The sequence below is a fragment of the Heterodontus francisci genome, chromosome 4, assembly GCF_036365525.1.
Source record: "Heterodontus francisci isolate sHetFra1 chromosome 4, sHetFra1.hap1, whole genome shotgun sequence".
NCBI classification, from domain to species: Eukaryota; Metazoa; Chordata; class Chondrichthyes; order Heterodontiformes; family Heterodontidae; genus Heterodontus; species Heterodontus francisci.
This window is the reverse complement of record NC_090374.1, coordinates 67,081,300-68,234,732: the sequence shown is the minus strand read 5'-3', so window position 1 is coordinate 68,234,732 and position 1,153,433 is coordinate 67,081,300. Positions and strand designations below refer to the sequence as shown.

The following is a 1,153,433-nucleotide window of genomic DNA, read 5'->3' as shown; positions in this document are numbered from 1 at the left end:
CGAATTGATGGTCCTCCATCAGCAGTTGATGTTTATCTCGGTGTGCGTCCCTGGGAACAGCCCGTAGAGCACAGACTCCTGTGTTACAGAGCTGCTTGGGATGAACCTCGATAAAAACCACTGCATATCTTTCCACACCTGTTTTGCAAAGAGGGAGGTGGGCAACTTTCTCTTCCCCACCGCAGCCACCTCGAGGGCAACGTGTGGAGGGGGTGAGACTCCGGGCGTGCAGGAAGGATCTGATGGGGAGGGCCCTTCTCACCATCAGCCAAGCTACGTCTTGGATACACCTCCTCGCTCTACACCTCCATCCCACACCAGGATGGTTTAAGGGCTCTCTGTTTCTTCCTTGAACAGAGGCCCAACCAGTCCCCATCCACCACCACCCTCCTCCGCCTGGCTGAACGTGTTCTCACATTGAACAACGTCTCCTTCAACTCCACGCACTTCCTTCAAGTAAAAGGTGTTACCATGGGTAAACGCATGTATCCTAGTTATGCCTGTCTTTTTGTGGGATATATCGAGCATTCTTTGTTCCAGTCCTACTCAGGCCCCCTCCCCCAACTCTTTTTCTGGTACATTGATGACTGTATCGGTGCCGTTTCCTGCTCCCGCCCCGAACTGGAAAACGTTATCAACTTTGCTTCCAATTTCCACCCCTCTCTCACCTTTACATGGTCCATCTCTGACACTTCCCTTCCCTTCCTCGACTTTTCTGTCTCCATCTCTGGGGATAGACTGTCTACTAATATCCATTATAAGCCCACTGACTCCCACAGCTACCTCGACTACACTTTTTCACACCCTACCTCCTGTAAGGACTCCATTCCATTCTCCCAGTTTCTCCGTCTCCGACGCATCTGCTCTGATGATGCTACCTTCCATGACGGTGCTTCTGATATGACCTTTTTCATCAACCGAGGATACCCCCCCACTGTTGTTGACAGGGCCCTCAACCGTGTCCGGCCCATTTCCCGCACCTCTACCCTCATCCCTTCCCCTCCCTCCCAGAACCATGACAGGGTTCCCCTTGTCCTCACTTTCCACCCCTACAGCCTCCATATCCAAAGGATCATCCTCTGCCATTTCCGCCACCTCTAGCGTGATGCCACTACCAGTCGCATCTTCCCCTCCCTTCCCCTGTCAGCATTCCGAAGGGATCGTTCCCTCCGCGACACCCTGGTCCAGTCCTCCATTACCCCCACCACCTCGTCCCCGTCCCATGGCACCTTCCCCTGCAATCGCAGGACGTGCAATACCTGCCCATTTACCTCCTCTCTCCTCACTATCCCAGGCCCCAAACACTCCTTTCAGGTGAAGCAGGAATTTACTTGTACTTCTTTCAATGTAGTATACTGTATTCGCTGCTCACAATGTGGTCTCCTCTACATTGGGGAGACAAAACGCAGACTGGGTGAACACTTTGCGGAACACCTCTGCTCAGTCCGCAAGCAGGACCCTGAGCTTCCGGTTGCTTGCCACTTCAACACTCCCCCCTGCTCTCATGCTCACATCTCTGTCCTGTGAACATCAACGCAAGCTCGAGGAACAGCATCTCATTTACCGATTAGGCACACGACAGCCTGCCGGACTGAACATTGAGTTCAATAATTTCAGAGCATGACGGACCCCCCATTTTACTTTTATTTTTAGTCATTTTTTCTTTTTTTCTTTTTTACATTTTTTACAACTTTTTTTTCCATGTTTATTTCATTTCATCTTAGTTTGTCCAGTTTGCTTACCCACTGTTTTTTTTTCGTGTCTGTACTTGCTGCTGTTCAACCTTCAGTCCGTTAACATCCTATTTGTACTAATGCTTTGTCTTTCAACACATCATTAACATATTGTTTGCCTTTGCTCCATGACCTCTTGGTCAGCTATGTGGCCTTGTCCAATCTACACCTTCTCCTTTGTTATCTCTTGCCCCACCCCCGCCTCACTTGCTTATAACCTTTGACATTTCTAATATTTGCTAGTTCAGAAGAAGGGTCACTGACCCGAAACATTAACTCTGCTTCTCTTTCCACAGATGCTGCCAGACCTGCTGAGTGGTTCCAGCATTTCTTGTTTTTATTTCAGATTTCCAGCATCCGCAGTATTTTGCTTTTATTAAGCTACGTCTTGGTGCTTGTTTGAAAGTTCTGGTGATGAGGCATTCTGCCAAATGACTTTGGCAGTCTGCTTGGGGAACCATCTGACAGGATCCACCATCTCCTTTTCCCGTAGGGCCTTGAGGACATTCCATGCAGACCACTGCCTGATGGATTGGTGGTCAAAGGTGTTTTCTGCAGAAACATTTCCACGAAGGATAGGTGGTATGGCACGGTCCACCTGGATGGAGCGTTACGCGGCAATATTACCAGGCCCGTCCTTCGTAACACCGGGGACAGATTGAACCTCAGCACATAGTGACACTTGGTGTTTGTGTACTGGGGCTCTACACACCGCTTGATGCAGCCACACACGAAGGTGGTCATCAGGATGAGGGTGACATTGCGTACATTTTTCCCGCCCTTATCCAGAGGTTTGAACATCGTGTCCTTCCAGACCCGGTCCATTTTGGATCCCCAGATGAAGCAAAAAATGGCTCGGATGACCGGAACTGCGCAGGAGTGGGGTATGGGCCAGACTTGTGCCACATACAGCAACAACGTGAGCACCTCGCACCTGATGACCAGGCTCTTACCCACAATGGAGAGAGATCGCTGCTCCCACATGCTCAGTTTATGGTGTACCCTAACTACTCGCTCCTCCCGGGTTTTGGTGCATGCGCTGGCCCTTCCGAACCATATCCCCAGCACCTTCACGCCCTCTGACTTGACGGTGAAGGGGACAAAGGATCGGTCGGCTCAGCTCCCAAAGAACATGGCCTCACTCTTGCCGTGGTTAACTTTGGCTCCCGAGGCCTGTTCAAACTGGTCGCAGATGTTCATCAGTCTGCGAACGGACAGCAGATCCGAGCAGAAGACGGTGGCGTCATCCATGTACAGGGAGATTTTTACCTGAGTGCCTCCGCGGCTTGGGATTATCACCCCTCTTATGCCTGCATCCTTCCTAATGGACTCAGCAAAAGGTTTGATGCAGCAAACAAACAAGACAGGGGAGAGAGGACAGCCCTGTCTGACTCCAGATTGGATCGGGAAACTCTCTGATTCCCACCCATTGATTGAAACTACGCTACTGATGTTTGTGTAGAGCAGTTTGATCCAATTGCGGATTCCCTCCCCAAACTCCATTTTGGAGAGCACATCCATCATGTAGGTGTGCAATATCCTGTCAAATACCTTCCCCTGGTTCAAGCTGATGAGGCAGGTGTCCACCCTCCTGTCCCGTACATAGGCGATCGTATCACTGAGTAGCGCAAGACTAACAGAGATCTTCCTGCCGGGTACAGTACAGGTCTGGTCAGGGTGAATCACCAACACCCGACTGGCGATGACTTTGGACAGAATCTTGTTGTCAACATTAAGCAGTGAGATGGGCCCCCAATTTCTGATTTCCGCCCTCTCCCCCTTCCGCTTATAGATGAGGGTGATGATGCCCTTTCCTCATGGATTCTGACATGCTGCTGGCAAGAAGCATACTATCGTATACTTCTTGCAGGTCTGGGCCGATCCTGTCCCACAGAGCCAAATACAACTCAACTGGTAAGCCGTCCCTTCTGGGATTTTTACTTGTCTGGAAGGACCTGACAGCGTTTGTCAGCTCATCCAGAGTTAGCGGTTTGTCCAGTCTCTCCTGCATGCTGTCATCTAAGATCTCCGTGATAGATGACAGGAAGGCATGGGAGGCCATGCTTCACGTCGTACAGCCTAGCATAAAAGGATTTGCTGATCCTTAGTATGTTGGACTGCAAAGAAGTTACTGAGCCATCCTTTTCCTTTTCCTTGATCACAGAGCTCTCTCTGTGTACCTTTTGGAAGAAGAAACGCGAGCACATTTATTCCTGCTCAACGGAGTGGACTCTGGACTGGAAGATAATCTTGGAGGCCTCCGTGGCAAAGAGCGAGGCCTTCTGGCTCTTCACCCCTTGGGGATCCTCCTTGACCTCGACCCCCATCGTCTGCAGCCGGAGCAGATTTTGCATTTTTTTCTGGAGTCGGAACATTTCCCTCTGTCTCTCTCTCACCCTCCGAACACCTTTGGAGGTAAAGGACCTCTTGATGTTCTCCTTGATCGCTTCCCACCAGTGAACTGGAGACTCAAAGAGGGGTTTCACGGTTCTCCAACCTTTGTAATCCCTTTTGAGTTCCTCAACGTTCTCTGGGGTTAGCTGTGTAGCATTGAGCTTCCATGTCCCGCTGTCAACCTGCTGGTCGTCCTGTAAGTGACAGTCGGCCAGTAAGAGGCAATGGCCAGAGAAGAACACCGGCTTGACATTGGTGGATCTGACCGTGACAGCACGGGACACAAATAGGAAGTCAATCCTGGAATGGGCAGACTCATCCGATCTTAACCAGGTGTATCTACACTGTGCACCGCTGCAGGTTTAATGAAGACGTCATGCAGCTTGGCATCTTTTATTGTTTCCATTAGGAATCTGGACATAGCGTCCAGTTTGCTGTCATCACTGCTGGATCGTCCAGCTGCATCAATGATGCAGTTGAAGTGACCGCCGAGAATCACCGGCCTGGACGTCGCCAGCAGCAGTGGGAGCTTTTTTCTCATTCATTCATGGGATGTGGGCGCGCTGGCCAGGCCAGCATTCATTGCCCATCCCTAATTGCTCTTGAGAAGGTGGTGGTGAGCTGCCTTCTTGAACCGCTGCAGTCCATTCGAGGTAGGTATACCCACAGTGCTGTTAGGAAGGGTGTTCCAGGATTTTGACCCAGCGACAGTGAAGAAACAGCAAAATAGTTCCAAGTCAGGATGGTGTGTGACTTGGAGGGGAACTTGCAGGTGGTGGTGTTCCCATGCATTTGCTGCCCTTGTCCTTCTAGTTGGTAGAGGTCGCGGGTTTGGAAGGTGCTGTCTAAGGAGCCTTGGTGCATTGCTGCAGTGCATCATGTAGATGGTAAACATTGCTGCCACTGTGCGTCAGTGGTGGAGGGCATGAATGTTTGTAGATGGGGTGCCAGTCAAGCGGGCTGCTTTGTCCTGGATGGTGTCGAGCTTCTAGAGTGTTGTTGGAGCTGCACCCATCCAGACAAGCGGAGAGTATTCCATCACACTCCTGACTTGTGTGCCCTGTAGACGGTGGACAGGCTTTGGGGAGTCAGGAGGTGAGTTACTCGCCTCAGGATTCCTTGCCTCTGACCTGCTCTTGTAGCCACGGTATTTATATGGCTACTCCAGTTCAGTTTCTGGTCAATGGTAGCCCCTAGGATGTTGATAGTGGGGGATTCAGCGATGGTAATGCCGTTGAATGTCAAGGGGAGATGGTTAGATTCTGTCTTGTTGGAGATGGTCATTGCCTGGCACTTGTGTGGCACGAATGTTACTTGCCACTTATCAGCCCAAGCCTGGATATTGTCCAGGTCTTGCTGCATTTCTACACAGACTGCTTCAGTATCTGAGGAGTCACGAATGGTGCTGAACATTGTGCAATCATCAGCGAACATCCCCACTTCTGACCTTATGATTGAAGGAAAGTCATTGATGAAGCAGCTGAAGATGGTTGGGCCTAGGACTCTACCCTGAGGAACTCCTGCAGTGATGTCCTGGGGCTCAGATGATTGACCTCCAACAACCACAACCATCTTCTTTTGCACTCGGTATGAGTCCAGCCAGAGGAGAGTTTTCCCCCTGATTCCCATTGACCTCAGTTTTGCTAGGGCTCCTTGATGCCATACTCGGTCAATTGCTGCCTTGATGTCAAGGGCAGTCACTCTCACCTCACCTCTTGAGTTTAGCTCTTTTGTCCATGTTTGAACCAAGGCTGCAATGAGGTCAGGAACTGAGTGGTCCTGGCGGAACCCAAACTGAATGTCACTGAGCAGGTTATTGCTAAGCAAGTGCTGCTTGATGGCACTGTTGATGACACCTTCCATCACTTTACTGATGATTGAGAGTAGGCTGATGGGGTGGTAATTGGACGGGTTGGACTTGTCCTGCTTTTTGTGTACAGGACATACCTGGGCAATTTTCCACATTGCAGAGTAGATGCCAGTATTGTAGCTGTATTGGAACAGCTTGGCTAGGGGCGCGGCACGTTCTAGAGCACAGGTCTTCAGCACTGTTGTCGGAATATTGTCAGGGCCCCTAGTCTTTGCAGTATCCAGTGCCTTTAGTCATTTCTTGATATCACGCGGAGTGAATCGAATTGGCTGAATTCTGGCATCTGTGATGCTGGGGACTTGAGGAGGAGGCCGAGATGGATCATCAACTCGGCACTTCTGGCTGAAGATTGTTGAAAATGCTTTATCTTTCGCACTGATGTGCTGGGCTCCCCCATCATTGAGGATGGGGATATTTGTGGAGCCACCTCCTCCAGTTCGTTGTTTAATTGTCCGCCACCATTCACGGCTGGATGTGGTAGGACTGCAGAGCTTAGATCTGATCCGTTGGTTATGGGATTGCTTAGCTCTGTCTATCTCATGCTGCTTACGCAGTTTGGCACGCAAGTAGTCCTGGGTTGTAGCTTCACCAGCTTGACACCTCATTTTGAGGTATGCCTGGTGCTGCTCCTGGCATGCCCTCCTGCACTCTTCATTTAACCAGGGTTGGTCTCCTGGCTTGATGGTAATGGTAGAGTGGGGGATATGCCGGGCCATGAGGTTGTAGGTTGTGGTTGAGTACAATGCTGCTGCTGCTGATGGCCCACAGCGCCTCATGAATGCCCAGTTTTGCATTGCTAGATCTGTTCGAAATCTGTCCCATTTAGCACGGTGGTAGTGCCACACAACACGATGGAGGGTATCCTCAATGTGAAGGCAGGACTTCATCTCCACAAGGACTGTGCGGTGGTTACTCCTACCAGTACTATTATGGATAGATGCATCTGTGGCAGGCAGATTGGTGAGGACGAGGTCAAGTATGTTTTCCCCTCTTGTTTGTTCCCTCACCATCTGCCGCAGACCAAGTCTATCAGCTATGTCCTTTAGTACTCGGCCAGCTCGGTCAGTAGTGCTGCTACTGAGCCACTCTTGGTGATGAACATTGAAGTCCCCCAACCAGAGTACATTTTGTGCCCTCACCACCGTCAGTGCTTCCTCCAAGTGCTGTTCAACATGGAGGAGTACTGACTCATCAGCTGAGGGAGGGCGGTAGGTGGTAATCAGCAGGAGGTTTCCTTGTCCATGTTTGGTCTGATGCCATGAGACTTAATGGGGTCCAGAGTCGATGTTGAGGACTCCCAGGGCAACTCCCTCCCTACTGTATACCACTGTGCCACCACCTCTGATGGGTCTGTCCTGCTGGTGGGGCAGGACATACCCGGGGATGGTGATTGCAGTGTCTGGGACATTATACGGTATGATTTCCTGAGTATGACTATCTCAGGCTGTTGCTTGACGAGTCTGTGAGACAGCTCTCCCAACTTTGGCACAAGCCCCCAGATGTTAGTAAGGAGGACTTTGCAGGGTCGACAGGGCTGGGTTTGCCATTGTCGTTTCCAGTGCCTAGGTCGGTGCCGGGTGGTCTGTCCAGTTTCATTCCTTTTTATTCACTTTGTAGTGGTTAGATACAACTGAGTGGCTTGCAAGGCCATTTCAGAGGGCATGTAAGAGTCAACCACATTGCTGTGGGTCTGGAGTCACATGTCGGCCAGACCAGGTAAGGACAGCAGATTTCCTTCCCTAAAGGACATTAGTGAACCAGATGGGTTTTCACAACAATCGGCAATGGTTTCATGGCCATCATTAGACTAGCTTTTAATTCCAGATTTATTAATTAAATTTAAATTCCACCTTTTGCTGTGGTGGGATTTGAACCCTTGTCCCCAAAGCAATACCCTGTGTCTCTGGGTTACTCGTCCAGTGACAATACCACTACGCTACCGCCTCCCCTCTGGAAGACGGTCAGTCGATCGCTGCATTGAACCGGGGCGTACACGTTGATCAACTGGAGCGAAGCATAGTTGTACATTACATCTGCTACGAGGAGGCGACTGCCCCCCACCTCCTTAACCTCGGAGATGGTGAAGTTGCCTCCCCGCAGCAGAATACCCAGGCTGGAGGAATGGGAATCGTTACCCCCTGACCAGATCAATGGTCCGTGGGACCATCATCGCGACCATTGCCTGTAGGTGCTGAGGTGCGGAATTCCACACTCCTGCAGAAACAGCAGGTCAGCTTTGACCTTGGCGAGGTAGCCCAAGGTTGAAACTCAATGCGTGGTGGATTTAACGCTATGCACATTAATCAAAGCAATCTTTATACCCATTTTAAAGTTGGGTGTTGCTTCCCAAACCAGGAGTCCTTGCTAGTCCCAGTCCTTGGGTATGTTCCTGCATACCCATAGTGTACACAAGCTATTTCACATTCGTTGGGCTCAGAAACCCCTCCTCGTTACTCATGGGGGTTTTGTTCCCCTGGGGTGACATCGGGGAGGTCTTGTTGGCAGCGAGGCTTGGGCTGTCCTCCGCTAATGGTGTCTTTCCCCTCTGTTCCTCCTCGAAGACATCACTGCTCCTGGCTTCCCGGAGCTGGATTGCGCCAGACGCTTCGTTGTTCTCAATGTTCCGGAGCTGGGGTGCACTGGGCATCTCGCTGGCTTCTGCACTTTGGGTTTGGGGCATGCCCTGGAGCTGGGGGGCTTTATCTTCCAGCTCTTTTGAGTTCTCCCGCTTCTTTTGCAGGTGCCGTCGTTCTGGCCCCTCCTCGTCCAATGAGGAGGAGCTGCCGTAGTCTGTCTCAGACGGCAGCCTCCTCTTGCCACTGGTTTGGGTGGTGGCTTGTTCCTTTTTTGGAGGTTTCTTCATTGTGGTTTTCCTTTGTACCACTTGCCACTGACCAGTTTGTCCATCTACAGTCTCCTCCTCCATTGATTCTGTCTATAGAGGAGGGGTTTCAGGGCACGGGGTAAGTGTTGGGTTGCTGGTTTCAGCTGACTCCCTTTCTTCTCCTTCTCAGGTAGACTTTCCTCGCTGCGGAGAGGGTTTCTTGTCTCCTTCCCAGCACCGTTCACCGTTCCTTCTCCTGGCCTTTCCTTGGACCTTGCCACCTGAGCAAATCTGAGGCAGCATTTGGAGTAGGTTTTGTAGAGGTGGCCTGCCTCACTGCACAGGTTGCAGCACTCACTCTGCTTATAGTCCTTGGTCTGATGGCCTTCCTTCTTGCAGTTGTTGCAGGCGACTGTGCTGAATTGGCTGCCATGTGACCAGATTTGCCACAGGTGCGACAAACTCTGGGCTGTCCCGCATAGACCAAGAAGCCTCTACTTCCCCCGATAGCGAAGCTGGAGGGAGGATGGATGATGGCTCCATTGGAGTTGACCCTCAAACTGGAGTTAATTGAATTGTGCTCAAAACATCTACCTTTTAAATGTGACCCTGGAACAGAAAATATTAACTCCTTCCTCCTCCCTAACAGTGTCATGCCACCTTTGCCCGGATGGGGAATTGAAGGTGTGGGAATGCCGGCCCAGAAGATTGAAGGTAAGTCCATTTAAATGTATTCATTTTATTAATATAAATATTTAAATTCAGGTCCCATTGCCCAACAGCAGGGGGGCCGCCATGGAGCTTTGCCGCCGCCGGAAGGATCAGTCCGGGCCCTCGCGGCGTCGAGGTCCGTGATGGGTCTCTTCTGGAACCATATTCAAGCTCCCCCCATGCGGATTACGATGTTGAGGTCTTGCTAAAATCCAGCCTGATACGTGGCCTACTGCCTAAATTAGATGGGCTGGAGCACCAGCATAAGCGGCACGGTAAGTTTTCATCCAATTTACAAGTTACTACCACCTCGCATATGCTGGCTAGAGTTAAAATTGGCTGTGGTGTGTTCAGCAGGGGAAGGGGCAAAATTGGCAAAGGAGAATCAAAAAAAGATTTAATTAAATAAAAAAAAAGATAAAAAGGAACAAGCAGCAGTATGTTGGCAAGACCGTTCTGTTGAGTGAATTATGAATTTTTAAAGTAGCTTGAAGAGCATCACTAATGGACGCTCTCTGCTAGGAAGGAGCAGTGAGCTCAGTGTTGGCATCTCCCAGTACTAAAATCATGAACCACTTGAATGAAAGCACAGTATATTTTTTCCATTGCAGAGCGGGCCCTTTGGGAAATGACTTGTGTTTCACTGGATAGCATACTGTCCTCTGCTTTCTACTACTGGCAGTTCATTTAATCTGACTGTGTTCTTTTTAATTCTACTTCCGTTAGTTTATTTGTTCATTATTTTTATTAATAAAAAGTACAAAGCTAGCTAAAAATTACAGTAATTACTTACAGATTAATTAAAAATCATATTAAAATACAGAAAGTAACAAATTAAATTGGCAAACTAATAAGGAATGAAACAAAAAGCAAAGTATAATGGATCAGGCATTGGAAAGCATCCTTCAATTTATGGCTTGTGTCTGAATCAAGCTCAGTTTGATATGATCAGTGTCCATTGTTCCAACCAGGTGAGCAAGGTATCCAGGGGTCTGTTACTATCTTCACCTGGTCTTATTGGAACAGGGTTTAATTTTAAACACACTGTGTTTTGAGCTCCCCCTTTGTGAATCCTTGTTCACAACTTTCCAATTTTAAGGCAAAGAAATGAGCACAAACAGGCTTTCTTTGGTTTAAAGAAGAAAGATGAAATTTATTAAACCTTAAACATAAACTCTAATACGGTTAATGCCTACAGATATGCAACGCGCCCACACTAGCAGGCACACGTGATACACACATGCAAATAGGGACAGAAAAGAGCAGAAGAAAAGATAAGTAGAACTTTTTGAGGCAATATCTTGTTACTGTTTCTCAAGCTTGCTGTAGTCCTTGATTGAAGACATGATCTTGAGTTTCGTTGGGGCCCAGTATTTTTCGTAAACCTTGTTCATGCAGGAGATTTTTTCTCTCTCTGAGTTTACGTATCTTCACAAGATTTAGTTCCGTGGGAAAGAGATAGAAGCAGGCAGACAGGAGAGGCTGTAATTCTTGCTTCAGTTCCAGGAGGGATCTTTACTCGATGAGCACACGGCTTTGTCTGAGTTCAAATCCTTTGTTGGAAGTTCAAATTCAAAAACTCCAGCCAGCTAGTCATATGACTAAAATTGGTTTGACCACTTCTTCTGTGTATTGGGGAAGCAATGACTGGGTCCCTTTTGTTCCAACACTGCTAGTTACTATACAAAAGTGTCTTTCCAGGAGCTGGCAATTTTAAGTTTTAATATTCATGTGGCGAAATAATGTGTGCCTCAGCCTTGGCAGGAGGGGGATTTGCCTGACACTATGTTCAATTGCTAGCTGCATAGGTTCCAAATGAAGTGGGTTTAGGCAGTCACAATCCAGTTCATCATAGCTTAGTCTACATTAGAGAACTGTTGTCGGTTAGTGCTAAATTCAGTCACTCACAGAGACGATAAGGATGACTTTTGTCGGAATTGGAAGCATAACACTGATGCAGCATGGGATGCGCTTATGAGGTGGAGGGTAAGTGTTATTGCTGGGGAAGAGTGAAGGTGGTGAGAAGGGATACCCAGCATTACTTGGGAATATTTGTAACTATCACCAAATGAAGAAATTGCAATCATTTTTCATTGCATGGAGCTTATGTATCTAATTAATAAGCATAAAATGCATTGAAAAAATACTTAAAATATTTCAGACTATCCAGTGGCAGTCTACATTAATGATTGTTGTCAATAGATGGACTTTATTGCTAAGCCAATAATATCATTGTAAACTATTCTTGAAGTTAAGCTAATGAAGTCATAAAAGCTATTGCTTTAAATGTGCTTCAGTTGATACAAAAGGGAAGATTGCACTATGTATAACAGAATTGTGAATCTGCTCTTTTTAAGTGGATTAATAATATTGATACATATAGCACACAGAGGAACTCTTCTCTGTAATAGGTGTAAATGGGAAGAAAAAACTTGTAACAATTTCTAACACGAGAGAAAAGGTGCTTGACAAACTGATGGGACTAAAGGTAGACAAGTTGCCAGGACCTGATGGCCTGCATCCAACGGTTTTAAAAGAAGCGGCTGCAGAGATAGTGGAGGCATTGGTCATAATATACCAAAGCTCACTGGATTCTGGTAGGGTACCAGCGGATTGGAAAACTGCTAATGTGATGCCCCCATTCAAGAAAGGAGGGAGACAGAAAGCAGGAAACTATCGACCAGTTAGCTTAACATCTGTCATTCCATTATTAAGGAAGAAATAACAGGACATTTAGAAAAACATAATGTAATCAGACAGAGTCGACATGGTTTTATGTTTGACAAATTTGTTAGAGTTCTTTGAGGATATAACAAGCAGAGTGGATAAAGGGGAACCGGTCGATGTAATGTATTTGGAATTTCAGAAGGCTTTCAATAAGGTGCCACATAAAGGATTATTGCACAAAATAAGAGCTCAGGGTATTGGGGGTAATGTGTTGGCATGGATTGAGGATTGGCTAACACACAGAAGGCAGAGAGTCAGGATTAATGAGTCTTTTTCAGATTGGAAAGCCGTAACTAGTGGGGTGCCACAAGGATCGGTCCTAGGGCCTCAACTATTTACTATCTATATTAATGACTTGGAGGAAGGGACAGAGTGTCGTGTATCCAAATTTGCGTATGATACAAAAATAGGTGGGAAGGCATGTTGTGATGAGGACACAAAGAATCTGCAAAGGGATATAGATAGGTTAAGTGAGTGGGCAAAAACTTGGCAGATGGAGTTCAATGTGGGAAAGTGTGAGGTCATCCACTTTGGTAGGAAGTATAAAAAGGCAGATTATTATTTAGATGGAGAAAGACTACAAAATACTGCAGCACAGAGGGATCTGGGTGTTCTTGTACATGAAACACAAAAAGTTAGCATGCGGGTTCAGCAAGTAATTAGGAAGGCAAATGGAATTTTTGCCTTTATTGCTAGGGGGTTGGAGTTTAAAAATAGGGAAGTCTTGTTACAACTGTACAACAGAAAATCCGGAGCGGAACCCCGTAGGCGGTCATGTGTCACCTTTGGCATGTTTCCGGCAGTTCCTGCAGCCATACTGGTGCCAAACGTCGTGTCCTGCACTCCTTTGGACCCCACCAGAAAGGCCGAGAGGGGGGCTTTGACGACTGGGCAACTCTCAACCTCCATAAATTTGCCCAGGCATGCGCCATGGAGAGGTCACTCCATAGTTGCCTCACAGCGACTGAAACAACACGGAAGGCAGCAGTTACGGGTTATAAGTCCAGATAAATTGGCGTAGAAACTGGGCGCCACGGGTTGCCTTTGTCGGTGGGAGAGGTCATTGCACCTCACTGGACAGCTACCGCCCGCCTCAAACCGGGCAGCCCCCGGTCAATAAGGTTCTGTCCCGCCACAGTCTGCCTGTTTCAATGGGTGCTTGGAGCTCAGGGTCATTGCCCGAAAGGTGGACTGATACACCGCACCAAACAACATGAAAAAAGGAAAGAAGGTACCAGCCCTTCGCTTTGCAAGCTGGAACGTCAGAACTATGTGTCCTGGCCTGTCGGAAGACCTTACACAAATCAACGATTCTCGGAAGACCGCCATCATTAACAACGAGCTCAGTAGACTCAATGTGGACATTGCAGCACTTCAGGAGACTCGCCTCCCCGCGAGTGGCTCTCTAGCAGAGCAAGACTACACCTTCTTCTGGCAGGGCAGGGATCCTGAAGAACCAAGACAGCATGGAGTGGGCTTCGCCATCAGAAACTCCTTGCTCAGCATGATAGAGCCTCCCTCAAATGGCTCGGAACGCATACTGTCCATCCGACTGCTCACCACCTCTGGTCCAGTACACCTACTCAGCATCTATGCTCCAACACTCTGTTCCGCACCTGAAGCTAAAGACCAGTTCTATGAACAACTCCATAACATCATTAGCAGCATCCCCAACACCGAACACCTATTCCTGCTGGGGGACTTTAATGCCAGGGTTGGGGCCGACCATGACTCATGGCCCTCCTGCCTTGGGCGCTATGGCGTTGGAAGGATGAATGAGAACGGGCAGAGACTGCTTGAGTTGTGTACCTATCATAACCTCTGCATCACCAACTCGTTCTTTCACACTAAACCCTGTCACCAGGTTTCATGGAGGCACCCAAGATCACGTCATTGGCACCAGCTAGACCTCATTGTCACAAGGCGAGCCGCCTTAAACAGTGTTCAAATCACACGCAGCTTCCACAGTGCGGACTGCGACACCGACCACTCCCTGGTGTGCAGCAAGGTTAGACTCAGACCAAAGAAGTTGCATCATTCCAAGCAGAAGGGCCACCCGCGCATCAACACGAGCAGAATTTCTCACCCACAGCTGTTACAAAAATTTCTAAATTCACTTGTAACAGCCCTTCAAAACACTCCCACAGGGGATGCTGAGACCAAGTGGGCCCACATCAGAGACGCCATCTATGAGTCAGCTTTGACCACCTACGGCAAAAGTGCGAAGAGAAATGCAGACTGGTTTCAATCTCATAATGAAGAGCTGGAACCTGTCATAGCCGCTAAGCGCATTGCACTTTTGAACTACAAGAAAGCCCCCAGCGATTTAACATCCGCAGCACTTAAAGCAGCCAGAAGTACTGCACAAAGAACAGCTAGGCGTTGCGCAAACGACTACTGGCAACACCTATGCAGTCATATTCAGCTGGCCTCAGACACCGGAAACATCAGAGGAATGTATGATGGCATGAAGAGAGCTCTTGGGCCAACCATCAAGAAGATCACCCCCCTCAAATCTAAATCGGGGGACATAATCACTGACCAACGCAAACAGATGGACCGCTGGGTTGAGCACTACCTAGAACTGTACTCCAGGGAGAATGCTGTCACTGAGACTGCCCTCAATGCAGCCCAGCCTCTACCAGTCATGGATGAGCTGGACATACAGCCAACCAAATCGGAACTCAGTGATGCCATTGATTCCCTAGCCAGCGGAAAAGCCCCTGGGAAGGACAGCATTACCCCTGAAATAATCAAGAGTGCCAAGCCTGCTATACTCTCAGCACTACATGAACTGCTTTGCCTGTGCTGGGACGAGGGAGCAGTACCCCAGGACATGCGCGATGCCAACATCATCACCCTCTATAAAAACAAAGGTGACCGCGGTGACTGCAACAACTACCGTGGAATCTCCCTGCTCAGCATAGTGGGGAAAGTCTTTGCTCGAGTCGCTCTGAACAGGCTCCAGAAGCTGGCCGAGCGCGTCTACCCTGAGGCACAGTGTGGCTTTCGTGCAGAGAGATCGACTATTGACATGCTGTTCTCCCTTCGTCAGATACAGGAGAAATGCCGTGAACAACAGATGCCCCTCTACATTGCTTTCATTGATCTCACCAAAGCCTTTGACCTCGTCAGCAGACGTGGTCTCTTCAGACTACTAGAAAAGATCGGATGTCCACCAAAGCTACTAAGTATCATCACCTCATTCCATGACAATATGAAAGGCACAATTCAACATGGTGGCTCCTCATCAGAGCCCTTTCCTATCCTGAGTGGTGTGAAACAGGGCTGTGTTCTCGCACCCACACTTTTTGGGATTTTCTTCTCCCTGCTGCTTTCACATGCGTTCAAATCCTCTGAAGAAGGAATTTTCCTCCACACAAGATCAGGGGGCAGGTTGTTCAACCTTGCCCGTCTAAGAGCGAAGACCAAAGTACGGAAAGTCCTCATCAGAGAACTCCTCTTTGCTGACGATGCTGCTTTAACATCTCACACTGAAGAGTGCCTGCAGAGTCTCATCGACAGGTTTGCGTCTGCCTGCAATGAATTTGGCCTAACCATCAGCCTCAAGAAAACGAACATCATGGGGCAGGATGTCAGAAATGCTCCATCCATCAATATTGGCGACCACGCTCTGGAAGTGGTTCAAGAGTTCACCTACCTAGGCTCAACTATCACCAGTAACCTGTCTCTAGATGCAGAAATCAACAAGCGCATGGGTAAGGCTTCCACTGCTATGTCCAGACTGGCCAAGAGAGTGTGGGAAAATGGCGCACTGACACGGAACACAAAAGTCCGAGTGTATCAGGCCTGTGTCCTCAGTACCTTGCTCTACGGCAGCGAGGCCTGGACAACGTATGCCAGCCAAGAGCGACGTCTCAATTCATTCCATCTTCGCTGCCTTCGGAGAATACTTGGCATCAGGTGGCAGGACTATATCTCCAACACAGAAGTCCTTGAAGCGGCCAACACCCCCAGCTTATACACACTACTGAGTCAGCGGCGCTTGAGATGGCTTGGCCATGTGAGCCGCATGGAAGATGGCAGGATCCCCAAAGACACATTGTACAGCGAGCTCGCCACTGGTATCAGACCCACCGGCCGTCCATGTCTCCGTTATAAAGACGTCTGCAAACGCGACATGAAATCGTGTGACATTGATCACAAGTCGTGGGAGTCAGTTGCCAGCATTCGCCAGAGCTGGCGGGCAGCCATAAAGACAGGGCTAAATTGTGGCGAGTCGAAGAGACTTAGTAGTTGGCAGGAAAAAAGACAGAGGCGCAAGGGGAGAGCCAACTGTGCAACAGCCCCAACAAACAAATTTCTCTGCAGCACCTGTGGAAGAGCCTGTCACTCCAGAATTGGCCTTTATAGCCACTCCAGGCGCTGCTTCACAAACCACTGACCACCTCCAGGCGCGTATCCATTGTCTCTCGAGATAAGGAGGCCCAAAAGAAAAAAGAAAGAAAGAAGAACAGGGTGTTAGTGAGGCCACACCTGGAGTACTGCCTACAGTTTTGGTCCCCGTATTTAAGAAAGGATAGACTAGCATTGGAGGCAGTTCAGAAAAGGTTCACTAGGCTGACTCCTGGGATGAAGAGGTTGTTTTATCAAGAACGGCTGAACAGGTTAGGCCTTTACTCATTAGAATTTGGAAGAATGAGCGGTGATCTTATTGAAATATATAAGATGCTGAGGGAACTTGACAGGGTAGATGTTGAGAATATGTTTCCACTGGTGGGGGAATCTTGAACTAGGGAACATAGTTACAGAATAAGGGGTCACACATTTAAAACTGAGGTGCAAAGGAATTTCTTCTCTCAGAGGGTGGTGAATCTCTGGAATTCTCTAACACAGAGAGTTGTGGAGGCTGGGTCACTAAATGTATTTAAGAAGGAGCTAGGTAGATATTTGAAATCTCAGGGAGTCGAGGGTTATGTGGAGCATGCCCGTAAGAGGAGTTGAGGCCTGAGACAGATTAGCCATGATCTTATTGAATGGCGGGGCAGGCTTGAGGGGCTGAATGGCCTGCTCCTGCTCCTGTTTCTTATGTTCTTATCATATTGCTTATGGAATCAATGTCAAGGTATGTTCACACTAGAAGAGCATTCCACTCTCGTGATACTGAGATATTACCACATACCTCATTGTGAATAAATAAGGGAAGGGAATCTAGGGAAAGCTTTCTTCCATAAAAGTGAGTTGAAGCAAATATAGGGCAAACTTTAATGAAGGTAAAACTTCTTGAGCTATATTTTTATGTTTGAAAAAAGTAAAGTTTTTTTGTAGTTTATGATCTGCGAATGAAATCATAGGACCAAAAAAGTTGTGAGACTTGCAGTAAAAAAAATAACAGTGAATCGTGATGTGCCTGTAGCAATGATCCTTTATTGCTTCTCAAGAAGTTAAAAGCTGAAGGCCACGAAGCCAGTGGCCTTTCCACTGCAGTAGGCTTTGGAGAAATTAGCCCACAAGATACAGGTCTGACCTGCACTTGAGCAGAATGGTGCATAGGCTCATAATTAATTGCTTTAACCAAGCTTAAAAGTAAACAATTGACATTTTAACTTGCCTTTCAACACCGTTGATTAACTGATTTTTGAAGGAACAGAAATCCCCTAGTCAGTACTGAGCAAATAGTCCTTCAACACTTTCTACCAAGATTTCACTCATATATTTTGCTAAACTTAGGGATATGGAGAAATATAGCTCTTTGTGTGCAAATGTATTTCTGCAGAAAAAAAGTGGGTCAGGATTGAAAGTCATATGGATCTGTTTTGCTTTGTCATTGATTCAAAGCACTGCCTATTTGTCATTTGCACAGATATTTTGGGAGGATAATTTTGTTAGTGTGCATATTGTCAGAGCTTGTGATAGAAATCTATTTTATTTGTATTGTTCTCAAACAATATATGCAATACTGATCTAAAAATTTTTTCAAGTATAAGATAATCTAGCTGTTAACAGTTTCAGTACACAAAAATAGACATTGAGCACTAGAGAAACAAGAGAAAGTCAAATTGAGGCATTGATACAAAAAATAACCATTTTAATAGTTTTAATGTCCTCAAAAGAAGGTAGCACACTACAAAGATTTAAAGAATGTACTTTTCATTCATAATGTCATGCCAGGGAAGAATGAGGGACATCAATTTTGTCATGAACATTGATTTTTATCTATTGTTGGAGCGAGGAAATGACTTGTTAAACAGATCAGCCGTGGCTGGAAAAAAACATTTACATACTAGCAGTCATCGAAGGTGAGGAAGAGCATTCCAGGGCCTGCTAAGGAGGATACAATCCACAAGGACCAGAACTGGTTAGACCAGCTGGCCACAGACTACCTGGCTCTTCCCGGGTTTTCTTTTGAACTGGCCACAGAGAGCTTGAAGGCAGAGTGTCGGTTTGCTCCTGGACTGCGAAGATCTCTTTTGCCTGCTCCCATCTCTTTCTCACAAGCCTCTGAATCCATTAAAGACACATGAACCCTAAGAAAGAAATGTCTCTGACAGCAAACAGGGTTTAAGAAGAATACTGGGCCCCAATGAAAAGGAAGATCTACCTACAATCAAGGACTCTACAGTGAGCTTGAAGACCCATAACAAAAACTCTTCAGATATTGCCTCAAACATTTCCACTTTATTTCTTCTGCTCTTTTTTGTCCCTCTATTTGCATGTGTGTATTGCGTATGCATGCTAGCGTGGGTGCGTCGTGTATCCGTAGGCATCATCCAAATTAGGGTTTAAGTTTAATAAAATTTCACCTTTAAACCTAAGAAAGCCTGTTTGTGTTGGTTTCTCTGCCTCATAATTGGCAAGTGGTGAACAAAGATTCACCAAGGCGGAGCTAAAAACTGTGTATTTAAAAATAAAACCCTGCTACAGTAAGACCAGGTGAAGGCTGAAAGGGAATCCTAGACCTCTTTCTCACCTGGTTGTAACAATAAGTATATACTGCTTTGACTATAAATGGTCTTTAGGAAAATGTTCTGTTTTGGAAAAATATCAATAAAATTTATTCGTTTTAAAATGCATATGGGGTTTAATTTTCTCTAGTAGCACAATGGTTAACATTTTCACATAAATGTTCTGTGTGCATTATTTTAATGCAGTAGTTAAACCATTTATTGTAAAAGGAACTTTACATGGAAACATTAGCCAGTATGCTACCAGAAGGAAATGTATCCCTTAGTATCTTTTTCTCACTGACTATGATCCTCAAACACTCTCAAGGAAATTTGTTAACGGCTATTTGTGAGTTGTCATGAAAACAAGGAAATGTTACAGTGAATGCTAGTGCAGTTCTGGCTGGTTCCGCATTATTATCTACAGTCTGTGTAGGCAGTTGGATAAAATCAAGAACAGAAAATCGTGAAACAGTAGTGTAACATAAAATGGACAGGAAAGTGACTGAAAAATTAATCAAACTCAGAAGCAGGGTAAACAAACACAGTATGTAATATAAACCTAGAGATTTAAAGGGAAAGGAAATTTTAAAAAACAGAAGTGGATCAGGGAAAGAAAATGTCAACTCATGAGAGGTGACACTGAGCTTTATCCGTAAGGAATAGTTTTATAGTTTCTGTGGTTCCCATGGATTCATTTAAATTTCCATTGTCATTACAAATGGAGCACAGTACACCACAATTTCTAGGAAACAGGCTCATTTACAGTAAGTGCTAAATTACATTACCCTATGGGAGTAGAAATATGGATTTTGTAAATATGAAATGAAATAAAAGCTGCTAATAGGATAAGCCACTACAACATCAAGGTATGTTTTGTGGCAAAACTTACATCAGTCTGTCTTATAAGAAATTGACTTTTCTTTTTACAACAAATTTGGCAACATTGATGTAAATAACAACTCTCAATAGAAAATATTTAATATCCAGGAACTCTCGCCATTTAAATCATTTTGGTTTTGTTTTCAATCACAATATGCACATTAATAAATGCATCTGTAATACAAGCTCAATAATTCCCTGCTCTGACTCTTTGGTGCACCATAACCAGGCAGTATTTCTCTCTAAAAAAGCCCAGTGCAGATCATCATTTCTGATAGACAAAGTACGAAGACACATAGACTTTAAGGAAGACAAATGCTCTAATTTTTGTCTTTATCTGCAGACTTTCTTCCCAGTAATGACACTTTCAGATTGGGTGCTCACACTAAGTTTTGGGAGGACAGTGAAGACAAAATTCCTCTACCAGAACTTTGAATCATGACCCACAAAGCCAGCATTGGCAACAATGTGGCAGGATCCTGCTCCCTAAGGTAGGATAGGATCAGATTTAAATCCTAGCTCATCCAACATTTGCATATTGGCTTCTTTCTGCTAATGAGAAGTAGTTCCAGGCTGTGAGGTCATCTGCAGCACTGTGTGAAGCCAAGTCAGTAGGAGGGAGAAGGAAACTGGATGGAGTTGGGCATGAAGTCACAGTTCAGTCTTTCTCTCCCCCTTTGGGATGGGTTGAAATAGCATTATTGAGATAACGGAGACATCTGTGAGTGTGGGGTACGTGGCCAAGGAGAACACAATGGGGAGAAAGTATAGAATCATACAAAGTGAAATTGTCCTGCGATGTTAATAGCACCAAAAATCCTGTCTTGGCTAATCATTAATGAACAAGTAGACTTGAATATACTGTACAAGATATTCATTTACTTAGATTTTTTTTAACTAAAATTGATTGTGACGCAAACCATACTTGCCAAAATGAGACATATTAATTTCATCATATGGAACATTATTTTTGAACTGTTACTGGACATTGAACAAATTTGTTTTAAAAAGACCACAGAACGGTGGCTCAAAACATGGCTGTACATTTGCATTATAAAAGACCGTGGCATGGAGAGACAATGGAGGTACTCCTGGATTCAATTAGCCAGATGGGTTTTGTCAATAATGATGATCAAGAGACATTGAGAGTCATTGAATGTGTAAGAGCCAGCATTACACCCCCCGCAAGATTCACCCCCCCACCGCCCGCCACCAACTGAGAGTTTCTGGTAAGCTATGAGGAATCCACAAACCTCGCAGGCAAGGCTGTCTCAAACAAAACGCTAATCACATGACTAACTTACTGGCTAACCTGGAGTTAATTGAATTGTGCTCACAGAACAGTTTTTGGAAGAGACTGCTATTGAACTTCAAGTGGAGAGCACCTCTTTCTTTCGCTCTCTCTCATGCAAAGTTCCAGGGACCCACGGAAGTAACTTAAACCTCAAGACAGAAGACCAGCGAAACAAGTTTGAAAGTGTGCACTGGACCCCAATGAGAACTGCAAGACTTAACTTCAATCAAAGACTTCACATCCAACCCAAAACCAGCAACTGAACTCCATCTATTACTTCAAACCTATCTTTAATTCTTTCTCCTCCTCTGTCTCTATTTGCGTGTGTGTTCATCGTGTATACATGCTAGCATGGTTGCGTCACGTATTTTAGTAGTTTTAACTGAGTTAGAGTTTTGAGGTTAATAAACGTACACCTTTCTTGTTTAAATCTGAGAAAATCTGTCTGGTTGATTTCTTTGCAATTACAATTAGAGAGCAGTGAGCAAGGACTCACTGAGGGGAAGCTAAAAACACTGTGTTTTAAAAGTTAAACCCCTGTTACAGTTATACCAGGAAAAGGCTGAGAGGGGAACCCTAGAACCCTTCCTCACCTGGTAGTAATATTGATAAATTGAATTTTGGCCTTACTGTTACTGTCAAGTTTTACTGGTAATCCTACTTTAAGTGTAATTAAAGAAACAATTGTATTTATCACACTGAATTAAGCACAGTCCTAATGTATTACTGTACACAATGACAAAACCACCAATGAAGTCAATTATGAGCCCAACTGTGACAAAAATTAGCCAAACTATCATTTGCCACAGTAACATGTGCATTAAAAGTGCGGAACATGGCTTCCTGCTCTGATAAACTAATGTTTAGTCACAATTCTACCATATATACTGCCTTATGTGAAGTGCTGTAATTTATAGAACTACTGAAATTTATTCATTCACTGTTATACAAACAGAGAAGGGTTTTAGGCTTCTTGCGCAATATGTAATTTTTATAAAGTGGCTACAATGATAATAGATTGGAATTTCCATGGAGCTGCTCTTGCTCGGCCACCTTAACCTCATGGGAAATGTGTCAGAAATTCCTAGGGCTGGATTCTACCTTAGGCGGACAAGAATTCGGCACCGACGTAAAAGTCGGTGGCGAACCCGCTTCAGCCTCGCCCGGGGATCTGTCCCACATTTTACGGGTCTCCAGGCTTTAATTGTCCCGAGGTGGGACTTCCACCCGCTTGAGGGAGGAGGTGCCGCCTCAGTGAGCTGCCGGCCAATCAGTGGGCCGGCAGCTCTTAGTCCCAGCAGCGCCACCTGGAGCAATGGCCACTGCTGGGACTGCAGCCCAGCTGACCAGATGGATCCAGGAGTGAAGGTAAGTTGGGCATGCCTCACCAGGCAGATCGGTCCTTCCCTGGTTTTAAAGATAAAACCCTGTTACAGTAAGACCAGGTGAAGGCTGAAAGGGAATCCTTGACCTCTTTCTCACCTGGTCGTTTGGGGGCAGGGGGGGTCTTGGGTCCTCGGGGTGGGTTGGGAGGCAGGGGCAGCCCTCAATCGGGCACCCTGCGCCCGACTGCCATGGCCCCCCCGGGGCGCAGAAAGGATGACAGCTATGGCCGGGCGGCCTTTCACTTCCCCAGCACACCCACTTGCCATGGGTAAAATACCCATGGAGGCAGGCGCAGGCCCTTAAGTGGTCGTTAAGTGGCCACTTAAGGCCTTGATTGGCCTTGGCCGGGTGGGCCGTTTCCCCCTACCCGCCCGACTGCCGTAAAGTTGACCAGAGGCGGGAGCGGGGCGGGTAGGCCTCCTGGAGCCTCCTGCTCAATTTTACGCTGCCCACATGCCACTAACCGACCCGCTGGGGTGACGTAAAATTCAGCCCCGACTTTATATTAATTTGATACGATTGTAACAAATAAGACAAAAATTAAAAATGTGTTTCTATCCAGGTGTTTAATGTAATAAACTGGCCAAAGCCATGGGTTAAACATTAAAGAACGGCAACAACACCTTCTGACAGCATACAATAAATTACCAAGGGCCTAGAAGTAAAAGCAAGGCAAATTTAGCAGAATACATCAGAAAAACACATGATTTTGACCCAGCAATGAGGGCACAGTGCATTTTTATTTAATTTTCAAAGAATAATGGGGTAGGTTTTGACTTTGTACGATCATGTCTCATGACTCATAACCTCAGTCACTGAGTAAGTTCAAGACAGAGATTGATAGATTCCTAGTTGCTAATAACTTCAAGGGATATGGGGATAGTGCAGGAATATGGCATTGAGGTAGACGATTAGCTATGACCTAGAATGGCGGAGCAGGCTTGAAAGGCTGAATGGCCCATTCCTACTCCTATGTTCCTATATAAAATGGGTGATAGTGAGGCAGAAGTTTATTTTACATCTCTCCTCATTTTTATTAGAGATGTAAAATGGGCTGTTGGCTCATTACCTTCAATTTTACTCTATCACACAACGTCAAAAAACTATCTCAATATGTTTTCACTGTAACATTGGCGTGAGGGACAAGGACAAAAATGGCTGAACGTGGCTGAAAAACAACTGAAAAACAATTTTAACAAGTCTTCAATTGAAGCAGTATTTCCTGCAGCTGAGAAGCTTGTACTTGCCTTCACTACTGATTATTATTCTGGAAAACTTTCAATATTTATTGATATTAAACTTTAGGATAAGCTATCACTGAAAAGAACCTCTGCTAGTCACCTGCAACCTGCAGTGACAATAGCTGTCACAGAACTCTAGAGAAGTTCGCTTAGTGACATCCCTGAGCATGGAGAACCTGACAGAGTTAGAATAGAACTGACCTGTTCAGTTAATTGTTTTTTTTCCTCAAAAATATACTTTATTCATAAGAATTTGTAAAAAAAATGCATTACAAAACAGTTTGAAACAGCACCAAGATAACATTCCAAAAAGTGCAAAGGAAATCAGTTTTCTTCAATACAGGAGTGAGTTGCATCACAACCCTTCCATTCCATTTTACATGCCATGTACATTTTACAGCAAACCCATATCTGGTGTATGCAGCCCGATGGGGTTTTCCATGGATCCAGCCCCTCAGTTCACTTTGGTGGGAGGACCTTACACAGTGGTATTTCCCCATTGAGCCTTTGCAGTGGCTGTCCCAAGATTTAGTGCATCCCAGAGCACATAGTCCTGGACCTTGGAATGTGCCAGTCTGCAACACTCGGTCGTGGACACCTCTTTGCGCTGGAAGACCAACAAGTTTCAGGCAGACCAAAGAGTGTCTTTCACCAAATTGATGGTCCTCCAGCAGCAGTTGATGTTTATCTCGGTGTGCGTCCCTGGGAACAGCCCATAGAGCACAGACTCCTGTGTTACAGAGCTGCTTGGGATGAACCTCGACAAAAACCACTGCATCTCTTCCCACACCTGCTTTGCAAAGATACATTACAGAAGAAGGTGGGTAACTGTCTCTTCCCCACCGCAGCCACCTCGAGGGCAACGTGTGAAGGGGGCGAGACTCCAGGCGTGCAGGAAGGATCTGATGGGGAGGGCCGTTCTCACTACCAGCCAAGCTACATTTTGGTGCTTGTTTGAAAGTTCTGGTGATGAGGCATTCTGTCAAATGACTTTGGCAATCTGCTCGGGGAATCATCCAATAAGGATGCACCATCTCCTTTTCCCGTAGGGCCTTGAGGACATTCCGTGCAGACCACTGCCTGATGAATCGGTGCTCAAAGGTGTTTTCCCGCAGAAACTTTCCCACGAAGGATAGGTGGTATGGCACGGTCCAACTGGATGGAGCGTTTCATGGCAATATGACCAGGCCCATCCAAGTGACACTTGGTGTTTGTGTACTGGGGCTCTACACACAGCTTGATGCAGCCACACACGAAAGTGGTCATCAGGATGAGGGCGACGTTGGGTACATTTTACCCACCCTTAAATAGAGGTTTGAACATCATGTCCTTCCTGACCCAGTCCATTTTAGATCTCCAGATAAAGCGGAAAATGGTTCGGGTGACCACCATGACGCAGGAATGGGGTATGAGCTAGACTTGTACCACATACAGCAACAACGTGAGCACCTCGCACCTGAAGACCAGGTTCTTACCCACAATGGAGAGAGATCGCTGCTCCCACATGCTCAGTTTAAGGTGTACCCTGGCTACTCGCTCCTTCCAGGTTTTGGTGCACACCCCTGCCCTTCCGAACCATATCCCCAGCACCTTCAGGTAGTCTGACCTGATGGTGAAGGGGACAAAGAATCGGTCGTCCCAGTTTCCAACGAATATGGCCTCACTCTTGCCGTGGTTGACTTTGGCTCCCGAGGCCAGTTTGAATTGGTTGCAGATGCTCATCAGTCTGCGAATGGACAGGGGGTCCGAGCAGAAGACGGTGACGTCGTCCATATCAGGGAGGTTTTTACCTGAGTGCCTCCGCTGCCTGGGATTATCACCCCTCTACGTCCGCATCCTTCCTAATGGATGCAGCAAAAGGTTTGATACAGCAAACAAGCAAGACAGGGGAGAGAGGACAGCCCTGTCTGACTCCAGATTGGATCGGGAAACTTTCTGATTCCCACCCATTGACTGAGACTGCGCTATTGATGTTTGTATAGAGCAGTTTGATCCAATTGCAGATTCCCTCCCCAAACCCCATTTTGCAGAGCACGTCCATCATGCAGGTGTGCAATATCCTGTCAAAAGCCTTCTCCTGGTCCAAGCTGATGAGGCAGGTGTCCACCCTCCTGTCCCGTACATAGGTGATCGTATCCCTGAGTAGCGCAAGACTATCAGAGATCTTCTTGCCGGGTACAGTGCAGGTCTGGTCAGGGTGAATCACCAACTCCAGAGCAGACTTGACCTGACTGGCGATGACTTTGGACAGAATCTTGTAGTCACCATTAAGCAGTGAGATGGGCCACCAATTTCTGATTTCTGCCCTCTCCCCCTTCCATTTGTAGATGAGGGTGATGATGCCTTTCCTCATGGATTCTGACATGCTGCTGGCCAGAAGCATACTATCGTATATTTCTTGCAGGTCTGGGCCAACCCAGTCCCACAGAGCTGAATACAACTCAACCGGTAAGCCATCGCTTCCGGGAGTTCTACTCGTCTCAAAGGACTTGACGGCCTTTGTCAGCTCATCCAGAGTTAGCAGTTTGTCCAGTCTCTCCCTCATGCTGTCATCTAAGACCTCCATGATAGGTGACAGGAAGAACTGGGAGGCCGTGATGTCCGTGGGCTTCATGTCGTACAGCCCAGCATAAAAGGGTTCGCTGATCCTTAGTATGCCGGACTGCAAAGACGTTACCGAGCCATCCTCTTCCTTCAGGCTGCTGATAACAGAGCTCTCTCTGTGTACCTTTTGGAAGAAGTAATGCGAGCACGTCTCATCCTGCTCAACGGAGTGGACTCTGGACTGGAAGATGATCTTGGTGGCTTCCGTGGCAAGGAGCAAGGCCTTCTGGCTCTTCACCTCTTGGAGGTCCTCCTTGACCTCGACCCCCATCGTCTGCAGCCCGAGCAGATTTTGCATTCTTTTCTGGAGTCGGGACATTTCCCTCTGTCTCTCTCTCGCCCGCCGAACACCTTTGAAGAAAAAGAACCTCTTGATGTTCTCCTTGATCGCCTCCCACCAGTGAACTGGAGACTCAAAGAGGGGTTTCATGGTTCTCCAACCTTTGTAATCCCTTTTGAGTTCCTCAACAGTCTCTGGGGTTAGCAGTGTAGCATTGAGTTTCCACGTCCCCCTACCAAACCGCTGGTTGTCCTGTAAGTGACAGTCGGCCAGTAAGAGTCTGGCACAGTGGCGCAGTGATTAAGGCACAGTGGCGCAGTGGTTAGCACCGCAGCCTCATAGCTCCAGGGACCCAGGTTCGATTCTAGGTACTGCCTGTGCGGAGTTTGCAAGTTCTCCCTGTGACTGTGTGGGTTTTCGCCAGGTGCTGTGGTTTCCTCTCACAGCCAAAGACTTGCAGGTTGATAGGTAAATTGACCATTGTAAATTGTCGCTAGTGTAGGTAGGTGGTATGGGATTACTGTAGGGTTAGTATAAACGGGTGGTTGTTGGTCGCCACAGACTAGGTGGGCCGAAGGGCCTGTTTCAGTGCTGTATCCCTAAATAAATAAAGAGGCAATGGTTGGAGAAGAACACCGGCTTGACGTCGGTGGATCTGACCGTGACAGCACGAGACACAAGCAGGAAGTCAATCCTGGAACGGGCAGACCCATCCGATCTTGACCAGGTGTATCTACACTGTGTTCCATCTGCAGGTTTACTGAAGACGTCATGCAGCTTGGCAGCTTTTACTGTTTCCATTAGGAATCTGGATATAATGTCCAGTTTGCTGTCGTCACTGCCGGATAGTCCAGCTGCATCAATGATGCAGTTGAAATCACCGCCTAGAATGACCTGCCTGGATGTCGCCAGCAGCAATGGGAGCTGCTGCAAGACGGTCAGCTGCTCGCTGCATTGAACCGGGGCGTACACGTTGATCAACCGGAACGGAGCGTTGTTGTACATTACATCTGCTACGAGGAGGCGACCGCACCACCTCCTTAACTTTGGAGATGGTGAACTTGCCTCCCCACAGCAGAATACTCAGGCCGGAGGAACAGGAATCATTACCCCCAACCAGATCGATGGCCCGTGGGACCACGATCGCAACCATTGCCTGTAGGTGCTGAGGTGTGGTATTCCACACTCCTGCAAAAACAGTAGGTCGGCTTTGACCTTGGCGAGGTAATCCAAGGTTGAAACACATCGCATAGTGGATTTAATGCTACGCATGTTCATTAAAGCAATCTTTATACCCATTTTTAAGTTAGTTGTTGCTTCCCACACCATTTGTCCTTGCTAGTCCCAGTCCTTCCGTATGTTCCTGCATACAATAGTGTAAGTAAGCTGTTTCATGTTTGTTGGGCTCAGAAACCCCTCCTGGTTTCTCATGCAGTGTTTGTTCCGCTGGTGTGACATCGGGGTGGGGGTGGGGGGGTGCGGTTCTTGTAGGCAGCAAGGCTTGGGCTGTCCTCTGCTGTTGGTGTCTTTCCTCTCTGTTCCTCCTCGAAAACATCACTGCTCTCGGCTTCCCGGAGTTGGAGTGCGCCCGACGCCTCTTTGTTCTCGGCATCCCAGAGCTGGGATGCGCAGGGTATGTCACTAGGTTCGGTGCTTTGGGTTTGAGGCGCGCTGGGCCCATCACAGCTTCCAGTGTCCCGGAGCTTGGGGGCTTTATCTTCGAGCTCCTTTGAGTTCTGCCGCTTCTTTTACAGGTGCCGTCGTTCCGGCCTTTCCTCGTCCAGTGAGGAGGAGCTGCCGTAGTCTGTCTCAGACAGTAGCCTCTTCTTGCCATTGGTTTGGGTGGTGACTTGTTCCTTTTTTGGAGGTTTTTTATTTGTGGTTTTCCTTTGTACCACTTGCCACTGACCAGTTTGTCCATCTGCTGCCTCCTCCTCCATTGATTCTGTCTGTAGAGGAGGGGTTTCCGGGCACGGGGTAAGTGTTGGGTCACTGGTTGCAGCTGCTTCCCCTTTCTTCTCCTTCTCAGGTAGACTTTCCTCGCTGCGGAAAGGGTTGCTCGTCTCCTCCCCAGCACCAGATGTGTTCACCGTTCCTTCTTCCGGCCTTTCCTTGGATCTTGCCACCTGAGCATAACTGAGACAGCGTTTGGAGCAGGCTTTGTCGAGGTGGCCTGCTTCACTGCACAGGTTGCAGCACTTACTCTGCTTACAGTCCTTGGTCTAATGACCTTCCTTCTTGCAGTTCTTGCAGACGACTGTGTTGCAGTTGGCTGCCGTGTGACCAGATTTGCCACAGGTGTGACAAACTCTGGGCTGCCCTGCATGGACCAAGAAGCCTCGACTTCCCCTGATAGCGAAGCTGGAGGGAGGATGGATGATAGCTCCGTTGGCATCGACCTTCAAGGTCACCTTGACCTGCCGCTTGCTGGTCCAAATCCCAAATGGGTCCTTGACATCAGTGCTGCTGCTGGCCACCTCGACATACCTGGTGAGGAAGGTGAGTACATCCACAACAGGAACATGGGGGTTCCAGAGGCGAATTGTCACCACCTGGTCACGTTGTGACAGCAGCATGAGGAGTGGCTCCACTGTAAGGATTGGCAGAGGCACCTGATTTCCCTTCTCCTTGAACACTTTCAGGAACTTGATGCATCCCGCCACGTTCTTGAAAGTCACGTCGAAATATCCACTGCTGGGGAAGTCCTGCGGGCAGAAGATGTCTGCAGCTTGGAATCCACAGCAATCAATAAGGATTTTCTTAATGAAGAAGGTACGGTCAACTGGTGCACCTCCTTCCTTATCCTTCACCACTACCCGAACAGTGTTACACACTCCCTGGCCTGAAGCTCTAGAACTGGTTACAACCATTTTACTCAAAACCTACCTGGAACAGGATCAAAGGCCACTGATCATGGTCTCTCCCCTGCCAGCTAATTGTATCCTAATAGCTAACGTGTTTGCTTAGTTCAGCGGTGGCATTCTCACCTCTCATTGAGAAGGTTTTGGATTCACCTATCTGTTTAGGTGAATGTAATTATCCCAATGTACAACTTGAAAAAGCATAGGGCAGTTCACCCTGTGTCCTAGTGAACATTTATTCCCCAACTGATGGCACCAAAAACAGAACCGTTTATAATTATCTCATTTTATTATTTATTTATTTTATTATTTAGAGATACGGCACCGAAACAGGCCCTTCGGCCCACCAAGTCTGTGCCGACCAACAACCACCCATTTATACTAACCCTACAGTAATCCCATATTCCCTACCACCTACCTACACGAGGGGCAATTTACAATGGCCAATTTACCTATCGCCTGCAAGTCTTTGGCTGTGGGAGGAAACCGGAGCACCCAGCGAAAACCCACGCGGTCACAGGGAGAACTTGCAAACTCTGCACAGGCAGTACTCAGAATCGAACCCGGGTCCCTGGAGCTGTTAGGCTGCGGTGCTAACCACTGCGCCACTGTGCCGCCCACTGTGTTATTTCTGGGAGCTTCCTGTGCAAATATTGGCTGCTATATTTGCCTAAGTAATAACAGTGACTCCGTTTCAAAAGTAACAGTTGGTTTTGAAGTGATTTGAAATGTCCTGAGGATGTTGAAGGTCATTATATAAATGTAAGCTGCTTCTTAATGTGATATTGTGTCCCTATGCCATTGGTGGAGGCTGATCTACACACCATCAAGTATATTTTTGGTGCCCTTAACTCTTGTGAATTTGTTATCTCGTGCTGTCCTGCAGTTGGCAGTGGGGTGGGAGTTCAGAAGCCAACTCTTAACCACCATTGAGATGTGCCTTGATTTATTCCATTGCTTTGTATCTCTGTAAAATATCCTACAAATGAGATGTCATCATCCATGCTTTCTTCTTTGTTGCTGTGTGCAGCCTTTTGGATGTGCAATAACATTCCATGGTTTTTTTGCTGTTTACTCACTCCTTTTTTGGCTACTTTGTCCGCATTCATCAAGTTAGGTTTTCACTAGTAGCATCTATGGGGTGAGGGGGGAGTGGGTGCATTGATGTTAAAGGAAGAAAAAATCAAGAACTAAAAGTGCTGGCTGTGTGCACTGATGGCTTTGTCATTATTTTAAATATTCTACCCTGTGGGATAAAAAGCTTATCATTGCAAACATTTTGTCCTTATTGTAATGCCAGCTACTTCATAATGCCAATTAAACATTTGCTAATTGTTGCTGTTGTTCATTCTTGCCACAAATTTTCCATTGGTGACCATTATTTCACCAGGATATTACAGTTGTGATAAGTACTGAAAGCCACCAGTAGCTTTCAGGGGCAAAGGGATTTCACGAGAGTGAGCTGCTATTCTATCCACAAAGCTACTGAATAAGTGATTGATCTGATTGACCCTGTTTGACCATACCTATCATTATACCAACTTTGGCATGGAACAATACTGACAACTGCTGCTAGTCTCACAGCTTCCAGCATTTTGTCCTTTTGCTGAACAGAATTCTCCATGGATCTAAATTAAGCAGATGCTCCATGCAAATGGTTCAGCTCCCTCTACTCAAAGAGGTCTCCTGAGACATTTACTTTCTCAGAAACCCTGGAGAGGATTTGAATTAATAAGGGTGCTGCTCAGCATCTATGAGCCACTATGAAGAATCCTCTGTTGACAACACTTCACCAATAGTACTATTATCTTCTTCAAGAGAATTTTATGGGATTATCATATCCAATGAATTAGATGCATTTGTGCTACTGAGATGGTAGCTGGCAACTGCCGGACAGTGGGCCTCTTGACCCTTTATCTGTGGGAATGTAATGTGACACCTGAGGTCATATTAATAGTATTGTAGTCATGTCAGTAAATTGTCGTGAATGTCTTTCTTTAATCGTTGTATACTGTAATACTTGATGCAGTCTCATGCTTATGCCACATTTGAAGGTGTGTACATACCTTTGTGTGATACTGGGTCCTTTAATTTCAGAGGTATACTTCTAGAAGGGTCTAGAGGTAGGACTTCCAAGTTACAGGGGCCTTCTGCTCAAACCATCTTTCTCTGGTGTCACTACTTCTCTGCTACTGCAAAACGACATAGCCTACATGAAGCAACATATATTAGGGAGGAACTTTAACATTCCCTGCTTTTGTTTTTCTAAGTAAGTATTAATTGTATCTGATATTTATGCCCTTTAGGAGTTTCTCCACTAAGTACTGTTAATTTAAATGATTTATAGTTACCCAATTTATCTGTTTTCCATCCTTGACCAAGGTACCTGTGGATGTTTGAAAGATTGTGTTCAGATCTTCGACTATTTGCTTTCTGAATTCCTCATACTGACATGATAAGGCAAGGAAGCTGTTGTGAATCTGAGGGCAACACAAGCCAGCCATGCCTGTTGTGACAAATTATACATAGGGACATAGGTCATACTAATTCATTCATATTGTTTCAAACACAGGATGTGACTGACAGAGGGCAAAAAAAAATATTTTTTCTCCACCACACCTACCACTCCACTTCCAGAGAGTTACCGTCTTTATTGGGCACACCAACTTTCAATTATAAATATGATATACAATAGCAGCCAGATTGAGTTTTCCCCATTAATAATGGAGCGCAGTATTTGTATCACATTACACATTCATTTCAACTGTCATACTGTCTTTGTTTCATGTTGTGATGACATTGGTTTGTTGGTATCTTTCCATCTACGAAAGATGATGGACATGCAGAAAATAATCCATTTAGGTGGGGTGTCTTCTCTTGGTGCACCTTTACTGATGGCTGTGAAGGCCAATCCTTGAGTGGCAGCTTCTGTCACAAGTACTGCATGTGAAGCTGCCAAGTGTCATGGTGTTGTATTTATTTTTTCCTCGGATTAAAAAGAAAACAGTGTGTGCCTTTAAGACTCTGTTAAAAACAGTGCACTTTCAAGGGAGAGAAAGTTCTGGAATTTCTAAGGCACAGTGTACCAGCTGCATTTTTGTTACCCTATGCAACAGCAGGAGAGAGAGAGGTCACATAGTATAATGTTTCCACTTAACAGTGTGTAAAACTGTCAAAAGCTGGTTTGAACCAGTTAGTTTAGAGAGACTCTCCAACAAGGTGTGCTACTGAAGAGAAGAACTGTCTATTTTCTGTCAGCAAAAATTCTACAGGGAGCTACGGGCCGAATTAATTGCCTAAAGAAGAAAAGCCTTTTTCTTTCAAGAAACCGTTTGTATTGCTAAAGGAACTGTTGATGCCTACTGCAGCCGAACAGTTGAATGCCTATTAAGAATCGACTACTGCATCAAATCCACATGAAGACTTCGAGTGGTCTTTGACTATTTCCACATTAGAATACCTCATCCATCAGGAACATAACCTACAAAGACTTATTTATTTATTCTTAAGAAGCAGCTAATTTTTAAAACACCACTTTTAAAAGCCAGTTAACTACTGTTATTTTTGAGTGTATGTGTGTGAATGGGGGAGTTAAATTAAAATAAGGAGTTATAACACCTTTAGACATAGGTTTATCTTAATAGTGTTTCAGATTTAGTTTTTAATAAATCGTTAATTTGTTGTTGTCTAAAGATACCAGGTTTGGTCTATTTTATTCTGGGGGCTATTACAGTGTTTGATTTGGCTGTTTTCTGGTTGGAAAGCTTTAAGTAATATGCTGTGACCTGTGAAGTGATCGGACTGAATTGACAGTGAGTTGCTTCTGCTGCAGTCGTAATACAAGTGACACTGTGAGTTGTTGTTTTTGATGTTGGCAATTGTTGCGAAGCTGCTGTAGCAACTGGACGTCATGGTAGTGCACACCAGTCCACAGGATGTGTCACAATTTCCCTCTTTCACCAGCTAGTGGTTCCCAGGTGTGATAGTCAACATTTAGGGCCTTCATGTCATGCTTGTAAAGATCCTTGAAGCGGAGCTTTGGGCGCCTCACTGATCGTCTGGCTCTGACTACGTCACCATACAGAAGGTCATTGGGTATGCGACCATCTTCCATCCTGCAGACATGGCCGATCCACCCAAGCCACCTCTGTTTGATTATTGCCAAGCCACTTGGGAGCTCTGCCTTTGAGAGGACTGCCGCATCAGTGATTCTGTCCTCCCAGGATATACCCATAATGCACCGCAGACAGCAACGATGGAAATTATTGAGCTTCTTTTCCTGGTAGTTGTGAGTTTCCCATATTTCACAGCCATATAGCAAGGTTCTGAGAACACAGGCCTTATAAACCATTAGCTTTGTCCTAAGGATCAGCGTGGTTTTATCCCATGCGAGTTTTGCGAGTCGGCCAAAGGTGGTACCTGCTTTCCCTATGCATGACTATATGTATCAAGAAAACCATGGTCATGGGACAATGTGTTGCATCTCTGCCCCTGATCACATTAAATAACACTCCACTGGAAGTGGTGAGCAAATTCTGCTACCTTGAGTCCACGTGACAGACAACCTGTCCCTTGATGCAGAGCTCGATACACGCATAGGGCAAGCAGCTACCACCTGATGACAATAGCACATTTAGATTCCAAAGCAGCTTGTCATAAATGGTCCCAAAAACCATATATGTCCATTAACCCTTCATTTATGTATCAGTGTTGGCTTATCTTTGTATTTTTGTACAAGTTGTTGAATTTTTTCCTGACTGTATCCACTGTTCAGGGTCAGGGCACAGCATTCATCCATTAGTGACTTACTTTCAGACACACTACACTAGTCTTGGCAGTGTTGACATTTACTGACCTGAAAAGAGCCTCTATCCTCATCAGCACTCCATTTATTTGAGCAGACAGGGACTTATTCATGAAGTAAGCATTTCTTGTGTGTGGCTGAGACATAGTCATCCTGGAATTCGACTCTCTACAGCAGGGTCAACATTGGCATATGCTTTATATACTAGTTAAGTGGCTGTTAAGGAACCTGAAACCGGCATTTTTAGAATTGGGAATGAATAAGTGGCCTGAAAATCCATGGCCCAATTTGTTACACGCCTGCTGTAATTTCAGTGGCAATATAACTATGGGCTATATGCTAGGCTGACACCTGGATGTGATGGGTCCTGGCCTGATATCAGCTATCCCAGGGGCTTTGTAGGAGGTCAGACGGGTGCTGGGATTCCCAGCACCAGGAGTTCTGGGTCCTTGGCTTCATAGGGACCCTGCAGTGTATTAGGGTCCCATCTGGAAGCCCTGTTACAAAGGAGGCTGATGGGCTCACTTTCAGTTTCATACTGAGGACTGAATCCAGGACAATTGATTTTCCAGCCTCTTGGGCAAACTTTGATTCATTCCTAGTGGTGCAGATGCCTGCCGTTTGACTGCACATCGAGGGATCTACCCCTTAATCTGCAAATATTGGCAGAAGTTTTGTTGGTACAACCTCCTGTATATGTCAGGATGTGTACCCGCTCAAGTGCTTTGACCCCTAAATTTCCAGCATGAATAGGAACATCCATTTGGTAAAATATTGCTGTCAGTGAAAAACATTGAAATATCATTTTTTAAAAATTTGTTCATGGGATGTGGGCATCGCTGGCCAAGCCAGCATTTATTTCCTATCCCTAATTGCCCTTGAGAAGGTGGTGGTGAGCTGCCTTCTTGAACCACTGCAGTCCATGTGAGGTAAGTACATCCGCAGTGCTGTTGGGAAGGGAGTTCCAGGATTTTGACCCAACAACAGTGAAGGAACGGCGATATAGTTCCAGGTCAGGATGGTGTGTGACTTGGAAGGGAACTTGCAGATGGTGGTGTTCCCATGCAACTGCTGCCCTTGTCCTTCTAGGTGGTAGGGGTCATGGGTTTGGAAGGTGCTGTCGAAGGAGCCTTGGTGAATTGCTGCATTGTATCTTGTAGATGGTACACACTGTTGCCACTGTGCGTCAGTGTTGGAGGGAGTGAATGTTTGTCAATGGGGTGCCAATCAAGCGAGCTGCTTTGTCCTGGATGGTGTCGAGCTTCTTGAGTGTTGTTGGAGCTGCACCCATCCAGGAAAGTGGAGAATATTCCCTCACTCTCCTGACCTGTGCCTTGTAGATGATGGACAGGCTTTGGGGAGTCAGGAGGTGAGTCACTCACTGCAGGATTCTTAGCGCTGACCTGCTTTTGTAGCCGTGGTATTTATATGGCTACTCCAGTTCAGTTTCTGGTCAATGGTAACCCCCAAGATGTTGATAGTGGGGGATTCAGCGATGGTAATGCCATTGAATGCCAAGGGGAGATGGTTATATTGTCTTTTGTTGGCGATGGTCATTGCCTGGCAGTTGTATGGCGTGAATGTTATTTGCCACTTATCAGCCCAAGCCCGGATATTGTCCAGGTCTTGCTGCATTTCTGCATGGTCTGCTTCAGTATCTGAGGAGTCTCGAATGGTGAGGAACATTCTCCAACCAATACTAACATGGGCAGATGCAACTGCGACAGCGACAGGCAGATTGGTGAGGACAAGGTGAAGTACGTTTTTCCCTCTTGTGATTCTCTCACCATCTGCCGCAGACCAAGTCTTGCAACTATGTCCTTTAGGCCTCAGCCAGTTCAGTCAGTAATATTGCTACCAAGCCACTCTTGGTGATGGACATTGAAGTCCCCCATCCAGAGTATATTCTGCGCCCTTTCCACCTCAGTGCTGTTCAACATGGAAGAGTATTGATTCATCAGCCACCTTGTTGCCCTGGCATATACAGGAGGATGTACCAACTCACTTAACCTGTCTATATTTCTTTGCAGCCTCTTTATGTCCTCCTCACAGCTTACATTTCCATCTAGCTTTGTATCATCAGCAAACATGGATAACATTACTCTCGGTCTCTTCATCTAAGTCATTAATATAGATGGTAAATAACTGAGGCATGCCATTAGTTACAGCCTGTCAACTTGAAGATGCCCTGTTTACCCCTACTCTCCACTTCCTGTCAATTAACCAATCCTCTTTCCATGCTAATATATTGCCCCCAACTCCACAAGCCCTTATCTTGCATATTTATCTTTTATATGGCACCTTATCGAATGATATTTGGAAATCCAAGTATATTCCATCTACTGCTCTCCTTTACCTACACCACTAGTTATATCCTCAAAATACTCTAATAAATTTGTCAAACATAATTTATCTTTCATAAAACTATGTTGACTGTCTTATCATACTAGGGTTTTCTAAGTCCATTGTTTTGACTTCCTTAATAATCGATTGCAGCGCTTTCGTGATGACTGATGTCAGGCTAACAGGTTTGTAGTTGCCTGTTTTCTCTCTAAGATACACAAGAACCACCACCTGGACAGTGGTGGAAGAGCAACAGTAAAGGCCTGCTACCCGACCCAAACCCGATGGGACCCGGAGAAATGTGTCGAGTTTGGGTCGGGTTGGGCCCCTCTTCTGGATCCGGCTTTCGGGCTCGGGTCGGGCCGAGTCCAGGTCAAGCCAGGTCGGCTCGGGCTGGACACACACGGTAAGTGCTCTGCTGGTCAGTATTGAAATTAAAAAACAGCTGAGCTGGGAGTCCGGGAAGAAACTGAGTCTGTGCAATGAGCAAGTGACGCCACTATGACATCATCACGCATGCGCTGCAGCTTCCTGGAGGTTCCGAGTCCAAAGGTAAGTAAAGGGATGGTTGGGTTGGGTTCAGGTCGGGTCAAGTCGGGGCAGGTTCGGGTCAGATCGAGCTCAGGGCAAAATCGGAGGGACTCGGGCCGGGTAGGGCTCAGGTCCGCTGTGGTTCGGTCGGGATCGGGTCGGGTTCTTTTACCCGACCTGAGAAGGCCTTTAAGCAACAGATGGAAGAGCAGGAAGACAGTGATGAAGAAGAAACACCATCACTCAATTTCACACTATCTGCCACCAGCTCAGATACTGACACTGTGCACATTAGTTTAGTTTAGTTTAGAGATACAGCACTGAAACAGGTTTTTCGGCCCAACGAGTCTGTGCCGACCATCAACCACCCATTTATACTAATCCTACACTAAGCCCATATTCCTACCACATCCCCACCTGTCCCTATATTTCCCTACCACCTACCTATACTAGGGGCAATTTATAATGGCCAATTAACCTATCAACCTGCAAGTCTTTGGCATGTGGGAGGAAACCGGAGCACCCGGAGGAAACCCACGCAGACACAGGGAGAACTTGCAAACTCCACACAGGCAGTACCCAGAATTGAACCCGGGTCGCTGGAACTGTGAGGCTGTGGTGCTAACCACTGCGCCACTGTAGCATGGAGACGGGATCAGCATGGGGTGAGAGATCGGGAATGAGTGGCCAGCGGACAGGGCAGAGGTAAGGTTAATGCACACGCCAGCTCACCAGAGGGTGAGGTCACACCTGAGTTCTGCTGCTGAGGACTCAGATGAGCACTTGATGGACACGATGTGAAGGCTTGCAGAAGAAGGCTGATGGATATGCACAGCGAAAAGCTTGGTGCATTGGAAAGTCTACCAGAAAACCTGTGTGGAATGTCAAGGAGAATGGAGGAGTCTGGCAGCAACTTTTTCCAGGGTTTTGCATAGAGCTTGGAGCCCATCCATTCTGGTATAGAAATGGTGGCCAACTCCATTCATGCACTTGTGGCTCTAACATAATGTAGCGTATGATGGCTGATGTCTCAGGTTCCATCGCAGCATGAGCAGAAGCCAATTGATGTCTGGGTGTTGCAGTGGAAACTGAAACTAAAGGCAAGATCAGCATTCTGCCACTAAACCTTAGACTGCTGTCTTCATGGCTGAGGATACCAGTGTTCAAATTGTCTTGACAGGCAGAAGAGCAGTCCATCAATCTTTCCTCCAATAGATTATTAGGTTTTCTGAGCCATACCCCAGGGGAGCCACATTGGCTGTGTGGGGCATGAACCTGCCACCCTCCCTCAGGGTGACAATATTCGTCCTCCCAGCCCTGCCACACTGCAATGCCCTTGCTGTTGCCTCTCAGCCAGCCAGTCTAACCTGCTGGCCTCCATGTTGGGATGGTGCAGACTGAAGCCAAGTCTTTCGGGCCACAGAATCTTCAGGCCATCCTGCAAGACTGTCTGCAGCCTTCCCACTAAAAGTCTTCCACTAACCATGCTGAAGTCACTGAGGTTTTATTTTGATACTCCTCCTTCGAGATGAAGATGACCATGTCCATTATCTGGGTTCCAGTGGGTGCATAGGTGACTGCTAAGGCCAATCTGTGCCCAGAGGGTTCCGCTGCAAATAGAGCAGGATACCGCAGACGATTGAGTTTTGGATGAGCTGCTGGCTCGGGATTTCCTCTCTTTGCGTTTTCTCTCTGCCTCTGTTATGTGCTTGCTATCAAAGGAGGTCGCACCTTTTTGTTTGGTTGCGCCAGGTACAGCGATCCTGGGCAACCTTCTCCCAGGACTTGGGGTCAATATCAAAACTCCTATGTAAAGGATGTCCTTGCAGTGCTTCCTTTGACTTCCATGACAGCGTACCCCAGACTCAAGCTCTCCATAGAAAATTCACTTTGGTAAGCAAATGTCAGGCATTCTGGCTACATGAGCAGCCCCACTCAGTTGTGACTGTCTCAATATGGTGTGAATGCTTGGCGTACCACCTTTATGGGCACCTCAGTATCTGGTATTTTGTCCTGCCATCTGACCTTTAGAAGCTTCTGAATGCAGTTCAAGTGAAAGTGGTTGAGCTTCTTGGCATGACGCTAGTACACAGTCCAAGTCTTGCATGCATAGAGCAGAGTGGACAGGACTATTGCTTTATAGACTTTCAGTTTGGTAGGCAGACTTACTCCTCTTCATTACCAGATTGATGTTCGAAATCTGTCAAAGGCTACACTTATTTTGGCAATTCTTGCACGTGTCTCCTGTTTGCTGATGACTGTGCACTAGTTGTCAGTTCAGAGCTGGTCATGCAAGGTAGCATAGACTTGTTCTCCATTGCATGCAACAACTTCCAACTTACGATCAGCATAAAGAAAACTGAAGTAATGTACCAGCCTACTCCCGGAAAGACCAATCTCGAGCCCAAGGTTACAGTCCATGAACAGAACCTGTCAGCAGTGGATAAGCTCACTTATCTCAGCAGTGCACGCTCTCAAGTTGTCTATATCGATGATGAAACACACACCAATGGGGTAGCACTGTATAGGAGCACCAACACGCGGAAGACAGGCACTGAGGGAATGCACAAGGGTGATTAGTTGATGTTTGTATGCAATGTGGCATGATTTGATTTATAAATTTGGTTTGGAATGTTTATTTTGTGTTGAGTTTTATTTTTGCATTGTGGCCAAATTGACGTTGTGATGGTCAGTAAAAAAGAGAAGATAGTTGTGGGATTGTTGGCGAAAAGGGAACTGAGTTTGCGTTTACTGGCATCACAGTCAGATGAGTCATTCACGGACAACCCAGCCAGAAAGGGGCTTTGTTGGTGGCCTTCTCCCTTCCTCTACCTCCTCCTTGGATTCTTCCTGCTCCTCAGCTGGTACTCATGATGGCGAGGTTGTGTAGAATGCAGCAGACCACCATGAGTCTTGACACCTGCTCTGTCAAGTTCTGCAAGGCTCCTCCAGAGTGGTCCAGGCAGTGGAAGTATTTTTCAGCATCCTAATGGTCTGCTTTGTCACATTTCGTGTGGCAGCATGACTTTCACTGTATGCGTGCTGTGCACATGTGTGTGGGTTGCACACCAAAATCGTGAGTCAAGTCGAACATACGAAGATAGGAGCAGGAGTAGGCCACTCAGCCCCTCGAGCCTGCTTTGCCATTCAACAAGATAATGGCTGATCTGATTGTAACCTCAACAAGTTCCTGCCTACCCCGATAACCTTTCACCCCCTTCTTGATAGATCAAGAATCTATCTACTTCTGCCTTAATTATATTCCAGGACTCTGCTTCCACGGCCTTTTGAGGAAGAGAGTTCCAAAGACTCACAACACTCTGTGAGAAAAAATTTCTCCTCATCTCTGTCTTAAATGGGCGACCCTTTATTTTTAAATCGTGTCCTCTAATTCTAGATTCTCCCACAAGAGGAATCATCCTTTCCACATCCACCCTGTCAAGACCCCTCAGGATCTTATATGTTTCAATTAAGTCACCTCTTACTCTTCTAAAATCCAGTGGATACAAGCCTAGCCTATCCAACTGTTGCTCATAAGACAACCTACCCATTCCAGATATTAGTCTAGTAAACCTTCTCTGAACAGCTTCCAATGCATTTGCATCCTTCCTTAAATAAGAAGACAAATATTGTACACAGTACTCCAGATGTGGTCTCACCAATGCCCTGTATAGCTGAAGCATAACCTCCCTACTTTTGTATTCAAATCCCCTCATAATAAACTCTACCATTCTATTAGCTTTCCTAATTACTTGCTGTACCTTGTTATGACCGAGGTTGGAGGAGTACACTGTCTTTCTCTAGTTCCACTTCTCCACAGGCACAACATAACCCAGTTACCGATATGGCCAAATATACTTTAATTATTTTAGTTTCAGAATAAAATCCACCAACCAGGTTTCTTTAATAACCATCAAAATTATTAATTTACTATAAAACAAGACTTATTCAATACAGATGCAAAGCTTATTAACACACAGGTTAGATATGAAAGTTCCCTTCTAAATTGAGCCAACACACACTGGTTAAAGAAAAAATAAAGACTTTTTCTCTGCAGAGATTCCTTTACAAAAAAGACAAAAAAAACTTTGGTCAAATATTTGTTAATTCTTGAAGGAAAATGAATAAGATATGGTATGCTCCCAGTCCTTTATTCTGGCATCCAAATACGCGTGGACGGCTGTCACTGGGATCTTTTTTGAAGTAGTTCTTTTCAGGTGACACCGAGGATTAGTCTGGCAGGCTTTCCAGGAGAATCACTGCATCAGGGGTTTCAGCTATCACAATGGATTCTCAAGATTTCTCAAAGAGGTGGAAAAAGGATGAGCTGGTGGTTTCTCTCTTCGCAGGCTTAGCCCCAACTGAACCAAAGCAATATCCATAATGAAAACAACTCTTGACCACCATAATCTTGACATGCCACTTCTCTGTAAACCCCTAATTACCAAGGCTCCTGCTGCTTACTTAGCTGAACACATGTGACTTCCAGTAAGTGATTTTTTAGCCAAAGTCCTTCCAGTGACCTTTTTTTAAAAAAGAACAAAGTCCATCATCTATGGAATCTCTTCATTCTTTCAAATGAATCAATTTCCACAATTTTTAAACATGAGTCCTCAAAACATATTAAAAAGCTGGAAGCACTTTCATAATGCCTCCATCAGCCTATCATCAGTTGTTGGGAAATTAAAAGAGTACATAATTAAGGATAGAGTTACTGAACTCGGGATTTGTAAAGGATAGGTCATACCTGATGAATTAAAGGCAAATTATTGACCTGGTTAGAAAATTGGCTGAACAGCAAGAGACTGAGATTAGCGATAATAGACAAGTACTCTAACTAGCAAAATTTGACTAGTGGCACCTCGCGAGGATCTTTGTTGGAGCCTCAACTATTCACCATATTCATTAACAACTTAGATGATGGGATAGAAAGCCACATATCCAGATTTGCTGATGACACAAAAATAGGCAGCATTGTAAGCAATGTAGACAGAAGCATAATACCACAAAGAGACATATAGCTTAATTGAATGGACAAAACAGTGGCAAATGTGAGGTCATCCAGTTTGGACCTCAAAAGGATAGAACAGGATACGTACTAAATGGTGAAAACCTAGAACAGCAAAAGAGACTTGGGGGTCCAGGTACACAGATGAATGGATACAAAAAAAATCAAAAAGGCTAATGGAATGCTGGCCTTTATATCTAGAGGATTAGAATACAAGGAGGTAGAAGTCATTTTCTGTTAAACCACATTTCATGTATTGTGAACAGTTCTGGGCACCACACCATAGGAAGGATATATTGGCTTTGGAGGGAATGAAGTGTGGATTTGGCAGAATGATACATGTATTCGAAGGGTTAAATTACAAGGCGAGATTACACAAACTAGGATGGTATTCCCTACAATTTAGAAAGTGAATTGGCAAATTCTCAGTGTGCACCACTAATGCCTTTACCAAAATGGCATCCAGTGTGACTAGTATGAAAAGTGCATGCCTGCGCCATGGGCATCATTTTAGAGCCTAAATGCCATGCGTAGATCCAATAAAACAGGTGTTAAGGAGCTGAATTTTGCAGCCAAAAATACCAAATAATAAATGCTAAAACCAATGCTAGTAGTATATAATCAATAGTTTCTATGATTCTCAATATGTATGCTTGGCAAACTGCTAAAAGGATTTTTACTACCCAGCTTTAATGCTGTTGCTCTTATAAAATAATGACAATATGTCAGAATGAATGAGAATCAGTGTGCGAAAGATGGAACAACCGATAAAACCTTAAACAATGCTTAAGCCCGAATTTTACACCGCCCCGCTGGGAGAGGGCTGGGAGGCGGGCGCTGTGGGGGAGAGGTGGTGGGCGGCTCCCCGTCCTTAGGCCAATTGTGTCCTTTAATGGCCAATTAAGGGCCTTTTCCACCACCGCTGGTACTTTATCAGCGGCAGATGGACACTTTGTCACCTGGGAGGCTGTCCAGTAATACCTGGTCTTTCCTGTTCGAGCACCCAGTGCCCCATGGAGTGCCCCCCTCAGTGGCCCGGGCTGCCCCTGCTAGAAGTCCACTCCCTGCTCTTGCGATCCATCCCCCTCTCCCTCGGTGGGGCCTGGCTACATGGCCCCAGCAAGTCTTTACTCCACTTACCTTATTCTCTGACCTCCATTGTTGGCTGGGTCCAGGGCCTCCTCTTGGAGGCAGGTCATCCTGCCTGAGAGAGGCAGAAGCCATGACCTTAGACTTGTGAGCAAAGTTAATACTCATGGAATAAACGGGACTGTAGCAAAAAGGATAAGGAATTGGCAGAGTGACAGGAAAGAAGGTAGTGGTTAATGGATGTTTTTCGGATTGGAGGAGGGTTTGTAGTGGAGTTCCCCAGGGATTCAGTTTTGGGACCATTACTTTTCCTGATATATATTAATGACCTAGACCTTGGTTTACAGGGTACAATTTCAAAGTCTGCAGATGTTACGAAACTTGGAAGCATTGTGAACTGTGAGGAGGATAGTGTAGAACTTCAACAGGGCAAAGACAAGTTGGTGGAATAGGCAGACTGGTGGCAGATGAAGTTCAATGTGGAGAAATGTGAAATGATACATTTTGGGAGGAAAAACATTGATAAACAATATAAAATAAAGGGTATAATTCTAAAGAGGGTGCAGGAGCAGAGGGACCTAGGCATATATATGCATCAGTCATTGAAGGTGGCAGGACAGGTTGAGAGAGCAGTTCATAAAGCATACAGTATCCTGGGCATTATTTATAGGGGCATAGAGTACAAGAACAAGGAAGTTATGTTGAACTTGTACAAGACACTAGTTTGGCCTCAGCTCGAGTATTGCATCCAGTTCTGGGCGTTGCACTTTAGGAAAGACATGAGGGCATTGGAGAGAGTACAGAAAAGATTCGTGAGAATGGTTCCAGGGATGAGGAACTTCAGTTATGAAGATAGATTAGAGAAATTGGGACTGTTTGCCTTGGAGAAGAGAAGGCTGAGAGGAGAATTGGTGGAGGTATTCAAAAACATGAGGGGTCTGGACAGAGTACATAGGGAGAAACTGTTCCCACTCGTGAAAGGGTCGAGAACGAGAGGGCACAGGTTTAAGGTAATTGTTAAAAGAAGCAAAAGTGACATGAGGAAAAAGTTTTTCACGCAGCATGTGGTTAAGGTCTGCAATGCACTGCCTGAAAGTGTGGTGGGGGCAGTTTTAATTGAAGCGTCCAACAGGGAATTAGATAGTTATATGAAGAGGAAGAATGTGCAGGGTTACGGGAAGAAGGCGAGGGAGTGGCATTAGGTGAAATGCTCATTAGAAGAGCCGGTGTGGACATGATGGGCCAAATGGCCTCCTTCTGCGCTGTAACAATTCTGTGATTCTGTGAATTCTGTGAATTAATTGCCCGAGCCATGCAAAATAGTATCATCGCTTCCAGGGCTGGGGAAGATGGGCTCACCCCAGCTTTCCATCTGGTGAGCGGGGCCACCGCCTCCTCATTAAATCCTATCTTGGGTACAGAATTAGATTAATTAAATTACCAAACATTGTATATGTGATGCAATCAATTAGATCATAAGGTCATCAGAACTAGGAGAAGGAGTCGGCAATTCAGCCCCTCGAGCCTGCTCCACCATTCAATACTATCATGGCTGATCTTATCTAATCTTGAGATTAAATTAATTTTCCTAGTTAAGCTTGAAAGCTATAACTCACAGAATGTTTATGGATTGCAGTGATGTAAATCCTGGATGTTATTTCTATTTGGCTGGGAGGCAGGGAGCACCATCAAAGATTCCATGCTACATCAGGATAATTTATACACACACCCACAAATAGGCAAGAAACAGGCATTACGATCCTGAAATTTTATTGTATTTCTGGTAGATCTATTATTTTAATTCTGTACTTTAAACCCTTTCATGAAGCTTTTTTTGGCAGCTTGGTCATCAGTCCTCCTCTATCCAAGCATCCAATAATACAAGGAAAAGGTTAACAGTACAATAGCAATAGTTTTCAACTGAAGCATAACTGCATGCTTCATCAGGTGATCTGAATGCTACACTTGATGCACTTGCAAAAAATGAAGAACTGAAAGTTTTCAGCCGTACTTCTCAATAAATAGTAACTAAATTTCAGCTTAAGTGAATTGAGTTATTAAGTTGCTCTGATGTTACTTTTGAGGAAAACCCTATAGAGGAAACTACTGCTTATTTATTTTTTTAATTAGAGATACAGCACTGAAACAGGCCCTTTGGCCCACTGAGTCTGTGCCGACCATCAACCACCCCTTTATACTAACCCTACACTAATTCCATATTCCTACCACATCCCCACCTGTCCCTGTATTTCCCTACCACCTACCTATACTAGGGGCAATTTATAATGGCCAATTTACCTATCAACCTGCAAGTCTTTGGCATGTGGGAGGAAACCAGAGCACCCGAAGGAAACCCACGCAGACACAGGGAGAACTTGCAAACTCCACACAGGCAGCAACCCAGAATTGAACCTGGGCCACTGGAGCTGTGAGGCTGTGGTGCTAACCACTGCGCCACTCATGCTTAATAGATCAGTTCTTTTATGTAAGGTTGATTTTTAATGAACACCGAACTATTACTGATTATTCTAGTCAAAACCACGATACCTTGCTGACCGTAAGAAGACATTATGCTAGCTCGGAGGCTGTTTGCATTACCGTCATTCGACTGTATAGTGACAAGTCAAAGATTGTATTTATTAAATACAGCTGACACTCTTGTAACCAAAGCTATAAAATGACAAGCATGTTTATAGAAACATAAGCATTTAAAAACTTAAATGTGGGCGGGACACTAATATCTGCTTTGTGTTAGCTTTATAATTTTATGCTTAAAGTAACTATTAAATGTTTCAATTATTAAGCTGCTAAATAAATATCTTTTTATCAATTTGCACAGATATGTTGGTGACAAAAATTAAATCTGAATTTGAACTGTCTGTGTATATATAGTCATATTAAAAATGTTAATGTAGTTTCTTTTCGAATTTAGTTTTTGTTACAATTTGCCATGAAATTATCAAAGTGATGTGTTTGTGTGTCCCAGTACTCTTATCTTCTTTGACTCTTGTTCAACAATTATGAGAATTGAAATAAAAGAGAATGTTCTGTACCTTAGGTAGAATGTTCAGAATGATTCAGGGTATTGTCATGAGAGTCAGTACTTTTAAATAACACATTAACATTGGAGCAGCTAAGTTGGTGTTTTGCCTGTTATTCTACTTGCAACCTAAGAAAATTAGTATACTGTCCTGTGACTGGCAATTCATATGTGAAAAATAAAGTAGATAAAATAGATTAAATAAAAGCAGAAAATGATGGAGAGAAACAGAGTTAATAGGTTGAATTTTAATGTAGGCTTCAGCGGATGGCGGGTGTGCTCCCAATGCAGCCAGTGCAATCAGAGGGTTGGCAGCTCAGAAGTCTCAGCAGCCCCACTGGGACAGGTGGGCGCTACTGACAGAGCCAGGAGAACTCGGGGCAACTCCAGGTAAGTTGATTAAAATTAAAACATTCAGTGGGCCGAAGGTTGGAGGCAAAACCTGTCTAGGGATCACTGGGAACACGGGGGCTACCCTCCCTCCTACAAACCCACCGCAGGGAGGCTGCCTCCATTGAGCTGGGGACCACCCAACCATTGGCAAAATGCCAGTGGCTCTGCAAAATGGCCCTTAATAGGGCCTTTAATAGGACCTTCTTGAAGCGGCAGCTGATTCGCCTTGCAGCCCACCGTTGGGAAACTTCCAACACAGCTCCCCGCTATTTTACTGACCACCTCACGCTCCCCAATGCGTCCATTCCCAATATTTCAGTTCAATGGCCTTTCATCAGAATTGGAACTTGTTGGAGATGAACAGCTTTTAAACAAGAAGAGAACTGGTGGAAAGGGAAAATTGACCTGACAGGTTAACTTCATATCTGCCTGACTCACTGAGTGTTTCTGGCATTTTCAGTTCTTATTTTAGATTTCCAACATCTGCGGTACTTTGCTCTACCATTCAATAAGATCATGGCTGATCTTCATCTCAAATCCATCTTCCCGCATTATCGACATATCCCTTTATTCCCTTAGTATCCCAAAATCTATTGATCTCTTTCTTGAATAAACTCAATGACTGAGAATCACAGCTCTCTGGAGTAGAGTATTCCAAACATTCACAACTCTTTGAATGAAAAAAATTCTCTTCATCTCAGTCCTGAATGGCCAAATTCCTTATTCTAAGACTGTGTCCCTTGTTCTAGAGTCCCCAGCCAGAGAAAACCTCCTCCCACCATCTACTTTATCAAGAATATAGGCCTGGTCTACTCAATCTCTCCTCACAGGAAAAATCTCCTCATCTCAGGAATCAGTCTAGTTAACTTACATTGCACTCACTCTAAGGCAAGTACATCCTTCCTTAGATAAGCAGCCTAAAACTGTGCAGTACTCCAGGTGTGGTCTCACCAAGGCCCTATATAATTGCTCTTAGACCTCTTCACTCTTGTACTCTAATCCCTTTGTAATAAAGGCTAACATACCATTTGCTTTCCTAATACCTTGCAGTACCTGCATATCAACTTCTGTGATTCATGTACAAGGAAGTCCCGCTGAATACTAACATTTCCCAGTCTCTCATCATTTAAAAAAATACCCTGCTTTTCTATTTTTCCTACCAAAGTGGCTAAATTTACACTTCTACGTATTATATTCCATCTGCCACATTTTTTCCCAATTAGATCCTTTGGCAGCCTCCTTGCAAGATCTTCATAGCTTATTTTCATACCTACCTTTGCATCATCTGCAGATTTGGACACATTACACTCAGTCCGCTCATCGAAGTCATTGATATACATTATAAGTAGCTGAAGCTCAACCACTGATCCTTGCGTTTCCCCACTAGCTACAACCTGCCAAATCAAAAATGACCATACTGTATGTTTTCTGTTCATTAGCCAATCCTCAATCCAAGCTAATATAGTTTGCTTAATCTCAAGACCCCTAACTTTGTCGAATAACCACTTGTGTGGCACAATGCATACAACATCCAAAAATACTACACCCACTTCTTTTTGTCATGTTGCTACATCTTCCCTCGCCACTGTTCCCCGCAGGCTCTAGCTTGAGAGTTGAAAAGTTTCAGATCTTCAAGCCTGCATGGCTCTGATAGCAGAGGGCATTCTAGGAGATGTTTCATCATTTGGGATGCCTCACCGCAGTCACAGTCGACAGAATTCATTTGGCTGTATCCCCACTTCTGCATAAGGGCTTTGCAGCAGCTGATACCAGCCCTGAGGTGATTGAAACACACTCAAGTAGGCAATGTTTCATTGGCTCCTGATGGGAGGGTTTCCTCTGGATCATTAGACAAATCGTGTCTTTGTCTGTAGGTGTGTTGACCAATCAGAAAGGCAGCAGCTATGGAGGGTTACAGTCTAGGGGATGGACAGTGTGTAAGAAACTGCTGCTCAGCTTGAGCCCCTTTATTTCTGGCTCTTTCTGGAAGAGAGGGTCACTGGTCCATTTTGTCCATTCTACTCTTGATGTAACTTGTCTTGGTATGGCAGCTGAAGCAATACCAGCAAGCACGTATAGATTGCCCACATTAGTAGGTTTTAAGCAGTAATAGCGCTGCAAGCTGCATTGAGGATGGATCCAACTTCTTGATATGGGGAGAATGTTCCCAGACTGGGCAGGCATATTCAACTGCTGAGTAGCACAGGCAAGGGCAGTTATTTGTAATGTTCTCATGCCAGTTGCCCATTTAGAGTTGGCCAGCTTCCTTCAGATGTTGTTTCTGGCTCTTACCTGCACCTTTACTTTAATGACATGATCTTTGAAGCTTAGGGTGAGATCCAGTATTACTCCAAGCTATACTGGCTTAAAGTTACCAGATTGACTGAGCTGATAAGTAACATGCTGGCCAACAGACCTTTCTTTGTTAACCTAAATGGCAAGCGAAGCAGATGGTGCAGACAGAAAAATGGCTTACCTCAGGATAGTGTTCTCGCACCTTTGCAGTTCAATATTTATACCAGCAACCAGCCCATTCACCCACATACCAGAAGTTTCCTCTTTGCTAATGACCTGTGCATAACATCTCAGGACAAAACCTCCGATATAATAGAGAAGTCCCTTGACAATGCATTAGCTGAGCTAACCAACTACTATGCAATTAATCATCTGCAGGCCAATCCTGAAAAGACACAGATCAGTTCTTTTCATCTTAGGGATAGAGATGCAAAGCGAGAACTTAACATGTTGGTATGGGAGAACACTGGCACACAGCTTTAAGCACAGCCTTGATAACTGAGTAGCTTGCTAGCCCATTTCAGCAGGCAGTTAAGAGTCAACCTAAAAGAAGGAAAGAAGTGAAGACAGAATGCAAGGATGGAAAGGAAGAGGAAGAATGCATGGCAAGGGGTAGGAAAGAATGCATGCTATGGCATGCAACAAGGGTAACACAATAATCATGGGAACTTTAATCTACATATGCACCGAGCAAACCAAATTTGCAATAATAGTGCATACAAAATAGTTTTTTAGATCAGTATGTCAAGGAAACAACTAATAAATAGGCTATTTTAGATTTAGTATTGTGCAATGAGACAGAAAATAACATTGCAGTAAAGAAGTGTCAGGGGAGAGTGATCATATTATGATAGAATTTTAGATTGATTTTTGGAGTGCTTTAGTTAAGTTACGTTCAGGCCAGACCAAGTAAGGACAGCATATTTCCTTCCCTAACAGACATTAATGAACTAGATTTTTTTTTTTACAACAATTGATGATAGTTTCATGACACTATAACTGAGACTAGCTTTCAATTCCAGATTTTTTATTTACTTGAAATAGTTAATTAACTGAATTTAAATTGCTATGGTGGGATTTGAACCCATGTCCCCAGAGCATTAGCCTGGGCTTCTGAATTACTAGTTTAGTGATAGTACCTCTACACCATCATCTCCCCCCACGAGTGCCATTAATTTCTCCAGTTGTTTTTGCGAATACTAATTTCCTTAAGTACTTCATTTTCATTAGATCCTTGGTTTCCAACTATTACCATTAATGTTTTTGTGTCTTCGACTAAGAAGACAGATACAAAGTATTTGTTTAATGTTTCTGTCATTTCCTTATTTCCCATCATAATTTCTCCTGTCTCTGCCTCTAAGGGACACATGTTTATTTTTTGATAATCTCTTTTTTTATAGAAGCTTTTACAAACTGTTTTTATGTTTCTTGCTCGTTTACTCTCATATTCTATTTTCTCTTTCTTTACCAATTTCTTGGTCCTCCTTTGCAGAATTCTAAAATCCTCCCAATCCTCAGGCTTACTACTCTTTTTGCCAATACTATAAACTTCTTCCTTCAATCTAATACTATCTTTAACTTTTCTTGTTAGTTATGGTTGGACCACTTTTCCTGTGGGCAAATTATTAATTAGTTCTTTAAACATTTGCCATTGTTTATCTACCGTCATATCTTTTAATATAGTTTTCCAATCTACCTTAGTCAACATGCACACCACCCCCCACCCCACCCCCTTGCCTATATAGTTTGCTTTGACAGATTTACGGCCCTAGCTTTGGACTTATCTAAAGCACTCTCAAACTCAATATAAAATTCTATCATAATATGATCACTCTCTCAGATACTTCTTTACTACAATGTTATTTCCTGTCTCATTGCTCAATACTAAATCTAAAATAGCCTATTCCTTAGTTGTTTCCTTGACATACTGATCTAAAAAACTATTTTGTATGCACTATTCCTGCAAATTTGGTTTGCTCAGTGCATCGAAAGATTAAAGTTCCCATGATTATTGTGTTACCCTTGTTGCATGCCATAACACGGATTCTTTCCTACCCCTTGCCATGCATTCTTCCACTTCCTCTCCATCCTTGCATTCTGCCTTACCTTCTTTCCGTCTTTTACTCCTTTGACTTTCCCTTTTATTCTCTCCATATTTTACTTCATGAGAACTTGGAACATGCACTGGATGGGCCCTCTTCATACACTGCCTGTGCCATTAGCCTGCATTGCTGCCTATAAATCATCTTGTGAGAATCCCAGCTCCAGTATAAGGAGGTGGAAATCTAGTCTAGTTGTACAGGGACTGCACAAAGAGATGACAAAGCCTGTCTGGTGCATTATCCCTTGGATTTAGGATGAGCAGGACGGAGGGTGTAGTAAGTATCCAATTTTGTTGATTTGTGTCAGCAACATTGACTTGAGGTATCATCACTCAGATAAGTCTAAATATAATTGGTGTGGGAAATTGAAAAAGAAACACCACATAGTAGAGGGGTTGTTCTTTTGAGGTAGGGATCAAGTCACATAGTTGGGTAAAGTGTAGGGTGTTTTGCCTTATTTAGCTGTGGTCTAATTGACCTGGGAGTGCTTGATGCTGATGCTGGCTGTATTGTGCTTCATTCATCAGCACTGACATCTCTCATCATGATACGCACAAAATAAAAGAGAAGAAAAAAAATGCAGCTCCTAGAAATATATAAAGAGAAAGATTTGCATTTATCTAGCGCTTTTCATGACTTCAGGAGGCTCAAAGTGCTTTACAGGGAATGACGTACTTTTGAAGTGTAGTCGTGGTTGTAACGTAGGAAACACACAGCAAGCTTCCACAAACAGCAATGTGATAATGACCAGATAATCTATTTTTTGTGATTTTGATTGAGAGATAAATATTGGGTAGGACGCTTTCCTTTGAAATAGTGACATGAGTTTACATCCGTTTAAGAGGGCAAATGGGACTTTGGTTTAATATCTCATCCAAAGGACAGCATCTCTGACTGTACAGTGCTCCCTTTGTACTCCACTGGAATGCCAGCCTAGATTTTTCTGTGCATTTCTCTGAAGTGGGATTTGAACCTTTAGCCTTCTAATGTTGAGGCAAGAATGCTGCCAACTAAACCACAGATATTGAGATGGAATGCATGTGTAAAGAAATTGGAAAGATATTCAGAAATAGTAACTCAGAAAATTCAAATCCAACAAGGTAAATTGCAGCACAAAAAACTTCAACACACCTTTAAGATAACAAGTCATCAAAATAGGCCAGAATTTGCCTTTGCAGTATTGCCCTTTTTATATGGGTTCACAAAGCAGATAGCAAACTGCTGGTGAAGAAGCCAGGAAATCGTGCCTTCCAGGTATTTAAATTAATTTGCATAATTATCAGAATGTAATGAAGCACTCGCACATTTTGTACAAAGGCACTCTCTGGCTTCAAGTCCTGCTGATCAGAAAACTGTGCTCTGTAGTTTGAGGCAACAAACAGACCTAAGGTCCACTCATCTGATTCTCCATGTTATCCAACTTGCTTGATCCACGTTTGCACAACTGACAAGCAGAGCAGATATTCTACCTTTAAATGAAGCTATAGCTCCTTTTCGGAATGACCACTTTAGGTCAGTCTGAAAAGCCCACTGGAAAATTACACTCATTACTAAGGTGTTGAAAGCTTGGCTATATGAGTCTGAGGCATATTTTCCAGTCCACCAAGCACCTGCTCTGAATCAGCCTTAGCGACTGGAAAATATACATATTTAAAATAAAGAAGTCACTTATCAAAAAATGTGCTTTTAGTGTGTTCAGTACTGAACAAATTTACATTTTTCTCATCAAGTTGGTAAGTACCTTGAAATACAGTGCTTGCTTATAAATTGCACTGGTGTGGATCCTGCATTGATAGTTCCTAGATCCATAACCGTTAGAAATAAGCAGTGCAGGATCTATATCGATGAGAAATATAAATTGTATATTGAACTTGTTAATGGCTCAGTTTTTGGCAAATGACTTTGCTTAATGTTGGATTTGAAAACCACATAAAGTGGTTTACGGGGCATTGAAGCTTTAATGGTCACCCACAGATCTACCCTTTATTGGCCATTATGAACACATCAGGTCTGTCTTTTGAGAGTCTTCTGCAAGCATGAAATATAACTCACAGTACAGATAATGATCTTTACATGTAACCACTAAGCACCACATCCGATTGTTGTAGCAGGATAAGTGCAGCTTGGCGAGGTCATTTGATTTTAAAACAGGATAGACAAGGTGCATGGTTATTGAACAGTGTACAGAGCCTTCAGCGTCAAGTGTTCGTCAAACATGGATGAGAATTTCATCCCCAGTTATCAGATTTAAGGCCAAATGTTTGTACAGTAACTGTTGAGTGAACAATATATGAGGTTGCCTGAGTGATGTTTAATAATTTAGGACTGTATTTAACAGCACTTTCTGCTGTGCAGAGTTTTAGTTTGCATTTTGTATGTCTTGATTGGTAAAAAAAAATCTGAAATATTGATCGCAATCATTTATGTTTTTTTCTTTGTAAAGTCTATGCTTCTTCAGTTGTACACTGGCAATTAATTGCAGGAAGCAATATTATTTATTTAATTCTTTTTACTTACAATTTTGTAATGTGCACAACAAAATAACATCAGAATAGTACTGATTTATGAAATAAAATAGCTTAACAGATCAACATTGTAGAAAAGGGTTTTCCACTTCCGCACACAGCCTTTGCAAGCTGCACAGAAATTCCTATTAATGAAAGAATCATAACCAAAGCATATTAAATTAGACTGTGCAATAAATCTGCTGCATCTAAGAGCCTCATAAATGTGGTTCAATGTACGTTATTTTTGAAAAATGGTAACATTGATAACCAACCAATAGTTACGTGGTCATTGCATTTTATAATGTATATTTTCTGGACTGGGGTAATATAGATACTGGCCAGTGGAGAAATTAAATTGTAGCAACATAGAATACAATGTGGTTAGGATTGAGCAATAGGGGCTGATTATTTGACTCCTCCTTTTGCCGAAGTATGAGTCAGATGGAGCACACCAATTTGTGCTCCTTTTGAGATGGTCTGAACCTGCTTGTATTTCCAAGTTCAAGACATTACCGTAGGGTCAATATTCATCGGTCCAGTCCCATGCCTGCACACAGTGTTGCACCAAGAATCAGAGGCAAATATCTAGCCTCTGATGTAGGACTCTGTGATATCCTCGCGATTTGAGTGAGGTTTAGCCGAGTTTGGTATAAGGTATGAGGCAGAGATTGAGACAGAAGGTTTCTCCTTTATTGTATCTGTTTTAGTTTCACTTTGCTGACATGGGTGTTCTACAGCAGCCTCTATAGTACACAATGCACAATGCAATTGCAATTTCATAACACTACAACACTACTGACTCCAAGATCTCCAGCAGCGATAATGGTCATCAACTGTGGTGTTTCTTGGGCACTGTACAAAAACAGCAGCCAGAAGGTCTCCAGCTCAAACACCTACTTCCCCCTGGAGTTGGACACACCTGCAGAAAAAGATTCTCATTTGCCTAGAACCTCTATGCTTGTGCTTGCTCTCGCTATAAGAAGGTGGCTATTCCCACCGGAAGATATTCTGGAAATAGCTAAGCAAGTCAAAGGTTGTGAAGACCTAGGCCGGGATTTTACGCCATTCCAGTAGGCCAGATGGTGGCAGGGGGGGTGTGGCGTAAAATGGAGCAGGAGGCTCCTGGAGACCTTCCCGACTGGCTCCCATCTCCGCCCCACTTTACATGGGGCAAGGGGGTGAAAAATGAGCTGCCCACCCCAGGCCAATCAAGGCCCTTAAGTGGCCAATTAACGGCCACTTAAGGGCCTTCGCCCGCCTCCACGGGGATTTTACCCGTGGCAAGCAGTCATCCTGGAGCCGGGAAAGGTCGCCCAGTGAGAGCTGTCGGCCAGTCCGCGCCCCAGGGGGGTCTGACAATCCGGTACAGGGTGCCCGATTGAGGGCCGCCCCTTCTTCCCCAACCACCCCCAGGACCCTTCCCTCCAAACGACCACCCTTGCCTAGCTGGGGCCTGATCGATCACCCCCCGGCGAGGCAACCCAAACTTACCTGCAGTCCTGGCTCCATGACCTCGCCTGGGCTGCAGTACCAGCAGTGGCCACTGCTCCCGGTGGCGCTGCTGGGACTCAGAGCTGCCGGCCTGATGATTGGCTGGCAGCTCAATGAGGCGAGACTTCCTCAGTCAAGCAGGTGGAAGTCCCATCTTGGAACAATTAAAGCCCGGAGACCCGTAAAATGCGGGATGGATCCCCGGGTTAGGCAGAAGCGGGTTTGCCATCGACTTTTACATCGGTGGCCAGCTCTTGTCTGCCCCACGTAAAGTCCAACCCCTAGTGTCACACATCTCCACGCATTTTTCTTTACTTGGCACCCAACAACTAAGTGTTCCCAGGCGCACAGCAGAGAAAAGTTGACCCTATGATCTATTTGATATCCACCTTTTCACTGTAATATACTAAAGAAACAATTTCCCACCACTGTCTCCAAACCTTGCAGTAGATGTAACATGTCTGTTGAAGGGTAGAAATGAGCAATAGTAAAGTGCCGTTCATTTTTAACATATTTGTATATAGCCAGTGCCCAACCTCACAATGTGTTTTTGTGTAGCTGTAAATGTTCTTTAATGCAAGTATACTGTTGCATGGTATGCAGGTTTTCAAGGTGTACAAGCTTACATGGTACAGTGTGACAGGAAATGTGCTTTATTAAGTATCATGCAGATGACATTGCTACCTAGTTCTGATAAGTGGTGAGTGGTTTGGATAAAATGCTATGATATACCTGGTGTATTGATGTCTGTTGGACATTTGATTATGCTGTCCTTGATTTGTGCATTCCTTCATTTGAGTTGAAGTGTGTTACTGTGCTATGTAAATAGTGCTGTTGATGTACTGGTCAAGCATTAACACAAAATCTCATGAATTTTAAGCCCAAAAATCTTTATTAAAACAATGGCATCATCAATGGAATCGGTGTTTAAAAACACTTGTCTTGCATCCATTTGTCCCCTGCCCTATTTGGTCTTTATTCTTTGGCAGGGACCCATTATAAACAAACTTTCTACTTAACTCGGCTATTCAGAGTTATTCTGCAATATAAATATCTGTCATAAATATATTGAAGCATTTAGTTCCTGAAGATTAAATCTGTAGCACTGATGTTAACTGTTGTGCCTTTGTTTCATTTAACATTTGGGGCATGTGAGGATTGAGCTAAATATTTCAATAGCTGCTTTTACCCCATATACTTATGTTAAGATTTTTCCATGATAAAAGGATGTTGCACAAACTTTCCCAATTAACTTCAACAAGTATTGTTGAGCTTTTTCCAGAACAACTCACATCTGCGTCATAGCACATGCTCCATTAGCTTGCAATGTGTGTGTTAGCTTTGCTTAGTTAGTAGCCCGTTTTGCCTCTGAAGCAGAAGGTTATGGGTTCAAGTCCCACTGCTGGCTGAATCACATAATCTATCTGACACTTCATTGCATTACTGGGGGCGTGTATGTGTACCAACCCTCAACTTTTAATGATGACAGCTTTTCAACCCTTGTATCAGCTTGTCATTGAAAGAAAACCAGCTTTTTTATGAGTTTGGATGTTAATGTGAAACAATCGGATTAGTTGGAAGAACTGAATGTTATTACAACTACATTTTTCTCCCTTTGTTGATTGCATAGAAACTTGAAGAAGAAAAGTTTTGAGATTAGATTAAGCTTTTTTCAAAAGTTAGTTACTGATGTTTTTAATTCAACAATATCTCCAATATAGGTTTTATGTAATAAAGAAGCTGCTAAAATATTCAAAACAACTTTCTGGGGCGTGTGTGGTTGTTGTCTTATATGAAGGTTTAAATTCCTCATGACGAGTTGCAAACATGCTTTTGAGATAAGGAGAATGTTTTCTGGTGTGAATGCATTAACTAACATTCCTGTCACTTCACCTAATGGAATTAGGAGAGTTTGGAAATAAAAATGGGATAGAAATGGTGATGGACTTTACTTAATTTAATCAAATTACACTGAGACCCCCATTTTGTGGATTGTTGACTTGTCTGTGAGCCACAGTTCCTGCTTACATTCTGTAAAGCAGCTGTTTTCAATTTGTTTACACATATATGGTTGAGATCGATATTACTGTTATTAACATGGAGTAACTGGGGAAAGGGCCCATACCGTATATATTAGCACAGTCAACAGTCACAGACAAATATGAAGAATGACTTTAATCATGGCTTTCAAAAGGGAATTGGATAAGCACCTGAAGAGAAGAGAAATGAAGGGCTAAAGGGAAAGGGCGGGGGAGTGGGGCTAGCTGATTTGCTGCTGAAGAGTGCCAGCACAGACATGATGGGCTAAATGTCCTCATTCCGTGCTGTAACTATTCTATGATGATTTTCTGATTCTGATATATATGAGTGTAATAAATTGCAAACCCTGGAGTGAAGGCATGGAAACCACACTTTTGTGTCGTGTGCTTTTTTATTGATTGCTGTATGTAATCACTTCTCCTCCAATAGAAAAATATAAATCTTTTTGACAAGTTCAAGACAGCAACATAATAACTATTGTTGGTAATAATGGTGGGCGAATATTAACATGTTCATATAACATTCTTCTATCCGTTATTTTAATTTGTGGTCATGAACACCTTTATTTTGACATATTGAAGTCTGTAAAACTACTTTTACGTTTGTATTTAAAATATTTCCAACCTTTCCAAGTGAAATGATTTTGGCTTAAAGGGCAGAATTGCACTAGACTCCACAATATCTATCCAACAATATGGAAGCTTGTCCAGATATGTCTGAGACACCAATAAAAGAATAAATTTATCCTGGCCAAATACTGAAATCAAAAACAATTACTCTCCCTCCCATTCTTTAGTAAAGTGATTGAGGTGGTCATCAATAATTCCATCAAGCGACATCTACTCACTAATAAACTGCTTACTGATTCCAGAATTACGGCCTTGATATATACCTGGGCATGAGCTGAATGGTAGAGAAGCAGTGAACATATCTACCCTTGAAATCAAGGCAGAATCAGACAACTTTGTTATCAAGGAACCTTATTGAATTGATTTTTAATTGAGATCAAAACTCCACAGTGACTCAAAGGAAGATGGTTCTGGTTATCAGAGCCTATTTGTCATGACCCCATGAGATCACTGCAAGTGTTCTCCTGGAAATTATCCTCGGCCCAAACATCTTCAGCTTTTTCATCAAGGACCTTCCCTCTGTCATAAGGACAGGAGTGGGGCTATTTGCTGATGATTTAAGTGTTTAACTCCATTCACAACTCCTCTGATAATGAATTAGTGCATGTCAGCTTACAGCAAGACCTAAATAATCTCCAAGTCAGGACTGACAACTAGTAGGTAACATTTGCACCATGTAAGGACAGCTAATAATGATCTAAAATAAAGGAAGGCCCAGCCTTTCCCCTTGACCTTCAATGACACCACCATTATAAAGTCCTTTACTATCAAACTTTTAGGGAAAGAAACACTGACAAGCAACTTAACTGGACTAACCATATCAACACCATGGCCTCAAGAACAATAGGGAGTGGCTCACCTCCTCCTCCTCAAAACCTCAAATCCGGGCTGTGGTGGAATACTCACTACTTACTTGAATGAATGCAACAACAGCAACACTCAAAAATCTCAACAACATCATGGGGTAGTTCACAGAGCAGTTCACTTAATTGGTGCCCCTGCCATTCAACTCAATATCCACCACCAGTACACTCTGGCTGCAACCTTCGATGATCTACAGTATGAATTGATGCAACTCACCAAGGTTACGTCAACAGTCCCTCCTTCCTGTGCGACTTCTACTATTGCAAAAGACAGAGAGCAATATCATGGGAAGACTATCACCTCCTACTTCATTTCCAAGTCACACAATCCTGACATAAAGGTAAGGAAAGGAAATTTATATCATGCTTATCATGACTTCAGAATGTCTGAAAGTGCCTTACAGCCACTGAGGTACTTTTGAAGTGTAGCTACTATTGTAATGTAAAGAAACATGGCAGCCAATTTACACATATAAAGGTCCCCAGAACAGCAATGAGATGCAGTCTCTTCTTTGAATAGTGCCATGGGGTCATTTACGGCCACCTGAAAGGGCAGACAGGGTCTCTGTTTAATGTCTTATGCAAAAGATAATACTCCAACACTGACGTCTCAGTCTAGATTATTTGTCCAGGTCTCTAGAGCAGGTCTTGAACCCACACAACCTTCTGACACAGATATGAGAGTGCTATCAATAAGCCAAAGCTGACACAACATTAACTTGGATCTATATCACTTTTCCTCTGTTGTTGGGTCAATATCCTGAAATTCCTTACCTAAAGCCATTGACCAACACCATCATCACAAAGATTATGGTGATTTAAGGAGAAGACTAACCACACCACCTTCTCAGGACAATTCAGAATGAGAAATAAATGTAGCCTTACCAGCACTGTCCACATTTTGAAAACAAATTTTTAAAAAGGCTCCAAAAGCCAGTAAATGCACAATGTCAAAAGTCAAAGCCTCCTGTGTGGAGTCATGCTCCCAATTTCCACCTAGAAACTACATTTTACATCTTCAGAACTCACATCCCCTTTCAATAATTCTATGTTCACCATTGTTGAAAACTACTTTTATGCACTTTAGCATTTTTCGCTGACAATAAAAGTGATCAAATATTGGTAGCTTAAGTTAACACTGCCCAGGTAAAGGTAATGCATTTGGATTTCCAAAAAGCCTTGGATAGGTATCACATAGTAGGCTCATGACTCATGACTAAGATCTTAACTTGTGCAGTCAGGGGACAAGTAGTAGAGTGGATAGAAAGCTGGCTACAAAACAAAGCACAGAGTCTAGGGGTTAAAGGTAGTTACTTGTATTGGCAAATGGTGGGAAATGGTGTTCCAAAGGCTTGGTCCTGGGACCACTATTGTTCACCATTTACTTGAAATTGGAAGTACAATGTCAAAATTTGCGAAAGACGCAAAAGTGGGGGGGTGGGTGGTTAATACAGAGGAGGACACAAGAACACAATAACATAAGAAATAAGAGCAGAAGTAGACCATATGGCCCATCGAGCCTGCTCCGCCATTCAATACGATCATGGCTGATCTTGGGCTTCAATTCCACTTTCTTGCCCACTCACCATATCCCTTGATTTCCTGAGAGACCAAAAATCTATCTATCCCAGCCTTAAATGTATTCAACAATGGAGCATCCACAAGCCTCTGGGGTAGACAATTCCAAAGATTCATAACCTTTTGTGTGAAGTAATTTCTCCTCATCTCAATCCTGAACGATTGGCCTCTTATCCTGAGACTGTGCCCTCGCGTTCTAGATTCCCTGACCATTGGGAACAATCTCTCAGCTTCTACCCTATCAAGCCCTTTCAGAATCTTGTATGTCTCAATTAGATCGCCTCTCATTCTTCTAAACTCTAGAGAATATAGGTCCAATTTACTCAGCCTGTCATCAGAGGACAACCCGCTCATCCCAGGGACCAATTTAGTAAATTTTTGCTGCACTGCCTCCAGTGCAAGTATATCCTTTCTTAAATGTGGAGACCAAAACTGCACATGGTATTCCAGGTGACGATCTCACCAAAGCCCTGTACAATTTTAGTAAGACTTTGTTATTCCTGTACTCCAATCCCCTTGCAATAAAGGCCAACATGCCATTTGCTTTCCTAATAGCCTGCTGTGCCTGCATGTTAACTGTATGCATTCCTTGTATGAGTACCGCCAAGTCTCTCTGAACAGCAACACTTACCAGTTTCACACCTTTTAAAAAATATTCTGCTCTTCTATTTTTGCGACCAAAGTGAACAACTTCACACTTCCCTACATTATACGCCATTTGCCATCTTGTTGCCCACTCACTTAACCTGTCTATATCACTTTGCAGCCTCTCTATGTCCTCCCCGCAGCTTACCTCTCCACTGAGCTTTGTATCATCAGCAAACTTAGATACATTACTCTCTTCATCCAAGTCATTAATATAGAGTGTAAATAGCTGAGGCCCCAGCACTGATCCTTGTGGCACCCCACTATTCACTGCCTGCCAACTTGAAAATGCCCCATTTGTGCCCACTCTCTGCTTCCTGTCTGTTAACCAATCATCTATCCATGCTAATGTATTACCCCCAAAACCATCTTGCTTATTAATTCTTTATGTGGCACTTTGAAAATCCAGGTATACTACATCTACTGGTTCTCCTTTATCTACCCTACTAGTTACATTCTCAAAAAACTAATAAATTTGTCAAACAGTATCTCCTTTTAGTAAAACTATGCTGACTTGTTCTAATCCTACTATACTTTTCCAAGTGCAATGTTAAAACTTCTTTAATAGTAGCTTCCAGCATCTTCCCAATGACTGATGTTAGGCTAACTGGCCTGTAGTTCCCTGTTTTCTCTCTACCTTCTTTCTTGAAAACGATGTAACATTTGCCAACTTTCAATCTGATGGGACCATTCCTGAATCTAAGAAATTCTGGAAAATCATAGCCATTGCATCCACTATCTTTGCAGCTATCTCTTTTAGAAGCGCAGACTATAGGCCATCTGGTCCCAGGGACTTGTCAGATTTTAGTCCCTCAAGATTCTCCAATACTTTTTCTCCTCACTTGTGCCTATTTCTGGTATGGAACTTGTGCCTTCTACTGTGAAAACAGACACAACATATTTGCTCAATGCCTCTTCCATTTCCTCATTCCCAATGATGAGTTATCCTGTCTCTGCCTCTAAGGGACCACCTACTTTAGCTACTCTCTTCCTTTTTATGTACTTAGAAAACTCTTACAATCTGTTTTTATATTGCTGGCTAGTTTACTCTCATGTTCTATTTTTTTTCCCTTTCTATCTACTTTTTGGTGGCCCTTTGCTGGTTTCTAAAACAGTCCCAATCCTCAGACTTGCTACTATTTTTTGCAAAATTGTAAGCCTCTTCTTTTAGTCTAATACTTTCCTTACCTTCCTGAGTGAGCCATGGATGTGTCTTTCTTGACAAGTTTTTGTTTTTGAACAGAATGTACTTTGGTTGAACCCTTTGAATTGTTTCTTTAAATGTTTCCCGCTGTTAATTTACTGCCATACCTTCCAGTCTATTAACCCAATTAACCTTAGCTAGTTCTACCCTCATACCTTCATAATTGGCTTTGTTTAAGTTTAGGATTCTTGTTTGTGATTGCCATTCAAACTTGACATGAAATTCAATGGTATTATGATCACTATTTCCCAGTGGATCTTTTATTATGACATTGCTTATTAACCCTGCTTCATTACACAATAAGAGATCTATGATAGCTTTATCCCCAGATAGTTCTACATTGTATTGCTCCAAGAAACTGTCATCAAGACATTCTACAGACTCATCTTCTAGACCACTGTTGTCAACTTGATTGTCCTAGTTTATATGCAGATTAAAATCCCCCACAATTAATACATTACCTTTTTGACACGCTCCAATAATTTCTGGTTTAATGTTCTGTCCAATAACATAGCTACTGTTAGGGGGCCTGTAAACTACTCCCACCAGTGTTTTCTGACTCCTGCTATTTGTAATTTCCACCAAACCCAATTCTACTTCATGATCTTCTGATGTCAGATCCTTGCTTATTAATGTCCTTATGTCATCCTTTACTATCAGGGCTACCCCTCCTCCTTTACCATTCTGTCTGTCTCTCCAAAATATTGTGTACCCTGAAATATTCATTTCCTAACCTTGATCTCCTTGTAACCATGTCTTGGTAACGGCAATTACATCTAGATCATTTACCTCTATTAGTGCCACTAGTTGATCTATCTTATTACAGATGCTTCATGCATTCAGATAAAGGAACTTTAATTTAATCTTTTTTACCTCTATTCCCTGCAATGCCCTTATTTTCCAATGTACAATTTTTGTTAAACTCTCTGTCCCTTCTTGTCCCATTCTGTTGGCATTTAACCACATCACCACCCTGCTCTGATGCCCTGATCTCTCTCTTTGGATTTCTAAATTTCCCTTTACCCAAGCCCTCCACCCTCACCCCCACCCCCGCCGTTAGTTATGCAATTGGCCAGGAAACTGGTCCCAGCCAGTTCAAGTGAAGCCTATCCCAATGGAATAGCTCCCTCTTCCCTGATTACTGATGCCAATGCCCCAAGAATTGAAACCCCTTATCCCACACCATTTTTTGAGCCAAATGTTTAGTTCTCTAATCTGCTTGACCCATGCCAATTTACGTGTGGCACAGGTAACAATCTGGAGATCATTACCTTTGATGTTCTGCATTTTAGTTTGTACCCTAATTCCTCAAATTCTCTATGCAGAACATAATTTCTGGTTCTACCTATGTCATTGGTTCCCACATGGACCACAACAACTGAATCCTCCCCCTCCCATTCCAGGTTCCTCTCCAGCCGCGAAGAGATGTCCTTAATTCTGGCACTGGGCAGGCAACACAGCCATCAGAGCTTCCGGTCGCGGCTGCAAAGAACAGTATCCATCCCCGCAACAAAGTACAAGAAGACAATAAGCAGAATGGGTGTGTAATTGTCAAATTAACTTCTATATAGTTATCTGTGTGGTAATACATTTTGGTATGAAGAACAAGGAGGCCACATACTCCTTGGAAAATAAGGGTGGAATTTTTACAGGCAAAGGTGGGGGTGTGGGTGGGTGTGTGCAGGGAATTAAATCCTCTGAAAATGACATCGGTTCAGGATCCCAACATCATTTTCCGGATTTCACCTGGGCAGGGTTTGAAGGTGAGCGAGGAACCCCCATGCAGCTGTCGGGTAAGGCTTTAAATATTCAATGGGTCATTGAATTCTATTTTAACCAAGGAATCTGGCTTTAACAGCCAGTGGTCCTATTATACATCAGTTAACTCACGAGGATCACCCACGTGAGTGCACAGCGGGGAGTGCTTCTTCAGTGAAACTGACAGGCTGGGAGGCTATCAGTGAAATGGAAGAGCTCCAGCCATGGCCAGGTGAGAAACTGCTGCTCACAGCACTCCTTCTCAGAGAGTGCTTTCACTGCTTGTGATTGCCAACTTCTTGGAAGCCACTTCACCTGTCTTGCACTTCACCCACCTTCAGCTGAGCTTCCCTGCTGCCAGCCTTCATCATGACATGGGAACAGCTTCTGCAGCTCTACCTTTGATAAAGAATAAGAGGAGCAGCAACAGCAATGGCAACAGCTCCAGCAGCAGCAGCAGGAGCAACACTGGCAGCAGCACCAGCTACCTTCTTCTCAGCCATATGTTGCTCCACAGGGCAGAGGGGTTGGACACAGAGATCTAGCTGCAAGAAGGTGAGGCCCCCAAGACACTTTCTACAGGCAGAGAATCAACTCTCTGGATATGTCTGATCATCAGTGCCTCAGGTGGCTCAGGCTTTCATGGCAGGTTGTTGCTGACATTTGTGGCCTCCTGGGACAAGGCCTCCTTCCCAGTGAACCAGGTGGGCACATATTGTCAGTGGCTATCAAGGTGTTTGTCACTGGAGGGCCAACCCCTCCCTGCCCCAGCTCTCTGCCTAGCTCTGAACTTGTGTGCTTTCTTCTATTGCAAGGAGGGAGATCAGAGAGCCATGAGTGTTAGAAATGCCTTACTAAGATAGGAGGAAAGGACAACATTTGTGGAGGGTGTCTGGGAGGCATGGGTGTGAGAGGGCAATAGGATGAATGTTGGCTGTTCAGATGGGGATGTGAGGTGCCTGAAAAGAGGGGTATGAGTGGAACTGCAAAGCCTGTTGTTCTGAGGAGTGCTGTGAATGCTGGGAAAGTCAGAGTGTGGGGCTTGGCACCTGAGATTGCTATGCCACTCACCCTTCCCACACTCCTGAGGTCCTGGATCCTCTTGGTGCATTGTCTCCAGGTTGGAGGGACCACACTGCTGCTGCTGCTGACTTCCTCAGCTCCTTGCAAACAGCTGTTTGGTTGGAGAGGTTGATTCCTTCCTCCCATCCTTGGAAGAGCTCACCTCACTTTGGCCCCTCAGGTTCAACAGCAGGACCTCCAGGTAAGAGTGAGAGGCCCAGGGAGCAGCTTCTCTCGTCTCCTCTCCATTCCTGTAGTCGCTACAACCCCAAAAATCCATCTGCAGGTGAGCGATTTGTCAATACTCTCTGCTGACTTCACCCTAACTATATCAACTTTATCCTGCCATGGGACGTCTGTCTTTAATTCTGGACACCGTCCTATTGTTTCCTCTCTAGCTTCCATTTACTGCTGGGATAAATGTATCTTAAACTTGTTACATAAATAGGCTGATGTAACTTGAGTTTATTTCGTGCTCATTTGGTGCGTGTTTTGGGTGCTGCTCTGGACCCGAGTCCATTACTTATTTTTATTTCCCCCCCCTTTATTCTCTTTACCCCTCTTAAACCCCACTGTCCAGTCATCATAACTCCTTTCATTTATCCTCTCTTGCATTCTCTGCCTTCCCAATTCCCTACACCACATGGACTCCTGTGGCTCAAGAATGTGGCTCACCGTCGCCATCACCCCAATCCTTCAGCACTCCTCGACCTTTCTACCCTCCTGTTGCTATCCCAGGCTTGGTTCCCGCTTAGTTAAGCCTACAGCTTCCCTCTGCATCTCTTTTGGCATCCTCTGAAGGTCCATTGAGGCACTTGTCGCTGCCTTCTTACCAGCAGCAAACCCAACTGACCCAAGTGACTCTCTCACTAAGTGATAATCTTTCTTACCTCCTTCTCACCCCATTTCCCCCTCCAAATGCTGATCCTGTGAACTCTGCCAGAGAATTAGCTATCACTCCCCCTTTACATCGCCTTCCAGAATGTACATTCACTTGTGAACAAGGGCCTTGTGATCCATGAGTTTGTTGTGGATGATTGCATCATCGTCACAAACTTGATAGAAATCTGGCTGAGGGGTTATGATACCTTCCCCCTAGATGAAACCTCCTCTCTTGACAATATCTGTCACCACTTGCTCTGCCCAGGCCATCACATTGGCAGTGTGGCTCTTATCACCAAATCACACCTTGGTCTTTCCTGTTATTCCTCGGGCACCTTTTTCTCCTTTGAGCATCTCACCTTCTTTCAATCCTCTCAACTCTCATTTAAAACCCTTGGTTTCTACCACCAACCCAAGTACCATAAAAATTTTCTCACTGAGATATTTTCACTGCTTTCCTCCCTCAGTCTCTGTACAGAACGACTTCTCCTCCTTGATGATTTCAACCTCCATCAAAATTTATCATGATTTCTCTCCTCTGCATTCACTGCCCTACTATCTTCCCTTAATCTCTCCCTCCGTACAAGCTCCACTATACATATTCATGGTCACCCCCTTATCCTGGCCATTTCATGTGACCTTACTAATCCCACAGTATCAATCACAGATAGCACCATCTCTGATCACTTCCTTGCATTGCTCTCCACCCGCATTCCCCTCCCAATCCTACTTCCTTCTGTGTCTGCCCCTAGAAAAAATACTTGCTCAATTCAATCACAACTACACTTTCAAAATCCCACTTGTCTAGCCTTTGGCGTTCCATACACTACAATATTTCTGCAATTACCAACCCACTGAACCACACCTTCACCTCCACCTTTGATGCCATAGTCCTCATTAAAACTTATATTGTCTCTCACTCAGGCCATTCCCCCGATATGGCACTCATCTCTGCTCCCTTAAGCCTATGGGATGCACACTTGTCTAAATATGGGTGACAACTGGTTTAGCCATTCACCGCCAGATCTGGCTGGACCACATAATTTTGGGTCCTGCTCTCATCTGCCAAAAACTGCTCACTATTCCAGGATCATCCTGGAATGCAAATAAAACTTTTTCCTCCACTGCATACCATCTTCTTAAACACCGTTCCCCGACTCCTCTGCCCTCATATTCAGTAACGTGCGAGGAGCTCGTGGACTTCCTTGTCACTAAGATTGAGATCATCCATTCAACTGCCTCTGTCACTTCCTGCTCTTCCCCTAGCCGACTGGCCAAACTTCCTCTAAGGTTCTCCCCTGCCCTATCCCTGAACCCACATCTTCCTCCCGCTTTTCTTCTATCTCCATTCATGTCTTCTCCAAATCTACCTTTCTGTAACACCCACCTCCAGCTCTCTTGACTCTATTCCCATTCAACTTCCGTGGGTGAAAAAAAGGTTCAAAAATGTTTTCTTTATTTCCAGAAGGAGGAAACTTTTTTTGTTATAAATTTTATTTTGCAACACTTTAGAAAAAATATTTATTTGTATATTAAATTGGTTTGAATAATCTGACCTTCGATCAGGAGGATGCAATTTGTTTTTAGTTAAAATGGGTCACAAGATTTTTGACCCATTCATAATTTTAAATCATAAGTTTCAGGAAAAATTAATTGTAAATGTAAAGACATTTTCGGGAAAGAAATTCTGGCTGATTTTTAAAGATGTTTTTGTTCTCTCTGATGTTTCAGGTTAACAGATCATTTTTGCGTCCTTAAATTATATTTTTTAAAAGAATTGGAGAAACCTGCTAATTTACTGATCTCTCGGCAACTGTTGCCTTGGGAATGGTGTCAGCCAATCACTATGTAGCCAAAATAATTTGCTACAATTAAGGTGGAAGGGTGGTTTCTGCTCTGATTGGCTGAAATCCATTCTTCAATTCAGAAGTTCTGTTTGAAACTTTCACCTCCAGGTTTAAATTGTTTTTGAACCCCTTTATTTTCCTTCCAATTCAAATTCCAACCGGGTTAGGTAATAAAACAAAATCCCTTCATTTTAGCTGAAATTGTTAATTCTCAGGTACTGTCCTCCTCTCCTTCAAATTTGCCGTCATCACTCCTTTCCTCAGTAAAACAACCCTGACCCTTCTCTCCTTGCAAACTACTGCCCCGTCTCCGACCTTTCTTTACTCTTAAAAGTCCTTGAACATGCTGTTGCCTCCCAAATCCATGCCCATCTTTGCGGGAACTCCCTGTTTAAATCTCTCCAATCAGTTTTTGCCACTGCCACAGTACCGAAATGGCTCTTATCAAAATCACAAATAACATCCTATTTGACTGTGACAAAGGCAAACAAACCCTCCTCCTCTTATTCATCCTGTCTGCAGCCTTTGACACGGTTGACCACACCATCCTCATTCAATGCCTACTTCTGTCGTTCAGCTGGTTGGGACTTTACTTACCTGGTTCCAGTCTTATCTATCCAACCGTAGCCGGAGAATCACTTGCAATTGCTTCTCTTCTTGCTCCTGCATCATTACATCTGGTGTTGCCCAAGGATCTAGCCTTGGCCCCCTCCTATTTCTCATCTACATGCTGTCCCTTGGGGACATCATCCAAAAGCACAGCACACAGCATTTATGTACGCTGGCAACACATAGTTTTACCTCACCACCACGGGCTGAAATTTATGTTGCCGTAAATAACGGCAGGGTCGCAGAGCTGCCGCAATATTAAACGCAGCGGCTCATTTAAATGGTTGGGTGGACTGCCCCACTCAACGATGTGGAGGGAGCGGTCAGTCCATCCTCGGCAATGGCATCAGGCATAACTGCACAGGCGCCGACGCCATTTTTAAAGGGCTTCGAGCCCTACATTGCAATAAAAATTTTAAAGATACAGTGTTAGTGAAAATTGAAATAAATTTATCCTGATCCTCTCCCATTGCCCCCTCCCAATTTCTTCTTTTGGGCCTCCTTATCTCGAGAGACAATGGATACGCGCCTGGAGGTGGTCAGTGGTTTGTGAAGCAGCGCCTGGAGTGGCTATAAAGGCCAATTCTGGAGTGACAGGCTCTTCCACAGGTGCTGCAGAGAAATTTGTTTGTTGGGGCTGTTGCACAGTTGGCTCTCCCCTTGCGCCTCTGTCTTTTTTCCTGCCAACTACTAAGTCTCTTCGACTCGCCACAATTTAGCCCTGTCTTTATGGCTGCCCGCCAGCTCTGGCGAATGCTGGCAACTGACTCCCAATAACCATGCAAATAAAAACCTGCCCTCTCCCCACCCAAAACACTTACCTTGTGCTCCCGACCTTCCCCCCCAAAGTTCATCAACTTTAAACTTTACCCCTTCCCACCACCCCCTAGACCAATGAAATTAGTTTTACCCCATTCCCCCCAACACCCCCACACTCACAGAGAAACCTACCTGCTCGCCCCTCCCCACCAATGTTCCGCCTCGGATCTCTGGACAAAGATCCGAAGATGTGGGAGTGCTGGCCACCGGCACCAATATGGCACCAGAATGGACGGCGGGAATGGGTAAGTCATTTATTCATTAATTTACATTTATTTAAACATTTAGATTTGGCTCCCATTGCCGAGTGGCAGGGGGCCGCCACAAGGCCTCACTGCTACCAGCAATATCAGGCCAGGCCTTCCCGGTCTGGAGGCCCGTGGCGGGCCCCTCCAACCCCGACATTCGACGTCAGGGGGGCTATAAAATCCAGCCCCACTTCTCTTGATTCCTCCATTGGCTCTAAATAACCTCCTCTCTTCTCCTGCAAGATGCCCCCGGAAACCCAGCCCCACATTTACCTGAGTACTGGAGGGCAGCTGGGCCACCTAATATTCTACGTTCTGGCTGCTTCCCAACCACTTTCCATCTGTTCAGGGCAGCAAGTGTGAAGTCAGCCAGTGATATGTTATTGAGGCTCAGTGGTCAAAATTGTCATGACCTCTTACTGGCACAAGTTCGGTGGGAAATTAACTTGGTGGTGAGAAACCCACTGTGGCTTAAAATTTACCCAGTTTTTTTTACATTCTCCTGAATAGACAAAGAAAGCCTGGGTTTAATGACTTCTCTGAAAGACAACACCTCTAACAATGCAGCATTCCCTTATGTATCAGTCTCGAAAAATAGCATGAGCTGACCAATAGCTTCACAAAAGCTAACAGCTCAAAGATAGCACTGAACATAGGCCTTATGACAAATTAAATGAGGGGTTTTACTGAATGTGCAGGGAATGTCAGCACATAAAAACTTTAAAACAGTCACCATCTAATCACTTTTATTGTAAGGGAAAAGAGTGCACATAAACATTTAAAAGAACAATTTTTTCCCTTTTCAAAAGATGTATTGGATCTTCTCCCCTTTAAGTCTCTTAGGGTCAAGCACAATTCTTCTGCCTTTGTTCCAGTTACTAGAAGCCTGGATGACTTGCTCTGATTTTCCTTTGCTTCCTGCGAGGAAATGTCTGGCTTTGTTTCTGTGCCCACTGTCGATGACGTGTCCAAAACTGGAAAGTTGCAGACATGAACCCTTCATCTCCATCCATGGGTCAGAGGATTAATGCATTTCAGAAATTTGAATCTATGATTTAGCCTTTTAACCTATTTTTACTTGCAGAGCTGGTCTTATGTTAAAACATATTACAGCTTTAAAAGGAACTCCACCCTTGATTATAATCATGAGTTATCTGAACAGATACCACGTGGCCAGTATTTGCTACAATGGCGTTGGTGTGGAAAGTGCACATAGACTAGTCATTTTCTTCAAAGGCTAGGGCAACACCCTACTGGCGTCTTCATCTGGTGTACTGGTGTAATTGTGGGATAGAATTTCCTCTTGTAGCAACTTTTCTTATGCCAGGGACACCTAACCATGAACAATGTAGCAAGTGTTGCAACAGTAAGTTTCTGCACACAATTACATCCCCACATCTGAATAGAAGCCAAAAGAACTGCACCCTCTTCCTAATGAAAAACAGGTGGCCCATCTGCAGCTTTCAGTTGTCAGCAGCATGGCTCGGCTAGACAAATGAATACTGACTATAAAGTTTCAGCAGTGTAAATGGAGTTTTGATTCTCTTTAAGCTGTGAATCACAGTTTCGTTGAGTTATTCTGGTCGATTTTAGGACTGGAATGCTTGTTATAGAGCTTTATGCCCCAGGAGAATATATCCAGAATTTGAGTGGTCAGTAGGTCTCACAGGATTTTCGGTCCAGAGTTTTTAAAATCTATAACCTTGTGGAGGAGAGTTGGAAAATAGGAGAAATCTTCAACAGCTTTCTCAAAAATGTTTACTGAGTCAAATGGCTGTTTCCCTCCATACATTTTGGTGCAGTGGTTAGCACCGCAGCCTCACAGCTCCAGGGACCCGGGTTCGATTCTGGGTACTGCCTGTGTGGAGTTTGCAAGTTCTCCCTGTGTCTGCGTGGGTTTTCTCCGGGTGCTCCGGTTTCCTCCCACAAGCCAAAAGACTTGCAGGTTGATAGGTAAATTGGCCATTATAAATTGTCACTAGTATAGGTAGGTGGTAGGGAAATATAGGGACAGGTGGGGATGTTTGGTAGGAATATGGGATTAGTGTAGGATTAGTATAAATGGGTGGTTGATGTTCGGCACAGACTCGGTGGGCCGAAGGGCCTGTTTCAGTGCTGTATCTCTAATCTAAAAAAAATAAAAAATTAATGCCAATCATGTTCTTATAAATAATGCACACTAACTTTGGCTTTTTACTTTCTCTAATTCTCTTGTCACCCTCACACGTTTTCCCATTGTTAACATGCTTGTTTTAAGATAAGGTACCAGGCTATCTTATATACTCCTGCAAAATTAACCTCAAAAGTCAATCTTTTTTAAAACAGAATTCCCATTTTTTTCATTTCTGCATCTTATAATCTAGAACCATTGGCTGGTAATGCTGTTTCCAGACTCAGGGTAGAATTTCTGCTTCATTCCCCCATTCTGCCATCAAGGGGATTGGGAAATAGTGCGAGAAAACCTTAAGCTTCTTTCTTGTCTGATTCTAACTTATGCTTACTTTCCAATTGGCAGGGTCTTTAAGTGAAAAGTATTCCTCCATAAAAACATGTAGAAGCCTCACTGAGGCCCCTAAAATTATGCAAATCATGACTACTAAGCTTGATTTCCCAGGTTTCTCATTGGGAATGTGATGGCAGCTTTGTAAGCTCATAAAAAAAATATAAAAAGAGTGGCCAGCTCTGAAGAAGGGTCACTGACCCGAAACGTTAACTCTGCTTCTCTGTCCACAGATGCTGCCAGACCTGCTGAGTATTTCCAGCATTTCTTGTTTTTATTTCAGATTTCCAGCACCCGCTGTGTTTTGCTTTTATAAAAAGAGTGATAGTGGGAAGACATATTCTGACATGTTCTGTTTACTTAAAGGTATGCTGTCATGTTTCCTGTTGTAGATGATAGTTTTTGTCTTTGTGCATTTTGGCTTACTTTTATACATTTCTACTGTGCCATTTGTATTTGCTTTTGTACTGCTCTTATTTCTTGTTAAAATCTCTCTCAATGCAGTCGAACTGCACTGGGATTTGTATTGGCTATGTGGCCTGCAGCTCATTGTAAAAATACAGGTAGTGGGCTCTTCCATACTTGCTTGGTGCACTCTTACATCTCTCCGTGGAATGTTGATGTTCAAACTGCCTTTGTAGGCATGCTCTGTAAAGCCTGAAGCTCTGGGATCAGTACCTAAAGAAATGCTCAAGCTAGGCCTCTGGCCAGCAGGTTTGTACTCCTCCAATGCTACCTCAATTTGCTTGTGCTCATTCAAGCTCTGTTATTCATAGAGTGCTGCTTTCTACAACTTACTGACAAAACTTCCTGGAGTGCATGCATCTGTGCTGGTGCTTGCCAGGATTGGTGTGAGTAACACTGCTTCCTGTGAGGTGCTGGTGAAAGGGACGACAGAGGCTTCAGCGGAATTTTCCATGTGGGTACCTGGAGCATCAAATGAGAAAAACATTAGACAATGCTGTCAGGATATCAGCCCTTCAAACACAGCTTATATGTTGTTATTTTATGTTGTGCTTTTGTAATGCAGTATGTGTGAATGAGTAGGTAAGAGGAGGCAGAATAAAATGCAAAGGGTGATGAGTTTGGGGACCTCATCTTTACCCACTCCACTGTAATAACTACAGCAGAAGAATTTGGAGGGCCCGCTTCTCATAGGGAATAAGTAGGCTCTGTTTGGGAGTCCTCCTCTAGTCCTTATTTGTTCCCATATATTATGTGTGGCCTTCTCTTGCAAGAAGTACAAAAGACATTACAAATGTTTTCTGTGCCAGGAGTAAAGTGTACCCTGCAGAAATATGCATGCACATTTGCGAACAAGGTGAACAGTTTCCTGAAAGCCTTGCTTGTTGTCTGTATGATGTGAGTGTGAACATTTGGTAGTGCTCATTGTAAGACCATATACCAAAGATTAAACACCAAAATACTTACCTAGGGATACATGCTAAGTCCTGAAAGCCTCTTACTCATCTGCTAAAATGTTTTGTGGAAATGTGATACTGCATTCATGTGCTCTCCCACCTCCACAGGGCATTGCACACCTTAGTGAGGATTGGAGGCTGCCGTCAGTGGCTGGCATCATTTGGAGTAAGACCTCTGGTAAAAGGAACCATGCTGTTCCTTACCCAAGTTCCTGCCTTGGTAGATAACGCAGAAGAAAATTGGTGACATATCACTATGCAGGGCAACTTTAACATATCCTTCTCATTGACACAGGTGTGCTTTTGTGCAGGTATAGTTGTGTAAATGTTTAAATGACCTGACCTTGAGGACTGTTGCAAGATCAAATCTATACTAATGCCATGCAGTAGGCCTGAACTACATGAGGATTGCAGAGTCGGTCGTGTTTCCTCTTAGCACAGTTCCTTAGCCAATCGGGTTCATTTCTTCAGGGAAAGCACAAATAAGGAAGAACATGCATTTATAAACAGTAGGACCTCATGATATTTGAAAACGGCCTAAAATCAATGGGTAATTTTGAAGTGCAGCCAGTTTGCACACAGCAAAGTCCCACAAACAACACATGATTGAATGACGAGATAATCTGTTTTGTTTGTTATTCATTCAGGGAGAAAATTCCTGTTTGTTTTTGAAAGTGCTAAGGGATCTTTTAACATCTAGCCTGAATTGACAGACAGAGACTCAGTTTAATACCTCATCTTTAAGACAACAGGGTAGATTCTGACTTTGTGTGACAGTGTAAAACAATAGATAGCAAATAAACATCAATGGGAATTAACATCAGGAGAGCTGTAATACAGGCTGCCAGTTCACTATCACCTGTTTTACACTATCACATAAAATCAAAATCTGCCCTAATATCTTCAGCAGTGTTGCCTCAATACTTCACTGTAATTGTTAGTCCAAGCTATATATATGCTCAAACCAACATGGGGCTTGAACCCATAACCTTCTAACACATAGGCACAAGTGCTACCAACTGAACCAAGCTTATATACATAACAGCAACTGAAAAGCGCAGCAGATCAGTCAACATCTGTAGGCAACAAAATAGGTTAATGTTTCAGTATAACCCTTCATCAGAAGTTTGTAAGGATACCTTTACTTTGAAGTGGTAGTGAATCATTCCATCATCCAATGTACACAGACTTAAAGGATATGTTAGAACATGTTAGAGAAGGCCAGCTACCTTCTTTTCTTTTTGCATCTTGCGTTCACATTTCACAGGCTGTGTATATTTCCTCAGATCTGGCACAATGTGCACTGCTTGAAGCAGGACTTGCGGGGGTGAATGTTGTCTGCTCTCCAGATATCTTTAGTGCTGCGAAACACCTGAGAACTTTTTTTACAGCAGGAAACTGGGAGGATTTGTATAAAACCCCACATTGTTAGCAGGAGTTTGATCCTGCATAACAGGCTTCATCAATTAAGCTTTTAGGAAAAAAATGACCTTGCGATCCCTCGCTTGTTAGTGACACATGGGTGTAATTATCATCCATTTCCTACTTGATAATATGCTCCCTACTTGGAATGTACTAAGGTTGTAAAGGTATTTTAGGGGTCATACTATTCCTATGTTTCTGTTCAAAATATCAATTGGAGTCTTGCAAAGATTACATTTTCTAGTCCCAGCCTGGACAACAATACTAGTGCGTCCTAGCTCATAATAGCTCTCTTCTTTTGCAACAGGTCACTGTTATAGACTTCAGTCTAACTTAGTACAGTAATACTGTAATAATACCATCTGCAACATATATTTAAAACTATTCCAATAAAGTTCAAAACATTTTTGAGATTGACTTCAAAGAAAAAAACCCAAATATATTTGTTTTATATACAGAAAATTAATCTCTGTGACTGTTGTAGATCTTGGGTAGTGATGCAAACATAAATTTTCTGAACACACCCTGGTCACCCATCGCTGGCTTATTCTTTTCCTAAAAGCTTGAATTCCAGATGCTATTTTCCAATATGCACTGGTGCACCAGGGCTATATTCCCCACTGCCATCACGTATTCAGGAAACGATCCTAGTCTTGTAAGGTTTAAACACCGCAGTCTTGAAATTCATGCTGAGGCCTTTGGAGTGGATCTTCTGTTTGACCACTACCAATGTCTTTGACACTGTCTGATATTTTAGGATCGGGGACATTGCAATGTTTAAGGCGTGTTCCTGCGCATATCTGGTATAACTGGGATGCCACGGAATAGAAATTTCACTGTAGAAGAGAACAGGAGCACAGCTCAGAGAGAAAAAGAACTCTACCTATTTGCTACTGATCTGATTGTATTTCATTATATGCATAAATGGATCTAGTCTAATCGAGAGAAACACATGATAAAACTCATGACCTTCCTTCAATCATAAGGTGGGGATGTTCGCTGATGATTGCACAATGTTCCGCTTCATTCAAGACTCCTCAGACACTGAAGCAGTCCGTGTAGAAATGCAGCAAGACATGGACAATATCCAGCCTTGGGCTGATAAGTAGCAAGTAACATTCATGCCACACAAGTGCCAGGTAATGACTATCTCCAACAAGAGAAAATCTAACCATCTTCCTTGACAGTCAATGGCACTACGATCACTGAATCCCCCACTATCAACATCCTGGGGGTTAGCATTGACCAGAAACTAAACTGGAGTAGCCATACCAATACCATGGCTACAACAGCAGGTCAGAGGCTAGGAATACTGCGGCGGGTAAATCACCTCCTGACTCCCCAAAACCTGTCCACCATCTACAAGCCACAAGTCAGGAGTGTGATGGAATACTCTCCACTTGCCTGGATGAGTGCAGCTCCAATAACACTCAAGAAGCTCGATACCATCCAAGATAAAGCAGCCCACTTGATTGGCACCCCATCCACAAACATTCACTGCCTCCATCACCAACGCACAGTGGCAGCAGTGTGTACCATCTACAAGATGCACTGCAGCAATGCACAAAGGCTTCTTAGACAGCACCTTCCAAACCCGCAACCTCTGTCACCTAGAAGGACAATGGCAGCAAATGCATGGGAATACCACCACCTGCAAGTTCCCCTCCAAGCCACACACCACCCTGACTTGGAAGTATATCACTGTTCCTTCACTATTGCTGGGTCAAACTCCTGGAATTTCCTTCCCAACAGCATTGTGGGTGCACCTACCCTACATGGACTGCAGCAGTTCAAGAAGGCACCTCACCTCCACCTTCTCAAGGGCAATTAGGGATGGGCAATAAATGCTGGCCCAGCCAATGATGCCTACATCCCAGGGGAAAAACAAGGATTTTTTAATTACCTATATCAATATCTTCACAAGATGCCATTTGTGATATTTTCATTCTTTACATACTACCATCCAAAGTCTGGTGAGATAATTAGGATTGCCATCTACCGAAAGATCCGAGATGGGGAGGGAGATGGCTAGACATTGGAATCATCACTTGAGTTCCATTATTTATTTTCCTACCGGTAAATACTCTTTCAATCTTCACCGCCACATTAAAATACATAGAATTGGAATAAGTATGCCATACATTGTTTTAATTTATTCTTTCATGGGGTGTGGGCGTCACTGGCAAGGTTAACATTTATTACTCATCTTTAATTGTCCTTTAGAAGATGGTGGTGAGCTGCCTTTTTGAACCGCTGCAGTCCATGTGATGTCGGTAACCCACAGTGCTGTTAGGAAGGGAGTTCCAGGATTTTGACCCAGTGACAGTGAAGGAACGGCGATATAGTTCCAAGTCAGGATGGTGAGTGACTTGGAGGGGAACTTGCAGGTGGTGGTGTTCCCATGTGTCTGCTGCCCTTATTTTTCTAGGTGGTAGAGGTCATGTGTTTGGAAGGTTCAGTCGAAGGAGCCTTGGTGAGTTTCTGCAGTGCATCTTGCAGAAAGCATACGCGGCTGCCAATGCATGCCAGTGGTGTAGGGAGTGAATGTTGAAGGTTATGCATGGAGTGCCAATCTGGCGGGCTGCTTTGTCCTGGATGGTGTTGAGCTTCTTGAATGTTGTTGGAGCTGCACCCATCCAGGTAAGTGGAGAGTATTCTATCACACTCCTCACTTGTGCCTTGTAGATGGTGGACAGGCTTTGGGGAATCAGGAGGTGAGCTACTCACCGCAGAATTCCAAGCCTCTGACCTGTTCTTGTAGCCACAGCATTTATATGATTGGTCCAGTTAAGTTTCTGGTCAATGGTAACCCCCAGGACGTTGGTGGAGCACGATTCAGCAATGGTAATGCCATTGAATGTCAAGGGGTATGTGCTGGGTATGAGCCAACCAGTGGAGAGTTTTCCCCCAATTCCCATTTACGTCAAGTTTTCTGGGGCTCCTTGATGCCACATTCGGTCAAATGCTGCCTTGATGTCAAGGGCAGTCGCTCTCACTACAAGTCTTGAATTCAGTTCTTATGCCCATGTTTGGACAAAGGCTGTAATGAGCGAGTGGCTCTGGCGGAACCTAAACTGAGCATTGGTGAGCAGGTTATTGCTGTGTAAGTGCCACTTGATAGCACTGTCGACGACACCTTCCATCACTTTGCTGATGATTGAGAGTAGACTGATGGGGCAGTAAGTGGCTGAATTGGATTTGCCCTGCTTTTTGTGGACAGGACACACCTGGACAATTTACCACATTGTTGGGTAGATGCCTATGTTGAACTGGAACAGCTTGGCCAGGGGCGCAGCTAATTCTGGAGCACAAGTCTTCAGTACTACAGCTGGGATGTTGTCAGGGACCAGAGGCTTTGCAGTATCTAGTGCCTTCAGCCATTTCTTGATATCACGTGGAGTGAACTGAATTGGCTGAAGACATTTTTTTATTCATTCATGGGATGTGGGCATCACTGGCTATGCCAGCATTTATTGTCCATCCCTAATTGCCCTTGAGAAGGTGGTGGTGAGCTGCCTTCTTGAATCGCTGCAGTCCATGTGAAGTACGTACACCCACAGTGCTGTTAGGACAGGAGTTCCAGGATTTTGACCCAGCGACAGTGAAGGAATGGCGATATAGTTCCAAGTCAGGATGGTGTGTGACTTGGAAGGGAAATGCTGCTCTTGTCCTTCGAGGTGGTAGAGGTCGCAGGTTTGGAAGGAGCCTTGGTGCGTTGCTGCAGTGCATCTTGTAGATGGTACACATTGCTTCCACTGTGTGTCTGTGGTGGAGGGAGCGAATGTTTGTGGATGGTGTGCCAATCAAGCGGGCTGCTTTGTCCTGGATGGTGTCGAGCTTCTTGCGTGTTGTTGGAGCTGCACCCATCCAGGCAAGTGGAGAGTATTCCATCACACTCCTGACTTGTGCCTTGTAGATGGTGGACAGGCTTTGGAGAGTCAGGAGGTGAGTTACTCGCCGCAGGATTCCTAGCCTCTGACCTGCTCTTGTAGCCACGGTATTTATATGGCTACTCCAGTTCAGTTTCTGGTCAATGGTCGCCCCTAGGATGTTGATAGTGGGGGATTCAGCGATGGTAATGCCATTGAATGTCAAGAGGAGATGGTTAGATTCTCTCTTGTTGGAGATGGTCATTGCCTGGCACTTGTGTGGCGCAAATGTTACTTGCCACTTATCAGCCCAAGCCTGGATATTGTCCAGGTCTTGCTGCATTTCTACATGGACTGCTTCAGTAGTTGAGGAGTCTTGAATGGTGCTGAACATTGTGCAATCATCAGCGAACATCCCCACTTCTAACCTTATGATTGAAGGAAGGTCATTGATGAAACAGCTGAAGATGGTTGGGCCTAGGACACTACCCTGAGGAACTCCTGCAGTGATGTCCTGGAGCTCAGATGATTGACCTCCAACAACCACAGCCATCTTCCTTTGCGCTAGGTACGACTCTAACCAGCAGAGGGTTTTCCCCCTGATTCCCATTGACTCCAGTTTTGCTAGGGCTCCTTGATGCCATACTCTGTCAAATGCTGCCTTGATGTCAAGGGCAGTCACTCTCACCTCACCTTTTGAGTTCAGCTCTTTTGTCCATGTTTGAACCAAGGCTGTAATGAGGTCAGGTGCTGAGTGGCCCTGTCGGAACCCAAACTGTGTATCACTGAGCAGGTTATTGCTAAGCAAGTGCTGCTTGATGGCACTGTTGATGACACCTTCCATCACTTTGCTGATGATTGAGAGCAGACTGATCGAGCGGTAATTGGCTGGGTTGGACTTGTCCTGCTTTTTGTGTACAGGACATACCTGGGAAATTTTCCACATTGCCGGGTAAATGCCAGTGTTGTAGCTATACTGGAACAGCTTGGCTAGGGGTGCCGCAAGTTCTGGAGCACAGGTCTTCAGTACTATTGCTGGAATATTGTCAGGACCCATAGCCTTTGCAGTATCCAGTGCCTTCAGTCGTTTCTTGATATCCCATGGAGTGAATCGAATTGGCTGAAGACTGGCATCTGTAATGCTGGGGACTTCAGGAGGGGGCTGAGATGGATCATCAACTTGGCACTTCTGGCTGAAGATTGTTGCAAATGCTTCAGCCTTATCTTTCGCACTGATGTGCTGGGCTTCCCCATCATTGAGGATGGTGATATTTGTGGAGCCACCTCCTTCAGTTAGTTGTTTAATTGTCCACCACCATTCACGGCTGGATGTGGCAGGACTGCAGAGCTTAGATCTGATCCGTTGGTAATGGGATCGCTTAGCTCTGTCTATTGCATGCTGCTTATGCAGTTTGGCATGCAAGTAGTCCTGGGTTGTAGCTTCACCAGGTTGACACCTCATTTTGAGGTATGCCTGGTGCTGCTCCTGGCATGCCCTCCTGCACTCTTCATTGAACCATGGTTGGTCTCCTGGCTTGATGGCAATGGTAGAGTGGGGGATATGCCAGGCCATGAGGGTACAGATTGTGGTTGAGTACAATTCTGCTGCTGCTAATGGCCCACAGCGCCTCATGGATGCCCAGTTTTGCATTGCTAGATCTGTTCGAAATCTATCCCATTTAGCATGGCGATAGTGCCACACAACACAATGGACGGTATCCTCAATGTGAATGCGGGACTTCATCTCCACAAGAGCGGTGCGGTGGTCACTCCTACCAATACTGTCATGGACAGAAGCATCTGCATCAGGCAGATTGGTGAGGACAAGGTCAAGTATGTTTTTCCCTCGTGTTGGTTCCCCCACCACATGCCGCAGACCCAGTCCAGCAGCTATGTCCTTTAGTACTCGGCCAGCTTGATCAGTCGTGGTGCTAACGAGCCACTCTTGGTGGTGGACATTGAAGTTCCCCACCCAGAGTACATTTTGTGCCCTTGCCACCCTCAGTGCTTCCTCCAAGTGGTGTTCAACATGGAGGGCGGTAGGTGGTAATCAGCAGGAGATTTCCTTGCCCATGTTTGACCTGATGTCATGAGACTTCATGGGATCCGGAGTTGATGTTGAGGACTCCCAGGGCAACTCCCTCCCTACTGTAGACCACTGTCCTGCCACCTCTGCTGGCTCTGTCCTGCTGGTGGGATAGGACATATCCAGGGATAGTGATTGCAGTGTCTGGGACATTGTCTGTAAGGTATGATTCCGTGAGTATGACTATGTCAGGCTGTTGCTTGACTAGTCTGTGGGACAGCTCTCCCAACTTTGGCACAAGCCGCCAGATGTTAGTAAGGAGGACTTTGCAGGGTCGACAGGGCTGGTTTGCCGTTGTCGCTTCCGGTGCCTAGGTCGATGCCAGGTGGTCCGTCCGGTTTCATTCCTTTTCATTGACTTCATAGCGGTTAGGTACAACTGAGTGGCTTGCTAGGCCATTTCAGAGGGCATGTAAGAGTTAGCCACATTGCTGTGGGTCTGGAGTCACATGTAGGCCAGACCAGCTAAGGACAGCAGTTTTTCTTGCGTAAAGGACATTAGTGAACCAGATGGGTTTTTACAACAATCGACAATGGTTGCATGGTCATCATTGGACTAGATTTTTAATTCCAGATTTATTATTTAAATTCAAATTCCACCTTCTGCTGTGGTGGGATTCAAACCCATGTCCCCAGATCCATACCCTGGGTCTCTGGGTTACTTTTTCCAGTCCACTGATAATATCACTATGCCACCGCCTCTCCTCTGGCAGCAATGATGATGGTAATCTCAGGAAGAGGGCGAGATAAATCATCCACTCAGCACTTCTGGCTGAAGACGTTCCAAATGCTCCAGCCATGTCTTTTGCACTGATGTGCTGGGCTCCCCCATGATTGTGGATGGGGATATTTTTGGACCCTCCGCCTCCTGTTAGTTGTTTAATTGTCCACCACCATTCATGACTGAATGTGGCAGGACTGCAGAGCTTTTATCTGATCCATTGGTTTTGGGATCGCTTAGCTCTGCCTAACACATGCTACTTCTGCTGTTTAGCATGCATGTAGTCCTATGTTGTAGCTTCACCAGTTTTGCACCTCATTGTTAGGTATCCCTGGAATGCCCTCCTGCACTCTTCATTGAACTAAGGTTGGTCCCTTGGCTTGATGGTAATGATAGTGTGAGGTATATGCCAGACCATCAGATTACAGATTGTGATTAAATACAATTCTGCTGCTGCTGATGGACCACAGAGTCTCATGGATGCCCAGTTTTGAGCTACTAAGTCTGTTCTGAGTCTATCCCATTTAGAAAGGTGTTAGTGCCACATAATACGATGGAAGGTGTCCTTAGTGTGGAGGCAGGACTTTGTCTCCACAAGGACTGTCACTCTTAATAATACTGTCATGGACAGATGCAACTGCAACAGTTTAAGTTTTGAGGATGAGGTCAAGTAGGTTTTTCTCTCATGTTGGTTCTCTTACCACCTGCCACAGGCTCAGTCTGGCAGATATATCCTTCAGGACTCAGCCAGCTCAGTCAGTAGAGGTGCTACTGAGCCAGTCTTGTTGATGTATATTGAAGTCTCTGAAGTCTGTGCCCTTGTTGACCTCAGTGCTTCTTCCAAGTGGTGTTCAACATGGAGGAGCATCAATTTAGCAGCTGAGGGTGGGCGGTAGTTGGCAATCAGCTGGATGTTTCCTTTCCCATACTTGACCTGATGCTACGAGACTTCATGGGGTCCGGAATTAATGCTGAGGACTACCAGGGTCACTCTCTCCTGCTGCCACCTCTGGTGGGTCTGGCCTGCCAATGGGACAGGAGATACCCAGGGATGATGATGGCGAAGTCTGGGACATTGGCTGTAAGGTATGATTCGGTGAGTATTACTATATCAGGCTGTTGCTTGACTAGTCTGTGGACCAGCTCTCCCAATTTTGGCACAAATCCCCAGGTGTTGGTGAAGAGAACCTTGCAGGTTCAAGTGGGCAGGGTGTGCCTTTATTGTTTCCGATGCCTAGGTCAATGCTGGGTGGTCTGTCTGGTTTTATTCTTATTTGACTTTACCATAGTGGTTTTTGATACAACTGAGTGGTTTGTTCGGCCATTAAGAGTCAGCTACATTGCTGTGGGTCTGGAGTTACATGTAGGCCAAACTGGGTGAGGACAGCTGATTTCCTCCCCTTAAGGGCATTGGCGAACCAGATGAGTTTTCATGACATAGATTACTCCAGATTTATGAATTAATTGAATTTAAATTCCCTCAGCTGCTGTGGTGGGATTTGAATTCATATCTCTGGAGGGAGACAGACAGAAAGCATATTCTGGAAAGAATCTGAAGAGAGAGAGCTGAAGCAGCTTGAATTAGCTAGGGGGTGACAGAGTAACCCTAGTGAAAGCATGGCCAATATGGAGGAGCATAATTCAGGGCTGGGTACGAGATTGCTAAAACTCGCTCAATTAATTCCAAAATTCAATGAGGAAGATGTGGAAGCGTTTTTCGTGTCTTTTGAGAAACTGGCAAGGCAGCTAAAATGGCCAGCTGAGACTTGGTCTCTCTTATTGCAAAGCAAACTAACCGGAAAAATGCATGAGGTTTATTCCTTGTTGCCAGATGACAGTTCATCAAATTATGAACTGATCAAAAAATGCTATCCTCGGGGCATATGAATTAGTACCCGAAGCCTATCGCCAAAAGTTTAGAACCCTCAAAAAGCAAGCCAATCAAACTTATCCAGAGTTTGAAAGAAGCAAGCAGCTGGCTTTTGACCAGTGGCTGAGGGCTTTAAAAATACAGCTCAGTTATGAGACTCTCAGAGAAGTAATTCTGTTAGAGGAATTTAAAAACTCTCTCCCATTCTCAACAAAGACCCATGTACAGGAGCAGTGGGTCCAGGGAGCCCGGCAAGCTGCCGTTCTGGCCGATGAGTTTGCTTTAATTTATAAGTCAGTTTCCCAGGGGAGAACCTTTCATAATCACCCCCACAAATCCAAAAAGGACAAAGGGTGGGAAGGTGATAGAAGCCCAGGCAGTCCTGGGAGAGAAAGGAAAGGAGGAGATACAGGGGGCCCTTCTCCAGCCAAAAAGGAAAGTGCTGTGAGCAAGAGTGAGAGCCGGAGGCCTGTGTGCTTCCATAGAAACACAGAAAATAGGAGCAGGAGTAGGTCATTGTAATAAGGCAGGGCATTTAAAAGCTGACTGTTGGAAACTAAAGGGGAAACTGGTAGGGTTAATCAGGACGCACCCACTCAGTGAAGACGAGGGCCTGATGCAAAACACAGAACAAGCTGTGGCTTTAACTACAGTAAGAGTGCCACCCAGGAAGCTTACTATGGCTACTGCAGGAAAAGTGAATAGGATTCCTGAAGGTTTTGTATTTGAAGGGACAGTAACCCCATATCCCTCGAGTGGAGCAAGCAAGCCCATAGTGATTCTCAGAGACACAGGAGCCCTTTTACTGGGAAAAGGCCTGAACCTTCTCCCAGAGAGTGCAGTGAACACCAAAATGGTGGTGAATGGTACTGGAGGGCAGTGTATGCCTGTACCTGTACACCAGGTGCACCTGGAGTGTGACCTAGTTTCGGGACCGGTAACAAGAGGGATTGTCCTTAGTTTGCCTGTGGACAGGGTTGACGGGCTCCTCGGTAATGATCTGGCGGGCGTGAAGGTGGCAGAGCCCCTAGTAGTGAAAGAAAGACCGCAGGAGGTGAGAGACACAGGGCAGTGGCAAGGGATGGTCCCCTGCAGAGTCCCTGAATGTGTAGTGGATCAGGCCATGATCAAACCAGCTCCTCCTGAGGAGACTGCATTGGCACTGCAGGCAGATGACCGTGAGGTCTGCTTGTCCGAGACTTTCTTTGGCAAGTTAGGAGACCCAGGGAATAAATTAAATGGATTTTCCCTCGGTGAGACTCAGCGAGCCAACCCAGTATTGCAAAAGATAGCACAGGCTGCCCAATCTGAAAGTGAAGCAGAGAGAGTCTCTGACTGCTACTATTTAAAGAATGAGGTACTGATGAGGAAATGGAGTTCTCCTCACAGACCTGAGGGCAAGGAGTGGACAGAAGTTCACCAGTTCGTGGTGCAACAGAGGTACCAGGGAGAAATATTAAGAATGGCCCACGGGACTAGAGTAGTTGTATATGCCGGTATACGAAAGACCAAAGCCCGCATATGGCAGCAGTTTGACTGGCTAAAACTCCATAAAGATGTGGTGGAGTAGTGAAGGAGTTGCCACATCTGCCAGGTTGAGGGGAAACCCCAACCTACAGTGAAACCTGCACCCATAAATCCTGTACCAGTGTTAGGAGGACCCTCCAGCAGAGGGCTGGTGAACTGTAAGGGAGCCCCGCCGAGAACAAAAGGGACAGGCAGGCACACGGCTGGCAAAAGTTTAGAAAGAGGCGAAAAAGTGACCAAGATGGCAGGTTAAAGGAAGCCGGGAAGAATCCCGGATGAAAACCCCTACTGTCTGGTCAGCCTACCATGAAATATGTGAAAGGTTAGATCCCACATCCTCCTATGTAAATGCAGACTCGAGAAGGACCCCAACAGAGTTGCTAATGGCATTTACAGGAACCTGCAGAGACAAAGAAAGACCTCGGAGGGGCACAGAAACCGTAAGGGTGATGCACCACCTAGTCAAAGCGCCACAGGGGAGTGCAGCCATGTCTGCACAAATACGTGAAGTTAGGAATGTCCTAGAGAACAAAGGGGAGAGTAATAATGTCCCCCACAGTCAGAGGAAAAGGGAACTACCCATTCCCTGAAGTCAAAAATCTTTGCATGACTCAGAGAGTTCGGGATAGAGTCATAGAGTTATACAGCATAGAAACAGGCCCTTCGGCCCACTACCAGCTCTCCTGCGAAAAAAAGGAGGAAATTAAAACAGCCCTGGCACCCAGAGAAGACCATTTTTAATACGCTTTAAGATGGGTGAATGAATGGAAATGAATGAGAGAAATGAATGTTTTTCTTTCTGTATCTTATATTTCTCTCAAACCCTGTAATGAAATGTGCCATTTTTCCTCAAATCTCATTTCATTCCCTTGGGTGTGGCAGTGTCAGGCAAACCCCACCCCCAACTGCCAAGACTGAGGCACACATGATTTCTCTACATGAACATTAAAACTTAAAATTGCAAGCCCTTGACTGGAAAGACATTTGCATTGTAACAGCCAGTGTTGGAACAAAGGGACCCGTCTTTTAGCTTCCCCAATACAAAGAAGAAGTGGTCAGACCAGTTTTATTCACATGACTGACTGACTGTTGGAGTTTTTTTTAATTTGAACTTCCAACAGGGAAAGAAATCAGAAAGCACTTTTCTCCTGGACTGAGAACACCTGTCTCCTGTCTGCTCTCATCTCGCTCTCACCAGCTTCAGAAGCCATTGAAGACACATGAACCCCAAGAGAGAAAAGTCTCCTACAGTGAACAAGGTTTAAGAAGAATACTGGGCCCCAACGAAAAGTAAGAGCTGTCTATAATCAAGGACTCTACAGCAAGCTGGAAACACAGAAACACTAACAAGAAACCCCCTTTAGAGACTGCCTCAAACCTCTCCATTTTATTTTTCTTCTGCTCTTTTCTGACCCTACTTGCATGTGTGTATCACGTGTGCATGCCAGCAGGGGCGTGTCGTATATACGTAGGTGTTAACCGTATCAGAGTTTAAGTTTAAGGTTTAATAAATTTCACTTTTCTCCTTGAAACCGAAGAAAGCCTGTTTATGCTCATTTCTTTGCTTCATAATTGGAAAGCTGTGAACAAGGATTCACAAAGAGGGAGCTCAAAACAGTGTGTTTAAAATTAAATTCTGTTACAATAAGACCAGGTGAAGACTGTAAAAGATCCCTAGACACCTTTCTCACCTGGTCATAACACTAACAAAACCCTCAGTAAGCCTGCAAACAATACTTTAGTTAAAATTGACTCCTGGCATGTGCTTGCGATGATTGTTTGTATAAAATGGCCACATCTGACAAGTCAATCCTGGTCTGACATTTTGAATTCTTCCATTCCAAGGAGGGAGGTGCACTCAATGGCAGTTTTGGTCAGAAAAGTGGGGCTAAAATGTTGCATTCCCTTTGCATGCCGGTAAGGCAGCCACTCCAATCTTCTGTCACCTGTTTAGGTAGATGTGGAAGATCTCATGGCACTATTAAAAAATAAAGCAGGGAGCTCTCCCACTGTTTAGGCTAACATTCATTCCTCAATAAACTGGTCATTCATTTCTTTTGCTATTTATGAGACCTTACTGTGCATAAATTACCTGCAACATTTTCCTACAAAGCAACAGTAAGATACTTCAAAAGAGCTCCATTAGTGTGAAGCATTTCTGGAAGTTTCAAAGATGTGAAAACTTTTTTTTTCTTTTTTGTCAACCATGGAATCAGAGTAGGGTTCCGCACTGTTCCATTACTTGCCCACAGATTTTGTCTGGCACCTCCATAATGAGTTTTGCTTTATTTCATTTTTGTCTACCACTTCTTCCCTCCTATCCCTTCAGCTTCAGCAAAGTTGGTTGAGATGCATTTGGAGCTGTTCTAAAGGATTTTAAGAATTTTGACCCCAAGCAGCCACATAACCTTAAGTAGCTGCATGCCTTTAAATCCAAATGTCGTGTGATTTTTCTGGTCCCGTCTTTCCTTATTGAATTAGGCTAGCTCCTTGCTCAAGACCCGAACTGCACAGAATAATCAGGTCAAACGAATGATGCAAGTAAACCAATGGGAGCAAATTGTTGGCAAGTAGCTTATCCCATTTTTGGCTAGTTTTGCATTAGGAATTACACTAACCTGGCAACTTCAGGGAAAATATACCCATTGCTGCCTGTTTTATATTTTAGAAATTTCCAAAAGTCGGCTCAAAAAAACAGATTCCCCAATGAAAAACTGGAGAGTGGGTAACCCTATAAACAGTATCATGATCTGGTGCGATCTAGCCAGTGAATATTGTGAACCTAGAGGTAGTTTAGCAATCCACCTGGGGGCTTGCTGGGATCTAATGTCAGCACCACTGCACAGATATTAAGGAAAACCAAGCCATACTGGAGCACAAGAAATTTTGCTTGGAAAATTTAACACAAATCTGAGGTATTTGATTTTATATGTATAAATATCTTAAAATTCCAAATGCAAAAGCAAATGTTCCCACAGACAATAATTTCTGATACGATAACCAAGAGACCCAAGGTATTGCTCTGGGGACATGGGGTTGAATCCTGCCACAGTGGAAGGTGGAATTTGAATTCAATTAATAAATCTGGAATTAAAACCTCGTCTAATGCTGACCATGAAACCATTGTCGATTGTTGTAAAAACCCATCTGGTTCACTACTATCCTTTAGGGAAGGAAGTCCGCTGTCCTCACCTGGTCTGGTCTACGTAATTCCAGAGCCACAGCAATGTGGTTGACTCTTAAGTGCCCTCTGAAATGGCCTAGCAAGCCACTCAGTTGTACCTAACCGCTACGAAGTCAATAAAGAATGAAACCGGACAGACCACCCAGCATCGACCGAGGCACCGGAAACGACCACGGCAAACCCAGCCCTGTCAACCCTGCAAAGTTCTCCATACTAACAACTGGGGGCTTGTGCCAAAGTTGGGAGAGCTGTCCCACAGAATAGTTAAGCAGCAGCCTGACTTAGTCATACTCACATGATCATACCTCACAGACAATGTCCCAGACACCACCATCACCATCCCTGGGTCGGTCCTGTCCCACCGGCAGGACAGACCCAGCAGAGGTGTACAGTAGGGAAGGAGTCACCCTGGGAGTCCTCAACATCGACATGAAGTATCATGGCATCAGGTCAAACATGGGCAAAGAAATCTCCTACTGATTACCACCTACCGCCCTCCCTCAGCTGCTGAATCAGTACTCCTCCATGTTGAACACCACTTGGAGGAAGCACTGAGGGCGGCAAGGGCGCAAAATGTACTTTGGGTGGGGGACTCAATGTCCATCACCAAGAGTGGCTCGGTAGCACCACGACTGACCGAGCTGGCTGCGTCCTGAAGAATATAGCAGCTAGACTGGGTCTGCAGCAGGTGGTGGGGGAACCAACAAGAGGGAAAAACATCCTTGACCTCGTCCTCAACTATCTGCCTGCCGCAAGTGCATCTTTCCATGACTGTATTGATAGGAGTGACGACCGCACATCCTTGTGGAGACCAAGTGCCTCCTCCACATTGAGGATACCCTCCATCGTGTTGTGTGGCACTACCACCATGCTAAGTGGGATAGATTTTGAACAGATCTAGCAATGCAAAACTGGGCATCCATGAGACACTGTGGGCCATCCGCAGCAGCAGAATTGTACTCAACCACAATCTGTAATCTCATAGCCTGGCATATCCCCCACTCTACCGTTACCATCAAGCCGGGAGACCAATCATGGCTCAATGGAGAGTGCAGGAGGGCATGCCAGGAGCAGCACCAGGCATACCTCAAAATGAGATGTCAACCGGTTGAAGCTACAACCCAGGACTACTTGCATGCCAAACTGCGTAAGCAGCATGCGATAGACAGAGCTAAGCGATCCCATAACCAACGGATGTGATCTAAGCTCTGCAGTCCTGCCACATCCAGCCATGAATGGTGGTGGACAATTCAACAACTAACTGGAGGAGGTGGCTCCACAAATATCCCCATCCTCAATGATGGGGAAGCCCAGCACATCAGTGCGAAAGATAAGACTAAAGCATTTGCAACAATCTTCAGCCAGAAGTGCAGAGTTGATGATCCATCTCGGCCTCCTCCTGAAGTCCCCAGCATCACAGATGCCAGACTTCAGCCAATTCGATTCACTCCGCGGGATATCAAGAAACGACTGAAGGCACTGGATACTGCAAAAGCTATCGGCCCTGACAATATTCCAGCAATAGTACTGAAGACCTGTGCTCCAGAACTTGCGGCGCCCCTAGCCAAGCTGTTCCAGTACAGCTACAACACTGGCATTTACCCTGCAATGTGGAAAATTGCCCAGGTACGTCCTGTACACAAAAAGCAGGACAAGTCCAACCCGGCCAATTACCGCCCCATCAGCCTACTCTCAATCATCAGTAAAGTGATGGAAGGTGTCATCAACAGTGCCATCAAGCGGCACTTGCTTAGCAATAACCTGCTCAGTGACACTCAGTTTGGGTTCCGCCAGGGCACTCAGCATCTGACCTCATTACAGCCTTGGTTCAAACATGGGCAAAAGAGCTGAACTCAAGAGGTGAGGTGCGAGTGACTGCCCTTGACATCAAGGTGCATTTGACCGAGTATGGCATCAAGGAGCCCTAGCAAAACTGAGGTCAATGGGAATCAGGGGGAAAATCCTCCACTGGCTGGAGTCATATCTAGCGCAAAGGAAGATGGTTGTGGTTGTTGGAGGTCAATCATCTGAGCTCCAGGACATCACTGCAGGAGTTCCTCAGGGTAGTGTCCTAGGCCCAACCATCTTCAGCTGCTTCATCAATGACCTTCCTTCAATCATAAGGTCAGAAGTGGGGATGTTCGCTGATGATTGCACAATATTCAGCACCATTCAAGACTCCTCAGATACTGAAGCAGTCCGTGTAGAAATGCAGCAAGACCTGAACAATATCCAGGCTTGGGCTGATAAGTGGCAAGTAACATTCGCGCCACACAAGTGCCAGGCAATGACCATCTCCAACAAAAGAGAATCTAACCATCTCCCCTTGACATTCAATGGCATTACCATCGCTGGATCCCCCACTATCAATATCCTAGGGGCTACCATTGATCAGAAACTGAACTGGAGTAGCCATATAAATACCGTGGCAACAAAAGCAGGTCAGAGGCTAGGAATCCTGAGGCGAGTAACTCACCTCCTGACTCCCCAAAGTCTGGCCACCATCTACTAGTCACATGTCAGGAGTGTGATGGAATACTCTCCACTTGCCTGGATGGGTGCAGCTCCAACAAAACCCAAGAAGCTCGACACCATCCAGGACAAAGCAGCCTGCTTGATTGGCACCGCATCTACAAACATTCACTCTCTCCACCACTGCTGCACAGTGGCAGCAGTGTGTACCATCTACAAGATGCACTGCAGCAATGCACCAAGGCTTCTTAGACAGCACCTTCCAAACCCGTGACCTCTACCACCTAGAAGGACAACGGCAGCAAATGGTTGGGAACACCACCACCTGCAAGTTCCCCTCCAAGCCACACACCATCCTGACTTTGAACTATATCGTCTTTCTTTCACTGTCGCTGGGTCAAAATCCTGGAATTTGCTTTCTAACAGCACAGTGGGTGTCCCTACCCCACAAGTGGACTGCAGCGGTTCAAGAAGGCAGCTTACCACCATCTTCTTCAGCGCAATTAGGGATGGGCAACAAATGCTTGCCTAGCCAGCGACAGCCACATCCCATGAATGAATGAAAAAAAGGTGGTATGCACATACATTAAATATACTTGCCAGAATAGAGTTCATGATATTCACTGGGGCCAGTTATTGTTTACAAAGCTGCTGTGTTATTTTACTATTTAATCTGTTTCTTATCTTGAATTCCAAGTTTTGAGTTCTATTATTCACTTCTATATAATTTTTCATTTTTATGTCATTCTTGTAGCTGTTTAATGTCCTTATCTTCTTAAAGGTTAAAGTACCTCTGTGAACCACAAGTAACCTGAACTTAACCTGTAAATATAGCTAAAGATCTTCACACCTGGTAGTGGGAAGTACTCTGTCATTAGCTTGTGAACACATTAGATTGTGATTAACATTGAGTTAATCCTTTAATCCCATCAAACCAATTTCACAGCATTTCTGCAATTCGCCCTTAATCCCACCTCCCTCATCACATATAGTACATCTGCTCTCATTGTTCTGTGACTTTTCTTTACTTCATTTGAATCCCCTTTCTGTCCTTATTCAATTATGTTTCAGCAACCTGCTCAATGTCATAAATTTGGCTGGCAAACAGCGTATGATAATAAGAAAGCTCCACTGTATAATATTTGTACTCACATTTTTAATTATAATATGTACAAATTAATGTCAGTTTATCAGCAACAGAAACCCCAGCTGGAGGTTGATTTTATCTAAGGTAGCAGCAGCCTTATACTGGCCCAAACCCCATTCCTAAGCATGAGTCACTGATCAGTTACCAAACTTGTCACTTAATAAGTTTCAAAAGCTATGCATTTTAGTCATATATCTGGAAGGTCAGAGATTTCTGGAATAAATAATACAACAATATGCCAATATTATTTTTAGTGTTAATGTTAAATTAGACACAGGGCTGTCATGGTTTATATTCACATCAAAGGACCGTTTGAAGACAATTCTTGGGCCCAATTTTATTTGGTGCTCAGCATGCCAGATTTATGTTCATTGCAATATGTTTAAGATGCAGAAATGACTTAGCTAAATAAATCATTGAGGAATATTGGGCCTATTAACTCATGTTATAATCCAAATTTATAAAGCCATTCAAGTCTTATAAACTTTCCACATTTGACATTGAGTTGTAACTTTCCTGAATCTATGCTCCTGGCACTGAGCTCTGCCCACCTGGAGTACATATTGGGAATTTGGACACAGAGATCTGAGGCCCGAAAGGCTATCCAATAATTACCCATCCAGCATATTTGTGAAATTACCTCTCCAGTGTCAGCTGCAAACACTCTGTGGTCAAATATAGCATATAGAAATGAAGAGCAAAGCTCTCTGCACCCCTCCCCCCCAAATGTGCTTTCAAATAAGGATGTGCTACGACCATGAATACATTTCCTATACGTGTACCGTAATTTATGACAAAGGCTATCCTGAGAGAGCCATCAGGAGAGCACCTCCCGCTGCAGAAGCACAACATTGTCCACACTATTCCTCTGGAACCCTTGCCTGAGATTGCCAATTTCAAGCTGCACCATACTCAGGGACATGTATTAGCCAAAATGCGACGATGTAAGTTGCGTCCAGCATCATCATCAGGATACTTCAGCGGTAAGATCACAACAAAAATGAGAAGTCTTTTTGGCTCTATTCCTGCACTAGATAAAAATAGGTCGACTTTTAATGGAGATATTGAAGGAAGTCAGGTGACACAATAATAGGGATAAAAGGAATAGTGTGATTGGAAAAAAGAAACAAGAGAATGATTCACTGGACACATGAGGCACTTGTAGGAGAGAATGGAAAGGCTGGAGCAGTAGCAGAGATGCTTGAACGACAACGTTTATCTTCTGGCATTAATGTGTGTGATTAGTGCTGGTGAGTGACAGCGGCAGAATTTTCCTATGCTTGAGAAGTAAAAATGCAATGGCATTAAAAATTCACAGAGATTTCTATCCCTCCCCCTCACCGAAAAGAATGGAAAGGGAGAAAAATCAGAATCAAAATAAAGCATGATTATCATAGCGGAAACAAAATGGAACACAGTTTGAAATATCTACAATTACACTCGAGAACGTGCCCTCTATCCTAACAGCACTGGCCAGGTTTGGAGCAAAGCCGTGATGCAGGAGAGTTCAATTGCAAGATAGACATCGATTGCACATGAATGTTTGAACTATTAAAAGTGTTCGTGTTTGAAAGCTTGCTCATCAGAGTGAAAAGTCTGTTGTCGGAGACATGTTGAGGGACAGGCATCCGGTAACCAGTAATTATAACCAAGGAGCAATTATCAGCAATTATAAACACATAGCAATTACATGTAGCAATTATCTTATCACCAAAAATGCTGTGGCATCCCTATTGCTGATTTTATTTTTCGCATTTGTGTGTGCAGCTTGTACGGTAACAACATAGTTTAACCACACACTAAATTTAGCAGCTGTGTTTAACACTATATTCACAAGCGGGCTCATATATGATTGGGGTTTTCTTTGTAGTCCCGGATATGGAGTGTGGCTGCAGGTTTACGTGTCTGACATGGACTATGTCATTTTATTTTAAAATATGCCTGAGAACACTTCCGATTCAGTGCGCTTATTTAAAAAAAATACCTCCGTCAGGTTAGCCTTTCTCGTATTACGGCGCACGCACAGGAAACGCATTCATGGTCGTCATTTATCGAATGTGGCCTTATTTGTGATGACCTGGTGGTGCAGTGGGCAGAAGTGCTCGAACAGTGTACCGCAGAATGGTCAGAGGCGGGTTTGTAGCTTTACCTGGGCTTTCAGGGACAACGAACAGAGGCCACTTCGTATCCTCTGAGTGAAATAGATTCAATCATGGCTACTAAAATAAAAGCAAAATACTGCGGATGCTGGGAATCTGAAATAAAAACAAGAAATGCTGGAAATACTCAGCAGGTTTGGCAGGATCTGTGGAGAGAGAAGCAGAGTTAACGTTTCAGGTCAGTGACCCTTCTTCAGAACTGGCAAATATTAGAAATGTAAAAGGTTATAAGCAAGTAAAGCGGGGGTGGGGCAAGAGATAACAAAGGAGGTGTAGATAGGACAAGCTCACAGAATAGCTGACCAGAAGGTTGTGGAGCAAAGGCAAACAATATGTTAATGGTGTGTTGAGAGACAAAGATCAGTACTAATGCTTTGTCTTTCAACACACCATTACTTGCTTATAACCTTTTACATTTCTAATATTTGCCAGTTCTGAAGAAGGGTCACTGACCTGAAACGTTAACTCTGCTTCTCTCTCCACAGATGCTGCCAGACCTGCTGAGTATTTCCAGCATTTCTTGTTTTTATTTCAATCATGGCTACTGTTGTTCAACTGCCACAGCAGGCCAGAGCAGACTGGGATCACCCTCTAGATTGAGCATTGGCAAAGTCATGGTATGAGCCTCTGGTTTGGGCATTGCAGACTCCAGGTGTCACCTTCTGGATTGAGCATTGGCAGAACTTCTGGTATCAGTATATTCACACCTAATCTGTACTAATGCTTTGTCTTTCAACACACCATTAACATATTGTTTGCCTTTGCTCTGTGACCTTTTGGTCAGCTATGTGGCCTGGTCCAATCTGCACCTTCTCCTTTGTTATCTCTTGCCCAACCCCCACCTCACTTGTTTATAATCTGTGACTTTTCTAATATTTGTCAGTTCCGAAGAAGGGTCACTGACCCGAAACGTTAACTCTGCTTCTCTTTCCACAGATGCTGCCAGACCTGCTGAGTGAATCCAGCATTTCTTGTTTTTGTTTCTGGTATCAGTCTCTGGTTTGGCATAGGAAAAGTCCTGGCATTGGCAATTAACAGGAGGAGGAGGCTCCACAAATATCCCCATTCTCAATGATGAGGGAGCCCAGCACATCAGTGCAAAAGACAAGGCTGAAGCATTTGCATACATCTTCAGCCAGAGGTGGCAAGTGGATGACCCATCTTGGCCTCCTCCCAAGGTCCCAAGCATCACAGAAGCCAGTCTTCAGCCAATTTGATTCACTCCATGTGATATCAAAAAACGATTCAAGGCACTGACTACAACAAAGGCTATGGTCTCTGACAACATTCCACTGTAGTACTGAGGACTTGAGCTCCAGAACTAGCCTCGCCCCTCGCCAAGCTGTTCCAGTACAGTTACAACACTGGCATCTACCTAACAATGTGGAAAATTGTCTGGGTATGTCCACTTCCACTGCTATGTCCAGACTGGCCAAGATAGTGTGGGAAAATGGCGCACTGACACAGAACACAAAAGTCTGAGTGTATCAGGCCTGTGTCCTCAGTGCCTTGCTCTATGGCAGCGAGGCCTGGACAACGTATGTCAGCCAAGAGCGATGTCTCAATTCATTCCATCTTCGCTGCCTCCGGAGAATACTTGGCATCAGGTGGCAGGACCGTATCTCCAACACAGAAGTCCTCGAGGCGGCCAACATCCCCAGCTTATACACACTACTGAGTCAGCGGCGCTTGAGATGGCTTGGCCATGTGAGCTGCATGGAAGATGGCAGGATCCCCAAAGACACATTGTACAGCGAGCTCGCCACTGGTATCAGACCCACCGGCCGTCCATGTCTCCGCTTTAAAGATGTCTGCAAACGCGACATGAAATCCTGTGACATTGATCACAAGTCGTGGGAGTCAGTTGCCAGCGTTCGCCAGAGCTGGCGGGCAGTCATAAAGACGGGGCTAAAGTGTGGCGAGTCGAAGAGACTTAGCAGTTGGCAGGAAAAAAGATAGCGGCGCAAGGGGAGAGCCAACTGTGTAACAGCCCCGACAAACAAATTTCTCTGCAGCACCTGTGGAAGAGCCTGTCACTCTAGAATTGGCCTTTATAGCCACTCCAGGCGCTGCTTCACAAACCACTGACCACCTCCAGGCGCTTATCCATTGTCTCTCGAGATAAGGAGGCCAAAGAATGTCCACAAAAATCAGGACAAATCCAATCCAGCCAATTACTGCCCCACCAGTCTACTCTCGATCATCAGCAAAGTGATGGAAGGTGTCGGTGACAGTGCTTTCAAGTGGCACTTAAACAACAATAACCTGTTCACCGATGCTCAGTTTTGGTTCTGCCAGGGCCACTTGGCTCCAGACCTCATTACAGTCTTAGTCTAAACATGGATAAAAGAGCTGAACTCAAGAGGTGAGAGTGACTGCCCTTGACATCAAGGCAACATTTGACTGAATGTGGCATCAAGGAGCCCTAGCAAAACTGAATTCAATGGAAATCAGGGGGAAAACTCTCCACTGGTTGGACTCATATTCAGCACAAAGGAAGATGGTTGTGGTTGTTCGAGACCAATCTTCTCAGTCCCAGGACATCACTGCAGGAGTTCCTCGGGGTAGTGTCCTAGGCCCGACCATCTTCAGCTGCTTCATCGATGACCTTCCCTCCATCATAAGGTCAGAAATGGGGAGGTTCGATGATTGCACAATGTTCAGTATAATTCTCAACTCCTTAGATACTGAAGAAGTCTGTGTCCACATGCAGCAAGACTTGGACAGCATTCAGGCTTGGGCTGATAAGTGGTATGTAACATTCACACCACACAAGTGTCAGGCAATGACCATCTCCAACAAGGCAGAATCTAACCTTCTCCCCTTGACATTCAATGGCATTACCATTGCTGAATCCCCCACTATCAACATCCTCGGGGCTACCATTGACTGCAAACTTAATTGGACCAACCACATAAATACTGTGACTACAAGAGCAGGTCAGAGGCTGGGAATTCCATGGCGAGTAACCCACCTCCTGACTCCCCAATGCCTGTCCGCCATCTACTAGGCACAAGTCAGGAGTGTGATGGAATACTCTCCACTTTCCTGCATGAGTGCAGCTCCAGCAACACTCAAGAAGCTCGACACCATCAGGGACAAAGGAGCCCGCTTGATCGTCACCCCATCCACTACCTTAAACATTCATTCGCTTCACCACTGGCGCATAGTAGCAGCAGTGTGTACCATCTACAAAATGAACTGCAGCAACTCACCAAGGCTCCTTCAACAGTACCTTCCAAACTTGCGACCTCTACCACCTGGAAGGACAACGACAGCAGGTGCATGGGAACACCACCACCTGCAAGTTCCCCTTCAAGTCGCACACCCTCTTGACTTGGAACTATATCACCGTTCCTTCACTGTCACTGGGTTAAAATACTTGAACTCCCTTCCTAACAGTATTGTGGATGCCATCCACCACATGGACAGCAGTGGTTCAAACAGGCTTCGCACCACCAACTTCTCAAGTTCAATTAGTGATGGGTAACAAATGCTGGCCTTGCCAGTGACGCGCTCTTCGCATGAATGAATAACAAGAAAGACTCTGGTTTGAGCATTGGCAAAGTCCTGGTCTTAGCCTCTGGATTGGACATTGGCAGAGTCCTGGTCTCAGCCTCTAGTCATAGAGTCATAGGAATGGATTTTATGCAGGCGGCGGGGTACCAATGCTGTGCAGAAAGGTGTGGGGAACCATGCCTTGGCCGTTCTGAGGGCGCCCTGGGTGCATTTAATGGCACTCAGGCAGTTAACTGTCTGGCGCCAGAGTCCCACTCCCTTTAAGGATAGGGATCCTGCCTGCAAAAGCTGCCGACCGGTCAGCGGGCTGGCAACTCGGCCGTTCCAGCAGTGCCACTGGGAGTGGTGGCCACTTCTGGTACTGCAGTAGGCCTGGGACCAGGAGGCCATTGAGCCTTGGACTGCAAGAAGGTGGGGATGGGCTTGCCAGGGCCAGTCAGCCAGAATCCCATTGTGCGGTGGGGGGTGGGTTGTGGTGGGTTGTTGAGGGCAGGCATGTTGGTGCTGGCACAGGGCTGGCCTTTGCTGCCGGAGGCCCTTCGTGGGCCACAGATTGCCCAAATAGGAGGTCGCCCCCACCCCCCCCACCCATCCCTCACCCCTGACCAGCCCATAGGACTCCGCCTGATGTTACTGGATGGTCTCCTCATGTGGTGGGACTCCTCCAGCCTCTGGTAAAATACCAGTGGCACCGGAACCAGGTCCTTAAGTGGCCAGTAATTTGCCACTTAAAGGCCGCAACTGACTTCTGGGCGGGAAGGTAATCCTCAGCCTTCCCTGACCCTGACAAAATTGAATGACGTCAGGAAGTTGACGGGCTCTCCACCCCCCGCCTTCACTCACTATTTCATGGGCCCCGCCCCCGCCCCGCCTCTCACCACCCTGCTCGGCCCTAGAGGGCTGATAAAATTCAGCCCATAGAGTCATTGACGGCACAGAAAGAAACCATTCAGCCCATCAAGTCTATGCTGGCTCTCTGCAGAGCAATCCGTCAGTCCCATTTCCCCGCTCTATCCCCGTAGCCCTGCAAGTTTAGTTCCGTCAAGTGTCAATTCAATTTCCTTTTGAAATCATTGATCATCTCTGCTTTCATTACCCTGGTAGGGAGCGAATTCCAGGTCATTAACAGCCACTGAGTAAAAAAAGTTGTTCTTCACATCTCCGCTGCATCTCTTGCCCAAAACCTTAAATTTGTGCCCCGTGGCCCTTGTACCATCGACTAATGGGAACACCTTTTCCTTGTCTACCTTATCCAAACCTGTCATAATCTTGTACTCCTCTATCAAATCTTTCCTCAATCTCCTTTGCTTCAAAAAAAACAACCCCAGTTTCTCCAACCTAACCTTGTCGCTAAAATCTCTCACCTCTGGAAGCATTCAGGTAATCTTCTCTGCACCCTCTCACATCCTTTCTAAAGTGTAGTGTCGAAAACTGGATGCAATACTCTAATTGTGGCCTAACCAGAGCTTTATAAAGGTTCAGCACAACTTACCTGCTTCTGTACTATTGATGAAACCTAAGATCCCATTTGCTTTGCTGACCACTCTCTCAATATGTCCTGTCACCTTCAAATCAGTGATTTGATTTACACATGCACCGCCATCCCCCCCCCCCCCCCCCCCGCCCCCCTCCTCCACAAAGTCCCTCTGTCCCTGTATATTCTTTAGACCTGTGGCATTAAATCTATATGGCCTCTTCACATCCCTTCTGCCATGGCACTGTGGCGCAGTGGTTAGCACCGCAGCCTCACAGCTCCAGCGACCCGGGTTCAATTCTGAGTACTGCCTGTGTGGAGTTTGCAAGTTCTCCCTGTGCTTGCGTGGGATTCCTCCGGTTGCTCTGGTTTCCTCCCACATGCCAAAGACTTGCTGGTTGATAGGTTAATTGGCCATTATAAATTGCCCCTAGTATAGGTAGGTGGTAGGGAATAATAAGGACAGGTGGGGATGTGGTAGGAATATGGAATTAGTGTAGTATTAATATAAATGGGTGGTTGATGGTCAGCGCAGACTCGGTGGGCCGAAGGGCCTGTTTCAGTGCTGTATCTCTGAACTGAACTGAACTAAGATGCATCACCTCACACTTCTCAGTATTAAATTCGATTTGCTAGATTGGACATTGGTGCACATCCCAGAGGCAAGGGTTAAAAAAGAACTAAGTAGGCTACATTCAGTTGTTTCTTTCTCTGTTGAATTAAGTTCAACCTCTAATTTACATCTGATTATTTTCCGTGTTTAAAATGATTTTCACTTTGAAATGAGGAAATAATCATACTACAAGATTTACATTTTTTTTGGGAAGATTCAAATGTTTACAACATGCATATGCTGCTCCTCTCATATATTGCAGCATTTTATTTTCAAAAATAAAACTCAGTATTAATTCAGACTTTTTTTTTCCTTTATAGAGACATATCTTCATGAACAAAAAATATTTTGGTAAATCTGTTTTAGTTTAGCCAGAGTTAAGAGCCAAAAAGTCATGTGCCATTTTCAATGAAATGGAGTCGCACATGAGTGATGCAAGGATGTGTAATGCTAAACAAATGTGGAAAGCTTGGCACTATCACCAAAATTATGCAAATTTATACTGCTTTATTATTGAAATGTAACAATGTCAGAATCATCCACAATCACTTAGAATGGCATTTATAACAAATGAAGCATCACTTCTTTATTAGACAGAGAAAATAATTTAAAATGTTGAAACTAATCACATTTTAGAATATAAAATAGATGTTGAATTTTAACCATTGCATAGGACAATTGTGTTCCATATTAGGATAGTTAATAATATATATTTATAATGCTATTTTAAGAACATATATTGAATAAATAAATATAAATGTGTGAGTTCTTTGCAAGGTGCGTTGCAGCACACATCATGAAACTTCTGAGTGGTCACCTACTTATGTATGTAGGTCTGTCATCTTGCGGTTTGAAAGCTTTGTCTAATCTGCCAATCATAAGCATTGATACTTATCTCTAAATACCAATCTATATTTAAAAGTAATGGCCCTTAAGACATCTTGCAAAATGGTGGTTAAAAACAAGTGCATTCATTCATTGTTTTTCTAAATTTATATTATTCCATTTCCTACTTGAACTCATTCTTTCCCAGGACCTCAAAACTGTTGAACTCTTAACTTCCCTCAGTTTGGCCTTCATCCCATAGTCTTCGGCTTTAAGAAACCAAGCATTTTGTCACCCACCCACAGTTTCTTGATTTACTTCCTCATCTTATTGTGAGCCTCGTCAAAAAGAAAAAGGAAGCATTCGTAAGGGCTGGAAGGCTAGAAACAGACAAATCCCTTGAGGAATATAAAGACAGTAGGAAGGAACTTAAGCAAGGAGTCAGGAGGGCTAAAAGAGGTTATGAGAAGGCATTGGCAAACAGGGTTAAGGAAAATCCTAAGGCTTTTTATATGTATATAAAGATCAAGAGGGTAACCAGGGAAAGGGTTGGCCCACTCAAGGACAGAGAAGGGAATCTATGTGTGGAGCCAGAGGAAATGGGCGAGGTATTAAATGAGTACTTTGCATCAGTATTCACCAAGGAGAAGGACTTGGTGGATGATGAGCCTAGGGAAGGGAGTGTAGGTAGTCTCAGTCATCTCATTATCAAAAAGGAGGAGGTGCTGGGTGTCTTGCAAAGCATTATGGTAGATAGGTCCCCAGGGCCTGATGGGATCTACCCTAGAATACTGAGGGAGGCAAGGGAAGAAATTGCTGGGGCCTTGACAGAAATCTTTGCATCCTCATTGGCTACAGGTGAGGTCCCAGAGGACTGGAGAATAGCCAATGTTGTTCCTTTGTTTAAGAAGGGTAGCAAGGATAATCCAGGTAATTATAGGCCAGTGAGCCTTACGTCAGTGGTAGGGAAATTATAAGAGAGGATTCTTCGGGACAGGATTTACTCCCATTTGGAAACAAATGGACTTATTAGCAAGAGGCAGCATGGTTTTGTGAAGAGGAGGTCGTGTCTCACTAATTTGCTTGAGTTTTTTAAGGAAGTGACGAAGATGATTGATGAAGGAAGGGCAGTGGATGTTATCTATATGGACTTCAGTAAAGCCTTTGACAAGGTCCCTCATCGCAGACTAGTACAAAAGGTGAAGTCACACGTGATCAGAGGGGAGCTGGCACGATGGATACAGAACTGGCTCGGTCATAGAAGACAGAGGGTAGCAGTGAAAGGGTGCTTTTCTGAATGGAGGGATGTGACTTGTGGTGTTCTGCAGGGATCAGTGCTGGGACCTTGGCTGTTTGTAGTATATATAAATGATTTGGAGGAAAATGTAGCTGGTCTGATTAGTAAGTTTGCTGATGACACAAAGGTTGGTGAAGTTGCGGACAGTGATGAGGATTGTCAGAGAATACAGCAGGATATAGATCGGTTGGAGACTTGGGCGGAGAAATGGCAGATGGAGTTTAATCCGGACAAATGTGAGTTAATGCATTTTGGAAGGTCTAATGCAGGTGGGAAGTATACAGTAAATGGCAGAACCCTTAGGAGTATTGACAGGCAGAGAAATCTGGGCGTACAGGTCCACAGGTCACTGAAAGTGGCAACGCAGGTGGATAAGGTAGTCAAGAAGGCATACAGCATGCTTGCCTTCATCGGTCGGGGCATTGAGTATAAAAATTGGCAAGTCATGCTGCAGCTGTACAGAACTTTAGTTAGGCCACACTTAGAATATTGCGTGCAATTCTGGTCGCCACACTACCAGAAGGACGTGGAGGCTTTGGAGAGGGTACAGAAGAGGTTTACCAGGATGTTGCCTGGTCTGGAGGGCATTAGCTATGAGGAGAGGTTAGCTAGACTCGGATTGTTTTCACTGGAACGATGGAGGTGGAGGGGCGACATGATAGAGGTTTACAAAGTTATAAGCGGCATGGACAGAGTGGATAGTCAGAAGCTTTTTCCCAAGGTGGAAGAGTCAGTTACTAGGGGACATAGGTTTAAGGTGAGAGGGGCAAAGTTTAGAGGGGATGTGTGAGGCAAGTTCTTTACACAGAGGGTGGTGAGTGCCTGGAACTTGTTGCCGGGGGAGGTCGTGGAAGCAGGTACCATAGAGACATTTAAGAGGGATCTTGACAAATACATGAATAGGATGGGAATATAGGGATACGGACCCCGGAAGTGCAGAAGGTTTTAGTTTAGGCAGGCATCAAGATCGGCGCAGGCTTGGAGGGCCGAATGGCCTGTTCCTGTGCTGTACTGTTCTTTGTTCTTTGTTTGTTCTTATCACTTACCCTTTTCAACTTTGATGATGTCCTACAACATGAGCCTTAGCATTTCACCTAGCTTTCTGACTGCACTGAAGAATATGCAGTTTCAGCTCTAGCAGATATAAGGGCAGATGGCACCGAATTGCACTCCTAATATGGATCTTCCCTCCCTGGGCGTGCATATTGGGAATTGGGGCACGGTGGTCAGCAGGCCCTGGTGGACTTTACATGCATGAAAACGATTAGAAGGAAATTCCTGTGGGATTCATAACTCTTCTTTGAGATTGCAAATGGTAAAATTTCTACAAAGTAGTAAAAGCACAATTGCATACTGAAGAGAAGGGTACTACTCTGCATCTGCTATAACTTTTCTTTAATTTAAGGACAGGTTATTTTCACATTGGTTGCAGGCTGAAAGCTGGTGGTTGCAAATTGGTTGCCTATTATACAACCCCGCCTGACTTTCCTTTCCATTGGACTCTGTGGGGGTAATTTCCACTTTTATTGCGGGTGGTGAATTGACTTCAACGGAAAACAAAATCGGGTGGGGTACATATAAAGGGCGGCTGATCTGCAACCAATGGTTTTCCTCTGCATCCAGAGTGAAAATAATCTCCCTGTTGTAAGCAATGAAATCAAAATGTTCATTTGTTTTTTTAAAAAAGTCCTGACAGCCTCAATCTGTATTAATAAGAATGGGCATTCTTTCAATGCAGATTTAATCTCTGTTAACTCGCTAAATTTTAAATTACTCCTCACTTTGCAAAACACATATCATTTTTCATCTTCTGACCCTGAAAAAGAATGACCTTGTTGTATGAGTTTTCAGATCTTACTTTAAAATGCTTTAATGGGAAACTGCTTTACTGGGATTATTTTACTTGGCATTTTATGAGATATTTATCATTCTTTTAAAATTATTTTACTTTTTTTCCCTAAATCGCCCCAAGTCCCAGCTGAGAGACTGCGAAGATCAACTGTTCAAGCAAGATTTTGGGAGGACGGCTAGGAGTCAAATGGATCAAAAGCATTGTTCAAAAAGTAGATTTTCAAGAGGCTTTTGAAAGTAAAGCAGGTTATGGCTTCTCAGAAGGTTTTAAGAAGGTTGATCCAGAGTACATGGATAGGATGATTGAAGACTCTGTCACCAAGGGGAAAATGCATAGAAGGTCAGATTCAGAGGAGCATAAACTGGAAGAGGAGGGTAGGATAAAGCAATTAAAGAATTTATAGACAAGGACAGGATTTTAAATTCAATGAGGTGGGGGGATAGAGTACAGGTTGGTGGGGACTTGCACTGAGTATGAGCATATTGGACTTTGTCTAGCATGGAGCTAAGACAGTGTTAGAAAAGTTGAACCTGGAGATGATGAATGTATGGATGAATGTTTTGGTGGTGGTGAGGAACAAGTGAGGCAAGAGTTGGATGATATTCCAGTTTTTTAAAAAATTCATTCATGGGATGTGGGAAAATGATATTGTAGGTGGCCTTGCTGTACTGAAATAAAAATGAAGAAATAAATTGCTTTCTGACTGGATGCAACTATTGCTGTTTTCTTTTTTGTGGAAAGACCAACTTTTTTTTTGAGTTTTGCTGCAGTAAAATAACCCGTCTGTAATCGGTTCTGTGAGTTTGCCCCGCTGTTTGTCTGTAAATACCTCACTGTATCCAGTGGCATGACCTTGGCAATACTGCGACCACTGGTGAGACCTGCTGGAAAGAATAATCATATTTTGGATAAATAAAAACATATTTTACCTTTGAGCACCATTTTTTGTTGCGCCAAGGTAATGGAGGTGCAAAGAAAACAAGGCACAAGGAAGGCTGTGGATTTGCCATATGTTAAAAAATAACAAAGAACAAGCTAAAATGCTGCCAGATTCTCCTCACCCTAAGCCACAATCAAATGTCAAACAATAGAGTGTAGCCACAATGTCCTTTTTTCAGCGATCAAGCCCATTATCAGAAAACCTCCCAGCCCATGCTAATTTTACAAATCAAACCCCTTCCTTTATAAATAAGATAAATCAAGGAAGTTACCTATACTTTAAAATTATATGGTTCCATTGTTGTAAAATTCACAAGAAATTGTTCTCTTTAATACTCATTAAAACAGTACTTGCTGTCCTAAAGAATTAAAGTATCTTTTTAAATGCTTGAAAATGTGGCACTTCTAGGTCAGGTATTGTGCAGATTAACAACAATGAACACAACCGCAGCCCTGCAGGGCCAATCCCCTGCTGCATCAGCATGACACTTCCATTCTCTTCACTTGGAATTCTTAGTCAGTCAAAGCGAGAACTGCTGGGTTCAGTGCTGGATTCAAATAGCTTTACACTGTGGGTTTTTGATTGCTCAGTATCAGTTCCCAGTATCTGTACAACTCATTAAGAATATGTGGAGGGAAAAGAAAAAAAAGTCACTGGATCCTGCGATTCCTTGGCTGTACTGGTCGTTAGCTTTTTCTACACAAAGAAAACTGACCAAAGACATAGTTTTAACTAGCTGTTCTACTAAATCTGATTTAAGTCTTTGAACTCATCACTAAATGGCATCATGGTGAACGTCACCTCATGAGGCAAAGACTATTGGCTGGAACAGCTAATGAATGTATGCTAATGAAGTTGCTCTGAATTCCTCTGTGAATCCCTTTCACAGCCTGGCTGAAAGAGATGTTATTCCTAATACATTACATAATGTACTTATTACAAAATAATAAATGTTCCTTACTTTGCAAATTAATCACATTGAATACAGTCAAATTCCTCCCATGACACAGAACATTACGCTGAACAAATAAGTAAGCACCAGTAATCACAGTCACTAACAGTTTATTGAAATATTCACATCTAGTTGAAATTGGTCCTGTACTAACAAAATGGGGCTCCAGAGTTATTTGATTACTGAAATGGCATCAGAGGATTTCAGTTCCACAGACGAATGCTGAAAACTAGAGCACATTCAGAACTTGCTATTTTTTTTTCTTGATCCAGGTCACACAGCATTAGGGTCTCTCCTTAAGACAGAGGGGAGACAATGTAGACTCCAAACTTCTTCATAACCTCTATCAAATCCAATCCTTTGTTGACTGAACAGATGGTTTGAGCTGGTCCATGTGCCCTCCGATCTCCTCCCAACACCTTGAGAAGGATTCATCTCACTTCCACCTGGTGCTCTATCTATAACTAGTGGAAAGTAGGACCTACAGTATCATAAATAATGATCTGGTATTACTGTAGATCCTTTGTCAGTCATTCAAAACATTTTTGGATCCTTTGTCATAAATTCCATACATCACTAACCTAATATCATGCAACATTTTCAAATAGTAACAGAAATGGAAACAGTATAATAACCAGAAAAATTAACAAGAAAATGATCAAACTCATATTTATTATAAACTAAAATGGATACCCCTCAATCACTTTAAGGCAGTAATTCAGCCCACAATTCAGATAAGTAGACCTTTTCAAGCTTTGCTTAATTAGACTAATGCTTTATAATTAATTGTTAGATATCCATAATTTACACTGCTGAGATAGAGAGATTTCAGTGACAGCCAACCCAAAACCTGGAGATATAGCCACTTGCTAATCCCAGAATGCTAGAACATGCATTCATTTTAATAACATAGGGCTGAAAACTATTAGTGACATTAGCAGACACACTCTTAATATATTAATGTGACATTCTTTTGGCCACTATTTTGAAAGAGGGATTATCCCATTTAAAGTAATTTTTTGCCGGCCAATTACATTTGCCAACAGTAATTTTTAGCCTCTTGAATTTTCAGGATCAAAGACTATAATATTGCTAAGACTGGTGTAGAAGCAACACCAGGATAATTCTTCTGGCAGGTACATTTTCTCCTATAGAGGGTGCTATTGTCAGTTTTAATGTTTCGCTGCTGGACTATATATACACCAGAGTATGGTTTTAACATCGATTTATTAATGAACCCTTATGTAAACATCAAAGTAGTGACAAATTAGCAAAAATTTAACAAATTTGTGCAAATTTCGAGCTTGAAATGGGAGAAAAAGATGTGTTTTACTGAATTATTGAATTCTTACATGCACGATGCCTAAGGATTTCTTTCAATCAGAAGAAGAGAAAAAGTAGAAGAGAATTCTAAATATTCTGCTAAAGCTGGTCAGCAGGAAAAAGTAACCATGTTACTTTTACAGCCACAAATATGATAAGACAGTGAAATCAGAACTGAGCAAGCAAGATGGACCAGGGAAAGAGGGTAAACATGGGGAAACTGAGGCTTCAAGCTCGTGGAATTTGCTCAATTTGATTGCTGTTTTAATTCATTGTTAGCTATCCATAATGCTGTATTAATACTGCTGAGATAGAGAGAATTCAACAACAGACAATATGGGACTGGAAGGTATAGCCACTTGCTACTCCCAGGTCATCTCTATTCCTGGCAAGATCATATGAGATTTTTAAATGATTGTTTCATCGAGAGTTTCTTTTGTGATCTGCACCAGTATTCCTAACAAACACATTAAATGCAATTTTGTGGTTTGTTGTTAATCGATTGGGAATTAACTTTTGTCCATGCTCCTAAGCTTGCTGCTAGGATGTAGATCCAACCATTGGAGCATGTCCAGTCCCCATTTTTGGCATGGGCTATGCTTCATTTTCCCCTGCTCTAAATCCCAGATTTGCTCTTGTTGCACACACTCCCTGCTCCATAGTTGCATTTCTGTTCTAGAAGTAAATATTTCTAACACATGCTAATGCACAAACCTGACATGTTTTGCTTGTTAACAGTTTGTTAAGCAGCAATTAAAGTGAAACATGCAAATTTACTCAGGATTCAGTGATCTTCACTTTATGTTAATTTTTCTCATTTAGAGTGAGTGTCAAGCACTATTGGGAGTCGACAAGTTTCCACTGGTGAACCAAGCTGGAGGAATTGCCTAGAGGATGAACCTTTCAATAAACTCTGAAGCGCTGGAATTGCATGAAGTCTGTTGATGCTCGAAAGAGAAACCATAACCTGGAAAGCTGGAGACTATAGCAAGCAGTCCAGTGCAGCTTCTAAAACCAGATCTGCAGCTGGAGTCATCAACAGGAGTTAGTACTTCCATCAGTTAGTATGGAGTGCACTGCCTTGCTATGGAGGTAAGAGAAGTCCTCTTGTGACATGCGTCATTACGTACTGCCTGCTGGAGAGGCAGGCCCAATTTTACTATTCATGTAATCACTACTAAAGGAGAAATAATCAATTTCAAAGGAAGAATTATGGACTGTTGGGTGGAGCATTATCTAGATCCGTACAATAGACAAATGCAGTGAGTGAAGAAGCATTGTACTTTATTTTTACCAACCAGTTAAAGATGAACTAGATGCACCCCCACATGGAAGATGTTACAGCAGTGCTAAAAATATCATCTGGTAAAGCACCTGGTGCTGATGGATTTCCAGCAGAATTCTGTAAGCTGGGAGGCCTTAGTCTGCATCATGAACTGCTCTTGCTTATCATCAGCATGTGGGAAAAAGAAGTTCTGCAGGAAATGAGAGATGCCCAAATCATAACAATATACAAGAACAAAGGGGACAAGTCAGACTGCAACAACCACTGTGGCATTTCACTATTGTGTGTAGTTAGAAAGATCTTTGTCCGTATAGTGCTCAGTCGCCAACAAAAGCTTGTCAGTAAAAGCCAGTGTGCCTTCAGAGCTGGTTGTTCAACCATGGACATGATCTTTACCTTGAGACAACTTCAAGAAAAGTGCAGAGAACAGCAGAATCCACTATATGTTACTTCTGCAGACCTGACCAAAGCCTTCGATCTGGTCTATTCTCCCTTCTTCAAAAATTGTTCACCAAAACTACTCCAGATTGTGAAAGCTTTCCACTGTGAAATGAAAGGAAGAATCATAGATAATGGTATGACATCTGATTCATTTCCAATACTCAGTTGAGTAAAGCAGGGTTGTGTTCTTGCACCAACACTATTTGGCATCTTCTTCTTTTGCCTCCTCTTGTATGCTTTACAGGATAATGATTACTACACACAATATCAAATCGATGACTGTTCTACCTGTCTGGACTGACAGTAAAAACCAAAGTGAGACATGTTCTGATATGTGAACTCCTGTTTGCTGAAGATGCAGCTTTTGTGGCACAGACAGCTGAAGATCTGTAGTCAACTTCTCAACTGCTGCAGAGGAATTTGGGGTCATGATCAGCCTACAAAAGGCAGTGACAATGACTCAAGGTGGTCAGTCTGAAGTAGCAGTACAACTAAACAACACTGAACTGAACAATGGAGACAAATTTCTGGGTCAATGGTCTCAAGTGAAATGAAGCTTGATGAGATATCATCTCATACTGGCTGCTGCAGCATTTGGAAAGCTCCAGGCAAGAGCCTGGAAAAACCCCAAACTCACAATTGCCACACGACTAAGAATCTATAATGACTGCTTATTAAGTAGGCTGTTGTATGGTGCTAAGAAATGGACTACCTATCAGAAGCTGAACACAGAGGAATGCTGAAATAAAAGCAAAATACTGCGGATGCTGGAAATCTGAAATAAAAACAAGAAATGCTGGAACCACTCAGCAGGTCTGGCAGCATCTGTGGAAAGAAAAGCAGAGTTAACGTTTCGGGTCAGTGACATAAGTACCACAGCTTTCTAGCTCATAAAGTATCATGGCAATGCTCAAGCGATGTCGACTATGATGGCTAAGCCACGTTGTTAGAATTGATGATGGTCACCTATCAAAAGATGCACTGTACAGAGAGCTTGATGGTGCCAGTAGAACCCGTTGGACGGCCAAAGCTAAGATACAAGGAATCATGCAAGCGAGGCATCATTTCATTGACTTAAACTGCTGGAAACAGTCTGCACATGACCGAAGCACATGGTGCTGAAGTCTCCACATTGGAGCAGTTCATTGAAGAACTACATCTTCAGATTGCCACAGAAAAGCACCATTGCAGGAAGGAGCATGTGGCATATAGCCCCTGCATCAGTGAATGACGATCTACGATGCCCCCACTGCAACTGGAAATGCCTTGCTCAAAATGGACAGTACTCCCACCTGAAGACTCACAACAGATGAACAGTAGATGTGAATCATCAGCAATGATGCAAAGCAAAAGAGAAGTGTGGCATTTTCAGAGTAAAGGTGCCATTGATGTCACTCACATTGCCAATCTTGCACATGAGGGCAGTGTCCTTCTCTCAATAGATGGCATATGACCACTGGCAAAAATTGTGCAAATTAATACTTGTTTTCTGTGGAGTGCTTAGATAGGAACAGGTGAGGTGAGAATGACTACCCTTGACATCAAGGCAGCATTTGACTGAGTCTGGCGTCAAGGAGCCTGAGCAAAACTGGAATCAATGGGAATCAGGGGGAAAATACTCCACTGGTTGGAATCATACCTAGCTCAAATGAAGATGGTTGTGTTTGTTGGAGGTCAATCATCTCAGTCCCAGGACATCACTGCAGGAGTTCCTCAGGGTAGTGTCCTATGCCCAACCATCCTCAGCTGCTTCATCAATGATCTTCCCTCCATCATAGGTCAGAAGTGGGGATGTTCACTGATGACTGCACCATGTTCAGCACCAATCGCAACTCTCAGATGCAGAAGCAGTCCATGTCCATATGCAGCAAGACCTAGACAACATTCAGGCTTGGGCTGATAAGTGGCATTTACATTTGTGCCACGCAGGTGCCAGGCAATGACCATATCCAACAAAAGAAAATCCAATCATTTCCCCTTGACTTTCAATGGCATTACCATTGCTGAATCCCCCACTATCAACATCCTGTGGGTTACCATTGACCAGAAACTGAACTGGATCAGCCATATAAGTACTGTGGCTACAAGAGCAGGTCAGAGACTGGGAATTTTGTAGCGAGTAACTCACTTTGTGACTCCCCAAAGCCTGTCCACAATCTACAAGGCAAAAACTGTGATGGAACTTGACTGTAGCTCCAACAACACTCAAGATGCTCAACACCATGGAGGACAAAGCAGCCCGCCTGATTGGCACCACATCCACCACCTTCAACATTCGCCCATTCCCACTGCAGCAAATCACCAAGGCTCCTTTGACAGCACCTTCCAAACCCATGACCTCTACCACCAAGAAGGACAAGGGCAGCAGATGCATGGGAATGCCACCACGTTCAAGTTCCCCTCCAAGCTACACATCATCCTGACTTGGAACTATATCTCTGTTCCTTCACTGACGCTGGGTCAAAATCCTGGAACTCCCTTCCTAACAGCACTGTGGGTGTACCTACCTCACTTGGACCGCAGTGGTTTAAGAAGATGGCCACCACCTTCTCAAGGGCAATTAGGGATGGGCGATAAATGCTGGCCTTGCCAGTGATGCTCACATCCCGTGAAAGAATAAAAAAGGAGTAGGCCATTCACCCCTCGAGCCGATTTCACCCATTCAATGAAGTCATGGCTGATTTGTATCCCGACTCTATCCACCTGCCTTGGCTCTACATTCCTTAATATCATCCACTGGCCTGAATCTATTGATCTCAGATTTTAAGTTATTAATTGAGCTAGCATCTATTACTTTTTGTAGGAGAATTTCACACTTCTACCACCCTTTGCGTGAAGAACTGTTTCCTAACTTCTCTCTGAGTGGTCTGGCTCTGATTTTAAAGTTATGTCCTCTTGTCCTAGACTCCTCCACCAGCAAAAGGTGTTTCTCTCTATCTATCCTATCAACTCCTTTCAAAATACTAAAAATCTCAATCAAATCACCCATTATTTTATATATTCCAGGGAATACTTGCTTAGTCTATGTAATCTCTCTTCTTCATTGAACCCTTGGTAACTGGTAACATTCTGGTGAATTTGCACTGCACACCGTCCAAAGCCAGTATATCCTTTCTAAGGGATGGTGCTCAGAACTGTACGCAGTACTCCAGATATGGTCTAACCAGGGCTTTGTACAGCTGTAGCAAAACTTCTTCCCCTTTATACCCTCTCCCTCTAGTTAGAAAGGTTAACATTCCATGATTTTTTTTGTATCTGACTACTACAATTTAGTGATTTGTGTACAATGTACCCCTAAATCTCTTTGAAACTTCACTGTTTCTAGCTTTTCCACATTTAGATAATACTCGGATCTATCCTTTTTTGGTCCAAAATAAATGACCTCACACTTACCTGTGTTGAAATCCATCTGCCACAGATTTGCACTCACTTAATCTATCATTGTCTCTTTGTAATTTTATGTTCTCGTCTACACTACTTACTATGCCACCAATGTTTGTGCCATCAGAATACTTTGATATATGGCTGTCTATTGTGCCATCTGGCCCGAGCACAGATTCTTTTGGGACACCACTGGTCTTTCCCTCCAATTCAAATATATACCCATTATTTCTACTCTCTCTTCTACCACCTAACCAATCACCTCACCAAGTCTCATGTGGAACCTTATTGAATGCTTTTTGGAAGTCCTTATACACTATATCCAATAGACATTTCCCTGTCTATTTCTTTAGTTACTTCCTCAAAAAATTCAATTAAATTTGTTTGATACACATCTAATACACATCTTGTAAGAATGAAGAGTACCTTAACTGTTTGAGAGGCAGACAAAATGAAAAACTGGCATCTTGGAGATACAGATTGTCAAGTCCAAAATTGGCAGGTGACGCCTCTGCAGAAACCCCTGATCCTACAAGAAAGGATGTATTTGGATTTTCCAATGCTATCTTGCCCACAGGATGATGACAGAAACTGCAAGAAAATGGGGCAGTGAGGCCTAATGCTTTCTCCCTGTCCCAACTTCAATTTCCTTCTCCCGCCCCTTCTGCAACCAGTGTCCCTTTTGAACCCAGGGACTGGGTTCCTAGTAGATTTTCTTCTGTCTACCCATTTTACTGCTGCTTTTTGGGGCTGCCTCATAGAAGGCGACAGTGAGGACTGTTGTGGGACGACCTTAAGAGGACCATCTTAAGAAGCTGTAAGGGAAGATCACCAGAGTCTCAGAGGAGTTGTCAAGATGAGCTCAGTTCTGGGAAGAGGTTTATGATAACAAGATTGGAATGAATAAGCAAACCTCCTCTATGTTTCAGAGAGTGTTAAATTTACTTATTTGTAAATAATGTTTTGTTTTATTCATGTATGGTTGTCCAAACTGCAACATCATTATATATTGTACATATGCTTTTATCTTTGGAAAAAAGGGGGATGTTGTGGGACAATCTTAAAAGGACCACCTTAAGAAGCTGTAAATGGAAATCACCAGAGGAAGTGATGTCACGCCACACATAACCAGGGAGTTGTGGCTGTAGCCCAACAGAATAAGATGTGTGTTGGTGTAGCTCCTGTGGTAGCGATATATGTATATATGTTCTAGTTAAGTTTTAAGAAAAACTCACATTTTCTTTGGATACTACCTGTAGTCCTGTGAATCTTACAATCATTCACATGCCAAAGGAACAAGTAATGTTACAGGACCCATTTGGAATGGCATGAATGCTGTCAGCCAGTGGCTCAATAGCTCAGAGAAAGGGCTGGAAATTGGTTGTGGCCTAAGAGCTGTAATTGAGAGGCTAGAGGCTGGCCCAAGATTGGTCCTCAAGCCTCATTAACATTTTTTCAGTGAGTTGCTGGTACCTCCACAGGCAGCTTGCACACTTTACTAAGGTGACTATTGGGCTACTTGGCTCAAGGACAGTGGCCAGATGTTAAGTCATAGGAGAGGGGTAGATGGAGCAACAGTTATGGGGGGCGTGGGTGGTGGGGGTTATGATGTGGAGGGTTGGGGTTGTGGGAGACAGATCACAAGGACTGTGAAGTCTGAGGAGTGCTCCAGCTCCTCGCTCCACAGCAATGATTTCTAAATTTTAAAATAAACTTATCTGTCATTGGTGGCCACAGGAGGCATTTAAGAATCTCGAGTGGAGCAGGGCCGTCTCCTGCTCTGCTCATCGTCAGCCAGTTTTGACAAGGGGATCGAAAGCAGACCATATGCTCCTCATTTACATATTTAAAATGCCTAATGTCTGCTTTATTGGAGCACCAATAAAAGTGGGTCTGAAATATTTAACAACAGCCTGAATGTCTGTGCAGATTGGGCATAGGTCGTCCCACTGCTAAATTTGTTGTAATTTTACCCATTTTATGTCTAAAAACAGGCCCAATGCATGCCAGTTTCTACTTTAAAATGTTGAAAGCAGAGAGCACCTCGTTGAGTGCCTTGCAACAATTCAAATGAAAAAGTTGCAACCCCATTAGCGATAACTGATAAATAGGGATGGGATCATAGCAAAGAGTTCCACTGGTTCAGGATTCCTCCAAACCCAATGATCTGTAGCACTGTTTGCCAGAAAGGCTATTCCGCTCTGTCAAAGACTTTCTCAGCACTTAAAGAAAGGACTAGGTTCATCTGACACATTTGCAGAATATATTTTGTGGTGAAGCTGCTAGATACTGTCATAATAATTCCTCTCTGAAATAGAACTTGGCTGCTCAGGGTGAATTAATTTGGAAACTAGACGACAGAAATAACTACGTAGTATTAGCAAATGAATGTTTAATGTGCTTGTATAATATTCCAGTGTCCACTATTGTAACTGAAGTGTTGATTTACTTATTTTTCAGCTGCAAAGTTGGTCATCAGTAATTTCTAGCTGCACACTATATAGTTGAGAAGAAGGATTTTTGCAAAAATGTTGGAGTCACAATTCATGAGAGAAATAGGTTGGTAGAAAAGAATTTTCTGCAATCCTTGTCCTTTGCTAGTATATAAGTAAGATTAAACTGTCGTCCAATTGAGAATGATTTGGCTTCAGAGCCTGAATGAATAATTTAGTTAAGTACTTTTGGGGATAGTAGAGACAATTTGAGAACCATCTTTTTGTAAAATTCAGTGGGGAAAGCTATCTGGGACAGGGGCCTCATTAGCCTTAAGAAACCTTATAGCTGACATCCACATCAATGTTGCATCCAAAACTTTGTTGTCCATTTCATCTCATTGCATCAAAGGGAATGTGCAAATTATCCACAAAATAGCATCTTGGGATACTTTAGTTTCAGGCTGTACACATCGGATTAAAGCCAGCTATACCCCTGTTTAACATCCCCGGGACTTATAACAACCTGGCCACTTCTGGTGTGAATCATGGCCTGAATATCTTGTTGCTTACTCCAAGCATTTGCTAATAGATGATCAAGTTTATCCCCAAGATTTTAGAAAAGAGAATTAGTCAGCCAGATTAGAGAAAGTCCAATTCACTCTGATACGGACAGATTTCAGCACTTAAATCTGCTTCTCTAATTCAAGCTGGTGATCTTGTGTTTCTATTTAATTGGAGATACAGGTGATAATAAAACTGCCTTGGTAAATTCAGAAAACATAGTAAGCAACAACCCAGTGATATTATTGTGTTGTAAAATAAAACATTTCCAAATAGTCCTGAAGCTGAGGTAGAAAATTGCGGAGGGAAACGCGAAGGCACCATCTGCCCTTCCTCTTCACGAACCCTGGCACTATAAAATTAAAACCAGTAGAACATGATATAAGAGTCCAATTAAGCTAATTTTTGAAAGTCTGAAGCCCAAAATTTAGTGACTTGAGAGTAAAGATAATCAATCAGCTGAATAGAACCTGCCACACATCATCTTGTATCAGTGGTTAGCACCGCAGCCTCACAGCTCCAGCGACCCGGGTTCAGTTCTGGGTACTGCCTGTGTGGAGTTTGCAAGTTCTCCCTGTGTCTGTGTGGGTTTCCGTCGGGTGCTCCGGTTTCCTCCCACAACCAAAGACTTGCAAGTTGATAGGTAAATTGGCCATTGTAAATTGCCCCTAGTATAGGTAGGTGGTAGGAGAATGGTGGGGATGTGGTAGAGAATATGGGGTTAATGTAGGATTAGTATAAATGGGTGGTTGTTGGTCGGCACAGACTCAGTGGGCCAAAGGGCCTGTTTCAGTGCTGTATCTCTAAAAAAAAAAGTAAAAATATAAATTAAAAATAAATGTTCTTAAATGCATAGCACAAGGTCAGTGAGAGTGGGGACCCTAATTGCTGAACTGTTTATTCATGCCTATAATTTTAGTAGGAGATATCTGTAGTGTCAAAGCAAGAACGAGTGAGAAATAAAAGTGGGAGAGTTAGTATTAGGGGCATATTAGTGTGCTGTTAGCACCAAGTCAAAAAGAACTTCTACTAGGCTGCTTGCAGCCTACTCTTCTAATGGGATAGCAGTGATGCTCTAAGGGTTAAATTAAGTAAAACCAATAAAAAAGTATTTAACTAAATATCCAGGAAAATAAATGTGCATCTTGATCATTCTGTCGGGGCAAAGGATAGCTATTCAGAGTGCAGAAAGTTGGAAGTGGGGTCCCACAAGGATCAGTGTTGGGACCACTGTTGTTCACAATTTATACTAATGATTTAGACTTTGGAATCATAAACACAATTTCTAAATTTGCAGACAACACTAAAGTGGGAGGGATAGCCGACATAAGAAGCACTGCAACAAATTACTGGAAGATAGTAATGAACTTGTAGAATGGGCACATAACTGGCAAATGAACTTCAACATAGTTGTGTGAAGTATTGTGTCACACATTACTTGGAAAATAAGAATCTAAATGGGGCAGAGGAGCAAAGGTATCTGGGAGTACAAATACACAAATCATGAAAAAGTTATCACATAGGTCAATAAGGCCATAACAAAAGCACTTGGGTTTATTTCAAGAGGGATAGAATTGAGAAGAATTAAAAGCACTGGAGAGGATGCAAAAAAGATTGGCAAGGATGATACTAGAATTTCAGAGTTATACCAGGAAAGGATGAACAGGCTGGGTGTTTTTGTACTTAAAAGAGAAGGCTGAGAGGTGACATAATAGAGGTCTTTAAAATAATGAAGACGTTTTGATAGAGTAGACACAGAGAGAATGTTTCCACTTGTGGGAAAGAGCAAAACTAAAGGGCATCAATATAAAGTAATGAAAGGAATCAAATTGGGAATTCAGAAGAAACTTTGTTCCCCAGAGAGTGGTGTGAATATGGACCTCACTACCACAGGGAGGGGAATACTATGGATGCAGTTGAGGGTAAACTAGATACATATATGAGGGAAAAGGGAATAGAGGACTATGATGTCAGTAGGAACAAGAATAGGCCATTCAGGCTTTTCAGTCTATTTCACCATTCAATTAAATCATGGCTGATCCATATCTTACTTCCATCTACCTGCCTTGGTTCCATAACCCTTAATGCCCTTGCCTAACATCAGTCTCGGTTTTGATATTTTCAATTGAACTAGTCTCAATAGCATTTCGGGGGAAGAGACCTCCAGATTTCCACTATCTTTTGTGTGAAGAAATGCTTTCTGACATCACCCCTGAACAGTCTAATTTTTAAGGTTATGCCCCCCTTGTCCTCACAAGAGGAAATAGTTTATCTCTCTCCACCCTACCAAATCCATTAGTCATCTTAAACATCTCAATTAGATCATCCTTTAATGTGATATATTCAACAGAAAATAAGCCTAGTCTATGCAGCCTGTCCTCATAATGTATCCCTTTTAATCAGTAAGTTAATCCATACTTGCTGGGCTATCATGTCCGTGCTGTCTCTCTGTAAGAGCTACTCATCTAATCCCATTCCCCAGCCTTTTCCCCGCAGCCCTGCAATTTTTTTATTTTCATATTACATCATTGTCTTTTGAAGGCAGTACAAGAAATAACAGATTGGGACTTCCTGGATGGCTGTAAATTTGTCAGGAAAGTAGGTGAGTCACAGACCAGGAAGGACCGAGGTCATTCCTCTGCTGAACCAGCTATTCCCTGCATGTTACAGTTGTCTGCAACACCCTTTGGTGCATAGATTTAAGATAAGGGGCAGGAGGTTTAGAGGGAATTTGAGGGGAAAAAAAATTCACCCAGAGGGTGGTTGGAATCTGGAACATACTGCTTGAAGGGGTGGTAGAGCAGGAACCCTCACAACATTTAAGGAGGATTTAGATGACCACTTGAAACACCATAGCATACAAGGCTACGGGCCAAGTGATGGAAAATGGGATTAGAATAGAAAGGTGCTTGATGGCCAGCATGGACATGATGGGCTGAAGGGCCTGTTTCTATGCTGTATAACTCTATGACTCTATGATAGAATTAGATGAGGAAGGATGGGAGGAGGCTTGGGTGGAACATAAACACTGGCATGGACTGTTTTTTTATTTGTTCGGGGGATGTGGGTATCCCTGGCTAGGCCAGCATTTATTGCCCATCCCTAATTGCCCTTGAGAAGGTGGTGGTGAGCTGCCTTCTTGAACCGCTGCAGTCCTTGGGGTGTAGGTACACCAACAGTGCTGTTAGGAAGGGAGTTCCAGGATTTTGACCCAACGACAGTGAAGGAATGGCAATATAGTTCCAAGTCAGGATGTTGTGTGACTTGGAGGGGAACTTGCAGGTGGTGGTGCTTCCATGCGTCTGCTGATCTTGTCCTTCTAGGTGGAAGAAGTCATGGGTTTGGAAGATGCTGTCGAAGGAGCATTGGTGAGTTGCTGCAGTGCATCTTGTAGGCAGTACGCACTGCAGCCACTGTGCGTCAGTGGTAAGGGAGTGAATGTTGAAGGTGGTGGATGGGGTGCCAATCAAGCGGTCTGCTTTGTCCCGGATGGTGTCAAGCTTCTTGAGTGCTGTTGGAGCTGCACTCATCCAGGCATCATCATCTATCCATCACACTGCTGACTTGTGCCTTGTAGATGATGGACAGGCATTGGCGAGACAGGAGGTGAGTTAGTCACCGCAGAATTCCCAGCCTCTGACCTACTTTTGTAGCCACAGCATTTATGTGGCTGGTCCAGTTCAGTTTCTGGTCAATGGTAACGCCCAGAATGTTGATAGTGGGGGATTCAGTGATGGTAATGCCATTGAACGTCAAGGGGAGATGGTTAGATTCTCTCTTGTTTGAGATGGTCATTGCCTGGCACTTGTCTGGTGTGAATGTTACTTGCCACTTATCAGCCCAAGCCTGGATATTGTCCAGGTCTTGCTGCATTTGGATATGGGCTGTGTCAGCATCTGAGGAGTCACGAATGATGCTGAACATTGTGCAATCATCAGCGAACATCCCCACTTCTGACCTTATGATGGAAAGAAGGTCATTGATGAAGCAGCTGAAGATGGTTGGGCCTAGGACACTACCCTGAGGAACTCCTGCAGTGATGTCCTGGGACTGAAATTATAGATCTCCAACAACCACATCCACCTTCCTTTGTGCTAGGTATGACTCCAACGAGTGGAGAGTTTTCCTCCTGATTTCTGTTGACTCCAGTTTTGCTGGGTTTCCTTAATGCCATACTCGGTCAAATGCTGCCTTGATATCAAGGGCAATCACTTTCGCCTCACATCTTGAGTTCAGCTCTTTTATCCATGTTTGGACCAAGGCTGTAATGAAGTCAGGAGCTGAGTGGCCCTGGTGGAACCCAAACTGATCATCGGTGAGCAGGTTATTGCTGAACAAGTGCTGCTTGATAGCACTGTCAACGATCCCTTCCATCACTTTGCTGATGATCGGGAGTAGGCTGATAGGGCAGTAATTGACCGGCTTAGATTTGTCCTGCTTTTTGTGCACAGGTCATACCTGGACAATTTTCCATATTGCCGGGTAGATGCCTGTGTTGTAGCTGTACTGGAACAGCTTGGCTAGGGATGTGGCTAGTTCTGAAGCACAAGTCTTCAGTACTATTGCTGGAATGTTGTCAGAGTCCATAGCCTTTGCAGTATCCAGTACCTTCAGCTGTTTCTTGATATCACGTGGAGTGAATCGGATTGGCTGAAGACTGGCATCTGTGATGCTGGGGACCTCAGAATGAATCCAAGATGGATCATCGACTCGGCACTTCTGGCAAATGCTTCAACCTTTTCTTTTGCACTGATGTGCTGGGATCCCCCATCGTTGAGGTTGGGGTTGTTTGTTGAGCCTCCTCCTCCTGTCAGTTGTTTAATTGTCCACCACCATTCACAACTGGATGTGGCAGGACTGCAGAGCTTAGATCTGATCCATTGGTTGTGGGATTGCTAGCCCTGTCTATTGCATGCTGCTTCCGCTGTTTGGCATGCAGGTAGTCCTGTGCTGTAGCTTCACCAGGCAGACACCTCATTTTGAGGTATGCCTGGTGCTGCTCCTGGCATGCCCTCCTGCACTCTTCATTGAACCAGGGGTTAGTCTCTCGACTTGATGGTAATGGTAAAGTGGAGGATATGCCAGGCCATGGGGTTACAGATTGTGTTTGAATACAATTCTGCTGCTGCTGATGGTCCACAGAGCCTCATGGATGCCCAGTTTTGAGTTGCTAGATTTGTTCAAAATCTATCCCATTTAGCACAGTGGTAGTGCCACACAACATGATGGAGGGCAGCGGGAAATAGCGACAGCGGAGCCGGAGTATAAAGGGACCGGGAGACAGAACGAGTGTTCATTCAGCGAGCGGGAAACAGCGAGAGGAGAGCGGGAGCACAAAGAGACCGGGAGAGAGAGCGAGAGTTCACTCAGTGAGCGGGACTTACCTTCCGGGAGCAGTCCAGGCGCGCCGGAGTTTTGAAAAAAAAAGTCAACAGTGACATCACAGGAAAGCTGCAAGGTGATTGATTGGTGAGTAGCAGCTGTTCGGGAATAACTCTAAATAGCTGGGTTCGTAACTAAAATAAAGAGAAAGGTCTGCAGTTCTTTTTAATATAGTAGGTAGTGGTTTTTTTGGGAGGGGAATCAAGGTACCTAGTGTAAATCTAATTTTTGGGTAATTTAAGGGAGTAAAAACAGAGTGAAAAATAAAACAAGGAGTGTCATCACAGGAAAACCGTAAGTTCATTAGTTGGTAAATAACTGCTAATTTGAATTACCTATTCTAAGTTGATTTCAAATTAAAGGTGAATAGGAGAAATATTTTCCAGATTAAAAACTAAAGACCAGTCGGAAATTTAAAAAACAAACTAAAATCTAATTAAATAAAATAGAGATGCAGGGCCAGGTGATGTGTTGTACCTGCATGATGTGGGAGCTGGTTGACCCCATTGTGGTTCCTAGTGACCACATCTGTAGCAAGTGTTGGCTGCTCGAGGAACTCCGGCTCAGAGTTGATGATCAGGGAGGGGGAGAGTTACCTGGACGCAGTGTTTCAGGAGGCAGTCACACCCCTTAGATTAACTACCGTAAATTCGGCCAGTGGTCAGGGACAGGAGGGTGTGTCTATGAGTGAGGCAGGTAGAGGGATCCAGGAGGTAGTGCTGCAGGAGCCTCAGCCATTGTCCTTGTCCAATAGGTTGAGATTCTTGCTCCCTGTGTGGACGAGAGCAGGGACCGTAGGGAGGATGAGCAAACTGACCACAGCACCGTGGTACAGGGAGCCGTTCAAGTGGGGGGAGGAAAGAGAAATGTAGTCGTAATCAGGGATAGTATATTTAGGGGCATAGACACTGTTCTCTGTGCCCAGGATCGAGAGTCCCGAAGGCTCTGTTGCCTACATGGTGCCAGGGTTTGGGATATCTCATCTGGGTTGCAGAGGAACTTGGAGTGGGAGGGGAAAGATCCAGTTGTCGTGGTCCATGTTGGTATCAATGATGTAGGTGGAGCGAGGTTAGAGGTTCTGCTGAGGGAATATGAGCAGCTAAGGGATAAATTAAAAAGCAGAACCAAAAAGGTAATAATCTCCGGATTACTACCTGAGCCACGAGCAAATTGGCAAAGGGTCAATAAGATTAAAGAGGTAAATGTGTGGCTCAAAGATTGGTGCGGGAGAAATGGGTTTGTATTCGTGGGACATTGGCACCAGTACTGGGGAAGGAGGGAGCTGTTCTGATGGGACGGGCTCCACCTGAATCATGCTGGAACCAGAGTCCTGGTGAATCGTATAACTAGGGCTGTAGATAGGGCTTTAAACTAAATAGTGGGGGGGGGGGGAGGGTTCAGTTCCATGGAAAAACAGGAAGTTACGTGGTAATCAGCAGGAGATTTCCTTTCCCATGTTTGACCTGATGCCATGAGACTTCATGGGGTCTGGCATCAATGTTGAGGACACCCGGGGCAACTCCCTCCCAACTATATACCACTGTGCCGCCACTTCTGGTCAGTCTGTCCTGCCGGTTGGACAGGACATACCCAGGGATGGTGATGGTGGTGTCTGGGATATTTTCTGCAAGTTATGATTCCGTGAGTATGACTATGTCAGGTTGTTGCTTGACTAGACTGTGGGACAGCTCACCCAATTTTGGCACTAGCCCCCAGATGTTAGTAAGGAAGATTTTGCAGGGTCGACAGAGCTGGGGTTGCTGTTGTTGTTTCCAGTGCCTAGGTCAATGCCAGGTGATCTGTCCAGTTTCATTCCTTCACTTAGAAGTTGTAGTGGATTGATGCAACTGAGTGGCTTGCTAGGCCATTTCAGAGGGCATTTAAGAGTCAACCACTGCCACATATAGGCTAGACCAGGTAAGGACGGCAGTTTTCCTTCCTTAAAGGTGAACCAGATGAGTTTTTACAGCAATCGACAATGATTTCATAATCACCACTAAACTAGATTTTAATTTCATATTTATTAATTGAATTCAAATTCCACCATCTGCCATGGTAGGATTTGAACCCATGTTCCCAGAGCATTAGCCTGGTGCTCTGGGTAACTAGTCTAGTGACATGACCACTACGTCACCGCCTCCTCAATGGGCTGCATGCCCTGTGTCTGTGCTGAATATGTTGTGTAATTCTATTATTTTCCTTGATTTTTTACCTTGTTTTTTTTAAACATGAATGAAATAGTAGAAATGAAGAATCCTAAAAATCTTGCATGGTGTTAAAAGTCCAATGATGTTATGATTATTCTCTCTTTCAATCAATTGCATGATAGTGTTTAATAAAAATTCTGATTTTTCAAATATCACCCAGTGCTTAAACCACTTAAAATGCATTAGGCATAGTATCTAGTGAAAAATAACAATGGCGTATATTTGTGTGAGGCATAGCAAAGTCAGATTTGTGCAAAAAAGGAGATATATGTAACCAAGACTGAGTAAACCCTACCTGTAATTTGATTGGGATAGGACATTTTTGCCAAATAAATGGAAAGATGCTGGTCTGGCTTATTCAAATCAGATCAATCCCCCCAATAAATGTTTTAATTGGTGCCTCTGGACAATATACAGTATTCCATTAAAACAGTAGTTCGTCTTAGGTGGAAAATGCGAAGTTTTTAGTCATTATTGTAAGTATTGGATTATTGTCAATTTCTATTTGCATTTCATATAAAATATTGTATCCTACCAGAGTGGAATTTAGCTACAGATTAATGGAATATCAATAGATGGAAAATGGTGGGCTACAAATGAGCAATTGCCTAACTAGCCCTCTTGGCAGGTGATCTCCATGTTGGGTGTGTACAATTGAAAAGGTTTCTCTTAAATGCTTTGGGCATTTGTGATCAAAAGACCATAATGACATTGTCAGATGTATAGAAATGAGACCTAATTAGTTCATAAGGTTTATTTACTTAACTGTGTTCCACTGCACTGAGAAGTTTACTATATAAGGTATATTTGCATTATTTATCCCCAAAATGTACCACCACACATTTTGCTGTGTTTAATTGCATCTGCCCACTCTCTTAATCTATTTATGTCTTCCTATATATTTTACACTCTCTCTGGTAGTTTGCTGCTCTCCCCAGTTTAGTATCATGAACAAATAGCCATCCTGTATGTTCAATTTATGTCTAAAACTATATATGTGTGTAGAAGGAGAAATTATAGCGGTTCCGACACTGATCTTTTGGACACCCCAATGGCCATCATCTGCAATCACTCTGAGAAATATCCATTTACTGCAAACCTTTGCTGTCTGCCTTTCAACCATTTCTCTGTCCATACTTCCACTCTCTGTTTTACGCCATGGATCTTAATCTATTCTGAACTTATTTTCGATTAAATGCTTGCTGTAAATTCAAAAGCACTGTTACGTTCCATTAATTATCTTTCTCATATCTCCTGTCTATATTTTTGTTATTCTCTCAAAATATTCTCTCAAGTTGGTTAAACGTGATCTACTCCTCACAACTCCATGTTAATTATTTCTGATCAGTCTATCTACAAAGTATTTATTTTATCTCCAATTGTTAGGGCAGATTGAGAGGAGCTTTCTGTAGAAGTTCACAAAGCATTGTGAGTGCTATTATACTGCACCCTGGAACTTGGAAAAGCCAGCAATCCCGTCAAATTGGATGACAATATCTTACTGTGGCCTTCCCGTGATGCCAGCGCTGTCATATTAGGGCATCAGTCATCTGACAAATGCATGTTCCTACTTCTTTTTCTTCTTTGGCCTCCTTGTCTCGGTAGACATTGGGTAAGCACCTGGAGGTGGTCAGTGGTTTGTGGAGCAGCGCCTGGAGTGGCTATAAAGGTCAATACTAGAGTGACAGACTCTTCCACAGGTGCTGCAGAAAAAATTGGTTGTCGGGGCTGTTACGCAGTTGGCTCTCCCCTTGCACTTCTGTCTTTTTTCCTGCCAACTGCTAAGTCTCTTCGACTCGCCACACTTTAGCCCCGCCTTTATGGCTGCCCGCCAGCTCTGGCGATCGCTGGCAACTGACTTCCACGACTTGTGATCAATGTTACAGGACTTCACGTCACGTTTGCAGACGTCTTTAAAGCGGAGACGTGGACGGCCGGTAGATCTGATACCAATGGCGAGCTCGCTGTACAATGTGTCTTTGGGGATCCTGCCATCTTCCATGCGGCTCACATGGCCAAGCCAACTCAAGCGCCGCTGACTCAGTAGTGTGTATAAGCTGGGAATGTTGGCCGCCTCGAGGACTACTGTGTTGGAGATGCGGTCCTGCCACCTGATGCCAAGGATTCTCCGGAGGCAGCGAAGATAGAATGTTTTGAGACATGTTCCTACTGTACCCTGAATATCAGAAATAAGCCTGTGTATTCAAAGTTGAATATAGTTCCAACTTCATTTAGGGTTTTTATTGCGAGGATATTAGTACAGAGAGACTAGTGCTGTCAGAGAATCGTCATGCAATGGGTGGGATAGCTGCCATATTTCCTTTTTAGTGAACCACACACTTTATTGACCTGCTTTCAGGTGAAGCAGCGATTTACTTGTACTTCTTTCAATGTAGTATATTGTATTCGCTGCTCACAGTGTGGTCTCCTCTACATTGGGGAGACCAAGCGCAGACTGGGTGACCGCTTTGCGGAACATCTCCGCTCAGTCCGCAAGCAGGACCCTGAGCTTCCGGTTGCTTGCCATTTCAACACTCCCCCCTGCTCTCATGCTCACATCTCTGTCCTGGGATTGCTGCAGTGTTCCAGTGAACATCAACGCAAGCTCGAGGAACAGCATCTCATCTACCGATTAGGCACACTACAGCCTGCCGGACTGAACATTGAGTTCAATAATTTCAGAGCATGACAGCCCCCCACTTTACTTTCATTTTTAGTCATTTTTAGTTATTTTTTCTTCCTTTTATTTTGCATTCCTTTTTACATTTTTTACAATTTTTTTTGCATTTATTTCATTTCATCTTAGTTTGTTCAGTTTGCTTACCCACTGTTTTTTTCAGGTTGTTTTTCTTCAGGTTTGCACTTGCTGATGTTCAATATTCAGTATATTCACACCTAATCTGTACTAATGCTTTGTCTTTCAACACACCATTAACATATTGTTTGCCTTTGCTCCGTGACCTTTTGGTCAGCTATGTGGCCTGGTCCAATCTGCACCTTCTCCTTTGTTATCTCTTGCCCAACCCCCACCTCACTTGTTTATAATCTGTGACTTTTCTAATATTTGTCAGTTCCGAAGAAGGGTCACTGACCCGAAACGTTAACTCTGCTTCTCTTTCCACAGATGCTGCCAGACCTGCTGAGTGAATCCAGCATTTCTTGTTTTTGTTTCAGATTTCCAGCATCCGCAGTATTTTGCTTTTATCACACATTCCTAACTTCTGCCTGTATCAGCCGGTCGTGGCAACAGCTGCAACTTCTCAGTCTAACTTAACCCACAAGTTTTGCAAGTGTAAAACCAGGGAACTCGGAGCTGCAGTGCCGCTGGCCCTCGATACAATATATACAAATGAACTTACTCGGCACTCAGTGGCAGATTGCAGGAAAGGATCAAAGGAAAAGCGTAAGGAAATTCGGCGGTGGGGGGTGGGGGGACAAGATCAATTCGGGTTTGGAAAACTGGCATAAATGATATTGTGCTGCTGAAGAAGTTACTTGTCACAATTATACACTGACATTATGCCAAAAAACTGTAATTTCTAGGTCAAGATACCATATGCATGACATATTTGGCCATTTAAATCTGGTTACACTGATGTTGATGTGGGTCACAAATAAGCTAACCATCATTGAGGGCTTCATGTAGGTAGTGGCAACGTTTAATGAACTATGTAGTGCTGGACGATGCAATATTGACCTCCTGAACCTTTGGGAATCCTGCCATTTGGTAAAATTTCACAGCTTTTTCATGCTGCTGTTGGCTGTCAATGGGGAAGGAGATACAATTGCTTTCTCAAGCAAACATGCTACCTGTCACATGCTTCCTATATCTATACACTGAAGTTTGACAGATGTGAACGATGCTGCCAGTAGCAACTTAAAATAGTTCACTGGCGTGGGAGTTAAGAGTTTTTGTGACCTTTATTCTGATTAGCAGTTTTGTTTCAGGTCACATTGCTTCAGGTCACTTTGTAGTATGCATTACAATTCAGTCAGAGCTTTCCTTGTGAATTGCAGCCTATTTAAGTACTGTGGCTTTGATAGATGGAGGTATAGATAAATGCTTGTGAGGATGACGGTGAGTGGTTGTAAATATCTTCTGGTGTAGCCTGACCTACCTTGCATCACACTTGTGCTGCTTCCCAACTTCCTCCAAAGTACACAAGTACAGGGAAATTCCCATTGTGGTACAGCCAATAATTTCAGACAGTGTTTCACATTACATCAGATTCTTACGTGCAACTGATCAGATTATCTGGGCTTTAGTCTCTTCCCCACCTTCTCTAAAAGTGACCATAGTATCTCAAAAACCCCCCCAATACCTTTTTTCAACAGACATGAATTCAGGTGCCTATTAAAGGTCTCCATTGACCCTGAATTGTTTACTTTCTCTGGAAGCATGTCCTACATGTTCAGTATTCTATGTAAAACTGCCTTACAATCTGTAACTTTTCTGAAGGCTTGTACTTGTGTCGTCTAATTACTACATGTATAAGTTAAATAATGTATTTACTTCAACCCTGTAGCAATAGAATAAGAAATAGTAAGGTATTACATGGGGTCAGACTATGAGGGAATACAGTAAGATCTAATTCAGGGTTACAGTGCATGCATGTAAACGCACAAAGTGTGGCAAATTCTATTGGTGAGCTGTAGGTACCAATAACCAAATGGGAATATGATGTTGTGGCAATAACAGAGACCTCACTGAAAAGAGGGAAGGACTGGGTGCTAAATATTCCTGGATAGAAGGTGTTCAGGAAAGCTAGGGAAGGAAAGAAAGGAGGAAGGGTGGGAGAATATTATAGTGCTGGAGAAAGAGGATGTCCTGGAAGTGTCAAGGACAGAATCAATTTGGTTAGAGTTAAGAAACAATAGAGGTGCCTTTACATTACTGGGTGTATACTATAGACCACCAACTAATGGGAAAGACACAGGAGCATATGTACAGGACAATTATAGAGAGGTGCAAGCACTATGGAGTAGCGATAATGGGGGACTTTAAATATCCTAATATAGACTGGAATAGTAATAGTGTAAAGGGCAGAGATGGGGAAGAGTCTTTGAAATGTGATCAGGAGAATTTTCTTGATCAGTTAGTTTCTGGCCTAATGAGGAAGGAGACATTGCTAGATCTGGTTCTGGGGAACGAGGTGGGTCAAGTGGATCAAGTGTCAGGAGGAGAACATTTAGTGGACAGTGATCATAGTATCATAAGGTTTAGGTTAGCTATGGAAAAGGACAAGGAGCAATCTGAAGTAAAAATATTAAATTGGAGGAGGGCCAATTTCAGTGGGATGAAAACTGACCTGTTCCGGATAAACTGGAATGAAAGATTGACAGGAAAAACTGTAACAGAACAATGGGCTACCTTTAAGGAGGAGATGGTTCAGGTATCATTGAGGTACATTCCCATGAGGGGGAAAGGTAGGGTAGGGCAAACAAAACAAGAACTCCCTGAATGATGAAAGAGATTGAGAATAAGATTAAGCAGAAAAAGGGTGCATATGATAGATGTCAGGTTGATAATACAAGTGAGAACCGGATTGAATAGAGAAACTTCAGAGGGAAAGTGAATTGGAAAATAAGAGAGGTGAAGAGAGAGTAGGGGGAAGAGACTGTCAGCTAACATAATAGAGAATCCAAAAGTCTTCTACAGGCATATAAATAGTAAAAGGTTAGTAAGAGGAGCAGTGGGGCCAATTAGGGACCTAAAAGGGGATCTATGAATGGAAGCAGAGGGCATGGCTGAGGTACTAAATGAGTATTTTGCATCTGTCTTTACCAAGGAAGAAGGTGCTGTCAAAGTCAAGAGGGGGTAATTGAGACACTGGATGGGCTAAAAAGTGATAAAGAGGAGCTATTAGAAAGCTTAGCTGTACTTAAAGTTGATACATCACCAGGACTGGATGGGATACATCTTGGATGCTGAGGGAATAAGGGTGGAAATTGTAGTGGTATTGACCATAATCTTCAACTCCTCCTTACATACAGGGGTGGTGCCAAAGGCTAGAGAATAGCAAATGTTACACTTTTGTTCAATAAAAGGTGCAAGAAAAATCATCTTTGACAAACCTGTTGGAGTTTTTTGAGGATGTAACTGGCAGAATAGATAAGGGAGAACCAGTGGATGTGGTGTATTTGGATTTTCAGAAGGCTTTCGATAAGTTCCTACACAAGAGGTTAGTAAATAAAATTAGAGCACATGGAATTGGGGGTAATATACTGGCATGGATTGAGAATTGGTTAATGGACAGAAAACAGAGAGTAGGAATAAACGGGTCATTCTCAGGTTAAGCGAGTTGGCAAGAACATGGCAGATAGAATATAATGTGGAAAAATATGAAGTTATCCACTTTGGTAGAAAAACAGAAATGCAGAGTATTTCTTAAATGGTGAGAGACTGGAAAGTGTTGATGTCCAAAGGGACCTGGGTATCCTTGTTCATGAGTCACTGAGAGCCAATATGCACATGCAGCAAGCAATTGGGAAGGCAAATAGTATGTTGGTCTTTATTGCAAGAGGATTTGAGGAGTAAAGATGTCTTGCTGCAATTGTATAGAGCCTTGGTGAGACCACGCCTGGAGTATTGTGTACAGAGAGGGAGTGCAACGAAGATTCAGCAGACTAATTCCTGGGCTGATGGAATTGTCCTATGAGGAGAGAGTGAGGCGACTGGGCCTGTATTCTCTAGAGTTTAGAAGAAAGAGAGGTGATTCTCATTGAAACATACAAAGTTCTTCCAGGGCTCAACAGGGTGGATGCAGGAAGGATGTTTCCCCTGTCTGGGTGGGGGTGCCTGTCTAGAACCAGAAGACTCTGGGAGTATTTGGGATGGGCAACTTTTTTTTCATTCTTTTATAGGATGTGGGCATCACTGGCAAGGCTTTGTTGCCTATCCCAAATAAGGTTCTCAGAATAAGGGGTAGGCCATTTAGGACTGCGATGAGGAGGAATTTCTTCACTTAGAGGGTGGTGAATCTTAGGAATTCTCTGTCCCAGAGGGTTGCGGAGGCTCAATCATTGAGTATGTTCAAAACAGAGATCGATAGATTTTTACATATTAAAAAACATCAAGGGATATGGGGATAGTGTGGGAAAGTGACGTTTTGGTAGGTGATCAGCCACGATCTAGTTGAATGGCGGAGGTGGCTCAAGGGTCCAAATAGTCTACTCCTGTTCCTATTTCTTATGTTCCTATGATAGACCCAGCAACTACAGGTCAGTCAGTTTAACCTCGGCGGTGGGAAATCTTTTAGAAATGATAATACGGGACAAAATTCACCATAACTTGGACAAGTGAGAATTAATGCTTATTTAAGGATTGTTAAAGGCAAATCGTGTTTAATTAACTTGATTACGTTTTTTGTTGAGGTAACAGAAATGGTTGCTGAGGGTAATGCGGTTGAGGTGTTTACGGACTTCCAAAAGACATTTGATAAAGTGCCACATAATAGGCTTGCCAGCAAAGTTGAGGCATATGGAACAAAAAGGACAATGGCAGCATGTATATGAAGTTGGCTGAGTGACAGGAAACAGAGTAGTTGTGAATGTTATTTTTGAACTGGAGGAAAGTATAAAGTGGGATTCCCCATGGGTTGGTACTAGGACCACTGCCCTTCTTGATGCAAATTAGTGACTTAGACTTGGCTGTACAGGGCACAATTTCAAAATTTGCAAATGACACAAAATGTGGAAGTGTTCTGAAATATGAGGAGGATAGTGACAAACTTCAAGATGACAGAGAGAGGCTGTGGAATGGGCGGACACATGGTAGATGACATTTGATGCACAGAAATGTGAAGTGATGCATTTTGGTAAGAAGAATGAGGAGAGGGAATATAAACTAATGGGTATAATTCTAAAGGAGGTACAGGAACAGAGAGTCATGGGAGTATATGTACACAAATTGTTGAAGGTGGCAGGGCAGGTTGAGAAAGTGGTTAAAAAGGCATAAAAATCCTGGGCTTTATAAATAGAGGCATAGAATATAAAAGCAAGGAAGTTATTTTGAACCTTTATAAAAAACTGAAGGCTGTAGAGAGAGTGCAGCACAGATTTACAAGAATGGCTCCAGGGATGAGGGACTTCAGTTACAAGGATAGATTGGAGAGGCTCGGGTTGATTTCCTTAGAGAAGAGAAGAGAAGATTGAGAGGAGGTGTTCAAAATTGTGAGACTTCTGGTCAGAGTAGATAGAGAGAAACCATTCCCATTGGTGGAAGGGTCGAGAACCAGAAGGCACAGATTGAAGCTAATTGGAAAAGAACCAAAGGCGACATGAGGAAAAACTGATTTATGTAGCTAGTGGTTAGGATTTGGAGTGTGGTGGAGGCAGATACAATCATGATTTTCAAAAAGGAATTGGATAAGCACCTGAAAACTTGAGTACTTTTTTTTCATTCTTTCATGGGATGTGGACATCACTGGCAAGGCCAGCATTTGTTGCCATCCCAAATCTACCTTGAGAAGTCCATCTTAAACTGTTGCAGTCTATCTGGTGCGGATACACCCACAGTGCTGTTAGGGAGGGAGTTCCAGACTTTGATCTAGCGACAGTGAAGGAATGGCGATATATTTCCAAGTCAGGATGGTTGTGACTTGGAGGGGAACTTGCAGGTGGTGGTGTTCCCATGCATCTGCTGTCCTTCTAGGTGGAAGAGGTCGCAGTTTTGGAAGGTGCCATTGAAGGAGGCGTGGAGTGTTGCTGCAGTGCATTTTGTAGATGATACACACTGCTTCCACTGTGCATCAGTGGTGGAGCAAATGAATATTTAAGGTGGTGGATGGGGTGTCGATCAAGTGGGCTGCTTTGTCCTGGATGGCGTCGAGCCTCCTGAGTGTTGTTGGAGCTGCACTCATGCAAGCAAGTGGAGAGTATAAAAGCAAGGAGGTTATGATGAACCTTTATAAAACACTTGTTTGGCTTCAACTGGAGGATTGTGTCCAATTCTGGACACTGCAGTTTCGGAAGGATGTGAAGGCTTTAGTGAGGGTGTAACAAAGATTTATGAGAATAGCTCCAGGGATGAGGGACTTCAGTTACGAGGATAGGTGGGAGAAGCTGAGGTGGTTTTCCTTAGAGAAGAGACGATCGAGAGGATATTTGATAGATTTTTGGATTTGTCATGCTTTTTGTGGATAGGACATAGCTGGGCAATCTTCCACATTGTCGGGCAGATGCCAGTGTTGTAGCTGTACTGGAACAGCTTGGCGAGGGGTGTGGCTAGTTCTGCAACATGAGTCTCCAGTACTATTGTCGGAATGTTGTCAGGACCCATAGTCTTTGCAGAATCCAGTACCTTCAGCTGTTTCTTGATATCACGTGGAGTGAATCGGATTGGCTGAAGACTGGCATTTGTGATGCTGGGGACCTCAGGAGGCCGCAATGGATCATTCACTCGGCAATTCTGGCTGAAGATGGTTGCGAATGCTTCAACCTTTCTTTTGCACTGATGTGTTGGGCTCCCCATCATTGAGGATGGGGATATTTGTGGAGCCTCGTCCTATATTATTTTTATATTTAGAGATACAGCACTGAAACAGGCCCTTCGGCCCACCGAGTCTGTGCCGACCATCAACCACCCATTTATACTAATCCTACACTAATCCCATATTCCTACCACATCCCCACCTGTCCCTATATTCCCCTCCCACCTACCTATACTAGGGGCAATTTATAATGGCCAACTTACCTATCAACCTGCAAGTCCTCCTGTTAGTTGTTTAATTGTCCACCACCATTCACGACTGGATGTGGCAGGACTGCAGAGCTTTGATCAGAACCCTGGGATCGCTTAGCCCTGTCTATCACATGCTGCATCTGCTGTTTGGCATGCAAGTAGTACTGTGTTGTAACTTTAACAGCCTGACACCTCATTTTTAGTGAAGCCTGGTGCTGTTCCTGGCATGCTGTCCTGCACTCTTCATTGAACCAGGTTTGGTCCCCCAGCTTGATGGTAATGGTAGATTGGGGGATATGCCAGGCCCTGAGGTTACAGATTGTGGTTGAATACAATTCTGTTGCTGCTGATAATCCACAGCGCCTCATGGATGCGCAGTTTTGAGTTGCCAGTTCTGATCAGAATCTATCCCATTTAGCACGGTGGTAGTGCCACACAACTCTTCTTCTGCTTTGGCCTCCTTGTCTCGAGAGACAATGGGTAAGCGCCTGGAGGTGGTCAGTGGTTTGTGGAGCAGCGCCTGGAGTGGCTATAAAGGCCAATTCTAGAGTGACAGGCTCTTCCACAGGTGCTGCAGAGAAATTTGTTTGTCAGGGCTATTACACAGTTGGCTCTCCCCTTGCACTTCTGTCTTTTTCCCTGCCAACTGCTAAATCTCTTCGACTCGCCACACTTTAGCCCCGCCTTTATGGCTGCCTGCCAGCTCTGGCGATCGCTGGCAACTGACTCCCACGACTTGTGATCAGTGTCACAGGACTTCATGTCGCGTTTGCAGACGTCTTTAAAGCGGAGACATGGACGGCCAGTGGGTCTGATACCAGTGGCGAGCTCGCTGGACAATGTGTCTTTGGGGATCCTACCATCTTCCATGCGGCTCACATGGCCAAGCCATCTCAAGTGCCGCTGACTCAGTAGTGTGTATAAGCTGGGGATGTTGGCCGCCTCGAGGACTTCTGTGTTGGAGATACGGTCCTGCCACCTGATGCCAAGTATTCTCCGGAGGCAGCGAAGATGGAATGAATTGAGACATCGCTCTTGGCTGACATACGTTGTCCAGGCCTCGCTGCCATAGAGCAAGGTACTGAGGACACAGGCCTGATACACTCGGACTTTTGAGTTCCGTGTCAGTGCGCCATTTTCCCAGACTCTCTTGGCCAGTCTGGACATAGCAGTGGAAGCCTTTCCCATGCGCTTGTTGATTTCTGCATCTAGAGACAGGTTACTGGTGATAGTTGCGCCTGGGCAGCACAGTAGTGCATTGGTTAGCACCGCAGCCTCACAATTCCAGGGACCTGGGTTCGAATCTGGGTACTGCCTGTGCGGAATTGGCAAGTTCTCCCTGTGACTGCGTGGGTTTTTGCCGGGTGCTCCGGTTTCTTCCCACAGCCGAAGACTTGCAGGTTGATCGGTAAATTGGCCATTGTAAATTGCCCCTAGTGTAGGTAGGGATTATGAGATTACTGCAGGGTTAGTATAAATGGGTGGTTGTTGGTCGGCACAGACTCGGTGGGCCGAAGGGCCTGTTTCAGTGCTGTATCTCTAAATAAAATAAATAAATAAATAGGTAGGTGAACTCTTGAACCACTTCCAGAGCGTGGTCGCCGATATTGATGGATGGAGCATTTCTGATGTCCTGTCCCATGATGTTCGTTTTCTTGAGGCTGATGGTTAGGCCAAATTCGTTGCAGGCAGCCGCAAATCTGTCGATGAGACTCTGCAGACACTCTTCAGTGTGAGATGTTAAAGCAGCATCGTCAGCAAAGAGGAGTTCCCTGATGAGGACTTTCCGTACTTTGGACTTCGCTCTTAGATGGGCAAGGTTGAACAACCTGCCCCCTGATCTTGTGTGGAGGAAAATTCCTTCTTCTGAAGACTTGAATGCATGTGAGAGCAGCAGGGAGAAGAAAATCCCAAACAGTGTGGGTGCGAGAACACAACCCTGTTTCACGCCACTCAGGATAGGAAAGGGGTCTGATGAGGTGCCGCTATGCTGAATTGTGCCTTTCATATTGTCATGGAATGAGGTGATGATACTTAGTAGCTATGGTGGACATCCGATCTTTTCTAGTAGTCTGAAGAGACCACGTCTGCTGACGAGGTCAAAGGCTTTGGTGAGATCAATGAAAGCAATGTAGAGGGGCATCTGTTGTTCGCGGCATTTCGCTTGTATCTGACGAAGGGAGAACAGCATGTCAATGGTCGATCTCTCTGCACGAAAGCCACACTGTGCCTCAGGGTAGACGCGCTCGGCCAGCTTCTGGAGCCTGTTTAAAGCGACTCGAGAAAATACTTTCCCCACTATGCTGAGCATTGAGATTCCATGGTAGTTGTTGCAGTCACCGCGGTCACCTTTGTTTTTATCGAGGGTGATGTTATTGGCATTGCGCATGTCCTGAGGTACTGCTCCCTCGTCCCAGCACAGGCAAAGCAGTTCATGTAGTGCTGAGAATATAGCAGGCTTGGCACTCTTGATTATTTCAGGGAGAATGCCGTCCTTCCCAGGGGCTTTTCCGCTGGCTAGAAAATCAATGGCATCACTGAGTTCCGATTTTGTTGGCCGAATGTCCAGCTCATCCATGACTGGTAGAGGCTGGGCTGCATTGAGGGCAGCCTCAGTGACAACATTCTTCCTGGAGTACATTTCTAGGTAGTGCTCAACCCAGTGGTCCATTTGCTTGTGTTGGTCAGTGATTATGACCCCTGATTTAGATTTGAGGGGGGCGATCTTCTTGATGGTTGGCCCAAGAGCTCTCTTCATGCCATCATACATTGCTCTGATGTTTCCGGTGTCTGAGGCCAGCTGAATATGACTGCATAGGTGTTGCCAGTAGTCGTTTGCACAGCGCCTGGCTGTTCTTTGTGCAGTGCTTCTGGCTGCTTTAAGTGCTACGGATGTTAACTCGCTGGGGGCTTTCCTGTAGTTCAACAGTGCAATGCGCTTAGCGGCTATGACAGGTTCCAGCTCTTCAAAATGAGATTGAAACCAGTCTGCATTCCTCTATGCACGTTTGCCATAGGTGGTCAACGCTGACTCATAGATGGTGTCTCTGATGTGGGCCCACTTGGTCTCAGCATCCCCTGTGGGAGTGTTTTGAAGGGCTGTTACAAGTGAATTTAGAAACTTTTGTAACAGTTGTGGATGACAAATTCTGCTCGTGTTGATGCGCGGGTGGCCCTTCTGCTTGGAGTGATGCAGCTTCTTTGGTTTGAGTCTAACTTTGCTGCACACCAGGGAGTGGTCGGTGTCGCAGTCCGCACTGTGGAAGCTGCGTGTGATTTGAACACTGTTTAAGGAGGCTCGCCTTGTGACGATGAGGTCCAGCTGGTGCCAACGACGCGATCTTGGGTGCCTCCATGAAATCTGGTGACAGGGTTTAGTGTGAAAGAATGAGTTGGTGATGCAGAGGTTATGATAGGTACACAACTCAAGCAGTCTCTGTCCATTCTCATTCATCCTTCCAACACCATCGCACCCAAGGCAGGAGGGCCATGAGTCATGGTCAGCCCCAACCCTGGCATTAAAGTCCCCCAGCAGGAACAGGTGTTCGGTGTTGGGGATGCTACTAATGATATTATGGAGTTCCTCGTAGAACTGGTCTTTAGCTTCAGGTGGGGAGCAGAGTGTTGGAGCATAGATGCTGAGTAGGTGTATTGGACCAGAGGTGGTGAGCAGTCGGATGGACAGTATGCGTTCCGAGCCATTTGAGGGAGGCTCTATCATGCTGAGCAAGGAGTTTCTGATGGCGAAGCCCACTCCATGCTGTCTTGGTTCTTCAGGATCCGTACCCTGCCAGAAGAAGGTGTAGTCTTGCTCTGTTAGAGATCCACTCGCAGGGAGGCGTGTCTCCTGAAGTGCTGCAATGTCTACATTGAGTCTACTGAGCTCGTTGTTAATGATGGCGGTCTTCCGAGAATCGTTGATTTGTGTAAGGTCTTCCGACAGGCCAGGACACATAGTTCTGACGTTCCAGCTTGCAAAACGAAGGGCGAGTACCTTCTTTCCTTTTTTTGTGCTGTTTGGTGTGGTGTTGCAGTCCACTTTTCAGGCAATGACCCTGAGCTCCAAGCACCCATTGAAGCAGGTGGACTGTGGCAGGACAGAACCTTATTGACCGGGAGCTGCCCGGTTTGAGGCAGGCGGTAGCTGTCCAGTGAGGTGCGATGACCTCTCCCACCGACAAAGGCAACCCGTGGTGCCCAATCTCTACGCAAATTGAGCTGGACTTATAACCCATAACTGCTGCCTTCCGTGTTGTATCCGTGACTGTGAGGCGACTTTGGAGTGACCTCTCCATGGCGAATTTATGGAGGTTGAGAGTTGCCCAAGCGTCAAAACCCCCCTCTCGGCCTTTCTGGTGGGGTCCAAAGGAGTGCAGAGCACAGCGTTTGGCACCGGTATGGCTGCAGGAACTGCCGGAAACATGCCAAAGGTGACACATGACCGCCTACGGGGCTCCGCTCCAGATTTTCTGTTAGGGTTTACTCCCTTAGCCTTGGTCTCTCCCGAGATGCCCACAAGGCAGTGGGGCTGTTCGGGCCCCTACACAGGGGTAGGAGGATGCCGGTGGGAGGACGGGGTGCGAGGGGGAGGGGTGGAGGGACGGGTGTGCGAGGGGGAGCTGGGAAGGGGGATGTAAGGAGGTAGGGGGTTTGCAGGGGAAGGGCATGCAGGGGGAAGATGTTGCGAGGGGGGAGCTGGGAAGGGGTTGCGAGGGGGAGGGGGTTGCGGGGGGTGGTTGAGCTGGGAGAGTGGAGCTGGGAAGGGGAAGGGGGTGGATGGGGAAGGGGGGGAAGGGGAAGTGGGGGGAAGGGGAAGTGGGGGAAAGGAGGTGCAGGTAAGAAACCATTTCATCAGTTCCCACTATCGACGCCGGGAAAGCTCATCCGCGTCCTCCAGGAGGTGAGCGACAGCCTCGGGCGCCAGTACCAACAGGAAATCACTGACATTGCCCTGTAGATGGTCTCCGAGCCAACTCCTGCGGGCGTTTTGAAGTTGTGGCCGAGGAGCCATTTTTGGCTTTTTATGTGTTCGGGGCACCTTTTTCTCAAGGCTTCCCCTCTGTGATAGTCTTATTTCCCTAGAGTCCCGCTGCCCCTTCTTCTCTACAATAGACTTACCGCACGCCGTGGCCACAGACGCTCTGGATGGTGTAGACAGCAGGACACACAACACAATGGAGGTTATCCTCATTGTGAAGACGGGAATTCGTCTCCACAAGGACTGTACGGTAGTCACTCCTACCAATACTGTCATGGATAGATGTATCTGCAACAGGTAGATTGGTGAGAATGAGGTCAAGTAGGTTTTTCCCTCTTGTTAGTTCCCTCACCACCTGTGCAAGCCCAGTCTAGCAGCTATGTCCTTTAGGACTTAGCCAGCTCGGTCAGTCGTGGTGCTACCGAGCCACTCTTGGTGATGGACATTGAAGTCCCCCACCCAGAGTACATTCTGTCCCTTTGCTAGCCTCAGTGCATCTTCCAAGTGGCGTTCAACATGGAGGAGTACTGATCCATCAGCTGAGGGAGGGCAGTAGGTGGTAATGAGCAGGAGGTTTCCTTGCCCATGTTTGACCTGATGCCATGAGACTTAATGGGGTCCGGAGTCAATGTTGAGGACTCCCATGACAACTCTCTCTCGACTATATATTACCATGCCGCCACCTCTGCTGGATCTGTCCTGCCAGTGGGACAAGACATACCCAGGAATGGTGATGGTGGTGCCTGTGACACTGGATGTAAGGTCTACTTCTGTGAGTAGGACCATGTCAGGCTAGTCTGTGGGACAGCTCTCCTAATTTTGGCACAAGCTTCCCAGATGTTAGTAAGGAGTATTTTGCAGGGTCAACAGGGCTGGGTTTGCCATTGGCATTTCCAGTTTCCAGTGCCTAGTCAATTCTGGGTGGTCCATCCTGTTTTATTCCTTTCCAACAGCATTTGTATTATGCAGGAGGGAGGGCTTCAGATTTCTGGGGCATTGGGACCGGATCTGGAGAAGGTGGGACCTGTTCAAGCCGGAAGGAATTTAGCAAAGCAGAGAGGACATGAAAAATTATTGGCAGGTAAAATCAAGGAAAACCTGAAGATGTTTTATCAATACATTAAGAGCAAGAGGATAACTAAGGAAAGGGTAGGACCTATCAGAGATGTACAAGGAACTTATACGTGAATGCAGAAGATGTGGTCAGGGTTCTTAATGAGTTTTTTTGTCTCTGTCTTCACAAAGATGTGGATATTGTAGTTAAAGAGGAGGAGTGTGAAATATTAGATACAATAAGAATCATGAGAGAAGAAGTACCTAGAGGGTCTGACATCCTTGAAAGTGGATAAATCGCCAGGGCCGGATGGATTGCACCCCAGATTGTTAAAGGAAGCTAGGGATGAAATAATGGATGCGTTGAGGATCATCTTCAAATCTTCACTGGAAATGGGCGGGGTGCCAGAAGATTGGAGGTCTGCGAACATTATACCATTGTTTAAAAATGGTGCGAGGGATAGGCCAAATAATTATCGGCCTGTCAGTCTGATCTCGGTGGTGGGTAAATTACTGGAATCAATTCTGAGAGACAGGATAAACTGCCACTTAGAAAGGCATGGATTAATCAGCGATAATCAGCATGGATTTGTTAAGTGAAGGTCATGTCTTACTAACTTGATAGAGTTTTTTGAGGAAGTAACAAGGAGGATTGATGAGGGTGGTACATGGATTTTAGTAAGACATTTGACAAGGACCCGCATGGCAGACTGGTCAGTAAAATGAAAGCCCATGGGATACAGGAGAACGTGGCAGGTTGGATCCAAAATTGGCTCAGTGACAGGAAGCAAAGGGTAGTAATTGCCAGATGTTTTTACGAATGAAAAGCGGTTTCCAGTGGCATTCCATAGGGCTCAGTGTTGGATCCCTTGTTGTTTGTGGTATATATTAATGAGTTGGACTGAAATGTGGGAGGCATGATTGGAAAATTTGCTGATGATGCCAAAATTGGCCATGTAGTTGATAGTGGAGAGGATAGCTGTAGACTCCAGAATGATATCAATGGTTTGATTGCGTGGGCGGAAAAGTGGCAAATGGAATTCAATCCAGATAAGGGTGAAGTAATGCATTTCGGGAGGGCAAACAAAGTGATAGACTGCACAATAAATGGGAGGATACTGAGAGGGGTAGAAGAAGTGAGAGACATTGGAGTGCATGTCCACAGGTCCCTGAAGGTGGCAGGATGAGTAGATAGAGTGGTGAAGAAGGCATATGGAATGCTTTCCTTTATTGGCCGAGGTATAGAATACAAAAGCAGGGATATGGAACTGAATAAAACGCTGGTTAGGCTCCAGCTGGAGTGTTGCGTACAGTTCTGGTCACCACATTACAGGAAGGACATAATTGTTCTGGAGAGAGTACAGGGGAGATTTACCAGAATGTTGCATCTATGAGAAAAGATTGGATAGGATAGGGTTGTTTTCCTTAGAACAGAGGAGGCCGAGGGGTGACTTATTCGAGGTGTACAAAATTATGAGGGGCCTAGTTAGAGTAAACAGGAAGGTCCTGTTTTCCCTAGCGGAGAGGTCAATTACTAGGGGGCACAAATTTAAGGTGATTGGTAGAAGGATTAGAGGGGACATTAAGGAAAAAAAATTTCACCCAGAGGGTGGTGGGTGTCTGGAATTTACTGCTAGGAATGGTGGTGGAGGCAGAAACCCTGAACTCATTTAAAAGGTACCTGGACATGTGCTGTAACATGCAAGGCTATGGACCAAGTGCTGGAAGTTGGGATTAGATTAGGTGGCTAGTTTTATGGGCTGGCACAGACACGATGGGCTGAATGGCCTCCTTCTGTGCCATAATCTTTCTATGGTTCTATTTACTAAGGAAGTGAATGCTGATCAAATATTGGTAGAAGTGGAGAGGGTAGAGGTAATGGATTGGGTATAAATTGATACGCAGGATGTACTGGAAAGGCTGGCTATGCTTGGAGTGGATAAGTCACCCGGTCCAAATGGCTTGCATCCCAGGTTGCTAAAGGAAGTAGGGTTGAGGATGAGGATAGCAGAAGGGCTTGTCATAATCTTCCAATCTTCCCTAGATATGGAGGAGATGCCTTCAGATTGTACAGTGACAAATGTGACAGACTTATTCAAGAATGGGTGTAACACGATTCCTAGTAACTGCAGACTGACCAGTTTGACATCAGTGGTGGGTAAGGTTTTAGAAACAATAATCAGGGATAAAAATCAACAGACACATGGAGAGGTTTGAGTTAATTATGGAGAGCCAGCACAGATTTGTAAAAGGCAAAGACTAATCTAATTGAATTTTTTGATGACGAAATAGAGAAGGTTGATGACGGGAATGCAATAGATGTTGTCTATATGGATTTTAAGAAAGCGTTTGACAAAGTACCACATAAAAGGCTGATTAACAAAATTGAGGCTCGTGGAATAGGAGGGTATGTGTCAGCTTGGATAAAAAAATTGGCTTAAGGGCAGAAAACAGTGAGGCGCAGTAAATGTTTGCTTTTCAGACGGAGGATGGCAGACACTGGTGTTCCCCAAGGATCAGTAGCAGGTCCACTGCTTTTTTTGGATACATATAAATTACTTGGATATTGAAATACAGAATAAAATTTCAAAATTTGCTGCTGATACCAAACTTGGAGGTGTGGCAAACTGTGAGCATGGTACAAATTGACAGCAACAGGACGTAGATAGGCTAGCAGAATAGGCAGACAAGTGGCAGGTGGAATTTAATACAGACAAGTGTGAGTTGATGCATTTTGGCTGAAGGGACAGGGAGACTTAATGGCACGGTTCTAAAGAGTGTGCAGGAACAGAGGGACCTGGGTGTTCATATGCATCGCTCTTTGAAGGTGACTGGAGGTATTGGGCTGAATTTTACGCTGCCCCAGTGGGTCGGATGGTGGTGTGGGGGAAGATGGGGGCGGCGGAAATTGAGCGGGCGGTTCCGGGAGGTCTACCCGCCCCGCTCCCGCCCCCGGTCAACTTTATGGCAGTCGGGCGGGGGATGGGGAAAACAGCCCGCCTGCCGGAGGCCGATCAAGACCCTTAAGTGGCCACTTAACAGCACTTAAGGGCCCTCGTCCACCTCCATGGGTATTTTACCCATGACAAGCAGGCATGCTGGGGACGTGAAAGGCCACCCAGCGATATTTGCCGGCCTTTCTGCGCGCCGTTGGGGGGGCTCCATGTCAGTCGGGCACAGAGTGCCTGATTGAGGGCCGCCCCTGCTTCCCAACCCACTCCGAGACCCAATTGCCCACTCCAGCCTCACCAGGGCACGACCGACCTCACTGGTGAGGTATGCCCAACTTATCTTGCCTCCTGTCTCCATGGTGTCAGCTGGGCTGCAGTCCCAGCAGTGGCCACTGCTCCTGGTGGTGCTGCTGGGACTAAGAGCTGCTGGCCCACTGATTGGCTGGCAGCTCACTGAGGCAGGACTTCCTCCCTCAAACGGGTGGAAGTCCCGTCTCGAGACAATTAATGTCCGGGGATCCGTAAAATGCGGGACAGATCCCCGGGCTAGGCGGAAGCGAGTTCGCCATCGACTTATACGTCCATGGCGAATTCCCGTCCGCCTAAGGTAAAATCTAGCCCTTTGAGAGAGTGGTTAGCAAAGCATATGAGATCTTGAGCTTCATAAATACAGGTATTGAGTACAAAACCAGGGAAGTTATGCTGAACCTTTATAAAGCTCTGGTTAGGCCACAAGTAGAGTACTGCATCCATTTCTGATTACCATACTTTAGGAAGGATATGAAGGTCTTTGAGAGGTTTCAGAGGAGATTTACCAGAATAGTTCCTGGGAAGAGATATTTGAGCTACAAGATTAGGTTGGAAAGGCTGGGGTTGTTCTCCTTGGAGCAAAGGAGATTGAGGGGGAGATTTGATAGAGGTTTACAAGACTATGACAGGCTTAAGTAAGGTAGACAAAGAAAAATTGTTCCCATTAGCTTATGGTACGAGGACTAGGGGAGCTAGATTTAAGGTTTTAGGCAAAATATGCAGGGGGGATGTGAGGAAGAACTTTTTTACGCAGCGAGTGGTAATGACCTGGAACTTGCTGCCTATGAAGGTGGTGGAAGCAGGGACAATAAATGATTTCAAAAGGAAATTGGATGGGCACCTGAGGGAACTAAACTTGTGGGGCTACGGGGATTGAGCAAGGGGAATGGGACTGACTGTATTGCTATATAGAGCAGGGGGTCTGTAGTCAATGGGTCGAATGGCCTCCTTCTGTATGACTGTATGACTCTTGCTTTGCCCAGCCCTTTGGACTTGGGCTTAACAGGCAGGAGGACTGGAAAAATGGTGATGGAAGACATCAGGAGGGGAGCTTGATGTCTTCTTGCTGCCGTGTCATATTGCTAGTGGCAGGAAAGTTGGCGGCTCAGTCGCCCACTGGGTGGCCAATTTGAGCCACTTAAGTGGCCAATTAAGGGTCACTTCCCAGCTGTGCGGGCATTTTGCCTGCTTTGGGAGGACTCACCACACGTGGGAGACTGCCCAGTGAATCCTGGTGGCCTCCCAGCGGGTTCCGGGGTGGGGACCTCCTTTATCTACACTCCATGACCAACAGAGGTGCCCCCCCCCCACCCTAGTTGCAATGGGTGCCCTTGCATCAATGGCACTGCCGGTGCTCCACGATCCCTCCGCCCCCAATCGCAGGCCCTGTCCCCAGCTTCCCCCAACGTACCTCAACTCTCTTTGAGGCTGTTCTGCCATTGAGGCGCCCTCTCCCTGGAGCTGCAGCCTCAGCAATGGCCACTGCTGACAACCATCTGGTTGGGCCAGTAGCTCTTGGAAGTGGGGTCGCTATCCTTAGTTGCAGGGCAGCCTGTAATTGGCTGCTGTCAACAATATGGTGCCCCAGGTCCCACCATCTGCCCAACCACAGTCGCATCCTGTTTTTGGCCCAAGTGGTAGGACCTGCCGGTTCACAGCAAAATGCAGCCCAAGACTTAATGAAGAGAAAAAAAATGTAGGTCTACAGGGATAGGACAGGGATTTGGGTTTTGAACGAATTAAAAAAAAAACTTGAGAAATTGCTTTTGCAGAGAGTCAGCATGGACTCAACAAGCTGAATGACCTCCTGCTGTGCTGTAACCATTCTATGATTCTATTTAAGCACACGTTTCATTGTTTTAGTGACTTTTATTAAGCTCTCCCTCAGTCTTTTTTCCAACACAAATAAGATCAGTTGCCGATCCTCTAAGGCCTCTAAGTCTGTTATCATTTTGTCACTCTTCTCTTAAGTATTTTCTACTGCACTGTATCATTTTTCGGGAAAGATTGCCAAAGCTAAATGCCATACTTCAGAACTGGCCTCATCCTTGATCTGTACATTATCATTATAATTTGTTTTAACTTGTAGTTCAGTGTTCTCCAGATACATGCTAGTCACCTGATTTGCCTTATTGTAAATTGTTTCCCAAATTGATTTCCTTTTCAGGCTTGGTCAGAAGATATGCATTTGTGTGCTGCACGTGTCAGAAGTTTCATTGGGGCTTCCCCTGCTTTGCTGCTGTAACTTTATCAGAAACCCCATTTATTCCTGGTGATGATTACTGTTACCTATTCCTGGGCAGAAGAGGGCTACTGGCCACTATGTGCCACCACCACTAACGTATGCTTTTTCCTCCTGGAATGGCTGTTATTAATGCAGGTGGTGTTTGGATGGTTAATATTGCTTCACATTGGCTTAAATAGAGTGCTGATGCATTCTTTCATAGGCTGCAGCTATTGAAAGGGGGAACACCAGTTTTAGAGTGGCAGGAAATACAAGTGCAAGAATGTCAAGAAGCAGCAGCCTCAGGACAGGGGGAAGGTTGGGGAGGGAGTGGGAATTTGGCAGCAGGAAGGGTTCCCAGATTCGTGGATGCATTTATGGCGGTGTTGCTGGCTGAAGTTAGGGTCAAAAGGGAAGTTGGGATCAGAAAATATTAAGTGTTGGGCACCCGAGGGTAGGAAGTCCGTGGGGAGTGCAGGCTTTTTGGAGGGAACTAGCAGAGATAGTCCATTTTCCAGGCTTTTATCGATGATTTTGTTCTGTTTCTAATAGATTTGTTTTAACTGGTATTGTGGGATTTTGGATCATTTTGACCTTTTTACTCATGTGGTGCGAGGATTTTGAATGAAAATCAACACCATCAACAAGAAGAGGGTCAGTCACTCTTGGCAAATTATTGGGAGCTGCAGAGTGAATATCTTGTGATCACGTGTGACATTGAACAGGTGGAGTGGGACTCACAGGATGCATGCGAGCAGCTATGGTGTAGCTTCAGGGGGCAACATGATGTGCTGTTGAAGCTGAAACCAGGTATTAGCAGAAACATGCTCACTGACTCATGAAGATTCAGAACATGTGGCCAGATTTGCAGTCTAGGGTTGGGATCTGCTCCTGCAGACAGGGTTGAATTTATCCAACTCCCTCAGTCAGTTTGCTGGGATAGGGCATGAGCCTGAGAGACAGCATCAAAATAATTATAAAACATAACATATACCACTGTTGAAGAAATTTGATTGTCAAAGAAATTCTCCAGACTCAGACCTTGAGCATTAACAAATTTTATTGCATGATATCATAGGGAGCACACCTTTCCTAATCACGGTTCGGTGCTACTCCAAAGCGCTCCAGATCTCCGCGGATTTATATAGTACAACAGATGCCGAGCTGACAGTTTCCCAATTATTTACAAAACCACAAGATAAGCACAGGACGGCCTACGTGACTATACACCATGCAGAATCCGAGGTCAGCTTCGCATAAGGCTGTACATAACAAGCTATTATTTTCCTTAAGTCAATGCATACTCCAGATACCACATTCGCCCGTTGATAACGTCTGTGTGGGTTGCGGTTTTGCTTAGCAGGTTGCTGCAGACAAACGAGTCATTAAAGCAAAGAGCTGTCGACCCCAAGGTCAGCAAAACTGCTACCACAATCCCTCCTTTTTGATCATAAAATCAAAGGAGCAGGTCCTGGGGGATTATCCGGCAGTGGAGGCTCGGAATCAGAGGGGTACTCCTCAGGGTCTGATGTGTCGGAACCAGCAGGTTCCAGATCCTGGGGTTCTGTGTCGGGGTAAGGGCTTTCAGCGAGGGGGACCTTGACCAATTGGGAAGTTAATGGGACGGAGGGCAATAACAGCGATCCAAAGCGCGCACAGAAAAAAGAAATAGCTCGGACAACAATATATAGAAGGAGGAGTAAGGCAAGACCCATGACAAGATATTTGAGGATAGTTTTAAAAAGGCTCCCAAACCACCCGCCGACATCGGGAAGCCACCCCCACCAGTCAAAGGGCTTTTCTTGAGCCACCAAGTCAAGAAGACGCACCCGGTCTTGGATAGCATGCACGTCCGTCTCAATTCTCTGATCCTCATTGACGTAGAAGCAACATGTCTCATTAATGGCTGCACACACCCTCCCTTGGGCTGCTAATAAAAAATCAAGAGCCATTCAGTTTTGGAGCACTACCTTGGACAGAGAGGTAACTTCCGACTGCAGACCTTGGATGGCATCCACAGTTTTATTCTCAATAAATTCCATGGTAGCGGAGATATTAACAATGGCCTTTTCAAGTTCTGACACCCCTAGACCCGGGATGAGGGTCCGGACAAACTGGTGGAACCTGGAATTACGGGTAACTAAGGGGTTTGGGACCGATCGTGCATGACGCTGCGCAGATCCTAGGTGATTATGACGAGAGTGGATGGTAAGGTGCTTAACTCCAAAGGCCTCAGGAACAATATTGCCAAGGGTGCAGTTACCTGCCCAGTCGACGGGGAGGGTCTTGTACGCCCTGTTCCCGCAAAGCCAGAACGAGCCATTGCGAACAAGGGTTGGGTACCAGTACGTAAAATTCTGGCAAAAGTTAAGCCACCTCCAGACAAAAGGAGAGTTCACCTGGGCATACTAGCGGATGCGACAGGACCGGCTAAGTCGCAACGCCCTCAGCACCAGCAAGTCGGGGCACCCGGACCGGTCCTTGTAATTGCAAGGGCTAGACCCCCCAGCATAGTAGCCGTCAGAGGCCCATGTGGAGGTGTAATTGTTTAAGGTGAGATTGTATGCTTGCTGACAGTCACACCCACTCTTACTAGAATAGGTGAGATTGGCCTCTGAGCTAGGGGCTTTCGAGAGACATGCTAACTCATTATCCTTACACTCCCAAAAGGAGGCCATCGGGCCAGATTGATTGTGGAACCGGAACCAAGCTTCCCGGTAGTCGTAACCTGCAAGGTAGGCACAGGGACCCAAAGGCAACTCACCCACCCAAGTACTACCCCTGGTATAGTTCCCTCTGACACATAACCAGGCTGGTCCCCTAATGGCCACCGGGGTGGGCTGTCGCCTCCAAGGGGGCGCACGCTTAATGAGAGCTCCCGTATCACCTTGGAACCATGTGGAAGCTGAGGGGAGAGCCAGAAATTGCATGTCTGAAGAGGAGGGGTTAGTGGGGAAACGAGTACAAATCCAACATTCAGTCCGATTGCCCTGCGAGGCAACGGCCTGCATCCTTCGGACCGCAGATTGTCAGTCCGTGCCCTTACAAAGGTCACACAGCTGTGCTGAAGGAAGGCACTATGGAGGACTCGAGCTGTGAGGCAATATGGGCAGAACTCAGAAATAGGAAGGGTGCGGTAACAATGTTGGGGCTGTACTACAGGCCTCCCAACAGCGAGCGTGAGATAGAGGTACAAATATGTAAACAGATTATGGAAAGATGTAGGAGCAACAGGGTGGTGGTGATAGGAGATTTTAATTTTCCCAACATTGACTGGGATTCACTTAGTGTTAGAGGTCCAGATGGAGCAGAATTTGTAAGGAGCATCCAGGAGGGTTTTCTCGAGCAGTATGTAAATAGTCCAACTCGGGAAGGGGCCATACTGGACCTGGTGTTGGGGAATGAGCCCGGCCAGGTGGTTGAAGTTTCAGTCGGGGACTACTTTGGGAATAGTGATCACAATTCCGTAAGTTTTAGAATACTCATGGACAAAGATGCGAGTGGTCCTAAAGGAAGAGTGCTAAATTGGGGGAAGGCCAACTATACCAAAATTCGGCAGGAGCTGGGCAATGTAGATTGGGAGCAGCTGTTTGAAGGTAAATCCACATTTGATATGTGGGAGGCTTTTAAAGAGAGGTTGATTAGCGTGCAGGAGAGACATGTTCCTGTGAAAATGAGGGGTAGAAATGCCAAGATTAGGGAACCGTGGATGACAGGTGAAATTGTGAGACTAGCTAAGAGGAAAAAGGAAGCATACATAAGGTCTAGGCGGCTGAAGAAAGATGAAGCTTTGAAAGAATATCGGGATTGTAGGCGCAATCTGAAACGAGGAATTAAGAGGGCTAAAAGGGGTCATGAAATATCTTTAGCAAACAGGGTTAAGGAAAATCCCAAAGCCTTTTATTCATATAAGGAGCAAGAGGGTAACGAAAGAAAGGATTGGCCCACTCAAGGACAAAGGAGGAAAGTTATGCGTGGAGTCAGAGAAAATGGGTGAGATTCTAAACGAGTACTTTGCATCGGTATTCACCGAGGAGAGGGACATGACGGATGTTGAGGTTAGGGACAGATGTTTGATTACTCTCGGTCAGGTTGGCATAAGGAGGGAGGAAGTGTTGGGTATTCTAAAAGGCATTAAGGTGGACAAGTCCCCAGGTCTGGATGGGATCTATCCCAGGTTACTGTGGGAAGCGAGAGAGGAAATAGCTGGGGCCTTAACAGATATCTTTGCAACATCCTTAAACACGGGTGAGGTCCTGGAGGACTGGAGAATTGCTAATGTTGTCCCCTTGTTTAAGAGGGTTGCAGGGATAATCCAGGTAATTATAGACCGGTAAGCCTGATGTCAGTGGTAGGGAAGCTGCTGGAGAAGATACTGAGGGATAGGATCTATTCCCATTTGGAAGAAAATGGGCTTATCAGTGATAGGCAACATGGTTTTGTGCAGGGAAGGTCATGTGTTACCAACTTAATAGAATTCTTTGAGGAAGTGACAAAGTTGATTGATGAGGGAAGGGCTGTAGATGTCGTATACATGGACTTCAGTAAGGCTTTTGATAAGGTTCCCCATGGTAGGCTGATGGAGAAAGTGAAGGCGCATGGGGTCCAAGGTGTACTAGCTAGATGGATAAAGAACTGGCTGGGCAACAGGAGACAGAGAGTAGCAGTGGAAGGGAGTTTCTCAAAATGGAGACGTGTGACCAGTGGTGTTCCACAGGGATCCGTGCTGGGACCACTGTTGTTTGTGATATACATAAATGATTTGGAGGAAAGTATAGGTGGTCTGATTAGCAAGTTTGCAGACGTCACTAAGATTGGTGGAGTAGCAGACAGTGAAGGGGACTGTCAGAGAATGCAGCAGAATATAGATAGACTGGAGAGTTGGGCAGAGAAATGGCAGATGGAGTTCAATCAGGGCAAATGCGAGGTGATGCATTTTGGAAGATCCAATTCAAGAGTGAACTATACAGTAAATGGAAAAGTCCTGGGGAAAATTGATGTACAGAGAGATTTTAGTGTTCAGGTCCATTGTTCCCTGAAGGTGGCAACGCAGGTCATTAGAGTGGTCAAGAAGGCATACTGCATGCTTTCCTTCATCGGACGGGGTATTGAGTACAAGAGTTGGCAGGTCATGTTACAGTTGTATTGGACTTTGGTTCGGCCACATTTGGAATACTGCGTGTAGTTCTGGTCGCCACATTACCAAAAGGATGTGGATGCTTTGGAGAGGGTGCAGAGGAGGTTCACCAGGATGTTGCCTGGTATGGAGGGCGCTAGCTATGAAGAGAGGTTGAGTAGATTAGGATTATTTTCATTAGAAAGACGGAGGTTGAGGGGGGACCTGTTTGAGGTGTACAAAATCATGAGAGGTATAGACAGGGTGGATAGCAAGAAGCTTTTTCCCAGAGTGGGGGATTCAATTACAAGGGGATACGAGTTCAAAGTGAAAGGGGAAAAGTTTAGGGGGGATATGCGTGGAAAGTTCTTTACGCAGAGGGTGGTGGGTGCCTGGAACGCATTGCCAGCGGAGGTGGTAGACACGGGCACGATAGCGTCTTTTAAGATGTATCTAGACAGATACATGAATGGGCAGGAAGCAAAGAGATACAGACCCTTAGAAAATAGGCAACAGGTTTAGATAGAGGATTTGGATCGGCGTAGGCTTGGAGGGCCGAAGGGCCTGTTCCTGTGCTGTAATTTTCTTTGTTCTTTGTTCTTTGTTCTAATAAGGTCAGGATCACAGTCCACATCTCCAGCATCCTCTACTCGTGTCCCTCCGGGGATGGCGCTCTCTTGCAGCGGGTTCCGTGCATCCACTCAGGTCTTCCCTTGACCTTGTCAGCCATCCGGGTTATCAGGAGGATGAGGTACGGGCCTTTCCACCTCGGAGAGAGAGAAATCTTTTCCAATGATTTTATCATGACATAGTCCCCAGGTTGGAAGGGATGCATTGGGTCATCACTAGGTGCGGGAATGGTCTCCTTTACCAGATCATGGTTGCAGGTAATCATCTTACAGAGTGCTTTGACATAATCTGGAAGAGCCTCCTGTGTCAGGGGTAATGCCGCATCCACAGGAAATTTAGGAGGTCTTGCCCCCGTGGGCATTGGTCTTCCCATTAGGACCTCAAATGGGGTAAGTCCTGTGGTTCTGTTGACCTGGTTTCTTATGGTATACAGGGCTAGGGGTAGGGCTTCTGGCCAAGGCAGGCCCGTATCCTGTGTGATCTTTGTCAGAGTGGTTTTAAGGGTACCATTCATCCTTTCCACCATACCTGAGGACTGGGGCTGATATAGGATATGATATTTCCATGCGATGCCTCGTGCTTTACTAACATTTTCTGTGACTGCCGCAGTAAAGTGAGTGCCTCTGTCACTGTTAATGCTCCCTGGAATTCCAAACCTAGGGATCACATCCTTCATGAGGCATTTGACCACTGTTCTAGCATCGTCTTTCCTTATGGGGAAGGCTTCTACCCATTTAGAAAACATGTCGACAATCACCAACATGTACTTAAAACCCTGTTTAGCTGGCATGTGTATGAAATCAATCTATATGTGATTAAAGGGTCCGTCTGGGACTGGCAAATTATCATACTTGGCTAAAGGTTTAGCATTATTATTTTGTAGACATATTAGACATTTTGATACTAGCGCTTGTGCTGCTGCTGCAAAGCCCGGGGCGTACCAAGCTTGTCGTACTGCATGTATCATCCCTCCTTTTCCTGCATGGCCGACCCCATGGGCAGCCAGTGCAAGAACATGCAAGTGGGCTTTAGGGCAAATGAACCTTCCGTCAGGGTGCACCATTAGCCCTAAGGGGTTAGCTTAGCTCCTATGTGCGTCCAGCTGTCTTTCTCGGCTTGTGGAGCATGTTGCTGTGCTGCCCGTATTCCCTCTACTAGATCTAAAACCTTTGTTACATGCCCTGTCTTGCAGTATCCATACAGTGGGAGCTAATGCTGCTTGTCTAGCAGCTTGGTCAGCACAAGCATTTCCCTGGGAGATTGGGTCGTCAGCGGCGGTATGGGCGATGCACTTTATTACAGCTACGGCGGAGGGGAGCATAATAGCCTGTAAAAGATTGTTGATGAGCAGGGCATGCCTCAAGGGTCGTCCAGAAGAGGTAATAAATCCTCTATGTTTCCACAGGGTTCCAAAATCATGGACCACTCCAAAGGCATAGCTGGAGTCAGTGTAAATGTTAACAGACCTTTTGTCAGCAAGGATACAGGCTCTGGTAAGGGCAGCGGATTCTAGGGTTTCAAAAGGTGTGCATATCGCATAGCCAGCTAGCATTTGGTGATCTGAGGGCCGAAAAGAGGAACCGTCTGTGAAAAGGATCATGTCTGGGTTGTCTAACGGAGTTTCAGAGAGGTCGGGGCGCGGGGTGACAACCTCTCGGACTATATGCAGACAATCATGGTCCTCTGCCGAAGAACCTTGTATCACAGGGAGAAGGGTGGCAGGGTTTAAAGCGGGTGAGCGCTGAAGCGTAAGATTAGTGCGAGAAAGTAGGACGACCTCATAGCCAGTTCTCCTTGAAGTTGCAAAATGCTGAGTCGCTGCTGAATTTAGCAGCAGGGAAACCGAATGAGGAACGAAAACTGTACAAGGATAATCCAGTACGAGAGGTGAGGACTTTTCTACCACTACAGCGGCAGCCGCCACAGCTCGTAAACAGGCCGGCATTCCCCTTACAACAGGTGGTAATTGTATAGAATAAAAGGCTACAGGGCGCCGGAGATCCCCATGCATTTGTGTTAGAATACCGGACGCATATCCCTCCTTTTCGTTAACGTAAAACTTAAATTGCTGCTTATAATCAGGGATGCCCAGAGCAGGTGCTGAGGTTAAGCATCGTTTAAGTTCCGTAAAGGCTTGTCCTATTTCAGGTGTCCAGTTCACCCACTTGGCTGTTTTGGCGAGGATGGCTCGCGGAGAGGCGCGTCAATAACCCGATAGTCTGGTATCCAATGTCTGCAGTAACTTACCATGCCCAAAAAGGACAAAAGTTCAGTTCGTGTAGTGGGAGGAGAGAGGTTAATGATGGCTGCGATGCGATGTTGAGACAGTGCTCTGAGACCGTGCAAAAGTTCGTAGCCCAAATATTGTACTGTCTTTTGGCAGAGTTGCATCTTTTCAACAGAGACCTTATGTCCATCCTGAGCCAGACAGCAGAGCAATGTAACAGTGTCGTGCATACAGGCATCAGGTGAATCGGAGGCCACTAATAAATCATCGGCATACTGAACCAAGGTGCTTTTACATGGCAGGTGGAGGTCTTTCAGGGTCCGGTGTACCGCAGAGGCATATACAGTGGGGCTCTCCGTGTACCCTTGGGGAAGCTGTGTCCATGTATATTGGCGGCCGTTGTAAGTAAAAGCGAAAAGGTATTGGCTGTCCAGTGACAATTTAATGGAGAAAAAGGCTGAGCAGAGGTCAATAACGGAAAAACAAGTGGCCGTAGCAGGGAGGCTAGTAAGGATGGCATTGGTGTCTGGCACCACTGGGGAGCAGGGGAGCAGGGGACAACAATGGCATTGACTGCCCTTACGTCCTGCACAAATCTCCATCGTCCCGGTTTTCCTGGCTTAGGAATAGGGAGGATAGGAGTGTTACAGGGGCTATTGGTAGGCACCAGGATGCCTTGTTGTAGGAGGGATTCAATAACTGGTTTTATCCCTTGGCATTTGGTGACACGTTGTACTGTCTAATAGACGGTAGGATGGCCCCTTGTTTCACAGTGACCGTGTGAGGTGGAGCCGATATGACTAAGCCCGCGTGGTTGGAGTGCCGTGCCCATAATGATGGTGGCACATTATTGAGCAATAAGGGGCTGTCATAGGAGGGGGAGGGCGGCGGGTTCTGTAAGGTAAAGGTCGTCTCTCCGGATGAGGGAAAGCAATGCACGCAGAACTCTTCCTGTCCTAAGCGGGCAATCTGCATGGAGTCGGGATCTGCAGGGTCCAGGGGTTTAAATTCTTTTGACAGACTTCGGAGTCTGTGCACCATGGGCCCCAAATACTTTGGGCACCACGGGGCTTTTACTATGATTGAAACATGAGGAAATGAGGCGGGGTTATTTCGGAAAAGTGGCCTTTGTTCGGCATTGAGCAGAACTTCCGCAGCTAAGCCTTCCTTTCCAATGTAATAAAATCCAGTCAATGTCAGTGTAGAAGGCAGATTGAGGTAGGGGTCTGCAATAGTGGAATAAGATGGATCAGGATGATCAAGGTAAGCTGCAGTGCAGTCAAGCTTGCGCAGAAAGCGGCCTGTCTGAACGATCCAACGAAGGAAGGTGGTCGTAAGGGACAGAGGGTCATGCAGCAAATGCGGGAGGAACGAGGTAAGACAAGTGCGTACAGGGTTGCCCGGGAATGTCCATGCGTAAAGGGAAGGAGTAGGAGAGGACGGAGGCGGAAGAGTGGTCATGGCGGCCTGCAAAAGGGGGTAATTGGAGTCAGGTAGCTCTAATCTGAGGCCCTGTGGAGAGCAGTGAATGGAGGCGTTAAGTTTGCAGAGAGTCTGGTGACCGAGATGGGCAACCGGACAAGAAGGGGAGATTATAGCCGTGTCGGGGACCGTCAAAGGACCGACGACGATAAGCACGGGAGTAGAAAGAGATTGAACCATGGGCACTCCAGAGACACCCACAGTGCAGACAGTGTCGGAGCTGAGAGGAAGTGCCACTGAGAGAGGTGCAGATGAGTGGGTGGCTCCGAAGTCCACCAAAACCGAAACAATACAACCCCCCATCTCAACGTCCATCATGGGGTTTTCCGACAGGGAGTGGGAGAGTCGTATTGAGGCGGCCTGCAAAACCTGCCTCATGCAGCAACCCTAGGCATTAGGGGTGTGGGGAAAAGGGTCGTTAAAAGTATAGGCGACCTGCTGAGGTTGTCGCTGCAGGGGAGGTTGGTGTCGTTGCTGCGACAACTGTTGAGGGGGTCTGGACCGGCATTCTCGAGCCCAGTGGTCTGTTTTCCCACATGCTCTGCATCTGTCATTGCTTTTATCCCTACGTTGCTGTCCTTGCCCCTGGCTTTGTCCCTGATTCCATGCCTGTGTTAATCGGGGGTATGCCTCCTTCTCCTTCTTATAATCGAAAAGACCCTGTCGATCCATATTAGTAAGGGCAGTGAGGAGGGGATCCCATTTCGTGGTCTGCCAGTTGAGGTTATGGGATTTGAAAGTCTGGGCGTGGCGGGGCTGCATACAGTTGACAAGGGTCTGGACTGCTAAACGATCATTCTGTGAGAGAGGGATGCCAGCAGATGACTCCCAAACTTCTTTAAGGCGAGCAAGGAAATCAAGTATAGGCTCATTAGCTTTTTGCAGACAGCGCATAACCTCCCCAAATGCCGCCTGTTGTCATGCTGCTGTCATAATGGCAGGCTTAGCGGTAGTCTCAAGCCAAGCTGCCCGGGTGTCCGCGGGAGTCCACGGCACCTGCAGCTGGGCGCCTTTCATTGCTGCCCAGTGGGTTCCGTAAGCCAGATGCATCAAAGTGTGGACATCTTGTGGCAAACAATCGTAAATACTGCAAATTTGTACTAGCCAATTATAAAATGGTGTCGGGCGTTTGAGTGGATCAGGGGCGTCTTGGAGCATGCCGTGGACCTCAGCGTGGGTCCAGGGCTTATCGAAAGGCGTGTTGCCAATCATTACTCGGGGACATTGATCAACTTTCGTCTTTGACCAGGTGCCATACCCGGAGGTAGACGTGGAGGTGACAGTGGGGTCAGGTGCGTTCTCGTTTCGTGGGACAGGGCCCTGTGCACCCTCGTTGTTGGGTGGGTCCTCCGCTGTGCTATTATCAAGTGGCGCGGGAGAGGGCTCACGGCGTGGGCGAGTGGTGACAAAAGCTACAATTTCGTCCATTTGAGGGTCGGGGTCTGGAGCGGGGACGGGAATCTTAGGGTACTGAGGGAGATAAGGTGGCGGTGCAGAGGGAGTGGGCTCGGAAGAGGAAAGGTTGCCGGGAGGCTGATGGCGATCTTTATTCTTAGGGGGCTGATGGCCTTTCGCAATTTCCTTAAATTTATCTAAACACCGGAGCATGTAAGCATTATCCCAGGAGGGGTCGCCGCACCCACTCTCAACACATGTCCTCCAGTAATCAACCTTTTCCAATTTAAAGGAGCCTCCATAAGGCCAGTTGCCGTGGGACCACCCGTATAGATCGGAGGTGAAAGGGATAACATATCTACTGTCACCTGTCTCCTTCCAAACAATATCGGCCGGTGACCCTGGCGGAACCAGGGGGTCTCCTACCTTCGTTTTACATTGCATGTATTTACCGTGGTGCTTCTGCGGCTTCCTCGAGGGGGCAAACGGATGTGGGCTGCCCTTCTCAGCGGGACATGGTTTACTTGTCCCCGGGGGCAGCCCTTCTTTCTTACGTTTAGAACTCATCGACCCCATCATCGGACCCTTTAATCACTTCCTCAGTTCCGAAGCGCGGATCTACGATCTGTGGAGAAATGAACAACAAACCAAACAAAGACAAACTTGCGCTGGCGCCGTTGTCAATCCCTCAAGGTCACCTTAATTGTTTTACTATTCCCGGCGTTGTACGGCAGCGGTCTTTCCAGTTCCGTCTTGTCACAGCGTCTTTCCCTAACTTGGGATCAGCCTGTGGACTCAGGTCAGGATCATGCAGCCAGCCGGTTCTATACTTTAGGTTCGCTCAGGATCCCGTAATTAAGGGATCCTGCCGACTGCGCCAGATTGTTGAAGAAATTTGATTGTCAAAGAAATTCTCCGGACTCAGACCTTGAGCATTAACAAATTTTATTGCATGATATCATGGGGAGCACACCTTTCCTAATCACGGTCCGGTGCTACTCCAAAGCGCTCCAGCTCCCCGCGGATTCATATAGTACAACAGATGCCGAGCTGACAGTTTCCCAATTATTTACAAAACCACAAGATAAGCACAGGACGGCCTACGTGACTATACACCATGCAGAATCCGAGGTCAGCTTCGCATAAGGCTGTATATAACAAGCTATTATTTTCCTTAAGTCAATGCATACTCCAGATACCACATTCGCCCGTTGATAACGTCTGTGTGGGTTGCGGTTTTGCTTAGCAGGTTGCTGCAGACAAACGAGTCATTAAAGCAAAGAGCTGTCGACCCCAAGGTCAGCAAAACTGCTACCACAACCACCTCCATAGAAAAGTAAGAACTAGGCAAAACATTAAAAAATAAAATATGATATAGTACGACTGCTCACTCATAATTGTAACATAATCCAGCAAAATAAAAATATGCACCACAATAAGTCTAAAGGTAGATATTACAAATTAATGCTCTCCATGAAGACATTGTGGAACAGGAGCACAAATCACAAATGTGGGAGAGAGGACAGAGCGATACTTTAATGACCAGAAAATTGTGCAGGACGTGCTGACCTCTGTACTCAAATTTCCAAACTGCGCTCCTTTCACATACCATACACTATGGGCTGGATTTTCTGAACGAATTTTGCCTGCTTTCAAACACTCTGCTATTGGACAGTTACAGGAAATTGGCTGGGGAGGTGTCTTGGCGACATCCTATTCATGGAAAAACTGTCAATATTTTCCACTGGAGGAGAACATGTTGGAAGTTAACGCCTGCCTTACTATGGGCAGATGAATGTAAATGGTATGTTAATGACATACTGATGAGAGATGTCCCATTTTGCACTGTATTTTTGCCCAATGCTGCAAATAACTGTACTGAACAGACATACAACAATGCTTGGTGTCCAGAACAAGGAAGAAGTCATTTTAAAGGGCTCTGGCAGAACTGTTATGAAATATTTAAGAAAAGTTTTTCTCATTTTTTTCCTCCATTTTGTTCCTGACCACTGTAGGATTGAGGGTCAGATGTTGTTCTGTAGCATTTGAGGTTCCCAGCAACCACTTACAACAGTTTACACTTTTTTCCTCCTCTGGGAATATCCTTGTACCTATGTTATTTGGAGGAAGAAAAGAAAGATTCTGAGGGCAATTCATTGCCTGCAGCAAGAGACATTCATTGTGATCTTTTTTGGAACTGATTCCCATGAAAATGCCTGCCCACAGCAATAATAGCCCTGTCCCCATCTCTACTTTTTATCCCAGAAATGTATTTATCTATACTAGCTGCATCTGTATTACTATGTTAAAGGCACTATGAGGCACAAGTTGTTGTTTTTGTTGCTGTTATAAACATTGGACATAAAATGCCACACTGCATGTCTCCCATTCATGCCACCTGTTCAGAGACATTTGCATGTCTAAAAATACTGTCTAAGGATTCAATTTGTCGCAGTCAAATATTTAAAAATTTCCCACTCATGATGTGCATTTCTGTAATCATTGTTCTTTCCCTTGGTGCCCCTAATGTTGTACCCTGACTACCTTAATCTACGGCTTCTCCTCGGGTGCTCTATCTGTGATGTCATTGCCTGCTGCATTCCTCCATGATCCTTCTCGAACCGAAGTGGTCCTCCTCACAGGCCAGCTGATTCCTGAGAGGAACCGACTGATGGCAGTGTCTCCTGTGCTACTGCAAGGGCAGCCTCTCTCTGCCTATTTCCTGTCACATTTTCAGGCATCCAAAGAGGTTGGCAAGAGGCCACATCTATAAGGAGACAGCATCAATGTGGGAGCACAAACCTGTCAAACCACTCGAACTATACAGTGGCTCTACAAGCCTCAATCACTTGGAGACTGGAAGAGAAAATCATTTTCCAATATGGTGTACAAGACCATTGTGACAGCAGTAATTGCTTCCTGTGCAGAAACCAGGACTATACTCAGGACTTCTGCTGTAGATCACCCTGTAGCTTCCATATATCGCGGTTCTGTGCACACATCCATCCATGTACCACAGATGCAGATAGTGAACTCCTCCAAACAAACTATTGCCCAGTGCATACTTTTAGTAATCATGCCCATGCCTGCACATATGTGGCAAGCTCAGGCAGAAATTTTCTTTTAAAAGTAGATCACCCTCAGATCTGGGTGCTGAGGTTCCTCAGCTGAGGCCAGAAGACTCTTGATTCTGCGGCTAACATCGTCTGCTTTCTTAGGTACCCACTCCAGTTCCAACTGGATTGAATATTCCCAGAAGGGAGGAAGTCCTGACGTCAGCGCCCAAATTGTATTGCATGGATGCTCGAGTGGTACGTGAAAGGAGATTTTGCCACTCGCATCTAATTAACGGCCATCGGGCGTGGAAGAGTGGCGGGTGGGAGGAAGACATGGCAGCTGAAACAGAAGCGCCATATTTAAAGGGACGGCAGCACTTGAGGCAGCTGGATAGGAGACTAAACAAGACCTTCTGTCAAGTAATGGCTGCAGTTAGAGGAGGAGTGGCTCCCAGATTTAGTGATGCCTCTCTAGAGGTGTTCTTCCAGCTGGCAAGGACATGGCGAGAGGTGTTATTCCCAGTCAATGGAGGGCCAGCAAGCCTCACAAAGAAGACATCGCTGGAGGTTGCATAGGAAGTTCTGAGCAGAGGAATGGTTGCACATGCTTGCAGTACCGCAAGCAATTCAATGACCTGTTGAGATCTAGCAAGGTGTGTGGACCTTGTAATACAAAACTCACAGCCCTAAATGTCACAAAAGACGCCAATGAAATGTGAGAAGAGGTTGAGGACCCAGGCATCGGGCATCACCAGGCAACAGCATTCACAGCAAGATGCAAAGTAGCCTCACGACAGAAGCGTACGTCAGCATTTGCTGACCGCTGCATTGCCAATACTAAATGGTGCTGAGCAGCAAGCCTCCCTGTGGCGCAATGCTGGATCTTGAAACTGGCACAGAATGACAAGTGCAGCTGGACTATGAGAAACCAATGTCTGTGTATGTCTGTGTTTGCAGGAGAAGCAAGCTTACAATTGCTAGGGAGCGGAGTCAGTGAAGACGAGATGGAAGAGAAGGCAATGGACCTAGGAGGGGTTTCAGCAGGGCAGCCTGTTGCTGAGGATGAGGCGGGTGTGGAGCCGACAGAGAGTGAGTAACTTTATGGAAACACCCATTATGACGCACACTACCTATGGCGGTCACATGGCCAATGATGAATACATGGAACTCCAGATGCATGACAGGGAAAAGGTGTTGGTGGAAAGTACAGCACCATAACTTCACTCTTGTCTCTCTTGCAGATCAAGCAGCAGATGAGGCATCAATGAGGGCAGAGCAACTGCTTGAGACCTTAGAGGAGGAACCACCACCTGAAGACACAGCGTCACATCATTCTAGTACACAGTACAGAAATACGCGAGCAGCTATGGAGGTAGTAACAGTTCTGGCCACTCCCCATTGGATGATTGAGGAAGGGCCCAACGATGCTCAGCTTCACACAGATGGTGAGCCTCAGGAGTCGGATGTCTGTCAGAGTTCCCAGAGACTGTTAGCACCCATGTGCAGATGATGGAGGAGTCCATCCATGCCAGGAATGGTGCCATGTTTCTGAATTATGAGCGCAAGGCCTCATCCATTGAGAAAGTGGTGGCCCTCATGGAGAGCCACATGCAGGAAATCACCTAGTGAACGTAGGAGGTATACACTGAACTGCATACTATCACCTCGGAGCGATGGGTGGGTGAGATGGACCTAAGACGCCTGGACCCCTCGCCAAGGCCTCAAGCACTCCTGGAACACAGGGAAGGACAGACAGGCCTTGTAAAGGGTGGAGGAGCAGCTGGCTGAAGCCCCGGGGGCTCCTCTCATTGTATTTCTGATGTCGACAGCGGCTCCTCAGCTCCATTTTATGATGAAAGCAACGCTTCCTGAAGCCGCAATGACAGAGGTGGCTCCTGCACATTTACAGGTGCCAGGGCTCTCAAGGCCTCAACCACCCACAGGACAAGTGCTGCAGTCACCTAATGCACTGGAGCAGAAAAGCAAGCAGCCTGCCTCCACTTCAGCTGCATGTGCTAGGACAGCATAATGTAGGAACATCTGCAAGCATCTGCATAAAACCACCTAGTTACATTTGGGTCTCACCGAGTGATAGTTTATTGTGTAATGTCAAAGATTTGGCACAATGTGTAAAATGAAAGGTGATGTTTTTCTTCAGCTAAAGTCTCGCATCCTCATTTCCACACCATCGGGCTGTCACCAGCTTATGAGTTCTTGAGAAGGAGGTAAGGAGAAGGTCTGCCGTGCATGAGGGCAATGGTGAGTGTACGCCTTGGCGTTCTGTCATGACGAGCCAGCTGAGATGGTAAGGGTATTCAAGGAAAGGCCAACAAGGCTGTGTGAGGGAGAAAAGTGAAACACATACATTGGCGTTTAGGTAGGCTCAGCAGAAGCATGTCTGTATGAGTGATTGGTGTGTCTCCCTAGCATGCATGTCAATGCCCGTTGGCATTGGCCCCTTGGGTGCATTGCCATTGCCCGCCTGGTCTGGAGCCCAATCCAGATCCTCCTCCTCCTCCTCAGGGGGTACGCGCTCAAAGAGATCCTCATTCTCTAAAGCTACTGCCCTCTGGAACACTAGGTTGAGCAGAGCACAGCATACTGCAATAATATGCGAGACCCTTGATGATGCATTCTGCAGGGCTCCACCAGATCTATCCAGGCACCAGGACCGCATTTTTAACAGGCCTATGGCCCGTTCAGTTGTTTCCCTTATGGCAACAGTTGTACGTGTCCTTTGCCTCTATGTTGGGGTTCCGCACAGGTGTAAGGAGCCATGTCTTCAGAGCCCTTGTCAGCTAGTATCCATCCATGGAGGCGTTCAAGTGAGCTGAAAAGCTGCGGCATCGGTAACTGTCTCTGGATGTAAGAGACATGACAGCTTCCCAGGAACCTTGTACACGCCTGCAGGATCCATTTGAGGTGGTTGCATACTAGCTGTACATTCAGTGATTGGAAACCGTTCCAGTTGACGAAGGCTACTGACTGCTCTGCTGGAGCCTTGACGGCCACATGCGTGCAGTCTATTACCCTCACACCTGGGGGAATGCAGCAATGGCTCCGAATACAACCACTCTCTCGGCTTCACTGGCCTGATCTGTGTGGAAGTGTATGTATTGGCCTGCCCTCTGGTAAAAGGCATCCGTAACCAGCTTGATGCAGCGATGGGCCACTTACTGGGAAATCCCGCAGTTGTCTGCAGGGGATCCCTGGAATGATCCTGAAGTGTAAAAGTTGAGGGCCATGGTGATACTCACTGCCACAGGCAATGGGTGGCCATCACATCCTAGTGGCCTGAAATCATCTTTCAGCATTGCACACAGCTACAACATTACCTGCTTGGATAACCACAGTCTTCGTAGACACTGATGCTCTGGCATCTCCATGTAGCAGAGTCTTTGCGGGAAAACCTGTTGGCTGGGTGGCGCCTTCTGCGACCACACGCCTCCAATCATGGCCGTCTCCTCCCTCCTTGTCCTTTTTCACCCTTATGATCCTGCTGATTCTCTGGGTGTTGCAGCCCCGCTCCCTGTGCCTGCACCTATCTGTCTCTCGTTCTCCTTCACTGGAGGTGTCAAAATCTGAGTGCGTGATAGCCATTGATAATTGCTGCACTCAGATCTCAAAGCCTCTCAACCCCTAACTCTGCATACATGAGGTGCACATTGGAGAGACCCTGCTCGCAATCCATGCTTTACTGCTTCTCACTCTTTGTGCGTTGAAACACTGCTGCTGTCAATTGCTTCCACCTGCAGCCTCCACTCACCTGCTACTGACCTCTCAGATCCTTATAGCTGACAAGTCGCTGAAGCTCTGTGGCTCCCGTGTGCCCCCGGTAAAATTTAAAAACCTCAAAATAGCATTCAGTTGGCTTAACAGGCTTAATTGCCTGCCCGCTGCCATTATGCGCACTCTCCACCTTGCCTCTGGAAAAATTGGCCAGTGGCGGGAATACATCGGGGTTCTGTGCCGAAGCGTTCCCTTGTCATTTTACTGCCCCCCTGCCTCCAATCATGTCATCCAGAGCCAGTAAAATTCAGCTTATTGTCCTCGTGTCACACTGGCAATCCCTTTTGACTCACTAATTCTCCTTTTGGGTGAATGTCAATGGGCTGAAAGTTGGGAGAGAGAAGACATACAAAAGTGCAGGTAGGCTGGGTCTTTCTCATGTTGTTGCTCTGCTTGCTGCTGCTGAATATCTAAGAGACAAGAAGAAGAGAATTAGTATGGGTAACTGAGTATTAGCATTCTCAGACTTCCAATAAAAGGGATGAAATGTTGGGTGGTTAACATTTTTGAAAAACAAATATGGTGTTTCAGTGACATATGAGAGAACATAAGGTAAATGTTATGATTAACCTGCAACTTGCACCAGTTCTTCTATTTCTGCATCTGTCACTGCTTCTCTTTTGAGCTTGACCAGAATTTAGAGGACTTCTTCATAACCATCAAATAGTGGGCATTGGATGTCCCACCACTTGTGGCATTATATGGTTTCTCATTATGTATGGATTTCTCCTTTAAGAAGAGAGTAGAGAGTGTGAGTGCTTCTGGTCACCATGTCATGTAATCCCACCCTGCTGTCAGCAAGCAAACAATTATGGAGATAGAAACAGGTGCAAATGACAAGCAAGTACTTATTAAGTACTTAATCAAGTGAGGCCTCAGAGCATTCAGTTATGTTAGGATGTGATTAAAAGAAACAGTTGCAGGTGAAGGTAGGTGGTATGAAAAGTCTTTCAGTACCACCTGTGCATTGTAGATAATCTAGTGAAACTCTTCAAAACAGCAAGAGGAAGGTGGTTGTGAATGGTACTCATGCTTAAAGCTGTGCAATCTTAAATGATGCCATATCCTCTTACCATGGCAGCCCTGCTGGGGTCATTGAATGTTTTTCTGCACTGGTTTGTTATGCTAGGAGGAGGGGGTGGGTTATGGACATGGCACTAACAGCTGAGGCAACCTCTTTCCATTGCACTTGTATTACCTAGTTAATTGTTGTCACTGTCAAATAAATGTATCCTCACATCAAATTTAACTGATTTAGTCTGAGAATTTGGGAGTTGAGGACCAGAAAAGGCTGTGGAGGAAGGTGTGCTCACTTTTTACAATCCAGTGGGGTGATTTCCAGCACTATAGTTGTAAGGATAGCCTGAGATTGTTGTGGTACCTTTCAATTGCCCTTACAGTGGCAAATTTTCAATGGTGGGCAGAAATACTGCCAGGATTCCCCCAGAATAGAAAAATTAGGCTAACCCTCAAAAATATAGTGGGGTCAGTTGTGGTCATACTTGCTGGCAGGAGTCCTATCTTGACACTTCAGCAGGAAGGCCATCAAATTGGAAAGTCTGGGTCTTTAGGTTTATGTCAGTGTTAAATGGTTTTGAACTGATACAAATCCTATTTGAAAGATCAGATGTAAATATCACTCAACTGTGATGTAAATTTGTTAACTTAATTATTCACCGCACCAAGTGTGAAATCACTTTGGTTAAGAGAGGACACAGGCTAGTTTTAGTGTCCAGTCTGTTCAATTTGTTTCCATTTTTTGGGTGCAGATGAAGCATAGAGGATCATGACATATAGCAGATATTAAGTTGGCTGTATTGTTACCTGATTTAGGTTGCATTCTGCCTTCTGCTTGTGTCTAGGTCAGGTGATGGAAACCCTCATTTGAAACAGGCAGAAACTTCGTCAAGCTATTCAAAAGGGGTAAGGGCCCACAGGTATGCTGAATGTCAAGTCCATGGTAAACCTATGAACTTGTTAGGAGAGGTGACTTAGGGTGGACTTGCAGACAAGAGGGCCATTCAAAATTTAAAACATATGAGAGATACAGATCTGTAGACTTTCTGGTGTATTCCTGCTGTAAATCTGTTATGCTGTAGCCTTTCCTTTAGGTTTCCTCGATGGCCTGTTTGGGGCAGAACCTCTGCTGATATCAAATAAGGATAATGCTGCAAGAGTGGTGGGATGGGGCCTCCCATCAGAGGGAACCAGCATTTCACTAGTAGCAGTACATCTGGTGAGACCATGCATATGTGCCCACCAAATGGCAGAAGTAGGTCCCATCTGGAAACTAAGGCCAAGATCATGGCCCCCTTCCCCCTGTAGAAGAATCTCCTTTTCTGTACCACGGGGGAAGTTTCCTTTTTCTTTGCAGGAAAGCCCTTGCTTTTGATAATCCTGACATTCTTGAGGTGAGGTGAGTTTTTCTACCTTGTTTTTGGATTGTGGGTAATACTGGCAAGGCAGTATTTATTATACATCTCTAGTGGACTTGAGGACATTTAGGATGAGCCATGTAATGTGGAACAAGTCACTTGTAGGACAAACAAAGTAAGGGTGAAAAGTTACTTTTCCTGAAGGCTTTAAATGAAAAGGTTGAAGTTTTTACAACAATGAGAGTTTTATGGTCATTTTACCTGCACCACCCCACAAATTATTGCATCAGACTTCTTAAATTATCATGTAAGGATTTGATCTCATGGCCTCTGGTTATTAATACAGTACCGTGACCAATGCAGATATAGTGCTGGAAGGAAAGCATGGAGCACCTGAGGGTTTTTAGCATCTGCTGGCAGAGGAGAAAACCAGTTGGATCCAGTGAAAATTTCAAATGGTCGTAACTGGTCTCAATTGATTTAAACTGGGGACCAGGATGACTTGTGACCTCAACTGGAGCCAGTTGGGATAACTGGCAAGTATAACTGGAAGCCAGTTTGGTTTCCAGTTGTCAGCAGCATTTTCCAGCTGACTTCAATTGGAATCAGTTCTACTTCACTGGTACCAGTTAACGTGTTAACTGGTAAATGTGGATCCAGTTGTCAAATGTGCATGTTTGAACTGGAACCAGTTGGAGGTAATTGCAGCCTGTTTACATGTGGCTAGTTTAACTGGAACAAGTTGGCATGCAGATTTAAACTGGAGATAACTTGGATGACTTGTGGCCTGGCATCTCAATGTAGCTTTGTCTTTTCCAGACATCCTCACTGGTAAATTCATTGGTGCAGGTAAATGAGTTGGAAACAAAAAAAATACTCACTGACAACTGATACGAAAGTTAATGAAAGCCTAAGTGCCAGAAGGGGGGAAATGTGCTAAATAGCCAGAAATAGACTAAAAACATTTATCCTTAAAATGATCTCTCCTATGAAGGTCTGTCTTAACAACGACTCGCACCCGTTTCCCTAACTGTGTATTGGGCTTAGTATCCAATATTTCCACAAGAAATGGAATGAAGGCCTTCCTCTGTTTCTTTAGCATACAGTAATGATGCCGTTGTTGGCCCTCAGGGTTTGAAATGGGCAGAATGAAATTCACCATATCATGAGGTCAGCACTGTTTTGAGGATACCAGGCACCGCAATCAACCTTGCTCTGTCTTACAGTATTGAAATAAAAAGCTAGTAAAGAAACACAAATTAGGATATATTACAACAAAAATAAGAATTAATCTAAATTTACTCCTCAACCATTTAAATATTCTGGCTGCACAATAGTTAATGTGCCTTAATATAATTGTACACATGTTCCTTTCTTGAACATACAGCTGGCCAAAGCCCTTAGACTGCCTTCTCTTCAGCTTTGTACTTGGCAAAAGGTGTCAACCCTAACCCGGTTGTTAACACAAGCCAGACTATTTCATTGGTTTTCAATGGAATCCAGTTTGGTCCCATTGCTGTTAGTTTTTTGCAGTTTGCAGTCGTCTTTTAAAAAGAAACTCAACTCATATTTTAAAAATTCTTTGGCATACTGAGAATCCTTCTGCTTGTCTTTGCAACAACATGCTGGTGAGTTGTGGAAAATCCAGTCACAGCAATCCATTTTTATTTTACAACAGGAGACATTCAGAGATTGTCTTTCCTGCATTATATTCTTGATAGCATAACATCAATGTGACTGGCTTGCTCTTTGTAGCTGTGCGATTTAACTCAGTTGTATTGTAGCTCATAATAAAAGTCTGCCTTATTTATGAGCCAAAGTTCTGTGCAATGTTACAAGCACAGTTAAACAGCACATAGGAAACCAAACCAAGCATTCCACTTCATTAGTGAGCCTTCTGAGTGACACTCCCTCTGGAAATTTTGTGTCTCATAAACAATACTGCCATTGGGCTCTTTTCCAGTAGTTTACTTGCTGCTTTCCCTTGAGACACCTATTGCTCCTAACAGTGCTGTTAAGTATGCTGATACAACCTGGGGCTTGATTTTTCCCCAGGCAGGCAATGGCAGATTCACAGATAATTTTTTTGCTTTGTGTAAATCCGTTCAAAATTTACATTTTTCCATGCAAGCAGAATTAGAAAATTTTCTGATGAAAGGTCATCAACCTGAAATGTTAACTTTGTTTTGAGTCATAGTTATACAGCACAGAAACAGGTCCTTCGGCCCATCGTGCCCATGCCAACCATCAAGCTCCTATCTATTCTAATCCCATTTTAGAAACGTAGAAAATAGGAGCAGGAGTAGGCCATTCGGCCCTTCGAGCCTGCTGCACCATTCATTATGATCATGGCTGATCATCCAACTCAGTAGCCTGTTCTGGCTTTCGCCCCTAACCCTTTGATCCCTTTAGACCCAAGAGCTATACCTAACTCCTTTTTGAAAACATACAATGTTTTGGCTTGGCCATGTGAGCCGCATGGCAGATGGCAGGATCACCAAGGACACAAGGCGAGCTTGTCACTGGTATAAGACCCACTGGCCGTCCATGTCTCCGCTTTAAAGACGTCTGCAAACGCGACATGAAGTCCTGTGAAATTGATCACAAGTCGTGGGAGTCAGTTGCCAGTGATCGCCAGAGCTGGCGGACAGCCATAAAGGCGGGGCTAAAGTGTGGCAAGTCGAAGAGACTTAGTGGTTGGCAGGAAAAAAGACAGAAGCGCAAGGCAAGAGCCAACTGTGTAACAGCCCCGACAACCAATTTTATCTGCAGCGCCTGTGGAAGAGTCTGTCACTCTAGAATTGGACTTTATAGCCACTCCAGGTGCTGCTTCACAAACCACTGACCACCTGCAGGTGCTTACCCATTGTCTCTCGAGACAAGGAGACCAAAGAAGAAGAATAATGTTTTGGCCTCAACTGCTTTCTGTGATAGTGAATTCCACAGGCTCACCACTCTCTGGGTGAAGAAATTTCTCCTCATCTAAGGTTTACCCTGTATCCTTACACTATGACCCCTGGTTCTAGACGCCCCCACTATCGGGAACATCCTTCCTGCATGTACCCTGTCAAGTCCTGTTAGAATTTTATAGGTTTCTATCAGGTCCCCCCCCCCTCACTCTTCTGAACTCCAGCGAATATAATCCTAACCGACTCAATTTCTCCTCATACGTCAGTCCTGCCATTCCAGGAGTCAGTCTGGTAAATGTTTGCTGCACTCCCTCTATAGCAAGAACATCCTTCCTCAGATAAGGAGACCTAAACTGCACACAATATTCCCGGTGTGGCCTCACCAAGGCCCTGTATAATTGCAGAAAGACAGCCCTGCTCCTGTACTCAAATCCTCTCGCTATGAAGGCCAACATACCATTTGCCTTTTTTATCGCCTGTTGCACCTGCATGCTTACCTTCAGCGACTGGTGTACGAGAACACCCACGTCTTGCTGCATATTCCCCTCTCTCAGTTTATAGCTGTTCAGTTAATAATCTGCCTTCCTGTTTTTGCTACCAAAGTGGATAACCTCACATTTATCCACATTATTCTGCATCTGCCATGTGTTAGCCCACTCACTCAACTTGTCCAAGTCACCCTGAAGCCTCTCTGCATCCTCCTCACAACTCACCCTCCCACCCAGTTTTGGGTCATCAGCAAATTTGGAGATATTACATTTAGTTCCCTCATCTAAATCATTAATGTATATTGTGAATAGCTGGGGTCCAAGCACCGATCCCTGCAGTACCCCACTAGTCACTGCCTGCCATTCAGAAAAAGACCCATTTATCCCTACTCTTTGTTTCCTGTCCGCCAGCCAGTTTTCTATCCATCGCCATGCACTACCCCCAATCCCATGCATTTTAATTTTAAATGCTAATCTCTTATGTGGGACTTTGTCGAAAGCCTTCTGGAAGTCCAAATAAACCACATCCACTGGCTCCCCCTCATCAACTCTATCAGTTACATCCTTGAAGAATTCTGGTAGATTTGTCAAGCATGATTTCCCTTTCATAAATCCATGCTGACTCTGCCCGATTCTATCACTATTCTCTAAGTGCTCTGCTATAAAAGCTTTTCCAGCACTTGCCCTGTAGTCTTGTTTCAAGTGCTCATCGAAATACTTCTTAAATGTTGTGAGGGTTCCTGCCTCTACCATCGCTTCAGGCAATGTGTTCCAGATTCCAACCACCCTCTAGGTGAAAAAAATCTTTCCTCAAATCCCCTCTAAACCTCCTGCCCCTTACCTTAAATCTATGCCCCCTGGTTATTGATATTTCTATTAAGGGAGAAAGTTTCCTCCTATCTACCCTATCTATGCCCCTCATGATTTTGTATACCTCAACCATATCTCCCCTCAGCCTTCTCTGCTCCAAGTAAAACAACCCTAGTCTATCCAGTCTCTCTCCATAGCTGAAATGCTCCAGCCCAGGCAACATCCTGGTGAATCTCCTCTGCACCCTCTCCAGTGCAATCACATCCTTCCTATAGTGTGGTGCCCAGAACTGTCCACAGTACTCCAGCTACGGCCTAACTAGCATTTTATACAGCTCCATCATAACCTCCCTGCTCTTATATTCTATGCCTTAGCTAATAAAGGCAAATATCCCATATGCCTTCCTAACCACCTGATCTACCTGTGCTGCTGCCTTCAGTGATTTATGGACAAGTACACCAAGGTCTGTCTGGCCCTCTGTACTTCCTAGGGTCCTACCATCCATTGTATATTCCCTTGCCTTGTTAGTCCTCCCAAAATGCATCACCTCACACTTCTCAGGATTAAATTCCATTTGCCACTGCTCTGTCCATTTTACCAGCCCATCTATATTGTCCTGTAATCTAAGGCTTTCCTCCTCACTAATTACAACACCATCAATTTTCGTGTCATCTGCGAATTTACTGATCATACCTCCTATATTCACGTCTAAATCATTAATGTACACTACAAACAGCAAGGGTCCCAGCACCGATCCCTACGGTACACCACTGGCTTCCAATCGCAAAAACAACCCTCGACCATCACCCTCTGCCTCCTGCCACGAAGCCAATTTTGGATCCAATTTGCCATATTGCCCTGGATCCCATGCTCTCTTACCTTCTTGAACAATCTCCCACGTGGTACCTTATCAAAAGCCTTGCTGAAGTCCATGTAGACTACATCAATTGCTTTACCCTCATCTACACGGCTAGTAACCACCTCGAAAAATTCAATCAAATTTATTAGACTTGATCTCCCTCTGACAAAGCCATGCTGACTATCCTTGATTAATCCCTGCCTCTCCAAGTGGAGATTAATCCTGTCCAATAGTTTCCCTACCACTGATATTAGACTCACTGGCCTGTAATTGCCTGGTTTATCCCTATTACTCCTTTTGAATAATGGTGCCACATTCGCTGTCCTCCAGTCGTCTGGCATTCTTCTATGGCCAGCGAAGATTTGAAAATTTGTGTCAGAGCCCCTGAAATCTCCTCCCTTGCCTCACACATCGCAGCCTGGGATCTCATCGTGGCCTGGGGATTTATCTACTTTTAAGCCCACTAGAACAGCTAATACTTCCTCCCTTTCAATGCTAATTTGTTCAAGTATATCACAATCCCCTCCCTGATCTCTACACCTACATTGTCCTACTCCATAGTGAACTGTTTTTGTCTTCACATGCTGCCACACTTGCTTAGTATTTCTGGCACTTTCTGGTTTTATTCCAGATTTCCAGCATCCAGATTTTGCTTTCATATTAAAAAAATGTGCTTACTTTCTAAGCAGAGTTCACTTGATTACTGTCAGACTTACCACTGTATAGGTGAAGAAATTTAAATATGAGCTAAAGATGTAATATATTTCAAAAGGCCTTTGATAAGGTACTGTATGGTAGACACATGAGTTACAGTCAGAGCATTTGGAGTTAGGGAACATAGCAGAGTGGATAACAAGCTGGCTAGAAATCAGAAACAGAGAGTAGGATTTAAATAAAAACCGAAAATGCCTGAAATACTCAGCAGGTCTGGCAGGATCTGTGGAGAGAGGAACAAAGTTAAGGATGATGATCTTTCATTAGAATTGGGAAAAGTTAGAGATGTAATATGGTTTAAGCAGTGAAAGGTGGGGAGAATGGGAAAAAGAATAAAAAGGAAGGTCTGTGATAGGGTAGAAGGCAGGAGAGATAAATGACAAAGCGTTGATGCAAAGGTGCTGTGGGAAGGGATTGGAGGTGATAGGAGTGGACCAGGGTGTCATGGATGGAACAGTCCCTTTGGAATGCCGAAAGGGAAGGGGAGGGGAAGATGTGTTTGGTGGTGGCATCACTCTGGAGATGTGTCTCTTTACCCTTTCCTTGAAAGTGCAGGAGATGCAACACCTGCCCTTTTACCTCCTCCCTTCTTACTGTCAAAGCCCCTAAACACTCCTTCCAGGTGAAACAGCAATTTACTTGTACTTTGAATTTAATATTCTCTGCTCACGATGCAGTCTTCTCTACACTGTGGAAACCAAACGCAGATTGGATGACCGCTTTGTGGAACACCTCTGTTCAGTTCACAAGTGTGATCGGGAGCTTCAGGTAGCCTGCCATTCTAATTCTCCGCTCTAACCTCTCTGTCCTCGGCCTCCTGCAGTGTTCCAATGAAGCTCAACGTAAGCTCCTGGAACAGCACCCTTATCTTTCAATTAAATACTTTATAGTCTTCTGGACTCAACATTGAGTTCAGCAATTTCAGATCGTAACCTCTGCCCCCATTTTCTTTCCTTTTCCTTTGCTGGTTTAGTTTTTTGCTCTTTTTCTTATTTTTGCTTTCAGATGGCAGTTTCTCATGATTCTACCATTCACACCTCCTCTTCTAGATACATCTTTTGTTTCTTTACTTGTCCCATTACCACTCCTTTTGTCATTGAATCTCTCCTGCCCTCCACCCTCTCATAGACCTTTCCTTTTGCTCTTTTACCCACCTTCTCCCTTTCAATTACCTGTTAGATTTCTAACTTTTCCCTTATCTGATGAAAGGTTATCAATCTGAAATGTTAATTCTGTTTCTATTTCCACAGATGCTGCCAGACCTGCTGAGTATTTTTAGCATTTTCTGTTTATGTTTCAGATTTCCAGCATGTGCAGTATTTTGTTCTGGAATTGGACAAAAGGCTGCAACTTAGATTGGCAAATGGAGGGAAGTGGTGTTCCACTAGTATCGGTGCTGGGACCACTGTTGTTAACCAATTACATAAATGGTTTGGACTCGGAAATCAGGAGTACAATTTGAAAATTTGCAGACATCAAAATGGAACATATAGTTAATATTGAGGAGGCCTGTGATAAAATACAAGAAGGCATCAATAAACCTTCAGAATGGATGCGTAATTGGCAAATGAGCTTCAATATAGATAAATATGAGGTGATGCATTTTGATAGGAAGTATGAAGAGGCCACATACTCCTTGAAAAATAAGAATCCAAATAGAGTAGAGGATCAAAGGAATCTCAGGATACAGATATACGAATCACTTAAAGTAGATACACAGGAAAATAAAACCATAAAAAAGGAAACAAACAATTGAGTCATTTCTAGAGGGGTAGAATTGAAAAACAGAGAAATTATTTATGTTTGTCTGGAACCTTGGTTCAATAAAACTTGGAATACAGTGTATTGTAAAATGGATAAAGAGGCATTGGAGAATTTGCAATAAAAATTTCCAAGGATGATACCAGAACTGAGAGGAAGTATTGAACAAGTTGGGACTCTTTTCTCTGGAAAAAAGAGAAAGTTGAGGGCGTCTTGATAGAGGTTCATAGGATTATGAAAGGGTTTGATAGGGTAAATGTCGAGAAGAAATGTCCACTTGGCAGAGACCAAAACTAGAGGCCATAAATACAAGATGGTTGCTAATAACTTCAATAGAGAATTCAAAGAAATATATTTTTCCTAGAGTGTTTAGAATGTGGAACTTGCTACCACTAAAGTAGTCGAGATCAATATCATTTATGTATTTAAGGGAAAGCAAGATAAATACATGAGAGAGAAAGGAATAGAAGGTTATGCTGATAGGGTTAGAGGAAGAGAGGTAGGAGGAGGCTCATATGGAGAATAAACACTGGCATAGATCTGCTGGGGTGAATGGTCTGTTTCTGTGTTGTACGTTCCATGTAATTCCACTTGCTTACCACAAAATGGAAAATAACAGTTTCAGTGAGTACTTTGGTGTTTTAATGCCACATCTAATTTACTAGCAACAATTTAAAATACTGTTAATGCTTGTGAAGTGTTAGGAAGCAGATCTTGTTTTAGTTAGGCAGATTGCCATTCAATTTCTGAAGCTATTAATTGTACTAGTGCCATAACTACAATTTGAGGTAGCTTTTAATACCTCCCAGTGACTCACTGTTACAGTCTTCAAGAATGATTTTCTATCTTTTAAAGGCAATCGCCTGAAATTTACAGGGCATGGGGAGGATGCAGGGTGGCTGAAATGACTGAAGAACCCCGCAAGGCTGGGGACATGGAGGTCCTGCTGAGCTTAACAGTTGGTGCTCATGCTGATTTTTGTTTTGGATCCATTCCATGCTTGGCAGGCAACTGCAGTGACAGTCTGGTTGTTTGCACACTGGCCAAACAGGTGGCAGGAGGCCTCAGCCTGGAAAATTGGAGACAGTCAATGCTAATCAGGAGGGAGGAAATTCAGACGTCACTGTGGGAGGGAAGATCAGAATTGCGGTGGGAGAAGGTTGAACATTGCAGTGGGGGAAAGGCAGACTTTGCAGGGTTGGAAAGTTGGATACCACAGCAAATGGGTGGTTGGACATTGCAGTTTTGGTGGGGGAGGTAGGCCGCACATCGCGGTGTCGTGGGGGGGAGGAAGGTCAACATCGAGGTGGGGAATAGGTCAGATATCGCGGTGGGGGGGGTGGTGTAGGATGGAGATTGCAGTGGGCAATGTTGGACATTGAGACGGGGGAAAGCTCAAACATTGCAGCGGGGAAGAGAACACATTGGGACTGGTCATTCTTGCATTGGCAGGCTGTGACTAGTGGGGTACCACAGGGACCAATACTTGGGTCCCAGCTGTTCACAGTATATATCAATGATTTGGATGTGGGGAGCAAATGTAATATTTCCAAGTTCATGGATGACACAAAACTAGGTAGGAATGTGTGTTGTGAGGATGATGCAAAGCGGCTTCAAGGGGATATGTCAAGACTTAATGAGTGGGCAAGAATATGGCAGATGAAATATCGTGGAAAAATGTGAGGTTATCCACTTTGGTAGGAGGAATAGATGTGCAGAGTTTTCTTAAATGGTAAGAGATTAGAAAGTGTAGATGTACAAAGGCACCTGGGTGTCCTTGTCAATAAGTCACTGAAAGCTAACATGCAGGTGCAGCAAGCAATTAAGAAGGCTAATGGTATGTTAGCCTATATCGCAAGAGGATTTGAGTACAGGATTAGTGAAGTCTTGCTTCAATTGTGTAGAACCTTGGTTAGACCACACCTGAAGTACTGTGTGCAGTTTTGGTCCCTTTACCTTCGGAAGGGTATTGTAGCCATAGAAGGAGTGCAACGAAGGTTCACCAGACTTGTTCCCAGGATGTCAGGACTGTCCTATGAAGAGAGATTGGGGAAACTGGGCTTGTATTCTCTGGAGTTTCAAAGAATGAGAGGTGATCTCATTGAAACCTATAAAATACTTAAAGGGATCGACAGGGTAGATGCAGGTAAAATGTTTCCCCTGGTTGGGGAGTCTAGAACGAGGGACATAATTGCAAAATAAGGGGGAAGCCACTTAGGACAGAGATGAGAAGAAATTTCTTTACTCAGAGGGTTGTGAATCTTTGGCATTCTCTACCCCAGAGGGTTGTGGAAGCTCAGTCATTGAGTATGTTTAAAGCAGAAATTGACAGGTCCCTAACTACCAATGACATAAAGGGATATGAAGATAGTGTGGGAAAAAGGTATTGAAGTGGATGATCTGTCATGATCGTATTGAATGGCGATGGAGGCTCGATGGGCTGACTGGCCTATTCCTGCTCCTATGTTCCTAGAAGGGAGGCTTTTGGACCTCTTGAAGGGCTTTGGGGTACTCGCCTGTCCTCCTGGCTACAAAGAGTGTGAATGAAGCCACTTACATTGTGGAGCTGACAACTCTCACCTCCCTTTCACTGCCAGGTTTCTCAGTCTCTGGGAAACCTGCACAGCAGTGGTGAATTTGAAATTGGGATCCCAATGGCACTGTAGGAGCCCCATTTAAATATGTTAAGTAAGTGCCCCACCTCTCTCGCAGGAGACTTGGACTCCACAAAACCTGCACCACAAAGAGCATGCGCAGTGGGATAGAGTCGCGGTTGATAGTTTGGCGCTCTTCCACCATCACATCTTCACCATCTGGCCCTCTCCCAGCAGTTGTGGGGGTGGGGTTAATATTGAGGTCAATACAGCATCTGGTAAACTTTGATGAAAACTTAATTTTTTCAACTTTCTTTTGAAATGTAGAAGAAACGAACGTTTTGACGCAGGATGGACTGCAATGTATTTTTCTAATGTAATATCTTGGTTAATGCTGTTGAAGATAGGATTTATGATTTAATTGATACAAAGCAAGTCACCTTTGACACCCATATGTTAGCAAAATTGGAACCCAAAAGATGAGTGTTTGAAATAGATGCCAGAATACTTCAGAAAATGAAAGAGCTGCACAAAGGGCAGCTCACAGCATGCTTCAATGTTTTTTTAAATGAGATGATAAGTAGCTATCATACCAAGGGACTCACAAATCACTGGATTCAGTGAGATGAAGATAATGATTTATTAAGCAAATCATTAAAATTCAACAGGCAAATAACTAATATGTCTCTCGTAAAATAATTCTGTCAACATTACAAGAATGTTCAGAAAGGAAAAGCAAGATTGAAAGTGACTGACGAGCTTGAGGAGCATATATCACTGAAAGAATCCTCAAGAGATTAGCCTCTCAATGAAAAGAACAATCAGCCATAGTGTGACTTGAAGCTGAATCAGCAAATCTAACCGACTGAGGTTCAGCCGCAGTGCTGTAGCATTGAATGACAACTTTTCTGGGTTATGTAGAGGACAGTTGTTGCCAATGGAGAAATGTAGACCAGAGAGCTAACTTGCTTACCAGAATGCCTTCAGCGTTGGCTGAAGATTTTGAGATAACATTTTTTTTTGATTAATGTGCCCTTTTTGTGTTTCAAATGCATATACTGAGGAAGTGACCATTTCATGAGGTAGCTCTGTGGAGGATCTTTCCAAAGGTATGGTGTATTTTGGCTGCACAAATGTTCTGGCTGTGATTTTGACAGTGGTGAGCAATCTGCTGGATTGGAGCTATGTCCCTCTTCATCCTCCTCACCTTTGTTCTTATTGATTGACACTGATTCTAATAAGCGAATGTGGAGGAATCATGTGTGAAGATAAACATTTCTTCATGACCCAATGTTGGAATCAGTGTTTGCTAAGGGTAAGTTTTGTCAAGAGTTTTTAACGACAGAAGTTTCCAACATGGAAGCAATTCAGCCTATTGTGTCTGCGCCAGCTCTTTGTTAGAGCAATGCAAAACCAATCCCATTGTCCTATTCTCTTCCCATAGCCCATCTTTCTCTGCTTTATTACTTATGCATTTTTTTCCCTTAAGATATGCAATAGTCTTTGCCATAATTATTTTCAACGGGAAAGTCTCAATGCTTTGACAACCCACTGAATAATTTCTCCGAACTTCTCTCCTCACTCCATGTAACTGGCTTGCCAACAAAGGAAATGGGGGGAATTTTATGCTCTTCCCCCACATCATGTTTGGAGATGGGGAGAGTATTTAATTGGGCAGGATGGTGGCCACCTTCCCACCACCACCCAAATTAAGTCCAGGGCGGGAAGGCCCATGGACAGCCTTCCTGCCCCACTGCCAATTAAGGTTCTTAAGTGGGCAATTAATGCTCAATTAAGGTCCTCACCCTCTACTCCCAGTATTAGCCCAGTGGCGGTGTGGGGTGCCTGTCGCCGCATGGGAGCATGCCAAGCAAATCCGTGCGGGTTTCTTGCCAGCTGAGGCAGTGGAGGGGGGTTGGTCCCTAGTTAAAAGGCACTTACTGCCTGATCGAGGGACCCGGCATCGGGAAGGGGGGGGGGTGGTGCCCTACTGAGAGCCACCCCACTGTCCTTGCTGCCGACCCACACTAGCCCCCCCACCCCACTCCCTCGCACTGACTTACCTGGGTCCAGTGAGTTAGTATCTGCAGCAGTCACCGTCCCTGCAGTGGCGTCGCTCAGTTAGAGCTGCTGGCCTCTGATTGGCAGCTCTCAGCAGGCGGGACATCTGGTGCAGGGGTCCATAATCCCGGGGAAGGCCCCACCACTGTCTCCTTCAGTGCCGAATTGGCATGTAATCCAGTGAGCCTTTCCCAGAGGAGGCAACGTGAGGCTGTTGTTGATGCTTTATCCGGTGGTAGAGACCCCGTCGCCAAGATAAACTCCCAGCCATTGTTTCCCAATTTACTCTCTCAAAACATCAGAATTTTTAAAAAAAATCTATTAAATCTCCTCAGCCTTTTTTACTCTGGTGAAATAGTCCTCGTATCTCAAATCTTTCCTCACCGTTTCCTGCAGTTTTTCATCCCTGGGTCCAAAAGTATACAGTCAGATGGTATTAGCACGAGGAATCCTCAACATTAATTCCAGATCCTATGATGTCTGGTCAAACAAGACTGAAGAAACTGCTTGCTGATCACAGCCTGTGCTACTACTTAACTGACAATTCAGTACTCCTCCATTTTGAACATTACTTGGAGGAAGCACCAAAGGAAGCAAGAGTGGCTCAGTCGTACCACCATTAGCTGAGCTAGCCAAATCCTGAAATACATAGTTGTCAGACTGGGCCTGCATCAGGTTATGAGAACATCAACGTGGGGAAGTAACCTATGTGACCTCGTCCTATCAACCTACGTTCGCAGACATATTCATCCACTATAGTATTGGTAAAAGTAGCCATCTCACAGTCCTTGTGAAAATAGTCTTGTTTCCACAGTGAAGATATTGTTTCTTGTATAGTGTGGCACTACCATCACCCATGCTAAGCGAGACGCAATAAGGATGGATCTGGCAGCCCTAAACTGGCCATCACTGGCACTTTCAACTATCAGCAGCAGAAGGATTGTACGCTACCACATTTTCTATCTTAATGGCTCAGCACATGTCTCACTTCTCCAACACCATCAAACTAGGGTGGGAAATGTGGAAAGGTGTACCAGAAACAGCACCAGGCATATATTAGAATGAGGTACTCAAGTAGTGATGATATGTTATCACGTTTGCATGTTAAACATGAAAAGCAGCCACATATTTGGAATGATCTATTAGCCTTGGAGGGAGTGCAGTGTAGGTTTGCCAGAATGATACTGGACTTCAAGGGTTAAATTAGGAGGAGAAATTACAGAAATGAGGTTGTATTCCTTGGAATTTAGAAGGTTAAGGGGGGACTTTTGATTTTAATGGGGATTTGATCAAAGTTTTCCAGATATTAAGCTGAACAGATAGAGTAGATATAGAGAAACTATTTCCATTGGTGGGGAGTCTAGGCCTAGGGGTCACAGTCCAGAAATTAGAGCCAGATCTTTCAGAAACACTTCTACACACAAAGGGTGGTAAAAGTTTGGAACTCTCTTCCTCAAATGGCAATTGATGCTAGATCAATTGTAAATTTTAAATCTGAAATTCTTAGCTATTTGTTACCCAAAGGTATTAAGGGCTAAGGGGCAAAGGTGGGTATGTGGAGTTAGGCCACATATCAACCATGATCTCATTGAATGGAGGAGCAGGCTCGAGGGGCTAAATAGTCCACTCCAGTTCCGATGTTTCAACTGACAGAGCTAACATCCAAAACCAACAAATCAACGTGAATCACTCTCACCCTACTACATCCAGTGGAGAATGATAGTGGACAATAAGGCAACAAACGAGGAGGTGGAATTTCCATTAACATCCTCAACCATGGTGCATCACTGGCACAAATGAGTACAAAAGACAAGGGTGAAGGGTTTGCAAGTGTTTGGAGTGAATAATCCTATTCAGTCTCCTCCCAAGGCACCCACCATTAGATATATGAATGTCCAAATAATGCATTCACCCCATGTGATATTAAGAAGCAGATGAGTGCACTGGGCACAGAAAATGCTATGCACCCTGATAACCTGTGCATAGTACTGAAGACTTGCACACGAGAGCTAACTGCTCCAGTAGAGTTGTGACACTGGCACCAACCCAACAATGTGAAACTCTGCCCAGATATGTCCTATTTACAAAAGACAGGATATGTCTAACCCAGCCAATTACTGCTCTCAGCTTTCTTGCAATCATAAGTAAAGTGACGGAAGGTGTCATCAATTGTGCCATCAAGCAACATCTATTCACCAATAACCTGCTTCCTGGCACTCTTGTTGGGGGCTGCCAGAATTACTCGGCTCCAATGCTAATTATAGCCTTGATCCAGACATGGGTGCAAGATTGAAACCAGTGGAGAATTTGAGAGTATTGTCCTTGACATCAGGCAGCACTTTTTTTATTCGTTCAAGGGATGTGGGTGTTGCTGGCTCGGCCAGAATTTATTGCCCATCCCTAATTGCTCTTGAGAAGGTGGTGCTGAGCTGAAGTCCATGTGAGGTAGGTACACCCACAGTGCTGCCATGAAGGGAGTTCCAGGATTTTGACCCAGCAACAATGAAGGAACGGTGATGCAGTTCCAAGTCAGGATGGGTGGCTTGGAGGGGAACTTGCAGGTGGTGGTGTTCCCATGCAACGGCTGCCCTTGTCCTTCTAGCTGGTAGAGATTGCGGGTTTGGAAGGTGCTGTCTAAGGAGTCTTGGTACATTGCTGTAGTGTATCTTGTAGATGGTACACACTGCTGCCACTGTGCGTCAGTGGTGGAGGAAGTCAATGTTCGTGGATGGGGTGCCAATCAAGCAGGCTACTTTGTCCTGGATGGTGTCAAATTTCTTGAGTGTTATCGGAGCTGCACCCATCCAGGAAAGTGAAGAGTATTCCATCACACTCCTGACTTGTGCTTTGTAAATGGTGGACAGGCATTGGGGATTAGGAGGTGAGTTACTTGCAGCAGGATTCCTAGCCTCTGACCTGCTCTTGTAGCCACGGTATTTATATGGCTACTCCAGTTCAGTTTCTGGTCAATGGTAACCCCCAGGATGTTGATCGTGGGGGATTCAGCGATGGTAATGCCATTGAATGTCAAGGGGAGATGATTAGATTCTCTCTTGTTGACAATGGTCATTGCCTGGCACTTGTGTTGCACAAATGTTACTTGCCACTTCTCAGCCTAAGCCTGGATATTGTCCAGGTCTTGCTGCATTTCTACATGGACTGCTTCAGTGTCTGAGGAGTTGCGAATGGTGCTGAACATTGTGCAATCATCAGCAAACATCCCCACTTCTGACTTTATGATTGAAGGAAGGTCATTGCTGAAGATGGTTGGGCCTAGGACACTACCCTGAGGAACTCCTGCAGTGATGTTCTGGAGCTGAGATGATTGACCTCCAACAACCACAACCATTTGACTGAGTATGGTGCTGAAGAGCTCTAGCCAAACTGAGGTTTATCTGGGACAAAGGGAATACTTTTTAATGGATAAGGTCATGCCTGTGCAAAGGAAGGCAACTGTGGTTGTCACTGACCATTCATCAGAGCCCGAGGATGTCACTTTGCAGTCCCTTCCTTCCTTCAGCTGCTTCATCAATGACCATCCCACCATCACAAGGTCAAGGATAAACTGTTTGCTGATGATTCTACAATGTTCAGATCCATTCACAACTGTGGAATACACTACAGTTAGTGACTGAAGCAGAGACCATGTGACATTTTTAGAAGATGTTAGATAGTTTAAAAAAAGGCAAGTAGGGTACATGGCTGTGGTTTCCAGCACATTTTGCTTTCATTGGCTCATGTTGATACTCCCCAAAACTGATAGGTCAGCCAAGACAGCAGACCGAGAATAGTGTTGGAAATAGCTTCAAATGGGCCTAGTGGAGGCCTCCTCTCAGTCCGACTTGCAATGATCCCTTATTACCAGGTCTTTGAAGGAGTAATGTGCCATGGATAAAGGGGAGCCTGTTGACGTACCGTACTTGGATTTCCAGAAGGCATCTGACAAGGTACCACATAAAAGGTTATTGCAGAAAGTAGGAGCTTATGGTGTAGTAGGGAATATATTAGCATGGATAGAAGATTGGCTGGCTGGCAGAAAACAGAGTCTGTATAAATGGCTCATTTTCTGATTGACAGGATGTAATGAGTGGCATCCCGCAGGGATCTGTGCTGGGGCCTCAACTTTTTATAATTTATCTCAATGACTTAATTGAGGGGAGTGATGGCATAGTAGCTAAATTTGCAGATGACACAAAGATAGGTAGGAAAGTATGTTGTGAAGAGGACATAAGGAGCTTGCAGACCGATATAGATAGGTTGAGTGAGTGGGCAAAAATCTGGCAGATGGAGTACAATGTGGGAAAATATGAAGTTGTTCACTTTGGCAGGAAGAATAAGAAAGCAGAATATTACTTAAACGGAGAACGACTGCAGAACTCCGAGGTGCAGCGGGATCTAGGTGTACTAGTGCACGAGACACAAAAAGTTAGAATGCAGGTAAGCAAGTAATAAAGAAGGCTAATGGAATGCTACCCCTAATTGAGAGGAATTGAAAATAATAGTAAGGATGTTATGCTGCAGTTATACAGGGAATTGGTGAGACCACATCTCAAATACTGTGCAGGTTTGGTCTCCTTATTTAAGGAAGGATGTGAATGCGTTGGAGGCAGTTCAGAGGAGATTTACTAGAATGATACCTGGAATGAGTGGTTTGTCTTGTGAGGAAAGGTTGGACAGACTGGGCTTGTATTTACTGGAGTTTAGAAGAGTGAGGGGAGACTTGATTGAAGTTTATAAGATCCTGAATGAACTTGACAGGGTGGATGTGGAAAGGATATTTCCTCTTGTGGGGGAGTCCAGAACTAGGAAGCACTGTTTTAAAATTTGACGTCGCCCATTTAGGACAGAGATGAGGAGAAATTTTTTCTCTGAGGGATGTGCGAGTTTGGAACTCTCTGCCTCAGAAGGTGGTAGTAGATAGATTCTTGTTAGGCAAAGGAATCAAAGGTTATCGGCGGTAAATGGGAGTGTGGAATTTGAGACACAAACAGATCAGCCGTGATCTTATTGAATGGTGGAGCAGGCTAGAGGGGCTGAATGGCCTACTTCTGTTCCTAATTCGTATGCTCGTATGTTCTTATATATCTGTTGAACTCCAATGGAGGCACCACTATATCTTCCAGTGGAGAGAGGTGAGGGGCGCTGTGGGGTGTTACTTGCCGGCAGGATTTACACTGCAAGCTTGTCGTAAATAAAAACTAATTTCTGAACCAGAAAACTGGACTGGAGTCATGGTGGGGTTTGGAGTGGCATGTGGAAGATCTGTCCCAATGTTGTTGGAGCACGCTCAGGAACGTCGAGCCCTATGCGTTGTAAGACCTGGCAATAGTTCTCTGCCACTGACACTTCTTAATAATAGAAATTCTTGAACCAACCACAAGCTTTTTCTTGGTGTTTCTGCCAGGTGGAAATATTCCATATGAAAAGCTTTGATATCACTTTGACTGCGAATGGAGTCCACTTCCTGAACAGGCAGGTGAGTGCAATAATGTAAATGGATAACACTTTTTTTTAAACAAAGAAAATCCATATACATAAAAAAGTACATAACAAATATCCAATATGAGCAGAACATTTTGGAAATACGCAACAGATTCATTCGCATCTGTAAAGAAAGAAAACAGGTCAGTTAATGTTTTCAGTGTAAGACCCATCCTCAGAACAGTTCCGACCTGTCTTTGCTCATTACAGATTCCGATGGAGCTACTGCATTTCCAGAATGTTCTGCTTTTGCTTCAGAAAACTGGGCCAGAATTTTAAATTGTGGCGAGGGCCCCGCCCACTGGCTGAAAAGTTGGGGGAGAGCCTGCTTCCATCGGGCCTGGAAGCCATGCAACGATTTTATGTGGTCCAAAACCTTAATTGGCCTTGGTCAGGATTTCTGCCCTTCTGAGGCATTCAAGAGCTGCTGGCCAATCAGAGGGCCAGCAGACCTTCATCCCAGCAGCGCCACTGGGAGCGGTGGCCACTGCTGGGACTGCACCAGTCCAGAGCAGCAGCATGGACGCTACCCTTGGAACAGGTGAGTGGAGTTTGTCCACAGCGAGGTCCAATCAGCTGGGCCCTATCGAGGCGGGGAGGGGGAACCCTGTCGATCTGGAGGGAGGTGGGGGTGTGGGGGGGGAAGTGTTCCAGCGGGGGTGGCATATGCCACTGTGGGGGCCCCTCTTTGGGGCACTGGGTGCCCAATCAGGAGAGCCCCGCCACCCCACAAGCCTGCCAAGGCGAAGTGCTCATCCACTGCAGCGGGAGGAGGCCCTTAAGTGGCCACATAAAGGCCTCAATTGGCCTGTGACAGGCAGGTCATTTGCCAGCTCCCCCACTGCTGGTAAAATGGCAGCTGGGGTGGGTAGGTGACGAGAATGGCACTCCGCTGCTTCCCACCCAATTGTATGCCGACCCCCCCCCCCCCAACAGCCCTAACTCCAGTCCACACTCAAAGGGGTGGGGAGGCGGGTAAAATTAAGGCCCTGGAGTTTGCTGTTTTATACTTTTTATCATTCCACCACAGTCTCAATCATATCATCACAATCTGACTATTTACTATCTAGGGTCATAATTTCCATTGATTCCAATGTTATTAATTAGAGTTCATTGCACCCATTTTACAGAAATGAGCACAACCAGGGCCAAATTCGGCGACCAACGTGCCCTGCCCAAACCAAATTAGGACAGGCCATTTTTCAGCTGCCTAAAACAGCTGTTAGGAGTGAGGTTCTTACTGCCTGTTTTAGATCCCCGAAGGGAAATTGGACATTGCTATGCCTGCTCTGCTCTAGATTCAGCGGCAGTTGTCACCCATGGATACTTTTTGTTTAAAAGCAAAATAAAAATTAACAGCTTTCCTATGGAGCCAAGAGGAGCAAGAATGCCCTTCCACACCCCCCCCCCACACACCCCCCCCCAAACTCCACCGTATCCCGGATGGCCCCCTCCCATTGTCGTTTCACTTCCCCGAGGACTTGCCTTGAGACGCAAAATTCATCTTCAGATGAGCGAGCTGCCTGTGAAAATGTGGCAGATGCCAGAAGCTTGTTTAGATTGATGATGCTCGAGGCCCAGTATCGTGCCACTCTTGGACCTCTCAGTTGGGAGGATGTTGTCTGCGTTCCACTGGTTATGCTTCCAGATATAAGCCATAACCAATTTCTAAGCCACTGTGCTACTGAACGAGACATTTGCACACACAGGGAACATTTTTATTAATGATCCTTCATTGCTTTGCTCGATAACATGCTGCCACGTGGTTCAAGGTACTTGGCAACAAAATTTGCACTCACAATTGAAATGTATCATTTTCACATATGGTAAAGCTCCTCTTTAGGATCTGAAGAAGTAGCATCCACAGATGAAGTCTTGTCTTTTGTCAATTCAGGCTCATTTATTGTGGTTAGTAAATCTGGGGCACTGAAGACAGAGCAATTTAATAAAGCACTTTATGCTAGGAATTCTGAAATTGACAAATACTTTAATGAAAACCCAATGAAAAGCTCATTTACCTTCTGTTTCAAAGGACTCTGCCTCCAGAAACACTTTGTCTTATTTTTCACTTTTTAAAAAATGTACTTTTATGTAGTCAATTAATCAGTTTCTGACTATTAAGCTGCTTCGTCCCATCTGGCTGTATTACTTTATTTGCAAACGTTTCAATTAAGTTAAAAGAATTAAGTGAAGCCTGTTTGGGAAACTAATGCACTGTAGCCCTCCAACATGATTTAGTCAGCTCTTAATGATTTAGTTTACAGTCATTTAAGATGTAGTTAAAATTTATGGGGAAAAAAGTGTTGGAGCAACTATGTTGAGATGCCAAATACCAGTGGAATGGGTGCATTACTATGGAATATCTGGTTGGCTCATGCGGGAAGAAGGTAGAGGACAAGGAGATCAAGGGGGAATGGCAGAGTGCTGAAAGAGGAATAATTCACAAAGGAAAAATTAAAAATATTATTTGTCCACTTAAAAATTGAGGAAGCGCATAAATGGAGCCTTCAGATTTAGGCCTCACTGTAGATATATTCAAGCCCATATATTGTCTTGGAACTTAGTACACCTGAAATTTTAAACATTATTGGCAATCAGTCCACCTGCAATAAACAAATTACAAGGGTTGAAATTTCATTGAGGTATGCATTGTGACAGCTCACCCAAACCTAGGGCTGCATTTTATAGACCCCTCGACATCGGGGGTCGTGGCTGGGAGGGGGTGCTGGGAAATGCCTCCGGGAGAGGTCTGCCATGGACCTCTACGCTGGGAAGGCTCGGCTCCATATTGCTGGCGGCAACGAGGCCTTGTGGCGGCCTGCTCCCCCTACCTCTCGGAGCCCAATTTAAATATGTTAATTAATGTAAATAAATGAATTGATTACTGTCATGCTCTCGCCGTCCGTCCCAGGGTGATGTTGGTGCCAGTGGCCGGCACTCCCGCGCCTGGGAATCCAACATGGAACACTGCGGGGGTGGGGGGAGCAGGTAAGTTTTTCAGTGCAGGGGGCTGGGGTGTGGAGAGTGGTGTCAGAGTCATTTCATTGGTGTAGGGGATAGTGGGAAGGGATAAAGTTTAAAGTTTCTGAACTTTGGGGGGGAAGGTCAGGTGCACAAGGTAAGTATTTTGAGGGGGGAGAGGGCAAGGAATTAAATCTATGGTTGTTGGGGGGTGGTGGGAGAGGGGCAAGATCAATTAATTAAATTTTTTAAGATCTATTCTCCTTTAAATATAACGATAGGGCTCAAAGCCCTTTAAAAATGGCATCAGTGCCTCCACGTCGTTGGGGGCGGAGGGGGTGGCGGGCAGTCCGCCCTGTTCATTTAAATGAGCTGCCACGTTTAATATCGTGGTGGCTCCGCAACGTGTGACCCGCGTGGGCGGACTGCCATTGTTTACGCCCACCGTTGATTATGGTGGCGGAAGTATAAATTGCAGCCCCTACTGTTCTGTAATTGAAAACTTTAGCAGAGAAGTGAGTAGTAATTTCTAAATGAAAACAAAAAATGCTGGAAATACTCAGCAGGTTTGGCAGCATCTGTGGAGAGAGAAACAGAGTTAATGTTTCAATCAGAACTGGGAACAATTTGAAATGTCATAGATTTTTAAGTAAGGTCAAATGGGGTGGGTGGAAAAAGAACAAAACCATGCCCAACCCATTTCTCACACTTCTGCTCTCACCGCTTCTCCACCCTCCCAGAACCATGATAAGGTTCCCCTTGTCCTCACCTTCCACCCCACCAACCTCCGTATTCATTGGATCATCCTTCACCATTTTAACCACCACCACACACATCTTCCCCTTCCCTTTCCGCATTCCAAAGTGACTGTTCCCTCTGTGATATCCTGGTCCACTCCTCAATCGCTCCAAAATACCCTCACCCCTTCCCACGGCACCTTTCCATGCAAGTGCCAGAGATGGAACACCTGCTCTTTTACCTTTCTCTCCTGACTGTCCAAGGCCCCAAACAGTCCTTCAGATGAAACAGCAATTTATATGTACTTCTTCCAATTTAATATACTTTATTCGCTGCTCACAATGTGGTCTGTTCTACATTGGGGAGACTAAACACAGATTGGTTGACCTCTTTGCACAACACCTCTGTTCAGTCTGCAAGCATGACCCCGAGCTTCTGGTGGCTTGTCATTTTAATTCTCCACTTTGCTCTCATGCTGATCTCTCTGTCCTCACCTGACTGCTGTGTTCCAATGAAGTCCAACGTAAGCCTGAGGAACAGTGCCTCATCTTTTGGTTAGGCACTTTACAGCTTTCTGGACTCAACATTGAGTTCAACAATTTCAGATCATAACCACTGCCCCATTTTGTGTCTTTTTCTTTGCATGTTTTGATTCTAATCTTGGTTTGCTTCGGATGGCAGCTGTCCGTTATTCTGCCATTCACACCTCCTCTGGACACATCTTATCTTTTGTCTCTTTACTTGTCCCATTATTACTCCCTTTGGCTCTGCCCCATTAACTCTTCCGTCATTTAATGTCTCCCGTCTTCCGCCCTATCGCAGATCTTCTCTTTTGTTCTTCCACCCTCCCCTATTTGTCTGCTTAAAACCTAATATATTTCTAACTTTTGTCAGTTCTGCTGAAGGGTCACTGACCTGAAATATTAACTCTGTTTCCCTCTCCACAGATGCTGCCAAACCTGCTGAGTATTTCCAGCATTTTCTGTTTTTATTTCAGGTTTCAAGCATCTGCAGTATTTTGCTTTTGTATTTTTGTTTGAGTAGTAATTGTTGTTTGGTTGTAAACGAAATTCAAAATAATATTTGTGGATTCAAATTTTGGAAGTGCAAACTTGCTAAATGAAATTTAAATTCTGTTGGCTCTATTCTTTGAACTTGCAGTGATGGCATCAAAATTTTGAATCCTTTTAAATCAAAGGTTATATACATTATACATTAATGATATAGAGCACTCCGATTATCACCACTGAGAGCTGCTCAAAACTGAGTTAAACCAATGAATGTCACATATTCTTAAAAAAATAAAATAAAATCCAGAGTGATTTCAAGGTTTCAGTGTCTTTCAAATGGGTTCAGATGACATGTGTAAACTGAAAGAGCTTCACTCCCAGCTGATGATGACATTTGAATCTCTCAATTAAATTGTTGTTCCCAAGTATCAGTTATTCTCTGTGTAACCTTGCTGTGATCTATAATCTCTCTCTCTTTAACAATCTATGTTTAAATCACAGGGGGCCAATTTTCACTTCTGGCGCTGTTTGGGTGTCCGATAGGTGGGCTGAGCACATCACCTGCCCACTGGATGCCCCGACTATTTGGTCAGGACTCATTTGAATCTCAGTGGCGAGCTGCCCGCATATTTTTCAGCGCTGACGGGCCACTCGCCTATTAGAATGGTGGTGTGTTTGATGGACCTGCTGCCTACGTAAAATAGGGTTTTTTTTGGTGAGTTTCTGTGGTTATTGCTGCTGAACATTCAGTGATACATGAAATGTGCAAGGGCACCCAAGTTTTTGGATGCATCTGTAGAGGTTATGCTGGAACAGATCAAATCTTGGAGGCACATGTTTTTCCTCTCCAATGCTGAGAGGGTGTCGAGCTGGATATTAGAGCAGGTCTGGAAGTGGGTACCAGAAAAAGTGAATGTTGTGAACATCACTGCCAGGACATGGATGCAATGTCAGAAACAGTTCAATGACCATACTAGGTTACCGTAGGTGAAAATCAGTTTCTGCTGTTTCTCATTCTCTGCATCAAACCTTGTCACTTGAAGGGAGCAAGATATGCCTCCAAGCTCTAACCTGTTCATGTACACCCTTCACCAATGCCAGCGACAATTGTCCATCCTAATTGCCCTTGAGAAGGTGGTGGTGAGCTGCCTTCTTGAACTGCTGCAGTCTGTGGGATGTAAGTACCCCAACAGTGCTGTTAGGAAGGGAATTCCAGGATTTTGACCAGGTGACCGTGAAGTGCTCTTGCATATGCCTTTGCCTCACTGTCTCGTTGAGAAACTCACCAAAAAAGACTACTTTGCTTGACCCACCGCCACAGCATTCCAAGCATTCCTATCCTCTGCCCTATATGTTTCGCCTTTAATTTTGATTGCACACTGCAACAACCCTCCTGCTCATTACAATCACACATTCACCTGCTGCTGCCTTCACATAAGGCACAGGCAACCTTCTGCTTTTACCTGGCAATACCAGGAAAGTTTTTGGCTTGTCTCCAAACTACTTGTACATGTTAAGTGCAGATGCTTCCTTGTAACTTGTCACCTCTTTATCCTGTCCACTACCTATTGCTTCTCCTTCTCAGCATTCACATTATATTAAGCTACTCTCACACATATGTACAATCTTTTACAGCAGCAAAGCACTAACTCACTCCCCATCTTTCTGCAGCACAAGCTGTCACACAACTCCAGGAAGACCAGGACGGAAATTAGCACCCTGGGTGGAAGAGATAGTGAGCTGGAGATCTCTGCATATTTTGAATCTCACATGAATCGTAGGCAGCAGCTGGTAAGAGTGAAAAGCACAGCAATGAACACAGTTGGCTGAACGGTAAGCCGGGGTCCAAGCTGTGCTGATGCAGACTTCAGTGGCCCACCATGCATATGTTAAGTTGACATGCATATGAATGTTAGTCTATGGTTGGAAGGTCATCTTTGGAGGATGGAATAACTAGTAACGATGTTTGTCATGATTGTTAATGTGGTAATTAGGAGCGTGAAGGGGTAAAAGGATTCAGATTCAGAGCTGGGTACCTTCAGGAGCAGAGAGCAGTCGGACCTGTGTGGAAACAACCAGGAGCGGATAAATCCAGCTTGGGGCTTTCACTTACCTTCAGGAGCAGAGAGCAGTCGGACCTGTGTGGAAACAACCAGGAGCGGATAAATCCAGCTTGGGGCTTTCACTTACCTTCAGGAGCGGAGAGCAATCGGACCTCTTCCAGTACGCCGGAGTTTTGAAAAAAAAAGCCAACAGTGACGTCACAGGAAAGCTGCAAGGTGATTGGTTGGTGAGTCACTGCTGTTAGGGAATTGCTCTAAATAGCTGGGTAAGTATCTAAGGTGAGAAAGCTTTACAGTTTTTTTTTCCTATATACTAAGTAGTGTTTTTTTAGGGAGTTCTGTAGTAACGAGGACCAGGAAAGAAGGGCCCTAGAGTAACTGATATTATTTGACATTAAGATCTTCCAAAAGGTTAATTTAAAGAGTTAAGTCATGGCAGGAGAGCTCAAAGCAGTGGTGTGCTCCATGTCGGAAGCTGGGAACATTTCCAGTGCCCGGGACTGGCATGTGTGCAGGAAGTGTCTCCAGCTGCAGCTCCTGGAAGCCCGGGCTTCGGAGCTGGAGCGACAGCTGGGGACACTGTGGAGCATCCACGAGGTGGAGAGTATCATTGATAGCATGTATAGAGAGGTGGTCACACCGCAGGCTCAGACTCCACAGGCAGGAAGTGGTGACCACCAGGCAGAGCAAAAGGACTCGGTAGGCAGTTCAGGAATCTCCTGTGGCTATTCGCCTGCAAAACAGATATAGTGCTTTGGATACTGTTGGGGGGAATGACCTCTCAGGGGAAATCAGCAACAGCCCAATTTATTGCAACATGGTTGGCTCTGCTGCACAGGAGAGGACTAAAAAGTGTGGGGATGCAATTGCAAGGGGAATAGATAGGCGTTTCTATGGCCGCAAAAGAGACTCCAGGATGGTATGTTGCCTCCCTGGTGCTAGGGTCAAGGATGTCTCAGAGCGGTTACAGGACATTCTGAAGGGGGAGGGTGAACAGCCAGTGGTCATGGTACACATTGGTACGAACAACATAGGTAAAAAAAAAAAGGATGAGGTCCATAAAGCAGAATATAGGGAGCTAGGAAGTAAGTTGAAAAGTAGGACCTCAAAGGTAGTGATCTCAGGATTACTACTAGTGCCACGTGCTAGTCAGAGTAGAAATAGCAGGATATATCGGATGAATACGTGGCTGAAGAGATGGTGTGAGGGGAAGCGTTTTAGATTCCTGGGACATTGGGACTGGTTCTGGGGGAGGTGGGACCAGTACAAACTGGACAGGTTACACCTGGGCAGGACTGGGACTGATGTCCTCGGGGGATTATTTGCTAGAGTGGTTGGGGAGGGTTTAAACTAAAATGCCAGGTGTCAGAGGAGGGGGGATCAAAGACAAGAACAAAAGACAGTAAGGGGAATAAGAAAAGTGATAGGCAGAGAAATCAAGGGCCAGAATCAAACAGGGTCGCAGTGAAAAATAATGGGAAGGGGACAAGTAATGTTAAAAAGACAAGCCTTAAGGCTTTGTGCCTTAACGCGCGGTGCATTCACAATAAAGTGGATGAAGTAATCGCGCAAATAGATGGAAACAGGTATGATATAGTCGGGATTACAGAGACATGGCTGCAAGGTGACCAGGGATTGGAAATGAACATCCAGGGGTATTCAGTATTTAGGAAGGACAGACAAAAAGCAAAAGGTGGGTGGCGTTGCATTGCTGGTTAAAGAGGAAATTAACGCAATACTGAGGAAAGATATTAGCTCTGACGATGTGGAATCTGAATGGTACAGCTGAGAAACACTAAGGGGCAAAAAACGTTAGTGGGGGTTGTCTATAGACCCCCAAACTGTAGTGGTGATGTTGGGAATGGCATTAAATAGGAAATTAGAGATGCATGTGATAAAGGAACATCTGCAATTATGGGTGACTTTAATCTGCATACAGATTGGACAAAATAAATTAGTCACAATACCGTAGAGGAGGAATTCTTGGAGTGTATACGGGATGGTTTTCTGGACCAATACGTTGAGGAACCAACTAGAGAACAAGCCATCCTAGACTGGGTATTGTGTAATGAGAGAGGAATAATTGACAATCTAGTGGTGCAAGACCCCTTGGGGATGAGCGACCATAGTAGGATAGAATTCTTCATCAAGATGGAGAGTGATGTAGTTGATTCTGAGACTAGGGTCCTGAATCTTAGTAAAGGAAACTACAAAGGTATGAGGTGCGATTTGGCCATGACGGATTGGGAAATGATACTTAAAGGGATGACGGTGGATAGGCAATGGCAAACATTCAAAGAGCGCATGGATGAACCGCAAAAATAAAACAGGAAGGTAGCCAAACCAAGGCTTATAAGGGAAATTAGAGATAGCATTAGATCCAAGGAAGAGGCATATAAATCTGCCAGAAAAAACAACAGACCTGAGGATTGGGAGCAGTTTAGAATTCAGTAAAGGAGGAGCAAGGGATTGATTAAGAAGGGGGAAATAGAGTACGAGGGCAAGCTTGCGGGAAACATAAAAACTGACTGTAAAACTTTCTATAGGTATGTGAAGAGAAAAAGATTGGTGAAGACAAATGTAGGTCCCTTACAGTCAGAAACAGGGGAATTTATTATGGGGAACAAAGAAATGGCTGACCAACTAAATGCATACTTTGGTTCTGCCTTCACAAAGGAGGACACAAATAACATACCAGAAGTGTTGGGGAACACAGGGTTAAGTGAGAGGGAGGAACTGAAGGACATCAGTATTTGCAGAGAAATGGTGTTGGGGAAATTGATGGGAATGAAGGCCGATAAATCCCCAGGGCCTGATGGTATGCATCCCAGAGTACTTAAGGAAGTGGCCCTAGAAATAGTGGATGCATTTGTGGTCATCTTCCAAGATTCTACGGACTCTGGAACAGTTCTTACAGATTGGAGGGTAGCTAATGTAACCCCACTATTTAAAAAGGGAGGTAGAGAGAAAGCAGGGAATTATGGACCAGTCAGCCTGATGTTAGTAGTGGAGAAAATTCTAGAGTCCATTATCAAAGCTTTGACAGCAGAGCACTTAGAGAATAGTGGTAGAATCGGGCAGAGTCAGCATGGATTTATCAAAGGGAAATCATGCTTGACAAATCTACAAGAATTCTTCGAGGATGTAACTAGTAGAGTTAATGAGGGGGAGCCAGTGGATGTGGTTTATTTGGACTTTCAGAAGGCTTTCGACAAAGTCCCACATAAGAGATTAGCGTGTAAAATTAAAGCGCATGGGATTGGGGGTAGTGTATTGCGATGGACAGAAGATTGGTTGGCAGACAGGAAACAAAGAGTAGGGATAAATGGGCCTTTTTCCAAATGGCAGGCAGTGACTAGTGGGGTACTGCAGGGATCAGTGATAGGACCCCAGCTATTCACAATATACATTAATGATTTAGATGAGGGAACTAAATGACACAAATCTGGGTGGGAGGATGAGTTGTGAGGAGGACGCAAAGAGGCTTCAGGGTGATTTGGACAAGTTGAGTGAGTGGGCTAATGCATGGCAGATGCAGTATAATGTGGATAAATATGAGGTTATCCACTTTGGTAGCAAAAACAGGAAGGCAGATTATTATCTGAACGGCTATAAACTGAGAGAGGAGAATATGCAACGAGACCTGGGTGTTCTTGTATACCCGTCGCTGAAGGTAAGCATGCAAGTCCAACAGGCGATAAAAAAGGCAAATAGTATGTTGGCCTTCATAGTGAGAGGATTTGCGCACAGGAGCAGGGATGTCTTGCTGCAATTATACAGGGGCTTGGTGAGGCCACACCGGGAATATTGTGTGCTGTTTTGGTCTCCTTATCTGAGGAAGGATGTTCTTGCTATAGAGGGAGTGCAGTGAAGGTTTAACAGACTGATTCCTGGGATGGCGGGACTGATGTATGAGGAGAGATTGAGTCGGTTAGGATTATATTCGCTGGAGTTCAGAAGAGTGAGGGGGGATCTCATAGAAACCTATAAAATTCTAACAGGACTTGACAGGGTAGATGCTGGAAGGATGTTCCCGATGGTGGGGGAGTCCAGAACCAGGGGTCATAGTCTAAAGTAAACCTTTCAAGACTGAGATGAGGAGAAATTTCTTCACCCAGAGAGTGGTGAGCCTGTGGAATTCATTACCACAGAAAGCAGTTGAGGCCAAAACATTGTATGTTTTCAAGAAGGAGTTAGATATAGCTCTTGGGTCTAAAGGGATCAAAGGGTATGGGGCGAAAGCAGGGAACGGGTTACTGTGTTGGATGATCAGCCATGATCATATGAATGGCGGAGCAGACTCGAAGGGCCGAATGGCCTGCTCCTATTTTTGATGTTTCTATGATCCCAAACAGCTCTTGCTGCCAGCTTCTGATACTCTAATACTTCGGCTTTCTCCTCAAGGTTGTCCTAATTAGAAGATTCCAGGTTTTGTTGCAGCTCCAGCTCTGGTTGCTGTATACAACAAGTGAATTTATGTAGCATACAGCAGGCCTCCAGTATCTGAGAATCTCTTTGAGGGCTGTATTCAAGGGTTTCAGGGAAAGTGTAGTCACTGTTGTAATGCAGGAAATGCAGCAGTGGTGGCCTTCATGGTCATAGGCAAGGATTTCCCACCTGGGAGGGTTTGAGATCTTGCAAGAAGGTGGCATGGGCAGCAACAACCTCTCTGCTGAGCATAGCCTCCTCAAACAATACTCCTCATTCAACTATAGGTACATTACTATGGATCTATATACCTTCTTTGGGCATGAATAACTTGTTGCAGCCTCCTTCCTTGGACGTTTCCTCTGTGGCTGCACTCCAGCCGCTGCTGTTCTTTCTCCTTCTCCAACTGGAAGGGAGTTGCCAACATTATTTCATTGCTCTAGACTATTATGAGCCTCCTGAAATGTCATAAGCACTGAATAAATCTTCACACAAAATCCTGACGCTGTAAATTAACAAAGGCTTGCAACCACATAGATCCACTGATCCAAAGATTTCCAGGTGAGTACTTCTTTAAATAGCACTCTGAATGGCCAGGTTCAGGCCCATTCCACTGGGCAGGTGCTGCACTCTGCAGAAAGCCAACCACTTCTATGCTTGAAGATCTATTTGCATCACCGGACCCACAATTTGCATCTATAATGTGGTTCCTGTCAGAAACAAATGGGCACCTGGGCTGCCCTTCTCAGGACCTATATAAGATGAATTGGGAGTGCAAATGATGTGGTAAGGTTGACACTGCAAGTCTGAAGCTGCTACTGCCTCGTTTATACCAGGTGATGAGTTAAATCAGTCCCACATGCTATTTGCCACGATAGTCTTTCCGGAATAAATGAAATTGTGCGACCATGCATTTATATCTTAGTAGATATAAATTATCTGCTATGTCATCCTTTCTTTATATTACTGAGTTTAAAATATCCCTGTTTTATATAATAAACGCTGAATATTGACTTAACAGAAGTATCCTTGTTCCAGACCCTTTCCCTTTTCTTGTCAAATCTGATTATGTCGCAAATATTTTCTCCTGTGTTGCTATATTTAAATAAATGTTATTTCCAAGTACTTTTATTGGATAAAAATGATCCTGCTATAACATTTTGTGACAATTAATTTCTTTTAACATCTATCATTTTTTTTCTCAAATTTCATTCCATTCTTTGTTTTCTTTTTAAAGAAATGTCAACATATTTCCGTTTGTAGTGTTTATTCATTACCATTTCCCAGATCTTCATCTGGCATAGTTCTGGAATATTCAGATGAAAATGAGATGTTCTGAAGATCATTATAGAAATTCTGTGAATCAATTTCAAATCACCTGATAGAGTCTTTCTTCCATTAAGCAAATACAATAGTCAGGATGCAAACTGTACAACTTCCTGCTATTACATCAGTGGATGCAAAAGTGAGTTTTCGTGCAAGTTTTTCAAGGGAGAGAGGGCATTCTTTACAAAGGGACATTTATTAGTACTTTGATTTTATCTGTTTGTGATAGGACATTAAAAAGGTAAGTAAATTATTATGATATATCCAGTGTGCAGTCTTTCAACAATGGTACCAGGTGAAGGCTGAAAAATGTAACCAATATTTCTGGTCTTTTCACATGTATTATGCCTGTGCTGGGACGACGGAGCAGTACCCCAGGACATGCGCGATGCCAACATCATCACCCTCTATAAAAACAAAGGTGACCGCGGTGACTGCAACAACTACTGTGGAATCTCCCTGCTCAGCATAGTGGGGAAAGTCTTTGCTCGAGTCGCTCTGAACAGGCTCCAGAAGCTGGCCGAGCGCGTCTACCCTGAGGCACAGTGTGGCTTTCGTGCAGAGAGATCGACCATTGACATGCTGTTCTCCCTTCGTCAGATACAGGAGAAATGCCATGAACAACAGATGCCCCTCTACATTGCTTTCATTGATCTCACCAAAGCCTTTGACCTCGTCAGCAGACGTGGTCTCTTCAGACTTCTAGAAAAGATCGGATGTCCACCAAAGCTACTAAGTATCATCACCTCATTCCATGACAATATGAAAGGCACAATTCAACATGGTGGCTCCTCATCAGAGCCCTTTCCTATCCTGAGTGGTGTGAAACAGGGCTGTGTTCTCGCACCCACACTTTTTGGGATTTTCTTCTCCCTGCTGCTTTCACATGCGTTCAAATCCTCTGAAGAAGGAATTTTCCTCCACACAAGATCAGGGGGCAGGTTGTTCAACCTTGCCCGTCTAAGAGCGAAGTCCAAAGTACAGAAAGTCCTCATCAGAGAACTCCTCTTTGCTGACGATGCTGCTTTAACATCTCACACTCGAGTGCCTGCAGAGTCTCATCGACAGGTTTGCGTCTGCCTGCAATGAATTTGGCCTAACCATCAGCCTCAAGAAAACTAACATCATGGGGCAGGACGTCAGAAATGCTCCATCCATCAATATTGGCGACCACGCTCTGGAAGTGGTTCAAGAGTTCACCTACCTAGGCTCAACTATCACCAGTAACCTGTCTCTAGATGCAGAAATCAACAAGCGCATGGGTAAGGCTTCCACTGCTATGTCCAGACTGGCCAAGAGAGTGTGGGAAAATGGCGCACTGACACGGAACACAAAAGTCCGAGTGTATCAGGCCTGTGTCCTCAGTACCTTGCTCTACGGCAGCGAGGCCTGGACAACGTATGTCAGCCAAGAGCGACGTCTCAATTCATTCCATCTTCGCTGCCTTCGGAGAATACTTGGCATCAGGTGGCAGGACTATATCTCCAACACAGAAGTCCTTGAAGTGGCCAACACCCCCAGCTTATACACACTACTGAGTCAGCGGCGCTTGAGATGGCTTGGCCATGTGAGCCGCATGGAAGATGGCAGGATCCCCAAAGACACATTGTACAGCGAGCTCGCCACTGGTATCAGACCCACCGGCCGTCCATGTCTCCGCTATAAAGACGTCTGCAAACGCGACATGAAATCGTGTGACATTGATCACAAGTCGTGGGAGTCAGTTGCCAGCATTCGCCAGAGCTGGCGGGCAGCCATAAAGACAGGGCTAAATTGTGGCGAGTCGAAGAGACTCAGTAGTTGGCAGGAAAAAAGACAGAGGCGCAAGGGGAGAGCCAACTGTGCAACAGCCCCGACAAACAAATTTCTCTGCAGCACCTGTGGAAGAGCCTGTCACTCCAGAATTGGCCTTTATAGCCACTCCAGGCGCTGCTTCACAAACCACTGACCACCTCCAGGCGCGTATCCATTGTCTCTCGAGATAAGGAGGCCCAAAAAGAAAAAAAAAAGATTTAGGAACATAGGAATAGGAGTAGGCCATTCAGCCCATTGAGCCTGCTCTGCCATTCGATACGATCATGGCTGATCATCCACTTCAATGCCCTTTTCCCACACCATCCCCATATTCCCTTATGTCATTGGTATTTAGAAATCTGTCAATCTTTACTTTAAACATACTCAGTGACTGAGCTTCCACAGCCCTCTGGGATAGAGAATTCCAAAGATTCACAATCCTCTGTGTAAAGAAATTTCTCCTCATCTCTGTCTTAAGTGGGTTCCCCCTTATTTTGCAATTGTGTCTCCTGCTTCTAGACTCCCCAACCAGGGGCAACAGCTTGGCTGCGTCCACCCTGTCTATCCCTTTAAGTAGTTCATAGGTTTCAATGAGATCACCTCTCATTCTTCAAAACTCAAGAGAATATGGCCCAATTTCCCCAATCTGTCTTCATAGGAAAGTCATGCCATCCTGGGAACAAGTGTGGTGAACCTTCGTTGCACTGTCTCTATGGCAATAATATCCTTCCTAAGGTAAGGGGACCAAAACTGCACACAGTACTCCAAGTGCAGTCTAACCAAGGTTCTATACAATTGAAGCAAGACTTCACTATTCCTGTACTCAAATCCTCTTAGCCTCCCTAATTGCTTGTTAGATTTCAGTGACTAATTGACGAGGACACCCAGGTCCCTTTGTACATCTACACTTTCTAACCTCTTACCAATTAAGAAATACTCTGCACGCCTCTTCCTCCGACCAAAATAGATAACCTCACACTTTTCCACATTATATTCCATCTGCCACATTCTTACCCACTTACTAAGTCTGTCCAAATCCCCTTGAAGCTGCTTTGCATCTTCTTCACAACACACATTCCCACCTAGTTTTGTGCAATCTGCGAACTTAGAAATAGTATATTTGGTCCCCACATCCAAGTCATTAATATCTATTGTGAACAGCTGGGACCCAAGCACTGATCCCTGCGGTACTCCACTAGTCACTGCCTGCCAACACGAGAATTGCCCATTTACTTCTATTCTTTGTTTTCTGCCTGTTAACAAATCCTTAATCCATGCCAGTATATTACCTCCTATCCCATGTGCTTTAATTTTGCTAAACAAACCTCCTGTGGGGGGACTTTATCAAAAGCCTTCTGAAAATCACATCCACTGACTCCCCTTTATCAATTCTGTTAGTAACATCCTCAAAAAAACACCAACAGGTTCGTCAAACATGATTTCCCATTCATAACTCCATGTTGACTATGCCCAATCAGATCATTATTATCCAAGTGTCCATTTATCACATCCTTTAGAATAGATCATAACATTTAGCTACGACTTTCTGTTTGAATGAATAATCATCTTTTGCATATAGCTAAAAGAGGCAATGATCATGGAAAGACCCACCATCATTGGTGAGTCAATTTGCTTTGCAGACAATAGTGGTAGACAAAAATTATTTTGCTTCTTGAGCAGATTAACAAAGTCTGGAGGGTGTCTTCTGATGACATTTGTTGAAGGGAGTCAACTAGTGACATGAAAAAGGGCACAAAAGAACCAACAGCAAATTTGATTTGGCCATAATAGAGATGGGATCAATATATTTTTATCTTCTTTACTGGCTCTATACCAACCAATACATATAAACAATAAATACTTTCTAATGCAATGTTGACTTAAGTGGTGCAGTGTCAGTTATTCATCTTCAAGAAGATATGTCCAATCGATAAGATGCTTGCAGGACAAGACTGACGCTAATGCTTGATAATTTATTGAAAAAGCATGTGTTCATGTGGAGCTTCTCCACAACTGAAAGAATAAGTCATATATGCATAGTCTGTATTGCAGGACGAGTGCTGAGCAATAAAAAACCTCCAGTTCCAGGGAGAAGACTCGGAGGGCGGAGTACCGGAGCGGTGAGTATAAAAACCTTACCTCGGGGATACGCGGCCTAGTTCCAGGGAGACGACTCGGAGGGTGGAGTACCGGAGCGGTGATTATAAAAACCTTAGCTATGGGATTCGCGGCCTAGTTCCAGGGAGAAGACTCGGAGGGCGGAATACCGGAGCGGTGAGTATAAAAACTTTACCCTTAAAAGCAACAGGGTTGTTGTGGTGGGTGATTTTATCTTCCCCTATATTGACTGGGACTCACTTAATGCTAGGGGATTGGATGGGGCAGAATTTGTAAGGAGCATCCAAGAGGGCTTCTTGAAACAATATGTCGATAGTCCAACTAGGGAAGGGGCCGTACTGGACCTGGTATTGGGGAATGAGCCCGGCCAGGTGGTCGAAGTTTCAGTAGGGGAGCATTTCGGGAACAGTGACCATAATTCCGTAAGTTTTAAGGTACTTGTGGATAAGGATAAGAGTAGTCCTCAGTTGAAGGTGCTAAATTGGGGGAAGGCTAAAGAAAACAATATTAGGCAGGAACTGAAGAATTTAGATTGGGGGCGGCTGTTTGAGGCTAAATCAACATCTGACATGCGGAAGTCTTTCAAACGTCAGTTGATTAGAATCCAGGACCGGCATGTTCCTGTGAGGATGAAGGAGAAGTTTGGCAAGTTTTGGGAACCTTGGATAACGAGGGATATTGTGAGCCTAGTCAAAAATAAAAGGAAGCATTTGTAAGGACTAGAAGGCTGGGAACAGACGGAGCCCTTGAAGAATATAAAGAAAGTAGGAAGGAACTTAAGCAAGGAGTCAGGAGGGCTAAAAGGGGTCATGAAAAGTCATTGGCAAACAGGATTAAGGACAATCCCAAGGCTTTTTATACGTATATAAAGAGCAAGAGGGTAGCCAGGGAAAGGGTTGGCCCACTCAAGGACAGAGGAAGTGACGAAGATGATTGATGAAGGAAGGGCAGTAGATGTTGTCTACATGGACTTCAGTAAAGCCTTTGACAAGGTCCCTCATGGCAGACTAGCACAAAAGGTGAAGTCACATGGGATCAGAGGTGAGCTGGCAAGATAGATACAAAACTGGCTCGGTCATAGAGGACAGAGGGTAGCAGTGGAAGGGTGCTTTTCTGGATGGAGGGCGGTGACTAGTGGTGTTCCACGGGGATCGGTGCTGGGACCTTTGCTGTTTGTAGTTTATATAAATGATTTGGAAGAAAATGTAGCTGGTATGATTAGTAAGTTTGCGGACGACACAAAGGTTGGTGGAGTTGCGGATAGTGATGAGGATTGTCAGAGGATACAGCAGGATATAGATCGGTTGGAGACTTGGGCGGAGAAATGGCAGATGGAGTTTAATCTGGACAAATGTGAGGTAATGCATTTTGGAAGATCTAATACAGGTGGGAAGTATACAGTAAATGGCAGAACCCTCAGGAGTATTGACAGGCAGAGAGATCTGGGCGTACAGGTCCACAGATCACTGAAAGTGGCAATGTAGGTGGATAAAGTAGTCAAGAAGGCATACGGCATGCTTGCCTTCATCGGTCAGGGCATTGAGTATAAAAATTGGCAAGTCCTGCTGCAGCTGTACAGAACCTTAGTTAGGCCACACTTGGAATATTGCGTACAATTCTGGTCGTCACACTACCAGAAGGACGTGGAGGCTTTGGAGAGGGTACAGAAGAGGTTTACCAGAATGCTGCTTGGTCTGGAGGGTATTAGCTATGAGGAGAGATTGGATAAACTCGGATTGTTTTCACTGGAACGACGGAGGTGGAAGGCGACCTGATAGAGGTTTACAAAGTTATGAGTGGCATGGACAGAGTTAATAGTCAGAAGCTTTTTCCCAGGGTGGAAGAGTCAGTTACTCGGGGACATAGGTTTAAGGTGCGAGGAGCAAAGTTTAGAGGGAATGTGTGAGGCAAGTTTTTTACACAGCAGGTAGTGAGTGCCTGGAACTTGCTGCTGGGGGAGATGGTGGAAGCAGGTACGATAGCGATGTTTAAGAGGCACCTTGACAAATACATTAATAGGATGGGAATACAGAGATACGGACCCCGGAAGTGCAGAACGTTTTAGTTTAGACAGGCATCATGATCGGCGCAGGCTTGGAGGGCTGAATGGCTTGTTCCTGTACTGTTCTTTGTTCTTTGTTCTAAAGCACTGTCCAGAACACCTGCAACGAGATGTATTTAAATTTAGTTAATTAATGAAATAAAATCTTGAATAAAAAGCTAGTAATGTGGTGGTGACCATGAAACAACATGGATTGCTGTAAAAATCTATCTGGTTCACTAATATCCTTTAGGGAAGGAAAACTGTCATCCTTCCCTGATCTGGCTTGTATATGACTCCAGACCCACAGCAATGTTGTTGATACTTAACTGTTCTCTGAAATGACTTAGCAAATCATTCAGTTGTATCACAACTGCTCTGAAAAACTATAATAAGAATAAAACTGTTTGGATCACCAAACATCGACGTAGGCATCGACCTTTCCTTTATTGGCCGAGGTATAGAATACCAAAGCAGGGATGTAATGCTGGAACTGTATAGAATGCTGGTTAGGCCACAACTGGAGTATTGCATACAGTTCTGGTCATCACATTATAGGAAGGACATAATTGCTCTGGAGCGAGTACAGAGGAGATTTACAAAAATGTTACCAGGGCTGGAAAGTTGCAGCTATGAGGAAAGATTGGATTGGCTAGGGTTGTTTTCCTTGGAACAGCGGACGCTGAGGGGTGACTTAATTGAGGTGTACAAAACTATGAGGGGCCTAGGTAGAGTAGAAAGGAAGGACCTGTTTCCCCTTGTGGAGAGGTCAGTGGGAATCAGGGGGAAAACTCTCTGCTGGCTGGAGTCATACCTAGGGCAAAGGAAGATGGTGGTGGTTGTTGGAGGTCAATCATCTGAGCTCCAGGACATCACTGCAGGAGTTCATCAGGGTAGTGTCCTGGGCCCAACCATCTTCAGCTGCTTCATTAATGAACTTCCTTCAATCATAAGGTCGGAAGTGGAGATGTTTGCTGGTGATTACACAGTGTTCAGCACCATTCGTGACTCCTCAGATACTGAAGCAGTCTGTGTAGAAATGCAGCAAGACTTGGACAATATCCAGGCTTGGGCTGAGAAGTGGCAAGTAACATACGCGCCACACAAGTGCCAGGCAATGACCATCTCCCCTTGACATTCAATGGCATCACCATCGCTGAATCCCGCACCATCAACATCCTAGGGGCTACCATTGACCAGAAACTGAACTGGAGTAGCCATATGAATACTGTGGCTATAAGAGCAGGTCAGAGGCTAGGAATCCTGAGGCGAGTAACTCACCTCCTGACCCCCCAAAGCCTGTCCACCACCTACAAGGCACAAGTCAGGCGTGTGATGGAATACTCTCCACTTGCCTGGATGGGTGCAGCTCCAACAACACAAGAAGCTTGACACCATCCAGGACAAAGCAGCCCGCTTGATTGGCACCCCATCTACAAACATTCACTCCCTCCACAATCAACGCACAATGGCAGCAGTGTGTCCAATCTACAAGATGCACTGCAGCAATGCACCAAGGCTGCTTAGGCAGCACCTTCCAAACCCACGACCTCTACCAACTAGAAGGACAAGGACAACAAATGCATGGGAACACCATCACCTGCAAATTCTCCTCCAAGTCACACACCATCCGGACTTGAAATTATATCGCCGTTCCTTCACTGTCTCTGGGTCAAAATCCTGGAACTCCCTTCCTAACAGCACTGTGGGTGTACCTACTCCAAATGGACTGCAGTGGTTCAGGAAGGAAGCTCACCACTACCTTCTCAAAGGCAATTAGGGATGGGCAATAAATGCTGGCCTGGCCTCTGACACCCACATCCCATGAATGAATAAAATTTTTTAAAAAATTACCAGGAGGCACAGATTGAAGTGATTGTTCGAAGGATTAGAGGGAACACGAGGAAAAACCTTTTCAGTCAGAGGGTGGTGGGTGTCTGGAATTCACTGCCAAAAATGGTGGTAGAGGCAGAAACCATCAATTCATTTTAAAGGTACCTGGACATGCAGCTGAAGTGCTGTAACCAGCAAGGCTATGGACCAGGTACTGGATGTTGGGATTAGATTGGGCGGCTAGTTTATTTTCAGCTGGTGCAGACAGGATGGGCTGAATGGCCTCCTGCTGTGCCTTAACCTTTCTATGGTTCTATGATTCTAGGCACCTTATTTGGACACAACTAAGGCACAACCAGCCCTTTTGACCTTGCAAAGACTTCCTCACTAATATCTGGGGATTGTGCCAAAATTGGAAGAGCTGTTGCAGAGACTAGTCAAGCAAGAACATGACATTGTCTGGAAGGTATGATTCTTTGAGTATGACTATGTCCCAAACACCTCCATTACCATCCCCAGGCATGTCCCATTCCACTGGCAGGACAGACCCAACAGAGGTGGCAGCACAGTAGTATAGGCATGAGGGAGTAGCCCTGGGTGTCCTCAATATTGACTCTGGATCCCATGAAGTCTAGGAAACCTCCAACTGATTATCACCTACTGCCCTCCCTCAGCTGATGAATCAGTGCACCTCCAAGTTGAACACCACTTGGAAGAAGTTCTGAGGGTAGCAAGGGCACAAAATGTATTCTGGTGGGAGACTTCAATTGTTCATCACCAAGAGTGGCTCAGTAACGCCACTACTGACCGAGCTGGCCGAGTCTTGAAGGACATAAATAACCGAAAATGCTGGAAATATTCAGGTCAGGCAGCATCTATGCAGAGAGAAACATTTCTCTCTCCAAGGATGCTGCTGGATCTCTGAATATTTCCAGCATTTTCTGTCTATATTTCAGGTTTCCAGAATCCACAGTATTTTGCTTTTGTTTAAGTCCTGAAGGACATAGCTGCCAGACTGGACTTGCGGCAAGTAGTCAGAGAACCAACATGAATGAATAACCTACTTGACCACAATCTCACCAATCGATCTGTCACAGAGGCATCTGTCTATAATATTATTGGTAGGAGTGACCACTGCAATGTCCTTGTCAAGATGAAGGCCCATCGTCACACTGAGGACACCCTCCATTGCGTTGTGTGGAATTACCACCATATTAAATAGTATAGATTCAGAACAGATCTAGCAGCTCAAACTGAGCATCCATGAGTTTCTATGGGCCATCAACAGCAGCAGAATTGTATTCAACCACAATCTGTAACCTAATGGCCTGGCATATCACCCACTTTACCATTACCATCAAACCAGGGGACCAACCCTGGTTCAATGAGGACTGTAGAAGAGCATGCCAGGAGCAGTACCAGGCATATCTAAATATGAAGTGCCAACCTGCTGAAGCTACAATAGAGGACTCCATGTATGCAAAAGCAGCATGCAAGAGGCAGAGCTAAGTGATCTCACAACCAGCAGATCAAATCAAAGCTCTGCAGACCTGCTATATACAGTCATGAATGGGAGTAGGAGATTTGATGAACAACCCCGACCTCAATGAGCCCAGCATGCGGTGTAAAAGGCAAGACCAAAGTACTTGCAACCATCTTCAGCCAGAAGTGTTGAGTAGATGATCCATCTACACTCCTACTGAAGTCCCCACCATCACAGAAGCCAGTCTTCAACCAATTTGAATCACTCCATGTGATATCAAGAAACAGCTAAGTGCACTGGATATGACGTTGATAACATCCTAGATGTAATGCTGAAGATTTGTTCTCCAGAACAAACTGTGCCTCTGACAAAGCTGTTCCAGTACAACTACAACAGTACAGCATCTACTCGACAAAGTAGAAAATTGCCCAGATATGTCTTGTCTACAAAACGTTGGACAAATCAAATTTGACCAATTGCTGCCCCATCAGCCTACTCTCAATGAACAGCAAAATGACAGAAGGTGCTATCAAGTGGAACTTACTTGCCAATAACCAGCTCACCAATGCTTGAACTGGGTTCTGCCAGGACCACTTGACTCCAGACCTAGTTAAAGCCTTGGTCCAAACATGGACTAAAGAGATGAATTCTAGTAGTGAAGTGAGAGTGACTGCCCTTAATATCAAGGCAGCATTTGACCAACTGTGACATCAAAGTGCCCTAGTAAAATTGAAGTGAATGGGAATTGGGGGAAAGCTCTACATTGGCTGGAGTCATACCTAGCCAAAGTAAGATGGTTGTGATTGTTGGAGCCCAGTCATGTAAGCCTCCAATCATCGCTCAGGGCCATATCCTAGCCCCAACCACCTTCAGCTGCTTCATCAATTACGTTTCCTCCATCATAAAGTCAGAAGTGGGGATGTTCGCTGATGATTGTACAATGTTCTGTACCAAACACAACTCCTCATATACTGAAACATGCAGCAAGATCTGGTCAACACTCAGGCTTGGGCTGATAAGTGCACTGACATGCGCGCCACACAACTGCCAGGCAATGACCATCTCCAACAAGAGAGAATCTAACCATCTCCCCTTGACATTCAATGGCATTACCATAACTGAATAAAAAACAACTTATATTTATATAGCATCTTTAATGTAATATAATGTCCCAAATAAAACAAAAGATGACACCAAGTCATATAAGGAGATATTGGGTCAGATGATCAAAAGCCTGGTCAAAGAAATAGGTATTAAGGCATGTCTTAAAGGAGGAAAGTGAGGTAGAGAAGCGGAAAGTTGTTGGGAGAGTATTCCAGAATTTAGGGCCTACCGTCAACATCCCCAACTATCAACAACCTGGCGGTTACTAGGGATCAGAAACTTAACTGGAACAGCCATATAAATACTGTGGTTATAAGAGCAGGTCAGCGGCTGGGAATTCTGTGGTGAGTGACTCAGCTCCTGATTCTTTGAAGCCTTTCCACCATCTACAAGGCCCAAGTCAGGAATGTAATGGAATACTCTCCATTTCCCTGGATGAGTGCAGCTTCAACAGCAATCAAGAGACTTGACACCATTCAGGATAAAACAAGCCATTTGATTGGTACCTCATCCATCATAAACCTTCACTCCCTCCTTCATCGGTGCACCATGTCTGCAATATGTACCATCTACTAGTTGCACTGCAGTAACTCACCAAGGCTTCTTCGACAACACCTTCCAAACCCGCAACCCCTACCACCTAGAAGGACAAGGGCAGCAGATGCAACTTCCCCTCCATCCTGACTTGTTAATAAATCACCATTCCTTCATCATTGCTAGGCCAAAATCCTGGAAATCTTTATAACACCACCATGGGAATACCTTCACTATATGGACAGCAACGGTTCAAGAAGGTGGCTCACCACCACCTTCTCAAGGGAAATTAGGGATGAATAATAAATGCTGGATTGCCAGCAATGTCTATATCCTGTGAATGAATAAAATAAAAAAGAAAGAAAATGAAAAGATACTCTTCAGTTAAAACCAACATGATACTGCAAGTTGGTTTACAGCATTATATATAATTTGGAGACTGCAGATGATTGAAGAAAAGCCCTCAGCTAATTCAGCTGTAAAGTTCTCTCTTTGATGCAGCTCTTAAATCTCCATCTTTGTTGTAGTCTATTGATGCATTGTTTGGAGCCCAAAATCAACAACTAATTATAAGTGAGATGCGAAGTTTATGCCAATGTGGTGACGATGTAACTGGACTAGTAATCCAGAGGTCTGGACTATTAAACCTTCAGAGAACATGCATTCAATTTCCACCATGACAGTTTGAGAACTTGAATTCAATTAAAAAATAATTTGGAAGTAAAAAGCTAGTATCAGTAAATGTGCCCATGAAGCTGTTGGATTGTTGTAAAGATCAAAATGATTCACTAAATGCTTAATTATTGATTGTTGGGAAGGAAACCCTTACCCGGTTTGGCCTGTATGTGACTCAAGTCTTCTGATGTGGCCCAGCAAGCTACTCAGTTACATGCATGACAAAATTCAAGAAGGCTTATCAACACCTTCTCACAGAATCTAGGGATGTGCAATAATTGCAGGTCTTGCCAGGGATGTCCACATCCCAAAAATGAACTCAATTAAAAGTATGGTTAATTTTCTGTAGATAGAATTACTTTGTTAATTTAACCTTTGTTATTGGTACTGACTATTAGTAGCTGGAAAATCATGTTGAAGAATGACAGAATTGCACTATGGTTTCCGGGGCTGACATTCTCAGTTTAACCTATGAACTGAAACAGAACTGATTTAGAATGCTCTCTAATGAGGTCATTAAAACCTCATTGGAGAAAATACATGAGAGTAATTCCTGAACCTTGTGTTTTATTGAAATTTTGACTTTCTTGCAACATTGCTAATATTGGCAAACTGCAATCAACAATAAGGGAAAATGAGGTACAGGGACCATACCTTGATCCTAGTGTAGCTCTTCTCTATAATGAGACAATTAATACTTGGAACAGAGTTAAAGGCAGACATACCAAACCACTCACTATCGGATAGAAATGTACAGTTTCAGATTAGGTATTCAGAACCTTTATAGAACACAGGGTCAATTAACACTGAAATTGCCACCATTGCTCCTTTTCTAATATTCAGCCTGCTCCCTTTCCATTTAAACAATAGAAGACAAAAATGTAGAACTCATAAAGACTTAAGAAAAACAGAATATCGATTCAACCTAATTTTAACCCCAGGTATTGCACTAAGAGTTTATTTTCTTCTCTCCCAGTTTGGCATTATGAACAGTGTTTTGCAGTAAAGATAGAAGGCAGCAAGATAATGCCAGAAAACAGGTTCTTAGCAAACTCCCTCAGATATGTCCCTTAAATGCCAAGATGCAAAGGACGTATTATATTCGATAGGTTTGTGATGGGAGTGGGCTGGGAAATTGAGGGGGAACCCTTTTTACCAGAGCCCTGTCTGATTAGTGAGCAATGTTGTGGCCTGCCCTTTCGGCCAGTCTAAAATGATCCCTCACAAAATGTGTAATACCTTCATTTGATTATTAAAATCAGTGTTGCAAATGTGACACTGTGCAATGTTCCATCTGTTTATGTAAAGATTGTGCCATGTGTTCTAGTTCTTCAACTAGAATGGGAAGGAAGGTAATCTCCATATGTGAAGGAAATCTTTTAAGATGCAGAAGCTTTTTTGTATGTCTTTTCAGTTTCAGTTTTACAATACCATCTTAGTTTTTTTTCAGATTTTTGGGTTTTGATTTGGTTTCAGAACACATTGGAATACATATGTAGAAACAAAAACTGCTGAATATAGTTCATCAAATAACTAGCTAGCTGATTGTAAGAGAAGCATTTATAGGACTCCAGCAGAACAGGAAAAACTTAAAAAAAGAGTCTTGAAAACGGTTCTTACAAACCATCTGTAATTGATCCATTAACTGAAATTCCACAGAGTAAGAAAATTGCTAAAAGATGAGATATGAAAATGGCCTATTTGAATAAAAATTTTCACCTAGACAAGCTTCAGAGTCTTGTGGCAATTGACATGTTAAATTGAGTTACAATTAATGATGGGCTCGGTTAAACCATCCCAAATACAGTACTTTAGGATTGAGGTGGCTCAAGATGAAATAGTCAAGTCAGAGAGATCAACAGGCACTAGTATTCCAAAGCCCACAACCATTACTATGCCGCCAACCCAGGCCCTGGCATACCTATATGGCAATAATTGAAGGAATTGGATTCGTGTGATCAAGCATGTGTGTGAAATGTGTAACTTATGCAATGGGAAGCATGGTCAAAAGTTTTGTCTTTTTCTCAGTAAATAACAATTGCAGCATGCCCTTTGTTTGTTCAGTGTCACCCCAACTATAAAGTGGATGGTCATTGATGGTTCCTGCTGCTCCTTTGCCACTATCACCTGCTCCTCCTCACCTGTGAATTGAGATATCTGGTGCTACTTTATTAAGTTCATCAACTAGATTCTCCAAATGTGCGTATCTGTGCTGGTGCATGTGAATGTCGCTGAGAGAGACACAAGATGATGGCTGTTCTGAGCAACTGGAAGTGCTGGCAGGCTGCTCTTCAAGTCCTTTAATGAGAGAAGAGGAACAATGTTAGACAACTTGGTAAATAGAGGATTATTACTAGAATAATAGAGGAAAGTTAGTTGAAATGTTTTTACTCAGAAGTTTATTAGAACACTGAATGCTTTACCACAAGTGGCTACATAGGCAGACACAATAGAATTGGTAATAGAATGGGAGGTAGCTGAAGTGCCATAGACTGCTGGACAAAGACACAGAGGGATGACATCTACTCTGTGCTTGGTGCAATTGAGTGAGAAGTACCTCTCGCCCTCCAAGCCCAGACTCATTAAGGTCATTTAACATTTAAATTAGGAATATCCCCGTAATGTGATTAGAGCACCTGAACAGTGCTCCAGCTGATGAAGGGGATGCTGGGCGTAAAAACTATTTTTTCTTCTGCTGGTTGGTCCCTCACTAACCATTCAGAAACTAGGAGTTACATGAAAGTTCCATGGAATGCCTATCCCTCTAATTTTTGCAGTCTTGACTTTTGGGAAGCAACTTGCCTCTTTTTGGCACTCTCCCTGTCAATGAGACTGAAACTGGGAGATCAGAATCTGGTTGCTGCATGTGCTGATCCTCTATCCAGTTGCTCTATCATATAGTGAACTTGAGGCAAATACTTTAGTGTCAACCTGGCTTAGATGGTAGCTCTCTCACTTCTAAGGAAGAAGATTATGGCCCTGAAATTCTGTGGGGCTTCTAGTTGAGTTACAGTTGTGGAATTTCAGGGCCCGTGAGTTTAAACCCTAGTCCAGGAATTCAGTCCATAAGCTAAGGCAGTACAGAAGGAGTGCTGCATTGTCAGAGATACCATCCTTCAGTTGAGGTGTTAAACTGAGGAACTAGCTGCCTGCCACTAGTTCAAGTAAATATGAACAATTTTGGGGTGAGAACTATTTGGTGAAGTGGGTTAAATGCTGCCTTTTGAGTCTTAGGACCTAGGTTCAAATCCAGCTCACAATAGGGTTGAAATCTCCTCTGCTTGTTGGCTGTAAGGACCTTGTATGATATGACTTTGGATAATCTCAGTCCTGTTCCTGGTAGGCACAGGCCTATACTACAATTTGACATTAATTGGTACTTTCAGTTGGAGAGGTCACATGATAGCTTGTGTGGAAAAATGAAATAGGAAAAAAGGCATGTTGTTGTGACAGAATTGAGGCACCTTTGGCTACCTTGGGAGTGCTTTCACATATTGATTGACCTGCTGTGTATTTTCTGCTTTTATTTTTGTTTTTTTTTGTATTTTTCTATATTCCAGTTCAGATTTGAAAGTAAAGAGGATTGTGTCAGTAAATTTCTAGTTTGTCAGGCAACTAATGAACTAGGACTAGTAGAACACTGAATATTCGATTTCATATATACACTTTGCGTCATGGAATTTGGTCCAAAATATAACTAAGACTATGAAGAGAGGCAGAAATTGGGACATTTTATTTATTAAGGTTCTATAAGTTAAGTGAAACACATTTGTTTATTTGCTGTTCTTACTTTTGCTGCAGAAAATTTTGGCTGGAATTTTACGTTGGGCGGGAGGCTGGAATTTTTTGCTCCCCAGGCCCTTTATTGACCTTAGGCTGGATGTCCACCTCCTTGAGGCAGAAATCCCGCCTAATGGAGCTGCTGGCCTATCAGCAGGTCGACAGCTGCTCGTCCCAGCCGCACCACTGGAAGTGGTGGCCACTGCTGGATGACACCCAGCCATTGTAAGCAAGAAGGGACGATGGCCCCCGAAAGATAGTAAGTTTTTGGGGCCTCGCTGGGGAGAATCGGCTGGGCCCCGGCAAGGCAAGGGGAAGGGTCAGTTAGGGGCTGGATGAGTGTTGTGCATTGGGGATGGTTGGGGCTTTGGGGGCGGCCCTCCATGGGGCACAGGATGCCTAATCAGGAGGGCCGCCGCCCCCCCAATCCCCCCCCCCCCACCGCCTGCAAGACCTGGCGATGTTTTTGGTACCTTTGTCATCTGGCCACCACTGGTAAAATACCAGTGGCGATGGGAGAAGGCCCTTAAGTGCCACTTAAGGCACATTGGTCTGGGGCGGGCGGGCCGTTTCTCACCGCCGTCGCTCCGTGTCAAATTGCAGCGAGGGCAGGAAGGCGTCAGGAATGGCCTCCTCTGTCTCCCACTCAATTTTACACCCCCCCCCCCCCCCCACCCCACCCACCACTATCCCGCTTGTTGGGGGGGGGGGGGGCCATAAAATTCCAGCCTGTATTTCTAAATAACCTTAGTTAGCAGCCTGAAATATACTGTCGATCAGAATGTCAGAATGTTATTTATCCATTAGACAGGGAAGTCAGGAGTGTACAGTGGTAATCTATCTTGTTTCTATTGTTTAGCTCATTGGTAAGTGGATTCATTGCCCACATTCATTTCTCATTGAGACCTGCTATCCCAGATAACTGCGTGCACATAGTCACAATTTGGTTTGGAATGAGAATGGGGGTTCTCTGGAAAATCATCTTTGCATTGGATTCAGTAAGGTCTCTGCAACATGTGTGAATCAGAACAAGGAATATTTTTAATTACTAACCCTGTTTTTTCTTGTCCTGTACTACACATCATTCCCTGCCAGAAATGTAATTGAATAATGTGCTCCAATCTTCTAGCTAATCTCCAATCTTTCTCCATAATCAACTGCTGGTAAATACGTGAAAGTGGTTCCAAATTATTTAAAGAATTAAATCATAGACATTATAGCACTAAAGGAGGCCATGTAACCCATCACACTTTTACTAGCTCTTTAAATGGAGGTGTCTATTCAAATCCTATTTCGTACCTTTACTCTGTGTCCTTTTATGTCTTTCCTTTTCATATTTATCCAACTCCATTTTCTACTGATGTTATAACCTGTACTTCCTTTCATTGTTTGTTTACCCATAATGCAGTGGTTGATATTTCTTTGCATTGAACTGCATCTGCCACCTATTTGTCCACTTCCTTAACCTGCCTATATCTTCAGGCAATCTCCTGCATTCTATCTCACAGCTTGCCAAGGTCCCTAATCTGGCATCATCAACAAACTTCAATATCATTCTTCCTGTGCTTATTCCCAATACCTTTATATATAAATTGAAAGCAAAAGTGGCCCAAATATGAGTGTCAGGGACACATGACTATCCAATCTCATTAATCTGAAAAACATTCATTTATACTTGCCCTAACCATTTCTCTATCAATACATCTGCTTTGCTTTTAATTAAATATATCCTAATTTTCATAACAAGTTCTTGATTTGCACTTGCCTTTCTGAGTGTTCAATTATTTCACCCTGTGTAATGGAGTCTAAACGGGTGAATTTTATAAAAATAGTCTGCTAGTAAAGAGCTTTGGTTGCTAGAAATGCAAATCGGGGAGGTGTCATAGATACGTTCCCCAGGAGTTTCATTCCATTGAAAATAATCCTGAAGTTCACTGCAGGCAGGCAAGACTCCCAGTCAGGAAATAAAAACAAAAAATGCTAGAAATGCTCAGCAGGTCTGGCAGCATCTGTGGAGAGAGAAACAGAGTTAACGTTTCAGGTCAGTGACCTTTCATCTGAACTCGCAGTCAGGATCCCAATTTTGTAAAATTCGCCCTTAAAATTAAGGCTAACTGGCCTATAATTTTGTAATTTATCTCTTTCCATTTCCCTCAGCATAAACTCCATTTTTTTCCTTTGAGGAAAAACTTTGCCTTTTTTTCTGTCTTCCATTTCAGTCTAAGATTGGAAATGTGGTTTAGGAATCACAGTAGGAACTAATGTCCTATCACAGCATGATGCAGTATATTACCAGTACACACTGCCATCATAGAATCATACAGCACAGAGGAGTCTATTTGGACCATCGTGCCTGTTCTGGCTCTTTGAAAGAGCTTTCCAATTAGTCCTACTCTTTTCCCATAGCCCTGCAATTTTTTCCTTCTTCAATTATTTATCCAATTTCCTTTTGAAAGTTATTGCTTCCATCACCCTTTCAGGCAATGCCTTCCAGATCACAACTCGCTGCATAAAAAGAAAATCTCATCTTGCCTCTCATACTTTTGCAAAGTATCTTACATCTGTGCCCTCTGAATACCCACCCTCCTACCTGTGGAAACAATTTCTCCCTATTTGCACTCCTATTCCTTTTAATTGTTCCTTCTTGTATTCTAGCAATCTCATCCAGCTCTGAAAGGAAGCCTTATTAAGACCACAAAACTGATGCATATGAACCTTGCAGAATGATGTAGCATTTGCCCCAGTTTAGCCCTTTTATCCTTGACACCCATTTGGAATGTGATCAAGGAAGGCACCATGGGAAAATAAGTTCTTTAGTTGCCATAGGTTTTGCACGTTTTTGATACAATGTTTATGGTGTCTTTTTTGCACATTGCTGTTTTTATTAGGGTTTCTGCATATTTCTAACATTTTTATTAATATTTATTTGAGAAAAGTTTTGGAGCCCAGTTCTGGGTAAGTTAGCACAGTCATTGGGCTGAATTTTATCAGTGCACCGCGCTTCGTGACGACATGCTGTGAAGGCAGTGGCCTTCTGAGACGGAAGTGCTGCCGCACAGCCCCAGCGATATTACATGCAGGGGCTGATTTAAATGGAGGGGGCGGAGCATCTGCCCCCGATGACTTAGAGGAGGTGGCCGCCACGTCCCCGGCAATGGTGTCCGGCACCACTGTGCAGGCGCCATCGCCATTTTTAAAGGGCTTCAAGCCCTTCAGGATATATGTAAATATTTTTTTTTTAGAGATACAGCACTGAAATGGGCCCTTCGGCCCACCGAGTCTGTGCCAACCAACAACCACCCATTTATACTAACCCTGCAGTAATCCCATATCACCTACCTACACTCGGGGCAATTTACAATGGCCAATTTACCTATCAGCCTGCAAGTCTTTGGCTGTGGGAGGAAACCAGAGCACTCGGTGACAACCCACACAGTCACAGGGAGAACTTGCAAACTCCGCACAGGCAGTACCCAGAAACGAACCTGGGTCCCTGGAGCTGTGAGGCTGTAGTGCTAACCACAGCGCCACTGTGCCGCCCCGGTGCTGGTGAGATTAACAACATTAATAAACATTTAATGTAACATTGAATCCCCTATCCCACACCCCCCACTGTGTCCTAAACACACAAACTGACCTAGCCATCCCCCCCACCCCACCGCCCCCCAAAAATACACTTTTTGAAATTCTGAATTTTCCCCCCTGAACTTCAGTATCTTTGACCGTCAACCCCTTCCCACCATCCCCACAACCAATGGGAATAGTTTTCCCCGCCCCACACTCCCCACCCTGATAATTTTATTCCTTCCCCCTCCTCACCAGTGTTTTGCCTCGGAACTCCAACGCAATGAGGCCTCGCCGCTGCTGCTAATATCTGGTGACCCCTTCTCGGTGTCGTGGGTCGTGACTGGCTGCTCCTGCTAGCATTTTACAGGCCTCCCCGCCACAACCCACAGTGTCGAGGAGCTGGTAAAACTCGGCCCATTGTGTTAATGGCTAGTAATCAAGATGCCTTAATTAATAATCCAGAGAACAAATAGTCATTTGGATTATACAGAACTTGAGTATTGCTGAAAATAGGGGCATGTTGTCGAAAATGACAGCCTTAGGTCCGTTCACAAGTTTGCACGAGATACAGCAAGAAATGGTCTGATCAGGGTAGCCATTGTCATGCAGGATGTCTTTGATTCACCCTATTTCAGGGTCTAAGGCCGTCATTTTCAGCCCAGTCTACCTCAAATTACCCTGGCAGGGTAATATATCCCAGAAATTTGAGCAACAGGTGAAGCTAGCTGTTTCACGCTGCTATTATGCAGTAGCAACATGCATGGTGTTCGCCACTAACAGGATGCTGCCGTCAAGCCAAAACGACATGCTGCCTGTCACACAAACGAGTAATGAATTTCAATGCCAGTGTGATGCTTGGTATATAGGCCGTACATCCCAAAGCCTGGCAGATCGTATCAAGCAACATGTCGCTTCTGCTGTTCACAATGGGCAAGCTGTACGCAACCAGCCCATGCTTGCAAAACTCAAAACACAGTGTCCAACATTAGATGTGATTCTGCAATTGGACAACATTTGCTAAATAATCCGCAGTGTGCTAAGAATTATGCTAACAACCAATTTAAGATTCAGTAGGGCTCGCAGTGTGGTATATTTGCATGCACTGGAAGCTACATATATTAATACGCAGGGCCCTGTTCTTTGCATACAGAAAGAACATGTACAAACACTGTGCCTGTTTCAGTTAAGCAAAATAAATGACTGCCAATTGCTGGTTTATTCCTCAGGGCAATGCCTTGACCAATCAGAGCCAAGTTGCCTGGTTTAAATTTCAAACAAAGCTTGGCAGTTAACTGTCAGTCACTGTAAACTGGTGCATTCTCCATGGCAACGCCTCTACCAATCAGAGTTCACTTGCCAACCAATCAGCACTCTCTTCTTATACAGTATAAAGTTGTTGTTTTCCCTTACATTGGCAGTCTTGTGGATTGTCCCGATGTGTGCAAGACGAAAAGCTTCAACATATCTCTGTTTTCAGCAATACTCAAATCAAGAGAACATGAGTTCAAATCCCACCATGTCAGTTTCAGAATATGGAGTTAGTTTAAAAATCTGGAAATAAAAAAATGGCACCAGTAAAAGTGACCATGAAACAATCCAACTGGCTCATTAATGTTCTTTAGGATAGGAAACCTATTGTCTTTACCCAGTCTGGTATATATGTGATTCCAGTCCCACACCAATATGGTTGACACTGAACTGCCCTCTGAAGTTGCCTAGCAAACCACTAACAGTATTTTACCAGAATATCGCTACCAAAGCAATATTGTGGCACTTGGCAACAGATGCTAAGGGGCATTTCCCCAATCACATTGGATTGTGCACAGCATAACCAAAAATCAGTTCGGTTAGAGCATATGACTAAACTGATCTGATTTCATGATCTCAGGCAAGGTTTGGTCACCACACCACTCATGATCCATTGTGCCATTATGACAGGATTGTACAATCATGCCAACGTAGAGTGAAAAATTATAACATTTATGAAATACAGATTAGGCAATGTAATCATACCATAATGATTTTGTGGTTAATTTTTACTTGCTAATTTGTGAACAATTGTATATTAGGAAAGTATATTGGTTTTGAGTTTAAAGAGCATCGGGAGTAAGTATCCCCTTATTTTGAATTACTGACACATTTTGGATGGTATTGTTGTTACTATATACAACTGGGCACCATAAAAGATAAGAAAATGTGTGTCAATTTATTGTAGCCACATGCATCTATTCCACATTTTGCAATTGATCATTCCATGTTTTGTGACAGATGCAATCAGCTAAGTGACTAACATAGGAAGTGTTTACAGAGGTGTGAGCTAGTAGCACAGGGCTGAGGAAGTTGGTGTAATGAATTGCACACATAATATTTGAGTTGTTTAAACTAAAAGTGTGCCATGTGGTATTTACTAAATTCACTAAATAAGGATAACCATTTGTCCTAATCTGCACTATATACAATATCAGATTTGCTTTGTCTCATTTGAACTCAGTCACTGATATGTTTTCAGGCTGCATTGAGACTGCAAGGCTGAGTTATTGTTGGGACCATACATACATTGCAAATGCTGTGGATCGAAAAGTACTTAGTAACAGATGCAAAAGCAGACGATTGATTCTCAAAAAGCCTCTGTTCCAACCAGAAGAGTAACAGCATCTAATGTACTGTGGTTGTTAGAACACTGTTTCATTCAATATTAATCACACCACAAGGCTTTTTTACTACATGCATATCAACCCAAAGTAAGAACTCTAGCATAAATTACCACCTTGAGCATTAGCAGTGTAGAAATGCATGAACTTCCCTCCAGGTGTCAACTGTAACACCTTAGCTATTAAAACTTTTGCATCTAAAATAAAAGCAGCAAAGCAAGATAACAGCTTTATAAATAAGCATATTAAATGCAAAATAGATATCTGAGTGTCCACTATGCATCACAGCACAATAAAATTGTTTTAGATGTTATATGTTGAGATGGGCAAAAAAACACTCCTAACTATTGCTACATCTACAACTGTGTAAGGAGCAAATTTAAGACTTGGAAATAGTTTTCAGTTCTCAGACTTTTCTCAGGATTTTGCTTTTATCAGCATTACACTAGCTATAGATTAATGAAAAACAATAGTGAAACATACCAAGTTTTTCAAAAGAGCAAAGAACAATTTCTACTTCATTGCCAACATAATCATTTCAGCCATGCAGACTTTGTAATGAATAATACATAAGCATTCAAGCTCCACTTCTTCCCAAAAGGAAGTGCCTTTTCTCAGCACTGTCACAGGATATGAGTGACTAATTCATTATTTAAACATGTCAGTGATTGCAGCTCTTAAAGCCTTTGATTTTCTTTACAATTCTTGAACTGTGTAATAATACATATACTAATTTTAAACAATGAACTTCACAACTTATTACACTTTTTGCATGAAGTGATTCTTTTGCACTATTGTGGTAACAACTAAGTAAAGGCCGGCTCGGGTCTGCAAATGAAACCCGACCCGAGCCCGACAGGACCACATCCGACCCGGCCCGAGTCCTTTCATTTTTTCCCGTACCTGACCTGACCACCGGAATGTTCAGTTAACCTAGCTTCCGTTTTTCACTTTATAAGCTTGAGCAGACAAGCAACAAAAACTGTAACTGGACTTGAAAGGTTGTTTAAAAGTACTGGTGATAGAATGTGTCCGACCCGGCCCAACCTGACCCGAGCCTGAATGCTGGACCTGGAAGAGCGACCCAACCCGACTCGAACCCGACACATGTCGTCTGGTCCTTTTGGGTTTGGGTCAGGGTGCCATGCTCTACAAATAAGTGCAGCATATACTGTTTCATAAGTACCATATATTGATTTTTTTTGTCTGCATTAGATGATTATCTATATAACTGGTTCAATCAATAATCTGGTTGTATAATCAAGACAATCTAGCCACACTAGCTAGCTACCCTGGGTGTCTTGGTTAAGATAATGATTTAATAGCGCTGACATTTAATGACAAAATATGGTATATACTGATAATTGAAACTCAATTGTTTAACAGTGCATTTTGGATTAAACTGGGTAGTATACTCATGTATCCAGAAAAACAATTTGTGTTACTTCTATCTTGCACAATAAATAGGAGCTGGTAGCAATCATACAAAGGATGTGGAACTGAAAGGTTTTATTATAGATCTCACTGGTATGATTGGGATAAATGCTTGGTAACCGGGAACAGCCAGCTTTTACACTGTGGGTTGACTCACTTTGATATGTCCTTTGAAGCTGTGAAGATTTCTGTTTTGTGACCAAAAAATAAGCAAAGGATAGTTCTTTTGTGAAATGAATACTTTATTGGATTTTTGAAATTTTGTGTTACATCAAATAGTACTTAATAGCATAAAGTTCTTTACTATATTTCAATTGTACAATACAATGCTTTATTAGTTTAGTTTTGTTTCAAAATACATATCTTTGTATGTAGCATGCTTCAAAGGGAAATTCAGTAGTGGATATATTAAAGATCAGTCAATGCCTTACTCTTAAACTTCTGAAATCAGACACGACACTTCAGAACTGCTTTCGATCCTGACAGTAACACTGTACCCAATTCAACACTTTAGACATTGATTCCAACCTGCACGCATTCTATTGGATTTGTCACATTGACCAATCTGAATGAGATCAATTCATGGTCATTGTAGCTAATCGCATCTGTATCCAGGAAGAGAGCGAAAGACAGAGAGAGAAGGAGAGATTACTTTAAAGGCACAGGACATCAGGGAGTATGTGTTTATACTTTTAACAAAGAGCTACATGCTTGATAGAAATCCTGGAGATCAATTTCTGAGTGTCAGTTATTGAAGACTGCAATCTGCTCAACTGTTCCTAAATATGATTACAGCATTTTTTGATCAGCATTATCATGACTACCAGGTGGTGAGAAGTTAAACCCTGAAATCAGAGCTCAGCTGCTATAACCACAGTTTAGCAGTTTAACAAGCAGGAAATATGCCTCTTGATTACTCTTATATACTATGCGGGTGGTAATCAGAAAATTGCAGTGCAATGGCACAAAAAACACAATAGGCATGTTTTACTAAATTAGACTGGTCTTATGCTTGAGGTGGTATTATCCAGAAGGACAACAGCTCTGTAACTTAGGCCATTCAGTCCCTCAAGCCTGTTCTGCTATTCAATGAGAACAGAGCTGATTGATATCCTAACTCCATCCATTTCCTAACTTCTCTCCTGCATGGCCTGGCTCTGGTTTTAAAGTTATGTCCTTTGTCTTGGACTCTCCCACCAGCAGAACAAGATTCTCTCCATCTACTCTATCAATGCCTTTCAAAGTCCTAAGCCTAGTTTATGGAATCTCTTCACATAATTTAACCCTTGGAACCCAGATAACATTCTAGTGAATCTGTGCTGCATTCCTTCCAAGGCCAAAATATCCTTTTTAAAATACAATGCCCAGAACTATATACAGTACTCTAGATGTGGTCATAGAGTCATAGAGTTTTACAGCACAGAAACAGGCCCTTCGGCCCAACGCATCTGCGCCGACCAGCAAGCATCCATACAATCTAATCCCATTTTCCAGCACTTGGCTCGTGGCCTTGTATGCTATGGTGTTTCAAGTGCTCACCTAAATACTTCTTAAATGTTGTGAGGGTTCCTGCCTGTACCACCCCCACCCCTCCAGGCAGTGTGTTCCAGATTCCAACCACCCTCTGGGTGAAAAAATTTTCCTCAACTCCCCTCTAAACCTCTGCCTCTTACCTTAAATCTATGCCCCTTGGTTACTGACCCCTCTGCTAAGGAAAAATGTTTCTTCCTATCTAACCTATCAATGCCCCTCATAATTTTGTATACCTCAATCAGGTCCCCCCTCATCCTTCTCCGCTCTAAGGAAAACAACCCCAGCCTATCCAGTCTCTCTTCATAACTGAAATGCTTCAGCCCAGGCAACATCCTGGTGAATCTCCTCTGCACCCTCTCCAGTACAATCACATCCTTCCAATAGTGTGGTGACCAGAACTGTACACAGTACTCCAGCTGTGGCCTAACCAGCGTTTTATGCAGCTCCATCTAACCTCCCTGCTCTTATATTCTATGCCTCAGCTAATAAAGGCAAATATCCCATATGCCTTCCTAACCACCTTATCAACCTATGCTGCTGCCTTCAGTGATCTATGGACAAGCACCCCAAGGTCCCTCTGACCCTCTGTACTCCCTAGAGTCCTACCATCCGTTGTATATTCCCTTGCCTTGTTATTCCTATCAAAGTGCATCACCTCACAATTCTCAGGATTAAATTCCATTTGCCATTGCTCCGCCCATCTTACCAACCCATCTATATCACCCTGTAATCTAAGGCTTTCCTCCTCACTATTTACGACACCACCAATTTTCGTGTCGTCTGCGAACTTACTGATCATACCTCCTATATTCACATCTAAATCATTAATATATATTACAAACAGTAAGGGTCCTAGCACCAATCCCTGTGGTACCCCACTGGTCACAGTCCTCCATTCGCAAAAACAACCCTCGACCATCACCCTCTGCCTCCTGCCACTAAGCCAATTTTGGATCCAATTTGCAAAATTACCCTGGATCCCATGGGCTCTTACCTTCTTAACCAATCTCCCATGCGGGACCCTATCAAAAGCCTTACTGAAGTCCATGCAGACCACATCAACTTTTTTACCCACATCTACACATCTAGTCACCTCCTCGAAAAATTCAATCAAATTTGTTCGACACGATCTCCCCCTGACAAAGCCATGCTGACTATCCTTGATTAATCCCTGCCTCTCCAAGTGGAGATTAATCCTGTGTCTCAGAATTTTTTCCAATAATTTCCCTACCACTGATGTTAGACTCAGGCCTATAATTATCTGGTTTATATCTGCTATCCTTCTTGAATAATGGTACCACATTCGCTGTCCTTTAGTCCTCTGGTACTTCTCCTCTGGTCAGAGAGGATTTGAAAATTTGTGTCCGAGCCCCTGCAATCTCCTCCCTTGCCTCACATAGCAGCCTGGGAAACATCTCATCTGGGCCTGGGGGTTTATCGACCTTTAAGCCTGCTAATACAGCTAATACTTCCTCCTTTTCAATGCTATTTTGTTCAAGTATATCACAATCTCCCTCCCTGATCACTACAACTACATTGTATCTCTCCATAGTGAACACAGATGAAAAATAATCATTCAAACCTCACCTATGTCCTCTGGCTCCACACACACATTGCCTCTTTGATCCTTAATGGGCCCCACTTTTTCCCTGGTTATCCTCTTCCCCTTAACATACTTATAAATCGCCTTGGGATTTTCCTTTATCTTGTCTGCCAGACTTGGTCTAACCAAATCTTTGCATAGCTGTAGCAAAACTTCCTCCCCTTTCTATTTTAGCTTTCTATTTGTAAAGGTTAATATCTAATTAGGCCTTTTGCTAACTTTTCTTTACCTAACCACTACATTTTAGTCATTTCGACATGGACCCTGAATCTCTTTGGACCTCCGCTGTTCCTAGCTTTCACCATTTAAAAAAAACTAGGATTTATCCTTTTTGGACTGAAATGGATGACCTCACACTTACCTACATTGAAATCCATCTGCCACAGATTTGCACACTCACTTAATCTATCATTGTCTCTTTGTAATTTTATGCTCCCGTCTACACTACTTACTATGTCACCAATCTTTGTGTCATCGGAAAACCTGGATATTTGGCTCTCTGTTGTGTTATCTAAGTGATTAATAAACATAATAGTTTATCTGAGCACAGATCCTTGTGGAATACCACTAATCACTTTTTCCAATTCATGTGCATACGCATTATCCCTATTCTCTGACTTCTATTACCTAATCAATCACTGAACCAAGTCAATAATTTGACTTCAATTCTAATAGTTTTAATTTTAGCCAACAGTCTCTTATGTGGAATCTTATCAAATGCCTTCTAGAAGTACATATTACCTATGTCCATAGATATTCCTGCGTCTACTATAGTTGGTTTCTCAAAAATTTCAATTAGGTTGTTAGACATGACCTATCCATTACAATTCCATGTTGGCTCTTCCTAATCAACTCAAATTTCTCCAAGTGCTCAGTTGTGCTGTCCTTAATTATAGATTCCATTAACTTCCCACAACAGACGCTAGACTAACAGGTCTATAATTTCCTGTTTCTTCCTCTCGCTTGTCTTAAATAATGGAGTTACATTTGCAATTTTCCAATCACATTGCTCTTTGTGGGAGCTTGTTGTGCACAAATAGGATGCCATGTTTCCTATATTACATCAGTGACTACACTTTAAAAGTACTTAATTGGCCGTAAAGTGCTTTGGGGCGTTCTGAGGTTGTGAAAGCTGCTCTATAAATGCTCTTCTGGCCCCATGTTGATTACTGCCAGCTTTTTCTGGTATATCTAGTGCCATAGGCCCTTCCAATCCAGGGAGATAAAATTGCGTTGTGGCACTGACGGTGCTATCTTCCATAATTTTCCCATTTTAAAAGCCTGCCTGGAGCGGGCAACCTCTATGCAACCAGAATCCCAGCAGTTAACATGCCGGAGACGGGATATGTTAGAGTCACATCGCAATTCCCCTTACCCAGCGTCGTTTTAACTAGCTGCTCCATTCCACTGGGCTTTCTCTTTTAAACCATGAATGCATGTGCAGTATACTGTTTCAAAAGCCTCTCTCTGTACTTGTCTGTGTCCTGTTTCTGTGCTTTTTGCTTGCTGTTCAGAGAAAAGGATCAAAAGCTTTCTAATATGATAGGCGTGCAGTGTTTCTCAATTGCTGAAAAGGCTAATGAATGCTTATTTATATCCTATGAGGAAATAATATCAAAGCTACCTTATTAGCATCTTAACTATGTACTGCCTCAGACCACCTTTTTTAAATCTTGCACTGCTTTAAAATACAACATTTAAAAGAACTAATTTTCACTGGAACAGGAGTAAGCCATTCAGGCCCTCAAACCTGGTCCGCCATTCAATTTAATCATGTCTGATCTGTACCACAATTCCATTTACCCACTTTTGATCAATAGCGCTTGATACTCTTAACAAAAATCTATTAATCTCAGTCTTGAAAATTTTAATTGACCCAGCAGTCACGGCCCTTAATGACATGAATTCCACATTACCACTATCCTTTGTGTGGTAAAGTACTTCCTGATTTCACTCCTTAGTGGCCTAGCTGTAATTTTAAGATTGCACCCCTCGTTCTGGATTCCCATTCAAGGCAGTTGTTTATCTGTATCCACCATATTGAATGGCTTCTCATTTTAAATACCTCAATTCAATCATCCCTCAACCTTCTAAGGTTCAAGGAAATACAACCCAAGTTTAGGCAACCTGTCCGCATAATTTAACATCATAAAAACAGAAAATGCTGGAAATACTCTGCGTTTGGTATCATCTGTGGGGAAAGAATGAGATTTAACATTTCAGGTCTGTGATCTTTCATCAAAACTGGGAGAAATGTAATAGGTTTTGAACAGGTAAAGGGTGGGGGTGGGGGGGTGGGGAGTGGAAAGAAGAACAAAAAGGAAGGCCTGGGCTAGGGTTGAGGGCAGGAGAGATTAAATAACATAAGGTTTTGTGGTGCAGGGCCAAAGTGAGTGGTAATGGGACAAGGAAAGAAACAAAAGATGGGCTGGATTTTGTGGAGGAGTCGGGGATCCCGGCGTCATGCCAAAAGGGCAGAGGGAACCTACCTCGGCCTATTCACATCCTCCAGAGTGATCCTCTGGTCTTTTAACCTCTAAGGTCAGGATTTTATGTGGCCCCCTGAAGCGGGGTCAGAGGCAGAGGGCCCATCGCTAAGCGATCCTCCCAGGGAATGGCCTAGAGGCCAATTGAAACCCTTAAGTGGCCTATTAATGGCCTATTGAAGGCCTCTTCCCACCGCCGCTGGAATCTTACAGCGGCAGAGGTTGCCTCCACCATGCGGGGAGGGCGCCTTGTGACATGAGGTGCACTCCCACTGGGCTTAAGGGGACTTTCCCCTTCCTTTTTGGCCCTGTGCCAGGAGCCCCACCTCCAACACAAAATTCAACCCTGCGTTTCATGAGCCGGGATCCCCGTCCCTTTAAAGACAGGGACTCCCGCCTCCAACAGCTGCCCACCATTCAGAGGGCCGGCTGCTGAGCAGTATTGGCAGTGCCATTGGGAGCGGGGGCCTCTGCCGGTATGGCAGAGACCCTGGACTTCAGGTAAGTGAGGCAGGGTCGCCGGGGCCAGTCCGGAAGGCCCCAGCGAGGGTGGGGAGGGGGATGGGGGGGGGTGTTGGTTGTGCAGTCCAGGTGGACGGGGTCCCTAGGGGAGGGGGTGTAGTATAGTGGTTCCCTGCAGGGTCCTCTGTGGGCCATAGGTTGCCCATGAAGAAGGGACACGCCCAAGCCCGCAGGGAGGGCACCTCGTTTTACAAAGCGCCCTCCCCGCGTGGCGAAGGCATCTCCCACAGCTGGTAACATCCCAGCAATGGCAGGAAGAGGTCCGTAATTGGCTATTAATAGGCCACTTATGGGCCTCAATTGGCCTCTTGGTGGGAAGGTTGTCATCGGCCTATTCCACTCCCAAGAAAATCACTTAGCGAGGGGCAGCGACTGGCCCTCTGTCCCCCAATTCCATGCTTGCCCCGCCTCCTGTTGCATTTCTATCGAGACCCTCCGCCTTCCAACACGCATTAGTGGGGCCCATAAAATCCAGCCTGATGTGTCTAAAGGAGGTGTGAATGACAGGATCCTGAATAACTGCCATCTGAAATAACGTAAAGAAAATAAGAGAGAAACAAGAAAAAAAAAAATCAGTAAAGAAAAATGTTATAAAATGGGGGCAAAGGTTATGATCTAAAATTGTTGAACTCAATGTTGAGTCTGGAAGGCTGTAACGTGCTCAGTCAAAAGATGAGGTGCTGTTCCTTGAGCTTGCGTTGAGCTTCATTGGAACACTGTAGCAGGCTGAGGACAGAATGGTCAGAATGGGAGCAAGGTGGGAATTAAAATGACTGGTGACTTGAATCTTAGGGACATGCTTACGGACTGAACAGAAGTGTTCCGCCAGTGTCACTGCCTTCAAGACGATACGCAGCTCCCGGTGGAGTCCATTAGCCGCGCCTCTCTGAGGGAGTTGCCTATCTTTTACCGGGATCTATTCCGAGTCTGGAACATGGTCGCCTCCAGTCAGGGCGCTTCCCCGCCGGCGGAGGAGAGCTCCTCGGCTGTCCAGGTGGCCGACTCCGGGGACGGTCCGGCGGGCGGAGGAGTAGCCGAAACCCCCGGGACGCCCCTCACTGCGGGTGGCGAGGGGGCTCGGGAGTGCGGGGCGATCCCGGCCGAGCTGACCCCCGCTCGGCCGGAACTGCTCATCGGACCCAGGCCCCGAAACCCTCCTCGGGAGCCGGTCCCGCACAACCCGAGCCGCCTCTCGGAAATGCCCTCCGTGCCATTCCAATCGGCGCGGAGGGGTTTCCTGTACGGGCTGCTCCTGCACACTCTCCACTTCCTCGGCCTCGTCAGCCGGCCGGACACGCCCTGGCGGTCCATGTTGCCATCTGGCAGCGAGGGGAAACCCCGATGGAGGTCTCTCTACGCGGGAGTCTTCCCCTTTACATCGGTGACCTGGGATGGAGGGTGCTGCACAGAGCAGTCCCGTGCAATAGACTTTCAAGTAGGTTCACGGACTCCCAGGCCGCCTGTACTTTGTGCGGCCTGGACGAGTCCGTGTTCCACGTTTATACGGAGTGTGCGAGGTTGCAGCCCCTCTTTGAGTATCTGAAGGGGCTGCTCCTCAAATTCTGGCTGCACTTCAGTCCCACGCTCCTGATCTTTGGGCACCCGGTGCGGAGGGGCTTGGGCCGGGAGGAGGATCTCCTCGTCGGTCTGCTCCTGGGCCTGGCCAAGGTGGCAATTCACAGGTCCAGGTTGCGGGCCGTCGGGGGTTCCGTCCTCCCCGATTGCCTGCCCCTCTTCCGCGGTTACGTTCGCGCCCGGGTGTCCCTGGAGAAGGAGCATGCGGTGTCCGCCGGTACGCTTGAGGCCTTCCGCGACCGGTGGGCACCGCAGGGACCGGAGTGCATAGTTGACGCCGAGAATGGCATTTTAATTTGAGTTTTTTTGTTTATTTATCTGGTTTTAATAAAGTTATTTTAAAACTAAATATGTACATAAAGGGGGCCTGAGGAATAAAGGCCCCCTCGATGTGAAAAATATAAAAGGGGCCTGGGGTATAAAGGTCACCTTGGAAAAAAAAAGCAGTCCCCAGTCTGCATTTGGTCTTCCCAATGTAGAGGAGACCATATCATGAGCAATGAATGCAGTATACCAAATTGAAAAGAGTACGAGTAAATCGCATTTTCCCCTAGAATGAGTTTTTGGGGCCCATGATGGTGAGAAGGGAGGTGGTGAAAAGGGCAGGTGTTGCATCCTGTGAACAAGAACAAACAAAGAACAAAGAACAGTACAGCACAGGAACAGGTCATTCGGCCCTCCAAGCCTGTGCTGATCTTGATGCCTGCCTAAACTAAAACCTTCTGCACTTCCGGGGACCGTATCCCTCCATTCCCATCCTATTTATGTATTTGTCAAGATGCCTCTTAAACGTCGCTATCGTACCTGCTTCCACAACCTCCCCCGGCAGCAAGTTCCAGGCACTCACCACCCTCTGTGTCAAGAACCTGCCTCACACTTCCCCTCTAAACCTTTCCCCTCTCACCTTAAACTTATGTCCCCTAGTAACTGACTCTTCCACCCTGGGAAAAAGCTTCTGACTATCCACTCTGTCCATGCCGCTCATAAGATCATAAGAACTAGGAGCAAGAGTAGGCCGTCCGGCCTCTCGAGCCTGCTCTGCCATTCAATAAGATCATGGCTGATCTTTTCGTGGACTCAGATCCACTTACCCGCGCTCTCACCGTATCCCTTAATTCCTTTATTGTTCAAAAAGATATCTGCCTTAGCTTTAAAAACGTTTACTGAAGAAGCGTCAACTACTTCACTGGGCAAGGAATTCCATAGATTAACAACCCTCTGGGTGAAGAAGTTCCTTCTTAATTCAGTCCTAAATCTGCTCCCTCTAATCTTGAGGCTATGCCCTCTTGTCCTAGCTTCACCTGCCAGTGGAAACATCCTCTCTACTTGTATCTTATCTATTCCCTTCATGATTTTATATGTTTCTATAAGATCCCCCCTCATTCTTCTGAACTCCAATGAATTTAATCCCAATCTACTCCGTCTCTCCTCATAAGCCAACCCCCTCAACTTCGGAATCAACCTAGTGAACCTCCTCTGCACCCTCTCCAGTGCCAGTATATCCTTTCTCAAGTAAGGAGACCAAAACTGCACACAGTACTCCAGGTACGGCCTCACCAGTACCTTATACAGCTGCAACATAACCTCTCTGCTTTTAAACTCAATCCCTTTAGCAATGAAGGACAAAATTCCATTTGCCTTCCTAATTACTTGCTGTACCTGCAGACCAAACTTCTGCGATTCATGCACAAGGACACCCAGGTCCCTCTGCATAGCAGCATGCTGCAACTTTTTACCATTCAAGTAATAATCCTTTTTACTGTTACTCCTACCGAAATGAATGACTTCACATTTATTAACATTGTATTCCATCTGCCAGACCTTTGCCCACTCACTCAATGTATCAAACATTGAGAAACATTAAGAAAACAATCCGAGTTTATCCAACCTCTCATGATAGCTAATGCACTCCAGACCAGGCAACATCCTGGTAAACCTCTTCTGTACCCTCTCCAAAGCCTCCACGTCCTTCTGGTAGTGTGGCGACCAGAATTGCACGCAATATTCTAAGTGTGGCCTAACTAAAGTTCTGTACAGCTGCAGCATGACTTGCCAATTTTTATACTCTATGCCCCGACCGATGAAGGCAAGCATGCCGTATGCCTTCTTGACTACCTTATCCACTTGCGTTGCCACTTTCAGTGATCTGTGGACCTGTACACCTAGATCTCTCTGCCTGTCAATACTCCTAAGGGTTCTGCCATTTACTGTATACTTCCCACCTGCATTAGACCTTCCAAAATGCATTACCTCACATTTGTCCGGATTAAACTCCATCTGCTATTTCTCCGCCCAAGTCTCCAACCGATCTATATCCTGCTGTATCCTCTGACTATCCGCAACTCCACCAACCTTTGTGTCGTCCGCAAACTTACTAATCAGACCAGCTACATTTTCCTCCAAATCATTTATATATACTACAAACAGCAAAGGTACCAGCACTGATCCCCGCGGAACACCACTAGTCACATCCCTCCATTCAGAAAAGCACATTTCCACTGCTACCCTCTGTCTTCTATGACTGAGCCAGTTCTGTATCCATCTTGCCAGCTCACCTCTGATCCCGTGTGACTTCACCTTTTGTACCAGTCTGCCATGAGGGACCTTGTCAAAGGCTTTACTGAAGTCCATATAGATAACATCCACTGCCCTTCCTTCATCAATCATCTTTGTCACTTCCTCAAAAAACTCAATTAAATTAGTGAGACACATCCTCCCCTTCACAAAACCATGCTGCCTCTCACTAATAAGTTTGTTTGTTTCCAAATGGGAGTAAATCGTGTCCCGAAGAATCCTCTCTAATAATTTCCCTGCCGCTGACATAAGGCTCACCGGCCTATAATTTCCTGGATTATCCTTGCCACCCTTCTTAAACAAAGGAACAACATTGGCTATTCTCCAGTCCTCTGGGACCTCACCTGTAGCCAATGAGGATGCAAAGATTTCTGTCAAGGCCCCAGCAATTTCTTCCCTTGCCTCCCTCAGTATTCTGGGGTAGATCCCATCAAGCCCTGGTGACTTATCTACCTTAATGCTTTGCAAGACACCCAACATCTCCTCCGTTTTGATAATGAGATGACTGAGACTATCTACACTCCCTTCCCTCGGCTCATCATCCAACAAGTCCTTCTCTTTGGTGAATACTGATGCAACATACTCAATTAGTACCTCGCCCATTTCCTCTGGCTCCACACATAGATTCCCTTCTCTGTCCTTGAGTGGGCCAACCCTTTCCCTAGTTACTCTCTTGCTCTTTATATACGTATAAAAAGCCTTGGAATTATCCTTAATCCTGTTTGCCAATGACTTTTCATGACCTCTTTTAGCCCTCCTGACTCCTTGCTTAAGTTCCTTCCGACTGTCTTTATATTCCTCAAGGGATTCGTCTGTTCCTAGCCTTCCAGCCCTTACGAATACTGTGCTTGCATGGAAAGCTCCTGTAAGAAAGGGATGAGCTGTTGGGGATGACTGGGGAGTGGACCTGGGTATCTCAGAGGGACTGAACCCTCCGGAATGCTGAAAGGGTAATTTGTTTGGTGGCGGAAATGGCGGAGGAAGATCCGTTGAACATGGAGGCTGGTGAGTTGGAAGGTGAGGATGAGGGGAACCCTATTATGGTTCTGGGAGGGAGGGAAGGGATGAAAACAGAAGTGCATGAAATAGAATGGGCCCACAACCGTGCCCATGAACTGAATTTGATCTCTTCAATATTTATCCTATATCTCCTATTCTGTAACAGGACTCTGAGTTTGAAACTATCTAATTATCATCCAATGCACGCACTGGCCACCTGAGCTTTAAAATGGGGTAATTGTTGCCTTTAAATCAAGCTTCAGATCTATTTGTTTTGGAGTTTGTTTTAAACTATCGTTTGGAGGTGGTTGCTTTGCTCTAATCTAAGACTGAATGTCATGCTGGGCCCCACCTGCCAAGAATGAGGCACATTAATTTCACCATATGGAGATTAAATTTCAAATTGTTGCTGGGAAGAAGAGCAGGCCTGTTACAAGGGCTGCCAGACACATGGCTGGAGGACATTTGCATACCATTTGGGACAAGAGAAGTTACTTCCCTTATCCACTTATCCTAAAATGAACTTTGATCACCAGGTGTGTGTAAGAGGAGACATTCCAGGGTCTGCTCGGACAGGAGAATCCACAAACACACAAGTGGTTACACCAGTTGATCACATGACTAACCTGCTGGCCAACTTGGGGAGTTTTTTGAATTGTACAGTTTGAACTGAGAGGGATTGTTGCTCCTGGATTGAGAAAACCTCTCCTGTCTGCTCCCATCTCTTTCCCACAAGCCTCTGGACCCACTGAAGACACGTGAACCTCAAGAAAGAAAAGTTTCCTACATCGAACAAGGTTTAAGAAGAATACTGGGCCCAACAAGAAAGACTTACCTACAATCAAGGACTTTACAACATGCTCAAAGATGAGTAACCAAAACCATCTTCAGATATTGCCTCAAACTTTTCCGCTTTATTTCTTCTGCTCTTTTCTGTTTCTATCTGCATGTGTGTATTGCATATGCATGCTAGTGTGGGTGTGTCATGTATCCTTAGGTGTTATCCGAATTAGAGCTTAAGTTTAATAAGTGTCAACCTTTCTTCTTTAAACCTAAGGAAACCTGTTTGGCTGGTTTATTTGCCTTATAATTGTAAAGCAGTGAACAAGGACTCACCAAGAGGGCAGCTAAAAACACAATCTGTTAAAAATTAAACCCTGTTTCGGTAAGACCAGGTGAAGGCTGAAAGGGAACCTCTAGACCCCTTTGTCACCTGGTCGTAACACTGGAGTAAATAACTTTAATAATAATACCCGGTAATTTTATGCAACAGATATGAATTTACAGTTGTAGTGTTAAAATGGTTTAACTTTAAAGTCCTAATATGGTATTTGACAGTCAGAGCAATAACAGTCCTTTTTCATGGCATGAGTAATAACCCCAATTTAATAGCAGATTTACTGCAATTCTGCAGTTGGCCTGATATTTTGGCACAATAAGCCAACCCAATAAAGCTAACATAGAACATTCAGTAATACATTTACTTGGAATAATAAACTCTTATCATGTAAAAGGGCTTTTACTTCCACCTTATTTTTTAAAAATGCTTTAAATGTCATTTATTTGCTCTTATTTTTAATTGTACATGAAAAATGGTACTTTATTGCTTTACTCAGTGTTTGCCTAATGCTGTTTCAATTGTCATGCTAATTTATGATGCTTGAATAGAGGAGGCAGCATGAAAGAATTACAAAATCCATTCAAATCAGATTAACTGCACAAAAATTGCATTGCAGTGGAAAAACTATAATCAGGAAATGTTTCCTTGCAGTGCCACTTCAGTAGCCTAGTTCCTATTAATTTTGGCAATTAGGAAGCACCAGCAATGCTTGAAAAGGGGCTACAATGTATCCTATATTGTAGGTATGTTCTTTGTTAGAAATGTGGTGTAAATGTAAAAGTTGTAAGTGGCACACCTCCAGAATCCTCTGGCCAGTGTTTGCTCTTGATGGTACCAGTGGGAAATTCCAATCTTGTAAGTATCTTTAATCTTCCCCACCATTAAAATAACACACAGAAAAATTAAACTGGATCATTTTATAGAGCCAATAATATCAGTGTACTTAACAATATTACGCACCACACACTGCATTTTTGCATTATGGAACATTGGAGCCTGAGGCCTACTCATCACCCTTTTATTTCTCACCCTGTTGCCTGTGATTTTCAGAGCCTGCACATCAGACTTGTATTAAACTCATATGGGGTCAAAAATATATAAATTGGGGATAGATCCGATAAAGTGGCCAGAGCCCCTGAACAGCTGTCCTGAAATGGCTGTCTAATTGTTTAATTTTGTTTAATTGTTTAATTAACTGTTTAATTCTGTGATTCTGTATTAGACTGTTATATGAAAAGGAGGAATGTGCAGGGTTACGGTGAGAAGGTTGGGAGTGGCACCAGGTGAATTGCTCATTCGGAGAGCAGGTGCAGAGACGGGCTGAAGGGCCTCCTTCTGTGCTGTAACTATTCTGTGACTCTGTAATAACCTTCTAAAATCTAAAGAACATTAATTGACTATTACAGAAATAGCTCTCCCTCTCTCTCTCTCTCTCTCTCTCATTAAGAAAGATTCTACAGCAGTCTGCTGCACTGACAGGCTCAGGACAGCATGGGCCTGTTACCTCTGCCAAGGACATAACTCAAGCACAGGCTCTGTACAAGACATTCCTAAAGCTGCTAAGATGCAGCCTCGAACAATCTCTAGACAGTGTCTGGCAGAAGTTTACAAATGGTACCTAGCAAGCAATAAGCCACAAGATGAGTTCAGGGGCAGAGTGCTGGGCATGGGAGGTGTTTACTTTAAGTACCTGTTCCTTGGTGATTGGGCAATTGGAAATGAACAAGTGATTGACATGGGACACTTTCCAGCCCTTAGAAATAAAGTATATAAACAGGTGCTCAGGAGGGACGTCTTCAGTCTTCTTCACACAGAAGGAGAGCTTCTGAAGTGGAGTCCATGCTGGCTTCTGACGAACACTTTGGTTAGCTCAAGAAGGCTGAGGATCCTGAACACCAAAGAAGTCACCAACACCTCGCCTATCTCATCTGTTGGGAAGATTGCCACCACTGTTCTGCCCCACCGTAGGATTTGGGATCAGTGAACCGTTTAACCCTGTTACAGTCCTATTTCTTTTCTGTCTATTTAGCTTATGCATCATCATATTTAAATTGGTGCTTCATAATAAACTCCTTTAAAACTAGCTATGAGTTCAACCCCCTTTTTGGGTAATCTGTGACTCCCGAACCAAATCTTATACCCTCAGCGCCTGAATGAAACTGGTGCTGCGTGGAAGGCCTATTTATTCTTAAGAGATGTGATTTATTTGGAATATCTGAGAGTATTTGCTTTATATTTTTCACCTATTTTAGTGACTTTCGCTGTTATGCTGATTTGTTACTTTGCCTCAAATGAATGTAGTGCCAACTTCTACAAACTGCGCTTGATCTGCTAAATCTGCCTATTTCCCCAGGGCTATCCCACTTTGTGCTACCTATATGGATATTCTTCTGAATATTCCTCTGCATTTGCAGCTATACAAGGAGGAAGATCAGAAGAATCATTGCAATCAGATACATTTTTAACTTGGATACCCTACTGCCTACGCCAATATGTACAGGACCAGACAACTGTATCTGTGCACATCCAAAGGTACTTGCTTAAGGAGACTATGAGAGCAAAATTCAAATTTGGCAGGGATGTAAAATGGCCAGTAGCGGACTGACTGCTCGTTAAACACTCCACCCAATTTTCCATTCCATTGCAGCCAATGGTGAGGAATGTTGGACAGGGTGACGGACTGCTGATCTGATAGCACCCGTTTTGCATCCTCCACTGGTGAATTTCACCCTCTATGATTCCTGAAGGGGGGCATTAGAGAATTTTGCAAATTCCTGCAGCCAGACCTGGAAACAACTTTCAGTGTAACTCTGTTATTTATGTGGAGGTAAAAACTGCATCAAAGGGTTGCACCACTGGGTCTTTCAAAGCAATGGCACAAATATTATCCATGCCTCTCAACTTACAGTGTGCAGTTGCATTATGGAGGTCACAGATGTCTCATTTACCTGGGTCAGTCAATCCCTTGGAAAACATTATAATAACATGGCAGATGCCAACACTTCTGTCATCTGGCTGGATTCGCAAACAGGAGACAGTAGACCATTATTGATGACATAAATGAATAGGTTCCTATTCCTAATTTCATCCCCTTTATAAACAAAAACATTCCATTCATAAAGATACAGTTTTTTTGTGACCATAGGCACTGAATAATCCAGGTTAATGCCCAATATCCTGTTAGTTGCTATGTTTCATTCATTTTGTGCCAATCCACAGTGTCCCCAATATTTCAAAGACCAAGAAGGCTGGATGCATGACGGCTTAGGGCTCTGTACAGGTGGCTGCTTATCCCACTGAGGCACACAGGACAATATAATGAAGTCTGTACTGTTATCAGCATCTTGCTGGATCAGACCACTGGCATCCTGAATCAGATGCCGATCTAATCGTGAGAGAGCCGCAGCATAGGTTGAGTGAACATGTCCAAAATTATTATTGTGTGACCTATCTTACTTCTCACTAAAAGAAGGCTTTGCCAGTCTAGCTCAGCTCCCAAAAACACTCAGCAGATGGTCTTGAATTGCTTGTTTAGTTGGCTGGATTTACAGGCTTGGGGAGAGGTGCCAGAGGATTGGTGAGTGGCACATATGACACCCTTATTCAAGACAAGGTGTAAGGACAGTCCTAGCAACTACAGGCCAGTTAATTTAACACAGGGTTGTCCAACATATGGCTCACAGGCCAGGATCCGGTCCTCCTAAGGTTTCTATCCGGCCCGCGGATGCGAACTGTACCTGGGCCGTTCCTCATTCTCGCCAGGGCTCCGTGACTGGAGATGGGAAATTTCCCATTGTCTTCTTCTTGCAGAGCGGCCTTTTTAAAAACATTACAAGTTTCACAGCTGACTGTTGCTAAAACAGGAACGCGCTTCACAGCATCAGACAGATTAGGGGTTTCTAAAAAGCCCACTGGAAAACCTCGAATCAGTCTGATGTCGGAAGGTGTGTTCCTACTTTGGCAGCTGTCAGCTGTGAAACTCAGCGCGATGTTTTTAAACAAACTGAACAACCACAAAGCTGCTATGCTGAACGCTCCCGCTCAGTGCAACTGTCAGAGAGAGAGAGAGAGAGAGAGAGAGAGAGGGGGCTGGGGGACCAGAGAGAGAGAGAGATAGAGGGGGGACCAGAGAGAGAGAGAGAGGGGGGACCAGAGATAGAGAGAGAGGGGGGACCAGAGATAGAGAGGGGGGGGGGGACCAGAGAGAGAGAGAGATAGAGGGGGGACCAGAGAGAGAGAGAGAGGGGGGACCAGAGATAGAGAGAGGGGGGGGGGGACCAGAGAGAGGAAGGGGGAAACAGAGAGAGGAGGGGGAAACAGAGAGAGAGAGAGGGGGGGAAACAGAGAGAGAGAGGGGGGGGTAACAGAGGGCGAGAGGAGGGGAACAGAGAGAGGGGGAACAGGGAGAGGGGGCAGGGGGAACAGGGAGATAGAGGCGGGGGGACAGAGGGTGGGGGAACGACACATTGAGGGGGGAACACAGGGAGAGACAGAGAGAGATCAAGATCACTCCTGACAGATGAATGCCTACCCAGAATACTTTGCATCGCCACATCAAGTGAGGGGGAAGAGATTGACTACTTATGCAAGCATAAGTAGTCACTAAATCAGTTTTCAATGATGATAAAGTAAGTCAATAAATTAATCTTATCATTTAAGGCGTCTTCACAAAAATGCACATTTATTGTTGTTTTTATTAGTAAGATAAATTTTTAATGCATTTATCTTTCAAAATTTGCTCACTGGCTCCCTGGGCCGAGCACAAATCGTAATGCAGCACTTCATCCGAAAAGGTTGGACACCCCTGATTTAACTTCAGCGGTGGGTAAGATTTTAGAACAATAATTAAGTTAGAAATCAACAGACACTTGGAGAGGTTCAAGTTAATTAAGAATAGCCAGCACAGATTTGTAATCGGCACATTATGATTGACTAATCTAATTGAATTTTTTGATGAAGTAGCAGAGAAGCTTGATGAAGGGAATGCAGTGGATGTTGTTTATATGGATTTTAAGAAAGTGTTTGATAAGGTACCACATAAAAGGCTGGTTAACAAAATTGAAGCTCATAGAATAGGAGGGTCAGTGTCAAATTGGATTAAAAAATTTGGCTTAAGGACAGAAAACAGCGAGCTGTAGTAAAGGATTGATTTTCAGACTGGAGGATGGCCGACAGTGGTGTTTCCCCAAGGATCAGTGCAGGGATCACTGCTTTGTTTGCTATATATAAATGACTTTGATCATGGAATACAGAGTAGAATCTGAAAGTTTGCCAATGACCCCACATTTGGAGGTGCGGCAGACAGTGAGGATGGTATGAACTGCCCTTAGACAAGGAAAAACTGTTTCTATTAACTAATGGTACAGGACTAGGGGACACAGATTGAAAGTTTTGGCCAAGAGATGCAGGGGGAATATATATGCAGTGGGAGGTAATGACCTGGAACTCACTGCCCATATGGGTGGTGGAAGTGGAGACAATCAATGACTTTAAAAGGAAATTGGATGGTCACATGAAGGAAATAAACTTGCAGCGCTATGGGGATCAAGCGAAGTGTGGGACTGACTGGATAGCTCCGTGCAGAGCCAGCATGGACTCAATGGGCCGAATGACCTCCTTCTGTAACGTAAATGACTCTATGACTCTCTGACAACATGTGGGCAATAGGCCACTGGTTGGACACTGCTGAAGTAGCGAATTGCTTGTGGTGATGGTGAAAGACTGAGTTTATTTGAAAAGCATTTTAAAATTTTATGTTAAACTCAAGATGGCAGGTAATTACAGATGAGCTATATTTTTCTCAGTTTTGGGGTTATTTTCCTGAATTTTCTTTTTAGTTTTCTCCTTATTTTCAGTGGCGATACCAATTACCATTGGAACTAATAGCGAAGTACTGAGATCCGAGCTTGCATGATTTGGGGTGCTTCCAAGAAATATAAATAGAATACCAGCGTCAAGTTGCCGCTATCCCCATATTTATTTTCACTGCCAACCAGTGGGTGGGGTCAGTCGCCCTGGTGGTAGTCCCTTAGTGCTAATGCTCGACAAAGGAACAGAATCAGAAATATGGGAATTTACTGTGGTTACCACATCATAAGTTGACTGTGCTGTAAAGCTATTGTCAATTACCACTAACAATAAAATTCAGCTTCTGTTACAATTACCTCCAGAAATGACATTTCTCATCTTGATAGATACACAAAACTTCAGAAGAAGCGAAAGGATTCAGACCAATTGAAATAATTTGTGAATCTGAAAGTTTCTTCTGATTTAATGGATCACGTGCGTCAAAATAATTAATCAATTGTAAGGTACACTGGCAATGTAATTTTTTTTTTACCATAATTCAGACCATACATTGCACAATTAAAAACAAAATAAAACAAATAAATTTTCATTAGAAATAAGAACTTCAGTGACAAACAAGTGGGCTTGCCCATTGTCCTTTCACCTTTGGACACTGATTGAATCAGCTCAGATTGAAGAAAATGGTCGCTTTCTCTTGCTGTAAGGGTCTTTCGTCAAAGAGTTTGGATGATCTCAACCCCATTCCTAGTAGACATAGGGGCTGTGGGACAAAAGGGTCCGTGATGCAGAACAAGTTCACAAAACATAGCAAAGCCCACTCAAAAAGGCCATTGGAATAACTGTTTAGGAAATAGAAAAATCATTCAGGTGCAGTAAGGTTTATTTTTGCAGGAAGGAAATCATTCTACGGAGCAGTCGAAATGCACTCTGATGAGGTTGGTCCACCTCCACTGAGACTCACCTAAGTAGGGGACTTGGCACAGAATAGGACTGTGTACCAAGGGCATGGCTCTTATTGCTGATTCAGAGTAAAGAGAACTGTATTTTGTATTTGGCAATGCTTACCTAATCCGTCAATGCCTGACACTGACACTGGGTACCCGAGGTGGAATTGTGTTCAGTTGCCTATCACTAAAATCCTTCACCTTAATCAGCATAAAAAACTTCCAAAATTCCTAAAAATAATCAAAATCTAACTTGAAAATCTAACTTGAGTCATTCTGCATGTTGTTCACTCACTGGTTTTTGGAGACATTTGTATATTGAATTAAACCAGAGATGCTCACCCACTAGAATGTCATATAGCAATAGAGCTGAGAGAAAGACATATGTACATTTGACCAACTCATCTCTCTCTCAAAATTGTTCAAATCAGAGATGATGAGCTTCAAAGTCAGGACTCTTTTATACATTCACGTTAATTATTAATGCAGCTCACTGATGGACAGTATTTCAGAATGTTCAAAACTGCAAGACAGCATGTGGTATTCCAAATACAATTTTGAAACAAAGTTGTTTCTAACATTATTTTGGCCCAGTGACTGAATATATGGAGGAGTTAAAACATGAGGAGTATTTCCAATAGAGGACTGATGTGATAGATTTGAGTAGTGTAGTCATGGTTGAAACATTCGTTCACAACCAACAATACTCTGCTTTATCACAGGGTTGCTGTTAGCTTTCATGTAAATTATATTTTTGTCCATATTATAAAATCTATTGCAAAGATAATTTTTTTTCAGGGAAACCGGCTTTTCCCATTAAGTCATGTGCTGAAGAGCTAGATAGTGAGATTAGTGTTGGTTCACTGTTACAAACATCGCACGTAGACATGATGGACCCAATGGCCTCCTTCTCATGGAATCATAGGACCGGACTTTTAAAGCCCACTGGGTGAGGAGGCAAGCATGATTTAGAGATCATATTCTCGGAGGTAGACACTGGGACTTGCCGCCATTTTTAAGGGACACCGGGAGGGAGGGAACTGGTTGGGCGCACACCTCCAATTAAGTGCCTGATCAGCTCATTAAGGAGATCATTAACAGGCTTGTCAGCAGTTTCTAACTTTTAAAGGCTGACCGTGTGGGGAACATGACAGGGTGTTCAAGTCGTGAACACAGCAGGGCTATGGGAAGGGCTGATTAAAATACTGCAGAGGCACAAACTAAAACACAGCTGCTGCAAAAGTGCCACAGAGTGGCCATTGCTGCAGCTGTAAGACTTGCTTTTCGCATTGGCAGGAATCTACAGAGGGTCGTGAGGCCACTGGTGTCACTTAGGCAGCTGGGGTTGGCAGGGGAAGGCCTGGTGAATGCACAAAGCCCAACTGAGGGAGTTCAGATGGGACCAGGCTTCTCTGACATTGGATAGAGCTGGATGAGCTGTGGCAGATACAACTGCTGGACAGCTGGAGGCCAGAGGAGCACAGCAGGGGGCTGTATGAGGAAGAAGGCATTACCCAAGACATTGGGTGCACAGCCAAGAGTCAGCTACCTGCAAATGACAGAGCGCCAGTGCTGTAGGAGCCTGTGTGCTTTGATGTACAATGACCTGAGTCCTCATGGCCCCTATGGCAGTCCCTTACCTTCAGCCATCAAGATCTCAGGCGCCCTGAACTTCAATGCAGTGGGGTCATTCCAGGGATCAGCTGTGGACCTAGGTGGGATCTCACAGTCAGCAGCTCATCACGCCATCAGGCAGGCCATGGATGCCATTTTCAGGAGGGCAAGCGACAACATCTACTTTGATACAGATGGGCCGGTGCATGCACAGAGAGCATTGGGTTTCGCCTCCATCGTTGGAGTTCCTCAGGTGCAGGGCATCACTAAGGCACCCAATGACTGGCCAGTGAGATCCATCAACAGGAAGGCTTCCACTCACTCAGCATCCAACTGGTCTGCGACCACAACAAGAGCTTTCTCCATGTGTGTGCTCACTTTCCTGGAGCTGCTATGCCTCCTTCATCCTTCAACAGTCCAGGCTGCCTTGGACATTGCCCAAAATGCCCAAAATGCGTGGATGGATTCAAGGGGACAAGGGGAATCCCTTGAGGAAATGGCTACTGACCCCTCCACGAGAGCCCCAGACAGAGGCACAGAAGTGATACAACCAATGCCATCTGTTCAGCAGGCCAACCCATTAAGCAGGCCATCAGGCTTCTGAAGATGCGATTCTGGTGCTGGGATTGGTCGGGTGGCACCCTCCAATACCCTCCTGCAAGAGTCTCGGTCACTGTGGTAATCTGCTGTGCTCTCCATAAAATGGCCCTTCAGAGAGGTATAGACCTTGAGGACAGTGAGGCTCTGGAAGGAGACAGCTCATCAGGGGATGGGCAAGAGGTAAGGGAGGAAGAGGCAGCAGAGGGGAATAACTCTGAACAGAGAGGTGCACCTGCTGTACGACGATGTGGCCTTCTCCTGCCACCTTCTGGGAAGAGGACCTCTCTCCTCTCCCTCACCACCTGCAGCATTAGATCCAGGTGGGCATGATGAAGCGAGGGTCTGCCCAACCCCTAGTGCAAGGCCTCCAGCTCCGCTGTGACATCTCACTCCCTTTTGATGCCGTGGAAGGTAGATCTCTCCCTCAGGACAACCAGCAGCCTCTGTGATTGCTGCCTTGGGTGTCTACATAAGTCGCACACTACGGGCTGGATTTTATGCGCCCCCCGAGGCAGGGTCAGAGGCAGGGGGTCCATAGAATCGCAACGGGGGCAGAGGGCCCGCTGCTGTCCCATCGCCAAGCGATTTTGCTGGGGGCGGGATAGTCTGATGACAGCCTTCCTGCCCAGCGGCCAATTGAAGGTTTTAAGTGTCCTATCAATGGCCACTTAAGGGCCTCTTCTTGCCCCCGAGGGATCTAACCAGCAGCGGGGGGTTCCTCCGCTACGCGGGGAGGGTGCCTTCTAAAACAAGGCACGCTCCCTGCGGGCTTGAGGAATGGTCCCTCCTTCATGGGCAATGTGTAGCCCATGGAGGACCCCCGTGGCAAAAATTTCAACTCCACGGACCACCCCCTCCCCATGGACTTCACGCCCACCCTCTCTCATCCCCTCGCCGGGGCCTTCTGGACTAGTCCCCGTGACCCTGCTTCACTTACCTGAAGTCCAGGGTTCCAGTGCTGGGCCTGGGTCCAGGGCCTCTGCAGTACCGGCAGTGGCCACTGCTCGCGATGCTGCTGCCAATACTGTTGAGCTGCAAGCCCTGAGATTGGCTGGCAGCTGTTGAAGGCAGGATCCCTGTCTTTAAAGGGACGGGGATCCTGGCGTGGGACACTTAGACAGTAAAACCATGGAAGATTGCTCTGCGGGGGCATGAAAAGGCTGAGGTGGGGATCCCCTGCCTTTTCAGCCCAGTGCTGGGAGCAACACCTCCTCTACCAAATCCAATCCTAAATCTGACTCCCCTCCATTTGCAATCCCATTGGCTCTAAGTGGATAGGAAACACGTCTCCATACCAGTTAAGGGCTTACCCTTTTGAACATTGCAATCTGAATCAGTTTCCCACAGGCAGTGGTTTTCTGACCCAAAACCAGACCCGGTTTCTGTTTCCCACCTCCGTAACAAAAATCCAGCCTTAACTGTCTCTCCCAGTCATCTGTGCACCTTGCTTTTACATTTTAACACTACATCTTGGTGTCCATCCCCCTGCGAAGTTAGGCTAGATGCTCTCCCACAGCTCTAGTTAACATGCCCGCGAGGATATTGGTTCCCAGCTCAATTTAGGTGTAATTTGTTTATCTTGAACAGGTCCCTTTTGCCATAGAACTGCACTATAAACTTCTATGATTCTGTGGTTGTATATGATATGTTGTTCACTTTTTAAAGAGATTACTACCCACTATCTTGTAAAATCCTTGACAGGGAATTCAATAAAAAAAACTATTAGAGTCAAGTACAGTGCAATAGTATTCAGTTTTATGAGGGCACCTTGCTGCTATACTCGTTTGAATGCTGCCTTCATGTAAAGGAGGGCTACGCTTACTTTTCCTCTTGCATTCAGCTCTATTGATCATATCTATATCAAGGCTGTAATGAGGTCTGTAACTGATTGGTTCTTGCAGAACCCAGACCTGGTATCAGTCTGCAGACTATTGAGGAATAGATGGCACTATTGTTGATTCCTTCCATTCCTCACAGAGTCTGTGAGGAAGGTTAGACAGTTGACAGGGCAAAGTTGCAGCCAGTATGATGGGTTGAAGTGTGTCTATTTTAACGCAAGAAGTGTCAGGAATAAGGGTGATGAACTTAGAGCATGGATCAGTACTTGGAGCTACGATGTTGTAGCCATTACGGAGACGTGGATATCACAAGGGCAGGAATGGATGTTGGATGTTCCAGGGTTTAGATGTTTCAAAAGGAATAGGGAGGGAGGTAAAAGAGGTGGGGGAGTGGCATTGTTAATCAGGGATAGTATTACAGCTGCAGAAAGGGAGGTCGTTGAGGAGGGTTTGTCCACTGAGTCATTATGGGTGGAAGTCAGAAACAGGAAAGGAGCAGTCACTTTGTTGGGAGTTTTCTATAGACCCCCCAATAGCAGCAGAGACATGGAGGAACAGATTGGGAGGCAGATTTTGGAAAGGTGCAGAAGTAACAGGGTTGTTGCCATGGGTGACTTCAACTTCCCTACTATTGATTGGAACCTCCTTAGTGCAAATAGTTTGGATGGAGCAGTTTTTGTCAGGTGTGTCCAGGAAGGTTTTATGACTCAATATGTAGATAGGCCGACTAGAGGGGAGACTATGTTGGACTTGGTGCTTGGCAACGAACCAGGCCAGGTGGCAGATCTCTCGGTGGGAGAGCATTTCGGTGATCGTGATCACAACTCCCTGACCTTTACTACAGTCATGGAGAGGGACAGGAGCAGACGGGATGGGAAAATATTTAATTGGGGGAGGGGGAATTACAATACTATTGGGCAGGAACTGGGGAGCATAAATTGGGACCAGATGTTCTCAGGGAAATGCACGACAGAAATGTGGAGGTTGTTTAGGGAGCACTTGCGGCGGCTGCTGGATAGGTTTGTCCTGATGAGGCAGGGAAGGGATGGTAGGGTGAAGGAACCTTAGATGACAAGAGATGTGGAACAGCTAGTCAAGAGGAAGAAGGAAGCTTACGTAAGGTTGAGGAAGCAAGGATCAGACAGGGCTCTAGAGGGTTACAAGGTAGCCAGGAAGGAACTGAAGAATGGACTTAGGAGAGCTAGAAGGGGACATGAAAATGTCTTGGCGGGCAGGATTAAGGAAAATCCCAAGGCGTTCTACACTTATGTGAGGAACAAGAGGATGGCCAGAGTGAGGGTAGGGCCGATCAGGGATAGTGGAGGGAACTTGTGCCTGGAGTCGGAGGAGGTAGGGGAGGTCCTAAATGAATACTTTGCTTCAGTATTCACTAGTGAGAGGAACCTGGTCATTTGTGAGGACAGTGTGGAACAGGCTGATATGCTTGAACAGGTTGAGGCTAAGAGGGAGGATGTGCTGGAAATTTTGAATGATATGAGGACAGATAAGTCCCCGGGGCCAGACGGGATATACCCAAGGATATTACGGGAAGCGAGGGAAGAGATTGCCGCGTCTTTGGCGATGATCTTTGCATCTTCACTGTCCACTGGAGTAGTACCAGATGATTGGAGGGTGACAAATGTTGTTCCCTTGTTCAAGAAAGGGAATAGGGATAACCCTGGGAATTATAGACCAGTCAGTCTTATGTCGGTAGTGGGCAAATTATTGGAGAGGATTCTGAGAGACAGGATTTATGATTACTTGGAAAAGCATGGTTTGATTAGAGACAGTCAGCATGGCTTTGTGAGGGGCAGGTCATGCCTCACAAGCCTTATTGAATTCTTTGAAGATGTGACAAAACACATTGATGAAGGAAGAGCAGTGAATGTGGTGTATATGGATTTTAGCAAGGCGTTTGATAAGGTTCCCCATGGTAGGCTCATTCAGAAAGTAAGGAGGCATGGGATACAGGGAAAGTTGGCTGTCTGGATACAAAATTGGCTGGCCCATAGAAGTCAGAGGGTGGTAGTAGATGGAAAGTATTCAGCATGGAGCTCGGTGACCAGTGGTGTTCCACAAGGATCTGTTCTGGGACCTCTGCTCTTTGTGATTTTTATAAATGACTTGGATGAGGAAGTGGAAGGCTGGGTTAACAAGTTTGCTGATGACACGAAGGTTGCTGGAGTTGTGGATAGTGTGGAAGGCTGTTGTCGGTTGCAAAGGGACATTGACAGGATGCAGAGCTGGGCTGAGAAGTGGCAGATGGAGTTCAACCTGGAAAAGTGTTAAGTGATTCATTTTGGAAGGTTGAATTTGAATGTGGAATACAGGCTTAAAGACAGGATTCTTGGCAGTGTGGAGGAACAGAGGGATCTTGGGGTCCATGTCCATCGATCGCTCAAAGTTGCCACCCAAGTTGATAGGGTTGTTAAGAAGGCGTATGGTGTGTTGGCTTTCATTAACAGGGGGATTGAGTTTAAGAGCCGCGAGGTTATGCTGCAGCTCTATAAGGCCCTGGTTCGACCACACTTGGAATATTGTGTTCAGTTCTGGTCGCCTCATTATAGGAAGGATGTGGAAGCTTTAGAGAGGGTGCAGAGGAGATTTACCAGGATGCTGCCTGGACTGGAGGGCATATCCTACGAAGAAAGATTGAGGGAGCTAGGGCTTTTCTCATTGGAGCGAAGAAGGATGAGAGGTGACTTGATAGAGGGGTACAAGATGATGAGAGGCATAGATAGAGCGGATAGTCAGAGACTTTTTCCCAGGGTGGAAAGGGCTATCACCAGAGGGCATAATTTTAGGGTGATTGGAGGAAGGTTTCGGGGAGATGTCAGAGGTAGGTTCTTTACACAGAGAGTGGTGGGTGCGTGGAATGCGCTGCCAGCGGTGGTAGTAGAAGCAGATACATTAGGGGCATTTAAGCGACTCTTGGATAGCTACATGGATGATAGTAGAATGAAGGGTAGGTAGTTACTTAGATCATGAGTAGGTTAAAGGTTCGGCACAGCATCGTGGGCCGAAGGGCCTGTACTGTGCTGTACTGTTCTATGTTCTAAGTTCATTTTCTTACAGTTGGAAGCTCAGGTCAGTGGCAGGTGGGATTCTGAGGTTACAAACACATCGATACAACCTGTGACCCTGGTTGGGAAGGAAGCCCTTTGGAGAGGGAATTATTTACAATGTCAGCTTGGAAGAGAGATTGGATGATCAGCAGTTTAATGAGAATACGAACATAAGAAATAGAGCAGACGTAGGCCATACAGCCCCTTGAGCCTATTCTGCCATTCAATAAGATCATAGCTGAATTTATACATTAACCACTTGCCCGCACTATCGCTATATCCCTTGATTCCCATAGTATCCAAAAATTTGGCGAACTGTCTTGGATATACTCACCAACTGAGCATCCATAAGCCTCTGGAGTAGAAAATTCTGAAGATTCACAACCCTCTGAGTGAAAACATTTCTCCTCATCTAGTCTGAAATGACCGACCCCATATCCTGAGACAATATCCCCTAGTTCTAGACACTCCAGCAAGGGGAAACAGCCTAATTTCACAGGTTTCATAAAATCGCCTCTGATTCTTTTAAATTCCAGAGAATATAGGCCCATTCTACTCAGTGGCCTTGAAATTCATCTCCATTGCACAACCGGAGGCGATTCTATGGAGGACTAGTGCAACTTTGCTGGGGCACACTGCGCCCCAAACTACTTCCAGTGTGACACATGGGACCCTCCCTCTTGAGAAGGGTGCCTACACTGGTGTTCCCAGTGTGTGTTGGGAGGCTGTGTGTAGTTACTATCCTAATATCACACAGCCCAACCAGCTGATGCAATGCCAAGAAACCAATTTGGACCACATACGTTCAGGCAATAAATTCGTCGACCACTCAGCCAGCAACAAGCATGAAGCTGCAAGATGGGCCCTACACTTGCGTTCCTTAAAGAGCCAGGCATCCAAATTGCAAGTAAGGTAATCTTTAAGAACTTCTGCTATTGCAAACTGTCTGGAAGTACTCTGGAGTGTTTATGAAGGTGTTTTACTGAATACCTGAACTTGCCAGAGAGTAACATTGCATCCTCACAGGGATAGCAGGCGATCTGCCCACTCAAAGGCTGCGAAGGTTATGGGGGCTGCAGTGGCAGTCATAGGGCTGGATCTTTTTGTCCCCCCAACGTTGTGATCCATGGCGGGGAGGGGCCTGAAGATGGGTCAGGATGAGGCCCGCCACGGACCTTGACACCGGTCGGGCCTGGACCGATCCTCCTGGTGGCAGTGAGGCTCCGTGGCAACCTACCTGCCACTGGGCAATGGGACCCGAATTTAAATATTTAAATTAATAAAATGAAGACATTTAAATAGACTTGCCTTCAATCTTCCGGGCCCGCCGTGATCCTTGGCGTGGCGACCAGCACTCCTGCGTCTTCAATTCCCCGTCTGGGGAAAGCCAGCATGACACTGGTGGGGGGGAGAGAAGTTAATATTTTCTGTGGTGGGGGGTGGAGATAAATGCAATGGGTGTAGGTGATGGTGGGAAGGGGTGAACTCTAAACTTGGTTCAGTTTGGTGGGGGGGGGGAAGGCCACATTTAAAAGGTAAGTGTTTTTTGTGGGAAAAGGGCAAATAATTAATGTAAATATTATTGGGGGTGGGAAAGGGGTGTTAGAAATTTACTGTATTTTTTGGGGGCATACTTCATAAAAAATTTCAATGAGCCGATCGGGCTGCCTGCCCTTTAAAAATGGCGCCAACACCTGCGCATAGGCAGCTGACGCCATTGCCTCAGACGGAAAGCCCAACCCCTCCATGTGATTGGGGGCACAGGCGACCCTGGCTATTTAAATGAGCTGCTGCGTGGGAGATTGTAGCGGCTCTTTGACGTGCAGTCCGCATGGGTGGGCCTCCATTTTTTAACTTCGCCGCCGATCTCAACGGCATGCTCTTAAAATCCATTCCATAGAATCATAGAGTCACAGATTCATTTATGGCTCAGAAGGAGGCCATTCAGCCCATCAATTCCATGCCAGCTCTCCACGGAGCCTCCAGTCAGTTCCGCTCCCCCGCTGCCCCGCTCAAACCCTGTAGCACTGCAAGTTTATTTTCTTCAAGTGGCCATACAATTTCCTTTTGAAATCATTGATTGTCTCCATTTCAACCATGCATGTGGGCAGCGAGTTCCAGATCATTACCACCTGCTGCGTGAAAAACATTCTTCCTTATATTCCCCCTGCATCTTTTGGCCAAAACCTTCAATCTGTCTCCCCTAGTCCTTGTACCATTAGCTAATGGGAACTTATCTAAGCCTGTCATAATCTTGTACACCTCGATCAAAACTCCCTTCAATCTCCTTTGCTCTAAGGAGAACAACCCCAGCTTTTCCAACCTAACATTGTAACTAAAGTCCCCCATCACTGGAACCATTCTGGTAAATTTCCTATGTACCTTCCTAAAGTATACTGATCAGAACTGGATGCAATACTCCAGTTAGGGCCTAACAGAGTTTTATAAAGGTTCAGCATAACATCCTTGTTTCTGTGCTCTATGCCACTATTCATGAAGCCCAAGATCCCATATGATTTTCTAACCACTCTCTCAATACGTTCTGCCACCCTCAAAGATCAATGCACTTGCACCCCCAGGTCTCTCTGTTCCTGCACACTCTTTCGAACTGTGCCATTAAATCTATATTGCCTCTCCCTGTTCCTTCTGCCAAAATGCATCACCTCACACTTGACAATATTAAATTCCATCTGCCACTTCTCTGCCCATTCTCTTAGCCTATCTATGTCCTGTTGCAGGCAACTTATATCATCCTCACTGTTTGCTACACCTCCAAGTTTGGTTTCATTGACAAATTTTGAAATTCTACTCTGCATTCCAAGATCCAAGTCATTTATTATAAAGCAAAAACAACAGTGGTCCCAGCACTGACCCTTGGGGAACGCCACTGTCTACCATCCTCCAGTCTTAAAAATAACCATTTACTATGACTTGCTGTTTTCTGTCCTAAAGCCAATTTCTTTATCCAATTGGACTCTTACCCTCCTCTTCCATGAGCCTTAATTTTGTTAACTAGCCTTCTATGTGGTATCTTATCAAACATTTTCTTAAAATCCATATAAACAACATCCACTGCATTCCCTTCATCAAGCTTCTCTGTTACTTCATCAACAAATTCAAGTAGATTAGTGAAGCATGATCTCCTGTTTACAAATCCGTGCTGGCTCTCCTTAATTAACTCAAACCTCTCCAAGTTTTTCCCCTGATTATTGTTTCTAAAACCTTACCCATCACTGATGTTAAACTAACTGGCCTGTAGTTGCTAGGACTGTCCTTACACCCTTTCTTGAATAAGAATATTTACCATTCTCTAATCCTCTGGCACCTCCCCCGTATCTAGGGAAGATTGGAAGCCCTTCTGCTATCTCCACCCCCTCTTCCTTTACCAACCTGGGGTGCAAGCCATCTGGACCAGGTGACTTATCTACCTTAAGCAGAGCCAACCTTTCCAATACCTCCTCACTCTGAGTTTTTACCTTATCGATTGCCTCTACTCTCTCCGCTTCTACCGATATTTTGTCAGATTCCTCTTCCTTAGTGAGCACTGATACATAGTATTAAGTATATTACGTATCATTAAGTATATTAGCCTTGCCCTGCGCCTCTAAGCATATATTACCCTCTTTGTTCCCAATGGGCCCCACTCCACCTCTTACTACCCTCCGACTATTTAAATGCCAGCAGAAGATTTTTGGGTTCCCTTTTATCTTGACTTCATTCTATTCTCATATTCACTCTTTGCCATTCTTATTTTCCTCTTCACCTCCCCTCTCGACTTATTATATATGGCCTGGTTCACACTTGAAGAATTCACGTTACATGCATCATACACCCTCTTTTTTTGTTTCATCATAATATCTATCTCTCTCGTCATCCAAGGAGCCCTGTTTTTGGTTCCCTTATCTTTTGGCCTTGTTGGAATGTACCTAGTCTGTACCTGAAGCATCTCTTCCTTTAAGATAACGCATTGTTCCGATACAGCTTTTCCTGTCAGTCTATTGTTCCAGTTTACCCTGGCTAGATCCCTTCTCATGGCGTTAAAATTAGTCTTGTTCCAATCTAAACATTCTATGTCATTTCATTCCTTGCTTTTCTACATTACTAGTCTAAATCTCATAGTATGATGATTACTCTTACCCAAGTGTACCCCAACAAAAACTTGGTCCACTTGGCTCACCTCATTTCCCAGCACTAGATCCATCAATGCCTCCTTTCTATTTGGGCTGAGAACAAACTGATCAAGGAAATTCTCCTGAACGCATTTCAGAAATTCCTCCCCCTCCTTATCCTTATCTCTAACATTATCCCAACCGATATTTGGGTAATTAAAGCCCCCAGTATCACCACTCTATAGTTCTTGCACATCTCTGTGATCTCCCTGCAGATATGCTCCTCTATGTCTCTCTCTCACTATTTGGAGGCCTGTAGAATACCCCTAGTAGCGTGATAATACCCTTTTTGCTTCTCCTAACCAAATGGTTTCTGCCCCTCTAGGACATCCTCTCTTTCCAACACTACAATGTCTTCCCTAATCAGTACTGCCACACCACCTCCCTTTTTTCCTTCTCTATCTTTTCTGAACACTTTATATCCTTGTTTATTAAGCAATCACTCCTCGCTATTTTTAAGCCATGTTTCCATTATTGCCACTATATCATATTCCCACACTGCTATTTGTACTTATAGCTCACCAACCTTATTTACCACACTTTGTGTGTTTACAAACATGCATTGTAATCCTGTCTTTGCATTTCTCGTAGTCCTTCTCAGTCCACTCCCATCTAATACGGAACTGTTCCCCTCTCTAGTTGTAGCCAGCTCCATAATGCTAAGAGCCACTTCCTCTGTAGCGCTCAGGAGATGCAGGCCTTTGTCCTCCATTGGTTCTGCTCTGCTCCCTTCTATTCTCTGCCACCTTGTCCTGTAAGAGGGAGGGCAGGTTATCATTTATTGTGTAGCACTGTGTTTGGGTGATGCCAGCCTGCCGTAGCTGAATAGCTGGATGTATAAGGAGGCAACAAGAAGTGGGTGTGAGGCTAGCATCATTGGTAGGTGTGTGAGCCTGAGGTAGAGCATCTGGATGTTAGGTGTGAATCCTGGTGCTGTGGCAGGTAGGAGATGGCATATGAAGATGCATTCACTGGCACTGGCCACCCGTGTGAAGTCATTAAACTTCTTGTGGCACTGCTACCAGGTCCTTGGGTCAGATTGCTGGAGTTGACCTCCCTGGCCATCTACTCCCACTTCCTCCTAAGGTGGTCCTTGAGGGCCTCCTGGCCCCCTGCTGAACCATGGCATCTCTTCCCCTGCGTGGCTCCACCACTAATAACTCCAATGCCGTATCTGTCACCCTGGGGCCCTCTCTCTGCCCGGGCCTTCCATTTACCATCTTTTAAATTCCAGCAATATTATTCAGTGCAGCTTCCCTTCAAGAGGGACAACCTGCCTTTAATAACAGCAGGATAACTGCACCATGTAATCTCAGCATAATACTGTTCAGTATCCTGTTAAGTGCAGAGGCACCCAGCAGTAGCACAGAGGAAGGCAGCAGTGTGGAACCTGCTTGGTCCCAGACTACAATCAGGTAAAGGATATAGGAGCACCAAGTTTGTGTGTTGCCCACCTCCAACAGCGCCAATGCGAGCAGGCCACCAGTCGCGACCCCTGTGCCCAAGAAATTAGACAAATAAATTTTTAGCCCAATCTCTCCTCACAGGAGAGCGCACTTAACCCAGGAATCAATCTAGTAAACCTTTATTGTACCTCCTCTAAGGCAAATATTTCCTTCCTTAGGTGAGGAGACCAAAACTATACTAAAGCCACATATAATTGCAGCAATACTTCCTTCTCTAATGCTGCAAACCCCTTGCAATAAAGGCTAACATATCATTTACCTTTGTAATTGCTTGCTCCACCTGCATTTAACTTGCAGTGATTCTGGTACAATGACATTCAACTCCCTCTGAATCCCAACATTTTTTCATCTCACAGCTTTTAAAAATATTCTGCTTTTCCATTTATCCTACCAAAGTGGATAATTTCACTTTCCCACATTATATTCCATCTGCCGCGCTCTTGCCCAGTCACTTACCTGGTCACTTACCTCTTTGTAGCCTCTTTACATCCTTGTCATCTCTTACTGTCCCATGATTTCCCTTTCATAAAACCGCATTGACTCTACCTAATCATATTGTGATTTTACAAGGGCCCTGTTACCACATCCTTAATGATAGATTCCAGCATTTTCTCCACCACTGATGTCAGGTTAACTGACATATAGTTCCCTGTTTTCTGTCTCCCTCCTTTCTTGAACAGCGGGGTTACATTTGCTACCAATCAATCCACTGGGCCATTCTAGAATTTGTCTAGATTTCTGGAAGATCAAAACCGATGCATACATTATCTCCGCAGCCACCACTTTTAAAAGCTTGGATGTAGGCCATCAGGTCTAGGGGATTTGTCAGATGCTAGTCTCATTAATTTTACCAGTACTTTTCCTTTACTAATCTTAATTGCTTCAGGTTTCTGACTCCCATTAGACCCTTGGTTCCCTGCAATTTCTGGTAAGTTCTTTGTATCTTCTACTGTGAAGACAGACACAAAATATTTGTTTAACAGCTATGCCATTTCCTTACTCCCCATTATAGTTTCTCCTGTTTATGCCTCTGAGGCACCTATGTTTACTTTTGCTATTCTCTTCCTTTTTAGATACTTGTAAAAGCTCTTGGGGCGGCACAGTGGCGCAATGGTTAGCACTACAGCCTCACAGCTCCAGGGACTCGGGTTCAATTCTGGGTACTGCCTGTGCGGAGTTTGCAAGTTCTCCCTGTGACCGCGTGGGTTTTCGTCGGGTGCTCCGGTTTCCTCCCACAGCCAAAGGCTTACAGGTTGATAGGTAAATTGGCCATTGTAAATTGCCCATAGTGTAGGTAGGTGGTAGTGAATATGGGATTACTGTAGGGTTAGTATAAATGGGTGGTTGTTGGTCGGCACAGACTCGGTGGGCCGAAGGGCCTGTTTCAGTGCAGTATCTCTAAATAAATAAACCTGTTTTAATATTTCTTGTCAGTTTATTACCATATTCTATGTTCTCCCTTTTTATCAACTTATTGGTCATCCTTTGCTGATTTTTAAAACCCTCCCTATCCTCAAACTTAGTATTTTTAGCAACATTGCAAGCCTCTTCTTTTAATCTAATGCTATCCTCAATTTCTCTAGTTAGCCATTTTTGTATCACTTGACCAGTGGAGATTTTATTTCTCTAGAAAATGTACATTTGTTAAGAATTATGAATTATTTCTTTAATGTTTGCCATTACTTATCTACCGTCATATCTTTTAATCTAATTACCCAACCTACCTCAGCCAACTCACCCTTTATACCTCCGTAATTGGCTTGGTTTAACTTTAGGATGCTAGTTTTCAACAACCACGTCACTCTCAATGGGGGTCAAGGGAACAGTAGATATGTCTCATGGGTAAGATAAGCTCAGAAAGGGCATGAGGGAAGTTAATAGAGAAGCTAGAGAAAAACGTGGCATTATGTCTCAGGCTCAAGAGAGCATGACGAGGAGATTTGGCTTGGTAATCAAGTAAAAGAGAATGGGCAGGGCTCAACTGAATAAATGTTCTCAATCTTATGACAAAGAAGTTCATGAGCTCCTTGCACTTGTTGTTGGAGGATGGAGAGGACAGGGGAGAAAAGTTTAAAGAAATAGTGGGTAGTGGGGATGAGAAGCCGTGTGTTATCTGTGCTGACTAGGATGATACTGAAGTAGTGAGTGTTTTGGCAGAGGAGAATGAGTCTTGATAGTTATTGATGTGGTCCAGTTAGATATGGTGATGAATGGAAAAATCAGCTTTGTACCAGATACGCTCAAATCTGCATCCCTAGGGCTTGAAGGAGGGAGATGTGGTCATACCAGCAAAACAACAGGAATTGGAGACTGTAAAGATTTTACTGAAATGGAGCCATAAGAGCAGAGGCTGAGGGTGGAAAGTAGGTAGAAATTCAGGATGGAACTGCTGGGGTGGTAGAGAAGGGGATTTTAAATAGAGGGGTGGAACAAGGTGAGGTGGTCAAACAGTGTAAAAGGTGCCGGGGGGTGGGGGGGTGGGGGAAAGGGCAAGTTATAATTTGGTGCTGAGGGTCATGGCAATTTGGGTGAGACAAGTGGTGAAAATTACAGCCAGTCAGGGAGGGTTCAATGTGGTGCATGGTATTGTCACTAGTAAGTCAAGCTTCAATCAATGTCAGATCAGATTGTAATGGCATCAGGAAGAGCACCCTTGAGATTGTGTAATCACGGGGGGGCATGTTTATTGTCATTCACCTGGTGGAAAACTAACCCTGCCACCACAGCTGATTTTACTGATTAACTTTAATAGAAAGCAAAATTGGTGGGCATGGTATGTGGGGTGGGTGGGGAGTGAGGAGATACAAAACAGGTGGTCAACCTGATCCTGTTCATTTTCCATTGGGTGAGTTAGGTTAAAATGACCTCCTTATTCCAAGATGGTTGGAAGACAGCAGCTGTGATATTCGAGAAGTCAGTGGAATAGCAACAAGGCGGGTGCTAGTGACCTCTAACTGAGGTCTGGGGAGGTTTCCACATTTGCATCCGAACGACTAATGCCCACACCATTATTGGCACACCTTGAGCCAGATTTGGGTAGGGGTAAAATGACCCTGACATGGCACTCATTCCTAAATGGTGTCACAAGTGAACACATTTTTTTAGAAGCTCATTCAGCTTCATTTTAAATGGGGGCAAACATCAATAACTAAGCTGTTATTTAGTTTGGGGTCCAGGTCAGACTCAGTCCTGGATCCCCAGGTTGGCCTCAGATGTGACATCTTTATAAATCATTATTTAGGCAGCATCCAAGTTTGCTTTTCTGAATTTAACCCTGTTGCCTGTATAAATGGTACTGATCTAATTCTAATATGTGGATTTACATAAACTTTGATGCTTTGTGCCTGATATTTTGAGGTCCCAGACAATTTTTCACTCTGCCTATTGCACTCCTCGCTGATGTAAACTCAGAGTGCTTCGCTGGCCCATGGATTTTTGTGGCCAGTATATCTGCGAGACCTTTATTTTTTGGTGTAAATAGTGTGTAATATTTTATCCTTGAGTTAGTCATGTGATATATTTCTTCAATAAGGTTGCTGTATTATAAAGATGGAGTAGCTTCATTGACATTTAGGCTTCAATACGATAGTAACCATCTGAAACCACACTCCAGGTTTGGGTCTAACAATGATTAACACCACAGGAGATATACCAATATTTATATCACAAATATTCAGAGGAGCAGAGCATTTAACGTAGCTTTGTGACAAATAGGTAACATATAATGCTATGGTGGAAGGGCTTGCACTTGCTGATTATCAGAATTGAAGGCCAATAAGAAAGTAGTCACAGTCCCTGCAACAAAATGTGTTACCCCCTAGAAGTATGGAAATATTTTCATGACTGATTCATAGACTGGTCTAACTGGAATTCTATTCAACAGTACATGAGTTTCCTTTTCAAAATCAATATGAATATAACTCTTGTTTCACCTGGTGTACTTTGTCTCATGGAATTTGGTCCATGTCGTATTTTGAAAGTTCATTACCCTACACGCATTGCTGTACAAAAGCAGATGCACAGAAAACAAGTGAAATGGCACTAAGATTGTGTAGAAATGCATCATTAGCCACCTGAGAATAAAAATATTATCCAGTAAATATGGCACCATACCATGCTCCTTTGCCCGTACTTCACTCCCAGAATCCTTTTCCCAACTTTCTCTGGTAAGTTTAGGTACTTCTTATTCAAGAGATTTCTGGAATGAAAATGTGAATGTTGGCAGCTATGCGATAGGTATCCATCTAGTTTCATAATACATCCAAAAAGTAACTGTAATTATTAAAAACACATGCACACTAAGTTAAACTATCAAATGATTCATTGTACACATTTGACGCCAGTTAATGGGAATGTGGTTAATGAGGGCATTCTTTTATTGAGGAAAATGTTTCAGGCACCAGTAGACTGTTAAAATGCAATGTCTTTTGCTCAATGGGGACAATCTGATTAATGGGATAATCTGATTGATGAAACAATCCGATTTCCTTTTGGGTACATCGGGCATTTTTAAACAAGATGTAATAATGTGTGAAAATTTAATATATGTTAAGCAGACCTTGTACTGAGTGGATATACAGTTTTGTGGGCCAATTTCGGTTCTTGCATCGAGCTAATCAGAGTGTAATTCAATATGATATGAATTTGAGGTACAGTAACGAACACCTAATTACTACAACATCTAAACAGAAATTCCATACACAAAGAAAATCCTTAATTTGAATTGAAACCAAATTAACAGCTGAATTGAATCAAAACACTTCATATAAGCTGTACAAAGTAGCACAGTTTGGCCTATGTCCAAATGTAAAATGAATGTTTCCAGATTTTGATTTTAAATTAATTTGAAGCAAAAGTTTTCCACAGTGGAACTCGTTTACATAACCCTTGATGCTCTGTGCCTGATGCTTCGTGTAATAACATCCAGCCCCATGATGAGGCAGCTGTATAAACCATTACGTAGACTGCACATACAAGTTTGATTCTCTGAATTTAACCCTGTTGCCTATAGAAATGGAACTGCCCTAATTCTAACTTCAGATTAACTATTTAGCTGCTGACTCAGGTTTACTATTTTTCCACAATTGATTTCCTTAAATTTTTCTTCTCAGTTTTCAATATTCTAGATATTTGTTTTTGAAAAATTGTGTGTTTTGGGTAGAGTTTGAATTTTGTCTTCATCTGGCTGAGCACATTTCCTTTTTTCCAGAAAATGGGGTGATTTTAACTTAGTGTTGATAGATGGTAACAGCCTCAAAATGGGATCATTAGCCTTACTGCTTTGTTAATCCAGACAATACAGCTGGCACCATTTTGAAAGGAGCCAATAGCTGGTAGAACATTTAATATGCAAGACTGGAATTTTACATCAGGTGGGAGGCCCCGCCCATTGGCCGAAAAAACGGGGCGAGCCTGCCTCCGTCGGGCCTGGGGAGTCATGCCAGGATTGTATGCTCCCCATGCCCTTAATTGGACTTGGGCAGGACTTCCACCTCTATGAGGCAGGAAACCCTGCTTCCAAGAGCAGCTGGCCAATCAGCGGGTTGGCAACAGTAGGATCATGGACATCGGCCCTGAAAGAGAGGTAGATTGCGGGGCCTCGCCGGGGACAATTGGCTAGGCCCTGGCGAGGCAAGAGGGGGGTCAGTTGGTGGGGTGGAGGGGGGGAATTTATTTCAATGGGGGCGGTTGGGGCTTTGGGGGGGCCCTCCATGGGGCACAGGCTTAAAGCACCTGTCAGCCCCTGGTAAACTACCACCAAGTGGTGGAAGGAGGCCCTTAAGTGGCAGTTAATTGGCCACTTAAGTGCCTTGATTGGCCAGATTCCAGAGGTAAAAGGGAAATGTGCTAACCAGCTGCATTGTTGAGTTCCCTTTAGCATATATGATGGAATTATTCTGGCTGTGATAATGCTACCATTTGATTATCATTTATGCTTATTCAGGCAATAACTATACATTTAATGTTCTGATGTAGGGTGCATATCTGAAATGCCATGATCCATCTCTCCTTTTTCCCTGATGCTGACTGACCTGCTGTGTATTTCCATTATTTTCTGCTTTCACGTTAAATTTCCAGCATTTGCAGTTTTTCCCTAATATGATGTAATTGCTGCAAACATGTCCACAGTGAAATATTTCTCAAATAAGGTTTAGTGCTGACTATGCTGCTACACTCATTTTTATTGTAAGTCTGCTGTGCACAGTCGTGCTGGGCCCCCACCTGCCAAGAATGAGACATATTAATTCGCCATATGGACATTAAATTTCACATTGTTGCTGGGAAGAAGAAAAGACCTGTTACATGGGCTGCAAGACTTGTATGGAGGATATTTGCATACCAATAGGGACAAGAGAGGTTATGTCCCTTATCCAATTTAACCCACAATGGACTTTGAGCACCAGGTATTGTGTGTAAGAAAAGATATTCCAGGGTCGGCTAAGACCAGAGAATCCACAAACAGACGTGGGCAAACCAGCTAGTCACATGACGAAACTGCTTGGTAACCTGGGTTTTTCTGAATTGTACAAACAGTTTGAACGGAGAGTGTCTGTTTGCTCCTGGACTGAAAAGACCTCTCCTGGCTGGCTCGCCACAGCCTCTCCTGTCTGCTCCCATCTCTTTCTCACGGAACTCCAAATCCACTGAAGACACATGAACCCCAAGAGAGAAAAGCCTCCCATAGTGGACAAGGTTTACGAAGAATACTGGGCCCCAACAAAAAGCAAGATCTATCTACAATCAAGGAATCTACAGTGAGCTCAAAGATCCATAACAAAAACCCTCTTCAGAGATTGCCTCAAACTTTTCCACTTTATTTTTCTTTTGCTCTGCTCTGTCTCTATCTGTATGTGTGTATCGCGTATGCATGCTAGCATGGGCGCATCGTATATCTGTAGGCGTTAATCAAATTAGAGTTTAAGTTTAAGTTTTAATAAATTTCAACTTTCTTTAAACCTAAGAAAACCTGTTTGTGCTGGCTTCTTTTCCATATAATTGGAAAGCACTGAACAAGGATTCATCAAGAGGGAGCTAAAAGAAATGGTGTGTTTAAAATTAAACCCTGGTACAATAAGATCAGGTGAAGACTGAGAGGAAACCCTAAACCCCTTTCTCACCAGGTGGTTACAGAAATTTGGGGGCTACCATCCTGGAATTTACCCACAAACGAGAGAAATTGGAAGTGGGAAGCCAAATTGGTACCAACCAAAAAAGAGCAAGAATTCAATACAGGTTTTCTTGTGGTTGTGTGTGCTTGGATACTAACATGTCTGCAACTGAAGCTAGTAGCTCTCCAAGCAATGGTGAAGTAACTTGGGATAAGTTAAAAGCACTGTCTATGGAGGAGTTGAGGAAAATGGCTGAGCAATGTGGTATCATTGTATGTGGCAAGGCTAGGAAGTCTGAACTCCTAAGACTAGTGGAAAACCATTTTTCCCTTGAATCTGAAAAAGCAGAAGCAGTGTTAGAAGTAGACCCTGACAGGATATTGCTAGCAAAGCTACAATTGGAAATGAGGAAACTTGAATTAGAGGAAGGAGAAAGAGAGAGACAGGAGGGGGAGAAAGAAAGAGACTTCCAGAAGGAACATGAAGAAAAAGAAAGACAGGAGAAAGAAAAAGAGAGGCAGGAGAGAGACAGAGAGAAAATACCTTCCAGAAAGAATGCGAGGAAAGAAAGCTAAGTTGGCTTAAGTTAACTAGGGTGCGACAGAGTAATCCCAGTGAAAGCCTGGCCAATATAGAGGTGTGTAATTCAGGACTGGGTACAGAATTGTTAAAACTAGCTCAACTAATTCCAGACTTCAATGAGGAGGATGTAGAAGTATTTTTTGTGTCCTTTGAGAAACTGGCAAGGCAGCTAAAATGGCCAGCTGAGACCTGGCCTCTTTTTATTACAAAGCAAGATAACTCGAAAAGCCCATGAGGTTTATTCCCTGTTGCCAGATGAGAGTTCATCAAATTATGAACTGATCAAAAACTGCTATCCTCGGGGCATATGAATTAGTACCCGAAGCCTATCACCAAAAGTTTTAAAACCCTCAAGAGGCAAGCTAATCAAACTTATCAAGAGTTTGAAAGAAGTAAGCAGCTGGCTTTTGACCAATGGCTGAGGGCGCTTAAAGTACAGCTCAGTTATAAGAATCTCAGAGAAGTAATTCTGTTAGTGGAATTTAAACATTTGCTCTCCATAAAGATCCATGTAGAGAAGCAGCAGGTTCAGAAAGCCCGACAAGCGGCTGTTCTGGCTGATGAGTTTGCTTTAATTTATAAGTTGGTTTCCCAGGGGAGAACCTTTCCAAGTCACCCCCACAAATTCAAAAAGGACAAAGGGTGGGAAGGTGATAGGAGTCCAAGCAGTCCTGGGAGAGAAAGAAAAGTAGGAGACAGAGGGGGCCCTCCTCTAGCCAAAAAGGTAGGTGCTGTGAGCAAGAGTGAGACCCGGAGACCTGTGTACTTCCATTGTAATAAAGTAGGGCATTTAAAGCTGACAACTTGAAACTAAAGGGAAAACCTGTAGGATTAACCAGGGCACACCCACTCAGTGAAGAAGTGAACCTGTTGGAAGGTACAGCAGAACAAGCTGTGGCTTTAACTGCAGTAAGAGTGAGATCCAGGAAGCTTACGGCTGCATGTGCAGAACAATTTAATAGAATTCCTGAAGGTTATCAGGGTTTTGTGTTTGAAGGGAAGTAACCCCATACCCTTTGAGTGGGGCAAGCAAGCCCATAGTAATTCTTAGGGACACAGGGGCTGCTAGATCCCTTTTACTGGGAAAAGGCCTGACCTTTCCCCCAGAGAGTGCAGTGAACACCAGAATGGTGGTGAATGGTATTGGAAAAATATAGAAAATAGGAGTAGGCCATTCGGCCCTTCAGACCTACTCCACCACAAAAAAAATCATGGCTGATCGTGTAATTCAATACCCTGTTCCCACTTTTTCCCCATATCCCTTGATCTCTTTGGCATTAAGAAGTATATCTATCTCCTTAGAGTCAGAGTCAGAGAGTTATACAGCACAGAAACAGGCTCTTCGGCCCATCGTGTCTGTATCGGCCATCAAGCACCTAACTATTCTAATGCCATTTTCCAGCACTTGGCGCGTAGCCTTGTATGCAATGGTGTTTCAGGTGCTCATCTAAATACCTCTTAAATGCTATGACTGTTCCTGCCTCTACCACCTCTTCAGGCAGTGCATTCCAGATTCCAACCACCCTCTGAGTGAAAAATGTTTTCCTCAAATCCCCTCTAAACCTCCTGCCCCTTACCTTAAATCTATGCCCCCTGGTTATTGACCCCTCCACTAAGGGCAAATGTTTCTTCCCATCTAACCTATTAATGCCCCTCATCATTTTGTATACCTCAATCAGGTCCCCCCTCAGCCTTCTCTGCTATAAGGAAAACAACCCCAGCCTTTTCAGTCTCTCTTCATAGCTGAAATGCTCCAGCCCAGGCAACATCCTGGTGAATCTCCTCTGCACCCTCTCCACTGCAATCACATCCTTCCTATAGTGTGGTGCCCAGAACTGTACACAGTACTCCAGCTGTGGCCTAACCAGCATTTTATACAGCTCCATCATAACCTCCCTGCTCTTACATTCTATGCCTCAGCTAATAAAGGCAATTATCCCATATGCCTTCCTAACCACCTTATCTGCCTTCAGTGATCTATGGACACCAAGGTCCCTCTGATCCTCTGTACTTCCTAGGGTCCTACTATCCATTGTATATTCCCTTGCCTTGTTAGTCCTCCCAAAATGCATCACCTCACACTTCTCAGGATTAAATTCCATTTGCCACTGCTCCGCCCATCTAACCAACCCATCTATATCATCCTATAATCTAAGGCTTTGCTCCTCACTATTTATGACATCACCAATTTTTGTGTCATCTGTGAATTTACTGACCATACCTCCTATATTCACGTCTAAATCATTAATGCACACTACAAACAGCAAGGGTCCCAGCACCAATCCCTGTGGTACACCACTAGTCATAGGCTTCCACTCGCAAAAGCAACCCTCGACCATCACCCTGTGCCTCCTACCACTAAGCCAATTTTGGATCCAATTTTCCAAATTACCCTGGATCCCATGGGCTCTTACCTTTTTAACCAATCCCCATGCGGGACCTTATCAAAAGCAACCTTCTTGAATATATTTAATGATTTGGCCTCCACTGCCTTCTGCGGTAGAGAATTCCACAGGTTCACCAACCTCTGAGTGAAGAAATTTCTCCTCATCTCAGTTCTAAATGGCATACCCCGTATCCTGAGACTGTGACCCCTGGTTCTGGACTCCCCAGCCTCCGGGAACATCCTCCCTGCATCTAGCCTGTCTAGTCCTGTTAGAATATTATAGGTTTCTATGAGATCCCCTCTCATTCTTCTAAACTCTAGTGAATATAGGTCTAGTCGACCCAATCTCTTCTCATATGTTAATCCTGCCATCCCAGAAATCAGCCTAGTAAATCTACTTTGCACTCCCTGCATGGCAAGAACATCCTTCCTCAGATAAGGAGACCAAAACTGCACACAATACTCCAGATATGGTCTCACCAAGGCCCTGTATAACTGCAGTAAGACATCCTTGCTTCTGTACTCAAATTCTCTTGCAATGAAGGCCAACATACCATTCACCTTCCTAATTGCTTGCTGCACCTGAATGCACCTGTGTACAAGGACACATATGTCTCGTTGCACCTCCCCCTTTCCCAATCTATCACCATTCAGATAATAATCTGCCTTTCTATTTTTACAACCAAAATGGAAAACCTCACATTTATCCACGTTATACTGCATCTGCCATGCATTTGCCCACTCACCCAACTTGTCCAAATCACATTGGAGCCTCTTTTCATCCTCCTCACAGCTCACATTTCCCCCCCAGCTTTGTGTCGTCTTCAAACTTGGAAATGTTACATTTAGTTCCCTCACCCAAGTCATTCATATATATTGTGAATAGCTGGGGCCCAAGCACTGATCCCTGCGTTACCCCACTAGTTTCTGCCTGCCACCTGGAAAAAGACCTGTTTATTCCTACTCTCTGTTTCCTATCTGTCAACCAATTCTCAATCCATGCCAGTATATTACCTCCAATCTCACGTGTTTTAATTTTGCACAATAACTTCTTATGTGGGACCTTATCAAAAGTTTTCTGAAAATCCAAATACACCATATCCATTGGTTTTCCCTTATCTATTCTACTAGTTACATCCTCAAAAAACTCCAGTAGATTTGTTAAACATGATTTCCCTTTCATAAACCCATGCTGACTTTGCCCAATCCCGTTTATGCTTTCCAGGTGTTTTGCTATCACATCCTTTATAATAGACTCTAGCATTTTCCCCATTACTGATGTAAGGCTAACTGGTCTGTAATTCCCTTTTTTCTCTCCCTCAATTTTTAGATAGTGGGGTTACATTTGCCACCCTCCAATCTGTAGGAACTGCTCCAGAGTCTACAGAACTTTGGATGATGACCACCAATACATCCACTATTTCCAGGGCCACTTCCTTTAGTACTCTCGGATGTAGATTTTCAGGCCCTAGGGATTTGTCAGTGTATGGAGAGCAGTGTATGCTTGTACCTGTACATCGGGTGCACCTAGAGTGCGACCTAGTTTTGGGACTGATGACCGTAGGGATTGTCTTTAGTTTGCCTGTGGATGGGGTTGACCTGCTCCTAGCTAATGATCTGCCAGGGGTGAAGGCAGTAGCCTCCCCAGTAGTGAAAGAAGGAGGTCAGAGAGACAGGGCAGTGACAGGAGATGGACCCCTGTAGTTTCCCTGAATGTGTAGTGGATCAGGCCATGATCACACCAGCTCCCCCAGAGGAGACTGAATTAGCACTGCAGGCAGATGACCAGGTCTGTCTGTCTGAGACTTTCTTTGGAAAGTTAGGAGACCCAGGGAATGAATTAAATGGATTTTCCCTAGTTGAGGCTCAGCGAGTCAACCTGATATTGCAAGAGTTAGCACAGGCTGCCAGTCTGAAAGTGAAGCAGAGGGAGTCCCTGATTACTACTAGTTAAAGGATGGAGTCCTCCTCACCAACCTGAGAGCAAGGAGTGGACAGTTCACCAGTTAGTGGTGCCACAGAGGTACCAGAGAGAAATATTAAGAAGGACCCACGAGACTATATTGGCTGTACATACCATACAAAAGACCAAAGCCTGCATAAGACAGCAGTTTGACTGGCCAAAACTCCACAAAGATGTGGTGGGGTACTGCAGGGGTTGCCACATGTGCCAGGTTGAGGGGAAACTGCAACCTACACTGAAACCTGCACCCGTAAGTCCTGTACTGATGTTAGGAGGACCCTCCAGCAGAGGGCTGGTGAACTGTAAGGGACCCCCACCAAGAACAAAAGAGGACAGGCAGGCACAAGGCTGGAAAAAGGTTAGAAAGGGATGGGGAAAAAGCAACCAAGGGGGCAGGTTAAAGGAAGTCCGTGAGGAATCCCGGATGAAAACCCTTACTGTCCACTCAATCAAACCCGAAAAGTTTGAAAAGTTAGACCCCACATCCTCCTATATAAATGCAGACACTAGAAGCACCCCACCAGAGTTGCTAACAGCATTTACAGGAACCTGCAGAAACAAAGAAAGACCACTAAGGGGCACAGAAACCATGAGGGTGATGCCTCATCTAGTTGATGTGCCACAGGGAAGTGCAGTAGAGTCTGCACAAATACCTGCAGGCAGGAATGTCCCAGTGGACAAAGGGGAGATTAGCAAAGAATCCTCCCCCACAGTCCGAAAAAATAAAACCACCCATCCCCCTAAAGTCCAAAGCCTTTGCATGACTCAGCAAATTCCTAAAGGAGAGTTCAGGATAGACCCGCCCACTACTGACTCTCCTGAAAAAAAATTTCCAACTCAGGACTAATTAAACCTAACCATCTCAAAGACCCTAGGCAGCCATGGAAATGGGAAAACTGAAGAAAAACTTCCCAAAGAACCACATGTTTATTGGGATGCCAAAAAAAGGGGCAATTAAAGCAGCACAGGTATCAAGAAAGGATAGGCTGTAATAAGTTTTAGGATTTATGAATGAGAGAAATGCATGTTTTTTTCTGTATCTTATATTTTCTCTTGACCCTTTTAATGAAATGCGCTTTTCACAAATCGCACTTCATTCCGTTGGGTGTGGAGGCCTCGACCTGCCAAGAATGAGGCATATTAATCTTGTCATATGGACATTAAATTTCAAATTGTTGCTGGGAAGAAGACAAGGCCTGTTACATGGGCTGCCAGATTTGGATGGAGGACATTTGCATACCAACAGGGACAAGAGAGGTTACTTCCCTTATCCAATTTAACCCACAATGGACTTCTGAGTACCAGGTATTGTGTGTAAGAAGAGATATTCAGGGTCGGCTAAGACCAGAGAATCCACAAACAGATGTGGTCAGACCAGCTAGTCACATGGGTTTTTCTGAATTGTACAAACAGTTTGAACGGAGAGTGTCTGTTTGCTCCTGGACTGAAAAGACCTCTCCTGGCTGGCTCGCCACAGCCTCTCCTGTCTGCTCCCATCTCTTTCTCACGGAACTCCAAATCCACTGAAGACACATGAACCCCAAGAGAGAAAAGCCTCCGACAGTGAACAAGGTTTAAGAAGATTATCGGGCCTCAACAAGAAGAAAGATTTATCTACAATCAAAGACTCTACAGTGAGCTCGACGATCCATAACAAAAACCCTCTTCAGAGATTGCCTCAAACGTTTCCACTTTATTTTTCTTCTGCTCTGTTCTGTCCATATGCATGTGTGTATCGCGTATGCATGCTAGCATGGGCGCGCCATGTATCTGTAGGCATTAACCGAATTAGAGTTTAAGTTTAAGTTTTAATAAATTTCAACCTTCTTTAAACCTAAGAAAACCTGTTTGTGCTGGTTTCTTTGCCATATAATTGGAAAGCATTGAACAAGGATTCACCAAGGGGGAGCTAAAAAAACAGTATGTTTAAAATTAAACCCTGTTACGGTAAGACCAGGTGAAGGCTGAGAGGGAACCCTAGACCCTTTCTCACCAGGTTGTAACTATATGAAACTGTAATGAACAAATGAACAGAAAATACTCAACACGCAGCATCTGAAAGGAGAAAACTACAGGTTAACATATCAGGCAAAGACTCTTCACTGCTAGAATTTGTTTAACTATTGCAATTCTTTGTTAACTATGAATGCGTTAGAAAGGGGTTCTATAAGCTAGTTTTAATTACATAATACTGCATAGTTATATATAGTATGGAGTAATAAATAGAACGGAAATGGAAATTTTACTCTAGCAAACTTTTTTTAATGAATTATCTGGCAAGAGGAAACCCATCTTCTAAGTATGTACAAGAACTTGCACTTATATAGTACCTTTAAAATAGAAAACTGTCTTCAAGTAGAGAGGGGTGACAGAGAATTAATAAAATAGATTAAGGAACAGATGCTAAGTCATGGTGGGAAAGTTAGGAGGCAACTGAAAGCTTGGTCAAAAAGGTAAGACGGCGAGGCAAAGGGATTTGTGAGGGAGTTCCAGGGGGTAGGATCAATGCTGCACTAATTCACCACTAGTTGGGTGAAGGGAGGGGAGAATGCACAGAAAGCCATTTGGAGGACTGAAAGTAGTGGGAAGAGATTTAAGACTGGTGATGGCTGGAGAGGTCAGGTGGGGTATGGTCATGAAGGGATTTGACAACATGTTCAATGATTTTAGATTTGATGTGTTGTGGACCAGGAAGCAATATAGGTCAGTGATATGGGGTGGTGGGAGAGTAAGATGTGGGTCCCGATTTTCACTATGTGTAGGTGGATGGGTTTTGAGTAAATTAAAATCTCGCCCATGGTGTGAGTCAAGGTACAGGCAGCTGTGTTTTCTGCAATCTTGGAATTTATTGAGGGTGTAGGATGGCAGGCTAAGGTAGCTAAGGAAGTAACATAAAATGTGGATAAAGGCTTCAGTGCCTTTGAGGCTGAAGTAGGGACAGAGGTCTCCTCTTTGCCCCCTTTTCTCCATTCTCTCGCTCTTTATCTACCACTTTTCCCATCTCTCTAATTCCCTCTGCTCCCTTTGTAATTTCTACTTTCATTCTTTTTCTCCCCTTACTCTATCTTTTTATTTCCTCTCTCTATTCCCTCTCTCTTTTTAAATTCCCTTTCTTTCTCTCTTTTCCTCATTGCATTTGTCCTTCTGTCTTAAATTCATCCTCCCTCTAACATTCTTTCTCTCTCTTTGCTTGGATGAGCATTTGGGCAGCCGATATTCAGCAAAGAGCTCATTTTAACCACTGAAGACTAGTATGTGCTTCCGCTGGTTGGGCCTCCCCACCCCGGTATTAAACCTTTTAGTGTTCCCCTCCCCACCTCCATACCCTGGATGAGAACATGAATTCATCACAATCACATAGGCAAAATAGCATTAAACCACTATGTAATAGAATGGGGCCGATAATACAGTTGTTGTGCTTGTGCTGATTAGACCAGTGCTCCCTTGGCCTCTGTTTATGTGCTTGGAAATGATTTGGCCACATATGACAATGCATGGTTAGCACATTTAAACATTTTAGTTGTGTTCAGCTGTGCAACACAGGTATATAACAAATGTTGGAGGTTAGAATGTCAGTCAGGCAGTGAAGGACACATGGCTGATCATGAAGCATTACTTTTTTTAAAAAACTGATGTAAAACAAAGCCCTGATTGAAGAGTAGGTTGGTCGGGGCCAGGGAAATGGTGGAGCAAGGTTAGGGTAGTCCTGTACAAAATTAACAGCCACTCTGAATGAAAATTCTCCCCTTGACCTCCCCACAGCACATGTTTCAAACAGAACTGATGGTCTGGAGTACTGCTTTGGAATTGCAGTAACATTTGGGGAGGATCCGAGTTTAATTATTTTCTGGGGCCTTACAGACTTGCACTCATCTCTTACACTGACTCCCCATGCTCCAGTCACTAACTGGTCATATTGAGCCATACTGGGTGTACAACAGGTCTCCATGCCCAATAATATGAAGAATGCTTCATTGTATTATTGATTCCAATGGGTTAGGAACATAGGAACAGGAGTAGTCCATTCAGCCCATCGAGCCTGCTCCAATATTCAATTAGATCATGGCTGATGATCTACCTCAATGCCACTTTCCTGTGTTATCCTCATATCCCTTGATGTCATTATGACCTAGACATCTATACATTTCTGTCTTGAACATGCTCAGTAATTAAGCTTCCACAGCCCTCTGGGGTAGAGAATTCCAAAGATTTACCGCCCTCTGAGTGAAGAAATTCCTCCTCATCTCAGTCTTAAATGGCCTACCCCTGCTTCTGAGACTATGTCCCCTGGTTCTAGACTCACCAGCCAGAGGCAACATCCTATCTACATCCACCCTGTCACACCCTGTAAGAAGTTTCAATGAGGTCACCTCTCATTCTTCCAAACTCTGGAGAATATAGGCCCAGTTTTCTCAATCTCTCTTCATAAAACAATCCCGCCATCCCAGGAATTAGTCTGCTGAACCTCTGTTGCACTCCCTCTATGGTACGTATATCCTTCCTTAGATGAGGAGACCAAAACTGTAGGCAATACTCCAGGTGCAGTCTCAGCAAGGCTCTTTTCAATTGCAGCAAGATGTCTTTACTCCTGTACTCAAACCCCCTTGCGATAAAGGCTAACATACTATTTGCCTTCCTAATTGCTTGCTGCACCTGCATGCTAGCTTTCAGTGATTCATGAACAAGGACGTCCAGGTCCCTTTTGACATCAACACATTAACAGTATAAAATGTACTGACTCACGAGGTTAACTGATGCAAATATCCTGCACTTACATATCCTATGCAGAGTTCACAGTTGGTGACATATTGCCATGTTTGTTGCAGTGTTTTGAGAATTGATTTGTACATATTGTTCACTTGAGGTTATCATGCATACATGAGCCAGCAGAGGGAGCTGAAAGAGAAAGTGAAAGTAAAACCGAATAAAGAAGACTGCATTATATTCAGCAGCATGCTGTCCCAGTCTTTGCCTCATATTTCTTACTCAACTCAGCTAAACCTCACTCCAGTCCTGAGAACATCACAATGGCGATGAGGTAAATAGAAAAGGATGCTGAGAAACCAGAAACATTGTTTTCAGGTTTGAAATTTTGGAAGATTTTGTCTGCTTTTCTGAAGACAGTATTTTAAGATGTCGACTGTGTTAGAGTGATACACAGGAAGCTTGTACAGTGTATACACACATACTGATCTCTCTAAAATAACCATCTTATAAAAAAATATATAATCTTGGATCATTGCAGAGAAGTTTCCTCTGAAAAGGAATGCGATCCAGGATCCCTGATCACACGCTATCACTGCATTGCTGTTCAATATGCCGTTGTCTATGCCCAATCTACAACCTTTTGATGTGCTTTCAGAGCCATCATCCATATCCCCATGTTGCAAAAGTGGCTGCGACATCTCGAAGGCGTGATGGCAGGTTTCGCAATCACAGACGACAAAAGGAAAAAGGCCCTGCTTCTACACTATGCAGGTGAAGAATTAGAAGATAGCTTTGAGACACTTACACCTGAGCAAAATGACTACGATTCAGCAAAAAATGCACTAACGACCTACTTCGCACCTAAGAAAAACACCATATATGAACCCAATGTATTCTGATGCACTAAGCAAGAGGCAAATGAGACAACTGACCAATATTGCACGCAATTGAGGCAACGAGACACCAAATGTGACGTCGGCGATGCTGAGCATGTTGAATGGGAAATCAAAACATAAATAATTGAAGGTTGTCTCTTTGAATGGCAAAAAGCATTCGAGGAAAACAGAAAGCTGTCAGCGAAACCTGTTGGAGTTAACAAGATGTTGTTAAGTTGTTCTCAGAGTTCAGCTACTGAAGTTGAGGCTGCTAATGGTAACTACCACACTCCAGGTTCAATTCTTGTGAACAGTATTTATGGGTCACGGGCCAGGAAACCACCTACAAAGCAACAACAACTGTCTCATAAACAGAGCTGTGACTTATCCAAAGAATGTTTCCGCTCTGGCGGTACTTACCCGCACTGCACAGAGTGTCTGTCCTGCTACTGGTAAACAGTGTAAAGCCTGTGGAAAACCCAACCACTTTGCTTGTGTTTGTCACTCATCAGCAAAATAAACTACTAAGACCAATACGAACAGAAGGGTAAAATAAAAGCAAAATACTGCAGATGCTGGAAATCTGAAGTAAAAACAGAAGTGCTGGAAATACTCAGCAGGTCTAGCAGCATCGGTGGAGAGAGAAGCAGAGTTAATGTTTCAGGTCTGAGACCTTTCATCAGAACTCAATTCTGATGATAGGTCAGTGCTTTTCTCTCCACAGATGCTGCCTGTCCTGTTGAGTACTTCCAGCACTTTCTGTTTTAGTTACCAACATAAGGGTGTCATGTATGCATACCACAGCAAAAAGGTGAGAGAATGTAGCCAACGTAGAGGCAGATCACCTTGAATATACTTTTGTTCTCTCTCAGACACAGCAAACAGCCAGGTGTGACAGTGAACAATGGCTGCTTGAATGCAGATGCCGTCATGGATCCAGGAGCATCTGTCAATGTCATGGGAAACAAAACATTCAACCAACATCAGGACTGAAGGCATTGGATACTGCAAAGGCTATGGGCCCTGACAACATGCCGGCAATAGTACTGAAGAGCTGTGCTTCAGAACTTGCCGTGCCCCTAGCCAAGCTGTTCCAGTACAGCTACAAAACTGTCATCTATCCGGCAATGTGGAAAATTGCCCAAGTATGTCCTGTATTCAAAAAGCAGGACAAATTCAACCCGGCCAATTACCGCCCCATCAGTCTACTTTTGATCATCAGTAAAGTGATGGAAGGTGTCGTTGACAGTGCTATCAGGTGACACTTGCTGAGCAATAACCTGCTCAGTGATGCTCAGTTTGAATTCCACCAGAGCCACTCAACACCTGACCTCATTACAGCCTTATCCACACCTGGACAAAAGAGCTGAACTCAAGAGGTGAGGTGAGAGTGACTGCCTTTACATCAAGGCAGCATTTGACCGAGTATGGAATCAAGGAACCCCAACAAAACTGGAGTCAATGGAAATCAGGGGGAAAGCTCTCCGCTGGTTGGAGTCATACCTAGCACAAAGGAAGATGGTTGTGGTTGTTGGAGGTCAATCATCTTAGCTTCAGGATGTCACAGCAGGAGTTCCTCAGAATAGTATCCTAGGCCCAACCATCTTTAGCTGCTTCATCAATGACCTTCATTCAATCATAAGGTCAGAAGTGGGGATGTTCGCTGAAGATTGCACAATGTTCAGCACCATTCGTGACTCCTCAGATACTGAAGCAGTCTGTGTAGAAATGTAACAAGACCTGGACAATATCCAGGATTGGGCTGATAAGTGGCAAGTAACATTCGTGCCACACAGTGCCAGGCAATGACTATCGCAAACAAGACAGAATCTAACCATCTCCCTTGACATTCAATGGCATTGCGATTGCTGAATCCCCCACTATCAACATCCTGGAGGTTACCATTGACCAGAAACTGAATTGGAATAGCCATATGAATATCATGGCTACAAGAGCAGGTCAGAGGCTTGGAATTCTGTGGCTAGTAACGCATCTCCTGACTCCCCAAAGCCTGTCCACCATCTACAAGGCACAAGTCAGGAGTGTGATGGAATACTCTCCAGTTGCCTGGATGGGTGCAGCTCCAACAACAGTCAAAAAGCTTAACACCAGCATACAAAGCAACCCGCTTGATTGGCAGCCCATCCACAAACATTCACTCCCTTCACCACCGACGCACAAAATACACTACAGCAACGCACCAAGGCTCCTTCGACAGCACTTTTCAAGCCCACAACCTGTACCACCTAGACGGACAACGGCAGCAGATAGAATCAAAGAATAGAATCATAGAACGTTTAAGGCACAGAAAGTGGCCACTTGGCCCATCGTGTCTGTGCCGGCCGAAAAATGATCCACCCATTCTAATCCCACCTTCCAGCATTTGGTCCATAGCCCTGCAGATTACAGCACTTGAAGTGCATTTCAGACTTCTTTTGAATGAGTTGAGGGTTTCTGCCTCAACTACCCTTTCAGGCAGTGAGTTCCATACCCCCACCACCCTCTGCGTGAAAAAATGTTTCCTCATCTCCCCTCTAATTTTTTTTAACCAAATCACTTTAAATCTATGCCCCCTAGTCACTGATCTCTCTGCTCTAGCCACTCTATCCAGGCTCCTCAAAGTTTTGTACATTTCAATCACATCTCCCCTCAGCCTTCTCAGTTCCAAGGAGAACAACCCCAGCCTATCCAATCTTTCCTCATAGCTGCATTTTTCCAGTCCTGGCAACATCCTTGTAAATCTCCTCTGTACCCTCTCTAGTGCAATTACATCCTTTCTGTTATGTGATGACCAGAACTGCACACAATACTCAAGTTGTGGCCTAACAAATGAGTTATACAGTTCCAGCATAACCTCCCTGCTCTTATATTCTATACCTCAACTAATAAAGGAAAGGATTCCATATGCCTTCCTAACCACCTTATCGACCTGTCCTGCCAGCTTCAGGGATCTGTGGACATCCACTCCAAAGTCCCTCACTTCCTCTACACCGCTCAGTATTTTCCAATTAATCGTGTATTCCTTTGATGCATGGGAACACCACCACCTGCAAGTTCCCTTCCAAGCCACACACCATCCTGACTTGGAACTATATCGCCGTTCCTTCATTGTTGCTGGGCCAAAATCCTGGAACTTCCTTCCTAACAGCACTGTGGGTATACCTACCCCACATGGACTGCAGTGGTTCAAGAAGGTGGCTCACCACCACCTTCTCAAGGGCAATTAGGGATGGGCAATAAATACTGTCCTAGTTCAGTGATGCACACATCCCATGAATGAATAAAAAAAAGGATTTTCCTATTCTCCGCAAACCAGGGAATACGAAAAGTTTCCCTGACAACAGTGACAAACCGCTGTAAATTCTCAGAACTTTTGAAACACCAGTCTTATTCAAAGACACTAGAATGAAAGCTATATTCTGTGTCATATCTGGAGAATGTGACACTCTGATCAGTTTCCACACAGCAATAGATCTGCACATGATTGCAGTCAGATACGTGATTTCTACACATAAAAAAAACATTCTCAAACTGTATGCCAATCGTTTCACTGGTATTGGCAAACTGAAAGGTGTTGTTTGCAAGCTACATGTAGACCCTAATGTGCCCCAGTTGGGCATCAATAGCAACAAAAATTATTTCATGTCAGGAAACAGACAGTGAAGGAACTTCAACACCTACTTGACCTTGACATTATTGAGAAAGTTGGGGATGAGCCGACCCCTTGGGTCTCACCCATACACGTTGTCAAGAAACCCAAGAGCGAGAACCAGATGAGAATCTGAATTGATTTTCAATCACCAAACCAAGACATACAACAAGAAAGACACCTGACACCGACAAGCAATGATATCATTGAGAAAGGACGGCACAGTCTCACATCTCCAGTGACCCGGGTTTGGTTCTGGGTACTGACTGTGCGGAGTTTGCAAGTTCTCCCTGTGACCGCGTGGTGCTCTGGTTTCCTCCCACAGCCAGAGACTTGCAGGTTGATAAGTAAATTGGCCATTGTAAATTTCCCCTAGTGTAGGTAGGTGGTAGAAGAATTGAGGGAAGGTGGGGATGTGGTAGGGAATATGGGATTAACGTAGGATTAGTATAAATGGATGGTTAATGGTTGGCACAGACTCGGTGGGCCGAAGGGCCTGTTTCAGTGCTCTTTGACTCTAAATGGAAAGTGAATAATGCCAAACACTTTGCTAAACTTGACCTCAATGCAGGCTATCATCAAATTGAGCTTGCAGAATAATTGAGATATCTTACTGTATTCTCTACTCATATCGTTTTTTCCGATACAAGAGGCTTAACTTTGGAGTCAGCTCAGCAGCTGAGGTATTTCAGCACTTGATTCAATCTGCACCTCAAGGACGTGAAGGCCCGCTGAACATCAGTGATGACATTCTCATGTATGGTTGTACTGAAAGTAAACTTGAGACACGCGGACATGCATGCCTACAACGTCTCAGAGAACGTAACCTCACATTGAGCAAAGACAAGAGCTTGTTTAATGAAAGCAGAATTGAATTTTTCAGTTATGTATTCAGTGGTGAAGGAAAATCACCAAATCCATGGAGCGTTGAAGCCATTGCAAATGCTGCAGATCGTACAAACGTGCAAGAAGCCCAGAGTCTGCTAGGACTCATCACGTATTTACTGTAGTCGCTTCATTCCTGACCTCGCTGTGCTATCTGCCCCCTATGTGATCTGACAAAAGAGACCATCAAGTGGGAATGGACTAAGTCACACAAACAGGCAGTGCACCAGATTAAACAATGTTTGTCAGCAAGCTGCCCAAATGCCTATTCCAACTCTGAGAAAACCACCCAGCTAGTCATGGATGCAAGCCCAGTTGGCTTAGGTGCAGGTCTTGTACAGAAGAACAAGACAGGTAACTCATCAATCATTATGATGGCAAGGAGATCATTAACACCCGCAGAGCAATGTTATTTGCAGAGAGAGAAGTGCTCTCAATCACATGGGTATCTTACACTTTCATCTCTACTTATATGGAAGTGAATTTAAAGTAATAACCGATCATAGACCACTAATGAGCTTGTTCAACAATCCACATAGCAAACCACCCACATGAATAGAGCATTGGATACTCAAATTACAAGAGTACGAGTTCCAGGTTGAGAATCAGCCAGGCAAGCTCAACCCAGTGGACTACCTTTCACGACATCCACTGCTGACAGTCACTCCTACTACATAAGCAAAAATGTGGTGTCAAAGTTGCTAAAACTAGCTGACATCAAGGCAGCAACAAAACAAGATGAGGCTTTGCAATTATGTTTGAAGGCTATGGAATCACAAAACCAGAAAGATGTGATCGAGAAAGCATCTACCAACAAAATCGCTCACACGTGACAAGGTCCTCAAAATATTCAAAATAAGCTTACAACCACATCTGATCTCGTATTACACAACAACTGTATTGTCATTACACACTCATTGAGGGAATGTCTTGTCGATATAGCACATAAAGGACACTAGGGAATTGCCAAAACCAAACAACTCCTTAGGGAAAAGGTATGGTTCCCAGGAATTGACCACATGGTACAGCACAAAATCAATCAGTGTTTGCCATGTCAAGCAACCACAATGTCAAATCATCGTGATCCTCTCAAGATGTCTGCACTACCTCCAGGTCCGTGGATTGAAGTTAGCGTTGATGTTACAGATTTGCCCACTGGTGAACACCTGCTTGTTGTCACTGACGACGACAGCAGATGCCCAATCATGGAATTAGTTTAGTCAACTTCAACCAAAGCAGTCATTCCAAAGCTTGACCAGATCTCTGCCTTGTTTGGAATCCCTCAAACAGTAAGAAGTGACAATGGACCCCCTTCCAACAGCGATGAGGTTAGTAAATTTGCAAACTACTTAGGGTTCACTCATAGGAAAATCACAAACCATTGGCCAAGAGCTCATGGAGAAGCTGAGAAATTTATGCAAACCTTGAAAAAGTGATATGTACAGCTCCAGCTGAGTAAAAGTCATGGAAGCAAGAACTTACTTCTTAATTACAGGGCGACTCATCACTAGACTACTGGAAAACCTCCAGCTACATTCTTCTTTGCACATGCTAAGCACCCATGTCGTCCTGAGCGACCATGCGGAGCTAATGATCAACATGTATGCAATCACGATCAAGAACAGAAGGATCAAATGAAGGTAAATGCAGAACGAAGCATGAAATTTAAAGCTACACCACGAAAGCCTTCTGAAACATGATGGTCATAGGGTAAGCGGTGGCGTAGTGGTATTATCACTGGACTAGTAACCCAGAGACCCAGGGTATTTCTCTGGGGACATGGGTTCGAATCCCACCACAGCAGAAAGTGGAATTTGAATTTAATTAATAAATCTGGAATTAAAAGCTAGTCTAATGATGGCCATGAAACCATTGTCGATTGTTGTAAAAACCCATCTGGTTCACTAATGCCCTTTCGGGACATGCCCTCGGAAATGGCCGAGCAAGCCACTCAGTTGTACCTAACCACTACGAAGTCAATAAAAAGGAATGAAACCGGACGGACCACCCAGCATCAACCTAGGCACCGGAAATGACAAGGGCAAACCAAGCCCTGTTGACCCTGCAAAATCCTTCTTACTAACATCTGGGGGCTTGTGCCAAAGTTGGGAGAGCTGTCCCACAGACTAGTCAAACAACAGCCTGACATAGTCATACTCACGGAATCATACCTTACAGACAATGTCCAAGACACTGCCATCACCATCCCCGGGTATGTCTTGTCCCACCGGCAGGACTGACCCACCAGAGGTGGTGGCACAATGGTATACAGTAGGGAGGGAGTTGCCCTGGGAGTCCTCAACATCGACTCCGGACCCCATGAAGTCTCATGGCATCAGGTCAAACATGGGCAAGGTAACATCCTACTGATTACCACCTACCGTCCTCCCTCAGCTGATGACTCAGTACTCCTCCATGTTGATCACCACTTGGAGGAAGCACTGAGGGTGGCAAGGGCACAAAATGTACTCTGGGTGGGGGACTTCAATGTCCATCACCAAGAGTGGCTCGGTAGCACCACTACTGACTGAGCTGGCCAAGTCCTAAAGGACATAGCTGCTAGACTGGACTGCGGCAGGTGGTGGGGGAACCAACACGAGGGAAAAACATACTTGACCTCGTCCTCACCAATCTGCCTGCCGCAGATGCTTCTGTCCATGACTGTATTGGTAGGAGTGACCACCGCACAGTCCTTGTGGAGACGATGTCGCCTTCATATTGAGGATACCGTCCATCGTGTTGTGTGGCACTATCACCGTGCTAAATAGGATAGATTTCAAACAGATCTAGCAATGCAAAACTGGGCATCCATGAGGTGCTGTGGGCCATCAGCTGCAGCAGAATTGTACTCAACCACAATCTGTAACCTCATGGCCCGGCATATCCCCCACTCTACCATTACCATCAAGCCAGGGGACCAACCCTGGTTCAATAAAGAGTGCAGGAGGGCATGCCAGGAGCAGCACCAGGCATACCTCAAAATGATGTGCCAACCTGGTGAAGCTACAACACAGGACAATCTGCGAGCCAAACTGTGTAAGAAGGATGCGATAGACAGAGCTAAGCGATCCCATAACCAATGGATCAGGTCTAAGCTCTGCAGTCCTGCTATGTCCAGCCATGAATGGTGGTGGACAATTAAACAACTAACTGGAGGAGGTGGCTCCACAAATATCCCCATCCTTAATGATGGGGGAGCCCAGCACATCAGTGCGAAAGATAAGGCTGAAGCATTTGCAACAATCTTCAGCCAGAAGTGCCGAGTTGATGATCCATCTCGGCCTCCTCCTGAAGTCCCCAGCATCACAGATGCCAGACTTCTGCCAATTCGATTCACTCCGCGTGATATCAAGAAACGACTGAAGGCACTGGATACTGCAAAAGCTATGGGCCCTGACAATATTCCGGCAATAGTACTGAAGACCTGTGCTTCAGAACTTGCCGCGCCCCTAGCCAAGCTGTTCCAGTGCAGCTACAACACTGGCATCTACCGTGCAATGTGGAAAATTGCCCAGGTATGTCCTGTACACAAAAAGCAGGACAAGTCCAACGCGGCCAATTAAGGCCCCATCAGCCTATACTCAATCATCAGTAAAGTGATGGAAGGTGTCATCAACAGTGCCATCAAGCGGCACTTGCTTAGCAATAACCTGCTCAGTGACGCTCAGTTTGGGTTCCGCGAGGGCAACTCAGCTCCTGACCTCATTACAGCCTTGGTTCAAACATGGACAAAAGAGCTGAATTCAAGAGGTGAGGTGAGAGTGACTGCCCTTAACATCAAGGCAGCATTTGACCGAGTATGGCATCAAGGAGCCCTTGCAAAACTGAGGTCAATGGGAATCAATGGGAGGGGGAAAACCCTCCGCTGGCTGGAGTCATACCTAGCGCAAAGGAAGATGGTTGTAGTTGTTGGAGGTCAATCATCTGAACTCCAGGACATCACTGCAGGAGTTTCTCAAGGTAGTGTCCTAGGCCCAACCATCTTCAGCTGCTTCATCAATGACCTTCCTTCAATCATAAGGTCAGAAGTGGGGATATTCGCTGATGATTGCACAATGTTCAGCACCATTCGTGACTCCTCAGATACTGAAGCAGTCCGTGTAGAAATGCAGCAAGACCTGGACAATATCCAGGCTTGGGCTGAGAAGTGGCAAGTAACATTCGCGCCACACAAGTGCCAGGCAATGACCATCTCTAACTACAGAGAATCTAACCATCTCCCCTTGACATTCAACGGCATTACCATCGCTGAATCCCCCACTATGAACATCCTAGGGGCTACCATTGACCAGAAGCTGAACTGGAGTAGCCATATAAATACCGTGGCTACAAGAGCAGGTCAGAGGCTAGGAATCCTGAGGCGAGTAACTCACCTCCTGACACCCCAAAGCCTGTCCACCATCTACAAGACACAAGTCAGGAGTGTGATGGAATACTCTCCACTTGCCTGGATGGATGCAGCTCCAACAACACTCAAGAAGCTCAACACCATCCAGGACAAAGCAGCCCGCTTGACTGGCACCCCATCTACAAACATTCACTCCCTCCACCACCGACGCACAGTGGCAGCAGTGTGTACCATCTACAAGATGCACTGCAGCAATGCACCAAGGCTCCTTAGACAGCACCTTCCAAACACGCGACCTCTACCAACAAGAAGGACAAGGGCAGCAAATACAAGGGAACACCACACCACCTGCAAGTTCCCCTCCAAGTCACACACCATCCTGATTTGGAACTATATTGCCGTTCCTTTACTGTCGCTGGGTCAAAATCCTGGAACTCCCTTCCTAACAGCACTGTGGGTATACCTACCTCAAATGGACTGCAGCGGTTCAAGAAGGCAGCTCACCACCACCTTCTCAAGGGCAATTAGGGATGGGCAATAAATGCTGAACTGGCCAGTGAGGCCCACATCCCATGAATGAATAGAACAAAAAACATGATGGTCATGTTGGAAAACAAACAACCCTTTCTGACATCCGATCAATTGTTGTGCCCAACACAAAGGGATCAATGATCACTGCTAAACACGAACATACGAATTAAGAGAGGAGTAGGCCACTCGACCCCTCGAGCTTGCTCCGCCATTCAATAAGGTTATGGCTGAACTGATTGCTCCACATTTCCACCTACCACCGATCACCTTCCGCCCCCTTGCTTATCAACAATCTATGTTCCTCTGCCTTAAAATCACATCGCAGAATCGCAAAATTGCAAAATTGTTACAACTTTGAAGGAGGCCATTCGGCCCATCATGTCTGCACCGGCTGTCCAAATGAGCAATTTATGTAGCGCCATTCCCCCGCCTTTTCCCTGTAACCCTGCACTTTCTTCCTTTTCATAATTCTCTTTTGAATGCCGCAATTGAACCTGCCTCCACCACACTCTCAGGCAATGCATTCCTGACCTTAACCACTCACTGCGTGAAAAAGTTTTTCCTCATGTCACTTTTGCTTTTCTTCCCCATTACTTTAAGTCTGCGCGCTCTCGTTCTCGATCCTATCGATTGGGAGCAGTTTAGGATTCAGCAAAGGAGGAGCAAGGGATTGATTAAGAAGGGGAAAATAGAGTACGAGGGCAAGCTTGCGAGGAACATAAAAACTGACTGTAAAACTTTCTATAGGTATGTGAAGACAAAAAGGTTGGTGAAGACAAATGTAGGTCCCTTACAGTCAGAAACAGGGGAATTTATAATGGGGAATAAAGAAATGGCTGACCAACTGAGTGCATACTTTGGTTCTGTCTTCACAAAGGAGGACACAAATATCATACCAGAAATGTTGGGCAATGCAGGGCTTAGTGAGAGAGAGGAACTGAAAGAAGTCAGTATTAGTAGAGAAATGGTGTTGGGAAAATTGATGGGATTGAAGGCCGATAAATCCCCATGGCCTGATGGTATGCATCCCAGAGTACTTAAGGAAGTGGCCCTAGAAATAGTGGATGCATTGGTGGTCATCTTCCAAGATTCTATCGACTCTGGAACAGTTCCTACAGATTGGAGGGTAGCTAATGTAACCCCACTATTTAAAAAGGGAGGTAGAGAGAAAGCAGGGAATTATAGACCAGTCAGCCTGACGTCGGTAGTGAGGAAAATTCTAGAGTCCATTCTCAAAGATTTTATAGCGGAGCACTTGGAGAACAGTGATGGAATCGGACAGAGCCGGCATGGATTTACGAAAGGGAAATCATGCTTGACAAATCTACTAGAATTCTTCGAGGATGTTACTAGTAGAGTTGATGAGGGGGAGCCAGTGGATGTGGTTTATTTGGACTTTCAGATGGCTTTCGACAAAGTCCCACATACGAGATTAGCATGTAAAATTAAAGTGCATAAGATTGGAGGTAATGTATTGCGATGGATAGAAAATTGGTTGGCGGACAGGAAACAAAGAGTAGGGATAAATGGGTCTTTTTCCACATGGCAGGCAGTGACTAATGGGGTACCGCAGGGATCGGTGCTAGGATCCCATCTATTCACAATATACATTAATGATTTAGATGAGGGAACTAAATGTAATATCTCCAAATTTGCAGATGACACAAAACTGGGTGGGAGGGTGAGTTGTCAGGAGGATGCAGAGAGGCTTCAGGGTGTTTTGGACAAGTTGAGTGAGTGGGCTAATGCATGGCAGATGCAGTATAATGTGGATAAAGGTGAGGTTATCCACTTTGGTAACAAAAACCGGAAGACAGATTATTATCTGAATGGCTGTAAACTGAGAGAGGGGAATATGCAGCGAGACCTGGGTGTTCCCGTAAGCATGCAGGTGCAACAGGCGGTAAAAAAGGCAAATGGTATGTTGGCCTTCATAGCGAGAGTATTCGAGTACAGAAGCAGGGATGTCTTGCTGCAGTTATGGTGAGGCCACACCTGGAATATTGTATGCAATTTTGGTCTCCTTATCTGAGGAAGGATGTTCTTGCTATAGAGGGAGTGCAGCGAAGGTTTACCAGACTGATTCCTGGGATGGCGGAACTGACGTATGAGGAGAGTTTGAGTCGGTTAGGATTATATTCACTGGAGTTCAGAAGCATGAGGGGGGATCTCATAGAAACCTATAAAATTCTAACAGGACTTGACAGGGTAGATGCAGGAAGGATGTTTCCGATGGTGGGGGAGTCCTGAACCAGGGGTCATAGTCTAAGGATATGAGGCAAACCTTTCAGGACTGAGATGAGGAGAAATTTCTTCACCCAGAGAGTGGTGAGCCTGTGGAATTCACTACCACTGAAAGCAGTTGAGGCCAAAACATTGTATGTTTTCAAGAAGGAGTTAGATATACCTCTTGGGTCTAAAGGGATCAAAGGGTATAGGGAGAAAGCAGGAACAGGCTACTGAGTTGGATGATCAGCCATGATCATAATGAATGGTGGAGCAGGCTCGAAGGGCCAAATGGCCTACTCCTGCTCCTATTTTCTATGTTTCTATGTTTAATCTTTTCTGCATTCTCTCCAATACCCTCACATCTTTCCTAAAGGGCGGTGTACAGAAGTGGACGCAATACTCCAGCTGAGGCCGAACTAGTATCTTATATAAGTTCAACATAACATCCTTGCTCTTGAACTCTATGCCCCTATAAATAAGGCCCAGGATACTATATGCTTTATTAACTGCTCTCTCAACCTCTCCTGCCACCTTCAATGACTTATGCACATATACACCTGGGTCCCTCTGCTCCTGCACCTCCTTCAGAATTGTACCCTTTATTTTCTATTATCTCTCTATGTTCTTCCTACCAAAATGAATCACTTCGCATTTCTCTGCATTGAGCTTCACCTGCCACCTATCCACCCATTCCACCAACTTGTCGATGTCCTTTTGCAGTTCTACACCATCCTGCTGACAGATCACAATGCTTCCAAGTTTTGCATCATCTGCAAACTTTGAAATTGTGCCCTGAACATCAAGGTCTAGGTCATTAATACATATAAGCAAAAGCAAGGGTCCCAACACTGACGCCTGGGGAACTCCACTACAAACCTTCTTCCAGCCCGAAAAAACATCCATTAAGCACTACTCTCTATTTCCTGTCACTCAGCCAATTCTGTATCCATAATGCTACTGTCTCTTTTATTCTATGAACTATAACTTCGCAAGTCTATTGTGGCCCTGTATCAAATGCCTTTTGAAAGACAACATACACCGCACAGAGCAGCACAGTGGTGAAGTGGCTAGTACTGCAGCCTCACAGCTCCACTGATCTGGATTCGGTTCTGGGTACTGCCTGTATGGAGTTTACAAGTTCTCCCTGTGACTGTGTGGGTTCTCTCCTGGTGCTCTGCTTTCCTCCCACATGCCAAAGATTTGCGGGTTGAGAGGTAAATTGGCCATTGTAAAAAAAATTGCCCCTAGTGTAGGAGGTGGTAGGAGAATTGAGGGAAGGTGGGGATGTGAGAGGGAAAAATGGGATTAATATAGGATTAGTATAAATGGGTGGCCAATGGTCGGCATAGACTCGGTGGGCCAAAGAGCCTGTTTCAGTGCTGTATCTCTCTATGACCATATCAACCCTCTCCATTACCTCCTCAAAAAATTCCAGCAAGTTAGTTAAACATGATTTTCCCTTACGAAATCCATGTGGGCTTCCTTTAATTAACCCGCATTTGTGCATGTGACTATTAATATTGTCCCAAATTATTCTTTCTAAAAGTTTCCCCACCACCGAAGTTAAACTGATTGGCCGGTAGTTGCAGGGCTTATCTTTACACTCTTTTTTGAACAAGGGTGTAACTTTGCAATTCTCCAGTGCTCTGGCACCACCCCTGAGTCTAGGAAAGACTCAAAAATTATGGCCATTGCCTCCGTAATTTCCACCCTCACTTACCTCAGTATCCTTGGATGCATCTCATCTGGTCCTGGTGTTTTAACCACTTTAAGTACAGACGGCCAATCTAATACATCCTTCTTATCAATTTTAAACCCTTCTAGTGTCTGAATTATCTCCTCTTTCACCATTGCCTGGGTTGCATCTTTTCCTTGGTAACGACAGATGCAAAGTATTCATTTAATACCTCAGCTATGCCCTCTGCCTCCATGTGTAAATCCCCTTGTTGGTCCCTAATCGCCCCAACTCCTCTTTTTACCACCCTTTTACTATTTATATGTCTATAGAAAACTTTGGGATTCCCTATAATGTTGGCTGCCAGTCTCCTTTCATACTCTCTCCTTGCTTCTCTTATTTGCTTTTTCACTTCCTCTCTGGACCTTCTATATTCAGGCTGGTTCTCAATAGTATTTCCTACCTGACATCTGTCATAAGCACAGTTTTTCATCATACAAAATGCGTCATTCTTCAAAGCACTGACAGCACCACCTGTAAGCATTGAATCCGATTCTGACATCGACACCTCAGATGAAGAACATGAGTCAAATGAGGCTACATCTGATGTCAGAGATATTGAATGTTACATCGCTTTTCAAGAAAGAAGGGAGAGAGAAAACAGGACCAGTTAGCTTAACATCAGTCATTAGGAAAATGCTGGAATCTATTATTCTAATTTCAGAGCATGACAGCCCCCCATTTTACTTTCATTTTTAGTTGTTTTTCTTTTTTCTTTTTTTCTTTTTTACATTTTTTACAACCCTTTTTTTTGCATTTATTTCATTTCATCTTAGTTTGTCCAGTTTGCGTACCCACTGTTTTTTTTCATGTTTGCACTTGATGCTGTTCAATATTCAGTCCGTTAACACCTTTTCTGTACTAATGCTTTGTCTTTCAACACACCATTAACATATTGTTTGCCTTTGCTCCATGACCTTTTGGTCAGCTATGTGGCCTTGTCCAATCTACACCTTCTCCTTTGTTATCTCTTGCCCCACCCCCACCTCACTTGCTTATAACCTGTGACATTTTTAATATTTGTCAGTTCCGAAGAAGGGTCACTGACCCGAAACGTTAACTCTGCTTCTCTTTCCACAGATACTGTCAGACCTGCTGAGTGGTTCCAGCATTCTTGTTTTTATTTCAGATTTCCAGCATCCGCAGTATTTTGCTTTTAATTAAGAAAGTCTTATTGCACTTAGAAAAGCACAGTATGATTAGAACAAGTCAACATGGTTTTACTAAAGGGAAATACTGTTTGACAAATGTACTATAGTTTTTGTATGTAAGGATGTAACTACTAGGGTAGATAAAGGGGAACCAGTAGATGTAGTATACCTGGATTTCCAAAAAGCAGTCGATAAGGTGCCACATAAAAGGTCAATTGGCAAGATAAGGGCTCATGGAGTTGGGGGTAATATCTTAGCATGGATAGATGATTGTTTAACAGACTGGAAGTAATGAGTGGGCAAAAACAGGGCTTTTTCAAGTTGGCAGGCAGTAAATAGTGGAGTGCCACAAGGATCGATGCTGGGGCCTCAGCTATTTACAATCTATATCAATGACTTAGCTGAAAAGACAGAAAGTAATGTATCTAAGTTTACTGATGATACAAAGCTATGTGGAAAGGTAAGCTGTGGGGAGGACACAGAGAGGCTGCAAAGAGATAAAGACAGGTTAAGTGAGTTGGAAACAAGATGGCGGATGGAGTATAATGTCGGGAAGTGTGAAGTTATGCACTTGGGTTGTAAGAATAGAAAAGCAGAATATTTTTTAAAAGATGTGCAAATTGTAAGTGTCAATGTTCAAAGAGAATTGGGTGTGCTTGTACAAGAAAGGCAGAAATTTAACATGTAGGTATAGCAAGCAATTAGGAAGGAAAATGGCATGTTGGCCTTTATTACAAGGGGATTGGAGTACAGGAATAAGGAAGTATTGCTACAATTGTACAGGGTTTTGGTGAGACCACATTTGGAATATTGTGTGCAGTTTTGGTCACCACATTTGAGAAAGGATATACTTGCACTGGAGGCGGCGCAGCCAAGGTTCATTATATTGGTACCTGGGTTGAGGGGTTTGTCCGATGATGAGAGGCTGAGTAAATTGGGCCTGTATTCTCTGGAGTTTAGAAGAATGACATGTGATCTCATTGAAACATATCAGATTCTAAAGGGGCTGGATAGGGTAGACATTGAGAGATTATTTCCGCTGGCCGGGGAATCTAAAACACGGGGGCACAGTCTCAGGATAAGGAGCTGATCATTTAGGACTGAGATGAGGAGGAATTACTTCACTCATAGGGTTGTGAATCTTTGGAATTCTCTACCCCAGAGGGTTGTGGATGCTCCATCGTTGAATATATTTAAGGCTGCGATAGACAGTTTTTTTGACTCTCAGGGAATCAAGGGGTATGGCGAGCAGATGGGAAAGTGGAGTTGAATCCTAAGATCAGCCATGATTGTTTTGAATGGTGGAGAGGCTCCGTGGGCCATATGGTCTACCCTGCTCCTATTTCTTGTGTTCTAGTGTGTTTTTGTCTATCGTAACTATGTTATGAAGTGAACTATTTATGTTTAAGTTTATTGTTTACACTTTTGGAAACAAACTGTTGAAATATGCTCTATCTCTCATTTACTCAGAAGGGGAGGGATGTAGTGTTTTGAAAATTGCATTGTACATATTATTCACTTGAGGCTACCATGCACACATGTGCCAGCAGAGGGAGCTGAAAGAGAAATTGAAAGTAAAACAGAATAAAGAAGACTGCATTATGTTCAGCAGCATGCTGTCTCAGTCTTTGCCTCATATTTCTGATTAAACTCAGCTAAACATCGCTCCAGTCCCGAGAAAGTCACACTTGTATATTTGGAGGTTATATTCCCTCACCAAAAATGTGCTTGTTTTGCTTCATTAGGAAGTTGCCAGCCTTGACATTAAAGTGGGATTTTCTCATTTGCCTGGCACTCCCATTATATAGTCCATAGTTGAATTAAAGAACATTCTAACAGATATGTTAGTTACTTGAGTTGTTTGCTACTTGAGAAACACTGAAATATTATCATTGTGATTGGCTACTGATTTTGTTATGAAATTACATTTTCAGAAATTGCAGCTTGTTTTTCTGCCATTTTGTAAATGATTGTTATTTATGCTGAAAATTAAGCATTCTCACATTTGATATTAAAAGGGGAATGTCTGGGTTGTAGCATCATGCCAATGTGGGAATGAGTGTCCATATGAACTCAAAATTTCAGCAACCAATTTAAGTTTCATCAGTCTTGATTTCTCATCGAATATGGAAGTAAATTCAATGCTCCCATGTTAAAAACCTCAGTTGACAGGAGCACGCCCATGGAGAATGGGTGCTACTGTGTTGTAGTCCCATCTTTGACGCACGCTTCTGTTAAGTGAGCCTCCCAGCTGGGACTTCTGATGTTAAATAGAGTGCTCCTTTACATGTGGCACCCTCTTATTTTACACAAAGTGAACTGCGTAGTCTAACAGGCATCAGAAAGTACATTTGAGTTCTAAATTATTGATTTACTGTATGATTGACAATTGATTTATGCAAATATTAATCACAGTTCCTCTCCTGTTAACTAGTTCTGCATTCAGTGAAACCTTTTTGCAAGTCAACTGAAAAACACATTAACCTTGAACTGAGTTGCATTTTGTAGTGTATTGTCACACTTTGGCTGTGTCTCAAAGTGCTTCGTATACAATGAATCACTTTGAAGTACAGTGCTGGTTGTTATGCAGGATAACACAGCAGCTATTTTGCAAACAGTAGGATCTCTCAAACACCAATGAGATGAATAAAGCAATGAATGGGAGAAATTCCATTCAAGCAGAGTTATAGGATCATTAACATCCATCTAATAGATGTGACCTCAGTTTAGCATCTCCTTCTAAGAAAGACACTTCTGACAATGCTGGCCACCCTCGGTAGAGTGTCACTCTCGATTGATCTCACAGCCTTTTGACTGAGAGGCAAGATTGCTACCAACTAATTGAAACTGGTACCCACAGACCCACAGTACAAACAAGCTGCATGTTTCTTGTGCCAAGACTTCTAAATAAAATCTTCTTTGAGTATTACAACTTCATATCAATCTTGACTCACCAGTTGACCAGTCAGAGCTTAGAAAGGTAAGATTATGTTGAAGTGGAACAGGCCTTAACAGAACATGCAATTTACCCTTATGGACTCAAAATAGATTTTGTACATCTCAACAAATCTCCCCTCAGTCTTCTCAGTTCCAAGGAGAACAACCCCAGCCTATCCAATCTTTCCTCATAGCTGTATTTTCCAGTCCCGGCAACATCCTCGTAAATCTCCTCTATACCCTCTCTAGTGCAATTACATCCTTTCTGTAATGAGGTGACCAGAACTCAAGTTGTAGCCTAACCAATGAGTTATACAGTTCCAGCATAACCTCTCTGCTCTTATATTCTATACCTTGGCTAAAAGAGGAAAGGATTCCATATGCCTTCCTAACCACCTTATCGACCTATCCTGCTACCTTCAGGGATCTGTGGACATTTACTCCAAGGTACCTCACTTCGTCCACACCTCTCAGTGTTTTACATTAATCTTGTATTCCTTTGCCTTGTTTGACCTCCCCAAATGCATCACCTCACACTTCTCCGGGTTGAATTCCATTTGCCACTTTTCTGCCCATCCCAATATCTTCCTGCAGCCTACAGCTATCCTCCTCACTATCTATCACATGGCCAATTTTTGTGTTGTCTGCAAATTTCTTGATTATGCCCCCTACATTTACGTCCAAATTGTTAATATATAGCACAAAAAGCAGGGGACCCAGTAATGGAAACAGCCCTCCAGTCGCAAAAACACCCGTCAATAATTACCCTTTGTTTCCTGCCACTGAGCCAATTTTGTATCCACCTTGCTGCATTTCCCTGGATCCCATGGGATTTTATTTTTTAACCAGTCTGCCATGTGGGACCTTGTCAAAAGCCTTGCTAAAATCCATGTAGACCACATCAACTACACTACCCTCGTCTATCTTCCTTCTTCCTTCAAAAAATTTGAGCAATTTGGTCAGACAAGATCTTCCCTTAACAAATCCATGCTGACTATCCTTGATTAATCTATGCCTTTCTAAGTAACAGTTTATCCTTTGTCTCAGAATAGATTCCAATAATTTGTCCACTACTGAGGTTAGACTGAATGGCCTGTAATTATTTGGTCTATCCCTCGCTCCCTTTTTAAACAGAGGTACAATGTTAGCAGTCCTCCAATCCTCCAGCATCACACCTGTATCCTGTGAGGACCGGAAAATGATAGTCAGACCTTCTGTTATTTTGTCTCTTGCTTCTTTTAACAGCCTGGGGTACATTTCATCCAGCCCTGGTGATTTATCAACTTTCAAGGATGCTAATCCCATTAATGCATCCTCTCTCCCTACGTTGATCACATCCAATACTTCACATCCCTCTTCTTAACTACAATATCTGCATCATCCCCCTCTTTTGTGAAGACAGACATAACCCATTCAGTCTTATAAAGAATTGACTAAGCACAGATAATCTCCAAGAAGCTGAAACTCTCTTAAATTTATCCAGGACTTCCAAAGGTAATGAAGAAAAACTCCAGAATATTAAGCTAACTTAACAATACACACAATTCAATGCTGACTAGCTTTATTCAATGAATGGCACATCCATGGATATCTGCACCAGCAATCACTTGCAAAACTGCTGCAATTAAACACAGATCTATATCTATCTAATCTCATTATTACTTTAGGAACCAATTATAAAACAGTTAGTCAGTTTAAATTGGGAGTCTACTTTGTAAATCTACTGTTTATGAGGAAATAAAAGTCTCTTATCCGGAAATAAAAACAGAAAATTCTGGGACCACTCAGCTGGTCTGGCAGCATCTGTGGAGAGAGAAACAGAGTTAACGAACTGAATTTTATGAGGCCTGCAAGAGTGAGCTGGGATGCGGGGGAGCAAAAAATGGCGAGGGGTGTGGCATGCCCGTCACCTTTCCGCAGCCATGGCACTTTGCCAGTGGCAGGGAAGGTGGAGGTCGTTCCCCTCCCCCTCCGCCCACAAGCCAATTATATCATTTAAGTGCCCAGTTAAGGGCCTCTTCTTGCTGCCGCTGGCATTTTACCAGCAGTGGGTGAGCCCTCCACTGCGTGGGGAGACCAATTGGTGAACCCCGGTGGATGTGGGTGGGAGGCACTCTGTAGCCCATGGATGCCCCCCCTCCCCCAGTGATAATGGTTGCCCCCGGGGCAACAACACCTGCCCCTCACAAACAGCCCCCCCACCCGCTCACTGGAGCCTGTATGACTGATGATGACAAGCCACCGGCCCCACTCACCTTATTTCGAGGCCAGTGTCATCGATAAGCCTTGCAGCTGAGTGCAGTCCTAGCAGTGGCCACCGCTCCTGATTGGGAGCTGCAACAGCAGCTCATTAACTGCTAGATTGGCAGAAAATCCAGTTGGGCTCCCCCAGACAACCGAGGCAGAGTTGCCCCTGGCTTTCCTGCCCATCATCCGGGCCACCGCCACCCTGCAAAAATCCAGCCTAAAATTTCAGGTCTGTGACCTTTCATCAGAACTGAGAAAAGTTAGAAATATTATAGGTTTTGAGAAGTTGAAAGGGGGAGAGGGAAGAAGAACAAAAAGGAAGGTCTGTGATAGGGTGGAAGGCAGGAGAGAGTAAATGACAAAGGGTTTCATGATGCAAAGCCAAAGGGAGTGGTAATGGGTCAGGTAAAGAAACAAAAGATGTGACCGGATGAGGTGTGAATGGCAGGATAGCAGGGGTCTGAACACAAAGTAAAGGAATTAAGGAAGAAACAAGCAAAAAAAAAAAACAGGAAACAGAGATTATGATCTGAAATTGTTGAACTGATTGTTGAGTCCAGAAGGCTATAAAGTGTCCAGTCAAAAGATGAGGTGCTATTCCTTAGGCTTGCGTTGAACTGCATTGGAACACTGTAGCAGGCTGAGGTCAGAAAGGTCAGAGTGGGAGCAAGGTAGAGAATTGAAAAAACAGGTGACAAGAAGCTCTGGGTCTTGCTTGTGGACTGCACGAAGGCGTTCCGCAAAGTGGTCAACCAGTCTGTGTTTGGTCTCCCCAATGTAGAGGAGACCACATCTTGAGCAGTGAATACTGTACATTAAATTGAAAGGGGTCCTGGACGGTAAGAAGGGAGGAGATAAAAGGGCAGGTGTTGCATCTACTGTGCTTGCATGGACAGGTGCTGTAGGAAAGGGAGGGGATGTTGAGAGTGACTGAGGAGTGGACCAGGGTACTGCGGAGGGAATGGTCCCTTCAGAATCCTGAAAGGGGAGAGGAGGAGAAAATGTGTTTGGTGGTGGCATCATGTTGGAGGTGGCAGAAATGGTGGAGGATGATACGTTGAATATGGAGTGAAGGTGGGGTGAAAGGTGAGGACAAGGGGAACCCTATTGTGGTTCTGAGAGGGAGGGAAAGGAGTAAGAACAGAAATGTGTGAAATAGAACAGATGTGGTTGAGAGCCCTGTCAATCACAGTGGTGGGGGGGCGGGGGGCGGTGGAGATTCATGTTTGAGGAAAAAGGAAGACATATCGGAAGTGCTAAGTATGGAAAGTTGCATCGTCCAAACAAATGCGACAGAGATGGAGAAACTAGGAGAATGGAATAGAGTTCTTACTGGAAGCAGGGTGTGAGGAAGTATAGTCAAGGTAGCTGTGGGACTCCATGGAATTATCGTTATTATTAGTTGATTGTCTCCATTTTCCATTTCTGGGGATAGGCTAAGAAGTCAAGGAAGGGAACGGAAAAGTCTCTTCTAACTTCTTAGTTCTGATGAAAGGTCACAGACCTGAAACGTTGGCCAGAATTTTACCTTGTAAATGTGGGTGTCAATAAAGGCAGGGGGAACAAAAAATAGTGATCATGACATCAGCTTGGGTCCCCAACATCACGATGCATGAACGCTGTTTTACATGCAGTGGACGGAAAGCAATATGGGAACTCTGCTCGCCAATTAAAGGCCAATTAAGGTAATTTCAAATCCAGTAGGCTTCCATTTGATGTGCCCCACAGCATTTTACAGCTCATTCATGGGCCACCCGGTGGGGGGGTGGGGGTTGATGGAGCCACAGCAACTTTAAATCAGCACCAACAGGTTGGCAGATGAAAGGGCCTGAGGGACTCAGCCTTATGAAGTTGAGGCTTTAAGTTAAAGGTGAGTGAAAGTTGAGGGCAAAAATCATTGGGTCACCAAGGCCCACTTGAGCAAGCGGTCTTCCTGGTAGGGCTATTTTAGAAGAGATTTCTAAGAGGGAGTTGGTATTGCGTTTCCTCTCAGCAATTACTGGAAAGTTGCCCCCATTATATATTCAGCACACAAGTGCCATGGGCATCGTCCATTCCAGAGGAGGCTCCCCCAGTGAGGAGGAGATCCGAGAAGGAGGGAGAGGCAGACAGGCAGCCAAGGACAACAGTCACCTGCTGGCCACCTGCAGGTACAGCCTGGTGATGGGGGAGAGGCAGAAGGCCGCAGAGTGCACCAGGTGCAAACACCAGCGAGGAAACAAGGCTACCCAGTAGGCAGGATGTATCTGCAGCAGAGGTCCTTTCTTGTGATATCAGAGCGACCTAGTCTTCAGCAACTGTGCCTGTCCTGAGAGACTGTGACAACACTGTGCGACATGATGACAGCGGTGGTCAGTTGTAATTGCGTGGGTAGCCATCCAATGCCGGTGGTCACTGACGATCACAGTCGCCCTGAATTTCTATGCCTCACCCTCATTCCAGGCTGCCACTGGAGACATGTGCAGCATCTCCCAATCAGCCGCACGTCACTGTATCAAGGTTGTGACCAATGCCCTCTTCAGGAGGGCCAACCAATACATCAAGTTTACAACTGATGCAGTTGAACCAGAGGGTTCAGCGCCATCGCTGGATTCCCCCAGTCCAAGGAGTCATTGACTGTATGCATGTGGCCATCAAGGCTCAGCAGGGGCCTTCATAAACCAGCAGAAATTTCATTCCCTCCACATCCAACTTGTCTGTGACCACCACCAGTGGATATTGCAGGTGTGTGCTCGTTATCCTGGGAGCAGTCACAACGCTTACATTCTCCAGCACTCCCAGGTGCCACAGCTTTTCAGCTCCCCGTGCGTCTGCAAGGATTGAGGGGTTTCCTACTGAAGAGTTGACTCATGACGCCAGTGAGGAATCCACGGACCGAGGCAGAGGAACGCTACAAAGTGAGCCATGTGACGACCAGAGTGACCATTGAGCAGACCATTGGTCTGCTTAACATGAGATTTAGGCACCTGGACAGCTTGAATGAAGCCTTTTAGTATTCACCAGCAAGGGTCCCTTGGATTGTAGTTGTCTGCTGTGCCTTGCACAACCTGGCGCTGCAGAGGGGGGAGGCCCTGGATGCTGAAGATATGATAGAGAATGAGGTATTCTCAGATGAGGAGGCTGAGGAAGTTGCCAAAGAGGAGCCACAGCAACCTGCCATGCCTGGGGCACCGCTTGGAGGGTCTTGGGTCGGGTGCCAGGAAGGCACAGGATGCTCTTATACTCTGCCGTTTCTCCTGAACTGCAGCATGCCAGCCATCTAGTCCACCAAAGATACACATTTCAGGCTCACTTCAGCCACTCACGTCTGCTGGAAGCCCAGAACCACTTGCTCATCAGTGCTTAGCACTTCAGCGATGGTCCATCTGATCAGCTCACACACCATGGTCCACCTCATACACATACATATCGCTTAGGCCACCATCACTGCATTTAGACAGTCATGAGCAAAAAGGGACATTTAATAAATGTTCACTACACTATTCAAAAAGCCACATAAATTGAACTCACCTGTGAAACCCAATTGCTGTCACAGTGATTTCTTAAATCTTTTTCGAGTGCCTCCTACATGTTGCTCCCCCTTTGCCACCAACTGCAGTGGAGGCAAACTGCTGACTAAGCTGTCCCGTCGCTTGGGATGATCTTGGTGACTGTTCTCTGGCATCCTGAGGCTGAGGGCCCCAGCATACTGAGGTACTCCTGAAGAGTTGCAGGAGCCTCCTTTGTCCCCCTGGCAATTTGAGGTGCTGTTGTCACTGGCAGAGGGGCTGAGGAGCCGTTGTCCATACCAGGAGCTCCTTGAGAGGAGCCCCCAGATGCAGACTGCTGTTGCTCCTCCGCTATTGCAAGGCACACTTATACCTCACTGCTGACCAGGGAAGGATGAAAACCTGGTGGAGACTCCAGGTGCTTTGTGCCCCTCTCACTGCTGCATGGAGCTCATGAACAATGTGATAGTGTGCAGATCAGTGCGCATCTCCAGCAGCCACTGCAACTAGCTCTCGATGAGATTTGCCAATCTCTCAATGGAGGAGGCCATGCGTGCGGGCAAGAGGGGAATGGCCTGGATCGACTCCTTCACTGTTTCAGCGAGGGAGCGTATATTCTCTGGAATCTCTGCCAGCAACTCACTTGGCATCTGCAGCATCTGCCACCTCATGGATAATTCCAGAGGCTTATCATCAGCCTGGGCTCAGTATGCGCCTGGTCTCCCACAGTCCTTGGAGTGTCAGAGGCCTCGGCTGTCACAGCCTCCGACGGATGGTCTGTCACTTGTGTGGTACTAGTCTGAGGTTGTGACCCTGAATCTCTATCCGTGCATTGGCCCACTAAGGTGACAGTATCTGAGCTGGTGCAGGGTGCAGGGCAAGGATGTGTCGTTGCACCATCTGAGGTCCCCTCCTTCTCTTCAGTGGTTGACAGATATCCCCTGGAGATGTCGCCTGGCCATTGTTGGGATTCACCTGTGGGAGAGAACAAAGATCAAGCCCATGCAACACTCCAAACAGAAAGCCATATCTTTGACTGCAGCTTAGCCACATGTCTGTGACTTTGAATGCGCGACCAACCTTCCTGCTCATCTGTTGCTCCCCCAAGCTCGTTACCTGAGGAGCTCAAACTCCTCAACAGGTGCTTCGGCCTCTCTGGTTGTCAGCCAGTTGCAGCGCCTCTTCCTCTAAAGGTGTGAAGATGGAGATCAGGGATAGGCCTCCAGCGGTCCATGACCTTTCTTGGTCATTCTGAGCCCTCTTGTCCTTTGGTGATACATGAGAATCATTGAAATGTTCGGGCCTCAGGGAGCACCTGCTTGCCGTTCTTGCTGCAGCCTCTGGGGACATTGACATGCAAGAGTTAGTCTGGCGCTTGGCTGTACCCTTGTGCATGTCAGATGTGCCAGGCACATGCCCCCTGACAAGAGCTGCAGCCATTCCCTCCATCTGGTGGGCTTCCATGTCTCAACATCTGCACCCGCACACCCACCCATTTGATTCCGACCAAAAGGAGACTGAGGTTTGCCACTCACCCTGGCAGAGTGAAGAAGGCTGTTGACCCGCTTGTTGTAATGGATCCAGGTTCTCCGAATGACCCCATGGGTGCTTACATCCTCTGCTACCTTTATCTAGGCTTGCCTGGTCCTTCGGTCTCAAGCGAATACACCTCCTGCATTGCCTCAGCAGCCTGAAGGAGGACAAAATTGATACGTTCAAAAGCGTTCTGCAGCGATTGCAGAGGAGAATCTGATTGGAAAAAAGAACGGGAGATTTTCTTGATTTTTTAAATGATTAATATAGGTGGATAGCCTCACAGCTCCAGGGACCCGGGTTCGATTCCGGGTACTGTCTGTGTGGAGTTTGCAAGTTCTCCCTGTGTCTGCGTGGGTTTTCTCCGGGTGCTCCGGTTTCCTCCCACAAACCAAAAGACTTGCAGGTTGATAGGTAAATTGGCCATTATAAAAAATTGTCACTAGTATAGGTAGGTGGTAGGGAAATATAGGGACAGGTGGGGATGTTTGGTAGGAATATGGGATTAGTGTAGGATTAGTATAAATGGGTGGTTGATGTTCGGCACAGACTCGGTGGGCTGAAGGGCCTGTTTCAGTGCTGTATCTCTAATCTAATCTAATCTAATCTAACATAGTTGTAGAATTAGAGGATAAGAACATAAAACAAACATTTCTACATAAGACAAAAGCAAAATATTGTGAATGCTGGAAATCCAAATAAAGACAGAAAATGCTGGAAATACTCAGCTGGTCTGGCAGCATCTGAGGAGAGAGAAGCAAAGTTTACGGCTGGAATTTAACGCAACTCAGCATGTTTGCGGGCCCGGAAATGGAAGTGGGTGGTGAAGGCTCTCCTACTCTGACCTCCGCTCCCGTGTAATCGTGCACCAACCGTCCAATTAGCGCCCGACCAGCATAAGTTGTGAACCAAAAGGCATGTGTGGGTGGGATGGTTGTTGGCAGTCGGGGCTGGACATGACACTGAAGAAGGTGCTGCTGGCCCATTTAAAGGACTGCCAGCACTCTCAATAGCTTGGAGATTTGGCAGGTCATGACTTACAGTTCTGCACATGAATATCAAACATCTTAGAGCACCACTCATCACTGAAAGTGACCTTCCAGCCTGCTCGGGGCACCTCTTCATTTGCTAGTGACTGCACGGGTAGTCCACCAGACCCAAAGCATCCCACCACAAGACTTTTTGAAAACATTTGTGGCCATGGCAGAAACAAGACCCCAGGTGGCCCCACGTTTCAGTGAGGACTCCCTGCATGTCCTAGTGCTAAAAACTGTACACAATGTTATAGGCATGTCAAAGAACAACGAACAAAGAACAGTACAGTACAGGAACAGGCCATTCGGCCCTCCAAGCCTGCATTGATCAGGATGCCTGTCCAAACTAAAACCTTCTGCACTTCCGGGTTCTGTATCCCTCGATTCCCATCCTATTCATGTATTTGTCAAGATGTCTCTCAAACGTCGCTATGTTACCTGCTTCCACCACCTCCCCTGGCTGCAAGTTCCAGGCACTCACCACCCTCTGTGTAAAAAACTTGCCTCGCACATCCCCTCTAAACTTTGCCCCTCGCATCTTAAACCTATGTCCCCTAGTAACTGACTCTTCCACCCTGGGAAAAAGCTTCTGACTATCCACTCTGTCCATGCCGCTCATAACTTTGTAAACCTCTATCATGTTGCCCCTCCACCTCCGTCGTTCCAGTGAAAACAATCCGAGTTTATCCAACCTCTCCTCATAGCTAATACCCTCCAGACCAGGCAACATCCTGGTAAACCTCTTCTGTATCCTCTCCAAAGCCTCCACATCCTTCTGGTAGTGTGGCAACCAGAATTGTACGCAATATTCCAAGTGTGGCCTAACTAAGGTTCTGTGCAGCTGCAGCATGACTTGCCAATTTTTAGACTCTATGCCACGACCGATGAAGGCAAGCATGCCGTATGCCTTCTTGACTACCTTATCCACCTGCGTTGCCACTTTCAGTGATCTGTGGAACTATACGCCCAGATCTCTCTGCCTGTCAATACTCCTAAGGGTTCTGCCATTTACTGTATACTTCCCACCTGCATTAGATCTTCCAAAATGCATTACCTCACATTTGTCCGGATTAAACTCCATCTGCTATTTCTCCGCCCAAGTCTCCAACCGATCTATATCCTGCTGTATCCTCTGACAATCCTCATCACTATCTGCAACTCCACCAATCTTTGTGTCGTCCGAAAACTTACGAATCAGACCAGCTACATTTTCCTCCAAATCATTTATATATACTACAAAGAGCAAAACAGCAAAAGTCCCAGCACTGATCCCTGCGGAACACCACGAGTCACAGCCATCCATTCAGAAAGCACCCTTCCACTGCTACCCTCTGTCTTCTATGACCAAGCCAGTTCTGTATCTATCTTGCCAGCTCACCTCTGATCCCATGTGACTTCATCTTTCGTACCAGTCTGCCATGTGGGACCTTGTCAAAGACTTTACTGAAGTCCATCCAGACAATATCCACTCCCCTTCCTTCATCAATCATCTTCGTCACTTCCTCAAAAAACTCGATCAAGTTAGTGAGACATGACCTACCCTTCACAAAACAATGCTGCCTCTCGCTAATAAGTCCATTTGTTTCCAAATGGAAGTAAATCCTGTCTCGAAGAATCCTCTCCAATAATTTCCCTACCTCTGTCGTAAGGCTCACCGGCCTATAATTTCCTGGATTATCCTTGCTACCCTTCTTAAACAAAGGAACAACATTGGCTATTCTCCAGTCCTCTGGGACCTCACCTGTAGCCAATGAAGATACAAAGATTTCTGTCAAGGCCCCAACAATTTCCTCCCTTGCCTCCCTCAGTATTCTGGGGTAGGTCCCAGCAGGCCCTGGGGACTTATCTACCTTAATGCTTTTCAAGATGCCCAACACCTCCTCCTTTTTGATATCGACATGACCCAGACTATCTACACTCCCTTCCCTAGACTTATCATCCACCAAGTCCTTCTCTTTGGTGAATACTGATGCAAAGTACTCATTTAGTATCTCGCCCATTTCCTCTGGCTCCATGCATAGATTCCCTCCTCTGTCCTTGAGTGGGCCAACCCTTTCCCTGGCTACCCTCTTGCTCTTTATATACGTATAAAAAGAACAAAGAACGGTACAGCACAGGAACAGGCCATTCGGCCCTCCAGGCCTGCGCCAATCTTGATGCCTGCCTAAACTAACACCTTCTGCACTTCCGGGGCCCATATTCCTCTATTCCCTTCCTATTCATATATTTGTCAAGATGTCTCTTAAACGTCGCTATCGTATCTGCTTCCACCACCTCCCCTGGCAGCAAGTTCCATGCACTCACCATCCTCTGTGTAAAAAACGTGCCTCGCACATCCCCTCTAAACTTTGCCCCTCGCATCTTAAACCTATGTCCCCTAGTAACTGACTCTTCCACCCTGGGAAAAAGCTTCTGACTCTCCACTCTGTCCATGCCACTCATAACTTTGTAAACCTCTATCATGTCGCCCCTCCACCTCCGTCGTTCCAGTGAAAACAATCTGAGTTTTTCCAACTTCTCCTCATAGCTAATGCCCTCCAGACCAGGCAACATCCTGGTAAACCTCCTCTGTACCGTCTCCAAAGCCTCCACGTCCTTCTGGTAGTGTGGCGACCAGAATTGCACGCAATATTCTAAGTGTGGCCTAACTAAGGTTCTGTACAGCTGCAACATGACTTGCCAATTTTTATACTCTATGCCCCGACCGATGAAGGCAAGCATGCCGTATGCCTTCTTGACTACCTTATCCACCTGCGTTGCCACTTTCAGTGACCTGTGGACCTGTATGCCCAGATCTCTCTGCCTGTCAATACTCCTAAGGGTTCTGCCATTCACTGTATACCTCCCACCTGCATTAGACCTTCCAAAATGCATTACCTCACATTTGTCCAGATTAAACTCCATCTGCCATTTCTCCGCCCAAGTCTCAACCGATCTATATCCTGCTGTATCCTCTGACAATCCTCATCATTATCCGCAACTCCATCAACCTTTGTTTCATCCGCAAACTTTCTAATCAGACCAGCTACATTTTCCTCCAAATCATTTATATATACAACAAACAGCAAAGGTCCCAGCACTGATCCCTGCGGAACACCACTAGTCACATCCCTCCATTCAGAAAAACACCCATCCACTGATACCCTCTGTCTTCTATGACCGAGCTAGTTCTGTATCCATTTTGCCAGCTCACCTCTGATACTGTGTGACTTCACCTTTTGTACCAGTCTGCCATGCGGGACCTTGTCAAAGGCTTTACTAAAGTCCATATAGATAACATCCAATGCCCTTCCTTCATCAATCATCTTTGTCACTTCCTCAAAAAACTCGATCAAATTGGTGAAACATGACCTCTGCTTCACAAAACCGTGCTGTCTCTTGCTAATAAGTTTGTTTGTTTCCAAATGGGAGTAAATCCTATCCCGAATAATCCTGTCTCATAGTTTCCCTACCACTGACGTAAGGCTCACCGGCCTATAATTTCCTGGATTATCCTTGCTACCCTTCCTAAACAAAGGCACAACATTGGCTGTTCTCCAGTCCTCTGGGACCTCACCTGTAGCCAATGAGGATGCAAAGATTTCTGTCAAGGCCCCAGCAATTTCTTCCCTTGCCTCCCTCAGTATTCTAGGGTAGATCCCATCAGGCCCTGGGGACTTATCTACCTTAATGCTTTGCAAGACACCCAACACCTCCTCCTTTTCATAATGAGATGACTGAGACTATCTACACTCCCTTCCCTAGGCTCATCATCCACTAAGTCTTGGGATTCTCCTTAATCCTGTTTGCCAATGACTTTTCATGACCCCTTTTAGCCCTCCTGACTCCTTGCTTAAGTTCCTTCCTAATTTCTTATTATTCCTCAAGGGCTTCGTCTGTTCCCAACCTTCTAGCCCTTACGAATGCTTTCTTTTTCTTTTTGACTAGGCACACAATATTCCTTGTTATCCAAGGTTCCCGAAACTTGCCAAACTTATCCTTCCTCACAGGAACATGCTGGTCCTGGATTCTAATCAACTGACATTTGAAAGACTCCCACATGTCAGATGTTGATTTACCCTCAAACAGCTGATCCCAATCTAAATTCTTCAGTTCCTGCCTTATATTGTTATAATTAGCCTTCCCCCAATTTAGCACCTTCACCCGAGGACTATTCTTATCCTTATCCACAAGTACCTTCAAACTTATGGAATTATGGTCACTGTTCCCGAAATGCTCCCCTACTGAAACTTCGACCACCTGGCCGGGCTCATTCCCCAATACCAGGTCGGGTATGGCCCCATCCCTAGTTGGACTATCTACACACTGTTTCAAGAAGCCCTCCTGGATGCTCCTTACAAATTCTGCCCCATCCAAGCCCCTAGCACTAAGTGAGTCCCAGTCAATATAGGGGAAGTTAAAATCACCCACCACAACAACCCTGTGGCTTTTACATCTTTCCAAAATCTGTCTACATATCTGCTCCTCTATCTCCCGCTGGCTGTTGGGAGGCCTGTAGAAGACCCCAACATTGTGACTGCATCCTTCCTATTCCTGAGCTCTACCCATTTTGCCTTGCTGCATGATCCCTCTGAGGTGTCTTCCCGCAGTACAGCTGTGATATTCTCCTTAACCAATAATGCCACTCCCCCACCCCTTTTACATCCCCCTCTATCCCACCTGAAGCTTCTAAATCCCGGAACGTTTAGCTGCCAATCCTGTCCTTCTCTCAACCAAGTCTCTGTAATAGCAACAACATCATAGTTCCAAGTACTAATCCAAGCTCTAAATTCATCTGCCTTACCTGTTATACTTCTCGCATTGAAACAAATGCACTTCAGACCACCAGTGCAGCTGTGCTCCGCAACATCTCCCTGCCTGCTCTTCCTCTCAGTCTTACTGGCCTTATTCACTAGTTCCCCCTCAGTCATTTCACCTGCTGATCTACTGCTCTGGTTCCCACCCCCGCCACACTAGTTTAAACCCTCCCGAGTGACGCTAGCAAACCTCGCAGCCATGATATTTGTGCCCCTCCAGTTTAGATGCAACCCGTCCTTCTTGTACAGGTCCCACATGTCCTGGAAGAGAGCCCAATGGTCCAGATATCTGAAACCCTCCCTCCTACACCAGCTGTTTAGCCAAGTGTTTAGCTGCACTATCTTCGTATTTCTAGCCTCACTGGCATGTGGCACAGGGAGTAATCCGGAGATTACAACCCTTGAGGTCCTGTTTTTTAACTTACCTATTTCTTATGCAACATTAAAACATTCTGCTTGACTTATAATCAAGTGTCTTTGAGCTGCTTCTCAACACTTGATCATTCTTCTTGATAACAGCTTCACATTGATTAGATACTAAGTGAATAGTCAATAATGCATACAAATGTTTTCCTTCCCTACCTTTACTGATAGACATGCATTTGTTGTGTGCCAATGTTTCCTGTTTTCAGTTTCTGCTTGCATTATCCAATGGTTATGTACATTCAACTCACCTGCTAACCTGGTCTCAATTGGCTTAATTCATCAAAATCTCTTTTGTATTATCAATCTCTCTCTCACAGCTACACTGCTTAATAGAAACACAGCAATGTGAATCTAAACAAGATTGAAAATTACATGAATTCGTGATAGTTGAAGTTTATACACATAAGCATTTTGATAGGTAAGCCAGTACAAACAGTTGAACCACTTATCATTACCATTTAAAACACAAGAAAGGAAGTTTAGTCCTAAATCAGGTCATTTCAAAGTATTATTCAACAGTAACATAATTACATAGCAATGATGATTCTAATGTTTATGTAGAGTTGCTGGAGTTGTCAAGAACAAATTGTCTGAAGTCATCCCAGCTCGAGAAATGTAATGCAATCAGCTCAATGTGAACAAGAAAGAAATGCTTTGTCTTGTTTTTATTCTGGCAGACTCAGTCTTTTGCCTCATTCCTATGTTTATGCTAATTTGACGACTCTAGAGAAAAGTACATCAAGATGATTAATGTAAGTGTTTTTAAAGCAAAGCACATTGAATGATTACAGTATTGGTGCTGCAACTGAGGTTGACTTACCAAGTATTTGTTTATGCCTCATGGGAATTAATGTAATGTAAAGAACCTGGAAATAAACACACCATAACTTGAAGATCCCATAGCTTTCACCCTCAGAGGCCTGTAGCAACATTCTTCACATTGCCATTGCAATACCCAACCATTTTTATTTCATTTCTACTGTGACACATATATAGTTGGCTCTCAATGTGCTACTAAGCTCACAATGTTATTTATGTGTGCAGCAGTACTGTAAACTTCAGTGCTGCAGCTGTATTTCCCTTTAGAGAACCTAAATGGAAAATGCTACCAAACTGAATGATCATCCAACACTTGTAAGATGAAAATGTAATTCGACTGCATGCCGAAAGTGTGGCTTTGATTGGCTGCTGTGCGTTACTTTGATTTATAATATAGTATATATATGATAAAGTAATTACAACTGTGTAATTTGATCCCAGTAGTTTAGTGGGTAAGGAGAGGTACCCAGTTTGTGGCGATATAGATTAGGAGGGTCCTACATTTGCTAATCATGACTGACTTTGGCAAAAAATGTGATTTATTCATTGATGTTGCCCTTTTTGAATAAAATATCTCAGCAATCACTCAGTCCTGTAAAAACTGAAAACATAGCATGTTACTGTTGTTTGTTTTGTATATTGCTCCATTTAATTGATTTAATGAGATAATCCTGTCTTACTTTCATATATGTCTTCCTCCAAAAAACTTTTATAATCGTGGCCTCAGGAAGTGTTTGTGTTATTTGCAACAAAAAAAGTAAAGCTGCTGCAGAACATGATTATAATTGATGTCATTGCTTAAAACCATGAAGACTTATTTGGCCTTATTCCTTAACAATGAATATTTTAACACATTCTCATCAAGAAAATGCAATAACCCTTGTTTTCTACATTGTAGTTAGCATAGTTACCCTCCCTTGAGTAAGTTAAATCATGGCTAGACCATTTCAGATTCAGTTAAAAGTCAAGATTGCTGTGGGTCTGGAATTGCATATAGACCAGACCAGGTGAAGATGGCAGATTTCCTTTCCTAATGGCGAACCGGATGGTTTTTCCGACATTCCAGTAGCTACTTTTTTAATTCCAGGTTTAGTAAATTAACTGAATTTAAATTCCCCAGCTGATCATTAGTCCAGGCCTCTGGATTACTAGTGCAGTAAAATAACCACTATGCTACTGTACTACTGGACAAATTGATGAATAAGATGACAAAGGCAAATTATTATAACTGGTAGTTCTGGGAAATGTTCCAGAAAGACTCTAGAATGTGTTCAGTGTTTTACATCAGTCACAATGGGTGTAATATATAGTATGCAATATTATATAATTAGTCAAATAATCTTCAGGTAAAGAAGATTAGCATTACATAACATGTTAATTAGCTGAGTGCATCTCTGGTTCATTGACAGATGCTGCAGTCACATAATAAGCATACAAATAATTCATATTCCGAGAAAAGTCCAATAATAAACAAGTAAATTAGGTCAATGGAGTATGTATATTTGGACTAGACTGCGCTGGTTGATGTTGTAGATTGTGCTGATTTACTGCTGAGAATGCTTCTACTATAATTGTATTGGTACATACCATGGAGCACATTTTCTGGAGGATTATTTATTGATCCTTCCTTTTCCTGGAGAAAGACCACCAATTCACTTCGTCTGTGTTAAGAGTGACATTGAAATACAAAAGTATCAGAACTATGTGTCTCAAATTCACCGACCTGGAACTTCCAGCAAAAAGCATCGTGGCTCAATCATCCTTTATTGCAATGTCACAAGAAATGCATAGGGGACAATCAGATTGCAAGCAACACCAACTCAACATGAATGCAAACCCTCAGGAAATAACGTATTATTCATATGTCACTCTAATAGGGACAAAGTGCGGTTTAGTTTAGAGATACAGCACTGAAACAGGCCCTTCAGCCCACCGAGTCTGTGCCGACCATCAACCACCCATATATACTAATCCTACACTAATCCCATATTCCTACCACATCCCCACCTGTCCCTATATTTCCCTACCACCTACCTATACTCGGGGCAATTTATAATGGCCAATTTACCTACCAACCTGCAAGTCTTTTGGCTTGTGGGAGGAAACCGGAGCACCCGGAAAAAACCCACGCAGACACAGGGAGAACTTGCAAACTCCACACAGGTAGTACCCAGAATTGAACCCGGGTCACTGGAGCTGTGAGGCTGCGGTGCTAACCACTGCGCCACTGTGCCGCCCTGTTTGTAGAAGAGATATTTTTACTATCTGAGGAGCTCTGTGCAAATGCAATTGTCCAATAATATTATTCATCTCTCTCTTCGCAGATGCTGCCTTACCTGCTGAGTACTTCCAGCATTTTCAGTTTTTATTTCAGACTTCCAGCTTCATAGTATTTTGCCTTTGTAACCTTATTCATCTATTTGTCCAGTAGTACAGTAGCGTAGTGGTTATTCTACTGCACTAGAAATCCAGAGGCCTGGACTAATGATCAGCTAGGGAATTTAAATTCAGTTAATTTAATAAATCAGGGATTTAAAAAATAACTACAGGAATTTTGTAAAAACCCACCTGGTTAGCCTTTAGGGAAGGAAATTTGTCATCTTTACCTGGTCTGGCCTATATGCGATTCCAGACCCACAGCAATCTTGACTCTTAACTGAATCTGAAATGGTTTAGCCAGCCACACAGTTATATCAAAACCACTATGAAAAGCTACAACAAGAGTAAAATCCGACAGACCACCTGCCATTGACTGAGGCACCAGATTCAGACATGACTAAGGCACACTGAGCCATGCAGAGTCCTCCACAGTAACATCTGGATACATGAGCCAAAAGGGAGAGCTGTCAAGGAACAACTTGATCTAGTCATACTCACAGGATTATAGATTTCAGTCACTTCAGACTCCTCCATCACTGTCCCTCGGTTTGTTCTGTCCCACCAGCAGGACTGACACAAACAAAGGTGGTGGCACAGTGGTTTACAGTCAGGAAGCAGTGGCTGTGGGAGTCCTGAACATTGATTCAGGACCCCATGAAGTCGCATGGCAGTAGGTCAGAGACAAATAAGGAAACCTCCTGCTGATTATGACCTACTGCTCTCCCTCAGCTGATGAATCTGTACTCCTCCATGCTTAACACCATTTGGAAGAAGCACTGTGGGTAGCAAGGGCACAGAATGTACTCTGGATGAGGAACATCAATGTCCATTACCAAAAGTGGCTCGGTAGCACCGCTACTGACTGAGCTGGCCGAGCCCTGAAGCCCTGTTAGACTCGGCTTGCGGCAGGTGGTGAAAGAACCAACATGAGGAAAAAACCTGCTTGACCTCGTTCTCACCAATCCCTCTGTCACAGGTGCATTTGTCCATGACAGTATTGGTGGAAGTGACCACCGCACAGTCCTTGTCCTCAAAAGGTGGTGGAAGCAGAGTCTTTGAATATAGTTAAGGCAGAGGTAGATAGATTCTTGATAAGCAAGGAGGTGGAAGGTTATTGGGGGTAGGTGGAAATGTGGAGTAATCGGTTCAGCCATGAACTTATTGAATAGCAGAGCAGGCTCGCAGGGCTGAGTGACCTACTCCTGCTCCTAAATCATATGTTTGTATTTTCCTAACTTTACACTGAGGACACCCTTCATGTTGTGTGGCACTACCAGCATGCTAAATGGGATTGATGCAGAACAGATCTAGCAGCTCAAAACTGGACATCGATCAGAAACTGTGGACCTTTAGCAGCAGTAGAATTATATTACACCACAATCTGTAACCTCATGGCCCGCCATATTCATCACTACCATTTATCATCAAGACAGTGGACAAAACCTAGTTCAATGAGTAGTTCAGAAGAGCATGCCAGGAGCAGCACCAGATGCACATAAAAATGAGGTGTCAGCCTGGTGAAGCTACAATACATGCTAAACAGCAGAAGCAGCATGCTATGGACAGAGCTAAGCGATCCTACAACCAGCAGATCAGATCAAAGTGGTGGGCACTTAAACAATCAGTGGGAGGAGAAGACAGCTCAATGAAAATTCCCATCTTCAATGATGGGGGAGTCCAGCACGTTAGTGCAAATCACAAGGCTGAAGTGTTTGCACGAAGGTGTCGTCGACTGTGCTATCAAGTGGCACTTACTCAGCAATGACCTGCTCACCAATGCTCAGTTTGGGTTCTGCCAGAGCCCCTCAGCTCCTGACCTCATTACAGATTTGGACAAAAAAGCTGAATTCCAGAAGTGAGGTGGAAGTGACTGCCCTTGACATCAAGGCAGCATTTGACTGTACGCGGCATCAAGGAGACCTAGTAAAAGTGAAGTCAATAGGAACCAGGGGAAAACTCTATACAGGCTGGCGTCTTAACCTGGCATAAAGGAAGATGGTTGCGGTTGTTGGAAGCCAATCAGTTCAGCCCCAGGACATTGCTGCAGGAGTTCCTCAGGGGCAAGGTACTAGGCCCAACCAACTTCAGCTGCCTCATATATGACTTTTCCTCCGTCATAAGATCAAAAATGGGGATCTTTGCTGATGATTTCACGGTGTTCAGTCCCCTTCATAACTCCTCAGATAATGAAACAGTTCGTGCCTGCAGCAAGACTTGGGCAACATTCAGGCTTAGGCTAAAAAATGGCAAGTAACAGTTGTGCCACACAAATTCCAGGCAGTGAATATCCCAAACAAGAGAGAATCTAACCACCTTGCCTTGACATTTAATGGCATTACCATAATTGAAACCCCACCATCAACATCCTCGGGGTCACCAGCGACCAAAAACTTAACTGAACCAGCCAAATAAATACTGTGTGTTCAAGAGCAGGTCAGAGGTTGGGTATTCTGTAGTGAATGTCTTACCTCCTGACCATACAAAGCCTTTCTATCATTTACAAGGCACAAGTAAGGCGTGTGATGAAATACGCAGTTACTTGCCTGGATGAGTGCAGCTCCAACAACACTCAAGAAGCTCAATACCATTGAGAACAGAGCAGACTATTTGATTAGCACCCATCCACCACCTTAAACATTCATTCTTTCCACTACTGGCTCACTGTGTCTGCAGTGTCTACCATCTACAAGATGCATTACAGCAATTCACCAAGGCTTCTTCGACAGCAGCTCCCAAACCCACGGCCTCTACCACCTGGAAGTACAAGGGCAGCAGGTGCATGGAAACACCACCGTGATGTCCTTGGAACTGGAGTGAGGTTTAACTGGGTTTGGTGTAAGATATGTGAGACAAAGATTGAGACAGTAGCAGCAAGCTGTTGAACATAAAGGCTCCTTCTTTATTCTGTTTTACTTTCATTTTTCCTTTGCTAGCACGTGTGTTCTACAGCAGCTCCAAGTGTACACAGAGCACAACGCAATTGCAATTTCAAAACACTACAACACTACAACCACCACCTCTGAGATCCGAGATTATATATTTGTTTTGATTGGGTGGTTATTTTGGAGAGATCAGTTTGTGCATACAGGCTTCCTGTTTATCACTAGAACACAGCCTGCAATTTAAAATGCTGTCTGTAAAAGTAGAAAAAAACCTTCCAAAATGAGATACCTGAGAGCAATGTTTCCATTTTTCTCACCATCCATTTGCTTTGTTTTCTTTTTTTACCTTGTCACCATTGTGATGTCCTTGGGACTGGAGTCAGGTTAAGCTGGGTTTGATATAAGGTATGGGAGACAGATACTACAGGCTGTCGAACATAAAGGCTTCTTCTTTATTCTGTTTTACTTTAATTTTCCCTTTGTTAACGTGTGTTCTACAGCAGCTCCAAGTGTACACAGAGCACAACGCAATTGCAATTTCAAAACATTACAACACTACAACCACCACCTCCAAGTTTCCCTCCAAGTCACACATCATCCTGTATTGGAAATATATCGCCATTCTTTAATTATTGCTGGGTCAAAATCCTGAACTCCTTTCCCAACACCATGTGGACTGCAGCAGTTCAAGAAGGCAGCTCGCCAAGACTTTCTCAAGGGAATTAGGGATGGGCAATAAATGCTGGGCTTGTCAGTGATGCTCACATGCCATGAACAGTTCTGACGGAAGGTCGGCGACCTGAAACATTAACTAAGTTTCTCTCTCCACAAATGCTGCCTGACCTGGTATTTCCAGCATTTTCTGTTTCAATCAAAAAGCATATTTGAATGCCATGTGAAAGGGTCCAGTATTAGAGAAATTGAGTGCAGCTGCCGGCGCAGACACGATGGGCCAAGTGGCCTCTTTCTGTCCTGTAAACTTTCTATGATTCTATGGCCGGGATTTAACCCTGGGTGGATGGGAGCCAGCCACCGACTGAAAAGTCAGTGGCGAACCCGCTTCTGCCTTGCCTGGGGATGCGACCCGTATTTTGCGGGTCGCCGGGCTTTAATTGGTGTGAGACAGGACTTTCACCCGCTTGAGGTCGGACGTTCCACCTAATAGAGCTGCCGGCCAATCAGCGGGGGTGATCGGGCGGGCCCAGGCGAGGCAAAGGTGGTCAATTGGGGGGGCGGGAGGCATGTTGGGTGTTGGGGGTGGTTGGGGCATCGGGGGCAGCCCTCCGTCGGGCATAGGGTGCCTGATCATGAGGCCCCCCTCCCAGGGCATCAGAGAGCCCCCTACTTTTAACAGGTGGTTTTTCTCGGGCCTGGCTGACCAACTTGCCACGGGTAAAATCCCTGTGGAGGTGGATTTAAGTGGCCGTTACGTGGCCACTTAAGGGCCTTGATTGGCCTGGGGTGGGCGGACCGTTTTTCGCTGCTGCCGCCCTGTGTAAAGTGGCGGCGGAGGTGGGAGCAGGTCGGAAAGGACTCCTGGAGCCTCCCGCTCCATTTTACACCACCCCACCTCCCCCCCACCGCCACCTGCCCCCCTACGCCCCGCCACCACCCCACTCTTTGGGGGGGAGTACAATTAATCCCATGATTCTTTGACTCTCTCAGACGAGACTGTAATTTGACCTCATTCCATTTAATGAGTGTCCAATGGTCTGTATTGAAGCTACTAGACTGCTAAGTAAACAACATACATGCTGATGTTTGAAAACTCTAAAGCAGAACCTATCTTCTGAGTGGCCCAACTCTACCACTTTTATTGAGTATCTATCGAATTGCCAAAAAGTTTAAGACATGTGCCATTAGGGCCAAAGCATATAAATATAAATTCCTACAACAACTTAATTACTACAACCAAATGTCATTTTATAACTTCAGTAATGATGCAGTAAAAGTCGTCAATATCAGCTATGTTTGCCTTGGAGTTTGAGTCAGCAGATTTATTACCAAGTTTTAAGTCTTTACATCATTCTATTGGGATTTTAAAAGCACTTTGTATAATGCTGCATTCACAATGTCTACACTGACATCCTGAGTTAAAACTTGTCAATGACCCCAGGATGTTGGCAATTTAAATGCAATGTAAAGATTGTTTTATATTATAAATAGCTAGAAGCGGTCCTCCGCGGATGAATTTCTCCCCCATGATTTGCAAATAATAGGGGCTAATAGTGGCTGCCGTTATTTATATGCAAATGTTGCAGCATTTTCAGGCGAGAGCAGATGCTGATTAAACATGGCAATCAAAAAGCTGCTGTCAGAGATGCGCCGATCCGTGAACAAAGCATCTTACTGTCTGTCCTTCCATTCAAATGTACTAAATGGCGTGAAGTTTCCGTACTTGCACTGTAGATAGGAAGTAAATGTGACATAGAAAGTTAAGTCAATTCATTTCAAGTCTTAGTACTCTTTTAACAAGTGTTAATTACTGCCAGTTAACCTCTCTGGTCCTGAAAATTAGCTATTACAAGTGTGTAGACTCATTTCTTCAGGATTTAATTGATGCTGCAGATTTTTAAAATCAAAATTAAAATTTTTCTTTATATCTTTTTCTTTCTGTCTCTTTTGTCTCTCTCTCTCTTAATCCAAACTTTCTTTCCCTCTTTTTATTTTGCTTTCTGTATCTGATTTGACATTGAATTCACCATTATTATTTACACTTACTTCTCAGTCCTTGCATGTTAATTTCACAATATTTCAATCTGATTAGTTAGGGAGTTGCTTGTCCTATTCACTGAGGTCCCAGATGCCCTGTAAAGGGTGTTGGACCATTTCCAACTCATGCTTAAAGCAACTCGCATCGCAAAGTATCAATCACATTAAATGCGCAAGGGCAGGTTTAACAAAGAGCGGCTATTTTTTATTGGTCTGCCACAGCAATGTTTGGGCTAACACTATCAATTATAAGGAAACTAACTTGTTGAACTTTTATGATGTGCCTAGTGTATTTTTACAATGTTTTCTCACTCTGAGAACAACCTCTGCTTTTTTCCACACTTCTGTTATACTTTTTCTGTTTTTCTATTTCTCTATACTTGTATAGATCTCAGGCAGTGGTTTTGTTATTAGACGAGAAAACCAGGATATTGCTCTTGAGACATGGGTTCAAATCCCACCACGACAGAAGATGGAATTTGAATTCAATTAATAAAAAGGGGGATAAAAAAGTCTGGAATTAAAAAGCTTATCTACTGATAACTATGTTATAAAAACCCATCTGGTTCACTAATGCCCTTTCGGGAAAGAAATCTGCTGTCCTTACCTGATCTGGCTTACATATGACTCCGGACCCACAGCAATGTGGTTGATTCATAGCCTAGCCAGCCATTCAGTTGTATTTAACTGCTATGAAGTCAATAAAGGATGCACTGACAATGGCAAACCCAGCCCTGTCGACCATGCAAAGTCCTCCTTAGTAACATCTGGGGGCCAAAGTTGGGAGAGCTGTCCCACAAACTAGTCAAACAACAACTTGACATAGTCATACTCACTGAATCATACCTTACTGACAACGTCCCAGACACTTCCATCAACATCCCTGGGTATGTCCTGTCTCACCGGCAGGACAGACTGAATAGAGGTGGTGGCACAGTGGTATACAGTTGGGAGGGAGTTGCCCTGGGAGTCCTCAACATTGACTCCAGACCCATGAAGTCTCATGGCATCAGCCCAAATATGGGCAAGGAAATCCCCTGCTGATTACCACCTACTGATCCCCCTCAGGTTATGAATCAGTATTCCGCCATGTTGATCACCACTTGGAGGAAGCATTGAGGGTAGAAAGGGTGCAGAATGTACTCTGGGTAGGGGAATTTCAATGTCCATTACCAGGAGTGGCTCAGTAGCACCACTGCTGGCTGAGTCCTAAAGGACATAGCTGCTAAACTGGATCTGCGGCAGGGGGTGAGGAAACCAACAAGAGGGAAAAATATACTTGATCTCGTCCTCACCAATCTGCCTACTGCAGATGCATCTGTCCATGACAGTATTGGTAGGAGTGACCACCGCACAGTCCTTGTGGAGACAAAGTCCCGGTTCCACATTGAGGAAACGCTCCGTTGTGTGGCTCTACCACCGTGCTAAATGGGATAAGTTTCGAACAGATATAGCAATGCAAAGCTGGGCATCCATGAGACACTGTGGGCCATCAGCAGCAGCAGCAGCAGAATTGTGCTCAACCACAATCTGTAACCTTATGGCCCAGCATATCCCCCATTCTACCATTACCATCAAGCTGGGAGACCAACAATGGCTCAATGAAGAGTGCAGGAGGGCATGCCAAGAGCTTCACCAGGCATACCTCAAAATGAGGTGTCACCCTGGTGAAGCTACAACCCAGGGCTACTTGCATGCCAATCAGCATGTGATAGACAGAGCTAAGCGATCCCATAACCAATGGATCAGATCTATGCTCTGCAGTCCTGAATATCCAGTCATGAACAGTGGTGGACAATTAAACAACTAACTGGAGGTGGTGGCTCCACAAATATCCTCATCCTCAATGATGGGGGAGCCCAGAACATCAGTGCAAAAAGTAAGGCTGAAGCATTTGCAACCATCTTCAGCCAGAAGTGCCGAGTTGATGATCCATCTCGGCCTCCTCCTGAAGTCCCCAGCATCACAGATGCCAGTCTTCAGCCGATTCGATTCACTCCACGTGCCATCAGAAACCCTGACAATGCCATCAGAAACCCTGGCAACCCCCAAAACCCCAGACACAATTCATTCCAAAGGTCAACCAGCCAACCATCACATTCACACCCTTTCCTCCTCATAAAAGCTGATCTTTTCGTTCACCTGAAGGCTACCTGTCCTGTGTGAATGGGGGATACAACAAAGTAGAGGCCATAAGAATAAGGAATACAAATGTTTCATTCCTAGAAATAAATATCATCATAACTCCATTAACATTACCATACACACCCAAGTAAATCTCCTCGTGCAACTGTTAAGTCTTTCTCATCCACTTCCTCTTATTCCTATGTGGTACAGCCCTTGAGGCTTCAGCAGAGCTGGAGACAGGCTGTTTGTTCCCCTGCTCTGCCACATGAGATGCCCATGGTGAACATCTTCTGGATTTTGGAAAGTGAAGGTCCCGCCAAAGATTACCTCACCTGCACCTGTGCAGGGGCAGATTCGGTCATCAGGGCAGGATGCAGCATGTGCGGCTCTGTCTGGCTGGGGTGGAGGTGGGGGGAAGGGATGAAAAGTGAGTGCACCTTGAGAAGATTCCCCATTTCCATCTCATGGCCCACCTGCACTTTCCTGCTAGCCAAGAGCTGGAGAGCACTTGGCTGTATGTCGGTGAGCCATTGAAGCACCAAGGTGAGGCTTTGCTTCATCCTGTGTAAAGTAGCAATCAGAATGTGCAAGCCATTGGGCTGCGTCAGCATCCACTCAGTAGCCTGCCATGACAGATTCTCCATGTAGTGGCCACTCTTTATATGGAGGTGGACATCAGTGCAAATGCCTGAGATATCATAGCACTCGTGATAGAGATGGACTCCTCCAATTTCTCTCCAAGGGTATATACTGCCTCTGGAAGTGCCGGCAGAAGCCATCTCTGATCTCTTCCTTGTATCACTCTCCACCCACATTCCCCCTTCCATGCTCCAAACCTACCTCCTTCTGTATCCTGTTATGAAACTTCCATTTTTTGTTAAATTTTCTGAGGCCTCAGATTTGATTTTGGAAGGCTGAAGATTTCATAGATGCTGGACTTTGTTTTGTTGTTGACAGTTCACTGAAAGGACACTGAGATGTTGTGTTTGAAAACAACCTTTACTGGATGTCAGATGCCTTACGATAAATAAACCTTGGTGACCGGGGAAGATGTTTACGAAGAAGTGACATGTCAAGATTTATGAGGATCAGGAGGTTCTGACTGGCTGTTTGTGGTTTTGCTTCTGAGATATTAGGCTGAATTTTACGCCGCCCCAGCGGGTCGGATGGTGGTGTGGGGGTGGCGTAAAATTGAGCGGGAGGCTCCTGGAGGCCTACCCACCGCGCTCCCGCCTCCGGTCAACTTTACGGCAGTTGGGCGGGGGTGAGGGGGAAACGGTCCACCTGCCCGAGTCCAATCAAGGCCCTTAAGTGGCCGACTCCATGGATATTTTACCCACGGCAAGCGAGCATGCTGGGGATGTGAAAGGCCACCCAGCGATAGCTGCCGGCCTTTTCATGTGCCAGGGGTGGGTGGGGGGGGGGGGGTGGCCATGGCCCACAGGGTGCCCAATTGATGGCCGCATCCACCTCCCAACCCACCCCCGGGACCCAAGATGACCCCCCTCCCTCCAAACGACCACTCCAGCCTCACCAGGGAAGGACCGATCTACCTGGTGAGGCATACCAACTTACCTCTTCTACTGGCTCCATCTGGTTGGCTGGGCTGCAGTCCTAGCAGTGGCCACTGCTTCCGGTGGTGCTGCTAGGATGAAGTGCTGCTCGGATGAAGAGCCATTGGCCCGCTGATTGGCCGGCAGCTCAGTGAGGCTGGACCTCCTCCCTCAAGCGGGTGTAAGTCCTGCCTCGGAACAATTTGCAAGTTCTCCCTGTGTCTGCGTGGGTTTCCTCCGGGTGCTCCAGTTTCCTCCCACATGCCAAAGACTTGCAGGTTGATAGGTTAATTGGCCATTATAAATTGCCCCTAGTATAGGTAGGTGGTAGGGAAATATAGGGACAGGTGGGGATGTGGTAGGAATATGGGATTAGTGTAGGATTAGTATAAATGGGTGGTTGATGGTCGGCACAGACTCGGTGGGCCGAAGGGCCTGTTTCAGTGCTGTATCTCTAAACTAAACTAAACTAAACTAAAGCCCGGAGACCCATAAAATGTGGGACAGTTCCCCAGGCTAGGCGGAAGCGGGTTCACCACTGACTTTTCCCGTCCGCCTAAGGTAAAATCCAGCCTATTGTTTTGGTTCAGTTGGGGTGTGGGCAGTGTTTGAAAAGCAGTTGAAGATCACCTGCCAAGAAAGAAACCCCAGCTCATCTTTCCTGCACCTCTGTAAGAGACCCTGAGAGGTCTAGTATGTCAGTTCCTTTTTCCTCCTGTCTTTGGAAAGAAACCTGCAAAACCAGAGTGTGATAGCGGAATCCCCTAATGCTGCATTTTTCCTGGAAAGCCTACCAGACTATTTCCCGACATCTCCAGACAAACTGCTTCTGAAAAGATCCCAGTGACTTGTCACCATATACCCGGATGCCAGACCAAAAAGGACAACTGACATCCTTCCATATCTTCATATCTTCTCTTTTTTCTTCTTTTTGTAACAGAGCTCTGCAGAGAGAATTTCTTTTTGGTTTTCAGTGTGTGTGTGAGTTTGTGTGTGGGAGATTTTAAAAAGGAACTTTCATATTTCAGTCTGCGCATTTAATGCTTTGCTTCATTACTGGATAAGTCTTGTTTTATAATAAACTGATAATTTTGTGGTTTATTAAAGAAATCTGTTCTTTTTTATTCTGGGATAAAGAGTAGAGTCTATGACTGATCGCATCGGTAACAGGGTAAACATTTAAAATATATGTTGTGACCTGTGGAGAAATGGAACTAGAAAAGACAGTGCACTCATAACAATCCACCCCTGGAAATTCACTTACAACTGCACTTTCAAAATCCCAGCTGTCTAGCCTTTGGCCCTGTTAAGTGCCAAGTAGCAATGCATAATCTAATGCTGTCACCAGATCTCTGGGCCATCCCCATCTCTTCATCGTCAATGGCCAGTGCATGCACCACCCTGCTGATATCCAGGGTGTCCTCCTCCAAGGTAGTGAGGGTGGCTACAGCTGTGGGTTCAGCCCCGGTTCTCTACCTCTCCCTGGAATTGTGAAGTCCCTTCTCCTGCAATGAGTGAAGGCAGAGGTAGGAGTGTGAGAAGTGGAATGTGTGGATAGCGTAGAATGAGAGCATTTGTGAAGGGTGACTGTGAGGGATAGGTGCAAGAGGGTAGTAGAATGAATGTGAATGTGATTTTTGGCTGTTCAGATGGCGATTTGAGATGGTACCTGGAAAAAAAGGAATGTGTGGAACTGCAAGGCAAGTCGGTCAGAGGAGTTCTGTGGAGAAGAACGCTAGGGTGGTCAGATAGTGATGGATGCCACCTGAGAGTGGTATGACACTTATCTTTCCAGACCTAATGAGATCATTGAACCTTTTCCAGTACTGACTCCAGGTCTTGGGCACCACACTCCTGCTGCTCACATCCTCCACTACTTCCAGCCATACGTGTTTCTTTTGGGTGGCTGGCCTCTTCCTCCCATTCACAGTGAAGAGGCCTCCCTTCTGGCCCTCATAGCCTCCAGTATGACGTTCAGGGAAGAGTAAGAGAACCAGGGAACAGTGTTCCCAAGATTTACTTCTATCTTCTTGCCTCAGATTTCTTCAGCGGCAAGCTTTCCTGTAGCCATTCTGACCCTTAGCAGGGCCACTTTAAATTTAGAGCCTTCATCAATAGAGTGCAGGTCATCATCACACCCACACTCTCTGATTGGTTGGGAAACCCAGAAGTGGGATACTAATGCTGTGGTTGAATTAAAGAGGCACCACAAAGCCCACTTCAATTACAAATGGGTTCCCAACCGTTCTCCCTGCTCCCTGCTTCTTGCGGGCCTGTTCTGTTAAATGTGATACTTTTAACATGGAAAATACCCATTACTGCAGGAGTAGCAGGTACTGAAGATACTTATAAGAGTTGTCATTGAAATGTGTATCCCATGTGTCAAATTTCACAAAAAGTAAATAGATAAATGGATGTCTTACAGTGCACATCAATCCTCCTCCTCCAGATGTTGCCCACCAGCTGTTAAAATTACAAATGTAAAGTTTCCTAACAAAAAAAAGCATATTTGACCTGGAGCCTGAAATTTTCAAGTAGTTGCATCTGCAGTTTTATTGACTGCAGCCACTTTTATGTTGTTACAGTTAGCTGGATTTTCCTCTTTATAAAGCAGTAATCTTAAAGGAACGTTACAAGCTAACAGCCAAACATTACATCAACATGCTCCAGACCACAGACTACCTGTGAGCAATGCTAGATGAGATTTTTTAGTAATCCCAATTTATTTCAAACATTTATTCGATACTGTGAAATGACATTGTGCACAGCCAAAAACAATTGTTTTTTTCAAGACCATGACTAATTGCTACTATGGATGAAGATACACATACAGAAGTAAACAGAAAAATATAGGTTTCAGCCCCAAAAGTCAAATGTAAAAGTAATGCAAATGCATGACTGTAACAATTGTATTCCAGAATGAGGACCCTGTGTTTGATTATCTCCTTATACTTTAATAAGCTCACTGTCCCCTTTTCAGCTTGAATCCTTTGGTGTTGATATACCATAGTAATAATTAAGTCCTCTGGAGTGGTTGGCAGTATGGGGTTAAGGTATCATTATTCAATTACTTTGCATTGTACTTTCCTGTCTGATTAATGAAGGGTAAAATATTCAAATAAATATAGTCTCAAAATTCTGACCATACAAGTCAAGCTGATTCAACCGACAATGAATAAACACAAATGTTTCCATAGAAACGACAACACTGTTTGACCCTGCAAGTGCTTCACTCATATTCCCATGGAGAATTAAATATTATTTTAATATTTACCTCCATATGTAATGCTAAGTACAATTTTCAGAACTGAACTACGTGTGTGAAAGTTAAGTTGTTGTTTTTGGGGAAGCATATTTCTACATCCATTATAGGAACTGTGAAGGCTTAAAGAGGCACTGTCTTTATGAAAAACATTTTCTATTTCTTTTTGTTTAAGAACATGTAACGTAATTGTAGAAATCAGACGGAACTCATCATTTTGTAATTCGCTGATCTAAGGATATGCCCTCTTTCTTTCCCCAAAAAATGAAAGAAAAATATATATCTTTCATTGTCTCAGGATGTTCCTAAAGTGCTTTGCAGCCAATGAGGTACTTTTAAAGTGCAGTCAGCATTGTAATGTAGGAAGTGCAGCAGCCTGGTTTCACACAGCAAACTCCCACGAATGTACTAACTCCCAGCATGTAATAATGACTAGACAGTCTGTTTATTTAGTAATGCTGATTGAGGGATAAATATTGGCCAGGATTCCGGGCAGAACTCCCGTGCTCTTCTTCGCTATCGTGCTGTGGGATCTTTTATGTTCACCAAATAGAGAGCAGAAGGGGCCTTGTTTTAACACCTGATCTGAAGCACTAGATAAAAATTGGAGTGGTGCTCAAGTCAACAGAAAGGAAAACTATGTTGGGATGTATCACGGCCTGCCCATTCACTACTCATTGAAGGTGAAACATCCGCCTAGTGTTTGGAAGATGAGGCCATTCAATATATTTCTGTGTTGTTCTGAAAGATTTAAAGCTTGAGGCAAAGGATATGATAAACAACCAAGGATAGGTTTCACCACATACCAAAGCATGGATAGAAAATTAAATTTACAATAACAAAAAAACTCTATTTCAATGTGCCTCAACTTCTCCAAGGAATGTGTTGCCCTGTAGATGCATCATATTTGCTGTGGCTGGTCCAGGCTCCTAAAAGAAGAATGAATGCATGTGAGAGGTACTGCAGGACTACATACATCTAAGGATCCTTATGTAAGTGGAGACCAATACCTTCATCACAAGAGGAAAGGAAATTAAACAATAGTCAAAAATAATTATCGATTGTCTAAATAATAAGTAAGTAGCCCACAGCTCCAGTCAATCACATTATTCTTGGTTGTTGAATATACAACAATATGTTCCTACCTTCACCAGTTTTAACTAAATTTTAAGCTTTACATCCAGATTTTAAGTCAATTTAGGGGCATTTTGATTTCGCTGTCACCACCACCAGCCTCTCCCCCTTACTGCTCCCAGGGATATGCACTATTATAAATGTATATACCCTGCATATTCCAAGAATCTCTCCCTCAACATGCATTTATACCTGACATAGTCTGAAAATTCATTTACACCAGGGCCTTGTGCCAATATAAATCATTGTCCAAAAATTCAAGATCATATCCAATTAAATATAGATGATTTATATTAAAATTTAACAAAGAATTTTAAAAAGACACTTGTAGTTGGGAGTCATGGAAGTTGCATAAAGGTTGCTTACTATTCAAGATATCTAACCAAATAAGGAAACTTCTACAAAAAATGAATCTAACTATGGTGTTCTTGTATTAAATAGGATACTACTCTAAGCATGAGGTAAAAAAATAAGCTGCGTTTTGGATCAAGGCATTTAAAAAAATAGTTGAAGGTAGTTTCTTAATGCACTTTCTTGACTCTGAGCTAAAATGAAATATGTAAGATAATGGTTTTGCTTCACAGGAACAATGTTTTCTCCTCTGGATCAGTGACTGCAAATTTGGGAAAAGTGTTTTGTTACTTTTGTCAAGTTCTGGCAATGAATCATGTCATATAAATACTTCTCTATGACATACTTTCATTTCTGCACGGGGTTCGGTAAACCAGCACATATATAAATTCTGAAATGTATATAAGAATTATGATTTGAACATGTGAAATGCCATGGGCTGAACGCAGGCAGATGGAGCCTGAAAATGCTGTTGCCACCTGGCGTGCCAGTTTCCTGATGTCATTCCCAGCACTGGCTATGTTAGCCAGGGCGTGGGTAGGGTGGGATTCGATTCCCGATTATGGCCAATTGTGGTGGTTGAGGAGCTCATTAACAGCTCCTTCACATGGGATGTTGATATTTTCACAGAGGCACATGGGCTGCACCAACTGTCTGGGGCAGACGAGGTGAAGGGAGGCGGGCACAGTGAGGAGCCAGTCATGGCTGCCCAAGGGAATTACCTCAAACCCATAAAAGGATGAATGGCACAGAGGGGGATTTGGCCATTGATAAGCAGATGCCCTTGTCAAAGTGCAGGTGGCAGGGACAGTGGGGAGTAAGCACATGGGCAGTGCAGGGGGTTGTCACCCTCCTGGCATCATGTGGGCAGAAGAGCAGGGGGCAAGGCTGCCAAGGACAATTGGATGGCCAGCTGACTACAAGGTAGGCTGCAGCTGGCAATGGGAACACAACTTTCAGATTTTGGATCCAGTGGCAATGAGGAGCAACACCCTCCGCAGGCAGAGTGGAGCTCTGGGCATCAGGGGGGCAGGGAAGAGAAACAGGGGCAGGAAGGACACAGAGGCCGTGTCGTCAACATAGGATCCACTGGCAAAGACGGAGCTACCTTAATATGACCGAGAACCAGTGCTGTAGGAGACTGCAACTCTCCAGGCAGATGGTTGTAGACATCTGTGCTCTCATCAACGAAGACCTCGCATAACGCAGCACTGGTTGCCATACCCTGCCAGTAGCCAGAAAAGTCACTGTGGCCTTGAACTTCTTCACTCCTGGCTCCTTCCAAGGATCTGGTGCGGACCATGTTGGCATATTGCAAATGGCTGCACACAAAGAACAAAGAACAGTACAGCACAGGAACAGGCCATTCGGCCCTCCAAACCTGCGCCGATCTTGATGCCTGCCTAAACTAACACCTTCTGCACTTCCGGGGCCCATATCCCTCGATTCCCTTTCTATTCATACATTTGTCAAGATGTCTCTTAAACGTCGCTATCATATCTGCTTCCACCACCTCCCCTGGCAGCAAGTTCCAGGCACTCACCACCCTCTGTGTAAAAAACTTGCCTCGCACATCCCCTCTAAACTTTGCCCCTCGCACCTTAAACCTATGTCCTCTAGTAACTGACTCTTCCACCCTGGGAAAAAGCTTCTGACTATCCACTCTGTCAATGCCGCTCATAACTTTGTAAACCTCTATCATGTCGCCCCTCCACCTCCGTCATTCCAGTGAAAACAATCTGAGGTTTTCCAACCTCTCCTCATAGCTAATGCCCTCCAGACCAGGCAACATCCTGGTAAACCTCCTCTGTACCCTCTCCAAAGCCTCCACGTCCTTCTGTTAGTGTGGCGACCAGAATTGCACGCAATATTCCAAGTGTGGCCTAACTAAGATTCTGTACAGCTGCAACATGACTTGCCAATTTTTATACTCTATGCCCCGACCGATGAAGGCAAGCATGCCGTATGCCTTCTTGTCTACCTTATCCACCTGCGTTGCCACTTTCAGTGACCTGTGGACCTGTACGCCCAGATCTCTCTGCCTGTCAATACTCCTAAGGGTTCTGCCATTTACTGTATACCTCCCACCTGCATTAGACCTTCCAAAATGCATTACCTCACATTTGTCCGGATTAAACTCCATCTGCATTTCTCCGCCCAAGTCTCCAACCGATCTATATCCTGCTGTATCCTCCAACAATCCTCATCATTATCCGCAACTCCACCAACCTTTGTGTCGTCCGCAAACTTACTAATCAGACCAGCTACATTTTCCTCCAAATCAGTTATGTATACTACAAATACCACTGCATCTCACAGGTCACTGATGCCCTTTTTGCCAGAGCAGGATGGTACTTTCAATTCATGACAGATTAGGTCTCGCAGGCACAGAGGGCATTGAGTTTCAACACCATTGCTGGATTCCCACAGGCACAGGTCATCATCAATTGCACCCATGTGGCCATCAAGGCACCCGGTGACCAGCCAGTGGGATTCATCAACCGGAAGGCTTTCACTCCCTCAACGTTCAGCTGGTCTGCAACCACAGCAAGAGCTTCTTCCATTTGTGCGCTCACTTTCCTGGGAGCTGCCATGACTCCTTCATGCTCCACCAGTCCAGGTTACCGCAGCTCTTCACTCCAACCCCCAAAGCCTGTGGGTGGATCCTCGGGAACAAGGAATATCCCTTGAAGAGATGGCTACTCACCCCTCTATGAGAGCCCCAGATAGAGGCACAGGGATGATACAACTAAAGCCATCTGTTCACCAGGACAACCACTGAGCAGGCCATCGGACCTCTAAAGATGTGTTTCCAGTGCCTGGACCGATCTGGTGGCTTCCTACAAGGGTCTTGGATCGTTGTGGTGGTAGGTTGTGCTCTCTATTACATGGCCTTCCAGAGAGGTGTGGGCCTTGAGGACTGTGAGGCCCTGGAAGTAGGCAGTTCTTTGGAGGAAGAGGAGAGGCAGGAGGTGAGAGAAGAGGAAGATGAGGAGGTGGAGAGGGAGGATGTAGAACACCGAGGTGCTTTGGTTGCACAGGGAGATGGCCAGGCACCACGCGGGGCATGAAGCTTTCATCAGGATGCCATGAATGTCAGGGATCATTTTATTCTGGAATGTTTCCACTGAGCCCTTCTGACCCAGGATGAAGGGCATGGTATGGAACTCACTCGGATGTGCCTGTGTCACAGAACTTTTTTTTTCTCCTTGGATTAAAAGCAGTGTGTGCCTTTAAGACTCTGTTTGAAAACAGAAGACTGAACACAGGGTGCTAGCTGCACCTGTCCCTAGGCCACAGCAGGAGAGAGAGGTCACATGGTATAATATTTTGATTTGACTGTGCGTAAAACTGTTAAAAACCGATCTGAGCCAGCCACCCGCGAGGCATGCTACTGAAGAAAAGCGCTGTCTATTCGCTTTCAGCAGAAATTCTACAAGAAGCTACAGGCTGAGTTAATTGCCTAAAGAAAAAAAAAATCCCTTCTTTGAAGAGACCATTTATATTGCTGAAAGTAGCAAAACTTCTTTTCTTTACTTCCAAGCCAGGAAATATTTATTTCAAGATTGAATCTCTCTTGACTGATTGTGTTTGCTGGAATTCGAAATAAAGTTTCAACTGAGAGACTGTTGGTTTTAAAATTCAAGTTGACCTGTTGCTGTGCTCATCGTTGAAAGAAATGTTTGATGTCTGCTGCAGTCGAAGAGTTTTGAATGCTTATCTACTGAAGGACTGTTTCTTCAAATCCGTGTGAAGACTTCGAGAGGCATTTGATTATTTTTATACTAGAATATCTCACGCATCAGGAACATAACCCACAAAGACTTACTTATTTATTTATTCTTAAGAAACAGCTAATTTTTAAAAACACCACTTTTAAAATCCATTAACTGTTAATTTTGAATGTATGTGTGTGAATGGGGGGATTTAGGTTAAAATAAGAAGTTATAAGGTCTTTAGACATAGGTTTATCTTAATAGCATTTAAGATTTAGATTTTTTAAATAAATAGTTAATTTGTTGTTGTCTAAAGATACCTGGTTTGGTCTGTTTTATTCTGGGGGTTACTAGAGTGTTTAATTTGGCTGTTTTCCGGTTGGGTTGGAAATCTTTAATAATATGATGCAACCTGTGGAGTGATGGGACTGAATTGACAGTGCACTGCTCCCGCCTCGGTCATAACACCTGTGCTAACACATCCAATAAAGACGCAGCCTGGAGCATCTAAATTCTTACTGCCCGTGAAGGAGGCATATCTGCCCAGAGGCTCTCCCATCACATTGAGGTAACATTGATTGCCTTCACCACCTCATATCTATTTTCTTGTCCCACCGACAATAAAAGGAGTCTCAGACATGTGGCGTAAGGTGTCATTATTAACATAGTGCTCATAAAGGAAAACAGGAGTTACAGCATGAAGACACCTCAGTGATCAACTCAGCGCTTCGCGCCAAGCAGTGCCCTCTGCCTGCTGCACTCAGTCATTTCTATGCAGTGCTCCCCCTGTAGCCTCAGAGGAGGTCGAGGCAGCCTGCTCACTTGTCTATGCTTGTGGCTAAGCTGCATGTGGCGGTATCCTCATCGTGGAGGTTCCCGTTGGTGCTGCACCTGCATCATTGCTGGGGCAGCATCCTTCACTTGGCTATGCTCCCACTGTCTGGGAGCCAAGGAGGCTGAGGTTGATGATGACGCCCCGTGAAGAGTGGCACCCTCAATCACCTTGGCCTCATCCTCAGCCCTTGGCCGGCACTCTAGATGGCTGGGGGGGCAGCACCAAATGGGGTGCAACATGTATCCCCTCCAAACATCTCTGCACCACCAGCACCACTGTTTGGTCCAGGCGAGATAGTGTGGCATCCATCTGTGGACGTCAGTGCGTAGTTCCTGCATGCATTCCAGGTGCTGCCACGTATGGCTGCCCATAAGGTTGGCAACTCTCTCAATGGAGGAACTCATGTGCTCATAGCCCTGAGTCATTGTGGAGCATATGAGCTGAATGGACTCCTCTGATGCCTCAGGGAACTCCAAAATGACGGCTCACATCTCGTGCTGATGGTCTAGGTGGAGCCTCCTTTCCAGTGACTCCTGAGGCCCTGTGTCTGTGCCCAGCTGAGCAGGGCTGTGTCTGTCCTCGCTTCTCCAAGAGGAACTGACCACATTTGCTTCTGGCTCTGGCACCTCCTCCTGCCCACTAGTGTCGTGCTCCTCACTCTGTGCCACCCTTGCTAAATGTGCATGAGGACTCACCGAGATGAGAGTAACTACGCTGGTGGATGTTGCGCTTGTAAAGTGTGACAGTGCTTCTTCAGTTCCTTGGTGGTTATCTGGGGCCACTGATGGAGAGGGAGAAGGTCTCGCGGGGTGGACGTCTGTACCAAGAAGCTAGCCTTGGAGAGCTAAAGCCTCTGCAGCACTGAGGCCTCCCAATGCAACCCAGTATTCGGCATGTTGTTGGATAGGCTGGAGTGCAATGCACCCCCTTAATGAGCGCATTGCCCTCTGTATCCACTATCTCCACGATGAGTGCCCATTTTGCCTGGGCTGACTTCCTCCTAGTTCACTATCTTGGCTATCTCCATGGCTTGATCCTCCATTGCCATCATGATTTGAAAGTACAGCATCCCTCTGCCTGTTTGTGCCCTTTTGTGGGCATTATGTGACTCTTTCTCCTGCAAGAACAAGAGAGAGCATAATAAGGCACTGCTGTCCTATGTGACCAATGGCATCTGGCTTTATTCATTAGAATCTACTTGTATCATTGCTGGCATGTCCTCAGCAGTACTATGGCTCTGACCCACTCTGAGGGTCCAGTAAGTGCCCGGGCACACATTCCTCCCATATTCAGGAGCAGTATGCACCCTGAGGCTCCTCAGCTGGTGTGTCTGCTGGTGGGTGATTTCCCAGAGGCCAGTCCTGAGGGTTGGGAATTGCACTCACCCTGCCAGAGCATATGAGGCTATTGAACCTTTTCCTACACTGTGGCAGATTTCAATCCAGGCCTGTTTGGTCTGAATGGGTGGCCTCCTCCTGCCACACTCCGGGAAGAGGCCCCACCCCACTCACTCCCTAACAGCCTCTAGCATGAACTCCAGGTTGCTGTCTGAGAAATGAGGAACTGCCCTGCCCTGGGTGCTAGGCCTTCAGTGCTCCTGAGACATCATGGAAGACAGCACATCAGCCCAAATTTCAATGCTAATATTTTCTCTCCTCCCCAAGCAATGAAATGACAGCCACAGTAATGGTTGCCTTGGGGAGTTTAAATCAGGCCTCCACTTCAGTTGGCCCACCTCCATTAGTGCCCTGCGGCCTCTAATTGGTTGCCGAACCCATCTCTGCATCAATTAAGAGGTTGCCCCTATGAAAATCGCGGCTCAATTCTGTTTTCCCTGGGGGTCGGTTCTGGACCTTGAGCAGAAACCTCTGTTTTTCTGCCCTCTACTCAAAAATTCAGCCTTATGAGTCTGTTTTATACTCTTCAATTGACAATTTCTGAACTTCTTCAAGCAGACTTGGTGCCTCGTACATACAACAGAACAAGAATTAATTTACCTGCAAATTTACCCCTAATTGTTGAGGTACTTTGCAGCTTTAGAGTAATTACAACATGCTGTGCAGAATGAAAAATGAATTGTTTTGTATGCTTTTCATTTATGAGGTATACTAGGCCCAATTTTAACTTGGAATGAATGGGGCATCTATTCCTGGGCATAACCAAAAATATTATTGGATTGGATATTGTTGTCAGTGCACTCACCATTTGTCATGTTTGCACTTGACCATAGACTTTCAATGTGATTTTGCACTGGAACTTAACAAAAAGCACAGCACCCTCTACAGAGCCTCTAAGACATATGTGAAGAGGGCAAGCAACTGTATATATCTTCTACTATGCCAATTGAAGAAACAAAGGGCTGGATTTTGCATTCAAGGCAGGACTCTTGGCGCTGGGCTGAAAAGGCAGGGAAAGCCCACCTCTGCCTTTTCGTGCACCCCAGAGCGATCCTCTGGTCTTTTTAAATCAAAGTTTCAAGAGCCAGCATCCGTGTCCCTTTCATGACGGGGATCCCAACTCCAGGAGCTGCTGGCCAATCAGAGGGCTGGCAGTTCAGCGGTATCAGCAGCATCACTGGGCGCACTGGCCACTACCGGTACTGCAGAGGCCTCGGACACAGGTCCAGTGCTGGAACCCCGGACCCAAGATGAGGGGGGTGTGTTGGCGACTGGTTATGCAGCCTGGGGTTGGGGGGGGGGGGTGGTTGGTGTGGGGCGTGGGGGCGCGGGGGCCCACAGATTGCCCATGGAGGGGGAAACCCCCCCCACCAAATCTGCGGGGAAGGCACCTTTCTCGTTTTCCAAGGTGCCCTCCTCGCGTGGTGGAGGCACCTTCCCGCCGTTGGTAAGATCTCAGGAGTGGTGGAAAGAGGCCTTTAATTGGCTGTTATTAGACCACATAAGGGTCTCAATTGGCCTCTAGGCAGGAAGGCCATCGCAGCCTATCCTGTCCCCAGTAAGATCGTTGGGCAACGGGGAGGCGAAGGGCCCTGTGACCCCACCGCCCACCACCCCCCCCACCCCACCCCACGCTACAAGTCGCAATATTCTGTGCCCCCAACCTCTGACCCTGCCTCAGGCAGTCACAAAAAATCCTGGCCAAAGAATTGTTAATAAGCAATACAGAGTCTGAAGCAGGATTTGTAAGTTAGAACATGGAACTCAATGTCAAATCAGGTACAGAAAGCAAAATTAGGAGAGTGAAGTAAAGATTGGATTAAGAGGGAGAGAAAAGAGACAGAAAGAAGTTAAAAAGAACAATTTTAATTTTAATTTTTAGTTGAATTTTTAACATTTTTAAATCTCCAACAAGAAGTAAAATCTGGAGGAATGAGATTCCACACTTGCAAAAGTAAATTTTCAGTGCCAGACAGGTTATTTGGTATTAATTAAGACTGCATAGGCTATTAAAAGGGTACTTACACAGAAATGGACAAGCTCTAGCTTTTTCTGCTGAGTTTAGTCCATATCTATAAAGTAAGTACAGGAAGTTCATAGTCTTCAATGCATTTGAATGGTGAGTCTCTTGGTACGATGCTATTATCGTGCTGCTTTTGGAGGAGCAGGGCATCTCAGACAGCAACGTCCTGATTTCTGCATTTAACTGCACATGTACGGCTGTCAGAAGTTGCCATTCAATATCCACACAAACAACAGTGGGCGCTGTTAGCCTCACCTTTATTTCTGCCACAAAATCCTGTCCAAAATGATTAGATAAGAGAAAAACAAAAATAAAGTCAAGTTTAGATTAATTTGATTTTTGGAAGACAACAAGAAATATTGGCTGGAATTTCTCGTCCCCCACTCCCCGCAGGAGTGGGCTGGTGGTGGTGGGTGAGGGGGGGGGGCTCGTAAATTGAGTGGGAGGTGGGGGGTGCCGTTCCCGATGCCTTCCCGCCCCTGCTGCAAATTTACGAGGGGTGGCGGCAGGAAACGGCCCATCTGCCCCAGGCCAATTAACTTCCACTTAAGAGCCTCCTCCCGCCGCTGCTGGTATTTTACCAGCGGCTGGCGGATGGCTGAGGCCCTCCCAAGATGCTGCCTCCTTGCGGGCTGATAGGGCCCTCCTGATCCGCCACCCTGTGCTCCACGGAGGACCCACCCCAAGGCCCAATCGCCCCTACTACATAACCAATGCTCCCCCTTGCCTCGCCAGGGCCTGGCTGATTGTCCCCGGCAAGGCCCCACAAACTTACCCTCATCTCAACGCCTGCATCCCTCTTGCTGTGGCCTGGCACTGCTGGCCTGCTGATTGGCTGGCAGCTCTTGGAGGCGAGACCTCCTGCCTTAGATGGATAGAAGTCCCGCCCAAGACCAATTAAGGGCCTGGGAGGCATAAGATCATGGTATGCCCCCCAGGCCCGTGAAGGCGCGCTCGCCCCCGACTTATTTACGCCCAACGTAAAATTACAGCCATTATTTCATATAATGAGCTTTGGTGGAAGGTTAAAGATATATTCCTGGATTTTCTGGGGATGGAGGGGTGGGGTTTGATGATGAGTTAGCTGTCATTACCCCTCTGAAACTGATGGCAACTTCAGGATTTTGGGCATGCGTAAATTAGTGCAGAAATCCTGAAGTTGCAGTCTGTCACTCAATGCTCCGCCACAGGCTGCGCTGTAGATACTGTAGGGTGGTGCCAGAGACTGGAGAATTGCAAATGTTACACCTTTGTTCAGGAAAGGGTGTAAGGATATGCCCAACAACTACAAACCCACCTTAGTGGTGGGAAAGCTTTTAGAAAGGATAATCTGGGACAAAATTAACAGCCACTTGGACAAATATGGATTGATTAAGGAAAGCCAGTACAGATTTGTTAAGGGCAAATCATGTTTAACAAATTTGATTGAGTTTTTTGCTGAGGTAACAGAGAGGGTTGATGAAGGTAATGTGGTTGCTGTGATGCACATGGACTTCCAAAAGGCTTTTGATAAAGTGCCACATAACAGGTTTGTCAGCAAAGTTAAAGCCCATGGAATAAAAGGGACGGTAGCAGCATGGATACAAAGTTGGCTGAGTGACAGGAAATAGAGTAGTGGTGAACAGTTGCTTATCAGGATGGAGGAAGATATATCTTGTAGTTCCCCAGGGGTCGGTATTAGGACCACTGCTTTTCTCGATATATATTAATGACCTAGACTTGGGTATACAGGGCACAATTTCAAAATTTGCAGATGAAACATTACATTGAAATATTGTGAACTGTGAGGAGGATTGTGATAGACTTCAAGAGGATATAGACAGACTGGTGGAATGGGTGGACACATGGCAGATGGAATTTAATACAGGGAAGTGTAAACATTTTGGTCGAAGAATTGGGAGAGGCAATTTAAATTAAAGGATACAATTCTCAAGGGGGTGCACCTTCAATTCAAGGTGCCACATCAATGGTTATTAAACAAAATAAGAGCCCATGGTGCAGGAGGTAACATATTAGCATGGATAGAGGATTGGTTAGCTAACAGGAAACAGAGAGTAAGCATAAATGGATCGTTTTTGGGTTGGCAAGCTGTATCTAGTGGAGTGCCACAGGGATCAGTGCTGGAGCCTCAACTATTTACAATCTATATTAATGACTTGGATGAAGGGACAGAATGTATTGTTGCTAAATTTGCTGATGACACAAAGACAAGTAGGAGAGTAAATTGTGAAGAGGACATAAGGAGTTGGCAAAGAGATTTAGATAGTGAGTGGGCAAAGATTTGGCAGATAGAGTATAATGTGGGAAAGTGTGAACTTGTCCACTTTGGCCAGAAGAATAGAAAAGCAACATTTTATTTAAATGGAGAGAGATTGCAGAACTCTGAGATGCAGAGGGATCTGGGTGTCCTAGTGTACGAAACATAGAAAGTAAGTATGCAGGTAAAGCAAGTGATTAAGAAGGCAAATGCAAGAGAGACCACATCTAGAGTAGTGTGGACAATTTTGGTCTCCTTACTTAAGAAAGGATATAATTGCATTAGAAGCAGTTCAGAGAAGGTTCACTTGACTGATTCCTGGGATGAGTGGGTTATCTTATGAGGAAGGGTTGGACAGGTTGGGTCTGTATTCATTGGAGTTTAGAAGGATGAGAGGTGATCTTATTGAAACATATAAGATCCTGAGGGAACTTGACAAGGTGGATGTTGAAAGGATGTTTCTCCTTGTGGGAGAGACTAAAATAAGGTGGCACAGTTTAAAACTAAGGGGTCTCCCATTTAAGACAGAGATGAGGAGAAATGTTTTCTCAGAGGATTGTGTGTCTGTGGAACTCTCTTCCCTGGAGAGCGGTGGAGGCAGGGTTATTAAATGTTTTTAAGGCAGAAGTAGACAGATTCTTGACAAACAAGGGAGTCAAAGGGTATTGGAGGTTGGCGGAGAAAGCTCGAGGGGCTGAATAGCCTACGCCTGCTCCTAGTTCATATGTTCATTTGTACGTATGTTCATGTGTAGAGCAGAGGACCTGAGGGTATATGTGCACAAATCATTGAAGGTAGCAGGGCAGGTTAAGACAGCAGTTAATAAGGTATACGGGATTCTGGACCTTATAAATAGAGGCATAGAGTACATAAACAGGGAAATTATGATAAACCTGTATAAAACACTGGTTCGGCCTCAACCGGAGAATTGTGTCCAATAATGGGCACCACACCTTAGGAAAGATGTGAAGGCATTAGAGAAGGTGCAGAAAAGATTTACGAGAATAGTTTCAGGAATGAGGGACTTCAGTTATGTGGATAGATTGACGAAGCTGGAGCTGTTCTCCTCGGAGAAGACAAGTTTGAGAGGATATTTGATAGAGGTGTTCTAAATCATGTGGGGCCTGGACAGAGTAGAATAAGGAGAAACTGTTCCCCTTGGCAGATTGAAGGTGACTAGCAAAAGAACCAAAGGCAACATGCAGAAAAACATTTTTACACAGCAGGTGGTTAGGATCTGGAATGCACTGCTTTGAGGTCAGCGGCGAGTGCACTTGCTTCTCTGTTGGTTGCAAACTCTGGGCCAGACACTGTGGACAAGATGCACCAAGATTGTATGCTAACTATGCTCCCTTATGGAAATGACAAAGTTATACACGCTTCATATGATACTGGACCAGTTAATTACTGGCTAATTTAGTACTTTGATTCTTATTCTTCTTTCCGTTTTCTTCCATTCATCCCCTTTTTCCACTCCCTCCACTTATAGTTTCAGCATCATATATCCTTTTGCAGTCAGTTGGGAATGCAGGCTGGCCTAAATCACAAATTTTTTCATAACTGCTGTCAGTAATTGGCCAGAAGAAGTAAATAAATTATGGGAGATGATGAGGAGGCAAAATGGCATCTGACATAAGTTGGTAACTCCTCTCCTGGAGAGGGAACTGTTTAGATTTATTTGGTACTCCCAGCTTATTTTATTTTTCTTTCATTATCAATAACTGTTGTCCGTGCATATAAAGTGAAACCATGCTATGGTAATGAGTAAAAATGCAAAAGGAATGAGAGAATAGAGACATACACATCATTAATCAGCATTTTATTCACTTCTTTTCAAGGTTTTTTTAAACTCAGACCATTCTGTGTATTCCCATGAGTCTCTTTATAACATGATCTTATCTGCAAAGAATGGAAAATAATATTTGCCAAGATTAGTTCAGCCCACGTCACAATTATTTTCTGGAAAGATGTTTTTAAGTGACAGATTTCTGAAGCTCAGTATTCAGAGCTGATTGTTGGTTTTAAAGGTGCTGGGTATGAGCTGGAAATACACAAAGGAGGAAAAAAGACAGAAAAATTGAAATTGTATCATCTGTCTACATCAAGCTGTATAACTGACATTATTAGTTTTTCAGACTTTTGAGGAACTTTGCCTTGTTTTCATCCCATGTCCCTGTAGTTTTAGTCTTTCTTCTCTTATCGGTCTTTCTGAACACTGAAATCGTATTTTCTGTTTCTTTCCTTTGATTTTTTTTTAATAGAGCTTCTTATTTTAATTTGTTTTTCTTTGAGATGCTCTCATTACCAATGCGGTTGGCAAGTAAACTAAAAGAATGGAGCATAAAAATCAGATCTTTAAATCATATCACCAGCAGACGTCAGCAGCATTAAATGGCACCAAATGCCATTAAGCCATCAAACAATAAATAATAAGCTTTACAAATATTAAAGAAAAGATCTGTCTTAATAATAAAATGAGGGCAGCATCATTTTTTCCTGCTACCTCATTAGAGTCATAGAGAGATAGAGCACTGAAGCAGGCCCTTCAGCCCACTGAGTCTGTGCTGACCAACAACCACCCATTTATACTAATCCTACATTAATCCCGACCACCTACCTACACTAGGGGCAATTTACAATGGCCAATTTACCTATCAACCTGCAAGTGAGAGAAAACCAGAGCACCCAGCAGAAACCCACACAGTCACAGGGAGAACTTGCAAACTCCGCACAGGCAGTACCCAGAACCGAACCTGGGTTGCTGGAACTGTGAGGCTGTGGTGCTAACCACTGTGCCACCCTTCCCTTTTAAAGAGCTAAATGTTAGAGTTGTAGATATGCAAGATGAGAGCTAACAAAGAAATCGACAAGGGCTGAATTTATTTTTGCTCCAAAGTTCTTTAGGTCTTTCTAAACAGGAAACCATCAGTAGCCCTTTATTTAAAAGCCCAGTTATTAGAGTAATTGTCAGGATTTTTTTTATTCATTTCATTGGATGTGGGCATCACTGGCAAGGCCAGCATTTGTTGCCCATCCCTAATTGCCCTTGAGAAGATGGTGCTGCATTCTTGAGCTGGTGCAGTCCATCTGGTGCGGGTACACTCAGTGCTGTTTGGGAGGTAATTCCAGGATTTTGATCTGGCGACAGTGAAGGAATGGCAATATATTTCCAAGTAAGGATGGTGTGTGACTTGGAGGGAAACTTGTAAATGGTGGTGTTCCTGCTACCTTTGTCCTTCTAGGTGGAAGAGGTCACGGGTTTGAAATGTGCTGACGAAGGAGGCTTGGCGAATTGCTGTAGTGCATCTTGTAGATGGTACATACTGCTGCCACTGTGCATCAGTGATGGAGGAAGTGAATGTTTAAGGTTGTGGATGAGGTGCCAATCAAGCAGGCTACTTTTTCCTGGATAGTGTTGAGCTTCCTGAGTGTTGTTGGAACCACATTCATCCAGGCAAATGGAGAGTATTCCATCAAACTCCTGACTTGTGCCTTGTAGATGGTGGACAGGCTTTGGGTAGTCAGGAGGTGGTTACTTGCCGCAGACATCCCAGCCTCTGACCTACTCATGTATCAACTGTATTTATATGGTTGCTCTAGTTCAGTTTCTGGTCAATGGTAACCCCCAGGTAAACCCTTCCAGTCTCCGTTGCCCAAGGAGAGGCCCACCTGGTGGCCCCTGCAGCAACGGTACCACTGGTGCATTATGAACCCTCCCCTCTGCTCCCATCGTTGGGGCCTGCCTGCCAGCCTGGTACTGGCTTCCCTCAACAAAACTCACCACTCTTCGAGGGCACCTTGCCATTTAGGCACCCTCTCCCTGGTGATGGAGCCTCAGCAATGGCCACCATTAGTGGTGGTGTTGCTGAGGCACTGAGCTGCTGGCCCTCTGATTGGGCCGGCAGCTCTTGGGGACGGCCGCCCTTCTCAATTGGACGCTGGTCCCGGCAACATCCTCTTAATTGGCTCCTGCCGGCAAAATGGCACCCAAGATTCCCGCTGCCCACCGGGGCGGGATCGGCTCCCACTTTCAGCCCTGGCAGTGGGACATGACCATCAGCTAAAACATTCAGCCCCTAGTCTCTTCCAGCTTCTACTTCTGAATAATGTTAAATGAGGTCTAGTTGGCAAGCCTATACCCATGAAAATGATTCACTATTGTGCAGTAATCATTGCTATATATTTTAATTAATTTATAAGCAAGATGCATTAACTATGAAGTTATCATTTTAATGGACAGGCTGAATATTTCTGATCCATTACTTTTTGATTATAAGCAAGGGAATGATCACTTTCTGCAGGGGCTAATAAGGGACTGCTCAAACTCCCGAGCATTTATTCCTCAGCCAAAAGAGAAAGAACTAGTAACTAGGAGACAGTTGGGAATTTTAAATTCCCTGTAGACCTCTTTTCAAATACAAGCAGCTACCACTTACTGTGCTTGTGACTAACGAATGTGTGACTACTGAGGAAATCAATGTCCAAGGTACGGTATTGAGATGCAATTTGAAGTGCACACTAATTATAGAGGATTGTGAAAAAAAAAGTTGGAGTAAGAGTGCACCAAGTCCATGTCAGCAAGCAGCCTCAATTTTCTGCAAGTCCCTCAACAGTTGTTCCAGTACTGTAAGAAGTTGTTGCAGTGAAAGGAATCAGCATAAAAAAAGAAATCAATCCAAAGCGCTCTGCAAAAGGGATGAAGACCTTAATTTAAAAGAGGAATGTACCCTATAGAATGAACAAAAGTGGGAGTTGTTTCATTGTTTAAATTCCAATCATTAATTAATTTATATGTCTCATAAGTGGAGCAGAATTGCAGCAATGATTTGTGGTGAGATTTCACTATAATGTGATTTTAACTGAGATAAGCCTATTCCCTACTGTGCAATAAGGCTGAACTAACATTGAAGTAAATGGATAGCCAAATGCTAAGAAAATTAGGTCTTACTATGGCAATTTTCCTGTTCAAAGGTTCTAAAATATTAGGCATAGGTTTAAAGAACATTTCATGCATTATTACCTTTTTGTATACATTGGTGTGTAATGACACATTCTTGCACTGAAAACCAATGCTGAACATTGAACTGTTTAGAAAAGCAACAATTATGTAGTTATTTGGGTTAATTTTAACTATTTTTGTGAATACCAGAAACAAGTTAGTCAGGCATTAGTATTGATTATGATAATCCACTATATTTTGAAATCTATTCTTTTGGAATGTGTAATTGGAAAGATACCTTAAAGGGTATCTTTTAGGCTGTAGTACTAAAGACTTGTGCTCCAGAATTAGCTGCGCCTCCAGCCAAGCTGTTCCAGTGCAACTAAAACACTGGCATCTACTTTATAAAGTGAAAAATTATCCAGGTATGTCCTATCCACAAAATACAGAACAAATTCAATTCAGCCAATTGCTGCTGCATCAGTCTACTCTCAATCATCAGCAAAATGATGGAAGGTGTTGTTGACAAAGCTATCAAGAGGCACTTACTCACCAACAATCTGCTCATCGTTGCTTAGTTTGGGTTATGCCAGGACCATTCAGCAGACCTTACTACAGCTTATTTCCAAAAGTGAGGTGAGAGTGACTGCCCTTGACATCAAAGCAGCATTTGACTGAGTGTGGCATCAAGGACCCCTAGTAAAATTGAAGTCAATGGGAATCAGAGGAAAAACTCTCCACTGGCTGGAGTCATATCTAGTGCAAAGGAATATTGTTGTGGTTGTTGGAGGCTGATCATCTCAGCTTCCGGACATTGCTGCAGGGGTTCCTCACGGTAGTGTCCTAAGTCCAACCATCTTTAGCTGATTCATGGATGACCTTCCCTTCATCATAAGGTCAGAAGTAGGGATGTTTGCTGATAATTGCATAGTATTCAGTTCCATTTGCAACTCCTCAGATAATGAAGCAGTCTGTGCCCGCATGCAGCAAGACCTCGACAACATTCGGGATTGGGCTTAATAAGTGGCAAGTGACATTCATGTCACATAAGTGCCAGGCAATGATCGTCGCCAACAAAGGAGAGTCTAACCATCACCCATTGACATTCAGTGGCAATACCATCATTGAATTCACCACCATCAACTTAACTGGAACTGCCTTGTGGCTACAACAGCAGGTCGGAGGCTGTGATTTCTGCAGTGAGTGACTCACTTCCTGACTCCACAAAGTCTTTCTACCATCTATAAGGCATAAGGCATAAGTCAGGAATGTGATGGAATATCCTCCAGTTGCCTGGATGAGTGCAGCTCCAACAATATTCAAGAAGCTCGATTCCATCCAGAACAAAACAGCCCAATTGATTGACACCCATACACTACCTTAAACGTTCACTCCCTCCACCTCTAGCTCACTGTGCCTGCGGTGTGTACCGTCTACAAGATGTACTGCAAGGACACCATCACCTCCAGGTTTCCCTCTAAGTCACACAGCTTCCTGACTTGGAAATATATTGTCATTCCTTCATCATGACTGGGTCAAAACCCTGGAACTCTCTCCTTACAGAACTGTGGGGGTACCTTCGCCACAAATACTGCAGCAGTTCGAGAAGGCAGTTCACCATCACGTTCTCAAGGGCAATTATAGGGAGTAAATGCTGGCCTTGCCAGCAATGCCCACATTGATATTCTTCCTGTTAATAACATGACTGATAAAAGTGGTGAAAGCACAAAACAGAGCTTGTCTCAACTTTTTCAGTGAAATTGTTGATGTGAGAAACTTTCTTTTTTTTCTTTTGGGCCTCCTTATCTCGAGAGACAATGGATACGCGCCTGGAGGTGATCAGTGGTTTGTGAAGCAGCGCCTGGAGTGGCTATAAAGGCCAATTCTAGAGTGACAGGCTCTTCCACAGGTGCTGCAGAGAAATTTGTTTGTCGGGGCTGTTGCACAGTTGGCTCTCCCCTTGCGCCTCTGTCTTTTTTCCTGCCAACTACTAAGTCTCTTCGACTCGCCACATTTTAGCCCTGTCTTTATGGCTGCCCGCCAGCTCTGGCGAACGCTGACAACTGACTCCCACAACTTGTGATCAATGTCACAGGATTTCATGTCGCGTTTGCAGACGTCTTTAAAGCGGAGGCGTGGACGGCCGGTGGGTCTGATATCAGTGGCGAGCTCGTTGTACAATGTGTCTTTGGGGATCCTGCCATCTTCCATGCGGCTCACATGGCCAAGCCATCGCAAGCACCACTGACTCAGTAGTGTGTACAAGCTGGGGATGTTGGCCGCCTCGAGGACTTCTGTGTTGGAGATACGGTCCTGCCACCTGATGCCAAGTATTCTCCGGAGGCAGCGAAGATGGAATGAATTGAGATGTCGCTCTTGGCTGGCATACGTTGTCCAGGCCTCGCTGCCATAGAGCAAGGTACTGAGGACACAGGCCTGATACACTCGGACTTTTGTGTTCCGTGTCAGTGCGCCATTTTCCCACACTCTCTTGGCCAGTCTGGACATAGCAGTGGAAGCCTTACCCATGCGCTTGTTGATTTCTGCATCTAGAGACAGGTTACTGGTGATAGTTGAGCCTAGGTAGGTGAACTGTTGAACCACTTCCAGAGCGTGGTCGCCAATATTGATGGATGGAGCATTTCTGACGTCCTGCCCCATGATGTTCGTTTTCTTGAGGCTGATGGTTAGGCCAAATTCATTGCAGGCAGCCGCAAACCTGTCGATGAGACTCTGCAGGCACTCTTCAGTGTGAGATGTTAAAGCAGCATCGTCAGCAAAGAGGAGTTCCCTGATGAGGACTTTCCGTACTTTGGACTTCGCTCTTAGATGGGCAAGGTTGAACAACCTGCCCCCTGATCTTGTGTGGAGGAAAATTCCTTCTTCAGAGGACTTGAACGCATGTGAAAGCAGCAGGGAGAAGAAAATCCCAAAAAGTGTGGGTGCGAGAACACAGCCCTGTTTCACGCCACTCAGGATAGGAAAGGGCTCTGATGAGGAGCCACCATGTTGAATTGTGCCTTTCATATTGTCATGGAATGAGGTGATGATACTTAGTAGCTTTGGTGGACATCCGATCTTTTCTAGTAGTCTGAAGAGACTACGTCTGCTGACGAGGTCAAAGGCTTTGGTGAGATCAATGAAAGCAATGCAGAGGGGCATCTGTTGTTCACGGCATTTCTCCTGTATCTGACGAAGGGAGAACAGCATATCAACGGTCGATCTCTCTGCACGAAAGCCACACTGTGCCTCAGGGTAGACGCGCTCGGCCAGCTTCTGGAGCCTGTTCAGCGCGACTCGAGCAAAGACTTTCCCCACTATGCTGAGCAGGGAGATTCCACGGTAGTTCTTGCAGTCACCTCGGTCACCTTTGTTTTTATAGAGGGTGATGATATTGGCATTGCACATGTCCTGGGGTACTGCTCCCTCGTCCCAGCACAGGCAAAGCAGTTCATGTAGTGCTGAGAGTATAGCAGGCTTGGCACGCTTGATTATTTCAGGGGTAATGCTGTCCTTCCCAGGGGCTTTTCCGCTGGCTAGAGAATCAATGGCATCACTGAGTTCCGATTTGGTTGGCTGTATGTCCAGCTCATCCATGACTGGTAGAGGCTGGGCTGCATTGAGGGCAGTCTCAGTGACAGCATTCTCCCTGGAGTACAGTTCTAGGTAGTGCTCAACCCAGCGGTTCATTTGTTTGCGTATGTCAGTGATTATGTCCCCTGATTTAGATTTGAGGGGGGTGATCTTCTTGATGGTTGGCCCAAGAGCTCTCTTCATGCCATCATACATTCCTCTGATGTTTCCGGTGTCTGAGGCCAGCTGAATATGACTGCATAGGTGTTGCCAGTAGTCGTTTGCGCAGCGCCTGGCTGTTCTTTGTGCAGTGCTGCTGGCTGCTTTAAGTGCTGCGGATGTTAAATCGCTGGGGGCTTTCTTGTAGTTCAACAGTGCAATGCGCTTAACGGCTATGACAGGTTCCAGCTCTTCATTATGAGATTGAAACCAGTCTGCATTTCTCTTCGCACTTTTGCCGTAGGTGGTCAAAGCTGACTCATAGATGGCGTCTCTGATGTGGGCCCACTTGGTCTCAGCATCCCCTGTGGGAGTGTTTTGAAGGGCTGTTACAAGTAAATTTAGAAATTTTTGTAACAGCTGTGGGTGAGAAATTCTGCTCGTGTTGATGCGCGGGTGGCCCTTCTGCTTGGAATGATGCAACTTCTTTTGTCTGAGTCTAACCTTGCTGCACACCAGGGAGTGGTCGGTGTCGCAGTCCGCACTGTGGAAGCTGCGTGTGATTTGAACACTGTTTAAGGAGGCTCGCCTTGTGACAATGAGGTCTAGCTGGTGCCAACGACGTGATCTTGCAGGTAATAAGCCATTTCCTCAGTGCCCACCATCGACGTCCGGAAAGCTCATCCACGTCCTTCGGGAGGTGAAGCATCTTTTGGCAGACTTACAGAGGTGATTACATTCGCTATGGGTTTTTTTTTGCAGTGGTTTAAATAAAGACATGCAGCATTGCCGACAGTGCGTTGCAGATGCTCTCCGAGCCATCTCCCGCGGGCGCTGTGAAGTTCCGGCGGGGGGGGGGGGGACGTTCGTGGGTTTTTTGGGTGATCGGGGCACCTTTTCTCAAGACTTCCCTCGGGTCCCACTGCTAAACTGCACCCTAGTTTAGAAGATGCTCGCTTCTTTATAAGGATGATTTCAGCCCTGATATAATACTATACTGAACAGACTCCTTGTTGTTATTCTTTTTTTTCATTAATTTGACTAATAATTCTTAAGATTAGGCATTAGATCCAGATTTCTTACCATATATCATGCAAAGATGCAATGTAGTTCTGAGAAAATAGTCAGGGAAAAATGCTCTTTCTAAGTTTCCTTCACTGAAAGTAACATACTGGGCTGAATTTTATAAGCTTGCCACTGGTCTCAGCGCTGAGCTGAAAAGACGGCGTTGCACATGCGCAACTTGCTCGCCACTGAGCCCCCGTGATATTTCCGGCAACGGCGTCCGGCGCCACTGCGCAGGCGCTGGCACCATTTTTAAAGGGCTTCAAGCCCATAGAAAAAAAATAATTTTTAAAGTTACATTATTGTGCATTTTCTTAATAAAAATAATTAAAAGCTGGAGGCCCTTTCCCAAACCAACCACCACCACCCCCACCAATGCTTTTTTTGGCCTATATCACAAAAATTAACTTTATTCCCAACCCAAACTTTCTCCCCCAACCTCGTCACATTTGCCCTTCAACCCCTTCCCACCATCCCCTCAGCCAATACAAAGTGTTTTTCCTGCTCCCCCCACCGCCCCCCCCGATAATTTCACTCCTCCCCCTCCCCACCAGGCCATGCCGCTGCCAGTAAAATGTGGCAGGGCCTTCTCAGCATCGGGGGTCACGGCAGGCCTCTCCCGAAAGCATTTTCCGGGCTCCCCTATCATGATCCCTGACGCCAGAGGGCTGGTACAATCCAGCCCAATACCTTTCCCAAGTATCTAAAATGATATGGGTCTAAACAGAGGAGTATGTTGGCAAGAAATGGAGGAGGAACACCATATGAGTTCCCAGTAGAATAATTTTCTTTGGAGTTTTAACCACAAACAATCCTTTTCATCTGTGCGCCAGCCTTTCCTTTTCTGTGTGAGAACTTCTGCCTCCCCTAAAAATTAAAATGGACTCCAGAATCCATTGGAGATATAATCCAGAAGGTGAGCTTTCTCACCACATAAGGTAACTTCTCAAAAATTACAGCACAGTAACAGGCCATTCAGCCCAACAGGTGCGCATAGTCTTGAATGGTGCATGCCAGTGTTCATGTTCCACATGAGCATCCTCCCATCCCTCTTCATCCAAGCCTATCAGCATAACTTTCTATTCCTTCCTGTCTCATGTGTTTATCCAGCTCACCCTTAAATACATCTATGCTATTTGCCTCAACCACTCCTTGTGGTAGTGAGTTCCACATTCTAACCACTCTCTGAGTGAAGAAGTTGTTCCTGAATTCCCTATTGGATTTGTTAGTGACTATTTATTTATTTTATTTTATTTAGAGATACAGCACTGAAACAGGCCCTTCGGCCCACCGAGTCTGTGCCGACCAACAACCACCCATTTATACTAACCCTGCAGTAATCCCATATTCCCTATCACCTACCTACACTAGGGGCAATTTACAATGGCCAATTTACCTATCAACCTGCAAGTCTTTGGCTGTGGGAAGAAACCGGAGCACCCGACGAAAACCCACGTGGTCACAGGGAGAACTTGCAAACTCCGCACAGGCAGTACCCAGAATCGAACCCGGGTCCCTGGAGCTGTGAGGCTGCGGTGCTAACCACTGCGGCACTGTGCCGCCCCGTAGTGCCTAGTTTTAGTCTCCCCAAAAAAAGGAAGAACTGGAATCTTGTCTTAAGGGAGACGGTGCCCACCTATACTTCTTCTGGCCAAATAAAGAGATGTCTGCTTGTTTATGCACCCTTAGGCCATTTGAATAATATTTACATAAGTTCTTTTCTTTCCTGCACCTGGAGGAAAAATTGACATATTGCACATGTTTACACAAATCTATTTGTGACAGTGAGGGTAGGGGCACCATTTGGTCCATTATGTCCTGTGGTGTCACTTCAAGAAAATAGCTACCTCCCATTATAGTTCATGTAAAGGTTCATGTTTCTTACTCATTCCTGGTTCCCATTGGCAGTCTATGCCAATGAAGGGGAACAATGATTGATATCAAGAACACAAAAGTTTAAAAAAAGCATTAGAAAATGCTTTATAAACCATATCCCCTAAAAAGATTAATCAAGTCTCTTTAATACCCGGAGATCATAATTCAAATTGAGCCCAGCTGCAGATGCTTCCAAAGTGAAATGAGTTGCTGTTAGTCTTCATTTGCCCAAGTAAAAATAAATAAGCGATACAAATTATTATGCTCAAATTGTCTAGCATGGTGCATGGATTGTGGTATTCACTCATAGTGTTAATGCCACATAATTGTATCAACTAAATCTATAGCTTCACTATATTTGTGAAACTGTGCTCTTTGATGTCTTTTGTATTGAATTTGACAAATGTGTATTGTTTTCTGCCTGTCTGTGAGGACATTCATGGCCTCTGTGAGATTTGATTTTCTGTAAGGAAAATACACCAAATCTAATTTCCTCCATGCAATCCAGCTTCAAGTAATGCCGCATAAAACAAAGCAGAATAATAAGAACAGAATAATGTAGGAGAAACCTTTTCCACAGAAATCAGCATTGAATTCTTAACTTGCCTCAATTCTTTCTCAGCTGCTTTTTGTGTTTTGTCAAAAAATGCTTGGCTATGATGGTACTTGAATAATACGTGAACTGTCAATAATGTGTCAGCTGATTATTTTCATTATCTCTTCCTCCAGATGGAATCAGGCATGGCATCCCCTGTCACTGATAATGTACTCCTTCTACCAAAGTAATGATATTGTATCGAATGCTTATGCAAATCCATCATTAAGGAAACCGGTCGAATTCATTGCTCTCCCAAATCCTACTCTATGCTTAGAGCCATGTGGTCTTTGCTGTCCTTGTTGCTTATGGGATACAAAAGCAATTAGTACAGTAATTCCTGCATCAGTGCTTAGCGATGTTTTTTTCTCTTTCAGATCAGGAGTGAAGAGGCTGATGCCACAGTATTAAACGAGGCATAAGAACGGTCCCCATGTATTGGAAGATAACAAACAAAACCTTGCTGTTAAACAAAAGAGGGAGAGAGAAAGCAGGGAACTATAGACAGTTAGCCGGACCTCAGTAGTAGGGAAAATGCTAGAATCTATTATTAGGGATGTGGTAAAATCATAATATGATTATGCAGAATCAACACAGATCCTGGTTTGGGGGTAATATATTAGCATGGATTGAAGATCAGTTAACAGACTGAAAACAGAGAATGGGAGTAAAGTGGTTATTTTCAGGTTGGTGGGCTGTAACTACTGGGGTAGGGCAAAAATCAATGCTTGGGCCTCAGCTATTTACAATCTATATCAATTACATAAATGAGGGAACGAGTGCAGTATATCTAAGTTAGTTGATGATCCAAAATTAGATGGGAAAGTAAGCTGTCAGGAGGATGCAAAGAGGCTGCAAAAGGATATAGACAGGTTGAATGAGTGGGCTAGAAAATGGCAGATAGCGAATAATGTGGGAAAATGTGAAGTTCTTCATTTTGGAAAGAAAAAAATAGAAAAGCAGAATATTTTTTGAATGGTGAGAGATTGGGAAATGTTGGCATACAGAGGGAGCTAGGTGTCCTTGTACATGGATCACAGAAAGTTAACATGCAATTAGGAAAACAAATTGTATGTTAGCCTTTATCACAAAGGGATTAGTGTATAACAGTAAAGATGTCTTACTACAACTTTGTAGAGCCTTGGTGAGACCACACATGGAGTACTCTAAAATTTTGGTTTCTTTACCTAAGGAAGGATATATTTTCCTTAAAGAGAGTGCAATAAAAGTTCACCAGACTGATTCCTGGGATGAAGTGTGAGTGACTGCTCTTGATATCAAGGTAGCATTTGACCAAGTATGGCAACAAGGAACTCTAGCAAAACTGGAGTCAATGGGAATCGGGGGGAAAACTCTCCACTGGTTGGAGTCATGCCTAGCAGAAAGGAAGATGGTTGTGTTTGTTGGAGGTTAATCATCTCAGTCCCAGGACATCACTGCAGGAGTTCCTCAGGGTAGTGTCCTAGACCATCTTCAGTTGCTTCATCAATGACCTTCCCTGCATCATAAGGTCATAAGTGGAGATGTTCGCTTATGATTGCACAATATTCAGCACCATTCGTGACTCGTCAGATACTGAGGCAGTCCATGTCCATATGCAACAAGACCTAGACAACATCCAGGCTCGGGCTGATAAATGGCAAGTAACATTCGCGCCATACAAGTGCAAGGCAATGACCATCTCAAAGAAGAGAAAATCTAACCATCTCCCCTTGATGTTCAATGGCATTACCATTGCTGAATCGCCCACTACCAACATCCTGGGGGTTACCATTGACCAGAATCTGAACTGGACCTGCCACATAAATACTGTGGCTAAAAGAGCGGGTCAGAGGCTGGGAATTCTGCAGCGAGTAACTCATCTCATGTCTCCCCAATGGTGCCTGTCCACCATCTACAAGGCACAAATCAGGAGTGTGATGAAATACTCTCCACTTGCTTCGATGTTTGCAGCTCCAACAACATTCAAGAAGCTCGACTCCATCCAGGACAAAGCAGCCCGCTGGATTGGCACCCCATGCACCATTTTCAACATTCACTCCCTTCACTACCGATGCATAGTGACAGCATTTTGTACCATCTACAAGATGCACTGCAGCAACTCACTAAGGCCCGTTCGACAGCACCTTCCAAACCCACGATCTCTACCACCTAGAAGGACAGGGGCAGCAGATGCATGGGAACACCACCACCTGCAAGGTCCCCTCCAAACTGCATACCATCCTGACTTGGAACTATATCACCATTCCTTTACTGTCGCTGGATCAAAATCCTGGAAATCCCTTTCTAACAGCACTGTGGGAGTACCCACACCAGATAAATTGCAGCGGCTCAAGAAGGCTTCTCACCACCATCTTCTCAAGGGCAATAAGGGATGGGCAACAAATGCTGACCTTGAAATAATAAAAAAAATTTTAAAAAACTGCAACTTGCTGCCTATGAGGATGGTGGACGCAGAGACGATCATTGATTTCAAAAGGAAATTGGATGGGCACTTGAGGTAAATAAACCTGCAGGGCTATGGGGATAGAGCGGGGGAATGGGACTAACTGGATCACTCTACAGAGAGCTGGCATGGGCTCGATGGGACAAATGCCCTCCTTTTGTACCATAATAACTCTATGACTCATATGACTCAGTGGACAAATTTTAATGTTACAAGACCCTGTTTTACAATTCTTTCTCATTACATATGATGCATTCCACATAGCAGGTTGGAAAGAGTTTCTTTAGCTTGGCTAAATCTTGTAATCAGCAGTGCGATTCTCCTGAATTAAGCCCAGAAGTGAAATTCCAGATTTTATATTGTATTCTGTGGTCTTTTACTTCTCTACAAATTTGTGACTAGTGCAGTACTACAAACGTTTCTAGTACCAGATGACTATGTTTTTGCACTGGGCACAAGAGCTGTCGCTATTTTACCATAACATTCTCTAAAATGAACAACTTATATTTATCTAGCGCCTTTAAAGTAATAAAATGTCCTATGGCACTTCACAGGTGCTTTATAAAACAAAGTATGACACCTAGCCACAAAAGGAGATATTAGATCAGATGACCAATAGCTTGGTCAAAGTGATAGGTTTTAAAGAGTGTCTTAAAGGAGGAAAGCGAGGTGGAGAGGTGTATGGAGTGTATTCCAGAGTTCAGGGCCAAGGCAATTAAATTGGAGCGATTTAAATCAGGGATGTATGTACAAGAGGCCAGAATTAGAGGAGTGCAGATATCTTGCAGGATTGTGATACTGGAGGAGATTACAGAGATAGGGAGGGGCGAGACCATTGAGGGATTTGAAAACAGATAAGAATTTCAAAATCAAGGCGTTGCTTGACTGGGAACCAATGTAAGTCAGTGAATACAGGGGTGATAGGGGAATGGGACTTGGTGTGAGTTAGACACTGGCAGCAGAGTTTTGGATGACCTCAAGTTTACGGAGGGTAGAATGTAGGAGACCAGCCAGCAGTGCATTGAAATAGTCAAGTCTGCAGGTAATGATATAATCAGAAGCTTTTAATGTCTGATGCAACATAAATGAGATGTGTGGAGTTCAGTTAATTGAATATCTCAAACAGGTTTATTAACAGCTAACAAGTATATACAGTGCAGAGCTAATTATTTACAGGACCTGCCTCTTGGTGTTACAGTTACAGAGGGAGACTGGCACTGAGTCACATGACTGTGCCCTGGTACTTGGCTCATTAGCATACTAAGATCTTAAAGGTACATTACTCTTAAAGGCAATCACACAACATTCCCCTTCTTTTCAAAGATAGGTCTCATATGCTAACAGTCAAAATATACACGATTAGATAACATCAACATTTTTTGCACATGGATGGAGATTATGAACTTTACAAATATAGAGGCTCCAAAGTCCATACATAGTCTTGGTTGTTTGACAACTCTTGCTCGGGGAATTTGCATCTCATCTGTTGCTGTTCTTTCTGAAGTTTCTCCCTCTCTGCATTCAGTCTCTGTTGCTCTGCCTTCAGCCTGCTAATATACTCTGTTGCTTTTCTCATGATGACCACCTTCGAGGCCTTGTCATTCTTGGAAAGCTTTGGCACCTCATCTCGAAGAGCCAATAGACAATGCTTCAACTCATTCCTCCTCTGCCTCTTCAAGACATTGCATGTCCTTCGCCTCTCCTTATCCTCTGTGTCTGAAGGCTTGGGGCTCCAGGTTGAGGACTTGTTGGGGGAGGAGTACTTGGTCTCATGGAGATACCTGTCCATTCTGGCTCATTGTGGTGCTGGCAGTTCTCTAGAGAATAGAAGTGAAGGCATGGCATAGTTGTGCTGTTGCTGGGTTTCCAGACTGCACCATTTGATATTGGTCAGCGTCTGCAAGCGGGTTCCGGTCCTTGGAGATTTCCCCTTGGCAATGCTCTCGTGGATAGTTATGATGTTGAGGTCCTTACATGCTGGTAGTCCTGCCACTGCTAATCCGGTCATGTCTCTAGGTAGAACATTTGTGGTTTCCATGCTGACTTGCCATAGCTGCATTGCATTGTTAGTGTGGCACTGCAAGGGCTGGGTACCCATTGTATGCAGATAACTTGGCAGTCGTTGGTTGTATCATAGACTTCCAACGACTCTGGTACATTTCTTTCAGGATTCGGATTGGTAGGTTATTTGCACTAGCTCTGGTGTCAATCTTGACCCTGAGTGTATGTTTGCCTGTTTTCTTTAGGCACATGATATTAATAGTGGTGAAAGCTTCCATTTGTTTGACTTCATCAATATGATATGTTAGGTTCACAATGTGGAATGCCTGTTCGTCTTCTGTCTGAGAACTACTCTCTGAGTCTTGTCTCAGGTCTGTTTTGCTGTGGACCTCGAGTATCGGCTTACATTTACACAAGTCTCTGGTGCTCTCCTTGCTGCTGTTGTCCGTTTGTTTGCTTCCAACCATGACTTTTGGCTGCGTCTTTGGAGCCAGAATTCCCATAGGTGGCCCAGTGTCCTTTTGTACCGCACGCCTTGCACAGGTCACAGTATGCAGGATAGCTTCACCATGAGTGGGATCGACTGCACTTACCACACAGCTTGCTTGCTCTTTTCGACCTGGTTATGGTACCAATACTGTTGGCTGCACCTAGTGCTTGTAGATGCTGTTGTCCAGCTACAACGGCTTTGTATTGCCTACCATCTTCCAGCAGTGCATCAATGCCGTGACCTTTCTTTTTCCCCAAGAAGTTTCTTTCTGAAATGCTTCAGGTGTTGATACAATCACCAGTTCCATTATTCGATCTGACAGCTCAATTTCTGAGAAATCGCATTTGTTGCCTTTACTTCGGCATCTACTGAGAAACTGGTCTATTAATTCCTATGGCTGTTGCCTGTAGGACATCAATTCCAGGCAGTGAATTTTGAAATTCGCTCTGAGTTGGTCTTCCAGCACTGTCCATATCTTGGTGGGATCTTTCTGGTCCTCTTCAGATACCTGAGGTATTGATTCTGTGTAATCCCTCCCTTACAATTGCTATTTTTATAGCCTGTTTTTCTGGTTCTACAATTACTTGGGCTGTAAAGCATATTTATATTCTCTGTTGGAACAGTTTAAACTTGGATAGGATATTCAAGGCTTTCCAGTTCATGCTGTGAAAATTGGTATCCATCTTTCTGCTGTTCTTTTGCTATAAACTAGCTTTAAGACCTGGTTCTGTGACTCTGTACTGTCTCCTGTTTTTAAAAAACTGTCTTTTCTCTAGACTAGCTGCTTTTATTGACAGAAGCAAATGTTTAACAGTGCTTATCCATTTATCTAGCTTCCAGCACTCTAGTCTGTCTGTTTTTACAGCTGAGTAATCGGCATTTCAAGTGCTCTTTTTTTCCTCTCTGCTAGAGTTTGTTTCTGCAGCCATTCAATAGGCAATTCTTCACAGTTGAGTGGTTTATGGGTTTTTTAAAAACTCTAGCTGATTGAATGAAAGCTCTTTATGCTGGAGAGATTTAATGGTTTCTATCTATAGCTCTAGCTGTGAGCTACGTGAATGGAGGATTCCTGCACTTTTTGCTGTTGGATGCCTCCTGTAATAGCGTTGTCCTGATCAGCCTGGGGAAGCCTTTAAAAACAATCAATCAGCCTGAGATAGGGATTGTGCTTTCCCTGTTTTTTCTTTTACTGAGCGTTTAAAAAAAAGTCAACTTTGCAAGCACCTCAAAGATTGTTTTAATTGGCGTTCCTGTACCGACTGCATACTGACGCACCTGATCGCAGTGTTTGATTTGCAGCCTGTCATTCAGCTCTGTCTGCTACAGCTGGAGGTGAGGTTTTTTTCTTCTTTACACTGTTTGGGCCAGTGTTTCTTTTAACTTTCCCTGTTTTAGCATAGTTCTTAAAGCTGTTTTCCTGTGGTCTTCAAACTTGGATTTTGTCTTCTCAGCACAAATACCACTATGTAATGAAAAGCTTTTTATTTGAGAAGCTTTTTACGTTGTCCAATGCAACATAAATGAGATGTGTGGAGTTCAGTTGTTTGAAGATCTCAAACAGGTTTATTAACAGCTAACAACTATATACAGTGCAGAGCTAACTATTTACAGGACCTGCCTCTTGGTCTGACAGTTACAGAGTGAGACTGGCACTGAGTCACATGACTGCATCCTGGTACTTGACTCATTAGAATACTAAGATCTTATAGGTACATTACTCTTAAATGCAATCAGACAATGCAATCGGTCTTAGTGATGGGTTGAATATGAGGTCAGAAAGTCATCTCAGGGTCAAATGTGACACCAAGGTTGTGAACAGACAGGCTTAATCTCAGACTGTTGCGAGGGAGACAGATGGAGTGGTAGCTTGGGAACGGATTTTGGAGCGGGGACCGAAAACAATGGCTTCAGTCTTCCCAATATTTAATTAGAGGAAATTTCTGCTCATCCAGTACTGGATGTGCGATAAGCAGTCTGATAATTTAGTAACTTAAATTAAATTTATCTAGCACTTTTAATATAGTGAAATGTCCCTGATAATTGCAGAGTCTGACTTGAGGCAGGATTAAGAGATGAGAACCATGAAGTTATAAAAGATCTCTTCCCAATATGGATCTCTGCTGCAAAAACCATATCGGATGGTGTGGGGAAGAAATTGTTCCAACAAATCAATTTCATTCTCTCCTAAATTTACATCTGAAACATATTTCTTTTGGAACAAATACAGCTTTAAATGAGCAGGTTCTTGAAGGGTATGAGGCAGATACAGATTTTTTGTGTGACAGAAGCTATGCATATCAATTTAGGGTCTATGGCTTTAATTATAGTTTCCTGGTCCTACTGATCACATTTGTTGCATGCTTATTTCTCTGTCAATAGAATTGTTGTAGTTTGAGAACTCTATAATTTATGGATGGCTGGCTGTCTGCTACTATCTGTAATATTATCCTGTCTATCTATAGTCATTGCACTAGAGCAAAAGCTTCCCTATAAGTACAGTTATTCATCCTGGTTCATTGCAGAATTACAGTAAAATGAAAAAGAATTTGTTATTAATCAATAAGGTACAAGCAACAGGAAACAGTAATATGAATTTAACAAAAAGGCATTTTATTTTAAGACATGCTTATAGATAACCAGCTGGGGCTCAATTTGTTTGAGTGCATTATTGCTTAGATAGATGCAAGGTAAAAATATCTGGTCACCTTTATTAAAAAATGAAAATTATAAAACGTTTATTCAATGGGGTAGGGGGAGGTACAGTCTGAAGCTGATTCTGAGCTAATTTTATTGAAAGATTGCTGAATATTTTTCATTTTTATAGGCTGAAATCTTTATTAAGTTTGAGAATCCTCACTGTTGAAGGACAGATATGTTCAAAATAGCTTCAATCCAATAATAGCAAGGTTACTATATTTTACTCACAAATACTTCAATCCAGTCAGCAGGGTAGATTTTGGAGGAATTACATTTAGAAAGAAAAAGGGAACAGGAAATGTAGAATTGAGGAGCAGGTCAGTCAGCAGCTGAAAGAGTACAATAAGGTGTGACACTCTGTCAGAACTTACATTTCACTTCCTGATGCAAATCAACCTTCTTGTACACTTAAGGTTTCTGGCACTTTCTGAGCCGGATTTTTCTCAGAATGGCGATGTTTCAGCAGGACTTTTGCCTGCCTCTTCAACACTTCTGCAATCCTTACCCATATTCATGCACAATGGGCTACTGTAGGGAATTCCTCTGCCAAGAGGGAACCTTCCAGAGCTACTGAGGAATCTTCAGCAGTGCTGCAGTGAGGTCCACAAGTGACAAAGAGTGAGGGCCAAATTGGAGGGAAAGGAAGCATCTAATGGGTATTCTCCTATTATTTATGTCCTTTGGGGCATCACCGGTTACCCTGGCCTTCCACTACCTTCCACCAGGCAATTCATGGCGAGCAGCAATATGGGGAGTTGGAAGAGATTATGGGTTAGGAGACCAGGCAGAGGGAGAAAAATTGAGGTCAGGGAAGAGACATTGCGATAGGCCTCACCACCAATTTTCCCACCATTTCTGTCACTACCATGTCCAATTTCAGACTGGATAGCAAAGAATACTTCAGCCCACTGTTTTCCTTTTTATCTTTACATTCTGAGAGCATGTGGAAAATATTTTATGAATCTGGGTTATAAAAAATACACATGAAATTAAAGCACATCTGAAAATCAGGCACTGCCTCCTATAATTGGTTCTCCATTAATGTTATTTTCCTTGTATTTTGCCAGAAAATTGGCACTAAGTTTACAGTTTCTGATGTGATTATGCCTGCAGTTCCAGGTCATTACAGTCATTCTTTCTCAAGGGAGCAGGATTGGAATTGTCCAGTGTTTATTTTTAAATAAATTCTCACAGTACTATAACTTTTGCTTGACTTGCTGGGATGTTTTTAGATCATCGTAGGGCACTGGGGCATTCTCAGAGGTACCACCAGCATGTATTCCCAAAAATGGCAATTTCCCACATCATTAATAGTTTACATGAAAATTGCAGTAGGAGGATGGGCTGAGTCATTCATAAAACAAAAGCTGACAGATGTTTCTAATTAATCCTAAAATTTAACTTCTTGAATCAAAATCCTTACTGAGTTTAAACTCTTGCACCACCAATTATGTTTAAATGTTAAACCTTTGTTTTGCTTCTTTTTATGCTTCTGTCCCTTGTATTTGCTTTGTGTTGTAACCTCTACTGGAAATCTAAGTGCCGGGCCAAGCTGAACTGTGAACATCTCCACAATATGCTTTTCCACAGATTCGCTAGAAGGAGTCCTGTCCTCACAAAAGCAGGAATGAGTGAGTTGGACTTCGCTTAGTAAAATATTATTCATGGCATTTCATTTGAAGCTGAGTTTCTACAGGCATTCCACAATTATACCAATATGTCGATGACAAAGACAAACTCTTTTCTGACTGTAATTTTCCCTCCATTCCCAAACTTGGAACTTCTATCCACACCTAAAAGATAGGCACTTGCAAAGTCATTCTGCAAGTACAAAAGCTTAGGAAAGCTGTTGCATTACCAAACTATGTTTAACACATATTCTGGTGGAAAACAGTAATGAGATTGTCTAATGTTAACTCCCAATTTCATTTAGTTGTGTTGAGGTCAATTTGGACTGCCTTCACCTGGTGTTATTGGGATGGCAATTGCCTCAAAATTAAGTCAATAGCCTTTCTGTCCTGTTACCACTGGCATTTTGGCCAGCTCCATTTTGAAAGGGACTTACCACCTGGTGTCCAATGTGTCCATCTGTTTCAGGTGGTAAGTCATGTTTAATACTTTTGATTGGAACTGGTCGGAGCTTGCACAGTGGATAGTTCCAATCAATTCTGCGGCCAATGGAACTGAATAGGCCCTCCGAATGTAAGTGTCTAACTATGCTTTGGCTCCTCCAGGCCCCAAAAATAATCTAGGTCCCTGGTGCTTTGGGATTCCCATCCTCTGTGATTGCACCCTGCAGCTACCCCCATGCCGCTGCCCCCCACTGCTTACCAAGCTGGCAGCCCAGTTTTGAGTCCCCAATCTGGTGAGTGGCACTGGCAACCCATAGCTCACCTGTCAGATTCAAACGAGGCCTGGTCTGGAATGGACAGCTGATCAGCGTGCTCTGCCAATTGGTCGTCCAAAAGTCAAAATAGAACTAATTGACCTGAATTCTCCTCCCAATGGCAAATTAACAGTGGGACAGTTCAACTGCCCACCAATGTCAGATGCTGCTAACCCAAGTTTCCTCCCAGAACTCCCATTAGCTATGCAGTCTCTTAAAGTCCGCAGCCAGTTAAAGGGTAGAATCATTTCTCAGCAGGATGGCAGCATCTGTAGAGAGAGAAGCAGAGTTAACGTTTCAGGTCAGTGGCCCTTCTTCAGAACCTAATATTGGTGATGGGGAAGTTATTGGAAACCATTATCATAAACAAAACAAACTTTCATTAGGAAAGACATTAGGCTAATCAAAGAGAGCCAGCGTAGATTTGTTAAAGGTTAATTGTGTCTGACTAACTTGATGAATTCTTTGATGAGATAACAAAGAAGATGGATCAAGATAGTGCAATAGATGTATGTATGAACTTTTGGAAAGCATTCAACAAAGTGGCACAGAGGAGGCTTATTAAGAAAGATAGAAGCCTATGTTATTAAGAGAAAAGTGTGGTATGGATACAACATTACCTAAGTGACAGGAAGCAAAGAGTGATGGTGAATTGATGTTTTTCAGACTGGGAGGTGGTTTGCAGTGGTGTTCCTCAAGCATCAGTTTTCGGTCCATTACTCTTTATAAATGGGGAGCAGCATTATAAAGATTACAGATGATACAAAACTTGACAAAGTTATAGATCATGATGATGATAGTTATAGGCTTCAGGATGACTTAGACAGGATGGCCCCAGAGACTTACCTTGTTTCTGGGCAGGCATCCCACTTACTGCTGAAGCCAGGTGCAGTCCCAGCAGTGGCCACCATTCCCAGTGATGCTGCTGGGACTAAGAACTACTGACCCACTGATTGACTGGAAGCTCTTGGAGGCGGGACTTCCTGCATCAGAGGAGCAGAAGTCCTGCCCAAGGCCAATTAAGGAACTAGGGGCCTAAAACTCTCATGTGGTTCCCCAGGCCTGGCAGAGGTGGGCTTGTACCTGACTTTTTGGCTGGTGGGCGGGGCCTCCCATCCATTGCAAACTTCTGGCTATTAGGTCAAATGACCAAAAGCTTGGTTAAAGAGATACGTTTTAAGGAGTCTTGTAAAGGAGAAAAGTTGGTGGAAAGGTGTAGGGAAGGAACTCCAGAGGTTAGGGCCTAGGAAATTGAAGGTGCAGCCACCAATAGTGGAACAATTAAAATCAGGGATGCTCAAGAGGCCAGAATTAGAGGGGCGCAAATATCTTGGAGTGTTGTGGGGTTGGAGGAGATTATAAAGATAGGGAGGAGCAAGGCCATGGAAGGCTTTGAAGACAAGGGTAAAAATTTTGAAATCAAGATGTTGCTTGACTGGGAACCAATTTAGGTCAGTGAGGTCAGGGGTGATCGGGGTTTGGTTTGAGTTAAGACATGGGCAGCAGAGTTTTGGATGACCTCAAGTTTAGGGAGGGTAGAATGTGGGAGACCAACCAGGAGTGCATTGGAATAGCCAGGTCTAGAGTTAACGAAGGCATGGATGGGAGTTTCAGCAGTGGATGAGTTGAGACAGGGGTGAGGTCGGGCGATGTTATGGAGGTGGGTATAGGCGGTCTTAGTGATGGCACAAAAATGAAATTGGAAGCTCATCTCAGGGTCAAATGTGACATCAAGGTTGGGAACAATCTGGTTTAATCTCAGACTGTTGTCAGGGAGAGGGATAGAATCGGTAGCTAGGAAGTGGAGTTTGGAGCGGGGACCGAAAACAATGGCTTCAGTCTTCCCAATATTTAATTGGAGGACATTTTTGCTCATCAACGGGGATCAAAAACAAAGGAAAAAATAATGCTGAATCAAAGATGGAGATATTAGAAGAGATGGATTAAAGAGATGGGCATTAAGGAGGATCCCAAAAAAGAGAGAATGATGGACAGATGGGGTGATTTAGGAAGAGAATTCAAGTTGTGGAGTTTGAATGCTATTTTATATTTGGCTACTTCTGAAAATGCTGTTTTTAAATATGGTGTTGGGCTTCACTAGCACCCAATTTCAACATTTAATCCTGACGTATCTCATAATTCATTGAATTGCTCATTTTAACAATAGGTCAGAGCACTACTGAAAATAGTGAAGCTTTGAATACTTTTCTCAGATTAGATTTTGGTGATTTGGAAGTTATTGGAGTTTAAAATAATTCTGAAAATGTGGCCATTTTTGACATAAATGTAAAATTGCTGCTTTAAAAAAAACAAAATGGAACCAAACCCTCATTTATACCTTTCAGCTAATTCATCATTTGTGCAGTTCTATATGCTCCTTGTAGAATTTTGTTTTCTCCTCCCATCACACAATGATGCTGAATGTTCCCATTAACTGATTCAACCCCACCCTCAAAACATACATTAATGCTAGCATGGAAGTGACTGCAAGTGCTGACTTCTTCGTCTTAACTCTTCAGAACTACATGTCACCAAGAGAGCATAGAGCTTGAAATAGCGTAATTAAGTTGAATGAGCATTTGAAAGTTATTTTGGGATTCAGGAGAAAAAAGTACAAAAGAAAACAGCACAATAACTATATAAGGAGGCCAATGCTTGCCTGCTTACTGCCCGGTTTCAATTTTGGCATATGTGATGCAGTAGGCAAAAAATGATGAAGGCCTTAAGTATTGCTAAATCATCTCCCACTTATAGGAGGTACTTTTAATCAAACTGGCTGGGTGGGAAACCCAACGGATCCGCTGAAGCTCTGATTTTACACCCTGCCCAATAGGAACAATTTTAATCCTTCCCACCAGTCAGGAAACAGATGGAACAGATTTTACACCTCGCTGAATTTTACTTTCCATTAAAGTCAATGAGTGATATTGAGCGGGTGGGACCTATAGTCAGCGTTCCCATAGGTTTCCCACTCACAGGTTAGGTTAAAATTGCTCTCTAAATAATGTCACCTTCTTAACAATACTGGGGAAAATTTTATAACGGAGATGCTGGTCCTGCCATCGGGACCGGAACTGGGCACAAGCTGTCAGGGACAGGAATGGCTGACTGAATGCAATTCAGCAGCAGCTGGTCAATTAACTTAATGAGCCATGGTCAGAGTCAGGCCTGGAGGCAGGGAGCACAGTGTCAGGTGGCACCTCGGCAGGTGCTGGCACCATTTTTAAAGCGCTGCCAGCCCTGCATTGAAATCTGCATTCTGAAGGCCTGGAAGAGGAGGTGGTCAAGGTGGATATAGAGAGATGGATGGGAGGAGACTCCAGTGGTCCCATACTTCCCTGATGCCTCCCCCCAGGTGCTTTTGCTAGCTGTAAGGGAAAGGAGGGGCATCTTGTTCCTGAGGAACAGGAGGAGGAGACCTGGGAGCCAAACCAAGCAGACATGGCTGCAGATCGCAGAGGAGGACAGCAGCCATGGGGTCATACTGCGCACATGGATTCAGTGCCACAAGTGGCTCAATGAGCTCATCCGGGCTGCGAAAGTGAGCACCTTTTAATGCCTTCATCCTCTTGGGCCTTGCATCTGGCAAAGAAGAACGGAGCATTGGGAAGAGAAAGAACACTCCCCGGATGCGGTCAAAGGGTCAGCGGATGCAAGATGACTGACAGCGGCATGGCGAGGTGACCCTGAAAGGAGGCCCCCCTGTCATAGTGCAATCTTGCAAGGTCCCTGGAAAAAGAACACATGCAGGAGGCATCAGTGTGCCCCCATCAGTGGCAGCTGGACTGCCAGCAGCCTATGTCATGGGATTGATCTCATTTGGGGACCAACATCTGCCTTCCCTTTATCTGCAGGAGAAGATTGCACACAATCGGACAGAGCAGACCAAGACAGGCATTGGGCTGCCCATTCTGCATGTTTTAACACCAATGGAAGAGGAGGCCATAGAACTGGCTGGACTGCAAAATGTCAAGAGTGTAGCAGATGGAGACGTAGGGGAAACTTCCCAAGACAGTGAGTAAGGTTGCTATGGGACACAAGGCTGCATCAGCAGCAATGGAGTCATGCTGCTCATCAGGCATCCAGTGTCCACAGGGGTTTGCATCGTAGGAGTATGTGCTATTAGCAGGAGGGGAAGCCTTGGAACCTTACATCTCTCTGTTCTCTCTTGCAGGTCAAGCGGTGCCAAATCAGAGATGCTCCGAATCCACGGGGGAGCCTGCAAACTCTGAGGGGGAGGAAGGAGCTCAGAGGGTCCATCAGCACCTCTTACTCCTGCACCCTCCATCAACACAGATACTTGCTCCTCTATGGGTTGGTGCTCAAGTTTAGGTCTGGGCACAAAGGCTGTTGAGCAAATCATACACGTGCCCAAGCAACTGATGGAGGCTGTGACAGCCCAGGCCTCTGACAGTTGGAGGAATGTGGGAGGTCAGGCTCAGGCCTATGCCGAGCCCCAGGCTCATGATGTACTTCTGGTGTCGTCAGCATCCTGGGAAATGTTGCAGCTGCAGCGAGATTTATGACAACATCTGGCAGAGATGCCAGATGCAATGCCTGCCGAAGCACAGACAATGGAGGTGTCCATTCAGGCCTTGAACTTGACATCGTCACTGACAGTACATGAGTGACTGTCCATTGGGAGACTGGCAGCTCTGATGGAGAATGCAGGGCATTCGTACAAACCTCTAGACCCTTGTCTTGACCATGGGTACAAGGCAGCAGTGGCAAGGTGAGAGGGGGACAGGACACTTCAAATCACCACCAAGTCCTCTGTCCTCTCAGGTCAGCAGGGAGGCAGAAACCTGCCTTGCTAGGGAGGAGGAATGGCTGCTTCCTGCAGCTGGGGACTCCTCTCAGGTTGCTCCTGATGCGGGCAGCTGTTCTTTCCCTGCTCTGCCAGCGTCGCTAGATCCTCCTACATCCCTGCCAACAAAGGGTGGTACTGATTTTGTGCGGGAGACTCTCAGCATGCCAGGCCCTCCAGGTCCAAGGCATCCAGAGGATGACCGACAAGTTTATCCGTGGCCTCGGAGCAGAAAGGTCAGCAGCCTACCTCCACCTCAGCAGGGGCAGCACTGCGTAGGTGTTCACGAAATAGAATTAAGAAATGCACGTAGAATCACGGGGTTATCACATGTGAGTGTATGTTTCAGATGCAGTCTGTAGTCTGAATGTAAATACGTCGTTTCTGCTAAGCAAAGATTCCCACTCTTTCTCTTCCGTCTAGGACTTGGCCCTTCGCTGCATCCCTACCTCTATGAAGAGGCTGGAGGCGATAGAACATGTTGCGAGGGGTCAATTCTGGAGTGTCACCAGGTCTGCTCTACGTGAATGTCCAAGAAGCTAATGCATCCTTAAGGAAGGAAGGTAGCAACATGGCTGAATAAAGGTGGGTCTTTATTGGTGAAGGTACAAGGGGCAGTAAGGATCAACGGAAATGAGAATGTATAAGGGCATCATGAACCTCCCTTGCGCGTATCTTATGGCCACTCTCCTGTTGCCCCGGGGTCGTTGATCTGTTCTGGTTTTCCCATCTTCCCACTCCGCATCCTCATCATCCGAGGAAGCAGTCCAGTCCTCACTTTCCTCATTGCTCATTACCTCCGCCCTCTGCAGGGCCAGGCTGTGCAGTACACAGCCCTCCCTTCGTGGCACTGCCAGGCCCTCAATGCTTGCCCTCCTGATGGCTTCCCCATACATCCAGCCATGATTTGCCACCTCCATATTGCCTCATTGAAGGAGGCAAGCCTCCGAAGCCCCGTGAGAACCTACGCCATTTATAAAACTCAATCTGCTCCAAAAAAATCGCATTCAATTGGCCTGTTAACTATCTTAAATATCTGCCTGCAACATTGCCATCAGTCCTCTGCCATCCATCTTTGCTGCCATCGACAAAATCGGGACTCACGACATTGGACTTCCTGTCCGAAGAGTCCCATCCTGAATTTGTGTCCTCCCCGCTTCTCTGTTCCTGTCCACTTCATTCCCTTAAAATTCAGCCCACTATCTTTGGAAAATCCAACTTATATTCACCCTTGCCCATCTTTTGCTTGTAAACATGCTTGTCCAAAGCCAATAACGTGAACATTTTTATTGGGCACCTATAATGCCTGTCATTTGTTCTAATACACTTGTTTAAAAACATGTACATTTTCACTTCAACATATCTTTAACAATGTTTTAGAGCCACCACCTTAAAATTAAATGGATTTCCAGTTATTGACCTTGAAGATCTGCAGGAAATCCAGCGTCCTGTTGCTGTAACTGTCAGGAGTCCACCAGAATGGTTGGATCTGCATGATTCAGGTTCCAGTCTTGCCTCAAAATTACGTGAATGGCTTAAAAGTGGTGGTACTTCCATCTACTTCAAAGATGATCATCATGGATGGTGGGGGTAGAGGGGGAGACAGCACCTAGTGTGGAGGCTTTCCATGTTGAGAGTTCCCACTCCCGTGGGGTCTCAGAGAATCTCAGTGTAGGTTAGTGAAGTTAAACCTTGTCAGATCAGATCGACCTGACCACCAGCAACAATGTGAGACACCTACTGGCCAGGCTAGCATTGTGGCCCTACCCCACCCCTCCATTCACCAACCCTACACCTCCCCCCCCACACCCACCACAGCCTCACCTCCCAATAATTTTGAGGCAATTTTTATAATTATTTTTGAAGAGGTCCTTATTCATCAGTTTTTGACTGGACTTTTTAACCTGGCCCTTGCTATTCCCAGGGAAGCAAAGGAACCTGCCCTGACTCTGGACAGTCCGCCAAGGCTGGCAGAGGAGTTTCCCAGCAAGTGCAATTTCCGGGCCACTGTTCTACATTTATTCACCCTCCTACCAACTTTTACATTCTATCACTTATATCATGCAGCCACTAATAAATCCAATATGTCTGATGGACTGGAGGAAGTAAATTCAAAATCAAATGCCCTTTGTTGTAGAATTAATGTTAGATTACACAATATAAATAATAACAAATCCCTGGAATTAAGCTGATGGCAGCAATTCAATCTCTTCGCCCTTTTGGCATTCACAATAGTGCTTTCTGAACTAATCAGTTCAGATCCGTTCATTCGAATTGCTGCCTTTTAATATATTCTGGCTATATTATTTCCTGGCCAAATACAATAAGTTGAGAGGGGAGGTGAAGAGGAAAATAAGCCTGGCAAAGAGAGAATATGAGAATAGAATGGCAGTCAACATAAAAGTGAACCCAAAAATCTTCTACTGGCATGTAAATAGTAAGCAGGTCCGAAGAGATGGAGTGGGGCCCATTAGGGACAAAGAGGCTAATATATGCTTAGAGGCACAGGGCAAAGTTAAAATACTTAAAGAGTACTTTGTATCTGTGTTTACTAAGGAAGAGCAATCTGACAAAATATCGGTAGAAGCAGAGAGAGTAGAGGCAATGGATAGGTAAAGATTGAGAGTGAGTAGGTACTAGAAAGGCTTAGGATAGATAAGTCAACAGGCTTGCATCCCAGGTTGCTAAAGGAAATGGGGTTGGAGATAGTGAAAGGGATTGCCATAATCTTGCAATCTTCCCTAGATATGGGGAGGTGCCAGAGAATTGGAGAGTGGCAAATGTGACACCCTTATTCAAGAAATGGTGTAAAGACAGTCTGAGCGACTGCAGCCCAGTTAGTTTAACATCAGTGGTCATAGTCATAGAGTTAGTGGTGGGTAAGGTTTTAGAAACAATAATCAGGGAAGAAAATCAACAGGCACTTGGAGAGGTTTGAGTCAATTAAGGATAACCAATATGGATTTGTTAAAGGCATATCATGCTTGACTAATCTAATTAAATTTTTTGAAGTGAGAGAGAAGATTGATGACGGGAATGCGAGGGATGTTGTCTATATGAATTTTAAGAAAGCGCTTGACAAATTACCACATTAAAGATTGGTTAACAAAATTAGACTCATGGGAGGGTCAATTGGACAAAAATTTGCTCAAGTACAGAAAACAGTGAGTCTTGGTAAATGGTTATTTTTCAGACTGAAGGGTGGTAGACAGTGGTGTTCCCCAAGGGTCAGTGTTCAGACCACTTCTTTTTTATTATATATATAAATGGCTTGGATGTTGGAGTGGAGTAGAATTTCAAAATTTGCCGATGATACTAAACCTGGAGATGTTACAGTGAGGATGATAAGAACCACCTACAACAGGACATAGATAGGCTAGCAGAATGGGCAGACAAATGGCAGATGGAATTTGATACAGACAAGTGTGAGGTGATGCATTTTGGCAGCAGGGTTAGGATGAGTCAATATTTACTTAGTGGCACAGTTCTAAAGAGTGCACAGGAACAGAGGGACCTGGGGGTGCATGTGTATTGATCTTTGAAGGTGGCAGGACATATTGAGAGAGTGGTTCATAAAGTGTATCGGATCTTGGGCTTCATAAATACAAGTATTGAGGACAAAAGCACGGAAGTTATGCTGAACCTTTATAAAGCTCTGGTTAGGCCCCAACTGGAGTATTGCATCCAGTTCTGGTCACCACACTTTAGGAAGGATGTGAGGGTCCTTGAGAGGGTGCAGATGAGATTCACCAGAATGGTTCCAGGGACGGGGGATTTTAGTTACAAGGTTAGGTTGAAAAATCTGGGGTTGTTCTCCCTGGAGCAAAGGAGATTGAGGGGAGATTTGATAGAGCTGTACAAGATTATGACAGGCTTAGATAAATTAGACAAGGAAAAACTGTTCCCATCATTGCAGCAGCTTTTTCGGGAGCAGAGTGTGAGCGAGTGAGCAGCTGGGAAGGTCAGTTTGAAAGTAAACTTAATTTTCTTTTGTTTTCGTCGGAGGCCAGGGGGCTGCTGGCAGCTTTTTCGGGAGCAGAGTGTGAGCGAGTGAGCAGCTGGGAAGGTCAGTTTGAAAGTAAACTTAATTTCCTTTTGTTTTCGGCGGAGGCCAGGGGGCTGCTGGGTAAGTAAAACACTATATATTTGGGCGGTTTCTGAACCCGAGACACCACACTTGTAGTGTCTCCCACCCGCCCTCCTCCTCTAACCAAAAAAAAAGGACTCGGTGGGGTGTTTATAAGGTAAGGCTTTTTCTATTTCTCTGGTTTTATCGTGATTGGTTAAAACTTTTCGTTCCTTTTTCATTTAACTAAGTTAAGCTTAAGATTAAAAATGGCAGGAGATCTCAGACCCGTGTCATGCTCCTCTTGCTCAATGTGGGAGCTCAGGGACATGGCTGATGTCCCTGACTCCTTCACGTGCAGGAAGTGTGTCCAACTGCAGCTCTTGTTAGACCGCATGACGGCTCTCGAGCTGCGGATGGACTCACTTTGGAGCATGCGCGATGCTGAGGAGGTCGTGGATAGCACGTTTAGTGAATTGGTCACACCGCAGATTAGGATTGCTGAGGGAGAAAGGGAATGGGTGACCAAAAGGCAGAGAAAGAGCAGGAAGGCAGCGCAGGAGTCCCCTGCGGTCATCTCCCTCCAAAACAAGTAGATAGGCGGTTCTGTGATCGAAAACGAGGCTCCCGAATAGTATGTTGCCTCCCAGGTGCACGGGTCAGGGATGTCTCAGATCGGCTGCAGAACATTCTAAAGGGGGAGGGTGAACAGCCAGTTGTCATTGTGCACATAGGCACCAATGATATAGGTAAAAAACGGGATGAGGTCCTACAAGCAGAGTTTAGGGAGTTAGGAGCCAAGTTAAAAAGCAGGACCTCAGAGGTAGTAATCTCAGGATTGCTACCAGTGCCACGTGATAGTCAGAGTAAAAATGAAAGAATAGTCAGGATGAATACGTGGCTTGAGAGATGGTGCAGGAAGGAGGGGTTCAGATTTTTGGGACATTGGGACCGGTTCTGGGGGAGGTGGGACTATTACAAATTGGATGGTCTACACCTGGGCCGGACTGGAACCAATGTCCTTGGGGGTGCTTTTGCTAACGCTGTTGGGGAGGGTTTAAACTAATGTGGCAGGGGGATGGGAACCAATTGAGGTCAGTTGACAGTAAGGAGGTAGTAACAAAAGCCTGTAAGGAACTAGATAATGAAGTCAGTGTGACTAAGGGGAAGAGCAGGCAGGGAGCAGATGATGAATATAAAGGGACTGGTGGTCTGAGGTGCATTTGTTTTAATGCAAGAAGTGTAGTTGGTAAGGCAGATGAACTTAGGGCTTGGATTAGTACCTGGGAGTATGATGTTATTGCTATTACTGAGACTTGGTTGAGGGAAGGGCATGATTGGCAACTAAATGTCCCAGGATATCGATGCTTCAGGCGGGATAGAGAGGGAGATAAAAGGGGTGGAGGAGTTGCATTACTGGTCAAAGAGGATATCACAGCTGTGCTGAAGGAGGGCACTATGGAGGACTCGAGCAGTGAGGCAATATGGACAGAACTCAGAAATAGGAAGGGTGCGGTAACAATGTTGGGGCTGCACTACAGGCCTCCCAACAGCGAGCGTGAGATAGAGGTACAAATATGTAAACAGATTATGGAAAGATGTAGGAGCAACAGGGTGGTGGTGATAGGAGATTTTAATTTTCCCAACATTGACTGGGATTCACTTAGTGTTAGAGGTCTAGATGGAGCAGAATTTGTAAGGAGCATCCAGGAGGGTTTTCTAGAGCAGTATGTAAATAGTCCAACTCGGGAAGGGGCCATACTGGACCTGGTGTTGGGGAATGAGCCCGGCCAGGTGGTTGAAGTTTCAGTAGGGGACTACTTTGGGAATAGTGATCACAATTCCGTAAGCTTTAAAATACTCATGGACAAAGACGAGAGTGGTCCTAAAGGAAGAGTGCTAAATTGGGGGAAGGCCAACTATACCAAAATTCGGCAGGAGCTGGGGAATGTAGATTGGGAGCAGCTGTTTGAAGGTAAAACCACATGTGATATGTGGGAGGCTTTTAAAGAGAGGTTGATTAGCGTGCAGGAGAGACATGTTCCTGTGAAAATGAAGGATAGAAATGGCAAGATTAGGGAACCATGGATGACAGGTGAAATTGTGAGACTAGCTAAGAGGAAAAAGGAAGCATACATAAGGTCTAGGCGGCTGATGAAAGACGAAGCTTTGAAAGAATATCGGGAATGTAGGACCAATCTGAAACGAGGAATTAAGAGGGCTAAAAGGGGTCATGAAATATCTTTAGCAAACAGGGTTAAAGAAAATCCCAAAGCCTTTTATTCATATATAAGGAGAAAGAGGGTAACTAGAGAAAGGATTGGCCCACTAAAGGACAAAGGAGGAATGTTATGCTTGGACTCAGAGAAAATGGGTGAGATTCTAAACGAGTACTTTGCATCGGTATTCACCGAGGAGAGGGGCATGACGGATGTTAAGGTTAGGAACAGATGTTTGATTACACTAGGTCAAGTCGGCATAAGGAGGGAGGAAGTGTTGGGTATTCTAAAGGGCATTAAGGTGGACAAGTCCCCAGGTCCGGATGGGATCTATCCCAGGTTACTGAGGGAAGCGAGAGAGGAAATAGCTGGGGCCTTAACAGATATCTTTGCAGCATCCTTAAACACGGGTGAGGTCCCGGAGGACCGGAGAATTGCTAATGTTGTCCCCTTGTTTAAGAAGGGTAGCAGGGATAATCCAGGTAATTATAGACCGGTGAGCCTGACGTCAGTGGTAGGGAAGCTGCTGGAGAAGATACTGAGGGATAGGATCTATTCCCATTTGGAAGAAAATGGGCTCATCAGTGATAGGCAACATGGTTTTGTGCAGGGAAGGTCATGTCTTACCAACTTAATAGAATTCTTTGAGGAAGTGACAAAGTTGATTGATGAGGGAAGGGCTGTCGATGTCATATACATGGACTTCAGTAAGGCGTTTGATAAGGTTCCCCATGGCAGGCTGATGGAGAAAGTGAAGGCGCATGGGGTCCAAGGTGTACTAGCTAGATGGATAAAGAACTGGCTGGGCAACAGGAGACAGAGAGTAGCAGTAGAAGGGAGTTTCTCAAAATGGAGACGTGTGACCAGTGGTGTTCCACTGTTGTTTGTGATATACATTAATGATTTGGAGGAAAGCAGGGGTGGACTGATTAGCAAGTTTGCAGATGACACTAAGATTGGTGGAGTAGCAGATAGTGAAGGGGACTGTCAGAGAATACAGCAGAATATAGATAGATTGGAGAGTTGGGCAGAGAAATGGCAGATGGAGTTCAATCAGGGCAAATGCGAGGTGATGCATTTTGGAAGATCCAATTCAAGAGTGAACTATACAGTAAATGGAAAAGTCCTGGGGAAAATTGATGTCCAGAGAGATTTGGGTGTTCAGGTCCACTGTTCCCTGAAGGTGGCAATGCAGGTAAATAGAGTGGTCAAGAAGGCATACGGCATGCTTTCCTTCATCGGACGGGGTATTGAGTACAAGAGTTGGCAGGTCATGTTACAGTTGTATAGGACTTTGGTTCGGCCACATTTGGAATACTGCGTACAGTTCTGGTCGCCACATTACCAGAAGGATGTAGATACTTTGGAGAGGGTGCAGAGGAGGTTCACCAGGATGTTGCCTGGTATGGAGGGCGCTAGCTATGAAGAGAGGTTGAGTAGATTAGGATTATTTTCATTAGAAAGACGGAGGTTGAGGGGGGACCTGATTGAGGTGTACAAAATCATGAGAGGTATAGACAGGGTGGATAGCAAGAGGCTTTTTCCCAGAGTGGGGGATTCAATTACTAGAGGACACGAGTTCAAAGTGAAAGGAGAAAAGTTTAGGGGGGATATGCGTGGAAAGTTCTTTACGCAGAGGGTGGTGGGTGCCTGGAACGCGTTGCCAGCGGAGGTGGTAGATGCGGGCACGATGGCGTCTTTTAAGATGTATCTAGACAGATACATGAATGGGCAGGAAGAAAAGAGATACAGAACCTTAGAAAATAGGCGACATGTTTAGAGAGAGGATCTGGATCGGCGCAGGCTTGGAGGGCCGAAGGGCCTGTTCCTGTGCTGTAATTATCTTTGTTCTTTGTTCTTTGTATTAACTGATGGTACAAGGACTAGGGGACACAGATTGAAGGTTTTGGGCAAGAGATGCAGGGGGAATGTGAGGAAGAACTTTTTTACACAGCCGGTGGTAATGCCCTGGAACTCGCTGCCCACATGTGTGGTAGAAGCGGAGACAATCAATGATTTCAAAAGGAAATTAGATAGGCCCTTGTAGGAAATACACTTGCAGGGCTACGGGGATCGAATGGTGGGAGTGGGACTGACTGGATTGCTTTGCGGAGAGTCGGCATAGACTCAAATGTCCAAATGGCCTTATTCTATGCCGTAACTGACTCTAATACTCCATGATCAACTATTACTATCATTCAAAAATTATTGGTTTACATGCTAAACATATTTTTAAAGATCCATCAAAACTTAATATCATTACACTTGAATTCACTGGTCATTGCCATCTGACAGCTATTAGCAGAAGTGCCCAGAGTTTAGTTAAAAATCAAAGCTTTACTCTATAGTTATGATTTTATCTAGCAATTATGTCAGTGTCTTGTAAACACTTTCAGGAATGCATTATTCTTTCTTTTAATCAAAGTTTTCTCACCTCATCTCATCGCTAGGTTTTGACATGTGCTAGGATATGGGTCCATGCAACCTGATGCGGTCTGTGTCCATGAGCACCTGATGCGGTCTGTGTCCATGAGCACCTGAGGGGGTATGGGTCCATGAGTACCTGAGGGGGTATGGGTCCATGAGTACCTGAGGGGGTATGAGTCTATGAACACAGGTGAGGTGAGTGTGACTGCCCTTGACATAAGGGGAGCATTTGATTGAGTATGGATTCAAGGAGCCTGAGACAAAATGGAATCAAAGGGAATCGGGGGAAAGCTCTCCATTGGTTGGAGTCATATCTAGCACAAAGGAAGATGGTTGTGATTGTTGGAAGTCAATCATCTCAGGCCCAGGACATTGCTGCAGGAGTTCCTCAGGGTAGTGACCTAGGCACAACTATCTTCAGCTGCTTCATCTTTCTTCCACCATAAGGTCAGTAGTGGGGATGTTGGCTGATGATCGTACAATGGTCACCATCATTCGCAATTCCTCAGATACTACAGATATGCAGCAAAACCTGGACAACATTCAGGCTTGGGCTGATAAGTGGCAAGTAACATTCACGCCACACAAGTGCCAGGCAATGACCATCTCAAACAAGAGAGAATCTAACCATCTCCCCTTGACATTCAATGGCATTAGCATCACTATCAACATCCTGGGGGTTACCATTGACCAGAAACTGAACTGGACCAGTCACATAAATACTGTGGCTAGAAGAGCAGGTCAGAGGCTGGGAATTCTGCGGCAACTAACTCACCTCCTGACTCGCCAAAGCCTGTCCACCATCTACAAGGCACAAGTCAGGAGTGTGATGGAATACTCTCCACTTGCCTGGAGCGTTGCAGCTCCAACAACACTCAAGAAGCTCGACACCATCCAGGACAAAGCAGCCCGCTTGATTGGCACCCCATCCACCACCTTCAAAATTCACTCCCTGCACCACCGATGCACAGTGGCAGCAGTGTGTACCATCTACAAGATGCAGTACAGCAACTCACCAAGACTCCTTCGACAGCACCTTCCAAACCAGTGACATCTACCACCTGGAAGAATAAGGGCAGCAGATGCATGGGAACACCGCCACCTGCAAGTTCCCCTCCAAGCCACACTCCTGACTTGGAAATATATCGTCGTTCCTTCAGTATCGTTATATCAAAACCCCGGAACTCCCTTCCTAACAGCACTGTGGGTGTACCTACACCCCAAGGACTGCTGCGGTTCAAGAGGGCAGCTCACCACCACCTTCTCAAGTGCAATTAGGGATGAGCAATAAATGCTGGCCTAGCCAGCGACGCCCACAACCCATGAACAAATTTTTTTTTAAACTGAGGGGGTATGGGTCCATGTGCACCAGAGGGATTATAGATTCATAAGTACCTGAGATAGTATGAGTCCATGAGCACTGAACGGGTTATGCGCCCATGAGCACCTGAGGGGATATGGGTCCATGAGTACCTGACGGGTTATGGGTCCATGAATACCTAAGTGGGTATGAGTCCATGAGGACCTGGTGTGGTAGGAGTTCTCGAGTACTTGAAATGGTATGGATCTATGAGCACATGAGTGAGTATGGGTCAATGAGTACCTGAGGGGTTATGGATCCATAAGTACCTGATGAGTTATGGGTCTATGAGCAACTGACGGTATGGGTCCATCAGTACCTGAGAGGATAGGGATTTCTGAATACCTGATAGGATATAGGTCCAAGGATACTTGAGGCACGATGGGTCCATGAGTACCTGATGGTTATGGGTCCATGAGCAACTGAGAGGGTATGGATCAATGAATATCTGAGAGGATAAAGGTTCAAGTATACCTGATGGGTTATGAGTCCAAGAGTACTTGAGTGGGTATGGGTCCATGAGCATCTGAGGGAGCATGTAGTTGAAAAATTACCCCATGAGCATCAGTGGACCGGTACTTGAACTTGTGGTCATCCAATTGCTTAGCTACTAGGCCATTTGGAATTCTAATGTTGTTCTTCATGAAAGAATAACATCACTCTAGTGGAGAGTACTTTCAGTGCTCAGTGTATCTCCCTTTTAGTTCTGCAGTCTACACTTTACACAGCAGTGCTCAGTAAATACTAAATTGCAAAATGATCAAATGGTTTGGCTCAGCATTTATAAATGAATTTTTTTTTTATTATTCGTTCGTGGGATGTGGACGTTGCTGGCTAGGTCAGCATTTATTGCCCATCCATAATTGCGTTTGAGAAGGTGGTGGTGAGCTGCCTTCTTGAACCGCTGCAGTCCACATGGTGTAAGTACACCTTTCAGTGCAGCAGCTTTTTCGGGAGCAGAGTGTGAGCGAGTGAGCAGCTGGGAAAGTCAGTTTGAAAGTAAATTTAATTTCCTTTTGTTTTTCGGCGGAGGCCAGGGGGCTGCTGGGCCAGGGGGCTGCTGGGTAAGTAAAACACTATATATTTGGGCGGTTTCTGAACCCGAGACACCACACTTGTCGTGTTTCCCACCCGCCCTCCTCCTCTAACCAAAAAAAAAGGACTCGGTGGGGTGTTTATAAGGTAAGGCTTTTTCGATTTCTCTGGTTTTATTGTGATTGGTAAAAACTTTTCGTTCCTTTTTCATTTAACTAAGTTAAGCTTAAGATTAAAAATGGCAGGAGATCTCAGACCCGTGTCATGCTCCTCTTGCTCAATGTGGGAGCTCAGGGACATGGCTGATGTCCCTGACTCCTTCACGTGCAGGAAGTGTGTCCAACTGCAGCTCTTGTTAGACCGCATGACGGCTCTCGAGCTGCGGATGGACTCACTTTGGAGCATGCGCGATGCTGAGGAGGTCGTGGATAGCACGTTTAGTGAATTGGTCACACCGCAGATTAGGATTGCTGAGGGAGAAAGGGAATGGGTGACCAAAAGGCAGAGAAAGAGCAGGAAGGCAGCGCAGGAGTCCCCTGCGGTCATCTCCCTCCAAAACAAGTATACCGTTTTGGATACTGTTGAGGGAGATGGCTCACCAGGGGAAGGCAGCAGTCGCCAGGTCCATGGCACCGTGGCTGGCTCTGCTGTTCAGAAGGGCGGGAAAAAGAGTGGAAGGGCTATAGTCGTAGAGGATTCGATTGTAAGGGGAGTAGATAGGCGGTTCTGTGGTCGAAAACGAGGCTCCCGAATGGTATGTTGCCTCCCAGGTGCACGGGTCAGGGATGTCTCAGATCGGCTGCAGAACATTCTAAAGGGGGAGGGTGAACAGCCAGTTGTCATTGTGCACATAGGCACTAATGATATAGGTAAAAAACGGGATGAGGTCCTACAAGCAGAGTTTAGGGAGTTAGGAGCCAAGTTAAAAAGTAGGACCTCAGAGGTAGTAATCTCAGGATTACTACTAGTGCCACGTGATAGTCAGAGTAAAAATGAAAGAATAGTCAGGATGAATGCGTGGCTTGAGAGATGGTGCAGGAAGGAGGGGTTCAGATTTTTGGGACATTGGGACCGGTTCTGGGGGAGGTGGGACTATTACAAATTGGACGGTCTACACCTGGGCCGGACTGGAACCAATGTCCTTGAAGGTGCTTTTGCTAACGCTGTTGGGGAGGGTTTAAACTAATGTGGCAGGGGGATGGGAACCAATTGAGGTCAGTTGACAGAAAGGAGGTAGTAACAAAAGCCTGTAAGGAACTAGATAATGAAGTCAGTGTGACTAAGGGGAAGAGCAGGCAGGGAGCAGATGATGAATATAAAGGGACTGGTGGTCTGAGGTGCATTTGTTTTAATGCAAGAAGTGTAGTAGGTAAGGCAGATGAACTTAGGGCTTGGATTAGTACCTGGGAGTATGATGTTATTGCTATTACTGAGACTTGGTTGAGGGAAGGGCATGATTGGCAACTAAATATCCCAGGATATCGATGCTTCAGGCGGGATAGAGAGGGAGGTAAAAGGGGTGGAGGAGTTGCATTACTGGTCAAAGAGGATATCACAGCTGTGCTGAAGGAGGGCACTATGGAGGACTCGAGCAGTGAGGCAATATGGACAGAACTCAGAAATAGGAAGGGTGCGGTAACAATGTTGGGGCTGTACTACAGGCCTCCCAACAGCGAGCGTGAGATAGAGGTACAAATATGTAAACAGATTATGGAAAGATGTAGGAGCAACAGGGTGGTGGTGATAGGAGATTTTAATTTTCCCAACATTGACTGGGATTCGCTTAGTGTTAGAGGTCCAGATGGAGCAGAATTTGTAAGGAGCATCCAGGAGGGTTTTCTAGAGCAGTATGTAAATAGTCCAACTCGGGAAGGGGCCATACTGGACCTGGTGTTGGGGAATGAGCCCGGCCAGGTTGTTGAAGTTTCAGTAGGGGACTACTTTGGGAATAGTGATCACAATTCCGTAAGCTTTAAAATACTCATGGACAAAGACGAGAGTGGTCCTAAAGGAAGAGTGCTAAATTGGGGGAAGGCCAACTATACCAAAATTCGGCAGGAGCTGGGAAATGCAGATTGGGAGCAGCTGTTTGAAGGTAAATCCACATGTGATATGTGGGAGGCTTTTAAAGAGAGGTTGATTAGCGTGCAGGAGACACATGTTCCTGTGAAAATGAGGGATAGAAATGGCAAGATTAGGGAACCATGGATGACAGGTGAAATTGTGAGACTAGCTAAGAGGAAAAAGGAAGCATACATAAGGTCTAGGCGGCTGATGAAAGACGAAGCTTTGAAAGAATATCGGGAATGTAGGACCAATCTGAAACGAGGAATTAAGAGGGCTAAAAGGGGTCATGAAATATCTTTAGCAAACAGGGTTAAGGAAAATCCCAAAGCCTTTTATTCATATATAAGGAGAAAGAGGGTAACTCGAGAAAGGATTGGCCCACTAAAGGACAAAGGAGGAATGTTATGCTTGGACTCAGAAAAAATGGGTGAGATTCTAAACGAGTACTTTGCATCGGTATTCACCGAGGAGAGGGACATGACGGATGTTGAGGTTAGGAACAGATGTTTGATTACTCTAGGTCAAGTCGGCATAAGGAGGGAGGAAGTGTTGGGTATTCTAAAGGGCATTAAGGTGGACAAGTCCCCAGGTCCGGATGGGATCTATCCCAGGTTACTGAGGGAAGCGAGAGAGGAAATAGCTGGGGCCTTAACAGATATCTTTGCAGCATCCTTAAACACGGGTGAGGTCCCGGAGGACTGGAGAATTGCTAATGTTGTCCCCTTGTTTAAGAAGGGTAGCAGGGATAATCCAGGTAATTATAGACCGGTGAGCCTGACGTCAGTGGTAGGGAAGCTGCTGGAGAAGATACTGAGGGATAGGATCGATTCCCATTTGGAAGAAAATGGGCTCATCAGTGATAGGCAACATGGTTTTGTGCAGGGAAGGTCATGTCTTACCAACTTAATAGAATTCTTTGAGGAAGTGACAAAGTTGATTGATGAGGGAAGGGCTGTCGATGTCATATACATGGACTTCAGTAAGGCGTTTGATAAGGTTCCCCATGGCAGGCTGATGGAGAAAGTGAAGGCGCTTGGGGTCCAAGGTGTACTAGCTAGATGGATAAAGAACTGGCTGGGCAACAGGAGACAGAGAGTAGCAGTAGAAGGGAGTTTCTCAAAATGGAGACGTGTGACCAGTGGTGTTCCACAGGGATCCGTGCTGGGACCACTGTTGTTTGTGATATACATTAATGATTTGGAGGAAAGTATAGGTGGACTGATTAGCAAGTTTGCAGACGACACTAAGATTGGTGGAGTAGCAGATAGTGAAGGGGACTGTCAGAGAATACAGCAGAATATAGATAGATTGGAGAGTTGGGCAGAGAAATGGCAGATGGAGTTCAATCAGGGCAAATGCGAGGTGATGCATTTTGGAAGATCCAATTCAAGAGTGAACTATACAGTAAATGGAAAAGTCCTGGGGAAAATTGATGTCCAGAGAGATTTGGGTGTTCAGGTCCACTGTTCCCTGAAGGTGGCAACGCAGGTAAATAGAGTGGTCAAGAAGGCATACGGCATGCTTTCCTTCATTGGACGGGGCATTGAGTACAAGAGTTGGCAGGTCATGTTACAGTTGTATAGGACTTTGGTTCGGCCACATTTGGAATACTGCGTACAGTTCTGGTCGCCACATTATCAAAAGGATGTGGATGCTTTGGAGAGGGTGCAGAGGAGGTTCACCAGGATGTTGCCTGGTATGGAGGGCGCTAGCTATGAAGAGAGGTTGAGTAGATTAGGATTATTTTCATTAGAAAGACAGAGGTTGAGGGGGGACCTGATTGAGGTGTACAAAATCATGAGAGGTATAGACAGGGTGGATAGCAAGAGGCTTTTTCCCAGAGTGGGGGTTTCAATTACTAGAGGACACGAGTTCAAAGTGAAAGGGGAAAAGTTTAGGGGGGATATGCGTGGAAAGTTCTTTACGCAGAGGGTGGTGGGCACCTGGAACGCATTGCCAGCGGAGGTGGTAGATGCGGGCACGATGGAGTCTTTTAAGATGTATCTAGACAGATACATGAATGGGCAGGAAGAAAAGAGATACAGAACCTTAGAAAATAGGCGACATGTTTAGAGAGAGGATCTGGATCGGCGCAGGCTTGGAGGGCCGAAGGGCCTGTTCCTGTGCTGTAATTATCTTTGTTCTTTGTTCTTTGTTCTATAATGCTGTTAGGAAGGGAGTTCCAGGAATTTGACCCAGCGACAGTGAAGGAACGGCGATATAGTTACAAATCAGGATGGTGTGTGGCTTGGCGGGGAACTTGCAGGTGGTGGTGTTCCCATGTATCTGCTGTTCTTGTCCTTCTAGGTGGTAGAAGACGCAGGCTTGGAACGTGCTGTCTAAGGAGCCTTGTTGCGTTGCTGCAGTGCATCTTGTAGATGGTACACACTGCTGCCACTGTGCTTCGGGAGTGGTGGGAGCGAATGTTTGTGGATGGGGTGCCAATCAAGCAGGCAGCTTTGTCCCGGATGGTGTTGAGCTTCTTCAGTGTTGTTGGAGCTGCACCCATCCAGGCAAGTGGAGAATATTCCATCACACTCTGACCTGTGCCTTGTCGATGTTGGTCAGGTTTTGGGGACTCAGCAGTTGAGTTACTTGACGCAGGATTCCAAACCTTTGACCTGCTCTTGTAGCCACAGTATTTATATGGCCATTCCAGTTCTGTTTCTGGTCAATGGTAACCCCAAGGATGTTGATAGTGGAGGATTCAGTGATCGTAACGCCATTGAATGTCAAGGGGAGATGGTTAGATTCTCTGTTGTTGGTGATGGTCATTGCCTGGCACTTGTGTGGCATGATTGTTACTTGCCACTTATCAGTCCAAGTCTGGATATTGTCCAGTTCTTGTTACATTTCTACACGGACTGTTCAGTATCTGAGGAATTGCGAATGGTGCTGAACATTGTGCAATCATATGCGAACATCCCCACTTCTGACCTTCTGATGCAGAGAAGGTCATTGATGAAGCAGCTGAAGATGGTTGGGTCTCGGACACTACCCTGAGGAACTCCTGCAGTAATGTCCTGGAGCTGAGATGATTGACCTCCAACAATCACAACCATCTTCCTTTGTGCTAGGTACGACTCCAACCCGTGGAGAGTTTTCCCTTTGATTCCCATTGATTCCAGTTTTGCCAGGGCTCCTTGATGCCATCCTTGGTCAAATGCTGCCTTGGTGTCAAGAGCAGTCACTCTCACCTCACCTCTTGAGTTCAGTTCTTTTGTCTATATTTGAACCAAGGCTGTAATGAGGTCAGGAACTGAGTGCCCTGGCGGAACCCAAACTGAGCATCAATGAACACATTATTTCTAAGTAAATGCCACTTGATAGCACTGTCGATGACACCTTCCATCACTTTACTGATGGGGCGGTATTTGGCCGGGTTGGACTTGACCTGCTTTTTGTGTGCAGGACATACCTGGGCAATTTTCCACATTTCTGGGTAGATGCCAGTGTTGTAGCTGTACTGAAACAGCTTGGCTAGGGACGTGACAGGTCTTCAGTACTATTGCCGGAATGTTGTCCGGGCTCATAGCCTTTGCAGTATCCAGTGCCTTCAGTTGTTTCTTGATATCACACGGAATGAATTGAATTGGCTGAAGACTGGCATCTGTGATGCTGGGGACTTCAGGAGGAGGCCGAGATGGATCATCCACTCGACACTTCTGGCTGAAGATTGCTGCAAATGCTTCAGCCTTATCTTTTGCACTGATGTGCTGTGCTCCCCCATCATTGAGAAGTGGGGATACTTGTGGAGCCACCTCCTCCAGTTAGTTGTTTAATTGCCCACCACCATTCACGACTGGATGTGGCAGGACTGCAGAGTTTAGATCTGATCCATTGGTTATGGGATCGCTTAGCTCTGTCTTTCGCATGCTGTTTACGCTGTTTGGCGTGCAAGTAGTCCTGAGTTGTAGCTCCACCAGGTTGGCACATCATTTTGAGGTATGATGGTGCTGCTCCTGGCATGCCCTCCTGCACGCCTCATTGAACCAGTGTTGATCCCCTGGCGTGATGGTAATGGTAGAGTGGGGGATATGTCAGGCCATGAGGTTACGGATTGTGGTCGAGTACAATTCTGCTGCTGCTGATGGCCCAGAGCGCCTCATGAATGCCCAGTTTTGCATTACTATATCTGTTCGAAATCTATCCCATTTAGCACGGTGGTCGTGCCACACAACACGATGGAGGGTATCCTCAATGTGAAGACGAGACTTTGTCTCCACAAGGACTGTGCGGTAGTCACTCCTACCAATACTGTCATAGACAGATGCATCTGCGACAGGCAGATTGGTGAGGAGGAGGTCAAGTATATTTTTCCCTCACCTGAAATAGACCCAGTATAGCAGCTATGTCCTTTTGGACTTGGCCAGCTCGATCAGTGGTGGTGCTACCGAGCCACTCTCAGTGATGGACATTGAAGTCCCCCACCCAGAGTACATTCTGTGCCCTTGCCACCCTCAGTGCTTTCTCCAAGTGGTGATCAATATGGAGGACTACTGGTTCATCAGCTGAGGGAGGGCAGTAGGTGGTAATCAGCAAGAAGTTTCCTTGCCCATGTTTGAACTGATGTCACAAGACTTCATGGGGTCTGGAGTCGATGTTGAGGACTCCCAGGGCAGCTCCCTCCCCACTGTATACCACAGTGCCGCCACCTCTGCTGGGTCTGTCCTGCCGGTGGGACAGGACATATCTGGGGATGGTGATGGTGGTGTCTGGGACATTGTAAGGTGTGATTCCATGAGTATGACTATGTCAGGCTGTTGCTTGACTAGTCTGTGGGACAGCTCTCCCAACTTTGGCACAAGCCCCCAGATGTTAGTAAGGAGGACTTTGCAGGGTTGACAGGGCTGGGTTTGCCGTTGTCGTTTCCGGTGCCTCGGTCGATGCCGGATGATCCGTCTGTTTTCATTCCTTTTTGGCTTTTGAGCAGTTAGATACAACTGAGTGGCTTGCTTGGCCATTTCGAGGCAACCACATTGCTGTGGGTCTGGAGTCACATGTCGGCCAGACCAGGTAAGGACACCAGATTTCCTTCCCTAAAGGATATTAGTGAACCAGGTGGGTTTTTGCAACAATCGACAATGGTTTCATTGCCATAATTAGGCGAGCTTTTTAATTCCAGTTTTTAAAAAATTAATTGAACTTAAATTCCACCTTTTGCTGTGGTGGGATGCGAGCCCATGTCCCCAGCAACACCCCAGGTCTCTGGGTTATAAGTCCAGTGACAATACAGCTGTGCCACCGCCTCTCTAAATGGATGCTGGTTCCTGTCAAGTCCATGAGATTGCTAACTGACTGAATCTATGATTGATGCAAACAGAGTGCCATTCCATCATCTAAAATGTTAGGGTGTTAGAAATTAGAAATATGCTTTGAATAAACAGACATTTAGTCGTCAGCTTGGAATTGGTAAAGGAATAGAAAATAGGTGAAGGGAAGGCAGCATAGGTGTAATGTTACTAGACTAGTAATCCAGAGGCCTGGCCTAATGCTCTGGAGATGTGAGTTCAAATCCCACCAGAGCAGGGAATTTTAATTAATTAATAATTCTAGAATAAAATGCTAGTTTCATTAAAAGTGATCATGAAACTGTCAGATTGTCATCACAAAACATGTGGTTCACTAATGTTTTTCAAGGGAGGAAATCTGACAACCTTTACCCGGTCTGGCCTACATGACTCCAGACCCACAACAATGTGGTTGACTCTTAAATGCCCTCTGAAATGGCTTAGCAAGTCACTCAGTTATATCAAACTGCTACAAAAAAGTAGATGAAGAATAAAGCCAGATAGAGCACCTGGCACCGACCTAGGCATCAGAAACGACAAAGGCCCACCCTGCCCAGTCGACACTCCTCACTAACATCAGTGGACTTGTGCTAAAATTGGGAGAGCTGTCCCACAGACTAGTCAAGCATCGACATATTTATACTCACTGATTCATACCTTTCAGCCAATGTCCCAGACTACTCTAGAGATGGTGGCACAGTGGTATACAGTCAGGAGGGAGCGACCGTAGGGGTCAACGTTTACTCCAGGCCCCATGAGGTTTCATGGGCAAGGAAACCTCCTGCTGATTATCATCTACTGACCTCCCTCAGTTGATGAATCATTGCTGCTTCATGTTGAACACTTGGAAGAAGCACTGAGGGTAGAAAGGGCACGGAATGTTCTCTGGGTGGAGATCTTCAATGCCTATCACGAAGAGTGGCTCACTGGCACCACTACTTATCTAGCTGGTTGAATCCTGAAGGACATATCTGCCAGATTGGACTTGCAGCAGGTGATGATAGAACGAAGATGAGGGGAAAAAACTACTTTATCTCATCCTCGCCAATCTTCCTGTTGCAGATGCATCTGTCCATGGCAGTATTGGTACGAGTGGCCACTGTACAGTCCTAGTGGAGATGATGTCCCATCTTCATACTGAGGTCACCCTCCATCATGTTGTTTGGGACTACCACCGTGCTAACTGGGGTACACGTAGGACAGATCTATCAGCTCCAGGGCCATTATGTGCTGCTGTGGACCATCAGCCGTAGCAGAATTGTATTCAACTACAAACTGTAACTTCATGTCCAGCATAACCCTCACTCTACAATTTCCATCAAGCCAGTGGACTGACCCTGATTCAATAACTAGTATAGGAGAGCGTGCCAGGAACAGCAGTGAGCATATCTGCTCTGCAGCCTTGCCACATCCAGTTGTGAATGGTGGTGGACAATTAAATAACAAACTGGAAGAGAAGACTCCATAAATATCCCCATCAAAGAACAAAGAACAGTACAGCACAGGAACAGGCCATTCGGCCCTCCAAGCCTGTGCCAATCTTGATGCCTGCCTAAACTAAAACCTTCTGCACTTCCGGGGACCGTATCCCTCTATTCCCATCCTATTTATGTATTTGTCAAGATGCCTCTTAAACGTCGCTATCGTACCTGCTTCCACCACCTCCCCCGGCAGCAAGTTCCAGGCACTCACCACCCTCTGTGTCAAGAACCTGCCTCGCACATACCCTCTAAACTTTGCCCCTCGCACTTTAAACCTATGTCCCCTAGTAACTGACTCTTCCACCCTGGGAAAAAGCTTCTGCCTATCCACTCTGTCCATGCCGCTCATAACTTTGTAAACCTCTATCATGTCGCCCCTCCACCTCCGTCGTTCCAGTGAAAACAATCCAAGTTTATCTAACCTCTCCTCATAGCTAATACCCTCCAGACCAGGCAACATCCTGGTAAACCTCTTCTGTACCCTCTCCAAAGCCTCCACGTCCTTCTGGTAGTGTGGCGACCAGAATTGCACGCAATATTCTAAGTGTGGCCTAACTAAAGTTCTGTACAGCTGCAGCATGACTTGCCAATTTTTATACTCTATGCCCCGACCGACGAAGGCAAGCATGCCGTATGCCTTCTGGACTACCTTATCCACCTGCGTTACCACTTTCAGTGACCTGTGGACCTGTACGCCCAGATCTCTCTGCCTGTCAATACTCCGAAGGCTTCTGCCATTTACTGTATACTTCCCACCTGCATTAGACCTTCCAAAATGCATTACCTCACATTTGTCCGGATTAAACTCCATCTGCCATTTCTCCGCCCAAGTCTCCAACCATCTATATCCTGCTGTATCCTCTGACAATCCTCATCATGATCCACAACTGCACCAACCTTTGTTTCGTCCGCAAACTTACTAATCAGACCATCCTCAATGATGTGGTGGGGTGGCAGCACATCCATGCAAAAGACAAGACTGAAGTATTTGCATCCATCTTCAGCCAGAAGTGCTGAGTAAATGATTCATCTCAGCCTCCACCTGAGTTCCCCACCATCAAAATTGCCAGTCTTCAACCTATTCAATTCACTTCACGTGGTATCAAGAAATGGCTGAAGGCAGTTGATACAGCAAAGGCTACGGTCCCTGACAATATCTTGGCTGTCGTATTAAAGACAAGTGCTCCAGAGCTAGCCACGCCCTTAGCCAAGCTGTTCCAGTACAGCTACAACACAGGGATCTACCCAACAATGTGGAAAATTGCCCAAGTATGTCCTGTCTACAAAAATCCATTCTGGCCAATTACTGCCCTATCAGTCTACTCTCAATCACCAGTGTTGGAAGATGTTTTCGACAATGCTATCAAGTGGTAACGTATTCAGCAATAACCCGCTCACCAATGCTCAGTTTTGGTTCCACCAGCGCAACTCAGCTCCAGACCTCCTTACAGCTTTGGCCCAAACATACGAATTAGGAGCAGGAGTAGGCCATTCAGCTCCCTGAGCCTGCTCCACCATTTGATAAAATCACAGCTGATCTGAAATGTGGCTTCACCTCTACTTTCGTGCCTACCCCCAATATCCTTTGACTCCCTTTTTAATCAAGTATCTATCTAACTCAGCCTTAAGAATATTCAATGACCCTGCCTCCACTGCTCTCTAGTGAAGAAAATTCTCCTCATCTCCATCTGAAATTAATTTTAAACTGTGCCCCCTAGTTCTAGTCTCTCCCACAAGGGGAAACATTCAGCATCCACCATATCAAGTCCCCTTGGGATCTTATATGTTTCAATAAGATCGCCACTAATTCTTCTGAACTCTAATGTATACAGGCCCAACCTGTTCAACCTTTCCTCATAAGACAACCCCTTCATCCCTGGAATCAGTCAAGTGAATGTTCTCTGAACTGCTTCTAATGTAATGATGTCCTTTCTTAAGGAACAAGACCAAAACAGTACACAATACTCCAGATGTGGTCTCACCAACACCCTCTGCAACCGTAACAAAACTTCCCTATTTTTATGCTCGATTCCCCTTGCAATAAATGACAACATTGCATTTGCCTTCCTAATCACTTGCTGTATCTGCATACTAATTTTTTGTGATTCATGTACCAGGACACCCAGATCCCTCTGTACCACAGAGTTCTGCTATCTCTCGCCAATTAAATTATACATACTTTTCTATTCTTCCTGCCAAAATAAACAAGTTCACATTTTCCCACATTGTACTCCAACTGCCAAACTTGTGCCCACTCACTTAACCTATCTATATTCCTTTACAGACTCCTTATGTCCTCTTCACAACTTACTTCCTACCTATCTTTGTGTCATCAGCAAATTTAGTAACCATACATTCTGTCCATCCAAGTCATTGATATAGATTATAAGTAGTGGGCAGCACAGTGGCGCAGCCTCACAGCTCCAGCGACCCATGTTCAGTTCTGGGTACTGCCTGTGCAGAGTTTGCAAGCTCTCCCTGTGACTGTGTGGGTTTCCGCCAGGTGCTCCAGTTTCCTCCCACAGCCAAAGACTTGCAGGTTGAGAGGTAAATTGGCCATTATAAAATAAATTGACCCTAGTGTAGGTAGGTGGTGGGGATGTGGTAGGGAATATGGGATTAATGTAGGATTAGTATAAATGGATGGCTGTTGGTCAGCACAGACTTGGTGGGCCGAAGGGCCTGTTACAGTGCTGTATCTCTCTATGAATCTAGTTGAGACACCAGCAGTGATCCCTGTGGCATTCCACTAGTTACAGCTGACCAACCCAAAAACTACTCATTTATGCCTACTCTCTGCTTCCTGTTACTAACCAATCCTCTATCCATGCTAATATGTTACCCCCTACACCATGAGCTCTTACTTTGTGTAGTAACCTTTGATGCTGCACCTGATCAAATGCCTATTGGAAATCCAGGTACACCACATCTACAGATTCCCCTTTATCCACTTTGCTTGTTACTTCCTCAAAGAACTCTAATAAATGAGTCAAACATGGTTTCCCCTTTATAAAACCATGTTGACGCTGCCTGATTGCATTAAGATTTTTTAAGTGCCTTGTATAATAATAGATTAATAATAGATTCTAGCAATTTCCCAGTGACAGAGTGTTAAGCTAACTGGCCAATAGTTTCCTTCTTTCTGTCTCCCTCCTTTTTTGAGTAGAGGAGTTATATTTGCTATTTTCCAATCTGATGGGACCTATCCAGAATCTAGGAAATTTTGGAAAATTACAACTATTTACTATCTCAGCAGCCATTTCTTTTAAGACCCTCGGATGCAAGCTATCAGGTCCTGGGGACTTGTCATCCTTTAGTTCTAACAGTTTTCTCAGTAACCTTTCCCTGGTGATTGTAATTATTTTAAGTTCCTCCCTCCCTTTCACCTGAAGGTTTACAAGTCCCTGAGATGTTATTTGTGTCTTCTACAGTGAAGACAGACACAAAATATCTGTTCAACGCTTTCACTATTTCCTTATTTCCCATTATTAATTCCCCAGTCTCACCCTCTCAGGGACCAACGCTTACTTTAGTTACTCTTTTCCTTCTTAAATACTTGTAGAAACTCTTACTATCTGTTTTTATATTTCTAGTTAGGTTTCTCTCATACTCTAATTTCTCCCTCCTTTTTTTCAGTCATTCTTTGCTGGTTTTAAAATCTGTCCAATCTTCTGACCTACCTTTAATCTTCGCAGAATTGTACGCTTCATGGACAAAGGAGCTGAATTCCAGAGGTGAGGTAAGAGTGACTGCCCTTGACAATAAGGCAGCATTTGACCATGTATGGCATCAAGGAGCCCGAGCAAAATTGAAGTCAATGGGAATCAGGGGGAAACTTCGCCACTGGCTGGAGTCATACCTAACACAAAGGAAGATGGTTGTGATTGTAAGAGGCCATATTCTCAGCCCCAGGATATTGCTGCAGGAGTTCCTCAGGGTAGTATCCTAGGACCAACCATCTTCACCTGTTTCATCAATGACCTTCACTCCAACATAAGGTCAGAAGTGACGATGTTTGTTGATGATTGCCCAGTGTTCAGTACCATTCACAACTCCTCAGATACTGATGCAATCCATAATAAAAACAAGAAATGCTGGAAATACTCAGCAGGTCTGGCAGCATCTGTGGAGAGAGAAGCAGAGTTAACGTTTCAGGTCAGTGACCCTTCTTCAGAACTAGCAAATATTAGAAATGTAAAAGGTTATAAGCAAGTAAAGCGGGGGTGGGGCAAGAGATAACAAAGGAGGTGTAAATAGGACAAGGTCACAGAATAGCTGACTTCTATTCTGTGACCTTGTCCTATTTACACCTTCTCCTTTGTTATCTCTTGCCCCACCCCCGCTTTACTTGCTTATAACCTTTTACATTTCTAATATTTGCTAGTTCTGAAGAAGGGTCACTGACCTGAAACGTTAACTCTGCTTCTCTCTCCACAGATGCTGCCAGACCTGCTGAGTATTTCCAGCATTTCTTGTTTTTATTTCAGATTTCCAGCATCTGCAGTATTTTGCTTTTATTATACTGATGCAATCCATGCCTGCATGCAGCAAGACCTGGACAACGTTCAGGTTTGGGCTGATAATTGGCAAATTACATTCGTGCCTTGCAAGTGCTGGGCAATGAGCATCTCCAACAAAAGAGAATCTAACCATCTCCCCTTGACACTCAATGGCATTACCATCACTGAATCCCACACCATCAACATCCTGGGAGTTACCATTGACCAGAAACTGAACTGGACCAGCTATATAAATACTGTGGTTATAAGAGCAGGTCCGAGCATGGGAATTCTGCAGTGAGTAACTCATCTCCTGACTCCCCAAACTCTACAAGGCACAAGTTAGGAGTGTGATGGAATACTCTTCACTTGCCTGGATGAATGCAGCTCCAACAACACTCAAGAAGCTTGACGTCAAGACAAAGCAGCCGTTTGATTGGCACCCCATCCATTACCTTAAACATTAACTCTCTCCACGACTGGTGCACAGTGGCAGCAGTGTGTACCATCTACAAGATGCACTGCAGCAACTCACCAAGGCTCCTTTGACAACACCTTTCTTGGGAAACAGTACTGAAAGAGATCAAGAAAACAGTCCTGAAGATGATGTAAGGACATGGGCTCTAGAAAGCCATTCGATGACATCGGGACAGACTTTTATTCCATGGTTTAAACAAAGAACCATTGGACCCTTTACATTAAGAACTTTTACAGGATAATTAAGTCCTGTCAATATAACACCCAGGTCCACCCCTGAAGAAAGGTATAAAGGATAAGTTTTTGAAGCAAGCCGTTGCAGTAGGCTGTGGAAAGGAGGGCTCTCGAGGGTGGATCTATGCTGACTTTGTTCTGACACTCTTGGGTAGTTTGGAAGATTTCCAGAAGAAGCAAGGCGCTGAGAAAAAAAGGGAAATTGGAAAGAGAAGTTCTGTTCATGCACGCCAGCTGTCTTACCTGACCTGGATCAGTACTTGCTACTTGTCACGGTCATATGTTTTTGCTGTATAACTGTCTTAAACTCTGATTAAACTCAACATACTGTTACGGACAGGTGAGTGATGGTTCTCCCTTTTTCACCTCGTCTGACCAAAGACTGTGTATTTTTTTTCAAAAGGTGTTTTTTAACCCGAGTGCTTTGATTATCAAGAACAAACAAATGACAGGTTTTCTCGTAAGTTTAAAAGATAAATGTTTATTATACAACACCTGAAATATTCGCAACACCCATTTTCACACTCATGCAGATACACACACACTCAAGAAAAGATAGAGATTATAAAGGTAACATGTGTTAGGTCTGATGATTTGTAAAGAGTTCACTGTTAAACTTGCTCTCCCCCCCCCCCCCTCCCCCAGTGAAGTCTTGAAACAGTGCAAGTCTGTAATCTTTTCCCTTGTTCACTGAAGAAAGACTTGGGAAGTTCAGAAAGATGGATGCACTGTTGCAGACTGCTCCTGTTATATTCCAGCCAAAGGTCAATGGTGAAGCCCTGGTACAATTTCTCAGGTAGGGAGTTCAAGGCCAACTCCAGTCACTGCTTACATGTTACATTGTTCAAAACTGGTGATCTTAGGCAGGGTCATTTCTCTTTGATGGCATTGAGAGATTGTCATTGTCTGCCCAGAATATATCTTTATTAAAACTTCGTATCAGAAACCTAGTTCCTGTCATGTGACCATAGTTTCTGTTTTCATGACCCTCATAAATGGTTTCTGATGGTGAGGGCATTGTTAAATTATGGCGTTCAGTTGTCACTCAATCACATCCCATCCTGATAAAGTGGAGTTTTTCCAAACCCATTCTCTGGAGTTCAAGCCGGGTGTCAAAACGTCTGCCACAGTATTGTTACCCAATTGTCTGCAGAGATACAGCCATTACCATAGAAAGGATTGTTTGCATCTGAATTACTTCTCAGGGATGTGTCCAGACATGAAAATTAACTCAGGGTTCTTGTAGTTCCATGTGCACTGGCAGGAAAGGAAAAGTCACGTGACCTCTTGCTCCATTTTGTTTACAAGCAAAGTGTCTGCTTGGTTTTACTTCATAAGTTCATTTTATGGTTCATAAGTTCAGATTGCGTGGGCGTGACAATACGCACCATATTGGTTGCTGTCGATCCTGATTATTTATTTGATTGATTAACAACAACAGTCCTGCATAATTTACAATATAAACAAATTGATAAGCTTAAAAACTAACAAGGTTCCTCTGGGGTGCAGAGACACCAATTAAAACAAGGATTTCTCCTATCAGGCTGGCTGCCTTAATAGGTTTATGAGGAAAGTGTAAAAGGAAGGTCACTTGCATTGGAATTACACTCCCTTCTGTGGGGCAAGAATTGCGTTGGCCAATCTGTGTGGTGGCATTGCATGATTTTGACACACAGATAGCAGAGTAATTCTGTTGCCATGTTTTAAAATCTGTATGTGGTTTGTTTATCATGTTTTAATTCCACTTTATTTTTAAATCGCAGTTCTACTTTGGTTTCCTGTCAGAATATAAATGGAAACAAATAATTCTGTTGCAAAATCACTGAATGTAATGAGTTAATCTATTTAACAATGCATATTTCATATCAATGCTTTAAATTAAAACAAAATTGTAACCAAAAATGACAGCATTGTATTATATTCTCCAATTCAGTCAATAAAATCACTTATTACATTATCACTGAATTAATAAAGCTCATGAACTCTTTTTCACAAAGAATATTTCAAGTCTTTTTGATAACTTTGGATTGCTGTTCTTGGTATTGTGCAATATACCTTTTTTGAAAACACATCAGCAACTTATAATTTTAGCCCAACCCATGCAGATGGGGAAATTGTGTGGTTGGTTATAACATTGTCAATTCACTTCTGAGAATATAGTTTCCTGAAGCACAAAGGATAAAAAAATCTTCCCTTAGCTGTTAACCCTTTCCCATCTGAAGATAACATTTCAATCTGATAAATTATGGGGGACCTGGGGAGGAGTTCCTTAGTTAAAAAAGAGTTCATGACAGTTTCAGCTCAGTTCTCAGTGAACACAAAACAGCGCAATAGGAGCCAGATTTTCGAAAACATTGTATTAGAGCTAATACTATATTGCTTTTCTGTTAAATTTTCTAATTTTTTTTTCATACGTAGAAGGGTAGAAATTCACCAGGGACTGACCTCGGGCCCAGAATTGGTGTTCTGCAGGCAGTATAAACACAATCGAAGGCCCAACACTGTCTCAAAATTGAGCATCAAGCCTCACTTCAATAATTGAGGTGAGCTGCCTGCACCTGGCATTCCCTCACATGCACCTTGCATGAGTTTTAACCCAATTGCCTTTCTGGCAGCGAGCCTCAGTTATGTTCTGGGAGTGGAAGAGGACAGTGCAAAGGCCAGCAAATCAGCATGCTCCTGCCAACTCCATGCGTATCTAAAAAAAATAACTTGCCTTTCTGGTATGACTGGTTTCTAGACCACATTGATGCCAGGATAATCTGAGCAGAGCATGCCTGACAACTGCTCCACTCAGGATAGCCCAATTTCTCAGAGGGGTCCTAAGATATGCCTTTGTCCCATCAGTAGAATATGCAAGGTGCTTGTTTTAGGGGGTGGCAGCTCCGGAGGTCAATCCAGGATCAATTTGATGTTGGATGTTTTTCAGGCATCTTTATGGTGCATGACAGACTCATGAAATTGGTTATTTTTGATTCCATTTTTCATCTGGAAGACAGCCGCAACTATAACAATTTTCTGCCCCATAGTTTGTATCATGTGTTATTATTCATTATGTCTAATATCTTCTTCATATTAATCACATATCTCTCATCAATCGTTCCCTTTTGTATCCTTTGTTCCTTACACAACCTTCCATTGTTTCAATATGTCTTGGCTTTGCCTTCCTTGTTATTTTTTCTTTTCTATCACAGCTTGAAAGAACCTGAGAAATAATTTGAAAACAAAGGAGTAGAAATTCACTGTCATTGTGCCCATTTTACAGATGTAAAATAGGTGCAATGATAACAAATTTAGTTGTGGGAAAGCCTGGGCCCAGTTTGCGCATGCACCTGAGCTACTGCTACATTCAATGGAGCTACTTACAGATGGCAAACTGCTTTCCGTAGTTCAAGAAGTTAGTCCACAATACCTTCTCACAGCAAGGTACAATAGGCAATAAATGCTGACCTTGCCAGCAATGAACACATCCTGAGAATGAATTTTTAAAAATCTACCTCCCATTTTGAAAATATGATAAAATGACATAGCTGGATTTAATTAGTGCAGTATTTGCACTTCTCTTACAAACCACTCATGGCAGTAAAAACTGCACTACAAATATTCTGCACTGCAATATTTATGTGACTGTGAATCAGGCTGTAATTTTGAGCAATCTAACTCAGATGGGTCATGGCAATAAGAAATGAAGATACCAGACTGAGGCAGTCTGTATTAAACAGGAATTAAGGCACAATGAGCTACATTTCTGGCCACAAGCAGACTGCATTACAACAAAGATCCTTTCTCTGTTCACCATAATTGTGGCACTGCTATTTTGCAATTGACTGTAAAGAGCAGGACAAGGATTTTATTCATATGGTGATCAAGCCTTTTTACTGAGTATTATTTTACCAAACACTGCCACAAAACCTACTATACTGGCTTAGTTTTTATTGGGTCTTTTGCCCTTAAAAACCTCAACTTCATTTGTTGTACCCTAGACAGTGCGTGAGTCTGTTTTCAAAACTTTGGTGAGCTGAAAGGAAAAATGCATTGTAATGAGGAAGTTGATATTTATTCAGGACATGAAACCTTGATGCTGGATCCTAGAACTCCTTACTTAATAGCATTGTGGGAGAACCTCCACCACAAGTCCTGCAGCTGTTCAAGAAGAAGGCTCACCACCACCTTAGAACCATAGAAAAGTTACCGCACAGATAGAGGCCATTCAGCCCATCGTGTTTGCGCCGGCTGAAAAAACTAGCCACCCAAGGACCTTCTCAAGGGCAACTAGGGATGGACAATAAATGCTGGCTTTACCAGCGACACTCGAGTTGGAGGAATTAATTTAAATATAGGTAACTGAAGTAATGCTTTGAAACATGCTTTGAAGCCCCTCATAGCTGGGTTAGATCAGAAGGAGGTGGTTAAGTCACGAACTTGAAGGAAATTTTGGCACAATGCTTGACTGTGTAAGGCACCAGTTGTAGTTGGGGTTTTAAGGATATCATTAGAAGTCGTTCCACTCCTTTCTTATGTCTGTTTTGATGATCTGCACTAGATGCAGATAGCTGAACATGGCCCATATGAGTTTGTCTAGGATGAAATGTTCCTATATGTTCTCCCATTTCCTCTCATTAACTGTCTCATTGACAAGCCCAGTCAGAATGCATGGAGCACACGCTGATATTTCTTGAGGTGGTGCTACATAAAATTATTAGAATTCATTTGGATTTGGGTGCAAACCCTTACAAGTCAAGAAAGTTTAAAACTTTTTTTTTAGTATCATGATCTTCTGTGATGATGAGTAATAAATAAATCACTTAGTTGCCCTGGTCTTAGCTGGAATGGCAGAGGTCCTATAATTGTGCTGTGTGCCTCAGGCCTGGGTTTCCATGCTTGCTCTTTATCACATCAGCCGTGCAAGAAAAAACTCATGTGTGGGCTTTAGGTGAGGATAGACCTGAGCATGTTTTTCACCCCATGATGAAACAGTCTGTCAGCACTCGGTGGCCAGGGTTCACAAGTTATGAGTGGCCACCTGGATGAGGATTTCCAGCGCCCATGGAACCACACCTCATACTTTCAACAGAGCGGCAAGGAAAACTGCAGCAAAATGACCCAGTGAACCAAAGATGACGTATGGCCCATGTAGCTGCTAAAATTCCACTAGATAGGCAGCGTGTAATTTTTCTTGCAGGGCTGTGCTGTCTGAATTCAAATTGTTCTGAGTTGGTAAAAATTCTGAATTTTCTGAACCAATGAAGATCACATTAGTTTGTGTGAATTCAGGGTTTGTTTTGAATTCAGTTCACTGTCTAGACTCTAGCTAGTCTGATGGACGGAGCACTGCCATTTGACTGGAACAAAGGCAAAAATAAAAATCCATTCCCTTTGTGATTTCTTTCATCTTGATGGGCACAAATTCCTCATAAAATATTAGAAAGGAATGTTTCTCATTTTTCATTTTGAAATTTTGATCAACTTGAAGTATAATAGTTTTCCTATATATAAAGTGTCATTTTAAATGCATTTTAATGATTTGTTCATGTAGTGCAAGCCACAAATAAAATTGATTGCTGAGAAGACTTGGCCTTTGTTTGCAGAGAATTGCACAGATAAAATCAAAAGGAAGTCTCACATGTGGCACCCTGTTTTTCATAAAGGCTTAATTCCCAGTAGCTCTTGTTTTTCTTATGCCATCTCCAAGCTCCTGGGGCTGCATTGCTGTGATGGGCAGCACACACATCTTTCCATTCCCTGCCTCAGTGATGAATGCCTTGAGCTGGTGTGGAACTCTGCAGAGGAAGTGCCATAAATTTACTGCTGAATCAGCTTGAAAACTAGAGCAGGGTTACAGGATCACAGCTGTCACTCGGCTGTGGGAAACAGTTCAGGGATCGTAAGCACTGGCGATTCCCATGAACTTGAGGTTTCAACTTTTTTACTTTGGGCACTGAGTGAGGTGACACTGCAGTAAGTGCAGAGCTTTAACCCCCTCCAGCATGGGGATTATTTTAGTTACATACCATATCGCATGCTCATCTTAAGTTCATGAACTATTTTCCCACAATTTTGAACTTACTTATCCAGAACAATCCATAAAAATATGAAATTGTACAAAATATAATTTAATTAGTATAATGGTATTTTATGTTTAGAGTAGAAAATACTGAAATACGCAGCACCTGATATCAAAAAGACAGGTAAATGTTTTGGATGGGAAATATTAACCTGCTTTTCTCTTTCAGATACTGACTAATCTGTGTTGTATTTTTGGGATTTTCTGGGTTTTTTTTCAGATTGCCAATATTCTTGATTTTTCTTTTAGTTTGGTGCTGACAACTTTAGAGCAGTCTAGGGAACTTTACACCGACTGTATGAAGCATGTAAATCATAATGAGATGCTAAGACTAGTTCTGGCCCTGCCATTTATTTCCTGAACAATGCACAGAATAGTACTTGTAATAGTGAAAATTAAGGGCAAATTCACCCAGTAGAAGTTATATGTGTGCAGACTGCAAACAAAAATTAAAATTGCCCGTAATTATTAATCTCTTAAAGAGGTGCTCTCTGTTGGGGGAAGTGCATAAAGGCAGCTTTTATCTTGGCTGTGCCTTGAGCCATGATGTTCTTGATGCTTGTGCCATAGTAGATGGAGTCTGCTTCACGCTGATGTTTTCCAAAGTAGTTTTAACTGAAAAGAATTAAAACAAAATGTACTTTATAAAGTAATTCCTATGTACACAATAGCTGATGTAATGACGTCATCACATATGGATAGAAATGTCACAGTGTTATGTGCAACTTTGTAAACTTTGTGAGGCAGAGAACCATTAACAGAACAGGTTTCCACAGAAACAATGAGGGCAGGTTGGGAATTTGCTCTTATAAATTTACATTTTAACAGTGTACGAGGGCTTGGAGTAAACAGATATTTTATACCTTAGAATTTCAAAATCCTAACATTCCAATGATGTATTTTCTCCTGTTTGTGGCAGAGACGTGATATTATTTATGTATGTAAGCTAGATCTGACTTCTTGCCTACTATACCATCCTGTGCCAGACAGCATAATTTTAGAACATTTTCCTCACTATTTTTGTGTTACATTCAGTGAGGCAAACATGCTTTAGCCCAAAACAAAGTTATGAATCTATCCTGCACTCTCCACACTATTTACTGAGCCAAATTTTACTTTTATGTCTTAGTCAAAGCTTTGCCCTTGAATGACTACAAAAGCAACCAATTGAGCCAATAGTGAGTTCAGAGCTCATATTCTTAAAGACTATTTTTTTCATCATATGACCCAGTCAATCTTTGACATCAAGTCAGAAAGGATTGCCTGCAGTTCCATGAACACAAATTTCACTGGCTGAGTCAATGGGCGAAATCTTCTGCACTCTGAAAAATTTCAGGCGCCGGGATCATTTCTGGGTTCCAACCCCGCAAATGTCAGACGTGCATCGATGGGGAACTCTTCTGTGAGATGGTCAGTTAAGACCACCTCCCCATTCGCCATTCAATTCAGGATGGCAGGCGGATTCCTGAGGTAACAGGCCCACTCACAACAGATGACAGCCCCACCGGGAGAGGTGGGTGCTGCTGAGGTAGGTAGGGAAGTGCAAAGGTGCCTCAAAATGGAGGCACCAATGGAAGCCTGCTACAATTTAAAAATTCAGAAGGCTCACAGTTCTTAGTGCCATCATTGTGGAGGGGAGGCCACCTCCCAGTTGCTGCTGCTCATTCGGGTGAGTGGGGGGCCATTCTCACGCTGGGCCAATCCCTGCAGCATCTGCACCTTGGCCCTAAGTGGGTCCTTAAGTGACCCTTTTTCAATTTGCCCCTGGTCCCACTTCCAAACCTGCTTCTGCAGGGCTGGGAAGATTCCACCCAACATGGTAAGTATTTAGAACCTACAAAGATTAATATTACTTCAGTAATAAAGCTGCTCTTAACATTTTTATAGCCTTTTTACAGTAATAGCAAATATCCTCGAATCTCAAAGTCACAGAGCGGAATGGTTCAAACGGCCACCCCACAACATGCAAAGTTCAATGGAGAAGCTAGCATAATAAGGATTCATCATTTTAATGCTCACTTTATATTGTAGGAATACATCTACTTGAAGTGGTTTAACATTATTATGTGACTGTCTCATTAATTCTGTGGGCCAGTTTCCACAGCACAGATAAAAGTGTGACTGTCAACTATTTGGAAACAGAACTGTTGGCCCATATAGATGGGTAAAACACTTTGTCTGTTTGTGGGCAGAAAATACCAAAGTTGGCACTATTGGCTGTGACTGTTTGATGTTTATTATTTTTGATGTTGTTCTGTAATCCTTTGGAAACAATAATGCTACCTCATTCTGAGGTTGGGCAGGTAGTGGGGTTGGCCACACTCACAAATGATAGATAGAAGGAGGGATATCTTATGTCTCCCAGGGTAGAAAACCTTCCTAACTGGAGAGACTTTCAAAGTGCCAACACAGACACAGAGGCCGATTGGTCACTTTCCATGCTGTAAAATTCTAGGATTCTGAGATTCAATGAGTGCAGTGCTATGGAAGTCAGGGCTGTAATTTATATCTTTGGCCTCCTTATCTCAAGAGACAATGGGTAAGTGCCGAGAGGTGGTCAGTGGTTTGTGGAACAGCGCCTGGAGTGGCTATAAAGGTCAATTCTAGAGTGACAGACTCTTCCACAGGCGCTGCAGATAAAATTGGTTGTCGGGGCTGTTACACAGTTGGCTCTCTCCTTGCACTTCTGTCTTTTTTCCTGCCAACTGTAATATAAAAAGGGGCATAAAATGACACACTTGTATTGACCATCATGTTACACAATACTCCACAGAGGAGAGGAGTATTTGTGAACCATTTCATCATTATATTTTAGTTTGAAGAGGTTGCAGGGAGTTCTCCTGGTGTTTTGCTTCATACATTGGACACTGAAACAGATGAACTTGTTATTTACATAATCTATTGTTTGTCAGACCTTGCTATGTGCAAAAAGACTGCTGAGTTTGCCAACAAAACAATAGTAGTAACATTTCAAAAGTATGTCTTTACTTTGAAGCACATTGGGATATGAACATACGAATTAGGAGCAGGAGTAGGCCACTCGGCCCCTCGAGCCTGCTCCCCCATTCAATAAGTTCATGGCTGAACTGATTACTCCATATTCCCGGCTACCGCCGATAACCTTTCACTCCCTTGCCTATCAAGAATCTATTTACCTCTGCCTTAAAAATATCCAAAGACTCTGCTTCCACTGCCTTTGAGGAAGAGAATTCCAAAGACTCATGGCCCTCTGAGAGAAAGAATTTCTCCTCATCTCTGTCTTAAATGGGTGATACCTTATTTTTAAATAGTGACCCCTAGTTCTAGATTCTGCCACAAGAAGAAACATCCTTTCCACATTCACCCTGTCAAGACCCCTCAGAATCTTATATGTTTCAATCAAGTCGCCTCTCACTCTTCTAAACTCTGACGGATACAAGCCTAGACTGTTCAACCTTTCCACATAAGACAATCCACCCATTCCAGGTATTCGTCAAGGAAACCTCTGAACTGCTTCCAACACACCTACATCCTTCCTTAAATAAGGAGACCAATACTGTACACAGTACTCCAGATGTGATCTTACCAATACCCTGCATAACTGAAGCATAACCTCCCTACTTTTGTATTCAATTTCCCTCGTAATAAACAATAACATTCTATTAGGTTTCCTAATTACTTGTTGAATCTGCATACTAACCTGATGCGATTCATGCACTAGGTCACCCAGATCCCTCTGCATCTCAGAGCTCTGCAATCTCTCACCGATTAGATAATATGCTTCTTTTTTATTCTTCCTGTTTTTGTACTCTATGCTTCTATTTATAAAGTCCAGGATCCCGTATGCCTTATTAACTTCTTTCTCAACTTGCCCTGCTATCTTCAATGATTTGTGCACATATCCCTCTGCTCCTACATATGAACATACGAACTAGGAGCAGGAGTAGACTATTCAGCCCCTCGAGCTTTCACCGCCATTCTATAAGATCATGGCTGATCTGTTTGTGGACTCAACCCCACTTTCCTGCCTACTACCGATACCCTTTGACTTCCTTGTTTGCCAAGAATCTGTTTACCTCTGCCTGAACATGCAATGACTCTGCCTCTACTGCTCTCCAGGGAAGAGAGTTTCACAGACTCATGACCCTCTGAGAGAAAAAGTTTCTCCTCATCTCTGTCTTAAATGGCTTATTTTTAAATTGTGGCCCCTAGTTTTAGTCTCTTCCACAAGGAGAAACATCCTTTCAGCATCCACCCTGTCAAGTCCCCTCCGGACCTTATATGTGCCAATAAAATCACCTCTCATCCTTCTAAACTCCAGTGAATACAGACCCAACCTGTTTAACCTTTCTTCATAAGATAACCCTCTCATCCCAGCAATCAGTCGAGTAAACCTTCTCTGAACTGCTTCTAATTCAATTATATCCTTTCTTAAGTAAGGAGACCAAAACTGTACACAATACTCTAGATGTGATCTCACCAATACCCTGTACAATTGTAGCAAAACATCTCTACTTTTAAATTCATTTCTCCTTGAAATAAACAACAACATTGCATTTGCCTTCTTAATCACTTGCTGTACCTGCATACTTACTTTTTATTTTTTTTTTTATTTTTTATTTCCAAAATATACTTTATTCATAAAAATCTGTAAAAAATACATTGCAAAACAGTTTCCAAACAGCACCAAAAAATAGAAACATTGCAAGGGAGATCAGTTTCCTTCAATACTGTCATGAGTTTCTTCCCAACCCTTCCGTTTCACAATTGTCATGTCAATTACAGTTTTACATTTACAGCAATTGAGAATATTAACGATACAGTTCGAGGGGTGTCCCATGGATCCAGCCCCTCAGTCCAGCTTGGTGGGGGAACCTTACACTGTGGTCTTTCCCCATTGAGCCTTTGCTGCGGCTGCCCCAAGCTTTAGTGCGTCCCTCATAACGTAGTCCTGGACCTTGGAATGTGCATACTTACTTTTTATGTTTCGTGTACTAGGACACCCAGGTCCCTCTGCCTCTCAGAGTTCTGCAATCTTTCTCCATTTAAATAAAATGTTGCTTTTCTATTCTTCCGGCCAAAGTGGCCAAGTTCACTTTCCCACATTATACTCCATCTGTCAAATCTTTGCCCATTCATTTAACCTATCTATATCCCTTTGCAGACTCCTTATGTCCTCTTCATAATTTACTCTCCTACTTATCTTTGTGTCATCAGCAAATTTAACAATCATACATTCTGTCCCTTCATTCAAGTCATTTATATAAATTGTAAAAAGTTGAGGCCCCAGCACCGATCCCTGCAGCACACCACTTGTTACATCTTGCCAACCAGAAAATGACCCCTTTATGCCGACTCTCTGTTTCCTGTTAGCTAGCCAATCTCCTATCCATGCCAATATGTTACCCCCTACACCATGAACTTTTATTTTCGGCAATATCCTTTGATGTGGCACCTTCTCAAATGCCTTCTGGAAATCTAAATACAATACATCCACCGGTTCCCTTTTATACACAGCACATGTTATTTCCTCAAAGAACTCCAATAAATTGGTTAAACGTGATTTCTTTTTCACAAAGTGAAAGTCTGCCTGATTATCTTAAACTTTTCTAAGTGCCCTACTACAACGCCTTTAATAATCGTTTCTAACATCTTCCCTAAGCTAAGCTAACTGGCCTGTAATTTCCTGCTTTTTGTCTCCCTCCCTATTTGAACAAAGCAGTTGCATTCATTATTTTCCAATCTAATGGAACCTTCCCCGAATCAAGGGAATTTTGGAAAATTAAAACCAATGCATCAATTATCTCACTAGCTTTGAGTGAGGTCTTGAGGATGTGAAAAGCTTTATATAGATGAAAGTTTTTTCTTTCTTCCTTATGTACAAAATAAGTCACTTTGCTCTTTGATAGTTCATGTGTACAAAAAAGTCATTTTGTTTCTGTCCTTCTTTCCCTTTTTAATATTGGAGAGGAAATGGCACCTGGATTTATGATTCACTGTCTGAGGCTATAAGTGAGGTGGTATGAAATTATAACTTGCAGTATAGAATAAAATGGGTAAAGCATTGCATGAAGCAATTCTGGCGTGCTGTTTGTGCATGTGGCTGTGGGTATTGGTTTTCCATAAAGGAATAAATTCAGCAAAATGTAGCCCAGGTATGGTAATCAATGCAGGATGCTGGAATGAAAACCTTCTATCTCTGATGCCCTTAATATTCCTAAATGAAATTTGGGAAGCTTCAATCTGTTTTCAGATCAGGGAATCAGTCTATTGGCACAAGATTTCTCAGAATTCAACACAAATTGAGGTTAAGTTGCTAAGGGCCAAAAGAAAAAATGTGAGGAACAACATAACCAATATAAGTGCTGAAAGGCACCTGCCCAGGTGCCAAGCTTGCCAATGCTTATTGTGTTAGGAGGAGGTGACTCAACCGACATAGTCGGGCACATGCCAGCACCATTTGAGCGCTCATCTGCCAACAGACTAGTGGAATGAGTCAGGGTTATGGCAGGGTGGTGCTGGAGAGCACCATAGAAAGAAAGAAAAATAATGTTCCCCTGTAAAAGGAATGAAAAAGTTTCCAAAAAACTGTCTCTTCTTTGAGGCTCCAGGCCACAATTCAGGCTGGAATCTACCACAGCCTCTTTGGGTTGCACTTCCACCATTTGGTGGTCTGGTATGCCTGGACTCCATTAGCACACTAGTCCATCGATTCTATATTTTAGGAAATTTTGGCCTGGGAATCCCTGCTACCAGCCACATCCCTCCTACCTTGATGGTCTTACTTGTTACGGCAGAGGTTGCCCCTTTTGTAACTCATTCAGAAACTCTGACAAAAGGCCGTGACCTTAAGTGAATGAAAAAGATCGGATGGGCTACCAATCTGCAATTGCCCATTCTGTGCCCTAACCAAAATTTAACACTGTTTTCCCTCCATTTTTACTAGGAAATGCATGAATAAGTTAAATGAAAAGATACGTAAAACCCAAAATCTTTGTATTGAATAACTGTATTCCTGGTACCTTATAAAGGCAGCTAATCGAATTTAGAGTGTTGTGCTGCAGGAACCCTTGTTGTCTACCATCGGTAAGCTATGACTTTTAAACATGTTGGGCACTGTTCTCTTGTTCTTCACTCTGTTTCGCTATAATTCTCTACCTATTTATTTATGACAATATTAGCTTTTAAAACTGTTTGAGAACTCTAATTATCTAGAAATATAAATCAGAAATCCTGTAAGGGAAATTTTTACTTCACCTTGCTACAAATATATGTCCCGTCAACTTTTTATAGTTGCTTGTCTAGGTAACTAATGATGTTGTAGCTGCCAAATAGCTGACCTGCTCCTCCTTATTCATAAATTCCAGTTTGTACACAGGTCTGACATTCGTGCCTTTTGGTCTTATTGCTTGTGAATGATGGAACTAGTCATGCATTCAATAAAAGTCTCAAAAAATGAGTTTGAACTATTCATCAACTCGAACCTAAGTTTACACTTGTCCAATCTAATGCATACATTGTCAGATATGTATTTGTTTTAAACATCAGCAGGTAGCTAATTTGGTTGGTGGTTTCCTCTGCTGTCAATGTTTGTTTATTACTTTATAATTTTTTTCTTGTAGGCAAACCATTGACCAAACCCAATTGCAAAGTCAGACAAGATTCTGCCAATGCTGTTCTTAAATGATAAGATATGTATGTAAGAGTCCTGGGTGATTCTCCCCTACCTGGAACCTCCACTCATTGGCATGCCTGAAATTGGGAATATACAGTGTGGGGATTGAAGGCACAAATCTGCTGCCTCGTGCTCTGAATGCAGTGCATCGGAGCTTCAATATTTGCATTTTAAACAACAGAGTTCAAAACTTAACCACACGCAATTGGTTTTAATAGTAATGCAAATTGTAAGATCACTGCTGGTGCTGTTACTAATTACTGAAGAAATTATATGCTGAAGTTTCATGGAGGGAAGAATGCCTCGGTTCACTATTAGTAGTTACGTTGTAAATGTGTTCTTTATACAAATGGTTATGATTTCACTGCAAATAGCAAGAGGGGAAATGGTTCTTCATGAAATTTATCACTTTAGAATGTAAGAAGCCCTTCTCCTATTCCAATGTATAGTTCTGATAGAATTGCTTCTTATTTTTAAATGCGGCAATGTTTAATAATTGCAACTAATCAAATAATTTTATTTACAGTTTTCAGCCATGAACAGTTCTAAAGTGCTTCCTTTTAGGGAGGGAGGGTAGAATTTGTAATCGAGTGGTTGGTGTTAAAGGTTTGATTGGCTGACTGCCATTTTCTCATTTCATATGATAGATGATTTTGTTCAACTCCTAAAATCTACTTGCGAAACGGTGTTGGTGAGTGCAAAGGGCAGCAGGCTATCGGTCCATTTTCTTGGCTGTGTGGGTACTGGATGGTGATGTAGAGAGAGAATCAACCAAAAAAAAGGTAAAGGGGAATCATATTTTAAAAATGTAAACTTGCATGAAGTGATTTCAAAACGTTTTAAAAATGTTTTTTTGTGGCTTCAAGAGGGTGAAATAAACTTTACCAACAGCCCTAGTTTTAATTTAGGAGTCAGCCCTGTATTAGACTGTGGTAATTACTAAAGGTCAATTTTAACTCCTTTCGCCCAGTCCAGGAGCCCAACAATTGTGTTGAGTCACTTACTGCCCGTGCTTAAAACTAACGCTCCAGTTGCTGCCATCTTGAGTATTATCATAAGGGAAGAAACATGTAATATGAAAATATGAATGCTATAACGTAATTAGGACCCCTGCTCTGAAATGCAAATGGATGGAGCATACGCACACATGTCCTCTCATTTGTATCAGGTGGTGTACATCTTAACCAGAGACCCTTAAGAGTGATCTGGAGGCTGCTCAAACTATGATTCAAGAAATGTTTGACTTTTTTCTGGTGGGGCTGGAAGAAGCACTCCTGTTCTTCCTGGGCTAACAAAAAGACTCAGAGCGCTGCCAGAAATCCTGTACGGCGTCCCCCTGGGCTCATTGTAGGAACCAGCCAATTTCCCACTCTTGCACACTCATTAACCTATAAATGAGGTCTGGGTCTCAAAATGGCTTGGGCCTCATGCCGGCAAGAACGGGCAGGCAGTGGGTGAGCTTTGCCAGCCAGGGGTCGAGCTTCACCAGCCGTCTGCCTGAAGTTCAAATCAGCTGTTATATCTCTTCAAGATGTACCATTTCCAATAATATACATTTACTACTGTCATCGTTTTATCCCATTGAAGAGCTTGGGCATTTGGACTAGGTATCAAGAATACAAAGTGTTCAGAAAAGATAGAGAAGGAAAAAAAGGGAGGAGGGGTGGCAGTACTAATTAGGGAAGATGTTGTAGTGTTCAAAAGGAGGATGTCCTTAAGGGGGCAAGGACAGAATCCATTTGGTTAGAGTTGAGGAACAGGAAATGTATGATCACACTACTGGGGGTATTCGAGAGGCCTCCAAATAGTGAGAGAGAGATTGAGGAGAAAGTCTGGCAAATCTGCATGGAAATCACAGAGATGTCCAAGAACTATAGAGTGGTAACATTGGGGGACTTTAATTACCCAAATATCGATTGGGATAATATTAGAATAAAGGGAAAGGAGGGGGAGGAATTTCTAAAATGCGTTCAGGAGAATTTTCTTGACCAGTATATTTTTGATCCAACCATGAAGGAGGCATTGCTGAATCTGGTGCTGGGGAATGAAGTGGGCCAAGTATCTGTGGGGTAATATTTGGGTAAAAGTGATCATTGTATCATAAGGTTTAGATGAGCAATGGACAAGATCAAGGATCAATCTAAAATATAACTTCTAAATTGGAAGAGGGCTAACTTCAATGGGCTAAGAGGGGATCCAGCCAAGGTAAAAAGGAACCAAAGACTGACAGGTAAATCTGTAACGGAACAATGAGTTTCTGTTAAGGAGGAAATGTTTCAGGTACAGGATAAGTACACCTCAACAAGGAAAAATAGGGGAACCAAAACCAGGGCTCTTCGAATGATGAGGGAGATACAGAATATGATAAAACAAAAAAAGATGGTGTATGATGCTTGTCAGGTGAATTCTTCAAACAAGAACTGGGCCAAATACAATAAATTGAAAGGGGAAGTGCAAAGGAAAATAAGAGAGAGTGGTAGTGACCTGGAACATTCTGCCTACGAGGGTGGTGGAAGCAGAGACGAGCAATGTTTTCAAAAGGAAATTGAATAGGATCTTGAGGGAAATAAACATTGGGAGAATGGGACTGCCTGGAATGCTCCACAGGAAGCCGGCATGGACTCGATGTGCTGAATGGCCTCCTTCTGTGTGCTACAACTCTATGGGCTGAATTTTATTCTGCCGACCAGGGTCTCAGCAGTGGGCCACAAGGCAGGGGGAGACCTTACCTTGGCCCTCGTTTGGACCCCCGTTGCAATTTCACAGGGATCAGGCAATTAATAGCCCACTGTTGGAGACGCCATCCCTTTAAGGGATGAGCTCCCGCCTCCAGAGCAGCCGGCCAATCAGAAGGCCGGTAGCTCTGCAGTATCAGCAACTGGAAGCAATAACCACTAGCTGTATGGCAGAAGGCCCTGCTGCATGGAGAGGAGAAGAGTGATGAAGACCCCAGGATGAGTGAGTGAGATTGGGGTCACCGGGGCCATTCAGGCAGGCCCTGGTGGCAGGGCGGGGGGAGGATGTCAGTGAGGGTGGGGGGAGGTCTTTCTGAGGGGGGCTGCCATCGCCAATGGAGGGGCCCTCCAGGGACCCTGGATTTCCCCCAAAAGAGGGACCTCTGACCTCACTAGGAGGCTATCAGGCGTCTCCCCGCTGTGGCAGGTCCTGCCACCTTCAATTAAATTGAAGTAGAGACGGGCAGAGGCCCAAAGGGCCTCAATTGGCCTGGGGCGGGAATGCCGTTCTTAGCCTTCCCCACTCAGACTAAATTGGAAGGCAACTGGCACTTCGGCCCCTAGCTTACCACGCAATTTTATGGGCCCCAGCACCTTCGTTTCCATCTCGAGAGGGCCTATAAAATTCAGTCCTCTGACTCTAAGACTAATTAGACCAGCAAAGAGCTCAGAGGTTAAGAAAGAATCCAAATTCCTCAAAATATTTAGGAGCATAGGAACGTAAGTAGGCCCATCATGCCTCGAGCCTGTTCCACCATTCAATTAGATGATGGCTGATCTTAACTCCATTTACCTGCCTTGATCCCATTACTCTTAATTCTCTTGCCAAACAAAAAATTATTAATCAATCTATTTGCTTTAGTTACCTATCTATCAGTGTGTCTATCAGCCTGTTTGCTTTATGGCAATATGTAATACACTTTATTGTGGCTGCACTCAAAGTGCTAGCATTCCCTTTGAATCTGGAAGCTTAGCAACAAGCTTTGCACAATATGTTCAGTTCAAACCTTTGAAATGTCTTTTTGTAACATGCACCATAGTAACAGATTTTTTTTAACACTTAATAAGTTAATCCTTTCAGAATCAAGCTTGCAGCCTAGCAACATCATATTGCCTAATTTAAGACATTAATTTTGTAAAATCTCAGCATGATCAGTATGAAACAGAGCAAGGATATGGGGAAAAATAGGATCGAGTCATACTTTAGTGTGTAGATAATGCACATTTCTAATTGTCAGATCTTCAAGATTGTCTCATGATTGGACTGCCCCCGGAATAAAAGACAATCTTCTAGTTTACACTGAATTAACTCTTCCAGGATTGCAGTTGTACTTCTGTGCAAAAACATAAATCAAACAAGCTTCTTTTTTAGTTTGTTTAGTGTACCTTGTCCAAAAGGAATGTCCTGGGGTTAAAATTCAGCTGCATGACATTCACATTATACTGATTTACACTTTTGTGCAACACTTTATTTACGCTATTTTAACAAGCTTAATACCCCTACTATCTTTTAAATAGGTTTAAATACAAGTTGGTGTTGTTGCAGGTCAACAGGTTTGTTAAAATAGCATATTGAAGAATTTTACGTAAATATGTTTAGCAGTATACTAAAGCCAGTCAGTGGACCTTTCTATTCTCTGGGCAGTGAGGTGGCACAGCCCATCATGCTACAGAGCAATAGAGCATGAATTCGCATCCATATATCCTCATGTGGCAGGTTCCTTCTTTTGACTGTATTGCCTAAGGGAAGACACAGGGTGAAGGTTAGGCACATGTTCAGAGGGAAGGAAGGAAAACTCAAACACCTGGGCCTGTTTTCTACACTCCCAGTGATTTGCTGAAAAGCACTGTTGGAAGAGTCTTTTGGAATTGTTTGCCCACCTGCTATTTGACAGGAGATGGTGCATGATGTGGACTGCTTAAAGTGGGAAACAAAAACACTGGATTCATTAAACAAATAGCTGGCTGCTGTAATGGGAAGATAGTGGACCTATCTTGTGACTATATTAAAAATCACATTCTTTCACTTATTTTTCAAGTTTTTCCTTTAAGTTAATAATGTAGTTAATAATTTGTTTTAATGATACCTTATAACAGGGATTGTGGATGCTTGAAAAGCAGCAAAATATATGTCCACAAACATTGGTGGTATTGCATTCCTTTTTATGACTGGAATTCTGCAAAGGATTTAAAAAAATAAATTCATTGGGTGCTAGGCAGCACAAAAAGAGTCTTAGCCTCTCAGCCAGATGGCCGTAGATTTAGAGTCCCAGAGCTTTTCTGTCAGTCAAACATGTCTGCTGTTACTGTAGATTTCTGTTGTTCCTGGTCAGATCTTATATCTAAGCTCTATTTTTAAAAACAAATGATAGAGAAACCTAATTGAAGGGCTAAGGCAGGGAATGCAAGACTCCAACAAGGCTGAAGAAAAGAGGAATGAAGGCAAGATAAATCAAAGAATAGCAATTACTTGATTTGGGCTTATAAAATCTGTAGACTACAGAAGCCGAAGAAGACTCATGGAAGTAAGGGGTTCTGTAGCTGTGAGGTCCTGAGAAAAGAGTGATTTAGAAAAAGAGAGTGTGGTGAGTCTTGATTACAATACAATGAGAATTTAGGGAAATGTGTAAGATTGTGTTATAATATCAACACAGCAAACCATTGTCTTTCAGGTAAGAAGGGAAACAGATATTAGGCCAATTTCCCTGCCACCGGTTCTGATTGAGGTGTGTAATTTCCGGTGTAACAGTGGTTCTTAAAGGGAAGTGGCTTGGCCAAGTGCAAATTCATTGCTAGAACCCTTTTGCAAAATAGTCAGGCAACTCTTTCAATCATTGGCTTGCATGTCTGTATTGCAACAGGGCACACTTTGTAGCTGGTATGGCAATATGCCCAGAAATTGGTATGCCATGCCTGAAAAATGGGTAAATTTCCACTGCAAAAATGCATGATAAATGGAAACTATTACACTGACAGACAAATCAATTCTCTATACTACAAGTGGTGCATTGAGACTGTGGATATAACATGAAACTCCTGTACTATTCTAGTGAAGATATTAACCTGTTTAAAATAACAATGTTACGCCTTACCTATAACAGCAGGCAAATACACTTGATGCAAATTTCACATAATGGTTTCAACCAATTACATTTTTCTAACCACTTATCTATTTGACTTTTCTTTTGTCAGTGGGATAAGGAAGGATCCTCGGATTCATTTTACTGACTGATGCAGCTAATTTCAGACCTTTCACATATTTCAAAATGTCTGCCCTTTGAAAAATCCTGAGTAATTTTGACACATTTTTATTTTTAAAAGTGGGATCGAGGAGATGTTTTAAATGTATCCAGAAATATCTCAGGAAAAGATGTATGATTTTAAAACATGTGTGTTTTCAAATCTTAACATATTTAGAATGTTAATAACCCAGGTTGTGCTTTTGGGGGTGAATTCTGGCATAACTTGACAGAAATCTAATTCGTGCATACAAATGGGATTTCCATCAAAGTTTCAGCAGTTGAGCAGGATAAGTCCCGAGGAAATTTCTGGCACAAAAACAATGATGAGCTCTACTTAACTTTGGGCAACTTTATTCAGAAACACTCTCGTGGGGGAATCCAGAGGCATAACCTTAAAATAAGGGCTAGACCATTTATCAGAGAAATCAAGGAAGCATTTTTGCACACAAAGGTGAGTGGAAATCTGAATTATCTCCCCCAAAAGGTTGTGGATGCTGGGACAATTGAACGTTTCAAGGCAAAAATCAGTAGATTTTTGTGATGTAGGGGTATCAAGGATATGCATCAAAGGCAGGCTAATGGATTTGAGGTACAACCTCATAGAATGATGGAACAGGCTCAAAAGGCTGAACAGTCTACTCATGTTCCTAAGTTTCTAACAAAAATAATCAGAGGTCTGGTAAGTGAAAACTAAGGTGGGGATATAACTGGGTTCACTGCACAGAATATTTAGAGAAACAGAGTGATATATCCAGCTCCTATGTCAGAGCATTGGGCTACCATGATATTTGCCATTGATTGTTTAGGTAATAGTGGATGAGAGGGTGTGCATGAATCAAATCATTGTTTTAGCAAGCGGTAAAGCTGAGTGGTGTAGTCAAATCCAAAAAAAAGCTAAGCTTTAATTTTACTTTAAAACATACATTAGTTATAGTTTACAATTTCTTGGTTTAAGGTGGGGTGTGTTAAGTTCTGCCGGCATGAACAATTCTTGACTACCTTGTCGAGGTGGCTGTACTTTATATGTCAGCCTGGACGGTAGCAGGTTATTCAACTGTGCAGAAACATCACAACTGAGGAAGCACTCTTGATGCCTGTTTGTGTATGCTGGGTGAGGACAGGCTTCGGATCAACAATGTGGCCCTCTTCCTAAGCCACTGTCGGCAGAAAAGGAAGGGAAGGAGAGAACATTTAAAAAGGAGGCATATTTGTTTAAAAAACTGGCATTAGATGCATGCTTTTTGGCACAGTACAGATCAATTACTAAACATTAGCAGATTCGCACACTTCTGTGTGACTGAGTGACTATAACACCTACAATCAAGTCATCAGTATGGGGACAGTAAAGGCTGATTATGGTGGAGGTAGGTTAGATAATGTGCATTAAGGCAGAAGTGATTATTCAGCCATCGGTGCTGTGAAGATTGAAGGAACTGACACTCAAATGTTGCTGTTCAGATTCAACTGCCAAACTATTCATATCACATATATTTTAGATTCTGAAAAAGAAACTTTCTAAGTTGGACTCTAGGCTTTCCAACATGCAGTATGTGTGTTTGTAAGGTTAAATGTAAAAGTCAGAACATGAATATTGCTGCACCCATTTCCCTTACACTGTGACTTGCGTAATGCTTCAGTAAATGGCTGTGCTTTGTGGCTTGGGGTTTAAAGCTTGTGGTGTACTGGCTGTAATGTGTGAAAGCAGCTGTGTAACACAACCTTCTTCACATGCACGCACTCACATACATACACTGAGGAATTCACTTTTATTATTGTAGATTATATATATGTATTTGTAGTCTGTGAACCAAACCTTTTATAGAAAAACACACTGCGCGGCTGTCTTTTTATCAATCAGTTAACTGCAAGATCCAAATTCAATAAGACTTGTGACCTTCTGCAATTATCTGCTTTTCTGTGTTACTTTATTTTCAAGATTAAATGCTAATAGATTGGGAGCACATATTTATTTGCTTTATTTTTCTTCTCTTACCTTCCTCCTAAATCCACTTTGTTTTTCTCAGTCAGGAAGGTGGATTAGCACAGTCTGCCGTGTGCATAACATCTCCTTGGACACTGCTAATTCTGGTCCTTGGTTGAAACATTAGCAGGATGTTTTGTCACTACAGCCAACTCTGTCGCATATATGCGCTCATGCACCCATGTGCACATGCAAGCTTGCATTTCAGCTGATGCCCTCTGAATCAAAATACCATTCAAAACTTGGGATTTTAACAGGAGTCAGCCAATTGTCAGCCTTTTATTCTAGCCTGTTGCGCTTTAGTGGTAAGACACTCATTTGTTCGCATAAATACTTATGGTGTATTCCTAATCTGAGGTCATTTACTGGTGAGTGGCACTGAAATTTGTTTTACTTCTGCCATGCTAAGGAGCCAAATTTTGACACTACACCATTCTGGGTCACTCTTAGGCACCTCCAGTCACGAGGCAGCGAAGGCCTGAGAACTGGTGTCTCTTCTGGGGATTGGTTTGTTGTGTGGGGGTGTGTAACAAGTGGGAGAAAAATAATAAAAACAAGTCAGGAGATTAATTTGAAATACCAGGGAGAATAATTACACCAAATAGATGTCAGGAAGTGTATGATTATAAACCATTAACTGGCACACTCCACATAGTCAAATTAGTAAAATTCACAGAATCACAGGTACTGTTCTGGATGTGGCCAGGTTGGGCAGTGGGGAGTGGGGTGGGGGGGAGGTGTCAGTTGAGCCTAATAAAACAATCAAGAAACTAAAGAAATATCAAAACAAAATTTGTAAATAATGAGAGAAATGCCAGTACTTCTACAAGCAAAGATTGATGAATATTTGCAATAGGCTTCTTGATGGTACTGGAGGCAAAAGCTCAAAACAGTCAAGAAGCAGTAGGATTCTGGGATGGGACGACTAAATTTCTATGGAAGGATGAGCTAAATGGGATGAATAGCCTCCTTCATCTTCACCTATCTTTGTGGTTGGCCATGAATGCCGCAGACATGAGAACTTATTGTGGTTGTGTGATTTATGCTATTCAGGTGTATGCTTTATATTTCCTCACATACATTTTTAATAACAAAATACTGCTATGATGTGTCTCTTCTGATCGTTCTGAGATTTTCACAGAGTCATATGCTGCACAGAGTTTGATAATATCTGCTGATGTGATATTAGAACTATTGGGCTGGATTTTCCCAGCTCCGTGGTGATGGGGTTGGAGTGGGTGGCGGCTGGGAAAATAATGCTTTCCCGCCTCTGGGGAACTTTCCCAGAGGAGGGGCTGGGAACCCGGGTGGACTGCCTGCTATATGGAGATGGGCAGCCAATTAGTCTAATAAAAGCCCCACTTAGGGGCCATTTTGCACTGGCACCACTATTTTACTGACATCTGAGCAGTTGTCTCTGCCATGTGCTGAGGCCATCAGCTCAATTGAGGCAGCCTCCTGGTGGGCCATCGGAGCCAAAGGCACAATGCCCCAGTGATAAGACCACGGGGATGGAAAGCTGCAGTCTCGTCTGTGTTTAGGTCTGTGAAGGGGTTTCCCCTCCAACCCAATGGCCCTACCAGCCTCAGGCCTTTTAGTTTATAACTTCAAGGCAGGCAGCTGAGGGCGCCTCCACATGAATATGCCCTCTCATTCACCTACCTGCCTTGGCAGCGCCCACCTTTTCCGGTGAGGTTGCTGGCCTGACATTGCTGCGGGCCCTCTGATTAGGCCTGCTGGTTCTCTGATCCACCTGCCATCCTTACTGGGACAGGGTTCCCAGAGGTGGCTTCTTAATAGGCTGCCTCCAGGAAGATCAAGACCGGCGTCCCACCACGGTTCCTGACCCGGAATTGAGCCCGACCTTGGGGTCCTGTTGGTCTCAGCAAAATCCAGCCCGTTAAGAGCTCAGTGTATGATTATTATCTGCTAGCAAGTGTTATTTAAAATAATAATGAGGGAGGGAAATAAGAAAAGTGGGCTGGTAAAAATGGGAAGAACTAACTAACGCAAAAAAGGTGATGCATGCAGAAGTGGAGCAAACTGAAAGCTAAACTAGAATATCTGGAGATATAGGGCTGAATTTTAACCTGCCATGGTGGTGGGCTTCTATGCAGATAAAACAGCAGAAACTGCTGGTAGAGGGTGTACATGAGTCATGTGATGGTGCTTCCTCAGAATGTGACCTCTGCGGAGACTGTATCCTCCTCCAGCTGCTCAGGGGCCCTTATGGAACCTATGAGAGATGAAAGGCATGAATTAGAACAGACAAGGTCAGAGGGTTCTAAGTCATCATAGAGGTCACGGGTTTGGAAGGTGCTATCGAAGGAGCCATGATGTGTTGCTGCCACTGTGCATCAGTGGTGGAGGGAGTAAATTTTGAAGGTGGTGGATGGGGTGACAATCAAGCGGGCTGCCTTGTCCTGGATGGTGTTGAGGTTCTTGAGTGTTGTTGGAGCTGCATCCATCTAGGCAAGTGGTGAGTATTCCATCACACTCCTGACTTGTGCTTTGTAGATGGTGGACAGGCATTGGGGAGTCAGGAGGTGAGTTAGTAACCACAGAATTTCCAGCCTCTGACCTGCTCTTGTAGCCACAGTATGTATGTAGTTGCTCCAATTCAGTTTCTGGTTAATGGTAACCCCCAGGATGTTGATAGTGGGAGATTCAGCGACTGTAATGCCATTGAATGTCAAGGGAGATGGTTAGATTCTCTCTTGTTTGAGATGGTCATTGCCTGGCACATGTGTGGCATGAATGTTATTTGCCACTTATCAGGCCAAGCCTGGATGTTGTCCAGGTCTTGCTGCATATGGACACAGGCTGCTTCAGTATCTGAGGAGTCGTGAATGGTGCTGAATATTGTGCAATCATCAGCAAACATCCCCACCTCTGACCTCATGATGGAGGAAAGGTCTTTGATGAAGCAGCTGAAGATGGTTGGGCCTAGGACACTACCCTGAGGAACTCCTACACTGATGTCCTGAGCCTGAGATGATTGATCTCCAACAACCACAGCCATCTTCCTTTGTGTTAGGTATGACTCCAACCAGCGGAGAGTTTTCCCCGATTCCAAAACTCCAGTTTTGCTAGGGCTTCTTGATGCCATACTCGATCAAATGCTGCCTTGATGTCAAGGGCATACACACTCACCTCACCTCTGGAGTTAAGCTCCTTTGTCCATGTTTGAACAAAGATTGTAATGAGATCAGGAGCTGAGTGGCCCTGGCGGAACCCAAACTGAGCATCAGTGAGCATGTTACTGCTGAGCAAGTGCTGCTTGATAGCACTGTCGACGACCCCTTCCATCACTTTGCTGATGATCGAGAGTAGATTGATGGGGCGGTAATTGGCCAGGTCGGATTTGTCCTGCTTTTTGTGCACGGACATACCTGGTTAATTTTACACATTGCTGGGTGGATGCCAGTGCTGTAGGTGTATTGGAACAGTTTGGCTAGGGGCATGGCTAGTACTGGAGCAAAGGCCTTCAGTACTATTGCCAGAATGTTGTCAGGGCTCATAGGCTTTGCAGTATCCAGTGCCTTCAGCTATTTCTTGATATCGCATGGAATGAATCGGATGGGCTGAAGACTGGCATCTGTGATGCTGGGGACCTCAGGAGGAGGCCGAGATAGATCATCGACTCGACATTACTGGTTGAAGATGGTTGCAAATGCTTCAGCCTTGTCTTTTGCATTAATGTGCTGGGCTCTCCATCATTGAGGATGGGGATATTTGTGGAGCCTCCTCCTCCTGCCAGTTGTTTAATTGCCCACCACCACTCACGACTGGACGTGGCAGGACTGCAGAGCTTAGATCTGATCCATTGGTTGTGAGGTCGTTTAGCCATGTCCATTGCATGCTTCTGAACTGCTTCCATTCAGACCCTTGCATGGTTCCTTTAAATAGTGGAGCTGAAACAGGCTGCAGTGGGTCTTCATCCGTTCGCCTGCTCCAATGGGAAGTCACTTGCAAATGTATTTGCTGAGTTAAAAAGCCACTGACCAGTGTGCTGCTGAAACTTCCAGGTTTCCAATGCACTGCTGGCTTCCTCCGCTGCAAGCGGGTCAGAAAGGTTCGAGCCAATCAGCCCATAGAGTGAGTGGTCTGGGAGATAGTACAGTCATCAGGCAGTTGGAAGAAAATGCATAAAAATTTAGCTGAATAGTTTCATGGGTGACCTAATTAGCAGGTTTAAGTGAGAGCTTGTCTCTCGATTGCTTGCATTGAGAATTGGAGTTTCTTTATTGTCACAGGCTTCACTGGCTCTTTTGTTTTGCACATAATTTTATTCCTACTGTTCACTGTGGCTTCTTTCCTTGTGGTGATAGTTTGCATCTCAATTCCCTGATTGTTGAACTGTGCTTTGTGACAGATGCCAAGAAATGTGAAAGACTCAGCATACAGGCTATGTTTTATCCCTCAGATCTGAACTACATTAAAACAGGGGAACCTTTACTTAATTTCTTTCCTAGTTATGCTACACTAAGAAATACTACAACAGCAGCAACGTATTGCATTTATATGGTGCCTGTAATTTAGAAAACATCCCAAGATGCTTCACTGAGGTGTAAGGAACAACACATACTAAGCCGAAGAAGGACGTTTTAGGAGGGGTGACTAAAACCTTGGTTATAAGGAGCGTATTAAACAAAAATAGAGGGAGAGGGGTTTAGAGAATCAATTTGAGAACATAGGGCCTGGACAACTGAAGGCATTGAGATGGATACACAAGAGGCCAAAATCAGGGGAAAGGAGAAGTCAGGAGGGTTGTAGGTCTTGAAGAGGTGGGACTGCCCTTGCTTGGTTGGACTCTTATCTAACCATTTGTTACTAGAACATCTCCAGTAATGGCTTCTCTTTCCACCTTGCACCGCTACCTATGGAGTCCCCCAAGGATCGATCCTCTCCTCCTATTTGTCACCTACATGCTGCCCCTTGGCAACATCATCTGAAGGCATGGCATCAGGATTCACATGTATGCTGGCGAAAACCAATGCCACCTCTGCATCACCCCTTTCGACAACTCCACTGCCTCTGTTGTCAGCCTGCCTGTCAGACATCCAGTCCTGGATGTGCCACAATTTCCTAAGTTAAGTATTGGTAAGACTGAAGCCATTGTCTCCCCTATCACTAATTCTGCACCCACCACCACCCCACCACCCCCCCCACCACCCCACCTTCCCCATTGCCTGGGCACTGTCTCAGGCTGAAAGAGACAGTTCACTACTTTGGAGTTCTATTTGACTCCAAGCTGGGCTTGGTATACTGTGTTGTGCAGAGATTGAATAATTGTTACTGGTTGCTATTGTTGGTACTGTGACCCAACAGAAATCAATATCATTGGGGCCCTGTAAAATGGAACTACAATAGAAAGCAACAGGAAAGAAGGAGCAGCAGGGAAGATTAATAGTTGGAGAAGAATGATCAAGGCGCAAACCTGAGGACAGCAACCAGGACAAAAGACAGGAATTCAAGGAGTGAGATCTGGAGTGCAGTTGGGTCATACACAGTAGCGTTATCAAATAATTTCAACATACATGAGGCCCATAAAGCATAAAATGTAAAGCAGTGTACAGGTGTTACAGAATCACTTCAAACTACAAAAAAGTGATCGATCGTATGGGTACTTTTTGAATAATGCGGGGTGCGAGTCTAGTGCACAGGTCACATTTTCTGTTGCTAAAATTTAGTGTGATTAATTTTATTTTGTACAAAGTTTTTGTTTCCCTCATATGCATTATAGCTCATACTCCGGCTGCTGAGTTACCATTGCAGCTGGAAGCAAACTGCCAGTGACATCCAACCTGTAAGTTTATCATTGCTGAACACAGCAAATAATTCAGGAAAGAAACAGCTGAAGCCTGGTTTATGGTTATAGAGAAGAACAGAAAGCTGAAGTCGCATTACTGATTGATCCCTCTATTGAAGCTGATACTGTTTAAGTGATGTGGCCTCAAAACTTTTGAAAGGCCATCCATTTGAAACATCTGTTGGTGATAAATAACTAGATGCTACTGAATGTGGCTATATGAATCCCCTGGAATTGGAAGTCTACAATTATTGTGTGTCAGATGTTTCATGTTCTATTTGTTGTAACTGTACTCTAAATGCAATTAATAAGGTACAGTACACAATATACTGTGCAATGCAGTGCAGTGCAGTGCACAGGTCAAACCTACAGAAACTAACAACAAATTAGATTTAGATAGTACTTTTAACATAGTACAATATCCCAAGGTGTTTCATGGAGCATTATAAAGCAGAATATGACACAGAGCCACATAAGGCTGACCAAAAGTTTGGTCAAAAAGGTAGGTTTTAAGAAGTGTCTTAAAAAAGGAAAGCAATGTAGAGGGAAGGAGAGGTTTCGGGAGGGAATTCCAGAGCTTAGGATCTTAGTAGCTGAAGGCACGGTCATCAAAGGTGGAGCAATTAAAATCAGTGATGTTCTAGAGGCCAGAATTAGATGAGGACAGATATCTTGGAGGATTGTGGGGCTGGAAGAGATTATAGAGATAGGGAGGAGCGAGGCCATGGAGGGATTTGAAAACAAGGATGAGAATTTTAAAATCGAGGTGTTGCTTAACTGGAAGCCAACATAAGTCAGCGAGCACAGGGGTGATAGGTGAACAGGACTTGGTGTGTTAGAACAAAGGTGGCAGAATTTTGGAAGGTAGCATGTAGGAGGCCAGCCAGGAGTGTTTTGGAATAGTCAAGTCTAAAGGTAAGAAATGCATGGATGAGTATTTCAGCAGTGATTGAACTAAGGTAACTGCGAAGTCAGGCAACGTTACAGAGGTGGAAATAGGCAGTCTTAGCAATGGCACCAAAATGTGGTCAGAAGTTCATCTTGGGGTCAAATCTGACACCAAAGTTGTGAACAGTCCAGTTCAGCCTCAGACAGTTGCAAGGGAGAGGGAAACTCATTTGCATACCCTCTAAATAGGTAGGTGCACTCTAAGATTAAAATGGCAACAATCAAAAGACACAAATGAACTTTCAGTACTTAATGACATCAAACTGAAATTAAATACATCAGGGCAGCATGGCGGCTGCCCAGAGGAATCAGCATGGGACCCAATCAATTTGCATATAGAACTCTCATTATACTGTGGCCAGAAAGATGCCAGTTCACTGATTTAGAATTGGGAAATTGGGTGGGATGGCCGTTGTGAAGAGCCTGCAGCAATGTAACCTTTGACTTACCTCAAAAAATGCCAGATAACATTTGCAAGCATCATATTTCAGGTGTTACTCTTCAAAATGCCAAAGAAAGGGATTGATTATAACTCTGCCCACTGAGCAAAAACTAGATGGGTGAACAGTTAAAACCAGACAAGTCAGTTACCTGTTTGGAACTCAGCCCTGTCCTACTTCCTGTCATCTTAAGATGTAGGGTTTGGCAGGTGACTGAGGCACCTACCTAAAGCAGCAAGGGTCCTCATGAATTTATGTGAAATGAGACCTATTACATCATTAGAACCCCATTTTCATTGGGTCTGAACGGGGATGTCACTGCAGCTTTCCTGACAGGCTGAAAGCTAGTTGACAGTTATCGGCAAGGATGAGGAGGCCCAACAGATAAGTCAGAAATAGAACAGGAATCTGGGGAAACTGTCTCTCTAATTGAAAATATTGGAATCAGTGTGAAATGATAGTAAACATATGAACTAGGAGCAGGAATAGGCCACTCGCACCTCGAGCCTGCTCCGCCATTCTATAAGATCATGGCTGATTGGATTGCAACCACGATTCCACATTCCTGCCTACCCCCGATAATCTTTCATCCCTGGTTTATCAAGAATCTATCCACCTCTGCCTGAAAAATATTTAAAGACTCTGCTTTCACTGCCTTTTGAGGAAGAGAGTTCCAAAGACTCACGACCCTCTGAGAAAAAGAAATTCTCCTCATGTCTGTCTTAAATGGGTGACCCCTTATTTTTAAACAGTGACCCCTAGATCTAGATTCTACCACAAGGGGAAACATTCTTTCCACATCCACCCTGTCAAGACCCCTCAGGATCTCATATAAGTACCAATCAAGTCTAAACTCCAGCAGATATAAGCCTAGCCTGTCCAACCTTTCCTCCTATGACAACCTGCCCATTCACGATATTAGTCTAGTAAACCTTCTCTGAACTGCTTCCAACACATTTACATTCTTCCTCAAATAAGGAGACCAATACTGTATGCAATACTCCAAATGTGGTCTCACCAATGCCCGATATAACTGAAGCATAACCTCCCTACTTTTATATTCAATTCCTCTCACAATAAACGATAACATTCTATTAGTTTAGTTTAGTGATACAGCACTGAAACAGGCCCTTCGGCCCAACGAGTCTGTGCCGACCATCAACCACCCATTTATACTAATCCTACACTAATCCCATATTCCTACCACATCCCCACCTGTCCCTATATTTCCCTACCACCTACCTATACTAGGGGCAATTTATAATGGCCAATTTACCTACCAACCTGCAAGTCTTTTGGCTTGTGGGAGGAAACCGGAGCACCCGGAGGAAACCCACGCAGACACAGGGAGAACTTGCAAACTCCACACAGGCAGTGCCCAGAATTGAACCCGGGTCACTGGAGCTGTGAGGCGGCGGTGCGAACCACTGCGCCACTGTGCCTAGCTTTCCAAATTACTTGCTGTACCTGCATACTAACCTTTTGTGATTCATACCCTAGGACACCCAGATCCCTCTGCATCTCAGATCTCTGCAATCTCTCACCATTTAGATAATATGCTTTTTTTTTATTCTTCCGGCCAAAATGGACAAGTTCACATTTTCCCACATTATACTCCATTTGCCAGATCTTTGCCCACTCACTTAACCTATCTATATCCCTTTGTAGCCTCCTTATATCCTCTTCACAACTTACTTTCCTACCTATCTTTGTGTCATCAGCAGGTTTAGCAACCATACCTTCTGTCCCTTCATCCAAGTCATTTATATAAATTGTAAAAAGTTGAGGCCCCAGCACTGATCATTGCAGCACACCACTCGTTACCTCTTGCCAACCAGAACATGACCCATTTATATCTACTCTCTGTCTCCTGTTAGCTAGGCAATCTTCTATCCATGCCAATATGTTACCCTCCTATGCCATGAGCTTTTATTTTTACACAATAACCTTTGATGTGGTACCTTATCAAATGCTTTCTGGTAATCTAAGTACAGCACATCCACGCCATTATTCACAGTACATGTTGCTTCTTCAAAGAACTCCAAAAATTGGTTAAACATGATTTCCCTTTCACAAAGCCATGTTGCCTCTGCCTGATTACCCTGAATTTTTCTAAGTGCCTTGCTATAACCTCTTTAATAATAGCTTCTAATATTTTCACTATGACAGATGTTAAGCTAACTGGCCTGCTTTCTGTCTCTCTTCCTTTTTGAATAAAGGAGTTACATTCACTATTTTCCAATCTAATGGAACCTTCACCGACTGAACCTAGGGAGTTTTGAAAAATTAAAACTAACGCATCAACTATCTCACTAGCCACTTCTTTTAGGACCCTAGGATGAAGTCCATCAGGGCCCGGGGACTTGTCAGTCTGCAGCTCCAACAATTTGCTCAGTACTGCTTCCCTGGTGATTGCAATTTTCTTGAGTTCCTCCCTCTCTTCCATTTCCTGATTTACAGCTATTTCTGGGATGTTACTTGTATCCTCTATAGTGAAGACTGATGCAAAATACCTGCTCAATTGATCTGCCATCTCCTTATTTTCCCTTATTAATTCCCCAGATTCACTTTCTGTAGGACCAACGCTCACTTTTTAAAATATCTATAGAAATTCTTCCTACAGAAGAACAACAGGATCTTAGAATGTGTCATCAGCAGGATAGAATAAACGTCCCAGGACATAATAGTTTATGTGCTGACAGATTGTTTATCTCATATCCAATCATGAATGAGCAGCGTTTCTTTCCAGTTAATTATTGAGAAGACTGAAGTGATCTTCAGCCTCCATCATAAACTTCACACACATATTACTCCTCCCCAACTGCCTGGCCACTGTTTCAGGCTGAACCAGATTTTTCGTAACCTTGGCATCCTATCTGACCCTGAGCTGAGCTTCTAGACCCATATGCTCTCCATCACTGCCTACTTGCAACTTTTTTATATTTGTTCTTAGAATATGTGTGACACTGGCAAGGCATAATTTATTGCCAAATCCTAGTTGCTGTGAGTGCATTATAGGACTAGAATTATGGCTTGACTGTATCGGGGTGGCAGAATACCTTCAACGAAGGGGAATAATGAACTAGTTGCATTTTCATGACAACCCTGAAGCTTTTATAGTTTATATATTTTTCTAATGCAACCGACATATTACCTGACTTAATTAATTCAATTTTGCAACTTATCATGGGAAGCTTTGAATTCAGAACCCCTTGGTTTGTTAGTTCACTATCATAATCACTAAAGTACCAAACCTGTATAACATTCATACCATTGCCTGCCTCTGTGCCTACCCCAGACCATTTGCCTCTGAAGCCCTTATCAGGCCTTTGTCACATCCAGACTTGATTACTTTAATGATCTCCTGCCCTGTTTCACATCCACCATCTTCTGTAAACTTCAGTTTATCCAGAATTCCGCCACCTGCATCCTATCCCACACCAAGTCCAGCTTTTCTGTCACTTAGGTGAGGTGAGATTAATAGCCCTTGACATCAAGGCAGCATTTGACAGAGTGTGGCAGCAAGGAACCCTAGTAAAATTGAAGTACACAGGAATCGGGGGAAATCTCTCCTCTGGCTGGAGTCATAACTAGCACAAAGGTTGTTGAAAGCCTATTATCTCATCCCCAATTCTTCACTGTAGATGGTCCTCAGGCCAGTCTCCTCGGCCCAACCATCTTCAGCTGTTTCATCAATGACCTTCCCTCCGTCAAAAGGTCAGAAGTGGGGATGTTCGCTGATGATTATATAATGTTAGACATCATTCGCAACTCATCAGATACTGAAGCACTCCGTGTCCAGATGCAGCATGTCCTGGACAATATACTGGCTTGGGCTGATAAGTGGCAAGTAATATCTGTGCCACACACATGCCAGGCAACTCCATCTCTGACAAAAGAGTGTCTAACCACCTTCCTTTGACATTCAATGGCATTACCTTTGCTGAATCCCATACCATCAACATCCTGGCGATCACCATTAATCAGAAACTTAACTGGACCAGCCACATAAATACTGTGGCTACATCAGCAGGTCAGAGGCTGAGTATTCTGCAGCAATTAACTCACGCCCTGACTCCCCAAAGCCTGTCAACTATCTACAAGGTGCAGTTGATTCCCCAGAGCCTTTTCACCATCCAACGAGTGTGATGGAATACTCTCCACTTGCCTGGATGAGTGCAGCACCAACAATACTCAAGAAACATGACACCATCCAGGACAAAGCAGCCTGCTTGACTGGCACACCAATAACCACCTTCAACATTCACACTCTTCTCCACCAATGCACTGTGGTAGTAGTGTGTACCATCCACAAAATGCACTGCAGCAACTCACCAAGTCTCCTTTGACAGCACCTTCCAAACCCACGACCTCTACCATCTAGAAAGACAAGGGCGGCAGATGCATGAGAACACCATCACATGCAAGTTCCCCTTCAAGCCGCACACCATCCTGATTTGGAACAAGTTCCTTCACTGTCACTAGGTCAAAATCCTGGAACTCCCTTCCTAACAGCACTATTTGTGTACCTACACCCCAAGGACTGCAGCAGTTCAAGAAGGCAGCTCACGACCACCTTCTCAAGGGCAATTAGGGATGAGCAATAAATGCTGGTCTAGCCAGTGGTGCCCACATCCCATGAATGAATTAAAAAAAAATCCCATGAGTAAATTAAAAAGAACTCTGAACCTCACTGAGCTATATTAGCTCCCTGTTCCTCAATGCCAGAACTAGACAATAGGCCACAAGTGATTAAATTCCTTTTGGATCAGCCAGAACCAGGATTAAATACCATGTACAACAACATATTTAGAATGAACATTACCATATCTATTAGAGAAGCATTTCTGGCATGACACATCTTCCATTTTTCTCTCAATAACATTTCATGCAAACTAATGAGATAATAGCCTCTTATAAATCATCACAGAAACATTAGAATGTTCAGGACTAACAAGACCATCACAGTCCATATGGTTCATCTGCAGTCCAAAACAAGTATACTTACTTTCCTCATATACCTCCTTCATCACTTCTTTTGCCAAAAAACTGTCCAGTTCCTGCTTGCATTTGTTCACACTATCCACCTCCATGTCTCTCTGAGCGATCTGTTCCATAAAAACTTTCGCAATCAAGTAGTCAATCTTTTCTTCTTCTGTGCTTGGGTCCATGTCCTCTTTTAAAGTTTGTGGCTTTGTCAAACAATTTGTTAGGATACATCTTTTTTATATCATTTAGAAGCTTGAAAACTCCTAAAAACTCTCTTCAGGTCCTTCTTTGCTCTTGTGCAAATATTCCCATCTTTATTGCTCTTTCTACCGGGACACCAATTCCTGACATTGTTTTTTTTAATTCCTTCTTGGAATACAGACCTTACTAGCAAGGCCAGCATTTATTGCCCATCCCTAGTTGCCTTTGAGAATGTGGTGGCGAGCCAACTTCTTTAACAGCTGCAGTCCATGTATTGAAGGTACTCACTCCCACAAGCTGTTGGGTAGGGATTTCCAATATTTTGATCCCGTGACCATGAAGGAACAGTGATATATATCCAAAGGGGGATGGTGTGTGACCTGGAGGGAAACTTGGAGGCGATGGTGTTCCCATGCACTTAGGGCCCTTTTCCATCGGGTTTGGAAGTGCTGTTGAAAACTTAATTTACAATCTTCTGTACTTGAAATCCAGAGTTTTCCCATATTGGGATGGTGAACAGAGTTACACATAATACTCCAGTGTGGAGCCAAGCCAGTGTTCTATACAGAGGTGTCCAATCTTGGAGCAAGATGCCAGATTTATTTGTGAAAATGGGGTTTCTGCTGATCTTCCACCGAAATTAAGGTGGCCAACTGGGAGAACCCCTGAGGTAATTCCCGCGCATGCCCCTATGTACTGCTGCTTTAACTGACATCAGATGACTCAATGTAGACTGGGGTTAAATACGGCTATCTTCTTTCTCTGTATACCACAGTTCCAAAGTTAGCAGTACATTTACCAACAGGGCAAGAGGGGCATTCAGGGCAACGTTTTGAGCTGGCAGTGCAGGACTCATCTTGTGCAGGCTGATTTTAAACCATGATTTTTTTTTGTCAGCTTTGGTATGCAAGCCTATATAGCACTAAAAGTTAATTTGTTCCTTGCAGTGCAATACATTCATTTACTGTGTTATGAAGTATAACTGGTACACAGCTCAATGATATAATAAACAACTCACTTCACACCTCTGTGGCTGTAGCTTTGAATCCCTGCAGAGACAAGATTCAGCCTCTGCTCGGCACAAAACTAATGCAGCTGGTCACAAGAGAACTCCTCTTTCATAAATAAAAAGAAAGATATATTCTTCAGGCTGAAATTTGGGATTTTTATTTTTAGCATCCTCGAAAAATCAAGAAAAATGTTTTATCATTAACTGAGGTAAAATTCTAAAAATAAAATAAAAACAGAAAATGCTGGAAATACTCAGCAGATCAGGCAGCATCTGTGGAGAGAGAATTAAAGTTAATGTTTCAGGTCTGTGACTTTTCATCAGAACTGGCAAAGGTTAGAAATGCATTAGGTTTTAAGAGGTGAAGGGGGGAGGTGGGGAAGAAAACAAAAGGGAAGGTTTGTGATAGGGCAGAGGACAGGAGAGATGTCACAACATGAAAAACCAGTTTAAGGTTAAAAAAAAATTAATAAAAAGAAGGCCTGTCATGCTCTGAAATTGTTCAACTCAATACTGAGTCTGGAACGCTGTTGAGTGCCTAATCGAAAGATGAGGCGCTGCTTCTAGAGCTTACGTTGATGTTCACTGGAACACTGGAGCAGACCAAGGACAGAAGTGTGGGCATGAGAGCAGGGTGGTAAGTTGAAATGGCAAACAACTGGAAGCTCGGGGTCATGCTTTCGGACTGAGCTGAGGTGTTCCGCAAAGCGGTCACCCAATCTGTGTTCAGTCTCCCCAATGCAGAGGAGACCACATTGTGAGCAACAAATACAGTATACTAAATTGAAGGAAGTACAAGTAAATCGCTGCTTTTATTTCAATTTTGTAAAATCAGCTTTCATCTGCCCACTGACAAGATTGCTTTGAAACACATAATCAGCAACAGAATCTGACAAAGTGACTGATGTGTACTATGCTTAAAATTTTTTGTAATTAACGGTCCCAATTTTGCTTTGTTTCCCTAATCTGCTCTCCTCAAAATGCTGACATTTGCTCAAGTACAACTTCATGACATTGGCAGCTCTCTGTCTGTCTGTCTCTCTCGCTAAAAACTGAAGGATAGATTTCCTGTTCTGGTTTGATGCCTTCTGGATGTATGCCCACTTCCTGGGTAGTATGGATGTTGACCTCGCTGCAGTTTCTGGGGTCAGTGTAACTTACCAAATTCAGGTGAGCTCTAGGTGTTAGAAACACTTCTGATTGGGTGGTCACCACTTTGGAAGCAGGAAATAGTGTACTGCTGCAGGATTTAAATGACTGCAGAACCTTAAAGGTGCAGCTGTCCACAGAAGATGATTTACTAATGAGTAGAAATGTCTACTACATTAAATGTCTGACAGGTCTGCTGCAGGACATCGGTTTCCCCCCCTCCAAATTTGCGATGTCAGTGTTAAAGTGCTGCCTTTCAGGGGATTGGGAACAGCAGGGAGGCTTTATTAGAAATAAATAGATGAGGGCCTCAGTGAGGGCAGCTCAGGTCCAATCAGAGGGAGTTGACCAGATTTGTACGTGAGAATTCCATGACCCCACACATCACCTTTTGTTGAAGGAAGAAGTTGAATGACCTTAACTAGGTAAGGCAAAATATGAGAAATTTGTCACACCTTTGATAAATGAATTGTATTTTATTCACATGCCAGCCTGGCTCAATTGCTCAGAAAGTTGTACACTTCACTTGCATGGGGCTGGCAAACACCCCACAATTATGGCTTAATCTCTCATCTACCTTAAATTGCCAGAGAATCCATTGTAGGCTCACTTTCTGGGAGGCATTGAAGTAGATGAGGATCTCGTGTAATAGATTCAGGACTCATTGTCCATCTCTGTCAACCTGACTTCCATCACAAAATGGGAAGGAATGTGTTGGGAAATGTAGGCTTGTGTATCAGCAGATCACTTGTTTATGTAGGGAATCATAGTCAAGCCAATCCTTTGCTCACCTGATGGCCAAATAGCTGCACTTTCCATCAGGGATCACAGAATAGGGACCAGGTGTGGAAAATCATTACAATAGACAAGAGCAAACATGGGACCCTCAAGGTCTGGATGGTCTGGTTACTTACCAATGTTGCATTTATCCATTAATTCAACAGAGGAGCTTTCAATTTTATCTGGTAAGTAATCACATGCTCTGTGTGCTGGCATATGTAAATATGACAGGTATGAAAAGATCAACTGGCCCATCAAGCCTGCTCCACACTCATGATGGCCAGACATCATTTCTAAATGCTTCCTCTCTCCCTCCATCGTCCCTCTGCCTTAGTCATGTAATGTTTGCATGCCTTGGAATTGAGGGTGTTGGGGAAAATTCAACTCTCAGCTGCCTAATTTGGGTTCAAAAACAGTCAGGAGTGCTGCTCCAAGTTTCACAAAAGTAATGTGGCTGCTGCTTCCCAAGCTCCTCGCTCTGCAATTAGCCCCCCAAAGCTGCAGTTGGATGTCAATTTAGTGCCCTCAGCTTGCCAGTAAGCATGGTAATCAGGCCCAGAACCAAATTTTGTTTGGGCATCACACTGGCATGAATGACCTCACCACGGACTTCACACCCATTTCAGGCGGAAATCAAATTCACCCTCCAGGATTTCAACAACATTTTCTCACACTTCTTCATTCACATGCTTTTCGTTCCTTTTAACCATAGCTGTTTTTATAGTAACATCTGATTCAGCTCAGAATCTACTGGGACCCTACATGCACAGTCAGCAATAGCTGCACTTCTATTTTGAAAATAAACAGAACTAATCCTACAGGTTTTATAAAAAAATTAAAATAGTAAAGTATTTTGTACATTTATTAATACAAATATGGAGGAGGTCTTGGTGAGTTGAATGATTTATATCTTGACACATTCTGAAATTGGTTGAGGAAGTTAAAGGTTTCAAAATGACTAATTGCTATTAAATCAATGTCACGTGATTGCCGACATATAAGCTGCCCAGAAGTTACCTTCAATCAAAACTGTTTTTGAACATGTTCCTTTACTACCTGTGCAATCCAATAGTAAAGTGATAACAAATCCTGTGAGATGCTCACGCATGCACTTGCTGATGCACACACAAATCCAACCCTACGTGCTTATATGTCAGCTCGGCCAAGAGTCACATTCTAGTCTCTGAATCAGGAGGCTATAGGTTCAAGCCCTTGAGCACTTGAACCAGGCTGACACTTCAGGGCAGCACTGAGGGAGTGCTGCATTGTTAACAGTGGTATTGCTTGGATGAGATGTTAAACTGACCTCCTGACTGCGTATTCAGTTGGATATAAAAGATCCCATTGACACTATTTGAATAAGAACAAGGCAGTTTAAAACAGGGCAGTTTTCCTGGTGTCCTGGTCCAAAACACAAAAATAGAAACAAATTAACTGGTTATTTATCATATTGTTTGTGGTATTGTGCTGTGCACAAGCTGGCTGCTGTATTTGCCTATAAAACAACAGCTACTAATACTTCAAAAGCAATTCATTGGCAGCAAGGCACTTTGGAACATCTTGCTGAAAATTGGAAAGGATAAATATAAATGCAAGTTGTCTCTTTTACACACATGGCATGTAATGCAGACTCTACCCCAGCTTTCTCAAAATGATGCCCCATTATCCTCATTTTGATGCTAAATATAGGTGAGGTCATAAGGTCATAAGAACTAGGAGCAGAAGTAGGCAACTCAGCCCCTCGGGCCTGCTCCGCCAATCAATACGATCATGGCTGATCTCATCTCGACCTCAACTCCACTTTCCTGCCCGTTCTCCATAATCCTTTAACCTTTTACTAATTAAAAATCTGTCTATCTCCTCCTTAAATTTATTCAATGTTCCGGCATCCACTGCACTCTGGGGTAGTGAATTCCACAGACTCACGACCCTTTGAGAGAAGTAATTTCTCCTCATCTCATGAGAAAGTCTCGGCAAATGTTGAAGACTGTCGAAAGTTGGGCCAGCAAATTCATGGACAAATCTTGATTGTCAGAGAAAGGAAGGGAGTATGGAATTATAGCCTCATTTAAACATTGATTTCTCTCACTGCCTGCCAATAGTAGCCAGCTCTTTACTCAGCTGGTCAATCACTCTTACTCAGGCAGGTTCTCCAGGACCTAATTCTTTGATTTCTTTTGCCACAGTGATACGAAGTGTGTGAGTAATTAGAACAGTCTGCACGTGTCAGACATTGTCCTGAGAACAATAGGAGGTCATTGGTTCCACATCAACCTCCACTTCCTATGCTGAAAACTGAAATGCACAAGATCTAAAGAAGAGTATTTAATGCCATAGGTAATGACCAACTTCCGAAAGATAGAATTGTCTCTGATGTCCCCCCCACCTCAACTTTTTATATGTGGTTGTGCCTTGCATTAAAGTTTTCTTCCATCTTAAACAGCAGCAGTTGGGCTCTGTGTCAGGTGAAGTTCCTAACTATGCCAACTATATAGATATTTAATTAAGAAATCTCTGATAGCATGTAGTTCAAAGGAAAGAAGTCTTAATTTATAATCAGACTGATTTCATTGGCCAAGTCACTGTGGGAGAGCAGGGACTGGAAGTCAGATTTTGTTTTGGCATCACACACAACCAGAAGAGATAGCTAATTTAATTTAAAAGTTAACTATGAAGTATTAGCCATTTCCCAAAATAATTACCGGAGTTCATTATCCTACTCAAAAACAAAACATCAAAGTTCAGCTGTATAATTGTTTGGGAGCAAAGATTCCCACACAGCAGAGCAGAATGTCCATTAATTTTGGTATAAAGGCACTCAAGGAAGAAAGGTGTTGCAGTATATGCTATCCTTACATCCACTTTTCAGATAAGTGTTCTTAATGTATATTATATGGATCCTATACTGCCGATGTCAAAAGCCAGTTAACATCAATATTGAAGCTCTGAATTTTGTGTCAAATGTACATATGAATAGGTCATTCATTCCCTCGAGCCTGCTACACCATTCAATAAGATCATGGCTGATCTGTGCCTTGACTCTATTTATCCCCCCTTTGCTTGATACCCTTAGATACCCTAACCTAACAAAAAATTATCAATTTCAGTTTTGAAAATTTCAGTTGACCCAACATCCACATTCTTTTGGGTAGAAAATTCAAGATTCCTAATACCCTCTGTGTAAAAAAGTGCTTCCTGATTTCACTCCTAATTATCCAAGTTCTAATATTAAGATTAAGCCCTTTGTTCTGGATTCCCCACCAGAAGAAATAGTTTCTCTGTATCTACCCAATCAATTTCTTAATCATATCAAACACCTTGATTAGAACGTCCCTTATAATTTAATCCTTTAATCCCTTATATCACTCTGGTGAATATGTGCTCTATCCCTCCAAAGTCAATCTTCACAGATGTTTGGTTCCCAAAAGGGAATGCAGCACTTCAGATGGGATCCAACTAATTGTCTCTACAAGTGAAGTGTCATTTCCTCATTTTTGTAATCCAACACCCTTGAGATAAAGGCCAACATTCCATTAGCCTGTTTGATTACTTTTTGTACCTGTGCATTAGCTTTTAGTTAGAATAAAAACAGAAAATGCTGGAAATACTCATCAGGTTAGGCAGCAGCTGTGGAGACCAAATCAGATTTAATGGCCGGAATTTTGCGCCACCCCCACCAAAAGAGCGGGCCAGTGGTGGGGTGGGGGAGGGGAGGTGGTGGTGGTGGGCAGGTGGGGGGCGTAAAATGGAGTGGGAGGCTGAGGGCGGGCCCTTTCCAACCTGCTCCCGACTCCACTGCCAATTTATGTCGGGCGGCGGCAGTGAGAAACGGCCTGCCCGCTCCAGGCCAATCAAGGCCCTGAAGTGACCAGTTAACAGCCACTTAAGGGCCTCCACCCGCTGCCAGGAGTAATTACGTTTGGCTGGTGGGCAGCTGAGGCCTCAGAATACCTGCCTGATAAAAGTAGGCTGTCTTCTAGCAGACTGGGGGTGGGGGGCCTTCCTGATCAGGCATCCTGGGCCTCACAGAGGGCTGCCTCCAAAGCCCCAACCACCCCTAATGCACAACACACACCTTCCACCACAACCGACCCCCCCTTGCCTCGCCAGGGCCTGTCCTATTGTTCCCGGCAAAGCCCTAAAGAGTTACCTTTTTCCCGGGGCCGCCCGTCATCTTCCTGCTGCATCTGGGTGTAGTCCCAGCAGTGGTTACCGCTCCAGGTGGCACTGCTGGTACGAAAAGCTGCCAGCCTGCTGATTGGCTGACAGCTCCATTAGGCAGGACTTCCTGCCTCAATGAAATGGAAGTCCCACCTAAGAAAGTGGCCATTTTTGGGGCAGAGGTGAACTACTTTAATAAAGATACTGTATTCAGTCCCAGTTGTGAGCATCTGGGCAAGACCAGCATTTAATCCCAATCCTTTGTTGGTGGTGGTGGGCCTTTATTTTCAATCACTGCCATAATTTGATACAACTGAGTGTCTTGCTAGACCTCTTCAGAGAACAGTGAGTCAATCACATTGGTGTAGTCCTGGACTCACATAAAAGTCATACTGGGTAATGATGATAGGTTTTCCATTCTGTAGGATATTAGTGAACCAGATGGGATTTTACGACCAGCCTCTGGATTACTGGTTGAACAACAAAACCACTATGCTGCCATATCATGGAGGTGGGAGAGCTTGATGGCATTGTGCCAGTTTAAAGAGGCCTCACTTAAACTTCCTCTCCTCACTTAAACTTCCTCTTCGTGCTAGCATTTTACACTTATTCTGTGACTAACAGATCAACTCAACAGCTGCACGAAGCTGTTTTGTCTTGCTACCGTGGTCACAGTCATTGGCGCATAACCTATGCTAACATGTTTCTTTTGCTTGTGTAGAGCTCTCCCAAGATGAGGACGCTGGCACCAAGGAGAAAGAGGAGGAGAAAGTAAAGCCATCATACCAGCATCTTTCAGGCATTCCAGACCACACAAGCAGAAATGTCCAGTTCAGAGAAATCGGAGAGGAGTGCTGGGATTTTAAATTGCTGGTGGGGTCGGGACGCGGGTGCAGGCAGGATTTGAAAATCACATTCCCAGAGGGCAGTACTGGATACAATTTTCAAAAGTGGGAGGAAACGTGGAACCCACTTGCATCCAATTAACAGCCCATTAAACTCCTTGAGGAGCTTGTTAACGGGCCGGGGAGGGCAAGAAGGCAATTTTTGAAGTTGAAATCGCTGAATCTGAACAGTCTGGTGCATATTAGTGCACAGTTATCAGGTTCAAAGCAGGCAGAAGGTAAATTTTGTTTGATGCTGAAAAATTTCAGGAACTGGGGGATCTTGTGCCAGATCATGTGATTTACCTTCCACTTAGCCCTTTTGCCATTTTTGTGTTCAGTGAGGCTGCTGCCCCCCGAGGTGCTGCCTGCTCTTTTCTGTAAGGCAGCGACAGGCCCCATCATGGCTGCCATCTGAATTTGTTGCTTACACTCTGTAGGCATCTCCTGCCTCCTGGTAATGCTCAGTGCCACTAATTGGTCAGCGAGCTCACCGCCAGCCGAATTAGGGCATTTACATTTCAAGATAGCATCGTGTGAGGGGTGCAGTCTCAGCACGGGGTCAGGTCCCGCCAATTATCCGCATGTCGGGTTCCTGCCTCCTATTTGAAAATCAAGCCCAAGGAGTCAGAAAAGAACAACTGAGACCATTGTGTAGAATCATGTAGAGATTGCTGCAAGCAAAAGAGCAACAGGAGGGACATGATGTCAGGGCTAGATAGGCAACTGCTGTGATTCCCATAAGATCATATCTTATAGGAGCTAATACCAAGCCCACCCCACCCTCCCTTTCTGTTGTCACCGCATCTTTTCGAAACTTACCTCAGAGTCACTGCCAGCAAGACAAGCAGTGCAAAATTTATCTGGTTAAAATATGCGATCTCCCTTTGAAGGTCTCATTGCTGCCTTTGTCCCTGAAACTCACCGCTGATAAATTTCAACCCCGAGAGGGTGGCGTGGCAATAGGACATGCACATGCACAAATTGAGTAGGTGCAAAGCCCACTAATCAGGATCACGTTCAATGGAAAATCTATCCCATTTTGTCTGTAGTCAGATTAGGGATGAAAATTGCTGTATGTTCCAGTTCATTAAACACTTAATAACATTCAATCTGTTGGTTGTTATAGTGACACTGATACTCTCGATATTGAGATGACAAATATGAGTCAGTTATTCAAGGGCTTCAAGATGTTTGAATTTGGATCTTTTAATATTATCTATGCATGAGACCATGATGAATATTATAAAGAGAACAATAATAAAAAAATTGTATTTATATGCGATGTTAAAATGGCATCATAAATATGGACTTTTCAGCAAATACATTTAAAAAGCTATGAACAATGCCTAACATGCATGTTCCTTAAATGACATCACCATCATGTGACATTGCCTATGCCCTAATTTTGTGACACGTTAAATTAAAAATCATTTCGACTTGTTTCATTTATCACACACTAACCTCCTGCTATATTCCTTTCTGCAAGAGGCACTCCATAAAAATGACTAATAGCTAAGGTATGTAATGGTGAAGAAACCACAACCTAGTTTATATATCACTGAATGGTGATGCAGTACAGTACAAAAAATACTTGCTTTTAGATATAATAGAGAGAAAAGTGGATTTAGTTAAACATTTCAGTACTGTTGCACTTGCAGTGTAACAGTGTTATATTCATTTATGATAATTCTGCAGAATAGAAACATTTTCTCGGAATTGAATGGTCTCCACTTTGCATCAATTATGTACTCAATCCATTTTGAAACTAGTCATATCTTTGAATCTGCAATAAAGATTTCATAAAAGATTTGCAATCTATTATGTACTTTTGGGTACATGATATTACTCAAATAAATAGTTGGTAATCAAACACTATAATGTGAATGACATGCAGTGTGTGGGTGCGGGGGGGGTGGGGGTGATGTGTGGGGAATTTTAACCTATAAAGTGAGTGTGTTTGGGAGTGGATGGCTGGTTAAAAAGGCTGAAATTGACACCACCTCGGGAAGGCAGCTGCAACCCATCAACTTCCACCTTTAACTTTAGCACGTTTGGTTGTGTACGAGAAACACCTCGGGAAAGGTGTATTGTCAATTGAATATATTAAAAGGCAATTAGTAGCTGGGTTTCCCAGGCTTTCTGGAACTGTCAGTGAAAGCAAGGCGACAGGACAATGGGAATTGAGGGGACTGAATAAATGACAGGCCCAACATACGGACATATGAATTAGAAGCAGGAGTAGGCCACTCTGCCCTTCAAGCCTGCTCCGTCATTCAATAAGTTCATGGCTGAACTGATTACTCCACATTTCCACCTAGCCCCGACAACCTTCCACCTCCTTGCCCAAAAGTACTGAAATCTCACACCTGCTTCCTTGCTTAGTGGTAAGCTTTCACTCACAGGACTTGTTCTGAGGGTGTGCTTTCACCACCTTGGAGGTGAATTCCAATACTTTGGAAATCATTTCTACTACCTTGGAATTCTGTGCATCTGATCTACACTTTCCATCTGCCAAACATCAGTTCAATGTGGGTGCTACTTATGCACTTTACTTTGGACCTCAGACAAGTACCAAGATGAGCAGCAGCAGCAGCAGGAGCAATAGTACCAGCAGGAGCAGCAGGAGCCTTCTCCTCACTGATCTGCCACTCCACAGGAGAGAGGGGACGAACACAGAGGTGCACTTCACAGGAGACAATACCTCCAAAACTTGGTTTATAAGCAGAGATCAGCTACCTGGACAAGTCCAAGAAGGGTCGCTGACCCGAAACGTTAACTCTGCTTCTCTTTCCACAGATGCTGCCAGACCTGCTGAGTGATTCCAGCATTTCTTGTTTTTGGATCAAGTCAGGAGGCTCAGCTTATCGTGTCAAGTGGTCATTGACATTTGCATCCTCCTGGAAGATGACCTGCTGCCAAGTGGACCTGGTGGGCATGCATTGCCAGTGCTGTCAAATGCACAATTCCCTTAATTTCTTTGAAATTTCTTCTGCCAGGGATCTGCAGGAGATACTCACAGAATCTTGCAATCTGCTGTCCACAACTGCATCTCACAGATGACTGATGTCATGTTTTCCAGGGCTGGGAATTATCTGCACTGTGCAACCAATGAGAGCAGTCAGGATGGCCGGGTGCTCGGCTTTCCTCTCCTTTGAGATAAGGGCTGCCCTCTGAAGACCTGGCTAATGATACCTCATTAGCAGCCTAGACAATGATGCCCAGGAGAGACACAATCAAAGCTACCTGACCACGAGAACTGACATCGAGCAAGCAATAAGGAATTTGAAGATGCACTTTAGGTACTTGGACAGACCTTGGGGTGCCCTTCGGTGCACCAGCTCAAGTCTCAAGAATGATAGTGGTGTACTGTGGTCTGCACAATCTAGAGCAGCAGCGAGGATTAGAGCTCCAGGAGGAGGAGAGTGCTGAGCACACTGCCTCTTCAGAGGAGGAAGAGCACCATGAGAAGCAGGAGGTGAAGGAGGAACTTGATGCAGTGAGGGCATGAGCAGCAGCACACATAGCTGCTCGGGATGCCTGGGATGGACTAATTCTGGTACGGTTCAGTTAGATTAAGGAAGTGGCAGCCAAATCCTGACCCATTTGGCCCCTCCACCCATCCCCGAACACAAAGCAGTCCTACAATGGACAAAGCATCCCTGCCACAGACACTCAATGTTCATCTTTGATTCTTGTCTTACCATTCATCACAAGTGAAAAAGCCACTTGCCAGGCAGCAGGTAAAAATGGACAATACGGGGAAAGGTTCAAACAAATAATTATAATCTGACAGAAAAATTAAACAGAAACTTAACAATCTAACATGGTGTACTACACCTATGATCATACGCTCGTGCAACTACAAACCTTTTCCTTTTTCTACAACTTCTGTGTGGTGCAACCCTTTGACTACACCAGACTTAGAGGTAGGATGCTCATATCCCTGCTCTGATTGCTCGGATGCTGTTGCCTGACATCCACTGGGCTTTGGAGCCCATGAAGGTCCCACCAAAGACTGCCACACCTGCACCTGTGCAAAGGCAGACCGCCATCGGGACAGGGGGCAGTATGTGAGGCACTGATGGGTGGGGGCACGGGAGCAGAGGCGGGAGTGGCTACTGGGCAAGGAGTGAGAAGCGGAAGTGCTTTGAACAAGATTTTCTCTTCCATGTGCCCTTTTTCCATCTTTCCTGTCATGGCTCAACCGCACTTCCCTGCTATCAATGATCCGGAGAGCACTGAAGTGCTAAGCCTAGGTTTTCATCAATCCTGTTTAAGGTGGCATTCATAGAATGCAACCATTGGCAAGGGCCTGCATGCACTCAACTAATTATCATGCTTAATGTTCCATGCAGGTGGCCACTCTTTCCATGGCCTGCAACTTCATGCTTGAAATGGACTCCTCCAATCTGTCTCTAAGCATGTACACCACAGCTGATAAAGTTGCCAGTACATTGCACATTTTCTGCTGTTGCTGCAGAATTACCCTCTTCATCAATGGCCCCCAAGACTTAGCACATATGTCCGGCTGAGCAAAGCTTGGAGTGTCCTGTGCCCTCTGACAGGGAATCTCCACTGTCCCTGTCTCCAACACCTGCTCTTTCTCACTTGTGTTGTATGTGATATCATGTGACAACCCAACTACCTCATTTGTTTAGGTTAAAAAGTCACTGACAAATGTGCTGCTGAAACTTTCGGGATCCCCACATGCTACCAGTCACGCCTGTTGCCAGCATGTTGAGCTGTTAAAATCCAGCCCCATAGCTTCAGTTAGATTTTATTTTCTTCATTTTATTTGATTACTATTATTGCATTGCTGACCAACTGATTTGAACAAGTCAGCTAAGGTATGCTCTGTAAGTTTGGCCAATGCTCAAATCAAGGTTTTCAAAGAAGAGTAAATTGACTGTGCATTATCATTAGACACTTAGTTCACTGTCAACTATTCCCTACAAATTGTAAGTCTTACAATAAGGGTAGCAGTTTTCTAAGGAATTGGTATCAGTGGATAAGTGCAGTGAACCTAAATGGTGGCAGAATCCATGAAAAGATGGGAATGGAATCAGTCATGACTGATCACTACTAAACGTGACCTTGGTTCTCCTTTTGTTGTTACTTCACTTCCAGGTATCACGAGAGAAAACACATTATGAAATTCAAAAGTCATTGTACAGTCTGGTGTACTGGGACATTGAGAGTTTCCTGGCACCTTAATAAAATGTAATGATATTCTTAGTAAGAAAACAATTTTATTAGTCATACTTTCAAACATGATGGGTTTAAATACAGCACGCTCCATGATCTAATCACATTCTAACTAATCTTGAAACCTTCAGGCCTAGATTCCAGCCTTTTGCTTTTTTGAACCTGAGGGGGATTTTTAACTTAGACTTACTGGGAGAGGGGTGGCATCCAATAGTATGTGGGGAACCTGGAAATTAGTGCAATATGTCTGTCAGTGGCTTTTTAACCCAACTACTGCATTTGCATGATTTCTGGGTTTCCCGATCAAATCGAGTCAGCAGGCCTGGTGATGATACATTTGACTTGATTGCAGCTGCATTATGTAAAGGGACACTGCAAATATGATATTTGATGGATTATGGAGGTGAGGGAAACAATAGAAATAAGTGTCCTTAAGGAGTCCTAAATTCCAAGTCTGCACTTAACTTCACTGATGCCTTCCTGGATGTAATACTATGATCTGTAAGGCCACCAGTGGGAGGAAGAAGTCTGCCACTGAAAGCAAGAAGGCCAGGCTGGAGGTTGCTCAGGAGGTGAACAGGAGTGTGGTGTCACGCTCCAGGATTCAGTACTGAAAGCAGTTTGATGACCTAATCATGGCAGGATAGGTCAGTACAGTGGCACATTCAGCCACATCCTGATGTACATATCACTCCAACCACCTCAAACTATCTTCCGAACCCTACTCCAGCACATCACTCATCAACTTATCTTAAAGGTACCCATCCCTTTCTCTTTATGCACTTCCTCACATCACCATCTGTCCATCTACCACTGACACGCAGACTCATTTTTGTTATTATTCATTCATGGTATGTGGGCATCGCTGGCTATGCTAGCATTTATTGCCCATCCCTAATTGCAATTGAGAAGATGGTGGTGAGCTGCCTTCTTAAACTGCTGCAGTCCATGTGGGGTAGGTATACCCACAGTGCTGTTAGGAAGAGAGTTCTGGGATTTTAACACAGCGACAGTGAAGGAATGGTGATATAGTTCCAAGTCAGGATGGTGTGTGGCTTACAGGGAAACTTGCAGGTGGTGGTGCTCCCATGCATCTGCTGTCCTTGTCCTTCTAGGTGGTAGAGGTCACGGGTTTGAAAGGTGCTGCCTAAGGAGCCTTCGTGCGTTGCTGCAGTGCATCTTGTAGATGGTACATACTGCTGCCACTGTGTGTTGGTGGTGGAGGGAGTGAATGTTTGTGGATTTGGTGCCAATCAAGTGGGCTGCTTTGTCCTAGATGGTGTCGAGCTTCTTGAGTGTTGTTGGAGCTGCACCCATCCAGGCAAGTGGAGAATATTCCATCACACTCCTGACTTGTGCCTTGTAGATGGTGGACAGGCTTTGGGGAGTAAGGAGGTGAGTTACTTGCCGCAGGATTCCTAGCCTCTGACCTGTTCTTGTAGCTACAGTATTTATATGGCTACTCCAGTTCAGTTTCTGGTCAATGGTAAGCCCCCAGGATTTTGATAGTGGGGGATTCAACAATTGTAATGCCATTGAATGTCAAGGGGAGATGGTCGATTCTTTCTTGTTGGAAATGGTCATTGCCTGGCAGTTATGTGGCGCAAATGCTATTTACCACTTATCAGCCCAAGCCTGGATATTGTCCAGGCCATGCTACATTTCTGCACGGGCATGCCTGGCCTCTGGAAATGGGAAGAGGTGAGCCTCGCAGCTACTGGGCAACAGAATTAAATATCACACAGTTATATTGGCACTGTGCACATATTCACATTCACATTGACTTCACGTCAGCAGCTAATGAATTATGATCATTTGCATAATGATCACTTAAAACATTCTTAACTTGACAGTTCTAATTCATGTCTTTAATCTCCACAGAATCAGCAAACACTCTACAGGAAGACAAAGACTCAGAGGAAGTCACACATTAAGAGGATGCATCTTCACAGGATTCATGCAGACCATGCACCAGCTCAGATACTCACACTTCAGTGGGACCAGTAAGGAAGATAGCTGGGTGTTACGACTGAGTGAGTAAGGGGTCTAGGGTACCCTCTCAGCCTTCACCTGGTCTAACCATAACAGGGTTTTATTTTTTAACACACCATTTTTTCTGCTCCCCCTTAATGAATCATTGTTCACTGCTTTCCATAAGGCAAAGAAACCAGCCAAACAGGCTTTCTTAGGTTTAACGAAGAAAGGTTGAACTTTATTCAACTTAACCTCTAATTCAGTTAACACCTACGGATATGCGACACGTCCACGCTAGCATGCATACCCAATAAACGCACATGCAGCTAGAGACAGAAAAGAGTAGAAGAAATAAAGTGGAAATGTTTGAGGCAATATCTGAAGATGGTTTTGGTTACTGTTCTTCGAGCTCGCTGTAGAGTCCTTGATTGTAGGTAGATCTTGCTTTTTGTTGGGGCTCAGTATTCTTCTTAAACCTTGTTCGATATTGGAGACTTTTCTCTCTTGAGGTTCACGTCTTCAGTGGATTTGGAGTTCCATGAGAAAGAGATAGGAGCAGACAGGAGAGGCTGTGGCAAGCCAGCCAGGAGAGGTCTTTACAGTCCAGGAGCAAACAGTCTCTCTCTCTCAAACTGTCTGTACAATTTAATAAAACTTAGGTTGCCCAGCAGGTTAGTCATGTGACTAGCTGGTTTGACCATGTCTGTTTGTGGATTTGGCCATCTTAGCAGTCATCCTGGAATGTGAGCTCCCTCACCTTCAATGTCTGGTGATCAAAGTCCATTGTGGGTTAAATGTGTCAGGGAATGATCCTTTGTCTCCACAAGCACCATCTGTTAGTATATAAATGTTTTTTTCCAGCCAAGGCTAATCTGTTTAACAAATCATTTCCTTGCTCCAGCAACAGTTTAAAATCAATGTTCATATGACAAAATTAATATGACTCATTCTTGACAGGTGAGGGTCTGCATGACACCTCGACACCCAGCAGAATGTCACGTGATTTGAGAAAAGCACATTTCATTAAAAAGAGTCGAGAGAAAATATAAGATACATGAAAAAAGCATACATCTTTCTCTCTCTCTCTCATTTATTCACATTCATTCATAAATCCTAAAACTTATTACAGCTTGTCTTTTCTTGGTGGCAGAGCTGCTTTAACTACCACTTTATTGGCATCCTGATAAACATTTGGTTCTTTGGGGAAGTTATTCTTCAGTTTGCCCATTTCCATGAGTGCCTAGGGTCTTTGTTCCTGTTGAGGTCGGCAAAGGGGGAGGGTAAGATTTAATTAGCTCTAAGTTGGAATTTTTCTCCTCAGGAGAGTCAGTAATGGGTGGGTCTATCCTGAACTCTCTTTCACTGCTTTGCTGAGTCATGCAAAGGCTTTTGACTTCAGGGGATGGCTAGTTTTCTTTTTTTCGGACTGTGGGGGAGGATTCTTTGCTAATCTCCCCTTCATCCTCCGAACACCGGTACAGGACTTAGGGATGCAGGTTTCACTGTAAATTGGGTTTTCCCCTCAACCTGGCACATGTGGCAATTTCTGCAGTACTCCAACACATCTTTGTGGAGTTTTGACCAGTCAAACCGTTGTCTTATGCGGGCTTTGGTCTTTCGTATACCAGCATGTACAACCACTGTAGTCCCGTGGGCCCTTCTTAATATTTCTCTCCGGTACCTCTGCGGCACCACTAACTGGTGAACTACTGTCCACTCCTTGCTCTCAGGTCTGTGAGGATAACTCCATTTCCTCATCAGTACCTCATTCTTTAAATAGTAGCAATCAGGGACTCCCTCTGCTTCAATTTCAGACTGGGCAGCCTGTGCTAACTCTCGCAATACTGGGTCAGCTCGCTGAGCCTCAGCTAGGGAGGATTTATTTAACTCCTTCCCTGGGTCTTCTAACTTTCCAAAGAAAGTCTCAGATAGACAGACCTCATAGTCATCTGCCTGCAGTGCTAATTCAGTCTCCTCTGGGAGAGCTGGTTTGATTATGACCTGATTCATTATACATTCAGGGAAACTGCAGGGGTCCGTCTCCTGCCACTGCCTTGTCTCTCCGAACTCCTGCAGTCTTTCTTTCACTACTAGGGGGGGCTACCACCTTTGTCCCCGCCAGATCATTACCAATGGACAGGTCAACCCTGTCCACAGGCAAACTAGGGCCAATCCCTACGGTCACCGGTCCGAAACTAGGTCACACTCCAGGAACACCTGGTGTACAGATACAGGCATACACTGCCCTCCAAAACCATTCACCACCATTCTGGTGTTCACTGCACTCTCTGGGGGAAAGGTCAGGCCTTTTCCCCGTAAAAGGGATCTAGTGGCCTCAGTGTCCCTGAGAATTACTATGGGTTTGCTTGCCCCATTCGAGGGGTATGGGGTTACTTTCCCTTCAAACACAAAACCCTGATAGCCTTCAGGAATCCTATTAACTTTTCCTGCACTTGCAGTAGTAAACTTTCTGGGTTGCACTCTTACTGCAATTAAAGCTACAGCTTGTTCTTTGGTGCTCTCATCTAGGATTCCTTCTTCACTGAGCGGATGTGCCCTGGTTAAACCTACAGCTTTTCCCTTTAATTTCCAGCATTCAGCTTTTAGATGGCCTGCCCTATTACAATAGAAGCACAAAGGTCTCTGGGTCTCACTCCTGCTCACAGCACCTTCCTCTTTGGGTAGAGGAGGACCCCCTGTGTCTCCTACTTTTCTTTCTCTCCCAGGCTACTTGGGCTCCTATTACATTCCCACCCTTTGTCTCTTTTGGATTTGTGGGGGTGACTAGGAAAAGTTTTCCCCGGGAAACCAACTTATAACTTAAAGCAAACTCATCAGCCAGAACAGCAGCTTGCTGGGCTCCCTGAACCCGTTGCTTCTCTAAATGTGGCTTTATGGAGAGTGGGAGAGAGCTTTTAAATTCCTGTAACAGAATTGCTTCTCTGAGATTTTCATAGCTGAGCTATACTTTGAGCCCTCAGCCACTGGTCAAAAGCCAGCTGCGTACTTTCAAATTCCAGATAAGTTTGATTAGCTTGCTTTTTGAGGGTTCTAAACTTTTGGCGATCAGTTTCGGGTACTAATTTATATGCCCCGAAGATAGTGTTAAGACCAGGTAAGAAAGAGGTCTAGGGTTACCTTTCAGCCTTCACCTGGTCTTACTGTAACAGGGTTTAATTTTAAACACACCGTGTTTTTAGCCCCCCCTTGGTGAATCCTTGTTCACCGCTATCCAATTATAATGCAAAGAAACCAGCACAAACAGGCTTTCTTAGGTTTAAAGAAGAATAGTTGAAATTTATTAAACTTAAACTCTAATTCAGTTGACGCCCATGGATACACGACGCTTCCACGCTAACATCATACCTGATACACACATGCAAATACAGACAGAAAACAGCAGAAGAAAAATAAAGTGGAAAGGTTGGAGGCAATATCTGAAGAGTTGTTGTTATGGTTCTTCGAGCTCACTGCAGAGTCCCTGATTGTGGGTAGATCTTGCTTTTCGTTGGGGCCCAGTATTCTTCTTAAACCTTGTTCGCTGTAGGAGACTTTTCTCTTTTGGGGTTCATGTGTCTTCAGTGGATTCAGAGGCTTGTGAGAAAGAGATGGGAGCAGACAGGAGAGATCTTCTCAGTCCAGAAGGAAACAGACTTTCTCAGTTCAAACTGTTTGTAGAATTTAGAAGAAACAGGTTGCCAAGCAGGCTAGTCACGTGACCAGCTGGTCTGATCACATCTGTTTGTGGATTCGGCTATCCCAGCAGTCATCCTGAAATTTGAGCTTCCTCACCTTCAATGTCTGGTGCTCAAGGTCTATTGTGGGTTAAATTGGATAAGGGAAGTAACCTCGCTTGTCCCTATTGGTAGGCAAATGTCCTCCATCCTTCTCTTCTTCCCGGGAACAATTTGAAATTTAATGTCCATATGGTGAAATTAATATGCCTCATTCTTGGCAGGTGGGGGCCCAGCATGACAATAGTATTTTTTGTCAGTTCATAATTTGATGAACTCTCATCTGGCAATAGGGAATAAACTTCACGGGCTTTTCCAGTTAGCTTGCTTTGCAATAAAAGAGGCCAGGTCTCAGCTGGCCATTTTAGCTGCCTTGCCAGTTTCTCAAAGGACACAAAAATACTTCTACATCTTCCTCATTGAATTTTGGGATTAGTTGAGATAGTTTTAACAATTCTGTGCCCAGCCCTGAATTAGGCTCCTCTATATTGGCCATGCTTTCACTGGGGTTACTCTGTCAACCCCTAGTTAACTCAAGCCACCTTAACTCTCTTTCTTTGCATTATTTCTGGAAGGTTCTTTCTCTCTCTCTCCTCCCTCTCTTTGTCTTCACGTTCCTACTGAAAGGCCTTTACTTTCTCTCTCTCCTGTCTCTCTCTTTCTCTCTCCTGTTCCTTCTTCGGTCTTTCTTTTTTTCACTTTCCTTCTGGAAGGCTCTTTCTCTCTGCCTCACCTCAAATTCAAGTTTCCTTTGTTCCAATTGTACCTTTTCTAGCAGTACCCTGTCTGGGTCCACTTCTAATCTTGTTTCTGCTTCTTCAGGTTCAAGGAAAGAATGGTTGGCTGCTAGCCATGGGAGTTCAGACTTCCTAGCCTTGCCACGTACAGTGATCCCACACTGTTCAGCCATTTTTCTCAACTCCTCCAGAGACAGTGCTTTAAATTTATTCCAAGTTACATCACCCTGGCTTGGGGAGCTACTAGCTTCAGTTGCAGACATGTTAGTATTCAAGCACACACAACCACAAGAAAACCTGTATTGAAATCTTGCTCTTTTTTTGATTGGGAACAATTTGGCTTGCCCCTTCCAATTTCCCTTGTTTGTCTGTGGGTAAAATCCAAGACAGTAGCCCCAAATTTCTGTTACAACCAGGTGAGAAAGGGGTCTAGGGTTCCCTCTCAGTCTTCACCCGGTCTTACCATGAGGGTTTTTTAACACATCGGTTTTTTTTGCTCCCCCTTAGTGAATCCTTGTTGACTGCTTTCCAATTGTAAGTCAAATAAACCAGCCAGACAGGTTTTCTTAGGTTTAAAGAAGAAAGGTTGAACTTTATTAACTTAAACTCTAATTCGGTTAATGCCTACAGATATGCAACATGCGCACGCTAGCATGAATACACGATAAACACACATGCAGATAGAGACAGAAAAGAGCAGAAGAAATCAAGTGGAAAGGTTTGAGGTAATACCTGAAGATGGTTTTGGTTACTGTTCTTCGAGCTTGCTGTAGAGTCCTTGATTGTAGGTAGATCTTGCTTTTCGTTGTGGCCCAGTATTTTTAAACCTTATTCGATATGGGAGACTTTTCTGTCTTGAGGTTCACATCTTCAATGGGTTTGAGGTTCCGTGAGAAAGAGATGATAGCGGACAGGAGAGGCTGTGGCAAGCCAGCCAGGATAGGTGTTTACAGGAGAGACTGTGTCAGAAGCTGCAGGTTGTTCTAAACTCTGTTCAGCTGGTCCTCAGCAGATGCTGAACATTGGGGGCCATCGATGGAGAGGATACTTCTGGAACAGCAGCTAAGAATGTGTGAGGTGCTGGCAGCCTTTTCACCTGCAATGGGCACACTTGTGAGATTGGTGGAGTCTGTTTCAAATATGAGTACTATGACATTGCACACCATTATGATGATGTGTTCACCCATGGGAACAGTGGCCACCTGCATGCAACACCAAACGCGGCAATCACATGAGTGCCTGCCAGCCCTCACCAATGGCTTGCACCTTAAATAGGATTGATGAAAATCTAACCGTGACCGTGAATCGCCCCACTAATCTGCAGCAAAGTTTTCTCCAGCTAATTGATAGCAGGGAAGTGCATGGAACATGAGAGGGATGATGGTGAAAGGAGAATGGAAGTCTGGACTCTGCTCAAAGATCCTTTCACTTGTCACCTGTTGCCCCCCCACCCCCTATGCCCTTCCTTCCACCTCGGTCAGTACCCTACATGCTGCCTCTGAACATGTGCAGGTGGAGAAGTCTTTGGTGGGGCCCTAATGGACTCCAAAACCAAGAGGACATTGGTCAAGAGCATCTCAGGATTCAGAGCAGAGATCTGAACAGTCTGCCTCTGCTGAAATGTAGAAGTGCTCGGAAGAAGAGGAATAAAGAATTGTAGTTGCACAAAGGTATGCACATGAGTGTACTACACAAAGTTAAATTATTAAGTTCATGTTTCATTTATGAGCCACATAAATATAACTTATTTGCACAACTTTCTAGTTTTGCCAATTTTTGTCTGCTGCCTGGCAAGTGACCCTATTATTTGTGACCAATGGTAAGACCAGACTTAACATTGAGAAATGGATGGCTATGAAAGGCTTGCTTGGTTGACTGAAGGACTGTTTTATGTTGGGGGAAGGCTGGGGCGGTGATGTGTGTTGAGCATACTGTCAGGCAAACCCCACATGCCAAGACTGAGGCACACATTATTTCACCACATGAACATTAAAACTTAAAATTGCAAGCCCTGACTGGAAGGACATTTGCATAGTACCAGACAATATTGAATCAACGGGGACCCAGCAGTTGCTTTCCCCAATACACAGAAGTGGTCAAACCAGTTTTAGTCACGTGATTAGTTGGCTGGAGATTTTGAATTTGAACTTCCAACAAAAGATTTTGAACAGAGACAAAGCCGTGTGCTCGTGGAGTAAAGATCTCTCCTGGAACTGAAAAAAGAATTACAGACTCTCCTGTTTGCCTGCTTTCATCTCTTCCCACGGAACTGAATCTTGTGAAAACACGTGAAACGCAAAGAGAGAATGGTTTCCTACATGAATAAGGTTTTGGACCCCAACAAAACGCAAGACCATAGCTTCAATCAAGGACTACAGAAACAGTAACAAGATATTGCCTCAAACTGTTCTACTTATCTTTTCCTCTGCTCTTTTCTGTCCATATCTGCATGTTTATATCGCATGTGCATGCTATCGTGGGCACGTCGTACATCCGTAGGCGTGAAACGAATTAGAGTTTAAGTTTAATCTTTCTTCTTTAAAGCAAAGAAAGCCTGTTTGTGCTCATTTCTTTGCCTTATAATTGGAAAATTGTGAACAAGGATTCACAAAGGGAGAGCTCAAAACACAGTGTATTTAAAAATTAAACCCTGTTACAATAAGACCAGGTAAAGACTGCACAAGACCCCTAGATACATTGCTCACCTGGTCATAACAGAACTTGGGTGCCAGCATCCGGATGTTACCCACAGACAAACGAGTGAAAATTGAAGTGGGAAGCCAAATTATTCCCAATCAAAAGAGTAAATCAATATAGGTTTTCTTGTGGTTGTGTGTGATTGAACACGAACATGTCTGCAACTGAAGCTAGCAGCTCTCCAAGCCAGGGTGAAGTAACTTGGGATAAGTTAAAAGGACTGTCTATGGAGGAGTTGAGGAAAATGGCTGAGCAGAGTGGGATCACTGTACGTGGCAAGGCTCGGAGGTCTGAACTCCTAAGGCTAATGGCCAACCATTTTTTCCTTGAATCTGAAGAAGCAGGAACAGGGCTAAAAGCAGACTACGACAGGGTATTGTTTGCAAAGATACAATTGGAACAGAGGAAACTTGAATTTGAGGAAAGAGAGAGAGAAAGAGAGAGCCTTCCAGAAGGAACGGGAAGAGAAAGGAAGAGCCTCCAAATTGAACGTGAAGAAAAACAAAGACTGGAGAAGGAAAGAAAGAGAGAGGAGAGAGAGAGAGAAAGAATATTCTGGAAAGAATCCGAAGAGCGAGAGCTGAAGTGGCTTGAGTTAGCTTGGGGCGACAGAGTAACCCTAATGAAAGCGTGGCCAATATGGAGGATCAGAATTCAGGACTGGGTACAAGATTGCTAAAACTTACCCAACTAATTCCAAAATTCAATGAGGAAGATGTGGCTTTTGACCAGTGGCTGAGGACTTTAAAAATACAACTCAGCTATGAGACTCTCAGAGAAGTAATCCTGTTACAGGAATTTAAAAACTCTCTCCCATTCTCAATAAAAACTCATGACAAGGAGCAGCGGATTCAGAGAGCCCGGCAAGCGGCCATTCTGGCCGATGAGCTTGCTTTAATTTAGAAGTTGGTTTCCCAGGGGAGAACTGTTCCTAATCACCCCCACAAATCTGAAAAGGACCAAGGGTCAAAAAGGAAGGTGCTGTGAGCAAGAGTGAGACCCGGAGACCTGTATGCTTCCATTGTAATAAGGCAGGGCATTTAAAAGCTGACTGCTAGAAATTAAAGGGGAAACTTTTAGGGTTAATCAGGGCACACCCGCTCAGTGAAGACAAGGGCCTGATAGAAAACACAGAATGGCTGTTGCTTTGATTGCAGTAAGGGTGCAACCCAGGATGCTTACTACAGCCAGTGCAGGAAAGGTTAGTAGGATTCCTGAAGGATATCAGGGTTTTGTATTTGAAGGGAAAGTAACCATAACCCCATATCCCTCAAGTGGAGCAAGCACGCCTATAATGATTCTCAGGGACACAGGGGCCACTAGATCCCTTTTACAGGGAAAGGCCTGACCTTTCTCCCAGAGTGTGCACTGAACACCAAAATGGTGGTGAATGGTACTGGAGGGCAGTGTATGTAAATACTTGTACACTGGGTGCACCTGGAGTGCAACCTAGCTTCAGGACTGTAGGGATTGTCCCTAGTTTGCCTGTGGACAGGGTTGACCTGCTTTTAGGTAATGATCTGGTGGGGTGAAGGTGGTAGCCCCCCGCAGTAGTGAAAGAAAGACTGCAGGAGGTCAGAGAGACAGGGTGGTGGCAAGAGACGGTCTCCTGCAGGGTCCCTGAATGTCTGAGTCAGGCCAGCTCCCCCAGAGGAGACTGCATTCACAGTGCAGGCAAATAACCATGAGGTCTGTCTGTCCAAGACTTTCTTTGGAAAGTTAGAAGACGCAGGGAATGAGTTAAATAAATTTTCCCTAGCTGAGGCTTAGCGAGTCGACCCAGTATTGTCAGAGTGAGCACAGGCTGCCCAATCTGAAAGTAAAGCAGAGGGAGTCCTTGACTTGTTGAGGAAATGGAGTTCTCCTCACAGACCTGGGGGTGATGATTGGACAGTAGTTCACCAGTTAGTGGTGTCACAGAGGTACCGGGAAGAAATATTAAGAAGGGCCCACAAGACTACAGCGATTGTACATGCTGGTGTAAGATCAAAACCCGCAGAAGGCAGCAGTTTGACTGGCCAAAACTCCACAAACAAAGTGGTGGAGTACTGCAGGAGTTGTCACATGTGCCAGGTTGAGTGCTGGTGAACTGTAAGGAACCTGCACCAAGAAAAAAAGGAGACAGGCAGGCATATGACTGGCAAAAATTTAGAAAGAGAAGGGGAAAAAGTGACCCAGAGGGCAGGTTAAAGGAAGTCCTGGAGGAATTCCAGATGAAAACCTCTACTGTCTGATCAACCAACCCCGAGAAATGTGAAAAGTTAGACCCCACATCCTCCTATGTAAATGCAGACTCTAGAAACACCCCACCAGAGTTGCCTACAGCATTTACAGGAACCTGCAGAGACAAAGAGAGACCTCTAGGATGCAGAGAAACCATGACGGTGATACCTCAACTAGTCGAAGTGTCATAGGAGAATGCAGTTAAGTCTGCACAGATACCTGCAGGTAGGAGTATCCCAGAGAACAAAGGAGAGAGTAACAGATATTCCTCCCCCACAGTCAGAGGAAAAGGGAACCACCCATCCCCTGAAGCCAAAAGTCTTTGCATGAATCAGGGAGTTCAGGATAGACCCGCCTCCCTACTAACTCTCCTGAGGAAAAAAAAAGGGGAAATCAAAGCAGCCCTGGCACCCAGAACAGGCCATTTTTAATAAGCTTCATGATTGGTGAATAAATGGAAATGAATGAGAGAAATGCATGGTTTCTTTCTGTATCTTATATTTCTTTCAAACTCTGTAATGAAATGTGCCATTTTCTTCAAATCGCATTTCATTCCCCTGGGTGTGGAGCTGTCAGGCAAACCTCACATGCCAAGACTGAGGCACACATTATTTCACCACATGAGCATTAAAACTTAAAATTGCAAGCCCTGACTGGAAGGACATTTGCATAGTACCAGACAATATTAAAACAACGGGGACCCAGCAGTTGCTTTCCCCAATACACAGAAGTGGTCAAACCAGTTTTAGTCACATGATTAGCTGGCTGGAGATTTTGAATTTGAACTTCCAACAAAGGATTTTGAACAGAGAAAAAGCCGTGTTCTCATGGAGTAAAGATCTCTCCTGGAACTGAAAAAAGAATTACAGACCCTCCTGTCTTCCTGCTTTCATCTCTTCCCACGGAACTGAATCTTGTGAAAATACATGAAAAGCAAAGAGAGAATGGTTTCCTACATGAACAAGGTTTTAAGAAGACTACTGGGCCCCAACGAAAAGCAAGACCATAGCTTCAATCAAGGAATACAACGAGCTTGAGAAACAGCAACAAGATATTGCCTCAAATTGTTCTACTTATATTCCCCTCTGCTCTTTTCTGTCTCTATCTGCATATTTATATCATGTGTGCATGCTAACATGGGCACATCGTATATCCGTAGGCGTGAACCGTATTAGAGTTTAAGCTTAAGGTTTAATAAATTTAATCTTTCTTCCTTAAAGCAAAGAAAGCCTGTTTGTGTTCATTTCTTTCCCTTATAATTGGAAAGTTGTGAACAAGGATTCACAAAGGGAGAGCTCAAAACACAGTGTATTTAAAAATTAAACTCTGTTACAATAAGACCAGGTAAAGACTGCACAAGACACCTAGACACATTGCTCACTTGGTCGTAAAAAAATGGTTACCAGATCGGTGCACTGGTGGAACCTAACTGAACCTCCCTGTTATGAGGGCATCCTGGGCAGCAATGTGCGCCGTTGGTCCACTGGCTACATGATGTTCCTCCTCCTCCTCCTCCTCGTCCTCCTCCTCTGAAGAATCTGTATTCTGTGTCTTACTCCTCCTGCAATTCCAAACCTTGCTGCGATGCAATGTTGTATTAAGCACAGCACATCACAACCATTCTAGAAATGCTGATTTCTTGCTAAATGACACATCTTGTCTCATACGGGCCTCATTGTTTGGGTTCCTCATGGGTGTCATCAGCCACGTTTTAAGTGAGTATCCCTTGTCTCCAAGCAGTCAGCTGGTAAGTCTGCTCCGAGGTGTGAAGAGATGAGAGAGGGTGAACTGGTACAGGAAGGAAGCATCATGGCAGCTGCCTGGGAATCTTGCACAATCCTGCATGATCATCTTTTTGTAGCTGCACACCAGCTTCACATTGATAGAGTGAAAGCCCTTGCAGTTGATGAACACTACTGGGTGTTCTGGAGGCACCTTACTTGCCACATTCACACAATTGGTGACAATGTGAAGCTGGTGTGCAGCCAGAAATAGATGATTATGCAGGTGTGCACATGATTCCCAGGCAGCTGCCATAATGACACCCTACCCCTGTCGAAGCCAGCCAGAGCCACAAACCCACACATCCACTCATTCTAAATGACTGACATCATCGGTGGCAAAGAGTACATGGCTGCCTGCCCAGGCAAACACGGGCTGGAATTTTATGTCCACCTGCAGGAGCGGGCTGGTGGCGGGGGAGACGTAAATTTGAGTGGGAGGCAGGGTGTGCCATTCCTGACACCTTCCCGTCCCTGCTGAAAATTTATGAGGAGCGGCAGCAGCGAGAAACTGCCAATCAAGGCCCTTAAGTGGCCAATTAACTGCTACTTAAGGGTCTCCGCCCACCACTGCTGGTATTTTACCAATGGCCAGTGGCTGGTGGCTGGCTGAGGTCCCCCAGGAGGCCCCCAAGTAAAACCTGGCGGCCTCCTTGCGGCCCAACCGCCTTCCAACTGATGCCCCCCTTGCCTCAGCAGAGCCTGGCTGATAGTCCCCGATGACTCTTTCGAGGGGGGGGGTTGCTGCAGCCGAACGGAAGTCAGCAAGTTGGAGCCAGCTTCCAGACGTGCTATTACTTTCAGCACTTTTAACACCCCCACCCACTCCCAAACCCACTCACTCTCGGCAGTTAAAATTCCTCCCTGACCTACTATATGTCCTTCCTCCCTTTGCTCCCTTGCTGATAGGAAACCTTGAGTCAGATTGCCTAACACACTGGAATTCCCTTCCTTATGCGCTATGCCTTATTCTACTCTCTCACTTTCAGAAGTCTCTTCAAAACACACTTCTTCAATCATGCTTTTGTCACCTCTCCTAACTTCTTCCTAAATTCCTGCTTGCTGTCGGTCTCTCTTGTGATGTTTTGCTATCTTAAAAGTGGAAAATGTTGTTTAAATCATGCTGTAACTGACAGTAGTTTATAAAGAACCATAGAAGCTTACAACACAAAGGAGGTCATTCATTCCATCATGTCTATACTGGCTGTTTGCTCGAGCAATCTAAAACTTACCCACTATCCTGCTTTCTTCTTAGCCTTGTAACTTCCTCTGCTCCAAATATTTATTCAACTTTTCTTTTAATAACTCAATGGTCTGTGCCTCAACAATTCTCAGTGACAACCATTTCAGGGTCCAACATTTCACTATGTATATTTGTTTCTCCTATCTTCTCTCCTCACGCACTTGGTGATAATTTGTAACTGATTCCCCAATCAGAGGAAACATTTTTCCCTATTCGCCCAATCACAACCCTTCATGATTGCACTACCTCACATTCACATTAAATTGTATTTGCCCTTTGTGTGCCTGTCCCCTAATCTGTCGATATCTTCCTGAAGGCTTTTATAGTCCTTCTCATTGTTTTTCAAAACCTCTCCTTTTGTGTGAACAGCAAGTTTTTAGATTTATTCCCTATACCCAGGGCTAAGTTGTCGATATATACTGAGAACAAAAGTGAACACAGCACCGGCCCCTGGGTGCAACACCTCCAACCCTTCGCCAATCTGATCAACATGCTTTCATCCCAACTCTTTCACCAGGAACCTCTTTGAGGGTTCTCTTGTTCTGTCACATTAACTTTGGCTAAAGATCAGCAGAAACCCTGTGGACAGTCACTTAGACTGGAATTTTTCCAGCCCTGTGGAGGAAGCTTTGAAGGCGGGAGTCAGTGGAAATTCTGAAAGAGAAGCTTTGGGCCAGGTCCCAATGTATTCTCACCTCTGTATGCTTTTGCTGGATGTGGGCCCTCCCTGGAAATGTGGGTAGCCAATTAAGGTATTTAAAACTTTAATTTGTGCCTATTTTGCCACTTCCATGACATTTTCTGAATGTCGCACGGATCTCACACAGTGTTAGGAGCTCGTCAACTCTAAAGAGGCACAAGTCATCGTTGCCTGCAACTGACAGGCATTCAGGTCAACAAAGGAGCAAAACAACAAGGTTCAGGGCAGGGCTAAATGAAATATCAAATTATTCAGAACCAATAAAGAAGGTAGAAGAACATATATAAATCCTGTCGGAAGAAAGGTGGGGGAGTTCATTGGGATGAGTACAGAACATACAGAAACATGATAAGAAAATGAACAGTAGGTCAAAGACAGACCTGTAAAAACTATAACTGGAAATATAAAACATAACAATGAGTTAGCATTTTAGAAGCACAACAGTAAGAAGGTCGGCGAAGAGATGTAAACAAAGTAAAATCTGAGGATGCGCCCAAGATAGTATAATAAATGATTCCTTTCCTAGTGAATCCTAGGATAAAATACTGAGCACTGTGCTCTCCCTCAGTAGCAATACTCAAGTAGAACTAACTTCAGCATAAATCAGCTGGAAGCCCGAGACAGACTAAAAGGGCTCAAAACAAATGAATTTCCATGAGTAGGTTACTTCTCCAAGAGGTAGTGAGAGAGCCATGGGAGCAGATGTGTGAAGCAACGATGGTAATTTTTGAGGCAGTCAATCATTACTGGGGCAGGGTGGGAGGGAATACTCTGTACAGGGTGCCAACGTCTCTTTCATTATAGCATTCTCAATCTCACTGCCAACCCAGTCTCCCGCCTGCTGTCCCTAATTGGACAGTGAATGGAGAGGCAGTCTGACAATTGGCCGCTTCCCGTAAGATCGCGTCGCAGGATGCATCACTGACATGAGCGGGGTCGGGTCCCAGAAATGGTCCTGACGCCCAAGAGTTTTATAAGACCAGATGATTTTGGCTTTAGTTTATTCTTCTTTCTCAAACTAAGATATTACATTGGCTACTCTCCAGTTCAAAGGTGCAATTTGTTGATTTGAGGAGGATTGAAAAATTGTGGCCAGAGCTTCTACAATCTGCTCTCTGATCTCTATCAACAGCCTAGGGTACGTACCATCAAATAACTTAACTGCATCTGTCTTCACTGAGGATGAGACAAGAAATCTCCCAGAATTAGAGATGCAAGGGATTAGGGGGAATGAGGAATTTAAGGAAATTAGTATTAGTAAGAAGGTTGTATTGGAGAAATTAATGGGGCTGAAGGTTGATAATTCCCCAGGACCTGATATTCCACATCCTAGAGTGTTGAAAGAGGTAGCTATGCTGTAATGCTATAATGGATGCATTGGTTATCATCTTCCAAAATTCTAAAGATTCTGGAGTGGTTCCTGCAGATTGGAAGGTAGCAAATGTCACCCCACTATTTAAGAAGGGAGGGAGAGCGAAAACAGGGAATTACAGACCTGTTAGCTTTACATCAGTCGTTGGGAAAATGCTAGAATCTATTCTAAAGGATCTGAAAAATGGACACTTGGATAATAATGATCTGATTGGACATAATCAACATGGATTTATGAATGGGAAATCATGTTTGATGAACCTGTTGGAGTTTTTTGAGGATGTTACTAACAGAATTGATAAAGGGGAGTCGGTGGATGTGGTATACTTGGATTTTCAGAAGACTTCTGATGAAGTCCCCCACAGGAGGTTGGTTAGCAAAATTAAGCACATGGGATAGGAGGTAATATACTGGCATGGATTAAGGATTAGTTAACAGGCAGAAAGCAGAGAGTAGGAATAAACGGGTCATTCTCGCGTTGGCAGGCTGTGACTAGTGGGGTATCGCAGGGATCAGGGCTTGGGCCCCAGCTGTTCACAATATATATCAATGATTTGGATGTGGGGACCAAATGTAGTATTTCCAAATTTGCAGATGACACAAAACTAGGTGGGAATGTGTGTTGTGAGGAAGATGCAAAGCGGCTTCAAGGGGATTTGGCAAGACTTAGTGAGTGGGCAAGAACCTGGCAGATGGAATATAATGTGGAAAAGTGAGAGGTTATCCACTTTGGTAGGAGGAATAGATGTGCAGAGTATTTATTAAATGGTAAGAGATTAGAAAGTGTAGATGTACAAAGAGACCTGGGTGTCCTTGTCAATAAATCACTGAAAGCTAACGTGCAAGTGCAGCAAGCAATTAGGAAGGCTAATAATGTGTTAGCCTTTACCACAAGAGGATTTGAGTGCAGGAGTAGAGAAGTCTTGCTTCAATTGTATAGAACTTTGGTTAGACTGCACATGGAGGTGTATTGTGTGCAGTTTTGGTCCCCTTACCTTAGGAAAGATATTATTGCCATAGAGCGAGTGCAACGAAGGTTCACCAGACTTGTTCCCAGGATGGCAGGACTGTCCTATGAAGAGAGATTGGGGAAACTCGGCCTGTATTCGCTAACGTTTCGAATAATGAGAGATGATCTTGTTGAAACCTACAAAATACTTAAAGGGATAGACAGGGTGGATGCAGCTAAGATGTTTCCTCTGGTCAGGGAGTCTAGAACCAGGGGACACAATTTCAAAATAAGGGGGAAGCCACTTAGGACAGAGATGAGGAGAAATTTCTTTACTCAGAGGGTTGTGAATCTTTGGAAATCTCTACCCGAGAGGGCTGTGGAAGCTCAGTCATTGAGTATGTTTAAAGCAGAAATTGACAGATTTCTAAATACAAATGATATAAGATGATATGAGGATAGTGTGGGAAAAAAGCATTGAAGTGGATGATCAGCAGGCTCGATGGGCTGAATGGCTTATTCCTGCTCCAATGTTCCTATGTTCCTACATTGAGTTCTGCTAATATTTTCACAACCAATTCCTTTTTTTTTCAGGTTTCTAACAATTGTTCCATATCCACCTTTAGTACACCTATGTCCTGACTTCAACCATCATTTGTAAAACTGATGCAAAATATTTATTTCCACCGAATTCACAGAATCATAGAATTATTACAGCACAGAAGGAGGCCATTTGGCCATTGTGTCTGCACTGGCTCTCCGAATGAGCAATTCACTTAGTGCCATTCCCCCGCCTTCTCCCTGCAGCTTTGCACATTCTTCCTTTTAATATAACAGTCTAATTCCCTTTTGAATGCTTCAATTGAACCTGCCTCCACCACTCTCTCAGGCAGTGCATTCCAGACTTTAACCATTCGCTGCATGAAAAGGTTTTCCTCATGTCGCTTTTGCTTCTTTTAACAATTACTTTAAATCTGTGCACTCTTGTTCTCGATTTTTTCACGAGTGCGAACAGTTTCTCCCTATCTATTTTGTCCAGACCCCTCATGATTTTGAATACCTCTATCAAATCTCCTCTCAGCCTTCTCTTCTCCAAGGAAAACAGACCCAACTTCTCAAATCTATTTTCAAAACTGAAGTTCTTCGTCTCTGGAATTATTCTCGTGAATCTTTTCTGCACCCTCTCTAACGCCTTCACATCCTTCCTAAAAGGTGGCTCCCAAAACTGGCCACAATACTCCAGCTGAGGCCGAACTAGTGTCTTATACAAGTTCAACATAACCTCCTTGTTCTTGTACTCTATGCCCCTATTAATAAAGCCTAGGATACTGTATGCTTTATTAACTACTCTCTCAACCTGTCCCAACACCTTCAGTGACTTAGGCACATATACACCGAGGTCCCTCTGCTCTTGAACCCCATTTAGAATTATACCTTTTATTTTATATTGTCTCTTCACGTTCTTTCTACCAAAATAAACCACTTCATATTTCTATGCATTGAACTTCATCTGCCACCTGTCTGTCCATTCCACCAACTTGTTTGTGTCCTTTTGCAGTTCTATAGTATCTTCCTCACAGTTCACAATGCTTCCAAGTTTTGTATCATCTGCAAACTTTGAAACTGTACCCTCTACACCAAGGTCTAGGTCATTAATATATATCAGGAAAAGCAAGGGTCCCAACATTGACCCCTGGAGAACTCCACACCAAACCTTCCTCCAGCCCGAAAAACATCCATTAACCACTGCTCTTTGTTTTCTGTCACTCAGCCATTTTCGTATCCATGTTGCTACTGTCCTGTTTATTCCATAAGCAATAACTTTGCTCACAAGTCTGTTGTGTGGCACTGTAACAAACACCTTTTGGAAGTCCATGTACACCACGTCAACTGCATTGCCCTCATCAACCCTCTCTGTTACCTCTTCAATATCTCCAGAACGTTAGTTAAACATGATTTTCCCTTAAGAAATCCATGCTGGCTTTCTTTAATTAACCCGCATTTTTCCATATGACAACTAATTTTGCCCCAAATTAATCTTTCTAGAAGTTTCCCGACCACCAAAGTTAAACTGACTTGCCTATAGTTGCTGAGCTTATCTTTACACACTTTTTTGAACAAGGATCTAACTTTTTCAATTGTCCAGTCCTCTGGCATCACCCATGAGTTGAAAGAAGACTGAAAAATTATGGTCAGTGCCTCCGCAATTTCCACTCTCGCTTCCCTCAATATCCTTGGATGCATCTCATCCAGTCCTGGTGCTTTATTCACTTACAGACAGCCTATCCAATACCTCCTCCTTATTAATTTTAAACGCATCTAGTATCTGAATTACCTCCTCTTTCACCATTGCCTGGGTTACATCTTCTTCCTTGGCAAAGACCAATGCAAAGTACTCATTTAATAACTCAGCTATGCCCTCTGTCTCCCTACACAAATGCTCTTGTTGATTCCTAATTGGCCCCACTCTTCCTTTTACCACCCTTGTACCATTTATATGTCTATAGAAAACTTTGGGATTCCCTTTTATGTTAGATGCCCTATAATGTAGTGGCACAGTGGCACAGTGGTTAGCACCGCAGCCTCACGGCTCCAGCGACCTGGGTTCAATTCTGGGTACTGCCCGTGTGGAGTTTGCAAGTTCTCCCTGTGTCTGCGTGGGTTTTCTCCGGGTGCTCCGGTTTCCTCCCACAAACCAAAAGACTTGCAGGTTGGTAGGTAAATTGGCCATTATAAATTGCCCCTAGTATAGGTAGGTGGTAGGGAAATGTAGAGATAGGTGGGGATGTGGTAGGAATATGGGATTAGTGTAGGATTAGTATATATGGGTGGTTGATGGTCGGCACAGACTCGGTGGGCCGAAGGGCCTGTTTCAGTGCTGTATAACTAAACTAAACTAATTGTGTCCGATCTTCATCCTCCACAATCAACCTCCTTTTATATCAGCTATTCATTCTTCATATTTCCCTTTAATTCTTTTAATCACCTTTTTACATTTTGCTGCTACACTTTCCACATGCCTTGTGATTATCTTTAGCCCTAATTATATTAGCAGTGGAAGTATTATTATGTTTGTATGAAATTTATTTTCCATCCATTAACACAGACATTAACCAATTTATTTTAAATTAGCTCACACCCTAGTTAAAATAGTGGACGACTTTTGCAAGACTATTTTAACACCATTGTTACTAATATTGCACAACATGATTTCAATCACTGAAAGAACAAAGAACAGTACAGCACAAGAACAGGCCATTTGGCCCTCCAAGCCTGCACCGATCTTGATGCCTGCCTAAACTAAAACCTTCTGCACTTCCGGGGACTGTATCCCTCTATTCCCATCCTATTCATGTATTTATCAAGATGCCTCTTAAACGTCGCTATCATACCTGCTTCCACCACCTCCCCCGGCAGCAAGTTCCAGGCACTCACCACCCTCTGTGTAAATAACTTGCCTCGCACATCCCCTCTGAACTGTGCCCCTCGCACCTTAAACCTATGTCCCCTAGTAACTGACTCTTCCACTCTGGGAAAGAGCTTCTGACTATCCACTCTGTCCATGCCACTCATAACTTTGTAAACCTCTATCATGTCGCCCCTCCACCTCCGTCGTTCCAGTGAAAACAATCCGAGTTTATCCAACCTCTCCTCATAGCTAATGCCCTCCAGACCAGGCAACATCCTGGTAAACCTCCTCTGTACCCTCTCCAAAGCCTCCACGTCCTTCTGGTAGTGTGCCGACCAGAATTGCATGCAATATTCTAAGTGTGGCATAACTAAAGTTCTGTATGGCTGCAGCATGACTTGCCAATTTTTAGACTCTATGCACCGACCGATGAAGGCAAGCATGCCGTATGCCTTCTTGAGTACCTTATCCACCTGCGTTGTCACTTTCAGTGACCCGTGGACCTGTACGCCCAGATCTCTCTGCCTGTCAATACTCCTAAGGGTTCTGCCATTTACTGTATACTTCCCACCTGTATTAGATCTTCCAAAATGCATTACCTCACATTTGTCCGGATTAAACTCCATCTGCCGTTTCTCCGCCCAAGTCTCCAACCGATCTATATCCTGCTGTATCTTCTGACAATCCTCATCACTATCCGTAACTCCACCAACCTTTGTAGCGTCCACAAACTTACGAATCAGACCAGCTACATTTTCCTCCAAATAATTTATATATAATACTAACAGCAAAGGTCCCAGCACTGATCCCTGCGGAACACCACTAGTCACAGCCCTCCATTCAGAAAAGCACCCTTCCACTGATACCCTCTGTCTTCTATGACTGAGCCAGTTCTGTATCCATCTTGCCAGCTCAGCTCTGATCCTGTGTGACTTCACCTTTTGTACCAGTCTGTCGTGAGGGACCTTGTCAAAGGCTTTACTGAAGTCCATGTAGACAACATCCACTGCCCTTCCTTCATCAATCATCTTCGTCACTTCCTCAAAAAACTCAATCAAGTTAGTGAGACACGACCTCCCCTTCACAAAACCATGCTGCCTCTCGCTAATAAGTTCATTTATTTCCAAATGGGAGTAAATCCTGACCCGAAGAACCCTCTCTAATAATTTCCCTACCACTGACGTAAGGCTCACCAGCCTATAATTTCCTGGATTATCCTTGCGACCCTTCTTAAACAAAGGAACAACATTGGCTATTCTCCAGTCCTCTGGGACCTCACCTGTAGCCAATGAGGATAAAAAAGCATCAGTAAAGTCTGAAATGTAGGTTATAGAAATAAATATGCAGTAGATTGTATGAATTTGTACACTCAGCACAAAGCTCTCAGGGGTAATTTAACTTTATCACTGGGCAAAAAATGGGCAATAGCAAATCGCATGCCAGTTTTACACCCCTACCCACCCCCAATTTCCTTTTCCATTGAAGTAAACACGCACAATGTGCCAAGAGTGCATAGTGGGAATTTGGAACGGTAGGTTTGTGAGCCTTGCAGAATTTACCTTGCATTCACTATAACTCATATAATCTGCATTTATGTGCCACAACTGTTCATTATCAGACCATGTCTATAGTTCTCAGAATAAAAAAAGGTAAGAGCTGTTCATAATCATTTTTTTTTACAATTAAAAAGATAAGTCAATGGGTGAGAAATTGTCCTGTGTAGTGTTACAGCTGTGCCACAGAGAGCTTGTCCTGATCTTTGTGTGTCCCCCGAGCCACTTTCTACATGCCCCACACGGCATTTCGTTAATACAAGGGTGCATGCGGGGGCACTGGAAGGCTGTGAATGGGTGCTATCCTGACATCTCACAGCCCAACCAGCTGATGTAATGCCTGGATTCCTAATCTGGAAATGCATTTGCAGGCAAAGTCGTCCTACAAACAAGAAGCTTGAAGCTGCAAGATTGGCCTTCCACTAGTGTTATTTAAAGGACCACACACACTCAAATTGCAGGTAAGGTGATTTTTTGGAACTTTCTCTATTGTAAAGTGCCTGGAAGTACTCTGGAGTGTTCCAGGAGGTGTTTTGCTAAGTTCCTGCATTTGCCAGAGAATGTTGCTGCATCGTCAAGTTGGGGAGCCCCTGAGCAGACTGCCAAAGTCATTTGGCAGAATGCCTCATCGCCAGAACTTTCAAACAAGCACCAAGACGTAGCTTGGCTGGTGGTGAGAAGAGCCCTCCCTGTCAGATCCTTCCTGCATGCCCGGAATCTCACTGCCTCCGCAAGCTGCCTTCGAGGTGGCTGTGGTGGGGAAGAGACTGTTGCTCGCCCCCTTCTGGAATGTGCCTTTGTGTGGAAAGAGATGCAGTGGTTTTTGTCGAGGTTCATCCCGAGCAGCTCCGTAATACAGAACTCTGTGCTCAGCGGGCTTTTCCCAGGGACGCACACCAAGAAAAACATCACTGTTGCTGGAGGACCATCAACTCAGTGAAGGATCCTCTTTGGTCTGCCCGAAACTTGCTGGTCTTCCAGAGCAAAGAATTGTCCATGGCCGAGTGTTACAGACTGGCACATTCCAAGGTCCAGGACTATGTGCTGAAGGGTGCACTAAAGCTTGGGGCAGCTACCGCAAAGGTTCAATGGGGAAAGAGCACTGTGTAAGGTCCTCTCGCCATAGTATACAGAGGGGCTGGAATCCATGTAAAACCCCTTGGGCTGTGTGCACCAAAATGGTTTTTTTTGCTATCTGACGTCAATGTACATTGCATTTAAAATGGAATGGCAAGAGTTGTGAGGCACCTCATGTTTCTGTATCACAGAAATCTGATCTTTATTGCACTTTCCGAAATGTGAAATTTGAACTGTTTTGTAATGTATTTTTGCAATTATTTTATGAATAAAGTAAATTTTGGAAAAAAAAAGTGGAGGACCCAGAGGAGTAGGTGACATCGCCACACAAAGTCTGTAACATGTATGGGGGCAGCCGTGGCAATGCCTCTGGGTCTGCACCATGACAGGGAGATGAAGCAGTGGTTGCGGAAAGGGCAAGCTCTGTGCCATGCCTCTGTCCTGTTGGAGCCAGACTCCTCCATCCTCCTTGACAGTGATAGGAGGCTGTCTGGCAGGCCACCCATTGTACCCATGATCTCAGTGTGCATGCCCATCAGTGTTGCCCTGTGAACCACCCCAGCGAGGTCCACATCTAAGTCCTTTGCAGCAGTACTCATCTGCCACCTCACCCTCCGGTGAACTGGCAGTGAAACCATCCTTTACCCCTGGTTTGACTGCAGTCCATCCATGCCTGGATGAATCAACATGTGTCGATTGCAAGTTTATACTAGCCTCCAAGATATGTACAGTGCCAGTATCTGAGCTGGTGGCTGTGTGTGTTAGATCAAGTGACAGGGCCTCTTCAAGAGTGTTTGGCTACTGCTCTCTTTCCTCCACTTGGGCCTGCTGTGATTGGGCAGGCAGCAGTTCTCAGGTGTATGAAAGCAGGAACTCAGAAAGGGAAGGTTGGTGTGAGGGACGGGAGGTGTGTGGGAAGAAAGAAGTCCATGGTTACACTCTCAGAAGCTTGGTCATCTTGCCAGATTCCAACCCCTGTGCCCAAAAACCAGGGCAACCCAATTTTTAGTCCCATATTTCCCATTAATGGCTTGAGAGAAATTTCTCCAACACTCATCATTTTCCTTTTAAAGTTACTCCTCAGTCTATATCCCTATGCTATACCCTGCATTCTTAACTAATCAGGACAGCTGGTGTTGTGAACAAATAAAAACTCAGTTGCTGGTGACTTTGCAAACAACCCTGCAGAAGCTTGACAGGATCCCAGTCAAAGCAATCAGCTTGATTAACACCTTATCTACAACCTTAAACATTCACTCCCTCCACCACTGATGCACTGTTGCTGCAGTTTGTGCCATCTACAAGATGCATTGCAGCAACTTGTCAAGTCTTCTTCGACAGGACCTCACAAATCTGCAACCTCCACCATCCAGAAGGACAAGGGCATGGGAACAGTGCCACCTGCAAATTCCCCTCCAAGTCAAACACCATCCTGAATTGGAACTATATCGTCCTTCCTCGTTGTCCTTGGGTCAAAATCCTGGAACTCCCTTCCTAACAGCACTGTGTGCGTACCTACACCACAAGGACTGCAGCAGTGTAAGAAGGCGGTAGGGCAATACATTCTGGACTTGCCAGCAATGCCACAGCTGTTGAATGAATAAAAAAACAAATCAACTTCTATAATTTATCTTCCATGTAGAGGAAGTCAGAAAAATCAATAACATATGCAGAAGAATCATAAAAATTCAAATGAGGCTAGCTAATTACTTTTGGTATGTCAATATAATTTGTCAAAAAGTGGGTAAGACAATGTAGCATGATTTTAGATGGGGAAGCCATCTGATTAGAACCATCAGTCTTTGCCTGTGGCTTCAGGGCAGTGTGATTGTTTTGCTGCATTACAGTGCTACTGATATTCAGTCTGTCTGATCACATATAAGTATATTTCAATAAATGATTCAACAATATAGAACTTAACCAAGATCAACTTAGAATTTCCTCTGTGCCAGTTTCCTACCAGAAGTACACTGGGGTGGGACTTCTACCTACCCAGTGTGCAAGCTTCCAGACCTATTGGGGGCTCACCTTAGAGACAGGGAAGAAAATTGAGAGCTGCAACAGTATTTAGCTAGTTGCACCAGTTTAAAGAAGTGTGTTGTCAATGGAACATCAGGAAGCAGGCAGAATGGCAGCACAAAGTTTGTACAAGGGTGCTGAGTAGGGCCCAGAGCCCACAAGTTTTCAGACTCCCCTGCAAAAGTTTTATTGTCTCAAGTAAGGGAAAAGGCATAGCAAATCTTTTGGGCTGAAGGAAGAAACTCACCAGAGGAATGGTACAGGTCAAGTGGAAGGAATCGGCCTTGGTTGTACCACCTGACAACTCAGAGAAGAAGTTCAATAAACTGACCAGGTTAGCTAAAGTAAGGTGGGATAACGTTTATTTACCAATATGATGCAATAAACATGTTGTACATTTCCATCAACCTTGACCTCCATCTATTATTTACCAAACATAGCCACAAGATAGCACAATACCTTTCAAAGCTTTGTCCTTCCCCTGTAATTGTCTTATAATCACATGAAGGAAAGCAGCAAAAGGCTCACAAGGTATTTAACTACTTGTCTCATTTATTTGTTCTCACTCTCAATAAAATATGTTTTCTGACAACTGGGTTGCATTCCATATAAGGTCAAGCTGAGATCTCTCTACTTTTTCCTTAAAGAAGGAAGTGACCCATGACCATGTTGCACAAAAGCTACAGAATATGGAACCCTCCAGACTCAAGCCTTTGGCATACAAGGACGAAGCCATAGGGTTAGGGTCACAAATTTCCTGCTGGTGATCCTCCTGTTCCATGATTGCTTGGTAGCAGAGCCTGACTGATGTATTTATGGGGCCACAGTATTTTAAATATGATAGAGCGGATCACAGAGCTAACAATTGCTGGTCCTGTGGAGGGTCTGTGCTACTGATAGTGGTTGAAAAATGGGAGACTCCAGTTGTCCAGGACACCTGAAGTTGGCTTTAGGTCCATTGCATTTGCAAATTAGGGGCCTAAAGCCTATTTCAGGACTCTTTATGAAATTGGTTCCTCAGTGCCTGCAGCATAAGCTGTGCATGTTTTCTGAGGCCAAAGCAGTGATCCACAAAGAGAGTGCAAAGGCTACCATTAAAATGGTAAGAAAGAATGTTTTACTTATCAGGGGGTGTTCTCTGCAGCGGGTGTACTGCTTAGCATCCCCAGCATGTCAGTCATATCCTGGTGACACAAGAGGACCAGTCTTTCTTTGCTCAGTTTTAGTGCGGTTGTTTGTGATTGACGTTGGGTTCATGGCTGAAGTCAGGCGTAAGCAACGTCTAGGCCATTGTAGTTTGTACTAGGGTATTGATGAGACAAAGAGCAAATTTTAAAACAAAATAATTGACATAAAATATTCAGGAGATGCCAATGTGAATGAAAAAATTCACTACATACAGTTATAACATCTACGTAAAAACCATGACATTTTTTAAGGGCTGATTCCGTTCCAGGCATTCCGACAGATAATGGGGTTTGTGGAAAGAACTGTCAGGGACATCACGAGCTGGATTTTAAAAGCAGCTCGGGGTCAGGAATGGAGGTGGGTGGGCCCGAAATTTCATGCTGCCAGCCTTCGTGCTGGTTCGGCACCATGATCCTGACCCGAGCCATTTTTGGAGAGGCCAGGTTGGGGTCAGAATGGTTACCTGCCTGCAAGTGGTGGATAGCCATTGAGGGCAATTAGGGCCAATTACGTTCCCGTGCTGAGTAGGATTTGTAGTTAGCAAGAGGCATCGGCCTGTACCACAGCGAGGTAACCATGGCGGGTTCAAGTTGGAAGGTGGAAAGGGGAGATGATGTGCTTCATCCTGCGAGGGACCCCCACATCCATACCAGTCACGGCCGCTGAGCCACAGGTGCAGTCAGAGGGATTGCCCCTCCATGATCACCGCCAGTCAGCTGTGGCCATTTTAAATTTAAAAAATATGACCACTTCTTCAGAGGATGCCTCCACATTGAGGTGCCCTCTCTCCATTACAAATCAGCAGCTCCCATCTTGGTTGGTGAGGCTGCCGATATGTCAGTGCTGGAGGCCCTCCCATTGGCCCTCCAGCCTCGGGAGCCGGCCCGCTGTTCTTATTTGGACGGCGAGCCCAGCCCCTGCCATTAATTGGCCTGACCCTTTAAAAATCCGATTGGGTCTGTCTGGAACACAGCGCCCAGGGTCAGGACCTGGAAATGGTCCTGACTTCTGATTCCTGACCCCAGACTGAAAATCAAACCCCTTGTGTCTGCAATGCCTGATTTTCAACGCATTGATGTAAATAAATGAAAATCAAGCACTGTGGACCAGGAATTTCCCCATCAGTGCTCTCTGTTATCACTTTATATACTGGGAGTGTTCAACTCTTAAATCAGCCCTATATTCTAATGGTGAGAACAAGTATCTGGAAATACATTTCACATAAAGAAACTAACCATTAACTAAATAGAATTTACTCCTCAGAGTGTTGGCTGAAAATAGCATTCTAGCCATGTCTTTGCTGTTCACATAGCCCAATATCCCTATGTCAATAAGGAGGATTATGCCTAAAGCAACATTATTTCATTGCGCCAAAAAATTGATGCAATCCATTTTAATTAAACAGAATTTTTTAATAACTTTATTCTTGAAAGTAGAATTAAACTATTGACTGTAATAAACAAAATGGAAATATTATAAATGAGCCACAAAATGGACATGTTTGTATATGAAGAAACAGAGAGCACAAATATTCCACTAATTCTATCTTCAAAATGGAAATCATATTCATCGTTTTTAGACTTGCAGCTCCATTTCTACATAAAAATAAAAATTAAAAAAACACGGTCACATATTCCTTCTCTTAGAGAACACTGAGTAAGGAATTATTTTACAGTTCTGCATCTTCTTCTTTGGCCTCCTTATCTCGAGAGACAATGGGTAAGCGCCTGGAGGTGGTCAGTGGTTTGTGGAGCAGCGCCTGGAGTGTCTAGAAAGGCCAATTCTAGAGTGACAGGCTCTTCCACAGGTGCTGCAGAAAAATTTGATTGTCGGGGCTGTTACACAGTTGGCTCTCCCCTTGCGCCTCTGTCTTTTTTCCTGCCAACTGCTAAGTCTCTTCAACTTGCCACACTTTAGCCCCACCTTTATGGCTGTCCGCCAGCTCTGGCGAACGCTGGCAACTGACTCCCACGACTTGTGATCACGACTTGTCACAGGATTTTATGTCGCGTTTGCAGACGTCTTTAAAGCGAAGACATGGATGGCCGGTGGGTCTGATACCAGTGGCGAGCTCGCTGTACAATGTGTCTTTGGGGATCCTGCCATCTTCCATGCGGCTCACATGGCCAAGCCATCTCAAGCGCTGCTGACTCAGTAGTGTGTATAAGCTGGGGATGTTGGCCGCCTCGAGGACTTCTGTGTTGGAGATACGATCCTGCCACCTGATGCCAAGTATTCTCCAGAGGCAGCGAAGATGGAATGAATTGAGACGTCGCTCTTGGCTGACATACGTTGTCCAGGCCTCGCTGCCATAGAGCAAGGTACTGAGGACTGGATCAGTCTCTACCATATTCATATATTTGCTTCTACTCCCTAATATTTTACATTAGTGAGTATACAGAAAATCAATAAGGTTAAGGTTAGAAATGACGTGGGACCTTGAAATGTCCAAAAATCTATTCAGCACTTCAAAGAGTTAAGGCGTTTTAGAAGTATATATTTAAGACGGCAACGTTCTCCTGATGTGTTCTACATTTCACAGCAGGAGACTGATGTGAGCAGGTAAGTCTGAAGTCGAATCAGCCTAATTTAATGGAAATTTCTATTAGCTTCACCTCCCACGGGACAAAAAAACACCACCTTTGGCAGGTAAAGTGCCTTTGCTTTCCTTATTATATTGTAAAAATATTTATTCCCTTTGCAAGTTGGGAAGAAATATGATCTTTGTTGGGTAGCAAGAATCATTTTTGAAGTAGTATCTTCTTCACAAAGCAAGAAAAAAAATTAAAATATAAGCAAAGTAAATGAGAATAGATCCCTAGTCATGACCCAATATTTCTGTAACAGAAATCCATAGGAGTGTCTCAATGTTTGCCAAGTACATACATGATCAGCTAATTCATTTATCCCTTGGCATACAGACAGTATTTTTTGTCAAATTAAGCAAGGGACTTTTGTTAACCTTAGATATTGCTAGCAGCATGCAGATTCACAAGCATCAAATAATTTGGGTATGCTCGAGAAATGATTATTATAGCATGGAACTCAACTGCAAAGTGTTAAATTGCAAAGGGGTGCTTCCAGGCAAGGAAATACTACCTGTCATACAAATTAACGCATTCTTGCCTTGCAGACTTCGACTGTAAAGAAAGCAAAAGGACACAGAGGGAAAAAAAAATGTAAGATTTCCTGCTTTTGCACGTACTCAGCTGTCACTATAATTATGCATACTGGTGTTTTACAAATTTTTCATGCAAAATGACTTTTGAAGGGCAGATCCATCTGTTGCCAATGGAGGAGAAGATAAAAGTTCATTTGAAGCCATTCTCTGCTGGTTCTTGGCCAGGGTGGAAAATATGAAATCAGAAGATAGCCTGAGTGTCCGCATGAATAGTTCCACAGTGCTGTATTAGCAGCACTCCATGCAGATTCTGAAGAATCCAGTGCCCTTTCAGGGATGTCATGTACCTCTGTTCTTGATCGACAAAAATTTCTGCCCTCTCTAATCATATACAACATAGCTTACTCAAGGATGTAGGCATCAGGCTGCTTAGCTCTTGTTTTTAACCTATGAATAGTCTTTGTCTGCCCTTTTGCAGTAGATATATTAAAACACAATTTCATTTTTTCATAATGAACTTCATTCAGGAAGCAATCAAACAGGAAATTAATATATTCTAAAAGTGATTGATTATTCACAAAACAAAAATGATGCAAATTAGCTCCTAGGTAAAGGAAAAATGTAAATGTGCTGCTATACACTGTAAAAAAAAAAGTGAGTAAGCTGCAGTTTATTATGTCAGTATCTTTTTCCAGTGGCCCAAAAATCCAATGTAACTACATTCGTAAATAGACAGTCAATTTATCCACAATTTTTTTTCACAATTTTCCTCTTTACTTTCCTGATGTTATAGTTCTACAAGTACCCAAGTAGCTGTTCTTCAGTACCAGTCTAGTCAGTGAGTATTTGCAAACTATTCAAGCATGGGTAACATCACCGTTGAGTCCAATCTTATCCTCATCTGATATCCATTACTCTGACATTTCTTGCAAGCCTCACTGGGTCGCCTTGCTGATCTTCCTTAGCCCAGGGCAATGAAGTTAATTGTAGCTCTCCCACTGATTTTCTCATTTAAAGCAGATAACTTAGAACAGACTTGGGATTGAACCTGGGCCATATTCTACATGAAATAATAGCAAAATACGGCGGGTGCTGGAACTCTGAAATGAGAACAGAAAGTGCCAGAAATACTCAGCAGGTCTGGCAGCATCTGTATAGAGAGAAACAGAGTTAATGTTTCAGGTCTGATGAAGGGTCACAGACCAGAAGCATTAATTCTGGCCGGAATATTACCCTTGGTGGATGGGAGCCGTACACTGACTGAAAAGTTTATGGCGAATCCGCCTCTGCCTGGCCTGGAGATCTGATCCGCATTTTGCGGTCACCAAGCATTTAGTTGGTCTGAGGCAGGACATCCACCTCATTGAGGTAGGAAGTCCCATCTAATGGAACTGCCGGCCAATCAGAGGGCCGGCAGCTCTCTGTCTCAGCAGCACCACTGGGAGTGGTGGTCACTGCTGGGACTGCAACCCAACTTCCACAAGAAGCTGTCAGAGAGCCCCGAAACCAAGGAAGGTTTTGGTGCCTTGCCGGGGGTTATTGGTCAGGCTTCGGCGAGGCAAGAGTGGTCGACTGTGGGGACGGGGGTGCTTGTTGGGTGCTGGGGGTGGTTGGGGCAGCGGGGTGGCCCTCCATCGGACACAGGGTGCCTGATCATGAGGGCACCCCCCACCCCCAGCAGGCCAACAGAGAGCCGTCTGCTTTTGTCAGGTGGCTTCTCTCGGGCCTGGGCCGCCCTACCGGCCAAGGGTAAAAATCCCGTGGCGGCGGGTGGAGGCCCTTAAGTGGCCGTTAAATGGCCACTTAGGGGCCTTGATTGGCCTGGGGCGGGTGGGCTGTTTTTCACCGCCACCGCCCTGCGTAAAGTGGCGGCAGAGGCAGGAGCGGGTCGGGAAGGGCCCTCCAAGACTCCCGCTCTATTTTACACCCCCCCACCCCCCCGATATCTTCCTGCTCTTTGGGGGGGGGCGTAACATTCCGGCCTCTGTTTCTCTCTGCACAGATGCTGCCAGACTAGCTGAGTATTTCTGGCTTTTTCTGTTCTCATGCCATATCCTCCATGGTTCTACATTGCATTATTGGGCATACCTATTGCTTGGGCTACCAGAGCTGCTAAATCTATAATTACAATTAAGACATTGATACCTACTTCTTTATTTTAATCCTTTTAAGACATAATACTAACCAAATGCGGTGTTCTGCCACCAAAATTAAATAATGTGCCATATTACTTGGAAGTTAGTTTCTAAATTTAAAAATTAATTTATATATTTATTACTTAGTTATATCAAACTGCTACCAATGTTTGAAGAAGAAGGTTCATCACCACCTTCTTACAGGCTTCTAGGAATGGCAATAAATGCCAGCCTTGCCGGTGATGCACAAGTGCCAAGAATGAATTTCAGAAAATGCATAAATGACAAAACACCAAATTGTGGTTTAGTTCATATCTATTTATTCAAAAAATGTGTTATCATTCAATGTAAGAATTAATTTCAGTTTTAGATCAGTAACTAATTAATTAATCTTCAAGTTACTGTCAAACATAGAATCATAGAATCTTGAATGATACAGCACAGAATGAGGCCACTCAGCCCATTGTGCATGTGCCAGCTCTTTGAAAGAACTATCCAATTAATCCCACGTTCCTGCTCTTTTTCCATAGCCCTGCAATTTTTTCCCTTCAAGTATTTATGTAATTCCCATGTGAATGTTAATGTTGAATCTGCTTCCACCAACCTTATAAGCAGTGCGTTCAAGGTCACAGCAACTCTTTGTTTCCTCAGATTGACTCTGGTTCTTTTGCCAATCACATTAAATCACCCACCCTTCTGCCACTAGAAGCAGTTTCTCCTTATATACTCTATCAAAACTATTCATCATTTCGAATACCTCTATCAAATCTCCTCTTAAACATCTTTGCTCTGAGGAGAACAACCCCAACTTTTACAGTCTCTACACATAACTGTTGTTCTCCATCCCTGGCACCATTCTAGTAAATCTCTCTGCACTGTTTCCAAGACCGTGGCATCAATCTTCCTTCTAGGCTGCATGGCCGGAGGTCCCCGGCCACACACAAGTCAATTCCTTTAAATTACCCTACATGTGCAGCCATGCAAAAACGTTTTTAAAGGGGCCATGCTCTTAACAAAATCACCCGTGCACACAAGAAAAAAATTAGAGGGAATGTTGCTTGACATTTTTCTAAATGTGTGTTGCCCAGAATTGAACACAATACTGCAGCTGAGGCCTAACCAGTGTTTTATAAAGGTTTAGTGCAATTTTTTTGCTTTTGTACTCTATGCCTCTATTAATAAAATCAAGGCTCTCATATGCTTTTTTAACATTCTTCTCAACTTGTCCTGCCAGCTTCAAAGATTTGCATTGTTATGCCAATGTGCTCTGTTGAATGATAATTTTCTTTAATCCACTGACTGAAGATCTGAATTTATATTTTTTTTAAAAGACAAGCTGCCAGCTCGGTCATCCTTTCAGCTTAAGCTACGCTGTATCCTACATTACAAAGGACTGTGAGAAGAGGGACAAAATGTCTGCTCAGTCCCCAGCAAGAACCAAGACCCAGGAAGTTTAAAGGAACTACCTGTTCTCTCAGCAAGCAGAGAAATACTACTAACTGTTATGTTTGAATGACTGAGCGACTGTCATGTGACAAGCCCCTCCCCATCGGTGGTTTTAAGCTGGTGTTTTTCTCTGCAGCAAAGAAGAAGCAATTGGATTCTGATATGAGCAGACCCTAAGTTGGGGTCCCTCTGTCTCTCTCCATTCCAGCTTAAAAGCTTTCAAATCAGACTTGTTGACTGGCCACCTTTTGGATACTCCGGCTACAATCTGAAACCTCATTGGAGGAAATCATCCGCATCGCTATCGCCAAGAAACCCACTGAACCAGTCATCTAACTCTTGAAACTAAAAGCCTCAGGGCCACCGAATTCAGCTAGAAGCCAGCCGAATTACCAAACACAACTGTATACCCCCTTTTTACGGACTCTAACTCAACCAATCTACCTTTCCCCACTCTGTAACCTATTTGTGTGTGTGTAAACCTCTAGTGTGTGTGTGTGTGTGTGTGTGTGTGAGTGAAAGTTAGCACGTTGTTTATTATTTTATTAGTTCAGATTAGGTATAATGAAATTCATCTCATTCTTTGTTAACTCAAGAAAACTTGTCCGAATGGCTTTTGTTATTTTCATAGCAAATAAGTAATCAAACACCTACTGAATTGGCCAGTACATCCCCTTTAAGAAAGAATTAAACCTGTTGTGGTCTTACAAGGAGAGGAAAAAGAGGAAGCCCTTCAACACCTCCTCTCTTGACCGTAACAATGTACATACACTCCCAAGCCTCTCTGTCCCTTAACTCCCTTTAAAATTGTACAATTTAATTCTTATTGTCTGTCCTTATTCTTCCTACCAAATTGTATCATTTCATATCTCTCATTGTTAAATTTCATCTGCCATGTGCTTGTCCATTTCACTTGTCTGTCTACATCCTCCTGAAGTCTGCTATCATCCTTCTCATTGTCTACTACATTTCTGAGTTTTGTATCATCGGCAAACTTTGACATTTTCTCTGCATACCCAGGTTCAGGACATTAATATGTATCAAAAGAGCATTGGTCCTAATGCCGATTGCAGGGGAACATAATTGTATACTTCCCTCCAGTCGAAAAGTAACTGTTCACTAATACTCTCTGCTTTCTCTACATTAGCCAATTTTGTATCTATGCTGCCACTGTCCCTTTAATTTCATGGGCTTTAATTTTGCTAACAAGTCTATTATGTTGGAAATAATGTGTAACAGAGTTGTAGAATATTCTCCAGCCTCTAATCTGATCATCCACCATGCTGGAGAAAGTAATGTTATTTTGTACAGATGTTTATGAATCAGAAGACAGATTCTGTACATACATGTTGTGACGACCAGGTGACTGGTTCCTTCTCATTTCCCCTTTGCCTTGTTTAACTGTAACCGGGTTGAATTTTAAAACATTGTTTTTGTAGCTACCCCTAAGTGAATCATTGTTCACTGCTCCAATTGTAAGGCAAATAAATCAAACAGGTTTCCATAGATTTAAACAAGAAAGGCAGAAGTTTATTAATCTTAAACTTTAATCCGGTTAACGACTACGAATATGTGACGTGACCACGCTAGCATGAATACGCGATAAATACACACGTAGATCAAGACAGAAAAAGTAGAAGGAATAAAGGGGAAAAGTTTGAGGCTCTATCTGGTAGTTACAATCCTTTTAGTTCAATGTGGAGTCTTTCGTTGCCGATAAGTCTTGTAATTTGTTGGGGCCCAGTTCACGCTTCAACTTGTTCCGATGTAGGAGTCCTTTCTCTCTTGAGGTTTACATGTCTTCCGTGGGTCCGGCAGCTTGGGAGAAAGTGAGAGAGAGAGAGACAGAGAGGCTTCCTTGTTACAGCTTCAGTTGTACAATGCCTTCTGCTCCTTTCTGTGGCACAATTCAAAAAACCCCAGGTTTTCCATCAGGTTTGTCATGTGACTAGCTCCTTATTTGGAACAGTCTCTCCTGCGAGGTTTGTGGATTGTATCACCTTAGCAGTCTCTGGAATGTGCTTCCTTACACCGTCAATGTCTGGTGATCAAAATCCATTTGGGTTAATTGCAGAAGGGAATAATCCTTTGTCTCCACAAGCAGTGTCTCTTAGTATGCAAATATCCTTTCAGCCCAGTGTCTGGTGATCTTCAAACAAGTTATTTTTTCACTCCAGCAACAGTTCAAATCAATGTCCATATGACAAAATTAATATGCCTCATTCTTGGCAGGTGGAGGTCTGCATGACAATATCAGAAAGCGATCAGGTTATGTAGTGAGAGCGTTCATACACTGTAAATAAAACAACCCAGTGGGAAGTTTTGAATTCTAATGTGACATTATTAGTGAGAAATATCTCTGGTTATATTGTTTTATGACGTCAAATAGAATAATTCTGAATGATACATAAAAATTTCAAATAAAAAGTGTCCTGTAATTTGAAGTGTTCAACATCTTGAAAGAACAGTGTGGAGCTAAGAAGACCTCAGGCTTAATCCCTTACTCTGTACTGAATTATTTGAACTCAGTTTGGCAGTGGAGCATTATAGCTGCCTTGGGCTGAGAAGGATAAAAGCCAGTCAAGGTTAACAAATCTGGTGGACATTTAGATCCTCCTTGTGGGACCGTGTACGTGTGGATGTCGGATGAAGACAGGATATGGTTGTGCTCTGATGTTCCTTATGGTTAAATAGGCTGCTGACACTCACTGTCTAAACTAACACACAAAGAATAGTCACTTGGGTGAGGTACTAGAGAGAACTCTCCTAGCATTAGTTAGCGACCTCAGAGGTAGACAGGAAAAAATTGAGGCTTTGGAGTCAGATGGAATAAAAACAAACTAGCTTCACTTACCTGAGCAAAACTAAGCCTTTTTCTTTCTCTATTCATAATATTAAATGCTCCACACATTTCCTCTACTCCTGCTGCCTCTGATGCGCATAACGGACCTACTTCTACTCAAGTGACTCACCTTCTGCTAACCATAACATCATTGATACTTGGCCAGCAGTACTGTATACATTCAGCCAGAGCTGCACACCACACACTAAGTACACACACCTGACTGCTACAACTGGGCAGTGCCACTTTCTTTACTGTATCCTTGACATCATGTGGCTTACCACAAATCTCCGGTACTCCTGCAACGTACTTCCAGCCGTGGATGAGTCACCTTCTGCTTGTGAGCTCTTTGCTGCCATTATACATACACAGCAAAGTACACATGGTTCGTGAAGGAAATACTGTACTGATCTCAGGCATTATCATTGCCATCCATCTCCTTTACTTTTGCCATCTTTGCATTCGATCAGAGTTCTGAAAATTGCAGTCATTTCAACATTGATTGACCTGACATTTTAGCTGGATTTTTGGACACATCAGGCTGGATTTTAAGTTTACGACATGCTGGGAATGGATGGGTCGGGTAATGCACGGGAAATCTGGAAGTCAGTGCAGCACATCAATCAGTGGCTTTTTAAACTCTGCCACTGCATTACCATGCGATTTCTGGGTTTCTTGACCAACTAGTATCAGTGATGATGATCGACATGAGGCAATTTCAGCTCCTGTATTTAAACAAACACTCCAAACATGCATTTGAAGGAGTTTAGAGTTGGGAACCAAAGAGAAGGCAGTGCTAGAATGGAGTCCAGAAGATCAAAGGCTCTGCCTTGGTCCAATGACATCTCTTTGGATATTCTGCAATGGCTGTGAATGCCCAGAGGAATGCACCATTCCCTAGTGATGGAAGGAGGCAGCCGGCTGTGGACATCAAGAATGTGTGGCTGGATGTAGCACAAGAGGTCAGCAGCAGGAGCATGGTGCCATGCTAATGGATACAATGTAGGAAATGGTTCAATGACCTAAGCAGGGCAGGAAAGGTGAGAGCAATGGCACATTCATTTAGCTCCTGATGCATGTTTCACCCTAAACCGCTCATCCTGTCTTCTCAAGCCCACTCCAACATATCAATTTTCTTGCAGGTACATCCATCCCTCTCTGTCTCTGCACTTCCTCACATCCCCACTATTGATACTCACCCTTATGCAATGTCATGCCTCTCCCTCATAGTCACCCTCAACAAATTATCTCTATCCAGCCGTTCAACACATGCCATAACTTACACTCATAAGTCGCCCTTTCCCTCCTTACAGAAGAGAGCACAGAAGACGGGGGAGAGGCAGAAAACTGAAGGTAGCCATTTAGCCATCTCACAGCTAAAAAGTGCAGAGGAGGAGGTGCTGGAAAGAAGTGGAGTCTCGGTGTGCCTAGCCATCAGAGATGGGAAGATGGGGCCTCCCAGCTACACAGCCACATGGCATATAACACTCACTTATGTTGACTTGATGTCAACAGTGAGTGATCATGTGCATAATTGTAATGTCTAACTTTCATACCTTGACAGTACTCGTTCATGTCTTTCATCTCCTACAGGGCCTTCACACATCCCGTAGGAGGTGGTCCAACTGGTTGCTAATGCTGACTCCTCAGAGGAAGTCACTCCTGAGGGTGCACCATCACAGGACTTAGGAAGACCATACACCAGCTCAGATACTCACACTTTAGTTGGACCAGTAAGACAAATAGTTGGGATTTCACCTGGCAACTCACACATCACAAGTGAGCATGAGCAGTTGGTGGATTCAAGGATGGCAGTTGAGAGTCTGCATTGGAGGGTGTAGGACTTTCCAAGCTCAGCAGGATGCAGATGCTGTACCTTGGGGGCTGTCAAAGAACAGGACACTTCTGGAACAGCAGCAAAGAATGTGCAATGTACTGGCAGACCTTCCAGCCGCATTGTGCACTGTTGCAGAGAGATTGGAGGAATGTGACACAAGCATGAGTCCAGAACTTTGCAGGCCTTTGCGATGATGTCTTTGTCAGGGAAGCAATATTGAGCAAGAAATGCAACAATCACACAAGTGCATGCAGGCCTTCACCAATGGTTTACACAGAATGAATATTATCTTAAATTGGATGACTGATATCATATTCTTGGCCATTCAGTGCCCCACTGACCTGCAGCAAAGTATTTTTCAGCTCATTGCTAGCAGGGAAGTCTGGATGGGCCATAAGAGGGATGATGGTGAAAGGGAACATGGAAGTGGGGACTCCGCTCATAGTGTTTTCATTTCCCACCTGTTGGTCACATCCTTATGGGTCCCAAAACCTAGAGGACATCAGATAAAAGAATCGCAACAGTCAGAGCAGGTATCTGAACAGCCTGCCTCTACCTCCACTGAAGTCATAGGAGAGGAAGGAAGAGTAAAAGTAAAGATTTGTGGTTGCATCATGGGTGAGTTACACATTGTTGGAATCTTAAGTTTCTGTTCTATATGTGAATATATTCTGCTCCAGAAGTATCCAGTTTGTTAATGGCCCCTGAGGTACAGTATCTATGTATAAATACTGTTTTCGCACCATTTTCCCGTCTTGCCCATTCTTGGTTGCTGACTGGCAAGTGGTTTTTTAGTTGTATGCTGATGAATAGGAAAACATGAATTGACTTCGAGCAATGGGTAGCTGTGAAAGGGAGGCTTGATTGCAGGACTGCTTTGTGTTAATGTCATTTAGTGGGGTTGGAGGGAGGGAGGTGCAGATGTGGCTTTTGCATGTGCTTGTCAGATGGATCCACTGGTGGAATGTAAATGAACTTCTCAATTATGAAGAGATCCCAGACATACCAGGCAGCAATGTGCAATTCTGGTGGTGCATTGCCTGCATTAGCTTCCATCTCTACCTCCTCCACTTCTCCCTCTTCCTCCTCTTCATCCTCGTCTCCTCCTTCAATTCTGACGGGACTCAGTGATCTGCGCCTTGTTGCTCTTGCAGGTCCAAACCTTGCTGCTGTGCAATAGTGTGCACAATGACCATTCTGGGCACTCTGGTTGGTGTGTACATAAGGGGGTCTCCAGATTTGTTGAGGCATCTGAAGCCAATGCCTTGTTCGATGACACATATGGTTAAAGATCTTTTTGTGGTTTCACACCACGAGTGCATTGATGGAGTGGAAGCCCTTGTGGTTGACAAACACTCCTGGAAGATCTATAAGTTCCTTAATTCCCACGTGTGCAGTCGATGATACCCTGAACCTGTGGGAAGCCAGCCAGAGCCGCAAACCCAAGCACTTGCTCATTCCGGCTGTCATCATCTCAGATGAAATTGGCAAATTTCTGACCCTGGCAAAGGAACAGTCAGTTATTTGTCTTATGCATTTGTGTGCTGCTGTCTCCGAGATCCTACAAATGGAAGGATCCAGAGGCAAAACAGTTGAGGGTAGTGGTTACTTTGACAGCCACTGGTAAAACATAGCCCACCAGGTCCAGTTGCCAGAAGATCTAGATCCAGAAGGCTGCAAATGTCTCAACAAGAAACCTTAAGCTTCTTGAGACACTGGTGTTCCAAGCATCGGGGAAGCTTCTCCTCTGCCTGCAGACCCTGTGGACCAGGAATGGGCTCCTGCAAGCTGAACCTCTCTGTTCATCCCTTTCGCCTGAGGAGCTGTAGGTCTGTGAGCAGTGGGCTGTTGCTAGTGCAGTACTTGCTGTTCTTTGCTGGTGCTGGTCCTGCTGCTGCTGGTGGCTATTTTGGTCCACACCCGAGGTCCAAAGTAACACATTGCAAGCACCCAGGCCGATATGATAGATCAGAGCTTCAAAGTGCAGGTCAGACCTCCGAACCTCCAAAGTGTAGATTACACCTTCAAAATGTGTAAAGTTATCTCCAAAGTCTGTAATGTTACCTCTCAGCATAAGTACTGTTCACGTGTTTTCGTACTAACAGGTAAGAAGGCAGCTATGAGTACTCAGTACAATTTATCTTATTTGTCTATCATGGCTTCAGCCCCCTCAAATGTCGCTGTCTTCCCATCTTGCTGTCACTGGTGAGTTCCAGGAAACCCGGGAAACCTGTGGAGTCAAAGTTAAACTCCAAAACCCACATTAATATTGCTGTAATTGAGCAATTAACATATTGAAATTGACAATCTGCCTCTCGCAAAGTGGGGTGGCTCACACACAGCCTAACACTTTGCAGTAACTGCGGAAGATAGGGAAGGAAAAAAGGGAGGTGGGATGGCAGTATTAATTAGGGAAGACATTCCAGTGTTCGAAAGAGAGTATGTCCTAGGGAGGCAAGGACGGAATCCATTTGGTTAGATTTGAGAAGCAAAAAAGGTATGATCATACTACGGGAGGTATTCTAAATAGCCTCTAAATAGTGAGAGAGAGATAGAGGAGCAAATCTGCAGGGAAATCACAGAGATCTGCAAGACCTATAGAGTGGTGATATTGGGGGAATTTAATTATCCAAATATCGATTGGGATAATGTTTGTGTAAAGGGAAAGGAGGGGAAGGAATTTCTGAAAAGTGTTTCGGAGAACTTCCTTGACTTGCATGTTATCAGCCCAACTAGGAAGGAAGTATTAATGCATCTGGTGCTGGGGAATGAAGTGGGCCAAGTGAACCAAATGCCTGTGGAAGAGCACTTGGGTAAAAGTGGCAATTGAATCATAAGGTTTAGGTTAGTAATGGAGGCGATCAAGGAACAATCTAAAGTAGAACTTCTAAATTGGAACAGGGTGAACATCAATGGGATGAGAGTGCATCTAGCCAGAGTAAATTGGAATCAAAGACAGACAAGAACAATGGAACAATGGGTGATCTTCAAGGAAGAGATGTATCAGGTACAGGTTACATACATTCTAATAAGAGGGAAGGGCAGGAAACCAAAGCCAGGGCTCCTTGGATGGCAAGGGAGATACAGATTATGATGAAACAAAAAAGAGGGTGTATGATGTACACCAGGTGAATTCTCCAATTGAAAACCAGGGCAAATACAATAAGTTAAGAAGGGAAGTGAAGAGGAAAATAAGACTGGCAAAGAGACAATATGACAATAGAATGGAAGTTAACATAAAAGGTAGCCCAAAAATCTTCTACTGGCATGTAAATAGTTAATGGGTAGTAAGAAGCGGGGTGGGACCTAGAGGTACAGGGCAAGGCTGGAATACTTAATGATTATTTTGTATCGTCGTTTACTAAGGAAGAGTATACTGACAAAATATTGGTAGAAGCAGAGATGGTAGAGGTAATGGATAGGGTAAAAATTGATAGGCTATAAGCATGTAGAAAGGCTGGCTATTAGTTGCCTGGTCCAGATAGCTTGTGTCAAAGGTTGCTAAAGAAAGTGGAGGTGGAGATAGCAGAAGGGCCATGATACTCCAGTCTTCCCTAGATACAGGGGAGGTGCCAGAGGATTGGAGAGTGGCAAATGTGACATCCTTGTTCCAGAAAGGATGTAACGACATTCCGAATAATAACAGGCAGGTCAGTTTAACATCAGTGGTGGGTAAGGATTTATAAACAATAATGAGGGAAAAAAATTAACAGGTACTTGGAGAGGTTTGAGTTAATTAAGAGAGTCAGCACAAATTTGTAAAAGGTAGATCATGCTTGATGAAACTAATTGAATTTTGTGGTGAAGTAACAGAGAAGGTTGATGAAGGGAATGTAATGGATGCTGTCTGTATGGATTTTAAGAAAGCTTTTGACAAAGTACCAACATAAAAGGCTAGTTAACAAAATTGAGGCTCAAGGAATAGAAGGGTTTATGTCAGCTTGGATAAAAAGTTGGTTTAAGGACAGAAAACAGCAAGTCGTAGTAAATGGTGTTTTTTTCATACTGGAGGATGGTAGCCAGTAGTGTTCCCCTAGGGGCAGTAAAAGGACTACTGCTCTTCTTGATATATATAAATGACTTGGATATTGGAATACAGAGTAAAATTTCAAATTTGCCAATGATACCAAACTTGGAGGTGTGGCAATGAGGATGATACCATTTGACTGCAACAGGATATGGATAGGCTAGCAGAATGGACAGACAAGTGGCAAATAGAATTTAATACAGAGAAGTGTGAGGTGATGCATTTTGGCAGCAGGGATCGGGAAAGACAATATAGACTAAATGGCACAATCTAAAGAGTGTGCAGGGAGAGAGGGACCCGAGGGTTCATGTGCATAGATCTTTGAAGGTGGCAGGACATATTGAGAGACCAGTTAACAAAGCATCTGGAATCTTGGGCTTCATAAATAGAGGCATAGAGTACAAAAGCAGGGAGGTTATGCTGAACTTTTTTTAAAGCTCTGGATAGGTCACAGCGAGAGAATTGCGTCCAGCTCTGGTCACCACACTTTAGGAAGGCTGTGAGGGTTCTTGAGATGGTGCAGAGGAGATTTACTAGATTGGTTCCAGGAATGAGGGATTTTAGGTACATGTTTATGTTGGAGAAGCTGGGTTGTTTTTCTTGGAGCAAAGAAGATTGAGGGGAGATTTCATAGAGGTGTACAAGATTCTGACAGGTTTAGATAAGGTAGATAACGAAAAAACTGTTCCCATTAGTTAATGGTAATAGGGCTAGGGGATACAGATTTAAGGTTTTGGGCAAGAGATACAACGGATGAGAGGAAGAATGTTTTTACACAGTGAATGATGGTAATGACCTGAAGCTCACTGTCTACAAGGGTGGTGGATGTGGTGACGATCAATGATTTCAAAAGGAAATTGGATAGGCAATTGAGGAAAATAAACTTCCAGGGCTACAGAGATAGAGTGGGTGAATGGGACTGACTGGATTACTCTACATGGGCCAGATGGCCTCCTTCTGTGCCGTAATGACTCTATACGTTGGCAAGTTGGAGCCGGCTTCCCAATCTGCTCACATTTTTCTGGGAGTTCAGCCCCCATACAGACCCAAGCCCACGTGCTGACTCACATTAAAATTCCCCCATCACTTCACCTAAGAGGCTTGGATGAAGAAAGTTGGTATTTTTGAAAGATGCCATTTGATTTCACCTTTTCAGCGCTCCAACACTATGGCTTTCTTTTACAGTATTTGGTGTGTGAAAAGCACAAGGAGGCAGTTTCCAGTATTCATTTCACAAATCTAGTCAGCTGTCCCAGTGTCCTTTGGAACGATGACCTTTTGCCTTTTTTTCGTTCTTTCAAGGGATGTGGGCATCACTGGTTAGACCAGCATTTATTGCCCATTCCTAATTGCCCTTGAGAAGGTTGAATCACTGCAGTCCATGTGGTGTAGGTATACCAACAGTGCTGTTAGGAAGGGAGTTCCAGGATTTTGATTCAGTGACAGTGGCAATATAGTTCCAAGTCAGGATGGTGTGTGGCTTGGAGAGTAACTTGCAGGTGGTGGTGTTCCCATGCATCTGCTGCGCTTGTCCTTCTAGGTGATAGAGGTCGCAGGTCTGGAAGCTGCAGTCAAATGAGCCTTGGTTTTATGCTGCAGTATATCTTGTAGATGGTACACGCTGCTGCCACTGTGTGTCAGTGGTGGAGAGAGTGAATGTTGAAGGTTGTGGATGGGGTGCCAATCAAGCAGGCTGCCTTGTCCTGGATGATGTTGACCATCGTGCTGTGTTTTTGATGATGATTTTTGAAAGATTGTGTTTTTGAAGCTGCACTCATCCAGGCAAGTGGAGGGTATTCCATCACACTCCTGATCTGTGCCTTGAAGATGGTGGACAGGCTTTGGGGAGTCAGGAGGTGAGTTACTCATCGCATAATTGCCAGACTCTGACCTGCTCTTGTAGCCACAGCATTTATGTGGCTGGTCCATTTCATTTGCTGGTCAGTGGTAACCCCTAGGATGCAGATAGTGGGCGATTCAGTGATAGTAATACCATTGAATGTCAAGGGGAGATGGTTAGATTCTTTCTTATTTGAGATGGTCATTGCCTGGCATTTGTGTGGCGAGAATGTAACTTGCCACTTAGCCCAAGCCTGGATATTGTCCAGGTCTTGCTGCATTGGAACTGCTTCAGTATCTGAGGAATAGTGAATGGTGCTAAACATTGTGCATTCATCAGTGAACATCCCCACTTCTGACCTTCTGATGGAGAGAAGGTCATTGATGAAACAGCTGAAGGTGGTTGGGTGTAGGACATTATCCTGAGGAACTCCTGCAATGATGTCCTGGGACTGAGATAATTGACCTCCAAAAACCACAGCCATCTTCCTTTGTGCTAGGTATGACTCCAACCAGCAGAAAGTTTTACCCTGATTCCCATTGACTCCAGTTTTGCTAGGGCTCATTGATGCCATACTCGGTCAAATGCTGCCTTGATATCAAGGGCAGTCAGTCTCACCTCACCTCTTGAACTCAGCTCTTTTGTCTATGTTATTTCCAAGGCTGTAATGAGGTCAGGAGCTGAGTGGCCCTGGCGGAACCCAAACAGTAAGTAGGTTATTGCTGAGTAAGTACCGCTTGCTAGCACTGTCGATGGCACCTTCCAACATTTTACTTATGATTGAGACTAGACTGACAGGGCAGTAATTGGCTGGGTTTTGTTTGTTCTGCTTTTTGTGTACAGGATATACCTGGGCAATTTTCCAAATTGTTGGGCAGATGCCAGTGTTGTAACTGTACTGGACAAATCATCTGCTAAACTGAGGTATGTTTATTTCTCCAGACATGGTTCAGCCTGACTTGTCTGGCATTCCTCTGTAGATTCTTCTCTCCTTCCAGACACATCAGATAGGGGGTTCCCATTAGAAATTCCTTTAGTACCTGTAGAGGTACTTTTTGAAAAAAATATGATTTTTGTCAATTAGCACAAGTTGTTATTGTATCTGGCAGCTTCCACAGCAGAAGCCGATGTGCAGGCCAGATATTCCCCCCAAATATATTGGTACTGAAGCATCCACTTGTTTGAGGTGGTCACTCCAGGAAAATGTGTTGGGGCAGAAGGCCAGTGCACTTTTAGTGGAAACTGAGTGGTAAAGCAATGAAAAAAATCAAGGTTTTGATTCTCAGGCCTAGTTTCATCACCAGAGGTGCGCTGGGACAACACTTCAATCAGCCAAAGTGACCTTGCTGTGATTCCTATCCTATCTTCTTAGGTCACTTCATCTTAATGTTGTAGTCTCAGAATATGCTGCAGGTGGTGGTTTTAGTGGGAATAGTTTACAATCTACATTTACCGCTTGATGATAAATGTGTGCACAGTGATTCAGTCAATTGTTGGGAGAAATGGTAGCTTCAGCAGAATCTGCAGCAAAGGCTATCCCAACAGAGAATATAAGAACAGTCTTTTGGTATGGAAGCTGTAATTGCTGCTGAATGAGGCATTATTTAGGTGAGCAGATTGATAGGTAGTTTTATGTTTTTTCCTCTAAACTGGTACCGGGGAGATATAAGTACTGTATTAAATTTATAGGTTAACTAGTTAAACCACTTAATATAGGTACAAATAATTGCTAAGTGATTTTTCAAAACTTGAAATCCTAATTAACTAAATTAAATAAAATACAATAGAGATGGCAGGTGAGGTGTTGCAGCTGTAGCATGTGGGAACCGGTGGACACCAGTTTGATCCACAGCAACCACATCTGCAGTAAGTATCTGCAGCTCGAGGGACTTCGACTCAGAGTTGATGAGCTGGAGTCCAAGCTTCGGCAATTGCGATGCATCAGGGAGGGTGAAAGTTACATGGACACTTTGTTTTAGGAGGCAGTCACATCCCTTTGGTTAAGTACTTCAGATTTGGCTTGTGGTCAAGGACAGGAGGGTGTGACTATGAGTGTGGCAGCTATGGGATCCAATAGGTAGCACTGGAGGAGGCTCAGCCTCTGCAACTGTCCAACAGGTATGAGGTTCTTGCAGCCTGTGTGGATGAGAGCAGTGATTGCAGCGAGAATGAGCAAACTGACCACAGCACTATGGTGCAGCTGTCCATTCAAGTTGGGGAGTGAAAATGAATGTAGCAGTAGTACTAGGAGACATTATAGTTAGGGGGATAGATATTGTTCTCTGCAGCTGAGAGCATGTGTCCCAAAGGCTATGTTGCCTGCTTAGTGCCAGGGTTATGTACATCTCCTTGGGGCTTGAGAAGAATTTAGAGTGGGAGGGGAAGGATCCAGTTGTCATGGTCCATGTAGGTACCAAGTAGGGTTCAGGTGGGAAATTTAGAAAGTTTAAGAGAAAGGACAAGGCAAAAGTGCAGGGTAGCAATATGGGTAATGATAATCAGAATATGACAGGAAGGGAAAGAGCGTACAGCAGCAAATAGGATCAGAGTAGGGAAAATGGTAAAAAGACAGAATTAAAGGCTCTTTATTTGAATTCATGCAACAAATAGAAATAAATGGGTACAATATCATAGCTACTACAGAGACTTGGTTGCAATGTGACCAAGGCTGGGAACTGAATATTCAATGATATTTGGCATTTGAAAGGATAGGGAAAAAAAAGAAAAGGAGGTGGGGTAGCTCTTTTAATAGAGGATGAGATCAATATAGTAGTGAGAAATGATCTTGGCTTGGCAGATCAAGAGGTAGAATCATTTTGGGTGGAGGTAAGAAATAGGAAGGGAAAGAATTCACGGGTGGGAGTAATTTATAGGCCCCCTAACTGTAGCTACACTGTAGGACAGAGTATAAATCAAGAAATAATGGGGGCTAGTAAGAAATGCACTGCAATAATTGTGGGGGATTTTAATCTTCATGTAGATTGGTCAAATCAAATTGGCAAAAGTAGTCTTGAGGATGAGTTCATAGAGTGTATTCAGGACAGTTTCATAGAACAGTACATTCTGGAACCAACCAGGGAAAAGGGTATTTTAGACTTGGTAATGTGTAATGCAACAGGATTAATTCATGATCTCATCGTAAGGGATCCTCTCAGGAAGTGTGATCGTAACTTGATTGAATTTCACTTTCAGTTTTATGGTGAGAAATTTGTGTCTGAAACTAGTGCCTTAAACTTAAATAAAGGCAATTACAAAGGCATGAAGACAGTGTTGCGTAAAGTGGACTGGGAAAATAGGTTAGACGGTAGATAAGCAGTGACAGACATTGAAGGAGATATTTCATAACTCTCAACAAAGATATATGCCACTGAGAAAGAAAGACCCTACAAGAATGATGAACCATCCATGACTAACTAAGGAAGTTAAGGATGGTATCAAATTGAAAGAAAAGACTTACAATTCTGAGAAGATTAGTGGTAGGCCAGAAGATTGGAAACATTTTAGAAACCAGCAAAAGACAACATACAGAGAAGAAATTAGAATATGAGTGTAAACTAGCAAGAAATATAAAAACAGACAGTAAAAGCTTCGACAAGCATGAAAAATGAAGACAGTAGCTAAAGTAAACATTGGTCCCTTAGAGGATGAGACAGGGGAATTAATCATGGGAAACAAGCAAATGGCAGAGACTTTGAACAAGTCTTTTGTATCATTCTTCATTGCTGAAGACACTAAAAGCATCTCAATAATAGTAGAAAATCAGGGGGATAAAGGGAAGAGGAACTTCAAACAATCACTATCACTAGAGAAAAAGTACTAGGAAAACTAATGAGACTAAAGGCTGACAAGTCCACTGGACCTGATGACCTGCATCCCAGGGTGTTAAAAGAAGTGGGCGCAGAGATAATGGATGTATTGGTTGTAATCGTCTAAAATTCCCGAGATTCTGCAAGGGTCCTAGCAGATCAGTAAGCCACAAATGTAGTGCTCCTATTCAAGAAAAGAGGGAGACAGAAAGCAGGAAACTATAGACCAGTTATCCTAACATCTGTCATTGGGAAAATGCTGGAATCCATCATTCAGGAAGCAATAGCAGGACATTTAGAAAATCATAATACAATCAAGCAGAGTCAACATGGTTTTACTTACTTACTTAGAGATATAGCATTGAAACAGGCCCTTCGGCCCCCAAGTCTGTGCCAACCATCAACCACCCATTTATACTAATCCTACATGAATCCCATATTCCCTACCACATCCCTACAATTCTCCTACCACCTACCTACACTAGGGGCAATTTACAATGGCCAATTTACCTATCAACCTGCAAGTCTTTGGCTGTGGGAGGAAACCGGAGCACCCGGTAGAAACCCACACGGTCACAGGGAGAACTTGCAAACTCCACACAGGCAGTACCCAGAACCAAACCCAGGTCACTGAGCTGTGGGGCTGTGGTGCTAGCCACTGCGCCACTGTGCCACTTATGAAAGGAAAATCATGTTTGACAAATTTATTAGAATTTTTTGAGGATATAATGAGCAAGGTCGATAAAGGGGAACAAGATTTCCAAAAAGCATTCGATAAGGTGCCACATAAAAGATTACAATACAAGATAAGAGCTCATGGTGTTGGGGTAATATTTAGCTTGGATAGAGGATTAGCTAATTAACATCAAACAGAGTCATGATAAATAGGTCATTTTCAGGTTGGCAAACTGCAACTAGTGCAGTGTCACAGGGATCAGTACTATCTATATTAATGACATGGATGAAGGGACAGAGGGAATTGTAGCCAAATTTGCTGATGATATAAAGATAGTTGGGAAAGCAAGTTGTGAGGTGAACACAGAGGGACTGCAAATGGATGCAGATAGGTTGTGAGTCAGAAAAAAATTGGCAGATGGAGTATAATGTGGGAAAATGTGAGGTTATCCATTTTGGTAGGAAGAATAGAAAAGCAAAATATTATTTAAATGGAGAGAGACAGCAAAATGCTGTGATATGAGGGGTTCTGGGTGTCCTCATACATGAATCACAAAAAGTTAGCATGCAGGTATAGCAAGTAATTAGGAAGACAAATGGAATGTTGGCCTTTATTGCAGGGGGGATGGAGTTGAAAAGTAGGGAAGCTTTGCTACAACTGTACAGGGCTTTGGTGAGACCACACCTAGAGTACTGTGTACAGTTTTGGCCTCCTTATTTAAGGATATAGTTGTATTGGAGACAGTTCAGAGAAGGTTCACTAGGTTGATTCCTGGGATAAAGGGGTTGTCCTATTAAGAAAGGTGGAGTGGGTTGGGCCGATACTCATTGGAGTTTAGAAGAATGAGAGGTGACCTTATTGAAACATATAAGATTCTGAGGGGGCTTGACAGCATAGGTGATGAGAGGATGTTTCTCCTCATGGGGAATCTAGAACTAGGGGGCACAGTTTCAGAATAAGGGGTCTCTCATTTAAGATGGAAATGAGGAGCAATTTCTACTCTTAGAGGGTCTTTACTCTCTGGAATTCTCTACCCCAACTGGCAGTGGAAGCTGAATCATTAAATATTTTCAAGGTTGAGTTATATTTTTGATTGACAAGGAGTCAAGGGTAATAGAGGGGGTGGGGGTGGGGCGGGAAGGGTAGCAGGAAAGTGGAGTTGAGACCATGATCAAATCAGCCATGATCTTATTGAATGTTGGAGCAAGCCTGAGGGGCCGAATGGCCTACTCCTGCTCCTGTTTCTTAAGTTCTTATGTTCTTAAGATACCTTTGGTGCCATAATGGAAAGGGCTCTCTGTCAGGATTTTAAATATTTGATTGGGTCTGTTTTCCTACTGCTCAGTGGCTAATCAGCACCTGAGCCCAGTGCTAATGGCCAGACAGGTTTGTGGATGCCTGATGATGCTATTGGACTGCCCATATGTGGGTGCAAAAAGGAAATGAATGGAGGCTTTGGCTGTTGGGTATTCAGCGCTAAGCCTCTTCACATCATTTTCCTCAATCAGCTGCATTGAATCTACCATAAAATATGCAGTAAACAGGAGGAAAGTTTAGGCCAAGATCCGATGCCAAATGCTGACAGCTGGCCATGGTGTGATATTTCAAGCAGATCACTTCCCAGATTGTTCGAAGTACCAATCTATACTAACTTCAAAATATATGCTGGTCCATTGCCAATATGGTAGCTTGATTAGCTGCCACTGACATAAATGATATATGAAACAGAAATTCATTGCTCAGCTCTTGCAATCTATAAAGTTCTTCCAAACCCACCATCAGATAATCCAACTGCACTCGCAACTGTGACTGCTGCGTATCTGCTGACAGTTCATACTCTTCAAGAATTAGTCCATGACTCAGCACAGCAGCTCTTACAGTTTCATGATCACCTTCCAGGTGAAAAAGAATGCATTTTACTATGCCTATGAAGGCATTCAAATGGGGTTCAAAGACATACAAAGGTCTTATAGCTTGTATTGTAATTTTAAAGAAAAATATAACGCTTCATTTCTCAGAGAAAGACAAAAACAGGTTGACTAGCATGTAGTGTCATTCAACTGCAAGTCAATTAATCAGACACACTGACTGTCATTGAATAGTTCATCCTTGGAATATGTGTGTCATTGCATAGATATCACTGTGTACAATAGAGTGCTTCCAATGTGACAATTTCTACCATGTTTCTCAGTGGCACCTTCAACATTATCAATGCTTCCACAGTGACTTTACTGATGTTACAACACTGAAAAATGAAGGGGTATTAATTCAAATATAAATCTGGAATATATTGTTCATGAATACATGCATCTTTCAACTTGCAATTGCTATCATTAAATGAGAGCAATATTGGAATAAAATGTTAGTATTGTAACTAAGGATAGTAATAGTATTTTATATTTGTTTAAATCACATGGGGCTGCAAAATAATTCATGCACATTCCCATACCATTATAATCAATAAGCCTGTTCTTGTTCCATCACACAGTGGTAACTGAACAATTCTCAAAGGATACTGGTCTGGAAAGTGGATTGACAGCATTTGATTTCACATGACAAACAGGTGATGAAAGGTTTAATATGGCACATGACATGCACTTGCTCATTCAGGGCACCCACCTGAAATTGGTGTTAGATTAATTGCATATGCAAATCGGGGGTCTATGGCCTATTTCAGGCCCCTGAATGAAATTAGTTCCCAATATGTACCATGCATTTTGCAGTCAGTTTTCTCAGGAGCCAAAGCAAAAAAGCAAGTAAAAAAAAATGTTTTACTTGCCTCAATGTGGAGCAAGGAGGAGCATGAGCACATCACATTAAAAACATGGGCCATAGTCAGTCACCACTCATCATCACCCACTTCCCCACAATCTACCCCCTCACCCAGACTCATCATGGATCCGGTGTTGATGTCTGACCTTCATCCTCTTTAGGACCAATGCACTGCCTTTTGGGGCATAATGACATCCAAAGAATGATGGTCTCAAATTGATGGGTAAGAGGACCAATTTTGTGTGACATCATCAGACCCTGATCTGCATATTTAAGTAAAATTCCACTAGCTTCAGGGAGCTGTCCTTACTGCCTGCTCAGTAAAAATACAAGTTAAAATAGAGTTGATTAATAAAGAAGACTGCTAGGTCCATGAAAGACGTTAACAGTAAAGTCACCCGTTCAACTTTCATCCTAGTGTATCTTTGCTGTACTCTCTTCATTGCCCCAACATACTTCATAAAGTGTGGAGCCCAAAAGGGAGGAATTATTAGCTGTTTTAGCTGACTTAAAAGTGGATAAATCCCCAGGTCCAGATGAGATGTATCCCAGGCTGTTATGTGAGACAAGGGTGGAGATCGTAGGGGCTCTGACACAAATTTTCAAATCCTCTCTGGCCACAGGAGAGGTACCAGAGGACTGGAGGATAGCGAATGTGGTACCATTATTCAAGAAGGGTAGCATGGATAAACCAGATAATTACAGGCCAGTGAGTCTGACACCAGTGGTCGGGACAATATTGGAAAAAATTCTGAGAGACAGGATTAATCTCCACTTGGAGAAGCAGAGATTAATCAGGGATAGTCAGCATGGCTTTGTCAGGAGGAGATCATGTCTAACTAACTTGATTGGATTTTCCGAGGTGGTGACTAGATGTGTCGATGAGTTGACGTAGTCTACATGGACTTCGGTAATGATTTTGATAAGGTCCCGCATGGGAGATTGGTTAAGAATGTAAGAGCCCATGGGATCCAGGGCAATTAGGCAAATTGGATCCAAAATTGGCTTAGTGGCAGGAGGCAGAGGGTAATGGTCGAGGGTTGTTTTTGCGAGTGGAAGCCTATGACCACAGGGATCGGTGCTGGGACCCTTGCTGTACATTAATGATTTAGACGTGAATATAGGAGGTATGATAAGTAAGTTTGCAGATGACACGAAAATTGGTGGTATCGTAATTAGTGAGTAGGAAAGCCATAGATTACAGGATGATATAGATAGGCTGGTAAGATGGGCGGAGCAGTGGCAAATGGAATTTAATCTTAAGAAGTGTGAGGTGAAGCATTTTGGGAGGACTAACAAGGCAAGGGAATATATAATGGATGGTAGGATCCTAGGAAGTACAGAAGGTCAGAGGGATCTTGGAGTACTTGTCCATAGATCACTGAAGGCAGCAGCACAGGTAGATAAGGTGGCTAGGAAGGCATATGGGATATTTGCCTTTATCAGCCGAGGCATAGAATATAATAGCAGGGAGGTTATGATGGAGCTGTATATAACGCTAGTTAGGCCACAGCTGGAGTACTGTGTACAGTGCTGGGCACCACACTATAGGAAGGATGTGATTACACTGGAGAGGGTACAGAGGAGATTCACCAGGATGTTGCCTGGGTAGGAGCATTTCAGCTATGTCTGTAAAATTCAGCCCATCTTTTTAACCATCTTTTAATCTAATTTGCTATCCTTCTCTAATTCTATGCCCCTTAATCTTCTCCAATATTCTCCATATGGTAACTTGTCAAAGGTTCTCTGAAATTCCAAGTAAATAATTTTCACTTCATTTTCCCCAACCACCATATCTGTAGCTTCCTCAAAGGACTCTATCAGGTTTGGCAGGCACAATCTTTCCCACTCTTCTATGTCTTCTGCGTCACACCTGCTGTATTTAAGTGAGGCCCAAGTAGAAGTTAGGTGCAAGGATTCTACTTCTAGCCCTCTGCTCAAATTGAACTTGGCATGGGCCCAGAGAAGAAAATTTTCCCTTGCGAATTGTAAGATCACATTAATATCCTAGAGTGTTGCTTGATGACTTTTGTAAGTCAGAGAGAAAATTCAGAGCTTTATCTTATAACTTTAATTCTGAGTTGATAAGCTCAGAAGGTTGAAAAAGTTAGCTAGCCAATCCATTATGGAGTGGTATAAGGCATGAAGAGAGAACACATACGGGCTTGCAGACCTGAGTGCATTTATCTCATTCCTACTTTCTCATAGCAGACATGTTGCTAATCTTGCAAGGATCAACAGATAGGTATTCACAGGCCTTCAACTTTGCTTGGTCCTAACTTCTGATTCTCTGAATTCCATTTTAGAAAAGTGATGCATAAATGAGTGAAGTTCTACTAAACCGCTTGAAAATTTGAAAGAGGATAGTCAGAAGTAGAAATAAATGCCTACTGCTGGATCATCATAGGTTGGGCACATACTCACATCATTGGCATGCATCAAACTAAACTACTGGGGATAATGTATGTATTCTGCCCTCCCACTATGAAACACACTAGGCAAAAATAACATTTTAAAAATATCACTTTGCAGGTGGCAGGCTTTCACCTGGGAACTTTTGTTGGAACAAGCAATGTGGGTTAAGCATGTGAACATGGTCATATGCCAGTAGAATGGCCTTTATGTTACACGTGCCATCTTTTGAAAGAAAATATTGAATCTACACTGTGATAGGTTGTTGTTTGTTGCAGTGAAAAGTTTGAAATTGTTCTATTTGTATGCACTGGAATCCACAAAACTGTATAATTTTAAACACTTAATACTGAGAGGGAACCACAAATAAAGTGTTAAAAGAGACTTATATGTAATAGCATTCCAGAGTAAATTTGAACTTGTGTACATCTGTATAATTCAATATAGCACAATTCTACCATAAAATTAGAATCCACATTTGTCCCTACTTTTCCCAATATTAGTTCACAGAAATGACGTACGGGAATTTTCTGATAGCCAAACTTTTGTGTGAGTGCTTTCGGTGCAAGCAATTAGTTTCTGCCATCATTGTTTTAAGGCAGGTGTTGACCTGTTTATTGATGACAAGAGCGTTTCATCAAGGTTGTGACTTAGAATTATGGCTAATAAATCAGGATATGGATTTTTGTAATAGTCAATTGCTGAAGATTTCAGTTGGTAACCGTGCAATACTTGCTATGGTATAGCCCTTTTTCCCTTCTGAAAATATTAATAAACATTTCCATCAGGCATTGCTGAACAATCATATGATACATAAGAATTTTTCATACTTACTACTGGACAAGGTATCTTCATTTACAATAGACATTTATCTCAACCACTTAAGATTTTAACACCACACAGGTATAGAGGAATCCACAACACTGTATAGGTTTGAACACTTAATGCTGAGAGGGAACCACAAATAAAGTGTTAAAAGAAACTTATAGCATACGTAACAGCCTTTTAGATATCATGTTTTTAAGGTGAGGAAACATGGAATTTATGCTTTTTTTGCTATGAGTTTGAAGGTCATGTAAATTTACTATGGAAATTATATTGTTACATTATCAAAGACATCACATTAAGCACTAAACCTGTCTAAAATAATTGTTCAGCTCAAGTTTCCATTGTTCCATACACAACTCTAATACTTCTGAAGACATGGGAAACTGTGAACAAACAATAACCAGAAGCTCTCACACTCTAATGATCCTCCTTCCTGGATTTAAGAAAAGGATCTTGTGACACAGTTTCCACTTTAGGTGCAATCGGCAATCCAAGTACAAACTGCCCTTGAAATTGTGCTCATTTTCCAAAGTGAAATTATGATTCAAGTTCTGCTCAAGCTCATTTGCATAATCACAAATGTACAATCCTCAAAGGTCAGCTCTGTAGTGCCTGCTTTTACAGTGCTACTGATGTCATTTTGCCTCCAAAATGGCGTTTGTGGCGTGTGCACACTCATCGAGGGCTAGCTGCACTGGATGTAATTTTGGTGAGGGCGTTAGCAGGCAAGGAGGAACTGTTCACCTGAATTATGCAGCGTAGGCAGACTGTGACATCAGACAGCTTGTGAAGCTGATTTGAAGGCAGCAATGCTATTTTGGAGCTCAACACTCCAGCTAATGCCATCTCTTAAACACGCACAACTGAAGACAGCAGGAAGGATCCCCACCACTGATATTTCAAGGAATCATCAACTACTTTCAGGTTAGTTATTGATTGATTTCTATTGGCTGTTGCTGTGATTGGAGAACTGTTTGGGGGGTTTCCAGGTTTGTTTAAAGTTGCAGAAGTCTACAGGGAGTGGTATGGTATGTTCTGTTATGATCCCTGTGGAGACCACCAACAAACAAAAAGAATCAAATCCATCAATTGACCACAATTTAGGAAACCAAACCAAATGGACAAGATTTCACTCTTATAAATTTTACTTTAACCCTCAAACCAAAACCAACATAAATGAAACATGAAGTGACAGACAGATCACAGTCAATATATATTTACATATATATTGCAAACTATACCTTAATTATCAGATAGTGTATCAGATAATAAAAGCAAAATACTGCAGATACTGGAAATCTGAAAAAAAACAAGAAATGCTGGAACCACTCAGCAGGCCTGGCAGCATCTGTGGATAGAGAAGCAGAGTTAACGTTTCGGGTCAGTGACCCGAAACGTTAACTTGTGTATCAGATAATGTCAGATATGTGATCGCTGCCCTGTCCCTGAGCCAAGCCAAGCAGCAACAGGTTTGCAGTCGAATTGTTTTCCCCCTGAATGGACAGTGCCGCCTGGAGATAAGGAGCAAGGGAAGGAGATGGAGCGTTAAGGAGAGCAGCCTGAAGCCAAAGAAGCATGCCCTAGGATAAGAAAAAAGACTACAGACACTGGAATTCTGAAACAAACTGCAAATACTGGAAATGAATAGTAGAATGCACAGACTAAAAGATGGGATACTGAAGCTTGCACTGAGGCAATCTAGCAGCCCAAAGACAAAGATTAGAGTGACACTGGGATGGCGAATTGAGTGGAGTGCCATCAACATTAACATCAACATCAAGAGATCAAGACCCAATGGCTAAGGGAGTAAACCCGACAAAAGCTGGCGTGAAGTCCCATTCGGCAGTTAGTGTTTCCCTCAAGTTAGCATATTCTGGCAACTCCTGCAACCGAATAGATCCCAAACATACAGGCTTTCGTCTTTCCTGTGGACACCAGCCTATGAGGGTGAGAGGCGGGTGCAGAAGTTAGGCAAATGTGCATCTCCTAAAACCATGCCTGAGCTACGCAGCAAGCAAAGAAAGGTAACCTTTCGACTTGGAATCTGGAATGTGAAGACTATGTGCCCTGGAATGAATAACGACCCACACTCCACAGGGCGGCACAGTGGCGCAGTGGTTAGCCTCACAGCTTCAGCGACCTGGGTTCGGTTCTGGGTACTGCCTGTGTGGAGTTTGCAAGTTCTCCCTGTGACCGCATGGGTTTCCGCCGGGTGCTCCAGTTTCCTCCCACAGCCAAAGACTTGCAGGTTGATAGGTAAATTGGCCATTGTAAATTTCCCCTCGTGTAGGTAGGTGGTAGGAGAATGGTGGGGATGTGGTAGGAAATATGAGATTAATGTAGGATTAGTATAAATGGGTGGTTGATGGTCAGCACAGACTTGGTGGGCCGAAGGGTCTGTTTCAGTGCTGTATCTCTCTATGACTCTATGACTCTAAGTGTACGCAAGACAGCCCTGATTGACCGTGAGCTACACAAGCTTGGTGTCGACATTGCTGGTCAACAAGAAACCAGATTAGTTGACACAGGCTCTATTCGAGAGGCTAATTACACCTCTACTGGCATGGAAAGAGCACTGAAGATCGCCTTAGGCTTCGCAGTGAGCAACCAGCTGACACAGTCAATTGAGCCACCAGTAGCAACCTCAGAGCACCTTATATCCCTGTGGTTATCATCTGATGGATCACAGTCAACATCATGTGTGTCTACACATCAACTCTGAACGCTAGCATCTCAGATAAAGAGCATTTCTGTGACTCCCTAGGTGATGTTCTGAGGAATATCCCAAATGGTAAGAGGCTGTTCATCCTGGGTGACTTCAACATACGCGTTGGGTCAAAATTCCTACGTTGTAATGGGGTGGGCAAAATCAACGATAACGAACAACACTTTCTTGAGCTTTGTGTCCTGAATGAACTCTGCATCACCAGCACCTTCTTCCAGGGCAGACATTGCCACAAGGTATTATGGCGTCACCCAAGGTCAGGTTATTAGCGCCAACTAGACCTAGTCATCATGAGGAGGCGCAATCTGCCCAGTGCTCTTCACACCTGCACCTTCCACACGCAGATTGTGACATTGACCACTCTCTCAAGAACAGCAGAGTGAAGGTGCACCTCCGAAAGCTCCACGGCTCCAAATGCGATGGTGTGCCACATATGAACATCCCTCGCACAAGCAATGATGTCGAATGCTGCCACTTAACAGTACGCTAGAGCGCTGACTACCCACCAAAGCCTTAATGGGAAGGACCGATGCCGGCATCGATGAAGTTTGGATGTCAATAAGCTCAATCATCTATGAAGCAGCAGAAGCATAATTTGGCAAAGGCAGAACCCACAATGAGGACTGGTTTGAGATCTACTCAGCTGAGATGATCTCTGTCATTGATGCAAAATACAAAGCCTACATAATGCACAACATAAATCCAACAGCTAAGACAATGCATGAACTGAAGGTAGCCAGGACAGCCATGCAAACGACAGGGAGATACTAAGCAAACAAACACTGGATCAACTCATGTCATGAAATCCAAACTGCATGTGACAAAGGAAATCGACAAGCTATGTAAGAAGGGATCAAGAGGGCGCTTGGTCCTGCCATTGCCAAAGTTGGTCCCCTAAAGTTGGCAGATAATGATGTACTCACTGACAGAATTAAACAGATGTCCCACTGGGCTAAACACGACTGTGAACTGTGCTCCTGTGAGGCAGACAGCTCCCAGTCTGTGCTTGACGCTCTCCCGCAACTTACTGTCCTGGATGAAATAGTTGAAGAACCCTCATCACTGGAGCTCGAGAAGGTCATAGACCGCTAGCGAACAGAAGGGCCCCCGGCAACAATGGAATCCCTGCTGAACTGCTCAAGCACGGAAAGTGCCATCAATTGCCACACTTTTATGAACTTCTCCTTCTCTGTTGGAAAGTCAACTCTGTTCCACAGTAAATGTGTGATGACAAAATCATCACACTATACAAAAACAAAGGTGACAGAGGAGACTGCAACAATTACAGGGGTATCTCACTCCTTAACGTCACGCTAGGGTCATACTTAAAAGACTCCATTTACTTGCAGACACAGTGCAGTTTCCATGACAACAGAGCAACTGTGGACATGATCTTCACCAATTGCCAGCTACAAGGGAAGTGTAGGGAACAAGGTAGGGAAATATAGGGTCGGTGGGGATGTGGTAGGAATATGGGATTAGTGTAGGATAAGTATAAATAGGTGGTTAATTGTCGGCACAGACTCGGTGGGCCGAAGGGCCTGTTTCAGTGCTGTATCTCTAAAAAAACTAAAAAAAAAAAAGAGTATATCTCCTTACCTTACTTTCAGAGATCTCAACATGTACTGAACCTCCTCTCTGACTTTAGCCAATTGAGTCTGTAGGGGCTTGTTTAATTGGTTTCGCTTCCTGTATATTAACCTCATGAATTGCAAGAGAAGTACAACTTGGCTTGTCTGCACATATCGGCTTATACTCCCTCAATAAGTCAGTTATATCTTTCCTCTGGTGCTCAGGTATATGTTGTAGCACCTCATGAGACCCTCTAACACCTCTGTGTTTGCCAGTTTCACCGCAGGAGGCTCAATCTGGGCACACGCATCATCTGGTTTATCAAATGCACCAGTGTCACCACCTTGCAACATGTGGATTCAGACTCAATTTTTTTTTCTATTCGTTCATGGGATGTGGGTGTCGCTGGCTAGGCCAGCATTTATTGCCCATCCCCAATTGCCCATGAGAAGGTGCTGATGAGCTGCCTTCTTGAACTGCTGCAGTCCATGTAAGGTAGGTACACCTACAGTGCCATTACGAAGGGAGTTCCAGGATTTTGACCCAGTGACAGTGAAAGAATGGCAATATAGTTCGAAATCAGGATGGTGTGTGGCTTGGATGGGAACTTGCAGGTGGTGGTGTTCCCATGCATCGGCTGTCCTTGTCCTTCTGGTGATAGAGGTTGTGGGTTTGGAAGGTGCTATTGCAGGAGCCTTGGTGAGTTGCAGCAGTGTGTCTTGTAGATGGTACACACTGCTGCCACTGTGCGTCGGTGGTGAACGGAGTGAATGTTGAAGGTGGTGGATGGGTGACAATCAAGCGGGCTGCTTGTAAGGCTTTTGATAATGTCCCGCATGGGAGATTGGTTAAGAAGGTAAGAGCCCATGGATCCAGGGAAATCTGGCAAATTGGATCCAAAATTGGTTTAGTGGCAGGAGGCAGAGGGTAATGGTCAAGGGTTGTTGTTGCGAGTGGGAGCCTGTGACCAGTGGTGTACCACAGGGATCGGTGCTGGGACCCTTGCTGTTCGTAGTGTATAATAATGAATTAGACGTGAATATAGGAGGTATGATCAGTAAGTTTGCAGATGACACGTATTTCTCTTGCGATTCATGAGGTTAAAACAGTGAGGAGGAAAGCCTTAGATTACAGGACGATATAGATGGGCTGGTAAGATGGGCAGAGCAGTGGCAAATGGAATTTAATCCTGCGAAGTGTGAGGTGATGCATTTTGGGAGGACTAACAAAGCAAGGGAATATACAATGGATGGTAGGACCCTCGGAAGTACAGAGGGTCAGAGGGACCTTGGTGTACTTGTCCATAGATCACCGAAGGCAGCAGCACAAGTAGATAAGGTGGTTAGGAAGGCATATGGGATACTTGCCTTTATTAGCCAAGGCATTGAATATATGAGCAGGGAGGTTATGATGGAACTGTATAAAACGCTAGTTAGGCCACAGCTGGAGTACTGTGTACAGTTCTGGGCACCACACTATAGGAAGGATGTGGTTGCACTGGAGAGGGTGCAGAGGATATTCATCAGGATGTTATCTGGGTTGGAACATTTCAGCTATGAAGAGAGACTGAAAGGCTAGGGTTGTTTTCCTTAGACTAGAGAAGGCTGAGGGGGGACATGATTGAGGTATACAAAATTACGCGGGGCATTGATAGGTTAGGTAGGAAGAAACTTTTTCCCTTAGCAGAGGTGTCAATAACTAGGGGGCATAGATTTAAGGTAAGGGGCAGGAGGTTTAGAGGGGATTTGAGGAAAACCTTTTTTAACCAGAGGGTGGTTAGAATCTGGAACGCACTGCCTGAAGAGGTGGCAGAGGCAGGAACCCTCACAACATTTAAGAAGTATTTAGATGAGCACTTGAAACACCATAGCATACAAGGCTATGGGCCAAGTGCTGGAAAATGGGACTAGAATAGTTTGATGCTTGATGGCCAGCACAGACACGATGGGATGAAGGGCCTGTTTCTGTGCTGTATGACTCTATGACTCTATGCTTTGTCCTGGATGGTGTTGAACTTCTTGAGTGTTGTTGGAGCTTCACTCATCCAGACACGTAGCCAGTCTTCCATCACACCCCTGAGTTGTGCCTTATAGATGGTGGGCAGGCATTGGGGAGTCAGGTGGTGAGTTACTCGCTGCAGAATTCCTAGCCTCTGACCTGCTCTTGTAGCTGGTCCAGTTCAGTTTCTGGTCAATAGTAACCCCCAGGATGTTGATAATGGGGGATTCAGTGATGTAATGACATTGAACACCAAGGGGAGATGGTTAGCTTCTCTCTTGTTGGAGATGGTCATTGCCTGGCACTTGTGTGGCGCGAATGTAACTTGCCACTTATCAGCCCAAGCTTGGATGTTGTCCAGGTCTTGCTGCATATGGACACAGGCTGCTTCAGTATCTGAGAAGTAGCGAATGGTGCTGAACATTGTGTAATCATCAGCGAACATCCCCACTTCTGGCCTTATGATTGAAGGAAGGTCATTGATGAAGCAGCTGAAGATGTTTGGGCCTAGGAGACTACACTGAGGAACACCTGCAGTGATGTCCCGGGACTGAGATGATTGACCTCCAACAATCACAACCATCTTCCTTTGTGCTTGGTATGACTCCAACCAGCGAAGAGTTCCCCCCCTGATTCCCATTGACTCCAGTTTTGCTAGGGCTCCTTGATGCCATACTCGGTCAAATATTGCCTTGATGTCCCGGGCAGTCACTCTCACCTCACCTCTGGAGTTCAGCTCTTTTGCCCATGTTTGGACCAAGGCTGTAGTGAGGTCAGGAGCTGAGTGGCCCTGGCGGAGCCCAAACTGAGCATCAGTGAGCAGGTTATTGCTGAGCAAATGCTGCTTGATAGCACTGTCGACAGCCTCTTCCATCACTTTGCTGATGATCAAAAGACTGATAGGGCAGTAATTGGCCAGGTTGGATTTGTCCTGCTTTTCAATAATAAATAATGACCCTAGAAAAGTTATAGGATTGCAAAATTCTCAAGCCAACTTTATTGAACTGTGCTTCAAAATCACAAGGATATGAACAGCACACTGAAAGCTGATGAACAGGTGAATAACACAATGTAGGACAATCAACAAAACTCACAAACTGACCTCTTTCAATCCAGTTGTGGCCTCATTTTTTACATACCCCACAGAAGATGGATCTTCCCAATCCACAGGACAACTGGACTGTTTTATGTTAAACTGTGAGATCAAAGGTTTACACATCCAGTTGTCGGGATGAAATCCACAAAGCTGAATCTCCTACATAGTCCCCAGCCTTGCTCTTCAATCTTTTTAACTCAACCACAGAAAACTGGCACTTCCTCTCCAGCTCTCCACTTTAACTCAACCAGGAGACTAAAGGGTTAACACGTTCCCTGAACAATACTCACAAGTTTTTCTCTTACACAGCCCAGCTGGTCCCCTCTAGTCTCTGTTCACACCTGGATCGCTGGTCAGACGCCCACTGGAAAAGATGTAACTTCTGATGTGTTGGCCAATGGTCCGGCTGTACAGTGAAGAACCCTCTGTACATATGTTCAGAACTTGTGGCGATCAGGGATTGGTTACTCCCTGCATGGTCAGCTCTGTGAGTGGTCAAGGGTGATGTTACCTTTCATGGACAGAGTCCCTAGCAAATGCTAGTGATAAGGACAAAGTAGATGGCCTCTGTTGCCAACTATGTTGTGAATTTCGGTCCCTCTCTCAATCATCCAAGTGTCTTCCTTCACACTGTTTCAAAGTTCCTCACTTCACTGATTGTAATGATAACCGTGACACTTGCAGAAATTACAAGGTTTCCTTAATGAGGTTCACCCTGCCAGTGTTTTGATAATCATAGGTAGTTATACTATTGGAATGTTTGCAATAAGAACAGATCCCATCCCTAATTTCTTGTAATTACAAGCTTTTGGTCATTTTATTGCCTATATCCTGTTTAAGGAATGCAGCGCACAGGATATTCTGTATTGATTTCTGTTAAGTGCTCACTTGCACAAGTGAATTGCCCTGGTTTTCCTTACTATTTTTCACTCCCTTAACCCTTGTGTTCCCACAAAGATCAAGCTAGCAAATTCAACAGCGGCCAATTCAACGTAAGATATAAAATAAAAACAAGAAATGCTGGAAATACTCAGCAGGTCTGGCAGCAGCTGTACAGAGAGAAGCAGAGTTAACATTTCAGGTCAGAAACCCTTCTTCAGAACTGGAAAATATTAGAAATGCAAAAGGTTTCAAGTAAGTAAAGCGGGGGTGGGGCAAGAGATAACAAAGGTGAAGGTGTTGATAGGACAAGGTCACAGAGAATAACTGACCAGAAGGTCATGGGACAAAGGCGAACGGTATATTAATGGTGTGCTGAAAGACAAAGTGTTAGTACAGATAGGGTGTGAATGACTGTAAAGCACAGAGCACTCCAAGCACTAACATAAAAAAACCAAAACAGTGGGTAAGCACAGTGGAAACAAACTAAACAAACTGAAAAACCTAAAACAAAATAACCAAATAAAAAAGGGACAAGATAAAAAGAAAAAATAACTAAGCATAAAAAGGGGGACCAGTCATGCTCTGAAATTATTGAACTCAATGTTCAGTCCGGCAGGCTGTAGTGTGCCTATTCGGTAAATGAGATGCTGTTCCTCGAGCTTGCTTTGATGTTTATTGGAACACTGCAGCAATCCCAGGACAGAGATGTGAGCCTGAGAGCAGGAGGGTGTGTTGAAATGGCCAGCAACTGGAAGCTCAGGGTCATGCTTACGGACTGAGCGGAGGTGTTCTGCAAAGCGGTCACTCAGTCTGTGTTTGGCGCCCCCAATGTAGAGGAGACCACATTGTGAGCAACGAATACAGTATACTAAATTGAAAGAAGTACAAGTAAATCACTGCTTCGCCTGAAAGGAGTGCTTGGGGCCTGGGATAGCGAGGAGAGAGGAGGTAAATGGACAGGTATTACACCTCCTGCGATTGCAGGGGAAGGTGCCGTGGGAAGGGGATGAGGTGGTGGGGGTAATGGAGGAGTGGACGAGGGTGTCATGGAGGGAATGATCCCTTCGGAATGCTGACAGGGGAAGGGAGGGGAAGATGCGTTTGGTAGTGGCATCACGCTGGATGTGGCGGAAATGGCGGAGGAAGATCCGTTGGATGTGGAGGCTGGTGGGGTGGAAAGTGAAGACAAGGGGAACCCTGTCACAGTTCTGGGAGGGAGGAGAAGGGGTGAGGGTAGGGGTGTGGGAAATGGGCTGGACATGGTTGAGGGCCCTGTCAACCACAGTGGGGGGGAATCCTCAGTTGAGGAAAAAGGAAGACTTATCAGAAGTGCTGTCATGGAAGGTAGCATCATCAGATCAGATGCATCGGAGACGGAGAAACTGGGAGAATGGAATGGAGTCCTTACAGGAGGCAGGGTGTGAAGAAGTGTAGTCGAGGTAGCTGTGGGAGTTGGTGGGCTTATAATAAATATTCATAGACAGCCTATCCCCAGAGATGGAGACAGAGAAGTCGAGGAAGGGAAGGGAAGTGTCGGAGATGGGCCATGTGAAGGTGAGAGAAGGGTGGAAATTGGAAGCAAAGTTGATAAAGTTTTCTAGTTCCGGGCGGGAGCAGGAAACGGCACCGATACAGTCATCAGTGTACCAGAAAAAGAGTTTGGGAACGGGGCCCGAGTAGGACTGGGAACAAGGAATGTTCAACATATCCCACAAGAAGATAGGCATAACTGGGACCCATGCGGGTACCCATAGCAACACCTTTTAGTTGGAGGAAGTGAGTGGAGTTGAAGGAGAAGTTGCTCAGTGTGAGAACAAGTTCAGTTAGGTGCAGGAGGGTGGTGATGGATGGGGACTGGTTGGGCCTCTGTTCAAGGAAGAAGCGGAGAGCCCTCAAACCGTCCTGGTGGGGGATGGAGGTGTAGAGAGATTGGACGTCCATAGTGAAGAGGAGGCGGTTAGGGCCAGGAAACTGGAAATTGTCAAAATGACATAGGGCGTCAGAAGAATCATGGATGTAGGTGGGAAGAGACTGGACCAGGGGAGAAAAGGTAGAGTCAAGATAGGAAGAAATAAGTTCAGTGGGGCAGGAACAGGCTGAAACAATGGGTCTGCCGGGACAGTCCTGTTTGTGGATTTTGGGAAGGAGGTAGAAGCGGCTGTCCGGGGTTGCGAAACTATGAGTTTGGAAGCTGTAGAGGGAAGATCTCCAGAGGAGATGAGGTCAGTGACAGTGCTATGAACAGTAGCTTGATGTTCGGTGGTGGGGTCATGGTCCAGGGAGAGGTGGGAAGAAGTGTCTGAGAGTTGGTGCTGAGCCTCTGCAAGGTAGAGGTCAGTACGCCAGATAACAACGGCACCACCCTTATCTGCAGGTTTGATGACAATGTCGGGGTGAGACCTGAGAGAACGGAGTGCAGCAAGTTCACAGGGGACAGGTGAGAGTGAGTGAGGGGGGCAGAGAAATTGAGACGGCCGATGTCTCGTCGACAGTTTTCAATGAAAAGATCAAGACTCAGTAAGTGGCCAGAGGGAGGGATCTAGGTAGAGGAGAATGATGGAGGTGGGCGAATGGGTCCGCTGGTCGGGGGGAGGACTCCTGGTCAAAGAAGTGAGCCCAGAGGCGAAGGCGACGGAAGAAGAACTCAGCGTCATGCCGAGCATGGAATTCATTGAGGTGGGGGCATAATGGAATAAAACTGAGTCCTTTGCTGAGTACAGAACGTTCAGCGTCAGAGAGGGGAAGGTGAGAGGGTATAGTGAATACACGGCAAGGGGTGAGATCAGAATGGTGGAATCAGAAGGAAGTGAAGGGGAAGAAGGATCTGGAGGGGCATTAGTCCCCATCAACTGCTGGAGCTTGCGTTCCTTAACACCTGAAAGGAAGAAAAAAAGTTTTTTGTTCATGCCTCGGATGAGACGAAGGATGAAACGAAATTGAGGAGTAGAACAGCTTTGAGATAAGGTAATGCGGTGCTGCTGGAGAGAGAGGTCCAGTGTGTACATATGGCGGCGCATGGCACTGAGTGTGGATGTCAGGATGCGGCAAGAACAGCAGTCCGAGGAACGTTGTATTTCTTGGAGATACCTGTAATCCTGGGTGGATTCAAAATACGAAAAATGAAACTTCAGTTGGAATCCATGTGGAATAAGTTGGAGCCGGAGACAGTCACTGAGGAAGGAGATGTGGCTGTGAAAACGAGTTTTGGTAGACACTTTATCAAACACAAGGAAGGAAATAGAAAGCAAAGAAGGTGAACAAGGTAAAAGTGACAAACAAAAATCCTGTCGGAGAGAAGAGCAGAACTTCAAGGTGGGCATTCCTGGAAGAGAAGTGGAAGTGAATTAAACACTAAAATAAAAGCAAAATATTGTAGATGCTGGAAATCTGAAATAAAAACAAGAAATGCTGGAAATACTCAGCAGGCCTGGCACTCCAAGCACAAACATAAAAAAACACATAACAAAAACCAAAACAGTGGGTAAGCACAATGGAAACAAACTAAACAAACTGAAAAACCTCCATATCCAAAGGATGATCCTCTGCCACTTCCGTCACTTCCAGCGTGATGCCACTACCAAACGCATCTTCCCCTCCCTTCCCCTGTCAACATTCCGAAGGGATCGTTCCCTCCATGACACCCTCGTTCACTCCTCCATTACCCCCATCACCTCATCCCCTTCCCACGGCACCTTCCCTTGCAATCGCAGAAGGTGTAATACCTGTCCATTTACCTCCTCTCTCCTCACTATCCCAGGCCCCAAACACTCCTTTCAGGCGAAGCAGTGATTTACTTGTACTTCTTTCAATTTAGTATACTGTATGCGTTGCTCACAATGTGGTCTCCTCTACATTGGGGAGACCAAACGCAGATTGGGTGAGCGCTTTGCGGAACACCTCTGCTCAGTCCGTAAGCATGACCCCGAGCTTCCAGTTGCTGGCTATTTCAACACACCCCCCTGCTCTCATGCTCACATCTCTGTCCTGGGATTGCTGCAGTGTTCAAATGAACATCAAAGCAAGCTCAAGGAACAGCATCTCATTTACCGATTAGGCACACTACAGCCTGCCAGACTGAACATTGAGTTCAATAATTTCAGAGCATGTTATGCTTAGTTATTTTTTCTTTTGTTCTTTTTCTTTTTTTATTTGGTTATTTTGTTTTAGGTTTTTCAATTTGTTTAGTTTGTTTCCACTGTGCTTACCCACTGTTTTGTATTTTTTAATGTGTTTTGTTATGTTAGTGCTTGGAGTGCTCTGTGCTTTACAGTCATTCACACCCTATCTGTACTAACACTTTGTCTTTCAGCACACCATTAATATACCGTTCGCCTTTGTCCCATGACCTTCTGGTCAGTTATTCTCTGTGACCTTGTCCTATCAACACCTTCGCTTTTGTTATCTCTTGCCCCACCCCCACTTACTTTCTTAAAACCTTTTACATTTCTAATATTTTCCAGTTCTGAAGAAGGGTTTCTGACCTGAAACGTTAACTCTGCTTCTCTCTGCACAGATGCTGCCAGATCTGCTGAGTACTTCCAGAATTTCTTGTTTTTATTTCAGATTTCCAGCATCTGCAGTATTTTGCTTTTATTATATCGACTTAATATATCATGCCTTATGTACATTCTCATAGCATAGCAGGCATAACTGTCATCATGGTATGCAGCTGAACATTGATCAATTACATTATCATTTCAGTCATTGCTGTCCATATTTACAATCTACATTCTCTACTATTTGTTCTACACCTCCACAATCCAGAAGAATCTTACTAAACGGTTTGTCAAATGCAGGTAATGATATTAATGGGCCTGGCTTAATCAAAGGCTGTGGCTTCCCAAACTTCTGACATGTGTGACATGCCTTACAGAAGTCATCCACATCCCTGCACAGCTTTGGTCAGTAAAAAAGCATCACTGCCCTCGCTGTGTCTTCCGAATACCCAATAACCTGCACCTGCAATTAAATGGGAAGTTCTCAAAATTTCCTGTGGTAACAAGGAGGGAAAACAATTTAATGAACTACAGCCCAATCCTCATCAGTAGGCCTTTGCAGAGGTCTCCACTTACTCATCAAAATGTCACTCTTGACATAATAACACTCAGGGACCTTTACAGCCGCTGCCTCAGAACAAGGCATCTAAGACAAGCTTCTTATGTCAGGGTCTGCTTGTAGTGCCTCAGTCAAAGAGGATCTGCTGAACAATTTGGCATTGCTAACCTTGGCGACCTTACCACCAACATCCCTATCTAAATCCTTGAAAAAAGTCTCAGCCAACCAAACACCCAAATTGTCCTCCACAGCGACTGAATCCATTTCATCTTGTTTCACCCTATGAGCCTGTGATCTAAAGACAACACAGTCTGGGAATATTCCGGGAAATTCTTCCAGCAATGTCAACTGGCTTTTCTGAAACAACTGGAGACACCAATACCTTATCCCCAGCCAAGTCATTTCCTCGCAGAAAATCTACCCCCTCAATGGGCAAACTAGGAACGACCCCAATGGTAACAGGACCAGTGACCAAGCCACATTTTAAATTAACCTTATATAAAGGAATGGATAAATAGGTTGTATCTATCCCTTGCATTAACACCATTGCATTCAGCGAACTACCGGGGAAGAAATTCATATCACGTGCCAACATCAGTGACTGTGCCATCCCTGTATTTCTAAGGATATCAGTTGACTTGCCTGCTTTACCAGATGACTGTGGGGATACCTCACCCTCCAACAAAATACTTCTATAGTTCTCTGCAATCTCATTCACTCTATCAGTGAACGTGGGAGAAACTACCTGCTTGATGTGAATGTCACCTGCTTGGACTGTATCTCCTATGGAAACATCCTTCAACTGTACAAATGCAATGGGCTTGTTTTTCCACTTCCAACACACAGCCTTCATATGTCCTTTCTTATGACAGAAATAGCATGAACCCTTGAACCAAACCCCCTAGCCTTCTCTTATACTAACCTGAGGTGTGTCTGTCTCTTTACTTTTATTACCTTTCTCAATAGAACCAGATCTCTTTTCATCATCAAACTTCCTATTTTTCCAACTTCTCTGAAAGTTTCCAAATGACGGCTTATAACTACTGTTTTTGTGGGTCAATTCATAAACATCTGCCATTACTGTGACATCCCTTATTTAACTAACTTTATGTTCTTCCAGGTGGGATCTTATTCCTGAAGGGACACTATTTTTGAATTAATCCATCAGAACTACTTTGCTAAGACTCTTCAAATATTGTGCAAGCTTCATCGAACTATACCACCTATCAAACACCATTTCCTTCCCCCTAGCAAATTCCATACATGTCTGTCCCAGTTTCTTTTCTAAATTCCTAAATTCCTGTCTGTAGGCCTCTGGTACCAACTCATAGGCATTGAGAACAGTTGTCTTTACTCTATCATAGTCTTGTGAGTGTTCATCATAAAGAGATGAATACACCTTGTTACGGGCAGATGGTAAGGGGTGTGGGTGGTTCCCACTGTTTACCTTCCAACTGACCGCAATTGTGTTTTGTTTAAAATGATGAGTTTGTCCCTGAGTGCTTTACTTGTCAAATAAACAGACAGTGACAGGTTTTCTTGTAGGCTTAAAACAGAAGATTAACTATTTATTGAACAATATTCATTCAACACCACTCATGCATGAAGTCACTCTCACATGCACGCTCAGGAGAAGGTAGATATAAGACAAAGGGTAAAAGTTCAAGGTATGGTAGGTGTTTATGGCTTATGGTAAACCTGTTGAATCTTCCAAGTAGAACTTTCTGATGGTCAAAATTTCAGATTGGGATGGCAGTCACTTTCAGTTCTCTGCTACACCAAGTTGGTGTAGAATTAGCAGCAGGACTCCTTCCTTGTCTTGGATGGGTCTCTTTCTACAGCCTCTTGCTGGACTGCTTTTCTGTGATGTTGCTGTGATCTCCCTCTCTCTCTCTCTCCAGAGGGTTACTTTTGGCAGTCACAATTCATCATTAGCATTTCTGGTACCTGCCACCTGGTTTTTCTACACTGGTGTGACCACACAATGGACCAGAATGTGGAATCCATGGCCATTTATTAATGTCTGGATGAATATAATCCTGTTATGAGGTGGCTCCTTCACACCATCTTTGTTTCAGAAGAACCCTTTCAATTCAGGAATGTCTATTTACGGTTTCAGGATGAGTGCAATTAACACCTCTTAGTTTGAAATACATTCTTTTTTCCTTTCGAGACAGTGAAGCAATGCTCGAATACACAGGCCAGGTCATCTGACCTGTGGCGGCACCTTTTGCAGCATTGTCTGCCCATTTTTAAAATGGTAAAGTCAGTTTTCAAAGAGCGCACCATGAATAAAGTTCATATTTTGAAAATAGGAATGTGATATGTTGTTATTGGGCATGACAACTTCCAAAGCTCTCCCTACGAAAAACACTCTGTAGGAGCATTGGCCAAGATGATTTAGGCCACTCCAGACTGATGGCAATTTTCTCAAATGACACAAAATACATTTCTACTTCCTCTTCCTTAAATTTAGGTGCCAAGTGCATATTCTTTGCCAAATCGAAACTATGAGGAGTTTCATCTGTATCAGTCTTAATTTTCACCCCCGATGCATGCCCACCAGATTTGAGCCTTTCCATTCTCACTTCCTGGTCTAATGCCAATTTTTGCAGTTCTTGTTCTCGTTCTGTTTCTTTCTCTTCCCTATCCAGTCTTATGCTCTGTAGTTTGAATTGAAGTTTTCTCACTTCAAATTATCTTTGTCTTTGTCTTTCTTTTTCTCTTTCTTCCCTTTTCAATCTTATCTTCTCTAACTTAATTTTGGCTAGCTCAATTTGAATACTAGGAGAAACATCCTTTACTTTCTCCAGCTTCAAGTGAGGAACTGATTCTTGGATTATCTCTGCTTTCCTAGCCCCTAAGCTTACACTAATCCCCACGTGTGCCAATATCGCAAACAAATCAACCTTTTTCAGCTGCTGAGAGTAAATCTATACTCTTAACAAATTCCTGTACTTTGATGATACTCATGTTAATTTCCCACTGAACACAGCCAAAGTAAATGTGAAATCTTGTTTGTTTAAACTCTGGAAAATTCGAGTGAACCTGTTTTACAGCCTAATCTGGAATCAAATCCCAGACGAGCCCCCAATTTTGTTATGATCCCTGTGGAGAGCACCAATAAACAAAAAGAATCGAATCCACTGATTGACACCAATTTAAGAAACCAAACTAAACAGACAAGATTTCACTTTTATAAATTTTACTTTAACGTTCAAACCAAAACCAACATAAATTAAACATGAAGCAACAAACAGATCACGGATGAATATATATTACAAATTACACCTTAACTATCAGTTGCAATAGAGCTGGGTCTCATGGTTTCACTGGGCAGTCCACCCAGCATATATAGCAACAATTACAGTCAGACAGTTCTTCACAACTCTCTGAAGTTCCTCAGTTAGATTTTCAGCTCCTTTCTTCAAAGATTTAGCTGCTGCTCTTCCTCCAACAACAGTTCCCTCTCAATCCGAACTCAACAGGTGTGGTCTTCACCACAAGGTGCACTTCTCCAGATCCTCCTCAGCTTCGCTCACAACAGTCTTGTTGGCATGGATTTATCAGTCTTCCCCTTATCTGAGTCCTTCAGTAAAACCCTGTGCATTGTATGGCTGGGTCTTGTTAGCTGACTACTTTAAGTAACAGAAACAGCTCCGGATTCAGTCTTCACTTTCTTCTTCTTGTCAGCGCTCCACTCCTGCCTGGTCTGCTTGATCTGGGTAAGACTCAGTGTCAGTTTCCCCAGAAATGTGAAGTTGTTTTTCCAGCTTCTATAACAGTTTTAGTTTCTGTTTCTGTTTCAGTTCTAGTTTCTATTTCAATTCTACTTTCCCTCTCAGTTAAGGTCTGAAAAATAACAAGCTGTGTTCACTATGGAGAAGGACGATGTAGGTGTAGAGATCAGGGAGGGGGATTGTGATGTACTTGAATAAATTAGCATTGAAAGGGAGCGGTTTTAGCAGGCTTAAAAGCGGATAAATCCCCAGGCCCAGATGAGATGTATCCCAGGCTGCTATGTGAGGCAAGGGAGGAGATAGCAGGGGCTCTGACACAAATTTTCAAAGCCTCTCTGGCCAGAGGAGAGGTGCTAGAGGACTGGAGGACAGCGAATGTAGTACCATTATTCAAGAAGGGTAGCAGGGATAAACCAGGTAATTACAGGCGGGTAGGTCTAACATCAGTGGTAGGGAAACTATTGGAAAAATTTCTGAGGGACAGGATTAATCTCCACTTGGAGAGGCAGGGATTAATCAAGGATAGTCAGCATGGCTTTGTCAGGGGGAGATCATGTCTAACAAATTTGATCGAATTATTCAAGGAGGTGATTAAGTGTGTAGATGAGGGTAAAGCAGTTGATGGAGTCAACATGGACTTCAGTAAGGCTTTGGATAAGATCCCACATGGGAGATTGGTAAAGAAGGTAAGAGCCCATGAGATCCAGGGCAATTTGGCAAATTGGATCCAATATTGTCTTAGTGGCAGGAGGCAGAGGGTAATGGTCGAGGGTTATTTTACCCTTGCTGTTTGTAGTGTACATTAATGATTTAGACGTGAATACAGGAGGTATGATCAGTAAGTTTGCAGATGACACAAAAATTGGCGGTGTCATAAATATTGAGGAGGAAAGCCTTAGATTATAGGATGATATAGCTAGGCTGGTAAGATGGCCAGAGCAGTGGCAGCTGGAATTTAATCCTGAGATGTGTGAGGTGATGCATTTTGGGAGGACTAACAAGGCAAGGGAATATACAATGGATGGTAGGACCCTAGGAAGTACAGAGGGTCAGAGGGACCTTGGTGTACTTGTCCATAGATCACTGAAGGCAGCAGCACAGGTAGATAAGGTGGTTAGGAAGGCATATAGGATATTTGCCTTTATCAGCTGAGGCATAGAATGTAAGAGCGGGGAGGTTATGATGGAGCTGTATAAAATGCTAGTTAGGTCACAGCTGGAGTATTGTGTACAGCACTATTGTTCACCACACTATAGGAAGGATGCGATTGCACTGGAGAGGGTGCAGAGGAGATTCACCAGGATGTTGCCTGGGTTTGAGCAGTTCAGCTATGAAGACAGACTGGATAGGCTAGGGTTGTTTTCCTTAGAGCAGAGAAGGCTGAGGGGGGACATGATTGAGGTATACAAAATTATGAGCGGCATAAATAGGATAGATAGGAAGAAACATTTTTCCTTAGCAGAGGTGTCAGTAACCAGGGGGCATAGATTTAATGTAAAGGGCAGGAGGTTTAGAGGGGATTTGAGGAAAAACCTTTTCACCCAGAGGGTGGTTAGAATCTGCCTGAAGGGGTGGTAGAAGCAGGAACCCTCACAACATTTAAGAAGTGTTTTGATGAGCACTTGAAATGCCATAGCATACAAGGCTATGGGCCAAGTGCTAGAAAATGGGATTAGAATAGTTAGGTGCTTGATGGCCGGCACGGACACGATGGGCCGAAAGGCCTGTTTCTGTGCTGTATAACTCTATGACTCAAAGTTTTGCAACCACAGATTCCATCACATGCTGAATCCTGACTTTAAGGATTCTGCACAAACCACTTGCTGTCAGACCTAGGTGCAGTAGTATACATCCCTCTTAGACTACAGCATGATGGGGTGAATTAGCAGAGGTGACACAGAGCTGCTGGAAGAGGGAAGAGGAGGAGGAAGGGGAGAGGTGCTCTCAGAAGAAGGCCATATTTACCCAGACTATTCATGGAGTAATTATCCGACCTTAATCTCAAAGAAGAACAGTGTGTCAGATGTCTCTGCCTCAGTAGGGAGGTCCTCACCAAAATCTTCCACCTGCTGCAGCCACAACTACAGCCACAGAACAGCATGAGGACAACATTGCCAGTGGCTGTGAAGGTGATTATGGTCACGAACCTTTATATGTCTGCCTTCTTCCAGCCTGTATTACAACAGAGCTGAATACATTTCAGGCTGAAATTTTACATCCGCTGCAGTTTGCGGAGCCACTGCGATATTAAATGCATCGGCTCATTTAAATGGCCAGGGTGGACCGGCACCACCCTCCCCCCAACCCCGATAACGTGGAGGGGGCAGGCGGTTCGTCCCCGGCAATGGTGTCAGCTGCCTTTGAGCAGGCGCTGGCGCCATTTTTAAACGGCTTTGAGCCCTATCATTACATTTAAATATTTAAAGGAGAATGAATTTTAGAAAATTAAATTAATTGATCTTGCCCCTCTCCCACCCACCCAAGAACCATAGATTTAATTCCTTGCCCTCTCCCCCACAAAATACTTAACTTGTGCACCTGTCCTTCAGCCCTCAAAGTTCATAAACTTTAAACTTTACCCCTTCCCACCACACCCTACACCAATGAAATGGCTCTGACACCACTCCCCCATTCCTGCATTGTAAAACCTACCTGCTCCACCCTCCCCACCAGTGTTCCGCCTTGGATCCCCAGACAGCGATCCGAAGGCGCGGGAGTGCCAGCTACCGGCACCAATATCACTCCAGGATGGACGACGGGGACGCGACAGTCATCATTTCAGGTATTTAAATTAATTAACATATTTAAATTGGGCTCCCGCCCCTGAGCGGTGGGACGGCTGCCACGAGGCCTTGTTGCCACCGGCTATATGGGGCCAGGCCTTCCCAGCGTCAAGGCCCATGACGGGCCTCTCCCGGAGTCATTTTCCGACCCCCCTCCACCACGACCCCTGACCTTGGGGAGGGGTGGGGGTGTAAAATTCAGCCCTTGATTCTCTCCAGCCAGAGAGAAACAGGTGGAAGAAACACGCAGCTCCACATGGATTGCAGGATTCCTCATTGTGCAGAGAGCCATTGAATACACGCATGCTACTTTGCAGGCACTGTATGGCAACTCTGAGATGTATCACAACTGAAATGGATTCCATTCCCTCAATGTCCAGCTGGTGTACAACTATACTCAGTATATCAGGCAGGCCTATGCTGGTAGCCTGGCAGCAGTTATGTTGCCTTCATTCTGCCGTAGTCTGCTGTGCCAGCTGCATTTGAGATACCACAACAAACCAGAGGATGGCTTCTGGGCATCAAGGGCTATCTGCTGACCACCTGGCTCACAACTCCGATGAGCAATCCACAGACACCAGGACAGCATGCATTTGACGAGAGCCATGCTGACAAATTAAATGTGATCGAGCAGACCATTGGGGTGCGTAAACAACACTTGTGCTGCCTGGACCACTCTGGAGGAGCCCTGCAGTACTTGGTAGAATGCGTGTCAAGATTCACCAAGGACTGCTGCATGCTGCCCAACCTCACCATCATGAGTGCACAACCCTTGCCACAAGTTATATATGACCAGCTGAGCAAGAGGAGGAGGAAGAGACAGAGGATGAAGAGGAAGAGGAGAAGGAGGAGGAGGAGGAGGAAGAGTTGGAAGGGAAGAAGCAACCAATACAACCCCTTTCAGGCTGTCAGTGATCAACTCATCTGTGAATGCAACCACAATTCCCCATTCACCAACATTCCCAAGCCTTAACTTCCCTCTGTAACTGGCCATCACAGTGTATCCTTGACCACAATGCTTAAAAAGAAGCCAAACAAACATTACAAACCAATAAATATCAATGTTATAAATCAAACCATGCAATAGTGCATAGAAAAGTCAACTAATCACCCGTTGTACCTGTCTTTGGTGTGCCTTTGCCTGTCCTATTGCTCCTATGCAGTTCTACCCCAGTGGCTGCAGCATGGCTGGTGGAAGGCTGTTGAATTTCAGGGTGAGAGATAACAACAACAACGTGTATTTATCTAGCATGCTTAACATAATAAAACATTCCAAATCCACCTCGGCATGGACGTCAGCAGTTTGGGCTGACTGACTGACAGGAAACATCAAGGTACTGGTGGAGAGTCAGTGGTGAGAAGACAAATGTTGTCATTCTGAGTGAGTGTCACTGCCACTCCCCTCAGGCAGTGCCTCAGAAATCCTTGTAATATGTTGGAGAACAGATTGCTGGACTTCTGTGACACCTTGCAAGCCCCGTTGAACACCGATATCTGCATAGCTCTGTGGAGAGCCAGCATGGACTCGATGGGCTGAATGGACTCCTTCTGTGCTGTAAATGACTCTATGACTCTATTCCATAACAATCTGAGCCTGCATGACTTCAGCCTGAGCTTTCACTGCAGCACTGAGGCATTGGGTGGCTGCTGCTTGTGCTGTAATGGAAGCTGAGACATTGTTCATCACATGCTGCATCGTAGATAGGCCTGCAAGTGTTTTATATTTTATATTTAGAGATACAGCACTGAAACAGGCCCTTCGGCCCACCGAGTCTGTGCCGACCAACAACGACCCATTTATACTAACCCTACAGTAATCCCATATTCCCTACCACCTACCTACACTAGGGGCTATTTGCAACAGCCAATTTACCTATCACCTGCAAGTCTTTGGCGGTGGGAGGAAACCGGAGCACCCGGCGAAAATCCACGCGGTCACAGGGAGAACTTGCAAACTCTGCACAGGCAGTACCCAGAATTGAACCCGGGTCCCTGGAGCTGTGAGGCTGCGGTGCTAACCACTGCGCCACTGTGCTGCCCCAACTTCTCATGAAGTTGGTCACCATTTCCAGACTGGAAAGGATAGACTTCAAGCTCTGTGCAAATCACTGCACCAATTTGGTGTCAGACTCCTCTATAGTTCTTGACATTTACTGCTGGTTTTCTGGCAGGCTGGCAGAGGCCTGGAGTTGTTTAGTGGAGCCAGAAGGAGCAGTCCTGCTTCTTCCGATTCCACAAAAAAACAAACTTTTGCAAGTTTCAGGGCCTTCTTTTTGCAACATTCTGTGATCCCTTTAAGGACAACTGCTTTGGTAGTGCAAGACCCTGAGATACTAAACAATTTTAGGAGTCTAGGGCTATCTCAAAAAAGGCCTGACCAATTTAGCAGTGGCCTCGAGCATCCATGCAGATAAGGCATGGGCCTCTGCACTGTTAAATTGATTATTGTCGTGCCCATTTCGCTGGTGTAAGATGGCCCCAATAATGTTGAATTTAGGCCCCATATGTGTCGTATATGCTTCTTACCATGTTTAGCATTAATAAATACCCACAGATTATTAAACCCAAAAGGTTGAGATTTCTTTGTTTACTGCAGTTAGTAGGTTGGTTAATGTGTGTTTTAAAAGCTACACTTGTGTGAAACTAACTTTGAACCTGTTATTGTAGTTTTAGCTTTATTACTATTCATTTTCAAGACTCTTAGAAAAAACACGGAATACTATGAACTTGTAATTTTCTCCAAACTAAAATAAATAATTCATACCTTGTTATGATAATGAGCAATTATCATTTGCCTCCTCTTCCACCCCAACAGCCTTCAGTCTTCAGATTTCAACCATGGCTCCATTGGTAGCATCTCGCCCCGAGTCAGAATGCTATGAGTTTAAGTCCCGCTCCAGAGGCTTCAAAACAAAATCCAGGCTGACATTCCAGTGCAGGACTGAGGAGGGAGTGTTGCAAGGTTGGAGGTCTTTTGGATGAGGCAATTAAACTGAGACCCTGTCTGCTCCTTCAATTGGATGTAAGAGATCCCATGGCATTTTTTATTTGGAGGACATAATCCCAGCTATGTATGCCTTTCTGGAGTCTATGTTGAGAATTCTTTGTTCCAGTGCTACTCATGTCCCGTCCCTGATCTCTTCCTCCAGTAGATCGATGACTTTGTTGGTGCTATTCTTGCCCTCAGTTGGAGAATATCATTAATTTTGCTTCTAATTTCCATCCATCTCCGACTTCTATCTAATCCATCACTGAGCCCCCTTTCCTGCATTGATATCTCCATTTCTGAAGATAGACTCAAGATAGCACCTTCTGGCAACTCGACTGTATCCTGCAACCGAATAGGCCCCAGATGTATAGGCTTTCGTCTTTCCTCAGGACACCAGCCTACGAGGTTGAGAGGGGGGTGCAGATGCTAGGAAAGTATGCACCTTCTAAAACCATGCCTAGGCCATGCAGCAAACAAAGAAAGGTAACCTTTTGGCTTGGAAGCTGGAATGGGATAGACTGTCTACTGGTATCTACAAAAATCCCAACGTCTCCCACAGCTATCTCAATTATATTCTTCCTAATCTTCTGCCTGTAATCTTCCATTCTTCCAGTTTCTCTGTTTCCATTGCATCTGCTCTGTTGATGACACCTTCTTCACCGCATCTTCCAAAATGTCTTTTCTCCTCAGCCGGGGTTTCTTACTGTGGTGGACAGGGCTCTCGACTGTATCCCTCCCACATACTGAACTTCTGTTCTCACTCCTCCCAAAACCACAATAGGGTCTCTATTGTTGTAACCTTCCATTCCAATCCCCATTGTTCACACATCTGGGGTAGGTGGAAATGTGGAGTAATCAGTTCAGCCATGAACTTATTGAATGGTGGAGCACGCTCTAAGAGCCTACTCCTGCTCTTAATTCGTATGTTTGTATGTTCACCTTCCACTCCAACACCCTTCGGTCTTCAGATGTCAGCCATGGCTCAGTTGGTAGCATCTCACCCCTGAGTCAGAATTTGATGGGTTTAAGTCTCACTCCAGAGTCTTGAGTACAAAATCCAGGCTGACACTCCAGTGCAGTAGTGAAGCAGTGTTGCACTGCTGAAAGTCTTTTGGATGAGGCAGTTAAACTGAGACCCAGTCTGCCTTTTCAGGTGAATGTAAAAGATCCCATGGCGCTATTTCAAAGAAGAGCATATGAGTTCTGCTAGTGTCCTGCACAATATTTATTCCTCAACCAAGAGCACTAAAACAGATTATATGACTGTTTCAGTGCTGTATCTCCAAATAAAAAATAAATAAATAAACTGGGCAATGAATCCCCAATTAAGGGCCTCATCCCTCTGCTGCTGCAATTATCCATGTGGCGGGCAGCCCTGTCGCTGCACAGGCATCATGGCATGAAAATCTTTACGGGCTGCTTCCTGACTCAGGAGCAGTGGGGGTGGGGTGCAGGGGTGGGGGGTGCGAGGGAGGGGTGGGGGTGGAGTGGTGATGCTGGGTCCCTTATTAAAAGGCAAAGTGCTGAATGAGGGACCTGGCATCAGGAAGTGGGGGGAGCCCACCGAGAGTCACCGCATGCCCTTGCTTCTGACACCCCGACACCACCCACCCCTACGACGCTCACCCTGCGAGACCCCTCCCACCCTGACCTACCTGTGGCCTGGGTCCAGCACCACTCCTGGGCCTTGGGTGGGTGCTCCACTGACAGCAGCCACCTCCTCCATGGTGGTGCTGCTCAGTATAGAGCTGCTGGCCAATCAGAGGCCAGCAGCTTTCCAAGGGTGGGACATCCATCACCGGGTTCCTTGATCTCATGGAAGTCCTGCTTCTGTCCATCTAAGTACCCAGCTGGCACTAGATTCAGTGGGCCTCCCACAGAAGAGGCAACGCGGGGTTCTTGGCATCGCTTTTTCCAGACGTCGAGACCACGGTCGTCTGGAAAAAATCCCAGCCATTGCGTAAAAAAGCCAAGAAGTTATGATGAACTTTTAGAAATCACTGGCTCAGCCTCAACTGGAATACTGTGTCCAATTCTGGGCACCACAATTTAGGAAGAATGTGAAGGCTTTAGAGAGGGTGCAGAAAAGATTTATAAGAGCATGGTTCCAGGGATGAGAGACTTCAGTTACGAAGGCAGATTGGAGAAGCTGGGGTTGTTCTCCTCAGAGAAGAGAAGGTTGAGAGATTTGATAGAGGTGTTCAAAATTAAAATCAAAATAGTGGATAGGGAGAAATTATTTTCCTTGGCAGAAGGGTTGAGAACCAGAGGACGCTGATTTAAGGTGATTGGGAAAAGAAGCAACGGTGTCATGAGGAGAAACATTTTTTATGCAGTGAGTGGTTAGGATTTGGAATGTACTGCTTGAGAGTGTAATGGAGGCAGATTCAATTGTGGTTTTCAAAAGGGTATTACATAAGCACCTGAAGAGAAAAATATTGCTGGTGGGGGAGTGAGACTAGCTGATTTGTTCTTGCAGACAGCCAGCATGGACACAATGGGCTGAATGGCCTCCTTCTGTGCTGTAACCATTTAATGATTCTATGATTCTGAACTTCAAATGCTGGAAAAGGAAGGGAAAGCAGTCAGTCAACATCTGGGTTAGTCAATATCTGTACAGAGAGATGATGGGTTAACATTTCAGGTTTAGATCCTCAATATGGTGAAGGATCTTTTCTAAAAGGTTGATCAGTCTTTTCTCTTTATTGATAGTGATGAACCTAATTTCTATATCTAGTTTTTTCTTTGTTCTCTCAGGTAAGGTGTACTTCGCAGTAGATGGAGGGTTGACTTTCCTTATTACTGCCCTAACAACGATGATAGTAGAGATTGTATAACATAATTAGGTGTAAAGCCCAGTTTTGGGAATAATTTACACCTTCACCTCTTCGACAATAAGCTGTTGGAACAGATCATCCACCTCAAAAAGTGTTAGGAAATGGGATCAAGGTCCTATTGTGTGTATTGCATGAGTATGCTTTTATATTAAATGGGTTAACACTTTTGTAAAAATAGTGGACAAAATAATTGCATACAAATGTGTTAAGCATTCATATGCTAATACAATGTAATTTCAAGGTCTGTATGTGAAAAAACTCTGGAATATAAATTTAATTTGCATTTTCTCTCATGTGCAAATCAAGGGGTACAATTTGGTGCATTGTACAAATTGAAGCCAGTTATACCTAATTTTCAATGCATTTAACTATTATAAGAGGAAAGCACAGTCCTGGCTGTATGAACTAAAAATGTCACCATTATAAATGCCTGCTATACACTGACGAATTACAAAACCTGGTTTTGAGAACCTCTGTTAGATATTCTTGATCATTATAATATTAGTACAGAATGGAAAAAAAAACCTGTAGTACATCCTTTCATCCATTAAATCAACAATTAATACAGTTACTTGACCAGTATTCATTTTCCTTTAATGGCAGACTGTGGTAACACAAATAAAACAGCTTATTGTGCTTAGATTAGCAAAAATGAAGGATTCAAAAATATATTAACACACCATTGAGAAAGAACCAAATTTATACTGCATGCTAAAATAATCAATATTTATATAAATAAAGTCTCCAGATATTGGATGAAGATAATGATATGATCTGTCCATGGAGTAGTGGAGTGCATTAGAAAATTGTCTTTTATATTTTGGTTTCAGAGAACAAACACTGTATGCCATCATTATTGAATCAAAGTCAAAAATGAGGCTATGCTGAAGTTGCATGCCTTTGACTTGACCATGATACTTGATCACTGCTAATTCAAAGTCAACTGTGATCATTTAAACTCATGGTGGTGGACTCTCAATTATCCATGGCATACAATCAGCACAAGATCAAAGTCAAGCATGGGCACTGTAAACCATTGTTTAACGAATAGAAGAGTATTAGATTTTAGCTTATAATATGCTCAACCCTTTGCCCTTCTTAAAAACATAAGGAACTCATGTCAATCCCCAGAGCATTACAGTGCTTGGAAAGAGCTATATGATGGACATCATTGCAAGAACAGCTCAATCATTTACACAGGTAGATGCTTTAGAAAACTCTCTTTGGCATTTAAAAGTTAAGCATGGTAATATTGAAAAATGAGTCATTCACCATTATTAAACAAGTACAAGGACCTCCTTGTTGTGTCCTTGGTAACTGTAATGCCCTATCCTTTTCCATCCAACAGGCCCGGTCCCAAAATGCCAGCTCCGTCTATATTTTTATCACCAGCCTGTGAACTGGCAATTAAACTGTCTTACTTGACATAGTAAAGGAAATATTTTAAATGTATGATATAATCTTTATGGACATCAAATTAATATTGTTAATGCAATAAACATGAAGAATAGCATAAATCTAGATTTCACCATCAAATAAATGTTCTTAACATCTCCACAAGTCAGCAAACACCATGTATGGAGCAGCCAGATTATGTAGGTGAAGTAATTTGCTTTCAACAGTTGTTATAGTATCATTAATAATCATGAGCGTAATAAATAACAACAATGGAATTTCTTCCTAAGAGATATATGACTGCAAATTGCAGCAACAAATCAAAGAGTGTGCATACAACAGTCATTACTCTAGTGTGTACAGCACTGATTTAACACCATTCGACTATAGTCTTCTTAGGGTAGTTCACCCTAATTAGCTTTGTGCATACCTTTGGGATCACCAGTATAAGATTTGACATTGTGAAGCCTGACTCGCATAATATAGGCAAGTAAAGTATGAGAATATTCATAGACCATCTGTAATTGTGAAATGTAGATTTAAGCAGTTATTTTTTTATTAAATAGTTAGGTCCTAGATAATAAAATATAATTAAAATTCCCATATGTCTATTACTTAGATTTTATAATTTGAGACTAAGTTAATAGCATGTATTAAATGTTGATAATTTAGATCATGAAGATTCTGGAACATAATTACTTTATGCAGGTAATGATCAAGCATTAAGCAATATTTTGCTTCACTAGCAATTAAGTACAATACAGCTCTGAACTGCCCCTTTTCTCCTGGTACTCATCGTCTTTGTCAGATTTTCTGCCCTTATTATTGATCAGAAAAAATATTCTGCTGCTTTTCTTCAATTCCTTACTCACTTGAGCTTCATGTTTGAATGTAGGAGGAGAGCTGAGAAAAATAACAAAAGAAAGAGAAGAAAGCACCTTGTGAAAGGTTCACGAGCGATGCATTTTTAAAAAGAAATCTGGCCTAACATTTACCACTGAGTACCACTTTGTAAAAGTAGACAGGAAAATTCTCTTTTGATTGCTCCCAATAAATAATTTCATCCCTTTAATATCATAATTTAAACAAATATATATTCAGTGATAGGCATTTTGAATAGTTATGCAAATGGTGCTTGAAGTCCATACAATTTCACTCTCAAATCTTTGTTGAAAAGTAATGTGGAAAACTGCGCTTGAAGCATAACATTACATATGATTTATGCTTTAATAATAATTTTACTTCAATGAAGAAAACCATACAGGTTAGGATGAATTTAATGTCTGGTTCTACATTGTAAAAAGGCACTTCAGTCAGCCTGTCTGTGCAATTGTGCTTTAGAAACACAACTGAGTGACAGGATAATGGTGTCTCACGATTGTGGGGAAAACGATTTCTGGGAAACAAACACCCACTACAGTCAATAAGAGATATGGGAGCTAAATTGAGCTGTGTAATGCCCATATTTTTGTGCTACTCCACCACCCAACACTCAAAAATGGGGTCTGAGTTGAGCATGCACACTTCTGATGTGAAGTATGCAGGGCACTATCTTGGTAAAGGGGGGTGTGTGCGTCAAACAACTGCTGGCAGCATGCAGAGCAGTAAGATGATGACACAAATCAGTGTGCAATGCTGACTAGATGCCACCAGTGGCCATTTTCAAACTGCATGGTCCAGCCAACACCCTGGCTGAACTATATTCGGGCGCCACGCTGAGTGGCAGCGCCTTTTTAACTCAGCGTGGCACCTGCATTTGGCGGCCACTGTAGAGCCCCCGCGATATTACGCTCGGGGGCTCATTAGAATCACGGTGCCAAGCTGCCCTCCCCATATTATGTGAGGAGCGGCGAAACATTAGGCGCAGTGAGAGAGCTTTTGACAGTTGAGCAGTAGGTGCTGGGGCCCTATTTTAAGCAACCCAGCACCTGCTTCCTGACAGCCGTCAAAGAATACTTACCTGACTGCTGAAGAGTGGGGCTGCTGTCAATCTGGCAGCAAAGCAGAAAGTGCTGCAGAAATCCAGCAGGTCAGACAGCATCTGTGGAGAGAGAAGCAGAGTTAACTTGTCCAAGTTCACAGGCCTGAAAGTTAACTCTGCTTCTCTCTCCACAAATGCTGCCTGACCTGCTGAGTTACCCCAGCACTTTCTGCTTTGCTGCCACATACTTACCCTGCTGTGTCCCAGTGTCCTGTGAAGTTGCGATCATCTTCTCCCACTCAAGTGTAACATTCCTTCTTGTAAGCGTGCCGCACCTGGGTGAATAATCTTAATTTTGCACATTCCAGGACGTGAGACTTAAATAGACCATAAAAGGTATTACAGAGGTTTACAGAGAACACACTGACACAAATGGGAATGCACGGGTCTCACAGCAATGTAAATACATCTTTCACTAAATGTTTCTAACCAACATGTATGTCCTTTTCTCCGTGTGACTGATGTGTGACAGCATGTAGAGACAATGTCACATCCCTTTGCACCATTGGCCCTTCAAGAGAGCCAACATGTGCAATAACAGCATTGCCATGCCACCATTACTCATGAACGTCTCCACAGATGCAGTGACATGGACATTGGCTCAGTCAGCTGCTGGTTCTAATGGTTTACACAGGGATGCTGCAGATGTGGACTGGTGCACAGCAGGTGAGCGAGGGTGATGTTTGGCTTGCAGAGCTTATGTAGGTTCCTATGGAGCAGACAGCCTTTGTCTGATAAGCCACTTCCGTACATCCCTAACTCACTGCTAGCCCTGCATGCAGAGCCGGGGTGCCATCTGCCCTCCCAAGGTCCTACATATTGTAGGTCCTCAGAGTCCTCATAGTCCGAGGAGGAATCCTATTGACATTTCTCCTCATCATGTCAGGCCTGGCCCCTGTTGAATGCGTAGTTGTGTAGAGCAGCAAAGAAAGGAGCTGGCCTTTTCGGCCCATTGTACAGGGCATCACCCTATCCATACAGGCATTGGAAGCGCTCTTTCAACATGCCAATCTCCTGCTCAATGGTCGCTCATGTGGCTCAGTGGCTGGCGTTGTATCTCTCCTCTGCAGCAGTGGTGGAGTCTCTCACTGGTGACGGAAGCCATGTCTACAAAGGATAGCCCTTATCTCCAAGAAGCCATTCCTCCATCTGAGCCAGTTCAGTGAACAGCGGTGGCAGCCGGGACTGGCACAAGACCCAGGTGTCATGGCAGCTGCCTGAGAAGCGGTCACACATTCGCAGCAAGCACCTGCGGTGATCCCATACCAGCTTCACCTGGATTAAGAGGGCTCCTTTAATGTGATGCCTGCAGATGGTAGCCTGGCGGGAAGCCTGATGGCCACATGAGTGTAGTCAATGAACATTACAACCTCTGGTTCTCCGGCAACGGTGCCAGAACCACTGGCCCTCTGGGCCTGGCTGTGAGAGTCCGTCCTGAAGTGGACATACTCACTGGTCCTCCAGTGCAAGGCATTGGTAACCTCCCTGATGCAGCAGTGCACTGCTGACCGTGTGACCCCACAAAGGTCTCTGGTGGGCCCCTAAAAGGCTGCAGAGGCATCAGGCTTGAGAACTGCTGCCACTATGAGGAACAAAGGTATGGGATGTCCACCAGGCCCCAAGGGCTGCAGGTCATCCTTGAGCAGGGGACAGAGATGTGTCAACACCCTCTCTATATACGCAATCTCTTCTGACACTTGTGCTCTGACATCCGATAGCATGTCACGTGGGGCCTGTAGATGCACAGCAAACGTAATGGCAGGCTCCCCTTGGGGGCAACTGCTCATGACCGGGAACCTCTACGTGGATTGCACCTGCCTATTTGTATTGCCTCTGGCACATATGGATCCTCACATGCAGAGGATCACACAATGTAGGATGAGCCATACCTGTTTCCATGTGATAAATAAAGTTGAACGCTGCATGTATTCGAAGGTTCCCAACAGGGCATGGATTGGTGTTGACGGGTACATCAGCTGCTTTCTTGGATCAACTGTGTGGCGTGCCATGGCATTGCCCATCTTGGCCAACACTCAGAGTGGCACGGCATGACCACATCAAGATCCTACCAGCTGAATTGATGGCCCCCACCATCCATATAACCTTAATGCTCCCGCCCTTTCTGGCACCCTCCCCACACACAGGGTGCATAGTGTGCCATTGCCCCTTCACAAACACAGAGTGTACACTGTTAACGGGGGGATGGTACACGGTACCTCCCTTCATGCCAGCACAGCTTTCTGTCCAGTAATCCCAGTCCCTCTTCCCTTCAATAATGTAGAGTTAGACCCCTGAATATCCCCCCCTCCCTTTAGGAATGCAGAGTTATACCCGTGAATATCCTCCCTCCCTCCTCCTTTCCAGAATGCAGAGTTAGACCCCTGAATATCCCCCCTCCCTCCTCCTTTCCAGAATGCAGAGTTATACCCCTGAATATCCCCCTTCCCCCCTCCCATTAAGAATGCAGAGTTAGACCCCTGAATATCACCCCCCGCCTCCCTCCTCCCTTTAAGAATGCAGAGTTAGACCCCTGAATATCACCCCCCTTCCTCCTCCCTTTAGGAATGCAAAGTGAGACGCCTGGATAACAGAACATATCTTCACTGGCGACAACTTCTGCCTCTGAGGCCCCGTCGGCTTTTCAAATCATGAACAGCATGGCACGTGACGGCCGCCCGTTCAGCAAAAAATCCAGAAGTGTCAGTGGAGAGACAGCAGGCTGCATAATCAGCAAAGGTAAATACTCTTTACCATATGCCAATTGTGGTGCCGCGCTGTGCTGCAGGGGTCCGCACCGAGGTCCCGCCGCCGCCAGTAATATGCGGCGGGCACTTCTCAATGTCGCGGGTCATGGCGGGCCTCTCTCTGCAACATTTTACTGGCCCCTGCGCCATGACCCGCAGCATCAAGGGGCCAGTAATATTCAGCCCCCTATTGGGTGGCACAGTGGCGCTTTGGTTAGCACCGCAGCCTCACAGCTCCAGCAACCCGGGTTCAGTTCTGGGTACTGCCTGTGTGGAGTTTGCAAGTTCTCCCTGTGTCTGCGTGGGTTTCCCCCGGGTGCTCCGGTTTCCTCCCACCACCAAAGACTTGCAGATTGATAGGTAAATTGGCCATTATAAATTGCCCCTCGTGTAGGTAGGTGGTAGGAGAATGGTGGGGATGTGATAGAGAATATGGAGTTAATGTAGGGTTGGTATAAATGGGTGTTTGTTGGTCGGCACAGACTCGGTGGGCCGAAGGGCCTGTTTCAGTGCTGTATCTCTAAAATAAAAATTTAAAAATCTTAACATATCACAGCTGAACATCATGTTAAATGGAATGGAGAAGCCCCCCCATGCCCACCACCTCTGCCCCACACCACTATCCCTAGCACCATTTAAAGGGATTATTAACTACTTATAGATTAGTTAGTGGATAATTTCTTCTGGCTGCTAGTACACATAATTTGTTGAAGCCTTTCTATTCTTGGCTAAAGCTTGAGTAATCTAGAGGGCGTGATCTGGCTGATGCTGAAGTACATTTTTGGTCATTTAAAATGCTGTGCTGAAAAAAGTTGCTTCCAGACATGGCTGGAAGAGTTTCCTGTAGGATTTGAACATGACTGGGAGAATGAAGAAAAGTCACATAGAGTAGGACAAACTTCTAGAAAAGGAAGGAGGAGGCGGTGGAGAAAGGCCCTTAGCAGGAAGGATCTTCAGGAAGCAATTTGCATATTTCAGCTTCAGTGAGGACAAATGCTTGAGCTGGCTTCACTTCACTAAAGACTTTGGGCCCAATTTTAACCCATCAAAAATCTAACAACTTTCACTGAGTTAAAATCAGGCCCAGTGACTGAAACTTGCCAACTGCTGCAGACACAACTACAACCTCAAAGCAGGGCAAGGGCAGCATTGCCTGTGGCTATCAAGGTGACCATGGCTGTTAACTTTTATCTTCAACCATACTGCTGCTGGAAATATAAGCAGCATCTTGCAGTTTGCAGTACACTGCTGCATAAGGGAGATGACTGAGTTCTCTATACACAGTTTCATCTCATTCCCTCTTGACAGACGCAAACAAGTGGAGTGAGCACAAGGTTTTTCACAAATTGCAGGCTTCCTCATGGTGCAGGGTGCCACAGCTTGCATGCACATTGCCTTCTGTGCACCTTATCTTGAACTCAGCTATTTACATGAACTGAAAGTGAATTTTCTCCCTCAGTGTGCTTAGACTGTGGCATAGTGGTAATGTCACTGAACTAGTAATCCAGAGGCCCAGGTTGGGGGCACAGGTTCAAGTGCCATCATCTTGGTGGAATTTAAATTCAATCAATTTATTAAAAAATCTGGAAGTGAAAGCTTATCGCAGGAATGATGCCGTGAAACTATCATTGATTGCTATAAAAACCCATCTGATTCACTAATGTCCTTTAGGGAAGGAAACACGCTGTCCCTACATGGTCTTGTCTACATGTGACTCCAGACCCATAGGAATGGGAAGAAAAAGGGAGGATATAACGTAGACTGTCCCTTTCTGCCCGGGCTCTATGATCAAATTATTCGTAAGCGATACTATTAACCTTAACCATGCCTCACCATTCACCAACACTCCCAGACTCCTTACCTTTCCTCTATCACTGATCAGCACATTGTCCTCTTTCTGACAATACTAGTAAATGCATATTCCAATCCAGTTTTATAAATTAAATTATTACATGACGCAAAATAATTAAACTAATCACTCTTGTGCATTCCCTTAGTGCCTGTCTTCCATGTGCCTTTGTCTATCCTAGTACTCCTATGACATGCTTCCTCGGTGGGTGGTGAGAGGCTGCTGACCTTCAATTGAGGAGACTACAGATGGCCATGAAGGGTGACCTCAAGCAGTTCTGGGCCATGAGGGCCGAGCTTCAGCTGTCTGGGCTGGCTGGCTGACACGCAACAGGAAGGTCACTGGAAGAGCGCCAATGGTGAGAGCAGGAATATTGTCATCTTGAGAAAGAAGAGCAGGTGCATTTTCCATGGAGCCATTGCTACTCTCCTGGGGCAGTACTTCAGCAATCCTAGTGATGTGTTGGAGAACAGATTGATAGAATGCTGTGATGCCCTGGAAACCTCTTTGAACATGGTATCCAGAGTCATGATAGCTGTAGTTTGAGCTTCCACGGCATGCAGAACATTGACGGAAGTTGTTTGTCCTGCAATGGAAGCTGTGACATCAGCTATCAGGCACAGCATCATGGTTGTTTCCACAGGTGTGCTGATGAAGGTGACTACATGTTCCATGTTGGAAAGGATGGACTGCAAGCTCTGTGCCAAGTTGATGCTCGACTCCGCCATTCTCTTTGCCATTGCTGTTCGGCAAGGTTTTCAATTCACCAAGCATTTGCTAATGTACACCCTTCAGCCTTCTTCTGTAACCTGACCCATCAAAGTCCTCACCTGACTCCTCTGCGAACTAATGTGTGACTTTGGCCTCCATTGAGCAAGTGCCTGCACTATCCTTTCCCCTTGCCCTGGCTCCTGTGCACTTGTTCCCAGTGTCTCACCATGTGCAGATCCCTCCTCTACCCTATCCTCTAACATACACGCAGTGTCTGTTTCTGAGCTGGTGCTGTGCATGTAAAATTGAGGGACTGTGTCTTTTCATCTTCACTGTCTTCTTCCTCATCCTCCTCTGACTAGGAAGTTTGCAGTTCTTGAGTATCTGAAATGCAAAGGGACAATGGTTGGGTTGTTGTGAGGGGAGAGAAAGAAGTAAGAAGTGCATGCTTACACCATCTGCAACCTGTAAGTCAGAAGAAATTGTGGATGAGGGAGAGGTGGGAAGAGAGAAGGAGGATTGGATATGTAGATACTTTCATCATCAATCCCTCCAGCCTCACCAGTGATCATGACCTCAGCAATGTCCCTTTCCATGATGGCCAGCACTGTCTGCTCCAGGGAGTTAAAACATGCAGGCAGGCTTGTCCTCCTTCAGCTCCTTCCTGCTGCCTCCTGTTATGTGCTATCTTCTCTTGCAAGAAAGAGGGAAGTGTGTCAGTGAATGTCCTGCAATATGTTTGGGTGATATGGCTATCATGATTGAATAGCTACCAATGTGCGAGCTGTGAGTTGTGAGCGCAAGGCTCACAGCAATGCTAAGTGTTTGAGGGTGAGGTAAAGCATATGAATTGAAGGATTGATTATTGATTGAGAGATTGTTTGAGGGTGCATGAGGGGTGTTGGTGGTGTCGTGAATTGAATAGTGGATGTGGCTATTGGTGCGGTTGGTAGGCTATCCCATTTGATGATGAACTCACTCACTTTGACAACTCGAGTCAGATTGTTAAACATCTTGGAGCAACATCCTGGCATTGACCTCCACTGCTACATCTTCCCACTGCCTTCTAAGCATATGTCTGGAGGGCTTCCTGCCCCTACAGATACAGGACATCTCTCCTTTCCATATCTTGCACCAAAATCTCCAGTACATTGTTAGAATACCTTGGTGCTTGCTCTTTCGCATGTTCAGTCATTCCTTTATGTAGCATAGCACAAATACACTTGTTACAAACTCCCACCACTTCTTGCAGCAACAGTGCATCTCCCTTTAAGAGGTGCAGGCTACTTTTAAGTAGTGTTAGCCACTCGTGATATCAGCCTCCTGCTGATGTATTCAGCTAATGAACAGTGTGGGTAGCAGTGGCTGCACACAACAATCATTTAAAATAGCAGGCAGCACAAATGTATGTGCTGCACACTATGCAATGATCAGGCGTGGATTAATCGTGTACCATGATCCCATGCCTGTCTTTGAGAATTATCCAATTTAATCCCCAGGATGTGGCAAACATTTGACCACAGGCCACAGGTCAGGATGGGATTGGTCTCTGTGGTCATCTCTCATACAGACCAGTAATATAAAGTGGTCAGAACATTTGGAAAAAAGTGTGTCTTTGTATAATAGAGATTCATTTTTAATTGAATTATTTTACCTGCCCTTTCCACTTTGTTTAAACTGTTGTGATCATAGCAATACACTGCAAGAATATCATGGTCAGCCAATAAACCTGCATGGCTTTGAATTGAGTTTTTTTTCCAAATAGGAAATCTGACAGTTAATATTTATAGTGTATTGTCTCCATATAGTGCAGGTGAGAATGATACAGTTGAATGCTTTACTTCAGTTTACTATACATCTTTATAGGGTCAGTTGTCACATGTATAATTTGTACAAGAGTAAATGTAGCTTTTGCCTTTTCAGATTGAAACTGGCAACTCAAGTGTTGATTGTATCTAATTATATCCTTGTTCAAAAATTAATTAAGGGTCACTGACCTGAAACGTTAACTCTGCTTCTCTTTCCACAGATGCTGCCAGACCTGCTGAGTATTTCCAGCATTTCTTGTTTTTATTTCAGATTTCCAGCATCTGCTGTATTTTGTCTTTATTTTATTCAAAAATTAATTTACTGTTACCGAATTAATGACTGCTGAGTGACTGAAGCTGATCCTTCTGCATAGTATCATGCTAGGCCCCCACCTGCTAAGAATGACACACATCAAGTTTGTCATGAACGTTGATTTTTAACTGTTGTTGGAGCGAGGAAATAACTTGTTAAACAGATCAGACGTGGCTGGAAAAAAATATTTACATGCTAACAGACATCGAAGGTGAGGAAGTGCATTCCAGATTGACTGCTAAGATGGCCAAATACACAAACGGACATGGTCAAACCAGCTAGTCACATGACTAACCTGCTGGGAAACCTGAGTTTTTTGAATTTGTACAAACAGTATGGGCAGAAAAGTCTGTTTGTTCTTGGACTGAGAAGATCTCTCTCCTGTCTGCTCCTATCTCTCTTTCTCACAAGCCTCTGAATCCATTGAAGACACATGAACCGCAAGAAAGAAAAGTCTCCTACAGTGAACAAGATTTAAGAAGAATACTGGGCCCCAACGAAAAGCAAGATCTACCTACAATCAAGGACTCTACAGTGAGCTAGAAGAACCATAACAACTCTTCAGATATTGCCTCAAACTTTTCCACTTTATTTTTCTTCTGCTCTTTTCTGTCTCTATTTGCATGTGTGTATTACATATGCATGCCAGCATGGGTGCATCGTGTATCCGTATGCGTTAACCGAATTAGAGTTTAAATTTAGGTTTAATAAATTTCAACTTTTCTTCTTTAAACCTGAGAAAGTCTGTTTGCACTGGTTTCTTTGCCTTATAGTTGGAAAGTGGTGAACAAGGATTCACCAAGGGGGTGCTAAAAAATCACGGTGTGTTTAAAAGTAAACCCTGTTATGGTAAAACCAGATGAAGGCTGAAAGGGAACCCTAGACACCTTTCTCACCTGGTCGTAACAATAGCCATACATTGAAAAGTTGTTTTGAAAGTTTCTTAGTTTAAGCTTGTGAGTAGAGCTGGCTGACACTGAGCGAGTTTGAGACTGTGATGGATTACCATCAGTGCAAAGGTGTGCTGTGTATGTAGAGGGAGGTCCAATCATTTTGATGAGCTAGTTGTTGTTTTTAGAATGATTGGCAGGTACTTGATATATATCAGTAGGAGTACAACATCAGCACTACTTTTGCTCTCTACGTGAGTTCCGTAATTAGTGCCAAATTAGGGACAGTTTTGTGATGTAGGCCCATTGCCTTTACAAACTGGAGTCAGAGTGCCCAAACTCACAGATCTTTCCTAACATTGCAAATGTTAAGACAATTACCTGGGACATTTGCAAACTTTATTTTTGACTTTTAAAAGTTGGCTTTGCATTGGGGGCTGTTTTCCTGAAAGATGTTTAAAGCCCCTTGCAGTGTTTAGTTACTCCTGAAACTCACTGCCCAATCACTAATGAACCCTTGTGAAAGTGATCCTTTTTTTTTAAAGCATTAATTATAGATTTATTGTAGTCTCTTGGGCCAGTATTGATGACTGCTTATGCACTGCTGGTGTTGAGAAGCAAGCCAATACCTGAGGAGTTCTTAAGTTCAAAATATGGTCATTACTCTTCAGATCTTCCTCAGTCAGCACCTTTGCACAGTCATATAAAGGATGAGAGGACCTGCACTTGCCCTTGACTCGCCCCCACCCACATGATATGCCAAGCAGTTCAATGGATTGCAACAGCTGGCGTGTATTCACCACACACACCTTACAGATCCACACTGAGCAGTATATATAGATTTGTCAACCAACCAAGTGAGGAGTCAATTAACGCCATCCCTCATGTGTCATGAATTCAAACTACAATCCATACCAGGTGGCCGGCAACAAGCCAGAGGTGATTATTATTTAGAGACTGCAAGCTTATGATGGCTACATTGTACCCTCAAAATTATCAGCAGCTGTTTTCTAGATCCCTCGAAATCAGCGGCAATGGTCTGAAGATCAGTCGAGGCTGCAGAAAGCATGAGTTTGAGGAGGCTGAAAAATAAAAGCAAAATCTAGAAGTAATCTAAATAACATTTCAACTTAATTTGTAATTATCACATAACTTAAGACATAAAAGCTTAATAGAGGAAAAAAATATAAAATAATTGAAAAAATGAAAGGCTAATTTAGCTCTTGCATTGAAAAAATATCTAGCTCTAGCACCTAAACTGTACAAAAATGACTTTAATTTCTTTTTTATATTACATATATTTATAGATATATATATATTTTTTATTTAAGGGGCAGCACAGTGACGCAGTGGTTAGCACCGCAGCCTCACAGCTCCAGGGACCCAGGTTCAATTCTGGGTACTGCCTGTACGGAGTTTGCAAGTTCTCCCTGTGACCGCGTGGGTTTTCGCCGGGTGCTCCGGTTTCCTCCCACCTCCAAAGACCTGCAGGTGATAGGTAAATTGGCCATTGTAAATTGCCCCTACTGTAGGTAGGTGATAGGGAATATGGGATTACTGTAGGGTTAGTATAAATGGGTGGTTCTTGGTCGGCACAGACTCGGTGGGCCGAAGGGCCTGTTTCAGTGCTGTATCTCTAAATAAAATAAAATAAAATAAATGATATTAATCCTTCTACAAAGCTTTAACATTCTGGTGTGTAATTATTGTAAAGTGTTTATTTATTTTAAATTCTTCATTTGCAGGAGTAGTCTATCATCAGCACATGCAATGACCGAATAATTCAAATATACTTAAACTGCAGGTATTTTGAGCTTTGAAGAAGAGTTCCACCTAAAGCATGAACCAATATTTTGCTTTCAGATGATGAGCAACCTGCTGTACAGGTTTGCCATTTTCTGCTATTACTTTAATATTATTCTGAATGTTCACTAAAACTCTGACTAGCCACTTTTATCCTGTCTTCACTCAATGTCCCTACAGAGTGTCATCTGTGCTTGAGCAGAGAAAGTAACATAGAGTAGATGACAGCAGTGCAGCATGTTCTCACAATGTGCCTAAAAGCAATGACATCATTGAAAAGGGATTATTTCCTCTTAGTGATCGATTCTGTTGTTGGAACAAACAATGGTTTCTATTACATTGTTGACGTTGCCAGCATAAATTCATACTTTTATTTCCTGCTGCTTGCCATTTTCTTCATTTTATTAATTTTACGCACACTGGCACTAACAGCATTGTTAGTCGGGCATTTAAGGGGCGAGTCTCCTCTACACTGGAATGACAAAGCGCAGACTGGGTGACCATTTTGCAGAACACGTCCATTCAGTCTGCAACGTGGACTCCGAGCTTCCTGTTGCTTGTTATTTCAATTCTCCACCTTGCTCCCACTCGGATCTTTCTCTCCTTGGCCTGCAATAGTGTTCCAATGAAGTTCAATGTCAGCTCGAGAATCAACATCTCAGCTTTTGACTGGGCATTTTACAACCTTCTGGACTCAACATTGAGTTCAATAATTTTAGATCATAGCCTCTGCTCCCATTTTTTTCTTTCCTCCTTTTTTTTGGTGGTTCTTCCCACCCACCCCCCATTTGTCTTTCTTAATCCCTTTACTTTGTATTTGGATAGCTACTATCTTGCCATTTACACCTCATCCAGACACATCATTGGTTTCTTTACTTGTCCCATTACTACTCCCCTCGGCTTGGGACCATGAAACCTTTTGTCATTAAATCTCTTCTGCCCTCCACCTATCACAGACCTTCCCTCTTGTTCTTTTTCCCCTTTCTCCCCTTTCACTTGCTCAAAACCTGTGACATTTATAACTTTTAACTGTTCTGATGAAAGATCACAGACCTGAAATGTTAACTCTGCTTTTCTCCCCACAGATGCTGCCTGACCTGATGAGTATTTCCAGCATTTTAGTTTAGTTATACAGCACTGAAACAGGCCCTTCGGCCCACCGAGTCTGTGCCAACCATCAACCACCCATTTATACTAATCCTACACTAATCCCATATTCCTACCACATCCCCACCTGTCCCTATATTTCCCTACCACCTACCTATACTAGGGGCAATTTATAATGGCCAATTTACCTACCAACCTGCTAGTCTTTTGGCTTGTGGGAGGAAACCGGAGCACCCGGAGAAAACCCACGCAGACACAGGGAGAACTTGCAAACTCCACACAGGCAGTACCCAGAATTGAACCCGGGTCGCTGGAGCTGTGAGGCTGCAGTGCTAACCACTGCGCCACTGTGCCGCCCTGTTTTTATTTTCTGTTTTTATTTAAGGGGGTGGGGGAGGGGTTGTCAGTGTGTGTTGGATAATGTCAGGCTCAAAGCATCGAGTTTGTATTTGAAACATATTTTACAGTCAGTGCACAAGCGTGCAGTTGGATATATCAACTTTATTAAATTAAGCAGACATTGGCATTGTTCTGGCACTGTGCCCAAGACATTAATTGAAACAATTTTTATTACAAAGTGCATGTCCTTGATTTGACAAGAATCCAATAACTAGGAATTTAATTTTGAGAAATAATTAATTAATGTGTTTATCCCTGTGAAGAACATCATGGTACAAAGCCAAGGGGAGTGGTAATGGGACAAGTAAAGAAACAAATGATGTGTCTGGATGAGGTGTAAATGGCAAGATAATAGCCATCAAACACAAAGTAAAGCAATTAAGAAAGACAAATGGGGGGTGGGGGGTGGGAAGGACCAACATAAAAAACAGGAGGAAATAAAAAATGGGGGCAAAGGTTATGATCTGAAATTATTGAACTCAATGTCTCGGTGTCTGTGAGGCATGTGTAACGTAACATGCTCCCCTTGCATTTTGCCTAACACCATAGCAACAAAGGAAAAGATCCCTGCTGGTGATGCCACGTGGGGCATCCAGTTCCTGTCAATCTTTTGAGGGCAAGATTGATTCTTAGGGGATTAATGGCAGAGATTGTCTCTGAGCCTTTGAAAAATTCAGTTTATTAAATATGTCTTCCCTGGGGTAAGCGAAAAAGAAAAAGAAAAGAAAGTAAGTATCCATGTCCTCTGTTGGTCTGCTGCTTGGATCTGTGATGGCTGTTTAGCAGTGGCTGTGCAGATTTTAGATAACCTACTTTAAATAAATAAAAAAATATTCATTGGCTATGAAGTGTTTTGGGCATGCTGAGGGTGTGAATGACACTATATATACATGTCTTTTTGTCCCATGTTGTTTCTTTGCATTTGTTTTAAGAGATATAAAAATATGCTCTAGTTTTATAAGAACTTGAATTTTATTTCCAATTGATTACTCATTGAGGTAGAGCTGATAAAAGAGACAGGAAATTAACATAACTTCTTCAGGATGGATTTAAATATCCATGACTTTTGAAACATAGAGTAACACAATCAGGTATTAATTGAGATGTCGAAGTTGCTCCCATCCTTGCAGCAAGAACCTAGATTACATACCTTATAGGATACAACTGGAAGGCTGTGGAATATATCAATTGCATTGTTTATTTTGCTAGTATCAATGTATCACATATCCAATGACAACAACTTGCATTTATATACACATTTAATGTAGTAAAACATCCCAAAACCCTTCACTGGAGTGTGATCAAACCAAATTTGAGTCACATGAGGAGATATTAGGTGAGGTGACCAAAAGCTTGGTCAAGGATGTAGATTTTAGGGAGGAGAGACAGAGGTTGAGAGATGAACAGGTTTAGGGAGAGAATTCTGAGCTTAGGGCCAAGTCAGCTGAAGACACAGCCATCAATGGTGACACGATTAAAATTAGAGATCATAGAATCATAGAATGGTTACAGCACAGAAGGAGGCTATTCAGGCCATTGAACCTGTGCTTGTTCTCTGCAAGAGCAACTCAGCAAGTTCCACTCTCTTGCCCTTTTCCTGTATCCCTGCAATTTCTTTCCCTTCATGTATTTATCCAATTACCTTTTGAAAGCCTAGATTGAAACTGCCTTCACCCTTTCAGGTAGTGCATTCCAGATCATTACCACTCGCTGTGTAAAAAAGATTTTTCTCATGTCGCCTTTGGATCTTTTGCCAATCAGTGTCTTCTCGTTCATGACCTTTCCGTCAGTGGAAAGAGTTTCTCTCTATATACTCTGTCTAGACCCCTCATGATTTTGAACACCTCTATCAGATTTCTTCTCAACCTTCTCTTGTCTAAGGAGAACAACTCCAGCTTCTCCAATCTATGCACATTAGCTAAGACCCTCATCCCTAGAACCATTCTAATAAATTTCATCCGCACCCTTTCTAAGATCTTCACTTCTTTCCTAAAGTGCAGTGCCCAGAATTGAACACAATACTCCAGTTGTAATTGAACCACTATTTTATAGAGGTGCATCATAACATCTTTGCTTTTGTACATAATACCTCTATTTATAAATCCCAGAATCCCATATGATTTTTTAACTGCGTTCTCAACCTACTCTGCCACCTTCAACGAATTGTTCACATATACCCCCAGATCCCTCTGCTCCTGCACCCCTTTTGGAATTGTACCTTTTATTTTATATCACCTCTCCTTATTCTTCTTATCAAATGCATCATTTCACACTTCTCTGCATTAAATTTCAACTGCAATGTGTCTGCCCATTCCACCAGCCTGGATACCTCCTCTAATTTTATCCGGCCTTCGGAGACGGGAATGGCGGTGGAGGGACAAACAAAATGGCAAGGAGTGCCATTCCCAAAGTTGCCCGGGGCCCCTATCATTTTGTCCGGGAGTGGAAGACTAAGGATGGCCTTCTCTCCTCAGGCCAATTGAGGCCCTTAAGTGGCCAATTAATGGCCACTTAAGGGCTTCTTCCCATCTCCACTCCAATATTGTGGTGGACGGGGGTGGGGGGTGGTCCCCTGCTGAGTGATTGAGGCTCCCTCCTTTGGGGGTAATCCATGGCCCCTGGAGGGCTCTCCTGACAGCAATAGCTGCTGCCACAGGAAGACACCACCCACCACCCTCACTAACTGCCACTCCCCACCCTGTCGCCAGGGCCTGCCTTACTAGCCCCGGTGATCCCAAACCCACTTACCTTCCCAGGGTCTCCGACGCCTTTAGTACTGCAGGGCCTCCTGCAGCACTGCCAATTGCCACCACTCTCGGTTGCCCTACCAGTACTGCAGAGTTGTCAGCCTTTTGATTGGCTGGCAGCTCAGGAGGCGGGAGCTTGTCCCTTAAAGGGACTGCATCCCCGACGGCAGCGGTTAATTGGCTGCCCACCATGAAAGAGAAATGGGGATCTGACGGAGGGCTCACAGGTTCTCCCTACACCTTCTAGCCTACTGCCCAGACCACTGTCACCAGAATAAAATCCAGCTCACAGGAATAGGAGTAAACCGATCACTCCATCAAGCCTGTACTGACATTCAGTTAGATCATGGCTGACCGACAGCTCATCTCTATTTACAAGACTTTGTTTCTTATCTTTGATATCCTGACTAACAAATGTCTATCAATTTCAAGACTGAAGATTTCTATTGACCCAGCACCCACAGCACTTTGGGTATTTTTCCCTTTGCTACAGAGAAAGAGTGAGATGCTCATTTGACACACTTTCAAAGAAACATTCTGGGTACTGTTGTTGAAGCATAGGAAAGGCTGCATAACTACAATAACAGACTAGAAATAATAACAGATCCCAACGACCCAGTCACCAATCAGGCTACTGATCCCCACTTCCCACCTACTGTTACTTCCTGAGCCACTTCCTGCCCACCCACACCTCCTCACTTACCTGAGGGGCACTTCTAGTGTTGCAGTGGCTTGATCTTCAACCATGTTTCAGTAACCAAGTTGTCTCTTGCACTCCATAGTGCAGCCAGCTTCATTGAAATGAAGCCTGAGGCCTAATATAGGGGGTGCCTTGCGCTTCAGCATTCAGATGCAGGGTTTGTACCCAATTTGTGGTGCGATCAAATTATTTTGTCCATTGATTATTTTGATTAGTAAACAATTCCATTTTCATTGTATCATCGGTGTGAACACCAGGGTAGTAGACGGTGAAGTAGATGGATTGTAGTCTTTTTTCATCTGGCATTTTCAGTGTTCCTAGGTTCCTAATACTTTTACTGGCAGGCAAGAAATGATTATTACTATTTATCTAATAGTATAGAATTACAGGGTTAAGTACCATTTTCTTGATTTGATGCATTTTTCATGCACAGCCTTCTGACTGTCAGCCTGGGAAATGAAATGCATAAATGGTGTAGCAAATTTTACTCTAAGCAATTTGTATAAATTGTCTCTGTCTGTAAAATATGTAGGTATTATATTTTCTGATTTTCCTTGTGCTGAATTCTTCTTAAAAATGTTATTATTTTCTGCGTAATTAAGAACAATGAACTGATCCTGGCAGGATTTGATGGAGTGAAGCAAAATTGGATTGTAGTTAAGTAAAGAATAATTCAGTGGAACTTATATGGAACAAACACTAACAAATTTAACAAGAAGTGTTGGAAGGATATCGGCCTGATAGTCTCCCTTTTGCATTTTAAGCTTGACTTTACTGATGATACTTTAATCTGTAATTTAGTTCTATTTTGCACTCAGACATTGTGGCTTTATTAAGCTTGTTGTATTTTTTGGAGTCTTACAATATGTGCTGTAAGAGTACAGTATGATCATTTTTACTGGTGGTTTTGAAACAAGAAATTGTGCCATCACGAGTCTTGCTTGTGAATATGAAATTATGACCTGTAAACAAATAGCTTCAGTGACATGATCTTTGAAGATGTTAAAAATGGCAAATGCATGATGATCTTCAATATAATCCTTCTGGGGTTTCAGAAGTTGAATTTTTAAGGAAAAATCTGTCCAGGAAGATTTCACTTTAAAGTTTCTGTAGTGTTCTTATTGTAAAGCACTATAGGAAAGATGTGCTTGCACTAGAGGAGATACAAAGGAGATTTGCCTGGACTGGAGAATTTTAGTTTTGAGAAAAGATTGAATAGGCATGGGTTGTTTACTTTGAATCGGAGGAGGCTGAGGGGAGATCGAATTGAAGTTTATAATTGAAGTTGCCGTAGGAAGGGAACGAGGTGGTGGAGGTAATGGAGGAGTGGACAAGGATGTCACGGAGGGAACGATCCCTTCGGAATGCTGACAGGGGAAGGGAGAGGAAGATGCTTTTGGTAGTGGCATCACGCTGGAGGTGGTGGAAATGGCGGAGGATGATCCTTTGGATGTGGAGGCTGGTGGGGTGGAAAGTGAGGACAAGGGGAACCCTGTCACGGTTCTGGGAGGGAGGGGAAGGGGTGAGGGTAGAGGTGCAGGAAATGGACCGAACACGGTTGAGGGCCCTGTCAACCACAGTGGGGGGAATCCTCGATTGAGGAAAAAGGAAGACATATCAGAAGCGCTGTCATGGAAGGTAGCATCATCAGAGCAGATGCGTCGGAGACGGAGAAACTGAGAGAATGGAATGGAGTCCTTACAGGAAGCAGGGTGTGAAGAAGTGTAGTCGAGGTAGCTGTGGGAGTCGGTGGGCTTATAATGAATATTAGTAGACAGCCTATCCCTAGAGATGGAGACAGAGAAATCGAGGACTTCCCTACTTTTGTATTCAATTCCCCTCGCAATAAACAATACCATTCTATTAGCTTTCATAATTACTTGCTGTACCTGCATACTAACCTTTTGTGATTCATGCACTAGGACATCCAAATCCCTCTGCATCATTTAGATAATATGCTTCTTTTTTTATTCTTCCTGCTAAAATGGACAATGTTGCATTTTCCCACATTATACTCCATTTACCAGATCTTTGCCCACTCACTTAACCTATCTATATCCATTTGAAGCCTCGTTATGTTCTCTTCACAACTTACTTTCCTACCTATTGAGGGGCGGCACAGTGGCGCAGTGGTTAGCACTGCAGCCTCACAGCTCCAGGGACCCGGGTTCGATTCTGGGTACTGCCTGTGTGGAGTTTGCAAGTTCTCCCTGTGTCTGCGTGGGTTTTCTCCGGGTGCTCCGGTTTCCTCCCACAAGCCAAAAGACTTGCAGGTTGATAGGTAAATTGGCCATTATAAATTGTCACTAGTATAGGTAGGTGGTAGGGAAATATAGGGACAGGTGGGGATGTTTGGTAGGAATATGGGATTAGTGTAGGATTAGTAAAAATGGGTGGTTGATGGTCGGCACAGACTCGGTGGGCCGAAGGGCCTGTTTCAGTGCTGTATCTCTAATCTAATCTAACCTATCTTTCTGTCATCAGCAAATTTAGTAACCATACCTTCGGTCCCTTCATCTAAGTCATTTATATAAATTGTAAAAAGTTGAGGCCCCAGAACTGATCCCTGTGACATACCACTCGTTACATCTTGCCAACCAGCAAATGACCCATTTATGCCTACTCTCTGTTTCCTGATAATCTTCAATCCATGCCAATATGTTACCCCCATACCATGAGCTTTTAGTTTCCACAATAACCTTTGATGTGGCACCTTATCAAATGCCTTCTGGAAATCTAAGTACAATACATCCACTATTATCCACAGCACATGTTGCTTCTTCAATGAACTCTAATAAATTGGTTAAACATGAATTCTCTTTCACAAAACCATGTTCGACTCTGTCTGATTACCTTGAATTTATCTAAGTCCCCTGCTATAACCTCTTTAATAATAGCTTCTAACATTTTCCCCAAGACAGATGTTAAGCTAACTGGCCTGCAGTTTCCTGCTTTCACTCTCCCTCCCTTTTTGAATAAAGGTGTTACATTCGCTATTTTCCAATCTAATGGAGCCTTCTCCGAAGCTATGGAATTTTGGAAATTTGGAACTTCAGGTGCATATCCAAGTATTTTTTAAATGTTATGAGAATTTCTGCCTCTACCAGCCTTCCAGGCAGTGAGCTCCAGATCCCCACCACCCTCTGGGTGAACAAAATTCCCCTCGAATCCCCTCTAAACCTCCTACCTCTTATCCTAAATTTTTGCCCCCTTGTTATGGACCCCTCAACAGAGGGGAATAGGGCCTTCCTATCCACTCTATTCAGACCTCTCAGGAGGTTTAATACCTGCCCATTTACCTCCTCTCTCCTCACTATCCAAGGCCGCAAACACTCCTTTCAGGCGAAGCAGCGATTTACTTATATTTCTTTCAATTTAGTATACTGTATTCGCTGCTCACAAAGTGGTCTCCTCTACAAATGCAGACTGGGTAACCGCTTTGCAGAACACCTCCACTCAGTCTGAAAGCATGACCCTGAGCTTCCGGTTGCTGGCCATTTCAACTCTCCGCCCAGCTCGCATGCTCACATCTCTGTCCTGGTATTGCTGCAGTGTTCCAGTGAACATCAATGCAAGCTTGAGGAACAGCATCTCATTTACTGATTAGGCACACTACAGCCTGCCAGACTGAACATTGAGTTCAATAATTTCAGAGCATGACGGGCCCCCTTTTTTATTTTTATTTTTAGCTATTTTTTTTTCTTTTTTCTTTTTTATGTGCTTATTTTATTTTGCTTTGTTTAGTTTGTTTCTACTGTGCCTAACCACTGTTTTTTCCTGTTTGTGCTTCGGGCCAGGCTGCTCAGTTTTCTGTCCATTAACACCGTCTCTGCACTAAAGCATTGTCTTTCGGCACACCATTAACATACCATTTGCCTTTGCTCCATGACCTTCTGGTCAGTTATTCTGTGTGACCTTGTCCTATCAACACCTTCTCTTTTGTTATCTCTTGCTCCACCCCCGCTTTACTTGCTTAAAACCTTTTGCATTTCTGATATCTGCCAGTTCTGATGAAGAGTCCCTGACCTGGAATATTAACTCTGCTTCTCTCTCCACAGATGCTGCCAAACCTACTGAGTATTTCCAGCAATTCTTGTTTGTGTTTCAGATTTCCAGCATCTGCAGTATTTTGCTTTTACAAAATAGGGAGGCTATGCTACAGTTATCCAGGGCATTGGTGAGATCACATCTGGACTACTCTGTACAGTATTGGTCTCCTTATTTACGGAAGGATGTAAATGCATTGGAAGCAGTTCAGAGAAGATTTACAAGACAAATACCTGGAATGGGCAGGTTGTCTTATGAGGAAAGGTTGGACAGGCTAGGCTTGTATCTGCTGGAGTTTAGAAGAGTAAGAGGTGACTTGATTGAAACATATAAGATCTTGAGACCTAGCCAAGCTGTTCCAGTACAGCTACAACACTGGCATCTACCCGGCAATGTGGAAAATTGCCCAGGTATGTCCTGTGCACAAAAAGCAGGACAAGTCCAACCTGGCCAATTACGGCCCCATCAGTCTACTCTGAATCATCAGTAAAGTGATGGATGGTGTCATCAATAGTGCCATCAAGCGGCACTTGCTTAGCAATAACCTGCTCAATTTGGGTTCCGCCAGGGCCACTCAACTCCTGACCTCATTACAGCCTTGGTTCAAACATGGACAAAAGAGCTGAACTCAAGAGGTGAGGTGAGAGTGACTGCCCTTGACATCAAGGCTGCATTTGACCGAGTATGGCATCAAGGAGCCTTAGCAAAACTGGAGTCAATGGCAATCAGGGGGAAAACTCTCTACAGGTTGGAGTCATACCTAGTGCAAAGGAAGATGGCTGTGGTTGTTGGAGGTCAATAATCGAGCTCCAGGACATCACTGCAGGAGTTCCTCAGGGAGGCCCAACCATCTTCAGCAGCTTCATCAATGACCTTCCTTCAATCATAAGGTCATAAGTGGGGATGTTCGCTGATGATTTCACAATGTTCAGCACAATTCGCAACTCCTCAAATACTGAAGCAGTCCGTGTAGAAATGCAGCAAGACTTGGACAATATTCAGGCTTGGGCTGATAAGTGGCAAGTAACATTTGTGCCACACAAGTGCCAGGCAATGACCATCTCCAACAAGAGAGAATCTAATCATCTCCCCTTGACATTCAATGGCATTACCATCGCTGAATCCCGGACTATCAACATCCTAGGGACTACCATTGACCAGAAACTGAACTAGAGAAGTCATATAAATACCTGGCTACAAGAGCAGGTCAGAGGCTAGGAATCCTGCAGTGAGTAACTCACCTCCTGACTCCCCAAGGCACAAGTCAGGAGTGTGATGGAATACTCTCCACTTGCCTGGATGGGTGCTGCTCCAACAACACTCAAGAAGCTTGACACCATCCAGAACAAAGCAGCTCGCTTGATTGGCACACCATCCACAAACATTCACTCCCTCCACCACCGACGCACAGTGGCAGCAGTGTGTACCATCTACAAGATGCACTGCAGCAATGTACCAAGGCTCCTTAGACAGCACCTTCCAAACCCGCGACCTCTACCACCTCGAAGGACAAGAGCAGCAGATGCATGGGAACATCACCACCTGCAAGTTTCAGTCCAAGTCAACACCATCCTAACTTGGACCTATATCACCGTTCCTTCACTGTCACTGGGTCAAAATCCTGGAACTCCCTTCCTAACAGCACTGTGGGTGTCCATGGACTGCAGTGGTTCAAGAAGGCAGCTCACCACCACCTTCTCAAGGCCAATTAGGGATGGGCAATAAATGCTGGCATAGCCAGTGATGCCCACATCCCATGAATGAATTAAAAAAATAAAAAAGGCGTCTTGACGGGTGGATATTGAAAAGATGCTTCCATTTGTGGGAGAATCCAGAACTATGGGTCACTATTTAAAAATAAGGGGTCACACATTTAAGACAGAGATGAGGAGAAATGTTTTCTCTCAGAGGGTTGTGAGTCTTTGGAACTCTCTTCCTCAAAAGGCAGTGGAAGCAGAGTCTTTAAATATTTTTAAGGCAGAGGTAAATAGATTCTTGATAAGCAAGAGGGTGAAAGGTTATTGAGGGTAGGCGGGAATGTTGAGTCAAGGTTCCAATCAGATCAGCGATGACCTTATTGAATGGTCTAGCAGGCTTGAGGGGCCAAGTAGCCTACTTCCGCTCCTAATTTGTATGTTCATATGTTGATGTGACATAACCTATAAGGCAAAGTCCCAAGAGCTGGAGAGTAGGATGAGGTTGGATGGCTACATGTTGGCTGGCATGGACATGATGGGCCGAATGGCCTCCTTCAGCACTGTACATTTCTATGAATTTCTATGAACACCTTTGCCCATTCTTGACCTCTGATAACAGCACTTTAGTATGAATGAGGGAATTAGAATTGAACATGCTTGACTATTTCACGTAATGCATGTGCTCATATTAATAACTACTTTCTTTAGATCATAGGTGCAAACAGAACTTTGGAAGTCTAAAATTAAGGTATTTAGGTATGAACCCATGGCCTACATACATATAGGAGTATCGGTACTCCTAATGGTACATAGCATGGTGGAACTATAATATCACTGAAGAACAGTAGTCAGAACTGCTTGTAACAGTTTAGTCTTTTCTTTTCAGTGCAAAAAGGCAGTTTCCATATGCAGGATGGGTGTAATTTTGACTTTGTGATAGTGTAAAATGAGCAATATCAATTCAGCCACACCTCATACATCATGTCTGATTCTCATTTCAATTGTCTTCAATGCGAATGAAAATTGGGAGAGATGCATAATGGAAAGATGAATTAATATCACCCATTTCACATTATCAGCCAAAGTCAAAATGGCCACCAATTAGTCTCCTGTGATTTAAAATCTACAGGCCACAAAATTGGGCTCTGTAGCAGCCATAAATTTAGCACTGCAGGTGCTGTTTTGTTATCAAATTGGCATCCGCCGTGCTAGTCCATTTCTGACATGGCCTGCACTGAACACCACCTTGGTGGGGGTGTTAGCATGGGCTTTACTGGACTGCACATGGAAGTATGCAGAGTAGGCAAATCATGACATCAGTGTAATGCTGATGTGATGCCAGTGCTGCCATTTTAACCTTAATGCTTCAATTAATGCCATCTTTTAGTCATGCATAGCTGAACATGAGTTCAACGGCCTGAAGGGCCCCCATACCAGCACGATTTAAAGGGATCATAAACAAATGGGCGGCACAGTGGCGCAGTGGTTAGCACCGCAGCCTCACAGCTCCAGCGACCCGGGTTCAATTCTGGGTACTGCCTGTGTGGAGTTTGCAAGTTCTCCCTATGTCTGCGTGGGTTTCCTCCGGGTGCTCCGGTTTCCTCCCACAGCCAAAAGACTTGCAGGTTGATAGGTAAATTGGCCGTTATAAATTGCCCCTAGTATAGGTAGATGGCAGGGAAATATAGGGACAGGTGAGGATGTGGTAGGAATATGGGATTAGTGTAGGATTAGTATAAATGGGTGGTTGATGGTCGGCACAGACTCGGTGGGCCGAAGGGCCTGTTTCAGTGCTGTATCTCTAAATCAAATCAAATCAAACTTATAGGTTAGTTGCTGATTTCTTTTGAGTGGCCTTTTTGAACTTGAAGAGTTAGTTAAAGTTGGTGAAGTTTGCAGGGAGTGGTGCTGCACACAGAGAAGGCATTTGTTGTGATTGCAAGAGCTTTGCAGATCACTTGCTCCCAGTCATTGGTCTGGAGCATGAGAGAGAGTTGAAGCAGAGGCAACGAATGTCAAGGAGCAGGGAGGAGTCTGGCTCCAACTCGGCACAGGGATTCATGCAGAGTTTGGAGGTCATCCTTTCCAGCATGGAAGTGGTAGCCAATTCCATGACAGCACTTTCAGACCCACCCTTGATGCAGCATTTTGTGGCTGATGTCTCAGTTTCCAATGCAGCAAAGGCAGAAGCCACCCAATGTCTCAGTGCTGCAGTGAAAGCTCAGAATTAGGTCATGAGATCCATGCTTGTTGCCTTGCAAGCCCAACTTGGTGCCGTGCAGATTCAGACTGCTGCCATCAAGGCTGTGGATAGCAGTGTTCAAAGGGGCTTGCAGGCTCTCATAGCAATCTGTCCTCCAACAAATTACTGGGATTGCTGAGGCGCCACCACACGTAAGTAGCAATGGCTCTGTGGTGCACAAAAAATGTTGTCCTCTCTCAGGATGACAGCATTCATGCCGTCACTCTACTGGTGCTGTTCCCTTTCAGCCAGCTGGCACAGACTGCTGCTGCTTCTGCCGAGGTGGTGCAGTCTGAAGCTGAGCCCACAAGGCCCAGCTTCTCAAGGTTGTCATGTAAGATTCTCTGCAGTCTGCCCCAGTGAAAGTCAGCAGTCTTTCACCAGCCATGCAACATCCACTGTGGTAGCACTGAGTAGGAGCAAGACAGGCACTTAAGAAATGGACAAGAGGTGAATAGTTCAGCTTTGTATGTGTTATTGGAACTGTTGATAGATAAAGTTTTTATGGAATTTTCTTTGTTCGTGGCTTTGATTTCAGGATTTTGGCTAAGAGGATGCTGTAATGGTACATAACAGATGGATTGAAAGGTGGGGAATTGTGTAGAAATAAGATGACATCTTAAAGGAACTAGAGTCGCAGGGCTGGATTTGGTGCTGCAGGCTGGTCTCCTGGCGCTGGGCCGAAAAGGTGAGGAGAACCCTGCCTCAGCCTTCTCGTGCCCACCTGGAGCAATCCTCTGGTGCTTTTGAATCAAAGTTTTAGGTGGTGGGATCCCTATCCCTTGAAAGACATTAAAGGGGCAGGGATCCCACCTCCAAGAGCTGCCAGCTAATCAGAAGGCCAGCAGCTCAACGGTGGCCAATGCCGGTACTGCAGAGGCCATGGACCCAGGCCCTGCACTGGTACCCCAGAACAGAGGTAGGTGAGGCCAGACCAGAAGGCCCCGGTGAGGTGGGGTGGGGTGGGTGGTTGTGCAGTCCAGGATTCTGGAGGGGGTTCTCCTTGGGCCACAAATTGTCTTTGAACGAGGGACTCACCCCCAAACCTGCAGGGAGTGCGCCTCGTTTTACAAGGCATCCCCCCTGCGCGGTGGTGGCCTCCCCGTTGCTGGTAAGATTCCAAGGCCTATAATTGTCCGTTAATAGGCCACTTAAGGGCCTCAATTGTCCTCTGGGCGGGAAGGCCATCGTCGGTCTATCCCGCCCCCGGGTGATCACGTGGTGATGGGGAGGCATCAGGCCCTCTGCCCCGCTGTCCCCTCACCTCCTGCCACCTGTCGCAATACTCCTTGCTCCCCCCACACCCCACCCCAAGCCTCTGATCCCGCCTCAAGGGTTCTGGTAAAATCTCAGCCTCAGCATCTGCTCATGGACAGCCTATCTGAAGTTAAGGGGTCCTGGATGCCTCCTCCCTTCCTCCTCTTTCTCGTCCTCCTCCCGAGGTGGCCTCTGAATGCTTGGTGGCAAGGGCTCCACCTCCATGATAGCTGGGTTGTGGAGGACACAGCAACCCAACACAAACTTGGACACACGCTCTGGTGTGTACTGGAGACTGCGCCCTGAGTGGTCTCGGCAGCTGAACCATTGCTTCAGGAAACCAATGGTTTGGTCCACAACATTTCTTGTTGCTGCATGGCTCTCAATTCAGGTGCACTGTCCTAACATGGTTGGAAAGTGGAGGGGAGTCATTAGCCAGGTGTATAGTGGGTATCACCTGTCACCCAGCAGCCAGACTCTGGTTCTTCGTGGTGGCCCAAATATAATGGGTATGGCTGTCTATTGCAGGATGCAGGCATTGTGGCTGCTGCAGGATAGCGGGCATTGACTGAGAGGAGTTTCTAGTCATGGTCACATGCTAACTGGAAGTTGATAGAGTGGTTTCCCTTGTGGTTAAGAAGGATGGGAAGGAAGAAGAGTGGAAGAGAAATAGTGGTCGGGGTTCAAGAGTTAGGGGAACAGACAGAGGTTTCTGCAGCCATAGATGTAACTCCAGGATGGTATGTTGTCAGGGTCAAGGATGTCACAGAGTGGCTGCAGGACATTCTTAAGGCGAAGAGTGAACAGCCAGAGGTTGTGGTTCACAGTGGTACCAACGATATAGGTCGAAGGAGGGATGAGGTCCTGAAAACAGATTTTAAGGAGCGAGGTGAGACATTAAAAAGCTGGACCTCAGAGGTAGTAATCTCCGGATCAGAAGGATGAAATCAAAAAGGAAATTAAGAAAGCAAAGCGAGGGCATGAAAGAATATTGACAAGTAAAATCAAGGAGAATCCAAAGGTGCTTTATCAATACATTAAGAGTAAGAGGATAACAAAGGAAAGAGTAGGGCCCATAAAAGACCAAAAAAGGTAACCTATGTGTAGAGGCCGAAGATGATGGTATGGTTCTTAATTAATACTTGGTGTCTCTTTTCACAAAAGAGGGGGATGATGCAGACATTGTTATTCAGGAGGAGGAGTGTGAAGGATTGGATGTGATAAGCATAGGGAGAGAGGAAGTATTAATGGGATTAGCATCCTTGAAAGTGGTGAAAATCACCAGAGCCAGATGAAATGTACTCAGGGCTGTTAAAAGAAGCCAGTGAGGAAATGACGGAAGGTCTGACCACCATGTTCTAATCCTCACTGGATGCAGGTGTGGTGCTGGAGTATTGGAGGACTGCTAACATTGTACTTTTGTTTAAAAAGGGAATGAGGGATAGACCAAATAATTACATGCCAGTTAGTCTAATCTCGGTAGGGGGCAAATTATTGGAATTAGTTCTGAGAGATAGGATAAACTATCACTTCGGAAGGCATGGATTAATCAAGGATAGTCAGCATGGATTTGTTAAGGGAACATCATGTCTGACTGACTTGATTGAATGTTTTGAGGAAGTACCAAGAAGGATTGTTGAGGGTAATGCAATTGATATGGTCTACATGGATTTTAGCAAGGCTTTTGACAAGGTCCCACATGACAGACTGGTTAAAAAAATAAAAACCCATGGGATCCAGGGGAATGTAGCAAACTGGATACAAAATTGGCTCAGGGGCAGGAAACAAAGGGTAATTGTTGACGGGCGTTTTTGCGATTGGAAGGTTGTTTCCTGTGGGGTTCCACAGGGCTCAGTACTGGGTCCCCTGCTTTTTGTGGTATATATTAACGATTTGGATCTAAGTGTAGGGGGAACGATCAAGAAGTTTGCAGACGTCGCAAAAATTGACCGAGTAGTTGACAGTGAGGAGGATAGCTATAGACTGCAGGAAGATATCAATGGACTGGTCAGGTGGGCAGAAATGTGGCAAATGGAATTCAACCCAGAGAAGTGTGAGATGATGCATTTGGGGAGGTGAAACAAGACAAAGGAATACACAATAAATTAGAACATTAGAACATTACAGCGCAGTACAGGCCCTTCGGCCCTCGATGTTGCGCCGACCCGTGAAACCATCTGACCTACACTATTCCATTTTCATTCATATGTCTATCCAATGACCACTTAAATGCCCTTAAAGTTGGCGAGTCTACTACTATTGCAGGCAGGGCGTTCCACGCCCCTACTACTCTCTGAGTAAAGAAACTACCTCTAACATCTGTCCTATATCTATCACCCCTCAACTTAAAGCTATGTCCCCTCGTGTTTGCCATCACCATCCGAGGAAAAAGACTCTCACTATCCACCCTATCTAACCCTCTGATTATCTTATATGTCTCTATTAAGTCACCTCTCCTCCTCCTTCTCTCCAACGAAAACAACCTCAAGTCCCTCAGCCTTTCCTCGTAAGACCTTCCCTCCATACCAGGCAACATCCTAGTAAATCTCCTCTGCACCCTTTCCATAGCTTCCACATCCTTCATATAATGCGGTGACCAGAACTGCACGCAATACTCCAGGTGCGGTCTCACCAGAGTTTTGTACAGCTGCAGCATGACCTCGTGGCTCCGAAACTCGATCCCCCTACTAATAAAAGCTAACACACCATATGCCTTCTTAACAGCCCTATTTACCTGGGTAGCAACCTTCAGGGATTTATGCACCTGGACACCAAGATCTCTCTGTTCATCTACACTACCAAGAATCTTCCCATTAGCCCAGTACTCTGCATTCCTGTTACTCCTTCCAAAGTGAATCACCTCACACTTTTCCGCATTAAACTCCATTTGCCATCTCTCAGCCCAGCTCTGCAGCCTATCTATGTCCCTCTGTACCCTACAACATCCTTCGGCACTATCCACAACTCCACCGACCTTCGTGTCATCCGCAAATTTACTAACCCACCCTTCTACACCCTCTTCCAGGTCATTTATAAAAATGACAAACAGCAGTGGCCCCAAAACAGATCCTTGCGGTACACCACTAGTAACTAAACTCCAGGATGAACATTTGCCATCAACCACCACCCTCTGTCTTCTTTCAGCTAGCCAATTTCTGATCCAAAGCTCTAAATCACCTTCAACCCCATACTTCCGTATTTTCTGCAATAGCCTACCATGGGGAACCTTATCAAACGCCTTACTGAAATCCATATACACCACATCCACTGCTTTACCCTCATCCACCTGTTTGGTCACCTTCTCGAAAAGCTCAATAAGGTTTGTGAGGCACGACCTACCCGTCACAAAACCGTGCTGACTATCGCTAATGAACTTATTCTTTTCAAGATGATTATAAATCCTGTCTCTTATAACCTTTTCCAACATTTTACCCACAACCGAAGTAAGGCTCACAGATCTATAATTACCAGGGCTGTCTCTACTCCTCTTCTTGAACAAGGGGACAACATTTGCTATCCTCCAGTCTTCCGGCACTATTCCTGTCGACAATGATGACATAAAGATCAAGGACAAAGGCTCTGCAATCTCCTCCCTAGCTTCCCAGAGAATCCTAGGATAAATCCCATCTGGCCCAGGGGACTTATCTATTTTCACACTTTCCAAAATTGCTAACACCTCCTCCTTGTGAACCTCAATCCCATCTAGCCTAGTAGCCTGAATCTCAGTATTCTCCTCGACAACATTTTCTTTCTCTACTGTAAATACTGACGCAAAATATTCATTTAACACTTCCCCTATCTCCTCTGATTCCACACACAACTTCCCACTACTATCCTTGATTGGCCCTAATCTAACTCTAGTCATTCTTTTATTCCTGATATACCTATAGAAAGCCTTAGGGTTTTCCCTGATCCTATCCGCCAATGACTTCTCGTGTCCTCTCCTTGCTCTTCTTAGCTCTCCCTTTAGATCCTTCCTGGCTAGCTTGTAACTCTCAAGCGCCCTAACTGAGCCTTCACGTCTCATCCTAACATAAGCCTTCTTCTTCCTCTTGACAAGCGCTTCAACTTCTTTAGTAAACCACGGCTCCCTCGCTCGACAACTTCCTCCCTGCCTCACAGGTACATACTTATCAAGGACACGCAGTAGCTGCTCCTTGAATAAGCTCCACATTTCGATTGTTCCCATCCCCTGCAGTTTCCTTCCCCATCCTACGCATCCTAAATCTTACCTAATCGCATCATAATTTCCTTTCCCCCAGCTATAATTTTTGCCCTGCGGTATATACCTGTCCCTGCCCATCGCTAAGGTAAACCTAACCGAATTGTGATCACTATCACCAAAGTGCTCACCTACATCTAAATCTAACACCTGGCCGGGTTCATTACCCAGTACCAAATCCAATGTGGCATCGCCCCTGGTTGGCCTGTCTACATACTGTGTCAGAAAACCCTCCTGCACACACTGGACAAAAACTGACCCATCTAAAGTACTCGAACTATAGTATTTCCAGTCGATATTTGGAAAGTTAAAGTCCCCCATAACAACTACCCTGTTACTCTCGCCCCTGTCGAGAATCATCTTCGCTATCCTTTCCTCTACATTCTGGAACTATTTGGAGGTCTATAAAAGACTCCCAACAGGGTGACCTCACCTCTCCTGTTTCTAACCTCGGAGGTTAGAATGGAAGGATACTGAGAGTTGTAGAGGAAGTGAGAGACCTTGGAGTATGTGTCCACAGACGACAAGCAGCAGGAGAGGTGAGCATTCAAAAAGCACGCCAAAACTTCGGAGATTCGGAGAGAAGGAGCGGGAGGTTTGGAGGCAAATCAAAAATCAAAAAGTGATGTTACAATCAACAGAGAGTGCGGGGAAACAGAAAGCAGGCCTGGGTGAGTATACCAGTGAGCTTTTAATTAAATTTAAATTAATCAAATATAAAATAAAACTTGATCCATTCATTAGTATAAAAACTAAAAACTAAGGCGGATTTTATAACTTACCATATATATATAGAGAAAGGGACCAGCAGGGAGGGTATTGGTTCAAATTAGGAGCTGGGTAATTAAAAAATTTTCAATCGTGGTAGTGTAGCAGTAAGTGTTATAAGAGTATAAACACAGAGCAGGACTCGAAGTATTAATTACAATTGATTGTTTAAACAGGTACTTGTAATTTAACTTAATTTAAATCAAATATAGCATCCAAATATTTAACATCTAAATTAATTAATTAAATAGAATAGAGATGGCTGGGCAAGTGATGTGTTGCAGCTGTAATATGTGGGAGCTGGTGGACACTGGTGCGATCCACAGTGACCACATCTGCAGCAAGTGTGGGCTGCTTGAGGACCTTCAGCTCAGAGTTGATGAGTTGGAGTCCGAGCTGCAGACACTGCGACACATCAGGGAGGGGAGAGTTACCTGGACACTGTTTCAGGAGACATTCACACCCCTGAGATTAATTACGTTAAATTTGGACCACGGTCAGGGACAGGAGGGTGTGATTACGAGTGAGGCAGGTATGGGTATCCAGAATTTAGCTTTGGTGGAGCCTCAGTCAGTGCCCTTATCCAATAGGTACGAGGCTCTTGCTCCCGGTGTGAACGAGGGCACAGACTGCAGGGAGGATGAGCGAACTTACCACAGCACCGTGGTTCAGAGTGCCATTCAAGTGGGGGGAGAAAAGAGAAATGTAGCAGTAATAGGGGATAGCATAGTAAGGGGAATAGATACTGTTCTCTGCAGCAAAGACAGGGAGTCCCGAAGGCTGTGTTGTCTACTTGGTGCCAAGGTTAAGGACATCTCTTCTGAGCTGGAGAGGAACTTGGAGTGGGACGGGAAGGATCCAGTTGTCGTGGTCCATATAGGTACCAACGACATAGGTAGGACTAGGAAAGAGTTTCTGCTGAGGGACTATGAGCAGCTTGGGGCTAAATTAAAAAGCAGAACCTCCGGATTACTACCTGAGCCACGTGCACATTGGCGTTGGGTAAATAAAATTGGAGAGGTAAACGCGTGACTCAAAGATTGGTGTGGCAGAAATGGGTTCCGAATCATTGGTGCACTGGCACAAGTGCTGGGGAAGAGAGAGCTGTTCCGTTGCGACGGGCTTCATTTCAACCATGCTGGGATCAGAGTCCTGGCAAATCATATAACCAGGTTTGTAGATAGGACTTTAAACTAATTAGCGGGGGGGGAAGGGTTCAATTGAAACAAAATTTGTAACAAGGTAGATGAGTTGACGACACAAATAGAAATAAATGAATATGACTTGATAGCTATTACAGAGACGTGGTTGCAGGGTGACCAAGACTGGGAACTCAATATTCAAGGGTATTAGACTTTCTGGGAAAATAGGCAAAAAGGTAAAGGAGGTGATGTTGCTTTGTTAATAAAGGAAGGTATCAGTGCAGTGCTGAGCAGTGATATAGGTGCAATAGATTGTGATATGGAATCAGTTTGGGTGGAAATAAGGAATAGCAAGGGGAAGAAGTCACGGGTGGGAGTCATCTGATCTCCTTGTCAGAATCCAGCACCATGCCCTTGAAAATCCAAACATTTAGCAAAACTCTTCCAATAACACAGCACAGCACTTCCACAAATTCTGGGCCAGCTAAACTAAGACAAAGGGACCTCTCCTGCAAGTTGGATAGTTAGCACTTTAAATAGCGCTAGTGTGGTGTCCCTCATGCAGCTGAATGTTCAGCTTGGAATGATCATGAGAGGGCCACAAGACCTGTGTGATCCAAAATGGCATATAATGCACCAAATCAGCGTTAGACACTGATTGGCATCATGATCCATCCACTCTGCAGGCTTCCAGTGCATGCATGGCATGGCTGCTCTCATGCCCTGTCAGTCATGGCACATTACGTGGGCCATGCCATAAGTGGCTGGAAGCATTCCGGCTGCTATTTTTTCATTTTGAGGCTTCTGATGCTGGCACTACAAAGCCCAATTTCGTGGCCCAGATTTCTAGCAAGAGCTGAAGCTGAGCAATCAGGTTTAGGATTCATGCTGTGGTATATCCATCCTGTTGTTATTATTTTATTTTTGAAGTAAGTAAAGAACCTGGCAAATTGACTGATCATACGCTTCGGAATAAATTTTCATTTTCAGCATTCCCAGTGCATAGCTTCATATGTTTGAATTCATGCCAGACATTCAGGTGCACACTCAAGGCTGGATTTAGTCGTGCCGGCTGGGCTGCTGGCACTGGGCCGAAAAGGTGAAGGGAACCCTGCCTTGGCCTTTCAGAGCACCGCCAGCCCCCCCACCTCCCCCACCGCACCTGCGAGATTTAATAGTGCTCAGGCACTTAAGTGCCCGGTCCCCTGATCCCCGTGCCTTTAAGGATGGGGATCTCACCTCCAAGAGCTGCCAGCTAATCAAAGGGCTGGGAGTGGTGACCACTGCCTTTACCAAAGGAGGCCTAGGACCAGGCTCAGCACTGGAGCCTGAGACAAGAGGTAAGTGAGGCAGGGTTGCTGGGGCCAGTCCGGCAAGCTCTGGCGATGGGTGGGGGAGGAGGGTGGGCATTGAAGGCAGGGATGGGATATTATTGCAGGGGTGACGTTTGCCTCAGGGAGCCCTCCATAGGCCACAGATTCCCCACGAAGGAGGTACTCCCCTAAGTCCGCAGGGAGCTCGCTCCATTTCACTAAGCAACCTCCCCGCTTTGCGGAGGCCCCCCCTTGTCGCTAGTTTAATTCCAGCAGTGGCGGAAGAGGCCCTTAAGTGACAGTTAAAGTCATCAATTGGCCTCTGAGCGGGAAGACCGTCTTCAGTCTTTCCTGCCCCCGATTTAATTGCGGTGCAATAGGAAGGCGATAGGCCCTCCGAGCCCCGCCTTCCTTTGCAATTCTATGGGCAGCCTGCCTCCTATTCTGCCTCCGGGAGGCCTATTAAATTCAGCTCTCAATTAGGAGGCTCATGATAACTCATGGAGGAAAAATTGTAAACCTATGTATCACGCCCATGCCTGCATCCCTAATATGACTCCTGGTACGCAAGGCTTTGCACTGGGAATGATGAAAGTTCAGCCCTTCTGAAGTGTTAATTTTGGGAAACTGCCATGTCCCACATATGTCCCCTTGGCAACATTTTCATATTTATAATGGGTTTTTCTAATGTTTTAGCTTTCAGAGAGAGTATGGTTAACTCTGCCATGGTCTGTCAATCCACATGCTAACAGTACAGTTAAGCTGTTCCAGCATGATACAACTTTTGATTTAATTAATTTCAGAAAATGCATAGACCCAAAGAAGGAAAATCCATTTAAGACACATGTTTCTTACTAACTATGCTGACTGGCCTGGTCAGTTACACATATTAGTTAAAACTGCCACAGAAAGATAGGATTCCTTCAGAGATATAGCTGGCTGCAGACATGTTTAATTTATTTACCCTTACTATCAAACATCATATAAAATTAAATACAGAAATCTTCTATTTTTGCCACACTTAAGAATATAAGAACATAAATAATAGGAGCAGGAGTAGACCATTCGGCCCCTCGAGCTTCCTCCAACATTCAATACCATCATGGCTGATCTCAGCCTTGAATATACTCAACGATGGAGCATCCACAACCTTCTGGGGTAGACAATTTCAAAGATTCACAACCCACTGAATGAAGAAGTTTCTCCTCATCTCAGTTCTAAATGATTGATCCCTTATCCTGCGGCTGTGGCCCCGCGTTCTAGATTCCCTAGCCAGGGGAAACAAACTCTCAGTGTCTACCCTGTCGAGCCCATTCAGAACCTTGCATGTTTCAATAAGATCATCTCTCATTCTTCTAAACTCAGTCCATCTCCACACCTATCCAGAGTATTCCCCTGGTGCATTTCTAATGGCTCTACATCCCATAATGTCAAAAATCTAACTCCATCTTGGAGCAGAAAAGTGCAGGAAATTTGGGCTGTGATGGTCTTGTGGATGGTGGGCAGGAGAGGGTGATCTCAGATCTTGGGATATCATATATCTCGGGGAGGAATTATGGTTCTGAGGAGAGATTGTAGGTCTTGGTGAGGGATCATGGTTCTCAGGGCAGTCGCAGGTCTTATGGGAGAGACAGAGAGGGTGGTTTACAGGCAATTAATTAACTTGCCTTTTTCTGCATGCAATCTGTTTTTTTAAATGCAGCCAGCATGGAGCTTACTGCCTCAAGGCAAACCTTTGCTACAGCAGGGACCTAAAGCAGGGACTCGGCCCCTTATTTGCATAGGCAAAGATCCTGAGGCCTGCTTCAGATCCTGAGGCCAGTTGTCCTTATCTAATATGGTGGGTGGTGCATTTCCAGTCAGAAGCACGCATGCTTTTCCTGCCCACCATTATGGGGACTTAGGAAGCCACATAGCATCTGAGAAATGGGTGCTATGCCAACCCAATTGCTAAGCAATTATGATTCTCGTTCTACCACTTGTCAGTAATCTGTTCCCTTGCTTCATTAAATAAGTGCCCCCTGAATTTCCTATTTCTTTTGTTGTTTTTAATTAATAGGGAATACCCTTTGTGCTTAAATTCTATACAAGGTAGAAAATTTTACTTGAATCCAATCCTTTCAGACTTCTAAACACTTCTATCATATCCCCTTTCAGTTTCTCTTTTCAAGAAGGAAAAGGTGGTTAATGTTTCCTCATAAGTCATTCCTTTAAGTGCTGTGATCAACAGTGTATCACTTCTGCCTGCTTTGCTGTGATGATGCCCTAAATCCCAGGGACAGGGTTTTTTACATATTGGGGCAGGCACTTATGCCAGTAGTAGGGCTAATGTGACACCCACTGTAACCCGGTGAGACTTGGGGCACTGTCCAGCCACTCCATTGAGGAGAGCTCCAAGCTTATCTGGTTGAACATTGACCTCAATCCATTGGCCTTTTTCTGATGCTTCCTCAGGAGTTGGTCCCATATTCTAATGGAAATAAATCTCTCTGAGATTGAATGATAGAATAGAATAGAATGTTTAAGGCACAGAAAGAGGCCACTTGGCCCATCATGTCTGTGCCGGCCGAAAAACGATCCACCTATTCTAACCCCACCTTCCAGCATTTGGTCTGTAGCCCTGCAGCTTACGGTACTTGAGATGCATATCCAGACTCCTTTTGAATGAGTTGAGGGTCTCTGCCTCAACTTCCCTTTCAGGGTGTGCGTTCCAGACCATCACCACCCTCTGGGTGAAAAAGTTTTCCCTCATCTCCCCTCTAATTCTTCTACCAGTTACTTTAAATCTGTGCCCCCCTTGTCACTGACCTCTCTGCTAAGGTGAATAGACCCTGTACCTCCACTCTATCCAAGCCCCTCAAAATTTTGTACATTTAAATCAGATCTCCCCTCAGCCTTCTCTGTTCCAAGGAGAACAACCCCAGCCTATCCAATCTTTCCTCATAGCTGTATTTTTCCAGTCCTGGCAACATACTCGTAAATCTCCTCTGTACCCTCCCTAGTGCAATTACATCCTTTCTGTAATGAGATGACTAGAACTGTACACAGAACTCAAGTTGTGGCCTAACCAATGAATTATACAGTTCCAACATAACCTCCCTGCTCTTGTATTCTGTACCTCGTCTAATAAAGGAAAGGATTCCATATGCCTTCTTAACCACCTTATCGACCTGTCCTGCGACCTTCAGGGATCTGTGGACATTCACTCCAAGGGCTCCCTTACTTCCTCCACACTTCTCAGTATTTTCCCATTTATCATGCATTCCTTTGCCTTGTTTGACCTCTCCAAATGCATCACCTCACATTTCTCCAAGTTGAATTCCATTTGCCACCTTTCTGCCCATCTGACCAGACCATCAATATCTTACTGCAGCTTACAGCTATCCTCCTCGCCATCTACCACACAGCCAATCTTTGTGTCATCCACAAACTTCTTGATCATGCCCCCTACATTTATGTCCAAATTGTCAATATGCACCACAAAAAGCAGAGGACCCAGTACTGAGTCCTGCGGAACACCACTGGAAACAGCTCTCCAGTCACTAAAACAGCCGTCAACAATTACCGTTTGTTTCCTGCCACCAAGCCAATTTTGTATCCACCTTGCTGCATTTCCCTGGATCCCATGGGATTTTATTTTTTTAACCAATCTGCCATGTGGGACCTTGTCAAAAGCCTTGCTAAAATTCATGTAGACCACATCAACTGCACTACCCTCATCTGTCTTCCTTGTGACTTCAAAAAATCCGATTAAGTTGGTCAAACAAGATCTTCCCTTAACAAATCCATGCTGAATGATATTTGAATATGGTAGGTGTATTTATCAATGGCTGTAAAAGAAATGCACTGACAGGATTTCCAGATACCTACGAGACATGTCCACAAGGATGATGTTAGGATGGAATGGGGTGAATGGAAGATTCAACCACGACCACCCTGCATCCCGCACCCACCCCGCACCTCCCCCCCACCACCCCAATCAGGCCACACGACTCTGTTAGAAATCCTTCCTGGATCAAGTAAGTGAAAGCAGGTTCTGCCCTAATTTTGCTTCCCATTGCTTTGAGCCTGTTGAATTTGGATCCCATAAAGCAGCAGAATTTCTATGCTTGGTTGACTGTCACTGCATTGGCAGTTAGCAACAACATGTTTAAAAAGAGGTTTAATTTTTTTGGCTGTGTCTCTTTTCACAGGCAGCAATTGCATGCCTGCGAGCTCCTGCTGTGACAAAGTGGTATTCCCTCAGATGGTGGCATAGTGGTAATGTCACTGGACTAGTAACCCAGGAGCTCAGACTAATGTTCTGGAGACATGGGTTGGAATCCCACCATGGCAGATGGTGGAATGTGAATTTAATTAATAAATCTGAATTAAAAGCTTGTCTAATGATGACCATGAAACCATTGTCAATTGTTGTAAACACCCATCTGGTTCACTAATGTCCTTTTGGGAAGTAAATCTGCTGTCCTTACCTGGTCTGGTCCAGATGTTACTCCAGACCCACAGCAATGTGGTTGGTTCTTAAACTGCCCTCTGAAATGGCCTAGCAAACCACTTAGTTGTATCAAATCACTATAAATCTAAGAAAAGGAATGAAACCGGACGGACCACCCGGCATCGCTAAAGGCACTGGAAACAAGCGGCAAACCCATCTCTGTCGACCCATCGAAATCCTCCTTAATAACATCTGGGAATTGTGCCAAAATTGTGAGAGCTGTCCCACAGACTAGTCAAGCAACAGCCTGACATAGTCATACTCACGGAATCATACCTTACAGACATGTTCCTGATATCACCATCACCATCCCTGTGTTTGTCCTGTCCCACCAGCAGCACAGACCCCGCAGAGGTGGCAGCACAGAGGTATACATTTGAGAGGGAGATGTCCTGGGAGTGCTCAACATTGACTCAGGACCCCATGAAGTCTCATGTTATCAGGACAAACGTAGGCAAGGAAACCTCCTGCTGATTACTAACGACTGCCAGCCCCCCTCGACTGATACATCAGTGCTTCTCCATGTTGAACACCAATTGGAAGAAGCATTGAGGGTGGCAAGGGCACAGAATGTGCTCTGGGTGGGGGACCTCAATGTCCATCACCAAGAGTGGCTCGGTAGCACCACTGCTGGCCGAGTCCTAAAGGACATAGCTGCTAGACTGGGTCTGCGGCAGGTGTTGAGGGAAGTACCTACTTGACCTCATCCTCGCCAATCTACCTATATATTTATCACAAGGTTACTAGGGTGACAGTGCAGGTGCTAAATCAGTAACCCGGTTCTGCCTAGGTGATGCTGCCATCAGTATCTCCCAAAATGCGACCTTCATAACCTCCCCATGAGCTGCCTGGCCTATCTTCCAAGCGCATGAGGGATGTAAAGGTGAGAAAACCCCCTCCTGGCTGCAGGCATTGTGCGTCAGTTTCTCCTGCAGAGCTAAGTAACCTGGCACTTGAGGAGTGATTGAAAAGTAGCATGGGAGAACTGAAGTAGTGTGGAGTGTCAGGGTGTTAAAGTCATGCAAGAGCTTTTGGAGTTGTGCAAAACAATTGTAATATGTTAGGAGAGTAATATAGCAACAGTGCAGGTTAGAAACGTGCAGGAGCCCTTACCAGCCAGCATTGTGGAGAGTTAGTTGTGTGCACTAATATCCCTTTATGTAGCTCTGTATCTAATTTTGCTCTATAACACTCCTATGAAGCGCCTTGGGATGTTTTATTATGTTAAAGGCACTATATGACTATAAGTTGTTGCTGTTGAAAGGGTTGCTTTAAAAGGGTGAAAAAAGAGTGTGTTAGTGCCCAGAGTGGAGAAGGAGGAAAAGAGAGAGGTGTTTTGTGTGTTGCCTTGCAAGCCCTGCTGAGGATGTGGAGCTTCTTGCAGCATTTTGCTGCAGTCCAGGGTGAGTGATGGAGTTGGCAGTGCCAGTGCCACATCCATCCAGGTTATATGAGTGATAATTCTTGGTGAATTGGTGGTACCCTTTCCCTAGAAACTGTGCATCTTGCCATCAAAGCCCTGGAAGGACTTAAAGGACTAAACGAGTGAAGTTGGGTATCCTTCACCTCTGCCTTGTTGCCATACTCTGCTGCCATCTGGGCACAGATGGCACTTGTATATATTCATAATTCTGTCCAAGTGTAATAAAAATCTTCGTAACATATTCAGTGAAATAATTTAAGAGAGAAATAAACAAACAAAGCAATATTCCTGCCTGACCTTCTTGTCCCCAGTGTTCTACTGAATAGCGCAGGCTGATCAGTGCAGTTAAATACCTGTTGAAGATGCATCTGTCCATGACAGTATTGGTAGGAGTGACCGCCACACAATGTGGAGACGAAGTCCCGTCTTCTCTTTGAGGATACCCACCATCGTGTTGGGTGGCACTACCACTGTGCTAAATGGGATAGATTTCGAACTGATCTAGCAACTCAAAACTGGGCATCCATGAGGTGCTGTGGGCCATCAGCAGAATTGTAATCAACCACAATCTGTAACTCGTGGCCTGGTATATCCCCCAATCTACCATCAAGCTGGGGGACCCACCCTCGTTCAATGAAGAGTGCAGGAGGGCATGTCAGGATCAGCACCAGGCATATCTAAAAATGATGTGTCAGCCTGGTGAAGCTACAACATAGGACTACTTGCATGCATGTGATAGCCAGTGCTAAGCGATCCCACAACCAAAGGATCAGATCTAGGCTCTGCAGTCCTGCCAGAACCAGTCGTGAATGGTGGTGGACAATTAAACAACTGACAGGAGGAGAAGGCTCCACAAACATCCCCATCTTCAATGATGGGGGAGCTCAGCACATCAGTGCAAAAGACAAGGCTGAAGTATTTGCATCTATCTTCAGCCAGTAGTGCGGAGTGAATGATCTATCTCGGCCTCCTCCTGAGGTCCCCAGCATCATAGTTGCCAGTCTTCAGCCAATCCAATTCACTCCATGCGATGTTGAGAAACGGCTGAAGGCACTGGATACTGCAAAGGCTATGGGCCCTGACAACATTCCGACAATAGTTTTGAAGACTTGTGCTCCAGAACTAGCTGCGCCCATAGACAAGTTGTTCCAGTACAGCTACAACACTGATAGCTACCCGGCAATGTGGAAAATTGCCCATGTGGGTCCTGTGCACAAATAACAGGACAAATCCAATCTGGCCAATTGCCGCCCTATCAGTCTACTCTCGATCATTAGCAAAGTGATGGAAGGGGTCGTCGACAGTGCTATCAAGCAGCACTTGCTCAGCAATAACTTGCTCACTGACATTTACTTTGGATTCCACCAGGGCCACTCAGCTCCTAACCTCATTACAGCCTTTGTTCAAACTTAGACAAAAGAGCTGAACTCCAGAGTTGAGGTGAGAGTGACTGCCATTGATATCAAGGCAGCATTTGACTGAGTCTGGCATGAAGGAGCCCTAGCAAAATTGGTGTCAATGGGAAACAGGGGGAAAGCTCTCCACTGATTGGAGTCATACCTAGTACAAAGGAAGATGATTGTGGTTGTTGGAGATCAATCATCTCAGTCCTGGGATATCACTGCAGGAGTTCCTCAAGGGTAGTGTCATAGGCCCAACCATCTTCAGCTGCTTCATCAATGACCTTCCTTCAATCATAATGTCAGAAGTTGGGATGTTCGCTGATGGGTGCACAATGTTCAGCACCATTCACAAATCCTCAGATATTGAAGCAGTCCGTGCCCATATGCAGCAAGACCTGGTGAACATCCAGGCTTGGGCTGATAAGTGGCAATTAACATTCGTGCTACACAAGTGCCACGCAATGACCATCTCAAACAAGAGATAATCTAACCATATCCCCTTGATGTTCAATGGCATTACAATCGCTGAATCCCCTCCTATCAACATCCTGGGGCTTATCATTGACTAGAAATTGAACTGGACCAGCCACATAAATGCGGTGGCTACAAGAGCAGGTCAGAGGCCAGGAATTCTGCCGAGAGCAACTCACCTCCTGACTCCGCAGTGCCTGTCCACCATCTAAAAGGCACAAGTGTTCTGACCGAGATGGGAGGAGTGCACTGTCTTTTCTAGTTCTACTTCTCCACAGGTCTCAACATATATTTTAAATGTTTACCCAGATACCGATACAGTCAATCATATACTCTACTCTTTATCCCAGAATAAAACAAACCAACCAGGTTTCTTTAATAAAGAACAAAATTATCAGTTTATTATAAAACAAGACTTATCCAGTAATGAAGCAAAGTATTAACACAGAGACTGAAATATGAAAGTTCCCTTTTCAAATACCCCACATATACGCTCACACACACACTGAAAAATAAAGAAAGAAATTCTCTCTGCAGAGGTCTTTTACAAAAAAAAACAAAAAATTAAATACTTTGGCCAAATACTTGCTAATTCTTGAAGAAAAAAGAGAAGCTATGTAAGGATGTCAGTTGTCCCTTTTGGTCTGGCATCCAGGGACGCGGAGACGGGACATTCTGCAGTTCATTCTGGAGATGTTGAGAAATAGTCTGGTAGGCTTTCCAGGAGAAATGTGGCATCAGAGGTTTCAGTTATCACACTATGGATTCGCAGGGTTTTTTCAAAGAGGTAGAGTAAGAGGAGCTGAAACTCTGGATTTCTCAGTGTCTCTTAGAGATGTGCAGGAAAGATTAACTGGGTGTTTCTTTTACAGCAGGCTCCAAAACTACTTCTTTTCAACACTGTCCACACCCCAACTGAACCAAAAAAAATTCTCAGAAACGAAACCACCTCCTGACCCTCATAAATCTTGACATGTGACCATCTTCCCCAAGTCACCAAAGTTTCTGTTGTTTATTAAGCTTGTCAAGGCATGTGAGATCCAGTAAATGTTTGTTTTCAAACAAGATAGTCCAGCATCTATGAAATCTTACACCTTCCAAAATGAATCCATTTCCACAATTTAAATATGAGTCCTCAAAAAATATTTGACAAAAAATGGAAACACTTTAATAACACAAGTCAGGAGTGTGATGGAATACTCTCCACTTGCCTGGATGGGTGCAGCTCCAACAACACTCAAGAAGCTCAACATCATCCAGGACAAAGCAGCCCGCTTGATTGTCACCCCATCCACTATCCTCAACAGTCACTCCCTTTACCACCGACGCACATTGGCAGCAATGTGCACCATCTACAAGATGCACTGCAGGAACTCACCAAGGCTCCTTCGACAGCACGTTTCAAACCTGCGAGCTGTACCACCTAGAAGGACAAGGGCAGCAGATGTATGGGAACACCACCACCTACAAGTTCCCCTCCAAGCCACACAACATCCTCACTTGGAAATATATCGTTGTTCCTTCACTGTCGCTGAGCCAAAATCCTGGAACTCATTTCCTAACAGCACTTTGGTGTACCTACACCCCAAGGGCTGCAGTGATTCAAGAAGGCAGCTCCCCACCACCTTCTCGAAGGCAATTAGGGATGGACAATAAATGTTAGCCTAGTCAGCAATTCCCACATCCCACGAGCAAATAAAAAAAAGTAATGCACCGGAGTGTCAACCTAGATTAAAGGTTCACATCGTGGACTGGGGCTTGAACCACACAACCTTCTGATGATAAGCAATACTACCAACTAAGCCAAAAATCTTGCATAAAATCAACATTCTCATTTATTATTCCTCTATCTGCCTCATTTGATAATGCCAAATGTAGCACAGAAATATCTGTTGGTACTATATTCAGGAGTTAACCATGCATCATTAATTTTTGGGCAAATTTTTGCTGGCTTATTAATCCCTGATTTTGCTGCTTCTAGTTTCATTGTAAATTGTGCAATCTCCTGATATTGTGCATTGCCCAAAGACTGTCAGAAATCATTATCATGCAGTGCTGTAGAACAGCGGCTGAAACAGGCATTTATGGACATATTTTCCAATCAGCAAAGTTCAGATCTGAATGCTTAATGTGCTCGTACTGTATTCCTTTGTGCACTATTTTTAGGCAGCCTTAGAACCATTGAATCCCTTATGCAAAGCAAAGACATTCACAGATTGTTCTCCAATACTTTTTCCCATACAATGGACGCTGAAAAAGTGAAAGCAAAATTTATGATCAAGCTTGCTTTATGCTTGATCATAAATTTTGCAAATGCTGTAAATCTGAAAGAAAAACAAATTTCTGGAAACACTACAGTTAGTCAACGTTAGGGAGAGAACAGAGGAGTTAACTACAACACTACTGCAGAACTGAAAACGTGAACAATGTTTTGTGGTGCTAAAAAACAGAGATTGCTGCCAATGTACTTGAACAAAGCAACTCTTCCTCAGCACTCTCTTGACTTTTGTCAAGTATGAGCATAGCTACTCATACCTAGGAGGATGTATGTATTCTGCTTAAGGAGGTTGGACCATGCTTCCCAGGTGACAAGGAGGAAATGATGGGGGCAAATGAAGAGCAGGCAGCAGCTACCCAGAGGACCAGTGTGGTTTCTGTCTCTGCTGCAGCACCTAGGGATTCTCACTCTGCAGGGCCTGCTTTTAAAAGGAGATTGCTATCTGAGAAGGATCAACTACACAAGTCATTTGGGTCGATGGAAAATACCCTGCAGTACCTTGCAAAGATTGGCTGGCAGTATGGAGGATATCACTAGCCAGATCTATGTAGTTACAGATGAACAGTTGTCTATACTGTAGTCTTCGAGAAACAGATGGCAACTTCAGGGACATCTACAATAGTATCCTCAGTTGCACCTGGGAGTATTTCTTGGGACTGTTCAGAATATTGGTAAGGAGGAATTTGGTTCAAGTAAAAAAGTCTCTCTTGTCTGGCTTCAACATGCTGAATGTTTAAGCTAAGAGAATTAGAATTAGAATTAGAATTAGAACATTACAGCGCAGTACAGGCCATTCGGCCCTCGATGTTGCGCCGACCTGTGAAACCATCTGACCTACACTATTCCATTTTCATCCATATGTCTATCCAATGACCACTTAAATGCCCTTAAAGTTGGCGAATCTACTACTGCTGCAGGCAGGGCGTTCCACGCCCTTACTACTCTCTGAGTAAAGAAACTACCTCTCACATCTGTCCTATATCTATCACCCCTCAACTTGAAGCTATGTCCCCTCGTGTTTGCCATCACCATCCGAGGAAAAAGACGCTCACTATCCACCCTATCTAACCCTCTGATTATCTTATATGTCTCTATTAAGTCACCTCTCCTCCTCCTTCTCTCCAACGAAAACAACCTCAAGTCCCTCAGCCTTTCCTCGTAAGACCTTCCCTCCATACCAGGCAACATCCTAGTAAATCTCCTCTGCACCCTTTCCATAGCTTCCACATCCTTCCTATAATGCGGTGACCAGAACTGCACGCAATACTCCAGGTGCGGTCTCACCAGAGTTTTGTACAGCTGCAGCATGACCTCGTGGCTCCGAAACTCGATCCCCCTACTAATAAAAGCTAACACACCATATGTCTTCTTAACAGCCCTATTAACCTGGGTAGCAACCTTCAGGGATTTATGCACCTGGACACCAAGATCTCTCTGTTCATCTACACTACCAAGAATCTTCCCATTAGTCCAGTACTCTGCATTCCTGTTACTCCTTCCAAAGTGAATCACCTCACACTTTTCCACATTAAACTCCATTTGCCATCTCTCAGCCCAGCTCTGCAGCCTATCTATGTGCCTCTGTACCCTACAACATCCTTCGGCACTATCCACAACTCCACCGACCTTAGTGTCATCTGCAAATTTACTAACCCACCCTTCTACACCCTCTTCCAGGTCATTTATAAAAATGACAAACAGCAGTGGCCCCAAAACAGATCCTTGCGGTACACCACTAGTAACTAAACTCCAGGATGAACATTTGCCATCAACCACCACCCTCTGTCTTCTTTCAGCTAGCCAATTTCTGATCCAAAGCTCTAAATCACCTTCAACCCCATACTTCCGTATTTTCTGCAATAGCCTAACATGGGGAACCTTATCAAACGCCTTACTGAAATCCATATACACCACATCCACTGCTTTACCCTCATCCACCTGTTTGGTCACCTTCTCGAAAAACTCAATAAGGTTTGTGAGGCACGACCTACCAGTCACAAAACCGTGCTGACTATCTCTAATGAACTTATTCTTTTCAAGATGATTATAAATCCTGTCTCTTATAACCTTTTCCAACATTTTACCCACAACCGAAGTAAGGCTCACAGGTCTATAATTACCAGGGCTGTCTCTACTCCCCTTCTTGAACAAGGGGACAACATTTGCTATCCTCCTGTCTTCCGGCACTATTCCTGTCGACAATGACGACATAAAGATCAAGGACAAAGGCTCTGCAATCTCCTCCCTAGCTTCCCAGAGAATCCTAGGATAAATCCCATCTGGCCCAGGGGACTTATCTATTTTCACACTTTCCAAAATTGCTAACACCTCCTCCTTGTGAACCTCAATCCCATCTAGCCTAGTAGCCTGAATCTCAGTATTCTCCTTGACAACATTTTCTTTCTCTACTGTAAATACTGACGCAAAATATTCATTTAACACTTCCCCTATCTCCTCTGATTCCACTACTATCCTTGATTGGCCCTAATCTAACTCTAGTCATTCTTTTATTCCTGATATACCTATAGAAAGCCTTAGGGTTTTCCCTGATCCTATCCACCAATGACTTCTCGTGTCCTCTCCTTGCTCTTCTTAGCTCTCCCTTTAGATCCTTCCTGGCTAGCTTGTAGCTCTCAAGCGCCCTAACTGAGCCTTCACGTCTCATCCTAACATAAGCCGCCTTCTTCCTCTTGACAAGCGCTTCAACTTCTTTAGTAAACCACGGCTCCCTCGCTCGACAACTTCCTCCCTGCCTCACAGGTACATACTTATCAAGGACACACAGTAGCTGCTCCTTGAATAAGCTCCACATTTCGATTGTTCCCATCCGCTGCAGTTTCCTTCCCCATCCTACGCATCCTAAATCTTGCCTAATCGCATCATAATTTCCTTTCCCCCAGCTATAATTCTTGCCCTGCGGTATATACCTGTCCCTGCCCATCGCTAAGGTAAACCTAACCGAATTGTGATCACTATCACCTAAGTGCTCACCTACATCTAAATCTAACACCTGGCCGGGTTCATTTCCCAGTACCAAATCCAATGTGGCATCGCCCCTGGTTGGCCTGTCTACATACTGTGTCAGAAAACCCTCCTGCACACACTGGACAAAAACTGACCCATCTAAAGTACTCGAACTATAGTATTTCCAGTCGATATTTGGAAAGTTAAAGTCCCCCATAACAACTACCCTGTTACTCTCGCCCCTGTCGAGAATCATCTTCGCTATCCTTTCCTCTACATCTCTGGAACTATTCGGAGGTCTATAAAAGACTCCCAACAGGGTAACCTCACCTCTCCTGTTTCTAACCTCGGCCCATACTACCTCAGTAGACGAGTCCTCAAACGTCCTTTCTGTCGCTGTAATACTCTCCTTGATTAACAATGCCACACCTCCCCTCTTTTACCATCTTCTCTGTTCTTACTGAAACATCTAAATCCCGGAATCTGCAACATCCATTCCTGCCCCTGCTCTACCCATGTCTCCGAAATGGCCACTACATCAAGATCCCAGGTACCAACCCATGCTGCAAGCTCACCCACCTTATTCCGGATGCTCCTGGCGTTGAAGTAGACACACTTTAAACCAGGTTCTTGCTTGCCAGTGCCCTCTTACGTCCTTGTAACCATATCCCTGACCTCACGACTCTCAACATCCTGTACACTGGCACTACAATTTAGGTTCCCATTCCCCTGCTGAATTAGTTTAAACCCCCCCGAAGAGCACTAGCAAATCTCCCCCCCAGGATATTGGTACCCCTCTGGTTCAGGTGAAGACCATCCTGTTTGTAGAGGTCCCACCTACCCCAGAAAGAGCCCCAATTATCCAGGAAACCAAAACCTTCCCTCCTGCACCATCCCTGCAGCCACGTGTTCAACTCCTCTCTCTCCCTATTCCTCGCTTCGCTATCACGTGGCACGGACAACAACCCAGAGATAACAAATCTTAGGCAAGGATTTAGATGCAGATCTGTGGAAAATCTGAGGGAGTGCCCAGCAGTGGTAGTGTGGTTGGAATAACCATAAATAAAATTATGCTTTTTCAGGATAATGCCACAGGCAGCCTATCAGGTGCAAGTGATGATAAATGTGTCCAAAAATTGGCAGAACCAGCCAGCCACAGCAACAGTGGATGTAACTGCAGCTGACAGCCCATCTCATGAAGCAGCACTGGGAGATCCAGGATCACCTGAGTTCCAGCTGACTATCACTGACACCCTGCAGCCAGCCAACACCCACAGGAAGATTATTTAAAAGGATTCAGAGGATCAGGATATATATTACAATACTAAGTGGAAGTTGGATGAGGAAATACAGTAACATTTCTCACACATCACACAAAGTAAGATTCGGTGCACTATATTTGGACATTGTCCATAGATTTTGCTTCTGATTGTTTAGATGAAGATAAAACAACTCAGGATGAATGTAGATGGCAGCTGTTTCTGAAAGTGTTTTGGGCTATACATATATATATAGGCCAGGAGAGTTCTTTAACAGGTAACTCAGGCATTTAATTAAAAGTATCTTTAATGAGTGGCACCAGTTTCCTGGTCTTATTGATGCTCCGGGAACTACATCTTTATGAACAGTGTCTGCTTCCTGATCTGGTCTTGATCCAGATTGGTCCCCTCCTTTTACATGTTGACACCTCTTTACATGGCGAAGTTATAAAACACACACCAGACAATGATAATCTTGGAGAACATAATGGGAGAGAATGGATGGTGGGGGCTGGTGATGGAATGACCATACCTCGAAGCAATACTTCAAAATGTCAATGATATCACCAATAATGATCAGCCACATTTTATCTGCATTCTGTTTCTGTCCGTGTGCTCCAGCAATGTCAATAGCCAGGAGTAAAATGGGTAGCTGCAGTGTCTGAGGAGCCATCCTTCTAGCCTACCTTTGTCTTCAAGTAAACCTACATAGATGATTGATGAAACATGAAGGCATCATGAATGCCCCCCAGGGAAGCAAACATTGATCTTCATGATACTTTGCTGGTAATCACAGCCCCTAACATCATATAATTGTAGAATATTACAGCGCAGAAACAGGTTGTTCGGTCCATCGAGTCACCGCTGGTGTTACTCTCTACATGAACCAGCGGGTCTAATGCTACTGTCCTGCTCATTCCCCATCTTATCTTTAGCCTCCTTATCTCGAGAGACAATGGGTAAGCACCTGGAGGTGGTCAGTGATGTGTGGAGCAGTGCCTGGAGTGGCTATAAAGGCCAATTCTAGAGTGACAGGCTCTTCCACAGGTGCTGCAGAAAAATTTGTTTGTCGGGGCTGTTACACAGTTGGCTCTTCCCTTGCGCCTCTGTCTTTTTTCCTGCCAACTGCTAAGTCTCTTTGGCTCGCCACACTTTAGCCCCGCCTTTATGACTGTACGCCAGCTCTGGCGAACGCTGGCAACTGACTCCCACGACTTGTGATCAATGTCACAGGGTTTCATGTCGCATTTGCAGACGTCTTTAAAGCGGAGACATGGACGGCCGATGGGTCTGATACCAGTGGCAAGCTCGCTGTACAATGTGTCTTTGGGGATCCTGCCATCTTCCATGCGGCTCACATGGCCAAGCCATCTCAAGCGCCGCTGACTCAGTAGTGTGTATAAGCTGGGGATGTTGGCCGCCTCGAGGACTTCTGTGTTGGAGATACGGTCCTGCCACCTGATGCCAAGTATTCTCCGGAGGCAGCGAAGATGGAATGAATTGAGACGTCGCTCTTGGCTGACATACGTTGTCCAGGCCTCGCTGCCATAGAGCAAGGTACTGAGGACACAGGCTTGATACGCTCGGACTTTTGTGTTCTGTGTCAGTGTGCCATTTTCCCACACTCTCTTGGCCAGTCTGGACATAGCAGTGGAAGCCTTTCCCATGCGCTTGATGATTTCTGCATCTAGAGACAGGTTACTGGTGATAGTTGAGCCTAGGTAGGTGAACTCTTGAACCACTTCCAGAGCGTGGTCACCAATATTGATGGATGGAGCATTTCTGACGTCCTGCCCCATGATGTTCGGTTTCTTGAGGCTGATGGTTAGGCCAAATTCATTGCAGGCAGCCGCAAACCTGTCGATGAGACTCTGCAGGCACTCTTCAGTGTGAGATGTTAAAGCAGCATCGTCAGCAAAGAGGAGTTCCCTGATGAGGACTTTCCGTACTTTGGACTTCGCTCTTAGACGGGCAAGGTTGAACAACCTGCCCCCTGAGCTTGTGTGGAGGAAAATTCCTTCTTCCGAGGACTTGAAGGTTGTTCAACCTTGCCCGTCTAAGAGCGAAGTCCAAAGTACGGAAAGTCCTCATCAGGGAACTCCTCATTCCCCATACCCTTTAGTATTACGGTCTTCAAGCAACTATTTAATTTTCTTTTCAGAATAGTTATGGGCTCTGCTTTGCAGCAGAGAATTCCACATTTTAACCATCTTTGATATAAAGGGCACAACATTCATATGTGTAGGGCTGCTTCTAATGGTGTTACAACAGCCTACCTGGCTTTCCTGGGAGCAGGCTGGGCCACTGGAGTTAACTGCAAGGCCCATGCAGCATTCTCCAAGGAAATGGATGCACACAGCTGCGTCCCCTGAGCGTGCCCAGACTCATTGAATTGGCACTTTCCTGATGTCACACAGCCAGGATTCCAAATTTGGATAATTCAGGTCCTGACAATTTCTGTGTTGCCCACTCTTGAAAAAAGAAGCGTGAAACAGAAAAATGGTTTCTTTAATAGCATTATTTAAAGGGCCAGGTGCCTTGATTGCAGGTAAGTTAACTTATTTATTTATTTTATTTTATTTATTTAGAGATACAGCACTGAAACAGGCCCTTCGGTCCACCGAGTCTGTGCCGACCATCAACCACCCATTTATACTAATCCTACATTAATCCCATTACCCTCTCACATCCCCACCTTCCCTCAATTCCCCTTCCCTAACTTTTTGGAACTATATCTATTCCCAAGTGTCTGAAAGAATTTGGAAAGTTTTGGGAGGTGACTTGATGAGTTTTTGCCAGAGATTGTCATCACATTCTCACATGGATGGCAAAGGAGTGGGTGACCTACGCACATACTGACTGAAATGATATGGGAGCAGCAGTTGCCGTGCCTCTGGGTCAGCAGCATGACAGATGAAGATGGAACAGAGGCTGCAGAGAGGGCAAGCTCTGTGCCATGCGCTCTGTCAAGTTGGAGCCAGACTCCTCCATGCTCCTTGACAGTGACAGGCCAGCAAATGTACCTAACATCTCAGTAGGCATGCCCATTCAGCCATTTCATGCATGCCGCTTCATCGAGGTCCTCATTTGAATTTTCTTCAGCAGAACTCGTCTGCAACCTCGGCCTCTGGTTAGCTAGCAAATGAACCATCCTTTCACCCTGGCCTGGTTGCATCTCACTCATGCCTGGTGACTCATCATGTGTTGATCCCAAATGCAGTGCCAGTATTGAGCTGTGATTGTCAGATCAAATGACAGGGCCTCTTCTTTAGTGCTGTGCTGGTGTTCTCTTTCCTGGGGCTATTTTGGCTGGGTAGACAGCAGTTTATGGGTATCTGAAAGCAGGAAATCAGAAGGGGAAGATTGGTGTCAAGAAATGGGGTTGGGGTGAGAAGCAGGAGGTCCATGGTTAGACCATCAGCAGCATGCTCATCATTGTAGGTAGCAGGATGAAGGTGGCTGCAAGTTAAGGAGGGGAATAATGCAAGAAGATGTATCATCCTCAATGTTCTCAGCAGCATTGGATGCTGGCGGCCCTGACTCAGCCGGCCACATGATGTCGAAGACCATCTCCTTTGTAGGATTCAGGAGATGCAGGTGTTCTTGTCCCCAACTAGCTCTGCTCTGCTCCCTTCTATTGTGTGCCACCGTGTCCTGCAAGAGAGAGGGCAGAACATCAGTGGTTGTGTAGTTCTGTATTTGGCTGATGTGCTTGCCATAGCTGAATAGCTGGAGGTATGTAGAAGCAATGAGATGTGGATGTGAGGCTGGCAGCATTGGTAGGTGTGTGAAGGTATGGTGGAGTATCTGGATGTTATGGGTGAGTCCTGAGTGTCAGGGAGTGCTGCTGAGTGAGTGATGGGGTTGTGGTGCATTGAGCAGTGTGACAGGTCAGTGATGCAGTGGGTCGGAGATGTCATATTAAGACAAATTCACTTACGTTGATCCCCTGCATGAGGTTATTCGACCTCTTTTGGCACTGCTAGCAGGTCCTCAGCTCCAGACTCTGAGAGTTGACTTCATTTGTCACCTGCTCCCACTCCGTTCTGTGGGAGGTCCTTGTGGGTTCCTGGTCACCCCCCCCAACCCCACCCATATTCTGCCTGCAGGAGCATGATATCCCTCCTCCTGCCCATCTGCAGCTCGAATGCCTCCAGCGCTGCATCCATAACAATGGATCCCTCTGTCTGCCCCGTGTTAAATTTCCAAGAATTTTCATTGCATCTTCCCTTTAAGAGGCGACCTGCCTTTAAGGAAGCGCAGGCTGCCTGTAACACAAGATCTGCAAACAACAAAGCCTCCTGCTGTGTGCAAAGCTCGCCAGCAGCATTAAGAGACAAAGATTACCGTTAGAGGTGTACCAGCTATCAACACAATCATTCAGATGAGGCGGATACATGAATTTTGTGGGTTTCCCATCTTGATCTGAACAGGTGCGGGCTCATTGTGAATTGTGAATCCTGCGCACAAGAATTGAGGCTAATGAATTTCTAACCCAAAGCCTTTTTTCTCTTTCTATGAATTTAAAAAATAGGACCACTTCCTGCTAATCAAAACCATTGTATTATGGCTAGGGTTTTATGGTTACCTATTTGCCATGCACCATATTCAGTACTTTAAGAAAGCCAGCAGTCTGTGGAATTGGACTAACTGGCATGCTGCTGATGCCAGACATGGGAAAGGATATATAGTTTTGGCTCTCCCAAATAAAACATCAACCACCTGTTTGTTGTACCTATGAGTAGCAAATTGGCAGAAACTTCTGATGTTCTCTGCACTCACTGGAAAGAGGAAGACACATAACAACTGATGACTCTGGTCACCTTGACAACCAGAGGCAATGCCATCCCTATGATTCTGATTGTCTGCAGGTCTTCCTGAAGCAGATGGCACAGCTCTGTAACTGCGCCCTGCTAAACCTGAGCATCTGAGACAGTGCTCTTCAGTCATTGCCAGTCTGGGTAGGATGCTGGCAGGCCTAATATACCATTGGTGCCAACTGCACCTGCTTGTACTCTTCAAAGTCAGGATCAAATCTAGTGACAATCCCATTGCAGCAAACTTTCTGTCAGCATAAACTCCGTGGAACTTAAGTAATTCTCTTCTGAATTCCAATAGGTAAGTAGAAGTGCATCACATGTGATATGTAAAGAATTACATTTTGTAGGCAACACTTTAACAATAATACAAGTAATAATCCCAGAAATAATGAGCACAACAAGACTTAAGTACAGTATAGGTGCTACAGTGCATACTTAGCTGAGTGTTGCAACAACAATTTCAGGACATCATGGAATTGTGGAAAACAACTGATGCACCAAGTTGCCAGCCAGTAATGCTCAATTAGTGTCAGTGTAAACCTTCATGCTGAAGGTTTAATAAAAGAATAAAAGAAAGAAAGACTTACATCAAGTTCTTAGATCAATGTTGCTGCATTGTCTCATTTTCCAACATTGCCTTGAATAAAATCAGCCTTCCACAGAAGAGTAGCACAGAGTACGGTCAGTATTGGTGCCAACCAAACCTGCTGGTATTAATTACATTTCTGATGTGGCAAATTATATCTAAATTTAATGAAGTCTTTCGATGATGTATGGGGCAGTAATTTGATAGCACTATCCATTTCTATCTTTGGTTCTCCTTTGTCTTTCATGTTACATGGCAGATTATTCTATTCCTGTGCCTGGCTGCAATGAGCCATTGGGGGCTAGAGAATAGATAAAATTGGGTAAGGAGAATTGCACACGCATAAGAGAGCTTTCTGATGCCCATCCTTACAGGCATGCATCCTCCTTTTTCCATTCTGTCTCCATTTGCTGCACAATAGTGATCCAGTGCACCCAGGCACAGGAACAGAAAAAATTGCTCCCTATGACTCTTCTGGATCAGAGTGTTCTGGCTTTCGCTGTGATGTGGCACTTTGACTCCCATTTCCATCCAGTCTGTTTTCAGTAGCTCTTTTCTTTCATGAGTTCAGGTAGGTAGTTCTAAACCCAACCCCCATCTTGAGTGAACAGGAGACTACTCTTTACCTGATCTCTACGCTTTGACCTGTCTACCTTGTGTGAAGCTACTTGGGCCTGAAGTTCCTGTTGGCATATCTTGCAGGGTCACAGAAAGCCTAGTAAGGTGACAGTTGTATGGAAAATAGATATGATCAAAATCCAAACTTCTCATGCACTTTTTCTCCATTGACCCTGCCCAAAAAGCAACCTTTGATTTGGCATCTTCAGATGCATTTTTCACTTTATGCAAGGCACATAGTATCAAATACAACTTTGAAATTTGCAGCATATGATTCCATGTTCTGATGATCATATGATTTTTGTGCTAATTCCTCCACTTCTTGTGTTGTTACCAGTAATAATAAAAGAAAGAAAGACTTACATTTTTTCTTGTGCCTTTCATGACCTTCGGATGCTCCAAAGTGCTTTGCAGCGAATGAAGTATGAACATTGCTGTAAGGTAGAAAACGCAGCAGCCAATTTATATACAGCAAATTGCCGCAAACAGTAATGAGGTAATGACTAGCGAATCTATTTTAGTGATGTGAGTTGAAGGATAAATATTGGCCAGAACACTGGGGAGAACTCCCCTGCTCTTTTTCGAAATAGTGCTGTGGTATCTTCTATGTCTGTTTGAGAAGGCAGATGGGGCCTTGGTAATAAGTTAATACTTCCCACAAAGCTCAAATGCAGCCCAAGCCTCCCATTGCTAGGAAAAAAAACTCAAGTGTGGGAACCATTCGATAACTATTAAGTGCTTTGACAGCTCCAATAGTTGAGATAAAGGTGGCTATGGCTGCTGAAACAGCTGTAGAGAGTCAGGAGAGATTATGGCTGCTACTAGACTGATAAAGTACATTTTACTGACCATGCTGTATCTGCATTTGTAGCAGATGTGCTGTTTTACCAGCATTACGTATCTGGATCAATAAGTTACACAACATATAAGGTATACTGACTCTGTGTGCGAGAGGAGGTAATGCAGATTCAATCTTGCAAATCTAACAAAATGGTGATGTATTGTCCCTTAACACAGCCAGTGCCAGCAGCTCAGCGAGTCCATGACCCTAAATCTTTCCTATGCCAATATCTTATTCAAATAATGATTCTTAATTTCAGTACATTGCTAGCACAAGATAAGCTTGCCTGAAGATCATGGCCTATAGTGTACTTGGCTGGAAGTGAAAAATCATGTCAAGGCAACAACTCTTAAAGGGCAGCAGCTTGACATAACACAGGACGTAGTGGTAGCAGAAAAGTGGCTTAATTGTTCACAATGGTGCAGCAGAGGCTTATGGCCAACACTGGTCCCTTTGATGCTGAAATTTGAAGGTCTGCTCAGGACGTCCTTCAAAAGAAAGGTTGCTACTTGGGGCTGAAGCCTATCCACAGTTAAAAGTACAGGTACTAGTTGAATGGAATGATGCCACTGATTGAGCACTGCAGTTGTCTAGGTCCCTCATATATGTATGTAAATAAAGTACAAGTATTCTGGTATTAGAAGGAAGTGTGCAGCTTAGATTTGCACACAATTCTTGTGGACCCATCATACATGGCACAAACCCAAGCTTGGAGCTCCCACACCCATTGAGAGATACCATTTGAAGCACTGTGAACAAGTAATGCCTCTTTTTTACACACTCTTCCATTGGATTGAAATTCCATGGTAAACCTGAAAATAATGTGCTGAGGCATCCAGCCTAGCATGCTGCTCTGCTGTTGGGGGATTTCTCAATGTGGGCATGCAGAGCACAGGCCTGTTTTAAGAACCATCCATCCAATGTATCTTTTCCTTCAAATAATACAGGTACCATGGAATACTGCACAGTGAAGTCATCATGGCTACTTCTTTGATAATGCTACTATGATCAAAGACCATCTGAACAGAAATTGATTCCAAACCCTTTCTGTTCATGAAGGCTTTGAGGTTGATATGAAGATCACTGATCCCCACATGAGTGAAATCTATGATGCCTTGCCTGTGAAGTAAGACCTCCATCCAGGGAAAGCTTTACATCCAGCTGATGCCTCCTTTCCACAGAGGAGATAAAGGTGTTGCCCCTTCTAAACATGGTGTTTGTTATTGGCTTGGTAAATGTGTGCACAGCAAGCTGCCTGATGTAAAATACCTCCTATGTGACTGAGAAAGATCAAATAACATGAAAACGTCACACTGTGATAACCTTCACTTTGACAGGAAGACATGCCCTTGATTTAAATGTTTGTGCATGTCATTGTGCAGAAATTAGAACAACTCTAGTGGCTGCCAGCACAAACAACTGTTTTAAATACATTATGGGGACTAAATTCGATAGCCCCTGAGAATGGGTGCAGAGATTGCAATGTGTGATTACCCTGCGTCTGTTGACTGCAATGCAGGCAGAATGCCAACTTCATGATGCCTGCTGTTTTAAATGATTTCAGTGTCTAACCAACGCTGACTGTGCTGTTGATTGTCTAAATGCCTAAGCAGTGGGCTAATATTGTGAGTGGCTAGCACCAGTTAAAGCTAGAATAAACTGTTTAAAGCTAATTTGCACCTCTTAAAAGCGAGGTGCATTGTGGCTGGAGCAGATATTAGCAGTCATGCAGGATGTGAATCTGACCTGTCAAACACTGAATAAGAGTACAACATGGGAGAGAGTTGGCTCCAAGATTTTTGAACGCTGTATTGGAGGCCTTGGTGGAGGAGGTGGAAAGTAGGAGAGATATCCTGTATCTGAGAGGCCAGGAGGTCATCCAGACAAATGGTCAGAAGGCAGTGGGAGCAGATAGGTGATTGCTGATAGCAGATAGAGGTCACTACTTGGCTTTAAGCCCTGATGATCTGAATGCAATGTCGGAAGAGATTTAATGACCTCACACAAGTGGTCAAGGCCAGTGGATGCATCTTCAAATGCTATATCCTGCTACTGCACCACTAGCCTCAGACGTTGTTCAATTCACCACACCTCTGTCACTCAACTACTAACAATCTCTACCAAACAGAACTCATACCTGATATTCATATGCTCCACTGCACCCTCACACACTTAGTACTGCTGCAAGCCTTACACCCGCATATACTGCCAGCTATCAACCATGACAGCACCATCACCCAAACACATTGCACCACATTGACTGACACACTTCCACCTCTCATGTAGAACAAGGTGGTGCAAAATTGGAGACAGTAGGAGCTAACTAGGGGGGACAGGTGTGCCTGCAGATCCTGACCCCCAAGGAGAATATGGTGCTGGCCATTACTGGGATGCCCTTGCTGAGACCATGACCAGCAAAGGGGCTGAAACCAACAAAGATGACGATATCATCCTATCTAATTCTCTTCTTACTTCACAGTTCTCCACATCCCACACTCTTCTGATTTATATGCTGCAGATGGTGTAAGCATGTACTCCTTACTTACCCCATCCTCCTGCCACAACCTTACCCTTGTGCCTTTCTCATTCAGATACACAAAAGATGCAACCTTCCCAGGCAGGAAGACAATGATGATGAAGACACACTGTCAGTTGAATTCACATTTGCAGCCATCAGCTCAGATACATGTAATTTGGAAGATAGCAAAGAGGCAGGATCTGCACATGGTGAGACACTGGGGACGAGTGGACTGCAGCCAAGGCAGGGAGCAAGGATAGCGCAGGGCGAGATCGCACACAGGTTCTGCTGCAGAGGACTCAGGTGAGCACTTCGATGGGGCAGCCTACACAAATAGGCTAATTGGTATGCACAATAAAATTATTGGTGCATTGAGAAGTCTGCCAAAAACCTGCAGTCAATGTAATGAACATGGAGTAGTCCAACACTAACTTGGCATAGGGCTTTGCACAGAGATTGGACCCCATCCTTTCAGCAGAGAAGTGGTGGACAGCTCCATCAGCACACTTATGGAACCAACCATTATGCAGTGTCTGATGGTCCATGTTTCAGCTTCCATTGAAGCACAAGCAGCTTCCACCAGAAGTCTGAGTGCTGCAATGGAACCTCAGACGGAAGTCATGCAAGGTCAGCTTGCTGTCACACAAGTTCAGGCTGCTGCCATCATCGATGTGAATTACATTGTACAAAGGAGCTTGCAGGGTGTCAGAGCAGTCCAGCAATCTGTTCTCCAACAGATAGCTAGGACTGTTGAGGCTCCGCCCCAGTGGATTGGCAGTGGCTCCATGGAGCATGGATCTGCCGGCCTAGCTCAGGATGCATGCTATTGTCCATCAACCAGCCAGCCCAGACAGCTGCTGTCCATGCCGAGATGGTGCAGTCCGCAGTTGAGCCTTCTAGAGGCAGAGCCACTCGAGGTCATCCTGCAAGGCCATCTGCAGTCTCCTCCACTGCCTTCCACAACCCATGCTGCAGCCACTGGGGTAGCACTGCCTCGGAGCACTAGGACAGGCAAAGGCACGTGGAAGACTGGCACTAACGGAATGCACAAGGATGATTAGTTGATGCTTGAATGCAATATGGCATGAATTCATTTATTAATTTGCTTTGAAAATTTTTTTTGAGCTGGCTTTTATTTTCCTATTGTGTCCAAGTGGACACGATGATGGTCAGTGACAGAACAGGGTAACGAGTGGGACTGTTGGTGAATAGGGAATTGGGGTCACATTTACTGGTATCACAGTCGAATGAGTTCTTCACGGACAATGCAGCCAGAAAGGGGTTGTCTAGGTTCCCTCCTCTCTTCCCCTTCCGCTTCCTCCTCTACCTGCTTCTGCTCCTGAGCTGCTCATTGTATAACTGGTGGAAAGGGCTGTCCCTCATGATGGCGAGGCTTGCAGCATGCAGCAGATTATGATGAATCTTGATACCTGCCTTGGTGAGTATTGCATTGCTCCTCCAAAGCAATACAGGCAACAAAAGTGTTGGGCAGAATTTTTCTGGCCCTGTGGAGACAGGAATGGAGGCGGTGAAGGCAGTAAAATGGTGTAGACCTGTGTCAGGTCACGTCCCCAATGTCTTCCCATCACTGACCTATTTTACCAGATGCAGGCAGTGGGATAGATCAGTGGCTGACAGATGGGTGGCAGTCAGGTAATTAAGGTTGTTAAGCCATCATTTGTCAGGTATTTTCCGACCCTTTTCCAATTTTACCATCACTGGATTCACAGAGGCTCAGAATCTCACCTACTCAAACATAGTGAGATCAGAGCAGCAGCTGAGTTGGGGAGGGAACTGGCAGCCTTGCTGTGGAGCTGTCTGCAGGCTGTCTCTTCAAGAAGTGACGCTAGAAAATTTGGAGGCACTGCAGAGTGTGCGGCCAAAGTGAAGTGCTGTTAGTGGCAGGATATCTCCCAGGTCCACAGTAGCCACTAGAGACAGAACAAGTTTCTTGAGAGGCTCATCACAGTGGAGACTTCATCTTTTCAGACTTTAACTCCTCCAGTGAGGAGGACAGTGGCACAGAGATGGGGATGCGGCCACATGGAGTGGTTGTGCAGTTGCCAGGGGAGCTCCAATGGCTTGAGGAAACCATTGGACGCGGACAAGGAGGATGCATGTGGACAAGAGGGCAACCTCATAGTCGCAGAAGACACTACCCAGCTCAAAGGGTGTACCATCAGAGGCTCATATTCATTAAGATATCCAAACACCAATGTTTATGAAGACTGCATCTCTCCAGGCAGGTGGTGGTGGAGTTGTGCAGTATCCTGGAGCAGGAGTTGATGCTGTTGGGAAGTGGCCTGTAGCCTTAAAGGTGATGTTGGCATTCGACCTTCTTGCCTGTTGTTCATTTCAGGGATTGTCTGGAGACCTCTGTGGCATCTCTCAGTCAGCAGCCCATCATTGCATAAAGGAGGTCATGGATGCCATGTCGCATCAGGCTGGCCAATATATCAAATTCACAACTGATCAGACCAGTCAGGCCGAGAGGGCAGCCGGCTTCGGGGCCATGGTTAGATTCCCCCTGGTGCAGGGGGGACTGTACTCATGTGGCTATCAAGGCTCCCTCAGAGCAGCCATGTGCCTTTGAGAACAGGAAAGGGTTCCAATCTCTCAATGTTCATGTCATCTGTGACCACCATAAGCGGATCATATAGGTGTATGCCATAACTCCTACATCCTTAGACAGCCCCAGGTTCCTCAGCTTTTCAGGCCTCCCGAACACCTTTTTGGCTGGATCCAGGGGTCAAGGGGTATCCACTGTAGTCGTGGTTTCTGAACCTTGTCCGCAAGCCCAACACACATCCAGAGGGCACATGTAACTGCTGTCATATGACTACAAGGGCCACCATCGAGCAGGCCATTGGCCTTTTGAAAATGAGGTTCAGGTGCCTCAATAGATCTGGGGGAATCCCTGCAATATGCACCTTCAAGGGTATCCTGTGTCACTGTCGTCTGTTGCACAACCTGACCATCCAGAGGGGAGTGGCGCTGGAGCCAGAGGAAGAAACTGTACAAGCCGCATCTTCAGAGGAGAATGATGAGCATAAGGTACCTCAAAAAGTGCTAGTTGATGAAGGTGGCACCGTGGGACCCGATCAAAGGACAATAACATGCATGGCAGGGAGACTCACGACTCTCTGATTAGCAGACGCTTCACCCAAGGCCAAGTGCAACGGGCCAATTAGTTCTCTCCCAGAGTTGGCCTTGCTAACCTTTCATGAGAGACCTTACCATCTCTCTGGAGCCATCATCACTATTTGCCAAAGCCTTCTGTCAACATAAGCACTCATGAGGCCCTCACTTTTACATACCATCCATTTATTTGATTCCATATCTGGTCTCAACTATTGCATAAAAATAAAACCATGAGTCATTACATATTGAATAGCAATGCCTTTAACTCCCATTAAACATTTAATGCTTCTGAAGTTAACAAGTTATTCTTACCTAGTGAAACCCCAAATGCTAGTCCATGCATTTCTTTGCTTGTTTATGGTCACTTCTATGGGTTGCTCCCCCTGTGCCTGGAGTTAACGTGAAGGCAGGCTGCTGCCTTTCTTGCTCTGGTGCATTAGATGGCCATGACTTGTGTCCTCTGAGTGCCTGGCACATTCAGGGCCACCAGTATCTGTGCAGGGGCTGCCTCAGTCATCAGACCGGCATGCAGTGTTGGTGTCATAGTCAAAGGGGCTGAGGATCTGCCTTCAGTGGTCAAAGTGCCTTGAGAGGATCCCCTATTACCTTCAGCCTTCCCCTCCTCTTCTCTTTCAGGCCCACATGCATGCCTATGGTTGCCTGCAGAGTGTCTTCTTCTGGCAATGGGAGGTTGGGTGGCTGGCCCATCTCACCCACCGATTGCTCCATAGACCTCATGGGTGAGGCCATTCTTTGGAGGTCTGTGCACACTTGTGGCATTCACTTTGTGCTATGCTCCATGTGTCTCTCCATGAGGGTCGCCACTCTCTCAGTGGAAGACTCCATGAGTTCACATGCCACTCATGGCGTGGCTGAACTCCTCCATTGTTATTGCATTGGCCTTCACTGCATCAGGAAACTCTGACAGATCTTCAAACATTTGATGCTGCTGTTGAAGCATCTGCTGCTTTGCTGATGACACCCGAGCTTCGCTATCTGCATGGAGCTGAGCATTGCTGGGCCTCTCCGAGGGGTCGCTGCTGTCACTGTCTCTGTTACCTCCTCCATTGTGTCTGTGCAGTGCTCACCAGATTGTACCACCCATTCAACACGTACAACAAAGCCCACAGACATGGATGAAGGGTGTTCTGGAATAAAGTAACGCAGTATCTTGAGATGGCGTTGCATCCTGTGAACATTCCAGAGTAGCAGGTGCCCTGGTCTGTTTCTCATCTGCTGGAGAGACCAATTTAAGTCAAACAGCTGCTCCTTCAACCAAGCCCTGGTGCCTCCCCTTGGTCAGGTCCTTCCAGAGGGATTAAAGGCCCACACAGGTGCCACAGGTCACACATAGTCCAAGCAATGTTGGAGGCAATCTTCGCTTTACTCACTTTCCATAGCTTCGACACCTGCCTCACCCTCAGTGACAGACTGCACTGCAATGAACCATCCAATCTCCAGGCCTCCTCCTCCATCAGTGTCACAACAGCAATGAAAGGCACTCCACCTTCTGTTCGTTGAAGCTCCCTAACATTCTTAGTGCACTTCTCCTGCAAGCATAAAAATGCAGTGCCAAAACTATCTCATGGCCCATCTGTGCTGGTCGCGCTGAGGCACTGTAAATGTGCAGCACCATGCTGCTGGGGTAGCATGGTGAGGTGCCCATTCAGCATCTCAGTGCAGCATTCACCCATCGCTGAGCATGGGGCTTGGATATGCATGAATTGGGTGCTTCAATGTGGACATTGGTGCCTGGTGTTGCCATGTTTTTTTTATTCGCTCATGGGATGTGGGCGTCGCTGGCTAGGCCAATATTTATTTCCCATCCCGAATTGCCCTTGAGAAGATGGTGGTGAGCTGCCTTCTTGAAACGCTGCAGTCCATGTGGGGTAGGTACACCCACAGTGCTGTTAGGAAGGGAGTTCCAGGATTTTCACTCAGCGACAGTGAAGGAGCAGTGATATAGTTCCAAGTCAGGGTGGTGTGTGGCTTGGACGGGAACTTGCAGGTGGTGGTATTTCCAAGCATCTGCTGCCCTTGTCCTTCTAGGCGGTAGAAGTCGTGGGTTTGGAAGCTGCTGTCTAAGGAGCATTGGTGCGTTGCTGCAGTGCATCTTGTAGTTGGTATACACTGCTGCCACTGTGCGCGGTGATGGAGGGAGTGAATGTTTGTGGATGGTGTGCCAATCAAGCGGTGTCGAGCTTCTTAAGTGTTGTTGGAGTTGTATTGATCCAGGCCAGTGGAGAATATTCCATCACACTTCTGACTTGTGCCTTGTAGATGGTGGACAGGCTTTGGGGAGTCAGGAGGTGAGGTACTCGCTGCAGGATTCCTAGCCTCTGACCTGCTCTTGTAGCCACGGTATTTATATGGCTACTCCAGTTCAGTTTCTAGTCAATGGTAAGCCCCCAGGATGTTGATAGTGGGGGATTCAGCGATCGTAATGCCATTGAATGTCAAGGGGAGATAGGGGAGATGGTTAGATTCTCTCTTGTTGGAGATGATCATTGCCTGGCACTTGTGTGGCACGAATGTTACTTGCCACTTATCAGCCCAAGCCTGCATATTGTTCAGGTCTTGCTGCATTTCTACCTGGACTGCTTCAGTATCTGAGGAGTCACGAATGGTACTGAACATTGTGCAATCATCAGGAAACATCCCCACTTCTGACCTTATGGTTGAAGGAAGGTCATTGAAGAAGCAGCTGAAGATGGTTGGGCCTAGAACACTATCCTGAGGAACTCCTACACTGATGTCCTGGAGCTGAGATGATTGACCTCCAACAACCACAACCATCTTCCTTTGCACCAGGTATGAATCCAACCAGCAGAGAGTTTTCCCCTGATTCCCATTGACTCCAGATTTTCTAGGGCTCCTTGGTGCCATACTCGGTCAAATGCTGCCTTGATGTCAAGGGCAGTCACTCTCACCTCACCTCTGGAGTTGAGCCATTTGGTCTATGTTTGAACCAAGGCTGTAATGAGGTCAGGAGCTGAGCGGCTCTGGCAGAACCCAAACTGAGCGTCACTGAGCAGGTTATTGCTCAGCAAGTGCTGCTTGATAGCACTGTTGATGACACCTTTCACCACATTGCTGATGATTGAGAGTAGACTGATGGGATGGTAATTGGCCGGGTTAGACTTGTCCTGCTTTTTGTGTACAAGACGTACCTGGGCAATTTTCTACATTGCTGGGTAGATGCCAGTGTTGTAGCTGTACTGGAACAGCTTGGCTAGGGGCACAGCATGTTCTGGAGCATAGGTCTTCAGTACTATTGCTGGAATGTGGTCAGGGCCCATAGCCTTTGCAGTATTCAGTGCCTTCAGTCGTTTTTTGATATCACGTGGAATGAATCGAATTGGCTGAAGACTGGCATCTGTGATGCTGGGGACTTCAGGAGGAGTCCAAGATGGAACATCCACTCAGCACTTCTGGCTGAAGATTGCGTAAATGCTTCAGCCTTATCTTTTGCACTGATGTGCTGGGCTCCCCCATCATTGAGGATGGGGATATGTGTGGAGCCTCCTCCTCCAGTTAGTTGTTAATTGTCCACCACCATTCATAACTGGATGTGGCAGGACTGCAGCTGAGATCTGATCCGTTAGTTATGGGATCACTTAGCTCTGTCTATCGCATGCTGCTTACGCTATTTGGCATGCAAGTGGTCCTAGGTTGTATCTTCACCAGGTTGACACCTCATTTTGAGGCATGACTGGTGCTGCTCCAGGCATGCCCTCCTGCACTGTTTATTGAATGAGCGTTGGTCCCCAGGCTTGATGGTAATGGTAGAGTGGGGGATATGCTGGGCCACGAGGTTACAGATTGTGGTTGAGTACAATTCTGCTGCTGCTGATGGTCCACAGCACCTAATGGATGCCCAGTTTTGCATTGCTGGATCTGTTTGAAATCTATCCCATTTAGCACAGTGGTAGTGCCACACAACACGTTGGAGGGTATCCTCAGTGTGAAAACGGGACTTTGTCTCCGAAGGACTGTGCGGTGGTCATTCCTATCAATACTATCATGGACAGATGCATCTGCGGCAGGCAGATTGGTGAGTACGAGGTCAAGTATATTTTTTCCTTTTGTTGGTTCCCTCACCACCTGCCGCAGACCCAGTCTAGCAGCTATGTCCTTTAGGACTCGGCCAGCTCATTCAGTAGTGATGTCCAGTGGTGATGGACATTGAAGTCTCCCACCCAGAGTACATTCTGCACCCTTGCCAGCCTCAGTGCTTCCTCTAAGTGCTATTCAACATGGAAGAGTACTGATTCATCAGTTGCCAGGGGTGGGGGGGCGGGGGGTGGGGGGTGGTGGGCGTAGGTAGTAATCATGTTTGACCTGATGCCATGAGACTTCATAGGGTCTGGAGTCAATGTTGACGACTCCCAGGGCAACTCCTTCCTGAATATGTCCCACTGTGCCGCCACCTCTGCTGGGTCTGCCCTGTTGGTGGGATAGGACATACCCGGGGATGGTGATGGTCATGTCTGGGACATGGTAAGTTATGATTTGGTGGGTGTGAGTATGACTATGTCAGGCTGTTGCTTGACTCGTCTGAGGGACAGCTCTCCCAACTTTGGCACAAGCCCCCAGATGTTAGTAAGGAGGACTTTGCAGGGTTGACAGGGTTTGCGGTTTGCCTTTGTCGTATCTGGTGCCTTGGTTGATGCCAGGTAGTCCATCCGGTTTCATTCCTTTTCTTTGATTTATAATGATTTGATACAACTAAGTGGTTTGCTAGGCCATTTCAGAGGGCAGTTTAAGAACCAACCACATTGCTGTGGGTCTGGAGTCACATCTAGACCAGACCTGGTAAGGACAGCAGATTTCCTTCCCGAAAGGACATTAGTGAACCAGATGGGTTTTTACAACAATTGACAATGGTTTCATGGTCATCATTAGACAAGCTTTTAATTCCAGATTTATTAATTCAATTCACATTCCACCATCCGCCACGGTTGGATTCAAACCCATGTCTCCAGAACATTAGCCTGGGTCTCTGGGTTACTAGTTCAGTGACAATACCACTACGCCACCACCGTATTTGCTGCTGAACATATATTCAGCTATGCGAATTTAATAGAAGGAGTTGGCTAGAACTTTGAAGTCCAAAATGGCACTGCTGGTGTCAAATCAAGGTTGCATGCTGAATGACATCGTGATCTGTCTTCTCTGCATAATTCCAGCATCCGTTCACTGCTCGAGCACTAAGGCTCTCACCAATATGGCGTTGTTGCGACTCGCCCCAAAGTGTGCACGTAGGAGCATTACCGATTCTAATTTCACACTGAGCAAGGTCCAAAAGAAGGTTCTGATGTAAGTTATATGGGTGAAAGAATTCCATCTGGGAAAATAGTGTAAAAATAGTATCAGATTGTTTCTTTTTAAGAAAGCTTTTTCAACCAATTGCTTAAAATATTCTGTTAAAATATGAATTTCAATAAAATAGTTTGATCGGTACATTTTTATATTTGTGCAACTCAAAATACATTGCATGGTTTTGTGTCTAGGAGATGTTGCTCACGAAAGCAAATACAAAACTAAACTCCCTTGTTTTAGAATAACATGACATTTTCTGGATATAATTGCACTCAACAATTTAATGTAGTCATATTACGGCAAAAAAAAAGAATCCTGTCAACCTCTGCTATAATGTCATGTTACTTTGTGTATAAATAGCTGGGTGATCAGCCTTCTCAGGAGAACAAAGAATATGACATGTCTAAACTCACTGTCAAAATTCTGTTCTGTGTTTGAAATCGTATCATGGCAAATTGGGAATAACTGCACCATGCACAGAGAGCAACCTTTGCTGACAACTGATCAGAACATGCACCGTATTTGCTCTGCCCAGTTTTACTCGACATTGCAGCAGAAGAGGCACTAAATGAATAAGTTTAAAATTATTTTTGAGGGACCAGGAGATTCAGGGGTGCTCCTTTGGGCTCCAGATGAATAATGTGTTCTCTCCCCTGAAACGTACTTTCCTGCTGCTTTGGGTAGTACTGAGGGAGTGCTGCACTGGCAGAGCTGCTGTCATTCAGATGAGACGTTAAACCAAATCCCATTCTGCCCTCTCAAATAAAATAATTCCCATGGCACTATTTCGAAGAAGAGCAGGGGAGCTATCTCCAGTATAATAAAAGCAAAATACTGCGGATGCTGGAAATCTGAAATAAAAACAAGAAATGCTGGAACCACTCAGCAGGTCTGGCAGCATCTGTGGAAGGAGAAGCAGAGTTAACGTTTCGGGTCAAGAAGGGTCACTGACCCGAAACGTTAACTCTGCTTCTCTTTCCACAGATGCTGCCAGACCCGCTGAGTGGTTCCAGCATTTCTTGTTTTTATTTGAGCTATCTCCAGTGTTCTGACCAATACTTAACCCTCAATCAACATCACTGAGAAAAAAACCTGTTTATCTGTTCATTATCGCATTGCTGTTTGTGGGGCCTTGCTTTGTGCAAATTGGCCACTGTATTTCCTATCTTCCAACAGTGACTACACTTCAAAAAGTACTTAATTGGCATTAAATCATATTGGAACATCCTGAGCTCATGAAAGGCATTATATAGATACAAGTTTTTCTTTCTTTTGCTTTGGGGCCTTCAGACTGCTCCATATTTCACTCAATCCCAGAGCTGCAGCACCTGTCTGGCATCCAAAGCTCATCAGTGGCCTGGTAATGAAATCTGACCCTCAAAATGGTCACAGCCTTCCGTTAGCAGAATCGGGTCCTCCATTGATTGGTCACCTGATAGTTAAAATCAATGCCACTCTTTTCCTTCAGCCAGCACTTCATCAAAGCGCTTTTCTCTGACCCCAGTTCATTGGACTGCTCTTTCCACAATTTTATTTTATTTAGTGATACAGCACTGAAACAGGTCCTTCGGCCCATCAAGTCTGTGCCAACCAACAGCCACCCATTTATACTAATCCTACATTGATCCCATATTCCCTACCACATCCCCACCTTCCCTCAATTCTCCTACCACCTACCTACACTAGGGGCAATTTACAATGGCCAATTTACCTATCAAGCTGCAAGTCTTTGGCTGTGGGAGGAAACCGGAGCACCCAACTGAAACCCACGCGGTCACAGGGAGAACTTGCAAACTCAGCACAGGCAGTACCCAGAACTGAACCCAGGCCGCTGGAGCTGTGAGGCTGTGGTGCTAACCACTGCGCCGCCCAATCTCCAGTAATCGGATCCCCCCACTCCCCTTCCTGATGTGCTCTTAACTGTTAATTCTAGTTCAATTCCTTAGGGGCAAGCGGATAACCAGGGAAAAGGTGGGGTCCATTAGGGATCAAAGAGACAATCTGTGTGTGGAGCCGGAGGACATAGGTGAGGTTTTGAACGATTGTTTTTCATCTGTGTTCACTATGGAGAGGGACGATGTAAGTGTAGTGATCAGGGAAGGGGATTGTGATATACTTGTTCAAATTAGCACTGAAAAGGAGGAAGTATTAGCTGTATTAGCGGGCGTGAAGGTGGATAAATCACCAGGCCCAGATGAGATGTATCCCAGACTGCTATGTGAGGCAAGGGAGGAGATAGCGGGGGCTCTGACACAAATTTTCAGATCCTCTCTGGCCACAGGAGAGGTACCAGAGGATTGGAGGACAGCGAATGTGGTACCATTATTTAAGAGGGGTAGCTGGGATGAACCAGGTAATTACAGGCCGGTGTGTCTAACATCAGTGGTAGGGAAATTATTGGAAAAAATTCTGAGAGGCAGGATTAATCTCCACTTGGAGAGGCAGGAATTAATCAAGGATAGTAAGCATGGCTTTGTCAGGGGGAGATCGTGTCTAACAAATTTGATTGAATTTTTCAAGGAGGTAACTAGAGGTGTAGATGAGTGTAAAGCAGTTGAGTAGCCTACATGGACTTTGAGGCTTTTGATAAGGCTTTTGATAAGGTCTCGCATGGGAGATTGGTTAAGAAAGTAAAGGCCCATGGTATCCAGGGTAATTTGGCAAATTGGCTTCAAAATTGGCTTAGTGACAGGAGGCAGAGGGTGATGGTAGAGGGCTGTTTCTGCAAGTGGAAGCCTGTGACCAGTGGTGTACCGCAGGGATCATGCCTGGACCCTTACTGTTTGTAGCGTACATTAATGATTTAGACGTGAATATAGGAGGCATGATCAGTAAGTTCGCAGATGACACAAAAATTGGTGGTGTCGTAAATAGTGAGGAGGAAAGCCTTAGACTACAGGACGATATAGATGGCTGGTAAGATGGGCAGAGCAGTGGCAAATGGAGTTTAATCCTGAGAAGTGTGAGGTGATGCACTTTGGGAGGACTAACAAGGCAATGGAATATACAATGGATGGTAGGACCCTCGGAAGTACAGAGGGTTAGAGGGACCTTGGTGTGCTTGTCCATAGATCACTGAAGGGAGCAGCACAGGTAGATAAGGTGGTTAGGAAGGCATATGGGATACTTGCCTTTATTAGCTGAGGCATAGCATATAAGAGCAGGGAGGTTATGATGGAGCTGTATAAAATGCTGGTTAGGCCACAGTTGGAGTACTGTGTACAGTTTTGGTTGCCACACTATAGGAAGGTTGTGATTGCAATGGAGAGCTTGCAGAGGAGATTCACCAGGATGTTGCCTAGGCTGGAGCATTTCAGTTATGAAGACAGACTAGACAGGCTAGGGTTGTTTTCCTTGGAGCGGAGAAGGCCGAGGGGGGACCTGACTGAGGTATGCAAAATTATGAGGGGCATTGATAGGATAGATAGCAAGAAACCTTTTCCCTTAGCGGAGAGATCAATAACTAGGGGGCATAGATTTAAGGTAAGGGGCAGGAGGTTTAGAGGGGAGTTGAGGAGGAACTTTTTCACCCAGAGGGTGGTTGGAATCTGGAACACACTGCCTGAAAGTGTGGTAGAGGCAGGAACACTCACGACATTCAAGAAATATTTAGATGAGCACTTGAAATGCCATAACATACAAGGCTACGGGCCAAGTGCGGGGAAATGGGATTAGTTAGGACGGGTGCTTGATGGTCGGCGCAGGCGCGTTGGACCGAAAGGCCTGTTTCTGTGCTGTTAAACTCTATGACTCTATGAATTGACTCTGTAGGTTCAATTTTCCCCAGTGACTAGATCCATGTGGGGTGGGCAGTGGTTCTGAGCGCTGTCGTAAGGCCCATGCAATTTGAAATGCTGGACCTCAATTCCATGTATTAGCTGACAGGCTGGCAGATCACATTGACAGCAGATTACCCGTCCACCTGACCTGTGAAATTTCTTACAGAAGCCCTAGAACAACATATTAAAAGGATGAATTCAGCTCTTAAAGGGAAGTTGCATTCGCTTACTTTCAAGGCTTTAACAACATTGAATTGTGACTGTTGGAGCTTTCAGATGGCTGTAAGGTGGGGAAAGGTAGACTGCAGATTTCCTGATGCCTCCCTGGAAGTTAAGGTTAGGAGGGATGTAGGAAGATGGTTCTCCAACAATTTGGCAAAGAAAGCATGGTTAGAGCTGGCAGATCACCTCAGCAGCTGAAACATTACCATAAAGACCCGATCCAGTGCCACAAGAAATTAAATGACTTCAAAAGAACAGCAAGGTGAGTACAGCCAATCCTTTCCCCATCTTTTAGATTGTGCCTGATCACAGACCCTCTCCTCTTCCTCCTCCAGCATTCAAAGCCATCGCTACTGCTGTATCGCATCCCTCACCACCAATCACAAAAGTACACTGAACCATTTCTCCTGTTCACTCCGAACACACACTCACCTGCTTCTTGCTGCTTTCACTGCTTCCACTAACGATATTTTCTTCTCAAATGATACCAACCTGTAACTCCACTCATGATTCCTTCTTCAATTCACACTAAGGACAGTTACTTACCATTCATTGTTCTAACATCTTGGTACTTCACTCTCTCAGCTTATGTACTATGCAGAAGCCCCACACATGTGCACTTGCCTTCTCAGTAACCACTCATAACTCTCTCCTTTTTCTTATGCCACAGAAAACAGTGCACAACAGAAGGGAGAAAATAAGATCAATGGAAGAACGCTAGTCATTGTGATCCTCACCTGGATAGACCAGGAGGCAATAGAAATCTGTGGCATAGCAAGAGTTGACAGCATTGGAGCTGGCAAGGCTGGCGGCTTTTCTGAACAGGATGTTTGCACCTTCAGATAACTTCAAGCAGTGTGGTCAGATCTTGCATGTCCAGCCTTTGAATGCCATCCTAACTCTTGCCCCTCTTTCCTTTCCTCTAGTTTCCTCTCAGCAGCAAGGTGAGTACAGTCAATCCTATTCCCATCTTTCACATTGTACCAAATTACAGACCTTCTGTGAAGTTTTTGCACATAGGAATTCCACTCTGGTAGCCCTTGTCCTCAAGCAATGATCCTCTGATATTCCTGTCATGATAGAAATGTGGGGGAATGTTAAACTGCCACAGGATGAATGAATCATGGTTGGGCACCTGGCATAGTCCTGTATAATTCTTTTGGTGTGGTCACATTCTAATTCAATATTGACAGACTGAAATCTCTTGTCATAAACAGGAACTGCTAATTGGTTCTACGGTGCTCCGATGGCAACCTGAATGCAGTCAATTCCACACAGCACTCTAGGGTTGCCAACCATTGCTGTTAACCCCAAAGACTCTCCCATGTTGCTGGTTTCATCAATTTGGAACAATATATAATGACTTGCTCTGGCAAACAGTGAATTTCTCAATTGTTTGATGCACTTATGATGCCAACTGTGAGGTGTGAGCAATAGTCCTGATAATCGGTAGGATCCTGACACAAAAAAATTCAGAGTAGTGGCCACCTTCACATCTACAGGCACAACATGACTCCCTGGTGTGGCAGGTTGCAGCTGACTGCTGCTGAGGCCAACATCCACCTGTCTCGATGAGCTCAGCCTCCTCATACATTGCTCCTCATAGATGTTGATAAAGATAAACCTGGGCTGATATGCCCTGCTGCGAGGGTAAAGCCTTCAGTCAGCAGAACCCCTAACCTGCTGTACTGTTAGAGGTTACATTGCTGCTCCTGCTGGATGCTGAAGCCTCTGCCTCAGCTTTTGTTGCTGCTCCTCTTCTTGAATCCATTACAGGGCAGTCACAGCAGCATTCATTATAAGATTTTATAGCCTCTTCAGTGCCAATAACCCAAAGAGACTATCAGACGTAAGCAATATTGCAACTCACAATTCACTTCAAGTACAAAAATCGCACCAGCAAACAGATACCATGGGTACTGCACCTTCAAAGATTGATGCACAGGCACTCCTAGGTCTCTCTGTTCCTGCACACTCTTTAGAATTGTGCCATGAAGTATATATTGCCTCTTGCTATTCCTTCTGCCAAAATGCATCACCTCACACTTGTCAGTATCAATTTCCATCTGCCACCTGTTTGCCTATTCTGCTAGCCTATCTATATCCTGTTGTAGGTGCTTCACATCATCCTCATTGTTTGCCACACCTCCAAATTTGATGTCATTGGCAATCTCATGAATTGATGCAGATCAAGGTCCTAGGATGCAAATGGACCCCATCACCATCTTACTGCTTGTATCTCTCCAGCGTCTTTCACTACCACCGATGTCCCAAATGAAGCATTTTTGATGTGTAGACACTGTTGTAGTATAGGAAATGTGGCAGCCATCTTGTGCACAGCATACTCCCACAAACAGAAATGGGATGATGGCCAGATAATCTATTTTTGTGATGTTTATTGAGGGCAGGACACTGGGGATAACTCCCCTGCCCTTTGAAATAGTGGCATGGGATCTTTTAAGCCCACGTGAGAGGGCAGACAAGGTCTTGGTTTAATGTCTCATTCAAAAGGCAGCGCCTCCAACATCACAGCACTACAGTGTAAACCTTGATTTTTGTGCTCAAGTCCTGGAGTGCAACTTGAATCCATAACCTTCTCATTCAGGAGAAAGTATGCTACCAATTGAGCTGCAGCTCACACCAGATGGAAATGTTGAAGATATGAAACAGTTTAGTAACTTTATACTGCTCGGAATTGGAGCAAAGTGCAATCATGCCTCCATGGAGGCATAAAAAAATTCCAGCATTATTCTTTCTTAACTGAAGAGGTAAAACTTAAAATAAAAACAGAAAATGCTGGAAATGCTCAACACGTCAATCAGCATCTAAAAGAGACAATCTGGCTAATGTTTTGAGTGGGACTCTTTGACAGAACTATAGAGGAGAAATGTATTCTGTTGTGAATTTGGAAAATATTCCAGAGTGAAAAAGACAAAAAATTGTTGATGTCTAAGTTGAGGGCACTTAAAGGTCTCATTAGCTACAAAGATACCAGGAGGTATGAAAAACTCTGTGGAGACAAATGAGAATTTGTAAGACACAGTGGCACAGTGGTTAGCACCACAGCCTCACAGCTCCAGCGACCTGGGTTCAATTCTGGGTACTGCTTGTGCGGAGTTTGCAAGTTCTCCCTGTGTCTGTGTGGGTTTTCGCCGGGTGCTCCGGTTTCCTCCCACAGCCAAAGACTTGCAGGTTGTTCGGTAAATTGGCCATTATAAATTGCCCCTAGTGTAGGTAGGGATGTAGGATTAGTATAAATGGGTGGTTGATGGTCAGCACAGACTCGGTGGGCTGAAGGGCCTGATTCAGTGCTGTATCAATAAATAACATCGGGAATTATTTTCTTCAATGGCAACATTTTCTGGGATGGCAATTTTTTGTTCCAATTTATTCATCTCCTAGTAATCAGATGAAGATGCAAATTAATTAATAGTACTATTTGTCTATTAGTCAACTGGAACTCCATCCCACATATTCAGCAGTTTAAACATAGCATCAGCTATAATTTAACAAGCCATTTTTGTAACATACATTAGAAAATCTTCTGCCTGTTGATTCAACATTGCCTCCTTTGCCATGGCTCTAAGATCTCTCCACTCTTATCAGATCTCAAAGATGCTTGCCATCGTCATTGAAGTCATAACTCTGTACCTCCAAGGGGCCTATTCCGTATGTCCCTTTCTTTGCCTTTCCAAAATCCTCATGTTCTCTTATTTCTATTGCATTTCAAGGATTTTCCTAGTCTTATGTCTTTGATTTCCTTCTTCCAAGTCCCATTCCCCTCAAAGTACTTCTTCACTCCTATCCCAGGAGATGCTGAAATTTGAATTCAATTAATAAATCTGGAATTAAAAGCTCGTCTAATGTGAGCATGAAACAATTGTCGATTGTTGTTAAAACCCATCTGCTTCACTAATGTCCTTTAGGGAAGGAAATCCTTACCTGGTCTGGCCTACATGTGACTCCAGACCCACAGCAATGTGGTTGACTCTTAAATGCCCTCTGAAATGGCCTAGCAAGCCACTCAGTTGTATCAAACTGCTACAAAGTGTAAGAAAAGGAATGAAATTGGAAGGAGCACACGGCATCGAACGAGGAACTGGAAACGACAACGGCAAACCCAGCCCTGTTGACCCTGCAAAGTCCTCCTTACTAACATCTGGGGGTTTATGTAAAGGTTGGGGGAGTTGCTCCACAGACTAGTCAAGCAACAGCCTGACATAGTCATACTCACGAAATCATACCTTACAGACAAGGTCCTAGACACCACCATCACCATCCCTGGGTATGCCCAGTCCCACCGGTAGGACAGGGCCCAGCAGAGGTGGCAGCACAGTGGCATAAAGTTGGGGGCGGGGGGAGTTGCTTCGGGATTCCTCAATATTGACAACATTTCTCTTAGCTGTGCAGTCCTACCACATCCAGTCGTAAATGGTGGTGGACCATTAAACAACTAGCTGGAGAAGGCTCCATAAATATCCCCATCCTCAACAATGGGGGATGGGGGAACTCAGCACATCAGTGCAAAAGACAAGGCTGAAGCATTTGCATCCATCTTCAGCCAGAAGTGATGAGTGGATGATCCATCTTGCCCTCCCCCTGAGGTCCCCAGCATCACAGATGCCAGTCTACAGCCAATCTAATTCACTCCATGTGATATCAAGAAATGGCTGAAGGCACTGGACACTGCAAAGGCTATGGGCCCTGACAACATTCCGGCAATAGTACTGAAGATTTGTGCTCCAGAACTAGCCTCACCCCTAGCCAAGCTGTTCCAGTATAGCTACAACACTGGCATCTACCCAGCAATGTGACAAATTGCCCAGGTATGTCCTGTACACAAAAAGCAGGACAAATCCAACCCAGCCAATTACCATCCTAAAAGTCTACTCTCGATCATCAGCAAAGTGATGGAAGGGGTTGTCGACAGTACTATCAAGCAGCATTTGCTCAGCAATAACTTGCTCACTGACGCTCAGTTTAGGCTTCACCAGGGCCACTCAGCTCCTGACCTCATCATAGCCTTTGTCTAAACATGGACAAAAGAGCTGAACTCCAGAGGTGGGGTGAGAGTGACTGCCCTTGACATTAAGGCAGCATTTGACTGAGTATGGCATCAAGAAGCCCTAGCAAAACTTAAGTCAATGGGAATCAGGGGGAAAACTCTCTGCTGGTTGGAATCATACCTGGCACAAAGGAAGATGGTTGTGGTTGTTGGAGGTCAATCATCTCAGGTCCAGGACATCATTGCAGGAGTTCCTCAGGGTAGTTTCCTAGGCCCAACCATCTTCAGCTTCTTCATCAATGACCTTCCCTCCATCAGCAGGTCAGAAATGGGGATGTTCGCTGATGATTGCACACTGTTCAGCACCATTCGCGACTCCTCAGATACTGAAGCAGCCCGTGTCCAGATGTAGCAAGACCTGGACAACATCCAGGCTTGGGCTGATAAGTGGCAAATAACGTTCATGCCAAACATGTGCCAGGCAATGACCATCTCAAACAAGATAGAATCTAACCATCTCCCCTTGATGTTCAATGGCATTACCATTGCTCAATTCTCCACGATCAACGTCCTGGGGCTTACTATTGACCAGAAACTGATCTGGAGCAGCCATATAAATACTGTGGCTACAAGAACACGTCAGAGGGCTGGGAATTTTGCAGGAGGTAACTCACCTCCAGACACCCCAATGTCTGTCCACCATTTACAAGGCACAAGTCAGGAGTGTGATGGAATACTTTCCACTTGCCTGGATGGGTGCAGCTCCAACAACACTCAAGAAGCTCGACACCATCCAAGACAAAGCAGCCCACTTGATTGACATCCCATCCACCACCTTCAACATTCACTCCCATCACCACCAATGAACAGTGGCAGCAGTGTGTACCATCTACAAGATGCACTGCAGCAACTCACCAAGGCTCCTTCAACAGCACCTTCGAAACCCATGACTTCTACTGCCTTGAAGGGCAGCAGATGCATGGGAAACCATCTGCAAATTCCCCTCCAAGCCACACGCCATCCTGACTTGGAACTATATAACTGTTCCTTCACTGTCATTGGGTCAAAATCCTGGAACTCGCTTCCTAACAGCACTGTGGGTGTACCTACACCCCAAGGACTGCATCGTTTCAAGAAGGCAGCTCACCACCACCTTCTCAAGGGAAATTATGGATGGGCCTAGTCAGTGATGCCCACATCCCATGAGTGAATAAGAAAAAGCTAAAATCCAGCTAACTATCTCTGCACCCACCTCTTTTAAGTTCCTGGGAGGTAGGCCATCAGGTCCAGGAGTTTTGTCAGCTTTTAGTCACATTAATTTCTCCAGTATGTTTTCTTTGCAAATACTAATTAAATTCCTCACTCTCATTACATTTCTGGCATGTTCTTTGCCTCTTCTACTGTGAAAGCATACAAAAAATATTTGCTTAACATGTCTGTCATTTCCTTATTCCCCAGTATAATTTCTCCTGCTTTTGCCTCTAAGGGATCCACATTAACTTACTCTAAACTCTTCCTTTTTATGTACATGTAAAAGTTCTTACAAGCTGTCTTTATATTTTCTCTCTCTTTTTCAATTTCTTGGTCAATCTTTGCCAAATTTTAAAACTCTCCCAATCCTCAGGTTTGCCACTCTTTGACAACATTGTAAGCCTTTTCTTTTAGTCTAAGACTAACCTTAACTACTCGAGTTAGGCATGCTTGTAACATTATTTTTGTGGAGTTTTTATTCTTCAGTAGAATGTGTATTCATTGAGAATTATGAATTATGTCTTTAAATGTCTGCCATTGCTTATCTATTGTTATTTCTTATCATCCACTTTCCCAAACTACCTCAGCCAACTTGTCTCTCATCTTTCTGTAATTGGCTTTGTTTAAATATAAGACCATAGTTTTGGACTTAACCACGTCACTCTCAAACTTACATGAAATTCTATCATATTATGATCACTCTTCCCCAGAAGATCATTTACTGTAAGTTAATAATTAACCCTGTCTCATTACAGAATACTTGGTCTAAAATAATCTGATACCTAGATGGCTCCTCAACCTATTGTTCTAAAAAACTGTCTCAACTACATTCCATGAATTCGCTCTCCAAGCTACTTTTGCCAATTTGGTTTCTCCGATTTATATGAGGATTAAAGCCCCCACCCCCAACCCGTCCCCATGATTATGTTACCCTTGTTACATGCTCATCTATTTTTAAGATTTATAATCTGCCCAATTCTATGATTACTGATAGGAGGCATGTAAACTAATTCCATTCATGTTTTCTGCCCTTGGTTATTTCTTAGGTCCACCCAGACTGATTCTACATCCTAATTTTGTAGGCTAAAATTAATAAGGCTAATACGACTAAAAGATTAATAAGGAGGGAAAAATTTGAGTATGAGAGAAAGCTGGCAAGAAATATAAAAACAGATAGTAAGAGTTTCTACAGATATTTAAAAAAAAGAGTTAACAAAATGAGCTTTGGTCCTATAGAAAGTGAGTCTGGGGAACTAATAAGGGAAATTAAGGAGATGGCAGATAAATTGAACAGGTATTTTGCATCTGAATTCACCAGAGACAGTACAAGTAACATCCCAGAAATAGCTGTAAATCAGGAAATGGAAGGGAGGGAGAAACTCATGAAAAGTTACAGTCACCAAGGAAGTGGTACTGAGCAAATTGCTGGAGCGGCGGGCTGAAATGTCCCTGGTTCCTGATGGATTTCATCCTAGGGTCTTAAAAGAAGTGGCTAGTGAGATAAATTTCCAAAATTCCATAGATTCGGGAAAAGTGCAATTACATTGGAAAATAGCCAATGTAACTCCTTTATTCGAAAAGGGAGGGAGACAGAAAGCAGGAAACTACAGGCCAGTTAGCTTAACATCGGTCTTAGGGAAAATGTTAGAAGCTATTATTAAAGACGTTATAACAGGGCTCTTAGAAAAATTCAAGATAATCAGGTAGAATCAGCATGGGTTTGTGAAAGGTAAATCATGTTTAACCGATTTATAGGAGATATTGAAGAAATAACATGTGCTGTGGATAAAGGGGAACCGGTGGAAGTATTGTACTTAGATTTCCAGAAGGTATTTGATAAGGTGCCACATCAAAGATTATTGTGGAAAACAAAAGGTCATGGTGTAGGGGGTAACATGTTGGCATGGATAGAAGATGGGCTAGCTAACAGGAAACAGAGAGTAGACATAAATGGGTCATTTTCTGGTTGGCAAGATGTAACAAGTAGTGTGCCGCAGGGATCAGTGCTGGAGTCTCAACTTTTTACAATTTATATAAATGACTTGGATGAAGGGACAGAAGGTATGGTTGCTAAATTTGCTGATGACACAAAGATAGGTAGGAAAGTTGGTTGTAAAGAGGAGATAAGTAGGCTACAGAGTGATATAGATAGGTTAAGTGAGTGGGCAAAGATCTGGCAAATAGAGTATAATGTGAGAATAAGTGAAATTGTCCATTTTGGCAGGAGGAATAAAAAAAATAAGCATATTATCCACATGGTGAGAGATTGCAGAGCCCTGAGATGCAGAGGGATCTGGGTGTCCTCGTGCATTAATCACAAAAGATTAGTATGCAGGTACAGCAAGTAATTAGGAAAGCAAATAGAATGTTATCATTTATTGCGAGGGGAATTGAATACAAAGGTTGGGAGGTTATAGGGCATTGGTGAGACTACATCAGGAGTGTTGTGTACAGTATTGGTCTCCTTATTTAACGAAGGATGTAAATGTATTAGAGGAAGTTCAGAGAAGGTTTACTCAACTAATACCTGGAATGGGCGGGCTATCTTATGAAAAAAGGTTGGACAGGGTAGGCTTGTATCTGCTGGAGTTTAGAAGAGTAAGAGGCGACTTGATTGAAACATATAATATTCTGAGGCGTCTTGACAGGGTGGATGTGGAAAGGATGTTTCCTCTTGTGGGAGAATATAGAACTAGGGGTCAATGTTTAAAAATAAGGGGTCACTCATTTAAGACAGAGATGAGAAGAAATTTTTTCTCTCAGAGGGTTGTGAGTCTTTGGAACTCTCTTCCTCAAAAGGCAGTGGAAGCAGAATCTTTGAATATTTTTAAGACAGAGGTGGATAGATTCTTGATAAGCAAGGGGGTGAAAGGTTATTGGGAGTAGGCGGGAATGTGAAGTTGGGGTTTCAATCAGGTCGGCTGCGATCTTATTGAATGGTCGACTCCTGCTCCTAATTCGTATGGTTGTATTTTCGTAAGATCCTTTCTCACTACTGCCTTTACCTGATCCTTTATTATCAGGGCTACACGGCTGCCTTTTCTATTTTTCCTATCTTTTCAAAAGGTTAAGTACCCCACACTATTTAGTTCCCAACCTTGGTCACCCTACAACCATGTCTTAGTAATGGATACTAGATCAAACCCATTTATCTCTATTTATGCTATTAATTCATGTATCTTGTTATGAATGAATCACATCATCATTAAATGGTTACAACATAGAAGGAGGTCATTTGACCCTTCAAGCCCATGCCAGCTCTCTGAAAGAGCAATTTAGCAAGTCCCTTTCCCTTATCTTGCAGATTGTTTCCCTCCAAATTACCAACCACCTTAAATCTGTGTCCTTTGATTCTTGACCCTTCTGCCAATGAGAATAGTTTCTCCCTATTTATTTTGTCAAGACCATTCATGATTCAGAACACCTTTATCAAATCTCCTCTCAACCTTCTCTTCTCTAAGGAGAACGACCCCAGCTTCTCCAATCTATCCTTGTAACTGAAGTCCTTAATTCCTGGAGCTATACTGGTAAATCTTTTCTGCACTCTCTCTAAAGCCTTCACATCCTTCCTAAAGTATGGTGACCAGAATTGGACACAATACTCCAGTGGTGGCTGAACCAGTGTTTTATAAATGTTCATCATAACTTCCTTGCTTTTGTATTCTATGCCTCTGTTTATAAAGCCCAGGATCCTGAATGCCTTTTAACCACTTTCTCAACCTGCCCTGCTGCCTTCAACGAATTGTGCACATATACCCCCAGGACTCTCTGTTCCTGTACCCTTTTTAGAATTCTACCTTTTTTTTATTCGTTCTTGGGATGTGAGCATCACTGGCAAGGCCAGAATTTTTTGTCCATCCATAATTTCCCTTGAGAATGTGGTTGTGAACCACTTTGTTAAGCCACTGCAGTCCATATGGTAGGTACACCCACTGTGCTGTTAGGTAGGGAGTTCCAGGATATTGACCCAGCGACAGTGAAGGAACGGTGATATAGTTCCAAGCCTGTGTGACTTGAAAGGGAACTTGCAGATGGTGGTGTTCCCACATATCTGTCCTTATTCCTTCTACCAAAATCTATCACTTTGCACTTATCGGCATTAAATTTCATCTTTCACTTGTCTGCCCATTCTACTAGCCTGACTATGTCCTTGTGAAGTCTATCACTGTCCTCCTCACAGTTCACTATACTTCCAAGTTTAGTGTCATTTGAGCATTTTAAAATTGGGCTCTGTGCATCCAATTCTATGTCATTAATATATATCAAGAAAAGCTGTGGTCCCAGTACAGACCCCTGGGGAACACCACTGTACAACTTCCTCCAGTACTCTCTGTTTCCTGTTCTTTACCTAATTTTGTATCCATGCTACCATTGTCCCTTTTATTCCATAGGCTTCAACTTTGCTGGCAAACCGTTTATGTGGCACTTTATCGATTTATTTTTATTCGTTCCTGGCAAAAAGGAAAAGGAGGTGGTGTTGCACTGATAATAAGGGATGGGATCAGTACATTAGTAAGGGAGGATCTCAAATCAGAAGACCAAAATGTGGAATCTGTTTACATGGAGCTAAGAAACAGCAAGGGGCAGCAAACATTGGTAGGAGTTGTTGATAGGCCACCAAACAGTAGTGGTAGTGTGGGGCATGGCATTAATCAGGAGATTAGAAAAGCATGTAGCATGGGTAATGCAGTAATCATGGGTGAATTCAATCTGCATATAGACTGGGTAAACCTAATGAGCACAATGCTGTGGAGGGCAAGTTTCTGGAGTGTGTTAGGGATGACTTTCTAGAGCAGTATGTTTAGGAACCGACTAGAGACAGGCTATTTTAGATCTAGTATTAGCAATGAGAAGGTGCTAATTAATAATCTTGCTGTAAAAGAACCTTTAGGGATGAGTGACCATAATATGATAGAATTTTACATTATGTTTGAAAGTGAGGTAGTTCAATCTGAAGCCAGGGTGTTAAATTTGAACAAAGCAAATTATGAAGGTATGCGGGGCAAATTGGCTGAGGTGGATTGGGAAAATACATTTTAAAAATGTATGGCAGAGCATAGGCAATTAATAGTTTTTAAAGAATTATGACATAGTTTACATCAACTATACAAATCTTCAGGCACAAAAGCCCTAAAAGTAAAGGCAGTCAACCATGGATAACAAAGGAAGTTAAGGATTGTATAAGATGAAAAGAAAACGCATATAAAGTTGCCAGAAGTAGTAGTAACCTTGAGGACTGGGAGGATTTTAGAATACAGCAAAGGAAGAACAGAAGAAACTGATAAAGAAAAGGAGAATAGAATATGAATCTAAGCTAGCAAAAAAATATAAAAACGGACTGTAAAAGCTTCTATAGGTACGTATGGCTATGGCTAAGACAAATGTGGTTCCATTACAGGCAGAGTCAGGAGAATTTATAATGGGGAATGGAGAAATTTCAGAGAAGCTAAATGATTGCTTTGTGTCTGTCTTCAATGGGAAACTATTGGAGAAAATTCTGAAGGAGAGAATCTATCTCCACTTGGAGAGGCAAAATTTGATTAGGAATAGTCAGCATGGCTTTGTCAGAGGGAGGTCATGCCTAACAAATTTGATTGAATTTTTTGAGCATGTACCAGGTGTGTAGATGAGGGTAGTGCAGTTGATGTAGTTTACATGGATTTCAGCAAAGCCTTTGACAAAGTCCCACATGGGAAACTTATCAAGAAAGCAAATGCACATGGGATACAGGGTAACTTGATAAGGTGGATTCAAAATTGGCTTAGCTGTAGGAGGCAGAGACGGCTGTTTTAGTGACTGGAAGCCAGTGTCCAGTGGCGTACCACAGGGATCTGTGCTGGGTCCCCTATTGTTTGTCATTTATATAAACGACATAGATGCCTATGTGGGGGGTAGGATCAGTAAGTTCGCGGATGACACAAAGATTGGCCGTGGTTAACAGTGAGGTTGAGTGTCTTGGGTTACAAGAAGATATAGATGGGATGGACAAATGGACAGAAAAGTGGCAGATGGAATTTAACACTGAAAAGTGTGAGGTGATACACTTTGGAAGGAGTAATGTGACACGGAAGTAATCAATGAATGGCCTGACACTGGGAAGTTCCGAGGAACAAAGGGACCTTGGCGTGTTTGTCCATAGATCTCTGAAGGCAGAAGGGCAGGTTAATAGGGTGGTGAAAAAGGCATTTGGGACACTTGCCTTTATCAATCGAGGCATAGATTACAAAAGCAGGGAGGTCATGTTGGAGTTGTACAGAACTTTGGTAAGGCCACAGCTGGAGTACTGTGTGCAATTCTGGTCGCCACATTATAGGAAGGATGTGATTGCACTGGAAGGGGTGCAGCGGCGATTCACCAGGATGTTGCCTGGGATGGAACATTTTAGCTATGAAGAGAGGTTGGATAGGCTTGGGTTGTTTTCGCTGCAGCAGAGAAGACTGAGGGGTGACCTGATCAAGGTGTACAAGATTATGAGGGGCATGGACAGGGTGGATAGGGAGCAGCTGTTCCCCTTAGTTGAAGGGTCAGTTACGAGGGGACACAAGTTTAAGATGAGGGGCAGGAGGTTTAAGGGGGATTTGAGGGAGATCTTTTTTACCCAGAGGGTGGTGACGGTCTGGAATGCACTGCCTGGGAGGGTGATAGAGGTGAGTTGCCTCACGTCCTTTAAAAAGTAGCTGAACGAGCACTTGGCACGTCATAACATTCAAGGCTATGGGCCAAGTGCTGGCAAATGGGATTAGGTCAGGTGTCTTTAATGCATCGGTGCAGACTCGATGGGCCGAAGGGCCTATTCTTCACTGTATTATTCTGTGATTCTGAGGAAGATACAAGAAATCTCTCAGAATTAGAGATCCAAGATATTTGGGGGAATAAAGCATTGAAGGAAATTAGTATTAGTAAGAAGGTTTTATTGGAGAAATTAATGGGGCTGAAGGTTGATAAGTCCCCAGGACCAGATATTCCACATCCCAGGATGTTACAAGAGGTAGCTATGGAGATAATGGATGCATTGGTGATCATCTTCCAAAATTCTACAGATTTTGAAGTGGTTCCTGCAGATTGGAAGGTCACAAATGTCACCCCATTATTTAAGAAGGGAGGGAGAGAGAAAACAGGGCATTATAGACCTGTTAGCCTTACAAGAGTCATTGGGAAAGTGCTAGAATCTATTCTCGCGGCATTTCCGACAGCGTAATCGGGAGTTGGCAGCACTTCCACTTTCTGACCTTTTTCCATTTCCCACGCAATTACAAATGTAAATTACTGTTTACGTGGTGGGAATGGGAGACAGCATGATCATGTAGTGGGGTTGGATTTTCTTTGGTGGAACCCGACGTCATTCTTCAAAGCACCATTAACACCACAGCTATAAATCATTCCACATCGCAAGCCTTCGCATTGTTTAGTCATCTGCAGAAAATAATAATTTATATTGCTGTATAATTTTTTTATTTTTGCCTTTCTTCACCTGTTGCAATCTCCCCCACCCCGCACCAACTCACCTTCAGATTTGACTTCTGTCACCATCAGTACCCACACCAATGGCGGCGAGTCAGCAGCATCTCACCCCACTGTTCAGTGATGCCACCCTGCAGGTTCTCCTCCAGGCCATCAGGGAAGGACGGGGGCTCCTCCCGCCTGACCAATGCTGCCTGGAAAGAGGTGGTGGAGGAGGGTTGAACTATGAGGTCACTTGTAGAACCTGGGTACAATGTCGGAACGGGTCAATGCCTTGCTCAGATTGGCAAGGGTAAGTGATGTTGCCAAAACTGTACAAATTATTTTCTCCTTGGCTCCGTGAGAGTGTATTTATGACAGTGGGCAGTTATGGCATGCATTCGAATGTGTGATCAGCCTTGGTGCCATATACCAATTGTTTGTGCAGAATGTGTAAGTCTGGCATCTGTTGGCTCTTGGATGCAGTGTGCGACTGACAGTCTAGAACGACTGATGTTGATGTATGTACACAAACATTTGAAATGCAATTATATCAGCACTTTCTCCTGCAGGAAAAACAAACACATAACTAAAGGGAGCGGACCAAAACAGGTAGAGGAGTGCCTGACATAAGAATCCTGACCCCAGCAGAGGAAGAGGAAGCAAAGATAGCTGGAGTGGAGGGAGGCAGAGTGATTGCAGATGGCGAGGCAGGGTCGTCAAGGTGTAAAGATTAAGTGTCAACTTTACTGCTGCAGCCTTATGTGAATACAATAGGAACGTGTGAAAAGGTGTCGGCCTCATGCTGTGATGATGCTTAATGTGCCTCTGCTTGGCTTTCCACTGCAGGTGCATGCACTTGAGCGAGGGAACACCGCGAGGCCCAAGATACTGCCTCTGGGGAAGATGCCGCCAATGCCCCTGAGGGTGCACCATCACCTGCCTCTTCTCCCTCCCCCGACAGCATAGATACAGCCACACAGACTGCGGAGGGTTTGAGATTAAAAGCAGGGTCATAAATTGGCCAAACTACCAAACGCATCTTCCCCTCCCTTCCCCTGTCAGCATTCTGAAGGGATCGTTCCCTCCGTGACACCCTGGTCCACTTCTCCATTACCCCCACCACCTCGTCCCCTTCCCATGGCACCTTCCCCTGCAATCGCAGGAGGTATATACCTGCCGATTTACCTCCTCCCTTCTCACTATCCCAGGCCCCAAACACTCCTTTCAGGCGAAGTAGCGATTTACTTGTACTTCTTTCAATTTAGTATACTGTATTCGCTGCTCAAAATGTGGTCTCCTCTACACTGGGGAGGCCAACGCAGACTGGGTGACTGCTTTGCGGAACACCTCCGCTCAGTCCGCAAGCAGGACCCCGATCTTCCGGTTGCTTGCCATTTCAACACTCCCCCCTGCCCTTGTGCTCACGTCTCTGTCCTGGGATTGCTGCAGTGTTCCAGTGAACATCAACGCAAGCTTGAGGAACAGCATCTCATTTACCGACTAGGCACACTACAGCCTGCCGGACTGAACATTGAGTTCAATAATTTCAGAGCATGACGGGCCCCCCATTTTACTTTTATTTTTAGTTATTTTTTTTTTCCTTTAAAAAATTTTTTTTTGTGTTTATTTTATTTTATTTCATCTTAGTTTGTTCAGTTTGCTTACCCACTGTTTTTTTTCATGTTTGTACTTGCGGTTGTTCAATTTTCAGTCCATTAACACCCTATCTGTACTAATGCTTTGTCTTTCAGCACATCATTAACATATTGTTTGCCTTTGCTCCATGACCTTCTGGTCAGCTATTCTGTGACCTTGTCCGATTTACACCTTCTGCTTTGTTATCTCTTGCCCCACCCCCGCCTTACTTGCTTATAACCTTTTACATTTGTAATATTTGCTAGTTCTGAAGAAGGGTCATCGACCTGAAACATTAACTCTGCTTCTCTCTCCACAGATGCTGCCAGACCTGCTGAGTATTTCCAGCATTTCTTGTTTTTATTTCAGATTTCCAGCATCCGCAGTATTTTGCTTTTATCATAAGTTGATGGGCATGACACAGAAACGTCCTAGCAGCTGAGGGATCATGTCCCAGCCAGGCCCCCTGACAATCAGAGGGCTGTTGGGAACCAGACCCCTGCTCAGCCTCACACTCATGATGATCCTCTGTTTGAGGCTACAAGAAATTTGCTGGAAGTACAACGATCTCATGGGGAAAATATGTCAAAGATGCCTGAGGACTTATGTCGCTTTGCGCATGCCATGGAGGAGTCCATGCAAGCCATGACGTCTGCCATGTCCCAGGCAAATGAGTGCATGGCTTCCTCAGTGGAGAGTTTGGCAAGCTCTGTGGCGAACCTGGTTGAGCACTCAATCCATATGTGTTCTATTCTGCATTCCATCGCTGTAGCCATGGACTCTCTGCAGCAGTGTCTAAGCGAGAGGGGGACGAGGAACCTTGACCACCCTCTGAGTGCCCCTTCCACTCGGGGAGATAGGCAGGTGCCATCGTGTATCCAGATGGAGGAGAAGCGTGTGCCAGGTGCCCCGGAGCCTTGCTCTCAGGATACCCCCAGGGTGAGCAGCGTCTCATCTTCCCCCCAACATTGACCCCCTTATCTCCAGCAGATGAGCTCAGGGGATGGCCTTGCACCAGTGCTGGAGAACCCCAGTAGGATGGAGCCATCAAGGCTCCATACTTCCAGAGGACGCCTGCCATGGTCATCCAGGGCAATGGGGCAGCGCAATGAGCAGACTGCCTCCACCTCAGCTGCAAATGTTGGGGTAGCACCCAGATGTAGTGGAAAGTAAATGAAAATTAAGGAATTATGAGCACGAATGTGGAACCAGTGTTTAAAATAGTGTCATAAAAACAGAAAGTGCTGGAAGTACGCAGCAGGTCTGGTAGCACTTTCTGTTTCTATTTCAAATTTCCAACATCCGCAGTCTTTTGCTTTTATTTAAAATAGTGTAACTGCAAATGATAATATTTTTAAATACATTTATTTGATTTAATCTTTGATACATTATCGTCTATCATTTGAAGTTGCCAAGCTGAAGAAGATAATGCTTATTGGTGCCTTATGGCTAGCACACGTTCATGCTGATGAAGAATTTTTGGAAATGACCATTGTGTTGTCATCTTTGATGTTTGAGCCTTCAGTCTTCAATGACAGGTGCTTGTAGCTTGAAGATTTGTAACAGTATTCTGTAATGACATGACCTTCCAATGCAAGTTCTGTAGGCCCTCCCTTACATGCCTTGTATAGGAGCTGTTGTAGCTCCATCGCAACCTGAATCCATTTTGGTCTGCCGGTCTAATCAAACTGCTGTAATGGTATAGCAGCTTTTGTCCGAGGGGTTATGCCTGGATACAAGACAGTATTTCCATGGAAACGCGGTTACTTTACAACGCAGTTTACAACAGGCAGTGCATTCAGCACATCAGCACTGCAGGGAGAGGTAGATAGAGAGAAGGTGTGTGAGAATGGGACTGCTGCTCACAGGGAGAGGTAGATAGTGAGAAGGTGTGTGAGAATGGGACTGCTGTTCACAGGGAGAGGTAGATAGTGAGAAGGTGTGTGAGAATGGGACTGCTGCCCACTGTGAGAGGTAGATAGTGAGAAGGTGTGTGAGAAGGGTGCAGAGGAGATTTACTAGGATGTTGCCTGGTATGGAGGGAAGGTCTTACGAGGAAAGGCTGAGGGACTTGAGGTTGTTTTCGTTGGAGAGGAGGAGGAGGAGAGGTGACTTAATAGAGACATAAGATAATCAGAGGGTTAGATAGGGTGGATAGTGAGAGTCTTTTTCCTCGGATGGTGATGGTAAACACGAGGGGACATAGCTTTAAGTTGAGGGGTGATAGATATAGGACAGATGTGAGAGGTAGTTTCTTTACTCAGAGTGTAGTAGGGGCGTGGAACGCCCTGCCTGCAACAGTAGTAGACTCGCCAACTTTAAGGGCATTTAAGTGGTCATTGGATAGACATATGGATGAAAATGGAATAGTGTAGGTCAGATGGTTTCACAGGTCGGCGCAACATCGAGGGCCGAAGGGCCTGTACTGCGCTGTAATGTTCTAATTCTAATTCTAATTCTAATTGTTGATGGTAAACGAGGCCTGTTTTTAGATTACAGCAATGATTCAGCTCACAGGCATCTGTGAACATTCTGCAAAGTTGAATTTTCTTTCACACTTGAGATTTAATTAGGTAAGTGCCTCAGGCTTGGCTGAAACGTCCAAAGATAAGATTCTCTCCGATGTCCCTTACACATCACTCCATGGCCCTAACATCCATAAAATTCTCATTCACATTATTGGCCCCTCATCACGCTCTTCATATTCATCCTCATCTGAGGAGGACTGCTGCTCCTCCCGTTCCTCCACATGCAAAATATGTCTGTGTTGCAGTACTAGGTTGTGCAGTGCACAGCAGGCAACCATTATTTTTGATGCCCTCTATGGTGCATACTGAAGTGCTCCTCTAGATCAGTCCAGGCAGCAGAATCGTATTTTTAGCATGCCAATGGTGTGTTTGATGATGTCTCTGGTGGATGTATGAGCAGCTTTGTATCTCTCTTCAACAGCGCTTTGGGGATGCCACACTGGTGTCATCAACCATGTCCAAAGGGGATAACCCTTGTTACCCAGGATCGAGCCGTCTACTTCAGCTGGTGCTTCTAAAATTCCTGGTAGCTGTGAGTTTCACAAAATATATGAGTCGTGACAGCTCCTTGTGAACAAGCACAGACCGGCATGAATTTTTGCCTGTGGTCGCAAACCAGTTGAAAGTTGAAAGAGTAAAAGCCTTTGCAATTAACAAATACAGCAGACTGGTCCCAGGAAGCTCTAATGGCCACACATATGCAGCTGATCATCCCTTGCACTCCAGGGAAACAGGCAATGGTGTCGAAGGTCGCTGACCTTGCTGCCTGGCTCCTCGTCTATTGGGAAATAGATGAAATCATTGGCATGACACAAGAGGGCATTGGTTACCTCGTTGATGTACCTATGAGTGGCAGCCTGTGCCCGTTGAGCCCTGGAAAGCACTGCTAACAAAAAAAATTGAGTGCAGCAGTCACCTTGAGGGCACCTGGCATGGGGTTCCCACTAAAATTACACTGTTGCAGGTCATGCTAAATGATCTCACAAATGCCAGTGACCATCTCACATGACATCCTCAGGCGTTTCTGGCATTGCCTCTCTGACATCTGAAGGTAGTTTGTCCTTGTCCTAAGGATGTGCTGACACACCAACGCCTGTCTTCTATAATGCCTTCCCTAGATGGCATCGTTCTGAGCAGCGTCCCCCTCTTGTGCTGCCTACTGATGGCATTGTGGTGTCAGCTTCTGAGTGGCAAGAGCCTTCCTCAGTCGCATTGTCTGCTCTTCTTCCCGTGGTGGCAGAAATATTGGGTGTATGAGACCTATGTCTTTGCAGCTTTGCAACTATTACAATGAGACCAGTGTTAAAAATCATCCTTTTTTTGCCACGAAGCTCTAACATTGAAGTAAAGAGCAGATAGCTTTTATGTGCCTAACATTGCACTCAGCCTGAAATCCACCCATCCATCACTGGTCTCCTCCCAATCAATTTGCAATCCTTGGATGGCCACAAGGTTTCCAGTATCATTTGGAAAAATGGCACATGTTACAATAGAGGCAAGTTTCCCCACCTTCCACCCGCCTCCTGCCACCTTCCAGCCTGCACCCATCACCCTTGGCCCACCCAACGTTACCTTACATCTTCACTCTGTGACTCTTGAACTTCCCCCCATCACCTTGGACCAGATCATTATTGACTCATACATGCCACCTCTCCCACTGATCCTGCACTTGTCACCATCGATATGCCCACTTTGACCCATGATTCTCCAGTTACCCACCTCAACGTAATTGCTGAGTCCCGTTCACCTCCCTATGATTCAATAGAATACCCAACTCTAAGTCTTGACCTTCCCCCCCTACTGAATCCAACTACCCCTGTTACCGTGGCTGTTCCCTCCACCAGCCAGTACATTGAGTTCACCCCATAGGACCCTAACGTGGACAGCACTGACCCCTCCCTTTAGGTCTGTCATGACCATCACTTTAATCTTCTGCTGAAAAAAACTCTCACACCCCGCCCCCAGATAACTGCGGAAGCAGCAACACCTGGTAGACACCTTGGACACTAGACCATTCCCTCCCTTGCACCTCACCCAACCGACACCCCAACCTGTACAAACCACCACCCCCTCCGCACCCCCCCCCTCAACCGCATACCTTCCCCGCATCCCCCGCAAAGGAACCGTCCTTGCTGGTCCCGAGCTGGAAGCCAAACATCCATTCCAATTTTGGTCTTCCCTGTGCCGAAGAGTTCAAGAAAAAGAACCACTGATCTCAGACACAACTGCACAAAGCCGACTGATGCTTGCCACCTTTAAACGAACGTGAACCGGGTGCCATGAGATTCCTGTGTGCCGCTGACTGAATCTGGCAGGTAGGACTTAATTTGAAATAATTAGAAGGTAATGAGTATTCATGCTATGCAAATGTATGGAAAGCTGGAACCCGCCACAGGACAGGGTGAACCCCAACCCGTCGCAAACACGCCGCTTACTTAATCCTTCCCCAAAAAACGCCATTGAGAATGCGAAATTTCAGCTCACGCCTAATTAAGTCACCCCACCCGCCACAAAACCTGCTCTTGCAGGCCCCATAAAATTCCACCCCCACCCCGCCGGTGTGTAAGGGCCCCTATAGTCAAACAACTTACTGGATAGCAAACAAAGAATAGCCTCTCTTGTGAGGTACTGGAGCACTGATGGACCTTATGGAACTATATCCCAACTTGAGCCAGAAGCAGATGGAATAGGTGGAAATTTTAAACAAAATTATGGTCCTGAATTTCCATGGAAGTCATCCCAATCTCCTACCAAAATTTGTTTACATCATTTCTCCGGAAGCCCACTAATTGTCCGCCAAGTATTACGATGAGAGATGGGGAGAACAGCCCCCCCCCCCCCCCCCCACCCCCCATGGAAATTCAAGGCCAGCATTTCCAAATGTTACTGTAAATGTTTACACTGACTGTAGTGTGAACATACTCCCAGATCCTGATATCCACTGTTTCTGACTAATGTTGTTCTGCCATAAAAATTTCTTAATCAATAAATGTATTATTCCTTGGATCACAGCAGGTGACTAATAAAAGGAATAGTGCAGAAAATATTCGGATGAAAATGTAAATTTTCCAAAATTGCATTTGAGCAATTTGACTAATAGACATTCTGTTGATGAATATTTTCCTGAAATGTATTTAAGGGAATAAAACATAGTCAATCAAATTACAGAAAAATTGAAGAGAACTTAAAGGAATATTCAAAAAGCTTCTCAGTACCATCTTATTCAATACAAGATTAAAAAACACATTAAATTCAGAAAGATTGTTCTGAAGCGGGTGCGCATCTTCAGTATATGCAGGAAAAGCACCCACTTCTGACACATAAGGCTGCCAAAGTTTCTTCCGCTATAAATATTAGGATCTTTGGTTTATGATGGGGTAAAGACAATGCAAAGATAGCTGGAGATGCTCGTGGAAAAATGGGAATTCTCAAGAAAGCTTGGACATGACGGACACCATCAGCAACTTCAGTGATTTGCCAAACCTGTATTTTTTTTATTCATTCATTGGATGTGGGAGTCACTAGCAAGGCCAGCATTTATTAGCTACTCCACCCCACAACCAATGGATCAGATCTAAGCTCTGCAGTGCTGTCGCATCCAGTTGTGAATGGTGGTGGACAATTAAGCAACTAACAGGAGAAGGTGGCTCCACAAATATCCCCATCCACAATGATGAGGGAGCCCAGCACATCAGTGCAAAAGATAAGGCTGAAGCATTTGCAACAATCTTCAGCCAGATGTGCTGAGTGGATGATCCATCTCGGCCTCCTCCTGAAGTTCCCAGCATCAAAGATTCCAGTCTTCATCCAATTCAATTCACTTCACATGATATCAAGAAATGATTGAAGGCACTGGATACTGCAAAAGCTATGGACCCCGACAACATTCCAACAATAGCACTGAAGACCTGTGCTCCAGAACTTGCTGCGCCCCTAGCCAAGCTGTTCCAGTACAGCTACAACACTGGCATCTACCTGGCAATGTGGAAAATTGCCCAGGTATGCCCTGCACACAAAAAGCAAGACAAATCCAACCCAGCCAATTACCGCCCCATCAGTCTACTCTCAATCATCAGTAAAGTGTTGTCGACAGTGCTATCAAGTGGCACTTGCTTAGCAATAACCTGCTCGCTGATGCTCAGCTTGGGCTCTACCACTCAGTTCCTGACCTCATTACAGACTAGGTTCAAACATAGACAAAAGAGCTGAACTCAAGAGGTGAGGTGAGAATCACTGCCCTTGACATCAAGGCAGCATTTGACCGAGTATGGCATAAAGAAACCCTAGCAAAACTGGAGTCAATGGAAATCAGGGGGAAAACTCTACACTGGTTGGAGTCGTACCTAGCACAAAGGAAGATGATTGTGGTTGTTGGAGGTCAATCATCTCAGTTCCAGGACATCACTGCAGGAGTTCCTCAGGGTAGTGTCCAAGGCCCAACCATCTTCAGCTGCTTCATTAATGACCTTCCTTCAATCGTAAGGTTAGAAGTGGGAATGTTCGCTGATGATTGCACAATGTTCAGTACCATTCGTGACTCCTCAGATACTGAAGCAGTCCATGAAGAAATGCAGCAAGACTTGGAGAATATCCAGGCTTGGGCTGATAAGTAGCAAGTAACATTCGCACCACACAAGTGCCAGGCAATGACTATCTCAAAAAAGAGAGAATCTCCCCTTGACATTCAATGCCATTTCGATCACTGGATCCACCACTATCAACATCTTGGGGGTTACTATTGACCAGAAACTGAACTGGATTAGCCCTATAAATACCATGGCTACAAGAGCAGGTCAGAGGCTAGGAATCCTGCAGCGAGTAACTCACCTCCTGACACCCTAAAGCCTGTCCACCATCTACAAGGCACAAGTGTGATGGAATACTCTCCACTTGCCTGGATGGGTGCAGCTCCAACAACACTCATCAAGTTCGACACCATCCAGGACAAAGCAGCCTGCTTGATTGGCACCCCATCCACAAACATTTACTCCCTCCACCACCGACGCACAGTAGCAGCAGTATATACCATCTACAAGGTGCACTGCAGCAACGCACCAAGACTCCTTAGACAGCACCTTCCAAACCCATGCCCTCTACAACCTAGAAGGAGAAGGGCAGCAGTTGCATGCACCATCACCCGCAAGTTCCCCTCCACACCACACACCATTTTGCCTTTCCTTTACTGCCGCTGGGTCAAAATCCTGAACTCCCTTTCTAACAGCACTATGGGTATACCTACCTCACATGGACTGCACCGGTTCAAGAAGATGGCTCACCAAAACTCACCAAAAGAGCTATTAGGGATGAGCAATAAATGCTGTCCTAGCCAGCGATGCCCACATCCCATGAACGAATAAAATAAAGAAAAAAACATTTGCATATTGATGAGATATTGGCAGGCTGCAAGAAAAAATAGTAAACATCATGGAAAAGAAAAGTTGAGCAAAAACTGGAAGAGAAATGGAGAAAAAACTGTGAAAGGGATGGGAAGAGGGCAGGAGGACAACTGTGGCAGCATGCTGGGGATGAGAGTGGCTGGAGGAATCAAAGTCAGCAGAGTGCGTAGCCATGATTTTGGACACAAGGGACGGTAGTTTGATCTACAGCAGTAGTGCGAATTGGCAGCCCATTTCATACCATGCCTGATTTTCTTTTCCAAAAAAGGAAAATTGAGCACTCTAAAACTGGCTGCCGATTTGCTATGAGCCCATTTCACACTACTGGCAAAGATCAATCTAACCCACAAAAACATCCATGAGTTATTTAGGTTTGAGCCAGATATTCTAATTAGTCCCACTGACAATTCTGGGCCCCTGATTAAAGTCATACACAGCATTCTGTATAATTGTGAATGTAGCTTGCTCCCCCCAACACCTCCTCAAACTTTTCCACTATTTTAACAACTTTAGCTAATCTATCTTTTTTTTAAAATAACAATAATTTGTGAAAGGAAATGTAAACTGAATGGCATGTAGGTGAGGAAAGAGTTTATAATGCAGAAGGTAGAAGGAAACATCTGTTGGGGAGAAAAGGAGTTTGGAGGTATAACCTTTGCCTGCTTTTATCTGTAAAAGAAATTAAAGTAAAATAATTTTAAAAGGACTAAAATTTATGAAAAATATGGCTATAACAAATTTGAAAGAAAATTCATTCGAAAGTTCAAAGCAGCTTCAGCGAAGACCAAAATTAATGGTTTTGACAGTCCATATATTGCCAGGAATTTGTTTTTGCTTGCAAGGAAGAGATTCCTGTTATTTTATAGAGCAGCCTATTTCATAAAGACCGCAGCAGATAAATCAAGTAGATTGTGGCTTTACAGACACCAGCCTTGTAAGGAAATCTTCATTAAGATGTGTTATGAACAGTATATTTCCTTGACTATTCAAAAGCCTGTTTATTTTTAAGTGGTGACAGAACTGATCTGCTTCCCATCATTTTTGCCATTGCTACAAAGCTCAATAACTGAATTTCTGCAAGGAATAAATCGCTGATTACTTTGGGGCAGGTTAATTTCTCTTTTCTCCTTTCTAGTTCATTGTATCATCATTCTCACCACTTTAGCCAAGTGTAATGAAAGCAGGGCAGAAAAATCAGGACGAAGAGTCATGAAGTGGGATCTAACATCTAATCTAATTACCAGATTGATACATGGAATGCTTCTATTAAAAAAAGCATTTGTTCATAGTTAAAAGCTATGTCATTATAGAATTAAAATAAAAAAATATTGTGTTCTATTGTATGTTAAAAATATTACTAATATGTATTTTATTTTATTCGTTCATGGGATGTGGGCATCGCTGCCTAGGACAACATGCTAAAAATGTACAGGGTGAATAATAGCAGTAGTATATCCAAGACTGAAATTTGTTTTGATGATTTTGTGCTCACTCATCTTGATAGTTGATTTTTGCAATGAATCCTCATAGGACTTTTGAGAACTTTGGGAAGTTGTGACAAACTCAATCTGTGGTAGTTGTAAATTACAATAAAAAAGAGCACTGTCATGTGTGTGCCAGTTACTAGTCAAATAAATCAAAATTAGCCTCAAAAGCATTATTTAACTGTCCACTCACCTTCCCTATGCTTCTGCCAGTCAGTTATCAGCCATCGATAGAATATTGGCGTCCAGGGCTGCTGTTTACATACGTTTTTTAATAAGTCTATGTTATCCAATGGGGAAGGTGCCCAGGATAACTATTACACTACTTGCTTCGCCTCATTCCGCACCACCTCTGCTTTGCTAACCACTAAAGAAGTTCTTATATAATAATTGATCATAAGAACATATGAACACATTCTTTGAGGAAGTGACAAAGTTGATTGATGAGGGAAGGGCTGTAGATGTCATATACATGGACTTCAGTAAGGCGTTCGATAAGGTTTCCCATGGTAGGCTGATGGAGAAAGTGAAGGCGCATGAGGTCCAAGGTGTACTAGCTAGATGGATAAAGAACTGGCTGGACAACAGGAGACAGAGAGTAGCAGTGGAAGGGAGTTTTTCAAAATGGAGACGTGTAACCAGTGGTGTTCCACAGGGATCCATGCTGGGACCACTGTTGTTTGTGATATACATAAATGATTTGGAGGAAAGTATAGGTGGTCTGATTAGCAAGTTTGCAGACGACATTAAGATTGGTGGAGTAGCAGATAGTGAAGGGGACTGTCAGAGAATACAGCAGAATATAGATAGATTGGAGAGTTGGGCAGAGAAATGGCAGATGGAGTTCAATCAGGGCAAATGCGAGGTGATGCATTTTGGAAGATCCAATTCAAGAGTGAACTATACAGTAAATGGAAAAATCCTGGGGAAACTTGATGTACAGAGAGATTTGGGTGTTCAGGTCCATTGTTCCCTGAAGGTGGCAACGCAGGTCAATAGAGTGGTCAAGAAGGCATACGGCATGCTTTCCTTCATCGGACGGGGTATTGAGTACAAGAGTTGGCAGGTCATGTTACAGTTGTATAGGACTTTGGTTCGGCCACATTTGGAATACTGCATGCAGTTCTGGTCGCCACATTACCAAAAGGATGTGGATGCTTTGGAGAGGGTGCAGAGGAGGTTCACCAGGATGTTGCCTGGTATGGAGGGCGCTAGCTATGAAGAGAGGTTGAGTAGATTAGGATTATTTTCATTAGAAAGACGGAGGTTGAGGGGGGACCTGATTGAGGTGTACAAAATCATGAGAGGTATAGACAGGTTGGATAGCAAGAAGCTTTTTCCCAGAGTGGGGGATTCAATTACTAGGGGACACGAGTTCAAAGTGAAAGGGGAAAAGTTTAGGGGGGATATGCGTGGAAAGTTCTTTACGCAGAGGGTGGTGGGTGCCTGGAACGCGTTGCCAGCGGAGGTGGTAGACGCGGGCACGATAGCGTCTTTTAAGATGTATCTAGACAGATACATGAATGGGCAGGAAGTAAAGAGATACAGACCCTTAGAAAATAGGTGATAGGTTTAGATAGAGGATCTGGATCGGCGTAGGCTTGGAGGGCCGAAGGGCCTGTTCCTGTGCTGTAATTTTCTTTGTTCTTTGAACAATGGTGCACAGGAAAAGGCCCTTTGGCCCATCCAGCCTGCTGCACACAATTGTGATACCTTGTGTATCACAAAATCTACACACTTTAACCCAACCAAAACCATGTGATCTCCTGGGAGAGGCAAAAGATTAGATAAAAACCTGAGCCAATTTGGGAGACAAAAATCTGTGACATTCCTCTTTGCCCCCTGCCCCTCCCAGGTGATCGAAACTAATCTAGGAGATTACTCTGGCCATGACAATTCATTTGCCATACCTACCTTTTGTATGAGGTGAGATCCGCCTCAGCCAGAAATAGGTGCAGCTCTCACTGGAAGGAATTCAGTAAATCGGCATCCAATACATGAGCCAGCAGTCTGTTCCAGAGGTGCACTATCCTCTGGAATAAGAACCGCCTCTTGACATCTAATCTAGATTTGGCCTTTTACAAATTAAAATTCTGACCCCTGGTCCTTCCTAACCTATTTAATTGGAACAAACTGTCAACTGGAAGAAATCTATTCCCTTCATCATCTTATAAACCTCAGTCAGATCACCCCTAAGTCTATGCTTATCTAAAGTGTAGAGTCCCAGCTCTTTTAGCATATCTTGATAACTGAGATGTTTTAAACTGGGAATTAGTCGAATGGCCCTCCTCTGCATCCTTTCCAAGGCCTTAATATCACCCACCATGTGAGGTGACCAAAACTGGACACAACATTCTAACTGAGGCCTGACCAAGGTTTTGTACAAGGACAAAATATTATGCCTTGTCTTCTAATCAATTGTCCTATGAATGCACATTTAAAAATATTCTGTTTATATATATATGGAAAATAGGATAATTTAGGACTACGTGAAAGGATTAAGGCACAATTTTGCATCACTACAAAGTGGTATAATTCCAGAGTTGTCCCCTGTCCAGAGTAAAGTGATGTGAGACCAGCTTAGGGAGACTCCAGTGGGATGTCAAGCTAAGTTCAAAGGACATCTTAGTGAAACTGATGTAAGTGTTTTGAGCAAGTGAACATTCCTTGAACTATCAAAACATTGAAAATTTACTGGCCAGCAGTGGAACCCTTTGCTTACACACATATGTGGAGCTTTCTGTTGGACAAAGCACTGGACTTTTAGCCAGGCAGAGCCAGTTGTGAACTGATACTCTAGTACAGCCTTAAAGTAGGATACTACACTGGCTTGACTCTAATAGACAGGTAGACATTTAACAGATTATCATTTGCATGTTAAAATGGGGAAGAAGACTGCCAAATAGAATCAAAGAACTATTGAGAGTTACAGCACAGAAGGAGACCATTTGACCCATCATGTTTGTGCCAGCTTTCTTCTAGGAATCCAAAATGAAATCCACTAACCCACTCTCCCCAGAGCATTATATCTTCCTGTGCTTCACATATTTATCCAGTTTCCACTTAAAAGATGCAATGGTTTCTGCCTCAACCACTTTTGTGGCAAAGCATTCCATGGTCCAACAACTTCCTGTGTAAATAAATGTTTCCTGACATTCTTCCTCACTCTCTTAATGACAATTTTAAATTAATGACTCCTCATCACTGATTTTCCAACCAGATTACTTAACCTTCTCCTATTCACTCTGTCAGAACTCTTCATGATTTAAAAACCATGATCTCCTCTTAGCCTTTTTCTGCTCTAATAAAAAGAAAGACTTGCATTTATATAGTGCCTTTCAGGAACTCACAATGTCCCAAAGTACTTTACAGCCAATTAAGTACTTTTGAAGTGTTGTTGTAATGCAGGAAAATGCAGCACACAGCAAGCTACCGCAAACAGCAATGTAATTCTGACCAGGTAATCTGTTTTAGTGACGTTAATTGAGGAATAGATATTGGCCAAGACACTATGGATAACTCCCCCGTTCTTCTTTGATATAGTGCCATGGAATCATTTACATTCACCTGATAAAGCAGATGGGCCCTTGGTTGAACATCTTATCTAAAAGACACAACTCTGGACTATATTATCTCTATGGATTTAATGAGCAAAATAACATTAAAAAGAAGCAATGTTGTTTAACTAGATACTGACCCTAGAGTAAACTACAAATTATCTTTTAATAAACTTACTGTAATAACTTAATAACTGTTAATTCTCCATAATGAATGACATGACATATTGGTGAGGTGGACTGTACTGGCACATTCTGTCCACAAAGATAATCACTTCTGGCACAAAAATGTAAAGCAAATAAAAATACTCTGTAAAATTAAATGACAGATAAACTTGAGTGGTTTTTTTTGGGTTCTGATGATGGTTACAAAGTAAACTTTTCTTGCAACTCATCAGAATTGCTGGATTGAGGTATTTTATTTATTTTTATTCTATTTTATTTAGAGATACAGCACTGAAACAGGCCCTTCGGCCCACCGAGTCTGTGCCGACCATCAACCACCCATTTTATACTCTTCTTTGGCCTCCTTATCTCGAGAGACAATGGATAAGTGCCTGGAGGTGGTCAGTGGTTTGTGAAGCAGCGCCTGGAGTGGCTATAAAGGCCAATTCTAGAGTGACAGGCTCTTCCACAGGTGCTGCAGAGAAATTTGTTTGTTGGGGCTGTTACATAGTTGGCTTTCCCCTTGCGCCTCTGTCTTTTTTCCTGCCAACTACTCAGTCTCTTCGACTCGCCACACTTTAGCCCCGTCTTTATGGCTGCCCGCCAGCTCTGGTGAACACTGGCAACTGACTCCCACGACTTGTGATCAATGTCACAGGACTTCATGTCGCGTTTGCAGACGTCTTTAAAGCGGAGACATGGACGGCCGGTGGGTCTGATACCAGTGGTGACTCGCTGTACAATGTGTCTTTGGGGATCCTGCCATCTTCCATGCGGCTCACATGGCCAAACCATCTCAAGCGCCACTGACTCAGTAGTGTGTATAAGCTGGGGATGTTGGCCACCTCGAGGACTTCTGTGTTGGAGATACGGTCCTGCCACCTGATGCCAAGTATTCTCCGGAGGCAGCGAAGATGGAATGAATTGAGACGTCGCTCTTGGCTGACATACGTTGTCCAGGCCTCGCTGCCATAGAGCAAGGTACTGAGGACACAGGCCTGATACACTCAGACTTTTGTGTTCCGTGTCAGTGCGCCATTTTCCCACACTCTCTTGGCCAGTCTGGACATAGCAGTGGAAGCCTTTCCCATGCGCTTGTTGAATTCTGCATCTAGAGACAGGTTACTGGTGATAGTTGAGCCTAGGTAGGTGAACTCTTGAACCACTTCCAGAGCGTGGTCGCCTATATTGATGGATGGAGCATTTCTGACGTCCTGCCCCATGATGTTTGTTTTCTTGAGGCCGATGGTTAGGCCAAATTCATTGCAGGCAGCCGCAAACCTGTCATTAATCCCTACATTAATCCCATATTCCTACCACATCCCCACCTGTCCCTATATTTCCCTACCACCTATCTATACTTCTTCTTCTTCTTCTTCTTCTTCTTCACAAACCACTGACCACCTCCAGGCGCGTATCCATTGTCTCTCGAGATAAGGAGGCCCAAAGAAAATCCCATATTCCTACCACATCCCCACCTGTCCCTATATTTCCCTACCACCTATCTATACTAGGGGCAATTTATAATGGTCAATTTACCTACCAACCTACAAGTCTTTGGTGGTGGGAGGAAACCGGAGCACCCGGAGAAAACCCACGCAGACACAGGGAGAACTTGCAAACTCCACACAGGCAGTACCCAGAATTGAACCCCAGTCGCTGGAGCTGTGAGGCTGTGGTGCTAACCACTGCGCCACTGTGACGCCCCTAGAATGCCCTCGAATTTTTTTTAATTCATTCATGGGATGTTGGCATCTCTGGCTAGGACAGCATTTATTGCCCATCTCCAATTGCCCTTGAGAAAGTGGTGGTGGCCAGCAGATCAGCTAAAACAACCATTTCCACTATCTCCAGAGTTTCCACCAATCTTTCAACAGCAGTACCGTGGGACATGGGATGGTGGATAGTTGACTTTAAAGGGCAGGTGATAGGAGGATCTGGAGGGGGCAAGAATATATTCAAAGTGGGGAGGGGGGGTTCTTAAGGATCGATTTGACCATGCAGAAGATTGCCCAGGTATGTTCTACTCACTAAAAAAAAGTCAAATTTGCTCCAGGCAATTACTACCCCTATCAGCATCTTCCATCACATCAGGAAAATGATGAAAGGAGTCATAAGTAGTCCCATCAAGCAATAATTCCTGATGCTCAGTTTGTATTCTATTAAAACCACTCAGCTTCTGACCTTAACATTGTTGTGATTCAGACATGAATTCAAGAGCTGAATACCAGTGGAGAGGTGAGAATAGCTGCCCTCAGCATTAGAACAGCATTCAATGAAACATGGCACAAAGAAGTCCAAGCAAAATTGAAATAATTTGGAAGGTCAAAGGAAAACCCTTCAGTGGCTGAAATCATCCTTAATGCAAGAAAATGGCTATTGTTGTTGGAGTCATCACAGCCTCAGGACATCATTGCAGGAGTTCCTCAGGGAAGCATTGGCAATCCAACCGTCTTCAGTTGCTTCATTAATGACTGTCCCTCCACCATAGGATCAGGAGTGGGGCTATTTGCTGATAATTCCACAGTGTTCATTCAGCTTCATTCAGTGTTCTCCTGATAATGAAGCAGCGCATGTCAGCCTATATAATAGGACATGGATAAAATCCAGACTTCGGCTGGCAAGTGGCAGGCAACATTCAGGACGGGCAATGACCATCTCAGACAACTGATAATCCAGTCACCTCCCCATGAGGGAGGCAGTGGCTTAGTGGTAATTTCAGTAGACTACTAACCCAGAGCCCAGGCTAATGCTCTGAGGACATGGGTTTGAATCCCACCACAGCAGATGGTGAAATTTGAATTCACTTCATAAATCTAGAATTAAAAAGCTAATCTAGTGGTGACCATGAAACTATTGTCGATTGTTGTAAAAAAAAAACATCTGGTTAACTAATGTCCTTTAAGGAAGGAAACCTGCCATCCTTATCTGGTCTGGACTACATGTGACTCTTCAAAAAAATGCCCCTCTGAAATGACCTAGTGAGCCATTCAGTTCAGGCAATGAGGGATGGGCAATAAATGCTGGTTTTGCCAGCCATGCCCATATCCCATAAGCGAATTTAAAAAATGGCAGTCGATGGCACCACCATTGCCAAGTCTCTCACCATCAAATTCTGGGGATCAGCATTGACCAGAAGCTAAACTGGACCCAGACATATCAACACCAAACTCTGGACAGAGATTGGATACTCTGTGATGAGTAGCTCATCTCCTGACCCTTCACAGCTTCTTCATTATCTACAAATCTCAAAAAGGTATGTTATGGAACATTCACCATTCACTTGGATGAGTTCCACTGTAACAACATTCAAGAAGGTTGGCACCAAACAGGACAGAGCAGCATACTTCACTGCTGTGCTTGCCACTGAGCTCAAATTCCACCTCCTCCACCAGCATAAATTTGTGGCTGAAGTATATATGATCTGCAAGATGCACTGCACCAACTCACCAAAATTTTTTCAACAGCATCTCCCTTCCCACAACCATAACCACAACCAAGAACAAAAGCAATCCTGACTTGGTATTGTGCCACCATTCCTTCATTGTTACTGGGTCAGAATTGCTTACCTACCATCATAACGGAAGCATCATCACCACAAAGACAGCAGTGGTTCAAGGAGAAAGGTCACTAGCACCCTTTCAAGGCAATTAGGGATGGGCAGTAAATGCGGCCTTGCTGGACCGTACACAACCCAAAAACAATTCTTTTTAAAGGGAGGTTTTGAAGGCATGGTGTGAGGTGGCAAAGTGACAAGGCTGAAGGAGGGAATTCCAGGCAATGGAGCAAGGTCACTGAAGGAACAGCCACGAATGGGAGAATGGAAGGAGTGGGGCATTAGGAGTAGGCCAGTGTTGGAGGACAAGGTGTGTGTGCAGGAACGCAGGGCTGGAGGAGGTCATAGATGGGCTAGGCCTCGGAGATAGTTGAAAATGAGGAGGAGAATCATGAAGTCAGTTCTCAGTTCCATGAATAGCTATAAATCCTGATTTAAAAAGAGCTTTCTGCAGAAATAAGACTAAATGCACTCCAAACAAATAGATCCCGACCTAAAACTTTAACTGATCTTTCCTCTTTCCAGAAGTAGGGTAGGCGGTGGCGTAGTGGTATTATCACTGGACTAGTAACCCAGGGCATTTCTCTGGGAACATGGGTTCGAATCCCACCACAGCAGAAGGTGGAATTTGAATTTAATTAATAAAAAAATCTGGAATTAAAAGCTAGTCTAATGATGGCCATGAAACCTTTGTCGATTGTTGTAAAAACCCATCTGCATCACTAATATCCTTTAGGGAAGGAAATCTGCTGACCTTACCTGGTCTGGCCTACATGTGTCTCCAGACCCACAGCAATGTGGTTAACTCTTACATGCTCTCTGAAATGGCCTAGCAAGCCACTTGGTTGTACCTAACCGCTACAAAGTCAATAAAAAGGAATGAAACCGGATGGACCATCCGGCATCGACCTAGGCACCGGAAATGACAGCGGCAAACCCAGCCCTGTTGACCCTGCAAAGCCCACCTTACTAACATCTGGGGGCTTGTGCCAAACTTGGGAGAGCTGTCCCACAGACTAGTCAAGCAACAGCCTGACATAGTCATACTCACGAAATCATACCTTACAGACAATGTACCAGACACTGCCATCACCATCCCCGGGTATGTCCTGTCCCACCGGCAGGACAGACCCACCAGAGGTGGTGGCACAGTGGTATAGGGAGGGAGTTGCCCTGGGAGTCCTCAACATCGACTCCGGACCCCATGACATCTCATGGCATCAGGTCAAACATGGGCAAGGTAACCTCCTACTGATTACCACTTACCGCCCTCTGATGACTCAGTACTCCTCCATGTTGAACACCACATGGAGGAAGCACTGAGGGTGGTAAGTGCACAAAATGTATCCTGGGTGGGGGACTTCAATGTCCATCACCAAGAGTGGCTCGGTAGCACCACTACTGACCGAGCTGGCCAAGTCCTAAAGGACATAACTGCTAGACTGGGTCTGCGGCAGGTGGTGGGGGAACCAATACGAGGGAAAAACATACTTGACCTCGTCCTCACCAATCTGCCTGCCGCAGATGCTTCTGTCCATGACTGTATTGGTAGGAGTGGCCACCGCACAGTCCCTGTGGAGACGAAGTCCTGCCTTCACATTGAGGATACCATCCATTGTGTTGTGTGGCACTATCACCGTGCTAAATGGGATAGATTTAGAACAGATCTAGCAATGCAAAACTGGGCATCCATGAGGCGCTGTGGGCCATCAGTAGCAGCAGAATTGTACTCAACCACAATCTGTAACCTCATGGCCTAGCATATCCCCCACTCTACCATTACCATCAAGCCAGAAGACCAACCCTGGTTTAATGAAGAGTGCAGGAGGGCATGCCAGGGGCAGCACCAGGCATACCTCAAAATGAGGTGTCAACCTGGTGAAGCTACAACACAGGACTATCTGCGTGCCAAAATGCGTAAGCAGCATGCCATAGACAGAGCTAAGTGATCCCATAACCAACGGATTAGATCTAAGCTCTGCAGACCTGCTACATCCAGCCATGAATGGACAATTAAACAACTAACTGGAGGAGGTGGCTCCACAAATATCCCCATCCTCAATGATGTGGGAGCCCGGCACATCAGTGCGAAAGATAAGGCTGAAGCATTTGCAACAATCTTCAGCCAGAAGTGCCGAGTTGATGATCCATCTCGGCCTCCTCCTGAAGTCCCCAGCATCACAGATGCCAGACTTCAGCCAATTCCATTCACTCCGCGTGATATCAAGAAACGACTGAAGGCATTGGATACTGCAAAGGCTATGGGCCCTGACAATATTCCGGCAATAGTACTGAAGACCTGTGCTCCAGAACTAGCCGCGCCCCTAGCCAGGCTATTCCAGTACAGCTACAACACTGGCATCTACCCTGCAATGTGGAAAATTGCCCAGGTATGTCCTGTACACAAAAAGCAGGACAAGTCCAACCCGGCCAATTACGGCCCCATCAGCCTACTCTCAATCATCAGTAAAGTGATGGAAGGTGTCATCAACAGTGCCATCAAGCGGTACTTGCTTAGCAATAACCTGCTCAGTGACACTCAGTTTGGGTTCCGCCAGGGCCACTCAGCTCCTGACCTCATTACTGCCTCGGTTCAAACATGGACAAAAGAGCTGAACTCAAGAGGTGAGGTGAGGGAGACTGCCCTTGACATCAAGGCAGCAGTTGACCAAGTATGGCATCAAGGAGTGCTCGCAAAACTGAGGTCAATGGGAATCAGGGGGGAAACCCTCCACTGGCTGGAGTCATACCTAGCACAAAGGAAGATGGTTGTGGTTGTTGGAGGTCAATCATCTGAGCTCCAAGACATCACTGCAGGAGTTCCTCAGGGTAGTGTCCTAGGCCCAACCATCTTCAGCTGCTTCATCAGTGACCTTCCTTCAATCATAAGGTCAGAAGTGGGGATGTTCGCTGATGATTGCACAAAGTTCAGCACCATTTGTGACTCCTCAGATACTGAAGCAGTCTGTGTAGAAATGCAGCAAGACCTGGACAATATCCAGGCTTGGGCTGATAAGTGGCAAGTAACATTCGATCCACACAAGTGCCAGGCAATGACCATCTCCAACAAGAGAGGATCTAACCATCTCCCCTTGACATTCAACGGCATTACCATCGCTGAATCCCCCACTATCAACATCCTAGGGGCTACTATTGACCAGAAACTGAACTGGAGTAGCCATATAAATCCCTTGGCTACAAGAACAGGTCAGAGGCTAGTAATCCTGTGGCGAGTACCTCACCTCCTGACTCCCCAAAGCCTGTTCACCATCTACAAGGCACAAGTCAGGAGTGTGATGGAATACTCTCCACTTGCCTGGATGGGTGCAGCTCCAACAACACAAGAAGCTCGACTCCATCCAGGACTATACAGCCCGCTTGATTGGCACCCCATCTACAAACATTCACTCCCTCCACCAACGACGCACAATGGCAGCAGTGTGTACCATCTACAAGATGCACTGCAGCAACGCATCAAGGCTCCTAAGACAACACCTTCCAAACCCGCGACCTCTACCAACAAGAAGGACAAGGGCAGCAAATACATGGGAACACCACCACCTGCAAGTTCCCCTCCAAGTCACACACCATCCTGACTTGGAACTATATCGCCGTTCCTTCACTGTCACTGGGTCAAAATCCTGGAACTCGCTTCCTAACAACACTGTGGGTATACTTACCCCAAATGGACTGCAGCGGTTCAAGAAGGCAGCTCACCACCACCTTCTCAAGGGCAATTAGGGATGGGCAATGAATGCTGGCCTGGCCAGTGATGCCCACATCCCATGAATGAATAAAAATAAAAGTAATCAGATACACTCTGCATTTTCAGTACTTTCTGCTTTTATTTCTAAAAACAGCTTGCACATATACTGCATATTTAACAAAATAAAACATCAAAGTGTTTCACAAAGGTGAAAATACAATATATATTCCTTGTCCCCTTGCAAAAACAATATTTCTTCAGTAACTTAACGGTTAAAAAAAATTGCTGCACCTCTAGTTAAAACTCAGAGAGTAAATGCAAAAGGTCTCACAGCAGGACTACTTAGCTTGTGTACTGTATTGCATTTTCGACAAAGCACGACCCACTGGGAGTTTTCAGTGGTGCTTGAGTTTCCGAGCTGTTCAAAGTCATTTTTTTCAGCCTATATATGTCTCAACCTGAAAATGATTTCTTCCGTTAGTGAGTATGACAGAAATAGGCTGCGGATGTAGGAACGTGCCCAATCGGTAGCAATATGCATAGTAATATGTGGCACAGCACATGTAATGAAGTTCCCAGTGTGCAGCCTGGAAGGGTATCCTCCAGCGTGCAGTGTGATTTATTTCTGCTGTCGAAAGGCAGGACAGCAAGGACTTGTCCTTCCCAGAGCCGCTGCAGACACTTTGCCATCCAAATGTCACTGTAAAGCAGCAGTTTTACCTGTGTGCTGAATGGTTTAGATTGAGATTTACTCCTGGTTTCAAACCAACCATAAATTAGACAGCTGATTTTCAGAAGAGGTGGTTCTTTTAAAACATTTTTTTGAACAGAAGAATTAACTTCCCAATGTTGAGTTCAATGACCCACTTTTGTTGAAGTAGAGTGAATTATTTTTTCCCACAATTCAGAGCATATAATATGGCTTCCCTTGTGCATGACATCGCCTTCTCTGCCCTCAATTTCATTACTATTTACATATTATTTCTGATACAAGGTTTTCTGTAATTTACTGAAATAATTTGTTTTTTGTAGTTCTCTTCAAGTAGTTCAAATCCAGTTTGTTTAATCCAGCCCAGTTCATTTAACTCTACTATTTACGTTCCTAAACCTAAACTTTAGTGCTATTTATATTTATCTGAAATACGACGAGTGGGTTTAATTATGTATCATATTGTAAATTGTTGATCAAGAACACTAATTAGTCTTATAGTAGTGTTCCTGCTATTTTTAAACCAGATGAGTTACAATATCATCACAGTTAGCAGTGTTTTGTGACATCTCTAATAGGGCCCAGTTTTATATTTTTAGTTGTGCTGATGCATTCCTAGGTCCAATTTTGCTGACATTACACTTTATAATTTTCGATGTATATCACATGTAAATGTAGTTTTGTTACATAGACAAGCTAAAACTTCCATTTACAGGATATTGTTCGGGAACAATGATTCAATTAAAATAAGGACCCAGTCCTCTACTTTTAAATCAACATTTCCTTACCCTAACACCTCCGTTCTGACTCTTCTGTATTTCAGTTCCATAGGAGCCTGGCAGCCCTCTCAAGTTACCGTTCTTTATACATGCTCCTTGACAGTGAGTAGTTGATGAATGGATAGGACATTATACTTGAGCCCAATTACTCAACATCTCTATAAATAACCTTTTCAGCAGACGGCACTGGAAAGCAAAGGTGACCCTGGGTGGATTATCCTGATTCCACATGTACAGGGTCATGATTGGTCTTCTATTTACTACTCCACCCTGCCATGACCCTGGACCACTTTCCTAGGTTGAATGTCATAGATATTCATAGTGGTTTCCCAGTAGAATTCTCCTGCAGCAGCATCCAAAGAGTAGGAAGTATTATTTAAGGGGCCACAGGGCCTTGAAGTCTGGATTGGGATGTTGACTGAAACCTTGGCTGTGATCAAGACCTTTAGCCCGTAAGCAACTGGAGGGAGTGGGGCCTTTATTAGGCCCTCTCCCTAACAATACTTGTCGGGCCAAATGAACTATTATCCTGGGCCTACTGCTATGGTTCGCGTGATGTTCGAGGGGAGTAACAGGAACTGGACTGGATGGGAGGGAAGGGGAAGGAGTGGCCAGTAGCTGTCTCTGAGGGAAGGGGGGGGGGTAGTGTGAGGGAAGTAAAATTCAGTTCGGGGCAATGAGATGGAAGAAGAACTCATCACCCAATTTTCTCAATTTTCCCACTATCCCATTTGATTTTGTGAATGGGATAGTGCAGAAAATTCCATCCTCTTACTGAATATTCCTTTCCTGAGTTGAAAATCTTCGAGAGTAATTGTAGTACTCTAACTGCTGCTCAATTTGATATCAGAAAACTCAGCAATTAACCTTGAGACTTTTTGGTCTGTGTCTTACTGCTACAACAGACTGAGGAAGCTATTTTGCAATGAGAAACTGGAATTGTGATCAAAGTAAAAGGAGCCATTGCACTAAATGGTCTTTTCCTATTCCTAAAATTTGCTATGTGCTTTGATGAGCAGAGTTTCTGAATGCAAAGAAGGCCCCAAAATCCATTTTGTAGAAGCACAATATGAAATGTCGAGAAGGACAAAGACAGAAGTCAGAAGATGTCTAAAACTAGAATATGTAGAACATGAAAGGAATCAAAAGCCACAAAAAAATCAGTGCATATGCTGGACATCATGGAGGACTAGCAGAAGCAATGGAGGCTGTAACAGAAGGATAGCATTTACGTTTTTCTCAATGGCTATTCCTTTAAGCATAGTCAGAGTGCTTAAGGAATTTATAGACAGCTGCAATCAAAAAAAAACAAGCACTTGTTTCAGCTAAATTTTTTATATGTTACAAGGTTGGCCATAACTGGTATTTAAATTGTAGTTTTGGATAAAGGAAACAAGCTACGTTTGATAAACATAGTCTGTGAGATTTGTTCAGTTAAATATATAGCAGCTAATTATTTTTGAAATCAAGAGTCAGTTACGAAAATCCAAACAAGGCATGACAACTGGTGAAAAGGTATATAAGCTGAGTTGGGCTGAGTGAAGGTGAGAAACATCATCCTGACTTGGATGTATATCCCTGTTCCTTTATCATTGTTGCGTCAATTCCTGGAATTCTTATCGAACACTATTATGGGAGCATCATCACCACAAAGACTGCAGCGGGTGCAGGAGAAGGTCAATTCCCACCCTCTCAGGGCAACTCGGAATGTCAATAAATGTGGCCAGCATTGCCCACATGCCGAGAACAAAAAGAAAAAGACAGTTGGTTTGATATTCTCCAGAAAATAGTCTGAGCTTGTGTTTGCTCCCACAGTGGTTGAAATATAAGAATAGAAAAACAAATTTATTTAAAAATATTCAACAAAACATTGGGTTAGTAATGTATTATGATGTTTTATCATTTTCATTTTGAGGAATTAGCAAGAATGATTTCTACTGTAAATATATTTATGTATTTCCTAGCTTAGCTTTTGTAAAATACATATGCTTAAAATGACGACTGTAGATGTGATAATCTATCGCTCTCCCAACAATGCAGAGAAGACAGTGACATAGGATAATTCCAGTTGCTCCAAGCCATTACCAGAAAGGTTGCTCTGAACATTATCTACAGCACATTATCTGAAAGCTTGGGCTGAATTTTAAAGAGAATGAAAATACTGGCACAGCAGTTCCATGCCGCCGTTCCTGCCATTGGCGAGTTTCACTAGAGCAGGGGAGGGCGGCCCTGAGAACCTGCATGATACATTGAGAACTGCAATTAAGGTTGTTTAAGAGCTCATTGAGGGGCATGTTGAGATTTTGATGGGGGTTCACCGGCTGCACGCTGGGCAGTATCAGACCATGTGCATGGAAGCCGATACACAGCTGTGAGCCAGTCACGGGGCCACCACAACAAATTAGGTGAGTGCTTAAGAGAGAGAAGGGCTCAGAGGATGCCTTGGCCATTGGCAGACAAATGACAAAAGGTTGCGGGGACAGCACTCACTCAGCACTCAGGCAGTGGAGCGAGTCATTACCCTCCTGTCATTGCAGGGTCAAAATCCTGGAATTCCTTTCCTAACAGCACTGTGGGTGTACCTACACCCCAAGGACTGCAGCGTTTCAAGAAGGCAGTTCACCACCACCTTCTCAAGGACAATTAGGAATGGGCAATAAATGCTGGCCTAGCCAGCAATGCCCACATCCCAGGAATGAATTAAAAAGAGGACATAAGAGGAGGGGGCAGGGCTTCCAAACACAATTGGGAGGCCACCTGAGCGCAAGGAGGGCAGAAGAGAAGGACGAGGGGCAGGAAGGCAATGGAGACCATACCAGCTGTACCACCAAAGACGGGGCTATCTGGACATGTCAAACAATCAGTGCCGCCGGAGACTGCGACTCTCCAGGCAGATAGTTAATGAGGTTTGTGCCCTTGTCTCGGAAGACCTCACACCTTGCAGCACTGCTCGCCATTCCCTGCCTGTAGGTGTCAAAGTTGATCAGCATTGGTCCTTGGTGGAGTCTTGCAAATGGCTACAACCACCGTATCTCACAGGTCACTGATGCCCTGTTTGCAGGAGCTAGACAGTACAATCAATTCCAGACAAATGGGGCCTTGCAGGCACAAACGGCAGTAGTTTTGCCTCCGTTGCTGCATCCCCCAGGTGTAGGCCATCATCAATTGCACCTATGTGGCCATCAAGATACCCAGCCACCGGCCAGTAAGATTCATCAATTGGAAGGTCTTTACTCCCTCAATGTTCAACTGATCTGCAACCACAAGAAGAGCTTCCTCCATGTGTGCGCTCACTTTCCTGACAACTGCCATGACTCCTTCATCTTTCGGCAGCCCAGGGTTCCACAGCTCTTAATTCCACTTCCCAATTTGTGTGGATTGATTCGAGGGAACAAGGGTTATCCCTTAAAGAGATGTCTACTAATCCCTTTACGAGACCCAGAGACAGGGACACAGTGGTGCTACATCCACAGCCATCTGCTCAGGAGGATAACCATCGAGCAGGCCATTGGGCTTCTGCTGATGCAGTTCTGGTGCCTGGACCAGCTGGGTAGCACCCTGCAAGGGACTCACACATTATGGTGCTCTGCTGCGCTCTCCATAATATGGTCCTCCAGAGAAGTGCGAACCTTGAAGATGGTGGTGCGCTAGATGGCCACCATGGCCTCGACGTCAGCACCCGTCGGAGACACAAAAAGAGATTGTGAGAGCTAGCCTTGGAGAGCAGAAGCCTCTGCAGTGCTGAGACTTCCCAAAGCAGCTGAGTTTTCGGCATGCTGCTGGTCAGGCTGGAGTGCAATGCACCTCCTTAATGTACACATTCCAATTTCTATTTACCCTTCCACCAAGGATGCCTATCTCGCTTTCCCCGATTTCCTCATGGTCAGCAACCCTGATGATCTCCACGCCTCTCTCTTCCATTGTGATCATGATGTGTAGGAAGGAAACCTTTCCTCCTGTCTGGGCCCTCTCATGGACATTGTGAACTCATTTCTCCTGCAAGGACAAAAAGAGAGAGATAAGGCACTGCTGGCCTCTACGACTAAATCCAATGGTTCATATACATTAGAGGCTGCATGTATCAGTGCTGACAGGTCCTCAGCAGCATTATGGCACTCAGCCCTTGCTGAGCTGTCAGTAAGTGCCCTGGGCTCACACTCCTCCCATGTTCAGGAACAGCATGCATGCTCAGGCTCCTCAGCTGGAATGTCTGCTGGAGGTTGAATATCCAGAGGCCTGGACTGAGGTCTTGTCATTGCATTCATCTCACCAGAGCAAAGAAGGTCATTGAATCTCTTCCTGCACTGGTACCAATTCCTACGGACAACACTCTGTCTGCTTAATGTCTCTGTCACATCATTCCAGGCTGGCTTGGTCTGGGAGGAGGCCTTCTTCTGCCACCTTCTAGAAAGAGGACCTTACTCCTCTCCCCCACTGCCTTGAGGAGGGCCTCCAGGTCAGGATCCACAAATCGAGGAGCAGCCTTGCCCTATGTTTCAGCCCTCTGCCTCTCCTGCTCCATCAGTAACAAAACTAAAGTAAATAATTCCGTGAAACGTCAATCACAGTAATGGCTGCTGTGGTTGGTTTAAATCAAGCCCACACTCTTTCTGTCCCACCACTGTTCCCACTTCTGCAGCCGCTAATTGGCTGCCCAACCCATCCTTCAGCCAATTAACAGTCCGGCTCCATGAAAATCGGGGGTTGTGACTGTTCACCCCCAGGTGCCGGGTCAGGACCCGGAAACACTCCCAATGTCCATTTCCTGCCCCCGGAAGGAAAATCCTGCTCCTTGAAATCAAGGTGAGTTAAATAGTCTCAAAGACATAGGGAGTTAGGATTCACCTATGAGAGTAATCGAGAAAGTAGAAAAGATCAAAAAGCATAAATGAGGCTATATAGAATCAGTACAAGTAGTGTGAGCTGTGGAAACCCAACAGCCTTGGTTCAAACATGGACAAAAGAGCTGAACTCAAGAGGTGAGGTGAGAGTGACTGCCCTTGACATCAAGGCAGCATTTGACCGAGTATGGCATCAAGGAGCCCTAGCAAAACTGAGGTCAATGGGAATCAGGGGGAAAACTCTCCACTGGTTGGAGTCATACCTAGCATAAAGGAAGATGGTTGTGGTTGTTGGAGGTCAATCATCTGAGCTCCAAGACATCACTGCAGGAGTTCCTCAGGGTAATATCCGAGGCCCAACCATCTTCAGCTGCCTCATCAATGATCTTCCTTCAATCATAAGGTCAGAAGTGGGGATGTTTGCTGATGATTGCACAATGTTCTGTACCATTTGCGACGCCTCAGATACTGAAGCAGTCTGTGTAGAAATGCAGCAAGACCTGGACAATATCCAGGCTTGAGCTGATAAGTGGAAAGTAACATTCATGCCACACAAGTGCCAGGCAATGACCATCTCCAACAAGAGAGAATCTAACCATCTCCCCTTGACATTCAATAGCATTATGATTGCTGAATCCCCAACTATTAACATCCTAGGGTTACCATTGACCAGAAACTGAACTGGAATAGCCATATAAATACCATGGATACAAGAGCAGGTCAGAGGCTAGGAATCCTGCAGCGAGTACCTCACCTCCTGACTCCGCAAAGCCTGTCCAACAACTATAAGGCACAAATCAGGAGTGTGATGCAATACTCTCCACTTGCCTGGATGGGTGCATCTCCAACAACACTCAAGAAGCTGGACATCTTCTACGACAAATCAGCCTGCTTGACTGGCACCCCATCCACAAACATTTATTCCCTCCACCACCGATGCACAGTGGCAGCAGTGTGTCTCATCTACAAGATGCACTGCAGCAACGCACCAAGGCTCCTTAGACAGCACCTTCCAAACCCATGAGCTCTACCAACTAGAAGGACAAGGACAGCAAATGCATGGGAACACCACCACCTGCAAGTTCCCCTCCAAGTCACACACCATCCTGACTTGGAATTATATCGCCGTTCATTCACTGTCGCTGTGTCAAAATCCTGGAACTCCCTTCCTAACAGCACTGTGGGTGTCCCTACCTCATGTGGACTGCAGCGGTTCAAGAAGGAAACTCACCACCACCTCCTCAAGGGCAAATAGGGCTGGGCAATAAATGCTGGCATAGCCACCGACGCCCACATCCCATGAATGAATTTTTTAAAAACTCTATTGTTTGAAGCTGTACCAATACCTGCACCAGTGCAAGTGCTAGTAAATAGCCTTGAAAAGATGTCCTAGTTATATGGTGGTCTTGATGACTGAAAGTGCTGGAAAATGTTGAACAATATTTCAGTTCCCACATCCAACACTGAAAAATTTTGATGGCTCGGCCGGAATTGTACCTTCTGAAATCGGGTGATTGGAGGCTCTCAAGTGGTGAAATCGCATCTGATGATGTTGGGTCAGGTCCCCAGTGTCATGACGCACAGACGCCATTTCACGACCCAGGAAGTCAGCGAAGATCGAGTTGCCACTCACCACCCAATTGCAAGTAATTTAAGGCAATTAAAGTCCTTGGAAACCCAATTGATTGAAAATTTACGTGGGTCGTCTGATTTAACGGCCGTAAATAGGGTCATTGAGCGTGTCAGGGACCCGGCAACTTTAAAAGGACGGAAGGAAGGCTTTTGGTGTTTATTAGGTGAGAGAGTTTTTGTGTGTTATATAAATTGCAGACATTTGTAACTTGTGCAGAGGGGTCCAACTGAATCTGACTCACTGCAGCTCGGGACCCATCTGTTCTGAGTAAGTGAGTGGAAGGAAGGGGGTTGTGTGTGCCTGTTCTGACAGCCGGAAGATAAGAGATTCTGTCATTGAATCTGGTAACCAGTCCAACGATGGGAATTGTGCATTCTGGGGGCAGCACTTCAGAGGGGGAGGATTATGCCCCAATCAGGGACAGAAGGACAGCGGGACGTGGGCATGTGCAGGCAGCTGCTCAAGTGGCTCCCCATTCTGTGGGAGGGAGAGCAATTGGCAGAATCGGCCGAGAGCGAGCACATGTCAGAAGATGCGTCTACCCAACAGGTAGGGTATACCGCCCGCATCTGAGATACCTGCAGCTGTCGAAACGCCAGTGCAGTAGAAGACTGCATCTGTCACATGAGACTGTGACATCTCTTTGCGAGATGCTGGCAGTGGATGTAGCCTTAAACTGTCTCGGTGGCCATCCAATGCCAGTCGCTCTAAAGGTGACCATAGCTCTTAAGTTTTATGCATGCGGCTCTTTCCAGGCATCAAAGGCAGACCTGTGCGGAGTCTCCCAAGCTGCTGTGCACCACTGCATAAAGGTTGTGACAGATGCATTGTTCAGACGTGCTAACAATTTCATATCTTTCAAGATGGACAACACCAGCCAGGCTGAAAGAGCAAGAGGGTTCCCAATGGTTCAGGGCATGATAGGCTGTATGCATGCGGCAATTAGATCACCAGCAGGTCAGTCAGGGGTTTTCGTTAATCGAAAAGGCTTCCATTCATTGAACGTTCAGCTTGTATGTGATCATCTGAAGAGAATCATGCAGGTTTGTGCATAGTACCCAGGGACTTGCCATGATACATTCATTCTCAGAAACTCTCAGGTGCCTGCTCTTTTCAGTCCCCCGGACAGACTGGAAGGTTGAATACTTGGCAACAGGGATTATCCTCTGAAGACATGGCTGATGACACCCAAGAGAATCCAAGTGGTCATACTGAGGCATGCTTCAATGAGAGCCATGCGGTCACCAAAGTGACAACCGAACAAACAATTGGCCTGCGGACGATGAGATTTAAGTGTCTGGACCGCTCAGTTGGATCACTGCAGTACGTGCCAGCATGGGTCTCCAGGATTATTGTCGTTTGTTGCGCCTTGCGTACCTGGCGATGGAAAGGGGAGACGCCATTGAGGAGGTTCAAGGTAATCATGAGACCTCATCAGATGAAGATGGAGTTTCTGATGATGAAGATGGGCAACACCCACATGATGGAAGGGGAGAGGAAGCAGAATGTATCTGGAATTAAGTGCAAGAGAGACCTAGGATGCCTAATAGGCAGGCGTTTCTCTTGAGAGGATCGCTCCACGTAAAGATTTGACATTATGGTATGCAATGACTCATTGTGGGATTCCGAGAGGGGGAAAAACACACACATCAAAGGGAAGAGATGATCTGATTACGAACAGCAAAATGTCACAATGAACCTGACCCAAGTGTGTGACGTCACATATATAACCTATTGAGCCACGCAACGATGTCTGATGCAACCTCATGATGACATATACAAAGTTAAATTAGCAAAGCACAAATTTATTTACAATTATCTCATGTACAATTCAAATAAATAATAGAAGGTAACCCAGTGAACTAGATGTCATGTTACAGTGCTTTCTTAATACGTTTGTGTGTGCTCCTGCGTGTGGACGATCCCTCACCACCAGACTCCAAGAGACAGGTGGCCAGTTGGGCTGCCGCCCTGCTCTTGATGACTTTGGCGATCGTCCTCTGCCTGCTTGCGGCCATGCATGCCGCAGCATATCAGGGTGTTCATGAGAAATATCAGGAGCACCCTCTAACATCCTGGGAGTTTGCACTTCGCATGTCACTAACGGAGGGAGCAAGGAGCTACATGATGCATCAGGAGCGCCCTGAGAGGAGCTCCCATGTTCTATCAGCTGCTGCTCCTGTGCTCTTCTGAGGCTCGGCTGGTCCTCAGAGCTGACCTCAGAGGGATGAGCTGCTTCGATCTGCTGCATACGCATCTGAGATTGCACTCTGATGGCCTGGTCCATGCTGTACCTGCAACATTTCCCGTCGAATGGATGTTCTCAGAGGCACGTCATCAGCATGCGGCTCTACACTGGCCTGGTATCCCACACTCTTCTGAGTGTGTGAGGCATCGTCCGGTTCTGCCTCTGGTCGCCGGTCCGGCAACTGTGATGTGCGAACACCTGTCAGTGAAATCATGTCCGTGGATACGCTATTCCTAACCGTGGTGGAAGTCTCTGCACTGGCGCTTGATGAGGTGCGGGGATGTGACAGTGCACCCTCTGAGGCGATCTCCTCATCCTCAGAAGTGGACTAGTGAGCCACTGAGACCCCTCCTGGTCGCTGTGTGTGCTCAATGAGCACTGACTGGCATCTCGCTAATCATGTAGGGCAGGAAATCCAGCAGCTCCCCTGAATAGTGGAGCCAGGAGTAAGTATTTAAAGCTGGTGGAAGGCATTACACGGGTACAGGCCTCTTCCTGGCCTCACAAAAATCAGTGTCATAACTGCCCATTTGTACCTGAAAGTTGCTTCAAGGTCCCACAACGGACATTTAACCAATATTAAATATTTAGGGCAGGTGCACTCGCTGCTCATCTAAAAGCTCACTAGAAAATCAAATTGGGTGGGTCTTTGGCAACCAGTGGGTGGTAGGACTGAAAAAAGATTGTCTGCTTCGTCGAAGCCCTTGAGCAATATAAAGACGGTAGGAAGGAACTTAAGCAAGGAGTTAGGAGGGCTAAAAGAGGTTATGAGAAGGCATTGGAAAACAGGATTAAGGAAAATCCCAATGCTTTTTATACATATATAAAGAGCAAGAGGGTAACTAGGGAAAGGGTTGGCCCACTCAAGGACAGAGAAGGGAATCTATGTGTGGAGCCAGAGGAAAAGGGCGAGGTACTAAATGAGGACTTTGCATCAGTATTCACCAAAGAGAAGGACTTGGTGGATGATGAGCCTAGGGAAGGGAGTGTAGATAGTCTCAGTCATCTCATTATCAAAAAGGAGGAGGTGTTGGGTGTCTTGCAAAGCATTAAAGTAAATAAGTCCCCAGGGCCTGATGGGATCTACCCCAGAATACTGAGGAAGGCAAGGGAAGAAATTGCTGGGGCCTTGACAGAAATCTTTGCATCCTCATTCGCTACAGGTGAGGCCCCAGAGGACTGGAGAATAGCCAATGTTCTTCCTTTGTTTAAGAAGGGTAGCAAGGATAATCCAGGAAATTGTAGGCCGGTGAGCCTTACGTCAGTGGCAGGGAAATTATTAGAGAGGATTCTTCGGGACAGGATTTACTCCCATTTGGAAACAAACAAACTTATTAGCGAGAGGCAGCATGGTTTTGTGAAGGGGAGGTCATGTCTCACTAATTTGATTGAGTTTTTTGAGGAAGTGACAAAGATGATTGATGAAGGAAGGGCAGTGGATGTTATCTATATGGACTTCAGTAAAGCCTTTGACAAGGTCCCTCATGGCAGACTGGTACAAAAGGTGAAGTCACACGGGATCAGAGGTGAGCTGGCAAGATGGATACAGAACTGGCTCAGTCATAGAAGACAGAGAGTCTCAGTGGAAGGGTGTTTTTCTGAATGGAGGGATGTGACTAGTGGTGTTCCGCAGGGATCAGTGCTGGGACCTTTGCTGTTTGTAGTATATATAAATGATTTGGAGGAAAATGTAGCTGGTCTGATTAGTAAGTTTGTGGACGACACAAAGGTTGGTGGAGTTGCGGACAGTGATTAGGATTGTCAGAGAATACAGCAGGATATAGATCAGTTGGAGACTTGGGCAGAGAAATAGCAGATGGAGTTTAATCCGGACAAATGTGAAGTAATGCATTTTGGAAGGTCTAATGCAGGTGGGAAGTATACAGTAAATGGCAGAACCCTTCGGAGTATTGACAGACAGAGAGATCTGGGTGTACAGGTCCACAGGTCACTGAAAGTGGCAACGCAGGTGGATAAGGTAGTTAAGAAGGCATACGGCATGCTTGCCTTCATCGGTCGGGGCATAGAGTATAAAAATTGGCAAGTCATGTTGCAGCTGTACAGAACCTTAGTTAGGCCACACTTAGAATATTGCATGCAATTCTGGTCGCCACACTACCAGAAGGACGTGGAGGCTTTGGAGAGGGTACAGAAGAGGTTTACCAGGTTGTTGTCTGGTCTGGAGGGCATTAGCTATGAGGAGAGGTTGGATAAACTCAGATTGTTTTCACTGGAACGACAGAGGTGGAGGGGTGACATGATAGAGGTTTACAAAGTTATGAGTGGCATGGACAGAGTGGATAGTCGGAAGCTTTTTCCCAGGATGGAAGAGTCAGTTACTGAGGGGCATAGGTTTAAGGTGCGAGGGGCAAAGCTTAGAAGGGATGTGCGAGGCAAGTTCTTTACACAGAGGGTGGTGAGTGCCTGGAACTTGCTGCTGGGGGAGGTAGTGGAAGCAGGTACAAAAGCGACGTTTAAGAGGCATCTTGACAAATACATGAATAGGATGGGAATAGAGGGATACGATCCCCGGAAGTGCAGAAGATTTTTTAGATTTAGATTTAGAGATACAGCACTGAAACAGGCCCTTCGGCCCACCGAGTCTGTGCCGACCATCATCCACCCATTTATACTAATCCTACACTAATCCCATATTCCTACCACATCCTCACATGTCCCTATATTTCCCTACCAGCTACCTATACTAGTGACAATTTATAACAGCCAATTCACCTATCAACCTGCAAGTCTTTTGGCTGTGGGAGGAAACCGGACGGCACCCGGAGGAAACCCACGCAGACACAGGGAGAACTTGCAAACTCCACACAGGTAGTACCCAGAATTGAACCCGGGTCGCTGGAGCTGTGAGGCTGCGGTGCTAACCACTGCGCCACTGTGCCGCCCATGAAGGTTTTAGTTTAGGCAGGCATCGAGATCGGCGCAGGCTTGGAGGGCCGAATGGCCTGTTCCTGTGCTGTACTGTTTTTTGTTCTTTGTTCTTTGCTTATTGCCCAGTTTTTCAGTGAAAACAGGGCAGTAGAAAATTGAAAATTACCTCCCCCAACCCTCACCAAATATTTTCATGACTAGAGGCTTAAGGACATTGTGTATAATATTAATTTTTAAAGGTCCACATATAAATTGGTGTTTCAGTATTCCAGTTAATATTTGATTTGACATTGTATCTATTTCACCCTTTGGGTATTCTTGCCCTTGCTATTCCTTTGTGTGCTGCCTCTGTAACATTCAAAGTTGACATGGTGTCATCATTAGCAGCTTCAGTATACTGGCTGATTCCTCGAAATATGTATGACAATTAGCACAGTTTTAAAAAAAAATGATATCCTTGCTAATCAAGCTTAATTTTTAATTTTCGTATATTAATGCATTTTCACAACTATTCACTGATGAACAAAGCTACAAAAATTGCCTTGTGGACAAATAAGATTAATTATTTTTTGAATAAAGAGGTTTTGTCATTTTGGCTGTTAACCACCCTGTTAACATGTAAAACTATATTTCATATAACTTACAGATGGTTTGGCTTTAAAGATCAGTGATGCAATTGCACCAGGTATAAAGCTGTGCGTACTATAACTGTCATTTGGCAGCACTGAATTAGCTTACTGAGTATCATGTCAAGTAAATTTAATCAATAGTCAAACATGATCAAAAATAACCCCATCTGCCTAGTATACAGAGCACATTGTAAATCTTCCACACTCTTTAAATATAATGCTTTCTTAAAGATTCACAAAAATCTTGTAGCCATTGGCAAACATAGTCTGTCTTAATGAGAACTTACCATTTTCTATGAGAAATGTAGCTTTATTTACAGAATATGTCTGCCATTTTGGAGATGAGTGCAGTAGTATTGAAATCCATATATTTGGGCTTCCTATGCTAAACGGAGCTTTCAAAAATAATTTCACCTGCGAAGAACTGTTCTTAAAAAATAAAAATGACCAATCTCATAGCAGTCTGTTAACCAGTTAATAGCATTAACGACAAGATGTTCTTTGATTCAATGTTGTTTGTAAACTGCTACACTATCTCCAGCTGCAACAATTTACAGCACATAATTTTTCATAGCTGTCGTACAGTATAATGTATATGCTAAAAACTAGAAAGATACGCTTACTGAAATATAAAACCGAAGTTATGTGGTGAGGGCTACTTTTATATCAACTGGATTTCTGATCAATGCAATTAACTGTTAAACTGGCTAAGGCTTTTGTGAAAATAGCATGGTAATGTCATAAGTATTCTATGTGTTTGTATCACAAACAGTATTGTATCTCAACAGTTCCACTGTGATTATTTAAGCCTTAGCAAAAGTGGATTAAAATTTTGATATACTGGAAAAGTATGAGCATTCCAATCTTTGGTTGTATCCTGGGTTTTAGAATTTTTGACATAAAATCACTTATATGAAGCTCTCAGAACACGTGATTGTAAACAGTCATTATTAAAAACATATTGTTAATAAAAGCCGATTTGTGAGAAAAAAAGAAATGTCCCCATGTTTAAGGTGGATTGGCAATGTGAGTGGCACACTACTGGGGATATTGTGTGATGATTTTTTTACAATCAATAAGCAACCTTTGCTTGACATTGCTATTGTATATTTTCTGCCTTATGCTTAATGATAACGTGATTTTGAAACAGTGCCATCAGTAACATTGTTAGACAGAAAAGAGTAAATGATATTCACGTGGTTTGATCAGCTTTACATTAATGGTGATAGAATACAGTGAAACCTACTTAAAAACTGTCAAGAAATTGAATTCCATTTTAGATCTTGAATAAAACATTTACATTCACTGCCGTTAAAGCTGCACTGACTTTATTTTAAAAATAGTTTTGTGGCAAAACATTCTTGTTTGGGAAAGGATAAAAAAACTAAAAGAACAATTTGTCATATCCACCCTGCTGACATCATGGACAATTGATATACATCTTGATAAGGCATACTCCATCTACTAGGTCATGTGTTTGCAAAAAAACCCAAGAGGTTTGTCAAACTCTTTTTCATAAAGGCATTGCCCCTTTAAGATAATTTCAGTATGATCATTTAAGGTCTAAATATATTGGATTATAATTTTAGTCTTTTGTAATTTAAATCCAAATTTCCTGTCTTCCTTGCCATTCCACAATAAAATGTCAGTCAGACCACTATATGCATAAAGCTTTCATGGCTGAAATCAAGCTTTTAATTGTTAATGCATGCCAAAAAAAACTGTTGGATGATGAATTGATGATGTTCAGGTCATTGATAGTACTAAGCACAAAGCATTACATTTTTATCCTTGTTGCAATTTTTGTCTCTGTAGCTTGCTTGTGCAAAATCTCCATCTGAGCTATCTCCTCTCCCAACAATCAGGTCTATGCAGAAGGTGTGTGCCAGTTTAAAACAGGCCAAATCCAGTTATTTTCGTCTTCCCACCTAACTCACCAATCCCCTCCGCCCCCCTTCTCTCGTGTAATGCCCAAGCCAATGTCAAAGGACAGCTTTGTTTCTGTGCTATGCCCATTTTTTCTATTCTTCCTCTACTCCCAGGATGCATGATAAATGTATGCATTATATTCTGAAAGTGGAAGAGTCCCATGGACCTCCTGGGAGACAAAATGTGCAATTGAATGAAATATCAGTATCTAAAGAAACATACTCGATTAATTGTTGAAATTATACAAAAATGGAAACTGGACACACACACAAACACAGAAATCTGGATGACTTTTTAAACGATTTCCTGTCCAGTCTGACTGCCAATACATTCAATTTGAACAATGTGTTTGGTCCATGAATATTGAAACTACCTTTAGCAATAATAATGTACAAATCCTTAGGGCAGCTATATCAAATTCCTCTCCCCACTATATTAATAGAGGGCCACTACATCCCAGCACAGAATTTTTATTCAACAGTCTATATCCTGATCTTTGGTTTTGCCATTTCCCGGTTTCCTCGGCCTTGTCTTCTTTTGGGTTCAGAACCCCAGCCCCACAGACTCAGCACAATTCCAAAGTGTGAAAGCCATGACAGATATTTGAAAAACGTGCTTTCGTCCATTGGCTGCGTAATGTCACGGGACATTGACCAATAGCAATTTTAATAAAGTGCTAAGAAACTAGAGAAAAAAAAAGAATTATTATACTTTATCGTCAAAATTTTTGCCATCTGACAGGATCTCCTCCCCCAGCCAAAAAAAGACCATTTGAAATTTATGGGCTGATTTTTACTTGTAGGCCAAACCAAAAGGGGGTGCAGCTTCTGTTGGGGTAATGAGCATCTGGCCGAACATGATTAAGTGGCAGCCAGCCAATTAAGTGTTGGGAGATGGTGGGGGGGGGGTGGGGAGGTCGTCCAGTGAGAGAATGAAGGCGGCAGTGGAGGAAGCAAAGGCGGCATCAGATGATGCAGTGGAAACTCCTGGTGCCATATTTAAAGGGCTGCCAGTCCTGCATTCAGTATTGCCTGCTGTTCCAATACCCCTGCCTGACTGCTGCCTGATGGTCCAGTTCCTTGCATTCAATATTGCCAAGGATCTGATCAAAAGCCTGCAGGCAGAATGGCAGAAGGAAGAAGCCTCCCTCAAGGCTGTAAGGGAAAGGTGGGAGGTCCTCTTCCCCAAGAATGGGAAGCGGAGACCAGCCTGCCTAACCAAGCAAGCCTGGAAGGAGTCAGCAGAGGAGGTGAGAGGTGCACATCTGTCAGTGCACTCCCCTGCAGAGTCCCTCGAGAGTCGCTGCATACAGGAGGCGTTCATGTGTCCCATCACAGGCTGCTGAACTACCACCAGCATAGATGCAGTGTCTGCCCCCGCTGGTGGAATGACATTGCATATGTTTGCGTTCACAGGAGAAGACAGCACACAACAGAAAGGAGCAAGCCAAGACCGGTGGTTTTTCCTTATCTCCACGTCTGAGCCCAATGGAAGAGGTGGCAATGGAACTGGCAGGGCAGCAAGGCGGCCGCTCCATAGTGGATGGTGAGACAGGGGTTCATACCCAAGAGAGTGAGTGTGGATGTCCTGGAGCACAAGGATGTATGTGGCACAACAGCCATGGTGCCCATGTGTCCACCAGTGGATACGTGGAGCTCCACAGCAGTGGTGGTTGGAATATCATGAGGGGAAACCCATAACCCTTCAATCTATCTGTTCTCTCATGCAGGCCATGCACATGGACAGGAACAAACAGCTGAAGATAATGGGCGACTGCTGGCCACCTCTGAGGAGGAGGAGGAGGGAGCCTCGGAGAGTACATCATCACATCATTCTCATGCACCCTCCTCCAGCACAGCTACTGTCATGTCAGTGAGTATCTGGTTGCAGCTAGTTTCGGGTACACAACATGGTGAGCACATCACACACAAGCCTGGGCAGCAGATGGAGGCTGTGACAGCCAAGGCCACTGACAGTCGGAGGACTTTGGGAGGTCAGACCCATGCTGAGACCTAGGCTGATGACAAGTTTCTGGAGTCATCAGCAATGTGGGAGATGCTGTAGCTGCAATGAGAGGTGCGGCAACAACTGACAGTGATGCCAGGGGCTTTGCGTATCCAGGGGTCGATGATGGAGGAGTCCATCCCGACCTTGAGTGCTGCCATGTCTCTGACTGATGCACACGTGGCTTCCTCCAGCAAGAGATTGGTGACTCTCATGAAGATCCTGCTCCAGCAGACCACTCAGTGGCTGTTGGAGATGCGTGCAGACCTGCATACCCTCGCCATGTCCATGAGCTCAATGCAGCAGTGCAAGGCAAGAAGGGGACCAGATACCTGGACTCTAAAATAGGAACTCATCCCTCTCAGATCTGCAGGGAGGTACAAATGTGCCTTTCAAGGAAGCAAGAGTGACTGTTCCCCACATCTGGGGCCTCCTCCCATGGTGGTCCTGGTGTGAGCAGCAGCTCCGCAGCCCCTCTACCAATGACACCAGCACCACCATCTTCCCGAATGCCAGAGGAGTGTCCAGCACCTGTGCAGAAGGCCCTCAGTATGCCGGGGTCCTCGAGGCCTCTGGCAGCCAGAGGACGACTGCCAAGGTCATCCCAAGTCAAGGGGCAGCAAGGTCAGCACCTCAGCTGACAGTGTGGAGCGAGCACCATGCGGGAGCACCCAGAAAAGATTTTAAAACCGCACCTTGATGCACTTAGGGTTTTAAAGGTGAAGATACATTCCAGAAGAATGTGGTTGTATTTGGTGTTATGCAGTGTTATTCTTTTGTTGATGTCCATTGCAACTTTATGTAGACACTGCCTCTCTCAATGGAATGGACGTGAGGGACCAAGGTGTGAGTGCTCCACGCTTCAGCCTTGCGACTGTGCAATGTGCACCTGGGTACTGGGTGCTGCGGTGCAGAAGGAAGGAAGTGACAACAGGGCTGTTTTAAGGTAAGGCTTTATTGGTGTGGTTCCAGAAGGTGGTAAGTAGTCGTTTGATGGCACAGAACCTGAGTATTGGTGAAAACAGAGACCATTTGTCGAAGTTTATCGTTTTGCACTCATCAGGACAATTCATAAGAATACCAATGTAAGGGAAGCAACAAAGTTATACTACATGAGAAGAGAGTGCTGATTAGTTGGAAAGTGGCCTCTGATTGGTAGAGGCGTTGCCCTGGAGAATGCACCAGTTTACAGTGCCTGACAGTTAAGTGCCAAGCTTTGTTTGAAATGTAAAATAGACAGCTTGACTCTGATTGGTCAAGGCATTGCCCTGAGGAATGAACCAGCAAATAGCTGTCACTTACTTTGTTTAGCTGAAACAGGCACAATGTGTGTACATGTTCTTTCTGTCTGCAAAAAACAGGGCCCTGTGTATTAATATATGTAGCTTCCAGTATGCGCAAATGCGTCACACTGCGAACCCTACTGACAATCTTCAATTGGTTGTCAACATAATTCTTAGCACACTGAGGATTATTTAGCAAATGTTGTCCAATTCGCGGAATCACATCTAATGTTGGACACTGCGTTTTGAGTTTTGCAAGCACAGGCTGGTTGGGTACAGTTTGTACCTTGCCCATTGCGAACAGTGGAAGGGATATGTTGTTCGATACGATCTGCCAGTCTTTGGGATGTATGATGCTAGGTATGTAAACCTAAGGTGGCACTGTCCCAATGGCACCTTAGTATTGCTCCTCTGCAGAACTGCCACCTTTGCCCCAGTCCTGATAGTGATTCCCAATGCCCTCCCTCCTCCACCTGCACTGCCTAGTGATGCTGCCTCACCCGATGGCTTCCCAGTGAAGCTAACACTGAGCTCCCACCTCCTTGTTGCCTCCTTTTCACCAGGCAAGGCGCAGAAGCCCTGTGGTTACCTATCACCATCAGTTAAATCAGACACAGTGGGTAAAATTTGCTCTCAATTGGGCTTTTAAATATCTTAATTTTTTACCTGCCATGTGTCTGTGAGAAGTCCTCTCCCTATGTCGGCGGCTGGCAGTAAAATGTCCAATGTGTTCCATTCCAATTTTATGTCAGCCCCAACTCTGTTCCTGTTTCCAACGGTCCTTTAAAATTCAGCCTGTACAAGGTATTTTGGTATGTAACTAAGGTTTTAATCACATACATTTTTGTAGTTGTTGCGACAAGCAATTATATGTGATTACATTGCATGTGTATCAATTTAACAGACAGAAAGTTTTGCATTCAATCATTTCTTTGGTCAGGTTTATAAATGGTAGGCAACAAAAAAACAAATCTTTGTTTCAGCACTGTCTAGTAACTTTTTTCTGGTAGTTGTGCAGCAACATATGGGCCTAGACAATGGATTATGCTGCACCTGCGTTATAGATGTAAAATGGGTGCCTAAGGGTTGAACATGGCAGGTGTGCATATTTCATTCAGCACTGGAAGTGTATAGGGAAGAGCTGCTCATTAGGTGACATGGTGCCTGCCTGAAACTGACGTTAGGCCCACTACATATGGAAATGGGGGGGCCTTAACATATATTTCAAGTCCCTATTGCCAAATTGGTCCGTGAATGAGCACAGAATGCACTATGCATCCTGTGATCACTTTCTTCAGGCACTCACCATCCAACTGGACCATTGGAGGCAGCCATCAAAAAGGCAAGTTGAAAGTTTTATATTTGTGTTATTGTGGAGCCAGGAGCAGCAAGGCATTGTCCTCCAGCCTCCACACTAAAACCGTGGGCCCAGACCTGCTGCTGCACGTTGGTGAAGCAGAAAGCAAAATTGGTTGGGGTCCTCATTATCATTAAATAGGTGGTTGCTAGCTAGCTACTGCCGCCTCGCCTAACTGGAGGCATAAATATCAGGCATTCTGGACTTAATTTAAAGTATTGCTTAAAGGGGAGATGCACTTTGTTTGCAGGAACTAGAAGACAACTTTTTACCATGGAAAACTGTGAATAAGCTTCAAGGCACCATCCCCCCGCTTTCCCGCATCACCTCACCTTCCATCCTACTTCTCAGAAAAAGCATTGAAAGTTTTTGTGGGGGAGATCGCAATAAAATTGCTAAGGTAAGACTCTCTACAATCTCATTACAATCTCACATCAATCTCTGAATAGCCCTGCACTGTCTGAAGTCAGCCCTCACGACCCTTCCTCTCACCCCACCCCCACTTTGATTACCAGCACAATAATGTAAAATCAGTATTCCTGCATTCCCAATGGAGAGCATAGGAGCATGGATCAGAAAATATTCATGGTTTGCCCTTATCTTTGACTTGTACTCCCTTTGAGCATGGCTTCCTGCTGGAATCTTCAGAATGGCAAACCATTATTCTTATTCGGAACTCTTAATATCGGCAAGACAGTCTTAGGAAGAGAAAAAAATAACAAGAAAGCATAACTGGAAAGAGGGCCAATCCATATCACATTCCCACGCCTCATAGAAGCCAAATCCAGAACTGCCTACCTTCTTAATTAAGGAACAGCATGTGTGAGAAATCAAAAGAAAAAATAGACTTATATTTATATAGTGCCAGAAACATCACAAACATTTTGATTATACAATGAGCTACTTTAAAGTGTGGGTACTACTACCAAGGCAGCCATTTTATACATAGCAAGACTTCATAAACAACAATGAGATGAATGAATTATTCTAATCTGTGTTTTAGTAATATTGGTCAAGGGAGCAGTGTTGCCCAGGAAACCAGGTGAACTCCCTGCTCTTCTTTGAACAGGAGTAATGAGAGAAGAACATTTACAAAAATAACTAAGGAAAGTTTGTTCTTGAAAAAGCTGCAGCATGTAAACTTTAATTAGGCATGAGCTTTCATTTGCCAGGAGTGTATGAGGTAACAAACAGTCCTTGAGCTGATTAAATATCAAGGCTGTCAGCTAAGGCTTTTAATCATGCTTTTTCCTGCTGAAGTAGTGAAGACAACTGGAAGTTATCACTATTAGATGGTACTTTAAAAGCAAAAAAAGTTACAATCTTTGAGAGCTGTGAGAATTTAAAGTTACATTTTGCTGTTCAAAATCTTAAAGAACTATATTAAATATAATCTGATGGCAGTTGATCAGATGACATACTTCAATGTGTAAATTTTCAAAATGCCACTCTAAATTCTGGAGTTTTCATTATTTACTGGGGCCTCAGGGTGAGGTTAAGAATATTGGGGGGATTCAAAATCCTCAACAGCGATATACGAAGGAAATTTTCAAAAGAAGTACAATGGAATGGAACATGCAAAAAGATTGCTGGCCCATGACCTGTAACTTGTTTCACAAAGCCTTCTGTATGTTCTTTGTTTATGTAAAGCCTGCCACACTGAATCAAAGAGTGAATTAAATCCAAATGTTAATAGACCTAAGCATGGCAGTAGATGCACTCCTCATGCTGTGTCTAACTCTATTGACATGCCTGATGCCAAATTACTGAAGTATATATTAGGAGAGAATATAAATTAAAAACTTGACTTCTAATGATGTGCGATGAGACTAGACTTTCAAACTAAACAAGAAAAGTCATGATACATGACATTCTGCTTTGGACGCTGAGTTGTGAAGTAGTGACAGATAGAACAGTCACTCTGTTTCCTGTGTGGACTATGTATGCCAAAGACTCTATAGTCTGTTCTGAGAGCATTTACTGTTCCACATTAGAATCCATAGGCTTTTGTCTTTATCTGACTATGAGACATAGCTTCCAAAGCCCAAATTAGGATAGACTAGGACTTCAGACATCTTTAAGCTAATTATTGTCCCGACTTGTCTGTACAAAGAACTATTTTGATTCATTATATAAGTAGTGATGAATTGCAAAAGGGTTATGTAATTTTTTGAGAAGCTTTGTAATATTTGTCTTCCAGCTGTAACTCAGCTTGTTTTCACCAGGCCGTTACCTATTAGTAGTTATACTGTGAAAACTACTGTAGTTTATTTGGAACCACATGCAAATTCTGTATGCTTTGGCTTCAATCCAGTATATTAAAAAGAGTGCTTTCTAATTTAGAATTAGTTCCATAACTATACTGTAAAGTGGAAGAGCCTAGTGACTTTAACTCAAGGTAAGTGCAACAACAATGTCTTGGATTTTTCTCTCAATGGGGAGTAATTTCCTATAATAACTTCATTGTGTACTTTGCACTATTGGCAGTAACCATCAGATTACCATCTGCCCAATAGCATTGCAGCAGCAGCACAGCTACCAGCAATATAAAGGCGAGGGTCTGAAGTGGTGTCCGGCAAGCAAGTGCTTGTCAGGTTTCAAGGAGAGGGAATCAAAATAATGATTGCAGGTCTGAATAAAAAGCAAGGAATGCTGGAAGCATATAGCAGGTCAGTCGGCATCATCAAGAGAATGATAGGCTATTGCTCTCGGTGTGATTTTTCATCAAAATTGCAAGAAGTGAAATAGCTTTTACTTGTCCCACCCTGGAAGTCATTTAAGCTTATGGTATGAGTGCTGACTTGCTGAGGACAACATTCCTGTTGAGTGTGAGAGCTTATAAAATGCTATTTCGTGCTGCAATGTGGAGCATAAAATAGTCTTGAGTAAAATAAAATGCCTGTTATGCCCATTCAGGCTACACAGCTCATTCTATTTATCATCCATATGTGATTTTTCTATCACACAATCTTCCCTCTTCCAATCACCCTTTGATACCTTAATTTAAGGACAAAAAGAAAGAAAAAATTGCATCATATAGTGCCTTGCACATCCTTAAGATGTTATTAAAGCACTTCATAACCAATTAATTATTTTGCAATGCAATCGCTATTGTTACGCAGACAAATGCAACAGTCAAATTTCACACAGCATGCTCTCACAAACAGCAAATAAGATCAATGACAAATTAATCTATTTTGATGGTATTTCAGGGAGTAACGTTGTTAAGATAGAAAAATTTTCCTGCTCATCTTCAAATAGAGCTATGGGATCTTTTACACTGCCTAAGCAGGCAGACAAAACCTTTGTTTGACACTTCATCAGAAAGATGACCTCGTCAGCACTGCAGCAGTCCCTCAGTACTGCAATGAAAAGACAGCCTTGCATTTGTGGCCTGGAGTAGAGCTTGAACCCATTTATATCTTATTCATAAATAAATGTTTTGCCTCTGAGCCAACCTGACACCGAAAACACTAACTTCCTTTCACTATTTCCACTGAAAATAAAACCAAGGCACATAGTTAATATCTGTGTAAACCTTTCTCATTCCCTGGTAGACTGCTCTATTTTCTTAGTGAAAAAGAGTTTTTCCTAATCTCTACCCTTGTTCAAGGGTGTAAATGTTATAGTCTAGTCCTGGGCTTATTGCATTGCTACTCTTCATTTGTGTTAATACCACTGTCTTTATCAAGTTCTAGCTGTAATTCTGTCAATTTATTTATGTTTATTCTTACCCCTCTAGTGGTGACTACAGAAAATTAGACAGACCATCTCCTGCCGAGAGAAACATATAAGGTAACAAAAGCAAACTACTGCAGATGTCGGAAATCTGAAATAAAAACATAAAATGCTGGAAATACTCATCAGGTCAGGCAGCATCTGTGGAGAGAGAAACAGATTTAACGCTTCAGGTCTGCCACCTACATTAGAACTCAGGATGCAGCAAGAACAGCAGTTCAAGGAATTCTGAATGTCTAGGAGATATCTGTACTTGTGAGTGGATCTGAAACACAAAGGGTGGAATTTCTTGTGGAATATGTTTACAGGAGACAGTTGCTAAGGAAGGAGATGTGGCTGTGAAATTGAGTTTTGGTAGATATCTGATACAACACAAGAAGGGAGATAGAAAGCAATGAAGGTGAACAAGGTAAAAAAGACAAAAATAAATCCCATTGGATAGAAGATCAGAATTTCTTTGAGGTGGGCATTCCTGGAAGAGAAGTGGCAATGAATTAAACACTAATACAAAAGCAAAATACTGCAGATGCTGGAAATCTGCAATAAAAACAGAAAATGCTGGAAATACTCAAATGACACAGATCTGATGAAGGGTCAGAGACCTGAAACATTAACTCTGTTTCTCTCTCCACAGATGCTGCCAGATCTGCTGAGTATTTCCAGCAGATTTCTGTTTTAATTATTATGAACATATAAGATAATGCTTGAGGTTGGAATTTGGAAGAATGGATTAAATCCATTTTTTTAATAAATTGTCACTGTTCAAGGCCTACTAAATTGTGGTTCAGCATCAATGCAGAGACTGCAGTATAAATGTGGTTTGAGGTTGTTGTGTTGAATTTTGGCAAGAGACCAGAGTTCCTCAATGAGATAGTATTACACAGCTCAAGTTTCAAACCCATGTAGTATAACAGCGACCGAGGTGAAGCTGTCTTTTATAAATCTCAAAAATAACATTTCCAGATGTCCAAGATGGTCTGCTGGGCCACCTTTATGTTTTCAATGTTAATTTAAAAAACCCTCAGGGCAGTAGTTTCTTGAAAATGTCAATGGTATTCAAATGTTACTGAGCAGCTACTCTTGTTGTGGTTAAATAATAAATAATATAACATTTCAAACATCTGAAAATGTTTCACACAATGCATTACATTTGAAGTATTGTGGCTGTTCTTGTGCAAATAAATGTAGCAGACATTCTATGTGAGCATCATCCCACACATAGCAAAGAGATGAATAACTCATTTTTTTGGGTGGAGTTGGTTTACTAAAAGATGTTGATTAAAGGTTGAATGCTAGTCAGTAGACCATGAGAATGCTCTTCTTTAAAAGTAACATGGGAACACTAACTTGTACCTGAGCCATGTAGGACAATGGAATACATGGAGTTCCATTGAGTGTAGAGCAAAGAAACAAGCCATTAGGTCCAACTGGTCTATGCAGGAGCATTTATGTTCCACACAAGCCTCCTTCCACACTTCATCTAACCCTGTCAACATATCCTTCTATTCCTTTCTTCCACATTTGCTTATCTAGCTTACCTGTAAATGTTATTTAAATATATAAATAAATCTATGCTATTCATCTGAACTACTGCTTGTGGTAGAGTTCCAGATTCTTACAATCCTTAGGTAATGTACTTTCTCCGGAGTTAACCTGCATGACTACTTTTAGTGATTTGTGCATCTGGTCCCTTTGTTCTTCTACCCCATTCAGACTCTTATTACCAAAGCAGTATGTGGTTTCCTTTTACTTCCCACTAAAATGCACCAGCTTACACTGAACTATATTGCAATACCTTTGTCAATTACACACACAGTCTGTAAGTCTGTGTATTTAGCCATACATTTTCTTTGTATTAACTAGATCTCTCAATTTGGTGTCATCCGCAGATTTTGAAATTGTACTTCAATTCCCGGGTCCAAATTGTTAATGTAAACGGTGAACAACAGGGGTTTAATGCTCTTTAAGTTTCATTGATTTATCAATTATTCCCCCATTTATATCATAACTGGCTTTAATCTTGTTGATCTGTTCTAATGTCATGTTTACTTTGTTAGCCACCTTGCTAAACAATAAGAAAAGTGACGATTTAATATTTCTGCCAATTCACTGTCACTACCTGAGTTTAGCTTGTGCATCCCGAATGATCTTATCTTTAACTTGATTACTATTTTGTTACTTATGTGTCTGTAGAACACTTTACTACTTCTTTTTAAATCCCTTCATTATTTAAATTTTTAGTTCCTCTAAAATTTTAGTTCCTTTTTGTTTCCCTAATTGTTTTTTGATCTCTTTTCTATTCTCTTTGTATTTCTTTTGGTCATCCCTTCCTTTATTGTCTATGTACTTAGTGTATGCCTTTTTCTTTAGTTTCAATTTTGTCCTTATCTCTTTATTCATCCATAGTGTTTCATTATTGACTACTCTGTTCCTTTTTGGAAAAAAAATATTTTTCCTGAACTCTATTGATCACTGTTTTAAATATTTCCCAATGCTGTTCTATCTCTTTGTCATTTTTTTTCCAGTTTACCTCCCCCAGTTCCATTCTCATCCCATCAAAACTAGCTTTTTGACAATCTATTATTTAGGTCTTTGTCTTACATATGTCTTTCTCCATCATTATTTTAAACCTTACATCATGATTGCTATATCACCAAGATGTTCCCCACACTTACTTCTTGTATCTGTTCTGGCTTATTTCCCAATACTAGATCAGCAGCGATTCCTTTCTGGTTGAGCTTCTTATGAACTGCATAATAAAAGAGTCCTGAACATACTGTAAAAACTCCATTCCCTTCTCCCTGGTTCCTTTCTCTTATCCGTTTATTTTAGGGCAGCTGAAATCTCCCATGAACATAATATAATGTCTTTTACTCCTCTCATAGATTTGCCTCCAGATGATCTATGGAATACCCCTACTAATGGGATCAATCCCCTTTTATCCTTGGTCTCAATCCATTTGTATTTTGTTTTTATCTTAATGCGAGTTATGCCCTTTTTTAAGTGCCATTATGTTATCCTTAATTAGTACAACAACTCCATTCCCCTTCTTCCTTCCCTATCCTTTCTAAATACATTAAATCCAGCAATAGTTAACTGCCTACCCTGTTCTTTATTAAGCCATCTTTCAGTTATCCGTACTACATTTGGCTCCTCACGATGACTTATTGCCTCCAGTTCCCCCAATTTGTATTGGATGCTGTGCATATTGCTATACAGGCAATGTCATTTGTTTTCATTAATTGTTTGCCTCACTTTATTTTAACAATCATTGTATGCTTATCTTCTTTAACTGTATTTGTTCCCTGACAGTTTATGTTACCTTTATTGCTTACCTTGGAAATCACACAACATCCCCTTCTTTCCAAAGATGAGTCTCGTATGCTAAAAGCAAAAACAATTAATATTAGATAACATCAAAATTACTTACACAGGGATAGAGATTGTGAAATTTACAAATATAGAGGCTCAAAAGTCCATATATGGTTTCAATGGTTTGATGACTCTTGCTCAGGGAATTTCGGTCTTATCTGTTGCTGTTCTTTCTAAAGTTCTGCCTCTCTGCATTCAGTTTCTGTTGCTCTGCCTTCAGCCTGCTAACATACTCTGTTGCTTTTCTCAAGATGACCACATCTGAGGCCTTGTCATTCTTGGAAAGTTCAGGTACCTCATCTCAAAAAGCTGACAGACAATTCTTCAACTCATTCCTCCTCTGCCTCTTCAGGACATAGTGTGTCCTTCGCCTCTCCTCATCCACCGGGTCTGAAGGCTTGGGGCTCAAAGTTGAGGACTTGTTGGGGGAAGAGTACTTGGTCTCATGGAGATACCTGTCCATTTTGGCTCATTGTGGTGCTTGTGGTTCTCTAGAGAGCAGAAGTGAAGCCGTGGCATATTAGTACTGTTACTGAATTTCCAGACTGCACCTTTTGATGCTGGTCCGAATCTGCGAGTGGGTTCCAGTCCTTGGAGATTTCCCCTTGGCAATGCTCTCGTGGATAATTGAAATCCTTACACGCTGGTAGTCCTGCCACTGCTGGTCCACTTGTGCCTACCAGGTAGAACATTTGTGGTTTTTATGCCAATTTGCCACAGCTGTATTGCATTGTCAGTGTGCCACTGCAAGGAATGGGTGACCCGTTGTATGCAGATAACTTGGCAGTTGACGGTTGTATCATTGATTTCCAATGACTCCGGGACATATCTCTGAGGATTTGGACTGGTAGGATATTTGCACTAGCGCCGGTGTCAATCTTGACCTTGAGTGTACGCTTGTCAGCTTTCTTCGGGCACGTGATGTTAATAGTGGTGAAACCTCTAGTTGTTGGGCTTCATCAATGTGATGTATCAGCTTCACAACGTGGAATTCCTGTTGGTCTTCTATTTGAGAACTACTTCGCTCTAAGTCTTGTCTCAGGTCTGCTTTGCTGAGGACCTCATGCATCGGCTGGCGTTTGTGTAGGTCTCTGGTGCTTTCCTTGCTGTTGTTCCTGCGCCTATCTTCTGTTTACTTGTGCCCTACCATGGCTTCTGGCTGCGTCTTTGGAGCCAGATTTCCTGCATAGGTGTCCTTTTGCACTACACACTTTGCACAGATCACAAAATGCAAGGCAATTTCGCCGTGAGTGGGACCAACCACACTTCCCACACAGCTTGCTTGCTCTTTTCGACCTGGTCATGGCACCAACACTGTTGGCTGCACCTAGAGCTTGCAGGTGTTGTTGTCCAGCTACAATGGCTTCGATTTCCTGTGATCTTTCAGCAGTGCATCGATGCTGTGACCTTTTCTCCCCAAGAGGTCTTTCTGAAATGCTTCAGTGGGTGTAGATACAAGCACCAGCTCCATTATTCAGTCTGACAGCTCTGCTTCTGAGAAATCACATCTGTTGCACTTGCTACGGCATCTACTGATGAACTAGTCTACTGATTCCTGTGGCTGTTGCCTGTAGGGCATCAATTCTAGGTGGTGAATTCTAAAATTCACTATTAATCTGAGTTGATCTTCCAGCATTTTCCATATCTTTGCGGGATCTTTCTCGTCCTCTTCAGATATGCCTGAGGTATTGATACTGTGTAATCCCTCATTTTCAATTGCTATCATTATTTTTACAGCTTACTTTTCTGGTTTTGCAATTACTTGGTCTGTGAAGCATTACTGTATTCTTTATTTGAACAATTGAAACTCAGGTAAGATATCATTGGCCTTCTAGTTTATGCTGGAATCCATCTTCCTGCTATTCTTTGGCTTAAAACTTGCTTTAAGAACTTGATTTATGACTCTGCACTGTTGCTTCTTTAAAAAAACACTCTTCTTTAGACTGACTGGTTTGTTTGACAGAAGCAGCTTGTCTGTTTGTCTAGCTTCCAGCACTCTAGTTGTCTGTTTATACAGCTGTGCAATAGGCATTTCAAGTGCTTTTTTGCTAGAGTTTGTTTATACAGCCATTCAGTAGGCAATGCTTCACACTTGAGTGGTTTTATGTTTTTTAACTCTGGCTGAGTGAATAAAAACTCTTCATGCTGGAGTGATTTAATGGGTTTCTTTTTATAGCTTTAGCTGTGAGCTGCATGAATGGAGGATTCCCACACTTTTTGCTGTTGGAAGCCTCCTGTAATGGTGCCGACCTGATCAGCCTGAGGGAGGAATTGGGTCTTCCAAAAAAATTGGCTTTTTTTACTCTCCTGGGGAGCCTTTGACAGAGAATAAAAATCAATATTTTAAGGCCTTCAAGGCTTCTCTTTTTTTAACTGGGCTTCCTCTAACAACAGCACACTGACTCACCCAATCACAGTGATTGATTTGCAGTATGTCGTTCAGTGCTCTGTCTTCTACAACTGTAGGTGAGCTTTTTTCTCCTTTGCACTGTTTGGGCGAGTACTTCTTTTAACTTTCTCGATTTTAACTGTAGGTAGTTTTTAAAGCTGTTTTCCTGTGGTCTTCAATCTTGGATTCTGTCTTCTCACCACACTTGCCACCATGTAATGAGAAGCTTTTTATGTTGTCTGATGCAACATAAATGAGATGCGTGGAGTTCAGGTTGTTGAAGATCTCAAGCAGGTTTATTAAACAGCTAACTAATATATACAGTGCAGAGCTAACTATTTACAGGACTAGCCTCTTTGTGTTACAGTAGCAGAGTGCCTATGGCTCTGAGTCACATGACTGTGTCCTAGTACTTGGCTCATTAGCAGACCAAGATCTTAAAGGGACATCATTATTAAAGGCAATCATTATACAACAATCCACAGCCCTATTTTTGCATTAGGCTGTGACACAGATCCTAGCCTGATTCAGGTAGAGCCCATCCCACCCATACAGTTCCTTTCTGTTCCAATACTGGCACAAGTGCCAGTGATCATGAGATCTGATGGTTGGCAACTCTGGTAATATAGCATTCCCTCAGTACTACATTGGAATATCAGGCAAAAATATAGGGGCCATTTGAACCTAACTCACCTGGCGAGAAACTTATGGGATTGGATCAACCACCCGTTTTATTCCCTGTCTGATTTTACTTTCTGTTGGCTTCTGTGTAAATTAATTTGTTTGTTATGGGCTGAATTTTAGGCCGCCCCAACGGGTTGGATGGTGGCATGGGGGTGGCATAAAATTGAGCAGGAGGCTCCGGGAGGCCTACCCGCCCCTCTTCCGCTTCCGGCCAAGTTTACGGCATTGGGCAGTGGATGGGAAACGGCCTGCCCACCTGAGGCCAATCAAGGCCTTAAGTGGCCACTTAACGGCCACTTAAGGGCCCTCGCCCACCTCCACGTGTATTTTACCCATGGCAAGTGGGCGTGCTGGGGACATGAAAGGCCACCCCGTGATAGCAGCTGGACTTTCCATGCCCTGGGGTGGGGGGGGGGTGCGTGGCAATCAGGCACAGGGTGCCCGATTGAGGGCCGCCCCCGCCTCCCAAACCACCCCCGGGACCCAAGACGCCCCCCCCCCTCCCTCCCCAAACGACCACTCCAGCTTCACCAAGAAAGGATCGATCCCTCTGGTGAGGCATGCCCCTACTTACCTTCCCTCCTGGATCCATGGCTTTGGCTGGGCTGCAGACCTCCTCCCTCAAGTGGGTGGAAGCCCCGCCTCGGGACAATTAAAGCCCGGGAACCGTAAAATGTGGAATGGATCCCCGGGCTAGGCGAAAGTGGGTTCGCCATCGACTTTCACGTCGACGGTGAATTCCCGTCCGCCTAGGATAAAATCCAGCCCTATATCTTTGACTGACGAGCCCTAGATACCCTAGAAAAAGTGTAAACTGTATTTTACATCAATTGGTTCTTCTGTGGCAATTCTTCCCCTAAATGTCAACACAAATTAAAACATTAAAATATCATAAAAGCATCATTCCAGATTCTATATATTACAATAGCAGACTGAAACTGAATCAACAACACGTGGGACCATAGTACAGTGTGTACAAAGCTCCTGAATATATTTCAAAACAATTTGACTTTTTATGCTTTTGTGAAATGTGAACTTTCCAACAGACCAGAAGTGCCTCACTTTCAATCACAGATCTGTACTGAGTTAGCTAATTTCAGTGAGAATGGTACCAGAGCACTACAACTAGCCAGTGTTTTAGGATTTGAGTGAGAGTAAATGGACAAGCAGGGCTGATGCCCCTGATTGCTATTACTGCTGCAAAGCGCAGGCAAGTGGATGTCAGGTAAGTATAGGATCAGTTCAGCTGTGGTGCCCATATGTTAACAGCCTGCTCCTGCATTTTCAATAATTAAACATGAATAATGCCCACTTGTCAAGAAAGAAAGGTTCAGTGTTAAGAAACTACTCTTATATATTGAAAATATGTTTGTACTGCAGTTACAGTTAGTGGGGCATAAACATTTAGCAAAAGAGTTACTACAAATCCTATCGTGAATTAGCCTTACTGCGGTGAAAGTATCAGTAATTCTTTATAATTTTATAGTAACTGTGCTTGTGTCAGAGTAGTTTGCTTGATTAACATAAATTAAAAAAAACAACTTAACTGCCTTGTGCTTAGCCAATAATGAACAAGGTTTTGGCACGAGGTTACGTTTTGTGCCAAAAGGGACCTCAATTTGCCAACACTTAGATAAATGTGTTCTATTGAGTTCACTGTTGTACTGCAGTGACCCTTGGCTATGTGCAAGTGAGAAAATTTAGACTATTAAAGAGCAGAGTTAATTTCCATAATATTTTTATTTTATAGCAATGGATCATTAGGTGGGAAAAATGCCACCTTACTGCCAAGTTCTTGGCCAAGATACAGTTGTAAACTGATCAGCAATGCTTGATTTTTTTTCTTTACAGTATTAGGATATGCAATTGAATATGTGAAAATGGAATGTTTTCACTCTTCAGGATAAAAAGTTGGATAATACGATTATGTATCGAAGATTATGCAGTCAGGTCGCACAAGGTTTCGCTGTTCTTTTGTTGCTGTCATAAGCAAGTGCATGGTAGATTTTTATCTTTGTAGTTAATATTTTTGATTACTTTGAATTGGTTGTAATCTTCCAAAATTCTCTAGATTCTGGAAATGTCTCAGCAGATTGGAAAACCTCAAATGTAACATACCTATTCAAGAAAAGAGGGAGACAGAAAGCAGGAAACTATAGGCCAGTTAGCCTAACATCTGTCACTGGGAAAATGCTGAAATCCATCATTAAGGAAGTAGTAGCAGCACATTTAGAAAATCAAAATACAATCAAGCTGAGTTAACATTGTTTTATAGAAACATAGAAAAATAGGAGCAGGAGTAGGCCATTCGGCCCTTTGAGCCTGCTCCGCAATTCAATACGATCATGGCTGATCATCCAAACTCAGTAACCTGTTCCTGCTTTCACCCAGTATTCCTTGATCCCATTAGCCTTAAGAACTATATCTAACACTTGAATATATTCAATGATTTGGCCTCAACTGCTTTCCGTGGTAGGGAATTCCACAGGTTCACCACCCTCTGGGTGAAGAAATCCCTCCTCATCTCAGTCCTAAATGGCTTACCCCTTATCCTTAGACTGTGACCCCTGGTCCTGGACATCAAGAACACCCTTCCTGCATCTAGTCTGTCCAGTCCTGTTAGAATTTTGTAGGTTTCTATGAGATCCCCTCTCATTCTTCTAAACTCTAACGAATACAAACCTAATCGACCCAATCTCTCTTCATATGTCAGTCCCGCCATCCCAGGAATCAGTCTGGTGAACCTTCGCTGCACTCCATCCATAGCAAGAACATCTTTCCTCAGATAAGGAGACCAAAACTGCACACAATACTCCAAATGTGGTCTCACCAAGGCCTTGTATAATTGCAGCAAGACATCCTTGCCCCTGTACTCGAATCCTCTCGCTATGAAGGCCAACATACCGTTTGCCTTCTTAACTGCCTGCTGCACCTTTCATTCTTCTAAACGCCAGAGAATATTGGCCCAATTTACTTAGCCTCTCATCACAGGACAACCCCCTCATCACAGAGACCAATTTAGTAAACCTTCACTTCTTTATTCCTGTACTCCAATCCCCTTGCAATAAAGGACAACATACCATTTGCCTTCTTAACTGCCTGCTGCACCTGCATGCTTACTTTCAGCAACTGGTGCACAAGGACACCCAGGTCTTGCTGCACCTCCCCCTTTCCCAATCTATCGCCGTTCAGATAATAATCTGCCTTTCTGTTTTTGCCTCCAAAGTGGGTAACCTCACATTTATCCACATTATACTGCATCTGCCATGTATTTTCCCACTCACTCAACCTGTCCAAATCACACTGGAGCTTCTCTGCATCCTCCTCACAGCTCACACTCCTACCTAGCTTTGTGTCATCTGAAAACTTGGATATATTACATTTAATTCCCTCATCTATATCATTAATATATAGTGTGAATAGCTGCGGTCCTAGCACTGATCCCTGCAGTACGCACTAGTCACTGCCTGCCACTTGGGAAAAGACCCGTTTATTCCTACTCTTTGTTTCCTGTCTGCCAACCAGTTCTCATCCATGTCAGTACCTTCACCCCAATCCCATGTGCTTTAATTCTGCATGCTACTCTCTGATGTGGACCTTATCGAAAGCCTTCTGAAAGTCCAAATACACCACATCCACTGGTTCTCCCTTATGTATACTAGTTACAATCCTCAAAAAATTCCAGTAGATTTGTCAAGCATAATTTCCCTTTTGTAAATCCATGTTGACTTTGTCCGATCCTGTCAAACTGCTCTACTATTACATCTTTTATAATGGACTCTAGCATTTTCCCCACTACTGATGTCAGGCTAACCAGTCTATAATTCCCTGTTTTCTCTCTACCTCCTTTTTTAAATAGTGGGGTTACATTAGCTACCCTCCAATCCATTGGAACTGTTCCAGAGTCTATAGAATTTTGAAAAATGACCAGCAATGCATCCACTATTTCTAGGGCCACTTCCTTAAGTACTCTGGGATGTAGATTATCAGGCCCTGGGGATTTATCGGCCTTCAATCCCATCAATTTCCATAACATCATTTCCCTACTAATACTGATTTCAAACAGTTCCTCCTTCTCACTAGACCCTATGGCCGGAATTTTATGCCACCCCAGCGGGTTGGATGGTGGCGTGGGAGCGGCGTAAAATTGAGCGGCAGGCTCCGGGAGGCCTAACTGCCCTGATTCCGCCTCCGACCATGTTTACGGAGGTCCGGCAGGGCGGTGGCGGTCGGGGGTGAGAAGCAGTCTGCCCGCCCGAGGCCAATCAAGACCCTTAAGTGGCCACTTAACGGCCACTTAAGGGCCCTTGCCCACCTCCATGGGTATTTTACCCATGATAAGCGGGTGTGCCGGGGATGTGAAAGGCCACCCAGCTATATCTGCCGGCCTTTCCACACCCCGGTGGGGGGGGGCCCTAACAATCGCCCCCACCTCCCAATACAACCCCAGAATCCAGGACACCCCCCTCTCCCCAAATGACTACCCTAGCCTCACCGGGGCATGACCGATTCCCCTGGTGAGGCTGCCTAAACTTACCTTCTGTCCCGGTTCCATTGTGTCCTCCTCAGTCGGCTGGGCTGCAGTCTCAGCAGCGCCACTGGGAGCTGGGTGGAAGTCCCGCCTCTGGCCAATTAAAGCATGGGGATCCGTAAAATACAGGACGGATCCCCAGGCTGGGCAGGAGCGGGAGCGGGATCGGCACCAACATTTACGTTGGAGTCCGGCTCCCGTCCGCCCAGCGTAAAATTTCGGCCTATGTTCCCCAACATTTCTGGGAGGTAATTTGTGTTCTCCTTTGTGCAGACAGAACCAAAGTATGTATTTAATTGGTCTGCTATTTCTTTATTCTCCATTATAAATTCCCCTGTTTGCGACTGTAAGGGACCCACATTTGTCTTCACTAATCTTTTTCACTTCACAGATCAATAGAGGCTTTTACAGTCAGTTTTTATGTTCTCTGCAAGCTTACTCTCATACTCTATTTTCCCCTTCTTAATCAATTCCTTTGTCCTCCTTTGCTGAATTCTAAACTGCTCCCAATCCTCAGGTTTGCTGCTAGTTCTGGCCATTTTATATTTCTCCTCCTTGGATCTAATACTATCCCTAATTTCTTTTGTAAGCCACAGTTGAGCCACCCTTCCTGTTTTATTTTTGAGCCAGACAGGAATGAACAATTGTTGTAATTCATCCGTGCGCTCTTTAAATGCTAGCCATTGCCTATCCACTGTCAACTCTTTAAGTAACGCTCCCCGATCTATCATAGCCAACTCGCACCTCATACCTTCATAGTTTCCTTTATTTAGGTTCAGGACCCTAGTCTCGGAATCAACTCTCTCACTCTCCATTTTAATGAAGAATTCTATCATGTTATGGGTTCTCTTCCCCAAGGGACCCCAGATAACAAGATTGTTAACTAATCCTTTCTCATTACACAATACCCTGTCTAGGAGGCCTGTTCTCTAGTTGGTTCTTCAATGTATTGATCCAAAAAAATCTTCACATACGCACTCCAGGAATTCCTCCTCTACATTATTATTACTAATTTGGTTTGCCCAATCTATATGTAGAAGAAAGTCACCCATAATTACAGTTATGAAAGGGAAATCACGTTTGACAATTTATTAGAGTTCTTTGAGGATGTAAAATGGAAGGTGGATAAAGGGGAAGCTGTAGATTTAGTGTATTTGGATTTCCAAAAGACAGTTGATAAGATGTCACATAAAAGGTTAGTAAACAAGATAAGACCTCATGATGTTGAGGGTAATATATTAGCATGGACAATTGGCTAACTAACAGGAAACAAAGAACTGCATTTTAAAATGCAATAGCGGCAGAAGTAAACAATGGCGGTCTTCCTGCGCAGACCGTACATCGCGGAACCGAGGCAATATTCAGCATGGCGACTCATTTAAATGGACGGGGCAGACTACCCACCTCAATGACATGGAGGGGGCAGGCGGTCCATATCTGACAATGGCGTCAGCAACTTTTGCGCACGCATTGACACCATTTTTGAAGGGTTTCGGGCCCTTCCATTTAATTTCAATATTAATGAGACAGATTTCAAAACCATTTTTAAAACATTTAAACACCACCACCCCCTCCCCGGCCAATAACTATGCATTGCATTAGTTGCCACTCCCCCCCAAAAACACTTCCCCTGCCCACCTAACCTTCCCCCCAATTACTTCAACTTTACACTATAACCCTTCCCACCATCCCCTAAACCAATGAGATTAGTTTTATCCCGCTCCCCCACCGCATCTGCACTGAAAAACTTAACTGCTCCCTCCTCCCCACCACTGTTCCGCCTCAGAGCCCCAGACAGGGATTCGAAGGTGCATGCTTGCTGGCCACCGGCACCAATATTGCAGCAGCATGGAAGGCGGAAGCGAGGAGGCAATTAATTCCTTTATTTAATTTTATTTACATATGTAAATTTTGCTCCCGTCGCCGAGTGGCCGGGGGGCCCGCCACAAGGCCTTGCCGCTGCCGGCAGTATCGGGCTGGGCCTTTCCAGCGTTGAGGTCCGTGGTGCGCCTCTGCCGGAGGCATTTTCCGGCCTCCCCCATCATGACTCCCGACATCGAGGGTGCTGTAAAATTCAGCCCAGAGAGTCGGGAGAAATGGATCATTTTCAGGTTGGAAAACTGTAACTAGTAGGGTGCCACATGGATCAGTGCTGGGGCCTCAACTATTTACAATCTATATTAAAGATAATGATAATATTAAAGACGGTCGCATACCCAAGGACCTTCTGTATGATGAGGTAGCTGGGACCAAATGACCAATGGGTCGCCCAAAGCTCTGCTTCAAGGATGCTTGCAAATGTGATATGAAGGCCCTATATGTCGACTATCGCACTTGGAAGTCACTAGCTGGCAAAAGAGGGAAATGGCGACACATCCTGTGGACTGGTGCGCACGACAACGATTACCAGTTGCTATTGCAGCTTGGCAACTGGTGCCAATGTGAAAAACAACAACTCATAGCATCACTTAACAGCTTCACATGAGGCACTTGTGGAAGAAACTACCTCTCAAGGATTAACTTCACAGCCATCAACAAAGGCGCATCAAGAGAAGGTACCCCACCTAAATGGATTGTTTGCTGCATGTCCATTATCTTTCATAGATGGAAGGATGCCAACCGTTACTGACTTAGATGAAGGGACTGATGTGTTATAGTCACATTTGCTGACAATACAAAGATAGGTAGGAAAGCAAATTGTGAGGACACAAAGGGCTGGATTTTCATCATGGAGGCAGGAACTGTGTATGGTTTTGAGTCTGAAACCTGCCTCCTCTGGGAAGCTGATTCAGATTGCAATTTTCAAGTGGGAAAGCCTTCATTGGTATGAAGATGGGTTGTCTGTCCTCAGAGACAATTGGATTGAAAATGGCAGTGGGTCAGAACAAGTGTAGGGCTCATGTAGATATCCCACGGCAGCCATCACTGAGGCTGCTAGTTGTCCTGAGGGAGAGATCTGCGTTACACTTCACCAGAGGGAAGCAAGATGTCTCAGTGGAGCTGGAGGCCTGGCACTAGGGTCAGGGCCGACCCTCGCTTCATCATTGCCCACCTGGATCTAATGCTGCAGGCTGTAAGGGAGAGAAGGGAGGTCCTCCTCCCAGAGGGTCATAGCACAAGGCCACCTCGTTGTGTAGCAGAGGCGCCTGTCTGTTCAATGTTACTCTGCCTGTGCCCCCTCTTCCTCCTCCTCTCTTACTTCCTGCTCCTCCCCGATGAGCTGTCTCCTTCTATGGCCTCACTGTGCTCAAGGTCCACACCTCTCTGGAGGGCCATGTTATGGACAGTGCAGCAGATTACCACAATGACCAAGATCCTTGCAGGAGGATATTGGAGGGTGCCACCCAAATGATCCTAGCACCGGAATCACATCTTCAGAAACCCGATGGCCAGCTCAATGGTTGGCCCGCTGAGCAGGTGGTATTGGTTCTTTCACCTCTGTGCCTCTGTCTGGAGCTCTCATAGAGCAGTTAGTAGCAAACGGATTTCCCTTATTCCCCCTGGAGCCAGCCATGCACTTTGAGGGATGGAGTGAAGGTGTGATGGCAGCCTGGACTGGTGTAGGATGAAGGAGTCATGGCAGCTGTCAGGAAAGTGAGCGCACGTATAGAGGAAGCTCTTGTTGTGGTTGCACACCAGTTGGACATTGAGGGAGTGGAAGCCCTTCCTGTTGATTGATCTCATTGGTGCAAGCACTGATGCCCTGCACCTGGTGAAATCCAGCGATGGAGTCTGAGCCCAATGGCCTCTGTACCAGCACAGGCCCATCTGCATCAAAGTGTGTGCAGCTCCTGCCCTCTTGAAAAGAGTATCCATGACTTGGCTGATGGCCTAACGAGATGCTGACCGTGAGACGCCACCAAGGTCCACAGCTGATCTCTGGAACTACTGGTTGCATAGAAGTTCAGGATAACGGAGACCTTGACAGCTGCAGGTAGAGGACTGCCATGGGGACCGTGAGGCCTCAAATCATTATGGATCAGAACACACGGGACCGATAGCATCTACGTGGATTGGCGCAGCCTCCTACAACACTGGCCCTGTGTCATTTGCAGGTAGCTGACTCTTGGACTGTGGACCCGATGTCTTGGATAGTGCATTCCTCCTGTCTTGCAGACCCCCCCACCTGCCAAGAATGAGGCACATTAATTTTGTCATATGAACATTGATTTGAAAACTGTTGCTGAAGTGAAGAAAGGACTTGTTCAAAAAAAATCACCAGGCCCTTGGTTGGAAAGACATTTGCATATTAACAGATGATGCTTGTGGAGACAAAAGGGTTACTTCCCTGACCCAATTTAACACACAGTGGACTTTGAGCAACAGACATTGAAGATGAGGGAGCTCAAATTTCAGGATGACTGCCGGGATGGCCGAATCCACAAACAGACATGGTCAGACCTGTTGGTCACGTGACCAGCCTGCTTGGCAACCTGGTTTTTCTGGATTGTACAAACAGTTTGAACAGAGAGTGTCTGTTTGCTCCTGGACTGAAAGGACCTCTCCTGGCTGGCTCGCCACAGCCTCTCCTGTCTGCCTGCTCCCATCTCTTTCTCATGGAACTCCAAATCCACTGAAGACACATGAACCCCAAGAGAGAAAAGTCTCCTACAGCTAACAAGGTTTAAGAAGAATATTGGACCCCAACGAAAAGCAAGACCTACCTACAATAAAGGACTTCACAGTGACCTCGAAGAACCATAACAAAACACTGTTCAGAGATTGCCTCAAACTCTTTCACTTTATTTTTCTTCTGCTCTTTTCTGTCTCTATCTGCACGTGCATATTACGTATGCATGCTAGCGTGGACGTGCCATGTATCTGTTGGCGTTAACCCATATTAGAGTTTAAGTTTAAGAAATTTCAACCTTTCTTCTTTAAACTGTTGTGCTGGTTGCTTTGCCTTATAATTGGAAAGCTGTGAACAAGGATTCATCAAGGGGGAGCTAAAAACATGGTCTGTTTGAAATTAAAAACCCTGTTACGGTAAGACCAGGTGAAGGCTGAGAGGGAAGCCAAGACCTCTTTCTCACTTGGTCGTAACACTCCCTTGCAGCCCTGCTGTGCATTTTTGGCCTCCTGCTGCACAGGAGGGTACAGGCAGCAGGAGGGTACATATGTCGCAGCTCATCCTGGCTGTTCTGTCCAACATCACAGTAGTCTGTTCCCATCTGAACTCCTTCAGCTGGGCTTTGTGTGTTCACCAGGCCTTCCCCTGCCAACCCAGCTTTCCATGTGATCGCAGCAACCTCATGATCCTCTCTGATTTCCTGCCACTTTTCAATGAGAAATGCAACTCTCCCAACCGCAGCAATAGCTACACTGCCACACATCTGAAGCAGCTGAGCTTTATTTGCTGCCTCTGCTTTATTTCAATCAGTCCTTCCCATAGCCCCCATGGCACTCCACACTGTTCACATGTTCAGAATTCTGTCGTATTCGCCCACTGGCGTCTTCCCCATTCCCAGCCTTTAAAAATTGCGAACTGATACTGACATTCTTGTTAATGAGCTCTTTAATGAGCTCGATAGACAATTAAATGGAAGTGTGTGACCTACCCATTCCCTTGCTGCCAGCGGACCTTTAAAAATGGTGCCGCATTCCAGAGGCGGTGGGTCCCTGTGTCGACCTCCAAGAACGCAATTTTCAAAGAGTGCTCACCTCCTCACCCTCACTCAGCAGACTTTGAAAATCCAGCCCAAAAAGAGTCTGCAAAGTGACTGGACAAAAATTTGGTAGATGGAGTATAATGTGGGAAAATTCCTACCACTTTGGTAGGAAGAATGGAAAAGCAGGATATTATTTAAATAGAGAGAGATTGCAGAATGCTGCAGTACAGAAGGTTCTGGGTGTCCTCATACATCAATCACAAAAAAGTTAGCATGCAGGTACAGCAAGTAATTAGGAAGTCAAATGGAATTTTGGCCTTTATTGCAAAGGGGGATGGAGTATAAAAGTAGGGAAGTCTTGCTACAACTTTACAGAGCATTGGTGAGACCACATCTAGAGTACTGCGTGCAGTTCTGGTCACCTTATTTAAGGAGGGATATACTTGCATTGGAGGCAGTTCAGAGAAGGTTCCCTAATTTGATTCCTTGGATGAAGAGGTTGTCTTTTGAGGAAAGGTTGAGCATGTTGGGCCTATACAGAGGTGATCTTGTTGAAACATATAAGATTCTGAGGGGGTTTGATAGAGTCGATGCTGAGAGGATGTTTCCCCTTATGGGGGAATCTAGAACTAAGAAGCACAGTTTCTGAATATGGGGTCTCCCATTTAAGACAGAAATGAGGAGCAAAGGTTGTTAATCTTTGGAATTCTCTTCCCCAGAGAGGCTTGGTCATTGAAAATATTCAAAACTGAGTTAGATAGATTCTTGATCTACAAGGGAGTCAAGGGTTAGCCAGGAGCATGGAGTCAAGGCCACAATCAGATCAACCATGATCTTATTGAATGGTGCAGCAGGCTTGGGGGGCCCAATAGCCTACTCCTCCTCCTATTACTTATGTTCTTAAGTACCTTTCAGTTGATGCCCATTAATTCCTAATTTCACTTTAAGAGCTCTGATGAACAGATCAAAACAATGAAAGATTCTGAGCTGATTAGGCAAACACATTTACAATAATTCTGAGCCAATTAAAAGCAAATTTAAATCCTGGTTCATCTATTCTAGTTGTTAATTTTAACACATTTAGTCATCATTGCCCCTTCAAGGAGTTTTTGGGTGAACTCAGCTTCTGACATCAGCAGAAACAATTTGCTGCAAGAGTTTTTTTTTGATGGTGCCAAATCCATGTCTTCTCCAATTTAAGCATTGAAAATGCATTTTTTTGTCATCCTAACACATTTCCTAATAAAAGCAAAATACTGCAGATGCTGGAAATCTGAAATAAAAACAAGAAATGGTGGAAATACTCAGCAGGTCTGGCTGCATCTGTGGAGAGAGAAGCAGAGTTAACTTTTCAGGTCAGTGACCCTTCATCAGAACTGTTTAGTATAGATTTTCTTTCAAAGATACACTTGGTGGTGCAAATAAATTTATCATAGATACTGCCATTTACTTAGCATGTAACTTTCATGTTTTACAATCATCACTTAGAGATAGGATGAGAGACGAAGCTCATCAGCATCCAGGATAGAGCAGTTTGCTTTATTGTCATCAGGTTCAATATTCATTCCCTCCATCACAGGTGTGGTTGCAGTTTGTATGATCTATAGGATGCACTGCAGTCACTCACCGGGGTTACTTTGGCGCTCTTGCCTCCCCGTGACATCTACCAAGAAGGAAAGAGGTACAATGTCGTAGGAACACCATCACCTGCAAATTCACCACCAAGTCACGAACCATCCTGATTTGGATGTACATCACCAATGCCATTCCTTTGCCAATATCTTGAAATTTCTTACCTAGCAGCATTGTGGGAGCACCAATAGCACAAGGTCTTCTGCAGTCCAAGGAGAAGGCCCACTACCATCTTCTCAGTGCAACAAGGGATGGCTAGTGTCATCCAACAATTTTTTTATTTCTGTGTAGAATTTCCACTGAGTGAGATAATGTGATTGCACCCCAGTGTAATGGGGTGTAAGACGTGAGCAACACATAATATCATTCTGTAATGCTGTGCCTACTTCATATCTTTTTTGTCTCAGAAGAAATACATTCAATTTAGGAAAGTCTCTTGATGGTTTCTGGATGGGTGTTGTCAACACTTCTTAGTCTAGAATGTATCCTTTTGTCCTTTCGAGACAGTGAGACACTTTCTGGATACACAGGCCAGGTCGTCTGACCTTTGGCATCCATCTTGCTGCACATTGTCCTCTTTTTTTAAAGGAGAAGTCAATTTCAAAGAGTCCACATTGAATAAAGTTTGTATCTTAAAAGTAGGAATACAATATGTCTTCCCTGGACATGACAAAAGCAAAAGACAATCTTCACTAGCCTATGGGAGCAGATGAACCACTTAGAATATTGACAGCCTGGGAAGAAAAAGCTACCTCCACCTCCAATTTATTTTGTCTTCAATGGTGCAGTGCTTCAGGAGGTGCTGATGAAAGCCTTCTTTCTCTGTTGTCTCAGAATTACCATCCTGCTGCCAAAGCTCGAATTGCTGTTGGCAGCAACATTATAAGGTAAATGCAACATAAATCATCCAAAGAATGACCGAATTGAGTTCTTTTCAAATCAGATCAATTTGGAATGTATGATGAAGTTTAATTGCTCTAATTTCCATGTCTATGTTTTCAGTTCTTCTCATGATATCATTTACATGGTCCTTTAAGATTGTGCATGTTTGTGTGATGGCTAGAGCAGTGATGTGCCACTTGTATTGATGCAGCATTGTATATTTGAAGTGATATTTTAACAACAGGGCAACACATGATTAATTGACTACGGAAGCTGTGTTAAACTAATATAATCAGTTGTTAATCAACTGATCATGTAATCATTCACCCCATCCTGCAATGTTAATAGCTACTTCACCTCTTTGGCAAAAGTAAAATGAAATAACCTTCTGATAATAGAAAAAAATCATTCTAAGACTTATCTCATAAGACAAGTGTAACAATAGTTGGTCATTTTATGTTCAGTGTTTCCCTTGTCATTTTGTTTGGACCTTTGGAAATGCAGCATCAGGTTTTTTTATATATCAGATACACAACCTAAAATGATAAGATTACCATGAAATAAAAATTAACAAAGGAAAATTGGGGACACCTACACTAAAACCTGGTGAAGCCCAATTAATTTGAAGTACCGAATCGTTAGACGTATACTGAAATACAATCTTGTCAAATACAACAATCAAATAATCAATATTCACTCTTGTTTTTCTGACCTGCACATTTTATTATTTTTTTACATTTTTTCATTTTGTGTAAGCTACTTTCTTTAATTTGTTTCCTAGCTGTTCTTCATGATTCATTTCTTTTTCACTTAGATTACCACAGCCTGGAATCCCTGAATGAGCTGTAATACATCACACAGCTCCAACATATGTTGGAGCCCTGTTCTCTTAATCTGCCTTGATCCCAAAAGCCTTATCCACCTGCTGCAGTACCAACCGCTCATTACGACAACGCAGATTTGTCCTTACCTGTCCTTTGCCTGAGCTCTTCAAGGTTAACATATAACAGCAACTGTCATTAAATGCATGTAAGAGGCAAAAGTGAAAAGTGCTCCGGGCATTTGCTGGCAAGAGCCACTGGTGGAAAAGACTGGCTAATTTCCCAGAAAAATCTGTCACACCCAATGCAGATATAATACAACAATAAAACTGTTTTGTCTTTCTATTACCTAGTTATAGTTGGAAACACAACCTGGCTCGTATGGTTTTCATTTTCATGATATACTGTTCTTGCGCTTCATGTTTACAGATAAGAAACTAAAAATGGCAAATCAAAAATTACATGAGATGCTGGCTTGTGATTTTATTTTTAGCATATGTAAGCAGCGTGTATTTTAAGTGAATCCTTACACTTTATATATTGGTAAATGATAATCTCTGCATTAATTGAAAGTAGTCAGAAAAAGAGAACGAATAGTTAAAATATGAAGATAGGTTTTATAAATAGATTCTCATCTATATTTCATATATGCTGCATTTACATTTGACTAAATGTAATTCTTTTCTGTAAAGAAAATCATTAATAAAATTTAAAACTATTGTTTTTGACTGTTATTTTCCAGCTTATTCACACCTAGAGTTTTATATAATTTCAGTATTCTCATTCAAGTGCATGCAAAATCATTGATGGTTTTGAATTAAAAATGACCATATCTTACAATGCTAAACCTTGATGTTTGCTTCAACAAGTTGTTGAATAGAAGTTGAGTCCAGTGAAAAGCCTCACTCAATTTGGAAGATTAATAACCAGAAAATTGGGACAACCTTCAATTTGACATGTTGTCTTCAGCACCCGATTGGCTAATCTGCTCTGCTGTTGAATGAGTGCTAACTCTTAAAATTTAGCCCATGTTGTGACTACCTTTTTTGGTGGAGAAACAGAAAGTGTATAAACTTCTCAGTCACGCTGTCAGAAATGCTAATTTTATGTGTCACACTTAGCAAAAAGTGTAAAACATGACAAAGAAAGTCAATAATTTCTAATCTGTAAAGAAATCTCTCACCAGCAGAAAATATATTTTAGTTGATTTCAGTGATTACAGTTAGAAGTAAATAATTAATAATATAAGAAATAGGAGCTGAAGTAGACCATTTGGCCCCTCAAGCCTGCTTCGCCATTCACCAAGATCATGGCTAATTTTCTACCTCAAATGCACTATCCCCATATCCCTTAATTCCCTTAGTACCCAAAAATCTATCGACCTGTCTTGAATATACTCAATGACTGAGCATTCACAGCTCACTAGTGTAGAGAATTCCAAAAATTCACAACCTTTTGAGTGAAGAAATTTCTCCTCATCTCAAACCTAAATGGCTGACCCTTATTGTGAGACTGTGACCCTGTGTTCTAGATTCTCCAGCAGGGGAAATATTTTTTCAGCATCCATCCTGTCAACCCCATTAACAATTTGATGTTTCAATTAAATCATCTTGCAATCTTCTAAACTCCAGGGAATATGGCCTGATCTACTCAATCTCTCCTCCAGGACAATCTCCTCAACCTAGCAACCAGTCTCGTGGACCTTTGTCGCACTTCCTCTTGGGCAAGTATGACCAAACCTGCACACAGTACTGGTGTTGCCTCACCCTTTATAATCATAGTAAGGCTTCTTTAGTCTTATACACCAATCCCTTTGTGACAAAAGGTAACAAACCATTTGCCTTCCTAATTGCTTGCTGTACCTGCATTGTACTTTCTGTGATTCGTGTTCAAGGATATAAATCACAAAATGCAAATATTTCCCAGTTGCTCACCATTCAAAAAAATTCTGCTTTTTGTATTTTTCCTACCAAAGTGGATAACTTCACACTTCGCCACTTTGTATTCCAACTGTCATGTTCTTATTCACGTGCCCAACCTATCTACATCCCTCTGCAGCCTCATTGTGTACTTTTCCACCTAACTTTGTATTGTCAGCAAATTTGCATACATTACATTCAATCCTCTCATTTAAGTCATGAAAGGAAACTTCTTTAATGTCACTATTCCTTATGTTGCTACGTACTCAGGATGAGAAATGGCCAGTATGTGCTCGTCTCACTTCATCCAATTGCCACAAATAGGAAGACCAGAGGGTTGGCAAGGGGAATTGAAAGCTGAGTTTGAAACTGATGACTCGAGAAAATACTGAGGAATTCAAAGCGGATTACAAAGGTTGGAGAATTATTATACTCTTTGATTCCCCAGCGCATTGGTGGAAGCGATCATGGCAAACATCAAGAGGTTCTTCATTCTTAAAGGTGTTCAGAACGCAAGAGAGAGAGGGAGAGCCACAGTGGTAAATGTTGCAACTTCAAAAAAGGCGATGGGGGATGATGTCAGGGAGGAACTCCAAGAAGTGAAAATTGTCTCAAAGTCCTCCAAGATCATCTTCCGTTCCAGAGTCCGTTCTGTGGAACAGGATGAGTTACGTTCATGTTTCTTCTTCCAAAAGGTACAGAGAGAGAGCTCTGTGATCAGATGATGACTTGGTGCCATCCTCCCAGCCTGACATACTAAGGATTAGCAAATCCTTTTATGCCGAATGTACAACAGACAATACAGACTCTCAGTCCGTTGTGTCCTCTATCTCAAAACTATTTGACGACAGCAAATGGCAGAGTCTAGATTACCCGTTAACTCTGGATGAACTGACAAAGGCCGTCCAGTCCTTCCAGACGGGTAAAATCCCAGTAGCGATGGTTTACCAGTCGTGTTGTGCTCATTGCAGTGGGACTGGATCGGCCTGGACCTTCTGGAAATATACGGCGTATGCTTCTGGGCAACAGCATGCCAGAATCCATGAGGAAAGACATCATCACCCTCATCTACAAACAGAAGGAAGAGAGGGAAATGTTCAGAAATTAGCAGTCCATTTCAGGCAAATCGTGTTTAATTAACTTGCTTGAATTTTTTGATGAGGTAACGGAGAGGGTTGATGAGGGTAATGCAATTGATGTGGTGCACATGGACTTCCAAAAGGTATTTGATAAAGTGCCACATAATAGGCTTGTCAGCAAGTTGAAGCCCATGGAATAAAAGGGACAATGGCTATGGAATTGACTGAGTGACAGAGTAGTTGTGAATGGTTGTTTTTCCGACTGGTGGAAGGTATACAGTGGGGTTCCCCAGGTGTCGGTGCTGGGACCCCTGCTTTTCTCAATATATATTAATGACCTAGACTTGGGTGTACAGGGCACCATTTCAAAATTTGCAAATAACACAAAACTTGGAAGTATTGTGAACTGTGAGGAGGATAGTGATAAACGTCAACAGGACACAAGCTGGTGGAATGGACAGACAAATGGCAGGTGAAATTTAATGCCCAAAAGTGAGAAGTGATACATTTTAGTAGGAAAAATGAGGAGAGGCAATATAAATTAAAGGGTACAATTCTAAAGGGGTGCAGGAGCAGAGGGATCTGGATATATGTGCACAAATCATGGAAGGTTGGAGGGGAGGTTGATAAAGCAGTTAACAAAGCATGTGGGATCCTGGGCTTTATAAGTAGGGGCATAGCGTACAAAAGCACGGAGGTTATGATGAACCTATATAAAACATTGGTTCAGCCTCAAATGGAGTATTGTGTCCAGTTCTAAGCACCGCACTTTAGGAATGATATTAAGGCATTAGAGAGGGTGCAGGAAAGAATCATAAGAATGGTTCCAGAGATGAGGAATTTCAGTTATGTGGCTAGATTGGAGAAGCAGGGCCAATTCTCTGGGGATAGTGCAACAAAGTGGTGTTGAGGCAGATGATCAGCCATGATCGAATTGAATGGTGGAGCAGGCTCAATGGGTTGAATGCCCTACTCCTGCTCTTTCCTTGAAGAAGAAAATATTAAGGGATTTGATAGAGGTGTTCAAAATCTTGAGTAGATGGGGAGAAACTGTTCAAAGGATCCAGAACCAGTGGACATCGATTTAAAGTGTTTGGCAAAAGAAGCAACAGCTACACGAGGAACAACATTTTTTACACAGCAAGTGGTTAGGATCTGAAATGCACTGCCAAAGAGTGTGGTGGAGGCAGGAATTGTTCTAGAATATAAGGAATTTTGGAAGATCAAAACCAACTTCTCCACTATTTCTGCAGCTACCTTTTTTAAAACCCTAGGATGCAGGTCCAGGGCATTTGTCACAATTAGTTCTATTAATTTCTCCACGACTATTTCTCTACTTATACTGCTTATTTAAGTTCCTGAATTATTTCTGGAATATTTTTGTGACTGTTGCTGTGAAGACAGATGCAAAGTATTATAATTCCACCTGGCTCTACCTCAAATGGGCCCATGTTTATTTTTACTGATCTCTTCCCATTTATATACCTATAGAAATGTTTACAATGTGTTTCTATGTCTCTTTCTACTCTCATATTCTCGTTTCTCTTTCCTAACCAATTTCTTGATCCACCTTTGCTAAATTCTAAATTCCTCCCGATCCTTAGGCTTATTACACTTTTTGCCAACATTATGACTGGAATTTTACATTGTGCGGGAGGCCGCGCCCACCCGACAAAAAGTCGGGGGTGAGGCCGCTTCCTCCGGGCCTGGGGAGGCATGTTGGGACTTTATGCTCCCCAGGCTCTTAATTGACGTTGGGTGGGACTTCCTGCCTCTCTGGAGCTGCCAGCCAATCAGGGGGCTGGCAGGTCTCAGACTCAGCAATACCACCGGGATTGGTGGCCCATGCTGGGACTGCAACCCAGCCACAGCAGCAAGAGGGACGATGGCCTCGGAAGACAGCCAAGTTTTTGGGGCATTGCCGAGGACAATCGGCCAGGCCACAGCGAGGCAAGGGGGTGGGTGGGGGGGGTGGGTGGTGTGGTCAGTTGGCGGTGGCGGGCAACTTTCTTTCAGTGGGGGCAGTTGGGGCTTCGGGGGCGGCCCGCCATGGGGAAGAGGGTACCTGATCAGAAGGGCACGCCCCCCATACAGCAGGCGGCATTCTGGGGGCCTGAGCTGCACGCCCGCCTGTGGTAAAATACCAGCGGCTGTGGGAGGAGGCACTTAAGTGGCAATTAAATGGCCACTTAAGGGCCTTGATTGGCCTGCGCTGGACGGGCCCTTTTTTGCCGCCACTGCCCCTGGTAAAATTGCAGCAGGGGCGGGAAGGCATTGGGAATGCCACCCCTCCGCTTCCCACTCAATTTTGTGGCACCCCCCACCCCCACCCCCGCCATGAGTCCGCTCCTGCAGGGGAGCAGTAAAATTCTGGCCAATAAGCCTCTTCCTTTGGTTTAATACCATTTTTAACTACTCTTGTTAGCCACGGTTGGACCACTTTTTCTATGCAAGTTTTGTGCCTTTAAGGAATATACATTTGTTGCAAATTATAAATTAATTCTTTAAATGCTAGCCATTATTTGTCTACTATCATATCATAGTTTCCCAATCTACCTTAGTCAACTCGCACTCATACATTTCAAGTTTCAACTGAATATAAAGTTCTATCATACCGGTCACTTTTCCCCAGACTCCCTTTTACCATGAGGTTATTAATTAACCCTTTCTCATTACACAATAATAGATCCAAAATAGCCTGTTCCCTAGTTGGTTCCTTGGCATACTGTGATAAAGTGTTTCATGTGTAAATAAATCACTTTATTGGTGAGTGATTGTGGAATATAGGAAATATTCCTTGATGATTTAACTGCAAAAACCATTAACAACAAGGATATAACTGGGTTATGATGTCGTAGAATCACACACCACAGAAGGAGGTCATTCAGCCCATCATGCCTGTGCCAGCACTTTGAAAAAATTATTCAATTAGTCCTACTCCCCTCCTCTTTCCCCCTAATCCTGCAAATTTTTCCTTTTCAAGTATCTGTCCAATTCTGATTTGGAAGTTACTGTTGACCTGCTTCCCTTGAAGCAATGCATTCCAGGTCATAATACTGTGCTGCGCAAAAGAAAAATCTCTTCACCTTCCCCACCACCACACCCCCCACAACACCCCCACCCCGGTTCTTTTGGCACTTATCTTAAATCTATGTCATCTGGTTACTGGCCTCCCTGCCAGTCAAATGTTTCTCCCGATTTACTCTGTTAAAATCCTTCATAATTTTGAACACCTCTATTAAACCTCCCCTTAACTTTCTCTACTCTAAGGTGAACAATGCCAATTTTTCTAACATTTTGATGGAACTGGAGGTGCCTTATCACAGGTACCATTCTAATATAAAAGCAAAATACTGTGAATTCTGGAAATCTGAAATAACAATAGAAAGTGCTGGAAATATTCAGCATGTCCATCAGTATCTGTGGAGAGAGAAGCAGGGCTAACGTTTCAGGTCTGTGACCTTTCCTCATATTTTTGTTGAGTACAAGAATCTTAAACTTAACTTATTAGACTAAAAGAAGAGGCTTACAATGTTGCAAATAATAGTTGAAAGTCTGAGGATTGGGAGTGTTTTAGAAAACAGCAAAGGGCCACAAAAAAGTTGATAAAAGAGGAAAAAATAGAATATGAGAGTAAACTAGCCAGCAATATAAAAAGAGATTGTAAGAGCTTCCATATGTACATAAAAAGGAAGAGAGTAGCTAAAGTAGACATTGGTCCCTTAGAGGCAGAGACAGGAGAAATCATCATGGGGAACAAAGAAAAGGCAGAGGCATTGAACAAATATTTTCTGTCTGTTTTCACAGTAGAAGCCACAAGTTCCAAACCAGAAAGAGGCAGTAACCTAGGGGCTAAAAAGAGTGAGGAAATTAAGGATATTTATATCAGTTGAGAAAAAGTATTGGAGAAACTTGAGGAACTAAAATCTGACAAGTTCCCTGGACCAGATGGCCTATATCCTAGGGTTCTGAAAGAGATAGCTGCAAAGATAATGGATGCGCTGGCTATGATTTTCCAGAATACCTTAGATTCAGGAATGGTTCTGTCAGGTTGGAAGTTGGCAAATGTTACGATGCTTTTCAAGAAAGGAGGTAGAGAGAAAATGGGAAAAGATAGGCCAGTTAGCCTAACATCAGTCATTGGGAAGATGCTGGAAACTATTACTAAAGAAGTCTTAACAATACACCTGGAAAAGCATAGTATGATTAGAACAAGTCAGCATGGTTTAACTAAAGGGAGAGCCTGTTTGACAAATTTATTAGAGTTTTTTGAAGATGTACCTAGTCGGGCAGATAAAGGGAAACCAGTAGATGTAGTATACCTGGATTTTCAAAAGGCATTTGATAAGGTGTCACATAAAAGATTAATAGGCAAGATAAGGGCTCATGGTGTTGGGGGTAATATATTAGGGTGGATAGAGGATTGGTTAACAGCAGGAAGCAGAGAGTGGGCATAAATGGGGCATTTTCAAGTTGGCAAGCAGTGAATAGTGGGGTGCCACAAGGATCAGTGCTGGGGCCTCAGCTATTTACACTCTATATGAATGACTTGGATGAAGAGACACAGAGTAATGTATCTAAGGTTGCTGATGATACAAATCTCAGTGGAAAGGTAAGCTGTGGGGAAGATGTAGAGAGGCTACAAAGAGATATAGACAGGTTAAGTGAGTGGGCAACAAGATGGCAAATGTAGTATAATGTAGGGAAGCATGAAGTTGTTCACTTTGGTCGTAAAAATAGAAAAGCAAAATTTTTTTCAAAGGTGTGAAACTGGTAAGTGTTGGTGTTCAGAGGGACTTGGGGGTACTCGTACAAGGAACACACAAAGTTAACATGCACGTGCAGCAGGCTATTAGGAAGGCAAATGGCATGTTGGCCTTTATTTCAAGGGGATTGGAGTACAGGAATAAAGAAGTGAAGATTTACTAAATTGGTCTCTGGGATGAGGGGGTTGTCCTGTGATGAGAGGCTGAGTAAATTGGACCTATATTCTCTGGTGTTTAGAATAATGACAGGCGATCTAATTGAGACATACAAGATTCTGAAAGGGCTTAATAGGGTAGAAGCTAAGAGATTGTTCCCACTGGTCAGGGAATCTAGAAGACGGGGACTGTCTCAGGATAAGGGATCAATCATTCAGGACTGAGATGAGGAGAACTCAGAGGGTTGTGAATCCTTAGAATTCTCTACCCCAGAGGGTTGTGGATGCTCCATCATTGAAAACGTTTAAGGCTGAGACAGATAGATTTTTGGTTTCGCTGGGAATCAAGGGATATGGGGAGCAGGCAGAAAAGTGAAACTGAAGCCCAAGATCAGCCATGATCATATTGAATGGCGGAGCAGGCTCGATGGGCCATATGTTCTACTTCAGTTCCTATTTATTGTGTTCTTCTATACTTATTTTTATGCAAATTGGTTTTGCTTAATATTATCAATATTGTCAATACTCAATGTTGAGCCAGTCGCACGGTATCTTTATACTGCATCAGCAGAACCCAAGTAGAATTGATGCATGTCCTACTGTTAGAGTGAATGCTTTAGCCTCAATTCTTCCCTTGTGGTATCATATTCAATATTTTTGATAGTTCCTGCATTCGAGATAATAAGAAGAGGAGCCATAAGGGATCTGGACAGAATAGATAGGGAGGGCTGGATTTTGGTGTCCTGCCACTGGGACCGGCGGCGGATGTGGAAAATGGCGGCCGCCCCACACAATATACGCACAATTATGGAGCGGGCAGCCACAACATATTGACGACAAACCCCTCCTCCCCATCACATGGCGGGGGTGGCATTGGAGACGCCATTCACGGCGTCACCTGATCCTGGAGCAGGTGCTGGCACCATTTTTAAAAGGCTGCCAGCCCTGAAAACAGTTCAACATCATGCAGAGCTGACCCCTTGCTGCCCTTTCCTATATAAATCATGCAGTATTGACCCCTTCCGCACCTCGGTGGCACCAGCTTCTCCAGGACGGGAAAGTGAAGGCATGTGAGTGCCACACGATGTGCTCAAAATTGGGAACTGAAGGCAAGATAGCGGGGAATTAAACTTAAATTTATGTAGCGAGGTATTTTAAATATGTAAAATCGGGTCCCGTCGCAGAGCAGCGGAGATGCCGCCATGGAGCCTCACCGCCGCCGGGAAGATCGGACCTGGCAATCCCGGCATCGGGCTCTGTGGTGGCTTCTGCCACTCTGATTCTCCACCCCTCACTAACCACGAAACCCGACATCGGGCTGAGAACTAAATCCAGCCCGGAGAAGCTGTTCCCATTAGCAGAAGGGTCGAGAACCAGAGGACACCAATTTAAGGTGAATGACAAAAGGCCAAAGGCGACATGAAGAAAATCTTTTTTACTCAGTGGCTGGGATTTCACGTTGGGCGGACGGGAGCTGGCCACTGACTGAAAAGTCGGTGGCGAACCCACTTACGCCTTGGCTGGGGATCCGACCCACATTTTATGGGTCCCCAGGCTTGTTCCGAGGCGGGACTTCCACCCGCTTGAGGGAAGAAGACCTGCCTCATTGAGCTGCCGGCCAATCAGCGGGCTGGCAGCTCTTAGTCCCAGCGGCGCCACCAGGAGCGATGACCACTGCTGGGACTGCAGCCCAGCCGACCGCAGAGGAAGACATGGAGTTGGGAGTCCATATTGCATATTGCCAGGGGTAATCGGTCGGGCCTCGGCGAGGCAAGGATGGTCATTTGCGGGGAAGGGGGGGCATATTGAGTCTTGGGGCTGGTTGGGATAGCGGGGGCGGCCCTCCATCGGGTACCCTCTGCCCGATAAGCAGGGTCCCCCCACCCACCGAGATGATCAGAAGCCGCCTGCTTTTCCCAGGCGGCTTTTCTCGGCCTGCTTTCCACATGTAAAATCCATTGGGAGGTGGATGAATGTCCTTAAGTGGCCATTAAGTGGCCACTTACGGGCCTTGATTGGCCTGGGGCGGGCAGGCTGTTTTGCACCCCCCCCACCCTATGTAAAGGGGGGCAGAGGCGGAAGCAGGTCAGGAAAGCCTCCCAGAGCCTCCCGCTCAATCTTACGCCACCCCTGCCACCATCCGGCTCGTTTGGGTGGCATAAAAGTCCGGCAGTGCATGGTTCGGATCTGGAATGCACTGCCTCAGAGTGCGGTGGAGGCAGATTCAACCTTGACTCTCAAAAGGGAATTGCATAATTATCTGAATAGAAAAGAATTGTGGGGCTACAGGGAAAAGGTGGGGGAGTGGGACTAGCTGAGTGCTCTTACAAAGAGCCAGCACAGACACAATGGGCTGAATGGCCTCCTTCTGTGCTGTGACCATTCTATAATTCTATGGTTTTCCACTATTTACAAGCTTCTGAAAGTATATCAATTCTGTCAGGTATCCTATGAATTTTGAAGTTTGATACCAGTGTTTACAACAAATGATAAACAGAAGAACCTTTGCAGGCCAAATGTTGCATTAAAAAAAATGTTTACACATCTGGTTTTCCAGAAACAAATTTATATTTTGGTAAACTATTACAACAAAGAATTATAATTTTAAAAGTTAAAATAATAAGGAAATTGCAAAAAATACATTTTATTTTGAAGTCATCTGCATTGGAATCAGTGAAACAAAGTTGTAATGCAAGGTAAATGAGATGCTTGGGTTGCAAAAGGGATTAAAGGATTAAGATGATTAGGTCAAAGGCCAAAGTTAATATAATCATTGGATCTCATTATACTAATGGGCCCTATTCAAATGCATAAATTGTGTAATTAAGAGGCTACTTAATGTTCTGTTCACATGATAATGTAATCAACGAACTATTCTTTGTAATGTGGGTATTGCCAGGCTACATATGGAAAAGTTGAGTTGCTTTACAAAATTTTGAACCTAGAAAAATTGGAGCTAACTGAGGAATTGAATCTAGAAAAAAAAACTAGCAAAAAAAAAGGTGGCTACAAGTAGCAATCTTATCTATAGACTCAGGTGATATCTTGCAACACAACTTCTCTGCTTCCCTCCCTTGCTTTAATCTATCACCCTCTGAGCTTGCAGCACTCCATTCTCTCAGGTCCAACTCTAACATCATCATCTGACAAGTGTGGTGCCATTGTTGTCTGGCGTACCGACCTCTACCAAGCAGAGGCCGAACACAAACTCTCTGACACTACCTCCTACCTCCCCAAGGACGATGACCCCACTACCAAACATCACACCAATGTATCCAGGACTGTCACTGACCTCATCTCCTCTGGAGATCTTCCCTCAAGGCCTCCAACCTCATAGTTCCCTAACCCCGTACAGTCCTTTCTAGTTCCTTCCCAAAATCCACAAACAGGACTGCCTTGTTTCCGCCTGTTCCTGCTGCACTGAACGAATTCCTTCCTATCTCTACTCTGTTTTTACTCCCCTTGTCCAGTCTCTTCCCATCTACATCCAATACTTTTCTAATGCCCTCAGCTGCTTTAACAGTTTTCAGTTTCCTGGCCCTCACCATCTTCTATTCACCATGGACGTCCAATCTCTCTACACCTTCATCCCCCACCAGGATGGTCTAAGAGCGCTATGCTTTTTCCTAGAATGGAGGCCCAACCAGTCCCCATCCACGACTACCCTCCTCCACCTGGCTGCACTTGTTCCCACATTGAACAACTTCTCCTTCAACTTCACTGACTTCCTCCAAATAAAAGGTGTTGCTATGGATATCCACATAGGTCCTAGCTATGCCTGCCTTTTTGTGGAATATGTGGAACGTTCATTGTTCCAGTCCTACTCAGGCCCCATCTCTCACCTCTTCTTCCAGTATATTGATAACAGTATAGGTGCTGCTTCCTTCTCTCGCCCTGAACTGGAAAATTTCATTGACTTTGTTTCCAATTTCTACACTTCTCTCACTTTCACATGGTCCATCTTTGACTTTTCCCTTCCCTTCCTTGACTTCTCTGTCTCCATATTTGGGGATAGCTATCAACCAATATTCCCACAGCTACCTGAACTAGACTTTCTCACATCTCACTTCCTGCTGGGACTCAATTCCATTCTCCCAGTTTCTCTGTCGCATCTGTTTAGATGATGCAAACTTCCGATATGTCTTCCTTTTTTCTAAACCAAGGATTCCCCCCACAATAGTTGACAGGGCCCTCAAGCATGTCCAATCTACTTCACACACTTCTGCTCTCACCTCTTCCCTTCCCTCCCAGAACCATGATAGGGTTCCCCCTTCCCACAGCCTCCGTATACAACGGATCATCCTCTGTCATTTCTGCCACCTCCAGCATGATGTCACCACCAAACACATTATCCCTCCCCTCTCCTTTCAGCATTCCAAAGGGACTATTCCCTCCACGACACCCTGGTCTACTCCTCAGTCACCCCCAACACCACCCCCCACTTCTCTGTGGCACCTATCCATGCAAGCGCAAGAGATGCAACACCTGCCCTTTTACCTCCTCCCTTTTCACTGTCCAGGGCCCCAAACAATCCTTCCAAATAAAAAGCAATTTACTTGTAGTTCTTTCATCCTTCCATCTACGAAAGGTGATGGGTATGCAGCAAACAATCCTTTTAGGTGGGGTGTCTTGTCTTGGTGCACCTTTGCCGATGGCTGTAAAGGCCAAACCTTGAAAGGCAGGTTCTGCCACAAGTGCCACATGTGAAGCTGCCAATTGATGGTGTGAGGTGTTGGTTTTGATGTTGGTGCCTGTTGCCAAGCTGCTGTAGCAACTGGTCATTGTGGTAGTGCACACCAGTCCACAGGATGTGTCGCCATTTCCCTCTTTTGCCAGCTAGTGACTGCCAGGTGCAATAGTTGACATTTAGGGCCTTCATGTCATGCTTGCAAGAATCCTGGAAGTGGAGCTTTGGACTCCCCACTGGTTGGCTGGCCCCGGCTACCTCACCATACAGAAAATCCTTGGGTATGCAACCATGTCCAATCCACTGGAGTCGTCTCTGTTTGATTCGTGCCAACACACTTGGGAGCTCTGCCTTAGAGAGGACTGCCACATTAGTGATTTTTTCCTGCCAGGATATACCCATAATGTGCCTCAAACAGCGAAGATAGAAATTAGTGAGGTTCTTTTCCTAGTAGCTATAAGTCATCCATGGTTCACAGCCATAGATCAAGGTGCTGAGAACACAGGCCTTAAAAACCATCAGCTTGGTCTTAAGGGTCAGCTTGGTGTTATTCCATATGCATTTTGCGAGTTGGCCAAAGGTGGGAGTTGCTTTCCTTATGCATGTATCAAGCTCTGCATCAAGGGACAGATTGTCTGTCACTGTGGACCCGAGGTAGCGTAATCTGCCAGCCACTTCCAGTGGGATGTTATTCAGTGTGATCAGGGGTGAAGATGCAACACCTTGTCCCATGACCACTGTTTTCTTGATGCTTATAATCAAGGAGAGCAAGTTACAGGCATGGGAGAGACAGTCCATGAGTATTTAGATTTTGATTTAGATTTAGAGATACAGCACTGAAACAGGCCCTTTGGCCCACTGAGTCTGTGCCGACCATTAACCACCCATTTATACTAATCCTACACTAATCCCATATTCCTACCACACCCTCACCTGTTCCTATATTCCCCTACCACCTACCTATACTAGGGGCAATTTATAATGGCCAATTTACCTATCAACCTGCAAGTCTTTGGCTTGTGAGAGGAAACCGGAGCACCCGGAGAAAACCCACGCAGACACAGAGAGAACTTGCAAACTCCGCACAGGCAGTACCCAGAATTAGACCCGGGTCGCTGGAGCTGTGAGGCTGCGGTGCTAACCACTGCTCCACTGTGCCGCCCCAGTTGCCATGTGAGTTGTCATGTGAGCGACTAGCGCAGCACCATCAGTATAGAAGAGTTCTCTGATCAGGATGCAATATGTTTCTGTTTTTCAGCCTTGATAGATTGTAGAGCTTGCCATCTGACCAAGTTTGCAAATTAACTCCTTCCATATCTTCAGGGAAGGCGAAGGTCAAGAGCATGGAGAAGAAGATGCCAAACAGGGTGGGGTCTAGGACATAATCCTGTTTCACTGCATTCTTCACTCTGAAACTGTCAGAAGTGCAGCCATCAAACTGTACAGTGCAGTGCATGTTGTCATGGAAGGAGCGGATGAGACTGAGGAGCTTTAGTAGGCAACCAATTTTTCCCCAAATCTTGTAGAACTCCGCTGTTTCAATTTAGCATAGTGTATTCACTGCTCACAATCCTCTCCTTTGCATTGGGGAGACTAAACGCAGACTGGGTGACCATTTTGCAAAACACCGTTTAGTCTGCAAGTGCGACCCCAAACTTCCTGTCGCTTGTCATTTTAATTCTCCACCTTGCTTCCATTCTGACCTTTCTGTCCTTGGCCTGCTACAGTGTTCCAAAGAAGCTCAATGCAAGCTCGAGGAACAGCACCTCATCTTTCAACTGGCCACTTTCCATCCTTCCGCACTCAACATTGAGTTCAATCCTTTTAGATCATAACCTCTACCCCCACTTTTTCCTTTTTTCATGTTTTATTGCTGCTATTGTCTGTAACCCTGCCACCCCTGTTCCCCCCCCCCCCCTCCCCCCATATCTTTCTTAATCTCTTTACTTTGTGTTCAGATGGATGCTCTCCTGCCATTTACACCTCATCCAGACACATCTTTTGTTTCTTTACTTGGTTTTGTACCATGAAACCTTTTGTCGTTTAATCTCTCCTGCCCTCTGCCCGATCACAAATCTTCCCTTTTCTTCTTCTTCCCCCTCCCCCTTTCACTTGCTCAAAACCTATTACATTTCTGACCTTTGCTAGTTCTGATGAAAGATTATCGACCTGAAATGTTCACTCTGTTTTTCTCTCCACAGATGGCACCTGACCTGTTGAGTATTTCCAGCATTTTCTGTTTTTGTTCCAAGATTTAAATATGACAGGCACCTGTAAGTGGCTCCTTTTCTATCCTTACCCCAATGATCATGTTTACCACATGCATTTGCTACCATCGTATCCCTTACTCATTTTTCTTTCCATGACTCTCCTCTTCCAATCACATCCTGACACCTGCTGCTAGCCCTATTCATTCCCACTGATGCCCCTGTCTCTTCCCTATTTACACAATTCCTTCATTCTCCTCTCCTCCTAATTTCACAGTTACTCATTTCATTCTTAGTTTTCTATCTGCTGTCTCTTCCACTTGCTTCCCCCAAGGGTGGGTGCCAAGAGATCAAAGTCTCTGTTACCTTCACCCTCTCCTCCCCTTCTAATCGCACCTTCTATGTTTCCCTAAAATAGGCTTTGTTTGCTTTGAAAGTTCCATTTCTTTTTATAAAATCCAATTACGAAAAGGAAAGACATTGTCATTTGGCCTTTCTCTATCAGTTACTGTCTGTTTTTCTCTCTCTTTTACGCTAATGTTGGTAATATATATGTTTATATTGGCTAACTAAAACCAAAAACAGAGATGAGAATTAGAGACTTACCATTTGCTTCAAAATACATCTTTTTTTGAAAAATGAATTCAAATTAGGAGGAAAGACACTACCCTAGAAGTTCTGCACTGTTTTCACCTTAGAATTCAAGTAATTATGTAAGAATGTAGTGAACAGGGGAAGAGGAATTTCTGTCAGGCCACGTTTCCACCAGGGTGATCACCCCATTCCTGTAGCCAAGCAGTGTAGTTACTAGGACCAGATGTCAAAATAAGGTGGGGGGGGTGGTTAATCATGTTTGCAAATGTCTGTCTCCAAAGATTGAGAGGGCAGCAAAAGGATATTCACTGACTATTCATCTGGAAATGTTAAAGTTATATTTAACTGCCATGAAAAGCAAGTGCAGTTTAGGAAAAAACAGACAAACATATTGTGGCAATAACTGATTTGACCTTGGCTGAGGAATTATAATATGAACTCTTCTTTAATGCAATGACTCTGATAAATCATCTGTTTGCTATTCTCCAAGCAGCACAGTGGTTATCTCCCCCTAACCTGTCCTGTGGTGTCAACTGGAAATGTGAACTGGCTGACGATTGACTATTATATTGCTTAACTAGTTTTCCTCATTTAAACTCTCTTCCCGGCAGTAGCTTTCAGTAGCCAGCAGTTTTATGTCAACTTTCAGTTTCCCTTCTTTGTCCTAATGACAATGGGTGTACCTGTCCAATCAGTGCTATCAAAGAGAAGGACTGCACAGTTTGCCAAATTGTCAAGAGAATGCTGTGCTCTTTCTTTGTGCCTCACCTGATTCTTGACTGTCCATGAAGTGCTGAAGCTTATCGATCATCATAGATTTTGCTGTCCAGCTATCCCATCGCATTGTCTGGTGTCTCAATACGCAAACACCCACTGAACAAGGAACATTCTTCCAATATCTTGCAAGCAGGGGATTACTAAGGGAGCTGCCACGTAATATTAAGTGCCAACTCATTATTATTCACGTAAATATTATAATCGCAATATCGTACCTAAGGAATCCTGAAATCAGTCATAATTTTTAATATATCATTTATAAATATATTTGTATGTGTCAAAGTTTGGTGAAAGCACCCTTATTGATATAAAAAGCCAAAAGAGTTTAATTGGATAGCCCTCGAAAACGGGCACTGGGATTGCGATGCGCAATTACCTGTGCCCTTTCATACTAATGCAGGAATGTCAACTATATGCTACTTGCTCTTTTGTATGATTTCTATGTGCAGCCAGCATTAAGTATGCTGTTCATTGGTTGCATACATCAGCAGGGGGGGTCCCAAATTATAACTTGTGAGAAGCAGGAACTGTTTAACTCTGCTGTCCATGTCCAAACTCACAAGTCCCATTCACCCATCACCCCTGTGCTCACTGAACTACATTGGCTCCTGGTTAAGCATTGATCAAATTTTAAAATTTTAATTCTTTTCCAGATCCCACCAGAACCTCACCCTTCCCTATCTCTGTAATCTCTTCCAACCCCACAACCCTCTGAAATATCTGCACGCTGCTAATTCTGGTCTGATGAGCATCCCTGATTTTAATCGCTTCTCCATTGGTGGCCATGACATAATATGCCAAGGCCCTAAGCTCTGACATTTCTTCCTTAAATCTCTTTGTCTTTCGACTTCTTTTTCCTCATTTAAGGCATACCTTAACCAAGCTTTTGGACATCTGCCCTAATATCTCCTTGTGTGACTTGGTGTCAAATGTTGTCTTAGAATGCTGTTCAGCAGTTGTGCAGCAGCTGAATTTGACCTCGGCCCAACATGGGAGAGTGCAGGCTCCAAGGTTATTGGGTGCCCCACTGGAGGACTTGATGGAGGAAGTGGAAAGTGGGAGAAATGTCCTGTATCCACAGGGGGCCATGAAGCCCTCCTGACACACAAGCAAAAGGCAGTGGGAGCAGATAGCTGTGGAGGGCAATGCCAGGAGTCAAGCCCTAGGACCGGGATGCAGTGCCGCAAGAAGTTCAATGACCGCACGTGAGTGGTCAAGGTCATTGAATACATTTTCAAATGTCATATCCTACCAACTGCACCACTAGCCTCATTCATTACTCAAATCACCACATCCCCATCACCTACCGACAATCTCTATCAATCAGGACTCATACCTGACATTTGTATTTATTTTATTTATTTAGAGATACAGCACTGAAACAGGCCCTTTGGCCCACCGAGTCTGTGCCGACCATCAACCACCCATTTATACTAATCCTACATTAATCCCATATTCCTACCACATCCCCACCTTCCCCTCAATTCCCCTACCACCTACCTACACTAGGGGCAATTTATAATGGCCAATTTACCTATCAATCTGCAAGTCTTTGGCTGTGGGAGGAAACCGGAGCACCTGGCAAAAACCCACGCAGTCACAGGGAGAACTTGCAAACTCCGCACAGGCAGTACCCAGAATTGAACCCGGGTCGCTGGAGCTGTGAGGCTGTGGTGCTAACCATTGCATCCTCACACACTTAGCACTGTTGCAAGCCTCACACCCACATCTCACAGCTTGCACACACTCCTAGCTATTTAATGACAGCCACATCATTCAAATATATTGCACAGTACTCACTGTCACACTTCCCTTTCTCTTGCAGGACAAGGTGGTGCACGAGAAGGAACTAACCAGAGGTGGACAGGCATACCTGCATTTCTAATCCCCATGGGACATCCATTGCTGAGGCCGTGGCCAGCGGTAGACTGATAGTTTTGAAGGTGATGGTATCCTCATACCTAATTTTCCTTCTCACATCCCACTTCCCCTCATCCTACACTCTTTACTCATTTACAAGCTGCAGATGGTGTAAGCTCTGCACCTCTTACTTTCCTCCCTCCCTGCACAATAACTTTACCCTTGCGCATTTTTCCTTTCAGATACCCAAGGGGTGTAACCTGGCCAAGCAATGGAGCAACACCAAGAAGAGAGTGATGAGAAAGAAACATTGTCACTTGATGTCACGCTTGCAGCCACCAGCTCAGATATTGGCACTGCACTTATTTTAGAGGATAGCTTAGAGGCAGGATTTACATGTGGTGAGACACTGGCATGAATGGGCTGCAACCAAGGCAGCGGCCAACGATAGTACTGGTGCCAGCTTGCCAGAGAGTGAGGTTGTACACAGGTTTCACTGCAGAGAGCTCACATGAGCACTTTAATGGGGCAAAACACAGAAGAATGCTGATGGGCATGCACAATGAAATGCTTGGTGCATCGGGAAGCAACAACTTGGCACAGGGATTTGCTCAAAGCTTGCAGCTAATCTTTTCCAGCATGGAAGTAGCAGCCAACTCCATCAGCACACTTGTGAACCCTACCACGATGCAGCACTGATGGTTGATTTCACAGCTTCCAATGAATCCCAACATTTGAGTGTTGTAGTGGAAGTTCAGACTGCTGTCGTGCAAGGTCAGTTTGCTGCTATGCTCAGCTCAGACAGCTGCCAAAATGGCTGTGGATTACAGTGTGCAAAGGAGTTTGCAAGGCATCACAGCAATCCAGCAATCTGTCCTCCAGAGTTTTAGGATTGATGAAGTGCCATTCCCGGACGAATGGCAGTGGTTCCATGGAGCACAAACCTGCTGTCCTTTTTCAGGAAGACAGCATTCATCCTCCCTCTTGTGCAAGTCTGCCAGGGCCTTTATTGTTGCCTGTCAGTTAGCTAGCCAAGACTGCTGCCGTCCACACCGAGATGGTGCAGTCCGATGAGATGGTGCAGTCTGCAGACAGGCTTTTTAGGCCCAAAGCTGTTCGAGGTCACCTCCCAGGCCATATGCAGTTTCCTCCACTGCAAGTCAGTAACCCTCCACCAGCCATGTGGCAGCCACTGGGGCAGCAGTGTGTCGGAAATCTATGATAAGCAAAGGCACATGGAAGGCAATTGAATGCACAAGAGTGATTAGTTGACTTCTGTATGTAATATATGCAATATGGGAGACAGTGGTAATGTCACTAAACTAGTAATTCAGAGACCCAGGCTAATGTCCTGGGGGCACGGGTTCAAATTCCACCATGGCAGCTGTTGGAACTTAAATTCAATGAATTAATAAATCAAAAAATCTGGATTTGAAAGCTAATCTCAGTAATGGTGCCATGAAACTATCATCAATTGTCATAAAAACCCATCTGGTTCACTAATGTCCTTCAGGGAAGGAAATCTGCCATCCTTACCTGGTCTGGTCTGCCACACCTGTCCCTGTAGAATTTAGTAATTTGAAACAACTATAGAAAGCTTCAAACTCTTGCAGAACCGTATCACCTGCCAGATGTTATCCACCAACAATTAACCTGAAAGTAGTTGATGATCCTTTTAAATAGCACTGTTAGGGAATCCTTCCTGCTGCTGAATGCATGTTCAGTGGTGGGAAGTTAAGAGAGGGGATTAACTGGAGTGTTGAACACTGATTGACATCATGGTCTGTTTGCTCTGCATCTTTCTGATGGACATTCACTGCACTCATACTAATGCCCTCATCAATATGGCATCTGGCACAATTTACCTCACACCATTTGGAGCTCTTAGGATGTAGTGCCCAAAAAAAGGTACTAATGATCCCAATCTCTTGCCTCATATCTTCTAATTTACCACAAGCCATAGGAAGCTGGCTAGTACCCATACTATGGAGGTGTACTGGATTTATATCAGGGCCAGGACGCTCCATGCAATACAATTATCAATATATGATAGCATGCTCACAAATAGATTAACAGGATAATGAGATACAGACTGTATCATGTGACTGATGCTTAAATGATGCATACTGGAATTTAAGGCTAAGCAATTGGTATAAATAACTTCCATTTTAAAGTGTGCTCTTTATATTGAATTCTATGTGCTCTTTATATTTGAACAGCCATGAGACGATCAGCCATGATCTTTTTTGAATGGCGGAGCAGACCCGAAGGGTCGAATGGCCTACTCCTGCTCCTAGTTTCTATGTTTCTATGAATGCTGAATACAAAGATCACCCTTTCAGTTTAAAAAATATAGAAGAACTCCAAATGGCATGTGATAGCCACAAAAATAAAATAAATACAGTGTTACTATCAAGTTGAATGAAGAAGTTCACCAATTCTCAATTCCTGGGATTAAGGCAAGATCTGCTACAGTACTTGACAAGCCTTGTTAAACTCTTGATCCCTACTCATTTATGAAAACGTAGCTCTTCCTGGAATTTGGTCACAACAGACTTAATAAATGCACAAGACCTAAGCTGCATATGCTGAATGTGATGCAGCTAAAAAGGAGTAAGTTGTATCATTAGTGGTTAGTTGTTTAGCTCATCATAATTCTCTACTATCAAAGAGGATTTGATGTAATCCCTATGAACACGCCATAAATGCGAACTCAGTAAAGTGATATTATGTATGACTGTGAATGACTGGTCCATGAAAGAGAGCTGGGCACTCTCCCTTAGGTGACTTTTAATTAAGGACTGACTATTGGAAACACTGGGTGAGATCACACTGTCCAATTTTATTAAGCAAACACCTTAAAATATTTACATAAAATGCTTCCATCCACTATTTTAACAAAGTGTTAAAACAAAATAAATGGGAGATGTAGCTCAGCTGTAAGCCCTTGGGTTGAAACAGTAAAATTGAAAGTAAACTAGCAAGAATAAATTAGTTCTTCCCTCTCCCAAACTTTTGGGCGGCACAGTGGCGCAGTGGTTAGCACCGCAGCCTCACAGCTCCAGGGACCCGGGTTCGATTCCGGGTACTGCCTGTGTGGAGTTTGCAAGTTCTCCCTGTGTCTGCGTGAGTTTTCTCCGGGTGCTCCGGTTTCCTCCCACAATCCAAAAGACTTGCAGTTTGATAGGTAAATTGGCCATTATAAATTGTCACTAGTATAGGTAGGTGGTAGGGACAGGTGGGGATGTTTGGTAGGAATATGGGATTAGTGTAGGATTAGTATAAATGGGTGGTTGATGTTCGGCACAGACTCGGTGGGCCAAAGGGCCTGTTTCAGTGCTGTATCTCTAATCTAATAAAAAAAAATGGAGTATTACCTTTGTTATAAGAATAGGAATTTGGCATAGGAATTTTGATATGGTGTGATTTCAATCCATATGATACTTTGAGCGTGAAATGTTAACACGGTTATTAGAGTTATGAACATATGGAGACATATTTATTACATTTTCTGGGGAATGACAAAGTAATGTATCAATCAATAATGCAATTAGACATTAGGCTAGATGCCAATGGCATGCATGCAAAGGTAAAAATTAAGAGTAAGAGAAATAGATTGGAAAATAGAGTTTGCATAAGAAAAGTTATGAGATGTTATTAAGAGATAAAAATGGGCGAAACCACGTTTAATTTTGAGGAATTTGGCATCTGAAGTTTGAAAATGAAGTCAAACTTCAAATTTGACCTTGCCTCTATTATCATATATCAGGCAGGTCTTTCAAAGTTAGAAAAAAATTACTTTGGATCCTTGTTCATGTCCCCTCTATTAAGAAAGAGAAAGACAAAAGCATTGCTTCAATAGTATGATACTTTAATAATTTTAAAAGCTCATATCCCAATTATACCCATGTTTAAGTGTGAATTATTCAATTGGCAAGAAGAAAAACGCACACATGACGGTTCAGCTCATTATTGTTTTTCAAGGACATTTCAAAAACAAATACAACAGGAGGGTTACTGCTTTGAAAAACAGTTGTACTTATGATCTGACATAACTAGTTGAAGTCATATGCGTTCATTTCAGTTTAACAATATTTTAAAAATCTACATTCGTGCTGCTTTTTTCCATAAACAACTCACAGAACAACATTATGATATGTATGTTTAAAAATCTCTTGGCCAGTCTGGACATGGCAGTGGAAACCTTTCCCATGCGCTTGTTGATTTCTGCATCTAGAGACAGGTTACTGGTGATAGTTGAACCTAGGTAGGTGAACTCTTGAACCACTTCCAGAGCGTGGTCGCCAATATTGATGGATGGAGCATTTCTGATGTCCTGCCCCATGGTGTTCGTTTTCTTGAGGCTGATGGTTAGGCCAAATTCATTGCAGGCAGCCGCAAACTGACACGGAACACAAAAGTCCGAGTGTATCAAGCCTGTGTCCTCAGTACCATGCTCTAAGGCAGCGAGGCCTGGACAACGTATGTCAGCCAAGAGCGACGTCTCAATTCATTCCATCTTCGCTGCCTCCGGAGAATACTTGGCATCAGGTGGCAGGACCGTATCTCCAACACAGAAGTCCTCGAGGCGGCCAACATCCCCAGCTTATACACCCTACTGAGTCAGCGGCGCTTGAGATGGCTTGGCCATGTGAGCCGCATGGAAGATGGCAGGATCCCCAAGGACACATTGTACAGCGAGCTCATCACTGGTATCAGACCCATCAGCCGTCCATGTCTCCGCTTTAAAGACGTTTGCAAACGCGACATGAAGTCCTGTGACATTGATCACAAGTCGTGGGAGTCAGTTGCCAACGTTCGCCAGAGCTGGTGGACAGCCATAAAGGCGGGGCTAAAGTGTGGCGAGTCGAAGAGACTTAGCAGTTGGCAGGAAAAAAGACAGAGGCGCAAGGGAAGAGCCAACTGTGTAACAGCCCCGACAATCAAATTTTTCTGCAGCACCTGTGGAAGAGCCTGTCGGTCTAGAATTGGCCTTTATAGCCACTCCAGGCGCTGCTCCACACACCACTGACCACCTCCAGGCGCTTACCCATTGTCTCTCGAGATAAGGAGGCCAAAGAAAGAAGATTTAAAAATAAATGTAAATTATATATTGTAGTGGAGTAAACTTTAATTATGACACTAATTTGAATGTTTAAGTTACCTAGCCAAGTGCAATAGTGATCAAAAGTCAGTACTGAATCCCTTAGGTACAATCACTTAGAAGATTTTCACGCATCTCCATTTTATTGACAATTAATCTATTTTGTTAATGTAAGCCATTCTGGTGACTTTGTAAAGGAGAATATTATGATATGTTATGGTAAAGATTTATGAAAATCTTCCCTGATCCTTTCAAATTTAAATGACCACAGATAGTGTTTATGTCGATGGTGATCAGCCAGCTATACAGACTGTAGTCTGTAATTTTGCATATATACAACTCAAATTATACTGTGATTGTTGATATAAATTAATGAAATTGATGGATTTAGTTAACTGCCTGATGAACAAATAATCAAAACTGTGGAGGTAATCAAAGACCATAGACTATTTGCAATTACTAAACCAATGAATTTTATTTCACCCCAATTGTTCATTGGAATCATTCTGAATTTCAGCTGTTTTTCAAGTCTAGCAAGCATTTTATTTTATTACTGCTAACACCGGGTAAAGACGTCAGCCGGAATTTTACCTTAATCGCTGGCTCCAGTACGGGTGGAACTCAAACGGATACGGCCTCTGTTCCCGCGCTGCGTCTCCTATCCACCGGCATCACGCGCGGGGCAGCCAATTAGTGGCCCCGCGGCGTAAATGAGACCTGAATCGGCTCATGCGGGCAGGAAGATATACATCATTGGGGGCGGAGCCACATCTGGGAATGTCTGACGTAAACCCTTGAAAAATGTTTACCTCAATGAAATTGACCAGGTACTCATTCATTGTTTAAAAATCTGCAGTAGTAGTTGTGGTTCACTGAGAGGCTACAGTTCTGTTAGTGCAGAAGGAGTTAGAGATTTAAACACAGGTGGAGGAAGTCATGGAGGGGAGAAGTACTCGCTCAGCCCCCCGTTTTTCAGATGCTTCACTACAGGTCCTCCTTCAGGCGGTTGAGGAGAGGCGTGATATTCTCTTCAACCCATATGGTAGAAGGCGACTGTTGACAGTGACAAAGAGGGCCTGGCTGGAGGTCGCGGAGGAGGTCAGCAGCCGTGGCGTCACTCGGCGCACATGGATACAGTGCCGCAAGCGCCTCAATGACCTGCTTTGCACTGCCCGTGTAAGGGGCATTCCTCATTCATCTAATTGTTATTTTGTCAAGGGAGGGTGTATTTGTATTCATGATGCAATGTGGAACCCCTGTGTGATCATTGCCTGGCTGCCTCCTTGCATTGGGATGCAAAATGGGCATATGTGAGATGAATATTAAGGAGGGATTGATGATGGCACGTTCAGCAATGGCACAGCAGTTAAAAGCCACATCAACCTATTTGGGTGATTGCGTGAAATGCCCACAAAAATGTTTGACCGAAATTTTTTCTTTCATTAGGAAAAGAGGGCACACAACGCCCGAGACAGGTCCCAGACAGGTGGTGGCGTGGCCTGTCCAGCATTCCTCAGTAGAATGGAGGAGGATGCATTGATGATAGCAGGGGAGGAAGGAGGACGAGCCGTAGCAGATGGTGAGGCCGGTGGACATGGCCATGACAGTGAGTGATCCAGAAAGTGGTGTATTAGTGCATTTCGGGGGGGAGGGGGCAGGGTGGGGGAGCATTGGTGGGCCAATGTTGTTATGATTTACTAATGAACATAATTTGGCCCTCAAAAGTCACATCACACTGATGTGACCATAATGGACTCAAATACATGTTCTCCACTCTGGCTTTCTGATCTGTAAACCGTGGAGCGGAGTCAACTCCCCCTTGTCCCCTTTATTCCCTATACCCAGTTGATCCTGGCCATCATGTGGGACTGAAGTCCTCTTAATTCAGGCTCAGGCTGAGTGTTTTGGGATATCGGATTTCAAGAGAGCCACCCTCCAGCTTAATCCACAGCTACAGTTAATGGCTTAGTACAAAGAGGAGGAACTCAGTCCTTTCTTTAACTATCAATTTACTTTATTCACATTGTTGTACAATGTAAGAATAAGGCTTATACACTTAGTTAGACAAAAACATACAACTCCCACTGAGTTATACAGTTTGTAACAAAACTAGCTAGAATTCATAAGCACACCCACTAGGTTCCTCTGACCTTTCCCTGACCTAGTCACAGAAAACTTAAGGATATTACCTGAAAAAAGGGAGAGTTAACGCTGGCCAGGCGTTCCGTTCTCTCTCTCTCTTCTATGTCTTCGCCGCGTCGCTCATGCAGGATCTTCCGCTTCCACGATGGTTGATCTCCGGAGTCTTCGCTGGCTCTATGCCCAAAAAGCTCTATTCTTATCCTCACACTTATCTCTCCAAATCTGAGCTGTCTCTTTCCGGTTGGCTTAAGCTTGCTCACCTCGTTCACAGCTTCTCTTAATTGGCCCAGGCCCAAAGACCCCGGTATCACACCGTGTCCAAATAAGGCCCTTTTACTGTGTCCTGTTCTTTGTCTTGTCTCATAAAGTAATTAGTTCAAACTGGTTTATACTAGCACAGGCCAGTGTCCGAGCTCCAGGTTACTACAGGTCAAACAATCCCAGCAGTTTGTAACTGATACTGTGTTTCTTACAGCTCCTGGCCAACAGATCAAACTGATCAATATGATTTTCCCAGTAGGTGACCAACTGCATGGAACAGGAAGCATCTCAGTTGTACCACCATCCACCTCTGAGGTTGAGGAGGGCGCCTCAGAGGGCGCACCGTCACATCCTCGCGACGCACCAAGCACCAGCGCAGATACAGGCACCTCGGTTGGGATTTGTGTGTCTGTGGATTCGATTTCACATCCACGTGTCAGCACAGCACAGGTGCCAGGCCAGCCACCAGAGGCAGAATCGGCCGATGCCTCACACAGTCGGAGGAGTGTGGGAGGCCAGGCCAGTGCAGAGCAGCAAGCTGATGACATGCCTTTGAGAACATCCATTTGGTGGGAGATGTTGTAGGTGCAGCAAGCGGTCCTTGAAAATTGGGCGGAGCTGCCTGAGACAATGTGCGCAATTAATCACACTCTGGCTACATCCATCCAGAGTATGAGTTCTGCTCACTCTCTGGCAATTGAACATCTGCCTTCCTCCATTGACAGATTGGTGGCTGCAGTGGAGGGGCCAGTTCTGGTTGCACTTCGTGACGTCAGATCGATTGTGGCCTCCTTGGACCAGAGCACCAGAGAGCAGAAGCTGATGCGCTGGCGCCAGGTCGAGGCCGCTCATCCCTCTGATGTCACCATTGAGGATCATCAGAGCCTCACGAGTGCACAGGTGCAGCAGATCGCATATGGGAGCTCCTCTCAGAGTGCCTCTGATGCATCCTCCAGCTCCTTGCTCCCTCTGCCAGGGGCATGTGATCAGTGAAATCCCAGGGTGTCACAGGGTACTCATGAGATTTCTCAGGAGAACCCTGAGATGCCGGGGCCCTCATGGCCATGAGCAAGCAGAGGACGTCCGCCAAAGTCATCACAAGCAGGGCAGCAAACAGTTCAGCCAGCTGCCTCTGGTGTGTCTGGTGTCGAGGGATCATGCACCTGAAAGAGCACTCGGAAAAGATTTAAGAAATCACTTTAACGTCACTATTGGTTCACAGGGTGAATTGAAAGGTTTTTTATTTGAATGTGTTATAAAATATTGTAATAAATTGGGTTCTCTGAGATTTTGTCATGGCTTTCCTGAAGTCAATTCTAACATCGTTGTTCAACAAAAGTAGTTCAACATGTGAGGTCTCACACCTGAGTGGCGTTCCTCATGATGTGAAGGATTGCATCGTTGCATTCTCTCTCCCCGTGAAGGTGAGTGAATTTGCCCTTTCAGAGCCTCACAATTAGTCTTGTCATACGGTAATCCCAATTGTGCGGAAAATTTACAGACTCTCAATGGAAACGTCTGCCTCTTAAAGACACCCTTGTCTATCGAGCACTTAGATCCAAATTAAATTCAGTTTCCTCTCCATGACCATCAAGTCAGTGGTGTCCAGCTTCATCATCAGAAACATCATCGTCATCTGATGACACATCGCGCTGACATTGATCCTCCTCCAGTGCCTCTCCATTTTCAGTCGCCAGGTTATGCAAGGCACAGCAGATGACAATTATTCTTGAAACCCTTGAAGGTGCGTACTGCAGTGCTGCACCGGAGCGGTCAAGACACCTGAACCTCATCTTAAGCAGGCCTATAGTTTGTTCGATGGTCACTGTAGTGGCCGCATGGCTCTCATTGTATCGTTCCTCCGCATGACCCCTTGGATTCCTCGCTGGTGTCATGAGCCATGTCTTCAGAGGATAACCCCCGTCGCCAAGTATCCATCCCTCCATTCTGTCTGGAGGCCTGAAAAGTTCAGGTACGTGGGAGTTTCGGAGAATGAAGGCATCATGACAACTCCCAGGGTAACGTGCACACACCTGCATGATTCTTTAACTATGATCACAGACGAGCTGACCGTTCATTGAATGGTATCCCTTGTGGTTAATCAATGCCCCCAACTGACCTGCTGGGGCTCTGAAGGCCACATGAGTACAGTCGATCACGCCCTGTTCCACTGGAAACCCAGATGTAGCGCTGAAGCCTCTGGCTCTCTCAGCCTCACAAGTGTGGTCCGCCTTGAACGTGATGAATTGGTTAGCATGTTGGAACAATGCATCAGTCACAACCTTGATGCAGTGTTGCGCTGCTGCTTATGAGACTCCGCGCACGTCTGCTGCTGAGGCTTGGAATGAGCTAGACGCATAGAAGTTAAGAGATATTGTAACCTTTAGAGCGACTGGCATTGGATGGCCTCCGATAGTTTGAGGAAACATTCAGTGCCAACATCTCACAAAGAGATGTGACAGTCTCCCGTGACAGCCGCAGTCTTCTTCTGCACTGGCGATCTGACAGCTGCAGGTAGCTCTGACGCAGCCGGTATGCCCCTCCTGGTGGGCAGGCACGTATCCTGACATGTGTTCACTACCGGGCGACTCTGCCACCAGCTGTCCCTCCCACATCACGATGGTGCATTGGGTCAGCTTGTTGCATGTTCCCCTGCCCATTTGTCCTTCTGTCCCTCATAGGGGCAAGGTCCTCCTCATCTGATGATCCACCTCCACACTGAACAATTCCCATTGCTGTACTACTCATCAGATGCTCTGACCACAGGTATTAGCTTCCAGCAGTTAGGACTGGCTCACAAGATCCCCTTCCTTTCACCACATAAATCAAAGTTGATGGGTCCCCATCAGCAGTGCAGAACACTCAGATGAATCCTTTAGCACTAGTTGCAAGTCACACACCTTGTCAGGAAATACAAATAGCATTAGAATTATTTCAGAGTAGAACTGAAAATTGTACTTTCAACTTCCTCCTGAATCAATGCCTGCCGCCCTTATGTACCTGCCGGCTGGCCGACACGCCCCACGAGCCGATTTACGGACGTTAAATCAGACCTCAGATGTAAAATTGTAGTCAATTGCTTTGTAAACGACCTCAATTACCTTTCAATTACTTGTAGTCGGGCGGCGAGCGCAGCTTCGCTCAAGCCCGACTTCCAACGTTGGTAAAATGAGTCTGCGCGTGATGACGCTGGGGACACAGCCCAACGTCATCGCGCTTCATTTTACCATCCGGACGCCTCCGAAGAGACACGTTTAATGCCGGTAAAATTCCGGCCTTCCTCTCTGTGTTATATGTTCTAAAATCATGAAATAATTCTCCATAAATGGTTCTGCAATTGTACTACACACAATACATTGAAGGAATATCCCCATGTTGGGTTCACCTTTTATCCACCATGCACCATATGTCATAACATTGGGCAATCTGGAGGGAAACTGCATCATAAATCTACATTTCTCATCAGTCTTGTTATAAATTATCTCAAATTTTAAAACTGCCCTACAGATTTATAGAACCTATAAACTTTACATATCATTTAGGATTTACAATGTGGCAGTGACTCATTCTTTGGGAGTTTGGGAAGGGTGTGAACCATAACTCTTACTGTTTTACAACCTAAACACAAAGACATAGATTTTTAAAAATGCTGGATGCTGTTTTGGTTTTGTTTTCTACCAGGAATATTGTAAATTCTCATTTTCATGATGGTAGTTTGATTTGGGCAAACATTATGCTGATTTTTGAATCCCCATTCAAAGTAACAGAAACATAATTGATATGAAATTTTACATTTCAAATTAAATTATGGATAAATTTGCATTCTGATCAAGATGAAATATGAAACTACTACAGGCTGGAACACAACACTAAATTCAGTAATGCTAAGCTTCTGACATGGAGCCTTGTTCAACAGGAGTGGTGATCACAGATTAGCCCCTCCATGTATACTTTAATGATTTGGACGTAAATGTAGGGGGCATGATCAAGAAGTTTGAGGATGCCACAAAGTTTGGCCATGTGGTAGATAGTGAGGAGGATAGCTGTAGGCTGCAGGAAGATATTGATGGTCTGGTCAGATGGACAGAAAAGTGGCAAATGGAACTCAACTTGGAGAAGTGTGAGGTGATGCATTTGGGGAGGTCAAACAAGGCAAAGGAATACACGATAAATGGGAAAATACTGAGAAGTTTAGAGGAAGTGAGGGACCTTGGAGTGAATGTCCACAGATCCCTGAAGGTAGCAGGACAGATCGATAAGGCGGTTAAGAAGGCATATGGAATCCTTTCCTTTATTAGCCAAAGTATGGAATACAAGAGCAGGGAGGTTATGCTGGAACTGTATAACTCATTGGTTAGGCCACAACTTGGGTACTGTGTGCAGTTCTGGTCACCTCATTACAAAAAGGGTGTAATCGCACTAGAGAGGGTACAGAGATGATTTACAAGGATGTTGCCAGGACTGGAAAAATGCAGCTATGAGGAAAGATTGGATAGGCTGGGGTTATTCTCCCTGGAACAGAGACGGCTAAGGGGAAATCTGATTGAAATGTACAAAATTTTGAGGTGAAGGGTCTATTTACCATAGCAGAGAGGTCAGTGACGTGGGGACATAGATTTACAGAGACTGGTAGAAAGATTAGAGGGAAGATGAGGAAAAACTTTTTCACACAGAGGGTGGTGGAGGTCTGGAACTCACTCCCTGAAAGGATAGGTGAGGCACAGACCCGCAACTCATTCAAAAAGAGTCTGGATATGCACCTCACCTGCTGTAATCTGCAGGGCTACGGACTAAATGCTGGAAGGTGGGATTAGAATAGGTGGATCGTTTTTCGGCTGGCACAAACATGATAGGCCAAGTGGCCTCTTTCTGTGCCTTAAACTTTCTATGATTCTTTTTATTCTATGTTTAGTGAATTATCTGTGTTCTGTGCTCTGATCGAGTATGACTTGACACTGGGAGTACAGCCTTGTTAAATTTACTCAACATTTCCAATTTATGTCAACTAATCTTAGCATCAAGTATTAACAAGTCAAAAATAGCACAATATCAGGTGTGGCTCAATGAGTAGTACTCTTGCCTTGGCGTCAGAAAATTATGGATTCAAGTCCCACTCCAGAGTTTTGAGCACAAAAATCTAGGTTCATACTCCAAAGCAATACTGAGGGAGTTCTACATTGTCAGTAATGCTGTCTTTCAAATGAGATAGTGAAGTGGATGTGAAAGATCCCACAGAACTACTTGATGAAGAGCTAGGGGTGTTATCCCCAGTACCCTGCCCAATAGTTATCCCTCAATTAATACCACAAAAACAGATTATCACATTGCTGTTTGTGGGCCTTGCATGTGCAAATTGGCTGCAACATTTCTGACATTATAGCAGTGAATAAAATTTCAAAACATACTTAATTGATTATCAAGTGCTTTGGGATGTCACAAAAGGTGTCATATCCATCTAAATCCTTTTTTTTAACTAAAAGCAAATATGCTGGAAATACTCAGCATATCAGGTAGCATCTATGGAGAGAGAGAAACAGGGTTAACAGACAGGATGTCCGTTCCCAGGTTCCGATCCCACCGTCAGGATGAATTGCAGGTCTGTGTGACGTCTTCGGGACTTGAGTGAGGTTTATCTGAGTTTCATATAAGATAGGAAGCAGAGACAGAGAGACAAAAGACTGCAGCAAATGAACATAAAGGCTTCTCTTTTTATTTTGTCTGTTTTAGTTTAATTTTGCTAGCATTTATTTTCCCCAAAATATACTTTATTCATAAAAATCTGTAAAAATTACATTCCCAAACAGTTTAAAACAGCATCAAGTCAAAAAATACAAACAGTGCAAAGGTGATCAGTTTCCTTCTATACAATCATGAGTTGCCTCACAACCCTTCCATTTCACTGTCATGCCATATACATTTTTACATTTACAGCACACAAAATTTTCCCGATACAGTTCGAGGGGTTTCCCATGGATCCAGCCCCTCAGTTCAGCTTGGTGGGGGGACCTTACACTGTGCTCTTTCCCCATTGAGCCTTTGCTGCAGCTGCCCCAAGCTTTAGTGAGTCCCTCAGCACGTAGTCCTGGACCTTGGAATGTGCCAGTCTGCAACATTCGGTGGTGGACAACACTTTGCGCTGGAAGACCAGCAAGTTTCGGGCAGACCAAAGGGCGTCTTTCACCGAATTGATAGTCCTCCAGCAGCAGTTGATGTTTGTCTCGGTGTGCGTCCCTGGGAACAGCCCGTAGAGCACAGACTCCTGTGTTACAGAGCTGCTTGGGATGAAGCTCGACAAAAACCACTGCATCTCTTTCCACACCTGCTTTGCGAAGACACATTCCAGGAGGAGGTGGGCAACTGTCTCTTCCCCACCACAGCCACCACGGGGGCATTGTGCGGAGGGGGCGAGACTTCGGGTGTGCATGAAGGATCTGACGGGGAGGGCCCTTCTCACCACCAGCCAAGCTACGTCTTGGTGCTTGTTTGAAAGTTCTGGTGATGAGGCATTCTGCCAAATGACTTTGACGGTCTGCTCGGGGAACCATCTGACAGGATCCACTGTCTCCTTTTCCCGGAGGGCCTTGAGGACATTCCGTGCAGACCACTGCCTGATGGACCGGTGGTCAAAGGTGTTTTCCTGAAGAAACTGCTCCACGAAGGATAGGTGGTACGGCACGGCCCAACTGCATGGAGCGTTCCGCGGCAATGTGACCAGGCCCATCCTTCGCAACACCGGGGACAGATAGAACCTCAGCACGTAGTGACACTTGGAGTTTGCTTACTGGAAGTCTACACACAGCTTGATGCAGCCGCACACGAAGGTGGTCATCAGGATGAGGGCCACATTGGGTACATTTTTCCCGCCCTTGTCCAGAGATTTGAACATCGTGTCCCTCCGGACCGGTCCATTTTAGATCCCCAGATGAAATGGAAAATGGCTCGGGTGATTGCCACAGCGCAGGAGTGGGGTATGGGCCAGACCTGCGCCACATACAGCAACAACGTGAGCGCCTCGCACCTGACGACCAGGTTCTTACCCACAATGGAGAGAGATCGCTGCCCCCACATGCTCAACTTTTGTTGTCCCTTGGCTACTCGCTCCTCCCAGGTTTTGGTGCACGCCCCGGCCCTTCCGAACCATATCCCCAGCACCTTCAGGTATTCTGACCTGACGGTGAAGGGGATAAAGGATCGGTCAGCCCAGTTCCCAAAGTACGTGGCCTCGCTCTTGTCGTGGTTAACTTTGGCTCCCGAGGCCAGTTCGAACTGGTTGCAGATGCTCATTAGTTTGCGCACGGACAGCGGATCCGAGCAGAAGACAGCGACGTCATCCATGTACAGGGAGGTTTTAACCTGAGTGCCTCCGATGCCTGGGATTGTCACCCCTCTTATACTCGCATCCTTCCTAATAGACTCAGCAAAGGGTTCAATACAGCAAACAAACAAGACCGGGGAGAGAGGACAGCCCTGTCTGACTCCAGATTTGATCGGGAAACTTTCAGATTCCCACCCGTTGATTGACACTGCGCTACTGATGTTTGTGTAGAGCAGTTGGATCCAATTGCAGATTCCCTCCCCAAACCCCATTTTGGAAAGCACATCCATCATGTAGGTGTGCGATATCCTGTCAAAAGCCTTCTCCTGGTCCAGGCTGATGAGGCAGGTGTCCACCCTCCTATCCCGTACGTAGGCGATCGTATCCCTGAGTAGCGCGAGACTCTCAGAGCTCTTCCTGCCGGGTACAGTACAGGTCTGATCAAAGTGGATCACCAACTCCAGAGCAGACTTGACTCGACTGGCTATGACTTTGGACAGAATCTTGCAGTCAACATTAAGCAGTGAGATGGGCCGCCAATTTCTGATTTCTGCCCTCTCCCCCTTCCGCTTGTAAATGAGGGTGATGATGCCTTTCCTCATAGATTCTGACATGCTGCCGGCCAGGAGCATACTCTCGTATACTTCCAGCAGGTCCGGGCCGACCCAGTCCCACAGGGCCGAGTACAACTCGACCGGTAAGCCGTCGCTTCCGGGTGTTTTACTCGTCTCGAAGGACTCGACGGCCTTTGTCAGCTCGTCCAGAGTTAGTGGCTTGTCCAGTCTTTCCCTCCTGCCGTCGTCTAAGACCTCTGTGATAGATGACAGGAAGGACTGGGAGGCTCTGCTGTCTGTGGACTTCGCGTCATACAGCTCAGCATAAAAGGATTTGCTGATCCTTAGTATGTCGGACTGCGAAGACTTTACCGAGCCATCTTCTTCTTTCAGGCTGCTGATAACAGAGCTCTCTCTGTGTACCTTTTGGAAGAAGTAACGCGAGCACGTCTCATCCTGCTCGATGGAGCGGACTCTGGACCGGAAGATGATCTTGGAGGCCTCCTTGGCAAAGAGCGAGGCCTGCTGGCTCTTCACCTCTTGGAGGTCCTCCTTGACCTCGACCCCCATTGACTGCAACCGGAGCAGATTTTTCATACTTTTCTGGAGTCGGGACATTTCCCTCTGTCTCTCTCTCTCGCCCTATGAACACCTTTGTGGATGAAGAACCTCTTGATGTTCTCCTTAATCGCTTCCCATCAGTGAACTGGAGACTCAAAGAGGTGTTTCACGGTCCTCCAATCTTTGTAATCCCCTTTGAGTTCCTCAACGTTCTCTGGGGTCAGCAGTGTAGCATTGAGCTTCCACGTCTCTCTGCCAACCCGCTGGTCGTCCTGTAAGTGACAGTCGGCCAGTAAGAGGCAGTGGTCGGAGAAGAACACCGGCTTGACGTCGGTGGATCCGACCGTGACGGGACGGGACACAAACAGGAAGTCAATCCTGGAACGGGCAGACCCGTCCGATCTTGACCATGTGTATCTGCGCTGCGGTCCGTCTGCAGGTTTGCTGAAGACGTTGTGCAGTTTGGCATCTTTAACTGTTTCTATTAGGAATCTGGACGTAGCATCCAGTTTGCTGTCGTCACTGCCAGATCGTCCAGCCGCATCGATGATGCAGTTGAAGTCACCGCCTAGGATGACCGGCCTGGACGTCGCCAGCAGCAGTGGGAGCTGCTGGAAGACGGTCAGCCGCTCGCTGCGTTGTACCGGGGCGTACACATTGATCAACCGGAGCGGAGCATTGTTGTACATTACGTCTGCTACGAGGAGGCGACTGCCCACCACCTCCTTAACTTTGGAGATGGTGAAGTTACCTCCCCGCAGCAGAATACCCAGGCCGGAGGAACGGCAATCCTTACCCCCCGACCAGATCGATGGCCCGTGGGACCACCATCGCGACCACTGCCTGTAGGTGCTGAGGTGTGGTATTCCACACTCCTGCAGAAACAGTAGGTCGGCTTTGACCTTGTCGAGGTAATCCAAGGTTGAAACACATCGCGTAGTAGATTTAATGCTACGCACATTAATGGAAGCAATCTTTACACCCATTTTTTAAAAGTTAGTTGTTGCTTCCCATTCCATTTGTCCTTGCTAGTCCCAATCCTTCGGGATGTTCCTGCATACCCATCGTGTGAGCAAGCTGTTTCACAATAGTTGGGCTCAGAAACCCCTCCTGGTTTTTCATGCAAGGGTAGTTCCGCTGGGGTAACATCGGGGGAGTCTTGTAGGCAGCAAAGATTGGGTTATCCTCTGCTGCTTCCATCTGTTCCTCCTCGAAAACATCACTGCTCCTGGTGTCCCAGAGCTGAGACGCGTTAGCCACGTCGTTATGTGTGGCGCTTTGGGGTTGGGGCACGCCGGGCCCATCACAGCTTCCAGTGCCCGGGGGCTGGGATGCTTTATCTTCCATCTCCTTGGAGTTCTGCCACCTCTTTTGAAGGGGTTGTCGTTCCAGCCTTCCCCCGTCCAGTGAAGAGGAGCTGTTGCAGTCTGATTCAGAAGATAGCCTCCTCTTGCCATTGGTTTGGGTGGTGGCCTGTTCCGCTTTGGGATGTTTTTTCTTTGTGGTTTTCCTCTGGACCACTTGCCACTGACCTGTTTGTCCATCTGCTGCCTCCTCCTCCATTGATTCTGTCTGTGGAGGAGGGGTTTCCGAGCGCAGGGTAGGTGCTGGGTCGCTGGTCTCAGCTGCCTCCACTTCATTCTCCTTCTCCTTCTCAGGTTGAAGTTCCTCACTGCGGAGAAGGTTGCTGGTCTCCTTTAGAACACTGGATGCCTTCGTCGAACCTTCTCCCGGCCTTTCCTTGGATCTTGCCGCCTGAGCATAACTGAGGCAGCGTTTGGGGCAGGTTTTGTAGAGATGGCCTGCCGCACCGCACAAGTTGCAACACTTAGTCTGCTTACAGTCCTTAGTCTGATGGCCTTCCTCCTTGCAGTTCTTGCAAACAACCGTGCTGCAGTTGGCTGCCACGTGACCAGATTTGCCACAGGTGCGGCATACTCCGGGCTGCCCAGCGTCGACCAAGAAGCCTCGACTTCCCCCGATAGCAAAGCTGGAGGGAGGGTGGATGATGGCTCCACTGGGATCGACCTTCAAGGTCACCTTGACCTGCTGCTTGCTGGTCCAAATTCCAAAGGGGTCCTTGACATCAGTGCTGCTGCCGGCCACCTCGACGTACCTGGCGAGAAAGGTGAGTACATCCACCACCGGAACATGGGGGTTGTAGAGGTGAATCGTCACCACCCGGTCACGTTGTGATGGAAGCGTGAAGAGCGGCTCCGCTGTGAGGATCGACAGTGGCGCCCGGTCCCCTTTCTCCTTGAACGCCTTCAGGAACTTGATGCATCCCACCACGTTCCGGAAAGTCACGTCGAAGTATCCACTGCAGGGGAAATCCTGCAGGCAGAAGACGTCCGTTGCTTGAAGTCCGCAGCAATCGCAGAGAATTTTCTTGATGAAGAAGGTGCGATCGACCGGTGCATCTCCTTCCTTGTCCTTCACGACCACCCGAATGGTGTTGCGCACTCCCTGGCCCGAAGCTCGAAGATTGGTTATAGCCATTTTACTCAAATCTTCCCCAGAATCAAAAGGCAATGATCATGGTCTCTTCTCAACCAAGTTAGCACTGATAAGAACAGCTACTACACTTGATCTTAGCCAAAAGGCCGAGAAGCGAATTTTGCTAGCATGTGTATTCTACAGCAGCCTCTGGAGCACACAATGCACAATGCAATTGCAATTTCAAAATACTACAACACTACATCCCTCCACAACTTAGTAAATGAGAGACATAGCATGTTTCAATGGATTGTTTCTAAAACTGTAAACGATAAACTCAAACGTAACTAGTTCAATTCGTAACATCATCACTTAAGTATGGTGGGCATTTTTTTCTCATGAACAAAGAACAAAGAAAATTACAGCACAGGAACAGGCCCTTCGGCCCTCCAAGCCTGCGCCGATCCAGATCCTCTATCTAAACATGTCGCCTATTTTCTAAGGGTCTGTATCTCTTTACTTCCTGCCCATTCATGTATCTGTCTAGATACATCTTAAAAGACGCTATCGTGCCCGCATCTACCACCTCCGCTGGCAACGCGTTCCAGGCACCCACCACCCTCTGCGTAAAGAACTTTCCACGCATATCCCCCCTAAACTTTTCCCCTTTCTCTTTGAACTCGTGTCCCCTAGTAATTGAATCCCCCACTCTGGGAAAAAGCTTCTTGCTATTCACCCTGTCTATACCTCTCATGATTTTGTACACCTCAATCAGGTCTCCCCTCAACCTCCGTCTTTCTAATGAAAATAATCCTAATCTACTCAACCTCTCTTCATAGCTAGCGCCCTCCATACCAGGCAACATCCTGGTGAACCTCCTCTGCACCCTCTCCAAAGCATCCACATCCTTTTGGTAATGTGGCGACCAGAACTGCACGCAGTATTCCAAATGTGGCCGAACCAAAGTCCTATACAACTGTAACATGACCTGCCAACTCTTGTACTCAATACCCCGTCCGATGAAGGAAAGCATGCCGTATGCCTTCTTGACCACTCTATTGACCTGCGTTGCCACCTTCAGGGAACAATGGACCTGAACACCCAAATCTCTCTGTACATCAATTTTCCCCAGGACTTTTCCATTTACTGTATAGTTCATTCTTGAATTGGATCTTCCAAAATGCATCACCTCGCATTTGCCCTGATTGAACTCCATCTGCCATATCTCTGCCCAACTCTCCAATCTATCTATATTCTGCTGTATTCTCTGACAGTCCCCTTCACTATCTGCTACTCCACCAATCTTGGTGTCGTCTGCAAACTTGCTAATCAGACCACCTATACTTTCCTCCAAATCATTTATGTATATCACAAACAACAGTGGACCCAGCACAGATCCCTTTCTCCATCAGCCTACCATGGGGAACCTTATCAAACGCCTTACTGAAGTCCATGTATATGACATCTACAGCCCTTCCCTCATCAATCAACTTTGTCACTTCCTCAAAGAATTCTATTAAGTTGGTATCTTCCGACATCAGATGTAGTCTCATTTGAATCATGTTCTTCGTCTCAGGTGTCGATGCCAGAATTGGATTCAATGCTTGCGAGTGGTATTTTCAGTGCTTTGAAGAATGACGCGTCTCTTGTGATGATTTGTGAACCGCACTTAGCAGTGATCATTTTTCCTTTTGTGTTGATTACAAAAAATGGTTGGATGTTTGGGTTGTATGTTTTCCAATATGACCATTACGTTTCACAAGTACTTTATCTCCAGGCTTAGCAGCGTAGCTCTAAATTTCATGTTTCTCTCTGTGTGCACTTTCTTTCGATCCTTCTGTTTTTGATCGCATTTGAGTACATATTGATCATTAGCTTCACAGAGTAGCTCAGGTAGATGTGTACACGTAGGATGGGCAAAGATGAGTGTAGCTGGAGATTTTCCAGTAGTCGAGTGAGGTGTCGTTCTGTAATTATGAAGAAAGCGATATTGCTCTTGCTTCCATGACTTGTTCTCAGCTGTAGCTGTATCACGTTTTTCAACGTTTGCATAAATCGCTTGACTTCACCATCAGCTTTTGGCCAATGGGATGCAAGTTTCTTATGAGCGAACCCTAGGTAGTTCACAAATTTGCTGAATTCATCACTGTTAAATGGGGGGGTCCATTGTCACTTTCTTACCATTTGAGGGATTCCCAACAAAGCAAAGATCTGGTCAAACTTTGGGGTGACTGCTTTCGTTGAAGTTGACATAACTAATTCCATGATTGGGAATCTGCTGTAGTCATCAGTGACAACAAGTAGGTGTTCACCAGTGGGCAAATCAGTGAAATCGATGCGAACTTCAATCCATGGACCTGGAAGTAGTTCAGACATCTTGAGAGGATCATGAAGACAAACACTGATTGATTTTGTGCTCTAACATGCGGTCAATTCTTGGGAACCATGCCTTTTCCCTAAGGAGTTGTTTGATCTTGACTATTTCCTGGTTTCCTTCATGTGCTATATCAATAAGACATTCCCTCAATGAGTATGTTATGACAATACAGTTGTTGCATAATACAAGATCAGATGTGGTTGTAACAGCTCATTTCGAATATTGTGAAGACCTTGCAGTGTGTGAGCGATTTTGTTTGTAGATGCTTTCTCGATCACGTCTTTCCAGTTTTGTGATTCCATAGCCTCCATATATAGTTGCAAATCCTCATCTTGTTTTGTTGCTACTTTAATGTCGGCTAGTTTTAGTGACTTTGGCACCGTTTCCGTGCTTACGTAGTTCAGATGTTGCTCAGCAACCTTTTCCTCACGACTAGTAGAACTGACTGTCGGCAGCAGATGTCGCAAAAGGTAATCCGCTGGGTTGAGCTTGCCTGGCTGATACTCAACATGGAATCTGCACTCCTGTAATTTGAGTATTCAACGTTCTATTCGAGTGGGTGATTTGCTATGTGGATTGTTGAACAAGCTCACTAGTGGTCTATTGTTGGTTATTACTTTAAATTCACTTCCATATAAGTGGAGATGAAAGTGTAAGATAATCCGTGTGTTTGAAAGCGCTTCGCTCTCTGTTTACGAATAATGTTGCTTTACAGGTGTTAATGATCTACTTGCCATCGCAACGATTGATGGGTTACCTGTGTTGTCTTTCTACGCGAGAACTGCACCCAAGCCAACCGGGTTTGCATTCATGACTAGCTGGGTGGTTTTCTCTGGGTCAAAATAGGCATTTGTGCAACTTGCTGACAAATGTTGTTTGATCTGGTGTACCGCCTGTTTGTGTGATTTAGTCCATTCCTAATTGCTGGTCTCTCTTGTCAGATCATGTAGGGGGACAGATAACGTAGCAAGGCCAGGAATGAAGCAACTACAGTACAGGACGAGTCCTAGCAGACTCCAGAATTCTCGCACATTTGTAGGATCTGCAGTGTTTGCAATGGCTTCAACTTTCCGTGGATATAGTGATGTTCCTTCACCACTAAACACATGAACAAATAATTCCATTTTGCTTTCATTGAACAAGCACTTGTCTTTATTCAAGGTGAGGTTACATTCTCTGAGATGTTATAGGCATGCATGTAGGCTTGCCTCGAGTTCACTTTCAGTGAGACCATAGATGAGAATGTCATCACTGATGTTCAGCGGGCCTTCACGTCCTTGAAGTGCAGATTGAATCAAGTGCTGAAATACCTCAGCTGCTGAGCTGACTCCAAAGTTCAGCCTTTTGTATCGGAAAAGACCGATGTGAGTAGAGAAAACAGTAAGATATCTTGATTTTTCAGCAAGCTCGACTTGATGGTAGCCTGCATTGTGGTCAAGTTTAGTGAAGTGTTTAGCACCATTCACTTTCTCTATGAGATCATTGATTGTCGGTGTCAAATGTCTTTCTCATTGTATGGCTTGGTTTGGTGATGGCATGTCAACTCAGATTCTAATCTGGTTCTCACTCTTGGATTTCTTGACGACTTGTGTGGGTGAGTTTGAAGGGGTAGGCTCATCCCCAGCTTTCTCAATAATGTCAAGGTCAAATAGACGTTGAAGTTCCTTCTCTGTCTGTTTCCTGACATGAAATGGTATTTGTTGCCATTGATGTGCAACTGGGGGCACATTAAGGTCTACATGCAGCTTGCATGCAACACTTTTCAGCTTGCCGATGCCAGTGAAGCGACCAGAATACAGTTCAAGAATGTTTTTGTTATGCAAGGGAATTGCGTATGTGACTGCAATCGTGTGCAGATCTGTTGCTGCGTGGAAACCGATTAGCGTGTCACATTCTCCAGATATAAAATAGAATACAGCTTTCATTCTAGTGCCATTGAATGAGACTGGCATTTCAAAGTTCCAAGGATTTTCATCAGTTTGGGACTGTTGTATGGGAAAATTTTCGTGTTCCCTGGTTTGCAGAGAAGTTGGTTGAATGTTTTGTCTCCCATGACATTGACAGGCGCTCCTGTGTCTATGAGAGCACCTACGTCCGAGCAGCTAATGATCACTGTCACACGTGGCTGTTTGTTGTGTCTGAAAGAGAGGACAAAAGCATGTTCAGGGTCATCTTCCTCTACTTTGGCTACATTCTGTTGCCTTTTTGCTGTGGTACACATACATGACATCTTTCTGTTGGTATTGGTCTTAGTAGTTGATTTTGCTGATGAGCGACAAACACAAGCAAAGTGGTTTTACACCATTTACCAATAGTAGGACACTCTGTCCGGTGTGGTTCGCACCGCCACATGGAAACATTCTTTGGATAAGTCACAGCTCTATTTGTGAGATGGCTGTTGTTGCTTTGCCGTTGGTTTCCTGGCACATGAGTGATGAATAGTATTCACAGGAGTTGAACTTAGAGTGTGGTAGTTACCGTTAGCACCCTCAACTTCAATAGCTCTGGACTCTAAGAGCGATGGTGATCTTGCTAACTTCAGCAGCTCTGACAGCTTTCTGTCTTTCTCGAGTGCTTTTCAGCCTAGTTGATTGGAGAGACAACTTTTGACTATTTGTGTTTTGATTTCCCGTTCGACGTGTTTAGCATTACCGAAGTCACATTTGGTGTCTAGTTGCCTCAAATGTGTGCAATATTGGTCAATTGTCTCATCTGCTTCTTGCTTAGTGTATCAAAAGACAATGGCTTCATAAACAATATTTTCTTGGGCATGAAATAGTTTGTCAGTGCATTTTTTGCTGTGTTGTAGCCATGTCACTCAGGCATAAGTGTCTCACAGATATCTTCTAACTCTTGCAAAACCTGCCATCACACCTTCAAAACTTCGCAGCCACTTTTGCTAACATGGGGATATGGATGATAGCTCTGAATGCATATCTAAAAGTGATAGATTGGGCATAGACAACACCATATTGAACAGCAACACAGTGATGAAGGACCTGGGATCGCCATCATTTCAGAGGAAACTTTTCTGCAATGATCTGAGATTATATATTCTTTTTTGGATTGAATGGTTATTTTGGAGAGCTCAGTATGTGAGTATACATTCTACAAGCTTCCTGTGTGTCACTCAAATAGTCTCTAAGTTGAAATGCTGTCAGTGAAAGTAAATATGAACCTTCCAAAATTGTCACACCTGAAAGCAATATTTCTGTTTTTTTCATCCTTTTTTGTTTACTATGTTGCCATTGTGATGTCCTCGGGACTTGAAGCCCACTGTGATCTGGAGACTATCTTCACTGGGCTGAATTTTGTGACCCCATCATGGGTCCTGGCGGCAGACCCAGAAGTGGGTGCTGACGCTGCATGTTGGCCAGCCAACCGCGATCACATGGCGAGTGGCCATTTACCACAATGGACATGCGGGGCCCATCCAATTGCATGACGGAGGTGGGCCTCAAGGCAGTAATTGCAGCATCAGATGACTCCAACACTGGTGCTGGTGCCATATTTAAAGCGCTGCCAGCCCTGCTTGTATTGTTGCCTTTCACAGAGGCAGTGAAGCTGGAGTGCTGCTGAACCCTGCTAAAGTGCTGTTAGAACACCCAAACCCACCCCCACCCCCTACACAAGAACTAGCAACTGTCAGGACGGTGCGGGAATGACCTGGCACCATGTCAGAGGCAAGACACCGGGTGACCCATGATTTAGCGACGCCTCCCTGGAGATTTGCCTCCAGGCTGCAAGGGAAAGGCAGGAGGTCCTCTTTCCAAGGGATGGCAAGAAGAGATCCTCGCACATGACCAAGCAAGCATGGATGGAGATTGCAGAGGAGGGGAGCAGCCGTGGAGTCACCCGACAGAACTGGGTCCAGTGTTCCACCAAGGTAAGCCCTCCATACCTCTCTCCTCTTTGGGGCTTGCATGTGGCCACACAGGAGGGGGCACAACATGGGGAGAGTGTGACCACAAATATGCTAGCAAGGGGTTTAAGATTCACCATATCCTGGCAGATGCATGGCTGCATCTCAGTGATAGGCCGTCTTCCACACAGCTCACCTTCATTATGTCCTAACAGCAGATGTGGGGAAGAGCCATGTCGGAAAAAACATCGGGGAGGAGGGCCTGCCACTAGCAGAACTGTCCTGTTGCTCTTGCTGCAAAGTCTTACTATGTCCCTGTTTCTACTTTGCAGGAAAAATGTGTCAATAACTCAAGGGAGACCTTGAAGACTGGCGGAAGCAACCCAGATCTTCGGCCTCTATCGATGGCTGAGGAGGAGGCACTGGAGCTAACCGGGGTCCAGGGCGGCTGTTCAATAGTTGATGATGAGACAGGAGTCTCTGCACAAGAGAGTGAAGACAGTGTTCATGTGACCTCCACCACATTTATGGAGATCCACAACACGCATGGTTGGTATGAGGAGATCTGCACAACCTAACCCACAAATATTCGTGTTCTCTCATGCAGGTTGTCACTTCAACACATAGACAGCCGTCAACCTCTGCAATCATTCTCCTGCACCTTCCACCCACACAGATACTTTCACCTTGGTGGATATGTGTTCGTGCTTAGACTCAGGGTCATAAGCTGGTGAGAGTCCCACACGTGGAGCCAAGCAGCTGACTGAGGCTGTGACAGCCAAGGTCATTGATAGTTGGAGGACAGTGGGTGGCTAGGCCCAGGCTGAGCCCCAGGCTGATGATGTGCCTCTGGTGTTGACAGCACAGGGCATGCCGGAGTTGCAGAGCGAGATAAGGCAACATCTGACAGAGCTGCCAGAGGCCATATGCAGCCGTGAGTAGACGATGGAGGAGTCTGTCTGTCTCTGCCATGAGTGCTGCCATGTCTCAGGCACGTGAACACATGGCTTCCTCCATCAAGAGGTTCGTGATCCTCATGGAGAGCCAGATCCCACAGATGCACACAAATCTCTACACCATCACCTTGGCCATGAGCTCAACTCAGCAGTTGAAAGATGAGAGAAGGACAAGGCATCTGGAGTCTTCTCCAGCTCTTCATTCTTCTCTGGTGAGCAGGGACATTCAAGTGAGTCTTAAAAGGGACAAGGAGAGACTGACCTCCATAGCTGGGGGCTACCCTCAGGATCCTCTGAGTGTGGACAGCAGCTCCTCAGCCCTCCACCAGAGTGTCCAGCTCCAGCAGCCATGATGACTGAGGAGGCTCCTGTACCTGTGCAACAAACCAGCCGGGGCCCTCCAGACCTCAAGCAGCCAGAGGACAGCCACTGAAGTCCTCCCAGGCCAAGTGGCAGCCTGATCAGCAGCCTGCCTCCAGCCTAGCTGCTATCGTAGGTTTCACACCTTACAGAAGCATTCGTAAACATATAAAAAGAAGAGCACCAAGATTCACACATTCATTACATCTGCCCTTTGTATTGTTTTCTGCACTTTTGTCATTGAGTTCACATTCATTGTTGCAAAATGCTCATCCTTTCATGCCTGAATTGGGAGAGGCTGCAATCACCTTGCTCCCTCAATGAGCTGCCAGTGTAGGCGCAGGCTGCCTTTAGTAAATATCTCAGATGTGCCAGAGCGCCTAGTCAAGCTGGGCGCTAGGGACAGAATCAAAATAAAAAGGAGGTAACAGGTGGAATACAATGAGGTGAGTCTTATTGAGTCCACTTTGAGAGGCCATCATGGTGGAAGGAGCCTGGAATGTATGAGATTGTCTCTTGCCTCCCTTGCGTGTCTCTCAATGGTCCTGGTCTCTACTGCAAGGGAATCAATATCCTATGGTGCCAGCTCATTAGCCTCCTCCACATCATCTTCATCAGATAAGGACTGATCATCAATCATGTCCTCTTCATGCAAAGCCTTTCCCCTCTACAGCGCTAGATTGTGCAGAACACAGCAGACCAACACGCCATGCGAGACCTTTGCTGGGGCATACTGCAGGGCTCCACAAAATCGATCCAGGTACCAGAATCACATCTTCAGCAGCCTACTCAATGGTCGCTCGGATACAGCCATACCAAGTGTTGTACCTCTCCTCTGCTGCAGTGCGAGCGTTCCTCACAGGCATCAGTAGTCATGTCTTCAAAGCTTGTCCCTGCGAATCCATCCCTGAAGGTGAGCAGGCAGCCTGAAAAGCTGTAACACCTGAAGCCTTCTCCACCTGACTGTCATGGTCAGTCTGGTAATACACATAGTCATTGGCCCTCTTGAACAGGGCATTGGCCACTTCGATGCAGCAATGGGCTGCTGCCTGGGAGACCCCACACATGTCCCCAGTGGATCCTTGAAAGAACCAGAGGCATAGAAGTTGAGTGCCACAATGATTTTCAGAGTTACAGGCATTGGGTGTTCACCAAAGACCATAGGTCGCAGCTTGTCCTGCAGCATGGCGCATAAGTCAGTGACGGCCTCGCTGGGGAGCAGCAGTCTTCACTAACAATGCCGTTTGAACATTTGGAGGTAGCTGAGTCGAGTCCGGTAAACTCTCTGGCATGAGTAGGCCCTTCTTGGCATGGCTGGCTGCTTCCACTCTCCTCTTGGTGCTTCACGGACAGCTACATCCTGTCCCTCCCTCCCTCTGAGCTGCTGCTGCAGGGCACGGGGGTCAACAAAGAAGGGGTGTATGGGTCCCATGCCAGCTGATCAGTAACCCTCCAGAGCCTTGTCCTTGCAGAGAGGATCTTGCCTTGGCACCTCTCACTTTGCTACTCCCCTCAGAATACGCACTAATGCCCCTCAATGCCCAACCTTGCAGACAGCCCAGCCCCTGAGATATAACCCAACTAGGCAGAGTGCCTGATGCTATACCCACCTGACCCTTGCACCTGAAATATAGCCCAAGCAGGCAGACAGCGCAGCACCACAGACTGGCTATAACTTCCGCTGCCCCCTCTTCCCTTATCCACTACTCCCCATGGCTGCCTTCCTGTGGCATCACTGAAGCCTCACCTCAGTGCCACCACCTTTAAACAACTGGGGATCAGAAGGCACATGATCCCTGTGTAACATTGACAAAATTTAAAAGTCCCCATAAAATCGCCATCTCTTCCATGCAAATGTATTGAAATAAGCTGTTCAGCAATTTGAATGGCAGTCCTGCTGCATTGCGGTAGCAATGCTGCCTCCGAGCTTTCCTGCTGCTGACAAAATCCAGAACCAACATTATGAGGTGAGGTTTCCAGGCGAGTGCGCTGTCGCGATTTTTCAGCCCCCCACACCTCCACTCCCGCTCTTTCTGGCCACACAAAATTCAGCCCACCCTCTGTGCTATTTGTTCTCAAGCTTGTTATGCCTGAGGGTTCTGGGGAACATGCCTATCATTTCAGTAAAAGCAAAATACTGCGGATGCTGGAAATCTGAAACAAAAACAAGAAATGCTGGAATCACTCAGCAGGTCTGGCAGCATCTGTGGAAAGAGAAGCAGAGTTAACGTTTCGGGTCAGTGACCCTTCTTCGGAACTGGAAGAAGGGTCACTGACCCGAAACGTTAACTCTGCTTCTCTTTCCACAGATGCTGCCAGACCTGCTGAGTGATTCCAGCATTTCTTGTTTTTGTTTATCATTTCAGTATGGTCTTCCCCATCAATTCCTTACTTCCAATATCAATGCTTCCTTTGACTAACTCTTATGAGTGCTGGATACCTGCACTTTACAGCAATATTGCTGAGTAATCTCCTTGCCTGATTTGCCTTGCACAAATGCAGTGGTTTAAATGTCTGCTCTGCCTTGCTAATAGTCCTCTATTTCTTGGCTTGCTCTGTGGGTGTTATAGCACATGATTTACTCCTGTTACAGAATCAACCAGCTGTTAATTCTCTCAGAATTTTTAATTAACCTACAGGTAACCCCTGTGAACAACATACCAACAGCAATTTCTGAGACATATTATCTGACCATGTGTGTCAGGAAGCCACAAGACGAAACATTGAACTTGGTAATGGTAAGTGCCCCTGACAACATACCGAAAATGGAAGTTGTAGCACCTCAAGGTGATAACAGCCACAATATGATTAAGTTCAAAATGATTTGGGTTTCAACACTGCCTGGGACCAAAACCCAGGTGTACAATTTTAAAAAGGCCAACTACAAAGGTATGATGGAATAACAGAAATAGCTAGGTTGAAAGAAATTATTTATTAACACCTAGGTAAAGGATAAATGAAATACCTTCAAAGGCATAATTCGGAACTTGCAGGACAAATATATACCTAAAATTATCAAGTGCAGGGGCAAAAAAAGACGCTAAATGGCTCAGTCAGATAATCAAGAGAAATAAGGAGGAAAAATAGGCTATGAGTTCCCATGGGCCCAGCAACCCATTCCCTGCATAACTCTGTGAATGCAGGTGCAACACATTCCCTCATGAGGAAAAGCAAGTGGTTGTGGTGCATGAGGAGCTGGCATCCAAGTCTGTTGCAGTGCCCAGGGTATCCTCAAAGGATCTTAGAATCATAAAATGGTACCAGTACAGAAGGAGGCCATTCGGCCCATCAGGCCTGTGCCGGCTCTCTAAGAGCTACTCAATTTGATCCACTCCACTGCCTTTTCCCCATAGCCCTGCAAATTTTTTCTCTTCAGATAATTATTCAATTCCCTTTTGAAATCCATGACTGAATCTGCCACCACCACACTCTCAGGCAGTACATTTCAGATCCCAATTACTTGCTATGTAAAAACGATTTTCCCCATGTCGCTTCTGGTTCTTTTGCCAATCACTTTAAATTGGTGTGCTTTGATTCTCATCCCTTCCACCAATGGGAACAGTTGCTCCCTATCTACTCGGTCCAGGCCCCTCATGATTTTGAACTTTTGTTAAATCTTCACTTAACCTCTGTCCTCTAAGAAGAACAGCCCCAGCTTCAATAATCTATCCATGCAACTGAAGTTCCTCATACCTGGAACCATTCTTGTAAATCTTTTCTGCACCCTTTCTAATGCTTCACATCCTTCTTAAAGTGTGGTGCCCAGAGCTGGACACAATACTCCAGTTGAGGCTGAACGAATGTTTTATAAAGATCCACGATAACTTCTTTGCTTTTGTACTCTCTAGCCTCTAATTATAAAGCCAAGGATCCAGTATGCCTTATTAACTGCTTTCTCAATCTGTCCTGTCATCTTTAACAATTTGTGCACGTATACCCCCAGGTCCGTCTGCTCCTGCACCCCCTTGTAATGAGATCTTTATGTTGTCTGCAAGATCACACAACATACCTTTAGGATTTTACCCTTTACTTTATATTGCCCTTCCTTGTTTTTCCTACCAAAATATATCACTTCACACTTCTCTGCATTAAATTTCATCTGCCACATGTCTACCTATTCCATTAGCCTATGTCCTCTTGAAGTTTATCACTATCCTCCTCATAATAATTACAAGTTTTGTGTCATCTGCCAAGTTTGAAATTGTGCCCTGCACACCCAAGTCTAGGTCATTAATACAAATCAAGAAAAGCATTGGTCCTAGTATCGACCCCTGAGGAACCCCATCCTCCAGTCCAATAAACAACAATTCACCACTACTCTCTGTTTCCTTTCACTCAATCAACTTCGTATCCATGCTGCTACCATCTCCATTTTTCCATGGGCTTCAATTTAGCTGACAAGCCTGTTATGTGGCACTTTATCAAGTGCCTTCTGGAAGTCCACATACACCACAATCAACCATATTACCCTCATTAACCCTCTCTGTTACTTCATCAAAAAATTCAATAAAGTAGTTAAACATGATTTGCTGTCAACAAATCTGTGCTGGCTTTCCTTAATCAATCCACATTTGTTCAAGTGATTCTTAATTTTGTCCAAGATTATTGTTTCTAAAAGCTTTTCCAACACCGAGGTTAAACTGACTGGTCTGTAGTTGCTGGGTTTAGTCTTACACACCTTTTTGAACAAGGGTATAGCATTTGCAATTCTCCGGTCCTCTGGCACCAGCTTGTATCTAAGGAGGATTGGAATATTATGGCCATTGTCTCTGCAATTTCCACCTTTACTTCCCTCAGTATCAGTGGATGCATTTCATCTGGTCCTGGTGATTTATCAACTTTAAGTACAGCCAGCTTTTCCAGTTCCTCCTCTTTATCAAATTTTAGCCCATCTAGTGTCTCAATTACTTCCTCTTTCACTATGACTTTGGTAACATATTCTTTGGGAAAGACAGATGCAAAGTAGTCATTTAGTACCTCAGCCATGCCTTCTACTTCCATGCGTAAATTCCCTTTTTGGTTCCTAATTGGCCCTACTCCTTCTTTTACCATCGTTTTACTATTTATATGCCAATAGAAGACTTTTGGATTCTCTTTTATGTTAGCTGCCAGTCTCTTCTCATACTCTTTCTTTGCTGCCCTTGTTTCTTTTCTTACTCCTGCTCTGTTCATAAATGGAGATTATTGCACGAGCAGGATTGTCCGAACGAATCATATGTCCAAGATGCCCTGCAAAGTTCAATCAGAATGACCAATAAAGTGTTTCAAAACTCCTGTTGCCTCTGCAGTTGTGTCCTCACAATAAGTATCTTCCTCATGAGTGCTACACTGTTGATCAGAAGCTCTCTTCCCTGGCCTCAACATGCTGGGTGATTGGATTAGGAGAACCTTGAGTCAGGGCTTGCCAAGTCTCATTGTTCCACCACCCTACCACCCCCAACCACCCACTCATATAATTTAGTGGATGTGCTGCAGGATTACTTGGGAACAGTGTCTGGACTAAACTGAGACGAAGAAGCTGTATTATAACTAGATCCATCCTGTACATGTGACAGTATATATGGCAAAAAAAACAAGTAAACAAGAAGAACAGCAGCAGCTGCAGTAGCAGCATTACTGACTTAGTTGTGGAACCATCTCAGAAACCATCACAAGGAAGTATGGAGCCACCTGTATCTTTCACAGCTGCCACTGAAACCATATAGCCAGCCAGCATATTCTGTAATGGAGTCACTTAAGAGAAGCAATAGGTCTGATTTTAGATACGTACAAGAACAGCAACACAAAATGAAAGCACCATGATAAAACATATTGATATCATTCACTGTGATTTTTATACTAGACATTTACCTCAGGTTCAGTGACACCAACCACTCTCTTAAATGAACTTAGAATCCCTATGATATATAAGAACAGAATATATTAACAAACTAGCATTGTTAAATACACAGATTGGTTGTGTTCGATCACAAGAAAGAAATAAGAATTTGCATTTACATCTTTCACAACCTCTGGATATCTTGAAGTGTTTCATAACCAATGAAGTACTGTCAAGTGTAGTCATTGCTGTAATGTAAGGAAATGCAGCAATCAAGTTGCTCACAACAAAGTCCCAGATTTTGTCATTTCTGGCAACCCTTCTATGCTCCTGCTCATCCTCCTCAGCTCAGTGAAGTGCAAGGGAATACATCTAACTTAATCGCCATCGTGCTAAATATTCTGTAAACAGAAATTCTGTAAAATAGAAATTCCCTTCAGAAATCCTATGGTACTTGGCTAATCTGCAAACACAATTCATGTGGGCAGTATGTGCACGTTGCACTTTGGATGAATCAAGATCATAATTTTGTGGACTAATGCTTGAAACAGCAATTATACCAGTAACAACTACCACAACAAGGTTAACACAGGCATTATCTACAGTAATCTCCATAATTCAAAGCTCTACAGCAAAGAACAAAGAACAAAGAACAGTACAGCACAGGAACAGGCCATTCGGCCCTCCAAGCCTGCGCCGATCTTGATGCCTGCCGAAACTAACACCTTCAGCACTTCCGGGGCCCATATCCCTCTATTCCCTTCCTATTCATGTATTTGTCAAGATGTCTCTTAAACGTCGCTATCGTATCTGCTTCCACCACCTCCCCTGGCAGCAAGTTCCAGGCACTCACCACCCTCTGTGTAAAAAACTTGCCTTGCACATCCCCTCTAAACTTTGCCCCTCGCACCTTAAACCTATGTCCCCTAGTAACTGACTCTTCCACCCTGGGAAAAAGCTTCTGACTATCCACTCTGTCCATGCCACTTATAACTTTGTTAACCTCTATCATGTCGCCCCTCCACCTCCGTCGTTCCAGTGAAAACAATCCGAGTTTTTCCAACCTCTCCTCATAGCTAATGCCCTCCAGACCAGGCAACATCCTGGTAAACCTCCTCTGTACCCTCTCCAAAGCCTCCACGTCCTTTTGGTAGTGTGGCAACCAGAATTGCACACAATATTCTAAGTGTGGCCTAACTAAGGTTCTGTACAGCTGCAACATGACTTGCCAATTTTTATACTCTATGCCCCGACCGATGAAGGCAAGCATGCCGAATGCCTTCTTGACTACCTTATACACCTGCGTTGCCACTTTCAGTGACCTGTGGACCTGTACACCCAGATCTCTTTGCCTGTCAATACTCCTAAGGGTTCTGCCATTTACTGTATACCTCCCACCTGCATTAGACCTTCCAAAATGCATTACCTCACATTTGTCCGGATTAAACTCCATCTGTCATTTCTCCGCCCAAGTCTCCAACCGATCTATATCCTGCTGTATCCTCCGACAATCCTCATCATTATCCGCAACTCCACCAACCTTTGTGTCGTCCGCAAACTTACTAATCAGACCAGCCACATTTTCCTCCAAATCATTTATATATACTACAAACAGCAAAGGTCCCAGCACTGATCCCTACGGAACACCACTAGTCACATCCCTCCATTCAGAAAAACACCCATCCACTGTTACCCTCTGTCTTCTGTGACCGAGCCAGTTCTGTATCCATCTTGCCAGCTCACCTCTGATCCCGTGTGACTTCACCTTTTGCACCAGTCTGCCATGCGGGACCTTGTCAAAGGCTTTACTAAAGTCCATATAGACAACATCTACCGCCCTTCCCTCATCAATCATCTTCGTCACTTCCTCAAAAAACTCAATCAAATTAGTAAGACACGACCTCCCCTTCACAAAACCATGCTGTCTCTCGCTAATAAGTTTGTTTGTTTCCAAATGGGAGTAAATCCTGTCCCGAAGAATCCTCTCTAATAGTTTCCCTACCACTGACGTAAGGCTCACCGGCCTATAATTTCTTGGATTATCCTTGCCACCCTTCTTAAACAAAGGAACAACATTGGCTATTCTCCAGTCCTCTGGGACCTCACCTGTAGCCAATGAGGATGCAAAGATTTCTGTCAAGGCCCCAGCAATTTCTTCCCTTGCCTCCCTCTGTATTCTAGGGTAGATCCCATCAGGCCCTGGGAACTTATCTACCTTAATGTTTGCAAGACACCCAACACCTCCTCCTTTTTGATAATGAGATGACTGAGACTATCTGCACTCCCTTCCCTAGGCTCATCGTCCACCAAGTCCTTCTCCTTGGTGAATACTGATGCAAAGTACTCATTTAGCACCTCGCCCATTTCCTCTGGCTCCACGCATAGATTCCCATCTCTGTCCTTGAATGGGCCAACCCTTTCCCTGGTTACCCTCTTGCTCTTTATATATGTATAAAAAGCCTTGGGATTTTCCTTAATCCTGTTTGCCAATGACTTTTCATGACCCCTTTTAGCCCTCCTAACTCCTTGCTTAAGTTCCTTCCTACTGTCTTTATATTCCTCAAGTGCTTCATCTCTTCCTAGCCTTCCAGCCCTTACAAATGCTTCCTTTTTCTTTTTGACTAGGCTCACAATATCCCGTGTTATCCAAGCTTCCCGAAACTTGGCAAACTTGTCTTTCTTCCTCACAGGAACATGCTGGTCCTGGATTCTAATCAGCTGACGTTTGAAAGACTCCCACATGTCAGATGTTGATTTGCCCTCAAACAGCCGCCCCCAATCTAAATTCTTCAGTTGCTGCCTAATATTGTTATAATTAGCCTTCCCCCAATTTAGCACCTTCACCCGAGGACTACTCTTATCCTAATCCACAAGTACCTTAAAACTTATGGAATTATGGTCAATTACAGAACAAGTGGAAACTAGGCAGGGAGTGAGTGCAATTATTACACATTGATCACCATTTACACCAACAGCAATTTCTAGTCTTGGGCTACAACGGAAATCTCTTACCCTTTTCCATAAATTGTAATAGGTGACGGTTACATAAGATAGATCTTTTAAAAAAATCTACAAAGATGTTCAAAAATCATTGTTTCAAGCAGCTCTCTGCTTTATTGTACCTTATATCATGTTGACCAAGGAATTAGTTTGATAGAAATCATGGAAGTTTTGAAAGCGGAACTGTATCTTGGCCAATATTTATCCCACAACTAACAGAATTAAAACACATTTTCTGATCATTATCACATGGCTGTTTGTGAGAACTTGCTGGGCTGAATTTTATGTAGGTGGTGGGCATCACTTGATCCCGGGCCAGAAAGGCGGGGGCAACCCCACCTCAGCTGTTTGGAGGACCTCAGGCCACATTTTACGGTGCTCAGGTAGTTAACTGCCTGGAACGGGGTTCCTGTCCCTTTAAGGACAGGGATCTCAGTTCCAAGAGCTGCCGGCCAATCAGAGGGCCTGCAGCTCAGCAGTCTCAGCAGTGCCACTGGGAGATGGCTACTTCTGGGACTGCACCCATTTAGAAGAGGCAACATGGACACCGGACTCAGAAGCAGGTAAGTGGAATTGGTTTACTGGGGCCCTCAGTCAGGTCCCAGTGAGAGGTGAGGTTGTGTAGTTGGTGAGGACGGAGAGGCAGTGTTGGTGTGGGGGCAGCCTTTGCCACCAGGGCCACAGATTGCCCGGAGGACACACCCCAACCTGCAACGAGGCTGTCTCCCATGTGGCAGGGGCCCACTACCCGTTGGTAAAATGCCAATGGCAGCAGGAAGAGATTGTTAAGTGGCCATTAATTGCCACTTAAGGGTCTCAATTGGCCTCTGGGCAGGACATACAAACATACGAATTAGGAGCAGGGGTAGGCCACTCAGCCCCTCGAGCCTGCTCCACCATTCAACAAGATCATGGCTGATATGATTGTAACTTCAACTCCACATTCCCGCCTACCCCCGATAACCTTTCATCCCCTTCTTGATAGAGCAAGAATCTATCTCCCTCTGCCTTAAAAATATTCAAAGACTCTGCTTCCACACCTTTTGAGGAAGAGAGTTCCAAAGACTCATGACCCTCTGAGAGAAAAATATTCTCCTCATCTCTGTCTTAAATGGGCGACCTCTTATTTTTAAACAGTGACCCCTGTTTCTAGATTCTCCCACAAGAGGCAACATCCTTTCCACATCCACCCTGTCAAGACTCCTTCCCCACCCCTGACAAAATGTAATGGTGTTGGAAAGGCAATGGGCACTCCATCCCCCCATTTTCCTTCACCATTTTACAGCCCCTCCCCCCCACCGCACCACCCTGCCTGTCTCTTGAGGGCTGATAAAATTCAGCCCACTGTGTGCAGATTTGGCTGCTGCTGTTCCGACATTACAACAGTCACTACACTTCAAAGGTAATTCATTGGCTTTAAAAACCTTTGGGACATCCTGAGTTCATGAAAGGTGCTATGCAAATGCAAGTATTTCTTTTCTTTTACTGACTTCTTGATCAAGGAGAGGAACATAGATAAATTAAGGTTAGGAAAGGGGAAATTATTGAAGAATTTGCAACAAGGTCTTTGGCTGTTGGATGCATGTCATGCTGTTAAAAAAAAATTATGTGGTTTAGGGTGTTGCTCATTTCAGTTGTGAAGTTAATAATAGCTGCTCTGAGTAAGAAAAAAGTTAATAATTTTCTTCAGTTACAGAATGTTCCAATTAATTATAATCTTGCGCAAGTAAAAAATTAAGGACTTCCTGAAGAACTTACCAATTGCAATTGCTTGTGTGATAGTCAAGTGCTGTACATTGATTTATAGAATCATAGGGCTGAATTTTGCGAGTGCGCCGCCATTCGCGACAGCATTGCGGATGCGCCGTGCCTGATACCCCGCGATATTACGTGCAGGGGCTGGTAAGATTTAGCCCATAGAATAGCACAGCACAGAAGGAGCCCATTCGGCTCATCAAGTCAATGCTGACTCTTTTGAATCCAGTTCAGTCCACTCCCCTGCTCTTTCTCCATATCCCTGTAATTTTTTTCTCCTTCAAGTATTTATCCAATTCCCTTTTGAAGACTGCTATTGAATCTGTATCCACCAACTTATCAGGCAGTGCATTCCAAATCCTAACCACTTGTTGTGTAAAAACATTTTTTCTCATGTCACCTCTGGTTCTTTTGCCAATCACCTTAAATCTGTGCCATCTAGTTACTGACCCTTCAACCACTGGAAACAATTTTTTTTTATCTAAACCTTTCACCATTTTAAACACCTCTATCAAATCTCCTCTTAGCCTTCTCTGCTATAAGGAGACAACCCCAGCTTCTTCAGATTAGCCAAATAATTACAATTCTTCATCCATGAACCATTCTAGTAAATCTCTTCTGTACCCTCTTCAAAGCCTTCACATTCTTCCTAAAGTGTGGTGTCCAGAATTGGACATAATGCTCCAGCTGGGCCTGAACTGGTATTTTATAAAGGTTTAGCATAACCTCCTTGCTTTTGTAGTCTATGCTTCTGTTTATAAAGTCTGGGATCCCATATGCTTTTTTAACTGCTTTGTTAACCTATCTTGCCACCTTCAAAGATTTGTGCAAAAGTAACCCCAATCTCTCTATCTTCTAGCACCCCCTTTAAAATTGTACCATTTAACATGTATTGTCCCTCCTCATTCTTCCCACCAAAAAGAATCACTTCACAATTTTCTGTGTAGAATCTCATTTGCCATGTGTCTACCCATTCCAACACACCATGTATGTCGTCTTGAAATCTTCCTCAGTGCTACTACACTTCCAAGTTTCATGTCATCTTCAAATTTGGAAATTATGCCCTGTACCCACAAGTCTAAACACATGCTAAACATTAGAAAGGTCCTTGTGCAGATGATACGAAGCCCAATATAATTAATCTTGTGAAATGCAGACTGGCAAGGAGCAGGAAGAGTTGGCTGGGGAATCTTGGGGATGAATTCACTGACAACCAGTTGAATTATAAGTCACTGTTTTCCATATTTTCTCTCCTTATCTCCTCCTCTACTGACCCTGGCACTGACTGTTACTTCGTGAGTGTCAGCAGGCAATCTTATCATGGTGAGTATCACAACTGAGCCCAATTCTGTTCTTGCCTATTGCCCATATTCATGTACTTTCCAGTATGAGGGTCACTGGATAGCAAACAGAATGACGAACCCAAGATGAATTGTTACTGCCTAGAGGCACTGAGGTCAGTTACAGTGCTCCAGCTACTGCCCTCAAGTCAGCTAGCTCTGCACATGCTATATATTGAATGCGTAATCTGATCTGTATGGCTCAATGCTACATTAGGTGTGCTTTTTTGTATGGATATATTGGAGGAGATACGTAAAGTTGTTTTCAATTTTTTTCCAATATTTGCAGACCCAACAAGAAGTAAAATGGTCCAACAGCAATTAATAGTGGAAAATATCGTCTTCCTATTCACCCCAAGTATTGAAATGATATTGGATAACACAGCAGCTCAAGCATTTTGAGAAATATCACATCAGATTGCATAACGTTCACTCCTTTAGTCTAAAACCACAACAGAATAGAAGTTTATTAGTTTGGATGTCTTAACCCTTTAAGCAGAGTACATGTGTTTACTTAGTGGGTCCATCAGTGATTGAAGATTTTATTAGTTTGGTATCCTTTTTCCTGGTTTCATGTGCAAAAATGCATCAAAGATTAACCTTTAACAGCCACAGAAACATGTCAATCTTTCAAGTGCGGAGGCTAAGCTCATGACTTTTGAATGTTCTTTTTTTCTTGTTTTGAATGCAAGAACACTTTTATTGAAACTCATACCCACTCCTGAAATAGAGAGTGGCAATCAAAAAAAGGTTATGTGGGAGCTTTTAATCAAATAAATTAGGGAAATGAGGGTTAGTAATGATAAAATGGGTTAAATTAGGATGCAAAAAAGTAAAATCAAAGTCAGAAAAAAGTTAAAGATTGAGAAATGAGAGAGCATATATGACAAATAAATTGATAGGCTAACAGAATGTTTTCAAATGTTTTTATTGTTTAATAGGGTTACAGTAATAAAGCTAGACTTGATAGTTTGTTGCTTTATTAATGTAATATTAAAATTATTTTCAACTAGCAAAGTAATTTGGGCGAGTAAGTTCCGAAGAAGGGTCACTGACCTGAAACGTTAACTCTATTTGTCAGTTCCGAAGAAGGGTCACTGACCCGAAACGTTAACTCTGCTTCTCTTTCCACAGATGCTGCCAGACCTGCTGAGTGGTTCCAGCATTTCTTGTTTTTATTTCAGATTTCCAGCATCCGCAGTATTTTGCTTTTATTAAAGTAATTTGGGCGACTATGTTGTTCACCTGATGAATTCAGCATGAGCCAGGGACTCCTTTTGGGTTTGTGCCTCATTTGAAATTGATGGGCAAGTTGTCAGTATGAATCTCATTTACAATTGAACATCCTACTCATTGGGGATTTTGGGAAAGCCCAACATCAGTTCCTGGTGGCCTGCACCTCTTAAAGGGGCAGTCGAGTGCTCAGTATGAAGGCTGCTTGTGTACTGGAGCAAAAGAAATGTTGACTGGGATAACACCCAGACTCTTGGATAGTGTGCTCGATGCTTTAATGTAGGAAGTAAGAAAAATGTTGAATATCCTATTTCCACGATGCCAGGGAAAGGTGGTCAATGGTGGCTGAGCATGTAAATTGCCATTCTACAGTCCTTGGACCTGGAAGCAGTGTAGAAAGAAGTTCAATGACCTGTTCCAGCCTGCTAAGTTAAAAATCCCATTCAGTCTTGTTATCATTGGCAACACAACCCAGCACCACTTTACTGTACCAGCATTAATGAAAATGTTGAACCTCCCCTGATGTCACTTCCAAGTTCAGCTGCTGCTACTGCTCTCACTATTAATGCCCTCTGTTACATACACCTGATGCTTCTTCAGAACACCAGCCAATCTATTATACCCTAACAGACAGATATTCAAAACTAAAATAAAAGCAAAATACTGCGGATGCTGGAAATCTGAAACAAAAACAAGAAATGCTGGATTCACTCAGCAGGTCTGGCAGCATCTGTGGAAAGAGAAGCAGAGTTAACGTTTCGGGTCAGTGACCCTTCTTCGGAACTGACAAATATTAGAAAAGTCACAGATTATAAACAAGTGAGGTGGGGGTTGGGCAAGAGATAACAAAGGAGAAGGTGCAGATTGGACCAGGCCACATAGCTGACCAAAAGGTCACGGAGCAAAGGCAAACAATATGTTAATGGTGTTTTGAAAGACAAAGCATTAGTACAGATTAGGTGTGAATATACTGAATATAGAACATCAGCAAGTGCAAACCTGAAGAAAAACAACCTGAAAAAAACAGTGGGTAAGCAAACTGAACAAACTAACATGAAATGAAATAAATGCAAAAAATGTAAAAAGGAATGCAAAAAAAAGGAAGAAAAATTAACTAAAAATGACTAAAAATGAAAGTAAAGTGGGGGGCTGTCATGCTCTGAAATTATTGAACTCAATGTTCAGTCCGGCAGGCTGTAGTGTGCCTAATCGGTAGATGAGATGCTGTTCCTCGAGCTTGCGTTGATGTTCACTGGAACACTGCAGCAATCCCAGGACAGAGATGTGAGCATGAGAGCAGGGGGGAGTGTTGAAATGGCAAGCAACCGGAAGCTCAGGGTCCTGCTTGCGGACTGAGCGGAGATGTTCCGCAAAGCGGTCACCCAGTCTGCGCTTGTTTTTTTCAGGTTGTTTTTCTTCAGGTTTGCACTTGCTGATGTTCTATATTCAGTATATTCACACCTAATCTGTACTAATGCTTTGTCTTTCAAAACACCATTAACATATTGTTTGCCTTTGCTCCGTGACCTTTTGGTCAGCTATGTGGCCTGGTCCAATCTGCACCTTCTCCTTTGTTATCTCTTGCCCAACCCCCACCTCACTTGTTTATAATCTGTGACTTTTCTAATATTTGTCAGTTCCGAAGAAGGGTCACTGACCCGAAACGTTAACTCTGCTTCTCTTTCCACAGATGCTGCCAGACCTGCTGAGATATTCAAAACTCTTCAGCACACTACACACTAATGCACTCCTTTTCCTCTTGCAGGCCAAACTCACTCACAGTGGCAGGGAGTGAGTCCACACAGGAGGAAGAGCTCCTCCACTTCACATGCTGTCATCTGCTGAAGAGACTGCGATGGAAATTGTGGGAAGAGATCCAGATTTTTATTTATTTATTTTATTTATAGATACAGCACTGAAACAGGCCCTTTGGCCCACCGAGTCTGTGCCGACCATCAACCACCCATTTATACTAACCCTGCATTAATCCCATATTCCTTACCACATCCCCACCTTCCCTTAATTCTCCTACCACCTACCTACACGAGGGGTAATTTACAATGGCCAATTTACCTGTCAACCTGCAAGTCTTTGGCTGTGGGAGGAAACCGGAGCACCCGGCGGAAACCCACGCGGTCACAGGGAGAACTTGCAAACTCCGCACAGGCAGTACTCAGAACCGAACCTGGGTCGCAGAGTGTGAAGTAGGAGGACATGTGCCAAAGGATGCTTGACCCTTTAACCATCCATTTTTCTTATCACTTAACTTTCGTTCAACCTGCATCACAGCCTGGTGAGTCATTGAACAACGATGGTTTTGTGGCAATATACCATGCCTCTACCTAATAAGCATTTTCTCTATTCCCTCTTTCTGTGTGCAAAATGGGTATGCAAAGTGGCAACCCACCTTTCAGTCCATTAGCACTCATTTCATGGAGGTAAAATGGATTAAAAGTCCCCATTTTATGTGTGAGTTGAAAAGAAGCAAAACTAGTCAGCCCAGAAGTACAGAAATGCTCCTAGACCTATTAGTAGGTGTTACAGTCACATGGTGCGATATGGGTGGTTTCTACTGTTCAATTTCTCAACCTGACCACAAGAAATGTGTTTTGTTATTAGGGTTTAACCCCTTGGTGTTTTATTTTTTTCAAATAAACAGACAGCAACAGGTTTTCTTGTAATTTTAATAAACAAAAAATGAATTGTTTATTGATCACTACCCTTTTTTCCGAAATTTCCACAATCGCATCCACTTGCACATTCGCTCGCACACACACACACACACAAGAGACAGAGAATGGAAAAAGGGAATGTGATTTTTAGTTGGAGGGGTGGGGAGGTCACGATAAACCTGTTGAATTCTCTTGGAAATCAAGTTCTTGATGGATGCAGGCCTGAGATGATTGTAGATTTCTCTTGATTGAAAGTTCAACTGAAGACAGTGGATCACTTTTAGTTCACTGTTGTCTAGTGTAGTTGTGGGATTATACAGGAGATCATGTGCCTTCTGGCTTGCTGGAAAACAAGTTGTTGGCTGTTGCTCTTTCTCTCTGGAGGCTCTCTCTAGGCTGTCTTTTTTTAAGATAAATCTGTGTAACCTCTCACCTCCTGTTAGGAGATGCTCTGGTCTTTTTCCCATGGCCCAGGACGTGGCTACTTCACACCTTCTTTGTTTCAGAAGAAGATAGTCAATTCTGGAATGTTTTAGGGTGGGTGTAGGATGGGTTCAATTGACATCTCTTAGCTTTGAAGATTTATGATTTGTCCTTGTCAGACAGTTTGAATACACAAAGCCCATTTTTTTTCTTTGGCAATTTTGGATGCGTTGTTCACTTTTTAAAATAAAAGTTGATTTTTTTAAAAGCCAAAGTCAGTTTTTTATAACTGACATATCCAAGAGTAGAGTCATGAAAATGATTGCTTGTCTGTTTGAATGCAACCCTACCAAGCGATTAGCATTAATGGCTACCACCATGGTCTTCTAGTATTGGTGCATATCCTGAGGCATTTGATCAATGGGCAGTCCCGTTTACTTTGCCCTTTCTGCTACATTTAGATATTCAAATATGTACTAATTGATGATACCTTCCCCAAAGAGCTCAGGAGAGTTAATGTTGAGTCCCCCTATAACATGTCACAGAATCAGAGCATTGTTATATTGGAACTACAGCAATGCAGTAGTCTGGGTATCACTGAATCCTTCACACAACAAAAACATCTCCAAACAGTGAAAGGAGGTCATTATTGCAGGAGAAAGCACAGCAGCTATCTCAATAATATTCAAGGAGTGCTAAATGAAAGAGGTCTTTGAAATGCCTCCTCCGCTCTAATTAAGGAATACTTCCCATAATACACTACTCTACATCAGTACACATGCATACCTATCTCAGACTCTCAGCAGTTTTCTGGGAAATAGACTGCTTCCACGTGTAAGGAGGTCTAGATGCTGATCACTGAATTTGAGTAATCAATCTGAAGATTATAGAACACTTGGGTTGAACTATTCAGTTAGATCAAGTCAAACTTGATGATCCTCAGGGACAGCTTACTCTGGATAGGAACACCTCAAATTGCAAGCTTGAAACTGCAAAATTGTTGCCGAGTCTCATCAGCTACAACTATAGTTATCCTCCAAACATAAATTTGTTGTTACTGGTTAATTAGATCCTTTGTCTACAGCACAGTAAGAATATCATAGTGGGAATTGGCATAGGAGGTTTATAGCTTGTCACCTAGGACATGTACATATCCTAATGGTGCCAGGAAGCCAAAGAGATGGAACAGCAAGAATCATATATAAAAAGAATAAAAAACACTTTGAATGAAACTCATGTTTATGCATCACTCGTAGCGGAGGTTAGAATCTAAAGCCGTATATTGATCAATTACAATTTGGAGGCCATACCAGACTCTTCCCTGTGACCTACTACCAGATAATTATCCAAGTCTGACATATACAAAGCTTAACTGGGAGGCAAAAACATCCAAATGATCAGGTAGGAAAAACATCAGCCTAAGTTAAAACCTTGCCTAAGTGTCCTATTAAAAAAATTATACTAGCTACAAAGAAAGATTCCGTATCAAGGTTAGATGGTTGAAATATTTCATAACTTGTGGTGTAGTAATGGAAGTTTAATCAATGGCATGGAGCCCTTTATTTGAAGTGGCAGTATTCATTATATTGTTCAGATGTTAAGCCTACTTTCAGCTGTGTAATGGATGCATGCTCCTTGCTTGGTCATATCAGAGAATACTCCATTATCGTGCCTTTTCAAATAACATTTTAAATATATGTGGTATAGCATATTTACAACAATCTTCACCAATGATTTTCTAGAGAAATAATATTGTTTCTATAGCTTGAATATGCAGCCAAATTTTCTAGTTTGAAGCCCTAGCACACTTTCAATTGTGCTGGCCAAATTATGGATCCTGTGAAGGACAATGATTATGCGATTTGTAGGTTCCAGTCAGACAGGTGTCAGAGAATGCCAGCTTGCAGATGTTGTTGGCACCTGTATGGTTGAAGTGTCAGAACATAAGCTTTGCTTCACAGGGCACACACCAAGTGCTTTGATTTGCAAGAGAGCTGTTTTTACATTTAATTCGATTATGCCTCATCAAAACATTGGGTATGCATAACCCGTCTGAGATCTGAACTATCTATTAGAACCTTATTCATGATGCTCCATGATGTTTTTGATCTAGCCTGGTTGATTCTGTGCTCTGAGCTGTCTCAACCTAGGATATCATCTGCAAGATTTCATTATGCCATCCATTCAGTCAATCTAAGAATTTCCATTATAGGGTGTTGAAGTGGAATTCTACTGGGCAAAGGCATGCAGAAAATTCAAAAGATTCAGTTTAAAGACTGTAAGAACTTAAATGCTTTGTTTTTTTTTCCAAAAATGGTTTAAAGAATATATTCAAGTTAAATATATCTGCAGGTTTATCTGGCCTGTATAAATTCAATTTGTAAGTTTAGCCTGATGACATGGTCAGTTAACCTGTGATTGTTTTTTGTTGATTAAAGCAACAAGGAGTGAACAGTTGGCATCATATATGCTTTCTCGTGCATGAATCAGCAGGACAAAGGTGTACCGTTAGTGCTGTATACAATATTCCCATTTGCTATATATTTTAAATTGCATATTTCAGTTCTTTGGAAACTTGAGGTGACCTATGAAAACTGCAAGTTCCTGTGAACATGGATAGAGTTCAGAGAGGGTTGAACCATAACGGGCAGTGTCACTTAGTTTAGAAATTTGAGTGGCTGTTTAACACTGCAGTAAATGTTTTTGAAATAAGGGCTCAAAATTCTGATCAGGCTTTTCCACCTGTGGAAGTTCAGTGGAGCATATTGCCACCCACCACCCCCGCCCCCCCCCACCTAGTGTGCTGACCTTCGACATCAATGGCCTGATTTTAACTCCTTTTGCCTGGTGCCATCCTTTTTTGGCTGCAAAGGTTTTGGGCCGACCCTGGGTCTGAGTGGGACACACATGCCAGCTTAGGTTGTACTCAATTTTCTGGCTTCTGTCTGTCAATTCCTCCAGAGAGGCACTTCACGACCTGATTGAACTCAAATATTTTAATCAATTATTAGTCGGGAGTTTATTCAGCAGTTGATCTAATTATCTTAAGTCATGCTTTATATCTAAATTTTGAAAAGGCATATCGCACCGGCACTAGACATCTTGGACCAGGCTTCAACAGTGCCAGTGAACTAAAAGAGCATTGTGAGAAGATGACAGGCATAGCATTAGCAGGGATAGCTAAAAATATGACAACTGTGTGTCTTGAAAGGCGATGGTGAAAGCACCAAAGCAGTTCAGTTATTTTGCTATGCTACAACATTGTGAGTGGGTAAAAAGTCCAATTCTCAAATGAGAGTTCTTGCTACAGTAGCTGCACGTCTAAATCATAGGGCCAGATGGTGAAGCCTGCACAATATTAACTTTTGAAGCCTCTTTCTTCCTTCTCTTTCCTCGCTTTCAGTCACCTTTCTTAGCCTCTTTGGGTCTCTGATGCAGCAAAGCCCTCCAGTGTGGCCTGTTGTCAGTCACATGTTGCATTATTACTCTTGTCCTTGGTGGTAGAGGTCACAGAGGAGAGAGGCACTGTTGAAGTGATCTAGATGAGTTATGATAGTACATTCTGAAAATCATATATACTACAGCCACAGTGCACCAGTGATGGAGAGGATGGATATTGAGTCCAATGGCATGTGCCCCAATCAAACAAACTGCTGTCTCCTGGAAGGTGTTGATCTTCTTGGGCTTTATTGTGGTTGTGCAGTGCAGGAAAATGGTGGGTCTATTCTATCCAAGTCTTTGTATGAGCTTACAAATTGTGGAGATGGCGAGGTTTTGAGGGGTCAGAAGGTGAATAATTAATTGCAGAGCACCCAGCCTCAGTCCTATCACAGTGTTGACATGTTTTGTCCAATTAACCTTGTGGTTGATCCCACCAATATGTGTCTATTATGGTAGTGGGACAAATTTTAGAGGTCCCCTGACGTCGGGGATCATCTCAAGGGGGGGCCCGGAAAATGCCTCTGGTAGAGGCCTGCCATGGGCCTTAGGTTAGATTAGATTAGAGATACAGCACTGAAACAGGCCCTTCGGCCCACCGAGTCTGTGCCGAACATCAACCACCCATTTATACTAATCCTACACTAATCCCATATTCCTACCAAACATCCCCACCTGTTCTTATATTTCCCTACCACCTACCTATACTAGTGACAATTTATAATGGCCAATTTACCTACCAACCTGCAAGTCTTTTGGCTTGTGGGAGGAAACCGGAGCACCCGGAGAAAACCCACGCAGACACAGGGAGAACTTGCAAACTCCACACAGGCAGTACCCGGAATCGAACCCGGTTCGCTGGAGCTGTGAGGCTGCGGTGATAACCACTGCGCCACTGTGCCGCCCCGCCTTGATGCCGGGAAGGCCCCGCTCCATATTACCAGCGGCGGTGAGGTCTCGTGGTGGGTCCCTGCAGCTTGGTGATGGGACCAGGATCTAAATATTTAAATTAATATAAATTAATGACCTAGCTGCTCCCATCGGCCATTCCGCTGCGATATTCAGGTAGGCTGCCGGAACTCCTGCACCTCCGGATCTCTGTTCAGAAATCCGAGGTGGAACACTGGTTGGGAGGGGGAAGCAGGTAAGTTTTCTGGGTGGGAGGTGGCAAGAGTGGGGAAAACTGTTGCGATTGGTGGAGGGGATGGTGGGAAGGTGTTGAAGGTAGAAGTTCTTAAACTTTGGGGGGAAGGAAGGTTGGGATCGCAAGTTAAGTATTTTATGGGGGGAAGAGGACAATTAATAAATTGTTTAGTCATGGGGGGTTGTTGGGAGAGGGGCTTGAATCTTTTATTATATGTTTTACTTTAATTTTATCATGCATATAACTTTAAAAATCCAAATGCTTGAAGCCCTTTAAATATGGCGCCGGAGCCCGCCCCCTCCATGTCACGGGGGGAGGGATGCGGTCTTCCCCGGCTATGTAAATGAGCTGCCGTGCCGCACTAAATATTGCGGTGGCACCACAAAGTAAATCTTGTGCGTGCGCTCCGCCAACTTTGCAGCTTGCTGTCGAGATCGGCAGCGATCTGGTAGAATGTAGCCCAGTGTCTCCAACAAAGACCCAACTGTTGCAATTTTTAAGTTGACCTTGATTTAGGTAGCCAAGCACTCTACTGGAAACAATAGGAAGCCTAATCAATATATTTACACAAGGACCCAGATCCATTTTTGTGTGATTCAGCACTGCCGTCCCTCCCATAAACACACCCACAATCATAGGTGACACAGGGTGGAAATAACCAGTTCCGGCAGTATTTAATGGAGCATTTACCTGCTCTAATATAAATCACTGCAAGTGTTTGTATTTTATCCTGGTACCTGCTCAGAGTGGTTATTTGAATTTTCTGATACTTCTTCAGACTGTAATGCTCAGAGGTCTTTGTTGATGTCATCAACATTGCAATTTTCTGATTTTGACCCATTGGCCAATGGATTAACCTTATTTTTGATTTTAAGAGTGTGAAAAGAAAAATAATAAATGTATGCCATGCAGAGAGAACAAAAGAAAGAGTCAAAAGATTTTAGTTACCTTTTGTTATTTAGTCTGCTGGAGAAAAATGATCAAATATCCCTGTGGAGTTATCTAAATTAATATCTAACATATGCCCAACAACATAGCACTGTAACTCTATATTCACCCATTTTCAGTTCTTGTAATTATCACAGTTACTTGAAAATGTCAGCAGAAATGCCACCTCCTCTAAAAAGATCGGTCACTGCTGAATATGAAGGCTTCATTTGCAAAGCAGCTGTTCTGCTTATTTCTACAAAATAATTACTGTTCAAGAAAGCCAACACTGATTTGCTAAAGTTACAGTTGGTGTGTTACACATTCAGAATATTCATGAAGTATTTCTATCCTGTTGGAAAGATCACTTCATGTTGCTCAATTCTTTAAGTTTTCTCCTTTAAACTTCTCCCTTATCCCAGTTCTTGGCTGAGAGAGTAGTTAAGCAGTATAACTCGGGAACTAGCCACAAGGTGAGAGTACCATCATGCAAGTTAACTTATTTGCATTGCCACTGCGGAGCTTTCCCTGTCAGGTGCATATTAGGAAATTCTGGCCTGCTCCCCACAATTTTCCCTTCAGCAATGCTAGCAGAAAAGGCTGCTTGATAAGAGCACACATTCATAAAATTGGCCCAAGAATTGCCACTTGCTTTTCACAGTCTCCATGCTGGGAGGAATCTCATTTTCATCCAGTGGGATGATCAATGGGTTGGCGATCCACTACACCAGATCACCACACATGCGGTGAAGATAAACATTCATTCTGATAATTTTACTAATAGCTCAGCTAGGATGAGGGTTTCACCATACTGAGAATTGTGGAATACTGAAAATCTATTTCCTACTGTTGGGCATTAATATACATTCAGGTGAATTCAGACTTCAGGTTCAGATTTGTCCTCTGAGTGCTTAAAATTCAGAACTAAAATGCAAATTTAAATGAATACTATATGCATGAAATGGTGGTTGAGGTATCATATCTAAATGACATTATTGCTACAATGTGGGGGTCAGATATTGTAGCATTGTGTCTCTGTTCATCTTCTTATCACTCTAGGATACAGGCCGAAATTTTACCCTAGGCAGACGCGACTGAAAAGTCGGTGGTGAACCCGCTTCCGCCTCACCTGGGGATTCAACCCGTATTTTGCAAGTCCCTGGGCTTCAATTGGTGTGAGGTGGGACTTCCACCCACTTGAGGCAGTAAGTCCCACCACTAGAGCTGCCAGCAGCGGAGTTGGGAGTGGGTCATGCAGGTCACCCAGTGTCTCCCGCTCCATTTTACATCACCCTCCCCACCCCTGCCACCATCCCGCTCGTCGGGGTGGCGTAAAATTCCGACCATAATCTTTCAGACAGACAAACAAGCACTGAGTCAGTTGATGGCCACCTTGAGAGAGATAGTGAGCCATTACCCAGAGGCACTTAGTTGATGACTTCTTTTTCACAGAGGGTGGTGAGTGCCTGGAGCTTGCTGCCGGGGGAGGTGGTGGAAGCAGGTACACTAGCGACGTTTAAGAGGCATCTTGACAAATACATGAATAGGATGGGAATAGAGGGATACGGTCCCCGGAAGTGCAGAAGGTTTTAGTTTAGGCAGGCATCAAGATTGGCACAGGCTTGGAGGGCCGGATGGCCTGTTCCTGTGCTGTACTGTTCTTTGTTCTTTGATGTGCCACTCAATCACAAGGGTGATCCTGTATAGGACATCTCCAGTGGGGAGTCTTCCTGCAGCTTCTTAGCCAGTCATATATGATATCAGGAAAAAAATGAAAGAAATTGTACACAATGCAATCAGTTCTATCTACCTTTGTTATTGTTATAAATTACAAATAAAATTCTGCATTTTCAGCTGTAATTTATAGTCATTCACTTTGAATACTTTAGAATATTAAAGAAATGATTTTGTATTCAGGCACCTACTTTATTTATTCAAACATGTTCCAAGAGGGTGAATTTAACGTTGGACATTAAAATCAACCAGGTTATTTACCTGCTAGGAGCAGGTAACTTGGCAGCTTGAGCGGGAAGTCGCAGTGAGTTTCCCACCAGACCAACCTCATAGGGAAGAGGTCCAGGGTCAGAAAAGGCTCAAAAAGGTAAGTTTTTATTTTTTTTTTACTTTTCTTGTAAATAATTACTTTAATTTACTTTAATAATTTAATTATTTTACTTTTCAGGCAGAACAGGAGTGCTCCTCTGGGCCTCACAAGAAAAGCTTAAGTCTCCTCTGATGCAGAAATGACCCCATCCTACACTGTCCCAATCGCGAGATAGTCCTGGCAGCTGACCTAGCTACTTACCTGCTGTTGTCTGGTAGCCTTCACTCCAAACTGTTTTCTGCTGATTTCCCCCCAGAACAATTGGGAAGTTGGACAGTGGGAGTTATATGAGTATGAGGTATAGTAGTTAAAATACCCTACATCTCTTTTCTGAACACACACTGCTGCTCATCCACCAAAAATGGGCAAGGAGTTAAAATCAGGACATAAGAATACCAGCCATGTAGTCAATACCTTAATTTAACTTTCAGTGCATTTTATCATTTTTATCATAAAATGTTTCTATATTTTTGAATAATTGTTTGCATGGACCACCTCTTTCCGTGTGTATCTATTTTGCAGTTATAATGACTTTTCCTTTACCTTTATGTAAAATGTCATTGTGTAATCTCCAGTTTATCAGTGACCCTGAGGTGTGGTTCTTGACGAGCTTCTGGAAACATCTGGCCTGTAGTTCTCTTTTATTCTGTGGGTACTACTTCCATGTGCATTTTAATATACCATGTGGTTTAGATTGACCCATTTTACAAATAGTTATATGTCATCGGGGCAATTACCTAACTTCACAAACTTAATGTTAATATGTGGGTCTTCATTTTTTGTGGCATCTCTGGACAAGAGGTTGGCAATTTGACTCTCTTCCTGTTCAGAGTTTGGCCTGCAGGACTATTAATTAAACTGGCTCCCTGAAGAAGGTCAACCATGACTGCATGAGGTCACTCCTCTTGAGGAGGCTGTGCTGGCTGTGATCAGAAGGGAAGTGGAAAATGCTGTAGCCAGAGGAAGAGCAGAGGAGGTGTCAGTTAGAGGTATGTGGCCACTCTGGCTTCCTGATAGATGCACAACTATTCCTGATCCTCAATCACCCAAAATCATCCTCACACCCAAGCTCCATATGGCTTCATCACACACACCCTCCTATAAGTGTCACACACATTGCACCCTACTCTTCTGGCTTTATCATTGCAGGCTCCCAGGAACATGATCCACCTTGCCCCATGAAGCAAGTTCAAGATGAGCAACACCCACCTTGCCAACCACCACCATGCACCCCCCACACCACCTGCACCCACCCCCCCCGCCAACCCCTGGAGGAATAAATAGAGGAGGAGGAGGAGAGCGAGGAAGAAAGCACTGCATCACTGGCGACCACTGTCACACACACCAGCTAGTGACCTTAATCACACATAATTTAGAGGTTGCTTAGAAGAGGGATCGTCACGGTGAGACACACGTACACTATTGGGCAGCAACCATGCAGGGTGTCACCAGATCACACACTAGTTCTGCTGTTCTTTTGGATGAGACAGTAAACCGAGGCCCCACCTGGCTTCTGAGGTGGACGTAAAAGTACTCATGGCACTATTTTGAAGAAGAGCAGGGAAGTTATCCCTGGTGTCCTGGTTAATATTTATCCCTCAATCAACATTACAAAGGAAAAGATTATCTGGTCATTATCACACTGATTGTTTGTAGGAACATGGTGTGCGTAAATTGGCTGCCGAGTTTCCTACATTACAACAGTGCCAATACTTCAAAAAGTACTTCATTGGCTATAAAGTGCCTTGAGATGTCTGGTGGTCATGTAAGGCACTATACAAATGCAAGACTTTCTTTTCCTTTCTTTCTTTAGGAGAGTCAGATGAGAACTTCACATGGTGGAGCTTCGGATGAAGGCTGATAGCGGAAACAAACCAAATTCTTGGTGCAATGGAAAGCCTGCCTGAAAGCTGACTGGTTGTACCTAGGAGGATGAAGGCGTCCAGCTCCACCTTTGTCCGTAGCTTGAAGCAGAGCCTGGAACCCATTCTCTCCAGTGTGGAGAGGCTGGTCAATTCCAGGTAGTGCCCTGTGGAGCCTCACATCATGTAATGTCTGATGACTGAGGTCACAGCTTCCATTGCAGTCATTACAGTCATTGCATAGAATGGCAAACTGTTGCAGTGGAAACTCAGGCAGCTGAATAGTGGCTCTGGCTCCTCACGTGAAAAGGGGTTGCAGAGTGTCTCCAATGGCCAGAGATCTGTCCTCCACCAGATCACTGGACAGGTGAAACAGAGGTGCTGAGCTAGTGGCATGGGAATCGTGGGGCAGGAACTTACTGGCTTATCTCCAGATGCCAGCATTGCTGCTCCCTCTTCTGCCACTCCACCATTGCCCTTGTCATTGCCAGTCTGCCAAATAGCATCCTCTGAAGCGGGGCCATGAAAACCTACAGCCTCTCGAGGGCATCCCAAGGGAGCATCTGAACCATCCTCTTCAGATTCTCAGCTGCCAAACACCTCGCCTGCTGCTGCCAGTAGGGTTGTACTTGTTAGAAGAACCAGAGTAGTCAATAGCACTTACAGCATAGTGACTAAGGGTAAGCACCAGCGTGAATAGTTTCATATTTGTAAGTGCAATTGGCTAAATCACGTTTATATTGTTTCTTTCTGATGTATATAAACAGTGATTATGGTAATTGGGTAGTGATGGAATTGGTGGTCTTTCTTATTGTGGTTTTCGTGGAGAAGTGTTTGAAAGGATTAAATGCTGATGGACTGCTTGATGCATTGTAAGTCATGGAAAGTACATCATGTGGCGACAATGTTCTGGAGTCTGATGGTGGAGATCGCCTCTCAAAAGAGCTCTTCAATAAAATGATAGCGAGTGTCCCAGGTGTGGGCCATCGACTTGCAAGTTTCTATTGTTCCCCTCGGTTCCCTTTCTCTAACTCCTCTTCCTCTTTGTCCTCTTACTCCTTCTCCTCCTCTTCCTCCACCTCCTCTTCCTCAGCTTGCCCCTCTGGCACAATTGCTGGTGGTAATGGCTGGTCTCTCATGATCACCAGATTGTGGAGCTTGCAAAAAATCATCACTAACCTGGACACCTTACCGGCCAAGTACTATAAATCACCTCCTGACCAGTCAAGGCATCTAAAACTCTGCTCAATGATATTCCTAGTGGCTGAGTGAATCTCATTGTATGACTGCTCAGTCAGTGTCTGGAGATTTCTCAAGGAAGTCATGAGCCACGGCATCAGAGGTTATCCCTTGTCAACTAGTAACATTCCACCAAAAGCCATGCATAATGCATTGGGCCTTGAAGATCTGTGGGACACATGACCTTCTCATTATAAATACATCGTTAAAGCTCCCAATGACTAGCTGGACATTGAGGGAACGGAATCCCTTCCTTATCCAGAAAACCTCTGGGTGTAAATAAGAGGCTCACATGGCCATGTTTGTACAGTCAGTGGCTCCCAGGACAATGGAGAATCCAGCAATCCTGTTGAATCCTACATCTCTCTACCTCTAGTCTTCGTTGGTAATAGGGAATGTTATAGAGTCATTATTCAGAGCTTACAGAGCTGCAGAGACCTCACTTATGCAGAAGTGTTTAGAGGGCTGTGATATGTGGCATCAAAATTAAGTGCTACTATGACCTTAACTGCCACATGCAATGGAGTCCTGGTGATGCTGCAAGTTCTGAGTCTTCAATCCATGAGGCCACAGATCTCTGTGACAATCTCCTTGATAAAGTACAGCCTCCTTATACATTCGTCTTGGGTCATGTGAATATAGGAGTCCTGATCTCTGAAGATCCTGGGTGGATACAGCCTCATCCTGAGTGCCCTCTTTGTTCTCCTCCCCCTCTCTCCTGCAGCAGCTAGTGTTGATCTGTCCATTCTCATCTCCTACTCCAATTCCTCATGTAGAGCAAAGGGGACGCCAAGCAAGATGCCCATTACCAAGCACTCCCTTTTTCCTTATGACTCCTACAAGATGTCCAATTAGGTAGAGTAGCACAGCATTCATTCTTTTTAGGCAAACTCCTGAGAGAATTTCTGGGGAAAATGTTGATAGAGTCTTGACAAAGTGTCCCGGAAAGTCTCCTGATGTGTCTCAAAAGTTCTCTTTAAACATCAGTCGATGTCCAGCAGCAAGTGAACTTTGAGAACTGAGCATGAGTTTAAATAGTGCTCAAAATCCTCAGCAATGACTTGTTTACTCCTGTTCAGCGGGTTGCTGTTAGAAGAAATCATCAAATGAAGCATTACCCACCAAAATGGTATGCAGCTTTGTGGGCCTGAGGCCTGCAGCCACTACTTTTTGTACTTTTTATGTTTTTGCATTTCACTTCTGCCTTGCTTATGCTTTGCTTTTGATTTTAAAAAAAACTGTATTAAACCTGTAGTGAATTTTTAATGGTTACTTTTTAGATATTGATTTAAAACTAAGTGTGATTGTGTTCTAATTAATTTATCAATTATGTAATCAATGGCAATCAGTAACTCTGAACTTGTTTTTCCCAAGAACTCTTTCCTTTTGTTTTCATACTAGTCAAAGCAGGTCATGCACAGCTGTTGTCTTGTCTAAACTACTATTCTTCTCTCCTTGAAAATAATGGTTGTTCTCCCATTGTTTAAACAGCAGTTAGTTCTTAGGGTATTCAATAACCCTTGAACGACAAGCTAGGACAATGGATTATCTTGTACATGGGGTGGTCCACTATGGTGTGAAGTCAGAAGATGGAGTTTAATTGATGGACAATATAACATAATTGATGGCAGGTGAGAGATGCCATCAAAGGATGTGTAAACAGACTGGCAGCCTCATAGTGCCTGTGAGAAGATTTCAATAGGAATCATGTTTGTCAGACACTTGTTTTGAAAAAGTCTAATGGAGGCCTCAGAAAGTTGGAATGGAGCCTGAAATTGGACTTAAAGTGACACAGTATCCAACATTCAGACTGCAGCTGGAGCGGACTAGTCAACCACTGAAGACTACGGAGGAAGGGGCGTCGACAGAGTAACTGACTGGAGAGTTCACCCCCGTGTAAGGTTCTCCAGAGACTTGGTGATGTATGTACCAAGGGGGAAGGTGGTACCATTTTAAGGAACTGTCTTGAACAGACTAATTTGGGGTTATAGCAGTTGTGCTATAAGTTTTTGAAACTTGGCAGTATATGTACCAAGGGGAACACTGTACCATTTTAGGGAGCTGTCGTGAATGTTGTATGATCGCCTTAAGAGTGATGTCCCTTTAAGAAATCAGTATGCTAATGAGCTAAGAACCAGGATGTTGCCATGTAACTACAAGCCAGGCTCACTCTGCAACTGTAAAATCCAGTTGAAGGTTCTGTAAATAGTTTGCTCTGTACTGTATATGATAGTTTTGCTGTTAATAAACCTTTTAGAGACCTTCAACAAGCTAGACTCCACACATCTCATTTATGTTGCATCAGACAATATAAAGAACTCATTATATGGTGGCAGCTGTGGTGAGAAGACAAAGTCTAAGATTGAAGATGCCAGATAAAACAGCTGTGAAAATGACCGTCCCGACAGCCACTTGAGAGAAAGTTCAAAAGAAATACTGGCCCAAACAGTGGAAAGAAAAAAGAACTTACCTCCAGTTGTAGAAGACAGAGCTCAGAATGATAGGCTGCAAGTAAATTCCTGCGATCGGCTGAGTTATTGTGCCGAACTTTAAACCACTCGAGTGTGAAGAACAGAAACAAATTCTAGCAAAAAAAAAAATTGAACAAACAAGCTTAAGTGCTTGAAGCAAAATAAACACAGAACACTGTCAAATACCTGTTACTCTCCATCTAGGCAGCTAGTCTAAATAACAAAAGAGAATTTCTTAAAGGGGAAGCAGTACAGAGTGAATTGAACAAAGTTAAATATAGAGCAGAAAGCAAAAGAACAGCAGAAAGATGGATACCAAATTTCCCAGGATGAACTGGAAGGCCATTGATCTCCTATCTGAGTAAAAACTTTTTTAAACAAAGAATGCAGTTATGCTTCAAGTGATTGTAGAACTAGAGAAGCAAGCTCTAAAAGTACTGATAGCAATTGGAAATAAGGGATTATACAGAATCAATACCTCTGGCTTATCTGAAGAGGACCAGAAAGATCCCACAAAGATATGGAAAGATCAGCTCTGATTAAGAGTGAATTTTAGAATTCACCGCCTGGAATTGATGTCCTACAGGCAACAGCCACAGGAATCAATAGACTAGTTCGTCAGTAGATACCGTAGTAAGGGCAATGAATGCAATTTTTCAGAAACTGAGCTGTCAGAGCAACTAATGGAACTGTCTCAACACCCATTGAAGCGTTTCAGAAGGACCACTTGGGGAGAAAGAAAGGTCACAGCATTGATGCGCTGCTGGAAGATAGCAGGAAATGTGAAGCCATTGTAGCTGGACAATAGCACCTGCAAGCATTAGGTGCAGCCAATATTATTGGCACGATAACCAGTTTGCAAAAAGCAAGCAGACTGTGCGGAAGTGTAGTTGGTCCCACTCATCGCGAAGTTGTCCTGCATTTCAAGACCTGTGCAAGATATGCGGTGTAAAAGGACAGCGGGCCCACCTTTGCAAGACATCTATCTCCAAAGACACAGCCAGAAGTCACAGTAGGACACAAGTAATCAGAAGACAGGTGCAGCAACAGGGCGACAACAGCAAAGAGAGCTCCAGACACCTGCGTAAATGCAAGCTGATACACGAAGTCCACAGCAAAACAAACATGAGAAAAGACTCAGAGTGAAACAATTCTCAGCCAGAAGGCGAACAGGTGTTTCACATTGTGAACCTGAAACATTGTGTTGATGAAGTCAAACAACTGGAAGTTTTTTCTACCATTAACATCATGTGTCCAAAGAAAGTTGGCAAACACACGTTTAGGGTTCAGACTGACACTGGAGCTAGTCCAAATATCCTACCAGTCTGAATCCTGAAGAATATGTACTGGAGCCATTGGAAATTAATGATACAACTGACAACTGAAAAGTTATCTGCATACAATGGGTCACCTATCCCTTGCAGTGGGAATGCTAACAATGCTATGGCAAGTTGGCATGGAAACCACAAATATTTTATCTGGTAGACACAAATGTACCAGCAGAGGCAGGACTACCAGCGTGTAAGGTCTGCAACATCATGACTATCCACAAGGTCACCAAGGCTCCTATTACAGAAGAGACCAAGGGTACCCACATTGGGTCAGTCCACGACCTTCAACAAATGTATCCGGACATGTTCGACGCCATAGGAGATTTCAAAGGCAATGACGTACTGCACCTCAGAGGGAATGCGATTCTGTCGATCAACCCTCCCAGAAAGTGCAGCATGCACATACAAGAAAAGCTTAAGTGCGGGTTAGATGACATGGAACACAATGGCATCATTTGTCATGTGCATCATCTGGTGCAGCTCAATTACATGTGTATTGAAGAAGGATGGAGCAATCAGGGTATGTCTAGATCCGAGATATCGAAACCTTTCCCTAAAGAGATGCCCCCACAAGATTCCGACATTACAGGAATTGAATCCCAAGTTCACAGGAGCCAAATTCTTCTCTTAGTTGGATGCTAAGCATGACTATTGGTCAGTACACCTAGTCATAGAGTCATACAGCACTGAAACAGGCCCTTCGGCCCACCGAGTCTGTGCCGACCATCAACCACACATTTATACTAATCCAACATTAATCCCATATTCCCTACCACATCCCCTCCTACATTAATCCCATATACCCTACCATTCTCCTACCTACACTATGGGCAATTTACAATGGCCAATTTACCTATCAACCTGCAAGTCTTTGGTGGTGGGAGGAAACTGAAGCACCCGGCAGAAACCCATGCAGTCACAGGGAGAACTTGGAAACTCCACACAGACTGTACCCAGAACTGAACTCGGGACACTGGAGCTGTAAGGGTGCAGTGCTAACCACTGCGCCACAGTGCCGCCCTTGTTCGTATCTCAGGAAGTCATCAAATTCAGAACACCATTTGGAAGATACTGCTTCCAGAGATTATCTTTCAGCTTATCTGTCAGTCAAAATCTGTTTCAGCAGCATATGGACAGAATTATAGAAAACGTGCCTGGATGTATATGCATTGCTGATGATATTGCGGTAATGGGCAAAACCAAAGAAGAGCATGATCGAAATCTTCATTCATTGATGGCCGTAGCTCACCACGAAGGGCTCATTTTTAACAGCAAGAGGTTCCCGGTGAATGTAAGTCAGGTCAATTTCTTTGGCTCTATATATTCAGGTTGCGGAATCCGTTCTGACCCAGGCAAAGTTGAAGATGTAAGGCATATGCCTACCCCACAATACAAGGTAGATCTACAGTGATGTCTTGGAGTTTTCAACTTCTTGACACCATCCATTCCAAATTTTTCTTACAAAGCATCAACACTGAGTGAGCTCTGAAAGAAAGATGTACCATTTGTATGACAGGAGGACCATCAGCATATTATTGAGTCTCTCAAACAAGCATTGTCAGCAGAAACCTGTACCTTTCAGCACTACAATCCGAGGAAGAAGACAATCCTGAAAGTTGACACCTCACAGAAAGGGCAAGGAGCATCCATCCTGCAGGAGGGCAAAATAATTGCATTCAGATCCAAATGTTTATCCTCAGGACAATCCAATGACTCAAACATAGAGCGTGAAACACTTGTTCTGGTGTTTGAGATCACAAGGTTCCACACCTACCTGTTCACTAAGCAGTTCACTGTGGAAACTGACCACAAACCACTGGAGATGATCTGACACAAACTATTGACATGCGCAGCACCTCTACTACAGCGACTTTTAGTAAAAGTACAGGGGTACGACTTCGACTTCTGCTACAGACTGGGTACCAAAATGGTCACCTTGGATATGCTGAGCAGATTGTCAAACCCAGGCAAAAATGAAGAAGTTCCACTGGATCTACCAGTGGACAGCATGGACATCAAGGTGGAAGATCTGCTCAAAATCGATTTATTGTATTTAGGTCAGCACAAATGTGATCAACTGCAATCAGAAACAGCCAATGATCCACAACTAAAGGCACTGTGGAGAGTCATCATAGAAGGTTGGCCTGATACAGTAAAAGAGGTGCCAGAAACCCTCAGATACTTTTGGCCTTATAGAGATGAGCTTGGTATCTCGAAGAGGCATCACCTTCAAGGGATAACATGTGATTGTGCCCAAAACTCTCCAGTAGGACATCTTGTCACAACTTCACCAAGGTCATATAGGCATAGAGCGAACAAGACGACTGGACTGTTTATTGGCCTGGGATCAACGGTGACATCGAAAGGTTAGTGAGGATGTGCAAGACATGCCAGAACCATCAGCCACAACAACGCAAAGATCCTCTTCACCTTCAGGAGATTCAGCCAGTCCCTTGGTCCAAAATAACCACTGATTTATTTTCCATTAATGGAGATGACTTTATCTTAATCATCAATTATTTCTCCAAATTTCTAATTGTCAGACAGGTAAAAGACACTTCAAGCACAGTCATTGCAGAAACATTGAGTGCCATATTCAGTCTATTCGGTGTACCTGAAGAAATTATTTCTGACAATGGGTCACATATATGGGCAGACCTTTCAGGGATATGTGTGCCAAATGGAATATAAACCATGTGACGTCCTCACCACATTACCCTAGATCTAATGGTCTTGCTGAGTGAATGGTTCGTACAGTCAAATCACTGATCCTGAAGTATAGGACAACGAAACAAGATTTTGGTGTTGCTATTGTCCATCTCAGAGCTACACCTATGGATATCGGCTTACTGTCACCAGCAGAGATCATGTTTGGCAGGCAAGTGCGAATGACTCTGCCAAAGCATCATCTGTTGAAATTCTCCGAGATGCAGGAGACACTGCTCGAAAAACAAGAGAGAATGAAGATGGTGCATGACCGACACGCAGGGGCGGAACTAACTCAACTGCACATAGGACAAAAGGTAAGGGTCATACACCCCACAATGAGGTTACCCGCAGAGGTATCCAAAGTGTGCAGTCAGCCTAGATCCTATGATATTACAACATCTAACAGAGCAGTGTTGAGGAGGAACCAAAGCCAATTAAGAGAAGTGTGCAATACTCCAATTGTGCACAGCGGACACAAAAGAACACACTCCAATGTTGAGAATGTGATGGAACAACAGGCAACAACTAACACATTGACAACATGCCTGCAAACCAAAAACAGCCAAGGGTGAAATCCACATCCCGAAAAGGTTATACCATAACAAAATCTGAAAGATTTGTCAAACCACCAAAACAATATAAGGACTCTTAAGCTTCTATACTTGTAAATTTTATAATTTGTATCCCGTATAACTAATTTTGATGTTATCTAATTTTATGCGTGTTTTTACTTGCAGCAGACAAGACTTATCTTTGGAAAGAAAGGGGATGTTGTGTGATCGCCTTAAGAGTGATGTCCCTTTAAGAGCTCAGTTTGTTAATGAGCTAAGTACCAGGATGTAGGCATGTGACTACAAGCCAGGCTTACTGTGCAACTGTATCACCCAGACAAATGTTCTGTAAATAGTTTGCTCTGTAATGTATATAATAGTTTAGCTTTTAATAAACCTTTTAGAGATCTTCAACAACCTGGACTCCACACGTCTCACTTATGTTGCATTAGACAACACAAAGAAATCATTACAATGAACAGATTAATTTGGGGTTATGGCAGTTGTGCTTTTTTTGTCTTTCTATACTCTTTTCCTTCCTTTCTTTTTAATAAAGTTATTTTTCTTTTCTGTTATCATTAATAATTGTTTAATTATTATTTAATAATTACTGGTTTAATACATTATTTGGTGTTGAGTCACTCATTCATGTTACATCCAGAGTACAGCTCCAAACCTAAGTGAGACACCGCAGGGGACTCTCATGCCCTACAGCCTCTTTAATGAGCGCAAGTGGGCAATTTAATTGTCAAACAGCCGCTTAACATTCCTAGCGCATGCTTCAACTACTTCACCAAGATGGCATCTAGTGCTTAATGTGGGCTAACCCAGTGTTGCTGCTTAAGACCCTGGGCTGTACTTTATATTACCGCTGCCCAAATTGTCGGCGGATGTAAACAATGGTGGTCCGCCTGCCCGGACTGCACATCGTGGAGCCGCCGCAATATGGAGCGCAGCGGCTCATTTAAATGGCCAGGGCGGACTGCCCAGTCCGATGACGTGGAGGGGGCAGGCGGTCAGTCCCTGGCAAAGGCCTTTGTGCAGGCACTGACATAATTTTTAAAGGGCTTTGAGCCCTTCCATTTAATTTCAATATTTAAAGAAATAGGTTGAAGAATTTTTTAAAAAACATTTAATTTGCCCCCTCCACCCAACAATAACCATGCAATGCATTACTTGCCCTCTCATCCATAAAGCACTTCCCCTGCCCACCTGACCTTCCCCCTCCACAAGTACATAAACTCTAAACTCTAACCCTTCCCACCATCCCCTAAACCAATGATATTATTTTGACCCTGTTTCCCCACCACCACACTGAAAAACTTACGTGCGCCCCCCCCCCCACCCCACCCCACTAGTGTTCTGCTGGTTCGGACGGGGACCCGAACACACGGGGGTGCCGGCAACCGGCACCAATATTGCAGCGGGACGAAAGGCAGAGGTGAGAAGGTAATTAATGCCTTTATTTAAATTTATTTCAATATGTAAATTTTGTTCTTGTTGCTGAGTGGGGGGTGGTGCCGCCACGAGGCCTCGCCGCCGCCAGCAATATGGGGCTGGGCCTTCCTGCCATTGAGTCCTGTGGCAGGCCTCTGCCGGAGGCATTTTCCAGCCTTCTCTCGACCCCCCGATGTCGAGCGGGCTGTAAAATTCAGCCCCTCATCTTGGCCACCTCAGAGGATCTTCAGCTCCTAAAATATTTGACCAAAATCTCCGCTCATTGTTTCTTCCACAATCTCATTTGGGCATGCCTACTGGAAGTGCCTCGATTGAGATAATATATTGTTCTAAATTGGTATGGATAACATTTTCAATGACTGGATAATTAACTCCTGGCTGAGCTCATTGACATACCAATCCCCCTTTTTATCTCAATGGTGTCAGTTTGCTGCTGGACCTTTGAGATCTAACTCGTAAAAATTTTGCACCCACGTTCATATAATGAACATATAGCTTAAACTGAAAATCTCTGCGAGGTTAAATAACCAATCATTCTTAGTCATGATAAATGACAATGTATTTTTATTCACAATGAGAGCTATGCTGGCCTGCAGCACACCATCTAATGATCTATCCATTAAATGACATTAAATTTGTGATGCTCCAGTTGGGTATCTCACTCCAGTGCTAGAACTGCCCTGTAACAGTTAAGAAGAAATCTTAATTTGTCACGAAGATCTATCAATCAATGGGGGATTTATCCTGATATACCCGAACATATTAGATAGCTTAACACATTACAACAGTTTCAATGAAAATCTCATAAAATTACCAATTTGATAGGGACGTAGGAAGTCTGAGCTGAAATGAGCTGACATAAAATATGACATGGGTCCCTGTAGGGGACTTATGCTATCATTTGGTGGAAATCACTTCACTTTTACAAATTGGATAATGTATGATAAATATGGGTATCTGTGTCTTGTTTTGTTCTTATCAGATTCAATTTGGTTCGGGTTTTGTAAGTCACTGCATTGCTGTTATTGTCAACTATTTATTCATTTAAAATGCCAACCTTATAAGGATATTCTTGCCAAACCATTTAGTGTTTGATTGTGCTCTGCAGGGAAAAGATTGATAGGTGTGGAAAAATAAAACATTCTTTGCATTTGATGATTGAAAGAATAGGAACTCTTAGGTCAAGTATAATATAGATAAATAGCAAAGCTCAGGGTTGTCAAGTAGGGCTGCTCACTATGAATGAGGAAATTGTATCATAGTATATTTTATAGTCATTAAGTTAATGATATTTCAATCCTTAGGTGCTCAAGTACCCATTACAGGTTAACTGGATCGTCTTAGCTCCAGCCAGTAAGCAATATGCACGCTGCAAAATTACATCTGCAATAATGAAAAAATTGCAAGCTTTCTTCACAAATCCACCTCAGATTTTCCTTAAAGACAAGTGTTTTACTTATTATGCAACATTTTTAATTAAATTCATACTCTAAACAGGAACCTTTTTGGCAAGAACCAGATGATAACTTAGAACATTATTTGAACACTAAATTTTTCATGCTGGCCTCATGTTCGGCTGAACCATTAACTGATGTTGGATGATTCATCCAGTGCTATCCTCAGATGGCAATCAGTGTCCTATATAAATCATAGGACCCTGATTTCCATATTAAAAGGGTCTACTGCCTAACACAGGCAGGCAATCTGGCTGCGCAGTGATAGGCCCTGAGGAAGATAGGAATAACTACACTGTCAATCGGAATGGGACAGTAATTTATTCCCCACCATTGTTGGGGTGCTACTACTCTGGTTCCATTGGATGGGATGCCTCTAAATCTCCCCCATTATATTTTTTGTAAATGTTAAAACTATGAGCTTATTATTTGGTTTAGATTGTCATTGTAAACCTTAGGTTTTCATTTTAACAGTTTAGAATTTAATACAGACATGCAAAAGAGATTATTACATTCTACTCATTCGTTGTCATCATTCTGCCATGGGAGTAATGAGCAGCAATCTTCCTGTACATATTTATCACACTCACAGAACCATATCCATCTCATACTGATGCTAATCTCTGGGATTCACAATGAAGTCACTCATTAACTCTCCATTGTAGACATCAGTTAAACAGCTTCCAACAGAGAGGGAAACTAAAATGGTTGATTGCACTTGTGTGGAAAAAATTAAAATTGCAAATATTTCCACTGAAATAGCATTTTTCACATATTTCTTTTTGTCAGTGAGATAGGTCAAGTATTTTACACTGTAACTTTCTTCTATCCCAAATAAATGAAGATCCAGACTATAAGAAACATACCAGAAATGGTAGAACGCTCCAAAACTTGAAAGTTGAGACCATATAAACACCTAATGGAGTACTCATTAGGGACTATTCTCTGATCCGATGAGAAGCCACATTCAAAGGCAGGGTGGAATCAAGATAGGACTGCAGATAATGGAAATGCAATTGGGCGGTTTCTATAACATACAGACAATTTGCAATGCCAGCTTTATGTCTGAGTGGCAAGTTGAAAATCTACCCCATATTTTATCCCTTACCAAGAGTACATACTTCCACTTCCATAGCTCTACATCGACTATTATCCACATTTCTATCACCTCTACATTTGATTTCCCTGACACCCTCTATATACTCCAATTCATTCCCTTATCCTGTTCCACACTAGTTTCACTCACCCATTATCCCCTGCTTCTTGATGAGCTACACTAGCACTCGGTCCCCTAATGCATTAGAATTATCATCCTTATTTTCAACTTCAAATTCCCTCAAGGTCTTGCCTCATTCTACCTTTGCAAGTTCCTCCAATCTTATATCACATCTCCTGCTGTGTTTTTCAGTCCTCTGATTCTGGCTTTCCATGCATTTCTATTGCCTCACCATTAGTGACAGAGTTTTCAGCTGCCTTGGTCTCACTCTCTGGAACTCCTTTCAAAACCCTTCTGCCCACCCACCCCACTTTACTCTTTCGCTTTAAAATCTTTCATAAAGCTAAAAACCCCCTAACCACTGAGCCCATCCCTGTCAACTGTCTGAGGCTGAACCAGACTGTTCACAACTTTGGCGTCATAGTTGACGCCAAGTTGAGTTTCTGATCATATATCCGTGCCATCATTAAGACCACCTATTTCTACCTCAGTAACATCGCCTGCTTCCACCACTGCCTCAGTTCAACTGCTGCTGAAACGCTCAAAGGTCTTGGCCTTTCTTACCTCTTAACTTGATCATTCCAATGCATTCCTAGCCAGTCTCACACATTCTATCCTCTATAAACTTGAGGCCAGCAAAACTCGACTGCTCATGTCTTCTGTTGTACAAAATACAGTTTGCCCATCATCCCTGTGCTCGCTGACCAATATTGGTTCCTGGTTAAACAACATCTCAATTTTAAAATTCTCATCCTTGTTTTCAAATACCTCCTTGGATTTGCCCCTCCCTATCTCTGTAATCTCCTCTAACTGCCAAATCCTCCGAGTTATCTGGACTTTTGAGCAGCTCCATAATTGCCTCACCATTCTTGGCCACGCCTTCAACTGCCTGGGCCCTAAGCTCTGGAATTCCTTCCTTAAACCTTTCCATCTTTCTACCTTTCTTTCCTTCTTTAAGATGCTCCTTAAAACCTACCTCTTTTACCAAGCTTTTGGTTTGCTGCTCTAATAACTCTTCATGTGACTTGGTGTCAAATTTTCTTTTGTAATGCTTCTGTGAAGTGCTTTGGGACGTTTTGTTACATAAAAGGTGCTATATAAATACAGGTTGTTTTTGTTGTTGTCTCTGACAAAATGTTTGGTCACCTCTCCTACTAATCCCAATCTACAGTTAAATTACAATATAAATGCAAGTTGTTAATGCTTGCATTTAAAGGCATCCCAGCAGCCCATTGGATTTATCCTTAGGAAAAACAATTGATTGTTGTCACTAAGATGGTGGGAGAGTCCAGCCAATTTGTACAGTCTGATGAAAAACATGTTTTATTGGAATATACAACTGGTGCAAGGTAACCTGCATAGCATTCAAAGCAGCTTCAGTCTTTACTTTGTACTTATAAGAAAAAGATCATGACATCACAGTGATGTGAACCAACATTGTGTGAATATTTTCAGTTAAAATATCATAATCAAATGCAACATTACTGTTTGGAAAATAAGTTTGAAATTGTAGTATTAATATCAATTAAATCTTATCAATCTTCTTATTTTTGATTTCTTTTTTACTGCTTACACATTACAGTTGATATTTGTAATTTTCTGTTGGGTTGTCATGTGACATGTGTTGTGGAGGCATGCTCTAGTTCCACTAGAGCACGATGATGTTGATAACTCCCATGATTCAGCCTTTCTCTCCCAAACAGTGGGCTGGATTTTGTGTCGGAGGCTGGTCTTCCAGCGCTGGGCCGAAAAGGCAAGGGGAGCCTCGCCTCGGCCTTTTGCTGCTCTTCGGAGCAATCCACCGGTCTTTTTACATCAAAGTTTCAGGAGGTAGGATCCCCATCCCTTTAAAGACAGGGATCTCGCCTCCATGAGCTGCAAGACAATTAGAGGGTGGGCAACTAAGCAATATTGGCCGTGCCACTAGGAGCAGTGGCCACTGCTGGTACTGCAAAAACCTCAGACCCAGGCCCAGCGCGGGAAACCTGGAGCAGAGATAGGTGAGGCACGGTTGCTGGGGCTGGTATAGAAGGCCACGGCATCCCTCACCACCTCTCATGATACTCCGTGAACCACACCCCACCCTCCGCCTCCGATCCCACCTCAGAGGGCCACATAAAATCATAGGCAGTATTTTCCAATGCTGATCAACGGGATTCAGTTTGAATTAGTGAACGACAGGGCACGTCTGACTAAACTAGTTGAAATTATTGAGGTGGTCACTCATGGTGGATAGGGTAGTGTATATGGACGTTGTCTATATGGACTTCCAGAAGACAATTGGTAAAGTTCTGCAGAGGGATCATTAGCAACAACAATAATAGAATGAGCAATAGAATGAGAGAATAGAATAATCGAACACAATAATGGAATAGAATCACTTAACGGCGACTTAAGGGCCTCCGCCCGCCTCCACGGGGATTTTACCCATGGCTGGTTGGGCAGCCAGGCCAGTGAAAAGTCGCCTGTTAAAAGCAGGCAGCTCTCTGACATCCTGTGGGAGGGCCCTCATGATCAGGCTTCCTGTGCCCGACGGAGGGCCGCCCCGATACCCCAACCACCCCCAACACCCAACATGCACCCCCCGTACTCCCAGTTGATCACCCTTGCCTCGCCGGGGCCCGACCGATCACCCCTGGCGAGGCAACAAAAGCTTACTTTGTCCCGGGGTTCCAAGAAACCTTCTTCGCGATGCTGGGTGCAGTCCCAGCAATGGCCACCGCTCCAGGTGGTGCTGCTGGGACAGAGAGCTGCCAGCCTGCTGATTAACCAGCAGCTCTATTAGGCGGGCCTTCCTACCTCAAATGGGTGGAAGTCCCGCCTCAGACCAATTATAGCTCAGGGACCTGCAAAATATGGGTCCCCAGGTCAAGTGGAAGTGGGGTCGGTGGACAGCTCCCGTCCCCCTAGGGTAAAATCCTGGCTATTAACTTTGTTTCTCTCCATAGATGCTGCCAGACCAGCTGAGTATTTCCAGCATTTTCTGTTTTCATTTCAGATTTCCAGCATCTGCAATGATTTGATTTTTCTTCATAACAATAAAAACTTGCATTTATGCCGCTCCTTTAATGTTGTAAAACGTCCCAAGGCACTGCACAGGAGTGATATTAAGCAAGATTTGACCCCAAGCCACCTTAGGAAATATTCATACACATGACCAAAAGCTTGGTCAAAGAGGTAGGTTTTAAGAAGCGTCTTAAATGAGGACCGTGAGGTAGAGAGCGGGAAAGATTTTGGGAGGGAATTCCAGTGCTTAGAACCTAGGCAGCTGAAAGCACAACATACAATGGTGAAACAATTAAAATTGGGGACGTACAAGAGGTCAGAATTGGAGAAGCGTGGAGATCTCGGAGGATTGTGCGGCTAGAGGAGATTCCAAAGATAGGGTGAGGCAAAACCATCGAGAGATTTGAAAACAAGGAAGAGAATTTTAAAATTGAGACCTTGCTTAACTGGAAGCCAACATAGGCCAGCGAGCACAGGGTTAATGGATCAACAGGACTTGGCACAAGTTAGGATATTACTAAGGTGGTGAGAGAGTCCAGCCAATTTGTACAGTATGATGGAAATATGTTCCGTTGGTTTATACAAATGGAGTGAGGTAATCTGTACAGCATTCAAAGTAATATTAGTGAGCTGTCTTTACTGTGCATAGAAAGGAAAAAGATCACAAGCTCACAGTAATGCAAACAAAATTTGTGAATATTTTCAGTCAAAAATCAAAATCAAATGTAACACCAATATTTGGAAAAACAGATTTAAGTTGGAGCATTATTATCAATTAAATGGTATCAGATTTTTTATTTTTCAATTATTCTACTGCTCATACCTTCCAGTTGCTTTTTCTAATTCTCTGTCTGGTTGTCATGTGATAGGACATCCACATATTGGGCTGGATTTTGTTCATTCCCTGGCATCAAATTCCGTGGCTGTGGGAGCCTGAAGATGTCTCCGGGAGAGGGCCGCCACACACCTCATTCGCGCCACATGAGTGCCAGGCAATGACCATCTGCAACAAGAGAGAATCTAACCATCTCCCCTTGACATTCAACAGCATTACCATCACTGAATCCCCCACTTTCAACATCCTAGGGGCTACCATTGACCAGAACCTGAACTGGAGTAGCCATATAAATACCATGGCTACAAGAGCAGGTCAGAGGCTAGGAATCCTGTGGCGAGTAACTCACCTTCTGACTCCCCAAAGCCTGTCCACCATCTACAAGGCACAAGTCAGGAGTATGATGGAATACTCTCCACTTGCCTGGATGTGTGCAGCTCCAACAACACTCAAGAAGCTCGACACCATCCAGGATGAAGCAGCCCGCTTGATTGGCACTTCATCTACAAACATTCACTCCCTCCAACACCGACGCAAAGTGGCAGCAGTGTGTACCACCTACAAGATGGACTGCAGGAACGCATCAAGGCTCCTTAGAAGGCATCTTCCAAACCCGCAACCTCTACCAACTAGAAGGACAAGGGCAGCAAATGCATGGGAACACCACCACTTGCAGGTTCCCCTCCAAGTCACACACCATCCTGACTTAGAAATATATCGCCATTCCTTCACTGTCGCTGGGTCAAAATCCTGGAACTCCCTTCCTAACAGCACTGTGGGTGTACCTACCCCACATGGACTGCAGCGGTTCAAGGCAGCAGCTCACCACTACCTGCTCAAGGGCAATTAGGGTTCGGCAATAAATGCTGGCCTGGCCAGTGATGCCCACATCCCATGAAAGAATTTTTAAAAATTCTATAATTGGCAGGGAGTAATAGTGGAGTTTCCCAGGACTCAGCTTTTCACCAATAGTTTAATGACTTGGATGAAGGAACAGAGAGATATGTGTCCAATCTTGCAGATGACGCTAAGTTAAGAACTGCAATAAGCTGTGTAGTTGGCAGAAGGAGGTTGCAAAGGGACGTGGACAAATTAAGTGACTAGGCAAAATGATGGCCATTGGAGTTCAATGTGGGGAAGTATGAGATCATCACCTTAGAGCTGAGAAAGACAAATCAGACTATTTTCTTAATGATAAGAGACTCGAAACTGAGGAGGAGCAAAGGAATTTGGTGTCCATGTACACAAATCACTAAAAGCTAATGCACCGATTCAAAATATAACTGAAAAGGCGAATGGAATGTTGGCCTTTATCTCAAGGCAGCTGGTAAACACCTTGGAAGTGATGATTCTGTTGTACAGAGCCTTGTTTAGACTCCATCTCGAATACTATGTTCAGTTATGGACAGCAAGGGCTGAATTTTCAAATGGCCTTGGGAGTGAGCATAGGTGCGTGTGAGCATCAAAAACTGTGTTCCTGGAGGACGTCACTGGACCACAAGGGGAAGATGGTGGTGTAGTGGTAATGGCACTGAACTAGTAATCCAGAGGCCCAGGCTAATGTCCTGGTGACACGGGTTCAAATCCCACCATGGCAACTGGTGGAATTTAAATTCAATTAATTAATAAAAATCTGGAATTGAAAGCTAGTCTCAGTAATGGTGCCATGAAACTATCATCGACTGTCGTAAAAACCCATCTGGTTCACTAATGTCCTTTGGGGAAGGAAATCTGCCATCCTTACCTGGTCTGGCCTACATATGACTCCAGACCCCACAGCAATGTGGCTAATTCTTAACTGCCCTCTGAAATGGCCTAGCAAGCCACTCAGTTGTCAAGGGCAATTAGGGATGGGCAACAAATGTTGGCTGGCTTTGCCAGCGCCGCCCACATCCTATGATAGAATTTTATAAAGGCGCCTCCGGAACTCAAAGCGAATTTCAAACGGAGGCTTGGAGGTGAGGAACAGGAAACCCACACACCTCCAATTGCATGGTAGTTGAGCTCATTGCTGAGCTCATTAAAAGGCCTCCAAGCAGTAATTCGAAATTTTCAATCGCCAGGCAGAGGGAGAAATCAGTGTCTGGGGCACGTCAGTGTCACCTGTCGGGAGCACGGCGGGGAGCTATAAAGTGCTGTTACCGATAGGTAAAAGTGAGTGAAAAGAAGGGTGGTTCACAAAGAGTGATCAAGTACCTTTCGTTTGGTCACTTGTAGGCACAGTAACTCTGCTGGCCCTTTGATCACTTGTCTGCTCCATTCTGTAAGGCAATGGCAAGCTCTGTATGTCTCTGAGCATTCCAATGTACAGCCGGCTCGCACCTCCATTCAGTGCCATCGCCGCTAATTGGGTGCCGAGCTCACCTTCAACCCAGTTAGTGACTTTCCATATCAAAATAGCGTTGCAGGGTCGAGACCCAGAAATCAGCCAGGGTTCCTGGGCCCATATAGAAAATCAAGACCCAAATCTCATGAAAGATATATTGGCCTTGGGACAAGGGTACAGTGCAAATTCACCAGAATGATACCAATTTAATGGGCTAAATTATGAGGATAGATTGAATAAATTTGGTTTGTCTCCCTTGAGTTTTGAAGATTGAGGGATGGTCAAATTGAGGTGCTAAAATGAAAGAGCGATTTTATCGGGTAGATACAGAGAAGCTATTGCCTTCGATTGGGGAACAAGAACAAGGGCACAATTTTAAAATTAGAGCTAGGCCTTCTTCACCCAAAGGGTGGTGGAAATCTGGAACTCTCTCCCCAAAAGACTGTAGATGCTTGGCTTGAGGGGCTGAATGACATACTCCTGTTCCTATGTTCCTATTAACTCATAAGGTAGTGGTGATTTCAACAAAGATTATTGTTTACACTATACACACTTTGAAGTGCGATTGATACTTTGAGGTCTGGTGTCCTACTGATGCATGCACAAAACAATTATTCTTATATAGATAATGAGCCAGCCCAAGTTAAAAATTCTAGCAGTTAATCAGTAAATTAATTGGCCTGAGTTTCATACAGAGCAGTCTGTGTCCACATGCAGCAAGACCTGGGCAACATTCAGGCCTGGGCTGATAAGTGGCAAGTTACATTTTTGCCACACAAGTGCCAGCTAATGACCATCTCCAACAAGAGAGCATCTAACCATCTCCCCTTGACATTCATCAGCACTACCATCACTAAATTTCCCACCATCAATATCCTGGGGATTACTATTGACCAGAAACTTAACTGGACCAGCCATATAAATACTGTGGATACAACAGCAGGTCAGAGGCTTTGAATTTTATCGTGAGTAACTCATCTCCTGGCTCCCCAAAGCCTTTCAACCATTGCATGGCACAGGTCAGGAGTCTGATGTGTTAAGGTCAAGTGAGGAGGGCTTCCCTCGTTTCCCTCTCCTTGTTTGACCACAACAGGTTTAATTCTTTCTTAAAGTGGATGTACTGGCCAATTCAGTAGATATTTGATTATTTACTTGCTATGATCATAACAAGAACCAATCGTACAGGTTTTCTTGAGTTTAACAAAGAAAGAGGTTAACTTTAATAAAAGCAAAATACTGCGGATGCTGGAAATCTGAAATAAAAACAAGAAATGCTGGAACCACTCAGCAGGTCTGGCAGCATCTGTGGAAAGAGAAGCAGAGTTAACGTTTCGGGTCAGTGACCCTTCTTCAGAGGTTAACTTTATTGTACGTAAACCAAACAAATGAAAATAATAACCTCCCTGCCAACTTTCACTCATACACACAATAGGGGTTTACACACACAAATAGATTACAGAGTGGGGAAGGGTAGATTGTTTGAGTTAGAGTTCGTAGAAAAAAGGTATACAGTCTGTGGAGTTTGGTGATTTGGCTGGCTTTCCTGAGGCTTTTATTTTGAAGAGGTAGGTGACTGCTTCAGTGGGTCTCTTGGAGACAGCAATGCAGATGATTTCCTCCAAAGGGGTTTCTGATTGTAGTCGGAGTATGCAGAAGTAGTCAGTCAACAGGCAGAGTTGAGAGAGGGAGAAAGAGGGACCCGCATTTAGGATCTGCACGTGTAAGAGTCCAGAAGCTTCTCCTCTGCTACAGAGAAAACACCAGTTTATAACCACAGATGGGGAGGGTCTTGTCACATTACAGTCACTCAGTGTTTCAAACATAGCAGTTAGCAGTATTTTGCTCTTGCCAAAAAGAACAGGGAGTTAGTTCCCTTAAACTTCCTGGGTCTTGGTTCTTGCTGGGAAAGAGCAGACATTTTGTCTCCCTCCTCACAAGCCTTGCAATGTAGGATGCAGTGTTGCAAATTAAATGGCCATCCTACGCTGCCAGCCAAGTCATCCTTTTAGCTGATCTCTCTTTTTAAAAATGTCTTCAAAAAAATATAAATTCCGATCTCCAGCCAGTGAATTAGTTTAGTTTAGTTTAGTTTAGAGATACAGCACTGAAACAGGCCCTTCGGCCCACCGAGTCTGTGCCGCCCATCAACCACCCATTTTTATACTAATCCTACACTAATCCCATATTCCTACCACATCCCCACCTGTCCCTACACTTCCCTACCACCTACCTATACTAGTGACAATTTATAATGGCCAATTAACCTACCAACCTGCAAGTCTTTTGGCTTGTGGGAGGAAACCGGAGCACCCGGAGAAAACCCACGCAGACACAGGGAGAACATGCAAACTCCACACAGGCAGTACCCAGAATTGAACCCAGGTCGCTGGAGCTGTGAGGCTGCGGTGCTAACCACTGCGCCACTGTGCCGCCCCTATTAAAGAATTATTAAACAATTAAAGAAAATTATCATTCTACAAAACAAGTTGGCGTGACACATGGAATATTCTCCATTTGCCTGGATCAGTGCAGCTTCAACAATAATTATGAAGCTTGACATCATCCAGGACAAAGCAGCTTGCTTGATTGACATCCTATCTATACCATAAGCATTCACTTCCTCCACCATGGGTTCACAGTGGCTGCAGTGTGTACATCTACAAGATGCACTGTAGCAACTCACCAAGCCTTCTTCGACAGTACCTTCCAAACCTATGACCTCTACATCTAAAAGAGCAAATGCATAGGAACATTGCCACCTGCAAGTTCCCCTCCATCCTGAAACACCATCCTGACAAGGAAATATATCACCGTTCCTTCACTGTTGCTGGGCCAAGATCCTGGAATATCCGCCTAACAGCACTGTAGAAGTACCTGCAAGATAGAGAAAGCAATCGTTCAGGGAGGCAGCTCACCACTGCATTCTCAAGGGCAATTAGGGATCGACAATCAATGTTGGCCTTGCCAACGATGCCCACATCACATGAACAAATAAAAAAGAGTGGAAACACTCTTACTAAAAAGTCTGTCATTTGAAATGAGTTTTTCTAACCCAGATTCAGGAATATACTCTCAGTTGTCCTTTGATTGACTTCAGGATATTATAGTAGCTGGAATTATTTTGATTTGCCTATTTAGACCACCAGGGAGTACTTGAAGGGACAGTCTGGGATAGCATAACAAGTATACTCTAAATACTTGGTTACCCATCAGCAATGCCTTCCGAGATCTATAAATCAGTCAAATCCTGATAATGCTTATTGCTGATTGTGTAGAAGCTCATAGATCATGATGAATTCAAAGCAGTACCAATATTTTAGTCACAACAAACCGCTGTCTGCCCAGTATTTTGGTTTCAAACCAAACCAATCAACCTTTGGTGGTGGAAATTTGCCAGCACCTAATTTCAGGGTGGTGGAAATTTGCCAGCACCTAATTTCAGTTTCAAAGGCAGCAATGCAGCCACAATGCAGACCACAACTGAGAAACGAGAGGCCAGTATGAAATTGAGCCTTGGGCCTTATTAATGTAACACCTCTGCAGGCAACTGCCCTTCTACTGGCTTGAATTTTGAGCCGCCTGCTTCAGCGGGATTGGGGAAGAGAATGGGAGGGAGTCGGAATTGTTTGCCAGTTAATAGCCCTCAGGAGGGCTATGGGACCAGGAGGAGCATACCTGCACCTCCTCACTCCAAAAGACTGTTTTAAAAAAAAGAAAAGAAAAAACTCACTTTTGTTTGGTGCTTTCTGCTTAGGCTGCAACAGCTGCTAAAACATCATTGGGGTTCTGGGGGGTGGGTGGGGGGTGGGGTGGTGGTGTGCACAGGGTGTTGTTGGGCAGGCCTGAATTCTGCTCTGCTTATCAAAGACTAATTTCAGTGATGTGGCCTAATACAGGTATTAGGCCTGTTTCAGATGGTCACCGGGGATGCCTGATAAATGTCCCGACCCAATTTCAAGTGGACATTTTTCAGGCATCTTTGGATGCAAGACATTGGTCTCCAAAATTGGACTTGTTTCTACCCCTCTGATATTCTAGATCTTATCATTCAAAAATGCAATTGACTAATTTCCAGCATCTTGAATTGAATAAAGCATTCCAATCTCTTTAAGAAGTACCATATCTGATAACTTGTAGAACTGCATATGTGGCTTCTTCAAGGAAAACAACAAAAATTTCACATTATCAGACCATTCAGACTAGCTTTAAGGAAATATATTTGCCCTCACTTTGGTCTTCATAAAAGAGGGCAACCAATTCACAACAGTAGGGGTAGACAGAAATAGTGAGCAAACAAATGTTATCTTCGTTGCTGAGAAGATTCAATCAATAACTCTCAAGATAGATGGCTGACATTTCCTACCAACTACACTCTAGTACTATTATGCTCTCTTCAATTAGAAAAATTCAGCTTCACGGCCAGGTAATCACGTCCGAGACAAAAACCAAATACTGCAGATGCTGGAAATCTGAAATAAAAACAGAAAATGCTGCAAACTCAGCAGTCAGGCAGCATCTGTGAAGAGAGAAACAGAGGTAACCTTTCAGATCTATGACTTCTTATCAGAAGAGGTAGATAGAAATTATCACTAATTGCAACTTCTGTTTTCTTCAAATTCTTTATCCGCACAATGATGGAACATTGTTCCTCTGCTCTACAGAAGGCAGAGAAAGTCCAACTTTTGTTCTTAGACTCAATCATACAAACTCATATGAACCAGCTGAGCAAATCAAGATGTCCTATTTCATGCCAGAGACCATTCCATACAATCTGCAAAAGGATACTCACATACTGTCATCTAAAAATCAGACCTACAGCAGCATCACAAGAACTGTTTAGCACAAGAACACAAGACCACAAGAAATAGGAGCAGGAGTAGAGCCTGCTCCACCATTCAATGCAATCATGGCTGATCTTAAGCTTCAACTCCACTTTCCCGCCAGCTCACCATATCCCTTGATTCCCTGACAGGCCAAAAATCTGTCTATCCCAGCCTTAAATGTATTCAACAATGGAGCATCCACAACACTCTGGGGTAGACAATTCCAAAGATTCACAACCCTTGAGTGAAGTAATTTCTCCTCATCTCAGTCCTAAATGATCGGCCCCTAATCCTGAGACTGTGCCCTTGTGGTTTGGATTCCTTGACCAGTGGAAACAATCTTTCAGTGTCTACCCTATCCACCCACTTCAGAATCTTGTATGTTTCAGTGAGATTGCCTCTCATTGTTCTAAACTCCAGAAAATATAGGCCCAATTTACTCAGCCTCTCATCATAGGACAACCCCCGCATCCCAGAGACCAATTTAGTGAACCTTCGATGTATGGCCTCCAATGCAAGTATATCCATTCTTAAATGTGGAGACCAAAACTGCACATAGTACTCCAGATATCTCTTCTTCTTCTTCTTTGGCCTCCTTGTCTCGAGAGACAATGGGTAAGCGCCTGGAGGTGGTCAGTGGTTTGTGAAGCAGCACCTGGAGTGGCTATAAAGGCCAATTCTACAGTGACAGACTCTTCCACAGGTGCTGCAGATAAAATTGGTTATCGGGGCAGAACCCTGTACAATTGCAGCAAGACTTCTTTATTCATGTACTCCAATCCTCTTACAATAAAGGCCAACATGCCGTTTGCCTTCCTAATTGCTTGCTGTACCTGCATGCGAACTTTCTGCATTTCTTGTACAAGCACACCCAAGTCTCTTTGAACATCACCACTTACAAGTTTTACACCTTTTAAAAAATATTCTGCTTTTCTAATCTTACGGCCAAAGTGATTAACTTCACACTTTCCTACATTATACTCCATCTGCCATCTTGTTGCCCGCTATTTAACCTCTTTGCAGCTCTCTGTGTCCTGCCCACAGCTTACCGTTCCACCTACCTTTGTATCATCAGCAAACCTAGCTCCATTACTGTATAGATCCTGAGTTTCATTGGCTTTAAGGCACTTTCGAACACTTGAGGTCATGAAAGATGCTATATAAATGCAAGTTCATTCTGACCTCCACTTCATCACTTGAAGACAAGGAGAACTTTAGCTATGCTTGACCATATTCATTTAAAAATGTTTGTGCTCATCAAGCTGAGGGATATTAGTGCTTTGGAACGGCACTCTTTCTGTTTGAGAGCTCAATACCAGTCCTTCTGGAGGACATACCAGCCAAAAGTATTATGTGAGGCTAGAAAGGTGGGAACACACAGTTGAGGATTCCCAGCACTTGGCCCCACCCATCTGACATGTCTGGCCTTATAAGGAATGACTGGAGGGTTTGTTCCTGACAAGACCGATAGGGATTTCCCAACTAAGACCATTTCCTCGTATATGTGAGAAACATAGAAAATAGGAGCAGGAGTAGGCCATTCGGCCCTTCAAGCCTGCTCCGCCATTCATTATGATCATGGCTGATCATCCAACTCAGTAGCCTGTTCCCGCTTTCGCCCCATACCCTTTGATCCCTTTAGACCCAAGAACTATATCTAACTCCTTTTTGAAAATATACAATGATTTGGCCTCAACTGCTTTCTGTGGTAGCGAATTCCATAGGCTCACCACTGTCTGGATGAAGAAATTTCTCCTCATCTCAGTCCTGAAAGGTTTACCCCATATCCTTAGACTATGACCCCTGGTTCTGGACTCCCCCACCATCGGGAACATCCTTCCTGCATCTACCCTGTCAAGTCCTTTGAGAATTTTATAGGTTTCTATGAGATTCCCCCTCACTCTTCTTAACTCCAGCAACTATAATCCTAACTGACTCAATCTCTCCTCATACGTCAGTCCCACCATCCCAAGAATAAGTCTAGTAAACCTTTGCCGCACTTCCTCTATAGCAAGAACATCCTTCCTCAGATAAGGAGACCAAAACTGCACACAATATTCCAGATGTGGCCTCACCAAGGCCCTGTATAATTGCAGCAAGACATCCCTGCTCCTGTACTCGAATACTCTCGATATGAAGGCCAACATACCATTTGCCTTTTTTACCGCCTGTTGCACCTGCATGCTTACCTTCAGCAACTTGTGTATGAGAACACCCAGGTCTCGCTGCATATTCCCCTCTCTCAGTTTATAGCCGTTCAGATAATAATCTGCCTTCCTGTTTTTGCTACCAAAGTGGATAACCTCACATTTATCCACATTATACTGTATCTGCCATGCATTAGCCCACTCACTCAACTTGTCCAAATCACCCTGAAGCCTCTCTGCATCCTCCTCACAATTCACCTTCCCACCCAGTTTTGTGTCATCTGCAAATTTGGAGATATTACATTTAGTTCCCTCATCTAAATCATTAATATATATTGTGACTAGCTGAGGTCCTCGCACCAATCCCTGCGGTACCCCACTAGTCACTGCCTGCCATTTGGAAAAAGACCCATTTATCCCTACTCTTTGTTTCCTGTCCACCAACCAATTTTCTATCCATCACAATACACTACCCCAATCTTTAATTTTACTTGCTAATCTTTTATGTGGGACTTTGTCAAAAGCCTTCTGCAAGTTCAAATAAACTACATCCACTGGCTCCCCCTCATCAACTCCACTAGTTACATCCTCGAAGAATTCTAGTAGATTTGTCAAGCATGATTTCCCTTTCATAAATCCATGCTGACTCTGCCCGATTCTACCACTGTTCTCTAAGTGCTCTGCTATAAAATCTTTGATAATGGATTCTAGAATTTTCCCCACTACTGATGTCAGGCTGACTGGCCTATAATTCCCTGCTTTCTCTCAACCTCCCTTTTTAAATAGTGGGGTTACATTAGCTACTTGAGGGCGGCACAGTGGCGCAGTGGTTAGCACCGCAGCCTCACAGCTCCAGCGACCCGGGTTCAATTCTGGGTACTGCCTGTGTAGAGTTTGCAAGTTCTCCCTGTGTCTGCGTGGGTTTTCTCCGGGTGCTCCGGTTTCCTCCCACAGCCAAAAGACTTGCAGGTTGGTAGGTAAATATCATTATAAATTGCCCCTAGTATAGGTAGGTGGTAGGGAAATATAGGGACAGGTGGGGATGTGGTAGGAATATGGGATTAGTGTAGGATTAGAAAGAAAAGAAAGAAGAAGTATAAATGGGTGGTTGGTGGTCGGCACAGACTCAGTGGGCCGAAGGGCCTGTTTCAGTGCTGTATCTCTGAACTAAACTAAAGCCTCCAATCTGTAGGAACTGTTCCAGAGTCTTTCAAATCTTGGAAGATGACCACCAATGCATCCACTATTTCTAGGGCCACTTCCTTAAGTACTCTGGGATGTAGATTATCAGGCCCTGGGGATTTATTGGCCTTCAATCCCATCAATTTCCCCAACACCATTTCTCTACTAATTCTGATTTCTTTCAGTTCCTCTCTCTCACTAAGCCCTGAGTTCCCCAACATTTCTGGTATGATATTTGTGTCCTCCTTTGTGAAGGCAGAACCAAAGTATGCATTTAGTTGGTCAGCCATTTCTTTATTCCCCATAATAAATTCCCCTGTTTCTGACTGTAAGGGACCTACATTTGTCTTCACTAATCTTTTTCTCTTCACATACCTATAGAAACTTTTACAGTCAGTTTATATGCTCCCCACAAGCTTGCTCTCCTACTCTATTTTCCCCTTCTAAATCAATCCCTTGGTCCTCCTTTGCTGAATTCTGAACTGCTCCCAATCCTCAGGTCTGTTGTTTTTCCTGGCAAATTTATATGCCTTTTCCTTGGATCTAATGCTATCTCTAATTTCCCAGCCATTTTATGAATCACTTTCAAATATACTTCAAGTCCTATTTTCTATCTTTTCTAGTGGTCTCCTTTGATAGAACCATTAGTCTAATTAATCTGCATGTACAATCAGATTCCTTGGTACTCACACATGCATGGCTCTTAACAGAGGATCAAAGTGATACTCAAAAGTTGAACTCCTTTATTATAAAGTTTACTGCAACATATTCAATCATAATTACCAGGATGTACATTAATTTTTAATTTGAAATTATCATAAGTTTCAGTGTTGGTTGAATGTTTCAAGTGGCAGTTTAACTGATCTCTTTTCCATCTTTCCTGCAACTCTATGTTTGAATCCCTCCAATCAGGTTTCTGCCCCTGACATTACCAAAACAGCACTTATCAAAGTCACAAATTACATCCTATGTGACAGTGCCAAAGGCAAATTAGCCATCCTTTGTCATCTCAACCTTTCAGCAGCCTTTGCCATGGTACCTTCCTCCTCCAACACCGCTCCACCGTCATGCAGCTGGGTGGGGCTGCATTCATTTGGTTCCGTTTTTATCTGTATAATTATCACCAGAGAATCACCTGCAATGGCTTCTCTTCCCGCTCCCACACTGTTACCTCTGGTGTCCCCCTTGGATCTATCCTTGGTCCCCTCCTATTTCTCATCTATACAGGCAAAATATCATGCAGGTCTGTGTTCATTTCCCAGGAAGCTGGCACAACGAATGCATTTTGCGAAACTTACTGGGTGACAAGGGGTCCCCCTTTTGGACATGGTTGATGACACCAGTGTGGTATCCCCAATGCAGCTCACACCTCTACCGCAGCCATCATCGAACACACCACTGGCCTGCTGAAAATGCGCTTCCACTGTCTTGATTGATCAGGAAGGGCTCTGCAGTACACATCACAGAGGGTATCACGAATGCTTATAGTCTGCTATGCACTGCACAACCTAGCAATGCAACGTGGATATATTTTGCTGGAGGAGGAACGGGAGGAGCAACATGCCTCCTCCAATCAGGATGATTTGGATCAGCCTGTGAAGTAGGAGGCTATTAATGTGAATGAGCCTTTAATAGATGCTAGGGCCATGGAGAGACGTGTACGGAACATCAGGGACAACCTTATATTTGGACGTTTCAGCCAACAGTGAAACATTCGGTGAGCAATAGGAAACACCAAGAGCAGAGCAGAGCTTAAAAACAGTACGGAGAGAGCGCAAATTCACTCGGACAGCAGCAGGAAACAGTGAGAACGGAGCTGCACTAGCCACCACCCCCGGTCTGTAGCTTCAGAACCCAGAATCACAGAATCACAGAATCATAAAATTGTTATAGTGCAGAAGGAGGCCTTTCAGCCCATCGTATCTGCACCAGCTCTCCTAACGAACATTTCACCTTGTGCCACTCCCCTGCCTTCTCCCCATAACCCTGCACATTCTTTCTTTTCATATAACAATCTAATTCCCTTTTGAATGCTTCAGTTGAACCTGCCTCCACCACACGCTCAAGCAGTGCATTCCAGATCTGAACCAGTCTGTGTTAAAAGGTTTTCCTCTTCCTTTTGCTTCTTTCACCAATTACTTTAAATTTGTGCCCTCTCGTTCTCGATCCTTTCACAAGTGGGAACAGTTTCTCCCTATCTACTCTGTCCAGACCTCTCATCTCCTCTCAGTTTTCTCTTCTCCAAGGAAAACAGTCTCAACTTCTCTTCGTTCAGAAAGAAAAATGGAGGTGTGACCTAAAAGGATAGGCTGCGTTGCATTGGACCTGTGAGGAACCAACTACCAGGGATCATATAAAGCGACTTCCAGGCTTGGGGCCTTCACCTACCTGGAGGGAGTCGGGAGAGGCGAACTCTGTCCAGACTGCCTTGGTCAGGCAGGAGGGTCTTTTAATGCCATCTGCAGGGAAGAGGACCTCCCGCCTTTCCCTGACGGCCTGTCAGAGCACCTACAGAGAGACATCACTGAACTGTGGGACTGGTCTTTGCCTACTGGGTGCCATTTTGGTGTTGGTGGTTGTGGTGGTGATAGAAAGTTGATGACAAAAGCAAAGGAAGGTGGTGAAGATGCGGGAGAGGTGAAAAGATGGGTTAGACTGAGTAAGAAATTGAAGTATTTTAACAGAAAAAACCTAGAAATCTCCGCCTCCTGAAGACTATCAGCAAAGCTGATGATCCTCCATGATTGCAATGCAGACTGATTTATAGCCCTGCTGTTAGTGGTGCTTAGCAGAATGACTGCGGGTTTCACCAATGAAAAGTGTTCCCTGCCGCATGATCGCACATGTCTCCTATGCTCGCTGGTGGAACTTTAATTTTAAATAATAATCATGATGGAACGGCTAAAAAGGGAGGGAGCGGAAATGCCGCCAACTTCCGGTTTCGCCGTCGGAAAATCCGTGAGACGAATGCGATTTCCCTTGGCGTGCGGTCGTGACCCCTACTTGATCCTGACGTTGGGGTCGTGACCCAAACCCCAAAACCTTGCCCTTGGTGTCACATTTTGCTTTATAATGCTCCTGTGAAGCACCTTCAGATGTTTTATTATGTTAAATGCAATAACATAAAAGCACAATACTGCAGATGCTGGAAATCTGAAATAAAATCAAAAAGTGCTGGAAATACTCAGCATGTCTGGCAGCATCTGTGGAGAGAGAAGCAAAGTTAACGTTTCAAGTCAGTGACGTTTCATCAGAACTGGCAAAGGTTAGAAATGTAATAGGTTTTAAGCAAATAAAATGGGGGTGGGCAAAAGAGAACAAATGGGAGGGTGTTGATAGGACAGAGGGTCACAGAAAATAGCTGACAAGGAGGTCATGGGGCAAAGGCAAAGACAAAGAGTGTGTTAATGGTGCGGTGAAATACAAAGCATTAGTGTAGAGAGGGTGTTAAATGACAGAATAATGAAAGCCCTAGCCAAAAACAAAAATGTGAAAAAAACTGAAAAAAACATGGTTAAAAAAGTGTAATAATGAAACAAACTAAAATAAAATGAAATACAAATAAAAAATACAAAGTAAAACTAAAAAAAAGGGGGTCTAGTCATGCTCTGAAATTACTGAACTCAATGAACTAACGTAGGCTGTAGCGTGCCTATAGTGGTAAATGAAGTGCTGTTCCTCAAGCTTGCGTTGATGTTCACTGGAACACTGCAGCAATCCCAGGACAGATATGTGGGCATGAGAGCATGGAGGTGTGTTGAAATGGCAAGTGACAGGAAGTTCGGGGTCATGTTTTCGGACTGAGCAGAAGTGTTCCGCAAAGCGATCACCCAAGCTGGATTTGGTCTCCCCAATGTAGCGGAGACCGCATTGTGAGCAGCAAATACAGTATACTACATTAAAGGAAGGACAAATAAATGGCTGATTCATCTGAAAGGAGTGTTTGGGGCCTTGGATAGTGAGGAGAGAGGAGGTAAAAGGGCGATTGCAAGGGAAGGTGCCGTGGGAAGAGGACGAGGTGTTGGGGGTAATGGAGGAGTGGACCAGGGTGTCACGGATGGAATGATCCCTTCGGAATGCTGACAGGGGAGAGGAGAGGAAGATGCATTTGGTAGTGGCGTCACGCTGGACATGGCGGAAATGGCGGAGGATGATCCTTTGGATGTGGAGCCTGGTGGGGTGGAAAGTGAGGACAAGGGAAACCCTGTCGTGGTTCTGGGAGGGAGGGGAAGGGGTAAGGGTAGAGGTGCGGGAAATGGGCCAGACACGGTTGAGCGCCCTGTCATCCACAATGGGGGGGAATCCTCGGTAAGGGAAAAAGGAAGACATATCAGAAGTGCTGTCATGCACTTGTAAATGCAAGTTATTTTTGTTGTTGATATTCCCAAGTTCTTAGCATTTCTGTAGGTTTTCAAATTTCTTGCTGTAACGACTCCAAATTTGTGAGTACATGTGTCTCCTCAAGGCCATTTGGTTACACAACTAAATTACATATTGGCCTTGTGGAATGATTAATTGTCGCTAAGACATATTTTTAAAACATGTGACTGTTTATGTAAATGTCCCACAAATTTTCTGTAAGGAAAGACTCGAAGCATTTTCCGATGAAAAATCTGTCCTTGGTTCTTGGTGCTTCACTGATTTCCTATCTTGTTTTTGCCAGTATCATTCTCTCATCTTCTACAAGCAGTACACATGCTGAAGAAAAGTTCCATGGTTTCCTGCAGCCACCAACATCGCCATTCTTCACAGGTGAACTAAGTGAGTGGTAACCTTATAGAGATCAATTCTGTTTTGGCCCAATGTCTGCACAAATGCACTTTCCAGTCGGATCCATTGTATAACAAACAGAACAGAAATCTTGGTTAATTCCCTATCTCCCTGCTACTTAAATTGTAGAAACTAAGGCCAGTTGTAATACCTTAGCACTGTCTTTGTGAATTCACTTAACTCATCACAGACCAAAGATTGAGCACTAAACCTTGCAGATCTGCACGATTCAGTATTACATCAGGAGTATCTACACATTGAGCTTTGTTGTTTTTAAACAGTTTTTCGCTTCAGTAATTTTCCCCCAAGTCCAACACTTCCTCATCTCTGACCATTTTTCAGCTCCCATGTGACTTTGAGTCCACAGCAAATTCCTGGGAGCTTTTATTAATGATGAGCTCAATAACAGGGATATTTTAAACAAGACCTGTCTTTGTTCAAAGAGTTTTTAGTCAAATCTTTTTGTTAATTTGGGAAGAGAGAAGACCCAGAAACACTATGGGATAAGCTTTCATCCTCACAACGTGAGCGGTAATGTGACAAAATAGACTGCCTTCCCGTTATACACGCCATCCGATTCTCATTCCATAAGTTAACTGAATGAAAATCAGGCAGGTTCTGCAACAGGCGGGCGATCTGCCGTCCAGATTACTGCTCATACCTGTGCTCTTGAAGTTGCCGTGCCCCAAGCCTAGCTGTTACAGTACAGACGCAACACTAGCATCTCCCCGGCAATGTGGAAAATTGCCCAGGTATGTCCTGTACACAAAAAAGCAGGACAAGTCCAACCCGGTCAATCGCCACCCCATCAGTCTACTCTTGATCATCAGTAAAGTGATGGAAGGTTTTGTCGACAGTGCTATCAAGCAGCACTTGCTTAGCAATTAAAGCAAAATACTGCGGATGCTGGAAATCTGAAATAAAAACAGAAAGTGCTGGGAAAACTCAGCAGGTGTGGCAGCAACTGTGGAGAGAGAAGCAGAGTTAATGTTTCAGGTCAGTGACCCTTCATCAGAACTCAGTTCTGAAGAAGGGTCACTGACCTGAAAAGTTAACTCTGCTTCTCTCTCCACAGATGCTGCCAGACCTGCTGAGTTTTTCCAGCACTTTCTGTTTTTACTTGCTTAGCAATAACATGCTCAGTGACGCTCAGTTTGGGTTCCACCAGGACCACTCAGCTCCTGACTTCATTACAGCCTAGGTACAAACATAGACAATAGAGCTGAACTCCAGAACCGAGGTGAGAGTGACTGCCCTTGACATCAAGGCAACATTTGACCGAATATGGCATCAAGGAGCCCCAGCAAAACTGGAGTCAATGGGAATCAGGGGGAAAATTCACCACTGGTTGAAGTCATACCTAGCGCAAAGGAAGATGATTGTGGTTGTTGGAGGTCAATCATCTCAGCTCGAGTACATCACTGCATCAGTTCCTCAGGGTAGTGTCCTAGGCCTAACCATCTTCAACTGCTTCATCAATGTCCTTCCTTCAATAATAAGGTCAGAAGTGGGGATGTTTGCTGATGATTGCAGGATGTTCATCACCATTCGCGACTCCTCAGATACTGAAGCAATCTGTGTAAAAATGCAGCAAGATCTGGAAAATATCCAGGCTTGGGCTGATATGTGGCAAGTAACATTTGCGCTACTAAAGTGCCAAGCAATGGCCATCTCCAACAAGAGAGAATCTAACCATCTCCCCTTGACATTGATTGGCATTACGATCGATGAATTCCCCACTGTCAACACGCTGGGGTTGCCATTGACCAGAAACTGAACTGGAGTAGCCATATAAATACCATGGCTACAAGAGCAGGTCAGAGGCTAGGAATTCTGCAGTGAGTAAGTCACCTCCTGACTCCCCAAAGCCTGTCCACCACCTACAAGGCACAAGTCAGGAGTGTAATGGAATACTCTCCACTTGCCTGGATGGGTGCAGTTTCAACAACACTCAACTAGAAGCTCGACACCATCCAGGACAAAGTAGCCTGCTTGATTGGCACCCCATTCACAAACATTCACTCCCTCCACCGCTGACGCACAGTGGCAGCAGTGTGTACCATCTACAAGATGGACTGCAGCAACGCACCAAAGCTCCTTTGACAGCACCTTCCAAACCCGCAACCTCTACCACCTAGAAGGATAAGGGCAACAGATGCATGGGAACACCACCACCTGCAAGTTCTTCTGTAAGCCACACACCATCCTGACATGGAACTATATCGTTGTTCCTTCACTGTCACTGGGTCAAAATCCTGGAACTCCCTTCCTAACAGCACTGTGGGTGTACCTGTCACACATAGGCTGCAGCGGTTCAAGAAGGCAGCTCACCAACATCCATTAGGGATGGGCAATAAATGCTGTCCTAGCCAGCGATGCCCAAATCCCATGAATTAATTTTTTTAAAAGAGAATTTAGCACTTTTATCACGATGATATCAAGTAAATATTATGTGACAGTGGAGCCAACTTTTACCTGTACTGCCTGGACAGAAAGTATCGCAGAGAGGAAGTTTCTTGTGGTAGGGATCGCACACATATAATGGGGCCTGTCACACTTTTCTTCCATTAATTTAAATGGAAGGAACATCAGAGACACTCCAGTACAGGCACACAGAACAGTGAGTTCAATAATTTCAGAGCATGACTGGCCATTTTTATTATTATTTTATTTTATTTTTTAACCATGCCTTAAACTTGGTTTTTCATATTTGTGCTTTTAGACAGAGCTGTCTATTATTCTGTAATTAACACTCTCACTTGACTAATGCTTTCTATTTCACCACACAATTAGCACTCCCTGTGCCTTTACCCCATGATATATTTGTTATTTAATCTCTCCAGCCCTCTGCCCTATCCCACTACTTCCATTTTGTTCTCTTCCACCCCCACCCCCCCACTACCACTTCACTTGCTTAGTTCCTATTACATTTCTAACCTTTGCCAGTGCTGATGAAAGGTCACAGACCTGAAACGTTAACTCTGCTTCTCGCTCCACAGATGCTGCCAGACCTGCTGAGTATTTTCAGCATTTTCTGTTTTTATTTCAGATTTCCAGCATCCACAGTATTTTTCTTTTATTATACTTTACACCCAGATGGTACCAGTAAAACTCTATTCCAATGTGCTCTGACAATATTATTTATGGCAATGTATAATAAATTTTAATGTATAAGTGTTCTTGACCAGTTATAATGTGCAGTCTGTGTCAATGTGAAATGGTTTCAGCTCTTTGTATATAGTTCCCTGAAATTAGTTTAGGGAAGTGTTTGAAACCAGTCCTAAAGCACCTTCTTTCAAGAGGCAAGCTCACACTCTACCAGCCCCATCAGCAAAATGAAGATTAAAATGTTTAAAGCATTCGTATACAAGCGAGCAGAGCTTTGCACCTGTATATAAGCACACCTGCACATAGCTCTATTTTCCCTGGTCAGGCAGCAGTGTGAAGTTGGTAGTGTAATTTAGGTCTGTCAGTTCTATGTCATTCACAGCCTGTACTGGGCTCAGCCTGGTTCCTGTAAAAACCTTACAGGACTTAAAGCAGCATCTGGGAACAGTTGCATAACCTTTTGAACCAGCTTTTCTATACTTCCAAATCAAATCCTGTCCTATATTGAAAGTAGTACAATTGATCATAGGGTTATTAACATTGCAATTCAAGGTAAAACCATAGAACAATAGAAAGGTTAACGCACAGGAGAGGCCATTCAACCCGTTGTGTCTGCGCCAGCTGAAAAATCTAGCCGCCCAATCTCATCCCACCTTCCAGTAGCTAGTCCGTAGATTTGCAGGTTACAGCACTTCAGGTGCATGCCGAGGTACCTTTTGTCACAAAGTTGTCACAAAGCAAATTTTCAATATCAGACAGCTTCCATAAGAAAGATGATATTGTAGTTGGAGTTATGATGTTTAAAAAACAGCACAAATGTCTAGTCTCATTAGATCACTGCATGGCTTGTGCACACGCCACTTCTTGAAAAGCTTAATCATTACTTTTAAATTGAGCTGCTTGTAAGAAAGGAGAGCTGACTCTTAAATATGTTGATTCTGGCCCAAAACCAAATGTTTTCAACACATTCAGGAAGAATGTTGAGCCTCCATTATGCTTGTTCTGTAGCCAAAGATCACAGGGGTTGAAGCAGAGTCCTCGTGTTTATGTTGTTATAATATGCTCCTTATGGAAATGAAAAATAAGTTTCATCAAACATTCATTATTTGAGCATGTGCTGATCGCAATTACCCTCCCATTTTACATCTTTATTTAAAGTTGCATTCACCCCATAACTACATTGTTTTCATAACAATAGGTGAGAGCTGAATAAATATGCCTGCACTTATATTTATACCAACATTTTAATCATTGCATCAACTGCTTTGAAACTCTTGACTCTCTGTTTTGCAAGTTGACATTAGTAATACCTGGTTGCATAGTTGTGTTGATAGCTTCTGCTCTTCATAATGGATTCCTGCCAATTGCACAGTCAAACAGCACTGTGGGTATACCTACTTCATCTGGACTCCAGCGGTTCAAGTATGCAGCTCACCACCACCTTCTCAAGGGCAATTAGGGATGGGCAACAAATGCTGGCCTAGCCAGTGATGCCCACATCCCATGAATCAATAAAAAAAAGCAAAGGTATAAGAAGGACGGGTTGCATCTGAACTGGAGGGGCACCAATATCCTGGGCGGGAGATTTGCAAGAGCTCTTCGGGAGGGTTTAAACTAGTTTGGCAGGGGGATGGGAACCGGAGCTACGGATCAATGGATGGGGTAGCTGTTGAACAGGCAGATACCGAGTGCAGAGAGTCTGTGAGGAAGGTTAGACAGCTGACAGGGCAAAGTTGCAGCCAGTATGATGGGTTGAAGTGTGTCTATTTTAATGCAAGAAGTGAATAAGGGTGATGAACTTAGAGCATGGATCAGTATTTGGAGCTACGATGTTGTGGCCATTACGGAGACTTGGATATCACAGGGGCAGGAATGGATGTTGGATGTTCCGGGGTTTAGATGTTTCAAAAGGAATAGGGAGGGAGGTAAAAGAGGTGGGGGAGTGGCATTGCTAATCAGGGATAGTATCACAGCAGCAGAAAGGGAGGTCGTCGAGGAGGGTTTGTCTACTGAGTCAGTATGGGTGGAAGTCAGAAACAGGAAAGGAGCAGTCACTTTATTGGGAGTTTTCTATAGACCCCCCAATAGCAACAGAGACACGGAGGAACAGATTGGGAGGCAGATTTTGGAAAGGTGCAGAAGTAACAGGGTTGTTGTCATGGGTGATTTCAACTTCCCTAATATTGATTGGAACCTCCTTAGTGCAAATAGTTTGGATGGAGCAGATTTTGTCAGGTGTGTCCAGGAAGATTTCCTGACTCCATATGTAGATAGGCCGACTAGAGGGGAAGCTATGTTGGATTTGGTGCTTGGCAACGAACCAGGCCAGGTGGCAGATCTCTTGGTGGGAGAGCATTTCGGTGATAGTGATCACAGCTCCCTGACCTTTACTATAGTCATGGAGAGGGATAGGAGCAGACGGGATGGGAAAATATTTAATTGGGGGAGGGGGAATTACAATGCTATTAGGCAGGAACTGGGGAGCTTAAATTGGGAACAGATGTTCTCAGGGAAATGCACGACAGAAATGTGGAGGTTGTTTAGGGAGCACTTGCTGCAACTGCTGGATAGGTTTGTCCCGATGAGGCAAGGAAGGGATGATAGGGTGAAGGAACCTTGGATGACAAGAGATGTGGAACAGCTAGTCAAGAGGAAGAAGGAAGCTCACTTAAGGTTGAGGAAGCAAGGATCAGACAGGGTTCTAGAAGGTTACAAGGTAGCCATGAAGGAACTGAAGAATGGACTTAGGAGAGCTAGAAGGGGACATGAAAAAGTCTTGGCGGGTAGGATTAAGGAAAATCCCAAGGCATTCTACACTTATGTGAGGAACAAGAGGATGGCCAGAGTGAGGGTGGGGCCGATCAGGGATAGTGGAGGGAACTTGTGCCTGGAGTTGGAGGAGGAAGGGGAGGTCCTTAATGAATACTTTGCTTCAGTATTCACTAGTGAGAGGGAACTTGTCGTTTGTGAGGACAGCGTGAAACAGGCTGATATGCTTGAACAGGTTGATGTTAAGAAGGAGGATGTGCTGGAAATTTTGAAAGACATGAGGTTAGATAAGTCCCCGGGGCCAGACGGGATATACCCAAGGTTATTATGGGAAGCGAGGGAAGAGATTGCTGCGCCTTTGGCGATGATCATTGCGTCCTCACTGTCCACTGGAGTAGTACCGGATGATTGGAGGGTGGCAAATGTTATTCCCTTGTTCAAGAAAGGGAATAGGGATAACCCTGGAAATTACAGACCAATCAGTCTTACGTCGGTGGTGGGCAAATTATTGGAGAGGATTCTGAGAGACAGGATTTATGATTATTTGGAAAAGCATAGTTTGATTAGAGATAGTCAGCATGGCTTTGTGAGGGGCAGGTCATGCCTCACAAGCCTTATTGAATTCTTTGAGGATGTGACAAAACACATTGATGAAGGAAGAGCAGTGGATGTGGTGTATATGGATTTTAGCAAGGCGTTTGATAAGGTTCCCCATGGTAGGCTCATTCAGAAAGTAAGGAGGCATGGGATACAGGGAAATTTGGCTGTCTGCATACAGAATTGGCTGGCCCATAGAAGACAGAGGGTGGTAGTAGATGGAAAGTATTCAGCCTGGAGCTCGGTGACCAGTGGTGTTCCGCAGGGATCGGTTCTGGGACCTCTGCTCTTTGTGATTTTTATAAATGACTTGGATGAGTAAGTGGAAGGCTGGGTTAGTACGTTTGCCGATGACACAAAGGTTGCTGGAGTTGTGGATAGTTTGGAGGGCTGTTGTAGGTTGCAACGGGACATTGACAGGATGCAGAGCTGGGCTGAAAAGTGGCAGATGGAGTTCAACCTGGAAAAGTGTGAAGTGATTCATTTTGGAAGGTCGAATTTGAATGCAGAATACAGGCTTAAAGACAGGATTCTTGGCAGTGTGGAGGAACAGAGGGATCTTGGGGTCCACATCCATAGATCCCTCAAAGTTGCCACCCAAGTTGATAGGGTTGTTAAGAAGGCGTATGGTATGTTGGCTTTCATTAACAGGGGGATTGAGTTTAAGAGCCGCGAGGTTATGCTGCAGCTCTATAAAGCCCTGGTTAGACCACACTTGGAATATTGTGTTCTGTTCTGGTTGCCTCATTATAGGAAGGATGTGGAAGCTTTAGAGAGGGTGCAGAGGAGATTTACCAGGATGCTACCTGGACTGGAGGGCATGTCTTATGAAGAAAGGTTGAGGGAGCTAGGGCTTTTCTCATTGAAGCGAAGAAGGATGAGAGGTGGCTTGATAGGGGTGTACAAGATGATGAGAGGCATAGATAGAGTGGATAGCCAGAGACTTTTTCCCAGGGGGCATAATTTTAAGGTGATTGGAGGAAGGTTTCGGGGAGATGTCAGAGGTAGGTTCTTTACACAAAGAGTGGTGGGTGCGTGGAATGCACTGCCAGCGGTGGTAGTAGAAGCAGATGCATTAGGGACATTTAAGCGACTCTTGGATAGGTACATGGATGATAGTAGAATGAAGGGTATGTAGGTAGATTGATCTTAGAGTAGGTTAAAGGGTCGGCACAACATCGTGGGCCGAAGAGCCTGTACTGTGCTGTACTGTTCTATGTTCTAAAGGGTAACTTCAACTTTCATTACAGGGTGAAAAATGAGAGCTGGTAAATCAACTGCTTATTTTAAACCCCTCTAATTTTTATTATCATCCACTGCAATGGAAAAGAAAATTTGACAAGGTGTAAAACAGGGAGCCCTTTTAGTTTTGCCCATTTTGTGCCCATTAATAAAAGTTAAAATTACCCCCAGGAATGAAGAGTGCAGTTCATTCCTCCTCTTTGCCTTATTATGCTTAAATATAAAATGAACTGCGCACTCCAGATTCAGAATACATCTTTGGAATATTTTTATGACATTTGTGCAAATCCTTTCATCAATGGGAAAACTATTGCTGGTTTTCTTTTTCAATCTTCCATTCCTTTAACAATCTACTACCTTTTAAAATCTGAACTCTTCGAGTCCGACAACCCTGATTCCTAACTCTGTTCCTCTGACTGGTGTTTGGAGGGTGTGCCTTCAGCTGTCTAGGCCCCGTATTCTGGAATTCCCTGTCTAAGACCATTATGTCTTTCTGACTGGAGAAGTCTATATTTCATCATTCGTGTTACTTGTGTTCCTACATGTGACATTGCTAGTTGTTACACATCCCCAATCTTCTGTCCTTATGTGTCACAGTATGTCAAACTAAAGCCCAGCATGTCACCCCCAGGAGCACGATGTACCATAAAAAAGAGCCAATGTTACCAGCCAGGCACTATGACGCCTATAAATATTGGACTGATTATGTTACTCTTGCATATTTAGCCTTCATCAATACTTTTGTCTCCTGATGTGGAAAATTAGCACTCGAAATAAAACACAAAGATCAAAAATCCATAATAACTGTTCACAGAATAATCTAAAACAGGGTTCATATATCACCCACAACTTAGTCTACCCGTGGTTCTGTAGCTGGCTTTGAAAAACTGATCCCATCTTTTGGACACATCGTGTGAATCTTGTTCATACTGCTTCATTGTGAATTGAATTTCTCTGCTATTAATCAGTTTTTTTTGAATGTGTGGGGGAGTGCTTCATTTAGCTGGCCACAGATTGCAATATTCTCGTAAAATGTATAATGTGGTTCTGTTAACCTCTACAAAAATGCTTGGGAAAAAAAATCTGCTTTTGAAGATAAAAGTAACCATGAATAAGGAATTGTTATAATATTCCGGAAGCTGCCTGCTATTATATTTTTACTATTTTTACGACCAGGTGAGAAAGGAGTCTAGGGTTCCCTCTCAGCCTTCACCTGGTCTTACCGTAACAGGGTTTAATTTTTAAACACGCAGTGTTTTTAGCTCCCCCTTGCTGAATCCTTGTTCACTGCTTTCCAATTACAAGGCAAAGAAACCAGCCAAACAGGTTTTTGTAGGTTTAAAGAAGAAAGGTTGAGCTTTATTAAACTTAAACTCTAATTCAGTTAACACCTACAGATACATGACACGCCCACACTAGCATGCATATGCGATACACACATGCAGATAGAGACAGAAAAGAGCAGAAGAGGAAAAGTTTGAGGCAATATCTGAAGTTGGTTTTGGATACTGTTCTTAGAGCTTGCTGTAGAGTCCTTGATTGTAGGTGGGTATCGCTTTTTGTTGGGGCCCAGTATTCTTCTTAAATCTTTTTCGATGTAGGAGACTTTATTCTCTTGAGGTTCACATGTCTTCAGTGGGTTTGGAGTTCCATGAGAAACTGTTGGGAGCAGACAGGAGAGGTCTTCTCAATCCAGGAACAAACAGTTTCTCTCTCTCAAGCTGTTATTATAATTCAAAAAACCTCAGGTTGCCCAGCAGGTTAGTCATGTGACTAGCTGATTTGACCACTGTTTGTGAATTCAGCATCTTAGCAGTCATCCTGGAATGTGAGCTTCCTCACCTTCAATGGATGGTGATCAAAGTCCATTGTGGGTTGAATGTATCAGGGTATGATCCTTTGTCTCCACAAGCACTGTCTGTTAGTGTGTAAATGTTTTTCTAGCCATGGCTGATCTGTTTAACAAGTCATTTCCTTGCTCCAGCAACAGTTTAAAATCAATGTTCATATGACAAAGTTAATATGCCTCATTCTTGACAGGTGGGGATCTGCATGACACTATTTCTTTTTCCACTGAACATTATGATAGTTACTAGGAAAAATAATGCCTACTACTATACCAAGAGTGCTTATTACACTCTTAGAATGTGGGCCTCACTGCTGTGGTGACATACATTGTACCCAAATTACAGAACAAATACACAGGAGTTATACATGAGAAGTGTAGTAGCAGGTGGGAGAGAATTAATAGTTATTGCCTCTTGCATACCTTTTAGTTTTCCTTTGTTGGGCAATCATATCAACCTAGAAAAATAATAAATTTGACCAGCAACTTCAAAAAAATGACAGCTCAAAACAATTGATTGTACTGAAAATGCAGTGGCACAAAGGGTTTGTAATTTAGGTTGTAGATATATGCAACATTCTTTCACTTGTATTGGAGAGAGAAAAAAATATACATGTATGTTTGAGGGGAATACAAATGTTGAAGGTAATAGTAGGGCATACTGGGGACACTTCATCCCAAAAGATTGAGGTCCTTCACACTTGATTTGATGCATTTTGCCAGATTCTGGCACCAGCAATGAATATAGACATTTCACTTTAAAATCTAAACACAGAAGGGAGGTTTTCTCAATTTTATTGAAAATTATTTCCTATTTGCCAAGTGGAAGTTACAAACTTCATCTTTACGTTGTCATGCAGGCCCACACCTGCCAAGAATGAGGCACATTGGTTTTATCATGAACATTGATTTTTAGCTGTTGTTGGAGTGAGAAAATGACTTGTTAAACAGATCAGCCATGCCTGGAAAAAAACATTTACAAACTAACAGACATCGAAGGTGAGGAAGCACATTCCAGGGCCTGCTAAGGAGGGTACAATCCACAAGGGCCAGGACTGGTTAGACCAGCTGGCCACATGACTAATTAGCTGTTCCAGGGTTTTCTTTTGAACTGGCCACAGAGAGTTTAAACTCAAAAAGACAATTTGCTCCTGGACTGAGAAGATCCCTCCTGTCTGCCCCCATCTCTTTCTCACAAGCCTCCGAATCCACATGAACCCCAAGAGAGAAAAGCCTCCTACAGCAAACAAGGTTTAAGAAAAATACTGGGCCCCAATGAAAAGCAAGAACTACCTCCAATCAAGGACTCTACAGTGAGCTTGAAGAACTGTAACAAAATCTCTTCAGATATTGCCTCAAATTTTTTCCACTTTATTTCTTCTGCTCTTTTCTGTCTCTATTTGGAAGTGTGCATTTCATATGCATGCTAGCGAGGGTGTGTCGTGTATCCGTAGGCAACAACCGAACTAGAGTTTATGTTTAAGTTTAATAAATTTCAACCTTCTTTTCTTTAAACCTAAGAAAACTTGTTTGTGCTGGTTTCTTTGCCTTATCATTGGAAAGCGGTGAAGAAGGATTCACCAAGGGGGAGCTAAAAACACGATGTGTTTAAAAATTAAACCCTGAAGGCTGAGAGGGACACCTAAACACCTTCCTCACCAGGTCGTAACAGAAATTTGGATGTTAGCATCCAGAATTTTACCCACAGACCAATGAGAGAAATTGCAAGTGGGAAGCCAAGTTGTTCCCAATCAAAAAAGAGCAAGATTTCAATACAGGTTTTCTTGTGGTTGTGTGAGCTTGAATACTAATACGTCTGCAACTGAAGCTAGTAGCTTCCCTAGCCAGGCTGAAGTAACTTTGGATAAATCTACGGAGGAGCTGAGAAAAATGGCTGAGCAGTGTGGGATCACTGTATGTGGCAAGGCTAGGATGTCTGAATTCCGAAGGCTGGACAACTATTTTTCCCTTGAATCTGAAGAAGCAGAAACAGGGTTAGAAGCAGACTCTGACAGGGTATTGTTAGCAAAGATACAATTGGAACAGAGGAAACTTGAATTAGAAGACAGAGAAAGAAAAAGAGAGAGGCAGGAGAGGAAGGAAGAGAGAGCCTTTCAGAAGGAATGTGAAGAAAATGAAAGATAGGAGAGGGAGAGAGAAAGAATATTCCAGAAGGAATGTGAAGAAAGAGAGCTGAAGTGGCCTGAGTTTATTAGGAGGTGACAGAGTAACCCCAGTGAAAGCATAGCCAATATAGAGGAGCGTAATTCAGGGCTTGGTACAGAATTGTTAAAACTAGCTCAACGAATTCCAAAATTCAGTGAGGAAGATGCAGAAGAATTTTTTGTGTCCTTTGAGAAACTGGCAAGGCAGCTAAAATGGCCAGCTGAGACCTGGCCTCTTTTATTACAAAGCAAGCTAACTGGAAAAGCCCATGAGGTTTATTCCCTGTTTCCAGATGAGAGTTCATCAAATTCTGAACTGACCAAAATGTGCTATCCTTGGGCATATGAATTAATACCAGAGGCCTACTGCCAAAAGTTTAGAACTCTCAAGAAGCTCTCAATTTTATTTAATCAATTTTATCTGGAATAAAAGCAAAATACTGCGGATGCAGGAAACCTGAAATAAAAACAAGAAATGCTGGAGCCACGCAGGAGGTCTGGCAGCATCTATGGAAAGAGAAGCAGAGTTAACGTTTCGGGTCAGTGACCCTTCTTCAGAATGAGCAAATATTAGAAATGTCAAAGGTTATAAGCAAGTGAGCCGGGGGTGGGGCAAGAGATAACAAAGGAGAAGGTTATCTGGAGTTTGAAAGAAGTAAGCAGCTAGCTTTTGACAAGTGGCTGTTAAAGTACCAATCAGCTCGGAGAATCTCAGAGAATTCCTCTGTTAGAGGAATTTAAAAACTCTTTCCCACTCTCCATAAAGACTTATGTAGAGGAACAGTGGGGTCAGAGAGGCTAGCAAGTGGCCGTTCTAGCTGATAAATTTTCTTTAATTTATCAATCAGTTTCCCAGGGGAGAACCTTTCCTAATCACTCCCAAAAATCTGAAAAGGACAAAGGGTGGGAAGGTGCAAGAAGCCCAAGCAGTCCTGGGAGAGAAAGAAAAGCAGGAGAAACAGAGAGCCCTCCTATAGCCAAAGAGGAAGGTACTGTGAACAAGAGTGAGACCCGGAGACCTGTGCGCTTCCATTGTAATAAAGCAGGGCATTTAAAAGCTGACTGCTGGAAACTAAAGGGAAAACCTGGAGGGTTAATCAGGGCACACTCGCTCAGTGAAGAAGAAAGGACCCTGATGGAAAGCACAGCAGAACAAGCTGTGGCTTTAACTACAGTAAGAGTGAGACCCAGGAAGCTTACGGCTGTAAGTGCAGGAAAAGCTAATAGGATTCCTGAAGGTTATCAGGGTTTTGTGTTTGAAGGGAAAGTAACCCCATACCCTTCGAGTGGGGCAAGCAAGCCCATAGTAATTTTCAGGGACACAGGGGCCACTCGATCCCTTTTACTGGGAAATGGCCTGACCTTTCCCCAGAGAGTGCAGTGAACCCTAGAATTGTGGTGAATGGTATTGGAGGGCATTGTATGCCTGTACCTGTACACCGGGTGCACCTACAATGCGACCTAGTTTTGGGACCGGTGACTGTAGGGATTGTCCCTAGTTTACCTGTGGACAGGGTTGACCTGTTCCTAGGTAATGATCTGGGGGGTGGGGGGGGTCAAGATGGTAGACCCCCTAGTGGTGAAAGAAAGACTGCAGGAGGTCAGAGAGATAGGGGAGTGACAGGAGATGGACCTGTGCTGTTTCCCTGAACGTGTAGTGGTTCAGGCCATGATCAAACCAGCTCCCCCAGAGGAAACTGCATTGGCACTGCAGGCAGATGACCATGAGGTCAGTCTGTCCAAGACTTTCTTTGGAAAGTTAGAAGATCCAGGGAACGAGTTAAATTAATTTTCCCAAGCTGAGGCTCAGCGAGCCGACCTAGTAGAGCAAGGGTTAGCACAGGCTGCCCAGTCTGAAAGTGAAGCAGAGGGAGTCCCTGATTGTTACTATTCAAAGAATGAGGCACTGATGAGGAAATGGAACAAAAACAAGAAATGCTGGATTCACTCAGCAGGTCTGGCAGCATCTGAGGAAATGGAGTTCTCCTCACAGACCTGAAAGCAAGGAGTGGACAGTAGTTCACCAGTTAGTGGTGCCACAGAGGTACCCGAGAGAAATATCAAGAAGTGCCCATGAGACTACAGTGGCTGTACATGCCAATATATGAAAGACCAAAGCCCGCATAAAACAACAGTTTGACTGGCCAAAACTCCACAAAAACATGGTGGAGTACTGCAGGAGTTGTCACATGTGCAAGGTTGAGGGGAAACTCCAACCTACAGTGAAACCTGCACCCCTAAGTCCTATACTGGAGGACCCTCCAGCAGAGGACTGGTGAACTGTAAGGGACCCCCAGTGAGAACAACAGGGGACAGGCAGACAAAAGGCTGGCAAAAGTTTAGAAAGGGAAGGGGAAAAAGCAACCAAGAGAGCAGGTTAAAGGAAGTCCAGGAGGAATCCCGGATGAAAACCCCTACTATCCAGTCAGCCAACCCTGGAAAATTTGAAAAGTTAGACTCCACATCCTCCTATGTAAATGCAGACACTAGAAGCACCCCACCAGAGTTGCTAACAGCATTTACAGGGACTTGCAGAAACAAAGAAAGACCGCTAGAGGGCAGAAACCGTGAGGGTGATGCCTCGCCTGGTTGAAGTGCCACAGGGGAGTGCAGTAGAGTCTGCACAAATACCTGTAGGCAGGAGTATCCCAGAGGTCAAAGGGGAAATTAGCAAAGAATCTTCCACCGCAGTCAGAAAAAAGGGAACCACCCATTCCCCTAAAGTCAGAGGCCTTTGTATGATCCAGCAAAGCACTAAAAGAGAGTTCAGGATAGACCCGCCCACTACTGACCCTCCTGAGGAAAAAAAAATTCCGGCTTATAGCTAATTAAATTTTCTCAAACCGCATTTCATTCCACTGGGTGTGGAGGTGTCATACATGCCCCCACCTGTCAAGAATGAGGCACATTGGTTTTATCATGAACATTGATATTTAGCTGTTGCTGGAGCGAGGAAATGACTTATCAAACAGATCAGCCGTGGCTGGAAAAAAACATTTACATACTAACAGACATCGAAGGTGAGGAAGCGCATTCCAGGGCCTGCTAAGGAGGATACAATCCACAAGGGACAGGTCTGGCTAGAACAACAGGTCACATGACTAACTGGCTGTTCTAGGGTTTTCTTTTGAACTGGCCACAGAGAGTTTAAACTCAAAAATACTGTTTGCTCCTGGACTGAGAAGATCTCTCATGTCTGCTACTATCTCTTTCTTGCGGAACTCCAAAACCCATTGAAGACACATGAACCTCAAGAGGGAAAAGCCTCCAACAGTGAACAAGGTTTAAGAAGAATACTGGGCCCCACTGAAAAGCAAGATCTACCTACAATCAAGGACTCTACAGTGAGCTTGAAGAACTATAACAAAAACTCTTCAGATATTACCTCAAGCTTTTGCCACTTTATTTCTTCTGCTATTTTCTGTCTCTATTTGCATGTGCGTATTGCGTATGCATGTTAGCGCGGCATCAACTGAACTAGAGTTTCTGTTTAAGTTTAATAAATTTCAACCTTCTTTTCTTTAAACCTAAGAAAACCTGTTTGTGCTGGTTTCCTTGCCTTATAATTGGAAAGCGGTGAACAAGCATTCACCAAGGGGGAGCTAAAAACACTGTGTTTAAAAATTAAACCCTGTTACAGGAAGACCAGGTGAAGGCTGAGAGGGAACCCTAGACACTTTCCTCACCAGGTTGTAACAATGTTTTAAAATATAGTTTTCACGCTGGCAGCAGAAAGATCCATCACTAGGAAAAAAAAATTACTTTTCTGCCAGTAGAATGGGAATTCAAACTCAGTTATTGACGTAGGCAGTAAATTTAGAATTGTTTTATTATCCACTCATGGAATGTGGAGGTCACTGGCAAAGCCAGCATTTATTGTCCATCCCTAATTGCCCTTGAGAAGGTGGTGGTAAGCCATCTTCTTAAACCGCTGCAAACCTTGTGCTGAAGGTACTCCCTACTTCTATATTAAGGATATTGAATGTCAAGGGGAAGTGGTTAGATTCTATATTGTTGGACATGGTCATTGCCTGGCACTTGTGTGGTGCAAATGTTCTTTGCCCATTATCAGCCCAAGTCCAAATGTTGTCCAGGTCTTGCTGCCTGCAGGCAGAGACTGCTTCACCATCTGAGGAGTTGCAAATGGAACTGAACACTGTACAATCATCAGCAAACATCCCCATTTATGACCTTGTGATGGAGGGAAGGTCATTGATAAAATAGCTGAATATGACTGGGCCTAGGAAATTGCCCTGAGAAACTCCTATAGTGGTGTCCTAGGGCTGAGATGATTGGCGTCCAACAGCCACAACTATGAAACCAGCCAATGGAGAGTTTTCCCCTGAATCCCATTCACCTCCTCCCAATAGTTGTTTAACTGTTCATCACCATTCACAACCGGATGTGACAGGACTGCAGAGCTTTGATCTGGTAGATTAATTGTGGATTACTTAGCTCTGTCTAGCACGTGCTGCTTCTGCTGTTATCATACATGTAGTTTTATGTTGTAGCTTCACCAGATGGGCACCTCATTTTTAGCTGGTGCTGCTCCTGGCATGCTGTTGTATGCTTTTCATTGGACCAAGGTTGGCCCCCTGGCTATTTGGTACTGGCAGAGTTCAGGATATGTCAGGCCATAATTTAAGAGATTGTGGTGGAATAAAATTCTGCTGCTGCTGATGGCTCACAGTACCACATGGGTGCCGAGTTTTGGGCTGCTAGATCTGTTCTGAATCTATCTCATTTAGTGCAGTGGTTGTGCCACACAGCTCAATGGAGGGTTTCCTCAGTCTGAAGACAGGACTTTGTCGCCTCAAGGACTGTCAGTCACTCCTACCAATACTGTCATGGACAGATGCATCTACAACAGATAGATTGGTGAGGATGAGATCAAATAGGTTTTTCCTTCACGTTCATTATCTCACTATTTGCCGCATGCCTGGTAGCTATATCCTTCAGGACTTGGCCAGCTGTGTCAGCAGTGAGCCACTCTTGCTGATGGACACAGTGAGCTTGAAGAACCGTAATAACAACTCTTCAGATATTGCTTCAAACTTTTCCACTTTATTTTTCTTCTGCTCTTTTCTATCACTATCTGCATTTGTGTATCACCTACGCATGCTAGCATGGGCGCATCATGTATTCATAGGTGTTAACAGAATTAGAGTTTAAGTTTAATAAATTTCACTTTTCTTCTTTAAACCTGAGAAAAACTTGTTTGTGCTGGTTTATGTGCCTTATAATTGGAAAGCAGTGAACAAGGATTCACCAAAGGGGGAGCTAAAAAAACCCAGTGTGTTTAAAAATAAAACTCTGTTACAGTAAGACCAGGTGAAGTCTGAAAGGGAACCCTCGATCTCTTTCTCACCTGGTCGTAACACCACCCAGTACACAGAAATATTTCACTTTCATTTGGTTCACAGAGACACTATCCCTTTTCCAATCTTTCCAGTTCTTACTTGCTCTCTTCCCCATTTCTTTCCTCTATTCACTCTGCTTCTTCCCCCTTCAATTCAATGTGGTATTCTTCTTATACAGTTGGCATTCTCCTATTTCCCAGTTTATGTTTGCATTCTCCTTTCACCCTCCCAGCTTCCCCCCACCCCATTCAACTATCTCCCCTGTTCTCTTTCTCCACACCAATGGAGTTGGGGTAGTTTTGTCAATAAAGGAAGGTGCGGTGGTGAGTTATAATATAGGTGCAATAGATCGTGATGTGGAATCAGTTTGGGTGGAAATAAGGAATAACAAGGGGAAGAAGTCATGGGTGGGAGTCGTCTATAGCCCCCGATGAGTCGCCTCACTGTAGGACAAAGTATAAATCAGGAAATAACGGAGGCATGTAAGAAGGGTGCTACAATTGTCAGGGTGATTTTAATCTGTATATTGACTGGACAAATCAGACTGGCAGAGGTAACATGGAAGACAAATTTGTAGAGTGCATCAGGGATTGTTACTTAGAGCAATATGTTGCAGAACCTACCCAGGAACAGGCTATTTTATATCTAGTAATGTGTAATGAGGTAGGATTAATAAGTGATATCGTAGTTAAGGATCCTCTAGGGCATAGCAACCACAACATGGCAAATTTCAAATTCAGCTTGAGGGTGAAGAACTCGAGTCTAAAACTAGTGTCCTCAACTTAAACAAGGGCAATTACAGAGGTATGAAGAAATAGTTGTCTAAAGCAGACTGGGAATATAGACTAACGGGAAGGTCAGTGGATGGGCAGTGGCAGATATTTAAGCAGATATTCCATAACGCTCCGCAAAAATTTATCCCAGGCAAAAAGAAGGACTCGATGAGATGGATGAACCACCCGTGGTTAACAAAGGCGGTCAAGGAGAGTATCTAATCAAAAACTAAGGCATACAAAGTGGCGAAAACTAGTGGTAGGCCAGAGGATTGGGAATTTTTTAGGAACCAGCGGCAGATGACTAAAAAGCTAATAAAGAGGGAGAAAATTGATTATAAAAGTAAATTGGCAAGAAATATTAAAAAAAACAGCAAGAACTTAAATAAAAAGAGAGTAGCTAAAGTGAGCATGGGACCCTTGGTGATGCGACTGGAGAATTGATAATGGGGAACAGGGAAATGGCAGATAATTTAAACCAATATTTTGCATCGGTCTTCATGGTGGAGGACACTGTAAACACCCCACAGATATCAGATAAGCAAGGAGTTAATGGGAGGAAAGATCTTGTAACAGTCTCTATCACGAGGGACAAAGTATTTGACAAACTAATGGAACTAAAGGCAGACAAGTTGCCAGGACCTGATGGCTTACATCCAAGGGTTTTAAAGGAGAGCAGAGATAGTGGAGGCATTGGTTGAAATATTCCAGAACTCACTGGATTCTGGGAGGGTCCCAGCAGATTGGAAAACCATTAATGTGACGCCCCTGTTCAAGAAGGGAGGGGGACAAAAAGCAGGAAACAATAGGCCAGTTAGCCTAACATTGGTCGTTGGGAAAATGCTAGAGTCCATTATTAAGGAAGAAATAGCAGGACATTTAGAAAAGCTTAACACAATCAAGCAGTCAACATGGTTTTGTGAAAGTGAAATCATGTTTGACAAATTTGCTAGAGTTCTTTGAGGATATAACAAGCAGAGTTGATAAAGGGGAACCGATAGATGTAGTGTATTTGGCTTTCCAGAAGGCATTCGATAAGGTACCACATAAAATATTATTGCACAAGATATGAGCTCACGGTATTTGGGGTAATGTATTAGCATGGATTGAGGATTGGTTAACACACAGAAGACAGAGAGTTGGGATTAATGGGTCTTTTTCAGGTTGGAAAGACATAACTAGTGGAGTGCCACAAGGATCAGTCCTAGGGCCTCAATTATTTACTATCTATATTAATGACTTGGAGGAGGGGGCAGAGTGTAATACATCCACATTTGCTGACGATACAAAAATAGGTGGAAGGGCATGTTTTGATGAGGACATAAGGAATCTGCAAGGGGATATAGATAGGTTAAGTGAGTGGGCAAAAACTTGACAGATGGGGTTTAATGTAAGAAAATGTGAGGTCATGCACTTTGGTAGGAAGAATCAAAAGGCAGATTATTATTTAAATGGAGAGAGACTTCAAAAAAGTGCAGGACTGAGGGATCTGGGTGTTCTTGTGCATGAAACACAAAAGGTTTGCGTGCAGGTGCAGCAAGTAATTAAGAAGGCAAATGGAATTTTGGCCTTTATTGCTAGAGGGTTGGAGTTTAAAAATAGGGAAGTCTTGTTACAACTGTCCAGGGTGTTAGTGAGGCCGCACCTGGAGTACTGTGTACAGGTTTGGTCCCCATATTTAAGAAAGGATATACTGGCATTGGAGGCAGTTGAAAAGAGATTCACTAGGCTGATTCCTGGGATGAAGTGGTTGACTTATCAAGAATGGCTAAACAGGTTAGGTCTTTATTCATTAGAGTTTAGAAGAATGAGGGGTGATCTTATTGAAACGTATAAGGTTCTGAGGGGGTTTGACTGGGTAGATGTTGAGAAGATGTTTCCACTTGTGGGGGAATCTCGAACGAGGGGACATAGTTACAGAATAAGGGGACACTCATTTAAAACTGAGATGCGAAGGAATTTCTTCTCTTAGAGGGTGGAGAATGTCTGGAATTCTCTACCCGGAGAGTTGTGGAGGCTAGATCACTGAAAGTATTTAAAGAGGAGATAGATAGATTTTTGAAATATTGGGGTGTTGAGGGCTCTGAGGAGCTGGCATGAGAGAGGAGTTGAGGTCTGGGGCAGATCAGCCATGATCTTACTGAATGGTGGGGCAGGCTTGAGCGGCCGAATGGCCTACTCCTGCTCCTATTTCTTATGTTCTTATGTTCTAACTCATACTGGATCTCCTGTCATTCTGTGCTACTCAGTGTCACTCCTGGGCTCTTATCCAATTCATTTTATTGTTGCTGCTATAAGCCGAAGCAATTGAATGCAGCTGCATAGTGTGGGCAGGAATTCCTGATCACACAAAAATTCCCACCCACAGTATGCAGCTGTGATCAATCACTTTGATTCATAGCAGCAATGACAACAGGGCTTGGGGAGGAGGCCAAAAGTGGCATTCGGGTAGGGGTGGCGAGGAAGGGAAGGTTGGTAGATTGAGGTAGGTGGTAGTGCAGGGGTAGGGTGTTAGATGGGACTGGTCCATGCTGATTTTCATGTACTCATGCAGACAAATGGACCAGGCCCCCAAAATGTTGACTGCATACTGCAAATGTGGATGGTTGTCAAATATGCATGCCTCTAGGTTAGAAAATTGTGGTTTCAAGCCCAACCATCAACTCATAATCTAGGCTGATACTCAGATGCAGAAATGAGGAAGGTTTACAATGTTAGAGGTCTGCCTTTCAGATATCACATTTCAGTGAGATTCTGACCATCTATTCAGGCAATTGTTAAAGATACCATGTCCTGGCCAACATTTCTACTTCAGCCGATATTCCCAAGATGCAGATTAACTAGCTATTAATTTTATTCTTGAGTATGGACTCTTCCTGTATGCAAAATAGTTGATACATTTGCCTATGTAAATAACCATAATTAATCATATATGAAGTTCTTTGAGGTGTGATACATCAATGGAAGTCTTTCATTTATACCATGATGTTGAAAAATAATCTGCTAACTATTCATGTTAATGTATATTGTCCTTATTCATGAGAAACAAGGCCTAGTAACATTTTATGCTTAACTTCTCACTATTTCTGTATTCTGGCCATAAATGCTGTATGACCATAATGAAATATGTTACACTCTAACCTTCACAAGGTTTCTAATTACAAAACAGAATTCGGATTCTATCTGTTATAGTTTCATTACCATTTGTGTTATTTATTACAATTTGAGGAAGATTTTGTGTACTTATGTGCATATCACATTCCTCAAGTATTAATTACAACAATTTTAATATAACTTACGAATCATCTGCTAAAGACAAGAAAGCATTTTGGGATACTGCAAAAATACGACAGTTTTGGAATGCAAATGTGAAAACTCTGGGTGGAAGATTTCCACCATGCACTAAGAGTAGTGAGACTTCAAACATTTATTCAGAATGAATTTCTAATTTTATTACACCGAGTGCATAGAGAAAATCTGATACTTTTAATTCAAATAATAAAAATAGCATACTGATAAGTTGATAATTGGGAGAAATCGAGAAATCCATCACATGTGTAGTGAAGATGTGCATATATTCTATCAACCAGAGCATAAGGTACATTATATAGGAGGTTAACTAAGCTACACACAAAAATATACATAGAGCAGAAAGGGCAAAGTCCTGTCCACCAAATAAAGCAGGGCAAATCTAATTCAGCCAATTACCATCAGGCTACTTTCGACTATCAGCAAAGTGATGGAAGGGGTTGTCAACAGTGTTATCAAGCAGCACTTACTCAGCAATAACCTGCTCACCGATGCTCAGTTTGGGTTCTGCCAGGGCCACTCAACTTGAGATCACATTAAAGCTTTGCCCAAACATGGCCAAAAGAGCTGAATTCTCAAGGTGAGTGTCACTGCCTTTGACATCAAAGCAACATTCAACTGAGTGCAGCATCAATGAGAAAAATTGAAGACAATGGGAATAAGGGGGAAAACTCTCCACTGGTTGGAGTCATTCTTAGCACAAAGAAATATGGTTGTGGTTGTTGGAGGCCAATTATGTCAGCCCCAGGATGTTGCTGTAGGAGTTCCTCGTGGTCAATACTGAGCTGGTAGCTGTGAGCATGAGAATGGGTAACAGAGTTTCTTCATCGTCAGTATCTTCATCCTCTACCACTGCCTGACCAGGTTGCAGTCCTTGGGTATCTGAAAGGCAAAAGGCACAAGGGTAGGGTTGTGATGAGGGAAGTGGGAGAAAGCAAGAGATGCAAGCTTAAACCATCTTCAGCTTGTAAATCAGAAGAGTGTTGTGGAATGAGGGGGAAATGGGATATGAGAAGGAGAATTAGGTATGAGCATAGTGTCATATTCAGTTGTTTCAGCCCCGCCACTGGCCATGGCCTCAGTCATGGCTGCTCCAGTGATCGCAAACACCATCTTCTCCATCGGAGTGAGGACATGCAGCCATGCCTGTTCCCTGCCGGTTAGCTGCTGCTGCCAATAGTTCTGTATCACCTTGTCTTGCAAGAGAGAGGGAAGTGTGTCAGTGAGTGTGGCACAATGTATCTGGGTGATGTGCCTGTCATAGTTGATTGTCTGGCAATATGTGCTGTGAAATGTGAATGTGAGGCTTACAGCAGTGCTCAGTTTATGAAAGTGAGGTGAAAAATAAATATGAGGTATGAATCATGGTTAGAGATTGCTAGTCGGTGAGTGAAGGAGATCTGGCGAATGGAACAGTGTGTGAGACGAGCGGTTTAGTTGGATATGGTATTTGCGGATGAATTCACTCTTCATGGCCACTCGTGCGAAGTCTTCTTCCTCCACTGCATCCAGGTCTTTAGAGCTAAATTGTTTGCATTGACAGCAATGGGTGTCTGGTCCCACATCACATAGTTTATCTGGAGGGCCTCCTGGCTCCTGTGGGTAGAGAACCTTGGTCCTCCTGTCCACCTTCCACACCAAGGCCCTGTGCTGTATTAGAGAACTTTGGAGCAGCCTTTGTGCTATGTCGCACCCAATTCATTTTTCTCCCTGATCAACATCTTCCCCAACCACTTCCAGGACCTGCTGCAGCCAGAATGCTTTAAGAGGTGCAGGCTGGTTTTAAGTAGTGCAGGCTAGCTCTAAGTGATGCTAGCCTTACATGAACTTGGGCCCTCTGCTGAGGTGTGTAGCCACTCAACAGCATACTTAGTGCTGGCCTACACGCTACTATCATTTAAATTAGCAAGCAGCATGAAGTTTGCCTGCTGTCTGCATCAGAAAGAACAGGGGTTGCTTAGACTCACGTCCCGATCCCCATGCCTTTTGCCGGGGGGTTATTGAATTTTACCCTGTTACAACCGGGTGAGAAAGGAGTCTAGGGTTCCCTCTGTGCCTTCACCTGGTCTTACCGTAACAGGGTTTAATTTAGCTCCCCCTTGGTGAATCCTTGTTCGCTAATTTCCAATTATAAGGCAAAGAAATCAGCCAAACAGGTGTTCTTAGGGTTAAAGAAGAAAATTTGAACCTTATTAAACTTAAACTCTAATTCGCTTAATGCCTACGGATATGCTAGCTAGCCCACGCTGGCATGCATACACGATACCCACATGCAGATAGAGACGGAAAAGAGCAGAAGAAATAAAGTGGAAAGTTTGAGGCAATATCTGAAGATGGTTTTGGTTACTGTTCTTAGAGCCTGCTGTAGAGTCCTTGATTATAGATCTTGCTTTTCTTTAGGGCCCAGTATTCTTCTTAAACCTTGTTCAATGTAGGAGACTTTTCTCTCTTGTGGTTCATGCGTCTTCAGTGGGTTTGGAGTTCCGTGAGAAATAGATGGGAGCATACAGGAGAGGCCTTATCAGTCCAGGAGCAAACAGTCTCTCTCTCTCAAGCTGTTATTATAATTCAAAAAAACTCAGGTTGCTGAGCAGGTTAGTCATGTGACTAGCTGGTTTGACCACATCTGTTTATGGATTCGGCCATCTTAGCAGTCATCCTGGAATGTGAGCTCTCTCACCTTCAATGCCTGGTGATCAAAGTCCATTGTGGGTTGAATGTACCAGGGAATGGCCCTTTGTCTCCACAAGCACTGTCTGTTCGTGTGCAAATATTTTTCCAGCCATGGCTGATCTGTTTAACAAGTCATTTCCTCGCTCCAGCAACAATTTAAAATCAATGTTCATATGACAAAATTAATATGCCTCATTCGTGGCAGGTGGGGATCTGCATAACATACCTCCACCCCGTAAAATCATAAAGTAGCGTGTGACTTGCAGAACCACTGCTAAATCATGCTTTACTTTATACCAATGGTCAAAATTTCATAGGTATACAAAATTCCAATTATATTTTAATGTTGACAGTGTTCGTTGGTTCTTGCTAATATTAAAAAGATTAAAATGCAGTCTAAAATGGATTTGATTGTGAACTTGTTAAGTGGATTTCCTGTGATTTCACAATTGAATTACAACACATAGCAAAGTGAATACTGCTTCAAATTAAACAGAAACTGTGTGAAATATAGCACTTGTAAGGGAGAGATGGGGTGTAGTGTAAAGGCCTGCTCGGGTATAAAATTGACACCCGACCCGGGCCTGACACGACCACAGCCAACCCGAACCCGACCTGGGCCCAAGTCCTTTAATTTTTTTTTTGCACCTGACCCAACCCGACACAAATATCGTAATAAATTTAATGATATCAAACATGCTATTGTGCTCTACCTTGTCCAAATGGTAATACTAGTGAACCTGTTCATCCATTCCGGCAGCGGGCTATTCCTGCAGATGGAGTTGTGGGGAATCATGTTGAGCCTGATCCCATGAGTTCCCAGAGGCAGCACTGTCCAGCCCAACCCGACCTGACCCGACCCGACCCGACCTGACCCGACCTGACCCAACTCGACCCAAGCCCAAATGCAGGACTCGGAATATATACCTGACCCGACCCGAACCTGACACATATAGTCGGGTCTAGTCAGGTTTGGGTCAGGTAGCCAGGCTTTAGTGTAGTTGTAATGTCACTGACCTAGTAATCCAACAACCTAGGCTAATGCTGTGGGAAATATGGGTTCAAATCCCACCATGGCAGCTGTTGGAACTTAAATTCAATTAGTTTTAAAAATCTGTAATTTCAAATTATTCTCAGCAATAATGCCATGAAACTATCAACAATTGTCATTAAAACCCATCTGGTTCACTAACATCCTTTAGGGAAGGAAATCTGCTGTCATTACCTGGGCTGGCCTACATGTGACTCCAGACCCACAGCAATGTGATTAACTCTTAAATGCCCTCTGAAATGGCCTAGCAAGCTGCTCAGTTGTCAAAAGCAATTAGGGATGGACAACAAATGCTAGCCTTGCCAGCAACACCCACATCCCATGAAAGAATATGAAAAGTTATATAAGGAGACATTAAAGTTGTATATTCATTACAAACGTGTTACATATTGCAATTAGGGAGACACATCACATGCTGAAAATATTCCGACATGAAATTATGAAATCCCTGTCAGCTGTTTACTCTTTCAGAAAACCCAGCTTCTATTTTTTAATCTATTTTTAAATAGACTGATCAAAATAACTTTTGTTATAAATAGAGGATACTTGAGTGGCAAGTGACTGAATCCACAATCTGTCCCATGAGCGAGGGAAATCAAATAACTCTCAGTGAGAGTGAAATGTGTGTGCTCCACTTACACATTCTGTAATTATTGGGCTGTCATTTAATATTTGTTTATACTGCAATATTTTTGGTATCTACATTTCTGCTGTGAACAGATTTATGCAATATAAATAATGACACACTTTAACTTTAATTTTCAGACACTTAAAGCACAGATAATTCAGTTGGCAGCAGTAGCAAACCATTAATCTCCAGCCTTATAGAGCTCAGACTTCATATAAAATAAGAATCACTATGTTTTTAAGTGCACAAGAACTCATATGTAACTTTACATCTTTGCTTTCTATAAATAAGTATACCAAACTTGTTTTCTGTGTAAAGAGTGCTAGTGAATCATTTTCTGTTAAAGCGGAACTTTTTTAATTACTTGTTTTAATGCATGCATTCCACTGTTGGATAGTAATATAGCCAAGGGGTTTCATATTGGACACAAACATTTTAAAATTTAATTTAATAGTACACAATTAATTTTAAAATTAAACTATAAGCATTTGCTACAGTTCATCTTTTGAAATCTCCAATGACTGTTACATGATGATGAAAGTGCTTAATAAATGCTGTACACTTTAGCACATTTCATCTTCTACTCAGTTTTTTGGAAACCTTCATCTTCATACAATGAGATGTTGTATCCTGACATTATTATTCTTCATTTCATTCTTGTGCAGATTTTGTAAAAATTCTTATAGAATCATTAAATGTTATAACACAGAAACAAGCCATTAAGTCTGAACTGGTGGTTTATTTTCTACAGGAGTCATTTAGTCCACTCCCACTCTTCTGTTTACTCCCCATACTCTGTACTAAAGGCCTGCTTAGGTATAAAATTGAAACCCGACCCAGGCCCGACCAGACCACAGCCAACCCAAATCAGACCTGGGCCCTAATTCTTTAACTTTTTTTTGCGCCCGACCCAACACAAATATCACAATAAATTAAATGATATCAAACATGTTATTGTGCTCTACCTTGTCCAAATGGTAATACTTGTGATCCTGTTCATCCGTTCTGGCAGCAGGCTATTCCTGCAGACGGAGTTGTGGGGAGTCATAGGTAAGCCTGATCCCGTGAGTTCTGGGAGGCAGCACTGTCCAGCCCGACCCGACCTGAGACCGAATGCTGGACTCGGAATATAGACCCGACACACGTAGTCGGGTCTGGGTCAGGTAGCCAGGCTTTACTCTGTAATACCCCTCTTTTTCAAGCAACTATCTAATTCCCTTTAGTCTCTGTTTCAAGAGTAATTTGGGGCAGAGCATTCTACATTCTAACCACCTTTTTGTTAGGCCTTTTTTTTCTAGTCTTTCCTTGAATTAATCTTGTAATGATCATAAATTTGTGACCCTATGTTACCCTCTCCAGATCACTGGAAGCAATCCATCACTATTTACCTTAGAGTAAGAATATCAGGACCAACACCACCTCAACGTTCCTCAGTTCAAGTGAGGAAAAAGGCCTAAGTTCAAAGCTATACATAGTACTCCAGCCGAAGTGAAGTCTTGGACAAATTCAACATAATCTCTTTCCTTTTGAATTCTGTGAGACAGATTTTCCTGTTCGTAAGCCCAGGCATATTGAATCACTTGAACTCAAGCTCAAGAGGGCTATCCAATGAGGAAAATCACATTACTTCAAGGGAGCTTGGCCAATTTTCACCCTATTTAGATGTGGACAAAACAAAAGCAGAAGAAAAATATGCAGTTCCCTTATGCATGTATGATGCCCCCACCTAATTTTCTTCCATGTGCTATGCCCAGATGATCCAAAGAACAGGAAGATCTATCACTATGTCACTAGATACAAGACTAAGGTTTCCATTACCTTTTTTATTTACACCTCATCCACTTATATTGTCACTTTTAATGAACTCTGTATTTCTACACCAAAGTCCTTCTGCACCACTATTCCATTTAAAATCTGCCACATTAGCTGTATTTCTTTTCCCTGCCAAAACATATTACTTTTTGCCAGAGTTTGTGGTGCCAGAAACGGTAACGTATTCAGCATTTACCACTACTGGACGTTGGGGAGGCCCCACATCTTCTGGAGTGTACATGAAGTGTGCTTATCCAAAAATTGCAGTGGGCCAACAAGCACTGCTCCAGAGGATCCGTTATTTCAAAGACCAAGTAAATCAATCACCTGTATTTTCAGGCGTTAGCAGCCTCTTCTCAATTCATGAATACTTAATAAGGAGGCCTACACCATTTTAAAAGTTAGAATGCTTTGATTTTTTAAACATTTCTTAACACGAAACCTTTTAAAAAATCTGATAAATCTTGTTTAAAAGTAAAATTATGACTTTTTAGCATGATATATCAGACTTTTTAAATATCACTTTTTAAAATGACTTATTTGATCAAAATTATTGTACGTTTTAAAAATATGCTTATAATTTTAATTTTGTAAAATTAATTATATCTACTAAAAATGTGATTTTCCAATGCTCTTTTGTTTGCAGTGTCTTTTCATGCAGCAGCCATTTGTTTTCAGTTTTTCTGATGCAGTGACTTGAGGGCACGCCCACAACTGACTGCCTTTTTCGCCTGCACCAGCCTGTGTGCTGTGCCTCACTGCACACCGGGAGGGAATCCTCCCTCATGGCAGCTAAAATTCTCATCACGGGGATCGCAATAGGTTTGTGTGGATTATTTTAAGTCAGAGGTGAGCACTGCCACTCAGCTGCTTACTAAAAATCTACCTGTCGCAGATGCATCTGTCCATGACAGTTTTGCTAGGAGTGACCACCACACACTCCTCGTGGAGACTAAGTCCCGTCTTTACATTGAGGGTACTCATCATGGCGTGGTGTGGCATTGCCACCTCTAAATGGGATAGATTTTGAACAGCTCTAGAATCATAGGATGTTTAAGGCACAGAAAGAGGCCACTTGGCCCATCATGTCTGAGCTGGCTGAAAAACGATCCACCTATTCTAATCCCACCTTCCAGCATTTGTTCTGTAACCCTGCAGCTTACGGCACTTGAGGTGCAAATCCAGACTCCTTTTGAATGATTTAAGGGTCTCTGCCTCAACTACCCTTTCAGGCAGTGAGTTTTTCCTCATTTTCCCTCTAATGTTTCTACCAATCACTTTAAATCTATGCCCACTCGTCACTGACCTCTCTGCTAAGGTGAATAGACCCTTCACCTCCAATCTATCCAGGCCCCTCAAAATGTTGTACATTTCAATCCGATCTCCCCTCTGCCTTCTCTGTTCCAAGGAGAACAACCCCAGCCTACCCAATCTTTCCTCATAGCTGCATTTTTCCAGTCCAGGCAACATCCTCATAAATCTCCTCTGTACCCTCTCTAGTGCAATTACATCCTTTCTGTAATGAGCTGACCAGAACTGCACACAGTACTCAAGTTATGGCCTAACCAATGAGTTATACAGTTCCAGCATAACTTCCCTGCTCTTGTTTTCTGTAACTCGGCTAATGAAGCAAAGGATTCTATATGCCTTCTTAACCACCTTATCAACTTATCCTGCTACCTTCAGAGATCTATGGGCATTCACTTCAAGCTCCCTCACTTCTATTACACTTCTCAGTACTTTCCCATTAATTGTGTATTCCTTTGCCTTGTTTGACCTCCCAAAATGCATCACCTCACACTTCTCCAAGTTTAATTCAATTTGCCACTTTTCTGCCCATCTGACCAGACCATCAATATCTTCCTGCAGCCTACAGCTATCCTCCTCGCTATCTACCACACGGCCAATCTTTGTGTCGTCTGCAAACTTCTTGATCATGTCCCATACAAATCACATCCAAATCATTAATATACACCACAAAAAGCAAGGTACCCAATACTGAGCCCTGTGGAACGCCACTGTAAACAGCCCTCCAGTCGCTAAAACACCTGTCAACAATTACCCTTTGTTTCCTGCCACTGAGCCAATTTTGTATCCGCCTTACTGCATTTCCCTGGATCCCATGGGATTTTATTTTATTAACCAGTCTGCCATGTGGAACCTTGTCAAAAGCCTTGCTAAAATCCATGTAGACCACATCAACTGCGCTACCCTGATCTATCTTCCTTGTTACTTCTTGATCTTCCCTTAACAAATCCATGCTATCCTTGATTAACCTGTGCCTTTCTAAGTGACAGTTTATCCTGTCTCTCAGAATAGATTCCAATAATTTGCCCACTACTGAGGTTAGACTGACTGGCCTGTAATTATTTGGTCTATCCTTCGCTCCCTTTTTAAACAGAGATACAACGTTAACAATTCTCCAATCCTCCGGCACCACACCTGTATCCAGTGAGGACTGGAAAATGATGGTCAGATCCTCTCTTGCTTCTTTTAAGAGCCTAGGATACATTTCATCTGGCCCTTGTGATTTACCAACTTTCAAGGATGCTAATCCCATTAATACTTCCTCTCTTCCTATGTTTATCACATCCAATACTTCACACTCTTCCTCCTTAACTAAAATATCTGCATCGTCCCCCTCTTTTGTGAAGACAGATGCAAAGTATTCATTAAGAACCATACCAATGTCTTCACTCCTGCACATCGGTTACCTTTTTGGTCTTTTATAGACCCTACTCTCTCCTTAGTTATCCTCTTACTCTTAATGTATTGATAAAACATATTTTGGGTTCACCTTGATTTTGCTTGACAATATTCTTTCATGCTCTTTCTCTGCTTTCTTAATTTCCTTTTTGATTTCACCCCACCACTCCTCTCGGCTTTCTGTAGTATTGAGTTCTCAGTGTCGGACATAAGCTTTCCTTTTCTGCCTTATCTTACCCTGTAAGCTCCTTGACATCCGGGGAGCTCTAGATTTGGCCGCCTCACCCTTTTTTGTTGGGGGAACATGTTTACTTTGAACCCCTTGAATCTGCCCTTTGAATGCCTCCCACTGTTCTGACACTGATTTACCTTCAAGTAGCTGTTTCCAGTCCACTTTTGCTAAATCACTCCTCAGTTCAGTAAAATTGGCCTTGCCCCAATTGAGAACTCTAACTCCTGTTCTTCTCTGTCCTTTTCCATAATTATGTTATTTTCAGTTTCCAAATATTTTTCTATTTTTATCTTTATCACAAAAATTAAGCTAATTGGCATATTGTTCCTTGGACTGGTTCTATCTTCCTTTTTAAACATTGGAATCACATTAGGAAAAGGACTGGTGGACAACTAATGAAAACATATATATATAAAAATAAATAGTGCCTCTGCTGTCTCTACCCTAACTTCTTTTAGTATGCATGGAAAGAAACCATTCAGACCAGGGGTTTTATCTTCTCTAAGCTTGATTTGTTTATCAGTTATCTCCTACCTTTCTATCTTGAATGTCTTTATATCTTTTTGATCTCTTCTTCCGATGTCATACCTGTGATGTACAGAGAGACTGGGAACAAGGAGCAATCCTTTGTTGGATGAACTGAATGGCCCCTATTGGGAGAAAAACACGAAATGCTGGAATCACTCAGCAGGTCTGGCAGCATCTGTGGAAAGAGAAGCAGAGTTAACGTTTGTCAGTGACCCTTCTTCGGAACTGACAAATATTAGAAAAGTCACAGATTATAAGCAAGTGAGGTGGGGGTGGGGCAAGAGATAACAAAGGAGGAGGTGCAGATTGGACCAGGCCACATAGCTGACCAAAAGGTCACGGAGCAAAGGCAAACAATATGTTAATGGTGTGTTGAAAGACAAAGCATTAGTACAGATTAGGTGTAAATACACTGAATATTGAACAGCAGCAAGTGCAAACCTGAAAAAAAACCTGAAAAAAACAGTGGGTAAGCAAACTGAACAACTAAGATGAAATGAAATAAATGCAAAAAAAGATTGTAAAAAATGTAAAAAAGAATGTAAAAAAAAAAGGAAGAAAAAATAACTAAAAATGAAAGTAAAACGGGGGGCTGTCATGCTCTGAAATTATTGAACTCAATGTTCAGTCCGGCAGGCTGTAGTGTGCCTAATCGGTAGATGAGATGCTGTTCCTCGAGCTTGCGTTGATGTTCACTGGAACACTGCAGCAATCCCAGGACAGAGATGTGAGCATGAGAGCAGGGGGGAGTGTTGAAATGGCAAGCAACCGGAAGCTCAGGGTCCTGCTTGCGGACTGAGCGGAGATGTTCCGCAAAGCGGTCACCCAGTCTGCGCTTGGTCTCCCCAATGTAGAGGAGACCACACTGTGAGCAGCGAATACAGTATACTACATTGAAAGAAGTACAAGTAAATCGCTGCTTCACCTGAAAGGAGTGTTTGGGGCCTGGGATAGTGAGGAGAGAGGAGGTAAATGGGCAGGTATTACACCTCCTGCGATTGCAGGGGAAGGTGCCCTGGGACGGGGACGAGGTGGTGGGGGTAATGGAGGAGTGGACCAGGGTGTCGCGGAGGGAACGATCCCTTCGGAATGCTGACAGGGGAAGGGAGGGGAAGATGCGACTGGTAGTGGCATCACGCTGGAGGTGGCGAAAATGGCGGAGGATGATCCTTTGGATATGGAGGCTGGTGGGATGAAAAGTGAGGACAAGGGGAACCCTGTCACGGTTCTGGGAGGGAGGGGAAGGGGTGAGGGTAGAGGTGCGGGGAATGGGTCGGACACGGTTGAGGGCCCTGTCAACCACAGTGGGGGGAAATCCTCGGTTGAGGAAAAAGGAGGTCATATCAGAAGCACCGTCATGGAAGGTAGCATCATCAGAGCAGATGCGTCGGAGACGGAGAAACTGGGAGAATGGAATGGAGTCCTTACAGGAGGTAGGGTGTGAAGAAGTGTAGTCGAGGTAGCTGTGGGAGTCGGTGGGCTTATAATGGATATTGGTAGACAACCTATCCCCAGAGATGGAGACAGAGAAGTCGAGGAAGGGAAGGGAAGTGTCAGAGATGGACCATGTCAAGGTGAGAGAAGGGTGGAAATTGGAAGCAAAGTTGATAAAGTTTTCTAGTTCGGGGCGGGAGCAGGAAACGGCACCGATACAGTCATCAATGTACCGGAAAAAGAGTTGGGGGAGGGGGCCTGAGTAGGACTCAGTATATCCCTATTGGGATATATGCTGAAAGAAAATTTTAGACTCAAGCTTGTGAAGGGATTTAAAATAAGAATGAGGGTCAATTAACCCTTCTGGAACACTAGTGGAACATGACATAATGGGAATAATGAAAGTGCCTCAGTATTGGTTGTGAGTTTTCTGCATTAGTGTAAATCTTTCCAATTCTCACATCACATCGTGTATCAGGAAAGACTTCAAAGCCACAAACCTGAAACGTTAACTGTTTTTCTCTACACAGATGCTGCCTGACCTGCTGTGTATTTCCAGCACTTGCTGTTTTTGCGTCCACGGTACTTTGCTTTTGTATTAGTGTGTCATCTGTTAGAGAAACCTCCAAGCATCAAGGAGCCATAGCAAAATTGGAGTCAATGGAACCAGGAGGAAAACTCTCCACTGGTTGGAGTCATACCTAGCACAAAGGAAGATGATTGTGGTTGTTAAAGGTCAATCATCTCAATTCTAGGACATCACTGCAGGAATTCCGCAGGGTAGTGTCCTCGGCCCAACCATCTGCAGCTGCTTCATCAATGACCTTCCCTCCATCATAAGGTCAGAACTGGGGATGTTTGCTGATGATTGCACACTGTTCAGCACCATTCACGACTCCTCAGATCCTGAAGCAGTCCATGCCCATATGTAACAAGACCTGGACAATATCCAGGCTTAGACTGATAAGTGGCAAGTAACATTTGTGCCACACAAGTGCCAGGCAATAACCATCTCAAATAAGAGAGAATCGAACCATCTCCTCTTGATGTTCAATGGCATTACCATCACTGAATTCCCCCACTGTCAATAACCTTGGAGTTAACATTGACCAGAAACTGAACTGGACCAGCCATATAAATGCTGTTTCTACAAAAGCAGGACAGAGGCTGGGAATCCTATGGCAAGTAACTCACCTCCTGTCTCCCCAAAGCCTGACCTCCATCTACAAGGCACAAGTCAGGAGTGTGATGGAATACTCTGCACTTGTCTGGATGAGGGCAGCTCCAACAACACACAGGAAGCTCAACATCATCCAGGACAAAGCTGCCTGCTTGATTGACACCCCATCCACCACCCTCAACATTCACTCTGTCCACCACTGACGCACAGTGGCAGCTGTGTGTACCATATAAACAATGCACTGCAGCAACTCACCAAGGCTCCTTCAACAGCACCTTCCAAACCCGCGACCTCTACCACCTAGAAGGACAAGGGCAGTAGATGCATGGGAACACCACCATCTGAAAGTTCCCTTCCAAGCCACACACCATCTTGTCTTGGAACTATATCACCTTTCCTTCACTGTGGCTGGGTCAAAATTCAGGAACTCCCTTCCTCCTTACACCAATGGTGTACTTACACCCCAAGGACTGCAGCGGTTCAAGAAGGCAGCTCACCATTATCTACTCAAGGGCAATTAGGGATGGGCAATAAATGCCTAGCCAGCAATTCCCACATACCACGAACAAATTTTTTAAAATTGATATCGTTCCCTCAATTTATCAGATCTCTAATCTATCTGGTAAAAAGGACTGTTTGCCTTTAAACACCACAAATTTCCAGTGCAAGAAATTTCCCTTTGCCCCTACCATTTGCTTTCTGCCCTCCAACCACCTCTCTACAGGGTCACATTCACTGTAATTCCATCTGACACATTCCTCTCCCTTGATTCTGTCTGGTGCAATTGTTCAATTTTATCTTTCTTGGTAAATATTAAAGGCAATGCAGCTGCACAATTCCATCAAAATAATTTCAGCTGCATTTCTGCCTTAAGGGGAAACTAGATAAGTATATGAGTGAAAAAGGAATGGAACAATGTAACGAGAGGGTGAGATGAAGTAATTAGAGTGGGAAGCATCTTACGTGGAGCAAAAGATCCAGAATTGGACTGAATAGGCTGTTTCTGTGCTGTTAATTCTCTGGGAGTTGTTTACTGTACCATAAGACAAAGCGATATAACATCTGGTCAAAAAGAGTATGCTACAGTCTTTGAGCTACATTGATTGTACAGATTATCTCATTTGACCAAACTGTATCTGTAGGGGTGATGCAGCATTCATCTCAAGGGATTCCAGTTTGGTAACTCAGCAGTGTCCTGTCTCTGTGCTTCTGTTCCATGTTGTGTGTAAAATGGCTACTGCCAAAAGCCTTTATTTACATATCATGGCATCAGAGATCACATGTGTATGGCAAGGCAAAGTGTCAAAAAATATTTATCCAAACATCCTCTTTTCCGTAAAAAACAGTTCTTCCTTGTCCATTCAAATTTGTCTGTCCTGACACACACATTTCACACATAGTGCTGGATTTTACCAAGCACGTGATGTCGGGCTGCATGGCAGGAGGGAGGGTGCAGAAGATTGTTCCGGCAGAGGTCTGCCACAGAGGCAGATGCGTGGATGACCAGGCCCAATCCTCCTGATGGCGGCAATGCTCTGTTGTGGCTCCCTCACCACCCCCCCCACCCCCCCAACCCCGCTGGGAGACAGTATCTTGGTTTAAATATTTAGAAACATAGAAGCATAGAAAAATAGGAGCAGGAGTAGGCCATTCGGCCCTTCAAGCCTGCTCTGCCATTCAATACGAGCATGGCTGATCATCCAAACTCAGTAACCTGTTCCCGCTTTCTCCCCATATCCCTTGATCCCATTATCCCTAAGAACTATATCTAACTCTTTCTTGAATATATTTAATGATTTGGCCTCAACTGCTTTCCGTGGTAGAGCATTCCACAGGTTCACCACTCTCTGGGTGAAGAAATCTCTCCTCATCTCAGTCCTAAATGGCTTACCCCTTTAAATTACTAACATGCATAAATTTAAATCGATTTATCTTAAATCTTCCGGGCCCGCCGAGATCTTCAACATGGCGGTTGGCACTCCCATGCCTTCAATTCCCCCTCTGGGGAAAGCCAGCGTGACACTGGTGGGGAGGGGGGAGGAGTTCTGATTTTTAGTGCGAGAGGTGGGGAATGGAGCTAAATAAACGTAATGGGTGTAGGGGATGGTGGGAAGGGGTAAACTTAAAACTTTATGCAGTCTTGTGGGGGAGAAGGGCAGATTTAAAAGGTTAGTGTTTTTGGAGGAAAGGGCAAATCGTTAATGTAATTGTTATGGGGAGAGGTAGGAAAGGGGTATTAGAAAGTTATTGTATAAATTTTGGGGGGATACTGCTTTAATTGGTCTAACTTCCAGTAGTTCGAATAGTAGTTGACTGTGACAAGATAATCAATTCCAGTGAGAGTGAAGAGGTCTACTCCAAGCTTCATCCATGGTCTGTCTCGCATGTCATGAATCAGGAGGGGCTCTTTAGCTTGTTCAGCTTGATGTTTATTGCAAGCACTGCACAGGCTGAGGTGTTCCTTAATCTCATTGCTCATGTTTGCCCAGTAGAGCACTTCTTTTGCGTTCCTCAGACTAGACTCGATTCCGTGATAGCATGCGTGGAGACGCTTTGGCATCTCTTTTCTCATCTCTTTTGGGATAATGACCCAAGTCCCTTTGTCACTTCATCTCTGTATGTCCAATACTATCTTACAGCAACACATGTGTCCTTGATGGTTTCAGGCCATCCTTTCATCACAACTTCCTGTAGTATTTGAAGAGTTGCATCTGGTCGCGTAGTTTGCTTGATCTGAGCAAGATGCTTGACTGTCAAATTCAATGTCTCTGCTGGGTTGATGACTTCTAGAATATGTCATGCTGTTGCTTCTTGTTGAATGTGGAAGATTTTGCACTCCGTACTCACATCAGCAACTTCCTTCAAAGGGAGCACAGCTCTCAAAGCATCTCTGCAATGTACATCTGTTACCCTTCCTTCTACTTCACTTCCAAGTGATATCTCTGCAAACAAAATAGCATCCTTTGCAAAGGCTTTGAACAGATAGAAGTGTTTTGAGAAAGGTGCTTTGAAGTGGTTTGTCGTCAGACTCTACCATCATTTTCTCTCTCTCAAACAGGTACTGGTTGAAATGCTCGCAAGCAATGACAGTAGCCAGACACTCTTTCTCGATCTGTGCATAACATCCTTCAGTTTGGTTAACACTCTGGATGCAAATGTAACTGCTTGCTTTTGCATGAGGGTGGCTTCAAATCCTGTTTCACTGGTATCACACTGCAGGGTGGCTTCCTCGTTGACATCATAGCACCTCAGCACTGGTGTTGTCATCACTAGTTGTTGGATTTGAGTGAAAGTTGCTTCTTGTTCTGTGCCCCAATATCACTGAACATCCTTTGCACTGAGCTTGTGTAGAGGTTCACACTCTGACAACAGATTGAGCAAGAACTTGGCTAGGTAGTTCACAAATCCAACAAATCGTTGAGCTGCCTTCACATTTGTTGGTTGCTGCTTCTCTATTGCAGCTCACACCTTATCAGGATCAGAGTGAAGTCCTTTCACTGTCAGTGCATGACCATTGTACTTGACTTCAGTCATCTTCAGCTGCATCTTTTTCTTGTTCAGCTTTAGGTTTATCTGGTGAGCTTTCTCTAGCAGTCTCACTAGTTTCTGATCATGGTCTGCGATGGTGTCTTCCATCACATCTCCCTATCCATAGGCTAGAAGATCATCCACAATTGCTTCCACTCCAGGTAGACCATTGATTATCTCATGCTGTCTGTGTTGGTACTTTTCAGGAGCAGTAGAAAAGCCAAAAGAGATGTGCAACCATCTGTATCTCCCAAATGATGTCCAGAATCTAGTCAAAAAGCTGCTGCTTTCATCCAACTTCACTTGCCTGTATGCATTCTTTGCATTTCGGGTAGGAAAGACCTTTGCCTTGGCAAGTTGAGGGAGAATCTCCTCAATGGTTGGTATAGGGTAGTGAGATCTCTTCAAAGCTTTATTGAGGTCCTATGGATCTAAACAAGCTCTCAACTTTCTGGGTTTTTTCATTGCTATCATGTTGCTAATCCAGTCTGTAGAAGTTTTCACTTCAAGCTCCTTCATCTTGTTTTTCAGTCTGGATTTGAGGCTGGCTGGAACCCTCCTTGGAAGACTTTGAGTTGGCTTCATACTCTCAAGTACTTTGAGAAGATATTCACCAGGAAGGCATCCAAGACCTTTGAAAACATCTTTCTAATCTGTCAGAATCTGTGCAGCAGTCAACGGCTTGGTGTCATGTGAAACACTGCAAATCTTTTCTGGTATGTGGAGGGTTACCAGTCCAGGCTGTTGACTTATTTCAGCCGAGATTATGCGAGTTTGCTTAATGTCCACTACTATCTGGAACTGAAGTTCTTTATTCCCGTTGCATTGGACTCTCGGCTTAGTTTGTCCTCTTGGGATGAGCATCGTTCCATCATAGAGCCTCAACTTTACCTTTGATGGCTTCTTGATCGGGTGACCATCTTGAGCAATTTCACACAAATCTGCAAAACAATGTTGCACCTAGAACCAGTGTCCATCTGACACCTCATATCTGCAGTCATTATTCCAATAGTCACAAACCACCTTCTACCTCAAGACTTGACAGTGCCAACCTTTTCTAGTCTGTAGAGTGATTCGTCAGAATCATCATCTGACATCTCTCCACCAAACATCTTTATAGGCTTGCTTTTCTTCTTTCTAGCAAAATATTAGTGTGTAAAGTGGTTCAGCCACTTGCAGTTAGAGCACTGCTTTCCCCAAGCTGGACAGGCTTTCTTTTCCTTCTTGTGGTGTCCTCCATGGTACTTACATCCCATACTCTGGCCCTTCTGAAAATTGTCCTTCCTTTTCATCATTGACTTGTGCTTGGAATACTTGGACTGCCTCTCAGCATAGTGCACAGCCTCGTCAGTTCTCCCATCAATATTCTCCAGCTGTTGAATAGCCACCTCAGAGCTTCTGCACATGTCAGCTTCTCTTTTCTCAGCAGATGTACTCTCACAGCAGGATCTCTTGTTTCTAAGAGAATCTATCTCTGACGACATCATCCTCTAGTTGCCCAAACTTACAAGACTCAGCTAAATATCTCAGTACAGTCACATACTGATCAATAGTCTCCTTCTCTTCCTGAGCTCCAGTGTTAAACACAAGGGCTAGGATTTTATCTAGGCAACGGAGGTCTCGGACTCTGGCAAAAACGCCACCGAGAACTCCCGTCATCCCTGCTGTGGGAGGCGCATAGGCACTTAACTGGACAGTGGCGGGCCTTCCATGGGATCAAGGGTCCTGGCAATGGAAGTCCCACCCTCTGAGAGCTGCTGGCCAATCAGAGGCCAGCAGTAATTTAACTGAGCAGTGCCATCGCGGAGGCGGTGGCTGCTGCCAGTGGAGCACTCACCCGAGGCCTAGGAGCGGCAATGCACTCCGGCCACAGGTAGGTCAGAGTGGGATAGGTCTCGTGGTGTGGGGGTAGCAGGGGAGGAGGGGTAGGAGGGTCAGCAGCAAGGGCAGACTGGAGGCTCTCAGTGGACATCCCCCACTTCCTGATGCTGTGTCTCCCATTTAGGCACTGTGCCTTTAATGTGGGACCCCCCATGCCCCCCTCCCCCCCGGAGCCTGCAAGCAACCCACACGGGTTTTCGTGCCTGCTCCTCATGTGGCGATAGGCTAAATCCAGCAGCGGTGGGATGAGGCCCTTATTGGGCATTATTGCCCACTTAAGAGCCTCAATTGATGGTGGGGCAGGAAAGCCATTTACAGGCCTTCCCACCCCAGACTTAATTTCAGTGGAAGCGGGAAGGTGGCGGAGTCCCCACTCGCCATCATTCCAACCAATTACATGTTCTTGCTGCCTCCAAACCCCGTCACAGGGGAACAGCATAAAATTCCCCCTATAGTGTTTGTTATGGGATCACTTTAAAAGACTGTAAGTGAAGAGTTACCGGAGGAAGTGATGTCATGTCACACATGACCAGAGAGTTGTGGGTGTAGCCTGACAGAGTTAGATGTGTGTAGGTGTGCTCCTGTAGTAGCTGTGTGTGTATATGTTCCAGTTTAAGTTACAATAAAAATACCCACGTATTCTTCAGGTATTACTTTTATTCCTGTGAATCTTACAATAGTTCATGCACCAAAGGAATGGGTAATATTACAGTGTTCATAAATGACATTAGTAGAGGGTACAAAGTGGGTCTTCAAGGCCTCTAAAGTCTCTCAAGTCTTGCTTTTCTTCTCCTCAGTGAGATCTGGGGTGCAATACTGCTTGTAACATTCCTTCCCTATCACTGATAACAGAGTTGCTACTCTTGTCTGTTTAGGTTTCTTGTCCAACTCTGTGGCAATCTCATAATTCTGCAACTGAGACTGGAAAAATTGCCAATTCCCTCTCAAATCTCCCTTTCATGCCCATAGGAGCACATACTGGAAAATTCAAAACCACAACGACATACCCAGCTGTCAGTGTCCTGGGCAAAGTTGCAGACAGAAGTTGTTTTAAACTCTGATGTTTTGCACATCTTCTGGCTGACTTACAGGTATCAAAATCCTCACAAATCCTGGCTACTCACTTTTGATGCCATGTTCCATGTGGTGTATAAAACGGCGACCACCAAAATCCTTTATTTACTTATCATGACATAAGAGGTCACATGTTTATGGCAAGCTAAAGTGTACAAAAGTATTGATCCAAACAGTCCCTGTGACACTCACTTCAAAAATTCCTGAATATGTGTGCTTATGTGGCTTAATGCTGGCACAAATCCTTTGTGAGACTTACCCCAGAGCAGTATTTGTACTTTGCAGCAACAAACCTTAGACCTAAAAGATGGGAAGGAGGTGGGTGGGGGGAGGGGTGGTGGAGAGGTGCAGAAGGTAACAGAAATAAAATATGAAACAATAAAAGCACTTTAACACATTTGGTCATAATAACGTTGGTGCGAGTCAACTGGACATTCTTTTAGAAGAGATGCAGACAACAATCAAATTCTTCCTTTATTCCACCAAAAAGCTCCACCAGCTTCCTTGCAAACCAACTTCAAGCACATTGTCCTTACCTTCGAATGCTTCAGTTTCCTTGCCAGTGTCAGAGGTGAAAAGTGTATAAGTGGTCTAATCCTTAAAACCCTTCTCTTTCAGCCACTATATCACAGATCTCTGAAACTCCAGCTACAAATCCTTCCACCTGAGCTCTTCTCCTTCTGTTTTCAACGATCTTCTCTCTTCAACTGTTCTATCAGCCCTGCACCAACTCTTCTCTGTCATTTCTTTCATTCCCACTGGTCTCTATTTTATTCTTTTCTCTGTAAAACTTTCTGAGACTTGCCCAAAAATGCAATTTGTTGCTATGACTTCGGATTTTCTCAGGGGCTGGGGCAAAGTTCGAATGTTAAAGGGGAAGGAGAGGACAGGCAGTGGCAGAAATTGGGATGGGATTTAATAATGCTGAGTCTCTGCCCTGAAGAGCAAACTGCAGTAATTTCCTCTGGGTGGGGGGGGGGGGGGGGTTGCGGTGGATGTGGGTGGTAGTTGATCTTTCCCTTTGCAACCTAATATAACAAACAGAGGCAGCATTGGCAGTGTGCTGTCATCCGCTAGACTGCCATCTGGTCTTAGTTCCTCTGCCCTGAATATAATGAATGCCAGCAGCATTTAGTGTAATGGCTTAAAAGATCCCATAGGAGTGTTGCAGGCTGGGGTCAGGGCCTGACCTTGGAAGATCTGGTCGGATCAGGATTCCAGGCCATCAGCAGGATGCAATTCCCACTCCACCATAGTTACTGTGGCAGAGTGAAATTATGAATTTTCAGCCCCATTGGAAAGACATCCTTTCCTCTTTTACAATGTAGCATAAAGATGTATTAGCGTTTGTAGCAGTTTTGCTTTTATAATATACTAAGAAAGCATGAAAACTACTGTGCATCATTGCAAATGGACTTCCAAATATCCTTTCAAGCACAAAAACCAAGCAAAAAAACCAAATAACTGACATACCATGGGACACTGGATTTCAAATCACAATATGGTTTAATGTGCATATATTTACAACAGGTACTTTGAACACAAATTAGCACTGAGATGTCAGTGAAGTATATCTTACATTTGCAGAATACATGAAGAAAAATACATAACTGTAATCATTGCATGGAGAAAAATAAATAACTAACTTTGTATGATATATCAAAAATATAGATATATTTATAGCTGTGTCTTACAAGAAAGTAAAACATTAATTAGAAGTTCAGTTTTGATGAAAAGTATCGACCTGAAATGTTAACATTGTTTCTCTCCACAGATACTGCCCGATCTGCTGAGTATTTCCAGCATTTTCTGTTTTTAATTTCATTTTTCCAGCATCCACAGTATTTTGCTTTTGTACTAACTGGAAGAACAAAGCTTCAATAGTTTTGAAAATATAATCAGAATTCTTTATGTAACTTGTTTTTTACATATTCCTTTAAGTTACTGTTTTATTTTATGTAAGTTGCACCTCAGGCTGCAGTGTTACTGTAACATGACTTACATGGCAGTGATACATACTTTTATTTCACCAGATGTGAGGAAATAGCACAAATTTTCTACAAGGATATCTTTATAACACAGTACAAGTTAAGAGATTCTGTCATTCTAATTAAACTATCCCTGAATGCTTGAGGGTAAGAAATTGTACTTTTGCAGCCTAATACATATTTTGTGGCAATGCAATAAAAGGGATTTTTGTTGCCTCTGAGAATGGTATAGATTAAGTATAGAATTACTGACTGAGAGTCATTGGATATGGAAAATAATTCCCAGAGTGATGCTGCGAAACATGAAGTAAATGCTCCAGAGGTAAATGGGCGCAGGTTTTTGTTTCCTAACATCACAAATATCTCAGATGCATCTCAGTTATCCGTTATCTCGTCAACATTTCTATCACTCGCTTGTGTTGTATAATAATAAAATATAGATTACAATCATAGAATGGTTACAGCACTAAAAGAGGCCATTTGGCCCTTCATGTCTGTGTTGGCGCGCTGCAAGAGCAACTCACCTAGTCCCACTCCCCTGCCTTTTCCCTATAGCCCTGCAAATTTGTCCTCTTCAGATTATTATCCAGTTCTCTTTTGAAGGCCTTGATTGAATCTACCTCCACCACACTCTCAGGCAGTGCATTCCAGATCCTTACCATTCACTCTGTAAAAAGGTTTTTCCTCATGTCACTGTTGCTTTTTTTGTCAATCACCTTAAATCAGTGTCCTCTGGTTCATGATCCATCAGCAAATGGGAACAATTTCTCCCTCTCTACTCTGCCCAGACCCCTCATGATTTTGAACACCTCGAACAAATCTTTTAATCTTCTCTTCTCCAAGGAGAACAGACTCAGCTTCTGCAACCTATCCATGTAACTGAAATTCCTCATTCTGGAACCATTCTCGTGAATCTTTTCTACATCCTCTCTAATGCCTTAACATCCTTCCAAAATGTGGTGCCCAGAACTTAGCACAATACTCCAGCTGAGGCCAAACCAGTGTTTTAAACAGGTTTATCATAACATCCTTGTTTTTGTACTCTATTCCAAAAGCCCAGGATCCGTTATGCTTTATTAATTACATTCTCAATCTGCCCTGCCACCTTCAATAATTTGTGCGCATATACCCGCAGGTCTACACCCACTTCAGAATTATATCTTTAATTATATTGCTTCTCTTCGTTTGTCCTACCAAAATGAATCACTTCACAATTTTCTGCATTTCTGGCCATTCCACCAGCCTGTCTATGTCCTCTTGAAGTTCGTCACTATCCTCTTCACAGTTCACAATAGATCCAGGTCTTGTGTCATCTGCAAATTTTGAAATTGTGCCCTGTAGGCCCAAGTCTAGGTTATTAATATATGTCCAGCAAAGCAGGGGTCCCTGTGGTATATTGTAATATCTTTTGTATACTGCCTCTCTGCTGTCCTCTCTATTGGGAGGTGTAAATAACAGTTCCAACATGACTTCCTCCAGTCCAAAAAACAACCTTTTACAACTACTCTCTGTTTCCTGTCACTCAGTCAATGTTCTATCAATGCTGCTACTGTCCCACTGATTCCTTGGGCTCTAACTTTGCTGACAAGCCTGTTATGCGGCACTTTATCAATGTACACATCATTACCCTCATGAACCCTCTCCATTACTCATCAAAAACTCAAGCAAGTCAGTTAAACATGATTTGCCCTTAAATACCTGCCGACTTTCCTTAATTAATCCACATTTGTCGAAGAGACTATTAATTTTGTCTTGAAAGAACAAAGAACAGTACAGCACAGGAACAGGCCAATCGGCCCTCCAAGCCTGCGCCGATCTTGATGCCTGCCTAAACTAAAACCTTCAGCACTTCCGGGGACTGTATCCCTCTATTCCCATCCTATTCATGTATTTATCAAAATGCCTCTTAAACGTCGCTATCATACCTGCTTCCACCACCTCCCCCAGCAACAAGTTCCAGGCACTCACTACCCTCTGTGTAAAGAACTTGCCTCGCACATCCCCTCTAAACTATGCCCCTCGCACCTTAAACCTATGTCCCCTAGTAACTGACTCTTCCACCCTGGGAAAAAGCTTCTGACTATCCACTCTGTCCATGCCGCTTATAACTTTGTAAACCTCGATCATGTCGCCCCTCCACCTCCGTCGTTCCAGTGAAAACAATCCGAGTTTATCCAACCTCTCCTCATAGCTAATGCCCTCCAGACCAGGCAACATCCTGGTAAACTTCCTCTGTACCCTCTCCAAAGCCTCCACGTCCTTCTGGTAGTGCGGCGACCAGAATTGCACGCAATATTCTAAGTGTGGCCTAACTAAGGTTCTGTACAGCTGCAGCATGACTTGCCTATTTTTATACTCTATGCCCCGGCATGCCGTATGCCTTCTTGACTACCTTATCCACCTGCATTGCCACTTTCAGTGACCTGTGGACCTGTACGCCCAGATCTCTCTGCCTGTCAATACTCCTAAGGGTTCTGCCATTTACTGTATACTTCCCACCTGCATTAGACCTTCCAAAATGCATTACCTCACATTTGTCCGAATTAAACTCCATCTGCCATTTCTCCGCCCAAGTCTCCAACCGATCTATATCCTGCTGTATCCTCTGACAATCCTCATCACTGTCCGCAACTCCACCAACCTTTGTGTCGTCCGCAAACTTACTAATCAGACCAGCTACATCTTCCTCCAAATCATTTATATATAATACAAACAGCAAAGGTCCCAGCCCTGATCCCTGCGGAACACCACTAGTCACATCCCTCCATTCAGAAAAACACCCTTCCACTGCTATCCTCTGTATTCTATGACCGAGCCAGTTCTGTATCCATCCTGCCAGCTCACCTCTGATCCCATGTGACTTCACCTTTTGTATAAGTCTGCCATGAGGGACCTTGTCCAAGGCTTTACTGAAGTCCAGGTAGATAACATCCACTGCCCTTCCTTCATCAATCATCTTTGTTACTTCCACAAAAAACTCAATCAAATTAGTGAGACAAGACCTCCCCTTCACAAAACCATGCTGCTTCTCGCTAATAAGTCCATTTGTTTCCAAATGGGAGTAAATCCTGTCCCGAAGAATCCTCTCTAATAATTTCCCTACCACTGACGTAAGGCTCACCGGCCTATAATTTCCTGGATTATCCTTGCTACCCTTCTTAAACAAAGGAACAACATTGGCTATTCTCCAGTCCTCTGGGACCTCACCTGTAGCCAATAAGGATGCAAAGATACCTGTCAAGGCCCCAGCAATTTCTTCCCTTGCCTCCCTCAGTATTCTGGGGTAGATCCCATCAGGCCCTGGGGACTTATCTACCTTAATGCTTTGCAAGACACCCAACACCTCCTCCTTTTTGATAATGAGATCACTGAGACTATCTGCACTCCCTTCCCTAGGCTCATCATCCTTCTCCTTGGTGAATACTGATGCAAAGTACTCATTTAGTACCTCGCCCATTTCCTCTGGTTCCACGCATAGATTCCCTTCTCTGTTCCTTGAGTGGGCCAACCCTTTCCCTGGTTACCCTCTTGCTCTTTATATATGCATAAAAAGCCTTGGGATTTTCCTTAATCCTGTTTGCCAATGATTTCTCATAACCCCTTTTAGCCCTTCTGACTCCTTGCTTAAATTCCTTCCTACTGTCTTTATATTCCTCAAGGGATTCGTCTGTTCCTAGCCTTCCAGCCCTTATGAATGCTTCCTTTTACTTTTTGACGAAGCTCACAATATCCCGCGTTATCCAAGGTTCCCGAAACTTGCCAAACTTATCCTTCTTCCTCACAGGAACATGCTTGTCCTGGATTCTAATCAACTGATGTTTGAAAGACTCCCACATGTCAGATGTTGATTTACCCTCAAACAGCCGCCCCCAATCTAAATTCTTCAGTTCCTGCCTAATATTGTTCTAAATAGCCTTCCCCCAATTTAGCACCTTCACCCGAGGACTACTCTTATCCTTATCCACAAGTACCTTAAAACTTATGGAATTATGGTTACTGCTCCCGAAATGCTCCCCTACTGAAACTTCGACCACCTGGCCAGGCTCATTCCCCAGTATCAGGTCCAGTACGGCCCCATCCCTAGTTGGACTATCTACGTATTGTTTCAAGAAGCCCTCCTGGATGCTCCTTACAAATTCTGCACCATCCAAGCCCCTAGCACTAAGTGAGTCCAAGTCAATATAGGGGAAGTTAAAATCACCCACCACTACAACCCTGTTACCTTGTCTCGAATTATCATTTCTAAAAGCTTTCCCACTACCAAGATTAAACTGACTGGACTGTAGTTCCTTACACCCTTTTTTGAACAAGGGGGGTAACATTTGCAATTCTCCATTCCTCTGGCATCATAGCTGTATCTGAGGAGGATTGGAAGATTATGGCCAGTGCCTCTGCAATTTCCACCCTTACTTCCCTAAGTATCCTTGGATATATCTCATCTGGTCCTGGTGACTTATCATCTTTAATTACAGCCTGCCTACCTAATACCTCCGTATTATTAATTTTTAGCCCAATCCAGTGCCTCAACTACCTCCTCTTTCATCATAGCTTGGGCAGCATCTTCTTCCTTGGTGAAGATAGATGCAAAGTTCTCATTTAGTACCTCAGCATGCCCTCTACCTCCATGTGTAAATCCCCTTTTAGCTCCTTAATTGGCTGCACTCCTCATTTAACCATACTTTTACTATTTCTGTGCTTATAGAAGACTTACAGGTTCCCTTTTATGATGGCCGCAAGTATCTGCATACTCTCTCTTTGCTTCTCTTATTTGTTTTTTCACTTCCCCTCTGAACCTTCTATATTCAGCCTGATTTTCAATTGTACTGTCCATCTGACATCTGCCATATGCACCCTTTTTCTGCTTCATCTTTCTCTCTATCCCTTTCGTCATCCAGGGAGCTCTGGATCTGTTTGTCCTAACTTTCCCCTCATGGAAATGTACCTTAACTGTACCCAAGCTGTCTCCTCTTTAAAAGCAGCCCATTGTTCAGTTACAGATTTCCCTGCCAATCTTTGATTCCAATTTACCTGGGTCAAATCTGTTCTCACTCCATTGAAATTGGCTCTCCCCCAATTAATTATCCTTACTCTGGATTGCTCCTTGCCCTTTGCTATAACTAACCTAAACCTTATGATGCTTTGGTCACTGTCCCCTAAATGTTCCCCCGCTGTCACTTGATTCACTTGACCCACCTAATTCCCCAGAACCAGATCCAGCAATGCCTCCTTCCTCATTGGACTGGAAACATACTGATGTAGAAAGTTCTTCTGAACACACTCTAGAAACTCTCTGCCTTTTACACTATTACTATCCCATTAGGATAATTAGAGTCCCCCATTATAACCATTCTAACACCTCTCTGTAATTTCCTTGCAAATTTTTTCCTCTATATCTTTCCCACCAGTTGGTGGCCTATAGAATACGGCTGGGAATGTAATGGTACAGTAGTGTTCGTTGGTTTGATTGATCTGTGTTTGATTGTATTAGTCTGTTTACTAATCAATGTTCACTGTGCTTAAGTGCTTAAGTCCATGGGCGGAGCTTAAGAGTTAAGGAGTGGAAACCATTGGGAAAGTTCCAGTTAAACAGTGCTGACCCAATGGGCTGAATGGCCTCCTTCTGTGCCATAATTTTTCTATAATTGGGTCGGGACAGGATAAATGACCAAGTTCAATTATATTGGTTGACGTGCTTGTACTTGGATGTCAGGTGAGGACAGGACAGAGCTTGGTTATGATTAACCCATTGTTAAACAGCCTTTCCTGCAATTAGTCTTGGTTCTCATTTGGAGAAGTCACCAAAGAATATTCAGTTTCTATAGGACCAAAACCATGAAAAGGGTCAAGGCCCTCAGGAGAGGAGAAGGGAAGGGAAGAAAATTGTAGGTGAAAGGAGTGGGAAGATAATGTGACATCAACATTACATTAGACTGGCAAACAGCAAACTGCAAATGACCAAAATAAAAGCAAAATACTGCAGATGCTGGAAATCTGAAATAAACACAGTAAGTGCCGGAAATACTCAGCAGGTCTGGCAGCATCTATGGAGAGAGAAGCAGAGTTAACGTTTCAGGTCAGTGACCTTTCTTCATGAAAAGTCACAGACCTGAAATGCTAACTCTACTTCTGTCTCCACAGATGCTGCCTGACCTGTTGAGTATTTCCAGAACTTTCTGTTTTTATTGCAAATGATCAATCCATAGCAAGATAATCTGTGTAGTACGACAAACACATCATCTGTGGTTCTTTACTTTTTTTTAGAAATACCATTTGAAAGAAAGTCTATCCATTCAGTAATTCTTAAATCACCATTGTTGTCTCCTGTGCTTTTTGTGCACTGTAATAAGAATGATGGAATATCTAATATACCTGCAGCTTAGGTCATGAGAAATACATGCCAACAGCACATTCAGGGTTGAATTTAGTGACCTCTTCATGGGTCCCAGTTGTGGACCCGGAAATGGGTGCCGTTGCCGCGTGTGACGTGTGCGGCTGGCTGACCACAATCATGTGGTGGGCGGCCACTTGCCATAATGGAAGCGTGGGACCTGTCCAATTACACGATGAGAACAATATAAAGGGCAAATGTAAGACACCCATGAATCCCCAAGTGAGGCCGTGTCAGATGACTCTAATGCAGGTGCTGGTGTCATATTTAAAGCGCTGCCAACTCTGCTTGTATTGCTGCCTTTCAGAGAAGGTGGAGTGCTGCTGCACCTGGCTGAAGAGATGCTGGAGCTTCTGGACCATCCCCCCCCCCCAAACTTGTACAAGGACTTATTACTGTTGGGACAGTGCGGGAGTGACCTGGCGCCATGGCTCAGGCAAGACACCGGGTGGCCCCACAGTTTAGTGATGCCTACCTGGAGATTCTCCTCCAGGTTGTAAGGGGAAAGCAGAAAGTCCTCTTTCCAAGGGATAGCAAGAAGAGGTTCTCCTGCCAGACCAAGCAAGACTGGATGAAGATCGCAGAGGAGGTTAGCAGCCATGGGTCACCCCACGCAACTGGGTCCAGTGCTGAAAGAGGGTCAATAACCTGATTCGTTCTGCCAAGATGAGTCCTCCATACTTCTCTCCTCTTTGGAGGACGACATGGGGAGGGGTGACCACAAAGGCAAGGGTATTAGACTTCACCATATCCTGCCAGATGCGTTGGCTGCATCTCGACTTCTATCACAGCTCACCCTTATTATGTCCCCTGAGAGTGGATGTGAGGAGGAGCCATGTAGGAAACCCCATCGGGGACGAGAGGCTGCCATACGCAGAACTGTTCTCTTGCTCTTCCTGTGAAGTCTTATTCTATCCCTCTTTTCACTTGCAGGACAAATGGGTTCATAACACAAGGGAGACCTCAAGAACTGGCAGGGCATCCCAGACCTTCGGCTTCTGTCAATAATTCAGGAAGAGGCACTGGAGATGGCGGGGGACCAAAGTGGCAGTTCAATAGTGGATGGTGAGACAGGAGTCTCAATAACATATAAAGAAGAGCACCTCGATGCACTTTGGGGATTCATGGGTGTATTACTTTGCCCTTTATATTGTTCTCAGCACTTTTTTCATAAATGGAGTTCACACTCATTGTTGTGAAATGTTAATTCTTTCATGCCTGAATTGGGAGATGCTGCCATTAGCCTTGCTCCCTCAATGGGCTTTTAGTGTAGGCACAGGCCACATTTGGTAAGCATCTCAGATGTGCCAGATGGCATGGTGGAGTTGGGCGCTCGGCACAGAATCGAGATAGAAACGAGGCGACAGGTGGAATACAATGAGTCTTTATTGAGTCCCCTTTGAAAGGCCAGTATGGTGACATGAAGCGGGAATGTATAAGATTGTCTCTTGTCTTCCCTGCGCGTCTCTCAATGGCCCTGGCCTCCGGTGCAAGGGAATCAATATCCAGTGGTACCTGCTCATTATGCACCTCCACATCCTCCACGTTGGATGAGGACTGGCAATCATTTATGACCTCTTCATGCAAGTCTCCCCTACTCTGCATTGCTAGATTCTGCAGAGCACAGCAGACCACAACACACAATACCCTCGCTGGGGCATACGGCAGGGCTCCACCAGATCAATCCAGGCACCGAACTCTCATCTTCAGCAGCCCAATGGCCTGCTCGATGGTCACTCTGGTGGCCCCGTGGCAATTGTTGTACCTCTCCTCTGCAGCAGTGTGAGGGTTCCTCACAGGTGTGAGCAGTCATGTCTTCAATGAGTTGTCCTTGTCCCCGAGAATCCATCCCTGAAGGCAAGCGGGGGCCTGAAAAGCTGTAGCACTTGAAACTTCCAAAGTATGTCAGCATCGTGGCTGCTTCCTGGGAAATGGGCACACACCTGCCAGAAATGTTTTCAATGGGAGCAGACCAGTTGAACATTGAATGGAAGCCCTTCTTGTTGATGAAGGCGGTTGGCTGGTCTGTTGGAGCCTTGATGGCTACATGCATGCAATCTATTACATCTTTCACCTGGGGGAATCCAGCAATGGCACTGAAGCCGATGGCCTTCTTCGCCTAACTCTAATGAACAGTCCGGTAATGCACGTAGTTGAATAGGGCATTGTCACCTCCTTGATGCAGTAGTAGGCAGCTGCCTGGGTGTCCCCAGTCATGTCCTGATGGTTTCCTAGATAGAGCCAGGCGTGTAAATGTTGAGTACCACGGTGATCTTCAGAGCCATGGTCTACCGAATCCCATAGGTTGCAGCTTGTCGTGCAGCATGACGTATAAGTTGGTGAAGGCATCCCTGAGAGCCACAGTCTTCGCTGACAATGCCACTTGGACATTTGCAGGTGAGTTCGGTGCACTCTCCGGCACAGATGGGCCCTTCTTGGTGTGACCGGCTGCTGCCACGCTCCTTTGGAGCTTCACAGGTGGGCGCATCCTGGCCGGCCCTCCATCTGAGCCACTGATGTGCGCCACGAGGTCTACAAAGATGATGTGTATGAGGCACAGTCTGGCTGATAAGTAGCCCTCCAGACTGCTGTTTTGCAGAAATAAACTTGCCTTGGCTTCTTTCCCTGTGCTGCTCCCATCAGAATACGTGCTAATGTCCATCCATGCCCAACCTTGCAAAGAGCCCAGCACCCCATACTAGGGCCACCCAGCCCTGTCACCCGAGAATGAGCCCACTCGGCCTTGTGGCCTGAGACTGCGCCCACCCAGCCATGTCATTTGATACAATGGCCACCAAACCCTGTCACCCAAGAATGAGCCCACCCGGCCCTGTCACCTGAGACTGTGCCCACCCAGCCATGTCACTTGATACAATGGCCACCAAGCCCTACACCTGAGATTGAGCCCACCCAGCCCTGTCACCCAAGACTGCGTCCACCAGACCCTTGCACCTGAAAATGAGCCTACCCGTGCAGCGTGCCCAGCACTGCAGGCTGACAATGGCCTCCGCTTCCCGCTCTTCCACTATGCACTGCTCCCCATGGCTGCCTTCCTCGGTGGCACTGAGGCCTCACTTTGGTGCTGCCACCTTTCAATAACAGGTGATCAGAAGGCACGTGATCCCCACCCGCCATTGTCTAAATTCCAAATCCCCACCATTGAATAACGATCACTTCACTGCAAATACATTACAACAAGCTGTTCAACAATTTAAATGGCAGTCCTGCTGTGTTAGGGTGGCAACATCGTTCCAGGCTTTCCCAACGCTGACGGAATCCAGAACCAATGTCACAACATCGGGTTTCCAGGCAACCACATCCTCCCTAATCTTTGGCCTCCCCCCCCCACCCCCACCTCCACTCCTGCTCCTGCTGGCATCACAAAATTCCACCCTCAATCTAATGCCTTAAACTTGAAATTCCTCAATTTATGGTGGGAAAAATTTGGTCTAGGTGTGACATAACGGATTGGAATTTGTGGCAGAAGCCAGATATACAAGATGCTACCTGTTATAAAATGCATACTAAATTCTTTTTCTTTTGGGCCTCCTTATCTCGAGAGACAATGGATACACGCCTGGAGGTGGTCAGTGGTTTGTGAAGCAGCGCCTGGAGTGGCTATAAAGGCCAATTCTAGAGTGACAGGCTCTTCCACAGGTGCTGCAGAGAAATTTGTTTGTCGGGGCTGTTGCATAGTTGGCTCTCCCCTTGCACCTCTGTCTTTTTTCCTGCCAACTACTAAGTCTCTTCGACTCGCCACATTTTAGCCCTGTCTTTATGGCTGCCCGCCAGCTCTGGCGAAATTCCACTGCAAGTATTTACAACTGAAGGTGCACCTTCCCCTAAAAATGGTGCTTGAATATAAAAGGCAGGTTAATGAGGGCAAACGACTATCCCAGAAACTATTTATGCCAGAACACTTTGCCCATAACTTGAACCTGTTGAAAAATGGGCTGGTCACCGGCATGATTTGACAAACCCGGCAGTGGTTGAGTTTGCAAGTTTTGTCCACAATCTGTGTAAAATATCAACTTTGACTGAACCGGTGTTACGACCAGGTGAGGAAGGAGTCTCAGGCTCCCCTTTCATCCCTTCTCTGGTTTGACTGCAGCAGGGTTTATCTTTTTAATACAGTGATTTAGTTTACTACCTCAATGAGCAGCTGCTCCTGTTCCCCTACTATAATTGCAAATGAACCAATCAGACAGGTCTTCTTGAGTTTAAACAAGAAAGATGTAAGTGTATTAACCTTATCACTCTAAACCGGTTAAAATTACTAAAATACATAGCACATCCACACTCACATTCACACAAGAGGCACACACACACATACAAATAGATTACAGAGGGAAAACGGAGTTGGGAGGTTGAAGTTAAGTCTGTAATAAATGAAATTCAAATACTGAGTCTCCGTGTCTTTAGCTAATGTCTGCGCTGGGCCACGTGCACAATTTGGGCTTGCTTCTCTGGTTATGGAAGGCCGAAGAAGGTTTTATTCTGTGTCCTCTTTGTTGTTGACTGTGAGGATCTGTAGATTGTTCATTTGAGGCTTAGTAGCTGCCACCAAGGCTTCGCTGGGACTTTGCTGGAGAGGGAGAGAGAGAGAGGTGCTTTCTTCCTTGGAGTTCTGTAACTGTCTTTTTTCAGAGACACAATTCACACTCACAGAGTTACACAGACAGGCATGTCATGTGACCACCTCTTTGTTTGACACAGAAGTTTCTGGAAGATTTTTTGAAATTCAAAGTTCTCCTCTCAAGCTGTGCAAACATCCTTGGTTGCGGGGGTGGGGGGGTGGTTTGGCTCTTTCATAGTCAATGGGCGTTGATGGCTTTTGATGATCAACATTGGCAAAACCATTCTAGGTAACTTACTTAGAGAGCACCCCATTGTTCTGGCTAGACTGGGCAATCACCTTTGTATCCAGTCAGCCTTTGGTTTTTCATGTGCAAATTCATGCGTGGCCATTCCTGCTGCACTGTTCTGTTTCTTCTTTAAGGTTATTTGGAACCATTTCAGTAAAGGTCTCAGGCAAAGTTCCATACAACAAAATTAATATTTTCCATTTGACATTTGGGATGTCCGTCATACCAGTTAGAAAAATCAGATTAGATTCTGAACATTGTGTTTGAGTAGTTTCTGGCAGGGAAATTGGTTTCTTCCCCTCCTTCTGTCAAGAAGCCCTGACCATGGAGTTCTCTATATCTTTTGTACATAAATTCTAGTCATGGAGGCAGAACTGGAGTAGGAGAGAGAGGAAATACGAGAAGCACACAGGATTAGACGAGACCTAAAAAGACTAATTGAGAGCTAACCTTCTGTCAGTCTACAAGCCAAGCCTCACTCCCAAGAATATTTCAGAAGAGATCTGCTTTAAGCTGTGATGGTTCATTCAGGAGATATAGAAAGAACTGTGTCTCATAAATGGACTTCCAAAACTCCTTTCAAACACAAAAAATAAAGAACAGACGGTATTTTTAACGGGCAAATAATGACAGTAAGTCATTTTCTTTTTTGACTGTTCCTATCCCTGATGCCTCTCCATGCTGTTCCAAAACCTACTGTGGTGCTGTGTTGAGGTGTTACCTGAGGAACAAGCTTAGCTTCCCTGTGGTTCATCAGCCTTTTGGCCCTCTGAGTCCTAGGAGGAGTGTTCTGCAGGTTGCATCACCACTGCAGGTGTGTGCCCAACTCAATCCTATATCCTGACTCATATATGAGCAAACATCTGAAGGAAGTAGGCTGGAAAAGTCCCATGAGTTGCCATCAGGAGAGAGGAAGCTTACCTCTTCTTCACCAGTCTCATGCTGTTTCTTGAAGGCGATACAGAAAATCCCTGTAATGTAGTGCAATTGTGACCTCATCTTTAAGTAACCTTGCTTTTAAGAGACCAGGCCACTGATTTAATGATGATATCACCACATACACGCATATATATATATATATATATATATATATATCTTTGGCCTCCTTATCTCGAGAGACAATGGATACGCGCCTGGAGGTGGTCAGTGGTTTGTGAAGCAGCACCTGGAGTGGCTATAAAGGCCAATTCTAGAGTGACAGGCTCTTCCACAGGTGCTGCAGAGAAATTTGTTTGTCGGGGCTGTTGCACAGTTGGCTCTCCCCTTGCGCCTCTATCTTTTTTCCTGCCAAGTCTCTTCGACTTGCCACATTTTAGCCCCGTCTTTATGGCTGCCCGCCAGCTCTGGCGAATGCTATATATCTATATATATATATATAGATATATGCAGGAGACATCATTTTGTAAGGAGGCACTGAGCACATGGCCTGCAGATAGAGCACACACAGCAGCATGGACAAGAACCGGACCTGAGTAACGTGTAGAGATCATACAATATAAATAGTTAAGGTAATAAAGAGTATTGTATTGAACATGAGTATCAAGACTGTGTCTAACCTTAAGAAGACTCACTGATCTGCTTCACAGCTCTACATAAAAAGAAACACAGCACAACACTACAAACCCCCAACACTGATCTGGTGTCTAGAATTTCTACCCCTTCAGATTTAAGTCACAAGAAATATCAACTATGAAGTATTCTTGAAAATGGAGAGAAGGCAAAGGGGAGTTATAATTCAACTCTTTCCCTGAGGGAACATTGATTATGACTCATACAGGCTCCATTAAGGTTATGTCTACAATAAGAATGAATACTTTCATGGAATTTTATTGGAAATGCAGAAATGGATCTCAAATGACCAGCAGAATAATATCTTAGCTGAAATGCTTTTGTGCTTAACTGGGATTTGATCTTACATTGTTGAACTTAATGCTTTTATTTAACACAGCATTGAATAGAACCTTCTTTGAAACAGGGAAAATATTTGTTTGGAAATGAGAGTTTATCTTATCAGCCAAATTTAAGTGGGCTCACTGTAATGACTTTTAATGACCTTGGGACAAGAATGTTTACATTTCTTTGCTGTATAAACACCATAATACATTGATCATTGTGTCAATATTGAAAAGACCTTTAGCTAGTTAGAAGCAGTTACTGATACGAACAAAAGACTCAATAACATTATTTGAGGAAAAGAATGTATTGTTGATACAGTAATTTAAATTTCCAATTATTATCAACTAAATATTTTGATCATTATAACTGTCAATCACACCATGACGGACAGGGAAGCCGTCTTTATTAAAGTATAATTTAATATTAAGAGATTTTCCGATTATAATATGGCTTATAATATAGCCTTGGAGGGAGTTACCGGGAAGATATCTGGACTCCAAGAGTTAAGCTACGAGGAGAGATTAAACAAACTAGAGATGTATTGCCTGGAATTTAGAAGGTTAAGGGTGATTTGATCAAAGTTTTCAAGATATTGAGGGGAACAGATGGGTAGATTTGGAAAAACTATTTCTGCTAGCTAGGGAGTGTAGGACCAGGGGGCAAAGTCCAAAAATTAGAGCCCGACCTTTCAGGAGTGAAATTAGGAGTGGAAACAATTCTTCATGCAAAGAACAGTAGAGGTTTGGCACTCACTACCACAAACAACAGTTGAGGCCAGATGAATTTTAGAACTGAGATTGATTGATTTTTGTTAGCCAAAGGAATTAAGGGATATGGGGCAGAGGCAGATATTTGAAGTTATGTCAGAGATCAGTCATGCTCTCATTGAGTACTGGAATAGGCTTGAAGGACTAAAAGGCCTAATTCTGTTCCTATGTTCCTCTCATAGTGTTACACAACTTTCAAAGTAACACATCAAATAAATCCTCCAAATATACAGGAAGTTCTGGCATTTTGTGCTTTTGCAATCTACTTGATGAGCCGAAGTATGCAAGTTGACAATTGTTTGTAGCTTGTACCTGCAGGCATCTGAGTCGCCATTTTGTGGAACGAAGAGAACTGAATAACTATTTTGTCTTTGGCATGCCATGCCCTACCTATGCTGTACTGCATTTCTCTCTACTCTCCACTGTATCAGAGAGGGTTTGTGGACCAGCATGTTCTATAATGTTGTTCCAGCTGACACTGTAATGTTAACATACCATATAGGAGTATAAATAGTCTGGTACAGCATTAGTCTATGCTATTGTTTAGACATATACCATAGAGTTGTAATAAAGACAGTTGAAAAGTATTAGTCAAAAAGAACAAAGAACAGTACAGCACAGGAATAGGCCATTCGGCCCTCCAAGCCTGCGCCGATCTTGATGCCTGCCTAAACTAAAACCTTCTTCTGCACTTCCGGGGACCGTATCCCTCTATTCCCATCCTATTAATGTATTTGTCAAGATGCCTCTTAAATGTCGCTGGACCTGCTTCCACCACCTCCTTCTCTGTTTTTGAGTAGCTGCAGCTTTTAGTGCAATTCTGGGTCTTTTGTGCTTTGAAATGAACCATGTGATGTGTCTTCGTAGTTCAACAAATATCATTTGGCTGATCCTGTGCAAGAGCATTGGAGAGGTATAGGTATTTTTGTAGAATGGTCATTTTAAGAGCATTGATTCTGCCGAGTAGGGAGTTTGAGGTGGAGGAGGGAATCATGTCCTCCTGAATCTAATTATTCCTGGGAAATTGGCTTTGTACAATGTATGGCACTCATAAGCAATGTTCACCTCCAGGTATATTAGGAGCCATTCAAATGACAATGCTCTTTGATGGCTAAGGGCATTGAGGATGTGTGTTAATGTCTTAATGTTATTTATTTTATATGCTGATGAGGCATGCAAATTATTTAGTGCAGGCTGTAATTTAGAGGACTGAGGTGAGGAAGTCCTCTGCTGACAGTTAGACCAATCACTTGCATGTTTGGGTTGGTGCAAATTTCAGTGGTAATTTGTTCTACTATGGAAGTGACCATCCCTGGCTCGAGAAGGAGCAAGAGAGCTGCCAACCCCTCTGCATTCTGCATCTTACTGTGAACAAATTCAGGTCTGCTGCGGATGCCTTCTTGGGTTCAGTGAAATTTTCACTCTCATTAGTGGTCTGACCATCTTACTTTCAGGGGCGTTAATTCACATCCACTTGCATGGTAGCAGGACCTAATGTATAACAAGGAAATCTGAACTGGCCATCCATGACATTCTGCAAAGTTAACACTAGATAAGAGCAAGCTTGGTTCTGAATCATTAAGTGACTTTATTCCGCAGTATAATGAATGCACAACTTGCTGACGATGCTGCATTAACATCCCACACAGAAGAGTGTCTGCAGAGACTCATAGACAGTATTACAACTGTCTGCAACAAATTTGGCCTGACCATCAGCCTCAAGAAAACGAACATCATGGGACAGGAAGTCAGAGATGCTCCATCCATCAATATCGGTGACCACACTCTGGAAGTGGTTCAAAAATTCACCTACCTAGGCTCAACTATCACCAGTAACCTGTCTCTAGATGCAGAAATCAACAAGCGCATGGGAAAGGCGTCTGCTGCTATGTGCAGACTGGCTAAGAGGGTGTGGGAAAATGGCGCACTGACATGGAACACAAAAGTCCGAGTGTTTCAAGCCTGTGTCCTCAGTAACTTGCTCTATGGCAGTGAGGCCTGGACAATGTACGTCAGCCAAGAGCGACGTCTCAACTCATTCCATCTTCGCTGCCTCCAGAGAATCCTTGGCATCAGGTGGCAGGACCGTATCTCCAATGCAGAAGTCCTCAAGGCGGCCAACAGCCCCAGCATGTACACCCTACTGAGCCAGCGGTGCTTGAGATGGCTTGGTCATGTGAATTGCATGGAAGATGGCAGGATCCCCAAGGACGCATTGTACAGCAAGCTCGTCACTGGTATTGGATCCACTGGCCACCCATGTCTCTGCTTTAAAGATGTCTGCAAACGCGACATGAAGTCCTGTGACATTGATCACAAGTCGTGGGAGTCAGTTGCCAGTGATTGCCAGGTCTGGCGGACAGCCATAAAGGCGGGGCTAATGAGTGGCGAGCCAAAGAGACTTAGCAGTTGGCAGGAAAAAAGACAGAAGTGCAAGGAGAGAGACAATTGTGTAACAGCCCCAACAACCAATTTTATCTGCAGCACCTGTGGAAGAATCTGTCACTCTAGAATTGGCCTTTATAGCCACTCCAGGCACTGCTCCACAAACCACCGACCACCTCTAGGCGCTTACCCATTGTCTCTCGAGACAAGGAGGCCAAAGAAGAAGAAGAAGGAGATAATGAATGCACAGAGCCCAGGCAAAAATATGTTTATTTGATAGAGAAAAGGAGGATTAGAGATGGGGTGGTAGCTTACAAGGACAGAGGGATTGAGGGTGGATTTTTTGAGTAGGGGGAGATGATGGAAGTTTTGCAAGGAAGGACTGTACTTGAAGAGAGGGAAGCATTTCTGATGTCAGCTAGCATGGAGGCCAGGAAGGAAAGTTGGGTGATCAGTTTTGTGGTAATGGGGTCAAATCAGGGTCTCATGGACAAGATGATGGAGGAGAAGCTTGAGAGTGATCTAGGTTCATGACTAGGGCAAAGGAAAGCCTGCAGAGAGGCTTGAGTGGCAAAATGGAAAAGCAGCAGAGGCAGCAGATTAGATAGTCTCTATTTTGGTGACAAAAAACTCATCACAAGCGATAGGACACAGAGGTATGTCTCCTGCTCTTTTTCAAATGGTGTCATAGGTTGTCATACATTCACCTATGAGAGCTAATGTGTCATCGCTTTAACACTTCATCCAAAAGACAGCACCTGCAATAGTACAGCACTCCCTCAGTGCCGAACTGAAATATCAGTTTTTAGTATGTATGCAAGTTGCTGGAGTGGGATTTGAACCCACAACCTACCGAATAAGAGTTAAGAGTACTACCACAGATTCAAGGCTGACATTTATAACAGATGCTCAGAAGATTCAAGAAGACTCACAGGATGTAGCAGGAGTTTTAAATAACCACTTCAGTCTTTACTACTCAGGTATGGCCTGATTTTCATCGTCATCTTCCTCATCATTACTGTCATCATCACATTGAACAAGGAAGTGCGGTGTTAGGGATTACTTGTGTGACTGCTAAATTTAAACATTGAACAGTGTGTTGGTACCGATTGGTGCTGAAGGTTAAAAAGGAAGAATCGCCAAGTGTTACTTTGCTTGCCCTTATCAGGTCATTTTTTTTTCTGACCCTGGTCTACAGTCCTGGGGATGAGAGAAATGTCAGTCAATGCTGGCTCCCTTCTCTCCTTTGCTGCATATCAGTCAAGAGTGTCTGAAGGTTGGTCTCATTGAAATTATGTTCTCTTCTTTTCTGTCTCCTTGAAATGCCTTGCATCCTTTTTCCGGTGCTTCTGTCAAGTTGCCCACTTGATAACATGATTTGAAAGTGAAGCAAATTAACACATGGGCCATTCATTACAGTTAACTTACAGCCAATTCCTTGAGTTAAACACTATCTTACTTACCTGCTGCTCAGCCAGTCTGTTGCTGCATCTTCTTAAGGTGCCTTTGGCTTTTTAAAGGCTGAATTCTAATTTCCAGGTGCCATCCCCCACCCCACTCCCAGCAAACTACTTTCATTTTATATGGGATTTACACTAATGAACCACCAATGGATATGAACTTATCCTGCAATTTATGGCAAGGTCACCATTGCACAGTATCAGTGGCAGAGGTCTCGACTCAGGACTGCAATGTCAGTATAAATGACCTTGTGGAATTTCAGGTCTTCAGTCTCCTCAGAGAGAAACTTGTTTTGAGTTAACCACAAAATCTTAATATTAAACATTCCAAAGGGAAATATCAATATATTTATTGCTTTTACAAATAAGCAGATCCAACTATAATCTGAAATGACACAAACAGCATTAAGCGCACAATTGCTGGTCTTTTTCAGTTCTCATTCAATCAAATAAAATGTTAAGCTGTTTGTTAGAAGCAGCTTTAGAGTAGCCATTTTGTGTATGGTTTCCTGAAAAGCCCATGATCATGATGCCACAGCACAAAATGCCTGCTCCTGTCGTACCTTTGAACAACATTTTAAAACATAAATCACAGGAAGGAGCACTAAATAAGCTTACGGATATATATCATGGAAATTCATTTGGCCGTGGTCCTGACAATTACATCAGCATCATGCTCCTAGTGCTGATTGGGGGGTGTGGGGGTGGGTCAGTGGAAGGACACTTCATTGGCTGAAGTCAGGGGGTGTAGGTGCAACTTTGGGCATATCTCTGACACTGGTCTGCCCCATTCCCATTCCCAATCTGGTCTGTTTCATCCTTTGGAGTGGGATTTGCCCAAGATCCTCACTCCCCAATCCCAACAATTGTCCTTTTGGACCCCTGAGCATGGTGGCCGATCTGAATAATTTTTGAAACAAAAAAATTGTTAGATTTTTCAGGGGATCATGCCACTTGCCTGTTCTGGACTCTACTAGCGGGGCCCACTTTGTGGAGGTATATCAGCCATCACAAAAACTATCAGACTTGACTGAGAACTGGGAACTGCTGCCCCGAGACACAAACCTTGCCTGTAATTTGTATTAATTCTTTCCCCTTTCAAGTCAATTAGGAAACTTCCAGAAATAGTGATGGGTAACTAGTTCTGGCGTTACAGCAGGAAACCACCAGACCCAATGTAGAATTTCAGGGTCCTTAGCTTTATAAATACTAGAAACTCAAATGAATATAGCTGTCCTCTCAGTGAACTCCATTCTAATTACAATGATAATCATTTTTAAAATTTGCTAATATTTTTCTGGATATTTAATAGCATGTGGCCAAGTAACTAGAATGAATCCAACATTGTTAAATCTTTTAAGTCTGATAAGTAGTTGGAGCAGTCTGAATACTAGGAGGCCTATCTGCTTACAGAATGCCAAACAGTACAGGTAATGACAGAAATGAGTACTAAACTTAAACTGGATGAACTCAATAACCAGCTCAGCAAACGTGCTGATACTTAGGAACAGGACAAGCTGTGCTGGCAATGGAAGAGTAGGCATTCATTTATCTAACATCTCTGACAGGATTTAATGCCCATAAATGGCATTCTTTTCTTTCACAAACTGTGATTGTCTACTGTACAATGGTGTATTGCTCCCATATGATAATGTCTGTGATAAACATGTGATAAGCCTTTCATGTTGTATATTGGAATGCAGGAGAGTAGCTTGTACTAGGTACAACATATTATGAACTTTTAACCTCTTTTTCACATTTAATGTGAAGACAGTGACTGTGAAAGAAATTCAGATGATATTAGCAAATTATCCACTTCATTGCTTATTGTGAAGCTTAGTCATGAAAGTTATGAAGCCCCCTGGCCAGGTTTCATTCTTTGATCTTTGCTGAGTTACCTGTTCTCAGTGGAAATGTTTTCAGGGGTGCTCCAATTGCCCTCAGTGCTAGGGTAAAATTAGGGAGGAAGGTGTACAGTGTGGTTCTCCAGGGGTTGGTACTAGGACCACTGCTTTTCTTGATCTATATTAATGATCTAGACTTGGGTGTACAGGGCACAATTTCAAAATTTGCAGATGATACAAAACTTGGAAGTGTTGTGAACTGTGAGGAAGATAGTAATAATCATCGAGAGAACATGCACAGGCTGATGGAATGGGTGGATTCTTGGCAGATGAAATTTAATGCATAGAAGTGTGAAGTGATACATTTGGGTAGAAAGAACAAGGAGAGGCAATACAAAATAAAGGGTGCAATTCTAAAGGAGGTTCAGGAACAGAGGCACTTGAGGGTATATGTACACAAATCAAGGAAGGTTACAGGGCAGGTTCAGAAAGCAGCTAATAAAGATATGGGATCCTGAGCTTTATAAATAGGGGCATAAAATACAGAAACAAGTTAGTTATGACAAATCTGTATAAAACACTGGTTTGGCCTCAATTGGAGTGGCTTGTCCAGTTCTGGGCACCACACTTCTGAAAGGATGTGAAGGCATCAAATAGGATGCAGAAAAGATTCATGAGAATGGTTCCAGGGATGAGGAACTTCAGTTACAAGGATGGATTGGAGAAGCTGGATCTGGTCTCCTTGGAGAAGAGAAAGAGGAGATTTGATAGAGGTGTTCAAAATCATGAGGGATCATGAAAGAGTAGAGAGAGATAAACTTTTTCCATTGGCGGAGGACAAAGATACAAGGTGATTGACAAAAGAACCAACAGCGACAAGAGGAAAATCATTTTTTATGAGCCGAATGGTTAAGTTCTGCAATGCACTGTCTGGAGGAAGATACAATCGAGACTTTCAAAAGGAAATTGAATAAGCATCTGAAGAGAAAAAAAATTGCCAGGCTACAAGGAAAGGGTGGAAGAGTGGGACTAGCTGAGTTACTTTTGTAGAAAGCCAGCATGGGCACAATGGACTGAATGGCCTCCTTCTGTGCTGTAACCATTGTATGATTCAATGATATTCTTACTTCAGATTGCTGCATAGCAAACCTAACTGAAGAGTGTACATGTCACAGTAAAGGAAGAGGTAACAGAGAAACTGGATAGGATAAAAATAAAGAGGAGATACTTAAAAGGTTGCTGTAAATACACAGCAGGTCTGGCAGCATCTGTGGAGAGAGAAACAGAGTTAACATTTCAGAGTTAACAGAGTTACTGTTAACTCTGTTTCTCTCACCACAGATGCTGCCAGCCCTGCTGAGCATTTCTAGCATTTTCTGTTTTTATTTCAGATTTCCAGCAGCCGCAGTATTTTGCTTTTGTACTTAAAAAGTTGGCAATGCTCAAAGTAGAAAAGTCATCCATTCTGAATGGGAAGCATCCTAGATTGCTGATGGAAGTTAGGGTGGAAATTGTGAAAGCTCTGGCTCCAATCTTCCAATCCTGCTTAGATATGGGATTAGTGCCAGAGAACCGAGGACTGCAAATGTTGCACCCCTGTTCAAAAGGGGAGAGTGATAAACCTGCCAACTACAGGCCAGTCAGCTTAGTATCAGTGGTAGAAAAAACAATTAGAGACAATTATCGAGGACAAAATTAATTAGCATTTGGAAAATTATAGGCTAATAATTGAAAGTAAACATGGATTTGTTAAGGGCAGATCGTGCTTGGCTGACTTGAATGAGTTGTTTGATGAAGTAACGGAGAGGGTTGATGTGGATATTACAATCGATGTTGTGCTCTTGGGCACTAAACAGCGTTTGATAAAGGACTTGTTAGCAAAATTGGAGCCAATGAGAATAATGGGGCAGTGGCTGATTAGACTCAAATTTGGCTAAGGGACAGAAAGCAGTGTAGTGATGAGCGTTTCTTTTTCAGGCTGGAGAAAAATATGTAGTGGTGTTATCCAATGGTCAGTGTTGGAACAACTGTTTTTTTATATATATTAATGGCCTGGACTTGGGTGTAGAGGGCATAATTGCAAAGTTTGCAGATGACGTGAAACTTGGAAATGAGGTTCCATAATCACAGAATCACAGAATTGATACAGCGCAGAAGGAGGCCATTCAGCCCATCATGTCTACACCGGCTCTCCGAATCAGCAATTCACCTAATACCATTCCCCCGCCTTCTCCCCGTAACCCTGCACATTCTTCCCTTTCAGATAACAGTCTAATTCCCTTTTGAAGGCCTTGATTGAACCTGCCTCCACCACACTCTCAGGCAGTGCATTCCAGATCCGAACCACTCGCTGTGTGAAGAAGTTCTTCCTCGTGCCATTTTTGCTTCTTTTGCCAATCACTTTAAATCTGTGCCCTCTCTTTCTCGATCTTTTCATGAGTGGGAATAGCTTTTCCTTATCCACTCTGTCCAGACCCCTCATTATTTTGAATACCTCTCTCAAATTTCCTCTCAGCCTTCTCTTCTCCAAGGAAACAGTCCCAACTTCTCCAATCTGTCTTCATAACTGAAGTTTTTCATCCCTGGAACCATCCTCATGAATCTTTTCAGTACTCCCTCCAATGCCTTCACATCTTTCCTGAAGTGCAGCGCCCAGAACTAGACGCAATACTCCAGTTGAGGCCGAACTAGTGTCTTATATATGTGCAACATAACCTCCTTGCTCTTGTACATTATGTCCCTATTAATAAAGCCCAGGATACTGTATGCTTTGTGCTTTACTGTATGCTTCACTCTCTTAACCTGTCCTGCCACCTTCAATGACTTATGCATATATACCCCCAAGTCTCTCTGCTCTTGCACCCCCTTTAAAGTTGTACCCTTTATTCTATATTGTTTCTCCATATTCTTCCTACCAAAATGAATCACTTCACATTTCTCCACACTGAACTGCATCTGCCACTTGTCCGCCCATTCCACCAACTTGTTTATGTCCTTTTGAAGACCTACACTATCTTCCCCACAGTTCACAGTTGTTCCAAGTTTCATATCATCTGAATTAAAGCCAACCTCTTTGATCAAACTTTTGATCATCTCTCCTGATATTTCCTCTGTGGCTTGGTGTCAAATTTTGTTTGATAACTCTCCTGTGAAGCACCTTGGGATGTTTTACTATGTTAAAGGTGCTATTTAAATGCAATTTATTTTTGTTGTTGTTGTTGACAGACTTCAGGCAGGAGGGCATAGACTGATGAAATGGGCAGACACATGACAGATGAATTTTAACACAGAAAAGTATGAAATATTTCATTTTGGTTGGAAGAATGAGAAGTGGCAATTCAAGCTAAATGGTACAATTTTAAAAGGGTGCAGGAACAGAGAGACCTGGGGGTATATATACACAAGGCTTTGAAGTTGGCAGGAGAAGTCGCGAAGAGTGCCAAAAAATAGCCTACAGGATCCTTGGTTTTATCAATAAAAGCATAGAGTACAAAAGCAAGAAAATTAAGCCAAACCTTTAAAAAAGATTGGTTAGCCCCAGCTGGAGTACTGTGTTCAATACTGGACATCACACTTTAGGAAGGATATAGGCCGAACCATCTCCAGCTGCTTCATCAATTACCTTCCCTCCATCATAAAGTCAGAAGTGGGGATGTTTGCTGATGATTGCACAGCATTCAGTGTCATTTGCGACTCCTCAGATACTGAAGTGGTTCATGCCCACATGCAACAAGACCTGGACAACATTCAGGCTTGGGCTGATAAGTGGCAAGTAATGTTCGCACCACACAAGTGCCAGGCAATGACCATCTCCAACAAGAATGAACCTAGCCATCTCCCCTTGACATTCGACAACATTACAATCACTGAATTCCACCACCATCATCAACCTGTAGGTAACCATTGACCAAAAGCTGAACTGGATTAGCCATATAAATAACATGACTACAATAGCAGGTCAGAGGCTGGAAATTCTGCAGTGAGTAACTCATCTCCCCAAAGCCTGTCCACTGTCTACAAGGCACAAGTCAGGAGTGTGATGGAATACTCTCCACTTGCCTGGATGAATACAGCTCCAACAATACTCAAGAAGCTCGACACCATCCAAGAAAAGCAGCCAGCATGATCAGCACCCCATCCACCACCTTAAACATTCATCCCCTCCACCACTGGCACAGTGGCTGTGGTATGTACCACCTGCAAGGTGCATTGCAGCAACTCGCCAAGCCTCCTTAGACAGCACCTTCCAAACCTGCAATCTCAAATACCTAGAAGAACAAGCATAGCAGACGCATAGAAACACCACCACTTGCAAGTTCCTCTCCAAGTCACACACCATCCTGGAATTATATTGCCATTTCTTCTGGATCACTGGGTCAAAAGTCTGGAACTCCCTCCCTAACAAGACTGTGGGTGTACCTACAACACATGGACTGCAGCACTTCAAGAAGGAAGCTCATCATCACCTTGTCAAGGGCAATTAGGGATGTGCAATAAATGCTAGCCTTGCCAGCAACACCCACATCCCAAGAACGCATTAAAAAAAATCAAAGCCTTGGAGAAGATACAGAGAAGATATACTAAAATGGTGTAAGGAATGAAGGACTTTAGTTATGTGGAGAGACTAAAAAAAATGGGGTTATTCTCCTTGGAACCCAGTAGGTTAAGAGGCGTTTTAATAAAGGCATTGAAGGATTTTGATAAAGCAAAGAAGAATAAACTGTTTCCTGTGGCAGAAGGGTTTGTAACCAGAGGACACAAATGTATGGTAATTAGCAAAAGAACCAACAGCGGCATGGGGAAAAATATATTTACGCAGTGAATTGTTATAACCTGGAATGCACTGCCTGAAAGGGTGGTGGAAGAAGATTTAATAATAACTTTCAAAAGGAAATTGGATAAAGACTTGAGGGTGAAAACTTGCAGGGCAATTGGGAAAGAACAAGTGAGTGGACTAATTGGATATTCCTTTCAAAGAGCTGACAAAGGGACAATGGGCTGATTGGCCTCCTACTGTGCTGTACCATTGTATGATTGCATTCTATGATTCTATTTATGGATATTGATTGAAGATAGAATTGAGTTTAGCTACGACTCTATTTCACAGCTCCTACAGTCAAATAGCCTCTTGATATTCACTCTCTAAGTCCTACATATAGCCACTTGGGTTACATACCAGAAGACAGTCACATCTGTGGAACTGTACCCAGCATGAGTTGGAGCCTACAAGAAAGGTGGGGAAAGAATTAAGGAAAAGATTCTGACACGCACTTAAGCTGCAAGTGCACTGAAAAGCAACATGTTTCAAAATCAAGACACTCCCTGACAAAAGCATAAAGAACAAAGAAAAAGAACAAAGAAAATTACAGCACAGGAACAGGCCCTTCGGCCCTCCAAGCCTACTCCGATCCATAAAAAGGGTGCAATAAGATAGCTGAATTTCCTCAGATACATTTTATGAGTGGCGGTGGTCAATAAAAACGGCGGATCCGCAATCTTACGTGCGTCAGCTCATTTAAATAGCCGGGGCGGGCAGCGCCCCTGATCACAGGGAGGGGGCGGGCTGTCCATCCCTGGCAGATGCAATTTTTAAAAGGTTGTCAGCCCTACCGGGAAATTTAAATATTTCAAGATGAAGTGAATAAAAATAAATAAATACATTTCTTTTGCCCCTCTCCACATCCCCCCATGACAATTAAATTAATTATTTGCCCTTTACCCCCAAAAATTCTTACCTTTACCATCTGACCTCCCTCTCCACCCCCACCCCCCACAAACTGCACAAGCTTTCAATTCCAATCCTTCCCACCATCCCCTACACCCATGACGTTAATATGATCCCGCTCCCCCTCCCCCCCACCACACTGAAAAATTTAGCTCCTCCTCCCTCCCCACCAGTGTGGTCCCCAGTTTCCCTGGATGGGGATCCGAAGGCATGGGAGTGTTGGCCACTGGGCTGAAGATCGCAGAGGGACATCAGGAGGTGACGTGTTTCATTAATTAATTCATTTTCATTTATTTAAATATTCAAATTGGGGTCCTGTCGCCGAGCGGCTGGAGGGGGGGCTGCCACAAGGCCTCACCACTGCTGGAAACCTTGGGCCGGGCTCTCCCGACGTCGGGGTGTAAGGTGGCCCTCCCCGGGAGGCATATTCAGGCCCACGGCCACGGAACCTGATCCTGGGGGAGAAAAAATCCAACCCATTATTTCACGTGGACTATCAGTGTGTCTAAATGGAGAGAAACTTTAGATACAATTTTACATTCTATAATTCTATAACATTTAGCTGGTTCCAATTAGTTCAGACATTTCTTTTGACTAGCTTCAGCAGACTGCAGTCTGGAAAAACAAAAATACCAAGGTGAAATGTGCAAGATATTGCCTGAAAATTTGTATTGATTCAACGACAGGAACCCAGGAGGGGGCAGGAGATGGCTGCAACAAACTGGCACCACAGAAAATGCAAGCTAGTTGCTACATGATGCAACCCACACAGAAATGTGGTGCTTCTCGTCCTTTATGGAACTCATGTTTCCACAACCCTGCAGATGAGCTTCTGTTATTGACTATCGTTTTCCAGTAGAATAGTTGTGTCTCACAATATTCTCTGTTACCTTCATAGTTAAAGATCTCTTCCTAATTGTTTGCTTATGTGACAGTATCTCTCTGTAGTTACAAAAAAGGCTCCGTGGATATATACACACACATATACAAGCTCTGTAATGAGGTTTCTTCGCTCGGTTTATATGCTTCTTTCAAAATCCTGCACAGTTTAAACAGACGCTTTTAAACAGCAGTAAACAGAGACTCTCAGTTAGAGCTAGGGGAAGTAAAAGAGGTGCTAACATTATAGTTGGAAAATTTTCGCAGGGACATTGTGAAAGCAGCAAGGCCAAAAGGGCACATTATGCATAGGATGCACCACCCCTTCCAGATTCACTTCCCTAAAATGTAACAGTTTCTGTTACAGAGAGTGTGAAACTTAGCAAACAGCCATCCGTGCTGGTAATTGGCTAATTGCATTTTTCTTTTTTTTTAAATACACACATTAGGCGCTTAACAGAAAGTCAATTTCGGCAAATTTACTTTTCACCTTATGTCATAGTTTCTGTTAGTCAATGCTATTGCCAAATTTTTCATGTTTATTTTCTGCTTTGGTTTGTATTTCAACTGGAAAAATATATATTTGAAATGCCATCTCTTGCAAAATTTAATATAGTTACTCAGTGTTGTAAGTATCTGAGTGTATTTAACTAAGCTTCAATACTGGAACACAAGTGCACATTGAAATTATAACACAGAAAGAGGCCATTTAGCCCAACCAGCCCATGTCGGTGCTTATATTGCACATAAGTAATTGTCATAATCCCCATGTGCCTACCCCGTCTCCATATTCCACTTTCCCACTTTCCTTCAACCACCTATGTATGAACCAAATACCGTTATTTATTCCATCAAAACATGCTTCTTCTAGCACATGATATTACAGTTTCCACTACCAGGGACTCTTCAGAACTTAGATATCCTTCTAAGGCAATTAAGTCCAGGTTAAACCTCTCAAAAGATAAAGTTCTGTGAACATTCCCCCAATCCCTGAAGGTCGTACTCCAAGACTTTGACTTAAGGTACAATCTATATTATTCAATCAAGGGATGAGAATTTTATGTTAGTATTTCCAATCTTGGCGGCGGAGGCTTTAAATTTAAGGGATCTGAGAATTAGAGGCCTGCTGCCACAGAAAGGCAAATGTTCTTTTTCGTTCTTCACCTTCATTCTGACAACTAAAATTTCCATAACAATGAGTGTGTATTCACCACGGGACTGGCAAAAATTACAATATGCCCCTGACTGCTTTGATCACCAGGAAATATAAATGTTTAAGGCCACTGAAATATGAGGAACTCATGTGCAAATCAGCACTAATCATTCAAAACCAATCCCTCTCCACTTCACTATAAGGTTCAAGCATCTTTCCTCACCAGTCCCACCAAGTACAGTTTCTTCACCAGACTACCAAAACTGTAAGGATCAGGCACATATCCCACCAGAAGGCTGGCAAGGTTAGGGATGGTAGTTCAATCGGGAAGGATACAGGCAGGGAAGCTCTTGCTGAGCTGGAGCCTATGGCAGGTGGAACTCAGGAGGCCGATGATGCGGTCTTTGGCGAAATTGAGTCTGGAGGTGAATTTTCTACAAAGATAAGTGAAAAGATTTATTTTGGATCATGAGGATATACTCCTGTCTGTTAAAATTACCTTACTTTTTACCAATTATTATCATCTGTACACAGAAGAATGCAGCAAGTAAAAAACCTTGACATCATATTGGTACATTAAATGCACAGATTATAAAAGGATTGAGTTGCATATTTGATGTGCATAATATAGCCTACTCTGATTAATTATAGAAATGCACAACAATCTCTCCCTCTTTCTCTCACTAACACTGGGCATATGTATACAGTTGCATAATTTTCACTTCTAATTAGTAATTTGTTCTGATTTTCTTCCCTCAATATACATAGCTGCTTGTTATGTGGTGTTTATTTTCACAACTGAACAAAAGCAATACAGCATATCACCAACTAGAATCATTTGATTTGAAAACATGTTATTGCCTAACAAGTATATTTGTTGTATGGCAAATAAACTAATTTATGGAATATTGTGAAAGAAGGCTATCTTAACACAATATAGGTTCAACGAAGTAAACCAATTTTATTGTTTTAGAAGTAGTATGCCCAATACAACCTGGACCCCCTGCAACCTGGGCTCTTGACAAATCATCCAAATAAAAACACGCACACAAAGATACATATCTGTCTGTCTATCCACTGATCTAGCTATCTGTCCAAAAATATATTAAATCTTATTACCCATTAGAATCAGCTGTGCACTCATTTCAAAAAGGTCATTATATTAATTTTACATTTTTAAAAACCATTGGCAGAAATGGTATTAATGATGCCTCACCACAGACACGTTTCCTCCTTGATAAACCTCTGAATTTCTGATATGCCAGTGCAAAAGCTCAGTCAAAATCCATTACAATTCAGTAATGTATGCTTATTTGGCAACACTTCATATAACTATAAAAAAAGAACAGTATCTTGAAGCACTGTGAAATAGGTTGCATTAGTGCCGTCGCCAACTCATAGTACAGAAATAAAATTTGCCCAGGGTTTGTAAAAGTAATGCCCATCAAATCAAATGGTTTAAGGAAAGATGAAAGTATACCACATTGATTTGACTATCTGATTGCATGGTAAGCTTTAACAATTATATGTTTCACAACTGGTACGCTGCAATGAAGAAAGCAGAAGTGCCAGAGTTTGAAAAAAAAAGAAAAGTTTTATGGTTATGGTTGTGATCTGACTCTACTGAGTCTCAGCAGCTTCTTTCTTTCCCCCTCTGATGGTACTCCAGGCTTAGGATCACATGACTTACAAGTTAGTTCGTGTTCTTCCAGAAATAGAATCAATGGAGAAGAGGCTAACCACATAACTGTCCGTTGTGAAGTCTTGCGGTTGAATCTGGGGTACCAGGCCTGCAAAGTGCTGCCAGAAAGTGAAGACAAACTATTTCAGTTCCCTTCTGTACATGTGTCACTTTGCTGATTTCTAGTGTCAAAAAGAGATCTGTTATCACAAGTTTGACAATCCATAAATTAAACAAGTTGGATACTAAATAGAATTTTCAGTTAACTAAAAAGAGAAGTACTGAAAGTTTATTCAAACAGACTTTTTTTAAGAAAAGTTATCTTTTCACAGAAAAAAAATTAAGATCTTTTGAATTTTACAATACTTTATCCTGTTCAGTTACTGGGCTCCCTTCATCTATTTAACTTCAAATAATAATGTTCTACGAAATATAAGACAGATCCAAATTGGCAATTGGAGGAAAAGGGGCACCTTTTACCATGGAGCACTGAATCTATGAGAAGCATGAACTTCAGGCCACAAAATATTTCAATCTCAATACATGAAAAGAAGCAAACCAATGTGACTAAAACTGCTCATGAATTAACTTCACAGAATTCAAAATTTGTTTACTGAGACCATCTAAAAGGGTTTTGCCTGCAGAATATCTTCTGAATCAATATAAGATAATGAAGCAGTCCATGTCTGCAAACAACAAGACCTGGAGAACTTTCAGGCTTGGGCTGATAAGTGGCAAGTAACATTTGCACCACACAAGTGCCGGGCAATGACCATCTCCAAAAAACACCTCCCCTTGGCATTCAACAACATTACCATCATTGAATTCCCCACCATCAACATTCTGAAAATCACCATTGATCTTAAACCTAATTGGATCAGCCCCATAAATACTGTGGCTACAAGAGCCAGTTGGAGACTGGGTATTCTCTGATGAGTGACTTAGCTTCTGACTCCCCTAAGCCTTTCTATATCTATAAGGCATAAGTCAGGATTGTGATTGAATACTCTCCAGTTGCCTGGATAAGTGCAGCTCCAACAACACTCAAGAAGTTCAACACTATTCACGACAAAGCAGCCTGCTTGATTGGCACTCGATGCACCACCTTAAAATTCTCTCCCTTCCACAACTGGCACACCATGGCTGTAGTGTGTACCATCTGCAAGATGCATTGCAGCCACTCACCAAGGCTTCTTTGACAGCACCTTCCAAACCTGCGTCCTTTACCTCCTTGAAGGACAAGGGGAGCAGACACATGGGAACACCACCACTTGCAAGTTCCCTTCCATGGAACACACCATCCTGACTTGGAAATATATCATCACTCCTTCACCATCGCTTGGCACTCGCTCCCTATCAGCCCTGTGGATGTACCTACACCACATGGACTGCAGCAGTTCAGGAAGGCAGCTCACCACCACTTTCTCAAGGGCAATTAGGGACGGGTAATAAATGCTGGTCTTGCTAGTAACAACCACATCCAATGAATGAATAAAATAGAAAAATGTAATTCCTTCATTCCTCTGAGCCTTTCAGCTCCCCCAGTATGGTTAACCAAAATGACAGCGGTGTCTGAAATTCAAGAAAAAGAGGCAGTTTGTTCATGGAATTGCCTCAAAGAGTTGTTTTCAAATCATTACTTTTTATTGTAGGCATGGATTTTCTTGCAACTATTATGCACTCACATTGCATAGTATTTTCCAATGTGTACATCAGATTTTTTTCAGGGGTGTACATATGCTGAGGGTAGCACATACTTTAGAGTTGGATTTTTTAAATTTCGTCAGTGCTCCTGAGTTAAACTGGGGATAGGAGGAAGCAACGGGGTGCAGTCCACATTACCTGGAATCACTCCGCTTGCCTCGGTTTCAAGTAGGTCAGTGTTCCAGGCTTATTTCCCCTTTTTGTCCTTTGTCACTGACTGGAAGGTGGTTTAAGTTTAAAATAAAAACAGAAAATGTGAGCAATACTCAGCATTTCTGTGGCCAGAGCAACAGAATTAATGGGCTGGATTTTTTTCTCCCCCAAGCGTTGGGTGCCGTGACAGGCAGGGCCTGAAGATGGCTCTGAATGAGGCCTACCACAGACCTCGACACTGTGAAGGCCCAGCCCGATCCTCCCAGCAGTGGTGAGACTCCGTGGCGGCACCCCCTCCACCCTGCTGCTGGATGTCGGGACCAGAATTAACATATGTTAATCCTGAAGGCCCGCTGCAACCTTTAGCACAGTGGCTGGCACTCCCGTGCCTTCAGATCCCTGTCCAGAGAAACGTAGCGCCACACTGTTGGGAAGCGGGGAGGAGGCAGGTTTGTCAATGTGTGTGGGTGTGGGGGGGCGGGGTGGTTGGGGAACGGGGTCAAATATACGTAATGGGTGTAGGGGATGGTGGGAAGGGTTGAACCTTAAACTCTGTGCAATCTGTGGGGGGAAGGTCAGATGTAAAAGGTAAGTGTTTTTGGGGGAAAGAACAAATAATTATTGTAATTGTTCTTGGGGGGTGGGATAGGGCATTATAAAATTATTTATTTATTTTTGGTGGGTAGGACTTTAAAAATTTAAATTGGGTGGCAGGGCAGGCTGCCCTTTAAAAATGGTGCCAACACCTGCATGCAGGCAGCTGACGCCATTGCCGGGACGGACAGCCTGAGCCCTTCACGAGATTGTGGAGGTGTTGGCGGGCTGCCCCGGCTATTTAAATGAGCCGCCGCACTTGAAATTGCGGCGGCTCTTTAGCGAGCAGCCTGCACGGGTGGGCTGCCATTTTTTGAGCTTGCCGCCGAGATCGGCGGCTGGCTCTTGAAATCCAGCCTAACATTTCAGGTCAATCACTTTTCATCAGAATTGGAAGAAGTTAGATATGTAACAGGTTTCAAGCAAGTATAGAGGCAGGGAAAGGGTGAGGGAAGGAAAGAACAAAACGGAAGGTCGGTAATAAGGTGGAATATAGGAGAGATTAAATGACAAAAGGGATGATAATGCAAGGCAAAAGGGCGTGAGAATGGAACAAGAAAAGGAAAAAAAGAAAAGGAAACAGCAAAATGGATGTGTTTACAAGTGACGTAAATGGGAAAGCAGAATCATTACCAACAAGCTACTGCCCAAAAGCAAAACCAACAAAAACAAAACAAAATAGGGGCACAAGTTATGATCTGAAATTGTTGAACTCAATGTTGAGTTCAGAAGTGCCTAGTTGAAAGCTGAGGTGCTATTCCTCAAGCTTATGTTGAGCTTCATTGGAACAGTAGGAAGCCAATGACAGAGAGATCAGAGTGGGAGTGGAGCAGAGAATTAAACTGACAGACAACTGGAAGCTCGGTGTCATGCTAGCAAACTGAGTGGATGTATTTTGCAAGATGGTCACCCAATCTGTGTTTAGTCTCCCCTATGAGAGAGAATACAGTATATTAATTTGAAAGAAGTATAAATAAATAGCTGTTTCACCTGGAAGGAGTGTTTGGGGCCTTGGAGGGTGAGAAAGAAGGAGGTAAAAGGGCAGGTGGTGCATCTCTTGCACTTGTATGGGAAGGTTTTGTGAGAAGGGAGAGAGGTTTTGGGGGTGTTAGAGGAGTGGACCGGGGTGTCATGGAGGGAACAGTCCCTTCAGAATGTTGAAAGGGGAGGGATGGAGCAGATGTATTTTGTGGTGCCATCAAGCTGGAGTTGGCGGAACTGGTGGAGGAAGATGCATTGAATGTGCAGGCTGATGGGGTGGAAGGTGAGGACAAGGGGAACCCTATTGTGGTTCTGGAAAGGAGATGGGGGAAGGGGTGAGAGCATAAATAAAGGAAATGAAACAAACATGATCATTGGCCCTGTCAACCACAGTGGCAGGGGGGTGGGATACAATCATCGGTTGAGGTGAAAGGAAGACATATTGGAAGCACTGGTATGGAAAGTTGCATCATCAGAACAGACGCAACAGAGACAGAAAAACTGGGAGAATGGAAACATAGAAAATAGGAGCAGGAGTAGCCATTCGGCCCTTCGAGCCTGCTCCGCCATTCATTATGATCATGGCTGATCATCCAAATCAGTAACCTGTCCCCGCTTTCCCCCCATATCCTTTGATCCCTTTCGCCCCCAAGAGCTATATCTAACTCCTTCTTGAAAACATTCAATGTTTTGGGCTCAACTGCTTTCAGTGGTAGTGAATTCCATAGGCTCACAACTCTCTGGGTGAAGAGATTTCTCCTCATCTCAGTCCTGAAAGGTTTATCCCATATCCTTAGACTATGACCCCTGGTTCTGGACTCCCCCACCATCGGGAACAGCCTTCCTGCATCTACCCTGTCAAAGTCCTGTTAGAATTTTATAGGTTTCTATGAGATTCTCCCTCACTCTTCTGAACTCCAGCGAATATAATCCTAACCGACTCAATCTCTCCTCATACGTCAGTCCCACTATCCCAGGAATCAGTCTGGTAAACCTACGCTGCACTCCCTCTATAGCAAGAACATCCTTCCTCAGATAAGGAGACCAAAACTGCACACAATATTCCAGGTGTGGCCTCACCAAGGCCCTGTATAATTGCAGCAAGACATCCCTGCTCCTGTACTTGAATCCTCTCGCTATGAAGGCCAACATGCCATTTGCCCTTTTTACCACCTGTTGCACCTGCATGCTTACCTTCAGCGACTGGTGTACGTGAACACCCAGGTCTCATTGCATATTCCCCTCTCTCAGTTTACAGCTGTTCAGGTAATAATCTGCCTTCCTGTTTTTACTACCAAAGTGGATAACCTCACATTTATCCACATTATACTGCATCTGCCGTGTATTTTCCCACTCACTCAACTAGTCCAAATCTGAAGCCTCTCTGCATCCTCCTCACAATTCACCCTCCCACCCAGTTTTGTGTCATCTGCAAATTTAGAGATATTAGAATAAAGAACAAAGAAAATTACAGCACAGGAACAGGCCCTTCGGCCCTCCAAGACTGCGCCGATCCAGATCCTCTATCTAAACATGACGCCTATTTTCTAAGGGCCTGTATCTCTTTACTTCCTGCCCATTCATGTATCTGTCTAGATACAGTTTAAAAGACGCTATCGTGCCCGCGTCTACCACCTCCGCTGGCAACGCGTTCCAGGCACCCACCACCCTCTGCGTAAAGAACTTTCCACGCATATCCCCCCTAAACTTTTCCCCTCTCACTTTGAACTCGTGACCCCTCGTAATTGAATCCCCCACTCTGGGAAAAAGCTTCTTGCTATCCACCCTGTCTATACCTCTCATGATTTTGTACACCTCAATCAGGTCCCCCCTCAACCTCCGTCTTTCTAATGAAAATAATCCTAATCTACTCAACCTCTCTTCATAGCTTGCACCCTCCATACCAGGCAACATCCTGGTGAACCTCCTCTGCACTCTCTCCAGAGCATCCACATCCTTTTAGTAATGTGGCGACCAGAACTGCACGCAGTATTCCAAATGTGGCCGAACCAAAGTCCTATACAACTGTAACATGACCTGCCAACTCTTGTACTCAATACCCCGTCCGATGAAGGAAAGCATGCCGTATGCCTTCTTGACCACTCTATTGACCTGCGTTGCCACCTTCAGGGAACAATGGACCTGAACACCCAAATCTCTCTGTACATCAATTTTCCCCAAGACTTTTCCATTTACTGTATAGTTCACTCTTGAATTGGATCTTCCAAAATGCATCACCTCGCATTTGCCCTGATTGAACTCCATCTGCCATTTCTCTGCCCAACTCTCCAGTCTATCTATATTCTGCTGTATTCTCTGACAGTCCTCTTCACTATCTGCTACTCCACCAATCTTAGTGTCGTCTGCAAACTTGCTAATCATACCACCTATACTTTCCTCCAAATCATTTATGTATATCACAAACAACAGTGGTCCCAGCACGGATCCCTGTGGAACACCACTGGTCACACGTCTCCATTTTGAGAAACTCCCTTCCACTGCTACTCTCTGTCTCCTGTTGCCCAGCCAATTCTTTATCCATCTAGCTAGTACACCTTGGACACCATGTGCCTTCACTTTCTCCATCAGCCTACCATGTGGAACCTTATCAAACGCCTTACTGAAGTCCATGTATATGACATCTACAGCCCTTCCCTCATCAATCAACTTTGTCACTTCCTCAAAGAATTCTATTAAGTTGGTAAGACATTTAGTTCCCTCATCTAAATCATTAATATATATTGTGAATAGCTGGGGTCCTCGCACCTATCCCTGCGGTACCCCACTGGTTACTGCCTGCCATTCGGAAAAAGACCCATTTATTCCTACTCTTTGTTTCCTGTCTGCCAACCAATTTTCTATCCATCGCAATACACTACCCCCAATCCCATGCACTTTAATTTTATACGCTAACCTCTTATGTGGGACTTTGTCAAGAGCCTTCTGATAGTCCAAATAAACCACATCCACTGACTCCCCTAATGAACTCTACTAGTTACATCCTCGAAGAATTCTAGTAGATTCGTCAAGCATGATTTCCCTTTCGTAAATCCATGCTGACTCTGTCCGATTCTACCACTGTTCTCCAAGTGCTCTGCTATAAAATCTTTGATAACGGACTCTAGAATTTTCCCCACTACCGACATCAGGCTGACTGGTCTATAATTCCCTGTTTTCTCTCTACCTCCCTTTTTAAATAGTGGGGTTACATTAGCTACCCTCCAATCTGTAGGAACTGCTCCAGAGTCTATAGAATCTTGGAAGATGACCACCAATGCATCCACTATTTCTAGGGCCACTTCCTTAAGTACTCTGGGATGCATACCATCAGGCCCTGGGGATTTATCGGTCTTCAATCCCATCAATTTCCCCAACACCATTTCTCTACTAATACTGGTTTCCTTCAGTTCCTCTCTCTCACTAAACCCTGTGTTCCCCAACATTTCTGGTATGTTATTTGTGTCCTCCTTTGTGAAGACAGAACCAAAGTATGCATTTAGTTGGTCAGCCATTTCTTTATTCCCCATAATAAATTCCCCTGTTTCTGACTGTAAGGGACCTACATTTGTCTTCACCAATCTTTTTCTCTTCACATACCTATAGAAACTTTTACAGTCAGTTTTTATGTTCGCTGCAAGTTTACTCTAGTCCTCCTTTGCTGAATTCTAAATTGCTCCCAATCCTCAGGTCTGTTGTTTTTTCTGGTGAATTTTTATGTCTCTTCCTTGGATGTAATGCTATCTCTATTTCCCTTATAAACCATGGTTTGGCTACCTTTCCCATTTTACTTTTGCACCAGACAGGAATAAACAATTGTTGCAGTTCATTCATGCGCTTGTGAATGTTTGCCATTGCCTATCCACCGTCATCCCTTTAAGTAAATTTTCCCAATCCATCATAGCCAACTCGTGCCTCAAACCTTCATAGTTTCCTTTATTAAGATTCAGGACCCTATTCTCAGAATCAACTAGGTCACTCTCCATCTTGATGATTTTATCATATTATGTTCGCTCATCCCCAAGGGGTCTTGCACAACTGGATTGTCAATTATTCCGCTCTCATTACACAATACCCAGTCTAGGATGGCCTGTTCTCCAGTTGGTTCCTCAACATATTGGTCCAAAAAAATATCCCGTATACACTCCATGAATTCCTCCTCTACGGCATTGTGACTGATTTGATTTGCCCAATCTATATGCAGATGAAAGTCACCCATAAATACAGATGTTCCTTTATTGCATGTGTCTCTAATTTCCTGTTTAATGCCATTGCCAACATCACCACTACAGTTTGGGGGTCTATATACAATCCCCACTAATGTTTTTTGCCCCTTAGTGTTTCTCAGCTCTACCCATACAGATTTCACATCGTCAGAGCTAATATCCTTCCTCACTATTGCGTTAACTTCCTCTTTAACCAGCAATGCAACTCCACTGCCTTTTACTTTTTGTCTGTCCTTCCTAAATATTGAATACCCCTGGATGTTTATTTCCCATCCCTGGTCACCCTGCAGCCATGTCTCCGTAATCCTGACAATATCATACCCGTTTACATCTATTTGCACGATTAATTCATCCACTTTATTGCGAATGCTCCGCGCGTTAAGGCACAAAGCCTTAAGGCTTGTCTTTTCAATATTACCTGTCCCCTTCTTGCTATTTTTCACTGTGGCTCTGTTTGATTCTGGCCCTTAATTTTTCTGCCTATCACTTTTCTTATTCCCCTTACTGTCTTTTTGAAAGCTTATCCCCAGAAATAAAAACAGAGATGTCGAGGAAGGGAAGGGAAGAGTCAGAGATGGACCATGTGAAGGTGAGCGAAGGGTAGAAATTGAAGGCAATGATGATGAAACTTTACATTTCAGAGTGAGAGGATGAAACAGCACTGATACAGTCATCAATTTACTGGAAAAAGAGGTGGGGGAGGGAACCTGGGTAGGACTAGAACAAGGAACGTTCCACATCTCCCACAAAAAGGCACACGTAGCTAGGACCCATATGGGTTTCCATAGCTACACCTTTTACTTGGAGGAAGTAAGTGGAGTTAAAGGAGAAGTTGTTCAATGTGAGAACAAGAGAGGAGGGTGGCGGTGGATAGGACCTGGTTGGGCCTCCATTCAAAGAAGAAACAGAAAGTCCCCAGACCATACTGTTTGGGGATGGAGGTGTAGAAGGATTGACCATGCATGGTGGTTTAGGTTTGTTGTGTTGAGTAGAAACGGCCTAGACCACCTGATATTTTAAGATCTAACTAACTCATTTGAATTTAGAAGTAAGGCCATGACTTACGTGGATCCTGTTGTGTGTGCACTTTTTGCTGATCACCGAACTTCAGCAACTCTTGTTGGATAGTGAGAATTTTCTGGAAACCTCCCAGATCTCTGTCCTGTTGCTAAAGCTATTAGCATCCTTTCTTCAGTGAGATGATATCTGTCTGTGAATGGTATCCTCAATCCCTAATTTTAAAATAGAGCTTTTCCCCTCTTATATTCTCTCCATTCTCCTACCTGCTACATATATTGCTCCCCAGGATGAGTTAGTTGGCAGATGTCCCACTCACAGGTCTTTCTCTGTGATTGGCCATGAGAAGGTGCACAAGAGCATCACACTTTTACTTACTTTCCAACTTCCATTTCCTTCCTAGTAGGAAGCATCTTGTCTTTGCTTGGCACCTCTCCAATTGACATGCTGAGGTTGGAAAGCCCCAGTATGGGAAATGATGAACAGAAACCCTTTCTTTACTTGTTTTTAACTTGCAATCATTGAAAGATTTATCAGTAACAATCCTCAGAAAACCCCCTTGTTTTTGTTTAAAGCAAAGGGGAGACTGGAAGGTTGTATAGTTACCACATGTTAGTCAATATTTCTGTTTGCATGTTATTTCCAGTGTCAAAGAAGTCTTTCACCTTGGGTGTCTGCTTCTCCCTTCAGCTATTCTGTCCTGTGTGGAACAAGGAGAGTCCATGTTTGTTCCAGAGCATGTGGGAGAAGAGCAGAGACTCCCAAGTGGGACCAAAACTATCCTGTAAAGACAATGAGAGCTATTAGATATCATTGTGCTCATCTATTTTAGGTGAGATGAGAGAGTATTCCGCGCAAAAAGAACACTTCTTATTGCTTTTCCTTTCCTTGAGAAATAATTTACATAGTTCATAGTTTTAGAAAAAGGTATCCTTGTTCAGCAGCAATTAGGAAATAGTTATTAATATTCTGATCCAAAACCAAATTGCACACAAACCATAGTCAACATAAGGGGTACTTTTAAAATGATCTGTCTGGCAAGAAAGCAAATTCAATGTAAAGTAAATTTGGGCAGGGTGTAAAACTGATGGTTGATCCCATCCCAACAGATTCCCATTGGGCAGATTAGTTTAAAATTACCCTTATAGTCACTGTCTTTTGTCCTTTTTAGCTCTCCTAAGGCATTACCAATTTCAGGAATTAAAGATTCCCAGCATAATAAAGCACACTTTAACTTAAACATTTGCACTGGTAATTTCCTGGCGTGGGGTGGGGTGGGATAGGTTATCCCAATCAACTGTCGTAACTTCAGTCAATGATTGGCTGAAGTAGTGAATACATGTGCAAACAGGATTTCTATTAAAGTTATGGTGACCAACCAAGAAAATCCCAACAAAAATTTGGTATCAATGAGACTCAATAGAAAAAGATTATTTTTTTAAGTTTAAATTTGGCCAAGTTTTCTTCACGTTATTGTGGAAGTGAAACTAACGTCAGAGCAAGCTGCACTATTCTAGTTTTGCATACTGGTTGTGAGTAATGAGACATTATGTCAACAATTTCACAGAGATAAAGAGGATACCCTGACTGGCAAAAGAAAAGACAGCTCAATGGTGTGGTATGTTGGATTGGTGTTCATACCAAGGTGTGTTAGAATGGATATTATCACAGGCGACTCATCACATAGCCACTGTTATCTTTTTTTACCCATTTTTGGCACTCTTGTTTGTTCACACTTGATGGCAATGACCCGTTGCTAGAGTACAGTGACACAAATGCTGGTCACCCACAACAAACCTAACAGTGAGTGTTGACAAATCATTTAACCATAGAGACATCACAGTCAGGCTTCCATGTACACTTTTTAGCAGGGCTTGCTTGATAGTGATCAGGACTGGGAAGCCTGGCTGATCTTTCCCTCAGTATTGTAAGGATACTAAGGTCAATTTTTGCCTGCATATTACTGCCCCAGCTACGGTCATCTAGCAGCACAGATCAGAGATTTGTTCTGCAATCCTTACCCGTATGTCTCAGCTTGTCACTGAATAAGCTCGCAGAGCTCTCATTTCATCTATATGACTCTATATCATTAAGTCTCAAGGCAGAAAGGATGGGCATCCCAAAGTATTCACTGAACTACATTGGCTCCTGGTCCCCAACAACTGAAATTTAAAATTCTTGTCCTTGAGTATGAAAATCTGCATTATAAGTGGAGTGTTAGGAGCACAATGCCAGCTCCACACAATTTGGAAACTTGAATGTGTAGGAAAGACCTTCTACACTCACCATCGTTTCACCCGTTATTTGAACACTCAAAATTTCTGATCTGAATGGGTAGTCCCAGTTGCTTTGCCTGCGCCTACGATGTGTACACGTTAATGAGTTGGTTGGCTTTAGGGCTCCCATTATACACCTTTTTTCATCATAGTAAGTTAGACATACTGAAATGAAGGACAGCCTTATCAGCAGTTGACCCAATTGGTGGAGGTGCACCCTTTAAAGGTGCTGACATTTAAAATGTTCACCTGTTTTGCACATTTACCTGGATCTTTGGAGGACGTTCTTATTGCTTTGGGAAGCTGCTGTTTCAAACTGCCAGAATGAGGAACTCTCTGGTTACCATTACAGACCCGCAACTAAAGTAAATGGTAATATTGGACTGCATGAATTTCCCAATGGGGATTCCCGTATTTACTATTCTCACAGACAAGAGAACAAATTGAAGCAAAAGAAAATGATACAGCATCAAAGGAGGATGAGGTTAACTCACTATTAGCCTCACTATGAGTGCATAGGTCCTGAGAGACTGAGTAAGTAGCTTTGCCTTTGGCAACTTTGCTTCAGTAAGGAATCCCGAGATGATCTATGGCACCTTCCGCATGATAATATGTGATTCTGAACAAGTAACAGAAAAGCTCTGCCTATGGCTGCCAAAATTAACACAGCTCTTAACTCTTATATCACAGGCACCTTTCAAACTTCAGCCAGGCACTGATATAATATCAGTCAGGGTATTGAGTGGTCCTTCATTGCCAGGTCATCAATATGATCTTCATGAGAGATAGAAGGCGGTATTTTACCAGCAGCAATGAAGTCCCGTATTGGGTTTGAAAACAGGATGGTTGGCTGGTGGGGTCGGAAGTGGGAGCATGATATTCTCGGGGCCATCCAATTAGCGACCGGAAGTTGTGGGGGCTGACCAGTTAGGAAGCATGGGCAGGAGGAACGACCAACTCAGGCAAGGCTGGCGCCATCTTTTAAAGGTAGCCAGCAGCACTCTTAAAGGCAGAAGCCCTGGAAGCAACAGCAAGGGAGCCCTGGTAAATACAGAAATCGTGAAATGGCAGAAGGCAGAGCAAGGTGGTGCCCAGGTTCACTGATATGTCTCCTCCAGGAGGCATGGGCTTGGAGAGAAGTCCAGTTTCCTCGGTATGGCAGGAGGAGACTTGTTCAACAAACCAAGCAGGAATGGATGGAGGTAACAGTATGGATGGAGGTGAGCGCCAAGGGGTGGTCCCACGTACTTGAGCAGTGTCAAAAGTGGATCAATGACCTGTTGCATTCTGGCAAGGTAAGTCCAGAGCATAATATTAAGCTTGGAGCCTTAAATGTAACTAATGATGAGTATGAGATTGGAGAAGGGTGTGCCCACCCAGCTAGCAGCAATGCCCAGGCATTAGCATTGGTTGTCAAATGCATGTTTGTCTCTCTGTGGACGACGGCGGTCTGACAGAGTTGACTTCTGCACAGCCATTACTGACTGTCTGCAGGCAGCAGACATCCCTGTGGCACCATGATGGACAGTTAGGCCACCACCAACATAGGCATAGTGTGTGTCTTTAATGAGCGAGTAACAATGGAAATTTATGTGCTTGCAGGAGAAAGGAGATCATAATGCGAGGGAAGGACCAAGAATGGGAGGCAGCATACCATACATGCTGACCCTCATGCCTATGGAAGAGGAGGCGTTGGAGGCAAGGCAGGCAATTGTTGATGGTAAGATGGATGTGGAGCCTGGAGACAGTGAGTTGCCTAATGGATAGGTGCAATAGATTCTCTGGCAAGCACATACCACTGTGCTCATATTTCCACCAATGGTGACATAGAGCTCAGGGTGATGAGTAGTCAGAAGGACATGTTGGAGCGCACATTGTCCTCTCATCATTCTTCTCTCTCTCACAGGTCATGGACAAGAGCAGACAGCTGCTGAGCCTGCAGGACAGCCTTCCACTTCTGAGGAGGATGAGGAGATCTCAGAGGCTGCAACATCACATTATTCCCCTGCACCCTCCACCCACGTAGATACTCTCACATCGGTGAATAGTTGCACCTGAGTAGCAAAGGGGTCAAGATCTGGTAGCACAGCACAGCCGTGCCCGAGCAGCTGACGGAGGCAGTGACAGTTGACGCCACTCACACTTGAAGGACTGTGGGAGGTCCTAGCGATGATGATGAGCTTCAGGCCTCTGGAGTCATCAGCAAGGTGGCGGATGCTGGAACTGCAGCGTGAGGTGCAGGAACATCTGACGGATCTTCCAGAGGCTTTAAACACCCATGTGCTAACAATGGAGGAATCCATCCAGGCTGCCACGACTCTAGCGTGTGTGCGAATCACATCCTCCATTGAGAGAGAAGCTGACCCTCTAGGAGAGCTACATCCAGCAAACCACACAGTGGCTGCTGGAGAAGCATTCAGGTCTGCATGCCATCACCTGCTCTATGAGCTCTGTGGAACAATGGCTGGGCGAGAGGGGAAACAAGATGCCTGGAGTCATCACCAGGTCCTCGTAGTTCTCAGTTGAGCTGGAAGGGACATATGTACCCTGAAAGGGAAGAGGAGTGGCTGCCTGAAGCATCTGAAGGCTTCCCTCAGGATGCTTCTGGCGTGGACGCGAGGTCCTCAGCCCCTCTGATGGTGACACCAACGTGTAAGGAAGCTATGATGCTAGAGGCAGCTCCTGCACCTGTGCAGGTGGCTCCCATATGTTTAGGGCTTCAAGGCCTTAGGCAACCAGAGATCAACGCCACATCCAGTGAAAGCCATGCAGCAGAAAGGTCAGCCTGCCTCCACCTCAGCTGATAGCGCAGGGGGAGCAGCAGGTCAGAGCACCCACAAGTGTGTGAGGAAGTCCATCGAGCAGCACTTGGGTTTCACTGGGTTAGATTATGTATTTAGATGTCACCTTGCTGTTTATTTGTCTGTAATGAATTCTGATATGCAGCACCATAGAAAGCTTCCTCCAGTTATTTATGCATTACTGGGCCATTAGCAGATGGATGACTCTCGCAAAGGTTATGATAGGAAGGAGCACACTGGATATATTTCCCATACTGTTGCCTCTTGTGATGACGGGTCCAAGGAAATGGTAAGAGCATTCAAGGAAATGGCAACAGGGTGCAGAAGGTGGAAGATTTATTTAACTGAATGGGTGGGTAAGGAAGGTCCATGAGAAATGTGTCTGTATTAGTGAAACACGGGCCTCTCTTGCATGTATCTTATTGTGTCTTCCTGTGGTCCCTTGTGGTCTTTATCATATTGCGCCCAATCACCATTCCCCTTCAAATCCTCATCCTCAGAGAAGGCATTGCACTCCAGGATGCTGTCATTGTTCAAAGCTTCTCCCCTTGGGGGAGGTAGTGGCATAGTGGTATTGTCACTGGACTAGTAACCCAGAGACCCAGGGTATTGCTCTGGGGACATCGGTTCAAATCCCACCACAGCAGAAGGTGGAATTTGAATTCAATTAATAAATCTGGAATTAAAAGCTAGTCTAATGATGGCCATGAAACCATTGTCGATTGTTGTAAAAATCCATCTGGTTCACTAATGTCCTTTAGGGAAGGAAATCCTTACCTGGTCTGGCCTACATGTGACTCCAGACCCACAGCAATGTGGTTGACTCTTACATGCCCTCTGAAATGGCCTCGCAAGCCACTCAGTTGTATCTAACCGCTACAAAGTCAATAAAAAGGAATGAAACTGGACGGACCACCTGGCATCGACCTAGGCACTGGAAACGACAACGGCAAACCCAGCCCTGTCGACCCTGCAAAGCCTGGGGACTTGTGCCAAAGTTGGGAGAGCTGTCCCACAGACCAGTCAAGCAACAGCCTGACATAGTCATACTCACGGAATCATACCTTAGAGACAATGTCCCAGACACTGCCATCACCATCCCCGGGTATGTCCTGTCCCACCGGCAGGACAGATCCACCAGAGGTGGTGGCACAGTGGTATAGAGTAGGGAGGGAGTTGGCCTCAACATCGACTCTGGACCCCATGAAGTCTCATGGCATCAGATCAAATATGGACAAGGAAACCTCCCACTGATTACCACCTACCACCCTCCCTCAGCTGATGACTCAGTACTCCTCCATGTTGAACAGCACTTGGAGGAAGCACTGAGGGTGGCGAAGGCACAAAATGTACCCTGGTTGGGGGACTTCAATGTCCATCACCAAGAGTGGCTCGGTAGCACCATTACTGACCGAGTTGGCCGAGTCCTAAAGGACATATCTGCTAGACTGGATATGCGTCAGGTGGTGAGGGAATCAACAAGACAGGAAAACATACTTGACCTCGTCCTCAGCAATCTGCCTGCCGCAAATGCAGCTGTCCATGACAGTATTGGTAGGAGTTACCACCGCACAGTCCTTGTGGAGAAGAAGTCCCGCCTTCACATTGAGGATCATGTTGTGTGGCGCTACCACCGTGCTAATTGCGATAGATTTCGAACAGATTTAGCAATGCAAAACTGGGCATCCATGAGGCGCTGTGGGCCATCAGCAGCAGCAGAATTGTACTCAACCACAATCTGTAACCTCATGGCCCGGCATATCCCCACTCTGCCATTACCATCAAGCCAGGAGACCAACCCTGATTCAATGAAGAGTGCAGGAGGGCATGCCAGGAGCAGCACCAGGCATACCTCAAAATGACGTGTCAACCTGGTGAAGCTACAACACAGGACTATCTGCGTGCCAATCTGCGTAAGCAGCATGCGATAGACAGAGCTTAGCGATCCCATAACCAACGGATCAGATCTACGCTCTGCAGTCCAGCCACATCCAGCCGTGAATGGTGGTGGACATTTAAACGACTAACTGGAGGAGGTGGCTCCACAAATATCCCCATCCTCAATGATGGGGGAGCTCAGTACATCAGTGCGAAAGATAAGGCTGAAGCATTTGCAACAATCTTCAGCCAGAAGTGCCGAATTGATGATCCATCTTGGCCTGCTCCTGAAGTCCCCAGCATCACAGATGCCAGACTTTAGCCAATTCAATTCACTCCACATGATATCAAGAAACGATTGAAGGCACTGGATACTGCAAAAGCTATGGGCCCTGATAATATTCCGGCAATAGGACTGAAGACCTGTGCTCCAGAACTTGCCGCACCCCTAGCCAAGCTGTTCCACTATAGCTGCAACACTGGCATCTACCCTGAAATGTGGAAAATTGCCCAGGTATGTTCTGTACACAAAAAGCAGGACAAGTCCAACCCGGCCAATTACCGCCCCATCAGCCTACTCTCAATCATCAGTAAAGTGATGGAAGGTGTCATCAACAGTGCTATCAAGCGGCACTTGCTTAGCAATAACCTGCTCAGTGACGCTCAGTTTGGGTTCCGCCAGGGCCACTCAGCTCCTGACCTCATTACAGCCTTGGTTCAAACATGGACAAAAGAGCTGAACTCAAGAAATGAGGTGAGAGAAATTGACATCAAGGCAGCATTTGACCGAGTATGGCATCAAGGAGCCCTAGCAAAACTGAGGTCAATGGGAATCAGGGGGAAAACCCTCCACTGGCTGGAGTCATACCTAGTGCAAAGGAAGATGTTTGTGGTTGTTGGAGGTCAATCATCTGAGCTCCAGGACATCACTACAGGAGTTCCTCAGGGTAGTGTCCTAGGCCCAACCATCTTCAGCTGCTTCATCAATGACCTTCCTTCAATCATAAGGTCAGAAGTGGGGATGTTCACTGATGATTGCACAATGTTCAGCACCATTCGTGACTCCTCAGATACTGAAGCAGTTTGTGTAGAAATGCAGCAATACCTGGACAATATCCAGGCTTGGGCTGATAAGTGGCAAGTAACATTCGCGTCACACAAGTGCCAGGCAATGACCATCTCCAACAAGAGAAAATCCAACCATCTCCCCTTGACATTCAACGGCATTACCATCGCTGAATCCCCCACTATCAACATCCTAGGGCCTACTATTGACCAGAAACTGAACTGGAGTGGCCATATAAATACCGTGGCTACAAGAGCAGGACAGAGGCTAGGAATCCTGAGGCGAGTAACTCACCTCCTGACTCCCCAAAGCCTGTCCACCATGTACAAGGCTCAAGTCAGGAGTGTGATGGAATACTCTCCACTGGCCTGGATGGGTGCAGCTCCAACAACACTCAAGAAGCTTGACACCATCCAGATCAAAGCAGCCCGCTTGATTGGCACCCCATCTACAAACATTCACTCCCTCTACCACCGAGGCACAGTGGCAGCAGTGTGTACCATCTACAAGATGCACTGCAGCAATGCACCAAGGCTCCTTAGACAGCACCTTCCAAACCCGCGACCTCTACCAACTAGAAGGACAAGGGCAGCAAATGCATGGGAGCACCACCACCTGCAAGTTCCCCTCCAAATCACACACCATCCTGATGGAACTATATCGCTGTTCCTTCACTGTCGCTGGGTCAAAATCCTGGAACTCCCTTCCTAACAGCACTGTGTGTATACCTACCCCAAATGGACTGCAGCAGTTCAAGAAGGCAGCACACCACCACCTTCTCAAGGGCAATTAGGGATGGGCAATAAATGCTGGCCTGGCCAGCAACGCCCACATCCCATGAATGAATAAAACAAAAAGGACCAGGTTGTGCAGAACATAGCACACCACAATAAGATAGACCCCTGCTGGGATATATTGAAGGGCTCCACCAGATCTATCAAGGCATTGGAACCTCATCTTCAGAAGCCTTATAGCCTGTTCGATGGCTGCTCAAGTTGTCCCATGGCAACTGTTGTATCTTTCCTCTGCATCTTTGCTTGGGTTCTGCACAGGTGTAAGTAGCCATCCCTTCAGTGGGTAGCCATTATCACTCAGTAGCCATACTTGAAGACGCATGGGGGTTCTGAAAAGATTGGGCACCTGGGACTTCTTGTTTTTCATTTGTTTGTGGAATGTGGGTGTCGCTGGCTAGGCCAGCATTTACTGCCTATCTCTAATTGTCCTTGCTAGGCCATTTCAGAGGGCATTTTAAGAGTCAACCACATTGCTGTGGTTCTGGACCCATGTAGGCCAGACCAGATAAGGATGGCAGATTTCCTTCCCTAAAGGACATTAGTGAACCAGATGCGTTTTTTACAACAATCGACAATGGCTTCATGGTCACCATTAGTATATCTTTTAATTCCAGATTTTCATTAATTGAATTCAAATTGCACCATCTGCCATGGAGGGATTTGAACCCAGGTCCCCAGAGCATTAGTCTGGGCTCTGGATTACTAGTCCAGTGACATTACCATTACGTCACTGCATAAACAGGCATCATGACAGCTTCCCAGCAACCTTGCATACAGCTGAAGGAATCCGTTCGTGGTAGTCGCAGATATAGAGTCACAGAGTCATTTATGGTACAGAAGGAGACCATTCGGCCCATTGAGTCCATGCCGGCTCTCCACGGAACTATGCTGTCAGTCCCACTCTCCAGCTCGATTCCCGTAGCCCTGCAAGTATATTTCTCTCAGGTGGCCATTCAACATCCTCTTGAAGTTATTGATCGTCTTTGCTTCTACCACCCTTGTGGTCAGCGAGTTCCGGGTCATTAAAGGTGCTTCCTCATATTGCCTCGGCATCTTTTGCCCAAAGCTTTCAATCAGTGTTCCCTAATTCCTGTACCATTTGTACATTGAGCAAGTGGAAACCTTTCCTGTTCATGAATCTGCTGCCTGGTTTTTGGGAGCCTTCATGGCCACATGTGTGCAGTTGATGACACCCTGCACCTGGGAGATCCAGCAATGGCCCTGAATGCTATAACCCTCTCAGCCTAACTGTCTGGATTGGTGCGGAACTGTATGTATTGGCTGGCCCTCTTGAACATGACATTGGTGACCATCTTGATGTCGTGATGAGTTGCAGCCTGGGAGATCCCACATATATCTCCAGGAGATCCATGGAATGGTCCTGAGGTGCAGAAATTGAGCACCACATGACCTTCAACACCACAGGCAATGGATGGCCACCACTTCCCATTGGGTTCAGTTCCTCCTCCATCATGGCACACAGCTCAGTGACGGCCTCCATGGAGAGATGCAGTCTTTGGTGGCACTGTTGCTCTGACATTTGCAAGTAGCAGAGCCTCTAATGGTACACTTTCTCTGTTGAATAATATTTTCTGTGTGCAAGAGTTTGGTTATGTGCCCCTCTGCGCTCTCCTCATCCATTCCCCCTTCCACCCTTCTGATCCTGTTCTTCTCTGTTCCTGTCCCACTCCCATTGGCTGCAACTTTCTCCATCTCTGATGCTGCTCCTTATTAGAGGTCTCATGGCCTGACTGAATGAGGCCCATAGCAAATTGCTGCACTCAGTTTTCAGGGCCTCCCACCACCTTTTCTCTGTACATACTAGTGCCAAGTCAGAGAGGACACTCAACCAGAATGCCTCCACTGTGCCAGCCAAGTTTGGCTTGCCTGTTTTAGCTACTGCCGCTGTCTACTCAGTTACAACCTTCCTACCAAGCCAGACTGCCTCTCATAATAGCTGCTGTTTGCAGCCAAGATTGACATTCCACTGAGCTTCTGCCTCCTTTTAGCTGGCGAGGCTCTGAAGCTCTGTTGTTCTCACAAAATGGAAAAAACGCTGGAAAATCACAATTAATTGCCTGTTTATCAAGCTTAATTACCTTCTCGCTGTCTTCAAATGCGGCCTCCTCCCACCAGCCCAGCTGCTTCAGGGAATATCCTTTGGCAGCGTAAACATGTCGGAGCTCCCTCCCAACGCCATTCGCTGCCATTTTACCACCCCTCCCATCTCCAATGCACGTAATGGCCACTTAAGGGCCTCCGCCAGCCTCCACGCGGATTTTACGCATGGCATGCGGGCGTCCTGGAGCCGGGAAAAGCCATCTATGAAAACCAGGTGTCTGCGATCGTCCCGGGGGGTGGCGGGGGCCCCCCACTATCCCACCCACCCCCAGCACCCAACACACCCCCTTCCCCCCAACCGACCACCCTTGCCTCACCGGGGCCCGACTGATTACCCCCGGCGAGGCAACCAAAACCTGCCTGTCTTCCCGGTTCCATGTCTTCAGCTGGCTGCAGTCCCAGCAGTGGCCACTGCTTCCAGTGGCGCTGCAAGGACTAAGAGCTGCCGGACCACTGATTGGCTGGCAGCTCAATGAGGCGGGACATCCTCCTTCAAGAAGTCCCGCCTCGGAACAGTTAAAGCCTGGGGACCCACAAAATGCGGGTCGGATCCCCAAGGTGAGGTGGACGCTGGTTCGCCAACGACTTTTCTGTTGGTGGCCAGCTCCCTTCCGCCCAACGTGAAATCCCGGCCCTGGTATCTCTAAAAGTAACTATGAAGCTATTGGATTGTGGTAAAAATCCATTTCGTTCACAATGGAAGGAGACCTGTCGTTATCCAGTCTGGTCTATATATGTGAAATATAAACAGAAAATGCTGGAATTGCTTAGCAGACCTGTGGAGAGAGAAAGAGTTAACATTTCATCAGAACTGAGCAGCAAATACAATCTTTTAATTGAAAGAAATGCAAGTAAATTGCAGTTTCACCTTGAATCCTGGAATGTGGGAAGGGATGAAGTAAAAGGCCAGGTGTTGCATTTCATGCACTTGCATGGGAAAGTGCTGTGGGAAGGGGGCAGGGTGTTTATAGTGATGGTAGAGTAGACCAGGATGTCACAGAGGGAACACTCCCTTCAGCATGCTGAAAGAGGAGGTGAGGGTACGATATGTTTGTTGATGACATTGCGCTGGAGGTGGTGTCAATGGTGGAAAATGATCCATTGAATATGCTTGATGAGATGGGACAAGGTCGACTCGATCATGGTTCTAGGAGGGAGGTGAAGGGGTGAGGGCAGAAGTGTGGGAAATGGGATGGATATGGTCACAGACCCTGTCAACCACATTGGAAAGAAATCCTCAGTTGAGAAAAAGACATGCCAAAAGCACCGGTGTGGAAGGTGGCATTGTTAGAACAGATGTGACAGAGGTGGAGAAACTGGGATAATGCACAAGAGTCCTTACAGGAAATGAGGAGGGAGGAAGTGTAATCCAGGTAGTTTTGGGAGTCAATGGGATTTTAGTAGATGTTAGTTAACAGGCTATCCCAGAAATGGAGATCGAGATGTCAATGAAGGGAAGGAAAGTTTCAGAGATGGACCAGGTGAAGGCAAATGCGGGGGTGAGGTGTGGGGGGTGGGGGTTCAAATTTGAAGCAAGGTTGATGACATTTTCTAGTTGGGCAGGGAGTGGGGGAGCAGGAAGTGGCACTGAAACAGTCGTCAATGTACCGGAAAGAGAGGTGAGGGAGGGGTCCTGTGTAAAATTGGAACAAAGAATATTCCACATATCCTATGAGAAAGCAGACACAGCTAGGACTCATACGGTTCCCATAATGACACCATTTACCTGGAAGAAATTGCCTCCTTCTGTGTTGTAACAATTCTGTGATTCTGTGAGTCAAGGGAGAAGTTGTTTCATGTAACAAGTTCAAGTTCAGCCAGGCCTATATGTGACTCCAGTTCCACACCAACATGATTGACCACCCTTTGAAGTGGATCTAGAAAGCCACTCAGTTCAGGGCAACTTAGAATTGGCAATAAATGCCAACCTTGCCAGTGATGCCCATATTCTGATAATAAATAAAAATTAAATAAATTATCATGCAAGATAAAACCAAATAAAAATATGACATCATTTTAGTTTTACAATAAGTGTGGCAAAGTATATCTTGTCATCGTGTTTCCCCAGATGCATAGATGTGCATTTCTACTATATTTGCTGCTGCTGAATTTAAGTGCCAGCTGTGGGCCAGTGTCATGATAGATGGTAGGCTGCTGCTCAGATTCAAGAGACTCTTGAGACTGAGGTGTCCCTCAGCTTATGACAGCTAAGTCCTTTGAATCACCTACTGTGGCAGCACCACTTGTGCAATTACCCGGTCAGCTTTGCCTTGACTCTTATGGGTTGTTTGAATAGGCCATTAAGCAAGAGGCCTGGCATGTGCTGCTATCCTGAGAACAGCAGCCTCCTATTGGTTAATTCCAGTCACATCACTGACACCAGGCTTCTAGGTGGCCACTGATCAATAGGATGGCAGATTTGGATGGATGCTTAAAGCCCTGAGAGTGTACATCATGTAACCTGGCTGCAGTGTAGGACATAAGGAGGTTGCAAGCCGATATGGATAGGTTGAGTGAGTCGGCAAAAATCTGGCAGATGGAATATAATATGGGAAAATGTGAAGTTGTTCACTTTGGCAGGAAGAATAAAAAAGCAGAGTATTACTTAAATGGAAAACAACTGCAGAATTCCAGGATGCATAGTGATCTAGGTGTTCTAGTGCATGAGTCACAAAAAGTTAGTATGCAGGTGCAGCAAGTAATAAAGACAGCTAATGAAATGCTATCCTTTATTATGAGAGGAATTGAAAATAAAAGTAAGGATGTTATGTTTCAGTTATGCAGGGCATTGGTGAGAACACATCTCAAATACTCTGTGCAGTTTTGGTCTCCTTATTTAAGGAAGGATGTAAATGCATTGGAGGTGGTTCAGAGGAGGTTTACAAGATTAATACCTGGAATGAGCAGAATCTTATAAGTTTCAACAAGATCAGTTTTCATTCTTCTAACCCCCAATGAGTATTGGCCCAACATGCTCAACCTTTCTTCATAAAGCAGCCTCTTCATCCCAGGAATCAACCTCGTGAATCTTGTTTGAACTGCCTCCAATGCAAGTATATCCCTCCTTAAATAAGGAGACCAAAACTGTACACAGTTCTCTAGGTCTGGTCTCACCAATACCCTGTACAGTTGTAGCAAGACTTCCCTACTTTTATACTCCATCTTCCTTGCAATAAAGGCCAATATTCCATTTGCCATCCTAATTACTTGCTGTGGCTGTATGCTAATTTTTTGTGATTCATGTACAAGGGCACCCAGGTCCGTCTGTACCGCAGCATTCTGCAGTCTCTCTCCATTTAAATAATATTTTGCTTTTCTATTCTTCCTGCCAAAATGGATAATTATATTTTGCCATATTATACTCCATCTGCCAAATTTTTGCCCACTCACTTTACCTATCTATATCCATTTGCAGACTCTCTGTGTCATCCTCACAACTTGCTTTCCCAACTATTTTTGTATCATCAGCAAATGTGGCAACATTCGGTCCCTTTGGCCAAGTTATTAACATAGATTATAAAATAGCACTGATCCCTGTGACACCACACTAGTGTAACTAGTTACAGTCTGCCAACCTGAAAATGACCCATTTTTCCGATTCTGTTGTTTAGCCAATCTTCTATCCATGCTAATATAGTACCCCACACCATGAGTTCTTATCTTGTGCAGTAGCCTTTTATGTGGCACCTGGTCAAATGCCTTTTGGAAATTCAAATACACTACATCTACTGGTTCTCCTATATCTAGCCTGCTCATTGCACCCTCAAAGAGCTCTAGTAAATTAAACACGATTTCCCTTTCGTAAACTCAAGTTGACTCTGCTTGATTGTATTATGATTTTGTAAATGTCCTGCTACTACTTCCTTAGTAATGGATTCCAGCATTTTCCCATTGACAGATGTTATGTGAACAGGCCTATAGTTTCCTGCTTTCTGTCTCCCTCCTTTCTTGAATAGGGGTATTACATATGCAGTTTTTGAATACACTGGGACCTTTCCAGAATCTAGGGAATGTTGGAAGATTACAACCAATGCATCCACAACTCTGCAGCCACATCTTTTAAAACCCGAAGGCGTAGGCCATCAGGTCCAGAGGACTTGGCAGCATTTAGTACTACACTGGAAGGTTGCACACACTCCAATCCACCAAGGAGCTTGTGGCAGTTCCAGGACATCTCCAAGACACTCAAAGGGCCATTGGTCTTACTCTCAATCCTACTCAGATTGCTGTGTCTGCTCGCATGTGACATAGTTCTATGACAGCTTCTTTAGTGAATTGAAGCCTTTGCAGGTAGTACTGGTCTTCAAACAAGTGGAGGTGCGTGTGCTTCTGCCAATATATCCTAGTGTGTAGCTGCCAACAGGTGAGTGCCAGTCGCATTATATGCAATATGCCATGCCTGGCTTCCATCCATTAGTCTACCTCTTCTCACTCCAAAAAGCATTGTAAAAGATGAATCCCTGGTGGGAAAGCCATTGTGACAGCAGGAGTAGAAAACTGTAGCACCATAGAAATTGGCACAAGTGTCTTCAAACACATCAATTATTAAAGGAGAAAAATAAAACACGAGAATCTCAGAACTTATAACTGATATTCATATGTTGCTTGGGACTAAGCAACCCAGAATTTCCAATTTATATAGGCAGATAAAGTAAACAATATGAAACATATGCAAATGTGGAAAGTCATGTGTCTTCTTTGGCCTCCTTGTCTCGAGAGACAATGGGTAAGCGCTTGGAGATGGTCAGTGGTTTGTGAAGCAGCGCCTGGAGTGGCTATAAATGCCAATTCAAGAGTGACAGACTCTTCCACAGGTGCTGCAGATAAAATTGGTTGTTGGGGCTGTTACACAGTTGGCTCTCCCCTTGCGCTTCTGTTTTTTTTCCTGCCAACTGCTAAGTCTCTTCGACTCGCCGCACTTTAGCCCCGCCTTTATGGCTGCCCGCCAGCTCTGGCGATCACTGGCAACTGACTCCCACGACTTGTGATCAATGTCACAGGACTTCATGTCGCGTTTGCAGACATCTTTAAAGCAGAGACATGGACGGCCGGTGGGTCTGATATCAGTGACGAGCTCGCTGTACAATGTGTCCTTGGGGATCCTGCCATCTTTCATGCGGCTCACATGGCCAAGCCACCTCAAGCGTCGCTGGCTCAGTAGGGTGTATATGCTGGGGATGTTGGCCGCCTCGAGGACTTTTGTTTTGGAGATACAGTCCTGCCACCTGATGCCAAGGATTCTCCGGAGGCAGCGAAGATGGAATGAATTGAGACGTCGCTCTTGGCTGACATACATTGTCCAGGCCTCGCTGCCATAGAGCAAGGTACTGAGGACACAGGCTTGATACACTCGGACCTTTGTGTTCCGTGTCAGTGTACCATTTTCCCACACTCTCTTGGCCAGTCTGGACAGCACAGTGGACACCTTTCCCATGCGCTTGTTGATTTCTGCATTGAGAGACAGGTTATTGGTGATAGTTGAGCCTAGGTAGGTGAACTCTTGAACCACTTCCAGAGCGTGGTTGCTGGTGTTGATGGATGGAGCATTTCTGACATCCTGTCCCATGATGTTAGTTTTCTTGAGGCTGATGGTTAGGCCAAATTCATTGCAGGCAGCCGCAATCCTGTATGATAGCTTTATGTCAGGCTGCACTAATTTTTATAGTCTACACACAAATTGACAGGAGTTTCTTGCAAAATTTCAAAACTTCACTGGAGAATTGCAATGTGGGAAACATGGAAGTACATCTCTGTCTAACATTTCAATCAGGAATGCTAATTTTAGTGATTTTGCCTGGTATAAATGCATATTGTGTAACTCTCCAACTTAAATCACAACAGTAAATGCTTACTTAAATGGCATCACTGGTAATTATCACTCTGTTTATATTTCTGTTCTTCAAGTTTAGTCATTATATTATGAGGATGCACTCTCCCTTCCCCCATTTCACAAACATGCAGTCACATTTGATTGCCCATTTTAATTACTGGTTCTTTAATGGCTTCAAAATGGAATCTAAATCCATTAATATCACTCTGTTAATTGGATGTTTATTTTTGCAGAAATATGACAAATATAAACTTTCATCTAATATACTGGGTGGACATTTAAAAATAATTGAGTTTAGTCACAGTCACATTCTTCTCTGGATTGATAAGAAACTAAGCTAGGGTTCAGAGCTCTAATATATCTTTACATTCTGGTGAGATTGATTTTGTTACTGACACTGAACATTAAATATAGGAGAGATGAAAGTCATTGTCTCCAGGACCCACCACAAACTCCATTCCCTACCACTAATTCTATTCCTCTGCCTGGCCACTGGCCATTATCTCAACCATCACCCTATGTTATTGACCTACATTGACTCTCCGTCCCAAACACTTTGGCCAGAATTTTACATTGGGCAGGAGGCCCCGCCCACCGGCCAAAAAGTCGGGGGTGAGCCCGGTTCCATCGGGCCTGGGGAGCCACACCGGAATTTTTCATTCCCCAGGCCCTTAATTGGTCTTGGGCAGGACTTCACCTCCTTGAGGTAGGAGGAAATCCTGTCTAATTGAGTTGCCGGCCCATCAGTGGGCTGCCAGCTCTTAGTCCCAGCAGTAGTGGCGCCTGCTGGGACTACACATCAATCGGAAGACAAAGGAAACATGTCCCTGGGACGATGGCAAATTTTTGAGGTCTCGCCGGGGATAATCGGCCGGGCCCTGGCAAGGCAAGGGGGTTGGTTGGGGGTGAGGGTGGGGTGGTGAGTGTCGTGCATTGGGGGCAGTTGGGGCTTCAGGGGCCGGCTTTCCGTGGGGCACAGGGTTTTAACTGGTAGTGTTCTTGGGGCCTTTGCCATCCGCTATCGCAGGTAAAATACGTTCCCCCCCCGCCTCCCACTCAATTTTACACCCCCCACCACCCTCTCTCCCCACCCCCGCCACCAGCCCGCTCTTTGGGGGGCCGTAAAATTCCAGCCTTCGATTTTAAAACTGTCATCTTCATGTTCAGATGTCTCCATGGCTTTGCCCCTCCCTATCTCTGTAACTTCCTCCAGCCTTACAACTTTCTGAGTATTCCGCATTCCTGCAACCCTGACCTCTTGTCCTCTTCCTTCATCACACAAATGGCAGCTGTGCCTTCAGCTGTTGAGATCCTAAGCTCTGGAATTTCTTCCCTAAACCTCTTTATCTCTCCACCTCTCTCTCTTCCTTTAAGACCCTCCTTAAATCCTACCTCACCCGTCCTAATGTCTCCTCCTTTGGCTTGGTGTCAATGTTTGGCTGCCTTCTGTCCTCGGCCTCCTACCCTGTTCCAATGAAGCTCAATGTAAACTTGAGGAACAACACCTCATATTTCAATTATGCACTTTTCAGCCTTCCAGACTCAACACTGAGTTCAAAAATTTCTGATCATAACCTCTGCGCCCCTTTTGCATGCAGCTCTGAGGAAATTTTAGGCCAATCCAGTTTGAACATTGTAGGTTCAAGCACCACTACAGGACTTCAGTACATAGTTTAGGCTGCCATTTCAATAGTAATAGTGAGGGATTGCTGCAGTGATGGAAGAATCATTTCTTGGAGGAAATTTGAAACCAATGTTCAGGTGGCTGTAAAAGACCCCTGGCACTAGTCAGCCATGGTTCAGTTGGTAGCACTTTCATCTCTGAGTCAGAAGGTTGGGGGTTCATTATCCCTCTCCAGAAACTTGAGCATAAAATCTAAGATGACATTCCAGTGCAGTGCTGAGGGAGTGCTGGATTGTTGGAGGTGCTAGCCTTCGAATGAGACGGCAAACCTGGTCCCTGTCTGCTCTCTCAGGGAGATGTAAAATATTCCATCATACTATTTTGAAGAAGAAATTAAAATCATAAAAAGGAAGAATGAGAGAAGAGAAAATAAAGGTGGGCAAAGGAAAATACGACAAGCAGAGGTGAGCTGTTCTTTTTAATTTGATCTTTTTTCTTGTTAAAAAAAGCTGGTGTTGATAACCTAATGGGCCACTGAGTTTATACAGTGACTACCTAAGTCATACAGACTGGAACAATTTTAAGTTCAATCCCAGTTCTGTGCTGATTTCGCTCAGCCAAGATTCATGTGCACGGGCATCAGATGAAGAGAGGATCAGGGTGACTGTCTTGCCCCCTGCAACTAAAAAGCCAACAAACATTCATTTTCAAGGCTTATGCAGGAACAATGACCACTTGTGAGAAACACCAGAGGATAAGAGGTGCTTGTATAATTTCATTTCAGGAAAGGATGATAAAGGAGAATTGTTTTAATTCATTAATGGGATGTGGGTGTCACTGGCAAGTCCAGCATTTATTGCCTACCTTTACACAGCTGAGTAATTTGCTCAGCCATATCAGAGAGCAGTTAAGAGTTAAACACTTTGATGGAGCTACATTTAGACCAGACTGGAGAAGGACAGCAGATTTCCTTCCCTAAAGAACATTAGTGAATGAGATGGATTTTTACAACCATCTGATGGTTTCATGGTCACCACAACTGACTAATATGAGGTTTTCCTTTTGTTAATTTCCAGATTTATTTAATTCACTGGATTTAAATTCTCAGCTACTGTGTTGGGACTTGAATTCTTGGCTCTAGATCATTAGTCTAGACTTTTCTGGAATACTAGACCAGTAGCTTAACCATTAGGCTACCATACCCACACAAAACAATATGCTTGATTTAGCTGTCTCAGATTAATTTCTGATAATAGTTATTACTAATAAGTGAGTAGTTTCAGTACTGTATTTTAGGATATATTCTAGTGTTACAGTATATGAGCTGAAAAGAAAGATGGAACCCTGGGGGCAAAATTGGATTGCCCCAGAACTTAGGCATGGCATTGTGATGTGCGATTGCCCCACACCCATTTAAAATGATGCAGGCAGTAGGCGACCTTTGTGCTGCCTGCTAATTATAATGATTTTGACTTGCAACCCAGCACTCAATGCACTGCCGAGTGATTGCACACCTCAGCAGGGGGCCCAAGTTCATTAGAGGCCAGCACCACTTAAAGCCAGCCTGCACCTCTGAAAGGTGAGATGCATTCTGAAGCAGCAGAGTCTGAAACTATTTAAAGACTAGGAGGAAGACCAGGAGGAAGCTACAGAAATGGAACAACAAGCCAGAGAGAGTGCCCCAACGTTCTTGGATGCCACACTGGAGGCCTTGGTGCACGAGGCGGATAGGAGGAGAGGGGAGAGTGTGGGGGGCATAGGCAATCAGGGAACTGAGTGCTAAAGTAAGAAATTTGGTGCAAGTGGGAACTTGTTGCAGAAGGAGAAGGAGGTGCTCCCTTATATTCTTTTTGATATACCTCCAGGAGCTGGTGAGTGTTTTTCTTTTGTTTCTAAGCCAGAAAACAGTAACTTGCTATTACTTTACCTTACTAAATTAGTAACTAACTGACTAATCAAATAAATAAAGATAGACAAACATGGCAGAGTAGGTGGTGTGCTATAACAGCAACATGTGGGAGTTTGTGGAGAGCATTGTGATCCCAGACAACTATATCAGCAGTTATGTGTCTGTAACTTGAGCAACTTCGACTCAGAGTTGCTGAGCTGGAATCCGAGCTGCAGATATTGCAGAGCATCAGGGAGGGGGAAGAGTTACCTGGACATTTTGTTCCAGGAGGCAATCACGCCCCTTAGGTTAAAAAGAACTTTGGAGTTGGTCAAAGGTCAGGGATAGGAGGGTGTGACTGTGAGTCAGGCAGGTTTGGGGATCCAGGATGTAGTGATGGAGGAGCATCAGCCCTTCACTTTGACCATCGTGTATGGTGTACTTACTACCTGTGTGGATGAGAATAAGGACTGCAGGGTGGATGGGCAAACTGATCATAGCAGCTTGGTGCAGGACCCTATTCAAGTGGGGGGAGTGAAAACAAATGTGGTAGTGATAGAGGACAGTATAGTCAGGGGTATAGATACTGTTCTCTGCAGCCACAATTGGGAGTTCCAAAGATTGTGTTACCTGCCCAGTGGCAGGGAAAAAGACATTTCCTCACAGCTGGTGATGATCTTGTAGTCGGAGGTGTGAATCTAGTTGTTGCGGTCCATGTAAAAACCTTCGACTTAGGTAGAACTAGGAATGTTGTCCTGCTGAGAGAGTTTGAGGAGTTAGGGTCCAAATTAAAATGCAGAACCTCAAAGGTAATAATTTTTGGATTGTCACCTGAGTCACGCGCCAATTGGCATAAGGTCAAGCAGGAAAAGAGAATTAAAATTGTGGCTTAAAGAGTGATGGGGAAGAAGGGGTTTCGATTCATGGGGCACTGGTGCTAGTAGTGGGGAAACAAGGAGCTGTTCAGTTGGGATGGGCTCCACTTAAACCAGGCTAGGATCAGTGTCCTAGTGAATCAGATAATTGAGGCTGTGGATAGGGCTTTAAATTAAAAGAGGGTGGGAGAAGTTAGGTGAAGGGAGTTTTAGAAATTTAAAGAAATAAATCGAGACAATAGAGCAATAAAGTAATTTGAGTAAAGACAAGCAGAGAAGGGCAGGAAGGGCAGAGAGTTTAATGGTAATAGTGCACCAGCGAATAAAGTCCATGCAAAGAATAGTGGTAAAAAAATTAAATTAAATGCTCTTTATCTGAATGCATGAAGCATTCAAAACAAGATAAATGAACTCGTGACACAATTAGAGATTAATGGGTTTGATTTAATCGCCATTAGAGAGACATGTGATTTTCCCTGGAGTGGCCAATTAATGGCCAGAGGGCGGGCTCACCATCCAATTAAGAATGACAGGCGAGCTTTTGAAGCTGGAGGGCCAATCAGAGGCCTTGCAGCATGAAAGAAGGCTGTGATGGTAGGTAAGTAAGTGAGAGAGCACTTCAAAATAGAGGCATCCTCTCACCAAATGTTTTGAATTTAGAATAGAAAATACTGTGCGGGGGGTGGGGGGGAGGTGCCCCTTCACAAGGTAGTCTGAGGCTGTTGCTGAATCCAGGCTGGCAGGGAGGGTCTCTAAGCCTGCCTGGAATGCTTGCCCCGGTCTGTTGCCCGGATGCTGCCATCAGGCAACTAAACTGGCCTCTGCTGCCTCTGGGAACCTGGAGGCCGACTAGAAAATCCCAGTCAGTCTCCCTTAACAGATCTTAATGGACCATTAAATCCTTCATAGAATCATTGAAAGTTTAAGACACAGAAAGAGGCCACTTGGCCCATCGCGTCTGTGCCAGCCAAAAAATGATCCACCTATTCTAATCCCACTTTCCAGCATTTGGTCCGTAACCCAGCAGTTTACAGCACTTGAGGTGCATATCCAGACTACTTTTGAATGAGTTGAGGGTCTTTGCCACAACTACCTTTTCAGGCAGTGAGTTCCTTACCATCAGCACCCTTTGGGTGAAAATGTTTTTCCTCATCTCCTCGCTAATTTTTCTACCAATCACTTTAAATCTATACCCCTTCATCACTGACCTCTCTGCTAAGGTGAATAGACCCTTCACCTCCAATCTATCCAGGCCCCTCAAAATTTTGTGCATTTTAATCAGATCTCCCCTCAGCCTTCTCTGTACCAAGGAGAATAACTCCAGCCTATCCAATCTTTCCCTCCCCAAATGCATCACCTCACACTTCTCCAAGTTGAATTCCATTTGCAACTTATCTGCCCATCTGACCAGACCATCAATATCTTCCTGCAGCCTACAGCTATTCTCCTCCCTATCTACCACACGGCCAAACTTTGTGTCGTCCACAGACTTCTTGATCATGCCCCCTACATTTACATCCAAATCATTAATATATACCACAAAAAACAAGGGACCCAGTACTGAGCCCTACACTACACCACTGGAAACAGCCCTCCAGTTGCTAAAACAGCCGTCAGCAATTACCCTTTGTTTCCTGCCACTGAACCAATTTTGTATTCACCTTGCTGCATTTCCGTGGATCCCATGGGATTTTTTTTTAACCAGTGTGCCATGTGCGACCTTGTCAAAAGCCTTGCTAAAATCCATGGAGACTACATCAACTGCACTACCCTCATCTATCTTCCTTGTTCCTTCTTCAAATAATTCGATCAAGTTGGTCAAACAAGATCATCCCTTAACAAATCCATGCAGACTATCCTTGATTGACCTGTGCCTTTCTAAGTGACAGTTTATCCTGTCTCTCAGAATAGATTCCAATAATTTGCCCACTACTGAGATTAGACTGACTGGCCTGTAATTATTTGGTCGCTCCTTCGCTCCCTTTTTAAACAGGGGTACAACGTTAACAATTCTCCAATCCTCCGGCACCACACCTGTATCCAGTGAGGACTGGAAAATGATGGTCAGACCCTCTGCTATTTCCTCTCTTGCTTCTTTTAAGAGCCTAGGATTTCATTTCATCCGGCCCTTGTGATTTATCAACTTTCAAGGATACTAGTCCCATTAATACTTCCACTCTCCCTATGTTTATCACATCCAATACTTCACATTTTTCCTCCTTAACTACAATATCTGCATCGTCACCCTCTTTTGTGAAGACAGACACAAGGTATTCATTAAGAACCACACCAATATCTTCCACCCCTACACATAGGTTACTTTTTTGGTCTTTTATGGGCCCTACTCACGCCTTAATTATCCTCTTACTCTTAATAAAACATATTTGGGTTCACCTTGATTTTGCTTGCCAATCTTCTTTTGTACCCTCTCTTTGCTTTCCTAATTTCCTTTTTGATTTCACCCCTCCACTTTCTATACTCATCTCAGCTTTCTGTAGTGTTGAGTTCTCAGTGTCAGACATAAGCTTTCCTTTACTGCCTTATCTTACCCTGTAGGCTGCGTGACATCCATGGGGCTCTAGATTTGGCCGCCTCACCCTTTTTCTTTGTGGGAACATGTTTACTCTGAACCCCTTGAATCTCCCCTCTGAATGCCTCCCACTGCTCTGATGCTGATTTACCGTCAAGTAGCTGTTTCCAGTCCATTTTTGCTAAATTCCTCCTCAGTTTAGTAAAATTGGCCTTGCCCCAATTGAGAACTCTAACTCCTGTTCTATTTCTGTCCTTTTCCATAATTATGTTCAAACTGACTGCATTATGATCACTACCACCAAAATGCTCTCCCACTGCCACTCCTTCCACCTGTCAATCTTTATTTCCTAAAACTAATTCTAAAACTGCACCCTCTCTTGTTGGACTTGCTACATACTGGGCAAAAATGTTCTCCTGAATGCACCTCAAGATCTGCTCCCTCAATTCCTTTCACATTAAAACTATCCCAGATAATGTTGAGGTAATTAAAATTCCCTACTATTACTGCCCTATTGTTCTTGTACTTCACAGAGATTTCTGCTCTTCTATCTCGCTCTCACTGTTTAGGGGTCTATAGTACACACCCAGCAGTGTCATTGCCCCTTTTTTTGTTCCTTAGCTCAATCCATATGGCCTCATTTGATGAACCTTCCAACATATCATCCCTCCTCACAGCTGTAACAGTTTCCTTGACCAAAATTGCCACTCCCCCTCCTTTCTTATCCCCTCCCTATCACATCTGAATATTCTGTAACCAGGAACGTTGAGCTGCTATTCCTTTCCCTCCTTAAGCCATGTTTCTGGAATAGCTATGATACTGCCACATGTCTATCTGTGCCTTCAGCTCATCTGCTTTATTTGCTATACTCCTTGTATTGAAATAGATACCCTTGAGCACTGCCAAACTTTTTTTTTAATTTTCTAACCCTCGTTTCCTCTGTCTTCCAGACTCATCCATTAACTTTCCGCCGTCCATTTTAATTTCTGATTTTGTCCCAGCTGAGTCTACCCTCAGGTCTCCATCCCCCTGTCAAGCCAGTTTAAACCGTCCCCAACAGCACTAGCAAAATATCCCGCAAGGAACTCAGTCTCAGCTCTGTTCGGGTGCAACCCGTCTGAGCTGTACAGGTCCCATCTCCCCTAGAGCCAGTCCCAATGTCCCAGGAATCTGAAGCTCTCCCTCCTGCATCATCATTCCAGCCACATTTCTATACTCACTTGCATGTGGCACTGGGAGTAATCCAGAGATTATTACTTTTGAGGTCCTGCTTGCTAATTTCTTACCTAGCTCCCTAAATTCTGACTGCAAGACCACATCCCTCTTTCTGCCTATGTCGTTGGTTCCGATGTGGACCACGACTGCTGGCTATTCACCCTACCCCTTCAGGATGCTCTGCAGCCGCTCAGTGACATCTTTGACCCTGGCACCAGGGAGGCAACAATCCATCCTGGATTCATGTCTGTGGCCACAGAAATGCCTATCTGTTCCCCTGACTATTGAATCAGCTATCATTATGGCTCTTCCAGTCTTCCCTGTACCCCAATGTGCAGCTGAGCCACCTGTGGTGTCATGGACTTGGCTCTGGCTGCACTCCCCTGGTGAAGCATCACTTTCCTCAGTATTCAGAACTGAATACCTGTTGGATAGTAAGATGCACTCACGGATCTCCTGCACTACCCGCCTGATTCTTTTTGACTGTCTGGTGGTCACCCATTCCCTCTGTCCCTGCATACTCTTAAGCTGTGGGGTGACCACATCTATAAATGTGCTATCCACATAGCTCTCATCCTCATGAATGCACTGTAGTGTCAATAGCTGCCGCTCAAGTTCCAAATCCCAGAGCTAAAGCTGCTTTAATTGACGACACGTCCTGCACAAATGGTTCTCCAGGATACAGGAAGCATCCTGGAGCTCCCACATAGCACAGGCAGTGCACTCTCGAGGTTGAAGCAACCCTGCCATGTCTTCAATCGGCTCCCTGCCACATGTGGGTGGGTAGACCTGTCAACCTACCAACCCGCCTCCGTGAAAATGGCCTGGAGTCAGGATGCAGCCAGGGAACCACAGGCCAGCCAACAGTGCTATCTTTAGCTCTGACCCACCTCCACTCCTGGCCCCCCAAAAAGGTGACCAAGATTGGGAAATAATTATTTCAGGGTGCACAACATTTCGAAAAGACAAGCAGAATGGAAAAGGAGGAGGAGCAGCACTGATAATAAATGATTGCATGAAGACCATAGTAAGAAAGGATGTTAGCTCAGTGGATCAGGAAGTAGAATCAGTATGGGTGGAAATTAGCAATAAAAAGAATGAGAAAATTCTGGTGGAAATAATTTATAGGGCCCCTAACAGTAGCTATACTATTAGACTGAGCATTTAGCAAAAAATAATTGGAGCTTGTAACAAAGTGGGTAATCATGGGGGTCTTTAATCTTCATGTAGACTTATCTTATCTTTGGCCTCTTTGTCTCGAGAGACAATGGGTAAGCGCCTGGAGGTGGTCAGTGGTTTGTGAAGCAGCGCCTGGAGTGGCTATAAAGGCCAATTCTAGAGTGAAAGACTCTTCCACAGGTGCTGCAGATAAAATTGGTTGAATAACTCAGCAAGAAAGATCCATCTATGCCTAACTAGGGAAGTTAAGTGTATTATTAGAGTAAAAGAAAAGGCTTTTGATATTGGAAAGAATAGTAGTAAGCCTGAGGACTGGGAAAGTCTTAGAAACCAGCAAAGGTGACCAAAAAGTTGATAAAAAGAGAAAAATAGAATGAGAATATACTAGCAAACTAGTAAACTATAAAAACAGATTGTAAGAGCTTTTACAAGTATATAAAAAGAAGATAACTAAAGTAAACATTGGTTCTTTCAAGGCAGAAGCATATTATTATTGGCTATACCTCACAGGTGAGATGATTGTCTTCCATGAGTCCGAAGATGGCTGATGAGGCCAATTTGGGATCTACAGATTTAGATTTTTTAGATTTTTAGATTTAGAGATACAGCACTGAAACAGGCTCTTCGGCCCACCGAGTCTGTGCCGACCATTAACCACCCATTTATACTAATCCTACACTAATCCCATATTCCTACCACATCCTCACCTGTCCCTATATTCCCCTACCACCGACCTATACTAGGGGCAATTTATAATGGCCAATTTACCTATCAACCTGCAAGTCTTTTTGGCTGTGGGATGAAACCGGAGCACCCGGAGGAAACCCACGCAGACACAGGGAGAACTTGCAAACTCCACACAGGCAGTACCCAGAATTGAACCCGAGTTGCTGGAGCTGTGAGGCTGCGGTGCTAACCACTACGCCACTGTGCCGCCCGTTATGCATGTGGGGCATTTGTTGTCATGTGGAATGTCTGGTTGTGCGGCTTGTTCTTTTTGCCACTCTTGCTTTTCCTCTTCATTTTGTCGTCAATATGTCTCAAAATGCTGGGATCCTTCTCACAGACTCTGCCTCTATCTGGTTCGGTGCAGGCAATGGTCTCACGGGAGTTGATGTCAATGTTGCATTTCTTCATGTTGGCTTTCAGCACATCCTTGAAGCACTTCTTCGGTCCTCTGGTGCATCTGCCCTGACTGAGCTGGGAGAAGAAGACCTGCTTTGGGAGCCTGGTATCTGACATCTGAACTATATGACCAACCCAATGAAGCTGATGGCGGATAATCATTGCCTCGATGCCTGCTTGTGAGAGGACACTGACGTTGGTGCTTCTGTCCTCCCACTGGATATGTAGGATCTTCCACAGGCAACATTGATGAAATGACTCCAGTGCTTTGAGGTGCCTCCTATATGTTGTCCATGTTTCAGTCCCATACTGTAAGGTAGGGATCACAACTGCATGGTAGACCATGAGCTTGATTTCAGTTCTGATGTCATGATCTTCAAACACTCGCTTCCTCATGTGGCCAAAGACTGCACCAATAGATGTCAGGCAATGCTGGATTTCTTCATCAATGTCAACCTTCTGTGAAAGATAACTTCCAAGATACTGAAAGTGTTCCACATTTTCCAGGCACTCATCATGAATCCTAATCAATGTGGTTGGGGCATGTGCATTGGGAGCTTGCTGATAGAGAATTTTGGTCTTCTGAATGTTGAGCGTAAGTCCCATCTTCTCATTTGCCTGAGTAAATACGTCGATGATTCGCTGAAGATCCCTTTCCGATACAGCACTTACTGCAGCATCATCAGTGACTCAATGACAGAAGTCGGAGTGGTCTTAGTTTTTGATTGGAGTCATCTGGGATTAAATAGTTTGCCATCCATTCTATAAATAAGCAGCACTCCAGCAGGGAGCTTGTCTCTAGTCAGACACAGCATGGTTGCTAGGAAGATCGACAAAAGAGTTGGGGCGATGACACAACCTTATTTAACTCCTGTCTTAATCTCAAAACAGTCTGTAATGGATCCACTACTAAGGATCACCACTCATATATCATCATGAAGCAGGCGAAGGATGGTGATGAATTTTGGAGGACATCCATACTTCAACAGAATCTTCCAGAGTGCCTCACGATTTACAGAGTCTAAGGCTTTTGTCAGGTCTATGCAGAGAGGTTGATGTTGTTCACAACATTTTTCTTGTAGTTGGCGAGCTGTGAAAATCATATCAGCAGGGCCTCTTGATGGCCTAAGTGCACATTGAGATTCAAGGACTAGTTCTTGGCAAGTACAATGAGTCAGTTCAGAAGGGTTCTTGTAATGATCTTTCCTGCAATGGAGAGCAGGGAGATGCCTCTGTAATTTCCATAGTTGGATTTGTCCCCTTTCTTGAAGATGATCATAATCATAACATCCTTGAGATTATTTGAGACTTCCTCTTTATTCCAGAACTGTAGGATGAGGGTGTGGAGCTGTAATGTTAGTTTTTCTCCTCCGTGCTTAAAGATTTTAGAGTGGATTCTATCACTTCATGCTGCTTTGTTTTTCATTTGTGTTATGGCTTTCATCACCTTCATAGGCATTGGCAGAGTTTCAAGCTCATCTCTAATTGAATGTTGTGGGATGGAGTTGAAAACTCACTGGCCAACAATGGATTCTTGATTGAAAAGGTCTTCAAAATGTTCCCTCCAATGGGCATTAACAGCTTCCCTTTCCTTGATCAGATCTCCCCCATCCTTAGGCCTCAAAGGAGTTGGTCCTTCAGTACTTGGGCCATAAATGGTCTTTGTAAAGAAGCCACAGATATCATTCATGTCAGCAAGATGCTGAATTTCCTTTGCCTTGCCTGCCCACCAACTGTTGTGGGTGTTCCTTTCTACCTCTGCCTTTGCTTGTTGGTAAGCCAGTTGCTTTTGCTTTGAGTTTGGATCAGTCTGCCAGGCACAGAAAGTCTTGCACTTGCGATCAATCAGTTCATTGATATCCTGATCATTTTCATCAAACCAGTCCTGATGTTTTCTGACAGAAAATCCAAGTGTATCTTTGTAGGCATTGATAATATTGGACTTAAGGATATCCCAAGTACTGTGGACACTTCTTCTGTTCTTGACTGAAGTTTGAATTTTTTTCCTAAGGCATTGTTGCAATCAGTCTCTTTTGGTTGGATCCTTTAGAACTTCGACATTGATCTTTCATGGACATCTCTTCTGTTGCATTCGTCATTTGGGAGACAGTTTGATGGACATGATTCAACGAATTAGTTGGTGATTGGTCCAGCATTCATCAGCTCCTTTCATTGCTCTGGTGGTGCGAACATCTTTGTGATTCCAGGCACGGACAAATACGTAATCAATCAGGTGCCAATGTTTGGACCATGGGAATTGACATGACGTTTTGTATTTGTTCTTCTGGTGGAACAGAGTATTGGTGATGATAACCCTATGTTCTGCATACTTGGTACGGAGAAGAATGCCGTTGGAGTTGACATTTCCAATTGCTTCCCTGCCAATGGTTCCATTCCAGAGATTGGAATCTCTTTCAACTCTGACATTGAAGTCTCTGAGAAGAATAAGCCTGTCCTCCTTCGGAACCCCACAGAGAGCTCGGTCAAGTCTGGCAAAGAACTCTTCCTTGGTTTTATCGTCGGCGTCTGGAGTTGGGGCATATGCACTGATCACGGTAGCGTATTGGCTCCTTGCCAGCTTGAGCCGAAGAGTCATGACACGCTCATTGCTTCCAAGAGGGAACTCACAAAGCTGGTTGACATGTTCATTCTTCATGGCAAATCCAACTCTGAATTCTGCATTCTTCTCCTGATTGTCCCTTCCAGAAGAAAGTATAGCCACCTCGGTGTTCCTTGAGCTGCACCTCTCCAGCTCACCGGGTCTCACTCAGAGCGATGGTGTCAATGTTATATCGCTGGAGTTCTCGGGTGACAAACACAGTGCGATGCTCTGGGTGTTCATTCGTGGGTGTGTCCATTAGGTCCTGATGTTCCAGGTCTCAAACTTTACTGCTTGTGACTTTTGTATGTTTCTACCGCAGTCTTCACAGTAGAATACACAAATTACATACCGGAAATAGAAGGTAACCAAGGGGCTAATCAGAGAGAGGAACTTAAGGTAATTAATATCAATAGAGAAAACTTAAAGGAATGAACGCCAACAAATCTCCAGGACTTGATGGCCTACATCCTAGGTTTCTATAAGAGGTAGCTGCTGAGATAGTGGATGCACTGGTTATGATTTTCCAAAATTCCCTAGATTATAAAATGGTCCCAGTGGGTTGGAAGTTAGCAAATATAATTCTGCTATTCATGAAAGGAGGAAAAGAGAAAACAGAGAACCATAGGCCAGTTAGCCTGATATCAGTCATTGGGAAAATGCTGGAATCTATTATAAAAGAAGTCTTAATTAAGCATTTAGAAAATCATAGTATGATCAGCAGGGTCAACATGGTTTTACAAAAGGAAAATTGTGTTTGACAACTTTATTCGAGTTTTTTGAGCTATCCCCCTGCTCCAATACAATCCATAAACAGATGTGGTTAAACTAGTTAGTCACATGACTAACCTACTTGGCAGTCTGGGCTTTTTTCTGAATTGTACAGTTTGAACTGAGAGTCTGCAGAAAGCTGTTTGCTCCTGGATTGAAAAGACCTCTCCTGGCTGGCTCACCACAGCCTCTCCTGTCTGTTCCCATCTCTTTCTCACGGAACTCCAAAACCCACCGAAGACACCTTAACCCCAAGAGAGAAAAGTCTCCTACAGTGAACAAGGTTTAAGAAGAATACCTGACCCTAATGAAAAGCAAGACCTACCTACAATCGAGGATTCTACAGTGAGCTCGAAGAACTGTAACAACAACTCTTCAGATATTGCCTCAAACTTTTCCACTTTATTTTTCTTCTGCTCTTTTCTGTCTCTATTTGCATGTGTGTTTCATGTATGCATGTTACCATGGGCACATCGTGTATCCGTAGGAGTGAACCAAATTAGAGTTTGAGTTTAATAAAATTCAACTTTTCTTCTTTAAACCTAAGAAAGCCTGTTTGTGCTGGTTTCTTTGCCTTATAATTGGAAAGCGGTGAACAAGGATTCACCAAGGGGGAGATAAAAAAAGTGTGTTTAAGAATTAAACCCTGTTACAGTAAGACCAGGTGAAGGCTGAAAGAGAGCCCTGGACCCCTTTCTCACCTGGTCGTAACAGAAATTTGGGTGCTACTGTCTGGAATTGACCCACAGACAAGAGAAATTGGAAGTGGGAAACCAAATTGTTCCCAATCCAAAAAGAACAAGATTGCAATACAGGTTTTCTTGGGGCTGTGTGTGCTTGAATACTAAAATGTCTGCAACTGAAGCTAATAACTCTCCAAGCCAGGGTGAAGTAACTTGGGGTAAGTTAAAAGCACTGTCTATGGAGGAGCTGAGAAAAATGGCTGAGCAGTGTGGGATCACTGTCAGTGGCAAGACTAGGAAGTCTAAACTCCTTAGGCTAGTGGCCAACCATTTTTCCCTTGAATCTGAAGAAGCGGAAACAGGGTTCGAAACAGACTCCGACAGGATATTGTTAGCAAAGATACAATTGGAACAGAGGAAACTTGAATTTGAGGAGAGAGAGAAAAAAAGTATATTCCAGAAAGAATGCAAAGAAAGAGAGTTGAAGCAGCTTGAATCAACTAAGGGGCGACAGAGTAACCCCAGTGAAAGCATCGCCAATATGGAGGAGCAGCGGGTTCAGACAGCCCAGCAAGCGGCTGTTCTGGCCGATGAGTTTGCTTTAATTTATAAGTCGGTTTCCCAGGGGAGAACCTTTCCTAATCACCCCCATAAATCTGAAAAGGACAAAGGGTGGGAAGGTGCTAGAAGCCCAAGCAGTCAAGGAAAGCAGGAGACACAAGGGGCCCTCCTCCAGGAAGGTGCTGTGAGCAAGAGTGTGATCCGAAGACCTGTGTGCTTCCATTGTAATAAAGCAGGGAATTTAAAAGCTGACTGCTGGAAACTAAAGGGAAAACCAGTAGGTTTAATCAGGGCACACCCGCTCAGTGAAGAAGTGAACCTGATGGAAAGCACAGCAGAATAAGCTATGGCTTTAACTGCAGTAATAGTGAGACCCAGGACGCCTACAGCTGAAAGTGCAGGAAAATCTATTAGGATTCCTGAGAGTTATCAAGGTTTTGTGTCTGAAGGGAAAGTAACCCCATACCCCTCGAGTGGGGCAAGCAAGTCCATAGTGATTCTCAGGGACACGGGGCCACTAGATCCCATTTACTAGGAAAAGGCCTGAACTTTCCCCCAGAGAGTGCAGTGAACACCAGAATGGTGGTGAATGGTATTTCAGGGCATTGTATGCCTGCACCTGAACACTGGGTACACCTGGAGTGCAACCTAGTTTCGGGACCGGTGACCATAGGGATGTCCCTAGTTTGCGTGTGTATGGGGTTGACCTGCTCCTAGGTGATGATCTGGCAGGGGTGAAGGTTGTAGCCCGGCCAGTAGTGAAAGAAAGAGTCATAGTTATAGAGTCTAAGAGTTATACATCACAGAAACAGGCCCTTCGGCCCATCGTGTCTGTGCCGGCCATCAAGCACCTAACTATTCTAGTCCCATTTTTCAGCACTTGGCACGTAGCCTTGTATGCTACGGCGTTTCAAGTGGTCATCTAAATACTTCTTAAATTAATATATGCCTCATTCTTGGCAGGTGGGGGCCCAGCATGACACTGCGGATATCAGTGCGCAAAGGGGCTTTCAGGGTCTCACAGCAATCCAGTAATCTGTGCTTCAACAGATTACTAGGGCTGCTGAGACACTGTCCTGTGGGGAATGCCAGTGGTGTGGTGCAGCACAAACCTGCTGTCCTCTCTCAGGATGACTGCATTCATGCTCCCATCATTGCCACTCTATCAGTGCCTTTGCAGTTGCCTATCAGCCAGCCAGCTCAGACTGCTGCCACCCCATGCTGAGGTGCTGCAGTCTGATGCTGGGCCTTGAAGGCCTTGAGCTGCTCAAGGGCCTCCTGTCAATCTCCCCAATTGAAAGTCAGCAGTCTTCCACTAGCCATGCTTCCACTGGGGTAGCACTGAGTAGGAGCATCAGTACAGGCAAAAGCAACAGTAAGACAGGCACTAAGGGAATACTCATACACACACACACACACACCGGTTAACTGAAAAAAATAAAGAGATTTACTCTTTAGAGCTCAAGTAGAAAAAAAAAGTTGGCCAAAATTACTTGCTAATTCTTGAAGAAAAAAAGAAAAGTTATGAAAAGATGTCAGAAGTCCTTTTCTGGTTTGGCATCCCAAATACGTATAGACAGCTGTCACTGAGATCTTTCTAGAACAGTTCTTGACAGGCGACATTGAAGATCAGTTTGGGCAGGCTTTTCAGGGAAAATGCAATAACACGGATTTCAGGCAGTTTCTTATACTTGCTTCTCAGCTTCTCAAGAGATGGAAAACTGGCAGGCTTTTTCAAAGAGCTGGAACAGACAGAGCTGGGTGTTACTCCCTCGGCAAGTTTTCTCCAACTGTTTTTTCAAAACATTGTCCACATCCCAGCCCGCTATCCAAAGTAAAACCAAAAACAATGTCACAAGAATCAAGCCTCTTGACCCCTATAAATCTTGACCTGTCACTTCTTTGTAACCATCTTTCCCCAAGTCAAAAACAACTCCTGCTGGGTAATTCTTTGAAGACTGGTGCCTTCCAGTAACTGTTTATAATTCAGACCTCTCAGTGACCCTTGTAAAAAAAATCGATGGATTCCTTTTCAGTTTTAAGCCACAAATCTTCAAAACAGGATATAAATTATGTAAAAGGATAATTTTTTTAAGCAATATAATTAAGAATCCCTCAGTGTACAATGCAATAAACAACTCCAGCATATTAAGTAAATATAGAGGCCATAATCTAGGTGCTTACTACCAAGCAGTAGTCAGTTTTGCCAAGTCTAATCTGAAATCCATATCTGTTATATTATATCTTAAAGGATAAATGAAAGTGTTTTACTTTAGAAGAATATTAAAGTGAATAAAAAAAACTGGTGCTCATTTCGCTGCAGATACCTTTATTGGAACACAAACACATAGGGCTGAATTTTTTCCCGCTGCCAATGGCGGCCTACATGCACAGGTCATGTGCCGCCATACCGCTGCGCTCATTTAAATATGCAGGGTGGACTCCCCCCAATCACGTGGCGGGGCAGGCTCTGCGACGGCGTGAACGGCATCAGCTGCCTCTGCGCGGGCACTGACGCTATTTTTAAAGGGCTGCCAGACCTGCATGGTTGAACCCCATACCTCCTCACTACACTGTAAATAAGTTTCTGACCTGTACCCCACCCAATACAATGAAAATAAATGGCTGCCCCGTTCCCCACCCCCACCGCCAAAACACTTAAATTGCTGAGTTGATTCCTCCCCCTGCCAACTGCACAAAGTGCAGAGGTCACCCCTTCCATTCCCCACCACACTAGAAATGCAGAGTTGACTGCAGGCCCCCCAACTACACTAAGAATCCTAAGTTCCCCCGTTTGTAACCTCAGTGGCACCAGCTTTCCCTGGATGGGAAACTGAAGGCGCGTGTGCCACCCATCGCACAAAAGATCCCAGACACCCTGTAAGATCATGGGGAATTGTAGGTAAATGTATTCATGACCTTTATTTAAATAATTAAAGTTGGGCCCTGTCGCCAAGTGGCAGGCGGGGGGGCCGCCACGGATCCTCACTGCTACGGAAAGATTGGGCCCGGCAATCCCAGTGTTTTGCTCCATGGCGAGCTGCTGCCACTACGATTTTCTGGTACACCCCCCCCCCCCCAGCCCCCACCATGGAGCCTGACATCGGGAGCTCAACAACATTCAACCCATAAAGTGTACATGACAAAGGGACTCACTATAATGTCAAATGTTGCTTGGTGCAGATAGAAAAGGACAGTAAAAAAGCAAATTCTTTTTACTTCATACATTGAAATAAAAAAAAGAAATGAGCCCCAAAGTTCCTGTCTTTTCAGCATGGACATCGTGCAATCTGGGTGGGGAGGAAGGAATTTGGGCTGAAATTTGATTCAGCCAGGTGTCTAACTCTTTCTTGGCACAGTGCAGAATTCTGCTTGGAGGTGGTGGTGGGGGGAGACGCGGCAAGAACACTTTATCGGCCTAAGGTCACTTCTGTCTTGATGTCAGTGGAAGAGGTGGAACTGGCGGAATGACTTTTCCCACTAGAAATCCCACCACTTCCACTTAATAAACAGGCAATGTATATGATACCTGAATGATGCCATATAGAAGGTTCACAATGCATTTTCCAATGACAGTCATTTTCATGCTGAGATTGTTTATTATTAGGAAACTTGTAATTGCACTGAGGAACTTTAAGAGAGAAAATTTGTTCTTTGGCTAGTTTAGACAGACCAGCACGATGCCTCTCCAACATTCTGGACACCACATGGGCTGGATGCTCTGAAAAAACTGTAAATATAACAACAGTGAGTACACCTCAAAATTACTTAATTGGTTGTAAAGTGTTTTGGGACATCCTGAGGTTTGTGAAAAATACTATTAAATGTAAATTCGTTCTTTTTTTCTTTCCTTCTTTCTTTTAAATGAAGCAGATGCTTTAACACTGGATTTGGTATGAAGTCAGCATCATGGCAGACTGGTGGGAAGCAATCCCACCCAGCTGCATTTCCGGTGGGGCAGTAGCTACCCAGGAATGTCTAATTCTCTGATGCTACATTGGTTTGTCTGCGGCTGGAGTATTGTTTGCAGGTACTGACACCCCATTATAGGAGCATATTTTATCTATGATCAAAGGTACAATGAAGAATCACGAGAAAGTCAAGAATAAGTGTCAGAGTTTTGCTTGAGAAATTAGGACTTTTTCACTGGAATAAAGAAGATTAAGGAGGAAATCTAAAATAGGTTTTCAAAATTATGGGATATTTTGAGAGGATAAACTGTGAGCGATTGTTAGTGAATCAGTAACAAGTATGCATAAACTCAGGATTACCACTAGAAAACAAAGGGGTAAGATATAACAAATGTTATATTCTGGTAGAAGAACAGTTGGATAGGGGGCAGATCAGATCACCTCTTGGAAACAACTTTCAATGGCCCCTTAGTCACTGAATGATCCCTGAACTTTTTTTTGGTGCACTTCCTCCAAGGATTCATGATTCTTGCCGGGATCCCCAGGTGAACTCACTTCTGTAATTTGGTGGGTAGATATGCTTGCTCTCACCAGACGTACTTATGCTGATGTTAGCTAGGGTTCCTCTGAAGGCTAGGGAAGTAAGATTTCCTGATGTAACAGCCCCAGGACTAAAGCCCGACCCCTTTTATGCTGATGGCCTTGCTTTGAGCAGGCAGAGTTTCCACTCAATCATGCCATCCTGGAACCTCCAACTAAATTGATGCTCTGAAAGGATGTAGATTATTGGCTTCTGAATGCATTCATTTGACATTCTTCTTTGCTATTTTAAAGGTCATTCACACATTTACTTTAAATGAATTAATGCCTCATAAAATGGTGGATAGAGGAATGTCATACATACATATAAAGTATTGGTTTGCTATTGTTGTCAACAATGAATTATAACATTGCATGATATAGCCAGGCAATCTGTTATGATAATACCCTACAACTTACTGTTGGTGACATTAGTGGACAAATACTTATTGCACTTGTATGACATTCCTCTAGCTACTATTTCAGCAGTTGTATTAAATGTACTGTTTGCATTAAAATAACAGATGGAAGGTTGTTACACTAATGAGTCAAACATCCATCCCTAACAATAATATCCAGCCCCACAATCCGTCTTCCCCGGACTCTAGCTTTTTGTGCATTCACCCCTCCCTTGGCCCCACCATTGACTGTAGTTTCTTCAGCCACTACAACCTCACTCTGTGGAATTTCCTCCCAAAAACCCCACCACTACTCCAGATCCTTCTCCTCCTTTAAAGCTCTCCTTAAAGCCCATCTATTTGACCAAACTTTTCTCAACCTTCATAATATTTCCTTCCTTTGCTCGGCCTCCTTTGGTTTACTCCTCTGAGAAGCACCTTGGGATGTTTTTATGCATTAAAGATTCTATATAAATGCACTTTGTTGTTGTTATAGACAAAGGAAATGTATAAGATTACTAAAATAAAAACAAGAAATGCTGGAAATACTCAGCAGGTCTGGCAGCATCAGTGGAAAGAGAAGCAGAGTTAACGTTTTAGGTCAGTGACCCTTCTTCAGAACTCGAAAGAATGAAAAAGATCAAGAGCGGGTAAGAGGCCAGAGGGAGGGGTCCAGGTAGAGGGAGAATGCTGGAGGCGGGTGAATGGGTCTGTTGGTTGGGGGGAGGACTCCTGGTCAAAGAAGTGAGCCTGGAGGCAAAGGCTTTTTGCATTTATTATTGTATAAGATTACAGATGGGACTGGTATGATACACCTTGACGGATGTTACATTTTAAGTTTTCTGTATTCCGTACCTCTGTTAATAATTCTAATACTATAATGCTGATATTATTTTTAACAGTGGTGGAAACAAGCAGTAGCAGATCAGCATTCAAATAGAAAGGACAGTCAGATAGCATGTATAACAAGGAGCTGATCCACTGCCATTCGTTCATCAACAACACTGTGCATATCGACATATCAGCCTCTGTAAGAGAACTGATGTCAACAAAAAGAAGCCTGAATATAATCAAATGAGTAAGTTTGCAGTTTATAACATCATCTGAACACTTCCCCCCATATGATTTCTGCCCAGGTATTTATTTTTTCATATCCTAATAAGGGACACAATCCAAGGTTGTGTCACATCATTACCATCAATTCCTGGTTAAAAATAGTCAGCATCTCAAACCCCATATGTGGAATGCAAAAATAAATTCTTGATGTATCTAATACAATAGTGCAGAGAATGGAATAATTGAAGCTGCTGTAAATACAGTTCCAAAACTTGTGGATGTGAAAATTGCAGTTGATTTGGCAACAGCAGGCACCATTTTGCGCTGCTGAATAATACTCAGGGGTGAGTTTTCCTTTTTACCGCCAGGCTGTGGTGAATCAGCTGTTCATTTTACACCCCTTCTGATTTTCATTTGGTGTGTAAAATGGGTGATCGATCCACTACTGTCCCCTTATCGTCTTTGCTGAAATTGAAAGTTCAGCCCTCTGTTAGTCCAGTTTTCTGCACAGCAGTAAAAGTGAAAATTTAACACACGGAATTTAATTGAAATGATTTTGCAGTGAATTTATGCCAGTGAAGTGGGATTCTATCACCACAGCAGAAGTGGTACAGCTCCGGATTTTGTTTTAATTCTATCTTTAAATTTTAATTAGATTTCAAAGGCATCCAAATTAATAATAAATAATATAAAAACAAGGTTACATCTGCATGTAAATTATTTAAATTAGTTACCTCAACAAGATTGAATGCCACGTGATCTCTCTCAGTCCTTTGAAGCATCGTTAAATTAAACATAGATGGAACAAACAGCCATACATATTCAATACAGAAATTCAACATGGGGCTCATACACCTACCATCAAATCTAATGGGAAGCAGGAATTCTGCAGAGTAGAAGGTTAGTGTTGGTGTTTTGTTCCCTAGAATTATGAGACAGTCTGGAATTTGAGGAATCAGCGGCTGAAACAGCTGCAAAGGGAAGGAATGAAGACAGGCTGTAGGAGGACTTCTTCTCAACTTCCTACTTTCCCTCTTTTAATCATCTTAACTGACACTTGCTCAGTCATGTCTGTCCACTATTTTCTAATTGGGATGAAGCTGGTGCATTTCCAATTTTGTAACACAATATCATGGTGTGGCTGGTAATGACTTGACATTTCACTCGTGATATCACCCTTGGGTTCAATGGAATTACTGTTTTTATGATGTGGGACTTGTGAAGTAGCACATCCATTCTGAAGAACCTGACTTTGGGGCACTCTTGGAATGTGAGCAGCAACATGTTTATGTTTTTCATACACTGCTGATAGTCCACTAGGTGGTTAGTCCTGATGTCTTCAAGTTGCATTAGGGGAAAGGTACAGGTACAACATCCTGAAATTAATTAAAAAATAACCAAGAATAACCTCTCCATTGACCTTGCCCTTAATGCATTCAATTGAAAAATACAGCATTATCTTTAACTCATTTCTGCTGACAGCTTCAAGGCTTTCTCCCTGAGCTGACTTGTTTCAGCTCACATGCTTGATGCTTCAAGGAACACTAATATTAACAGTAATAAAGGTACTCCAAGTGACAGTAGCAGGTTTATTGCTGTATTGTTAACCCTAAACTCCAAAAATAAGACTTAAAATGCAATCAATATTATTAAAGTATTATGAAGTATTACGTCCATAAGAGTTAATGGTCAGGATTTTCATGTGAGTTGATTCCAATGCTATAAATAAAGCAGAACAGCCTTTCTACCTGCCCATTTGCCTCAGTGAAGGCACCAATGGGCTTCCAAAGCTCGGTCTAATGATTATATCTGTGGTGGGCTCCTGACAGTATTTCCATCCCCCCATGGGAACCCACCTTGGGCATAAACAAAAGAACAAAAGACCCAGACTTGGGTGTCTACAGCAGCACAGTAAAGTTGATTGCCTGTTTTTTTTTTGAGGTGGCCTTTATACCCCAGGCCCCTTTTATATCTTTTATGTCGAGGGGGCCTTTATTCCTCAGGACCCCTTTATATACATATTTTTTAAATAACCTGTGAGCCAGCTGAAGAGAAGTCTACTTCTTAAGTACAGGAGGGAGAAAGAAATAGAAGGATACATTGATATGGTGAGATGAGCCAAGGTGGTAGGAGCCTCATGTGGAGCATTAAGACCGGCATAGACCAGTTGGGCCAAATGACTTGTTTCTGTGCTACAACATTCTATGTAAAACTAAAATGTTCTTTCGAAGGTCCTGAAGGGATCTTGGAATGCAATCCATCCTCTGCATCCAGCATTACTTTAGTGGGAATGATTGGTAATAGGTTTGAAGCATCATCTTTTCACTACTTTCTCCCCTGAATACATCCACCCATACCTGAGCTGCCTCAGACAATATCCAGCTTCGCTAGTGGCAAAGACTCCTAGAGATTGCGTCAATAAGTGGAAAGCTGGGGAAACAATTTCACAGCCAATATTCTGTCCTGACCCAGAGGCACCATTAAATTGGTGGATTGTGTTACAACCAGGTGAGGAAGGGGTCTCAGGCTCCCCTTTCTCTCCTTCTCTGGTTGACTGCAACAGGGTTTATTGTTTTTAAACATATTGGTTTAACTTACCAACTCAGTGAGCACTTGCTCCTGTTATTCTAATCACAATTGCAAATGAACCAATCAGACAGGTTTTCTTGAGTTCAATCAAGAAAGATGTAACTTTATTGACCTTATCACTCTAAACCAGTTAAAATTACTAAAATACATAACGCATCCACGATCACATGCATACGAGAGGCACACACACGCACAAATAGATACAGAGGGGAAGAAAGAGTTGGGAGGTTGAAGTAAAGTCTGTAATAACTGGAATTAAAATACTGGGATACAATGTCCTTAATTGAAGGTAAAGTCTTGGAGTCCTCGTTGGGGGCCACCTACAAAATTCAGCCTTGCTTCTCTGGTTCCAGAAGGCCAAAAAGAGGCCATCTGTCTTCTTAATGGTTGCCTATAAGGTTCTGCAGTCTTGAGGCTTAGTAGCTGCCACCATGGTTTCCCTGGGACTTTGCTGGAGAGAGAGACAGAGAGAGAGATGCTTTTCTCTTGGAGTTCAGTTACAGTCTCTTTCTCACTCTGAGGCACAATTCACAAATTCAATTCACCAGTAGATATGTCATGTGACCACCTCTTTGTCTGAAAACAGAAGTTTCTGGAAGGTTGGTTGAACTTCAGAGTCCTTCAGACATACTCGGTGGGTGGGGGGGTTGGCTCTTTCAAAGTCAAAGGGTGTAGACGGCTTTTGATCACCACTATTGACAAAACCAATCTTGCTAATTGAATCAGGGAGCACTCCCATTGTTCCAGCTAGACTGGGTAATTTATCTCTGTCTCTCAGCCCGCCTTTGTCTTCTCATATGCAAATGTGCGTGACCATCTTCAGCTGTTCAGTTCTGTTTTTTAAAAGTTACTTGTACTGTCCAGTAAAAAGTTTTCAAGCAACATTCCCTACAATGAAATTAATATTTTTCCATTTGGCATGTGTGATTTGCGTCACAATTGCAAGAGGAATCTCTTTCCAACTGCATCAGGTGGCCATTACGCATTTAAGGGGGTGGTCAAGGTACTCCCCGATTTTCAATTGCAGACTGCTTATTTCTCAGGCTAGAAACTTGTGGCTGGCAGTTGAAATTCATTTCCTACCGCCACTCCCCATGCACATCCTCATCCCACAGGAACTATTTAAGAACTAATTGGATATTTTAGTGAAGGCACTTTAGGACCTTTCTGGACGAATAAATAAAGAAGGGCCAAACTTCCAACTTTGTAATTATTTTGGTTGTGCTGGTTCTGGCTTCATTTGAACATCATGATTATGTTACTGTCTTGTAGCATCCACTCTATTTTTCTGCCTATTGTACAATCGGAGGCGTAGATCTACCAGCCAAAACCAACATGAGTCAAAGGAAGTGTTCTTTTGTAAGTTATTGTGAAGTTTGTAATCTTTTCTATCACGATATGTTTCTCCAGTGTGTGTTACCATCAGAAATTCTGAAAGTGCTCATTATTGATATGTTGGAGTCTGGACTGTGGGAGATGTTAATTATTTTCTGCATTTTCTTTTTTCAGATGGTAAAGCAAATGAAGGAAATGGTAAACCCAGGAGAAAAGCAGAAACAGTTGGAAATAATCAGAAAGTTGTCCACGAAACACAAAGTGTGGTCAGAAAACAATTTTATCATATGAAAAAACTGCTATCCCTCCAGCTCTAAGTTGATGAATGTGCTGTACAAAAAGCAGAAGAAATCATGGAGCCACTACCTCATTTCTGAACAGTTGTCAAGGCATCAGTGATTAATGAGACCATGATAATGTTACCATGGCAACTATATCAGAGTGATACTGCTAATGACTGTGAGGAGAGTATCAGAAATAGGTGAGAACAGCAGAAGACAAACTAGTGACTTTGGCGAGAACTTAACAAAACAGACAACATCCACCAGAGATAAAATTCAACTATTATAATGAGCAGCTTTTTATTAAAACTTCTCCTAAACCTCTAAGGTCTTTGCTTCAGTAACATTTCTGCATCTTGTCACTAAATGTAGAAAAGCTGTTATTTTCTAGTTTGTGAGGAGAATTCAATAAGATGAAGAGGAACATTTGTGTTTATCTCGATAATTTTCACAGCATTTTAAAAGCACAGTTGTTATTCCTGGTATGTGAAAGCTGAAGTGATGTTGATGGGATGTTATCCTGTTAAAAGAAGAAGAAATGTAACAAATACTGGGACACTGAGTTGGTATGTTCTCTTAAGTGCTGCTGTGATTGATACACTATGCATGGAGCTTCAAATCTAGGAAATCTTTTCTTTCAGTATTATTCTGATAATGCAATAATGCAATACTAATGTACTGGCATAATTATATTCCTGACCTCAGCTTTGCCATCATGTGGATTTACCGGTTGGAGTTAGATACTTGGAGGAAGGGAAAATTGGAAGGACAGTAGCTTTGAGCAACTCCCTCCCCTAACTTCTAAATAGCCAGCTACGGTGCAACCTTTGGCATAAATGATGAATTAAGAAGTCATTTGACCACAATCTCTGACAAGATCTGAGGAGATCTAGACAGTGGAAGTAAAGGGAACAACAAAGTACTTTACCAAAAAATGACTAAAGCGAATACAGGAAAATGACAATATGTCTTTATTTGTGAAGCAATGTAATCACTTTAATATATTCCAGTAAATGCTTAGACAAAGACTAGATGAGTTGATTAAACCTTAAATCAATTGTTACGACCAGGTGAGAAAGAGGTCTAGGGTTCCCTTTCAGCCTTCACCTGGACTTACTGTAACAGGGATTTTTTTTAAACACACTGTGTTTTAGCTCACCCTTTCCAGTTCACCGCTTTCCAATTATAAGTTAAAGAAACAAGCACGAACAGGCTTTCTTAGGTTTAAAGAAGAAAGGTGAAATTTTATTAAAACTTAAACTTAAACTCTAATTCGGTTGATGCCTACAGATACATGGCGCATCCACGCTAGCATGCGTAAGCGATACACGGGCTGGGGGCAAGAAATGGCCCGCCTGCCCCATCCAAATAGAAACAGAAAAAAGCAGAAGAAAAATAAAGTGGAAAAGTTTGAGGCAATATCTGAAGAGTTTTTGGTTATGGGTCTTCGAGCTCACTGTATAGTCCTTGCTTGTAGGTAGATCTTGCTTTTCGTTGGGGCCCAGTATTTTTCTTAAACCTTGTTCACTGTAGGAGACTTTTCTCTCTTGGGGTTCATGTGTCTTCAATGGATTTCGAAGCTGGTGGGAAGGAAATGGGAGCAGACAGGAAAGAGATGTTCTCAGGCAAGGAGCAAAACTGTCTTCTCCCAGATCAAACACTGTCTCCACAATTTAAAACTCCCCAGGTTAGCCAGCAGGCTAGTCACATGCCCAACGGGTTTGACCAGGTCTGTTCTGTGTACTGTATGGGAGCAGGGGATAGCTCCTTTGTTCCAACAATGTCTGCTAATATGCAAAAATGTCTTTCCGGACAGGGGCCTGGCAATTCCTTGTCACAAGTCTTTTCTTCTTGTCCGCAAAAATTTGAGCTTTAATGTCCATGTGGCGAAATTAATATGCCTCATTCTTGGCAGGTGGGGCCTGCATGTCGCAATGCAAGGATTGGAAAATGTACTCAGTATCCACTTCTTAGCAATTGCAGTTGATGTTCACCGATCCTCCTAATAGTTAAGTGGAAATAGCATTCAAGCTAGCGATAGAAACTACTTTGGCCTAATCTTGATTCAGCAGTGCTAATGAGACCATGCTCAATGTGGAACTGAAAATTACTGGGAATCTATAATATAATGAAATAAATGGGCAGGAATTTTACGACCCCTCACAGGAATGGGCTGCTGGCGTGGTGGCCGAAAAATTGAGTGGGAGGCGGGGGGCACCATTCCTGATGCCTTCCTGCCCCTGCGGCAATTTTACAAGGGGCAGTGGCAGCAAGAAACAGCCTGCCCACCCCAGGCCAATCAAGGCCCTTAAGTGGCAAATTAACTACTACTCAAGGGTCCCCTCCTGCCACTGTGAGTATTTTACCAGCAGCGGGCGGGCAGTTCAGGCCCCCAGAAGGTTGCCAGGTACGGCCTGGCAGCCTCCTTGCGGGCTGGGGGCGGGGGTGGGGGGGAGTCCCCCTGATCAGGCATCCTGTGCCCCAAGGAGGGCACCCCCCCTTGAAGCCCCAACTGCCCTGACTGAAATAAAGTCCCGCCCCCACCAACTGGCCCCCCCGCCCCCACCAACTGCTCCCCCCCCCCCCACCTTGCCTCATTGGGGCCCGGCCGATTGTCGCCGGCGAGGACCCAAAATCTTATGTTGATCTGGGGCCGTGGTCCCTACTGCTGCTGCGGCTGGGTGCAGTCCCAGCAGCGGCCACCATTCCCTGGCTCTGCTGGGACTGAGTATTGCTGGTCCGCTGATTGGCCGGCAGCTCCATTAGGCAGGACTTCCTGCCTCAGAGAGTTGGAAGTCCTCTCCAAGGCCAATTAAGGGCCTAGAAAGTGTAAAGTCCCAGCGTGGCTCCCCAGAATCGGCAGAGGTGGGCTCGCCCCTGACATTTTGGCCGGTGGGCGGAGTCTCCGGCCCGTTAAAATTCCAGCCATGATGTATCAAGTTACCTTCTTTCCAGTCTAACTAAGGATTGGTTGTACAATATATGTATGGCATATTTGGCAGATCTCCAATTTTGAGAATCTGTCATTCATCAAGAAATCAAATGCAGTAAAAATTCCTATTGGTGTTAAGTAAGATGTTCAATGAGAATTAAACTGGAATTATTGATAACTAATACCTGCTATGAATGGATGAGCAACAGTTTTTCCTCCAACTCAACATCATTTTATGGCCCCAGTCATAAACCTTGCTTCCTTGCCAATAATTCCATTCGCTCTCCCAATAATCACTTAAGCTGAACCATATCATGTGAAACTTTGGTGTCTTATTTGTCCTTGGGCTGAACTTTATACCCTATTTACCAGCAACCATCCCTATCTTTAGTGGCACAGCATTGCTTGCTTTTGCCACTGATAGCTTTATTCAAGACAATTTTAACTGCTCAACAGAGTGGCGTGGTGGTTAGCACTGCAGTCTCACAGCTCCCGCGACCTGGGTTCGGTTCTGGGTTCTGCCTGTGCGGAGTTTGCAAGTTCTCCCTGTGACCATGTGGGTTTCTGCTGGATGTTCTGGTTATCTCCCACAGCCAAAGACTTGCAGGTTGATAGGTAAATTGCCCCTAGTACAGGTAGGTGGTAGGAAATATGGGATTAATGTAGGGTTAGTATAAATGGGTGGTTGATGGTTGGTACAGACTCAGTGGGCCGAAGAGCCTGTTTCAGTGCTGTATGACTCTCTAGACTTGGTCCAAAAGTAGCAGTCCTTCTCACTCATCAGCAACATTTCCCCTATTTTCTTTTGAAGTGCGAGGCCTTTTCACTTAAGTGTGTGTGCCCTTTAAATTTTTTTGCATGACCACACACACATTGTACCTTAAAGGGGCCGAATTATGCTTGGCCTGCATGGGAACGTCTGGCTTCTGCGCAGCCGCTCGACCACGCAGACTCGAGGGAACACTGCTCATCAGTCCTGTACTTGCTTACCTACATCACCTCCTATTCTTCCCCAATGTGTTAAATTTAATTGCTTATTCATGGTGTTGCCACACTTTAGGAGCAATTTTTACTCCACTAATGGACAGTTAAAAATGCCCATAGGACTTAACTAACCAAGGTTTCACTATTTTTGCTTTATGATGTGCCTTGGGAGCTTTTCTGCATTAAGAACACTATACATATGCAAACACAGAAAACACTGGAGATATTGAGGAAGTCAGATAACACTTGCAAATGACCCCATTGCTGTAAGTTGGAATAGTGCCTGGGTTTTTGACTTAGATGGACAACATAGTGATGATGTGACAACCAAGCTCCATTAATTTATGAAGCAATGTGAAACAGCTCATGGCATTGATATAGATACCACCTTGCAATAAATGGTTGCAATCAAACATCATTCTATTCAATTTCCACAACAGGGATTATAGACAAGAAGACTCTTAAAAGCCCCACCTCAAAGAATAAGCTCTCAAACCAAAGTAATGGTTTTAGAATCATAGAATCATAGCAAGTTTAAGGCACAGAAAGAGGCCACTTGGCCCATCGTGTCTGTGCTGGCTGAAAAACAATACACCCAGTCTAATCCCACCTTCCAGCATTTGGTCCGTAGCCATACTGATTACAGCACTTGAGGTCCATATCTAGACTCCTTTTGAATAAGTTGATGGTTTCTGCCTCAGCTACCCTTTCAGGCAGTGAGTTCCAGACCCCACAACCCTCTGGGTGAAAAGGTTTTAACTCATCGTCCCTCTAATCTTTCTACCAATCACTTTAAATCTATGCCCCCTGGTCACTGACCTCCCTGCTAAGGTGAATAGACCCTTCATCTACATTCTATCCAGGCCCCTCAAAATTTTGTACATTTCAATCAGATCTCCCTTCAGCCTTCCCTGTTCCAAGGAAAACAGCCCCAGCCTACCCAATCTTTCCTCACAGCTGCATTTTCCAATCCCAGCAACATCCTCACAAATCTCCTCTGTACCCTCTCTAGTGCAATTACGTCCTTTCTGTTATGAGGTGACCAGAACTGCACACAGTACTCAAGTTGTGGCCTAACCAATGATTTATACAGTTCCAGCATAACCTCCCTGCTCTTGTATTCTGTACCTCGGCTGATAAAGGAAAAGATTTCATATGCCTTCTGAACCGCCTTATCCACCTGTCCTGCTACCTTCAGGGATCTGTGGACATTCATTCCGAGGTCCCCCACTTCCTCTACACTTCTCAGTATTTTCCCATTAATTGTGTATTCCTTTGCCTTGTTTGACCACCCCAAATGCATCACCTCACACTTCTCCGGGTTGAATTCCATTTGCCACTTCTCTGCTCACTTGACCAGACCATCAATATCTTCCTGTAGCTTACACTATCCTCCTTGCTATCTACCACACAGCCAATCTTTGTGTTGTCTGCAAACTTCTTGATCATGCCGCCTACATTTACGTCCAAATCGTTAATATACAGCACAAAAAGCAGGGGACCCAGTACTGAGCCCTGTGGAATGCTGTTGGAAACAGCCTTCCAGTCGCAAAAACACCTGTCAACAATTACCCTTTGTTTCCTGCCACTGAGCCAATTTTTTTCCACCTTTTTGCATTTCCCTGGGTCCCAAGGGACTTTATTTTTTTAACCAGTCTACCATGTGGGACCTTGTCAAAAGCCTTGTTAAATTTTGGTTATCAGGGAGTTCTAAGTCTTTCAAAGAAAGCATTAGGCTCTTGATTATTTGCAGTATTCACTTTTTGGGCTGGATTCCCTCATGGACACCCCTACTAGGTTGGGTGGAACTTCATGCCTACTGTGGGACTTCCATACAGCACAGGAACAGGTGAGAGTGACATTACAGGGGCAGAAATGCCCTGAAGACTTAAGCAGATGTCCTGCTGAAGGTTTGAGTCAAGACCAAAGCCTTCAGCAGGTACATGCTGGCAGCAGAAATGGGAGAGGTGGCCACCAAAAGTCCCACTGCGTCAATCAGAGGACTTCGAAGCCTTCCACCACTCCCCCGATACTACTGCAAGATTTCATCAGGGAACAATAGGAACCGGGGAAGATAAGGGGGACATGACCAGAAACCCAGACGTTATCCCACTTCACCCACCAATTGTTGGATACGGTAGGTTAGGGATGAGAAGTTTAGCAGAGGCACAAGAATGGAAATTCAGGTTGGGTGGTGAGGCAGTGATAGACCTTGCTTCACAATTTTTCCTCCTTTTCCAACACTGTCGAGCCTGATTTTGGGTGGGAGGCAAATTCAGGCATTCAGCTCAGAGACTTATGGGCACAGTTCACGGAGAGGCAGTCTCATTTGCACAGTTGTGTGCATTTCATAACCAGTATCCAAAAGCTGTCTGTACATCAAAATCAGAGCCATTAATCTTTGAAGGATGAATTTAATGCCTGTGGGCTTCTGCTTTCGTGGCCTTGTTTAAAGATAAAGCAAACTGTGCATTTTACTGCTTTCGTATGTCAATGCAAGGAGGGGATTACATCTTTTCACTGTGAAAACTGTATATAGTTTGTTCATATATCTGATGTAAATAAACCACAGTGCTTCAAAGCCAGTACCTTCTCCTAATAAAGTAATATTCAGGTTGTCCTCTGTAAAAAAAGAGAATATACGCAATGACACATGTGATATTTCAGTTGCACATATACAGATGAAGGATCCGCTATTACAATCTGGCACAGTGGCGCAGTGGTTAGCACCGCAGCCTCACAGCTCCAGCGACCCGAGTTCAATTCTGGGTACTGCCTGTGTGGAGTTTGCAAGTTCTCCCTGTGTCTGCATGGGTTTCCTCCGGGTGCACCGGTTTCCTCCCACATGCCAAAGACTTGCTGGTTGATAGGTTAATTGGCCATTATAAATTGCCCATAGTATAGGTAGGTGGTAGGGAAATATAGGGACAGGTGGGAATGTGGTAGGAATATGGAATTAGTGTAGGATTAGTATAAATGGGTGGTTGATGGTCGGCCGAAGGGCCTGCTTCAGTGCTGTATCTCTAAACTAAACAATCCATGTGGTATGCTATTGTTTATCATATTATTGGGCTAAAGAAAAAACATAGATGGCATGATAATAAAAGAAAAATACTGCAGATGCTGGAAATCTGAAATAAAAATAAAAAGTGCTGGAAATACTCAGCAGGCCTGGCAGCATCTGTGAAGGGAAAAGCAGAGTTAACGTTTCAGGTCAGTTACCTTAGGAGGTTTGATGTTTGCTTATGAGAGTAGCTGGTGAAGCTGAACCTGAGGAAATATGTAGTACAAAAAACCCAAAACTGTGACACCTTCTTCTGTGCCTTGGCAATCCATTTCTTGCACTGCTTTTCCATCATGCACTGGGCCATTTCCCTTTTTATGTGTTTTTTTCTATTCATTCATGGGACGTGGACATTCCTGACTAGGCCAGCATGTATTGCTCATCCTTAATTGTGCTTGAGAAGGTGGTGGTGAGCCGCCTTCTTGACGTGCTGCTGTCCATGTGGGGTAAGGTACACCCACAGTGCTGTTAGAGAGGGAGTTCCAGGATTTTGACCCAGCGACTGTGAAGGAACAGCGATATAGTTCCAAGTCAGGATGGTGCGTGGCTTGGAGGGGAACTTGCAGGTCATAGTGTTCCCATGTATCTGCTGCCCTTGTCCTTCTAGGTGGTAGAAGTCGTGGGTTTAGAAAGTGTTTTCTAAGGAGTCTTGGTGAGTTGCAGCAGTGCATCTTGTAGATGGTACACAATGCTGCCATTGTGTGTTGGTGGTGCAGGGAGTGAATGTTGAAGGTGGTGGATAGAGTGCCAATCAAGTGGGCTGCTTTGCCTTGAATGGTGTCGAGTTTCTTGAGTATTGTTGGAGCTGCACCCATCCAGGCAGGTGGACCGTGTTCCATCACAGTCCTAACTTACGCCTTGTAGATGGTGGACAGTCTTTGGGGAGTCAGGAGGTGAGTTATTCGCTGCAGGATTCCTGGCCTCTGACCTGCTCTTGTAGCCATGGTATTTATATGGCTACTCCAGTTCAGTCTTTGGTCAACGGCAACGCCGGAATATTGATAGTGGGGGATTCAGCGATCGTAATGCCATTGAATGTAAAGGGGAGATGGTTAGATTCTCTCTTGTTTGAGATAGTCATTGACTGGCACTTGTGTGGTGTGAATGTTACTTGCCACTTATCAGCCCAAGACTGGATATTGTCCAGATCTTGCTGCATTTCTATACAGACTGCTTCAGTATCTGAGGAGTCACGAATGGTGCTGAACATTGTGCAAGCATCAGCGAACAACCCCAGTTCTGACGTTATGATTGAAGGAAGGTCATTGATGAAGCAGCTGAAGATGGTTGGGCCTAGGGCACTACCCCGAGGAACTCCTGCAGTGATGTCCTGGAGCTCAGATGATTGACCTCCAACAACCACAACCATCTTCCTTTGCACTAGGTATGACTCCAACCAGTGCAGAGTTTTCCCCCAATTCCCATTGACTCTAGTTTTGCTCGGGCTCCTTGATGCCATACTCGGTCAAATGCTGCATTGGTGTCAAGGGCAGTCACTCTCACTTCACCTCTTGAGTTCAGCTCTTTTGTTCATGTCTGAACCAAGGCTGTAATGAGGTCAGGAGCTGAGTGGCCCTGGCGGAACCCAAACTGAGCGTCACTGAGCAGGTTTTAGCTAAGCAAGTGCTGCTTGATAGCACTGTCGATGACACCTTCCATCACTTTACTGATGATCGCGAGTAGACTGATGGGCCGGCTGGATTTGTCCTGCTTTTTGTGTACAGGACATACCTGGGCAATTTTCCACATTGCAGGGTAGATGCCAGTGTTGTAGCTGTACTGGAACAGCTTGGCTATGGGCACAGCAAGTTCTGGAGCACAAGTCTTCAGTACTAATGCCATAATTTTGTCAGAGCCCATAGTCTTTGCAGTATCCTTCAGTCATTTCTTGATATCACATGGAGTGTACAGATCATTATTCTCACTACAGCCCCCACCAGGAAATACAATGGGGGTCACCACACCACTTGGACACAAGTAGCCTGCTTGATGTCAACCAGATATTCAGAGCCTGAATCTTCTCCTTTCCAGGCTGTGATGTTGTGGGAGAGGTTGTGCACTCCATTCGTATCAGACACAAGGACCCTGCTGGATATCAACACAGTGTTGCAACTCACTGGGCTTGCCTGGTGTAGGGCTCAAATCTCTGAGCTTCTGATTCAGAGGCAGGCATGTTACCACTGAGCCATGTCTCACTCTAAAACTATGGCAAAGTGTTTAACAATTTAAATCATCCACTCTGAATATCATTGCAACACTACTGCAGGAATGCATTCAGTGTTGCTATGGCACAAATGGTGGAAAATAATGTTATATGATGTATTCCCATCATTTTCACCTCACCTTACTAAGGCTTTCCCTTATCTTGCTGAATACACTGAATGCCCGTAGTCAGTTATTTCATAACAACTCCATACCTGCTTCTCTGCTATCCTCTGCCTGATGTACATCTTCAGGGGAAAGTCTGCCCCATGTCTTCTCTTTGATCAAGATGATGTACATACTGATGATTCTTACTTCGACCCTGTTGAGCACAACTGCATAAAGATTTTCCACAAAGCACGCCAAACAGTATGAACATACAAATTCAAAGTGTACCTAATGCTTTTTCAATCTGACAGGCACAATGTTCTCAAAAATCTACATTAAAATTAATGTTATACATGTATGTGGATACAGTCTGTGCTTTTGACTTCAGTGTTTCACTGATTTATGCAGTATTACTTGAGCAACTTAGATTTATGTGACTACATTCAGGTATTTCTTTTAAAATTAATTTCTACTTTAAGGTTAAAATCTGTGGGTTGAATAAAAAAAATGTCATTTTAATACATTTATAATCTAGACTTTTTTCATATGCAATAAGCATTTTGATAGTTGGTAAAAAAAAAAAGAAATGTTTTGACCACTTCTTTTACCTGTGTCTCTTTCTCCTTCACTTTTAATGCAAATATTGAACTCGAACCTCAACTTGACAGTGCAACTTGGCTATGATTATTAAACATATTCTGGAATCATATTTTCCATATGATCTTCTTTAACACATTGGATCCAGCTTTTATTTTCATATTAACATATCAGTAAGGTTTGGGCTGTATTATTTTACAAATGCATGCATTCTTGGCAGAACTGTAAGTTTTCACAAACATGTTATGCAAGGATGCAGTTTCCATGTAATGGCATTAATACGAAAAAGATTTATGTTATAAATTTTTCCACTCAGTAATACATGCCCACAATTTCCTGGAAATGCGCCATTGGAATGGCCAAATTAAGGTTTTGGGTTTGTTTTATACTGTTAGGGCTGAATTGTACAGCCCCCTCCCCCGATGTCGGGGGTCGTGGCCCGGGCGGTGGGCCGGAAAATGCCTGCTGAGAAGGCCCAGCCCCATGTTGCCGGCATAGCCGAGGCCTCGTGGCAGCCCCCCCACTGCTCAGCGACAAGAGCAGAATTTACATATGTAAATAAATTTAAGGCATTAATTACCTCCTCGTCTCTGCCTTCCGTTCCGCTGCAATATTCGTGCCGGTGGCCAGCACTCCTGCGCCTTCGAATCCCCTTTTGGGGAACCAAGGCATAAAACTGGTGGGGAATGAGGGAGCAGGTAGGTTTTTCAGTGCTGGGGGAGTGGGTTCGCAGGGTCAAACTAATCTCATTTGTTTAGGGGATGGTGGGAAGAGTTAGAGTTTAAAGTTTATGTACTTGCGGGGCAGAGCAAGGTCAAGTCGGCAGGGGAACTGATTTTGAGGGGGAAAGGGCAAGTAATGCATTGCATCATTATTGGGGGGGTGGGTGGGAAAGGGGCAATTTAAATGTTTTTAAAAAATTTTGAAACCTATTTCTTTAAATATTGAAGTTAAACGGAAGGGCTCCAAGCCCTTTAAAAATGCATCAGCGCCTGCGCATAAGATGCTGACGCCATTGCCGGGGACGGACCGCCTGCCCCCTCCACGTCATCGGGGTGGGCAGTCCACCCCGGCCATTAAATGAGCTGCCATGATGAATATCGCGGCAGCTCCGCGACGTGGGGTCTGCGCAGGCAGACCACCGTTTTGTACGTTCACCGCCGAATATTGTAAAATGCAGCCCTTAAGGCCCAGGAAATTAGGTCATAAGTAAGTTATGCCATTATTAGGTTGTGCCATAATTTCTTGGGACTTTCGTGCCGCTTCATTAAGCCCCTCATCGAAACCCTGCAAGCTCCCATCAAGTCAAGACTTTGCTGAATTTACACCAAATTTCTTGCTCCAGGCACATAGGCTTAAAAAAATGGTGCAGGCCAATGTTTTTAAATTCCTGAGTTCAAAATCATTGATTAAAGTCAAATAAAGGGCTGGATTTTATGCAGGAGGCGGGGCTTTCGGCATCAGGCCAAAAAGTTGGGGGGAACCCTGCCTCTGCATTGTTTCCCACACCCAAAGCAATCCTCTGGTCTTTCTTCCGTTTCTGACCAATTTTGAAGCTGAGTTCTTAATAGGTTTTAAGCCACTTATTAGTATATCCAAGGAGTCTAAAACCTGTTTATTGCAGCCACCAGGGATGTCTGAATATTGCTCAAGCCAATATGGCCTTGAACACATTTGAAGTGTCCTTCGGCACGAGACATACCCTTGAGGAATTGGACATTTTCTCCCTCACTTTGTGCCCAATAAATGGGTAAAGCAGCCCATTTGATTGGCACCCCAAACATCAGCTTAAACATTCACTCCCTCCACCACCGACGCACAGTGGCAGCTGTGTGCACCATACACAAGATGCACCACAGCAACTCACCACACATCCTTCAACAGCACCTTCCAAATCTGCGACCTCTTCCACCTAGAAGGGCAAGGACAGCAGCTACATGGGAACACCACCATCTGTAAGTTCCCCTCGAAATCACCCACCATCCTGAGTTGGAAATATATCGCCATTCCTTCACTGTCACTGGATCAAAATCCTGGAACTCTCCCCCTAACAGCACTGTGTGTGTACTCGCATCAGATGGTCTGCAGCGGTTCAAGAAGGCAGCTCACCACCACCTTCTCAAGGGCAATTATGGGTGGGCAACAAATGCTGGCCTAACCTGCAATGCCCACATCCCATGAAAGAACAAAAGAGGCCCAATTTCACCTTCTGTTTGTTTAATCTGAGAATTTTAAATAGATTAAATTACAATCTCATCTCCTAATTAAAAGGTGTTTTTAAAAGTCTGTAACTTAAAATGCTCTTGTGAAATGAATACAGCAATCAAGTGTGTGCAGCTTTTCAGTTTCGTTTGAGTTAGTCTGAATTCTGCATGTGACACTTTTACTCGAACATACAAACATACGGACATATGAATTAGGAGCAGGAGTAGGCCACATGGCCCTTCGAGCCTGCTCAGCCATTCAATAAGTTCATGACTGATCTGATTGTCACCTCAACTCCACTTTCCTGCCTACCCCGATAACCTTTCATCCCCTTGTTTATCAAGAATCTATCTACCTCTGCCTTAAAAATATTTTAAGATTCTGCATCCACCGCCTTTTGAGCAAGAGTTCCAAAGACTCACAGCCCTCTGAGAGAAAAACATTCTCCTCATCTCTGTCTTAAATGGGTGACCTCTTACTTTTAAATAGTGACCCCTAGTTCTAGATTCTCCCACAAGGGGAAACATTCTTTCCACATCCACCCTGTCAAGAACCCTTAGGATCTTATATGTTTCAATCAAGTCGCCTTTTACTCTTCTAAACTCCAGCAGATACAAGCCCAGCCTGTCAACCTTTCCTCATAAGAGAACCAGCCCATTCCAGGTATTGGTCCAGTAAACCTACTCTGAACAGCTTCCAACACATTTTGGATCCTTCCTTAAATAAGGAGTGCAATACTGTACACAGTACTCCAGATGTGGTCTCATCAATGCCCTGTATTACTCATTGCGAGAGATGATCTGGTTGACTCCTTGTTAATCTTGATCCATCCTAATTAGCTTAGTTGGTAGATTTTAACAATACAGAGAGGAAAAGACATCTTCCTGTGTAAACATAGTCTGGATGATATAGTCAGACAGAAAAACAGACCAGAACCCAGTTTTCTGCCAAAATTCCAATTTCAAGCCTGATGGAAAATTGCCAAAGATTTTATTGACATTTATGATGGGCAGTTCTCTTTCATCCTTTCTTACCTTCAACATGTGACATACTTCTGATCAGTCATTTAAAAACCTTTACAGATGGCATTTAGATGCAATTCAGAAGAGACTGGCCTTTCTGCACTACTATGTAACCTTTCTGATTATTATTATTCTGGAACTTTCAAGAAAGAAGAGCCAGATAAGGTTCCCCACGGTAGGCTATTGCAGAAAATACGGAAGCATGGGGTTGAAGGTGATTTAGAGCTTTGGATCAGAAATTGGCTAGCTGAAAGAAGACAGAGGGTGGTGGTTGATGGCAAATGTTCATCCTGGAGTTTAGTTACTAGTGGTGTACCGCAAGGATCTGTTTTGGGGCCACTGCTGTTTGTCATTTTTATAAATGACCTGGAAGAGGGTGTAGAAGGGTGGGTTAGTAAATTTGCGGATGACAGGAAGGTCGGTGGAGTTGTGGATAGTGCCGAAGGATGTTGTAGGGTACAGAGGGACATAGATAGGCTGCAGAGCTGGGCTGAGAGATGGCAAATGGAGTTTAATGCGGAAAAGTGCGAGGTGATTCACTTTGGAAGGAGTAACAGGAATGCAGAGTACTGGGCTAATGGGAAGATTCTTGGTAGTGTAGATGAACAGAGAGATCTTGGTGTCCAGGTGCATAAATCCCTGAAGGTTGCTACCCAGGTTAATAGGGCTGTTAAGAAGGCATATGGTGTGTTAGCTTTTATTAGTAGGGGGATCGAGTTTCGGAGCCACGAGGTCATGCTGCAGCTGTACAAAACTCTGGTGAGACCGCACCTGGAGTATTGCGTGCAGTTCTGGTCACCGCATTATAGGAAGGATGTGGAAGCTATGGAAAGGGTGCAGAGGAGATTTACTAGGATGTTGCCTGGTATGGAGGGAAGGTCTTACGAGGAAAGGCTGAGGGACTTGAGGTTGTTTTCGTTGGAGAGAAGGAGGAGGAGATGGTGATGGCAAACACGAGGGGACATAGCTTTAAGTTGAGGGGTGATAGATATAGGACAGATGTCAGAGGTAGTTTCTTTACTCAGAGAGTAGTAGGGGCGTGGAACGCCCTGCCTGCAACAGTAGTAGACTCGCCAACGTTAAGGGCATTTAAGTGGTCATTGGATAGACATATGGATGAAAATGGAATAGTGTAGGTCAGGTGGTTTCACAGGTCGGCGCAACATCGAGGGCCGAAGGGCTTGTACTGCGCTGTAATGTTCTAATGTTCTAATTCTAATTCAGAACAAGCCTGTAAAGTGAATAAACCAGCCCAGGTGATATCAGTGAACTTGCAGCTCTATGGCTTTGGTGAAGAAGTGATATCTGCAACGTGTCTGGAGTTTCTGGAGGAGTTCAAGAATCTAATAAGCATGAAGAACCTATTTACTTTAACAGACATTGACTGCCAATCTTGTTTCTCACAGTACTTTTTAAAATTCTTCTTGTCAAGCAGGTCATTCACATTGCAGATTATTAAATGGAGTTGGTGGAAAACTGCAGAAAAGTTACAGGGCTGGATTTTATGTTGGACAGACGGGCGCTGGCCAGACAAACCTGGCCCGGGGATCCAACCTGCAGTTTACGAGTCCCCGGGCTTTAATTGTTCCAAGGTGGGACTTCCACCCACTTGAGGGAGGAAGTCCCCCCTCATTGAGTTGCCAGCCAGTCATTGGGCTGGCAGCTCTTAGTGACGGAGACATGGAGCCAGGAGTCCAGGTAAGTTAGGGTTGCCTGGCCGGGCTAATCGGTCGCGGCCCGGCGAGGCAAGGATGGTTGTTTTGGGGGGAAGGGTCCCCACCTCGGTGTACTGAGAGGCTGCCAGGTTTCACTGGGCGACCTTTCACGTCTCCCGGATGCCCGCTTGCCATGGGTAAAATCCTCGTGGAGGTGGGCAATGGCCCTTAAGTGGCTGTTAAGTGGCCAGTTAAGGGCCTTGATTGGCCTGAGACGGGCGGCCCTTTTCTCCACCACCCCCCCCCCCCACCCCCACCCCCGGCCCACATAAAGTGGGGTGGAGGCGGAAGCGGGTCGGGAAGGACTCCCAGAGCCACCTGCTCAATTTTACGTCACACCCCGCCACCATCCGGATCGCTGGGGTGGCGTAAAAATCCAGCCACAATCTTTTGAAAATTAGCACAAAGTATTACTTTTCATATCCAAATGATGTAGTATAAGAAAAGATTCTATGAATTTAAAGTAAATGAAACCGAATTACCTGGTTGCTTCAAAAAGATTGCTAATCCTAATGTGAGATAATAGAGGATGCCTGATCTCTGCTGAACGAGAGCAGCTTTTTCAGCGTTTGTGAAGCCACGAGTACCTAAAACCTATAAAAATCAGTTTGCTGGAAAGTGTACCTTAAATAAAAATTGAAAGTGATTACCTTGGAGTTAATATTTGTCTTCAGTAGGCAAAAGATTAAATCCCCAATTGTTCGGAGAGGCGATTTTTCTAAAACAAAGATGCAAAACAGATGATTGGGAGGTAACAGCACTATTAATAATGATTGCAAAATCTGGGAAATTAAAAGCTGGTATCTGCAAAAGTGACCTTGAAGTTATCAGATTGTTGTTAAAGGTTAATTTATGGGTACGGTAGTATAGTGATTATGGCCAGGATTTTGTCTTGGTGACAGGGGCCCTGACCACTGGTAAAAGTGCTGGGAGAGCCCGGCATTGCCTCCTCTGGGGAAGACCCACCAAATCAAGTGCCAATTAGGAATTTAAGTGGACAGCGGCGGGACAGCCTTCCCCTGGATCAAGGACCCTGGCGATGGAAGACCCACCTGCTGAGAGTTGCCAGCCAATCAGAGCAGTGGCTACTGCAAGTACTGGATTCACCTGAGGCCCTAGCCCCAAACCACCGATAAGTCACAGCAGGAGAGGTTTCGCGGGATGGGGGTTGTGAGGTAAAGGCCTGCTCAGGTCAGGAAAAAAAAACCCAACCCGAACCCAACAGAACCACATCGGACCCGAGCCCAAACCAGCCCGAGACCCTCCATTTTTTCACGTGCCCAAGTCCGACCCGAGCCCGACCTGACCACTGGAATGTTCACATTACCTACCTTCCAACTCCGAACCTGCAGGAAGCTGCAGCATGAGCGCGATGACCTCACAGAGATGCTCACTCGCTCACTGCGTGGAATCAGTGTTTCCCTCCTTGATGTCCCGGACTCCCAGCTCAGGTAGGCTTTTCAACTTTTGACACTTACCAGCAGAGCAAGATGCAATACTTACTGTGTGTGTCCAACCCAGACCTGGCCCAACCTGGACCTGGCCCGACCCGACACGAGCCCGAAAGCCGGACCCAGAAGAGCGACCCGAAACTGACAGATGTCGTCGGGTCCCGCCAGGGTTGGGTCGGGTAGCAGGCCTTTATCATGGGCGAGGGTGGTGTAGGCGGGTTGGCAGCAAGGGCATGGGGGTGGCTCTCAGTGGGCCCCCTCTTCCCAATTCAAGCACATGCCTTTTAACGAGGGCCCCCTCCCCCTCGCAGAGCCGGCAAGCAACCCACACAGGTTTGCCTGGCGTGCTCCCTGTGCAATGGCAGGCCCAACCACTGCTGGATAATTCGGGCGGCGGTGGGATGAGGTCCTCAATTGGGCATTAATTGCCCATTTAAGGGCCTCAATTGGTGGCGGGGCGTGAAGGTCATTCAGAGGCCTTTCCACCCCAGACTTAATTTGGGTGGAGGCAAGAAGGTGGCGGGGGAGACCCCGCCACCATCCCGCCTAATTATATGCTCTTCCCACCTCCAAACCTGACGTGGGGAGGGCATAAAATTCCCCCCATGTTACTAGACTAGTATTCCAGAGGCATGGCCTAATGGTCTGGGATGAGTTCAAATCCACCATGGCAGCTGGGAATTTAAATTCAGTTATATTAATAAATCTAGAATAAAAAGCTCTCAGTAATGGTGACCATTGTAGAAACCTATCTGGTTCACTTATGTCTTGAGGGAAAGAAATCTGTTCATCTTACCTGGACTGGCCTCCATGTAACTCCAAACCCTCAGCAATGTAGTTTACTCTTAACTACCCTCTAAAATGGCCTAGCAAGTCACTCTGCTGCCAACAAGGCAGTCACCACCATTTACTCAAGGGCAATTAGTGATGGGCAATAAATGCTGGACCCAGATCCTGTGAAAGAACAAATAAAACTGGCCAATTAACATCCTTTAGGGAAGTAAACTTGCTGTCCTTGATTGGTCTGGCCACTATGTGACTCTTAACAACCATCTGATGTGGCATAGCAAGCCACAAAGTTACCTTCTCAGGAAAAACTAGGGATGGACAGTAAATGCCAGCAATGCTCACATCCCAGGAGCAAAAATAAATTGTGTATCTCAAAATGGTCTATTGGCTGGCATAAGGGCTTAGCAAACCTATAATGACAAAACTAGTTTGTCTTTTCTTCTGGAAGTGGGAAACATAACTGACATTTGCACTCCCACACATCATTTAAGAATCAAGGCTTTTTTTTCTACCATAAGTGCATCTTTTTGTTATGTAATTGAAATGCTCTTTTGGCTGCTGAATGCCATGTTTTTTTTCATAGATCAGTCAATGAAGTTTTAAGGGCATTGAAAAGTATTTAGCCTACCTGTACGAAGTGGTAGTCTATTCATCATTGTTAGAGCAATACAAAAATGGTACTTATATTAACTTGATCAGCATTAACAAGACAAAATGTGAATATGAAAGTATATCTGAGACACTGGGGTAGGTTTAGTTGTTTCTCTTCAGCAAATGTCTCCAGAGATACAATGGAAACCATCAAAAGGCACTGATGTCGAGAAGCAGTATGAAAGTTCAGAAGTTTATAGAACTTTACAACTGGTGCAGATCCTGAACCAGTATAGCTCTTGACTATCTGCAGGAAAAGACATTAAGAGGAAGTTGGGACCTCAGAAGGAAACCACCTTCCAACATTTCAAATATGCAATCAAATGTGTTCTGTATTTCCTTTGACTTTTTGCAATTAGAGACTAGCAAAATAAAAATGGGATAGTGCCGTTCCCAGAAAGAGATTTCTTATGTGGTTTAATGCCGCTCAGACACCAATTAAGCATTTAATGTTAAAGAAGAGGATAGGATAGTTCATTTAATTGCCAACTATATCATTACCAACAATTATGGCACAGAAATAAAAGGCAACTATGGTAAGCAGATGGTTTAGCCTCTGCTACTTTGCCAAGTGTGACCTAACGGTGGAGAATGGGCCAGGCAAATTAAACCAAGCTGCACATCTCTGGGGTGATACAGTCAATTCCACTTTAATAAGAGAGCAATAACTGAATGTCTCTAACAAGTAAATCACAATTTCAAAAGCATATTGTACATCTGCCTTTTCATTGAATGTCCTATTAAGTGGAAGATATTCTGCATAAATAGCTCAAAAATCCCTAACTGTTGCATAGTAGAATGAATGGCTGTATATTTACTAGTCATGAATACCAACCTAGAAAATTAACAAAAGGTGGACAACAATTTCCAAAAAGCTGGGGAGGTGGGGTAATTTTAGGACTGATTTCAGGAAGGAGTGATCAGTGTGTAAAATAGGCTTCCAGATAGGGCAGTGGAAGCAAATCCTTGGAATAAGTTCAGATACTAAAATTGAAGGACATTAAGATCTCTCTGGATGGATGAATTAAGATGACCTTACTCATCTGTCATTATCTTATGATAAAAATCTGTTCCAGCCAGTCTCTAATCTGCATCTCTAAAGCAAAAAATACAATTCAGAAAGACAACTGAAAGACATTACTAAGTGTATATGCATCTTCCTTTCAAACAGTTAATGTAATGGGGTAATTTTCCGATCACCCTGGTAGCAGCAATTTTGTCTGTAAGTTGGTACATATCGCAAATTCAGGCATGAGCTGTGCACTATTTTGAGAGTCTAGTATTATTATAGTGACAAAGAAAGAATATTTAAAATTTAAAGACTGGAAAGCCTGTGCATTGATCTCAAGGCAAGCCACTGCATGGGCTTTGGAACAATTTTCAATTTTTATTTATGTTTAGCTGCAGCACAGCAGCCACTCCCCATGATATTCTGCAGCAAGTATCTGAGGACTACCTCAGCCGATTTCCTCAATGCTCTTCCAGTCCAAGTAGACTCACTGTTGAATGTCAGCAAAATTATGTAAATTATTTTGAGGCTGGAATGTTGGCCAGGGTCAGGGATGTATCTTTGTGTCGGACAGAAATGCTGCCAGGCAACGATAGGTCCTAATTCCATAACAGTGGAAAATATAATGTAGCAAAGAAGAATAAATGTTTCCTCTGAGTGAATACTTTGCTTTTCCTCCAGATCAGTTATTGGCATTTTACTAGATAAATACACACAGTAATATTTTGGATCAGAGTTGAAACTTACCACTCACTAGTTAGCCTGGGGCATGTTAGTTTCTAGTTTTATCAATCTGAAAGCAAAACAGATATTTTTTAAAATTTATTTTTGATTGAGTTTTTGTTTTGTTAAACTTAAAAACTTTTTTTGTGATTGTATAGCTTACTGTGTAACCATTCTGTAATTCTTCCATGAGTTATTTATGCTGTATTTCTGTATTATCCAGCAAGTTACATGTTGTAACAGTTCAAATTTTATTAACACCTTCATCACAGTCAAATTACTTTTAACACAACAATTTACAATAAAACAATTGTGTTGCATGATTCTTCCTGATACATGAGTAAGATCAGTAGGTAATGAAATAGATATTCAGAACCACAAATGGTTCTTATATAGCTAGTCCATATGCATATCATGAGCACTGAATTAAAAATCATGGTATAAAGGAGGCAAACATCTATGTGTAGAGATTAGATAACAAAATATACCAATTACGACTTAATAAACTTGTAATAAATTACCAGAAAACATAAACCATGGGCTAACTTTTCTATCATGCTATGCAGTATGCACCAGTTCCCTGCGTGTAATTGTATTACTTAGCTGCCGCTGTATTAATCTGTTAGGTTTTGCATAACACTAGAGTCGTTAGAGTGAATATCAACATCCTGTGAGTTAACATTGACCAGAAACTGAACTGGACCAGCCACATAAATACTGTGGCTACAAGAGCAGGTCAGAGGCTGGGAATTCTGTGGCGAGTAACTCACCTCCTGACTCCCCAATGCCTGTCCACCATCAACAAGGCACAAGTCCGGAGAGTGATGATACTCTCCACTTGCCTGGATAAGTGCAACTCCAACAATACTCAAGAAGCTTGGCATACCACCACCTTCTCAAGGGCAATAAAGGATGGGCAATAAATGCTGGCCTAGTCAGCGATGCCCACATCTCATGAACAAATAAAAAAAACACAGTAAGACTTTTCCAACATTTTTGGATTCCCTAATGTCCTAGTGGAAATGATTGTACACATGTTCAACAATGTGCCAATTCACTGAATTAAACCATTTACCACAGCATAAAATAATTCAATTTGGTGAATATACAGTTTATGGTGTTAAGAATATTAACCAACATCTGTTTTATCTGTTTTCTTGTGACTTGCATCCTATCATCACTCAGTCATTTGCAGCAGTGCTCTTTTCACGGAAGCTTTCAGACAGATGCAAGCATTTATAATTGACTGTTGGGGTAGCACTGGTTATAGACAGAAACTACAGACACTTCCTACATTCCTTCCACTGAGCAAAGATACACAAGACACAGCACACCGCGAGCCACGTAAGACAGCGAACTCGGCACATAGAAGACATAGCATTGAAACCTGAACAAAACATTTGGGGGGTCGGGGTGGGGGGCAGAGGTAAGCTCAGAAGCTGAGCCAGATCTTGGTGGCATATGTTGTTCAACACAATCATATTGCTACTCAATGTATCATTGTGGTATACATTCCAGAAAGGAAATAAATATATATAGACAAGAAGACAAATACTTCCATGTGCCTGCTAATGATGGGTGGGACAATGGGTAGGGTCAAGGCAATTAGGTGCAAACCAATAGAACCACACTTCAATTAAAAATAAAATTCACAAAGTTCAGTCATTATTTTAACTGGTTTAATTGTTTTCAAAATTATATTCATGTATCATAAAAATCGCAATGTGGAAGATAATTCCACTGTTAGTACATTACCAAAATATTTACTTTTTCTTTTTTTCTTGATTAGAATCATAGAACGTTTATGGCACAGAAAGAGGCCACTTGGCCCATCGTGTCTGCTCCGGCCAAAGAAATGATCCACCTATTCTAATCCCACCTTCCAGCATTTGGTCTGTAGCCCTGCAGATTATGGCACTTGAGGTGCATATCCAGACTCCTTTTAAATGAGTTGAGGGTCTCTGCCTCAACTACCTTTCAGGCAGTGAGTTCCAGACCATCACCACCCTCTGGGTGAAAATTTTTTCCTCATCTCCACTCTAATTTTTCTACCAATCACTTTAAATCTATGCCCCTTCGTCACTGACCTCTCTGCTAAGGTGAATAGGACCTTCACCTCCACTCTATCCAGGCCTCACAAAATTTTGTACATTTTAATCAGATCTCTCCTCAGCTTTCTTTTTTCCAAGGAGAACAACCCCAGCCTATCCAATCTTTCCTCATAGCTGCATTTTTCCAGTTCCAGCAACATCCTCGTAAATCTCCTCTGTACCCTCCCTAGTGCAATTACATCCTTTCTGTAATGAGGTGACCAGAACTGCACACAGTACTCAAGTTGTGGCCTAACCAATGAGTTAATGCAGTTCCAGCATAACCTCCTTTCTCTTATATTCAAGACCTTGGCTAATAAAGGAAAGGATTCCAAATACCTTCTTAACCACCTTATCAACCTGTCCTGCTACCTTCAGGGCCATTCACTCCAAGGTCACTTACTTCCACGCACTTCTCAGTATTTTACCAATATTCTGAAAAACTTTTTTTTGTCCATGATGTCAGATAAGCCCCCCACCTGCCAAGATTGAGGAAAATTAATTTTACCACATGAACATTGATTTTAAACTGATGATGGTGAAGAAACAACTTGCTTTAAAAAACAATTGGAGACTTTGGCTAGAGAGAGACATTGGCATATCAACAGATAAGTATTTCATAGGACAAAGGAGCTATTCCCTGCTCCAATTTAATCCACAATGGACTTTTGATTACCAGACATTGAAGCATTCCAGGTTAACTACCAAGATGGCCAAATACTCAAACAGACGTAGTCAGGCCAGTTTGGTCACATGACTGACTGACTGTTGGAGTTTTTAGAATTTGAACTTCCAACGAGGAATTTGAAATCAGAAAGCTGTTTTCTCCTAGACTGAGAACACCTCTCTCCTGTCTGCTCTCATTTCACTCTCACCAGCTTCCAAAACCATTGAAGACACATGAAACCCAAGAGAGAAAAGTCTCCTGCATTAAACAAGGTTTAAGAAGAATTCTGGCCCATAGAAGAGCAAGACTACTTACAAAAGGAATACAATGAGCTCAAAGCACAGTAAACAAGAAACCCTTCTGATATTGCCTCAAACCTCTCCATTTTATTTTTCTTCTGCTCTTTTCTGTCCCTATTTGCATGTGTGTATCACGTGTGCATGCTCGTGTGGGCGTGTCATCTATCCACAGGCATTAACTGTATTAGAGTTTAAGTTTAAGGTTTAATAAATTTTACTTTTCTTCTTTAAACTTAAAGAAAACCTGGTGTGCTCATTTCTTTGCCTTATAATTGGAAAGCTGTGAACAAGGATTCACAATGGGGGAGCTCAAAACACAGTGTGTTTAAAATTAAACCCTGTTACAATAAGAACAGGTGAAGACAGTAAAAGGCCCCTAGACACCTTTCTCACCTGGTCGTAACAATGACTATTTCAATTACCATTTGGAGATTTAATATTGGCTTCATTAAAGTTTTTTCCTCATAGAGCCTCCACTCTCTGTAGTATGAATATCTCTAACTTTTAGTAAGTGGTCACACTGCATTCCAACAAAAAAGAAACACTGCTTGTTTGAAAAGTATGTCATTTACTTAAGTTTTATCCTAGTTTATTTTATATCTTAATGTCCTGGTGGAAAAATTGTACCCACATTCAACTATGTGGCACTTCACTGAATTAAACCATTTACCACAACGGAAAAGAATTTCATTTGGTGAACATATAGTATATGGTGTTAAGAATTTTGTTTTAGAATGTTTTTGTTTATCAGTTTTTAAGTTTGAGGAGACTTTTGTGTATTCTTGCAATATGTTTCTCATATCTTTGAATGGTATAAATAGATTGCTCATTTGCTCAGTTGTCTCCAACATGTGCACAATTAGGCCCTGGGCTACTGATATTCCTGGCAGAACCTCAGGAGCACCACTCACAGCAATGTTGGTGAAGGCCGACTGGGCAGGAGTGATCGAGAGTGAGTCTGAGATAGCAGTTTCACCAGAGAAGTGCAAGCTGTTTCAATCCTGCTGTTTCACTCCTGAAATCAGCCAATATTATAATATTTGGCTGACACTTGCTGCTTATTCACATAACCCTGAACTATATATGTTTTAAAAATGTAAGTAAGCATGAAGGAAGGAAAGGCCATTTATCTCACTGAATCCTGCTATATTCAACAGTTCATGTAAATTGTCACTTTAATGGAAATGCCTCAATTTACTTTGTCTCTTGAGAGAGGTTAATAACCACAGATAACATTTCTGGGGAGATTTAACTGTAAAATATCCTGAATCTGGAAAGTAATTGAGCAAAAGTCCTTGCTATTACTCTAATATTACAGATACTTTATTCAAATATAACTAGCTGCATTCTGCTAATAAAGATGCCATAGTGCCATTTAGATGAATTTTTTCATCTCTGCTTGTACTTATCCCTCTCCTCTTCTATCCCACTAACCACATATTCAGCCTGCTGCTTTTTAACTGAGTAAATACATAGCTTTAACCACTTCTGATGTGACTGTATTCCACATATCTACTTCTCTATGGGTAGAGTGCAATCTTATTTGCCTACAAATCAGTCTGGCTTATAATATTTAATTAGTTAGGTACATTTCAGATTAGTTGACAACTTTATGGGGCTGATGTTCAAGTCTGTTACACCCCAAAAGCAAGTGCAGATGAGATGCAACAGTCTCTGAAACTGGATGGATTTTAGCACCATGTGATTTCCACCCATTTTCAAAGGAGTCTGGGAGGGGCAGAGGATGGAAGTTTCAACCAAATCAGACAGGAGCTTTGTGAGTATATTCTAATGAGGTATATGATAGATTGTTAGGATATTGATTCCTTTTTGCTTCCTTTATGACCTCACAACGCTAGTTTCGCTTGAAACTCACAAACCGTAGGCTTTGAAAGAAGTTAGGTATTAGATTCAAATGGGACATATTTAAAGGGCCCAGCAGCTGATTGTAGGTACTTCCTGAACTTGTTCTTTTTTTTTGCAGCAGAACATTATTTGTGATTGTTCGAAAAAGTGTGCGTGTGAAAGGGATTTGTACAAGTGATTTTGGTGTGGACATTATTGCAGACAGCCTCAGCATTTCACTATGTGAGTCCACTATGAATCACGGTGACAAGATTTAGATACTTGACATGCTTGGAGAAAGAGGAAGGAAACAGTGATATTACTCAAGGCGTAGGGCATCGGAGGTGGACTGCTTCTAGCCCTGTGCCAACCGAATGTACCGACCCTTGCAAACATTCTAACACATAACAGAACAAAAATGTATCAGAACTTTTTGTTTAATCACAGAGGCAGTGACAGTTAATTTTGTCACTTGTTGCAAGAAGGCTTACATCCATACTCCAGGGCAAACACAGCACTGACAGTTGCAGTAAAGGTTACTGCAGACCTGAACTTCTTTGCCTCTGGCTCCTTCCAAGCTGCAACAGCAGATGTCAATAATATAAGTCAATCTGCATTCCATAGGCATATAAAGAAGGTGTGGTTAAGAAGGCATATAGAATCCTTTCCTTTATTAGCTGAGGTATAGAATATAAGGGAGGTTCTGCTGGAACTGTATAAATCATTAGTTAGGCCACAACTTAAGTACTGTGTGTAGCTCTGGTCACCTCATTACAGAAAGGATGTGGGGTTGTTCTCCTTGGAACAGAAGAGGCTGAGAGGAGATTTGATTGAGATGTACAAAATTGGGAGGAGTCTGGATAGAGTGGAGGTGAAGGATCTATTTACCTTCGCAGAGAGGTGAGTAACTAGGGGACATAGATTTAAAGATTGGTAGAAGGATTAGAGGGGAGATGAAACATTTTTTCACCCAGAGGGTGGTAGGGGTCTGGAACTCTGCCTGTAAGGGTAGTAGAGGCAGAAACTCTCAACGCATTTAAAAGGTGTTGGGATATGCATCTCAAGAGCCCTAACCTGCAGGGTTATGGACCAAATGATGGAAAGTGGGATTAGGCTGGGTGGCTCATTTTTCGGCTGGCGCAGACATGTTGGGCCAAGTGGTCTCTTTCTGAGCCATAGGCCTTCTATGATTATATGGTTTTAAGATACTTGACATATTTTTCACCACAGAAAACTTTCCCCCCACTTCCCCGTGGGCATTAAGAAATAGCAGGAAGGCCTTGGATTTGCTTATTGTCATAGTTTCCAGTTTGTTAAAGATTGCAGATATGTTGCTCTGCACACTCCTGGCCACCATAGTGCAGCTTATATGAGTCACAAAGGCTTCCATTCCATTCACGAGCAGCTAATTTGTGACCAGATAAGTACTGACGATAGGTCACTGACCTGAAACGTTTACTCTCCACAGATGCCGCCCAGCCTGCTGAGTATTTCCAGCATTTTCTGCTTATATGTGAGCAGATGAGTTGCACATCAAGTAGGATTATGCAGGTCAGTGCCTGTAGCACTTTTATCTTACACCGGTCTTTCATTGCTTGACCCTTGACTGACCAAAGTTACCCAAAGGGCACAGTGGTAATGTCACTGAACTATTAATCCAGAGGCCCAGGCTAATGCCATAGCAGTTGGTGGAATTTAAAGTCAATTCATTAATAAATTTAATTGATTAATAAAAATCTGGAATTGCAAGTTAGTCTCAGTAATGGTGCCATGAAACCATCATTGATTGTAACAAAAACCCACATGGTTCACTAATGTCCTTTAGGGAAGGTGATTTGCTGTCCTTACCTGGTCTGGCCTACATGTCACTCCAGACCCTCAGCAATGTGGTTGACTCTGAACTACCCTCTGAAATGGCCTAGCAGGAAGGGCAATTAGGGATGGGCAACAAATGCTGGCCTTACCTGTGGCACTTACATCCCATGAAAGAATACAAAAAAACTGCAGGCCTGGCTTATGACTCCTGGGCAACATTCATAGGCAGCGAATGAACAGAGGTTCAATAAGATCCGTACTTCTACAAGAGCTATCATCAAACACACCATAGGAATCTTGTAACCATTATTCTAAACCGCTGGGGGCTTACTCAAGTACAGTCCAGCATAGAGTCCAGCCAGTGTGTCATTCTGAAAGATTTTGCTTTTCCATAACGTGATCTGTAGACAATGGAGTCATCTTCAATAAGTAGGCTGACAACATCCAGTTTTCAAGGACGATTAGGGATGGATAATAAATGCTGGTATAGCCAGCGATGCCCACATCCTATGAACAAATGTAAAGAAAAAGCCTATCCCACTTGAGGACTTGAGCACAACAATCTAGGCTAACACTCCAGTGCAGCTCTGAGGGAGTGCTGCACTATCAGAGGTGCCATCTTTTGGTTGAGACATTAAACCAAGCCCCTGTCTGGTTTCTCAGGTGGACATAACAGATTCCATGGCACTATTTTGAAGAAGAGCAGAGGAGTTATCCCTGGTGTTCTGGCCAATATTTATCCCTCGATCAACATCACAAAAACAGATTATCCTGTCATTATCACATTACTGCTTGTGGGAGCTTACTGTGCATAAATTAGCTGCCACATTTCCTATATTACAACAGTACTTCATTTTCTGTAAAGGGCTCTTCGATGCCCAGTGGTTCTGAAAGATGTTATAGAATTGCAAGTTTTCATTTTTTTGCTTTCTTTCTATGCCCTCCACTTTACATCCAGTAAGTTGTCCTAATTTTAGCAGCAATCCCTTTCCAGCACATTTTATGTTGTCTGGGAGGACTTAATGGCAGTATCAAAGGTTTTCATCTGTTCCTGAAAAGTCTTCTATTGAGAAATCCTCTCTAGCCTACTTTATAATGCGCTGCCTATTTCCATTTTGCCCTAAGCATCATTTCAGACTGCTGTCAGAGTAAAATGTATAAAAAATATTACAGGTGAATTTCCATGGTGTTTTCACCATTTTTCAGAGGTTTCTGATTCTTTTCTACAAAAGTTACAGCAGTTGAGTGGGACAACCCCACAAAATTTCAACCACATTTAACTTGCATTGGGGCCCCAAATTTCCTCAGGGTTGGAAGTGAATTAGGGACATTATCAGGATGGAAAGAAGTTAGTCAGTCGGACATTTAACACTGGTCACTGCCATTTTGATGCACCAGTATTTCCTGGGGTGAAGAGAGGGCACAGGCTGACATTAGAGACATCACAGAGGGAGGTGGGACGAGCAGAATGACAAAACCCAGCAGAATTCCAACTAGTTCTGCCTCTGATGCTATTTAGAGATACAGTACTGAAACAGGCCCTTCGGCCCACCGAGTCTGTGCCGACCAACAACCACCCATTTATACTAACCCTACAGTAATCCCATATTCCCCATCACCTACCTACACTAGGGGCAATTTACAACAGCCAATTTACCTATCACCTGCAAGTCTTTGGCTGTGGGAGGAAACCGGGGCACCTGGCGAAAACCCACGCGGTCACAGGGAGAACTTGCAAACTCTGCACAGGCAGTACCCAGAATCGAACCCGGGTCCCTGGAGCTGTGAGGCTGTGGTACGGTACCATGAGTAGTAGATGTTCAGTGTGGTCAGGTGGCAGAAGGAATGACCAGCAAAATTGGGAAGGACACCTTTTCCTAAGACAGCTGTTCAAAATGCAATCATCATTCCTAGGGAACCAGCCTTTCTGGTAAAGGACCAAGCATTTTTTTTTAATTCATTCATGGGATGTGGGCGTCACTGGCTATGCCAGCATTTATTGCCCATTCCGAATTGCCCTTGAGAAGATGGTGGTGAGCTGCCTTCTTGAACCACTGCAGTCCATGTGAGGTAGGTACACCCACAGTGCTGTTAGGAAGGGAGTTCCAGGATTTTGACCCAGCGACAGTGAAGGAACAGCGATATAGTTCCATCAGGATGGTTTGTGACTTGGAGGGGAACTTTCAGGTGGTGATGTTCCCATGCATCAGCTGCTCTTGTCCTTCGAGGTGGTGAGGTCGCGGGTTTGGAAGGTGTTGTCTAAGGAGCCTTGGTGCGTTGCTGCAGTGCATCTTGTAGATGGTACACACTGCTGCCAACGTGCAGTGGTGGAGGGAGTGAATGTTTGTGCATGGTCTGCCAATCAAGCAGGTTGCTTTGTTCTGGATGGTTTCGAGCTTCTTGAGTGTTGTTGGAGCTGCACCCATCCAGGCAAGTGGAGAGTATTCCATCACACTCCTGACTTGTGCCTTGTAGATGGTGGACAGGCTTTGGGGAGTCAGGAGGTGAGTTACTCCCCGCAGGATTCCTGGCCTCTGACCTGCTGTTGTAGCCACAGTATTTATATGGCTACTCCAGTTCAGTTTCTGATCAATGGTAGCCCCTAGGATGTTGATAGTGGGGGATTCAGCGACGGTAATGCCATTGAATGTCAAGGGGAAATGGTTAGATTCTCTCTTGTTGGAGATGATCGTTGCCTGGCACTTGTGTGGCGCAAATGTTAATTGCCACTATCAGCCCAAGACTGGATATTGTCCAAGTCTTGCTGCATTTCTACACAGACTGCTTCAGTATTTGAGGAGTCGCGAATGGTGCTGAACATTGTGCAATCATCAGCGAACAACCCCACTTCTGACCTTATGATTGAAGTAAGGCCATTGATGAAGCTGCTGAAGATGGTTGGGTCTAGGACACTACCCTGAGGAACTCCTGCAGTGATGTCCTGGAGCTCAGATGATTTACCTCTAACAACCACAGCCATCATCCTTTGCGCTAGGTATGGATCTATCCAGCAAAGAGTTTTCCCCCTGATTCCCATTGACTCCAGTTTTGCTAGGGCTCCTTGATGCCATACTCGGTCAAATGCTGCCTTGATGTCAAGGGCAGTCACTCTCACCTCACCACTTGAGTTCAGCTCTTTTGTCCATGTTTGAACCAAGACTGTAATGAGGTCAGGTGCTGAGTGGCCCTGTCGGAACCCAAACTGGGTGTCACTGATCAGGTTATTGCTAAGCAAGTGCTGCTTGATGGCACTGTTGATGACACCTTCCATCACTTTGCTGATGATTGAGAGTAGGCTGATGGGGCGGTAATTGGCCGGGTTGGACTTGTCCTGCCTTTTGTGTACAGGACATACCTGGGCAATTTTCCACCTTGTCGGGTAGATGCCAGTGCTGTAGCTATACTGGAATAGCTTGTCTAGGGGTGCGGCAAGTTCTGGAGCACAGGTCTTCAGTACTATTGCCAGAATATTGTCAGGACCCATAGCCTTTGCAGTATCCAGTGCCTTCAGTCGTTTCTTGATTTCACGTGGAGTGAATCGAATTGGCTGAAGTCTGGCATCTGTAATGCTGGGGACTTCAGGAAGGAGCCAAGATGGATCATCAACCCGGCACTTCTGGCTGAAGATTGTTGCAAATGCTTCTGCCTTATCTTTCGCACTGATGTGCTGGGCTCCCCCATCATTGAGGATGGGGATACTTGTGGAGCCACCTCCTCCAGTTAGTTGTTTAATCGTCCACCACCATTCACGGCTGGATGTGGCAGTACTGCAGAGCTTAGATCTGATCCGTTGGTTTTGGGATCACTTAGCTCTGTCTATTGCATACTGCTTATGCAGTTTGGCATGCAAGTAGTCCTGGGTTGTAGCTTCACCAGGTTGGCACCTCATTTTGTGGTATGCCTGGTGCTGCTCCTGGCATGCCCTCCTGCACTCTTCATTGAACCAGGGTTGGTCTCCTGGCTTGATGGTAATGGTAGAGTGGGGGATATGACGGGCCATGAGGTTACACATTGTGGTTGGGTACAATTCTGCTGCTGCTGATGGCCCATAGCACCTTATGGATGCCCAGTTTTGCATTGCTAGATCTGATTGAAATCTATCCCATTTAGCACGATCGACGGTATCCTCAATGTGAAGGTGGAACTTCGACTCCACAAGGACGGTGCGGTGGTCACTGCTACCAATACAGTCAAGGACAGAAGCATCTGCAGCAGGCAGATTGGTGAGGATAAGGTCAAGTACGTTTTTCCCTTGTGTTGGTTCCCCCACTACCTGCCGCAGATCCAGTCTAGCAGCTATGTCCTTTAGGACTCGGCCAGCTCAGTCAGTAGTGGTGCTACCGAGCCACTCTTGGTGATGGACATTGAAGTCCCCCACCCAGAGTACATTTTGTGCCCTTGCCACCCTCAGTGCTTTCTCCAAGTGTTGTTCAACACGGAGGAGTACTGACTCATCAGCTGAGGGAGGGCGGTAGGTGGTAATCAGTAGGAAGTTACCTTGCCCATGTTTGACTTGATGCCATGAGACTTCATGGGGTCCAGAGTGGATGTTGAAGACTCCCAGGGCAACTCCCTCCCTACTGTAGACAACTGTGCCGCCACCTCTGCTGGGTCTCTCCTTCCGATGGGACAGGACATACCCAGGGATGGTGATGGCAGTGTCTGGGACATTGTCCGCAACAATCCTTTATGGAACCTGCTCCTGCCCAATGGTTTGCCTCCAACACCAGTTTCCTACCTGTCCCCAGCCACCCTGCTCACTTTGAAGGCACTCTTCAATTTTCTGAAAAGATATGGATCTGGGACATCTGGAGCCAGCAGATGTTATGCTATGCCATGATTATGGCAGCTCTGCAGGAGGTCAAACTTTCAAGCCTGGTTTTCATCAAAGGGTTTGACTGGCTGATGTTAATCTGCACTGGTAGAGTTTTTTCTGTCTGAGTGAAAAAAATTCTATCTGTACAAAGTACTAACACAACAACTCTGTTTGCATTTGTCCCAAGAATTTTAATTTATATTTTTCAGTCAAATGTTTGTACATCTCAACTGCCATATCGAGATGTGCATGACATGGCAGTAAAAGGGAAATTATGTAATGTTATGACAAAGAACACATAAAAATTCTATTATAAACACTAGGTAAACTGAAATTACATTAAAAGCACTGTGTATTTTTAGCATGTGATACTACACAGGGGAAATTTTACAATTGGCACAAGCTAGACTTATTGCTGGCAGGAATTGTCTATCTATTTTCTGGTTTCAGTGATAGAAGTCCCACATGAATATCTAAATTTGTCACTGATGGTATTGCAGTGTTGTAACCGTATCAGCTTTTCTTCTCAAATATTGAGAACTGACAGTAATTACTGTCATGTGAGTGCTGAATCCAAAATGGCAGGTATCTGGCAATGTTATTGGAAACCTCGAATGCATCAACACCATGACTCTGAACATAGGATCCACAGGGATAAATTTTCCTCCAGTGCAGACTTCGGACAGGTGGCCAACTCCAGACACTACAATATTAAGAACATGTGAATGTAAGAAATAGGAGCAGAAATAGGCCATTTGGCCCTTCGAGCCTGCTGTGCCATTCAATAAGGTCATGGCTGATCTTTTACCTTACTTCCACCTTGCCACACTATCCCCATATCACTTTAATTTCCTTGTCCCCAAAAAATCTATTGACCTCTGTCTTGAATATACTCAATGACTGAGCATCCACAGCTCTCTGGGATAGAGAATTCCAAAGATTCACAACCCTTTGAGTGAAGCAATCTCTCCTCATCTCAATCCTAAGTGGTCAAACTTATTCTGAGACTGTGGTGCCTTGTTCTAGATTCTCTAGTCAGGAGAAATATTTTCTCAGCATCTACCCTGTCAAACCCCTTAAAACTTTTATATGTTTCAATTAGATCAGCTCTCATTCTTATAAATTTTAGGGAATATAGGCCTAGTCTACTCAATTTCTGCTCAAAGGACAATCCCACATCCCAGTCTTGTGAAGTTTCATTTCACTCCCTCTAGGGCAAGTATGTCCTTCCTTAAGTAAGGAGACCAAAATTACATATAGTACTCCAGGTGTGGCCTCACCAATGCCCTGTATAATAGCAGTAAGACTTCTTCACTCTTATACTCCAATCCCTTTGTTAGAAAAGCTATCATGCCATTTGCGTTCCTAATTGCTTGCTGTACCTGCAAGTTCACTTTCTGTGATTCATGTGCAAGGACGGCACAGTGGCGCAGTGGTTAGCACCGCAGCCTCACAGCTTTAGGGACCCGGGTTCGGTTCTGGGTACTGCCTGTGTGGAGTTTGCAAGTTCTCCTTGTGTCTGCGTGGGTTTTCGCTGGGTGCTCCGGTTTCCTCCCGCATCCAAAAACTTGCAGGTGATAGGTAAATTGGCCGTTGTAAATTGCTCCTAGTGTAGGGTGATAGGGAATATGGGATTACTGTAGGGTTAGTATAAATGGGTGGTTGTTGGTCGGCACAGACTCAGTGGGCCGAAGGGCCTGTTTCAGTGCTGTATCTCTAAATAAATAAAAAATAAAGGACACCCAGGTCCCTCTGAATACAAACATTTCCCAATTTCTTACCATTCAAAAAATATTTTTTTTAAATTTTTCCTACCAAAGTGGATAACTTCACTCTTTGCCACATTGTATTCCATCTGTCATGTTCTTGCTACTCACCAAATCTGTCCATACCCCTTTGCAGCCTCTTTGCAGCCTTCTCACCACTTATTTTCCCACCTGCCTTTGTATCATCAGCAAACCTGGATACGTTATACTCAGTCCCCTCATCTAAGTCATTAATATAGACTAAAACATACCTGTAAAACATTTGTGGCCAAGTTTGTATCTTTCTTGCAGCAGTACTTCTTTAAATACAGGATTTTTACTTATTCCTTCATCAACCAGAATCAATAGAATTAACAGAATCAAAACTTTCCACTCTGGAAAAAAATACATAAATCTGGCAATGTGTAAAAACAGGCCTAGAAATATACATACCAATTTTGTTGAAAGTCCAGCCTGATGACTTGTTGAGAGTCATAGAATATGAAAGTCTAATTGCGAACTCTTTTGTCCTGAGTTGAAAAGGCAGGTTTACATCTGATGGGTTCAATATTATTCGAGGAATAAGCACTCTATTTTCTTGAAATCTGCCTGTTATAATTTCAGCATCTATTATCGAAGAAAACAGCTTCCTAACTACCAAACTTGCTCCATGACAAAGTCCTTGTTTAGAATTCAAGTTTCGTAGCAACATTATAACTGCTCCTTCCTTGAATCTAAGTTTGTGTGGCGGCATGCCCTTTGGAGTTAGACTGTGTAGAAACTCTAAAGGGTGTAGATTGTTATCATCTAACAAATCAATGCTGATGTATTCTTTTAATTCACCTGACAGCTTTTCTAAAACTTTTTCATTCAAACCGAAAGAATTTTCATTTTTAGTGCAAAGAATAGCTTTTGAATAATAAGTTGGATCAAATAATTGTCCCCACCATTTTGCTACATTTAACCAATTCCATCATCTATCCACACCTTCCATGTCATCCCCTCCCTCCCATGCCATCCCCATCCCATGCTATTCCATTCTTTCCATACTATCCCTCTCACGCCAACCCCATCCCATTCCTTCCATCCCTCCCATGCCATGCCCAACCCACTCTTGCCATCCCCATTCCACCCATCAATCCCATCCTATTCCTCACGGAAACAATCTCTCCAGCCAGGGTAACTTTGTTGTTGGCGCCCTTTACCTTCTGCTACTTTTGTACTCCACCAACGCCCCCCCACCCCGCTGCCACCATCAACCGTTGGCAGCCGTACGTGCATCACGTGCTCCAGTCCTCCACAAGCCCCACATGCTCTGCATGTGCCAAGCACTGCCCACCAAATAAATCTACTAACAGATGCACCCCTTAAACTGACCAATCAAAACAGCCCACACAGACAAAATAGATTATATATTATAGATTGTAAATAGCTGAGGCCCAAGTACTGATCCTACAGTAGCCTGCTAGTTACAGCTTGCCAATCTGAAAAAGTCCAGTTCAATCCTACTCTCTGTTTTCTGTCCGTTAACTAATCCCTAATCCATACTAATATATCATCCCCAATCCTATGAATCCTAATTTTGCATAATAGCCTCTTGTGTGGCACCTTATCGAATTTTTTTTGAAAATCCAAATACACTACATTGGTCAGCATAGCCAGCCTCCTGGCCGGAAGAGGGTAGGTCCAATGTCAGAAGGGGGAAGGATTTGAAGTAGTAGTGGCCCAGGCTGATTTAGTGGAGTTTATAGGAGCACTCCTGCTCCTCCAGGCCCCACAGAAATACAGTAACAAAAGCAAAATACTGCGGATGCTGGAAGTCCGAAATAACAACAGAAAATGCTGGAAACACTTAGCAGGTCTGACAGCATCTGTGGAGAGAGAAACAAAGTTTCATCAGGGTTCCGATGAAAGTTCACAGACCTGAAATGGTAGCTCTGTTTCTCTCTCCATAGATGTTGCCAGACCTGCTGAGTATTTCCAGCATTTTCAGTTTTTATTGCAATAAAAATTAGCTTTGCTGCCTTCTTTGGCTGGACTGCCACTCAATACTAGGCAGAATGTACGCTGCACATGCTGTACCTACTGCTTTCCTACAATGGAAAATCACATCTAATGTACATCATGGGATGTCAATTCTCATATTAAAAGAGCGGACTGCCTACCTCAGGCGGGTGTTCCAGCTACCCAGTGGTAGAAGTGAGGAAAGATTGCGGTGGCCACAGCGATGGGAACAGGCCAGTAAATTATTCTTTACAAGTATTGGGATGCTGTCATACAGTTTCTGCCATGCAGGAGACTTCCAAATCTCCCTCACAATATCTTATAGGCTTCAATATGAAATATTTATCTGTATATACATGATGGAGGGCCAGTCTTTCTCCATGAGTAACCTAAAGGTGCATTCCTACTACCAGTTTAGCTTTGCACTAACACTCAATTAGTTTGGTGCTATATAGGAGCTCAGGTCCAAACTGACTGCAAAGAAAAGTGGAATAAGAAGCCCTCCTCAAGGGCTCTCAGTTTCATTTGGTGAAAAACCCCTGAATCCCTGAATTCTGGCTGCATTTTCACTATAACTGCAGGGTCAGTGCTAAGCTAAAACATTTCACACCAATGCTACTGTTGCAATGTAAATGTAACCTAAATTATGGTCCATACAATAGAATGCCAGGAATGCCATAAGTGAATGCACCAGGCCCATGAGTTGCACATAGTTCACCTATGTCAAGTTCCAGGACCAGTGTGTGTCTCCACTGTCATGTTCTATACATAAACATCATAAACTGGATAATTTGTACATCTTCTACAGTAGAAGAGCTGATACTTGAAAGCCACACTCTGTTAATGATTACAGAGTCAGTATTTATTTTTCAAGCGTCTCAAATAGATACATTACTTGCACAAATGGAAAACTTCTCCCACACACATTGGCGTAAATCTTCTGTAAAAAAATTAGTGCAAAACTCCCAGACAATATGCATGTCATACCAGTCTTACACTTTACAATGTGTAGGTGGTAATTAGATAGAACTTATTCCATACTTCAAAAGGGGATACCAAGACTGGTTATTGCTGTTAGATTGAGTTACTAAGTGGGTGGAATTATATCTGTTTGAGAAACTAACTTTAAAACTGAGAAATTAATGTCAAGAAGCTGATGGTCACATGTAAGGATGGATGTGCTATCTTATAATCTTATCAGAGGTGTACAATCTGAGCCTACTCATCTTATTTCGCAGTGTGAAGGTTGGTGTGCAAATGCTAACTGTGATCATGCACCATAACTTTATCCACTATTTTAAAAGAAGAGATAACCCATTTGAATAGGGGCTAGGGACGATGGAATTTTACATGAACATGCTAAGCATTCAAATTCTATTCTGCACACAGAGAAATTTCTAGACCAAATTATATTTTGATATTAATCTTACATCTCTGAGCAAATGTTATTGAAGAAGTGGATAGGAAAAAGTTAACTTCCTGTTCTTTATATACAAGGTAGTATTTATTGATTAAAGGCATAATCTGACACTCCACACTTCAGACAGCACCAAGCATACAATTTTCCCAATAAAATGGCTAGCTATGTGTGAAGCCCAGTGATGATGCAGGGTCTCAGGTGATTTTATCCTTTGTGTGAGGAATAATGGTCTAGATTTTCCTCAGTGGTGGTGACGCTGTTGTAACAATGGCAGGGTGGAACACCTGCCCGCCCAACTGATGAGTGAATTTTTCAAATCATCCTGTTTTAATTCTTTTGGCAATCTCCATTCGGGGTTTCTGCCAGCGCTGCAGAACCCACCAGTGGATTGGTAGGAAATGAGGCAACGCACACTTACATCTGCTAACAGCAGTGGCAGAAGCTAAATCAAGAATAGCTGTCTAAGGAAATGGTCTTTTAACTAAGCAACATCTTTCCAATTTTCCTGTACGTTACATCTGCCTTTGCAATGGCAACTGGAACATAACAAATAAAGAGATAAAATGCTGTGGAGCATTTACTTGAGCTTGAAGGAAGCTAATTGTGATGTTAACCTGCAGAGTATTGTAACATGGTGTTTTCTACACCACTTGAGACACAAGTCGAAGAAGTCTTGAGATTAATTGATTGTTAGGCAAGGAAAGAAAAGCCTTGAGGAGCACCATACGCCCAAGATTGAAAGAAAAATGTCGGTGGTGTACAAGATATTGGCATGCAGTGCTCTAAGATGTCACTGATACTGCTAGAAGGCCAGAGTGGATTAGATAAGATTAGTGAGGAGTCAGATCAAGTCTAAGAAACATCAGTGATATCTAGGATTTTGTGCACTGGAATTAAACAGCATGGAGAAATTATAAAAATATTCTGCTCATATATGTCAATGAACAGGTAACACAATTGTGCCGACAGATAGCAATATACTAATTGCCTGATTATGCAACACAGTTCTGCATTATCTAGAATTAAAAGTAAAAAAAAATCACTTTCATGCTTAATGAATTAAAATGATGTTTTCATCTCCATTTCAGAAATAAAAGCACATGCTGCTGCTTTATATCTTTTGAAGTATTTTATGTGTTTATACTCTGGGATGGATAAGATGAACCTGTTGCTATGGTAATCAGCCTTCCCTTTCTTTTCTACCACTAATCGCTGTATCATTACAATCTTGTCTACCCCTCTTTTGAATGTTTAATGGCCAGCTAGGAAATATGCACTTGTTTCATTTATCTTGGTTTTGGCTCTCTTGTACTCTTGAATTCACTTAAAGTTGGAGTAGCATTATACAAATGTTTAAGCAAAGCACTCGAATAGATTTCTAAAAAAATCAGTAAACACAGCCTTTAGCTAGCAATCTATTTGGCCAAAAACATATCAAAGGGGATGAAAATCCACAGTCATTCTGGCGCACACTCAGGTCAGGATTTTATGTGGCCCTCGAGGTGGGTCAGAGGCAGGGGGCACAAAGTATCGCAACGGGTGGCAGAGGGGTCGGGATGGCGGAGGGGGTGGGAGTGGCAGAGGGCCCATTGCATCCCCATTACAAAGTGATCTTCCCGTGGGCAGGTTAGGCCGACAATGGCCTTCCCGCCCAGAGGCCAATTGAGGCTCTTAAGTGGCCTATTAATGGTCAATTAAGGGCTTCTTTCCACCGCAACTGGGATCTTACCAGTGGCGTGGGTGCCTCTGCATCACGGTGAGGATGCCTTGTAACAGGAGGTGCCCTCCCTGTGGGCTTACTGGGGGGGCCTTCCTTTGTGGGCAATTTGTGGCCCACAGAAGACCCCCACCAGGAACCACTTCCCCACCGGGGACACCCCCCTCAGTCCTGACTGCACTACTACACCCCCCGACCTCCCTCGCCTACCTCTGTTCCGGGGTTCCAGCGCTGGGTCTGGGTTCGAGGTCCTCTGCAGTACTGGGAGTGGCTACCGCTCCTGGTGACACTGCTGATACTGCAGAGTTGACAGCCCTCTGATTAGCTAACAGTTCTTGGAGGCGGGATCCCCATCTTTAAATGGACGGGGCTCCCGGCTCCTGAAACTTAGAAGTTAAACGACCAGAGGCTAACTCCGGAGGGGCGCGAAAATGCCAAGGTGGGCTTTCCCCAGCCTTTACAGCCCATCACCGGGAGCCCTGGCTCCAGTACAAAGTACAGCTGTTAGTGTAAATCTGATGGATGTGCAGCAGATGGGGAAGGCAATTAGACCAGGACTCAGCTTATCTGAGCCACGACCTTCTCTGCCAGTTTCCATGGGTCCTTTTTTAAGGCAAAGCTTTTGCCCATCCCAAAACAAGGCCTCGCTCATCAGAGGACGCTTTCGCAAGCTGGTTTCCTGCTTCCAACTAGGTGAAACAACAGTGGCTAGCAGACAAATGAAAGAGGTGCAGCAGGTATCGCAAGGGCAAGCCTGGGTTGTGGCCTTGACCCCCAAGGATTTTGAACTTTCTGAAGATTTTTTCAGCTTCCTTATAAAGGGGCCTAATTGACATCTTTGCAGATGTTTCCAAGTGGAATTGCAACAACATCTGGGCAGCCTGTGCCACATTTTACAGTCGCCGCAGGGCCCCCAAGATCAGCCAACTGCCAGGATTATTAAAATGAGGAAACCTCTTGCTGGATTCTGAAAGACTTTCAGTGTCAATGGCAAAGGTTCCCAGTAGATGAAAGGTCAAGGCCACAACCCAAGCTTGCCCTTACGATATCTGCTGGATTTTCGGTTCCAATGTTTTGCTTCCATCACTGTGCACAATGGTCTTAATAAATTGAATTAACACAAATGCATTTAAAAATAACATTTTTGGAGGAAGGAAATTTTCAGTGATTGCGAACTGAAGGTTTGAAGTACATTATCAAGTCAGCATATGTATCACTTGATGGGAAAGAAATTACTTCCCTTGAAGAAATTCTTTGCATGAAATCCATATCAAACACATTTACATAAAAAACACAATCTGAAGTAACATATTCATGTCGATAATGTCTTCATTAAGCATTAATAAACTGCTTTTTAATTTATTGGAGGAAGATATTTGTCTTAAATAGCAGCATAACTACTGGAACATATCCCAAAACAGAATATTTTATGCATCAGGGAAACTTACCCTTATTCTTATTTTTAAAAATTACAATTCTTTGTCATTTTTGGAGAAAGTCATTTTAGACATGGTATTGAAGTGAATAGCATTGACAGATTTGTTTTTTTAAATAGCTTATCAAAAAGGGAAAAATTGGCATCATGCCAACATTTCCCCAATAGTATTCATACTTGTGATGACTTGGCCTATGTCCAAATGGCACATAGAAAACAAACACAGGCAATATACCATTTAGATCATGCAGCTGTTTCCTTACAAATTATAGGATAAAGCAGGACAAGTGGTACAAACACAATATGGATAGAATGCAAAAAACATCTCTGTACAAAGAAACGATGCCACTTAAAAACCCTGGGGCAGGAAGACCGATTATTTACTCGTACATCATCCAATAAAGAAAAATAGTTGCACGGGAAGTGATTACAAGTTTGGATGATGTAGCTTGTGTGTCTCATTTTTGTAATAAGCCAAGCAGTTTTCAATGTTAAGAACTAAATCTGACCCTGTTCTGGTTTTACCGTAAAAGTCCCTTCGTGCATGGTCCATGGGAGTAAGGAAATCAATCACACAGTGTATTGATGTGAACAGCATCTGCCTCCACAGACAAAAGCACAACCAATCCTCCTTTAATGGGGAGGATGATTTTTACTTTCAGTGCAGGCAGCAACCTGGCAGTTGTGGTTAGGCCACCCAATATACAACTTGCCGCTGTTCCTTCCCATTAATAGCCGATTAACAAGCAGCCATTTCTGCTCCTGCCTAAAATGAAAGTTACACCACCCCATTTCTGTTATTGTAAGTAACATATAATATGAAAAAAATGGAGGGGGAGGGGTGTGATTGTTTGCAGCAACATTTTCTTATCTCAGTGTTTAGCTGATAATAAATTTTTTAGTTCTACTTTTATTTAGTGGTTTATGATATCATCTAAACTATTGTGTGAAATTATTGTCTTGTGAGTTCTCCCACCCATTAGCTGTGAAAGAAATGGGTGGGTGTAACCAATGTGCCACTGACTTCATATATAGTTTATAGAAATGGGTGCTGAGTTAATGAAATTTATCTCATTTCAGGTTGAAATGATAATGTGTTGCCACAGTTTTGTTCCTGTGGTTTATGAACCCTATGTGAGATTATGCTGCTGTAATTACTTCCATCTACCCATTATTCTCAGTTTGACTGTGCCAAAATTTTGACAAGAACTTGTTACTAACTTTGCCAAAAATTAATGGAACCAAATTCCTGGAATCCCTTTAAATTTTTTTGAACTGTGAGAAGCGACGTGTTGTACATTGTAACCGCAGCAAGTGGTCAATTGTAATAAAACAAAGGCTATTGAAAGTTTGCAGAAAGTGTACTTCTTTTTATTCGTTCATGGGATGTGAGCATCGCTGGCAAGACCAGCATTTATTGCTCATCCCTAATTGCCCTAGAGAAGGTGGTGGTGAGCTGCTTTCTTGAACTGCTACAATCCGTGGGGTGTAGGTACACCAACAGTGCTGTTAGGAAGGGAGTTCCAGGATTTTGACCCAGAGACATAGAAGGAACAGTGATATAGTTCCAAGTTAGAATGGTGTGTGGCTTGGAGGAGAAGTTGCAGGTGGTGGTATTGCCATGCATCTGCTGCCCTTATCCTTCTAGGTGGTAGAGGTCATGGGTTTGGAAGGTGCTGTCAAAGGAGCCTTGGCGAGATGCTGCAGTGCATCTTGTAGATGGTATACATTGCTGCCACTGTGAGCGGTGGTGGTGGGAGTGAATGTTGAAGGTGAAGCATAGGGTGCCAATCAAGCGGGTTGCTTTGTCCTGGATGGTGTCAAGCTTCTTGAGTGTTGTTGGAGCTGCACCCATCCAGGCAAATGGAGAGCATTCCATCACACTCTTGACTTGTGACATTGTAGATGGTGGACAGGCATTGGGGAGACAGGAGGTGAGTTACTTGCCGCAGAATTCCCAGCCTCTGACCTGCTCTTGTAGTCATCGCCTTTATTTGGTTGGTCCAGTTCAGTTTCTGGTCAATGGTGAGCCCCAATAGTGGGGAATTCAGCGATGCTACTGCCATTGTATGTCAAGGGAAGATGGTTACATCCTCTCTTGTTTGCGATGGTCATTGCCTGGCACTTCTGTGGCGCGAATGTTACTTGTCACTTATCAGCCCAAACTTAATGGCAAGGTATATTCTGGCTGCAGCAGGGGCAGGAAGTGATGAAAGAGGAGAGAGATCCTAAGAAGGCAGGCAGCTATCGCATTCAATGCCAGTAGTCTGGACGTGGATCTAGTGCCGCAAAAAGTTTATTGGCCTCAGAGGAGTGGTCAAGGCCAGGGAATGCATCTTCACACGTCATTTCCTACCAACTTTGTCACTAGCCTCACATACTGCTCAATGCACCACATCCCCATTACTCACCTACCAATAATCTCTATCAAACATAACTCATACCTTACATTCATAGCTTCACCTTACCCTCACATACTTAACACTGATGCAAGCCTCATCCACATCTCACAACTTGCACACACTCCCAGCTATTCAATTGTGCCAACCACATCACCCAAACATATTACACCACATTCAGTGGTACGCTTTCCACTCTCTCTTACAGGACAAAATGGCCCATAGTGGGCAGCAGCAGCAGCTAACCAGCAAGAGTTGGGGGGAGTGGGGAGCAATCATGGCTGCATGTGCTCAGTCCTATGCAGGAGATGGTACTGCAAATCATGGAGCAGCCATCTCTGAGGTCATGGCCTGTTGTAGGGCTGAAACCTTAGAGCATGAGTGTTTGTTCCTGCCTACTCCACCTTTTCACATCCCACTTCACCCTCATCAAGATATCTGTTATGATTTTCAGTCTGTCGATGGTGTAACCATGTACGTCTTGCTTTCCCCCCTCTTCTCTCACCCCAATCCTGCCCTTGGGCCTTTATGCTTCCAGATACCCATGAACTGCTGTCTGGCCAAGAGATTAATCAAGAAGAAAAACCATCACACGATCTGACATTCACAGCCACCAGCTCAGATATTGGCACTCTGTGTACTTTAAAGGGAAGCATAGAGGCAGGATCTGCACACAGTGAGCTGGATTTAGTGGAGTTGGCTGGGGTCCTGGCGCAGGGCCGAAAAGACGATGGGAAAGACACCTCGGTCATTCGAAGATCCCCTCCCAGGCTCTATTTAACAGCGCTTGGGTGATTAACTGCCTGGTGCTGGGATTCACGTCCCTTTAAAGACGGGAATCTCGCCTCCATGAGCTACCGGCCAGTCAGAGGACCAGCAGCTCAGTAGTATCGGCAGCGTCACGGGGAGCAGTGGCCATTGCCTGTACTTTTGGAGGCCTTGGAATCAGGCTCAGTGCTGGAGACGTGGACTTCAGGAATGTGAGGCGGGGTCGCTGGGGCCAGTCTGGCAGGATCCAATGATGGGGGAAGAGAGAGTGGGTAATGAGTGCGGGGGTGGATGGGTGTTATTCAGGGAGGTGGCTTGTTTTCCACTGGGGGCCCTGTGTGAGCCACAGATTGCCCACGGAGGAGGGCACCCCACAAGGTCACAGAGAGGTTGCCTCATTTTACTGGGTGATCTCCCCATGTGCCCCCCAACCCTGCCACTGGCTGAATTCCATCAGTAGTGGGAAGAGGCCCTTAAGTAGCTGATAATAGGCCTCTTGAGGGCTCGATTGGCCTCTGGGCAGAAAGGCAATTGTCAGCCTTTCCCACGCCGACTTAACTGCATTGCAATCTGAAAGCGACAGGCCCTCCGCTATCCACCCCCACCCCGTTTCCCCCCCCCCCCCCACCCCCACCCCACCTCCTGCCACAATTCTATGGGCCCTCCCGCCTCCTAGCCCATCTCCGGGGGATCCCATTAAATCCATCCCTGTGAGTCACCAGGCACGATTGACCTGCAATCAGGGCATGGGGAAAGAGTAGCACAGGTGCCAACTCCCTGGAGGGCAAGGTCGTACACAGGTTCTGCTGCAGAGGACTCAGATGAGGACTTTGACGGGCAAGTGTACAGAAAAAGTCTGTTGGGCATGCACACAGAAATGCTTGATGCATTGACTGGACTGCCAGAAATCCTGCTGTCAATGTCAAGGAGAATGGAAGAGCCTGGCGCCACCTTCACACATGGCTTCATGCAGAGCTTGGAACTCATCCTTTCTCACATGGAAGGGGCGGCCAACTTCATGAAAGCACTTGTGGACCTAACCATGGTGCGTCATCTGTTGGCCGATGTCTCAGCTTCAGTGGAAGCTTGGACTGAGGTCATGAAATTTCAGCTTGTTGCCATGCAGGCTCAGACTGCTGTGATCATGGATGTGGTCACCAGTGCTCAAAGCGTGTGAGGTACCAAATACTTATAGGCTAGTCAATCTGACCTCAGTGATGGGTAAATTATTAGGATCAATTCTGAGGGACAGGATAAACTGTCACTTAGTAAGGTATGGATTAATCAGGGATGGTCAGCATAGATTTGTTAAGAGAAGGTCATGTCTTACTAACTTGACTGAGTTTTTTGAGGAAGTAACAAGGAGGATTGATGAGGGTAGTGTAGTGGATGTGGTCTACATGGATTTTAGTAAGGCATTTGACAAGGACCCGCATGGCAGACTAGTCAGTAAAATGAAAGCCCATGGAATACAGGGGAATGTGGCAGGTTGGATCCAAAATTGGCTCAGGGAAAGGAAACAAAGGGTAATAGTTGATGGATGTTTTTGCGAATGAAAAGCAGTTTCCAGTGGCGTTCCACAAGGCTCAGAGTTGGGTCCTTTGCTGTTTGTGGTATATATTAATGATGTGGACTTAAATGTGGGCAGCATAATTGGGAAATTTGCTGATGACACAAAAATTGGCTGTGTAATTGATAATGAATTATTGACCTCAATGTTCAGTCCGGCAGGCTGTAGTGTGCCTAATCGGTAAGTGAGATACTGTTCCTCGAGCTTGCATTGGTGTTCACTGGAACACTGCAGCAATCCCAGGACAGAGATGTGAGCATGAGAGCAGGGGGAAGTGTTGAAATGGTCAGTAACCAGAAGCTTGGGGTCATGCTTTCAGACTGAGCGCTCAGGAACATCTCAAGGAACAGCATCTCATTTACCGATTAGGCACACTACAGCCTGCCAGACTGAACATTGAGTTCAATCATTTCAGAGCATAATGGGCCCCCCATTTGACTTTTATTTTTAGTTATTTTTTTCTTTTTTCTTTTTATACATTTTTTTGTTTATTTTATTTTATTTCATCTTAGTTTGTTCAGTTTGCTTACCCACTGTTTTTTTTCATGTTTGTACTTGTGGCTGTTCAGTTTTCAGTCCGTTAACACCCTATCTGTACTAATGCTTTGTCTTTCAACACACCATTAACATATTGTTTGCCTTTGCTCCATGACCTTCTGGTCTGTTATTCTCTGTGACCTTGTCCTATCTACACCTTCTCCTTTGTTATCTCTTGGCCCACCCCCGCTTTACTTGCTTAAAACCTTTCTGCCAGTTCTGAAGCAGGTTCACTGACCTGAAACATTAACTCTGCTTCTCTCTCCACCGATGCTGCCAGACCTGCTGAGTATTTCCAGCATTTCTTCTTTTTATTACATGAAAAATTAACTTAATATTTTAATGATTAGATGTAGAAAATTTCCAAAATGCCTCATATTTAAAACCACTTGGAAAAGTTCTTTGAATTGATTATAATATAATGACTAGAAAAGGGGACTGAAATTTTGCAGCTGAGTTTTAGGTTTAGTCATTTTTGTAACTGAAAGACAGCTGTAATGATATCTCAACGCCATTACCCCCTCCTCCACAAAACAGTAAGTATCTCACTTCCCCAGCATCCAATATTTGTATCTACAGAAGAAAGAATCACCATATCTGTAGGTCACAAGGCCAAAGCTGTCACTCCACTATCAAATGACATGAGATGAAAGCAGTCTATGATAGATGGAAGCTGACCATTCTTTTAATCCTTTTCACAATAAACTGTCAAATAAGCCTTTTCTTTGTCACATCAGAAGTAACTCAATTGCACTAATACAATGAATTCATCAGAAATTATGTTATCCAACTTCACATTTATATTGCATAGATAAGCTGACTTAAAGTTGACATCTCGAATTTCAAAACAGACATGCACAGTTTGAGAATGTGGATATTGTACGCATTCAAGTGTCATGACATTACTAAGGTCACTGGTAGCCGTGGTAATCTGTGAGAAAGGAGCTTCCTGAAGCTGCCTAATGGGTACAACTTATGTCCATCCAACATCATGAGTGCTGACTCTGCTGTCGTTTTCAGTGTCAGGCTCATTTTAATAATGCGGGCGAGCTTCTAGCGCTGTGAACCCTCTGGTGTTTGGAGTTGGGAGTAGTATGCTGCTGCAGGTTTTAAAGGCTTGCAAGACAAACTCACAGTACGTTTGGCTCTACAATAGAAATATCCACCTGCAAAAATGTCTGAAAGATCTAATACAGGGCAAGTGCACCACACCACACCATTTTGTGTGGATTCTAATGTGGAAATATTCCTCTAAGGTTAGGATTAGGAGAAATCAGAGAACTACAGAAGTTTACAGCACAGAAGGAGGACATTCAAACCATCACTTCTGTCTCGCTCTTTACTAAAGCAATCCAAATTTAATCCCATTGGCCCACTCAACTCACTTCATTGCCTTGACAGGCACTGCTGGGAATAGGCAAATAAAGGACCCTGAGGAAAGCAGCTCAGGGCTAGTGGAGGGAAATGGCCAGGGCAGTCAGTGCCACCTCATTCAGCTCATGCATTTCCACTTAGAGTCAGCCACACTTTCCAAGAACACAATACCATAAACATGCCTGTTACTTACAATTGTTTCCCCTCATACTGTGTTGAAGTACTTGAATTGCTTACTATCATTTTCAATGGGGTAGTGCTGTGCCCTTTGTAAGATTGCATGAATAGAAAGTACAAAGAACAAAGAAAAGTACAGCATAGGAACAGGCCATTGGGCCCTCCAAGCCTGCGCCGATCTTGATGCCTGTCTAAACTAAAACCTTCCGCACTTCTGGGGACCTTATCCCTCTATTCCCATCCTATTCATGTATTTGTCAAGATGCCTCTTAAACGTCACTATCATACCTGCTTCCACCACCTCCCCCAAGTAGGAGGTTGTTGATCTCAAACAGTTGTTGTGGTAGTTCTAACCTTAGTCCCAGAGGACCATAGACATCTCTCCCCACTAGAGGGATAGTTGGTGATGTATAGCTTGAGGGTCACCACTCCACAAGTGTGGGATGAGGCGAGGAGGCAGACCTCCTTGAGCTACCACAGCTGGTATGGGGATTGAACCCATGCTGTTGTTATCTTTCTATATCACTCTCGAGCTGTCTAGCCAACTGAGCTAACCAAAACCTGCGCCCACCACCACCCACCCCCCCCCACAATGAGCTCAAACAAGGGTACATAGATTATAGCATATTTTCAAAGGCAAGTATGAAAGTATAAGCAGTTAGTGCAGTGTCCAAAATTCAAAAGAAAGCTTTCTCTATGAGAGCAGCATGAATATCTACAATAGATTGTGCTTCACATACTCTTCAAGTTGCTGTTGCTCCTTAGACTGATCTCCTGCTGTCCTGGAGTAGCTTGCTCTTCTGGGGTTTCCACAATGTGGCCTATTTCTAAAGCAATGTTGTACAGTAGGAAACACACAGCCTTGATCCTTGATCTGTGTCCAAGGATAACAGAGAACTAGCTAAATAATGCAGGTACCTGAAGCATGCCTTCAACATACGGTTGTGTAGATTGATGCTCAGATCATGTCTTGGGCCTGGGAGGCACATAAGTATCACCAGTTATGGTTAGGCAGAATCTCCCTGAAGCCACCTCACAGAGTGCAAGAGTATTAGCAACATGGACTGCTTTGAAAGGAAAGCATCATTGTCGCAGCCAGGAAAGTGAGCATTCACTTGAATGATGCTGTGCTATCAGCCATAAATGCGTTGGGCATTGAGAGATTTCTTGTTCATGTCAATGAAGGGAGAATGTATGGCCATGCAGGGCACATTGCTCAACTCCTTTGATTTTGAGGAATCCTATCAATCTGTAAATGTTGCACAAATCTGTAAAGTTAACTGCTGCCACCAGTTATCCACAGGAAAGTTGCTTGCTCTGGTAAACAGAAAATAAAAGCAAAATACTGCAGGTGCTTGAAATCTGAAATAAAAACAAGAAATGCTGGAAATACTCAGCAGGTCTGGCAGCATCTGTGGAGAGAGAAGCAGAGTTAACGTTTCAGGTCAGTGACCCTTCTTCAGAACTGGCAAATATTAGAAATGTAAAAGGTTATAAGCAAGTAAAGTGGGGGTGGGCCAAGAGATAACAAAGGAGAAGGTGTAGCTAGGACAAGGTCACAGAATAGCTGACCAGAAGGTCATGGAGTAAAGGCAAACAATATGTTAATGGTGTGTTGAAAGACAAAGCATTAGTACAGGTAGGGTGTTAACAGACTGAAAATTGAACAGCTGCAAGTACAAACATGAAAACAAAAAACAGTGGCTAAGCAAACTGAACAAACTAAGATGAAATTAAATAAAATAAGCAAAAAAAGTATAAAAAAAGGAAAAAGAAAAAACATAACTAAAAATAAAAGTCAAATGGGGGGCCAGTCATGCTCTGAAATGATTGAACTCTATGTTCAGTCCAGCAGGCTGTAGTGTGCCTAATCGGTAAATGAGATGCTGTTCCTCGAGCTTGCGTTGATATTCACTGGAACATTGCAGCAATCCCAGGACAGAGATGTGAGCATGAGAGCAGGGGGGAGTGTTGAAATGGCAAGCAACCGGAAGCTTGGGGTCCTGCTTTCAGACTGAGCGGAGGTGTTCCGCAAAGCAGTCACCCAGTCTGCGTTTGGTCTCCCCACTGTCGAGGAGACCACATTGTGAGCAGTGAATACAGTGAATACATTGAAAGAAGTACAAGTAAATCTCTGCTTCACCTGAAAGGAGTGTTTGGGGCCTGGGATAGAGAGGAGAAACAGAAAATAACGTTATAGCATAAAGGTTCAGTGTTCGCAACATTTTTTTAAAATTCCAAATTTGTTGGAAATGAAGTTTTGCTTAAACCTTGCAATGTAGATGCTGGCCCTTTTAAATATACCAGCACCTTTTCTGTAGTTTGTAGCCTCCTTGGATGCCCATTATATCTGGGTCCAGTTGAAGCAGTAATACCAGGGAGTGGTTTGTATGATGAGCATTACCTTCTCATTTCCAATGTCTACCAGAAATGATGGCAGTAAGATGCGCAACCACCAAAGTGGCAGGAATCTAGCATAATGAACCACATCCAATTTTCCACTCCTGTCTGCTCAAATAGCATCTGGACTTTGGTGATAAGCTGAGGAAAATCCAGACATTGTTGCTTAATTCCATCATGGAATATTGCTTTACTGTTGTAGGTGGCTCTTTGTTTTCTACTGATCCTGCCATCAATCAGACTTCTAAACCAAAAGCAGAAGGTAGCCAGTTACCCATGTGTGGGAATCAAATGGCAGTGGCAGAGAGTAAACAAAGAACAAAGAACAAAGAAAATTACAGCACAGGAACAGGCCCTTCGGCCCTCCAAGACTGCGCCTATCCAGATCCTCTATCTAAACATGTCGCCTATTTTCTAAGCATCTGTATCTCTTTGCTTCCTGCCCATTCATGTATCTGTCTAGATACATCTTAAAAGAAGCTATCGTGCTCGTGTCTACCACCTCCGCTGGCAACGCGTTCCAGGCACCCACCACCCTCTGCGTAAAGAACTTTCCACGCATGTCCCCCCCCAAACATTTCCCCTCTCACTTTGAACTCGTGACCCCTAGTAATTGAATCCCCCACTCTGGGAAAAAGCTTCTTGCTATCCATCCTGTCTATACCTCTCATGATTTTGCACACCTCAATCAGGTCCCCCCTCAACCTCCGTCTTTCTAATGAAAATAATCCTAATCTATTCAACCTCTCTTCATAGCTAGCGCCCTCCATACCTGGCAACATCCTGGTGAACCTCCTCTGCACCCTCTCCAAAGCATCTACATCCTTTTGGTAATGTGGCGACCAGAACTGCACGCAGTATTCCAAATGTGGCCGAACCAAAGTCTTATACAACTGTAACATGACCTGCCAACTCTTGTACTCAATACCCCGTCCGATGAAGGAAAGCATGCCGTATGCCTTCTTGACCACTCTATTGACCTGCGTTGCCACCTTCAGGGAACAATGGACCTGAACACCCAAATCTCTCTGGACATCAATTTTCCCCAGGACTTTTCCATTTACTGTATAGTTCACTCTTGAATTGGATCTTCCAAAATGCATCACCTCGCATTTGCCCTGATTGAACTCCATCTGCCATTTCTCTGCCCAACTCTCCAATCTATCTATATTCTGCTGTATTCTCTGACAGTCCCCTTCACTATCTGCTACTCCACCAATCTTAGTGTCATCTGCAAACTTGCTAATCAGACCACCTATACTTTCCTCCAAATCATTTATGTATATCACAAACAACAGTGGTCCCAGCACGGATCCCTGTGGAACACCACTGGTCGCACGTCTCCATTTTGAGAAACTCCCTTCCACTGCTACTCTCTGTCTCCTGTTGCCCAGCCAGTTCTTTATCCATCTAGCTAGTACACCCTGGACCCCATGCGACTTCACTTTTTCCATCAGCCTACCATGGGGAACCTTATCAAACGCCTTACTGAAGTCCATGTATATGACATCGACAGCCCTTCCCTCATCAATCAACTTTGTCACTTCCTCAAAGAATTCTATTAAGTTGGTAAGACATAACCTTCCCGGCACAAAACCATGCTGCCTATCACTGATAAGCCCATTTTCTTCCATATGGGAATAGATCCTATCCCTCAGTATCTTCTCCAGCAGCTTCCCTACCACTGACGTCAGGCTCACCGGTCTATAATTAACTGGATTGTCCCTGCTACCCTTCTTAAACAAGGGGACAACATTAGCAATTCTCCAGTCCTCCGGGACCTCACCCGTGTTTAAGGATGCTGCAAAGATATCTGTTAAGGCCCCAGTTATTTCCTCTCTCGCTTCCCTCAATAACCTGGGATAGATCCCATCCGGACCTGGGGACTTGTCCACCTTAATGCCTTTTAGAATACCCAACACTTCCTCCCTCCTTATGCCGACTTGACCTAGAGTAATCAAACATCTGTCCCTAACCTCAACATCCGTCATGTCCCTCTCCTCGGTGAATACCGATGCAAAATACTCGTTTAGAATATCACCCATTTTCTCTGACTCCACGCATAACTTTCCTCCTTTGTCCTTGAGTGGGCCAATCCTTTCTCTAGTTACCCTCTTGCTCCTTATATATGAATAAAAGGCTTTGGGATTTTCCTTAACCCTGTTTGCTAAAGATATTTCATGACCCCTTTTAGCCCTCTTAATTCCTCGTTTCAGATTGGTCCTACATTCCCGATATTCTTTCAAAGCTTTGTCTTTCTTCAGCCTCCTAGACCTTATGTATGCTTCCTTTTTCCTCTTAGCTAGTCTCACAATTTCACCTGTCATCCATGGTTCCCTAATCCTGCCATTTCTATCCCTCATTTTCACAGGAACATGTCTCTCCTGCACGCTAATCAACCTCTCTTTAAAAGCCTCACACATATCAAATGTGGATTTACCTTCAAACAGCTGCTCCCAATCTACATTCCCCAGCTCCTGCCGAATTTTGGTATTGTTGGCCTTCCCCCAATTTAGCACTCTTCCTTTAGGACCACTCTCGTCTTTGTCCATGAGTATTCTAAAACTTACGGAATTGTGATCACTATTCCCAAAGTAGTCCCCGACTGAAACTTCAACCACCTGGCCGGGCTCATTCCCCAACACCAGGTCCAGTATGGCCCCTTCCCGAGTTGGACTATTTACATACTGCTCTAGAAAACCCTCCTGGATGCTCCTTCCAAATTCTGCTCCATCTAGACCTCTAACACTAAGTGAATCCCAGTCAATGTTGGGAAAATTAAAATCTCCTATCACCACCACCCTGTTGCTTCTACATCTTTCCATAATCTGTTTACATATTTGTACCTCTATCTCACACTCGCTGTTGGGAGGCCTGTAGTACAGCCCCAACATTGTTACCGCACCCTTCCTATTTCTGAGTTCTGCCCATATTGCCTCACAGCTCGAGCCCTCCATAGTGCCTTCCTTCAGCACAGCCGTGATATCCTCTTTGACCAGTAATGCAACTCCTCCACCCCTTTTACCTCCCTCTCTATCCCGCCTGAAGCATCGATATCCTGGGATATTTAGTTGTCAATCATGCCCTTCCCTCAACCAAGTCTCAGTAATAGCAATGACATCATACTCCCAGGTACTAATCCAAGCCCTAAGTTCATCTGCCTTACCTACTACACTTCTTGCATTAAAACACGTGCACCTCAGACCACAAGTCCCTTTGCGTTCATCATCTGCTCCCTGTCTACTCTTTCCCTTAGTCACACTGACTTCATTATCTAGTTCCTTACAGGCTTTAGTTACTACCTCCTTACTGTTCACTGACCTCCTCATTTGGTTCTCATCCCCCTGCCACATTAGCTTAAACCCTCCCCAACAGCGTTAGCAAAAAGCACCCCCAAGGACATTGGTTCCAGTCCGGCCCAGGTGTAGACCGTCCAATTTGTAATAGTCCCACCTCCCCCAGAACCGGTCCCAATGTCCCAAAAATCTGAACCCCTCCCTCCTGCACCATCTCTCAAGACACGCATTCATCCTCACGATTCTTTCATTTCTACTCTGTCTATCACGTGGCACTGGTAGCAATCCTGAGATTACTACCTCTGAGGTCCTACTTTTTAACTTGGCTCCTAACTCCCTAAATTCTGCTTGTAGGACCTCATCCCTTTTTTTACCTATATCATTGGTGCCTATGTGCACAACGACAACTGGCTGTTCACCCTCCCCTTGTCTACAGCAACACTTGTCTACAGCACTGGAGTGGGTCATTCATAAACATCAGAAACTGTACTTCAGGCCTTGACTATCCATGAGCAACTAGAAAGTTTCAAATTGCTTTACTTTTATCACAGTTACATTGAGTTCAAGCACAACTGGGACATTGCAGTAAACTTACTCATCAGCACTTCTGCTGGTTATACACCTGCTTCTATTCAAGAACTTTAGGGACAATTCAGTGATAATAAACTCTGCACCCATACATTCATGGAATGTGCCTCACTCAACCAGGTTAGTAGGCCGAAATAGCAGAGTAGTGAGGTACCATATTCGATATGGTAATGGAAAATCTATTTTCAAGAGATTTTGGAAGGAGCCTGCAAGCATTTCATTTAACCTGCTTATTTACTTCAATTTTATGTAAATTGGTCTAATACTGGAGCTGATGATTGTTTTTCTTTTGCTGTTCTTGGCTTCCTCCTCCACCAGCTGCTCCATGTGCTGTCTAGATGGTAAATTTGTGTTGCATGCCGCAGTCAGTGAAAATCTTAAAGACCTTGGCAGGGGTGTATTGTAGGAGATACTGTTATCTGTCACTTCAATCAATATTCCAGCTTCAATCAGTCACTTCAATCAATATTGTTTGAAGATATTCATTGTTTGTTTAATAATGATCCTGTTAGCTGCATATGGCCTGTTGGATCTTCATTCATAAGTGTATCAAAGTTAAGGCCTGCTCGGGTATGAAATTGAAACCCGACCCAGGCTCGAGTCCTTTGATTTTTTTCCCGACCCGACCTCAGTAATAAAGTTAATTATATCAAACATACCTTGTCCAAATGATGTGATCCTCCATTAGGGCAGCAGGCTATTCCTGCATAATTGTGCAGAAGTTTCCTCCCAGAGCAAGGCAGCATTGTGTCCGTTTTTAACCCGACCCTACCCGACCCGAACCCGACATATGTCGCCAGGTCTGGTCGGGTTCGGATCGGGCTAGCCATGCTTTATATCAAGATGTCATATCAAGGGCTGTATCTCATAAAAGCTATCTTTGCTAAATGTCTTATCCTTCAAATAAAACATTCAGAGAAGATTGTTTTAAATTGAAGGTATCTTGACTATTGCCTGTGAAAGGGGCAGTGACATGAATGATTTGTGTTGGTCACTGATCACCTGCGCACTAATGGAGTGAAATTTCTTGCAGTTCGTGAAGACTATGTAATTGCAGGACAAGTACAGCCTGTGATCCCCAACCTAGATGGGAGATCTGAGAAAGGGACCATAATTGAGCCAGCTTGGCTCAGTTGCAAGCAATATCAATTCTAAATTAGAAAGTTCTGGATCAAGGCTTATTTCAGAACTTGGGCACACAACCTGCACTTCAGTACAATTCTAAAAGAGTATTGCATTAATAAATTTGCAAACATTCAGAAAGGAGATTAAACCAAGGCCCTTTCTGTCTCATGAGATGGATGTAAAGAATCCCATGGCATTATTCAGAGAAAAACAAGGTTGTGTCAATGTTCCAATCAGTATTTCACCATCGACCAACACCACCAAAAACTTATTAACTGGTCATTCATTTTGTTTGCTATCTGTGGGATCTTCCCATGTACAAAGTGATCCTCATGTTTGCCTACAACAGTAGATGAGAAATACTTTAGGACTTGCTAAGGCATTATATAAAAGCTAGTTCTTCTTTATAACCCTATAGCTGACTCACAGTCTCATATAGCAAGGCTGTACTCCGGTAGACCAACTTCACCAGGTTTTCCTTGTAATGAGGGGCCTGCACGGTCTCATTAGTGCAATCAATAATGTTCTGGTCTGTGAAAAATTCTGTGATGTGGAAAAGTACCGCTCATTCTATGCGGAAAATGACAAGGTTTGGGCTGAATTAGTGCAGTCGTTTGGAGCGGGAATGGTGGCAGGGGGAACAGAGAATCGCATCGGAAGCATCCGCCCGGAAAGCTGGTGTCGTGATGTTGCTTCCAGATTTAATCAGCGGTGGGAAAGCGCCAAGATGGAATCACCACCCCGAGTTGACAGGAATGTGTTTTAAATTGCTGAGCACTTACTTTTAATACATTTGCATCTAATTCATCACGATTCAATGGAGGGCTTGAGATAATATGGACGGCAGGTTACCCTCAAGTGCCTTTGGATTCCAGACCATTAAAAGCTAGCGGCACCAAGGCAAGGCTTCAGTGTCGCGAAGGGTAGGCAGCCATGATCAGCATTGCATTGGGGAAGAGGGGGATGTGGAGTCAATTGACAGCCTACAGTGCTGTGTGCTCTATAAGGGGGGATCGGGGCCTCAGGTGCTCTGCAAGGGGTGGGGTGGGGGGGGGGGCACTTCAGTTTGAGTAGCTGTATCAGGTGACCAAACCGTTGGGTGAGATGTTTGGTTTCCCATACTGCTGGATGAGAGGGTCGGCTATCAGCAAGTGTGGGCACTAAGGACCATCAGGGAGTCTGCAGGGAGAAGTAGCAGAAGCTCAGTTGTCAAGGCAGGGTTGCCTCTGCATCAACAGCACTTTGTAGGCCCACTAGTCACCTGGCATGGGTCTCATTCACCTTGTCTTTTGGGACCTCCATGGCATGATGCTGCGCCTTTGATGGAGGGAGGGCCAAGAAGCAGCTGCACCTGCCACTGAAGCTCCACGATGAGCGCAACAACAGCCGGCCGTGCCAAGAAGGACCCACCAATGCCAGAGCGTGTGCTGGACTTGAATCAGCTTCCTCCAAATATCCAAGCGGCATTGTCAGCGAAGACTACACCTGTCCGGGGAGGCTGTCACTGACCTATATGCCCTGCTGCAGGACGAGTTGCAACCTATTGGATTTGGGGGTCACGCTTTGCCAGTGGCCCTTAAGATCACAGTGGCATTAAACTTTATGTGTCTGGATCATTCATATGAATATACAATAGGCCACTCAGCCCCTCAAGCCTGCTCCACCATTCAACATGATCATGGCTGATCTGATTGTAACCTCAACTTCACATTCCCGCCTACTCCCAATAACCTTTCACCCTCTTAGTTATCAAAAATCTATCTATCTCTGCCTTAAAAATATTGAAAGACTGCCTTTTGAGGAAGAGAGTTCCAAAGACTCACGACCCTCTGAGAGAAAACATTTCTCCTCATCTCTGTCTTAAATGGGCAACCCCTTATTTTTAAACAGTAACCCCTAGTTCTAGATTCTACCACATGACAAAACATAATTTCCTCACCCAACCTGTCAAAACCACTCAGGATCTTAGATGTTTCAATCAAGACACCACTTACTCTTCTAAACTCCAGTGGATATTAGCCCAGCCTGTCCAACCTTTCATAATTCAACCCACCCATTCCAGGTTTTAGTCTAGTAATCCTTCTCTGAATTGCTTCCAATGCATTTATATCCTTCCTTAAATAAGGAGACCAGTACTGTACACAATACTCCAGATGTGGTCTCACCAATGCCCTGTATAACTGAAGCATGACCTCCCTACTTTTGTATTCAATTCCCCTCACAATAAACAATAATATTATATTAGCTTTCCTAATTACTTGCTGTTCCTGTATACTAACCTTTTGCAATTCATGCACTAGGGCACCCAGATCCCTCTGCATCTCAGAGCTCTGTAATCTCTCACCATTTACATAATATGCTTCTTTTTTATTCTTCCTGCCAAAACGGACAATTTCACATTTTCCCACATTGTACTCCATTTGCCAGATCTTTGCCCATTCACTTAACTGATCTATATCCCTTTGAAGGCTCCTTATGTCCTCTTCACAACTTACATTCCTACCTATCTTTGTGTCATCAGCAAACTTAGCAACCATACCTTTGGCCCCTTCATCCAAGTCATTTATATAAATTGTAAAAAGTTGAGGCCCCAGCAATGATCCCTGCGGCACATCACTCATTACATCTTGCCAACCAGAAAATGACCCATTTGTTTCCTGTTAGCTAACCAATCTTCTTCCCATGCCAATATGTTACCCCCGACACCATAAGCTCTTATTTTCCGCAATAACCTTTGATGTGGCACTTTATCAAATGCCTTCTGGAAATCTAAGTACAGTACATCCACCGGTTCCCCTTTATCCACAGCACATGTTACTTCTTCAAAGAACTCCAATAAATTGGTGAAACGTGATTTCCCTTTCACAAAACCATGTTGACTGTGCCAGATTACCTCAAATTTTTCTAAGTGCCCTGCTATAAAGTCTTTAATAATAGCTTCTAACATTTTTTCTATGACAGATGTTAAGCTAACTGGCCTATTGTTTCCTGCTTTCTGTCCCACTCCTTTTTTGAATGAATGAGTTACATTTGCTATTTTCCAAGGGAATTCCAAGGATCCACTGGGGACATGTGTGGTATTTCCCAGGCAGCAGCCCTCCGCTGCATCAACGGGGTGACCTATGCCTTGTTCAAGAGGGCTGGCAGCTATGCGTGCTACCAGACTGACCCTGACAGTTAGGCTGAGAGGCCCATTGGATTTGGGGCCATCGCTGGATTCCCACAGGTGCAAGGTATGATAGATTGCACACATGTGGCCATCAAGGCTCCAACAGACCATCCGACCGCCTTCATCAGTACCACCAATACACAGTTGCAGCAGTGTGTTCAATCTACAAGATGCACTGCAGCAACGCATCAAGGCTCCTTAGACTGCACCTTCCAAACCCACGACCTCTACCACCTAGAAGGACAAGGGCAGCAGACGCATGGCAACACCACCAGCTGTAAGCTCCCCTCCAAGCCACACACCATCCTGACTTGGAACTATAGTGCCGTTCCTTCACTGTCACTGGGTCAAAATCCTGGAACTCCCTTCTTAACAGCATTGTTGGTGTTCCTACCTGACATGGACTGCAGTGGTTCAAGAAGGCAGCTCATCACCACCTTCTCAAGGGCAATAAATGCTGGCCTAGCCAGTGACACCCACATCCCATGAACAAATAAAAATAATTCAGCAGGAAGGGCTTCCATTCAATCAATGTTCAACTGGTCTGCAACCACCGAAATTTGTTCCTGCAAGTGTGTGCCCGCTTCCCGGCCTACATACTTCAACGGTCTCAGGTGCCACTGCTTTTCAGGTCCATGGCTCGCTTTCAGGGATGGATTCTTGAGGACAAGGTCTACCCATTGAAGACTTGGCTACTGTGAGAAACATTCATAGTGTAGCAGAGGAGAGGTACAACAATTGCCACGGCTCCATGCGAGCAACCATTGAGCAGGCCATTGGGCTGCTGAAGATGAGATTCCATTGCCTAGATCAATCCGGTGGAGCCCTGCAGTCTGCCCCAGTGAGGGTTGTACGTATCATGGTGGTCTGCTGTGCTCTGCAGAATCTAGCACTGTAGATGGGGGAGGTCTTGCATGACAACGACATGACTGAGCGACACACCTCCACCCATGAGGGACAGCAGCAAGCAACACTGGGCGTTGAAGCCCTTGGAGGCCAGGCCAAGGAGGCAAGAAACAAACGAATACTTACTGGCTTCCAGCCACCCTGATGGCCACTGAAGGAAAAACCAATAAAGACTCACTTCAATAAATGCAGTCTGTTGTCTCCTTTCTATTTGTGTTCCGTGTCTAGCGCCCAGCTGAACCACGCACTAGTGCCCATGGGAGATCATATTCGAATGAGGGCTCTGCCTTCATTGGCATCCATTTCGGGGGAAGGGCAAAGTCAGCAGCTCACAATTAATCCATGGTAGAATAATCACTTTTACACATGAAGGTTAATTTCTTGAACAAAAGAACTTTATATGACGCAGCACATGTCAAATTTCAAACACCTGTGAACCCCCTAGTGTCTCTAGGTGCTTTTCCTTATATGGTTATGAGTGTTTGATGGGTGTGAACCCATCACTCGCAGCTGGGCTGGAGGCAGGCTACTGATCATGCTATCCCTTGCCCTGTGATGACTTTGACAGCTGTCCTCTGGCTGCCTGAGGCCTGGAAAGCCCTGGCTGCCTAAGGGTTTCCTGCACAGGATTCTCCTCAGACGTCACAGCTGCTGGTGCTGGGCTTACTGTCAGAGGGGCTGAGGAGTCGGAGGACCCTGAGGCAAGCCCTCAGCTGTGGAGATCAGCCTCTCATCATCCCTTTCCAGCCTCATTTGAACCTCCCTGCTCACCAGCGAATGACGAGGAGTTGGAGAAGGCTCCAGGGCCTCGTCATTCTCTCGCCTTGCTACTGCTGTGTCAAGCTCATGGCCAAGATGATGGTCTGCAGGTCTGCAGGCAATTGTGGGATTTGGCTCTCCATGAGGGTCGCCAACCTCTTGATGGAGGAAGCCATGCATTCACATGCCTGAGACATGGCAGCACTCAAGGCATGGATGAACTCCTCCATTATCTGCTCATGGCTGGGCATAGCCTCTGGCATCTCCGCCAGATGTTGCCTTAACTCTCTCTGCAACTCCAGCATGCCCTGTGCTATCGACAACAGAGGCTCATCATCAGCCTGGGGCTCAGCATGGGCCTGGCCACCCACAATCCTCCAACTGTCAGTGGACTCGGCTGTCTCAGCCTCAACCAGCTGCCTGGGTGTGTGTGCAGTGCTCTCACCAACTTGTGATCCTAATTCTACAGCTGAGTGGAAATGCACCGAGGTGAAAGTATCTGCGCTGGTGGAGGGTGCAAGAGTCTTGGGACGGTACATCCTCTAAGTGCTCCTCCTCCTCAGAGGTGGACAGGTGTGCCCCTTCTGGTTGAGTCTCCTGAGGATGCCAACTTGCATGAGAGAACACAAACATATGTGGGTTAGGCTGTGCAGATCTCGTCATGTTGAGGAGACCATTGGGGAAACGCAGACTGGGTGATCGCTTTGCGGAACACCTCCGCTCAGTCCGCAAGCAGAACCCCGAGCTTCCGGTTGCTTGTCATTTCAACACTCCCCCCTGCTCTCATGCTCACATCTCTGTCCTGGGATTGCTGCAGTGTTCCAGTGAACATCAACACAAGTTCGAGGAACAGCATCTCATTTACCGATTAGGCACACTACAGCCTGCCGGACTGAACATTGAGTTCAATAATTTCAGAGCATGACGGGCCTCCCATTTAACTTTTATTTTTAGTTATTTTTTTCTTTTTCCTTTAAAAATTTTTTTTTTGTGTTTATTTTATTCTATTTCATCTTAATTTGTTCAGTTTGCTTACCCCCACTTTACTTGCTTATAACCTTTTACATTTCTAATATTTGCCAGTTCTGAAGAAGGGTCACTGACCTGAAACGTTAACTCTGCTCCTCTCTCCACAGATGCTGCCAGACCTGCTGAGTGTTTCCAGCATTTCTTGTTTTTATTTCCGATTTCCAGCATCCGCAGTATTTTGCTTTTAATTGCACAAATCTACCCCTCCTAAATAATTAAAACTATAAGAGAGGAATGCTCCAAAGGATTCCTGTATCTAGATTTTAATTGTAGCAGTCAAAAGCCTTGCTACCAAAATCCTAGCTGAAACAAAAGGCTGCAAATAAGAAATCAGAAATCCCACTTTAAAAGATCCAGTATTAATGCCCACAATCAAAGCCAACCAGAGGATATGGCAAGAGCCTTTGAAGGTGACTGTCTGTTCAATCCCATGACCTTTACATGCATGCTCTGTGTTGATATGTCCTGCTGTTGTCACCAGGGGTTAATAAATCACTGTCCATGATTTGATTGAATGAACTTTTAATGCACTTGTACAAAGCTCCTCTCACCACTGTTATAATGGAGACATTAAAATAAACAGGTCAGTGCTTCCAATGAAATAGCAGTGACAGGTGCCAATCCTTAAGGTTCTTTCTACCCTGATTTTGCACAATATACATCCACTTATTGACTTTGCTTGTTAGTGTAAAAAGTTGAATCGATTACCTTCATATTTTTTATTCTCATACGTATAAAGATTTGGGATTCCCATCGGATGAGTATTCAAGTTGTGGATTGTTTGTCTGGCCAAAGATCCCCTCAAAGTGATTCTAAGCTGATGAAAATTCCAACTGTGGAGAAAGATGTATGAGCAGAGTTTAACAGGGAATTGACAACATAGTAGTGTGTACACCATAATATTGGTTGCAAATCTGAAGCTTAATGTGGATGATAATTTAGCCATCAGAGAAAGTGAATTAAAAATTCCATAGGTGGTGTTGGATCGGCTGTCCATTAAATACATCGCCTGATATTTAAATCCATTGACAGTAATGGAACTGAATATCAGGCGCTGCTGGGTGGCTGATCCGATACCGCCCATTTGCATCACCTCCAGAGACCAATTTCTACCCCAGTGTGTTTAAAGCTACTGAACATTGTCATTGTAATTAATTAATATATTTAAATAGTGCAATGAGAATAATAAATGATTTATTTCATGACAATATGTTCACCCCAAATTTTGTTGTTATAAGCAGAAGCATTCACAAGTAAGCCCAGTGATGGCCAAGCACCTTTACATTAATTGAAAAAAACCACAAAGATAAAGAGCTGGATTTTATAGTCATGTGGCCAAGAGCGAAACATGGAAGCTATCCAGGACATGACCCATGAGGCTGCACCGCCGCGATTACGCAGCTGGCATCCACTTACCGTAATAACAGGGGCTGCCCCCACCCCTCCCAATCATGTGACGGGGCAGCATTGGCGATGCCGTAAATAGCATCACCTGATGCAGGAACATGTGCTGGTGCCGTCTTTAAAAGGCTTCCAGCCCTGCAAACAGTGTATCCAAATAGTTGCCCATTCCCCCCACTTCTCCATAAAATAATGCTGAGTTGCCCCCTTTCCCCATCCATAAAATAATGCAGAGTTGCCCCCTTTCCCCTGTCCATAAAATAATGCAGTGTTACCCCCTTCCCCATCCATAAAATAATGCAGAGATGCCCCCTTCCTCCACTTATCATAAAATAATGCAGAATTGCCCCCTTTCCCTGTCCATGAAATAATGCAGAGTTGCCCCCTTTCCCCGTCCATAAAATAATGCAGAGTTGCCCCCTTTCTCCCGTCCATAAAATAAGGCAGAGTTGCCCCCTTTCCCCATCCATAAAATAAGGCAGAGTTGCCCCCTTTCTCCCGTCCATAAAATAATGCAGAGATGAACCTCTACCCCACCTCAATGGCGCCAGCTTCTCATGGAAGGGAAAGTGAAGGCGCCTGAGTGCCACACATCAGAATCAAGATTGGAAAATGCTGGTCGGATCATGGCGAATTACATTCAAATGGATGCAATAAGGTAATTACCATTTTTAAGTAAGGTCCCATCGTAAAGCGGTGGAGGTGCCTCCACTGAGCTTTGCCACTCACAGGAAGATCAGAACTGGCAATCCCGGCGTCAGGTTCCATGGCGGCCACTGCCACTCCAATTTATCGGCCCCCCACCCCCTGCCAGGGAACATGCAGTCGGGAGGAGAACAAAATCTAGTCCAAAGAATGGGATTCCCAAATCTGAGCCCCTTGGATGTCAAAGAGCACACAGGGTAGGATAACAACAACAATTGATATTTATATAGTGCTTTCAATGTAATAAAACGCTCCATGGTGCTTCACAGGAGCATTATAAAACAAAATATGACATCGAACCACAAAAGGAGGTATTAGGCTGGATGAACAGTAGATTTTTTTCATTCTTTCATGGGATGTGGGCATTGTTGGCTAGGCTAGCATTTATTGCCCATCCCTAATTGTCCAGGCGAAGGTGGTGGTGAGCTGCCTTCTCGAACAGCTGCAGTGTACATGGTGTGGATACATCCACAGAACTGTTAGGGAGGGAGTCTCAGGATTTTGGCCCAGCAACAGTGAAGGAACGGCGCTATAGTTCCAAGTCAGGATGGTGTGTGGATTGGAGGGGAACATGCAGGTGGTGGTATTCCCATGTATCTGCTGCCCTTGTCCTTCTAGGTGGTAGAGGTCACGGGTTTGGAAGGTGCTGTTGAAGGAGCCTTGGTGCATTGCTGCAGTGCATCTTGTAGATGGTACACACTGCTGTCACTGTGTGTCAGTGGTGGAGGGAGTGAAGGTTGAAGGTGGTGAATGGGGTGCCAATCAAGCGGGCTGCTTTGTCCTTAGAGTCATAGAGTTATACAGCACAGAAACAGGCCCTTCGGCCCAAAGGGCCTGTGCCGGCCATACAGCACCTTATGATTGAAGGAAGGTCATTGATGAAGCAGCTGAAGATGGTTGGGCCTTGGACACTACCCTGAGGAACTCCTGCAGTGATGTCCTGGAGCTCCGATGATTGACCTCCAACAACCACAACCATCTTCCTTTGCACTAGGTATGACTCTAACCAGTGTAGACTTTTCCCCATGATTCCCATTGACTCCAGTTTTGCTAGGGCTCCTTGATGCTGCACTTGGTCAAATGCTGCCTTGATGTCGAGGGCAGTCACTCTCACCTCACCTCTGGAGTTCAGCTCTTTTGTCCATGTTTGGACCGAGGCTGTAATGAGGTCTGGAGTTCAGTGGCCCTGGCGGAACACAGACTGAGTATCAGTAAGCATCTTATCGCTGAATAAGTGCTGCTTGATAGCACTGTCAATGACACGTTCCGTCACTTTGCTGATGATCGGGTGTCAACTGATAGGGCGGTAATCAGCTGGGTTGGATTTGTCCTGCTTTTTGTGGACAGGGCATACCTGGGTAATTTTCCACATTGCTGGGTAGATGCCAATGTTGTAGCTTTACTGGAACAGCTTGGCTAGGGGTGCAATCGGTTCTGGAGCACATATCAAAGGGATAGGTTTTAAGAAGTGTGATAAAGCAGTAAAGCAAGGTAGAGAGGCGGAGAGGTGTAGAAAGGGTATTCCAGGGCTTGGGGCCTAGGCAACTGAAGGTGCTGCTACTAATGGTGGAGTGATTAATATCAGGGATGTTAAAGAGGGAAAATTAGAGGAGTGCAGGATTCTCAGGGAGTTGTGGGACTGGAGGAAATTATAGAGAAAGGGGCAAGGCCATGAATCTGAATTTTGCAAGTATTTGAAAACAAGATGAGAATTTTAAAATCAAGATGTTGCCCGACTGGGAGCCAATGTAGGTCAGTGAGTACAGGGGTGATAGGGGAACGCGACTTGGTGCGAGTTAAGGCACAGGCAGCAGAGTTTTGGATGACCTCAAGTTTACAGAGGATAGAATGTGGGAGACCATCCATAAGTGCATTGAATTAGTCAAATATAGAGGTAACAAAGCCATGAATGAGGGTTTCAGCAGCAGATGAGCTGAGATGGGGCGATGTTGAGTGATGTCATCGAGATGGAAATAGGCGGTCTTAGTGATGGTGCGAGTATGAGGTCTGAAGCTCAACCTGGGGTCAAGTGCAAACTCTCTGGTTTAATCTCAGACAGTTGCCAGTGAGAGGGATGGAATCAGTAGCTAGGGAACAGAGTTTGGAGAAGGAACCAAAAACACTGGCTTCTGTCTTCCCAATATTTAACTGAAGGAAATTTCTGCTCATCCAATACTGGATGTCAGTAAGCAGACTGATAATTTAGCAACAGTGGATGAGTTGAGAGAGGTGGTGGTGAGGTAGAGCTGAGTGCTGTCAGTGTACTCATGCGAAAGCTAACGCTGTGCTTTTGGATTATGTCACCGATGGACAGCATATAGATGAGAAATAGGAGGGGGTCAAGGGGGGGACACCAGATATAATGGTGCAGGAGCAGGAGGAGAAGGCATTGCAAGTGATTCTCTGGCTATGATTAGATAGCTAAGAACGGACCCAGGTGAGAGCAGTCCCACCCAGCTGGGGAGGTGTTGGAGGAGGATGGTGTGGTCAACTGTCTCAAAGGCTGAAGACAGGTTGAGGATGACAGGGAAGGAAAGTTTACAGTCACATAGGATGTCATTTGTGATTTTGATAAGGGCTGTTTCAGTTCTACGGCAGGGACGAAAACCTGATTGGATGGATTCAAACATGGAGTTCTGGGAAAGGTGTGAAAGGATTTGGGAAATGACAACAATTTCAGGTCCATTGTTTCCCTGAAGGTGGCAACGCAGGTCAATAGAGTGGTCAAGAAGGCATACGGCATGCTTTCCTTCATCGGACGGGGTATTGAGTACAAGGGTTGGCAGGTCATGTTACAGTTGTATAAGACTTTGGTTCGGCCACATTTGGAATACTGTGTGCAGTTCTGGTCGCCACATTACCAGAAGGATGTAGATGCTTTGGAGAGGGTGCAGAGGAGGTTCACCAGGATGTTGCCAGGTATGGAGGGCGCAAGCTATGAAGAGAGGTTGAATAGATTAGGATTATTTTCATTAGAAAGACGGAGGTTGAGGGGGGACCTGATTGAGGTGTACAAAATCATGAGAGGTATAGACAGGGTGGATAGCAAGAAGCTTTCTCCCCCCCAGAGTGGGGGATTCAATTACTAGGGGTCACGAGTTCAAAGTGAGAGGGGAAAAGTTAAGGGGGGATATGCGTGGAAAGGTCTTTACGCAGAGGGTGGTGGGTGCCTGGAACACGTTGCCAGCGGAGGTGGTAGACGCGGGCACGATAGCGTCTTTTAAGATGTATCTAGACAGATACATGAATGGGCAGGAAGCAAAGAGATACAGACCCTTAGAAAATAGGCGACATGTTTAGATAGAGGATCTGGATCGGCGCAGTCTTGGAGGGCCGAAGGGCCTGTTCCTGTGCTGTAATTTTCTTTGTTCTTTGTTCTTAACACGTTCAAGGACCTTGGAGAGGAAAGGGACATTGGAGATGGGACAGTAGCTTGTAAGGATGAGGCAAAAAAAGGGAAGCTCACTATTGCAGAAGGCCGAGAAATGTAAAGAAAGTGCAAGAGTGAAATTAGAAGGAAATTGGGAAACCAAAGGTTAGTTGGTTGACGACCTTCCATCTATGAAAGATGATGGACACGCAGCAAACGATCCATTTAAGTAGGGTGTCTGCTCTTGGTGCACCTTTGTTGATGGCTGTGCAGGCCAATCCTTGAGCGGCACATTCTGCCACTACTGCTTCACATGAAGCTGCCAATTGATGCTGTGAGTTGTTATTTTTGATATTGGCACCTGTTGCCAAGCTGTTGTAGCAACTGGTCATCATGGTAGTGCGCACCAGTCCACAGGATGTGTCGCTATTTCTCTCTTTCGCTAGCTAGTGACTTCCAGGTGTGATAGTTGATATTTAGGGCCTTTATGCCATGCTTGTAAGCATCCTTGAAGTGGAGCTTTGGGTGCCCCGCTGGTTGTCTGGCCCCAACTACCTCATCATACAAAAAGTCCTTGGATATGCGACTATCTTCCATTCTGCAGACGTGTCCAATCCACTGAAACTACTTCTGTTCATTAGTGCCAACACTCTTGGGAGATCTGCCTTTGAAAGGATAGCCACATTTGTGATTTTGGCCTGCCAGGATATACCCATAATGCACCGCTGACAGCGAAGATGGAACCATATAAAGGGCCGGAAAATATATTGGCAAGTAAAATCAAGGAAAAGTCAAAGATGTTTTACAAATACATAAAGAGCAAGAAGATAACCAAGGAAAGTGTAGGGCCTATTAGAGACCTAGGTGTGAAGGCAGTAGAGATAAATGTGGTTCTTAACGAATACTTTGCATCTAGAGGGATACGATCCCCGGAAGTGCAGAAGGTTTTAGTTTAGACAGGCATCAAGATCGGTGCAGGCTTGGAGGGCCGAATGGCCTGTTCCTGTGCTGTACTGTTCTTTGTTCTTGTTTTCACCAACAAGAGGGACAAATCAGACATTATAGTTAAGGAGGAGGAGTATGAAATATTGGGTGAGATAAATGTAGTGAGAGAGGAAATATTAAGAGGTTTAGCATCTTTGAAAGTAGATAAATCAGCAGGCCCAGTTGAAATGTATCCCTGGCTGTTAAGAGAAGCAAGGGAGGAAATAGCGGAGGCTTTGACCATCATTTTTCAATCCTCTTTGGCTACATGCGTAGTGCCAGAGGACTGGAGGACTGCTAACATTGTACCATTGTTTAAAATGGGACAAAGTGATGGTTTGAGTAATTACAGGCCAGTCAGCCTAACCTCAGTGGTGGGAAAATTATTGGGAAAGCTTCAGAGGGACAGTATTAATTGTCAAATTTTATAAAATTCTAACAGGACATGACAAGGTAGATGCAGGAAGGATGTTCCCGATGGTGGGGGAGTCCTGAACCAGGGGTCATAGTCAAAGGATACAGGGTAAACCTTTCAGGACTGAGATGAGGAGAAATTTCTTCACCCAGAGAGTGGTGAGCCTGTGGAATTCGCTACCACAGATAGCAGTTGAGGCCAAAACGTTGTATGTTTTCAAAAAGGAGTTAGATATAGCTCTTGGGTCTAAAGGGATCAAAGGGTATGGGGCGAAAGCGGGAACAGGTAACTGAGTTGGATGATCAGCTATGATCATAATGAATGGTGGAGCAGGCTTAAAGGGCCGAATGGCCTACTCCTGCTCCTATTTTCTATGTTTCTATGTCATTTAGAAAGGCATGGATTGATCAAGGATAGTCAGCATGAATTTATTAAGGGAAGGTCATGACTGACCAACTAAATTAAAGTTTGGAGGAGATAACATGGAGGGTCGATGAGAGTAACATGTTTGATGTTATTTACATGGATTTTAGCAAGGCTTTTGACAAGGTCCCACATGGCAGACTGGTCAGAAAAGTAAGAGTTCACAAAATCCAAGGGAAAGTTCAAGTTGGATTCAAAATTGTCTCAGTGGCAGAAAGTAAAGGGTAGAGGTTGATGGGTGTTTTTGTGACTGGAAGACGGTTCCCAATGGGTTTCTGTAGGGCTCATTACTAGGTCCGTTGCTTTTTGTGGTAGATATCAATGAGTTAGACTTAAATGTCGGGAGCATGATTAAAAAGTTTGCAGCTAATACAAAAGTTGGCCGGGTGGTTGATAGTTGGCCGGGTGGTGGCTGTAGACTGCAGGAAAATATTAATGGACTGGTCAGGTTGGCAGAAGAGTGGCAAATTGAATTCAATCTGGAGATGTGTGTTGTAACACATTTGGGAAGGGCAAACAAGACAAGGACCAAAATTTTACGCCTGCCCCACATGAGCGGGCTGGTGGTGGGGGTGCCGTAAAATTGAATGGGAGGTGGGGGGCTGCCATTCCTGACACCCTCCCATCCCCGCTGCAATTTTACCAGGGGTGGCGGCGGCAAGAAATGGCCTGCCCGTCCCAGGCCAATCAAGGCCATTAAGTAGCCAATTAATTGCCATTTAAGGGCCTCCTCCCACCACCACTGGTATTTTACCAGCAGACCATGGGCGCCTCAGACCCTCCTTGCAGGCTGGGGTGCGCCCTCCTGATCTGGCACCCTATGCCCCATAGAGGTCCCAAAACCCCAACTGCCCCCACTGAAATAGAGTCCCAACCCCCTCCCTGTTGCCTTGCTGGGCCCTGGTTGATTGACCCCAGAGAGGCCTCAAGATTTACCGGTCATCCGGGGCCGATGTCCATGATCCTGTTGTGGCTGGGTGCAGTCCCAGCAGTGGCCAGCACTCCCGGTGACTGAGAACTTCCTGCCTCAGAGGGGTGGGAGTCCTGTCCAGGTCCAAATAAAGGCCTGGGCCACGTTTTTTTTAATTCATTCATGGGATATGGGCATCGCTGACAAGGCCAGCATTTGTTGACCATCCCTAATTGCCGTTGAGAAGGTGGTGGTGAGCTGCCTTCTTGAACTGCTGCAGTTCATGTGGGGTAAGTACGCCCACAGTGCTGTTAGGAAGGGAGTTCCAGGATTTTGACCCAGTGACAGTGAAGGAACGGTGATATAGTTCCAAGTCAGGATGGTGTGTGGCTTGGTGGGAAACTTGCAGGTGGTGGTGTTCCCATATAACTGCTGCCCTTGTCCTTCTAGGTGGTAGAGGTCATGGGTCTGGAAGGTACTGTCGAAGGAGCCTTGGTGCGTTGCTGTAGTGCATCTTGTAGATGGTACACACTGCTGCCATGTGCATTGGTGGTGGAGGGAGTGAATGTTGAAGATTGTGGATGGGGTGCAAATCAAGTGGGCTGCTTTGACCTGGATGGTGTCGAGCTTCTTGAGTGTTGTTGGAGCTGCACTCATCCAGGCAAGTGGAGTGTATTCCATCACACTCCTGACTTGTGCCTTGTAGATGGTGGACAGGCTTTGGGAATCAGGAGGTGAGTTAAAGACCTGCTCGGGTCTGCAAATTAGACCCTACCTGAGCCCCACAGAACCCCATCCCACCCGAGTCCAACCCGGCCCGAGTCCTTCCATTTTTTCCCGCGCCCGATCTGACCATCAGTTAACTTACCTTCCGTTTCACTTTGTTCCTTACCTGCACAAGCTTAAAATAACTGTAGCAAAACCACCTTTAAAGTCCAAAAAGTAAATTAACGTTAAAGGCACTTACCTGAGGTGGTGACAGAGTGTGTCCGATCCGACCCGACCCAATCCGAGCCCGAATGCCGGACCCAGAATGTCATTGGGTCCCGTCGGGTTCGGGTCAGGTAGCTGCCCTTTAAGGTGAGTTGCTCACCGCAGGATTCCTAGACTCTGACCTGCTCTTATACCCATAGTATTTATACGGTGCAGCTTCTGGTTAATAGTAACCCCCAGGATGTTGATAGTGGGGGATCCAGTGATCGCAATGCCATTGAATGTCTAGGGGAGATGGTTAGATTCTCTCTTGTTTGAGATGGTCATTGCCTGGCACTTATGTGGCACGAATGTTACTTGCCACTTATCAGTGCAAACCTGCATATTGTCCAGATCTTGCTGCAAAGACGGACTGCTTCAGTGTCTGAGGAGTCACGAATTGTGCTGAACATTGTGTAATCATCAGCGAATATCCCCATTTCTGACCTTATGATTGAAGGAAGGTCATGGATGAAGCAGCTGAAGATGGTTGGGCCTAGGACACTATCCTGAGGAACTCCAGGAGCTGAGTTGATTGTCCTCCAACAACCACAACCATCTTCCTTTGTGCTAGGTACGACTCCAACCAACAGAGAGTTTTCTCCCTGATCCTCATTGACTCCAGTTTTGCTAGGGCTCCTTGATGCCATCCTCAGTCAAATGCTGCCTTGTCACTCTCATCTTAATCTTTGAGTTCAGCTATTTTGTCCATGTTAGAACCAATGCTGTAATGAGTCAAGAGCTGAGTGGCCCTGGTGGAACCCAAACTGAGCGTGACTGAGCAGGTTATTGCTAAGCAAGTGCCGTTTGAAAACACTGTCGACGTCACTTTCCATCACTTTACTGATGATAGAGAGTAGACTGATGGGGTGGTAATTGGCCAGGTTGGATGTGTCCTGCTTTTTGTGTACAGCACATACCTGGACAATTTTTCACATTGACAGGTAGATGCCAATGTTGTTGCTGTACTGGAATAGCTTGGCTAGGTGCATGGCTAGTTCTGGAGCACATGTCTTCAGTACTATTACCGGAATGTTCCAGTGCCTTCAGCCATTTCTTGATAACATGTGGAGTGAATTGAATTGGCTGAAGTCTGGCATCTGTGATGCTGGGTACTTCAGGAGGAGGCTGAGATGGATCACCAACTCGGCACTTCTGGCTGAAGATTGTTGCAAATGCTTCAGCCTTATCTTTTGCACTGATGTGCTGGGCTCCCCCATCATTGAGGATGGGGATATTTGTGGAGCCTCCTCCTCCTGTTAGTTGTTTAATTGTCTACCACCATTCACGACTGGATGTGGCAGGACTGCAGAGCTTGTATCTGATGCATTGGTATTGGGATCGCTAAGCTCTGTCTATTGTATGCTGCTTCCACTGTTTGGCACGCAAGTAGTCCTGTGTTGTAACTTCACCAGGTTGGCACCTCATTTTGAGGTATGCCTGGTGCTTTCTCCTGGCTTGCCCTCCTGCACTTTTCATTGAACCTGTGTTGATCCACAGGCTTGATGGGAATGTTGGAGTGGGGGATATGCCGGGCCATGAGGTTACAGATTGTGGTTGAATACAATTTTGCTGCTGCTACTGATGGCCCACAGAGCCTCATGGATGTCCAGTTTTGCACTGCTAGATCTGTTCAAAATCTATCCTATTTAGCACAGTGGTAGTGCCACACAACACGATGGAGGGTATCCTCAATGTGAAGATGGGACTTTGTCTCCATGAGGACTGTGCAGTGGTCACTCCTACCAATATTGTCATGGACAGATGCATCTGTGGCAGGCAGATTGGTGAGGATGAGGTCAAGTATGTTTTTCCCTCTTGTTGGTTCCCTCACCACCTGCCACAGACCCAGGCTAGCAGCTATGTCCTTTAGGACTCAGCCAGCTCGGCCAATGGTGGTGCTACCGACCCACACCTGGTGATGGACATTGAAGACCCCACCCAGAGTACATTCTGCATCCTTGCCACCCTCAGTGCTTCCTCCAAGTAGTGTTCAACATGGATGAGTACTGATTCTCAGTTGAGGGAAGTGGTAGGTGGTAATCAGCAGGAGGTTTCCTGATGGAATGAGACTTCATGGGCTCTGGAGTCAATTTTGAGGACTCCCAGGGCCACACCCTCACGACTGCCGCCACCTCTGTTTCATCTGTCCTGCCTGTGGGGCAGGACATACCCGGGAATGGTGATGGTTGTGTCTGGGACGTTGTAAGGTATGATTCCGTGAGTATGACTATGTCAGGCTGTTGCTTGACTAGTCTGTGGGACAGCTCTCCAACTTTGGCACAAGCCCCCCCGATGTTAGTAAGGAGGGCTTTGCTGGGTCGACAGAGCTGGGTTTGCCGTTGTCGTTTCCGGTGCCTAGGTCGATGCCGGGTGGTCCATCCAGTTTCATTCCTTATTGACTTTGTAGCGATTTGATACAACTGAGTGGTTTGCTAGGCCATTTCAGAGGGCATTAAGAGTCAACCACATTGCTGTGGATCTGGAGTCACATGTAGACCAGACCAGGTAAGGACAGCAGATTTCCTTCCCTAAAGGATATTCATGAACCAGATAGGTTTTTGCAATAATTGACAATGGTTTCATGGTCATCATTAGACTAGCTTTTAATTCCAGGTTTTATTAATTAAATTCAATTGAATTGAATTCAAATTCCACCTTCTGCCATGGTGTGATTTGAACCCATGTTCCCAGAACAATACCCTGGGTCTCTGGGTTACTAATCCATTGACAATATCACTACGCCACTGCCTACGTAAAATCCTAATGTGGCTCCCAGACCCAGCGGAGGTGGGCTCGCCCCCGATTTTTTGGCCAGTGGGCGGGGCCTCCCACCAAAGTAAAATTCCGGCCAAGGGAACACATAATATAAATGGTAGGATATTGAGAAACGTAAGGGAGCAGAGGGACCTTGGAGTGCATGTCCACAGATCACTGAAGCAGTGCAGGTCGATAAGGTGGTTAGGAAGGCATATGGGATGCTTTTCTTTATTAGCTGAGGTCTCGAGTCTAAGAAAAGGGAGGTTATGATAGAACTGTATGAAATATGAGTTAGATCACAGGTAGAGCACTGGAGGAGAAGCCATTACAAATTGAATTCAATTGAACTGAATTAATTGAATTCTAATTCTACCTTCCGCATTGGTGGGATTTGAACCCATGCCCCAGAGCAATACTCTGGGTCCCTGGGTTACTAATCCTGTGATAATACCACTACGCCACTGCCTATGTAAAATGTGGCTCCTAGGCCCAGCAGAGGCCTGTTCTGGTACAGGAATGATGTGATCGCAAAGGAGATTTACAAAGATGTTGACAGGACTGGAAAATTTTAGTTATGATGAAAGATTGGATAGGTTGGGGGGTTGTTTTCTTTGGAACAGAAGCATTGACGTGAGATTTAATTGAGGTGTATAAAATTATTAGGGGCCTAGATAGAGTGGATAGGAAGGACTAATTTCCTTTAGCAGAGAGGTCAATAACCAGGGCACATAGATTTAAAGTAATTGGTAGAAGGATTAGAGGACAGTTGAGGATAATTTTTTTTCACCCAGAGGGTTGTGGGGATCTGAAACTCACTGCCAGCAAGGGTGCATTTAAAAAATGCATGGATATACATTTGAAGTGCCATCACCTACAGGACTATGGACAAAGAACTGGAAAGTGGGATCAGGCTGGTTAGATCTTTTTCAGCTGGCATGGATGTGCTGTTCTGAATGTTCCTTCTGTGCCATAAATCTCTATGATTCCATGATTCTATAAATAGCGTTGTTAGGTAAATGCCTTGACTCCTCATACAATATGTAAATATCCTGCTCCCAGGTGCTTCTTAACTGTTCTTTAAATCTAAGCGGCTAATTACTGAGCCAGTCTCATTAAAATAAAAACATTTTTTTAAGAGAGTTAAAACATTGTTGCACCCACTGCAGTGCTAATTGGTGTAATGAGAAATCCAAGCTTTGGTGGGTGAGTGGGTGGATAGTTGATTGGATAACACATAAACCTTACAGGTAGCAAGAAATGAAAATTGGAATATACAAAGTAACAAGTTGACTGCTGTGAAAACTTACAAGGGGGTCCGCACAAAATTGAAGTGTCCTTTTCTTTAAATGAGTTGGTGTTACGACCAGGTGAGAAAGAGGTCTAGGGTTCCCTTTCAGCCTTCACCTGGTCTTACTGTAACAGGGTTTAATTTTAAACACATCGTGCTTTTAGCTCCCCCTTGGTGAATCCTTGTTCCCTGTTTTCCAATTATTAAGCAAAGAAACAAGCACAAACAGGCTTTCTTAGATTAAAGAAGAAAAGTTGAAATTTATTAAACTTAAACTCTAATTCGGTTAACGCCTACGGATACACGACATGCCCATGCTAGCATGCATATGCGATACACACATGCAAATAGAGACAGAAAAGAGCAGAAGAAAAATAAAATGGAAAGGTTTGAGGCAATATCTGAAGAGTTGTTGTTACGGTTCTTCAAACTCACTGTAGAGTCCTTGATTCTCAGTAGATCTTGCTTTTCTTTGGAGCCCAGCATTCTTCTTAAACCTTGTTCGCTGTAGGAGACTTTTCTCTCTTGGGATTCATGTGTCTTCAGTGGATTCAGAGGCTTGTAAGAAAGAGATGGGAGCAGACAGGAGAGAGATCTTCTCAGCCTAGGAGCAAACAGACTTTCTGTCCAAACTCTTTGTACAAATTCAAAAAAACTCGTTTCCCAGCAGGTTAGTCATGTGACTAGCTGGTTTGACCATGTCTGTTTGTGTATTCAGCTGACTTAGCAGTCAACCTGGAATGCGAGCTTCCCCACCTTTAATGTCTGGTGATCAAAAGTCCATTGTGGGTTGATTGTGTCAGGGGAATGGCTGCTTTGTCCTTCTAAACACTGTCTGTTAATATACAAATGTCTTTTTCAACCACGACTGATTGGTTTAGCAAGTCCTTTCTTCACTCCAGTAACAGTTTAAAATCAATGTTAATGACAAAATTAATGTGCCTCATTCTTGGCAGGTGGGGGCCTAGCATGACAGTTGGTATTTCAAAATTCCAGAGATAGGCATACATTCATGCTGCAGTATTCACCAGGCTATTTCACAGAACCATTTGTTTGCTTGATGCAAGCTATCACCACAGTACTGCAGTGGATATATCTCAGCAAAGTTAATAAGAAAAATGTATTTTATCATCGGGTGTCTATTAACGGAGAAGTAATCATTTTTACTGTATCAGTAACTTTTCTCTCCTTTTAATCATTCAACATTTTCTCAGTAGTTTTTAATGCAAACAATATTGGCTACTTTTTCAGGGCACCCAGTTGCTATAACATCTCTATTTCTATTAAGAGTCTTGGGTAACTATTATGAGGTCAAAACATTACCCATACAGTCAATTTTCTGATTTTCAGTGGGGAACCTCATTACAGTGTTATGAGTGCTTCCATTTGTTTTGTTAAATTATGTATCAAAACTGAAAAAAGGATTCCATAGATGCTGGAACTTTGTGTTTTTTTAAAAAGGTCATCAGCAGGTCTTTTGGACTGAGCTTGGTTTGAAAACAAACAATTGCTGGAAGAATCAAGGAGTTCTACAAACAAGCCCTTACTGGAAGGCACCTGTCTTTAGATAATTACCCAGCAGGGGTTTTTTGACTTGGGGAAAGATGTTTACAAAGAAATGACAGGTCAAGATTTAGAGGAGTCAGGAGGCTTGACTTCTGAGATATTTTTGGTTTTGCTTTGGAGAGGAGTTGGGATATGGACAATAGTTTGAAAAGGAGTTAAAGAATAAACCTGCCAAGGACAAGCCCCAACTCAGCCTGTTCCAGATCTTTGAAAAGCCTGCCAGTTTTCCATCTCTTTGAGAAGCTCTGAGAAGCAAATGTAAGAAACTGCCCGAAGCCGCTGTTGCTGCATTTTTACTGGAAAGACTGCCCAAACTGATCTTCAACGTCACCTGACAAGAATTGTTCTAGGAAGATCCCAATGACAGCCATCTACGTGTATTTGGGACGCCAAACCAAAACAAAGGATATCTTCTCTTTTTTCTTTAAGTCTTAACAAGTATTTGGCCAAAATATTCTTCTTGTCTGTTTTTTTGTAATAGAGCTCTATTTTTTTGGTTAACCAGTATATGTATGTGTGTGTATGTGAGGGGCTAAGATAAAAAGGGAACTTTTATATTTCAATCTGTATATTAATGCTTTGCTTCATTACTGGTTATGCCTTGTTTTATAATAAACTGATAATTTTGTTGTTTATTAAAGAAACCTGGTTGATATATTTTATTCTGTGATAGAAACAGAGTCTATGATTGACTGTATCAGTAACTGAGAAAAAATGTAAATATATGTTGTGACCTGTGGACAAGTGGAACTAGAAAAACAGTGCACTCCTCCCGCCTTGGCTGTAACAACAGGGGGAGGATTTTTGCTCCAGGAGCAGGAAATAGAGGTTGGGATTGTTTCCGAGTCCTGAACCTGTCCCTGGAGGGAAACAGTCACTTATTGTGATTTTCATTGGGAGCCCCTTTAATTGGCCTGGAGGCAGGCTCGTCATCAATTAAGCATGGTGGGCAGGCTCTCGAAGCTGGAGGGCCAATCAGAGGCCTTACAGCTTCAAAGGAGCAGTAGGCTTTAAGATGGACACACCTTCTCTCCAACTTCTTTAAATTTTAAATTTAAAAAACGGATATTGCAGCCAGGCCACGACTGTGGAGGGGGAAGCCTCTCTACAGGGCAGTCTGTGGCTACTCCTACACCCAGGCAGGCATAGAGGGCCTCTAGGCCTGCCTGGAGCAGTGGCCCTCCCAGCCTACTACTGGGAGGCCACCTCCAGGCACCTAAACTGGACCCCGCTGCCTACAGGAACCTGGAGGCCGACTGGAAAATCCCAGTCAGCCTCCTTTCATCGGCCTTATTTGGCTCTTAATGAACCGTGTCGGCTACCCGTCATACCTGTCCATCCTGCCTCCACAAAAATGGCCCCGAGGCGGGATGGAGCAAGGGAGCCGGCACACCAGCTGCCAGGACTATTTTTAGCTCCTGCTTGCCTTCGTTCTCAGTCCTGGCGGGGGCTCAAAATCCTGCCCCAGGTGTCAGTTGTGGCTTAGTGGTAGCTTCTCGCTTCTGAGTCAGAAGGTTGTGTATTCAAGTCCCACTCCAGAGACTTGGACACAAAAATCTAGGCTGACACTTAAGTGCACTACTGACGGATTGCTGCATAGTCAGAGGTGCTGGATCTGAGATGAGACATTAAACCGAGATTCCATCTGCCCTCTCAAGTGAATGTACAAGGTACTATTTTGAAGAAGAGCAGGGGTTTGACCTTACTGCCCTGGTCAATGTTTTTCCCTCAAGGAATGTCATTAAAAATGGTCTATCTGGTCTATATAACATTGTTATTTGTGGGAGCTTACTATGCACAAATTAGCTGCCACGTTTCCTACATTACACCAGTGTCTAAGCTTCAAAAGTACCTTGTTGGCTGTAACGTGATTTGGAGCATCCTGAAGTTGTGAAAGGCACTATGGAAATGCAAGTCTTTCTTTCATTATTTCTTTCAGGTTGCACATATCAGGAAACTGAGTGTGACATGCCTGCGATTTTCTGATATGCCCAGCTGGTGCATGAGGTTGCTTTCCAACAATATGGACTCAGAAAATTAGCTCTTCCTAAGTCACCACTTTGATTTAAGTAATGTCACAGTCTGCACGTTTTAACGGCAATTACATGACTTGCTCATAATTCTTATAAGTAAACAAATTAAGGTACCTAAATTAAACAGTGCTAACGAGAAATAACTGAAATTTGTCACAATGATTTAATAATCAAAATGAGATGAAAGTTGAGTAATCTAATTACTTTTTTTAATGAAGCTTTGTTTCCCTTTGAGACACGCAAACGGGGTATCTAAATCAAACATGAACAACTAAGCAGTGTATAAGATAGGAACCTAAAGATGCAACATATAAGGATTAATATTGTGTCTCTGAAATGAGGCTGTGGGATGTTCATAGGTTTTAATCATCAACAGCACACACTCAAATTTCCGATATGTGCTGCTGGTGTACGAGGCTGCTCACCATGCCCCCGCAACAATATAGGTACAGTATGGTGCAGAATGGACAGTAGGAACAGAATGGATATGGAGGCAATACAAATCAAGATAAATACATTTCAAATTATTTATTTCCTCACAAAAGTCTAAATTAAGATCAGTTAACTGACTACAGACCAAAGATCAAACCTGAGACTTTCCTCGGAGTCCACAAGAACATAAAAAATAGGAACAGGAGTTGGCCATTCAGCTCTTTGAGCCTGATCCAGCACTCAATGAGATCATGGCTGATGTACCTCAAATACACCTTCCAGCACTATCTCAATATCCCTTGATTCCTTTAGTATCCAGGCAGTGTGTTTATTTATGGAGCCATTCCTCTCCTCCACCCCACTACTTTTTCTAACATTTAATACTTTTACATTTAAAAATTCCAAGTTAAGTGCTGCCCTGGTAATGAAAATAACCATTCCCTCTAATTCAGGGAAAGTAAAACTTTTTGCTCTGGAATCATTGCACCCTCGCTAGAAATTTATTCAATGATCTACAAGATTTGTTGAAATACAGAACTGGAGAGAACAGAATCGAACCAGTTGTGCAGTGAGTACAGAGATTGATGAACTAAAAGATCCAAACTACCCAGCTTGCAGTGCCGTTTATATCAAAGGTGCACTCATATTATGCTATTCATTATGTAAAGATTTCTGCACATGAAAATAGGTAGACTAAGCAATAATTTGTTGATGTGTAACATATGAATTTCACGGAACTACAGAGGTGCTATGCTGGCTTTCTATCAATAAGATCAAACAATGCCCAATATAAGGCAATGGAGAGAAATGGAAACTTATTTGCATTATTTTTGAAATACAACAGTTGATTCTATTTACAGAAATACTGTCCTACATAACAACAGTCACTATACTTTAAAAAAATATATAAGAAATGCTTTAAGATATTCCTTTTATAGCAAAATGTTCACTTTATTTAATATTGTCTTCATAATATTTGATATTAAATACTGCACATCAATCTCACATTGGCTATGAAATGAAAATCATATTCATGTATGGCAAGAACAAAAAAAGAGTTACTGTAGGATGGTATCTTATTCAAAAAGATACATAAGCACTGATTAGTTTTAATTTAATTATATGGAATATCTTTTGCACTTTTGAAAATAAGATATTACTGCCATTTTTTTGTCAGCTATCTGTATGTTTTAATTTGAATGCATCAATACTACTACACTTCTCATTGTTCAGCACGCAAACAAAAACAACAGATGAATTTGTTGCTGTAGAAATTATAGTTCCCCTTCTTAATTTCATCAGCTCTTCTGCTCTTTCCATATGTACCAAGGTTAGAATTTAAATGGGGCACGAGATTGTCTTCAAGGGTAGGAAGATACAACAAAAAATGTGAGCATTTGCACAGGAAAGATAAACAGGAAAACAAAAGCGTTAATTGAAACTCATAGACCGGTAAAGGAAAGTCAAATAATCACTATATTTGAAGTGTGGGTGACTGAACATTTACCAGCTTAGCTCTTATCTGTGGTACATGTCAAACCTTTAGCAGATATCATTTTCAATTGCTCGGGGAGGTACGCTAGCCACTCAGCAATTGACTGAATTGTATCTAGGCAGATAACATTGACAGACTGCTGAGTCTTTACAGCGCACCACTGGTTAGTCCCATTAAAACAGTGTGCTGTTAAAATTTACCTTTGAAAAAATAAATGTTTTCTTTTGACTTCAAAGACATTGTCAATGACAGAGTTCTTTACTCAATTTTCACGTCATTGTCCGCTTCTGTCCTGACAACACTGACACATGTTCGAGTACAATTTGTCTGATGGCTGGCTACTCACCAAGCCTGAGCCTGGACAGTGGATATCAGTTAGCTAATGGGGATCACCACAACTGAGACTAAACCAATGTAAATACAAACACACGACTATTAAATCAGCCCCCTTGTATCCTAAATAATATTTTCCCCTGTCTATCCCATGCAAGTGAAATGCCCTTTTGTTGTCCTTGCAAAGTCCAATGGAGTCAGAGCTACAATGCTTCAAGAATTTTTCTCCTTTAAGTTTAACCCTTTCTCCGTGGTTCTTGTTTTTGTGCTCTTTCTCTGACATACACAACTACACAAAAACAAAAGGAATTCAATTGCCCCAGCCACATACAAGATAAACAAAACTCAAAGGCAAAGTTTAGTTTGTCGCACTTCACTTTGGATGATATTATCACTTTTGCACTCTTAAGGACCTTCTGGCATTGCAATTGTTTCTTCCAGGATTTCAACTCTTGGAGGAGGAAGAGAAGGAGCAACCAGCCACAGCTGCAGGACAGCAAATAGAAAGAGATGTACCGGGATAAGTCCCTACCTTCTCAAAAGTTTAAAGGCTCAGTGCAACATGTCTGTAGTTTACTGAAACACAGTGCATAAGAAGATATCCATTTTCTAGGGAGACAGTGATAAAGTCAGGTCACATCCTACATTCAGAGTATAATCACTGCCATTATTTTTTTCATCAAAATGCATCACCTCATTACCACATTTACCAGCACTGAATTCCTTTTGCTACTTTTTAGCCCCATTCCCTATCTTAACAATATCCATTTACATCTTCATTTTGTCTTCTAAAGAATGAACTATACCCCTTATTTTGGTATCATCTGCAAAATTGACACTATTCTCTCTATGTTAATATTCAAGCCCTTAATATGTACAATAAGCAGAAGTGGACCCACAACGCAACCATGTAGAACATCACTACCCACCTCCAATCTTGCTGAAAAGCAGCCCGTAACTCCTAATGTCTGTATTCTCACTTTCAAACAATCTTTAATCCAATTTGTTATCTGGCCTCTAATTTCATACCCCTAACCTTCTCTAATAATCCCCCATGTTATATCATGTTTAAGGCTTCTCAAGGGAATTAGAGACGTTCAATAAATGCTGGTCTTGCCAGAGATGGCCACATCCCATGAATGAATAACAACCTTTTTTACAAGTCCATGTACATGCTATCTACCATATCCGTGACCTCCTCAACGAAATCTTTGAAATCTGTCAAGCATGTCTGTCCCTTATGAAATGGATACATCTAACTATTATCCCTAAACCTAGATAAGCAGTAATTTCATCCTTAATTAAAGACTCTGAAAGTTTCCCTATCACAGATGTTAAGCTAACTGGTCTGTACTAACTTGGATTAACTCTGTCTCCCTTTTTAATAATGGGTACAACATCAGCCATTTTCCAGCACAGAACCACCGCACCACACCCCCCCCACCCCCCCCCACCACCCCCCGCCCCCCCCCCCCCCCCCCCCCCCCCCGCCCCATAGCAGTGAAATATGATTTCTAGGACCTTGGCCTTCCCCATCTCACTCGGGATCCTAGGATTTATCCCATTGGGCTATGGCACCTTGTTTTCCATTAGCTTTACTAACTTACCTCAAATTTTCCTTGAATCCATTTTATGTCCCTGATATTCTCTGAAAAAAAATACTGTCTGAATGGCACATGCCATTATTAATGCACAAATTGGTCAGCAACTTGTGGCATGGAAGAGATAACCCGTGAATTGCAAATTATCATAAGTTACTGGTCGATTTATGATGCTCCACCGCCAGCTTCATGAAAATGACAACATTCACTCCGGACCCCATGAGGTCTCAAAGCATCAGGTCAAACATTGATTACCACCTACTGCCCTCCCTCAGTTGATGAATCAGAACTCTTCCATGTTGACCATAACTTGGAAGAAGCATGGTGTGGGAGGTGGTTAGCAAGGGCACAGTAAGTACTCTGGGTCGGGGGCTTCAATGTCCATCACCAAGAGTGGCTCAGCAGCACTGCCAGGAGCAGAGAGCATGCCAGGAGCAGCACCAAGCATATCTAAAAATGAGGCTCTTACATGGTGAAACTGGTGAAGCTGCAATGTATGCTAAACAGCAGAAGCAGCATGCAATAAACAGAGCTATGCGATCCCCCAACCAATGGATCAGATCAAAGCTCTGCAGACCTGTCACATCCAGTCATAAATGGTGGTGGACAATTAAACAACTAACCGAAGGAGGAGGTTCCAAAAACATTCCCATCCACAATGATGGTGGAGCCCAGCGCTTCAGTGCAAATGGCAAGGCTTAAGCATTTACAGCCATCTTCAGCCAGAAGTGCTGAGTGGATGAGCTATCTCGGCCTCCTCCTGCAGTCCCCAGTATCACAGATAGCAGTCTTCAGACAATTCAGTTCACTCCCCATGATAACAAGAAATGGTTAATGGCACTGGATACAGCAAGGTCTACAGGCCCCGACAACATCCCGGCTGTAGAACTGAAGACTTGTGCTGCAGAACTAGCCAAGCCCATAACCAAGCTGTTCCAGTACAGGTACAACACCGGCATCTACCCGATAATGCTGCACAAATATGCTGCCACATTTCCCTACATTATAACTCCTACATGCCAAAAATACTTCATTGGCTATAAATCGATTTAGGATATCCTGATGATATAAGGTTCAATAAATGCAAATTCATGCTTTCTTTCAATCTGTCCAGCACTGGAGGCCAAATCTTTTGATTAACCTAGAAAAGGATATAGAGTCCAAGGCTAAGAGGTAGTTGCAAGAGTATAAGCACTAACAGATTAGTGGTAGCGCAAATCCCACACCAGGTTGTCAGTGTGTGAGTGAAGGGTTAAATAAAAAGAGAAGAGGAAGGGAAGTCAGCAAACCTTGCTGTACCAGGCTTCTAGTAAAGCTCTAGAAAGTCTTTCTACTCTTATGTCCTACATTTTACATCCTTGGCCAATTACTTTTCATTGGAATGACAAGGTCCTAGCAACTCCGAAGCCATAATACTCCACACAGCATTCAATGATCTTTATTTGTACTAACTCTTGTAAACCCCAGTCATGTTGCTGACCATATATTTATCCGATACTTTCAAAATGTTACTAATTAAAACAATTAACTATTTTCTCTACAGAAGATCTGGTTCAAACTGACTTGTTAGGCAATACTTGCTTTCCAGGCCCTGTTTTGCTCAGCAAAAGTTAATATATTATAACATTTATAAAATTGTAGTGATATGTGATAGAATTAATTTCAGATATTTGGATGCTTTAAATGATAGTACTTTTGTATAAAGCTATACCATATCTGACAATGCCATCTTAAAGACAGCGTGTTGAGATATTATATGCAACGTGATGACTGAGATGGCCTTTTCTGCAGCATGTGCCTCAGTGACATGTCATCAATCAAATCTAGATTTGTTGTTACCATAATTTGAAGTGTTGCAATAAGAATGAACACAGCAAAAATGATAGAGTCTGCAGGAAGTCTGGCAATGGGGAAGCAGTTGCAGTGTAAGGAGAAAGCACACAGAAGAAACATTTTTGTCAAAAATAATGCTGCATATCAACCAATGTTTAGATTAGATCCAGCTGAGGAAAGCAAAAATTAATTTCAATTTTTTAAATAATCTGATTGACTGAAGTATCATTACATTTCCCTGGAGTGACTGGTTCATACTGGTAGTAGAAACGGGATTTGATATTTGGACTATTGAAAGGAAACTTCCAAAACAGACTCTAATCTTTGGTGTTGCAAAAATATCCTCAATTATTTATTGTGATTCTGTTAGCAATGCATTTGCAGACTTTCTTATTTATATTTCTTAAAATAGTAAAAATGTTGATTAAACTAATTCTCAGCTCCCAGAAGGCTGAAGGGGTGTATACAGCAGTGTCCATCAGGGTTCAGTATCTTTCTGATTTGTATTAATGTCTTGGGTATACAGGGCATAATTTCAAAGTTTGCCGATGGCACAAAACTTGGAGATTTAGTAAACAGTAAGGAGGATAGTAGTGTACGTCAGGAGGACATAGACTGGTGATATGGGCAGACATGGGGTAGATGAAATTTATTGGTGTTAAATGTGAAGTGATGCATTTTAAGAAGCAGAATGAGGAAAACAAAATAAATTAATTTTGCTACAATTTTAAAGGGGTCCAGGAACATTGAGACCTGGGGTTCACATCCACAAATCATTGAAAATAACAGAACAACTTGATAAAGTTGGTAAAAAGCATGCAGGATCCATGGTTTTCTAAATAGAGGAATAGAGTACAAAAGCAAGGAAATTATTCTAAACCTTTATATATCACTGGTTTGGCCTCAGTTAGTGTGTTCAATTCTGAGCATTACACTTTAGGAAGGATTTCAAGGCCTTAGAGAGAGTGCAGAGGAGATTTACCTGAAAATACCAGAGAAGAGGGCTTCAGTTATGTGCAGAGACTAGAGAAGTTGATACTGTTCTCCTTAGAATGGAGAAGGTTAAGGGGAGATTTAATAAGCGTGTTCAAAATTATGAAAGGTTTTGATAGAATAAATAAGAACAGAGGGGAAGTCTGATGAAAGGTCATTGACCTGAAACATTGGGATGAATTTAATGGCAATGGCGGTGATCCTGGTGGCGGGCCGGAACGTTGGAGGCAACCCCACTGCAGTCATTTCTGGGACCCCTGATGCAATTCAATGTGCATGAGGCAATTAACTGCCTGCAATCAGGGCTCCTGTCCCTTTAACGGCAAAGATCCCGCAGTCAAGATCTGCTGACTAATCGGGAAGAAGCCCTTAAGTGGCCCTTAATTGGCCACTTAAAGGCCTCAAGTGGCCTCTGAGCAGAAAGGCTGTCCTTGACCTTCCCCACCCCGATTGAATTGGATGGATTTGGGAAGGCAACAGGTACTCCAACCCCGCCTTCTCTCCCGAGTCTATGCTTCCCCCAACCCTGCAACTCGCTACCCGCTGCCAAGGGCCAGATTAAATTCCACCACTGAGCTCTGTTTCTCTCTCCACAAATGCCACCACTGCTAAGTATTTCCAGTACTTTCTGTTTTTATATTAAGTAAGAGGAGAAACTGTTTCCACTGGCAGGAGGATCTGAAAGCAAAGGACACAGATTTAAGATAATTGGCTGAAGAATCAGAGGAGAGACAAGGAGAAGTTCTTTTATGCAAAACATTGTTATGATCTGGAATGCACTGCCTAAAAGGATGGTGGAAGTGGATTCAATTGGATATATACTTGAAAAATTTACAGGGCTATAGGGAAAAAGCAGAGGAGTGGAACTAATTGGATAGCTCTTTCAAACAACTGGAGCAGGCACGATGGGCTGAATGGTCTCCTCCTACAGTGTAAGATTATACAATTCTGTGAAGCATTCCTTGGTGCTGTTAAGTCCTCATCATGAGCATTTCTGTTTTTCCTTTTTTGGCAACATAGGATCATTTTGCTGTAATATTACCAATATGTTCTTTAAAGTAGAATGTGAATAAAATATGAAAAAAAATTGTCTAATTTATTTGCAAAATTTTGGCCTTGCTTTTAAACCTTGCTGTGATTCTTTCACTGAGGGATGTGATAAATGCAGCCCTGACATCTATATGTTATTGCTTTAAATCTTGTTTGATCATTTATGCTTGGTCGTAGAATAAGAAACATGAGTTGCAAATGCAATATGTGAGAATGTAATAAACTAAGTCAATGAAATAGATATTACTTGAATGCATTTGTTTATTTAAGCTGACACTGGACTTGCCTTGATTTAACTTTCAAAATGGTAATGGCTGATATTCAGTCAATATCTTCAGGCACAAAAGGGTATCCCAAGCAGGAAGCCAGTAGTGATCAATCAAGAGGTAGATAAAGAGGAGATATGCCTTATAAAGTTATAAAAAGTAATAAATATCATAGATTAGGTAAATCTGGAGCCAAGATACTGGAACAAGGGGGCATGGCTTAAAACTGGTGAATGGAAAGTATCAAGAAGAACCTCTTTATACAGAGAGAGAGATCAAATCTTAAGAACGGTCTTCTCAGTAGAGTATCTCATTATCCAGAATAAAGAAAAACATATATTCCTTCAGCACATCAGGTAACAAATGAATCTAAGGCTTTCACCTCCAGTACTCTACTTAGAAGACCAAATGGGACTTGAATAGATAACATCCTGACCAGAGGCAAGATTGCTACCACTGAGCCAAGGCTGACACATTCAGATTTGCTTTATCTGTGATATTTATACCTCCAGAATGTTCCCTCTCAGTCACCACCTTTCCCCAATTTCTATAGTCTTTCCTAGTAACTCAATCCTTTGATGCTGAAGATCAGCCAGGTGGCCCTTCTGTGCACTGCTTTCATGGTTTGAATTTTCCTATATTATCTTGCGTCCAAAATCCAACACAATAGGCAGCATGCAGTCTGATCAGGCCACTGTCAGTTTTAGCATGGCATTTTCTGTTTTCTACCCATGCTACATACCACTATAATTAAACACACTGCTGACTTTCTTGATTGCTGTCCAAAATGATTTGAGATATTGGACTGGAATGCCCTCCACAATTCTGCCTGAAATCAGGGAGAATAACAGTGGAGAATGATGGAAAATTCAGTAATTAAGCCTATTGCTGCCTCACTGCCTGACCTGGATTTATCTCTCTCTGGACTGCGTCTGGCTGTTCCTTCCCCACCCACGACATGCAAATAGTGTTGCTTCCCAAGGCCGCCATGTGGAAAGCAGCAGCAGGTCTGAAGGTCAGTGAATCGAAGAAGACCACATAAAGGCATCCTCTCCCTTCAATTTGGGTCTAGCACTTGCTCACTAAAGCCCTTGGTCTCAACTGAGACCTTGAATAGAAATTTTTGATGCAGCTATCGGTGCTCATCTTCCCCGTTAAGAGGTGCTACTGCCTTTTCTGGTACTGCAGGAGTTTCAGGATTCTCCTTCATACCGGTAGGCTCCTGTTTGGAGGTGGGAATCCCACCAGAAGCCCACTCAGCATAGTAAATGACCACCGATCCAGGGAAATGGGTTGGGATAAGGGCAGATTCAGAGGGGGAGGCAGAAGTTCCACCTTAATGAATTCCACTCCAAAGAGAAAAATTTAGTCACTTCAGTGTCAAATCGATGATCAAATAGATCCTCCTTCTGCTCCATATTTAGCTATTTCTACACCCTCCATACTGCAATTGTAGAATTACTTTTTTTTGTTCATGTGTTGTACCTTGTAGTTATCTATTCCATTTCACTTGATACAAATTATCCCATTTGCAGCTTTTATTTAACACCTATTGTAAGTCTCCTACAATGCTTCCCCTGATTCAACTGGCCTTTCTCAGTGTATCGGCAGTTCAATGTCATCCAAAAATCTGACCAATTTAAATTGGGCTTCTAAATCTAATTCATTCCAGGTGGACTATAATGATTTTCAGTGGTACTCAGTGCTGATTTGTTTAGTTGCATAGGCAGAAAGAGGGATGAGGTCCTACAGGCAGAGTTTAAGGAGCTAGGAGAGGGATTGAAAAGCAGGACCTCAAAGGTCATAATCTCTGGATTATTCCCAGTGTCACGTGCTAGCAAGTACAGTGAAACAATGGCGATATAGTTCCAAGTCAGGATGGTGTGCAGCTTAGAGAGAAACTTGCAGGTGGTGGTGTTGCCATGCATCTGCTGCCCTTGTCCTTCTAGGTGGTAGAGGTCATGGGTTTGGAAGGTGCTGTCTAAGGAGCCTTGGTGAGTTGCTGCAGTTCATCTTGTAGATGGTACACACTGCTGCCACTGTGCGTCAGCGGTGGAGGGAGTGAATGTTTGTGAATGGGGTGCCAATCAAGCAGGCTACTTTGTCCTGGATGGTGTCGAGTTTCTTGAGTGTTGTTGGAGCTGCACACATCCAGGCAAGTGGAGAGCATTCCATCATACTCCTGACTTGTGCCTTGTAGATGGTGGACAGGCATTGGGGAGTCAGGGGTTACTTGCCGCAGAATTCCCAGCCTCTGTCTTGCTCTTGTAACCACAGTATTTATGTGGCTGAAAAAGTTCAGCTTCTGGTCAATGATAACCCCCAGGATGTTGATAGTGGGGTAGAGATCAGCGATGCTAATGCCATTGTACGTCAAGGAGAGATGATTAGATTCTCTGTGGAGGAACATGTAGCTGGAGGAGATCACTGAAGGGCATGGGACAAGGCCATGAAGGGATTTGAATGTGAGGACAGGATCTTAAAGTTAAATTGCTGGGGCATCATGCCTGTTTTTAATAGGTTAAAGATAATGATACATTATGTGCATGATCCTCAATTGTATTCTGGCCAAGATAGTTATGCAAATTTGTGGCATCACAAGAGAAATGTCATCATAATGCAATAAAAATTATTTCTTTGTAAGTTTCTGATGCTGATGTGGTTGATCCAAGATTTCTTCTGAATAAGTAGATGGAGCTGCCAGCGTCTTTTCGGAATCCAGAGGCAGCTCAACCATGTGGATGGAGCCAATTTGTGCCGGCTGCCTCACCAGCACAGGGCACTCAAGTAAATGCTGGGGGTTGGGGCCGGGGGTGGTAAAAAGAGAATGGAAAGGGGCTATCATGGGCTGGCAGCTGCCCTTGGGTGTTCTTTGGAGCTAAGAGGAGCACACTTGCTTCTTTGGGCTCCAGATGAAGACTTTTAAAAAAAGAAACCTTTATTTTTTTGGTGACGGTTGCTTGTTAGGTTGCATCTACTCATGAAAAGCTGAGCAGGCTATGCTCCCGCAATGCTCAGGGCAACCTAATTTTAGAAAGGTTTCTCTAAACAGGTGTAAAACCCCTCATTAGAAGGTGCAAGGTGCCTAATACTTGTTTAAGGTGGCCACGAAGGACACCTGAAAAATTGGCAGGCCCAATATATATTTGCAATACATATTTGCAGTGGCTCAGTTGAGCGATAAGGTTGAGGATTCAAATCTCACTCCAGAGATCTGAGCACAAAAACCTATCTGACATTCCAGTGCAGTGCTGAGGAAGTGTTGCACTGTTGGAGGTGCTGTTTTTTGGATGAGATGGGACAAAATTGAAGCTCATGGAATAGGAGGGTTAGTGTCCAATTGGATAAAAATTTGGCTTATGGACAAAAAACAGCAAGTCATAGTAAATGGTTGTTTTTCAGACTGGAAGATGGTAATGTCATGAAGACCCCAAACCTGCTAAGAATGAGGCATATTCATTTTGTCATATGAACATTAATTTTAAACTGTTGCTGGAGTGAAAAAATGACTTGTTTAAAGACATCACCAGCCATTTGTATACTAAGAGACAGTGCTTGGAGAGACAAAGCAACCACTCCCTGATCCAATTAACCCAAATGGATTTTGATCACCAGACATTAAAGGTGTAAGAAAGCTCGCATTCCAGTGTCTGCTAAGATGGAGGATCCACAAACGCAGGAGTGGTTAAACCAGCTGGTCACATGACAAACCTGCTGGCCCAAGCTTTTTGAACTAGACACAGGACAGTTTGGATCAGATTGCAGATTGCAACTAAACCTGGAGCAAGAGAGCCTCTCTCCTGGCTGTCTCTCTCTTGCTTTATCACAAGCCTACAGACCCACTGAAGTCACTTAAACCTCAAGAGAGAAAAGACTCCTACATCGAAACAAGTTAAAGCTTGCACTGGGCCCCAACAAACAGCAAGACTTACCGGCAACCAAAGATTCCACATTGAACTTGAAGGACTGTAATTACAACCCAGCTATTGCCTCAAACATTTCCCCTTTATTCTTTCTATTTTTTCTGTCTCTATCTGCATGTGTGTTTATCGCATATACATGCTAGCGTGGTCGCATTGCATACTTGTAGTCGTTAACCGGATTAGAGTTTAAATTAATAAACTTTCACCTTTCTTGTTTAAATCTAAGTAAAACCTGTGTGATTGATTTCTTTGCCTTACAATTGGAAGGCAGTGAACAAGGATTCACAGAGGGGGGAGCTAAAACATGGTGTTTTTAAAATTTAACCTTGTTAAGGTTCAGTAAAGGCTGAGAGGGAACCCCTAGACCCCTTTTTCACCTGGTCATAACAGTAGACAGTGATGTTCCCCAAGGGTCAGTGTTGGGACCACTGCTTTTTTTTGATATGTATATATAGATATAGATATATATTAAACAACTTGGATCTTGGAATACAGAGCAGAATCTGAAAATTTGTTGATGACACCAAACTTGGAGGTGCGGAAAACAGTGAGGATGACATGACCCACCTGCAACAGGACATAGATAGGCTAGCAGAATGGGCAGAGAGGTGGCAGATGGAATTTATTACTGAGAAGTATGAGGTGATGCATTTTGGCTGAAGGAATGGGGAGAATCAATATATACTTAAAGGCACAGTTCTAAAGAGTGTGCAGGAACAGAGTTACCTGGGGGTGCATGTACAGCGATCTTTGAAAGTGGCAGGACATATTGAGAGAGTGATCAGTAAAGCATTTGGGATCTTGGGCTCCATAAACAGAGACATTGAGTAAAAAAGTAGGGAAGTTAAGCTGAATCTTTATAAAGCTCTGATTAGGCCCAAACTGGAGTATTGCATCCAGTTCTGGTCACCACACCTCAGGAAGGATGTAAGGGTCCTTGAGAGGGTGCAGTGGAGATTTACCAGAATGGTTCCAGGAATGAGGGGTTTTAGTTACAAGTTTAGTTTGGAGAAGCTGGGGTGTTTTCCCTAGAGCAAAGGAGATTGAGGGGAGATTTGATAGAAGTGTACAAGATTATGACAGGCTTAGATAAGGAAGAGCTGTTCCCATTAACAAATGGGCCAAGGACTAGGGGACAGAGATTGAAGATTTTGGGCAAAAGATGAAGGGAAAATATGACGAAGCATGTTTTTTTGCAGTGGGTGGTAATGACCTGGAACTCGCTGCCCACAAGGGTGGTGGAAGTGGAGACAATCACTGACTTCAAGAGGAAGTTGGATGGCCACTTGAGAGAAATTGACTTGGAGGGCTATGGGGATCGAGCCGGGGAATGGGACTGACAGCATTTCTCTGTGGAGAGCCGCAATGGACTTGATGGGATGAATGGCCTCCTTCTGTGCTGCAAATGACTCTATGACTCTTTGACTGTTAAGCTGAGACCCCGTCTGCCCTCTCAGGTGGATGTAAAAGATCCCATGGTACTATTTCAAAGAAGATGAGTTATCCCTGGAGTCCTGGCCAATGTGTATCCTTTGATTATCAGATTATCACATTGATATTTGTGGGAGTATGCTGTGTTCAAATTAGCTGCTGAGTTTCCTGCATTACAACAGTGACTATACTTAAAAAGTACTTCATTGGGTCGAAAGTGTAGATGTAAAAGGTGCTATATAAATAGAACATAGAACATAGAACAGTACAGCACAGTACAGGCCCTTCAGCCCACGATGATGTGCCGAACCTTTAACCTACTCGAAGATCAAACTAACTACCTACCCTTCATTCTACTATCATCCATGTACCTTTTTCAAAACAAGGTCAAACATCTTTCAGGCATCCTTGTGGTATGAGACATAGCACAGTTGCACAGCTGAATAATTTGCTTGGACAAAATAGGTGGGAGCACGAAATGGGTGATAGTGCATCAGCTACCAGTTTTACATGTCACCCATTTTACATGCTGCCAGTTTTCCATGCCACCTGATTTACATGCCCCTGATGTTCTTTTCTATTGAAGTCACTAAAAAAAGGAACATTACTCGTGCCTTGAATGTTCAATGGTTGTTGATTCACTATTGCCCATTTTGCCCTCCCTCCAAGACAAATTTCACCATCCCAGAGTGAGAGTCCTGGTTAACTTTTCTATTTCTTTACAGAGACTTATTGTAGCACTCCTACTGCGAACCCTGGAGATGAAGTAATTCAGCTCAAGCCAGTGATTGAAACTGGATCCTTGGTCTGTATTGCCTTTAACCATTGAGGTGTAAAAGAAGTTTTCAAAGTAATTTAGAAAAGCAATGTATTTAATACATCTTATAAAGACAGTTCAAACTTGATTAATCTACAAATGTTACAACAAGAATTGTATCCATTGTATGAAAAGTTCTTGCAATGGATCATTTGACAGGAAGCTTCCTATCAGATTGAAGACTTACAGGTATCAGTCTTATATCCTTCCAGGAAGTGCATCATATTGACTATACAGATATGGAAAGACTCTCTGGAGTCTCTTATCAGCTGTATATTGCTGCAATTAAACGTTAGTCTGAATTGTGGAAGTCTCCAGACAACAGACCTTTATCAGTCATCTGGCACTCTGTGTTTTGAGTTAAAATAGCTATTACCTGCTGAGGTCACTTACTCTTTCTTCTCTGACTGTTGATTTAACCTGGTACCCTAGAAATATTATAATTATTTTCTCCATTTTCTCTTCTGAAAGTAGTGAGTGATGCTAGACATGATTTCATGGGCACTGAGTCCTCTCGTACTTTACACAAGTAGCCATTCTTTCAGTGTAAGAACAGAGTGCGTGCAAGTAAGCTAGCTAACAAGTGGGGCATCATCACTGAGGCCTATACTGATCTTATCTGAGCCACAAACACAATCACAGGAGCAGGCATGTTTCCCTCATTGCACAGGGACACTGAAGCCAATTCTTGCACCCAACTAATGTACTGATTGCGATACTGTACTGCACAGTCCGCTTCCCCACAGAGTTCTTGGGAAGCTCCCTGATATTCTGAAATTGTATGATCAGTTGCAAAGTATAAATAAGTAACTGTATATCCAAATATTTGTTATTTAATTTAAATCCACCTTCAACCCATCTATGTTCTCTAACTACCATCTCATCTCCAACCTTTGTTTGACCTAATGATGCTCACCTCTCTAAGAATTCTTTGTCCAAATCCCTCTAGTTTAGCTTCCAGTCTGCTTACAGCAGACTTTGGCTTTAGCCAAAGTCATGAATGTTATCTTCTGCAACTTTGTGCTATCTCTCCTCATCCTCCTCAACCTCTCTGTGGTGTTTGATATGGTTGAGTATGCTATTCTCCTTATATGCTTCTCCATCAGGGAAATGTCATTGCATGGTGCCATTCAGCACTATCCAAATGTTGCCAGAACATCTCCATCAATGGCTTCTCTCCCTTCCCTCATGGATCTATCCTCAGTCTGCTCTTCATCTGTATCTACATGTTGCCCTTGGTGACATTAGCTACATGCACAGCATCAGGTTTTACATATACAGTTGTAATTCTACAATTTCCATCAATCTCTTGAGTGCCTTCACACTGTTAAACATCAAGCCAGAATGAGCCATGACATCCCCAAGAGCATTTAGAAAATCATAATACAATCAAGCAGAATCAACATGGTTTTGTGAAAGGAAAATCATATTTGACAACTTTATAACAGTTCTTTGAAGATGTAACAAGCAGGATGGAAAAAGGGGAACCAGTAGATGTAGTGTATTTGGATTTCCAAACAGCATTTGATAAGGTGCCACATAAATGGTTACTTCACAAGATAAGAGCTCATAGCGTTGGGGATAATATAGGAGCATGGATAGAGGATTTGCTAACTAACAGGAAACAGAGAATTAGGTTAAATGGTAATTTTCAGGTTGGCAAATGGTAGCTAGTGAGGTGCCACAGGGATCACTGCTGGGGCCTCAACAATTTACAATGTATATTAATGACTTGGTTGAAGGTGCCAAGTGTATTGTTGCCAAATTTGCTGATAGGCAGTAAAGATAGGCAGTAAAGCAAGTTGTGAGGACGATGCAAAGAGTCTGCAAAGGGATATAGATAGGTTAAGTGAGTGGGCAAAAGTTTGGGAGTTGGAGTATAATGTGGGAAAATGTGAGATTGTCTGCTTTGGTGGGAAGAATAGAAAAGCAGAATATTATTTAAATGGAGAGAGACTGCAGTACAGAGGGATCTGGATACATGAATCACAAAAAGATAGCATGCGGGTACAGCAAGTAATTAGGAAGACAAATGGAATGTTGACCTTTATTGCAAGGGGGATGGAGTCTAACAATAGGAAAGTCTTGCTACAACTGTACATTGGTGAGATCAGACCTAGAGTACTGTGTACAATTTTGGTCTCCTTATTTAAGGAGGGATATACTTGCATTGGAGCCAGTTCAGAGAAGGTTCACTAGGTTGATTCCTGGGATGAACGGGTTGTCTTATGAGGAAAGGTTGAGTAGGTTGGGCCTGTACTCATTGGAGTTTAGAAGAATATGAGGTGATCTTATTGAAATATATAAGATCTTGACAGGGTAGATGCCAAATGGATGTTTCCCCTCATGAGTGAATCTAGAACTAGGGGTACAGTTTCAAAATAAGGGGTCTCCCATTTAAGATGGAGATGAGGAGAAATGTTTTCTCTCAGAGGGTTGTTAATCTCTACCCCAGAGAGCAGTGGAGGCTGGGTCACTGAATATATTCAAGGCTGAGAAAGACAAATTTTTGATCTACAAAGGAGTCAAGGGTTATTGGAGGCAGGTGGGAAAGTGGAGTTAAGGCCACAATCATATTAGTCATGATCTTATTGAATGGCGGAGCAGGCTCGAGGGGTCAAATGGTCTACTTCTGCTCCTATTTATTATGTTTTTCTGTTCTTATGTTCTTATCATCTCAACATAAGGAAGACTAAATCCATCGTCTTTGGCTTCCACCACAAACTTTGATCCCTTGACTCTGGTCCCATGCCCCTCCCTAACTAGTCTGTTAGGCTGAACCAAATCATCCATAATATTGGCATCCTGTTTGATACTGAACTGAATTATAGACCCTACATCGTATCCATCACCCAGACTGTTAACTTCCACTTCTGCAACGTTACCTGACTCTATTTACTTTTAGACTTGACTACTCCAATGCTCTCCTTGCTGTGCTCCCAACCTCCACTCTCCATAAACTCCAAACTTTTGCTATGCGTATCCTGTCCTACACTAAGTCCTGCTTACCCAGAATCATCATCCTCACTGATCAACAGCAGCATCTAGTCCCCCAATGTAGAAGAATTAAAATCCTTGTTTAGAAATTCCTCCATCGCCTTCTTCCAATCTCTGCAATCTCCTCCACTCATAACCTCCCAAGAATTCCATTCATTGACTTCAGAATTCTATACTTTACCTTTGCCCTGCAATTGGCGGTAGAGTGTTTCGTAGCCTTGGTCCTACTCTTTGGAACACCCTATCTAAATGTATCCAGCTCTGCAACTACATTTAAAATCCTTTTCAAGACCCTTCTTCTGGACCAAGTTTTCACCCAGTGATGTAAACCTTCACTTCTGATTGAGTGCCCAGTTTCCTTACATCTATTTGTGAAGTATTCTGAGATGTTTCTTATGTAAAAGGAGCTACATAAGTGTACGTTGTTTTTGTAATTAAAACTTTAACTTAGGTATTTGCTTTAGAACAGCAATAGAATCCAGTGATACTATTCGATATGTGCCATTAGCATGTTGCTAGGGTTTATAGTGTGTCCACAGCACATGGTGTCAGACTATTGAGGAACAGATATGAAACAATTCTTTCTGAGTGGTTGGATATGGTTTCATACTCCAATTCTGTACACAAGGGAAGATTTCTTCTGTTTACTATTTGTATCAAAATCATAAATGCGATTCTTATAGCCTTGCTTCTGATTTCAGCACAAATAGTAAGGAGAGGAAATGCTCTCCCAATTACAGTTACCAGTCTTAATCCGCCACCATGGGGAAGTTTCAGACTGAGGCTAGATACCTCCTCATCAGCAGGAAGGGGAAACCAGAAGAGTCATTTTAGACAGCTCTCCCACACCTTATTATATTCAGTCATACAACAGCAAGGAGGCCTGGCAGTACATCTTCCAACTGTCCTCTAGGCTGGAGACGTTGTATGGAGCAGGAGATGTAAAGAGGGGGGTGAAAAAAGAAAATTATGAGAAAAAAAACTGGTTCAATGAATAAAAGCTAATAAAAAGCAAAATGGTGAGAATAGTTGCAAACTAACATGTATGCCCTCTGCACTCAGAATTCTGCTTTCTGATTGAAAAGTGAACATAGAACCAGGGCTTTGGTTTATTATAATACATTTACCAAGATGGATATGAGAAAGGGACATAAAGGACTCTCCTAAACTTCCAGTCTTGTTTTCACCATTTGGTCTGGCATTTTCAGCCTGGGCATGTTATTCAAGAAGGCAAGGATACAGACAGGGGGTGAGGCTGTTTCTCTAAAAATAACCTGAGTGACATCAGGCCACAGAAGCCATAAACCCAAACGACAAGTGGATTACGTAGCTCGATATCAAGAAGTTGCTTATTTTTAGGTCAGCCACTGCTCCCAAATTCTGTATCATATTTATACTACACATCACTGTTATTATATATATTTAAGATTAGATTGATGCCTTTAAAAAGTAAAACATAGTATATTTTTAGCACAGCTAGCAGGATGGCTGGTGTTTTAATACTCTGGTGGAATTCCGTGATGCAGTCCATGCCAGTTGAATGGAATGCTGGGCCCCATTCTGTGTCTGCTACCTTCACTGTTCATGTCTGGTGTGCTGCAAAGAAGTTGCTTCAGCTGTCAGTTCCAGATTGTTTGCTTTGGTTTTGCTTTGATTTTGTTTTTAGTGATGGAAAGAATTTGTTGAATATAGAAATTTCCAAGCATTCTCAGCACCAATGCGAATGAAATATGTAAGAAAGATACAAATAAAAGAGACCAAGACATTCAGTAACAGAAAGAGAACAATAGGGCAAGCCGGAAGCAAATTCTGCTAAGGATAAGGGAAAAGAGAGAAATAGCAGTGAGAATAAGAAAGCAAAAACAGGATGGAGTAAGACTGGGTAGGGGTAGGACAGAGATGAAAGGAAAGGACATCAATAAGATAGGATCAGGCAAGACTCCAACATGACATGTTAGAAAAGATATAGAAGGGAAGTACAGGACAGTGCCTAGAGAGACTGATAGTTCCAAGAATAAATGAAATAAGATGGGTTAGCAATGGTGTGACAAATTGAGAATGACAGTGAAGAAAAAATTTGATTGGCATTTAAAATGAGAAACAAGATGAGGAAAAAAAAGACAAAACAAGAGAGAGCCAGGGAGTGAGAAATAATGATTAAAGTTCTAGATAAAAAGATCCAGATTCAATGTGAGGGGTTGATAAAGGTGGGAGACAACTTTTCAGACTACTACTGGACTGGAGACAGCAGAAAGACAGAAAATGCACATGTGAGTGCTTAAAATAGAACAATAGAATGCAGAGAATTGATCATCAGACAGGTAGACAGCTACAAAGTCAGCAAGTAGTTCCAGCATTAGCATAACCTTTTTGAAAAAAACACACCTGTGATATGTCAAAAGATCTGCTCCCAGTAATGTGATATCAGCATTCTGGATATTTCAGTATTTTACAAAAAAAAAGCTAAGGAGATTTTACTATCAGTTCATTTCAACTAGAAGCAGAGCTCTTTCAGAAATCCCTCACACATGTTTTAGACACTTGGTTTGGAGCGAGTACTCCAGAGAGTCACACAAAAATAACAAGTGAAATCATGAGCAAATTATAAATAAAGCATGGCTTCCTTACATTCCATTGAAATGAATGAGTTATGAAACATCAGAAGAGTTGTATCAATCCAGCAGAATGATATCAGCAGCAAAATCTATCACTTCATTGCCAGCTTGTAACCTACTTATACAAACTGGATCTTTGAATTCTATTGTTAAAAAAGTATTAATGTAATTTTAGTATGATTAGTTTTACTTGTGGCTTATCTGGACAGTGATATATAGCCATGGGTAGTTTAAGTGAGAGCAGCAGTTGGGCCCTATATATGAGACTGAGAAGTTTTGTGATCTAGCTTTCTTTTCGCCACTAGATCATTAATTCAAGATTTATGTTGTTTTGGTTCTTCTAAAGCTGTTTTGTTGCGGAGACAAAGAAAAGCGTTTGCATGAGTGTCAGATATGAGCTATTTAGAACAGTCTCTCACTGGGACCATACTAATTCATTTTTTGTTCATTCTCTCCCATCCTCTCCAAGGGCTATATTTTCACCAATTTATGCTGACACTGACTTCTGCTAACATCAACAAGTGGAAAAAAACATTATGAACTGAAGTTGCTGTCTCATAGTGGAACAATCATTCTTCATGAGTAAAGCTAGAGAATGAATGTTGGAAGGCTATTCGAGTATGGGCATTACAATCAAATTCAATCCTGCCCAAATCTGATAATTCATGACTTCCCAAGTGTGCTGTGCTTAATTGAATTGTAAAGTCTATTCATAAGCAATAGGTTTACGGCTATCTTACACTTATCAGGTGCTGAAACTTTTGCGAGGAGCAGCAACCTTGACTGATAATTTCCATTCCAGCCTGGGGACACTGAGGCCAATTGATTCACCCACCATTGGCATCCAGCGATTCACTAGCGCAGGTCATACTGGAGATTAAACTTGGAACTTTCTGATTTCAAATGGTTCAGCATTACACCACAAAATGCATTTATCCAATGTACCATTAAGGCAAACCATTGTAGTAACTTCCTTCTTTTCTTTTTTCCATGTCTTCAGAATGAAAAAGACTTTCATACATGATACTATTATACTACAATGAGATACTTTTCATATCCTCTGTACAATGAGGTAAGATCAATTTTTTACACTGAAAATATCTCAACTATAATTGTATAAATAAAAATATGCGGGTGTAATACAATGAAGCAGCACTGATGACATTAAAAATTTCAGGAGCTTACACAATTATAAGCACAATGTAATCGTCACACACAATCAGATACTTAGCCAGCAATTATTTTCTGTAATATAACTTAATAGTTTAAATTTAGTTTGTTGGCTTAATGTTTCATATTTTCTGTTCCCACTGCTAAATCATGCAATGCCAGCTCCTTTATGAGGGGAAGAATGGCTTTCTAAACATATTTCATAGACCTCTCTATATCTTGATCATGTGATGGAGAGGGTAACTGACAAGGGCATAGGAAAATATGGAATGAGGAAAAGTTGCATAGAGCATCAAACCTGGGTCTTTTAATGACAATGTACAATCTAACCCATAACAGATGCCCCATAACTTAATCTCCTGATGGATAGTAATACATAAAAACGGACTGATCCTGAAAGCAATTAAACAAAATCCCTGGATGTTTATCCATGCTCATTCTTCACTACTCAACCATAGCCTGTTGCCCTCTCTCAGAGACTATCTATCCCTCTCCTCATTGATTACTGATACAGAGAATTTTTCTGCATTAGATGCATTTAAGGGGAAGCTAGATATATACATGAGGGAGAAAGGAATAGAAGACTATTCTGATAAGGTTTGATGAAGACATGTGAAACGAATCTTGTGTGTAGCATAAACAACAGCAAGGACCAGCCAGGCTTGTTTCTGTGCTGTAAATTTTATGTAATTCTATGCAATTCAGCAGTCAGCTTGTAATTAAGCATTTTATAATATATTAATGCTAAAATATTGCATCCATGTTTGCCATTGTAAATCCCATGGCCTTTCTCCCATCCTGTCATCCCCTTCTTAGAATCATCTCTTCCACAAAGAGCTCTTCCCAAACCTCCTAAAAGATAGTTACAGAAATGCATTGCCAAAAATTGGAACTTACCATACTCAGAGCTGTCATGTTGAAATAAGTGTCAGCTTGGCATATTTGGAAAGATGCTCAATTTTGGGTGAGAAGGTTATGAGTTTGACCTCCCAGCATGTAACCTTGAATATGACCAGCACTTAATTGCCCAGCCTTAGTTTCCCTGAGAAGATGGTGGTGGACCTTCTTCTTAAACTGCTAAAGAAATGTGATATAAAAAATATAAGAAAAATAAGAAATATAAAAAAGAAAGACATGTATTAATATAGTGACTTTCATGATCATCAGCCCACAATGGGCTGAAGAGCCTGTTTCTGTGATGTATAACTCAATGACTCTATGACACCGCAAAGCACTTTACAGCCACTGCAGTACTTCTTGAAGTGTTGTCACTGTTGTAATATGGGAAACGCAACAGCCAATTTGTGCACTCCTACAAACAGCAGTGTGATAATGGCCAGATAATCTGTTTTGTGATGTTGATTGAGGGATAAATATTGCTCAGGATACCAGTGATAACTCCCTGCTTTTCTTTGAAATAGTGCCATTAGATCTTTTACATCCACCTGAAAGGACAGATGGAGCCCTTTGTTTAACATCTCATCTGTAGCATAATGTAATATAGGGTTGTCACTGGGCGGAATATGTAAAATAGCCTGTGAGTGGCATCACAGGAAGTGATATATCAGAACTTGTACAGAACCTCGTGTAGAGTGTTAGTGGGAGCCATAGATGCAAGAAGTATGCAAATAAACTCCGGTTCCTGTAATCGTCAGTCTCTTAAATATTCTGCTCTAAGCCTTAATAATATCAGAATATTATATGGTGGAAACGGTAAACTGAAGAAAAAAATGGAAAACTCACTGCCCTTACTGGAGAGCTTCGAAAAAGTAGCTGAAAAGAACCAAGCAGAGATGTGGCTGAAATGGGTCTGGAGGTTTGCTAGATACCGTATTGCATTGGGTCCTGCGCAGAAGCCAAACAAGGGGCAGGTCAATACATTATTATATGCAATGGGGGAGTGTACAGACGACATCGCCATTACAGAAGACATAGACAAAGAAAAATCTACATATGACAAAGTCATTAAGGCACTGGAGACTTAATTTAACATAAGATAAAGATGTAATCGTCGAGCGCCAAATTCAATAAGCGTTCTCAGCAGAGAGAGGAGAATATTGATTCATTTATCAATGACTTATATAAATTTGCTGAATATTGAGAATACTGCAGTTTACAAGAAAAGCTAATTAGAGACAGGATTGTGGTCGGAGTAGCAGACAACACTTTCTCAGATCATCGACATTCGAGGGATGATCTTACATTAACCAAGGTGATTCAGTTAAGCAGGCAAGCAGAGGTTAGGAAATGTAACCGATTTGTCGTCTGATTGGACAGGGAAAGTCCGATCTCGAAAGTAGCAGACTCCATTCAATACTTAAAGAAAGCGAAAGCGAAAAATGGCAGTCAAAGACAGGAAAGGCGGAAAGAACATCTCGAGGCAGCAGCATCTCACTGCAGTAGGTGTGGCCGAGTGAGGCACCGGCGGGAAAATTACCCAGCCAGAGAAGTGGAGTGTTTGTTATGTAAAAAGAGGAGACACTTCCAATTAGTATGCCACAGCAAGAAACCAGGGCTCCAAAATAGAAAAAGGGAAATCCAAAGAAAATAAAAAGTTAACAAAGTATAGGGTGTACAATGTATTGAATTGCTGCTTCTAGAAGAAATCCACAGAGCAAGTGAAGATTCCTGGATTGCAGAGATTCATGTGGAAGGCAATCAGACAAGATTCAAACTGGACACTGGAGTAGCAGTTTCAGTATTGGCAGACACGGAGCCTTAGCTGAAGAGGATAAGCCTTAAACCTACAAGTAAAAAACTGTATGGGCCTGGAGGTATCAAGTTGAAGGTAATAGCAGAGTTGAAAACAATTCTGAGATACTGGGGAAAAGAATTTCATTATATATTATCAAGAATCAGAGTTGTTCACTCCTAAACAGAAAGGCTTGCATAGATCTATAGTTCATATGTAGAATAGAAGAGCTTAAAGGTATAAAGAAACTACCAAGGAATTTTAGGGCTGAATTCCCTAAGTTATTTAAAGGATTGTGAAAACTAAAAACAGCATACCATATCACTTTGAGATAGAATGCAGAACCATTGTGTTTATATACACCTACAAAAGTTCTGCATCCACTCCTAGAGACATTTAAGAAAGAAATTGAGTTAATGACCAAACAGGGAGTCATTTCACCTGTTACAAAACCTACAGGATGGTTCGCAGGCATGGTTCCAGTGAAGAAACCTAATGGATAGATTCAAATTTGCATAAAGCTCACACAATTGAATTAAGACAGTGTAGAGAGAAATACATCCAACATCATCAGTAGAAAAGAGTTTGGCAAAGTGAGGGAAAAGCACAATTTTCACTAAATTAGATGCTAATTTGGGCGGCATAGCAGCGCAGTGGTTAGCACTGTAGCCTCTCAGCTCCAGCGACCCGGGTTCAATTCTGGGTATTGCCTGTGTGGAGTTTGCAAGTTCTCCCTGTGTCTGCGTGGGTTTCCTCCGGGTGCTCCGGTTTCCTCCCACATGCCAAAGACTTGCAGGTTGATAGGTAAATTGGCCATTATAAATTGCCCCTAGTATAGGTAGGTGGTAGGGAAATATAGGGACAGGTGGGGATGTGGTAGGAATATGGAATTAGTGTAGGATTAGTATAAATGGGTGGTTGATGGTCGGCACAGACTCGGTGGGCCGAAGGGCCTGTTTCAGTGCTGTATCTCTAAATAAAAATAAATAAAATAAAAAAATAAAATAGATGCTAACAGTGGATTCTAGCAATTACCTTTGAATGAAGAATCTAAAGTCTTGACGACTTTTATAACACCATTTGGAAGATTCTGTTTTAACAGATTACCATTCAGAATTACGTCAGCACCAGAGATCTTTCAAAGGATGATGCTAAGAATCCTGAAAGGATTAGATGGGATCATCTGCCACATGGATGATGTGTTGATCCATAGTGCCATTCGACAGGAACACAATGCAAGAGTGCAAGCTGTGTTGCAGAGATTGAAGGAAGCAGGTCTCGCGTTGAATGAGAAATGTGTCTTTTTACAACAGATGGTGAGACTTTTAGGACATATTATTGATGGGTCAGGCATCAGAGTAGATCCTCAAACAAAAGTTTGAAAAGACTTTCCAGAGCCTAAAAACAGCACAGAGTTGCAAAGATTTATGGGCATGGTCAATCAGGTAGGAAAATTTCTACTGAATCTAGCCATGATAAATGAGCCACTACAATAGTTGTTTAAAAATTGTAAGGTCTGGTGTTGGAACAAAGTCCAACAAGAACCTTTTGAAAAAATCAAAAAGATGCTGGTTTCTTCAGATGTACTAGCACATTATCACCAAAGTTACCAACCATCATAGCAGCGGATGCATCAGCAACAGGGCTAGGAGCAGTCTTAATTCAGGTGCGGAGAGATCGGAGACACAGACCTGTATATTTTGCATCTCATTCATTAACAGAAACAGAGCAAAGCCACACAGTCATAGAAAAGAAAGCATTAGCAGCAACTTGGGAATGCGAGAAATCTTCTGACTATGTGCTAAGTCTTCAATTTAAGATTGAAACAGATCACAAACCTTTAGTTACTCTACCAAATACAAAATAACTGGCAAAGTTACCTCCAAGAGTACAGAGATTTAGATTAAGATTGATGAGATTCAATGCTAAAACCAAATACATTTCAGGGAAACAGCAGATCACAGCAGATGTATTATCACTTTTATCAGCAGGAGCTGAAGAAGGCAACATTTTATTTCTTGATGAAGTAGAGGTGTTTGCTCTGACAATGACAGCGACTTTATCTGCTACAGCTTAGAAACTGAGTGAAATTAGGAATGGTCAAAAAGATGAAGCATGTGCAGCATTCAGAGAATATTGTTTGTATGGAGGGCCAGCGTACATGCCAAACAACCCAGTGTATGAACAAAGGAGTCATCTGAGCATTGTCGATGATTTATTGATCTGCGATGAGAGATTAGTTATCCCTATGATACTAAGATTAAAGATCTTGGAATGATTACACCAAGGACACTTGGGAATAACAAAGTGCAGAGCCAGGGCAAGACAGTTAGTACGGTGAATAAAAGCAAAATACTGCAGATGCACAAAATCTAAAAAAAAACAGAAAATGCTGGAAATACTCAGCAGGTCTGGAGCATCTGTGGAGAGAGAAACAGAGTTAACGTCAGTATTGTGGCCACGCATATTGAAAGAAATCTCAGAGATGATATCAAGGTATATCGCATGTGCTGTCAATCGTCATGTGACACCACTTCAGAATGGTTGAGCCCCATGCAAATTGGGAAGAATGGTGAAAACCCAACTTCCTATACTTCCAAGAATGCTCAAACCACAACTGAATACAGAAGACTTGGAAAAAGTGAAAGAGAGGATAAAGTTCTAATCTAAGAGGAGGTAGTGAGGTAATGGTATTGTCACTAGACCAGTAACCTAGCACCCCAGAATAATGCACTGGGGGCATGGGTTCAAATCCCACCACAGCAGATGGTGGAATTTGAAATCAATTTACAAATCTGGAATTTTAAAAAAAAGCTAGTTTAGTGCTCATCATGAAACCATAATTGATTGTTGTAAGAAGCCATCTGGTTCATAAATGTCCTTTAGTGGAAGAAAATCTGCCATCCTTACCTGATCTGGCCTACATCTACATGTGACTCCAGACCCACAGCAATATGGTTGACTCAAATGGCCTAGCAAGCAAGCTACTCAGTTGTATCAAACAGCTACAAATTCTAAGAGAAGGAATGAAACTGGACAGAGCACCCAACACCGACCTAGAAATGACAATGGCAAGCCCAGCCTCTGTCAATCCTGCAAAGTCCTCCTTACTAAGATCTGGGGGCTTGTGCCAAAAGTGTGAGAGCTGACCCAGAGACTAGTTAAGCAGCAACCTGACACAGCCATGCTCACAGAATCATACCTTGCAAACAATGTCCCAGACACCACCAATTCTGCGTATGTCCTGGCCCACCAGCAGGACAGACCCACCAGTGGTGGGGCATAGTCGTATACATTCAAGAGGGAGTTGCCCTCAACATTGACTCAGGACCACATGAAGTCTCATGGCATCAGGTCAAATAGGGGCAAGGAAACCTCCTTCTGATTACCACCTACCACCCACCAACGCCCCCCGCCCCCCACCTCAGCTGATAAATGAGTACTCCTCCATGAACACCAATTAGAAGAAGCAGTGAAGGTAGCAAGGGCACAAAATGTACTCTGGGTGAGGGACTTCAATGCCCACCACCAAGCATGGCTCGGTAGCACCACTACTGGTTGAATCCTAAAGGACACAGCTGCTAGATTGGGTCTGCGGCAGGTGGTGAGGGAAAAACCTACTTGTCCTCACCAATCTACCTGTTGCAGATGCATCTGTCCATGACAGTATTGGTAGGAGTAACCATCGCACAGTCCTTGTGGAGACCAAGTCCCATCTTCACATTGAGGATATCTACCATCGTGTTGCGTGGCACTACCACCGTGCTAAATGGGATAGATTCGTGACCAGATCTAGCAATGCAAAACTGGGCATCCATTCAGCGCTGTGGGCCATCAGCAGCAGCAGAATTATATTCAACCGCAATCTGTAACCTCATGGCCCTGCGTATCCCCCACTTTACCATTATCATCAAGCTGGGGAACGAACCCTGGTTCAATGAATTGTGCAGGAGGGCATGCCAGGAGCAGCACCAGTCATACCTAAAAAAGATGTGTCAGTCTGGTGAAGCTACAACACAGGACTACTCGATCCCACAACCAACGGATCAGATCCAAGCTCTGCAGTCCTGCCACATCCAGTCATGAATGGTGGTGCACTATTAAACAACTGACAGGAGGAGGAGGAGGCTCCACAAACATTCCCATCCTCTATGATGGGGGAGCCCAGCACATCAGTGCAAAAGACAAGGCTGAAGCATTTGCATCCATCTTCAGCTAGAAGTGGCCAGTGGATGATCCATCACGGCCTCCTGCTAAGGTCCCCAGCATCACAGATGCCAGTCTTCAGCCAATCCGATTCACTCTATGAGATATCAAGAAATAGCTGAAAGCACTGGATACTGCAAAGGCTATGGGCCCTGACAACATTCTGGCACTAGTAAAGAAGACGTGCTCCAGAACTAGCTGCGCCACTAGCCAAGCTGTTCAAGTATAGTTACAGCACTGGCATCTACCCGGCAATGTGGAAAATTACCCAGTTATGTCCTGCGCACAAAAAGCAGGACAAATTCAACCCGGCCAATTACCACCCTATCAGTCACCTCACAATCATCAGCAAAGTGATGGAAGGAGTGTCAACAGTGCTATCATGTGGCACTTTCTCAGCAATAAGCTGCTCACTGATGCTCAGTTTGGTTCCGCCAGTGCCATTCAGCTTCTGACCTCATTATAGCTTTGGTCCAATCATGGATAAAAGAGCTGAACTCCAAAGGTGAGGTGAGAGTGACTGCCCTTGACATCAAGGCAGCATTTGACCAAGTACGGCATCAAGGAGCTGCAGCAAAACTGGAGTCAATGAGAATCAGGGGGTAAACTCCTCAGGGTAGTGTCCTAGGCACAAACATCTTCAGTTGCTGCATCAATAACCTTCCCTCCTTCATAAGGTCAGGAGTGAGGATGTTCACTGATGATTGCACAATGTTCAGCATCATTCACAACTAATCAGACACTGAAGCAGCTCATGTCCATATGCAGCAATCCAGGTCTGGGCTGATAAGTCGCAAGTAACATTCGCGCCACACAAGTGTCAGGCAATGGCCATCTCCAACAAGAGAGAATCTAACCATTTCCACTTGATGTTCAATGGCGTTACCATCGCTGAATCCCCCACTAACAACATCCTGGGAGTCACTATTGACCAGAATCTGAACTGGACCAGCCACATAAATTCTGTGCCTACAAGATCAGGTCAGAGACTGGAATTCTGCGGTGAATAACCAACCTCCTATCTCCCTTATACCTGTCCACAATCTACAAGGCACAAGTCAGGAACTTGATGGAATACTCTCCACTTGCCTGGATGGGTACAGCTCCAACAACATTCAAGAAGCTTGACACCATCCAGGGCAAAGCAGCTCACTTGATTGGCACCCCATCCACCACCTTCAACATTCACTCCCTCCACCACCGACGCACAGTGGCAGCAGTGTGTACCATCTACAAGATGCACTTCAGCAACTCACCAAGGCTCCTTTGACAGTACCTTCCAAACCCTTGACCTCTACAACCTAGTAGGACAAGGGCAGCAGATGCATGTGAACACCACCACATGCAAGTTCCCCTCCAAGCCACACGCCATCCTGACTTGGAACAATATCACTGTTTCTGCACTGTCGTTGTGTGAAGAACCTGGAACTCCCTTCCTAACAGCACTGTGGGTGTACCTACACTCCAAGACTTCAAGAAGGCAGCACACCATGACCTTCTCAAGCGCAATTAGTGATGGGCAATAAATGCTGGCCTAGCCAGCGATGCCCACATCCCCCGAATGAATACAAAATAAATCAGAGAGTTATGACAGATGTCACAGAACCAAAAACTTGACTGACATGCAACCTGGAGAATCTGTTTGGGTTAGAAACCAAAGAAGGTATGGACAAGTGATAGAACAATCACCAAATCCATAATCATACATTGCCCAAACTGACCAAGGGATGATGGGGCGGCACAGTGGCGCAGTGGTTAGCACTGCAGCCTCACAGCTCCAGGGACCTGGGTTCGATTCTGGGTACTGCCTGTGCGTAGTTTGCAAGTTCTCCCTGTGTCTGCATGGGTTTCCTCCGGGTGCTCCGGTTTCCTCCCACATGCCAAAGACTTGCAGGTTGATAGGTTAATTGGCCATTATAAATTGCCCCTAGTATAGGTAGGTGGTAGGGAAATATATAGGGACAGGTGGGGATGTGGTAGGAATATGGAATTAGTGTAGGATTAGTATAAATGGGTGGTTGATGGTCGGCACAGACTCGGTGGGCCGAAGGGCCTGTTTCAGCGCTGTATCTCTCTAAAGAAATTCATTGGTGGTGATACCAAAGAAGTAGAAAATACAAGAGGACCAATTATCTCAAGAAGCTGATGAACCAATAATGCAGCCATCAGCCATCAACTCAGAGGACAACCCAAGTGAAGAACTTGAGTCATCACATAGTTCTTCTGAAGTACAAAAGAAAAAGGAGAAACATAGAAAATAGGAGCAGTAGGCCATTTGGCCCTTCGGGCCTGCTCCACCATTCAATAAAGATCATGACTGATCATCCAATTCAGTACCCTGATCCTGCTTTCTCCCCATATCCCTTGATCCCTTTGGCATTAAGAAATACATCTATCTCCTTCTTGAATATATTTAATGATTTGGCCTCCACTGCCTTCTCCGGTAGAGAATTTCACAGGTTCACCACCCTCTGAGTGAAGACATTTCTCCTCATCTCGGTTCTAAATGGCATACCCCGTATCATGAGACTGTGACCCCTGTTTCTGGACTCCCCAGCCATCGTGAACATCCTCCCTGCATCTAGCCTGTCTTGCCCTTTTAGAATTTTATAGGTTTCTATGAGATACCCTCTCATTCTTCTAAACTCTAGTGAATATAGGCCTAGTCAATCCAATTCCTCATACGTCAATCCTGCAATCCCAGGAATCAGCCTAGTAAATCTTCTTTGCACTCCCTCCATGGCCAGAACATCCTTCCTCAGCTAAGGAGAACAAAACTGCACACAATACTCCAGATGTGGTCTCACCAAGGCCCTGTATAACTGCAGTAAGGCATCCTTGCTCCTGTACTCAAATCCTCTTGCAATGAAAGCCAACATACCATTCGCCTTCCTAATTGCTTGCTGCACCTGAATGCTTGCTTTCAGCGGCTGATGTACAAGGGCACCTAGGTCTCGTTGCACCTCCCCCTTTCCCAATCTATCACCATTCAGATAATAATCTGCCTTTCTGTTTTTACAACCAAAGTGGATAACCTCACATTTATCCACGTTATACTGCTTCTGCCATGCATTTGCCCACTCACCCAACTTGTCCAAATCACGTTGGAGCCTCTTTGCATCCTCACAGTTCATTTTACCCCACAGCTTTGTGTAATCTGCTAGAAGACTCAATCTCAAACCCCTTTGAAAAAATGTGTTATGGCAGTTTTTTAAAAACGCTACAGCGGTTAACAATCTGAGAAGTCAGCGACTTGGGAGGAGATGTAGTATAATGTAATATAAGTTGTTACTGGGCAGAATATGTAAATAGTCTGTAACTGTCATCACAGTAAGTGAGATAACAGAACTAGTACAGTAGTGTGTAAATGGAAACCATAGATGCCAGATGTATGTCAATAAACTGTTCCTATAATCGTCAGTCTCTTAGATATTCTGCTCTAAGCTTAAATAGTATCACAATATTACATCATGCAAAAAGCAACATCTCTGACAGCAGTGGAGTGTCAGTCTATATTTTGTGCTCAAGTCCTAGAGGTGGACTTGACCCACAACATTGTGACTCATAGGTGGGAGTGCTACCAACTGAGCCACATCTGAATGGCTTGCTAGGCTATTTCAGAGACAATCCTGTAGATGTGACTAATGTACGCCAGACCAAGTAGGAGGGCAGGATTATTTGGGGCAAGTTGAGTTTTTGCAACCATGTCACTTATAATGATAGTAATGTTTGATTCCTAAATTTTCTTAAACTGAATTTAAATTGTCATCCATAGGGTATTTGAATTTATATCTTTGGGATTATTAATCTCGGCCACTGGATTGCTAAACCAGTAACATAACGACTACACTACCTTCGTGAGTTCCTTTACTTTTCAGTTCCATCCATTGCTATCCTTTGCCCCTGCCCTGTTATTGTTCTCCCCTTCCTCTGCTCCAAATAGTGTGTATATTTTAGCTCAATCCGCAAGCTCAAACTATAAGTTAAACCCGTAAATAGTAATATTGTTCTGCTTTGCTGCCTTCTACTTGCTTCCTATAGCTGCTGACTCTGCTGGCCATCACTTATCCTTCGGAACTCCTCCATTACTCTTTGGTGGAATGGGTTGGACCATCTTCTGCTGTTGCTCCCGATCTTGTGTGCTCTTCCCTGCCCTAGAGCTGTTTCTTGAACCAGCTCCCTCATCTATGCTTGTGGAATTAACATTTCACCCTCTTGTGGCTCCCTGAACTTCATTGCTCTTGGCCCTTTGGTTTCATTACTTACTACTCCTCTGGTCCACTGGGTTCTCTGGTACATACTGCTAAAAGCTGAGATGATATACACATCCATTGGATCTAAAGATCAACCACCACTGCTCATAGACAACTCTCTGTTCCTCCTCGACCCTCTGATTTCATTGGACAATCTCCACCAGCACCTTAGCTGATAGTCGGTGCTTGAACAGTCCCTGGAGCCCTCTCCCCGGAAACCATCTCAGGCTGGGACAGATTGTTCACAACTATGGCATCCTAGTCAATCTTGATCTGAGCTTCTGACCCCATAATCTTCTCCAACACAAACACCTCCTACTTCCACCACTGTAACATTCCATCACTCCCTCCATCGCTACTTCAGCCTACATGCCATTAAAACTATCTTCATGCTTTAGTCATCTCCAGATTTGATGATTCCAATGCTTTCTTGATTGGCTACATTGGCTACCAGTCCCCCAATGTCTCAAATTTAAATATCTCATCCTCTTGTTTATATTCCACTGTCTCTTGAACCGCCACTCACCTCCGTGCCCAAACTCTCCATTTTTCTGTCTCTGGCCTCTGGTGTTCCCCTCCCTCTTCATCCCACATTGGTGGCCTTGTCTTCAGTTTCCTAGGCCCCATGCTCTGGAATTTTGCTCCTTTAAGACCACCCTTTTAACCTACTTTTCCAGATTTCTTGTTTGGTTCAGCATATATCTGTATTGTTTTATTCCACCTTTGCGAAGTAGTTTAGGGGATTTTCTATATTGAAAGTACTATGTAAATGCAAGCTGTAGAGTCCTAATCCTTGTTATTTTGAAATAAGTATCAATCTACTGATTCAGGTACACATAAAACTGAAATGGGACGATGATAGCATTGGTATTCTGAAACGTTGAGTCTAAATGAGATTGAAGGCCTTGTTTGTCCAAGCATACCTTGTGGCACAACCAACAAACCAACATTTTGGTTAAGAAATTTAACTAATACTAGCGAATTTGACTCTGAAATACAAACACCACACCATGGAATAGAATCTCCATCGAGTTCAGCTGCTGTGCTGTAATTTTGTCAGAAGATCAAAAAAGAAAGACTTGCAGTTATATAGTGTCTTTCATGAACTCAGGATGTCTCAAAGTGCTTTACAGTCATTGCAATACTTTTGAATTGTAGTCACAATTGTAGCTCCCACAAACAGCAATATGATAATGATGAGATAATCTCCTTCAGTGACGTTGATTGAAAGGTAACTATTGACCAGGATACTGAGGATAACTCCCCTATTCTTTTTCCAAAATAGTGCAATGGAATTTTTCATGTCCACCTGAGAGAGCAGATGTGCTTTGGTTTAACATCTCATTTGAAAGATGGCAATCAGCGGGCCAGCAGCTCATAGTCCCAGCAGCGTCACCAGGAGTGTTAGCCACTGCTAGGACTGCAGCCCAGCCGACCAGATGGATCCATGAGTGAAGGTAAGTTGGGCATGTCTCACCAGAGAGATCGGTCCTTCGCTGGTGAGGCTGGAGTGGTCATTTGGGGGGAGGGTGGGGGCATCTTGGGTCCCGGGGGTGGGTTGTGAAGCAGAGGCGGCCCTCAATCAGGCACCCTGTGCCCGACTGCCATGGCTCTCCCACCCCCCGGGGCGCAGAAAGGCCGGCAGCTATCACTGGGTAGCCTTTGACGTCCCCAGCACACCCGCTTGCCACGGGTAAAATACCCATAGAGGTGGGCGAGGGCCCTTAAGTGGCCGTTAAGTGGCTACTTAAGGGCCTTGATTGGCCTCGGGCAGGCGGTCCGTTGCTGCCCCCTGCCCCCACTGCCCGACCATCGTAAAGTCGACCAGAGGTGGGAGCGGAGCGAGTAGGCCTCCCGGAGCCTCCCACTCAATTTTACGCTGCCTCCACGCCACCATCAGACCCGCTGGAGCAGCGTAAAATTCAGCCCATTGATTGTTGTAAAACACCATCAGGTTCACTAATATCCTTTAGGGAAGGAAATCTCCTGTCCTTACCTGGTGTTACAAAAGTGTTTCCATTTTTCGTAACATTTTTTGAGGAGTTGAGTTTTAAAACTGAAAAGGATTCCGTAGATGCTGGACTTTGTGTTTAAAAAGAGGTCATCGCAAGGTCTTTTGGACTTAGTTTGTAAATAACCATTACTGGAAGTCACCTGTCTTCAGATAAGTACCCAGCCGGGGCTTTTTGACCTGAGGAGGATGTTTACAGAGAATTGGCAGGTCAAGATTTTTAGGGGTCAGGAGGTTTGACTCTTGAGATATTGTTTTTGGTTTCGCTTTGGACAGTGAGTGGGTGTGTGGACAGTGCTTTGAAATGAGTTTAAAAATCAACCTGCCAAGGACAAAGCCCCAGCTCAGCCTTTTCCATCTCTTTGACAAGCTCTTAGAAACGAACGTAAGAAATAGAGAAATTTATGCTGCATTCCTCCTGAAAGGCCTGCCAGAAACCTCTGTTGCCACATTTCTCCTAGAAAACCTGCCAAACTGATCTTCAATGTCACCTGAAAAGACCTGTGCTAGAAAGATCCCAGTGACAGCTGTCTACACATATTTCGGACATCAGAATAAAGGGACAACTGACATTTTTCCACATCTCTTTTTTTCTTCAAGAATTAGCAAGTATTTGCCCAAAGTATTCTTTTTTGTCTTTTTTTTGTAACAAAGCTCGAAAGAGAAAATCTCTTTATTTTTCTGTTAACCATGTGTGTGTGTAGTGTGTGTGTGTGTGTGTGTGTGTGTGTGTGGGACTAAGGTAAAAAGGGAACTCTCACATTTCAATCTGTGTATTCATGCTTTTCTTCGCTACTGGATAAGTATTGTTTTATAATAAACTGATAACTGGTTGGTGTATTTTATTCTGGGACAAAAATAGTGTCAATGATTGACTGCATCAGTAATTGGGTAGACATTTAAATATATGTTGTGACCTGTGGAGAAGTGGAACTAGGAAAAACAGTGCACTGCTCCCGCCTCGGTCCTATCACCTGGTCTAGCCTATATGTGACTCCAGACCCACAGCAATGTGGTTGACTCTTAACTGCCCTTTGAAATGACCTGGCAAGTCATTCAGTTGTCAAGGGCAATTAGGGATGGGCAACAAATGCTGGCCTTGCCAGCAATGCCCAGATCCCATGAAAGAATTTTTAAAAACATAAGCCTTGTGGATGTTGTACCCCCAGAAATTCACAAGATTATAATTGATCCCACTTTTTCTGATCTCATAGTCCATATATTTTCGTGAAACTGATGGGTATGTCCTATGCAGCATTTGGTCCATCAAATTAAAAACAAAACTGCAAATGCTAGAAAGCTGAAATTAGAAGGAGAACATGTTGGAAATGTACAGCACCAGCTTGATCAGCAACTGTAAAAAGAAAAAATGGGCATTGGCCTTTTAGTAGAACGTGGAAACACATCAACTGATCCTATCAACTGGGTAAAATGTACTTGCTACCTGTGTGGATAAGGATAAAGGCTGTTTGTTGGACAGATGGAATGCTGACCATAGCATCTTGGAGCAGAAGGCTGTCGAAAGCAGGGAGGAGGAGGAGGGGATGTGTAATGTGGTAGTTGCAAGGGATTCAATTAATAAGGGAATGGAGAGCATCCATTGTAAGCAGGACTGAGAGTCCCACATGGTATATTGCCTACCTGGTGCCAGAGTGAGGGACAACTCATACCGGCTTGAAAGGATATTAGAGAGAGAGGTGGAAGTTCAAGTTGTTGTTGTCCATGTTGGAACCAACAACAGAGGGAAGCGCCCACATTTCTGTCCTCAGCCTGCTGCTGTGTTCCAGTGAAGCTCAATGCAAGCTCAAGAAACAGCACCTCTTCCGATTAGGCACTCTACAGCCTTCTGAATTCAATAGTGAGTTCAATAATTTCAGATCATGAGCCCCATTTTTATTTATTTATTTTAAAATTTAATTTTACTTTTTTTTAACCATGTGACAGTCTTAAACTTATTTCTCATGTTTTTGCTTTCAGACAGAGCTGTGCCATTACCATGCTGTCTAGACAAATGCTTTGCCTTTGTCTTTGTCAATTATTGAGCACTCCATTTGCCTTTAATTCCATGACATCTCTGTCATTTAATTTCTCCTGCCTGCTGTTCTATTACAGACCTTCTCTTTTGTTCTTCTTCCTCCCCACCTTCCTTTCACTTGCTCTAAGCCTATTACATTTCTAACCTTTGCCAATTCTGATGAAAGGTCACAAATCTGAAACATTTACTCTGTTTCTTTCTCCACAGATGCTGCCAGACCTGCTAAGTATTTCCAGCACTTTCTGTTCTCATTTCAGATTTCCAGCATCCACAGTTTCTTTGGCCTCCTTATCTCGAGAGACAATGGATATGCGCCTGGAGGTGGTCAGTGGTTTGTGAAGCAGCGCCTGGAGTGGCTATAAAGGCCAATTCTAGAGTGACAGGCTCTTCCACAGGTGCTGCAGAGAAATTTGTTTGTCGGGGCTGTTACACAGTTGGCTCTCCCCTTGCGCCTCTGTCTTTTTTCCTGCCAACTACTAAGTCTCTTCGACTCGCCACATTTTCGCCCCGTCTTTATGGTTGCCCGCCAGCTCTGGCGAACGCTGGCAACTGACTCCCACGACTTGTGATCAATGTCACAGGATTTCATGTCGCGTTTGCAGACGTCTTTAAAGCGGAGACATGGACGGCCGGTGGGTCTGATACCAGTGGCGAGCTCGCTGTACAATGTGTCTTTGGGGATCCTGCCATCTTCCATGCGGCTCACATGGCCCAGCCATCTCAAGTGCCGCTGACTCAGTAGTGTGTACAAGCTGGGGATGTTGGCCGCCTCGAGGACTTCTGTGTTGGAGATACGGTCCTGCCACCTGATGCCAAGTATTCTCAAGAGGCAGCGAAGATGGAATGAATTGAGACGTTGCTGTTGGCTGACATTCATTGTCCAGGCCTCGCTGCCATAGAGCAAGGTACTGAGGACACAGGCTTGATACACTCGGACTTTTGTGTTCCGTGTCAGTGCGCCATTTTCCCACACTCTCTTGGCCAGTCTGGACATAGCAGTGGAAGCCTTTCCCATGCGCTTGTTGATTTCTGCATCTAGAGACAGGTTACTGGTGATAGTTGAGCCTAGGTAGGTGAACTCTTGAACCACTTCCAGAGCGTGGTCGCCAATATTGATGGATGGAGCATTTCTGACGTCCTGCCCCATGATGTTCATTTTCTTGAGGCTGATGGTTAGGCCAAATTCATTGCAGGCAGCTGCAAACCTGTCGATGAGACTCTGCAGGCACTCTTCAGTGTGAGATGTTAAAGCAGCATCGTCAGCAAAGAGCAGTTCCCTGATGAGGACTTTCCGTACTTTGGACTTCGCTCTTAGACGGGCAAGGTTGAACAACCTGCCCCCTGATCTGTGTGGAGGAAAATTCCTTCTTCAGAGGACTTGAACGCATGTGAAAGCAGCAGGGAGAAGAAAATCCCAAAAAGAGTGGGTGCAAGAACACAGCCCTGTTTCACGCCACTCAGGATAGGAAAGGGCTCTGATGAGGAGCCACCATGTTGAATTGTGCCTTTCATATTGTCATGGAATGAGGTGATGATACTTAGTAGCTTTGGTGGGCATCCAATCTTTTCTAGTGGTCTGAAGAGACCACGTCTGCTGACGAGGTCAAAGGCTTTGGTGAGATCAATGAAAGTAATGTAGAGGGGCTCTGTTGTTCACGGCATTTCTGCTGTATCTGACGAAGGAAGAACAGCATGTCTGCACGAAAGCCACACTGTGCCTCAGGGTAGACGCGCTCGGCCATCTTCTGGAGCCTGTTCAGAGCAACTCGAGCAAAGTATTTTTCCCTTATTTTAGGGAAGAGAGACAAGCTTGGAGAGTACCTAGTTTGGAACTAGGAGTTAAATTAAAGAATGGGACCTCAAGGGTTATAATCTCTAGATTATTATCACAGGCATGTGTAAATTGATGTAGGGAAAGCAGATTAGGGAGGTGAACATGTGGCAAAATGAATGGTGTGGGAAAAAAGGATTTCATTTCATGGGACACTGGCACCAGTACCGGAATAGGAAGGAACTATATCATTGGGACAGGTTCCACCTGACTGGGACCAGGGTCCTAACGGAAAGGATAAAGAGGGTGGTCACAAAAACTTTAAACTAGTAAATGAGGGGGAGGGCTTCGGTAGAGACAGTAGTATAAATAATAGCCTGAAAACAAATGGAAGAGAAGAGAGTCGAGTAACAATCAGAAATGTTGCTTTAGGAGTACATGTAAAGGAAAAACTAAAAAGTATAAAGCAATTCAATCAGGGAAGAGAAATAAGAAATGTGTAAGTAAAACATTAGAACAGAAGAACAGGTTAGGGTGTGTGGCACAAGCAAATGCTCTTTATACAAACATACAAAGTATAAGAAACAAACTGAATGAATAGTAGTTGCAAATTCAATTTGGAATGTATGACATGATAGCAATTACTGAGACTTGGCTGTAAGACAGTCAGGACTGGGAACTACATAAGGTCTACACAGTGTTACGACCAGGTGAGAAAGGGGTCTAGGGGTTCCCTTGCAACCTTTGCCTGGCTTGACCAGGATAGGGTTTAATTTTAAAAACACTGTCTTTAGCTCCCCCTCAGTGAATCCTTGTTCACTGCTGTCCAATTGTAAGGCAAAGAAATCAATCAGACAAGTTTTCTTAAATTTAAACAAGAAAGGTGGAAGTTTATTAACCTTAAAACTCCAATTCAGTTAAAACTGCTACGAATGCGAGACCCGACCATGCTAGCATGCACACGCAATAAACACGCACGCAGATAGAGACAGAAAAGGAGCAACAGCAAAGGGGAAAAGTTTGAAGAAATAGCTGGAGGTCGTTTACTGTCTTTTGAGTTCAATGTAGAGTCTTTGATTGCAGTTAAGTCTTGCCGTTTCATTGGGGCCCAGTGCATGCTTTCAAAATTGTTTCGATGTAGGAGTCTTCTCTCTTGAGGTGTAAGTGACTTCAGTGGATCTGGAAGTTTATGAGAAAGAGAGAGAGAGAGAGAGAGAGAGCCAGGGACGGAGACTTTCCTTCTCTGTTGCCTTCAAAGCAGTCTGTCTTCAAAACTGTCCTGTGAACACAATTCAAAAAACCTGGGCCAGGAGATTAGTCATGTGACTAGTTGTTTTTTAACAAACTCTCCTGCGTTTTGTGGATTCCTTTCATCTTAGCAGACACCTGCAGTTGTGTGGAGTGGGGGGGTGGGGGGCAGGTGGTTGGTGTGGAATTGAATGCTGGCTTGTTCCACATTCAGTGTCTGGTGATCAAAATCCATTTGGGTTAATTGGATCAGGCAGCAGTTCCATTGTCTTTTCCTGGGCAACTGTTTCTTAGAATGTAAATTTTTCCAGCCAGTGCTGAATTCTTTAAACAATTCATCTCTTCAGTGCAGCAACTGTTTAAAATTAATGTTTCATATTACAAAATTAATATGCCTCATTCGTGGCAGGTGGGGTCTTCATGACAACAGGCATAGGGAAAGCAGCTACCATCTTTGGCCAACTTATGAAATGCACATGGGATAATACCAAGCTGTCTCTTAGGACCAAGCTGATGGTTTATAAGGCCTTGTATGGCTGTGAAACTTGGGCAATTTATATCTATCGGGAAAAGAAGCTCAATAATTTCCATCTTCGCTGTCTGTGGCACATTATGGGCATATCCTAGCAGGACAAAATCACAAATTCAGCAGCTCTCTCAAAGGCAGAGCTTCTAAGTGTGTTGGCACTAATCAAACAGAGACGGCTTCAGTAGAGTGGACACATTCACAGGATGGAGATGGTCGCAAAGACCTTCTGTATGGTGAGGTAGCCAGGGCTAGATGACCAGTGGTGTGCCAAAAGCTCCACTTCAAGGATGCTTGCAAGTGTGATGTCATGAAGACCCCACTTGCCATGAATAAGGCACACTAATTTTGTCATATGAACATTGATTTTAACTGTTGCCAGAGTGAAGAGATGACTTGTTTAAAGAGATCAGCAGTGGCTAGAAAACATTTGCACACTAAGAGACAGTGCCTGGAGAACTGCTCCCTGATTCAACTAACCCAAATGGATTTTGATCACCAGACATTGAATGTGTAAGAAAGTTAGCATTCCAGGGTGTCTGCTAAGATGGAGAATCCACAAATGCAGGAGTTTGTTAAAACAGCTAGTCACATTACTAACCTGCTGGCCCAGGTTTTGTTTGAACGGCTCAAAGCACAGTTTGTCAGATTGCAACTGAACTTGGAAGAAGAGAGCCTCTCTCCTGGCTAGCACTATCCCTCTCTCACGAATCTCCAGATCCACTGAAATCACTTAAACCTCAAGAGAGAAAAGACTCCTGCATTGAAATAAGTTTTAAAGCTTGCACTGGGCCCTAACGAATTGGCAAGATTTACCGGCAATCAAAGACTCTACATCGAACTCAATGGACTGTAAATAAATCCCAGCTATTGCCTCAAACTTTTCCCCTTTATTCTATCTGCTTTTCTGTCTCTATGTGTGTTTATCGCAGATGCTTGCTAGTGTGGTTGGGTTGCGTATTCATAGTCGTTAACCGAATTAGAGTTTAAGGTTAATAAACTTCCACCTTTCTTGTTTAAATCTAAGAAAACCTGTTTAGTTGATTTCTTTGCCTTATAATTGGAGAGCAGTGAACAAGGATTCACTGAGGGGGTGTTAAAAACACGGTGTTTTTAAAATTAAACCTGTTACGGTTAAACCAGGCAAAGGCTGAGAGGGAACCCCTAGACCCCTTTCTCATCTGGTTGTAACAGTGACATGAAGGCCCTAAATGTCGACTATCGCACCTGGGAGTCACTGGCTGATAAAAGGGGGAAATGGCGACACATCCTGTGGACTGGTGTGCACGACTACAATGATTAGTTGTTACAGCAGTTTGGCGACAGGTGCCAATGTCAAAAATGGCAACTCACAGCATCACTTGGCAGCTTCACATGCAGCACTTGTGGCAGAAATTGCATCTCAAGGATTGGCCTTCACAGCCATCAGCAACGGTGCACAAAGAGAAAACACCCCATCTAAATGGATTGTTTTCTGTGTGTCCATCATCTTTTGTAGATGGAAGGATGCCAGCCAAGGTCTACAAGACCCGCAAAGCGATAGAATGAATAATTACAGCGATTGGGCAAGCATGTAGTAAAGGCACTTGCATATAGGTTAGGATAAGTGGGAAAGCGTACCAGAAAAGTAATGAATTTCTTGAGTGTGTTCAGGTTAGCTTTCTGCAACAATATGTCCTGGAACCAACCAAGGGGGCATGCCATATTAGATTTAGTGATGAATAATGGGACAGATTTAATTTACAGTCTAACAGCATGTGAACACATATAATAGCAAACATATTATGATCAAGCTCAGTGTAGATTTTGAAAGGGAGAAACTCGAAACAACAGTGAAGGGCAGAGTTTTTACAGGTAAGAGGAGGCAGAATTTGGTGAGTGCAGGGAGTTAAATCACCTAAAAGTGACATTGGGTCGGGATTGCAACATTATCCCACCCTCTTCCAGGTTTCACCCAGGCAGGTTTGAAGCAAGCGGGTGTTATGTTTACACTGAGTTGCTGGATATTTATATATATGTTTTAGCTCAGAGAAATGCAGATATCACACTTGTATTAAATCACCAACTGGGTTATTTACAGCACTTTAAAATATCTCATCAATTATAATATCTCAGCACAATATCTTTTCAGAACAGTCTCTATCTCTTTTAGTTTCAGTTTCAACTCTTAAGCTCCACCCATAGGCTTAAGCAATCAAACACAGTGAACACAGATAAGTGGACAGACTAATACAATCAAACCCAGACCAATCAAACACTACAGTGGGGAAGCTCCGTGCAGTGGTGGGGTAAGTCATTTAAATATATAAGATGGTCATTAAAGCCAGCAGATCTATTTTCTGAGCTGTCAGCAACTCACAAGTGTCATCAAGGCAAGGTCATAGAGGTCATAGGTCATGCTTCTTCAGTGAAATTAATAGGCTGGGAAGCCTTTGATTAGTGAAACTGAAGAGCTCCAGCCATGGCCTGTTGAGAAGTTGCTGCTCACAACAGTCCTTCTCAGAGACTGCTTTCAGTGCTTGGCAGGTGATTGCCAAATTCTTGGAAGTCACATCACCTGTCTTGCACTTTACTCACCTTCAGCTGCACTTCCCTGCTGCCAGCCTTCACCAGTGCATAGCAACAGTTTATGCAGCTCTACCTTGCACCTCTGATAAAAAGCAAGAGGAGCAGTGACACTAACACCAACAGCAGCAGCAAGAGCAACTCCAGCGTAAGCTCCAGCCATCTTCCCCTCAGTCACATGCCGCTCCACAGAGCTCCAGCTCTAAGAAGGCGAGACCCCTAACACAAGGCCTACAGGCAGAGGATCAGCTCTCTCGACATGTCTGAACACCAGTGCCTCAGAAGGCTCAGGTTGTCATGGCAGTTCATTGCCGATATCTGCAGCCTCCTGGAACAAGACCTCCTTTCCAGTGGGCCAGGTGGGCACTCACTGTCAGTGGCTGTCAGGTGTCTGTCATTGGAGAGCCACCACCACTCCCCCCACCACTGTTCTTATCTCTGCCTCTGCCTCTCCCCAAGTTGTGGACTCTCTTCTCCTGCAAGGAGAGAAACCAGAGAGGTATGGAGTGCTAGTAATGGCTTGTGTGGAGAGGAGGGAGGGACACCATTTGTGGAGGGTGACTGTGAGGCATGGGTGTAAGGAAAATAGGATAAGGGTGAGTATGAATGTTGGCTGTTCAGATGGGAATGCGAGGTATCTGGAGAGAGGAATAAGTACACTGCAAGGTCTGTTGTTCTGAGAAGTGCTGTGCAGGAGAATGCTGCACAAGTCAGAGTATGGGGCTTGGCAGCTGAAATTGCTATGCCACTCACCTTTCCTACCTCCTGAGTTCCTGGATACTCTTGGTGAACTGTCTCCAAGTTTGGAGGGACTACTTCCATCCACTCCTGCTTGGTTGGAAAGGTTGTCTTCTTCCTCCGTCCTTGGGAGAGCTCACCTTACTGCAGTCCCTCAGATCTTGCAGCAGGACCTCCGGGTAAGAGTGAGAGACCTGGGGAGCTGCCTTCCCAGGTCTCCTCTCCATTCCTGTGGTTACGGCAGCCTCAAAAATCCATGTGCAGGTGTGCAATTCTAATCCATGTTAGGGTCCATTTAATTAGAAATCCTTGCTTTGACAGATCTGTTGTGTGATCCTGCCCGCCCTCCCTGATTGGTTGTGAAACCCAGAAGCAGGATACTAATGCCCTGGCTCAGTTAAAGAATGACAGCAAAGCCCACTGAAGAGTCCAACATGTTCCCGATCCACTAAGGGTCACAGCATTTGACCGGGACTATCAGTTTAAAATTCTGCCCTAAGACTCGAGATTTAGGTCAAACTGACTTCAACATGATGAGACAGAGAGTGTCCACAGTAAACTGGGCAAATCTGTTTATGGGTAAAATGACAGAAGATCAATGAAATGTTCAAAAAAGAATCTCATGTAATACAGAACACATTATACCCCTAAGGGGCAAGAGCTCCACATGTCAAAAAAGCCATGGATGAGAAAAGAGATAGGAGACAACATAAAACTAAAAGAAAAAAACATACAAAAATGCAAAAAATAGCACAGATCCTAGCGAATGGGCGAGTTACAAAGAACAGCTAAGGCTGACAAAATGGTTAGTAAAAGCTACAAAAAGGGAGTATGAAAAGAAACTTGCAAAAGAAATTAAAAGTAACAAAAACTTTTTTTTAACTATTATGTTAGGAAAAACAGGGTGGTTAGGAGTAATGTTGGCCTCTTTGAAAACTAATAATGGTGATATTCTCAACCAAAATAAGGAAATGGCAGATATGTTGAATTATTATAAAATACTGAAATCTGAAATAAAAACAAGAAATGCTGGAATCACTCAGCAGGTCTGGCAGCATCTGTGGAAAGAGAAGCAGAGTTAACGTTTCGGGTCAGTGACCCTTCTTAATGTTGAATTATTACTTTGCTTCAATATTTAATGTACCAGGGACAGGAATTCACTGAAATTAATGTAAGTAAAATAACAGTAATGAAGAAAATAATGCAACTAAAGAGTGACAAATTCCCAGGACCAGATGGTTTCGATCCATGGGATTTAAAGGAAGTAGGTAAGAACATTGCAGATGCCCTACTATAATCTTCCAAAGTTTTCTCAATTCCAGAACCATTCCTTTTGATTAGAAAATTGTGCATGTCACTTTGCCATTGAAGAAAGGTGAGAGGGAAACAAGAGAATTATAGACCAGTTAGCCTAACGTCTGTTGTCAGGAAATTACTAGAATCTATAATTAAGGATAGAAATTTTCAGTTGATCGGAGAATACATGGATTTGTAAAGGGAAGGTCATGCCTGACAAACTTGAGTACATTTTTGGAAGAGGTGACGAAAGCGGGTAGGGAATGTCTAATGAAACTATTTATATGGACTTCCAGAAGACATTTGATAAAGTCCCTCATAAGAGACAGTTAGCTAAAGCTGAAGCTCATGTTATTGAAGGCAAATTATTAACCTGGTTGGGAAATTGGCTGAGCAGGAGCAGACAGAGAGTAGGGCTGATGAGCAGGTATTCCAATTGATCAGATATGACTGATGGTGTCCCGCAAAGATCTGTGTTAGGACCTCAACTAGTCACTATATTTATTAACAACTTACATTTTTTTTTTAATTCATTCACGGGATGTGGGCATCGCTGGCCAGGCCAGCATTTATTGCCCATCCCTAATTGCTCTTGAGAAGGTGGTGGTGAGCTGCCTTCTTGAACCGCTGCAGTCCATGTGGGGTAGGTACACCCACAGTGCTGTTAGGAAGGGAGTTCCAGGATTTTGACCCAGCGACAGTGAAGGAACGGCGATATAGTTCCAAGACAGGATGGTGTGTGACTTGGAGGGGAACTTGCAAGTGGTGGTGTTCCCATGTATTTGCTGCCCTTGTCCTTCTAGTTGGTAGAGGTCGCGGGTTTGGAAGGTGCTGTCGAAGGAGCCTTGGTGCATTGCTGCAGTGCATCTTGTAGATAGTACAGGCTGCTGCCGCTGTGCGTCGGTGGTGGAGGGAGTGAAAGTTTGTAGATGGGGTGCCAATCAAGCGGGCCGCTTTGTCCTGGATGGTGTCGAGCTTCTTGAGTGTTGTTGGAGCTGCACTCATCCAGGCAAGTGGAGAGTATTCCATTACACTCCTGACTTGTGCCTTGTAGATTGTGGACAGGCTTTGGGGAGTCAGCAGGTGAGTTACTCGCCTCAGGATTCCTAGCCTCTGACCTGCTCTTGTAGCCACGGTATTTATATGGCTACTCCAGTTCAGTTTTCGGTCAATGGTAGCCCCTAGGATGTTGATAGTGGGGGATTCAGCAATGGTAATGCTGTTGAATGTCAAGGGGAAATGGTTAGATTCTCTTTTGTTGGAGATGGTCATTGCCTGGCACTTGTGTGGCGCGAATGTTACTTGCCACTTATCAGCCCAAGCCTGGATATTGTCCAGGTCTTGCTGCATTTCTACACAGACTGCTTCAGTATCTGAGGAGTCACGAATGGTGCTGAACATTGTGCAATCATCAGCGAACATCCCCACTTCTGACCTTATGATTGAAGGAAGGTCATTGATGAAGCTGCTGAAGATGGTTGGGCCCAGGACACTACCCTGAGGTAATCCTGCAGTGATGTCCTGGAGCTCAGATGATTGACCTCCAACAACCACAACCATCTTTCTTTGCGCTAGGTATGACTCCAACCAGCGGAGGGTTTTCCCCCTGATTCCCATTGACCTCAGTTTTGCTAGGGCTCCTTGATGCCATACTCGGTCAAATGCTGCCTTGATGTCAAGGGCAGTCACTCTCACCTCACCTCTTGAGTTCAGCTTTTTTGTCCATGTTTGAACTAAGGCTGGAATGAGGTCAGGAGCTGAGTGGCCCTGGCGGAACCCAAACTGAGCATCACTGAGCAGGTTGTTGCTAAGCAAGTGCCGCTTGATGGCACTGTTGATGACACCTTCCAACACTTTGCTGATGATTGAGAGTAGGTTAATGGGGCGGTAGTTGGCCGGGTTGGATTTGTCCTGCTTTTTGTGTACAGGACATACCTGGGCAATTTTCCACATTGCAGGGTAGATGCCAGTGTTGTAGCTGTACTGGAACAGCTTGGCTAGGGGCGCGGCAAGTTCTGGAGCACAGGTCTTCAGTACTATTGCCGGAATATTGTCAGGGCCCATAGCTTTTGCATGGTGGATGTTAAGCCACATATCAAAGTTTGCCAATGACAGAAAGCTAAGAAGTATTGTTCGCAGTGTAGATGGAAGCATAAAATTACAAAGAGATATTAATAGATTCTGTGGCAAAACTGCGGCAAATAGCTTTCAATGTAGGCATATGTGAAGTCATGCACATTGAACCTAAAAAGAATGGAACAGAGGTCTTTCTAAATGCTGAAAAGCTCGTAATAATGGAGGTCGAAAGAGGCAAAGATCCAAGTATATATATTATAAATTGTCATGAACAGGTACAGAAAATAATCAAAAAAATGCAAATGGAATTCTTGTCTTGATATCGTGAGGAATAGTATATAAGGGGCTAGAAATTATGCTACAGCTATACAAAGCCCTGATTAGACCACACCTGGAGTACTGTGAGCAGCTCCAGGCACCACACCTTAGGAAGCCTTGGAGGGAGTGCAGCATGGATTTACCAAAATGATACCTGGACTCCAAGAACTAATTACGAGGAAAGATTACACAAACTAGGGTTGTATTCCCTGGAAATTAGAAGGTTAAGGGGTGTTTTGATTGAAGTTTTCAAGGGCAAGATCTTAAATGAATACTTTTCATCTGTATTTACTGTGGAGAAGGTCATGGAGGCTAGTGAGTTCAAGGGAGGGAACAGCGATATCCTGGAGCATATCAACATTACAAAGGAGGAGGTTTTGAAGCGCTTTAAGGTGGATAAATCCCCAGGGCCTGACCAGGTGTATCCTAGGATGCTATGGGAAGCAAGGGAGAAGATTGCTGGGGCCCTGGCAGAGATTTTTGTATCGTCGTTAGCCACGGGTGAGGTACCGGAAGACTGGAGGACAGCTAATGTTGTGCTTTTATTTAAGAAGGGCAGCAGGGATAAGCCAGGGAACTACAGGCCGGTGAGCCTTACATCAGTGGTGGGAAAGTTATTGGAAGGGATTCTGAGAGACAGGATTTATATGCATTTGGAAAGGCAAGGTCTGATTAGGGATAGTCAGCATGGCTTTGTGCATGGGAAATCATGTCTCACGAATTTGATTGAGTTTTTCGAGGAGGTGACCAAGAGGATTGACGAGGGCAGGGCGATGGACGTTGTCTACATGGACTTTAGCAGGGCCTTTGACAAGGTCCCGCTTGGTAGGCTGGTCCAGAAGGTTCGAACACATGGGATCCAGGGTGAGCTAGCCAATTGGATACAAAATTGGCTTGGTGATAGGAGGCAGAGAGTGGTGGTGGAGGGTTGTTTTTCAGATTGGAGGCGGGTGACCAGTAGTGTGCCACAGGAATTGGTGCTGGGCCCTCTGTTGTTTGTCATATATATTAATGATTTGGATGTGAATGTAGGGGGCATGATTAGTAAGATTGCAGATGACACAAAAATTGGTGGTATAGTGGACAGTGAAGAAGGTTGTCTAAGGTTACAACTGAATATAGATCAACTGGGAAAGTGGGCAAGGGATTGGCAAATGGAATTTAACGCAGACAAGTGCAAAATGATGCATTTTGGGAAGTTAAACCAGGGCAAGACATATACAGTGAATGGCATGGCCCTGGGGAGTGTTGTTGAGCAGAGCGACCTTGGGGTGCACGTATATAGTTCCCTGAAAGTGGCAACACAGGTAGGCAGGGTGGTGAAGAAGGCATATGGCATGCTTGCCTTCATCGGCCGAGGCATTGCGTACAAGAGTTGGGATGTCATGTTAAAGTTGTACATATCGTTGGTTCGGTCGCATTTGGAGTACTGTGTGCAGTTCTGGTCGCCGCACTACAGGAAAGATGTGATTAAGCTCGAGAGGGTGCAGAAAAGTTTCACAAGGATGTTGCCTAGTTTGGAGGGCTTGAGTTATAAAGAGAGATTGGATAGGCTGGGTCTGTTTTCCCTGGAGCGAAGGAGGCTGAGAGGGGACATGATAGAGGTGTATAAAATTATGAGAGGCATAGATAGGCTAGATAGCCAGAGTCTGTTTCCCATGGTAGGGGTGACTAAAACTAGAGGGCATAGATTTAAGGTGAGAGGGAGGAGGTTTAAAGGGGATCAAAGGGGTAAATTTTTCACACAAAGAATACTGGGTATCTGGAACGAGCTGCCAGAGGAGGTGGTGGAGGCAGGAACAGTAACAACATTTAAGAGGCATCTGGACAGGTACTTGAATGAGCAAGACATAGAGAGATATGGAATTAATGCAGGCAGGTGGGATTAGAATAGATAGGCATTATGGTCGGCATGGAAGCGGTGGGCCGAAGGGCCTGTTTCTATGCTGCACGACTCTATGACTCTCTCTATGACTGAGATATTAAGGGGAACAAATAGGGTAGATAGAGGGAAACTGTTTCTACTGGTTGGGGAGTCTAGGACTAGGGAGATAATTTAAAAATTAGAGCCATACATTTCAGGCATGAAATTAGGAGCCACCTCTATACGCAATGGCTTGTGGAAGTTTGGAACTCTCTTCTGCAAATGGCAATTGATGCTAGGTCAATTGTTTATTTTAAATTTAGATTGATGGATTTTTACTGACCAAAGGTATTAAGGGATATGGAGCAAAGGCACATGTGTGGAGTTAGGTCACAGATCAGCCATGATCTCGTTGAATGGTGAAACACGCTTAAGGGGCTAAATGATCTACTTCTTTTCCTATGTTCCTATTTTCCTATGTATAATCTTCATTTGATCATTATGCAGACTTGTTTAAAGTTTTCACCGCAAATTAATGCTTTCTTTCTTTTGGGAAAAAAATGTTCTATATGAGTTTCAATCATTTTAAAAGGTAAGGACAGCGTTAATAAAACATTTGATAAACATTGAGCTGGAAGAGAATGATTCAGAGGACATAAACCTTTAAAACTTCAAAGAGGCAGAGGATGACATAATTGTCCATGTGTCAAAATGTGAACATCATTCAAAAACCCAGAGCTGAATGTCAACTAATGACCTTTAAAGCTTTGAAATACTCAAAGATCATGATCTAACCAAAATGAAAGGGAGTGGAGTTATCCCGAGTTTCATAAGGTTGCAATTCATATAAGAGAGTTTTTCAGCTGCTTTGAGGGTATAATTTCACAACTTCTTCTTCTGCTATAGAACTGCAAAGCGTTAAGAAACAATTTCTATAGCAGGTGAGTAAACTCACTGTTATCAGCACTGTAAATGTTTTATGAATTATTTTACGGGGCAGAGCCTTCCTCTCTCTTCAGTGACATTTAAGCTATTTATAATAAATATTACTATTATTACAGTTCTCCTCCACTCTCGTAATATTTCTATTTAAGTGACAGAACATGCAATCCTTCACCTGGAGTGTGAACTTTTGTTTCACCAACAATGTTATTTTGATACAGCTTGCCACTGATTGAAGATCTGTGCCTGACATCAATAAACAATGTTTCCAACTGGCCAGGAGTTGCATAATTTTTTTTTAAGTGTTACAGTTGTTACTGCATTTCTTTATTTTGAGTATACTGGTATTGTTTGAGCCTTTGAGTGCTTTCAAGTAATTTGCAGGATCGGTAGATCATTTCCTTATCTTGTACACGATTACAAACAGGAACTATTCTTGTTCATTCATGGATTTCAAATCAGTGGAGTTCTATAGAAATTCAGCTTTAGGACCCCCATGTTAGGGCATTTGTTGACACTTAACTGCTTGTATCATTATATTATCTGACAGGCTGTCACAATAAATCAGATAGTTCCACTGCTCCACAACTGGCAACCTGCATTTATAGGAACAAAGGTCGTGTGCAGTTGAGCTCTGTTTCTTCATTGAGATCACCCTAAAGATTGGAACAGACTGCACATTATTACATAATATTACAATGGGTTTCCATTTATGCAATTGGTGGAAACCAAGGCTAACTACAAGATCTTCAGTACATCTGTAAAATGTAAGATATTATGGTTTAACGTTATTCCTGATCTGCAAACTGAACTGAATTCACTTCCCTTAATTTTGAACAATTCCAAGAACAAATGACCTATTACAGGAGAACAGGAGATGGATGAGGGATACACAGACCTGCCTTTGTACAAAACTTTGGGACCCATTCTTTGTGGAGATTTTCAGCACACCACAAGCAGAAGTGCACTGTAATGTTTCCAGCCAAGGCCCTTATCCTGACTCGCAGTTAGATTTTTACCTTAGTTTTACAAAGTTTAAAACAAAATTGGCTCATGTATCATCGTTCTACTTTTACCAACAAGAAAGAGATGAATGTTCAACCAACTCTTCCCAATCAGTAAATCTCTCACTCCAGTTTGAGGTCAGTAAATGAACCATCTTGCCTGTGTTTGCGAATGGTTCTGCCAACCTTCATATTAGTGGTGTAAAGGACAGTGCAACTTTGACTCTCTGTTCACCTCACTGCTCACATGTCATCAGCACTGTGCACATGGTTAGAATGTGATGATTCCATTGAAAAACATCAGGAAGGTCTAACTGTACTTTATTCTAACAGTGTCATTCCATGCCAGCCAGTTGTAACGTTGAATAAATCCAAACGAACAGTTAGGGCCAAATTTCCACAGCCCTTCTGGCACACTGCCACTGTAATTTCAGGATCTCAGTGTAAGTTCATCCGAAGACTATTTGGTGACTTTCCTTCCCCAGCAAGTCACTCTTCTGCCAAGTTCCTAGTTGTTTTGGTGGGTGGGTGCCCTGGTTGTGCCCTTGGATGGAGGGTATGCAATGCTGCCAAGACAATGAATGGTCATTTTCCCAACCCTTCAAATTCAGGCAGGCTCAGGAACTAACATTCCAAGCAGACATTTATTGACACTTATTCCATGATGCACCCTCTCCCTACTGGTTAATTTTTGGCTCCAATATATATTGTGTCAGGGAGATTTCTGTCTGGCTTCTGCTCCATTTTCCAGTGTAAATGGACGGTATCAACTGAAAACTGAAAATGATGGTTGGCTTGCTGCTGGAGGACCATCTGTTGCAATTTTTAAGCAGGCTGCAATTTTTGAGCCGGCTCCAGAAAACAGGTGAAAGCCTAATAAATATATTTAAATTAGGGTCCAAAGAGATGATTATAGAGTGCACACCACCTTCTTTACACAGAGCATTGTGAATTTGCACAACTCACTTCCAGGGTTCTTATTTCCTTTTCTTTGCTTTTGGCTGGCAGCTATTCAGGATCCTGCCATTCACACCTCCTCTAGACACATCTTTTGTTTCTTTACTTGTTCCATTATCACTCCCTTTGGCCCTGCACCATGAAAGCTTTTGTCATTTAATCTCTCCTGCCCTCCAACCTATCACAGACCTTCCCCTTTGTTTTTTTTCCCACCTCCCCTTTCACTTGCTTAAAGTTTATTACATATCGAATTTTTCCCAGTTCTGATGAAAAGTCACAAACCTGAAACCAGAGGTTGGGTCAAAGCGGCAGTGGAATTGCACCTGGCAGTGGCGGGCAGATAGTTGAGACATTAATTGAAGTAATTAGCGGTCATTTACTGAAGAGTCTGAGATTTTGCTGAGGGTCCACTTTGTCTGAAGCTCGCCTACTCACAGGAAATAAAAGCAGAGCAGGAGGTCAGCACACCGTGATATCAGCATGAAATTTTAATTTTGAGGCTACAGCCTTGCAATCCTCAGGCCTTCAGCCAGCAAAGGCTTGCAAATGGATATACCCGACCTACAGACCGATCCACTGGAAAGTGCAGGGTTGGAGAGATAGGTTGCCAGTCAAGTAATGAAAATTACATCTCCATTTTTTGCTGCCGTCTCCAGCTCCATGCAGATCAGCAGCACACAGCCTTAACAGTGGGGCAGGCATCCATGCTTCGCCTTGGGGGCTCTGATTGGCCCTCCCTCCTATGCAACCTGCCAACAGTCCCGACTTGGACAGCAAACCTGGAGCCAGCCTGCTAATTGACCACCTCTGGGAAGATCGTGCAGGTGGGCGGACAGCAGACACCAGTGGGGTCAGGGGATCTGATGCCTGAAAATATTTAAACAGCAGAAGATTCGGCTGACTAACTCTGATTCTCTCTCCACAGATGCTGCCAGACCTGCTTAGTATTTCCAGAATTTTCTGTTTTTAATTCGCTTCCAGGATTAATGGTTGAGGTCCTATTGACTTTCAGAGAACCCCAATATGCATGGGCTAATGAGGGCCCCCTTCCATTTCTAGGCCATGGCCATTTCAAGGCCCCAAGCTAAATGGCAGTGGCCTGTACATCAGTGGGAACAAGGCACTAAGTGCTATACTGTTATTATAATCTTGCTACCACCTTATTCAGACCCGGAAGAGGAAATGAAAGTCAGCCCCATATTCAGGAGTGTGATGGAATACTCTCCACTTGCCTGGATGAGCACAGCTCCGACAACACTCAAGAAGTTCAACACCATCCAGGACAAAGCAGTCCACATGATCGGCACCCATCTACCACCTTAAACATTCACTCCTTCCATCACCTCCACACAGTGGCAGCAGTGTGTACCATCTACAAGATGCAATGCAGCAACTCGCCAAGCCTCCTTCGAGGCACCTTCCAAACCCACGGCCTCTACCACCTAGAAGGACAATGGCAGCAGACACACAGGAACATCACCACCTGCAAGTTCCCCTCCAAGCCACGCACCATTCTAAATTGGATCTATATCACTGTTGCTACATCAAAACCCTGGAATTCCCTCCCTCACAACACTTTGGGTACATCTATGCCAGATGGACTGCCGCCATTCAGGAAGGTGGCTCACCACCACCTTCTCAAGGTGGATGGGCAACAAATGCTGGCCTTGCCAGGGATGCTCATATCCCATGAAAGAATAAAAAGTGTGATTCAACGAATGAGTAAAGTGTGACATTGATGACTGAATAAGTAGCACTGCACGCAGTTGAGAAATAAATAGCTGAAGATTATGTACAATTTATGATGAATTACAGCAGTTCTATAACAAGCGGAGGGCCTATGAGTCACGAACATGAACATTGATGAGAAAACGTATGATGTAGCCTGTGGAACTGAAAGATCGTCAGTTATAAATTGATATAATACATTACAAAAATCATTTCAGTGACCAGATAATTGGATCATTAACTGAAAATTCACTGCAGTGAGTAATCCTTATTTAATGTTATCATGTATACAGGAACTAGCTAGCAAGGTCTGATTTGCAGGTGGGGGGAAGACAGCCTCAAGAACCTGCCCGATCCACTAATAAAGACAATTGAGGTTGTTGAAGAGCTCGTTGAGAGCTCGTTGAGGGGTATGCTGAGATTTTGGTGGGGGCGCATAGGCTGCCTGCTGAGTCAGGGGCAGACCAGGTGCGTGGTGTTGTATGATTGCCTTTAAGAGTGATGTTCCTTTAAGATCTTAGTATGCTAAAGAGCTAAGTGCCAGAATGTAGTCAAGTGACTCAAAGTCAGAGTCACTCTGCAACTGTAACAGCCAGAGGAAGGTTCTGTAAATAGTTAGCTCTGTACTGTATATAATTTAGCTGTAATAAACCTGTTTGAGATCTTCAACCAACGAGATTCCACGCTTCTCATGTATGTTGCATCAGACAACATAAAGAACTCATTACACATGGAGGCAGTAACACAGCGGGGAGCCAATCGTGGCCACCCCAGCGAATTGGATGGGTGCATTAAAGAGAGAATGGCACAGAAAGGGTCTCAGCCATTGGCACACAGGTGCCATTGGGTGTGCGCAGGTTGCAGGGAGAGTGGTGACTACACACAGTTGGACAGTGCAGGGGATCGTCATCCTACTGGCATTGCGGGGGCATAAGAGGACAGGCCAAGGCTTCCTGGCACAATTGGGAGGTCACCAGAGAACAAGGAAGACAGCAACTGGCAATGGGAGCACATCTCTCAGATGAAGAGCAACATTCTCCGCAGGAAGGGCAGAGCTCAGGGCATGAGGAGGGCAGAGGAGAAGGGCAAGGGGCAGGAAGGACACGGAGGCCTTCAGCATAGGCTGTACTGCCAAAGATAGAGGTACCTGGACATGTCGGAGAACTAGCAGTGTAGGAGACTGTGATGCTCCAGGCAGAGGGTCACTGAGATTCGTACCCTTGTCATGGAAGAGCTCATACCTTGCGGCACTATTCACCATGCCCTGCCAGTAGCCGTCAATATCACTGTGACCTTGAACTTCTTTGCCTCTGGCTCCTTCCAAGGATCAGCTGTGGACCTTGGTGGCGTCTCGCAAATGGCTGCACACTATTGCATCTTACAGGTTACTGATGCCCTATTTGTGGGAGCTGGGCAGTACATTCAATTCCAGACAGATATGGCCTTGCAGGCACAAAGGGCAGTGAGTTTTGCCTCCATTGCTGGATTTCCCCGGGTGCAGGGCATCATCGATTGCATCCATGTGGCCATCAAGGTACCACGTGACCACCCAGTGAGATTCATCAACAGGAAGAGTTTCCACTACTTCAGTGTTCAGCTGGTTTGAAACCACAGCAAGAGCTTCTTGCAAGTGTGCGGTGACTATCCTGGTAGCTGCTATGACTCCTTCATCCTCTGCCAGTCCAGGCTGATGCAGATCTTCATTCCACCCCTAAACTATGTGGTTGGATTCTAGGGGACAAGGGATATCCCTTGAAGAGATGTCCACTCACCCCTTTACGAGACAGAGCCACAGAGATGCTACAACTGAAGCCATCTGCTTGCAAGAATCACCATCGAGCAGGCCATTAGGCTTCTGAAGATGCGGTTCCGGTGTCTGGACCAGTCGGGTGGCATCCTGCAGTACTCTGTTGCAAGGGTCTTGTGCATTGTGCTGTTCTGCTGCTCTCTCCATAACATGGCCCTCCAGAGAGGTGTGGACCTTGAAAAGGGTGAGGCCCTGGAATGACACAGCTCATCAGAGGAAGAGGAAGAACAGGAGGTAGAAGAGGAGGAGGATGAGGAGGTGGAGCAGGAAGATGCAGAACACAGGGCTGCAAGGAGAAATGCCCAAGAATGGCAAAGGACTTGAGCATCTCGCCAGCATGACAACAACATCAGGGCTCATCTGATCCAGACATGTTTCAGCTGAGCCCTCCTAACCTTCCAAAATTCAACAGACTCTGGAGCAGTTCCTACAGATTGGAGGGTGGCAAATGTAACCCAACTATTTAAAAAAGGAGGGAGAGAAAAAACAGGGAATTACAGACCAGTTAGCCTTACTTCAGTAGTGGGGAAAATGCTAGAGTCTATTATAAAGGATGTGATAGCAGAACACCTGGAAAGCATAAATGGGATTGGGCAAAGTCAGCATGGGTTTACAAAAGGGAAATCATGCTTAACAAATCTACTGGAGTTTTTTGAGGATGTAACTAGTAGAATAGCTAAGGGAGAACCAATGGATGTAGTGTATTTGGATTTTCAGAAAGCTTTTGATAAGGTCCCAGATAAGAGGCTAGTGAGCAAAATTAAAGCACATTGGATAGGGGGTAATATACTGGCATGGGTTGAGAATTGGTTGACAGACAGGAAACAGAGAGTAGGAATAAACGGGTCTTTTCCAGGTGGCAGGCAGTGACTAGGGGGACACCGTACAATATATATTAATGACTTGGGTGAGGGAACTAAATGTACATTTCCAAATTTGCAGACGACACAAAGCTGGGGGAGGGGGGCGGTGGGTAAAGTGAGCTGTGAGGAGGATGCAAAGAGGCTCCAATGTGATTTCGGTAAGTTGGGTGAGTGGCTCCAATGTGATTTGGACAAGTTGGGTGAGTGGGCAAATGCATGGTGTGGATAAATGTGAGGTTATCCACTTTGGTTATAAAAACAGAAAGGCAGATTATTATCTGAATGGTGATAGATTGGGAAAGAGGGAGATGTAACGAGACCTGGGTATCCTTGTACACCAGTCGCTGAAAGCAAGCATTCAGGTGCAGCAAGCAATTAGGAAGGCGAATGGTATGTTGGCCTTCATTGCAAGAGGATTTGAGTACAGGAGCAAGGATGCCTTACTGCAGTTATACAGGGCCTTGGTGAGACCACATCTGGAGTATTGTGTGCAGTTTTGGTCTCCTTATCTGAGGAAGGATGTTCTTGCCATGGAGGGAGTGCAAAGAAGATTTACTAGGCTGATTCCTAGGATGGCAGGATTGACGCATGAGGAGAGATTAAGCTGACTAGGCCTATATTCACTAGAGTTTAGAAGAATGAGAGGAGATCTCATAGAAACCTCTAAAATTCTAAAAGGACTAGACAAGCTAGATGCAGGGAGGATGTTCCCGATGGCTGGGGAGTCCAGAACCAGGGGTCATAGTCTCAGGATATGGGGTATGCCATTTAGAACTGAGATGAGGAGAAATGTCTTCACTCAGAGGGTGGTGAACCTGTGGAATTATCTACCGCAGAAGGCAGTGAAGGCCAAATCATTAAATATATTCAAGAAGGAGATAGATATATTTCTTAATGCCAAAGGAATCAAGGGATATGGGGAAAAAGCGGGAACAGGGTACAGAATTAGACGATCAACCATGATCTTTATTGAATGGCGGAGCAGGCCCGAAGGGCCGAATGGCCTACTCCTGCTCTTATTTTCTATGTTTCCATGTTAACCCAGGGGAACAGCATGATCTGGAATTCACTCTGAGCTGCCTGTGAAAGCACTTCCATTGAAGACGCAGTCTGGATTAGATCCTCTCCAACGAAGAGATTTCACTGTGCCCGTCAAAGGACCTTTGCTCCCCTTCAACACTTCAACAACCGTTTCCTGTTGTGTCATTAAAAAATGGAAGATCACACATCTGGCGTTATGTGTCAATATTTACACTGCATTGGAAAGTGCTCAGTTACAGGTGCAACAAACCCCAGTGACTCACTCAGTGCTCTGCCTGACACAGTGGCCTCCGCTCTCAACCACTTCTATGCGGTGCTTCCCTTGTGTCCTCAGAACAGGCACAGGCAGCCTGCTCACCTCTCTGCTCGTGGCTCAGATGCACATGGCAGTCATCTTGTTGTGGAGGTGCCAGTGGAAGCACCTCCAGAGGCTGCTACACCGACATCAATGCAGAGGTAGCCTCCATCACAGGGTCCTGTGCACAGATGTTCACTCAGTCAGAGGGGCCAAGAAGGCCATTGATTATGATGGTGCCCCATGAGAGATGACACCCTCATCCTCCTCAATGTCTGCCTCAGCCCCTAGTTGATGCTCTGGATAGCTGGAGGGGAGCATCAGCTGGCACACAACTGGCATACCTTCTGAACGCCTCTCTGTCATCAGTGTCAGTGACCAGTCAAGGCTACATAGCGTGGCATGCAATCTATGCATGTCAGTGCACTGTTCCTGCTTGCACTCAGAGTGCTGCCATGCATGGCTGTCCATGAGGTTGGCCACTCTCTCAATCGAGGATCTCATGCCTTCAAACCCCTGAGCTATCATGACGTACATGAGCTGAATTCTCAGCCCATGACCCCGTACTACCTTAGGAAACTCTGACATGTTGGAGCACATCCGTTGCTGCTGCTCTAAGCAGCGCCTCCTTTCCTGTGACTCCCAAGGACCTGCATCTGCACCCAGCTGAGCAGAGTTGTATCTGTCCTCCATCCTCAGAGGGGGACTGCCTCTGCCTCTCTCACCTCCTCTCACCCCTCGCCTCGTCCACTCGTGACGTACACAGTGCCATCCTGTCTATATGCACATGAGGACCCATTGTGGTGACTGTATCTGAGCTGATGGAGGGTGCGCTTGTAAGGTGTGACAGCGCTTATTCCGAGGTGTCTTTCAACGGTGCTTGGCCCGGTGCAGACACAGGACTTTGTCTTTGCACCTCGACATCTAAACTTGCAGGACACACAAGAAGAGATCATGAGAACAAGCCTTGGAGAGCAGAAGCCTCTGCAGTGCTAAATATGCACTGCACCCCCTTCATCTACATATTCCTGTCTCAATTCACCCTGCCCATCAGAGTTGCCCATCCCGCCTTCCCCAACTTGCTTGTGACGGGCTACCCTGGCGATCTCCATGGCTCCCTCTTCCACTGCAGTAACAATGTGTCGAATGAGAATGTTCTGATGAAAGGCCACAGACCTGAAACGTTAACTCTGCTTCTCTCTCCACAGATGCTGCCTGACCTGCTGAATATTTCCAGCACTTTATGTTTTTATTGCAGAATGAGAACCCCTCCTGACACCTGCACCTGTTCACAGGCATTAAGTGCATGTTTCTCCTGCAAGGACAAAAGGGAGAGAGATCAGGCACTGCTGGCCTCGATGGCTTATTGAGATAGGAAGCTTCATGTATCAGTGCTAGCAAGTCCTCAACAGCTCTATGGCACTGCGCTCCGCTGAGGGGTAAGTAAGCGCCTTGGGCTCACATTCCTCCCATATTCAGGAGTAGCAAGCGCCCTCAGTCTGCTCAGCTGGAGTGTCTGCTGGAGGTTGAATACCCAGAGGCCTGTCCTGAGGGAATGGCGCTGCACTCACCTTGCCAGAGCAAAGAAGGCCATCGAACCTTTTCCTGCACTGCAGCCAGTTCCTCCTGACCACACCCCTTCTGCTAATTGCCTCAGTAATTTCTATCCAGGCCTGCTTTGCTTGGGAGGGCATCCTCCTGCCACCCTCTGGAAAGAGGGCCTTCTTCCTCTGCCTCACTGCCTTGAGGACGACATCCAGGTCTGCATCAGCAAAGCGAGGGGCAGCCCTGCCCCGGGTTCCTCTGCCTTTCCTGTTCCATCAGAGATACTGCTATTGATGCACTAAAACAGCAGCCACAGTATCAGCTGCCATGATTAGTTTAAATCAGGCCCACACTCATTCACACCGGCCTTCATCCCCACCATCGTGGCCACTAATTGGCCACCCAACCTGCCCTTCAGCCAATTAACAGCCTGCCTCTGTGCACCTGAGGAACTGTAACTACTTCCCTCTGGGGGTGGGATTGAGACCCAGAAACAGGCCAAAATCTGTTTCTCAACCCCGGAAGAAAAATCAGGCCTGATTGAGATGTAGAATACATTAGGTTATGCTGAAGCACTGTCTGTATTATCTTTTCACTTACATCAATGTATCTCTTTTGTGGTTACTGCGCCACTGAATCAGAGCAACAGAAGCTGACAATGGAATGTTAAGGTTTATTAATTTGATATTTTAAAGAATATAAAATGTTGATGGGAATGGGTTATGCAGTGTTAATTTAACATCAGTGTTTTCCTGACATTCACGAGCTGTTCAAATATTCCTCTCAAGCTTTATGACACCATGAAAGCTGTCTGATTGGATTACAGCCTTGTAGCCAGCTTCCAAATTTCTGCATTCCAAATTTAATTTCACTTCAGTGAACAATCAGTTTAAATCTTACTGCAATGGATTGTCAGGTTGCTGGGCAGAGAAATTACTATTAAGATATTTTCTTTATTGTTCTACCTCCTACAGTGGATTTGCAGTACTTTGTTAACATGGAATTACTCTATTTGTTCATCTTCCCCTCCTCCCTTCCAAAATGCTTGCCCCTTTCTCTCAATTATTCATAAGTTAGGAAAGATTTCTTTTTTCAGCCCTTACTTTCCATGGTGGATTTGTAATTCTTGCTAACGCTGAAGATGGACAAATGCTAAAGGAAGATTTTCCCACTGTCAAGTCTTCAATGACCAGCAGATCAATCAGCGAGCCGGCCACAGGAGATCACAAGATAAATACTGATTGGAAAGACCATTTGGCCCATCTTAGACACTACAGTAACACCAATTGTGGCATTCATTTGTGTTGTTGCCTCCACTACTCCATATGGAAGATCATTCTATGTATAGATGAATATTTGGGTAAAAAATAACTTTTTCCCATCAGCCCTAAATTCCCCTTTTATCATTTTGAACCTGTATCCCTTTGCACTACTTCCACAAATGTAATTTAATACAATTAAAAGTTCATTGAAAGTTTTAAAACTAGCTATCAGCTTTAGTGAATAGAACTGGGTGCAGCCCTCAAGATGTAGATTTTCTATTTTCACCCCTGTTTTTGGACAGGATCATGTTTATAATTGAAGTGCAGAAGATACTGCCCTGTTCCTGCTGTCATTCCACCTGTCATCATTTTGATTGGGGCCTTTGAATCGGTGATCAGGACTCCTCTGGGGGCTTCATTATGCAAAACAAATGGAGGTCCTCTGATTTCAATAGGACCCCAATGTGATTTCCAAGCTCCCAATGTGTGCTGTGGTTGTGGATTGGCCTAACTAGTTGTCCTTAAAGGAACTGCTGGAAGGAATTCAGTTTGTTACTGATTTTTGCAGGGCCAGGGGAACCATCAATGTCCAATTTACCTGACGCCTGACGCTCTGCCACCTCCTCCCAGGATTTCCTCATTCCTCCTTCAATTATACTTATATATTATATATATATATATTTATTATCATCAGTCTGATTGAATGTAACTCAATCAGCTCAGCTCTGCAGAGGAGCTGTGAAATGCTTGGAATGCATGGGCAGCTGACAGCGGTGATAGTAATGAAGCCAGTCCAAAATCAGCCTAAAATTGGACCAGAGCACTGAACAATTTGATCATGGCTTTTTCTGACTTGCACTCTACCCTTCACTGATATGATTCATTTGCTTTATTAATGATTGTTCTGAAGTGCTTAGACATGAATACTGAATACACTAAGATTTCCAAGTATCTCTCCACTTTGTGCTTAGTTATTTGAATACACTTCATGGAGTACATTTTCCACCTATTTCCTTTTCCATATGCAAAGCTTTGCACTTGTCTCCATTCTTTTGCTTTCGATGTAGGCAATGTGGCAAGACTGTATTAATTATTCATCCCTAGTTGCCCGAAGAAGATGGTATTGGGCCACCTTCTTAATTGTTGCAGCCTTATGTTAATGCTGGTCCCAGAATTATGTTAGGTAGGAAATTCCAGGATACTGACCCAGTGACAATGAAGCGACAAGTCAGCATGGTATGTGACTTGAAGGGGGATGTGAAGTTGATGCTGTTCCCATAACATTGCTGCTTTTGTTTGATATCACCTGTAAATTTTACCAATTTGCATTGAGTTTCTGAATCCAAGCCATTAATATAAATTAGAAGTAGACATAGGTTCTTTTTGACCTACAGTAGTAGGCCAATACTGATTCCAGGAACAACACTTGGCTGTAACCTAACTAAACTCCTCTAACTAGTCTCAGTTTGGTACAAGTGGTAGTGTTTTAATGTCTCAGATCTTGCGATTAAACACCACTAAGGATTTGAGCACATAATCTAGACTGACACTTCCTTGCAGTACTGAGGGAGTGCTTCATTCACAAGGTGTTATCTATCAGATATGCTATTAAACTGAGGATCAGTCCGCCAGCTCAGGTGGATGTAGGGGATCCCATGGCACTATTCGGTCTGATGGTCAATATCCCTCCCTCATCACCAACATCGAAACATATTAGCTACTCACTGATCTATTTGTGGTTCTGTGGCCTTGTACATGCATTAGTTGATGTATTTATCAGCATAAAAATAGTTACTAGCCTTCAAATGAAATCTATTGGCTTTGAAACACATTGGGATTCCTAAGGATATGCTAAAGTGCTGCAAAAATACATTTTTTTTCTTTCTTAGTACTCTTTGTTTAATTCCCTTCAGTCATTCATTTTTCAGAATCGCCACAGTTTTGAGGAGATGAAGAAGACAAAAATATTATTTTTTCCAAAAAGGTTTGAAACAGGAATAGTGCAAAATGACTCATAGCTGGTAAATGTTACAGACCAGTTAGTCTTACCTCAGTTGTGGCTAAATTTCTAAAAACCATAAAATCAAGACAAAATTAGTGAACATGGACTAACAAAAACTATTAGTATAAATTTACAAAAGCATGTGTGTCTAATTTAAGAATAAAAGAGGATGGTAAAGAAGAAAAAGTGTGCTTATGACAGATGCCAGGTAGAAAATACCATTGAGAACCATGCTGAGTATAGAAGGCCCAGAGGGGAAGTGAAAAGAGACTGGCAGCTAGCATTAAAGGAAATCCCAAGGTTTTCTTTAGGCATATAAATAGCAAAAGGGTGGTAAAAGGAGGAGTGGGGCTGATTAGGAACCAGAAAGGGGATTTACACATGGAGGCAGAGGGCACAGCTGAGGTATTAAATGAATACTTTGCATCTGTCTTTACCAAGGAAGAAGATGCAACCTAAGCAATGTTGAAAGAGGAGGTAAGTCAGACACTAGAGGGGTTTAAAATAGATAAAGAGGAAGTATTGGATAGGCTGTCTGTACTTAAAATGGATAAAGCACCAGGACCAGATGAGATGCATCCAAGGATACTGAGGGAAGTGAGGGCAGAATTCACAGAAACACTGACCATAATTTTTCAGTCTTCCTAAGACTCAGGGGTGGTGTCAGAGGACTGGAGAATTGCAAACGTTGCACCCTTGTTCAAAAAAGGGTGTAAAGATAAGCCAAGCAACTACAGGCAAGTCAGTTTAACTTCGGTGGCGGGAAAACTTCAAGAAAAAATAATTCAGGACAAAATCAATAGTCGCATGGACAAATGCGAGTTAACTAAGGAAAACCAGCAATGATTTCTTAAGAAAAAATCATGTTTAACTAACTTGCTGGAGTTTTTTGAGGAGGTAACAGAGAGGGTTGATAAGGGCAATATTGTTGATGTGGTGTACTTGAGCTTTCAAAAGGCATTTGATACAGTGCCACACAACAGACTTTTGAGCAAACTTGTAGCTCACAGAATAAAGGGATGGTTGCAACATGGATACGAAATTGGCTGAGTGACAGGAAACAAAGGGTAGTGGTTAATGGATGTTTTTCAGACTGGAGGAAGCTTTGTAGTGGAGTTCCCCAGGGGTCAGTGTTGGGACCCTTGCTTTTCCTGATATATATTAATGACCTAGACCTTGGTGTACAGAGCACAATTTCAAAGTTTTCAGATGATATGAAACTTGGAAGCATTGTGAACTGTGAGGAGGATAGTGTAGAACTTCAAAGGGACATAGACAAGTTGGTGGAATGGGCAGACAGGTGGCAGATGAAGTTCAATGCAGAGAAATGTGAAGTGATTCATTTTGGTAGGAAGGACATGGAGAGACAATATAGAATAAAGGGGGTGCAGGAGCAGAGGGACCTGGGTGTATAAGTCCTTGAAGATGGCAGGACAGGTTGAGAGCGCGGTCAATAAAGCATACAGTGTCCTGGGCTTTACGAATAGCGGCATAGATTACAAGAGCAAGGAAGTTATGTTGAACTTGTATAAGACACTAGTTCAGCCTCAGCTGGAGTATTGCGTCCAGTTCTAGGCGCCGCACTTTAGGAAAGATGTGAGGGCATTGGAGATAGTACAGAAAAGATTCACGAGAATGGTTCCAGGGCAGTGCAGGAATTTCAGTTATGAAGATAGATTGGAGAAGTTTAGGACTGTTTTCCTTGGAGAAGATAAGGCTGAGAGGTGATTTGATAGAGGTATTCAAAATCATGAGGGGTCTGGACAGAGTAGATAGAGAGAAACTGTTCCCACTCATGAAAGGATCGAGAACAAGAGGGCACAGATTTAAAGTATTTGGTAAGAGAATCAAAAATGACATGAGGAAGAACTTGTTCACGCAGCGAGTTGTTAAGGTCTAGAATGCACTGCCTGAGAACGTGGTGGAGGCAGATTCAATTGAAGCATTCAAAAGGGAATTATACAGTTATTTGAAAAGGAAGAATGTTCAGGGTTATGGGGAGAAGGCAGGGAATGGAACTGAGGGAATTGCTCTGTCAGAGACCCAGTGCAGACACAATGGGCCGTATGGCCTCCTTCCGCACTGTAACGATTCTGTGATTCTGTGAATTTAATTGCATTTTTCAAGGCAATATCAGAGTGCATATATAAAGGGAATGAGGTAGTTATGTAAAAGGATTTCACCTATTTGGTAAGGTGGCATATAAGAGAATTGTGATGAAAATTTGTCCACTTGGCATTATAAGCAGTGCAGCTGCATAGATAGTGATGGGAGATTAGGGATAGGTGAATATTTTTAGGATTGATGGTGTGTGTGTACTGGTGCGTCCAGGGATCTGTGTTGGGATTTCTTTTGTTTTCCGCTTATATAAATGATTTGAACATAGGCACAAGAAAAATGAAATTAATATTTGCTGATAATGCAATTTTCTTGATATATTTCCTCTTGGGGTGTAGGTGACAGTGACAAGGCAGTATTTATTGTTCATTCCTAGTTGCCTAGAGCACATTAAGAGCCAACCACATAATATGGAACAGGAGATACATATAAGCCAAACCAGGGAAGGGTGACAGGTCCATCCCAGAAGGAGGACAATAATGAAACCGTTCAGTTTTTACAACAATCTGACATCGGTCCCAGCTATTTTTTATGGTACCAGTCAACAAATCTAATTAATTAGATTTCCATACTATTTGCTGTGGTCATTAAAATTCCAAGACAGGGTTCCATGCAGACTTTCCTCTCACCTCTCCCCATGTTGTGTCCAGGGGAGTTCCTGGACTAATTTAGGAGATTCTGCCTGTTATACTTCCTGATAGGCCGAAAATAATCTATGCCTACTGAGGGCAGACTTAAGTTTCATTATGGGTTTAGTGAAGGCCCCAACTTCTGCTAAAGTAATCAAACCCACATTCGTATATTAGTTTATTCTGCATGGACAAAGGCACTTTTTATCTTCAGCATAGAATGGCCTGGGAGCACCTCAGGTTGAGTGGCTGTGGGTTCCTCTACTGTCTGACTGGCACATCAGGGTAGATGCCAATGAAGCGGTTTGTAGCCATAATACACCTGCCCCAATTATGCAAGTGCCTCCATTCCCAAGATTTAGGATGGGATTGCTAAAATGGACAGAGGTTCATCATTGTCACTCTTGTGCCAGCAGACAATGAACCCCTGAGGAATTTCAGGGCCTTTGTGTGCAAAACTTATTAAGGCAATGGTTCTCCAACAAATGGACATTGTAATGAGGGCCTGCTATTTTTTTCAAAGCAAACAGGTATGTTGGAATATCCTCCCTTCAGTCCAATTCATTCAAATGTCTTCTCCTATGAGCACGTGACAAGGCATTGAAGAGTGTAATGCAGCATGGCTGCAATATGTGTCCGAGTGAATGGAAGAGTGCTCTATGGGCAATAAAGGACAGAAATAAAACAGATGATACTATCCCTGAGCAAAGATGAGATCTCTGGCGTTTCTCCTCCCCAGTTCCTTCAAATGCCCCTTGGCTAAGGATCTCTGGAGCACTTTGTTCAAGCCAGGGTAATGGCTATAACATTACATTTCGTCTTATGTACAGTTGGTACTTCCTGATATGTGCAGATTTCTCTTGCAAACAGATAAGAAGGGGATATATAATGCAAAGTGGACTTAATAATCCCAGGCCATAGTCACCTTACGAGTGCATGGACATATAAGATGGGCGAGTTGTCTTACGAGGCAAGGTTGGGCAGGCTAGGCTTGTATCCCTGGAGTTTAGAAAAATAAGAAGCGATTTGCTGGAAACATATAAGATCCTGAGGGGTCTTGACAGGGTGGATGTGGAAAGGATGTTTCCCCTTGTGGCAGAATCTAGAACTAGGGGTCACTATTTAAAAATAAGGGGTCACCCATTTAAGACAGAGATGAGAAATTTTTTCTCTCAGAGGGTCGTGAGTCTTTGGAATTCTCTTCCTCAAAAGGCAGCGGAAGCAGAGTCTTTGAATATTTTTAAGGCAGAGATAGGTAGATTCTTGATAAGCAAGAGGGTGAAAGGTTAACGGGGTAGGTGGGAATGTGGAGTTGAGGTTACAATCGGATCAGCCATGATCGTTTTGAATGACGGAGCAGGTTCGAGGGGCCAAGTGGCCTACTCCAGCTCCTAATTTGTCTGTTCATATGTTCATCAGAGGTTCTGATGAAAGGTCATTGACTTGAATCTTAACTCTGTATTTTTCTCCACAGACGCTGCTAAGTAATTCCAGCATTTTCTGGTTTTATTTCAGATTTCCAGCATCTGCATTATTTTGCTCTTGAGATTTATGCAGGTGGTATTGGCAGCATACTTGACACTTTATGCTTTCACACTTAACGGTGCCTCAGGTCAGCAGACTGATCTGACAACAGTACATTATGCAGCGGCAACAACATGAGCATGCCTATGCATGTATGAAATGCTTGAGCAATTAGCAAGGTGCAGTGTATTATCCCTCTGTGAGAGCACACTACAAATGGCTGGTGACCTGATAGAGGTCTTTGAGATTATGGAAGTGCTTGATAAGGTAGACAAAGGGAAGATATTTCCAATTGTAGCCAAGACCAGACCTCCCTTCCTTTCTTCCTTCCTCCCTCTCTTCCTCCCTCCCTCCCTTCCTCCATCCTGCCCTCCCTCCACCATGCAGGTTTGGTCCTGCTGTTCACAACCAAGTGGTAGTCAGATTTCAACAAAGGCCCCCCTTTGCTGCAATACCTCTTCAATCAGCACCTCCAGTGCTGCCTCAGGAAATAGATGTGCTCTTATAGTTTTTACAAGTTTATTCGTGAGTTGCGGTAGAAAAGTGAAAAAAGTCTTAAATTATTTTTTTTTATTCATTCATGGGATGTGGGCGTCACTAGCCAGGCCAGCATTTATTGCCCATCCCTAATTGCCCTTGAGAAGGTGGTGGTGAGCTGCCTTCTTGAACCGCTGCAGTCCATTTAGGGTAGGTACACCCACAGTGCTGTTCGGAAGGGAGTTCAGGATTTTGACCCAGCGACAGTGAAGGAACAGCGATATAGTTCCAAGTCAGGATGGTGTGTGACTTGGATGGGAACTTGCAGGTGGTGGTGTTCCCATGTATTTGCTGCCCTTGTCCTTCTAGTTGGTAGAGGTCGCGGGTTTGGAAGGTGCTGTCTAAGGAGCCTTGGTGCATTGCTGCAGTGCATCTTGTAGATGGTACACACTGCTGCCACTGTGCGTCGGTGGTGGAGGGAGTGAATGTTTGTAAATGGGATGCCAATCAAGCGGGCTGCTTTGTCCTGGATGGTGTCGAGCTTCTTGAATGTTGTTGGAGCTGCACCCATCCAGGCAAGTGGAGAGTATTCCATTACACTCCTGACTTGTGCCTTGTAGATGGTGGACAGGCTTTGGGGAGTCAGGAGGTGAGTTACTCGCCTCAGGATTCCTAGCCTCTGACCTGCTCTTGTAGCCACAGTATTTATATGGCTACTCCAGTTCAGTTTCTAGTCAATGGTAGCCCCCTAGGATGTTGATAGTGGGGGATTCAGCAATGGTAATGCCGTTGAATGTCAAGGGGAGATGGTTAGATTCTCTCTTGTTGGAGATGGTCATTGCCTGGCACTTGTGTGGCGCGAATGTTAGAGCACCTTTCACGACCACTGGACACCCCAAAGCAATGAAGTACTTTTGAAGTGTTGTGATATAGGAAATGCAGCAGCCAACCCATGAGAATGCTATCAACTGAGCCATGGCTCACACAATAGCTTTAAGGTAGTTTTAAGAGCTGCTGGTGCTTAATAGTATGGCCTCTAATTCAAGTGCCACTATGCATCAGGGGAGTCTTAAAAAATTCAAATTCTGTGGGAACTGCAGATAGGAAAGATCATAAAAAGGAAAATGGGATTCTAAATTTTGTAATGAGCAGCAGTGGATACAAAAGCAAGTAACTCATGATGAGATTGCATTAGACAATTATTAGGGTACAGCTGGAGTATTGTGTGCAGTTCCCATTATCAAAAGGATAGCAGACACATAGGAATGGTACAATGAAGATTCACTCAAATGACCCCAGAAATGGCAAGCTATTCTTATATAGAAAGGCCTGAAAAATTGGGGGGTTTTTTCCCATGAAAACAAAGAAGGCGAAGGAGAGATCAGATTGGGAATTTAAAAATTATAAAGAGTTTGAGAGGGTAAAGTGGCAAAATATTTCCACTAGTTGGTAAATCAGGAACAAAGTTTTTGGAACCTACTTTACCACAAGTGACTATTGTGGCACAGACTATAACAAATAAAGATGTAATACAATAGCATAATACTGCAGAGGCTGGCAATCTGAAATAAAAACAGAAAGGCCCAGATTTTGCAGTCAGTGGTGAAGCGACAGAGCCTCTGTGGCATGGATTTCACCTTTCCCAATGCTCTTTTGAACGTGATGTCAAGTTAAGGAGATCGCCAGGCATTGAGCAACAGTGATGTCATCAAGTAGGATAAGCAACCAATCACATTGAAGTATTCTCACAGACAGCAAACCAGGAACTAAAATGCACTGATTATACTTCACTTTTTATTAAATTTCAGAGCAAAATAAATAACTGATGCATAGACATCAGAAGCTGAAATATTATAAACATTTTTTTCATTAAAAAAACTAAGAATTTTTATCAGAATGAGAAAAATTGACATACGCAAATATAAAACTGGTTTTTGAGGTCCAGCGAGATGGTAGTTATGATTTAATACATCAATAAAAACCCAGTTACTCTTCATTAACAAGGCATAACCATTTTGGGGTGTTTTAACAGTGATATTACACCATAAAAGGTTGGGGCGAGCTGCAGATACCAACGCATCGGCGGGCGACAGATATGGAGGCTAACTGCGAAATAAGCAGGACCACTCCTATTGTTATACTATCTGTAAAGTGCTAGGAATTAATTATCTAGGGACTAGTTGTTATGTGTAAGTGTTCCAGTGGGGCCGCATTCATGGCTGCACTAGAGAGTCATGTGATATGTAATAAAAAACCAGTCGCACCAGTCCTACAGCAGGCAGCATGGTGGCTGAACAAATAAATGAAATGCTCAAGCCTTTCCAAGTTTAAAGTGTGATTATTTCCAACATCTGGGAACCAGAAAACAACAAGAAGATGTAACATGGTGGCAGTGAGTGTCTGTGAGTAAACCTAGAACATTTTAAAAGAATTAGATTGGGAAATTGAAAATTGAAACAAAAGAATGTACACCAGACAGAAAGAAAGATGTGCAGGAGCTGTGGATGACCACATAAATAGACGGACAGAAGGAAATGTCCCATATATGGATCAATCTGCAGAGTTTGTGGAAAGACCAATCACTGGGAAAAGATGTGCAGAACAAGGCAAGAAGGTGGTAGACGAGTCACCAGAGCCAGAGTAGCAGGGCGAATGAATAGTAAAAGAAACCAAAACATCCATACCCTGGAAGATGACAATGGGTTTGAGAAGATGATAGACATACGGGTCATACAATGGCATGAAATGTCTGGATGTGACAGTTCCCAGAGAAAAGAAATTCACACAACCATTCAGATCAGGAAGAGGGTGAGAAACAAGCCCACAATGATAAATCTGAAGGTGAAGATTGATACTGGAGCACAGAGTAACATCATCCCGCTCGAACTATATCAGATCTTTCCTGAAAATTTGGAGGAAAATGGTTATCCAAGGAAAAGCGTTCTGAAACCAAACAACGTTATGCTAACAGCATATGGGGGAACTGAGATTTGACAGCTAGGAGCAACTCAAATGAGAGGGACACACAATGGAAAAGATGCTCACTGTATGTTCTACATCACTGAAACAGATGGTCTTGCTATCCTGGGGTTGAGCAGTTGCGAAGAGCTGCAGATTATCTCAGTACACCATGAGGTGAAGGAGGCAAAATTAAGTGTTGAAGACAGTACACCCATTGAAAAGTGCCCTCCAATCAGAAGCGGCACAGTGGCGCAGTGGTTAGCACTGCAGCCTCACAGCTCCAGGGACCCGGGTTCGATTCCGGGTACTGCCTGTGTGGAGTTTGCAAGTTCTCCCTGTGTCTGCGTGGGTTTTCTCCGGGTGCTCCGGTTTCCTCCCACAAGCCAAAAGACTTGCAGGTTGATAGGTAAATTGGCCATTATAAATTGTCACTAGTATAGGTAGGTGGTAGGAAAATATAGGGACAGGTGGGGATGTTTGGTAGGAATATGGGATTAGTGTAGGATTAGTATAAATGGGTGGTTGATGTTCGGCACAGACTCGGTGGGCCGAAGGGCCTGTTTCAGTGCTGTATCTCTAATCTAATCTAAGAAGATCTGGTACAACTGTCGACAGAGTGTTTTGATGAGACAGTTGGATGCTCTGAAGATCTTGAGTATCACATCACTATTGACCCAGCAATGAAACCAATGATTCATCCTCCACATAAAGTACCAGTAGAACTGAAAGGAAAGCTTGAAAGAGAGCTCCAAGAAATGGAAGAAAAGAAAGTGATCGCCAGAGTCACAGAGCCTACAGATTGGGTAAATTCTATCATGGTGTGAGAGAAGCCAAATGGACGACTAAGAATTTGCTTAGATCCCAAAGATCTTAACCAAGCAATAAAGAGGGATCACTACCCTATTCACACCAGCACTGACAGAGGCAAATGTTTACAGCAAGCTTGAAGCCAGAAATGGCTACTGGAATGTGAAGCCAGACGCAGAATCTTCACTGTTGACAACATTCAACACACCCTTTGGATGGTACAAATTCCTGCATCTAACATTTGGCCTCAAAGTGAGCCAGTATGTGTTCCAACAGAAGTAGACGAGACATACAGCGGATGCAAAGGAGCAGTCGGCATAGCAGATGATATCTAGATATATAGTGTAGATGGAAAGGATCATGACAACCATCGACAAGAAGCCATGAAGAGAACCAGGCAGGCTGGGATTAAGCTAAACGCAGACAAATGCATTGCGAAAGTGACAGAATGCCAGTTCTTCGGAATGGTGTACACACCTAACGGAGTCAAGCCAAGTCCTGAAAGAATCTCAGCCATCTGTGGAATGGAAGCCCCAAGAGATAAGAGAGAGTTGAGAAATTTCCTTGGTTTGATACAATACATGAGCGCCTTTATTCCACACATGTTGGAACACACAGCAAACCTGCGGGAGCTGATGAAAGAAGATGTAGAGTACCAGTGGTCAGAGTCACATGACAGGAGTTTCAACAAACTCAAAAAGGTAGTATGCAAAGAGACAAGTCTGCAATACTATGACAGAAAGAAACCTGTCACTCTGCAAGTAGTTGTTTCCACAAAAGGACTGGGAGCAGCCCTGGTACAAGAGGGAAAGCCAATAGCATTTGCATCCAAAGTTTAGTTTAGAGATACAGCACTGAAACAGGCCCTTCGGCCCACCGAGTCTGTGCCGACCATCAACCACCCATTTATACTAATCCTACACTAATTCCATATCCCTACCACATCCCCACCTGTCCCTATATTTCCCTACCACCTACCTATACTAGGGGCAATTTATAATGGCCAATTTACCTACCAACCTGCAAGTCTTTTGGCTTGTGGGAGGAAACCGGAGCACCCGGAGAAAACCCACGCAGACACAGGGAGAACTTGCAAACTCCACACAGGCAGCACCCAAAGCTCTGACATCAGCTGAGACAAGATATGCCAACATGGAGAGAGAGCTTTTGGCAGTCGTGTATGGATGTGAGAAGTTCCACACATATCTCTATCGGAAAAATGTTCATAATGGAGAGTGATTATCATCCACTGGAGCAGATCTGCAAGAAAAATCTATCTAAAGCACCAGCAAGACTGCAGAGATTACTCTTGAGACTTCAGAGTTATGATTTCACTTTGAAATATAAACCAGGAAATTGTGCTGGCAGACACCCTATCTCGATTGTCACCATAGGAGAAACACAAAATAGAAGATCTAGTTATAAAGATTCATCACCTAGTGAATATAACACCACCGAAACTGAGTCAAATTAGAGATGAGACCAGCAAAGATGAGGAGTTACAGATGCTATCTCAGCAAGTGATCCAGGGATGGCCTGATAGGATACAGCAAACACAGCCAGCAATATGGCAGAACTGGTCTATCAGAGATGACATCTCACTAGAAGATGGTGAGTAGCTAGCCAAATCCAGAATAATCATGCCCATAACAATGCAGGAAGAACTTCTCCAAAAGATAAATGAAGGCAACATAGGAATAGAGAATTGTAAGCTCAGAGCCAAATCAGCTGTGTACTAGATAGGCATACACAAAGATATCGAAAATATGGTGTCGACGTGCAATGTATGCCAGAAGTACAGAAACACACAGCAAAGAGAGCACGTTTATAGATGTGGTCACCCAACAGCTTAAGAGTATACAGGGAGAGGGGGAATAGGTGACCACCAGACAGTCAAAAAGAATCAGGCAGTTAGTGCAGGAGACCCCTGAGTGCTTTTCACTCTCCAACAGGTATTCAATTCTGAATACTGAGGAAGGTGATGTTTCACCTGGGGAGTGCAGCCAGAGCCAAGTCCATGACACCAGAGGGGGCTCAGCTGCACATTGGGGTACAGAGAAGACTGGAAGAGCCATAGTGATAAGTGATTCAATAGTCAAGGGAACAGAAAGGCATTTCTGTGGCCACAGACATGAATTCAGGATGGTGTAATGCCTCCCTGGTGCCAGGGTCAAGGATGTCACTGAGCAGCTGCAGAGCATCCTGAAGGGGGAGGGAAGCAGCCAAAAGTCGTAGTCCACATCGAAACCCACGACATAGGTAGAAAGAGGGATGTGATACTGCAGTCAGAATAAAGGGAGCTAGGTAAGAAATTAGCAAGCAGGACCTCAAAAGTAGTCATCTCCAGATTACTCCCAGTGCCACGTGCAAGTGAGTATAGAAATAGAAGGACAAGACAGATGAATGCATGGCTGGAAAGATGGTGCAGGAGGGAGGGCTTTAGCTTCCTGCAACATTGGGACTGACTCTGGGGAGATGAGGCCTGTAAAGGCCGGACGGGTTGCATCTGAACAGAGTCCGGACTGAGTTCCTTGTGGGACGTTTTGTTAGTGCTGTTGGGGAGGCTTTAAACTAGTTTGGCAGGGGGCTGAGGACCTGAGGGTAGAATCAGCTGGGACAAAATCATAAATTAAAATAGAAGGCAGTAAATTAATGGATGAGTCTGGAAGACAGAGGAAACAAAGGTTAGAAAATTTTTTAAAAAGAGTTTGGCAGTGCTATTGTATTTCAATACAAGGAGTATAGTAAATAAAGCAGATGAGCTGAGGGCACAGATAGACACGTGGCAGTATGATATCATAGCTATTACAGAAACATGGCTTGAGGAGGGAAAGGAATAGTACCTCAAAGTTCCTGGTTACAGGGTTTTCAGACACGATAGGGAGGGGGATAAGAAAGGAAGGGGAGTGGCAGTTTTGGTCAAGGAAACTATTACAGCTGTGAGGAGAGATGATATGTTGGAAGGTTCATCAAATGAGGCCATAAGGATTGAGCTAAGGAACAAAAAAGGGGCAATCACACTGCTGGGAGTGTACTATAGACCCCCAAATAGTCAGTGAGATGGAGGAGCAGATATGCAGGCAAATCTCTGAGAAGAGCAAAAACAACAGGGCAGTAATAGGAAGGGATTTTAAGTACCCCAATATTAACTAGAATAGTTTTACTGTGAAAGGAATTGAGGGAGCAGAATTCTTGAGGTGCATTCAGGAGAGCTTTTTTGGCCAGTATATAGCAAGTCCAACAAGAGAATATGCAGTTTTAGACTTAGTTTTAGGAAATGAAGATGGGCAGATGGAAGGGGTGGCAGTGGGAGAGCATTTTGGTGGTAGTGATCATAATTTAGGCAGTTTTATCATAATTATGGAAAAGGACAGAGATAGAACAGGGGTTAGAGTTATCAATTGGGGCAAGGCCAATTTTACTAAACTGAGCAGTGATTTAGCAAAAGTGGACGAGAAACAGCTACTTGAAGGTAAATTACTGTCAGAGCAGTGGGAGGCATTCAAAGCCAAGATTCAAGGGGTTCAGCGTAAACATGTTCCCACAAAGAAAAAGGGTGAGACGGCTAAATCTGGAGCCCCATGGATGTCAAGGAGCTGACAGGGTAAGCTAAAGCAGAAAAGGAAAGCTTATGTCTGACACTGAGAACTCCAGTGAAAGCTGAGAGCATAGAAAGTGGAGGGGCGAAATCAAAAAGGAAATTAGGAAAGCAAAGAGAGGGCATGAAAGAATATTGGCAAGCAAAATCAAGGTGAACCCAAAGATGTTTTATCAATACATTAAGAGTAAGAGGATAACTAAGGACAGAGTAGGGCCTATAAAAGACCAAAAAAGTAACCTATGTGTAGGGGCGGAAGATGTTGGCAGTGTTCTTAATGAATACATTGCATCTGTCTTCATAAAAGAGAGTGACAATGCAGATATTGTAGTAAAGGAGGAGGAGTGTGATAAAAATAGGGAGAGAGGAAGTATTGATGGGATTAGCATCTTTGAAAGTTGATAAATCACCTGGGCCAGATAAAATGTACCCTAGCTGTGAAAAGAAGCAAGAGAGGAAATAGCAGAAGTTCTGACTATCATTTTCCAGTTCTCACTGGACACAGGTGTGGTGCCAGAGGATTGGAGAACTGCTAATGTTGTACCTCTATTTAAAAAGGGAGCGAGGGATAGACTGAATAATTACAGGCCAGTCAGTCTAACCTCAATAGAGGGAAAATTATTGGAATCTATTCTGAAAGACAGGATACTCTGTCGCTTAGAAAGGCACAGGCTAATCAAAGATACTCAGCATGGATTTGTTCAGGGAAGATCTTGTTTGGCCAACTTGATTGAATTTTTTGAAGAAGTAACAAGGAAGATAGATGAGGATAGTGCAGTCGACGTGGCCGACGTGGATTTTAGCAAGGCTTTTGACAAAATCCCACATGGCAGACTGGTTAAAAAAATAAAATCCCACGGGATCCAGGGAAATGCAGCAATACAAAATTGGCTCAATGGCAGGAAACAAAAGGTAATTGTTGATGGCTGTTTTAGCGACTGGAGGGCTGTTCCCAGTGGTATTCTGCAGGGCTCAGTACTGGGTCCCCTGTTTTTTGTGGTATATATTAATGATTTGAATGTAAATGTAGGGGGCATGATCACGAAGTTTGCAGACAACACAATGATTGGCCATGTGGTAGATAGCAAGGAGGATAGCTGTAGGCTGCAGGAAAAGTTTGATGGTTGGGTCAGATGGGCAGAAAAGCAGCAAATGGAATTCAACTTGGAGAAGCGTGAGGTGATGCATTTGGGGTGGTCAAACAAGGCAAAGAAATACATGATTAATGGGAAAATACTGAGAAGTGTAGAGGAAGTGAGGGACCTTGGAGTGAATGTCCACAGATCTCTGAAGAGGGCAGGTCAATAAGGTGGTTAAGAAGGCGTATGGAATCCTTTCCTTTATTAGCCGAGGTATAGAATATAAGAGCAGGGAGGTTATGCTGGAACTGTATAACTCATTGGTTAGGCCCCAACTTGAGTACTGTGTGCAATTCCATTCACCTCATTTGAGAAAGGATGTAAATGCACTAGAAAAGGTACGGAGGAGATTTACAAGGATGTTGCCATGACTGAAAAAAATGCAGCTATGAGGAAAGATTGGATAGGCTGGGGTTGTTCTCCTTGAAACAGAGAAGGCTGAGGGGAGATCTGAATGAAATGTACAAAATTTTGAGGGGCCTGGATAGAGTGAAGGTGAAGGGTCTATTCACCTTAGCAGAGAGGTCAGTGACAAGGTGACATAGACTTAAAACAATTGGTAGAAAAATTAGAGGGGAGATGAGGAAAAGCTTTTTCACCCAGAGAGTGGTGGGGGTCTGGAACTCACTGCCTGAAAGGATAGTTGAGACAAAACCCTCAACTCATTCAAAAGGAGTCTGGATATACACCTCAAGTGCTATAATCTGCAGGGCTACGGACCAAATGCTAGAAGGTGGGATTTGAATAGGTGGATCGTTTTTCGGCCAGCACAGACACGATGGGCAAAGTGACCTCTTTCTGTGCCTTCAACTTTCTATGATTCTCTGACTCTGTGAAATGTTTCAAAGACAATCTCAAAACCTCCATGAAGGTCTACTCTATTAAAATCAATACATGGGAAGCAGATGCCCAATCACGAATAAAATGGCAATCCATCATCAAAAAAGGTGTCAAGCCTCTCCAATCAACAAGAGCAGCCACTGAGAGAGATTAGTGAGAGAAAGGGAAAGAGAGGGCAGCTGCTCAAGCCAACAATCTGCCACTGCCTTTTCTGGCCAACAATCAATGTCCTCACTGTGGGAGAGACTGCAAGGCTAAGATGGGGTTTATAATCCATCCGTGAACCTACAGCCAACATCTCACTTCCACCCAACCGTTAGCAAAGAAGAATCATCCTTGACTCTAGGGATTACAGATGATGATGACATCATAAAAGGGCAAGTTCTCATCAGTTCAATAATTTCTAATCGATTGCAGTCTGCGGCAACTTCAACAGGACACCCTATGGAGCTGGGTCAAGGTATTGTCAGAAACATTTGGATTTCTGCATTTAACTGCGCATGTACGAACTCCAAAAGCTGCTGTCAGTTTCAGAGGACGATTGATGGTGAATGCGGACAGTTTCATTGTCAATATTACTGAGAAATCTGGGCCAAAATGCTGAAAATGGTCAGCAGATTAGGCAATATCTATGGGGAGACAGAAACAGAGTTAACTTCATCAGAATTGGAAAAAGGTAGAGATGTAACAGGGTTGAAGTGAGTACAGCGGAAGGGAAAAGTGGGAGGGGAGGAAAAAACAACAGGGAAGGTCTGTGATAGGTGAAAAGGCAAGGGAGATTAAATGACAGAAGAGATGATGGTGCAAGGCAAAAAGGGGTGATAATGGGACAAGTAAAGAAACAATAGAGGAGCTGTAAATGACAATGGGAGAAAAAAATTGGAACAGAGGTTACGAAGTAAAATTGTTAAATTCAGTGTTGAGTTTGGAAGGCTGTAAAGTGCAGAATCAAAAGACAACATGCTGTTCCTTGAACATCTATTGAGCTTCATGAGAGCCTTTATATGCATCAAGTGGTAATGACCTGGAACTCGCTGCTTATGAGCATGGTGGAAGCAGAGATGATCAATAATTTCATAAGGAACTTGGATGGGCACTTGAGGGAAATAAACTTGCAGGGCTACGGGAATAGAGGGGGGAATGGGACTGACTGGATTTCTCAACGGAGAGCCGGCAGGGACTCGATGTACTGAATGGCCTCCTTCTGTGCTATAATGACTCTATGGCTGTATGAACAGTGTAGAAGGCTAAGGGCAGAGAGGTCAGAATAGCAGTGGGGTGGAGAATTAAAATGATAAGTGACTGGAAGTTCAGGGTCACGCTGGTGGACTGAACCTAATCTGCGTTTGATTTCCCCAATGTACTGGAGACCACATCATGAGCCATGGGAAGGGAGTAGGTAAAAGGGCAGGTGTTGCCTCTCTTGCATTTGCACGGGATGGCCCTGTAGGAAGGGGAAGCAGTGTTGGGGTGATAGAGGATTGGACCAGGGTGTCGTGGAGGGAACAGTCTCTTTGGAATGCTAAAAGGAGAGGGGAGGGAAACTTGTATTTGGTGGTGGCATCACTCTGGAGGTGGCAGAAATAGTAATGGGTGATCCTTTGAATGTAGAGGCTGGTGGGGTGGAAGATAAAGGGAACCCAATCATGATTCTGGGAGAGAGAGAGGGGGTAAGAGCAAAAGTGTGAGAAAGGGGATGGCCAAAGTCGAGGGCTCCGTCAGCAACAGTGGAGAGGAAATAAAAACAAGAATTGTTGCAACCACTCAGCAGGTCTGGCAGCATCTTTAGAATATTACAGCGCAGTACAGGCCCTTCGGCCCTCGATGTTGCGCCGACCTGTGAAACCATCTGACCTACACTATTCCATTTTCATCCATATGTCTATCCAATGACCACTTAAATGCCCTTAAAGTTGGCAAGTCTACTACTGCTGCAGGCAGGGCGTTCCACGCCCCTACTACTCTCTGAGTAAAGAAACTACCTCTGACATCTGTCCTATATCTATCACCCCTCAACTTAAAGCTATGTCCCCTCGTGTTTGCCATCACCATCTGAGGTAAAAGACTCTCACTATCCACCCTATCTAACCCTCTGATTATCTTATATGTCTCTATTAAGTCACCTCTCCTCCTCCTTCTCTCCAACGAAAACAACCTCAAGTCCCTCAGCCTTTCCTCGTAAGACCTTCCCTCCTTACCAGGCAACATCCTAGTAAATTTCCTCTGCACCCTTTCCAAAGCTTCCACATCCTTCCTATAATGCGGTGACCAGAACTGCACGCAATACTCCAGGTGCGGTCTCACCAGAGTTTTGTACAGCTGCAGCATGACCTCGTGGCTCCGAAACTCGATCCCCCTACTAATAAAAGCTAACACACCATATGCCTTCTTAACAGCCCTATTAACCTGGGTAGCAACCTTCAGGGATTTATGCACCTGGACACCAAGATCTCTCTGTTCATCTACACTACCAAGAATCTTCCCATTAGCCCAGTACTCTGCATTCCTGTCACTCCTTCCAAAGTGAATCACCTCGCACTTTTCCGCATTAAACTCCATTTGCCATCTCTCAGCCCAGCTCTGCAGCCTATCTATGTCCCTCTGTACCCTACAACATCCTTCGGCACTATCCACAACTCCACCGACCTTAGTGTCATCCGCAAATTTACTAACCCACCCTTCTACACCCTCTTCCAGGTCATTTATAAAAATGACTAACAGCAGTGGCCCCAAAACAGATCCTTGCGGTACACCACTAGTAACTAAACTCCAGGATGAACATTTGCCATCAATCACCACCCTCTGTCTTCTTTCAGCTAGCCAATTTCTGATCCAAAGCTCTAAATCACCTTCAACCCCATACTTCCGTATTTTCTGCAATAGCCTACCGTGGGGAACCTTATCAAACGCCTTACTGAAATCCATATACGCCACATCCACTGCTTTACCCTCATCCACCTGTTTGGTCACCTTCTCGAAAAACTCAATAAGGTTTGTGAGGCACGACCTACCCTTCACAAAACCGTGCTGACTATCGCTAATGAACTTATTCTTCTCTCGATGATTATAAATCCTGTCTCTTATAACCTTTTCCAACATTTTACCCACAACCGAAGTAAGGCTCACAGGTCTATAATTACCAGGGTTGTCTCTACTCCCCTTCTTGAACAAGGGGACAACATTTGCTATCCTCCAGTCTTCCGGCACTATTCCTGTCGACAATGACGACATAAAGATCAAGGACAAAGGCTCTGCAATCTCCTCCCTAGCTTCCCAGAGAATCCTAGGATAAATCCCATCTGGCCCAGGGGACTTATCTATTTTCACACTTTCCAAAATTGCTAACATCTCCTCCTTGTGAACCTCAATCCCATCTAGCCTAGTAGCCTTAATCTCAGTATTCTCCTCGACAACATTTTCTTTCTCTACTGTAAATACTGACGCAAAATATTCATTTAACGCTTCCCCTATCTCCTCTGATTCCACACACAACTTCCCACTACTATCCTTGATTGGCCGTAATCTAACTCTAGTCATTCTTTTATTCCTGATATACCTATAGAAAGCCTTAGGGTTTTCCCTGATCCTATCCGTCAATGACTTCTCGTGTCCTCTCCTTGCTCTTCTTAGCTCTCCCTTTAGATCCTTCCTGGCTAGCTTGCAACTCTCAAGCGCCCTAACTGAGCCTTCACGTCTCATCCTAACATAAGCCTTCTTCTTCCTCTGGACAAGCGCTTCAACTTCTTTAGTAAACCACGGCTCCCTCGCTCGACATCTTCCTCCCTGCCTGACAGGTACATACTTATCAAGGACACGCAGTAGCTGCTCCTTGAATAAGCTCCACATTTCGATTGTTCCCATCCCCTGTAGTTTCCTTCCCCATCCTACGCATCCTACGCATCTGTGGAAAGAGAAGCAGAGTTAACGTTTCAGGTCAGTGACCCTTCTTCGGAACGAGCAAATATAAGAAATGTCAAAGGTTATAAGCAAGTGAGCCGGGGGTGGGGCAAGAGATAACAAAGGACAAGGTGTAGATTGGACAAGGCCACATAGCTGACCAAGAGGTCATGGAGCAAAGGTGTGTTAGTGGTGTGTTGAAAGACAAGGCATTAGTACAGATAGGGTGTTAACGAACTGACGATTGAGCAGCAGCAAGTACCAACATGAAAAAAAACAGTGGGTAAGCAAACTGAACAAACTACAATGAAATGAAATGAACAAAAGAAAAAAAATTGTAAAACGTGTAAAAAAGAAAAAATAACTAAAAGTTAAATGAGGGGCCCGTCATGCTCTGAAATTATTGAACTCAATGTTCAGTCCGGCAGGCTGTAGTGTGCCTAATCGGAAAATGAGATGCTGTTCCTCGAGCTTGCGTTGATGTTCAGTGGAACTCTGCAGCAAGCCCAGGATAGAGATGTGAGCATGAGAGCAGGGGGGAGTGTTGAAATGGCAAGCAACCGGAAGCTCAGGGTCCTGCTTGCAAACTGAGCAGAGGTGTTCCACAAAGTGGTCACCCAGTCTGCGTTTGGTCTCCCCGATGAAGAGGAGACCACATTGTGAGCAGCGAATACAATATACTACATTGGGAACCGGAGCTACGGATCAGTGGATGGGGTAGCTGTTGAACAGGCAGATACAGAGTGCAGAGAGTCTGTGAGGAAGGTTAGATAGCTGACAGGGCAAAGTTGCAGCCAGTATGATGGGTTGAAGTGTGTCTATTTTAACGCAAGAAGTGTCAGGAATAAGGGTGATGAACTTAGAGCATGGATCAATACTTGGAACTACGATGTTGTGGCCATTACGGAGACTTGGATATCACAGGGGCAGGAATGGATGTTGGATGTTCCGGGGTTTAGATGTTTCAAAAGGAAGTGGGAGGGAGGTAAAAGAGGTGGGGGAGTGGCATTGCTAATCAGGGATAGTATCACAGCAGCAGAAAGGGAGGTCGTCGAGGAGGGTTTGTCTACTGAGTCAGTATGGGTGGAAGTCAGAAACAGGAAAGGAGCAGTCACTTTATTGGGAGTTTTCTAGAGACCCCCCAATAGCAACAGAGACATGGAGGAACAGATTGGGAGGCAGATTTTGGAAAGGTGCAGAAGTAACAGGGTTGTTGTCATGGGTGACTTCAACTTCCCTAATATTGATTGGAACCTCCTTAGTGCAAATAGTTTGGATGGAGCAGATTTTGTCAGGTGTGTCCAGGAAGGTTTCCTGACTCCATATGTAGATAGGCCGACTAGAGGGGAGGCTATGTTGGATTTGCTGCTTGGCAACGAACCAGGCCAGGTGGCAGATCTCTCGGTGGGATAGCATTTCGGTGATGGTGATCACAACTCCCTGACCTTTACTATAGTCATGGAGAGGGATAGGAGCAGACGAGATGGGAAAATATGTAATTGGGGGAGGGGGAATTGCAATGCTATTAGCAGGAACTGGGGAGCTTAAATTGGGAACAGATGTTCTCAGGGAAAGGCACGACAGAAATGTGGAGGTTGTTTAGGGAGCACTTGCTGTGACTGCTGGATAGGTTTGTCCCGATGAGGCAAGGAAGGGATGGTGGGGTGAAGGAACCTTGGATGACAAGAGATGTGGAACAGCTAGTCAAGAGGAAGAAGGAAGCTTACTTAAGGTTGAGGAAGCAAGGATCAGACAGGGCTCTAGAGGGTTACAAGGTAGCCAGGAAGGAACTGAAGAATGGACTTAGGAGAGCTAGAAGGGGACATGAAAAAGTCTTGGCGGGTAGGATTAAGGAAAATCCCAAGGCGTTCTACACATATGTGAGGAACAAGAGGATGGCCAGAGTGAGGGTAGGGCCGATCACGGATAGTGGAGGGAACTTGTGCCTGGAGTTGGAGGAGGTAGGGGAGATCCTTAATGAATACTTTGCTTCAGTATTGACTAGTGAGAGGGACCTGGACGTTTGTGAGGACAGCGTGAAACAGGCTGATATGCTCGAATAGGTTGATGTTAAGAAGGAGGATGTGCTGGAAATTTTGAAAGACATGAGGATAGATAAGTCCCCGGGGCCAGACGGGATATACCCAAGGTTTTTACGGGAAGTGAGGGAAGAGATTGCCCTGCCTTTGGCGATGATCTTTGCGTCCTCACTGTCCACTGGAGTAGTACCAGATGATTGGAGGGTGGCAAATGTTATTCCCTTGTTCAAGAAAGGGAATAGGGATAACTCTGGGAATTACAGACCAGTCAGTCTTACGTCGGTGGTGGGCAAATTATTGGAGAGGATTCTGAGAGACAGGATTTATCATTATTTGGAAAAGCATAGTTTGATTAGAGATAGTCAGCATGGCTTTGTGAGGGGCAGGTCATGCCTCACAAGCCTTATTGAATTCTTTGAGGATGTGATAAAACACATTGATGAAGGAAGAGCACTGGATGTGGTGCATATGGATTTTAGCAAGGCGTTTGATACGGTTCCCCATGGTAGGCTCATTCAGAAAGTAAGGAGGCATGGGATACAGGGAAATTTGGCTGTCTGGATACAGAATTGGCTGGCCCATAGAAGACAGAGGGTGGTAGTAGATGGAAAGTATTCAGCCTGGAGCTCGGTGACCAGTGGTGTTCCGCAGGGATCTGTTCTGGGACCTCTGCTCTTTGTGATTTTTATAAATGACTTGGATGAGGAAGTGGAAGGCTGGGTTAGTAAGTTTGCCAATGACACAAAGGTTGCTGGAGTTGTGGATAGTGTGGAGGGCTGTTGTAGGTTGCAACGGGACATTGACAGGATGCAGAGCTGGGCTGAAAAGTGGCAGATGGAGTTCAACCTAGAAAAGTGTGAAGTGATTCATTTTGGAAGGTCAAATTTGAATGCAGAATCCAGGCTTAAAGACAGGATTCTTGGCAGTGTGGAGGAACAGAGGGATCTTGGGATCCACGTCCATAGATCGCTCAAAGTTGCCACCCAAGTTGATAGGGTTGTTAAGAAGGCATATGGGGTGTTGGCTTTCATTAACAGGGGGATTGAGTTTAAGAGCCGCGAGGTTATGCTGCAGCTCTATAAAGCCCTGGTTAGACCACACTTGGAATATTGTGTTCAGTTCTGGTCGCCTCATTATAGGAAGGATGTGGAAGCTTTAGAGAGGGTGCAGAGGAGATTTACCAGGATGCTGCCTCTACTGGAGGGCATGTCTTATGAAGAAAGGTTGAGGGAGCTAGGGCTTTTCTCTGGAGTGAAGAAGGATGAGAGGTGACTTGATAGAGGTGTACAAGATGATGAGAGGCATAGATAGAGTGGATAGCCAGAGACTTTTTCCCAGAGTGGAAAGGGCTATCACCAGGGGGCATAATTTTAAGGTGATTGGAGGAAGGTTTAGGGGAGATGTCAGAGGTAGGTTCTTTACACAGAGAGTAGTGGGTGCGTGGAATGCACTGCCAGCGGTGGTAGTAGAAGCAGATACATTAGGGACATTTAAGCGACTCTTGGATAGGTACATGGATGATAGTAGAATGAAGGGTATGTAGGTAGTTTGATCTTAGAGTAGGTTAAATGGTCGGCACAACATCGTGGGCCGAAGGGCCTGTACTGTGCTGTACTGTTCTATGTTCTATGTTCTACATTGAAAGAAGTACAAGTAAATCGCTGCTTCATCTGAAAGGAGTGTTTGGGGCCTGGGACAGTGAGGAGAGAGGAGATAAATGGGCAGATATTATACCTCCTGCGATTGCAGGGGAAGGTGCCATGGAACGGGGACGAGGTGGTGGGGGTAATGGAGGGGTAGACCAGGGTGTTGCGGAGGGAATAATCCCTTCGGAATGCTGACAGGGGAAGGGAGGGGAAGATGCGTTTGGTAGTGGCATCACGCTGGAGATGGCGGAAATGGCGGAGGATGATCCTTTGCATATGGAGGCTGATGGGGTGGAAAGTGAGGACAAGGGGAACCCTGTCACAGTTCTGGGAGGGGGTGGAAGGGGTGAGGGTAGAGGTGTGGGAAATGGGCTGGACACGGTTGAGGGCCCTGTCAATAACAGTGGGGGGAATCCTCGGTTGAGGAAAAAGGAGGTCATATCAGAAGCACCGTCATGGAAGGTGGCATCATCAGAGCAGATGCGTCAGAGACGGAGAAACTGGGAGAATGGAATGGAGTCCTTACAGGAGGTAGGGTGTGAAGAAGTGTAGTCCAGGTAGCTGTGGGTGTCGGTGGGCTTATAATGGATATTAGTAGACAACCTTCCCCAGAGATGGAGACAGAGAAGTCGAGGAAGGGAAAGGAAGTGTCAGAGATGGACCATGTAAAGGTGAGAGAAGGGTGGAAATTGGAAGCAAAGTTGATCAAGTTTTCCAGTTCAGGGCGGGAGCAGGAAACGGCACCGATACAGTCATCAATGTACCGGAAAAAGAGTTGGGGGAGGGGGCCTGAGTAGGACTGGAACAAAGAATGCTCGGCATATCCCACAAAAAGACAGGCATAACTAGGACCCATGCGGGTACCCATGGCAACACTTTTTACTTGAAGGAAGTGAGCGGACTTGAAGGAGAAGTTGTTCAATGTGAGAACAAGTTCAGCCAGGCGGAGGAGGGTGGTGGTGGATGGGGACTGGTTGGGCCTCTGTTCCAGGAAGAAGCGGAGAGCCCTTAAACCATCCTGGTGGGGGATGGAGGTGTAGAGCGATTGGACGTCCATAGTGAGGAGGAGGCGGTTGGGACCAGGAAACTGGAAATTGTCAAAATGGTGTAGGGCGTCAGAAGAGTCACGAATGTAGGTGGGAAGAGACTGGACCAGCGGAGAAAAGATAAAGTCAAGATAGGAAGAAATAAGTTCAGTGGGGCAGGAGCAGGCTGACACAATGGGTCTGCCGGGACAGTCCCGTTTGTGGATTTTGGGAAGGAGGTAGAAGCGGGCTGTCCGGGGTTGCGGGACTGTGAGGTTGGAAGCTGTAGACGGAAGATCTCCAGAGGAGATGAGGTCAGAGTCAATCCTTTGGACAGTGGCTTGATGTTCGGTGGTGGGGTCATGGTCCAGAGGGAGGTAGGAAGAAGTGCCTGAGAGTTGGCGTTGTGCTTCTGCAAGGTAGAGGTCAGTACGCCATACAACAACAGCACCACCCTTGTCTGTAGGTTTGAGGAGCATGTCGGGGTTAGACCTGAGAGAACGGAGTGCCTCAAGTTCAGAGGGGGACAGGTTAGAGTGAGTGAGTGGGGCAGAGAAATTGAGATGACCAATGTCTCGCCGACAGTTTTCAATGAAGAGAGCAAGAGCGGGTATGAGGCCAGGGGGAGGGGTCCAGGTAGAGGGAGAATGCTGGAGGCGGGTGAATGGGTCTGCTGGTCGGGGGGTGGACTCCTGGTCAAAGAAGTGAGCCCGGAGACGGAGGCGATAGAAGAAGAGTTCAACGTCATGCCAAGCGCAAAATGCATTGTGGTGGGAACGTAACGGGATAAAACTGAGACCATTGCTGAGTACAGAACGTTCAGCATCAGAGAGGGGGAGGTCAGAGGGTATAGTGAATACACGGCAAGGGGTCAGATCAGAAGGGATGGGGTCAGAGGGAAGTGAAGCGGAAGGAGGATCTGTTGGAGCATTCGTCCCCATCAGCTGCTGGAGCTTGCGTTCCTTGACATCTGAAAGGAAGAAAAAAAAGTTTTTTGTTAATGCGTCGGATGAGACGAAGGATGAAATGAAACTGCGGAGTAGAACAGCTTTGAGATAAGGTGAGGCGGTGCTGCTGGAGAGAAAGGTTCAGTGTGTGCATGTGGTGGCGCATAGCACTGAGTGTGGATCTCAGGATGCAGCGAGAGTAGCAGTCCGAGGAACGTTGTATTTCTCGGAGATACAGTGGAGAGGAAGCCTTGGTTGAGGAAAAAGGAAGACATGTTGGAAACACCTGTTTGGAAGGTGGCATCTTCAGAACAGATGCGATGGAGATTAAAAATCTGGGAGAATGGAATAGAGTTCCTACGGGAACCAGGGTGGGAAGAAGTGTAAGTAAAGTAGTTCTGGGAGTCAGTGCACTTACAGTAGATGTTGGTCGATAGCATATTCCCAGAAATGAAGTTGGAGAAGTTGAGGAAGGGAAGTGAAGAGTCGGAGATGGGCCATATGAAGGTGAGGGAGGCATTGAAATTTGAAGCAAAGTTGGTGAAATTTTCTAGTACATGGTGAAATTAGGAAACTGCACCAATATAGTTACCAATGTACCAGAAAAAGAGGTGAGGGAGGCAACCTGAATAGGACTGGAACAAAGAATGTTCTACATATCCCATGAAATGCAGTTGTTAGGACCCATGCAGGTTTCCATCGCAGCATCTTTTATTTGGAGGAAGCGAGTGGAGTCAAAGGAGAAGTTGTTTAATATAAGAACAAGTTCAGACAGGTGGAGGAGTGTGGTGGTGGATGAGAATTGGTTGGGCCTTCATTCAGGGAAAATGTTAAAGTGAACAAGTCATGGATGTAAGTGGGAACAGACTGGACAAGGGGAGAAAAAGAGTTGAGATAGGGAAAAATAAGTTGTGTGGGCCAAAAACATGCTGAAACGATGGGTCTACCAGGGCAGTCCTGTTTGTGAATCTTGGGAAAGTGGTAGAATTGGGCTGTGCAAGGTTGGTGAACTATGAGGTTGGAGGCTGTGGATGCAAGATCTCTTTAGGAAATTAGGCCAATGACGGTGTAAGAAACGATGGGTTGATGTTCGGTGGCAGGATCATGGTCCAGGGGAAGGTAGGAGGAGGTGTCAGAGAATTGCACTGAATCCCTGCAAGGTAGAGGTCAGTTCATCAAACAACAACAGCACCACCCTTGTCAGCAGGTTTAATGACAATATTTGGGTTGAACCTGAGAGAACAGAATGCTGCAAGTTCAGAGGGAGGTGTGTTAGAGTGAGTGAGCAGAGTAGAAAAACTGAAAAGGCTAATGTCACGCCACCAGTTCCCAATGAAAAGATCTGGAGAGGGTAAGAGGCCAGATGGAGGGATCCAGGTGGAGGGGGAATTCTGAAGATGGGAGAAATCATCTGCTCTGTGTGGAAGACACCTGGCCAAAGAAATGGGACAGATGGGAAGGCAACAAAAAGACTTGCATTGATATAACACCTTTCACAACTACTGAACACCCCAAAATGCTTTACAGCAATGAAGTACTTCTTTGAAGTGTAGTCATTGTTGTAATATCGGAAACATGGCAGCTAATTTGTGCAACAAACAGCAATGTGATAATGATCAGATAATCTGATTTTGTGATGTTGATTGAGGGATAAATAATTGGCCACACACTGGGGATAACTCCACTGCTCTCCTTCAAAATAGTGCCGTGGGATCTTTTATGTCCACCTAAGAGAGAAGACAGGACCTCAATTTAGCATCTCATCTGAAAGACGTCATCTCCAACAATGCAGCATTCCCTTAGTACTGTACTGGAGTGTCAGCCAGAAATGCTCAGCAGTGAGCCGAGCTCAAAATTCATTGAGTTGGATGCATAAGGGGATGAATGTTTGTCCGCAGCAACCATGTTGAGGAGGTGGGCCTAGGGAAGGGGATTTTTCACTTTGGAAATTCTTCAGCTCTGACTTCCATTCCACCTAGCAAGTTGAACATCTAGACTAATGTCATAGTCTTGAAAATTCCAGAAAGGCAGCCATGAAATGTTTTGATCAGCCACTTAGAAAGGGAACTGATCAGCTGGTTAGCCTTCACTTTTGTTACAAGCCTACCAACAGACCACTCCACCTCAGCGACCATCTGGCACAGCATTTCCTCTCTCTTCTTCCAATGGTCACGGACGATGTGGCCATACTAACACAGGCACCTGCTGCCATCATGTAAATGAGCTGACTCTGTCCAAATGCCAGTTACACTGGTGATGTCAAGAGCCAAGGTGAGTGGCACCTGTTCTCTTATACTTCTGCTGGTGGAATGGGCCTGAGAATTTACAAGCCCCTTTAATTTAAAACCTAAACAGTAAACATGATGAAAAATACAATTTGTTTCCATTTTTGGATGTTTTATTCCCATTGCTCACAGCTGACAATTGTTACTTGTAAATTCTGAGACTGGTTGCATCTCTTTGATGCATAGAATTTTCCCACAGCAGCTGGAAATCTCAGCAATTAATGTGCAGGTGAAATTTCCAACTTAAGCCCCAGGCTCCAGTTACAAAGATAGGCCTTTGTGGCCTATGCTGCAAACAGCTATAACATGTAATAACTAATTTTATGGGTAAGTTTATTTAAAATTGTGTTTACATGTTTGTTGTGTCATGAATATTATTTCCATAAATATTGACTGAGTGAAGAACAAAAAAAGGAGTGAAGACAGTGTGAAGAAATGTTTGAATATTTTCATGATTTGGTTTTGTGGTACTTGCTGAATTGTAAATCGTAGCTTAATAAAAAACATTTGAGCATTTAATTGCTTAGTTTTCTGCTGGTTAATCATTCCTCATTAGTACTTTTTATGACTTTGGATTTATTCACATTTAGTTGATCAAGTTTTTTAATGGGTAACTTAAAAGATGCGTGGTTATTCAAGGCATTCATAATTTTTTGCTGATAGACAAGTGACACTTTGGAAGTGTGATGTCCTAAGGTGCGATACTTTGAGGTGTCATGCCCTAGGTTTGACACTTTGAAGTGTCATGTTTCTGAAGTTACACTTTATCAGATGTGATACTTTTGAAAAGTGTGATGTTATAGATGAATGCTGAATGCAAGACTTTTAATTATATGGATGTATCAATGTGAACAGAAAACATGCTGTTAAAAGTATTAATGGATCCCTTGAATGCACATTCCAGTACAATAGTTTCTTGATTCATTCTAATCCAAATTAACACAAGTAATAATAAATATTAATATTCTTGCTTTTACTCATGGACATGCTTTTTTAGCACAGGAACTATCCAGATCATTTTATTGAAAGATTCTTAGTTTTGTGTCATGAAGACCCCCACCTGCCAAGAATGAGGTATATTAATTTCATCATATGAACATTAATTTTAAACTCTAAAATAAAAGCAAAATACTGCAGATGCTGGAAATTTGAAATGAAAACAAGAAATGTTGGAAATACTCAGCAGGTCTGGCAGCATCTGTGGAGAGAGAAGCAGAGTTAATGTTTCAGGTCAGTAATACTTCTTCAGAACTAGCCGATTTAGAAATGTGAAAGGTTTTAAGAAAGTAAAGCGGGGTGTGGCAAGAGATAACAAAGGAGAGGGTGCAGATAGGACAAGGTCACAGAGAATAACCGACCAGAAGGTCTTGGAGCAAAGGCAGACAATATGTTAATGGTGTGTTGAAAGACAATGCATTAGTACAGATAGAGTGTTAATGGACTGAAAACTGAACAGCTACAAGCACAAACATGAAAAAGACAGTGGGTAAGCAAACTGAACAAACTAAGATAAAATAAAATAAAATAAACACACACAAAAAAAATAACTAAACATAAAAATAAAAAGGGGAGCCCACCATGCTCTGAAATTATTGAACTCAATGTTCAGTCCGGCAGGCTGTAGTGTGCCTAATCGGTAAATGAGATGCTGTTCCTCGAGCTTGCATTGATGTTCACTGGAACACTGCAGCAATCCCAGGACAGAGATGTGAGCATGAGAGCAGGGGGGAGTGTTGAAATGGCAAGCAACCGGAAGCTCAAGGTCATGCTTTCGGACTGAGCGGATGTGTTCCGCAAAGCGGTCACCCAGTTTGCGTTTGGTCTCCCCAATGTAGAGGAGACCACATTATGAGCAGCGAATACAGTATACTACATTGAAAGAAGTACAAGTAAATTGCTGCTACACCTGAAAGGAGTGTTTGGGGCCTGGGATAGTGAGGAGAGAGGAGGTAAATGGACAGGTATTACACCTCCTGCAATTGCAGGGGAAGGTGACATTGGAAGGGGACAAGGTGGTGGGGGTAATGGAGGAGTGGACCAGGGTGTCATAGAGGGAACGTTCCCTTCGGAATGCTGAAAGGGGAAGGGAGGGGAAGATGTGTTTGGTTGTGCCATCACACTGGATGTGGCCGAAATGGCAGAGGATAATCCTTTGGATATGGAGGCTGATGGGGTGGAAAGTGAGGACAAGAGGAACCCTGTCGTGGTTCTGGGAGGGAGGAGAAGGGCTAAGGGTAGAGGTGTGGGAAATGGGCCGGACACATTTCCTGAAACGTTAACTCTGCTTCTCTATCCACAGATGCTGCCAGACCTGCTGAGTATTTCCAGTATTTTTTGTTTTTATATTAATTTTAAACTGTTGCTGGAGTGAAGAAATTACTTGTTTAAGGAGATCACCAGATATTTGGCTGGACAACATTTGCATACTAAGAGACAGTAAAGGCCTGCTACCCGACCCGAACCTGATGGGACCCAACGACGTGTCGGTTTCGGGTCGGGTCTGGTTGCACTTGCAGGTCCAGCATTTGGGCTCGGGTTGGGCTGAGTCTGACACACTCTGTCACAGGTAAGTGGCTCCACTGTTACTTTAATTTTTGGACTAGAAAGTTGCTTTTGTTAGTTATTTTAAGCTTGTGCAGATCAGCAACAAAGTGAAAAACAGAAGGTAAGTTAACTGATGGTTGGGTCGGGTCAGGTTGGGCATGGGGAAAAAATGGAAGGACTCGGGTCGGGTTGGGCTCGGGTCGGATGTGGTTCTGTCGGGTTTGGGTCGAGTTTTTTTTTTGCAGATCCGTGCAGGCCTTTAAGAGACAGTGCTTGGAGAGACAAAGCAACTACTCCCTAGTCCAATTAACCCAAATCGATTTTGATCACCAGACATTGAAGGGGTAAGGAAGCTCACATTCCAGTCTCTGCTAAGATGGAGGATCCACAAATGCAGGAGTGGTCACATGACTAACCTGCTGGCCCTAGCTTTTTGAACTAGACACAGGACAGTTTGAAGACAGACTGCAGATTGCAACTGAACCTGGAACAAGAGAACCTCTCTCCTGGCTGGCTCACTCTCACTTTCTCACAAACCTCCAGACCCACTGAAGTCGCTTAAATCTCAAGAAAGGAAAGACTCCTACATCGAAACAAGTTAAAGCGTGCACTGTGCCCCAACAAATGGCAAGACTTACCAGCAACCAAAGACTCCACATTGAACTCAAAGGACTGTAAATACACCCAGCTATTGCCTCAAAGATTTCCCCTTTATTCTTTCTACTTTTTCTGTCTCTATCTGCGTGTGTGTTTATCGCGTATGCATGCTAGCGTGGTCGCGTCGGGTATTCGTAGTCATTAACCAGATTAGAGTTTAAGGTTAATAAACTTCCACCTATCTTGTTTAAATCTAAGAAAACCTGTCTGATTTCTTTGCCTTACAATTGAAAATCAGTGAACAAGGATTCACTGAGGTAGGGGTGGGGGGGGAGCTAAAAACACGGTATTTTCAAAATTAAACCCTGTTATGGTCAAACCAGGCAAAGGCTGAGAGGGAACTCCTAGACCCCTTTCTCACCTGGTCGTAACATTTGTTAAAAGAATAATTTCCCCAAAGTATTAAATTCATTGGCATAACCATAAACAAATTAATAAGTGCTTAGTCATTTTATTGTTTTAATTGATTCTTAATTGGTTGTAAGTTTCATGTTGCTGTGATATTGAGACATTGTAAACAAAGGTTTATTTCACAATAGCATTGTAGTCATCATATGAAGATGAACAGATGACTTTTTTCTGTTCTTATATGTGATATCAAATGGGGCAATGGCTTTTTAAAATCGTTTCCCCACAATCTTCTGTGCCTGTGCAGCATCTGTTCCACAGCGGCTTGGTATCCAGAGAGGAAAATTAAGCCTATTAATATATGTGCTGCTCAGAAATTTCAATGTGATTGGCATGACCTGTCACAGATCAATTAATGCGGAAATAGCATGTAGCTACAAAGCAGGTATTTATGTCAAGAATTAAACTGTTCTAGCCTTGTTTACAACATTGCACTTTGGAACAAGGAAGCAATTTGAATAACAAAGCCTTTGATTCTTCCTGAGCATTGTAACAGTGTCACTCAGGATTATGCACCATTACTTTGTGATGTGTGTTGAATGGCAGAACCACGTGGGACCAGCTCTAATTGTAATCACATTGGGCTTTAATTTGCTATGTGTTAAAGCTGGCACATGTACCAATTATGTGTTAAGAGATTGTAATTTTTTAGATTTGGCATTAATTGACCAAGTGTTGAATTTTGCCCATGCTCCTCACTCAGTTGTTGGTGTAAATATTTCTAAAGCATGTCAATGCACAAACTCCACAGCAACCCCTTTTTTTTGTTTGTTAAGCAGGAATGAACATGTAAATTTCTTCGGCATTCATTCCCATGTGGCTTTCATTTCTCCTATATAAAGTTATCATTAAATTACTGAAGGGAGCCTGTGTAACGTGCTAGGGGTGAGGAGAGCAGGAAATCTTCCTAAAAGAGGAGTCTTTCAATAAACTCAGAGAAGTGATTTCATGTTTGCTAGTTTGGAGCAGGTAGAACAATAACATGATTTGGGAGAGTCAAGGCCATAAGACTCACGACAATTCAAGGCAACATGAGTTCCACTAACATATGACCTACTTGGTCCTCCAATAAAGAGCAGGATATACAGAATATGTGGTTTCAAAAGTGTGTCAGCATCTGGAATCAGGCGCAATAGTGTTCTCATTTGACCAGCGCTGTTGGCACGTTGATACGACTCGGATCACTTGGTATGTGGCTCACTGATTCATCACAGAAGGATTAGATACCCTCTTCTACTACGCTTGGCCTACACAAAGTTCTTCAGCAGCATGCGGTCCCCACTGGAGAAGTAGACCCAATTTTACCAGTCATCTGGTATTTCGTAAGGATAAACCACCATTGATTGCAGTTGCAAAGTAAATCATGTGCAGAAGACCAATGCTTGAAGCAATGAATGCTGATCAACAATTTTTCCTTTGAGGCCTGGATATGGCTCTTTCTGAAAACAGAACTGAGTACCTATTGTTACAGACAGATGGGAAGTGATGTGAGTAACTTCAACTTTTCACCTTTCAGCTGACCGCAGATGGCATTTTAAAAATAGTGTTTTAGTTCCTGAGTGTTTTAAGTACCAAAGAAATAGACAAACGACAGGTTTTGTCATAGGTCAAAAAGAAAGATAAATATTTATTTTTACACAATAACCAAAAAATATTCTCAACTTCACCCACTCACACACACACACATACACACACAAACACACACACACAAGAAAAGATAGAGAGTAGAGTGAAACATGCAATTAGAGTCCAATTGTTGTAAAATAGTTTGTTGTTTAAAGAAACCTTTGGAAGCGTTTTGGGAGGAAATCTTTCAGCAGTTCAGGCCTGAAAGTTCATTGTCTTCAAAAGGATGAAGTGTAGTAGGCTCCTTTTGGTTAAGCCTCAATCCAAAGTCGATGGTGGGAAATCCTGTTTCACTTTTGCAGATGGTGAGTTCCAAAGTCACTTTGTAATTTCTCTGCTGCAGTGGTTAAACAATGTTATCAGCAGGGCTCCTGCTTAGCTGGAAATGTCTCACTGCTGTTCTGGCTGGAAAAGACCTTCTCTGGCTGTTCATTGGCTGTTATAAAGTCATAGTCATTTATGGCACAGAAAGAAGCCATTTGGCCCATCAAATCCATGCCAGCTCTCCACAGAGCTATTCAGTCAGTCCCACTCCCCTGCTCAATCCCCATAGCCCTGCAGGTCTATTTGCTTCAAGTGACCATCCAATTTCCCCTTGAAGTCATTGATTGTCTTCACTTCATTCATCTCCCCCTCTCGCTCCAGAGAGATACCTTTTAAGGTAGAAACTTGTCAGGTTGGGGCATCAGTTAGGTAACAAAGGGCTCTCTCCCCTGGGGTGATTCATACAATCTTCTAGGATGTGGGAACCATTGTGACATGATGTCCATTTTGATAAATACGTGTTATTTCACGCCTATTATTTTGGTTTTAGCTTCGGAGTCAATCTGTCTGAAGAAGTCTTTGATAGCTCCATCCTGCAGTTGTTAGCATGGAATGGCTGTTTTCCATTTCAATGTATTTTCCCCAAAATTAATTCAGACATTGATAATGGGTTTTGTCTTCAACACACAAACATTTTTATTGACAGTACAGGAGGGGTCAGCTGACCACTACTCTGTGGCACAAATGTGTCCATTTTTTTGTAGTTCAGTTCAATAGTTGACTTTCATTTCATAATTCCTCCAGTTCATTTAGTATTTCATCACTGTTCCCTTCGTGAGCATACCACTATACATTGCCATTGTAAAGTCATTGATGGTCATACCCACATATATCAATGTGATATTATTCATAGTGATCCTGATTATTTGCCTTAACATTTCAAATTGGACACGAACTTCTCTATATCTCTCCAGCTGTGACAGTTTGTTGACTTGTCATATGTTTCCCTTTCACACTTGTTGAGCCCTTTATTTAACAATGTCCTGTCAACTGATAAAGGGCATTTCTTAAATCTCTGATGCCCTTCTTCATGATAATTCATAATATTCTGAAGGGTGTGACAATAAAATGGACCTTTCTATTCTTTACACTCTTGATAACTTGTCCAATTTCTGTACTCCACAGTTGGAATGAACATTAGTCATAGTGCATGCCTGCATATTAAAGTAGTTAATGAGTGATTATTGTAGCTTCTTTTCTGATTGGTTGCCCAGCATCTGACTTTCTAGAATGGGTGAGATGAAACCTGTGTGTTCCTGCAAGAGTAGTGAGAAAACAGTGAAATATTAATTATTGTTCAGTGCACAATTAGTGCACAAAGAGTAAAGTAAACTTTATAGAGATATGCTTTATGGCTGGCATCAGTTGGTCTTGCAAGAATTCAGTTTGTCTAACTATCTTTTTTTTATTCACACACGGGATGTAGGAGTCGCTGGCTAGGTCAGCATTTATTGCCCATCCCTAACTGACCTTGTAAAAGTGGTGTGAGCCATCTTCTTGAACCTCTGCAGTCCTTAGGGTGTAGGTACACCAACAGTGCTGACAGGAAGGGAGTTCCAGGATTTTGACCCAGCGACAGTAAAGGAACGGCAATATATTTCCAAGTCGGGATTGTGTGTGACTTGGAGAAGAACTTGCAGGTGATGGCGTTCCCATGCATCTATTGCCCTTGTCCTTTTAGGTGGTTGAGGTCATGGGTTTGGAAGGTGCTGTCGACGGAGCCTTGGTGAGTTGCTGCAGTGCATCTTGTAGATGGTAAACACTGCTGCCACTATGCATTGGTGGTGGAGGAATTGAATGTTGAAGTTGGTGGATGGGGTGCCAATCAAGCAGGCTGCTTTGTCCTGGTTGGTATCAAGCTTCCTGAGTGTTGTTGGAGCTGCACTCATCCAGTCAAGTGGAGAGTACTCCATCACACTCCTGATTTGTGCTTTGTAGATGGTGGACAGGCATTGGGGAGTCAAGAGGTGAGTTACTCGCCACAAAATTCCTAGCCTCTGACCTGCTCTTGTAGCCACAGTACTTATATAGCAGATCCAGTTCAGTTTCTGGTCAATGATAACCCTCAGGATGTTGATTGTGGGGGATTCAGCGATCGTAATGCTATTGAATGTCAAGGGGAGATGGTTGAATTCTCTCGCTTGAGATGGTCATTGCTTGGCACTTGTGTGGTGCAAATGTAACTTGCCACCTATCAGCCCAAGCCTGAATATTGTCCAGGTCTTGCTGCATATGGACAGGAACTGCCTTGGTATCTGAGGAGTCACGAATGATGCTGAACATTGTGCAATCATCAGCAAACATCCCCACCTCTGACCTTATGATGGAGGGAAGGTCATTGATGAAGCAGTTGAAGATAGTTGGGCCTAGGACACTACCCTGAGGAACTCCTGCAGTGATGTCCTGGGATTGAGATGATTGACCTCCAACAATCACAACCATCTTCCCTTATGCTAGATATGACTCCAACCAGTGGAGAGTTTGCCCCCTGATTCCCATTGACTCCAGTTTTGTTAGGGCTCCTTGAAGCCACACTCAGTCAAATGCTACCTTGATGTCAAGGGCAATCACTCTCACTCACCTCTTGAGTGCACCTCTTTTGTCCATGTTTGGACCAATGCTGCAATAAGGTCAAGAGCTGAGTGGCCCTGGCGGAATCCAAGCTGAGTATCACTGAGCAGTTATTGCTGAGTAAGTGTTGTTTGATAGCACTGTCGACAACACCATCTTTCATTTTGCTGATGATCGAGAATAGACTGATGGCGCGGTAATTGGCTGGGTTGGACTTGTCCTGCTTTGTGTGCACAGGACATACCTGGGTAATTTTCCACATTGCCGGGTAGATGCCAGTGTTGTAACTGTACTGGAACAGCTTGGCTAGGGGTGTGGCTAGTTCTGGAGCACAAGTCTTTAGTATTATTGCCAGAATATTGTCAAGGGCCCATAGCCTTGCAGTATCCAGTGCCTTCAGCTGTTTCTTGATATCTCTGTGGTTTAATTTAAAGTGACATGAAATCAGACAATCAAAATTATTAAGTACTATGTAACTGGGGCTGCAATTATCACGTTTGTTCTCATCTTCTTACTGCCTATCATTAAATATGTGTGCAGATCAGTCAGCTTTCTGAATCCTTTTTACTGAAAACCTTTAATGAACAGTTCACTCATAAATAAGTGTTCATCTAAGTTGTCTGAGCCTGTTTATTGTCCTGTGCCACATCGGTCAGAACTGGCTGTACACAAGGAAAGAGTGCAGATAAACCGACTTCCCAGAAATAATGACTGTATTGTTTTAAAATGTAGTGAAATAAAAACTTTATGTTATGAGCTACATTTTTCACCATCTGAGACAAAATGCATGAACAGGAATTAAGTCAAGTGTAAAACAAGGTGCAATAAGTATATCTACTTTTCATTTTTGGAGATGAAGCTATTAATGAGGATTAAACATCATGTCATGCTTAGTCCTCTTTGACATTTCTTCCACAAATACACTTATGTGAACACAGATCAAAGAATCATGTCAGGTAGGCCGTGGCTCCCAATTCACAATGCTTTTGATTTTTACCACCATTAATTTTTAGATGAAATTATATAGCATTGTTCAGCAAACTTATAGATCCATTTTTAATTTGTGCATTAACTGTTAATGAAAGCACACAATAATTATGATATAATGAAAAATAAAAAAGAAATGACACAATAAGAGTTTTCGGTTTTATACACAGTGGTCTTGAAATTGGGCTGCGCAGCACCTATTTATTGGGTACTAAATGACATCCTAAGTCTCCAATATGGCATGCACGAAGTGTTCACTCATTGCAAGTTGTAAATGTACTGCCCACCATATTGCTAAGGGCAAAAACATTGATGTGCCTGAAATAGTTTTTAGGCTCTTTGCCTATGCAAACGAAGAGCCTAATGCCTATTTGATGCCCTCACTGCAAGATTGGTTTGCCCTGAGCCAGCCATTGCCTGCAGGAAGGAAATTCAGGTCTGCATGTGGCCTAGCAGGTGGTTCTTAAATTAAAGGGACTGCCTGTTCGACTGCAATCAGCATAATAAATTTTTTAAATATACTGACCTAAATGTGGAGCTGGGAGGTGCAGAATAATCTTCCCAACCCCATGTGACATTGGGCAATGCCCTCCACAGTTCTTCCTCCCAGATCAAGGAGAATCTCCAAGAGGTGAAGAGCCAGCAGGCCTCGCTCTTTGCCATGGAGGCCTCCGAGATTATCTTCCGGTCCAGAGTCCACTGTTGAGCAGGATGAGACATGCTTGTGTTACTTCTTCCAAAAGATCAGCAGCCTGAAGGAAAAGGATGGCTCGGTAATGTCTTCGTAGTCGGACATACTAAGGATCCGCAAATCCTTTTTTGCTGTGCTGTACGACGTGAAACCCACGGACAGCACAGCTTCCCAGTCCTTCCTGTCATCTATCACGGAGGTCTTAGATGACAGCATGAGGGAGAAACTGGACAAACCGCTAACTCTGGATGAGCTGACAAGTGCCATCAGGTCCTTCGAGATGAGTAAAACTCCCGGAAGCGACGGCTTACCAGTTGAGTTGTATTCGGCTCTGTGGGACTGGGTTGGCCCAGACCTACAAGAAGTACACGAAAGTATGCTTCTGGCTGGCAGCATGTCAGAATGCATGAGGAAAGGCATTATCATCCTCATGTACAAGCGGAAGGGGGAGAGGGCGGAAATCAGAAATTGGCGGCCCATCTCACTGCTTAATGTAGACGACAAGATTCTGTCCAAAGTCATTGCCAGTCGGGTCAAGTCTGCTCTGGAGTTGGTGATTCACCCTGACCAGACCTGCACTGCACCCGGCAGGAATATCTCTGATAGTCTCGCGCTACTCAGGGATATAATCGCCTATGTATGGGACAGGAGGGTGGACACCTGCCTCATCAGCTTGAACCAGGGAGAAGGCTTTTGACAGGATATCGCACACCTATATGATGGGCATGCTCTCCAAAATGGGGTTTGGGGAGGAAATCTGCAATTGGATCAAACTGCTCTGTACAAACATCAGTAGCGCAGTCTCAATCAATGGGTGGGAATCAGAAAGTTTCCCGATCCAATCTGGAGTCAGACAGGGCTGTCCTCTCTCCCCTGTCTTGTCTGTTTGCTGCATCGAACTTTTTGCTGAGTCCATTAGGAAGGATGCAGGCATAAGTGCGGGGGGGGTGACAATCCCAGGCAGTGGAGGCACCCAGGTAAAAACCTCCCTGTACATGGACGACGTCGCCATCTTCTGCTCAGATCCGCTGTCCGTTCGCAGACTGATGAGCATCTGCGACCAGTTCGAACTGGCCTTGGGAGCCAAAGTCAACCATGGCAAGAGTGAGGCCACGTTCTTTGGGAACTGGGCCGACTGACCCACACACAACCTGCGGCGTCAGGGGGCCGGTAACATTCAGCCCAAGATCAAGGCGATACTGGCAGCCTCTTTCTGGTGAAGATCATGTGGTTATATTGCCAATTACCAATTCAGAGATTCTTTTGAATATTCTTTGGAAATTACTCTTGGCAGAAAGGCTTAATGATTCAGAAGACATTTGTTTGTCAGGTCATTTTGTAGAGGTATTAACAGATTTAAAATAAATATGTAACTGCCTCTACAAAAATAGTGCCATGTGGTTTCAGCTGGAGTAAAAACAAGAAATGCTGGAAATACTCAGCAGGTCTGGCAGCATCTGTGGAGAGATAAGCAGAGTTAACGCTTCAGGTCAGTAACCCTTCATCAGAACAGGCAAAGCCAAAAATGTAATAGGTTTTAAGCAAGAAAAGTGGGGGGTAGGGCAAGAGATAACAAAAGAGAAGGTGTTGATAAGACTAGGTCACAGAGAATAACTGACCAGAAAGTCATGGAGCAAAGGCAAACGGTATGTTAATGGTGTGGTGAAAGACAAAGCGTTAGTACAGACAGGGTGTTAATTGACAGAAAACTGAACAGCCTGACCCAAAGCACAAACATGAAAAAAACAGTGGGTAGGCACAATAGAAACAAACTAAACAAACTAAAATAAAATAAACACATAAAAATAAAAAAATAAAAAAATGATTAAAAATAAAAATAAAAAGGGCTGCCCGTCATGCTCTGTAATTATTGAACTCAATGTTCAGTCCGGCAGGCTGCAGCATGCCTAATCAGTAAATGAGATGCTGTTACTCAAGTTTGCGTTGATTTTCATTGGAACACTGCAGCAATCCCAGGACAGAGATGTGAGCATGAGAGCAGGGGGGAGTGTAGAAATGGCAAGCAACCGGAAACTTGGGGTCATGCTTTCAGACTAAGCGGAGGTATTCTGCAAAGCAGTTACCCAGTCTGTGTTTGGTCTCCCCAATGTAGAGGAGACCACATTGTGAGCCGCGAATACTGTATACTAAATTGAAAGAAGTACAAGTAAATTGCTGCTTCACCTGAAAGGAATGTTTGGGGCCTTGGATAGTGAGGGGGTAAATGGGCAGGTATTACACCTCCTGCGATTGCAGGGGAAGGTGCCGTGGGAAGGGGACGAGGTGGTGTGGGTAATGGAGGAGTGGACCAGAGTGTCGCGGAGGAAACAATCTCTTCGGAATGCTGACAGGGGAAGGGAGGGGAAAATGCGTTTGGTAGTGGCATCACACTGGAGGTGGCAGAAATGGTGGAGGATGATCCTTTGGATGTGGAAGCTGGTGGGGTGGTAAGTGAGGACAAGGGGAACCCTGTCGCGGATCTGGGAGGGAGGAGAAGGGGTGAGGGTCGAGGTGCGGGAAATGGGCTGGACACAGCTAGCGGCTCTGTCAACCACAGTGGAGGGGAATCCTTGGTTGAGGAAAAAGGAAGGCATCTCAGAAGAGCTGTCATGGAAGGTTGCATCATCAGAGCAGATGCGTCGGAGATGGAGAACTGGGAGAATGGAATGGAGTCCTTACAGGAGGCAAGGTGTGAAGAAGTATAGTCGAGGTAGCAGTGGGAGTCAGTGGGCTTATAATTAATATTAGTAGGCAGCCTATCCCCAGAGATGGAAACAGAGAAGTCAAGGAAGGGAAGGGAAGTGCCAGAGGTGGACCATGTAAAGGTGAGAGAAGGGTGGAAATTAGAAGCAAAGTTGATAAAGTTTTCCAGTTCCGGGTGGGAGGAAGAAACTGCACGAGTACGGTTATCAATGTACCGGAAAAAGAGTTGGGGGAGGGGGCCTGAGTAGGACTGGAACAAGGAATGTTCGACATATCCCACAAAAAGACAGGCATAACTAGGACCCATGCGAGTACCCATGGCAACACTTTTTACTTGAAGGAAGTGAGTGGAGTTGAAGGAGAAGTTGTTCAATGTGAGAACAAGTTCAGCCAGGCGGAGGAGGGTGTTGGTGGATGGGGACTGGTTGGGCCTCTGTTCAAGGAATAAGTGGAGAGCCCTCAAACCGTCCTGGTGGGGGATGGAGGTGTCGAGAGATTGGACGTCCATAGTGAACAGAAGGTGGTTGGGCCAGGAAACTGGAAATTGTCAAAATGACATCCGGCGTCAGAAGAGTCACGGATGTAGGCGGGAAAAGACTGGACCAGGGAGAAAAGATAAAGTCAAGATAGGAAGAAATAAGTTCAGTGGGGCAGGAACAGACTGAAACAATGGGTCTGCCGGGACAGTCCTGTTTGTGGATTATGGGAAGGAGGTAGAAGCGGACTGTCCGGGGTTGTGGGACTATGAGGTTGGAAGATGTAGAGGGATGATCTCCAGAGGAGATGAGGTCAGTGACAGTCCTGTGGACAGTCGCTTGATGTTCGGTGGTGGGGTTATGGTCTGGGTGAAGTAGGAAGATGTGTCTGAGAGTTGGCGTTGAGCCTCTGCAAGGTAGAGGTCGGTATGCCAGACAACAACAGCACCACCCTTGTCTGCAGGTTTGATGACAATGTCGGGGTTAGACCTGAGAGAATGGAGTGTGGCAAGTTCAGAGGGGGACAGGTTAGAGTGAGTGAGGGGGGCAGAGGAATTGAGATGGCCGATGTCTTGCCGATAGTTTTCAATGAAAAGATCAAGAGCGGGTAAGAGGCGAGAGGGAGGGGTCCAGGTAGAGGGAGAATGCTGGAGGTGAGTGAATGGGTCTGCTGGTCGGGGGCTGGACCTCTGGTCAAAGAAGTGAGCCGGGAGGTGAAGGCAATGGAAGAAGAGCTCAACATCATGCCGAGCGCGAAATTCATTGAGGTGCGGGCATAAGGGGATAAAACAGAGTCCTTTGCTGAGTACAAAACATTCAGTGTCAGAGAGGGGAAGGTTAGAGGGTATAGTGAATACAGGTTTAAACTGGAGCTAATCAACAACTTTATTCTATGAACTACAATCGCATAAGGTGGTTACTGCCTGTAATAAAAGGGCAATATAACAAACACGGTAAATGTTCATCATTTAATGTTGCCACCACAATTTCTAGGCTCAAGAAATATTGTGGTATAGCAAGAAACAACTTGAAACAAGAGGCAAGAAACAAATATATTACATTGCTATAACATGCATGATTCCTTGTTATAGTAATTTTCTGGGGTCTTTCGTCAGTATATTCTCTCACACACCAGAAAAAATTTACATGCAAATATAAAGTCCACTGGAAAATGTAGCGGAATGTGAAAAATTAAGATTTTCTGGGCAAGCAGTCTTCTCAAGAAAATAAATCCCATACGTGATGTGTGATTTACCCATTTAAGAACTGCCAATATATCATTCGAGGCATGATTATTGCGGGTTTGTTTTCTTTCCATATATAAGCAAAAGAGAACTCTGGACAGTTGATTTTCCTTCACATATGTGCTATAGAAGATCATAAGCTGAATAACAAATATTCCCTAGCAACTACAATGCCAAGAATGAACAGAAGGCCTGAACAGCCAGCCAAGATCTACCTCGTACTCAATAACTACAACAACAGAATCACGGTCCACTTACATATCACTGGCCAGCATGCTTAGTATGGAAGCAAACTGAAACCGCACATAAGTAAGTTTATTTTTAGTGATCACGACATATTGCTAGATGAAACAGTGATTTTGAGATGATCGCTGACTGCGGCTGGCAAGCCCAGATACCACTCCCACACCAGGCCTCAGAGGTGATCTGTTTTAAATGTGCTCACATGTATCCAGGATGGAATTAGAGATGCTGTGTGTACATGTGCTTCATTAAGAGAATAATAATAGTACAGTACTTCTACTACCTAGAAACACAAGGGCAGCAGGTGCACGGGAATACTATCAACTGCAAGTTCCCCTCCAAGCCACACACCGTCCTGACTTTCCTTCATTGTCACTGGTTGAGAATCCTGGAACTCTACCTAACTGCACTGTGGGTGTACCTGCACCACATGGATAGCAACAGTTCAAGAAGGCAGCTCACCAACACCTTCTCAACGGCAGTTAGGGCCTTGCCAGTGATGCCCACATCACAGGAACAAATCAGTAAAAAGGTCCTAGAGTCATTTGATGCAGAAATGAAAACATGCTATATGCTAGACACATCGGCCTGTTTAATTTCAGTGAATTCACTCGCTTCAAATTTCATCGCACAGTGGCGCAGTGGTTAGCACTGCAGCCTCACAGCTGCAGGGACCCGGGTTCGATTCTGGGTACTGCCTGTGTGGAGTTTGCAAGTTCTCCCTGTGTCTGCGTGGGTTTTCTCCGGGTGCTCTGGTTTCCTCCCACAAGCCAAAAGACTTGCAGGTCGGTAGGTAAATTGGCCATTATAAATTGTCACTAGTATAGGTAGGTGGTAGGGAAATATAGGGACAGGTGGGGATGTTTGGTAGGAATATGGGATTAGTGTAGGATTAGTATAAATGGGTGGTTGATGGTCAGCACAGACTCGGTGGGCCAAAGGGCCTGTTTCAGTGCTGTATCTCTAATCTAATCTAATCTAAATGGAACAATCCAAATAATTGAAGGCCACATGACTGAATTTCCCTTTCAGATGTGTTTTTTTCTGCAGTTTTCTTTTTCAAAACATGTTAACTACATGTAGCAACTATTTTAAAGATCATAGTAGAAACGCTAGTCACCTGAAGAAAAAAAAAATTCTACAAATATTACCAGAGGTTTTTACTTCTCTTTCAGAGATTGGGAAGAAGAAAAAAAATAGAGTTCCAATTTTGTCTTCAAGTTGCTTTTGGGCGATTGGGCAGCAGAGCGGTTAGAAACTCACCCAGAAATAACGCCTGTGGCTCAATTGAATCTCACCAGCCAGTGGAAAGTCAGCTGCCCACCTCGACCAGGCCCTGTAGCTGTCAGGGCCCCTACCAGTGTTTTCTCACGATTGGAAAGTGGGCAAGTTTGCAGCATGGGAGGCCAAAGCTTTCCTTGTAGGGCCCATAGAAGCTGTCTGAAGTTCTACTTATGGTCTATTGATTAAGATGCTAATGAGCCTACCCTGTGAATTCCAATGGGGTCAGCAGCGCATTTCATGATTGGTCATAAGTACCACCCCTCAGTAATCTGACATCTACCCAGGCTACAAAAGACATTTGTGGCCATTATCTCCACCATCACCTTCGCCACTGCCTCTTTTAACAGCACAGATCATTTATCAGGAGATATTGTTGTCTCAGGTAATCTTATTGCCTGATTCCCTAATTCTTCCAACAAGAATCTATTGCTGTAGTTGTCCTTGGGTAATTAGTTATTTTAATTCTGCAAGTGGACAGTATTGGTCACAAAGATTGTATACTTACAAGGGATCTTTACTGTAGGCAATGCTTTTCAAAGTTACAAATAAGGTCCAACATTTCATTATCTCTGGCAAACTGTTTGATAGTCCTATAGTTCCTTTCTGACAATCTATTAGTGAAGGAATGGGATTTGAGGTTTTCATTACTGAGTCAGTGATTGCAGGCAATAAATAAATGTTCTCTGTGCAACTGAAAAGATAACTCTTCTGTCTCGATTTTGAACTGAATCCAGCTTGGTGACTCACAAAAAATGTTTTATTTTAATTATTCATAACATTATACATTCAGAATATTTTCTAAAACAATTGCAGAAAAATTGAATAAGGTGTAATGGAACATATGATAGCAAGAAAGTGAGTAGGTTTGAAGACTGAAATAAAATGAAATAAGCCAAAACAGATGACAAATAAAAACGTGTTAAGAGTTAATAGTGAAAAAGAAATCTATAGAATTTATGTTTTTAAATTGAACTGGCCTTTAATGTCTGTCTTGTCTGTTTTATTTTTTTGTTTAAGTTCTTCTCATGCATCTAATTATTGTGTAATATTCTGACACATTTTCCCAGATTTTGGCACCACTAGGAGTTGCTACAGAATAAAGTGATAATGCAGTGTCAATGTAGCGTTCAGGATGATTTCTAGGTATTAGCACTTTAAAAGTAACCAGGCAGTGTACTAAACTTAAAATTCTATTCGTGTCTTAGCACCAATCAGATAAAACCAATTGTGCTAAATTAACTACTTGTATGTTTTTCAATTTCTCAATCTGATAGTATAGAAATTTTGCCTATGTTTATGCCTGTCATTTGCAAATGCTAAACTCTCATGATAAGTGACAAGACTGTTGTGGTGAGATACTCTGCAGCGTGGAAGAACCAAGGGGAGATGGGCACTTCCCTCTGAGCAGACAGGGGAAGAAAAAAATAACCACTTATCTTAGGCCATTGATGTTTCTTCTAGCAACTGACTCAAAATGATTTTACGAAGTTGCCTGGCCATCCTTTCAGGAGGGGAATGCTGCATGGTGCAGGGTAAGCCTTGTAAATAATTTACAGAGTAGTCCACGCAACAAAAATGTAACCTTGTTGAAATAACCTGTAACAATATGAACATAATTGAAAGTCTGAGCCAAGATATAACAGATAGAGTTAGAGCAGAGGGTATTACTGCAGAGGATATTAACTCAACCAATGTCTAGTTTGCTGCTTAAAGTAGGAGCTGATGATTCTCCAGCTTGAATATGTTATTCCTTCAGCTGATGCAATATACTTGTTATTGGCATATACCTGTCAACCACTAAACATTTTCCCTTCAACAAATTCTTCCGAGCTGAGCAAGATAAAGGGCCAACAAGTTCAAGAGAGCCCTGAGCAGCAAGCTTCCCTATCAAAGAATTTCAAATACATTACAGTTAGAATGCTATCACAGTTTGTTTACAGTCTAATTTCACTTAACTTGACATGGTTTTAAAATATACTTTTAAGTTTTCTTCTGTACTCATAATTGAGAAATAGTGTAGTTCTGAAATGTTTAACTTTGTCATTTTATATTATTTTCATGCATTAACACAACTTAAGCATTATAATCTTAAATAAACGCAATGGGGGGGGGAATTCATTTGTGTAGCGCTGCTGCTAACAGAGCGACGCAGATTTATGTTGATTCCCTGGGGGTAGGCAGTGCTGCAGAACAATATTCCACCACCTGTGTGGTGTTCGCCATTGAATTTCTCCCCCAGTGATACAGGTCTCTTACAGTTAAACACAATTGTTTCTTGTGATATTTTCTAATAGGGGTACGGTAGCATAGTGGTTATGTTACTAGACTAGTAATCCAGAGGCTTGAACAAATGATTCACAGACATGGTTCAAACTCCACCATGAGGAATTTAAACTCAGTTAATTAAACAAAACATTTGGAATAATATGAATGGTAACCATGAAACTACTCGATTGTCCATAAAAACCCATCTGGTTCACTAATGTACTTTAGGAAGGAAATATGCTGTTAGCCCCGCTCAGGCCTATATGTGAGTCCAGACCCGCAGCAATGTGGTTGACTCTGAAATGACCTAGAAAGCCAGTCAGTTGTATCAAACTGCTACAGAAAAGTCAAGTAAGAACAGGTGGCATCTGGCATTGACCTAAGCAGCAGACACTACAAAGGCACAGCCAACCCTTCAAAGCCCTCCTCACGAACATCTGGGGATTTGTGCCAAAATTGGGAGCACTATCGCACAGCCTAGTCAAGCCACAGCTTGACATAGTCATACTCACTGAATCATACCTTTCATCTACTGCTCCAGACACCTCCATTGCCGTCCCTGGGTATGCAGCAGAGATGGCAGGACAATGGTATATAATCAGGAAGGAGTGACCCTGGGAGTCTCAACTCTATGAAGTCTCATAACATCAAGTCAACCATGGGATAGGAAACCTCCTACTAATTACCACCTACCGCCCTCCCTCAGCTGATGAATCAGTGCTTCTCCATGTTGACCACCACTTGGAAGAAGCGCTGACGGTAGCAAGGGCACAAAATGTACTTTGGTAGGGGACTTCAAAGTCCATCAGCAAGAGTGGCTCGGTAGCACCACTACTGGCTGAGTGCAGAAGGACGTGGCTGCCAGACTGGGCTTGTAACAGGTGGTGAAGAAACCAACATGAGGAAAAAACCTACTTGACTTCATCCTTACCAATCTACCTGTTTGAAGATGCATTTGTCCATGAAAGTATTGGTAGGAATGGCGACCGCACAGTCCTTGTAGAGCTGAGGGGCCATCTTTACACTGAGGAACCCATCTTCATGTTGTATGGCACTATCACCACGCTCGCTTAATGTGATAGATTCAGAATAGACCTAGCAACTCAAAACTGGGCATCCATGAGGCAGTATGGGCTATCAGCAGCAGCAGAATAGTATTCCATCACAATCAGTAACCTCAAGGCCCAGTATATCCCTCACTCTACCATTACCATCAAGCCAAGGGATCAACCCTGGTTCAATGAGGAGCATGCCAGAAGAAGATGTACCTGAAAATGAGGGTTCAACCTGGTGAAGCTGCATCACTGGACTATGTGCATACTAACCAGCAAAAGCAGCATTCCATAGACAGAGCTAAACGATCCCACAACAACAGATCAAATCAAAGTTCTGCAGTCCTGCCCCATCAGTCATGAATGGTTGTGGACAATTAAACAACAAACTGGAGGAGGAGGCTCAAGTAATATCTCCATATTTAATGTTAGCAGGGCCCAGCATATGAGTGCAAGAGACAAGGCTGAGGATTTTGCAAACGCCTTCAGCCAGAAGTGGCAAGTGGATGATTCATCTCAGCCTTCTCCTGAGAACCCCACCATCACAGAAGCCATCTTCAGTCAATTTGATTCACTCCACATGATATCAAGAAACAGCTGAGTGCACTGGATACAACAAAGGCTATGGGCCCTGACCAGATCCCGGCCATAGTGCTGAAGACTTGCACTCTCTAGCTAGCCATGTGCCTAGCCAAGCTGTTCCAGTACAGCTGCAACACTGGCAATCTACCCGACAATGTGGAAAATTGCTCCCGGTATGTCCTTTCCACAAAAAGGACAAATCCAATCTGGCCAGTTACCCCGCTCCCACCCGCGCACACACCCACACCCCCCGCCCCATCCATCAGGCTACTCTCAGTCATCAGCAAGGTGATGGAAGTTTTCATTGACAATGCTATTAAGTGCCACTTACTCACCAATAATCTGCTCAATGATTCTCAGCAAGTATTCTGCCAAGATCACTCGGCTTCTGACCTTATTACAGCCTTAGTCCAAACATGGCCAAAAGAGCTGAATACAAGAGGTGAGAGAGAGTGACAGCCCTTGATACAAAGCAGCATTTGATAGAGCATGGCATCAAGGAGCCCTAGCAAAACTGAAGTTCCTGGAAATCGAGCAAACCCTCCACTAGCTGAAGTCATACCTAGCACAAAGGAAAATGGCTGTGTTTATTGGCGACTAATCATTTTAGCCGTAGGATATTGCTGCAGGAGTTCCTCAGGGTAGTGTCCTAGGCCCAACCATCTTGAGCTTCTTCATCAATGACCTTCCCTCCATCATTAAGTCAGAAGTGGGGATGTTTTCTGATGATTGCACAATATTCAGTTCCATTCGCAATTCCTCAGATACTGAAGCAATCTGTGCCTACATGCAGCAAGACCTGGACAACTGGGCGGCACAGTAGCGCAGTGGTTAGCACTGCAGCCTCACAGCTCCAGTGACCCGGGTTCAATTCTGGGTACTGCCTGTGTGGAGTTTGCAAGTTCTCCCTGTGTCTGCGTGGGTTTTCTCCGGGTGCTCCGGTTTCCTCCCACAGCCAAAAGACTTGCAGGTTGGTAGGTAAATTGGCCATTATAAATTGCCCCTAGAATAGGTAGGTGGTAGGGAAATATAGGGACAGGTGGGGATGTGGGAGGAATATGGGATTAGTGTAGGATTAGTATAAATGGGTGGCTGATGGTCAGCACAGACTCGGTGGGCCGAAGGGCCTGTTTCAGTGCTGTATCTCTAAACTAAACTAAATTCCAGCTTAAACTGATAAGTGGTAAGTAACATTCGCACCACACAAGTTCTAGGCAATTACCAGCTCCAACAAGAGAGAATCTAACCATGTCCCCTTGTCATTCTGTGGCATTACCATCACCAAATCCTCCATCATCAGCATCCTCAGGGTCACCATTAATCAGAAACTTAAATTTAAAAAAACAAAGATAATTACAGCACAGGAACAGGCCCTTCGGCCCTCCAAGCCTGCGCCGATCCAGATCCTCTCTCTAAACATGTCGCCTATTTTCTAAGGTTCTGTATCTCTTTTCTTCCTGCCCATTCATGTATCTGTCTAGATACATCTTAAAAGACGCCATCGTGCCCGCATCTACCACCTCCGCTGGCAACGCGTTCCAGGCACCCACCATCCTCTGCGTAAAGAACTTTCCACGCATATCCCCCCTAAACTTTTCCCCTTTCACTTTGAACTCGTGTCCTCTGGTAATTGAATCCCCCACTCTGGGAAAAAGCCTCTTGCTATCCACCCTGTCTATACCTCTCATGATTTTGTACACCTCAATCAGGTCCCCCCTCAACCTCCGTCTTTCTAATGAAAATAATCCTAATCTACTCAACCTCTTTTCATAGCTAGCGCCCTCCATACCAGGCAACATCCTGGTGAACCTCCTCTGCACCCTCTCCAAAGCATCCACATCCTTTTGGTAATGTGGCGACCAGAACTGTACGCAGTATTCCAAATGTGGCCGAACCAAAGTCCTATACAACTGTAACATGACCTGCCAACCCTTGTACTCAATACCCCGTCCGATGAAGGAAAGCATGCCGTATGCCTTCTTGACCACTCTATTTACCTGCGTTGCCACCTTCAGGGAACAGTGGACCTGAACACCCAAATCTCTCTGGACATCAATTTTCCCCAGGACTTTTCCATTTACTGTATAGTTCACTCTTGAATTGGATCTTCCAAAATGCATCACCTCGCATTTACCCTGATTGAACTGCATCTGCCATTTCTCTGCCCAACTCTCCAATCTATCTATATTCTGCTGTATTCTCTGACAGTCCCCTTCACTATCTGCTACTCCACCAATCTTAGTGTTGTCTGCAAACTTGCTAATCAGTCCACCTATACTTTCCTCCAAATCATTAAAGTATATCACAAACAACAGTGGTCCCAGCACGGATCCCTGTGGAACACCACTGGTCACACGTCTCCATTTTGAGAAACTCCCTTCCACTGCTACTCTCTGTCTCCTGTTGCCCAGCCAGTTCTTTATCCATCTAGCTAATCCACCTTGGACCCCATGCGCCTTCACTTTCTCCATCAGCCTACCATGGGGAACCTTATCAAACGCCTTACTGAAGTCCATGTATACGACATCTACAGCCCTTCCCTCATCAATCAACTTTGTCACTTCCTCAAAGAATTCTATTAAGTTGGTAAGACATGACCTTCCCTGCACAAAACCATGTTGCCTATCACTGATAAGCCCATTTTCTTCCAAATGGGAATAGATCCTATCCCTCAGTATCTTCTCCAGCAGCTTCCCTACCACTGACGTCAGGCTCACCGGTCTATAATTACCTGGATTATCCCTGCTACCCTTCTTAAACAAGGGGACAACATTAGCAATTCTCCAGTCCTCCGGGACCTCACCCGTGTTTAAGGATGCTGCAAAGATATCTGTTAAGGCCCCAGCTATTTCCTCTCTCGCTTCCCTCAGTAACCTGGGATAGATCCCATCCGGACCTGGGGACTTGTCCACCTTAATGCCCTTTAGAATACCCAACACTTCCTCCCTCCTTATGCCGACTTGACCTAGAGTAATCAAACATCTGTTCCTAACCTCAACATCCGTCATGTCCCTCTCCTCGGTGAATACCGATGCAAAGTACTCGTTTAGAATCTCACCCATTTTCTCTGAGTCCAAGCATAACATTCCTCCTTTGTCCTTTAGTGGGCCAATCCTTTCTCTAGTTACCCTCTTTCTCCTTATATATGAATAAAAGGCTTTGGGATTTTCTTTAACCCTGTTTGCTAAAGATATTTCATGACCCCTTTTAGCCCTCTTAATTCCTCGTTTCAGATTGGTCCTGCATTCCCGATATTCTTTCAAAGCTTCGTCTTTCATCAGCCGCCTAGACCTTATGTATGCTTCCTTTTTCCTCTTAGCTAGTCTCACAATTTCACCTGTCATCCATGGTTCCCTAATCTTGCCATTTCTATCCCTCATTTTCACAGGAACATGTCTCTCCTGCACGCTAATCAACCTCTCTTTAAAAGCCTCCCACATATCACATGTGGATTTACCTTCAAACAGCTGCTCCCAATCTACATTCCCCAGCTCCTGCCGAATTTTGGTATAGTTGGCCTTCCCCCAATTTCGCACTCTTCCTTTAGGACCACTCTCGTCTTTGTCCATGAGTATTTTAAAGCTTACGGAATTGTGATCACTATTCCCAAAGTAGTCCCCTACTGAAACTTCAACCACCTGGCCGGGCTCATTCCCCAACACCAGGTCCAGTATGGCCCCTTCCCGAGTTGGACTATTTACATACTGCTCTAGAAAACCCTCCTGGATGCTCCTTCCAAATTCTGCTCCATCTAGACCTCCAACACTAAGTGAATCCCAGTCAATGTTGGGAAAATTAAAATCTCCTAGCACCACCACCCTGTTGCTCCTACATCTTTCCATAATCTGTTTACATATTTGTACCTCTATCTCACGCTCGCTGTTGGGAGGCCTGTAGTACAGCCCCAACATTGTTACCGCACCCTTCCTATTTCTGAGTTCTGTCCATATTGCCTCACTGCTCGAGTCCTCCATAGTGCCCTCCTTCAGCACAGCTGTGATATCCTCTTTGACCAGTAATGCAACTCCTCCACCCCTTTTACCTCCCTCTCTATCCCGCCTGAAGCATCGATATCCTGGGATATTTAGTTGCCAATCATGCCCTTCCCTCAATCAAGTCTCAGTAATAGCAATAACATCATACTCCCAGGTACTAATCCAAGCCCTAAGTTCATCTGCCTTACCTACTACACTTCTTGCATGAAAACAAATGCACCTCAGACCACCAGTCACTTTATATTCATCATCTGCTCCCTGCCTGCTCTTCCCCTTAGTCACACTGACTTCATTATCTAGTTCCTTACAGGCTTTTGTTACTACCTCCTTACTGTCAACTGACCTCCTCAATTGGTTCCCATCCCCCTGCCACATTAGTTTAAACCCTCCCAACAGCGTTAGCAAAAGCACCCCCAAGGACATTGGTTCCAGTCCGGCCCAGGTGTAGACCGTCCAATTTGTAATAGTCCCACCTCCCCCAGAACCGGTCCCAATGTCCCAAAAATCTGAACCCCTCCTTCCTGCACCATCTCTCAAGCCACGCATTCATCCTGACTATTCTTTCATTTTTACTCTGACTATCACGTGGCACTAGTAGTAATCCTGAGATTACTACCTCTGAGGTCCTACTTTTTAACTTGGCTCCTAACTCCCTAAACTCTGCTTGTAGGACCTCATCCCGTTTTTTACCTATATCATTGGTGCCTATGTGCACAATGACAACTGGCTGTTCACCCTCCCCCTTTAGAATGTTCTGCAGCCGATCTGAGACATCCCTGACCCGTGCACCTGGGAGGCAACATACCATTCGGGAGCCTCGTTTTCGACCACAGACCCGCCTATCTACTCCCCTTACAATCGAATCCCCTACGACGATAGCCCTTCCACTCTTTTTCCCGCCCTTCTGAACAGCAGAGCCAGCCACGGTGCCATGGACCTGGCTACTGCTGCCTTCCCCTGGTGAGCCATCTCCCTCAACAGTATCCAAAACGGTATACTTGTTTTGGAGGGAGATGACCGCAGGGGACTCCTGCGCTGCCTTCCTGCTCTTTCTCTGCCTTTTGGTCAGCCATTCCCTTTCTCCCTCAGCAATCCTAATCTGCGGTGTGACCAATTCACTAAACGTGCTATCCACGACCTCCTCAGCAGCGCGCATGCTCCAAAGTGAGTCCATCCGCAGCTCGAGAGCCGTCATGCGGTCTAACAAGAGCTGCAGTTGGACACACTTCCTGCACGTGAAGGAGTCAGGGACATCAGCCATGTCCCTGAGCTCCCACATTGAGCAAGAGGAGCATGACACGGGTCTGAGATCTCCTGCCATTTTTAATCTTAAGCTTAACTTAGTTAAATGAAGAAGGAACGAAAAGTTTTTATCAATCACGATAAAACCAGAGAAATAGAAAAAGCCTTACCTTATAAACACCCCACCGAGTCCTTTTTTTTGGTTAGAGGAGGAGGGCGGGTGGGAGACACTACAAGTGTGGTGTCTCGGGTTCAGAAACCGCCCAAATATATAGTGTTTTACTTACCCAGCAGCCCCCTGGCCTCCGCCGAAAACAAAAGGAAATTAAGTTATGGATCAGCCATACAAATACTGTGGCTACAAGAGCAAGTCAGAGGTTGAAAATTTAGCGGCGAGTCACTCACCTCCTAAATCTCCATAACCTTTCCACCATCTACAAGGTACAAGTCAGGATTGTGATGAAATACTCTCCACTTGCCTGGATGAGTGCATCTCCAACAGCACTCAAAAAGAACGACACCATCCAAGACAAAGAAGCCTGCTTGATTGGCACCCCAATCACCACCTTAAACATTCACTCTGTCCATCACCAGCACAACGTGGTTGCAGCAACTTGCCAAGTCTTCTTTGACAGTATCTCCCAAGCCCGTGACCTCTATTGCCTAGAAGGACAAGGACAGCAGGTGCATGGGAACACCATCACTTGCAAGTTCCCATCCAAGTCACACATCATCCTAACTTGGAAATATATCCCCAATCCTTCATCATCGCTGGGCCAAATCCTGGAACTCGCTACCTAAAAGCACCATGTCACTACATTGACAGCAGCGGTTCAAGAAGGCACCCACTACCACCTTCTCAAGGGCAATTAATGATGGACGATGAATGCTGGCCTTGCCAGCGAGGGTCACATCTCATGAACAAATTTAAAAGATCCCTCTCTATAGACTATATACAGCTCATTCTATCGTAATTAACAGTAACTTTTAGCATTTGACAGGAGCTTCTGTAATCTTGTAGGTTATTATTAATGTAGTTCTGAGGCTTCTGCTTGTTTACTGATAAATTTGGGGAAGAATTGTGAGCATGGTTGGACAGGTCTGCTTTCCCTTAATCTTTGAGTTGAGTATATTAGCCTGTCACTGTACCAGCTGAGATCTTCAGAAAAACTATTGACTGTCATTCCTTTTTTATACAGAATAATACACTTGGTAATGAATAATAGAGCCAGGTTCAGTTTGACCTGTACGATGAGGTGTGTTACAATAGACTGAAACATGCTTACCAGTTCAAACAAGAGATTAGAATGTGCAATGTGTCAGGAATGGAGTTGAAAGGGTGTCACCAGAAAAGACACTGGGCTGAATTTTTTGGTGCCGCCCACAGTCCTGCCATCAGGACAGGAAGAGGGTGGTGGTTCCCTTTGCATGAGGGTGGACTGTGAAGTGCAATTATGCAGTGGCTGGCCAATTAACTGCCGGCAGACTGAGGAAGCGCCAAGTAGGGTTCTGGTGGAGGCATGAATTCACGCCATTGGGAATGCTGGCACCATCTTTAAAGGGCTCTTAGCACTCTTTTCAATTGTTGCAGCAACAGAGAAGGCTCAGAGGGACAGCAGCAGAAAGCAAGCCGGTGTAATAATGACAGAGGCAAGATCCCATGTAGCCCCACGGTTTAGTGATGCTTCCCTGCAGGTTCTCCTACAGGCTTGTCGGGTAAGGAGGGAGGGCCTCTTCCTTGGGATGGGAGGAGGAGTTCTACCCACCAGACCACGGAAGCCTGGATGGAGATTATAGAGGAGGTCAGCAGCACTGGGTCGTCCCTAGAGCCGAGTTGTAGTGCCACAAGAGGATGAATGGTCCCAAGGTAGGTGCAGCACAATGTGCCCGCCTTAGGGCTTACATGTGGCAAGGCATGAGGGTGAGCTAGATAGAGAAGTGATGCTAACCCAGTTCCTGGCAATCAGGGTAGGCAACAGTATTGGCTCTGGTAGGCATGGCAGCATATCGATTAATGTCCCTGGCCTATCTCAGATGAGTCCTGCGCTGCTGTTTCTGAGTGCTGCATGCAGAAGGTAAACCTGTGAGACCATCATGGACAGTCAGGCAGCCAGCATCATGGGTGATGCACGTGTCTTTGTCGGGTGACTCATAATGGTCATGTGCGTGTTGGCAGGAAAAGACAGCCTACAATGCCTGGGAAAGGGTGAAGACTGCCAGTTGTGTCCCATGCCTTTTAATCCTGACTCCCAGTGAGGAGGAGGCACTGGAGCTGTGGGGATTTACAAAGAGCACCTAGCTGCACTTGGAATTCACAGGTTACTTTTTTTCCATTCTTGAAGGCTTGAAAATATTTGTAATGCCATTAAATTTCTGATGTAGCGGGGCCGAGTTCTCCTTGCATCTCTTGGGGAGCTGTTTGTACTTCAGGAGCACCCTGGCTCCGTCAAAGGGTTTAATGGGTAGCAGCACATCACATGGGGTCGAGGCATTCCCCATGCCATAGTGTCCAGTCTAACTGGGATCAGGTAAAAGATAAGGTTAATAAATGAGGCGACACCAGGATTGCAGAGTGCTGAAGCTTTATTGGATTGCATGGTTCTCTTACTAAGGATCATGTGAACAATATGCCATGCCTACTCCATGATGACATACAAGCCGTGATCCTCACCAACAGAATCATCACAGACCCTTTCTCAGTCAAGACACCAGACTACCGAGGCAGCTGTTCTACTCAGAACATCGTTGTGGCAGGTGACTCCCAGGAGGACAGTTGAAATGCTTTAGAGATGTCCTCAATGCTACCCTAAAGAGATCAAACATCCCTGTCGACTCATGGGAGTCCCTGGTTTGTGACCATCCTAGATGGAAAAAGCTCATTCAGGAAGGCATCGTACACCTCGAGGGTCTTCATCGAGAACGTGCAGAGGCAAAGTCGAGGCATTGGAAGGAGCGCACAAACTTCCAAACTATTCATCTACCTCACCATTCAAGCACAACATGCCCCTCATGTGGCAGAGTCTGCAGATCATTGGACATAACAGTCATGTCAGAACCCATTGAACCAGAGTGAAAGCAAGTCATCCTCGATCCCAATGAGAGAAGAGAGTATTGGATTGCATGGTTCTGTCACTAAGGATCATGTGAACCTTTCCTGTATGAGTACATCCCAAGCATCCTTTGCTTTTATAAACATGGTGACTTGCCTGTAGTCCCTTGGCCTCTGCAGCATCTTCCTCCATCTCCTCATCATTGAGAAGGCATCGTGCTCAATGATATCCACAGTGTTCAATTGCTTTCCCCTCTGAAGCGCCAGGGTGTGTAGAGCACAGCACACCACAATGATGCGGCAGACCCTTGCTGGGGCATATTCTTGGGCTCCACCAAATCTGTCTCGGCATTGGAACCTCATCTTCGGAAGTCCTATGGCCTGCTCGATGGTCGCATGAGTTGTGCCATGACTGGTGCTGTCTCTCTCCACTGCATCAGTGCTTGGGTTCCTCACAGGCATCAGTAGCCACGTCTTCAATATGGGCATCCCTTGTCACCCAGTATCCATACTTGAAGGTGCGCAGGGGGTCAGCAAAGCTCTGGCACCTGGGACTACCTTAATATGTAGGCATTCTGGCTGCTTCCCAGGAACCGTACACACACCTGCAGGAACTGTTTGCAGTGGTCGCAAACCAGTTGTACATTGAGCGAGTGGAAGTCCTTCCTGTTTATGAAGGCTTTTGGCTGATCAGTTTGAGACTTGAAGGCCACATGTGTGCAGTTGATGATACCCTGCACCTGGGAAATCCAGCGATGACTCTGAATCCTTCAGTCCTCTCATCTCACTATCCGGATTGGTGCGAAAGCACAACTATTGGCTGGCCCCCTTGAACATTACATTGGTGACCAGCGAAGAGCCACAGACTGGGTGATCCCACAAATATCTCCAGTGGATCCCTGGAATAATCCAGAGGCATAGAAGTTCATCACCACAGTGACTTCAAGGACCACTGGCATTTGGTGGCCACCACTTTCCATGGGGCTCAGCTTGGCCTGCTGCATGGCACACAGCTCTGTGATCATCTCCCTGGAGAGGCAGTCTGTTCTGACATCTGAAGGTAGCTGAGACGTGGTCTGCAGACCCTCTCTGAGGGGTAACTTCTTCTCCATGCAGGAGGCTGGTTGCGTGCCCCTCTGCGTCTTTCCCCTCCATTCCCCCCACACGCCCCTGCCCCCTCCACTGAGGCTGGCGCTCCTGCTGCCCCTCTGGTTGCTGCTGCCTTTTGTTGCAGCTTCCTCCCTCTCTGCTGCTCCTCCTCACTGGAGGAGCTGAAACCTGAGTGAACAGAGCCCATAGCCTACAAATTCATTCAGAGTCCAGGGCCTCCTTCCACCCCTTCATCCATCCACACAAGTACCAGCATCGATATGGCACTCTGGCAGTATGTCCCCACAGCTCTGGCAGCTTTTCCCCTTCTCCCCATTGTCTATGCCAATGCCTGCACAGTTGCTCCCTGCCAAGGCTCGTCAGTGCTCACGATGGCTGCCATTTGCAACCAGAACTGATCTCCCACTTTCTCACCGTCTCATTATACCTGGAGAGGCTCTGAAACCCCGTGGTTTACGGGCAGGTCTGGAAAAATCCAAAAACCCTCACAAAATACAAGTTAATTGCCTTTTCCACAAGCTTAATTATCTGCCCACCTCATGGATGCACAACATCCTCCTGCTATGCCGGCCACCCTTCGCAATATCTGGATGCAATGTGAAGGCTTCCTTCCCCATATTGTAACCCCTCCCACTTTCCAGTCCACCTCAAAGGGCTGGGAAAATTCAGCCCACTGTTTCAACTCTATGCCTGACACCAGGGGCGGCACAGTGGTGCAGTGGTTAGCACCGCAGCCTCACAGCTCCAGCGACCCGGGTTCAATTCTGGGTACTGCCTGTGTGGAGTTTGCAAGTTCTCCCTGTGTCTGCGTGGGTTTCCTCCGGGTGGTCTGGTTTCCTCCCACATGCCAAAGACTTGCAGGTTGATAAGTAAATTGGCCATTATAAATTGCCCCTAGTATAGGTAGGTGGTAGGGAAATATAGGGACAGGTGGGGATGTGGTAGGAATATGGAATTAGTGTAGGATTAGTATAACATGGGTGGTTGATGGTCGGCACAGACTCGGTGGGCCGAAGGGCCTGTTTCAGTGCTGTATCTCTAAACTAAACTAAACATTGGAATATTAAAGTATATGGAAAAAGTGCCTAAAGTCAAGCTACAACCCCAGCATAGATTAAAGGCAGCCAGCTGGCCTGCCTTTTTATAATAAATAAAAACAAGAAATGCTGGAACCACTCAGCAGATCTGGCAGCATCTGTGGAAAGAGAAACAGAGTTAACGTTTCGGGTCAGTGACCCTTCTTCGGAACGTTAACTCTGCTTCTCTTTCCACAGATGCTGCCAGACCTGCTGAGTGGTTCCAGCATTTCTTGTTTTTATTTCAGATTTCTTGCATCCGCAGTATTTTGCTTTTATACAGGCCTGCCTTTTTACTTTGTTGGGGTCAAACAGTACCTGTGCAGGATCTTGCATTGCATTAGTGGTCTTTACCTCCTGGGCAAATGTATGGGCTGTTTTCCAAATAGATTGCAGTTGATTTGGACAGAGTTATACGTCAACATATGTTTTTCCATATGGATAATGGACTTATGTGGCCTTTCTTACCATAGAACCACAGAAAAATTACGGCACAGAAGGAGGCCATTCAGCCGGTCGTGTCCGTGCTGGCCAAAAAACTAGCCGCCCAATCTAATCCCACCATCCAGCACCTGGTCCATAGCATTGCAGGTTACAGCACTTCAGGTGCATGTCCAGGTACCTTTGAAAAGAATTCAGGGTTTCTGCCTCCACCCTCATTCCTGGCAGTGAATTCCAGACACCCACCACTCTCTGGGTGAAAAACGTTTTCCTCATGTCCCCTCTAATCTTTCTACCAATCATCTTAATTCTGTGCCACCTGGTAATTGACCTCTCTGCTCGGGGAAACAGGTCCTTCCTGTCTACTCTATCTAGGCCCCTCATAATTTTGTACACCTCAATTAAGTCACCCCTCAGCCTCCTCTGTTCTAAGGAAAACAACCCTAGCCTATCCAATCTTTCCTCATAGGTGCAACTTTCAAGCCCGGCAACATTCTTGTAAATCTCCTCTGTACTCTCTTCAGAGCAATTATGTCCTTCCTGTGATGTGGTGAACTCTGTGCAATACTCCAGCTGTGGCCTAACCAGCGTTTTATACAGTTCCAGTATTACATCGCTGCTTTTGTATTCTATACCTCGGCCAATAAAGGAAAGCATTCCATATGCCTTCTTCACCACTCTATCCACCTTCAGGGACCAGTGGACAGGCACTCCAAGGTCTCTCACTTCTTCTACCGCTCTCAATATCCTCCCCCCTTACACAGGCTATAAGGTAGATCTGGTAGATCTGAGAGACAAAGTGACATTTCAGCATGCTTTCTATCAGGAAAGAGTGGGGAGGTGAAGCCTAAATGCCCACAGAGTCTAAAAAGTTAGGCTGAATTTTTTCAGTGATGGTGAAGTCCTGCCACCAGGGCCAAAAGTGGGAGTCGACCCCATTTCAGTTGGCAGCAGGAATCTGGGCAGCGAATTGCCAGCAGCTGCCAATTAAGAGGCCACCACTGGGGCTGTCATCCAATTAAGGATGGCGGCCTGCCCCAAGAGCTGCCAGCCCAATCAGAGGACCAGCAGCTCAGCAGCGCCAATGCTAGAGGTGGTCACTGCTGAGGCTACAACACCAGGGAGAGGGCGGCTCAATGGCGGTGCACCCTAGAAGACAGGTCAATGTGTTTGGGGGAAGCCAGAACCTGACTGCCAGATCTTGGCATAGGAGGGGTGTGGGTGTCGTGGACCACCAGCAGTGCCATTGCCACAAGGGCACCCATTGCCTCTGGGGGGCCCCTCTGGGGGCCATGGAGTACCCACCAAGGAGGCTCCCTTCGGAACCCACTGGAAAGCTGCCAGGATATACCTGGCGGTCTTCTTAAGTAGCAATGGGCCCTCCTGATGTGGCAAAATTCTCACGGGAGTGGGAAGTGGTGCTTAATTGGCAATATGATATGGCAGGAAGAAGACAGGAAAGCTCCCCTCTCAACACCTCCCCTGGCCATTCTGCCAGCCCTCCTGCCTCCCAGCCCATTGCCAATGTGCTGGGAAAAGTCAGCCCGTTGATGCTTGCTTCTGTCCATTTAAAGAATGGAAAATTCTTTTGCCAATTTGGAGGGCACTGCTTGTTCACAGATATCCCTCAGAGGAGTTTGATGTTAGTTTTGTGAGCAGAAATTGTTGCACCATGCTAATGATATGAGTTTGACTTGTATGCACCTTGATAAAGTATAACAATTATACTGAAATTAAATGTAATGAAAATATAATTAATGGCAATCAAACATTCCATTTGAACTAATAACACTCTGTAAACTTGAATATCTATGCCTTTACATTTATAGATTACTTGTGATAATCTTCCAAGACTGTAACCTTAATTGCAGTTTCAGCTTCTGTATCAGCATCTCGCAAGTAGTTATCAGATAAAGCCCTTGCTGCCAGTGATGGAAAGTTTCTCAACAGAGGTTGAGAGGTTGAATATAAACATAAGAACATAAGAAATAGGAGCAGGAGGTGGCCATATGGACCCTCGAGCCTTCTCTGCCATTCAATAAGATCATGGCTGAAATTCGACCTCGATTCCACTTTCCTGCCTGAAACCAACACATTACACTCCGTCGCTTCACTGAAGCCATTAACATTGATGACAAATATCTGAGGTCCCAGCACTGATCCTTGCAGCAGCCCACTGCTAAGAGCCTGCCAATCCTTTTATTCCTACTCTGTTTTTTGTCCTTTCACAAATCCTCTATCCATGTTAATATATTACTCTGAATTTTTCGACTTACCTGCAAGCCCCACTGTCGAGAGGCAACCCCGCTTCGGTGGGCAGAAGGACCCTGGGGTGGTATTTTGCTGCCAACAGCCAATTAACAGGCTGCCGATGAGGCCGCTGTCCAACTGAGGATGGTGGCCCACCCTCAAGAGCTGCAATCCCAATCAGAGGGCCAGCAGCCCGGCAGCCTCAGCAGTGCCACCACTACCGATGACCAGTGCTGAGGCTGTGTCCCCAGGGAGAGGGCGCCTCAATGGCAGGGTGCCTTGAAGAGAGCTTGGTTGGGAGAAGCCAGGGCCAGGCAGGCAGGCCCTCGCGATCTTGGGGGTATGGTAGTTGTATGCACTGGTGATGTCGTTGCCACAAGGGTGGCCATTGGCACCTGGGACAGCCCCTCCATGGGCCATGGAGCACCCATTAAATAAGGCCCCCCTCCAGAACTTACTGGAAGGCTGCCAGGGTTTTCCTGGCAGTCACCCCATGCAATGGCGGGCCCTCCCGACACAGGCAAAATGCAGGCAGCAGCAGGAGGTGGCCCTTAATTGGCCACTTAAGTAGCTCCATTGGCTGCCACACTGCCAAGGTTCCCACTGCTGGCAATATGGCATGGCAGTGGGGAGACATCTGGCTCCCCTCCCAACACTTCCCGTACCATATTGCCAGCCCTCTTGCCTCCCAGCCCAACCCCAATAGGTATGGAAAATTCATCCCGTCGCTCTACGCTGCTATTTCCATCCTCAAAAAACTCAATAGATTTGTCAAACACGATTTCCCTTTCGTAAAACCATGTTGATGCTGCCTAATCTTATTATGATTTTCTAAATGCCCTGTTATCACTTTCTTACTCTGTGACACTTGTAGGGCCTCCACCAACTGGCAGTAAGGGCTGTCCCCACAGAAACACCAACCCACCCTCACCAATGACCGCCTCACCCCCTGCCCACTTCACTGGGGCTTGCCTGATTGGTCAGGCGACTTTGAGCCCACTAACTTGAGTTCCATGGCGGTATCCATGATGCTGCTTCAGGCAGGATAAAGCCTCAGCACTGGCCACCACCCCTGGTGGCGCTGCAGGGACTGAAGAGCTGCTGGCCCTCTGATTGGCCAACTGCTCGGAGGCTGGATTTCAGCCCTTAAAGGGATAGGAGCCCCAACGGCAAGCAGTTAATTGCCTGATGGGCACAGAATCGGGTCAGGGCTCCGGGAAACAGCCGAGCAGGGGTTGTCCCAGCCTTCCAGCCCACACTCAGGGCCACCACTGCCCACATTAATTTCTGCCCTGTGTCTTCTATTGTGAGCACAGACACAAACAGGGGAATTCTAACCTGCTATTGGGCAGTTGTCAGTGCATATGGGGACTTAAAACATCAAAAATGCCAGTGTGTTAGGATGCTGTTGAGAACTCACTGATTACCACATTTAACTGAAGAGCATTCGTGACTGTGCAGGAAGTCCCTGTGGGACAGGCAGTCTGCTTTTAACATATACTAAAAGCCAATTGACTGCATCTTGAACCATGGATTCTGGCTTTAACAGCCAGCGCATGGATTTCCTGGGCTTCCTGGAACTCACCCGCTTAAACAGTGTGGATTGACAGGGCTGAGCAACTGACAGGCTGGAAAACCTTTAAATACAGAGATAGGACAGCTGCTTTGCCTAGGTGAAAGCAATTTGCTCACTGGGTTTGTTCTAACAGTGTGTTTTCACTGCTTTGGAGGTAATTTCTGCTGCCTTGGAGTTTTTTGACTTCGATCTATACCTACCTGCTGTCAGCCTTCCGATCAACATGGGAGCAACTTATGCAGCTCTGCCTTGGACCTCTGATGAGGAACAAGAGGAGTAGTACTGGCACCAGAATCAGCACCAGCACCAGCACCAGCATCAGCACCAGGAGCAACACCAGCACAAGGAGCAGCACCAGCACCAGCACCAGGACCAGCACCAGCACCAGCAGCAGCAACAGCACCAGCACCAGGAGCAGCACCAGCAGCAGCACCAACACCAGTTCCAGCACCAACACCAGTACCAGCACCAGGAGCAGCACCAGTGCCAGCAGCAGCACCAGTACCAGCACCAGGAGGAGCACCAGCACCAGTACCTGCACCAGCACCTGCACCAGGACCAGCACCAGCAGCAGCCTTCTTCTCTATTACCTGCCACTCCACAGGACAGAGGCGATGGACATAGAGCTCCAGCTTGCAGGAGGCAATACCCCCAGCACAGAATATAAAAGGCAGAGGATTAGCTTTCTGTACATGATAGAGCACCAGTGCCACAGCAAACTCAGACTCTTAGGTCTTTGCTGACATTTGCAGCCTGCCGGAAGATGACCTTCTGCCATATGGAGCAGGTGCACATGCATTGCCAGTGGTGATCAAAGTCACTACAGCCCTGAATTTCTTTGGCTCCTTCCAGGCATCTGCTGCTGACATCTGTAGAATTCAGAATCTGCCATCCACAAGTGCATCTCCCAGTTGATGGATGCCATGTTTGCCAGGGCTGCCATTACGCCCACTTCACTACCAATGAGCTCAGTATTCATTGTCCATCCCTAATTGCCCTAGAGAAGGTGCTGGTGAGCTGCATTCTTGAACTGCTGCTTGAACTCATTATAATCTTTCTGCTCTGAGTTCATTGTCCTCTTAACCTGTCTTGGAGGCCCTACAAAGGTGTGTGTATCTGACCTTGTGGAGGGTGTGCATGAGTTGTGTGGTGGTGATTCTTCAGAGTGCACAACCTCCTCTGAGAAGTCTTCACTCTTCTCTGATACCACCTCCTGAGGGACACTTGCAGGACCTATGGGAGATGAAAAACATAAATTAGAACTGACAAGGTGAAAGGGCTCACAGGCCTAATTGTACAGATCCTTCCTCTCCCTGGTATTCTACATTCTCTTCCCCTGCAAGGAGAGAAAGCAGAGAGTTATTGGTGTGAGATGTGAGAAATGGATTGTGATGAGAGGATGGAGGAATAACATTTGGGGATGATGACTGTGAGGGATGAGTGTGAAATGGCAATAAGATGAGAGTGGGTGTCAGTGGTGACTGGTCAGATGGGAATGTGAAGGGATGCTTTGACAGAGAGGAATGTGTGCACTTGCAAGGTATATTAGTTTGAGGAATGCTGTGCAAAAGATTGCTGGGGAAGTCAGAGAGATAGGGCAGGCACTTGAATGTCGCATGCCCCTTGCATTTCCTGCCTTGATGAGTTCATTTAAACTCTAATGGCACTGTATCCATGTGGTACCACACTCCTGCTGCTCACCCCCTCTGTCACTTCCAGCCACACCTGCTTTGTTTCAGAGGCAGGCTTCTTCCTCCTATCCACTGGTAACAAAATGTCTTTGAGGCTCCTTACAGCTGCAGCATGATGTCCAGGGATGCTTCAGAGAACCATGGGGCAGCCTTCCCTCATTGAAACTCCATCATTTGAGTTTTTGTCTCTCACTTGCCAGTTGCAGAAGTGTCCCTTTAAATACTGAAGCTTCAACATCAGGTGCGGAGTTGTGATCATGTCTGCCCACTCTAATTGGTTGGGAAACACAGAGTGGGATGCTAATGCCATGGCTCAGTTAAAGAGCCACTGAAAAACCCACTCTTTGAACTTGCTGGTTCCTGACCTGCTGCTGGCCTCCCCCAGTGCAAGCAGACCCAAACATTAAAATTCACCCCAAAATATTTGTTGAACATCTCTGCGATTTCCTTATTCTCCATTATAATTCCTCCTCTTTCAGCCGCTAAGGGATCCACATTTACTTTCACTTTTATCTTCCTTTTTATGAACTTGTAGAAGCTCTTACAATTTGTTTTTATATTTGATTAGATTAGAGATACAGCACTGAAACAGGCCCTTCGGCCCACCGAGTCTGTGCCGAACATCAACCACCCATTTATATTAATCCTACGCTAATCCCATATTCCTACCAAACATCCCCACCTGTCCCTATATTTCCCTACCACCTACCTATACTAGTGACAATTTATAATGGCCAATTTACCTATCAACCTGCAAGTCTTTTGGCTTGTGGGAGGAAACCGGAGCACCCGGAGAAAACCCACGCAGACACAGGGAGAACTTGTAAACTCCACACAGGCAGTACCCGGGATCGAACCCGGGTCCCTGGAGCTGTGAGGCTGCAGTGCTAACCACTGCGCCACTGTGCCGCCCTTAATAGTTTACACTCATATTCGATTTGTGGGTCCTCCTTTGCTGGTTTCTAAAACTTTCCCAATCCTTAGGCTTACTGCTCTTCTTAGCAATATCATAAGCCTCTTCTTTTAATCTAATACTTTCTAGTTAGCCACAGATAGATCACTTTTCCCGTTGAGTTTTTAATTTCTTGATGGATTGTATATTCACTGAGAATTATGAAACACTTCTTTAAATGTTCACCATCGTTTATGTACAGTTCTAACTTTTAATCTAGTTTTCCAATCTACCTTAGCCAAATCATCCCTTTGACTGATGTAATTGCCTTTATTTACTTGAACTACTCTAGTTTTGGACTTATGAACGTTGCTCTCAAACTCGATGTGAACGTCTATCATATTAAAATCAATCTTCCTCAGGGGATTCCTTACAATGAGATTACTAATTAACTCTGTCTTATTACACAAGACAAAATTTAAAATAGCCTCTTCCCTGGTTGGTTCCACAATGTATTGTTCTGGGAAACTATCTTGAATGTAATACATGAACTCATCTTCCAAACTATTTTCGACAATCTGATTATCCAGTCTATATGAAGATTAAAACCCTCCACAATTATTACACTGACTTTGTTACAAGCTACTCTCATTTTTTGGTTAATACTCTGTACAACAGAATAGCTACTGTTAGGTAGTCTATAAATTACTCCCACCAATGTTTTCTGCCTCTTGCTATTCCTAATCTCCACCCACATTAAATCTACTGCCTGCTCTTCCAAGCCAAGATCCTGCTCACAACTGTCCCTATGTCATCCTTTATTATCAGGTCAACCTCCATCTGTTTCCATTTTGTCTGTCTTCTCAATATATCCAAAAATAGTTCCCAACCTTAGTCACCTTGCAACTTTGTCTTTGTGATGGCTATCAGTTCAAACTCTTTTATCTCTATTTGTGCCACTAATTCCTTGTTATTGAATACTTAGCACATTCATCTAGAGTGCCTTTAATTTTAACTTTTTACTTTTTTTCCCTGATTTGACTTTATTCACTTATACAGTATTACCGTTAAACATTTTGTACCTCCTATAGCATTAGTTTTTAGATTTGCCAGGACACTGGTCCCTGCCCAGTTTCAGTGGAGCTTCCTCTTTCCCCAGTGCTTGTGCTCATCCCCATGAATCGAACCCCATGTCTCCCACACCACTGTTTGAGCCACGCATTCATCTGTTTCTTTGATCCTATTCAAGATTATACATGGCTCAGATAGTAATCTGGAGATTATTACCTTTCAGGTTTGCTTATTAATTTGTTTTACTCTTTCCTGGGATGTGGGCATCACTGGCAAGGCCAGCATTTGTTGCCCATCCTTAATTCCCCTCGAGAATTCTTGAATCCATGCGGTCCATCTAGTGCAGGTACTCCCACAGTGCTGTTAAAAAGGGAGTTCCAGGATTTTGATCCAGTGACAGTGAAGGAATGGCGATATAGTTCCAAGTCAGGATGGTGTGTGGCTTGGAGGGGAACTTGCAGGTGGTGGTGTTCTAGTGTGTCTGCTGCCTTTCTCCTTCTAGGTGGTAGAGGTCACAGGTTTGGAAGGTGCTGTCAAAGGAGCCTCGGTGAGTTGCTGCAGAGCATCTTGTAGATGGTACACGCTGCTGCCACTGTGCATTGGTATTGGAGGGAATGAATGTTGAAGGTGATGGATGGGGTGTCAATCAAGTGGACTGCTTTGTCCTGGATGGTGTCAAGCTTCTTGAGTGTTGTTGGAGCTGCACTCATCCAGGCAAGTGGAGAGTATCATCACTCTCCTGACTTGTGCCTTGTAGATGGTGGACAAGCTTTTGGGAGTCAGGAGGTGAGTTACTCACCACAGAATTCCCAGTCTCTGACCTGTTTATTTATTTATTTATAGATACAGCACTGAAACAGGCCCTTCAGCCCACCGAGTCTGTGATGACCATCAACCACCCATTTATACTAATCCTATATTAATCCCATATTCCTACCACGTCGCCACCTCAATTCCCCTACCACCTACCTATACTAGGGGCAATTTATAATGGCCAATTTACCTATCAACCTGCAGGTCTTTGGATGTGGGAGGAAACCGGAGCACCCGGCGAAAACCCACGCGGTCACAGGGAGAACTTGCAAACTTCGCACAGGCAGTACCCAGAATCGAACCCAGGTCGCTAGAGCTGTGAGGCTGCGGTGCTAACCACTGCGCACTGTGCCTGTTCTTGTAGCCGCAGTATTTATAAGGCTGGTCCAGTTTAGTTTCTGGTCAATGGTAATCCCCATGATGTTGATACTGGGGGATTCAGCAATGGTGAGTATTTCCAGCATTTCTTGTTTTTTATTTCTTAATAATGCACTGACTTCTCTTTAAGCATGACTTTTTGTGATGTTTAGATAGGTAAACTCCATCTGAAACTTCCTGGATTAATAAAAAGGGAGCAAACAGAATTTTTAAAAAAGGCGCTTTTCAGTATTCAAACAATCCCACCACCCAAACAAATACTATGGGCTGGATTTAATGCTTGCCCCCGTGGTGAGTTTGAAGGATTTGTTTGAGCATTTAATTGAGTGAGATGGTGGCAGGTGAGGACCATGCCGTGTTCCTGCCTTCACCCCAATTAAGTCCGTGGCAGGAAGGCCGTGTACGTCCTTTCCACTGCACTGCCAATTGAGGCCCTTAAGTGGACAATTAATGCCCAATTAAGGGCCTCTTTCTGCTGCTGCCGGTATTAGCCCAGCGGCAAGCGGGCCTGTCACCATTTGGGAAGCACGACGAGCAAACCTGTGCGAGTTGCTGGCAGGCTCCAGCGGTTGTGGTGGGGGGGGGGGATCCTCCTCGTTCAAAGGCAGTACCTGATCGAGTGACGCGACATCAGAAAGGGGGGACCCTCTGAGAGTGACCCCCTTGCCCTTGCTGCTACAACCCCCTACAGCCCCCTCCCCTGCGACTCCCACCCTGTGAAACTGTTCCCATCATCCTTCACCTGTGGCATGTTCCCATCAATGATACTGGGCATTGGGTGGGTGCATTACCGGCAGCAGCCACCACCTCCACAGTCCCTCTGATTGGCCGGCAGCTCTCAGTGGGCAGGACTTCCAGCCCCATGTCCTTAATCCCGGGGAGGGCCTGCTGCTGCCCAGTTAAGTGCTTGATTGGCACGTGATGGGGTGGGCCATTCTGAAAAGAGGTGACGCGGGACTCTCACCGGCTCTGCAGTTGGTGGATGAGACTCCCGTCGCATCCGTTAAATAGTGCCCTATAGATCACTTTTTAATCTTCTCCTTGAACATGTCTATCCTCTTGTCTTCTGAGAGAATAGTTTGTTAATAAATTAACATAAAAATATTCTCTTATGAAAAAAGAGCAATTTGAGAGTTTGCTCATCGGGGAAATCTTGCCGAATGCAATAACCTATTCAAAATATGATCACTCTGAACTTCCACCCCCAGCATTTTCCCAAATCAGCTAATACTGTTAGTAAGTATAAACAAGGCATTATAATCATTGGTCCCTTAATTCAGAGCATGCTGATTTTTAATTCATTTCACTTGCTACATGTAAACAATGTTTAAAAGCCTCCCTGTTAACCATGTGCTGCTATCATATATGTGCAATTGAGAAGCTACTGTGTTCCTTCCAAATAAACCTCCTGTCTCTCCAGCTGTCACACGTAGTTATGGCCATCAATCAGGGACTGGAAGTGGCCAACAACTGTGTGGCCCTATAGAAGTGAGAAGAAGATAATACTACCATGCTTTGTCTCATTCTGTTGCCACAGGTTGTCATTAGTGCACTAACAGCAGGCTGCAACAGCATGGGGCAAATTTCAAGGAGACTGGGTGTGACAATGGTACAGATAAAAACAGTCATATCAGTGCCTGTTCCAAGTCACTAGTAGTGACAGAACAAACAAGAGAGCTGCCTCCTCCACTTAAAGGGTATGTGTTTGTGTTGTTACAGACGACATGTCTAACATGTTGTTCAATGGAGCAAAAGACTCAAATTTAGCATGGTATTTGACATGGGCCTATATTATCCTATTAAATCAGGCCTTTAAACATCTTGACAATATAGAGATAATGCAAGTTGTTGTATTTGTTTACAACATACAAATTCTGGTATAGGTGAACTTGTGGCACGAGTGAATTTTGCCTGGCATATTTTGCATTGCTTGCATATGGAGGGAGTCTGACTAGGTTTTTATCTGTCCTGGAATTTAAATGCAGTTGTGTGCTCCTAACATGCTTTGCATTATACTGTGGGAGTACAGAGGTCAGGAGTTCCTGAGCAGAAGTCAGAAATCTGCAGATGCTTCTTTTTAAAGCAGCTCCTCCCTTCCTGTTTATGGCAAACTCTGAAATTATGCCTTTTCTTTTGTGCATTGTGCTATGGAACTGGAGATGCTTAATGTTGAGGTAGCAGAAAGGACCACCAATGAATGGTAAGGTCCAGTGGTAAAGTTGATAGTGAACAGTGGAGCATTTAAACATCCGATCCAAATCAATGCTGAAATGGCAGGAGAAATGAAGATAAATCTCATCAAAAGGTCCAACTTGCAGCATACCTAAAGGTGTGTACTTTGCTCTAACATTTATAAGTTCACAGTGCTGTCCTCCTGCCAATGGGACAACACATTCAAATTCCAACAGTAGCAGGGATATGCTCTCAACATACTCCATAAGGGTTGCAGCACAAAGTAGCCAAGTACCCTTTGCTCCTATCATTGTCCCATTGGAAAACCAGGGTTGAGTGCAAAACGTTCCCAAAGCTAAAGATCTCAGTTTTCCACCCCTTGGGGTTCTGGCACACAGGAGCAATATTTCAGAGCCATGGGGATAGATTTTCAAACGGAGTCGGGAATCTGACACCATAATGAATTTCGGGTCCTGGACCTGCGCTTCAGCTGCGGCGTTCTTGCAACGCCATCTTTGCGTGCTAATGCTGTGATTGAGCAGGAGGCAAGCTCGCTGCCAAATTAGAGGTGCTAAGCCAGGAGGTTGGAGCTGCCTGCTTGGTACTGATGGCAAAGGCAGGCAGCAGCCATGTTGGAGTCTGCCACTGCAATGCCAAGGAGTGCAGGCAGCTCATGAAAAGGCCACAAGGATAAAGATGGCAGAATATAGCCATGGATACCAAGTGGAGATATAATACTCAACCCAGTGTTAATTGGACGCTCAAATTTTATTTCAATACAAATAGAAACAAACTTTCTTTTGCCCCGCAGTGACCCCATCAGCTGTGCATGAACGAGCACCAGACTGGTTGGAATTGCCAAAGCAATTTTAAAAATTGCCTTCCCAGAAATCCTGGCCCCATAACAAGCTCCTAAAGGAGCTTAATGGGTTGTTAGTTGGCGGCGTGTGTGTTCCCCATTCCTGCTTGCCCACGTCGGCTCTTTGAAAATTCGAAACTGCCCCAGAGGCATTGGGATCCTGAGACAACTTTTGGGACCACAATTTTCAAATGGCGCCCGCATCAGGTCACAACTCCACAGACCTTTGAAAATCTGGCCCATGGTGTGCATTTATGCTGCCCACATTTACTTTATTGAGAAACGAAAATGATGTGTCAGATCCTATAATACTAGACACACGTAAGGTTAAAAAAAGTAGAAAATTACAATCAGTAAAGTGCCTTACAAAATGCTTGTTGGAAAAATTCAGGCATATGGTTGAAGACAAAATGTAGCAGCATGGATAGAAAGTTGGTTGATGGCCAGGAAACAGAGTTAAGGTAAAAGGGAGTTGCACAGAATAGGAGAAGGGTTAGAAATGGTGTAGCACAGGTGTCAGTGCTGGATTTGTTTTGTTTTTGGAACATATTGGTGATTTTCATTTGGGTATGGGGAACAGAATCTTGAAATTTGTTAATAATAAAGGAAGTAGGAGATCTAGCAAACAATGAAGAGTACTATAAAAGACTTCAGGAAGATATAGACTGGTTAGTGGAATGGACTGACAGGTGGCAGATGCAATTGAATATGGATAATTGTGGCGTGTACATTTAGGGAGTAAAAACAAGGAACGGGAGTATTCAGTTATTGGAAAGACACTGACTCAGGCCGGAACCTCATAAATATTTGAAAATCAGAGTTCTGTCATTTAGATGGAACCTTGAAACAATTTTTACTGCCTAGAGAGGAGAACACTGCAGACACTCTGTTCAATAAAACCTGGCAGACACCCAGTGGAGACCCTGACAGACATGATAAAACATATTTTACTTTCCCCCCATTTTACTTTCATTTTTAGTTATTTTTTTTCTTCCTTTTTTTTACATTCTTTTTTACATTTTTTACAATCTTTTTTTTGCATTTATTTCATTTCATCTTAGTTTGTTCAGTTTGCTTACCCACTTTTTTTTTCAGGTTTGCACTTGCTGCTGTTCAATATTCAGTGTATTAACAGCTAATCTGTACTAATGCTTTGTCTTTCAACACACCATCAACATATTGTTTGCCTTTGCTCCATGACCTTTTGGTCAGCTATGTGGCCTGGTCCAATCTAGACCTCCTTTGTTATCTCTTGCCCTACCCCCACCTCACTTGCTTATAACCTGTCACTTTTCTAATATTTGTCAGTTCCGATGAAGGGTCACTGACCCGAAACGTTAACTCTGCTTCTCTTTCCACAGATGCTGCCAGACCTGCTGAGTGGTTCCAGCATTTCTTGTTTTTATTTCAGATTTCCAGCATCCTCAGTATTTTGCTTTTATGATAAAACATATCTTTGTGGGGGCTGTTAGAGCCCTGATGAATTCTGGGTCCTGGCCTCCCGCTTCAGCTGCGGCACTTTTGCGACGCAATATTTGCGTGCTACTGCTGTAATTGGGCAGGAGGCGAGCTCGTCACCCAATTAGAGGTGCTAAGCCAGGATGTGGGAGCTGCCTGCTTGGCACTGATGGAAAAGGCAGGCAGCAGCCTACAGAGTAATCCGACAAACCCCACAAAGTAAGTTTGGGGTGCTGTCGTCCAATGGTGGCTCACCTCTTTCACATTTGCCAAACATGCTGGACATCTCCCTATCACTCCTGCCATTGACTTTCATGACTAATTGTCTGGTGGCCTCTGGGCAATTCAATCTTTGTCGGCCCAAAGCTGGAGAGCTGCCTCTGGATGCTTATTTCAGATGGACAGCAGACTGGCAGGACGTTAATGAGGCCTGTTAAAATAGACAATGTCACCCACTGCAACTCCAAGGCAGATGCTCCACATGGGCTGCCTGAGAGTTAAAATTTCCTCTCTAATAGGGCTGTATTTTACCAGCCATTTGGGGACAGGCTGGGAGGCAAGAAGGTTGGCAAAATGGCACAGGAAGGCAATGGGTGGCGTGCCTGTTGTCTTCCTGTCACCATACCATCTTGCTAGCAGCGGGAAAGGTGGCAGTCGGCCCACCCACCCGCAGCCCAATAGAGCTACTTAAGTGGCCAGACAAGGGCCCTTTCCCACCTCTTCTGGCATTTTACCAGGGCTTGGGGAGTCCTCTGCCACATGGTGGTCTCCCAGCAGGCTCTGGATTGCAGTGGCAATCCTTTTCAGACAATTTTTGGCCCACTGAGGGGGCCCTGGTAGCAATGGTTGCTACCTGAGTTGCTACCCTGCAGCAATGACGCCGTCTGCCCTCAGCGAAAGCTCCCCATTGCTGGGGTCTGCCTGACTGGCCCTGGTGTCCCCAGATCCCTCTTCCTTCCCTTTGAGGGCACACGGCCATTGATGCACTCTCATTCTGCAGGTGCGGCCCCAGTAGTGGCTACCACTAGCGGCAGCACTGCTGAGGCTGCTGAGTTGCCATCCCTCTTTTGGTTGGTAGCTCCTGGGGACAGGCAGCTGTCCTTAGTAGGGACGGCAGTCCTGGTGGCAGCCACTTAATTGGCTACCGCTGAAAAGATATGGCCCCATATCCCGCTGACTGTCAAAGCGGGTTCACCCCCACCACCACCCCACTCCCCGCTTTTGGCCCTGGCTGCAGAATCCCTGCTGCCTCCTTAAGATCCAGCCCATAATTTGAGCTTTTCTACAGATTGCACAAATACCCCCAAATGATCAGTGGGATGGCACATGTTTTTAAGGGGTATTAGCTGTTATATAGAAATGAGTACTCTTTTAGCCTCTTTAGACTAGAAGATTACCTTGTGATTTCCCTGGGTTAATACAAGCAGATTACACTGGAATATTGCATTCAATATGAATCAAGCTGATTTGTACTGAATGTGATCTCTCAGCAGTTACATTCACCTCTGCCCTCACAAGTGTCCACATATCAAATATCAAACTACCTCACACTGCATTGTATTTCTGCAGGAGACAGTGTTTGCTACAGCTACTTTTAACTACTATCAGAGCATAGATCCTTGGATCACAGTAAATTGCTCCATGCCATTTAGATAACAAATCTCATTTTGGAATCAATGTACTGTGATTTTACTTCTTGCTTATGTAAATAGCACCAGTCGGCACTAGGAAATGGGCCAGATGCCCAGGAACTCATGCGTGTTATATATAAACATTTTTACATTTTAAAAATGTATTTCAAAATTATTTTTCTATATATGTAACACACACTATTTGACATTAGGAAATGAGCCTGAAACCCAATTGGATGTTATATGGAGCAGCCTTTATAGAGAGGGGGAAAAGAGTAGTCTGTGGGAATGCACATCAAGTGTATTACACATTATATGTGCAAAATTATGATAAATTAACAATAACTGTGATTATTCAGCAGTACTGGAAGTGCCATAGGGCTTTACTTTGAAATAGATTAAGAAAACATTTTATGTTTTCATCGAGAGTGCAGAGTAACACTGGTGAAGGCAAGAATAAAGGATGAATATTTCTAAATGTACATTTGCTGCCAGGTCTATTCTGTGTATTTATCTGTAGAATGCCATGCAATATTTTGCTTCAAGCAGGATACCAAACAGCTTGATCTTTCACATGGCAACCAGTTCACATTGCTGCAGCGCCGACACCCCTACCAACTGTCTCTGAGTTTAGTATCCATGTCCAAGGCAAACAGCAATGTCACTGAGACCTTGTACCAATACTCCGGCCCAAGGCCAGCTCCTGTGCTCTCACCATCTGGAAAGAGATGTATCACTGAGTTGCTACTACCTCTGGAGATCACAGCCCTGGAGGACAGGAGTGGAACCTATGTCAGATGTTTAAATCTGAGCTTTTGGACAAGTGACAATGCTACCTGAATATAAGTTATATTTTTTAACAGAAGTGTTAGAGTAGTGGCTTTTAAGTATTCTCAAAAATGTTTTATCATTGACGAAGTTAAAACCCTGAAAAATTTTGATTTTTAAAACATTTCTTCCATATTGAGTAACTGTTTTGTAAAATTAATCATAATTTGTCCCACTGAAATAAACAGAAACTGAAAGTTCAGAGGGGAAAGTGCCACTTTTACTGGAGTGTTCCATCCTTATGCACTTTGCATCAACAGCCTCTATTCATTGTATTCTCTAAAGAAAAGTGCAAGAGCCATTTCATGACTATTCAGATCTTTGCTTTGAGAGACTGAAAGCTTTGCCAATTGCAGCAGCCATGTGCACTCACAGTGTGTCAGTGAACCACAAGACAATGAGGAAGTTAACACAAATATCTTTTGCATACCAGAGCTCCCTGAGACACATTGTATTGAGAATAAGGAATGAATTTCAATGACAATTCATCACTAACTTTTATTACACATATTCTAACACATTCAAATACAGTTGTGCAGATATTAGTAAGTTAATGCAATGTTCTTATTGAACCAATAAAAAAACTATGAATGACAGTACAATCAATAAATACTATTTTTTTTTATTCATTTCATGGAATGTGAGCATCGCTGACTAGGCCAGCAGTTATTGCCCAACTACAAATCTAAAAGGGTGTCACATGCCTGTACTACCAATAGATGTGAAAGGTGAAAACAGCAACACAGCTTTAAGACGGCAACCTTTGCTGTCATTTACTCAGCTGAAGAACAACGTAATGTAATAAGATGAATCTGTGGTCTATGCTGAGTCAGCTGATCTTAGTTGGGTTGGAAATTGGCTGGTGCAATATTGGTTTCAATCCTCAAAGAACAAAGAACAGTACAGCACAGGAACAGGCCATTCGGCCCTCCAAGCCTGCGCCAATCTTGATGCCTGCCTAAACTAAAACCTTCTGCACTTCCGGGGACCGTACCCCTCTATTCCCATCCTATTCATGCATTTGTCAAGATGCCTCTGAAACATCGCTATCGTACCTGCTTCCACCAGCTCCCCCGGCAGCAAGTTCCAGGCACTCACCACCCTCTGTTAATTAACTTGCCTCGTACATCCCCTCCAAACGTTGCCCCTCGCACCTTAAACCTATGTCCCCCAGTAACTGACTCTTCCACCCTGGGAAAAAGCTTCTTCCTATCCACTCTGTCCATGCCACTTATAACTTTGTAAACCTCTATCATGTCACCCCTCCACCTCTGTCATTCCAGTGTAAACAATCCGAGTTTATCCAACCTCTCCTCATAGCTAATGCCCTCCAGACCAGGCAACATCCTGGTAAACCTCTTCTGTACCCTCTCCAAAGCCTCCACCTCCTTCTGGTAGTGTGGCGACCAGAATTGCACACAATATTCTAAGTGTGGCCTAACTAAAGTTCTGTACAGCTGCAGCATGACTTGCCAATTTTTATACTCTATGCCCCGACCGATGAAGGCAAGCATGCCGTATGCCTTCTTGACTACCTTATACACCTGCGTTGCCACTTTCAGTGACCTGTGGACCTGTACGCCCAGATCTCTCTGCCTGTCAATACTCCTAAGGGTTCTGCCATTTACTGTATACTTCCCACCTGCATTAGACCTTCCAAAAATGCATTACCTCACATTTGTCCGGATTAAACTCCATCTGCCACTTCTCCGCCCAAGTCTCCAACCGATCTATATCCTGCTGTATCCTCTGACAATCCTCATCACTATCCGCAACTCCACCAACCTTTGTGTCGTCCGCAAACTTACTAATCAGACCAGCTACATCTTCCTCCAAATCATTTATATATACTACAAACAGCAAACGTCCCAGCACTGATCCCTGCGGAACACCACTAGTCACATCCCTCCATTCAGAAAAGCACCCTTCCAGTGCTACCCTCTGTCTTCTATGACAGAACCAGTTCTGTATCCATCTTGCCAGCTCACCTCTGATCCCATGTGACTTCACCTTTTGTACCAGTCTGCCATGAGGGACCTTGTCAAAGGCTTTACTGAAGTCCATATAGATAACATCCACTGCCCTTCCTTCATCAATCATCTTTGTCACTTCCTCAAAAAACTCAATCAAATGAGTGAGACACGACCTCCCCTTCACAAAACCATGCTGCCTCTCGCTAATAAGTTCGTTTGTTTCCAAATGGGAGTAAATCCTGTCCCGAATAATCCTCTCTAATAATTTCCCTACCACTGATGTAAGGCTCACCGGCCTATAATTTCCTGGATTAGCCTTGCTACCCTTCTTAAACAAAGGAACAACATTGGCTATTCTCCAGTCCTCTGGGACCTCACCTGTAGCCAATGAGGATGCAAAGATTTCTGTCAAGGCCCCAGCAATTTCCTCCCTTGCCTCCCTCAGTATTCTGGGGTAGATCCCATCAGGCCCTGGGGACTTATCTACCTTAATGCTTTGCAAGACACCCAACACCTCCTCCTTTTTGATAATGAGATGACTGAGACTATCTGCACTCCCTTCCCTCGGCTCATCATCCACCAAGTCCTTCTCTTTGGTAAATACTGATGCAAAGTACTCATTTAGTACCTCGCCCATTTCCTCTGGCTCCACACGTAGATTCCCTTCTCTGTCCTTGAGTGGGCCAACCCTTTCCCTAGTTACCCTCTTTCTCTTTATATACGTATAAAAAGCCTTGGGATTTTCCTTAATCCTGTTTGCCAATGACTTTTCATGACCCCTTTTAGCCCTCCTGACTCCTGGCTTAAGTTCCTTCCTACTGTCTTTATATTCCTCAAGGGATTCGTCTGTTCCCAGCCTTCCAGCCCTCACGAATGCTCCTTTTTCTTTTTGACTAGGCTCACAATATCCCGCGTTATTCAAGGTTCCTGAAACTTGCCAAACTTATCCTTCTTCCTCACAGGAACATGCTGGTCCTGGATTCTAATCAACTGACGTTTGAAGCATGTCAGATGTTGATTTACCCTCAAACAGCCGCCCCCAATCTAAATTCTTCAGTTCCTCCCTAATATTGTTATAATTTGCCTTCCCCCAATTTAACGCCTTCACCCGAGGACTATTATTATCCTTATCCACAAGTACCTTAAAACTTTCGGAATTATGGTCACTGTTCCCGAAATGCTCCCCTACTGAAACTCCGACCACCTGGCCGGGCTCATTCCCCAATACCAGGTCCAGTACAGCCCCGTCCCTAGTTGGACTATCTACATATTGTTTCAAGAAGCCCTCCTGGATGCTCCTTACAAATTCTGCCCCATCCAAGCCCCTAGCACTAAGTGAGTCCCAGTCAATATTGGGGAAGTTAAAATCACCCACCACTACAACCCTGTTACCTTCACATCTTTCCAAAATCTGTCTCTATATCTGCTCCTCTACCTCCCGCTGGCTGTTGGGAGGCCTGTAGAAAACCCCAACGTATTGACTGCAGCCTTCCTATTCCTGAGCTCCACCCATATTGCCTCGCTGCACGACCCTCCAAGGTGTCCTCCCGCAGTACAGCTGTGATATTCTCCTTAACAAGTAATGCAACACCCCCACCCCTTTTACATCCCCCTCTATCCCGCCTGAAGCTTCTAAATCCTGAAATATTTAGCTGCCAATCCTGTCCTTCCCTCAACCAAGTCTCTGTAATAGCAACAACATCATAGTTCCAAGTACTAATCCAAGCTCTAAGTTCATCTGCCTTACCTGTTATACTTCTTGCATTGAAACAAATGCACTTCAGACCACCAGTCCCGCTGTGCTCCGCAACATCTCCCTGCCTGCTCTTCCTTTCAGTCTTACTGGCCTTATTTACTAGTTCCCCCTCATTTATTTCACCGGCTGTCCTACTGCTCTGGTTCCCACCCCCCTGCCACACTAGTTTAAACCCTCCCGAGTGATGCTAGCAAACCTCGCAGCCAGGATATTTGTGCCCCTCCAGTTTAGATGCAACCCGTCCTTCTTGTACAGGTCCCATCTGTCCCTGAAGAGATCCCAATGGTCCAGATATCTGAAACTCTCCCTTCTACACCAGCTGTTCAGCCACGTGTTTAGCTGCACTATCCTCCTGTTTCTAGCCTCACTGACACGTGGCACAGGGAGTAATCCCGAGATTACAACTCTAGAGGTCCTGTCTTTTAACTTTCTACCTAACTCCCTAAACTCCCCCTGCAGGACCTCGTCACTCTTACTGCCTATGTCATTGGTACCGATGTGTACCACAACCTCTGGCTGTTCACCCTCCCCCTTCAGAATGCCCCCTGTCCGTTCAGAGACATCCTTGACCCTGGCACTAGGGAGGCAACATACCATCCTGGAGTCTCTTTCACGTCCACAGAAGCGCCTATCTGTGCCCCTGACTATAGAGTCCCCTATAACTGTTGCTCTTCTGCGCTTTGTCCCTCCCTGCTGAACAACAGTGCCACTGCTCTGGCTGCTGCTGTTTTCCCCTGATAGGCCATCCCCCCCAACAGTATCCAAAACAGTATACTTGTTAGAGAGGGGGATTGCCACAGGGGATTCCTGCACTGACTGCCTGCCCCTTCTAGCGGTCACCCATCTATCTGCCTGCACCTTGGGTGTAACCTCTTCTCTAAAGCTCCTGTCTATGATGCTTTCTGCCACCTGCATGCTCCTAAATGCATCCAGTTGCTGCTCCTAGATAAGGACAAGGAGAAAATATCCTGCACACCAACACATTCAGCAAAGTGGGGAAGATAACGAAAGATGAGGGGAACAAACATACGAAGCTTTTGCAAAATAATTTAGGGGTGAATTTTCCTCATCTATACTGCCCAAAATAGAACTTAGTGCACCAGAGCAGGAAAGAAATGGAAGAGGGGTATTGAGCTCTTCTGCCGGATCCTGCTTCTGCTACAGCTGTGCTAAACTTTACTCCCTGATACTATATAACAGAGATCTCAGCTGCCCAACCTGTGACTACATTGCTGCATTTAGATGATAAAAGGGGAGCAGAGATGTGGAAATTTGCTTGCCTACTGCCTCAACTGCCACTAACCCAGGAACAGCCAGGAAATTAGTGAAGGTTATCCCAGGAACAGTAGCGACAAGTCTACTGTAGCCAGAGAGCCTAGCAATGTCCTCCCCTCCCTCTCTCCTCATCCCAAACACCCATTCCATGAAGGCCTAATGCCAGTCTGAAGGCTTAACGTCTTCAAGGTGCTTCTACCCTCTATAAGATGTTCACATCTACTTCATGACACTGTAGTCACTGTAGCACTGCAGCCCATGAACACTTCCCTGGCAGGCTTTGTGACAGGCATGCCACCAGAAGCCCATCTTGACAATTAATCAGCAATGTTCTTGAGTTGGGGTAGAGAGCAGGCAAGATCCCAATCCTCTTCTAAAGGCCAAAATATCCCAGAAGAAAATCCAGTCCATTTCTAGAGTGCCACTTATTTAGTCACACACAGATCTCATCTGTTTGAGGTGAAGTAGAAATTACTTTCTTGTGTAAGTTGGGGGAACGTGCTTCTTTCTTACAATTGAAGCATTAAGCTTTATTTGAAGATTGACCATTTGTTCTTCTTTCTGTTGATAGCTAAGAATTTTACATTCATTCTTAGATTCTAACATGTTTTGTTCTGCATTTTACTGTTGATTGTCATAGAATTCTAGCTGGTTTATTGGAACGGGCCCATCACCATAATAACTCTGCACATCAGTTAACCAAAATTTTTGATTTTAATTTTTTATAAATTTGTTCTTGGGATATGTGAGCTCTGTGATCAATGTTGCATTTCCATTGTGCAGCAATTCAAAAGTACTCCTTGGCTGTAAAGAGCCTTGGGATATCCTGAGATTGTGAAAGGCTCTATATAAATACATGCCTTCATTTATTTTTTATTGCCCCTCCTAATGTGCCCTCAGAAGGTGGTGATAGATTCCCTTGAACCACTGTAGTTGTGATGACAATGCTGTCACAATGGTGTTAGGTAGAGAATCCTAGAATTTTGACCCAGCTACAATGAAAGCTGCCATTGCCTTAAACTTACCCTGATGTGATACCTGTGATTTTGCTGATCAGCCCAAGCAAATTTTTATTTCTTCTAATTGATCTATCTAGCAATTGTTTACAACTAGATACCTTGCTTGGCCACTTCAGAAGTTAGGTGAAGTCAACCATGGGACTGGAGTCACCTATAAACCAGATCAGGCAAGGGGTGCCAGCCCCCCTTCTTAAACAACAGCCCAGTAACATTTCTTAAATGAGCCCATCTGATCTGAAATGTTCATTTCAGCATATACACCAAGTGCAGGCACCACTAAAACCGTTGGATGGCACAACCCTTTTATTTCATTCTTTCACTGGATGTGGGTGTCGCTGATTAGGCCAGCGTTTATTGCCCATCTCTAATTGCCCTTGAGAAGGTGGTGGTGAGCTGCCTTCTTGAACTTCTGCAGTCCATGTGGTATAGGTACACCAACAGTGCTGTTAGGAACAGAGTTCCTGGTTTTTGACCCAGCAACAGTGAAGTAACGGCGATAAAGTTCCAGTCAGAATGGTGTGTGGTTTGGAGGGGAACTTGCAGTTGGTGGTATTCCCATGAATCTGCTGCCCTTCTCCTTCTAGGTGGTAGAGGTCGCAGGTTTGGAAGGTGCTGTCGAAGGAGTCTTGGTGAGTTGCTGCAGTGCATCTTGTAGATGGTACACACTGCTGCCACTGTGCATTGGTGGTGGAGGGAGTGAATGTTGAAGGTGGTTGATTGGGTGCCAATCAAGCAGGCTGCTTTGTCCTGGATAGTACTGAGCTTCCTGAGTATTGTTGGAGCTGCACTCATCCAGGAAAGTGGAGAGTATTTCATCACACTCATGACTTGTGCCTTGTAGATGGTAGGCAGGCATTCAGGAGTCAGGAGGTGAGTTACCCACTGCAGAATTCCCAGCCTCTGACCTGCTCTTGTAGCCACAGTATTTATATGCATGGTCCAGTTCAGTTTCATGTAATGGTAATCCCCAGGATGTTGATAGTGAGGGATTCAGCAATAGTAATGCTGTTGAATGTCAAGGAGAGATGGTTAGATTCTCTTTTGTTGGAGATGGTCATTGCCTGGCACTTGTGTGGCGCGAATGTAACTTGCCACTTATCAGCCCAAGTCTGAATGTTGTCTAGGTCTTGCTGCATCTGGACACGGGCTGCTTCAGCATCTGAGGAGTCACGAATGGCTGAACATTATACAATCATTGCCTATCATTCCCACTTCTGACCTTATGATGAAGGGAAGGTCATTGATGCAGCAGCTGAAGATGGTTGGGCCTAGGACACTACCCTGAGGAACTCCTGCAGTGATGTTCTGGGACTGAGATGATTGACCTCCAATAACCACAACCATCTTCCTTTGCGCTAGGTATGACTCCACCCAGTGGAGAGTTTTCCCCCTTATTCCCATTGACTCCAGTTTTGCTAGGGTTCCATGATGCTATACTTGGTCAAATGCTGCCTTGATGTCAAGGGCAGTCACTCTTACTTCACCACTGGAATTCAGCTCTTCTGTCCATGTTTGGACCAAAGCTGTAATGAGGTCAAGAGCTGAGTGGCCCTGGTGGAACCCAAGCTGAGTGTCAGTGAGCAGGTTATTGTTGGGTAAGTGCTGCTTGATAGCACTGACAACACCTTTCATCAATTCGCTGATGATCGAGTGTAGACTGAAGGGGGTTATTGGCCAGGTTGGATTTCTCCTGCTTTTTCTGTGTGAACAGGACATACCTGGGCAATTTTCCACATTGCCAGGTAGATGACAGTATTGAAGCTGTATTGTAACAGCTTGGATAGGGGCGCAATCAGTTCTGGAGCAAAAGTCATCAGTACTATTTCCGGAAAGTTGTCAGGGCCCATAGCCTTTGCAGTATCCAGTGCCTTCAGCTGTTTCTGGATATCACGTGGAGTGAATCAAACCCTGCTCATAGATAAAGAGTCCATCTTGCACCAATGGTCAGAACACTTTGAGAGCATATTTGGTGACCAGTGACTGGTGCAGAAGACGTCCCATCTTAAAGATCTCCTCGAGGGAAGTGAAGTGTGAGCTGGGTGAATCACCAACCCGTGAAGAGATCAAGACCACTACAGCACAACTGAAAGCACACAAAGCCCCTGGAATAGATGGGATTCCAGCCGAGGTCTTTAAACAGGGAGATGATATGATCCTTGATAGGGTTACAGATCTGTTTACAGCACGCTGAGAGAAAGGGACAGTGCCTCAGGACCTTCAAGATGCAGTGATTGTCTCCCTCTACAAAAACAAGGGAGAGAAGTCTGACTGTTCAAACTACAGAGGCATCACCTTTCTCTTCATTGCAGGTAACATCTTGGCCAGTGTGCTTCTAAATAGACTTGTTCTGACAATAGCTGAAGAAAGCCTTCCTGAATGTCAATGCAGATTCAGATCCAGTAGGGGAACTACAGACATGGTTTTTGTGCTGAGGGGAAGTGTCGAGAACAAAACATGGGCCTGTGTGCTACTTTTGTAGATCTCACCAAGTCAGCTGGGACAGACTTTGGAAGATACTATCCAGATTAGGGTGCCCTCCAAGGATCCTTATCATTCTCTGTCAACTGCACGAAGGCCAGAAAGGTCAGGTCCAGCAGAATGGAGCTCTCTCAGACAGCTTCCCTATTTCCAGTGGTGTTAAGCAAAGGTGTGTCCTAGCACCGTCCCTTTTCTCCATTTTCTATGATGTTTCAAGAGGCAAAGGCAGGCTTGACAGCGGGCATATAACATCTGCTTCTGAACAGATGGCATTCTCTTCAACCTGTGACGATTACTGGCACATACCAAAACCACCAAAGAGCTTATCATTGAGCTTCTGTTTGCTGACAATTGCACCCTCTTGGTACACATGGAGGAGGCAATGCAGCTCATTGTAAACTGTTTCTCTGAGCCAGCAAATGCCTTTGGCCTTGCTATTAGCCTTAAGAAAACAGAAGTGCTGTACCAATCACAGCCACAAGGAAATTACAATCCACCACAGATCAGCATTGTCAGTAGCACCCTCAAAGCAGGAGAGCAGCTGACCTATCTAGGTAGCATTATCTCAATTGATGCCCTTGTCAACAAGGACATAGACAATTGACTGTCCAAGGCTAACAGCTCCTTTGGCCACCTCTCGAGTCGTGTGTGGGGAAACCATTCACTACGCATCACTACCAAAATTCAAGCGTACAGAGCGATTGTCATCACCACCCTCTTGTATCGGTCAGTATCATGGATTCTGTACAGAAAACAAATGTGACTGCTGGAGCACGTCAATCAACTCTGTCTTTGAACCATCATGAACATCAGATGGGAGGACTACATCACAACCAATGAAGCCCTCAACAGAGCCAATCTGCCCAGCATTGAATGCATTCTCTTACAAAGCCAATTGCATTGGGCAGGATATGTGTCACGCATGAAGGATTTCAGATTGTCAAAAGCAGTGCTTTATGCTGAACTATGCACCAGTAAGTGAGATCAAGGTTCACCTCACAAACAGTTTAAAGACCAGCTGAAAAGACAGCTCTCTCTGACTGACATTGACCAACAGGTGTCAGAGCAGGAGGCTGCTGACAGATTCAGTTGGTGCAAAACAACCAGGAAAGCAGCTCACAAGTTCGAAACAAACAGACACGAGGCTGCTGAATAAAGGCATAGATAACAGAAGGAATCTGCTTATACCAAAGCCCCTCCAAACCAGGAGTTCTTGTTTGTATTTTCAAAAACCTGTAGATCAAGAATTGGCCTCTACAGTCACCAATGATCATGCCAACTACCAGAGAGACAAACCTTCCCTTGATCTTCTGTTTGCTGACAATTGCACCCTCCTGGCACGTACAGAGGAGGCAATGCAGCTCATTATAAACTTTCACTTAGGCAGCAAATGTTCTTGGCCTTTCCACAAGCCTAAAGAAAATCGAAGTGCTGTACCAATCACAGCCACAAGGCAATTATAATCCACCACAGATCAGCATTGTCAGCAGCATCCTCAAAGCAGTAGAACAGTTTATCCATCCAGGTACTATTATCTCAATTGATGCCACTGTCAACAAGGACATAGACAATTGACTGCAAAGAATCTGCCATCATCATCAGTAACAAAGCGAGTATAGTTGTGCCTACTGCTGGCCCAGTGCTACAGCCCATTATTTGCCACATAATTGATTTTACTTGGACAATATGGGAACGTCGGGAGAAACTCCTCAGAGGGAGTGAAGAATAAACAGAGTCTGAGTGAAGACATATTGCCTTCCCATTTGTTCCATTACTTTTGAATTCAAGAGTCCAAGACTGGGTCACCTGGCATCCTGTGGAGCCTCTACATGTGGAGCTATGGGTGGGTGGGAATGCAGTGGGTGGGAAAAAAACTTAACCAAAGAGGCAGGAACTGAAATAATAATATAGTTACACAAAGGTATTCAAAGAACCCATTTGAAATTTCTTACAATGTATTCCCAGCACCCACCACTTTTGATCTAAAATCGCTTAATTCTGTCAATACAACATGTTAACTTATATAATTCCATTTGATTCCACCAATTGATTTATTTAATAGCTATACCATGAAGCTGAATTAATAAGACCATCCCATGGCAAAAATGGGACGGGATGCAGGGAGAATGCAGAGTCCCAAGAATGGTGTGCAATGATTTACCACAATATTCTCAGCATCACTATGGCCATGGCAATATACCCCGAGTCTCCTGCTGTGCAGCCGGAGAGTCCTGGATCAGGCAGGAGGCTCATTTCAAATAGAAATTGGGGTCTAATGATGTACAACGGATCCTGTTTGCCATTTCTGGAGGGAACTGGTCAGAGTGTATGCCTTGCACGTACTAAACAGTGTTTAGTTAGAGCTGAAGAGACCCTGGAAAAGTAGGTTTCATAATATTTTTGTGAGGACAGGAGGAGTAGGAGTGTTGTAGGCCACTGCCTGCATGGGGCCTGCCTCACTCAGCCTTGCCCCCACCCCTCAGGACTGATCTGCAGCTACTGTGACCAACTCAGCTAGCTGATATTCCTGAGACCCAACAGTGCCTAGGGACACCTGTCTGGCGTCCACAGCACGTCTGTCATATTCAAATGAGACCCAGGCCTTAAAATAGCAGGGGCCTCTTTGCTGCCTGAAATGCCAGTCGATTGGCCTGCTCTGCTGGTTAGTCACCCAAAAGTCAAAATCTAGCCCCATGAGTTCATGCCTCTGCTACAAAAGGGGTAAAAAATATTATCTGTTTGTTCAGCCTCCATGCTCATTAACATAACAATTATGTGCAACCTGCTCTCACACAGCAAAATGCCTCTGCCTGTTTCAATCAGGGTTGTGACCCTTAATTATTCTCCATAATGAGATTTTCTTTCATCTTCTGAGACAACAGTTTCATTTGCCAATCTACCAATTACAGGTTGTGCTTTCCATTCCCATCACTTTGTTTTCATTGCACTGAGACCAAAAAAAGCTGGGCAGATTTACCTCATCATCGTGAGACCCAAGTCATTAGAGTGTTAAATTAAAACAGCTTCTCAATGAAATCTCCCTTTAAAACTGCAGCTTGATCATGTCGACTGTTCAAAGTAAACAAACTGGAACATTTTAATAGATTCGTGAAGCATATTTGAGAGCAATAAAAATCTTCAGAATGGCTAAACTATTTCCCCGCCTTTAAAGCAGATCAAAGCTATTACTTGGTTCTGAGTAAATACATGTTCATGTGATAAACGCCATAAAAAATCAATATGCTAGAGGCATTTGTCACAACCAGTTACATAACGCTGTATAATATTTTAATGTACAGTGCAATAACATATTGCATCTAAATGATAAACACACTTGAAATTGTCCTACATAATGTGCTACAAAATTCCAGTTGTTTCAAATGGCAGCGATTGTATATATCTCAGCAGCTCTTTATTTGGGCCCTCACTTTTTCAAGATGCTTTGAAGAATTTTCTTTTTGAACGTATCTGCACTTGGACAATCTGTGATGCTGGCTAGACATTTTCATATCATAGTTTATCAATTATTGCCTGTTTACAGAATTATGAAACAAATTAGAAATGAGAAAACTGGAATAAGCAAGTCAGGTGGTTCTTTTTACATTGACAATAGCGAACAAGGAAGATCCCTAAAGGAAACAAATGTCAATTAGATGTTATTTTGGAGAAAGAGGCAATGAGGGGTGATGAAAAGACAACCAGCTTCATTTAAGATCAATCCAAAAGAGACTGGCTAGTTCAGGTTTATGATCTTTCCCTATTCATAAAAATTCTTCTGTGCTACCATACATAGGAATTTTATATGAAAAAAATCAGCATCTTTCAGACAAATTTGAGTGTTTCATTTACTAACATTTAAAAATTGCCAACTTCTATTTCTAGCAGGTTAAAACTCAGTCAATATAAACCTTCGAATACAATCTCCCTTGCGTTGTACAGGTTAAAGCTTTTTCTCATGACTAATGACACTGCTATGGTTCTGCGAGTGGAAAACTTAGCTAACTAACACCCCTGAGGTGTCAGATCATTATTCATTTCACACTTGGACAGTTCACTGAGGTAAATCTGGCTTCTGAACTTGCTACTACATATAGGGTTCTGTTATGCAACTCCCCTCAGACCCAGTACTTCTGGTAGCATTCTGGCAATATATATAATACTGGGCATCTTTCTTTAATTTGAACATTTCAGTGTAGAAATAATGCAATGGTTTTAAATCTGTATGGCTTCCAAATACAGTGGATTATAAACAATGAGTAAGTGAATATATTGTCCCTTTTAAACCTTTTGCCTCTTCCCAGAAATGTGCTGCAGCCATTAGGACTGACAGTTATCTTCAGGATCTATCCATCTCCAGCAGTGACACTCCTAATGGCACTAACGTCCACAGCCTCAATTAAATATGGACAAGTATTAAGATATTATCATGACCTGATATGGGTTCTATCTGCTGATAATAAAAGCGCCTGTGTGGTCATGTAGTTCCCGAACACATACTGAAACATGGAAGGAAAACCTTACCTTCATTTACTTTAAACATCTACTGTTATTATTGCTATTCATTGAATCCATCTCAATGAAAGTGGTTAGCAAAAGCTGCTAGAGGAATAGTTTGTACAAAATCTTCCTATTTCAATTGTGTCTTGTGACATAATAATTATTAGGTTTTGGGAGTAGAGCATAAATAGCACTCCGACACCACAGGAAGCAGAAATAGTAATGAACTAAAATATATATTGCTTTTAGGCTGCATTAGACTGAAAAGAATTTAAGGAGCTATGGCTGTCTATGGCAGAATTTTTTTTTAACTCAAACTGCATAGTCATTAATCTAGACTTCTCATGCTCATTATAAAACTCACAGTTCTAATACTATCTTCATTATAAGGGTATTGGATCTTGGTTGTTGAATTTTTCATGTTTCATTTTATATTACGTAATAAAACATTCGTTATTTTGCACAGTTCATTAAAGTACCCAAATTGCTTGGGTTCAAAGTGCAATTTTATATTGAGAGTGAATATTACATAGAACAATGCAGGGTACAGCTTTATCCATGTAAGGGTTAACATGACATTGATCAGCCGCAAGATCTCAACCTGTCACTGTATTACCACCTTGTAACATAGTAACGTGCTAACTTGCACAAGCCACAGCTTTTCTTTGTGAATTGAGGGGTGAGCTTGAAATCTAATTCCACACCTCCTACTGTGCCTTATATTTATATCATAACCATTCACAGCATTCCATTTAACTATAATTTTTACGCATCCTGCTATTGTACTTTCAAGGTATTACTTTATCATTTTACATTGTTTTATTTATGCTGTTATGAAACTGTTCAACTACTGTTTTAATTGTTTCTGCTTTAATTTTCTTCCCTTCTTTCCTGAAGGTGCTGACTTACACTGGGATCTGCATGGGCCACATTCAGTAACATGCCCAAGTGGCCATTCTCCGGGTTTGAATTTAGACGGTGCATGTCAGCAAACTATCCACCCTGGGGTGGCGGATTTGGCGGGCCGGGCATACTCAATCCCAATCACACAATATTCCCATGATTAGAAGTTTTCCAACAGGGGTCACTGTAATAGTCAGGTGAGGGAACCCTGGCTGATTTTATTTTACCCATTTTGTAGTTCAGTATCACTAAGGCCGATTATAGCCCTGCTTTGCACTATAGCAGCCAATACTCAGATATCTAAGCACAGATTGTGGATGAGCTGCCTGGGAACTTACTGTGGCTTCAAGATGGAGCTGAGCACTTATCCTCTGAACTGCCAGAGAGACTCTCTGCTCATTTCTTTAGAAGTTGTTTTTAACCAATTTTCACTAATTTACATACTTGGAAACAATATAATATTGTTTGATTATTATCTTTCAAGATTACTCTTCACTTTGTCCTATGTAAGATTTGAGGTGCTTCTCATTTCTGGAATCAAATGTCTCTTTTTTGATTTTTTTTAACCTGAGGAATTTAGCGTGGGCAAGTACAGCAGCACAATGCTGAAAGTGAAGGCATCAATGAATATATCTTTCTCAATTTATTAATTGCCATGAGTAGGTGTATGTAAGTAAACAAGTGAAATAAAAGAAAATTAGCTAGGCTGCGTCTTGCTAAGCACTAATTAAAAGTCAGATATGATACGGTTGTGCAGTTTTGCACAGGAACTAATAGAAATGAAAGGTCCATAATGGAATCAAATTCAGATTGGGGCGGGAGCTGTCAATCATATGGAGAGAGGTCAAGTTCAGCACAGCTAATATTTATTGTTTAAAGCAATGAAACTGATGCTTTGGGGTTAATAGCAATGCAGCCACGTACCCATTAGTAACATAACACCCACGGTTATAACAATCCTACCAAACTCCCAGTGGCAGCTCTGACCCAACCCATCTGTAACTGGCAGTCCTGATGGTCATTTGCCATTCATGACCATATATTGCTCAGTGTGAACATTTTAAAAATGAGTTACTGGAGGGTGCCTTGTGCCTGTGGAGCTGGGTCACACCATCAGGGGAGAAAATTGGAGAGAGGAAGGAGCTCATTAGTGATCTCAATGATATCAGCAAAGAACAAGAATTCATTTCAGACTTGCTATTGGCATTACCACATTTCTTATGATGTGATAAAAATTGAACCATACATCTTGCATTTATTCCACTTGAAATTGGCTTTTATTGCAGTTTTACACACTTTAATTTGATTTCTAGAATTCAGCTAATTTTGTTCAATTAAAAATAGCATTGTTTACTGGCACATTACTGAATATATAACTGCACTATATTGTAATAGTGGTAAAATATAATCAGTTTCATCATGATATGTGAACATTCTTTGAACTTTGTACATGTTTAAACTGACACTTTGAGATTAAGAAATAAACTAAAGACTAGGGCCGGAATTTTATGTGGTGGCAGAGGCCTCGCCCACCGGCTGAAAATTCTGGGAGGCCTGGAAGCCATGCTGTAATTTTATGTAATTAAAGCCCTTAATTGGCCTCGGGAGGGACTTCCAGCCATCTGAAACAGTAAGTCTGCCTCCAGGAGTAACTGGCCAATCAGAGGGCTGGCAGCTCTCAGTCCCAGCAGCCCCACTGGAAGCGGTGGCTGCTGCTAGGACTGCACCAAATGTAAGAAGTAGTATGGATGCCAGCACTGAAAACTGAGTGGGGTTCGGGGCTTTGCAGGGAAAATTGGCTGGGCCTCAGCAAGTGGGGTGGGAGTCAATTAGGAGAGCAGGGAGTGGTGTTTCACTGGGGATGACTTGTGCCACAGGGGGGCCCTCTGTGGGGCAGAGGGTGCCCGACCAGGAGGGCCACCCCTCAGCCTGCAAGGAGGCCGCCAGGCAGCTTTCCCAGGTGGCGAAGTGCTCAGCCGTCGCTGGTAAGATACCAGCGGTGGCGGGAGGGGACCCTTAACTGACAATTAATTGGCCACTTAAGGGTTTCAATTGGCCTGGGACAGGTGGGCCGTTTTCAACCTCCCCAGCTGCTGGTAAAATGACAGCGGGGGTGGGTAGGTGACTGAAACGGGCCCCCCCCCCCACCCACCACACTCAATTTTATGCCCCAGTCACCTCCAGTCTGCCCCTTGGGGGTGCATAAAATTCCAGTCCATGACTTTATTTAGCAAAAGATTTTTTGAACAACAGACATTGAAATACAGTTCCATATATGTCATACATCTCCAGTTGAAAACTGAAGGATCACAAATTCCTCCCTTCAGTTATCAGTTTAAATATCCGTGAGGCCATCTGTGAAAACCTTCATGGCTCAGGCAATAAATTAGGTTTCCTGAACATTTTGTTCACATGTAAATGAGTCAGTTATGCACACTCTCCACTAGTTTTTATCATTTACATGCATATTAGATGACTTGTTAGCTACTTGAGAAATGTGAAAGCAGAATTATTATAGGTGCATGCTGATTGGCCAATATATTGCCACTCCTGCAGTTGAAATCAAGGCCGAGCACACAAGCCTACCATTTTTATTGGCAGTGGCTAAGTTATTGATTAGCATTATTGACTGTTTATTACCAAAAGAGGAAAATATGAGCCCAATATGTTTCTTTTTTTATCCTAGTTAACCTCAATTGGCATTGTGCTTGAAAGCAGATCTTAAATATTCATGAGAATATGCAAATGCAATCCAGCACCCACAAATGAGCTTTCTTTAGATCACTTCCTAAATACTTTATCATTTATTTTGTTGTGAGGATCAATAATGTTATAGTCCTAGTGCTGCACCATCAGCCTTTTAGAAGTCAATTTTACATTGGTGCAGTCTTATTCAGATTCCAGGAGCCTGGCGTCTGAGACCCAGGTCTCAGCATTTGTTGCTAAATCCAACTTCTTATCTTGGCGGCAGACTCAGAGACTGGAAAAACACTGGGTATACCAGACTGCCATTGGGATAAGGGAGCTGGATTTACCAGCGTAAATAGATCGTGGGTGACAGGCTCCTGGAATCCAAATTAAAACAGTACCAAAATAAAAGCAGCTATAATGAGAGTGTGATATGTGGAACAGCCCAGATTAGTGCTGCAATAAAAATGTGAGGTGGATCAGGATTTGCTGGTTTAATTCTGATTTCTTTCTTGTAGAAAAATGACATCCTGCCTTTCAGTCCTTTCAAAATTAATAATTTGAAAGATTTTACCTCCATAACTATTCCCCTCTCTACCGCTGCCTCATCCTATCTGCACTGAAAATCTCAACCACACCTTTCTCACCTTCAGACCTGTCTATTCCAATGCATTCCTGGCTGGCATCTCATCCGTCACTAACCTAAACCTTAACTCATTCAGAACGCTGCTGACTGTATCCTATCCTGCAACAAATCCTGTTTGCCAACCACCCCTGCCTTACCTGAGCCCCGATGTTAATTCTGGGCAGCTTTCGGCGGGTTGGTGGCTGGGTAAATTAGAAATTCACTGGCTGCAGCAGAAATCTGGCTGAGGCTATTTTGACTTCCAGGCCCCATTATCATGCTGCTATTGGGCAGAAGTGGCTGTGGGCCTATGGAGTATCAAACAATTCACAGCCGCCATTGACATGCAGGTGGGTGTGGTGAACTGGATTCTGGGATGGTGTTGTGCAGTGTGGGTATTTAATCTAAGGGTGGAGGCCTAGACTTTCCTTGTGGGATTTGAAGGAACACTTCTGCTTCTCATGACCCCAAAAGGAAAGTAAAATCCTTACTTTAAATGGCCATTTCTGGACCTGAATCTTCTTCTCACTTGACTTTATCTGGTGGAACTGGGGTTAAAATAGTAATCATGGTCTGATGCTACAAGGACCCCAGCAGGTTTGGGTGCACAGATTATTCACCTGTCCAGAAGGCTGAGTCAAAATTTCAGACTGCAGGATCTGCATAACCAAAGCATTTTAACTGCCCATGCAACTGGTTTCTGCTGAGTGGGTATGGTTAAAACTGCCCACCCCCATATTGAATGTTGGAATCATGTAACACACTGATCCTAAATGGAAAGGTTTCTGTTGTGCCTGACCATAGTCTCCAGAATCTGTTGCCTATAATAAAATTACTAACTTGATAAACAATACTAAACGGTATTTTTCATCAGCCACAACAGCAAAAACAAACTGGCAGTAACAATATTTAACTGATATAAATGTCACAAAGTTTGTTTGTCCAGCCATGTGTGCATATTTTTTTGAGAAATTGATCAAAAGCAAATTAGAATTGTCTTTTTTACCCACTAAGCCATGGAGGTAATGGCTACTGTTATAAGTAATCCATTGAAGCAGCCTTCTGGTGGGAGGACAATGGACCCCAACAATACAAAGGAGGCGAATAACATGACAAGAAGTCACAAATAGACTCAGCATCAACTTCATAGGGTTGATTTTAATTTGGCAGGCAGCAAGGCCCCATGACATTGTTCGCGTGAGGCTTGGCCATTTTGATTCCCAAGCTTCATTAACATTTGAAGGACAGGCAGCCCTCTTGATCATCTGTAGAATCGGGTAGCCTGCCTATATGACCCATGCAATTTTGGCATGTTTCCCAACTGTACTGCAAGTAGGGATGCACTTATTTTAGTGATGTGGTGTTCCCCACTCTCAGCTATATTGGAAGATGCTGGAAAAGATTGTGGCAGCACAGATGAGTTGAAGGGCTGCTTTTCTGATTCTTCCATGAAGATCCTAGTAGAAAAATGGTTTCATGGACTGTTTACTGAAATTACAAAATCACTGTGTTCAGTTTAATCACCACAAAAGGATTTTTAAAAGTATTCATTCTTGGAATATGGTCATCTCTAACAAGGCATCTATTGCCCCTCCCTAAGTGCCCTGAAAAGGTGGTGACAGAACTTTGTGCTGTATAACTGCATATTCTGTATAGGAGTTTGATACAACTAAGTAGATTGCTCAGCCACTTCAGAGGGTAACAGTTAGCCACATTAGTGTGGAACTGGAGTCACATATCAGCCAGAGTGAGTAAGGATGGTAGGTTTCCTTCCCCAAAGGACATTAATGAACTACCTGGATTTAACAGCAATCCAACAGCTTCATGCTCATTTAGACTGGTACCAGTTTTTTTTAAAAAAGTGAATTCCAATACTCAAACTGCCATAGAGGGAATTGAATTCACGTTCACTGAATTATTAGTCCTTTCCTCCGCATTACTGGTCATTACATAACCACTACACCACCATACTCCAGAGAGTAGAAACAAGATGGTTGCCTGTATAAAGCAAAACCAAAGTTTAATATATGGGACTGTTATGACAGTGCTTCTATATGTTTTGTTAAGTTTTTTTTGAGGACTCAAGTATTTTTGAATTGTGAACGTTGTTTTATTTGAGAAAACTGAAAAGGATTCCATGGAATTTTTTTCACTGGGGTCATTGGAAGGTCTTTTGGACTTGGTTTGTAAACAACCCTTACTGGAAGTCACCTGCCTTCAGATAAATAAGCAGCTGTGGGTTTTTGAGCTGGGGGAGATGTTTACAGAGAAGTGACAGGTCAAGATTTATAGGGGTCAGGACGTTTGACTCTTGAGATATTGTTTTGGTTTCACTTTAGACAGTGTGTTGGGGTTTGGACAGTGTTTTGAAAGGAGTTGGAGAAAACCAGCCAAGAGAGCAGTCACCTTCTTCCATCTCTTTGAAAAGCCTGCCAGCTTTTCCATCTCTTTGAGAAGCTCTTTGAAGCGAGTATAAGAAATAAAGAAATTGATGCTGTCTTCCTCCTGAAAGGCCTGTCAGAAACCCCTGTTGTTGCATGCCTTCTGGAAAACCTGCTAAACTAATCTTCAACGTCGCCTGAAAAGAACTGTTCTAGAAAGATCCCAATGACAGCCGTCTACGCAAATTTGGGACGCCAAACCAAAAAGGGACAACTGACATCTTTCCATATCTTCCCTTTTTTTCTTCAAGAGTTAGCAAGTATTTGGCCAAAGTATTCTTTTTTGTCTTTTTTTTGTAACAGAGCTCTAAAGAAAAAAATCTTTCATTTTTCAGTTAACCGGGGTGTGTGTATATGTGTGTGTGTGTGTGTGTGTGTGTGTGTGTGTGTGTGTGTGTGTGTGTGTGTGTGTGTGTGTGTGTGTGTGTGTGTGTGTCTAAGGTAAAAAGGGAACTGTCATATTTCAATCTGTGTGTTAATGCTTTGCTTCATTACTGATTAAGTCTTATTTTATAATAAACTGATAATTTTGTTTATTAAACAAACTTGATTAGTGTATTTTATTCTGGGATAAAAAATAGAGTCTATGATTGGTAACTGGGTAAGCATTTAAATATATGTTGTGACCTGTGGAGAAATGGATCTAGAAAAAACAATGCACTCTTCCTGCTTCGGTCATAACACATAACTGGGGGCTCTGTCCAGGATAACCCAACAGCGACGACATACAATTAGAACAAAAACAGGTTTCTTGTGCATTAGAATAATGTTTACACTACCAGAATGTTTGTGTCAGTTGCTACGACCTTTCTGGGGAAGGAGGCTGTATCCTTGAGTGATTTGAGGAACTTAACCAAGGCTAGACTAAAGGATTTGGCAGAATTGTTGGTGTTAGAATTAAAACAGTGGCGAATAAAGCAGACATAATTGCAGTAATAGCACACCATTTGAAAGTGGAAAAAGAAAAAGACGAACCAGAAAGCAGCGCAGCAGAATTGCTAAAGTTCAGTTACTGATGAGACAGCTTGAACTTGACAAAAAAAGAAAAATAAATAGAAATGGAAAAACTTAAGCTTGAATTTCAAAGAGAAAGTGAAAGAGAAGGAAGGGAATTTAAAAAGATGGAGCTAAGACAAAGGGGTGGTCTTGACTCCAGGGAAAAGTTTTGTGGAGAAAGATCTAACTCCAGCCCAGGACCTAGTGGTGAGCTGTTTAAATTTGTACAAGCCCTGCTGAAATTTGAGGAAAGGGATGTAGAGGCATTTTTCATTTCTTTTGAAAAGATAGCCAAACAGATGAAGTGGCCAAAGGAAAGCTGGACATTACTTATGCAAAGCAGTTGATGGGCAGAGCTCATGAAGTTTATGCCATGCTTTCTGAGGAGGCTTCTGCAGATTATGAGATGGCAACAAAAGCTATTCTCGCTGCTTATCAGTTGGTCTTTGAAGTGTACAAGCAGAAATTTCGGAACATCTGGTGACAGTATGGGCAGACTAATATAGAATTTGAGGGAGTAAAGTAAATTAATTTTGATCATTGGATGTGGCCACTAAAGGTAGAGACCACGTTTGAAAACCTTAGAGAACTAATTCTCCTGAAAGAATTTTAAAATTCAATCCCTCCATTACGAAGAATCCATGTAGAGAGCCAGAAAGTTTCAACAGCCAGACAGGCAGTGGAAATCGCTAATGATTACAAGCTTGTTTATAAGCACAAACACTTTGTTCATCACCCCCACAAACCCGAGAAGGATAGATGATGGGAGGGTGAAAGGAAAGCAAGTAGCCAGGGACAAAAAGGGACAGCTGGGAATGCCATGGGATCTCCTCCTCAGGCCAGAAAGGAAGATGCTGAGGGTGGAAATGAAGTCTGCAAGCTTGTGTTACCATTGCCACCAGGTGAGACATCTTCATGCAGAATGCCGGAAGTTGCGGGGTAAACCCATTTGGACATATTGGGGTACACAAGGCCAATGCAGAGAAAGGAACCCTGACTGAGAGTATGACAGTTCAGGTTGTAGCTCTGACTGCAGCTGTAAGTTCACTGCTATGAGTGCGGGGGACATGAATAAGATACCTGAGAGTTTTCGGGAATTCTTGTCAAAAGGAAAAGTAACTCCCTATTCCTCAAGTGAGGCAGGTAAACCTATAGTTACACTTAGGGATACAGGGGCAACCCAAACTCTTTTGCTGGGAAAAGGCATAACCTGTCTACCAGAGAGTGCACTAAATGCAAAGGTTTTAGTGAATGGGGAGTATATACCTATACCTTTGTATCAGGTGATCCTAGAGCTTGACCTAATGTCTGGAATGGTAACTGTAGGAGTTGTCCATAGTTTGCCTGTAGATGGAGTTGACCTACTCCTAGAAAATGATTTGGCTGGAGCGAAGGTAGTAGCTTCTCCAGTAGATATAGAAAAACAAAATGAAATTAAAGAGACAAAATAGTTGCAGGAAAAGGTTCCAGGAAATGTTCCTTCATGTGTAGTGACCTGAGCAATGGCTAAACAAGTTCCATTGTCAGAGGTAAAGTTGGGACCACAGACAGATAGTTGAATATCTGAAATTTTCTTCGGGGATTTGGATAATCTGAAGGAAAGGTTCAGCAAGTCTTCTCTGATCAAGGCTCAACAAGCCAGAGTTAAATAATGAGGCAGAAGGAGAGCTAGACAATTCTCAAATTGAACCTCCTACTACTGGTTAGCTAATACTGAATTGTTAGGGATATTGGACACTCTGCTTTCATATTTCAATGCAGAACAACGAGAAGACCTAACATGACTACTCATGGCATTTAAAGGAATTCCTAGGGACAAGCCAGGATGTACAACCTTAGCCACATATGATTTGGACATAGGGGAATCCTTTCCTATAGAACAGCATCCTTATTGCTTAAGTCCAGAGAAACAAGCCCAGGTAAAAGCAGAAATTCAATACATGCTGGAAAACAACCTAATTGAACCCGGTCAAAGCAGTTAGAGTTCCCCAGTGGTGTTAGACAGTTCAACTAGATTCTGCATAAACTACAGAAAGGTTAATGCAGTAACAAAGGAAGGCTTCTACCCAATTCCTCACTTGGAAGACTGTATTGACAGAGTGGGCAGTGCCACGTTTCTTACAAAAATAGATTTGTTAAAGGGATACTGGCAGATTCATTTAACACTCTGAGCTAAAGAAATATCGGCCTTTGTCACACCAGATGGTCTTTTCCAATGCCAAGTGATACCATTCGGGCTAAAAATACCTCAGCCACTTTTCAGAGACTAATGAACCAAATACTGACACTGTTCCTAACTGTGTTGTTTACCTTGATGATGTGCTGGTATACAGTGACACTTGGAAGGACCACTTAGAACAACTAGAATTTCTGTTTAGAAAATTACAATTGGCTGATTTGGTGATAAACCTTGCCAAAAGTGAATTTGCAAAAGCAAGGGTAACGTACCTCAGGCATATAGTAGGGCAAGGACAAGTGTTGCCAAGAACAGCAAAAGTACAAGCATTGGTGCAGTTCCCCACTCATAGGACTAAATGAGAAATCATGAGGTTTTTGGGGATATGTGGTTTCCACTGCAAGTTTGCACCAAATTTTAGTACTATAGTTGCTCGACTGATAGATTTGCTACAAAAGATGAAAACCAAGGTAGTGTAGTCAGGGGAGTGCCAAGCATCTTTTGAGAGGCTGAAATCCATTTTGATTAATGAACCAGTGTTTGCTGTCTTAAATTTCACTAAGCCCTTCAGGATAGCAATTGATGCTAGTAACCTGGGAGTCAGTGCAGTCCTATTACAAGATGATGAATCAAGCATAGAGAGGTCAGTGAGATACTTTTCCAAATAGCTAAACCAACACCAAAAAAGATATTCAACAGTGGAAAAAGAAACCCGCAGCTTATTACTAGCTCTTAAGCATTTTGAGGTCTACGTCCACCATGACTACAGAGATTGTGATATATACTGATCATAACCCCCTAGCCTTTGTGGAAAAATTCAAAAACCAGAATGCCAGTTATTCCGATGGAGTTTACTATTGCAACCTTACCACTTAAAGATTATCCACATTGTGGGAAAAAATAATGTAATTGTGGATGCTTTGTCCAGGATTTAACTTTGCTTTAAGTTATCTGAGTGCAAAGATGGTACAAAGCAGAACTGTTTTAGTTAAGTAAAGAGTGAATGAGGATGAGTGTTAAAATGTGTTTTAAAATATTTTTCATCTTCTGTTTTTCTCACACTTCGTAATGAAACACATTTGAAAATGGCATTTCATTCCTCCAAGGATGGAGGTGCTTCTATATTTTTTGTTAATTTTTTTGAGGACTCATGTATTTTTGAATTATAGTCATTGTTTTATTTGAGAAAACTGAAAAAGGATTCCATTGATGTTTTTTCACTTAGGTCATCAGAAGCTACTTTTAAACTTTAACCTTTCCCACTATCCCCTACACCAATGATATTACTTTGACCCCACACTTCCCATTCACACACTGAGAAACTTACCTCCTGCCCCCTCCCCACCAATGATCCGCCTCGGTTTCCCGGAATGGGATCCGAAGGCACGAGAGTGCTGGCCAACGGCACGAAGATCGCACCAGGACAGATGGTGGGAATGTAGATCTCATTAATTCATTGATTTTAATTAATTGAAATGTTTAGATGGTGGTCCCATCGCCGAGTGGTGGGGGTGTCACCATGAGGCCTCACCACTGCTGGCAATATCGGGCCAGGCCTTCCCAGTGTCAGGGTGTGTAGTGGCCCTTTCCCATAGGCATTTTCTGGTCCCCCTCCCCCGCCATGACCCCTGACACAGGGGGGGGCCTGTAAAATTCAGCCAATTATTTTGGTTTCGTTTTGGACAGTGTGTTGGAGTTTGGACAGTCACCATCAGAACCCTCTTCTATCTCTTTGAAAAGCCTGCCAGCTTTTCCATCTCTTTGAGAAGTTCTCTGAAGCGAGTGTAAGAAATAAAGAAATTGATGCTGCCTTCCTCCTGGAAGGCCTGCCAGAAGCCCCTGTTGCCGCATTTCTTCTAGAAAACCTACAAAACTGATCTTCAATGTCACCTGAAAAGAACTGTTCTAGAAAGATCCCAGTGACAGCCGTCTCCGAGTATTTGGGACGTCAAACCAAAAAGGGACAACTGACGTTTTTCAATATCTTTTTTTTCTTCAATTAGCAAGTACTTGGCCATAGTATTCTCTTTTGTCTTTTTTTTGTAACAGAGCTCTAAAGAAAAAAATCTCTTATTTTTCAGTGTTTACTCGAGGCAGCATCAACCTAGTTTCCCAGTGTGTGTGTGTTTGTGTGTGTGTTGCTCAGGTAAAAAGGGAACTTTCATATTTCAATTTGTGTGTTCATACTTTGCTTCATTACTGGTTAAGTCTTGTTTTATAATAAACTGATAATTTTGTTGTTTATTAAAGAAATCTGGTTGGTGCATTTTATTCTGGGATTTAAAAAAATAGAGTCTATGATTGACTGTATCTGTAACTGGGTAAACATTTAAATATATGTTGTGACCTGTGGAGAAGTGAAACCAGAAAAAACAGTGCACTCCTCCTGCCTCAGTTATAACAGGGACACAACTTTTCGACTCGTCGATAAAGCAAGGAATGCCCACAGACCTATTGAAATTATTTTTCCCAATGCAAAGAAGCAGTAGATTTAACTGTTTGCAGACAGATGACATAGTCATAAAACTACTATTCATGCAATACCAATATACCTGCCTAATTACTACTGTGTGAAAGAATATAGGACATTTAATCAGCTCCATTCCTGTCTTCAAAGCCATGCATTTCACTACCACATTGAACAATGAGTGAAATGACTGATGGCTATACATATTTATATCACAACAGAGGTGTATACTTTGCCATAGTGTTAAAAATGTTGGCTGTTGATTAGCTGTGTATTAATTGCTTCTCCTACCCTTCCCCTCTGTGGTTGTGATGTAAATTGGCACAGCTTTCAAATTTGACATATACCTCTCAATTACATTTTAGTTCACTGTTAATAAGCAGTACTATTCCAGAGATAGTTGTTTTTCCTGCACCGCCACAGGCAATAGAGACCAGACACTAATATAGACAAGCCTTTACTTGAGGCAGCATCAACCTAGTTTCCCACTCACTCTACTGCTTTCTGTCTGCCGGCCCAGATCGGACCTTTCCCCAGGCATCTGGTAAGAGCTGCAGCCAGAAACAAAAGTCTCAATTGTGACTTCCAAGCAGCTTCACATGCACGGATGCTTCTATGTTATCACCGTGCTCTGGAATTCACCCCACAGTATAATTGAAGCTTGTTCTATAGTATTCAAAGCCCTAGCTCATTACAGAAGCGTTTGAAGCAAAAGTGGGTTTGCAAACTCAGTAAAGGGCCAACATGGAGCACAATGGTCAAAATATGTCACATTGTTCATGATAGAAACCAAATTTATTCTGAAATTAATATTTGTGAGATATCATTCTTGATTTTCATTATGGTCATTGCGAAGAGATGACAGAAAGAATGAGGCATCAGACATGCTGTCTCAGCAGTGCCCATATTAAGTAACCCACATTGGGACTGGAACATTAAGCTCGACTTTAGGGGGTCATAATCGCTCAGCTCTTATAGCATAGTTTTGTGGGAATGTGGCAGAAAGTTGGAAAATTAGTTGATGTTGTCAATGTGCTTCATAACATGATTGGACGCTGAGAGCTCAACTCACTGCAAGGGATGAACTTACAGTGAGCTCTTGTGCAGACCAATGTCTTCATTGCAAAATGCACATGCATAACCACTGTATCACCCAGTTGCCTACCAACCATATATGTGCAACATATCAGTTAACTCAGAAATGACATACTCACACAGCACATCCTCCCATTTCAGGTGTATGCTTGAATGAATTGATCAAGTAAGCCTTAGTGCCCAAATTGCAAGGTGCCTGTTATGACCAGGTGAGAAGGGGTCTAGGGGTTCCCTCTCAGCCTTTGCTTGGCTTAACCATAACAGGGTTTAATTTTATAAACACCGTGTTTTTAGCTCCCCCTCACTGAATCCTTGTTCACCACTTTCCAATTGTAAAGCAAAGAAATCAATTCAAACAGGTTTTCTTAGATTTAAACAAGAAAGGTGGGAGTTTATTAATCTTAAACTCTAATCCAGTTAACGACTACGAATATGCAATGCGACCACGCTAGCATGCATACGCGATAAACACACGCAGATAGAGACAGAAAAAGTAGAAAGAATAAAGGGGAAAAGTTTGAGGCAATATCTGTTAGTTAATTTACCGTCCTTTGAGTTCAATGTGGAGTCTTTGGTTGTCGGTAAGTCCTGTTATTCGTTAGGGCCCAGTTCACGTTTCAACTTGATTTGATGTTGGAATCTTTTCTTTTTTGAGGGGTATATGTCTTGCCTGGGTCTGGTGACTTGGGAGAAGGTGAGAGAAGGACAGCCAGGAGAAAGGCTTGCTTGTTCCAGCTTCAGTTGTAAAACTGCCTTCTGAATTCAAACCATCCTGTCTCTCATTCAAAAGCATGGATCAACCGGTTAGTCATGTAACCAGCTGGCTTAACCACTCCTGTCTTTTGTGGATTGTATCATCTTAGCAGTCCTTGAAATGCGCTTCCTTACACCTTCAATGTCTGGTGATCAAAATCCATTCGGGCTATTTGGATCAGGGAGTCGTGCATAGTATGAAAATGTCCTCCAGTCAAAGGTCTGTTCTCTTTAACAATTCACTTCTTCACTCCAGCAACAGTTTAAAATCAATGTTCATATGGCAAAATTAATATGCCTCATTCTTGGCAGGTGGGGGTCTGCATGACACCTCCGGATCCAGCAGAAGGAAATGCGATTTTTTAAAAAGAGCATTTCATTAAAAGGGACTAGAGAGAAAATAAGGACAGAAAACACACATGCATTTCTCTCATTCATTCAGAACCCTAATAATTGTTACAGCCTGCCTTTTCTTGGTAGCAGTGCTGCTTTAATCGGCCCTTTTTGGCACCCTAATAAACATGTAGTTTTTGGGAAGGTTTTTTCAGTTTGCACATTTCCATGACTGCCTAGGGTATCTTTGTTCTTGTTGAGGTCTGCAGGGGGAGGGTTAGATTTAATTAGCCCTAGGTTAGAATTCTGCTCAGAGGCAGTGGCAGTGGGTGGTTCCACCCTGAACTCTCTTTCAGTGCTTTGATGAGTCAAGCAAGGGCTTTTTACCTTAGGGGAGGGCTGGTTCCCTTTTTTCCTGACTGTGTGGTGGATTCTTTGTTAATCTTCCCTTTGTCTTCTGGGTCACTCCTGCTTGTCCAGGTTTTTCTGATGAAGTGTCACTGACCTGAAATGTTAACTTTGCTTCTCTCTCCACAGATGCTGCCAGACCTGCTGAGTATTTCCAGCACTTCTTGTTTTTATTTCAGATTTCCAGCATCTGCAATATTTTGCTTTTATATTATTTCTCCAGATTATGCTGCATTCCCCTGCAGCACTTCGACTAGGTGAGGAATCACCCTCACGGTTTCTCTGCCCTCTTGAGGACTTTCTTTGTCTCTGCAAGTTCCTGTAAACACTGTTAGCCACTCTGGTGGGGTGCTTCTAGTGTCTGCATTTGCACAGGAGGATGTGAGGTCTAACTCTTCAAATATTTCTGGGTTGGCTGACTGGACAGTAGGGGGTTTCCATTTGGGATTTCTCCCGGACTTCCTTTAACCTGCTCTCTTGGTCCCTTTTTCCCTATTCCTTTCTAACCTGCTACCAGCCCTGTGCCTGCCTGTCTGATTTTGTTCTCGGCAGGAGTCCCTTATGGTGCACCAGCCCTCTGCTGGAGGGTCCTCCAAACACCGATACAGGACTTAAGGCCACAGATTTTACATAGTTTGGGGATTCACCTTAACCTGGCACATGTGGCAACTCCTACAGTACTCCATCACATCTTTGTGGAGTTTTGGCCAGTCAAATTACTGTCTAATGCGGGCTTTGGTTTTTCGTATACTGACACATATTGCCACTGCAATCTTATGGGCCATTCTTACTATTTCTCTCCGGTACCTCTGCGGCACCACTAACTGGTGAACCGCTGTCCACTCCTTGCTCTCTCTGAGGAAAGTTCCACTTCCTCATCAGTACCTCATTCTTTAAATAGTAGCAAACAGGGACTCCCTCTGCTTCAATTTCGGACTGGGCAGCCTGTTCTAACTCTCTCAATACTGGGTCAGCTTGCTGAGTCTCAGCTAGGGAAAATCCATTTAACTCAATCCCTGGATCTTCTAACTTTCCAAGGAAAGTCTCAGATAGACAGACCCCATGGTCATCTGCCTGCAGTGCCAATTTAGTCTCCTCAGGGGGAGCTGGTTTGATCATGGCCTCATTCACTATACATTCAGAGAAACTGAAAGGGTCCATCTCCTGTCATTGCTCTGTCTCTCTGACCTCCAGGGGTCTGTCTTTCTCTAATGGGAAGCTACTAACTTTGTCCCCAACATTACCTAGGAGCAGGTCAACCCCGTCCACAGGCAAACTAGGGACAATCCCTGCAGTCACCGGTCCCGAAACTAGGTCGCACTCCAGGTGCACCCGGTGTACAGGTACAGGCATACACTGCCCTCCTATACCATTTACCACTATTCTGGTTTTCACTGCACTCTCTGGGGGAAAGGTCAGAGCCTGCTGGGCTCTGTGAGCCTTCTGTTCCTCGAGATGTGTCTTTATGGAGAGTGGGAGAGAGTTTTTAAATTCCCCTAACAAAATTATTTCTCTGAGATTTTTATAGCTGAGCTGTACTTTAAGAGCCCTCAGCCACTGGTCAAAAGCCAACTGCTTGCTTCTCTCAAACTCCAGGTAAGTTTGATCAGCTTGCTTCTTGAGGGTTCTAAACTTTCGGCGATAGGCTTCCAGTGCTAACTCATATGCCCCGAGGATAGCATTTTTGGTCAGTTTATAATCTGATGAACTCTCATCTGGCAACATGGAATAAACCTCATGGGCTTTTCCTACTGATTTGTTCTGTATCATCAGAGTCCAATGCTCAGCTGGCCACTTTAACTGCCTTGCCAGTTTTTCAAAATATACAAGAAAACACTTCCAAGTCTCCCTCATTGAATTTTGGGATCAATTGGAAAAGTTTTATCAATTCTGTACCCAGCCTTGAATTATGCTCCTCTATATTAGTCATGCTTTCACTGGGGTTACTCTGTCACCTCCTAGTTAACTCAAGCTGCCTTAGTTCTCTCTCTTCGCATTCTTTCTGGAAGGTTCTTTCTCTTTCTCTCTCCTCCCTCTCTTTGTCTTCATGTTCCTCTGGAAGGCTCTTTCTTTCTCTCCTGTCTCTCTCTTTCTCTTTTTCTTTCTCTGTCTTCCAATTCAAGTTTCATCTGTTCCAATTGTATCTTTGCTAGCAATACCCTATTGGAGTCTACTTATAATCCTGTTTCTGCTTCTTCAGATTCAAGGGAAAAATGGTTGGCCACTCGTCTTAGGAGTTCAGACTTCCTAGCCTTGTCACATCATTGTTCCCACACTGCTCAGCCATTTTCCTCAACTCCTGCATAGACAGTGCTTTTAACTTATCCCAAGTTACTTCACCTTGGCTTGGGAAGCTACTTGCTTCAGTCGCAGTTAGTGTGTGGCGAAATTAATATGCCTCATTCTTGGCAGGTGGAGGTGTGTATGTCAGTGCCACATTGCAAAAATGTTCACACTTTTTGATGTCTCACAAAAAACATGTAAGATTCTCATTAGGCCACTTGGTTTTCTGTCAATTGGGGATGTGCAACAAATGCTAGCCTTGCTCACAACGTCCGGATCCCATGAAGCAAATAAAAAAAATGTATTTAAGTTGGCCCAATGCCAAAATCAGAAATCTTTTTCAACCTGTTCATTCTTTCTGTGCTGCTTGCCTGTTGAAAGTGGGTGCTGTTCTGATCTTTAGAAGTTTGAATCTTAAAGATATGATTGATAGTTTTGGAGTTTGATGAAATACTCATCAGTTATCTGGATGAGTCCAGCTGCAACAACACTCACGGAGGTCAACACCATTCAGAATAGTGCAGTTTGCTGGATTTGTGCCATGGCCACTAACTCAATATCCATCCAGTCCAGTACCATATGTAGTGGCTGCAACATGTTTCTTTCTTCGGCAGTATCTCAGGATCGAGAATGACTTGCTACTTCTCTTGTTCGATAGGTTTTCAGATGGCCATAAGTCTAATGTGTGATGTGTCACATGAGAGGCAGGTGATGTTTGAAAGGACAGGTAGATGAGTAGTTTGGAGGCTTGTGTGCTCCCTCCAACACCTCGACTTCTCCTCTGTTCCCAACAAAGTCCCTCGAGGTGTACGATGCTTTCCCATCGAGGACAGTAACGAACCAGGGACTCCCATGAGTCAACGTGGATGTCTGATCTCTTCACACTACAGATCAGGAGCATGCAGGCAGATAGGGAATGGGTGACCACCAGCCAGTCAAAGAGAACCAGGCAGGTAGTGCAGGAGTCCCCTGATATGATCTCACTCGTAATCGGTTTTCCATTTTGAATACTGGTGAGGGTGATGGTTCCTCAGAGGAGTGCAGTCAGAGCCAAGTTTGTGGCAACACAGGTGGCTCAGCTGCACAGTAGGGGAGGAAGAGGAGTGGAAGAGCAGTAGTGATAGGGGATTCATTAGTTAGAGGAACAGACAGGCATTTCTGAAGCACTAATCTGATTCCAGGATGGTGTGTTGCCTCTCTGGTGCCAGGGTCAAGGATGTCATGGAGAGGCTGCAGGACATCCTTCTGGGGGAGGGTGAACAGCCAAAGGTCATGGTACACATTGGTACCAATTACATAGGTAAGAAGGGGGATGAGGTCCTGAAAGCAGATTTTAGGGAGCTAGGAAGGAGATTAAAAAGCAGGACCTCAAAAGCAGTAATCTCAGGATTACTCCCAGTCCCATGTGCAAGTGAGCATAGGAATAGGAGAATTGAGCAATTGAACACATGGCTGGAGAACTGGTATAGGAGGGAGGGCATCAGATTTCTAAGACATTGGGACCGGTTCTGGGCAGGTGGGACCTGTACAAGATGGACGGGTTGCATCTTAGCAGGACTGGGATGAATATCCTTGCAGGGAAATTTGCTAGTGCTGTTGGGGAGGGTTTAAACTAAATTGTCAGGGGGATGGGTACCTGAGAGGGAGGTCAGATTGGAGGAAAGCAAAACTGGTAACTAGTCAGGGGTGTGGGAACCCGGAGCAAGTATTAGAGAGGAATACCAAGGTGAACACAATACTGGGGGAGATAGATATGCATGAGAGTAGGGAATAGTACGTTATTAGGTGGGGTCAGAGTAAGGGAGAAAGTAATAAAGTCTGAATCAGTGTTAATGTACATGTATGTGAATGCACGGGGTGTGCTTAATAGGACTGGTGATATACAGGCGTAGATTTCCTTGTGGAAATGTGATGTTGTGGCTAAAATAGAGACCTGGCTCAAAGAAGGGCAGGACTGGGTGTTAAATATTCCTGGATACAAGGTGTTCAGGAAAGATAGGAAAGGGAAAAAAGGGGGAGTGGTGCCAGTATTGATTAAGGAGAGCATTGCAGTGCTGGAGAAAAAGGATGTCCTAGAGGGGTCGAGAACAGAATCAATTTGGCTAGAGCTAAGGAACAAAAAAGGTACAGTTACATTGCTCGGTGTTGTCTCTAGGCCACCAGCTAGTGGGAAGGACGTGGAGAAAGAAATTTGCAAGGAAATTACAGGGAAGTGCAAAAATTATAGGGTAGTTTTAATGGGAGATTTTAATTATCCAAACATAGACTAGGATAATAGTAGTGTAAAGGGCAAGAGTTCCTAGAGCGTGTTCAGGAAAATTTTCTACAACAGTATGTTGCTAGTCCAACAAGAAAGGAGGCACTGCTAGACTGGGAATGAGGTGGGTTAAGTGGATCAAGTATCAGTAGGAGAGCATTTAGGGGATAGTGATCATTGTATCATGAGGTTTAGGTTAACTATGGAAAAGAACAAAGAACAATCCAGGGTAAGAATAATTAACTGGGGGAAGGCCAACTTCAATGAGGTAAGAACAGAGTTGGGGTGAATAAATTGGAGTCAAAAGCTGGCAGGAAAACTGGTAGATGAACAATGGGCTACCTTTGAAGAAGAGATAGTTCGGGCACAGTCAAGGTATGTTCGCTCGAAGAGGAAAAGTAGAGAAAACAAATCCAGAGCTCCCTGGATAACAAAAGAGGTAGAGATTAAATAAAGAAAAAAAAGTGTGCTTATGACAGATTCCAGGTAGAAAATACTATTGAGAATCAGGCTGAATATCAGGTCCAGAGGGGAAGTGAAAAAGCAAAAAGAAAAACAAAGAGACAGCATGAGAAGAGACTGGCAGCTAGCATTAAAGGAAATCCCAAAGTTTTCTATAAGCATATAAATAGTAAAAGGGTGGTAAAAGGAGGAGTGGGGCTGATTAGAGACCAGAAAGGGGATTTACACATGGAGGCAGAGGGCATAGCTGAGGTATTAAATAAATACTTTGGATCTGTCTTTAGCAAGGAAGAAAATGCAACCCAGGCAATGTTGAAAGAGGAGGTAAGTCAGACACTAGAGGGGTTTAAAATTGATAAAGAGGAAATATTAGATAGGCTGTCTGAACTTAAAGTGGATAAAACACCAGAGCCGGATGAGATGCATCCAAGGATACTGAGGGAAGTGAGGGTGGAAATCGTGGAGGCACTGGCCATAATTTTTCAGTCTTCTTTAGACTCAGGGGTGGTGCCTGAGGACTGGAGAATTGCAAACATTACACGTTTGTTCAAAAAAAGGGTGTGGAGATAAGCCCAGCAACTACAGGCTAGTCAGTTTAACTTCGGTGGTGGGAAAACTTCCAGAAAAAATAAATCGACACAAAATCAATAATCACATGGACAATTGCGAGTTAATTAAGGAAAGCCAGCATGGATTTCTTAAGGGAAAATCATGTTTAACTAACTTGCTGGAGTTTTTTGAGGAGGTAACAGAGCGGGTTGATGAGGGCAATGCTGTTGAAGTGGTATACATGGACTTTCAAAAGGCATTTGATACAGTGCCACACAACAGACTTGTGAGCAATCTTGTAGCTCATGGAATAAAAGGGACGGCATCAACATGCATACGAAAATGGTTGAGTGACAGGAACCAAAGAGTAGTGGTTAATGGATGTTTTTCAGGCTGGAGGAAGGTTTGTAGTCGAGTTCCCCAGGGATCAGTATTGAGATCTTTGCTTTTCCTGATATATATTAATGACCTAGACCTTGCTGTACAGGTCACAATTTCAAAGTTTGCGGATGATACGAAATGTGGAAGCATTTTGAACTGTGAGAAGGATAGTGTAGAACTTCAAAAGGACATGGACAAATCGGTGGAATGAGCAGACAGGCGGCAGATGAAGTTCAGTGCAGGGAAATGTGAAGTGATTCATTTTGGGAGGAAGAACATGGAGAGACAATATAAAATAAAGGGTACAATTCTAAAGGGGATGCAGGAGCAGAGGGATCTAGGTGTATATGTGCATACTTCATTAAATGTGGCCAGACATGTTGAGAGAGCGGTTAATAAAGCATACAGTATCCTGGGCTTTATTAATAGGGGCATTGAGTACAAGAGCAAGGAAGTTATGTTGAACTTGTATAAGACACTAGTTCGGCCTCAGCTGGAGTATTGCGTCCAATTCTGGACGCTGCACTTGAGGAAAGATGTGATGACATTGGAGATAGTACAGAAGAGATTCATGAGAATGGTTCCAGGGATGAGGAATTTCAGTTATGAAGATAGATTGGAGAAGTTAGGACTGTTTTCCTTGGAGAAGAGAAGGCTGAGAGGTGATTTGATAGAGGTATTCAAAATCATGAGGGGTCTGGACAGAATAGATGGAGAGAAACTGTTCCCACTAGTGAAAGGATCGAAAACGAGAGGGCACAGATTTAAAGTAGTTGATAAGAAAAGCAAAAGTGACATGAGGAAAAACGTTTTCACGCAATGAGTGGTTAAGGTCTGGAATGTGTTGGCTGAGAAAGTGGTGGAAGCAGATTCAATTGAAGCATTCAAGAGGGAATTAGACAGATTTATGAAAAGGAAGAATGTGCTGGGTTATGGGGAAAAGGCAGGGGAATGGAACTGAGGGAGTTGCTCTTTCAGAGAGCGGGTGCAGACACAATGGGCCGAATGGCCTCCTCCTGCGCTGTAACAATTCTGTGATTCTGTGGTTCAGGGATGCTTTAAGGACATCTTTAAAGCATTTCCGCAGTCCTGCAGGGAGTCCCCTGACGTGATCAAGTTCTGAGTAGAACAGTGCCTTGCGAGTCTGGTGCCAGGCATGCAAATGACATGTCCCGCCCAGTGGAGCTGGGTTTGGGTGATTAGCGCCTCAATGCTAGGCAGAATGGCTTGGGAGAGGATGCACCATGTATTATCTGCAGGATGCACCTTCTACATTTTATGTGGGAAGCTGACAGAGAGTTATGCCTTCTCCTTGAGACAACACGGTGACAGAGCTGCTCATGGCATAGCATTACACTTTATGCAGCAGCAGTGACATTTGCTACATTAGTAAGTCTTCAGTTCAACAAATGTATGAAACAATTGACAAAAGCCTTGTTTACCAGTGCAAACCGTTTTGGCGCTTTGTCCATTCAAAAATGGCAGCAGCAAGGCAGGATGCAGCACTTTTACCAGATGGCACGTTTTCCAAAAGTACATATTCTCGTTGCTGGCACAGATTTGGATATTCACTTGGGGATGTCTTCACCATATCGACTTCAGGTGGTGTATATGGTGTTGGACCGCAGGAATAGAATAATGCAAGATAATGCATAATACTATGGCAGCAGACATAATGGGCTGGATTTTTAATTCCCACTGAGAGCAGGGACGGCAGTTTGAAGATCATGTTCTCGGAGGTTGGCACTGGGTCCTGCTGTCTCCAGAATGCGATCCTATTGTTAAAGTTCAGCTGGCAGGGAGGGAACATGCTGGGCACCCACGTCCAATTAATTGCCTGTTGAGCTCATTGAAGATCTCATTAACAGGCTTGGTCAGTTTCTGATAACAATTTTTAAAGGCTGGGAATGGAGAAAACGCAATGGGGGTGTCACGCTGACAAAGGGAATAGTGACGAAATATGAAATGAACTGGAGGAGTTATGAAATAACAGTGAACTGCTGAACTGACCTACAAATGGACACATTTATGCCATAAACAAAATAGAGTAGAAGTCAGGTGACCCCTCCTGTACTGTCAATAAACATATCTGTCTGTTGAAGATGAAACCCATTATCCACATCTGAATTAGCTTTGCGGAAGACACATTGAAATGTAAAACAGCACATTTCATGCAAACAACTCCTATCATCAAAAATGGAACTAACAAAGATTATTGTAGACAGACTGACTCCACAGCCAAGACTAAAATAATAGGTACACCTGTTCATCAGGATGGACCACATTCAGATGCCATCAGGGAACTATGGTTTCTATATCCTGGAACATTGTATGAATCACCCCAGGGAAGAGAGCCCTGAGTCACCTAACCAACACCACAACCTGACAAGGTTCTACCTTAAAAGCTACCTCTCTGCAGAGAAAGGGGAGCGACAGCAGAACAGACAAAGAAGATCTTTTCCAGCAGAACAGCTGTGAGATTTTTCCAGCTAAGCAGGTGCCCTGCTGACTGCATCTTCTAACTACTGCAGCAGAAAAATTGCACGGTGACTTTGGGACTCCCCATCTGCGAAAATGAACCAGGAATTTCCACATTGACTTCAGTTAGAGGCTTAACCACAATAAGCCTGCAACACTTCATCCTTTTCAAGACAACAAACATTCAGGCCCACACCGATAAAAGATTTCCTCCCAAAAAGCTTCCAAAGATTTTCTTAAAACAATGAACTGTATTACTGCAATTAGACTCTAACGGCATGTTACCACTTTACTCACTCACTTTTTGTGTGTGTGTGTGTATGTGTGTGTATGTGTGTGTGTGTGTGTGTGTGTGAATGCATGAGTGGGAGAGGTTGTGAACATTTCTTTAGTTATTGTATAAAAATAAACATTTATCCTTCTTTTTTACCTATGAAAAATCCTGTCATATGATGATTTCTTTGACCCTTAAAATACTCAGGGGCTAAAACACTATTATTAAAATGCCAATGTCAGTTGAGAGATGAAAAGTGGAAGTTACCCACACCACTTCTCCTCTGTCAGTAACAGGGGGAGCATGGCAGGGTAGTGAGGATGTGAGCATTGTGAAGAGAGATGGGGGCAATGGAAATAGCTGTTTAATTTAAAGCAGAGGCAGCAAATAAAGTTTAGCTGCCTCACATGTATTTCACTGAGGATATTGTTGCAGATGTAGGAGTTATAGGAGTTAAGTGTTACATTGGAAATTGACATAAGACCAGACAGGGAAGTGTGCCCACTGGCATCACTGTGGAAGTTAGGCTTGGTATGGGAAGGCCTGGTGAGCATTAAAGGCCAGTTGACGGAGGTCAGATGGGAACAGGTGACTCTGACATTGGACAGAGCAGCCAGGATGAGCTGCAACATATGTACACTCCTGGGCAGCAGGAGGCCAGAGGAGCACAGCGGGCAATGTGTAAGGGGAGGAAGGCAGTACCCAAGACATCAGGTTCACAGCCCAACAATCAGATACCTGCAAATGCCAGATGCCAGTGCCAGACAGATGCTCTCAGTCCTGTGTACTCTGTTCCACAATAACCTGAGACCTCATGCCGTCATGGCAGTCCCTACCTGCAGCTGTCAAGCTCTGAACTTCTATGCAACCGAGTCATTCCAGGAACCATCTGTGTACCTAGATGGCATCTCGCAGTCAGAATCTCATTAGGCCATCAGGCAAGTCACAGATGCCCTTTTCAGGAGGACAGGGACTACAACCACTTTGACACAAATGGGCCTGTGCTGGCACAGAGGGCATTGGATTTTGAAGCCATTGGATTCTTTCAGGAGTGGGCATCATCAATTGTACCCATGTGGCCGTCCAGGCATCCAACGACTGGCCAGTGAGATCCATCAACAGGAAGGGCTTCCAATCCTTCAACATCCAAATGTTCTGCAACCAAAACAAGAGCTTCCGCCATGTGTGTGCTCGCTTTCCTGGAAGCTGCGATGTCTTCGTCATCCTATACCAGTCCAGGCTGCCTTAGATCGTCACTCCATCCCCTAAAGTGTGTGGATGGATCCAAGTGGGCAAGGGAAATTCCTTGAAGAGGTGGCTACTGACCCCTCTACCGGAGCCCAGACCGAGGGACAGAGGTGAAAGAACCAATGCCACCTGCTCAGTAGGCCAACCATTGAGTAGGCCATCAGGTTTCCAAAGATGCGATTCTGGTGCCTGGGCTGGTCGGTGGCACCCTCCAATGCCCTCCTGCAAGGGTCTCAGTCATTGTGGTAGTCTGCTGCACCCTCTATAACATGGCCCTCCAGAGAGGTGTGGACCTTCAGGACAGTGAGGACCTGGAAGGAGACAGGTCATCAGGGGAGGAGCAGGAGGTAAGGGAGGAGGAGGAAGTGAGGTGGAGGGGGATAACACTGAACAGAGAGATGCCCCTGCTGCATGACAAGGTGGCCTCCTCTTGCCATCTTCCAAGAAGAGAACCTCTCTCCTCTCCCTCACAGTCTGTAGCATTAAATCCAGGTGGTAAACGATGAAGCGAGGGTCTGTCCTGAACCTAATGCCAGGCCTCCATCTCCCCTGTGACATCTCGCTTCTCTCTGTGGAAGGCAGATCTCTCCCTCTAGACAACAAGCAGCCTCACTGATGGCTGCCGTGGAAGTCTACATGAGCCCCATACCTGTTCAGACCCACTGTCATTTTCAATCCCACTGGCTCTAAAAGGACAAGAAACCTGTCTTCATACCAACGAAGGCTTTCCCACTTGAAAATTGCAATCTGAATCAGCTTCCCACAGGTGGCAAGTGTCAGACTAAAACCCAGACCAGGCTCCTGTTTCCTGTGAAAATCTGGCCCGTTTGGGAAGGTGGTGGCATAGTTGTAATATCACTCGACTAGTAATGTAGGACAAAGAAGAAATAATTGATGGTAATGGACAGTGGAGATTTATGTTTCAATCATTAATTGGCAGCATTTTTGTTTAATTTTCTACCAAATCTAGTGTTCCTTCAGAATGCTGTCTATTGGAAAGGAGTTAATCCAGTGGCAGCCTGCTGATCCTGAATGATGGCATCATGACATAACAGTTATGCTTGTTCCTTTTTATGTTGCGTCATTAGATGGCCCCACATATATTGTCAGTACTTTGGCCTTAGTGTTGGCTGGCTGCTCCAGTTCACTACTTTACAACAGTGATTAAATTTCGACAGTACTTCATTAGCAAAAAAGCACTTTGGGATGTCTTGGGGTTGTGAGAGGTGCTGCATTAATGCACGATTTTTTTTACCCACCACTTTTTCATCTGAGTTGCCACATGTGACGTAACTTTGAGAAGAACCTTCCTCATCTGCAATAAAAACAGAAAGTGCTGGAAATACTCAGCAGGTCAGGCAGCATCTGTGGAGAAAGAAACAGAGTTAATGTTTCAGGTCTGTGACCTTTCATCTACACCTCTTTTTGCAATGCCTTAGAGCTGGAAGACCATGGATCAATGTGTTGTGGTAAGCCTTTAAGAAAGCATGGTTATGTTATCAATGTACAACAGTGTCAGGGAAATGATGTAATGTACCATGTGACTTCTACTCTGTGTGTGAGTCTGTAGAGAGTAGTCATCCAGCCCAGATCTATGTAAGATTATTCCTAGTTGTACATGTGCATCAATAAAGGACCCACATGTGTTAACCGATCCCTTATGCATGGTTGGTACGTGTGTACGGTGCACACTAACACAAGGCGAAGAAAACACGATATGGTGACAGCAGTGGAGATTTTTCAATTTTAAACTGCACCATCTCCAACATGGTGCCAGTTCACACACATCAGAAGATCCTTGAAGATTCAGAGGGACCTGACTTTCGACTGCATTGTTTGCAACACCATGGCAGCCTGTGTAGGCAGCTCTGCAGTCGTGTAAGGTAAGGTTGTTTGCACTTTAGCTGTGAAATTGGACCGTCGCAGACTTGATTGGAGGACTCAGTTCTGACAGGGAGTAGAGTTCTCAGAAAGCACCCACATACTGAAGTACATCAGGGTCATTCTGGACCTACAGGGGGAATCTGTAAGTTAGGGAAAATCCTTTACACATGAAAATATAGCGCCATTACTGTCTTTTTGATCGTCAAGCTGTTTCGCATCGTAACCACCCTTCGTGATTGGGGCCACCAGAAAGCGTGCGAACCTTCAGACAGCACCACGCACTCCAAGCCTTACAATACCTTTCTAATGTGGGAACTTGTGGAACTGCAGGCAACAAGGAAGTTTTTTTAACTGTGGAGAAAGCTGATATTATCAGAAGCATTGCAAGGATGGCTACCAAGTTTCAATCCATCAATTGGAAAGCGGCTGATCTTGTCTCCGAGTCCATATTGTTTAAACAGCAAGTGGAGTTGTGTTTTGTCGACTTGGCAGTATCTGAGTCAGACAAGCAAGCTGTGAAAATTCACATTTCTATAGACAATGGTGGTTTGCACCAACTGACTACATCTGGGCTCACAGAAGATGAACAAAAAGATACTGTAAGATTTGGTCTATGCTGGAAGATCAACTGAGGATCAAGCTTAATTTCCTTATTCACTATTTTGAGTTCATGTCTTCTCATCAGCAACCACGCAAATGTATTGGCCATTTCATGAGCAGCTGGCGAGACAAAAGACGTGACTACGACTTCTCAGAAGCAGAACTTACAGACTGAATCACTGAACTAGTCATTGCGTCAATGCCAATCAAGCCATACCAGAAGGAGGTCTTAGAGAAACCTAAAGGTTACACCGTTGATTCTCTTGTCAAGGCCGACACAAGTACAAAGCGATTATTGCAAGATGACAAAGTTTGTAGTCTTTGTGTTGTACGCCAATGATTGGTGCATTGGCCCAAGTTTCCAAGTCTGGAAAAGCATGTAAGAGATACAGATTCCTACATGAGCCAAACAGCTGTCTGGCATTCTATGATGTTTGCAAAGTATGTGGCACAAGGGGCACTAGAGGAAACAGTGCAAGAAAGCCAAACCTGATGGGGTGAACAAGAATCATGACAAGAGTCAAGCGGACAACAAGAAGGTACCACACCCTAATAAGCACACAGACCATGCTGGATACAAAAGAAGACAAATACATGAGGTAGCAAATGGAAATGACCATTGAGATGATGATGGTGGTGATCAGGGTCCCACAGGACATGATGAACAAACGTTTCACACAGTGCATGTCACTGAATTTATTGATTCCATCACACCATTGGAAGCATTTATATGCCCTAGGAAAGAAGGCAAACATGTACTATGGGTAAAAGTTGATACAGGGGCAAGTGCAAACATACTCCCTCTGCGAATTCTCAAGAATATGTACACGAAATGAGCAAGACATGGTGACACCTACGAGCACCCACCTTACAGTTTATATTGGGTCAGCAATTCCATATTTGGGTTCCATCACGCTAGACTGTCGATGCAATCAGTCGTCGTGGAGATCCCAAGTATTCTATATCGTTCAGACTACACAACCAGCAATTTCAGGCCTACAGGTATGCAGAGACTTCACCCTAGTTAGGATACATGGGATTAGCCATCAACAGGGAAGCAGACCAATCGTGGAATTTCCATCGGTGATCTTACTTCACAGTATCCTTGCCGCTTTGATAGGATTGACAGTTTCAAAGGGGACACCAGATTGCATCTACGTGAAGAGGCAACACCGTCAATTGATCCACCCAGCAAGTGCAGTGTGCACATACAAAGCAAACTCAAGATTAAGCTTGACAGAATGGAAGCAGACAGAATCATTAGGAAGGTACAAGAGCATACTGATTGGTGTAGCTCCATTACCTGTGTCATCAAGAAGGATGGAGCTATCTGTATTTATTTGGATCCTCATAGATTGAACAGTGCACTCAAATGTTGCCCACACAAGATCCCCACTCAGGAAGGACGGAACACGAGGTTTGTGAGAGCGTAATTCTTTTCTAAGCTCAATGTTAATCCACCTAGCAAAACACTCCCAAAAGCTGACGACATTCTACACTCCGTTTAGTCGTTACTGTTTTTCAGCAACTTTCTTTTGGCCTTTCCATAAGCCGAGATCTTTTCCAACAGCATATGGACTGCATCACCAGCCAAATAGCAGGATGTATCTGCATCGCAGACGACACAGCTTTTGAGGGGAAGACCAAACAAGAGCATGTATGCAATTTACACTCTCTCACACAGGTGGCAAGGAGAGAGGGCTTGTGTTCAATAGTCACAAGTGTGAGATTAACGTACACCAGATCAATTTTTTTAGGTCGATTTATTCGAGTCAAGCTATGCGACCTGATCCCAGCAAACTGGAAGATGGTCATGTTATGCCAACACGTCAGGACAAGAAAGATCTTCAAAGATGTTTGGATCTTTTCACTTTTTTCTCTATATATACCAAATTTTGCTCAAAAAGCTTAATCGTTTAGAGATTTACTTAAAAAAGATATTCCTTTTCTTTGGCGGGAAGATCATCAGTTTGTGTTTGACCAACTGAAGAAGTCATTTTCTAAAGGTGTGTCAATTCTTCAATTTTATGACCCAGCAGAGGTGACCACTCTGGAAGTAGATGCTTCTCAGAAGGGCCTCGGGGTATACATATTGCAGAAGGGGCAACCGATATCTTTCGGCTCCAAAGTACTGTCGCTGGCTCAAGCCAATTATTTTAATATTGAAAGGAAAACTTTTGCTTTACCCTTTGGTGTTACGCACTTCCACACTTAGCTTGAGATGATCTGGAAGAAGCAGTTAATGAGTGCAGTGCCAATACTGCAATGCTTACTCGTCAAAGTACAGGATTATGACAGCAAGGTTAGGTACAAACCAGGCAACATCATGCTTACATCTGATGCGCTCAGAAGGTTACCCAACCCTGCAAAGATCGAGGACATTTTGATTCATTTACAGCAATGATCAATGTCTAACTGAAGGTGTCCTACATGTTGATTTGGTACATTTTGGACAACAGGAATGTGCTCAGTTGCAAGCTGAAATGGCAACAGATTCTCTTTTTCAAGAGCTGTGCAGGATGCCCAAACTCTATCTATGATGTTAACAAGAATGTCAGACCATTCTGGGCTTATAGGGATGAGCTTGGGATTTCCCGAGGAGTCATTTTAAAGTTCTAATTTCTGAATTGTTGTGAGCTGATATATTACAGCAATTGCACCAGTCACATATGGGAATTAATAGGAGCAGAAGACTAGCTGGGGGGACAGTCTATTAGCCTGGAATGGCCAAACAGGGCGAGATCTCAAGCAAAGTCTACACACATTACTTCCAAGGAGAAGAGTCTGTGTGAAACTGTTCAGCAATCTGAGAACAGATTTACAGTTACCAGTTCAAGGTGTCCAATTAAACCACCACTGCATTATCAAGCCATATGAGTCTATGAGTTTTCTGTTTACAGTCTTGTACAATTTATATTTGTAATTTACCACTGTTTTCTAAATTGTACTTAGTTATGGTTTCTTTATCTAAAGGGGATCAATTTTAAGTAGGAGAAAGGGGTATGTTGTGGTACACTTTTAAGAAGGTGTGGTAATATTTTCGATGTACAACAGTGTAAGATGTAATGTGACTTCAACTCTGTATGCAAGTCTATTGAGAGTACTTGTCCAGACCAGATTTATGTAAGATTACTCCTAGTTGTACATGTGCAGCATAGTCATCAATAGAGGACCCACATTATGTGTTAACCGATCCCTTATGCATGGTTGGTACTTGTGTATTGTCCACACTAACACAAGGCGAAGAAAAAATGACTGTGTAGAACAGACCTTCAGTCACTACTGAAGCCCACCATCTAGGTATCTAATTTCTCTTGTAACTTTTCAGAACAAATGTTCACCAGTTTGTGATGCTAATTGTTGTTTAATTCCGATACAATTTTATCTAAAATTATATTTTTTGCTATGTAGTAACAACCAGCCTTCAAATCTTTACTTCCTTTGTCCCCTCAAACCTTCAGTCTCTCTTCTGCCCATCTCTCTCTCTCATCGTGCTACCCCCGCCTCCCCCCCCCCCCCCCCACAACCCTGCTGCAACTGGCTGAACCTACCAACCCCAATCTAAAGACCATGATTGGCCAACCCCCACAAACCCTGATCTCCGGCCTGCCTGGGGCTTGACCTCGCGCCCTACCCTGATCTCTGGCCTGCCTCGCAATTGACCTCCCATCAAACTCCTGGACTCTAGCCTGCCCCACGATCAGCCAAACCCTAATCTGTGATCCCCAGCCTGCCCCACGAGCGACCTCTCCCAGCCTCACCATCCCCAGCCTGCCCATGAGCGATCTCTCCCAGCCCCATCATCCCCAGCCTGCCCACAAGCGACCTCTCCCAGCTCCCCTTCCCCAGCCTGCTCTACGAGCGACCTCTCCCAATCCCTCATCCCCAGCTTGCCCCAGGAGTGACCACACCCAACTCCTGATCTTCAGCCTGCTCCACGAGCGATCTCTCCCAACCCCTCATCCCCAGCCTGCTCCATGAGTGACGTCTCCCAGTTCCTGATCTCCAGCCTGTCCCGTGATCAGCCAACCCCACCTCCCACAAACCCTGATATCAAGCCAACCTCGCAATCAACCTTAGCCTCCGCCACCCCCTCCCCCCACAGCCCCTGATCTCTGGCCTGCTCCGTAATTGTCAGGGACCAATCCCAAGGGTTGCCAGTTGCACCCTCCTGCTGCTGGTTTTCCTGTCCGGCAGCCAGCCAGCCTGTCAATTTGTCAGGCTGCAGGCAGAAACTAAGAGAAAAAAATTATAATGAGATTCTACCGTTACATTTGGCCAGACTTTGGCATCCCCGACCTTGGTGAGTATCCTCTTCTCGACCACACTCCCCCCAATCCTCTCCTAAATATCGGTGCCATATACTTTCTGGATGCCTAGCAAAAAAAAGAAATTAATTGGATGCCAGAGCTATCAAGAATTGGGCCAGAAAAGCTTGAGGGTGTGAACTTGGCTGGATATCCACGACTTGTGGGCATAAAGAAAACAGGAAAGAGTTTTGAGAGTTGGTAAGTTGGTATTGCAACACTGTCTGTGGAAAGTGCCATTTTGTTTCAATTATACATCTTAATTCCTGCATATTGTTTCAAAATGTTTTTAAATGCAGATATCTACTTTATCATTAGCTGCATACAACTGGGATGAGGCCCAACCCTCAAAAATTATCAAGCCTCACATTGGGGCTACCAGACAGGCAGCTGGAACATTCTGCCAGCCTGTCATCCAAAGTCCGCTCAGGAGAAAAGTCCATCCCAGATTTGCTAAAATCCACTTGGCACTTTGGTAGGTTAGTTTCAACCAGGAGACTGGAAGGTGATTCACCTTTACTTTCATGAATAGTCCTTGATTTAATGGAGACCCTCTCCTTTGCATGCCTGTTGCTGTCATTAAAATGCATTCATCCCCTGTCCTGTTGATCTGGGAAGTTGCATTGGGCTTGGCAGTTGTTTAACTCCCAGGTCTTTCTATGCACGGTTGGGTTAAAACTTTTGTTGGCAATACCAAACAGTTTCACTTTGTTCTTGAGAACTTTCTTTATTAGGCCAACCTCAGCCTGATGAAAACGGGCTTTGTTTTCTAACTCCACTCTGGACTGTTGCCAGAAGAGCGCAATGCATGAAGAACATTGAAAGAAGTCCCATGCTTCGTTAGCATGTCATTTTTCATACTAATTATGAGATTTGCACTGGGATTTAATTGGACAATCTAAATCTGCAGTGGAACAACTTGTTCAGCTGAAAAGAAGAAATTCGTCTATCAATATTAAAATCAAAGCAAACTGTTTTACTTTTGAGTTAAATATTGAATTGAGATTTTAAAAAAATAAACCAATGCTGGAGAATTTACTAGAAAAGTTTTAAAGCATTTTTCAACACGTTCTCTATAAATGGAGGTAAGGCTGGAAATTAATCTATATTTTCATTAGAATCAACCAATGTGCTGGTAATAACTTAAGAGGCTGAATTGTATTATCACACTAATTAAACATTTAATAATTAATTTCTGCGTATGGATACAATTAGAGTACACACCATGCATAGCCTTACAAAAGTAGAATGAATTGCATTTCGTAAGGCTAAAAGTTACAAACTCCTTTCAACGTACTCCTACATGCAGGCTAATTATTTTCCCATTGTCAGAAAATTATCTTTATTTGTCCAATCTCCCATGCTTGCATTCAATTTCAATTTCACAACATCCTTCGTTGAATGTTTAATAGTGCAATCTTTCATCAGTCTCATTAATCCTCTCTTTTCTGTTGTGGATTTCAATATCTTTAACATTTTAATCTGACTAGAACATTTTCAAAGTAATCATGTGGTATTGTGGGAAATGTGGTTTGGCTTTGGATTGAAGTTTGAGCCAGTTTAAATAGAGTCAATCTCCATACCTAAATCAGACTATTGATACTGTCAGATATCAAATCACACATTTTCCTATATGCAGAATTATAATTTAGGGTTACCTGCATTTGTTGTAACAATAGAGTGCTTTGTGGTAAGAACGTAGTTACAAATGAGATTTTTCCCACAATTTATATAGGTTTTTCAGAAATACTGATACTGAACCCTAATGCATGCCTTCAAAGAGATATACATTATTTTTAACATTGTGCTCCACTATGAATTGAGACTACTCAAAAAAAATGTGCATAGGTAACATTTCCAACAGAGATTTTCATTCAATCTACACTACAACACTGACTACATTGCAAAAGTACTTCATTGGCCATAAAGCACTTTGAGACGTCCAATGGTCATGAAAGGCATATAAATGTAAGTCTTTTCTTTCATTCAATCAAATAGATTTATATCAGGCCTCAGAAGTGAAAGGACACACATCATGGGTTGACTCCAATGGCTTAGATTTGGTACTTGGGTTACATCAAGCCCAGACTAAACAGAAGTCTCCTGTATGTGCTCATGGCAAGGACCCGAAGTGAAAGGAGTATTGTAGCCTCAATCCCATTCCAAGTTTAGGTTATTGGGGAAAGAAACCTTAATTTGAGATAATGGATATTCTTAGAGAGGTCACATATGGCAAATAAAAATGATACACTTATTAATACAGGATGATTTTCAACTCCTTCATTATTTGTGTATTTTCTTTCCTTCCTGCAAATCTTTTCACAGCATACACTATTGTTAGTCAAATGGTAACCTTCTCTGAGGTCTCTGCAAAATAAAAGCTTGATCTGGTCATGATCTGATAGTGCACAGGATCAGTGGCTGGATATCAGTCAATTGCAGAAGTTCAATTCGCGAGTTAATCATCATTTGCTGAACCAAGCTCCTGCAGTGTCCATGAAACAATAGAAAATCTGTGACATTCCACTGGCACCCAGTTTCACCATGGTCAAAGTTATTAAACATACTGTAGTAATCTGAGTACATGACTGTATGACGATAAAATTATTCATAATCAATAGCCAGTAGCAAAAAGGAAACATTATAATATGTAGCAATGTGTCTTCTTTCTGCCAACTGTGATGTGAGAACCTGAGGCAGTTAGAAAGCTAAGCACAACAAAACATGTGATTAACATTTTGCTCCAACATATAGCACATCACTGATATATATATATATATAAGATAGATATATATGTGTGCAATAGAATTTTTAACTGTAGTTGATTTTACAATAACCATGGCTTATGTGTCATTTTGTGGTACTAGTTCCAGTCTTCCTTCTACAGAAATACACACAGGGCAATTTCAAGTGGGAAACATGGTAATTAGAGCTTTGATTGCATGCTCTGTGAAATTTAAGTAGTGGGGCAGACATCACAGGTAAATAATTCAGGATCATTCAACTTCAGTTGTCATTACTATAGCAGAATAACATTTGATTCCTTCCAGCCTCGTGCTTTCACAGTATTTCAGAAAGGGCAACTAAACCCACTGAAATGCACGTATCGGGTTTTGTTCCCTTATCAGTGTGTTATCGCTTTAAACAGGCTCCAGAAGCTGGCCGAGCGTGTCTACCCTGAGGCACAGTGTGGCTTTCGAGCAGAGAGATCAACCATTGACATTGACAAGCTACAGGAGAAATGCCGCGAACAACAGATGCCCCTCTACGTTGCTTTCATTGATCTCACCAAAGCCTTTGACCTCGTCAGCAGACGTAGTCGCTTCAGACCACTAGAAAAGATCGATGTCCACCAAAGCTACTAAGTATCATCACCTCGTTCCATGACAATATGAAAGGCACAATTCAGCATAGCGGCGCCTCATCAGACCCCTTTCCTATCCTGAATGGCATGAAATAGGGCTGTGTTCTCGCACCCACACTGTTTGGGATTTTCTTCTCCCTACTGCTCTCACACGTGTTCAAGTCTTCAGAAGAAGGAATTTTCTTCCACACAAGATCAGGGGGCAGGTTGTTCAACCTTGCCCACCTAAGAGCGAAGACCAAAGTACGGAAAGTCCTCATCAGGGAACTCCTCTTTGCTGACGATGCTGCATTAACATCTCACACTGAAGAGTGTCTGCAGAGTCTCATCAACAGGTTTACGGCTGCCTGCAACGAATTTGGCCTAACCATCAGCCTCAAGAAAACGAACATCATGGGACAGGACGTCAGAAATGCTCCATCCATCAATATTGGCGACCACTGCTATGTCCAGACAGGCCAAGAGAGTGTGGGAAAATGGCGCACTGACATGGAACACAAAAGTCCGAATGTATCAAGCCTGTGTCCTCAGTACCTTGCTCTACGGCAGCGAGGCCTGGACAACCTATGTCAGCCAAGAGCAATGTCTCAATTCATTCCATCTTCGCTGCCTCCGGAGAATCCTTGGCATCAGATGGCAGGACCGCATCTCCAACACAGTAGTCCTTGAGGCGGCCAACATCCCCAGCTTATACACACTACTGAGTCAGCGGCGCTTGAGATGGCTTGGCCATGTGAGCCGCATGGAAGATGGCTGGATCCCCAAGGACACATTGTACAGCGAGCTCGCCACTGCTATCAGACCTATCGGTCGTTCATGTCTCCGCTTTAAAGACTTCTGCAAACGTGACATGAAGTCCTGTAACATTGATCACAAGTCGTGGGAGTCAGTTGCCAGCGATCGCCAGAGCTAGCGGGCAGCCATAGAGGCGGGGCTAAAGTGTGGCGAGTCGAAGAGACTTAGCAGTTGGCAGGAAAAAAGACAGAAGCGCAAGGGAAGAGCCAACTGTGCAATGGCCCCGACAACCAATTTTTTCTGCAGCACCGGTGGAAGAGTCTGTCACTCTAGTATTGGCCTTTATAGCCACTCCAGGCGCTGCTCCACAAACCACTGACCACCTCTAGGCGCTTACCCATTGTCTCCCGAGACAAGGAGACCAAAGAAGAAGAAAAAGTGTGATATCTTTCAGATTGGGCTGCATTCCATTCAGTTCAAATGTGCATAGTTTGAAATAGGAAATGTCGTGTATTTCACAAATTGGAATATGTCCATGTGTCTTTGCTGGCAGATGATTGATTCATTCAGCGCAATCCTAATTTAATGGGATGATAAATATGAGCCTTAATGGATTGTGTTGTGGGTTAAGCATTGCTGACAATTCTACTATATTTGTGGTCACCTTAATTTCCATTGTGTGAAACCTTTGTGCTTTGGGCCAGGACTAAACGAGCCAGTGTTGGCATATGACTTCCATCACATGATTATATGACATATTGCGAGTTTATGTAAATAAATAAAATAAATAAATACCATACATGGAAAACCATCATCATGCTGGAGAATCTCTCACTCAAGTTACTGACAAATCCATAATGTAGAATTTCTGTTACTTATGGAATCAAACTCTCTCCCCATAGGTTCAAAGAATTTAGGCACATTGACAAGACCAAGGCTTGGGGACCTTGCGATATGCACAGGTATACTGCTATGCCTTAAACAATACAAACAGTGCAGGTGACCATTACTGAACCCTGGTAACCTTCCTCCTGCCTGTAGAGCTAGGCCTGCCAGGGTATTGCATTGCTGGGCTCTGTAGGAGCTGAGTACGAAGAATTCTAGCCCCCAATAACAGTTCTACCTCTTCAGGTTGTATTCATCTGCCAGACTGGCTATTCATTCATCAACAGTGCCCTGGAGTATTGAAGACCTGCCTGACTCAGGTATCAGATTATCAAGTCTGTCACAAGACAGTTGATTTGGTGGCCTGAGCTTTCATTAACAGGTCTCTTCTTGGAGTCACCTCAACCACAACTCCCAAGGAGCTTAGCTGAGTTTGAGCTCTGGCTAGGTGGACAGCAGGTATCAGGACTATCTCACCAGCAGCACAACTCAATATTTTATTCAATGTACTGTAGGCTAAGAGAATATCCTAATCACTGCATATTCTTTAAAGGATCACCCAGGACCTTTTCCTGAGACGTAGCAATCCATGTAATATTTTAACAATCAATTTGAATAAAAATACTGTATTATTAGTCCAGCATATTTGAATTAAAATTGTATCAGCTTGGAGTTTCCCCCTAGATTGCGTTGTTTTAATTTGTACAATTTGCCCAAAATCAGCAAAACCAGCACAGAAGATCACAGAATTCCAGGCACAAATTACCTCCAACACAAATGAAGTTTTCACAATCATTTGCACTAGTTCAAAAAATATTTCCCTAGAAACCAGCCCTGTCCACAAAACTGGCCATGCCCCCAGATTGAATTAATCACCATTGTGAGTTTCCATTACTTGAACCCATTTGTGGCTCTTCGAGAAGGCTCTTAACTTGTTTTTAAGCACAAGGACATTAATGGGCACATTTTAAAGGCTTTTGTATATATATTTTCCGAACTTACCTACTTACTGACTTACTATTGTACATCAATATAACTGGCAAATGGTTCTGGATAGTTTTTAAAGTCATTTTCAGTTATTTCATATTGGTTACTCACAGGTGCGTATTTTTTGAAATATTATACTTCAGCTGCATTATTCAAAGTGCAACTAGTTACCACTCTTAAATATATCAAGAAATATTTTTAAAAATTAAAATGTTTTTTAAAAATTACGTTCTAAAACATTACTCAATTATGGCAGATTTTATATTCAGGCAATATGAAACTGAATTTGTGCAGAAACTTGAGAAATAAAATTCTCAAAAGTAGCGCCATTTTTGGTGCAAATTTGCATCCAGATTGCCAATTGCACCCAAAATCCAGGCCATCATCTTTAACTGCAAGATTCTCAAAAATGTTCCAGATAAACAGATCTGCATATAACAATGATCGCCATGCCACCTTTATGCAAGGATCAAGATTGGAAATAAAAAATAATATACACAAATAAAGACAATGTCTGATATTGTTCTATAAAAATATATCAGTTAATTTTAAAAGCAAAATACTGCGGATGCTGGAAATCTGAAATAAAAACAAGAAATGCTGGAACCACTCAGCAGGTCTGGCAGCATCTGTGGAAAGAGAAGCAGAGTTAACGTTTCGGGTCAGTGACCCTTCATCGGAACTGACAAATATTAGAAAAGTCACAGGTTATAAGCAAGTGAGGTGGGGGTGGGGCAAGAGATAACAAAGGAGGTCTAGATTGGACCACGCCACATAGCTGACCAAAAGGTCACGGAGCAAAGGCAAACAATATGTTAATGGTGTGTTGAAAGACAAAGCATTAGTACAGATTAGGTGTAAATACACTGAATATTGAACAGCAGCAAGTGCAAACCTGAAAAAAAAACAGTGGGTAAGCAAACTGAACAAACTAAGATGAAATGAAATAAATGCAAAAAAAAAGGATTGTAAAAAATGAATGGGAAAAAAAAGAAGAAAAAATAACTAAAAATGAAAGTAAAATGTCATGCTCTGAAATTATTGAACTCAATGTTCAGTCCGGCAGGCTGTAGTGTGCCTAATCGGTAAATGAGATGCTGTTCCTCGAGCTTGCGTTGATGTTCACTGGAACACTGCAGCAATCCCAGGACAGAGATGTGAGCATGAGAGCAGGGGGGAGTGTTGAAATGGCAAGCAACCGGAAGCTCAGGGTCCTGCTTGCGGACTGAGCGGAGATGTTCCGCAAAGCGGTCACCCAGTCTGCGCTTGGTCTCTCCAATGTAGAGGAGACCACACTGTGAGCAGCGAATACAGTATACTACATTGAAAGAAGTACAAGTAAATCGCTGCTTCACCTGAAAGGAGTGTTTGGGGCCTGAGATAGTGAGGAGAGAGGAGGTAAATGGGCAGGTATTACACCTCCTGCGATTGCAGGGGAAGGTGCCCTGGGACGGAGACGAGGTGGTGGGGGTAATGGAGGAGTGGACCAGGGTGTCGCAGAGGGAACGATCCCTTCGGAATGCTGACAGGGGAAGGGAGGGGAAGATGCGACTGGTAGTGGCATCACGCTGGAGGTGGCGGAAATGGCGGAGGATGATCCTTTGGATATGGAGGCTGGTGGGGTGAAAAGTGAGGACAAGGGGAACCCTGTCACGGTTCTGGGAGGGAGGGGAAGGGGTGAGGGTAGAGGTGCGGGGAATGGGTCGGACACGGTTGAGGGCCCTGTCAACCACAGTGGGGGGAAATCCTCGGTTGAGGAAAAAGGAGATCATATCAGAAGCACCGTCATGGAAGGTAGCATCATCAGAGCAGATGCGTCGGAGACGGAGAAACTGGGAGAATGGAATGGAGTCCTTACAGGAGGTAGGGTGTGAAAAAGTGTAGTCGAGGTAGCTGTGGGAGTCGGTGGGCTTATGATGGATATTAGTAGACAACCTATCCCCAGAGATGGAGACAGAGAAGTCGAGGAAGGGAAGGGAAGTGTCAGAGATGGACCATGTAAAGGTGAGAGAAGGGTGGAAATTAGAAGCAAAGTTGATCAAGTTTTCCAGTTTGGGGCGGGAGCAGGAAATGGCACCGATACAGTCATCAATGTACCGGATAAAGAGTTGGGGGAGGGGGCCTGAGTAGGACTGGAACAAAGAATGCTCGACATATCCCACAAAAAGAGAGGCATAACTAGGACCCATGCGGGTACCCATAGCGACACCTTTGACTTGAAGGAAGTGCGTGGAGTTGAAGGAGAAGTTGTTCAATGTGAGAACTAGTTCAGCCAGGCGGAGGAGGGTGACTCTTCTGACGCCCTGCGTCATTTTGACCATTTCCAGTTTCCTGGTCCCAACCGCCTCCTCTTCACTATGGACGTCCAATCGCTCTACACCTCCATCCCCCACCAGGATGGGTTGAGGGCTCTCCGCTTCTTCCTGGAACAGAGGTCCAACCAGTCCCCATCCATCACCACCCTCCAGGGTTTGTGCCTTCCCTATTCTAGCTGGAAGTTTATTCCACAGGTTGAACACTCTTTGAACAAACAACAATCTCCCAGGTCATTTGAAAAGTAGCCCTGTGAGGTGCAATTAAAGAAGCAAAGCAGTAGGATCAATGACCATGCTAATCCTCTTCTTAATACTAGCTTGTCTTGCTCTGCACCAACTCTCTGAGGGCCCTCAGCACCCTACAGGGTGGACAGGGAGCAGCTGTTCCCCTTAGTTGAAGGGTCAGTTACGACGGGTCACAAGTTTAAGGTGAGGGGCGGGAGCTTTAAGGGGGATTTGAGGAAGAACATTTTTACCCAGAGGGTGGTGACGGTCTGGAATGCCCTGCCTGGGAGGGTGGTAGAGGCGGGTTGCCTCACATCCTTTAAAAAGTACCTGGATGATCAGTTGGCACGTCATAACATTCAAGGCTATGGACAAGTGCTGGCAAATGGGATTAGGTAGACAGGTCAGGTGTCTTTAATGCATCGGTGCAGAGTCGATGGGCCGAAGGGCCTCTTCTGCACTGTATTATTCTGTGATTCTGTGATTCTCTGCTTCTCACCTGTGCTCTGACTCAACCTGTGGTTCAACTTCAAGCTCATTATCAGCCCCTGGGCTGTGCATTTCTAAGGTGATGTTTGCTTCAGGAAAGCAAGTTAACGTAAAGTGCTTTCATGACACTTCTGTGTGCGATGACCGAGCCTTTTCTTGCAAAGGTGCAACCAGTGGCTGGGAAATTAGCCTTTTCAATGTGAAGGTTTAGCATTTGGCTGTGGGAGAGCAGCCTCTTTGTGTAAAGATGTGATCTATGGCTGTGAGGGAGCAACCCCTTTGTGTGAACGTGTGATGTGTGGCTGTGAAAGAGCAGTCTCCGTGTGAAGGTGTGGTCTGTGGTCTGCAAGAGCAGCCTCTTCAAATGGGTGCAGCCTCTTCTTCTGTGCCTTGACTTCCTTTTATCAAAAGAACAGATGGCACATTGTTAGTACTGTGATTAGGTTATGTAAAAAGCAGCAACACAGCCAGAATTGGTTGTATCATGCAAAAATATTCCATCACTGATGCATGCAAATGTTGCTCACAGTGCCGTACACTACTAACATAATGGTACATGCCAGTAACTCAGCACCCTACAATATCACCCTCTCCAAATTTCCCTTCTGTAGCTCACTGACTGATTACATTCAGCATTTCTTCTTCATTATTGTTAAGGGCTTAACAAAGAAGAATGTAGTGAATGCACTTTAAGATTCCTTGCTAACTCCAGCAATTCCCTTTGAATCAGGTACCTTTTTGATTGTATCCCTAGTGCATGACATGGTGTTGACTCTCTCTGCTATCTTCATATCTAATGTACCTTCTGTTTGTTGGTTGCATGTCCTTTTTCCCCTGTCGAGTCTAATGCATTCCAGTCTCACTTCATCTCCAACAGCCTAGCGAGCATACCTTTTTTTACGTTCATTCTTGAGATGCGGCCAGCATATATTGCCCACAGCCTGCTATCACTGACTCTTTCCTTCTTTGCTTACTTTTCTACAATTTCCTTAGCTCACAGTTGGAATATAAAGTTATGTGCCTTAAAGTGATTAAGAGCCTTGCTAATGCACTAACAAGTAACCTAGTGGCTCTTCTTGTGTTTTATTGCAGCCCATCTCACAGTAAGTCTTCTGGTAAGGAACTGACTTTGCTCTCTGCATTTTGTTACGACCAGGTGAGAAAGGTGTCTAGGGGTCTGTTACTATCTTCACCTGGTCTTATTGTAACAGGGTTTAATTTTAAACACACATTGTGTTTTGAGCTCCCCATTTGTGAATCCCCATTCATGGCTTTCCAATTTTAAGGCAAAGAAACCAACACACAGGTTTTCTCAGGTTTAAAGAAGAAAAATGAAATTTATTAAACCTTCAACTTCAACTCTAATACAGTTGATGCCGACGGATCTACCAAGTGCCCACGCTAGCATACACATGCAATATACACATGCAAATAGAGACAGAAAAGAGAAGAAAAGATAAAGTGGCAAGTTTGAGGCAATATCTTGTTATTGTGCTTCGAGCTCACATAATAGTCCTTTTGTAGGTAATTCTCACTGTTTCATTGGGGTCCAGTATTCTGCTTAAATCTTGTTCACGTAGGAGACATTTCTCTCTTTGAGGTTCACGTGTTTTCCAGTTCCGTGGGAAGGAGATGGGAGCAGGCAGACAGGAGAGGGTTCTGCTTCAGTTCCAGGAGCACATGGTGTTCTGAGTTCAAATTCTGTTGGAAGTTCAAATTCCAACAGCCAGCTAGTCATGTGACTAAAATGGGTCTGACCACTTCTTCTGTGTTTGTGGATTCTGCTATTTTAGCAGTCAACCTGGAATTCTAGCTCCCCCCACCTTCGACATCTGGTAATCAAAAGTCCATTGTTGGTCGACTGAGTCAGGGCATAGCCCTTTGTCCCTTGTTCCAACACTGTCTGTTACCATGCAAATGTCTTTCCAGTCAGGGACTTGCATGTTTAAGTTTTAATGTTCATGTCGCGAAATAATGTGTGCCTCAGTCTTGGCAGGTGGGGGGTTTGTCTGACAATTGTTACGATCGAGACAATAGGGAGAGGAAGACTGTCATCTGTGGATGGTATGTGCTGTCACATGGTATCAGTAGCTATCTTGGAATGTTGTTTCATTATGCTTAAACATCAGAAAAAAAGTCAGGCACATCTTTTCTGCGAGAGATGAAACTGGTGAGTAGATTTTATGATCGGGTAGATTATACATACTATTAACCTTCAGTGACCAAACAAGTTTATGTTGCAGCCTTTAAACTGCATTTGTATAAATATTATATTTTACATTGCTTAAAGGTAATGCTTTTTGGTATAAAGTGCACAGAGAAGACTACTTACAACATTTGCGAAGTAAGCCTGCATAAGGGCAAGAAAAATATCAATCTGTTTAAATGAAATAAAATGGTAGGCCCTTTTCCTCCATACTGCACCAGTGTTTGATCTGTCCAGCAGATGAAAACTGTAGGGTAAGCCATGAGAAAGGCACTGCTGTGGACTAAGTTACATTACGAAATGGTACAAAATCAGATAATCAAGTCTGCAAGGTTGCTGTGTCCTTGCGCGAGTATTATGAAGTTTATTTTAAGTACTTTACTTTGTCTGCACTAAGATGGCCACATTGCCACTTCTTGTATTTCCCACCTGTTAAGATTAAAATCCCAGTGAGACGCCTGTCTTCAACCTAGTCAGCACAGTATACCCACAATTCATCACAGTATACCCTCATTCACAAAGAAAACATCTGAAGGCTCTCATAGTTGCTGGATTTCTTTACACGTGCTCATGGCTTTGAAAGTAATACAATCCTGGCTGTGTGGCTGGAGTCCACCAGTACAAAGCTTTTAGCAGGGACTAGATGCGCATCATAAATCATAACCACATCAGAGAATTGGTGGTACAAGTCTGAACAGCTGAGCATGATGCCTCTTCTGTGTTGTTTATCCAGCTAATGGCAATCACCTCTAACCACCTGCTGGCAGAGGGCAAGAAAAAAATTGTGTTCTTAATTAACCTTGCTAACCAACCCATGTCCTTTACATACTCAAGGAAGGAAATATATAAGGCACCTGTTTGAATTTGTAACCTTCTAGTAATGCTGTAGAAGTCATTGGTTTGCAAGGAACATTTTCTTAGACAGCAATGAATTTTTAAGCCTTCGTTCAGCATTTTATCCCTCATAGAAGCACTTGGATAATGTAGAATTGTTCATTGAAATATGCCTATTAATAGGCTTCGAATAAAAGAAATGATCATATGGAAGAAACCTTTTCATGGACATGTTTCCTTTTTAAATAAGTTGTTTCCTTTTAGCAATCATTCTCATTAAGCATTTATCCTGAACAATTACCTAGAACTAAAATCATTACCCTCTGTCTAACAGTTTTCCATTCAGTCCCTGAGGCCTGAGTCTCTTTCATAGCAATAGAAGAAGTTTTAAGTTAGGCCTCAGCTGGAGTGTTGTATTTAATTCTGGTAACCACACTTTAAGAAGGATGTCAAGGCCTTACAAGAGGGTGCAGAAGAGATTTATAACAATGGTACTAGGGATCAGAGGCTTCCGTTATGTGGAGAGATTGGAGAAGCTGGTATTGTTCTCGTTAGAGCAGAGAAGGTTAAAAGGAGATTTGATAGAGAACAGTTTTGATAGAGTGAATAAGGAAGAACTGTTTCCAATGTCAGAAGGGTCAGCAGTCAGAGGCCACAGATTTAAGGTGATTGGCAAAAGAACCACAGGCAACATAAGGAAACATTTTTTTAAGGAACAAGTTGTTGTGATCTGAAATGCACTGTATTAAAAGGCGATGGAAGCAGATTAAATAGTAACTTTCAAAAGAGCATTGGATAAATATGAAGGGGGGAAATATACGTCTATGGGAAAAGAGCAGGGGAGTAGGACTAATTGGATAGTTCTGTCAAATAGCTGGCACAGACACGATGGGCCAAATGGCCTCCTTCTTTGCTGTATCGTTCTGCAATTCTATGAAATTGCACATTCTGTCCCCACTGACTAGCTCCCTCCTTGACATGACACCTTCAAAGTCCCAGTGCTCAAGAACTACCATGATCCACATAACATTTGTGGATCTTCTTGAAACTTATCCTTACAACACTAAGTCTGATTCCTAACCTCAAAGTAGGACTCCTACAAGAACATATGATAGCATTTGAGTTCTTTGAAAAAGTAACATGTTATGTGGATTAAGGGGAACCAGTGAATGTACTGTACTTACTGTACTGTTATACGATCCTGAGGGGTCTTGACAGTGTGGATGTGAAAAGGATGTTTCCTCTTGTGGGAGAATCTAAAACTAGGGGGTCACTGTTTAAGGGGTCGCTTATTTAAGACAGAGATAAGGAGAATTTTTTTTCTCTCAGAGGGCCGTGAGTCTTTGGAATTCTCTTCCTCAAAAGGCAGTGGAAGCAGAGCCTTTGAATATTTTTCAGGCAAAGGTAGATAGATTCTTGATAAGCAAGGGGGTGAAAGGTTATTGGGGGGTAGGTGGAAATGTGGAGTTGAGGTTACAATCAGATCAGCCATGATCTTGTTGAATGGCAGAGCAGGCTCAAGGGGCCGAGTGGCCTACTCCTGCTTCTAATTCGTATGTATGCTCGTATGTATGTTTTGGGGAAAGAACCAGGGTCACACCAAAGAAGTTTCCATTCTTGTAACCTTATTTCCACTATCTGCCTTCTCTGTACTACCATTAATTCTCTATACTTACTTCCAAGTACCACCATTCTTTTGGTGCAACGTGTAACCACATGCACAAAAGAAAATCCAGGTTCATACACATTCACTTTACAAGTTATGTGTGGCTATGAAATGGATTAGAAATTATTTTGCACATGCAGCTGTCTAAAAAAAAGTACACTTGTAATATGTTTACTGTAATTGTCCTTAATTCTGCTGGGGCTGAAAAGAAAAATATAGTGGAATATGATGAATGTTTATTAGTGTGTCAACAAACTGCTCGTTAAGTAGCTACTGCATATAGTTTATGAAACCAGTTTATGTGAGGACATTTCTATGCATGTTATGGTGAATAAGAAGTTTAGCTACACCCTTTGAAATACAGAAATAGATTTCTCTAAATCAGCTGGAAAATATTATAATGTGTTCTGGTGTGGTATAGACAGGAAATTAGGTTTGGGAGACCTGATTTTTCCTGCAGAATTTAGTGAAAATGTTAATCCTGGCTTTTAGGCCTTAAAAGAATCAGGCTTTCACAATTAATGTATATTTTCAGTGATTTTCAACCCATTTTTGCTTGATTATTATCTCTTACTTATTGCCATAAACTTTATTTTCTGACAGATGTTATGACCTCAGTGAGATTGTTAACGTGAAAAATATGAGATATGAACCCCCAGACCAATTTCAAGAATTACACAAGATTTCATATTTTAAGACTTATATATACAAGTAAACTAAAAGAAGTCCATAATGAACTGAATAGTACTTTGTAATTAAAAACAGAAAGTGCTGGAAATACTCAGCAGGTCTGGCAGCATCTGTGGAGAGAGAAGCAGAGTTAAAACTTCAGGTCTGTGACCTTTCATCAGAAGTTTTGTTGAAAGGTCACAGACCTGAAACATTAACTTTGCTTCTCTCTCCACAGATGCTGCCAGACCTGCTTAGTATTTCCAGCACTTTCGGTTTTTATTTCAGATTTCCAGCATCCGCAGTATTTTGCTTTTATTTTAGTACTTTGTAAGTAGCTGATACCCAAAATTACAAAGACAGGTATTTTCTTTACTTATTAAAATATTTGAAAACCTCACACCACACTTCTACGTTACACAGTCGTTTTGATGGTGAAATCCTTTGCAGTTAAAAGTCCCAAGCCTCCCAATTGCAACGGTTGGATCTCCCAGACCTTTTCAAAAACTAATGTCCTCTTTTCTCACTTCTCCGAGCACTCCGACCTGGACGTCTGTGAATAAAGTGTTTCCTGGTGATCCTGCTGGTCTTCTACTTCTCCACAAGCTTCAACTTTCAAAATAGGTTCAAGTCAATGCAGCCTTTTACTATATCTGGCTTCCGAGAGCAAGTGTTCCTCTCTTTATCACGAGCTGTAACCGTTGTTGTTTTCCTTTCTTACAGCCTTCTGCGAGATTACAACCATGGTTTCTTCTCCTACAGCCTGTTGCCTTTAGTAAGTCTGTGCAATTTATCTGGACTCAAAAGTCAATAGCTTGTTGTACTGTTCTAATATGCAGACTCCAGGAGTCTGGTTTCACAGAGCCACTTGGGCCTTCCATTTTTCCCAGGTGTTAGCAGCTGCCTGGTACATTTACATCTTCCAAATTACTGACTCTTTGTTTTACAACCCAAAACTCTGGGAGGGCAAAACCAAATTGTTCATCTGATGTTAGCCCTACAGTCTCTGTATTTCAAAAGAAAGTCTTTGATCTGTGTTCTCTGTTGTCCTGGTAACCAAGACTTCTGTCTTGACCTTTTGCCGAGTGGATGTGAGGTCACCTGACATTCTAGACTCCATCTCGAACTTTTTAAAGATCACAATTTTAAAAACATAATCGAGTTATAAGGTCTGGCATTCATAAAACAGATGGACAAGCAGGTAACTTGTTTTCAGGCTTATATCCATACTGCTCTGAATCAGCCAGTAGAGGACATTCTAATTCTTCCTCTCCTCAGCCCTCAGGGAAAGCAGCTCTTCTCTGTTCTCGCCTCTCTAGGTGAAAATAGGGAAATCATCATGTAAGAATCACAAGAAAAAATCAGCTTCCTCTCACTCCATGATTGACATCAGTATAAAAATGTTTAAGAATGTTGAAGAAAACATCAAAATAGAAAAGGCCATTCTGACAATCAAGCCTGCTTCTTCCACAGTGCATGTATGATCTGCATTTCCTTATATTCCATCCAGAATATTTAATCTCCTGAAGAAAGATTCTGCAAAGTTTCTCCTTACTCCTTAAAGATAAATCATACAAAACTCTGGCATCAACTCCAGGGGATTTCCAGGCATACACGAGCAGTGATGTCAGCAAGCAGGGTAAGCATCCAATCACGTTGAAGTATTCTAATAGACAGCAAATTCTGAAGTTAAAAGCATTTGATTTCCTTCACTTTTAATGTAAATTTTCAGATAGCAAAATAAATGATTGTGATTGGACTTAAACAGAAACTAAAATATTGATAACTAAACTTTTCAAAACATTCTTTTAGAAGTATGTAGATTTTTTATCATAATGGAGAAATTTGACATTCCACAAATATAAAGTTAGCTTTACAGATCCAGTAAGGGTGTTTAGCAGTAATTATGAAGTTATTACACTGTTAAAAACCCAGTTATACCTCATTCAATAGGGTGTAACTTTTTTCGGGTTTTTACAGAAACAGTAACAGCATACAAGTGGAAGTTTTCATGATTTAATTCTCGCTTAGGGATTGCACTCTGAAGGGTCCTCAACAGAGCACTCTTTGGTGGAGCGTAGAATCACTGGCAGTACCTTCTAGATTTTCACATCATTCTGCGCATTTGTGAACTCCCAAAGTTGCTGTCAGTTTCAGTGGAGTGACAATGACATTTGCTGACAGTTTCTCCATGATTACCACTGCAAAATCTGGGCCTATGTATTGGAACCTTATATTTTTCACTTTTCATTCTTTGCATTTCCTCCATTACAATTCTAGCAGTTTAGGAATAGCGTATTTCATCAACTAATGGCTTTCTGTCTTCGAGGTAGGGATGTTAATGGGATCCCTTTGGAGTAAAGTTGGCTCCACTGTGACAGACTGCTCCAGGTACATAGTAATCCAGGACACTGTTGATTAATTACCAGCCAGTCTAGTTTATTGAGAGGATGTAGAGTGGTACAGCTGTTACTGCAAACTTATGCTCTAATGAGTAGGATGGGCCTCACTGCACAAGCAGCAGGAGCTTTGTGGATTGTAGCTGCACGGTGTTAGCTGGTTAACATCCAGCAGTTTTTCTATGTACACTGGGGTAGCCTTACTGCTTAGCTTTTGTTGACCTGAACCTCGGTTTTCTGGGCTTGAATAAATGGTGTTTCTACCTTTTATAAAGCAAGTAAAAAGTTCATGTGCAGCTACTTTTTATTCATTTTCAGGATGGTGGTGTCACTGGCAAGATCAGCATTCCTCATCCCTGGTTGCCCTGAGATATGAGTGGTGAACCTTTTTGAATCTCTTCAGTCTATGCAGTGAAGGCACTTGCCCAATGTTTGTTATGATTGAATGTTTGCTAGGCTACTTCAGAGGGTGTAATAAGAAGCTTTTTATGTTGTCTGATACAACATAAACGAGACGCATGGAGTTCAGGTTGTTGAAGATCTCAAACAGGTTTATTAAACAGCTGAACTAATATATAGTACAGAGCTAACTATTTCCAGGATTTGCCTCTTGGTGTTACGGTTACAGAATGAGGCTGGCATGTAGTCACATGACTGCATCCTGGTACTCAGCTCATTCGTATACTAAGATCTTAAAGGGACTCACTCTTAAAGGCAATCACACAACAGAGGGCAATTAGAAGTCAATCACATTGATATGAGACTAGAGTCACATAAAAGACAAGTAGATCTTTATAACTACTTTCCAGCTTCATGATCACTTTTACTGATACCAGCATTTTATGATTTTTTTTCTTAAACTGAATTGAAATTTTCAAACTGCCATGATATGATTTGAACTCATGGGCCTGGATTTTAGCCTGGAGATGAATTCTGTGCTGGTTGTGGGGCTGTTGTGAGGTTGGCAAAAGCAAAAGGATGGGTTTCCAAACTGTCCTGCAGAATTCAACTGCAAGGGTCCTTTATTTTTTTTCTGGGAGGCTTGCACCCACAGCCAGCCTGATTGACAGGCCACAGGCCTTTCAGGCTGGAAGCCTACTTCACAAGGCCGAAGTCTGTGAGAGCAGGTAGCAGGGAGTGAGAGGGATTGTGGCGGTGGATCCAGATCGCAGTTGAGGGTGGGGGGAGCGGGGAGTGGTGTCCAATCATGGGAAGCCCGTATCCAATTGCTGGTGGGGGGGATGGGGAGGAGGTCCAAAGGTGGTCTGGTTTTTCCAGATTGTTGGGATATGATGATGATCTGGGGATTCTGATTGGGGGCTGCGGGCTGGTCCAATGGTAGTCGGGGTGGGGGGCGCTTCTGCAGATGGTGTTCGGGAGAGGCAGCAGATGATGGTCGGGAAGGGCAGAAGGTTGTGATTGGAGAGTACAATGGTAGTCGAGGGAGAGCAGACAGATTGCAGGATGGGGAAAAATAGTTTACTGGATAGCTTGATGGGCCTGGAGGAAACAATCCTGCTCCTCCTGGCCCACAAAATATGCTATAACTCATGGATTCAGCTCTTCTCAGCTCCTTTCACCTCCCGAGTTTCCCAACCAGGGAAATCTGGCTGCCTGTGGATAAAAATAGAATGACTGTTAAAATGAAGGCAGGCAGCCTCACTATAATACTTAAATGACCAACCCCCTTCCCATGAGCAGATGATCACCTGCCCCTCATCCCACCTACTTTAAAACTGGAAGTGGCAGATTCAAGGCAGGTTCAGTTCCTGTTCCAGATTTTATTGCATTTTGATCTCCAACACATCCTCAACCCATCTGTTTTCAGGAGTTAGGATTCATCCCACAATCTCTGGATTACTTATGAACAAATGTACCCCCTACACTATCAAACCCAAATTGTTATATGTCTATCAAATACCTGGTTAATAAAAACATTTGCACACTATTTAATCATGCTTATGTTTATCTATCCTTTTAACTCTCAATACTTCCCTTAAAGAAATGTATTGAACTATTTTGTTTTTAAGCTGTTATTTGATGCGGCATTAACTGCCTAAGATCAAAGCCTATTTCACAATATCCATGGGCTGAATTTTATGGTGCTTCCAGCGGGTTGGATGGTGGCATGGGGGCGGCGTAAAATTGAGCAGGAGGCTCCGGGAGGCCTACCTGCCCCGCTTCCACCATGTACTGATGTAAAGGCCTGCTACCTGACCCAAACCCGATGGGATCCGACGACATGTGTCAGGTTCGGGCCGGGTCATATCAGGCTTCCAGCTCCGGCATTCGGACTGGGGTCGGGTTTCCTTTGCACACCTTTAGCACAGTGTGCCCGATTGAGGGCTGCCCCCGCCTCCCAACGCACCCTGGGAACCAAGACACCCGCCTCCCCCCAAACAACCACTCCAGCCTCACCAAGGAAGGACCGATCACCCTGGTGAGGCAACCCCTACTTACGTTCCCTCCTGGATCCATGGCATCGGCTGGGCTGTAGTCCTAGCAGTGGCCACTGCTCCTGGTGGCGCTGCTGGGACTAAGAGCTGCCAGCCCGCTGATTGGCCGGCAGCTCACTGAGGCGGGACCTCCTCCCTCAAGTGGGTGGAAGTCCCACCTCTGGACAATTAAAGCCTGGGGACCTGTAAAATGTGAGATGGATCCCCAGGCTAGGCGGAAGCGGGTTCACCACCAACTTTCACGTCGGTGGCAAATTCCCGTCCGCCTAAGGTAACATCCAGCCCCATGTCTCTGTCATGAAAAGGAGATCCTTAACATAGGTTCATTATAAACTTGCCCTGTCGTTCTATATTTGCAGCTTAAAGTAAATATTATGACTTTTTCTATATGATCAGTTCCTCACAGTACTTTGAGAATCAGGTATATGTCTCCCCTTTATTGATCTGCTGCAGTGTTGAGGTAGTTGTGTTTGACATTTAATGTTATCTTAATTAGTGGCACTCTTGTTTGCAAGTCAGAAGATAGCAGATTCAAGTGGCACTTTCAGGTCTTGCACATATAATCTAGGCTGACACTCGGAGTATTGCGTTATGCTGCATTGTTAGAGCTAGCAGTCTCCATCTGTTATTCCATGTGAATATAAAAGATCCCATTGCACTGTGAAGAAGCACAGAGTTTTCCTGATTTCCTGGCTAAAATCCCCTCCTCAGGCAACACCATTTGGAACAGTTTAACTGGTCAATTAAGTCATTGCTGTTTGTACATCTTACTGTGTGAAATTGGCTGCTGCATTTGTTTACAAAAAATAGTGACGACACTTAAAAAGTGATTGGTTGTGAAGTTTCAGCGGCAGATGTGAACAATGGCAGTTTGCCCGTGCGGACTGCACGTCGCGGAACCGCTGCAATATTAAACCCGGTGGCTCATTTAAATAGCTGGAGGGGGCGGGCAGTCCATCCCCGGCAATGGAATCAGGTGCCACTGTGCAGGCACCGATGCAATTTTTAAAGGAGTAATGATTCTGAAAAATGAAATAAAGTTACCCTGACCCTTTCCAACCGCCTCCAATAAGCAAAGCAGTAATCACCTGCCCTCTCCCCACCCTTACCTTGTGCTCCCAACCTTACCCCCCGCCCCCAAAGTTCATCAACATTAAACTTTACCCCTTCCCACC

At 44.1% G+C, this 1,153,433-nt stretch overlaps 1 pseudogene; it reads right to left on the bottom strand.

Moving 5' to 3' along the window:
- Positions 1-691,766: 691,766 nt before the first annotated feature.
- On the bottom strand, positions 691,767-691,897 carry LOC137369488 (U2 spliceosomal RNA; annotated as a pseudogene).
- Between the last annotated feature and the right edge of the window lie 461,536 nt (positions 691,898-1,153,433).